We start from the raw sequence: 1,153,433 nt of genomic DNA, 5'->3' as shown, positions 1-1,153,433 counted from the left end.
GAAGCATTACTCGATGAATATTGTTACCAAACACAAGAAGAGCTTGCAGAATCTTTGGGTGTCACTCAAGCAGCCTTTTTAAAACGTTGGATATATTCAATAGCAAGGAAATTGGGTTCCACATGATCTCAAGCTGAGAGACGTCGAAAGGCGGTTTTGCATGTCCTAAATGCTACTGGAACGCGACAGAAGGAAGTCATTTTGCATGAGATTGTTACTGGTGATGACAAATGGATCCATTACGACAACCCCAAGCGCAAAAAATCATACGTGAAATCCGGCCAATCAGCCAATTCAACGGCAAAGACTAATATCCGTGGCGCGAAGGTAGTACTCTCTATTTGGTGGGATCGGAAGGGTGAACTGTATTAGGAGCTGCTAAATACGGGTGAAAACATCAATGGAGAACACAATTAATCCGTTTGAAGAGAGCAATAGCCGAAAAACGCCCGGAATATGCGACCAGACATCATGACAACGCTCCGCCCCACGTTGTCGTTAAGAACTATTTGGAAAACAGTGGATGGGAAGTTTTACCTCACCCTTCTTATAGCCCTGACCTTGCCCCTTTTGACTACTATTTATTCCGGTTGAATGCAGAACGCCCTCACTGGAATACGGTTCACATCAGAGCAAGATATCAAAAATTGGCTTGATTCATTCTTGGCTGCCAAAGCCGGCGAAGTTTTTTTGAGATGGGATCCACAAATTGCTAGAAAAATGGGAAAAGGTCATAGCTTCAGATGGGCTATACAATTGTACATGTTTTTCTTAAAGAAACGTTCAAATTTTCAGAAAAAAAACCGCACGAATTAAGTAGATGGTCGCTTGTTGTTTAGAAATAACTGGACAGCATTTATGTGCCAAAAAAAACTTTTTAGAACAGTCAAAACATCGAATTGGTGGGTCATCCATTGAGAATTCAACGTTTTCCTACACCTGAAGAAGCGGTTGATGCTTTCGAACCATGTGTTTGGAGGTTAGGTTAGGTTAGGCTAACCTAATTCAACCTAACCTCAATCGGAATGGAAAAAATGCTTCGGAAATTGATATTTTGAAAAACAATGAAGCCAATTATGTCTATCTCAAAACTTAAGTAGCAACTCTAGTATAAAATCGTCCATTTTAATTTATCAGAAGTGAAAAAATCTCAAGGAAAATATTAAAAATACATAATTCCGTTTGTTTTCATACTAGAATCGAAATATTTTAATCAAGACTTTGTATAAAGTTACACAACTGTACACTCCATTTAGGGGTTCGTGTTTATTTTCACAAAACAAATATTTCACAGAGAGATTTTCTCTTTGATGGTAGTTTCAAAGGAAAATCTTCACACCAAGATTCTGTTTATTCTTACGTTGACTGACGAATCTAATAATATCTAATGATACAGAAAATATTAGGTTAGGTTAGACTAAGTTAGATTAGATTGTTGTATTTGTATGAATTTGTACATTTTTCAAAATATAAATTAACAAAAATACAACCAATCAAGGTTTTTTGGTTTTAAAATCTGTACATGCATAAATATTTCATCCCTAATTTCTCTGGCTGAATTTACCATTCCAAAAGGTAATCTACCTACTGTCCAGTCGAATTTACTACTGCCTATTTGGGGAGGGAAACTATATGATGAGTCCAATTGATGATTTCTCTGTTTTAAAAGATATAGACACGTTGTAAGCCATCAATTAGCCAGCTATATCATTGTTTTCTGGAAGAAAAAAAAGTCGAGGCGAAGGATAAGTGTTTAGGAACGAAAAAAAACCGTTTTCGTTTCAACTGAACAATTTGTCAACTAAGACAGTTCTATTTTCTAAAACACAACCTCGATGTAACACACAGGGAGGCTGCGGAATATGAATGGATAAAGAAATATAATAAATTGCGTTTACTTGTAAATCTGAGGGTTCATATAACCGATTTTGACAGACTATATTTTTATTTTTGGTTGGTACAGAATGTCCCAGAACTAAATACTAAAATATCGAGGACGTTTTCGGATATATAGGCATATAATCCTCAAAATAACTGTCGAAATTACTTTCACTTTCAGTCTCGACGATCATCTAGTGGATTTTCTTCAGCATTTCTGGAGTCGTCACTTCATTTGGTCGACTACTGGGATGCTGGTCCTTGCAGGTCGTTCGACCTCGTTTAAACTCTGCTACACGATATTTTACTGTTTCTAATTAACGCAGAACAAGAGGGTGTCTTACGCTAAAGATCGAAGGGTTTAAATTGTGTTTGAATTTTTTGAAACAATAAAAAAATTGCCGCTTGTTTTTCATTCTTATTCTCTCTTTTCTAAAGCGTCAATAAATCAAGCAAAAATATTCCAACCGTCGAGTTATAAAATTGTGTGTTAGACCGTGTCGAATTTTTTGTCGAAGTAGAAAGGGTCGAAGGTCCATCGAGGGTCTTGACGTGGGCGAAGCAATTAGGTATTATTAAGGAGAAACCCGTCATCTTGTACATATCCGCTCCTTTGCCCGAATTTGTTTGTACTTTATTTGTTTCATGCTGCCAACTCTAACACCATTTGTGTTAGAGTTAAGTGTTGTTTTGCAAACGATCTAACCAAATAAAAGCCGAATAAATCCCAAAAAATAGCGGAAAAAGTTTGTAGTGCGGGTTATTTAGAGATCTAAAGTGATTGGTCGCTAAAAAAGCAATTCACACACGCCGTAGATCATTTTCTGAAATTTTATGTAATTTAATGCTTTTCCCCACGTCTCATTTAAAGAGATAGACTAAAACTTGTAAAATCAAATATACGCAGAATTTTTTGAAGAATACGATAATCATAGTTTAAATGTATCTTAATTAGGCAAAATTTGTGAATTATCCATTTTATAATTTTTGGTATTCATTTACGCCCCCTGGCGGTGGATCTACAACTCTGTAAATAATTTCCAGGTTTTTCTCGAGGTCACTTTTGTCATAACTTTTTTTTTTCCCGAAGCTGTACTATAAACGGGTCCCAAGAAATGGCCGAGAGTAATTCTTATTGGGACACCCGGTACATCGCTACTATCTACAGTCGAAACCAAAGAAAATATATTCTTGGCGACACTTTGGTTTCAATGTGGGGCTACGAAAACTTTTAATTCTCTCTGTAGATGTGTTTGTGTCTTCGATAGAATTTGTTGATCGGTTCGTATTTTTCATCATCATTCATTTCTATTCATTAATTTAGACAAAACTTCGGATATAACAAATAATTTCACACAATTAAAAATTTAAGGTTATGCAAAATCATCGAAAACAAACTGTCAAATGTCAACATTGAATTGGCTAGAGTCACTCCAGAGTGATTGCAGAACGTCCCGAAAGCGTTTTGCAGTACGGACGTCTTGACGTGGGCGAAGCAATTAGGTATTATTAAGGAGAAACCCGTCATCTTGTACATATCCGCTTCTTTGCCCGAATTTGTTTGTACTTTATTTGTTTCATGCTGCCAACTCTAACACCATTTGTGTTATTTGGGTTATTTAGAGATCTAAAGGGATTGGTTGCTAAAAAAGCAATTCACACACGCCGTAGATCATTTTCTGAAATTCTGGAGACTAATTTTATGTAATTTAATGTTGTAAATGGTAATCAGAACAAAATTGGGATCTCTATATGTACTGTGTCTTTGCTGTAGCCTACCAAATTTTACCTTCTGCAGTTCCAAACACAACCAACCATTCAAACGATTGCTCTATTTGTATTAGAGAAACTAAAGCATATATTCCGATCAAATATGCTTTAAAAAAACATCCTGTGGATAAAATATGAGCATTGCATGGGGAAAAATGGAAAGAGATTGATGTTGGACAAAGTTCCGAATGATCAGCTGCGGCAATTGTCCGTGAAATATGACTGGGCTAGTAGTTGGACAAAAAAGATTTTGTATTGAAGACCTCGTCAATTTGCACACCATAGTAAGGTTCAAATGGTCCAACGATGTTGAGAGAAACTGGATATTTGTCTGTCAAAAACAGGAAGTTAATCTTCCCGCCATTTAGATTTGATAGTATTGGATTAACAAGGTTTTGTTTTGGAAAATAATTGAGATAATGAAGGTTCTTGCTTGCTCTATATATATATATAGGTAAATAAATTAGAGATTTGGAGTCAGAATTTCTTGGTGTACGTCTTAAGGAAATTTACCAAATGACATTTATAACTTTTGAATAAAGAAAACCCGCTTTCCATAGTTTAAAGTAAGAGAAATTCGTTTTTCTCAAGTTTCTCAAAATAACCATTAAATTCCGACATCGCCTCTTCATTGTCGGAAAATCTCTGACCACCGAGTCAATTTTTCAACAGAAAATAATCAGGGGGGGCTGAATCTGGCGAATAAGTTGCACGAGGTAGAAATTTTTCCATTGCAATAGCAGATGTGTGATCTGGTGCTTTGTATAGATTGAACAAAACTTTCTCAGCGAAAAGCGGACGTATTTCGTCGCTCAAACGTTGCAATAAGTTTGCATAATACTCGCCGTTGATGTTTTTTCCTTTTTATACCACGCGGATTCCAAAAAAACGACGCCATGATCTTGCCTGCAGATGGAACGGTCTTTGCCTTCTTTGGAGCTGGTTCTCCTCCCTTTTCAGTCCATTGTTTTTTTGTTTACACTGTAAAGTGATGGGTCTATGATTATGAAACGGTGCAAAAATCTGGAAACATCACCAAAAACTCGGTGAAAACATCTTCTCGACGCTGTTTTTGTTCCATCGTGAACAAACGCGGCATCCATCTTGCACGCAGCTGTCTCATATCCAAATTTTCAGTTAATATACGATGTACTGCACTTTTTGGAATACCAACTATGTCTGCTAGCTCGAGCACTTTCAATTAAAGATCATCCAGTACCACTTTGTGGATTTTCTTGAGTCTTTAACTCATTTGGTCGACCACTGCGATGCTGGTCTTCGCAGTTCTTACGCCCTCGTTCAAAATCTTTTACTGCTGATAACTAAGAAGCATTTTCACCAAGAGAAGTATCCGTACCACATAACGATGACTTAAACAACCAACAGTGGTTTTTCCCAGCAACTACCGCCATCTCTCGGACCATCTACGTATTTGGTGATTTAAAAATTATGGCGGCGAGGCAAATTTGTCCGAAAAGGTTCGAATTTCAACCTAATTTTTGGAAAAAAAAATCTTCGTTCGTATCTTTTTATTGTAGTGTGCGCAACCAAAAATCTGTTTTGACAAATTGAGTTATATCTATTTCTAAATTCGTCGTTTTATTACTTTACGATTAGAGCATACAATTTACGACTTATGTTAAGTTTATCCTATAAAAATCGTGATTAAACGTGTTTTGGTTACAAATTAGTAAATTTTAATGGGAAGATAAACGTTAAAACTCGTTTTAAACGGCGCGCTTTCAGTTCGCCACTTTTCGGAGATATTACACTAGATTAAACCTGATTGTAATAAACCAAAGCTATTATCTTTTAATTTATACACATCCAATCACGACACGATTCTATTAACCACCAAATAATCAATATAATCCATTTTTTATTTGTATATTAATCAAGTTACCTTTTGTGTTTTGTCTTTTATCAAAAGTTGACAAAAACTGCGTGCAGTGTATCTCAAAACTTACTTCCGTTAAGCCAAGAAGTCACACGGAAAATGTACTCATTGAATATATCTAAAATTTGTCACAAATATATGTGGTCGTACATAAAATATTGTATGATACTCGTACGTGGAGTACTTTTGTCCACGAGTGCGCAAAAGTACATCACGCACGAGTGTCGCAAACAACTGTTGACATTCTCTTTATTTTTCCATTTAAATTTTACGCATTCCTACTTGAAATATTGCGAAAAATATTTAAGAATTCTGTCCGGAAAAACATTTCCCAGCCCTGTGCTGAATACGGAACACTTCATAGCAAATTGTCATCTGTCAAATATCAATTCTGAACGGTACACCAGCGTTCGTTTACTCAGACGTCAAACAAAAACGTTTTTGAACAATTAAAACATCGAATTGATGACTCATCCGCCGTACAGTCCAATGGTTTCTTCTTAAATCCTAAGATGAAAAATAAATTTCGAGGTCGACACCTGAAAAAGCGATTGATCCGTTCAAATCAATGTTTTGAAAATTAGCAACTGTCATATGTCAAAAATATTACTCTATAGTAGATGACAATTGACGTTTCTTACCAAATCGAATTTATTATTAACCATAAAAATCGGTGTTGAAATTATGATTTATTTGTTAACTCGAGATTTATTAGACGTCATCGCCAACATCGACAGTATTCGTTGAAAGAGTTGAAGATTGATTCTATTTGATAAACTTCTAAATACTTTTTGATCTTCGATATTTTATCACAGTTGCCTCGTGCATTCGAGCGTGAAAATCCAATCGATTGATTGATTACTCTCGATTGTACAATCGACAAACTAATTAATCATTCAACTATAAACACTAACTATACGTTTTATTCGAAAGAAAGTTATTTTTCGGTGAAATATGGACGAGAAACAAGCAAAACTGAAAATGCCCCAAGATACCCAAAATACAAATACTGCATCAACTGCATTTTTGACAAACAACAAAAATTTTTTATATAATTAATTTGTAATAAAATCCAAAAGGGACCGTCAGGACATTGGAATAGAAAGACTTTTTGAGCAAATGGGAGGCAGAAAATGGATTGTTGAATAAAGGAGAAGCATAATTCTCGGTTGGATTCTTTTTAATATTCCTGAGTACTATTCAAGCGTAAAATGTTTTATGAGAGAATTATTAATTGAACTTTTCCGGGTGAAAGCAACGATGGAAAAATTAACGGGGAGGAATTATAAAAACTGGTTATACCAGTATAAGTTTTACGGGCTGTATTTTCAATTATTATGCAAATAGTTTTTATGAAACAACGTCTTTTCCTTATTGGCGTCTCCAAATCAGTCCACGAACTGCCAATAACTAGTTATCGGAAAATGTTGTCAATTTTCTAAAATCATAAAACGTTTACGATAATACAACACGTTTCTTAAACTACTATAGAGAATTTAAATTTAGTTTAGGTTAGGTTAAATAAGGTTTAGGTTAGGTAAAGTTTAGGTTAGGTTAGGTTAGGTTAAGTTAGGTTAGGATTAAGTTAGGTTGGGTTAAATAAGGTTTAGGTTAGATTAGGTTAGGTTAAATAAGATTTAGGTTAGGTTAGGTTAGGTTAAATAAGGTTTAGGTTAGGTTAGGTTTTAGGTTAGGTTAGGATTAAGTTAGGTTAGGTTAGGTTAGGTTAAATAAAGTTTAGGTTAGGTTAGGTTAGGTAAAGTTTAGGTTAGGTTAGGTTAGGTTAGGATTAAGTTAGGTTAGGTTAGGTTAGGTTAAATAAAGTTTAGGTTAGGTTAGGTTAGGTTAGGATTAAGTTAGGTTAGGTTAGGTTAGGTTAAATAAAGTTTAGGTTAGGTTAGGTTAGGTAAAGTTTAGGTTAGGTTAGGTTAGGTTAGGATTAAGTTAGGTTAGGTTAGGTTAGGTTAAATAAAGTTTAGGTTAGGTTAGGTTAGGTAAAGTTTAGGTTAGGTTAGGTTAGGTTAGGATTAAGTTAGGTTAGGTTAGGTTAGGATTAAGTTAGGTTAGGTTAAGTTAGGTTAGGTTAGGTTAGGATTAAGTTAGGTTAGGTTAGGTTAGGTTAAATAAAGTTTAGGTTAGGTTAGGTTAGGTTAGGATTAAGTTAGGTTAGGTTAGGTTAGGTTAAATAAAGTTTAGGTTAGGTTAGGTTAGGTAAAGTTTAGGTTAGGTTAGGTTAGGTTAGGATTAAGTTAGGTTAGGTTAGGTTAGGTTAAATAAAGTTTAGGTTAGGTTAGGTTAGGTAAAGTTTAGGTTAGGTTAGGTTAGGTTAGGTTAGGATTAAGTTAGGTTAGGTTAGGTTAGGATTAAGTTAGGTTAGGTTAAGTTAGATTGGGAATCCATCTGATGAAAGCAATGTATTCGGTACAAACTGTTTCTGCCACTGGTATGAATAATAATTCCTAGTTTTTGACACAAGACATATCTTTTTGTTTTGTTTTATTTTTTAAAATTGGAACTATTATTAATAGAACGAGGAAAGACGATTTTGAGGAGTCAAAAAATGTTAAAATCCGTTCAGTCAAACCGGAGTAATTTATGTTTAAAAGGAAATTCCTGAAATTTACACATTTCTTAAGATATCTCGTAATACGAAAAAGATATCGACATGCGGTTTTCGCTATTCTGTTGCTAATTTGGTCTACTTTTATATTCCTCAATTAAAACTGCATATTTCCATTCAATATTTTTCAAGGATAGTTAGATTTAAAAAAATAAATAAATAGCGCCCTCTAGCGTGTACGTTACTCATTAGGTTGTTTAGAAATTATAACTCTTATATTGGTAGAAAGGAGCTCTCTTCAAAAAAACTAAGTTTGCATAGATAGGTTAAGTAGAACTGGACTTACAGGCGTTTTTACATAATAAAGTTCCCGCTTCCCCCCACGTCTTATTTGAAGAGATAGACTAAAACTTGTGAAATCAAATATACGCTGAATTTCTTGAAAAATACGATAATCATAGTTTAAATGCATCTTAATTAGGCAAAATTTGTTAATTATTCATTTTATAATTTTTGGTATTAAATTACGCCCTCTGGCGGTGGATCTACAACTCTGTAAATAATTTCCAGGTTTTTCTCGAGGTCACTTTTGTTAGAAATTTTTTTTTCCCGAAGCTGTACTATAAACTGGTCCCGAGTTATGGCCGAGAGTAATTCTTATTGGGACACCCGGTACATCGCTACTATCTACAGTCGAAACCAAAGAAAATATATTCTTGGCGACACTTTGATTTCAATGTGGGGCTACGAAAACTTTTAATTCTCTCTGTAGATGTGTTTGTGTCTTCGATAGAATTTGTTGATTGGTTCGTATTTTCCATCATCATTCATTCCTATTCATTAATTTAGACAAAACTTCGGATTAAACAAATAATTTCACACAATTAAAAATTTAAGGTTATGCAAAATCATCGAAAATAAACTGTCAACTGTCAACATTGAGGTGGCTAGCGTCACTCCAGAGTAACTGCAGAACGTCCCGAAAGCGTTTTGCAGTACGGAACTGTCACTTTCACTACATGGAACACTCAAAACGCAGCTTTCGGTATATAAATGAATACAGAACGAACAATTTTCGCATATATTAATTTAAAAATAGTATTTGGTTATAGTTATTTGAGTTATTAAGATTTTATATTGTGATAGAGTTAATTAAAGCTTCTGGATTCGCTGCATTAGGATTTATTTTGTCCCCCTTTCTTACTACGATCCTGGAAAACCCAATATTTGTAGTGGATCTATCAATCTCACTCCAGCTGGTAGAAATCTGCATCTTCCACTCCATACGCTACCAGGTGTAGTGGTCTGAAGTTACGAGGCGTATTATCTGCTGATTCTAGCATCTTCAGGTCTTCATTGAAGCGGCAGTGCCTTAATAGGACTCCTTCCAGTATTCGTAGGCAAATCTTCTTCGGTTATGGCTTCTCAGGAGAGTGTCTCAGCCCCTGTAGGTTATCCCAGTCATTGGTTTTACCTAATAATCGATATTGTGTATTTTTTATTAGATTCAACGTAATCAAGAAAATATTATCATTAATAAGGCTCAAAGATACCGTTATACAATTATTTCTGATGATCTGTATAATTTTCTATTGAATAATTTCTGTTTGCCGAACTGTATGGAACGTAAAGTGAAATAGATAAGCCGATAACAGAGAGCGTCTCATAAAACATTTATCACATTCCCTTTTTTTGATTTATTTCCAGCGCACATTTATGATATTTTCCTTGCGTGAGTCAGAATCTTCCTTATCATTGCCTTTTTTTTTTCTAACAGTTCGTGGATCCATAAATCAAATTTATATGTAATTTTTCTCATTAATGAGTAGAAGAGAGTCGAACCATTAGATTGAATATGTTTTTTGGACCACGTTTTTAACAGATGAGCGAGAAGAATAAATTTAGTATCATTTCTATCAAAGCGACAAACGTTTTTGTTTAGTTTTAATATTTTGGGGTGTCCTTTCTCGATATAATCCGTGAACATTGCGAATAATTAAAGAAGAATTGAAATATTATCTTCAATAACAAAGTTTCTAATCTTAACTTGAAGATATCAACCATCCCCTGTTTCTTAAACTAAAGTTTCATTCACTGGTGATTCTCATCAGATGAAGGTACTAGACGCAGACTTATAACTTGAAAAGTTTTTCCCTTCCACTGTTACTTGTTTCTTTCCTTCCGTTTTCCATTTAACAACGAAGTTTCATGGTTTATCAACCACTCCCTGTTGCTTAAAATAAAGTTTCATTCACTGGTGATTCTCATCAGATGAAGGTACTAGACGCAGACTTATAACTTGAAAAGTTTTTCCCTTCCACTGTTACTTGTTTCTTTCCTTCCGTTTTCCATTTAACAACGAAGTTTCATGGTTTATCAACCACTCCCTGTTGCTTAAAATAAAGTTTCATTCACTGGTGATTCTCATCAGATGAAGGTACTAGACGCAGACTTATAACTTGAAAAGTTTTTCCCTTCCACTGTTACTTGTTTCTTTCCTTCCGTTTTCCATTTAACAACGAAGTTTCATGGTTTATCAACCACTCCCTGTTGCTTAAAATAAAGTTTCATTCACTGGTGATTCTCATCAGATGAAGGTACTAGACGCAGACTTATAACTTGAAAAGTTTTTCCCTTCCACTGTTACTTGTTTCTTTCCTTCCGTTTTCCATTTAACAACGAAGTTTCATGGTTTATCAACCACTCCCTGTTGCTTAAAATAAAGTTTCATTCACTGGTGATTCTCATCAGATGAAGGTACTAGACGCAGACTTATAACTTGAAAAGTTTTTCCCTTCCACTGTTACTAGTTTCTTTCCTTCCGTTTTCCATTTAACAACGAAGTTTCATGGTTTATCAACCACTCCCTGTTGCTTAAAATAAAGTTTCATTCACTGGTGATTCTCATCAGATGAAGGTACTAGACGCAGACTTATAACTTGAAAAGTTTTTCCCTTCCACTGTTACTAGTTTCTTTCCTTCCGTTTTCCATTTAACAACGAAGTTTCATGGTTTATCAACCACTCCCTGTTGCTTAAAATAAAGTTTCATTCACTGGTGATTCTCATCAGATGAAGGTACTAGACGCAGACTTATAACTTGAAAAGTTTTTCCCTTCCACTGTTACTTGTTTCTTTCCTTCCGTTTTCCATTTAACAACGAAGTTTCATGGTTTATCAACCACTCCCTGTTTCTTAAAATAAAGTTTCATTCACTGGTGATTCTCATCAGATGAAGGTACTAGACGCAGACTTATAACTTTAAAAGTTTTTCCCTTCCACTGTTACTTGTTTCTTTCCTTCCGTTTTCCATTTAACAACGAAGTTTCATGGTTTATCAACCACTCCCTGTTTCTTAAAATAAAGTTTCATTCACTGGTGATTCTCATCAGATGAAGGTACTAGACGCAGACTTATAACTTTAAAAGTTTTTCCCTTCCACTGTTACTTGTTTCTTTCCTTCCGTTTTCCATTTAACAACGAAGTTTCATGGTTTATCAACCACTCCCTGTTTCTTAAAATAAAGTTTCATTCACTGGTGATTCTCATCAGATGAAGGTACTAGACGCAGACTTATAACTTGAAAAGTTTTTCCCTTCCACTGTTACTTGTTTCTTTCCTTCCGTTTTCAATTTAACAACGAAGTTTCATGGTTTATCAACCACTCCCTGTTGCTTAAAATAAAGTTTCATTCACTGGTGATTCTCATCAGATGAAGGTACTAGACGCAGACTTATAACTTGAAAAGTTTTTCCCTTCCACTGTTACTTGTTTCTTTCCTTCCGTTTTCCATTTAACAACGAAGTTTCATGGTTTATCAACCACTCCCTGTTGCTTAAAATAAAGTTTCATTCACTGGTGATTCTCATCAGATGAAGGTACTACACTTAAAGCTTGAAAGCTTTTTCCCTTCCACTGTTACTTGTTTCTTTCCTTCCGTTTTCCATTTAACAACGAAGTTTCATGGTTTATCAACCACTCCCTGTTTCTTAAAATAAAGTTTCATTCACTGGTGATTCTCATCAGATGAAGGTACTAGACGCAGACTTATAACTTGAAAAGTTTTTCCCTTCCACTGTTACTTGTTTCTTTCCTTCCGTTTTCCATTTAACAACGAAGTTTCATGGTTTATCAACCACTCCCTGTTGCTTAAAATAAAGTTTCATTCACTGGTGATTCTCATCAGATGAAGGTACTAGACGCAGACTTATAACTTGAAAAGTTTTTCCCTTCCACTGTTACTTGTTTCTTTCCTTCCGTTTTCCATTTAACAACGAAGTTTCATGGTTTATCAACCACTCCCTGTTACTTAAAATAAAGTTTCATTCACTGGTGATTCTCATCAGATGAAGGTACTAGACGCAGACTTATAACTTGAAAAGTTTTTCCCTTCCACTGTTACTTGTTTCTTTCCTTCCGTTTTCCATTTAACAACGAAGTTTCATGGTTTATCAACCACTCCCTGTTTCTTAAAATAAAGTTTCATTCACTGGTGATTCTCATCAGATGAAGGTACTAGACGCAGACTTATAACTTGAAAAGTTTTTCCCTTCCACTGTTACTTGTTTCTTTCCTTCCGTTTTCCATTTAACAACGAAGTTTCATGGTTTATCAACCACTCCCTGTTTCTTAAAATAAAGTTTCATTCACTGGTGATTCTCATCAGATGAAGGTACTAGACGCAGACTTATAACTTGAAAAGTATTTCCCTTCCACTGTTACTTGTTTCTTTCCTTCCGTTTTCCATTTAACAACGAAGTTTCATGGTTTATCAACCACTCCCTGTTACTTAAAATAAAGTTTCATTCACTGGTGATTCTCATCAGATGAAGGTACTAGACGCAGACTTATAACTTGAAAAGTTTTTCCCTTCCACTGTTACTTGTTTCTTTCCTTCCGTTTTCCATTTAACAACGAAGTTTCATGGTTTATCAACCACTCCCTGTTTCTTAAAATAAAGTTTCATTCACTGGTGATTCTCATCAGATGAAGGTACTAGACGCAGACTTATAACTTGAAAAGTTTTTCCCTTCCACTGTTACTTGTTTCTTTCCTTCCGTTTTCCATTTAACAACGAAGTTTCATGGTTTATCAACCACTCCCTGTTTCTTAAAATAAAGTTTCATTCACTGGTGATTCTCATCAGATGAAGGTACTAGACGCAGACTTATAACTTGAAAAGTTTTTCCCTTCCACTGTTACTTGTTTCTTTCCTTCCGTTTTTCAGTTCCGAATCCTTTCTCTTAAGTCTCCCCATCATTTTTTCGTACCATCTTTTCCATGGTCTTCATTTTTTTCTTGATCTTTCTTGTCCTATGTACATCATTTTTTTTGTTGCTCTAAATCTGGCATTCTAACCTCTATTCTTTTACATCTTTTTATTTCGCTTGGTTCTGCTCATCTATTTCGTTATTTGCTCTTCTCAACCATAATTCTTCTTCTTTTTTACCTCAACTATCGGTCCCCGTTTTGTTAAGTATCCACGCTCACTGTTGGTTTTATTATTGTTTTGTACAGATGTCGCTTTACCTTTCTGGGAGATTTTTTTGAAACGATTTCAGTGCTACCAATTTTTCACTCAAGATTTGAAAAGGTTAGAGCGAGTGTATAGATTAGATATGAAGCTACGTTCTTTGTCCGGAAATTTTTCGGGCGACCCATGTATATTTATAATAACAATCAAGTTTTATTCGAGAAGTAATTGAGATGGAATGTTTATCTCGATCTCTAAATAATTAACGGCGATAAAATGAATAACTAGAAGATAATCCGATGCAATTTGGCCATTACGTATTCCTCCAATCAGAATACGGCAAGTTTTACAAAGAGAAGCGCAATTTCCGGCTTTGAACAATGCTACAAAGCACGATCGGTCGCTTGTTTATTTTGCAATTAATACGTCTACTTGTTAACAATAATCAATTGTTTGTGACAACTGGGTTTACTACAACCTACAGATCCGTTTGCATTTAGAATCGATGTTTACCATCACATACATTGAAATCCCCCGCTTTATACTCTTAAGGAAAATGATGACCTTCATTAATATATTAACGCTTCTACAGCTTAAAAATTGATGAATTTCTTTATCTATTTCGTTAATATTGTGTATCCAATCTCAGTAGTCCGGAACAGTTTCTCCTGGCAAGTGCCTCATCAGCAGCGGTAACCATTTTACTCTGGAATTCGATGTACCAGCTCGCGAAGGACCTTTTCTTATCAAATACCAGTTGCAAGTGTTCAAAACTTGCTCAGAATTTCTATAGTTTCGTTAAATCTCAAAATATACACTATACACAATTTAAAATTTACATTTTTTCAAATTCAAAACCCCATTTTAATATTTATGTTTTGACTAAGCGTTCGTCGACGGATTTAAATTGTTTACTAACTGACTTAAATTGAAAGAATCATTTGAAATAATAAAGTTGAAATAGAAAAGAATTCGGTATGTGGGAATTCCGCCAGGTGGCATTAAAAGTTTAATCGACTATTTACATGATTTTGACAATGACGTCCATAAAGGCGGCTTCACATAGTGCAATAAAACGTGCAAGAAATTACGTGCAGTTTTCTGTAAACAGTAAAAGTAAACAAATTCCTAACCTCAAATTTTATCTCAATCAAATTGACCAGAATGAAGTATTTCAATAATGAATAATCGAATTGCTTCAAACATTTCAACCGTGATAGTCGTGAAATGTTTACTGCATGTTCTTTCAACAAAAAACCATGGTTATTTTGGAAACTACGAGAGTTATTTGACAAGTTTCTGACCTGACAAAAGAACAAGACATTAGATATTCAATAACGTCTTCGTATGCTGAAAATATCCTTCTAGAAATTGTAAAAAGTCGCTGGGGTCTAGATCCGGTGATTAATGTGATTAATATGTTATCTATGACGTGTGTTGTCCCTAAGAAGTCCCTCACCAATCGAATAACCTATTACCAAAGCGAATTATATCCCGATAGGTGTTCTTTAGCATCACATATTTTCTATGAAGGTTATTCTATGAATTGTGATTAAGTTTTGACAACTGACAGAAACAAAAAACATTTTTTTTATTATTTCCCCGTGCTAATTGAAAAAACATTCTTCAAGTGCCCCTTCAAATAATGAATTTTCAATAACAATAAGTTAACGAGCGCATTTTTTCACTGGAAAATATATTTTTTTGGCTTGGTTGCAAGAACAATTGTTCTCGGTTTCCAGTTATAATTTTCCTGGCTCTCTAATTACTGTAATGAGTTTCTCACAACTAGTGAACAAATGTTAGCGGCGACATTCCCTCTGGCTGTCGAGCTTCACGTTTATTTTCGCGTCTTTTATTTCTTTTCGGTCGTACAGAGTCGGGCTAGAAGGAATTAGTAAGACACCTAGTGGGAAACGATCAAAATTATTGATGGAGCATAAAAACTTTGATAAAGTTGAGTACAAAATTCAATTATTGATACTTTCAAGTTTCCCGATATAGCGAGGATCTTTAAATAATTGATGAACTAAAGACAAACTTTTCCAATTTAGTATTCGCCCTCATGAACTTCTGCTGCTTTCGCAATGGTTTAATCTTCGAACATTTATCAATAATACCGAAATTATTTCGTTATAACCAATAACTGTAGATAGATTAAAACCAGGAATCAACTGGAATTAACAACAAATAGAAATCACTTGCAGGCTACGTAATGAATTGAAACCAATTGAACTGAACACGGACACCAAAGATCCAAGAAGATGGATACACTACGGAAACCAGCGGCAAACATAACCAGATTATTCTACAACAAGTAAAAGAAAAAGAAGCAGACCTGCACGAACATGGAGAAAGAAATGTGATAGATAAAATTACCATGGAAAGAGGCTACAGAAACAGCGAAAAACAGGAGGAAACAAAATTAGACGACGACAGGTTCCCTTTCCTCTACTGGGGGATAATGATGAATATTTGATTTTACTACTCGGAGGTCTACGAGGTACCTGGTGCTTAGAATGGACGCCTTTTTCGTCGTGTACTGGATTTCCCTAGACATTAGCTATGAAATTGCCCAAATACATATATCCTAAGGGTTTTCGAGATCGCTGAGCATGATTATTACGACTGAGAAGTACCTGGTGCTTAGAATGGACGCCTTCTTCGTCGTGTACTGGACTCCCCTAGACATTTGTTATGAAATTGGCCAAATACATATATCATAGTGGTTTTCGAGATCCTGAGCATGATTATTACGACTGAGAGGTACCTGGTGCTCAGAATGGACGCCTTCTTCGTCGTGTACTGGATTCCCCTACACATTAGCTATGAAATTGCCAAATACATATATCCAAGGGGTTTTCGAGATCACTGAGCATGAATATTACGACTGAAAGGTACCTGGTGCTCAGAATGGACGCCTTCTTCGTCGTGTACTGGATTCCCCTAGACATTTGTTATGAAATTGGCCAAATACATATATCCTAGTGGTTTTCGAGATCACTGAGCATGAATATTACGACTGAAAGGTACCTGGTGCTCAGAATGGACGCCTTCTTCGTCGTGTACTGGATTCCCCTAGACATTTGTTATGAAATTGGCCAAATACATATATCCTAGTGGTTTTCGAGATCACTGAGCATGAATATTACGACTGAAAGGTACCTGGTGCTCAGAATGGACGCCTTCTTCGTCGTGTACTGGATTCCCCTAGACATTTGTTATGAAATTGGCCAAATACATATATCCTAGTGGTTTTCGAGATCACTGAGCATGAATATTACGACTGAAAGGTACCTGGTGCTCAGAATGGACGCCTTTTTCGTCGTGTACTGGATTCCCCTAGACATTAGCTATGAAATTGGCCAAATACATATATCCTATGGGTTTTCGAGATCCTGAGCATGATTATTACGACTGAAAGGTACCTGGTGCTCAGAATGGACGCCTTCTTCGTCGTGTACTGGATTCCCCTAGACATTTGTTATGAAATTGGCCAAATACATATATCCTAGTGGTTTTCGAGATCACTGAGCATGAATATTACGACTGAAAGGTACCTGGTGCTCAGAATGGACGCCTTCTTCGTCGTGCACTAGATTCCCCTAGATGTTTGTTATGAAATTGGCTAAATACATATATCCTAGGGGCTTTCGAGATCACTGAGCATGAATATTACGACTGGGTGATACCTGGTACTCAGAATGGACGCCATCTTCGTCGTGTACTGGATTCCTCTAGACATTAGCTCTGAAATTGCCCAAATACATATATCCTATGGGTTTTCGAGATCACTGAGTATGAATATTACCACTGAGAGATACCTGGTGCTCAGAATAGACGCCTTCTTCGTCGTGCACTGGATTCCCTTAGACATTTGCTATGAAATTGGCCAAATACATATATCCTAGGGGTTTTCGATATCACTGAGTTTGAATATCACGACTGAGAAGTATCTGGTACGAGGAGTCCTGGTTTATAAGTCTTCTCCTAGGGAAATTCATTATGGAATTGGTAAAATATACACAAGGAGTTTCTAAATTCATGCTACAAAATTCATGAGGTGATTGCTCGTTGAAATGAAGATGGGTTCCTATAACAAATTTTCCTCAGTCCAAGGTTAGGTTAGGTTAGATTAGTTTAGGTTAGGTTAGGTTAGTTTATGTTAGGTAAGGTTAGGTTAGGTTAGGTTAGAATAGGTTAGGTTATGTTAGATCAGGCGAATGCTCGAAAATGACAGAATTTCAATTTTCTAGCTGAAATTTTAGAAAAAAAATTTTAGTCATCAAGTTTTAAGGTTGATACCTCGGAATATCTCTGATTGGGGATGGGATCCATATGATGTACGATGTATATGATATTTTATAAAAGCAAAATCGTTTTTGGCGCAGCACTCGGATATGCAGGAATCGTGGTTGAAACTGCAGTGTTGTTTGAAAAAATTGTACAGGCATTAATTGTACAGATATTGAAAATTGTTCTGCCAAAGAAGCTGCAGACGAATAATATGAATTGGGATGCATCGAAAATGGAGAAACAGGAAAAAAAATTAACATAGAATTGTTTTTCAATCATTTTTCGTAACGGGACTCCAGTAGACGACGTCCACTATGGACACCAGGCCTTTTCTCTAATAAATTCGTGTTCCGCGATCTCGAAAACTCTTTTTTAGACTTTCTTAGACTTAGACTGATGCAGCTCTAGTACTGAACGTAGAGAATAAAGAATTAATGAATGAAATCATAAGGAAGAGTTCCCAAATCTTTCTTATTTCTGTGGTTCTTATTAAAATCCCTTCTCAGTAGTTCATGACGATATTACGCTCCTGGCAAACACGATTTGCTTTCACCAGATCCAACCGAACGGTCTTAATCCCCATCCAAACAGTGCGTGAAATTTTTGACGGAGACGTGAAAGATTTTTCCTATTTTTTTTTAAAAAAGGAAATTCAAGTGTTGATGCGTGATTTTTGTAACAGAATCGCGAGATTATATGATGATTTCGATTAGTACAATTGGTTAGATCGAGTTGACTAATTTATCAAATTCAAAATCAACTAAGAACGAACAGATTATGTCAAATATTTGGGTAGTAAATTCAAAATTTCAGCATGAGCCTCCTCAACTTCAGACGATCGTTCATTTTCATTTTCTTCGTTTTTGTTTGTTTTGTATTTCATTATCCAAACGACAATTCGCTTTTCATCGTTCTCGTATTAAAAATTTAAAAACGATTGCAGTTGGTAAACATATTTTTGAGTAATAAATCAACAACGGGATTCATAATTAATATTTAGACGTTGTAATTTGAAATATAATTTGATTTAATGTAGATTTTCCACGCAAAAGAACCAATAAAAACACGTTCTTTGTAACTAGTATAAAACGAGTTGTGGAAGGTCAGTACTTTAAGATGGAAAATAAGTTTGTGGACAGTATTAATATTTCTAAATACCTTTAATGAAATAAAATGATTGTATACAAACTAATATTTGAAAAATGAACATTTACTTTGTCATCTTAGCACGCTATATTGATATGTCAGGAAGTTTTTTACCTCCACATCTTGAAAATTCGAGAATAGTAAATTCTAGGACTCGGTTTTAACAAAGCGGAGTCAAACCTCAATTATTGAATTATAACCTAACCTAATCTTCTTATTTTCAAAATATTATCATTTAAATTGGACTTTTAGTCTGTCAATCAAGCGGGGCTATCAGTCAAACGTCACTTATTGAATTATAACCTAACCTAATCTTCTTATTTTCAAAATATTATCATTTAAATTGGACTTTTAGTCTGTCAATCAAGCGGGGCTATCAGTCAAACGTCACTTATTGAATTATAACCTAACCTAATCTTCTTATTTTCAAAATATTATCATTTAAGTTGGACTTTTATTCTGTCAATCAAGCGGGGCTATCAGTCAAACGTCACTTATTGAATTATAACCTAACCTAATCTTCTTATTTTCAAAATATTATCATTTAAATTGGACTTTTAGTCTGTCAATCAAGCGGGGCTATCAGTCAAACGTCACTTATTGAATTATAACCTAACCTAATCTTCTTATTTTCAAAATATTATCATTTAAGTTGGACTTTTATTCTGTCAATCAAGCGGGGCTATCAGTCAAACGTCACTTATTGAATTATAACCTAACCTAATCTTCTTATTTTCAAAATATTATCATTTAAATTGGACTTTTAGTCTGTCAATCAAGCGGGGCTATCAGTCAAACGTCACTTATTGAATTATAACCTAACCTAATCTTCTTATTTTCAAAATATTATCATTTAAGTTGGACTTTTATTCTGTCAATCAAGCGGGGCTATCAGTCAAACGTCACTTATTGAATTATAACCTAACCTAATCTTCTTATTTTCAAAATATTATCATTTAAATTGGACTTTTAGTCTGTCAATCAAGCGGGGCTATCAGTCAAACGTCACTTATTGAATTATAACCTAACCTAATCTTCTTATTTTCAAAATATTATCATTTAAGTTGGACTTTTATTCTGTCAATCAAGCGGGGCTATCAGTCAAACGTCACTTATTGAATTATAACCTAACCTAATCTTCTTATTTTCAAAATATTATCATTTAAATTGGACTTTTAGTCTGTCAATCAAGCGGGGCTATCAGTCAAACGTCACTTATTGAATTATAACCTAACCTAATCTTCTTATTTTCAAAATATTATCATTTAAGTTGGACTTTTATTCTGTCAATCAAGCGGGGCTATCAGTCAAACGTCACTTATTGAATTATAACCTAACCTAATCTTCTTATTTTCAAAATATTATCATTTAAATTGGACTTTTAGTCTGTCAATCAAGCGGGGCTATCAGTCAAACGTCACTTATTGAATTATAACCTAACCTAATCTTCTTATTTTCAAAATATTATCATTTAAGTTGGACTTTTATTCTGTCAATCAAGCGGGGCTATCAGTCAAACGTCACTTATTGAATTATAACCTAACCTAATCTTCTTATTTTCAAAATATTATCATTTAAATTGGATTTTTATTCTGTCAATCAAGCGGGGCTGTCAGTCAAACGTCACTTATTGAATTATAACCTAACCTAATCTTCTTACTTTCAAATGTTATCATTTAAATTGGACTTTTAGTGTGTCAATCAAGCGGGGCTGTCAGTCAAACGTCACTTATTGAATTATAACCTAACCTAATCTTCTTATTTTCAAATATTATCATTCGAATTGGTCATTTATTCTGTCAATCAAGCGGGGCTGTCAGTCAAACGTCACTTATTGAATTATAACCTAACCTAATCTTCTTAATTTCAAAATATTATCATTTAAATTGGACTTTTATTCTGTCAATCAAGCGGGGCTATCAGTCAAACGTCACTTATTGAATTATAACCTAACCTAATCTTCTTAATTTCAAAATATTATCATTTAAATTGGACTTTTATTCTGTCAATCAAGCGGGGCTATCAGTCAAACGTCACTTATTGAATTATAACCTAACCTAATCTTCTTAATTTCAAAATATTATCATTTAAATTGGACTTTTATTCTGTCAATCAAGCGGGGCTATCAGTCAAACGTCACTTATTGAATTATAACCTAACCTAATCTTCTTATTTTCAAATATTATCATTCGAATTGGTCATTTATTTTGTCAATCAAGCGGGGCTGTCAGTCAAACGTCACTTATTGAATTATAACCTAACCTAATCTTCTTATTTTCAAATATTATCATTCGAATTGGTCATTTATTTTGTCAATCAAGCGGGGCTGTCAGTCAAACGTCACTTATTGAATTATAACCTAACCTAATCTTCTTAATTTCAAAATATTATCATTTAAATTGGATTTTTATTCTGTCAATCAAGCGGGGCTATCAGTCAAACGTCACTTATTGAATTATAACCTAACCTAATCTTCTTATTTTCAAATATTATCATTCGAATTGGTCATTTATTTTGTCAATCAAGCGGGGCTGTCAGTCAAACGTCACTTATTGAATTATAACCTAACCTAATCTTCTTAATTTCAAAATATTATCATTTAAATTGGACTTTTATTCTGTCAATCAAGCGGGGCTATCAGTCAAACGTCACTTATTGAATTATAACCTAACCTAATCTTCTTAATTTCAAAATATTATCATTTAAATTGGACTTTTATTCTGTCAATCAAGCGGGGCTATCAGTCAAACGTCACTTATTGAATTATAACCTAACCTAATCTTCTTATTTTCAAATATTATCATTCGAATTGGTCATTTATTCTGTCAATCAAGCGGGGCTATCAGTCAAACGTCACTTATTGAATTATAACCTAACCTAATCTTCTTAATTTCAAAATATTATCATTTAAATTGGTTATTCATTGTATTTTATTGTCTGTTTCAAACCTAAGCATAATTATTTCGAATGTTTCCATATACCAACAATATAGTTGACTAATTTTACATTAATTTTATATTAGACTCTAAAAATATATGTTTCGAAATGTAAGTTACTTACCTGTTGACCGTGAGTATATTCGATTCCAGCCACAAGACAAGTCGCTGCCGAACTCAATCTCTCTAATCCATGTGTCGTAAAATCGTCCTCATCTAATACTAGAGTATCATCTTCATCTTCCTCTTCCCCTTCATCGTTTTCTTCTTCGATACTATTCGTAAGATCCTCATCGTTGAATGTCGGGTTAGATAAAGCCGGAGCTGGAATCGATAGAGGCGATTAGAAATATACATCATTTGCAGATCAAAATTATATAGAATTTGAATTATTCAAAGGGGAATTACGTGAAAATAAAGCTGATACGAGTTATAGTATTATCAACAAATAATTACAATTTACGATAATTTTTTTCAGAATGTCTCTTTATGGCGAACGATTTTCCTTTGCACGTACAACGATCTAAAATTTTTTGCGTCAAGTCCCGAAACAATCTGTGTAATTAACAACGTCTTGATTCCAATTTCTTATCGTCGGATGTGTACTAACTCCTGGTGTAAGCGAACTAGATTGTTTTTGTTTATTCCTGAATTTCGTACGCGAAATGCTTCTTTGGTTGTCGCCAACTAAAGGTAAAGGACAAACTATAATAATAGATTCCGAGAAACTAGTCATTATGAATAGCAAACTTTAGAGTGAAATATATTACCATAACCTAACTTAGTTTACGAGGCGAAGAACAACCATCAAGTTTAATAATAATAACGGAAAACTAACTAATCCATACATTTACAGAAAAGCTCTATTATATATTTAGAAACTAATAAAACTTCAGTTTTTCTCCGACCCTGTATTATATTTTCCAAAACTAACTCTCTGTTACTTTTTTCTGTTCCCCAACGTGAAAATTTCAATTAGAAAATATAAAAAACATTGCTGGGAAAAGAACAGACTAATAAAACTTAATTTTGAGAAAAAAATGCACAGATGTACAGATTTGTAACACGTATTATATAAAAAACGAAAAAGTTTTGTTGCATTTCGAATCAAATTTCAATATGAACCCAATTCGATAAAAATTTCCCACAAACATCCCACGTAGGATGGCGTGGCGTCGAGTGGCGTGTGCACATACAATTAAATTAAATGGAAAAACATATACACGATTATTCGATACGTGGCGTGGCGTGGCGTGAAGCTAGTGGGTTTCGACCTTGACCGTGTTATCGCTGCATCACTTATTTATGCTTTGCTACAAGGATTTATTTTTCTTTTCATTCAAAATACAGTAGACACAACCCCAAACAAATTCTGGTAATTGAACTAGTACATCTGCTGTAATTACTAGAGTAGTAACTGAATAATTATTTTATTATGACAGTTGCGTTGGATTTCGTACAGCCATTTTGTATGCGCGTGCCTCATTTACAAAATGTCGATTTAATTAATTTCTATTCGCGAGGAAAATCTTAAACTTCTTTTGTACGTTAGAAGTTTCCATACGTTTTGGTTAAAGAACGCTTGGCTCGATTCCAAAATCGACAAAATGTACTCTGAAAACTTTATCTCAGCAACCGATTAGATTTATATAGAAATCCACACGGCGGCACGCTAAATTGCATTTGCGTGATTTCTTTTGAAAGTTTTCAACAATTAGCGTTTGTAGTTTATATATCCGGTGACATTTTTACTGGTTTGCAATGCAAGGACAAATTAATGTTGAAGAACGACCCGCCAAACACTTTTGAGGTGGCGGGTCCTGACTGAGACTTCTAAGTTTTCATTTTTGTTTCTTTTGGTGATTCTCAGAATGTTTGGGTGCCGTGTATTCCTTTAGAATGTTGTTTATATATTTCGATTAATAACTTTAGTCGACGTCTACTTTATTTGCTAAGTTCTCTAAAAATGTACGAATTTTTTGTGCCCACAACATTAATTCTACGACTATCGAAAGGGTCCACACCAAACGTACGGTTTTTATGGGTTTTGTATACGAATTTTTCCATCAAATATCGATTATTATCCAATTAATAATGTCGATTTACAAATCCATTTGTTTTGCCAAATTGAAATCGTTTAATACTTGGTGTAATTATGCACTATAAAGTTGTAATCTTCTTCAAAATCTCTTACTACATATAGTGCAAGTTTTGATATCGAATTTATCGGTTTTTATTGCCTTTTTCTTATTATAAACCACTAGGAATATTCCTAGAATTTCAAGATACTGTTGACTTGGAAATATCAGGTATTCTATCAAGATATGTATCATTAAATGAATCGGCGGCTTTTTCTAATTATTTCTTTGTATACCCAAAGCCAACAATTATATTTTTAATAATGTTTTAGTTTTAAATATGTAAATGTGAATGTGTAAATATGAAATTGTGTTATTCGAATTCAAAAATTTCTAATAAATGTGATCAGTGAACACCAGTATACGAAATATACAAAAATTTATCATAAAAGTCATAATTAACTTACAAATTTGGTATTTCGTCCATTTTACCCGACCCCGAATGTTTTCTTGTGCAATCATATTGAATATTTGACAGATCAAATGAGAACTTTTTGTGTAAAGAATAAATTTACGAACATTCGAATTTTTTTAGTGCCCAAGAACCGAATCGTATTTAATTGTACTAGCTTTTACCCGCGGCTTCGCTCGCATCGAATCCATTAAATAAGTATCAGAAATCATTATAATAGAAAAGAACGAACTCTGTAGCTATATTAGAACCCGATATATAGATCTTTAAATGTAAAAAAATTGACAAAAACCTACAAAAATCCATAACTCCACATTGAATGTCCGCGCCTAGCTCATCTCCAACTCGACCGATTTAAGTGTTCAAAAACTCAAAAGAAAGAAGGTGTTCCAGCGAGTGTTTTTAAACCAAAACGAACTCTGTAGCTATATTAGAACCTGAGATATAGATCTTTGAAGGTAGAAAAATTGCCAAAAACCTACAAAAATCCATAACTCCACATTGAATGTCCGCGCCTAGCTCATCTCCAACTCAACCGATTTAAGTGTTCAAAAACTCAAAAGAAAGAAAGTGTTTTAGCGAGTGTTTTTAAACAAAAACGAACTCTGTAGCTATATTAGAACCTGAGATATAGATCTTTGAATGTAGGAAAATTGCCAAAAACCTACAAAAATCCATAACTCCACATTGAATGTCCGCGCCTAGCTCATCTCCAACTCAACCGATTTAAGTGTTCAAAAACTCAAAAGAAAGAAAGTGTTTTAGCGAGTGTTTTTAAACAAAAACGAACTCTGTAGCTATATTAGAACCTGAGATATAGATCTTTGAAGGTAGAAAAATTGCCAAAAACCTACAAAAATCCATAACTCCACATTGAATGTCCGCGCCTAGCTCATCTCCAACTCAACCGATTTAAGTGTTCAAAAACTCAAAAGAAAGAAAGTGTTTTAGCGAGTGTTTTTAAACAAAAACGAACTCTGTAGCTATATTAGAACCTGAGATATAGATCTTTGAATGTAGGAAAATTGCCAAAAACCTACAAAAATCCATAACTCCACATTGAATGTCCGCGCCTAGCTCATCTCCAACTCAACCGATTTAAGTGTTCAAAAACTCAAAAGAAAGAAGGTATTCCAGCGAGTGTTTTTAAACCAAAACGAACTATGTAGCTATATTAGAACCTGAGATATAGATCTTTGAAGGTAGAAAAATTGCCAAAAACCTACAAAAATCCATAACTCCACATTGAATGTCCGCGCCTAGCTCCTCTCCATCTCGACCGATTTAAGTATTCAAAAACTCAAAAAAAGAAAGTGTTTTAGCGAGTGTTTTTAAACCAAAACGAACTCTGTAGCTATATTAGAACCTGAGATATAGATCTTTGAAGGTAGAAAAATTGCCAAAAACCTACAAAAATCCATAACTCCACATTGAATGTCCGCGCCTAGCTCATCTCCAACTCAACCGATTTAAGTGTTCAAAAACTCAAAAAAAGAAAGTGTTTTAGCGAGTGTTTTTAAACCAAAACGAACTATGTAGCTATATTAGAACCTGAGATATAGATCTTTGAAGGTAGAAAAATTGCCAAAAACCTACAAAAATTCATAACTCCACATTGAATGTCCGCGCCTAGCTCCTCTCCATCTCGACCGATTTAAGTATTCAAAAACTCAAAAAAAGAAAGTGTTTTAGCGAGTGTTTTTAAACCAAAACGAACTCTGTAGCTATATTAGAACCTGAGATATAGATCTTTGAATGTAGAAAAATTGCCAAAAACCTACAAAAATCCATAACTCCACATTGAATGTCCGCGCCTAGCTCATCTCCAACTCAACCGATTTAAGTGTTCAAAAACTCAAAAGAAAGAAGGTGTTCCAGCGAGTGTTTTTAAACCAAAACGAACTATGTAGCTATATTAGAACCTGAGATGTAGATCTTTGAATGTAGAAAAATTGCCAAAAACCTACAAAAATCCATAACTCCACATTGAATGTCCGCGCCTAGCTCCTCTCCATCTCGACCGATTTAAGTATTCAAAAACTCAAAAAAAGAAAGTGTTTTAGCGAGTGTTTTTAAACCAAAACGAACTCTGTAGCTATATTAGAACCTGAGATATAGATCTTTGAAGGTAGAAAAATTGCCAAAAACCTACAAAAATCCATAACTCCACATTGAATGTCCGCGCCTAGCTCATCTCCAACTCAACCGATTTAAGTGTTCAAAAACTCAAAAGAAAGAAGGTGTTCCAGAGAGTGTTTTTAAACCAAAACGAACTCTGTAGCTATATTAGAACCTGAGATATAGATCTTTGAATGTAGGAAAATTGCCAAAAACCTACAAAAATCCATAACTCCACATTGAATGTCCGCGTCTACCTCCTCTCCAATTCAACCGATTTAAGTGTTCAAAAACTCAAAAAAAGAAAGTGTTTTAGCGAGTGTTTTTAAACCAAAACGAACTCTGTAGCTATATTAGAACCTGAGATATAGATCTTTGAAGGTAGAAAAATTGCCAAAAACCTACAAAAATCCATAACTCCACATTGAATGTCCGCGCCTAGCTCATCTCCAACTCAACCGATTTAAGTGTTCAAAAACTCAAAAGAAAGAAGGTGTTCCAGCGAGTGTTTTTAAACCAAAACGAACTATGTAGCTATATTAGAACCTGAGATATAGATCTTTGAAGGTAGAAAAATTGCCAAAAACCTACAAAAATCCATAACTCCACATTGAATGTCCGCGCCTAGCTCATCTCCAACTCAACCGATTTAAGTGTTCAAAAACTCAAAAGAAAGAAGGTGTTCCAGCGAGTGTTTTTAAACCAAAACGAACTATGTAGCTATATTAGAACCTGAGATATAGATCTTTGAAGGTAGAAAAATTGCCAAAAACCTACAAAAATCCATAACTCCACATTGAATGTCCGCGCCTAGCTCCTCTCCATCTCGACCGATTTAAGTATTCAAAAACTCAAAAAAAGAAAGTGTTTTAGCGAGTGTTTTTAAACCAAAACGAACTATGTAGCTATATTAGAACCTGAGATATAGATCTTTGAAGGTAGAAAAATTGCCAAAAACCTACAAAAATCCATAACTCCACATTGAATGTCCGCGCCTAGCTCATCTCCAACTCAACCGATTTAAGTGTTCAAAAACTCAAAAGAAAGAAGGTGTTCCAGCGAGTGTTTTTAAACCAAAACGAACTATGTAGCTATATTAGAACCTGAGATATAGATCTTTGAAGGTAGAAAAATTGCCAAAAACCTACAAAAATCCATAACTCCACATTGAATGTCCGCGCCTAGCTCATCTCCAACTCAACCGATTTAAGTGTTCAAAAACTCAAAAGAAAGAAAGTGTTTTAGCGAGTGTTTTTAAATAAAAACGAACTCTGTAGCTATATTATAACCTGAGATATAGATCTTTGAATGTAGAAAAATTGCCAAAAACCTACAAAAATCCATAGCTCCACATTGAATGTCCGCGCCTAGCTCATCTCCTACTCAACCGATTTAAGTGTTCAAAAACTCAAAAGAAAGAAAGTGTTTTAGCGAGTGTTTTTAAACTAAAACAAAGTCTCTATCTTGAATAGAACCTGAGATACTGAGGATGGAACGTGTGTATTGGAAAAATTCCCATAAGTAATGTACAGGGGGAAATCGCATTTGAGTGTAACTTGAGAATGGTGGAAATTAGATGAAATCCGATGGTTGATGGCTGATCTGTGCATCAATACCTTTCATTAAAAAAAAAATAAGCAAATCGGTTGAGTAGAACGCCTGAACGGACTCGGAAAGGAAATCATCAATTTTTTTAATATATAAGATTTATTATGAAGAAAATTAATAAAACACCCTGTATAATTTGTATTGGCGTTTACTACAATGTCAGTGTGATGGTTTAAGATCAAAATAGAATTATATGACAATGACAAACAATCTCATTGTCAAAATTTTTGGTTTATGAGATGATTAGCCCAGTACAAGAAATTATGCAGCAGTTGTTTTGATTTTTTAAGCGAGAAGATTCCCAAAGGACAGTCCATAGGGTGAATAAAATCGATTGGTCATCCTAAAAACGTTTAATAATCATCACTTTTTACAGACCAGTCCTAGAATTTAATATAGATGGTGAATTAAAATGAATTTTTTGAAATTGAAGTTTGCAAACAAGACAGAAAACTCATCGAAATACCAAATCCGTAAAGTTCAAGGTATGAACAAAAACTTTTTAAGAAAAGATGATGAAAATACCGTGCGTGGCTCCTTATCCCGTTCTTCCAAAGACTCTTAAAGCAACCCTCCAGTATATATGGTAACTACTTTCTCAATTTTAGACCCTTGTTTCTTGTCTCCTGAAACAATGCAATCAAGACATTCATCAACTTCAGGTGTGTTAATGGTTGGCCCAAATTTCAGGGTCGGCAAAAAAATAGGCAGCGGCAATTTCGGGGAACTCAGATTGGGAAAGAATTTGTATAATAACGAACACGTCGCCATCAAATTGGAACCTCTCAAATCCAAAGCGCCGCAATTACATTTAGAATACAGGTTTTATCAGATGTTGGGAGAACATGAGGGTACGTATTACTCATCATCCGATCCATTTTTATTATAGTAGAGCTCGACTTTAGAAGGATTAAAACCACGCAAATCGAAAACAGGATAGAGACTGTTTACTTGATGAAGAATCGCGCAATAATCGTTCTAAGTGACCAGCGACTGAAACCAAAAGATATTGCAGCACTTACTGGCATTTCCGAAACAAGTAAATTACTGCGAGGTGCAGTGCAGTGCAGCGTTTGCTAAAATGTTGTAAGCGGGCCTTGGAGCTTTACCGCAAGGACCAAAAAAGTGTTAAAACAAAATCAACCGGCTTCATGACATCCCATATAGGTGCCCCCAGATTTGAACGACGGGGTTTAGCTCGGAAACACGCCACTGGCAAACCAAAAATGGCCCAAACCTGGCTGAACTTTGGATAACCAGACCTCGCCAATTCTATAGTCAGCCAGGTAATACTGTCTGGTCATCCCAGAGTCCCATTAAGTCTGGACCAATAATGAGTTCCAAGTTAGCGCCAGAATTGTACATACCAGAGCAGTGCACAAGCAGCGTTTACTAAAATGTTGTAAGCGAGCCTTGGAGCTGTACCGCAAGAACCAAAAAAGTGTTATTCGTTGTAACACGTGATGAAACTATGGTTTTTACTATGATCCGATGTCTAAAAGAGAGTAGCATCGGAAAGGAGGCAAAAAAGCAGAGGTATCTGACTTATTGAAGAAGTTGCGTCAAAAAATTATCGAAAATCAAATCAGCTGGCTTCATGACATCCCATATAGGTGCCCCCAGATTTGAACGACGGGGTTTAGCTTGGAAACCCGGCCTTGGCAAACCAAAAATGGCCCAAGCCTGGCTGAGCTCTGGGTAACCAGACCTCGGTTATTCTATAGACAGCCAGGTAATAATTTTTGTATGCATAAAAGACAATAAAAAACAGTATCATAATTATTCAACTAATATTTTTATGTAAAGGGTTTTCCAATAAGAGGTGTTATTTTGAACAGCCCGCTATTTCGGTAAATGTCACTTTTGAAGCTGTCATTTTTTGACATTTGACAAGTAGAAACTACGCCATTAATGAAAATGCGTTCAGCAAAGCATTGAAATTATTAAAATTCACTATAAAAATTGTGAAAATTTCGCGGAGACGGTTCGTAAAACTAAAACATTTTTGGGTCGACGTGAAGCGCCTTCTCGGACCGCAATACACAAATTGGTGGAAAAATTTGAGCTGTTGGGACAAGTTAGTGATGTGAAGAATAAAATCCGTGCGCGTCGCTCAAGAACAACTGAGAATATTGCTGCTGTAGCCCAAAGTGTTGAAGAAAACCCAGGTTTGTCCGTTCCTCGTCGTTCTTTGGAATTAGCCATTCCACAAACTAAAGACTTGGGTCTTGAGGCCTATAAAGTTCAGTTAACACAAGAACTCGAGCCGGCCGATCATCAACAACGTCGTGTCTTTGCTGATTGGGTCCTTGAAATCATCTTAACTGATGAGGCCCATTTCCACCTTGGTTGTTACGTCAATAAACAAAATTATCGAATCTGGGGCTGGGAAAACCCAAGAGTTATTGTTGAAAATCCTCTCCATCCTCAACGCGTGACTGTTTGGTGCGTTTTATGGTCTGGCGGTATCATTGGACATTACTTTTTCGAAAATGAGGCTGGAGCAACAGTTACGGTGAATGGATTGCGCTATCGAGAGACGATTAATGATTTTTTATGGTCGGAATTGGATGGTATTGATTTGGACAACGTTCACTTTCAACAAGACGACGCTACGTGCCACACAAGCAACGAAACCATCGATCTTTTATGGGAAAAAGTGGTGGGAAGACGTAATCAAAATTGGCCACCGAGTTCTTGTGATTTAACACCTTGCGACTTTTTCCTTTCGCGCAACGTGAAAGATAAGGTCTACGCCAGCAGTCCAGCATCGATTCAAGACCTCGAAGATGGAAATCGTGAGGCTATCGAGGACATAGGGCAGCCGCTTTGCAATTTGGTTACGGAAAATTTCATGAAAAGGATATGGTCCTGTAAGCGCACTCGTGGCGGCCATATTTGTCATAAAACTATAATTATATCAACAATATATTAAAAATCTATTTTTATAAGTAACTAGCCTGGCCCGGGGTTGCAGACTAGTCTTGGGTTTATCTAGGCAACCAAGTCTGGGCCATCCCAAAGTCCCACCAAGTCTGGACCAATAATGACTTCCAAGTTAGCGCCAGAGTTGTACATACTGGGACCCATCGTAAAATCCTGGATGTGCACTAGAAATTGAACATCCACCATATAACTCTGGCTTCGAAAAGTGAGTGGAAATGATTATGTTGAACAATGACTTTTTGTATGTTAAGTTAAGAACTCCTGGACCGCGCTACGTAATTGGACAGCAAACTTTTGATGAAAAAACGTGTCTTTCGTTTTATAAGAGTGTTTTGAAAGATAAGTTACAGTTAAATACCGTACATAGCATTTCAAATCGTTTAGGACGCCGTGGGTAGATATTCAAATAAAATTAGTTTCCCCAATAAATCGTTCTAAAGATCTGGCCAGAATATTGGACTAGAAATTCGTTGGCTGACACACAGATTTGTATAAAAAGGAATTTTATTTCTGAGAATCAATCGCTGAGAATTCACCGACGAAAACATGAAAAATAAAATGATTTCGGATAACAGTGTTCCTGGTGGGGCCGCGCGAGCTCAAAACAGTGTTTGAGGATGTTCAATCGTGACGTAGCTCTAACCAGTGTACAGTCGATGGTCGGACGAGTGGTTTGTACGTAATGAACCGATTACAAACCATGGAAATACGCTTATGGTATCAGTTTTATGGGATGGCACAATCTATTATATTTAAAAGAAAAAAAACCCATCAACACCGACTATTACGAAGCGTTAAAGAAGATTTTGAAGAATGGAATCGGAGTAAAACCATTTGACAATGAAAAAAACTGATATTTGATCAAGAAAAAGGGCTTGGCAATAACTTTTTTCTTTTCTCATGTTTTAAAAGATGCTCGCTGAAGAGAAATTGACAATTTATTGTGTTTATCGGTTTCTTCGGTAGTTTTGTTAATCTCATTGTTATCTTCGATTATTAAATTGTTTTTTTATATCCACAGGTGTCGCTAAAGTATTCCATTTAGGTACTTGCGGTGGTAGGTACAACGCGTTGGTAATGGAATTGCTTGGACCGAGTTTGGAAGATTTGTTCTCGATATGCAGTAGACGATTTAAACTCAAAACAGTTCTGATGATAGCAGACCAATTGATAACTAGACTAGAATACGTTCACAGTAAAAGATTGATATTCCGCGATATAAAACCCGAGAATTTTCTAATCGGTAGAACAAGAAATAAAAAAGATAAAATTATACATATCATAGATTTCGGTTTGGCTAAGGAATACATAGATCCTGATACGGGGAAACACATACCTTATAAGTAAGTTGTTTCCGGCTCGTTATATCTTTCGATATGTTGTTAAATTAGTTTTATGAAAGAAATTGATGACAAACCAAACCAAAATATAGTTCTAGCTTTATTAATGTTGTTCCATAAGGTTTGGTTTTGATACAGTTGTGCAAAACCTGCAAAAAACTTGGTCTGACCTAGAGATGGCGGTAGTTTCTTGTAAAATACCACCGTATTAGAAAGTAGACAATCTATACAACATATGTTTCGAGTTTGAAGACGCCACGTTGTCTAATATTTGTTTGGTAGCCTTCCATACTGAATGTTTTCAGTGAATTTGTAAACATGACCAACCAACCAACCAGCCGAACTAGATTTTACTCTGGATGAAGACTGCAGTGGTCGACCAAACGAGGTGACGATTCCTGAAAATCCTCAAAGCGGTACTGGATGATCTTTAACTGAAAATTTGGACAGGAGGATGCTGCGCGCAAGATGGGTGCCGAGTTTGATCATAACGGAACGAAAATATTGTCATGAAGATGTTTGGTAATGTTTCACAGAAATAGAATCGAATTTTTGGACTGTTGCATCACCATGAATGAAATTTGGATCGAAATAATAGACTGAAAAAGTAGAACCAGCTTCAACGAAGGCAAAGACAAGGGAATGAAGCGAAAATGGCCGTATTTGGCGAAGAAAAAAGGTCATTCAGAGTGATGATTATTTCGAGAATATCTCTGTTGGAAATTTTGAGTATTTAAACTCGAAAAAATTGTTGTTGCATCAAAACGAAGATGATAAATCGGTTTGCAGAACTGTATGATACAGAAATTATTGTAAAAACTTCCAGAGATGGCGTTTCTTCAGCTCAACTACCAAATTTTAAGTTTCCTCTACATTTTCTTCCCTAGTTTTAATAAGTAGTTATACAAATTGATGATTTATAAGCAACAAATTCGAGATATCAATCAGTAGTTGTAACTTTCTTAAAATTCGTTAATTCCATAAATTGCTTTTGTTAATTTCATTCTTAAGCAGGTTGTAACCTGTTTTGTTCATCCAAAATCTTCGCAAAACGGTCATTCAGACTAATAGTTCTTTCGAAAATATCTCTGTTGGAAAGTTTGAGTATTTAAACTCGAAAAAAATGTTGTTGCATCAAAACGAAGATGATAAATCGGTTTGCAGAACTGGATGATACAGAAATTATTGTAAAAACTACCACAGATGGCGTTTCTCCAGCTCAACTACCAAATTTTAAGTTTCCTCTACATTTTCTTCCCTAGTTTTAATAAGTATTTATACAAATTGATGATTTATACGCAACAAATTCGAGATATCAATCAGTAGCTGGAACTTTCTTAAAATTCGTTAGTTCCATTATCTGCTTTTCTTAATTTCATTCTTAAGCAGGTTGTAACCTGTTTTGTTCATCCAAAATCTTCGCAAAACGGTCATTCAGACTAATAGTTCTTTCGAAAATATCTCAGTTGGAAATTTTGAGTATTTAAACTCGAAAAAAGTGTTGTTGCATCAAAACGAAGATGATAAATCGGTTTGCAGAACTGTATGATACAGAAATTATTGTAAAAACTACTACAGATGGCGTTTCGTCAGCTCAACTACCAAATTTTAAGTTTCTTCTACATTTTTTTCCCTATTTTCTATAAGTATTTATACAAATTGATGATATATACTTAACAAATTCGAGATATCAATCAGTAGTTGTAACTTTCTTGAAATTCGTTAGTTCCATTATCTGCTTTTGTTAATTTCTTTCTTAAGCAGGTTGTAACCTGTTTTGTTCATCCAAAATCTTCGCAAAACGGTCATTCAGACTAATAGTTCTTTCGAAAATATCTCTGTTGGAAAGTTTGAGTATTTAAGCTCGAAAAAATGTTGTTGCATCAAAACGACGTTGATAAATCGGTTTGCAGAACTGGATGATACAGAAATTATTGTAAAAACTTCCAGAGATGGCGTTTTTCCAGCTCAACTACCAAATTTTAAGTTTCCTCTACATTTTCTTCCCTAGTTTTAATAAGTAGTTATACAAATTGATGATTTATACGCAACAAATTCGAGATATCAATCAGTAGTTGTAACTTTCTTAAAATTCGTTAGTTCCATTATCTGCTTTTCTTAATTTCATTCTTAAGCAGGTTGTAACCTGTTTTGTTCATCCAAAATCTTCGCAAAAAGGTCATTCAGACTAATAGTTCTTTCGAAAATATCTCTGTTGGAAAGTTTGAGTATTTAAGCTCGAAAAAATGTTGTTGCATCAAAACGACGTTGATAAATCGGTTTGCAGAAATGGATGATACAGAAATTATTGTAAAAACTTCCAGAGATGGCGTTTCTTCAGCTCAACTACCAAATTTTAAGTTTCCTCTACATTTTCTTCCCTAGTTTTAATAAGTAGTTATACAAATTGATGATTTATACTTAACAAATTCGAGATATCAATCAGTAGTTGTAACTTTCTTAAAATTCGTTAATTCCATAAATTGCTTTTGTTAATTTCTTTCTTAAGCAGGTTGTAACCTGTTTTGTTCATCCAAAATCTTCGCAAAAAGGTCATTCAGACTAATAGTTCTTTCGAAAATATCTCTGTTGGAAAGTTTGAGTATTTAAACTCGAAAAAAATGTTGTAAATTCGACATTTCCTTAAATGGCGAATCTGTTTAGAGTTTAGAGTTTAGTGATAAGTATTTTTCACAAATCTCGCTTCCAAATTAATGTATAAAATAACAATTTGATTCCTACTAATCACCATACATGTAATTTTATTATAGGTCTAATAAAAAAGTACCAAATGAGGCAGCGTTAGTAAAATTTACTGATAACATTAATTCTACAAAAAAAAACCGAAGAAGACACCTTCAAGGTCGATTTGCCCTTAAAGAACTTGAGCAACTGCGACTTGAAACTGCTTTACTTTGCTTTAATCAGATAGAAAAAGAATCAAAAAGCCAAAATTCGAGTTACATTAAAAATAATTACAAAATCATCATTGAAACAATAACCAAACTGAAGAAAAGTAAAGTACCTTTCTTTGAGTCAATTCAACATCGGATCCAATGGTTTATAAAGCAAAATTTAGTTTTTCTTTGTACAAATGTATATCGATTCGTTCCTCGACTCGATTTGTCTTGTTATCCAGTCAAATACATCAAACTCTCGTTCGGAATAAGCAGCGGTCTCTGTCTTGCTGTTTAATTTCTATTTCAGTAAGTCCGTTAACGAATAATTCAAATTCCGTGTTGCAGAGAACATAAATCTTTGACTGGTACAGCCCGCTACATGAGTATAAACACCCATCTGGGTCGAGAACAGTCCCGGAGGGATGATTTAGAGGCATTGGGACATATGTTTATGTATTTTTTGAGGGGTTCGCTACCCTGGCAAGGCCTCAAAGCAGACACTTTAAAGGTAATTGTCCTGTATAATACGGTATGGTTTTGTTGTTTGGGATGTTGTTTTTTTTTATAAATAAATTATCCTGTTTAGCCCTGCTTCACAAAAGATGTACCTTACAAAAAAAAAACTATTTTTTTACATGAAAAAGAAGAATAAAACGTCGCATTTCCAAAGCAATTCTTTGGGATGTGATTTGCCTTAATCCAGTGACATTTTCCTAAGTCCTATTAAGGAAATATGGTTTTTCATCACAATGCCCCATGAAGATTTCCCAAAATTCCAAACGTATGTTCGGAACCATCTTCTGAGAGCTCCTGAACAAGTTAAACTTTGTTTAGGTTAGGTTAGGTTATGTTAGGTTAGGTTATGTTAGGTTAGGTTATGTTAGGTTAGGTTTGTGGTTTTATGTACTAAAATCTACTGACTAACATGACACCTCCTGAATTTTGTCGTACAAATTGACAAACGCCCTGTATATAACGATGGGAATGAAAAAATAATTTTCTTCGTTAGGCAAACAATTTTTTAGATCACGTCTATATTTTCGAAATATTTTTGTAACGAATAAATGATTATTTTGATTGAGTATTTACTTTATAGAAAGCGAAATATTTTAGGAACGATATCAAAAAATAGGGGAAACTAAAAGGGCTACTACGATTGAGAGTCTTTGTGAAGGACAGCCCGAAGAATGGGCTACGTACATGAGATACGTACGAAAGTTGGATTTTACAGAAACTCCGGATTATGATTACCTTAGGAAACTCTTCAGTGATCTTTATATTAGGAAAGGATACGCGGAAGATGGAATATTTGATTGGACAGGTATAGAATATAGTGAAAGAATCCACTTTTTCTAAAATTAACATATACTTATAGTAAAATTATGAACATTTATACGTTTGGGTTTTCTGATACGATTTTTTTAACTAAAATATTTCCAAACTCTGTTATTTCAAGTGGAACCCTCTGTATATTAGTAAATTTTTGAAATCTACGTAAAATTTTAGTATACTTTTGTCTAAAAACTTTTTTCGAAAAATGCATACTTTTTGAGTTATTAATTTTTTTGAAAAAAAATTTAACCCTTACATACCCTTATAAATTATTTTTTTACGAAGATACCCTTAAAAATATGAAAATTTTTTTCTGTTCTGTTGCTTTTAGAAAAGTTAGACGTATTTGAATCTATGTTGAAAAATTTTTCATTTTATACAGGGTGTGTACAGAAAATGTTCAAAGTTTAACTTTATAAATATCAAATTTATTTATTATTTTTAAATAGAACCACCCGGTTTTTTCTATTTTTATGCATTCAGGGGTGGAAAATATTCTGATAATGTCGAGCTATTTTAACGAGTTTCGAAAGTATCATTTATACTAAAAGTATAAATGAAAAATTAAAACAATACAATAATAATTAATACATGCATCTCTGAAAATTTACAAAAAACATTCAATATCTGGATAACAGTATAGAAAAGTATACATGAACTTATTTTTTATCCTTGAATGCATTAAAATAGAAAAAACCGGGTGGTTCTATTTAAAAAAATAAAGAAATTTGTTATTTATGAAGTTAAACTTTGAACACTTTTTATATACACCCTGTATAAAATGAAAAATTTTTCAACATTGATTTGAATATATCTAACCTTTCTAAAAGCATCAGTACAGAAACCATTTTCATAACTTTAAGGGTATTCTTGTAAAAAAATAATTTATAAGGGTCTGCAATTTTTACAAAAAAATTAACAACTCAAAGAATATGCATTTTTCAAAAAAAGTTTTCAGTCAAAAGTATACTAAAATTTTACGTCGTATCCAAAAACTTGAACCTAAAAATTTTCATGATTTTACTATAAGTATTTTCCCATATATACAGAGGGACGTCGAGGGACACCCTGTATAATAATTATATTGAAAACATACCGGCTTTAACTAAATTTCAAATGATAAAATATTCAATTTGGGACAACATTTAGAATGTTTTAGGGCATAAACAAATAAAAATATTTGTTTATAAAAGATATTTTGTATTTCCAAAATTTATATCTTTGCATTAAAATCTAAATTTTTATTTTTATTAGAAGTTCAATCGCATCGTTCCAAAACGGTGTTGCCGAATCCGTTCAATAGTTTCGGAACTAAATTAATGGACACAATTAACGCTGATAAGGTACTACTAGTGCTACTCAGGTATATTAATTCTAATTCCGTTTACTTTCAGATCGAGTATCGTGGTTAAGTTCGGATGAAAGAAGAGAAAGTCAAAAAGGCAAAACTTGACGGATTTTCGAACATGTAGATTCGATTTATATAAGATATCGACTGTATATTTTATCGTAAAATATCTAGTAAACTATCGTTTACATATTATTTTTTTATTCTTTTCAATTTTTGATATTAATAAAGTCTGACATAAGTCAATGTAATGGAAATTATGTGGATAGCTCCATCTGTTATTGGGTTAAACTACTGTTCTAGTTGCTTCCGGAGAGAAAAGTTAACTTCAATTAGACGCAGAACGTTCTACAATGTTCTAGAATATTCAAAATACTTCCCTGCTGATTTTCTGGTGCAAATAAAGTTCACAGAGTCATCCATTTATATCAGAACATCCCCCTTTATGCAATAGTCACCATAGAGGGAGTTAAATCGACCTGCAGAGCTGCACGGTACCAAATATTATATACAAGTATTGAAAAATCTGCTAGAGGTGGTTTTTCTTCATCTAGGTTCTCTATTTTTCACATATTTCACTATGTAAGATGGTGGATGTCTCTTCCTATTATGGAGTAACCGTGAACTATTCTTCTAGATGCTTTTAGATGCACAGAACGTTCTACAATGTTCTAGAATTTTCAAAAAGTATCCATATTACTTCCCTGCTGACTTTCTGGTGGAAATAAAGTTCACAGGGTCATCCATTTATATCAGAACATCCCCCTTTATGCAATAGTCACCATAGAGGGAGTTAAATCGATCTGCAGAGCTGCACGGTACCAAATATTATATACAAGTATTGAAAAATCTGCTAGAGGTGGTTTTTCTTCATCTAGGTTCTCTATTTTTAGCATATTTCACTATGTAAGATGGTGGATGTCTCTTTTTATTATGGAGTAACCGTGAACTATTCTTCTAGATGCTTTTAGATGCACAGAACGTTCTACAATGTTCTAGAATTTTCAAAAAGTATCCATATTACTTCCCTGCTGATTTTCTGGTGCAAATAAAGTTCACAGGGTCATCCATTTATATCAGAACATCCCCCTTTATGCAATAGTCACCATAGAGGGAGTTAAATCGACCTGCAGAGCTGCACGGTACCAAATCTTATATACAAGTATTGAAAAATCTGCTAGAGGTGGTTTTTCTTCACCTACGTTCTCTATTTTTAGCATATTTCACTATGTAAGATGGTGGATGTCTCTTTTTATTATGGAGTAACCGTGAACTATTCTTCTAGATGCTTTTAGACGCACAGAACGTTCTACAATGTTCTAGAATTTTCAAAAAGTATCCATATTATTTCCCTGCTGATTTTCTGGTGGAAAAAAAGTTCACAGAGTCATCAATTTATATCAGAACATCCCCCTTTATGCAATAGTCACCATAGAGGAAGTTAAATTGACCTGCAGATCTGCACGGTACCAAATATTATATACAAGTATTGAAAAATCTGCTAGAGGTGGTTTTTCTTCATCTAGGTTCTCTATTTTTAGCATATTTCACTATGTAAGATGGTGGATGTCTCTTCCTATTATGGAGTAACCGTGAACTATTCTTCTAGATGCTTTTAGACGCACAGAACGTTCTACAATGTTCTAGAATTTTCAAAAAGTATCCATATTATTTCCCTGCTGATTTTCTGGTGGAAAAAAAGTTCACAGAGTCATCAATTTATATCAGAACATCCCCCTTTATGCAATAGTCACCATAGAGGAAGTTAAATTGACCTGCAGATCTGCACGGTACCAAATATTATATACAAGTATTGAAAAATCTGCTAGAGGTGGTTTTTCTTCATCTAGGTTCTCTATTTTTAGCATATTTCACTATGTAAGATGGTGGATGTCTCTTCCTATTATGGAGTAACCGTGAACTATTCTTCTAGATGCTTTTAGACGCACAGAACGTTCTACAATGTTCTAGAATTTTCAAAAAGTATCCATATTATTTCCCTGCTGATTTTCTGGTGGAAAAAAAGTTCACAGAGTCATCAATTTATATCAGAACATCCCCCTTTATGCAATAGTCACCATAGAGGAAGTTAAATTGACCTGCAGATCTGCACGGTACCAAATATTATATACAAGTATTGAAAAATCTGCTAGAGGTGGTTTTTCTTCATCTAGGTTCTCTATTTTTAGCATATTTCACTATGTAAGATGGTGGATGTCTCTTCCTATTATGGAGTAACCGTGAACTATTCTTCTAGATGCTTTTAGATGCACAGAACGTTCTACAATGTTCTAGAATTTTCAAAAAGTATCCATATTACTTCCCTGCTGACTTTCTGGTGGAAATAAAGTTCACAGGGTCATCCATTTATATCAGAACATCCCCCTTTATGCAATAGTCACCATAGAGGGAGTTAAATCGATCTGCAGAGCTGCACGGTACCAAATATTATATACAAGTATTGAAAAATCTGCTAGAGGTGGTTTTTCTTCATCTAGGTTCTCTATTTTTAGCATATTTCACTATGTAAGATGGTGGATGTCTCTTTTTATTATGGAGTAACCGTGAACTATTCTTCTAGATGCTTTTAGATGCACAGAACGTTCTACAATGTTCTAGAATATTCAAAATACTTCCCTGCTGATTTTCTGGCGGAAAAAAAGTTCACAGAGTCATCAATTTATATCAGAACATCCCCCTTTATGCAATAGTCACCATAGAGGAAGTTAAATTGACCTGCAGATCTGCACGGTACCAAATATTATATACAAGTATTGAAAAATCTGCTAGAGGTGGTTTTTCTTCACCTAGGTTCTCTATTTTTAGCATATTTCACTATGTAAGATGGTGGATGTCTCTTTTTATTATGGAGTAACCGTGAACTATTCTTCTAGATGCTTTTAGATGCACAGAACGTTCTACAATGTTCTAGAATATTCAAAATACTTCCCTGCTGATTTTCTGGCGGAAAAAAAGTTCACAGAGTCATCAATTTATATCAGAACATCCCCCTTTATGCAATAGTCACCATAGAGGAAGTTAAATTGACCTGCAGATCTGCACGGTACCAAATATTATATACAAGTATTGAAAAATCTGCTAGAGGTGGTTTTTCTTCACCTAGGTTCTCTATTTTTAGCATATTTCACTATGTAAGATGGTGGATGTCTCTTTTTATTATGGAGTAACCGTGAACTATTCTTCTAGATGCTTTTAGATGCACAGAACGTTCTACAATGTTCTAGAATTTTCAAAAAGTATCCATATTACTTCCCTGCTGATTTTCTGGTGCAAATAAAGTTCACAGAGTCATCAATTTATATCAGAACATCCCCCTTTATGCAATAGTCACCATTGATAGAGGGAGTTAAATCGACCTGCAGAGCTGCACGGTACCAAATATTATATACAAGTATTGAAAAATCTGCTAGAGGTGGTTTTTCTTCACCTAGGTTCTCTATTTTTAGCATATTTCACTATGTAAGATGGTGGATGTCTCTTTTTATTATGGAGTAACCGTGAACTATTCTTCTAGATGCTTTTAGATGCACAGAACGTTCTACAATGTTCTAGAATTTTCAAAAAGTATCCATATTACTTCCCTGCTGATTTTCTGGTGCAAATAAAGTTCACAGAGTCATCAATTTATATCAGAACATCCCCCTTTATGCAATAGTCACCATTGATAGAGGGAGTTAAATCGACCTGCAGAGCTGCACGGTACTAAATATTATATACAAGTATTGAAAAATCTGCTATTGGTGGTTTTTCTTCACCTAGGCTCTCTATTTTTCGCATATTTCATTATGTAAGATGATGGACGGTGAATTATTCTTCTAGATGCACATGCAATGTTCTGGAATCCTTCAAAAATATTATTTCTTCCCTGCTATTTGTTAGCGATGAAGCTTCAACTGGAACTCAGATCTTCTTCTGTCAATAATTAATTCTCTTGTAGCTCTGATCCCTCTCCAATTTTTGATATTATGCTGTCCATGGAACTCCCAAAATTCTTCGGTAGATCCACATCTTAAATGCATCCACGGACCGTATGTAGCATTTTGTGAATCTTCTGAGGTTGAGGTCAAAATTACAGTAAGCCTCTTGCTTTTTCTATTACCAAGAATTTTGTCTTTTTTTGCTGATATTGATTCCAATAAGTCTGAGTATTCCAACCAAACCCAAAAGCCTTCGAGGTCATTCATATTGGCTGCTATCAGGACTGTGCTATCGCCATATATTGTTAATCCAAGTTCCATTTACTTTGATGCTGAATTGTTGACCCTCAAGGACTTATTTTTCTTTTGAATAAAGGTTAAACGTGAGCGGGGAGAAGACAAATCCCTACCACTAACACTTTGACAGTTTGGTCCCAATAATTAACGAGTTTATGGTATCGCACTTTGTCAAAAGCTTTTTCATATTCTATTAAACACATAACTACATCTCTTTTCCAGTAGTAGCAGTTCTGAACCTGTATTTGGGTTGCAACTAGTACCGAAACTTCCATATTTATTGTTAGGTTTCTGAATATTCTTTATCTTAGGTCTCTTTTGTTTCCAAAAGGTTTCAAAAGGGTTAAGAAGTTGTAAATTTAGTTTAAAAGCCTTTGAAACCTCTTGATACCTTCGTTGTCTAATAGTTTGTGCAGATCAACAGGCACTAGATCTGGTCTAACTGTTTCCTTATCCTCTTAAGCTGTTTATAGCTTTAGTTGTAATCGATAGCCCGGATAAATCATATTCCAGGTTAGAGAAAGTCTATTTTCTTTATATTTTCTTGTGCAGGTTCTACTCAACGTGCTGTTCTTGTAAACTTTCCATATCTTCGTACTGTTCCTTCAGCAATTTATTTTTTGTCTCTCCAATTTCAACGGCTGCCTTGGTTCTCGTATTTTCTTATTTATTCAAGCATGGTTAGTATTTCGTTTGCTTGTATCTTCCTTCTTAAGTCTGTCATACTTTATCCTCGGTTCTGTTTTTTGTTTATCTTTATAATTGGATGGAATTTAAATTTTCTAAAATCTTATCTCTAATTACCACCCGGTAGTAGATGCGACCTGCTGGATTTGCATATAGGAAATCTATGATATTACGAACGAATTCATATTCGTTCGAACCTCTCCTGTTTTTTTTTCTTCGATAGAATACGATATACAGTAGATGAAATTCCGATATTCGTAACTCGAGTTTGAAACTTCGAAGCCGTATTGTGAATTTTAAATCCATATAGAAAGTTTTAGAAATAAAAGCTGATTTCCTCTTTGAACGGAAATTTGTTATCAGGTAATTTTAATAGCGCGTGAACGTCGATCCGTATTCAAAGATAATGTTTGCCAATTTCAGATTTTTATTTCGAAAATGTAAGCTCTCAAGCGAATGCTATAAAACTGGATTTTGTTTAGGAAATTTCTAGTTAGCCTAGACCAGTTCCAGCAACGAACAATAAATTATTAGAAGTGTAAGTGTAAAGTTTGACGTCAAAAAAGTGAACCAGTGTTACGCAGCAATAAATTAAAAGTAAAAATATGTCCTGCGATATTGTGAAAATCGAATAATTGAAGTATCCAGCCTTAATCAAGTACCTGTTGTATTTAAAAGGGTTAAGAGGCAAGCAGATTTACTTAGTACCCTTGGTAATCAATGTCCTTCGTATGGGATTGTGAAAAAATTTGGCTACAAGCTTCAAAAGAGGTAAATTTTCCATTGAAGATGATGACCGATCTGGAAAGCCAGTTTCTATGTCAGTCCCCGAAAATATCGATGCAATTCATGACATGATTTTATCAGACCGTCCAATTGGACTAAAATGGATATCTGAAGGACTGAATATTTCATACGAACGCTTTCATCATATAGTTCACGTCAATATGGACATGAGAAAAATTGCTGCAAAATGGATCCCCAAATGTTTGAATAATGACCATCTGTACTCGATTTGACAACGATGTAGACTTCTTAAACCGAATTGTTACTATGGATGAGACTTTGGTACATTTCTACGATCCAGAACCAAAGCAACAATCGATGGAATGGCGACACTCTGGTTCCCCAACACCTGAGAAGTTTCGTGTCCAAAAATCTGCTGGAAAGGTTCTTGCTTCAGTTTTTTGGATTACCATGGAGTAATCATGATTGATTTTTTGAATAAGGGTACAATAATAACTGGAGATAACTATTCGACATCACAACGGGAAAAATTAAAAATAAAAGATGCGGAAAAGTATCCAACAGGGCAGGACAACGCCCCTGCATACAAACCTCATGCTGCAAAGCAAAAAATTCGTGATTTAGAGTTTGTATTCACCAGATTTGGTTCCGTCAGACTATCATGTCTTTCCTCAACTGAAAAAAAGTTTAAAACATCGTAAATTTTCTTTCTTTCTCTTTTGTTTGGTTCTATAGTAGGCTAAGTGTTTTATGATAAAACGTTTAGTACCATAAACAATAAGTTCCATGCTAAAACCATCAATGTGCAAAAATTTTGCCATTGAAAGATTTCAACCAATTTCTCCGAGCTTAAGAATTAAACTCGTTGATGAAATTAAAACAGCGAAATTAACTGCAACACTCAGCTAATTAGGAGTAAACTTATGAAGGTATAAACTCCGGTAAACGGATTTCTTTTACTACATAGATCATTATACATCTTTTGGAAGTCTTTAAACTTTGAAACTTTGCATTGGAAATAGGCAGCTGATCATTGTTTGATATAACTTCTCTTGGACGTCATTTTTTGGTACAATTCACTTTCTTAAAATCTTCATCTATGTCATCGGTTTCAAATGATATTTTTGTTGCTTCATCCTCCACTTAGCGAAGTTTGCGCCATGGAATTTGATTCATATCGAATGCTCCGAATGTCTTAAAGTCAAAAAAGTTTTCTTATTTTTCGTCATTCTTCAGATGTTTGAAACAAAAATTTCCATCAAAATTATTGTCTTCTAAAATAATCTCCGAGTTGTTGGCAATTTCCAAGACCGTTTGTGAAATTGAATGGGAAAGTCCTACTTGAATTTATTCACAAATATCGATGGAAAAATCTGTGGTACCTGGACCTGGTGGAAACCCACTAATAAGGGCATTATAAAACTTATGGTGCGCTCAAGTCTAAACGGCCAGTTTTATCAATTTCTGGATCGGCTATATTTAACTTTTATTTCGGAAACCTCAATCTAGTATTGGTATGGTTGTTAGTAATTTCGTTGCTTGAATATTTCGATTAAATCACGAACGTACACGAGGAAAATTATATTCATAGCGTGCACACGCATTTGTTGAAACTTTATTAAATTCCATCTCGTGGTTTAAATTCATTTTTGGTCACTATACAGCATTATTGCGGTTGCAATAATGGGGAAACTAAAAGTAGTTAGCTCAGTTTAATTGAGCTTCAAATATTTGCTATAGCTGCATTAAAGTTGATGATAACCATCCGTTGATTATGATACTTTGTAGTTATGAGCTTTATTATGTTCAAGGTATTTTTTTGGAGTAGAATGACCAGTCAAATTTCAAATATAAGAAGAATACATCCGGCATTTGATGTTTTTTGTGTTTCTCTATTCCAAATATGGTTGTCTGAACTCTATGGATCAGAAAATCTAACTTAGTTGAGCAGCAGGCGACAGCAATTGATCTATCATCTTTAATAGCATCACACAGAACTGTTTTCTCCAAATATTTGGTTCAAGTTGCTCAAATTTTCTTGTAGATCCTTCTGGAATACCGTGGATGCGTGGAGGCAAGTTTATGTCAGATAATCTTGTCAAATTGAGCAGCAGTCGACAGCAATTGATCTATCATCTTTGATAGCATCACACAGAACCTTTTTCTCCAAATATTTGGTTCAAGTTGCTCAAATTTTCTTGTAGATCCTTCTGGAATACTGTGGATGCGTGAAGGCAAGTTTATGTCAGATAATCTAGCTTAATTGAGCAGCAGTCGACAACAATTGATCTATCATCTTTAATAGCATCACACAGAACCTTTTTCTCCAAATATTTGGTTCAAGTTGCTCAAATTTTCTTGTAGATCCTTCTGGAATACCGTGGATGCGTGGAGGCTAGTTTATGTCAGATAATCTTGTTAAATTGAGCAGCAGTCGACAGCAATTGATCTATCATCTTTGATAGCATCACACAGAACCGTTTTCTCCAAATATTTGGTTCAAGTTGCTCAAATTTTCTTGTAGATCCTTCTGGAATACCGTGGATGCGTGGAGGCAAGTTTATGTCAGATAATCTTGTTAAATTGAGCAGCAGTCGACAGCAATTGATCTATCATCTTTGATAGCATCACACAGAACCGTTTTCTCCAAATATTTGGTTCAAGTTGCTCAAATTTTCTTGTAGATCCTTCTGGAATACTGTGGATGCGTGAAGGCAAGTTTATGTCAGATAATCTTGTTAAATTGAGCAGCAGTCGACAGCAATTGATCTATCATCTTTGATAGCATCACACAGAACCGTTTTCTCCAAATATTTGGTTCAAGTTGCTCAAATTTTCTTGTAGATCCTTCTGGAATACCGTGGATGCGTGGAGGCAAGTTTATGTCAGATAATCTTGTTAAATTGAGCAGCAGTCGACAGCAATTGATCTATCATCTTTGATAGCATCACACAGAACCGTTTTCTCCAAATATTTGGTTCAAGTTGCTCAAATTTTCTTGTAGATCCTTCTGGAATACTGTGGATGCGTGAAGGCAAGTTTATGTCAGATAATCTTGTTAAATTGAGCAGCAGTCGACAGCAATTGATCTATCATCTTTGATAGCATCACACAGAACTGTTTTCTCCAAATATTTGGTTCAAGTTGCTCAAATTTTCTTGTAGATCCTTCTGGAATACCGTGGATGCGTGGAGGCAAGTTTATGTCAGATAATCTTGTCAAATTGAGCAGCAGTCGACAGCAATTGATCTATCATCTTTGATAGCATCACACAGAACCTTTTTCTCCAAATATTTGGTTCAAGTTGCTCAAATTTTCTTGTAGATCCTTCTGGAATACTGTGGATGCGTGAAGGCAAGTTTATGTCAGATAATCTAGCTTAATTGAGCAGCAGTCGACAACAATTGATCTATCATCTTTAATAGCATCACACAGAACCGTTTTCTCCAAATATTTGGTTCAAGTTGCTCAAATTTTCTTGTAGATCCTTCTGGAATACCGTGGATGCGTGGAGGCAAGTTTATGTCAGATAATCTTGTCAAATTGAGCAGCAGTCGACAGCAATTGATCTATCATCTTTGATAGCATCACACAGAACCTTTATCTCCAAATATTTGGTTCAAGTTGCTCAAATTTTCTTGTAGATCCTTCTGGAATACTGTGGATGCGTGAAGGCAAGTTTATGTCAGATAATCTAGCTTAATTGAGCAGCAGTCGACAACAATTGATCTATCATCTTTAATAGCATCACACAGAACCGTTTTCTCCAAATATTTGGTTCAAGTTGCTCAAATTTTCTTGTAGATCCTTCTGGAATACTGTGGATGCGTGAAGGCAAGTTTATGTCAGATAATCTTGTTAAATTGAGCAGCAGTCGACAGCAATTGATCTATCATCTTTGATAGCATCACACAGAACCTTTTTCTCCAAATATTTGGTTCAAGTTGCTCAAATTTTCTTGTAGATCCTTCTGGAATACTGTGGATGCGTGAAGGCAAGTTTATGTCAGATAATCTAGCTTAATTGAGCAGCAGTCGACAACAATTGATCTATCATCTTTAATAGCATCACACAGAACCGTTTTCTCCAAATATTTGGTTCAAGTTGCTCAAATTTTCTTGTAGATCCTTCTGGAATACTGTGGATGCGTGAAGGCAAGTTTATGTCAGATAATCTTGTTAAATTGAGCAGCAGTCGACAGCAATTGATCTATCATCTTTGATAGCATCACACAGAACCGTTTTCTCCAAATATTTGGTTCAAGTTGCTCAAATTTTCTTGTAGATCCTTCTGGAATACTGTGGATGCGTGAAGGCAAGTTTATGTCAGATAATCTTGTTAAATTGAGCAGCAGTCGACAGCAATTGATCTATCATCTTTGATAGCATCACACAGAACCGTTTTCTCCAAATATTTGGTTCAAGTTGCTCAAATTTTCTTGTAGTTCTTTCGGGATACCGTGGATGCGTGGAGGCAAGTTTATGTCAGATAATCTTGTTAAATTGAGCAGCAGTCGACAGCAATTGATCTATCATCTTTGATAGCATCACACAGAACCGTTTTCTCCAAATATTTGGTTCAAGTTGCTCAAATTTTCTTGTAGATCCTTCTGGAATACTGTGGATGCGTGAAGGCAAGTTTATGTCAGATAATCTTGTTAAATTGAGCAGCAGTCGACAGCAATTGATCTATCATCTTTGATAGCATCACACAGAACCGTTTTCTCCAAATATTTGGTTCAAGTTGCTCAAATTTTCTTGTAGATCCTTCTGGAATACTGTGGATGCGTGAAGGCAAGTTTATGTCAGATAATCTTGTTAAATTGAGCAGCAGTCGACAGCAATTGATCTATCATCTTTGATAGCATCACACAGAACCGTTTTCTCCAAATATTTGGTTCAAGTTGCTCAAATTTTCTTGTAGATCCTTCTGGAATACTGTGGATGCGTGAAGGCAAGTTTATGTCAGATAATCTTGTTAAATTGAGCAGCAGTCGACAGCAATTGATCTATCATCTTTGATAGCATCACACAGAACCGTTTTCTCCAAATATTTGGTTCAAGTTGCTCAAATTTTCTTGTAGATCCTTCTGGAATACCGTGGATGCGTGGAGGCAAGTTTATGTCAGATAATCTTGTTAAATTGAGCAGCAGTCGACAGCAATTGATCTATCATCTTTGATAGCATCACACAGAACCGTTTTCTCCAAATATTTGGTTCAAGTTGCTCAAATTTTCTTGTAGATCCTTCTGGAATACCGTGGATGCGTGAAGGCAAGTTTATGTCAGATAATCTTGTTTAATTGAGCAGCAGTCGACAGCAATTGATCTATCATCTTTGATAGCATCACACAGAACCGTTTTCTCCAAATATTTGGTTCAAGTTGCTCAAATTTTCTTGTAGATCCTTCTGGAATACTGTGGATGCGTGAAGGCAAGTTTATGTCAGATAATCTTGTTAAATTGAGCAGCAGTCGACAGCAATTGATCTATCATCTTTGATAGCATCACACAGAACCGTTTTCTCCAAATATTTGGTTCAAGTTGCTCAAATTTTCTTGTAGATCCTTCTGGAATACCGTGGATGCGTGGAGGCTAGTTTATGTCAGATAATCTTGTTAAATTGAGCAGCAGTCGACAGCAATTGATCTATCATCTTTGATAGCATCACACAGAACCGTTTTCTCCAAATATTTGGTTCAAGTTGCTCAAATTTTCTTGTAGATCCTTCTGGAATACCGTGGATGCGTGAAGGCAAGTTTATGTCAGATAATCTTGTTTAATTGAGCAGCAGTCGACAGCAATTGATCTATCATCTTTGATAGCATCACACAGAACCGTTTTCTCCAAATATTTGGTTCCAGTTGCTCAAATTTTCTTGTAAATCCTTCTGGAATACTGTGGATGCGTGGAGGCAAGTTTATGTTAGATAATCTAGCTTAATTGAGCAGCAGGCGACAACAATTGATCTATCATCTTTAATAGCATCACACAGAACCTTTTTCTCCAAATATTTGGTTCCAGTTGCTCAAATTTTCTTGTAAATCCTTCTGGAATACTGTGGATGCGTGGAGGCAAGTTTATGTCAGATAATCTTGTTAAATTGAGCAGTAGGCGACAACAATTGATCTATCATCTTTGATAGCATCACACAGAACCTTTTTCTCCAAATATTTGGTTCAAGTTGCTCAAATTTTCTTGTAGATCCTTCTGGAATACCGTGGATGCGTGGAGGCAAGTTTATGTCAGATAATCTTGTTAAATTGAGCAGCAGTCGACAGCAATTGATCTATCATCTTTGATAGCATCACACTGAACCGTTATCTCCAAATATTTGGTTCAAGTTGCTCAAATTTTCTTGTAGATCCTTCTGGAATACCGTGGATGCGTGGAGGCAAGTTTATGTCAGATAATCTTGTTTAATTGAGCAGCAGTCGACAGCAATTGATCTATCATCTTTGATAGCATCACACAGAACCGTTTTCTCCAAATATTTGGTTCAAGTTGCTCAAATTTTCTTGTAGATCCTTCTGGAATACCGTGGATGCGTGGAGGCAAGTTTATGTCAGATAATCTTGTTTAATTGAGCAGCAGTCGACAGCAATTGATCTATCATCTTTGATAGCATCACACAGAACCGTTTTCTCCAAATATTTGGTTCAAGTTGCTCAAATTTTCTTGTAGATCCTTCTGGAATACTGTGGATGCGTGAAGGCAAGTTTATGTCAGATAATCTAGCTTAATTGAGCAGCAGTCGACAACAATTGATCTATCATCTTTAATAGCATCACACAGAACCGTTTTCTCCAAATATTTGGTTCAAGTTGCTCAAATTTTCTTGTAGATCCTTCTGGAATACTGTGGATGCGTGAAGGCAAGTTTATGTCAGATAATCTTGTTAAATTGAGCAGCAGTCGACAGCAATTGATCTATCATCTTTGATAGCATCACACAGAACCGTTTTCTCCAAATATTTGGTTCAAGTTGCTCAAATTTTCTTGTAAATCCTTCTGGAATACTGTGGATGCGTGGAGGCAAGTTTATGTTAGATAATCTAGCTTAATTGAGCAGCAGGCGACAACAATTGATCTATCATCTTTAATAGCATCACACAGAACCTTTTTCTCCAAATATTTGGTTCAAGTTGCTCAAATTTTCTTGTAGATCCTTCTGGAATACTGTGGATGCGTGAAGGCAAGTTTATGTCAGATAATCTTGTTAAATTGAGCAGCAGTCGACAGCAATTGATCTATCATCTTTGATAGCATCACACAGAACCGTTTTCTCCAAATATTTGGTTCAAGTTGCTCAAATTTTCTTGTAGATCCTTCTGGAATACCGTGGATGCGTGAAGGCAAGTTTATGTCAGATAATCTTGTTTAATTGAGCAGCAGTCGACAGCAATTGATCTATCATCTTTGATAGCATCACACAGAACCGTTTTCTCCAAATATTTGGTTCAAGTTGCTCAAATTTTCTTGTAGATCCTTCTGGAATACTGTTGCTGCAATTCTTTATTGTAACCAATTAATATCTGTCGATCGATAGAAAGACTGCATTGTGCAAAATGCACCTGGAGAAAGTACAACCACCATACTGACCCGATATTGCACCCTCATATCTCCGTTTTCTTATTGACTGAAGTTTTGAATTTTTTGATGATTTAATTCTAATTCTCGATTGTTATATATTTAGATTCCGAATTATCGTTTCATACTTCTTGAATCACACCATAGATCTTATTCAGTAGTCATAAAACTGTCAAAGTGTCGTATACAAATTAACCATATTTGTTTTATTCCCTTATTAATTACCCACGTACAGTACAGTCGTGAATATACAAATTCGTAAATGAAGAGTGATAACTCCTATGAGAGTTATGGGATAATACGAATGAAATGGTCACGTCTAGTGTTGCCTTATTCGACTCTTTCGAACGATCTGTTGCATACTGAACAGGTGCTGCTTTTGATTGATGTTAGCTGCCACATAAAATATCAAAGGCGTGCTTAATAAACTTACAAGTCAGTATCAAATTTGTTTTAACATTTATATCTGATATATTGACAAATGATGTATGAGAATTTGACATTTGACATTTGTCGTTTGACATCTTCATCAACTTGTACAATTAGTAACGAATCTAATAGACGAAATAGGGAATTTTTGGAAACGGTTTACATTAACAAAAACGAAAAAGGCGTCAGTATCAATTTTGTTTTAACAATTATATGCGATATATTGACAAATGATGTTGAATTTGAAGAAGATGTATTTGATAAAGAATATAAAAAATAACCTTCAATTATTTGTAGCTTTGTAAAAACAAAGATACATGAAAACGCCTTCTTGTAATCGATATTTTCTCTGTACATGATAAAAGAGAATTTGACATTTGACATTTGTCATTTGACATCTTCATCAACTTGTACAATTTGTAACGAATCTAATAAACGAAATAGGGAATTTTTGGAAACGGTTTACATTCACAAAAACGAAAAAGGCGGGCTTAATAAACTTATAAGTCAGTATCAATTCTGTTTTAACAATTATATGCGATATATTGACAAATAATGTTGAATTTGAAGAAGATGTATTTGATAAAGAATATAAAAAATACCCTTCAATTATTTGTAACTTTGTAACAACTAAGATACATGATAACGCCTTCTTGTAATCGATATTTCCTCTGTACAGGATAAAAGAGAATTTGACATTTGACATTTGTCATTTGACATCTTCATCAACTTGTACAATTTGTAACGAATCTAATAAACGAAATAGGGAATTTTTGGAAACGGTTTACATTCACAAAAACGAAAAAGGCGGGCTTAATAAACTTATAAGTCAGTATCAATTCTGTTTTAACAATTATATGCGATATATTGACAAATGATGTTGAATTTGAAGAAGATGTATTTGATAAAGAATATAAAAAATAACCTTCAATTATTTGTAACTTTGTAACAACTAAGATACATGATAACGCCTTCTTGTAATCGATATTTCCTCTGTACAGGATAAAAGAGAATTTGACATTTGACATTTGTCATTTGACATCTTCATCAACTTGTACAATTTGTAACGAATCTAATAAACGAAATAGGGAATTTTTGGAAACGGTTTACATTCACAAAAACGAAAAAGGCGGGCTTAATAAACTTATAAGTCAGTATCAATTCTGTTTAAACAATTATATGCGATATATTGACAAATAATGTTGAATTTGAAGATGTATTTGATAAAGAATATAAATCAATTATTTGTAGCTTTGTAACAACTAAGATACATGAAAACGCCTTCTTGTAATCGATATTTTCTTTGCACAGAATAAAAGAGAATTTGACATTTGACATTTGACATTCTTATTTTGATGTTCATGATTTAGGTGATGTATTGATCAATATAAATACGCAAATTGTCAGTGTCAATATAATATTTCGATAAAGATTGAGGTTAAGTCGATTTCAAAACAGAAGAGACCCAAAATCAAGAACATTTAATATATCAAAAGGTCTAAGAAATGAGAAATTAAAGAGAATTAATCTATTTTTGCGATATGATTTATATTATAATGGGAATTAATGATAAACGAACGGAAATAGTTATTACAAAGATTAAAATGGATTCAAGGAAAAACAATTCTGAGTAAATATCGAAAATAGTATTCAATTGTTATTTTCCGCTTCTTTTAAATTGCTTTTTCCACTTTTTCATTGAGATTTATTACGAATCTCAAAATCTGTCGAATAAATCTACCTCCAAGTTATTTTCTGCAATCCTATACAGACTTTTATCATAGGCGTGCTTTATTCGCTTGGGAATATTTTGCATTTTGGTGAGTGGTAACTCAAGGTCTGAATCAATAAAGAGGAAGCCCGAGAGATGCTAATTTCTGAGTTGAAAAGATGATTTAAGGGTCGCTCGTTTGTTTCTAGGGCCTTTCTGCTTATTGCAAGCGTTTATCTCCTGATGGATCATAGTTCCCTGGGAAATTAAAATCGAAGTCTGTCGTTTTAAGATAATGGAAAAATATTTCATACATATTCTTATTCAGTGACTCAAATTTAACTCACAAATATAAAAAAGAAAATTTGGACGCTTTTTATACAGTTAGAAAATTTATTACTCTTACTATGGTATCAATATACATACTAGCAGAGTTTAGTAACAAGACAATAACAAATACTGATGGAACTAAGACGAGGGATGGAGCTGGAGTCCCAATTAGTATTTAGAAAGGATCCCAGTACGATAGAATCACTATTTGTAGCCCAAATACTGGTTCAGAACTGCTACTACCAGAGAAACCAGTGAAAAGATGTAGTTATGCGTTTTATTGATTACGAAAAAGCTTTTGTCATAGTGCAACAATATAAACTCGTTCGAATACTGAGGCGACTTAACATACGAAACTTGGTAAGACTGGTCGTCAGATGTAATCAAGTGCCGCATATTAAAGCAAGGATCTCAATCATGACATTCCGAATTTGACCTCGCAATATGCTACGTTTGGTCAGTAATATTGTACGGTATGGAAAGCTGGATACGATGGGTCCAGTATAGGCCCAGACTTGGACCAAGTTTGTACAACTCTGGCCCTAGGAAGCCATTATTGTGACTCTGAAGATGATAACAATGTCCCTCGCTTGGTTCGCAAGCCTGGACCAGGTCTGGTTGCCTAGATAAACCCAAGACTGGTCTGCAACCGTAGATCAGGCTGGCAGGGTTCAACCAGACTTGGCTGATTATAGAATGTTACCCAGTCTTGGAGCATGGTAGGTTTTCCCAGTGTTGGCACAAGCTAAGCCCCGTCGTTCAAGTCTGGGGGCTCCTACATGGGTAGAAAGAAAGATAGAAGGAAGAATGGGATTGGGCAGTAAGAGGATGTCGTGGCTCCACAAAATCCAAAATTGAACCACGGTGAAAATTAATTCATACCATCAGAAACATGATAAAATTGTCAGAAGTGATGGTAAACATCCAGTAATGGATAATAGAAGAAGAATGGAATAGATTTGTTAGTAAATTTCATCAAGGATATTAAAATTAATATTCTGGTAGAACTATTAGAAAGTACAAAACGTGTTATTGACGCCTATCGAAGCATCTTGTGGAAGTTTTGATTGTTGTATTCCTAAAAAGCGACACTACAAATCCAAATAAAAACAAATTTTGTGAGAGGGATTCACACGAACTCGAGCGAGTTATGGAAGAATTATAAGTTAGGTTATGTTGAGATGGGTTAAATAAAGTGGACGATGCTGGACAGAAACTTTCTGTTTCAACTAGAAGTGTTGTTTGGTTTATTGACTGCGATCTGGATTTCAGTTACATCGTAAAGTTTTGATTGGAATTTCAGCTACACGTTGTACCAAACTTTTTGTACTTTTCAATCAAGTAGTGATTTATATCGTCTAATTACTGTTTTATACGAGTTGTATTTAGCTTCTGAGTAAAACAAGGTGTGATTTTGAACTGGATTGAACTCATTATATTTTTTTAAATCGACCTATATCCATTTATGGTAATATGATATTTTCATGTAGTGCGTTCTAATTCGAAATAAACAAAATATATTGATCGACCTAGTTATTTATTACACATGATTCATGACACGTTCGTTGTGCGATCAAACGCATTAATTTCAATCGAAGATCAATGAGTGGAATACATAAATATTGATAACGGTATAATATGCTTTGTTTTTTTATTATTTGAACGGTGATCAATAGTTTGCGTTGTTCATTAAAATTTTACCCTTTCATGATGTAGCTTAATCAGCGAAAGTTTTGTTCCCAAAGCTTCCAAAAATAACATAATAGTTTAATTTAGAAATAAGAAAAAGTTTGCGTCAAAAGGATTTTATGTGAGATACTTTTGAAGTATCATTTTTTAAATGACAGCTGTCAAATTTCGTAATTCTAAAACAAACATAACATTTACAAATGACAAATGACATTTTTGACATTTGGAAGATATCTGATGTATTCTCTTAGTTTGGCTTCAAATCCGACGATAATGTCTCTCAGAGTTTCTGAAATGTTCAAATTTGTTTTGAAATATTAACACTTTTATATAAATCTTGAATATTTTCTGCTGAAAATTGGAACTAATTCTTGCTTGGTTAGGTTTTGCTAGTTTTGCGGCACATTCTGTCAAACATGTTTAGAAATGTCAAAGTTTAACAAATGTCACAAATAGATTAAGATGGATTATAGAATTGTACGAATAATATTGAAAATAGTAGAAGTTGTAAGTAATTACATTTAAAATTTTTTTTTTCTATAAATCGTATTATTCGTATTAATTATTATTATTAATTAAATTCGTATTAATATGGGGAAGTATTAAAAAGAGAATGTATTTACTAAATATTCTAGCGAAGTGGTCAACAACTTGGAGATATTCATATATACCGAGTGACTAAAAAAATCAATTTTTTCAATACTTCAATATTCACCTCAATCCTTTTTTGGATGTTACGAAAAACCGGTTGAATTTTGAAGTAGAACCGTGCACATTAAATACCGTTTTCTACCAAACCGATTTTGGAATTAATTTTTGCAATCCTTTAAATAAGAAATACCAAATTTGGTCCACTGTATGAGACTGTTAACGGCAACTAATAGTAAGTAAAAGACGATCGAATCATTCCGGGGGGCTAATTAAAAACCTAACCTCAAAATTTTCAAAAACTTTTGATAATTATCTAGCTTAGGTTACACCTGATTTTGACATTTTGACATTTTGACATTTTGACATTTTGACATTTTGACATTTTGACATTTTGACATTTTGACATTTTGACATTTTGACATTTTGACATTTTGACATTTTGACATTTTGACATTTTGACATTTTGACATTTTGACATTTTGACATTTTGACATTTTGACATTTTGACATTTTGACATTTTGACATTTTGACATTTTGACATTTTGACATTTTGACATTTGACATTTGACATTTGACATATTCTCATCAGTGCTATATCTCGAAACTTAATTAGCAATAACGCAAACGTAAAATAAATTAACATATTTCATACAGTTTTCTGTAAGAGAGAATTTTCCTTCTACTTATTGAAAAACGTCGCATATTTTAGTTTATTTCGAATGAAAATTATTCAATAATTCAATTCTTTTCACTCATCTATCTCAGTTGTATAATATTTGTTTTTAATTGAAGATATTATGTTTGATTGGACTGGTTTTGTTAGAACATACAACGATATTTTTTGACAGATGGACATACGAAATGCTAGTACTGGTTTTCGGTGGTTATTTCGTCATATGTTTGAATATCCTTTTCACTGTTTACATGGAAGAAGAGTTCAGCGAGTTATCGGATAAAGTATTCATGGCCCTTGGAGCTTGTTTATCTCTAATTGCAGGTAATGTATGACGTATCTTTATTGTATTTACACTTCATTTTCAAACAAATTTCTTCCGTAGTATATTCAATATTCTCCTCGTTGATCATCCACTCTATTCGCCTGATTTAGTCACGTATGATTTCTAGTTATTATTTAACTTAAAAAACAACGTTTAATACGAAGAATGAGACAGATGAAGGACGTCATCAATTGTTGAGATTAATCTAGAAAATAACTTCTAAAATGTGTAAACTTTCTGTAAATTGAATCAATTTACAGAAACTATCTTTTTTTATTTTAAAAATATATAGAATCACCCCCGTATAAGTGTAACCAATAACCAGATGAATGATTAACATTAAATTTAGATTCAGTATTTTTATTACAACGAAATATACGAGGGTGGTTCAAATATGAACCGGAATTATTAAGTTACAGAGCTGTAATTTGTTCGAATGCCTTTTTCGTAAAAATATCTCGACTTGTCACGTGATTAATCTACTTTGGCATTATTTTCGAATCGCAGTCCGTCAAATGCCTTTTTCAATTGACCAAATAATAATCGTCGCACGGTGACAAATCTGGACTATAAGGAGACTGTTTTCCAGCCCAATTAGTTAAAATTTTTCATCTTAAGACAAGCTGTACGCCGTCTGGCGTTGTCTTACAGCAATTGTGTCTTTCTTCTTCGTTTCCATTGACGATAGTTTGCTGTCTGGAATATAATGTTGTACTCAAGTCTCGTGGTGAATATTTGGCGCAATAAATTTTGTCCTGCTTCTTCGTAACGCTGCAGGAGACGCGCGCAAACTTTCCATCTTGTGAATTTCGGCTAAAAATTCAAAAGTCTTGGCACCTAACTGGCTAAAACTGGTTAATATTTGATCCACTTTTAATTTTTACCAATAACCTTGAATCATTTCAGGAATCTTCACATTAATGAGATATGTCAAAAGAGATAATACTGAAAAAATATGGTTTTATACATCGAAGTTAACTAGATCCATGGAGTTACCTATTTGTATAATATCTTTGATGTTGTTTATTGTATTTGTTGCTGATATTCTTTCAGCAAAAATGATTAATGAAGATTAGATTGAAACCACTTATACTTTAGTGATATTTGTACCAATAAATTATTGACAAAACTTGGATTTCTGCATCTATTTCTAGAAATATGTGCAGCAACAATTTTTTTTAGGCTTTTGTGTTCATATTAACTCGATCTTGCTTATTTTATATCACTCATTTTCACTAACATATTGTTACGAACTTAAACCGCGAAGCTGGTCCTGTTCCTGTTATACTGGAAGTCTAAAATTTGGCGAATCGAGTTTGTTTACGAGTGAGAGGTTAGTTTATAATGTATAGAACGGTAGACAGTAGTGATAAGTTAATTATTATATAATTACATCACAATATTTTGAATTAAAATCTATATATTCGTGTCCTTCGTTATTTATTCCTGTTTGTTTTTATTCCTTATCAATATAGTGTCTGTATCGTTAAAATTGACAAAACCATTAAATTCACGTCAAATGCAGGGAAATTATATGCGGTTATCGAGCCGAAGCATCCCTCTAATGAATTACGAAGTCCCATCAACTCATAATTATTCACAAAATGGACGTACAAAGTTCATAGAGAGATAAAACGGTAGAAAAATTGAATGTCAATAAAAGTATACTGGATTTTTCGATGTTGATGTTGATTATATCTGAACATTGGCTTTCATAGAGAAAGATTGATACATAATAATGTAGTCAAAGATTGGACCGAACTAAGGGGTAGTTTCTAAAGATATCATTTATTTGTTAATGGTATTTCTAAACTCTAAAACATGCAATTGAAAAGGGGGAAATACCTAAAATCTAAAACATAATCAGACTACGTAGAATATGGAAAGAAAGGGCCCTCGTATTTCTGACAAAATAGCGACGTTGTCTATTTTTGCGTGAAGCGAAATATTTTCGTTACATCGTCTATTCTATAATTCAATAGTTTATCTAATTGAGTACGTAATTTACTCGTTAATATGAATCGAATCTTGCCTCGAAGCTTTATACAGAAAATCAATTTATTATACCAGTAAATATGATAAATTGCCCGACTTACGTTACAGTGGACCTGTCAGTTACGTTAAACAGTCATTTAGTCGCCTGTCGGTTTTCGCAAACATATTTTATCCATGCATTGCCATTTACGTATAGGACATAATATTAATGACTTTATTTCAAATATTCGTAGCTTTTGTTTTAACGAAAAACGGAGCCGGTTGGATAAAATTATCAATGTCTAGATTTGATACCATAAAACGATGGGTATAAAGTAGATTTGTGGTTTTTAAATATATTTATTGTAATGAAACACCGAGGTACATATTAAAACAGAAGAAGAACCTTATACCGTTGACAATAATGGTTCTTAACCTACAAATTAATGTTGAATCTTACATCGTCAATTTTGTAACCTTATAATTGTATAGAAAAGAAGAAAAAGAAGAAATTACGATAGTGTACTCTCGGTGTATAACAAACAAACAGACATCGTAAAAGAACGTAATCGAAAAAAGTGACAGTCGTTTGAAAAATAGAATAAAAGGCGGGAAAAAAGGTTGGAATTAGTTAATAATAAAGTAAATGAAAATTCGAGTGTATTAGTAGTGATCGGAAAACCAAATAGGGAGTTACGGAAAATGGATAAAAGGAAAAAAAATCTGTAAGGGTATATAGTGACTTAAGGATTCCAAACGGTTAATTAAAATAAAAAAATTATAATATTGTACATAGAATTAATTGTAGAGGTGAAGAAATAGACGTTAATTTTCAAAATAACATGATACTTAACCTATAAATTAATGTTGAATCTTACATCGTCAATTTTGTAACCTTATAACTGTATAGAAAAGAAGAAAAAGAAGAAATTACGATAGTGTACTCTCGGTGTATCACAAACAAACAGACATCGTACAAGAACGTAATCGAAAAAAGTGACAGTCGTTTGAAAAATAGAATAAAAGGCGGGAAAAAAGGTTGGAATTAGTTAATAATAAAGTAAATGAAAATTCGAGTGTATTAGTAGTGATCGGAAAACCAAATAGGGAGTTACGGAAAATGGATAAAAGGAAAAAAAATCTGTAAGGGTATATAGTGACTTAAGGATTCCAAACGGTTAATTAAAATAAAAAAATTATAATATTGTACATAGAATTAATTGTAGAGGTGAAGAAATAGACGTTAATTTTCAAAATAACATGATACTTAACCTATAAATTAATGTTGAATCTTACATCGTCAATTTTGTAACCTTATAATTGTATAGAAAAGAAGAAAAAGAAGAAATTACGATAGTGTACTCTCGGTGTATAACAAACAAACAGACATCGTAAAAGAACGTAATCGAAAAAAGTGACAGTCGTTTGAAAAATAGAATAAAAGGCGGGAAAAAAGGTTGGAATTAGTTAATAATAAAGTAAATGAAAATTCGAGTGTATTAGTAGTGATCGGAAAACCAAATAGGGAGTTACGGAAAATGGATAAAAGGAAAAAAAATCTGTAAGGGTATATAGTGACTTAAGGATTCCAAACGGTTGATTAAAATAAAAAAATTATAATATTGTACATAGAATTAATTGTAGAGGTGAAGAAATAGACGTTAATTTTCAAAATAACATGATACTTAACCTATAAATTAATGTTGAATCTTACATCGTCAATTTTGTAACCTCATAATTGTATAGAAAAGAAGAAAAAGAAGAAATTACGATAGTGTACTCTCGGTGTATAACAAACAAACAGACATCGTAAAAGAACGTAATCGAAAAAAGTGACAGTCGTTTGAAAAATAGAATAAAAGGCGGAAAAAAAGGTTGGAATTAGTTAATAATAAAGTAAATGAAAATTCGAGTGTATTAGTAGTGATCGGAAAACCAAATAGGGAGTTACGGAAAATGAATAAAAGGAAAAAAAATCTGTAAGGATATATAGTGACTTAAGGATTCCAAACGGTTAATTAAAATAAAAAAATTATAATATTGTACATAGAATTAATTGTAGAGGTGAAGAAATAGACGTTAATTTTTAAAATAACATGATACTTAACCTATAAATTAATGTTGAATCTTACATCGTCAATTTTATAACCTTATAATTGTATAGAAAAGAAGAAAAAGAAGAAATTACGATAGTGTACTCTCGGTGTATCACAAACAAACAGACATCGTACAAGAACGTAATCGAAAAAAGTGACAGTCGTTTGAAAAATAGAATAAAAGGCGGGGAAAAAGGTTGGAATTAGTTAATAATAAAGTAAATGAAAATTCGAGTGTATTAGTAGTGATCGGAAAACCAAATAGGGAGTTACGGAAAATGGATAAAAGGAAAAAAAATCTGTAAGGGTATATAGTGACTTAAGGATTCCAAACGGTTAATTAAAATAAAAAAATTATAATATTGTACATAGAATTAATTGTAGAGGTGAAGAAATAGACGTTAATTTTTAAAATAACATGATACTTAACCTATAAATTAATGTTGAATCTTACATCGTCAATTTTATAACCTTATAATTGTATAGAAAAGAAGAAAAAGAAGAAATTACGATAGTGTACTCTCGGTGTATAACAAACAAACAGACATCGTAAAAGAACGTAATCGAAAAAAGTGACAGTCGTTTGAAAAATAGAATAAAAGGCGGGAAAAAAGGTTGGAATTAGTTAATAATAAAGTAAATGAAAATTCGAGTGTATTAGTAGTGATCGGAAAACCAAATAGGGAGTTACGGAAAATGGATAAAAGGAAAAAAAATCTGTAAGGGTATATAGTGACTTAAGGATTCCAAACGGTTAATTAAAATAAAAAAATTATAATATTGTACATAGAATTAATTGTAGAGGTGAAGAAATAGACGTTAATTTTTAAAATAACATGATACTTAACCTATAAATTAATGTTGAATCTTACATCGTCAATTTTGTAACCTTATAACTGTATAGAAAAGAAGAAAAAGAAGAAATTACGATAGTGTACTCTCGGTGTATCACAAACAAACAGACATCGTACAAGAACGTAATGGAAAAAAGTGACAGTCGTTTGAAAAATAGAATAAAAGGCGGGAAAAAAGGTTGGAATTAGTTAATAATAAAGTGAATGAAAATTCCAGTGTATTAGTAGTGATCGGAAAACCAAATAGGGAGTTACGGAAAATGAATAAAAGGAAAAAAAATCTGTAAGGATATATAGTGACTTAAGTATTCTAAACGGTTAATTAAAATAAAAAAATTATAATATTGTACATAGAATTAATTGTAGAGGTGAAGAAATAGACGTTAATTTTCAAAATAACATGATACTTAACCTATAAATCAATGTTGAATCTTACATCGTCAATTTTGTAACCTTATAATTGTATAGAAAAGAAGAAAAAGAAGAAATTACGATAGTGTACTCTCGGTGTATCACAAACAAACAGACATCGTACAAGAACGTAATCGAAAAAAGTGACAGTCGTTTGAAAAATAGAATAAAAGGCGGGAAAAAAGGTTGGAATTAGTTAATAATAAAGTAAATGAAAATTCGAGTGTATTAGTAGTGATCGGAAAACCAAATAGGGAGTTACGGAAAATGAATAAAAGGAAAAAAAATCTGTAAGGATATATAGTGACTTAAGTATTCTAAACGGTTAATTAAAATAAAAAAATTATAATATTGTACATAGAATTAATTGTAGAGGTGAAGAAATAGACGTTAATTTTCAAAATAACATGATACTTAACCTATAAATCAATGTTGAATCTTACATCGTCAATTTTGTAACCTTATAATTGTATAGAAAAGAAGAAAAAGAAGAAATTACGATAGTGTACTCTCGGTGTATCACAAACAAACAGACATCGTACAAGAACGTAATCGAAAAAAGTGACAGTCGTTTGAAAAATAGAATAAAAGGCGGGAAAAAAGGTTGGAATTAGTTAATAATAAAGTAAATGAAAATTCGAGTGTATTAGTAGTGATCGGAAAACCAAATAGGGAGTTACGGAAAATGAATAAAAGGAAAAAAAATCTGTAAGGATATATAGTGACTTAAGTATTCTAAACGGTTAATTAAAATAAAAAAATTATAATATTGTACATAGAATTAATTGTAGAGGTGAAGAAATAGACGTTAATTTTCAAAATAACATGATACTTAACCTATAAATTAATGTTGAATCTTACATCGTCAATTTTGTAACCTTATAACTGTATAGAAAAGAAGAAAAAGAAGAAATTACGATAGTGTACTCTCGGTGTATCACAAACAAACAGACATCGTACAAGAACGTAATCGAAAAAAGTGACAGTCGTTTGAAAAATAGAATAAAAGGCGGGAAAAAAGGTTGGAATTAGTTAATAATAAAGTAAATGAAAATTCGAGTGTATTAGTAGTGATCGGAAAACCAAATAGGGAGTTACGGAAAATGAATAAAAGGAAAAAAAATCTGTAAGGATATATAGTGACTTAAGTATTCTAAACGGTTAATTAAAATAAAAAAATTATAATATTGTACATAGAATTAATTGTAGAGGTGAAGAAATAGACGTTAATTTTCAAAATAACATGATACTTAACCTATAAATTAATGTTGAATCTTACATCGTCAATTTTGTAACCTCATAATTGTATAGAAAAGAAGAAAAAGAAGAAATTGCGATAGTGTTTTCTCGGTGTATCACAAACAAACAGACATCGTACAAGAACGTAATCGAAAAAAGTGACAGTCGTTTGAAAAATAGAATAAAAGGCGGGAAAAAAGGTTGGAATTAGTTAATAATAAAGTAAATGAAAATTCGAGTGTATTAGTAGTGATCGGAAAACCAAATAGGGAGTTACGGAAAATGAATAAAAGGAAAAAAAATCTGTAAGGATATATAGTGACTTAAGTATTCTAAACGGTTAATTAAAATAAAAAAATTATAATATTGTACATAGAATTAATTGTAGAGGTGAAGAAATAGACGTTAATTTTTAAAATAACATGATACTTAACCTATAAATTAATGTTGAATCTTACATCGTCAATTTTGTAACCTTATAATTGTATAGAAAAGAAGAAAAAGAAGAAATTGCGATAGTGTACTCTCGGTGTATCACAAACAAACAGACATCGTACAAGAACGTAATCGAAAAAAGTGACAGTCGTTTGAAAAATAGAATAAAAGGCGGGAAAAAAGGTTGGATAAGACTCGAAGTTGAGTTACCAAAGTCAAACAGATTCCTGAACATATTGGACCGAACTGGCAACGGATATAATATAAACAACCGTTATTTTAGATCGTTAATTCTGCTTTTCAATATCTGTCATTAGTGACAGATCCCGAACAACGATAATTTATAATATTCTTCTCGATATTTGATCTAAATCACTAGCTTCGAATCGACGAAACTGCTTAGAATAATTAATCAAAATTTTATTTTATATTTCAATCAAGTTTACGCATTATTATAAACCTACGAAGAGAAAGAGTGTTTTTCATATGATACAAATGTTGTAACCTTTTTGATAGACGTCGTCAAACATGTCATAGGTTATATATGGTGGTTGAATTATCATTAAATAAACAAAAAATGAAAAAAAATATTCATTGGCACATACACATAAAACTCGTGTTTACAAAAATGGTTAGGTTAGGTTAGGTTAGAATTAAGTTAGGTTAGGTTAAATAAGGTTTAGGTTAGGTTAGGTTAGGTGGAAGCGCTTGTAATTATGCCGGTCCAAATAAAAAGGAAACCATCGAGACTTCTACGAGAAGAATTGAACTTTCGAATTGTACAATTCACCGCAAGATACTACCGGTCAAAATAGCTTCGAAAACTCGATTTACGAACCTCAGCTACCATCCAGTTCACTAAAAAACTTTGAGAGACCTGAGAGCTCTCTATAACACAGACTCTTTATTCAATTTTTATACGAGGTGTGGCTATTAAGTAACGAAACTAGTGCTGCTACAGAAACAGAACTCTTTAGACGTGATATTTACTAAGTTTGTATGTAAATCGGTTTAGCCGTGGCCTTAGTTTGTATAGAGGGTCTTCGACGTTGTATTGTCGTAAATACGATTGAAAATATAGAAAAAAGTCGGTAATTATTTTTCATGAAACTGAATTAAGTAACAAATATACATCGAAGAGAATCCGTACATGGTAACATAACTCGAAAGCCACTCAAACTTTAAAGTTGAAGCGTTCTAAATATGCTCCATCTTACTGCGAAGCTTGAAGGGATTTTCCCTAGTTGTATAAGGTAAATTAATATAGATACGATTTGATATTCTCACCTCATAAATTTCTCCCTCTAATTTACATACAATCTTCCCTAGTTCAACACATTCGGATGATATACACGTTCAAATTGAGACATGCTATGACGATTTGTATATAAGAATCATGACTGGTATATACAGAGTGATTCTGTTTTCTAATATACAATCTTGTTTAATTCAAACATACTTAGATTTAAAACATTGTTTTTCCTTTTGAATAATGAGCTAATTTGTAAATTAGGTTCTAGATTTTGCTCTGGTCCATCGAGTTTTCGCCATTCATGAAATCCCTAACCTAACCTAACCTAACCTAACCTAACCTAACCTAACCTAACCTAACCTAACCTAACCTAACCTAACCTAACCTAACCTAACCTAACCTAACCTAACCTAACCTAACCTAACCTAACCAAAACTTTGTAAGTCACGTCTTGAAGTTTTCGCAATATAACTTTTCACTTTTCTTATAAATAAAATATTATATTTTCTTAAATAATTATTGATGAGTTATCTCAAATTTTTATGCAATTTTCGCCCACATATTTTTAATATTTACGTTGTGGTATCATCACCGCCTCCACATTATTTTCCAAAGAAACATTTTTTAATGAAAATTCACATGTTATTATAAATTTTCCAATCGATTTTTTAACAAACAGATACTCGATCAAATTTACGGTTTAAGAGATATTTAGATTTTTAGATCGTTGTAGATACCAAGGGAAAAATTCGCCATAAAGAAACATTCTGAAGAAAATTATCATAAATTCTGATTATTTATTGAAAATACTTACAGGAGGTATTGAAACACGATCAAATTTATCTGATTGAACCGCATACTAGCGGGTTTTCCAATAAGAGGTGTTATTTTGATATTCAAAGAAAAATGCCATTATTAAGAGGAAGGTATGCCGTTAATAATGGAACACAACATCAGCCAAATGACCGCCACGACTGCGCTTACAGGACCATGAAATTTTCCGTAACCAAATTGCAAAGCGGCTGCCCTATGTCCTCGATAGCCTCACGATTTCCATCTTTGAGGTCTTGAATCGATGCTGGACTGCTAGCGTGGACCTTATCTTTCACGTTGCGCGAAAGGAAAAAGTCGCAAGGTGTTAAATCACAAGATCTCGGTGGCCAATTGTGATCACCTATTCCCACCACTTTTTCCCATAAAAGATCGATGGTTTCGTTGCTTGTGTGGCACGTAGCGTCGTCTTGTTGAAAGTGAACGTTGTCCAAATCAATACCATCCAATTCCGACCATAAAAAATCATTAATCGTCTCTCGATAGCGCAATCCATTCACCGTAACTGTTGCTCCAGCTTTCATTTTCGAAAAAGTAAGGTCCGAAGACACCGCCAGACCATAAACCACACCAAACAGTCACGCGTTGAGGATGGAGAGGATTTTCAACAATAATTCTTGGGTTTTCCGAACCCCAGATTCGACAATTTTGTTTATTGACGTAACAACCAAGGTGGAAATGATTTCAAGGACGCAATCAGCAAAGACACGACGTTGTTGATGATCGGCCGGCTCGAGTTCTTGTGTTAACTGAACTTTATAGGCCTCAAGACCCAAGCTTTTATGCAAAATACGGTGTAATGACGTTTGTGGAATGGCTAATTGCAAAGAACGACGAGGAACGGACAAACCTGGGTTTTCTTCAACACTTTGGGCTATATCAGCAATATTCTCAGTTGTTCTTGAGCGACGCGCACGGATTTTATTCTTCACATCACTAACTTGTCCCAACAGCTCCAATTTCTCCACAAATTTGTGCATTGCGGTCCGAGAAGGTGCTTCACGTCGACCCAAAAATTTTTTAGTTTTACGAACCGTCTCCGCCAAACTTTCACCATTTTTATAGTGAATTTTAATAATTTCAATGCGTTGCTGAACGCATTTTCATTAATGACGTAGTTTCTACTTGTCAAATGTCAAAAAATGACAGCTTCAAAAGTGACATTTACCGATATAGCGGGCTGTTCAAAATAACACCTCTCATTGGAAAACCCACAATTGAACTGAAGGCAGAATCTTGGAAAGCTCCTCCAAGTTTAAAGAAATACAATTATCTTGGTTTTTGTACCTGTATCTGTTTTTGCTTGATACATGGTAGTTACAGTTTGTTTTTTGTGCATGCCACGTGTTAAGGAATGAAGAATTCCTGCGATTTCGTTGTTCGTGCATGATGATTCTCATATGATTGGACCTTTATCTGGTAATCAAAGTTCAAAGAAAAACAAATTACTCTGGAAGTGTTTAAAAGCTGCCCACTTCGAATATTTATTACAGTTTTTTTTGTATTCGATAAATTGTAAGCTAACCAACTAAATGTTTCTAAATTTCGAATTTTTTCTTTTGTAAGTAACACGATGTTTGACAGTTTGCAGTTCAATGATAAATATTTGATTATGTTTTAATATAAGTAAGTATTTTCAAAAAATATTGAATTTATGATAATTTTTTTCAGAATGTTTCTTTATGGTGAATTTTTTCTTGGTAAACCATAAATTTAATCGAGTTGAACAAAAAGTACTTTTTGTTAAAAACACGATTGAAAAATTGATTTTTGCTATCTTTATACTATACAGGTTGTCCCTGTAGAAGTTACGGATTATTTATTTCGTTCTATCAAAATAAAATATAATAAACATTAAGTAAAAACATTTAATTAATTTATAAATGCTATTTATTCATAGTTATTTTTTTTATTCCCACCTGTAGGGATATTTGACATTCACCAAAGCATCTAATTGCATTTGGATTTAATGAGTTCAAAAACCACCTGCTTCTGTTCAAACTATTCCTGTAGGAACCATACGTGATTCGTCCTTAAATCGTCTTTCAAGGATAAACCTCAACAAAGACGGATTCCGATCGGAATTGTATAAATTTCGAAGAACAAATTTTCGTTTCTATCGAAAGGGAGTCAAACGTCACTTATTGAATTATAACCTAACCTAATCTTCTTATTTTCAAAATATTATCATTTAAATTGGATTTTTATTCTGTCAATCAAGCGGGGCTGTCAGTCAAACGTCACTTATTGAATTATAACCTAACCTAATCTTCTTATTTTCAAATATTATCATTTAAATTGGACTTTTAGTCTGTCAATCAAGCGGGGCTATCAGTCAAACGTCACATATTGAATTATAACCTAACCTAATCTTCTTATTTTCAAATATTATCATTTAAATTGGACTTTTATTTTGTCAATCAAGCGGGGCTGTCAATCAAACGTCACTTATTGAATTATAACCTAACCTAATCTTCTTATTTTCAAATATTATCATTTAAATTGGACTTTTAGTCTGTCAATCAAGCGGGGCTATCAGTCAAACGTCACATATTGAATTATAACCTAACCTAATCTTCTTATTTTCAAATATTATCATTCGAATTGGTCATTTATTTTGTCAATCAAGCGGGGTTATCAGTCAAACGTCACTTATTGAATTATAAACTAACCTAATCTTCTTATTTTCAAATATTATCATTTAAATTGGACTTTTATTTTGTCAATCAAGCGGGGCTGTCAATCAAACGTCACTTATTGAATTATAACCTAACCTAATCTTCTTATTTTCAAATATTATCATTTAAATTGGACTTTTAGTCTGTCAATCAAGCGGGGCTATCAGTCAAACGTCACATATTGAATTATAACCTAACCTAATCTTCTTATTTTCAAATATTATCATTCGAATTGGTCATTTATTTTGTCAATCAAGCGGGGTTATCAGTCAAACGTCACTTATTGAATTATAACCTAACCTAATCTTCTTATTTTCAAATATTATCATTTAAATTGGACTTTTATTTTGTCAATCAAGCGGGGCTGTCAATCAAACGTCACTTATTGAATTATAACCTAACCTAATCTTCTTATTTTCAAATATTATCATTTAAATTGGACTTTTAGTCTGTCAATCAAGCGGGGCTATCAGTCAAACGTCACATATTGAATTATAACCTAACCTAATCTTCTTATTTTCAAATATTATCATTCGAATTGGTCATTTATTTTGTCAATCAAGCGGGGTTATCAGTCAAACGTCACTTATTGAATTATAACCTAACCTAATCTTCTTATTTTCAAATATTATCATTTAAATTGGACTTTTAGTCTGTTAATCAAGCGGGGCTGTCAGTCAAACGTCACTTATTGAATTATAACCTAACCTAATCTTCTTATTTTCAAATATTATCATTTAAATTGGACTTTTAGTCTGTCAATCAAGCGGGGCTATCAGTCAAACCTCACTTATTGAATTATAACGTAACCTAATCTTCTTATTTTCAAATATTATCATTTAAATTGGACTTTTAGTCTGTCAATCAAGCGGGGCTGTCAGTCAAACGTCACTTATGGAATTATAACCTAACCTAATCTTCTTATTTTCAAATATTATCATTCGAATTGGTCATTTATTTTGTCAATCAAGCGGGGTTATCAGTCAAACGTCACTTATTGAATTATAACCTAACCTAATCTTCTTATTTTCAAATATTATCATTTAAATTGGACTTTTAGTCTGTCAATCAAGCGGGGCTATCAGTCAAACCTCACTTATTGAATTATAACCTAACCTAATCTTCTTATTTTCAAATATTATCATTTAAATTGGACTTTTAGTCTGTCAATCAAGCGGGGCTGTCAGTCAAACGTCACTTATGGAATTATAACCTAACCTAATCTTCTTATTTTCAAATATTATCATTCAAATTGGACTTTTATTTTGTCAATCAAGCGGGGTTATCAGTCAAACGTCACTTATTGAATTATAACCTAACCTAATCTTCTTATTTTCAAATATTTAAATTGGACTTTTAGTCTGTCAATCAAGCGGGGCTATCAGTCAAACGTCACTTATTGAATTATAACCTAACCTAATCTTCTTATTTTCAAATATTATCATTTAAATTGGACTTTTAGTCTGTCAATCAAGCGGGGCTATCAGTCAAACGTCACTTATTGAATTATAACCTAACCTAATCTTCTTATTTTCAAATATTATCATTTAAATTGGACTTTTAGTCTGTCAATCAAGCGGGGCTATCAGTCAAACGTCACTTATTGAATTATAACCTAACCTAATCTTCTTATTTTCAAATATTATCATTTAAATTGGACTTTTAGTCTGTCAATCAAGCGGGGCTATCAGTCAAACGTCACTTATTGAATTATAACCTAACCTAATCTTCTTATTTTCAAATATTATCATTTAAATTGGACTTTTAGTCTGTCAATCAAGCGGGGCTATCAGTCAAACGTCACTTATTGAATTATAACCTAACCTAATCTTCTTATTTTCAAATATTATCATTTAAATTGGACTTTTAGTCTGTCAATCAAGCGGGGCTATCAGTCAAACGTCACTTATTGAATTATAACCTAACCTAATCTTCTTATTTTCAAATATTATCATTTAAATTGGACTTTTAGTCTGTCAATCAAGCGGGGCTATCAGTCAAACGTCACATATTGAATTATAACCTAACCTAATCTTCTTATTTTCAAATATTATCATTTAAATTGGACTTTTAGTCTGTCAATCAAGCGGGGCTATCAGTCAAACGTCACTTATTGAATTATAACCTAACCTAATCTTCTTATTTTCAAATATTATCATTTAAATTGGACTTTTAGTCTGTCAATCAAGCGGGGCTATCAGTCAAACGTCACATATTGAATTATAACCTAACATAATCTTCTTATTTTCAAATAGTATCATTCAAATTGGACTTTTATTTTGTCAATCAAGCGGGGCTATCAGCTTCTACGAGATATCAAATTTAAATGAATAGGAAAACTGAAAATAGCAGACATACATACATGAAGGGTGAAAATAAATCAAACGGAATGAAAAATTTCAATCGAAATAAAGATTGATACCTTACACACACGATTAAAACGATAACACGATTTGTAAACATTCCAACTGACTTTAAATGTGCAAATTTGTAATCGTCCCTCGTATTTTTCCCTATAAAACATAAGGGAAACCCGGATAATTATCGCCGTAACAAATTTTAGTTTGAAATGTCACAATGACCATTCTATAGACTGAATTTTATAGGGCACTACATTTTACAGGCTAAGGAGATAATAAAATTAACCGAAAAAGGCCAAACTGCAAATTACTTTCTGTCGCCCGGAGATAATATCGTGGTATGAGTATTTCCTACGAATCGTAAGTCTATTTTGAGTTTAATGGTATATAACCTTTAAGGAGAGTTGAGATAACGAAGCAATAACGTTTATCTTCCTCAATTTAAAAGATTTTTTGGTATAAAGGGAAACTAGTTGAGTCTGAGTTGGTTTGAATCGACCGTATGGAATTTTTTTTGTGAAATAAAACACCTGGACGAATTATTATGGTTGGTTATCAAATTTTCGTCGATAGTTATCTTATTTCTTCACGATTTGTTTTGATTTCGGGTCTTAGTTTTGAAAAACTGGTAAAAAATGACGTTTCGACCTATTTAGGTCTTTATCATCAAAATATAACTTGAGATTTATTGAATGTTGATTATCCCTTTAGCCAAATTAATCAATCCGTGTTTTAAGCATTAATATTTAAGTTATAAAAGAGGCACTAATCTAACGAATTTGCCGATTCGAAGAGACCCGTTTCTTTCTTACAAACATCCATAAATAACGCCTTAATGAAATTCTAGCTAAGCAGTCGGCTATAAAAAGAAATGTAAACAATTTATTTTACGAACCATTTAATTGATAGTTTTTAGAAATTCTTTCATTTCCAAACGTCCAAACGGAACAAAGACCATTATACAGTGTTTACCAAGTAAAATCATGTGTGGAACTGGAAAAACTACCCACAACAAGTTAATTTTTATTTAGAGTTGGCTCAATTCGAAGTAGTACCACTTTTTGAATAACAAAGACCATTATAAAGTGTTTACTAAGTAAAATCATGTGTGGAACTGGAGAAAGTACACACAGCAAGTCAATTTTGATTGAGAGTTGGCTCAATTCGAAGTAGTACCACTTTTTGAATAACAAAGATCATTATAAAGTGTTTACTAAGTAAAATCATGTGTGGAACTGGAGAAAGTACACACAGCAAGTCAATTTTGATTGAGAGTTGGCTCAATTCGGAGTAGTACCACTTTTTGAATAACAAAGATCATTATAAAGTGTTTACTAAGTAAAATCATGTGTGGAACTGGAGAAAGTACACACAGCAAGTCAATTTTGATTGAGAGTTGGCTCAATTCGAAGTAGTACCACTTTTTGAATAACAAAGATCATTATAAAGTGTTTACTAAGTAAAATCATGTGTGGAACTGGAGAAAGTACACACAGCAAGTCAATTTTGATTGAGAGTTGGCTCAATTCGAAGTAGTACCACTTTTTGAATAACAAAGATCATTATAAAGTGTTTACTAAGTAAAATCATGTGTGGAGCTGGAAAAACTACCCACAACAAGTTAATTTTTATTTAGAGTTGGCTCAATTCGAAGTAGTACCACTTTTTGAATAACAAAGACCATTATAAAGTGTTTACTAAGTAAAATCATGTGTGGAACTGGAGAAAGTACACACAGCAAGTCAATTTTCATTGAGAGTTGGCTCAATTCGGAGTAATACCACTTTTTGAATAACAAAGATCATTATAAAGTGTTTACTAAGTAAAATCATGTGTGGAACTGGAGAAAGTACACACAGCAAGTCAATTTTGATTGAGAGTTGGCTCAATTCGAAGTAGTACCACTTTTTGAATAACAAAGATCATTATAAAGTGTTTACTAAGTAAAATCATGTGTGGAGCTGGAAAAACTACCCACAACAAGTTAATTTTTATTTAGAGTTGGCTCAATTTGAAGTAGTACCACTTTTTGAATAACAAAGACCATTATAAAGTGTTTACTAAGTAAAATCATGTGTGGAACTGGAGAAAGTACACACAGCAAGTCAATTTTGATTGAGAGTTGGCTCAATTCGAAGTAGTACCACTTTTTGAATAACAAAGATCATTATAAAGTGTTTACTAAGTAAAATCATGTGTGGAGCTGGAAAAACTACCCACAACAAGTTAATTTTTATTTAGAGTTGGCTCAATTTGAAGTAGTACCACTTTTTGAATAACAAAGACCATTATAAAGTGTTTACTAAGTAAAATCATGTGTGGAACTGGAGAAAGTACACACAGCAAGTCAATTTTGATTGAGAGTTGGCTCAATTCGAAGTAGTACCACTTTTTGAATAACAAAGATCATTATAAAGTGTTTACTAAGTAAAATCATGTGTGGAGCTGGAAAAACTACCCACAACAAGTTAATTTTTATTTAGAGTTGGCTCAATTTGAAGTAGTACCACTTTTTGAATAACAAAGACCATTATAAAGTGTTTACTAAGTAAAATCATGTGTGGAACTGGAGAAAGTACACACAGCAAGTCAATTTTGATTGAGAGTTGGCTCAATTCGGAGTAGTACCACTTTTTGAATAACAAAGATCATTATAAAGTGTTTACTAAGTAAAATCATGTGTGGAACTGGAGAAAGTACACACAGCAAGTCAATTTTGATTGAGAGTTGGCTCAATTCGAAGTAGTACCACTTTTTGAATAACAAAGATCATTATAAAGTGTTTACTAAGTAAAATCATGTGTGGAGCTGGAAAAACTACCCACAACAAGTTAATTTTTATTTAGAGTTGGCTCAATTCGAAGTAGTACCACTTTTTGAATAACAAAGACCATTATAAAGTGTTTACTAAGTAAAATCATGTGTGGAACTGGAGAAAGTACACACAGCAAGTCAATTTTCATTGAGAGTTGGCTCAATTCGGAGTAATACCACTTTTTGAATAACAAAGATCATTATAAAGTGTTTACTAAGTAAAATCATGTGTGGAACTGGAGAAAGTACACACAGCAAGTCAATTTTGATTGAGAGTTGGCTCAATTCGAAGTAGTACCACCTTTTGAATAACAAAGATCATTATAAAGTGTTTACTAAGTAAAATCATGTGTGGAACTGGAGAAAGTACACACAGCAAGTCAATTTTCATTGAGAGTTGGCTCAATTCGGAGTAATACCACTTTTTGAATAACAAAGATCATTATAAAGTGTTTACTAAGTAAAATCATGTGTGGAACTGGAGAAAGTACACACAGCAAGTCAATTTTGATTGAGAGTTGGCTCAATTCGAAGTAGTACCACTTTTTGAATAACAAAGATCATTATAAAGTGTTTACTAAGTAAAATCATGTGTGGAGCTGGAAAAACTACCCACAACAAGTTAATTTTTATTTAGAGTTGGCTCAATTCGAAGTAGTACCACTTTTTGAATAACAAAGACCATTATAAAGTGTTTACTAAGTAAAATCATGTGTGGAACTGGAGAAAGTACACACAGCAAGTCAATTTTCATTGAGAGTTGGCTCAATTCGGAGTAATACCACTTTTTGAATAACAAAGATCATTATAAAGTGTTTACCAAGTAAAATCATGTGTGGAACTGGAAAAACTACCCACAACAAGTTAATTTTTATTTAGAGTTGGCTCAATTCGAAGTAGTACCACTTTTTGAATAACAAAGACCATTATAAAGTGTTTACTAAGTAAAATCATGTGTGGAACTGGAGAAAGTACACACAGCAAGTCAATTTTGATTGAGAGTTGGCTCAATTCGAAGTAGTACCACTTTTTGAATAACAAAGATCATTATAAAGTGTTTACTAAGTAAAATCATGTGTGGAACTGGAGAAAGTACACACAGCAAGTCAATTTTGATTGAGAGTTGGCTCAATTCGAAGTAGTACCACTTTTTGAATAACAAAGATCATTATAAAGTGTTTACTAAGTAAAATCATGTGTGGAGCTGGAAAAACTACCCACAACAAGTTAATTTTTATTTAGAGTTGGCTCAATTCGAAGTAGTACCACTTTTTGAATAACAAAGACCATTATAAAGTGTTTACTAAGTAAAATCATGTGTGGAACTGGAGAAAGTACACACAGCAAGTCAATTTTCATTGAGAGTTGGCTCAATTCGGAGTAATACCACTTTTTGAATAACAAAGATCATTATAAAGTGTTTACTAAGTAAAATCATGTGTGGAACTGGAGAAAGTACACACAGCAAGTCAATTTTGATTGAGAGTTGGCTCAATTCGAAGTAGTACCACTTTTTGAATAACAAAGATCATTATAAAGTGTTTACTAAGTAAAATCATGTGTGGAGCTGGAAAAACTACCCACAACAAGTTAATTTTTATTTAGAGTTGGCTCAATTTGAAGTAGTACCACTTTTTGAATAACAAAGACCATTATAAAGTGTTTACTAAGTAAAATCATGTGTGGAACTGGAGAAAGTACACACAGCAAGTCAATTTTGATTGAGAGTTGGCTCAATTCGAAGTAGTACCACTTTTTGAATAACAAAGATCATTATAAAGTGTTTACTAAGTAAAATCATGTGTGGAGCTGGAAAAACTACCCACAACAAGTTAATTTTTATTTAGAGTTGGCTCAATTTGAAGTAGTACCACTTTTTGAATAACAAAGACCATTATAAAGTGTTTACTAAGTAAAATCATGTGTGGAACTGGAGAAAGTACACACAGCAAGTCAATTTTGATTGAGAGTTGGCTCAATTCGGAGTAGTACCACTTTTTGAATAACAAAGATCATTATAAAGTGTTTACTAAGTAAAATCATGTGTGGAACTGGAGAAAGTACACACAGCAAGTCAATTTTGATTGAGAGTTGGCTCAATTCGAAGTAGTACCACTTTTTGAATAACAAAGACCATTATAAAGTGTTTACTAAGTAAAATCATGTGTGGAGCTGGAAAAACTACCCACAACAAGTTAATTTTTATTTAGAGTTGGCTCAATTTGAAGTAGTACCACTTTTTGAATAACAAAGACCATTATAAAGTGTTTACTAAGTAAAATCATGTGTGGAACTGGAGAAAGTACACACAGCAAGTCAATTTTGATTGAGAGTTGGCTCAATTCGAAGTAGTACCACTTTTTGAATAACAAAGATCATTATAAAGTGTTTACTAAGTAAAATCATGTGTGGAGCTGGAAAAACTACCCACAACAAGTTAATTTTTATTTAGAGTTGGCTCAATTTGAAGTAGTACCACTTTTTGAATAACAAAGACCATTATAAAGTGTTTACTAAGTAAAATCATGTGTGGAACTGGAGAAAGTACACACAGCAAGTCAATTTTGATTGAGAGTTGGCTCAATTCGGAGTAATACCACTTTTTGAATAACAAAGATCATTATAAAGTGTTTACTAAGTAAAATCATGTGTGGAACTGGAGAAAGTACACACAGCAAGTCAATTTTGATTGAGAGTTGGCTCAATTCGAAGTAGTACCACTTTTTGAATAACAAAGATCATTATAAAGTGTTTACTAAGTAAAATCATGTGTGGAGCTGGAAAAACTACCCACAACAAGTTAATTTTTATTTAGAGTTGGCTCAATTTGAAGTAGTACCACTTTTTGAATAACAAAGACCATTATAAAGTGTTTACTAAGTAAAATCATGTGTGGAACTGGAGAAAGTACACACAGCAAGTCAATTTTGATTGAGAGTTGGCTCAATTCGAAGTAGTACCACTTTTTGAATAACAAAGATCATTATAAAGTGTTTACTAAGTAAAATCATGTGTGGAGCTGGAAAAACTACCCACAACAAGTTAATTTTTATTTAGAGTTGGCTCAATTTGAAGTAGTACCACTTTTTGAATAACAAAGACCATTATAAAGTGTTTACTAAGTAAAATCATGTGTGGAACTGGAGAAAGTACACACAGCAAGTCAATTTTGATTGAGAGTTGGCTCAATTCGAAGTAGTACCACTTTTTGAATAACAAAGATCATTATAAAGTGTTTACTAAGTAAAATCATGTGTGGAGCTGGAAAAACTACCCACAACAAGTTAATTTTTATTTAGAGTTGGCTCAATTTGAAGTAGTACCACTTTTTGAATAACAAAGACCATTATAAAGTGTTTACTAAGTAAAATCATGTGTGGAACTGGAGAAAGTACACACAGCAAGTCAATTTTGATTGAGAGTTGGCTCAATTCGGAGTAATACCACTTTTTGAATAACAAAGATCATTATAAAGTGTTTACTAAGTAAAATCATGTGTGGAACTGGAGAAAGTACACACAGCAAGTCAATTTTGATTGAGAGTTGGCTCAATTCGAAGTAGTACCACTTTTTGAATAACAAAGATCATTATAAAGTGTTTACTAAGTAAAATCATGTGTGGAGCTGGAAAAACTACCCACAACAAGTTAATTTTTATTTAGAGTTGGCTCAATTTGAAGTAGTACCACTTTTTGAATAACAAAGACCATTATAAAGTGTTTACTAAGTAAAATCATGTGTGGAACTGGAGAAAGTACACACAGCAAGTCAATTTTGATTGAGAGTTGGCTCAATTCGAAGTAGTACCACTTTTTGAATAACAAAGATCATTATAAAGTGTTTACTAAGTAAAATCATGTGTGGAGCTGGAAAAACTACCCACAACAAGTTAATTTTTATTTAGAGTTGGCTCAATTTGAAGTAGTACCACTTTTTGAATAACAAAGACCATTATAAAGTGTTTACTAAGTAAAATCATGTGTGGAACTGGAGAAAGTACACACAGCAAGTCAATTTTGATTGAGAGTTGGCTCAATTCGAAGTAGTACCACTTTTTGAATAACAAAGATCATTATAAAGTGTTTACTAAGTAAAATCATGTGTGGAGCTGGAAAAACTACCCACAACAAGTTAATTTTTATTTAGAGTTGGCTCAATTTGAAGTAGTACCACTTTTTGAATAACAAAGACCATTATAAAGTGTTTACTAAGTAAAATCATGTGTGGAACTGGAGAAAGTACACACAGCAAGTCAATTTTGATTGAGAGTTGGCTCAATTCGGAGTAATACCACTTTTTGAATAACAAAGATCATTATAAAGTGTTTACTAAGTAAAATCATGTGTGGAACTGGAGAAAGTACACACAGCAAGTCAATTTTGATTGAGAGTTGGCTCAATTCGAAGTAGTACCACTTTTTGAATAACAAAGATCATTATAAAGTGTTTACTAAGTAAAATCATGTGTGGAGCTGGAAAAACTACCCACAACAAGTTAATTTTTATTTAGAGTTGGCTCAATTTGAAGTAGTACCACTTTTTGAATAACAAAGACCATTATAAAGTGTTTACTAAGTAAAATCATGTGTGGAACTGGAGAAAGTACACACAGCAAGTCAATTTTGATTGAGAGTTGGCTCAATTCGAAGTAGTACCACTTTTTGAATAACAAAGATCATTATAAAGTGTTTACTAAGTAAAATCATGTGTGGAGCTGGAAAAACTACCCACAACAAGTTAATTTTTATTTAGAGTTGGCTCAATTTGAAGTAGTACCACTTTTTGAATAACAAAGACCATTATAAAGTGTTTACTAAGTAAAATCATGTGTGGAACTGGAGAAAGTACACACAGCAAGTCAATTTTGATTGAGAGTTGGCTCAATTCGGAGTAATACCACTTTTTGAATAACAAAGATCATTATAAAGTGTTTACTAAGTAAAATCATGTGTGGAACTGGAGAAAGTACACACAGCAAGTCAATTTTGATTGAGAGTTGGCTCAATTCGAAGTAGTACCACTTTTTGAATAACAAAGATCATTATAAAGTGTTTACTAAGTAAAATCATGTGTGGAGCTGGAAAAACTACCCACAACAAGTTAATTTTTATTTAGAGTTGGCTCAATTTGAAGTAGTACCACTTTTTGAATAACAAAGACCATTATAAAGTGTTTACTAAGTAAAATCATGTGTGGAACTGGAGAAAGTACACACAGCAAGTCAATTTTGATTGAGAGTTGGCTCAATTCGAAGTAGTACCACTTTTTGAATAACAAAGATCATTATAAAGTGTTTACTAAGTAAAATCATGTGTGGAGCTGGAAAAACTACCCACAACAAGTTAATTTTTATTTAGAGTTGGCTCAATTTGAAGTAGTACCACTTTTTGAATAACAAAGACCATTATAAAGTGTTTACTAAGTAAAATCATGTGTGGAACTGGAGAAAGTACACACAGCAAGTCAATTTTGATTGAGAGTTGGCTCAATTCGAAGTAGTACCACTTTTTGAATAACAAAGATCATTATAAAGTGTTTACTAAGTAAAATCATGTGTGGAGCTGGAAACAACTACCCACAACAAGTTAATTTTTATTTAGAGTTGGCTCAATTTGAAGTAGTACCACTTTTTGAATAACAAAGACCATTATAAAGTGTTTACTAAGTAAAATCATGTGTGGAACTGGAGAAAGTACACACAGCAAGTCAATTTTGATTGAGAGTTGGCTCAATTCGAAGTAGTACCACCTTTTGAATAACAAAGATCATTATAAAGTGTTTACTAAGTAAAATCATGTGTGGAGCTGGAAAAACTACCCACAGCAAATCAATTTTGATTGAGAGTTGGCTCAATTCGAAGTAGTACCACCTTTTGAATAACAAAGATCATTATAAAGTGTTTACTAAGTAAAATCATATGTGGAACTGGAGAAAGTACACACAGCAAGTCAATTTTAATTCAGAGTCTTGAATAGCAAAGAAGAAAGTACCCAAAAAAGCTCAATGTTAATTCAGAGTTAATTCAATTGGAAGCAGTACCCTCACTCGAGTAGCTTGGCAAAACATCTTTCTTTCTCAATTTTGTACGACTCTTTTTTGAAAAAACTGCTTAAATTACTCTAAACTGAAACAACCAATTTGAACGATTGAATTCGGAAAATCATTCACCCCCAATTTTCACATAACGGTTTACGTTGTTTTTGCGATGAAAAAATATCTGTAGGAATCAAATCGAGCGTCCTAATTGGCAATTCAATTCAATTTAATACAAAAAATTAACAAAATTTGAAATATTCGAAACAATATACCCCATCATTATTTAGTTTTAAACGCAATTGTATGGAAGTAATTTGAGGTTAAAACTATCCCTTGACGTTTTCTCGTTTTTCGGGTAGTTTTATAATTTTATTAACACTCAACTTCTGCGGTTTATTAGATTAAAACAAAATTTTCGATGTCTACTTCATAGCTACTCATTTTTTCATCAATAAAGCTTTTGAAGCATCCAAAAGAAATGATAGTTTTCCCTCATTACCAGATCCTCAACAAAATCCATATTCAAATAGTTTGAACCGAGTTTCGATAAATTTTCTTTGGGACTCGCAAAAACTCGTCGTCGATGTTTAATTTTCAGCTTGCGAGGGTTAGGTTAGGTTAGGTTAGGTTAGGTTAGGTTAGGTTAGGTTAGGTTAGGTTAGGTTAGGGTACAAACAAGTGGTAGTCGCAGGGTGGTAAGCCATCTACGACGTTTGTTTCGATCATATTTGCACCGCCACCCCCACACATCTAAAATTTTTATTGAAAAAACTTGTTAGTTGAATAGTTAAACGTATTATATTATATTGTAAGTATTTATTGAGAATGTCGTAACATTTAGAAGACGATCGAAATACCAGGCGGTTCGCTTTACCTGCCTCTAATTTCTTGAATAATTCATTAGAAGATAGAAGAGGCTTTCAGTTTTAGAGAAGACAACCGTGTGTCGCCTTTAGCTATAATCTCGACAGCCGGCATCGCTTTATTACAAAACCGACTTATTTGAAGTTTGTAATATACAACCATCTCAATTTGCTCTAATTTCTGTTGAAAGGATTGCCGTTTTGGAAATACGGTAGGATATCGTGTTACGGACGCCTTTAACTCAAAGGATTCTCTGTGAAAAACGTTATTTGTTTGATTATAAATTATATTTAGAGATTCTTATATTGTTGGATGTTTCAAATTGTGTATTACTACAAATCAATCTCAAAAATCCCACAAGATTGATGTGAATTTAGAATTTAGTTGATCCAATTTCAAATTGACGAGAAGCCACTTTCAATCTCTTTTGTCAAATCATCAACAAGCAGTTGGGCTTCAAACAAATCAAAGCACGTTTGGTTCAGTTGGGCTTCAAACAAATCAAAGCACCTTTCATTCAGTTGGGATTCAAACAAATCAAAGCACGTTTGGTTCAGTTGGGATTCAAACAAATCAAAGCACGTTTGGTTCAGTTGGGATTCAAACAAATCAAAGCACGTTTGGTTCAGTTGGGATTCAAACAAATCAAAGCACGTTTGGTTCAGTTAGGATTCAAACAAATCGAAGCACGTTTGGTTCAGTTGGGATTCAAACAAATCAAAGCACGTTTGGTTCAGTTGGGATTCAAACAAATCAATGCACGTTTGGTTCAGTTGGGATTCAAACAAATCAAAGCACGTTTGGTTCAGTTGGGATTCAAACAAATCAAAGCACGTTTGGTTCAGTTAGGATTCAAACAAATCGAAGCACGTTTGGTTCAGTTGGGATTCAAACAAATCAAAGCACGTTTGGTTCAGTTGGGATTCAAACAAATCAAAGCACGTTTGGTTCAGTTGGGATTCAAACAAATCAAAGCACGTTTGGTTCAGTTGGGATTCAAACAAATCAAAGCACGTTTGGTTCAGTTGGGATTCAAACAAATCAAAGCACGTTTGGTTCAGTTGGGATTCAAACAAATCAAAGCACGTTTGGTTCAGTTGGGATTCAAACAAATCAAAGCACGTTTGGTTCAGTTAGGATTCAAACAAATCGAAGCACGTTTGCTTCAGTTGGGATTCAAACAAATCAAAGCACCTTTCATTCAGTTGGGATTCAAACAAATCAAAGCACGTTTGGTTCAGTTGGGATTCAAACAAATCAAAGCACGTTTGGTTCAGTTGGGATTCAAACAAATCAAAGCACGTTTGGTTCAGTTGGGATTCAAACAAATCAAAGCACGTTTGGTTCAGTTAGGATTCAAACAAATCGAAGCACGTTTGCTTCAGTTGGGATTCAAACAAATCAAAGCACCTTTCATTCAGTTGGGATTCAAACAAATCAAAGCACGTTTGGTTCAGTTGGGCTTCAAACAAATCAAAGCACCTTTCATTCAGTTGGGATTCAAACAAATCAAAGCACGTTTGGTTCAGTTGGGATTCAAACAAATCAAAGCACGTTTGGTTCAGTTGGGATTCAAACAAATCAAAGCACGTTTGGTTCAGTTGGGATTCAAACAAATCAAAGCACGTTTGGTTCAGTTGGGATTCAAACAAATCAAAGCACGTTTGGTTCAGTTGGGATTCAAACAAATCAAAGCACCTTTCATTCAGTTGGGATTCAAACAAATCAAAGCACGTTTGGTTCAGTTGGGATTCAAACAAATCAAAGCACGTTTGGTTCAGTTAGGATTCAAACAAATCGAAGCACGTTTGGTTCAGTTGGGATTCAAACAAATCAAAGCACGTTTGGTTCAGTTGGGATTCAAACAAATCAATGCACGTTTGGTTCAGTTGGGATTCAAACAAATCAAAGCACGTTTGGTTCAGTTGGGATTCAAACAAATCAAAGCACGTTTGGTTCAGTTAGGATTCAAACAAATCGAAGCACGTTTGGTTCAGTTGGGATTCAAACAAATCAAAGCACGTTTGGTTCAGTTGGGATTCAAACAAATCAAAGCACGTTTGGTTCAGTTGGGATTCAAACAAATCAAAGCACGTTTGGTTCAGTTGGGATTCAAACAAATCAAAGCACGTTTGGTTCAGTTGGGATTCAAACAAATCAAAGCACGTTTGGTTCAGTTGGGATTCAAACAAATCAAAGCACGTTTGGTTCAGTTGGGATTCAAACAAATCAAAGCACGTTTGGTTCAGTTAGGATTCAAACAAATCGAAGCACGTTTGCTTCAGTTGGGATTCAAACAAATCAAAGCACCTTTCATTCAGTTGGGATTCAAACAAATCAAAGCACGTTTGGTTCAGTTGGGATTCAAACAAATCAAAGCACGTTTGGTTCAGTTGGGATTCAAACAAATCAAAGCACGTTTGGTTCAGTTGGGATTCAAACAAATCAAAGCACGTTTGGTTCAGTTAGGATTCAAACAAATCGAAGCACGTTTGCTTCAGTTGGGATTCAAACAAATCAAAGCACCTTTCATTCAGTTGGGATTCAAACAAATCAAAGCACGTTTGGTTCAGTTGGGCTTCAAACAAATCAAAGCACCTTTCATTCAGTTGGGATTCAAACAAATCAAAGCACGTTTGGTTCAGTTGGGATTCAAACAAATCAAAGCACGTTTGGTTCAGTTGGGATTCAAACAAATCAAAGCACGTTTGGTTCAGTTGGGATTCAAACAAATCAAAGCACGTTTGGTTCAGTTAGGATTCAAACAAATCGAAGCACGTTTGCTTCAGTTGGGATTCAAACAAATCAAAGCACCTTTGATTCAGTTGGGCTTCAAATAAATCTAAGCACGTTTGGTTCAGTTGGGTTTCAAACAAATCAAAGCACGTTTGGTTCAGTTGGGATTCAAACAAATCAAAGCACGTTTGGTTCAGTTGGGCTTCAAACAAATCAAAGCACGTTTGGTTCAGTTGAGATTCAAACAAATCTAAGCACGTTGGGTTCAGTTGGGCTTCAAACAAATCAAAGCACGTTTGGTTCAGTTGGGCTTCAAACAAATCAAAGCACGTTTGGTTCAGTTGAGATTCAAACAAATCAAAGCACGTTTGGTTCAGTTGAGATTCAAACAAATCAAAGCACCTTTGATTCAGTTGGGCTTCAAATAAATCTAAGCACGTTTGGTTCAGTTGGGATTCAAATAAATCAAAGCACGTTTGATTCAGATGGGCTTCAAACAAATCTAAGCACGTTTGGTTCAGTTGGGCTTCAAACAAATCTAAGCACGTTTGGTTCAGTTGGGCTTCAAACAAATCAAAGCACGTTTGGTTCAGTTGAGATTCAAACAAATCTAAGCACGTTGGGTTCAGTTGGGCTTCAAACAAATCAAAGCACGTTTGGTTCAGTTGGGCTTAAAACAAATCAAAGCACGTTTGGTTCAGTTGGGCTTCAAACAAATCAAAGCAGGTTTGGTTCAGTTGAGATTCAAACAAATCTAAGCACGTTGGGTTCAGTTGGGCTTCAAACAAATCAAAGCACGTTTGGTTCAGTTGGGCTTCAAACAAATCAAAGCACGTTTGGTTCAGTTGAGATTCAAACAAATCAAAGCACGTTTGGTTCAGTTGAGATTCAAACAAATCAAAGCACGTTTGGTTCAGTTGAGCTTCAAATAAATCTAAGCACGTTTGGTTCAGTTGGGCTTCAAATAAATCAAAGCACGTTTGATTCAGATGGGCTTCAAACAAATCTAAGCACGTTTGGTTCAGTTGGGCTTCAAACAAATCTAAGCACGTTTGGTTCAGTTGGGCTTCAAACAAATCAAAGCACGTTTGGTTCAGTTGAGCTTCAAATAAATCAAAGCACGTTTGATTCAGATGGGCTTCAAACAAATCTAAGCACGTTTGGTTCAGTTGGGCTTCAAACAAATCTAAGCACGTTTGGTTCAGTTGGGCTTCAAACAAATCAAAGCACGTTTGGTTCAGATTTGCTTCAAACAAATCTAAGCACGTTGGGTTCAGTTGGGCTTCAAACAAATCAAAGCACGTTTGGTTCAGTTGGGCTTCAAACAAATCAAAGCACGTTTGGTTCAGTTGAGATTCAAACAAATCAAAGCACGTTTGGTTCAGTTGAGATTCAAACAAATCAAAGCACGTTTGGTTCAGTTGAGCTTCAAATAAATCTAAGCACGTTTGGTTCAGTTGGGCTTCAAATAAATCAAAGCACGTTTGATTCAGATGGGCTTCAAACAAATCTAAGCACGTTTGGTTCAGTTGGGCTTCAAACAAATCTAAGCACGTTTGGTTCAGTTGGGCTTCAAACAAATCAAAGCACGTTTGGTTCAGTTGAGCTTCAAATAAATCAAAGCACGTTTGATTCAGATGGGCTTCAAACAAATCTAAGCACGTTTGGTTCAGTTGGGCTTCAAACAAATCTAAGCACGTTTGGTTCAGTTGGGCTTCAAACAAATCAAAGCACGTTTGGTTCAGATTTGCTTCAAACAAACAAAGCACGTTGGGTTCAGTTGGGCTTTAAGCAAATCTATGCACGTTTGGTTCAGTTGGGATTCAAACAAATCAAAGCACGTTTGGTTCAGTTGGGCTTCAAACAAATCAAAGCACGTTTGGTTCAGATTTTCTTCAAACAAACAAAGCACGTTTGGTTCAGTTGGGTTTCAAACAAATCAAAGCACCTTTGATTCAGTTGGGCTTCAAATAAATCTAAGCACGTTTGGTTCAGTTGGGTTTCAAACAAATCTAAGCACGTTTGATTCAGATGGGCTTCAAACAAATCTAAGCACGTTTGGTTCAGTTGGGCTTCAAACAAATCTAAGCACGTTTGGTTCAGTTGGGCTTCAAACAAATCAAAGCACGTTTGGTTCAGTTAGGCTTCAAATAAATCAAAGCACGTTTGATTCAGATGGGCTTCAAACAAATCTAAGCACGTTTGGTTCAGTTGGGCTTCAAACAAATCTAAGCACGTTTGGTTCAGTTGGGCTTCAAACAAATCAAAGCACGTTTGGTTCAGATTTGCTTCAAACAAACAAAGCACGTTGGGTTCAGTTGGGCTTTAAGCAAATCTATGCACGTTTGGTTCAGTTGGGATTCAAACAAATCAAAGCACGTTTGGTTCAGTTGGGCTTCAAACAAATCAAAGCACGTTTGGTTCAGATTTTCTTCAAACAAACAAAGCACGTTTGGTTCAGTTGGGCTTCAAACAAATCAAAGCACGTTTGGTTCAGATTTTCTTCAAACAAACAAAGCACGTTTGGTTCAGTTGGGCTTCAAACAAATCAAAGCACGTTTGTTTCAGTTGGGATTCAAACAAATCAAAGCACGTTTGGTACAGTTGGGTTTCAAACAAATCAAAGCACGTTTGGTTCAGATTTTCTTCAAACAAACAAAGCACGTTGGGTTCAGTTGGGCTTTAAACAAATCTATGCACGTTTGGTTCAGTTGGGATTCAAACAAATCTATGCACGTTGGGTTCAGTCTAAAACTTTGAGCTCGTTTCGAATAAGATTTGGAAGCTTTTTATCATGAAATTGTATTCTATGTATCGAGTGATCTTTTGGATCAACTTGAGATTTAGTTCAGACTCATTTGAAGACAAACACTTTGAAACCAACCATCAAACGCTCAATTAGTTAGCTACTTGTCTTTATTCTATGAGAAAAGAATGAGAAAATTACCCCCACAACTTGGAAAAGAATAGAAAAAGGAATATTTTAATTATATATATAGAAAATTAAATTTGTGTCAATGTAGTTGTTTAGTTTGAAATGATTTTCGTTTCTACGAAAGCTCGTTTATATATAATTGTCCCTCGTATACCGTATTTTGAAAAATATTCTCAGTAATTTAATGTACATATACAAATACATTCATACTACCACTCGTTTCTGAGTTATAGGCGTTTAAAGTTACGAAATCAAAACTTATATTTTCTAAATTACACATTCGAACTTTATGAATTTTTGACGGATGTTCATGTAGTCCGAAAACACCCTGTATGTCCCATTTTACGGAACAAAATTAACTGGGGGATCGAATTGTAATGGAAAACTTGTTACAATGAGACAAGTTAAACGCTTAGCATCGAATCAACTTATTTCATAAAGAAGTTTCTAAGTTATGATTCGCACATTTACAAAGGAATTTCCTCGGTAGTATCAGTCAGTGAAATTACGAGTAATTTACCGTGAAATTTAGTATATTCCTTTGGAAATAATGTCGCGCTCTTCCTTTATTAAGGTCGCCTAAATTATCCTGAGAATTTTACCTGAATTTTATTAAAAAGCATCCATCAACTTTATCCGACAAATGAAAGCAGTTAAAGGATGAACGTTTCGATTGGTTTAATAACTCGAAATGAACATTTGAAATCTTATGAACGCGGATCGAATGTAAATTGGATGTTCTTGGAATAAGTTAGCTCAACATTGTTGAAATATACGCCGTCGTTATTTTGTGTATAAAATGAATCAATTCCCCGAGACTTTCTGGAAACTCGTTGAGGAATTAGAGAAAATTACGGCTTACCGATTTACTTGAAATTTGGCACACGGTTAGAAAAAAGATCAATAATCGTTAGTGACATAACGCCGAAATCGATAGAGACTCAAATTCTGAGTAAAAAATTTTTTTATTCACGATTGAAGAATTTTGAGTGAAAAAAATCGTGTTTTCGAAGTATTTTTCGCGAATAACTCGAAAACTACGCATTTTATTAAAAAAAGTTTAATTAACAAAATTATAGCTTATAAAAAAACAAAGAAAATCATTGTTTATAAAATGTTTTACGCCCAATACGAAGTAATATACGATTAGTGAAAAAAGACTTATTTTGGGGAGAATAATGAAATCGATGAGTTCAACTTCAAATAACGGAAAGGGGGTTAATTTTACGCGCATAATGCTTATAAAGTTTTTTGTAGTACTCAAAAAGACCTTTAAAATGAGTACTTACAAAAGAAAATTAAACCAAAATTGAAGAAGTTATAGTCAAAAATAAATATTTTCTGAAATGAACAGTTACAGCTGTATCATTTCGAACAGAATTAAAATTAAACGTGGACCTTTTATAATTAGTTTCATTTTAGTGTTATTCAAACGATCCTGAAGTTACAACGGTTTAGAATACGTATTTTCCGGAAAATGTACCGTGAAAGTTTTCATTTCTGTAGACGTTTAAAGTATCCACTTTAGTGAAAAAATGACCTGTCTCGAGCCCTTCAACCTTCAACTTATAATGTCCATATGAAGCTCTGAGGTGTAATAAGTCCTAGTCTGGATTGTTTCTTGCAAATTCGTGTTTTGTAAGTGACGAACGAGGTGATTCTGCGATTGTAATTCAACAAATAGTAATTCAATCAACAGAAATAGCTTGAAGTATCTCGAATATTTTGAAATGAAACCTAAAACTAGCCTAATCTTGACTTAAATTAACCTAATATAACTTAACCTAACCTAACCTAACATAACCTAAACTTACCTAAACTAAAAAATTGTTTTTTCTCTCATTTTAGATTTAAAATCGAACCCGTCACCTTTATCAATTTGGTTAGGTTATATTGCATGATTAGAAGTTCACGATAATTTTGATTTCTAGACATTTTTGGCTTTTGCGTACTAAGAACATTAAAAAAAGTTTTGTTTTTACGGGTTTGATAAGCCCAGAGTACTTTATAATGTTAAAAAAATCAAATTGACGTAGCTACACCCCCAGCAGCTTCTGGAATTTTCTATTACGCATTTAGATAACCTAACCTAACATAACCTAAACTTACCTAACCTAAAAAATTGTTTTTTCTCTCATTTTAGATTTAAAATCGAACCCGTCACCTTTATCAATTTGGTTAGGTTATATTGCATGATTAGAAGTTCACGATAATTTTGATTTCTAGACATTTTTGGCTTTTGCGTACTAAGAACATTAAAAAAGTTTTGTTTTTACGGGTTTGATAAGCTCAGAGTACTTTATAATGTTACAAAAATTCAAATTGACGTAGCTACACCCCCAGCAGCTTCTGCAATTTTCTATTCCACATTTAGATAACCTAACCTAACATAACCTAAACTTACCTAACCTAAAAAATTGTTTTTTTTTCATTTTAGATTTAAAATCGAGCCCATCACCTTTATCAATTTGGTTAGGTTATATTGCATGATAAGAAGTTAACGATAATTTTAATTTTTAGACATTTTTGGCTTTTGCGTACTAAGAACATTAAAAAAAGTTTTGTTTTTACGGGTTTGATAAGCCCAGAGTACTTTATAATGTTACAAAAATTCAAATTGACGTAGCTACACCCCCAGCAGCTTCTGCAATTTTCTATTCCACATTTAACTAACCTAACCTAACATAAACTAAACTTACCTAACCTAAAAAATTGTTTTTTTTTCATTTTAGATTTAAAATCGAACCCATCACCTTTATCAATTTGGTTAGGTTATATTGCATGATTAGAAGTTCACGATAATTTTGATTTCTAGACATTTTTGGCTTTTGCGTACTAAGAACATTAAAAAAAGTTTTGTTTTTACGGGTTTGATAAGCCCAGAGTACTTTATAATGTTAAAAAAATCAAATTGACGTAGCTACACCCCCAGCAGCTTCTGAAATTTTCTATTCCGCATTTAGATAACCTAACCTAACATAACCTAAACTTACCTAACCTAAAAAATTGTTTTTTCTCTCATTTTAGATTTAAAATCGAACCCGTCACCTTTATCAATTTGGTTAGGTTATATTGCATGATTAGAAGTTCACGATAATTTGAATTTTTAGACATTTTTGGCTTTTGCGTACTAAGAACATTAAAAAAAGTTTTGTTTTTACGGGTTTGATAAGCCCAGAGTACTTTATAATGTTAAAAAAATCAAATTGACGTAGCTACACCCCCAGCAGCTTCTGAAATTTTCTATTCCGCATTTAGATAACCTAACCTAACATAACCTAAACTTACCTAACCTAAAAAATTGTTTTTTCTCTCATTTTAGATTTAAAATCGAACCCGTCACCTTTATCAATTGGGTTAGGTTATATTGCATGATTAGAAGTTCACGATAATTTTGATTTCTAGACATTTTTGGCTTTTGCGTACTAAGAACATTAAAAAAAGTTTTGTTTTTACGGGTTTGATAAGCCCAGAGTACTTTATAATGTTAAAAAAATCAAATTGACGTAGCTACACCCCCAGCAGCTTCTGAAATTTTCTATTCCGCATTTAGATAACCTAACCTAACATAACCTAAACTTACCTAACCTAAAAAATTGTTTTTTCTCTCATTTTAGATTTAAAATCGAACCCGTCACCTTTATCAATTGGGTTAGGTTATATTGCATGATTAGAAGTTCACGATAATTTTGATTTCTAGACATTTTTGGCTTTTGCGTACTAAGAACATTAAAAAAAGTTTTGTTTTTACGGGTTTGATAAGCCCAGAGTACTTTATAATGTTAAAAAAATCAAATTGACGTAGCTACACCCCCAGCAGCTTCTGAAATTTTCTATTCCGCATTTAGATAACCTAACCTAACATAACCTAAACTTACCTAACCTAAAAAATTATTTTTTTTTCATTTTAGATTTAAAATCCAACCCGTCACCTTTATCAATTTGGTTAGGTTATATTGCATGATTAGAAGTTCACGATAATTTTGATTTCTAGACATTTTTGGCTTTTGCGTACTAAGAACATTGAAAAAAGTTTTGTTTTAACGGGTTTGATAAGCCCAGAGTACTTTATAATGTTAAAAAAATCAAATTGACGTAGCTACACCCCCAGCAGCTTCTGGAATTTTCTATTACGCATTTAGATAACCTAACCTAACATAACCTAAACTTACCTAACCTAAAAAATTATTTTTTTTTCATTTTAGATTTAAAATCCAACCCGTCACCTTTATCAATTTGGTTAGGTTATATTGCATGATTAGAAGTTCACGATAATTTTGATTTCTAGACATTTTTGGCTTTTGCGTACTAAGAACATTAAAAAAAGTTTTATTTTTACGGGTTTGATAAGCCCAGAGTACTTTATAATGTTAAAAAAATCAAATTGACGTAGCTACACCCCCAGCAGTTTCTGGAATTTTCTATTACGCATTTAGATAACCTAACCTAACATAACCTAAACTTACCTAACCTAAAAAATTGTTTTTTCTCTCATTTTAGATTTCAAATCGAACCCGTCACCTTTATCAATTGGGTTAGGTTATATTGCATGATTAGAAGTTCACGATAATTTTGATTTCTAGACATTTTTGGCTTTTGCGTACTAAGAACATTAAAAAAAGTTTTGTTTTTACGGGTTTGATAAGCCCAGAGTACTTTATAATGTTAAAAAAATCAAATTGACGTAGCTACACCCCCAGCAGCTTCTGGAATTTTCTATTACGCATTTAGATAACCTAACCTAACATAACCTAAACTTACCTAACCTAAAAAATTGTTTTTTCTCTCATTTTAGATTTAAAATCGAACCCGTCACCTTTATCAATTGGGTTAGGTTATATTGCATGATTAGAAGTTCACGATAATTTTGATTTCTAGACATTTTTGGCTTTTGCGTACTAAGAACATTAAAAAAAGTTTTATTTTTACGGGTTTGATAAGCCCAGAGTACTTTATAATGTTAAAAAAATCAAATTGACGTAGCTACACCCCCAGCAGCTTCTGAAATTTTCTATTCCGCATTTAGATAACCTAACCTAACCTTACCTAAACTTACCTAACCTAAAAAATTGTTTTTTCTCTCATTTTAGATTTAAAATCGAACCCGTCACCTTTATCAATTGGGTTAGGTTATATTGCATGATTAGAAGTTCACGATAATTTTGATTTCTAGACATTTTTGGCTTTTGCGTACTAAGAACATTAAAAAAAGTTTTGTTTTTACGGGTTTGATAAGCCCAGAGTACTTTATAATGTTACAAAAATTCAAATTGACGTAGCTACACCCCCAGCAGCTTCTGCAATTTTCTATTCCACATTTAACTAACCTAACCTAACATAAACTAAACTTACCTAACCTAAAAAATTGTTTTTTCTCTCATTTTAGATTTAAAATCGAACCCGTCACCTTTATCAATTGGGTTAGGTTATATTGCATGATTAGAAGTTCACGATAATTTTGATTTCTAGACATTTTTGGCTTTTGCGTACTAAGAACATTAAAAAAAGTTTTGTTTTTACGGGTTTGATAAGCCCAGAGTACTTTATAATGTTACAAAAATTCAAATTGACGTAGCTACACCCCCAGCAGCTTCTGCAATTTTCTATTCCACATTTAACTAACCTAACCTAACATAAACTAAACTTACCTAACCTAAAAAATTGTTTTTTTTTCATTTTAGATTTAAAATCGAACCCATCACCTTTATCAATTTGGTTAGGTTATATTGCATGATTAGAAGTTAACGATAATTTTAATTTTTAGACATTTTTGGCTTTTGCGTACTAAGAACATTAAAAAAAGTTTTGTTTTTACGGGTTTGATAAGCCCAGAGTACTTTATAATGTTAAAAAAATCAAATTGACGTAGCTACACCCCCAGCAGCTTCTGGAATTTTCTATTACGCATTTAGATAACCTAACCTAACATAACCTAAACTTACCTAACCTAAAAAATTATTTTTTTTTCATTTTAGATTTAAAATCCAACCCGTCACCTTTATCAATTTGGTTAGGTTATATTGCATGATTAGAAGTTCACGATAATTTTGATTTCTAGACATTTTTGGCTTTTGCGTACTAAGAACATTGAAAAAAGTTTTGTTTTAACGGGTTTGATAAGCCCAGAGTACTTTATAATGTTAAAAAAATCAAATTGACGTAGCTACACCCCCAGCAGCTTCTGGAATTTTCTATTACGCATTTAGATAACCTAACCTAACATAACCTAAACTTACCTAACCTAAAAAATTGTTTTTTCTCTCATTTTAGATTTAAAATCGAACCCGTCACCTTTATCAATTTGGTTAGGTTATATTGCATGATTAGAAGTTAACGATAATTTTAATTTTTAGACATTTTTGGCTTTTGCGTACTAAGAACATTAAAAAAAGTTTTGTTTTTACGGGTTTGATAAGCCCAGAGTACTTTATAATGTTACAAAAATTCAAATTGACGTAGCTACACCCCCAGCAGCTTCTGCAATTTTCTATTCCACATTTAACTAACCTAACCTAACATAAACTAAACTTACCTAACCTAAAAAATTGTTTTTTCTCTCATTTTAGATTTAAAATCGAACCCGTCACCTTTATCAATTCGATTAGGTTATATTGCATGATTAAAAGTTCACGATAATTTTGATTTCTAGACATTTTTGGCTTTTGCGTACTAAGAACATTAAAAAAAGTTTTGTTTTTACGGGTTTGATAAGCCCAGAGTACTTTATAATGTTAAAAAAATCAAATTGACGTAGCTACACCCCCAGCAGCTTCTGGAATTTTCTATTACGCATTTAGATAACCTAACCTAACATAACCTAAACTTACCTAACCTAAAAAATTATTTTTTTTTCATTTTAGATTTAAAATCCAACCCGTCACCTTTATCAATTTGGTTAGGTTATATTGCATGATTAGAAGTTCACGATAATTTTGATTTCTAGACATTTTTGGCTTTTGCGTACTAAGAACATTGAAAAAAGTTTTGTTTTAACGGGTTTGATAAGCCCAGAGTACTTTATAATGTTAAAAAAATCAAATTGACGTAGCTACACCCCCAGCAGCTTCTGGAATTTTCTATTACGCATTTAGATAACCTAACCTAACATAACCTAAACTTACCTAACCTAAAAAATTGTTTTTTCTCTCATTTTAGATTTAAAATCGAACCCGTCACCTTTATCAATTTGGTTAGGTTATATTGCATGATTAGAAGTTAACGATAATTTTAATTTTTAGACATTTTTGGCTTTTGCGTACTAAGAACATTAAAAAAAGTTTTGTTTTTACGGGTTTGATAAGCCCAGAGTACTTTATAATGTTACAAAAATTCAAATTGACGTAGCTACACCCCCAGCAGCTTCTGCAATTTTCTATTCCACATTTAACTAACCTAACCTAACATAAACTAAACTTACCTAACCTAAAAAATTATTTTTTTTTCATTTTAGATTTAAAATCGAACCCATCACCTTTATCAATTTGGTTAGGTTATATTGCATGATTAGAAGTTCACGATAATTTGAATTTTTAGACATTTTTGGCTTTTGCGTACTAAGAACATTAAAAAAAGTTTTGTTTTTACGGGTTTGATAAGCCCAGAGTACTTTATAATGTTAAAAAAATTCAAATTGACGTAGCTACACCCCCAGCAGCTTCTGCAATTTTCTATTCCACATTTAACTAACCTAACCTAACATAAACTAAACTTACCTAACCTAAAAAATTGTTTTTTCTCTCATTTTAGATTTAAAATCGAACCCGTCACCTTTATCAATTTGGTTAGGTTATATTGCATGATTAGAAGTTAACGATAATTTTAATTTTTAGACATTTTTGGCTTTTGCGTACTAAGAACATTAAAAAAAGTTTTGTTTTTACGGGTTTGATAAGCCCAGAGTACTTTATAATGTTAAAAAAATCAAATTGACGTAGCTACACCCCCAGCAGCATCTGCAATTTTCTATTCCACATCTAGCTAACATAACCTAACCTAAACCTTATTAAACCTAACCTAACCTAAACTTTACCTAACCTAACCTAACCTAACCTAACCTAACCTAACCTAACTTAACCTAAACTAAACAACAGTATGTCTGAATGTAGCCGATAGTTTGGGGGGGCTTAATGCATTCGAAATTTGATATTTTAATGTGACAAAGAATTTTGTTAACCAATGTAATTATCTTATAGATTGTCCTTCATAAATGTGCGTCCATTATACCGATAAGTCCCGTAATGTGCTTCCGATAGTTCGAAACTTGAATTTCATAGTTCGATTAAAGTGAATACCACAAGACCGCGTAAAATTACGGTGAAATCTCGTAGAAATGATGAAAATTACTAATGCAGCGATCCAATCTTAGATTATATTGTTAGCCTATCGTTTCCAAACATTAATTATTATTCCAAATCGAAATGATGGTCGCAAATGGAAATTAAGTGGAAATGGTTTCCCGCAATCGTGGTAAATCACGATGAAGGTCAATATCCGGGAAAGCGGATACGTTGTTATGGGTATTTTGATGGTTGATGGATTCATTTGTACACTAATCTGATAATATTAGTGATTATAATATTTTTCAACAATCATACAATCTGTTCGTTGATTTTATTTGCTAATATTTCAATTTCTAAGCGATCTTACTTGGAAAACATCATTCTAAAAAACCATACAATTATTAAAAACATTATAACAAATTTATTGCGTTATCGTAGTGGGATTGTGGCTAAATTAAACACAATAGTGTACTAACTCTAATATATTCCGAGCATCGTCTGGAAATCAATAAGTTTAGAATTGTAGTGGGACAAATCTTGTAATATCTTTTATTAGATTCATAAACTTCTATATTCAAACTGTCTCTTGATTGAAATATTGAGCGTATTGATTCTGGCAACTATAGAAATTGTTTTATAGGTTATAGGCTAGATAATAGTTAACAGCATTCACAAGAACTTGACCTTATCTAATCCAAACTTGACGACATCGTTCAAATGGTTTAAAATAATATATGAGTTGAGTTAATCATACGCAAGATGAAGCAAACAAAAATTGAGGTTAGGAAATACCTTTCAACTTTAAACTCACAGTTACAGTTGAACCAATCAACTAACTTTTTGCTCTTTACCAGTGGGCGATGGTGAAGACAATACCTGATATAAGTTAATACTACGGAATTATAGTCCGGTCAAATTAAACCGAAAAACAAGATTGAGGCTACAGAAATTCCCATCAAGCAGAATATCAGTAAAATTATTTAAAATAAATAGAAATGTGTATGGAATAAATTTTATTCAAGGTCAAAGGTGAAAAAATTAGGTTTTACGAGATTTTCAGCGAAACGGTGAGTTTTATCATGAAAATACCTTAGACAAAAATTGTAGATCATAAAATTATCTACAAGAAATGTATTTATAGATTTTTTTCTACGAGCTACCGTTTCTGAGATATAACGATTCAAAAAGTTATAAAAATGTTTTAGATTTATTGTCATATTTAATGACTATAATAATTACACGGGAAATACCAAAGCTGCAGAACAACATCATCGGACATCTTCGTCAATGATGTTGTCATGAACTCATGACAGTTCCAACCAAGTCTCGGTTCACTTCAATGTTGTGAAATGCTGAAAATATATTGGTGAAACCATTGAATACAACTTTTTGAATCATTATATCTCAGAAACGGTGGCTCGTAGGAAAAAAAGTACTAATACGTTTTTTATAGATAATTTTATGATCTACAATTTTTGTCTGAAGTATTTTTATGATAAAACTCACCGTTTCGCTGAAAATTTCGAAAAACTCATTTGACCTTGAATAAAATTTTTTCCATAAACGGAGATGATGAGGAACAATCAAATTCTGCGTTCAATTGTATTTTAAGCAATTTTCTGATTTTCAGGTCGATGGGAATTTATGTAGCTTCGAAATAACAATCTGGAAGGAAAGAAATTAAAACAATTATTGAAGGTAACTTCATGTTTATTTCTTCGAGTCTGTCCCTTTATCAGATGTTAAATTTCATCAATTACAACCTCAAATCCGTTCATCTAAACTCAGAAACGCGCGTTTCTCTTTTTTTTCTCTCTCTGCGGTATTAATTCCCTCACGCAACTCATCGAAAAGGTCGATATGAAATATTTTCTTAGCGGCTCTCATCTGTAACAATCAACGCGTTTCAGTCGAAAGATAAATTTCGGGGAGAAAAAACCCAAATTGAGACGAAACGAAAAATAAAAGGACTCGACCGGTTGGTTACCTACGATACCATATTTTATTGGTTTTGACGGAATCCCCTTGCGGTTCGTTTTCCTTCCCGTTCAGGAATTGTCGAACAATCAGGAACAACTCGAAATGGATGAATTGATTTATATAACCGACACGAAACGTACTAAACGAAAATCTATAGTGTTTATACGTGGAAAGTTCAACTAAATATGTTGGTAAGTGTAGAAATAATCAAACAGATCATTTATTGAGCACTCTACGTAGCAAATGACATTAGTACCAGGTGCGACAACCTGGTACAGAATATCCTAGATGAACTGGTGAGTTTTGGCTGCAACGTCCAGTTGGTTTGGGTGCTCAGTCACTCAGGAAATAAGATCAAAGACCAGGCTCTTTGTTTTACCTGACTGAGGTTACAAAAAACCTCAATGAGCCGAGATCTCTTTGATAAATTAATAAGTAAACTGTATACAACGATCTAAAAGCTTCTGATCTGGAAAACATGAAAAGTTTTGTAAACAAATTTGGTTGTGTTCATAAAGATAGTTTCCATTTGAGATTCAATTCTTTCCCGACATTCTTTATTAATATTTCTTACTTTAAAACAGCCACTAGTCGCTAGGAACCAAATCTGGAGTTTTTGATGGACGGGGAAGGAATTTACAGAAGGGAATGAGAACTCGCTTTCCAAAAAGAGTTTTTCCGAAAAGAAAACCGAAGTATATATATTTTTCGGTGCTCGCCAAGCTAAATTGAAGTATATTCGAAGTTTTGATGGGACTTATACAACTTGAGTATGTATTTTCAATTAGAATATCATCATGTGAAAAAGCACGTCAATTAGGAATGTTGGAAGTTTCGCTAATTGGATGAGACGTCGTGTTTGCGGTTTAGAAGCTACGCTACGTCTAACTGAGATGAGAATTTGGATACAAAATAGTTCATTCAGCAAGTATTATAATTAATATTCTTTATTTCGACGTTAAATTAATTAATCCGATGTATCTAAACGCGAGTAATTGATTTGTCAACGCCTCACTTCAATATAAATCTAATCTGGGTTTTTTTTTGTCTAATATATTTTAGAGAAAAGTCCTAATTCACCCCCACGCCCTCATGACTACTTTTTGAATCACCAGCGTATATTCCGGCATCCAAGATGTACCATCCTATAAAATTAGTACTGAGAACAACATTAACACAAAAAAAAAGGACAAAGCAACCAGTATAATCATTAATAAAGTACGAGGGCGTTTCAAAATATACCAAAAAATTTTATTATCAAGTTACAAACTCGAAAGTTTATTGTTCTAGTGTCTGTCGCAATCTAAACACTCGTGTCATCTATTCGCATGAAAATCTCTCGAATTGTCACGTGATTATTCGATTAAACGGACCAAATACGTAATAATCGCGTGATGACAAATGTAGAAATGATTTCCGATACAATTCGTTCAACGTTTCCGGTTAATATTTGATCCACCCTCGTATTTTGACGGTTACAAGCTTACGCAGCAGTTGTTGAAGAAGAAGTCCGCAAGATTCGGTGAGTTTTGATATAATTACGAGCTTTTTATTAGCATTAATCAATCGCGATGTTAAGGATCTGGGTAACATCATTTACGTCAAGCCTTCCAACCCTGTGTGGATTATGACTATCGCTTTTTGGCGCTTTTTTTTTGATGCGGATTCCTCCTCGTTTTCTAATTTTTATTTTCTTTATAGTTTATCGTTTGTTTTGGCTGTTTTTCTTATTATTTTCCATTCTTTTCGGTTCCGGCATTTTGCTCTCCAGTTTTCTGTATTCAATACTCTTATTTCTTTCTCTATTTCGTTTCTCCAAGTCTTCCTCGACCTGCCTTTTCATCTTGACCACAATGGGGTCAATTTCGTCATCATTTTGATCATTTCAGTTGGTTTATATGCCCGGCTCAGTTGGGTCTTTGTTTTATTATGTATCTCACTATATTTTCCTTCCCCGGCTCTATTTCTTCGTTTTCCTTTCCCCTTCCTATGTTTTGTTTGGACCTTTATACATTTCATTATCTTTCCCTCGGTTCTTTTGAGTTCTTCTTCTTTCCTTTTGTCGTTTACTGTTGTTTCCATCGCGTACGTCATTACTGGTCTTATTAGAGGTTCGTTTGGTTATATTTTCGTTTTTTAACAGCGTTTGTTTATTCCTTAGACTCGATAACCCTTTTGTATCTTATCCTTTATCCTTTCTCTGGTTGTTTCAAAATTGTATTTGATTTTGATTCGATCTCTGACCAATTTTTCTCCTATTTCCATGTATTTTGTTATTTCTGCATTTATTTCCAGTCCGCAATCGATTGCTGCTTCTTCTAATTCGTTTATCGATGTTATTAATTCCTTCTGTTATAATTTTCTTATTTTGTTTTTCGGATATCTTTGTCTTTCTAATTTCTCTCTTTTTAATTGAGTCGAAAGCTCTTTTGAAGTCGATAGAAACTATTGCTAACAAATCCTTGCAACTATTTTTTTCGTTTTACCTTCTGATGAACGTGGAAACAAAAACTCAAACCGTAAAACCTGAAAAACCACCGAATCGTAAACAGAGATCTGAAACGTTCATTATTGCAAACTCATATCAAGCACGCTAGGCCATTAGATGCAGCTAGAGCCAAATCAATTCTACGAGGGACGCGATTCGTCTTTGAAAAGGCATTACGAACCGAATAAGAATGGTAAAAATGATAATTGCAATTAAAAATAATGATAATAGCAGAAAAATTGAGAGGATTTTGTTGTTCTGATGAAAAATAGTTGATTCGGCGATACAGGGTCATTCATTTATCATTAATATTTACTTTAAAAAAGTTTTATTGGTATAGAAACACTCGTAGCATTCGTTACTTACTCACTTACGAAAAATTACGGTTCATATGGTCCAATAAGATAGACTGCATACCAGACAATCACGTTTGGGCTAAGAAGTGGTTTCTCGTGAAGCTGATTTGGGTTTGTTTATGCCCGATACCGGCAATTTTGTTTGTCGACGAAATAATTCAGATGAAAATGGGCTTCGTCGCTCATTAACAACATAAAATTTTCATTTCAGAACGTCGTGGGCTTCCCTTACACGTTCTCCGGAGTGCTAGCAGTTCTTTGGGGACCCGGAGGTTTTTTCTTCAATATTGATCCATGAGAAGGGACACTTGCATTAAACCGACGTCTGAACAGCAGTTACGGATTCGTCAAAACTGTTAGACGCTTACAAGCGTAGGTCTAACGTCCACGGCTCCATCTCCATGACTGAAATGTAAATACCATGAACGAAGGAAACGTTAGATACTAGTCACGTGATCCTTCCACCACGAGCTCCTTCAAAAAACATCCGGGTACCCGTGAATGACCCTGTAGATAATTGTATGACTTTAAGTTTGAATTAAGTTAGATAAAACGTGATTTTGATATTCATGCCGCAGACGAATATTTGCAAATTTTATCTGGGTGGAAAAATTCTTAATTTTGCAATTTCGTAAAGGATTTTTTCGAAATTTTTTGGCTTCAGTTCCATATGAAAGCTCAACTTTACGATAAGTAGGCATTATTTCATCCATTCCGGTACAAATTTTTTTAAATTCTTATTTCTTGAACCTAAGGAAAATTCGAAACGTCGATTTTATCTATTTTTCAAAAATTATATAAAAAAAACTAATTTCGAAACAGAAGAGACCCTGAAATTTGAAAATATTTTTAAATAGGGAAAGTTTCCAGATATAATGTTGAAATTTGGCGTTAAAGACAAACATTATAGTGAAAAAAAAAATGTTATAGTACATTTCTAGTTTTCGCAGTTTGTTTTTTGTGCGCGTAGTTTTAGCAAAGCTTCACAGTACACAATATAATTGAGAGCATCAAAAACTGGAGCCAATGAACTCAATGTTTTCGAGAATGCCCGTTTTTAAGCCTCTGCATAATGAAGGAGATAAAAATCAAGCGTCAAATTATCGCCCAATTGCATTCCTTTCCACGTTATCTAATATCATAGAAAGATTGGTCAAAAACAAGCTTTTATCATTTTTATTTAAATATAAAACACTTACTACCAATCAATTTGGATTTTTTAAGTGATAAATACACAAATTATACTTTATTCTCCCTCCTAAATAATGTCTACTGTAGCTTAAACAGCCATCACTCCACTGCAACAACTTTCCGTGATTTTTCTTTGAATTTTTTTGCCTAATTCGTAAACACGCTCCTCCAATCCTCCAAAACCAGAAAGGTTGTTGCACGGCTATCCACCTACAATTTTTGTTAAGAGCTCAATAATTTACAACGCAAAAAAATGCACAATCACTTGCCAATTGAAATCAAATCGACATAATCTTTCCCTTTTTAGTTTTTACAAGCTTTTGTCAACAAATTCACTCGATATCACAAAACTTCAATCCCGTGAGGCAAATATCGAAAAATATGAACCGCCACTGCTTCAGAACGTTCGTCAAAGTCATATTTTTGGTAAATACAACACACTTTTCGAAAATTACTTTACGCAATTCTTGAAAATTCAATTACTTCGCGATAGACGTTTCCAATAAATATTTATTATACTTATTTCCGTGACGAGTTTTCTATGATTATTGGAACGAGACTGGCGGTTTCAAAATTTACAAGTATAATGGAATGTAAACGTTCCAGATGCAAGGAAAGTTAATGCAATCAGAAACTTTGGAAGGCGAACGGATGCGAGTGTATAATAACTGATCAAATAATGAGATGAATTAATATTTACATCGTGAAGATCTATTCAGAAACTTTCGCGCTAGCTGGAGGATTCACATATCGACACAGACATACAGTACCTGCTTACAAGCTCGGAGATAAAGTCTGTCAAGTTCCAACCGGCAAACAAAAATATTTTCCAGTTTTTAGTCAGATAGTCGTTGTCCCAAAAGGTTTCTTCGTATTTCAAGGTCATACGAAGAATGCGTTGATTCCTGAACGTGTTGGTGAAGGTTTTCTATGAAACATCCGCGTCCAGAGAGCACCTAAGTCCATGGGAGCGGCTGAACCAGGTGTTCACCCGAAGGATAAGGAGATATCCCGTAACATCTGCCTGTTTTTACTATTTTTAGCGATTGATTTTTCATTATTGGACTATAAAAGTTCATCTTTATATTATTTCCAAACAAATATCTCAACGAAAATAATCAATTTGTCTCCGTAAATTTCTCGAGATGAGAAAATTTAAGCAGAAATTGTTTCATTTTCGAGAACGTCGCTGGTAGACTAAAAGCGATTATTTTCCTATATCTTCTGATATTTTATTTGTCGAATGGAATCAGGGAAGTTCGTTGAGGATATACTAAGTTATTATGGCATGTCATCGGAACATTAAATCTCCATCGATTGGAACTTCAGAGTTTATTGCGATAGTTTTCGGTAAAGTGAAAAGCTGAAAATAATTACGTCGACTTCCGAGATTCTCCTGACGAATTGGAACAGTCTTTTGAATAATATGCGTCCCTTATTTATCTGTTGTTTATGTAATTTTAGTTTATTATAGTTCTGGAATGAAAGGACGAGGGGATGGGGCTCTTGTTGGAGAAGTCGTCGAAAAAGTGAATATCTGGTATCAAAATAAACAAAAGTGGTGGACATCTGAAGCAAAAATATCGATTTGGCGTTAATCTACAATCGAAAATCATCAAATGCTACGTGTGATTGCTTTAAAAGAAGAAGAAAAAGGTCGTGTGCTGATTAAAGGTAAGAAAACTTCAATCAGTGTAAACTTTAACACATTTACTTATAGTTACTTATAGATACAAGGTAGCTAACTGTACGTGTTTGTTAATCGATTCGAATTACACGTTTTTGTTGATTTGCCAAATGTGACAGCAAAAATATTGATTTGTCCTTAATCTACAATCAAGAACCATCAAATGCTACGTGTGGTCAATGCGTCTCCATAATAAGAAAGGTTGGACATTGAAGAAAGATGGAGTCGATGAATTAAAGGCTTTCGAAATGTTGATGTATCGCAGTTTGCTCAAAATATTCTGCTAGACAGCTAGGAAGAGATAATAAAACGTGTTAAAAATGAATATAAAGACAAGGTCGAAGGCTGGATAGGGATCCGAAATAGGAAAATGTCTTGGCTGCGAAACATCCATTAATTGATTGCTTTAAAAGAAGAAGAAAAAGGTCGTGTGCTGATTAAAGGTAAGAAGCCTTCAATCAGTGTAAACTTTAACACATTTACTTATAGTTACTTATAGATACAAGATAACTAACTGTACGTGTTTGTTAATCGATTCGAATTACACGTTTTTGTTGATTTGCCAAATGTGACAGCAAAAATATTGATTTGTCCTTAATCTACAATCAAAAACCATCAAATGCTACGTGTGGTCAATGCTTCTCCATAATAAGAAAGATTGAACATTAAAGAAAGATGGAATCGATAAATTGAAGGTTTTCGAAATGTTGATGTATCGCAGTTTGCTTAAAATATCCTGCTAGACAGCTAGACTAACGAATGAAGAGATACTAAAACGTGTTAACAAACGTCTAACACGAAGATCAAGACAAGATCGAAGGCTGGATAGGGATCCGAAATAGGAAAATGTCTTGGCTGCGAAACATCCATTAATGGATTGTTTTAGAGAAGAAGAAGAAAAAGGTCGAGTGCTGATTAAAGGTTAGAAGCCTTCAATCAGTGTAAACTTTAACACATTTACTTATAGTTACTTATAAATACAAGGTAGCTAACTGTACGTGTTTGTTAATCGATTCGAATTACACGTTTTTGTTGATTTGCCAAATGTGACAGCAAAAATATTGATTTGTCCTTAATCTACAATCAAAAACCATCAAATGCTACGTGTGGTCAATGCGTCTCCATAATAAGAAAGGTTGGACATTGAAGAAAGATGGAATCGATAAATTGAAGGTTTTCGAAATGTTGATGTATCGCAGTTTGCTCAAAATATCCTGCTAGACAGCTAGGAAGAGATAATAAAACGTGTTAAAAATGAATATAAAGACAAGGTCGAAGGCTGGATAGGGAACCGAAATAGGAAAATGTCTTGGCTGCGAAACATCCATTAATTGATTGCTTTAAAAGAAGAAGTGAAAGGTCGTGTGCTGATTAAAGGCGAGAAGCCTCCAATCAGTAGGAACTTAATACAACTTATGATACAAGGTATCTAACGGTACGTGTTTGTTAATCGATTCGAATTACACGTTTTTGTTTGTTTGCGAAATGAGAGAAATGTGTTTTTACATTGGTTTTTGTTTTCCAATGTATTATAACTTCAATATCTCAAAGATTGTACTACAACATAATGAAAATTATAAACAACCAACTACATACTGTTTAGAAATGTTCTTTCTAAGTTGGATATTGGAGGGTAACCAAGCAGGAGGTAAATTGATTCTATTTTCGTTATATATTTTCTTTCCTCCAAACTATAATTCAATATTATTGAAGTATAGTTCAATTTATTTATGTTTTGTACAAGTCCACGAGATTTGATGGACAGTACGATCAAAAATAATCGACGCATGGGGTTTTATTTTAACCAATAATGTCGCAGCATCTATCTCAACTTATTTTATCAAGTATTTAAACAAGTTTGAACCCAATTCGTCTCGTCAGTTCGCTACTATAGCTAATTAAGAGTCGATGAACCTAAATTTAGAACAAAGATCCATGTTTCAAGGAATTAACTTCGTCATCATCGTCCTAGTGGAACTAAGGGCACCTGTTGGTGTTTCAGCAGCTAGGCTCCGTCGAATTTTGTTGACTAGTTCTCTTTAACCATTTTTTTTTATAGTTCTCAGTCATTTTCGTAGCGGTCTCTCTCTTTTTTTGCCTGTTGTATTATAATTTAATGTCTGACTGTGTTTTTTGTTGGTTTCACTGGTGTTTGACGCATTTATCTATTTTTTTTCTTCAGTGAACATTACCCAAACTATTTGGCCAAAAAAATTTGCCATAAGTATCTCATGGATCTTACTTTTAATTTCCAAGTTTCGGGACTCCAAACTCGCTTGCAAAATTTAAAAAAAGTTGACAATACAAAGATAAACAGACTATTTACAAATGATGAGAGTGATTCAAAAGTACATTAAGTATTTTTTTAATGTTCCTCGACCTTGGAAAGAGATGAAAAATTACCAAAAGAGGACAAAATTGATGGCTCAAATAGACCACAACCTCCACACTCACTAGATTCAACACCATGCGACTCCAGGTTGTTTTTAAAGATAAAAAATGTTTAAAAATCGAAACTTTTCCCAAAATTTTTCTGTTCACAATATAGTACATTGCTATACGAGTGTTGGTACTTGAATTTGTTAATAAGTGTTTGAGTATAAGTATAAAATTGTGACAAACACAAAAATTCTTAGTAGAATTGATTATATTTCATAAATAAACATTCCTCGTTCATGAAGTTTTCTACAATGAACTTTAAAGAGGATCTATCCACTACAACTCGTTCCAGATCATCTAGGACTATAGTTTGAGGAACTTTGCTCTTAAAGTGATGAAAATAAAAAAATTTTGAGCGTCGTAACTTATTAAACATTCCCAAATTTCGATATATAATAAAATAAAATACGATTTAGTCGACGTTCCTTTCAATTTTTACTGGACTAGAAGGTAAGTTAACAAGCGTCTTTTCACTCGTGAAGCGCTCATAGTAGTGGCACTCGCATTGTCAAGTGACATTCTTTTCAAAAGTTTTAAGAGCGCCCTTACATTCTTGAACTAATGCCGTCTTATCAAGGGTCTTAAATTCACGTCTCCCGGCTGTCCCAACAAAAGCAACTGGAAACTGTCACTACGAAATGCGAGGAATGGGAGACTGATAATAAGGTTTTTCCTATATAGGGTGTATCATATAAATTTTACGTTGAATTATACGAAAGTTTTGAGATATGGCAACGCTGATATGGATCCGCTGTTGGGATAATGGTCAAACTACAATCCACGATAATAATCGCCAAGTTTTTTGCCCAATTTCCTAACCTAACCGTTATTTTTTTCATTAGGGCCTGTATTCATGTTTACTTCAAAGATAACATGCTCAAGGGAGCTCCGGTCGGTGCCAAAGGTATGGCAAAACCATCTGGTTTGATGACCGAGGAAATCGCTCTCCATCTTCTTGGAAAACGAGGCCAATCAGTTACCGTGAATGGTGTTGGTTATCGCGAGATGATAACGGACTTCTTGTGGCCAAAAACTAACCTAACCTAACCAAACAATGGCTCTTTTGCGCGAGAAATTCAATGGATCATGCGATTTGACACCGTTGGACACAAATTGCATTTTGGTTGGAAAGCTTTTATCCAAACACCATTACACCCAAAGAGAACTGGTTCATGTCAATTGTCAATTAAACAACAACTAATCCACGATTTAACCCTATTGGATTATTTTCTTTGAGGTTATGTAAAGTAACTTATCCCCTTCGATAAACCAGAGACAATTTAATACTTGAAAATCAACATTCGGAGACATAATATGGAACGGAAACTTCGTTAAAACTAATTTCAATGGAGAAATTTTTCATCTTGTATTTCCGGCGCAAGGAAATTTTGATAAAAAAAAAGTACAACTTGTAATAACAACACAAGACAAAGCGATTTGTCGGTCGAATACTCCGAGTTTAAAAATTATATTCATTTCGGAGAATAGACAACAACTTTGTTTACTTCGTTAACTTCGAAATGAGTTTTTAAACATAATCTCCGACACTTCAGGGCTCAAGACTATCCGTTTAGAGAATTAGAGAGAGAGAAAATAAGAGAGAGAAACTAATCTTTGCCGTTCACAGTTGACCAGCTTAGCGAAAACTAATCAAGCTTGAATTAGTCGCCGATTCTGGATATTGTACAAACTTGCCGATCCAATTTTCTTGTAAACATTCAAAGGAGTTTGAATAGTAGTCATTAATATCAACAAACAAAGGATAATATAGAAAAAACTGTGTTTATATATTTTAAAAAACGATATCCATCGATTGTCTGAAGCATAAACAGGGCGATGATCCAGCACCCATGTTCAATGTAACTCCAAAACATCTTGAGTTATAGATCATTACAAAATGGCGGATGGCGTTAATATGGGGGGGATATCTGTACCGAAAGCTGTAATTTTCTTAATAATATGAAAAGAAGAAGATTATCTACAACGAATGTTAAACCAAATGGTAAAACAGACCAAGGAGATGGACAGAATCATGTACATCTACATCCCAAGATACCAAAAAATTCCCAGAAGTCACATCACCTCTTCATTGCTGGAAAATATTTAACCGCCGAGCTATTTTTTTCAAGAAAATAATCCGAGATGGCTAAATCTGGTGAATAGGATGCTTGAGGTACCAATTCAAATTGATTTCATCAATTTTGACCACTCCAATGACGGATGTTTGATCTGGTGCATTATCCTTGATGAAACACGGCCGTTTTTGCTTGATTTCTTCGCTGAAACGTTGCAATAAGTTCGCCGTTGATAGTTTTTCTTTTTTCAAGTTTATTTAATTAAAATTATTCCACGCGAATCCCGAAAAACCGACGCCATGTCCTTGTCTGCAGATGGAACGGACTTTGCCTTCTTTGGAGCCGATTCTCCCTCTTCAATCCATTGTTTTGATTGATCTTTGGTTTCGGGCGTAAAGTGATGGACCCAGTTTCATCCATGGTTATGAAACGGCGCAAAAATCTGCAGGAAACATCACCAAAAACTCGATGGAAACATCTTCACGACGTTGCTTTTGTTCCTTTGTGAGCAACCATCTTACGCCCAGCTTTCTCGTGACTAAATATGCACTTTTTGGAATGTCTACTAAGTCTGCACTTTCAGGCGACGATCATCCAGTACCACTTTGTGGATTTTTTTCAGCATTTCTGGAGTTATCACCTCATTTGGTTTTTGGCCTTTGGAATAAAACTATTGTACCACGTAACGATGACCAATTTTTTCCATAATCACAAATTCATTGGAAAAGTTCACCACCGATGGCTGTCAAACAAATATTGGACATACGAGGTATTTTTCAAGCAGCTACCGCCATCTCCAGGTCGGGTGAGGTACTTCGGGGACCGTCCTCGTATTTCGCTATACTTATAAATCGAGTTATGGGGAATATTAATTAATGGAGTAGTGTAAAGACGACTTATCATTTTCCACCATAGGCACGTCGAATCCGAGACACGTGTAGTATTCTAATATCTTTCACAACCGCAAAGCACGATTTAAAGCTGTCATTGTTCTCGAACAATAGAGAATATTTAATGGGCGGCGGCTTGGATTACTTATCAAACTAATGAAATCGAGAAGCTCCCAATAAAAGCTTCTTTGGTACATTTCAAAACCGTGAACTCAACAAACTTCTACTATGTGTTAGTGTTTAACTATAACTACTTTGCAATGTTAATCAACAAATATTAATTTTTTAATTATTAATATTATTTAAGTGATAAAATGGATGATAGATCTGTTGACCAGAACTATAATTTTGAAGGAAAATCTCAACAATACGCAATGTCAAACTAAACTAAACAAAAAAATATATAAACTGTTGTCTAATCAAGCAGTATCGCCAACTCAAAAGCCCCACTGTCACATAATATTGATCAGCAGACTTAGCAGCGCTGTATTCACAGTTCTAGGTTACTTTCCAACGAAAAAAAATATCTAGGAATCATTCTGGACGAAACACTTACTTGAAACAATCACCTGGATAAGAACAAAAACCACTGCGACTCTTCGAAAGCCTGTTGGCAAGACTTGGGGACTAGAAACTAATTTGGTAAACTGGATATACCAAATCCTTGATCACATGTGCAGCGATTGTTTGGTGGTCGAAAACTAGAAGATTCTGAACAAGATCTAGGAGTCATTCTGGACGAAACACTTACTTGAAACAATCACCTGGATAAGAACAAAAACCACTGCGACTCTTCGAAAGCCTGTTGGCAAGACTTGGGGACTAGAAACTAATTTGGTAAACTGGATATACCAAATCCTTGATCCCATGTGCAGCGATTGTTTGGTGGTCGAAAACTAGAAGATTCTGAACAAGATCTAGGAGTCATTCTGGACGAAACACTTACTTGAAACAATCACCTGGATAAGAACAAAAACCACTGCGACTTTTCGAAAGCCTGTTGGCAAGACTTGGGGACTAGAAACTAATTTGGTAAACTGGATATACCAAATCCTTGATCCCATGTGCAGCGATTGTTTGGTGGTCGAAAACTAGAAGATTCTGAACAAGATCTAGGAGTCATTCTGGACGAAACACTTACTTGAAACAATCACCTGGATAAGAACAAAAACCACTGCGACTTTTCGAAAGCCTGTTGGCAAGACTTGGGGACTAGAACCTAATTTGGTAAACTGGATATACCAAATCCTTGATCCCATGTGCAGCGATTGTTTGGTGGTCGAAAACTAGAAGATTCTGAACAAGATCTAGGAGTCATTCTGGACGAAACACTTACTTGAAACAATCACCTGGATAAGAACAAAAACCACTGCGACTTTTCGAAAGCCTGTTGGCAAGACTTGGGGACTAGAACCTAATTTGGTAAACTGGATATACCAAATCCTTGATCACATGTGCAGCGCTTATTTGGTGGTCGAAAACTAGAAGATTCTGAACAAGATCTAGGAGTCATTCTGGACGAAACACTCACTTGAAACAATCACCTGGATAAGAACAAAAACCACTGCGACTCTTCGAAAGCCTGTTGGCAAGACTTGGGGACTAGAACCTAATTTGGTAAACTGGATATACCAAATCCTTGATCACATGTGCAGCGATTGTTTGGTGGTCGAAAACTAGAAGATTCTGAACAAGATCTAGGAGTCATTCTGGACGAAACACTTACTTGAAACAATCACCTGGATAAGAACAAAAACCACTGCGACTTTTCGAAAGCCTGTTGGCAAGACTTGGGGACTAGAACCTGATTTGGTAAACTGGATATACCAAATCCTTGATCCCATGTGCAGCGATTGTTTGGTGGTCGAAAACTAGAAGATTCTGAACAAGATCTAGGAGTCATTCTGGACGAAACACTTACTTGAAACAATCACCTGGATAAGAACAAAAACCACTGCGACTCTTCGAAAGCCTGTTGGCAAGACTTGGGGACTAGAACCTAATTTGGTAAACTGGATATACCAAATCCTTGATCACATGTGCAGCGATTGTTTGGTGGTCGAAAACTAGAAGATTCTGAACAAGATCTAGGAGTCATTCTGGACGAAACACTTACTTGAAACAATCACCTGGATAAGAACAAAAACCACTGCGACTCTTCGAAAGCCTGTTGGCAAGACTTGGGGACTAGAAACTAATTTGGTAAACTGGATATACCAAATCCTTGATCACATGTGCAGCGATTGTTTGGTGGTCGAAAACTAGAAGATTCTGAACAAGATCTAGGAGTCATTCTGGACGAAACACTTACTTGAAACAATCACCTGGATAAGAACAAAAACCACTGCGACTTTTCGAAAGCCTGTTGGCAAGACTTGGGGACTAGAACCTAATTTGGTAAACTGGATATACCAAATCCTTGATCACATGTGCAGCGCTTATTTGGTGGTCGAAAACTAGAAGATTCTGAACAAGATCTAGGAGTCATTCTGGACGAAACACTCACTTGAAACAATCACCTGGATAAGAACAAAAACCACTGCGACTCTTCGAAAGCCTGTTGGCAAGACTTGGGGACTAGAAACTAATTTGGTAAACTGGATATACCAAATCCTTGATCACATGTGCAGCGATTGTTTGGTGGTCGAAAACTAGAAGATTCTGAACAAGATCTAGGAGTCATTCTGGACGAAACACTCACTTGAAACAATCACTTGGATAAGAACAAAAACCACTGCGACTCTTCGAAAGCCTGTTGGCAAGACTTGGGGACTAGAACCTAATTTGGTAAACTGGATATACCAAATCCTTGATCACATGTGCAGCGCTTATTTGGTGGTCGAAAACTAGAAGATTCTGAACAAGATCTAGGAGTCATTCTGGACGAAACACTCACTTGAAACAATCACCTGGATAAGAACAAAAACCACTGCGACTCTTCGAAAGCCTGTTGGCAAGACTTGGGGACTAGAAACTAATTTGGTAAACTGGATATACCAAATCCTTGATCACATGTGCAGCGATTGTTTGGTGGTCGAAAACTAGAAGATTCTGAACAAGATCTAGGAGTCATTCTGGACGAAACACTTACTTGAAACAATCACCTGGATAAGAACAAAAACCACTGCGACTCTTCGAAAGCCTGTTGGCAAGACTTGGGGACTAGAAACTAATTTGGTAAACTGGATATACCAAATCCTTGATCACATGTGCAGCGATTGTTTGGTGGTCGAAAACTAGAAGATTCTGAACAAGATCTAGGAGTCATTCTGGACGAAACACTTACTTGAAACAATCACCTGGATAAGAACAAAAACCACTGCGACTCTTCGAAAGCCTGTTGGCAAGACTTGGGGACTAGAAACTAATTTGGTAAACTGGATATACCAAATCCTTGATCACATGTGCAGCGATTGTTTGGTGGTCGAAAACTAGAAGATTCTGAACAAGATCTAGGAGTCATTCTGGACGAAACACTTACTTGAAACAATCACCTGGATAAGAACAAAAACCACTGCGACTTTTCGAAAGCCTGTTGGCAAGACTTGGGGACTAGAAACTAATTTGGTAAACTGGATATACCAAATCCTTGATCCCATGTGCAGCGATTGTTTGGTGGTCGAAAACTAGAAGATTCTGAACAAGATCTAGGAGTCATTCTGGACGAAACACTTACTTGAAACAATCACCTGGATAAGAACAAAAACCACTGCGACTCTTCGAAAGCCTGTTGGCAAGACTTGGGGACTAGAAACTAATTTGGTAAACTGGATATACCAAATCCTTGATCACATGTGCAGCGATTGTTTGGTGGTCGAAAACTAGAAGATTCTGAACAAGATCTAGGAGTCATTCTGGACGAAACACTTACTTGAAACAATCACCTGGATAAGAACAAAAACCACTGCGACTTTTCGAAAGCCTGTTGGCAAGACTTGGGGACTAGAACCTAATTTGGTAAACTGGATATACCAAATCCTTGATCACATGTGCAGCGATTGTTTGGTGGTCGAAAACTAGAAGATTCTGAACAAGATCTAGGAGTCATTCTGGACGAAACACTCACTTGAAACAATCACTTGGATAAGAACAAAAACCACTGCGACTCTTCGAAAGCCTGTTGGCAAGACTTGGGGACTAGAACCTAATTTGGTAAACTGGATATACCAAATCCTTGATCCCATGTGCAGCGCTTATTTGGTGGTCGAAAACTAGAAGATTTTGAACAAGTTTTAAAGAGTAATCTGCTACTACAGCCTTTAGACGCTACTGAACCTGTTCTACAATCATTGGTCAACAAAAATCTTCCACAAGCGGTTCGAAACAAGCGCAAGAAGCTTGACTGGACGTTTCTGGACCAAAAAGAAAGCCCTTCATAATTCTAGGAATATCACTTATCATTTTTCAGATAGAGTTGCTAACAATAAACAATTGTGCTCGAGAGTATTTGGATATAAAACTTCTCTAAAAAGCACATATATAAACTAGTGTGAACAAACTCTGGAAGCACTAGCAAACAAAAACAAAGTACCCCAATGGGGCTACCAGGACATGAGGAAGCAGACAGCCTTGCCAAAAAAAGAGGCAACGACTTCATATCTTGAATCAAAACGCTACTGTGACCTCATGAAATGTCCCATAACTAACAAACGAAACAATCCAAAAGATTAGAGCTATTAGAGCTACTCGTGATGACCAGAAACGACAAGGAACTGGTGATCGGTCTTTTGACAGGTCACTGATTCTTCAAATACCATCTTAAGACGATGGGGATGGCAGAGGATGGCTACTGCAGATATTACGAGTGAAGAACCTCTTTCTTTGGAAGGAATCTATGTATTTTGGAAGCAAACAATGAAATATCTTTGACCAGAAACGACATGGAACTGGTGATCGGTCTTTTGACAGGTCACTGGTTCTTCAAATACCATCATAAGACGACGGGGATGGCAGAAGATGGCTACTGCAGATATTACGAGTGAAGAACCTCTTTCTTTGGAGGGAATCTATGTATTTTGGAAGCAAACAATGAAATATCTTTGACCAGAAACGACATGGAACTGGTGATCGGTCTTTTGACAGGTCACTGGTTCTTCAAATACCATCATAAGACGACGGGGATGGCAGAAGATGGCTACTGCAGATTTTACAAGTGAAGAACCTCCTTCAAGGAAGGAAATAACGAAATATCTCCTGCAGTGTAGCCAAAATACTTCCCAAAACAATCTATAAATCCATCTGGTACAATAGAAACTTCGCTAAAATAAGCTAAAAACACACAGATCAACTGATGATGCTTTCTAAGTAAGTAACTAAGTAAACTTATGAAGGATTATTAAGTTTTACCTTCCCCCATATAGAAATCTAAAATCCGGAGCTGTTTTCCGTAAATTTTGCCAAATCACAAAGATAAACATGTCTTTCGGATATTTTTCTTTAACACGAGAATCAAAAATACCCCGAATATCTGACAGAAACAATAAAACCTTCTTGCTTATACCCCACATACCCTTTCGACCTTCTAACGAAAAATCAGATAAAAACAAGATTTCGCTTCTGTGTAAATTCGCCAGAACTTGGCGTTGATATGAATAAATACTTGTTTCCCCTTTTCCGACGATGTTTTTAGTTTTTTTTTATTTTCTATTTTTAGAAATCGAGTTTTTGTTATACTGTATAGGATTTTACGTAGTCGAACTTATTGTTTGAACTAATATATCAATACGAGGGCGAATCGATAAGTAACTTTTCGAATTTCCCGCTTCTTAAGGTGACGACCTAGTTGCAAGTGGAAAACATTGACAATTTTCCAAGTTTCCCCCCATCAAAGACGGTTCTTCTCACCCCTACACCTGCTTGGATTGGAAATTGATTGTTGATGAGTAATTTATAATAAAATTTTGATTATAACCACTAATCTCACTGGTATATATTGATATAATTGCGTTTTCGTAGTGGGATTGTGGTAAAATAAGTATTCGAAAGCTCGGAAGTATATTAGAATTAGTACACTTTAGTTCTAATATTGCAACGACGCCGCTAACTTGGATTTATAAAGTCCAGAGTTCACGTGGGGAACTATTTATAAAGTGTTCACTTTCCTCTGTCGTTAGGGGGATTTGATTGGCTAATCGCAATCGTTTCTGTTTAAATTATGTTCAACGCGAACGAAATGATTTCCATAGTACAGTTATTTAATGTTTTTCATGTTTATTATTAGACTTTTCAACGTGGATGCCATATTTGCATCATAACCTCAAATTTGAATACATTTAACTTTAACCAACTATTGTGACATTTTCAGAAAGTTACGTTAGAGTATAAAGCGTTGTGGTAATCAGAATTTTCAGACTTGAAACTTTACGAGAATATAATTTGGTTTGTTCTACGGAGAATATGAAAAAAAAATTTGTTTCTACAATAGTAACAAGAGATTTGAGAATAAAATATTAAGTTTACGTAAAAAATATTCTTTCTTCTTCTTTTTATACGATGCTACAGTCCGCTGTAGGCTTTCGCCCTTTTTCAAATTACTTTTTGTAACCTTTTCCGTGGTCTTGACCTATTGCCTTCAAAATTGGATTCAAATAATATTGGATTGGTGTTTTATTTCCACAACCCGCTAAGAAAAAGTGATATATCACCAACATGTATCTCATAAATGTTTTTCCATCGAATAACTTTATGTAAACTTGGGATTGGATTGTTATTTGATTAAAGCAAAAAATTTCAGTATATGTATCGTCATTTTAATAGTTTCAGTCAATTTCCAGCCCTCGAAAGTAGGGTTGGAAGTTAACTAACAATATTTTGGAATATCCTTCCACCCTACTTTTGGCAATTGTAAAAAATATTGTAATACTAAGTATGGATGTGTGTATGGACTTTCTGTAAACAGAAGATGACGAAGAAAACGATGAAGACGCAAAAATTTCATAATTGTTAACAGTTCATAATTCTGTTTACCTACATAATAAAATTCCCCATGAAAATATTTATTAAACTGCATCAGTAATCCATATCGATTCAACAAAATCTGAAATTTCAATATCTTGTAACAGACAAAATTTAATCAAAACTTTTCAATTTAATTGAATCGAAACTTTCCAGTTTAATGCATTCAATATCCAGATAGATATCCAAACTGGAAACTTCTTCAATAATTCATAATATAGAATTACCCAACGATTAAAAAAGAACATTGTAACGTGAGTATAAATAATGTTAAATTTTAGCAACGTTGCCAGACATTAACAGAAGTTTTCATTCCAAGGAAATGTCAAATGAATGAGGTTATGTTGATATTTATCTTGTAGGTTGTAGTTTTCGTGCTTCCACAGGGCATCTACATGCAAACTCTGGGCTTAAAAGTCATGTCTGCTTGTCGAGTAGGTCTTGCAAGGTGGAATTATGTTGAGCAGCTCTCAAGATCATCTGTCGTGGTAGTATAGCAAGTATCTGGTCATTTTTGGATCGCATATAAGTCCGATTGCTCTTTTTTTTTATTAATTCGAGCATTCTTGGGAGCTGAGCTCCAAATATACGAGTAATACTCCAAAGATAATCGAATCTGAACCTTGTAGAGAGCTGTTGCTGTTATGACATGTTCAGACAGGACCAAATCACTGTTCCTCTTCCTGTCTACGGATTTGAATCGTGTTTATTGGGGCGACAAAGTTATACATCGAGTTTGCAGTTTTGTAGCTACAAGATGCATCCCTGAGGAGCACCAACCTTGATATCGAATATTTCACCAAAACACGAGCTGCAAAACCACGTGTTTATGTTGAAACAGCAGCCTGGACCTAAATCAGAATGTTATTAGATCTGTTCCTGTCTACGGAGTTTATTGGAGCGGCTGATCAGGACGAAACAAAGTTATAGATCGAGTTTGCAATTTTGTAGCTACAAGATGCATCCCTGAGGAGCACCAACCTTGATATCGAATATTTCACCAAAACACGAGCTGCAAAACCACGTGTTTATGTTGAAACAGCAGCCTGGACCTAAATCAGAATGTTATTAGATCTGTTCCTGTCTACGGAGTTTATTGGAGCGGCTGATCAGGACGAAACAAAGTTATAGATCGAGTTTGCAGTTTTGTAGCTACAAGATGCATCCCTGAGGAGCACCAACCTTGATATCGAATATTTCACCAAAGCACGAGCTGCAAAACCACGTGTTTTTGTTGAAACAGCAGCCTGGACCTAAATCAGAATGTTATTAGATCTGTTCCTGTCTACGGAGTTTATTGGAGCGGCTCATCAGAACGAAACAAAGTTATAGATCGAGTTTGCAGTTTTGTAGCTACAAGATGCATCCCTGAGGAGCACCAACCTTGATATCGAATATTTCACCAAAGCACGAGCTGCAAAACCACGTGTTTTTGTTGAAACAGCAGCCTGGACCTAAATCAGAATGTTATTAGATCTGTTCCTGTCTACGGAGTTTATTGGAGCGGCTCATCAGAACGAAACAAAGTTATAGATCGAGTTTGCAGTTTTGTAGCTACAAGATGCATCCCTGAGGAGCACCAACCTTGATATCGAATATTTCACCAAAGCACGAGCTGCAAAACCACGTGTTTTTGTTGAAACAGCAGCCTGGACCTAAATCAGAATGTTATTAGATCTGTTCCTGTCTACGGAGTTTATTGGAGCGGCTGATCAGGACGAAACAAAGTTATAGATCGAGTTTGCAGTTTTGTAGCTACAAGATGCATCCCTGAGGAGCACCAACCTTGATATCGAATATTTCACCAAAGCACGAGCTGCAAAACCACGTGTTTTGTTGAAACAGCAGCCTGGACCTAAATCAGAATGTTATTAGATCTGTTCCTGTCTACGGAGTTTATTGGAGCGGCTGATCAGAACGAAACAAAGTTATAGATCGAGTTTGCAGTTTTGTAGCTACAAGATGCATCCCTGAGGAGCACCAACCTTGATATCGAATATTTCTGAGGTTTGTCCATCGATATGGACCTGAATGGATCGTTCTGAGAGAAAGCTACCAAGCCAATTTATTTAGATGGTTGGTATGACAAACCCTGTCAAAAGCTCTGTACATATCCAGAGCGATTGGTCTGCAAGGAGATCCCTGGTTGATCTACGTTCACGAAAGCCGGATTGATGGTTGCTGATGATGGCTCCGAAACTTTGGCAATGGCTGGGACCAGAGCCATCGCTTATGGTTTGAACCCAGGCAAGTTACAACTCAACAGGTAATTAATTATATATTAAAAAATATATAAAAGAATAACAGGCCGAAAGGGTTGTTACAATATTGATGTTTAAACCTATTTCTGAGATAAATGAAATACAATTAAACCCGCCCATTCGTGTAATTGTCTCTTACACAAATCGTCAACAACTAATAAAGCTTATCTCCTGTCGAGAAATGTGGGACCCGTAGGGCTCTTTATAACATACCCTTCCAGCTATGTTCTTTCAGAAAAGCCGATTACATGGGCCCGTAAACAGTCTAAAATATATTAGTGAAACTGATGACGAGAAGATTCGATTTAGAGCTGAGATTTGTAGTATTTCTTTGATAAGATACTTGGTGTTTATTTTCAGTTCTTTGTTGAGAAATGATTGACGAAACTCTTGCTGAACAATCGTCGGATTATAAATTACAAATCGGAACGCGTCTTGCCTGTCAATTTTTGTGTCTAAGTGACAGCATGACATATCTAAGAGTGCTTATCGCCTGCCAACTTAACTAAATTAAAAATTAATATAAACATGGTTACCAACTTTGATTCTATATAAAAACAATATGATCTGATAGGTCGAGTCAGCTGTCAGTTTGATCAATTGTCAACAATTATTCATATCTACCAAAAAATATTCAAATTTCATTATAAAAAACTACGATTTAAGATGGAGATTAAATATAAAATAATAATACGATTGAAAGAAAGTAAAATTTAGGTTATTAGTGACTAGCATTACAAGAATCCACAGATACCAAGTCTGGCTATTAAATAATTGTCTATGAACGTGTCAAAACACGTCTCCGTCACTATTATATTATTTGAAACGAACTTGTTTTTGTCTCGTGCCGAAAACCATGCGTTAAATTGAAAAAAACTCCGACTGAATGCTACAAATTGTTGAAAGAAGCCTATGGGGACAATTCTCTATCTCGCGCGCGTGTTTTAGAGCGGTGTAAGCGCTTTAGTGAGAGCAAATCAAAATTCGAGGCAATTTTGATCGTTTTTTTCGACATTAACTGTATCGTGATGACTGATTAGGTTCCAGAGGGTTAGATTGTCAACCAGATTTACTGTTTGTCAGTTTTGGCAACACTGCGAAAACGAGTTCGTGAAAAACGGCCAGATTCGGCACCGTGCGACTTTTTTTGTTACCGAAGATGAAATTTGCTTTGAAACGGACTCGATTTGAGTCGATGGAAGCGATAAAACAGAGCCACTAAAGTCCATCAACGAAGAAGACTTCCAGCACTGCTTCGTTCAATGGAAAAAAAGATTTGTGGCAAGGGGAGGGAAATATATTGAAGGGGAGCATTCGAACGAAGAGTAATTTTTGTAATAAAACCTTATTTCGTCAAAACGCGCGCGTGTTTTAGAGCGGTGTATTGACTAGATTTACTGTTTGTCAGTTTTGGCAACACTGCGAAAACGAGTTCGTGAAAAACGGCCAGATTCGGCACCGTGCGACTTTTTTTGTTACCGAAGATGAAATTTGCTTTGAAACGGACTCGATTTGAGTCGATGGAAGCGATAAAACAGAGCCACTAAAGTCCATCAACGAAGAAGACTTCCAGCACTGCTTCGTTCAATGGAAAAAAAGATTTGTGGCAAGGGGAGGGAAATATATTGAAGGGGAGCATTCGAACGAAGAGTAATTTTTGTAATAAAACCTTATTTCGTCAAAACGCGCTCGTGTTTTAGAGCGGTGTATTGACTAGATTTACTGTTTGTCAGTTTTGGCAACACTGCGAAAACGAGCTCGTGAAAAACGGTCAGATTCGGCACCGTGCGACTTTTTTTGTTACCGAAGATGAAATTTGCTTTGAAACGGACCCGATTTGAGTCGATGGAAGCGATAAAACAGAGCAACTAAAGTCCATCAACGAAGAAGACTTCCAGCACTGCTTCGTTCAAAGTCTCGTTATTTAATAGCCAGACCTCGTATCAAATATAATCTACAACGATAATTGTTATTAGGTATTAAGTGACTTGGAGGAGTTCCACTGGACGTTGCAGAAGCTTTGGATAATGTCGTTTAACGCATGTCTAGCTTTGCTAAGGAAATTTAGTTATTTGAGGCCTCTAAGTAGTTTTTTATCGTTCATGAACTCGCTTCGAGATCCGCTTTGTATCGCGTCTACCGAATACAAGGCTAGTGGCCACTTCTGTTATATATTATGGAATAGAGAATTATTTGTAAGCAACTTCAAGGTGTATTTACTTTGGAAGTTAAATAATTTCAACACGTAAACTTGTTAGTCTCCAAAATTCGCTTTTGATTGACATTTTAATAAAGGACATTATGAATGCTTGAGAGCTTCTCTTTAATAATACTTTGAGCAAACTGGGACTGACATTACCTCACAAAGTGAAACAAAACTTTCATGGCGTTACCGGTACTTTATATAAAAGCGGTGAATCATGAGGATAATGAGGCAGGACCGATAAAACGCTAAATTGGTATCTGTGAAATTTAATTTTTTAGAAAAACAATGATAAAGTTCATTGGATCTGATGTATAATTATAAAACATAATAGAATAATCTATTAGGAAGTAAATAGTAGTTTTTGTTTATGAACGGTATAGGTACTTAGATAATATTGACAGTAATGACAGTTCTGACGTTTGACAATTGAATAATATTGACAAGTCAAAAATATCGCTCGAATTGAATCAAAATGGATGACAGCGATGATATGTGTTTTTATAAACATCAGTTATGCCATTTTGTGCCATTTTATGAATTTCTATCCGGAGTTATGTTTGTTTTTCGTACCATATTGGATATGCAAACCACAAAACTAAACAAATCTGGCTGCCATGGACTACCAATATCTATGGTGACATTACAAACAGTAAAAAACCACGGACGGTTAAATTAACCACTTTTATCGAAAGTTTCTTGGACGATAACATAAATAACAAGTTAGATTGAGGAATTAAATAACCAAAATAAATGTACAATATTATAGTATTATATAATTTACGAACGCAACTGACTGGTCCGAAACATTTTTTGGTGTATAAAAATTCAGAAAAACGCCGGATGGAACTGAGTCCAGCACAAATGAACAATGGGGGAGAGCTCTAATAATAGAATGGTCAATTGAGAAACTTTTGACCTCATTGAAGTCATCCCAGAAACCGGTTTCGTTGGAACTGAAACCAGTTTTAGCTCTAAAGGACACATTTTAACAGGAACCTCTCGTTTTAACATTACTTCTTTTAAGTTTAAGTTCTAAAAGATACATTTCAACGGGATTATCTTATTCTAGCACTCGATATTTAAAGTTTCAGCTTCAAGAATAATTTTAAGCGATTTACCTCATTCGTGTTCTTCATATTTTGTAAGTTATAGCTCTAAAAGATACATTTTAACCAAATTAACTCATCCTAGCTCTTCATTTTTATACGTTTCAGCTCTAAGAGATATTTTTCAACTAGATTACCTCATTTTTAGCTCAAAAATACACTTTAACCCAAGTACCCCACTCGAGCTCTTCATAATTAATAAGTTTTAGCTCCAAAAGATACCTTCCAATGAAATTATCTCACCCTAGCTCTTCATATTCATCAGTTTTAGCTCTAAGAGACACTTTAACCCAAGTACCCCATTCGAGCTCTTCATATTCATACGTTTTCGCCCTAAAAGATATATTTTAACCGGATTACCTCATTCGACCTCTTCATATTTATCAGTTTTAGTTCTAAGAGACACTTTAACCCAAGTACCCCATTCGAGCTCTTCATATTCATACGTTTTAACTCTAAAAGATATATTTTAAATGGATTACCTCATTCGAGCTCTTCATATTTATCAGTTTTAGCTCTAAGAGACACTTTAACCCAAGTACCCCATTCGAGCTCTTCATATTCATACGTTTTCGCCCTAAAAGATATATTTTAACCGGATTACCTCATTCGAGCTCTTCATATTTATCAGTTTTAGCTCTAAGAGACACTTTAACCCAAGTACCCCATTCGAGCTCTTCATATTCATACGTTTTCGCCCTAAAAGATATATTTTAACCGGATTACCTCATTCGAGCTCTTCATATTTATCAGTTTTAGTTCTAAGAGACACTTTAACCCAAGTACCCCATTCGAGCTCTTCATATTCATACGTTTTAACTCTAAAAGATATATTTTAAATGTATTACCTCATTCGAGCTCTTCATATTTATCAGTTTTAGCTCTAAGAGACACTTTAACCCAAGTACCCCATTCGAGCTCTTCATATTCATACGTTTTCGCTCTAAAAGATATATTTTAAATGGATTATCTCATTCGAGCTCCTCATATTTATCAGTTTTAGTTCTAAGAGACACTTTAACCCAAGTACCCCATTCGAGCTCTTCATATTCATACGTTTTCGCCCTAAAAGATATATTTTAACCGGATTACCTCATTCGACCTCTTCATATTTATCAGTTTTAGTTCTAAGAGACACTTTAACCCAAGTACCCCATTCGAGCTCTTCATATTCATACGTTTTAACTCTAAAAGATATATTTTAAATGGATTACCTCATTCGAGCTCTTCATATTTATCAGTTTTAGCTCTAAGAGACACTTTAACCCAAGTACCCCATTCGAGCTCTTCATATTCATACGTTTTCGCCCTAAAAGATATATTTTAACCGGATTACCTCATTCGAGCTCTTCATATTTATCAGTTTTAGCTCTAAGAGACACTTTAACCCAAGTACCCCATTCGAGCTCTTCATATTCATACGTTTTCGCTCTAAAAGATATATTTTAAATGGATTATCTCATTCGAGCTCCTCATATTTATCAGTTTTAGTTCTAAGAGACACTTTAACCCAAGTACCCCATTCGAGCTCTTCATATTCATACGTTTTAACTCTAAAAGATATATTTTAAATGGATTACCTCATTCGAGCTCTTCATATTTATCAGTTTTAGCTCTAAGAGTCACTTTAACCCAAGTACCCCATTCGAGCTCTTCATATTCATACGTTTTAACTCTAAAAGATATATTTTAAATGGATTACCTCATTCGAGCTCTTCATATTTATCAGTTTTAGCTCTAAGAGACACTTTAATCCAAGTACCCCATTCGAGCTCTTCATATTCATACGTTTTCGCTCTAAAAGATATATTTTAAATGGATTATCTCATTCGAGCTCCTCATATTTATCAGTTTTAGTTCTAAGAGTCACTTTAACCCAAGTACCCCATTCGAGCTCTTCATATTCATACGTTTTAACTCTAAAAGATATATTTTAAATGGATTACCTCATTCGAGCTCTTCATATTTATCAGTTTTAGCTCTAAGAGACACTTTAATCCAAGTACCCCATTCGAGCTCTTCATATTCATACGTTTTCGCTCTAAAAGATACATGTTAACCAAATTACTTAATTTTAGCTCTTCATTTCTATACGATTTAGCTCTAAGAGATACGTTTTTAACCGGATTACCTCATTCGAGCTCTTCATATTTATCAGTTTTGGCTCTAAGAGACACTTTAACCCAAGTACCCCATTCGAGCTCTTCATATTCATACGTTTTAACTCTAAAAGATATATTTTAAATGGATTACCTCATTCGAGCTCTTCATTTTTATCAGTTTTAGCTCTAAGAGACACTTTAATCCAAGTACCAAATTCGAGCTCTTCATATTCATACGTTTTCGCTCTAAAAGATACATGTTAACCAAATTACTTAATTTTAGCTCTTCATTTCTATACGATTTAGCTCTAAGAGATACGTTTTTAACCGGATTACCTCATTCGAGCTCTTCATATTTATCAGTTTTGGCTCTAAGAGACACTTTAACCCAAGTACCCCATTCGAGCTCTTCATATTCATACGTTTTAACTCTAAAAGATATATTTTAAATGGATTACCTCATTCGAGCTCTTCATTTTTATCAGTTTTAGCTCTAAGAGACACTTTAATCCAAGTACCAAATTCGAGCTCTTCATATTCATACGTTTTCGCTCTAAAAGATACATGTTAACCAAATTACTTAATTTTAGCTCTTCATTTCTATACGATTTAGCTCTAAGAGATACGTTTTTAACCGGATTACCTCATTCGAGCTCTTCATTTTTATCAGTTTTAGCTCTAAGAGACACTTTAATCCAAGTACCCCATTCGAGCTCTTCATATTCATACGTTTTCGCTCTAAAAGATACATGTTAACCAAATTACTTAATTTTAGCTCTTCATTTCTATACGATTTAGCTCTAAGAGATACGTTTTTAACCGGATTACCTCATTCGAGCTCTTCATATTTATCAGTTTTGGCTCTAAGAGACACTTTAACCCAAGTACCCCATTCGAGCTCTCTATATTCATAAGTTTTAGCTCCAAAAGATATATTTCAACAGGATTATTTCAATTATTATCAAGTTTTAGCTTTAAAAAACATTATAACCGAATTATTTTTTTTCGAGCTTTTCATATTCATAGCATAATGTTTTTTTGTAATTCATTTGATTAGTAAATGGGCGTTTTAAACATTCATACATTTGTCGTTATTGTATATTTAACCTACGGCTATTTTTCAAAACTACAACAGTCCAACCAAAAAAATGGCACCTTTCTAGCTTTCGGGCGTTTTAAGCAGAAAAAATAATTTGCATGCGGCGGTAATTAACGTAATTAATTTTAAAAAAATTCAACGGTTAGTAAATTAGACTGTTCCCGTTACATTTTTCAACGCGGGCGTCGACGTTGGTGCCGCAATACAACAATTTGAAGTAATTTGCATTTTTATTATAACGGAAAGAAAAACCCACTTTGATTGCTTACATTTTAGTCAACTATTTGTCTCGTGAGGTGAATATATTTATCGTTTACCTCATTGAGTCTTGTGATGGCAATATCTACCATGAAGAAACATTAAAAACGAGCTTTCTGCTGAGGAATTGGATCAGGTTGAACTCCCAATCAGACAAATCGTCAGAGCTTCTGTTTTTTAAAAAATTCCGAACTTTAAACTACCCTAATAACTACCCCGATAGTGGTCTGAGTCATTGATTCTTGTGATGGCAATATCTACCATGAAGAAACATTAAAAACGAGCTTTCTGCTGAGGAATTGGGTCAGGTTGAACTCCCAATCAGACAAACCGACAGAGCTTCTGTTTTTTAAAAACTCCGAACTTTAAACTACCCTAATAACTACCCCGATAGTGGTCTTGAGTCATTGAGTCTTGTGATGGCAATATCTACCATGAAGAAACATTAAAAACAAGATTTCTGCTGAGGAATTGGGTCAGGTTGAACTCCCAATCAGACAAATCGTCAGAGCTTCTGTTTTTAAAAACTCCGAACTTTAAACTACCCTAATAACTACCCCGATAGTGGTCTTGAGTCATTGAGTCTTGTGATGGCAATATCTACCATGAAGAAACATTAAAAACAAGATTTCTGCTGAGGAATTGGGTCAGGTTGAACTCCCAATCAGACAAATCGTCAGAGCTTCTGTTTTTTAAAAAATTCCGAACTTTAAACTACCCTAATAACTACCCCGATAGTGGTCTGAGTCATTGAGTCTTGTGATGGCAATATCTACCATGAAGAAACATTAAAAACGAGCTTTCTGCTGAGGAATTGGGTCAGATTGAACTCCCAATCAGACAAACCGACAGAGCTTCTGTTTTTTAAAAACTCCGAACTTTAAACTACCCTAATAACTACCCCGATAGTGGTCTTGAGTCATTGAGTCTTGTGATGGCAATATCTACCATGAAGAAACATTAAAAACGAGCTTTCTGCTGAGGAATTGGATCAGGTTGAACTCCCAATCAGACAAATCGTCAGAGCTTCTGTTTTTTAAAAAATTCCGAACTTTAAACTACCCTAATAACTACCCCGATAGTGGTCTTGAGTCATTGAGTCTTGTGATGGCAATATCTACCATGAAGAAACATTAAAAACAAGATTTCTGCTGAGGAATTGGGTCAGGTTGAACTCCCAATCAGACAAACCGACAGAGCTTCTGTTTTTAAAAACTCCGAACTTTAAACTACCCTAATAACTACCCCGATAGTGGTCTGAGTCATTGAGTCTTGTGATGGTAATATCTACCATGAAGAAACATTAAAAACAAGATTTCTGCTGAGGAATTGGGTCAGGTTGAACTCCCAATCAGACAAACCGTCAGAGCTTCTGTTTTTAAAAACTCCGAACTTTAAACTACCCTAATAACTACCCCGATAGTGGTCTTGAGTCATTGAGTCTTGTGATGGCAATATCTACCATGAAGAAACATTAAAAACGAGCTTTCTGCTGAGGAATTGGATCAGGTTGAACTCCCAATCAGACAAATCGTCAGAGCTTCTGTTTTTTAAAAAATTCCGAACTTTAAACTACCCTAATAACTACCCCGATAGTGGTCTGAGTCATTGAGTCTTGTGATGGCAATATCTACCATGAAGAAACATTAAAAACGAGCTTTCTGCTGAGGAATTGGGTCAGGTTGAACTCCCAATCAGACAAACCGACAGAGCTTCTGTTTTTTAAAAACTCCGAACTTTAAACTACCCTAATAACTACCCCGATAGTGGTCTTGAGTCATTGAGTCTTGTGATGGCAATATCTACCATGAAGAAACATTAAAAACAAGATTTCTGCTGAGGAATTGGGTCAGGTTGAACTCCCAATCAGACAAATCGTCAGAGCTTCTGTTTTTAAAAACTCCGAACTTTAAACTACCCTAATAACTACCCCGATAGTGGTCTTGAGTCATTGAGTCTTGTGATGGCAATATCTACCATGAAGAAACATTAAAAACAAGATTTCTGCTGAGGAATTGGGTCAGGTTGAACTCCCAATCAGACAAATCGTCAGAGCTTCTGTTTTTAAAAACTCCGAACTTTAAACTACCCTAATAACTACCCCGATAGTGGTCTTGAGTCATTGAGTCTTGTGATGGCAATATCTACCATGAAGAAACATTAAAAACAAGATTTCTGCTGAGGAATTGGGTCAGGTTGAACTCCCAATCAGACAAATCGTCAGAGCTTCTGTTTTTAAAAACTCCGAACTTTAAACTACCCTAATAACTACCCCTATAGTGGTCTTGAGTCATTGAGTCTTGTGATGGCAATATCTACCATGAAGAAACATTAAAAACGAGCTTTCTGCTGAGGAATTGGGTCAGGTTGAACTCCCAATCAGACAAACCGTCAGAGCTTCTGTTTTTAAAAACTCCGAACTTTAAACTACCCTAATAACTACCCCGATAGTGGTCTTGAGTCATTGAGTCTTGTGATGGCAATATCTACCATGAAGAAACATTAAAAACGAGCTTTCTGCTGAGGAATTGGGTCAGGTTGAACTCCCAATCAGACAAACCGTCAGAGCTTCTGTTTTTAAAAACTCCGAACTTTAAACTACCCTAATAACTACCCCGATAGTGGTCTTGAGTCATTGAGTCTTGTGATGGCAATATCTACCATGAAGAAACATTAAAAACAAGCTTTCTGCTGAGGAATTGGGTCAGATTGAACTCCCAATCAGACAAACCGACAGAGCTTCTGTTTTTTAAAAACTCCAAACTTCAAACTACCCTAATAACTACCCCGATAACTTCAATTATTATTATATTTATATAAGTATGAAAATCACAGTTCATTATAAACGTATAATTCTCATATTTTGGAATTTCGAAACAAAATCGTAGATATATTTTGGCTAGTTAACTAAATTTGAAGACTTAATTATATTCTTTAATATCTATTTTATTCCTAAAAAACAATATTTGAAAAAAAAGCAGCATTTACATATTTTCTATTTCAAAAATAACAATTTAGATTTCCCTGGAAAACGCTGAGTAATGTCATGGCGTCTTGAATGACGTCACGGCATACAAAACAAAATTGTTTACATCTGTGTCAAGTGTCAACTGTCAACTGTTTCTAAAAATGGATCCTGTAATGTACTGTCTTAACCTAGCATGAATTTTGATAGCAAAATTCAATTTGCAAGCGTTATTCGTTCGTAGATTCGTGATTAAATTATAGACCAAAATGAATAAGTTTGACAATGACACAAGACACGATTCACGCGTGATCTGTCAAAAACAGTGTTGCCAAAAAGATACCAGCATAAAAATCACTCGTTATATGGACAGTTTTTATAAGCTGTTCCTACTACGAAAGACAAAATGGCAACGATTTCTCTATCCTTCGAGGTTCCATAGCAATCTCAAGCATGCGCAGTATAGGGACTTTTTTCCCGTACCAACTGTATTATTTCGATCAAGAACATAAACAAACTAAAACCGTAGAATAATACAACAAATGTTCTATGAAAACGTCAACAATAATGATGTTTTGCGTGACGTAACACATTCTGATTGGTGTTCGCAGTCACGCGCCTATTTTTATCGATTTATTTTCTAGAAATATTGATAAACATCAATTTTTGAGAAGAATGGAAACTATAAACAATGTATTTCTTTAAATTATCTATAATATATTTCTCTACCCTTAAGAATATAAAGTATGTTGAGATTTCGGCAATGAAACGGTCATCCATTTAACAAATAACCATAGTCAACATAGTTTGACATTGATAAATGATTCTATGCAGCTCCGAAATTCGGTTGGCTACACTTGTTCACTTTCATAATACGAATAAGGTTAGGTTATGATGTATGAGGGAAAAGAGAAAGGGAACTAGTTTATACGTCACTTTTTGTCGACTTTATTTTATTATGGATACATGTCATCGTTGTGAATACTTCGTGTAAGAATAAAATAGAATATACAGGACGTAACTAAATTCTAACTCGATGGAACATAATTAATTTTCGTGAAATTATGTTGTAATGGAATTCAAATACCCAGGAATCGATATTTCAGGATTTGGAGACGTAGAGATCGAAGTAAGACAACAAACAACTAAAGCCTTAAGAATAGCAGCATTTTTGATCGAAACCATCGAAATAGAGGCCAAATCGATGATGAACTACATCGCGGGAACGCTGCCAGAAACGGCGAAAACCGAAAGAATGATGGAAACAGCATAGATGATAGCCAGGAAAAACCCTACTGGATAGGGAAGTGAAGATATCAGAAGATTGAGCAAAATAGAAGACGACAACCAATGGGTTCTATCGAGAAAGGAAAAATTAGGACAAAAGTCGTATGGACAACAACAGATTGGTCAAAATACGACCCAGAAAAAGGTGGGGCGACAACCTTGAAGCAGCGACTACCTAATACACGGAGGAAAAGAAGAAGAACGGATGCTTTCGCAGTACTGATAGAGTTTGAATCAATTCATAGTAAACTAACCACTCAAATAGATTTAGATTCAAGCAGTAGATTATTCAATTTCAATTTGAGACGTCCTGGCACGGTTTCAATAAAAAAATAAAACCTTTATATCCTTAATCAACTATAGTTGATACAGTGACTATCTGTCAGTTACAATGTGGACGTTCGTTCGCATCTGACAGTTGCAACGAATCTGTTTAGCCTTTAATACCACGCCGTTCCACGTATTTTAGTTTCGAGGGGTTTATCAGTCGACTCCATTCGACATCGGACCGTTGTTGGATGATCTATCCAGCTCGACATACGTGTTCGTATATTCTCCAACAACTGACCCCTTGTTACGAATTATATTGAAGCTTCCAATACACTAGCCTACACTATTTTGGTAACATAGTTCGCGAACAATTATTTTTATAATCTTATTTTGTTTTACATTAAACTTGCACCGATGAAAAACTTTGTTAAACGTACGAATCGAGGGGATGATTGATTTAAATATCAAAATACTGAAGAAAAAGCTTCCCACAATTGAGTCATAATCAAAGGAGGGTATTTTTTGGTCCGGCAAGACCTTGGAACCTCGGATATTATTTGTACAACTGTGAACAAGCTTTGCAGTATCTTCTTTAAGAAATTGAGCTGACAATGATTGGAAGTATGACGATTTTTTGAGCTCTAAGTTGGTTTGGAAGCACCGTCCTCTAAATCACTGCTTCAGTTCGTAGGAAAGATGAATATCACTCGGTACTAGGTCGGGATTGTACGGTGAGTGAGTGAGTACTGAAGAAAAAGCTTCCCACAATTGAGTCATAATCAAAGGAGGGTATTTTTTGGTTCCACAAGACCTTGGAACCTCGGATATTATTTGTACAACTGTGAACAAGCTTTGCAGTATCTTCTTTAAGAAATTGAGCTGACAATGATTGGAAATATGACGGTTTTTTGAGCTCTAAGTTGGTTGGGAAGCACCGTCCTCTAAATCACTGCTTCAGTTCGTAGGAAAGATGAATATCACTCGGTACTAGGTCGGGATTGTACGGTGAGTGAGTGAGTACTGAAGAAAAAGCTTCCCACAATTGAGTCATAATCAAAGGAGGGTATTTTTTGGTTCCACAAGACCTTGGAACCTCGGATATTATTTGTACAACTGTGAACAAGCTTTGCAGTATCTTCTTTAAGAAATTGAGCTGACAATGATTGGAAATATGACGGTTTTTTGAGCTCTAAGTTGGTTTGGAAGCACCGTCCTCTAAATCACTGCTTCAGTTCGTAGGAAAGATGAATATCACTCGGTACTAGGTCGGGATTGTACGGTGAGTGAGTGAGTACTGAAGAAAAAGCTTCCCACTATTAACTCATAATCAAATGAGGGTATTTTTAGGTCCGGCAAGACCTTGGAACCTCGGATATTATTTGTACAACTGTGAACAAGCTTTGCAGTATCTTCTTTAAGAAATTGAGCTGACAATGATTGGAAATATGACGGTTTTTTGAGCTCTAAGTTGGTTGGGAAGCACCGTCCTCTAAATCACTGCTTTAGTTCGTAGGAAAGATGAATATCACTCGGTACTAGGTCGGGATTGTATGGTGAGTGAGTGAGTAGTGAAGAAAAAGCTTCCCACAATTGAGTCATAATCAAAGGAGGGTATTTTTTGGTCCGGCAAGACCTTGGAACCTCGGATATTATTTGTACAACTGTGAACAAGCTTTGCAGTATCTTCTTTAAGAAATTGAGCTGACAATGATTGGAAGTATGACGATTTTTTGAGCTCTAAGTTGGTTTGGAAGCACCGTCCTCTAAATCACTGCTTCAGTTCATAGGAAAGATGAATATCACTCGGTACTACGTCGGGATTATATGGTGAGTGTTCGGAGTGTCCTATTGAAGTTGCTGAAGGAGCCGTTGGGTTACAAGGTCGCTTCGGGAACGGTAGGCGTCGCAAACTTTCACGATACAAATCTGCATCAATTGTTATTACAGATTGCGACAGCCAGGAATGTTTAGAGGACATTTTGAAAATGCAAGGCTACAATTTTTCTGGCATCTAAATGGTTTTATCTATATCTCAAAGGCTTCCTCATTAAACTAACCAAAGCTCTACCCTCTATACCTATTCAATACTTACACATTAATTGATGTAAAGTCACTTTATTCATCTAAATCCGCAATAATAATCGTAGTATAATCTCACTGAAGGTTTATTATGACTACGAAATTTATTATTTAATTAGATAGGGCGCTAACGGCTGCGAAGGCGAACCCTGGAATTAATATCGATGCAAATCGGAAAGAACTACGCTTTTCTTTAATAACTTACTCGAACACAAAGGCCACTATTATTATCTAGATCGATCAATTAAATTTCTCAAATCGTATTCTCATAGTTCGTCTGAATTTGAATGATTTAGACCAGTGGTGGATAAACTTCCTTTATAGCGGATCAGAAAGTTTTTGTCATAACAAAAATTATAACAAAATTTATTTTATTTTAAAACAAATTGCCTTTTTCGCGGTAAAATGGAATTTTTATTATTATTAGCAAGTGATTGTGCATTTTTTTGCATTGTAAAATATCGAGCCGTTAACTAATCCTGAACGTGAAGAAGATAGATAGAAATTGGAGAAGCGTGCTTAAGAATTAGGCAAATTCAAAGATGAATAAGAAAGGAAGAGTCAGTGTAGTTTGAAGATTCGTTCGAATTGGATCGCACCACGTACTACAGAAGGTCATGGAGGGTATTGAAGACGCGATTTCATGAGGACATAATAGAATGTTAAGGAGGTGGATAAGTTCAGTTCTTTGGAAGCTCCAATTTCAAAGAATTGTCCTAAACAAGCCCTAAGAATTTTACAGACACAAAATAGGGTATAGTACTGAGCCTTGGGGCACTCCATATTCTATCGGCTTGCAGGATCGTCGTATCAACCCTTACGAGCTGGCTTCTGTGTCGCGAAATTCACAAACAACGAAAGAAACTGGAAAGAAACTTTCTAAACATTAATGAGTTCAAAAAAAAATGCATTGAATTAATCATTTGAATATGTTCATCTGGGAAAAAGTCTGGAACTTCAGTATTAACTTCCTAAGAGGTAATAATTCATGGGAAGCTCTGGAAAGAGTAACATTTTAAGGATGGGGATGTAACGGGAGATTTTGAACTGAAATTCATCAACTTTTTCGACAACTTTTGTTCTTTCAAATTTTATATATTAATTTCGTCGAGAATTACTGCTCTAGAAATCAATAAAGGTTTAAATTTCTCGAATTTTTAATTTCCTTCAATCGGTTTTACGAATAATTAGTAAATGAGGTATATACAGTGCTTCTCGAAAAAAGTCGTTATATAAATGGGACTTACTTGCCTATCCAATCTTATTAATTTCGGATTTACAATGTTTTTGATGATTAATATTAATAAGCACTAGAATTTGAGTTTCGTTTTTAATTAATATCGATTCAAAAGTCCACTTAAGGTTGATTTTAAAAAAGTTTTCAAGTTTTTCAATTGACGGTATGCGATAATATTAAAATACTGAAGAAAAAGCTTCCCACAATTGAGTCATAATCAAAGGAGGGTATTTTTAGGTCCGGCAAGACCTTGGAACCTCGGATATTATTTGTACAACTGTGAACAAGCTTTGCAGTATCTTCTTTAAGAAATTGAGCTGACAATGATTGGAAATATGACGATTTTTTGAGCTCTAAGTTGGTTTGGAAGCGCCGTCCTCTAATCACTGCTTCATTTCGTAGGAAAGATGAATATCACTCGGTACTAGGTCGGGATTGTATGGTGAGTGAGTGAGTAGTGAAGAAAAAGCTTCCCACAATTGAGTCATAATCAAAGGAGGGTATTTTTAGGTCCGGCAAGACCTTGGAACCTGGGATATTATTTGTACAACTGTGAACAAGCTTTGCAGTATCTTCTTTAAGAAATTGAGCTGACAATGATTGGAAATATGACGGTTTTTTGAGCTCTAAGTTGGTTGGGAAGCACCGTCCTCTAAATCACTGCTTTAGTTCGTAGGAAAGATGAATATCACTCGGTACTAGGTCGGGATTGTATGGTGAGTGAGTGAGTAGTGAAGAAAAAGCTTCCCACAATTGAGTCATAATCAAAGGAGGGTATTTTTTGGTCCGGCAAGACCTTGGAACCTCGGATATTATTTGTACAACTGTGAACAAGCTTTGCAGTATCTTCTTTAAGAAATTGAGCTGACAATGATTGGAAGTATGACGATTTTTTGAGCTCTAAGTTGGTTTGGAAGCGCCGTCCTCTAAATCACTGCTTCAGTTCGTAGGAAAGATGAAAAGATGAATATCACTCGGTACTAGGTCGGGATTGTACGGTGAGTGAGTGAGTACTGAAGAAAAAGCTTCCCACAATTGAGTCATAATCAAAGGAGGGTATTTTTAGGTCCGGCAAGACCTTGGAACCTCGGATATTATTTGTACAACTGTGAACAAGCTTTGCAGTATCTTCTTTAAGAAATTGAGCTGACAATGATTGGAAATATGACGATTTTTTGAGCTCTAAGTTGGTTTGGAAGCGCCGTCCTCTAAATCACTGCTTCAGTTCGTAGGAAAGATGAATATCACTCGGTACTAGGTCGGGATTGTACGGGGTCAAGGTTAATTTTAAAAAAAGTTTACAAGTTTTTCAATTGACGGTATGCGATAATATCCAAGCCCTAGGGGAAAAAGTTCTAGAGTAAAATTGTAGGTACTAGAAAGATCTACAACACTTACAACACATAACCTCAAAATTTTTATTTAAAAAATCAAATAATCAAGGTTTTTCAGTGAACACTAATTTTCTTCATTTTGACTAAATATCAAAAACTCGCCCTAATTTTTAATCTATAATTCTCACGTCAAAATAACAGTTTTTGAAAAAAAGTTGGTAATTTTTCAATATGTTGTTGAAATATCTATTTTCTGATGGTAAATATACAATATACGTGGCTGTATATTGTATATAGTTTTCTGGGAAAATTCTTCTTCAAAATTTGTTGTTTCTCAAAACCACTTCGACTTTTTATGTTAATAAAGGAATTTTCTGGTGGTGAATATACATTAATTTCTTTCCATTTCGCTTTTGTATACATCAACTGATAATTGTGAACGAATAATGGAAACACACATTGTATATATCGATGTTAATTGGATGTTGTTTATTTAACCGCAATAACATGCATCAACGGACTAGAATTATTGAACTAGAATATAGTATCTTGTCCTACAGGCGTTTCGTTGAACGTTATCATCAATGTGAAGACAATCACGCTGACCCTATTCCATCATTTAAATCCAGCGATGCTAAAATGAGTAATGAACTCCATGCACTTGATTGGAATCATTACGATTTATCTTAAGTCTTTAATTACATACCCAGCTCAACATAGATGTCAGAAAATAAGTTGATATCATCCCCCCAAAAATGGGTTATTACTAGATGATTACAAAAAACTGTCAAATATGTCAAATCTGTCAATGCCATTGTGAAGTTTGACATTGACAGATACTTGAAACATTGAGGTTAATGTTTTTCTACATCTGGAGAGGAGGTTGGTGCGTTTGAATCATATATTTTGGAGGTACTTCAATCGGAATGGAAAAAATGCTTCGGCAATTGGTTCAAACGCATGTAAGAGTGTATTGATGTTAATGGAGAATATTTTGTAAAACGACAAGTCGTTTTATCCAATTATAAATATTCGTTTTTATTGGCCTCGTATAAATAAGGTCGAAAATGAATCTAAAATGAGTTGTGTCGCAGCTTAAAGGCACTAAAAACCATTAACTATTCGAAAACTACCGAAAAATTAGTAATTTGTTTATTTTTAATGTAATTATACAATTTGAGGGCTGCGTGATTTATTTTTGACCAAAAAATCTTTTTGATTTGATTGTTTTAAAAAAATTTAGATAGTTTATTGGATTTGTTGATATTGTCTATCAAAATTCAACTTTTATTTTATCTACTGCAGCAAATTTCATCTTGAAATCGTTAAAATTCATGAAATTGATAGCAATTTAGAATACGTGTATATAAATTCAAATCTTACGGCCGCCATTTTGAATTTAAGAACTTTGAAAACCCCACAACTTTTTCAAAAACATTTTCCCTTTATTCTGATATAAAATCAGTTAAATTTTATTATTTTTTCTATAATTACTGGATTGGTAAAGTTTTATTCGGTTCTCAAGCATAATATCCCGTAAAATGTTTATGAGAACATCAAAAATAAAGGAGATATCAGGGAAAAAACTCGCCCCCTAAGCTGAGCTTGAAGGATCTCAAAAGAATTGATTATAAAACACAATTCCCCCGGTCTGTAAATAAAAGACAAACAGACCTTGACAAAACTGGGTCGGGACGTAATACCTTTCCATAAAAACCCACAATAAATATAATGTAACGCTGCTAAATAGGCTATTAGGTAGACGATTCCAACCATATTCAACGCGAAAGTGTTTCATATATCATAAGAAATTGTCCAACTTTTATAAATTTCAGTTCACACATAAATGCGTCCACCTATTTCTGGACGGTCCGAAGGGAATGTATTTCCATTCATTCTGAATGGGAAAACTTGAAATTGTTTACCGGAAAACTTTTTAGTCTGGTTGAAATAAAATCAAACAGGATTTGTCAAAATCAGCTGATTCAATAATGGCCACTGTGGGGTAAACATATACTTATGCTGCATTTTATAGGTTATTATTTCCAGTTTTATTGTGAGACTACGAAAAAGTACGAAATGGTTGAATCTTATGGAAAATTATTCTAACTAAAGTTTTCTCCCCCTAATTAAAAGGGGTTAATTCCACCTTGTACCTTTTAGCTGTCACTGTTCAATAAATTTGAACGCAACAACAAAACTCCACTAATTTAACCACAAAATAAATACAAACGTTCTAGTTTACTGCATACTGCAAGAATACTCAGTTTCAGATGTATTAGATCCACCATAAAGCAATTAAACCATAAAACAACCGGAAAAAAGCAAACGGGTGTATACGAAATAAATCTTTTACCCCACGACCGCCATTTTGACGTAGATCAGCGTTTTCTTAGTTTGTCTAATTTGTGACGATTGCTAAATACACGTAAACATTTCTAAAATTAATATTTTAACGTTCTATGGTACATAAGCGACAGTAAACGTTTCGTCCAAAACCTATTGCCACTGCTAATCACTCGCCGCGGCCATTTTATAAGTTAATTGTTAATTAAACTCACATTTCTGCACAGATTTTGAAGTTGTGCTTTCAATTATTATCCTTTTCTGGACTTTACCATTAAATGGAATAGTTTATGTTGTATTCATGGTAATTTATCATAAAAATATTCTTGTTGGGCAAAAGGTGTGTACATATGACATAGATGTCCTCCGAAACTGTACAAAAGACAGTAAACGTTCCCTCCAAAACATTATTTTACAAATAAATTGTTAGTTAACCTCACTTTTCTGAACAGTTTATGTTTTATTTGTGGTACTTTGTACCATTAATATCCTTTTAAAGAAGGATCTGTTTGCTTGTGTCGTAAATGTTCTCCAAAACTGGACAAGAAACAGTAAACGTTCCCTCCAAAACCTTATTTTCACCGCACACGATCCCTCGCGGCCATTTTACAAATAAATTGTTAGTTAACCTCACTTTTCTGAACAGTTTATGTTTTATTTGTGGTACTTTGTACCATTAATATCCTTTTAAAGAAGGATCTGTTTGCTTGTGTCGTAAATGTTCTCCAAAACTGGACAAGAAACAGTAAACGTTCCCTCCAAAACCTTATTTTCACCGCACACGATCCCTCGCGGCCATTTTACAAATAAATTGTTAGTTAACCTCACTTTTCTGAACAGTTTATGTTTTATTTGTGGTACTTTGTACCATTAATATCCTTTTAAAGAAGGATCTGTTTGCTGGTGTCGTAAATGTTCTCCAAAACTGGACAAGAAACAGTAAACGTTCCCTCCAAAACCTTATTTTCACCGCACACGATCCCTCGCGGCCATTTTACAAATAAATTGTTAGTTAACCTCACTTTTCTGAACAGTTTATGTTTTATTTGTGGTACTTTGTACCATTAATATCCTTTTAAAGAAGGATCTGTTTGCTTGTGTCGTAAATGTTCTCCAAAACTGGACAAGGAACAGTAAACGTTCCCTCCAAAACCTTATTTTCACCGCACACGATCCCTCGCGGCCATTTTACAAATAAATTGTTAGTTAACCTCACTTTTCTGAACAGTTTATGTTTTATTTGTGGTACTTTGTACCATTAATATCCTTTTAAAGAAGGATCTGTTTGCTTGTGTCGTAAATGTTCTCCAAAACTGGACAAGGAACAGTAAACGTTCCCTCCAAAACCTTATTTTCACCGCACACGATCCCTCGCGCCCGTTTTACAAATAAATTGTTAGTTAACCTCACTTTTCTGAACAGTTTATGTTTTATTTGTGGTACTTTGTACCATTAATATCCTTTTAAAGAAGGATCTGTTTGCTGGTGTCGTAAATGTTCTCCAAAACTGGACAAGAAACAGTAAACGTTCCCTCCAAAACCTTATTTTAACCGCACACGATCCCTCGCGGCCATTTTACAAATAAATTGTTAGTTAACCTCACTTTTCTGAACAGTTGTTTTTAACAATATTTTTTCTCAGTGTAACAAGAAATGTGGAACAAACTCAAGGTCAAAAATATCCGCCACCAATCAAAGTTACCGCCGTTTCTGCTCAATTTACACTTCAGTGCTACAGTCTCTTGTAATAAACCATCAAGTTTGAATTATCTTATCGTCTTCCGGAGCTATCTAGTTCGCTCATTGTCCTATAAACACCTATTTTTAGATATACGCCTTTCTAGGAAAATAACTTTCCGAACAGTCAACAATTTTTCATCGAAACGATGGAAAGACCTCGAACACATTTGCCTTTCATCTTGTTTCCGGAGAATTCGCCGCATCTTCTCGGAAATTATTACGTAGCTTCCCGACTCCAAAGACGTTTCCACTTGACTTCACTACACGGATATAACCTGAGGGGTGCAAAAAATCGGCGGCGCTTGTTACCATTATAAATTTCGAGAAAAAACTTGACTTGTCGCTATTTTTAGTTTTCCCCAAGACACTACAATTAACTTAAAACTATTGTATATAGGACAAACATCGCAGTGAATCGAAAATAGACTAAGAAATCATCGAGACGATACAAAACGAAAAACTGCGTTTACACGCCATGTTATAATAAAAGTATGTTCACTCCAATGAAAATACAAGAAATTTTTTAACCAAAAAACAATAATCTGTAGAGAACTATGAAATGCATTAAAATAATTGTACTGCACTGAATAGATCTAACAAAATCGAAACCGGTCAAGAAATAATTCGCCTTGTAGCTATTTTTATTTCTTAAATATTAAATTGGAACTATGATATATAGGACAAACATCGCAGTGAATCGAAAATAGACTAAAAAATCATCGATACGATACAAAACGAAAAACTGCGTTTACACGCCATGTTTTAGTAAAAGTACGTTCACTCCAATGAAAATACAAGAAATTTTTTAACCAAAAAACAATAATCTGTAGAGAACTATGAAATACATTAAAATAATTGTACTGCACTGAATAGATCTAACAAAATCGAAACCGGTCAAGAAATAATTCGCCTTGTAGCTATTTTTATTTCTTAAATATTAAATTGGAACTATGATATATAGGACAAACATCGCAGTGAATCGAAAATAGACTAAAAAATCATCGATACGATACAAAACGAAAAACTGCGTTTACACGCCATGTTATAATAAAAGTACGTACACTCCATTGAAAATACAAGAATTTTTTAACCAAAAAACAATAATCTGTAGAGAACTATGAAATGCATTAAAATAATTGTACTGCACTGAATAGATCTAACAAAATCGAAACCGGTCAAGAAATAATTCGCCTTGTCGCTATTTTTATTTCTTAAATATTAAATTGGAACTATGATATATAGGACAAACATCGCAGTGAATCGAAAATAGACTAAAAAATCATCGATACGATACAAAACGAAAAACTGCGTTTACACGCCATGTTATAGTAAAAGTACGTTCACTCCAATGAAAATACAAGAAATTTTTTAACCAAAAAACAATAATCTGTAGAGAACTATGAAATACATTAAAATAATTGTACTGCACTGAATAGATCTAACAAAATCGAAACCGGTCAAGAAATAATTCGCCTTGTAGCTATTTTTATTTCTTAAATATTAAATTGGAACTATGATATATAGGACAAACATCGCAGTGAATCGAAAATAGACTAAAAAATCATCGATACGATACAAAACGAAAAACTGCGTTAACAAATCAGATTTTTTCTCTTTAAAGGAAAGACAGATAATATTTTTGAATTAGTACAACTAGAAGAAACAGTTTTATATTTGAATATATGTTATACGGTTATAATTGAAAAAATTTCTATGAGTTTTATCTTTTCGAAAGAACCGCTACGCTCTCTATAGTAAAACGACGAAAATACTAATATTGAAAATGCGTACAGTCATATTTTTTTATTTTGCTGAATTGCCATTTGGATAGCTTTATAAAAATGCTGAGCAACGCCGAGAATCAAATGATGTAAATAAAAATTCCAGCAAGAGCTTTTGATTCAAAAATGCAAAGAGGAGGGATACGTGTCGACCGTAAATTTAAAATAGAAACTCCTCGTCGTTCGGAGCGTATAAGAGAGATGGATTTTGTAATAAAGTAGGTATCTGTTTCATGTAAACTAATATGGCGCATGTATTTGGGTCAGCAAAAGTTTTAAAAAACTGTTGGGATACGCCACACACAAAATACGGATTCGTTCGAATAGATAAATTTTCTTTAACTCTTTAATTAACTGTAAAAAGATATCTAGAAGTGGATTTTACGTTTTGAAAAACCTATAATTCAAATTCTATCAAAAATAAGACGTCTGTGGATGCGGTAAACAAGCTAGAACTAGAAACACAAAGAAGCAAACAAAAAAAACAAATTTTCTAATTTTTCAACGTATATAAAGTTATTACTAGATATACGTATATGCTTAAAAGCGTTTTGGTTGTGGGATTGTGGCAAAATTAAACACCAAAGTGTACTAACTCTAATATATTTCCGAGCTATCTAATACTCATGTATTTGTCGTCTTATTTAATTAATTTTAAATCAGAAATGACCTCAAATCAATGAGATCCGACGTATGTTTCGTTGTCTGCAGACTACAGATCTGTTGACATTCATCACAGGATGAATACGAATACGAATAAGAACGTAAGTCCGAGTTAACAACTGGCCAACGAAACATTTTATGGCTTTTATTGGATAAAATTGTGACAACGTGTTAGGATATTTATAACTGTCCCGAAAATGTTGAAGCAGAGTCGTAAAATGAAGAAATGATAAACCTGAAGTGAGAATTTAGGTCAGAAATAATCTTTCTTATTCTACCAACTGGTTCCAAAAGCTCACAAAGTAAACTATCAAGAATCCACTTTGTGATTATTTAATTCAAATTTCTTGAAGTCAGAAGGTGTAAATCACGTGCTGCTGAGGCAGCTACTTGACTGGTAAACAGTTCAAGGTACCTAAGAGATCGCAGAGTCAAAGTCTCGGCAAGACAAATCCACTGTTTTCGGGCTCCAGTTTATTTTTCTGGGTGGAAACTTCACCGTCAACGATGAACTTCAAGACCTGATCTGATCTTGCTGGTGGTAACATGAAATAGAGGATCTGGTGTCGTAACAAATCCTTGTTTCTTCATGGGGATTTCATACGTCACAAATTTGCTAACAAAGTAACAGATATTGCAGAAGATTGACAAAATAGAAGATTGTATCCAAAATGTTGAGGATTAATGGAGTTGAAACGACTATAGAATATGCTTCCTTCAACAATGCTTCGATTTCCAAGGCTACTATACACTAATGTGGATTCGCAGAGATGCAATATCCACCATATAGCCCTGATCTGGCCCCGTCCAGCTATTTTTTATTCGCAAAGCTATGTTAGGTCAAGAATCAAATAAACCGAATGTTCAAATGTGAAATTGGTATTTTCAAAAAATTGTTTTACCTGCAAAACAGTTCTGTAGAAAGACGGTTCCAAAAAATATGAACAAATACTTGCTGCTTTTCATTTTGTCTGTTTTACAACTCACTTTGGCCCGATGGAGATTATTGTGTATGTGATAATGAGCCGGCCGAATCGTCGGCGATTGGAATAGAAAAAACTCCAAACTCTCGACGTGTTCAAAGATGGAAGATATGCGGAAAACTGACGGAAAATCAAACAGGTGCTTCGAGTGAGTCGGCGACAAAAGAGACTTGCGCGGAATGCCCACAAAATATATTGTAATGTGTGAAGGGGATCTTGGTATTTTGTCTGTTCCCATCTGGAGAATAGTTTTCATAGGATACTTGTTTTTACGTGGATTTACTGGCATGCGAAGGAAGTTCGACGTGTCGCCTCAGGGGCGGGCGATACATAAAATTATATAAAGAGTTATCATAAAATAATGCACAATAATCGGAAAACGTACAAGAAAATGATAAAATAAGAAGAAATAATCGGATGCGAAACAAGGATGATCCATTAATGTTCAAAAACGTTTTTCCCTGATTTTTCTGGTAAATAAATGCTGCTAATTGGCCGTCCTAGGGTGCTCTGTGGCCTTCAACTATCTAGGAATAATGTTGGGACAAATAAACAAACATATAATAGAGGAAAGGATACAAAAAGAAGAGCAGAAGAAACAAAAACCTATTAAAAAACAAAAACATAACCAAACAAAGCCCTACTAAGACCAGTTATGACGTACGCGATGGAAACAACAGTAAACGACAAAAGGAAAGAAGAAGAACTCAAACTTTATGTTTAGAAGTTATTTTCGAGGTTATAAAGTAAAACAAAGGTCGGGTTTCGAATTTTTTCTTTTGACTGCCAGATAAATCGTTTAGAATTTACGAAACCGAGTATATTCAATATAAATTGATGATTTTATTTAAAAATTGCGAACTTACTGGTTGTTTAGAAGTTATTTTCGAGGTTATAAAGTAAAACAAAGGTCGGGTTTCGAATTTTTTCTTTTGACTGCCAGATAAATCGTTTAGAATTTACGAAACCGAGTATATTCAATATAAATTGATGATTTTATTTAAAAATTGCGAACTTACTGGTTGTTTAGAAGTTATTTTCGAGGTTATAAAGTAAAACAAAGGTCGGGTTTCGAATTTTTTCTTTTGACTGCCAGATAAATCGTTTAGAATTTACGAAACCGAGTATATTCAAGATAAATTGATGATTTTATTTAAAAATTGCGAACTTACTGGATGTTTAGAAGTTATTTTCGAGGTTATAAAGTAAAACAAAGGTCGGGTTTCGAATTTTTTGTTTTGACTGCCAGATAAATCGTTTAAAATTTACGAAACCGAGTATATTCAAGATAAATTGATGATTTTATTTAAAAATTGCGAACTTACTGGATGTTTAGAAGTTATTTTCGAGGTTATAAAGTAAAACAAAGGTCGGGTTTCGAATTTTTTGTTTTGACTGCCAGATAAATCGTTTAAAATTTACGAAACCGAGTATATTCAATATAAATTGATGATTTTATTTAAAAATTGCGAACTTACTGGTTGTTTAGAAGTTATTTTCGAGGTTATAAAGTAAAACAAAGGTCGGGTTTCGAATTTTTTGTTTTGACTGCCAGATAAATCGTTTAAAATTTACGAAACCGAGTATATTCAAGATAAATTGATGATTTTATTTAAAAATTGCGAACTTACTGGTTGTTTAGAAGTTATTTTCGAGGTTATAAAGTAAAACAAAGGTCGGGTTTCGAATTTTTTCTTTTGACTGCCAGATAAATCGTTTAAAATTTACGAAACCGAGTATATTCAAGATAAATTGATGATTTTATTTAAAAATTGCGAACTTACTGGTTGTTTAGAAGTTATTTTCGAGGTTATAAAGTAAAACAAAGGTCGGGTTTCGATTTTTTTCTTTTGACTGCCAGGTAAATCGTTTAAAATTTACGAAACCGAGTATATTCAAGATAAATTGATGATTTTATTTAAAAATTGCGAACTTACTGGTTGTTTAGAAGTTATTTTCGAGGTTATAAAGTAAAACAAAGGTCGGGTTTCGAGTTTTTTCTTTTGACTGCCAGATAAATCGTTTAAAATTTACGAAACCGAGTATATTCAAGATAAATTGATGATTTTATTTAAAAATTGCGAACTTACTGGTTGTTTAGAAGTTATTTTCGAGGTTATAAAGTAAAACAAAGGTCGGGTTTCGAGTTTTTTCTTTTGACTGCCAGATAAATCGTTTAGAATTTACGAAACCGAGTATATTCAATATAAATTGATGATTTTATTTAAAAATTGCGAACTTACTGGATGTTTAGAAGTTATTTTCGAGGTTATAAAGTAAAACAAAGGTCGGGATTCGAATTTTTTGTTTTGACTGCCAGATAAATCGTTTAAAATTTACGAAACCGAGTATATTCAATATAAATTGATGATTTTATTTAAAAATTGCGAACTTACTGGTTGTTTAGAAGTTATTTTCGAGGTTATAAAGTAAAACAAAGGTCGGGTTTCGAATTTTTTGTTTTGACTGCCAGATAAATCGTTTAAAATTTACGAAACCGAGTATATTCAAGATAAATTGATGATTTTATTTAAAAATTGCGAACTTACTGGTTGTTTAGAAGTTATTTTCGAGGTTATAAAGTAAAACAAAGGTCGGGTTTCGAATTTTTTCTTTTGACTGCCAGATAAATCGTTTAAAATTTACGAAACCGAGTATATTCAAGATAAATTGATGATTTTATTTAAAAATTGCGAACTTACTGGTTGTTTAGAAGTTATTTTCGAGGTTATAAAGTAAAACAAAGGTCGGGTTTCGATTTTTTTCTTTTGACTGCCAGGTAAATCGTTTAAAATTTACGAAACCGAGTATATTCAAGATAAATTGATGATTTTATTTAAAAATTGCGAACTTACTGGTTGTTTAGAAGTTATTTTCGAGGTTATAAAGTAAAACAAAGGTCGGGTTTCGAGTTTTTTCTTTTGACTGCCAGATAAATCGTTTAAAATTTACGAAACCGAGTATATTCAAGATAAATTGATGATTTTATTTAAAAATTGCGAACTTACTGGTTGTTTAGAAGTTATTTTCGAGGTTATAAAGTAAAACAAAGGTCGGGTTTCGAGTTTTTTCTTTTGACTGCCAGATAAATCGTTTAAAATTTACGAAACCGAGTATATTCAATATAAATTGATGATTTTATTTAAAAATTGCGAACTTACTGGTTGTTTAGAAGTTATTTTCGAGGTTATAAAGTAAAACAAAGGTCGGGTTTCGAGTTTTTTCTTTTGACTGCCAGATAAATCGTTTAGAATTTACGAAACCGAGTATATTCAATATAAATTGATGATTTTATTTAAAAATTGCGAACTTATTGGTTGTTTAGAAGTTATTTTCGAGGTTATAAAATAAAACAAAGGTCGGGTTTCGAATTTTTTGTTTTGACTGCCAGATAAATCGTTTAAAATTTACGAAACCGAGTATATTCAATATAAATTGATGATTTTATTTAAAAATTGCGAACTTACTGGTTGTTTAGAAGTTATTTTCGAGGTTATAAAGTAAAACAAAGGTCGGGTTTCGAATTTTTTGTTTTGACTGCCAGATAAATCGTTTAGAATTTACGAAACCGAGTATATTCAATATAAATTGATGATTTTATTTAAAAATTGCGAACTTACTGGTTGTTTAGAAGTTATTTTCGAGGTTATAAAGTAAAACAAAGGTCGGGTTTCGAGTTTTTTCTTTTGACTGCCAGATAAATCGTTTAAAATTTACGAAACCGAGTATATTCAAGATAAATTGATGATTTTATTTAAAAATTGCGAACTTACTGGTTGTTTAGAAGTTATTTTCGAGGTTATAAAGTAAAACAAAGGTCGGGTTTCGAGTTTTTTCTTTTGACTGCCAGATAAATCGTTTAAAATTTACGAAACCGAGTATATTCAAGATAAATTGATGATTTTATTTAAAAATTGCGAACTTACTGGTTGTTTAGAAGTTATTTTCGAGGTTATAAAGTAAAACAAAGGTCGGGTTTCGATTTTTTTCTTTTGACTGCCAGGTAAATCGTTTAAAATTTACGAAACCGAGTATATTCAAGATAAATTGATGATTTTATTTAAAAATTGCGAACTTACTGGTTGTTTAGAAGTTATTTTCGAGGTTATAAAGTAAAACAAAGGTCGGGTTTCGAGTTTTTTCTTTTGACTGCCAGATAAATCGTTTAAAATTTACGAAACCGAGTATATTCAAGATAAATTGATGATTTTATTTAAAAATTGCGAACTTACTGGTTGTTTAGAAGTTATTTTCGAGGTTATAAAGTAAAACAAAGGTCGGGTTTCGAGTTTTTTCTTTTGACTGCCAGATAAATCGTTTAGAATTTACGAAACCGAGTATATTCAATATAAATTGATGATTTTATTTAAAAATTGCGAACTTACTGGATGTTTAGAAGTTATTTTCGAGGTTATAAAGTAAAACAAAGGTCGGGATTCGAATTTTTTGTTTTGACTGCCAGATAAATCGTTTAAAATTTACGAAACCGAGTATATTCAATATAAATTGATGATTTTATTTAAAAATTGCGAACTTACTGGTTGTTTAGAAGTTATTTTCGAGGTTATAAAGTAAAACAAAGGTCGGGTTTCGAATTTTTTGTTTTGACTGCCAGATAAATCGTTTAAAATTTACGAAACCGAGTATATTCAAGATAAATTGATGATTTTATTTAAAAATTGCGAACTTACTGGTTGTTTAGAAGTTATTTTCGAGGTTATAAAGTAAAACAAAGGTCGGGTTTCGAATTTTTTCTTTTGACTGCCAGATAAATCGTTTAAAATTTACGAAACCGAGTATATTCAAGATAAATTGATGATTTTATTTAAAAATTGCGAACTTACTGGTTGTTTAGAAGTTATTTTCGAGGTTATAAAGTAAAACAAAGGTCGGGTTTCGATTTTTTTCTTTTGACTGCCAGGTAAATCGTTTAAAATTTACGAAACCGAGTATATTCAAGATAAATTGATGATTTTATTTAAAAATTGCGAACTTACTGGTTGTTTAGAAGTTATTTTCGAGGTTATAAAGTAAAACAAAGGTCGGGTTTCGAGTTTTTTCTTTTGACTGCCAGATAAATCGTTTAAAATTTACGAAACCGAGTATATTCAAGATAAATTGATGATTTTATTTAAAAATTGCGAACTTACTGGTTGTTTAGAAGTTATTTTCGAGGTTATAAAGTAAAACAAAGGTCGGGTTTCGAGTTTTTTCTTTTGACTGCCAGATAAATCGTTTAAAATTTACGAAACCGAGTATATTCAATATAAATTGATGATTTTATTTAAAAATTGCGAACTTACTGGTTGTTTAGAAGTTATTTTCGAGGTTATAAAGTAAAACAAAGGTCGGGTTTCGAGTTTTTTCTTTTGACTGCCAGATAAATCGTTTAGAATTTACGAAACCGAGTATATTCAATATAAATTGATGATTTTATTTAAAAATTGCGAACTTATTGGTTGTTTAGAAGTTATTTTCGAGGTTATAAAGTAAAACAAAGGTCGGGTTTCGAATTTTTTGTTTTGACTGCCAGATAAATCGTTTAGAATTTACGAAACCGAGTATATTCAATATAAATTGATGATTTTATTTAAAAATTGCGAACTTACTGGTTGTTTAGAAGTTATTTTCGAGGTTATAAAGTAAAACAAAGGTCGGGTTTCGAATTTTTTGTTTTGACTGCCAGATAAATCGTTTAGAATTTACGAAACCGAGTATATTCAATATAAATTGATGATTTTATTTAAAAATTGCGAACTTACTGGTTGTTTAGAAGTTATTTTCGAGGTTATAAAGTAAAACAAAGGTCGGGTTTCGAGTTTTTTCTTTTGACTGCCAGATAAATCGTTTAAAATTTACGAAACCGAGTATATTCAAGATAAATTGATGATTTTATTTAAAAATTGCGAACTTACTGGTTGTTTAGAAGTTATTTTCGAGGTTATAAAGTAAAACAAAGGTCGGGTTTCGAGTTTTTTCTTTTGACTGCCAGATAAATCGTTTAAAATTTACGAAACCGAGTATATTCAAGATAAATTGATGATTTTATTTAAAAATTGCGAACTTACTGGTTGTTTAGAAGTTATTTTCGAGGTTATAAAGTAAAAAAAAAGTCGGTTTTCTAGTTTTTTCTTTTGACTGTCAGATAAACCGTTTAGAATTTACGAAACCGAGTATATTCAAGATAAATTGATGATTTTATTTAAAAATTGCGAACTTACTGGATGTTTAGAAGTTATTTTCGAGGTTATAAAGTAAAACAAAGGTCGGGTTTCGAATTTTTTGTTTTGACTGCCAGATAAATCGTTTAAAATTTACGAAACCGAGTATATTCAAGATAAATTGATGATTTTATTTAAAAATTGCGAACTTACTGGTTGTTTAGAAGTTATTTTCGAGGTTATAAAGTAAAACAAAGGTCGGGTTTCGAGTTTTTTCTTTTGACTGCCAGATAAATCGTTTAAAATTTACGAAACCGAGTATATTCAAGATAAATTGATGATTTTATTTAAAAATTGCGAACTTACTGGTTGTTTAGAAGTTATTTTCGAGGTTATAAAGTAAAACAAAGGTCGGGTTTCGAATTTTTTGTTTTGACTGCCAGATAAATCGTTTAAAATTTACGAAACCGAGTATATTCAAGATAAATTGATGATTTTATTTAAAAATTGCGAACTTACTGGTTGTTTAGAAGTTATTTTCGAGGTTATAAAGTAAAACAAAGGTCGGGTTTCGAATTTTTTCTTTTGACTGCCAGATAAATCGTTTAAAATTTACGAAACCGAGTATATTCAAGATAAATTGATGATTTTATTTAAAAATTGCGAACTTACTGGTTGTTTAGAAGTTATTTTCGAGGTTATAAAGTAAAACAAAGGTCGGGTTTCGAGTTTTTTCTTTTGACTGCCAGATAAATCGTTTAAAATTTACGAAACCGAGTATATTCAAGATAAATTGATGATTTTATCTAAAAATTGCGAACTTACTGGTTGTTTAGAAGTTATTTTCGAGGTTATAAAGTAAAAAAAAAGTCGGTTTTCTAGTTTTTTCTTTTGACTGTCAGATAAACCGTTTAGAATTTACGAAACCGCGTATTCAAGATAAATTGATGATTTTATTTAAAAATTGCGAACTTACTGGATGTTTAGAAGTTATTTTCGAGGTTATAAAGTAAAACAAAAGTCGGGTTTCGAGTTTTTTCTTTTGACTGCCAGATAAATCGTTTAAAATTTACGAATTTATTCAAGATACATTGAATGGGAGATGAAAAAAACAGGCAGTTATTTTTCGGAAACAGAGACGGTGTTTTCTTTTTTAATTTTTAAATATAAAACGACAAAATTAAAAATATTTCATACCTCACATTATTTTCATTTCGCATTCTAATTCAGAAAAATAATCTTCCTGGTTTACATGACGTACAAGTGAGACGTTGATTTGTTTATACGGGGGTTGATTGACACATTTAGAAGACTAATACGAGGGAGTTAAAAAAGGTTAAATAAAAAATCTTTATTTACTTTATATAGCGTATAATAGCATATAGTCAATAGATTTAATCTAGCGATAACAAATGGGGTTATATAAAAATAATAAAATATATATAAGGGTTTTTGGGGGGATTTCTTATAATTAAACATATAAAAAGAGTATAACATTTTTAAATTCTCGAAATTAGAACAAATACGTCTGAAACAAAAAAAATATATTTTTAATTCGTAGATATAGAGAAAAATCGACAAAATAAAAAAAAAATAAAACTCACCAATATTTAATAAGCGTGTAAATTCACTCCCTGTCGAATTCGTATAATAATATTTTCCTTGGTCTAGTTAGAGCCACTTTACTCAACTTCTCGCTCTTGTATTTCGATTGAATAGCTTGTTGTTTCTTCATCGGAGACGATCCCAATGTTTGATTTTGTTTCTGTACGACCGGAGAAAGTTCCTTTAGTGAATAACCGCTAACAGCTTTCAATTTTTTCGGCCAAACCGTCCGTTTCCATAATGTGTAACGCGCTAAAGCTATACACGCAGCTGCTACTTTAGATGGAAGAATCTCGAGGTAATCGTCACCTTCCAAAAGAACCAACTCTCCTATATACTGTAAAATCCACTTCATCAGTACCTAGGCTACGAGGATGGCTACTTAAATTTCAAGATCAATACACTGTTGCGTCAATTCGATGTTTCGACAGTTTCAAAAACGTATGTTGTCGTGGTGAACATTGATTCGTATTCTGCGATTAGTTTCTCGAACATTTCTGAATTCTTAATTCTGATTTCACCGTTAAAAATGTCAAACGTCATTATGTCATTGTCAATTTTGACGTATTCGCATCAGTGTTGCCATATCTCAAAACTTAAGTAGCAGTTCTCGTATCAGTTTCGAAAATAATAACTTCTGGTAATAGATAAACACTTTTCAGAGTGAAAAGTTGTAGTTGAAAACCTACCATTGCGAGATGCACGGTTTTTTCATCCATTTTCTGTTCCGTAGCTAAATGTTGTATGAAACCATTTACAGTCGGTATTTGCATCCGAAATTTCAATACTTTTAGGATAATTTTCTCCATTTTGAGAACTTGTTTTGGTGTAAATGTATCGCCTGTCAAATAGGACCATTCGCTAGCTCCAAGAGGATAATACTCCTCCATTTTCGATGCCAACATCATTGCCGCCGCTCCCACCAATTGAAGCTTGTTTCTAGTCTACAAGAAGTTGTTTTTGTTAATGCAAAACATGTCAACAATACCCTCTACACCTCCCAGAATATAATCCAAAGAACATACGTAAGGATAAGTCACTTCACAGGCTTGCACTTGTCCAAAAAAAAAGAGCCTCTAAGTCAAGTTTCCATCTCCTGTATTGAGTCTTTACATCCCCAGCTCCAAATGCACCAAAAATACTCCTACAGCTTTTTGGTCTTAAAAATCCTCAAAGTTTTTGTGAAGCTGTCTTAGCTAACTCCCCCACGTGACTAAGACATCCTCAACATTCAACAAACAAATTTACGATAATGATGATATTTAAGTCTCGACAGGACCAAATCCTGGGTCGCGTCGCAAGTTTTCTTTGTAAAAACAGCGATCCGGGTCTTTACTGCACTAAACCCAATCAGATTGATTCCAATCCACACCTCGTTTATTTTGCTACCGATATAAAAAGCCTTAAATTCGAATAATTTCGTAAAATCCCATTTTTAAATCACTTGAAACGTCACGAAGATGAATTGGACATTATTCAGCAGTCTCTAGGTATATATACTGACTAGTTGCGACTTTAGACAGTTGTATGTGGAAATCAAACACCTCTAGTTTCTCAATCAACATCTTTTGGAGATGACGCGTACGAAAATGGAAAGTTTCGAGAGGGTGACATGTATTTTTGGTCTTAAAAGTCCTCCAAGTTTTTGTGAAGCTGTCTTAGCTAACTCCCCCACGTGACTAAGACATCCTCAACATCCAACAAACAAATTTACGATAATGATGATATTTAAGTCTGGACAGGACCAAATCCTGGGTCGCGTCGCAAGTTTTCTTTGTAAAAACAGCGATCCGGGTCTTTACTGCACTAAACCCAATCAGATTGATTCCAATCCACACCTCGTTTATTTTGCTACCGATATAAAAAGCCTTAAATTCGAATAATTTCGTAAAATCCCATTTTTAAATCACTTGAAACGTCACGAAGATGAATTGGACATTATTCAGCAGTCTCTAGGTATATATACTGACTAGTTGTGACTTCAGACAGTTGTTTGTGGAAATCAAACACCTCTAGTTTCTCAATCAACATCTTTTGGAGATGACGCGTACGAAAATGGAAAGTTTCGAGAAGGTGACATGTATTTTTGGTCTTAAAAGTCCTCAAAGTTTTTGTGAAGCTGTCTTAGCTAACTCCCCCACGTGACTAAGACATCCTCAACATCCAACAAACAAATTTACGATAATGATGATATTTAAGTCTGGACAGGACCAAATCCTGGGTCGCGTCGCAAGTTTTTTTTGTAAAAACAGCGATCCGGGTCTTTACTGCACTAAACCCAATCAGATTGATTCCAATCCACACCTCGTTTATTTTGCTACCGATATAAAAAGCCTTAAATTCGAATAATTTCGTAAAATCCCATTTTTAAATCACTTGAAACGTCACGAAGATGAATTGGACATTATTCAGCAGTCTCTAGGTATATATACTGACTAGTTGTGACTTTAGACAGTTGTTTGTGGAAATCAAACACCTCTAGTTTCTCAATCAACATCTTTTTGAGATGACGCGTACGAAAATGGAAAGTTTCGAGAGGGTGACATGTATTTTTGGTCTTAAAAGTCCTCCAAGTTTTTGTGAAGCTGTCTTAGCTAACTCCCCCACGTGACTAAGACATCCTCAACATCCAACAAACAAATTTACGATAATGATGATATTTAAGTCTGGACAGGACCAAATCCTGGGTCGCGTCGCAAGTTTTTTTTGTAAAAACAGCGATCCGGGTCTTTACTGCACTAAACCCAATCAGATTGATTCCTATCCACACTTCGTTTATTTGGTTACCGATATAAAAAGCCTTAAATTCGAATAATTTCGTAAAATCCCATTTTTAAATCACTTGAAACGTCACGAAGATGAATTGGACATTATTCAGCAGTCTCTAGGTATATATACTGACTAGTTGTGACTTTAGACAGTTGTATGTGGAAATCAAACACCTCTAGTTTCTCAATCAACATCTTTTGGAGATGACGCGTACGAAAATGGAAAGTTTCGAGAGGGTGACATGTATAAGCGGAAAACGCAGCAGGTTTGAGCGACTGCTACCAATAAACACGGTGAATGAATTGATATTATGTAAGAAATACTCACAACACATAATTGGCTCAAGAATCTATCGAGATATATCACACCCAAGTGGAAAGTTTCGTTACTAAATTTGTATTCGTCTCCGACGCTCGCTAACCAATCTACCAAAATACTTCGCGATTCCCAGTTGATGTCCTTTTGTTTCGACATATAAATCGGGTGTGGGGGCGGTAATCGCGATTCCAAATCTCGTAAATAACCCCATATTTCCTGAAAGTAAAGTAGATGCAAGCGAAAACAACACAATTAATTATAAAATAACAAAAACAATTACTCATAACGTGATGATATAATATGTAATTAGTTTTTCTGGTATTTTATATCGAATAATTATACGTTCTCGATTCATTATTCACGCTAACGTAACTATAGTTGAAGATAATTGTTTGAAAACGAAGGAAAAGAGATTATTACAATAGAAATGAAGTCGTACGAACGAAAGCAAGAGTTATACTTTCTTATTTTGCTCAAAAATTACTTTGAACCGTCTGTAAAACTTGTCGATCGAGTTTTTAAAGGCTCAACAATTGAGGAAAGTGAAAATTTACCACTGGAACAACACATTCCATTCGAAAGCATCGTAGTAGTGACATTTTTTATTCATTAGACCAATGAAAAGGAGTTTCAGGTTCTCAAAACAGCCGCCTGCAGCGCAGCTTGTCTTTCGGAACGAACTCGTACCTGAAGAGGAGTTTCAGTTGCTCTCGAAACACTCTTTATTTCGTACAGCTGAAACTATAGTCAATCGAAAAATGATTTTTCGTAATATTAAATGTATGGATATTAATGTTTTTCATCGGATTTTTTTTGTATTTCAACGTTGCCATTCCACAACTGTGGGTGTAACAAATTTTTATATAATAATTTTTCAAAAAAAAATTACTCCATCTTTAACCCTGTATATTTCTCAAAAATATAAAACTGAAGGCATACAATATATGTAGTCACATAGATTCATGTTTTCTTAATCGATTGGTGTCAAAATTAAATCGATATCTCGAATGGTTTCGGAGATATCGAATTTTTTATACAAGCGTGTCAAATTTTTTTCGAAATTTCTGGATTTTTTTACAAAAATGTTGAAAATAAAAAACTATAGTAAAGGTATGCGAAAAATCATGGAATATTATGTATTTTTTCCCAAAAAATTCAAAAATCATGTTTGTTTCCGGATCAAAGGTATAGATTTGGAGAAAATCAAATTTTCATGAATTTTTCCAAATTTTCCGTCTATAATAGAGTTTTTCGAGCAACTGATGTCTTTTTCGAACTGCTCATTTCAAAAAAAACTCTTCTTACAATAATTTAGCAAAATCTGAAACAAATTCTTCTTCTATATCCATGGCACAAGCCCCCCTTTGGAAAACTGGAATTTTCTTTCATAACTTCCAACTTTATGTTACTTAACTGACTTTGTGTGCTCATGGAAAAGCTGTTGTAATTTTTTTATGATAGTATCAACGTGTTTCTTCTGATTTTCCTGTTTTACAAAGTTGTTTTTCCACAACTGTGAGTACAATAAATTTTTATATTGTAATTTTTCAAAAAAAAATTACTCCATTTTTAACCCTGTATATTTCTCAAAAATATGATACTAAAGACATCCCATATATGTAATCACATAGATTCATGTTTTCTTAATCGATTGGTGTCAAAATTAAATCGATATCTCGAATGGTTTCGAAAATATCGAATTTTTTATACAAGAGTGTCAAATTTTTTTCGAAATTTTTGAATTTTTTTACAAAAACGTTGAAAATAAAAAATCTATAGTAAAGGTATGCGAAAAATCATGGAATATTATGTATTTTTTCCCAAAAAATTCAAAAATCATGTTTGTTTCCGGATCAAATGTATAGATTTGGAGGAAATCGAATTTTCATGAATTTTTCCAAATTTTCCGTCTATAATAGTGTTTTTTCGAGCAACTGATGTCTTTTTCGAACTGCTCATTTCAAAAAAAACTCTTCTTACAATAATTTAGCAAAATCTGAAACAAATTCTTCTTCTATATCCATGGCACAAGCCCCCCTTTGGAAAACTGGAATTTTCTTTCATAACTTCCAACTTTATGTTACTTAACTGACTTTGTGTGCTCATGGAAAAGCTGTTGTAATTTTTTTATGATAGTATCAACGTGTTTCTTCTGATTTTCCTGTTTTACAAAGTTGTTTTTCCACAACTGTGAGTACAATAAATTTTTATATTGTAATTTTTCAAAAAAAAATTACTCCATCTTTAACCCTGTATATTTCTCAAAAATATAAAACTGAAGGCATACAATATATGTAGTCACATAGATTCATGTTTTCTTAATCGATTGGTGTCAAAATTAAATCGATATCTCGAATGGTTTCGGAGATATCGAATTTTTTATACAAGCGTGTCAAATTTTTTTCGAAATTTCTGGATTTTTTTACAAAAATGTTGAAAATAAAAAACTATAGTAAAGGTATGCGAAAAATCATGGAATATTATGTATTTTTTCCCAAAAAATTCAAAAATCATGTTTGTTTCCGGATCAAAGGTATAGATTTGGAGAAAATCAAATTTTCATGAATTTTTCCAAATTTTCCGTCTATAATAGAGTTTTTCCGAGCAACTGATGTCTTTTTCGGACTGCTCGTTCCAAAAAAACTCTTCTTGCAATAATTTAGCAAAATCTGAAACAAATTCTTCTTCTATATCCATGGCACAAGCCCCCCTTTGGAAAACTGGAATTTTCTTTCATAACTTCCAACTTTATGTTACTTAACTGACTTTGTGTGCTCATGGAAAAGCTGTTGTAATTTTTTTATGATAGTATCAACGTGTTTCTTCTGATTTTCCTGTTTTACAAAGTTGTTTTTCCACAACTGTGAGTACAATAAATTTTTATATTATAATTTTTCAGAAAAAAAATTACTCCATCTTTAACCCTGTATATTTCTCAAAAATATAAAACTAAAGGCATACAATATATGTAGTCACATAGATTCATGTTTTCTTAATCGATTGGTGTCAAAATTAAATCGATATCTCGAATGGTTTCGGAGATATCGAATTTTTTATACAAGAGTGTCAAATTTTTTTCGAAATTTCTGGATTTTTTTACAAAAACGTTGAAAATAAAAAATCTATAGTAAAGGTATGCGAAAAATCATGGAATATTATGTATTTTTTCCCAAAAAATTCAAAAATCATGTTTGTTTCCGGATCAAAGGTATACATTTGGAGAAAATCAAATTTTCATGAATTTTTCCAAATTTTCCGTCTATAATAGAGTTTTTCCGAGCAACTGATGTCTTTTTCGGACTGCTCGTTCCAAAAAAACTCTTCTTGCAATAATTTAGCAAAATCTGAAACAAATTCTTCTTCTATATCCATGGCACAAGCCCCCCTTTGGAAAACTGGAATTTTCTTTCATAACTTCCAACTTTATGTTACTTAACTGACTTTGTGTGCTCATGGAAAAGCTGTTGTAATTTTTTTATGATAGTATCAACGTGTTTCTTCTGATTTTCCTGTTTTACAAAGTTGTTTTTCCACAACTGTGAGTACAATAAATTTTTATATTATAATTTTTCAGAAAAAAAATTACTCCATCTTTAACCCTGTATATTTCTCAAAAATATAAAACTAAAGGCATACAATATATGTAGTCACATAGATTCATGTTTTCTTAATCGATTGGTGTCAAAATTAAATCGATATCTCGAATGGTTTCGGAGATATCGAATTTTTTATACAAGAGTGTCAAATTTTTTTCGAAATTTCTGGATTTTTTTACAAAAACGTTGAAAATAAAAAATCTATAGTAAAGGTATGCGAAAAATCATGGAATATTATGTATTTTTTCCCAAAAAATTCAAAAATCATGTTTGTTTCCGGATCAAAGGTATACATTTGGAGAAAATCAAATTTTCATGAATTTTTCCAAATTTTCCGTCTATAATAGAGTTTTTCCGAGCAACTGATGTCTTTTTCGGACTGCTCGTTCCAAAAAAACTCTTCTTGCAATAATTTAGCAAAATCTGAAACAAATTCTTCTTCTATATCCATGGCACAAGCCCCCCTTTGGAAAACTGGAATTTTCTTTCATAACTTCCAACTTTATGTTACTTAACTGACTTTGTGTGCTCATGGAAAAGCTGTTGTAATTTTTTTATGATAGTATCAACGTGTTTCTTCTGATTTTCCTGTTTTACAAAGTTGTTTTTCCACAACTGTGAGTACAATAAATTTTTATATTATAATTTTTCAGAAAAAAAATTACTCCATCTTTAACCCTGTATATTTCTCAAAAATATAAAACTAAAGGCATACAATATATGTAGTCACATAGATTCATGTTTTCTTAATCGATTGGTGTCAAAATTAAATCGATATCTCGAATGGTTTCGGAGATATCGAAGTTTTTATACAAGAGTGTCAAATTTTTTTCGAAATTTCTGGATTTTTTTACAAAAACGTTGAAAATAAAAAATCTATAGTAAAGGTATGCGAAAAATCATGGAATATTATGTATTTTTTCCCAAAAAATTCAAAAATCATGTTTGTTTCCGGATCAAAGGTATACATTTGGAGAAAATCAAATTTTCATGAATTTTTCCAAATTTTCCGTCTATAATAGAGTTTTTCCGAGCAACTGATGTCTTTTTCGGACTGCTCGTTCCAAAAAAACTCTTCTTGCAATAATTTAGCAAAATCTGAAACAAATTCTTCTTCTATATCCATGGCACAAGCCCCCCTTTGGAAAACTGGAATTTTCTTTCATAACTTCCAACTTTATGTTACTTAACTGACTTTGTGTGCTCATGGAAAAGCTGTTGTAATTTTTTTATGATAGTATCAACGTGTTTCTTCTGATTTTCCTGTTTTACAAAGTTGTTTTTCCACAACTGTGAGTACAATAAATTTTTATATTATAATTTTTCAGAAAAAAAATTACTCCATCTTTAACCCTGTATATTTCTCAAAAATATAAAACTAAAGGCATACAATATATGTAGTCACATAGATTCATGTTTTCTTAATCGATTGGTGTCAAAATTAAATCGATATCTCGAATGGTTTCGGAGATATCGAATTTTTTATACAAGAGTGTCAAATTTTTTTCGAAATTTCTGGATTTTTTTACAAAAACGTTGAAAATAAAAAATCTATAGTAAAGGTATGCGAAAAATCATGGAATATTATGTATTTTTTCCCAAAAAATTCAAAAATCATGTTTGTTTCCGGATCAAAGGTATACATTTGGAGAAAATCAAATTTTCATGAATTTTTCCAAATTTTCCGTCTATAATAGTGTTTTTCCGAGCTACTCATGTCTTTTTCTTTGAAGTCTTAAATTATTCATTAATATTTTTAACTTGATAAATGACTTTGATTGTAGGTTAAAAAATATAGCTCGAAACGTCAATTTTTACCTATATTTTGAAAATAATTTCCATCAGACCTAAAATGAAAACGTTTTATTAGAAAAAAACATAAAAAATACTATTAAATATGAAGTTTCTTTTATTTATTGTTTAATAACGACAATAAATTTGTCATAAAATTATATTTCTATTAATATACAAAAAGTACAGAATATTTTTTTACAAATTAGCGACTTATTTTATATTACCTGAACCTACGTACAACTAGAGAAAACATTTTCAAAAATTTAAAGGCTACAACCTCCATATTTATAACAGAAACAAAGAAAATATGTCCAGCATCAGCAGTGTAACCAGCTCCGATATGTGTGTAGGTATTACTTGGATACTTTAGAGAGAAAAAAAATTACATTCCTGATAACTAGTAGAGAATAGCGTCTAGACAACTTTCTATGAACCACAATCTCTTTAATGAATCGACATCGACACAATACTCGAATCTATAGAAGATTGACAATTGGAATGACTCAGAAAGACAAAAAATCTTGTACTGAAACTAGTTCTAACAGGATACTGTTAAACTGTTAACACATTTGTTAAATGGAAGTTACTACAGAATCTCCAAACTGTCAAATCTGTCAAACTGTCAAACTCTCAAACTGTCAATCCAGCAGATCGACTGATCGTCGATCTTGGTTATCAACGGTGATGCCAACCGGTTGATATTTTTCCCCCAAGCGTATTTCAGAATCCCCTAAATTCGCACTAAGATACCTTAAGTTTTTTTGACGATGTTAGTTAAGTTTAGTTATAAATATACAAAGAAAGCATTCACCGATAAAAAATTGTTTACTTCTGAAATTTAAACATAATATCACCAAACTGACGAAACGAAAGATAGAGGGCGACAATCTACTTTTCATTAGGATTCCAAAACTTCCAAATTTTAAATTTTCTGGAGGCCCTAATAAATTCCGATCAACAAAATTATTTATTTTCACCCACTTCCCGAAAAAATCCCCTTATTTGAATTGTTCTCCCCAAATGTAGGGAAAAAACCGCCAAGCTGGCATCACTGGTTATCAATCTGAACATACGTCATCATCCAGAGGTTGAAAATCTTGCATAAAAGCATCCATTCTATGTTTCTGGAAGCTCTAATAAATTCCGATCAACAAAATTATTTATTTTCACCCACTTCCCGAAAAAAATCCCCCTATTTAAATTATTCTCCCTGAATTTAGGGAAAAACCGCCAAGCTGGCATCACTGGTTATCAATCTGAACATACGTCATCATCCAGAGGTAGAAAATCTTGCATAAAAGCATCCATTCTATGTTTCTGGAAGCTCTAATAAATTCCGATCAACAAAACTATTTATTATCACCCACTTCCCGAAAAAATCCCCTTATTTAAATTGTTCTCCCCAAATTTAGGGAAAAAACCGCCAAGCTGGCATCACTGGTTATTAATCTGAACATACGTCATCATCCAGAGGTAGAAAATCTTGCATAAAAGCATCCATTCTATGTTTCTGGAAGCTCTAATAAATTCCGATCAACAAAATTATTTATTTTCACCCACTTCCCGAAAAAAATCCCCCTATTTAAATTATTCTCCCTGAATTTAGGGAAAAACCGCCAAGCTGGCATCACTGGTTATCAATCTGAACATACGTCATCATCCAGAGGTAGAAAATCTTGCATAAAAGCATCCATTCTATGTTTCTGGAAGCTCTAATAAATTCCGATCAACAAAATTATTTATTTTCACCCACTTCCCGAAAAAAATCCCCCTATTTAAATTATTCTCCCTGAATTTAGGGAAAAACCGCCAAGCTGGCATCACTGGTTATCAATCTGAACATACGTCATCATCCAGAGGTTGAAAATCTTGCATAAAAGCATCCATTCTATGTTTCTGGAAGCTCTAATAAATTCCGATCAACAAAACTATTTATTATCACCCACTTCCCGAAAAAATCCCCTTATTTAAATTGTTCTCCCCAAATTTAGGGAAAAAACCGCCAAGCTGGCATCACTGGTTATCAATCGGAGCATACGTCATCATCCAGAGGTAGAAAATCTTTCATTAACGCATCAATTTCATGTTTCTGGAAGCTCTAATAAATTCCGATGTATAAAATTATTTATTTTCACCCACTGCCCGGAAAAATCCCCTTATTTAAATTATTCTCCCCAAATTTAGGGAAAAAACCGCCAAGCTGGCATCACTGGTTATCAATCGGAGCATACGTCATCATCCAGAGGTAGAAAATCTTGCATTAACGCGGTAAACGCATCCAGAGGACAAAATTCTTCACATCCGGGTATTTGCATTAAACGTAATCCCCTACCATCCCACCCTTGATAAAAAACTTTGAAACCGTAAACACCTTCGATTTCGTGCAATTCTAAAATGACGTGAGACCCATACGAAGGTATATGCTTCTCGAATATACCCAAAGCTATCAACAGACGCGCCACGGTACTCTCGTGACCAGAATACAAGTGAATTTTCGTTTTTAGTTTCGTGTCATCGTCGATATTATCGTTAGCATCGTTTATCAATTTCTTTAAAAAATAACCAATAGCCAGTCTCTTCAAAATGGGTGTACCCATAGCTATGTAATAATCTTCGGTAGCCACATTCGTCATGGGTTCCGGATACACCTTATTCGTCCATTCCGGTAATTCCAGACCGAATTCCCGTTCAGTCGCCAGACCAAATTGAAGATTATATATTTGCCGAATCGTCGTAATATTCAAACCGCTATGCTGCGATATATAATCAAACAATTTTTCGTATTTCTTAAACTTATTTCGATCCAACAATTGTTGAACATGTTTCGCATATTCCTCGATATATTCAGGGCATTTGACACCGTTAAGAACCTGAAATGGAATCATTATCGTAACCGCGTACTCTGTATTATAATAAACCTACTGGATCTCGTTCGATTGGTAGGAAATTGTAGGGGATAGGTTGCCAAGACATTCCCAAAACTGCATCCTCCTTTCTTGGCGGAAACAATCCTGCTAAAACTAACAAAAGCGACATCTTTGTTCTGTTGACGTTAGTGCTAATCGCTTCGACTAACTCGGGATAGTAGTATTTTCCCAAAAAATCGTCGTATCTATTACGAAGATCGGCACCCATGAAATATTCTTTCACCTTGCCAGCCTATAAACAAAAATATTAATTTCAAAACGACCAAAAACACCGATGTACACAGCCACAACGGAGCTGCTTCTATTTCAACTAGCGTTGGTACAAATTGGACAGTTTTCGACTGCTCAAACCATAAAACATCCTCTGCAAAACAAGCAGAGGATGTTTTTTTGTGCTTAGGCTTCTAAACCGGTTTAAACAGAGCTCGTTCGCATCAGACCAAGAGATTTTTGCCCATGGCCTCTATGTTTAGACCACTCTAGGTTACACTTTGTAAAATTACCATTAATTCGTAAATTTGTGACATGAGTAGCAAAAAAAACTGAACCCTGAGGTAGACAACTACCAACTGGTACTTTACCCTTGGCTCCTACCAGTCGTTTTCTAAATTCAAGGTACGAAGATGGTCCCAGAAGTACCTGGTTTGATCTAGATCAAGTTTGAAGACACCGCCGTTGTTTAGTATTTGTTTGGCAGCCCCACCAACAATGAACATTTTCATTTGAATTTGTAAACATGGGAAAAATTGGTCTTAACCCGACCAATACGAACTAAATTCTAGGTGAGACAGGTTCTTCATTATCAACAGTAGCAGAGTTTAAATGAGGCCGTACGACCTGCGGAAACCAGCATCGCAGTGGTCGAGCAAATGAGGTGACGACTCCAGAAATGTTGAAGAAAATCCACTAGGTGATCCTCGAACTAGTAGACCTAGTAGACGTTCCAAAAAGTGCATATTAATTAAAAATTTGGATACGAGAAAGCTGTGTGCAAGATGGTGGAACAAAAACAACGTCGTGAAGATGTTTCCATCGAGTTTTTGGAGATGTTCCAAGATTTTTGCGCCGTTTCATAACCATGGATGAAACTGGGTCAATCAATTCACACCAGAAACGAAATGACAATCAAAAACAATAGATTTGAAAAGGGAAAACCGGCTCCAAAGAAGGCAAAGACCGTTCCATCTGCAGACGTCGGTTTTTTGGGACGAACCTATTGAACATCGCCGGGAAAAGTGTCTGGAGCTAAAAGGAGATTGAGTTACCAGCCACCAACATTTTTGTTTTTTCTTTATTGGACCAGGTACTTCCGGAACTATCTTCGTAAGATACAAACAATTCCAAAGGAAGACCTCGGATGCCAGGCTATTACATTGCTTAGAACAAACAGAAGTAGTCATTGGTTAAGCAATTGTCTAACCAAATTGCGCAAAAAAGGACATTTTTTTTAAATTTACTCAATTAATTGGGACTTTATGTACAATAATCGAAATTTCCGACAAAAAAAACAAATTATAGGGAAAAGAAGAATAATCTATCGGATCTAGTTACAATATTGTACGAATTCATCTCTTCTTTTGAACCGTACTGTATTCGTAAATGTTTTTCAAGTAGACTTAATCTACATTAAATAAAAATTAATCGAATTCGTTTCGCTACAAAATTAATCTCATGCTAACGGAACTAACTTATTTATTTGGACGAGGAAGGTCGCACATCCTTAAACGGCTTTAATGACAACCGTATATCTTCGAACGTAACGATTTCGTTAAATTATTTCCACGTCCTGTTTGGCTATGTCTAAAATTCCGTTCAACATTGGATCGACACTTTTCTACCTCATCGTATATCAAGTATTTCGTGTAATTTCCCAATTATTTTCCATATTAATCTAGATTTAATAATAGCTTGTGGCATCCGTATTACGTATTACGGATAATGACTGTAGTTACTTACAATTCGTATGGGAAACAATCACCACTTATATATTGTCGTTTACGTAGTGGGATTGTGGCTAAATTAAACATCAAAGTGTACTAACTCTAATATATTCCGAGATATTCCAATTTATTAATTAAGAATCGCGGTGTGATAAATTTTGGTTTTTAAAAAACATGGGATTCATTAACTTCAAAATTCAATATTCTGTCGTTTGTTTAATTTGGTTTTTGTTGCATTTTTGAAACCCCATTCTCCCCATAATTAAAAATGAAAGGATGCGTCACATTCAAGACCAACTTTCGACTAGTTATTTTCGGAAAAAATTCAATTTAGTTGATCGATCGATGAACCAAGAGATGGCGCTAAAAACGAGAACTCGAATTCGCTATCTAAAGGATGTGGTTGTTATACGAAAGAAACTAGTTGAAATAGACGCGTTTCGGTTGATTACTGCTACAATTTTTTTTATTACAACTCTTACGTTTCAAAACGCCATTCAAAAATTACTCACGTTCGTAAGTTGTCCAAGTCCATAAGGGAAATAAGTCATATTTAAGTAAGGATCGTTTGGATATGACTCATCTATGCCATTTATAGTTCTGTTTCCATGTCGAAACATCTAAAATATATATTAAACAATTTTTTTTTATCAATACGAGTTTGATTAAAGTTTTGACGAGATTTATTCGTCAGTCATAAGTTTATTTTGAATGCTTTGGCGAATCTGAAGTTGTGTAGGGTATTAATGGTTATTTTTTTGCTTCCTGCAATCATTTCTGAGCTAAATTCTTCGCTATGTTCTTCGCTAGATTCCTCGCTAGATTCTTCGCTAGATTCCTCGCTAGATTCTTCGCTAGATTATTCGCTAGATTCCTCGCTAGATTCTTCGGTAGATTCTTCGGTAGATTCTTCGCTAAATTCCTCGCTAGATTCTTAGCTAGATTCTTCGCTAGATTCCTCTCTATGTTCTTCGCTAGAATCTTCGCTGAAATCCTCGCTAGATTCTTCGCTAGATTATTCAGTAGATTTTTCGCTAGATTCTTCGCTAGATTATTTGCTAGATTCTTCGCTGGATTCTTCGTTAGATTCCTCACTAGATTCTTTTCTAGATTCTTCGCTAGATTCTTCGCTAGATTCATCGTTAGATTCTTCGCTAGATTCATCGTTAGATTCTTCGCTAGATTATTCGCTAGATTATTCAGTAGATTATTCGCTAGATTATTCGGTAGATTATTCGCTAGATTATTCGCTAGATTATTCGCTAGATTCCTCACTAGATTCTTTTCTAGATTCCTCGCTAGATTCTTCGCTAGATTCCTCGCTAGATTCTTCGCTAGATTATTCGCTAGATTCCTCGCTAGATTCTTCGGTAGATTCTTCGGTAGATTCTTCGCTAGATTCCTCGCTAGATTCTTAGCTAGATTCTTCGCTAGATTCCTCGCTATGTTTTTCGCTAGAATCTTCGCTGGAATCCTCACTAGATTCTTCGCTAGATTATTCAGTAGATTTTTCGCTAGATCCTTCGCTAGATTATTTGCTAGATTATTCGCTAGATTATTCAGTAGATTATTCGCTAGATTATTCGGTAGATTCCTCGCTAGATTCTTCGCTAGATTATTCGCTAGATTCCTCGCTAGATTATTCGCTAGATTCCTCGCTAGATTCTTCGGTAGATTCTTCGGTAGATTCCTCGCTAGATTCTTCGCTAGATTCCTCGCTAGATTCTTCGCTAGATTATTCGCTAGATTCCTCGCTAGATTCTTCGGTAGATTCTTCGGTAGATTCTTCGCTAGATTCCTCGCTAGATTCTTAGCTAGATTCTTCGCTAGATTCCTCGCTATGTTTTTCGCTAGAATCTTCGCTGGAATCCTCACTAGATTCTTCGCTAGATTATTCAGTAGATTTTTCGCTAGATTCTTCGCTAGATTATTTGCTAGATTATTCGCTAGATTATTCAGTAGATTATTCGCTAGATTATTCGGTAGATTCTTCGGTAGATTCTTCGGTAGATTCTTCGCTAGATTCCTTGCTAGATTCTTAGCTAGATTCTTCGATAGATTCTTCGCTAGATTCTTCGGTAGATTCTTCGCTAGATTCCTCGCTAGATTATTCAGTAGATTATTCGCTAGATTATTCGGTAGATTCCTCGCTAGATTCTTCGCTAGATTATTCGCTAGATTCCTCGCTAGATTATTCGCTAGATTCCTCGCTAGATTCTTCGCTAGATTATTCGGTAGATTCCTCGCTAGATTCTTCGCTAGATTCCTCGCTAGATTCTTCGCTAGATTATTCGCTAGATTCCTCGCTAGATTCTTCGGTAGATTCTTCGGTAGATTCTTCGCTAGATTCCTCGCTAGATTCTTCGCTAGATTCCTCGCTAGATTCTTCGCTAGATTATTCGCTAGATTCCTCGCTAGATTCTTCGGTAGATTCTTCGGTAGATTCTTCGCTAGATTCCTCGCTAGATTCTTCGCTAGATTCCTCGCTAGATTCTTCGCTAGATTATTCGCTAGATTCCTCGCTAGATTCTTCGGTAGATTCTTCGGTAGATTCTTCGCTAGATTCCTCGCTAGATTCTTCGGTAGATTCTTCGGTAGATTCTTCGCTAGATTCCTCGCTAGATTCTTCGCTAGATTCCTCGCTAGATTCTTCGCTAGATTATTCGCTAGATTCCTCGCTAGATTCTTCGGTAGATTCTTCGGTAGATTCTTCGCTAGATTCCTCGCTAGATTCTTCGCTAGATTCCTCGCTAGATTCTTCGCTAGATTATTCGCTAGATTCCTCGCTAGATTCTTCGGTAGATTCTTCGGTAGATTCTTCGCTAGATTCCTCGCTAGATTCTTAGCTAGATTCTTCGCTAGATTCCTCGCTATGTTTTTCGCTAGAATCTTCGCTGGAATCCTCACTAGATTCTTCGCTAGATTATTCAGTAGATTTTTCGCTAGATTCTTCGCTAGATTATTTGCTAGATTATTCGCTAGATTATTCAGTAGATTATTCGCTAGATTATTCGGTAGATTCTTCGGTAGATTCTTCGGTAGATTCTTCGCTAGATTCCTTGCTAGATTCTTAGCTAGATTCTTCGATAGATTCTTCGCTAGATTCTTCGGTAGATTCTTCGCTAGATTCCTCGCTAGATTATTCAGTAGATTTTTCGCTAGATTATTTGCTAGATTCTTCGCTTGATTCTTCGCTAGATTCCTCACTAGATTCTTTTCTAGATTCTTCGCTAGATTCTTCGGTAAATTCTTCGGTAGATTCTTCGCTAGATTCCTCGCTAGATTCCTCGCTAGATTATTCGCTAGATTCCTCGCTAGATTCTTCGCTAGATTCTTCGCTAGATTCTTCGGTAAATTCTTCGGTAGATTCTTCGTTAGATTCCTCACTAGATTCTTTTCTAGATTCCTCGCTAGATTCTTCGCTAGATTCCTCGCTAGATTCTTCGCTAGATTCCTCGCTAGATTCTTCACTAGATTCTTTTCTAGATTCTTCGCTAGATTCTTCGGTAGATTCTTCGGTAGATTCTTCGCTCTTCTTCATCTTTTCTTAAATAATTCAGTATTCGTGGTGTTTATTAGTTTGCCACAAAAATGAAGAGCCTGATCACTGATCAATTTTTCAAACTTAAATTGTATCAGAAATGAGTCTTCAATCTAGGCAGAGCTGGACTGGAAAATAAAAATTCAAATCGAGAATTGTTCCGGGACAAGTTTTTTCAGTTGTTCATTTCTAAAAATCTCGTTTGAATATTAACTAAATCAATTAATCAATCAACATTTTTTTTTATTTCCAGTTCAGATGCAGTCATTCGAAATTAATATATTAATGTAACCAAAAAAAAAAAAAAATTCTCGTAGTTCTTTGACATTCGAACGACCTTCAGAATTAATAACTTGACTCCCAAATCCATCTCATTTCGCCGCCAGTATCCAATTTTTGAATTCGTTTGTACGTGACATGAATTATCGATGAAAATATTCCATTAACACCCTGTACATCAACGTCAACGAATCATTCGTTAATCAAAACCGGTTTAAAAAATAAGAAAAATATAAAATTAAAGCCGATACGTACCTAGATGAATAGAATAAAATTGTACTTACCACGTTAATTAACTTCAGCGTCCCTTGATCTTCGTTATTAGGAAAACTTTTTTTGTAATCTTCTTCTGTGTAATTATTAAATCGAGCACTTCCCTCCGCAAATACGCAAAACAAAAATACAGTACAACCTAACAAAATCGAAATCCCCATCTCGTTCCCCACTCGATCAATATAATCAAATGACAAACTGTTACATGAAGCAGTTCCTTTTATATATCAACTGCTAACGACTCACAACATCTATTTGATGATGTTTGAGGTATGTCATTAATATCCAAATGTAACGGTAAGAAATAAAAGTTTTTATAGACTTAAATTAGACACTAATTTCAATTTAAGCGCGTTTAAGGTTTTTATTAACGTTTATTTATAAAGACATAATTAAATTTCCCGCTTCTATAAGATTGTATGTACATGTACACTACCGGTCAAACGTTTTTGCCCGCCCTATAGTATGCGTTATTGAATCACGGACGTAACTTCATTATTTCGATGCACAATTTGGGTCCGTTCGTTTTTCAGGTTATAAAAACGATGGGAAACGGAAGTAAAACACTGATTTTTCACTTCCCTGTTTCTGCGTCAAACTTTGACTCATAAAACTCTCTTCCATTCTTCGTACGTCCAATTTTTATGTTCTGTGACCCACTACAGCCTCTCAATTTTATTTAGACGTCTCACTGCCAACCTTTAAAAAAAACAGCTTCTCCCAATATCTTTTTAACTGTTGAAGAACTGAAATACTAGATTCATTGATATGAGCTAGTATCTCTGGACTCGTGAGTCGTCGATCACTTTCACTGATCAATAGAATACGTTTATCTTCGGCGCTACCTTGAACATTTTCTAGGTTGGTATGATCGGACGAATCGTGTGGTCGTAGGGCGCATGTCATTCGACGAATGTTTTGCTTCCGACTTTGACATTGCAACGTGGAAAATCGATTTGCAGTCGTTTAATCGATTTTTGTATCTTTCTTTATGAATTGTTTGGTTAAGTTAGGTTAGGTTAAACATACAGAGTGTTTTGGATCGGAATGTTTGGAGTATCTTCGTATTGAAGGTTTACTTAATACTATTCTATTCCATACGACCAAATTGGTACGAATATAGTTTTTTGGACGAGCAATTTATTTTCGAGTTTTAGTTGAGACCTTCTGTTAAGTAGCCAGTTCACATTTTTTAATTTCAAATCTGTTTTCTATTGTTTATAATATCTTTTCCACGTAAATGCAGCCCTAATAGTCCAAGAGCCCCAACCAAAAAAGTAGGTTCTGAAAAAAACGTACGGGAACAGGAATTTTTTTTAATATGTTCAGGGGTGTGATGTAAATCCAAGTGGGCGTCATTGGGGGGGCGTCACTTCAGCCGCCATCTTGTAAAACACGTTTTATTAAATATCTCACGAACCGCGCATCGTACAACAAAAATTGTAGAGATTATTATTGTAGATAATAATATATACAATAGCATAATACAAGCATAACTTTGATTAATAATAATAACAATAACAATTCTTCTTCTTAGCAAAAACCATATTGAAAAAAGTTTGGAGCGCTATAATTAAAAATCTATGCGTTATACAAAAAAAAGTTTCAAATAAAAAAGATAGAAAATTTTATTATCTACAATAATGATTTCCATAATTTTCTTCGTACGATGCGCGGTTCGCGATATATTTGATAAAACGTGTTTTACAAGATGGCGGCTGTAGTGAAGCCCATCCCCCATAACGCCCACTTGGGTTTACATTCAGGGGACATCCCTGAATATATTTTAAAAAAAATAACTATTCCCGTACGTTTTTTACAAAAATAAAACCGGTTTTATCGGAAATGGAATATTATTGATAAACATTTGGGGCCAAACAGATTTGCTATGAAGTAACGTCTGTCCTTGGAACGTTTGCAGATACAGAAATGGGCCTAAAACTCTACCCTGACGTACTCCCGATTCGATCGTATGGTAATTTGAGTAGATATCCTCAATTTTGACTTGAAAATAGCGGTCGGTGATAAAAAATTGTTGTTCCGTTGAATGTAGTTTCAGTTTATAAAGAAAGTAATCATGTCGAACGCCATTTGTGGGTCGAAAAATACTCCAGCACGTAACTTTTCACCTTCGAGGATTGTTTCAATTATGTTAACTATCCTGTGGCATACTTTTGAGGCCAACACTTGTTGTACGACTGCACACACGTTTGAACGCGAATATTGGCGCAAATATTGATCGCATCGTGTAATACCGGCTTTAGTAGTATCAACTCTTCTCTTAAGCCGATACCACAAGATCGTGTAGTACCGGCTTTAATGAAATGTAACGTAAACAATCTTCAAAAGTATAATATTTGTTAAAACCGACGAAAAACCCCGTGATTCTCGAAAACAGGTCTGCGGTCAGTCTAGACGCCATACAAAAACATCGTTAATCAAAATTAAAATAGAATGGAAGGTGTGGCTATCAAACAACAATTTATTATAATCTTCAATATACCGCCATTATTCAAAACAATATTGAAAGTTGTTTTCTGTCATTTGTTTCTTGTTCTTTGCAATGTGGTGTTTTTAGTCATCGAGGAAATACTTAAAACACTTAATAAACACGAACGAGTCGTAAACATTCGATGTACTCAAAAAAAAAATCGTTTCCCGTAAAACAAAAAGACGAATTCGACGCGACTGAAGGTGACGGCTAAACTGATTTGATTATAGTAGCTAGAGGTATGTGTTTCACGCGCTTCGCATCAGTAAATAAATCCAATTTTCCTTCTAGTATAGAAATATATCTTTAAACGCGTAGTATCACCCAAAAAATATGAAAAATAAAACTTCAAACTAAACATAACCTCACACGACGTCACTAATCAGTGTTGTCGACAATACAAAGCGTGCAATGAAAATATGTGAAAAACCCTCAAAAAATATTTAATTTAGAATGTTTCAAACGCAGAATTAATATTAGAGATAAAGAAAGCGGGATTTAAATGAAATTGTACTATTTAATCAGTGTTACCAATTCGAAATTTTACTTTGATAGATGTAGTTTCGAAAGTACCAACTTAATTATAGGGTCCTATTAATATGTCACTTAAGTTAAGTTAAAAATCCCAAAATATACAGTAATGCCGTTTAGGGATTAGGTTTGAAGGATTAGATTGAAAAAAGAAAATAATATTTCAAAGGATATCAAGTTAAAATTGTAAATTTTAAAAGTTGGTAGATCTACTGAAACGTAAGTACGGTTGGTAACACTGATTGTTACTAGGGCTGTCCACATGTGTTATTGCATAATATACGTGAGATGTGGAAAAAAGTGGTTTAAACTCGTTTTGAGCAAAATTTACAAAAATGAGTGGAATAGGTCAGTGTCGTAGGAAAATTAGGGTAAACAACTCAATAAAAAGTAACTTTATAACACTTGCAAGCTGTTTCATTGGTTTTTTTCTCTTACCGGAGAGTAAATAAACTAAAGCATGTTATTTTTGTCAAAAATTAGTTTGTTTTATTCCATTAAGATAATAAAATCTAATTGAAATTATAGTTAATTGCTTAACACCAACAATTATTAACATAAAAGTTATTCTAGAAATGTTTATTTGTTTTTAATTATGTTTTATTGAGTAAAGTGATAGTTTTTAATAGTTTTGGTCTGAGAATGATATCAACTCCAATTTTTTTTTAACGTTTTTTGATATGGGAAACAAATACTCACCTTCCTGTATTCGAAATTGTGTAATAAACTTGAAGGAAAACCATCAGGTTCTACATGTACCTCAACATTTTCTTTTTCAACTTGCAGAAACGGCTCCTCAATTATTCTTAACCCATTGATACTTTCCTTAAAAAATATCGATACAGGGATAAAAAAATATTACAATTGTACAATAAATATGAACCCTTACTTCTTTTTTCCCCGAAGAAATAGTATCGAACGATTCCGGACATTTCTGCGACACATTTTCTCGATAATTATCTAGAAAACTTTTCTTTCGTAAAATTTGGTTTACTAACTTATCATTTTTATTCAAATTCGTTTTTTCTTTGTTCTTTTGGAAATAATTATCGCCAAATATTTGTTTTTTCACTTGAATATCTCGATGAAGCGCTTCAACGTGATCAATATCTTCATGAATTTGAAAATTCATTTTTTTCTGAACTGTAGATTTTAATAACACGAAAAAATTATATATGTGTATATATAATACGTTTCCAATAAAATAATACTACTATACACTATAATACAATTGAAACTTAAACATTTATAGAGTAAAAAGTCTTGAAGACAGACAATGTCGATTTTAAAAGATGTCGGTTATCAAGTTTTTTGATAGTTAAAAAAAAAATAAAAGTAATCAATAAAAACTCTAACATTAATAAAAATAGCCAAACGTGTTGCTGTATTTTCACTTAAACTTTTTAACTAGCATGTATAATGATCAATAATAATTATTTTTAATTATTTAAATATTAAAATAAATAATTTTTATTTGAAATAATAAATTTTAGTGAATTTAGTTTTTTCACTAATATATTTTAATAGACAAGGTAAAAGCATAAACCGGAAACCATTATCTCTTTGACGTCATTAGTATAAAATAAAATTGTAAATATTAGCTAATGTGAGACATTTAAACTCAATTGTACTTATGTTTAATAGATAACAAAGACAAATTCCAAAGAAAAATAACAATTCAATTGAAGCTTTACAAGTTCAAGAAAAATATTATGCAGAAGATGGTAACATTTCACGGAACATATAAAACATTTAACCAGCTCTCACTTATAGACGAATAATAATTTAAGCAATAAAGATAAAATGTTGTTGAACGTTCACTTTCTTCACCTATTATTGATTAGAGTGATATTTTATCATCATATTTATTAATATAATTAATTAAAAATCCGAGTTATTTCCGGTTAATAATACATCCTGTGGTAATTTCTTGATCAATATGACATATAATTGACAGATTTATATGGTTGGTACAAATGACTGATGAGGTGACGCCATTTTTATTATTTTTCATCGTGTGGAAATGTAGTGTCAAGCTAATGAAAGACGGTAAAATAGTGAAAAATATGTTTTGATTATTGTGAAAAAGACTCGAGGTAGTTGAATGTAAAGACTAATATATTTTGTGCTACCGACTTCTCAAAAAGGTAAATTTTAAGATTAAGATCGTGTCCCTATTGCATCTACCGCACCATTAATGCTAACGTAATTGATTTCCCAGTCACCCTTTTTAGTATATTTGATATCTCGATTTAATAGCATGTCTGTACACTACAAATTCAAATCGGCTCTTGAGTATGATACGGTTACGTTCGATGGCCTACATATTTCAGTGAAAGATCTGAAGAATGCTATAATACAGCAAAAACGAATAGGAAAAAGTACAGATTTTGATTTACAAGTTACGAACGCACAAACTAAAGAAGGTATGCAGAGTGAATTATCGTTTCGAAAATTCTTTAAACATTTATATTTATTTAGTGTACGAAGATGAGAATGCATTGATACCTAAAAATGCATCGCTTCTCATAGCCAGAATCCCAATTATTCCTCAAAAGAATAAAACTTGGGGTGGGTATGGGGATGATAATACAACACCAACAAAATCAGATGAAGGAGGGCCAATTGCCAAGGAAGTTGATTTGTCCAATATAGATGCTCCTGAGGATGACAAAATTAGGGCTATGATGTCTCAATCTACACAGGATTATGATCCTAGCAAGTAAGCAATTCTGCTCGATTAAAGATCAAAGCTGTTTATTAAACATCTTGACAATCTTTTCTTTATTCATTTATTTAACGGTTTATTCCCATCCCAATTATTAGTAAAAATGTAGTTACATAAATGCTGGTTTACAATAACCATGAGAACATCCATCTTTCTGTTTTTATAATTCATAAAATGTGCTATGTGGTGAGTGCATGATGTAATTTGTATCATTAAAATAAATATAAAATGAATTTGATCATGATTCTCAATGTGAGTATGTTAATTTATACTTTATAGAGGTCCACAAAGATAAATCAAACTATTTACCTGTAAAAAACCAACTTTACAATTGCATTTATTAAACCATCCCCATAGTTAAGTAATTCATTGTATAAAAAATGTCATAATAGTGAAAAATATCAATGTATATATATACTATCTCTCGAATGAATTGTTTTTACAAATTATCAGATCAAATTTACTACTATTAAAACTGAAATAATGATATGCACATATTCCTTGAGGATACTGATTTTAGGCTATAAACAGATCATTTTATGTAATTATTAGTAATAATTACTGAAGATTCTACAGTATTGGAAAAAATTTTATGGGGCACAGGAATATCACTAACCAGTTTAATTACAATCTAATAGAGTAAATTTAAATAGAATGCTAGAATAAATTATATTAAAAACTCTGCATCCTTGTTTTATTTGATAATGTATATTTGAGGATAAGGCTTTAGCTCATGTTTGCTTTCGCTGATTCATTTTGAAGCACCATAAGCTGAGATATTGTAAATATAAATGACACAGAAATAGTAATGTAAAATAGCCAGTCATGTATACAAAAATGCCTGGGCATTTATGTATTTCTGAAAAAATATTGAATTATTGTCAAACAAGGTCTAATAAATGATAATTATTGACGAATTTGGTTTAATAATATACTGAAACAGACACTAAGTGATTATCCATAAGATGAGATAATGAAGTAGAAAATTTAAACAAGATGAAACCAATATTTTCACCAAATTAGACTTCCGACATAACATGTATGCAAAATTGATATAAGTAAGGTTAAACATTGAAAGACACATAGTCTCTAACTGCATAAAAACAATTTTGCAATAGAAATTGCTTTGAAAGTTATAAAATGGACTTTGGTTGATATTTTTCATCAGTATGGAAATCTAGGAACTTGTTATACAGTCTAACATCAGGTTGTTATATTGTGTTTGATGTAGTCTAGAAAATGGTACAATGAGTCTATCCTCACCCCCTGGTGGTGTGGGAATGAGTTGCCTTATCTTGAACATCCCTATGAATACACAGATTTCAAATATTCACTCTCACATTCAATTATATACTGATGATACTCAGGTCCTGCACTATTTTGATCCTGTAGATCTAGAAGAAATGGTAATCGTAAGATGCTAGTTAAAAAAAATCTTATTTTTGTAGACTTGCTATTATTTTAATATGGATCCATTTAGCAAGATTTTTCAAAATTCCTGTTTCCACAAAATTTGTTCCAATACTTTATATTACACAAAAATTTTTATTTTTTCTGCTTATATGTTCCTTCCAAAAAATTGATAACTTTTATACATTATGAAGCTTTTTAATAATAATAATTTATTTCCAGTTATATGAAAATTAGAGGCGCCAATCAAGTCGGTGCTGTTCCTGCTAATTATAAATGCTTCAAGTGTCACCAAGGGGGGCATTGGATTAAAGACTGTACTTTTGGAATGGGATCAGTAAGTATTTAAAATAAAATATCTAAATAATGTTATCAAGGTGTAAATACTGAATAAATTTTGGTTTGTGTCTGTAGTTTTTATTTTCATTTTGAAATTTTCTCCAACTCAGTCCTGTCATCCTAAATACTTTCCCGTCTCCTGTGTTACTGGTGGTGGGTTAGCTCAACTAATTAATGCTAAAATTAATTTACGTGTAATTATCAAAAATAGCTAATTATTTCTATGTTCAACGTATTCTATGTAACAAATGGGGGCTTTTGTGGGGAAATTAGTTTTTGGAACACCGTGATTAGCTAATGTCTTATAACATTTGTAGTAATTTGTGTAAATAGTGAGTGGTGGACTTTGAGTACCTCAATTTTACATGTGGTGCTACTTTTTAACAATTAAAATACATTTCATCGGTTGTGGTACTTCGTTTTCATATAATTACTTTGGAATAGCACAAAAATAGTGAAAGTGATTTGTTATATTTGAAAATCCTCAACATTTAGAAGTTTTATTAATAATTCCTTACAATTTGTTTTTCTTTTTCATTTTTTTTAATAGAATAATTTTGTTAGTAGTTTGAATATTACTTTTGGGTAACACAGTGATCATTTAATGTCTTATAACATCATAATTTTGTAGTAATTTGTGTAAATAGTGAGTGGTGGACTAGAAGCATCTCAATTTTTCCTGTGGTGCTATTTTTTAACAATAAAAATTCATTTCATCGGTTGTGGTACAATTCGTTTTCATATGATTGCATCGTATTAATACAAAAATAGTGAAAGTGATTTGTTATATTTAAAAATCAGCAGCATTTAGAAGTTTTATTAATAATTCCTCACAATTTGTTTATCTACTACATTTTGTCAAAAGAAGAAAAGTGTTGTTAAAATTAAACTCTCATAGTGCAAAAATATTAAAACTATATTACATTAAAATATAATAATTGAATGAATATTTGGAAGATTTTATTTTATTACCAGTACATAAATTATCTTCGTTCTTTCAGCTGCAAACGCTGGGTTCCCCAGTACGGCAGCAAGAAATGGGGACACAATAAATTCTTCGGATCGCAGTGTATATAATACCCCATACATCTTGGTCCTTATGAATTACATTTTTTGAACTGTATTAAGTGATCTTTGCAGTCAAGTCCCAGCAGTAGTGTACATGTAACATATTGTTGTGCTCTAATTTGACAGAACATCACATAAAGTTCTAATTAAGTATCATTTTTACCTAAAAATCAATTGACTTAGCAATACAATAATCGTTAATGTTAAAATTTTTTTCTAGGATCCAGGGGAGATCAAGAAAAGCACCGGTATACCCCGTAGTTTTATGGTAGCAGTCGATGGTCCACAAGTACCCGGCGCGATGATGACCCCAAACGGACAGTTCGCCGTTCCTATGGTAGACCACCAAGCTTACAATCAGAAACCAGTTCCTATGCCAGTTCAACCACCAAAAATGGAGATACCAGAAGAATTGGTATGCAGTATTTGTTCCGATTTATTGACTGATGCCGTTATGATACCGTGTTGTGGAAATTCGTTTTGCGACGAATGCATAAGGGGAGTTTTATTGGAAAGCGAAGATCACGAATGTCCCGATTGCCATGAAAAGGAAATATCTCCGGATACGCTTATTCCAAATAGGTATGAAGTTTTCGAATTAAGTATACCATAACAAATTTTTATTATTCTTTTCTTATTTTAGGTTTCTAAGAACGTCGGTTGCAAATTTTAAAAGTACTACTGGGTATGTCAAAATACCTACTTACAGAGAACCCAAATCAACGCCCGTTGTTCAAACCATACCTTCTAATAACGAAGTAAGTTTTGGGACTATATATTCGAAAACTTGGAATTAAAAAGGAAAAATTTTGTTTTCAGACTACCCCTCCACGTTATACAGATCCAGAAAAACAAACTGTGATTTCGGAAGCCGATTCAACGGAACCATACAAACTTAATCAAAACCCAGAATCAAGGGTAAGTTTGTTTATAACCACTCATAACAATTTCTAATTATTTTACTTGAAGATTGATCAACAGTCTAACGAAAAGGAACGTACAGAGGGTCCACCAGGTGTTTCACCTAGAGGATCTCCTAGAGATAGAAAATATAGAGAAGAATCGCCGAGAAGCCCAAGAGATCGTGAGTTTATTTAATCATTTAATACTATATTCAACACCCATAAAAGCATTTAGTTTATCACAATCTGGTCAACAGGGACCAATGAGCAATTTAATCCATGACACTTAAAACTGAGGTTGTACTCATCCACGTTCATTAGATTTTGTAGAATTAATTGCACTTTTTTCTTGAACCAATAATATGACATGATGGAGTCTTTCTTCGTGACTCTTGGCTAATTTTTTGATGGTCTAGTCAACAATGTCCATTTTGAGGTTCCTATGGGGTTCGTTCAGTGCTTTGTTTTGCAATCTTTGGATGATTGCTAAGTTGCTTGCTTTGGTGGATCCTCACAGTTGGACACGATAAGTCCATAAAAACTTAAGTATCTGCTTATAAAATTATTATGTTGAAACAGAATGCAGTTTCTTCCAATTAGCCAGTACCTTGTTCTATATTTCATTCCAAATTCTTCACTTTTCTTTCTAACATGTACTTTCCGTCTTTACACCTAAGTATTTTGCTGTGCTCAAGTGCGGAATCAGGTTTTATTTACTCTGACTGGAACATGTTCTATCTTTTTGTTTTTGAACTTGATGTAAACCCATTTCATCATCTTATGAAAACTAGTTTGTAGCTTGTTGGTTGCTTATTCATCTTTCTTTCTTTCTGCTAAATGGCAGTAAGTATAGAAGTCCTAGATCACTTCCTTGTAGTATTCCAGACTTAATTTCGGAAAAAGCTTCTTCTAAACTATGTTTCCGGTATGTATGACCGGAGGTTGTTCGAATATTGTTTTGAAAAGAATTGCTTGAGCTTATGTATTAAGCATTCATATTTGTGCTACATCAAGAAAGATAGTAGAACAAACGATTGGTGATTAGGGGTGATTTCTCTTTCTTCGATAAGAGGTTTTACTTTTTTTAAGTACGACTACTGTTTTAGGAGCAGTTCGTTCGAGGCGCAGAAGTAGGAGCAGAAGCATTTCCCCTAGAAGAAGTCCTCGGCGTATGCCATCACGTTCTCGTACCGCTTCGAGGTAATCATATATATTTTACTAACATATTTCGTAGGTTTAAGAAGGATTCATAAACGGTCTTTTTGTTAAATAAGAATTTCAGTAGACGGTTCATTGTTTTCAAATTTTTTTTTTTAACAGGTCGCCTGGTAAAAGATCAGGAACTCCTACTGTAGATGAACCGGTCATACCTGGTGCTAATAGTTATCCACCAACAACATTCGGGAACACCAATTTAGGACAAGTCGCACCAATGCAGGTAAATTTCATCGTTACGTTGTAATTGTGATATAAAGTGTAAATTCAAAATTTATGTAAATCTTAGTGCAAATATATATTTCTAAAACTAAAAACTGAAATTTAATGAGGTTTTTACGTTGATGTACAATCAACAATAAAATTGGTGATAGAAAACGTCCCAGAAAGCAGAATTTAAGAAATTTGTGAATAAATCTTTCCAAAAGTTAAATGAATTTTATTTCTCACTTTATTGGGTTTGCACTGTATGAGCCAAGGAGCCAAAAAGAAGAACTCCTTCAGATATATATGAATTGGAACAAAATCTTCGCCAAAGTGTACTAACTCTAATATACTTCCGAGCTTTCTAATACTTATGTATTCATCGTCTGGGAATTTATTAGTTAGGAGCTTTGGAAATTGTGTTCAATGTGTTAAAATGACACTAAAAACTGCAATGAAATGAGCTTTTTGCTTTCTGCCTTAGAATAATTAACCCTAGAGATTATCCCAAAAATCAGACTTAAAAAAGTTGTAGATAAATTGTTTGATCTCATTATCCATTTCTAATGCAGAGAAAAATTATTTTTGAATCATTTTTCTTCAAATGAGCTCTAAAATTAGTGTCAAAAGAACATTACGATTAGTTTTCCTCTGTCCAAAGCTAGTCATTTTCCATACAGATATACATAATGATTCTTATCTTAACGTTTGTGGTGTGGAACTATATTAAAAATCATTCCTAAATCATATTTTCAGGGTCCACCAACAATTCCTGGTAGCTTTCCTCCAATCGGTACGTTTCCAACTCAAGGACCACCACCAAATTATCGATTTCCTCCACCAGGCGCCGGCCCTGCATATATGGGACCGAGGTAAGTTTCTATACCTTTTTTAAAAATCGGTGAAACCAATTCTGCATTTTGTATAATTAATCAGAAGATCGAAATTTATGATTTTTATTTTTTTAGTCCTTATGTAGCTCGGACTATGTTTGATGGTACTAGACCCCCAATAGGGGCTCCTCCAAATTATCCAAGCTATGCCCCTGGATCTAGAAGTCATCGAGATTACAATAGAAGAATGTTGGATAGGGCACCAGCTGGGTAAGATTTCTCTTTAAATTTATACGCAGTTTAAAATGAGGCATGTATACTAATTATTTTTTTTTTGTAGTGTCATAGATGATCCATTGGCGGCTTTTAATAGATTGTTAAGAGAGAAAGATGAACAAAAACGAAGAGCCAAACAGAGGGGTTTTAGGAGAAGCTATAGCCGAAGTCGTAGTCGTAGTAGAAGTTTTAGTAGGTCTCCTATAAGACGTAGAAGTCGATCACCTAGAGCTGGAAGAAGATCGAGGAGCAGATCAAGATCATTCTCTTTGAGTCGGTATGTAAAATATAAATTGTAACAATCGATTAAATAAATTCAATAATTAGGTATAAAGGTTCCTTTTAATTCTTATGGTTGCAGTTTTGACATCTATGCTTATGATTATTCATCTGCTACTCCAAAAATAATTCTGTATGTTTCACTAAATTGTATCTATTGCGATTGTAGGTCTCGATCGAGGTCATTTTCGGGTTCGCCACACAGACAGTTATCACCTGCTAGGCGATCACCTTCTGGACCTCCTCGAAGGGGCTCTAGGTTTAGATCGCCTTTAAGATCACCTCCAAGGTTAGTTTTTTTTTGCATGTGTAGATGTTTGTAATTGTTTTAAGTACTTACATTATAGTGGACTTCCTTCGGAACTATTAAAATAATTTCCGGCAACTTTTATTTCCTTACCATATTTTTTTATTATCGTCTTTTATGCACCTTTCTATATTTTGTATGCTGCTATGCTAGATTTAACGAAAAAATAATCTTTCTTTCTATTCTTCTCTCTACTAGATGTGAATTAGAAATCGTAATACAACCTTAAGGATTATTGTACTCCAGGATCAACATCTACATCTTAGTGTTAACTGATTCCGGTAAATACACTGCCTTCTGGAAAGTTAGGTATTTGTTCCTACAGGTTTTTTTTATAAGGAATGTTTCGTGTATGCTTGCTAGGTACTCTAGGTGAACTGGAATGCTGCCAAACCTAATCTCTTCAGGTGCTTTCTGATCAGGCAACACTCCTTAAAAAAACTAAAAAGGATTTTTGGGACCAGTGAAACTTCTTGGAGTTTCCTCTTCTCCATAACCTCAAATTCTACCAAACTTAATCTCATCGGAAGCCTCCTGATCAGGCAATTCTCTTTAAAAGGCTAGAGAGGGTGTTTAGCTTGGATTTACTGCAATTCGAATACTTTTTGGGACCAGTGAAACTTCTTGGAGTTTCCTCTTCTCCATAATCTCAGATTCTACCAAATTTAATCTCATCGGGAGCCTCTTTCTCAGGCAATTCTCTTTAAAAAACTAGAGAGGGTGTTTAGCTTGAATTTACTGCGATTCGAATACTTTTTGGGACCAGTGAAACTTCTTGGAGTTTCCTCTTCTCCATAACCTCAAATTCTACCAAATTTAATCTCATCGGAAGCCTCTTCATCAGGCACTTCTCTTTAAAAAGCTAGAGAGGGTGTTTAGCTTGGATTTTGTAATTTTGTAAACCCCAAATTGAAATGTATTGCAATGAAACCAGATTTACTTCTTTAACCTGTAGTTTGGCCTTTTCCTATACAGTTATCTAACTATTGAATATTCTGGAGTAATCTAAAACGTTCTGGAATTGTTTCTATGACATTGGAAACCTTAATTTTAGTATTTCGACCCCTATTGAATCATTAATGTTTTGTTCTAGATCTAGAAACAGAGATTACGACGACGATCGAGACTATGATAGAAATAGAGATTCTCGTCGTATCAGGGATAGGCGTTCGTCGCGAGAACGAGATAGATTTTTCGATAATTATGACGATAAGAGAGCCGGTAGAGGGCAGCAGACGCAATGGGGTCAACGTAACGTAGTGCAGGATAATTATTTCCCAACGCCTGGGCCGCAATCCATGCAGACGGGATACCAGACTAACAGGTACTTTTATTATTTGCTGTTTGTATTAACCTTGATAATTTTTAATGAGAAATATGAAGATTTACAAGCATCGGTTCGTCATTTTAAAGATGACAGATTAGATTTTAGACGTGCGGTGTTAAGATTCGATTTTACGGCATTTCAATATGAAAATTAACATACTAGGTGTTTCCAAAGTTGTTTTGAGGATTTCTGTGGATGATTCGTTATTTAATTTTGAGATGTAAAGGTTTTACAAACATGTGTGCTAAGTCAAATTAGTCTGTTCTTCACCAACGCCCCCATCCCCATCTTCTCACATTCATTGTAAGTCTTTGTGAACTGATAAGGGCTTGCCTCCTCATTCTTTGAAAGTTGCCGAACCATCTCAACCTCTGGCGTTTAGTATTTTATCCATTTCCCCTTTATATCGGATTCTCCAGTCTGCTTCTTTCATTCTAATTCCTCCATATATTCTTCTGATAATTTTTCACCTAAAAATCATTACCACAAGTTACAGTTGGTCTGGTTAGAGTCCTGTAGGTTTTTAATGTCATTTTTCTTGTGGTTAGTTTGTTTTACAGGGTTTCAGGTTTGCAAAATACTCTATTACCACTTGGTATTCTTTCTTGTATGGTTCTGCTTGGTTTTCCTCGAGATGTTTAAGTTTTTTGACATCTTTGAAAGTTTTATCATCTAAGATGAAATCTTCTACTCTTTTATAATATTCTGATGCCATATTCTGGAAAATGTATATGTGATTCATGCATTAGGATGCTCTTTTATACATTTTGTAGTGATTGTATTTTGGATCGGAGAAGGATCTCCACACCTGTGGCCTCCACGGTCACCAAGATCATCACTGTGATCTTATTTACAAAAATCCAGGCTTTTTTTGAATTCATTTCGCAATACTTGTATTTTAGTTTAAGGTACACATTTTGATCCATGTAGATCATTAGCGATAAGACTTATCACACATGTTTATAAGAGTTTTTCGCACTTCGCTCACAGAATTCTTGCAGATTACTTTAGAAACTGTAATCGTAAGATTTGTTGAACATTTTCTAAGATAATGATACGAGAAGTATGCAATAAGAATGATAAAACTTGTGATAAGTAATTGTTATATGGTAGTTGTGGGACAGTCAAATTTTTAGAAAAGAAATATCCAGATTATTGGAAATTCCACACTAGAAATATTACGGGTTCTAATTTTAATCAACAAATGAAATATACCATTCGATTAAAAAACTTTTCATCTGGGAATGACCATAAAACGATGTCATTCATGGTCATAATTTCGTGGAACAAACGGCATTGTGTGAGAGTTGTGACATAAAAAAATTAGCAGAAATATGTGACTTAAAACAGTGATAAAATATCATTAGGGTATAAACACCTATTAATGGTCCGATACCCATGTAACATAGTTTTTCTATTATTGTGATAAGTTGGATTTTTAGTATCAGTTAATTAGGATTTTATCAATTTTTTTTCATATTTGTACAACTTCTTTTTTAGTAGTAAAAATTAATCTGGAAGGTTTCGATAGTCGAGTAGGAATCAGATACAGAGTCCCTAAATGATCAGCTCCAAAATGATATGAGAATTTTGAAGAAAACTGCAGGAATCGAAAAAAAGACCAAGATACTGGGTTTTATATTTATCCAGAGTCTTTCTGCGATATAGAAAATTCCTCCCATAAATTTTTTTGAAGAAACCAGAAAAAAAAGCACCATTGCATTTCCTTTTCAGCATCAATTGCTTCAAAAAGTTACTTTGTAACTTTAATACTGCTAGATCCAAAAAGTATTTAAATTTGAAAAAATTGATACTAGCTCTCTCACAAATCAGTGCCCAAAAGGTACTAGAGTAGATTCTGTGAGGAGAATTAAATTTCACTTCACTTCACTAGGTATAGTAGTTCATTTGAACCCTAGATCTGGAAGGTCGTGGACGTTCCTTTGCAATTTTGATATTGTTACATCCAAAAAGTATCGGAAATTTGAGAAAAACAAGGAAGATATGCTTTTTTACATATTATATCCCAACGTAAACTGATTAGTGTAGATTCAGTAGCGAGGAAAATAAAATTTCACTTTATCTAATTAAGAAAACCTTGCAATTGGAGGCATACACAATGAATTAGAAGAAGATCTAATCTTCTTGAATGCAGCACAGACAAAGTAGTTCATTTGAACCCTAGATCCGGAGGGTTTGTTTGGAAAACAAGGATTTCTTTCGTTTCCCTAATGGTACTGGTTTAGAATATGAGTAATAATAATGTATTAGTTTTTCTTTTTTATAGTTTCAGTCACTAGTGTCTCTAATTTATACGAGGGTCTTTGGAAATGATTATAATAAATATGAACCCTCACACATAGCTGTTCCTTCCATGCAAATTTGCCATATTTTAGGAAACATTTTTTTGGATCGAACCTTTTACATTCCTCTAGATTGTTTACTTTTAATATATCATAAGATAGTAAATCAGTAACAGTTAGAAAAGGGGAAAAACCTGAAAATAAAATTATTAAAAAATGCTTATTAACTGAAAAAACAAACATCCTTATAAATGAGTGGGATTAATGTTCCTTTGGTTGAAAGTTTGTTTTGAATATACTATTGAAAGCAATGAAGACTGTCCATAATGTTTTTTTATACGATGATTAATGTTTTATATATGTAGTAATGATTTTTTTTTCAATCTTTGGGGTCTTTTTGTTATTGCGTTTTACAATCTCACGAGTACCTGTTGTCAAAACTTGAAATTCATTTATATTTTTCTTACATTTGCCCAAAATAATTGTCAGAGAGATCAATCTTGTAAGACAACTTTATTTGCGTTTGTTTATGTTGCTATTTTTCATTAAAATCTCAATTATATTATCTGTAATACTTAATAATTCCATTTTTTCCGTTTTTCATATTTTTATTGGAACAATATTGTATTCAATCAACGCGCAGTCCTCTAATTGTTCCGATCAACCCTTTCCTGTAACTTCTCCTAATTAAATTTTAGGTATTGTAAGCAACTTTGGGCTTCTGTAATTTCATATCGATTCTTATTTTTTATGTAATCCTAAAAGGGCTATACACAATATAAATTACTTCTGTGTCATCTGAAAAGGGCTATAAATAATATAAATTACTTCTATGTACTTTAAAAAGGGCTATAAACAATAAAAATGACTTCTGTGTACTCTGAAAAGGGTTATAAACAATACAAATGACTTGTGTACTTCTATGTACTTTGAAAAGGGCTATAAACAATAAAAATTACTTCTATGCACTTTGAAAAGGGCTATGAACAATATAAATGACTTCTGTGTACTCTGCAAAGGGTTATAAACAATAGAAATGACTTGTGTAATCTGAAAATGGATATAAATAATATGAATTACTTCTGAGTAGTGTTCTTAAGTAAAAAATGTTGTTTTTCTACTAAATCGTTTCATCAAATCTATGTTGAGGTTGCATGTGCACATTTTAAGATTGAAAATTTTCTATTTGAGGTTTATCATGAGGAGTTCAATATGAAAACTTCTCTTACAAATATGACACAAGCTTTTTTATGTATCGATAAAATATATGCCAACGTTTTAACTTCATTATTTTGAATATTATTGCCCAATGCCCAAAATTATATCAAAAGTTTGGTAGAATTGATGATTTATTATTATTGTTTGTTATTAAAAATGATGGTTCCATTGTATAAAGGAGTAGATACAGACTTTATCTAGCTAAACCTTAAGAAGCATTATTATAATAGATATTTTGAAATATATAGATTTCAAATTTCCTAGATTAGCTGTTTGTCATCATGCACTTCCTGAGTATGCTAGATTATGTTTAATTGTACCACATCAAAGTAAATTTTATCAAAACGACCTTAACAGAAGTAACAAATACTTTATACGTAGTTCCATAAACTTTTGAAAGGGCATTAACATCAGTCATAGTTGCGGAAATCCTAATTTTCACCTATAAATTAATATCTTTTGTTTTTTACAAAGGGAATCATTCTTTTCCATACTTTTCTTTTGATTGGGTTATGTATATTTGCCACATGGATGAAAACTTTCATTCGTCCCTACTGTACTATGTAACATTATTTTTTATTAATTTCAAAAGATAATGTTACTTTATTTTGTTGATACTGTGATAAATATCTGTGATACAACATACCACATATGTATTCAATTTCATGTTTTTATTATTAAGTTTTATTTAAGCAATCGTTTATTGTGATATTTTTATGGGAAACAATAATAAAAACTTCACCTTTAGTACATATTATTTTTTATCCCTATCAGTGAAAATTTTTTAGTTCACTGAGTATATTTTTTTCTTTATCCCGTGAAGTAATTTATATGTTTTAAACGTTGTAATGTAATAAATATAATAATTTCGGTGGTGAACTACTGTTAGGAATTTTTTGAGTAAGATTCGTTAAAAAAATGTCGATATAAATAATTTGAATATTTGAAATTGAAAATTAAAAAAATGAACGACTTTACATCTAATATGAAAATACTTTGGAAGTTGCAATCTTTTTAATCTATTATTTTTGCTTTTAATTATATTATCATTTCCAAATAGAAATTTCAGTTCACCCTATAAAGCTCAGATTTTATGCTAATACAGTATTTCACATTTAATGATATTATTTAAAAGAATCACACATCTAATTATTAGGTTTGAATTAATTTTTTTAATACGTGGATATTGAAAAGCAAGTAAAGTAGTAGATATTGAATTATTTGTTTTTTCATACTAAAAAATTAGTTATATTGAAACAAATAATAATCGGTTTCGATTTAGAAAGATTCTCAAAAAATACCAATAGCTTTTCTAGATTATAGTATATATCCAAAGATAATTTTCAATAACAGTTTTTTAAGATACAAAATCAATTTTGATAGATCCGTTGCAATATATCCAAAGTTATATAATGTGAAAAATGTCTTAGATAAAGTTTCATTTTTGCAAATCATTTATTAAATCAAAATGTAATATAGCTCACTGTAACAGTGTGATTTCTTTTCACGCTATTTTTATCAGATTTATTTGACTCGAATCACTTTATTTTCACAATACACGCACCACAATTTAGGTCTACAGAATCTTGTTGTCTTTCTTAAAAATCTTCAATTGGACTTTTTCCTCTTGTGAGCTTAACAGGGATTGAGTATTTTGCTGATATTATTTTACCTCAGCTTCTTTCGTGAAATGTTTCATATTGTTTTTCACAACATGTTTTCATCAAATTTATTTCACGGGATAACTAATTTGAAATCATATTTCCACTATGTACACACCACAATTTAAAGCAACAACAATGATTATTCGATCACAATAGTTCACAGAATTTCCTTTTTTAAAAATTTCAGTTGGAGGTTTTTCTCTTGTGAGCTCGTTTTACTTCCCACAGCAATCCAGTATTTTCCAAATATTATTTCACTTAAGGTTAATTTCTTAGGGAAGTGTTTCGTGTTGTTTTTCACAAAGTGTTCCATTGATTTCACTGGAATAACACTATTCACGCACTACAATTCTAATCTCCAACAGTGGTTATTCAATTAACATCTAAATGCCTCCTATTTTCTTAATAGTTTGCAGAATTTAGTGAAATATCTTTTTTAAAAGCTTCAATTGGACGTTTTTCCAATTATAAACCCATTTTACTTCCAACAGGATTCCAGTATGTTACAAATATTATTTCACTTTAGCCTCATTTTTTAGAAAAATGTTTAGTATTGTTTTTCAGAGTTCTTATGCTTTCAATAAAGTAATATAATCACTTTTATAATTTTCTTAAGTTCTTGATACATTATTTTGACTCAATTAATTGCGTGATCATACAATCACAACAATAATTGAGTGAATAAAATGTTTTAAAACTTGTGAGCTCGTTTTACTTCCCACAGCAATCCAGTATTTTCCAAATATTATTTCACTTAAGGTTAATTTCTTAGGGAAGTGTTTCGTGTTGTTTTTCACAAAGTGTTCCATTGATTTCACTGGAATAACACTATTCACACACTACAATTCTAATCTCCAACAGTGGTTATTCAATTAACATCTAAATGCCTCCTATTTTCTTAATAGTTTGCAGAATTTAGTGAAATATCTTTTTTAAAAGCTTCAATTGGACGTTTTTCCAATTATAAACCCATTTTACTTCCAACAGGATTCCAGTATGTTACAAATATTATTTCACTTTAGCCTCATTTTTTAGAAAAATGTTTCGTATTGTTTTTCAGAGTTCTAATGCTTTCAATAAAGTAATATAATCACTTTTATAATTTCCTTAAGTTCTTGATACATTATTTTGACTCAATTAATTGCGTGATCATACAATCACAACAATAATTGAGTGCATAAAATGTTTTAAAACTTTCAATACATCGACCCCAATTTCCCAAACGCCATTTTTGATATTTACATCAAAAATATATCGTAGGTTAAAACTTTTTCATTAATAAGTTCGCAGCAAATATAAATTTTCGCGTTTTAAAAATAACCAATATTTTTATAACTCACATAGATCGATAATATTTAGTTTCTTCGGGATTGTATGGAATGTTCTCTCTTTGGTAAACTACAAATGTTTTCCGCCTTTATAGGCATGCGCCAACACCGTCAGCTGTTCAGTACGAATTCCCCCATTTTTGTTTGTGTTATTTTTTGGTAATTTCAATATTATCGTAACATTTGGTTGAGTTGTGATTATAAAATAATGTATTAGAAAACAATAAATTTCACATTTTTAATATTCACATTATAACAACGTCGATAATCGAGTATAAAGAAGCATTTAAAACTACACACTCCATGCCGTATTCCCATTATCACGTGATCATACATTCGCGTCTCGTAATTTCATTTTTTATGGGGTTCATAGAAAGTTTATTTAAAATAAAAAACCGAAATACTATATTGTTTAAAATTCACAGTTTCTTAATTATTTTATAGAGATGCAACGAAAGTTTTTATATTATACATAATGTCGAAAACATAGTTTGTTAATGTTTTTAAGTTGGCCAACGTGTTATTGACAGATGACGTTTAAATATAAAACTCGACGTTGTTTTAAACACATTGTTGGATTAATTATTATAGAAAATATGTTTTCCAAACGAGATTTTAAAAGAAAAAAACGTGAAGAACAAGAAGCCGCCGCTCACGTATTTCAAGATTTCATAGAAACGTTCCAAAACCCCCAATCTTCAGTTGCAAATAAGACGTTCGTAAGGTCGGGTCTGCTATACCCGGATAATCAAGAACAAGTTAACGAAAACGTTTCTAAAATATACAATCCGAAACCTTTGATTTGTACGAAACAAAACGAACCGAACAGTGCCGTAGAATGCGCGAAAATCTTAAAGGATAATATACCGGATAAAACGAAAAAACGTCTAAAACCAAAATCTAATTTGGATTTGTTGAAAGAAGAATTGAAATTGAGACACGATGAGAAGACGCGAGAAGAAAAGGGAAAGTTGAAGGAAGAAATCAATTTTCCACCAACGTCAACTTCCGACGCGGATAAACAAGGCACGACAAATTTATTTGTGGCTAATTTACATCCGTCGGTAACGGAAAATCACTTGATGCTCGAATTCGGCGCGTACGGTCCATTGGCGAGCGTTAAAATTCTTTGGCCGAGAGGCGAAGAGGCCGGTCGGAATACAAACTGCGGATTTGTGGCTTTTATGAGTAGAAAAGATGCCGAAAGGGCTTTGAACGATAATCAACATCGCGAAGATATGAGAGTCTGTTGGGGTAGATCGGTAGAACTTCCCTCTTTTCCGGTTTATATTCCGAATTCTTTATTGAAATTGTACCTACCTCCGCCCGCATCGGGGCTACCTTTCAACGCCCAACCCCCATCGCCGAACGGTTACCGAAACATACACGACTGTTACGTAAAAGTAACGATTCCGTTTAATAAGAAAATCCTGATGTTGATTCACAGAATGATCGAGTTTGTGGTGACGGAAGGACCGATGTTCGAAGCTTTCATCATGAATCGAGAAATCAATAATCCCGATTACAAATTTCTATTCGATTATCAATCGCCCAATCACGTCTACTACAGATGGAAACTATTTTCAATATTGAACGGCGACTCGCAGAAAAATTGGTCGATGAAGAAATTCAGGATGTTCGAAGGCGGTTCGATTTGGTGTCCGCCGATAGCGCCGTCTTACACCGACGGTATGCCCGAGGAATTGTTTATTTCGAAAAGCAAACCGAGAAACAAATTGTCCGACGCCCAATGCGACAAACTGACGAATCTCGTTAGGAATTTGACGACGCAGCGACGTAAAATTGCTGAAGCGATGATGTTTTGCTTGAATCACGCCGAAGCTATCGACGATTCGATCGATATAATCGCCGATTCACTTTTGAATCCCGACACCGGGGTTATCAAGAAAGTCGCCAGATTATATCTCCTATCGGATATTCTATCTAATTGTAAAACTAAACGGATCGATTTACAATACCAACAAGAAACGTTACTCGACATTTTTAGAATGCTCCGAACTAACGCCGATTCTTTGAACGTTTGCGATAGGGATAGTTTGATATTGAGGATACTGCGCGTGATAAGACATTGGGATATTTATAAGATGTTTCCGGTGGCGTTGTTGGAAACGTTGAATAACATGTTTTCGACGGATGGCGTTAACGACGAAGACGATACTTGTAGTATAGACGGACCGCTAGACGGGGCTAATTTACTCAAAAGATCGGAGTGTTTGGGAACGGACGATGTGAAAAAAATCGATTCTAATATCGATATCGCGAAATATTTCGTACCATCGAAATGGGATGCCGTAGATCCGGACGAAGTCGAATCTCAAGCGATGTCGACGGAGAAAATGTATCTGATGGAAATCGATAAATTGGCCGACGTGGGGGGCGCGAAAAAAAGAAAAAAGAAAAAACATAAATCTAAGAATCACTGAATTTTTGTTGTTTTATTATTTTATGTGTTTCTCGATGTATAATTTGCGAATAAACAAAAATTTCGATGCTAATCGAAGGGATCTATCGTTTCCTTTTATCTTGCGGCGATATTTTGCGTCCTTTTTAATATACAGGATGTGCGATAGTTATAGCTGCCGAAGATCTTCGACTTCTATTTCATTTTCTCCAAAATGTAACTCCGGAGCTCGAGTTTTTTATTTTTTTTATGATAGTATCGACGTTTTTCTTTCGATTTTTCAGTATTGCAACGTTGCCGTTCCGCAACTGTAGATTTATAGATTTATTTGAAGTTATTTTTCTAAAATTTTTCGCTACAATTTTCACCCTGTATATTTCTCACGAATATGAAAACTGAAGGCATCCAATATATATAGTCGCATAGATTCATGTTTTCTTAATCGATTGATGTCAAAATGAAATCGATATCTCGAATGGTTTCGAAAATATCGAATTTTGTATACGATCACGTCAAATTTTTTTCGAAATTCTGACAAAAATGTCGAAAATGCGGATTTATAGTGAAGGTCACATAGACGCACGTTTTTTCGATTGATTCGTGTCAAAATGAAATCGATATCTCGAATGGTTTAGAGAATATCGAATTTTGTATACGATCACGTCAAATTTTTTTCGAAATTCTGACAAAAATGTCGAAAATGCGGATTTATAGTGAGGGTCACATGGACGCACGTTTTTTCGATTGATTCGTGTCAAAATGAAATCGATATCTCGAATGGTTTAGAAAATATCGAATTTTGTATACGATCACGTCAAGTTTTTTTCGAAATTCTGACAAAAATGTCGAAAATGCGGATTTATAGTCTAGGTCACATAGACGCACGTTTTTTCGATTGATTCGTGTCAAAATGAAATCGATATCTCGAATGGTTTAGAGAATATCGAATTTTGTATACGATCACGTCAAATTTTTTTCGAAATTCTGACAAAAATGTCGAAAATGCGGATTTATAGTGAGGGTCACATGGACGCACGTTTTTTCGATTGATTCGTGTCAAAATGAAATCGATATCTCGAATGGTTTCGAAAATATCGAATTTTGTATACGATCACGTCAAATTTTTTTCGAAATTCTGACAAAAATGTCGAAAATGCGGATTTATAGTGAAGGTCACATGGACGCACGTTTTTTCGATTGATTCGTGTCAAAATGAAATCGATATCTCGAATGGTTTAGAAAATATCGAATTTTGTATACGATCACGTCAAGTTTTTTTCGAAATTCTGACAAAAATGTCGAAAATGCGGATTTATAGTCTAGGTCACATAGACGCACGTTTTTTCGATTGATTCGTGTCAAAATGAAATCGATATCTCGAATGGTTTAGAGAATATCGAATTTTGTATACGATCACGTCAAATTTTTTTCGAAATTCTGACAAAAATGTCGAAAATGCGGATTTATAGTGAGGGTCACATGGACGCACGTTTTTTCGATTGATTCGTGTCAAAATGAAATCGATATCTCGAATGGTTTCGAAAATATCGAATTTTGTATACGATCACGTCAAATTTTTTTCGAAATTCTGACAAAAATGTCGAAAATGCGGATTTATAGTGAAGGTCACATGGACGCACGTTTTTTCGATTGATTCGTGTCAAAATGAAATCGATATCTCGAATGGTTTAGAAAATATCGAATTTTGTATACGATCACGTCAAATTTTTTTCGAAATTCTGACAAAAATGTCGAAAATGTGGATTTATAGTGAAGGTCACATGGGCGCACGTTTTTTCGATTGATTCATGTCAAAATGAAATCGATATCTCGAATGGTTTCGAAAATATCGAATTTTGTATACGATCACGTCAAATTTTTTTCGAAATTCTGACAAAAATGTCGAAAATGCGGATTTATAGTGAAGGTCACATGGACGCACGTTTTTTCGATTGATTCGTGTCAAAATGAAATCGATATCTCGAATGGTTTAGAAAATATCGAATTTTGTATACGATCACGTCAAATTTTTTTCGAAATTCTGACAAAAATGTCGAAAATGCGGATTTATAGTGAGGGTCACATGGACGCACGTTTTTTCGATTGATTCGTGTCAAAATGAAATCGATATCTCGAATGGTTTCGAAAATATCGAATTTTGTATACGATCACGTCAAATTTTTTTCGAAATTCTGACAAAAATGTCGAAAATGCGGATTTATAGTCTAGGTCACATAGACGCACGTTTTTTCGATTGATTCGTGTCAAAATGAAATCGATATCTCGAATGGTTTAGAGAATATCGAATTTTGTATACGATCACGTCAAATTTTTTTCGAAATTCTGACAAAAATGTCGAAAATGCGGATTTATAGTGAGGGTCACATGGACGCACGTTTTTTCGATTGATTCGTGTCAAAATGAAATCGATATCTCGAATGGTTTCGAAAATATCGAATTTTGTATACGATCACGTCAAATTTTTTTCGAAATTCTGACAAAAATGTCGAAAATGCGGATTTATAGTGAAGGTCACATGGACGCACGTTTTTTCGATTGATTCGTGTCAAAATGAAATCGATATCTCGAATGGTTTCGAAAATATCGAATTTTGTATACGATCACGTCAAATTTTTTTCGAAATTCTGACAAAAATGTCGAAAATGCGGATTTATAGTGAAGGTCACATGGACGCACGTTTTTTCGATTGATTCGTGTCAAAATGAAATCGATATCTCGAATGGTTTAGAAAATATCGAATTTTGTATACGATCACGTCAAATTTTTTTCGAAATTCTGACAAAAATGTCGAAAATGTGGATTTATAGTGAAGGTCACATGGGCGCACGTTTTTTCGATTGATTCATGTCAAAATGAAATCGATATCTCGAATGGTTTCGAAAATATCGAATTTTGTATACAATGACGTCAAATTTTTTTCGAAATTCAAAAGTTAAAAAAATCGATTTTTTTGCAAATAACTCGTTTCCTATGGGTTTTACGCTATTTATGTTTATCATCAATATTGTAGAGCATTAAATTCTCTACAACTTTTGTTTGAAATATTTTTTCATACGGTGAATCGTTTCTGAGATAGAGGGCGGTTAGAATCCCGTTTGAAATTAACTAGTAGCCACTATTAGGGGCGGGCAAAATAATCGATTAATCGATATATATATATATTGTTAAAAATAGTCGGTAATCGATTAATCGGAAAATATAAAAATATCGATAAGATTTTTCGTACAAACGTTAAAATAATCGAATAATATAATAATCAATTTAACGATTAAAAAATTTATTTTCTGAATAATTATTTCGACATAATTCATATCAGAATCTTACTTCCAAAAATCTTCTGTAGGTTCGTTATTTGGTTTGTTTTTTGTAGGAATCAAACCGTAATCGTTCTTTTGAAGCTTTAATTCCGATTTTAGATCAATCGATTATCCGATTTATCGATTATTTTCGATTAAACGAAAATAATCGATTATATTTTTTGATAATTGCCCAGCCCTAGTCCAAATCAAAATAATCTCTTATAAATTATTGTTAAATGTATAATTATAAATAATTTTCATTTTTTATTAACTCATACAAATAGGAAACGAGTTATTTGCAAAAAAATCGATTTTTTTCAACTTATGACCCCCGATTTTTGAAGTTGTTCGCATCGAATTATATGTGAGTTTCGAGAGGAGTTTTAGGATGTTAAATGAACGAGTTTATAGCTGGGCATCTCGATTTTTCGAAATTCTTGGCCTAAATCTACCTAAAATTATTGAACTAATTCTTTTTAATCATTATCACTAGTAATAACCCAAAAAAATTTCGAAATTTTGTTGCTTGGAAACAGACAACAGGTAATCGATTATCTAGGGATTTTTGTTGCTTCCGTTGGTAATTTATAAAAATATTTATCTCCAACATTCGTAAAGGTTGTTGAAATAAAATGTACTAAAGGTCAAGTTTGATAAAAATGAGGTAATTTTAGAAAAATATGATTATAACAAACTGGTTGTTACAAAGTATTTATTTACATAAAAAAAATAACACCGCCGCTATTAAATTATAAACTACAACAAACAGTTTTTCAAAATGAAAAAATTTAACCTCACTTTTAGCACATTCCAAAGTCGTATATTTTATAATATAAAATCAAAGTTCGAGAACTTCAATCGTTCTGGAGTTCTAAGAAACGAGATCCTGGCAATTTCTAGCTACGAATTTTTATTTCCTTTACCTCACTTCTTCACGTTTGTTTTCGTTCTCCGTCCACTCTTCATCTGATTTTTTCAAATTCCTTCATCTTCTTATTGGTTTAAACTTTTGTCGTAACATTCCTCAATCTTCTAAATGCCATCTTGGACGTTTCCAGAGTCGATCATGGACATAGATCTTGTGATAGGCGTCCTTCTGGAAAATTCCAAGTACAGATGTTCTTTGAAAAACTAATCTAGAACCTTTCAACGTCATTTGGTAAACTGTAGAACTTGCAAAAGTGCTAGAACTCTTTTGGGTAGCGGGATAAGTTCAATCATTATAACTTTGAGATTGTCTGCTTTACCTGGAATCTTTGGGGCTCTATCAGGAACTCATTTTATGTATTATTGGTAAATTAACGCATTAATAGTTGTTTCTGTTGCATAAACTCGACCAAAAAGAACCTTATCATAACCTGTTTTGTCTGCTTAACCTCGAGTCTAACTGTCGAAGTTTGAGACTCCGTTTAGACATTCGTTGAGACAAGATTCTCTTAGAGCCATTCTTTTAACACCCAGATAATCAAGTATCCAAAAAATTTGATGTTTTCGTAAAAGATTTTGTATAAAGTTTCGAATATTCCAATACGAAGAGCGTTTCCTTGAGGTATTTACCAAATTATCTGTCATGATTGATGATCGACCTGATTATCAACTCATTATCGACAAAAATTGGTTGCGGTGGTAAATAAAATTAGCAAATTTGAACATCGATTTGTATAAAAATTTGATTTGTGCATGCTTAGACCAAAAAAGTCTGCATAGTTCTGAAATCATAGTCGGCCGTGGCGACAAGTTTTAAACTTGCAATTTTGAACAAGTGCGTTCAAGTCGTCGACGTCCGTTCGCCATTTTTAAAGTGTAGAAAAGTTCATTATCGACTTTCCTGAAGGGTGTGAATCGTACCCGCGTTTATGGGACGTACACGGCAATTCTTATAAAAACAAAGACAGTCGTTTAGCAAAAATTGCTAATTAATTCGTATCAAAAGCTTTGGAATCGCGTAAACTTTGGTGTTAACAAAATTTTGGAGTACTTTGGGCAAATAAGGGAGCCTCTGCTGCGCGTCTTCCTAGAAGATTTACCGAAGCACCCGACATAGTGCGCACTGTGAAAAACTTTGGTTTTTTGCTTATAACAAGAACTAGGACGACAACTGGCGCCATTAAATCCACCTCTAAGTCCGGCCAGGTACTTCTGGAACCATCTTCGTACACGGGCCAAAAATTCGAATCATTATCTTGCGCGTCGCGGTCATTATGACACGCCGGGCCTAAAATTCAACTTTTGGCCCATGTAGTGTGATTTTTAACAGAAAGTAAAGGTCCCAGCACGGAAGTACGTACTTTCGATCGAGGTACGAAGAAAAATCTTATACACTACACGAGCAAAAAGCTGAAATTTCTGTTCTGCGCGTCGTGATTTTTCGCCTCGGGCGTTATGACGCGCCGGGCCTAAAATTCAACTTTTGGCCCATGTAGTGTGATTTTCAACAGAAAGTAAAGGTCCCAGCACGGAAGTACGTACTTTCGATCGAGGTACGAAGAAAAATCTTATACACTACACGAGCAAAAAGCTGAAATTTCTGTTCTGCGCGTCGTGGTTTTTCGCCTCGGGCGTTATGACGCGCCGGGCCTAAAATTCAACTTTTGGCCCTTCTAGTGTGATTTTTAACAGAAAGTAAAGGTCCCAGCACGGAAGTACGTACTTTCGATCGAGGTACGAAGAAAAATCTTATACACTACACGAGCAAAAAGCTGAAATTTCTGTTCTGCGCGTCGTGGTTTTTCGCCTCGGGCGTTATGACGCGCCGGGCCTAAAATTCAACTTTTGGCCCTTGTAGTGTGATTTTTAACAGAAAGTAAAGGTCCCAGCACGGAAGTACGTACTTTCGATCGAGGTACGAAGAAAAATCTTATACACTACACGAGCAAAAAGCTGAAATTTCTGTTCTGCGCGTCGTGGTTTTTCGCCTCGGGCGTTATGACGCGCCGGGCCTAAAATTCAACTTTTGGCCCTTGTAGTGTGATTTTTAACAGAAAGTAAAGGTCCCAGCACGGAAGTACGTACTTTCGATCGAGGTACGAAGAAAAATCTTATACACTACACGAGCAAAAAGCTGAAATTTCTGTTCTGCGCGTCGTGGTTTTTCGCCTCGGGCGTTATGACGCGCCGGGCCTAAAATTCAACTTTTGGCCCATGTAGTGTGATTTTTAACAGAAAGTAAAGGTCCCAGCACGGAAGTACGTACTTTCGATCGAGGTACGAAGAAAAATCTTATACACTACACGAGCAAAAAGCTGAAATTTCTGTTCTGCGCGTCGTGGTTTTTCGCCTCGGGCGTTATGACGCGCCGGGCCTAAAATTCAACTTTTGGCCCTTGTAGTGTGATTTTTAACAGAAAGTAAAGGTCCCAGCACGGAAGTACGTACTTTCGATCGAGGTACGAAGAAAAATCTTATACACTACACGAGCAAAAAGCTGAAATTTCTGTTCTGCGCGTCGTGGTTTTTCGCCTCGGGCGTTATGACGCGCCGGGCCGAAGATTCAACTTTTGGCCCCCATTTTCTCTAGCTCAGTAGCTTCATAAATTGTTAATGAAACGAATATAAATACTATTTTTAACAACCAGTTTAATTTATTATATTTTTTATAAATCCGTAGGTAATTTTAAAAGACATGCCGTTTTTTGTTCGTTGTCCATATTAGATGTGATTAAAAACATTGTAAATCATTTTGTAATACTTTGATTCAAATAAACCGATATTTTTTTGGAAATTCGCATTATTTATTTAAAAAAAAAAATCGGCGAACGTCTTCATCCAGTACATCTCTCGCAACGACGACGCCCCGAAGCAGGAAAGAAGAATATCCGTCGTTTAGGACCGGTTTGATTTTATTTAGTTAGTTTTGATCTTTCATTTAAGTAATTCGTACTTGATGTAGACATTTTTATTACATTTTCTTACAGGAAATATTGAAACGAACCGAGAAAAAAATATATTTAAGTACTAGTCGCTCTATGTAAAATACGACGCCAAGGTAATTATGTGTGATACGTTAAGATGGATGGATGGATAATCGAGGCGATTATCGAAAGAAGAAAGAAGAAGAACGTCCGACGCTTCAGTAACTAATTCTCTTAAACGCCTGGAAATACAGCAAATAGAACCTGTGGATATTCCAGCTCTGCGTTGAGCGAATCAGCGTCAAAAATTATTTTTTTGCTATTCAAAATTAAAATTTTACAACGTGTCGTTCCAAATTTTTCTAAATTGCGATCACAACTGTTGATACGTCAAAAGTAAACGGCGTTGAATAATTTTATGTTGATCTTGGTTCTTCGATGAATATTTTTGCATTAAGAGTAATTCAATTCCACAAGAAGCCGATTGTGGCTTCATTTTTGAACGAAGTGGTACGTGTGGCTGATTACCCTAAGTTGAAAGGGCTAAAATAATAAAGTTTGACTTATCGGTTCAAAATATTGGCAACGAAAACTTGAAATTCAACTTCTTATTAGTCTTAAATTAGGAATACACTCGAAAAGGCTGTTTGGAAAAGTCGTTTTTTAGTTTGGAAAACGTGTTTTATGAAAAACATTTCATTTCAGTAAGTTTTTCTCAAATTTTCAGCATCCACACTTTTCTAAATACTCGAAAAAACTGCTTGAATAACAGATTTTTGGTTTGGGAAATGTGTTTTACGAAAAACCTTTCATTCCAGTAAGTTTCTCTCCAATTTTCATCATCCACACTTTTCTATATACTCGAAAAAGTTGCTTAGATAACAGATTTTTCGTTCAGGAAACGTGTTTTATAAAAAATGTTTCATTTCAGTAAGTTTTTCTCAAATTTTCATCATCCACACTTTTCTATATACTCGAAAAAACTGCTTGAATAACAGATTTTTGGTTTGGGAAATGTGTTTTACGAAAAATGTTTCATTTCAGTAAGTTTTTCTCAAATTTTCATCATCCACACTTTTCTATATACTCGAAAAAGTTGCTTGGATAACAAATTTTTGGTTCGGGAAATGTGTTTTATGAAAAATGTTTCATTTCAGTAAGTTTTTCTCAAATTTTCATCATCCACACTTTTCTAAATACTCGAAAAAGTTGCTTAGATAACAAATTTTTGGTTCGGGAAATGTGTTTTATGAAAAATGTTTCATTTCAGTAAGTTTTTCTAAAATTTTCATCATCCACACTTTTCTATATACTCGAAAAAGTTGCTTTGATAACAGATTTTTCGTTAGGGAAACGTGTTTTATGAAAAATGTTTCATTTCAATAAGTTTTTCTCCAATTTTCATCATCCACACTTTTCTAAATACTCGAAAAAGTTGCTTAGATAACAAATTTTTGGTTTGGGAAACGTGTTTTATGAAAAACGTTTCATTTCAATAAGTTTTTCTCCAATTTTCATCATCCACACTTTTCTATATACTCGAAAAAGTTGCTTGGATAACAGATTTTTGGTTTTGGAAACGTGTTTTATGAAAAACGTTTCATTTCAATAAGTTTTTCTCCAATTTTCATCATCCACACTTTTCTAAATACTCAAAAAAGTTGCTTAGATAACAAATTTTTGGTTTAGGAAACGTGTTTTATGAAAAATGTTTCATTTCAATAAGTTTTTCTCAAATTTTCATCATCCACACTTTTCTAAATACTCGAAAAAGTTGCTTAGATAACAAATTTTTGGTTTGGGAAACGTGTTTTATGAAAAACGTTTCATTTCAATAAGTTTTTCTCCAATTTTCATCATTCACACTTTTCTATATACTCGAAAAAGTTGCTTGGATAACAGATTTTTGGTTTGGGAAACGTGTTTTATGAAAAACGTTTCATTTCAATAAGTTTTTCTCAAATTTTCATCATCCACACTTTTCTAAATACTCGAAAAAGTTGCTTAGATAACAAATTTTTGGTTTGGGAAACGTGTTTTATGAAAAACGTTTCATTTCAATAAGTTTTTCTCCAATTTTCATCATTCACACTTTTCTATATACTCGAAAAAGTTGCTTGGATAACAGATTTTTGGTTTGGGAAACGTGTTTTATGAAAAACGTTTCATTTCAATAAGTTTTTCTCCAATTTTCATCATCCACACTTTTCTAAATACTCAAAAAAGTTGCTTAGATAACAAATTTTTGGTTTAGGAAACGTGTTTTATGAAAAATGTTCCATTTCAGTAAGTTTTTCTCAAATTTTCATCATCCACACTTTTCTAAATACTCGAAAAAACTGCTTGAATAACAGATTTTTGGTTTGGGAAATGTGTTTTACGAAAAACCTTTCATTCCAGTAAGTTTCTCTCCAATTTTCATCATCCACACTTTTCTATATACTCGAAAAAGTTGCTTAGATAACAGATTTTTCGTTCAGGAAACGTGTTTTATAAAAAATGTTTCATTTCAGTAAGTTTTTCTCAAATTTTCATCATCCACACTTTTCTATATACTCGAAAAAACTGCTTGAATAACAGATTTTTGGTTTGGGAAACGTGTTTTATGAAAAACGTTTCATTTCAATAAGTTTTTCTCCAATTTTCATCATTCACACTTTTCTATATACTCGAAAAAGTTGCTTGGATAACAGATTTTTGGTTTGGGAAACGTGTTTTATGAAAAACGTTTCATTTCAATAAGTTTTTCTCCAATTTTCATCATTCACACTTTTCTATATACTCGAAAAAGTTGCTTAGATAACAAATTTTTGGTTTGGGAAACGTGTTTTATGAAAAACGTTTCATTTCAATAAGTTTTTCTCCAATTTTCATCATTCACACTTTTCTATATACTCGAAAAAGTTGCTTGGATAACAGATTTTTGGTTTGGGAAACGTGTTTTATGAAAAACGTTTCATTTCAATAAGTTTTTCTCCAATTTTCATCATCCACACTTTTCTAAATACTCAAAAAAGTTGCTTAGATAACAAATTTTTGGTTTAGGAAACGTGTTTTATGAAAAATGTTCCATTTCAGTAAGTTTTTCTCAAATTTTTATCATCCACACTTTTCTAAATACTCGAAAAAACTGCTTGAATAACAGATTTTTCGTTCAGGAAACGTGTTTTATAAAAAATGTTTCATTTCAGTAAGTTTTTCTCAAATTTTCATCATCCACACTTTTCTATATACCCGAAAAAACTGCTTGAATAACAGATTTTTGGTTTGGGAAATGTGTTTTACGAAAAATGTTTCATTTCAGTAAGTTTTTCTCAAATTTTCATCATCCACACTTTTCTATATACTCGAAAAAGTTGCTTGGATAACAAATTTTTGGTTCGGGAAATGTGTTTTATGAAAAATGTTTGATTTCAGTAAGTTTTTCTCAAATTTTCATCATCCACACTTTTCTAAATACTCGAAAAAGTTGCTTAGATAACAAATTTTTGGTTCGGGAAATGTGTTTTATGAAAAATGTTTCATTTCAGTAAGTTTTTCTAAAATTTTCATCATCCACACTTTTCTATATACTCGAAAAAGTTGCTTTGATAACAGATTTTTCGTTAGGGAAACGTGTTTTATGAAAAATGTTTCATTTCAATAAGTTTTTCTCCAATTTTCATCATCCACACTTTTCTAAATACTCGAAAAAGTTGCTTAGATAACAAATTTTTGGTTTGGGAAACGTGTTTTATGAAAAACCTTTCATTCCAGTAAGTTTCTCTCCAATTTTCATCATCCACACTTTTCTATATACTCGAAAAAGTTGCTTAGATAACAGATTTTTCGTTCAGGAAACGTGTTTTATAAAAAATGTTTCATTTCAGTAAGTTTTTCTCAAATTTTCATCATCCACACTTTTCTATATACCCGAAAAAACTGCTTGAATAACAGATTTTTGGTTTGGGAAATGTGTTTTACGAAAAATGTTTCATTTCAGTAAGTTTTTCTCAAATTTTCATCATCCACACTTTTCTATATACTCGAAAAAGTTGCTTGGATAACAAATTTTTGGTTCGGGAAATGTGTTTTATGAAAAATGTTTCATTTCAGTAAGTTTTTCTCAAATTTTCATCATCCACACTTTTCTAAATACTCGAAAAAGTTGCTTAGATAACAAATTTTTGGTTCGGGAAATGTGTTTTATGAAAAATGTTTCATTTCAGTAAGTTTTTCTAAAATTTTCATCATCCACACTTTTCTATATACTCGAAAAAGTTGCTTTGATAACAGATTTTTCGTTAGGGAAACGTGTTTTATGAAAAATGTTTCATTTCAATAAGTTTTTCTCCAATTTTCATCATCCACACTTTTCTAAATACTCGAAAAAGTTGCTTAGATAACAAATTTTTGGTTCGGGAAATGTGTTTTATGAAAAATGTTTCATTTCAGTAAGTTTTTCTAAAATTTTCATCATCCACACTTTTCTATATACTCGAAAAAGTTGCTTTGATAACAGATTTTTCGTTAGGGAAACGTGTTTTATGAAAAATGTTTCATTTCAGTAAGTTTTTCTCAAATTTTCATCATCCACACTTTTTTATATACTCGAAAAAACTGCTTGAATAACAGATTTTTGGTCTGGGAAACGTGTTTTATGAAAAATGTTTCATTTCAATAAGTTTTTCTCAAATTTTCATCATCCACACTTTTCTATATACTCGAAAAAGTTGCTTGGATAACAGATTTTTGGTTTGGGAAACGTGTTTTATGAAAAACGTTTCATTTCAATAAGTTTTTCTCCAATTTTCATCATCCACACTTTTCTAAATACTCAAAAAAGTTGCTTAGATAACAAATTTTTGGTTTAGGAAACGTGTTTTATGAAAAATGTTTCATTTCAGTAAGTTTTTCTCAAATTTTCATCATCCACACTTTTCTATATACTCGAAAAAACTGCTTGAATAACAGATTTTTGGTTTGGGAAATGTGTTTTACGAAAAACCTTTCATTCCAGTAAGTTTCTCTCCAATTTTCATCATCCACACTTTTCTATATACTCGAAAAAGTTGCTTGGATAACAGATTTTCCGTTTGGGAAACGTGTTTTATGAAAAATGTTTCATTTCAGTAAGTTTTTCTCAAATTTTCATCATCCACACTTTTCTATATACTCGAAAAAGTTGCTTGGATAACAGATTTTCCGTTTGGGAAACGTGTTTTATGAAAAATGTTTCATTTCAGTAAGTTTTTCTCAAATTTTCATCATCCACACTTTTCTATATACTCGAAAAAGTTGTTTGCATAGCACGTTCGAAACGTGCTTCATGGAAAACATTTCGTTATAGTATCTTTCCCCCAATTTTCTTCATTTGAACTTTACTATATAATTGAAAAAGTTGCTCAGACTAAACGTTTTCCATTTTGGAAAACTGCTTTATGAAAAACATTTCATTACAGAAACTCTATCTCAAATACAGTTTAAAAAGGTGCTTTATAAATTACAACGTGTCTCAAAAGAAAGCTCACATTTAAAGTAACAATTTCGAGAAAACTAAGGAGTTTATTGAAAAAATATTAATTACATGTTAAAATACATTGCTAGGAAATTTATTTTTCTAATATAGCATCGTCCAAATTCATTTAATCTAGCACTAAAATAACCCCTGACAACTCTGCAGGGATTTTCCTTGTTAGCTGCCATTTCGATACAGATATTTTCTTTTATTCGTGCCAGGGAAGTTGGTTAACTTTAGATTTGACATAGCCACACAGGAAAAGTCCGTAGCTGTTAAATCTGGACTGCGTTCAGTCCAACTTTTGTCACCTCATCAATTTGCCAAAAAACATTTCATAAACTCGTGGTATAAATCTATTGGACGTGTGTGAAGCTGCTCCATCCTGCTGGAACCTTGATCTTTGGTTATAACCATTAAAATTTCCCAGTTCAAGCGCGAAAAAATCGTCTAACATCCCCACAAACAATAAGCGTTGACATCTCAGCCCGTACGGTCACTTTAAGCAAATTTACGGATTTCTGTTGTTCGAGTTTCGGTTTGGTTGGACCCCAGTGACGGCAATTTTGGTTATTGACGTCGAAAAATAAGATGGAGAGCGTTCAATCATCTGGTGTACGATGTCAAGCCTCGGAGGAGTGTCCTAAGGCTTCAATGCTTGACCAACTCAATTTTACTGCCTTAAATATTGGTGTGAAATGATTTATGCACGTTTAAAGCAACGCTCGCGTCAAGCTCGTCGCGAACAGATAAAGTAACACTCTACGTTTTCGATCGTTCTAGAAGACATTGTATTTTGGTTTATCGAGTGTTGTTCCGATCTCATTAAACTTCTCGACTCATTTTCCAATCAATCGAGCGTCTGGAGCATCATTTTAATGAGAAACCTCACGAATATTGCGGATTCTACGCGCTACAGTCACCGAATTACCGAGAAACAATCCAAAGTGACTAAATTCCCAAGAGCCAAGCACCGATTGTTATAACTCTTACTCCCCTCCGAATAGCTGTGTTCACGCAATGAGGAATACAAAGGTGGACTTTATTTTGAAACACCTTGTATATTCAATTTTAGTAACTTCCTCCAATTTTCATCTACACTTTTAAATACTTGTTGGATAATACGTGTTCCATTTTGGAAACCTACCGTATGGAAAGTATTTAGTTTTAGTATTTTTTTTCTTCATTTGAACATTTCCATATAATTGAAGAAGCTGCTTAGATTATAGATTTTTCATGTGTGCAACCTGCTTTGTGGAAAACGTTTCATTTCAGTAAGTTTTTCTCAAATTTGCATCATCCACACTTTTCTATATACTCGAGAAAGTTGCTTGGATAACAGATTTTTGGTTTGGGAAACGTGTTTTATGAAAAATATTTCATTTCAGTAAGTTTTTCTCAAATTTGCATCATCCACAATTTTCTATATACTCGAAAAAGTTGCTTGGATAACAGATTTTTCGTTCGGGAAACGTGTTTTATGAAAAATGTTTCAATTCAGTAAGTTTTTCTCAAATTTTCATCATCCACACTTTTCTATATACTCGAAAAAACTGCTTGAATAACAGATTTTTGGTTTGGGAAACGTGTTTTATGAAAAATATTTCATTTCAGTAAGTTTTTCTCAAATTTGCATCATCCACAATTTTCTATATACTCGAAAAAGTTGCTTGGATAACAGATTTTTCGTTCGGGAAACGTGTTTTATGAAAAATATTTCATTTCAGTAAGTTTTTCTCAAATTTGCATCATCCACACTTTTCTATATACTCGAAAAAACTGCTTGAATAACAGATTTTTGGTTTGGGAAACGTGTTTTATGAAAAATGTTTCATTTCAGTAAGTTTTTCTCAAATTTTCATCATCCACACTTTTCTATATACTCGAAAAAGTTGCTTGGATAACAGATTTTTGGTTTGGGAAACGTGTTTTATGAAAAATATTTCATTTCAGTAAGTTTTTCTCAAATTTGCATCATCCACACTTTTCTATATACTCGAAAAAACTGCTTGAATAACAGATTTTTGGTTTGGGAAACGTGTTTTATGAAAAATGTTTCATTTCAGTAAGTTTTTCTCAAATTTTCATCATCCACACTTTTCTATATACTCGAAAAAGTTGCTTGGATAACAGATTTTTCGTTCGGGAAACGTGTTTTATGAAAAATGTTTCAATTCAGTAAGTTTTTCTCAAATTTTCATCATCCACACTTTTCTATATACTCGAAAAAACTGCTTGAATAACAGATTTTTGGTTTGGGAAATGTGTTTTACGAAAAACGTTTCATTCCAGTAAGTTTCTCTCCAATTTTCATCATCCACACTTTTCTATATACTCGAAAAAGTTGCTTGGATAACAGATTTTTGGTTTGGGAAACGTGTTTTATGAAAAACGTTTCATTTCAATAAGTTTTTCTCCAATTTTCATCATCCACACTTTTTCTAAATACTCGAAAAAGTTGTTTGGATAATAAATTTTTGGTTTGGGAAACGTGTTTTATGAAAAACGTTTCATTTCAGTGAGTTTTTCTCAAATTTTCATCATCCACACTTTTCTATATACTCGAAAAAGTTGCTTGGATAACAGATTTTTGGTTTGGGAAACGTGTTTTATGAAAAATATTTCATTTCAGTAAGTTTTTCTCAAATTTGCATCATCCACAATTTTCTATATACTCGAAAAAGTTGCTTAGATAACAAATTTTTGGTTTGGGAAACGTGTTTTATGAAAAACGTTTCATTTCAATAAGTTTTTCTCCAATTTTCATCATCCACACTTTTCTATATACTCGAAAAAGTTGCTTGGATAACAGATTTTTGGTTTGGGAAACGTGTTTTATGAAAAACGTTTCATTTCAATAAGTTTTTCTCCAATTTTCATCATCCACACTTTTTCTAAATACTCGAAAAAGTTGTTTGGATAATAAATTTTTGGTTTGGGAAACGTGTTTTATGAAAAACGTTTCATTTCAGTGAGTTTTTCTCAAATTTTCATCATCCACACTTTTCTATATACTCGAAAAAGTTGCTTGGATAACAGATTTTTGGTTTGGGAAACGTGTTTTATGAAAAATATTTCATTTCAGTAAGTTTTTCTCAAATTTGCATCATCCACAATTTTCTATATACTCGAAAAAGTTGCTTAGATAACAAATTTTTGGTTTGGGAAACGTGTTTTATGAAAAACGTTTCATTTCAATAAGTTTTTCTCCAATTTTCATCATCCACACTTTTCTATATACTCGAAAAAGTTGCTTGGATAACAGATTTTTGGTTTGGGAAACGTGTTTTATGAAAAACGTTTCATTTCAATAAGTTTTTCTCCAATTTTCATCATCCACACTTTTTCTAAATACTCGAAAAAGTTGTTTGGATAATAAATTTTTGGTTTGGGAAACGTGTTTTATGAAAAACGTTTCATTTCAGTGAGTTTTTCTCAAATTTTCATCATCCACACTTTTCTATATACTCGAAAAAGTTGCTTGGATAACAGATTTTTGGTTTGGGAAACGTGTTTTATGAAAAATATTTCATTTCAGTAAGTTTTTCTCAAATTTGCATCATCCACAATTTTCTATATACTCGAAAAAGTTGCTTAGATAACAAATTTTTGGTTTGGGAAACGTGTTTTATGAAAAACGTTTCATTTCAATAAGTTTTTCTCCAATTTTCATCATCCACACTTTTCTATATACTCGAAAAAGTTGCTTGGATAACAGATTTTTGGTTTGGGAAACGTGTTTTATGAAAAACGTTTCATTTCAATAAGTTTTTCTCCAATTTTCATCATCCACACTTTTCTAAATACTCAAAAAAGTTGTTTGGATAATAAATTTTTGGTGTGGGACACGTGTTTTATGAAAAACGTTTCATTTCAATAAGTTTTTCTCCAATTTTCATCATCCACACTTTTCTATATACTCGAAAAAGTTGCTTGGATAACAGATTTTTGGTTTGGGAAACGTGTTTTATGAAAAATATTTCATTTCAGTAAGTTTTTCTCAAATTTTCATCATCCACACTTTTCTATATACTCGAAAAAGTTGTTTGGATAATAAATTTTTGGTGTGGGACACGTGTTTTATGAAAAACGTTTCATTTCAATAAGTTTTTCTCCAATTTTCATCATCCACACTTTTCTATATACTCGAAAAAGTTGCTTGGATAACAGATTTTTGGTTTGGGAAACGTGTTTTATGAAAAACGTTTCATTTCAATAAGTTTTTCTCCAATTTTCATCATCCACACTTTTCTAAATACTCGAAAAAGTTGCTTAGATAACAAATTTTTGGTTTGGGAAACGTGTATTATGAAAAACGTTTCATTTCAATAAGTTTTTCTCCAATTTTCATCATCCACACTTTTCTATATACTCGAAAAAGTTGCTTGGATAACAGATTTTTGGTTTGGGAAACGTGTTTTATGAAAAACGTTTCATTTCAATAAGTTTTTCTCCAATTTTCATCATCCACACTTTTCTAAATACTCGAAAAAGTTGCTTAGATAACAAATTTTTGGTTTGGGAAACGTGTATTATGAAAAACGTTTCATTTCAATAAGTTTTTCTCCAATTTTCATCATCCACACTTTTCTATATACTCGAAAAAGTTGCTTGGATAACAGATTTTTGGTTTGGGAAACGTGTTTTATGAAAAACGTTTCATTTCAATAAGTTTTTCTCCAATTTTCATCATCCACACTTTTCTAAATACTCGAAAAAGTTGCTTAGATAACAAATTTTTGGTTTGGGAAACGTGTTTTATGAAAAATATTTCATTTCAGTAAGTTTTTCTCAAATTTGCATCATCCACAATTTTCTATATACTCGAAAAAGTTGCTTGGATAACAGATTTTTGGTTTGGGAAACGTGTTTTATGAAAAACGTTTCATTTCAATAAGTTTTTCTCCAATTTTCATCATCCACACTTTTCTAAATACTCAAAAAAGTTGCTTAGATAACAAATTTTTGGTTTAGGAAACGTGTTTTATGAAAAATGTTTCATTTCAGTAAGTTTTTCTCAAATTTTCATCATCCACACTTTTCTATATACTCGAAAAAGTTGCTTGGATAACAGATTTTTGGTTTGGGAAACGTGTTTTATGAAAAATATTTCATTTCAGTAAGTTTTTCTCAAATTTGCATCATCCACAATTTTCTATATACTCGAAAAAGTTGCTTAGATAACAAATTTTTGGTTTGGGAAACGTGTTTTATGAAAAACGTTTCATTTCAATAAGTTTTTCTCCAATTTTCATCATCCACACTTTTCTAAATACTCAAAAAAGTTGCTTAGATAACAAATTTTTGGTTTGGGAAACGTGTTTTATGAAAAACGTTTCATTTCAATAAGTTTTTCTCCAATTTTCATCATCCACACTTTTCTATATACTCGAAAAAGTTGCTTGGATAACAGATTTTTGGTTTGGGAAACGTGTTTTATGAAAAACGTTTCATTTCAATAAGTTTTTCTCCAATTTTCATCATCCACACTTTTCTAAATACTCAAAAAAGTTGCTTAGATAACAAATTTTTGGTTTAGGAAACGTGTTTTATGAAAAATGTTTCATTTCAGTAAGTTTTTCTCCAATTTTCATCATCCACACTTTTCTAAATACTCAAAAAAGTTGCTTAGATAACAAATTTTTGGTTTGGGAAACGTGTTTTATGAAAAATATTTCATTTCAGTAAGTTTTTCTCAAATTTGCATCATCCACAATTTTCTATATACTCGAAAAAGTTGCTTGGATAACAGATTTTTGGTTTGGGAAACGTGTTTTATGAAAAACGTTTCATTTCAATAAGTTTTTCTCCAATTTTCATCATCCACACTTTTCTAAATACTCAAAAAAGTTGCTTAGATAACAAATTTTTGGTTTGGGAAACGTGTTTTATGAAAAACGTTTCATTTCAATAAGTTTTTCTCCAATTTTCATCATCCACACTTTTCTAAATACTCAAAAAAGTTGCTTAGATAACAAATTTTTGGTTTAGGAAACGTGTTTTATGAAAAACGTTTCATTTCAATAAGTTTTTCTCCAATTTTCATCATCCACACTTTTCTAAATACTCAAAAAAGTTGCTTAGATAACAAATTTTTGGTTTGGGAAACGTGTTTTATGAAAAATATTTCATTTCAGTAAGTTTTTCTCAAATTTGCATCATCCACAATTTTCTATATACTCGAAAAAGTTGCTTGGATAACAAATTTTTGGTTTAGGAAACGTGTTTTATGAAAAACGTTTCATTTCAATAAGTTTTTCTCCAATTTTCATCATCCACACTTTTCTAAATACTCAAAAAAGTTGCTTAGATAACAAATTTTTGGTTTAGGAAACGTGTTTTATGAAAAACGTTTCATTTCAATAAGTTTTTCTCCAATTTTCATCATCCACACTTTTCTAAATACTCAAAAAAGTTGCTTAGATAACAAATTTTTGGTTTGGGAAACGTGTTTTATGAAAAACGTTTCATTTCAATAAGTTTTTCTCCAATTTTCATCATCCACACTTTTCTAAATACTCAAAAAAGTTGCTTAGATAACAAATTTTTGGTTTGGGAAACGTGTTTTATGAAAAACGTTTCATTTCAATAAGTTTTTCTCCAATTTTCATCATCCACACTTTTCTATATACTCGAAAAAGTTGCTTGGATAACAGATTTTTGGTTTGGGAAACGTGTTTTATGAAAAATATTTCATTTCAGTAAGTTTTTCTCAAATTTGCATCATCCACAATTTTCTATATACTCGAAAAAGTTGCTTAGATAACAAATTTTTGGTTTGGGAAACGTGTTTTATGAAAAACGTTTCATTTCAATAAGTTTTTCTCCAATTTTCATCATCCACACTTTTCTATATACTCGAAAAAGTTGCTTGGATAATAGATTTTTGGTTTGGGAAACGTGTTTTATGAAAAACGTTTCATTTCAATAAGTTTTTCTCCAATTTTCATCATCCACACTTTTCTAAATACTCAAAAAAGTTGCTTAGATAACAAATTTTTGGTTTAGGAAACGTGTTTTATGAAAAATGTTTCATTTCAGTAAGTTTTTCTCAAATTTTCATCATCCACACTTTTCTATATACTCGAAAAAGTTACTTGGATAACAGATTTTTGGTTTGGGAAACGTGTTTTATGAAAAATATTTCATTTCAGTAAGTTTTTCTCAAATTTGCATCATCCACAATTTTCTATATACTCGAAAAAGTTGCTTGGATAACAGATTTTTGGTTTGGGAAACGTGTTTTATGAAAAACGTTTCATTTCAATAAGTTTTTCTCCAATTTTCATCATCCACACTTTTCTAAATACTCAAAAAAGTTGCTTAGATAACAAATTTTTGGTTTAGGAAACGTGTTTTATGAAAAATGTTTCATTTCAGTAAGTTTTTCTCAAATTTTCATCATCCACACTTTTCTATATACTCGAAAAAGTTGTTTGGATAATAAATTTTTGGTGTGGGACACGTGTTTTATGAAAAACGTTTCATTTCAGTGAGTTTTTCTCAAATTTTTATCATCCACACTTTTCTATATACTCGAAAAAGTTGTTTGGATAATAAATTTTTGGTGTGGGAAACGTGTTTTATGAAAAACGTTTCATTTCAGTAAGTTTTTCTCAAATTTTCATCATCCACACTTTTCTATATACTCGAAAAAGTTATTTGGATAATAAATTTTTGGTGTGGACAACCCACTGTGTCCACAATTCTTTTATACAAAAATGTTTCAATTCAACTATACAGACACATGTTATTTCCATAAATTTTCGAATCTGTAAATTTTATACAAAATACAAAGCGGATTTAATCGAATATGAAATTTATTGGTTCCATTTTTCGAATAACAAAAACACAAAATTTATAAACAAAAATGATAAAAAATTTCCATATCTAGATGATCCTCCAGAAATGCCAGACCAAACCTTTTATTAAAAAAGTCAACGAAATAAAAAAATCTGTTAAATTACTCCCTCAATTTTCATACTTTTTACAAACAAGTTTTCAAAGTTACAATTTTTCTTTTTAAATTCAAATTCAACTAGAACTTTTGATAAAGATAATTCATCAGTTTCAATTTTCAAATCGAGCACCTTGAGGACCATAATTACGGAAAAAAGAAATTAATATGAAATAAATCTGGCCTAGTATTCTATTTTGATTCACAAAAAAAGTATTATTACTATTAATAAGAAAGATTTGTCATTCAATTCAAAGAAAATCGTCTTGAGGATGATTCACAACGAACCCTTCGACTTCTGGTAATATACAAACAGAAAAGTGTCCATATGAATACGTTTTTCAAAAAAAAAAATAGCAAAGAAACGAAATATTACAACTTCCTTGATTTGGTGCTTCAGGTTTACTCCACATAAATATATTTATGTCCCTAAATCGTCTTTTTTGATTTACTAAAATCAGTTTTTCTTTTATTTTTCAAAGACAGATAAAAATTTGAAGTTTCAACCTGTTGCGGTCTCGATTCGACACAAAATTTCATCTATCTTTAAAAAATAAAAGAAAAACTGATTTTAAATTAAAAAAAAACATACCGAAATATAAATTAACAATTTTCTCGGTTTGTTGTATATTTTCTAAAAGATTTTTACTACTTAAATGAAAGATCGACGTGTTATAAATTTTACATCACGATTTTTATATATTTTTTTCGTTTCTGTTTAGGTTTGGTCCGCCATTTATGAACAAAGAGCCCCCGTTCCATCAGTCGCTTCCTCAGACAATTCACAGCATTCAACCTCAGAGGCAATACCAAGATATCGCCCCGCCTGGCGTAGATGACGACATAGGACCGCCGGGTGTCGAAGAAGCCGTTTACAAATCCGAAAAGAAAGAAGCTGTTAAAAAAGAAGATAAACCAGAACGTCGAAAAGAATCTTACGACAAAAAACGTAGCAGACACGATAAGAGAAGCAGAACTCCAGAAAAAATCCGAAGTCCAAGGAGAAAATCGAAATCTAGAGAACGAGACAAAGACAGCCCCGATAAACATCGAAAAAGACGGAGAGATTCATCGGACAAAGATGATGACGACAAATCGAAAAGGAGTAAAGATAAAAAGAAACATAAAGAGAAAAAAGATTCCGAAAAGAAGAAAAAACGAGACAAGAAAGACAAACACAAAAAAGATAATAAAGAAAAAAAATCTAAAGATGAATTTAAACAAGTTATACCGAAAAATAGGAGAGACGAAGAAGACGACGATGAAGATAAAAACATCGAGAAGAAAAATCCGGAAAAAGATACAACAATTGCGTCGCCGAGAGAAGGAAACGAAAACGAAGAAATTGAAAATGTGAATCGAAAGGAAGAATCTCAATTGAATGAATTAGTCGCTTCGAAAGAACACACGCCAGAACGACAAGATTCCAAAATGAGTCTATACGAAGACGTCGTTACCGAAATAGATACTAACGTTATCGAAAATTATGGCAGATTAGAAACAAATTCTCCATTCGAAGGTAGAGACGAAGGTAATAGACCGGCGCCGGAAGGAGACGAGATCGCAGATTTAACAGAAGACGGAGAAATTAAAGAAATTGAAGATGAAGAAAAAGACGTCTTAGAATTACATTCTAACGATATGGATCTAAAAGCGGAACTGGAAAAAACCGATATCTTAGCTCCCGTTCCGGAAATATCGAAATGGGAAGTGGAAGACGAAAGCGGCGCCATCAGTCCCAAAGATACGAACAAATCCGATACGAAAACCGACAAAAACGGAAAAGTAGTTACCAGCGAAGTTTTGAAACGAGCCGAAAACGCGATATTCGCCAAAGCGATAAACGCCATCAGAAATCCCGACGTCAAAAAAACCGGATCGGAACGAATAAAAAAAGATACCGAAGAAATAGCGGCGGCGACGGTGAAAAGCGACATCAAACCAGTTAGGATTTCGGTAAAAGATCGTCTCGGCGTTAAAGTCGACGATTCAGATAAAATAATAAATTTGAGTAGGAGATCGACGACGGTATCTCCTTTTTCTCGAAGAGGAGACGGCGGTAGAAACATCACCGTCGGAGAAAGAAGAATAGAAGCGAACGATCACAACAAAAGGAACAGGCGATCGCGATCGAGGAGACGCGGCAGCAGAGAAAGAACAAGAAGTAAAACCGAAACAAATCAATACAATCGAAATATTAGTAGAACGGATCGCGACAGAAAAGACAGACATAAAAAAGAAGATAGAGTCAAAAGCGAAGATGATAACAAAAAAATGAAGAAAAAACGTTCGAGAACGAGAAGCGTCAGCGAGGATAAAAAAGAGAAGCACAAGAAAAAAGAAAAGCGGGTGAAAAAAGACAAATCCAAGAAAAAAGAAGACGAAGATAATAAATCGGAGGAGAAGGATGTTAATAAACAACTGATGACGGCTAAACGTAAAGCTACGATCGACGAAGCCAGTTTCGAACCCGATTACGACGAATCGCATTCGGATATAGAAGACGAAAGTAAAAGTGGTAAAAAGAAATCGAAGAAAGATTCGGAAGAGAGTTCTAGTAGTGAAACGGAATCGTCTTCCAGTTCGGAAGAGGAGCGTAAAAAGAAGAAGCGCAAAAAACACAAGAAGAAGAAGAAGCGCGACAGCAGTAGCAGCAGTAGTAGTTCGTCGGAGGAATCCGATTCGAGCGATAGCGAGAAAGAACGCAAAAGGAAAAAACATAAGAAAAATAAGAAGAAAAAGAAAAAATCTAAACACAAATAGAAAGTGCTCGGCGTCAAATACCATTTTTTATAAGTTGTTAGGTGAAAACAGTGGATATTTTCTTTGTACATATAAATTTAGGTAAATGTGTATTGTGATTATTAATTGCAACAACAATAAAAAAATACTTTCATCGATTTTAGTATTTTATTTCATCGAAAAAAATGTAAAACATTCCGTATCAATAGTATAATTAATTCTACCAACATTCCTCGTTAATTTTTTGTGACATTTGAACTACTAATAACTTTTATCTTATTTTGCTTTGAAAATTCCATTTTTTTTACTAATATTTCACTTTACAAGCAGTTGACACACATTTTTAGACAATTTTCTACCGTCCAACCTTCAAATAGGTCCTTTTATTCGTCCTTAAAATTAAAAACTCATTACCACAATACCAAAATACTTTAGTTTGGTGGATATTCATTTAACCACAGGTACAAAATTCAATTTTTTAGTTGTTTATATCCAGACACTGGTTAGTATCACCACACAAACACCCATAATTACTTTATCTGGTCCTTCGAGCCTACATTATTTCGCTCGAAGGACCAGACAACGTAATTATTATTGTTAGTGTATTGGTAGTAAACAGCGTTTCCATCAGAAATATATTTTTGGAATTGGATCCGATTCAAAAACGAATAACTGTGAACTCCTTGTCTTTTTGTCCACTTTAAGTTACTTCAGACCCACAATCTCACATCTTCTTACACAAATAGGAAAAATTGTTGGTAAAAAAGGTTTCAAATCATATTTTAAGCTCACAACTTCCCATTTTCCACAAGCTAAACTTGTGTGAACGAGATTGTACACACTAAAACTTCCATTGGTAGTTCAAATGTCCCTTAAAAATTTGTACACTGAATAAAAATTATTGACATTCTTAGTGGAGTTTTGTGACATTTGAACTACTATCGACTTGGCCTTATCTGTATGAATTCCTTTTCGTTCTTCCACTTTAAGTCACTTCAGACCCACGATCTCACATTTTCCAACACCAATAGGAAAAATTGTTGGTAAAAAAAGTTTGAAATCATATTTTAAGCTCACAACTTCCCATTTTCCACAAGCTAAACTTGTGTGAACGAGATTGTACACACTAAAACTTCCATTGGTAGTTCAAATGTCCCTTAAAAATTTGTACACTGAATAAAAATTATTGACATTCTTAGTGGAGTTTTGTGACATTTGAACTACTATCGACTTGGCCTTATCTGTATGAATTCCTTTTCGTTGTTCCACTTTAAGTAACTTCAGACCCACAATCTCACATTTTCCAACACCAATAGGAAAAATTGTTGGTAAAAAAGGTTTCAAATCATATTTTAACCTCACAACTTCCCATTTTCCACAAGCTAAACTTGTTTGAACGAGTTGTACACACTAAAACTTCAATTGGTAGTTCAAATGTTCCAACTAAAAGAAAATGTTTGACATTCCTCGTTAAGTTTTGTGACATTTGAACTACTATCGATATTTTTAATAACTTTTATCTTATTTTGCTTTGAAAATCCATTGTTTTTACTAATATTTCACATTATAAGAAGTTGACACCCATTTTTAGACAATTTTCTACCGTCCATCATTCAAATAGGTCCTTTATTTGTCTTTTAAATAAAAAATTCAGCTAAAAATTTAACAAAATACCAAAATACTCTAGTTTGATGGACATATATTTAGTCGCAGAGACAAAATCCAATTTTTTAGTTGGTTATATCCAAACACTGTTTAGTATCACCACACAAACACCCATAATTACATTATCTGGTCCTTCGAGCCTACATTATTTCGCTCGAAGGACCTGACAACGTAATTATGATTGTTAGTGTAATGGTAGTAAAACTACCACTTGGAAATCAATTGGTAGTTCAAATGTCCCCTCATAATCGATACACTAAATGAAAAAGATTAACAGAAATAATTTTTTTCTATATGGATCACTAAATGTGAATAATTTCTCAAATATCTACAGTACCACGGGCCTTAGTGTCCCATGACTTACTTTTCATTTCTCATCAGTCTATAACTAACGCAGGCTCACTCTTTTTATACTTATTTTCCCTTCTTCAATGATCCTTTTTGCAAATATAATTTGCTTGGAGGATGTGCTATGTACTATAATATATGTAGTTATCTCATTAGTATAGAAGGACTTGGACTTTGTTAAAAAACATATTTCGCTTTCATATGTAACTGCTGGTCATATTATTCTTCCGTATATTCTAATTTAGGCTGTTCTAAATAGCATTGAATGAAATTTTGACTAGAAAGAGCACTAAATGTGATTAATTTTTTATAATAGGCTCAAATGATCTGATCGAATTGCTACCAGCTGCTTTGAGTTAAAACTTTAAAAATCATTTTTTCTGAACTATGTTAAAATGTACAATCAAGCTCCTTATCCTCTTTCTACACTACTTTGTATTCAAAAAAATTATATTACATAATTATACTTGCAGTTACCCCCTTGGGGAGCATAATAACGTCTTCTATCACTAAAATAAAAAAATATAGAATATTTATAATATAATTTATTTTACAATACCTCGTGATATTTATATAAATCATAAAGAATTCAAATTTATAACAAATTGATTATTTTTTTGAAAAATATTGAACCAAAATGAGTCACAATATGATTTAATTGTTAATATACCTGTAAATACAGCATTTCATTCTAATAAACATTTTTAAAATTTTAAAACAGGACTTCCTATCGATACATAAAGAACACGAAGTCAAAATATTAAATAAATTTTAATCTTATTAAATAAATAATTAACTAATACGGTTGTTTTTGTATAATTGGTCCTTTTAAGCAAGTTACTATAAATATATTTCAATATCTGTAGGTATATCAAAAAAATAAATCCAGAAACTTGCTTATAACCACTTAGAATAAATTTTTTGTCTCCGTGTTCTAGGGTGTGGTAAATTTTTTTTTCAATGTCACCCTAATGATTGGCAGCGATTTTATAAATAATGTGTGGAGAAATGATATTAGGAACACTTTCAATCTTTTAAATAACCATCGATACTGGATCTTCGAGGTGATCCTTAAAAGCCTGCAACCACCTTGCACCTACAGCACCGTCTACCGTTCGGTGATCACAACTCAATGTCACTTGCATAAATTGAGAAGTTTTGAATCTGAAATATAACAATGATGATCTCACTTTAAACAACAAATATTCGAATATGTAGTAACTTACCCTTTGTCAGAAGATGGATCTGCTACCAATCTCGATGTACTAGTTCCTATAGCCAAAATACAGCTCTGTGGAGGGTTGATAACTGCACAGAATTGATCGATTCCCATCATACCTAAATTAGATACGCTAATTGTACCTCCTTGAAATTCTTGCGGTTGTAATTTTCCTTCCCTCGCTTTTACTGCTAATGTTTTCATCGTCTTACTTATTTCCACAACGCCTTTTCTTTCAGCCTCGAATATAATCGGTGTGATTAAACCTTTATCAGTCGATACGGCTACGCTAACATCCACGTTTCTGTACTGCCTAATTGTAGTTTCTTGCCAAGATGAATTAGCTTCCGGAACCTTAAAATAGTACAAATTAAGAATTGACAGTATTAAAAAAAAAACAAAAATGAAATTCCTGTTATAGTCTTTATCACTAAAGGCATAGTTTAGAGGAGCACTAATCAAAATGAACTTTCAAAAATAATTTCCAATTACCCACATTGACTCTACTTGTTACCATAAAAGTTTATTTATATTTATAATAAAGATATTCAGCTGCTAAAAGGATAGACCATAACAAAAAAGCGATGTAATATTTTCAATCAATTTGATCCTAATTATTTTAAATAATTTCTTATCAAACTATTTTCTTGATAAAATAAATGAACTTTTACCTTCAAACTAGCTTGTGCTACAGCTTTAATAATAAAATCGTTGACACTCAATTTAACTTTATCCTTTTCTAGTTTCTTGTTGTATCTAGCTCTAATTGCCAATAAATTGTCGATATTAATTTCTACAGATAGATAGTAATGGGGAATAGTTTGTTTGGATTGGAGTAGTCTCTTTGCGATAGTAGCCCTCATTCCAGTAACGGGGATATCAACAAAAGGTGAAGCAGAACCTTTTGGAGCAGCAGCAGGTAGACTAATTCCAGGTGCAGCTGGAGCTGGATGAGCTGCCTCTAATCCTGGTAGATCAGAAGTGGTTATAGAATCGAATAATCCAGTACCTTTGCCTGAACAATAAACACTATCTTAAGAGCAATATTTATTATGAAATTACTATTAAAATTTGAAAAAAAAAGGGTGTGGCACTAAAAATTTCCATCTAATACATGCATATTTAAATATACATGCAATACAATTACAAAACAATTTAAAACCATTTTTATTACAAAGAAGTTACCCGAAGTGATACCAAAATGATTTTGTGATAAAATATATCAAAATAATTCTCATAGTGCTCATTAAGTAGCTTAATGTTAATATGAATGAGCATTATTTAGAGCCTAACCTGCCAATCTGATATTCCTCTGTTCAGCCAACCTCTTTGCCATTGGACTTACATACACCCTACCTGTAGAAGGTACTTCAGGAACTGGAGTTGCAGATGAAGCTGGTACTGGAGCACTAGGAGTAGGTGTACTAGGAGCAGGTGCACTAGGTGCTGGAGCGGCTTTAGGTGGTGCAGGTGCAGCAGCACCTGTATCCTTAAAATCTTTGAAAGCAGCTATATCTGCTTCAGATTCAACAATAATGCAAACCAATTTTCCTAGAATATAAAAAATATATATTTACATTAATTAATACATAATTCACATTTTCTTGACCTAATTTCAAGAGAAAAATATTCAATTTATGTATATACCTATGGGAACATCTTTGGTTCCAGCTGGAATGAGAATTTTTGCCAGATAACCTTCTTCTGGTGTTTCGAATCCCATAGTTGCTTTGTCAGTTTCAATTTCTGCTAAGAGATCACCTTCATTCAACTTATCACCTTCTTTTTTTTCCCAACTAATTATGGTACCAAGTTCCATAGTTGGAGAAAGTGCCGGAAGTGTAACTTTTGTGTGGTTTGGAAGATCACTAGCATAATTTCTGACAAAATTGTGTTCTGTTTTAACCAATTTTTGTAATACCTGAGACGATTCAGGTCCAAATAAAGATCTATAATCAAAACCAACCAATATACAATAATACAAAAATTACTGCAAAGGGGAATAAAACAATGATTTCAAAAATTCAACCCAATCACTACAAAATATATTCTATAAAAAATAAAGATGGATCTTTATTGTAATTAATATTGATGGTTTATGAATGAAAAATTATGTTTTTGTAAGGAAACAAAATATATATTTAATCAAATTAGAATGTTTCCATGTGTGACAGGTTAGACACGTTAGGATAGGCTCTGTTACATAACTTAACAGAGGATGATAAAATAAGATATAAGGATAAATTTATGGTTATAAAAATGTTATGTTACCTGTGATAATGTCTTCGTTTGCAGTATTCAACCGAAACATTTCTAATACTTTTTGATCGGAGGGATTTTCTCACAACTTCTTTAGCTACATCACTTCGTAAAATAATCGTTCGAAACATTTTATATAACCTTTCTTTATATAAATTTTTATTTATTTTTTTTATTTTGTACTAGTGGTGATCTTCGAAGACTTCGGAAGAGACTCACCAATCCAACAGCCTTCTCTAGGTCATTTAAAAGTCGGTCTTTCACGAAATTAAATAGTGACAAGCAAAACTGACGTTTAAATCATACGTTTTACTGAGAACATAACTTAAGGTATTTGGTTGACGTTTCTAATAGTCACTTTCACGTTCACCCAAATTTCAATTTTAACCGTTACTAACCGTAAATTTTCTCAAAATAAATATAGTAAATATTAATTTTAAAACAAATTGAAGCTAAAAATGTAAATAAAACTATTGGAAAATGAAAATTCTTGGGCTATCAAAAGCGTTTACTGAATAACAGGCGCGTTCGTTTATCGAAAGTAACCGGTTAGAAAATTGTAAGCCTTTAATCACAATAAAATTTTTGTTATAATTAGTAGTAATTTAAATTTTTCATTCCATTCCTGCAGTAAGTTTTTTAGAATTTTTGAATAATAGAACAATATTGGTTAGGTTAAGCTTATTCGATATCAAATTCGATGGAATTTATATCTATAAGCATCGAGAAGAAGATAATCCTCTTCTTTTTTTTTCAGCTTTCTATCTTTTTAGATGTCCAAGGTGAAAATAAATAATATTAAAAATAACTTCGTGGTATGCGTTTAATTTTATGTTCAGAAGTCTATATTTCCAACAAGTGTAAAGATTTGTTGTTTATTCGCGTCTCTATTTACATTGAAATATTCATATATATTCATCTTTGTCAGTGACAGATAATTTTCAAGGACATTAGCAGAACTTGATACATATTAACAAAAGTAGTTTTTGAGTATATTGTATACAAACAAAATGTTTATAGTACAGTGGTGTTTTTTAAATAATTATTAAAATTTTACTTGAAAATCCACTATTATCGATTAGCGAATTAGACTAAAATGCATCTACAAAATATCGTTAACGGTAATATTGTTATTTAGCTTTTATGATACAGGATTGTTTGTTGACATCGTGTGGGGTTTTCCCACGTGGGTGGTCTATTTATTGTGTATTTTCCATTCAAGGCGCCAAGGAGTAATTTGATTTTGAAAAAAAAAGTGAATTGCAAGTATGTTTTATTTTAAACTTACACAAAACACAGTAACATAATTATTTTATTAATATATAACAATGAAAGTGTTTTTGTTGTTGATAATTTATCCGCATCTTGTTACTTGCGGAACAATTCAAAGAAAATATTTGGAAGAATCGCAATTTTACGATTCTTTTGAGACTGAATCGACACCGCAAAATTACAGCTTTTCGCCTCACATCCATCATAAAGAATCAAAAAAGACAAAGGAAACGTCACGATTAAAATTATATGATTTAAATCTTCCGTACTGCCAGAGATCTGCAAAATGCCAAATTTTAAATTTCACTACTTGCATGGGGGCCAAATTACCATATCATAGCACAACTTTAGACCTTACTGATTTGAAAAGTCAAGAGAAAGTACAAGAAAAACTGCAGTTATATAGATATTTAAAATTTATTCCTAAATGCTGGGCAGTTATTCAACCATTCCTATGTTCTTTATACATGCCTAAATGTGAAGATGATAAAGTGGATTTACCTTCTTATGAAATGTGTAAAATTACTTTAGAGCCTTGTAAAATTTTATATAACAGTTCGGTGTTTCCTGAATTTTTCAATTGTGAAGATGAACGCTTGTTTCCCATGAATTGCAAAAATGATATCCATGAAGTTAAGTTCAATACAACAGGTTATTGTATGGATCCATTAGTAAAGACTGACAAACAAGAATGGTGGTATCCTGACGTAGAAGGTTGCGGTTTGAAATGTAAAGATTCTCTTTATACAGAAAATGAACATTATCAAATACACAAACTTATAGCATACTGTACATTGTTTAGCATGTTATCGAATATTTTTACTATAGCAACTTTTGTAATTGACTGGAAAACGGCCAACAAATATCCAGCTCTAGCCATATTTTATGTCAATGTATGTTTTTGTATATCATATGGAGGGTGGTTAGTACAATTTTTAGGAAGTGAGACTAGGGAGGATATTGTTTGTAAAAAAGAAGGAACTTTAAGAAAATCCGAGCCTTGTGCCACTGAAAATTTATCGTGTGTTATCGTATTTGTTATGGTGTACTATTTCATGATTGCCGGATTGGTCTGGTTTGTCATATTCAGCTATTCTTGGCATATGAATTCTCTACAAGCACTAGGTAAGTACCCCCATATATTTCCTTCAATTAAATGCATCAGATTTATGATATGAGAATTATAAAATAATAACTTACTAATATTTAGTTCTATGTAATAAATTTGAGATGAACTAGTGTACAATGTTGAAGTTTAACACCAAATTAGCTTGAATTTGTTCTGATTAATGCTGTAATGTACAAAATATACTCCCCTGCAAAATTAACACATATTTTGCTTATATCTTGTTAATAGCACCACAAAAATTTTTGAACAAGTAAAGTAGACTCAATAATCATTTATCTTACTTATTGAAATGACAAAATTCAGTTACTTGTCCTTATAACCTGTTCTTCTAAGATTTCATCCCAATATCAATAATAGGTACTTGCATTTTTTTAAGATTATTAATTTTTTTGTTTATTTTATAAGTTCTTGAAATGGAATAATGTTAGAAAGAAAAATATTTAGTAGGTTCAATTGAAACATTTATGTTTTCTGTAAAAGATGAAAATAAATAACCAAAACCTTGGTTATTTCAATTTTTTACATAAATTTTGAGGTTATGCAAAAAAAGTGTCAATACAAAAGTTGTAGAACTTTCATTACCTACAACTTTGCTATTTCTTTTTTCCTTACTACTTTTACTTTTGCCAGAAGTCGAGATAAACCGTTTTTAGTCCATAAAAACTCACCCCCTTCCCCTTCTCGACCTCATATCGCTCGCAAAGTATTTTTATTATATTCTCCTTCTTTTCCAATAGGTTTCATCGTACTATCTTTTTAAAAGGCTTCTACCCTAGTCTATTAATTATCTGTAAACTTTCTGATACAAATAATGTTTGTTGGAAGTCATATCAGCTGATGAAATAAAATGTACGATATCTTTGGTCTCTTATCTATTCAATTATTATGTTTATAGAACAGATTTATTTGTTTATTAAATATAATAACATTTTTTACATCAACATATAAAAAGGTAGTGCATGATATGCAATTTTTTATACAGCTGTGTCCATTATTCTTTATTTTATTAACTTTTATCCATTTAGTTACCTAAAGAGCATGTCAAACTACTAAAATACAACAAAATCAATTAGATTCCCTTCAGGCTTAAAATTACATTAATACGTTAATAAGGCGTTTTCAATGTTCAGAATCCATTTATCTACATACCAAACGGAAATAGTCAACCTTGACGTGACGTCACGGCCGTCATATTGTTATAGTCACTTTTCAAACAAAGTTTGTGGGGTAGTGTGTGTCATTTAAAGTTATTTAAAAAGTGTTCACTTAATTTACTGTTTTATAAGATGATAGGTGTGTTTTGTACCAGAAGGTATTTTATTTTCAAAATTTATCAAACAAAATACGAAAAAACACGAATTACTCAACATTTATACGATCTTTAACGCAGTTAAAACTTTGAAAAGTGATCCCTGACCTGCGCTAACAATGGCGCTGTGTGACGTCACACTCTTGTAGGTTGTACCAATAATAAGATTGGTTGACTTCGTTTGGTTTATTGAAATGCACTACAGATCCTTTTGATCATAACAACTTATCGCTTTTCATAGAAAAATATCTTTTTCGTCAGTTATCGACCAATTAAGATAACCTAAAATAAACTTAACCTAACGAGAAAATGGATCCGTCCCTGGGTCTGCTTAACATCCTAATTCTAATGTAAATAAAAGGTGAACAAAAATTGTATTTGACATTTTTCTAACTATAAGTTTTTGCACAATTTTGTAAAAATAGATCTCCCAAAATAGAATCTTATAGTTTATAAATTCAGTTAAAAAAAAACCCAACGAATTCAATAATTGGTAAAACCGGAAGTACTCATTACCGAAAACGATCAGATATGGAAGTATAATTATATTGTTATAAATAAAGCCATACAAATCTAATTATTAATATGAAGAAACTTGTTTTGCTGTTTTCATTCGAGAACATAATGCCTTTTCAAAACAAAGCATGTGTAATTTTATAGTTATATGTGAATAAACCAACTTGCAAGTAATCAAATAGTGACTCACCATAATGTTGTAGGTATTAAATAAAAAAGTCTTCAAATGCACTGAATAACTATTTCCCATGATGGTAGAATTGAATGTACTTTAGTTCCATACTAATTCCTTTGTTTCACTACTAACATTTTTCCAGGTAGACCTAACTTATCCGACCTGCTAGTCTGAGCTAATTTGTAGGCTTGCTCAAAAAAATTGTCCAAATTTTGGGTATGTTTTTTATATCGAACGTAAATAAATTTTTCTTCAAATTCTAAACAGAATCAACATCAAAACTCAGTTGTAATATAAGAATAAAAAATATAAATAGAGATAAAAGTTAAAATGTTTGCCATACCTATCGTGAAACTTGTATTTACATTAAATTTTATTTCAATTTGAAAAAATTGCCAAAGAAGCTCACGAAATGTTTAAATTTGTTCATAATTACAAACTTGATTTTCCGTTGCCGTTGACATTTGTTGTTACAAAGTTAAAAACATTTAAATACATAAGACCATTCATCGGTGACTTTCAACATAAACAAATTTTATCTTTCCTCGTCGGCCGTTCGTAGCAATATGTCACATGGTTTTGACATATGACGTTAGAGCGTGATGTTGGGGTTATTTATCTTTCTGTTTGTTTTCTTTTCGTTATTTTCCATAATATCGTCAATAAATACCGAATAACCAACAAAAATATCACGAAAACCAAAATGCTGTACACACGTCAAAAAGAATAACAAAATTTTTAGGTTAACAGCAGCAACGTCAAGTTTATGAATATGCTATAGAATATAGAATAAAATCCAAATGGATATTTTGAGGTTATGTTATTTTAATCTTTTATGTTTTCGGTTTAATCTAAATGTATATAGAATAAATTCGATATCATTCAATAATGATTCGTTTACTCATTTCGAGTCTATTAGTTAAAGAAAATATTTATATCAATCTTGTGTATTTCTTACTCAAATTGTTTTATACCCACATTATGGCTTATTAGACTAGCATAAATTTTTTTAATACTCTTAAAAACATCCATTGCACTTTTTTTCTTGAGGTATCATTGAAGCAATTAACTCTTATTTGGTTTTAATCTGATTTGTTGATAATAATATTTTCGTCACTGGTGAATAAATAGAATTTGAAGAAAAAATATACAAAACGTACTTGTATATTTCTATGTAAAACGGGAATATTTTAGGAAAGATTCAAGATAGGGTAGACAGAAAAAGGGCTTATTTTCATTTAGTAGCTTGGAGTTTTCCTTTGATTTTAACAATTACAACAATGGCTATCGGTGAAATTGATGGTGACTATGTGACAGGTATTTGCTTTGTGGGATTTGTCACTAAAGCAGCCAGAGCGGGTTTACTTTTAACACCCCTAGCAGCTGCAATGATTGCCTCAGGATATATTATAGTTAAAGGTATTAAGCTTGCAATATTAAATTCAGTAGAAAGTTCCATATTTTTAAATTTCTAGGGCTCCTACTACTTATTAAAGTGAAAATTGAAAGTAGAGAAATAATATCTGAACATTCCAGTAGAAAAATTAGATCAAATATTGTTAGAATGGGAGTTTTTACTATTTTTATGATAGTATTTTGCGTAATTACCTTCGGTTACCATCATTACATTTTTGAAAATTCATCGCAATGGAATAAAAGTCTACAGGATTATATTTAGTAAGTTCAAATTGAAATATTAAGTGATTTTAATACGAATACCCAATGCTAGTAATAAGAATTTGTTTATTGTAATATTTATTTTTCTACAGCTGTAAATTGACAAGTTTGAGTTCAGATTCTACTCATTGCAAACAAGATTCACGTCCTAGTGTAGCGATGCTACAATTACAACTGTTGGCAGTCTTCGGATCCGGTATAGCGATGGCTTCTTGGGTATGGTGTGATGCTACTTTACATGCTTGGGGTAGATATATTAGAAAGTGAGTGCATATATAATCGAATTCATCTTAATTGTGTCTTTCTGTTAGTAAAAGTTTCATTTTAAGAACGTTTTCAACGTATATGGTATTTACATATAAATATATTAATTACAGAAAATTTCATTGTGAGATAGAAGAACCGATGAAACTACAAAAGCACAAAATAATCGCTCAAGCTTTTGCTAAAAGAAAAAAGTTCAACGATGGGGGACAGATATCGATTCTTTGTCAGCACCACACGGATCCAGTAGGACTCCAGTTTGAATTGAACAGCGCAGCTAGTAACGAATTAAGTACAACATGGGCAGCTAATTTACCAAGATTGGTTAATAGAAGAGGAGCCGTACCGAATGAAGTCGCTTATTCGGCATCAAGTAATAATCATTCGATGGATAGTGAAGTCAGTTTAAATTTCAGACATGTCAGTATCGAAAGTAGAAGAAACTCGGGAGATAGTCAAGTTTCCGTTCAGATTGCGGAACTGAAAGCTACAAGAAAGGTTAATAATATCAAAAAACCTTTATATGTGTATGAAAAAAAATTTTTTTTATGAATTAGGTGAATTCCAGAAGACACCGAAGCAAACACAGGTCGAATAGACAGTTCAGAAGTCATTCCAGGAATATAAGTCAAACATCAAGAAGACTTTCCAAATCCGGTACAAAACGAGAAAGTAGTACGAGTTTAGATTCCCATTTACAAATAATAAATGCCCTAACGAATACCGGGGAAGTTAAAGCGTTTAGACCCAATTTGAGTAGACGTACCGGCAATGCTGGACTTGACGGTCCTCATATCAATAATCTACTTTCAAACGGAAAACTTCGAATTCCTTGTAACATAACCAACGGCAAGTAAGTATTATGAAGAATATGATAGCAAACAGAATTTTTTATTCCGCATGTTATTTTTCTGGTAAGGAGACCAGATAGTTACTCAATATTCTCTAATACGTCATTTTGCACTTATGTGAAGTCCTGACCTGTACTTTTTTATTACATCCAACCAGGGGTGGATCCTGAATTTTTAGGGCTCTGACCTAATTTTCAATCTACCTAATTATAATTTACCTAGAGTGATTATAGGACAATAATATATTTTATTTATATTATTATGACTTCCTAAGAACTGTAAATTATTGCAAAATAAATTAAAAGGTAATGTCCTTTGTTATACCAGGTAGTTATCTTAACTTTCTTTAAAATGTCATGTTTTACTTATGTAAAGTTCTGACCTGTTCATTTTCATTTCATCCAACCCAGGGATGGATCTTGAATTTGTAGGCACCTGCGCTATATATCTAATTATTATTTTGTAGTAAAATTATTTTTCTTGTGACTTAGTTGGACTCGGAATTCTCTAAGTACTTCTGTTTTTTTGCCGAGTCTTGACCTGTTTATTCTCATTTCATCGAAACAGGGATGGATCTTGGAATTATGGGACCTTGGGCCAATACTTCTTAATTTATTTAATTATTATGTTGTAGAAAAACTATTTTTTTAAATCCTAACCTGTTCGTTTTCATTCTATTGAACCAGGGGTGGATCTTGGATTTGTGGGGCCCTGGGCCATTACTTCTTGATTTATCTAATTATTTTGTAGAAAAAATATTTATTAAATCCTGACCTGTTCGTTTTCATTCAGTCTTTTCCAATATGTCATTAAGTACTTCTGTTTTTTAGAGAAGTCCTGGCCTGTTCATTTTCATTTCATCGAAACAGGGATGGATCTGGGATTTATGGGACCTTGGGCCAATACTTCTCAATCTATTTAATTATTATGTTGTAGAAAAACTATTTTTTTAAATCCTGACCTGTTCGTTTTCATTCTATTGAACCAGTGGTGGATCATGGATTTGTGGGGCCCTGGGCCATTACTTCTTGATTTATCTAATTATTGTTTTGTAGAAAAAATATTTATTAAATCCTGACCTGTTCGTTTTCATATTATCGAACCAGGGGTGGACCTTAAATTTGTGGGGCAATGGCTTACTTTTTATTCTGCTCAATTATTATTTTGTAGAAAAACCAGTCCTGGCCTGTTAGTTTTCATTTTAACCAACCAGGGGTGGATCAGAATTCGTGGGACCTGGACAATATTTAGTTAGTCTGTCTGATTAAGTGATTACAGGACAATAAAATATTTTATTTATACTAATATAACATAATAAGGACTGTAAATCATTACAAAATAAATTTAGAGGTTATGTAATCATTCGTTAACCTTCCTTGGACATATATCACAAATAGTCACAATTAATTTCCATATTATTGTATAACTTTTTCTTATTATCAGTTTTGTGGTGTCATCTTCTCTTTAAACATGTTTTTTATTGTTATAGTTGATGAAATTAGTTTTTTGATAGTCTCCTATTATGAAACTGGCTTTTTATCTTGTGCATTGTTTTTATTATCTCAAAATAAAACCACAATTTTCAATTTTGTGCAACGTTGCCACTTTGTATCAGAAATCTTTGAACTATAGTATACATTTATATATCTAGTTTATGTATCAAATATTAAATTACAGTTTATGGAAAGAATTAATAAATAATTTAGTCTTGAATATTTTCTCTTGTTTTTAATAGAGGTTGTGGAATTTTTTTCATCTAAAATAAACATTTAAGTAAATTCCTCTTTGCATGTAACTGAAATTAGAAAAAATTGCTTATTAAACTTAAATTTTGTTTTATAGGAGTGGAAGTGAAGATGAAAATGTTTCGGTAACCATATCGGAAAGTACTTTTAACATGAAACTAAGTAACCACGCAAACAATTTAGATCTCAATGATGAACTAGCATTAAAATCCCTCAGACAAGGTATACATATCGAAGAAATCGATTCTTCCAGTGATGCAGATCGATCGGAAAAATATAATAAAGATTTCGAACAAGAAAAACGTAGTAAGAAGGGATCGGGAAGAGATTCTCATTCAAGTAAAAGGTAATTATCGCGTAATATTTAGAATTTGTACTATTAACCATTTTTATTTAGGTCGAGGAGGTCTAAAGTTACAAGGAAGAAGTATTCCGAAGATTCAGATAGTTGTCATATAAGAAGCGATAGTTCCTCTTGTTCGGAAATAAAACAACTTGTCCAGAGTTCTTTAAATTCCGGAAATTCTGTTTGCGTCGATAAAAATCGAGGATCGAGACAATCGAAGACGTCCATAGACGTTGCGGTTCAAGCAAATGCTCAAGATTTAGATAACGAACTTAAAAATATGAAGAAGACCGAAAATGAGAAACATAAAAGTAAACAAACTAAAACGAAAGAAAATAGATATAGGAAGGCGAGGAGAAGCTCGGAAATCGAAACTAATAAAAAGAGAAGAATCTCCAAGGAGAAATATAAAAATTGTGGCAGCTCCCAAGAAAGGGAATCTCTTAATAGAGATACCGATGAAGAAAATTTATTGGATCGGAAGTGTAAAATCGATATAAAAAAAATGCAACAATTAGTTTAATATCAATAGTTGTTGCTGTCCTTTAATAAGAATCTAGTTTTACTTTTTTATTATTAAAATTTTGGAGTTTACCTCCGATATTACTCTGATCTCAAATTTAAAGACTAAAATTTTTCTACTGAACACAAAACTTTATACAAACACACCAATAATCATAATTACATCCTTAATCCTTAGATACTTTAATAAATGATTGATTTAAATCCGGCTCGAAGGACCAAAGTTAGTGTATTCAGTAGTAATATCACCAATTCCAAATTAGGGACATTTTTTCCTTCCTTTACACACTACTTACTATCTTGAAATCAATATTCTTGATTACACTTTTTTTGATCCTTGAAGATTTCCATAAATAACTGGTTTAAATCCGGCTCGAAGAACCAAAGTTTTATAGCGTATTCAGTATGAATCTCACCAAGTCCAGATTGATATTTTTTTCTTCTGAACAAACTATTTACTACCATTGTATCGATACTCTTAATTACACTTTTTCATTCTTGGGAACTTATGTTGGTGGTTATTATAAATCCGGCTCGAAGGACCAGAGTTGAAGTGCTAACTTTCCTACTGAAGACACTATTTACCACCATTGCACCAATAATCTCAATTACACATTTTGGTCCTTGGAGACTTCTATAAGTGGCTAATTTAAATACGGCTCGAAGGACCAAACTCGATTGTTATCATTTTTATATACACCATATTTAATTATTTGTATGCATATTTGTGATTTTTACATTTTTGTAATATAAATATATTTTAAGATAATGTCCATTATTTTCAAAAAAAACCCATTTCCATCAACAACCTTCAGTTGCATATATATTCAAAGTATTCACCTATTCAGTGAAACTAATTAATTGTGAATCACATTTGACTATAGAAATGCCTCCTTTGACCACTGCAGCTAATATGCCTCTTTGACTGTCTATAAATTAGACTCCTTTGAGAACTAGCCTATGAACTGTAGGGATTTGTCCCCCTGTTTAGTAAATTAGCCTCATTTGACAACTATGCTATGAACTTTAGCTAATATACTTCTTTTTCCGTCTGTAAATTAGGCTCCTTTGAGAACTATGCTCTGAACTGTAAAAAAATGCCCCCCTGTCCTGTAAATTTGCCTCCTTTGAGAACTAATATGTACTAGTATCTAGACATAAACTCAATCTACAAATAAAACTTTTCTGGAAGAGTATCATTATTAGTTTGTTATAAACTTTCTCAATATGAAGAATCATTTTATTACTTACAATTTATGTACATATAAAATAATAAGGGACTATCAGTTTATTTATACAAACTTTTATTTGTCCCAGTTTTCTTCTTCTGAACTAAATTTTTCATTACAAGGAATGTGAACATTAACTTTGGAGCTCGTTAGTTCAAAATCATCCAGTTCTTGAAAGAAATAAGCTTTATCTTTGGCATCACAGATGAGCAAATGTTTTGCCAATAAATCTTTATTTGCAAAACGATGTAATGCATGGTAAGGACAAGTAACGAAATCTGGGTATTTTACTTTACATCGAAGTACATGTCTTTGTAGAGAATACTGTGTCATTATATGTGAAGGATCAAAAGGACACTTGACGAGTTTTTCGGTCCTAAAAGTGAAAATAAAACACATTCAACGAAATATTTTTGTGACACACATACATATTGAAAATCGAAGAATTATCAGTTAAATATTTTATAATTGAGTCAATGCACAAATTAATATTTATCATACACAACAAACAATGAATATCTTAAAAAAATATAACTATGAACACAATAAAAATGGGATAAATTTCTTCTTATTGAGGATTTGCAATATAGTTTGCTTTAATTACAAAGTGATTCAAATGTTTGGTTATACTTACATGATTTTTAAAATTACAAAATAATTTCGATAACCTAACTCTACAGCAGAGGGAATTCCTGTAGAATATCTGATAAATGAACCTTTATATACCTAAAATCAATTTATAACTCAAAATATAAAACTAATTTCAAATTTCATACAATCTCTGAGATGCCGAATAATGAAACCATAGATAAATGATTTAAATAGTGTAGAAGAGTTTACGCGGTGCTGCCAAGTTTTCAAAATAATATGGATTAAATATTGTAAATTTTATTTAAAACTAAAGTTTAAACTACTCCCAGAATGCCGGTAAAGTTTAAAACGAAGTTTGCTGGTAAACGCTATCTATAAAATGGAAAAAAATCTGTTTTACTGAGTATGACGTTTGAGGTCATTTTAATAGTCACTTTTTGCTATACATTTATTTTAAATAGTTGCTTTTGTTATTACAAATCTGATATTTATTTATGAGACAGAATAATATTTTTACTACACCAAGGAAACAATAGATGAATAAGATTTAAACAGTTAAAATGTGACAAAACTACGAAATAAACAAATTTGTAGCATGGCAACATAGCAAATTATTACCAACCTAAATGTTTATCAACATTCCTTACCCTGAAATATATTTTGATAAAGGTCGAAACGTCGAGTTTTTATCAGTTAAAAAATCAATATTCATTTAAAAGAGATATAAAATCAAGATAAATTATCAAGAGATATAGGAAGTAAGAAACTAATTATTTACTTCAATTTTCCAAAAATAATCTACCTAAAATAATCTAAGATTTGTCCCAAAGTTTTTTTTCGGGACAAAAACAAGGCACCTTTATTATCTTAAAACAAAATTTAAATTATGTATATTTTTTTAATTGAAAAAGTCGCAGTGACTGACGTAAAAACTATAAATTGTTTTGTCACATATCACGACGTTTACAACTTTAAGATAATATTTTTTATTAATCATTCGACCTTTTGGCAAAAATTTCGCCTAAAATATTTATTTATTCATGTTTGATTCACATTTATGATAGTATCCCCCTACCAAGGCATCTCAGTCGATTTTCGAGGAACCAATCATGAACAAGCCGATGGAAATCTTTACGAAAATTTTGACATTAGACAACCAGTAAACGCTTCGGTCAGTTCTTAGTTGTGAAGTGTCTCGGTTGGTTGTTTAAGGCGGGTTTCGGTACATTTTTATTCCATTACTAACTTTTTATTCAAATATACACTTTCTAAATTAAAACATATAATGTCAAAAGAGTTATTTACACATTTTCGATAATACAAACATAAGAATAGTGTTAAAATATTAGAAATTTAATAAAATATAAGTGAATAAGTGCAAGAAGAATAGCTAATGCCAAAATGATATTTGAAAAAATTTCGTGCTCGTTTGGATTGCTACTGATATTATGTATGATCAATAAGGTAAATTATAAATAAATTCCAATTTTATAAATTACACTAAAGTAGCCCTTATTATTTTTTATTTTATGGTAGTTAACGCCTTTCTAATTAATCGTTGAGGTAGGTTTTGCACCTTCCTATGAATTTATATCGTATTTAGATCTGATCGAATAATAAATTTTACAAAAACAATGATATATATAGTATTTGTTTATCAAATACCTTTGAAAACAAACACGTTTTGATATAATTTTGTTTTTGAAATAGAGTATATAATGATGGAAGATTTTATTATACAATATTAGGAATTGAACGATAATTCGAAATAATCTTGATATAAAATCACCTGCAATACACTCATGATACAACAAACAGTTAATGAGTCATAAACGTTGTTGTGTAGAAATCGTAATATAATTGATTTTTGCTATATATGAGTAAGAGAAATTGTTAAGAATTTAATAAAACATATACAAAGAAATATTTTTATTCGAATTGAACAATCCACGTTTTATAATATAAATCTTTTTCCATTAACCTGCTTTCGTAGGTATTACATTAGATATTTGATTAATAATTAAATTTGTCTAACCTAGATAAAAGACATTTGACATTTATGAAGTAGAAAGAATATTGTTTTGAAATTAGGTATTATAAAAATTATGTATGCATCTTCATTTTAAAAATGAAGCAAATTTTGTCGAAATTGTGAAAAAGCCTAAATTGAAGTAAATAAAAAATCACTTTTAAAAAAATTTTATAGTTAAAAAAGTTTCTGTTGTTTCCGCTACAGTTAATTTCGGGGTAATGTCTTAAGGAAAATAAATTTGGCAACCCTTCAATTTCTTTATTGTTGAAATATACACACCACTTCCAGACATCTATTTTTACTTATATATTCTGTGATTTCGAGGAAGTGAGTTCATGTACGTCATCAGAATATAAAACTCGGTAGAAGGAATTTGAAGCAAAACATTAGAAAGCTGATGTGCATTTACTTTATTCACAAGAATCTGTATTTTTTTTTCACATCCTCCACGTTTTCTTTACTTTACATCCATTGCTGTTTATTTTATTTTTAATATTCATAGTTTGCCTAAATTCTCGCTTGAAATTTTGTTTTGTTGCTTTTTGGGAAATTTTTAGTTTATTGTCTGTCAAATTTTCTACATACCTAGTTGAATGTTGCTTATTTTGTTTACTAGTTAACAATTTAATATGTTTACATAAGACTAGTCTGTTTTTACATAAAATCTAAATTTGAACATTGCCTGTGTCTGTTATTAATTTTACTACTAGTTTAAATTCGATTTGTGGGTCTCAATCCTTGAAATTTTCTAGCTATTAAGTAAGCAAACAAACCTATTTATATGAAATCACATAATATTATTACCTTTAATTACTTTTGAATTAAAATCAGATATAATTATGGAATTGTAACCATTATAATGTATTCAAAAACTTTGTACCTATATTTTACTGTATTCAAAGTGCAAATAATTCATCTCAAATATGTAAGGACTGAGGAAAAATTAATTTTGATGTTCACGATGTAGGTTAAGTTAGGTTAGGTAGGAACGTCTATTTTTATATTTCTTTTAAAACATTATTAAAAAAAACTAATTTTAAAACAGAAGAGACCTAATAACCGTTAATACAATCATCATTATTTATATTGCAATTTTTACAAAACAACACATCATGAAAATATTTCAATACCGAAAAGACATCAATCGGGGTCAATTCAACAATCTTATTGTAAACATAATGTGTTCTATTTTTTATAATTATTTTCTCTTATGCATCTCGAGGTTACAAACATTTACTTTCGATTTCAGAGCCAAATTGAATTAAAAAAAAAGTTCAACATTCTCATAATTTGAAAAAATAATTGTCAAAATTGTTGTAATACTCAACATAATAAAGTATTGTTTATGATCGGCCATTTTATATAATTGAAAAGTGAATCAAATATGGTTGAGTGCTGTTAAGGTAAAGGCCAAAAAACTAAGCAAAGAAGAAGGTTTTGTTACGTCAATTAGGAAATCTGAGAAAACTAATCTGCGTCAAACTAGCGATTTTCTTGTTTGTACGATTTTAATTCGCTTGTCTCGTGTCCCTCGTACATAACCTAACTTTGAATAGATATATAATTTGTGCTAGATTAAATCGAAGTTCAAAATATTCGATTCGTTATATAAAAATTATTTAGTGTAATTGCCCGCAGCTAGACACTTTCTCTTATTAATAATTTTTAATAGAAAATTGTTTTTTAAAGCTAATTTTAAAAGACCTAATTCTTCTCGTCATGTAAGTATATACAAAAACAAACTTATTATTTTCCATTATTCTCAAATTCAATGTCAAAAGATAATTTTTTAATGTTGACCATTCACTATAAAGAATTCTACTAATTACAAGGTTATGTTAACAATCTTACATTAACACCAAATACTTTGTGATTAAAACCGAATTGATTAAACATTAAAACATCTTAAAAATTTTTATAATTGAAAAAACTTGTTCTACAATGTGAAATATGTATATACCTACCTTAATAAAATCTATTAATGTGAATTATTTAATATTAGACCGCTTCAATAAAGATACTTGACCCTAGATTGGAATGTCATATCAGGCTATTGTCCATTGGCGTGTACGGAAAACTATTCTTCGATAGAGATATAAAGTTGAAAATATGAACACACATTTAGTTTAATTTATATTTGAGGCCAGTAAGAATCAATCACAGATCAACGTTAGGGTTCAAACAAATCAATTTTATTATTTTAATTATCGTATTTTCGATAACTTAACCTTAAAATGTTGATTTATAATCGCGCATATTCGAAAACAGAGCATGCGTGGTCTAAACTAAGAATTTTGGTTGCTTCATTTATTTCAATTTACTATAGTAAATGTTTGAAAAAATACTGAAGCCGCCACTGTCTCGGTATGAAATATAATTTAACAGTACCCACGGTTTCGTCGTCGTATATTAATCAATTAATAATTGTCTACATTGATTATGTGACTCTCAAATATATCGCAATCCCACACAAAAAAATTAAAATTACCTTTGTCTCTTATCATTAAACGAAAATTAATAATTTTTTATTGGAACTTGAACCGTTTTGTGAGTGATTAACTGAATATAATTGTAATTCATACGTACTTAATATCGTAATGATTCGTAGTATTGTATAAAGAAAACTGTGATTAAAACGTTTTTCATAATCCGTATAAGCCAAGTTCATTTACGTCTTAATTAAATTCTGACTATAACCTCAAATTAGTAGTAGACATTCATGTGTTTATTTTGTTTTACATATAAAAAAAGTGCAAAAAAAAGAAGACTTTGTTCAACCCACGGTTAGCAAGAAAGTGTTAATTAGTAACCTTGAATGTTTCAATAAATTGTTTTTGTGATTTTATCATATATTTTTTTGTTACTACTTATGATACATTGGACTTAATTCTACGCATTACGGACTCGAATCTACATAATATTAAAGAAAAAATTACTTTTCATCCTTAAATACCTGATAAAACAGACATTCGTTAATTTAACTCCATCTTATTTATGCCGCCGGTATAGTAGACATTTTCTACCCGAATAAGTCATTGAAATGAACTTCATTATTTTTAAAAGCATATTTAATAAATAAATAAATACGCTGATGTCTGTAACTTTTCTTCAAAACAAGGAATCAGCGACGCATCGATCATAGTTGTCAGATATGTAAACAAAATGATTTACACTTCGGGGTGAAAACACGGAAATGGCACCACTGTTTATATAATACCTACATTAATTTTACTGTAGAGAGGTATCGTAAAAGCTCATCAACGTCATTATTCAATAGCTGTTTAAATACCGACACGATTCATAGTTTTATAGAGTTTTAAATTACTTGACATAATAAATTCAAAATACAAGCGAACAGGAATACATGAAGTAAAAAATAAAAGTAAAGCTGACAGCATTGAACATTACAAACAGGGCCGCCAACCGCTACAAAAATAACTGTAAAGTCTGGATTCTTCAACTTTCCCATTATTTTCAATAATTTTAACATAGACATTTAAGTTTCATTTAACGAAAAAACTATTAACAATTTTTATTATTTACTTTACCATAAATAAAACTAATATTTACATTTTATTTAAAATATATACCAGATCCATCAAAAACTTTTAATTTCCTACTTATTCGAAATACGTTTCAAGTTAGACGGGGTACACTTGAGGAACCTTGGTATGTTCCGTGACATTCACGTGTTTTTAAAAAAGCTTTTCATTGGTCAGATGCGAAAGTTTGTTTGCGTGAAATTCATTTATGCTTACTTTGCATGCAAATCTCATATTTGTACACGTGCGTTGTATCACTGTATATAGGGTGACTCAAAATTGTTGCTACTATTACACATCAACGTATCGATAAATTATTAGTCAGAATTTCGTTCCAACAATAATGATAGTACTTATTATTTAAAAAAATAATTTTATCATACGATAAACATATATTTTATATATTATCAGTAATGTTTTTATTGATGAGCTTCATAATTTTCTCGTTAATTTGAATTCTACGTAACAATCACAACTTTGTAATGATAAATTGTTAAATTATTTCCTTGAACTATGGTCTATACAAAGCGATAATGTTGCACAAAAAATGTTACGTCATAGTTTATAATTATTAAAGAAAATTTATTCGCTTGGTTTCTAATAATAATTTAGTATATCAATTATTTATGATTAATTAAAATATATTAATTCAAATAGTTTTTATAACTTTAGAAACAGACAACATTAGAGCGAATACAGAAAATCCGACATGTCAAATGTCAAATTTTTTATCTTTATTTTTGTTTTTTAAAACATTTTTTCATAATATATTATTAGCTCTTTTTTGTTGGAGAAAGAGAAAGGTTATTCATGTAGGGGGAGGGTGGTAACTTTCCTTTCATACAAAAACTATTCCTCTACAAGGCTGAAGTTGTGGATAGTAGAGTGATGTTTACTGTAATAGAATGAAAGACAAACGAAAAAAAGAAGAAGAAACATGTCGGCGAAATCTTTCAAATGAGACGGACGGAAAATAGAACGAACGAATAGAGCTGTCATAAGGATTAAAACAATTATTATGCAAGCAAAATTTCAAATCAAAATATTAATGGGAAGTTAATGCAATATTGATTACAAAATTTCTACCATACAAACAGACAAAATGAATCATAAACACATCCAAAATAACAGGGTCATATTTATATTTAATTCACAAAACTTGTTTGTTCCAATGCTTTATTATTTGTTACGTTATATATAAATACATAGTTAGTATTCTTCACGCGATTTTTTTTTAATTATTAGCCAAGAAAACTTGAGCTGAGTTTTCGCATTAAGGACGATGTTAAACTTGCATTTATATTTAGTAGCGTAATTCGATCGATGCAGTTTATTATTGACATTGATTTGTTCCGAAATGAAAAAAAAAACACATTAAACTCGTAGTTTACAATGCACGCGCTGATTTCATTATACACAGGGTCGCATTAAGGATAATTTTGAATTATTTGAATTAAGATCGGTAAAATATCAAAAATATTCTACAAAATATTGCTAGAATTGAATGAATCAATAATAATATTAGACCAATTGGTTGAAAATACTTTGGTAATAAAACGGTAACTAAAGAAAAGCGATTTTTTAATAGAGTCTGTTATAAAAAATAAATATACGAGGGGCGATCCCTTTGCTTCGCCCCTGGTCTGGCCTTCCTTTTCCCTCAGACATGCGACCGTCCAAATTGACAGTATGAATCACTCTCAACAATTGTATTATTTGATTATTTATAAAAGTTAATTCAATCAATAAAGACCTTGTCTGATTATCGCATTCGTTCTAGGTACCTGCCGCCACAAGTAATGATTCCGGACGTCGAAAAGAAGTTGAAGGGCACTGTATTTGGTACGGACAATGTTACGAAGATCCCGACGACGGCATGATGAAAAATTGCTTCTATAACGGCACGGCAAAAGCTTTACAAGACGAATCAGCTATTGCTATATTGAAAAAACGATGTCCGGATTTGTCACCAGATGCAGTCTGTTGCGCGGTCGATCAGGTATCGTTAAAATACGAATTAGATACGATAACGTCCGGAAGCGGATATGATATGTATGTATATGTATTCATAAAGAATACAATAAAGTCTGGAGGTTCTTTTAATGAATAATAAAAGCTGTTGTTTACCAATTTGTACCGTTAAGGGTAATTTATATTCTTGAAATATGGATATAGACAAAAAAATATCGAATAAATTTACAGATTTAGTAGAAAATATTCAATGTAACTATTTATAATTGATTCGTTTTTATTAATACGTTCCTATTGTAATTTTTTTGGTACATATATAGAGGATATCGACCCAAAACCAAATTTAAAACATAACTAAGTCTAATATATTCACAAGTTTTTAATTCTAATACAATGTAACTTACACTACCGGTCAAAAGTTATTGCCCACCGTAGAATAACAACCTAATCTAACCATACAGTTTGCGTATTTAGTTGCACCCCTAGACTGCTTCTACTGAGGCGGATCAAGGGTGGCAGTATATCTTCTTATCCTATTTAGACTGTTTTTAAAACAAAATAACATGGAAAACAATTTTCCAATTTTACAAAGTCGTTTAGATACTAAATTCCGTCACTAGTTGTATTATGTACTCGGACTACTTCTTCGTTTACCTAACCAACACAACTCCTATATCAGGGCCATATCCAAAAACAAATCCTACGAATAGTCTAACGTATCTTTTCTATTCTTCAGCTCAAAAGTTTCGAAGCGAACATGGCACTACCTCAAACTCTACTCAGCAGGTGCCCGTCGTGTATGAACAATTTCCTGAAGACGGTTTGTCATATGACCTGTTCTCCACAGCAATCCAAATTTTTAGGCGTCAAACAAACCGAAAAAGATCCGAAAACAAACGAAACCTACATCACAGAAATAGATTATTACATGGAGAATTCGTTTATGGAAAGCACTTTCAATTCGTGTAAGCAAGTTAGCGTACCATCAACCGGAGGAAAGGTATTTGTATATCTGAACAAATTTCCCTCGAATCACTTGTAACTGCTTGTTCCAGGTTTTGGATCTGATGTGTGGAGATTGGGGTTCGGCTAAATGTTCTCCTCTAAGGTGGTTCACTTATTTGGGGGACAAAGATACACCCATGGTACCTTTCCAGATCAATTACATAAATTCGACTGGTAGAATCAACGGTTTCGATCCATTAAATCTTACCTCTGTTCCTTGTAATAAATCAGTGGATGTAAGTGCGTTTAGATCTATCTATTAAAATTGGAATAACTAAATTTATAATAATGATAATAATAGAAAGATTTTTTTTCGCTTATAGAATGTTATCGAAAAGAAATTTTCAATTGTTTTATCATTAACGAAACTAATGGTAAAATAACTAAATTTTTGTCATATTTTTATTATTTTCCCTGCTGAATTTTGAATCATATATCTATTATTGGAAATTATAAATAAAATGTGAAATTATTTTACATTTATTATTATTTTAATTTAATGCCATGACTAGCCACCCATCACGTACCGATTATATCTTTGCGGTCGTTTACTTTATATTTTCGTTCAATATTTTGGCAAAAGATCAACTATCGTGTCATAATAAAGATGAAGGAAATGAATTTCACAATAAATTTCTGTCAATACTGTTGATATTCAAAATAATATAAAAAAAATGTTAAACTCTTAGACTGTCTGACTTCCATCTTTGGTATTCGATTATTTTAATTTATGTATTATTCCAATAGATGCAGTTAAATCACTTGGACATTTACTGTTCTCGAAACACATTTGAAAATCAAAATTATTGTAATTAGAGACACCCAAATTATTGAAAAACAAATGAAAACACTCAAATACACCAACAAAGCCATAATAATGAAATTGATTTCAAATTTAGATTTGGATACCGTCCAATTTATCTGGAAGTGGCGTAGAAATCATGTCGAAAGTGCGGTTTTCTGGAAATGGAGAAATAAATAATTTCACGCGTTTCCTCTAATTAAAATTTAAATATTCCAGAACCGGTGTATGTACTAGAATCATTTAGATCCGCTGTGTTTAACGGTAGTTCAAATGAACCATTCAGAAACGAAAATGTCTACGAGTATTTTACTAGTATTAGTATACTGGGTGGGAACTAAAAAAGTTATTGTGTTGAGTCTACAGACATTCTATACAAAAAGCAGTCCAACAGTAGTTCAAATGAACCTAATTACCCATTCAGAAAAAATAAAACTGCAGAGAGAATATGATTAGTATTTAAATTTTTTATTTCACATCCAGTACATACTAATTATATTTTCTATATTTGTTTCTAAATGGGTTATTAGGTTCATTTGAACTACTAATGAACTGATTTTTGTATAGAATTACTGTAAATCCAACACTATTACTTTTTTTGATCCCACCCAGTATACGAATCCCAATTAAATTTTTTATACAGTTTTATTTGCTTCTGAATGGGTTTATTGCATTTCAAAATAATGAAAAATAAGTATTTCCGAGATATAGAGCGTTAAAGTGAACATACTTGAAATCAAAAGTAGAAAATGAAGACTGACTTTGAGGTTATATATCTTCGAAAATAATGGTGATCAAATTGTAAAATTTAGCTTGTTTATAGACAAATTCTGTCTAAATCGATAGTAATTCTATAAAAAATCTTATCACTAATGGTACCAGAAATATAAAACAAAGTATTGAGGCATGTCCGGAAAAACCATACTTACTTATAAAATGATATATATCTCAAAATAATGGCAATTTTTGGTCCATATTTGAAAAAAAAGTATTCAAAAAGTATGAATACATGAGGGGAAATAACAAAAATTTCTCAAAAATGAGTATTTCCGAGATATAGAGCGTCAAAGAAAATATACTTGTAACCAAAAGTCAAAAATGAAGACTAACTTTGAGGTTATTTATCTTCGAAAATATTGGCGACCAAATTGTGAAATTTTGCTTGTTTATAGACACATTCTTTCTTAATATGTGGAAATTCCGGAAAACATTTTATCACAAATGGTTCGGGAAATATAAACAAAAGTATAGAAGGTTGTCCAAAAACATCATATTTTAATTTATAAAATCATATATACCAAAATAATGGCAATTTTTGGTCCATATTTGAAAAAAAAGTATTCAAAAAATATGAATACATGAGGGGAAATAACAAAAATTTCTCAAAAATGAGTATTTCCGAGATATAGAGCGTCAAAGAAAATATACTTGTAACCAAAAGTCAAAAATGAAGACTAACTTTGAGGTTATTTATCTTCGAAAATATTGGCGACCAAATTGTGAAATTTTGCTTGTTTATAGACACATTCTTTCTTAATATGTGGAAATTCCGGAAAACATTTTATCACAAATGGTTCGGGAAATATAAACAAAAGTATAGAAGGTTGTCCAAAAACATCATATTTTAATTTATAAAATCATATATACCAAAATAATGGAAATTTGTTGTTTATGTTTTTAAAAAATCACTTCAAAAAGATTAATATATAAAGAAAAATAATTAAGAACTTGTTAGAACGAGGTGTTTTTGAGATATAGTGCGTTAAAATTAAGCTATCTCTATTGCAAGGTCAATGATGGGGGATAATTTCAAAGTTATGTATCTTTGAAAATATTCGCGATAAAATTGTAAAATTTTGCTCGTTCATAGACATATTCTTTCTAATTCGATGGAAATTCTGTAAAAAATCTCATCAGTAATGATTCGAGAAATATAAAACAGAGTATTGGGGCGTGCCTGGAAAAACCATACTTTCACTTATAAAATTATATATTTCAAAATGATAGAAATTTTTGGTTGATATTTGAAAAAAGTACTCAAAAAGTATCAATACATGAGGGAAAATAACAAAAATTTTCTACAAATAACTATTTCCGAGATACAGAGCGTTAAAATGAAATCAATTCAACAGTAGTTCAAATGAACCCGATAATCCATTCAGAAACAAACAAAACTGCATAGAGAATATAATAAGTATCAGTATATACAGGATGGGGATTAGAAAAGATACATTGTTGGGTTTATAGAAATTAGCTCAACAGTAGTTCCGATGAAATTATTCGGGAAAATTTTACCCCTGCCTTCAGTGTTCATTATAATTAACATGAAACAATTTACTTTCAAACTATCTATACAATTAAAATGTTTTGTTGTAATTTATCAGTTCGCAAATAATTTTGACATTGAAAAAAAATAATTAAAGTAAAAAAAATTGTAATGATAACAAAAAAAATGTGCAAATAAAGTGAGTAATCTATTTATGTATTAAAATTGCGTTTTTTTCGTGTTTGTAACTTTAAGACTAGATAAATTCAATGAAAATTCAACTAAATTGGTTACAAAAAGGTCTACGGTTGGTTTTAAGCACATATAATAAATTATTTTACTCTAGATCTCTATCAAACTGAATATGTGACACTCAAATGGTTTTTCCAGTGACTTACGATTGCAGGGGTATCATCTGAGTCGATTTTTTGCTCACGAGTTCATTTATTGAATAAATATTGTCCTTTCAGGGTATTTCTCCGGCTTGCAGCTGTGTCGATTGTGAAGAGAGTTGTCCTGCTCCACCTTATGTACCATCCCCAGTACAACCCTTCAAGATATTCGGTCTAGATGGTTACGCCGTTGTTATGACAGTTATTTTCGTTGTGGGATCCGCAATATTTTTGATAAGCGTTTTATTGTTTTCGGGGAGAAATAATATAGGTAAGTTCGGTGTTGGATTGATGGTACGCTACATATCATCACCACCATAACAATGTGTGTATAAATAAATTGGTTTGACTTGTAATTAACACTATTTTTGACTAATAAAGGAGGAGAGTCCCGAAATTTACTTGTATAGATGTGTAAAAGTCAAACTGGTTTATTTCGAACAATGTGCTTTTACGTTTCTTCGGTTTTGGTGAATACTATGCCAGCACAGTGTTTGCTTGAAATGTTTTTTCATTCGATTTATTTGAACAGGACGGAATACGTACACCTATGAACGGGAGCTTTTTGAAACGTCTGCAGAAATGAACGTAGCCGAAAGACAAGGTATTAAATATATGTGGCGTGTTTGTTGGTAATCATATCTGCTGTGTCCAGTAGATTAATTTGTTGTTATTATCTTTACTATTAACTCGTGTATTAACGACCACAGTATTTATTGATTTCGCTTTTAGATAAATACAATACAGAAAAGAAAAAATTAACTATTACTTCAAGAACTAATTGAAATTCAATATTTTTTCATCGAACTCTAATTAATTCCACAATATTGGTTTACTTTCCATGATTTTGCTTTTAATAACAATTTCTGGCGATTTGGAAACTTTTTTCTAAACCATTTTCATAGTAGGAAACTTCTTTCTTAACCCTCTTCAAAGTGGTAAACTTTTTTCGAATAAGGGACTATTTAGAAATGTTTTTTAAAACAACTTATTTCTCATAAATTATAATAAACTTTTCCACTGTATTCTCATTGTACAACACTTTTTCGATGTTTTATTAGAATCAAAAGCATTTGGTATCGAAACTGGAGGGAATAATTGTACATTAAGTCGAAATTTCAAAAGTAAACTTGGGAATATTTCAAAAAAATTGAAATAAAAATAAAAAACGATATTAAACAGATTGTTGCTGTGATAAGGGCTCAAATAATCTACTTCTTTTTGCTAAAAAATATCCAAATTTATCATATAAACATAATACCACAATTCTGAGCTGTTCCGTTGGATTTTTTTCCCTAATTCACTAAAATTTGTAGCTCCTCCAAATTTGAATACATACATACAAAATAATCATTGAAAAATGAAAATCTAGTGATAATGGAAGACTTTTATTATTAAAAGTATTTTCCAAATAATTTCTAAACTCACATTTATTATCAGCAGGATCATCTTACTGTAACCGTAGAATCATCTGATACAATTTTGATTTTGAATCAAAATTTTATCCATTTGGGATTTTCATTTGCATTTTCATTCATTTTCATATCTTGTATATACGAAAAAGCAATTAACTATCTCTGATTGTTTATTTTAAAAACTTTTCCACTGGATTCTTAATTTGCTTTTTGTGCTCTCAACTTTATCGTTATTTTATTAGCACCAAAATTATTTAGTATCAAAACTTGAGTTAAGAATTGTACATTAAGTCGAATAGAAAAGAAAAAGCCTCTAAAAATATATTTCTTTTTGCGAAAAAATATCCAAATTTATCATACAAAGATAATACCATAATTCTGAGCTGTTCCGTTGGATTTTTTTCCTTAATTCACTAAAATTTGTATCTCCTCCAAATTTGAATACATAAATAAAAAATGATCATTGAAAAATGAAAATTTAGTGATAATGAAAGACTTTTATTATTAAAAGTATTTTCCAAATAATTTCTAACCTCACATTTATTATGAGCGGGATCATTTGTAACTCCTCCAAATATTTGTCTATGAATAAAGAAAAAAATCATTGGGAAATGGAAATCTATGGATAAGGAACCCGACTCGATCAGAAACAAATGAAAATGCTCAGAGAATATAATAAGTATACCGGGTGGGATCTAAAAAAGTTATAGTGCTGGGTTTGTGGTAATTTTATACAGGGAAATTAAGTCTAGAAAGTTGGTAACACTTCACAATGCTGACAAATCAACATCAAAATAGTTGTCATTGTTTGTTTGCATTTATTGTCATTCATTTCGATAAATGGTTATGGTTTTTCTTATAATTTATAAAAAACAATAATTTTAATCACTAAAGTGTTATTTTTCCACTATTTATTCCATCTGTGAGCATTGAAATGCATAAAAAATAATGAGATTGGGAACCGTTCAATCGGTTTTAATAATACACTGAGAAAAATATTTTTCCAAAGTCTGAAAGTTTCGACACTTTCGTTTCCATATAATAGTTGGATTAATAAATTACATAAAAGGTTATATTGTGTAACAGTTTTCCCCTTCCCGTCTTCACGCTTACTGTATATGTACCAGGCAAGTCATTTTGAAGTGTTGACACGAGAAATTATTTTTTTTTTATTTTAAATTTCTTTATAAATGAAAAGAAAATCATCACTTACTGTTTCTGAGATATAAATTACATGGTGTAACAATTTTATGGGAAGAATATTTCAATTTTTAGCATACTAATATTTATTTTGGTAATAATTGGAATAATATGGTGTTTAGAAAAAAATAAACTTTATTAAAACAATAAATTTTGTAAGGAAACTTTGTAATCTTATATTTTGGCTGTAGAAAATCGAAAAATCATCCGTAAAAACGACAAAAATTCATTGAAATTGGATGATTTCTACATTTTCTACAGTCAAATACGAGGTGACGTCAATAGTATGAAGCGTAAACTTCATTGCATGGTACATATGTTTTTTTTTGCTTCTACAGTGTGCATTAGTATAACTCCACTAATATTTACTGCCCTATCATTAAATACAAAACACTGTTTGACATATTTATAACGTTTACCCATAAAACTCCCCATTAAAAATACTACATCACTCGATAAGTCGTGTGGCTGAGACACAGATGGCGTCGCCAGAAATTCGACTCAAATGAAGAAGCAATTGCTGGAACTGAAGCGTTTCAATGATTGTATTGCTGTTGAAGGAGATTAAATTGATGTTTTGGCAAAAGTTGGGTCAGTCACAGGACTTATCGAATGCTGTGTTTCATACATACACTTACAAATACCTGTCCATTCGTCCTGTATTCACTGATTTAATGACAGCACTAAGTTTATAAGTGTATGTATGATTTAATGATAGCATGTATTATTTTTCTTGTAAATAACTGGTGGAATATTTGGGTTATGGTTGGTTGCAGTGGGTTTGGTAAGAGGACAATTATCTGAAGATATGAGGGCGGAAGTAGCACGTAGGTTGGCGGTGCCTGAACATCATTCCTCCCAAGTTGCATTAGGAGACGCGGAGGATAGTCCATTACAATCATCGAAACGATCCAGTAGGTTTACGAATACTGTTCGTATAAAGGTGTAGACAACTTAATTGAAAACTTATTTTCATCGTACAATAAAATGTTTGCAACAATATCAAATTTATCTTCATTTGGAATCACTATTACACTATATGGTCCTTCGAGCCGGGTATGAACCGACGTTTTATGGAACGTCCGAAGGACCAGACAGTGTAATTGTGTTTTAACGTTATACACCAAAATATTTAGAGAGTTTTCACAATATTCAGTTGTCTACATATTCACATATAAATTTAGCACGTTATAAAGAAATTTTTTTTATGTATTTACTAATTAATCCGTTGGTGGTTGAAGTATAACTAAAGGTGTTGTTGTTCCCTTTGAAAACTACTTAAAAGGTTGGATTTAAATCTAACCTTTCATTTCCTAAACGATTCCTAGTTGTTAGTTTGCCCTATTTGGTTTGTTTTAAGTCACTATAAAATTATTTGAGACATATTTTGAGGTCAAAATGGATAATCAAGATTTTAATAATATTTTTGGTTAAATTTATCAACTTTAAAATTACTTTTTAATATTGTTTTTATTTCAGTTTCTTTTAGCTACCATCTTATCCTATCCTAACCTAACCTAACTTAATCCTAACCTAACCCAACTTAATCCTAACCTAACTTAATTCTAACCTAACCCAACTTAATCCTAACCTAACCTATATTGAAGTAATCTTCTGTGTGGTATAATTATTATCCTCATAGGTACTTTTTATTATCATTTAGGGATATAGGGATTTAATTTGAAAATTTTGAGGTTATCTCTACCTAAAAAACTTCTCAGCTTCTAAACTATCTTAAAATTTTGTTTTTACAGTCCAATTATTCGTTTGTTTATAATTTAAACATCTGAAAATTACGGTTTTGTTTCGAAAATGTTTTGGAAAACCCTCTATAGAAAGAAAATTACAAATTTCCAAGCCTTATATTGAATTAATTCAGAGTTAAAGCTCTAGAGTTTTTTTTAAAAGATTGAGACCAATTTCTAATTCTAACCTAACCTAGCTTAATCCTAACCTAACCTAACTTAATTCTAACCTAACCTAGCTTAATCCTAACCTAACCTAACTTAATCCTAACCTAACCTAACTTAATTCTAACCTAACCTATATTGAAGTAATCTTCTGTGTGGTATAATTATTATCCTCATAGGTACTTTTTATTATCATTTAGGGATATAGGGATTTAATTTGAAAATTTTGAGGTTATCTCTACCTAAAAAACTTCTCAGCTTCTAAACTATCTTAAAATTTTGTTTTTACAGTCCAATTATTCGTTTGTTTATAATTTAAACATCTGAAAATTACGGTTTTGTTTCGAAAATGTTTTGGAAAACCCTCTATAGAAAGAAAATTACAAATTTCCAAGCCTTATATTGAATTAATTCAGAGTTAAAGCTCTAGAGTTTTTTTTAAAAGATTGAGACCAATTTCTAATTCTAACCTAACCTAGCTTAATCCTAACCTAACCTAACTTAATTCTAACCTAACCTAGCTTAATCCTAACCTAACCTAACTTAATCCTAACCTAACCTAACTTAATTCTAACCTAACCTATATTGAAGTAATCTTCTGTGTGGTATAATTATTATCCTCATAGGTACTTTTTATTATCATTTAGGGATATAGGGATTTAATTTGAAAATTTTGAGGTTATCTCTACCTAAAAAACTTCTCAGCTTCTAAACTATCTTAAAATTTTGTTTTTACAGTCCAATTATTCGTTTGTTTATAATTTAAACATCTGAAAATTACGGTTTTGTTTCGAAAATGTTTTGGAAAACCCTCTATAGAAAGAAAATTACAAATTTACAAGCCTTATATTGAATTAATTCAGAGTTAAAGCTCTAGAGTTTTTTTTAAAAGATTGAGACCAATTTCTAATCCTAACCTAACCTAACTTAATTCTAACCTAACCTAGCTTAATCCTAACCTAACCTAACTTAATCCTAACCTAACCTAACTTAATTCTAACCTAACCTAACTTAATCCTAACCTAACCTAACTTAATTCTAACCTAACCTATATTGAAGTAATCTTCTGTGTGGTATAATTATTATCCTCATAGGTACTTTTTATTATCATTTAGGGATATAGGGATTTAATTTGAAAATTTTGAGGTTATCTCTACCTAAAAAACTTCTCAGCTTCTAAACTATCTTAAAATTTTGTTTTTACAGTCCAATTATTCGTTTGTTTATAATTTAAACATCTGAAAATTACGGTTTTGTTTCGAAAATGTTTTGGAAAACCCTCTATAGAAAGAAAATTACAAATTTCCAAGCCTTATATTGAATTAATTCAGAGTTAAAGCTCTAGAGTTTTTTTTAAAAGATTGAGACCAATTTCTAATCCTAACCTAACCTAACTTAATTCTAACCTAACCTAGCTTAATCCTAACCTAACCTAACTTAATCCTAACCTAACCTAACTTAATTCTAACCTAACCTAACTTAATCCTAACCTAACCTAACTTAATTCTAACCTAACCTATATTGAAGTAATCTTCTGTGTGGTATAATTATTATCCTCATAGGTACTTTTTATTATCATTTAGGGATATAGGGATTTAATTTGAAAATTTTGAGGTTATCTCTACCTAAAAAACTTCTCAGCTTCTAAACTATCTTAAAATTTTGTTTTTACAGTCCAATTATTCGTTTGTTTATAATTTAAACATCTGAAAATTACGGTTTTGTTTCGAAAATGTTTTGGAAAACCCTCTATAGAAAGAAAATTACAAATTTCCAAGCCTTATATTGAATTAATTCAGAGTTGAAGCTCTAGAGTTTTCTTTAAAAGATTGAGACCAATTTCTAATTCTAACCTAACCTAGCTTAATCCTAACCTAATTCTAACCTAACCTAACTTAATTATAACCTAACCTAACTTAATCCTAACCTAACCTAACAAATTACAAATTTCTAAGTCTTATATTGAATTAATTCAGAGTTGAAGCTAATTTTCTCGTGTTTTCGCTATTTTCTCTTTTTTAATTGTGTCGAATGCACTTCTGAAAACTATAAAAGTTGTTCGTTTATTGTACGAGGATGATCCCATAAGTATCTGGCCCAACAAAGAAGTTACCATTGATTGCCGGCTTCGTTTTTGGAAAATCTTTCACCACCGAGCATTTTTTCAAATCTAGAAGCAGAAAATAATCTGGAGGAGTTATATTTGGCGAATAGGGTACCAATTCAAAAATTTTGGCAATAGCAATAACTTGGTACATGGTACACTATGTGTAGTGCTGCCAACATTCGGTGGTGGTTCTGGTTTTGGAAAATTTCAATCAACGCAATTTTCACTATTATTTCCAGTAAAATTTTATTACGCTGTATTTTCTTTTCATTTTTTCCACTACATTAGTGAAAAGTCTAGTTTTTCACAATATCTAATTGTTTTCCGTATATGTTTAGGTATGACATCTGAACAAGCCCACGAAATGGAAACTCATTCCATAAACAAATCACCGGAAGATTATGAAAAAGTTTCATCGTTCATCGAAAAATTAGGCGCCAACACCGACACTTTCCTACAATTTATTTTTGAAAAATGGGGCACTTTTTGTGCTGAAAGACCGTGGTTGGTCCTTTTCCTTGGAGCTTGCTTGGTTATCGGACTAGGTCACGGAATAAAATATCTAAAAGTAAGTCTTACCAACTAAACAAGTAGATGATTTCTATGGTTTCTTTTTTTAGATCACCACAGATCCCGTACAAGTTTGGGCTTCCCCCACGTCTCGCAGCCGTATCGAAAGGGAATTCTTCGATAGCCATTTCGAACCGTTCTATCGAACGGAACAAGTCATAATCAGAGCTGTGAATTTAACGAACGTCTACCACAACACCTCCGACGGGATATTAGTGTTTGGTCCGGCTTTCAACGACTTTTTCCTAAAATCCGTTCTAGATTTGCAAGAACAAATACAGTCCCTTGGACTCGGAACATCTCACAGTTTTGATAAAATATGCTTCGCGCCTTTGAGGAAAGAAAACCAGAAAAGTACAGACGTTTCTGAATGTGTCGTACAAAGTATTTGGGGATATTACCAAAATAGTCTCGAAATTTTCGAAGAGGAAGGCACGGATCCGCTAGGATTCAAGACAAATTATTTAGATAGATTTGTTAAGTGCGTGGGGTGAGTCGGTTTCACCATTTTCTAATTCATTTTATACACAAACGCTAAATACACTTAACTATTCACTAATTTATTTGAATTCGTTTGATGAACAAGCGCCTACTACGAATTTCTCGATAATTCCGATTTTAGAATGTAAATAAACGGTGCTTCTAAACAAGGGCAACAAAATATACTTAGACAGGTTATAAAAAAAAAATTTAAAGGTTTACAACATTTTTGGAAATTTGTACACGGCGCGTCCACCAAATTTTGTATTCTATTTACATAATCGAACAGCGCAGGCTTTACGGTTTATGTGGTGGACGAGTTCGAAACATTATCATTCTTAATTTGTATTAAATTGCTTGATCACATTTAAGTCCTTCTACTAGTGACTGGTGTATTGTGTTTATTTATATTATAGTATGTTTTTCTCCTAATTTATTTATACTCTGACGTTAATTACAATAAAGTAGGTACTAAGCACTAAACTATTTACTATAATTCACTAAAACTTCATTATTCAAATTCACCGTTTACTATTCTGACCCATTCATTATGGCATTTAATTATTAACTGACTATTCGCTGGTGAACGAGCACCTATTTATACACAACGAATTTCTCGATAATTCGGATTCTAGAATGTAAACGAACTCAAAGTCATTCTCGAAAATTGATACTTTACGAACTGCAATAACTATTAACATAATAGATTATGACCTGCTTCACGAACCATGTCGTGGACGAGTTCGTAACATTATAATTTTGAATTTATTGTTTTTATCTGTATTACTTTGATGTTTTTCTCTTAATTTATTTATACACTAACGCTAAATAGACAAAATTGAACACCAAACACTAAATTATTCACTAAAACTCGACTATTTATTGGCTTAATTAATTTATTCAAATTCACGGTTTACTATTCTGATCCGTTTACTGCGGCATTTAATTATTAACTGACTACTCGCTGATGAACGAGCACCTATTTATACACAACGAATTTCTCGATAATTCGGATTCTAGAATGTAAACGAACTCAAAGTCATTCTCGAAAATTGATACTTTACGAACGACAATAACTATTAACATGATAGATTATGACCTGCTTCACGAACCATGTCGTGGACGAGTTCGTAACATTATAATTTTGAATTTATTGTTTTTATCTGTATTATTTTGATGTTTTTCTCTTAATTTATTCATACACTAACGCTAAATAGACAAAATTGAACACCAAACACTAAATTATTCACTAAAACTCGACTATTTATTGGCTTAATTAATTTATTCAAATTCACGATTTACTATTCTGATCCGTTTACTGCGGCATTTAATTATTAACTGACTACTCGCTGATGAACGAGCACCTATTTATACACAACGAATTTCTCGATAATTCGGATTCTAGAATGTAAACGAACTCAAAGTCATTCTCGAAAATTGATACTTTACGAACTGCAATAACTATTAACATAATAGATTATGACCTGCTTCACGAACCATGTCGTGGACGAGTTCGTAACATTATAATTTTGAATTTATTGTTTTTATCTGTATTATTTTGATGTTTTTCTCTTAATTTATTCATACACTAACGCTAAATAGACAAAATTGAACACCAAACACTAAATTATTCACTAAAACTCGACTATTTATTGGCTTAATTAATTTATTCAAATTCACGATTTACTATTCTGATCCGTTTACTGCGGCATTTAATTATTAACTGACTACTCGCTGATGAACGAGCACCTATTTATACACAACGAATTTCTCGATAATTCGGATTCTAGAATGTAAACGAACTCAAAGTCATTCTCGAAAATTGATACTTTACGAACTGCAATAACTATTAACATAATAGATTATGACCTGCTTCACGAACCATGTCGTGGACGAGTTCGTAACATTATAATTTTGAATTTATTGTTTTTATCTGTATTATTTTGATGTTTTTCTCTTAATTTATTCATACACTAACGCTAAATAGACAAAATTGAACACCAAACACTAAATTATTCACTAAAACTCGACTATTTATTGGCTTAATTAATTTATTCAAATTCACGATTTACTATTCTGATCCGTTTACTGCGGCATTTAATTATTAACTGACTATTCGCTGGTGAACGAGCACCTATTTATACACAACGAATTTCTCGATAATTCGGATTCTAGAATGTAAACGAACTCAAAGTCATTCTCGAAAATTGATACTTTACGAACTGCAATAACTATTAACATAATAGATTATGACCTGCTTCACGAACCATGTCGTGGACGAGTTCGTAACATTATAATTTTGAATTTATTGTTTTTATCTGTATTATTTTGATGTTTTTCTCTTAATTTATTTATACACTAACGCTAAATAGACAAAATTGAACACCAAACACTAAATTATTCACTAAAACTCGACTATTTATTGGCTTAATTAATTTATTGAAATTGACGATTTACTATTCAGATCCATTTACTGCGGCATTTAATTATTAACTGACTACTCGCTGATGAACGAGCACCTATTTATACACAACGAATTTCTCGATAATTCGGATTCTAGAATGTAAACGAACTCAAAGTCATTCTCGAAAATTGATACTTTACGAACGACAATAACTATTAACATGATAGATTATGACCTGCTTCACGAACCATGTCGTGGACGAGTTCGTAACATTATAATTTTGAATTTATTGTTTTTATCTGTATTATTTTGATGTTTTTCTCTTAATTTATTCATACACTAACGCTAAATAGACAAAATTGAACACCAAACACTAAATTATTCACTAAAACTCGACTATTTATTGGCTTAATTAATTTATTCAAATTCACGATTTACTATTCTGATCCGTTTACTGCGGCATTTAATTATTAACTGACTATTCGCTGGTGAACGAGCACCTATTTATACACAACGAATTTCTCGATAATTCGGATTCTAGAATGTAAACGAACTCAAAGTCATTCTCGAAAATTGATACTTTACGAACGACAATAACTATTAACATGATAGATTATGACCTGCTTCACGAACCATGTCGTGGACGAGTTCGTAACATTATAATTTTGAATTTATTGTTTTTATCTGTATTATTTTGATGTTTTTCTCTTAATTTATTCATACACTAACGCTAAATAGACAAAATTGAACACCAAACACTAAATTATTCACTAAAACTCGACTATTTATTGGCTTAATTAATTTATTCAAATTCACGATTTACTATTCTGATCCGTTTACTCTGGCATTTAATTATTAACTGACTACTCGCTGATGAACGAGCACCTATTTATACACAACGAATTTCTCGATAATTCGGATTCTAGAATGTAAACGAACTCAAAGTCATTCTCGAAAATTGATACTTTACGAACGACAATAACTATTAACATGATAGATTATGACCTGCTTCACGAACCATGTCGTGGACGAGTTCGTAACATTATAATTTTGAATTTATTGTTTTTATCTGTATTATTTTGATGTTTTTCTCTTAATTTATTCATACACTAACGCTAAATAGACAAAATTGAACACCAAACACTAAATTATTCACTAAAACTCGACTATTTATTGGCTTAATTAATTTATTCAAATTCACGATTTACTATTCTGATCCGTTTACTCTGGCATTTAATTATTAACTGACTACTCGCTGATGAACGAGCACCTATTTATACACAACGAATTTCTCGATAATTCGGATTCTAGAATGTAAACGAACTCAAAGTCATTCTCGAAAATTGATACTTTACGAACTGCAATAACTATTAACATAATAGATTATGACCTGCTTCACGAACCATGTCGTGGACGAGTTCGTAACATTATAATTTTGAATTTATTGTTTTTATCTGTATTATTTTGATGTTTTTCTCTTAATTTATTTATACACTAACGCTAAATAGACAAAATTGAACACCAAACACTAAATTATTCACTAAAACTCGACTATTTATTGGCTTAATTAATTTATTCAAATTCACGATTTACTATTCTGATCCATTTACTGCGGCATTTAATTATTAACTGACTACTCGCTGATGAACGAGCACCTATTTATACACAACGAATTTCTCGATAATTCGGATTCTAGAATGTAAACGAACTCAAAGTCATTCTCGAAAATTGATACTTTACGAACTGCAATAACTATTAACATGATAGATTATGACCTGCTTCAGGAACCATGTCGTGGACGACATACAGATATTTTCAGCGCTGTTGCCGCTCTTTGACATATATAATATAAACAGAAATGTCCTTAAATTGATTAATCAATTACGTATACGTGTCGTGAAAAGAAAAATCGATCTCAAGTTTGATTTCTACTGATAGAAGAAGATAGTATGTATAGTAGATTGAGTCACGTGGTTAGGACGTTACTTCTACATTATTTTTAAACTTTTGTTTGTACTATTTAGTCTAGTTTTGTTTCCTTCGCCTTTTTCAGCGCTCAATACTTTTTTTTTGTTGTTCAACCCTACCTAGAAACTTATTTTATTTTTTTTTTATAGAAACCCATACGATCCTCTTGATTGTCTAGCTCCGTACGGAGGACCGGTAGATCCTGCTATAGCGATGGGCGGTTTCCTTAAAAAAGGAGAAAATTTAGCCAAACATCCCGATTACAAGAACGCGACAACAGTTATATTAACATTCATAGTTAATAATTACCATAATAAAAGTTTATTGACCCCAGCAATGGAATGGGAAAAAGAATTCGTCGATTTCATGAAAAATTGGACAGGTACTCAAAAACCTTTCTATATGGATATAGCTTTTACATCGGAACGATCAATCGAAGACGAATTGGACAGGGAGAGCCGATCCGATGTAGTCACCATACTAATTTCTTACATGATCATGTTCGCTTACATCGCCATATCCCTTGGTCAAGTCAACAAATGTTCCAGACTATTAATCGATAGTAAAATTACACTCGGTATGTATGTAAAACAACAAAACTTGTGTCATCAATTTGTAGTTGAGTCATTTAATGATAATGTCACACTATACTACATAATAGATTAAAAAATACTCTGTAATACATTACAAAGTATGCTATCGTTAAGGATTGTTGAAATATGACTGATGATAATTCATTTATAATTAACCAAACTTACATAACACAAATAAAAATATAAAAATTCCAGTTAAATATTTAACCAACTCGATTTTTTTTAATAGAATGCCACGAAAATAAAATTATTTCTACCTTTTTGGATATAAGGCATCGTGGAGTTGTTGCGTCGACTTCATTTTCCTTAAAACCACTAAACACTAAATTCACTAACACTTAACTATTCACTAATTTATATTCTTACCCCTTAACTACGAGATTCAATTATTTACCGACTACTCATTGATAAACAAGCGCCTATTTATACACAACGAATTTCTCGATAATTCGGATTCTGGAATGTAAAATCCTTTTCGAATATTCGAACGGCCATAACATACTGTAAACATTTAAGCCCTTCCTGAGTTAATTTATTCTATCGCTTCCTGTTCATTTTGAAGATATTTGGTTTTATTAAGACATACCTGCACTCAAAAACCAAAATCTCAAAAATTATTTGCAGTAGTAGATTCATTCACCAGATTTATCTCCAATTGAAACAATACACTTAGTTTTTGACACAACTACAAGTCTTGTCACAAATAGTCTTTTTATATCGATAAATTATCGTTTAAAATTTATGTTTGTGGATTGAATATCCGCTTTTTTGCTCTTTTTTTTTATATATAATTAAAGTTATACATGAAATAATATCGAAATGCTTTTTTAGGTCTTGGTGGAGTATTGATAGTCCTTGCATCGGTTATATCATCAGTTGGTCTTTTCGCTTTCATCGGAACTCCTGCTACTCTCATCATTATCGAAGTTATCCCCTTTTTGGTACTGGCTGTGGGAGTCGACAATATTTTCATCTTGGTTCAAACGCATCAAAGAGATATGAAAAAACCAAACGAGTCCCACGCGCAACATATCGGTAGGACGTTAGGACAAGTGGGGCCATCTATGTTACTCACCAGCGTATCTGAAAGCTGTTGCTTCTTCTTAGGAAGTTTATCCGATATGCCTGCGGTTAGAGCTTTCGCTCTATACGCCGGAATGGCGCTACTGTTCGATTTCTTCCTACAGATCACTTGTTTTGTCAGTTTGATGGCTTTGGACATTGCAAGACAGTCTTCAAACAGGTGAATTTTATTATTTTTTAATCGAATCTTCTCTAACATATTTTTTTTGTTTTTATAGATTTGATGTATTCTGCTTTATACGTGGTTCTAAAAAGAACGAACCGAATGTTTCTAATAGTCAGGAAGGTTTACTTTACTCATTCTTCAAGTACGTTTATGTACCTGCTCTAATGACTAAGCCGGTTAGATGTGCAGTAATGATCGTATTCTTCGGATGGTTGTGTTCTTCGGCAGCTGTATCTCCACATATAGAAATCGGTCTCGATCAAGAACTATCGATGCCCGAAGACAGTTTCGTACTCAAATACTTCAAATCTCTCAAAGATTATTTGAGTATAGGTAAGACAATTGGTATACATACAATCCTTATGATCAATCCAACGGAGATCAGAATTCGTACTGTAAATGTTGGAGTCTATTTTCATCTTTAGTATATTCTTCTAAGTAGAAGTATCAATAAATTTCCCTATTGTGGTACTGAACAAACCCATTTATCTTCAGCCTCCGAAGACGATAACTTGGTTATCGAAACGTGCAGCGGATGGTGTAATTATGAGTGTTGGTGTTCAGTATCCAAGAACAGTACCTTGTGGAACTCCAAACTTGATAGCACAAGAATCAATGTGGTAAAAAAGACTAGAACTGCTCACTGCAGTAGACTCTGATATGGGAAAACAAGGGGTTGGTATATCGAACAAATATCTAGGTTTTCCCCCAAAGTCTATTGCAACGCAAATCAAATCTATTTGCATTGAAAAATAAGCGATATTAGTCGAGCATCCTGTATACTAGAAAATAAACAGAAGCAGAGTATTGTGAGAGATAATACATTTGAACTATTTTTGTAAATTTTCTGTGAAAAACTAATATTATTTTATCTTCTTGTGCGTTGTAAAACAAACAAGTAGTCAGAAGGAATTCCTGGTACATTTGAACTACTTTTGTAAATAAAAACTCAAACCAAATCTAATTGCATTAAAAAATATGCAATATTAGTCGAGCATCCTGTATACTAGAAAATAAACAGAAGCAGAGTATTGTGAGAGATAATACATTTGAACTATTTTTGTAAATTTTCTGTGAAAAACTAATATTATTTTATCTTCTTGTGCGTTGTAAAACAAACAAGTAGTCAGAAGGAATTCCTGGTACATTTGAACTACTTTAGGAAATAAAACTGCAGACCAAAAGTATTTGCGTGAAAAAATAAGTAATATTAGTTAAACTTTCTTGATAACAAGAAACAAAGAGTAGTGAAAATACATTTGAACTACTTTTTTTGATAAAATTCTGTGCATTTAATAACAAAATCAGCCAAATTAGGCAATAACTGATTTACGGTCTTATGAAAGTGAAGTAAATAACAAAAAACTGAAGAGTTACCAAGTTATAAGTTGTAAGAGATCTTTAAGGATAACGATAAAAAAACTTATCCTCGAGGTTAGGTTAAATCATTAAACTCATGAGCCCCCTGTACACCAAGAAACAGGAGCTAAGGGTACTGAGGATATATTTGAATTACCTTTGTAAATAAAACTGTAGATAAAAATGATTTGAAGAAGGTTAAAAAGTAGTGAAAAAGGATTCCTGATACATTTGAACTACTTTTGTAAATAAAACTGCAGTTTAAAACTGTTTGCTTTGAAGAAGAACAAACATTATTTGATCTATTTATACATTGAAAAACAAACCAGGTTAAAAAGTAGTGAAAAAGGATTCCCGATACATTTGAACTACTTTTGTAAATAAAACTGCAGTTTAAAACTGTTTGCTTTGAAGAAGAACAAACATTATTTGATCTATTTATACATTGAAAAACAAACCAGGTTAAAAAGTAGTGAAAAAGGATTCCCGATACATTTGAACTACTTTTGTAAATAAAACTGCAGTTTAAAACTGTTTGCTTTGAAGAAGAACAAACATTATTTGATCTATTTATACATTGAAAAACAAACCAGGTTAAAAAGTAGTGAAAAAGGATTCCCGATACATTTGAACTACTTTTGTAAATAAAACTGCAGTTTAAAACTGTTTGCTTTGAAGAAGAACAAACATTATTTGATCTATTTATACATTGAAAAACAAACCAGGTTAAAAAGTAGTGAAAAAGGATTCCCGATACATTTGAACTACTTTTGTAAATAAAACTGCAGTTTAAAACTGTTTGTTTTGAAGAAGAACAAACATTATTTGATCTTCTTATACATTGAAAAACAAACGAGGTTAAAAAGTAGTGAAAAAGGATTCCCGATACATTTGAACTACTTTTGTAAATAAAAACTCAAACATAATCTAATTGCATTAAAAACAAGCGATATTAGTCGAGCTTCCTGTGTATCAGAAAACAAACAGAACCAGAGTAGTGAGACGGGAGGACATGATACATTTGAACTACTTTTGCAAACAAAAATTGATGTTTGCTTCAAGATACTGGAAACTTGAATCCTTTATGAGACAAATTATGCAGAAACTGATTCATCGCCTTATAAGTGAAATAAACAACAAAAAACTGAAGAGGAATCAAGTTACAAGTGTCCTAGATCAATCAAGTTGCAAGAAGCAGTATCCTTGAAGTTATGCCAAACCAAAAGACATCAAAAGAAGCACGTTATGGTGTTATTCATGTAATCAGATATATTGCCACTTTTAATTTACCGTAAATCATTGAACCGATGAGTTGTTTGTAGTATAGTTTTAGTTTTTGATGACATTTGTGCTAATTTCATTGTTATTTTCAAAGGATTTATATGAAAAGCTGTAACTGTGAGTTGTTTCCTAACCAACAAATCTTAACATGACTTTACCTCAATATAAACTCGATTTTAAATTATTGAAACTACTTTAAGCTCTTTAACCAATGTCATTATTAGGGATAGAGATTTAAATTAACGCATTCTTAATATAAATTTATATTTAGGACCGCCAGTGTACTTCGTAGCGAAAGGTGGATTGAACTACAGCGATGTAAATGACCAAAATTTAATATGTACCGGTAGGTACTGTAGAAGCGATTCATTAGTTGCCCAGTTGTACGGAGCCAGTAAAGTTCCAGAGGTCACGTATATAGCGAGACCTGCCTCGAGTTGGGTAGACGATTTCTTCGATTGGGCGGAATCTCCTTCCTGTTGTAAATACGATTCAAATCATAGTTTTTGTCCGAACGACGATTCCGGTAAGTATTTTTTTTAATATTTGATCAGTGGTTATTATGTTATTTTTTAGATTGCGATTCGTGCAATATTCGATTCGATTCCAAACAACATAGACCGATACCTGACGATTTCAGTCGGTACGTTTCGTTTTTCCTTCGAGACAATCCTACCACCACCTGTCCTAAAGGTGGTCACGCAGCTTACGGACAAGGGGTAACTTATCAAACTAATAAAACCACGAATATGTCAACGGTTGGCGCTTCTTATTTCATGACGTATCACACTATTTTGAAGACGTCAGAAGATTATTACGAAAGTATGAGGGCAGCCAGGGAAGTAGCTGCGAATCTTACGAAGACAATTGGCGTTGAAGTTTTTCCTTATTCCGTTTTTTACGTATTCTACGAACAGTATTTAACCATGTGGCCAGATACTCTATTTAGTTTAGGTGAGTTTGAAATGACTCGAATTGGAATTTCTGGAATTGTTGTGGCGATATTCATATGAACACACTGTTTACACTATCACTACATCAACAGTCACGATTACACTGTCGGACGCGCGATTCGATAACCAGGTTATCGTCTTCAGAAACCGAAGGTAAAAATGTCGGACGCGCGATTCGATAACCAGGTTATCGTCTTCAGAAACCGAAGGTAAAAATGTCTGACGCGCGATTCGATAACCAGGTTATCGTCTTCAGAAACCGAAGGTAAAAATGTCTGACGCGCGATTCGATAACCAGGTTATCGTCTTCAGAAACCGAAGGTAAAAATGTCTGACGCGCGATTCGATAACCAGGTTATCGTCTTCAGAAACCGAAGGTAAAAATGTCTGACGCGCGATTCGATAACCAGGTTATCGTCTTCAGAAACCGAAGGTAAAAATGTCTGACGCGCGATTCGATAACCAGGTTATCACCCTCAGAGACTGAAAGTAAAACTGTCAGACGCGCGATTCGATAACCAGGTTATCGTCTTCAGAAACCGAAGGTAAAAATGTCTGACGCGCGATTCGATAACCAGGTTATCACCCTCAGAGACTGAAAGTAAAACTGTCAGACGCGCGATTCGATAACCAGGTTATCGTCTTCAGAAACCGAAGGTAAAAATGTCTGACGCGCGATTCGATAACCAGGTTATCACCCTCAGAGACTGAAAGTAAAACTGTCAGACGCGCGATTCGATAACCAAGTTATCGTCTTCAGAAACCGAAGGTAAAACTGTCAGACGCGCGTTTCGATAACCAGGTTATCGTCTTCAGAAACCGAAGGTAAAACTGTCAGACGCGCGATTCGATAACCAGGTTATCGTCTTCAGAAACCGAAGGTAAAAATGTCTGACGCGCGATTCGATAACCAGGTTATCACCCTCAGAAACCGAAGGTAAAACTGTCAGACGCGCGTTTCGATAACCAGGTTATCGTCTTCAGAAACCGAAGGTAAAAATGTCTGACGCGCGATTCGATAACCAAGTTATCGTCTTCAGAAACCGAAGGTAAAAATGTCTGACGCGCGATTCGATAACCAAGTTATCACCCTCAGAAACCGAAGGTAAAACTGTCAGACGCGCGATTCGATAACCAGGTTATCGTCTTCAGAAACCGAAGGTAAAAATGTCTGACGCGCGATTCGATAACCAGGTTATCACCCTCAGAAACCGAAGGTAAAACTGTCAGACGCGCGTTTCGATAACCAGGTTATCGTCTTCAGAAACCGAAGGTAAAACTGTCAGACGCGCGATTCGATAACCAGGTTATCGTCTTCAGAAACCGAAGGTAAAAATGTCTGACGCGCGATTCGATAACCAGGTTATCACCCTCAGAGACTGAAAGTAAAACTGTCAGACGCGCGATTCGATAACCAGGTTATCGTCTTCAGAAACCGAAGGTAAAAATGTCTGACGCGCGATTCGATAACCAGGTTATCACCCTCAGAGACTGAAAGTAAAACTGTCAGACGCGCGATTCGATAACCAAGTTATCGTCTTCAGAAACCGAAGGTAAAACTGTCAGACGCGCGTTTCGATAACCAGGTTATCGTCTTCAGAAACCGAAGGTAAAACTGTCAGACGCGCGTTTCGATAACCAAGTTATCGTCTTCAGAAACCGAAGGTAAAACTGTCAGACGCGCGTTTCGATAACCAGGTTATCGTCTTCAGAAACCGAAGGTAAAACTGTCAGACGCGCGTTTCGATAACCAAGTTATCGTCTTCAGAAACCGAAGGTAAAACTGTCAGACGCGCGATTCGATAACCAGGTTATCACCCTCAGAGACTGAAAGTAAAACTGTCAGACGCGCGATTCGATAACCAGGTTATCGTCTTCAGAAACCGAAGGTAAAAATGTCTGACGCGCGATTCGATAACCAGGTTATCACCCTCAGAAACCGAAGGTAAAACTGTCAGACGCGCGTTTCGATAACCAGGTTATCGTCTTCAGAAACCGAAGGTAAAAATGTCTGACGCGCGATTCGATAACCAAGTTATCGTCTTCAGAAACCGAAGGTAAAAATGTCTGACGCGCGATTCGATAACCAGGTTATCACCCTCAGAAACCGAAGGTAAAACTGTCAGACGCGCGTTTCGATAACCAGGTTATCGTCTTCAGAAACCGAAGGTAAAACTGTCAGACGCGCGATTCGATAACCAGGTTATCGTCTTCAGAAACCGAAGGTAAAAATGTCTGACGCGCGTTTCGATAACCAAGTTATCGTCTTCAGAAACCGAAGGTAAAACTGTCAGACGCGCGATTCGATAACCAGGTTTCACCCTCAGAGACTGAAAGTAAAACTGTTAGACGCGCGATTCGATAACCAGGTTATCACCCTCAGAGACTGAAAGTAAAACTGTTAGACGCGCGTTTCGATAACCAAGTTATCGTCTTCAGATACTGAAGGTAAAACTATCTCTGAATACGATAACATGGTGTTGTAAACAATGTATTCAGTATTATACAGAGTGTTTTAGTAAAAGTTTTCTCTCGATTGTGGTATGTTATTGATTTAATTTTTTGTTTTTAGGTGTAAGTGTAATGGCTATATTCGTCGTTACTTTTCTTCTTATGGGTTTGGACATATTTTCGAGTATAGTAGTAATAATAACGATAATTATGATTATTATAAACTTGGGAGGTCTGATGTATTGGTGGCATATAACTTTAAACGCAGTATCTCTAGTCAATTTGGTTATGGCCGTCGGTATATCGGTGGAATTCTGTTCACATTTAGTCCACAGTTTTTCGATGTCCGTAAAACCTACCAGAGTCGAAAGGGCTGCCGACGCTTTAACGAAAATGGGCAGTTCGATATTTTCTGGAATAACTTTGACCAAATTCGGAGGCATAATTGTACTTTTCTTCGCCAAATCTCAAATATTCCAAGTTTTCTACTTCAGAATGTACCTGGGTATCGTATTATTCGGAGCTGCTCATGGACTTATATTCCTTCCAGTTCTACTTAGCTTTATAGGTAAGTATGTTGTTGAAACATTGAGCTTTACGGCAGTATTTTGGCAAATTATGCTTTTTGCTATTTGTCCCTCAATATCATTTACGACAAATCGCGCCTAACTTCAATACGGTATGTCATTAAACGTGTTAATCGTTTACTATTAGTAACGTTTGAAGGGTGCGATCCGTAGTTATTAAAAATATTTCTTCGCCCTGTTGAAATATCAAATTTATAAGAACACAAAATGTGCTATTCAACACTTCTTCAAACGTATGAATTTTTGTACAGATTGTCCCGAATTTCACTAACGTTTGGGCACTATTTTGTCCTTGGAAAATATTTCACACCACCGGAAAACTTTTCCATCCTATTTCATTTAAAATTAGTGTTGGGGAAGTCGAAAAAGTATGTGCAGTAATTGAAGTTCTTTGCATTATGTTTCTTGTATATTAGTACAGGTAAATTAGGCGATTTTGAACTAAAATCTTAAATCAAATTGGGCGGTTTTGATTTTCTAGATTCTGTGAGATACTGAATAAGTCTAGTAATTCTTAACAAGATTACGGGCACGGATTTTCGAAATTTTGGGACTCGAAACAGTTCCTAACCTCAAAATTTTCACCTTAAAACGGATCTATACACTCAAAAATATTTTGAATCGCGAATAACTCCTGAAGCATAAAATGTACAGCACTAAATTCTCTACAGATTGGTCTGTCAGCATTCTGTAAAAAATTTTGTGCTCTACATTTCTTGTTCAGGCAGTTTTTTTCGAGTTAATCACGTTTCAAGTTCCAAATCAGAAACGCCCAATTTAATTTCGGTTTTAACCCTACTTTACCTGTACTATATTTATTTACATGGATTTATTATTAATGGGAAGCTACTGTTTACAACTGTATTCGTGTTATGTTGTTTTCGCTTATCAATTTATAAACGTTTTGCTGTCGTACAGGATCTCCGATGAATAAAGAAAAATTGGCCAAACAAAGGAGTTTAAATGGTGCACGTTTCCAGGAAACACATTTTGGCAGAGTAAGATTTATTGTCTGTTTATCGTTTAGTCCATACAAATCGCTTTTTTAAATGGTACAGAATGATGCCTAAGGGTTATTTCGAACGGTTTTGTTCCTTCCTACTGATTAGTTTTCATTTATAATAATTTTTTAGTGGTTTTGTTTAAAAATAATCGAGAAATTAATTTGTGTAGATCATTTAGTAAGGAACAAACGACTCATCTGCTTTCTGTAATACAAGTTTGCTTATTTGGTAGAATACGGCCATTATGTTTTTCATAATTTTCCTTTTAATCGCATTTTTCACATATTAGTTACACTGAAATTCGATTGCCAACAAAAATAACATGTACAAATATAGAACAGATCTGCAAAGTAGTGAGACAGTCGAACTGATACATTTGAACTACTTCGGCAAACAAAACTGCAGATCTAAACTATTCTCTTTGAAAAAGAAGTAATATCGTTTGAACTTCATGTACTTTGGAAACGAAACAAGGAAAAAGACTAGTGAGAAGGGAGAGATGATACATTTGAACTACTCTAGTAAACAAAACTACAGATCTAAACTATTCTCTTTAAAAAAGAAGTAATACCGGTTGAACTTCATGTACTTTGGAAACGAAACAAGGAAAAAGACTAGTGAGAAGGGAGAGATGATACATTTGAACTACTCTAGTAAACAAAACTACAGATCTAAACTATTCTCTTTAAAAAAGAAGTAATATCGTTTGAACTTCATGTACTTTGGAAACGAAACAAGGAAAAAGACTAGTGAGAAGGGAGAGATGATACATTTGAACTACTCTAGTAAACAAAACTACAGATCTAAACTATTCTCTTTAAAAAAGAAGTAATATCGTTTGAACTTCATGTACTTTGGAAACGAAACAAGGAAAAAGACTAGTGAGAAGGGAGAGATGATACATTTGAACTACTCTAGTAAACAAAACTGCAGATCTAAACTATTCGCTTTAAAAAAGAAGTGATACCGGTTGAACTTCATGTACTTTGGAAACGAAACAAGGAAAAAGACTAGTGAGAAGGGAGAGATGATACATTTGAACTACTCTAGTAAACAAAACTACAGATCTAAACTATTCTCTTTAAAAAAGAAGTAATATCGTTTGAACTTCATGTACTTTGGAAACGAAACAAGGAAAAAGACTAGTGAGAAGGGAGAGATGATACATTTGAACTACTCTAGTAAACAAAACTACAGATCTAAACTATTCTCTTTAAAAAAGAAGTAATACCGGTTGAACTTCATGTACTTTGGAAACGAAACAAGGAAAAAGACTAGTGAGAAGGGAGAGATGATACATTTGAACTACTCTAGTAAACAAAACTACAGATCTAAACTATTCTCTTTAAAAAAGAAGTAATATCGTTTGAACTTCATGTACTTTGGAAACGAAACAAGGAAAAAGACTAGTGAGAAGGGAGAGATGATACATTTGAACTACTCTAGTAAACAAAACTACAGATCTAAACTATTCTCTTTAAAAAAGAAGTAATATCGTTTGAACTTCATGTACTTTGGAAACGAAACAAGGAAAAAGACTAGTGAGAAGGGAGAGATGATACATTTGAACTACTCTAGTAAACAAAACTGCAGATCTAAACTATTCGCTTTAAAAAAGAAGTGATACCGGTTGAACTTCATGTACTTTGGAAACGAAACAAGGAAAAAGACTAGTGAGAAGGGAGAGATGATACATTTGAACTACTCTAGTAAACAAAACTACAGATCTAAACTATTCTCTTTAAAAAAGAAGTAATATCGTTTGAACTTCATGTACTTTGGAAACGAAACAAGGAAAAAGACTAGTGAGAAGGGAGAGATGATACATTTGAACTACTCTAGTAAACAAAACTACAGACCTAAACTATTCTCTTTAAAAAAGAAGTAATATCGTTTGAACTTCATGTACTTTGGAAACGAAACAAGGAAAAAGACTAGTGAGAAGGGAGAGATGATACATTTGAACTACTCTAGTAAACAAAACTGCAGATATAAACTATTCTCTTTAAAAAAGAAGTAATACCGGTTGAACTTCATGTACTTTGGAAACGAAACAAGGAAAAAGACTAGTGAGAAGGGAGAGATGATACATTTGAACTACTCTAGTAAACAAAACTGCAGATATAAACTATTCTCTTTAAAAAAGAAGTAATACTGGTTGAACTTCATGTACTTTGGAAACGAAACAAGGAAAAAGACTAGTGAGAAGGGAGAGATGATACATTTGAACTACTCTAGTAAACAAAACTGCAGATATAAACTATTCTCTTTAAAAAAGAAGTAATACCGGTTGAACTTCATGTACTTTGGAAACGAAACAAGGAAAAAGACTAGTGAGAAGGGAGAGATGATACATTTGAACTACTCTAGTAAACAAAACTACAGATCTAAACTATTCTCTTTAAAAAAGAAGTAATATCGTTTGAACTTCATGTACTTTGGAAACGAAACAAGGAAAAAGACTAGTGAGAAGGGAGAGATGATACATTTGAACTACTCTAGTAAACAAAACTGCAGATATAAACTATTCTCTTTAAAAAAGAAGTAATACTGGTTGAACTTCATGTACTTTGGAAACGAAACAAGGAAAAAGACTAGTGAGAAGGGAGAGATGATACATTTGAACTACTCTAGTAAACAAAACTACAGATCTAAACTATTCTCTTTAAAAAAGAAGTAATATCGTTTGAACTTCATGTACTTTGGAAACGAAACAAGGAAAAAGACTAGTGAGAAGGGAGAGATGATACATTTGAACTACTCTAGTAAACAAAACTACAGACCTAAACTATTCTCTTTAAAAAAGAAGTAATATCGTTTGAACTTCATGTACTTTGGAAACGAAACAAGGAAAAAGACTAGTGAGAAGGGAGAGATGATACATTTGAACTACTCTAGTAAACAAAACTGCAGATATAAACTATTCTCTTTAAAAAAGAAGTAATACCGGTTGAACTTCATGTACTTTGGAAACGAAACAAGGAAAAAGACTAGTGAGAAGGGAGAGATGATACATTTGAACTACTCTAGTAAACAAAACTGCAGATATAAACTATTCTCTTTAAAAAAGAAGTAATACTGGTTGAACTTCATGTACTTTGGAAACGAAACAAGGAAAAAGACTAGTGAGAAGGGAGAGATGATACATTTGAACTACTCTAGTAAACAAAACTGCAGATCTAAACTATTCGCTTTAAAAAAGAAGTAATACCGGTTGAACTTCATGTACTTTGGAAACGAAACAAGGAAAAAGACTAGTGAGAAGGGAGAGATGATACATTTGAACTACTCTAGTAAACAAAACTGCAGATATAAACTATTCTCTTTAAAAAAGAAGTAATACCGGTTGAACTTCATGTACTTTGGAAACGAAACAAGGAAAAAGACTAGTGAAAAGGGAGAGATGATACATTTGAACTACTCTAGTAAACAAAACTGTAGATATAAACTATTCTCTTTAAAAAAGAAGTAATACCGGTTGAACTTCATGTACTTTGGAAACGAAACAAGGAAAAAGACTAGTGAGAAGGGAGAGATGATACATTTGAACTACTCTAATAAACAAAACTGCAGATATAAACTATTCTCTTTAAAAAAGAAGTAATACCGGTTGAACTTCATGTACTTTGGAAACGAAACAAGGAAAAAGACTAGTGAGAAGGGAGAGATGATACATTTGAACTACTCTAGTAAACAAAACTGCAGATATAAACTATTCTCTTTAAAAAAGAAGTAATACCGGTTGAACTTCATGTACTTTGGAAACGAAACAAGGAAAAAGACTAGTGAGAAGGGAGAGATGATACATTTGAACTACTCTAGTAAACAAAACTGCAGATCTAAACTATTCGCTTTAAAAAAGAAGTAATACCGGTTGAACTTCATGTACTTTGGAAACGAAACAAGGAAAAAGACTAGTGAGAAGGGAGAGATGATACATTTGAACTACTTCGGCAAACAAAACTGCAGGAAACAAATACCAAACAAGTGGAAAGAGTAGTGAGACCCAATACATTTGAACTACTTCAGCAAACAAAAACTGCAGACTAAAACTATTTGCATGAACAAAGCTAAACTTTCTGAATACCAAGAAACAAAGAGTAGTTACGATACATTTGAACTACTTTTGCACATAAAAATCCAAAACCGAATCTATTTTCATTAAAAAAGAAGCGATATTAGTGGAGCTTCTTGTGTATTTGAAAACAGAACTAGAGTAGTAGTACATTTGAACTACTTTCGCAATAAAACTGCAGATCAAATCAGATCAATGAAAAACAAACAAGAGCAGAATAGTGAGAAGAGGTGATGATACATTTGAACTACTTTAACAAATAAACCACTCCATTTACTGTAATTAAAAGATGATTATTGCATAATAATGAATATCCTAAATGTAATAATCCAATTTTTAATCACTATAACCTATAAAAATGAATCATGAATAATAAATAAAATATATAATAATGTTTCAGGCGTGATGCAAACAAGAAGTAGAAGTATCAAACGCCAAACACATTCGGATGACACAGCAGAACCGACGATGGCGTCACCTTTGTTGCCATCCACATCACGACACTCTTATAATGCTATAACTCCCGCTCTTGTATAGTCTCTATCAATGAGAACGTAATACAGTATTTTTCTGCGTGTGATAAAATAAGTTAACAACAATGAAGTGAGGTGCGACTCTCCAAATGTGTGTATTTATAATACTTAACATATATATTTTTACTGTTAATGGTGATTCTAGTCACGGTTTTAGTTTTAAAAGAGCAAATCGGTTCAAGGGTAACGTTCTAAGTAATTTTTATATTATAGATCATATTTGGGTGTGATTAAAATAGTATAAGAGTCCACTTGATATTTTAATTTACTCTGTATCGAGCTATTGACATCCATTTACCGGTGTTGAGAAAAAGAAATCTCTGCCTACCTCAAATAGACTCAGAACTTCCAGAATTAAAGGCAGGTGACATGATTAAAAGCTCGAATTAACTCCCTCCAATTTATATTTAATTGAAATAAATGTAGTGTAATTATTTTAATCTGATGATATCTGATTCGGTATCAGTATTGGTAGTACAATTTGAAAAGTTGTTTACCCAAAACTAATTAAATTAATTTGTAAATTATTGTAATGAGAAAACTGTGATTGGAATCGCTATCGAATGTGAGATATTTTAACAAAATATATTTAATAGTGCTTGAGTGTACAAACTTAATTTATACACGGCTAAATCGAGATTATTTTTAAACAATTTGATAATAAATATTTAACGACTGATATTCAATTGCGGCTACAAACGGTGGAAATTAAAAATCATATGCTCAACTCTTATAAATCTATTACCAAATTTAAGATATTTTTCATTGAAATTATTTGGTTGATGTGATAGTGATTTAGGAAGCGACACTGCTATCTTCAAAGTGAAAGTAGTTGAAATTTCTGGATGATATTACACTGTCTGGTCCTTCGAGCCGGTGTAAGAAGATAAATAATCCCAATTATCATTATTTTCCCTTAATAGACCCTTTTTCAACTGGAATCTTGATCTTTTTCAATTGTTGGTATGATTTCTACGAATGACAACATTTTTGATTAATAAATATTGACCATGACTCGAAATAATCCCATTAAAACAACATGATTTTAACAGATAACAAATTAACTCTCAAATTCAAGGCCTATGAAATTTAGATTTCATCTTATCTCTCATTTTCACATGTGTATTCGTTAATTGATAAATTTAAACAAGATCTTGTAGTATCTTTCGAATAAATTGGATGCTTCCAAACTTATTTCAAAATTTCAATGACTTTATTTGCTATAAACTGTCAATATTTTATGCTTTTGAACGCAATTTTAATTAAAAGAGACCTTAAATCAAGAGAATGTTATTACAACCCAACAAAACCCTTAGAGTACGACAACAGTTGGTTGAGGGAAAGTCTGCATACCCAAATATTAGTTTACGGCTCTAATTTTCACTATTACATCATCTCTGGGAGTCTTTGAAACGTCCTATGTTGTTACGTCATCAGAATTAACGTCCTTTGTTCTTTATATTGATTCTAATTCAATTATTTGATTTAAAAATTCTCGTATTTTATAGAATAATTGGTACCAAGGTGTCTTACTTATGAATTTATATTTTGAACTTATTTTTTTGATAATAAAACGTTGAAAAGGGACGGATATGTATTAAATAACAAATTGTATATTAATAAAAATTAATTAAAGGCTATGTATGCTGTGGACACTTATGACGAGGGTTGCTGATAATTCAAGTTTTTACCATCACATAGAAATTCAAAGCCGCATAGTCCAATAAGATGAAAAACAATGGACACAACAATACTACTTCGGTATCGATTGTTTCTCATACTCTATGCTTGCATTTAACGGAAAGAAAAATTCATATGGCTCCAATCGTTATCCATTCTGAAAGGTGAAATACAATTTGTGCCGATATTGGTATTAAAAACGGTGGTGATGGTGATATTAGCAACAACCCTTATATAAACTATTTCAAATTTATATGATTTAATAAGAAAAATAACATCTACAAATGTTCGAACTCTGCTATCTTCAAATTCTGTTTAACTCCAAAACTGATCTATTTAAAAAGTGATAATTGTAAATCTCACTTTGTTTTTTTAATGCTTTATTCAAAAATGTATTCCAATACTCTGTGTCAAAATTTTTTATCCAAATATTTGTATTTTTCTAATAATAACTCAAAAACTTTTCCTATGAATTAAAAAAAGTGATAGTTTTGACTTAATTTTTAAGCCGAAAGTTGAGCTTCTACTTATTTAGTAAATTTCTTAAATACGTGGATGTGCCTCTGTACTTTTTATCCTTATTACATTTTTCACATTCCACAAATTCTAAAAATTCAGTTGTAAGATTTTTGTATTTATGTAGATATTTTTAATGTATTGATTTTGTAATTTTAACAGTGTCTGATATAAATGTATTTTGTATTAATCATCTAATTTTTTTCAACCTTACCCCTTACATATTCTTAAAAACAGGTGAAAGAAAATTATCACTAGTTTAACAAATGTCTGGAATACTATAGACTTGAGAAAAGTCTCACCAACGAAGCCCTTTTTCTTTAATTCTGAAGAACATAGTTACAACAACACGTATCAGGAACTGTGATGCCCCAAACATTTAAATTTCTGATGTTATTTTTCAGGCATAAAAGTGAACAAATCTCTTAATCTGAGCTTGACAAGATCGTTTAAAGTGTTAGACCCCATTTTATTCACATGTTTTAAGCAAGTATTCACATATTTTTGAAAATATCATCAACAAAGCCAATTTTCTTTCTTTCCAAAGAACATAGTTACAAAAACCTTACAGTCACACACCTTGTAGTGCCCCAAACACGCTTTAAAATTTTTGACATTATTTTTAGATGCGAAAAGCCTATAAATCTGAGGTTTTGCAAGACCCCTTTTAATGTCAACCCCATATCTGACTACACCTCTCCAGTTCAAAAAAATACACGAGAAATGTGGAGGTTAAAATTTTTGGCAAAGATATTCACATATTTTCCAAGTAAAATTTGAAAACTGATAATACTTGCACTTTCTAACACAACATTGAAAGAATCATCAAGTTCCAAACCCATTCTTGATGTACCCAAAAGTGTTAACAAGCTAAGGCACATATAAATCGACCTTGTGCCTCTCTTACCAAACAACTGCCCCAATAAAATAGTTCCACACATCGCGGGAGACCCGGAGCGTCGCTGGTACATGTAGGAGGAAGAAACTGTAGACCACGACATAGGGCAAGGTTCAATCAAGACTCACAGCTTGTCTTAAGGCAAAGGTTCCAGCCAAAGCACCCCATAAGCTTTTTGAAGGACATCAGCCTTTGGTAATGTTCAGATTAAATGTGTAGTTTTTGTATGAATTCGATGGTGCGTTAGCCGAGGTTAACATACAAACTCACGATATCGTCGCTCTTTTACACATTATTTTATTTGAACGTGTGTGAGAATTTAATAAACCAAATTTTCTCTTCGTACATTAACATTCTTCTACAACACCAAATATAATAAAACACAACACCAGACAGAAATGATTATCATCTATCTACTGAATCTCTACAAACACGATATAAACTAATTATTATTATGAATTGTTAAATTTTACTATACTTAATAGAAGTGAACTTCTTCAAACTTCAATTCAAAATGTTACGTTTCCGTGAGTTCTTTATTTCGTAGTGTGAGTTATGCAACACATTATACAATCCCAAACGGTCAATGGAAGTGAATTTGACACACAAAAGAATAATATTATAGCATCTGTTCACGAGCCAATCACATTCAATCTACGTTTTTTTGTGATATACATTTTAATCGAGATATTAAAATTTATAAAAAGTTTGATTAAAAAAATCACTGGGATCGTACGAAGCAATAGGAGTTTTCGGCATATAGTATTACATATATTCTTTTCGGAAACTCTGATCCTGAATCAGATAGATTAGCTGATTGCGGATCCTAAAACGAGATTAATTCGGCACTTAACTTAAATCAAACTATACCACTGATTTCTCTTTTATAATCCAGCACGAAACTCATGGGCAACTTGGATACGATATTTCTGTTTACTGCGAGTTTTAAAATTTTATTCACGGCTAAAACTTAAATTATGGTGCCAACAAAAATTCTAGTTTCTCAAGAAGCCAACCACACAAATTACATGTACGTATTGGTAGTTGCGTAAATGACTTAGCATTGTTACCACTACGTTACACCCATTGTGCTATGTCCAAGTCCAATTTCGTAAATGACGTCGTTGAAAATTCGAGGTCGGATCCGAGGTAAATAAAATAATTGATAATCTTATCAGTTCAGTTTTGTGTATGGTGTTGGACCATAAAAGTATGATTCAAAAATAGCTTTGATCATCTATAAGTCGTGAGTTCTGAATCGGTTTTTCGTTAAGTTAATACCAATCTTCATGTTTTTATTGAGTTATGAAAGTAATTGAGAGAAATTAACGTCAACAATATCGAATTCAAGAATTAATAAAAATAGTCAAGGCTACTATGTTCATGTCGAAAAGATTAAGTTACATTGGGCTGTTACTGTTTTTAGGTGTGATAAGTAAGGTAAGTTTTTTGAAATTTATCGTTTACAATAAGTTGTTACATGTACTGAAAATATTTTGTTAACCACTGCGTTTTCTCAATATCTGATATGTATGACTACTGCAAAGTCCAATATAGGAACATAAATAATATTACACATACATATTATCTGGATTTGGTTGATCTATTTTTTATATAAATAATAATTTTGTTAGTTATAATTTCAAACTATTTTTAATTCCAATGAAAGTCTATAAAATCATATTTTTCAAAAATAGTATGTTTGAAATCACATTTTTTATTACAGTCAATTACCATATCCCTTTTTATAGGGTGTAATAAAATTCAATATGATTGCTTGAAATCATATTATAGTATCATCATATCTCTTTATTACACAAAATAAGTTTTATTTTTCGAATTATCTTGTAGAATATTTCAAAATCTAGTAAATAATACATGTAGATTCAAAAATTTCCCATCATCAATTGAGTTTTTATTATTATTTAATTTTAATCATGAAAAAGCATTTGTTCATCTATTTTTTGACCATTTGAGTAGCTATATACATAGAAAAACGTTATTAAAAACAAATAAAAAGTTACGAAATAAAAAGAGAAAAGTTGATATAATATTTATATTAGGTTGAGTATCTCAGTATCTATATAATGGTATTATATTAACGGCTAATTATTGAGGAATATTTCGCCAGCATTGACAAGCTCTTTAAGATTTCTTAGTCGATATTTAGGTGTTTTAACAGCCCTGGTAATAATATTTTGAGCATTCTCATTAGGGTAATTAATGATTCAGCAGGCTAGTCCATTATCTATTCTACTACTACTACTTATTTTTTTCTTATGGGATTTGGTTTTGTCTAAAACTATATTGATTACTTGTCAGGTGCCTTACTTGAAAGATTAATGAAGATTAATATCTTTAATTAAGAGTTATTTTACTAAAAATATAGATAATTTAATGTTTTCCTATTAAAAATTTACGTTTTTAATATAAATACACCCGTTTTTTATATTGAAAAGTTTCATTTGACAATGATTGATGGGGTATTTTAATTTCGTGATGACATCTAATAAAATATTTAATGCACTGTTGCCAACCTTCCCGGATTTCCCAATTTCCTGAAATACAATGACAAGAGCTTGTCAAACAGGTTGTAATTAGGCCCAGCCTTTGAGAACATTTTAAAATTCTACCTTGCTCTTGTATAATATTTTCTATCTTTGCCCAAATGCGTTGAAACAACTAATGTGCTTAGAAGATGCTCGATCATAGAAAAACAAATAGAATTCTTTAAAAGAACAATTTTCTTGGTTCCAATCTGAGGATGGCCAAAAAACAAGAAGATGTAGACGTTTTTTAAAATGTAGTTTCCGATTACTAAATTACCAAAAATCTCCGCAAGTCATACATCCAATAATTATTTTATTATAAAACCAGTTTTTTCTCAACTTGCTGAATGCTGCAGGTAGCCAAAAAAACAATATCAGTGGAAAAAGTAGTGACCGATGAAGAATGCAGAAAATACTGCACTCCATTCAGTTTTTTTGGTTTGTTTGTTAATGTTTTCTGTTTATAAAATCTAATATATTGATTAGTGTCCCAGATTTCTGTTGCCCCAAGTTGGCAACCCTGGTTTAATGGTTTTAGTAGCCGCTTTATTTCCCCATAACTTCCCTCGTTTAAATCAACCTTGAATAAAACGTAACTATAATTAAATTATATAGTTTACAACTAGTTTTTAATTGTATTTTTTATTTGTATGTCCAAAGATTAGAGTACCAATCTAGGTAATGTAATGTGTTTTCATGATTCATAAAAAATCTCAGAAGTATTTAATATATTTTATTGAAATTATGATAATTTGTCTATTGATTGTTTTTAATAGCTTCTAGCTTTTGATGACGTTATTATGAAATGGTAGTAATAGAAAAAAAAATGAATTTTTATACAAATTATTGAAATATGTGTTTATTATAATGAAATTGTTCATTTTGCTCGTCAATATTTAATCTAGAAAAGAGAAATAACCTCGACATTACATTCTAACGTCATACGTCAAAATCACGTGACAAATGTATGTGATTCGTTTATGTTGAAAGTCACCAACGGCAGATCTATCGGCAAACAACGACGAAAAACGGTCTTATGCATATTAATGTTTTTAATTTTAATAATATAAAAAGGAAATTGCCAGGGAATCTATGAATTAATTCATTTTTAAAATAATCACCTCACAAATTTAAGCGCATTTTTGTTTGTTGTCGAAATTTAAACAAAAGTGTCATTTAACTCAATCTTATTATTATTATATGGAGAATTACGTCTTACCTCAGTAATTGGAGTAATCTTTAAACGGTATCTCTAATATTTAGATAAGTTATGTGGCTGTGTAAATGTAACATGTGTTCGAATAATTTTATTTTAAATATTTAAGATTACATTGTTAGAATATAGATTTATATAAACTATTGCTATTGATAAGAATAATGTTATACCAATTGCTTTACTTACAGAGTAAATACTGAAATTAATCATTCATTTCCATATTTCCACTTGAGTGATTTCCTTTCTTTGATTAAACCTACCGACTTCAATTATCGTTACTTTAAAACAGATGCAGACATAACTAAAATAACAGCAATTGGATAAAGCATTTACACTACCAGTCAAAAGTTTTTGCCCACCCTATAATTTTCGTTTTGATTTTCAAACATAGATTTATGCATATAAACCCGAAGAACTTCGAAGCAAATGGTTGCCTGTTTTTTTCGGAATAACTAGAGGTGTCGCCGTTACAGTAACGTAGAACGGTCAATTCTGACTGGTACAGCTGCACGTGTGTGTTAAAAGTGTTCAAACAAAAACGTTTTTGAACAGTCAAAACATCTAATTGAGTTCGACTTATAAATATTTGTTTTTATTTGTCGATCTCAAAACTTGAGTAGCAACCCTCGTATATTGTTTAGAAGGGGACTCACAGTTGTTAGTGGGGATAAAATAATTGTACACTATCTCACTGGATAATATTTTTTTCAAAGAACATTATCAGATAAGCTATTTCAGTCACACTATATTGCGAAAATATTCATTGTCTTATCTTTATTTGTAGGATGTTGAAAGGAAATGGTTTTATTGTAAATATTACTCATGAGTTAAATTACTAAAACTTTATTCCTTTCAAAAGAAAAAGTTTTTTTTTTATTGCAAAGGCGTAAAAACAAACAAAAATCACGTTTATTCTAGAAAATATTAAAGGTTTAGTCATTTTTATGATATGCACATTAGTGTGACCTAATTAGGGTTGTTAATAACTGTGAACTAGGGCATTTTTGTTCTTGTAATGCGCATGTGCTGGTCCAACGTGGACTGTTCATCATCTTGAATAATGAAACTCTTTGTTTGATTATGCACAATGATTCATTTTACTTTACACAACTACAATTATATTTCACTAAAAAAACAATAAGTTCTAGTTAGAATGCTTGCTTTTGTTGATTTACAATTGTGCCTTAACTCGAAAATACCGGCGAACAACTGAAAGAATTGTCCTTGCCGATGGCCGCCCAATATGGTTGGTTTCATAGCATACATCCTTCACTTGATACTTAACGCGCGTAAAGCGCTGATTGGCTGGTGACCCTCCGCGTTAAGAATTTGCCTACCTTTCTATGCTATAGAAAAGGAAACGAATTTTAACAAGGGGTGTTGAATTTTTAAAAATATTAAAGAAAGTTACTGATACAACACACAATTGTGTTTTGCCATCCTCCTACATTAGAAACGGACAAAAAAGTAATAAAAAGCTAAAGTTCTTTTAGATCATTTTTTTAAATTTGAATTTTCCGCCGAAAATTGAACGCGATGTTCGGAAATTGTGATCTAAATGTCATTCAGGAATTCTAGGATCAGCAATCGGCTGATAGATTGTAGTTTCCGAACGGTCCTATTATCACCATAGACAAATTTTAACATTTCATGAGCTTCTTTAGAACATTTTTTAAACTCGCAACTAAATTCATATTAATGCTACTTGTTTAAAGAGAGATCTCTATGCATAGAATCTTTATAAAACTGCTGTAGTAGTAGATTGACAAGCCGGAACGGGTTGCTGTAATAAATTTGTGTGCTGTGGAAATAAATCACGATTTTGACGTTAAAGTTAATTAAGCAATCTAATAAACTGTCAAAATACCCGCCGTGGGGTAAACAAATACTTTTGCCCTAAGTTTTTGTGTTGTTTATGAACTTATTTGCTCGATTTTAGACGTCATTACACCAGTTTCCTCCTGGAAACGTGGCTTTCTCGTCATTTTTCTGACAACAGCTCTTTTCATCTAATGAAAAGGGTTAATTCCACCTTGCAACCTTAAAAAGTATTTACTCATGTTTTATAAACAGTTGCAATATTCAAAAAAATAGTCTTTTCAACAACATGAAAGAAAAAATAATACAAAACATCTTTCACTATTGGGAAAACCAAGAAAACCTAACACGGGTACATACGAGAAAATCAATTGTTAACCCCACGGTCGCTAGTTTGACGTAGATCCGCTGTTTTTTTAGATGGCCTAATTCGAAAGCATGGGAATAAAAGAAGAATATGAATGATTGAAATACATCGTCCGTACGCCTTTGTGGCCAGGAGCAAACTGACAATCGGCTGTAAATTTGGACGTATAAGCGCGAACCCCTTTATCGCGGGACAAAATACCGACTCCGATAGGGGAACGGGCGTAAACCCCATGAAAACCGCCCACATTCACGTTCACGCCTGTTTACTGAGAGCTTCAAGGCACTAATGTGGAGCGGCCATTACAATATGAGACATACTAGTTGAAATAGATGCTATAAAAACTCGACCACCCATTTTTTTTATCTCCCCTCGTAGTTTATTTAATAAATAAACTTTATTTTGATCATCCCTATGTTAGATTTTTGTTTTTGTAAAGAAATATTTGTTGGTGATATAAATGGATGCGAATTTGTTTTTTATAAACCTACAAGAAAAAGAACAAAAAATGGTATTAGATGTGGAAGAAAACAGGTATATCTTTCAAGGTTTTTACTAACAGGTTATTGCCAATAAGATGTAATATTTAGGTCATTACCATCAAATACCAATTCAATAAAAACAGCCATATTTTTCTTACAAAGAATTTCAATTTATTTGTTTTATCCACTGTTATCAAAAACTTCCGGTTGTTTATCTGGATAATATGTTTTTATTCCCAACCAAACTGTATATACACAAAAGAATATTTTTTGTTAAAAACAGCACTTTAGAAACACTTAAACTTGGTTTATGAAGCCTAAATTCTCCTGACACACTCGTATCAGTTTTACATCATCTAGAGGACATTGATGACTTCTAAACATTGCATCTTTCTATTTTTTGAGATCAGTTTCAATAATAAAACACCACAAGAATAATGTTTTCATAATCAAAGAACAATGATGTTTTAAATTAAACAATACTACGAATACAGCCTGACTTAAAGTATACTGCGCTCATAACCTCAAAAAATTAAGGATTTGAACTAAGAAGTTAAAAGTTGGCGAACTACAAGTACCATTTCAGCGTCTTTCTACCATTAATTTAATTTGTTAGGTTAATCATATAATCCTGTGATATTAAAGTTATCATTTAGTATAGAACAATGAAAAACCATATCTACTTAATACCATCGAAGTGGAAAAAATTGTGTGTTTATTTTTCTAAGCCTCCCATTTTGACAATTTGTTGTTAAGTGAAAGGTCAGGGAATTATTGTTTTATTTGACCTGAAGATTATTAAGGACATGTCCAATAATTAACTGTACGTCTTGATTGAAACAATTTGTTTTCAGGTTTTGTTGTAATAAACATTTATTCAGGAAACAAACATTTTCACCAGGTAATTAAAAAGGACTATGCTATTTCTCTATAAAATTTTCCAGTTAATTAACAATTCATGCTTAACAACTTTATTCCATTATATAAAAATCAATTTAAATATGTTTTTAACACAAAGGTCGCCTTACATCTAGTTGCATTATAAAGCAAAAAATATATTTTCATTCACGTGAATTAGTGAATTAGGGTTTACATTACAACCTTAAATTTTGATGTACCCCCTATCAGAGCTATTTCCACAATTCTTCTTTAAATTTTAAAGTTCTAAATAATTTCATGACCTCTACAGGCTTCAAGATTAGATCTTCAGGTTTTTTGTACGAAGCATTGTTTTGTATTTGCTTGCTAGAATTCTGGAACTATGTGAAATGCAATTTCTTCTTCCCCACAGAATCAAGTGCTTTCTGAGGCGGCTATATCATCAAGATTAAAAATATTATGATTCTTGAATGTTTCATTAAGGTTTCTTCAACAATCACATTGAGTCTACGACATGAGGGCTCGGTAATGATAGTTTCTTTCCATCTTTTGATAACAAATATATGCCTCTAAGTTGTTCGAATAGAACCCTAGTAATGATGGTACTACCTCAAATACTCTAGTATCAATTCCCGTGGGGTTTTATATACCGTTTAATGGTATTTCTTTCCCAATTTTTGACGTGTATTTCTTTTTTGAGTGTTTTTACTAAACATCGTGATAAATTTCTTTTCTATTCTTATTTTCTTTACTGGGAAGGTTCGCTATTTGATTAAGAAGAACTAGTTTCTCTGATTTTTTATATTTTCGTTGTTTGTACCTTTCCTAGATATTGTGATATATATTATAGGTTATGTCATGTTTTCAAATATCTTTTTTTACGTGATTGCAAATTTTTGTAAAAAATTATTGTTATATCAGTTATACGAACTCAATTTACTGACCTTTTCTTGATCTCTTCTTACTCTTTGTTTATTCCTTGTATTAAGTTTAAAAAATTACGGTGAGAAACTTTTAGTAAAACTTTCAATATACCAAGCTACTATTTTAGTTGCAAAAAATTCTGAAAATTATCTGGATTTCCAAATTTCACCCAACCTTCAGTTTGTTTACAAACATTTTCAAATCACACTTTAATTACTGGAACATATATTGACATTAGACCAAAAATCCTTGTAATATATTCCAGTGGTAGCGTCATAAACTTTATAACCAAATATACACCATAATTTCAATACGGAGCTACTAGTCAACATAAGTACAATTCAAGGACGTCCACAAAAGGTAGTTGTTCCCTATTAAATGAGATGGCGAGAAAAAAAATGAAACAATTGATATTTTTTTCGTTTTAATACAAAATTTATCACGATTTTATGTGATTTAGTATTTTTTTTTTATTTTAGGTTATATCTACTACCTCTACAAGCCCGCCTGATGCAAAACCCCATTGTATATGGTATGGAGAATGCTATGAGGATCCTGATACCGATTACAAAAAGAATTGTCCTTATAACGGTCCTCCCAAATCGTTAGTTACTAATAATGCTACTGAAATACTAAAAAAGCGCTGTCCATTTTTATCACCAGAGGCTGTTTGCTGTGCGGACGATCAGGTACACTATAATTTTTTTCACTACCATTTCGTGTATTGTTTGCTAGTTTTTTTTGTGAAATTCCATTAAAAAATTTTCTCCCAAAGTGCCTTTAAACTGTGTCCAATAAAGCGACAGTGCCCTGACAGGAACCTTTTAGTTTCCGTAGGTCGTTCTTGTCTAGGTTGATACTTAAGCAGTTTTTCTCTAGTTATAGCTTTCCGGGAGAGTTTTTGCTTGTCTCAATCCCCTGTAAATTGTCCCAGTAACTTTTATCTATCTTCTTATCTTCTTGGGGGGATTGTCTGCTCCTACTTTAGTAAGTCTGTCAGCTATTTTATATTCCTTCGCTCCAGTAAACTCGCCCCTCTTTTAGTCTTCGAATAGAGTTAAAAATCTGTTTTCGTGGACAATTACTAACATGTTGTAACTTTCAATGTTTATTAATGTAACACAAAGCACTTCAGTGGTTTATAAATTTGAAATATTTTCTCTAAATTTTGTAAAAATATAAATTTAGTGTGGGCGAGTACTTTTAATTAGATAAGTATTAATATTAACAAATCCGTGGACCATAACATCATGGTTTTATGTTACAGGTGTAAGGTACCATAACTAAAACATTAAAAGTCACACATTTGGAATTTAAAAATCTATTACAGATATTTTATTTGACTAACATTCACGTATTCATGTATAATTTGCAATTTTTTGTGTTAAATAGGTTTAATACATTCATTTTATATTAGCAAACTTGCTTTATTTGCAAATATAAATAATGTTTTATGAATTTTAATACAAATATGTGTGATTTTGTATATTTTTTATTATATTATTTCCCGTATTTCTTATATTAACAAATGATGAGACTATTTATTAATTATCTATCATTTATTAGTAATTTATTTATCTGTATTTTGAAGTTACAAATTTTTGTTAATAACTAAATTACAATAATAGTTGAGAACTGTAGTTTCGAATGGTGTTACGGGTTGAGGACTCAACATGAAACTTGAAATGCATTTTTAAAAACTCTTAAGACTTTTTTATTTTGAGTCCTCAATCTGTCACACCATTCAAAATTATTTACTAGAAAGGAATATTGAGAATGAAATAATTACTGTTCGATTAATGAATTTCAGGTGGTAACTTTTGAGGCAAATTTATTTCGTCTTCAAGCTCTCATGGGAAGATGTCCGCCTTGTTTGAATAACATAATAACAACGTTTTGTTATACAACATGTGCAACGAATCAATCAAAATTTATGAAAGTTTCTGGAACCGATATTAACCCGGATACCAATCAAACCTATATAACTTCAGTGAACGTTTACATGAACGGTAGTTACATGCAGAATGTGTATGATTCTTGTAAACAAGTCAGTTATCCATCAACTGGAGGAAAGGTGAGTTATTCAAATTTGATTATTGTAAAATTCACCATAGCAGACAATAGGTTATTACCCTTGGGGGTTGTTGAAATATTGGACGGTGGCGTGTATGTGTGTATCGGTTATTACCCCTGGTAACAAATTTAGGTCGATTCCAATATACATTAATTCGGTTTTTTATCCCTTTGAACTGTGTTCGTGACTTTTCCCCTACTGATTTTATCAATTTTCCATGTTTTATCTAACTTTATATCTGAATGGTCGGTTCAATAATTTAGATTATTGAGTTCAACCCAAAACAATTGTTTTGATAAGTTAAATATTTATTACCAGTTTGAAAAGGGATTCCTTCACTTTAAAAGGGCAAATTCTTCAATAAGTATCACTAATAAATGATTGTTTGGCAATAACTCAATATTTTTGCCTAAATACATAAATGCCCGGGCATTTTTGTACCTTAGGCATTTGCCCGGGCACTGCCCAGCTCTTTTTGAAAACTGTAATTTGTAAATCAATATTGGCAACACTTCCAGCTTCTAGTCACTTGTTCTGATTTGGTGGTTGACTGAAGTGGAGATTTTTGTGTTGTATAGGGGCTTATTTGGGATTTTTTTACTTTAAAAGGGTAAATTCTTCAATAAGTATCATTAATAAATGCTTGTCTGACAATAATTCAATGTCCCGGCAACATATGCTCCAATTTTTAAATGACTAGGCACTACCTTAATCACATTTCAACCTTTATAACAAGGGTACATATCTAATTGATCCGAGAGTAATTGATAAGGTTTTTTATTTTTCCAATTTACAATTTAATTTGGTAAAATACTTATTCCCATTTTATTTTTCTTATAAATTTCCCATCGAACACCATTGCAATCAAAGCATTGATACAAAACAATCAAAGTTTTTAATCAATTTCTTAATATTTCCTTTAGGTAATGGATTTGATGTGTGGCGCATGGGGATCAGTCAGGTGTAGTGCACAAAAATGGTTCGATACTTTGGGAGATCCTGAAACTCCTCTAGTACCATTTCGGATAAATTTCACAAACACTTCCACCACCACAAATGATATAACTCCACTATCAACTTACGTTACGCCCTGTAGTAAATCACTTGATGTAAGTAAAATGACATTGAATGTACGATTTTTGTAAATTGGAATTTTCTAGGGGGTTTCACCTGCGTGTAGCTGTGTGGATTGCCAAGAAAGTTGTCCTGCGCCACCTCCAACACCCTCACCTACGCCCCCGTTTAAAATAGCAGGAATGGATGGCTACGTTTTTATAATGATAATTGTTTTTGTTGTCGGCACTGTTATCTTTCTAATTTCTGTTGTTGTTTGTTTTGACAAAATTAATCTAGGTAAGTGATTTTTTTTTTAATATTTTTGTGTCATACTTTTCCTAATTTTATAACTTTATAACCTCAAAAAAGTTTTTTCATGGATCATCTCACTTGGATTACCAATATTTTCATTACTGTTTTCTTATTGTTGTTTTATTGTAATTTCTGTATTGATTTCAGCATTAATAACTGATTCGGAAGTTTTGTCGACAGTTGTCCGTAAAACGACATCACCAAGTCATCATTCTTCTCAAATAGCTCTAGGAGATGGTGAAGAAAGTCCATTACAAACACCAAGTACGTACAAATTCATTTTTTTCCCCCATAAAACATACTTGACACTGTCCCATTTGAGTGGTTTTCAGTTTATGGGTACCATAACACAAGAAATTATTTTCTAGGTACTTCATCTTCGGATCAAAGTCAAGAAATGGAAATACAGTCTGTTCCGAAAGGATTACGTTTCATAGAAAAATTGGGCGTTAACACAGATGCATTCCTACAAAATAGTTTTGAAAAATGGGGTACTTTTTGTGCTCAGAGGCCGTTATTCATTTTATTTTTAGGGACCTGTTTGGTTATAACGCTTGCAGCTGGGATTAAACAGTTACAGGTGATCAAAAATTGTTTCTTTTTATGTAATTTATTCACAAAGAATTTTTTTAGAGCTTGAGGTTTTCCCCAACATGGCAACTACTCTTCAACTATTTTTTAGGTCTGTTGACCAATTTCTTTTTCTTCTTCTTTCGTCTTTAAGTTTTAGAAAATACTAGTACTCTTAAAACTAATTTTCAAGTCTTTTAACCAGTCATTTTTTATCCTCCTTGCCTCTTGAGGGTCTAAAAGTGGGTATTCTTCATTTCATAGATCTATTCGCCAATTATTTTCATCTATATTTTATCTTTGATGTTCTAAAAGAAAATAGTACACCTCAAACTACTTTATAGGTCTATTGACCGGTTTCTCTCAATCCTCCCTTCATCTTGAGGGTCTAAAAATAAATATTCTTTATTTTGTAAATCTATTGGCAAATTATTTTCTGTCCATCTTTTATGTTTGAGGTTATGAAAGAGATTAGTACGTTTTAAAGTACCTTTTAGGTCTCTTGGCTAGTTTCTTTTTATCGTCTCTGCATCTTGAGGGTCTAAAAGTGGGCATTCTTCATTTCATAGATCCATTCGCCAACTATTTTCATCTATATTTTATCTTTGATGTTCTAAAAGAAAATAGTACACCCCAAACTACTTTATAGGTCTATTGACCGGTTTCTCTCAATCCTCCCTTCATCTTGAGGGTCTAAAAATAAATATTCTTTATTTTGTAAATCTATTGGCAAATTATTTTCTGTCCATCTTTTATTTTTGAGGTTATGAAAGAGATTAGTACGTTTTAAAGTACCTTTTAGGTCTCTTGGCTAGTTTCTTTTTATCGTCTCTGCATCTTGAGGGTCTAAAAGTGGGCATTCTTCATTTCATAGATCCATTCGCCAACTATTTTCATCTATATTTTATCTTTGATGTTCTAAAAGAAAATAGTACACCCCAAACTACTTTATAGGTCTATTGACCGGTTTCTCTCAATCCTCCCTTCATCTTGAGGGTCTAAAAATAAATATTCTTTATTTTGTAAATCTATTGGCAAATTATTTTCTGTCCATCTTTTATTTTTGAGGTTATGAAAGAGATTAGTACGTTTTAAAGTACCTTTTAGGTCTCTTGGCTAGTTTCTTTTTATCGTCTCTGCATCTTGAGGGTCTAAAAGTGGGCATTCTTCATTTCATAGATCCATTCGCCAACTATTTTCATCTATATTTTATCTTTGATGTTCTAAAAGAAAATAGTACACCCCAAACTACTTTATAGGTCTATTGACCGGTTTCTCTCAATCCTCCCTTCATCTTGAGGGTCTAAAAATAAATATTCTTCATTTTGTAAATCTATTGGCAAATTATTTTCTGTCCATCTTTTATGTTTGAGGTTATGAAAGAGATTAGTACGTTTTAAAGTACCTTTTGGGTCTCTTGGCTAGTTTCTTTTTATCCTCTCTGCATCTTGAGGGTCTAAGAGTGAGTATAGGTTTCAAAAGAGCCTAGTACTCTTTAAACTATTTTTCTAAGGCTGTTAGTCAGTCCTTTTTTAGTCTGTGTTCATCGTGAGGTTCTAAAAGTGGATTTTATACCACATTTTCATGGTTAATCAATTGCTCGTACCAGAAATCTTTCTTTGCTTCAACTACATATCATGAATCCTGATTCCACAGCTCAAGTGGTTACCAATTGTTTAAGGGCTCATTAAATTAATCGAATAAAGAAAAAACTAATCTGGTTAAATTATCTAAATTATTTAAGCCCTTAAAATTTATTATTTCGTTATGTTTTAGATTATTACAGATCCGGTGGAATTATGGGCATCTCCTACTTCCCGTAGTCGAATCGAAAAAGAAATATTCGACAGCAACTTTCAACCATTTTACCGTACAGAACAAGTTATTATCAGAGCTGTAAATTTATCGAATATACATCATAATACTTCAGACGGAATTCTGACATTCGGGCCGGCTTTTAACGAAGAGTTTTTAATATCCGTTCTCGCTCTACAAATGCAAATTCAAGCTATAGGAGCCGGAACTTCACATAGCTTCGATAAAATATGTTTCGCTCCTTTGAGACAGGAGAATCAAAAAGTTACCAAAGTTTCCGAATGCGTAGTTCAAAGTATTTGGGGATATTACAAAAATAGTATTAAAGACTTTGATAAACGCACTATTGATCCTGCAGGATATGTATCTACATATTTGGATAAATTTGTCAAGTGTGCGACGTAAGTTGATTTTTATTCTGTAAATTATATTATACTGAGTTGAATTATTTTTAGAAATCCGTATGATCCTTCCGAATGCCTCGCTCCATACGGAGGACCCGTCGATCCCGCTGTAGCCATGGGTGGTTTTCTTGAACCAGGAGAAAATTTAGCCAAACATCCAGATTATAAGAAAGCTAATACTGTCATTTTAACCTTCATCGTTAATAATTACCACAACAAAAGTTTATTAACGCCCGCAATGAAATGGGAAGAGGAATTTGTAGCGTTTATGAAAAATTGGACGTCTGGGAACCATTCTCATATGGATATCGCTTTTACTTCTGAGAGATCTATAGAAGACGAACTTGATAAAGAGAGTAGATCTGATGTAGTCACCATACTAATTTCTTACATGATCATGTTTGCTTATATTGCCATATCTCTAGGACAAATAAATAAGTGTTCTAGACTTTTAATCGACAGCAAAATCACTCTAGGTAAAGTTTTTTTTTTTTTTTAAATGTAATTTAACAAGTAACTACTAATAATTTGTTAATCGCTAAATTTACACTGAGTTACACAGTCTGGTTCCTCAAGTCTTTTGTAGAATCGCTGATAAATAGTCTGTTCAGAATGAATATCACCTGAGGTTATAGAAAATCCAACTACGGTCAGTCAGGCTTTTCTAGCATCAGTTTTCCTGTTATTAACATTATATAACATTTAGAATTCAATACAGAAACATTTTAAAGGTTATTTGAAACTTTTGGAATGATATAATAGAGAAAAAAAATCTCTTAATTATATAGGTGGCTCTATACTTACTTCAGGTGACTCCTTATGCATTCCATTATCTCCAAATATATTTTATGTAGATTGGAAACATGTGAAAATTTACAATTTCTCTAGGAAAAAATATTTCATGAAACAGGTTACTTAATACCAACTAAAGATGGATCTTTATGCCTTCCATTATACCTAAATTTATTTTATAACGAAGTACATTACTCTAGATTGAAAAATTTGTCAAAATTGGAAACTTTTGACTTGATACTAACTTATCGTGAATATTTTTGCCTTTCATTATGCCCCAATATATATTATAATTATGTAACTCTGTAGTTATTATATTATTAATAAAGTGACACCGTGTATATTGAGAAAATTGTCAAAATTAAAAACTTTAGGTCCAAATCTATTTCATAATGTAGTTTGAAAGGAATATAATATTTGAAAATATATTTTGTGTATTTTAGGACTTGGTGGAGTATTGATAGTACTAGCGTCAGTGGTATCTTCGGTTGGTTTATTCGGTTTTGTAGGAGTACCAGCAACTCTCATCATAATTGAAGTAATACCATTCCTAGTGTTGGCCGTCGGGGTCGACAACATTTTTATTTTAGTACAAACACATCAAAGAGATACTAAACAACCAAACGAAACGCACGCCCAGCATATCGGTAGGATTTTAGGACAAGTAGGGCCGTCTATGTTGTTGACCAGTGTTTCTGAAAGCTGTTGCTTCTTCTTGGGTAGTTTATCCGATATGCCGGCTGTTAAAGCATTCGCACTGTACGCCGGAATGGCGCTACTGTTCGATTTCTTATTACAAATCACTTGTTTCGTCAGTTTGATGGCTTTGGACATTGCAAGACAATCGGCAAATAGGTGAGATTACGGTTTTTTCTCACAATTTCCAAATATTTCAACTAATTTTTTTACAGGTTCGATATATTCTGCTTCATTCGCGGTTCAAAGAAAAACGAACCCACAACGTCAGGCGATGGTTTACTTTATTCATTTTTCAAACACGTTTATGTACCTACACTTATGAACAAACCCGTAAGATGTATCGTAATGATTGTATTCTTCGGATGGTTGTGTTCCTCTATAGCTGTAACTCCCCACATAGAAATCGGCCTCGATCAAGAACTATCGATGCCCGAAGACAGTTTTGTACTCAAATATTTCAAGTCACTTAAAGATTATTTGAGCATAGGTAACTATTTTTCCAATTTTGGGAATGTTTTACTAGATAAAATTGTTTCATTATTAACTCAAGTTACAAATTAGTAACATTTAAACAAACTACAATACTCAGCAAAATTAATGTATAATATACTACAAATTTGTATCGGTTAATTACTTAGCCCTGGCAAGAAAAAGAAAATCGCAAAAGGTCGGTCCAAATGATGTCTAACAAAGGTCCTACTTCCAAAGAACGGTAGCAGTACTCTTTCAAAGTATCCAAACCTTCTGCTGTCTTTGGCTTGTTCGGATAATCTGCACTTGTCTTCTGTCATGATGGTATTGGGTGGAATAGTCACCTGTCAGAAGACCCACCACCACATTAGATATGATGATGAATCTTTTGGATTGTCTTAGTCCTCTCCAGTAAGACTACTTGATCCTTCAGCCATCCATTCAGTTATTTATTGATAGTAGATCTCTAGTCCAAAATATGGAATCGTTCCTTTTTTTGGCAAGGACGTCGAGCTTGCAGAAGTTCTTTATCGATCCATGATATCCGGTCAATGATTATGTTCATTTTGCTATGCATTTAATCCATTAGTTTGTCAATACTCTACAGCTTTATCCTTAGGTAACCTGCCAGATGTTTTGATGTTAATTCTTCTTTCTGGTTTAGTGTTTATGGCAGGGCTGCCTGCTTCCTCATTGCCTGGTATACCTTACTGTTATCTAGTGCTTATAGAGATTATTTACACTCCCATTTCCATTATTAAATAATAATTTTGTAAATTGAACGTTTTTTTTTTTTTTTTAGGACCACCGGTATATTTTGTGGTGAAAAGTGGATTAAATTACAGTAATGTCGATTCACAAAACTTGATATGTGCGGGGAGGTATTGTAGGAGCGATTCCTTGGTATCCCAGTTGTATAGCGCAAGTGAAAGTCCGGAAGTTACATACATAGCTCGACCACCTTCTAGTTGGTTGGATGATTATTTCGATTGGGCGGGTTTAGAAACTTGTTGTAAATATAGACCGAAAGATCATGGTTTTTGTCCTCACAACATAGCTGGTGAGTAATATTTAATTTAATTATCAAAAAAAAAAACTGACAGTTAGTTGAAATACCTTATTATTATTTCTAGATTGTGAGTCTTGCAATATAAAATTCGCTGGTAAAGAACATAGACCGATTCCTGAAGAATTCGACCGTTATATTTCATTTTTCTTAAGGGATAATCCAGATACCGATTGTCCCAAAGGAGGACACGCCGCTTATGGTCAAGGAGTAAATTATACCACTAACTCCAACAAGTTATCTACCGTCGAGGCCTCTTATTTCATGACATATCATACAATCCTGAAAACATCGGAGGATTATTATGAAAGTATGAGAGCAGCTAGAAAAATTGCTGCTAATCTTACAAAAACAGTCGGGGTCGAAGTTTTTCCTTATTCAGTTTTTTACGTATTCTACGAACAGTATTTAACCATGTGGCCAGACACATTGTTCAGTATCGGTAAGTATCTAGGCTGCAATTCAATCAATTTTTGAAAAAGAGTATCTCGGAATGTAGAAATAGAAGTAAATTCTAAAAAAATAGAGTGCAGCTGTCTGTAAAAAGGCAAAGATTGCTTTATATGTAACGATTCTCATTTTAACTGCAAAAGCTGCATTCTAACAGAGAGACTTGAAAGCAAAAACAGTAGACATGAAGTACCGAAGAATAGTCCTGGTAGTAACTAAAATATACAAAGAAAATATAAGGCTTAACGCTGAACTGGTACTACAAAGAATTGAAACTACAAAACTAAAATGGTAAGTCCATCTAGGACGGATGAAGAATGAGAGACAGCTCGTAAGAAGCCCACCAAACGCTCTATAGAAAATATTCTCATTGAAAAAGGATTAACGACAACCAAATTCCTTTTTGGCAGAGGTTCATAGTTAATTGTGGGGCACACAGGCCTCCAAATAGGCCCGTGGTGCTCTACTTGTCGTTACCAAAGGCCGATGTCTTTTGAGATGCTGATCAGGCGTTTTGGATTGAATCCTTTGATGTCATTGGGTAGGTAGTAAGGCTCACAGATGACGTGTTCTGCGCTTTCTTCCTCCTCCATGCACCAACGACACTCCGGATCGTCTCTGGAGATGGCAATGTCCGGTCACTAGTCGGATTGTTTAGTTGAAGCAGTTGTTTGGTGTGGTACGACACCATCTATATTGGCAGAGGTCAAAAAGAACTTACCAAAACAAAATTGAAAACGAGTAAGGGGGAACCAACGAGGTTGTTAACGTTAGTCTGAATGGGATACACTAGAACAAGTAAACAGATTCAGAAGACGAAGAAGAAGAGACAGGTTAAGAAAGTTTGAGACCACCAACGTCATGGGATTGATTTGTAGAAAGAATTATCGTAGGATTCAAAGAGGTAACCTTAGAATAAAACAAAATGGAGGAAAGAGTATATAAAATAATATAGATTGTTAAAAATGATGTTCCAAACCTTGTTATGTATACTGATACAAATAATATTTTTTTTAGGTGTAAGTTTGCTGGCCATTTTCGTAGTTACATTTATTCTTATGGGGTTGGATATATTTTCGAGCGTAGTAGTAATAATAACGATAACTATGATTATAGTTAACCTAGGCGGTCTGATGTATTGGTGGCATATAACTTTAAACGCAGTATCTCTAGTCAACTTGGTTATGGCCGTCGGTATATCGGTGGAATTTTGTTCCCATTTAGTCCACAGTTTTTCCATGTCTGTAAAATCGTCGAGAGTGGAGAGAGCATCCGATGCTTTAACAAGAATGGGTAGTTCGATATTTTCAGGAATAACTTTAACTAAATTTGGAGGTATTATCGTATTGTACTTTGCCAAATCTCAAATATTCCAAGTTTTCTACTTCAGAATGTATTTGGGAATAGTACTGTTCGGAGCCGCGCATGGACTCATTTTTCTACCAGTACTACTCAGTTTTATTGGTAAGCGAACATTATTTTTCTAGCTTTTTCCTTTTGTATTAGCTTCTTGAGTATTTTGCTAAAATTATAACCATCCCTTAAAATAAAAAAAAAAAGTTATAAAATGCATTAATTTGTTTCGAAATGAAAATAATTGTTCAAAGTACCATTTTCTGGTAGGGTAATCAGTTCTATTATTTTTTGCACAACCTTTCTCAAATGTATTGCAAATAAAAGTTGCTTTTATTTTTATTTTGTATTGCTATTTATTTGCTACATGAAATTATTTAAAAAATACTAAAATTATAAATATCTATCGACTTTGGTTTTGGTGTCATTACACACATTGTATCGATAAAAGTTTTTATTTGTTATATCATCCGAATTATCATAAATTTGATTTTTTTCGCACATTTCCATCTCACTTATGTAAATATATCGCACTTATTCTAAATTTATGTAAAAAATTTCAAGAACAAAATTGAATAGTACTCGATTAAGGTTATGGTAACGATACTTTTTTGTCACACAGGATCTCCCCCCAAAAAAGAGAAGTTAATGGACCGTTGGAGTATGAAAGGAGAACATTTCCAAGAAAGTTATTTCAGAAGAGTAAGATAATTTTTTAAAAAAATTAATTACCATACATATAACTTATTCCAAGTATCGATATTTAAATTGCAAACAAAAATAATCAAGAATTCTAAGCAATTACAAAATTTTAATAATTAATTGTTGTGTGTATGCAACCAAAACTTGATTAGCATATACAAATAAAAGATGAGAGTAACTATTTGCATAAAATTTGTTGCATTGCCTAATTGTACGGAATGCAAAGTTGTATAAGTTCCTGATAAATCGATTTTTAACTACACTGTGTATATTAAGGTACCGTGTACACCTGAAAGATCTATTACGTGTCCTTTTCTTGCTGAGATACTGGGGAATTCTAGCTAATCTATTAATCCCATTCGTCTTAGAAAATTCAGAATGTGGTATGGTTCTAGCTGTAAGCGATCTTCATCTTCAAGAGTTTCGTAATGTCTCACACTTCAAGACAAAGTGGATAGCAGTTTGCTATTTGTAGGTTCATACATTCAGTAGATCTCTGATTATAGCTTTCCATGAGAGTATTTACTTGTCTTAGCCCCTGTAGATTCTCCTAGTGACTGGTTTGCCCCTATCTACCTTCTTCTCCAATGCTCCAAGTTCTGTAGTTGATACCACAGAGGATTTGTCTGTCCTTACTTCATTTCTTTTCCTTCCACTTGTTCAAACAATCCCAAATTAGTTTGCATTTTATGATATTGGAGCTAAGAGCTCTGTAATGACTGTTTGAGTAGTATCGGACAGGATGAACAGGACAAATTTTCTTAATATTGTATTGCCCAGGCTTTCTGAGTATTTTGTTCTGAGCCATGACATTCCGATTCCAGTTCCGTCTGCTGTACCAACTACCATTTGATGGCATACATTGCTTCCTCAAAAATGTTTATTTTTAAAAAAATCTGACCAAACAAAACCCGTTTAAAAAAATAAATATTCAATATAAGATATAAGCATCACCTCAAGGTGTTTTTTCAAATAATTATTTACTTGTTCGATTGTTTATATTTAGTAACAAATTATATATCACAGGCTTAATGAAAACGAGACAACGTACACCATCGTTGGTGGAATCTATTGGACCAACATCTGTGTCACCTCTACTGCCAGGTACATCATATACTAACTACGAAACTGTAGATCAAGCATATAATAAATAGTTTTCATACTATTCAAGTATTTTTCCTGTGATATGATTGACCTTTGTTGACGTTAAGTCAGTTTTATTTTAAGTTATGTTCCTTACTGTAGTAACCCAAATGACAATATGGTCAATGTAATTGCTTTTCGACATTAAAACGCTAGTTTTGTATTTTTTCAACAACTGAAACAACAAGAATAAAATACTGATCCCACGTTACATGAAGTTGGTGTTTCTTGAACCGTTTGTGGTATTCATACTCATCTACAACTCCAATTTGGTCTTCAGATTACAAAACGATAATTTATGTGTGTTATTGTAATACATTGTCTGTTCCTGTTTGAGATTTTCAAAGGTTGCTGGTGAATACCAGGCTCGAAGGACCAGGACCAGACAGTGTAATTAATAATGGTGGTAAATCAGTATGTATTTCTTATTGCAGTTTTAATTGTTGAATCTATGATCAAATTATTTTAATCGGTTGTAAATAGATAGATACGTTTTATAGGGAAAGCATTAACCGTTAAAACTACCCCTAAACGTTCTGTATGTAACATATTTTGATAATTTTCATATTCTCCAACTCCGTAATCACTTAATTCACTTTTTTATTTTGATTTTGAGGTGTACCAGTATTGGACCAATTTTTTTGTACTCGTTCCATTGTATTTTATTTCAAAAGATAATATAAGTATCATCGTTATAATTTTAAATAAAATTTGTTGTCGTTTTTGAATAATTTATAGTATTTAAAATGTGGCGCATAAATTTTTACATTCGTTTAATCAAATTGATCATAGGGTCTTTGGGAGAGAGCTGGCTACAAAGAAAACGTTTAAATTATTGAACTACTTATAACTAAAACATTTCGCAACGAAAAATTATTTTTTTTTAATGCCTTAGGCCACCGTAGAGGCCGCAAAATAGGTTTTTGAGAATTTATTTTCAGAAATTGATTGTATTGTACATATCAGTGACTGCTCACAATAATTTTACAACAACTATAACTTTTTTAATCACAATGATTGATTGGTTGAAAATTGTTTGAGGTATGAGTCCAGCCAACCTAAAAAATCCAGTATTGAGATAAACTCTGAAACCCTTAACCTGCAATTGTGCATTTGAAAGGCCATAATTTTTGTGATCCCTTGAAACCATTTGAAATAAAATCGATTATTCGAAAATTCTAGTGTCCTAAGGCATAAATTCTCTTACTTTTTCCCTTTTAACTTATTCATTATTATGATAAATAGAATAATAGAAACTTTAGGATTAAGTAGATCAATTTTACAATTTTCTTTGTATTACACTTTGTATATTTTATAAAATGCTTTTAAAACATTGTCTTTATTAAAAAAAAACAACTTTGGATTCTTATCTTGCCTTCTAATATGTTTTAACATTAGAAAAACGATGGAAATAATTAGAATCTGTTTTTTTTTAACCACTGAATGTGATATTTGTATGCCTTCACGGATGTTTTTGAAAACTCCAATTTGTTAGAATGTTATTTGTTTAAAAAATCATTAATGGATTCTAGTTTTTTCTATTCGCATTTTCGAAGCTGATTTATCCATTGTAAATGTTCTACATTCCTCGAATGTTAAAAAAAATACAAGACACATTTTGTATTTTTGTAAATATTTTTGGAAGCATTGTACTTAGCCAACACCTCTAATACATGTATTTTTATTTATCTGTTTGTTTAATTTCTCTCCTTCTCTATTCTATCCACAGAAATGTCTCACAATTTTTAGAAAATTTACAATGTTCCATTATAAATAAACATTACTAGGAAGTTACATTAGGATTGTTGCTAATTTTCTGCACGATACTACTACTTACTACTGGTACCACTAGCTTGAAAGATTCTATGGAATAAGCTTTTGTGTTACAGTAATTACAAATGACTTGTTATATTTAAAATGACTACCTATAAATTACTTCAAATATTATTTATTTAGTATTAAATAATAAATATAAAATCACAATAATACTTCCAATAAAATCACAATACATTAACAGGTCAGTAACTTTAATTATAAAAATTATATTTTGAAAACAAACTTTTCAAGAAAGAAAATTACTTTCTCGGCCATTTAATAAGTCTATTTTGGAAAACGTGAAGCTGATCGATTTTATTGTCGATACATATCTCCGATGGTTCATGTTAGTACATCATAGTCTCTAATTTGCTCTAATCTCTTTGCTTAGTGTCTTTAATCACAGATTTCGTATTCAAATTCCATTATGTCGATAACGTTGTAATATACAGTTTTAATCATGATTATTGCAGGCAGTCCGAAAATTAAAAAGTACAACTTCATCCCCAGCTAGAGATTTGTAAATTTATTCTTCCCATTCAAAGCCGGTTATATATTCAAATAGTTCTTCGGGTGAGAAAACTTTTTGTACTCCTTTCTTCATAAAAAACTGAAAAATTGTAATTCAAATAAATTGAAAAAAAAACTGCAGTTTGATTGATATATTAAAACTAAACGGAATAAATGTATAAACATATTTTTAAAAATCTGTGAATACTGGAATTTTATGGTAAGTTTTTGTATCAGTTTGCCATTATACATACAAGAAGCAGACATACAGTGGCGTATTTGACTTATTAAGCTCAAAACTTAACAAAAAACATGTTTAGAGTTTTTTAACCCTGTATTTCTGTGGGTGGTCAGCTTAATAGATGTTTTTGCAGCATCGACTATTCTTTCTGTCCTGCATATATTTGTTCCAGTCACATACTTTACTTATCACTATTTTTTGGTCTTCCTGGCCTCCACTCGGTAATTTTTCTTATATCCTGTAGTTTTTTAATTGGTTTAGTGCGCTTGTACCCTTGGCATTAGGGTTAATGTGTATAAATATATACTAAAATGCCTATTATTTTGTTTGGATTGGATCTAAATCATTGTATAGAGTTTTCCAGTGGGAAACATAACAGTTTATGTTCATAAGTTATATAACATTTTCCACTGGGTCTTCTTATTTAGAAAGTATACTTTCTATTACTTTCCACTACAGCATAGTCCTATTTTAGAATTTTCTAGCATGGATTATTGAAATATTGAAATTCATATACCTTCATTGTTATGTTCCGTAAACTGAATGTTAAAATTATTTGCAGCTTTATACATGGAATTTTAACGAAAAGAAAAATTCATATTGTTAATTTTTTTTATAATACTTACTTTAGTAATTGTGCTACAGTCTTTATGAAGGAAATACATTGCATAATCATGCCTCCGTCCTACAGCTTTAATTAAATCGATGAAATAGCATTGACCTTTATGCCATAAAATTTTATTTTCTGATAAATCGGCATGTATTACCTGGGCTTCATTAAACATCAATTTCATTCCTCTAATTACCTAAAATATATCAAGTAAGGTAGAAAGACAGATTAAAATTATTACCAATTCACAATAAATGTTTAAAATGCTAGACGATGCATGCAAAGCTGATACTATTGCATTAAAATGTTATAAAAAAATTTCTGGCAAAATCTACTTTGGTTGAATATATAAAGGAATAAACTATTGCATTAAAAAGTTACAAAGCTGGAAAAATCTACCTCGAATTATGACAAAATCGACTTTGATTGGATGTATAAAAAATATATAATACCAAAATGAATATATTACCTGTTCATAAGCGATAACATAATCATCTAGTGTCATTGTAGCATTTTTCAATGTGGGTGCAGGTATGCCTTTTTCTCCAATAAATGACATAACCATTATGTGATACTTCAAAATAACAACTTTGGGACAAGGAACTTTAGCTTTGTATAATTTTCTTAGATTAATATATTCCAGTTTGGCTAATTTATTTTCAGAGCTCACTATCCTAGGATCGAATTTTATATGCTTTGACGGTCTATGTAAGCAATATCGACGAAGGATATATAAATAGTATTTGTATGGGTTTTTATAGAATTGCCAATCGTCTTTGTCGTAAGGTTCAGAACAAGGTTGAAAAACTTTTATGACACATTCCTTCCATAAGTTTGATTCAAACGAAAAGTTGGGATCTGCTTGTAATATGACAGTCTGTTTTCCTGAAATTATCAAAATTCGTTATGTTTACTATAAATCGTGATACTCAAACAATTTTGAACAGAACCGAACTGGAGATATAGGAGGAGAAAAAAAGGAAAAGGATTGGAAATATGAGAAAATTTCGATACATAAAGATTGCCAAAAGAGATGGTGGAAAATAATTTAGCAGAAAAAAGCAGCATGGTAGAATTAAAACTTAAAAAACAAAGTCAAGAAAGAATTAAAAGAGGAAAGAGGAAAAATAAAGAGATGAAGTAGTTATGAAGGGGAAATAAAGAGATAAAAGTAGAACTAACATATGGTTCCGAAATATGGACAACGACTGAAAGAGACAGGAAAAAAATATAAACCATGGAAATGTAATTCCTTTGAAAATTGAAATCAAAACTAGATTAGATCACATCAATACAAAACCTGCACAACCAATATATAGAAGAAAATCAACCATGATAGTTTAAACATATGATCTGTCTGGTAGTGGTCACTCATCTACAATTAGAAAACAAGAGGTGTTTATAAATCATAATATTTTCTACTTCTTAAACTTTTTCATGCTTTTCGTGATGAATCTACTTGATTTTAGGTCTATTTTGATATAAAATCAGTTCAAAAAACAAGTAAAAATTGACTTTTGACCTATTTCAGTCTAAATCAATTTTTACCAGTCAATTTAAACAGATTTTCTCTAAAAAAACTAAAATCATAATATTTGGACTGACTGACAATGAAATATTACAAAAAATTAATCCAAATTGTTACAATAAAATTCACAACTATTAAGTGATGGTAGAATTGAAGAAATACTTTTTGCACAAAATTTGAAAACCTGCAATCTGCAACCTTAGTAACTGAACCTACTATTTACCAACAGAATATTCAAAAATAAGAACTTTAAAGCATGTCAGATGAAGTAATAAAGACTGTTGATGTAGTGGTAGCGATTAGCTTTTACATATTGAACAAGTAGTCAATATAAGAAAAATGATGACCTTACCTATATTAATAACTTCATTAATTCTTAATATTAGTTGGCTCTCAATCATATTAGCTAGTAGTACACGTGAATTAGGATTGGTGAAAATATGATCAAACCTTTTACCATAGCAATCATAAAGTTTAGCTTCTTTTTTTAAACTGTAACATAAAATATGCTACTATAAATATTTGCAGGATATAAGAACTGGTTAAGTAAGTAAATTATATGCGAACGTTGAGGTTTTATCATATTAAGTTCGATATAATTTTTCTTACCTCACTATAACATCATTGCATTGTGGTTTTGATGCTAATATATCGTCTAAACTATCATACGTATTCCAGTTATTTATATTGTTGATTTCTAATAAATCCTCTTCAATGCAATTGTTTATATTATCTAGAAGTAGTAAAAAAACGTTTTTCATACTGATTAAAATTGGACATTCATTTATTAAATTTATATTGAGATTGTATTTAAACATTAAACAATAATAAGATTTCGAAAGTTAAAAGTATATTGAAATAATCGCCTAATAAAATAATTATATATTAAATATTTATCAGCCGATAAATACGCGTTTTATAAAAATATTCAATCCAAATACTGATGCAGTGAATTATCTTCTTATCTTATGATATGAGAAAAAATAGGTACTTTACTTTATCGCAGATTGCCAAAATACAATACAATACAATTTTTTAATATTTAAGGATATGTAAAAAATGTTTAAATACAATATCTTCCTACCTTCCACTAGCCGTGAAGATACATCATCTTCAAATTCCATTTGACTATCATTTGCACTTACTAAACAATCCTCAGTACAATTTGCCGCATTAACAGAATTTTCGTTTTTACTTTCCAGGTTTTTTTCTTTCTTTTTTTGAATTTCCTTTGCAGCTTCTTCCGACATAATTTCTTTTAATTTCGGTGGTTGTGGGGTTTCAATTTTTGCCCACGGACACGACATCTTGTATGTAATACGCGTGTATGTAATATTGTGTTGAAATTTATCTCAACTGCTTATATATATATACTTTTATGTTATGGTTTAATATTGTGCAATATTTAGTGATAGATATATTTCGATTCATCGATTATAATCAAAATTATCGATTTTCACTGGGTGCGTTTTTTAAAGCATACTTAATAGTGTTAGTTAATAACATCTATCCGTCTATTTGTTTGTTGTAATATTTTTATAAATTGTTAATATTTTTATTTTAAGAACATGTAAAATTGTAGAATCCTAATTTAGTGGACAAAATACTAAACATAACTATCGATATATAGTTATGAAATGCTAGTATCGATACTAATAATGTATCGATATTTGGAAGAAATACATAAACACTATCAGTTGGTTTACGTCATGTTTTATATTAAGAGATTCTGAAGTCTATAATAATAATTGTTCTTATTTATTTATTGTATATTCACAAAATTCCATTCGGCAGTTAGAAAAAAGCGCATGAAATTGTTTTGCACAGAAATTTCGCAAAACATTCACTTGATGTACTAGGAAAAAGTAAGTTGAAAAAGGTGACTCACTGCCTATCGTACGAATTAAGCAATTTATCAAGCGTGTAAGTAATCGAGATTTAGTAGCTATATGAGTCACTTTCTTCATATTTAAAATACTATTAAGGAATTTCGAAATATCTTGGATTACAACATCACATAATCATTAAAAATTGATTCAAAACTACAAACATGAGAAAAACAGAAACCATAAGGTAAATAAGGTGAATCAAATTAGTTAACACTATACATCTTGAATTTACTCATTAAATATTATATGATCATTCATTTATCCCGGATTTTTCACGTTCAGGGTATTTATTAGTGGAAAACCCTTCTAACACATCAGCAACAAACCCAATTCTTTTATTGCATTTGCTTGAATAGGGTGAATCTAATGTGAACTGTTTTGTTATTGCTTACAACTTTAATCTATGAAGGATTTTTCAGTAATAACCCCTACTGCTTATGTTCGAAAGATGACTATCAAGATATTATGGCCCTTCCTAGTCATAACATCTCTAGCATCATAAATATTTCCCCTCAAGTAGCCGTTGTTGAGGGGGCTCAGCACTACATAGTACCAAGGACTGACAAATAATAATTTTCACCCCAAGGACTCCGAGCAAACAGGTACCACGAAATCCACTACCCTCAAAGCTTCAGTTTCTACCGAAGCCCTGACTAATACTTTTGACAAGGCATGTCTCAAATGTCGCAGCAGTGCGGAGAAAACTAAGAAGGGAGCCGAAATTGCTCAGTTCATAAAGTTGTCTCCACCTCCAAAACACCCAGGACTTCCAACCCCAAGATCCAGGCAAAACCTGTTAAGAAGCCAAGAACCCATGGCTTTGCGCCTATTGTACAATGAATTAGCTCCAAACTGTAACCTGCAGTAGTCCCCGGAGGGACAATCAAATTTGGGTGTAGCCCAGAGATGCCGTGACTGGGGCCATCATATGCCCTCTATCCGGCAGCAGACCCAAGCCACTGCAGTTTCTCTCTTTGGTTAGGCGCCTGATCGACTCAAAGGACATCAGCCTTTGGTAATATTAAGTGGAAAAAATTTTGCATAAAAATTTGATGAAAGATTGTGGGATTATAAGAAAAAGTTATAAAACAAATTATGGAAAACAAAACTTTTTAATGTAGAAAAATATTTTCTCATTCAAAGAAATATAATAATATGTAAGTATTTCTCTTTTGCTGACTGTTTTTTATACAGGCAATTTTTATTAACGGCAATCTAGAGATTTCAAGAATTTGAGGTACCAGAAGGTGGTTTTAATATATAAAGCGAGGGTCTAAGAGCCTAAGTAAGTCAACAATTTGATGACATAGTGAATACATCGGGAACAGTGACAAATGTATATAAAAGTTAATTAAATGTTGTATTCAATATAAAGTTGAACTTGTAGCGGTTAATGAATAGTGGGTATATAAATTTATCACACCCATTTTGTTATCAAATACAGTTTATATAAATAAGAACATCACAATATTGATAAAAATATTTATTAAACCCATTTGAAATACGTTTATTTTATTTACAATTAATAAATAAAGGATAAAAACATCACAAAAATATTTCAACAAGTCAGTCACTTGAAAAGATAAACAGCAAATTGTAAAATTATTACTTTGAAAGAAATAATTGAAAAAAAAACTTCATTCTGCACCTTTAATTCCTTTTATAACAAAAATTACTAGTTAAAAAAAGATTTATAAATTTTGATCCTGTTCCTGTATATATATTAGTACCGATTCAAGTTTTCATTCCAAAAAATTATGCTTTGGGCGATTCAACTAAAATTGTATCTTCCTGTATCACTTTGTTAACGTTCAAATCAAGTTCTTGCGTAACGGAATGGACTGGAGGGATAACTCCAAGTTGTGATTGTTCCCAGGCAGTGTCAAAATTGTATTTGAATTCAATTCCAGGTTTATCCAATAGGTGAGGTTTCACTTTAAACGATTCTTTCATTTTAGACAGAGCAATTTGTTCGCTGAAATCACAACCACTTATAGATTTGAATAGGTCTTCGGGTGATAGTACCTCTGGTACACCTTTTTTCGTGAAAAACTGAAAAAAGTAATAAAAAAACCAATTATACAAGAATTTTTAGATTTTTGGTTTATTTTTTCCTAATAAACAAGACTTACAAAATGAGATAATTATATATTCAATAAGGAACAGGAACTACGGTAGATGTATGCAATTTGAAATTGATGTAAGTTTAGTTTTATACATTTTGTATCTGAGGAGCTGGTAATAAGTATTCTATAAACATCTATTAAGATCCCAAAACAAATAGATTTGTTGTGGAAAACCAACTATGCCCAATGCAAGTCTCCATTTTAGAACTATATCCCAAAAATGTTGATGATGTATGTATGAGAACGATCCCAATTGGGATCAAAGTGAGTATGACTAGGAATACATTGAATGTTATTCATCCTAAGATCTTCATTTCTTGTTAGACATCTGGTGTTCAATTAATACTTTTTACATTGACTTTTATGCCTCCCAGTGTCTCCAAAACAAATGAAATTGCTATGGAAATCCAACTACGGCCAATGTAAATTCCCATTTTGGAATTACATCATTTTAACTTAGGAATTATAGCAAAAATGTTATAAATAGATCAAACCATGGAATTTAAACATAATACTTGCATTAGTAACATTTCTACAGTCTCTATGGAGTAAACTGAAAGCACTTTCATCACACTGTTCCACAGCTTGGCTAACATCGATAAAATAACACTGATCTTCATGCCATAGGATGTTATATTCTGATAAATCACCATGTACTAAATTTGCTTCGTCAAACAACTTTTTCATTCCTTGAACCACCTAAAATATTTAATAATATACAGGAGGGTTGATCAGGATTGAAATAAGAGATACATTACCTGATCATAGGCAATAATGTAATCAGCAGGTTGCATTAAGGTGTCTTTCAATTTTGGTGCAGCTCGACCGTTTTCCCCAATAAAAGACATAACCAATACATGTTTCTTCAGCTTAACTACTCTAGGACATGGAATTCCCGCTTTTTCTAATCTCATCAAATTTGCCATTTCTTTTTCAGCCCAAATGTGGACTGTCTTTTTAGCAGTTTGTTTACCTATCCTATCTTTAAACCTGTGATCATTACTTATATACTGATCACGTTGTTTGTATTCGCAAAGAGTGGTTTTGAAAACTTTGATCACACAATCTTTTGAATCAAACGGAAAGAGAGGATCGAAGTTGGCGTGTAGAATAACTGCTTCTTTACCTGGAATTGTTTGAACAATGAAATTTGAAGAGTGTCTTAAAAAAATCACACTTTTAGTTTACGTAAAAGTCAAATTAACATTAATTTGATTGCGTTTTTGTATAAAAATTATTACCTATACTAATGACCCCATTAATTTCACTCAAAAGTTGATTGTTAATCATTTTAAGAAGTATGAGACGAGTAGGTTGATCAAAACCAAATGTAGCAGTGGCTTGATCCTCTTTTTTGTCGTGGAATTTGCGTCGTCTAGCTTGTTCATGTTTAGAGTGCATTTTTAAACTGAAATTAAAAAATAATATACTTCATTCAAATACAACAATAATAAGTTCACAAGGACTTGGAATAGAATAAGTTTGGACCCAATAAAAACAGTTTTTATTGTTTAAGCGCTGTTACCTATTGAAAACTTTGTTTGATAACTTCAAATCAAAGTTTTCTCCGTCTCCTGTTTGGAATTCTGGTGGAAATGATAATAGTTTGCAAGCATTTTTCCTTCCACTCATCACGCCGTCGTGTTTGGTTACCATTTTCCCATCTGATTTTATTTTATAACCGCATTGTGGTATTGAATCAAATTCTCTTTTTACAGCATCAAATCTATCCCAATCTTTTCTATCTCTTATATCTACGATTTCTTCTTTCTCAGAATCACTTGAACAATCTAAGAATACATTAGAAAAGTATAAGGGTGATATATTTGACAAAAATCAGAAATTCACTTTTATAGCCGATAGAAATAGAAACAGATACACTTTGTAGAAACTTAAATTATAAATCATTATTACTTACAAAACAGTCATAGAGTAAAGTATTAAATATGATAATCATTCAATTTAATAAATATTCTTACCCACAAGAGGACACCTGCGATAATTTTCGAACGATATTGAAACTTTAGAAGCACCATTGAACTTTTCTTCCGTTCTTTTCAAATGTTCATCGTATTCCTTATCCCATTGCATTTGCAGTGTCCTTGCAATCATCTCATCGTTCTCAGTACCATTTGAAGTAAGACTCAAATCATTAAGAGGTAAATCTTCAGATTCTTTGGTGATTATAAAATTTCCCTTACCCTCAATTTGGGATTTAAACTTTTTTTCTTCTTTAGCTTGAAGTTCTCGTGCAACTTCTTCTGACATAATTTCTTCTAAATTTATTGGTTCTGGTTTCTCAATTTTTGCCCAGGGACAAGACATATTGTTTTATTTTTTTAAGTAACTTAGGTTTAACTGTAGACAAAGCCTTAATGCAAGCTGCTTTAATTATAATTAGTACGAGTTTTAGTAATGTTGTGCAATAATACGAAAGGTCGTTTTGACAGGTATACTGAGAAATTTTTTACTTCTTCGTTTTTTGTAATTCATCGCTTTTCCAGCTATTATTCGTTAAGTATTAAAAGCATATAAAATATAGAGACAACCATAGCTTGTGATTAAATTTAAATACTTTAAAGAGGAAATTATTTTATGATTACAAAAGATGCGTGAAACATAAAAATCCAAATATTCCGTAATAACAAAAATGACAACATGGCAAATCCCCTCCTATTTTTTGGCATTTATTTAGTTGACTTAAATTTTGACTTATGTCAGGTATGTGGAATGTAAAATAGAATGTGCGACGTGTAATTTCAGCTTTTATGAATAAAATGCAGGTTTGAATCGGAAAATGAAAACTGAAATCATTAAAAAAATAACTTATTTAATCGACCTTTTGTTTAGCTGATAAGTTATTTACAAAAACTGAAACAAATAATTTTTAAGTGATTGTTTATCTCAAGATTATCCGACTTATTATTTCTTTTTTTTTAAATAACAAAATCTGTGATAATTATTGAAGAATACGTGTGATGTGTAGAACTGAATAAATTGATAAAAATGTTATACGGAAAATTAAGAATCCACACTTGCAGAGTAATCCTTTTAACCTCCTTAGCATGGTTCTTGATTGATGTTGTGGTACTCTCTTTTTATTCAGATTGCATAGGTGGTAGCTGCAAGAAAGTAGATAACATACAAGCGGAACCATTAGTGGAAGATGAAATTTTTAATGATAGAGTACAAGAAGATACATTAAATGAACCTAACAATGGGTAAGTACTGATGTATTGGATATATAAGTATTTATTCCAATTAAAATGCAAACCTAACCCAATTACAATGAATTACTAATTTGAACTTAGTGTAAAATAGAACTATTTTAAATAAATGTAAATGTTAAAGTATGCTGAATATTGCCAAGTTGGCAGTAAAATATTGTTTCTTCTTCTCATTTTTCGTTTTGCCTCCATTAGGGCGTATTTATTATCCATTTAACCATTTTCTTCATCTTTTCCTATCCTGTGCTAGTATCATTTTCATTTCCTATATCTGCTAATTGTTTGTTCCATGTTTTTCTTGGTCTGTCTCTTCTCTTTCTTTTGTTGTTTTTCTTTGATTGTTTCTTGTTGTAAGTTGTTTCTTATGATTTCATTTCTTATTCTATCCATCTTAGTTTTTCCTTCTATTTCTTTGTATGTACTTCATCTCAGTTTTATTTGTTCTTCTTTTGTTATTAGTCCATTTGCAGCTATTCTATCTCTTTTATCCAAATTTTCGTTAGGGCTTCCATCTTTCTTTGATTTTGTACCATAATAAAGATGTCGTATGAAAATAGTAAGCCTTCTAAGTTTATTGGGATCATGTTGAGGAAATCCTATTTACTTTTGAAGGTGTCTCGTCAATTTCTTCACATTTTTTAGTATTTTATTTGTTGATAGTTTTTTCCCTCTTTCCCCTCTTTCTCTTTTATATATGCTTCTTTTGATAGTTATTATTTTATCTGATATTTCTAATTTAATTTTCTAACATCAAATATAAAAAGCCTGCTTGTAAAATATGTTTGCAATGAGTATATTGCTTTAATATAATTTTTAAAATTAGTAAATAAATCAGATTTTCACTGTATCCCATTTATAATCTGTAATGTATTCATTGGAGCATGACTTTCATATTGTGTTTGTTACTACTTCATAATAACATTTGGAGATTAATAAAATGTACAATAAATTTTATGAGGGAAACAAAAACATTATTTCCAATTATTTTTATAAAGCAATTTTTATATTGTTCAATTGTATCCTTATCGATTTTGAGAATCTATAAAATTATAAGTTCTCAATAAAATTGTTATTTGAACCAGTTTATGGTAATTTTTTTTCTTCAGTATAAATGGTGTTTCTAAAACTTATGCACCTAAGACTTTGAGGCGATGGAGACCTGCTCCTGTAGTACCCCCTGTGTCAGGAAAAGTTGGGGAAATGGGAAAGCCAGTTCACATTCCCCCTGAACAAGAAGCACTAATGAAAGAAAAATTTAAATTGAATCAGTTTAATTTGTTAGCTAGTGATATGATATCCTTAAATCGATCCTTGGTAGATGTTAGATTGGAAGGGTGAGTAGCTTAATTATTAAATTTAAGTGCATTAATGACTTTTAATTTACTAATTTCCAAATATCCTGGATACATCCCTGAAAATACTAACAACGCCTGGAAATATCTGATAACCTTGGAATATTTGTTTATTGTGGGTTTTAATCTAAATATTCACTTTAATAAGAAACTTGATTATTAATTAATCATTTATTATTATTTGAAATTGTCTTATCTGAACCTTGACATTATGTGGAATTATTATTTTAGGTAAAACAAATATAAAAACATTTAGACAAATCAAATCATTTTTAAAAATAACAAGGAAGGTACTGCAACATATATAACATTGCAAACCAGTCTAACTGCTTTAATCGACTGATTTAAAATTGAAATTAAACCACTTTTATTAAAATGAGCCATCGTCTTTTAAATATTGGTTCGTTAGGGAAAGCAGCTTGTGCATGATTTCATTCAACTAAAATTAAAGGTCATTTTCAATAGAATACCTGCATAGTTAAATATTGGCCTACATAAAGTCGTCATAATATCACAGATACTGTTTCTTTTAATTACAAATAGGATTAAAAACTTTGCCATTATGCTGGAGTTGATAACAAGATAATAAATTATATTGGATATCATATAAGGCGACCCGAAGAATCTTTGTCCCCCTTTCTTATTGTGATACTGGGGGACCCAGTGCTTACAACTGATATAAAAATTTCACTCCTCTTAAAGAGTTTAAAATAGGGGATTATTCTAGCTGCTAGTGATTTATTTATATTTTTATAGTTATTGAAGAGACATAATTTATATTATGTACGAAATATGTTTATTACTGATATATAATTAGGAACCGCTATATTTAGTAACTAAGAAATAAGTAGTAGAATTAGGGCAAAGTTCCTAATAACTTTTTTTAAAGTATTTCTATTGCTGAAATCTGTTATTATTGAAAATAAAATAATATTGAGTAATTGTTGTCGAAATATGACCTACTAAATTGATATTTGAACTACAATAAATATGAATTAAGCAAAACGTGCTTCTTTTATCAATATTTATTGTTTTTTTTTTATATTATTATATTAGTAGTATACAAATCATTTACAAAATGATTTATATAGTCCTTAAAGAAATTAATTTTGTTATCTTTGATGATGAGTCGAAAAGTCATAGAAGAGTATAGAAAATGGGGTCTTGAAGTAAATGTAAAAAAATAATTTGAACACTAACAATATTTACCACTTTACCATAAACAATTAATAGAAATTTTAGGTTTTTTTTTTTAATTAAATGTAAATATGAGTGATATCTTGTTGTAGATGTAAAACTAAAAAGTATCCTACACTACTTCCTACGACATCTATAGTGATAGTTTTTCACAACGAAGCATGGTCTACACTCCTAAGAACTGTTTGGAGTGCAATTAACAGATCTCCTAGACCTCTTCTAAAGGAAATCATTTTAGTTGATGATGCTAGCGAAGGAGGTTAGTTAAAACATAACTTTAATACAATGAACAGTTTTTCATAAAAATATCTTTGATACAATTACTTTTTAGTTAATATAGTCAATCATGGTTCGTTAATTTTTTTCAGCGCACTTAGGTAGAAAGCTAGAAGAATATGTGGCGAAGCTTCCTGTACCTGTACATGTATTTCGTACAGAAAAAAGATCTGGTTTGATAAGGGCGCGTCTTTTGGGTGCCAAACACGTCAAAGGACAGGTGATTACATTTTTGGACGCCCATTGCGAATGTACGGAAGGGTGGTTGGAACCTCTTTTAGCTAGAATAGTAGAAGATCGGAAAACTGTTGTTTGTCCGATTATTGATGTTATTTCAGACGAAACTTTCGAATATATAACAGCTTCGGATATGACATGGGGTGGATTCAATTGGAAATTGAATTTTAGGTGGTGAGTAGAATCAGAAATTTATTATATCAGCAAATTCTTTCCTTGCGTCCATAGTAATCTTGGCACTCTATTCTTTCTCATACAAAATCGACTGCTTTGCCTCATTATTTTCTATAGTTGTTTCTTTGAGGTTTTTTTAATCCTTTATTGAGTCGTTTCTGACCTTGACGTTGTATTTGCTCATTTTTTTTTCTCTTCTCCACGTTTCTGAACCATATACTAGTGCTTTTAGTGAGATCCCTAAAGTTGTTCAAGTCCCTAAATGTTCCTTTTCTTTGAAAATTGGTCCCTGAGTTCTTTTTTTTAAATTTTGCATCAAATATTGTAGGATATTTATATATTTACTACATTCGTTTATGACTGCCAGATGAAATTGAACATAAGTTGTATTGGGAAGTGAAAATTATCACATTTAGCTACTTTTTTCCTAAAAAAACCCTCAATGAGTTAGTAAACTTCTCACTAACACTTCCGTTGACCTCAATTCAGAAGAAAATGTGTGGATATTAGACATTTCCAATCTGAAGCAGAAATAAAATTCATCTTCATTAAAATCTGGTACTTGCTACTGCCCTCTACTAATTGGTAAATGATATTTCAAATTATATACAAACTTGGTGAATATATTGACTATTAACAGCAGTGACTTTATTTCGATGGGGCATTTTTCCACTATTTTGTGACACATTCAGCCCTGATGATATCCCAGTATTCCGTATAGTTATTGCTTTTGCTCTGGTTATTCAAAATTTCATTTCTGTAGGTGTATATCGGTTGTATCCTCTTCTTAAACATATTATTTGATCATCTACAAACTTGAAAGCGTATAACCAGGTGTCATTGTCGATTTGGATCCTCATTTCGTAAAGTCTTAAGGAGATGCATGCCTTTGCTGACCGTAATGTAATTTCCTATAAAATTTTCAGGTATAGAGTACCACAAAGAGAGATGGATAGGAGAGGTGGTGACAGAACGTCTCCATTAAGAACACCTACAATGGCAGGGGGATTATTTTCTATCGATAAGGACTATTTTTATGAATTGGGGGCTTACGATGAAGGAATGGATATTTGGGGAGGTGAAAACTTGGAAATGAGCTTTAGGGTAAACAATTTTTCTAATAATTGATATAAATAAAAGTCCTCAAGTGTAAATCTTATAGATATATCACATTATTGAAATTAAAGCTTCTCATAATCAACTACTTTATATATTTATTCAAAAAATTTTATATAAAATCTAAATTAATAAAAACAGATTTATATTAAGTATATTTTTATATGTTTTTAGTCTTCTAAGCAGTTTATAAACATCATTAACTCACTAATGATTAAATTAGTAAGAATTTTGAAATTATCCAGTATCGGTTAGTTTTTCGATGACAATTCCTTGTAGTTTTCATTTTAAATTTCACCAAATTCAAATTATGATATTTTTTAATATTTTTTAATACACTTTTCAGATATATATTTCGAAATTTCATTAATCTTATCACCCTGTGTCTAACACAATTTCAGATAACCGTCAAAGGAATAATATTAATAATATTTCTTACTAAATTATAAAAATTCTTTAGGTATGGCAATGCGGAGGCATCTTGGAAATAATCCCTTGTTCTCACGTGGGACACGTGTTCAGAGACAAGTCCCCCTATACTTTCCCCGGTGGAGTATCAAAAATAGTTCTCCATAACGCCGCTAGAGTGGCCGATGTTTGGATGGACGAATGGCGAGATTTCTATTATATTATGAATCCAGGTTTGATTATACTGCTATTGAAATATATAATTAACTGCATTTATTATTAAGGGATGATAAGTTGACTAACTGAATCGTTTGTATTTTTAAAAATCATTAAAAAAAAATGGTTTAACTACATTTTTGTCATGCTGGAGGGTAGTGGACTAACGCTAACATAAATTTTTGTATTAATCATTTATTTTTATGTTAATTAAAATAAACATTTTTTGTTCTAATGTTGCTGGTATATCAATACACTTTGTAATTTTTGAACGATTTAATCAAAACTTTGGGGTGAAAACATTAATAATCCTTCATCGTCCACTGGGGTATAAATACCATGAGAAATAGTTTTATTTAATTAATAACTATCTTTTGACCACCTGGTATTAATCGGTTTATAAAAAAATGTCACAATTAAATCCATTACACTTATAATATAACAAACAACAGAAGAACTTGGCTTTGTTGGAATTCCTTGGTGCTTTTATATTGTTTATGGAATTTATTTTCTTGTGTGTTTTGTCGAACAGTGATTTAGATACTTCCAGAGGTCTCACTTTGTTACTAAAGAGAGCTTAAAGTAGAGTAGCTTTTTTTAAAGGTGTAGAATTACTAAAATAAGCTGTAAAAAATTGAAATAATTATTAACAAATGAAAAAAAATGGATAGTTCAGTGATCAAATTAATAGACACAGGGTGTTATTTCAATATATAGGTTTCGGGTAACAATATTAATGAAGTATTTATCTATATATTGTTGGTATTTATCATTTTAACAAAATTTTTAGAATTGCTTTGATTTGGTATATATTCGAGGATAAATTGTTGCTTGTAACGGCTTTTTGGGGGTAATTAGTATTTCGAAGAGGAAATTTACTAATAAATAATAGCCTGAAATGTAGAATTATTTTCCACAATCCATCCTATTAATATATAGAAAAATACTGAATATATTAGTGCTACCATTTTAAAAACTAACTATCAAATTATGCAAAGAACAATTCCCGTTACATCCATCCTCTACAATAACAATATTTCCATCCTCCCCAGTGATTTAATCTATTAAATGTAATCGCACTACTGTTTAATTAATAATTTTTTAAAATTAATAAATAAATTGATGTATAATTTGATGATAAACATTTTTCTAATCCAATATGTCCCATTGTTGGAACCTTACCTAACTTAACCTAACCAATATGTTCCATTGTTGGATCTTGTGTGTTATTTATTTAATTAACATCGCATGTTATGTTTTTTTTATCGTTTTGGGATTTGCTGATCAGGTGTGGATGTGCGGTGGTCAATTGGAAATAGCTACGTGTTCGCATGTTGGGCACGTCTTCAGGAAATCTACACCGTATTCCTTCCCTGGGGGTACTAGTCGAATTGTCAACCATAACAATGCCCGATTAGCCGAAGTGTGGCTCGATCAGTGGAAGGAATTCTACTATAATATTAACCCAGGTCTTGAATGAAAATTATTTTAACAGCATGCAAGCATTTGTTTATATGTGTTGGGTTATCGGTTGGCTTAATTGCATGTTATGTTTGGCTTTTTTGATATGGTGATGTCGTTAACACTGATTAATTTGTTGTTATTATACATTAATTTTAATTATGAATATAAATCAAGAGTGTATTTTGGTTTTGAAAGATTTTTCAGATTAACCTAAATCCAAAAAAGGTATTTATAATTTAAACGATGTTGGGATATTCTATGAGGACTGGAATATTTTTCTACTGATCTCATGACGTTTAAAATAACTAAATTGAACGTAAAAATGAGAAATTTTTACACACAGAAGTTATTAGTTATACTGTCACGATGATACGTTCAGTGAAAATTTGGAAATAATGGAATTTGTACTGACATGTACCAGTACTTCGCTGTAATTCGACTTTCCCATTTACTTTATAACTAAAAAAAAGTTTTATGAAGTTAGTACACAAAATAAAATATATACACAGGGGACAACTATATTAAAAGCATAGAAAATGTATCGAAATGATATTACCAGAGGTAGATCAATGTCTGGAGGAATTGGTAGTGGTTTTTCCTCTTTTCTACTCTAGAAAATGAAAAAAGCATCCGAGAAAATGGAAACTTATATTAGTATCTGGACTTGGAATGTTCAAGCAAGCGTAAAAAGAAATCCTCGTCAATAAAAATATTGTATTCAATTCTGATTAGTCACTTTTTATTGTGCCAAGTTATTTGATGCACTTATTGCATGTGTCGCACTTTGTTTATAATATTGAAATAATATTTACCATTAAATCAATTTGTCAGGTGCGAAGAATGTTCCGGTTGGTGATATAACAGCCAGAAAGGAATTGAGAGAAAAGTTGCAATGCAAAAGCTTCAGGTGGTACTTGGAAAATGTGTATCCCGAATCTCAGATGCCTTTGGACTATTACTATCTCGGAGATGTAAGTACCGAAAATATTTGTTTTTATATAAATAATTTAGTACTAAAGAGGTGGTTACATCTGCCGGACATTGGGCGGTTTAAAAATTAAAATACATAAAAGTTGGACTAAATTTAATCACATTGTTTTATCTATAGAATTTTATTACTTACTTGTTTGTTTATTTTTTAGATTCGTAACGTAGCAAATAGAAATTGTCTTGATACTATGGGAAGAAAATCAGGCGAAAACCTTGGAATGACCTTTTGTCATAATTTGGGTGGTAATCAAGTTTTCGCTTACACGAAACGACAACAAATAATGTCGGATGACAACTGTTTGGACGCCAGCTCAAGAACTGGTCCTGTTAAATTAGTTAGGTGCCATGGAATGGGTGGAAACCAAGCATGGTCCTATGATGAAATTGTTAGTATAGTATTTCATATATATATGTAACATAAAATTTGAATTAGTACTTATCCCAACGTTGAATCATTTCTAGAAGCCTTTTTTGAAACGTCTTTCATCTTATCAATAATAGAAATCGCAGTAGAATGTCTTTTATCTCCTATATTGTGTCGAAACTACTTTTAGTATATTTTTTATTAGTGTGGTACTAAATCTGGTGAATAAGAAGGATGTAAACTGACTTTTGGGCGACCAAAAACGTGAATAAAAAGTGACCTGTGGCCTATTATGTTATCATTTTGAAGAAGAAATCTGTGATACTAAATCTGGTGAATAAGAAGGATGTAGACTGACTTTTGGGCGACCAAAAACGTGAATAAAAAGTGACCTGTGGCCTATTATGTTATCATTTTGAAGAAGAAATCTGTGATACTAAATCTGGTGAATAAGAAGGATGTAGACTGACTTTTGGGCGACCAAAAACGTGAATAAAAAGTGACCTGTGGCCTATTATGTTATCATTTTGAAGAAGAAATCTGTGGTACTAAATCTGGTGAATAAGAAGGATGTAGACTGACTTTTGGGCGACCAAAAACGTGAATAAAAAGTGACCTGTGGCCTATTATGTTTTCATGTTGAAGAAGAAAGCTGTGGTACTAAATCTGGTGAATAAGAAGGATGTAGACTGACTTTTGGGCGACCAAAAACGTGAATAAAAAGTGACCTGTGGCCTATTATGTTTTCATGTTGAAGAAGAAAGCTGTGGTACTAAATCTGGTGAATAAGAAGGATGTAGACTGACTTTTGGGCGACCAAAAACGTGAATAAAAAGTGACCTGTGGCCTATTTTGTTTTCTTGTTGAATGAGAAAGTTGTGGTACTAAATCTGGTGAATAAGAAGGATGTAGACTGACTTTTGGGCGACCAAAAACGTGAATAAAAAGTGACCTGTGGCCTATTATGTTTTCTTGTTGAAGAAGAAAGCTGTGGTACTAAATCTGGTGAATAAGAAGGATGTAGACTGACTTTTGGGCGACCAAAAACGTGAATAAAAAGTGACCTGTGGCCTATTTTGTTTTCTTGTTGAAGAAGAAAGCTGTGGTACTAAATCTGGTAAATAAGAAGGATGTAGACTGGCTGTTGGCTCATTTTTTAGGTCTCTTTCTTTGCGTATAGTTTCATAAACACTTCAGTACCCTTTATATGATTCCTAAGCTTTTTTCGGCATGAAAAAAATGTGTTTCGAAATCCCTGTTTGTCTCATGAGCATATAAGACATATTAGTTGTAACGGATGCTCCACATTTGCTGTTATAACAATTCATTAACCATATTTTTTTATTATCTATTGTAGTTTTTCTTTTTTTTTTTCTAATATAAGGTTGAATTGAAAAAAAGTCGTGCTGAAAACACAAAAATTGTTCAAGAAATATAAATAAATTAAGTATTTCGGTTTATAATCTCCTATATTACTATTTTTATGAATAAATATTGTAGAGGTAATTAATATTTAATGTTTTGTTGCAGGATAAAACTATCAAGCATGTCAATACAGGAAGTTGCCTTACACAACCGGACACGAGTGACGTTAACCTACCTCTTCTAAAAGCTTGCGATTTCAGTCCCGGTCAACAATGGATAATGAACAGCGATTTCAAATGGCAAGCTAAAAATCACGTAGAAGAAAGTTAGGATATGCAAAGTCTATATCGATATCAACAAATAAAACTTGTGATATTCTTGTTAGTAATGTTCCCATTAGTCGTGGAACGAATAACCAGGAAAAATTGCAATAAGCAATTAACTTAATTAATTGTTGTTTTGGACACGTTAAATACCTTTTCGGGATCAATTCATATTTTTGTACAAAAGTTTTCTGATACATTCATTTCGATAAAACGAAAAACTTGGTATATCACTGTTTTTATCCCGAAAAATTATTTAGTTTGTGCCATTCGAATTGTATTTCATATTTATTACGTACATTTGTTATTTTAAAATGTTCCAGAGGAAATTGACCGAATTTAAAACAATATATATTTTTTTTACAATTAATTTTCTATTTATTAGTTTATTTATAAAATTTTATTCGTTCCTTTAGTTTTTTTATAGCGATTAGCATACCTTCCTGATAATAAGACTTTTTAGGTTGTTAGTGGGTGAAAATTTGAAATGACTGCCATTTGTAAATATAGAATTTTTAATATGAAAACATAAAATCATCTTAAACTGTAACACGGATTTGATATATCACATTTAGTTGACTGACTTGGATTGTGGTAACTGGATCTTGAATAAAAAGCATATCATTATATCGAGAAGTATATACAAATGATAAAAACTCGACTAACCTCAATCCAAGACATGCAAATTATCTTCTTCTCTCTGAACACTTTGTTACGTCTCTTTAAACATCAGAATATCCATTTTTAACATACATTCCTTTGTCGGATTATTTTATCCTTCCTTCCTTCCTCTTTCTTATCCTAACCAAGCTCCCCCAGAGGTTTTCCTTTCCTTCTCTTCTTATATCTTTTCTTTCCGTAACATCTTCCAACTATTTTGTTTCCTATTGGTCTCATTTCTTATACTGTCCTCCCTAGTTTATTTCTTTCATCCCGAATATTGTTTTATCAGTAATAATTAAATAATTTTTATTTTTTGTTACGAATAATTATTAAAAATATGATTTTTTCAAAATATACAAGGTGTAAAAGATCTTTGCATACACCTATTACACAATTCCCAAACCGATTCAAGTATTCTCTTATTTTGGTCACTATGTAATTTGGTATGGGCAATTAGTATTATTGGACGAATGTTTTGAGATATTTTCAAAAAAAAAACTTCTGCCAGAAACTATTTTAAAATTTTTTGTATCTACTAGTGACAACAACAAAAATATTTTAATTTCTCTAATACTTGTATGTGTTTCACTAGCTTCTGAGGATAATATTTTTTTGAAATTTTCTCAAATCGTTCTTCTGATAATAATAACCGACCAAGTTAAAATTTATTGAAATTACATGAACCGTTTTGAATTTATAATAAAAAACAATTTCAAATTTTTAATATGTATACTAAAAATACTTTGGAAATAAGTTTATTTAAATCGGTTAAGGTGAAACACATTGTATATAACATTTCTGAATTAGAATCACGTGGAAAACTTTTTTTTTTATTATTGGTTAGGTCAAAAATTTGGAATACAACTATCGGGTATCAATTTTTGTAAACCATATACGAGGTTTGTATAAAAATACTAATTTTATTCATGAGCACATTCCTTATTAATTATTCTGACTTTATATAATTTAAATTCATCTAGGACGTACTAACATGAAGTATTTTACACCAATAGTATTTCAAGTTGTGGGCAAAGTTAAACTTTTTAACAAGGATGAAATATGAAAAAAGTTTCCATACAACATTTAGTCTCTATTTTTCTTACTAGTTTGTACACGCTTTTGTATTTGTTGTTAACAATTTATAAGTTTAAAGAAAATGCAGAATATTTGAAAAATTATTATTTAATCGAATAACATTTACCAGAACCTAATTGTACTAAATGATAATTCATATGAGTCAATTCTAATTTATGTATGTCTCGTTTTTATAAAAAAGAAACTTCCAATTATTTTTTTATACAGATTTTTTTACATTTTGACTCATCCAAGAGTGGTCAAACCATTAGGCAACAGTTTCTGATTTCGAGGTTATGTTTTTGACCTCACTGCATGCTCTAATTGTTTTATTAACTTTCAGTTCACACTTTTTACTGTTTTTACAAACTTACAAGCCTATATTGTTAGTTTGTATTTTTAAAACGTTCTGAATCGTTGAATTCGTTTTAGAAAAATAGAAAGTGAGTGAAACCATTAGGTCAAGCAGTGTTTTTATTAACATAACCTAGAAATTTTTTACCATTGTGTAAGATTTATCATAGAGTAAAATGAATCTGTCATTATGACCGAAAGGTTGTGTCCTAGGCTAGTGCCGGAGTGCAAGAAAGTTCTACTGTTGATGACTGAAAGAATCAGCTCAACTCACTCGACAAACAAGGTTTGGCCAAACCCACCAATGTGCCCAGAACTCATTTCTGGTGTAGCAAAAAGTCTCTAATAATCTGCTTACAAGTCATCTGTTAGTGCCCAGCACTTCATGAACGCTTGGACAACCTCATGACTTCAAAAGGTACAAGTCAAAGCGCCTGATCGGATTTTGGTAATGTAAAAGGGCCTATCAGATAACGGTCATTGGTCACCTACTATGAACTATTAAATCAAAGACTAAATACTTAATTATTATGCGACTAGACTATAAATAGTGAAGGTTTTTTTAGGTTGAACGAATTTTACATAAAAGAAAACCAGTTTGGGAAAAATATGAACTGAATATTGACAATAATGATCCTGAGGAATATTATGGCTGTTGATAGGTTACAATCTACAACGTTAATAAGATTTTATTTAAAATAAAAGGAAAAGTCTCTTCGACAAAATTTTTGTTGTGACTTAATATAAAAATAATATGAAAGTGTGTGACATACTGTAAATTCTTTTTTTTTATTATTAAAAATAATGAAAGTTTTTGATAAATCGATGTGAAGGGTATAAAAAAAGTACTAAATCAATTTTCGTATCCCAAATTTGGTCTAATTTCAAAATTTACCTTATTTTTTAAAAAAATGTTCTATTACACAAACTGTAGATTATCTAAATATGTAAATAAAATATCTTAAGGTATTTTCTATTCTCAATATTGTATATATAACTAATTATTATACATATATGTACCTCGAAGGTAACTTTTAATATACAGGGTATAACACAATGGTGTTGAATCAACATGTACATCGAAAACTATAGGTTCATAATTTCTTTTGAATTTTTGATTAATCTACTGTTGATTTTAATATAATTTCCTAGAGAATATGATATTTCTATTCGAATTTTCAGTTATTTCAACTTTTCTGAAAAGCAAAAAAGTACTAATTTAACGATTTTTGAAAAAAAATTGAATTTCTTTGTGGTTATTCGAAGTATCGGTGGACTTTTCTGGGGAAAACTATTCCTATAGAAGTTCACATTTAAGAATAATTATAAGGGAAGCTTTTGTTGTGGTACAAAACCTATCCGGATAACACAGAGGAAAAGTTTCGCAGACATTTTCCATTAATGATAAATTTTCCAAATAAGATCAAATTTTTTTATGAAAACTTCAGTCTTTACGTCTGATCTATTAATCCCAATCAACAAAATCTGCACGCCACATTATTTGCTAAGTCTAGCGTCTTAAAGTGTCCATTGAGGACCTGATAGGACTCCTGTTAGTATTCGTAAGATGTTCTGATACATTCAATAGATCCCAGGAGAGTCTTTGCCTGCCTCAGCCTCTGTGGGTTGTCCCAGTAATTGATTTTACCTCCATGCATCTTCTTTCCCAATTATTTTCCTGTAGCTGATACCACAGAAGGAGTCAAGATATTTCATTCCGTTGTGTATCCCGGAATCCATTGCAGAGTAAATTTATTCTTGTATCTCGTTTAATTATAACCAAACATTGAACATTTTCCAAAGATTCAGATAGTTTCAGAGACAGAGTTTGTATACAGTTCTGCTATTATTTGAACTAATAGACAAATATTACTAATAGATTCCGATATACATATCGACTCATTTTGATATACCCTGTACACTTTCATAACTATTGCAAACAAGGAATAGTGAAATTCCAAATAAATTAATGATAACTTTGGATTAGGGTGTCAATATAGTAAATGGATCTTCAAACTAACTAAGATACATTTTTTAGAATCAAAAATTGAAAAATAAAAAATTGGGTTGGAAAATTTCTCTATTTTCCTTATTACATTTGCAATAAAAAGTTTACGGTACATTTATTTAAGCAATACTATAAGGTCTAAGGTACAGATACGTTATACAATTAACTACATACTTAAATATATGTTAATTAAGTACAGGGTGAATTATATATGTTGACTATATCGGTATAATATTATTATGTTTCATTATTTAATCAATATTCTTTTTGTACTTGAAAAATTATGTCACCCTGTATTTAACTGAAACAAATCACTTCAATTAATTTTAAATTTATTAGAAATGAAACAATGACAGTTAGTTGATCATTTTCCTATCATCAGAGCAGCAAAAAATATACAAATCCTGTTTTGTATTAACATCAATATTATATTTTTCTGCAACCCTGTATGATATTGGAGGTCAATGTTTTAATACAAAAGAAGATTTAAGAAATAGAGTCAGACATGTTTTGATTTTATTTCGATATTTTTCTGTTCCCGAAATGACTTTAATTAGCTGTCATATCTTATGATTTCACTAATTCAACTAGAAAGATTAGACAAAACTAGTATGTATATAAAAATTAGTATTCATTTGAATATTTTTATATATAAATATATATTTGGTACTGCTGGTGGTATTCATACTGAAAATACTAACGATTACTTTATCTGGTCCTTCGAGCCGGATAAAAAACAACCTATAGAAAGCTCCACGAGATAAAACAATGTAATTGTGAGTGTTGTAGTGGTAGTAAACAGTTTTAAATTCTTATTTAAAAAAAAAAACATTCAAATTTTCCATTATTTCTAATTTTAGTGTGAGCAATTTATTTTTTATTAATAAAATCTGTAAATATTTGTATATTAATAGAGGAATATATTAACAACGTATACGTTACAGGGTACTATTGAAAAAAAAATGTAAATTAAAAATGTCTAATCTATTTAGTTAAATTCCAACGTTTTTATTATTTTTATTTATTACATATAATAAAAATATTATCAAATAGTATCAATTGATAAACTAATTCAAGTTTTTTTTGTAGAATAATAAACTACAAAGTTAAAAATTATCCAAAGGGGAGAAAAAATTATAGAAGATGTGGAAGCCAAATTCATAGTTTCCTTCAAGATTGATCGGAGTCCCACCTTTCCTTATTTAAGTGCTATTTCTTGTTCTAGAGCTTTTTTTCTGGGAATAAATCAGCCAATACTCACTAGGGAATGAATCTGAAGAATATTGTGGTTGCGGAAGCCAAATTCATCGATATAGTTTCCTTCAAGATTGATCGGAGTCCCACCTTTCCTTATTTAAGTGCTATTTCTTGTTCTAGAGCTTTTTTTCTGGGAATAAATCAGCCAATACTCACTAGGGAATGAATCTGAAGAATATTGTGGTTGCGGAAGCCAAATTCATCGATATAGTTTCCTTCAAGATTGATCAGAGTCCCACTTTTTCTTATTTAAGTGATATTTCTTGTTCTAGAGCTTTTTTTCTGGGAATAAATCAGCCAATACTCACTAGAGAATGAATCTGAAGAATATTGTGGTTGCGGAAGCCAAATTCATCGATATAGTTTCCTTCAAGATTGATCAGAGTCCCACTTTTTCTTATTTAAGTGATATTTCTTGTTCTAGAGCTTTTTTTCTGGGAATAAATCAGCCAATACTCACTAGGGAATGAATCTGAAGAATATTGTGGTTGCGGAAGCCAAATTCATCGATATAGTTTCCTTCAAGATTGATCAGAGTCCCACTTTTTCTTATTTAAGTGATATTTCTTGTTCTAGAGCTTTTTTTCTGGGAATAAATCAGCCAATACTCACTAGAGAATGAATCTGAAGAATATTGTGGTTGCGGAAGCCAAATTCATCGATATAGTTTCCTTCAAGATTGATCAGAGTCCCACTTTTTCTTATTTAAGTGATATTTCTTGTTCTAGAGCTTTTTTTCTGGGAATAAATCAGCCAATACTCACTAGGGAATGAATCTGAAGAATATTGTGGTTGCGGAAGCCAAATTCATCGATATAGTTTCCTTCAAGATTGATCGGAGTCCCACCTTTCCTTATTTAAGTGCTATTTCTTGTTCTAGAGCTTTTTTTCTGGGAATAAATCAGCCAATACTCACTAGGGAATGAATCTGAAGAATATTGTGGTTGCGGAAGCCAAATTCATCGATATAGTTTCCTTCAAGATTGATCAGAGTCCCACTTTTTCTTATTTAAGTGATATTTCTTGTTCTAGAGCTTTTTTTCTGGGAATAAATCAGCCAATACTCACTAGAGAATGAATCTGAAGAATATTGTGGTTGCGGAAGCCAAATTCATCGATATAGTTTCCTTCAAGATTGATCAGAGTCCCACTTTTTCTTATTTAAGTGATATTTCTTGTTCTAGAGCTTTTTTTCTGGGAATAAATCAGCCAATACTCACTAGGGAATGAATCTGAAGAATATTGTGGTTGCGGAAGCCAAATTCATCGATATAGTTTCCTTCAAGATTGATCAGAGTCCCACTTTTTCTTATTTAAGTGATATTTCTTGTTCTAGAGCTTTTTTTCTGGGAATAAATCAGCCAATACTCACTAGAGAATGAATCTGAAGAATATTGTGGTTGCGGAAGCCAAATTCATCGATATAGTTTCCTTCAAGATTGATCAGAGTCCCACTTTTTCTTATTTAAGTGATATTTCTTGTTCTAGAGCTTTTTTTCTGGGAATAAATCAGCCAATACTCACTAGGGAATGAATCTGAAGAATATTGTGGTTGCGGAAGCCAAATTCATCGATATAGTTTCCTTCAAGATTGATCGGAGTCCCACCTTTCCTTATTTAAGTGCTATTTCTTGTTCTAGAGCTTTTTTTCTGGGAATAAATCAGCCAATACTCACTAGGGAATGAATCTGAAGAATATTGTGGTTGCGGAAGCCAAATTCATCGATATAGTTTCCTTCAAGATTGATCAGAGTCCCACTTTTTCTTATTTAAGTGATATTTCTTGTTCTAGAGCTTTTTTTCTGGGAATAAATCAGCCAATACTCACTAGAGAATGAATCTGAAGAATATTGTGGTTGCGGAAGCCAAATTCATCGATATAGTTTCCTTCAAGATTGATCGGAGTCCCACCTTTCCTTATTTAAGTGATATTTCTTGTTCTAGAGCTTTTTTTCTGGGAATAAATCAGCCAATACTCACTAGGGAATGAATCTGAAGAATATTGTGGTTGCGGAAGCCAAATTCATCGATATAGTTTCCTTCAAGATTGATCAGAGTCCCACCTTTCCTTATTTAAGTGATATTTCTTGTTCTAGAGCTTTTTTTCTGGGAATAAATCAGCCAATACTCACTAGAGAATGAATCTGAAGAATATTGTGGTTGCGGAAGCCAAATTCATCGATATAGTTTCCTTCAAGATTGATCAGAGTCCCACTTTTCCTTATTTAAGTGATATTTCTTGTTCTAGAGCTTTTTTTCTGGGAATAAATCAGCCAATACTCACTAGGGAATGAATCTGAAGAGTATTGTGGTTGCGGAAGCCAAATTCATCGATATAGTTTCCTTCAAGATTGATCAGAGTCCCACCTTTCCTTATTTAAGTGATATTTCTTGTTCTAGAGCTTTTTTTCTGGGAATAAATCAGCCAATACTCACTAGGGAATGAATCTGAAGAATATTGTGGTTGCGGAAGCCAAATTCATCGATATAGTTTCCTTCGAAATTGATCAGAGTCCCACCTTTCCTTATTTAAGTGCTATTTCTTGTTCTAGAGCTTTTTTTCTGAAGTGAAGAGAAATAAGAGGGAAAAGAAGCAAAAGAATATTGAAATAATTAACATATCACCAATTAAAATAACTTAGTAAGACTGAAAAAGCAAGAGAAGCTAAGAAATTATAAACAGGAATTTGTCAATCCTACCGAAACAAGGTTCTAGTTAAAATTTGTTACTAAAATCCCCCCAAAAATTTAATTACATCTGTATTATGTCTTATATTCAACTTAATCATAGATTTTGTGTCACTTTAGCACTTGGAAACGCTTTATTCATTAAAAAAAAGTAAAAAAAACATGTTGGAGGCTCATTGATTCTTTCCTGATTCATCCACAGACATTTATTTATCAAAAACATTATATCCTGCACAGGGGTTGATTTAGGATAATAAGAGACATGATCTATACAGGTTAATTCTGTGAGATCTTTTCATCGATAATGTTAATGAGGTTTATCCAATTTTTTCATTCAATAAGGTGTTCCGGAACATCATAAGAAAGTGATAATTATCCTAAATCAACCCCTGTAGAGGATATAATTTTTTTTTATAAATAAATGAGGATGATTCAGGGAAAAAGTCAATGAAATTTCTTTTAAGGTATTTTAATAACAAGGATATTTGTTTCGAACCTGGATTTTCCTTGTTCGACTGATTCCTGTAGCTGCTAGTTTTAGCTCCATGTACTGTAAGCTTTAGATTGATTATGCTCCCTAAATAGTCCTAATGAATTCTTAGATTTTTTCTCCTACAGGCTTCTTGTCCATTTTCTGTGTATGCTTGTAATAGATAGGAATTTTTGAACTAAGCTAAGTACCCCTGTGGAAGTGTCCTATAAGGAAACTAGTGAGAAAATTCATAGTTTTAGAAATATCAAAGTTAGTGGAATAATTCGGTCCAAAAAGGTACTGCCAGAGTACTTGTCTTTAGGTTTCCACCTTCAAAAACCCATAAACCACAAAAAGTCTACTTAAAATTTTAGTACCTCACAATTATGTTTGCTATTGTTATTTTTAAATTTCTAAATAATATCAAAATATAGATAATTATGAACCAGACAAGTATCTAATTATAATACAACAGGTAAAAGTAAAAGAGGTACAAAAATGGAAAAGAACTACTACTACTACTATCACTATGGCCCTCAAAGAATATTGTCCTCACCCCTTTCCTCCAGTCAGTCCAACGCTCGGCGTCTCTACCCAATCACGCATAGCTCTTGAAGATCCTCTTCGACATGATAGTGAATTAAGAATTCATACTACGAATCAAATAGTTGGGGGTACCAAATGAGTTATTGAATGACAATTCCACCTCATAATGCAAATATTGTTGAGAAGCACAATACTATTTGATAATATTTTCATTAACGATCTCAGTTCTACTTTAACCACTACACCTAAATAAATGGTAGACACTGTATTAGGCCAAGTTTATAATATTCCATTGTATATATTTATACCTATAGTTTGCCTTTCGGGAACATATCGTACAATTAAAAGAAAAAGCCTTGTTTTTCTATTTTAAATATAATTTGGTTTTTGTATATTTGAAAAATTGTAATTATATAAATTTTAAAGGCTAGGTGGTGGTGCAATCCGGCTTTCTTGAATTTAAGTTAATAAAAATATTTATAATGAAAAAGGCGTTTCATTGTTTTCATCCATATATCATTACTTCCCAATTGATATATCAATATTTTTATTACCGAACGTGCTTAGGTACCGGTGAACTAAAACAAGCAACAACCTAGTAGAAACTCAAATACTAGTTAACAGAGTTAGTTTGATTTCACTTTGACCCAATAATCTTTATCTGGACTCGACTAAACACTTCCAACAGTATTCTTTCTCCAGTCTGGAACCCGTAACTTTGGAAGTTTCTTAAGAGGAATAACTGGTACTGTTGGGTAAATGTTTTCATCGTGAACTCTATTTATCCATTGTCTTGTTGGTTTTAATATCCTGTCGGGATCCCTTTGAGCGACGTGGCTTGATTTGCTTCTAACTGGTAATAATACTTCTAGTCTTTTTTTGTGTTGTTTCATTTTTAAAATGTGATAATCATCTTGTGTCTGGAATTGTTTAATAAGTTTATTAGCTTCAGCAGCTTTTCTCTTCTTTTCTTGTTCCTCTAAATATTTTCTTTTCAATTGATTTTCTTGCTCTAAAGATATTTTAATTGCTTTCCATTCTTTAACAGCTTTTTTCACTTCTTCGTTTTTCTTTTTTCTTAAATTGTCCAATTCTCTTTTCCTTTCTTCTTTTAATTCATCCATTAGTAAACTATTTCTCATCTTTGCTTCTCTTTCTGATTGCCATTTCTTCAATTTTTCTTTTAAATCTTCCTGTGGTTGTTTTAAGACTATTTTATTGTTTGGAATGTTGTTTTGTGTAATAACTAAACGTGTTTTTTTATTTTTTGAATCTTGCCATCTTTTTAAAGCCTCCTGTTTATTTTTCTTAAGAAGAAGGTATCGTTTATACCATTCGTCGTGGCTTTTTACGTCTTCTATACTTTTATCAGGGAATATTTCGTTTATTTTCTGACAAACAACCGCAGTGTCTTTAAATTTATTTCGGAATTTTATAAATAACTGGTGGTCATCTTTACTCCAACCGTTTTCATGTCCTCCACTTTTTCTAATAAAATCCATAAATTCTCTTACTTCAACACATTTTAAGTCGTTGCTACGTCGATTATAATCGACCTTAACATTTAGAAGATCTTTAATGTTATTTGGTTCAGACCATTCCAACATCTTTCCCGTGTAATAATCAACGTCTTGGATAATATCTATGTATTCAATATTCAATGTTTTCAGCTTTAATTTGCAGTTTATTTTTCCGTTACGTATGGAATCTTGAATAGATATCATTTCATTTTTAAATTGTTCCAAATCGGAAGAATTCAATGTACCATTACTTTTTAAAAATTCTTTTTTATTATACAGTTTATCCGTGATTTGTTTCATTTCTAATTGTAATAAATCCTTTTCTTCTTCTCTTTGTTTTTCTTGAGTTAAATATATTTCTACTATATCTTCATTTGAAAATTTGCGTAAATTATTTATCGTGTTTAATATGGATTTCTCTAAACTTTGTTGAAAACACATCAACTTATTTATTTCGTTTAAAGACATGATTATTTCTTAAAAATTGGGAGTACAATGTTATTATTTTGTCAATTTCCATGGTAACTAACATAACTTTATACTAATATAGGTTAGGTGGAGGTAAAGCGATTCGATTTGAAATCAGGCGGGAACTGAGTTTTTTCGTTTATTGTTGGCAACACTACTTCTCCTTTGAAGGTGTTGTGCACAGAAAATAATGTAAATTTATTTTTTTTAATTCTTAGATTAAAATTAACTATATTGGAACAACAGCTGCAAATGTTTATCCCCTTCCTCGCTTGTGTATTTTTCCATTAAATTTCATATTAGAATTAGTTTGCCTTCATTAAACAAGACCAGTAAAAAAGAAGATTATCGTACATTGACAATATAAATACTTTTTTATTATATTTTGAAATGTTTTAATAAAAATTAACAAGCCCTTTCGATTTACTATAATAATATTTTTGTTTCCATTTGCATTCCTAATTTAAGGTAAAGTGTTATTGTATGTTTTAAAAACGAGTGGTTGTTAATTGCCAAATTAAAAACTGAATAGCAACAAGAATTATGAATTCGATATTGAACTTGAAAGAAACTTTATCACAAATCTAAATCAAGAGTTTGTGAAAAAGTTTATTAGATTTGGATCAATGTTTAGAAATATGAGATAAGTTACATTAAAATGAACGACATTGAAACAATTAGCTCGAAAACAAAAACTGCGAATGTTTCATATTATAATTAGTTTGCCTTCATTAACAAGACCAGTACAAAGAAGATTATTATATTGACGTAAATTGACAATTCAAATACATTTTTATTATATTTTGAAATGTTTTAATAAAAATTAACAAGCGCTTTTTTAAAAATATTTAGAAAATTACTCCATTCGGTTTATGAATAATTTCTTGTTTCCATTTGCATTACTAATTTAAGAGAAAGTGTTATTATATGTTTTAAAAACAAGTGGTTGTTTACTGCCAACTCATAAACTGAATAGCAACATGAATTATGAATTCGATATTGAACTTAAAAGAAACGTTATTACGAATCTAAATGAAGAGTTTGGAAAAAGTTTATTAGATTTGGATAAGTGTTTAGAAATACGTGATAAGTTACTTGAAGAAAGAGAAGAGGTCGAAAAACAGGTTTGTATAAATAATAATAATGTAGTGTTTGAAATGTCGATATTTTAATTTTAGCTAGATATTTCAAACGCAGATTCATTAATCGGAGTAAGCCTAAAAGACGGGGAAACTTTTATACAAAATGCTACTGATGTTATTAATAGGTCAAAAGAAGTAATATCTCAAATAGAACTAGATTTAAATGAAATTCAAGGGGTTAGAAGTGATGTGACAACTTTTTTTCATAAACTAAATACATTGCAATCTACTTTACAGTATATGAAAGTTATTCTACATATTGATTCAATCAGGTATTCTTTAAAATAATTGTTGCCAAAATACTTTTATCAACATTGTTTTAGTCAGGAGTTACAGAAAGAAGTACATAAAGATGATGAAAAATGTGTCACACTATTTGCGAATTTAACAGAAGTTAGTAGGAATTTGGAAAATTTTTGTGGCAACAATTTGAGGAATTATTTGAAAGATACGATATATTTTTGGCATAATATATTGAAAGAAAAATTTTCAAAGTAAGTTTTGTTTAATATATTTAATAATATACCTCTTGCATTTTTTTAAAAGTACCTTCTCCCATTTTACCCCTTTCAATTCATAATTATTCATAATTATTGATGGATTAGTAGAAAAAATTTTGAAATGACCTGATTTGTTCTGTAATTTTGTAATTTAAGCTTTATTTACAGAGATTTTGATGAGATACTGAAGCTAATTAAGTGGCCTTTTGTCAGTGCAAACTTTAGTTTTGTTGTACCTTTACAAAGTCACATTCATAAATTACAAACAGTATCAGAATATTTACTTCAAATTGAAATACCAAGTGAAAGTAGTGAACCTGTAGTGACAACTGCTCTGTTGTCGTATTTTCCACCGTTATGTTTACCAATACATTTGTTGATACAGCCCTTAAAGAAAAGGTTTATTTACCATTTCTACGGAGCTAGACAAACCAATAGAGTAGATAAACCTGAATGGTAAGCATAATGTTTTTAATTTTAAAAAATAAATAAGAAATATAACAATTGCTGTTTAGTTTTTATATTTTCCCATTTATTCTGGTATTGAGTGCAGATTTCCTTTTATTTATGTCAAATAGACATTTCCCTTCCTAATGAGATTTTATATGATTTTATTATGTATATAAAAGCGAGTTTGTAATTTAAAGATCTAATTAAAAACATCAATTATTAACATAAACTTGATATTTCAAGATTTCCAAGATAGGTGAAGATGGAATGGGACCTGTTTTCATCCCCTACAAGTTTTTATCTTATCTTATATACTTTAATTTAGTTAGTTTGATAAAATTACCAAATAAAAATGTTTTATTAGGTATTTAACACAGATCCTTACATGGATTCGAGACCACAAAGATTTTGTAGAAAAAAATATCCAACCAGTTGTGGATCGACTTGGTTTATTACACATTGATGTTAGGGTAAGTTAACAAATTCATGGTACATTATTTTACTCTATGAAATAGATTAAACAAATACTTTTAATCCCATGAAATGGTTTTAGATAGAATTCATCAGGGGTCTAGTACAAATAGCAGTCGAGAAATTATATTCTGATTTACCTAATTTGCAGTTTGATGATTTTACATTTTCTCATTCAGTAGATGAGGCTTTGGGTTTCGATAAAGAATTGCGTGAAACTTACGATTACCCTGCAAATCAACCTAGTATTCTAGTGGTTTTAACCCAAGCCCAAGTAATTGATAAATGGCTGGCAATGGAGAAAAAATGTAAAAAATAACTGAACATATCATCACTGGATTACTTTTTAAATAAATTTTTTAGACGCAACTGAAAAAATGGATGCAATGCTTCCTCCGAACGCTCCAGATGCTTTTGATCCTTTAACCTCAGACGTAGAAGATTTGAAAATAACCACATGCGCAGATGCATTTATCACATTATTACAGACCATCACGGAAAGATATGAGGTACTATCTCAACCAGGACACAGATTACAATTTTTGGATTTACAATTAGAATTATTAGATGATTTTAGAGTTAGATTATTACAATTGGTCAACGCAGAAAAAGGTGATATAATAGAATCAAAAATACCTTCAATAGTTAACAGTATTTATTACATTGAAAACGTTTTAATCGATTGGGGAGCTATGTTAGTAAGTATAAGTGTTTAAACTAAGGGAGAGTAGGTAATAGTTACGTGTAAATAGTCAAGAGATGTTTGTGGATACAATGAAATATTACATCAAGCACTTCTTCAACTTTTTCATTGTTATTATTTATTTTTTTAGCATTATTTGAGTCTGTATTATTACAAAAATCAATTTGAAACTGTTAACCAACCAACGAGCCCGATATTATCAGATTTCGATGATACTCCAATCTGTGATACTGAAACTGATACAGTTTTTGCAGAAACGTTGTCTTTATACATCCATATGAGGAAAGATAATTTGAATAACCTTTCCGAAAGTGTTATAACGGAAGTAAAATTTGCTAGCAGAGATTATAGAAGAGAAAGGTATGTTTTATACTGTTAATAGTTTCAATAAAAATATTGTTGATACTAAATTTTACGTATTTCGTTAAATTTCAGTTGGTCGAGAATGAAAGTAGAAAAGGAATTCCGTAGTCTCTCTTTAACGCAAACGGCTTGTCCAATGTTTGAAATTTTATCGAAACGATTACACCAGCTTCAAAAAAGTTTGCAGAGTAAATTATTTACGTTCGTTTGGCGTTCAATAGCAGAACAATTGGATACATATTTGTTCGAATATTTGGTATTGGATAATCGATTCAGCGCAGGTGGGGCGCTTCAATTCAAATTCGATGTTACTAGAAATTTGATTCCTTTGTTTTTACAATTCAGTGAAAGGCCGCAGAATTATTTTACACAGTGAGTTTTCGATTTTGTTTTAATATTACCAAATACACCTAAATTTTTCTAGCCAAATTGTACCGTAACTATTCTTTGTAAGATACCTCCCACTAATTACCATTGATACCCAAATCTTGAAACAATCAAATTCAAATATTTATTTAAAAAAACGTTTTTACTACGAGGTCCCTAGTTTTCATATTTCCATCATGAGTGGTTCACTAGATACAAGGCGCTGAATAAAACTTCTATTTTTGGCTTAAAAAGTGAGATCACTCTCTTTATTTTCAAAAATTTCAAGTTTTATTAAATATAGAATTTGCAAAAAAAGTTCAGTAAAATCAGAAACATTTCTTCTACGAGCTCCCCAATTTTCATACATCTATCATCAATGATTTACTAGATACAGGGCGTTGTATAAAACTTCTATTTTTGGTTCAAAAAGAGGCACGATTCCCTTTATTTACAAAAATATCTCATGTTTTATTAAATATAGAATTTGCAAAAAAAGTTCAGTAGAATCAGTAACTTTTTTTCTACGAGCTCCCCAATTTTCATACCTCCATCATCAATGATTTGCTAGATACAGGGCGTTGTATAAAACTTCTATTTTTGGTTCAAAAAGTGACACGATTCTCTTGATTTACAAAAATATCTCATGTTTTATTAAATATAGAATTTGCAAAAAAAGTTCAGTAGAATCAGTAACTTTTTTTCTAAGAGCTATCAAATATTCATATCTCCATCATCAATGATTTGCTAGATACAGGGCGTTGTATAAAACTTCTATTTTTGCTTCAAAAAGTGACACGATTCTCTTGATTTACAAAAATATCTCATGTTTTATTAAATATAGAATTTGCAAAATAAGTTCAGTAGAATCAGTAACTTTTTTTCTAAGAGCTATCAAATATTCATATCTCCATCATCAATGATTTGCTAGATACAGGGCGTTGTATAAAACTTCTATTTTTGCTTCAAAAAGTGACACGATTCTCTTGATTTACAAAAATATCTCATGTTTTATTAAATATAGAATTTGCAAAAAAAGTTCAGTAGAATCAGAAACTTTTTTTCTAAGAGCTATCAAATATTCATATCTCCATCATCAATGATTTGCTAGATACAGGGCGTTGTATAAAACTTCTATTTTTGGTTCAAAAAGTGACACGATTTTCTTGATTTACAAAAATATCTCATGTTTTATTAAATATAGAATTTGCAAAAAAAGTTCAGTAGAATCAGAAACTTTTTTTCTAAGAGCTATCAAATATTCATATCTCCATCATCAATGATTTGCTAGATACAGGGCGTTGTATAAAACTTCTATTTTTGCTTCAAAAAGTGACACGATTCTCTTGATTTACAAAAATATCTCATGTTTTATTAAATATAGAATTTGCAAAAAAAGTTCAGTAGAATCAGAAACTTTTTTTCTAAGAGCTATCAAATATTCATATCTCCATCATCAATGATTTGCTAGATACAGGGCGTTGTATAAAACTTCTATTTTTGGTTCAAAAAGTGACACGATTTTCTTGATTTACAAAAATATCTCATGTTTTATTAAATATAGAATTTGCAAAAAAAGTTCAGTAGAATCAGAAACTTTTTTTCTAAGAGCTATCAAATATTCATATCTCCATCATCAATGATTTGCTAGATACAGGGCGTTGTATAAAACTTCTATTTTTGCTTCAAAAAGTGACACGATTCTCTTGATTTACAAAAATATCTCATGTTTTATTAAATATAGAATTTGCAAAAAAAGTTCAGTAGAATCAGAAACTTTTTTTCTAAGAGCTATCAAATATTCATATCTCCATCATCAATGATTTGCTAGATACAGGGCGTTGTATAAAACTTCTATTTTTGGTTCAAAAAGTGACACGATTTTCTTGATTTACAAAAATATCTCATGTTTTATTAAATATAGAATTTGCAAAAAAAGTTCAGTAGAATCAGAAACTTTTTTTCTAAGAGCTATCAAATATTCATATCTCCATCATCAATGATTTGCTAGATACAGGGCGTTGTATAAAACTTCTATTTTTGCTTCAAAAAGTGACACGATTCTCTTGATTTACAAAAATATCTCATGTTTTATTAAATATAGAATTTGCAAAAAAAGTTCAGTAGAATCAGAAACTTTTTTTCTAAGAGCTATCAAATATTCATATCTCCATCATCAATGATTTGCTAGATACAGGGCGTTGTATAAAACTTCTATTTTTGCTTCAAAAAGTGACACGATTCTCTTGATTTACAAAAATATCTCATGTTTTATTAAATATAGAATTTGCAAAAAAAGTTCAGTAGAATCAGAAACTTTTTTTCTAAGAGCTATCAAATATTCATATCTCCATCATCAATGATTTGCTAGATACAGGGCGTTGTATAAAACTTCTATTTTTGGTTCAAAAAGTGACACGATTTTCTTGATTTACAAAAATATCTCATGTTTTATTAAATATAGAATTTGCAAAAAAAGTTCAGTAGAATCAGAAACTTTTTTTCTAAGAGCTATCAAATATTCATATCTCCATCATCAATGATTTGCTAGATACAGGGCGTTGTATAAAACTTCTATTTTTGCTTCAAAAAGTGACACGATTCTCTTGATTTACAAAAATATCTCATGTTTTATTAAATATAGAATTTGCAAAAAAAGTTCAGTAGAATCAGAAACTTTTTTTCTAAGAGCTATCAAATATTCATATCTCCATCATCAATGATTTGCTAGATACAGGGCGTTGTATAAAACTTCTATTTTTGGTTCAAAAAGTGACACGATTTTCTTGATTTACAAAAATATCTCATGTTTTATTAAATATAGAATTTGCAAAAAAAGTTCAGTAGAATCAGAAACTTTTTTTCTAAGAGCTATCAAATATTCATATCTCCATCATCAATGATTTGCTAGATACAGGGCGTTGTATAAAACTTCTATTTTTGCTTCAAAAAGTGACACGATTCTCTTGATTTACAAAAATATCTCATGTTTTATTAAATATAGAATTTGCAAAAAAAGTTCAGTAGAATCAGAAACTTTTTTTCTAAGAGCTATCAAATATTCATATCTCCATCATCAATGATTTGCTAGATACAGGGCGTTGTATAAAACTTCTATTTTTGGTTCAAAAAGTGACACGATTTTCTTGATTTACAAAAATATCTCATGTTTTATTAAATATAGAATTTGCAAAAAAAGTTCAGTAGAATCAGAAACTTTTTTTCTAAGAGCTATCAAATATTCATATCTCCATCATCAATGATTTGCTAGATACAGGGCGTTGTATAAAACTTCTATTTTTGGTTCAAAAAGTGACACGATTTTCTTGATTTACAAAAATATCTCATGTTTTATTAAATATAGAATTTGCAAAAAAAAGTTCAGTAGAATCAGTAACTTTTTTTCTACGAGCTCCCAAATATTCATATCTCCATCATCAATGGTTTGCTAGATACAGGGCGTTGTATAAACCTTCTATTTTTGCTTCAAAAAGTGACATGATTCTCTTGATTTTTCAATATCTTCATTTTTACTGTATAAAGAATTTTATATAAAAATTCATTTCAAAAAGATATAAATTTTTTGTCTCTATTACCTACTGATTTGATATGTTTTAGAGTTATGGAGTCATGTAATTTACTAAATTTAAAAAAAGGTAGTGCCTTGTTACTTCGAGAAACTTTACTCGCTTTAGAAGGAGCTACAGGAGTTGAAGATACCAGAAATAAAATGTTAAAAGACGTTGGGGTTAATTATTTCGAACCTAATATAGCTATTAAAGTTTTGAACCAGAGAGATGATATTACAAACAGGCTTGATATCGATTAATAATAATATATTTGAAAATCAATTAAAAACTTAATAATATATTGTAAACACCAACTTCTAGGGGTTAATACGACCCTTAAGTATAATGTTAAATGCATAATTCAAAGTTTTAAGATTGTTTTTACTAAGTTTGTTCAAAATCTCTTAAAACAATCATTGTTTTGAAATTGAAATTAAATTTTGATTATTTTGTAATGAGATAATTGTTTTTATATTCATCATTTGCATTTTTAACCCATAATTTGGTATTTTTAACAAATTAATATCGATCTAGCTACTACATAAAGTAATTTTGATTATTTTTGTAAATATTAAACTGCAAAAAAAATTTTATTGAAATTATGTTAATTGTTTCTCTCTGTATTGTTTTTTTTTGTTAAAATATGAGATAGTTGTTGAATTTTATTGCTTGTTACTTGTTTATCTCAAATTATTTGTTTCAACAATAATATATAGTCAGAAACTAATGATGTATTTCATTTTTTTTTCAAATTACATAAAAAATTAGTTATTTTGATAAGATTACTGAAAAGAAAAAATCCCACTGAAAATTTTTTTATAGTAAAAATAACAACTTAGATCTGATTTGCACTACTTGAATTAACAGAACTTGTTCTAATAGTTTTGGTACATTTGAACTACTTGAATTACAGAACTTAGAGTTATTTGGCATTTTGATGTTTTGTCTGCCCCATAGAAGCGGTTCTAATAGTCCTCTTGTAAACTAGATGTTCTTTTTTGGAGGTTTATAACTTTTATTATACAGTTAGTGTACTAGTAGATTATTTGTTATGGTAAACTAGCCATGGTATAACAACGAGTAAAAGGAAATGAATAAATTTGTTTTTTGGTACATTTGAACTACTTGGATTACAGAACTTGGAGGAACTGAGAGTTATTTGGCATTTTAATGTTTCGTCTGCCCCATAGGAGCAGTTCTAATAGTCCTCTTGTAAACTAGATGTTCTTTTTTGGAGGTTTATAACTTTTATTATACAGTTAGTGTACTAGTAGATTATTTGTTATGGTAAACTAGCCATGGTATAACAACGAGTAAAAGGAAATGAATAAATTTGTTTTTTGGTACATTTGAACTACTTGAATTACAGAACTTGGAGGAACTGAGAGTTATTTGGCATTTTAATGTTTCGTCTGCCCCATAGGAGCAGTTCTAATAGTCCTCTTGTAAACTAGATGTTCTTTTTTGGAGGTTTATAACTTTTATTATACAGTTAGTGTACTAGTAGATTATTTGTTATGGTAAACTAGCCATGGTATAACAACGAGTAAAAGGAAATGAATAAATTTGTTTCATGGTACATTTGAACTACTTGGATTACAGAACTTGGTGGAACTGAGAGTTATTTGACATTTTAATGTTTCGTCTGCCCCATAGGAGCAGTTCTAATAGTCCTCTTGTAAACTAGATGTTCTTTTTTGGAGGTTTATAACTTTTATTATACAGTTAGTGTACTAGTAGATTATTTGTTATGGTAAACTAGCCATGGTATAACAACGAGTAAAAGGAAATGAATAAATTTGTTTTTTGGTACATTTGAACTACTTGAATTACAGAACTTGGAGGAACTGAGAGTTATTTGGCATTTTAATGTTTCGTCTGCCCCATAGGAGCAGTTCTAATAGTCCTCTTGTAAACTAGATGTTCTTTTTTGGAGGTTTATAACTTTTATTATACAGTTAGTGTACTAGTAGATTATTTGTTATGGTAAACTAGCCATGGTATAACAACGAGTAAAAGGAAATGAATAAATTTGTTTCATGGTACATTTGAACTACTTGGATTACAGAACTTGGTGGAACTGAGAGTTATTTGACATTTTAATGTTTCGTCTGCCCCATAGGAGCAGTTCTAATAGTCCTCTTGTAAACTAGATGTTCTTTTTTGGAGGTTTATAACTTTTATTATACAGTTAGTGTACTAGTAGATTATTTGTTATGGTAAACTAGCCATGGTATAACAACGAGTAAAAGGAAATGAATAAATTTGTTTTTTGGTACATTTGAACTACTTGAATTACAGAACTTGGAGGAACTGAGAGTTATTTGGCATTTTAATGTTTCGTCTGCCCCATAGGAGCAGTTCTAATAGTCCTCTTGTAAACTAGATGTTCTTTTTTGGAGGTTTATAACTTTTATTATACAGTTAGTGTACTAGTAGATTATTTGTTATGGTAAACTAGCCATGGTATAACAACGAGTAAAAGGAAATGAATAAATTTGTTTCATGGTACATTTGAACTACTTGGATTACAGAACTTGGTGGAACTGAGAGTTATTTGACATTTTAATGTTTCGTCTGCCCCATAGGAGCAGTTCTAATAGTCCTCTTGTAAACTAGATGTTCTTTTTTGGAGGTTTATAACTTTTATTATACAGTTAGTGTACTAGTAGATTATTTGTTATGGTAAACTAGCCATGGTATAACAACGAGTAAAAGGAAATGAATAAATTTGTTTTTTGGTACATTTGAACTACTTGAATTACAGAACTTGGAGGAACCGAGAGTTATTTGACATTTTAATGTTTCGTCTGCCCCATAGGAGCAGTTCTAATAGTCCTCTTGTAAACTAGATGTTCTTTTTTGGAGGTTTATAACTTTTATTATACAGTTAGTGTACTAGTAGATTATTTGTTATGGTAAACTAGCCATGGTATAACAACGAGTAAAAGGAAATGAATAAATTTGTTTTTTGGTACATTTGAACTACTTGAATTACAGAACTTGGAGGAACTGAGAGTTATTTGGCATTTTAATGTTTCGTCTGCCCCATAGGAGCAGTTCTAATAGTCCTCTTGTAAACTAGATGTTCTTTTTTGGAGGTTTATAACTTTTATTATACAGTTAGTGTACTAGTAGATTATTTGTTATGGTAAACTAGCCATGGTATAACAACGAGTAAAAGGAAATGAATAAATTTGTTTCATGGTACATTTGAACTACTTGGATTACAGAACTTGGTGGAACTGAGAGTTATTTGACATTTTAATGTTTCGTCTGCCCCATAGGAGCAGTTCTAATAGTCCTCTTGTAAACTAGATGTTCTTTTTTGGAGGTTTATAACTTTTATTATACAGTTAGTGTACTAGTAGATTATTTGTTATGGTAAACTAGCCATGGTATAACAACGAGTAAAAGGAAATGAATAAATTTGTTTTTTGGTACATTTGAACTACTTGAATTACAGAACTTGGAGGAACTGAGAGTTATTTGGCATTTTAATGTTTCGTCTGCCCCATAGGAGCAGTTCTAATAGTCCTCTTGTAAACTAGATGTTCTTTTTTGGAGGTTTATAACTTTTATTATACAGTTAGTGTACTAGTAGATTATTTGTTATGGTAAACTAGCCATGGTATAACAACGAGTAAAAGGAAATGAATAAATTTGTTTCATGGTACATTTGAACTACTTGGATTACAGAACTTGGTGGAACTGAGAGTTATTTGACATTTTAATGTTTCGTCTGCCCCATAGGAGCAGTTCTAATAGTCCTCTTGTAAACTAGATGTTCTTTTTTGGAGGTTTATAACTTTTATTATACAGTTAGTGTACTAGTAGATTATTTGTTATGGTAAACTAGCCATGGTATAACAACGAGTAAAAGGAAATGAATAAATTTGTTTTTTGGTACATTTGAACTACTTGAATTACAGAACTTGGAGGAACTGAGAGTTATTTGGCATTTTAATGTTTCGTCTGCCCCATAGGAGCAGTTCTAATAGTCCTCTTGTAAACTAGATGTTCTTTTTTGGAGGTTTATAACTTTTATTATACAGTTAGTGTACTAGTAGATTATTTGTTATGGTAAACTAGCCATGGTATAACAACGAGTAAAAGGAAATGAATAAATTTGTTTCATGGTACATTTGAACTACTTGGATTACAGAACTTGGTGGAACTGAGAGTTATTTGACATTTTAATGTTTCGTCTGCCCCATAGGAGCAGTTCTAATAGTCCTCTTGTAAACTAGATGTTCTTTTTTGGAGGTTTATAACTTTTATTATACAGTTAGTGTACTAGTAGATTATTTGTTATGGTAAACTAGCCATGGTATAACAACGAGTAAAAGGAAATGAATAAATTTGTTTTTTGGTACATTTGAACTACTTGAATTACAGAACTTGGAGGAACCGAGAGTTATTTGACATTTTAATGTTTCGTCTGCCCCATAGGAGCAGTTCTAATAGTCCTCTTGTAAACTAGATGTTCTTTTTTGGAGGTTTATAACTTTTATTATACAGTTAGTGTACTAGTAGATTATTTGTTATGGTAAACTAGCCATGGTATAACAACGAGTAAAAGGAAATGAATAAATTTGTTTTTTGGTACATTTGAACTACTTGAATTACAGAACTTGGAGGAACTGAGAGTTATTTGGCATTTTAATGTTTCGTCTGCCCCATAGGAGCAGTTCTAATAGTCCTCTTGTAAACTAGATGTTCTTTTTTGGAGGTTTATAACTTTTATTATACAGTTAGTGTACTAGTAGATTATTTGTTATGGTAAACTAGCCATGGTATAACAACGAGTAAAAGGAAATGAATAAATTTGTTTTTTGGTACATTTGAACTACTTGAATTACAGAACTTGGAGGAACCGAGAGTTATTTGACATTTTAATGTTTCGTCTGCCCCATAGGAGCAGTTCTAATAGTCCTCTTGTAAACTAGATGTTCTTTTTTGGAGGTTTATAACTTTTATTATACAGTTAGTGTACTAGTAGATTATTTGTTATGGTAAACTAGCCATGGTATAACAACGAGTAAAAGGAAATGAATAAATTTGTTTTTTGGTACATTTGAACTACTTGAATTACAGAACTTGGAGGAACTGAGAGTTATTTGGCATTTTAATGTTTCGTCTGCCCCATAGGAGCAGTTCTAATAGTCCTCTTGTAAACTAGATGTTCTTTTTTGGAGGTTTATAACTTTTATTATACAGTTAGTGTACTAGTAGATTATTTGTTATGGTAAACTAGCCATGGTATAACAACGAGTAAAAGGAAATGAATAAATTTGTTTCATGGTACATTTGAACTACTTGGATTACAGAACTTGGTGGAACTGAGAGTTATTTGACATTTTAATGTTTCGTCTGCCCCATAGGAGCAGTTCTAATAGTCCTCTTGTAAACTAGATGTTCTTTTTTGGAGGTTTATAACTTTTATTATACAGTTAGTGTACTAGTAGATTATTTGTTATGGTAAACTAGCCATGGTATAACAACGAGTAAAAGGAAATGAATAAATTTGTTTTTTGGTACATTTGAACTACTTGAATTACAGAACTTGGAGGAACTGAGAGTTATTTGGCATTTTAATGTTTCGTCTGCCCCATAGGAGCAGTTCTAATAGTCCTCTTGTAAACTAGATGTTCTTTTTTGGAGGTTTATAACTTTTATTATACAGTTAGTGTACTAGTAGATTATTTGTTATGGTAAACTAGCCATGGTATAACAACGAGTAAAAGGAAATGAATAAATTTGTTTCATGGTACATTTGAACTACTTGGATTACAGAACTTGGTGGAACTGAGAGTTATTTGACATTTTAATGTTTCGTCTGCCCCATAGGAGCAGTTCTAATAGTCCTCTTGTAAACTAGATGTTCTTTTTTGGAGGTTTATAACTTTTATTATACAGTTAGTGTACTAGTAGATTATTTGTTAAGGTAAACTAGCCATGGTATAACAACGAGTAAAAGGAAATGAATAAATTTGTTTTTTGGTACATTTGAACTACTTGAATTACAGAACTTGGAGGAACCGAGAGTTATTTGACATTTTAATGTTTCGTCTGCCCCATAGGAGCAGTTCTAATAGTCCTCTTGTAAACTAGATGTTCTTTTTTGGAGGTTTATAACTTTTATTATACAGTTAGTGTACTAGTAGATTATTTGTTATGGTAAACTAGCCATGGTATAACAACGAGTAAAAGGAAATGAATAAATTTGTTTTTTGGTACATTTGAACTACTTGAATTACAGAACTTGGAGGAACTGAGAGTTATTTGGCATTTTAATGTTTCGTCTGCCCCATAGGAGCAGTTCTAATAGTCCTCTTGTAAACTAGATGTTCTTTTTTGGAGGTTTATAACTTTTATTATACAGTTAGTGTACTAGTAGATTATTTGTTATGGTAAACTAGCCATGGTATAACAACGAGTAAAAGGAAATGAATAAATTTGTTTCATGGTACATTTGAACTACTTGGATTACAGAACTTGGTGGAACTGAGAGTTATTTGGCATTTTAATGTTTCGTCTGCCCCATAGGAGCAGTTCTAATAGTCCTCTTGTAAACTAGATGTTCTTTTTTGGAGGTTTATAACTTTTATTATACAGTTAGTGTACTAGTAGATTATTTGTTATGGTAAACTAGCCATGGTATAACAACGAGTAAAAGGAAATGAATAAATTTGTTTCATGGTACATTTGAACTACTTGGATTACAGAACTTGGTGGAACTGAGAGTTATTTGACATTTTAATGTTTCGTCTGCCCCATAGGAGCAGTTCTAATAGTCCTCTTGTAAACTAGATGTTCTTTTTTGGAGGTTTATAACTTTTATTATACAGTTGGTGGTCTAGTAGTTGATCAGATGTGGTGGCAACAGAAAAAATCACCAAAAATGGAATTTGGTCAATCATATTATTTCCTCCAGGAAATAGTAGAGCAAAAGAATCTAAAAATGACATTTCGTAACTCAAACTCGAAATGGAAAATCGACTAATTAAATTCCTTTTTGGAAATGACTACTCGTGATTGGTAAGCACTTCTAATTTTTGGATTCCATTTATTAGATGATGCTCAATTTGTAATATTTGTTTATATTGAGGTAGAAAAAAAACTATAAACTCTTTTTTTTAATATTTATTAGCTAACTACATTTAATAACATTCTGAATACGTTTATACATATATTTATAATAACGAATATTCTATTCCGAGATTTTGATAGACTTTGAGTTGAAAGATGTTGTGAATATGTTTATTTTCCATAAATATTAACTACTATTAATGTTAAATCTACATCAGGTACCTTAGAGCATAGCGGTTGTCATCAGTTCAGCAATTGCCTCAAAATAAAAACATAAAACGATTAATCCAATTTATCCTTTACGGAATGCCAAGAAGGCAATACACTTTGATATCTAAAACAAAGATAAAACAGTTTATTTTATGGTTTATAACAAAACTACGACGAATTTTGAGAAATAACATTTTTGGTTATACCGAATAAACCCAAGATATGTGAAAGTTTAACAAAAGATCAAAATGAGCGAATATAAATTAGCGAATAGTGTAGTAGTGGAGTGTGTGATGAAATTAGAAAAAAAATATACTGAGTGTTAAAATTTATCTTATCCAATATGATAAATGAATCAGTATAAACCATCTAGTGCTTTTAAAAGTATTTTTTTTCTACAAATTGTAATAAAAACATGCATGAAACGCCTAAATCTAAATAACTTTGATTGTTTTCTATTTATTTTTCTAGATCTTTTGAGAATTATTTTGAAATATACAAGGAGTATATGTAGTGCAGTTTAGTTAGTTTATAATAAATAGTCGTAGTCGTAATTCAAATAAATTAGTTAAGTGTAGTGTAGATAAAAGTACCAAATGGAATTCTACTCACCCAAAAAGTTTTTTCTTTGAAGAATGCGCGAATATCTGCCCAATCAAGTAAACGCCGAGTATGACTTGTATGACGTTAGCCAAAACATCGAACTTCAATTTCCGAACCAAATTTTCGTTTGGTAAGTATTCAACAACTGGTACAGAACGTCGATCTGTGGATTGTACAGATCGACTTTGATCTATGGATTGTCGCGTTGCCCTCTGATTCGACCCAACTGGCACAAACTGTCTCGAAGAGCCCGAGTCGTTTTCGGTGTTCCTAGAATTGATTCGAGCGTTCGATACTTGTCTAGCGGAGTCTCTTCTAGACGAAGCGGCTCTATAAACATCATTCCTAGACGAATGAGTTGAAATTGGTCCGTTAAGAACACCATCTCTTGCTACATAATCGTTTCTATAAATATTCCTAGTTCTTCTTGTACGTCTGGAATCATCTCGATTCACTGAAGGATTTCTATTTTCGTTCAAAGTGCCATATCGGTATTGTCTGGAATGTCTTTCGCCATCTCGTACCCTGGATTCTCGAATTACCATCGGAACATATTTAGTACCACCAGAACGTTGCGTTTCTTTTCGATTTAAATCGCATTGACGATTTTCCACATTTCGCCGATATCTGACAACTCGAGCACGAGTTAACTGGGTGCTTTCGACACCTACTCGGTGACGACGGCGTTCTTCTAAACTTCCTTCACGATAACTGACCCTAGAGGCAAGATTCCTGCTTTGTCTAGCGTCGTTTCTGCGTTCTCTAATGTCGCGAGAAAAACGTTCACGTTCTTGCCGAATATTCCTGTCGAATCCATTCGTTCTTCTATCATTTTGTATAAGAGATCTCGATCTATCTAGTTGAGAACGGTTATGATCTCTAACCCTGTTGTCAGATCTCTCTACAAGATGTCTATCTTGGATATTTGATACGCGTTCTCTGTCTTGATTTCTGAATTGTCTGAAATTGAGAATGAAGTGAAGAAAACTACTAAAACACATCAAATACCTCTGGTATTTGCAATATTTTGATAACTTTGTGAGAGGTGATACGCTTCAATCAAAAATTCGATAAAATTAATAACAGGAACCGAAGCGAGGCAAGTGAATCGAAGTTCTGAAAAACCTTTTGAAGAGAGACAATTAAAATCTAGTTACGTTTGATAAAAAGTTATAAAAAACGGAAAATAAAATAATACTGTAGCGTAGGGAATTATATTTTTCCAAATTTTTCAAATTTTTAGTTCGGTTTTTTTCATTCCGTTATCGTTTTATGTTTTCTCCCATCTCTATTCTTTTAACTTAAACCATCAACGTCACGATCAGCTGTTTAATGGCGTCCGAAGGTCAAAGAATTATAATGGAAGTAAATAGGAAAATTAATTTTAAAATTCCTGAATCTTTTAGACCTTGATGATTGAGGAATAGGAGATAAAGTTAATTCTCACTTAATATAAAGAATGTTGAAGTTCGAACATAAACCGAAGTTTGATATTTTGGACAAATGAATAACATAGACGACGTACAACACCCAGACTTTAACCCTTCTTTTAAATTATATCAACCTCATAATATTGCATTATAAATTTATCACAATAAACTATATAAAAACAAATTTTTAATGTACCTGTCAGTGCCAGTTCTAAAGCTTCGCCTATCGTACAAATTTTCGTAAATCACGTCTTTTTCATTAGCACGTCGACTATTATCTCTGCGAAGAGGCAATTCTTCACGAAATTCTCTATCTGCAGATACGCGACTTCTTCGAAAGCTTCTACGAGATTGATGATCTCTATTTAGATTCTCCAAAAATCCAAAACAAGTTGAAATAAAAAATATCAGTAGGATAATAACGGACTTGCTGGTAGATTTTTTAAACGGTAACATTTCGGTGAAGTAAACTAAAAAACTCTTTCTTGTTCAATGTGGCTTGTGTAGTCAAGTTGGTCTACGATGATCGGGGCTGTTATTTTGTGATACTCTGCGACGTTCTGAATGGACCTCTTGGAAGAACTTGGTATTTATATCTTTTGAGCAGTTCAATTTCATGGTTGGTTAGCTGTTAACTTGTTAAAAAGCTATTTGTACCAAACTATGTGTGTGGTTTAAATCAATTTGAGTATGTGATTTACTTCTCGTAATATAGTGGAAAATACACTGTCATATTTTAAAAGGGTTGTTGTACTATACTGAATGTTTCACGCAGACAAAAATGTTATTCTTAAGTAAATAAAATACTTATAACGCTTACAAACGCGAAAATTTCATCAATAAGTGATGGAGATCTACGAGGATGCAAATCAAAGTAACTTATCCATAACAACTTGACAATACTGAACGTCAGGACCGAACTCACTAAAATTTCGGATCTAATACGTTTATCAGAAAACTGATTAAAGTACTGCACTGTTTACACTTACCTGTGGAATGTTATATAAATGAAAAACACACGACACAATATTTAGAAACAAAACACACAATTTTAAATTCGTCTGAACATCAAAATAACATTATAAAACACTAATCACGATATTAAGTATGTTTTTACAATATGGCGAAAGTCTTGTTGGTTTGGTCACGTGATGTGTCGTCTCCATCTTGTACTTTGTGGGATCGGTTACTAATACCATAGAACTAATATTATAGATAGAGAGAGCGAAGTATGGGAACTCGTTAAAGTGGACTCTCTATTTCTTTCTAATCTATTCTGATTTGATTACCATGACGTCGAAGTTTCAAGTGATGAAAACAGAAGAAGAAAGACAGAAACTGGTAAACTTACGCAATTACTACATTCAATATTAATTCTATGACTAATACACAACAAAAGTCTGCTATATGCGACTGATCTTAGACAACATTTGTGGTGTGACAGAAGGCTTTTCATCAAGAGCTCCAAAGGAAGAAATGAATGCTGGAATGGCCTGTTACGAGGGTTTTATACTAAGAATGCATCGATCAGTCAGCTGTCAAATTGGAACTGTTATTCAGGGGTACCAATCCACTACATAAAAATTACCTAAAATCGTTGGAGAATTTTTATAAAGGCGCGTTTATTCCTGAACAAAAACGATTTCTTGAAAAAAAAAAAAGGATTTGCTAAATTTAAAAATTGGAAAGTAACTAGTGTATAAGAAGAATCGAACCAAGAGGTACCTATAGCAAGGTTAGGAAAGTTAAAAAGATTATAGCATCATAATTATGAAAACTACTAAATAGGTCATTTGGAGATGACGTCACAACTAGCCGCTATATTGTCCTGGGAGTCAAACATTAAAATTATGGTTATATTGGTGTTTTATTCTCGTGTTTTTTTTGTTTAGAGATATTCATTTCAATCAAAAAACGCTCGAAACAAGCAATTCTCTATACACAAATGAAGTAAAGTCTTTGTCCACCACGACAATATGGCCGACGTCTCAAATGACGTTACTCGAAATGATCTATACAGCAATATAATCCTTTTTGAAATACTTCAAACACCAAGGTGAATGGAAGTCATTTAACGAGAATTTTTGTTTTATTTTTTAAGTAATTCATCAACTAAAAAATTCATTTCGAGCTAAAAATTATCTTTAGTTGAAAATGTTTTTTCTACACCTCATTCCACTAAAGGGTAGATTATAAATTACCCTCTATTCGCCCACGTTCCATCTTTTACCAATTGAAAGCAATTTGTTCAAGTTTAGAAAATTTATCTTCACACATGTGTATCGCCCTCGACACACAAGTGGTTCAAGAATTTAATAATGGATGTCCCTTATCTGTTTTCTGCATACCTCAACTGCTATATACTTCACATCTGCGTCCCTACACTGTTAAAATTTTCAAATATTTTGCAATTAAAAAATATATCTAGTTCAAATAGATTGAAGTGTGAAGTGTAATAATTTTATTGTATTCAGTGTTGTACAATTACATTGAAATTTTTAAATGTTCAACATATTTTTTGTTCATTTTGGAATAAATACAATGATAAAATCGTTTATGAGACTGACACGCCAATATAATCATTCGAAAAACTACTTTTCTCAGAGTACATTTGACGTAATTTTCGCTCTTATTTGAAAACTCATTTGCGCATGCTGGACGGTTGTCAACTGTCAATAACGATAATTGACAAACGCAAAATTTTTTATTTTATTCCAGATTCATAAACTCATAATAAAGATCCATAAATACCGGATTAAAAACAAAAAGCAGTATAGACGTCAAAGAGAATAACAAAATTTTTAGGTTAACGACATTAACGTCAAGTTTATGAATGGGATGTGGAAATTTCTACAAACGTCAAACGGCGGCAGTAAACGAGAAGTCAAGTTTACGAATCGGCCTTTAACATCGGTAGTCATTAGTAAAGCTTGCTACGAAATTATTATATTATATTAATATAAAAAATTCACCAAATTTTGAGTATTAATCCAATTATTATCCATTAACATTTACAAATAGTACGTTTGTACACATTTACAAATTGAGGTTAGTGGCATTTTGAAATAGCCATCACACTAATTTGGAAATACTGGTTTATAAGCAAAAAGGTTATATTTTAAATGAAAAGTTACTAATTAAGTAAGTACGTTTGCTTATTATGATCAAACTACATTATGTAAAATATCAGAGTCAACACATACTACAAGTAAACAGTAATTCTGTTGATATATTGACAGGACTGTATTAAGGGTTCATTATTTCGTAGGATAATTCTATGCAACTTCCTATTAATGTTTATAGCTTTTTAATTGAAATTAGAATTTAACATTTAACATAAGTCGTGATATAAATTCTAATGAAGAAGAAATTTAAATTTGAAACAAATTTCATGATTTTGTATCGTTTAAAAGCACTTGATTTGTTTTAAGTTGTAACTCCATTTTGGGTCCAAACTAACCCTCGGAACACGGACTGTACTAAGGGATAATTTCGTAGTATGACTGTGCATCTTATTTTTATTGCCGTTATATGTTTCAACACAAAGCAGCTTGCGCTTGTACATGTTTAATCTAGTCGCGCTTATCATTCATTTACACGATGACTGGAGCCCTCATAAGCTTCAGCCTCCAGTGGCGGAACTCTAGGGTTGGTTTAGGAATCATTAATTCGTCAAAAGGTTCAAGCAGAAGCTCTTGATCGGTCTTCTAAAGGACCTGGGCCTATCAGAAGGCCAATGAATTTTCTATGAAAACTCTGTTGCTTCAAGATGTAGCTGGTATGTCAAACTGTGTTGAATGCTTGGTTAAAATCTAAGATTAACCGTTCCTAAGTACATTGTCGAAGTTTATTATTTGACAGAATTGGCATTAAGTTTATTGATGGATATGGAGAGATATTTGGATTTTTCGTTTGTTTTCTTGTCCAATCAAAAATGGGGCGAAATAAATAAAACAAAAAATGATTTTGTATATAACATATATTTTACTAAATATGTTGTTGCACTTACATCTTAATAATTAGAACCTAAGTTAGTATTTACATATAAGTGTCAGCTAATGCCAAATTATATAAATAAAATAAAAATGCAAAATGACGAAGGCATATAATTTGGCAAAACTAAAATTCATATATACACAAAAAAATGCGGATAATAAAATATGCATAATATATAAACTACAATAATATATAAAAGATAATAAATGGCATCTTGACGAACAGATCGATACGTAAGGAGAAAAATTAAACTTAAAACAGAACCACAGCTTGTCGCATTTTTGTCACTATATTATTAACGGTGGTGTTTCACTTACGGACTATGTTCTCCAAAGCTACATTTTTTTTTCTTCGTTGAATAGGTGTTTACTATTATTATGAAATAACCAAGAGAAACCTAGGATATCAAAATACCACACATTCAGTTTTCAGCCTCTAATTAGACGATTTCAACTGTTTAGTAATGAATTTACTGCCGCCCGTCCATAACTCACTTTTTTCATAATTATAATTTGGTATTTCGTTTGCTTTCTTGTTTAGTGCTTCCATCTTGTAACCTTTTAAATGATTAATACTAATAAAAAATCTGTGTATCGAATATGAAAATGCTACATCTACTTAATGGCACCCAATTGACTATGATATGACTTTCCGAAGGCTGAAAATTGTATGTCGCAGTACATAGTGTCATCAACAAATGAATATAATAATAAATCTTAATCTAATTAAATTAAAGGGAAAAAAATAACTAATGTAACTACTAACGTTATAAAAAATATATATCTAATAGTAGTTACATAATATATGTGAGCTAATGATTCGTAATTGGTTTCAATATAAAGTTGTTCGATAAAAAGTGTATAATCAAACATCAAAAGTGCAAAAAGGCCTTTATGAACTTACTATAGGTTGTCAATGACTCTAAAACTTGATAATTTTTATTAATTAGAACTGAAATAATGAAAGAAGGAAATTAAAAAGAAATATATAAATCGACATTTGGTTCAGAACTTAAACCGTAACGGAAAAGCAAAATGTGGAAATGAAAAATCCGGAAAGGAATAACATTATAAAAGAAAATTTGAGCTTGAAACCTTTTGAAAATATACCAGAATAGAAATTGTAATTTGGGGGTTTGTAAAATTTCGTATGCCTTTGATTATATATATCCTGTTTTTATACTTCTTGATGTTGATTATAATATGAATAACAATATTATTAATAAAAAATTATATACTTAGAAGGGTATTTAATCAAGTTCTATCTAACAATAGACGATTTTGATGTATAATCATATAACAGGTGCAAAATATCTATTTCAACAACTCTTCTAAGTCTTACAACGAAATCTTTTTATTTTTTTAAATTTATATCACAAAAAAAATCGGTTATACAAACTTTGAAGTTGAAAATTGCATAAAAGTGTGATTAGGCATATCAACTTTTTATGAAACTCTCCTTATAAATAATAAGAGGACTTTTGATATCGAGATAAATATAAAGAATATAAAATAAAGGAAAAAATGTCACAATACCAAAGATAAAAAGATAAAGATGTCACGCTTTTGAAGTTATAAAGTTTTATATAGAACGTCTTCGAATCCAATCACTTCACCTCAAACTGTCTATCAATTTTTTTTATTTATAAACAAAGAAGTATGATAAATATGTCTTCCACCATTATTTAAATAAATATTAGAATTAATTAGTAGCGGAGAACCTTTTCAACCACTTCTACAAACAATACCATATTTACCATGACAAGTTATGGATTCATTTCCACCATGGAACTTAAGGGCTTACAATGTTAAAAAAAAAAGAAAAATGTCAAGCTCAATCAGATGTACAAGCTACACCAGATAGTAATCAATCTTGCTGATTCGATATCAAATCTAACTGATAGAGGTTACCACAAATCACATTTTGGAATTCCCTTATGGACATTTGTCAAATTTTGACTTCAGTGTGTTGATTGAAAGATGTTGTTAAACCAGAAATAAACACACAGAAGCTTAGCTTGAAAAGTATTAGATTCTTCTCCTGGAAAATCAACCCCCATTGACTTATACAATGATTGCAAAAGTACCAATGATCAGGAGGTCCAAAGTGGAATTGAGAAAGGAACTAAACATCACAAAACTTCAAATACATCATCCGTATCTCAAAATAAAGAGTCCTTAGTCACATATCGTTGCAGATAATTCTTTTCAATCAACATAAAAAATCTCTATACACTCTAAATATTGAAATAAATTTTGGATTGGTTTTGTGAGTATTATGGTGGTTTTCCTCCAAGAAAATCCATCCCCATTGACTTAAACAATGATTGCGAAAGTACCAATGATCAGGAGGTGCAAAAAGAAACCGTTCCAAACCAGAAAACTCCAAAGTGGAATTGAGAAAGGAACTAAACATTACAAAACGTCATATGGAAGTGTTTACTCCATTTTTGATGAGTCTTTCTACATTTAGAGCGTATAGAGCTTTTTAAGTTGATTGAAAAGAATTATCTGCAACGATATGTGACTATGGAAGAAACCTGGATTCACTAATACACAACTGGACCCAGTAAAAACACGTAAAACCGTATTCGACTGGTAAGTTTCTTCATTTTGGGATATGGATAACATATTGGATCATGGCATACACAAAGGGTTGGATTGAAGAGTGTTATGATGATTCTTTTCCTGGAAAAGCAACCACCATTGATTGGTATGTGGAGTTAAAACGCGTTTACAATATTTTAGATGAGTTTTCGTAGTTATAGGTAGTTCAAATAACTTAAAACCGTAACTGGATGGAAGGTGAGTATGAATAAGACAAAACAATGAATGGTGGCAATTAGAAAAAAATTCCTTTCACCAAACAGATCATTTTGTATTGAAAGTTGATGGTTTAATTCGATGAACTGATTCTTCACCCACTATATTCAACAAGTACTGAAACGGAAGCTTATTTTGACCAGGAATTTTTGATCTGTGTGTTACTAATAGACTAATAGAATTAGAGCTAGAGCAGATATGCGAAGACAAGACATCACAGCTGTTCGAACCTGTTTTTTCAAAGTACGGTTGACGATTTGTTATACAAGAACATATTTATTGATATATGAGGTGAAATTCGGAAACGCCCTATATAATACTTGCTTCAAAGCAATTAGGATGTACACATAAAAATGTTCTTACCATTGTGATAGCGTAAATGTATATATATTCTAAAAATAAGCTCTTCAATAAATATATCAAAATCAAAACGTTCGGCTAACAAATTGCCAACGTTTAATCTCACACTAAGAAAATTTTTTTGTTACAATTAGTGCTTGAAACATCGAGATTTGTTTGGAAGAATCTCAATTTTAAAAACACGTCTCGTAAAAATAATCATTTCCTAATATCTCGCACCAGAAAATCAGTTTCTAATAAAAAAAATAATAAAATAGATTTTTTTTTTCAAAATTTTAGGTAACTTTTTCAGTTTAAAAAATAATGCCAATTTGACAGTGGGTAATTCGCCAAGCTATTTAATATTACAGATATGACAATCGGTTAAAACTCAATCTTAGCAATAATTCGAATGAACATGGCACGCAATTGAAATTTATGTGAAGCAAGCAACGTTTATTTAATTATAATTTCCAAATGTAAATAGAAATTGATACAATTCCCTTATCGAATAATTAATATAGGATCCGAAGCCTTTAGGAAGTTAAAGCTTTCGTATCATAATGAAATTTTTATTTTTTGGTTTAGGGAAGTTGAATTATCTTTGATGCACCGATTGGGGTTAAGGTAAATTCAAAACACACGAAAGAAATCGATCCAAGATATGCATCCACCAAACCGGACACCACAATCTACAGGAAAGTCTCAGATCCGGAAAGTTTACATACTTTGTAGTAACGGTATAAGGAAATACAGATTATTCGGCAGTGACCTGGAATGTAGCATGGCTGGTTGTTGGGGTGCGAAATTATCACCCGTAAAACCATTTGGTACCTCATTAGTTCACTTATTGATTGTGGCATACAAGATTGGAGACAAACCAAAAGAATCAAATTGCTACTTCGATATTTTTTTTTCTTCTGAGGGGCAACTGTAGTTTTAACCAACTGTCATTATACAAGTTTACGTTATCCCTTTTGAAAATGTATAAAATATAAGCTTGTTTTCGATTTTGACATTGATTTAAGAATGATAAGGCGTTACATAAGTTGCCGGGAAGAGTCCCTTGCGGTGTCCAATTTCTCCATGCCACCAATGTTGGTCGGTACGGTCGGTTACGGTGATCACATCTCCTCGTTTGAATTCTAGTTCTCCTACTTCTTGAGGCGTAAAATCGTAAAGGGCTTGAACCAAATACTGGGAAATAAAAATTGACACAAATTAATACAGAAGAAAAAAAAATATAAAACATATCGGGCTGCAACTCAAATACTCAATAACAAGACACCCTCTCCTTTGTATTTTCGGTTTAAGATTGTTGCCTCAATGGCGTTATTCATCACCTTTTTCACAGCCAGGCTCGTTTAAAATGTAATTTATGACAAAACTTAAAATTTATTAATCTAAACGTTGGTTATCAAATGTCAAATATAAGGTTGCGTTCAAAAATTCATTTTACATATAGTTGGTTGTCAAATTTTTTTTATTGAATTCCGAGCATTTTCATATTTATAACCTTTTAAACCTTCTGGACTCAACAAATAATTCAAGACCAAAATCCAAATCGGTCCAGAGTCGTTCTCGATATATAGAAAATTAAATGATACGTTTAATCATTAAAAATTAAAAGTTTTCTCTAGAAAAATGTCAGATTACATTTCAATGATACTTGTATTTATTGTTATATAAATGTGCTCTCGACAATAATCTTGCTTGTAAGAAGTTGATGTAGCGAATAATTAATTGCTATAATTAGTTTTTTTTCTATTTACAGATTTTTCGTAGTCTGTTTCAAGGTTATGACTCATAAAATGTTTGTTTTGTTTTCTGGAACAATTCTAAGTAATCAATTTTTCATGAAGGTTGAAATAATCGATTTAAACTGAAATATTTATTGAAAAAAAAGTATACTGTGTTCACCAACAATGGGGCATTTGCAACATTTTACTTTCGCTTTTAATTAAATAATTTTTTATATAGAAAGTTTCGATATCCCTGATATTTGACAATTTTTGAGTTGAGTATGAGAAATGAGAAAAAAAAAACTTTTGAGAAAGACGAATTTATTGACTTACCTCCTCAGCTACCATATCACGTAATTTAACATCTTGTGAACGGGATACTGAAGACGTTCGGTGGTATTCAACTAATTCATTCAGTGAATTAAACTTCACCACCCATAAGAAAAATTTTCCGGTAGCATCACGCAGAACCTTGAAATGTTGCACACCATCTGAACATCTATAAAAGATATTTACACAACATACTGACTCAATCAGTTGAGTGATTAAACTTACTTCACAGATAATGAGAAATCCCCCGGACTTGATTCACTAATTCTTATTAGAAAAGCCCCTTCGTGTTTATTTAATAATAATTTTTCAGCATCCGCTCTTGTGATTCTCCCATAATACCACCTGAAATCATATATAATATTTGCAAAATGAATATGATTGGAAATATATTTAATTTAACTCACTGATGGGGTTTCATTTCAATATAATTACTAGGAATTAAACCTTCTCTACCATCTAATTCAGCCCTATACCAGTTCATGTCATCCTCCATATTTAAAATCTGAAATTTCACAATGAAGATAGAAGTAATATTGACATATTTCCAAATTCCAAGTCATTTCTGGTACGTTTATATAACTAAAGTTGAGTCCTCTGTAGTTAAGTATGATGTGATCTTAATATAATTTTCATTTTTTATAAGTACTAGAAATCTGTACCAAATGAAACATTTTTATTTATAAATATCGAAAACTGAGCAAATTTTCTAATATTTAGTTCACTTTCAAGCTTTTGCACTGTTTCTAGAAATGAAAATTTTTGTTTTCAAACCTTAGTTAGCTTTTCTGATTGTAGTGCTTTTTTGGTGCCTTCAAACTTTAGTAAATTTGATTAAAATATCTTTTACTAAAGCTACATGGTTTGCTGAGATTTATGGTTAAGAGAGAAACAATCATTCACTGTCTTCAATTCTTATTTTTTCTCAAAGTTTGTTTGGAAATTGAATTCTAATGCCAAATTGTTAAGAAGAAAATTTAAAGAATGCATTATTGCATTAAAATAAATTAGAATAGGCTGTTAATTTTAGAATTATTCTTCAAAATGAAAATAAAAGACCAATTTTGCAAAAAAAATGGAAATTCTTTAAAAACAAAACAAATGAGTACTTCTCCAGATACTTCCCATGAATTTGTTCTGACACTCCATTCAGTCATACAGAGATATTAATTAAGAATGAAAATAAAAATGACATAAATTGTAATATTCTATGTTTGACAGTAATGTGTTGAAAAGCACAAGACAGCATACCTTAAATATCTGACAAAAGATCATTTTAACAATCAGAAAAAGATGAATGAATATTTTTTAAAATTTTTAGCCATAATCAATATAACTTTTAGGCCTCTAAAAACTTCTCTGTTGTTTGTTTATACTTTTTACAAACTATTTCAAGTTCCAAATTCTTCTATGCAGTTTTTAATACTTTTGTATAAGATTTACATAATTTCAGTGGAAAATAACAATTGATATTGAGAAATAAATAAAGTTTGCATCATTGGATATTTGTTTAAAATAGCAAACTTGCCCTTTTTAACCTAATTGTTTCTCAATTTATTCGTCTTTTTTCTTTTTATACATTCGATATACTGATTGTATCCATTATGAAATTAGTTTTAACTGACCTTGTATATGTATGTCTTAAGATATACATACTGTGTTGTGATCTCTTCATATTTTGGATGCGTCAACACATTCAATTACATGTATAAGTTTCGTAGGGATTTCAATTTATAAGAATTATATTGATTTAATGTGGACTTTACCCTGTATTCCCATCTTAATTTTTTATATATAAGTTATTTAATGTGTTCAACTTTAGATTTAACCTTTAATGCCTGTGAAATACAGTAAACACCATTGGATTTTATAATTTAATATTTATTTATTACTCTCACATTAGGAAACAACATAATTAGTATTCAAATCTCGTTTGAATGATTATAAATAATTGAGAAGTTACTTATGTTGATAAAATTACCGAGATAACAGATTATCCCAATAATAAAAATGAATAATGTATACATGTAAAAAAAATATCAAGTGGATGTAAAACTTAAAATGTATATAAATTCGATGATAAGCTCAAACTGTGTAACTTACTTTTAACACTTGGGCTTTTCTAAAGCTAAGCTCATCATCAGCTGTAGCGTTGAATTCGTGTTTAGCTATCGCCTCCATGGTATAAGATTATTTGAAAATTTCAGTCTTATCGCAATTATTATCACAACAAAGGAGACACAAATTACAAAAAAAAGTCAACACAAGAGATTAATAAGTTCACTTGTTTTATTGCTTTGTACCCTAAAATACACACACTTCATATTATCCGAAAAATATTTTTTAGACTGTCTGTTTATGGTATTTTCTGAAAACTAGATTATTACTCACTCCCCTTCTACGAAATTCTACACTCCACTTTGCGATTGAAGAAGAAGCAATGGCGGACTAGCTGTCACGTCCAAAATTATTTTTTCCCAGTTCTTATCACGTCTTTCGTGGTTTTTCGGTTTTCTATTTCCCGACCAACGACATGCTTGATTACAGTATTAAGGATTTATCACTAATAAAAATATGTAAATTGCAATAACGTAATTTCTTATTATTTATCAAATATCAAAATATTTTTTTATTGGTAATGGTAAATTACACAGACTAAATATTCAGAGCAAGCACTTTTAAGTTTAATGTGTTTCATTGGCTTTCTCTTTTTATCGCACAAAGTTGCTATTTATCTTCTTTTAAATATTAAAATTAAAACTTGATTGACAGAGTGTAGTCTATTGCACTCTGTGGTTTCATCACAAATCCCATTTGTTTTTATATTTTAATTATATTATATAGAAGAAAACAAAGTTTTAATTTTTTGAACACTCAATATAGAGAGCTTTCCTTAATATCCACCGATACGTCTCGGTCTGCTTGGCCTTTACTTGAAATCAATTAAATTACTTTTCAATTATTACTAATTTTCTTTACGTTTAAGTTGATGCATTAGCAATCCTCATTTCTAATTATACCAGTAATTTATTAATTATTTTGAAGGATATTAATATTCTACATGGCAGAAAGTTCGATCAGTGATAAGAAGTGCGTTAGAGTGTTGTTCCGAAAGTATTCGAACGATAAAAGCTGATTACTTTGACACATTGCCTATCTATTTATTCTATGGACATAACCAAGGAGAAAATCGTAAATGCCTTAAATGGTCAAAGTCCACTTTGATATGATAAGTGGTGCAAGATATTTTATCTACCACGTTTTACATCTAGAGTAAATGGTGAGTGATTTATTTTTGTTAATAGCGATTTTGAATTGATTCATTATAGTAGAATTTGGGCAAATACCTGTTCACATTACATTTTTTCAGGTTATGTCTATTTAAAAAGATGGCAATGTTGTCAATGCATATTTTACTTTTTATTATGAATTTATGTTTTATTAAAAATGAAAATAACAGAAATTTTAAAACAAACTATGATTTAACAGATTGTTTTTCATTCAACTCCTATTACGTAACTTCAATTTTACTTTTTATAATAAAGTAAAAGTAAGTTTCTAATTTCTCATGTAATTAGCACATTGCCAAGTGTAAACAAAACAACTATGCTGCTGCATGATAAATATTTAAATAGTATAACAGATAATACTTTTTATAATAAACGTAGATAATTTCAATTATTTAAAATTTAGGTGTTATTTTTTATACATACAACACAAAAAAATTCACCATTTACTTTTCCACGGCATAATATAAATCAATTAACGACGTTTCGTCTACTATCGTAATTTCTTCAGGAGATAATTGAGTAAAATTATCGAAATATTGATTGTTTTGGTTAATATTTTTTATTTAAAAAGCTGTTTATGATTAGGTGAAAATTACTTAATATTTTGTAACGATCTATTTAAATATATTATGAAACAATTTATCTTCCGCGCCTAGTGATATACCGTAAGTTCACAACTAAAAATTCTAATTTCTATTAAAAAAAAAACAACAACGTTGCAATGATTATACTGGTCATGGCCACGCTTTGCGCAAACTATTAAACAAACATTTGATTTTCGTTTAGTATTCGATATCAATTGAATTAGATTGTTAAAAATAGTCTACAGTTAGATAAACATTCGCATGATAGGGTTCGTTTTACTTTGATTCTGACTGTGGAAAATTACGGGATTGATGAAAATATATGAGATGAATTACTAGAAATAGGTAAAGTATACTGAATATTCTTACAAATATACAGGATCGTCAAAATTTGATACCAACAAAATATAATAGAGAGTCGTTAAGAGTGAGATTTTGATAGTACAATTATACAGGGTTTTCCAGTTTTTTAAATGTAACACCCTGTATTTTTAAGTCCACGTATCAACAAACGTGAAATTTTTAAAGTTGTAACCATTAATTTAATGACTAATTTTTGTTTTTATTTTAATTTATAGTTTGGTTAAACTGTATTATTTCTCTTGTACACTTTTTCAATTATAGATGGCGTTAAGGTGTGTACCAAACTAGTCATATTGAAATTGATAATTATTGATATTTATTTCACATGTATTTCTACCTAAATATTCTCAGTTAATTAATTATGAACTGAAATAAGGCATAAAAGTTGCTAAGTTAAACGTAAACATTTTATTTAAGATAAAAAGTCGCTCATTTGATTTTTTAATACAGCCAATAAGCGTCGATTATTACTACACGTACACTTATTTAGAATATGCAGAGATCTCTAGTGTATGTATATGAATAAAGGGTAGTCTATATATCAGTTATTATAGTTGTTTATTACAGTGAAATATATTTAGTTTAAAAATAAGGCAAAATTTAAAAGAAACAGTAAATAAAATGTGGTTAAATTTCCCGCGCTTCCATTCTGTGACAGAAACAATATGGCCGTTTGCTAATTTCCGCTCGGTTACTTGATATGCATTGAATTGTTACTAATAACTCTTATTTTTGTTCGATAACCGCTATAACGACTGACACCCTTAGAAAGATTAATTTGAAGAAGGTACCGTTGGTTTAGACTTACTCTACCATCTCAAAAAATATATATCTTGTTTCGCGCGAGAGCCTCTTTAAACTCTCACAGATTTTTCGTTATAAATTGGGCACCTCATAGTTTAATTCAAACAACGTTGCCAGATTTTGAAACTAATATGAAGATTCAAGGAAATATAGAATGAGGTTAAATTGATTATTAATTTCAAATATTTTCACATTTAATTTTGAATCATTTATTTTATGAATACATTTTGTATTATTTAAGTTTGACATAAAGCTTTTAATTGGATTTTTATATGTTACACAAATAACCTCCATAAAACGTGGAATATGGCAAAAAACGATAATTCATTAGAGTTAATTAGAGGCATTAAATAAGAATAAAAATAGTAATGGTCATAATTTTATTAATAAAAATACAGGTTAAAATGCTTTGCAAGGTATACAGGGGTTAACAGTACATTATTTTTATATTAGAATAAGTTTTTCTTCAGATTGTGACAAGAAGTCACGGAAATCACTGTAGTTATTAACAATTGGAGTAACTTCTTGTATTTCTATTATTTGTTCTCATTTATACCATTTGTTAACTCTTTCTTTGCAAAATTGATAGTTTTTCAGTTTGTTACTGTTTGAAGTGCTTAAAATTACATATTCAAACAATTTATTTTCTGCATTTTCATTCAAATTTGTTTATAATGCTTCGAAATAATAAAATTATATCGAAGACATAGTGGAAGACATAATACTTTATGTCCATGTTCAGCTGGTAGGTAAATATCTTTTCTAAAGTTTGTTTTAAACAAAATCAAAATAAATATAACTACATGTTTTATTTCTTTTATATATTGCCCTTTACCATTAACTTATGTGGTTGTCATGCTTCATTTATCGTAACATTCTGAAAAATTATATCTCATCAAGAAAAAAACTAACAGAGACTCTTTCTTTAACCCTACTTTTTTTTATAAAATTTTAGACATTGGATCATGTTTTTCCCATTTTAAACACCTTTAAATGATAAATAGATGAATTTCAAATCCAATAACGTATCCAAAGTTATATAAAACATATACTTACATTTATACAACAAGAAATCCTTTGACTATATTAATGTCTAGTTATTTTATACGCTTTATAGCTATAAAAGCACTTTATATATAATGCGGTATTTGTAACACTTATTTTGATCCGAATTCAACTTTCATTATTGTTAATGCTACTTAGTCGTTACACTCAAATGAGAAACTCCGAAAAGAAATACCGAACAGGATATACTTCGTATTTGAACTTACCTCTAATATTTTCTTCTAGGGTAATAATTATTTCGTTCCAATATAAAATAGTGTATTAATGAGCTTTTTACTTGAACTATTTAGTTGTTTTAACATCTTATTGGCTATGATATTCTTGAAAGAATAGTTTTTGGACAATAATTTAAATGCAATTGATCAGAAATTGTAAACAACGCCATATTAGCTACGTTTTTAAACTCGTATAAAACTGTCAACTGCTGTCACTCATAGATCTTCAATCGGAACAAGCGATCTATAATGCACTGAGATATTTCAAAGAACTAATTAGAACCGTTCTAGATGATACAAATCGAACAGGTGATTTTATGAATATCCACCGTTGGTACCAACGAATATTCTACTTGTTTTTTTTATATTGTATCAGTTGCAACATGTCTAATTCTCTATAAAAATTGTACTATTTCACATTATTATAACGAAGAAGGTTATTTTAATCTAGTTATTTATCATCAACTATGTAAAATTAGTAAATAATGTGGCTGGAAATTTTTTAAGGACACGTGTTCTAGTTGTCGATATAATCTTAATTATAAAATTTCGATTTTGACTTTTTGGCATATTAGAGTTCAACAAGATATTAAAAGAGATTTTGCAAATCCTACACTGTTGATATTTTCTATGATAATTTATCGACGATGTTCTTAGTTAAGGCATTAAAATGTTATTTATATTAAAGTAATATTCATTGTTTACTTGAGTACTTACTGATATGGATAATATTGAGTGTATATACTTTTTGTAATTGATAATAAATTACCTTTATTTAGTTGTGTCTTATGTAAAAGAAGATAATTTTGCTCGTTAATTATACAAAATTTTATTTTTTGTCGAATTCATTGAAGAAAATGATTTTTTCCCGTAAGTAGTAAATAAAACCAAAATTCAATATTTTTATGTACAGTAATTTCATTATTTTTTGTGTTTATTTAAATATACCTGGGGAGAAGGGAGAACGTCTGTCTTAATACCACTGAACGAAAACAGCTGATTAAATTCAATATGGCCGCTAGAGGATAAACAGAGTGAACTTTTTAAATGAAAATACAAACCGTCAAACATGTAACATCTAATTTAAGATACAGCAGGAAATTGTTGTAAAAAATATAATTAGTACAATAAAAAATAATTTACTTCAAGTACTCATTGTTTTTATTTTAGTTCAGTTGTGTAATTGCTAATGTAGGTACGACAGTGGTGTTCGAAACAATGGGTACGAAGCCAACAATTTTTGTGTACTATTTATATAATTACGACATTTTAAATGATACAGATTGTCTCAAAGAATGTAATTTGTAAATTGAAATATAACGATGGTTTTTTGGTTATAATATTTGGAAATTTAAACAGTACAAGTTTCAATGTAGAATTTTTTTTTTATAATGAACGCCACTCGTAATTTATTTTCAATAATATTGTTTATGTATCTACTAATCAAGTTATAATATTTTTTAATTATTTTAATAGATGTATTACTGTTAATATTATGATATTTCAATATATATATATTTCTTTTTAGGAGATTCAGTGAAAATGCCTCCTGTGCCGCCTCAAAAGGTCGACTTCCCTAAATTTGTCGATTCTTTATGGTGTGTCTACGTTGTTTCGGTTCTTGCAGCCTTCAACGCAGAATTTGGTAATTTTTTTTCATTGTATTCTTAACTATTCTCAATAAAATTGAAAATCCTATCATAGTTTGTATTTGTATGTAATTTTTTGAGGTTAGGTTACGTAGTTTTAGTGCCATCTGCAAATCATACTCCTCGAAGGAATTATTTTTATTCTGAAGGTCATCTTAGGGCTTTTTTATTAAATTCTTTTTATTTATGTAAAAAATTCAAAACTTTTTCTTCGTGTCAACAATAAAATAAAAAATTTGCCTGCCTGTACTATACAGGGTGTCCCAAGACGAGTTAAAACTGTCTGTATATGGCAAAATACTTATAGTAACTTTGTTATTTTAAATGGAACACCCCGTATATTGACACATTTTTGAAATGTACGTAAAATTTTAGTATACTTTTGTTTAAAAACTTTTTTCGAAAAATACATAATTTTTGAGTTATTAATTTTTTTGTAAAAATTGCAGACCCTTATAAATTATTTTTTTACGAAGTTGCCCTTAAAGATATGAAAATGGTTTCAATTCGGTTGCTTTTAGCAAGGTCAGACGTATTTGAATCTATGTTGAAAAATTTTTCATTTTATACAGGGCGTGTATAAAAAGTGTTCAAAGTTTAACTTCATAAATATCAAATTTCTTCATTTTTTTAAATAGAACCACCCGGTTTTTTCCATTTTAATGCAAAACTTTCTGTATATGGCAAATTACTTATAGTAAAATCATGAAAATTTCCACGTTTAGGGTTTTGGATACGATCTTATTAAGTAAAATATTCGGTTCTACCGGAAGTCTACTGTAGCTTTGCTATTTTATATAGAACACCCTGTATATTAATACATTTTTGAAATCATCGCAAAATTTTAGTATACTTTTGTCTAAAAACTTTTTTTGAAAAATGCATACTTTTTGGGTTATTAATTTTTTTGTAAAAAATTTGACAATTGCAGACCCTTATAAATTATTTTTTTACCAAGTTACCCTTAAAGATATGAAAATAATTTCAATTCGGTTGCTTTTAACAAGGTTAGACGTATTTGAATCTATTTTGAAAAATTTTTGATTTTATACAGGGTGTGTATAAAATGTGTTCAAAGTTTAACGTCATAAATATCAAATTTCTTCATTTTTTTAAATAGAACCACCCCGTTTTTTCTATTTTAATGCATTCAGGGGTAAAAAATAAGGTAAATTCATGTACATTTTCCTATACTTAAACCTCACTATTATCCAGATATTAAATGTTTTCTGTAAATTTTTGGAGATGCAAGTTTTATTTATTTACAGAAACCATTTAATATCTGGATAACGGTAAGGTTTAGGTATAGGAAAGTATATATGAATTTGCTTTATTTTTTATCCCTGAATGCATTAAAATAAACAAAAACCGGGTGGTTCTATTTAAAAAAATAAAGAAAATTCATATTTATGAAGTTAAAATTTGAACACTTTTTATACACACCCTGTATAAAATGAAAAATTTTTCAACATAGATTCAAATACGTCTGACCTTGCTGAAAGTAACCGAATAGAAATTATTTTCATATTTTTAAGGGTATCCTCGTAAAAAAATAATTTATAAGGGCCTGCAATTTTCACAAAAAAATTAATAACTCAAAAATTATGTATTTTTCGAAAAATGTTTTTAGACAAAAGTATACTAAAATTTTACGTACATTTCAAAAATGTGTCAATATACAGGGTGTTCCATTTAAAATAAAGTTACTATAAATATTTTGTTATATACAGATAGTCGTGGGACACCCTGTATACTATATAAATAAGTCTTGGTTCTCAATATATGGAAATGTTTTCATTTTATTATCAAATTATTCATTCTAGTTACTTATCCGTTGGATTTGATCAAGACTCGACTCCAGATTCAAGGGGAACAATCCAAAAATGGGAAACTCGGTCAGGTAAATTTTTCAAACTTATATTTCCAAGTATTCTAATAGAAAAACATTCACCGTCATTAGAGATTTAAATGTAAGTCTGTTTAAATGATGAACGTTTTACAGGCACCTTATAGAGGCATGTTGAAAACCGCAATCGGTATCAGTAAGGAAGAGGGTCTCTCAAGACTATGGCAAGGAGTCCACGCAGCTTGTATAAGACACGTGGTTTATTCAGGTACAAGGATAATAACTTACAAACAACTGAAAGAAAACATCTTCCGACAAACTCCTGATCAGAAAATTTTTCCCATATGGCAAACAGCGTTATGTAAGTACATTTCGCCATATCTCGATTGATCCTAACAATAAAATGCTTCTAAATGTTTAAAAAAATATATTTTCAATAACTATTCATGTTGTTACTGACAAGAAAACTCATCTGGGGAAATACACAACCTTCGTGTTTTCATTTTTCAGGTATCGGAATAAGTTATGTACCTTTTTGCATCCACTATCCACTATGGCATCCTTATTATTTTAATTTTCTATTGATTTGTCTTATTTCCTACAGTATATCCGTACCAATTCCTACCTTTTCTCGTTTATTGACGATTCTTGCTCGATTACACCCTTAATGTCTTTGTTCTGTCCCACTTTCTCTTCCCTGTTACTCTTTCCTCCTTATCTACCCAGTTTTCTGTTACATTTGTTATAGTTATCATCATAAACGTCACATTGTGGGATCGTGGCAAATCAAACGCCGAAATATTTCAATATATATGCCGAACTTTCGAATAATATGTATACATCATCAGTTGGGACAATTTTTGTAGTAGGAAGGTTTGTTGGAGTTGTTAGCAGCCGGAGGGGCGGATAGGGGCTGTATATCGGTGAGCCAGAGGGTGAGAAATGTTATTGGGGTTGAATTTACATCATCGGGGACTGAAATTAGTCCTTTTCCTTGGTGTTTCCTTTGCAATTTGTTCTTTAACTATCTTATTTCTCTTGTGGCCAGTGTAACTGTGAAGACCTCGACAAAAGCTGATTTCAAATCAACGAATATCATCGTTAAATTTCTTAGTACATATATATTCTCATTGGTTTGTTTTTTCCTGTTGAAAAACTGTTTTTTTTTTCCAATATAAAACTGATTGATGGTGTTATTATTTTCTCATACCCCTCGTAGATAAAAACTACAAATAAGACTTATGATGAATAAAATTGAAAGGAAATGTACGATAATAGAAAGAGAACGCGAAAAGTGGACTAATAATTGTGTTTTTGAGCCTCAAGTTTCGATATGTATGTTTTGAATTTTTTTTCGCCCCTTGTATCTTTGGATATAAACGAATTGGGAGAAATTTTTAAAAGAGAGAGTATCAAGTTTGTTGTGTATAATGAAAAATGCTTCGAAAAAAATAATAAAATATCCCCCTACCGAATGTTTTTATTAATATAACCTCTTATGTCACAATAAACCATAACCTCAACTTTTCTGCTATCTTCTCAGTCAGATTTCTTATAATATCCCTTTAAATTCAGTCTCCATATTAATACGAGAAAATTGTCTTGCAGCGATACAAATAATAAATCGGGTTTGGTGTAGAAGGGCCCTTAGGACCCGTTCTGTTTGCGTGAACGTGTTTTAACTCAAAATAGCTGATCGTAGTAAGAATTTTAAAAGTTTAGCACCAAACCGACGATGTGTTTTGAAGGTGGAGTGAGCGCAGGCGCTTTCGCCCAGTACCTAGCCAGTCCCACGGATCTGCTAAAGGTCCAGCTTCAGATGGAAGGGAAACGGAAACTTTTAGGTTTACCACCCAGAGTAAACGGTATGTGGGACGCCTTCCTCAAGGTATGGTCGACGGGAGGAATCAAAGGATTGTGGAAAGGTAAATAACCCCAAGTTGTATCTATAGACTTGACGTTTGTTATTGTAGGGTCGGTTCCGAACGTACAAAGGGCGGCTTTGGTTAATTTAGGCGATTTAACTACCTACGATACAGCCAAAAGACAAATTATGAAACACACCGATCTACCTGATAATTACATATTGCACATTCTGTCGAGTACTTGCGCTGGATTTGTAGCTGCTTCGATGGGTACTCCGGCTGATGTTATTAAAACCAGGGTAATGAATCAACCTATGGATGATAAGGGAAGGTAACGCTATTTATTTTGATCATACTGTAGCATTCAAATTAAAATCCTATTAGACTAAAAATTTCATCCTTCCAGATCCTGAATAATGCCTCTTGGTGTTGTTTTAATGCAACCTGTACGCTTTCTAACTCTCCGTTTTCTAATTACACTTTATTAAAAGTCCTGAGTGTTGTTCGAAACTTTTTAAATTGAATAATTTTTATTTATTACCCCATTTTGATTTTTAAATAGTAGAAATTTAATTACAGAACCTATAGAACGTTCAAAAAATAAATAACACGAAGATAGGGGTGGTTTATATCTGCCAAACTGTTATTATTGAAGATTTCTTACTAAAAATGTGTACTTTATACTATATATACTTCCTGTTACTAGGATTGTTGCTCTAGCTAGCATAAAATGTGGTTGAACATCCATTAGGACCTAAATGAACCAGTGAAAATTCAAAAATTCATGTATTCCGATAATCAAAATAGCAAATAAACTTCCTACTTTCTGATTATTTCATAAAAATCATTTTTGATACTTCTGAAGCAATTGAAATTGTTTTTGAGTTTTCTAGAAGCATCGAAAACCCTTTCCGAAACATGAAAACATTTGGAAATGCTGTTAGATTCTTTCGGAGTTCACAAAAACATCCAAAAGAATGTAAAATCGAGCTTAGTCCTGCAAAATGTTAGTCCTTTTAGATGTTTTGTTACTTCCTGTGTATAATATGACATAATCACAATCTTTAAGTAAAAAAAAATCAATCTGATGGGATTTTATAAGCAGAAATGTCAGAATAAAAAATAGAAACCCAAAAATAACCATTTTAAAATAAAAAAAAGTGTTATTATGAGGCATTCTTCTTCTTATGGTGCCTTTTCAGGTTCCCCTGAGTTTTGTAATAACAATGGGGAGCTAACGAAACAATTGTTCGATGCTTCGTATGCCTATCCATTCCTGGATGTTCCCCAATTCGAAAATCGATTCCAATCCATGCATTTCTATCCTAATTTATGATTATTGTGTGGAATATATCATTTCTGTTTCCTCTGAAACAATTTAAATTATTTTTTATTCTTGTAGAAGTACCTAAAACCCTTTCCGAAACATGAAAACATTTGGAAATGCTGTTAGATTCTTTCGGAGTTCACAAAAACATCCAAAAGAATGTAGAATTGAGCTTAGTCCTGCAAAATGTTAGTCCTTTTAGATGTTTTGTTACTTCCTGTGTATAATATGAAATAATCACAATCTTCAAGTAAAAAAAATCAATCTGATGGGATTTTATAAGCAGAAATGTCAGAATAAAAAATAGAAACCCAAAAATAACCATTTTAAAATAAAAAAAAGTGTTATTATGAGGCATTCTTCTTCTTATGGTGCCTTTTCAGGTTCCCCTGAGTTTTGTAATAACAATGGGGAGCTAACGAAACAATTGTTCGATGCTTCGTATGCCTATCCATTCCTGGATGTTCCCCAATTCGAAAATCGATTCCAATCCATGCATTTCTATCCTAATTTATGATTATTGTGTGGAATATATCATTTCTGTTTCCTCTGAAACAATTTAAATTATTTTTTATTCTTGTAGAAGTACCTAAAACCCTTTCCGAAACATGAAAACATTTGGAAATGCTGTTAGATTCTTTCGGAGTTCACAAAAACATCCAAAAGAATGTAGAATTGAGCTTAGTCCTGCAAAATGTTAGTCCTTTTAGATGTTTTGTTACTTCCTGTGTATAATATGAAATAATCACAATCTTCAAGTAAAAAAAATCAATCTGATGGGATTTTATAAGCAGAAATGTCAGAATAAAAAATAGAAACCCAAAAATAACCATTTTAAAATAAAAAAAGTGTTATTATGAGGCATTCTTCTTCTTATGGTGCCTTTTCAGGTTCCCCTGAGTTTTGTAATAACAATGGGGAGCTAACGAAACAATTGTTCGATGCTTCGTATGCCTATCCATTCCTGGATGTTCCCCAATTCGAAAATCGATTCCAATCCATGCATTTCTATCCTAATTTATGATTATTGTGTGGAATATATCATTTCTGTTTCCTCTGAAACAATTTAAATTATTTTTTATTCTTGTAGAAGTACCTAAAACCCTTTCCGAAACATGAAAACATTTGGAAATGCTGTTAGATTCTTTCGGAGTTCACAAAAACATCCAAAAGAATGTAGAATTGAGCTTAGTCCTGCAAAATGTTAGTCCTTTTAGATGTTTTGTTACTTCCTGTGTATAATATGAAATAATCACAATCTTCAAGTAAAAAAAATCAATCTGATGGGATTTTATAAGCAGAAATGTCAGAATAAAAAATAGAAACCCAAAAATAACCATTTTAAAATAAAAAAAAGTGTTATTATGAGGCATTCTTCTTCTTATGGTGCCTTTTCAGGTTCCCCTGAGTTTTGTAATAACAATGGGGAGCTAACGAAACAATTGTTCGATGCTTCGTATGCCTATCCATTCCTGGATGTTCCCCAATTCGAAAATCGATTCCAATCCATGCATTTCTATCCTAATTTATGATTATTGTGTGGAATATATCATTTCTGTTTCCTCTGAAACAATTTAAATTATTTTTTATTCTTGTAGAAGTACCTAAAACCCTTTCCGAAACATGAAAACATTTGGAAATGCTGTTAGATTCTTTCGGAGTTCACAAAAACATCCAAAAGAATGTAGAATTGAGCTTAGTCCTGCAAAATGTTAGTCCTTTTAGATGTTTTGTTACTTCCTGTGTATAATATGAAATAATCACAATCTTCAAGTAAAAAAAATCAATCTGATGGGATTTTATAAGCAGAAATGTCAGAATAAAAAATAGAAACCCAAAAATAACCATTTTAAAATAAAAAAAGTGTTATTATGAGGCATTCTTCTTCTTATGGTGCCTTTTCAGGTTCCCCTGAGTTTTGTAATAACAATGGGGAGCTAACGAAACAATTGTTCGATGCTTCGTATGCCTATCCATTCCTGGATGTTCCCCAATTCGAAAATCGATTCCAATCCATGCATTTCTATCCTAATTTATGATTATTGTGTGGAATATATCATTTCTGTTTCCTCTGAAACAATTTAAATTATTTTTTATTCTTGTAGAAGTACCTAAAACCCTTTCCGAAACATGAAAACATTTGGAAATGCTGTTAGATTCTTTCGGAGTTCACAAAAACATCCAAAAGAATGTAGAATTGAGCTTAGTCCTGCAAAATGTTAGTCCTTTTAGATGTTTTGTTACTTCCTGTGTATAATATGAAATAATCACAATCTTCAAGTAAAAAAAATCAATCTGATGGGATTTTATAAGCAGAAATGTCAGAATAAAAAATAGAAACCCAAAAATAACCATTTTAAAATAAAAAAAAGTGTTATTATGAGGCATTCTTCTTCTTATGGTGCCTTTTCAGGTTCCCCTGAGTTTTGTAATAACAATGGGGAGCTAACGAAACAATTGTTCGATGCTTCGTATGCCTATCCATTCCTGGATGTTCCCCAATTCGAAAATCGATTCCAATCCATGCATTTCTATCCTAATTTATGATTATTGTGTGGAATATATCATTTCTGTTTCCTCTGAAACAATTTAAATTATTTTTTATTCTTGTAGAAGTACCTAAAACCCTTTCCGAAACATGAAAACATTTGGAAATGCTGTTAGATTCTTTCGGAGTTCACAAAAACATCCAAAAGAATGTAGAATTGAGCTTAGTCCTGCAAAATGTTAGTCCTTTTAGATGTTTTGTTACTTCCTGTGTATAATATGAAATAATCACAATCTTCAAGTAAAAAAAATCAATCTGATGGGATTTTATAAGCAGAAATGTCAGAATAAAAAATAGAAACCCAAAAATAACCATTTTAAAATAAAAAAAAGTGTTATTATGAGGCATTCTTCTTCTTATGGTGCCTTTTCAGGTTCCCCTGAGTTTTGTAATAACAATGGGGAGCTAACGAAACAATTGTTCGATGCTTCGTATGCCTATCCATTCCTGGATGTTCCCCAATTCGAAAATCGATTCCAATCCATGCATTTCTATCCTAATTTATGATTATTGTGTGGAATATATCATTTCTGTTTCCTCTGAAACAATTTAAATTATTTTTTATTCTTGTAGAAGTACCTAAAACCCTTTCCGAAACATGAAAACATTTGGAAATGCTGTTAGATTCTTTCGGAGTTCACAAAAACATCCAAAAGAATGTAGAATTGAGCTTAGTCCTGCAAAATGTTAGTCCTTTTAGATGTTTTGTTACTTCCTGTGTATAATATGAAATAATCACAATCTTCAAGTAAAAAAAATCAATCTAATGGGATTTTATAAGCAGAAATGTCAGAATAAAAAATAGAAACCCAAAAATAACCATTTTAAAATAAAAAAAAGTGTTATTATGAGGCATTCTTCTTCTTATGGTGCCTTTTCAGGTTCCCCTGAGTTTTGTAATAACAATGGGGAGCTAACGAAACAATTGTTTTCGATGCTTCGTATGCCTCCCCATTCCTGGATGTTCCCCAATTCGAAAATCGATTCCAATCCATGCATTTCTATCCTAATTTATGATTATTGTGTGGAATATATCATTTCTGTTTCCTCTGAAACAATTTAAATTATTTTTTATTCTTGTAGAAGTACCTAAAACCCTTTCCGAAACATGAAAATATTTGGAAATGCTGTTAGATTCTTTCGAAGTTCACAAAAACAACCAAAACAATATAGAATCGAGCTTAGTCCTGCAAAATGTTAGTCCTTTTAGATGTTTTGTTACTTCCTGTGTATAATATGAAATAATCACAATCTTTAAGTAAAAAAAAATCAATCTGATGGGATTTTATAAGCAGAAATGTCAGAATAAAAAATAGAAACCCAAAAATAACCATTTTAAAATAAAAAAAAGTGTTATTATGAGGCATTCTTCTTCTTATGGTGCCTTTTCAGGTTCCCCTGAGTTTTGTAATAACAATGGGGAGCTAACGAAACAATTGTTTTCGATGCTTAGTATGCCTCCCCATTCCTGGATGTTCCCCAATTCGAAAATCGATTCCAATCCATGCATTTCTATCCTAATTTATGATTATTGTGTGGAATATATCATTTCTGTTTCCTCTGAAACAATTTAAATTATTTTTTATTCTTGTAGAAGTACCTAAAACCCTTTCCGAAACATGAAAACATTTGGAAATGCTGTTAGATTCTTTCGGAGTTCACAAAAACAACCAAAACAATATAGAATCGAGCTTAGTCCTGCAAAATGTTAGTCCTTTTAGATGTTTTGTTACTTCCTGTGTATAATATGACATAATCACAATCTTTAAGTAAAAAAAAAATCAATCTGATGGGATTTTATAAACAGAAATGTCAGAATAAAAAGTAGAAACCCAAATAACCATTTTAAAATTAAAAATTCTTATCGTGTCCTGTCTAGTCCCCTTGACTTTGGTAACAATGCTATATATGGCTGTCCATTCCCGGATGTTCCTTAACCAGGAGATACAAGAAATCATGATCCACTTAAACACTATACACTACACTAACTTGAGATAATTCACTGATCACTATCACTTAACTAATTTATTTAAATTCTTCGATTACTTTTTATTTCACTACGATTATTTATTATAAACTGAACTTAAATCTCAATAAATTGATATATTAAGTAAATTGTAGGTTATATTTGTTATAAACGAATAATGTTTTAATTTTCAGAGGTGTTTTGTATACTTCCTCGATAGATTGTTTAACGAAAACGGTAAAACAAGAAGGGATGGGTGCGTTGTACAAAGGTTTCATCCCCATTTGGATGCGAATGGCACCGTGGTCCTTAACTTTTTGGTTAACATACGAAGAAGCGGTCAAACTAATGGGAGCAAAAAGTTGGTGAAACATGATGGAACCATCAAAAAGTCTGAGTTAAATTGCAGGTTTCGAGAGGTACACCAACAACTTTTTTAGATTATATTTCGAAATGATCCTGAAAATGTTATCGATATAGTGAATCCTTGTCGAATCTCCCATTTTTGAACTAATTGTTTTACAAAATTTTCTTGGTTGGTGTGCCGTGTATCAAATGGAATCTAGAATTCAAATTTTAGTAAAAATCGACTGAATTATTTTGATATTTCACCTGTAGATAATTTTACCCGTTAGCTTTTTAAGGCTCAAAAGTTTCTTGTAGGTATTTTTAACTTTATTGACAGTAAAATATAATTATTACAAGAGTTGATTGCAATATACCCAATAGAAGGCAGTTTTTTTTTTATTCGGAGTACCATACACCTTCACCAATAAATCCATTCACTATAATTAGCCCTTTAGGTTTACTTAACCCATTAATGCCCTAAACTTTTATCCGAAAATGTTTTTTAATCCAATAATGGTCACTTAGGAGTAATTTCTACCAATTTAGAAGTTCCATAAATTTCCACCGAGCTAAAAATCAGTAAACGTATCAATTCCTTTTTTTCCTACGAGTCACATTTCTGTTATTCCTTTCCAGGTTCGTTTCGACTTATTTTTTCTGCCCTTTTACTGTTCCACCACTACATTGTCTCCCCTTTAGGGTCCTAAATCTTCCGAAAGCATTTTTCTACATCACAGAAAGGCTCTAGGGTCAATAAGGATCAAGATCCTGGACTATTCTTTCTCAGAACTCTATTCTTGTTTATCTCATCAAGTCAGATTTGATTCAATGATATAGGAGATGAATTCATAGTCAATTCAATTCACATATCAACTTCGTGTTTTAAATTATGAATTAATTGTGCAGATAAAACAGATTTTTAAATACCCAGTGGTAGTTTTATATTATTATAAAATTAACAGTGTTGTAACATCAATTCTTGTCTCCATTTTGTAAATTGCTGACTATTTTTTTTATGAATTTGTATCTTTTTACTTCAATTTATTATTCGTTGGTTATTTATTAATTTAAAACCACAATTCTTACACCGATGCTTTCTACTGACTTATTTTAGTTAGTTTAGCTTCCGTAACTAATACTGAGTGTACCAGAAAGGCTAAAAAAATTTAATTCGGTTTGGATTTTAGAAACAGCTTCTACCCTATTTTTAAGAATAATTTGTAAATAATCAACTGCTACAGTAGGTGGTAAAAACATTTAAAAATACACGTGTATATTTTTGGAAAGTCATTTTTAACAATTTAATTTACTTTTGCATGCGAATCATAATTTAATTTCGTTTATTGAAACAAAATTTCAGTTTTTTTTTATTATTATCATTTTCTTTTTAATATTACAAAATTCAATCACAATTAAACCAAAGTTATTTTAAAATCAATGTTCATGTATATTTAGGTATCCCGCACTGATCTGAATTAGAATTGATGTTAATAGTGCCACAATTTATACAGAGAGTTATATTTTTGCAACTATATTTGTAAATAGATCAAACCCTATACAAGGATTTTTTGTATTATTACTGTTGCTTACCCACATTATCTATATTTTATTTTGTTTTAATTATTGGAAATACCCTGTATATACAAATAGAATTTTTAGAATATATACCGTTTACCAAGAACATTGTAGTCTTCAATTAGATTTTTATTGTTTAGTTTTATTTATATTTTTTTGTTGTATATCATGTTAGAATAAAAACTGAAAAAATCCTAAAGTATTTTATTTCCATCATAATTTCATGCAATCCAGAGTCTCACCTATTTAGAAATAGGTTGAAGTAATTTCGACTACAATGCCTTTAATAATTCGCTTTACAAAACTCAGATGCTTCGATCCAGAGGGAAATTACGTAGGGATACAACTACTAGATGGTTCCATTAGTCTTTCGCCCATACAACCAGTTATGATCATTGATTCGAACGTTACACACCTCCATCAGAGTTGTGCTACTGGATCAAGAAGATTCATTACTAAATGAAGTGGTGCCATGCCAAATTCTACTACTTTTTAATTTTGATAAAAATGCTTCCCTACTGCAGTTCGCAGTGGAGTGGATGGGGAACTTCTCGATAAGAACTGCTTTCAAGTTAATGAACTTGTAAGTTTATTGTATCAGTTTGTGCCTCATTAGTTTATATTGACAATCAGCTCTATCATTTTGTCAATTCTAACCCACAAAACATCACCATCCAGAATCCTATTTTTTTATTTTTGGCTTAAGTATGATTGAGCTTTGTTGAAACTAAAAACAATTTTTTTTAAATCTATAAATGCCCAAACGTTAAGTTTGGTTATTTCCCAAAGACTCTCGCGCATGATAAACTCCTTGGTTTGTATTTCAAGTCGGGTCCTGAAAGTATTCAAATCAATAAAGATGTTTCAAAATCTCTTCTTCATCCCGACTTCATTAAATCCTAGTAACGGCGCCAGTATATTTTTATTTTATAATTGTTGAAAAGAATACTAACATATAAATAAAAATTTAGAAACTAACTTCATTAAATCCTAGTAACCGCGCCAGTTTTTCTATAATTGATTGTTAAAAAGAATATCAACATATATTATTATAATTCCAGTTCGAAATTGCAACTAACACTAATTCTGCGAACTATTGTTGTTCCACAGGATCGTCCAATAGGATACAGAAACGTATTTTAATTCACAATTCCATTTATATAAGGTTTTTAAGTACAATTTGAAAAGATATATTCACTCTCAATATACCTTAATTTTCTACTCAAAAATGTGCACCCTGATGTTTGATCATTTAAATTAGTATAAATACTATAATTATTACTTACATGGAAAGATTAGAACGTAATTGTACGATTAAAACTGTATTGGATACTTCTGACTAAAATACATCGGATAAAAATAAACAAATACGTCTTCTCATATTACTTTTCTTATCACCTTTTTATAGAATGCAGAACAGTAAAAATAAAAATCATGTCCAAAAAACTAAAATGCCAAAATAACACATAAATTATTATATTTTCCAAGTAATGCGACGATCGGTGGTTTCGTTGTAATATTTTGACGCATAATAAATAAGACAAGTGACGTTGCTTGTCTACTATGTTATCTATGGCGGATGTCTATAAGAATTTGTCAATGTTCTAACAAACTACCACTATAAAAATAAAAATTAACATTAATTAACAATAATTATACATCCATAAGTTCAACTTTTGTTTTTATTTTTTCTGTGTATATGAAAAATATGTTAAATGAATATGGCACCCATAAGCTTTGATCACAACAGCGCCATTCTGAAAGGTTTTTAAACTGTTATATATTGAGCTAAACTTTTGTCCCATATGAGATACTTCTCCTTACCTCTACCCTTCATATAATTTATATAAATAGAATTAAATAATTTTATAGACCTTCAACTTATCATACATTTTATACTTCTTATTTTAATAAGAAAGACTTTATTCGCGCCAACAATGTTGCCATATTTTTTTCCGAAGCTATATTATTAAATAAAATACTTAATAAAGTTAATGTCGTTAAAGTTGTTTAACCGAACTTGTGATGTAATGTATCGTTTTATAGACTTGAACTGATAATGTAATTTATCATATCATTTTATAGTATGCAAATTGATGTCAAAAGTAGTCTTTATCGTCGTTGAAGAAATATTTGAGATTTTCTAATAATATGTGGCAACATCGCTCGGTGGTCATACTTCAAAGAATAGAGAAAAAGATGATAAATAAAAATTGCAAATTTTATAATAAGAAATAATAAATTATAACTATAATAAGGTTTTTTATTTCCAATTTTCAAATAGCTAGAATTCAATTACTTACAAATATTCCAGTCAAATATTTTGAAAGGAAGTATAGGTTAGTTACACTGTTGGGAGATTTAACTAATTAAATTAATTTGTTGATGTACATAATTATAACTATCTTTATAGCAATACTAATTATTCCTAGATTAATCTTTAAATTCCCCAAACATATCATTTGTGATTTAGTCAAAATAGGTTATTCTGCACATTTTCTAGAATCAATGGATAGTTTTAGAAAAGCCCATATGTATAAATGATAATAATATAATTTTGTGTTAAATATCATAAATCGGAAACTTATCGTGTGTATTTTTAATGACAGTGTGTTGATAATAAAAAATTAAATCATATTTATACATTCGACACTGTATTATAAAACGCCATTGTACATTAAACAAATTTTGGCATAAAGTTTATTAACTAAGGGATTAAAGAGTAATGTTTGTCAGAATTATTTCAATGTTTACTTAAAAATGAAAAGATATATGTAAAATGAAAGTATACGTTATTTCTGCGGTGCTCATTTAATAGAGAAGAGACGATTTATGTGAAAAGTAAGTAATTAGAATTTATTGGAATTTTTGGAAAAATAATCACAATAAACATTAGGTTTGTAGCAATAATTTCTTAAATTTTTGTTCAGTGCACTTATTGAAACTCTCATATAGTTAGAATGTGATTAATTTTCCTATTTTGATCCCATTATTAATGATATTATTTTAGTGGGTAAAAATACAAAAACAAAATCGTCTTTAATGGAAAAAATCAAACGGCAGTTGTACAGTCGACTATTTATTCTTCGATGGTTACCTAAATATAGTAGAGATGACATTTTAGCTGACCTAATAGCTGGTTTAACTGTTGGATTAACAATGATGCCTCAATCTATAGCTTACGCGGGTTTAGCAGGCCTTCCCGCGCAATATGGACTGTACACTGCGTTTATCGGGTCGTTCACTTATATTTTTGTAGGAACTATTAAAGAAGTAAGTGTATATAAGATAGATAGTCCATGGAAGAACACTATAAAAAATTTTACCTTACTATGAACTTAGCTTCACACACGGCCGATATATTTAATCAGCCATTTTACTCTTAAATTCGATGGTTGATATTAAACACTTGTCCTTCCGTACACTACACACTTAAATTCTTCATTGATATTTTGTGTTTTCAAAACAAAAACCATAATCACTAAGTCTCTTAAAAGAGTAGAGATAATTCAAAATCAACTCGAGCATTAGATGCTTCTAAGAAGGACCGTTATGTGCAGACATAGACAAAAAATATTGATATCATTCAGATAAAGCGGTGTTGCCATGACACGTTTCAGTTGACTGTAGTTAATTTAACGTTATATTAAAATCTCGACGGAGCCAATACCACAACTATATATTTATCAATTTATTATCAAAAATTCGTGTACATTAATATTAAGTAACAATCACCTTATTAATAACGATGCAATAAAAATAATTAGAGTAGTTAGCTCGATTCCCGATAGTATTAATCTGAAATAAATTATTAAAATTAGTAAGAAATTATGTAAATAATTTACGAAGTTAATCAAAATATTCCTTAAAGTACACAAAATAAATGAAAATTGAATTAAAAATCCATATTAATCTTAAAAAATAATCATATTTTGAGATGTTATGTGTATTCGGCAACGCTGCTAATTTTAAGAATTTATAACTATCAACTATAGTGCGTTAGTATTCCATCGTTGTCGATAAAATTAAACGGCCATTTTATATTTTTTTGAATTATTCGTTTATTAAATATTATTTGTGTTGAATTTTGTGAAAAATGTGAATAATTGTGATTCGTGAATGTGTAGTGTGTGTGTATGTGTGCGTGCCCAAAATTAATCCAGATTCATCTTTTTATTTGTAAGTATTTTTAGGTTAAATAATTTATCAACAGTATAGTAAACACCTGTAAAAATCACTAAGTGATTGTACCTATTCCTTTTATTAATTATTTTTACATCAATAATTTATTATTAAATAACTTATATTGATGGAGTTATTCAATTCTATCTTTTTTGATAATATTCGACATTACTGCTTAAATTTTGTTTCTATTGGGATTACACTCGGTTTATAACGTTGCCAGGCGTCCAAAAAACTATATCTTGATTTTTTACTTACTATAACAATTTCAAAACAATAACAATTATTTGATGTGCTGTAGTATTTTTTTGGAAAACACAAAATATATTTAATAATTTAATATTAATGTAGAATAGCGAACAGAAGGACATCTGAATTGTTTTTAAATGATTAGGGTATCTCTATTTTAGGTTTCCATTGGACCAACTAGTTTAATGTCTCTATTAACTTTTGGATATACTGTTGGGAAACCGATAGAATTTGTTATATTGTTAACATTTATAGCAGGATGCGTAGAACTCCTTATGGGAATGTTAAGATTAGGTAATGCAAATTTCATTCTTCGCCTAGCAACTGTTGCATCAGGGCGCCAAATTCAAATACGCGAATTGCTATACTTCCCTCTATTTTTTATTCGAGAGTTTTTCAAGGTTCTGGATAAAGATGAGCTCGTTGATGTATTTTCCTACCTCTTATACGACGTTCAGGTTACTTTGAAAGATTATTTTTAGGATTCATAGTGGATTTTATATCTCCTTGTCTAACATCCGGATTTACATCTGCGGCTACTATAATTATTGGTTCTGCTCAATTAAAAAATCTACTTGGCATTAATCTTCAAGGTCATAATGCTCCTGATATTATGAAAGAATTATTTCAGAAATATAATCAGTTAAGGGTGTATGATACTGTGATGGGATTTATATGTATCATTGTCCTTTTAGTTATTAAGGTAAGTGTATTCGATCACCGGATATGACGTCACTCTTAGAGAAACTTCCATTTTCCATATTAAATTATTGTTATGATACGAGGGGAAGAGGGAACTTTTGACACAATCTAGTTTTATATAATTTTATTCTTTTATCAATAATAACCTTATCGTGTGACGTGGTTTTTTTACAAACAATATTTACACTGTTTTTGCATTCTTAAATTAAAATTGCGTTCCTTTTATTAATATAATTAAACTGATAACATTATTTTTGTTACTCTTGTCGTAATAGGGATAAATGTTTGAATTATTTGAAATTAATGAAATGTAAAACGACTAGTACCCACGACAACTGTTATTTGTTTAAAAAAATTAGTTATTTATTATACGAGGGAAATGGTAATTACATAAAAAGTGACAAAAAAATATGATTTTTCAGTTACAATTTCATTAATGGTTCTAAATGACGTCATTTGATCACAATACGTATTTTCATATGTTTTTACCTCGAAATACAGGGTTTTCCAAAAGTATATATTTAAAGTATTGGTATCTATATTAAAATTGATGAAATCTAAAACAACTAGTACGACAACTGTTATTTGCTTAGTAAAAATAATTATTTATTATACGAGGGAAATGGTAATTACATAAAAAGTGACAAAAAATACGATATTTAAGTTACAATTTTATTAATGGTTCTAAATGACGTCATTTCGTTCCAATACGTAATTTCGTATGTTTTTACCTCGAATACAGGGTTTTTCAAAAGTATATGTTTAAAGTATTGGTATCTATATTAAAATTGATGAAATCTAAAACAACTAGTACGACAACTGTTATTTGCTTAGTAAAAATAATTATTTATTATACGAGGGAAATGGTAATTACATAAAAAGTGACAAAAAAATACGATATTTAAGTTACAATTTTATTAATGGTTCTAAATGACGTCATTTCGTTCCAATACGTAATTTCGTATGTTTTTACCTCGAATACAGGGTTTTTCAAAAGTATATGTTTAAAGTATTGGTATCTATATTAAAATTGATGAAATCTAAAACAACTAGTACGAGAATTGTTATTTGCTTAGTAAAAATAATTATTTATTATACGAGGGAAATGGTAATTACATAAAAAGTGACAAAAAAATACGATATTTAAGTTACAATTTTATTAATGGTTCTAAATGACGTCATTTCGTTCCAATACGTAATTTCGTATGTTTTTACCTCGAATACAGGGTTTTTCAAAAGTATATGTTTAAAGTATTGGTATCTATATTAAAATTGATGAAATCTAAAACAACTAGTACGAGAATTGTTATTTGCTTAGTAAAAATAATTATTTATTATACGAGGGAAATGGTAATTACATAAAAAGTGACAAAAAAATACGATATTTAAGTTACAATTTTATTAATGGTTCTAAATGACGTCATTTCGTTCCAATACGTAATTTCGTATGTTTTTACCTCGAATACAGGGTTTTTCAAAAGTATATGTTTAAAGTATTGGTATCTATATTAAAATTGATGAAATCTAAAACAACTAGTACGACAACTGTTATTTGCTTAGTAAAAATAATTATTTATTATACGAGGGAAATGGTAATTACATAAAAAGTGACAAAAAAATACGATATTTAAGTTACAATTTTATTAATGGTTCTAAATGACGTCATTTCGTTCCAATACGTAATTTCGTATGTTTTTACCTCGAATACAGGGTTTTCCAAAAGTATATGTTTAAAGTATTGGTATCTATATTAAAATTGATGAAATCTAAAACAACTAGTACGACAACTGTTATTTGCTTAGTAAAAATAATTATTTATTATACGAGGGAAATGGTAATTACATAAAAAGTGAGAAAAAAATACGATATTTAAGTTACAATTTTATTAATGGTTCTAAATGACGTCATTTCGTTCCAATACGTAATTTCGTATGTTTTTACCTCGAATACAGGGTTTTTCAAAAGTATATGTTTAAAGTATTGGTATCTATATTAAAATTGATGAAATCTAAAACAACTAGTACGAGAATTGTTATTTGCTTAGTAAAAATAATTATTTATTATACGAGGGAAATGGTAATTACATAAAAAGTGACAAAAAAATACGATATTTAAGTTACAATTTTATTAATGGTTCTAAATGGTTACAATACGTATTTTCACATTAGAATGCAGGGTTTTTCGATAATATGATACAATTATAGTTTACGAATACCTAGTACCATGTCACTAATCATAATTTGACAAAACTTATAGTGGCTATAACCTCAAAAAAACTTGTAATCTTTCAGGGATAAAGTATTTTAAATATTTCTTAATAATATATCGTATTTTTGTGACGTTTTATGGAAATATGATCGTAATATTTTAATAAAATAATACCTAGCTCTCAGATTACCAAGAACTGAACGGTTCGAGATAAATAGAATTGTTCTGACTAAACTAACGCTATCTAGGAGTGTAAATTTCAACTTCTAACTTGACATGAACACGTGAAAAAGTGAAAAACAAATGAAAAGTCATTTAACTGTACTTAATTCATACCATTATATAGATACGAGTGATTAATTAATTTTTTCCCTTCAAATATGACTAAATGTTGTAAAATATACGAGAACGGTTGTTTTTTTCTTGTTGGCACGTTATTTAAATGAAATTTTTGGTTTCGGGGCATTATTCTGTCCCCAAATTTTGTCTACTGTGACATATTGATAATTAAATTGGATTACGTTCGAGTTTTTGATCAGCATTAAGCAATCGAGATACCTACCTAGCAAAAAATTAACCAGTTGGGCAATTTCCCGCAGAATTCTTTTTAATAAGAAAAATTCGTAATCATTTGGATGCTCTAGTGTCCAATAGCAAACATAAAACATAAAAAACTGTTTTAAGAACCTCATTTACCAGCTGAGTGCTGCTTTGGTAGAGTCATCTACCGCTTTAAACTGAAAACAAAAATTTATTATAAATTCAAGCGGCGAATTTTTTTGTTGAATATGCCAATGTTTCAGAATATGAACAAATTCATCAAAACCGAGAACCCCACCGCTAAAAAAATAATATGGCTGTTGGGTATATCGAAAAACGCACTTGTGGTACTAGGAGCTACAATAGTGGCCGCGTCCTTTAGCGTTGACGGCCAAACGCCATTCAAAATAACGGGAAATGTACCTAAAGGGGTTCCGGAAGTGCAATTTCCTTTTATGAGCGCCAAAATTGGTAACGAAACTGTCGGATTCGTAGGAATGATGAAATCTATAGGAAGCGGGGTGTTTGTAGTACCTTTTGTAGGTATATTGAGTAATGTAGCGATAGCTAAATCATATAGTAAGTATATATTTTTCATTATTACGAAATAAGGAAATCGACGAGGTGTGTATGCTATTTTTTCTACGAATCCTGTTGATTGGCACTTCGGCATTCAGTTTCGCACACAAAAAGGGGCGCAACACCCTCCACGTGTACGGAAAATGATTTTCACAATATCCCAGAATCCCAGAATTAACAGTTAATTACGTCAAAGTCGTTTAATTAACACCTAGGGGCGTTTTTGTCCAAAATACTGTATTTTAGTTATCGAATGAATCGTTTTATTATTTTTTTCGGAAAATTGAATAAACAGGCCCGCGCCGTACTTAATGGCAAAGACGTGTGGCGTACCGAGGCTCCGAAAAGCCTCCTAACTCATTTTCCAATCGAGGATACGTTTCTGATTTGATTTTTATTCATATTTGAGCTTGAAATTTGACTAACCAACTAACCAACGAGCTGATAAGCGTTTTTGTCCACTCGACACACACATTTGTGCATGTTTTCGCGTTTACTATACAATGACGTCATGCGTCCGTTATTTTGAGTTTGCGCAACGTTGTCCAAAGTGCTAGGCGCGGACCTGTATATAAATGTCATGATTTCTTATGGGAAAACAATATGGCCGCCACCAATGGCAATTAAAAGTTCTCTCAGACATTAATAAACGTTGTATTTTTCGTTTTTACTCACCCTGTGTATAAGACATGAAATAAATGGCGTAAATGCGTTTTCAACGCGCGTTTCATGTTTACTATGCAGTGACGTCATGCGGTAGTTGGTTGAGATAACGTGAAAATGTGTTTTCAACGCATGTTTCATGTTTACTATACAATGACGTCATGCGTCCGTTATTTTGAGTTTGCGCAACGTTGTCCAAAGTGCTAGGCGCGGACCTGTATATAAATGTCATGATTTCTTATGGGAAAACAATATGGCCGCCACCAATGGCAATTAAAAGTTCTCTCGGACATTAATGAACGTTGTATTTTTCGTTTTTACTCACCCTGTGTATAAGACATGAAATAAATGGCGTAAATGCGTTTTCAACGCGCGTTTCATGTTTACTATGCAGTGACGTCATGCGGTAGTTGGTTGAGATAACGTGAAAATGTGTTTTCAACGCATGTTTCATGTTTACTATACAATGACGTCATGCGTCCGTTATTTTGAGTTTGCGCAACGTTGTCCAAAGTGCTAGGCGCGGACCTGTATATAAATGTCATGATTTCTTATGGGAAAACAATATGGCCGCCACCAATGGCAATTAAAAGTTCTCTCGGACATTAATGAACGTTGTATTTTTCGTTTTTACTCACCCTGTGTATAAGACATGAAATAAATGGCATAAATGCGTTTTCAACGCGCGTTTCATGTTTACTATGCAGTGACGTCATGCGGTAGTTGGTTGAGATAGCTACTAGGCATTTTGGAGACAAAAAACTATCTAAAACGGCCAAAACGCCGTCGTATTTGGAGGTTATGTTTATGACGTAACCTCGATGATCGAATGTATGGCCGGAAGAGAGACTAGTTAAATGTTTTAGGTAAGAATTCGATAGTGGACGCCTCGCAAGAAATGATGTCGTTAGGTCTGGCTAATATATTCGGTTCTTTCGTCAAAGCCATGCCGAGCTCCGGAGCTTTTACCAGATCCGCGGTGGCAAGTAGCTCCGATGTACGAACACCACTTCAAGGTCTTTATTCAGGTAAAATCAATGTCGAATATTTCAATTTTTATATTTGTCCAATTGCGGTTCAGATTTGAGATCTCGGGATACAGTTATGAGCTAATGAGACGTTGCCAAATTGGTATTTTTCGTAATTGAAAGCGTTACTTTACATTTCCTTGATATTTGTACAATTATAAGTCCGGCAACGTTGTCTATATGTGACCTTGTACTCGCTTTTTATCGTATGGGATCAATAAGTTGAATGAATCGAGTTTCCAGTCTTTCTAACCTAAAATTACATACAAAAAAAAACACTTGACAACATTGCTTAAATTTGACATGCGCTGTATGATATGTAAAAACCACAGTTAAACAATTAGATTTGTTTAGTTCTGTGTACTTCTAACCTAAAAGTAATAGAATTCTATGTTGTATGGGGAACAGTTTTTTTTTTGAAAATCGAGTAGTACGAACTCGAAATTACTTTCTAAATTCATAAATATCTTGCTATGAAGACATATTAAGTCTGGCAACGATGTTGACACGTATTAGACGTTTCCAGATACGTTCTGTCGTTTTTTAAGTAATCCTAACCTAAAATTAGGTACAAATGAACATTATTTTGATAATATAGTATCGTAAATAGTTTTTTTTCCGAAAACCACTTTTTTAAATTTAGAAAAACTTTTCGTTGTAAAGATAAACATAATTTCTTTTTGATTTTCGTACCTGTCATATTTTCCCTAATCTACACGCGATTTATAAAGTCTGGCAACCATGTTATCCCATAGTTTGAATAATTTGACGTTTCCAGATACGTTCTGTCGTTTTTTAAGTAATCCTAACCTAAAATTAGGTACAAATGAACATTATTTTGATAATATAGTATCGTAAATAGTTTTTTTTCCGAAAACCACTTTTTTAAATTTAGAAAAAACTTTTCGTTGTAAAGATAAACATAATTTCTTTTCGATTTTCGTATCTGTCACATTTTCTCTAATCTACACGCGATTTATAAAGTCTGGCAACCATGTTAACCCATAGTTTGAATAATTTGACGTTTCCAGATACGTTCTGTCGTTTTTTAAGTAATCATAACCTAAAATTAGGTACAAATGAACATTATTTTGATAATATAGTATCGTAAATAGTTTTTTTTCCGAAAACCACTTTTTTAAATTTAGAAAAAACTTTTCGTTGTAAAGATAAACATAATTTCTTTTTGATTTTCGTATCTGTCACATTTTCCCTAATCTACACGCGATTTATAAAGTCTGGCAACCATGTTATCCCATAGTTTGAATAATTTGACGTTTCCAGATACGTTCTGTCGTTTTTTAAGTAATCCTAACCTAAAATTAGGTACAAATGAACATTATTTTGATAATATAGTATCGTAAATAGTTTTTTTTCCGAAAACCACTTTTTTAAATTTAGAAAAAACTTTTCGTTGTAAAGATAAACATAATTTCTTTTCGATTTTCGTATCTGTCACATTTTCTCTAATCTACACGCGATTTATAAAGTCTGGCAACCATGTTAACCCATAGTTTGAATAATTTGACGTTTCCAGATACGTTCTGTCGTTTTTTAAGTAATCATAACCTAAAATTAGGTACAAATGAACATTATTTTGATAATATAGTATCGTAAATAGTTTTTTTTCCGAAAACCACTTTTTTAAATTTAGAAAAAACTTTTCGTTGTAAAGATAAACATAATTTCTTTTTGATTTTCGTATCTGTCACATTTTCCCTAATCTACACGCGATTTATAAAGTCTGGCAACCATGTTATCCCATAGTTTGAATAATTTGACGTTTCCAGATACGTTCTGTCGTTTTTTAAGTAATCCTAACCTAAAATTAGGTACAAATGAACATTATTTTGATAATATAGTATCGTAAATAGTTTTTTTTCCGAAAACCACTTTTTTAAATTTAGAAAAAACTTTTCGTTGTAAAGATAAACATAATTTCTTTTTGATTTTCGTACCTGTCATATTTTCCCTAATCTACACGCGATTTATAAAGTCTGGCAACCATGTTATCCCATAGTTTGAATAATTTGACGTTTCCAGATACATTCTGTCGTTTTTTAAGTAATCCTAACCTAAAATTAGGTACAAATGAACATTATTTTGATAATATAGTATCGTAAATAGTTTTTTTTCCGAAAACCACTTTTTTAAATTTAGAAAAAACTTTTCGTTGTAAAGATAAACATAATTTCTTTTTGATTTTCGTACCTGTCATATTTTCCCTAATCTACACGCGATTTATAAAGTCTGGCAACCATGTTATCCCATAGTTTGAATAATTTGACGTTTCCAGATACGTTCTGTCGTTTTTTAAGTAATCCTAACCTAAAATTAGGTACAAATGAACATTATTTTGATAATATAGTATCGTAAATAGTTTTTTTTCCGAAAGTCACTTTTTTAAATTTAGAAAAAACTTTTCGTTGTAAAGATAAACATAATTTCTTTTTGATTTTCGTACCTGTCATATTTTCCTTAATCTACACGCGATTTATAAAGTCTGGCAACCATGTTATCCCATAGTTTGAATAATTTGACGTTTCCAGATACATTCTGTCGTTTTTTAAGTAATCATAACCTAAAATTAGGTACAAATGAACATTATTTTGATAATATAGTATCGTAAATAGTTTTTTTTCCGAAAACCACTTTTTTAAATTTAGAAAAAACTTTTCGTTGTAAAGATAAACATAATTTCTTTTTGATTTTCGTATCTGTCACATTTTCCCTAATCTACACGCGATTTATAAAGTCTGGCAACCATGTTATCCCATAGTTTGAATAATTTGACGTTTCCAGATACGTTCTGTCGTTTTTTAAGTAATCCTAACCTAAAATTAGGTACAAATGAACATTATTTTGATAATATAGTATCGTAAATAGTTTTTTTTCCGAAAACCACTTTTTTAAATTTAGAAAAAACTTTTCGTTGTAAAGATAAACATAATTTCTTTTTGATTTTCGTATCTGTCACATTTTCTCTAATCTACACGCGATTTATAAAGTCTGGCAACCATGTTATCCCATAGTATGAATAATTAGACGTTTCCAGATACATTCTGTCATAATCCTAACCTAAAATTAGATACTCTATGTTATAAAATTATTTTTCTTTTTTGAAAAATCACTTTTTTAAAATAAATCTTTTCTCGTTTTGAGATATCGATAAAAATCTGATTTATTACTTGCGTTTACTTGAATCTGAATACTATTTATCAAGTCTGGCAACGTTTCAAAGCGGCCTCGTACGTATTGTTTACACGCGGACTTCTTTTATATTACGAACTATTCAACAGAAGCTATCCAGCTCAATGTAGTTTCCTAACCTCACAAATTCAGTTTAACTATGAAATAATTTAATGTAATGAAAAATTTTGTTGAAAAATCATGCGATTCGTTTATTTTCAGGTACCGTTATCGTACTTGCATTAAGTTTCTTGGCCCCATATTTCTTTTTCATCCCAAAGGCCGCATTAGCGGCCGTTTTAATAGTTGCCGTTAGTTCTTTGTTCGACTATCAAATATTTCCGGTTTTATGGAAAAGCTGCAGTAAGTATGAATTATTTCTGGCCTACGTGACGGACTTCTTCGTGGTGTGTCAGATTGTGAATTATTCTTTCAGAAGTGGACTTCTTCATCACGTTGGGGACGTTAATTTCAGGAGCATTGTTCGGGGTTGAAATTGCTATTATCGTAGGCGCCATTTTCAACGTTACGACACTTCTTAAAGTGTGGGCTAGGCCCAAACTAACAGTCGAGGTTAAAAAAGTAGGTAGCAACTTTGAAAAAATCATTTTAATACTTCGCAGACATTTCGGATGCGTCTGAAATAAAAACAAAACACGAAAATCCAGATCGAAAGGTTATTTCGAAAGTTTGGCAACGTTGTTTTGATATGACATCCTATGTCAGCCATATTGGTGACGTTTTACATTCCCTCAATTTTTTTACTATTTTGAACGTTTGGCAACGTTGTTCACAGTCGCATCGTATTTGTTTTATGACGTGTGAAACCCATAATTTGACTTATTTGATATTTTTCATGATTCTAACCTTAAAGTCGACACAAATGTCACATCGTTGATTTTTTCTATAAAATTCGAATTGTATCAAAACTCAAAGTGACTTTCTCATCATTTTTATGAATTTAAAAACCTTTTTTCGTTATCAAAACATCAATTATATCGTTTCGGGACTTAGAATCAGCCATATTGGGATTTTATTTTAAGTTTCCTCAATCTTTTGACCATTTTGAACGTTTGGCAACACTCTTCACAGTCACGACGTATTTATTTTATGACGTGTGAAACCCATAGTTTGAATTATATGATATTTTGATGATTCTAACCTAAAAGTGGACATAAATGTCATATTTTTGTGTTTTCTGTACATAACTTCAGAAGTATTTCATCGAAATATATAACGTACTCTAAAATTTTTTTATTTTCTGAATATAACCTCAAAAATCATACATCAAAATATGAAATGGACGACGTGTGTTTAAAATTTTCTTGTTTTCTGTACATAACCTCGAAAATCATCCAACAAAATATGAAATGAACGGCGTGTGTCTAAAATTTCTGTGTTTTGTGTACATAACCTCAAAAGTCTTTAATCGAAATATGATTTGGACAACGTCTGTCTAAAATTTCTGTGTTTTGTGTACATAACCTCAAAAGTCTTTAATCGAAATATGATTTGGACAACGTCTGTTTAAAATTCTGTGTTTTCTATACATAACCTCAAAAATCATCCATCAAAATATGAAATAGACGACGTGTGTTTAAAATTTTCTTGTTTTCTGTACATAACCTCGAAAATCATCCAACAAAATATGAAATGAACGACGAGTGTCTAAAATTTCTGTGTTTTGTGTACATAACCTCAAAAGTCTTTAATCGAAATATGATTTGGACAACGTCTGTCTAAAATTCTGTGTTTTCTATACATAACCTCAAAAATCATCCATCAAAATATGAAATAGACGACGTGTGTTTAAAATTTTCTTGTTTTCTGTACATAACCTCGAAAATCATCCAACAAAATATGAAATGAACGACGAGTGTCTAAAATTTCTGTGTTTTGTGTACATAACCTCAAAAGTCTTTAATCGAAATATGATTTGGACAACGTCTGTCTAAAATTTCTGTGTTTTGTGTACATAACCTCAAAAGTCTTTAATCGAAATATGATTTGGACAACGTCTGTCTAAAATTCTGTGTTTTCTATACATAACCTCAAAAATCATCCATCAAAATATGAAATAGACGACGTGTGTTTAAAATTTTCTTGTTTTCTGTACATAACCTCGAAAATCATCCAACAAAATATGAAATGAACGGCGTGTGTCTAAAATTTCTGTGTTTTGTGTACATAATCTCAAAAGTCTTTAATCGAAATATGATTTGGACAACGTCTGTTTAAAATTCTGTGTTTTCTATACATAACCTCAAAAATCATCCATCAAAATATGAAATAGACGACGTGTGTTTAAAATTTTCTTGTTTTCTGTACATAACCTCGAAAATCATCCAACAAAATATGAAATGAACGACGAGTGTCTAAAATTTCTGTGTTTTGTGTACATAACCTCAAAAGTCTTTAATCGAAATATGATTTGGACAACGTCTGTCTAAAATTCTGTGTTTTCTATACATAACCTCAAAAATCATCCATCAAAATATGAAATAGACGACGTGTGTTTAAAATTTTCTTGTTTTCTGTACATAACCTCGAAAATCATCCAACAAAATATGAAATGAACGACGAGTGTCTAAAATTTCTGTGTTTTGTGTACATAACCTCAAAAGTCTTTAATCGAAATATGATTTGGACAACGTCTGTCTAAAATTTCTGTGTTTTGTGTACATAACCTCAAAAGTCTTTAATCGAAATATGATTTGGACAACGTCTGTCTAAAATTCTGTGTTTTCTATACATAACCTCAAAAATCATCCATCAAAATATGAAATAGACGACGTGTGTTTAAAATTTTCTTGTTTTCTGTACATAACCTCGAAAATCATCCAACAAAATATGAAATGAACGGCGTGTGTCTAAAATTTCTGTGTTTTGTGTACATAACCTCAAAAGTCTTTAATCGAAATATGATTTGGACAACGTCTGTCTAAAATTCTGTGTTTTCTATACATAACCTCAAAAATCATCCATCAAAATATGAAATAGACGACGTGTGTTTAAAATTTTCTTGTTTTCTGTACATAACCTCGAAAATCATCCAACAAAATATTAAATGAATGACGAGTGTCTAAAATTTCTGTGTTTTGTGTACATAACCTCAAAAGTCTTTAATCGAAATATGATTTGGACAACGTCTGTCTAAAATTCTGTGTTTTCTATACATAACCTCAAAAATCATCCATCAAAATATGAAATGAACGACGTGTGTTTAAAATTTTCTTGTTTTCTGTACATAACCTCGAAAATCATCCAACAAAATATGAAATGAACGGCGTGTGTCTAAAATTTCTGTGTTTTGTGTACATAACCTCAAAAGTCTTTAATCGAAATATGATTTGGACAACGTCTGTCTAAAATTTCTGTGTTTTGTGCACATAACCTCAAAAGTCTTTAATCGAAATATGATTTGGACAACGTCTGTCTAAAATTTCTGTGTTTTGTGTACATAACCTCAAAAGTCTTTAATCGAAATATGATTTAGACAACGTCTGTCTAAAATTTCTGTGTTTTCTATACATAACCTCAAAAATCATCCATCAAAATATGAAATGAACGGCGCGTGTCTAAAATTTCTGTGATTTGTGTACATAACCTCAAAAGTCTTTAATCGAAATATGATTTGGACAACGTTTGTCTAAAATTCTGTGTTTTCTATACATAACCTCAAAAATCATCCATCAAAATATGAAATAGACGACGTGTGTTTAAAATTTTCTTGTTTTCTGTACATAACCTCGAAAATCATCCATCAAAATATGAAATGGACGGCGTGTGTCTAAAATTTCTGTGTTTTGTGTACATAACCTCAAAAGTCTTTAATCGAAATATGATTTAGACAACGTCTGTCTAAAATTTCTGTGTTTTCTATACATAACCTCAAAAATCATCCATCAAAATATGAAATGAACGGCGTGTGTCTAAAATTTCTGTGTTTTGTGTACATAACCTCAAAAGTCTTTAATCGAAATATGATTTGGACAACGTCTGTCTAAAATTCTGTGTTTTCTATACATAACCTCAAAAATCATCCATCAAAATATGAAATAGACGACGTGTGTTTAAAATTTTCTTGTTTTCTGTACATAACCTCGAAAATCATCCTACAAAATATGAAATGAACGGCGTGTGTCTAAAATTTCTGTGTTTTGTGTACATAACCTCAAAAGTCTTTAATCAAAATATGATTTGAACAACGTCTGTCTAAAATTCTGTGTTTTCTATACGTAACCTCAAAAATCTTCCATCAAAATATGAAATAGACGACGTGTGTTTAAAATTTTCTTGTTTTCTGTACATAACCTCGAAAATCATCCAACAAAATATGAAATGAACGGCGTGTGTCTAAAATTTCTGTGTTTTGTGTACATAACCTCAAAAGTCTTTAATCAAAATATGATTTGAACAACGTCTGTCTAAAATTCTGTGTTTTCTATACATAACCTCAAAAATCATCCATCAAAATATGAAATAGACGACGTGTGTTTAAAATTTTCTTGTTTTCTGTACATAACCTCGAAAATCATCCAACAAAATATGAAATGAACGGCGTGTGTCTAAAATTTCTGTGTTTTGTGTACATAACCTCAAAAGTCTTTAATCAAAATATGATTTGAACAACGTCTGTCTAAAATTTCTGTGTTTTGTGTACATAACCTCAAAAGTCTTTAATCGAAATATGATTTAGACAACGTCTGTCTAAAATTTCTGTGTTTTGTGTACATAACCTCAAAAGACTTTAATCGAAATATGATTTGGACAACGTCTGTCTAAAATTTCTGTGTTTTGTGTACATAACCTCAAAAGTCTTTAATCGAAATATGATTTAGACAACGTCTGTCTAAAATTTCTGTGTTTTCTATACATAACCTCAAAAATCATCCATCAAAATATGAAATGAACGGCGTGTGTCTAAAATTTCTGTGTTTTGTGTACATAACCTCAAAAGTCTTTAATCGAAATATGATTTGGACAACGTCTGTCTAAAATTCTGTGTTTTCTATACATAACCTCAAAAATCATCCATCAAAATATGAAATAGACGACGTGTGTTTAAAATTTTCTTGTTTTCTGTACATAACCTCGAAAATCATCCAACAAAATATGAAATGAACGGCGTGTGTCTAAAATTTCTGTGTTTTGTGTACATAACCTCAAAAGTCTTTAATCAAAATATGATTTGAACAACGTCTGTCTAAAATTCTGTGTTTTCTATACATAACCTCAAAAATCATCCATCAAAATATGAAATAGACGACGTGTGTTTAAAATTTTCTTGTTTTCTGTACATAACCTCGAAAATCATCCAACAAAATATGAAATGAACGGCGTGTGTCTAAAATTTCTGTGTTTTGTGTACATAACCTCAAAAGTCTTTAATCAAAATATGATTTGAACAACGTCTGTCTAAAATTCTGTGTTTTCTATACATAACCTCAAAAATCATCCATCAAAATATGAAATAGACGACGTGTGTTTAAAATTTTCTTGTTTTCTGTACATAACCTCGAAAATCATCCAACAAAATATGAAATGATCGGCGTGTGTCTAAAATTTCTGTGTTTTGTGTACATAACCTCAAAAGTCTTTAATCAAAATATGATTTGAACAACGTCTGTCTAAAATTCTGTGTTTTCTATACATAACCTCAAAAATCATCCATCAAAATATGAAATAGACGACGTGTGTTTAAAATTTTCTTGTTTTCTGTACATAACCTCGAAAATCATCCATCAAAATATGAAATGGACGAGGAGTGCCTAAAATTTCTGTGTTTTGTGTACATAACCTCAAAAGTCTTTAATCGAAATATGATTTGGACAACGTCTGTCTAAAATTCTGTGTTTTCTATACATAACCTCAAAAATCATCCATCAAAATATGAAATAGACGACGTGTGTTTAAAATTTTCTTGTTTTCTGTACATAACCTCGAAAATCATCCAACAAAATATGAAATGAACGGCGTGTGTCTAAAATTTCTGTGTTTTGTGTACATAACCTCAAAAGTCTTTAATCAAAATATGATTTGAACAACGTCTGTCTAAAATTCTGTGTTTTCTATACATAACCTCAAAAATCATCCATCAAAATATGAAATAGACGACGTGTGTTTAAAATTTTCTTGTTTTCTGTACATAACCTCGAAAATCATCCATCAAAATATGAAATGGACGACGAGTGTCTAAAATTTCTGTGTTTTGTGTACATAACCTCAAAAGTCTTTAATCGAAATATGATTTGGACAACGTCTGTCTAAAATTCTGTGTTTTCTATACATAACCTCAAAAATCATCCATCAAAATATGAAATGAACGGCGTGTGTCTAAAATTTCTGTGTTTTGTGTACATAACCTCAAAAGTCTTTAATCAAAATATGATTTGAACAACGTCTGTCTAAAATTCTGTGTTTTCTATACATAACCTCAAAAATCATCCATCAAAATATGAAATAGACGACGTGTGTTTAAAATTTTCTTGTTTTCTGTACATAACCTCGAAAATCATCCATCAAAATATGAAATGGACGACGAGTGTCTAAAATTTCTGTGTTTTGTGTACATAACCTCAAAAGTCTTTAATCGAAATATGATTTGGACAACGTCTGTCTAAAATTCTGTGTTTTCTATACATAACCTCAAAAATCATCCATCAAAATATGAAATAGACGACGTGTGTTTAAAATTTTCTTGTTTTCTGTACATAACCTCGAAAATCATCCAACAAAATATGAAATGAACGGCGTGTGTCTAAAATTTCTGTGTTTTGTGTATATAACCTCAAAAGTCTTTAATCAAAATATGATTTGAACAACGTCTGTCTAAAATTCTGTGTTTTCTATACATAACCTCAAAAATCATCCATCAAAATATGAAATAGACGACGTGTGTTTAAAATTTTCTTGTTTTCTGTACATAACCTCGAAAATCATCCAACAAAATATGAAATGAACGGCGTGTGTCTAAAATTTCTGTGTTTTGTGTACATAACCTCAAAAGTCTTTAATCGAAATATGATTTGGACAACGTCTGTCTAAAATTCTGTGTTTTCTATACATAACCTCAAAAATCATCCATCAAAATATGAAATAGACGACGTGTGTTTAAAATTTTCTTGTTTTCTGTACATAACCTCGAAAATCATCCAACAAAATATGAAATGAACGGCGTGTGTCTAAAATTTCTGTGTTTTGTGTACATAACCTCAAAAGTCTTTAATCGAAATATGATTTGGACAACGTCTGTCTAAAATTCTGTGTTTTCTATACATAACCTCAAAAATCATCCATCAAAATATGAAATAGACGACGTGTGTTTAAAATTTTCTTGTTTTCTGTACATAACCTCGAAAATCATCCAACAAAATATGAAATGAACGACGAGTGTCTAAAATTTCTGTGTTTTGTGTACATAACCTCAAAAGTCTTTAATCAAAATATGATTTGGACAACGTCTGTCTAAAATTTCTGTGTTTTGTGTACATAACCTCAAAAGTCTTTAATCGAAATATGATTTGGACAACGTCTGTCTAAAATTTCTGTGTTTTGTGTACATAACCTCAAAAGTCTTTAATCGAAATATGATTTAGACAACGTCTGTCTAAAATTTCTGTGTTTTGTGTACATAACCTCAAAAGTCTTTAATCGAAATATGATTTGGACAACGTCTGTCTAAAATTTCTGTGTTTTGTGTACATAACCTCAAAAGTCTTTAATCGAAATATGATTTGGACAACGTCTGTCTAAAATTTCTGTGTTTTGTGTACATAACCTCAAAAGTCTTTAATCGAAATATGATTTAGACAACGTCTGTCTAAAATTTCTGTGTTTTGTGTACATAACCTCAAAAGTCTTTAATCGAAATATGATTTGGACAACGTCTGTCTAAAATTTCTGTGTTTTGTGTACATAACCTCAAAAGTCTTTAATCGAAATATGATTTGGACAACGTCTGTCTAAAATTTCTGTGTTTTGTGTACATAACCTCAAAAGTCTTTAATCGAAATATGATTTAGACAACGTCTGTCTAAAATTTCTGTGTTTTGTGTACATAACCTCAAAAGTCTTTAATCGAAATATGATTTGGACCACGTCTGTCTAAAATTCTGTGTTTTCTATACATAACCTCAAAAATCATCCATCAAAATATGAAATAGACGACGTGTGTTTAAAATTTTCTTGTTTTCTGTACATAACCTCGAAAATCATCCAACAAAATATGAAATGAACGACGAGTGTCTAAAATTTCTGTGTTTTGTGTACATAACCTCAAAAGTCTTTAATCGAAATATGATTTGGACAACGTCTGTCTAAAATTTCTGTGTTTTGTGTACATAACCTCAAAAGTCTTTAATCGAAATATGATTTGGACAACGTCTGTCTAAAATTCTGTGTTTTCTATACATAACCTCAAAAATCATCCATCAAAATATGAAATAGACGACGTGTGTTTAAAATTTTCTTGTTTTCTGTACATAACCTCGAAAATCATCCAACAAAATATGAAATGAACGGCGTGTGTCTAAAATTTCTGTGTTTTGTGTACATAACCTCAAAAGTCTTTAATCGAAATATGATTTGGACAACGTCTGTCTAAAATTTCTGTGTTTTGTGTACATAACCTCAAAAGTCTTTAATCGAAATATGATTTGGACAACGTCTGTCTAAAATTTCTGTGTTTTGTGTACATAACCTCAAAAGTCTTTAATCGAAATATGATTTGGACAACGTCTGTCTAAAATTTCTGTGTTTTGTGTACATAACCTCAAAAGTCTTTAATCGAAATATGATTTAGACAACGTCTGTCTAAAATTTCTGTGTTTTGTGTACATAACCTCAAAAGTCTTTAATCGAAATATGATTTGGACAACGTCTGTCTAAAATTCTGTGTTTTCTATACATAATCTCAAAAATCATCCATCAAAATATGAAATAGACGACGTGTGTTTAAAATTTTCTTGTTTTCTGTACATAACCTCGAAAATCATCCAACAAAATATGAAATGAACGGCGTGTGTCTAAAATTTCTGTGTTTTGTGTACATAACCTCAAAAGTCTTTAATCGAAATATGATTTGGACAACGTCTGTCTAAAATTCTGTGTTTTCTATACATAACCTCAAAAATCATCCATCAAAATATGAAATAGACGACGTGTGTTTAAAATTTTCTTGTTTTCTGTACATAACCTCAAAAATCATCCATCAAAATATGAAATAGACGACGTGTGTTTAAAATTTTCTTGTTTTCTGTACATAACCTCAAAAATCATCCATCAAAATATGAAATGAACGGCGTGTGTCTAAAATTTCTGTGTTTTGTGTACATAACCTCAAAAGTCTTTAATCAAAATATGATTTGAACAACGTCTGTCTAAAATTCTGTGTTTTCTATACATAACCTCAAAAATCATCCATCAAAATATGAAATAGACGACGTGTGTTTAAAATTTTCTTGTTTTCTGTACATAACCTCGAAAATCATCCATCAAAATATGAAATGGACGACGAGTGTCTAAAATTTCTGTGTTTTGTGTACATAACCTCAAAAGTCTTTAATCGAAATATGATTTGGACAACGTCTGTCTAAAATTCTGTGTTTTCTATACATAACCTCAAAAATCATCCATCAAAATATGAAATAGACGACGTGTGTTTAAAATTTTCTTGTTTTCTGTACATAACCTCGAAAATCATCCAACAAAATATGAAATGAACGGCGTGTGTCTAAAATTTCTGTGTTTTGTGTACATAACCTCAAAAGTCTTTAATCAAAATATGATTTGAACAACGTCTGTCTAAAATTCTGTGTTTTCTATACATAACCTCAAAAATCATCCATCAAAATATGAAATAGACGACGTGTGTTTAAAATTTTCTTGTTTTCTGTACATAACCTCGAAAATCATCCAACAAAATATGAAATGAACGGCGTGTGTCTAAAATTTCTGTGTTTTGTGTACATAACCTCAAAAGTCTTTAATCGAAATATGATTTGGACAACGTCTGTCTAAAATTCTGTGTTTTCTATACATAACCTCAAAAATCATCCATCAAAATATGAAATAGACGACGTGTGTTTAAAATTTTCTTGTTTTCTGTACATAACCTCGAAAATCATCCAACAAAATATGAAATGAACGGCGTGTGTCTAAAATTTCTGTGTTTTGTGTACATAACCTCAAAAGTCTTTAATCGAAATATGATTTGGACAACGTCTGTCTAAAATTCTGTGTTTTCTATACATAACCTCAAAAATCATCCATCAAAATATGAAATAGACGACGTGTGTTTAAAATTTTCTTGTTTTCTGTACATAACCTCGAAAATCATCCAACAAAATATGAAATGAACGACGAGTGTCTAAAATTTCTGTGTTTTGTGTACATAACCTCAAAAGTCTTTAATCAAAATATGATTTGGACAACGTCTGTCTAAAATTTCTGTGTTTTGTGTACATAACCTCAAAAGTCTTTAATCGAAATATGATTTGGACAACGTCTGTCTAAAATTTCTGTGTTTTGTGTACATAACCTCAAAAGTCTTTAATCGAAATATGATTTAGACAACGTCTGTCTAAAATTTCTGTGTTTTGTGTACATAACCTCAAAAGTCTTTAATCGAAATATGATTTGGACAACGTCTGTCTAAAATTTCTGTGTTTTGTGTACATAACCTCAAAAGTCTTTAATCGAAATATGATTTGGACAACGTCTGTCTAAAATTTCTGTGTTTTGTGTACATAACCTCAAAAGTCTTTAATCGAAATATGATTTAGACAACGTCTGTCTAAAATTTCTGTGTTTTGTGTACATAACCTCAAAAGTCTTTAATCGAAATATGATTTGGACAACGTCTGTCTAAAATTTCTGTGTTTTGTGTACATAACCTCAAAAGTCTTTAATCGAAATATGATTTGGACAACGTCTGTCTAAAATTTCTGTGTTTTGTGTACATAACCTCAAAAGTCTTTAATCGAAATATGATTTAGACAACGTCTGTCTAAAATTTCTGTGTTTTGTGTACATAACCTCAAAAGTCTTTAATCGAAATATGATTTGGACAACGTCTGTCTAAAATTCTGTGTTTTCTATACATAACCTCAAAAATCATCCATCAAAATATGAAATAGACGACGTGTGTTTAAAATTTTCTTGTTTTCTGTACATAACCTCGAAAATCATCCAACAAAATATGAAATGAACGACGAGTGTCTAAAATTTCTGTGTTTTGTGTACATAACCTCAAAAGTCTTTAATCGAAATATGATTTGGACAACGTCTGTCTAAAATTTCTGTGTTTTGTGTACATAACCTCAAAAGTCTTTAATCGAAATATGATTTGGACAACGTCTGTCTAAAATTCTGTGTTTTCTATACATAACCTCAAAAATCATCCATCAAAATATGAAATAGACGACGTGTGTTTAAAATTTTCTTGTTTTCTGTACATAACCTCGAAAATCATCCAACAAAATATGAAATGAACGGCGTGTGTCTAAAATTTCTGTGTTTTGTGTACATAACCTCAAAAGTCTTTAATCGAAATATGATTTGGACAACGTCTGTCTAAAATTTCTGTGTTTTGTGTACATAACCTCAAAAGTCTTTAATCGAAATATGATTTGGACAACGTCTGTCTAAAATTTCTGTGTTTTGTGTACATAACCTCAAAAGTCTTTAATCGAAATATGATTTGGACAACGTCTGTCTAAAATTTCTGTGTTTTGTGTACATAACCTCAAAAGTCTTTAATCGAAATATGATTTAGACAACGTCTGTCTAAAATTTCTGTGTTTTGTGTACATAACCTCAAAAGTCTTTAATCGAAATATGATTTGGACAACGTCTGTCTAAAATTCTGTGTTTTCTATACATAATCTCAAAAATCATCCATCAAAATATGAAATAGACGACGTGTGTTTAAAATTTTCTTGTTTTCTGTACATAACCTCGAAAATCATCCAACAAAATATGAAATGAACGGCGTGTGTCTAAAATTTCTGTGTTTTGTGTACATAACCTCAAAAGTCTTTAATCGAAATATGATTTGGACAACGTCTGTCTAAAATTTCTGTGTTTTCTATACATAACCTCAAAAATCATCCATCAAAATATGAAATAGACGACGTGTGTTTAAAATTTTCTTGTTTTCTGTACATAACCTCAAAAATCATCCATCAAAATATGAAATAGACGACGTGTGTTTAAAATTTTCTTGTTTTCTGTACATAACCTCAAAAATCATCCATCAAAATATGAAATAGACGACGTGTGTTTAAAATTTTCTTGTTTTCTGTACATAACCTCGAAAATCATCCAACAAAATATGAAATGAACGGCGTGTGTCTAAAATTTCTGTGTTTTGTGTACATAACCTCAAAAGTCTTTAATCGAAATATGATTTGGACAACGTTTGTCTAAAATTCTGTGTTTTCTATACATAACCTCAAAAATCATCCATCAAAATATGAAATAGACGACGTGTGTTTAAAATTTTCTTGTTTTCTGTACATAACCTCGAAAATCATCCATCAAAATATGAAATGGACGACGAGTGTCTAAAATTTCTGTGTTTTGTGTACATAACCTCAAAAGTCTTTAATCGAAATATGATTTGGACAACGTCTGTCTAAAATTTCTGTGTTTTGTGTACATAACCTCAAAAGTCTTTAATCGAAATATGATTTGGACAACGTCTGTCTAAAATTTCTGTGTTTTGCGTACATAACCTCAAAAGTCTTTAATCGAAATATGATTTGGACAACGTCTGTTTAAAATTCTGTGTTTTCTATACATAACCTCAAAAATCATCCATCAAAATATGAAATAGACGACGTGTGTTTAAAATTTTCTTGTTTTCTGTACATAACCTCGAAAATCATCCAACAAAATATGAAATGAACGACGAGTGTCTAAAATTTCTGTGTTTTGTGTACATAACCTCAAAAGTCTTTAATCGAAATATGATTTGGACAACGTCTGTCTAAAATTTCTGTGTTTTGTGTACATAACCTCAAAAGTCTTTAATCGAAATATGATTTAGACAACGTCTGTCTAAAATTTCTGTGTTTTGTGTACATAACCTCAAAAGTCTTTAATCGAAATATGATTTGGACAACGTCTGTCTAAAATTCTGTGTTTTCTATACATAATCTCAAAAATCATCCATCAAAATATGAAATAGACGACGTGTGTTTAAAATTTTCTTGTTTTCTGTACATAACCTCGAAAATCATCCAACAAAATATGAAATGAACGGCGTGTGTCTAAAATTTCTGTGTTTTGTGTACATAACCTCAAAAGTCTTTAATCGAAATATGATTTGGACAACGTCTGTCTAAAATTCTGTGTTTTCTATACATAACCTCAAAAATCATCCATCAAAATATGAAATAGACGACGTGTGTTTAAAATTTTCTTGTTTTCTGTACATAACCTCAAAAATCATCCATCAAAATATGAAATAGACGACGTGTGTTTAAAATTTTCTTGTTTTCTGTACATAACCTCAAAAATCATCCATCAAAATATGAAATGAACGGCGTGTGTCTAAAATTTCTGTGTTTTGTGTACATAACCTCAAAAGTCTTTAATCGAAATATGATTTGGACAACGTCTGTCTAAAATTTCTGTGTTTTGTGTACATAACCTCAAAAGTCTTTAATCGAAATATGATTTGGACAACGTCTGTCTAAAATTTCTGTGTTTTGTGTACATAACCTCAAAAGTCTTTAATCGAAATATGATTTAGACAACGTCTGTCTAAAATTTCTGTGTTTTGTGTACATAACCTCAAAAGTCTTTAATCGAAATATGATTTGGACAACGTCTGTCTAAAATTTCTGTGTTTTGTGTACATAACCTCAAAAGTCTTTAATCGAAATATGATTTGGACAACGTCTGTCTAAAATTTCTGTGTTTTGTGTACATAACCTCAAAAGTCTTTAATCGAAATATGATTTAGACAACGTCTGTCTAAAATTTCTGTGTTTTGTGTACATAACCTCAAAAGTCTTTAATCGAAATATGATTTGGACAACGTCTGTCTAAAATTCTGTGTTTTCTATACATAACCTCAAAAATCATCCATCAAAATATGAAATAGACGACGTGTGTTTAAAATTTTCTTGTTTTCTGTACATAACCTCGAAAATCATCCAACAAAATATGAAATGAACGACGAGTGTCTAAAATTTCTGTGTTTTGTGTACATAACCTCAAAAGTCTTTAATCGAAATATGATTTGGACAACGTCTGTCTAAAATTTCTGTGTTTTGTGTACATAACCTCAAAAGTCTTTAATCGAAATATGATTTGGACAACGTCTGTCTAAAATTCTGTGTTTTCTATACATAACCTCAAAAATCATCCATCAAAATATGAAATAGACGACGTGTGTTTAAAATTTTCTTGTTTTCTGTACATAACCTCGAAAATCATCCAACAAAATATGAAATGAACGGCGTGTGTCTAAAATTTCTGTGTTTTGTGTACATAACCTCAAAAGTCTTTAATCGAAATATGATTTGGACAACGTCTGTCTAAAATTTCTGTGTTTTGTGTACATAACCTCAAAAGTCTTTAATCGAAATATGATTTGGACAACGTCTGTCTAAAATTTCTGTGTTTTGTGTACATAACCTCAAAAGTCTTTAATCGAAATATGATTTGGACAACGTCTGTCTAAAATTTCTGTGTTTTGTGTACATAACCTCAAAAGTCTTTAATCGAAATATGATTTAGACAACGTCTGTCTAAAATTTCTGTGTTTTGTGTACATAACCTCAAAAGTCTTTAATCGAAATATGATTTGGACAACGTCTGTCTAAAATTCTGTGTTTTCTATACATAATCTCAAAAATCATCCATCAAAATATGAAATAGACGACGTGTGTTTAAAATTTTCTTGTTTTCTGTACATAACCTCGAAAATCATCCAACAAAATATGAAATGAACGGCGTGTGTCTAAAATTTCTGTGTTTTGTGTACATAACCTCAAAAGTCTTTAATCGAAATATGATTTGGACAACGTCTGTCTAAAATTTCTGTGTTTTCTATACATAACCTCAAAAATCATCCATCAAAATATGAAATAGACGACGTGTGTTTAAAATTTTCTTGTTTTCTGTACATAACCTCAAAAATCATCCATCAAAATATGAAATAGACGACGTGTGTTTAAAATTTTCTTGTTTTCTGTACATAACCTCAAAAATCATCCATCAAAATATGAAATAGACGACGTGTGTTTAAAATTTTCTTGTTTTCTGTACATAACCTCGAAAATCATCCAACAAAATATGAAATGAACGGCGTGTGTCTAAAATTTCTGTGTTTTGTGTACATAACCTCAAAAGTCTTTAATCGAAATATGATTTGGACAACGTTTGTCTAAAATTCTGTGTTTTCTATACATAACCTCAAAAATCATCCATCAAAATATGAAATAGACGACGTGTGTTTAAAATTTTCTTGTTTTCTGTACATAACCTCGAAAATCATCCATCAAAATATGAAATGGACGACGAGTGTCTAAAATTTCTGTGTTTTGTGTACATAACCTCAAAAGTCTTTAATCGAAATATGATTTGGACAACGTCTGTCTAAAATTTCTGTGTTTTGTGTACATAACCTCAAAAGTCTTTAATCGAAATATGATTTGGACAACGTCTGTCTAAAATTTCTGTGTTTTGCGTACATAACCTCAAAAGTCTTTAATCGAAATATGATTTGGACAACGTCTGTTTAAAATTCTGTGTTTTCTATACATAACCTCAAAAATCATCCATCAAAATATGAAATAGACGACGTGTGTTTAAAATTTTCTTGTTTTCTGTACATAACCTCGAAAATCATCCAACAAAATATGAAATGAACGACGAGTGTCTAAAATTTCTGTGTTTTGTGTACATAACCTCAAAAGTCTTTAATCGAAATATGATTTGGACAACGTCTGTCTAAAATTTCTGTGTTTTGTGTACATAACCTCAAAAGTCTTTAATCGAAATATGATTTAGACAACGTCTGTCTAAAATTTCTGTGTTTTGTGTACATAACCTCAAAAGTCTTTAATCGAAATATGATTTGGACAACGTCTGTCTAAAATTCTGTGTTTTCTATACATAATCTCAAAAATCATCCATCAAAATATGAAATAGACGACGTGTGTTTAAAATTTTCTTGTTTTCTGTACATAACCTCGAAAATCATCCAACAAAATATGAAATGAACGGCGTGTGTCTAAAATTTCTGTGTTTTGTGTACATAACCTCAAAAGTCTTTAATCGAAATATGATTTGGACAACGTCTGTCTAAAATTCTGTGTTTTCTATACATAACCTCAAAAATCATCCATCAAAATATGAAATAGACGACGTGTGTTTAAAATTTTCTTGTTTTCTGTACATAACCTCAAAAATCATCCATCAAAATATGAAATAGACGACGTGTGTTTAAAATTTTCTTGTTTTCTGTACATAACCTCAAAAATCATCCATCAAAATATGAAATGAACGGCGTGTGTCTAAAATTTCTGTGTTTTGTGTACATAACCTCAAAAGTCTTTAATCGAAATATGATTTGGACAACGTCTGTCTAAAATTCTGTGTTTTCTATACATAACCTCAAAAATCATCCATCAAAATATGAAATAGACGACGTGTGTTTAAAATTTTCTTGTTTTCTGTACATAACCTCGAAAATCATCCAACAAAATATGAAATGAACGACGAGTGTCTAAAATTTCTGTGTTTTGTGTACATAACCTCAAAAGTCTTTAATCAAAATATGATTTGGACAACGTCTGTCTAAAATTTCTGTGTTTTGTGTACATAACCTCAAAAGTCTTTAATCGAAATATGATTTGGACAACGTCTGTCTAAAATTTCTGTGTTTTGTGTACATAACCTCAAAAGTCTTTAATCGAAATATGATTTAGACAACGTCTGTCTAAAATTTCTGTGTTTTGTGTACATAACCTCAAAAGTCTTTAATCGAAATATGATTTGGACAACGTCTGTCTAAAATTTCTGTGTTTTGTGTACATAACCTCAAAAGTCTTTAATCGAAATATGATTTGGACAACGTCTGTCTAAAATTTCTGTGTTTTGTGTACATAACCTCAAAAGTCTTTAATCGAAATATGATTTAGACAACGTCTGTCTAAAATTTCTGTGTTTTGTGTACATAACCTCAAAAGTCTTTAATCGAAATATGATTTGGACAACGTCTGTCTAAAATTTCTGTGTTTTGTGTACATAACCTCAAAAGTCTTTAATCGAAATATGATTTGGACAACGTCTGTCTAAAATTTCTGTGTTTTGTGTACATAACCTCAAAAGTCTTTAATCGAAATATGATTTAGACAACGTCTGTCTAAAATTTCTGTGTTTTGTGTACATAACCTCAAAAGTCTTTAATCGAAATATGATTTGGACCACGTCTGTCTAAAATTCTGTGTTTTCTATACATAACCTCAAAAATCATCCATCAAAATATGAAATAGACGACGTGTGTTTAAAATTTTCTTGTTTTCTGTACATAACCTCGAAAATCATCCAACAAAATATGAAATGAACGACGAGTGTCTAAAATTTCTGTGTTTTGTGTACATAACCTCAAAAGTCTTTAATCGAAATATGATTTGGACAACGTCTGTCTAAAATTTCTGTGTTTTGTGTACATAACCTCAAAAGTCTTTAATCGAAATATGATTTGGACAACGTCTGTCTAAAATTCTGTGTTTTCTATACATAACCTCAAAAATCATCCATCAAAATATGAAATAGACGACGTGTGTTTAAAATTTTCTTGTTTTCTGTACATAACCTCGAAAATCATCCAACAAAATATGAAATGAACGGCGTGTGTCTAAAATTTCTGTGTTTTGTGTACATAACCTCAAAAGTCTTTAATCGAAATATGATTTGGACAACGTCTGTCTAAAATTTCTGTGTTTTGTGTACATAACCTCAAAAGTCTTTAATCGAAATATGATTTGGACAACGTCTGTCTAAAATTTCTGTGTTTTGTGTACATAACCTCAAAAGTCTTTAATCGAAATATGATTTGGACAACGTCTGTCTAAAATTTCTGTGTTTTGTGTACATAACCTCAAAAGTCTTTAATCGAAATATGATTTAGACAACGTCTGTCTAAAATTTCTGTGTTTTGTGTACATAACCTCAAAAGTCTTTAATCGAAATATGATTTGGACAACGTCTGTCTAAAATTCTGTGTTTTCTATACATAATCTCAAAAATCATCCATCAAAATATGAAATAGACGACGTGTGTTTAAAATTTTCTTGTTTTCTGTACATAACCTCGAAAATCATCCAACAAAATATGAAATGAACGGCGTGTGTCTAAAATTTCTGTGTTTTGTGTACATAACCTCAAAAGTCTTTAATCGAAATATGATTTGGACAACGTCTGTCTAAAATTCTGTGTTTTCTATACATAACCTCAAAAATCATCCATCAAAATATGAAATAGACGACGTGTGTTTAAAATTTTCTTGTTTTCTGTACATAACCTCAAAAATCATCCATCAAAATATGAAATAGACGACGTGTGTTTAAAATTTTCTTGTTTTCTGTACATAACCTCAAAAATCATCCATCAAAATATGAAATGAACGGCGTGTGTCTAAAATTTCTGTGTTTTGTGTACATAACCTCAAAAGTCTTTAATCAAAATATGATTTGAACAACGTCTGTCTAAAATTCTGTGTTTTCTATACATAACCTCAAAAATCATCCATCAAAATATGAAATAGACGACGTGTGTTTAAAATTTTCTTGTTTTCTGTACATAACCTCGAAAATCATCCATCAAAATATGAAATGGACGACGAGTGTCTAAAATTTCTGTGTTTTGTGTACATAACCTCAAAAGTCTTTAATCGAAATATGATTTGGACAACGTCTGTCTAAAATTCTGTGTTTTCTATACATAACCTCAAAAATCATCCATCAAAATATGAAATAGACGACGTGTGTTTAAAATTTTCTTGTTTTCTGTACATAACCTCGAAAATCATCCAACAAAATATGAAATGAACGGCGTGTGTCTAAAATTTCTGTGTTTTGTGTACATAACCTCAAAAGTCTTTAATCAAAATATGATTTGAACAACGTCTGTCTAAAATTCTGTGTTTTCTATACATAACCTCAAAAATCATCCATCAAAATATGAAATAGACGACGTGTGTTTAAAATTTTCTTGTTTTCTGTACATAACCTCGAAAATCATCCAACAAAATATGAAATGAACGGCGTGTGTCTAAAATTTCTGTGTTTTGTGTACATAACCTCAAAAGTCTTTAATCGAAATATGATTTGGACAACGTCTGTCTAAAATTCTGTGTTTTCTATACATAACCTCAAAAATCATCCATCAAAATATGAAATAGACGACGTGTGTTTAAAATTTTCTTGTTTTCTGTACATAACCTCGAAAATCATCCAACAAAATATGAAATGAACGGCGTGTGTCTAAAATTTCTGTGTTTTGTGTACATAACCTCAAAAGTCTTTAATCGAAATATGATTTGGACAACGTCTGTCTAAAATTCTGTGTTTTCTATACATAACCTCAAAAATCATCCATCAAAATATGAAATAGACGACGTGTGTTTAAAATTTTCTTGTTTTCTGTACATAACCTCGAAAATCATCCAACAAAATATGAAATGAACGACGAGTGTCTAAAATTTCTGTGTTTTGTGTACATAACCTCAAAAGTCTTTAATCAAAATATGATTTGGACAACGTCTGTCTAAAATTTCTGTGTTTTGTGTACATAACCTCAAAAGTCTTTAATCGAAATATGATTTGGACAACGTCTGTCTAAAATTTCTGTGTTTTGTGTACATAACCTCAAAAGTCTTTAATCGAAATATGATTTAGACAACGTCTGTCTAAAATTTCTGTGTTTTGTGTACATAACCTCAAAAGTCTTTAATCGAAATATGATTTGGACAACGTCTGTCTAAAATTTCTGTGTTTTGTGTACATAACCTCAAAAGTCTTTAATCGAAATATGATTTGGACAACGTCTGTCTAAAATTTCTGTGTTTTGTGTACATAACCTCAAAAGTCTTTAATCGAAATATGATTTAGACAACGTCTGTCTAAAATTTCTGTGTTTTGTGTACATAACCTCAAAAGTCTTTAATCGAAATATGATTTGGACAACGTCTGTCTAAAATTTCTGTGTTTTGTGTACATAACCTCAAAAGTCTTTAATCGAAATATGATTTGGACAACGTCTGTCTAAAATTTCTGTGTTTTGTGTACATAACCTCAAAAGTCTTTAATCGAAATATGATTTAGACAACGTCTGTCTAAAATTTCTGTGTTTTGTGTACATAACCTCAAAAGTCTTTAATCGAAATATGATTTGGACAACGTCTGTCTAAAATTCTGTGTTTTCTATACATAACCTCAAAAATCATCCATCAAAATATGAAATAGACGACGTGTGTTTAAAATTTTCTTGTTTTCTGTACATAACCTCGAAAATCATCCAACAAAATATGAAATGAACGACGAGTGTCTAAAATTTCTGTGTTTTGTGTACATAACCTCAAAAGTCTTTAATCGAAATATGATTTGGACAACGTCTGTCTAAAATTTCTGTGTTTTGTGTACATAACCTCAAAAGTCTTTAATCGAAATATGATTTGGACAACGTCTGTCTAAAATTCTGTGTTTTCTATACATAACCTCAAAAATCATCCATCAAAATATGAAATAGACGACGTGTGTTTAAAATTTTCTTGTTTTCTGTACATAACCTCGAAAATCATCCAACAAAATATGAAATGAACGGCGTGTGTCTAAAATTTCTGTGTTTTGTGTACATAACCTCAAAAGTCTTTAATCGAAATATGATTTGGACAACGTCTGTCTAAAATTTCTGTGTTTTGTGTACATAACCTCAAAAGTCTTTAATCGAAATATGATTTGGACAACGTCTGTCTAAAATTTCTGTGTTTTGTGTACATAACCTCAAAAGTCTTTAATCGAAATATGATTTGGACAACGTCTGTCTAAAATTTCTGTGTTTTGTGTACATAACCTCAAAAGTCTTTAATCGAAATATGATTTAGACAACGTCTGTCTAAAATTTCTGTGTTTTGTGTACATAACCTCAAAAGTCTTTAATCGAAATATGATTTGGACAACGTCTGTCTAAAATTCTGTGTTTTCTATACATAATCTCAAAAATCATCCATCAAAATATGAAATAGACGACGTGTGTTTAAAATTTTCTTGTTTTCTGTACATAACCTCGAAAATCATCCAACAAAATATGAAATGAACGGCGTGTGTCTAAAATTTCTGTGTTTTGTGTACATAACCTCAAAAGTCTTTAATCGAAATATGATTTGGACAACGTCTGTCTAAAATTTCTGTGTTTTCTATACATAACCTCAAAAATCATCCATCAAAATATGAAATAGACGACGTGTGTTTAAAATTTTCTTGTTTTCTGTACATAACCTCAAAAATCATCCATCAAAATATGAAATAGACGACGTGTGTTTAAAATTTTCTTGTTTTCTGTACATAACCTCAAAAATCATCCATCAAAATATGAAATAGACGACGTGTGTTTAAAATTTTCTTGTTTTCTGTACATAACCTCGAAAATCATCCAACAAAATATGAAATGAACGGCGTGTGTCTAAAATTTCTGTGTTTTGTGTACATAACCTCAAAAGTCTTTAATCGAAATATGATTTGGACAACGTTTGTCTAAAATTCTGTGTTTTCTATACATAACCTCAAAAATCATCCATCAAAATATGAAATAGACGACGTGTGTTTAAAATTTTCTTGTTTTCTGTACATAACCTCGAAAATCATCCATCAAAATATGAAATGGACGACGAGTGTCTAAAATTTCTGTGTTTTGTGTACATAACCTCAAAAGTCTTTAATCGAAATATGATTTGGACAACGTCTGTCTAAAATTTCTGTGTTTTGTGTACATAACCTCAAAAGTCTTTAATCGAAATATGATTTGGACAACGTCTGTCTAAAATTTCTGTGTTTTGCGTACATAACCTCAAAAGTCTTTAATCGAAATATGATTTGGACAACGTCTGTTTAAAATTCTGTGTTTTCTATACATAACCTCAAAAATCATCCATCAAAATATGAAATAGACGACGTGTGTTTAAAATTTTCTTGTTTTCTGTACATAACCTCGAAAATCATCCAACAAAATATGAAATGAACGACGAGTGTCTAAAATTTCTGTGTTTTGTGTACATAACCTCAAAAGTCTTTAATCGAAATATGATTTGGACAACGTCTGTCTAAAATTTCTGTGTTTTGTGTACATAACCTCGAAAATGTACAGGAATGTATCATGGATGACGCATCCAAAACATCCGAGACGTATTCTCTTCGGATAAAAATTTAGTTTTGAAACTTTTTGTTGCGATTTTAGAAGGATGATTGTAGTCAGATGTACCTACTAATAAAACCGGAATTGGGTTTAACTTATCCTGGTGCCGATTACGTTTCCGAATGTATCAAAAAAACCAGCAAAGAATATCCGACATTACCTATGGTTCTCGATTGTCAAAACATTCTTAAACTCGATTATGCAGCTGCTAAAGTAAGTGTCGCATCAACAAATTTCAAATTTACCTTCTTTTGTGACAATATAGGAAAAAAAACGCATTCAAACTACTTGTAGATCGAATCAGATCATCAATTTCGAAATAACTTATATATCAACTAGCCCTCGTATAATAATTTCAACAATTAAATATTTTGATATAAAACATGATGTTATAGACCTTGGAGAATATTTTGGAATGTTACAACGAAACCGAAACTTCTCTCTTAATAACAAATATGAAGGAAGAAGTTTTCAAAATATTCGAAACAGTGGCCGATCCGGCATTAACCCCATTGTGTAGTAAAACAAACCATGTTCCCGAAGCTATAGTACTCAATATCGACGTTCAGCAAGACAAAGAAGAAAATCCTTTGTTAGAGGGTACGCGAGAGAGAAAACATTCGAAATCATCATCAGTTGGCACTATCAAATCACTTCATACAGAAAGGAGATTGTCGAGAGGATCATTTAAAGGTGATAGAAGAACGTCAAATGTTTCTCATAGAAGTGATACGAGAAGATCGTCTATTATGAGTAAAAATAACGAAAGAAAATTATCAATATACGATTTGGAATAGAATAAATTATATTTATTCAAATATGATATTATAAATTAAATAAAAATTATTTTTTAAAATAAAATTTTTCAAAGTTTATTATATATTTCGTACTAAAATTAGCAAAATAGCGACGTGGCTTAATTCGATAAGTTCAAAAATTATAAATAATAATCGATTATTATCTTTCACTCGTAACTTGACGTAATCTAATATTTAAGAAACCACTCGAGATACGTTCTCATGATTACGTTTCGTTACTAGTAAAATAATCGATTATTTTCGATGATTTGTAGCTGGTGGCAACCGAGACAACTGTCAGCCACAAAAAGAAGAAAATGGACGTCACTTGTCGTTTGTCAATAGATGGAGGGAAGTATAGCTTGTTGTGATTGTTATATGTTTTTGTTAACATAAAATTAAGTTGTTTTTGATAGAAAAAGAGTGCAGAGATTCTTTAAACTTACAATTCAGAAATGGGATCAGTATGAGATCGCCGTTTGAACTTAAAAGTGTCGATGGATGTGCCCTAACCAAATATAAATAGATAGACACATCAAATACCAGACAACGAGAGCTAGATAAAGTGATACAAAAACACGCTTCAAGAGCTGGTTATACTATAATTCAATACAGTTCTTATTGTTTTTATTATTTTTTTGCAGTGCAGTTGATACTTTTGAAGAATAGTAGACCCATTGTAGATTTTTCAAGTGCATGTCTACGTTATTATGTATTTCCTATTGGAAACCATGATAAAAAATGTTTACCATTTGTTTTGTGATTACTAGAAGTTTTTCACTAAAATAGTGGGATACAACACAAAAAAATTAGGTAGAGGCAAAAGAGTTATAAAAGATTTTTAGTTTGAAAATCTCTTTTTTGTTAATGAAAAAATTACTTGGAAGTCGTTCAAAAAAGTTGTCTGAACAGTTTTTGTTAAATAACAAAGGTGAAAATTATAAGCCTTGTTGTGAGTGACTTATTAAAATTTTTGAACAGATAGAAGTGATTTTTCCCCAAAAATTCATTTCCTGTACTTACATTTAAATTTACAAACTTAAGAATTATAAATAATGAACAGGGCGAGCATTTTCAGCAAGATTTAAATATTTTTGAAGAATGTCTAGGATAAAAAAACGTTATGAGATTACTGTTGGTTACAAAGTTTTTATTAGTAGAGGTCTTTGGGGAAAGGAAAGGTTTTTATAGTGGGATATATCAGAATAAAGAAATAATATATTTTCTGTTCACGTCTATTTGATAAAATACAATTTTTATTTGACAATCATATTGCTAATATAGAGCTAGCACAATTTTTGAGCAAACTGTGTATAAATACAAATATTGCAAAAGACTAGAATACACTTTGTAACAATTTATCCAATTTTCCTATAATTACAATACAAAAATTATATAAAGTAGGTAAGAAATAAGTATACCATACATAGGACAGAAATAGTATATGAAATATATAAAAACCTACGAGGATCTACTTCCTGTTTACTTTGGTTTCAGCAAGATAAAATTATGTGGAAAATACTTTTTCCAATAGAAATAGTTTTGGTACTTGGGACTTTCCAGTTCACTAGTTTTTCTTTTGTACATTCTGATGAAAATACAGTCTCTAAAGACAAATGGTGGTTTAGTTTTGGACAAGACAGCCTATAAAAACAAATCTAAAGACAAATAGCGATGTGTTTTTAAAAAAGACAGCCTCTAAAGGCAAATAGTGGTTTATTTATGAAAAAGACAGCGTCTAAACACAAATGGCGATGTGTTTTTGAAAAATATAGTCTAGAGATAAATGGCGGTTTGTTTTTTTGTAAAAAAAAAACAACAAATGCCGTTTGTAGTATCTGAATTTGTTTAATTCGATAAAATTTATGGTTTCGGAGAGATCTTTGTAGATGCCAAGGGAACCGTTTGCCATAAAGAGACATTCCGAAGAAAATTATCATAAATTGAAAACACTTACACTGTTACCTTGCTGTCGTATGTTTGGGATAAAAAAACTATAATTACCAGTCACTTATTCAAAGTATTTCACAAATTTTATATATAATATGTAAATAAGTGATCGAGAATTAAAGAATACATTTTAATTATAACGCAAATCCTAAATCTAGACTATCTCAGATTTTGGACGGAAGAGTTGAGAGCTCATTTTATTTCTACAGAATATTAATCGAATCGTATTTTTAAATATCAAAACACTCTTTATCTAACCTATATTTTTATTATTTTGATATGTTTATCTCTTACGGCGATTCCAAAGTTAGTTATTTTGCAAATACTTAGAGTTATAATTGATACTTTCAAAACACAAAACTTTCGTTTATAATAAGAGTTTCTTTCGGAAAATTCTTTCGGTTCAAAATACAAAACAATTTATTTCCTTATCTAAATGGACAATTTTCATACTCACCCCCGTACACTTCCTATTGACGACGTAGATTCTTCTTTTGAATGTTAAAATGAGTTACATTATTTACATACGACAATTCAGTTGAAACGAAAGAATTTTACTGAATCACAAACTTACAAAGCCGATAATCAACATTAATATATATATATATATATACAAATTTTAAAAATTCACACGTGTTTGACAAAGGCACAAACAACACACTGTGTTACAAGATTTCTTCAAGTTTTAAACCAGTAAAACGTTGTAAATAAATACGTTGTATTGAGATTTAAATGACGTAGTAGATTTCATTTAAAAAACCACGATGTATATTTATGTGCTGGTTAAAAATTCCTTCCCCCTCGTATATTATTCACACCAAGTTCACTTTTAGAATGGAAATTTTTTGTTTTTGACGTTGGTACCAAAAAGTCGTGAAATTGTGCTCGGCTGTCGCTAACTACCAACTGACATTTCTTCGTAGTTATTTCCGCGGCGTAAAATAGTTAGCAGAAAAGGCGTAACTTTTAATGCTATTATACCACATAAATGTCGAATACATACACTATATTGCCGCCTTAGTAAAAACTAAATCCATTTTTGGTTTCAAATGTCTTATGAATACCATTCGGAAGAAAATCATCTGAGAAAAACAGTTACTTCAAATCTAGACTGACAGCGTATGAAAATGCTGTTAAGTCCTACGTGAACGCCATTTTGTAGTTGCTGTCACTTAGTGCTCTCAATAATTAGTGGTTTTGGTGTTTATTTCGAGTTGTTTAAATAATTCGTGATAATTATTAAAAAAGTAAGTATTTTTAATATCTAGGTTGCAATATATCTTCTAAAACAGTAGGAAATCAGTTGACTTCCTTAATTTGCAGGTTTTTATTTAAAATTTGGATCAACTACTTTTTTTCCTAAGTAACAATTAAAATTTTTTTCTGTAAAAACCCTTGAAGTGAGTGCAAATTTACATTCATATTTATTAAAAATATCGGTTAGGTCTTTTGACAACGAAATACTGCAGTTATATTTCCATTTTATCAACTGTGTGAACAAAGCACACTTGTTGATGTTGCGATGTTGCCACGAGTATCAAAATTATTTTTCGTCAAGAGTTGTGATACACAAACTTCATGTTGATGACAGATATTACACAAATTATAAAATGAAAAGTAACTTTTCACTATCATAGAATCTCTTATGTAAATAAAACTATTAATGGTAGCGAGAAATAGTGACAGTTAACCACAAAAATTCGACTTTTTGGTACTAATTTCGACTAAAAAAAGTCGTATCATCTGAAAGAAGCTTGAGGAAATCACCGATTGTAAGATTCTGTGACGTAATAGATGATCAGAAAACTTCATGACAAGTGACATCTAGTTTGACAGGTTTTGACATATTCAGCCATATTTGTGAACAGTTAATTTTCTATTTTCAATTCTTATGGATCTAATTTGTTTTTAATAACTGCTTCTCTTGAATTATCATAACTCTAACTAACGTATAATAATTTAACATATAATTATAATAAAAATAACTTGAACAAGTTCTAATACGACTGACAGTAACTTAAAATCGGCAACGTTGCGTTACCTTTCAGCTGATTTATATTTCGTGACCAACGTTTTGAAATTCGGTTCGTTTCCCGAACATTCGATTCAGACGAAATGAGAGTTACTCATGTGTCAGTAACCTATCAGATTCGTACAACGTTGCCACATGTCTTATGATATTTTTAATTTAAAAATAATAGAAAATTATTGCTACAACTTTTGTTTTAAATATTCTCGGCCATAGAAAATCTTACAACCGGTCATTTTTACAATAAAAATTCTAAAATTTGCTACTTTCAAGTTTTTTCGTTGAATTGAATTTGCTTTTTGAGATTTTAATAAGTATTTGTGGAAATTTTCATTATTTCGATCAAGTACAACAATAGTCTATATAAGTAGTAGTTTTTTGAGCCAAAATTTGAGCTTAAAATGTTTGAGCAAAGACAAATAATAATTAATAACTCGCATCAATATTATACAGAGTGTATCAGTATATATTGACAGTATATAATAATTTTTAGTAGTTTGCTTATTATAAATACATTTGAGCTTTAATTTTTTTCGATACAAAATTAAAAATTTTTGGTAGTATCATTGAAAATTTTGATTTTATGCTCTGCCTAAAAATATTCATAGAAAAAAATTTTATAAAATAATGATATTATAGCGAATCTAAAAGGGAATCTAATAATTCTAATTGACATTCATCCCAACCGTTTGTAGCTAACAATAGTCCAGTCAATTCGTCTTCAGCTAACATTTGATTGACGGGTTCAGTCACGACAGATTGATTTGGCATCGAACTGGGTACAAAATCTCTTGTTGTGTTGTCTTCTTTCGTTGCTTCTTCTTCGGATTCCGAAGCTAGGAAACCGGCGTCTTTTTGTGATTTCTTATCGAACTTATTCTCTTTTTTCTTAATTTCATCGAAATTCTCGATATCGGTATCGCCACATATTGATATGTTGGAGAGAATATTGTGTTTTCTTTCACCTGTATTTTGATTTGAACGATACCTGCAGAAATTTATCAATAAAACATTGGAACATATTTTTAATGATGTATATCCTAACCGAAATCTTGAGAATATAAATAACAATTACCTTTTAGTTTTTCTTGAAGGTTTCTGTGCTTTTTGATCGGGATGTCGATTTCTCGGTGCCCTCACCGTTAGACTTGATCTTCTTTTCGATCTCCTAGACTCTTCTAATCTTTCTAAATCCAATTTCCAAAAGCCTCCTTTACCTGGTTGATCTTTAGATCGAGGATGTTTCACGAAACATTTATTTAAAGATAAATTGTGTCGTATTGAATTCTAAAAAAAAATTTATAATGAGAACAACAAAATTTTTAGTGATCTGGCAACATCGTTGGTTATTTTCTCCCTCTCGATGTCATTTATTCTATCGACGAAGATAATTCTTCTGTATTGAGTAAGATGGCAGCACCTATTTATTCTAGTAATGTCTTTAGACGATTAGAGCGGGGCGCTTTTTCAATGTTTTACATTTTTATCGGATGCTTACGCTGATTTTTGTATAAAACAAAAGTTATGTTGAAAATTGTCGTGCAAAGGAAAAGAAAACTTTTATATTTTTACATTAAAATGGACGGTAATCTTATTCTGAAAGTGACACGTACTTTAAATACCAACGGTCATAATTTAACAACGAATTATCCTGACAAGGTTGCCAAGCTTATTTATTAAGAACAAAATTTTGTGATTTTTAACCGTATCTTGAGTGAAAGAGTTTGAAATTTTGAAAATTGAAGCTAATCATTATTTTAAATATTTTTTTTACAATAAAAAATTTTATCTAGTATAAAAAAATCGTGTTTTGATAAACCATACAGGGTGTTCCGTATAAATAATGACGTCAATTCTTATATTTTCGGTCTAGAAAATTGAAAAATCGTCCGATTTCGATGAATTTTTTTTGAAATATTCGTTTTTACGGCGGTTTTACGAAATAAATTATGGGAATAAAAAAAAATGAAAAGTTATATTGGTTTCAGGGCTTTAAATGTTCATGAAAATGCACTCATTCACGTATAATTGTTGATAACTTTTTTCCAAATAATCAAATGAAGTTTTTATATATTTTTTCATAATCTCCAATAAAAAACGAACAAATTGTAAAATAAATTATACAAAAATGTTGATTTTTCATGTTTTTACAATTAAAAATAATAATTACTCGTTTGTACCTTTTTTATTAAGTAATTATTAAAATTTTATGAACAAAAACATTCTTAAAGTCAATTATTGTAACCGAGTGTACAATATTAAAAGCTAATTTTGAAAAATTGAAAATTTTCATCATTAAAAAAATGGTTTTTCACTAACGTTGACTGTTAAAAAGAATTGGGAGTGGGGTGAGAGGCGGGGAACGAAGTAGACCAAATGTGAACATTTTTTCTGAATTTTTAGCAACCCCTCCCCCTCCCCGGTTGATTTTTTCGATTTTCTAGAGCGTTTTTGACGTCATTTAAAGCTTTAAGTGATATAAAAAATGAATAAACCGCCATTTTTGAATTTTTTTTTCCAAAATGTTCGTTTTTTTGGTGTAGATTAACAAAAAGAATATATGAACTGCTTTGTAAAAAAGTTATGAACGGTTATATACGAAGAAGTACTTTTATGATCATATTTAAAGTCATGAGATGTTTCTCGTATTTTTTTTTTCTCATAGATCCGCCGTAAAAACGAAGAATTTAAAAAAAAATCATCGAAATCGGACGATTTTTCGATTTTATAGAGTAAAAAAAGTTCTAATTTCGTAACTTTGAACTCAGAAACGAGGTGTCGTATGAGAAAATTTTTTTTATATCGCGTCATCAACTCGCCCCCGAATTTTTCGCATCAATTCCTAAAATAACTCGTACAACCCAACAAATCGGCAACGCCGCGCTCCCACCCAGTCGATTCGTATTTCGTGACCGTGGCTATTTAGATATAGTGACGTAATCTTACCTGCCAACTGGGATGCGCTTTCCTATAATACAAAAAATTCTCTCTAATCCAATGGTAAATGGCCGATAAAGTCATTTTGTTCCCGTTTTTTCCCATCGCCATACATATCAAAGTAGCGTACGAAAACGGCGGCTTCTTCTCTCCGTTCTTCTTATAATAATTAATATTAATCGTTAGATCTTCTTGCGTATTATTCGATTTCCTTTTCGGTTTGGGAGTGGGAGATACGGGGGGCGTCGGAATATTCGGCATCGACATTATATTAGTGATGTTATGTAACCAGTTTAAACTGGTCAAATCCGTTTCGGTTTGTTCGTCGTTTTCGCTTTGAGGACTCAACATCGGAATATTTACGATATTTTGCGCGGCGTTATCGTCATTTCGATTTTCTCTCGGCTCATCCACTTGTTGTACTATTTCGAAAATTTCCGCGTTCGTTTTAACCGAATCCTCGTATATCGCATACGGGATTATTTCTTCGTAAACTCCATCTTTGAGATCGATGAACGTCGATTTGATTTCGCTATTATCTAATAAATTATTATTAACTATAAATTCGTTTCGGAATTGGATTTCGACTATTTGGTTTTCGGGTAAATTCATAACGTTCGTCGACTCGATTTCCACGCAGTTTTCCACCTCAGTCGGTATATAACCGATGTCGGGGACCGTATTAACGATCGTGTTCAAATTATCATTATCCTCGTTGTTCGAATCGTACGATAAAGCCTTGTTTATATTCCGGAGATTCTCCGTCGCGATTACAGTTTCTCGATCGGGTTCGATCGCTTGAAAACTGAACTGAATATCATCACAATTTTCTATACTTTCCATGTTTTTACAAACTTCCAAAGTCATTTTGAGCAGATCTGAGCAATACGTGATCGATTAAAAAGGACGGATTCGTATCACATGATTCTCGTAGCCTCAAGCCGTTTCGTTAATCTGAAAATTACAAAAAATTACAGCTTTAATACACGTTATTCGGTTCCTGCAGTCACTAGAAGTCAAAAAATTTTCGCCCGCCGCGTAATCTACTGCGAAATGCTAAACCCGCAAGCACCGGCTCATAGTTTAGTCCTATGAGGCGCGAAACGTGTTGTGGTTAGGTTTAAAACGACTAAAACCTACTGCGAAATGCTAAACCCGCAAGCACCGGCTCATAGTTTAGTCCTATGAGGCGCGAAACGTGTTGTGGTTAGGTTTAAAACGACTAAAACCTACTGCGAAATGTTAAACCCGCAAGCACCGGCTCATAGTTTAGTCCTATGAGGCGCGAAACGTGTTGTGGTTAGGTTTAAAACGACTAAAACCTACTGCGAAATGCTAAACCCGCAAGCACCGGCTCATAGTTTAGTCCTATGAGGCGCGAAACGTGTTGTGGTTAGGTTTAAAACGACTAAAACCTACTGCGAAATGTTAAACCCGCAAGCACCGGCTCATAGTTTAGTCCTATGAGGCGCGAAACGTGTTGTGGTTAGGTTTAAAACGACTAAAACCTACTGCGAAATGTTAAACCCGCAAGCACCGGCTCATAGTTTAGTCCTATGAGGCGCGAAACGTGTTGTGGTTAGGTTTAAAACGACTAAAACCTACTGCGAAATGCTAAACCCGCAAGCACCGGCTCATAGTTTAGTCCTATGAGGCGCGAAACGTGTTGTGGTTAGGTTTAAAACGACTAAAACCTACTGCGAAATGTTAAACCCGCAAGCACCGGCTCATAGTTTAGTCCTATGAGGCGCGAAACGTGTTGTGGTTAGGTTGAAAACGACTAAAACCTACTGCGAAATGCTAAACCCGCAAGCACCGGCTCATAGTTTAGTCCTATGAGGCGCGAAACGTGTTGTGGTTAGGTTTAAAACGACTAAAACCTACTGCGAAATGTTAAACCCGCAAGCACCGGCTCATAGTTTAGTCCTATGAGGCGCGAAACGTGTTGTGGTTAGGTTGAAAACGACTAAAACCTACTGCGAAATGCTAAACCCGCAAGCACCGGCTCATAGTTTAGTCCTATGAGGCGCGAAACGTGTTGTGGTTAGGTTGAAAACGACTAAAACCTACTGCGAAATGTTAAACCCGCAAGCACCGGCTCATAGTTTAGTCCTATGAGGCGCGAAACGTGTTGTGGTTAGGTTGAAAACGACTAAAACCTACTGCGAAATGCTAAACCCGCAAGCACCGGCTCATAGTTTAGTCCTATGAGGCGCGAAACGTGTTGTGGTTAGGTTGAAAACGACTAAAACCTACTGCGAAATGTTAAACCCGCAAGCACCGGCTCATAGTTTAGTCCTATGAGGCGCGAAACGTGTTGTGGTTAGGTTGAAAACGACTAAAACCTACTGCGAAATGTTAAACCCGCAAGCACCGGCTCATAGTTTAGTCCTATGAGGCGCGAAACGTGTTGTGGTTAGGTTGAAAACGACTAAAACCTACTGCGAAATGTTAAACCCGCAAGCACCGGCTCATAGTTTAGTCCTATGAGGCGCGAAACGTGTTGTGGTTAGGTTGAAAACGACTAAAACCTACTGCGAAATGCTAAACCCGCAAGCACCGGCTCATAGTTTAGTCCTATGAGGCGCGAAACGTGTTGTGGTTAGGTTGAAAACGACTAAAACCTACTGCGAAATGTTAAACCCGCAAGCACCGGCTCATAGTTTAGTCCTATGAGGCGCGAAACGTGTTGTGGTTAGGTTGAAAACGACTAAAACCTACTGCGAAATGCTAAACCCGCAAGCACCGGCTCATAGTTTAGTCCTATGAGGCGCGAAACGTGTTGTGGTTAGGTTGAAAACGACTAAAACCTACTGCGAAATGTTAAACCCGCAAGCACCGGCTCATAGTTTAGTCCTATGAGGCGCGAAACGTGTTGTGGTTAGGTTGAAAACGACTAAAACCTACTGCGAAATGCTAAACCCGCAAGCACCGGCTCATAGTTTAGTCCTATGAGGCGCGAAACGTGTTGTGGTTAGGTTGAAAACGACTAAAACCTACTGCGAAATGTTAAACCCGCAAGCACCGGCTCATAGTTTAGTCCTATGAGGCGCGAAACGTGTTGTGGTTAGGTTGAAAACGACTAAAACCTACTGCGAAATGCTAAACCCGCAAGCACCGGCTCATAGTTTAGTCCTATGAGGCGCGAAACGTGTTGTGGTTAGGTTGAAAACGACTAAAACCTACTGCGAAATGTTAAACCCGCAAGCACCGGCTCATAGTTTAGTCCTATGAGGCGCGAAACGTGTTGTGGTTAGGTTGAAAACGACTAAAACCTACTGCGAAATGTTAAACCCGCAAGCACCGGCTCATAGTTTAGTCCTATGAGGCGCGAAACGTGTTGTGGTTAGGTTGAAAACGACTAAAACCTACTGCGAAATGTTAAACCCGCAAGCACCGGCTCATAGTTTAGTCCTATGAGGCGCGAAACGTGTTGTGGTTAGGTTGAAAACGACTAAAACCTACTGCGAAATGCTAAACCCGCAAGCACCGGCTCATAGTTTAGTCCTATGAGGCGCGAAACGTGTTGTGGTTAGGTTGAAAACGACTAAAACCTACTGCGAAATGCTAAACCCGCAAGCACCGGCTCATAGTTTAGTCCTATGAGGCGCGAAACGTGTTGTGGTTAGGTTGAAAACGACTAAAACCTACTGCGAAATGTTAAACCCGCAAGCACCGGCTCATAGTTTAGTCCTATGAGGCGCGAAACGTGTTGTGGTTAGGTTGAAAACGACTAAAACCTACTGCGAAATGTTAAACCCGCAAGCACCGGCTCATAGTTTAGTCCTATGAGGCGCGAAACGTGTTGTGGTTAGGTTGAAAACGACTAAAACCTACTGCGAAATGCTAAACCCGCAAGCACCGGCTCATAGTTTAGTCCTATGAGGCGCGAAACGTGTTGTGGTTAGGTTGAAAACGACTAAAACCTACTGCGAAATGCTAAACCCGCAAGCACCGGCTCATAGTTTAGTCCTATGAGGCGCGAAACGTGTTGTGGTTAGGTTGAAAACGACTAAAACCTACTGCGAAATGTTAAACCCGCAAGCACCGGCTCATAGTTTAGTCCTATGAGGCGCGAAACGTGTTGTGGTTAGGTTGAAAACGACTAAAACCTACTGCGAAATGTTAAACCCGCAAGCACCGGCTCATAGTTTAGTCCTATGAGGCGCGAAACGTGTTGTGGTTAGGTTGAAAACGACTAAAACGAAGAAAAAACAGAAATTTTGAAGATGGAAAACGTCGCGGGCTACCACAACGTTTCATATCGATCTGTAAACGTCTCACGGGCTCAGATTAACTAATCTGACTTTTCCGGAAGGTTGGCAATGCAGAAACCTTTTTAAAAACGTCAAAAACAAATTAAAAAAAGGTCACAGTGGGTTGAAGTACGTGAAAATTGGACGCACGAAGAGGTCAAAGGATCTCAGATTGTTTTGGAGGAAGGACGATTGGAGATCTGGTGAAAATTGGAGGTTATTTTTCATATCCGCCCCCCATCTCTTGTTAAGGGATGAAAATGTTTGCGCGGTTACCTCTCGATACTTAAATAGCCCCCGGTGTCTTTGCAACCCACGTTTTGTCTTGTAAACCAGAAGGTACTACGATTATTTGTCGAAATTGGACAAAGAATACAAAAAATAGTCTATAACATCGACAAAATCAAAAATTTAAATACCGCAGACTGTGTTTTTTATCTTATTAAGATATAAATAACAAAATCGATCGTATTGCTTCGATTTGTTGTACAAACTATAGAGTTTGGCAAACACTTTCGACCGGCAGTGTATAACGTTAATCAAACCCGAGTTATATGCTACAATTTTTCAAAATTTTCAAAATTATACTCGAATTACTACGTAAATTTATCGAAATGGTTATTAATAAATAGTTCTCTTGGCCAGAGGATTTAATAAAAAAAAAAAAAAAACACGCTCACACCCTGTACATAACGCCAAAAAATAAGCACCTGCATGCATCATACCTTTCTTGGCGATGTTACTAGGCAACAAATCAACATCCATTGTTTAAAACAATGCAATCTAATCCATAACCACAAAAATTGTAAATTCCCTGGGGATTTAAGGGAAAAACCGCACTGCTAACTTCCCGGCACAAAGGACCTCAGATTTCGATCTGCAAAAGTGGTAGTTGGCTTTGCTGAGCGAGAAAATCGGGTCGATTTCGACCATCGTGACGTCATAAAATGACCAGAGCTGTCTGCGATCAATAGTTTTCCAAGGGTCGTATCATCCCTCAATAGCGTAGTTGGTTTCGTTTTTACCAAGGGGATTAACTAGCTGTTGGTGGTATATTAATTATTCGTAACCTTTTCATGAGTTTAATGTGAAAGGGAGGCAGAAATTTCGGGTCTACGTGAAGCTCGTACTTAATTTTAGAAGATCCCGATTGAAATTCGGACTTTTCCGCTCAAATTTTTGTCCCATTTTCATCAATCGATCACCGCACGACTGTCCCAGTAACGAATATTTCGAAAACCCCCCTAAAATAGCGAAAACTTTTAAATCATATTGGTTCGTGAAATAATACTGTAGACTGCGCCATTTACAACCTTACAATCGCGAATTTCTCAGACTATTATCCTTATTCCTTTACTAAATTTCAAGTATTGGGAAAGAGAATATACCAAAATGTGAAAGTAGGTTACTGTTTTTCGATTACCATGCCCAGAAGTTCGTCCCACGATAATTCAATCGGATTGAGGTCGGGTGACTGCGACGGCCAAATTTCAATACATTCTTTCTTTGCAATTATTTCATACACTCTTTGTACAGCTTGGGACCAGAACGTCCCACCAAATCCGTTCAAGTTTCACCAGGTCTCCTCCACAACAATCTCAAACCATCACTGAGCCTCCGATTTGCTTTACAGCGACTCATCACTCTATAAAACTCTCTCCCAATCTTCATGCTCTCCATTTTTAGGTTCTTTAGCGTACTACTTTTATTTTGACATGTTGCTTCACTGTCACCCTTCCAGATCGGATAAAACTCTAAATTCATTGATCTGAGCTGCTATCTCTAGGCCTGCGAGTCGTAGATTTCGTTTATCTTCACAAAAACATATCTTGGTACAAAAATTATAAATCACTGCGTCTTCCAGTGCTAACCTAGGACTAAACTACAATCATAAACACCGAAGAAATTATTCACCGGTTCGACGTTCGCTTGACAATATAAAAGAGAGAGTTGTTGAAGTGTATTATTTCGAAATTTAATGAATGGAACCCCTTCAATTTATTATTTACACTGATACATCGGCGCCAGCGATATTCGAAACGATCTTCGAAGTTTTTGGTAGGAACTTAGCTCCTCAATCGATTCGAAGTCGCAAGTCGATAGAAAATCGTTCAGGGAGTTAAAAACTACGTCCTATTCAACGCGCAGTTGTCGGGTTCTTTTCTGATAAAGCACCCAATGGTTCACCATATCTGGAACGATTTCCAATTTCCAATTTCTAACTCTATCCAGTACTACGCGATATAATACTTGGACTGTCTGTCCAAGTGGACAGAACTCTTTATATATCATCACCCAGAGACTGTTGAACAAGCAGATGGGTATCGAGTGAGCTTTCTGGGGTCTTTGGATCACTTGGTAAAAGCCACCAGCAATGGTTTCCGATGTCTGGACGACCCAATTTCCAACTCTAACCAGTACTACGCGATATAATACTTGGACTGTCTGTCCAGGTGGAAAGAATTCTTTATATATCACCCAGAGGCTGTTGAACAAGCAGATGGGTATCGAGTGAGCTTTCTGGGGTCTTTGGATCATTTGGTAAAGCCACCAGCAATGGTTTATGATGTCTGGACGACCCAATTTCCAACTCTAACCAGTACTACGCGATATAATACTTGGACTGTCTGTCCAGGTGGAAAGAATTCTTTATATATCACCCAGAGGCTGTTGAACAAGCAGATGGGTATCGAGTGAGCTTTCTAGGGTCTTTGGATCATTTGGTAAAGCCACCAGCAATGGTTTATGATGTCTGGACGACCCAATTTCCAACTCTATCCAGTACTACGCGATATAGTACTTGGACTGTCTGCCCAGGTGGAAAGAACTCTTCATATATCACCCAGAGGCTGTTGAAGATGCAGATGGGTATCGAGTGAGCTTTCTGGGGTCTTTGGATCACTTGGTAAAAGCCACCAGCAATGGTTTCCGATGTCTGGACGACCCAATTTCCAACTCTAACCAGTACTACGCGATATAATACTTGGACTGTCTGCCCAGGTGGAAAGAACTCTTCATATATCACCCAGAGGCTGTTGAACAAGCAGATGGGTATCGAGTGAGTTTTCTGTGATCTTTGGATCATTTGGTAAAAGCCACCAGCATTGGTTCACGATGTCTGGATGACCCAATTTCCAACTCTATCCAGTATTACGCGATATAATACTTGGACTGTCTTTCCAGATGGAAAGAACTTTTTATATATCACCCAGAGGCTGTTGAACAAGCAGATGGGTATCGAGTGAGCTTTCTGGGGTCTTTGGATCATTTGGTAATAGCCACCAGCAATGGTTTCCGATGTCTGGACGACCCAATTTCCAACTCGAACCAGTACTACGCGATATAGTACTTGGACTGTCTTTCCATGTGGAAAGAACTCTTGATATATCATCCAGAGGCTGTTGAACAAGCAGATGGGTATCGAGTGAGCTTTCTGGGGTCTTTGGATCATTTGGTAATAGCCACCAGCAATGGTTTCCGATGTCTGGACGACCCAATTTCCAACTCGAACCAGTACTACGCGATATAGTACTTGGACTGTCTGCCCAGGTGGAAAGAACTCTTCATATATCACCCAGAGGCTGTTGAAGATGCAGATGGGTATCGAGTGAGCTTTCTGGGGTCATTGGATCACTTGGTAAAAGCCATTATTGACTCTGGAGTTTCTATTTTGGAAACGTTACACATTTATAGTTGATTAAATCATTTGAGGCTTTAGCACCTTGAAATAGTGGTAGATTTAACGTATCACGAACTACATCTGGGGCTGTTCGCCATTTTGCACCTTCACCATATACTTCTTGGACGAACTTTAGTGGGGACGTTGTTAAAATGGTTGATTAGTCGACTAATTTGCTGATAATTAACAATTAAATCGGTCTTATCCGTAATTATTATAAACAACGAGTTGTGATCTATAGTCGATTATCGATTTTAGTATACAAATAACTATCAGCGAATGAATATTGCCTAAAACGAGGAAAAAATGGGTAAATCCACCCTTTAGCAGTTCCGATACGCGGTTTATTACGAACCCCTGTTTTAATGACGCACAATTGGACATACACACGTTATCACAATTGTCAATCGCCCCTCGATGTATGTCGTCAAACAGGAAATTAGGCTAGAAATAGGGTGGATTTATTTATATTACTCTCAAAATTTTGTTTGCCGGACAAGTGCATATTCTATACTAACATTTGGGGATTTTTTTTTTTATATAAAAAAAGATGGTTCAATATTGTATACTGAGTGTTTCTTATTAACAGTTGCCACTCGGTTGACAATCGATAACTTTTAAAGGGACAATCCGTACAATCTTAAGATGTATGTTCACATTCCAAGGGAATATTTCGCCATAAAGAGACATTCCGAAGAAAATTATCATAAATTGTCATTATTTATTAAAAAAAAACTTATCAGAATACAATCAATCATTCCAACTATAAGGAAAAACGTTATGAAGATGATTTTTTACATCATTTGGAGAAATACATACATGGACCAGAAATCATTTTTTCTTGAATTGTACCGTGAGGATTTTCATTTGGCCAGTGGTTTATCTTGGTACCAACGAGCGTAGAGTCTTGCTGGATAATCCTCTACTTCAATGGCACACACTTTCTGAATTACAAAGGGGTGAAGAAATTGCTTCTGGAGAATACTTTGAAGCTAAAAACTACGTCCTACTCAACCGCGCAGTTTTAGGGCTCTTGATAAAACACCCATTGGTTCACCATGTCTTGGACGACCCTATTTCCAACTCTATCCAGTTTTACACGATATAATACTTGGACTGTCTTTCCAGGTGGAAAGAACTCTTTATATATCACCCAGAGGCTGTTGAACAAGCAGATGGGTGTCGAGTGACTTTCTGGGGTCTTTGGATCATTTGCTAAAGCCACCAGCAATGGTTTACGATGTCTGGACGACCCAATTTCCAACTCTATCCAGTTTTACACGATATAAAACTTGGACTGTCTTTCCAGGTAGAAAGAACTCTTTATATATCACCCAGAGGCTGTTGAACAAGCAGATGGGTATCGAGTGAGCTTTCTGTGATCTTTGGATCATTTGGTAAAAGCCACCAGCATTGGTTCACGATGTCTGGACGACCCAATTTCCAACTCTATCCAGTATTACGCGATTTAATACTTGGACTGTCTTCCAAGTGGAAAGAACACTTCATATACCACTCAGAGGCTGTTAAACAAGCAGATGGGTATCGAGTGAGCTTTCTGGGGTCTTTGGATCATTTGGTAAAGCCACCAGCATTGGTTCACGATGTCTGGACGACCCAATTTCCAACTCTATCCAGTTTTACACGATATAAAACTTGGACTGTCTTTCCAGGTAGAAAGAACTCTTTATATATCACCCAGAGGCTGTTGAACAAGCAGATGGGTATCGAGTGAGCTTTCTGTGATCTTTGGATCATTTGGTAAAAGCCACCAGCATTGGTTCACGATGTCTGGACGACCCAATTTCCAACTCTATCCAGTTTTACACGATATAAAACTTGGACTGTCTTTCCAGGTAGAAAGAACTCTTTATATATCACCCAGAGGCTGTTGAACAAGCAGATGGGTATCGAGTGAGCTTTCTGTGATCTTTGGATCATTTGGTAAAAGCCACCAGCATTGGTTCACGATGTCTGGACGACCCAATTTCCAACTCTAACCAGTACTACGCGATATAATACTTGGACTGTCTTCCAAGTGGAAAGAACACTTCATATACCACTCAGAGGCTGTTAAACAAGCAGATGGGTATCGAGTGAGCTTTCTGGGGTCTTTGGATCATTTGGTAAAAGCCACTATTCACTCTGAAGTTTCTATTTCGAAAATGTTACAAACGTTTTATCAACTCGATGTTTATCTAGAAACCAACGAACCTAGACCAATCCTGCTGGATAATCCTCAACTTCCATACACTTTCTGGATGCGAAAGGGATGAAAAAACTTCTGAAGAATCCCTTGAATAGTTGCAATGACATTTTGCGTACGTTAGTTGTGGGATCAGTTTTGATTACTTGTTTAGGAAACTATAAATTTAGAAATATCGATCAATCTTTTAGTCTAGAAAACAAAGTCTCTTTTCTTTTTATGGCAGTTCCACGGACTTTCCTTCTTTTTTCTCCAGTTTTCATGTAGTAGTTTGTTGCGGGCTAATTCTGAATCTACATTAACTATCGAGATCCTACCAATCGTTACAAATTTAATATTTGCTCCAACCGAATCATCCTCTAGCAGTATCCTCCATGATGTCTTCAACGTTGACGTGGTGGTGCTTCAATCGGATTGGGACTAATTTGGTGGTCCTCCTACAAAACCCGATTGTCATCCTTTCGTCTTTCTAATCCTAGATTAACTGACGTGGTCCTTAAGTCCTTGGTATTGGAAAACTGTCGGCTTTACTACAATCGAATTCAATTAGTTTTTTTTTTACTTTTTTCCATTAAAAAGACGGAGCTTGTATCAATTACTTATCCAAATGTGGCTTTAATAAACGGTTCGACATGTTTTATTATTCCCAATAGAATTCCTGGAAGTGTAAATTAATTTCCCACGTGATAGGCGACCATTAAAAAAGGAATTGCTGGAAACCATCGGCGTACGCTTTTTTTTTTTCGCCTACACCGTAAACCAGTCGTTGAATTTCAAAATAATACAGTTTTATCACATTTCCCTTTGGCGTTTATGATGGTAGTTTAGTCCTAGTTAGCCCTGTAAGTTTTAGAAGGTTGAAATTTGTGCGTCAATCCCAAGTTTTCATAGTTTGGGCCTAATTCGTGCATCGGGAGCTTCCAAAAACAAATGGTCGCTTGTTTTTTTTTGGAAAATATAATCTGGCGGTTTGGTTTTGAGACAGACAAAATATTTTTTTGTCAAAAATCGATTTTATTCATCAATGTAATCTCCTTCAAAAGCAAAACAATCATTCCAACGCTTCTCTAACTTCTCTATGCCGTATTTGTCTTCTGTATCAAAATATGCTTCGATTTCAGCATTATTTTGAGATAAGTAGTCACTGGTGGGTCAGATCTGGACTATACGGTGGACGAGGAAACAATTCGAAGTGTAATTCGTTCAATTTAACCATCGTTGGTATCGATTTGTGCAATGGTGCAATGTCTTGGTGAAACAGTTGACGTATGAGGTAGTTTTTGAACGATATTCCATGGGAATCCCAAAATACCGAAGTCATAACCTTCCCAGCTGACTGGACGCTCCACCGGCCACAGTCCACTCAAATGATGATCGTTTTGGTTCCGGAGCGAAGTGATGGATCCATTTTTCATCCATTGTCACAAATCGTGGAAAAAAATCTGATTTATTAGGTGTAAACATGATCAAACGCTGCTCCGAATCATCTACACGTCAATTGGACGACCAAAACGTTCGCCATCATTTGAAATAACAAAAGTAGCTTCACTTAAATCGCTGTCACTTTTTCGTGACAGATCGAAATGTCACGAAATTTGACACATTGTCGTTTGAAAGTTGATACTTCATAAACGTCATATGAAGCAGCGCCATCTGTGTGTGAGTCACGCGATTTATTAACTGATTTAAAACTTCAACAAATAGTTCTTGATAATTTTCAACTGGGGTGTAAAATTTTTTAAATCGCGAAAATAGAATTGAAATATATAAAAATCATAAAAACTAATACGATATGATGAAAATGTGGAACGCGAAATGATTTATTATGTTGGTATGTGAATAACAGTTAGATAGAAAATGATCTAATTCAATGATATCTAAAACATTGTCATGTGATACGTTTAATGTTGTGAATACCCTCATAAAATGCTCTACTTGTATCCCACGATCAATTTCAAGCAATCAATTGTCCCTACGAGATGTGTATCATTATTGGGTAATTTGGAGAAAAAAAAAAGTCCGAAGCCCCATTTTCTCCCCTTTTCCAACTACCGCCAGTCGACAGTTTCGCACCTGTTCCTATTCCCACCTGACTAAGCCAGACTTGAGTTACTTTCTCTATGACTATATTATAGAATGAAATAACTGTTTCTGTGGTTAACGGTGATATATCGGCGAATAACTCGAAAACTAATTGACGGATTTTCACACGATTTAAACCAATCGAAAGATTGAATCAAAAGGAAGATTTTGATATATGATATGTTGAGATTAGGTGGAATATTTCGAGATACAACACGGATACAAAATCAAAGATATATCGACGAATAATTCGGAAACTAATTGACGGATTTTCACACGATTTAAACCAATCGAAAGATTGAATTAAAAGGAAGATTTTGATATATGATATGTTGAGATTAGGTGGAATATTTCGAGATTCAACACGGATACAAAATCAAAGATATATCGACGAATAATTCGGAAACTAATTGACGGATTTTCACACGATTTAAACCAATCGAAAGATTGAATCAAAAGGAAGATTTTGATATCTGATATGTTGAGATTAGGTGGAATATTTCGAGATTCAACAGGATACAAAATCAAAGATATATCGACGAATAATTCGGAAACTAATTGACGGATTTTCACACGATTTAAACCAATCGAAAAATTGATTCAAAAGGAAGATTTTGATATTCATATGTTGAGGTTAGGTGGAATATTTCGAGATTCAACACGGATACAAAATCAAAGATATATCGACGAATAATTCGGAAACTAATTGACGGATTTTCACACGATTTAAACCAATCGAAAGATTGAATCAAAAGGAAGATTTTGATATATCATATGTTGAGGTTAGGTGGAATATTTCGAGATTCAACACGGATACAAAATCAAAGATATATCGACGAATAATTCGGAAACTAATTGACGGATTTTCACACGATTTAAACCAATCGAAAAATTGATTCAAAAGGAAGATTTTGATATTCATATGTTGAGGTTAGGTGGAATATTTCGAGATTCAACACGGATACAAAATCAAAGATATATCGGCGAATAATTCGGAAACTAATTGACGGATTTTCACACGATTTAAACCAATCGAAAGATTGAATCAAAAGGAAGATTTTGATATATCATATGTTGAGGTTAGGTGGAATATTTCGGGATTCAACACGGATACAAAATCAAAGATATATCGACGAATAATTCGGAAACTAATTGACGGATTTTCACACGATTTAAACCAATCGAAAGATTGAATCAAAAGGAAGATTTTGATATATGATATGTTGAGGTTAGGTGGAATATTTCGGGATTCAACACGGATACAAAATCAAAGATATATCGACGAATAATTCGGAAACTAATTGACGGATTTTCACACGATTTAAACCAATCGAAAGATTGAATTAAAAGGAAGATTTTGATATATGATATGTTGAGATTAGGTGGAATATTTCGAGATTCAACACGGATACAAAATCAAAGATATATCGACGAATAATTCGGAAACTAATTGACGGATTTTCACACGATTTAAACCAATCGAAAGATTGAATCAAAAGGAAGATTTTGATATCTGATATGTTGAGGTTAGGTGGAATATTTCGAGATTCAACACGAATACAAAATCAAAGATATATCGGCGAATAATTCGGAAACTAATTGACGGATTTTCACACGATTTAAACCAATCGAAAGATTGAATCAAAAGGAAGATTTTGCTTTTTGATACGCCAACGTTTAGTGAAATATATCGAAATTGTTGTAGCCAAAACTGGAAACAAACTAGAACACACATAGATGGAGCTTCTGCCTTTATTACCAACATTTAAATATCCGTTTAATGCAACTAGTGATCGGTCTTCTAATTTGACACCATATTCATTGAGTCCATAACAATAAATTGAACGATACATCATGACAATGATGATGTGGAAAAATTATTACACGTTTGGTGACACGATTTCAAAAATACAGAGCAAAAATAAGAAACGTTAGAAACGTATAACTAACAATGGTAAAAAAGCATCGCTAAAAAGTGCATATAAATACGAGGTGGTCTCAAATTTTTCATTTTAAAAATAGTAATAACAAGGAGATGTTCAAATTGAAATAAATAATTACAAAATGACCTTCATATCGAAAATTACACGACAGTTTACTGTATAATGTTTAGATTTCACTTAATAAAATTATTTTCTGATACGATTCTCCATTTATTAATATCCCTAAATACGATACCTAATTTGAGGTTACGTAAACTATAAAAATTCACGATTTTCACAATTAAATGTTCAATTTCGTATTTGTAGGCGAAAATACGGACGAAAATATATTTCTATATAAAAAAAAATCATTCTTACCGACTATTTATCGTTTCTTCCACATCTTCTCACTTAATACGAAAAAATAATCAAAACATACGTCAAGATAATGAACTGTATTACACAAATAACGAAAAATTATCACTAAATTATACGCGGCGATACCCTGAAGCGCGCCTGAAGTATACTGAAACACCTGAAAGGGATCAAAGCACGCCAGACCACCACCGTCATGTTCAACAAACTGCGACAACCGGTGTCAGTAACGAATTTAATCATTTTAAACGAAGAAAATTGATGAACACTTTCAAAATTCAAAAAATAGGTTGCCGGCTATTGTAAAAACATCGATTATTTCGAATCGAAACAGCAAATTATTGTCCTTAAAACGTAAATAGAAATAAAAGTCAATAAATAAGAAAACTACCCATTTTTCAAAACCAAAAAATCATTATTTTACCTTTTAACTCGGCAATCAGCTTTGCGAACAACAAATAATCAGATGGGGACAGATCAGGGCTATATATCGGGTGTTTAATATCTGTGAAGCCATATTGGAACAAATCGTTCCGATAGCGTGGAAAAGGTACCAGAAATTCTTAAAAACGGGCTCTGTTGCCGACGCGCTGCGTTCTGAACCACCGGTACGCGTAACAACTAACGAAAATGTGGAAAATGTGAATGAATATAACAAACGACTGGTTTGGTCTGTTCAAAAACAGTTTTTTCAAAGATGGGCGTCTTGAATTGTTCCTCAAAAATTCTATTCGCGATAAAAAGCGATTTGTTATAATTCAGTGGAAACTTTTATGGATACATTGTTGAGTGTATCGAATTTTCCAAGTACTTATTCTGTTTTTCCATTGTAATTCTTTGAAAGCTAACGCTGAGTCATCTATACGCGCCGATAGTGAACTTACACACATGCAAGGCTATTTCAAACACTTTAAATATTTTATAGAAAGAATCGATGAAATTATAGTCTATTTTTTTTTGAGTTGAATTGCACTTAATGCCTCCTCGGTTAACTAAAATTTGGAAAGCTGCCGTTATTGTCGAATTGGGAGATGGCCGGTCTATCAGAAGACTGGAAATATTCGTAATTTGTGCTTTTTTTACTAATTATTTCCCCCAATACCAAGAACCGATAAAAAAATCGAAATTATCTTCTGTAAAATCGTTCCTAATTAAAAAAAAACATCTTTTATGTCACAGATATTCCTAATTTAAAAGAATTCTCACTATTGATTGAGCAATCTCGCGAAATGTCAAAAAAATGTCAAAATCAGCTGACGTTTATTTAAAAATGGCCGGAGTGTGGTAAACAAATGCGTTTGCTGTAAGTTTCTATGTGGTTTTTGAAGTTATACTAAATATAATGAAAACGGATTAAATTCACCTACAACTTCAAGTTTGCCCTTGCTGGAACGCAAAAACGACAATTTATTTCGAATTTTTATAAATTGCTTGAAAGCTTACTTACATACTGACGAAAAATACTGTTTTCGAGGTATTAATTTCACTGAAACTGATCGAAAAAGTATCTATGTAGTCCACGAAACACAATAAAACAAAAAAAACAATACAAAAGTACAGAACTACCGGAAAAATCGAAAAAATCTAACGCGGTATACGAATAAGTCGATTGTTTACCCCACGGCTGTCATTTTGACGCTGTTTTCTTAGATTACCTAGTTGTTTATTCTCACGTTAAGTTTTCGATCCAAATCTACCCGATACTGTTCGGAGCAATTCGTTATTTCTATAGTTCTGTGTATGCTTGTGCTGGGATAGTATTTTCCCCTAATAACAACAAAAAACATTGTAAAACAAAAATTACCTGCTATACGAGCGTTTTTAATAAGAAATAAAATCGCTTATACTGAAAATCTTCCCAATTTTAGCGAATTTTTACTATCAATTTCACATAAAACAGTTTCATGTCAAATTTTCGATCTAAATCTACCCAAAACAGTTCGGAGCAATTCGTTATTTCTATAGTTCTGTGTATGCTTGTGTTGGGATAGTATTTTCCCCTAATAACAACAAAAAACATTGTAAAACAAAAATTACCTGCTATACGAGCGTTTTTAATAAGAAATAAAATCGCTTATGCTGAAAATCTTCCCAATTTTAGCGAATTTTCACTATCAATTTAACATAAAACTGTGTCATGTCAAATTTTCGATCTAAATCTACCCAAAACTGTTCGGAGCAATTCGTTATTTCTATAGTTCTGTGTATGCTTGTGCTGGGATAGTATTTTCCCCTAATAACAACAAAAAACATTGTAAAACAAAAATTACCTGCTATACGAGCGTTTTTAATAAGAAATAAAATCGCTTATGCTGGAAATCTTCCCAATTTTAGCGAATTTTTACTATCAATTTCACATAAAACTTTGTCATGTCAAATTTTCGATCCAAATCTACCCGATACTGTTCGAAGTATCTAGTTATATAGTTCTGTGATTCGAGCACTCCATTGTAATCTATTTACAACAAGCTAACTATTATGAAACTGTCAAATTCCTTTTTCAATATAAAAATCATAATAATGACTTAAATATGAGAAAGATATTTTTCTGTGTAGAAATAATGGCAGACCCGCTGGTAACTCCGCAAATATTTCAAATTTATAAGAAATAAAAGTTGCTGTGGTGAAAAATTAAAGCCTCCAAATCACGTTTACTACGACGGTTTAAAAGCGATGTTGCCAATATGTATATTTTGTTATTTATATTTGCTTCGAAGATGAATGGAACGAATCATTTAATTCAGTCACGTGTTACGACTCTAGCACGTGTACGAGAGTTTTCACAAACACTCGTACCAATTTGAATTTCCTCAACTCGCTCCCCCTCAAACAACACCCGGCGTGGTACTACCTGAAGAGATTCACGGTTCAACGCTTCACCGAGTTCTTATTATGAGGGTAGTTATACGTAGACGCAGACCCCGTGGTAAATAATCACCAGGTGACTGTCTACACACAGGTGGTCATTTCATAATATACAGAGTGACCGATAAAAAAAAGCGATTAATGGACAACGCTTGCTCTGTTAAGTTTAGCGGCTGCTGGAAGTCGACACCGTATAAGGTCATTGAGCTTTGAGCCTCAGTGAATTGATAAATTGATTGATAAATTTTGTACATAATAGAATCACACTGTATATTTACAAATTATGACCGTATAAAATTAGATAAAATTCACCTGGTATAAACACCCGGCTCATTTTCCACCTGGTCTACCAGAGAGAAGTGAATATACTCGACATTATTTTATTTTTTATGGTTTTCTTCGACAAGGATACGAAGGACATGTGGGCCTTGTACTGTTAGTGAATAAATGTTACCGATTACAGAGGCCTTTGTCCGATTAAAATATCTATGATTTAATGTACCGGTTGTCGTGTAGAATTCCGTAGTTTTTTGTTATCCAATAACTAATTCACATTTTTTATTTTAATTTAGTATCGATGAAAAGTTATAATTACGAAATAATCGATATTTTCAGTTAATTATTAAAAAGATTATAAGACTGAAAATCTGGCAACAGCGCGATTATATTTGTAATGTCTAACCTCTTATGACATCAAAATATGTCGGTTATTTCAAATTTTATCCGAACTGTCAATTTTATTCAAAGTTCAATCGTAATATAATTTTGTTTAAAATCAAATTTCATATTTCCTCATATAAATTAATCATAAAGCTGTATTATATGTAAAACTAACCACGTAACAGCGAAATATTGAGGTATTTTAATCTCGTGGCAGTGAATTTCCAACTGATGTTTTGAAAGTTAATCTACAATTTAAGAAAAAACGAGGTAATGATTTTTTTCATTCAAATTGTTATTTTATTCTAAATAATACTGTGATAATGATGATTTCAGTTAAATGATAATTCCCATTAAATTAGGGTTAAGTGAATTCATCTTTAATGGAGTGTATATAACCTTAAATTTCTACATTTTCAACATATTTTCTTACTTCTTTTTATTATAAATAATTAAATTAGTAAAAAATATATGCAAAAGTTATTTGTTTTTTCATTTAAAGCTTCTAAAATGATAAAATATTTTTTTTTCCATGAAACAATTTATTAGATTATTTTCGTAAATAGAACAACCGTTAATTTCAAAAGTATTGAGGGCAGTGGAAGATTTTATGTCTTTTTGTGTAAATGTTTATTGAAATAATTTGTTTTGGTGTCAAAAGTAACGTCTATATTAATTGTATTTTATAAATTGAGATTGAACTGGATCGAATTTGAACCTCAATATGTAGATATAGTTTTGGAAATAGATATCGAAATGTCTTTTAAAACTTTCAAAAACTAGTTTTATTTTGAAAAATACACTTCCCACAAACGAACTTGGACTAGATTTTATTACAAAAATCGTTATAACAAAGATCTTATTATAAAAAGTAAACATGTGTTGAGTACATTTTGTGGATTATGCATGTTGGTCGGCTATCATCTTCTGGTTACATTTCTAGTTGCTAAAGTAAACTAACCATTGAAAAAGTAAAGATAACTAACTATTATAAGATTTCAAGCTTATAACTAATACTTTTCATTTTAATTTTGAGTAATTTCAATATGAATTCTATATTTCCATACCGGAAAACTGTTTTTAATAACTTTATCACATTCACAAAGTATTACAATTTAATGAAATAATTAATCCAAGGATTGAATTAACTGAATTCATGGATTGTATTAACTGTTTACGAAGGTTTTCAAATTGAATACATTTTTAGTTGAAAAAAAAGATGGGGATGTATTTGTATTTCATTTTGGTATAGATTTGTTTTAATGAGGTTGGTAATAAAGAAAATAATCGATTCAATTGTATATATTTATTAATAATAGAATATTTAACAAACATTATAAATTATACACTAGTTTCACAACATATTTTTAAAAAAAATTGTTACAATAATTGAATTTTGAAAAATAAATTGAGCATGAGAAAAAATATGGAAAAACAGTTTTTGTAATAATGAATATTACATATTGGGATTCTAATTGATATTCTAATGAATACCAGATGATTAACAATTTTTTTCAGCTTATATAATTTGTTTTTGTGGACAATTTATAGCTTTGAAGAAACATCCTGTCTTCTATATATCAAATCTAATAAAACCCAATATTCCATGGGATTTATATGTTCGACAAAGAAATTATTTCAACATAAAATATAACGTTTCAAAAATAGTGGAATTAATATGAAAATTAATGAAATTTGGGGACATTTTAAGAAGAGGATGATTTACAATAATCACTCTGTATGGAAGTATTGATAACAACACAATCCTTGTTCCCACGTCCTTGAAACACTATATATCCCTTCTAAGTGTCTCCTGTTTACCTTAGATGAACGACACACGCTCCAGAGCCAGTACTAGTGATGGAATCATCTTAAACCAATAATTCCTAGGTTATTTTATTATAAACTCAAATTTTTTTGCAATTTTAGTAACAGTCCAAACTATTTACATCTTCGGAATCATATTCTTTCAAAATATCATCCAACAACGATTTAAAATCGTCCATTTTTTCCACCCAAGTTGTTTTATTATCAAGCCTACTATCCAGATCTGTGTAAACCAAATTTAAAAACAATTCCGGTTGTAGAACTTCTCGTTGTTTAGTTTCGATATTTTCAAAAACAGGTTTATCCGTACTATTAAAAACAGTTTCTAATAAATTCAAATCTCTGGTATCTAAAATATCTTCCAATATAGAATCAGAAATCTGTTGATTTCTAAGTGAGTTTTCACTGTTATTGGTATTGAAAGAATCGCGTGGTTCATCAGGAGTTTTGGTAATTAAATCCGTAGGTGACTTGGAAGGTGTATAGAGCCTTAGAGTTTCTACGGTAACTTCATGTTTTCTGAGCAATTTAACGAAGTCTTTGACATTTTCATTAGCGGATTTAGCCACTTCGATATCACATTCATCCTGCAGCGCTTCATAAAACACAAATAAACATCCGGCTTTCGATAATTCCCATAAAGCTCTAACTAGACTTTTTTTTATTTCCACGCTATCCAAAGTTACTATTTTTCTTAAATCTTTAGAAAAAGTCACGTTTGGAAAAGAACCGTCTATCAATCCTTGTTCACTTAAACTATCATCGATGATTTTTTTCCAAAAAGGCATGGCTTTTACTCTAACTTCCCAATGGAGATCTGCAACCACTGCGTGACTCATGGCATCTAGGACGTCGTTTTTAACGTTTACTGGGATTTCCTGGTGTTGGTATATACAGTAAACAAGGGCAGCTGCTTCACAACGAACAATACCTTCCGTTTCATGCTTCAATACTCTCAAAACGGTTGACTGTAAGAAAAATTACAAATTTTGAGGTTATTCGCATTATTTACATCAATTATTGAGAATATACAATCTGATTGTGATTTTGAGCAAATTTCAAGTGAAATAAGGAAAAAAGTTTATCCTATACAATAATTCGATTAATTTTGGAGAAGACTGCAAAATATAAACCATTAACTGTTGTCCACATAAGGGATTGAAACCTTAAAATAACAGTTGCCATGCTCAAATGGTTTGGTGGGTCTGTTGAAGCAGTTTTAGTAACAAAAATAACAAATTTTAAGATTTTTCACAAAGGTAGGAGACTTTTTACACCGAAATGGCTTAGAATCGTAAAATTTGACTGAGATTTGGGTAAAATTTTGAGAAAAATAAGAAAAAAACTACTTTTCTTTTGAAATAATCAAATATTGATCCTTTTAATGAATTAAAATCAAATTATAGGTATTTTGAATTACTTTTAGTGAAAACTACAACAATGGTGATTTTAATGCCACAGAATTAGCCTGTAAAGGTCTAGAGTAGATGATTTATGACACATAAAAAGCAATTATGATTTAAATACTAATTCTAAGTCCAATAGTATCAACTTACTACCAATTTAATAAACAAAAAAGAAGGAATGGATCTAAAATTACCAAAAAAATGTCAAATAATATTTAATTTTAATGAATTCATAAAATTATTCTACCCGGAAACTAATTATTTGGAAAATTCTAAAAATTACTTACATAAATATCAAATGATTGTGTCAAAGCCTCCCAAAATTCAGGAATTTCAACGGTTTTCTGTATACACCTCAAAGCAGTAGCTCTAACGAATGAATTACCATCATCGGTTCCCATTTTTATCATCAAACAAGGTAAATCGTTTTCCAGTAATAATTTTTTGTAAGCACTACTTTCTAAAAATACAAAAAAAAGTAAGTTAGTACATGAAAAATGACAAATCCAAAAAAAACCACCCCACCTGTGTTATTTGCTGTTACAAATAGTGACTGTAGAACTTCGATAGCACTATCACGGACCTCCCATGCTCCGTCATGTAATTTAATTCGAAGTAAAGCAGGAAGTCTGCCTATAATAGAACCTTGCTTATCATCGATATAAAGAGACATCTGAAAAGTCATATATTTCGAAATTCCTGTTTCGGCAAGTTTTAAAGCAGCAACCACTATCTGAAAAATCAAAATAATCAAATTCAAACCTTCCTTATGTTTTTTTTTTTTTTTGATGAACTATTGAAAAAGAAGCAAAAACAGATCCCGAACGATACCCTGAAGTTATTTATCTTAAAAAAGATCTCTAAATATACCAATAGTTATAATAACTGAGTTATCTTACCTTGGTTGGCCATATTAATCCATCCAGCAAGTTGTACACTATATTTAAAACGCATAGTGATTCAATGGAGTCCCTGAATGTCAGTTTAAACTCCTCGATAATGATTCCAATCACTTTAAGATGCAATTCCAAGTATTCCGGTACGTTAACAAACTGCAACTGCAATTCTGGTTTTTCTTTAAGAGTGGTGTTCAAATCGTGCATCAAATAAATCATCATTTGAAATATAAGTACAGCGTTTTCTTTGGAATAAAACTGTTTGGAATGCATAAAATATTTCAAAGATAATATTCCATTACTAATAGAATAATTGTCCAGTAAATAGTTCTGCCATTTATATTTGATCCTTACTGTTTTCGGGTATAATCTATCAACAAGTTTCGATATGAATAAGTATCTGAAACTATCTTCGCAATCGCTTGTATAAACATTGAATCCAATTGTTTTAACGAATATTGTGTACATAGGCATCAGTTGTATAGCTAATAATTGATCTTCGAACGAAATTGATATCCTGATAGGATGCGGTAGGCTCTTTTTGATTTCGCTCCATGTATGTAAAGTGGAAAACAATAACTGTGACATACCGGATACGGATACATTATTAGCAGCCTCGTATAAAATATCTAGAATCTCCGAAGAGGTATCCTTCTCGATTTTTATATTTTGTTCACATAATTTCAATTTTAAATTGAACAAACCGAGGAAAATAACTATTCGATACAAGGCACTTCTCAACTCCAGATTATCTGTAGTACTAATAAGTTGTTTTGATTTTTTTTCCAGTTCGGTATTATCTATACAGATTGAAATAATCCTGTTCGAATTTACTGAAGAATCTGATTTAAATAGTATCACTAAAATTTCAGTTACGAATCGTAGAATTGATGATAAATGTTTGTTTTGAATTTCAGAAACGGTATTCGATATCTCTTCCAATGGGGTAAGAATGTATCTAAATATGTTTATACAAAAAGGCTGATTAATTACGAAGGATCTCTGTAATAATTTGTTGATAAATATATATCCTTCTTTATAAGCATAAATCGTACCATCGTTCAATATTATATCGACAACCAACTTCCAATGATTAGTTGATAACACCCATTGTACTCCAGATGGATGGTCTAAAAAATCTGCAAGCAATTTTATTAAAGCTGTTATTACATTTGATTTACATACGTTTCCAGTTATTTTTATTAAACGTTCAAAAATTCCTTTTTCATTCAAGTTATTAAACGATTGTTCTTTTTTACAAACACATCTTGTAACATTTAGAACAAACGTTAGAAGTGTTGAGTTTTGAGAATCTTTATTCCTCTCAAATTCTATAAAACTATCTCCAATCCACTGTTCTAAAATTCCTTCGGTAACTAGTTTTTGATTAAGGGTTGATTTGCTATCTGTAAATAAATTAAAACAAGTATTTTGATTATTATTTCAAGCTACGATGAGAAAAACAGGACTAAGAGTCCGTCTTTATGCATAGGTACAGGTCTAAGGTCCCAGGCTCTGGAGGGCCCTTAAAGACCAAATATCATTTAAACAAATTTTATTTAATCAATGTATCAATAAAAAATTGTTTCGATACAAAAATTTCTTTTTTACATGAAACTTAATCAAGCACAAATTAATTTTTTTCTTTCAAAAGATTATGCAATCTTGTATACTCAGAACCATTTTTTTTAGAAAAGGGCCCCCAGGTCTTGAAAGACAACCCTGTATGACTAAAGTGTAGTAAAATTATAAATAATTATCTAAATATGATGTAATTTAAGTTCTACAAAAGCACATTTCTAATTATAAAGAAGTAGAATGAAGAATTATATAAAATTACAATATAATAAATAAATAAGTAAACAAACCTTTTCGATTAATTAAGTGTGTGAATAGTAAATTGAGATAATCATTATTCTGGAGTTTAAAATTTGGTTCTAGCAATTTTTTCAACACTTGTTCAAGTTTGAGATTAACGGAATCACTTTCAGCAACTTCTGTTCCTAAAACAAAACCTAATCAAAGATTTGAATTTATTTCTGTTCTTCCTCTATTTATTTTATGAACAATAAAACATAACCTACCATATATCTAGTTTTTGTTGTTAATACTGCTTTGGAAATGAGATTTTTGCATTCTGTATTTAAAAAAATTAACAAAAATTTGATAAGCAGAAAATTAGGAGTATACATAGAAAATAACAACGAGAATAATAAAGCAGTTTTAGAAAGAGAATACATATAAACAATATATTTACGATTAACACATTAGCTAATGAATAAACTCACTGAAATATGAACTACAAATGTGGAGAATTTTCTTGAAATGTGCATGTCAAATTTGTACTTACCCTTAGTACTAATTTGTTCTGTATTGCACTGCATGGTAAGACTTCTCAACTTTTCATTTCTAAACTAATTTAAGTCTCGTTATGAAATTTTTTCAAACTAAAAGTTGTAGACTGGTTTTTAAATCTAAACTATCATGAGAAATCTGTTTTTTTGATAAATAGCAATCGTCTTTCGATTGACGTGATCTATAATAACTTGCCATACAAACCAATACATTTACCTGAAGATTAAAGGAATTATTTTGAAAAAAAAAATGATGGTATAAGGAATATTATTCAATAAAATATTTATGGAAATGGTTGCTACAATTTCTTAAGTGCTTCTGATAAATAATACTCACAAATTTATAGTATATTAATAATAAAACCAAAGGGATTACAGCTAATCGGATATAACCTTAAAAACAACCAAACTTCAGTTATATCATAGGTTATGTTACCTGACCTTACCTTGTGTTTATTATTGACATCTTGTTCGACGTTGTAAACTTTGTCTATTGTATTGTTGGACTTTGAGCCATTTAGGACGTATAGTTAATTACGTGATATCGTTAAATGATGAGGATATTATAATTATACAAAGTGATGTAGAATACAACGTATGTAATATATCAAAGACGTTCATTTTGATTTGTTAAATGTATTAAACAACATTTTGATCTGCAAGTCCATTGCATTCTGCATTTTAATTTCACAGGATTGCTAAAGTTGTTATGCTAAAAGGCATAACTTTCACTGAATTCAACACCTTCCTAAATACGTCGACTTTCCAAACAATCGGACAACATAGCAACTTGCTGACAGTAATATGCAACCATAACAGTTATTTGTCAGTGTTGCCAGAAGTAGAAGATTTTCTCTAATACGGAGGATTTTGAACTAATTTTTTTCCAATACTACGAATTTTCATATGATACCATCTAACCTAACCTAATTTAATAAATTTTCTAATAATTTCACCAACAAAATCCATTTTTATTAAAATTCATATAGTTCAAAAACTAATCAAAATACAGCCAAGGAAGATGTAAGTAAAAAATAATTTAAGACTAAATCAATTATATATTTATATTCAATCATAATATAAAACAGTTGATGGAAATTCATTAACGCAAAGGTTTGTTTTCTACGTCAGCGTATAAAAAAGAAAATATTCCACAAGCTGAAAAAGATAATAAAAATTTATTATATAGGGTGATAAAAAAATTTTTGTTCTATTTATGATCTTGGTACATTCTAATTAGAACAATTGATATTCCCATGGTATAAAAATAAAAATTATCAAATTGTCGTACCTGCTGAAAATATTCCAATAAATAAAAATGGAGGTAAACATCCTAATTGCATCAAATAAGGAAAAAAGAGATTTCCTACTACCGTTCCTGTACGTTGTGCCGTCAAATGTATTGATAGAGCAATTGTTCTAGAATTTAATAAGTAATAACATCTATAGATTTTTTTTCGTTATACAGTATGCACATAAAGTCTAATACGAGCTTAAATTCATGTTTGTTGTATACAGTAACAATGTCAATAAATTTCAAAAGAAAGAAGATTTTTGGTGTTACGTCACTAAGGATAACCAGTAACACAGACACAGCGCTGATAGATGCACTTGCATACAGGCCTTGGAAGCAAAAAAGAAGAAACAAAAATATAGATTTAACCTCACGTTATGTCGATATCTTAGTCATTGAAAATTAAAAGTTTACGTTAAGTAGTTTGAATTTATTTTAATCTTTGGATTAATTGCAACATATTTGAATTCTTGATTATACGAGGTAAGTATAAAAAAATATTTTTTTTAATTACTGTGTATAAATCATATTTGAAATATATGTATTTGTGAAAGTTTACCTTAAAGAAGTGGGAAATAATTCTAGAGTGATTGTAACCAGCAAATTTTCAGGAACACTGCCGATTGCTGTCCCTACAGCAGTTAGTGCAGTGACTACTTGAGAACTTCTAGCAAAATATACGCAAAACAACGACGATGAGCATATAAAAATTAAAATAACTGAAAATAAATAATAATTTAAAAAATGGGGGTACATGCTGCTAGATTTAGCTAATCAAAATATACTAATAACATTATACCGGGTGTTTCAAGTAAACCTTTTCTTACTAGAATCCCCAATTAAAGAATTTCTGGTTATTGAGGAAGTTTCGCTGTGTCCAATCCAAGAATGATTGGATTGAACACGATGTTATTTAATAAACCAAGTCAAATGTTTATTATATTACATAAGGCTTTTATTATTCGATTGATAGCATCTGCCTTAAATATTATATTTTCTATCGAATTAGTTGATTGATAATTTAAAGTTTATAATAATTATTTTCTCGAACAATACTTACTGTTCAATTTTTTTAATCCTACAACTCTCACTAACGTCCCGGCACAAAGAAAAACTACAACTCTAGCTGATGCTACTATAAAAGTATTGAGATAAACTGAAAAATTATTCAGATCCTACAACATAAAAGATCAAATAAAGTTAAATATCAAAAGAGTTGCGGGAAAAGTGAACATAAGAGTACCAAGTAATAACAATGACTTAAAATAGTGAATTCAAGAAGAAAAATCCAAATGATTCAATTATTACAAATGTAGGATAAGCAAGAAGATAAAATAAAGCAAATAGGAATAACTGGAGAGAAAATAACAACAAATAACCCAAAAAAAAACAGTTGAACAAGAATTTGTTCGAGAATCAATCACGGCTAACAAAATCAAATCGAATTATCAATCAACATGATTAGTTAATTTTAAATTTAGTTTCATTAAAGCAATCCATTCAACCCATATTATTAATCTGGAAAATGAAGTGAATAACGTAATTCTTCTTTAACTTGGCCCCTAGTCATCCCCTATATGACTGCACAGCCATGGAATATTGTAATTTGCAAATGTGTTTAAGCATATTATGGAATGTTTTTGAACTGTTGCAAGGTTATTCTTCTTTCCCTTGGCACTTGGGCTTCACCTGTTCGACTAAACAGCCATGGAATATTCTGGAAGTGTTTCAACAAAGCAGAAAAGCAGAACGTACCAATAAAATAGGAAGTTGACTTGTTCTCCACATATTTTCCTCAAAGGAAATTGATATATGAATTTAAGAGTAGATTACTGTAGAAACAGTTTAAAATTGTCAAGAGAAAATGAAATTGGAAGCGTTTCATTTAACACCGTTTGCTGAAACTATTTTAATAGTGAAATATTTACCACCGAACAACTTTGCGTAGATGTAACATTTGTTTCTTTTAATTCTTCCAACATAACGCACATACTACTGCTGGTTCCATTATGACTATTCTGGTAATCACTTATAGCCTGGAAAATACTAGGAAGCCAGAATTTGTAAGTATTTAAACTGAAAAGAAAACGTGTTAAATAACAGATTTATTCTATAAAACCTTGAAAATTTTTTTTATTCTATTATATATTTACGTAACACCCTGTATATGAAAACGTATCCTTCGTTAGCGATAATTAGAATTGATAACATATTTCCTCGAGTTTATCTGTTGAAACAACTAATAAAGATTTAAAAACAGTTGAATTTCTTTGTTTTAGTAAGGAAGAACTTGGAATAAGAAAATGCGGCTTATAAAACAACATGGCAACATGATAAACAAAGCGAATTATAGAACGGTAGTACGTCATAAGGAGTGGGGATGTCCGCTAACTTGAATGTCAATGGAAGTGACTCTATCTGTTAACTGTCATTTGTTTATGGTCATATCCGCCATCTTGGATGTTATATGTCATGTGTGCTGTGAGTTGTTTGTGTTGTTTTTCATTTTTGAAAGTAGTGGAATTAGTGTAGTTCACCATGTTTTTAGAAAATAGAAATCGAGATCAATACGTAAACGTGCAAAAGTAAGTATAACATCCATTGTATTCTAAGTACTTGAACAAACTAGTGAATTGAGGTTAATGAATGAATGTAGTGTATCATTATATTTTATTACTTGTTACACAAAAAAATTCTCAGTTTTCACAATCAATATGATCTATTTTTTATAATAAATACATATATATATATATATATATATATATATATATATATATATATATATATATATATATATATATATATAAAATAATAAGTAAGAACTGAAATAAAAAAATGTAAATAACGATATCAAGACGTTCAACACGAGATATGTTAGCAACGTAAACAGGATAAAAATATATAGTAGATGACACGTTTTCTCAGTGTACACCTTGAAATTCATATTAGTAAACACACGTGTTCAAATTTTTTTTACGTTAGTAGCAACTCCATTACTATGAGGAACATTTTAGCACGAATTTAAAATGTTTTTTCTGCTAAATGTTGTACACACCACAAATTAACGATTAAAATAACAATTTTTACCTAATAACAAGTGAAAATGCATTAAAAGAAGCTAGCATCATATTTGAAATATGGGGCCTTTTTAGTATCGTTTTCATTTCAGACCATCCGTTACTTAACGCTGTTGCCAATTCTATCCGACTTGTCGACATATTCATGTTCGCTTCTTTAACCAAAGTTTTAACCTATGAAAATTTGATATGTATTAATTATACAGGGTGTAATAATTAAACAATGAAAAATTACAAATAGATTTCTTCTTTCCTGATAACGTTAATTCAGTCGAATCCTCTGACATTTCTCCTTTTTCCCCGTTAACAAAGTCCAATAAAATGAAGCCAGGGAAAGTACCTAAGTTTTTCCACTTACCGGAAAATCTTCCTTGGTTTTTCTACTATTTACAGCGTATACATTTTGCATAACGGCTAGTGCTTCTCTATTTTTACCCATAGTCATCAGAAATTTCGGACTTTCTGGTAGAAACATATATAATAATCCGGAAATTATTGGAAAGGAAGCGCATACTAACATAAATACGTTCCAGGACTTTAAAACTGAAATCAATGTAATTAGTTTCGTTGAATGCGCATGAGCGTAAAGCACAAACATAAATTGACGCTTGTGAGCATGCTCCACTCGAGAATATGCGCATAAGACTCGATGGTTTGTTTTTGATCAGTGAAGGTTTATAAGAGTTGAAAGATTTCAACCGTTTTTTTTTTGTTAATATGTTGCTAGTAGATTTTTTATTCATAGTTTCATGATCAAAACTAATAATTATTAAATTTCACTCTGTATTATCAATAAAATTCTACAATTTATCAAATGACTCTTCTAAACTTGCGTGAACCACCCTGTATTTAACAATGTACGCTTCAACAGTGCACAATCACAAAAATAAATCAAACTTGTTACCGAAATATCCGAAAACGGAAATATTTATCTGTCTAGGTAAAATTCCCCATGCCATTATAGGCAAACATAAATTGATGACGCTAAAAAATGTTCCTCGTATCATGTGAACGGTTCCCCTGTATTTAGAAGAATGAAATTCTGTAATGTGAGATGTCGTAGCGGAATAAGGCCCATTCAAACTAAAAATTAAATCGGTTGCCAAGCCATGTCTACTTTCGTCACTTAAGAATAGAGATGGACGATTCTGTTATTATGAAACTATCACAAGTAAATAATTAATTGATTATAAATCTACTCACATTAAACCGGACATAAATTTGGATACAATTAATACTTCCTTACTAGCAGATAGGGCTGCTACTAGTGAAAATAATCCGGTAAATAAATAACCGTAGACTATGATCTTTTTCCTACCCAAAGCATCACATAAATATCCCCAAAACAATCCACTTGTAATCATGCCTAAAATATATTTTTTCGTATTTATATGTATATGTAAACAACAACAAAAGTTGGGCATAGAGGGATTACATCACCATAGAAAAAATGACATATTGTAGTGAAATTGTACTATTCGACCCAATAGAACGAACATCGGTTTATTTTCCATCTCTCTTTACTAGCCAATGAAATAAAAATGTGAATTTCCTTGGACGTCATTTCGATCCAATCAGAGTAGATTAGAGAGAAATAGAGAATGATATATAGATGCTCTTTTTCTCTCTGCCAGCCGGTCATCTATACATCGCTCTCTCTATTTTTATTATTTTATCTATGGTATTAATACACTATAGGTTACATTTGAACAACGTTGCTAGATATAAAAACACAGTTTGTTTGAATTTAAAACATTATTATAACCTTTCTTTTAAAATTTAATTCATTTTTATCATTAAACTAAAAGAAAATTGTTACAAACCTATAAATATGGCACCATTCAAAATGCCTTTATCTTCTAATGAAAGATTTAAATCGCATTCGGCCATAGGAACTATATAGTTAACTCCTACGGTTTCTGTCATTATAACTGTACATGGAAAAAGAATAACTAATAATAGAATATAATTGTATTTTCCAAATCCGGTAGCAGTAATAGCTTCCTCGAATGTTCTGGGTACATCTAAAAGATTCAATTATTAATGAATCACACTGTATATTTGTGAACAAGATATAAATAAACGCGTAACTTATGAGGATTGTCAAACTTCTAATACTCTGTGAGGTTATAAAAAACAAACGAGTACAGACATCAATTGAACAGCTGTTTCGACAATCCAAACAAAGTTTCTCAATATAAATTCGACCAAAATCATTTTATTTTCATACAATCGAATTGGTTTATTGGTATATTGATTCAGATGTTCATTTTAATTTCGATTTCTCATGTTTATTAACGTCCATATTTAAAATCCCCGCGTAACATATATCTAATCGATTATACAGAGTTCATTGACTCCTTAAGTTGTTATAAATGAGAAAATCTGAACTACAACATTAAAAAAAACTTTAAAAACACTATTCAACTTTATATTATCGCTTCTTTGTTGTCAAAATAATAATTCGTATATAAAGGTTATTTATCTATGGTTTTTATCAATACAATATGGCGTCAATTAACGACGTTATTATGATCAAAGTGCTGGTTTGTATTTCAGTATGCATAACCGTGTAACAAATCTTATTCCCAGTATGTTTATAAAGTGTTTACGTAATTTAAAATTTCATTTGAAGTAATTCAAATAGTAAATACAGGGATTGTTAAATTTTATTAAGTGACGACCTGTTTTAAATATATAAAGTGAGCAAAATAACTTTGTGTCGTTCTTCTAATTTACCCAATCTCAAAATGAGGCTTAGAAGCGACGTTAATATAGATATAACTATATTTTTTACCTTGATTTGAATTGTATAGTCTGTCATCTTCCCCCTCAATGAGTTTTATAGTTCTCAGTGAAATTTTATTTTTACTTTCATCCATTGTCACTAAATACTTACAAATTAAAAGTAAATTACTACTTAAACATGGTTCATTACAGATAATTACACCACTTTCGAATGTCAATGATTGTAGGAAAAGATAAAAACGATTACATATTTAGTCGATATTTTGAATTTTAATTATTTATTGCAGATTATTGATTGAAGTGATTTTATAATAATTACTGATAAAATTATTATTATTGTAAGGAGTTAATCGTTACAAAATTGTCACATTAATATTGTACATATATGCATACAGTAGGTTATAAAAGAATACAATTTTTTTTAATTGGCAGTATATTCCCAACTTTTTGTAATTGTTTTGTTTGTCATAACTCGATTAACATTATATATTATTTTTTCTTGATATAAAATCCCCCTTTTTTACAAAGTAAGTCAATTGTCGAAGAAGTTTTCTATCAAGATCTTTCTAATACCATATATATGGACTTCCATTTTGGTCAACAACGACAAGCGGCAAAACAATGCACTGTCTAAACGATCTATCACGATTATGCACGATTCTATGTTGACTGTTTTTAATGAATTCGAAAGAATCGAAAATGGTTTTCGATTCTTTTACATGGAATTAAAAAGAACTGTAGAAGAATTAGAAATGATCATCATTATCAGTAATATTTTTATTTTCTTATTATTTTTGAAAAACTTTTTAATTGAAAATCGATATTAATATTAATAAATGCTTTGCCACTTCTCTTTTCCTGTAAATAACTGTATGAGGCCTAACTTTTTGAAATTGGTACATTTATCTATGGTAGAGAAACATTAGTACCTGTGACCACAGAACATACCAAACTTAAGTTATGTTCTGTGCCTTTGACAATCTATGAAGCTTTTGGGAAAATGTCAACCAGTCATTATTAATCGAATAAAAATATACAATGTAAACAGATTTTTGAGAAATTGCTCAAATAGACTAAAATTATAACGAATTTCCCATACTATTTACATAGTATATGATGTAAGTTTTTACCACTACATACGAACACTATTTGCTCTTAGGTAATTTTGTTGCTATTATTATTAATTTGAAATCAGAGACATAAAAGGAGTTTCTAGCATGTTTTTAGGGTCGGTTTCTAAAATTGCCTCATTTGTAAGACCTTCCAGTTATTGACCAACATTATATATGTTAGAAATATTTCCTATATGTTCAAATCTGTTAATTTGGAGGATGGAAGATTCATAAATTCTGTTATTTTTCAAAGGGAATGTTCGTGTCCAACTTGTACTTGTTTCTTTTTATACTTTTGGTTTTTATTCAATTTAGGATGAATGTGATCAAACTCTACAAATTTTGATAGAGATACATTTAATTGGCGATAGTTTTTGCAAATAACGAGTTTCAAATAGAAATAGCTTATGCTGAAAATATATTTGTTAAATACATGTAAATAAAAAGCATGTATTTCAAGAAGTCTTTATTGAGTTTAAAAAAACATTAAAAAAAAGTAATATCCCTTATTATAATCAATAAAACAAGAAAGGTGTAAACAACATAATACGAAACTTAATATAGCAAAATTGTTGAAAAAAAAACACCATTTTTTAGAAAACTTAAGATGATTCTTCCCTATTGATGAAGTTAATTGATATAAAATTTTTTATATCAGTAAAAGTTGGTCGTGCATCAGGGTCCATATTTAGAATGTGATTATTAATATAATGCAATAATTTATCCGGACAACATGGAGTGAATGGTAGACTAGAAACAAAAACTTCTTAAGCATTCAGTAAAAACATTTTTAGTCGTATCATATGTTTTTCATAAAAAGTAAAAGAAAATGAGGAAAGTTTACATAATGAATATGTTAGTAATAAAATCCACTTACTGGTATGTATACATAAACACATCCAAAATACGATAGAGATAATACTTCTTAAATTTCATACAATGGTCTTTTAAATACATCATTTCCCATATTAATACTCCGACCGCCCAAACATCCGATTTTATAGAAAACACATTAAAATGTACCGATTCTGGTGCATTACTGTACATGTCAAGATGTCTTCCCTAAAAATTTAATATCTCTTAATCCTACATTGTATTTGATATAAGTAGACAAAGAAATTCAATTTTGTTTTACTGAATACACGCGTCTGACGCGCGTTTCGATAACTAAATTATCATCTTCAGAGATTGAAGATAAACACTCTGAAGATGATAACTTGGTTATTGAAATGCGCTTCACAGTATGACTGTTAGTGTTGGTATAGTGGTGGTAAACAGTTGAAATTCTTATTTAAAAAAAATCATTAAAATTTTCCATTACTTCTAATTTTCATGTGAACAATGTTTGCATTAACAAATTAACAGTGTTATTGGTGTAGTGGTAGTGTAAACAGAGTGTTCAATCGTGAGTGTTGGTGTAAACAGTGTATTCAGTATGAATATCGTCAACGTTTCCAGAAATTCCAACTAAATCTATTTGTTTTGTGACTAGATGGCCCTTATATATACTATATTCCCCCTGCAGGGGAAGTTTGAGGTTTGTGTTTTTTTTTTCTTTGAATGTGAGCCCAAACTGAACGACTTTCCTGACGTATTGGAACAATTATAATACAAAATCAAAAATGGAGGGCATTCAAACGAGCTGGATCTTGCAGCCATCACCCACCGGATTTAATAGGACTTATTTTGGGGTGTCCAAATAATTTTATGGTATAAATTGGATTTTGAAATATTTTTTAAAGACTTATAACTATATAATATAATCATTTTTTATTGTATTATTATAACTTACCACCTCCCTATAAGAACCATTGGGTTCGTTTATTTTACAAGATATGCCTAAATCTCCAATCTTACATTCAAGTTGGGCATTAACGAAAATGTTCCTTGTAGCTAAATCCCTGTGAATGTACAGTTTTTCAGAAAGATATTCCATCCCTTTTAAAATATCTATCATCATATTATAAAGTTGTGATTGGGTGACTGAGTTATTCTAAAAAATAAAAAAAAAAAATTCAATTCAATTAATCCCTAAAAAGTTTTGTATCTTACTGCTAAAAAATTCTTCAAATCTCCGTTATCAAAATGTTCCATAACAATAGTTATTGGCCGTTCCACAAATGCCAAAATTCCAACGATATTATTGTGATGTAATGTCGCCATGACAATCGCTTCTTTTTTTAAAAGATCTTTGTTTATTGGCGATTTCGGCGTCTTAATGACCACATCCAAAACTATTTCATTTTTCTGGTGAAGTTTTCCCTTAAATATATATCCAAATCCACCACTAGCTAAAATTAACAAATGTAGTTTTACATCCAAGACATACGCCGTGAAGCCGGTCCTGTCCGGTTATAATGGAATTCTAAAATTTTGCGAATTCGCGGCGAGTTCGATATGCTTATTATAAATAGTGTATTAGTGAATAATTAATTATTGTATAAATTAGTTAAGTGTAGTGTAAATGTTTAAATAAATTGAATAAGTAGAAGGCAGTGCTTATACATTCACCCCACTGATAGAAAAAGTATAAATAAATAAGAAAAACTTTCCAGTTGTAAAAAATATTTTCCACCATAATTTGATTTTGTATGCAATTATATCTCAATAACTATGAAAAAAATAAACAAGTGATTGATTCAAAGTATAAATTGTCATCGAGTATCTAATGATTCTTACCTATATGTGAAAGATATTTTACATTTTCTTTGCTGGTAACAATATTTAAAAATTCGTTTGGTAGTAGGAAATCTAAAATAAAAAAATTATTCAAACATGCAACAAATGAAAAGTGTCAGTTTCCTTGAATAAAAATTCCTTTATGGGGTTAGATCCATGCAGAATGAACTAACGAATGAAAACATTTAGTATTTCGAGGTTATGTTTTCTAATTTACTTTGTGTCATGTATTTCTTGCATTTTTTCATTCTTTTGAGTATATATCTGAACTTTGTAATTTTTTCCAAACTTTCTGAGCAAAGGTAAGACCTAGATCTTGTAATAGGTTGTATAAACATAGTAAAACAATTTGGGGTGGCTAAAAATAAATCATATCACCCTCTTCTTTCAAACACAAATGTATATAAGAATTTTCATCATAATTCTCTTAAAATTCCTTAATAACAAGATGTAAACAAAAGAATGACAACTCTACAGTTTATAACAAAACTTTTTAATTGGACTTTTTTATGGGAAAAGAATTTGCTTCCCGCGCATCAGTCAGGATTCCGTAGGGGCCATAACACAGCAACCGCAATGTTAAATAACCAAATAAGAGCAAATTACTCAAAGACTTTTAGTGTACTGGATCATGATCTTTGTGCAAAGATGCAATATTTATAATTAGCTAGCGAAATAGTATTTGATGCGCCACAGGGTTCAATCATTGACTCACTTTCAGTTCTCATCTATATTTTTGATATATGTGACAGTGTTAGACATAAAGAATTCGTTAGCTATGCCTCAGCATAAATATGCGCTTGTCCAAAGGAGTTTCATGTATGTAGCTACTATAAATATCTCTCAGAGGACATTAAATTGATGGTATAAACTCTTTTTGAGCACAAAACAATTTTGTTTAGTCATTTGAGACTAAAAAACTCTTTTGAATTATCAAGCAGCAGGAAAATAAGCAGATATTTGAAACAAAAATGATTAAAAACCTTATCAACTAAAGATAATAATTGTAGAGTATTTTGTTTTTCAGATATCAATTATAAAAATGGGATTTTGCAGACAAATATAAATAAATACAGGTGACAATTTGGTATGCGCTAAAAATTATTTTATTGCTGTATAAATATCAAATTTTTCACCCCTTTTTTTATTTTGACCCGACTGTATAATCTCATTAATCAAATGAATATTGAATAAAATTATCTTACCTTTAAATTGTTCTTCAAGGTAAGAGATTTTAGCTGAACAATCCTCATCAAATATATTTAGAACGTCTAATATCAATCCCGATATGTTCCTAAATGAATCATTAAATTAAATGATAAGAACAAACTTACTTTTATCTTATGGGAATTTTTGATCAACAGAGAACAGATATGGAAAAATTTACTGCTTACCTTTCCTCAAATTTCGCATCAAGAATTTTTTGAAGAATTGAAATGATCATGTTTTCTCCAGAATCACACTTAATAATGGAAATCAATTTTTCCAAAATATCCCAACAATCTTCTTTACTTGCGTCATTATTGTTACTTAGCAACATTGCAGTGTTATTTGAAGGTGAAGTGTTAATTTTTTTAGACGTATCAGCTGCTGATTGTTCAAGCGCACACATATCATCTTGAGTATCTAATGATACTTGTGATTTTGATGAAGAATCCTCCAAAGACATATTTGATTCAATTTGGTTAGTCGGTATTGAGCTTTTAGTTTTTTTCTGAAAAACCAAGAAAATCAGTAATAATTTACAAATTTCATTGTGGCAGTCTCATATTTTCAGTTCAGTTAATACGAAACATTCTTGTCTAAAAATAAATGGAAACCGAGAATTCCCACCCAATTTTCAAAACAAACTAACTTGTAATTAGGGCATATATAATGCGGGGTCCAAATGTAAGGTATTTTTATTCTTAAATTGACAATTTACAGAATGAAAATATTAGTTTCCTCCAGCACCCACTATGAATTATAAGCACCCCGAAAATTTTAAATAAGAAAGGGAGTCGTGTGGCACCTCGTTGGAAATGAATTTAATTTATCTATGCAAATTATTCAGAATACAAAAGTAAAAAAGGGACAGATGTAGATGAAGCTTCAGTAAATGTTGAGATAATACAAATTCCAACCTACTACAGGTAGTGGATCAAAACCCAACATATTTGCTTTACAGTTTTTTCGAAGAAAGTGTAGAAGACAAAAATTACTGATTAGTATTTTATATTTTGTTAATGCGTCTCTATTGTGTTTCGTAATATTGTGAGCTTTCTTAGTTTGGTCTGTTTTTCCATCCATTTCAACGTTATGATTCCCAAACAGTGAATTTTACATCTATCTATGTGTATACAGAATATATAGTTTACTTGTTGAAATTCATAGTTGAAAAATTTGCTGAAAACGTAGGTTATGAATTTGTATATCTGTTAATATATACTTATCAGTAATTTAAATACAAAACCGAATATATATTATGTCTTCCAATTATGCTTACTCATGTTGTATATCTATGTGTAATATTAACTACAAATTATCAAAATAAAATATCTCACCAAAAATCTTCGATTTCTTCTACGACCCATTCTTCTTACTGTAAACCGAATGAAATAACCAAAAACAAAGAATAAGTACTACTTAAATATATGAAAGCGTAGTTCCCATAAAATTTAACAGTTAGCATTTCAATTCTTCTTTTTCATTGGTAGGAAAAAAAATGATATGATTGGTTAGTATTTTATATAGCAGTAATAAGAAAAAACAATCATAATTGGATAAAATAAAAATATTAAACTTCAATTATTATTTTTTGAAGCTATATTTTCGTAGGTTTCCACAAAAGTTGGGAAAAATTCAGGCCTTCTCCGATATACATCCATATAAGTAATATATCTTGAAAAGTTCATTTGTTACTAAAAAAGAAGAACAGCTGTGTAAAGGTCAAAATGTAATGTTGGTTGCCTAACGTGTTATGATCTGCTTAGGTTATCTGCTCTAATTTTATAATGGGAAAATAATTATATTTCTATTTAAAAATGGAAATTCAAAATGATGACACCGGATTAAGAACTGAAGAGGCAATTAATAAACTATATGAAGAAATTTCCAATGTACTTTCTCAATATAAAATCTCACAAAAATGCAGGTGAATTGATATCCTTGAAATATTCGAGAACTTTTGCAATATACAAGTATATTTTGTAGAAAATCTAAATCCTGGTTAAAAGACGCTTTGCATTACAAAAGTCAACGTACAACTGTAAATGTAGTGTCTATAATATTTGGACTGTGGACAGCTGCATCCCTTGTTATTGGATATCTATTAGAAGGAGATAATTTGGGAGGATATGAAGCTATACCTGTATTAATATTATTATTAATAAACGTTTTTTTGGAAATATATGACAATAAATTGAGACACCAAGAAATACCACATAAAATTCAAGCAGTATTAGATAACTTAATAAAGGAAAAGAAACAAATCAAATGGACGCAGGCAAATTATCCTGATTTATACACTCCTTTTTCACCTTGTATCACTTTACAATGGACTTATCGAGATGGAGAAATCGTCAACTTACCCTGGGCGTTATTAGTTAAAGGAGATATAGTACTTATTAGACCAGGTATTTATTAGTAAAAATCGAGGTAAATTAATACTACATTGAGGTGAAATGAATTTTAAGGTCAAATAAGTCCAGGTTACTGTGAAGCTCTAGAAAAACAATCTGAGTTTCCTCTGCTACATGCTAAAGAAGTATATGCGCCAACCCTACAAAATGCAAATGAAGTTTTCAGCACTCCCAAATATAGAAAACCTCTCGAACCTAAAAAGTATCGCCTTCTGGAAACTCCCTATTTAAACAACTTGAAAATATTCCTTGAACAAGCTTTGGATAGGCCGGTATCTCAACTAAACCAACAAAGGCATTTAGTTACTATAAAGATTGTAGAACAAATGATTTTACCTTTTACTTTTGTTTTAGTGATTGTTATCAATTTATTTAGATATTTCTATTTCCACAAGTACTTTGGACGATATTTAGTATCAAATACCTTATTCATTGTACCGTGTAATGTTATTTTACCATTACTTCCCATGATATTTCCATTGTTTTGGAATTTGGCAAATTATATTGGAAGTGCGAGGTAAGATTTCTAAACAGTAATTTTTTGTTGCATTTCATTAGATTAACCAAGAAACTTTCCTTTAAAATCCAACATTCATTTATACAACCAATATACAATGTGTTCACTTATATTTAAAAACCACAATAACTTCCAGTGAAGATGCCTTGATATTGATAAATATTAGATTCTTAAATTTTATTGATAATTTGAGCATGATTCCGTTGTTATATTAATATATAAAAAGTTTATACACATCTGTGTATTGTGACTTTTGTAGAATCAAAACCATTTTTGACGCCTGTACCCAATGTGATTCGAAGATTAGGCATTTAGAAGAAGATGCAGATAGTTCACCTATAGATGACGAAAGTCTTAATATTAGTCGAAAAGAAATACTATTAAATTTTTTGAAAATACTCAGAGGGAAACCGGAAATTCTTACAAGATCCACTAATATTCTTCACGTTCTCGGTTCTGTCACTGTAAGTTTAACATAAAAAAACCTTTATCTGAATTATGTATGTAGTAATGTACAGTATGTCCAAAAGTTTGATTACTTCCTCATGTATACTTCTTTCTGATTAACAAAACAGATACAACCCTTTAAAAGGGTGATTTAACCTTTCTTCTTTTGATGTATCATCTCCCATATGAATATAGGGTGGTTTTAGAAACCTTGTGAAGGTTTTTTTTTAATTCTTATTAATTAGGTACCATTCGATAGCTCTACGACCTTTATTGATCTCGAAATCTCTTTCCAAAACTACTCAATATACATTTTGGACGGGGTATGTATGTATGTATGTGATTCAGGGTATCATATACAGTGCGATCAAAAGAATAGATTGTGTCCTATTTCTATTGTTGTGGCACTATGCCCCTGGGGTAGTACTCTTAATTCGAGAAAATGTGGATAAAGGTTTTGGTTTGTCTCTTGTGACTCCTTCTATAGTTTTAGTGAGGTTTTCTCCTTACACAATTTCCAGTAATAATTGGGATATTTAGAATCACTTCTATTGCAGGCTTTGGGCTTATTCTCATGGCCCCCGTTGTACATATACAAGCCAGTCTTTGTGGCTTCGAGAAATTGATTTCTGTGGTATCCAGATAGTGTTTATAAAGAATTATTCTCTTTTTTAAATATAGGTATTTAATAAATATTTCTCTATTTTAGGCGTTAGGATGTATTGACAAAAAGGGAGTTCTTTCATGGCCAAATCCCACTGCCGAAAAAATATTTTTTTTACATAATCAAAATCACGATTCACGCGCTTCCAGGTACGTACTTTATTCGTTAAAATGAATTAAAAATTTTTGTATATCAATCAAAAAAGCTAATATGTTATTGGTAATATTTTTGGATATAAGTGGAATTTAGTCGAGTAAAATTAGAGCTGTTTTCCTGTAAACAGATTGGTCCTTGTTTTTCACCTTTTTATAGATCCTGATGTGTTCCTACCTTTCTAGCATCTTATCTTCACTCTATTAGAGGTTCCCAGTTTTTTTAGTTTTTATTTTCTTTAGTCTGATTCTATTTGTTGTCATCAAATAATTTTTTTTCTATCTGTATATGTATCTGTACCATTAACTCCTTTATACTTTATAAAATCTTCCTAAATTCCTTTTTTTAGTACATCATCAATTTCCTGTTTTATAGTTGGTCTTATTTTATCAATTTATTTTTTCTCGAATCATTGTTCTGATAATTTTAATACTCAGGTATTTTTCAGTAGTAACTTCTATATTTTTTTGTATGTTTATTTCAGCTTAGATAACGTGAACGATTTATCCAGTGATATAGATTCTGTTTTCCCAAATTTTCAACCAGAAAGTCCCAGTGCAGTGACCGAAGTGCTAGATCTAACTCACCATCACAACGATCCTTTCAAATTACATTTCGATGATAAAGAATGGAATAAATTTATGTCTAATCTGAAACCGCTGGGATTAGCAATATTACTGAATACTTGCAATATCAATACCAAGGTAACTAATCAAAATTATTATTATAAATTAATGTACAAATCCACTAATTCTAATTTTCTATCCACCAATCATTGTTAGTTGAAGATTTTTCAAAAATTCTGTTCCAGAAACAAGAATTTGTTACTGAATACACATTTCGAAACTTCCGAAACCCAGAGTGAAGTGAAATTAATATTTAGTTAGAAAATCCACAGATTCTGATACAATTCCAATTTTTTTTAGGAAAATTATAATTCATTCTGTTCACACATTACATGTGAGGCCATGTACAACGAAAATCTAGTACCGGTGACTAATAGAAGATGTCTTTGCGAATTAGCCAAGGAAATTGGATTCATAGATGAAGCACAAAAGATTTTCAATCTAGAAGAACAACTTTCGATATTTAGACATTTGGTATGTGAATAAAACCAATTAAAATAAAAAAATTATTAACCTGTTGTATTAAAAAACTTATTTCTTCTTTTCTATTGGCCTTTTGCCTAAGGACATACAGCCAAAAAAACTTATATAAATATCTGTTTATTTTTCATTTTATTATTGAAAGAAGAAGTAGTTAAGCCAGTTTATATCATTATTGTTTCTTTTCTATAATATCTTTATTTTTTTTGTGAAATTCTGGTTAATTGGTCCTTTTAATACTTCAAATAATTTATATTTAGTAACAATAGTTTCAAGTATGTCCTGTTGTAATCCTTGGCAGTAATAGTAATCTTATAAGTCAATAAATGACTGAGCTAGGTAAAAACCTCTCGAAGTTGATATATTTCATAAAATCGATGAGTTAGAGAATGTAATTAAGATTTGGAGTACCACAATAGCTTTGAAAAGGTCACAAGGAACTTATTGTACAAAATTTTAACCAAAAAACTTGTTAAATCATCACTAACTCATCTGGAATTACTAAATCTTTAATGAAACTAAACTTTATGTTTATCTTATCTTACAAGCTGGCGCTTAAGCCACAATTTCCCTCCAACTTTCCCCATCCTCTTACATTCACTGTTTTTAAGTCTTCGTTAACTTGATACTAACGTTCCTTATGCTCGAGCCTCCTCAACAATTCACCTCCAAATTGGTCAGCTCTTTGCCAACGTTCCCCATCCTCCCAGTCTTGATGTGATACGGGATCTGTATGTTTATAAATATATAAAATATTTGAAATCTTCTTGCCTTTTGTTAGATATCGGACTAAAAATTAAATTGTTTCAGCAAACCGAAATGATGAGGAGAGATAACAAATACGCGAGATCTCTGCAGTTATCAACGAAGTTAAAATTCCCATTTCCTCATATGTTTGCAGTAATCGTTCAAGAATTATCAACGGGTAACATGCAGTTGCTTTCCGAAGGAACTGCTGATATCGTTTTAGATTCTTGCGTCGACTATTGGGACGGTCATGATCTGGTACCATTATCAAATACTGATAGAAAAAGAATACAAGATTTTTATCAAAGGAGCAGTCTTACTGCGTATTGTACTGCGTTTGCTTATAGGTATGGCGTTTTTTATTCGTATACAATAATTACGAAGATGATTCCCATTCCAATTTCATTTTATTTACATATTACCATTGGAAATTGAATTGAAATAACAATATTTTCCATAGAAAAAAACAGATTGTAGCTTAACATTTCTTGAGGAATTAATTGTGTATATCAAATTTATTAATCGATAATTTATTTTCAGACCTTTGATCAAAACTATCCACTCGAAATTGAGTGAAGTTTATTTAGAACTACCCAGCGACTCGAGACATTTATATTTAAGTCAAAGAAGTCCGACTCCAGTGCATTGGGATGTAAAAAGTGTTTTAGAACCGAAGATAAAATCAACACAGTATTATAGTGCAGGTAAATTTATTTAAGGCTGATTTACGAGGTCAAAATATTGTATAAAATGAATACTAAGTGATATTTGACATTAGGGCACGTGCATTGTGCTTACCAGTAACTAAAACTGATTATTTTCATTTGTGTGTAACCACCAACCCTCCCGAAACTTTTTATTGGTTGTTATGCTGGAAGTTACTAGATTTCTTTCTATAGTTCCAATAAATATAACTCTAAATCGATAAAGTTGCCTTGTTTTATGTCAAATCATGGCTACCACTGACTAAAATTAACTTTTTTTAACTCTGTGTTGCCACTAATCTTCTGGGAACCTTTCGTTGGTTGTTGAAGCAAAAGTAACTAGATTTCTTTCTATAGTTCCAATAAATATGACTCTAAATCGATAAAGTTGCCTTGTTTTATGTCAAATCATGGCTACGACTAACTAAAATTAACTTTTTTTAACTCTGTGTTGCCACTAATCTTCTGGGAACTTTTCGTTGGTTGTTGAAGCAAAATTAACTAGATTTCTTTCTATAGTTCCAATAAATATAACTCTAAATCGATAAAGTTGCCTTGTTTTATGTCAAATCATGGCTACCACTAACTAAAATTAACTTTTTTTAACTCTGTGTTGCCACTAATCTTCTGGGAACTTTTCGTTGGTTGTTGAAGCAAAAGTAACTAGATTTCTTTCTATAGTTCCAATAAGATATAACTCTAAATCGATAAAGTTGCCTTGTTTTATGTCAAATCATGGCTACCACTGACTAAAATTAACTTTTTTTAACTCTGTGTTGCCACTAATCTTCTGGGAACCTTTCGTTGGTTGTTGAAGCAAAATTAACTAGATTTCTTTCTATAGTTCCAATAAGATATAACTCTAAATCGATAAAGTTGCCTTGTTTTATGTCAAATCATGGCTACCACTGACTAAAATTAACTTTTTTTAACTCTGTGTTGCCACTAATCTTCTGGGAACCTTTCGTTGGTTGTTGAAGCAAAATTAACTAGATTTCTTTCTATAGTTCTAATAAGATATAACTCTAAATCGATAAAGTTGCCTTGTTTTATGTCAAATCATGGCTACCACTGACTAAAATTAACTTTTTTTAACTCTGTGTTGCCACTAATCTTCTGGGAACCTTTCGTTGGTTGTTGAAGCAAAATTAACTAGATTTCTTTCTATAGTTCCAATAAGATATAACTCTAAATCGATAAAGTTGCCTTGTTTTATGTCAAATCATGGCTACCACTGACTAAAATTAACTTTTTTTAACTCTGTGTTGCCACTAATCTTCTGGGAACCTTTCGTTGGTTGTTGAAGCAAAATTAACTAGATTTCTTTCTATAGTTCTAATAAGATATAACTCTAAATCGATAAAGTTGCCTTGTTTTATGTCAAATCATGGCTACCACTGACTAAAATTAACTTTTTTTAACTCTGTGTTGCCACTAATCTTCTGGGAACCTTTCGTTGGTTGTTGAAGCAAAAGTAACTAGATTTCTTTCTATAGTTCCAATAAATATGACTCTAAATCGATAAAGTTGCCTTGTTTTATGTCAAATCATGGCTACGACTAACTAAAATTAACTTTTTTTAACTCTGTGTTGCCACTAATCTTCTGGGAACCTTTCGTTGGTTGTTGAAGCAAAAGTAACTAGATTTCTTTCTATAGTTCCAATAAATATGACTCTAAATCGATAAAGTTGCCTTGTTTTATGTCAAATCATGGCTACGACTAACTAAAATTAACTTTTTTTAACTCTGTGTTGCCACTAATCTTCTGGGAACCTTTCGTTGGTTGTTGAAGCAAAATTAACTAGATTTCTTTTTATAGTTCCAATAAAAAAATGATTCCAAACCGTTAAAGTTGCTTCATGATAACCTTATAATAAAATAAAATTATATTTTCGTTAAGATATATTTTCCATTACAGATTCCCTGTTATATAATGAGTGTCATGCTGATACAGTCACCGATGCAGAAAGTTGTTTCCAAATACAGTGTAATCAAATTTTTATAGGCATGGTTACCATGCAATATCAAGTTTTAATTGATATGGTATGTACTGATTATAATTCCATGAATTTTGTGTTTTTCTTCCATTATATACGGAACTATGGAGGTCAATATGGTGAATCCAAATTGCTTTTATTATGATTTTGTATAACAGTAGCTTATTTTTTATTAATATACTTATTTTATTGCAGGTACATTTGATCGAACAGCTCGAACGAGCTTGCATAAGATTCGTTCATTTCAGCAAAGAAAATGAACTGCGTTCGAGGGTTTTTAGTGAAAAAATGGGACTAGAGAGTGGTTGGAATTGCCACATATCTTTATTAAGCGAAAGAAATAGGTGATTTCAAAGATTCACTTATTTACTTCTTTGTTATTAATTTGTTTCAGTTTTTTCTGTTTTCCGTACACAAAATATATCTTATAACACCTACAAATTAGGTATAAAATGCATTCTTCTAGCTCCAAACATGAATTTTAAATGTTGAATATTGAATATTAATTAATTACTAAATTGCAAATTCAACTTCTGTCAATTTATTCTGTCTCATATCGTCTATTGCTTTCATAGCCAATCTGATACCATAGAATATACTTGGAAGGTCTTTAGAACTATTCCAGAGTATTCAATGGCTTCGTAGTCATACAGACGAAGACTAAATTTCAGGGGAAAGAAGAATAATCTCATTATAGTGTTATAATTAAATGTATCCTCCTGTTGGATAGAACTAATACATTTGTCAATAACTGATAAAACTGAAATCATTAACATAATCTTCGCATGCACTTTCTTACCCAATTCTAAAAGAAATTTTGATTATACATCTCTCTTGTAAGCCTTTCGTACATTCTTGCAAAAATTAGAAGAAATAGAAACGGAAATTTATGGTGATATTCATAGTGAACCAAGTCTGGTCCTTCGAGCCTTGTCTTCAGGGACTAACTGAAGATGGTACACCTTGTAATTTGATTTTATTTGTTACTATTTCTTCTAATACCCCAAAAATGTTTTACTGTATGTTTTTATATGTTTATTGTGTGCAATTTTATCTGGGTTCCAACAGAGGAGAAAACGGCGGACAAGCAGAGGCTAGTTTTAGTCCTCCACAGCAAAGGCATAGATGTATGATACAAAGTGTCAAAAGGAATCAGAATTCACCTCGTATCGATGACAAACCGTTCTTGATTAATAGGTATTCTCTTCATCCCAACTTAGATTGCACACTTTTGAAAAATAGCATGTAGAATTTAAATTCAGTTTGAAAATATTGATGAAACCGAATCCAACCACCAATTTAACTTATTTGTTGTGGAAAAAAATCGCTGCGATTATTTGATACAAACTAATTGCAATTTATAATTTGCTAATTTTTAATTTATTGATATATGCATGTTATTACTAGTAGTATTACAATCTTTTTTTCAATTCCTTACATTGAACATTAAATTTTTTGTATCTCCAATTACTTTTGTGTGATTATTGCATGCATGAGCTCCCGCTGATTCAATTATTCACCCATGGAACTTCCAAACTTTCCAAAGACAGTTTTTATTTCCAAGAAAAGCAGTTTCAACTGACATATGACAGTATATTTTTGAAAAAGACAGTTTCCAAAGACATGACGGTATATAGACAGTTTCTAAAGGTATATGACGATTTTTTTTTTATTAAAAGGTTTCCAAAGACATATAACAGTTTTGTTTTCAAGAAAAACACTCTCAAATGACATATGACACTATATTTCTGGACAAGACAGTTTCTATAGACAAATGTTTTTCCAGAACAAACAATTTTCAAAGACATGGCGGTATACAGACAATTTCTATACACATATGACGGTATTTAGACAGTTTCCAACATATAAAAGTTGTATTTTCAAGAAAAACAGTTTCAAATGACATATGACAGTATATTTTTGAAAAGACAGTTTCTATAGACGGTACTTAGACAACTTCTAAGGACACATGACTGTTTGTTTTTGCAAAAAAAAGTTTCCCAAGATATATGACGGTATATTGACAGTCTCCAAAGATACATGACGGTTTTCCATCACATAAGACGGTACATTTTTGTAAAAAACAGTTTTTGAAAACATATGACAGTATATTTTTGAAAAAGACAGTTTCTGTAGACAAATGACGGTATCTAAACAATTTTCTAGGATATATGACGGTATATAGACAGTTTTCAAAGATACAAGATTGTTATACAAGACATATGACGGTAAATTTTTGTGAAAGACAGTTTATAAAGATACGTGACAGTTTTATTTTCAAGAAAAACAGTTTCAAATGACATATTTTTGAAAAAGACGGTTTATATTGACATATGACGGTATCTAGATCATTTCTAAAGACCTATAACGTTTTCTTTTTTTCAAAAAAAAATAGTTTCCAAAGACATGACGGTATATAGACACTTTTCCATCACATAAGACGGTACCTTTTTGTAAAAAACAGTTTTTGAAAACAAATGACAACATATTTTTGAAAAAGACAGTTTCTGTAGACATATAACGTATAAAAACATTGTCCGAAGACATATTCTACCATTAAAAAGGATCTTTGTGGAATCTGATACACTTATTTCCCTATTTGTTATAGTTAATCCTAGTTTAGTACCTGATAGTGATTTTCCAGAACATAATTTAGTTATTTCATTATAATAACTTCTAATAATTTACAATGTAACGTTACCTTACAATCAAGATCAATACATTAATCGGTAGATGATATGATACACCTTGTAAATATGCGAATATTGTAGATAAATCATTTTTTACTATATTTCTTTTATTATTAAAGTTGATTCGAATATTTTATGTGTAGTAGTAACCTAGAATCGTCGAGGACGATGAGTTTCTCCGCACCGAGCGCCATAAATCTGGAACATTCCACCGTCAAATTTGAAAAAGAAGTGGAAAAGTTCAACATAGAAAGAAAACGTTCAGAACAACAAGAAGAAACTGAAGAAACCAGCCAGGAAAGTTTGCTTTTACAAGCCGATAACACCGCTCACGAGTGGCAATCTTTGAGTAATCTTACGGAAAGTACGGAACATAGTGCCCCCATTAATTTTGATATGAGTAATAGAGTGAGTAATGACATATTAATCGAGCGATTATTATTTCTGAGAATTGATATTATTTTGGTTTTAGGCGAAATTACCTAGAGGAATCGACAAAATAAGGCCGCACATTGAATTAATTGATAACGTACCTTTATTGGTATCTTTGTTCACTGATTGTACGCCAGACGTCACAAGGGAAATGTTACAAATTATGCAAGATTACAATGAGGTTGTCTGCATTATGGGATCGGCGGAAAATTGTGATAATGCCGGTGTGTTTATGCAAGCTGACGCAAGGTAAATATATGGGAAGATCATACCATACCATCATGGTCCTAAACTCAAGTTTGAGGACAGAAAATAATCCAAAAGAGCTAAGTTTGGCGATTAGGGTGAATAAGGTATCAATTTAGCTTTAGTTTTGGACATATTTGGGGTGGATGATGAAAGTGGCATTTCTTCTTAGCCAACGGCGAGTAATTTTGTTTGATATCTTTGCTCAAACATTCTCATAATACTCTCTATTGATATTTTCTCATTTTTCTTGTTAATTGATGAAAATTATTCCACACCATAACCTTGCCTGTTAGTAAAACGATCTTGGTCTCCTTTGGAGCCCAATTTCTCTTAACAATCAACTTTTTCATTGTTCTTTAGTCTCAAGTGTAAAATAATGGACTCGTGGCTATAAAACGGTGGGAAAAGTCTGCTTGGTCAACCAGTGTGATGACCATCTTGGTAATTCTGTTACTGAATTTTCAAAAGTTGTTTTGTATCAAGTATCGATGACCAATTTTTTCCATTTTCACAATTTACCACTATGGAATGCAACCAAACAAGTACTAAACGAGGTGGCCTCTTCAAACTTGACATTTGCTTTATTATATCTCTAGGTCAGGCTCAGTACTTATGTGACCACCCATACACATTAAAATATTTACTTGTACTGAAATCCATTTTTCTAATGACTTTATATTTGAAAAAGACAGTTTATGAAGGCTTTGTTTTAGTATTTCAGTGATGCCACTGTACCCTCAGGTGTGCCAAAAAATAAAAGCTTACAAAACTCCGGAAAATTGCATCGGCCCAATCGACTTATCTGGTCAATTAAATTCAATACCATGTTCTTTGGCAATCCAGCGAGATGCTCCTCTTCCAGTTTATAGACTAGTAATGGAATCTAGAAATTTCGTTACTTCGATTTGGAACTCTGGTATACAAATCTATAATTAATTAAAATTCAATTATATTTTTTTTTTTCGAAATTTTAGGTCAATTTTGGTTGTGCTGTTGCATAGCTTTGAGTTTACTACAAGTATTATCAACAGTATTGATGCTACCAGGTCTTCTAACCACCGGACAAGTTCTGTGGTTTTCGTGTTTAGTAGTACCTCTGTTGAGCGTGTCCTTAATGGCCAGACCCATTGATCCTGACGTGATGAAGAAGCCTCAAGGGAAAAACCAAAATCTCACCAACTGGAATGTAAGTTTTATCCTCAAAATTGAAAATATTTTTTGGTACCATTACGTTAAAATTTTTAGGTGGCTGTATTCATCTTATGGTGTTATGGTAGCAAATATTTGGTTAGTTTTATTGTGGTATTAACATCTTATATTGGTATTTTGACGAATCACTGCGAACAGATTTGCGCGGTACTTTCGAATTGTACATGTGCCTTTTTTTATAATCCTGTTATATTGACAGAATCCGCATCTATGGGTGGATGGGATGAAAACGAATGGACCCTACTGGTAGCTAGACTCATAATTAGTTTTATTATTTTGTTACATTTCGGTGAGTAAATTTTTTTAATCGCAAAACAATTTCTCATATTGCCAACAATTTAATTTTTATATAATTCCATTTTTGATTATAGTTGCTATTTCCATTGGATTTATCCATCGTGATCATTTGGTTTTTCAAAAATCGCCGCATTCAAATATTTATTGGTTGATTGCCATCTTCATTTTGTGAGTGGTTTTTCAAAATTATTATTTAAAGTGCTTTTAAGTTAAGTTTGCAGCTACCGAACATATTTGAAATAACCAAAAAGAAATTTTAATTACTGCGTTATACAATCGGTTATTTAAAAAGAAAATTTCGAAATTTCGGCTCTTATTTTCTATTTCCACAATAACTGGAAAAAAATTACAACTCGGCAACAATTTAAAACATCTGTTATTTATGTTTTTGCAAACATACCTTAAACGCTATCAACTTTAAATGGTATTCAGCTTTCTAATAATTTTTTGGATAAGTATCATTATTTACTTTTTTTTTATTGAAAATTTTGTCACAAAAAAGTCGATTTTTTCATACTGTCACTTTTTAGGATAACATCACAATCCATCTACACAATTTTGACCTTCGTTAATATCACAGAAACCCAGGATGTCAACACGGAGTTTTCAATCCCTTTATGGGTCATTATATTTGCTGGCGTCTCACCATTGGTTGTATTTGTCGTTAACGAGCTCGTTAAAAGGCAAGAAATTATGTAAGTATTTAAAAAATTTTAATGTAACTAGCTACTGCCTCAAAATTTACATCCAAAGAGACATAGCATGTGACAAATCGATAGATAGAGCAACCATTAAAGCACTGAGCTTCTGAATCACTCGTTCAATGTAGTATCGAAGTAGAGCTATAGAAAGAAAAAGGAAATGAGACCAATTAACTTGCCAGGAAAGGAGCTTCAACGCTTGTTATTGTCTCAGAGTTTTACTATAGTGTAGGAAAATGCTGCTGAGTTTCAAAAGAAGACAGCAATCTGGAAGTAACTCCAAAAATTCCTAAATAACCTTGATATTGATAGGGCCAAAAAGTAGTGTCCAGTTCAAGAAAATGGTGTTTGATGATCGAGTGACATTTGAACTACTCTTTGAATTGCATTGAAACTTATGTTATAGATAAATATATTTTTTTAAATATGTGACATTTGAACTACTTTTTGAATTTTTTGATGTTTATTACGATATATAAATTTTTTATTTTTGTTTTTAGGGTGAAAGAACGGTTTTTGAAAAGAGCACGGTTAGATTTTGGAACAAAATTGGGAATGAACTCCCCATTTTAGATTAATATATACAGATATGATTAACAATTAATATTTGGGAAAAGCAAATTGAAAAAAAAAAAAAGTTTTTCAATTAATTTTGTAAATATTTTTAAATTAAGTGTCTTGTGTTTATTAACAATTGTTGTAAGTCATAATAAAAACAAATTTTATTGTGTTCACTACCCGAGTGGCTTGAAAACGAACCGATTTTGAAATCGGTACTTGTAGTCACACATGTATGCCATATTGTAAGACTGGATTGTTTAAAACAAATAAATGTATATATGTCTTGTTGGTTTTTTATTTTTATAAGTATCACACTTTTCTTATAACTGAAATTAAAAACTATTTCACTAAAAATTACATACAAAGTGAGTACAACTTCAAATAAAATAAATTATTAGAAAATCTATTTTAGAAAGTGATGCTACGATTAAGACAATACAATTTCAACGTTTTTAAAACAACAAAATATAATTTTACTTTGTCATGATGCAATTTTCAATAAATTTCAATTTATATATTAACTATATAATTATATAAAATGTCCATTTCAACCACAATCAAAAATTTAATTAGATTTAATCTTCAATACCTAGTTCGATGTTTATGCAACAAATTGTACCAGCAACAACTATGGCATTTTAGGTATTTATATGTGTAATATTCGGACTTATATTCATCACAAACAATTTCTGCTACCAAAAAAGCGGTAAAAACAAAAATAGAGGGATTTAACTAAATTTAGACAAAACTAAAACTCAAAACACCGATAGCAGAAAAGTTTGACGACAAGCACTCAAAACAAAATGGCGAGAAATTTGAAAAAAAAGACTAAATACTAAAATTTCTTTTTTCAATGTGTTCATAGCGTCACTATCTAAACCGTAAAATCAAAATTTTATGAAATATAATAGAAGAAAATAAAATAAATGTTGTGATGTCACAAATTAACGTAATACCACAATAAAAATGATCCTGTTTAAAATAATACCCAATAAAGAAAAACAGTACAAATTAAAAACTCATTTCAGGTACATACATTTATCTATACATCATCAATGAACAAAGTTCGTGAAAATGTAACAATTTAACTCCATGAAAATCAGAAAATCCCGATTCGTACAATTATAAAACATGTTAATAACATTCAGTGATGTACAGAGAGTTATACGAAACAAGTAACCTGTTAAAACACAGATCACCCATTTCATTAACAAATTTTTAAAAGTAACTAGAACTTATTGAAAATTCATCACCCTAGGAAAATCAGTACCAATGAAAAATAAAAATAATTCATTAAAATATGCAGACCGAGTAACATTTGAACTACTTTTTCAGTTGGTTACTCAATGACTTCTACAAATGTCATTTCTAAACAGATAATCGATAAGTAGTTTTGAATTTTCAATTTATTCTAATCCAATCAAATTATTGAAATAAATATTACATGTATAAGTTTTAAATACGTTAAACAACATATTTTTAAAAGTAAACTCTCAGATTCACTAAAATGTATTGAAAATTCATCGCCTAGAAAAAATCAATAGCAATGGAATATATTAATTATTTTATAGAATATGCGGATCGAGTGACATTTGAACTACTTTTCAAATCAATCGACGATTTTGTATATGAATTGCGATCAAAGTTACCAATGTTATAAAATATGACATTTGAACTACTTTTTTAGTTTTTTTTTACAATACCTTATACAACTGTCTAATTGACTAGAATGAATTGAAAATTCATTACCCTGGGATAATCAATAATGACAATATATATAAAACAATTTAATCGAGTGACATTTGAACTACTGTTTAAATTAATTAAGACACTATCAACGGATAAATAAAGTGAATTAATAGCTCTAAATGTTATGTCAAGACACAGAAATGGGTAATTTTGAATTTTCAATCCATTCTAATAGATACAATTGAAATCATCATTATTTTTATCAGTTTTCAATACATTTTTAGATTTATAACCTAGAAAAAATTTGATTTGTTTTAGTTTTAGACATTCTTATAACTTTAAATGGGTGCTATTTAAAACATACAAAAACACTGTGGCAGTCAGGGGTATATCCTAAATGATAATGGACATGGATATTTAACAATTTTATGCAAATACAATTTCTAATTTGTTCACATTTGTACTAACACGAAGACTACAATTGCTCAATTACATCTCGTTATATAATATGTACTACAATTTGTATGATTACAATATAGATGATTGGTTTTTCGCTAGTTATTTTTATATAAACGAAATTTAAAAAAAAAAAAGAAATAGAATAAATTCCTTTATTTCTAAATTATACTTTGCTAGATATTCTTCAAAATATGACTCACATAAAAATAACGGTACACAATCATTTTAATTGACTCAGTCTGGACAAATTCAAGTGAAAAATTTTTCGATTACATCATAAGTAAGCTCGAAATACACTTCGCTGGTATATAGGATGTTCAAGGATTGGATTAGGCATTCTCCAATAGCCTTGAAGGCGCTAAAAGTTATTGAGTGCACGTCCAAGCTTACGTGAGTGTCTCTAACTATAAAACACTAGCTAACAGAAACACGGTAGCCCTAATATCACTTCGATGCAATAAAAAAGTAGACAATGGCTACATATTGTGGACCAGAGCTCTACTGTGATTTTATGAGATATCGCATCAACAAGGAACTGAATGTAAAGCTAAAGAATCAGATATAGAGAAAATATTCTATCAGCTAAGTCTGATATGTCCAGGAACGACAATAAATTGGTGGTTGGTCTACTGACTCCATCGAATACCTTGATAGGCATGGCAGAGAACAACTACTGCAGATTATGCCTTCATCTACTCTGAGAATGTTTTGCCCAATTCAGTAAAAGACTTGGTACAACAAAGGAATAGTTCTTTAAAGCCAAAACTACTCTTCAAACAATGTTATGTACCCCATAACATTCTTTTTCTACTATATTTTGCCGTAACACAATGAAAATATGTTTTTATCAGCCAAAATAATGAAATGATTTTTACGTTTATGTGTGTTGTATCTTTTACTCGAATTTGTACTTTATAAAAATTTGCAGATTTAATTACTTTGATATTAATTGTTATTAATAACATCTTACAAAAATAAATATATTATTTACTTCGCAATTACTTTCAATAGTAACCAATTTGAATAAGGAAATAGTTTCAGTAAGATATTGACCTTTAAATAAAATTAACTCTATTAACAATTATGTAACTGATTAGGGAAAAAATAAAAATAACTCGAATGGTACTTGGACTTTCTTATAAGAAAAATTAATTTTAAAATAGTAAAAAAGTGTCTTATAAAGACCTCATTAGAGAAAAAATTATGAGGAAAATAACAAAAAACAATTTATTACATTTTTCATTTTTATGGTACAAAAAGTTTAACCAAAAAGTCATATTAATAAAACAAATATTTATTGAACAAAAAACGTTTTGTTTATTTTTTGAATAAAAAACAAAACATTCCAATTTCAATTTTAAATAATATTTCCTAAGATCCAAGCTACATTTTAAAAACCAGAAAATTGTAATTAGAGAAGTCCAATACCATGGAAAAAAGATTTTATCTTAAGGAAACTATTCCTATTTATTGTATACCTTTCATAAAAACAAAACTATTAAAACTTGATAACCTAAAATTTCGAAATAAAAACCATCTAAATCAAATTACATTTAGAACAATTAAAAAGTTATCAGTCGGCTTGGCGAAATTAAAATTGATCTCTCTTTCATTTTAAAAATGCAAAAATTAAAATTGCTGAACTAAGAAATAGTACACGAATCTCAGGGGTTATCTGATATATCGAGTATTTCAGAAACATAAGGGGATATATCAGTATTAATGTCTTTGTGTTTCACTAAAAATTCGTGCTCTAATAATTGACTATAATTAGGCCTATCCGTATATTTTTTTTGTAAACATTTAGTTGTGAAATCTTCGAATTCTGTAGAAAATTGCCCAGAAGGTAACCTAGGAGGATCATCAGCAACTACTTGTTTAAGTTGTTCAAAAGGTGTACCCCATTTCGGGTAAGGGAAGTCTCCTGTAGCTAGTTCTATTAGAGATATGCCCAAACTCCATACATCCGACCTGATATCGTATTGTGAAGGATTACCTTGTGGATCGATTCTTTCAGGCTGAAATCGATACATTAAATTTACAAATTTTATCAGATGAGGCTCTTTAATGCTCATGTAAAATGGTTTCTGGTTTAATCATCTCTTTAGGAGTCATGATCATTGAGGATCATCCACGATTCTACATCAATATTTTAATTAAACATACTTTCAGTTTTTTAAATGTAATTCTTTTTTTATATTTGAAGAAAGAAAAAAACTAGAAAAAAGCACAACTTTTGATTCAACATTCGACAGCTGCCTTTTTAAAGATCGTACTATAAGATTATTGGTTTAATTGAAAATTGAACTTACCGCCATATATGGTTTACAACCGGCATCAATAGTTTTTGCCACGGAATCCACTAAATATCCACTGATACCAAAATCACACATTTTAATCTCACCTTTTCTGTTTATTAAGATATTGGAAGGCTTAACATCTCTATGGATTACTCTTAATTGAGAATATAGATAATGTAAGGCACTAACTACTGCAAGAGCAACATTTCCTGTAATTCAAATAATTATATTGACAATAATGTAGATTCAAATTAAATATAATCCAAGTCAGATTATTATTTCTACATGCATTTGTTATAGTTCTAAACCGAACACTCTGTTTACTACAAATAGTGTGTCCAGTACGAATATCAATATAGAAATTCCAATTCAGTTTGTAAATGGAAAGTTAAAAGCAAAAAAAAGGCAAATAACTATGTTATTAAAGAAAACCTTGGACGGATCAAGTATTACAAGATGAAAGTAAAAAGCCACAAGATTTGATAAAAGACTGGAAGGAAAACAACTATTCCGAGTAGCGACAGATAGAGACCAATTCAACCAATTTATCATGGAGACATGCACGGAACCAAGTGCAAGTTATACAAGCTGTCACTTAGTCCCTCATTTGATTGATCATTGTAAATTTTGTGGAGAAGAGAAAGAAACTTCTGATTATCTAGTCACAGAAGATTTCATCATTACGAGCCAACACAAAATACTCTGTATGGAAAATGTGTAGGAGCAAGCTCAAATACAAGAGCTCTAAATGACCTGGAAATATAGCGCGAGCTGTGAATAGTCTTGGATGAGGGGGCACAATACACCTCAAAGATGAATAAACAATAGATATTATTGTAGAAAAATATGAATTGGTATAATGAGGTGTAGTAAAACATCAATTGCACTATATTATTAGTGACAAAGAATCCAATATGTACAGAAATATCCATGATATATCCGCCATTTTACCTAAAGAGTGGAAATCAAAGCAAAATTGTGAAGAAAAGAATTAAAAAAAGCACATGAGAATTAAGATATTTCGATGCTACATTTTCTTTAGGACTTTGACAAATATAACTAGTATTTTTTTAATGGAAGATTTTATATGATCAACCTCCACCGAAACAATAAAATCCTGTAAGAGCAGCATCCTTGTTAATGAGTTTCAATAATCTATACATCAAATTATGGATTGCGTATAAATTACCTAAAACATCTTCTGGTATTTTTCTCCCATTCTTATAAACTTTTGCATAAAACTTATCCAAGCTCGTATCCATTACTTCCATGCATATCCAGACATCTCCTTCCCTGAAAAGGGCACCATAAAACTGTACAGTATAAGGGCAATCACTACTTCTCATTGATATGTCGAGATCCATAAGCAATCTCTTTTGTTCTTGAGTGTTAACAGTTGCTGTGATTCTCTTTACAGCCATAATAGTCCCACTTGGAATGTGTTTCATTTTTTCAACAACACCATAAGCACCCCTACCAAGGTCTCCAATTTTTTCTAGGTCATCTGCCTCTACATCAAACGTTCTATCACCTATAGTAATCGTTGTTCTGGTATCTAAATTTGCTGGTGGAACTCTAAACATAATAGAAGTGTTCAAATCAATTTCTTTTTACTTATTTGACCTTTTTATACGTTTTTCTTGACGACTCGTCTTGATTTTAGGTCACTTTTGATTGAAAATTAGTTTTAAAAGACAAGTAAAATTGACGTTTCGACTTATTTCAGTCTTCATCAATTCTACTTGTTATTGTAAACAAATTTTCTATCAAAAGAGATGTAAAATCAAGAAATATGTTTTAATACAAATTTGAAACTGACAAATAAACAATTGTTAAAACATCCATATTTCAGATAAAAACAAAAAACTATAGCTTTAATTGATTGTATGTAAAAGACTTGCAAGTTTTACTTGCAATTTTTATTTTTGAATGTCTTTTCCTTGACCTTCAAAATAAATTTAAAAACTTTAAAATTTCAAAACGCCATATACGGGCACGTTAAATGTATCGAAACAAGTATTATGTATAAAAATTTATTCTTTTTAAAGTTCACGATTTCATTATAATTATTTAACGAAAAACTTACACTTTAGGAACATCATCCGAAACTTGAAGTCTAAGACCAGGTTTCTTCTTTCTTGCAGACATAATTACCGTCGGTACTGGAAATATTACAAATATTTTAATCCCACGTGAGTGAATTCCAGTTCAATAATTCAAATAAATTTAAAAGATTCTTTTTTATTTTTAATTAGCACAATTAAGATGTTATTAACTTACGATTGAGCTGTTAATCAGCAGTAAATGTTATTTTTTTCTCACTTCGAAATGATTTAATTGTATTTAATCAATAAATTTCTGATAACAAACGCAACCATATACGAAAAGATTTTTAATAAAAAAAAAGAAAACTTTTTTTGACACTACACTGTCGCTTGACAAAAACTCATTTCAAATCAGTGTCTCACCTTCAATAGCTGAATTTCCCTAAACATAAACGATTTTTAAGACTGATTAGTATGAACTTCAACCACTGTTAACGATTTAATTTTGATAGTTAATCCGAGCTTTTGATTGGTTGAAAATTTTAAAAAATTGAAAATATACGCCGTTTGTAAACACGTGGAATAAATGTCCACTTACTTTATCAATTGTCATTAATATTGGTGGCAGTGTTGCCGATAAACAAGAACTTTCACCATAACAAATGAAATTAAGTTGTATTTGGCACGTATTCGTATCGTATTCAAGAAATTATTATGAATATACTATAATTATATGACTGGTATTATAAGCTCTCAAAAGTAAGGAAAGGCACACTACAGAGTAAAATTTATTACATGTTCCTAGTTATAGTGTCAGAGGTAAAAAGTGAGTAAAACATAAGTTATTTTCCTACTAGATTTGGCAATGGTGCAGTGGAACATAGTATCTCTGTCATTCGACAAGGACATTCTCATTTCACATCATAATTTTTCTGTCTTTGTGGTTAAAAGTTTTATTTCACACGATTGGCCTTTACTATAAAAGCCTGTTTTCAGAAAGTTGCAAAATGTCTGGAACCGAAGCAGTAAATTCAAGTGAAACTGAGAATCTCTGTGTCGTTTGCTTTAAAACCGTTGAAATTTACTCCATAGGCCCTTGCGATCATGCCGTCTGTTTTGAGTGTTCCACCAGGATGAGGGTTCTTTGTAAGCAGAATGAGTGTCCAATTTGTAGGCAATTGATGCAAAAGGTAACTTAAATAAATTCACACCATAAATCTTTATTTACTGTATAAGTTCTAGTTATCAAAATATGGTAGCTATTTTTAGAGAGCAGAGTACTTAATGTTTTACACTTATGTAATATTTATAGAAAACACCTGCCTTACGCTCACATTTTCAGAGTTTTATGTTTTTGTATATTCTATTTGGTCTGGTTATTATACCATTTCAACAATTTTTGAGGAGTAGATAAAGATATTAATTATAATTGTGTTAAAGGCATTAGAATGAACATATTTACATATTTATCAGTTTAATATAATAAATTTAATTATTTGATGGGGAGTTTGAACATTATACATTTTCTATAATAATTTTGAAATATTATTTAATTAAAACAGAGTTAGATGATTGTTTTTAATACAGTTGTAAATTTTTGAAAATCAATGGAATCTAAACACTAATTTTTGTTAGAAAAAATTGCTGGGTCAGCAGTTATATTTTATTAGTGATGGAATGAAGATTTGACTACAAAACAAATTGTCTTCAATAGATATTCCATAATTATATTAAGTGCATTTTTCTGTACAATCATGTTTATGTGGGTTCACTGTGATAAACAACTTTTTTTGCATGAATCATCAATTTACTCCAGATTTATCAATATTTTTTTTACTTCTGACTATGCCAATTTTTATTATATCAACATTTTAAATTGCAGCTGAATTTTTTTTGCAAAATATTTCTGTGATTCCCAGTGAGTTTATCTTTCATGGGTATTAAAAACTGACGCATAGGCACATTTTAACACATTGACTGCCAACTAGGTATTTTTTTTTGTATAATTCAACAAAAAAATAAAATGCTACATTTTCTATACTTTCTAGTAACAACATTGTGTTTAAATTAGTATTTTTAATAATTCCATGTGATTAAATAAAATTGTGAAAATTGCCTTGCAGTCAACATTTTAAATATGTTTTTAGAATATATAATTGTTATGTAATAAGAGTATTATTGTTTCATAATTGGCTCGAATACATTACCAATCATTTACTTAATTTGTTGAATTGAGAAAAAAATATTCAAGTTGTATAATCCCATGATACGGATCTCTAAGAAAGAGGAGAGTCAAACTTTTGGAGTGTACAATTTACTCCAAAATATGCTTGAAATCGGGGGTTTAAATAATAAAATGCCAAATTAGCTTTGAATATAAAAAAAACACAGTAACAAATAAAAATTGAAAAAATTCTAGAGTAGAGTGGAAGCAATGCTGTTTTTACAAAGAAGGCCGGTACTGCGGCTCAGGATTTGATCTGTTCTGGACATAAAATATCATGATCACCGCAATTTTGCTTGTTGGGTGTTGAGGTTAGGAGCAATATGTCACGTTGCTGAATTAGCTATGGCATCTTTACGAAAACTTGGAGCCCTCTTTAATACCAAAAAGCTGTATACTCTGCGACAGCTTCTAATCCTCTACAAGTCCCAGAATCGTCCATCTTTGGAATATTGCTAGCACATTTGGAGCTCGGTTCCCAAGCATATACAGCTCAATACAGAAGAGAGGAATTTGACTTATAGGCGATCCAGAGTTGACCAGAAACTTGGACAACTTAGATCATAGAAGAAAGGACACACAATTTTCTACTATTATAGAATAGTTTTATTTTAATATTGCAGGTATTATTTACAAAAACAATCGAAGCATTCTCAGTGTTGTTACCAAAGTTTGAGCGATCGAACCTACAAGATCGTAGAGCTGGCATCATCTTTTGTACTTCGGATATTCAAAAGGCTTATTATAAACTGCTAGAGCACCGTTGTTCGATATGTGAAGACAATGAAAGGAAATGGCCTTTCAAAACGTTTCAACAGCTCAAAGACCACATGCGGAGGGAGCACGAATTATTTTACTGTGACATATGTACTGAAAATCTCAAGATATTCAGTTTTGAAAAACGTTGTTATAACAGACAAGAGTTAGGGTTACATAGGAGGAAAGGTGATCCTGATAATACATCACACAGGTACCTGAAAAAAAAAATGTTTTATCAAAGGACTTGTTTAACTTTATTATCTAATCGTTCAGGGGACATCCGTTATGCGAGTTTTGTGATGAAAGATTTATGGACAACGAAGAATTATTTAGACACCTCAGACGAAATCATCTTTTCTGTCATTTCTGTGATGCAGATGGCAAACATCAGTTTTATAATAATTTGGATGATTTAGTGAAGCATTTTCGCGATGAACATTATTTGTGTGAGGAAGGAGAATGCAAGGGGATGCCGTTGACTTCAGTTTTTCGAACTGACATTGATTGTAAAGGTGAGAAAACACATATGCATAAGTTAATAAAGGATTATGTTTAAAAAATCATAATTTCAGCACACAAAGCTACTTTACATAGTAGATTTATGAGCAAGTCGGGTGCTAAGCAAGCCAGAACTTTGGAATTAGAATTTACATTGGCACCTAGAGCAAGACAAGGTAATGATACTAGAAACCGTAGATACAACGAACGGAGAGATAGGTAAGACATAAAATCAAAATTTATATTCAATAATTAATCTTTTAGTTGTCAGATTGTTGGAGATATTTTCTTCCTTGGTACTTTTTATATCTCCCTTTCCCTAAGTAGTGTTATTTTTTTATTTGATATATTGCTTATTTGATCTTTGTCTTTATATAATTTTATCACGATTTGTTTTTAGGGTAGAAGAAGAAACATCTAGTAGTTCTTACCACATGGAACCAGGTGGACCTGGTGGAGGTGTGGAGGAAAGCAGAGGACGTATTTTTTTCAATCCTCTTACTCCTCAAGATTTTCCCGCATTGGGGGGCGCATCTAGTAATATAACTGTACACACTAGACCTGCATCTGTAAATTTCACATCTAAGTTGAATTCTAATTTCAGTAGTGACGATTTTCCATCACTAGGGGGTAAGTGTATCAACTCATTGAACTGAGATTGGTCTCTAATTATTTAATTTTGAGGAAAATACTTTTATAGGTAGTAGCGGTTCCAGTAATACAAAACCTTCATCAGCTGTTACGATTACCACTAATTCTTCTGCGAGAAGCAGTAAAGCACCAGAAGTGACTATTACTAGAGTGTCTGGTGGTCAAAAACGATTAGAAAAAACGTTGGAGAATTTCCCGGCTCTAGGAGGACCTAGTTCAAGTGGTAGTGGTACGGCTAGAGTAAGTGTTAGGTGAGTATTTTATGATAAAAGTATTTAGTTTTTATTTTGCTATGTAGTATTGCAAAAAAAAATTACTAGACATGATTTTTACTCCATTTTATCATAATGTAATGGTAATTTGTCTATGTATCTGGTTTGCTTCAATTTATATTGTAATTATATCAAATTATGAATGAAAATTTGTTATTTAGAGAAAAATCTACAGTTTCAGTAAGACAATTCGCCTTCTTGTGAAGTATTTTCCAATACTAGATTTGTTTTATATAAATAAGATAATAAATTATGTTTTTTTTTTATTTCTAGTAATTCTGAAGATTCAAATACGTTGTCAATTCAAGTAAATCATAGGCCTAATAGCAACATAACAACTCACATAACCGCTAGCGTCTCATCGAGTAGTCAATCAAGACCTTCAGAGGCATTTCCGGCTTTGGTAGCCATCACCGCTGTTCAACCTAAATGGGTACCGGCAAAAAAGAAGAAAGAACCGAGGGCTGATAAAGTAGCACCGGCGCCCCAATTGCCCCCTACTTCTTTAGAACAATTTCCTACTCTAGCTAAGAAAAAGAGCTCGGTATCCGTGCCCGTATCTAACAATTGGGTTAACCTCAACGATATAAATAGTTCAAATTATAAGAATAATTCTAATTATAGTAATAACGCGAAGACTAACGGTAGTAACGATAGTTCGAGACATGGTAGTGATAGTAGCAATAAGAAAAATGACATCGGTAAACCGACCAATTCGAAACAAAAAAACAACGTCGAAACTAAATTAAACGATCTTAAATTGAACGATAACGGCGATTCGAAAAATAAAAGCAAAAAGAAGAAAGGTAAGTTAACTGAAACTGATAACTCTGCGACAAACCATGAACCTAATAACAACAACCAACCAAACGAATCCATTACTATGAACGGTCAAGTTAAGAAACGATCAGAACTGAAAATTGGTAAATTGAATAGTCCAACGGAACCTGTGATCACCGATGATTTTCCTCGTTTAGGCGAAACGAAACCACCTCCTGGTTTCTCCTTAAAACCTCCCCCGGGCTTAAATCCGGCTTCGTTCCCCGTTCTGGGTGCTAGCGATTTCACTTTCACCTCAAGCAGTGGTCAAAGTTACTCAATAATGCCTGTGAACAATTATCACCAGCCTACAAATTTCCAATCCAGGAATCAAGATTTGATCAAGCGGTTTATGGTTTTATTGGACAACGATGCCATCAAGGAATTCAAAACGTATTCGGATTTGTTTCGAAACGGTGCTTATCCAACTAACAAGTACTACGAGCATTGCAGAGAAATTCTCGGTGATAAGTTCGATGAAGTATTTCTCGAATTGTTAGTTCTTTTACCGGATTTAGAGAAACAACAGGAACTGTATAGGGTGTATGACGGTAAAAATAAGAAAAATTTAGTGGTGTGCGAAAACTGCAAACAAATTATCTTTAAGAAGGAATTGAGCGAACATTATAACAACCATATATTAGAAAATCAGTTCCCTACGTTGGGGAAGTCGCAGCAGGGCAACAGCGCTTGGCGGAAATAAAATTTCTTGATGGGAAATTTGAGTAATAAAAATAATTTGAACCGAAAAGTAGATTGAATGGTATTTACTCTGTTTTGTTTTTATTATTTTGTACATACATTCCGGAAAAGTGGAAGGAAATTTCAAACAATAATGAAAGATTTAGGAAATTGTTGTTTTTAGATGAAGAATAATGAAAAATGTTTGATTTGATTTCAACTAGTTGCCATTTAAGTATCGATAAAAGTGGAATAATATCAAAATTATTATTTTTTTGAATTATTCTAAACCATTTGCTTCATCCTTCTGTTTTTACGGAATGTTTGGTTTGTTTGAAATGTTCTGCAGCAATAAAACAGTTTGTGTATTTTGGAATTTTGTTTCGGTTACATTTGGTGGAAAGAAATATTAAAAATGTTCAATCCAGCCACAAAAATTACAAAAAAAACTTGTTTTTTTAAGATTCTTATCCTTCTGAAGCTGAATTCTGAAAATTTGAAAAATTTCATACCCAAAAATTTGTATCTCAACATCATAATCCTTCTTAATATCTTTTTTTTTTAATCTGAAACTAGAAAACCCTGAATTTGTTAGTTATTTGGTCTAAAATCAACTTTTCTTTTAACTGAAAATGAAAAACATTTCCCAGATTTTCATTTGTACAGTTTTTGTATTGAAAGCATCAATTTTCATATCGGCCAGATATTTGAGAAACTCTTGACAGTTTTCTGCTTTACAACCCTTAAACATCAACCTTTTCTCAAATGGTTTCCACTTAAAAGTGTCCAGAAGCTTCGATCCAACTCAAAATACCATTTAAATTCAGTATTTTTCTAAATTTAACTGTAAGTGATACCGTTTGGTTTATATTTTCAATTTAGCTTCAAAAATTCATAAAAAACTTGCATCTCAACATCATAATCCTTCTTAATTTCTTTTTTTTTATTCTGGAACTAGAAAACCCTGAATTTGTTAGTTATTTGGTCTAAAATCAACTTTTCTTTTAACTGAAAATGAAAAACATTTCCCAGATTTTCATTTGTACAGTTTTTGTATTGAAAGCATCAATTTTCATATCGGCCAGATATTTGAGAAACTCTTGACAGTTTTCTGCTTTACAACCCTTAAACATCAACCTTTTCTCAAATGGTTTCCACTTAAAAGTGTCCAGAAGCTTCGATCCAACTCAAAATACCATTTAAATTCAGTATTTTTCTAAATTTAACTGTAAGTGATACCGTTTGGTTTATATTTTCAATTTAGCTTCAAAAATTCATAAAAAACTTGCATCTCAACATCATAATCCTTCTTAATTTCTTTTTTTTTATTCTGGAACTAGAAAACCCTGAATTTGTTAGTTATTTGGTCTAAAATCAACTTTTCTTTTAACTGGAAATGGAAAACATTTCCCAGATTTTCATTTGTACAGTTTTTGTATTGAAAGCATCAATTTTCATATCGGCCAGATATTTGAGAAACTCTTGACAGTTTTCTGCTTTACAACCCTTAAACATCAACCTTTTCTCAAATGGCTTCCACTTAAAAGTGTCCAGAAGCTTCGATCCAACTCAAAATACCATTTAAATTCAGTATTTTTCTAAATTTAACTGTAAGTGATACCGTTTGGTTTATATTTTCAATTTAGCTTCAAAAATTCATAAAAAACTTTCATCTCAACATCATAATCCTTCTTAATTTCTTTTTTTTTATTCTGGAACTAGAAAACCCTGAATTTGTTAGTTATTTGGTCTAAAATCAACTTTTCTTTTAACTGGAAATGAAAAACATTTCCCACATTTTCATTTGTCCAGTTTTTGTTTTGAAAACATCTGCTTTATAATCCTTAAAGATGAATCCTTTTTGTCCAATTAAAGGCTCTAAAAGTTTGAGTTTTAGTTCATAATACCCTTTTCATTTTGTATTTTTCAGACATTAACTAGTGATTGATAAAATCTGAAACATACCATACTTATTGGTTTTCATTTTCTATTTTCAATCTAGCTACAAAAAATTACACCAAACTTCTGCTAAAACTTGATATATTGCTGTATGAAAATTCGTTTTTTTGGATCTTCATGAAGTAACAAAAATTTCTATCGTGACAATGACTACTTGGCAAAAATTGCACAAAACCCTTCTGCCTAAACTTAACATTCTACTTTATGGAAATTCAATTTTTGCATCTTCATGGAGTAACAGCAATTTTCCCTGACAATTATTACTAAGCAGTTAACGTTATTTCAGACTCTAAGTCGACACAGAATTTTTTCAACTGACTTTCATGTATTATTTAATCGGAAGGTTTAATGTTCCTTTCCTGACATTTTCTACTTTTGAATTATTATAATGTGAATATTATGAGTTTTCTTTTCACATTTTATTGTTTATTATTTAATAGGACAAGCTCTTATTAACCCCATAGATAATTTTTTTTCAAAATCATCAAGTAAACTAAAACGTTGCACGTTTGCAATACATGTTAAGTTTGTTTTATTTTAATTTATTAATATGTATATGTATGTATATACATTAATACTTATTAACAGAGTTTTTCTTTATTTTTATATTTGCTGTTTTCTATTTTTTACGAAATTATTTGTATTAAAAAAAATTTAAAGGCGCTTTCGCTCCTAATATAATTTTGAAAAAAATAACTTACGTTTATTCGCCTTAACCCCACACGCCGTGTGTTTGTCACAGTATTAAAAATACTTTCAAAAACTGAAATATCTTCAGACTGAAAAACTAAATAATAAATCTTGATATAATAAACTTCTTATAGCATCTTCTATTATTAATTATTTGTATTCGTTCGCACTATTTACAGTTTATACTGTTTGTTCTCCCTGTTGAAACGCTCTTTCTCTATGTATTTCTTCCTTTTGTGTTGATTTTCCACGTATTTTCACTATTAATACAAACATTTCTAATCCCCTATTACGTTTACAACCAACTTTAACAAATTCTTCTAAAATGAAAGTGGATATTGTCGAAACATATTTAACTGGACCAAAATTAGCTCAAACAGCTGATCAGTGAGATACTCATTAATGTTACGTTTTTCTATATGATATTTTGTGTTAATCTTACCAAGTTGAGTCCTATTCGGAAAAAATACGTCGATTTAAACAGTTTCAATGATTTCTAACACAATTGTAATGATTTTCGTCTACTATTTGTTGGTAAAAAGGTATATAAAACTATTTATGTACAATTTCGATAAACACATGCTAACTTTTGGTAATATGTTTGTTGATATAGCTTTTAAGTATTTGTTAAAACTGTAAATATGATTGTAACTTTTATATCCATTGTATTTTTAAATAAAATAATTCCACTGTTAATTTTATTATTATATTGTTATTATACTCTGACGACCATAGAATCGAATTTACGAAACTACCTGGTTGGCACATGATACCACAGAACTTAACCCCGAGAAGAAATTCAAACTTAGTTGTTATTCAGTGGAAACAACATGGCGGATTTTCGATGTCAGTGCCCTCGATGGTACGAGGCAGAATTATAGCGTTGATTATCTAATATATGTAATATTCCTTCATGGACAGTTGGTATGGGAAAAAACGTTACGGTACCGACAATATTCATTTTCTCTCGTTCGGGACACTTTATCTATACTGCGCATGTTTCAAAATATGAGCAGAACTAACTGAAGCGCTCGGATGAGAGAGAGAGAACGATACACTAGTTGTTTCACTTATAGGAACTGTCCATATAGAAGTATTATATATATGGAATATCTCTTATATGTAATTGTAATAGAAAACACGTAACTATATATACGTATGTAACCAAATTGACACAAAAGAACGCACCCGTCATAACGAACATAAAAGAACGCAATTAATGAATAACATTTATTTACGAAATAATATTTTCCACTAAGGCAAAGAAAATTTGTAGACATAATTACAATATCTTACAATTATAATGGAATGTATATATGGATTCCTACATAAAATATTTGAAGCTATTATACCTATTTTACTCTTTATGTACCGCCTATGTATTGAAACTAAAAGCGTTCTCTAATGCGCATAATCTATAGGTTTGACGTTTATTCAGGACACTACTCTTATTTCTGTCTTGCAGTTCGGTATTAGTTATAAAAGTAGAACATACCCAACCGTTGATGTTTTAATTAACATATACATGCACTAGTATTATTTGGGCAATTGTAGTTTCCGTTAGTTCCGGACGATTCCGTACTAACCATAACAAACAAACTTCTTGTTTTTCTCAGATTTTCGGGTTGCTCTTGTTCTTTGACTCTTCAGTTTTATGAGAATTGTTGTGTGGTGAGGTGTACGGTAACTTGTTATTCTCTTAAAACAAACAATATCCACCTGAATGTAATAAAAACTTGCAATATCTGTTTTTTACGTTAATAATTGTTATTCAAGTCATTAAACTGTGTTAAAGTGCTATTTATGTCACAGGATTTTTTAAAAAGTGTTATGTTTCTTTTATATCAAAGGGTAAGTATTTTGATTATTCATCTTTTATATTTCTTGTGAAGCGAAATGAAACTACATTATTAATCTAGATCTTTTAAAGATTAATTTTAAAGTGACCCCATACGTTGAATATTTGTGTGGGAGACATATTAAGAAATTTTGGATTCTATTTTAAAGCATCTATATGTAGGTGGATTTTATTGTATTTACGGAAACATTTTCTCAATCAAGTGGTTAATTATTTCATTTTATAAATGATTAAAATCGATAGTTTAACGGGATTTTATTCTGGTCTAATTATAGCTAGATATAATCTAGTCAAGTCATTTGGTTTATAGGACCTACTTTAACTGCATTATCTGTTGTACAATATTTAAGTGTTTTTTTAATGTTTTGAAACCCTTACACCTGTGGCTTATAGAAATTATCGTTATAGCTTTGGAAGGGAAAATATATAGGGGGTTTCTTGTAGGTAATTTGCACAGCAAATGGTTGTGTTGTTCATTGTTATTTTACATACCATAAAACGCTTACTATGTTTTATTAGGTCATTCCTTGTTCAATTGTAGCAATAATTTCTCCCCTCTGTATATCGTTAGTCGACGATAGGATATTATCAATTCATTTAAATTGGAAGTAATCATATTTCACTATTGAAATATATGATTTTTATTGGAATCATCAAATTTCAATCAATATAAAAACTTATTATGTAGTAGTTATCAGAATTCAATTAAAAAAATTTTTTTTATAGTTATTAATAATGTTATTTCATTATAACCTTGAATTAAACACGAATTGAATTGTATATAGACGACACAGTAAAACATTTGACACCAAAACGAAGTATTTTCCCATAAAAAAAACATCAATATGTCTACTGCGAAAACTTGAACCTTTGTAAACATTAAGCAATAAATTAGGTGTGATAATAATCGAAAATTTTTACTAAACAGCCTTGGTTCGACCTAGGGTTTCGTAACGTTGTAACATTGTCCCTATAAAACACAGGAAATCACCGATTCAAATCAAATTGTTGTCATTCCGAGTTACAAAAGAATGATCTGCCTTTGTTGAAATTCTAATGAATGAGATTTTCATTAACGAAATTAGATGGTTTTGACCTTTTTTATGACGTTTCGCAACTATGTATTTAAACAAAGTTTCGTTCCGATTTACACTGTTGAAAAAATTGTCAGGAAAAACTTTTAGTACATGAGGTTTTTCTGTGGCCGGCAGCACCCAAATTCTTAGGAAAAAAAATGATGAATGGGAATGGAAACAATGAATTTTCAATGACAGGCAACCGGGTGATTTATAAGAATCTGAAAAATCATTAATTAACTGTTATCAGATACAAAAATCGACTCAAGTCGCCCCTACTTACCATAAAAAGGATGGTTACCGATCAAAACGTATTGTTAGGCTGTGAGAGCAAGAACATTACAATAGTTTATATAATTTTGGACCTAAATCATTAGCTTTAATATTTTTTTGCTCACGAGTGTACACAATCTCCCCACGACACTTTCGAACGAAATCTAAGATCTAATTTCTTGCGTAAGCTTTTCTATAAAATTCACATTAGATAAATTACCTGAATCGATTTATTTATTAAATTTTATTATTTTCAATAACAAATTTACAGTTTTTGTTTCTATCTTGAAATAAATCCGTTTATCATTGTTGAAACTATAACCAAATTGGTGAAAAGGCAATATAAACATGGCAACATCGCAACCGTCGGGTGTTCAAAATGGCGCGATTAAAAAAAAGGAGGGAATCGAACAGTCGATCAAGATTAATTGTATATAATATTGAAAATACGCTGAATAATTTCATTTTTACTTTGATTATACAGTGAGACGATGAAAGTTCACTAACGCCGTCAAAACAGTCATAAAAAATGTATCATTCTTTCAAGCAGTAGGTACATTCGACCGTTGAACTACCTTAGGTGGTTATTGACACTCCCGTCACGTGCCTTTTGTGGGAACGGTCCTAGTAATTTGAGAGAATAGTAAACAGGGTAGTCGAATACGTTGAAATAACATGCAATCAAAAACTGATAACCATTAATATGATTAATTAATTATAATCACTGGCGACAGCTATAACTATACAGTGAATAATCAAAATGCTTGAAAACAACGACGCAATTTCGAACGTTTATAAGATGGCGCTTAATGACGTTTTGTTGTACGTCAAAAAACTGTTTATTAACCTCAGATGTTCTAAGGGAAGTCTGAAAATAGATTGTCATTGTATGGATTTCAACGAAACGATAATTTACTACTGTTTCGTTGAGACATCGCGTATATTGTAAAATATCTAGCGTTCGGAATCAACCTACTTTCCTGTAACAAACTACAGTTTGAAGTGCACTCAAAAACTAACTGTACTTCATTAATCATTCAACCAGCACCAGACAAATGTTTGTTCGATCTCAATATATTTGTTACTTTCTCGAGGGTTATTATTAATTTATGAGAAACTAACATTATAAATGAATATTTCTTAGAATTACGATATCGAAATTGTACAAAAGAGCAAGATGAGTCATCAGTTTCATGGACGATAATAAAAACCAACACGTAGACGTGGTGCGGTGCAGGTTCGCAATATTTCCTGTTCGGAATTTATGTTAATGATATTATACAGGTTGTCTACATAGTTTTTTACGTAGACGATTGAAATAATTGTTAATAACTCGAAAAATAATATGTTTTATTGCTTTTAAATAAGCAACAGATGGAATCCAAGGATAGAAGCCTTTAAAAATGACGAAAATAAAAGAAGAATAAAACCCATTGGAAAAGAAGAAGAATGTAATAAAAATAAAAATAATTTACGGGCGTTCTGAGGTCGGAAAGGGAAGGGGGATTGAGTTTTTAAGGGTAAAAAACGGTTTATCTCGAATTCGGGCAAAACTATGAGTCCTATGGAAAAAAGTTAAATTGCAAAGTTGTAGATAATAAAAAGATCTACAACTTTTGTATTCACAAATTTTTCACATAACCTCAAAATTTAAGCGAAAAATTCAAAAAACCAAGATTTTCGTTTGTAATTTTTATCTTTTACAAAAAACATTTTTTTTTTTCTATGATAGTATCGACGTTCCTTATTCAATTTTTCTGTGTTACAACGTTGCCATGCCACAACTGTAGATATTATAAATTATTATAGCGATATTTGTCGTAAAAAAATAATCCAACTTTCACCCTGTATATTTCTTACAAATATGGAACTTGAGGAATCTAATATGAACAGTCACTTATACACACGTTTTCTCAATTGATTCATGTCAAAAATAAATCGATATCTCGAATGGCTCTCGAAATATTGAATTTTTTATACGAGCATGTCAAATTTTTTCTGAAATTTTTTGACAATTATATTAAAAATACATATTGATACAAACCATGGAATATTATGTAATTTTTTCCAAAAAATCCAAAAATCATGTTTGTTTCCGGATCAAATGTATAGTTTTCCAAGAAATCGAATTTTCTTCACTTTCTGCGTTTAATAATTTTTCCCTCGAGAAACTGATAACTTTTTCGAACCCCTCGTATAAAAAAATATTAAAAATACGCATTTATCGTGAAGGTATGCGAAAAATCAAAGAATTTCGAAAAATTTTGACAGATGACGTGAAAAAATGGCGGAAACTAACTACTTGACGTATTATAACCTAACAATTTTTGAATGATCTTTAGATTTATTATATATTTTCATGTATTTATATTCAAACGTTCCAAGATGCATTCTTTGAATTTTTTTTTCAATGTTTCATCACATATGTACGTCTGCAGCTGTTCTATATCTACATTAACACTAATTATAATCAATTATGAGCCATAACTATATTGAGTGACAACGACCGTTAAAAATTTGTGTCTTTTCCTTTATTCCACTCGATGTTATTCAATTGCTAGGTCTCATTATACGAGGTGGTGACGATTTGCATGATTCACCCATTGGTACAAAATTTTCACGCGAAATTTACGTAATATCTACCCTATACGCCTGATTTGGACACACGTGATTTCTGGTTAACCTTTGACTCGAATACGAAGTCTATTTTGTCAATTTTTTGAGAGATTAGTTGTGAAAACTTCGGTTATAAAAGTTCATGTCAAAATATATAGCGTGCCCCTCGTATAACTCATTACGAGAAATTCGTAAATCGACTAAAACGGAATATGGTGTTATTATCTTGATGTAGATTACAGTGTACATTAAATTATCATTTAGAAATAATACTTATACAGTTAATGATGAATTTCAAGAACTGTATTTTAAATCGTGTCTGCGGTTTGACTATTATCAATATGGCGAAATGAGTTCATGACCTTTCGAAAAGGAAGTGCGTTGTGAGGGGGTTGAGTATAAATGTCATGTCGCTTCTGGAACATTCTGTAAACTAAAATTTTCAAGTTTCTGGAAGTTTCACCATTTTGAGAACCGTTTTAATATACAGGGACGACAATTTTGTTCATAATAATTTCAAATTAAACTTTTATACATATTTATAGTGTTTTTACTAATATTTTTATGTTTGTGAACCGTTTTTGTTGATAATATAGAATCGAGAGTTGATGAATGTTAGGTAGACAGCGCTACAAGTATTAAATCCATATGATTTTAACGTCACGAGGTTAGTTCTAGAAATCTGATCTAGAGATGGCGCTCTAATTTATTTACGAAACTGTAGTGACTCCACCATAGTGGTACAACGATCTTACCACTGCACAACTGTCATTAAAATGTCACTTTGAATGACAGCTTTGTTTACCATAAAGTTTAATTAAAACAAATTAATAGTAACTTCGTTTTTCTGTGGTACAACGATCTTACCACTGCACAACTGTCATTAAAATGTCACTTTGAATGACAGCTTTGTTCATCATAAAGTTTAATCAAAACAAATTAATAGTAACTTCGTTTTTCTGTGGTACAACGATCTTACCACTGCACAACTGTCATTAAAATGTCACTTTGAATGACAGCTTTGTTTACCATAAAGTTTAATCAAAACAAATTAATAGTAACTTCGTTTTTCTGTGGTACAACGATCTTACCACTGCACAACTGTCATTAAAATGTCACTTTGAATGACAGCTTTGTTCATCATAAAGTTTAATCAAAACAAATTAATAGTAACTTCGTTTTTCTGTGGTACAACGATCTTACCACTGCACAACTGTCATTAAAATGTCACTTTGAATGACAGCTTTGTTCATCATAAAGTTTAATCAAAACAAATTAATAGTAACTTCGTTTTTCTGTGGTACAACGATCTTACCACTGCACAACTGTCATTAAAATGTCACTTTGAATGACAGCTTTGTTTACCATAAAGTTTAATCAAAACAAATTAATAGTAACTTCGTTTTTCTGTGGTACAACGATCTTACCACTGCACAACTGTCATTAAAATGTCACTTTGAATGACAGCTTTGTTCACCATAAAGTTTAATCAAAACAAATTAATAGTAACTTCGTTTTTCTGTGGTACAACGATCTTACCACTGCAAAACTGTCATTAAAATGTCACTTTGAATGACAGCTTTGTTTACCATAAAGTTTAATCAAAACAAATTAATAGTAACTTCGTTTTTCTGTGGTACAACGATCTTACCACTGCACAACTGTCATTAAAATGTCACTTTGAATGACAGCTTTGTTCATCATAAAGTTTAATCAAAACAAATTAATAGTAACTTCGTTTTTCTGTGGTACAACGATCTTACCACTGCACAACTGTCATTAAAATGTCACTTTGAATGACAGCTTTGTTCATCATAAAGTTTAATCAAAACAAATTAATAGTAACTTCGTTTTTCTGTGGTACAACGATCTTACCACTGCACAACTGTCATTAAAATGTCACTTTGAATGACAGCTTTGTTTACCATAAAGTTTAATCAAAACAAATTAATAGTAACTTCGTTTTTCTGTGGTACAACGATCTTACCACTGCACAACTGTCATTAAAATGTCACTTTGAATGACAGCTTTGTTCATCATAAAGTTTAATCAAAACAAATTAATAGTAACTTCGTTTTTCTGTGGTACAACGATCTTACCACTGCACAACTGTCATTAAAATGTCACTTTGAATGACAGCTTTGTTTACCATAAAGTTTAATCAAAACAAATTAATAGTAACTTCGTTTTTCTGTGGTACAACGATCTTACCACTGCACAACTGTCATTAAAATGTCACTTTGAATGACAGCCGTTAAAATTTATTGTTTACGCGGAGTCGTGTTAAAAATATTTTTGTTGCAGGTGCTGCCAAAAGATTAGTATTGAATCTCTAACTTTTCCCTCCGCCATTTTGATTTAAAAAACAAAATGACGCGATCCCGATAGATGCCAATTGATAACCGACATTTAATTTTGCATTCTCGCAGTAATGGCGCGTCAAAAACTCAAATATACCATGACAGATACGAGCAGAACCTCAACGAATATCGTTAGTTTATTTTTGACGTTGTCCGTGTTATTTTTGGCGATCGGTGTATCGAATGGTGGCGGAGGATTTTCGAATAGCTTGGACAAAATCAAAAACAACATGAAAGTAGTTTTGGACGATCTCAAAAGAGTTCTACCGACTTATACTGATTACGTCGATACTCAGAAATATTCTTCCGGTCGGGTTACGTTTCAGACGAAAGGAATGGCGGGATTGTACAACGTCACCAGGCAGTTCATCAATTTGATTTTACCTGCAGACGTTTTGATGCAAGGTAAGAGACAATTTCACGAAAAAAAAAACTCATTTAGCTTCGAGCGAAAGTCTTTTCACGCAACAAGTTTTTTTTTTAATTAATTTTGTTATTCAACATTATTTATTGTTATATTGGCCGCAAAACTAATAAACCGTAAAGTGTTACTATAGTTTCGGCTTATTTCTATTTAATAAACCGAACAAATTTATGATAAACAATTGCAGCGACAGAATGTATTTAAAGAAATTGCAAAATTCTATATTCAAAATTAGAAGTTCAAATTGATCCCCAATGGGGGAGATTACGATTTTTGTAGCGCGGATTTAGGCTTAATTAGGCCAAAATAAATCGAAAATGAAGAATGAAAGTTTTCGATATCTCGCTTCGTTTTCGAGATATCGATACTTAAAGTTGGGAAAATTTATTATTTGTATTTATCAACTTAACCTAACCTAAACTCGTTGTGGTGCACTTTGAGTGTAAAAATTTCAAAAATCGTGAATTTTTTGACATTTTTTAAGTCGAAAATGAAGAATGAAACTTTTCGATATCTCGCTTCGTTTTCGAGATATCGATACTTAAAGTTGGGAAAATTTATTATTTGTATATATCAACTTAATCTAACCTAACCTTGTTGTGGTACACTTTGAGTGTAAAAATTTCAAAAATCGTGAATTTTTTGACATTTTTTAAGTCGAAAATGAAGAATGAAACTTTTCGATATCTTGCTTCGTTTTCGAGATATCGATACTTAAAGTTGGGAAAATTTATTATTTGTATTTATCAACTTAACCTAACCTAAACTCGTTGTGGTGCACTTTGAGTGTAAAAATTTCAAAAATCGTGAATTTTTTGACATTTTTTAAGTCGAAAATGAAGAATGAAACTTTTCGATATCTCGCTTCGTTTTCGAGATATCGATACTTAAAGTTGGGAAAATTTATTATTTGTATATATCAACTTAATCTAACCTAACCTTGTTGTGGTACACTTTGAGTGTAAAAATTTCAAAAATCGTGAATTTTTTGACATTTTTTAAGTCGAAAATGAAGAATGAAACTTTTCGATATCTTGCTTCGTTTTCGAGATATCGATACTTAAAGTTGGGAAAATTTATTATTTGTATTTATCAACTTAACCTAACCTAAACTCGTTGTGGTGCACTTTGAGTGTAAAAATTTCAAAAATCGTGAATTTTTTGACATTTTTTAAGTCGAAAATGAAGAATGAAATTTTTCGATATCTCGCTTCGTTTTCGAGATATTTTAAATTCAATACGAATCTTGTAATTCAATAAAAAAAAAGATTTTTTATTCAATTTTTATGTTATTTATTATTATTATGATTATCCTGATACTCCAAAATTATATTGAAAAAAATTGATTTTTATAACAAAATGAGCCAAAGTTAATGCAATATGCACGTTGTATTGCGCCACCCTGTATATTATTTATTATTGAAACCGATAAAGTGTGTTTACTCACATATATGAATGAATGCGTTTAAATAGAAAGCAATTCTTGAAATAAAAACAATGTTTATGTATTTATATTAGAAAATGTAAACTATTCGATTTATCAGTAATTTTTTTTTGAGTAATATCAATTCTTTTCTATATCGAATTCTTATATGTATATCAAGGAAGTTGATAAAAATAAGGATATTATTTTGTTATCGCGGGATATATTGAAAAAAACATTCGCAAATTCGCAAAGTGTTTTTTTATACGTATATCAAGTCTCAAAATAATTTGCTTTTCAGTTGTTCCGTTGATTGTTTTTTTTTTCAATTCAATTCATTGACAGTTGTTGATGCTTAACTTGTTCTATTGTACGACAGGTGGCGCTAATGCTATTTCATTATTTCACACACCATTTATTATTTTTTTATTTAAACTTAAACTGTTATTACAATCAACTGATATTAATTATTTTTTTTATTACGAATATTGCAACAAGGCTAACCAATATAGTAGATTCTCATTGGGATATTGGGAACTGATGAATAATACGTACGCCATCTGGTGCTAATTTACGTCATTAAATATATGTTTTGATTGTTGTTGTTTCGGCGTTTATTTGTGAGTAATAAATATGATGATGCTTTTAAACGTTTCGGTATTTTCGCGAAATTTCGGAAGTCGGAATTTAACATCTCTCGACGCGAATTGTTGAATGAATGCAACTACATTCTTTAGAATCTTTTGGCTGTCTTAGTTGTTGCATTTAGAGGTGGTTATGTTAGGTTAGGTTAGGTTAGAAAAATAATAAAATTTCGTATTCACATGACCAGTAGAGCTTTATAAGCAGAGCGGTTTACCACATTGTTTAAAATGTTATTAATATACTTAATCATATGTCTGCTGTTTACCACGCGACAGAAAGTGTAATTGTGAGTGTTGGAGTAAACGGTTCCAGAAATTCCAACTTAGAGGTAAAATAAGTGTCTCATTTTCAGATTTGTTGGTATGGAAACAATACAATACTTATTACTACCCTTATTTGAACGAAGGGGTTACCATAGGGGATATACTTAAGTATTATTGGCCATTACTTCTGGTTCTACTGATATTGGTATTAATTACTCTACTGGTACCAATTGTTGGTTTATTCTTCTGTTGTTGTCGGTGTTGCGGAAATTGCGGCGCCAGGACACAACCCTGTGATAAAAGAAGAGATCTGTGCAAAAAAGTTCTACAAGGAGCTCTATTGATAGCTTTGGGGACGGCCCTCCTGTAAGTTTGAATCATAATAAACGTAATTTCGTCTTGGAAGTATTTAATCGATGTTCGCGATGATGGTTTCCATTATTTTATATAGTATAAACTTTTGTTTTCCAGGTTTTGTGTGGTTTGTGCTTTCGCGAGTAATCAACAAATTCAAGATGGTACCAACGAGCTTCCAACTAGTCTTAGAAATGCGTATAACGACTCAATTTCCTATCTGGACAGTGCTAAAGGTCAAGCCAAGGTTCTACTGACTGATAATTATGATGAATTTGCCAAAATTTTTAAAGATACCGTTGAAAGTAAGTGATTTTCATGTAGCATTTGTCTAGAATTTCAATGAATTGCAAGTATATGTGCTAGTTTTAAGTAGTTCAAGTTTCTTGACTGGAGAAGACTCATGATCCACCAGACCTCCTGGTCTATGTCATCAGCGCATGGACTGAACCTTTAGGGGAATCCCGAGTCATCGCATTGGATATATCGAAGGCTTTTGACGCGATTTTGGCTTGCCAATCTTCTAAATGAATTAAGATCGTACGGTTCGTCGACCTCACTTATCGACTGGCTCAGTAGATTTCCGACTGATCTATCCAGAAAGGTTTGAGATCAACAAGGCTGTTCCACAGGGATGCATCTTCGCAAAATTGCAAATCCAATCTATAGCTACCACAGTGGTATCGTTATTCGAATCAAAAGCCCCAATAAATCTAAGGCAGGAACAGATCACCATCATCTAGAGAGTCCAATCGAGTTTAAGGCAGTCTGCTGGTTTTACAAGCTGTCTAGACATAAAATATCAACATCACCGCAATTTTGATCGTTGTTTGTTGCGGTTAGGAGCAAATTTGTCTTGGTATAGTCACGTTGCTGAGTTAGTTAAGCCAACTTCACAAAAACTTGGTTCGTAGGCACAATCTGACTTGTAGGGGATCCAGAGTTGACCAGAAACTTGGACAGCTTAGAGATAATGACGGAAGATGCTCTTTAGAAGCGGGTAAAGTGGATTTGAATCCTCTCTCTTCTCAGTGACCTTATCAGGGGCTTCCTGGGGACTTGTAAGGAAACCAATGAAGTAGTAGAGTTGGTTTTTGTTTCATTATAAACCTTTTTTTTTTTCAAACTAACAGTTTGAAGGTTAAGAAAGGACTCATTGGAGTGTTATAGTCCACCAGAATCTCTTTCGTTTTGTCCTCTTTGATTTCCTCTTATCCACGTGTGACCAGGAACCCAAAAAGGCAAAGAATATAAAAATTAAAATGAATATCGACCATTTTTTCAAGTAAATTTTCAATCCAAGTATCAATTTTTTTGGTGTATGCGAGGTTTGTTCAAAAATAACTTTATATTGTCAAATATGTTCTATAAAATGTTTTGGAATCGGTATTTTTAGGCACTGTTATGTATCGAGGTATTCGAAAAATGAATATTTTGATGTTGTTTTAGAATCTGGCATACACGTGATGCAACAATTGAATATATGGAGCAATGCTACCGCTATGATGGATCTGTACAATTTCGTTGAAGCTATACCTAAAATAACTGAGCAATTGGGTGAATTAAAACGGTATACGAATAATCTCAGAACTATGGCGTCGCAATTGAATGACGGTAAGTTGAAATTGGAAGGTTTTGTGGGGAAAGAAAAAGTTATTTTTCGAAAAATGTGAAAAACTCAACACCTCGTATCTTTTTCACGAATTTTTATGAATTGGGGAGCTCATGACATATATTTAATTTTTTTGTAAAAATAAATTAGTAATTATTAGCATTTTTTCAGTTTGAAATAAAAATTATTGATGATAAAGTAAGTAACCAAATGACAAAAAGTGTTTCCATGTGATAAATTGATGCTAATCGAAGTAAATTTTAAACATTTGGTTCATTATTGTTATGGATTTGTATTTAAGTGTATAGATCAAAATTTCAAACATTTGGTTTATTATTATTGGGATTTGTATATATGTTTGTTGATCTATACGTAAATTGTAAACATTTGGTTCATTATGTTATATTATAGAAACTCTCCGAAATTTTTTCTTACACTTATAGTACATTGAATCTTGTATTTCATCATTTTTTGACATGGATTCTTGATATATTTTGATTTTTTTTCTATATCTTAGTGCCTTATTTTTCAAAATGTTGAATTATATATTTATTTATATTTTTTAGCAATGAGGAAAGTAAAGCGTGATTTACTCAACGCGTTAAACAGTTGCAACTTGGAATCGTGCGTTAAAATTCAAAAAGAAATTTCGAATCTTCAAACCAATATCGATTTCAACAGGGTAAGTTGTTTTAATCCTTGTCATTTTTGAAATTTTCTAAACTTTCATACCTTTTCGTTTCACCACCCCGTACTTCAAAAGAGTTCATTAAAACTGTGCTTTAAAAAAAACAGAATTTTGATATCGAAACTAGATTAACGTTTTCTTTGTGGGATTGTGGCAAAATCAAACACCAAAGTGTACTAACTCTAATATATTTCCGAGTATTCATCGTCTGGGGATTGTGGAGTTTCAAATTTCGTTGTTTCATTTTAAAAAACATTAAATCAATCGATTTCAATAGGGTAACTTGCTGTAATCCTTGTCATTTTTGAAATTTTCTAAACTTTCATACCTTTTCGTTTCACCACCCCGTACTTCAAAAGAGTTCATTAAAACTGTGCTTTAAAAAAAACAGAATTTTGATATCGAAACTAGATTAACGTTTTCTTTGTGGGATTGTGGCAAAATCAAACACCAAAGTGTACTAACTCTAATATATTTCCGAGTATTCATCGTCTGGGGATTGTGGAGTTTCAAATTTCGTTGTTTCATTTTAAAAACATTAAATTAATCGATTTCAATAGGGTAAGTTGTTTTAATCCTTGTCATTTTTGAAATTTTCTAAACTTTCATACCTTTTCGTTTCACCACCCCGTACTTCAAAAGAGTTCATTAAAACTGTGCTTTAAAAAAAACAGAATTTTGATATCGAAACTAGATTAACGTTTTCTTTGTGGGATTGTGGCAAAATCAAACACCAAAGTGTACTAACTCTAATATATTTTCGAGTATTCATCGTCTGGGAATTGTGGAGTTTAAAATTTCGTTGTTTCATTTTAAAAAACATTAAATTAATCGATTTCAATAGGGTAACTTGCTGTAATCCTTGTCATTTTTGAAATTTTCTAAACTTTCATACCTTTTCGTTTCACCACCCCGTACTTCAAAAGAGTTCATTAAAACTGTGCTTTAAAAAAAACAGAATTTTGATATCGAAACTAGATTAACGTTTTCTTTGTGGGATTGTGGCAAAATCAAACACCAAAGTGTACTAACTCTAATATATTTTCGAGTATTCATCGTCTGGGAATTGTGGAGTTTCAAATTTCGTTGTTTCATTTTAAAAACATTAAATTAATCGATTTCAATAGGGTAAGTTGTTTTAATCCTTGTCATTTTTGAAATTTTCTAAACTTTCATACCTTTTCGTTTCACCACCCCGTACTTCAAAAGAGTTCATTAAAACTGTGCTTTAAAAAAAACAGAATTTTGATATCGAAACTAGATTAACGTTTTCTTTGTGGGATTGTGGCAAAATCAAACACCAAAGTGTACTAACTCTAATATATTTTCGAGTATTCATCGTCTGGGAATTGTGGAGTTTAAAATTTCGTTGTTTCATTTTAAAAAACATTAAATTAATCGATTTCAATAGGGTAACTTGCTGTAATCCTTGTCATTTTTGAAATTTTCTAAACTTTCATACCTTTTCGTTTCACCACCCCGTACTTCAAAAGAGTTCATTAAAACTGTGCTTTAAAAAAAACAGAATTTTGATATCGAAACTAGATTAACGTTTTCTTTGTGGGATTGTGGCAAAATCAAACACCAAAGTGTACTAACTCTAATATATTTCCGAGTATTCATCGTCTGGGAATTGTGGAGTTTCAAATTTCGTTGTTTCATTTTAAAAAACATTAAATCAATCGATTTCAACAGGGTAAGTTGTTTTAATCCTTGTCATTTTTGAAATTTTCTAAACTTTCATACCTTTTCGTTTCACCACCCCGTACTTCAAAAGAGTTCATTAAAACTGTGCTTTAAAAAAAACAGAATTTTGATATCGAAACTAGATTAACGTTTTCTTTGTGGGATTGTGGCAAAATCAAACACCAAAGTGTACTAACTCTAATATATTTCCGAGTATTCATCGTCTGGGGATTGTGGAGTTTCAAATTTCGTTGTTTCATTTTAAAAACATTAAATTAATCGATTTCAATAGGGTAAGTTGTTTTAATCCTTGTCATTTTTGAAATTTTCTAAACTTTCATACCTTTTCGTTTCACCACCCCGTACTTCAAAAGAGTTCATTAAAACTGTGCTTTAAAAAAAACAGAATTTTGATATCGAAACTAGATTAACGTTTTCTTTGTGGGATTGTGGCAAAATCAAACACCAAAGTGTACTAACTCTAATATATTTTCGAGTATTCATCGTCTGGGAATTGTGGAGTTTAAAATTTCGTTGTTTCATTTTAAAAAACATTAAATTAATCGATTTCAATAGGGTAACTTGCTGTAATCCTTGTCATTTTTGAAATTTTCTAAACTTTCATACCTTTTCGTTTCACCACCCCGTACTTCAAAAGAGTTCATTAAAACTGTGCTTTAAAAAAAACAGAATTTTGATATCGAAACTAGATTAACGTTTTCTTTGTGGGATTGTGGCAAAATCAAACACCAAAGTGTACTAACTCTAATATATTTCCGAGTATTCATCGTCTGGGAATTGTGGAGTTTCAAATTTCGTTGTTTCATTTTAAAAAACATTAAATCAATCGATTTCAACAGGGTAAGTTGTTTTAATCCTTGTCATTTTTGAAATTTTCTAAACTTTCATACCTTTTCGTTTCACCACCCCGTACTTCAAAAGAGTTCATTAAAACTGTGCTTTAAAAAAAACAGAATTTTGATATCGAAACTAGATTAACGTTTTCTTTGTGGGATTGTGGCAAAATCAAACACCAAAGTGTACTAACTCTAATATATTTCCGAGTATTCATCGTCTGGGGATTGTGGAGTTTCAAATTTCGTTGTTTCATTTTAAAAACATTAAATTAATCGATTTCAATAGGGTAAGTTGTTTTAATCCTTGTCATTTTTGAAATTTTCTAAACTTTCATACCTTTTCGTTTCACCACCCCGTACTTCAAAAGAGTTCATTAAAACTGTGCTTTAAAAAAAACAGAATTTTGATATCGAAACTAGATTAACGTTTTCTTTGTGGGATTGTGGCAAAATCAAACACCAAAGTGTACTAACTCTAATATATTTCCGAGTATTCATCGTCTGGGAATTGTGGAGTTTCAAATTTCGTTGTTTCATTTTAAAAAACATTAAATCAATCGATTTCAACAGGGTAAGTTGTTTTAATCCTTGTCATTTTTGAAATTTTCTAAACTTTCATACCTTTTCGTTTCACCACCCCGTACTTCAAAAGAGTTCATTAAAACTGTGCTTTAAAAAAAACAGAATTTTGATATCGAAACTAGATTAACGTTTTCTTTGTGGGATTGTGGCAAAATCAAACACCAAAGTGTACTAACTCTAATATATTTCCGAGTATTCATCGTCTGGGGATTGTGGAGTTTCAAATTTCGTTGTTTCATTTTAAAAACATTAAATTAATCGATTTCAATAGGGTAAGTTGTTTTAATCCTTGTCATTTTTGAAATTTTCTAAACTTTCATACCTTTTCGTTTCACCACCCCGTACTTCAAAAGAGTTCATTAAAACTGTGCTTTAAAAAAAACAGAATTTTGATATCGAAACTAGATTAACGTTTTCTTTGTGGGATTGTGGCAAAATCAAACACCAAAGTGTACTAACTCTAATATATTTTCGAGTATTCATCGTCTGGGAATTGTGGAGTTTAAAATTTCGTTGTTTCATTTTAAAAAACATTAAATTAATCGATTTCAATAGGGTAACTTGCTGTAATCCTTGTCATTTTTGAAATTTTCTAAACTTTCATACCTTTTCGTTTCACCACCCCGTACTTCAAAAGAGTTCATTAAAACTGTGCTTTAAAAAAAACAGAATTTTGATATCGAAACTAGATTAACGTTTTCTTTGTGGGATTGTGGCAAAATCAAACACCAAAGTGTACTAACTCTAATATATTTCCGAGTATTCATCGTCTGGGAATTGTGGAGTTTCAAATTTCGTTGTTTCATTTTAAAAAACATTAAATCAATCGATTTCAACAGGGTAAGTTGTTTTAATCCTTGTCATTTTTGAAATTTTCTAAACTTTCATACCTTTTCGTTTCACCACCCCGTACTTCAAAAGAGTTCATTAAAACTGTGCTTTAAAAAAAACAGAATTTTGATATCGAAACTAGATTAACGTTTTCTTTGTGGGATTGTGGCAAAATCAAACACCAAAGTGTACTAACTCTAATATATTTCCGAGTATTCATCGTCTGGGGATTGTGGAGTTTCAAATTTCGTTGTTTCATTTTAAAAACATTAAATTAATCGATTTCAATAGGGTAAGTTGTTTTAATCCTTGTCATTTTTGAAATTTTCTAAACTTTCATACCTTTTCGTTTCACCACCCCGTACTTCAAAAGAGTTCATTAAAACTGTGCTTTAAAAAAAACAGAATTTTGATATCGAAACTAGATTAACGTTTTCTTTGTGGGATTGTGGCAAAATCAAACACCAAAGTGTACTAACTCTAATATATTTTCGAGTATTCATCGTCTGGGAATTGTGGAGTTTAAAATTTCGTTGTTTCATTTTAAAAAACATTAAATTAATCGATTTCAATAGGGTAACTTGCTGTAATCCTTGTCATTTTTGAAATTTTCTAAACTTTCATACCTTTTCGTTTCACCACCCCGTACTTCAAAAGAGTTCATTAAAACTGTGCTTTAAAAAAAACAGAATTTTGATATCGAAACTAGATTAACGTTTTCTTTGTGGGATTGTGGCAAAATCAAACACCAAAGTGTACTAACTCTAATATATTTTCGAGTATTCATCGTCTGGGAATTGTGGAGTTTAAAATTTCGTTGTTTCATTTTAAAAAACATTAAATTAATCGATTTCAATAGGGTAAGTTATATTTATTCTTGGAAACCCCATAACAAACATTTCGAAGACCTCATTCAACCCTAACACTTCTAGTGGTAAACTGAATCGTGGTAGCTCCCATAAAAAAATTTTTTTTCTTCAAAAAAAATCACAAGTTTTAAATGAATTTATGTTTTACATGCAGCATCTTGACAGATATTTCCCAAGGGTGAGTAAAAAATCTAAAAATTTTCTTTTGTTTCACATTTCATTAAAATTTGAAAGAAAATTTATTTTTAGCTTCCCGATGTAACACCGGCCATTGATTTATTGGGAAAATTGAATTTAAATCTTCTCAAAACAGCTGCCGAAGAAGGAAAAAACAAATTAGATAATATAGAAAGGCATATCACTAGTAGTTTAAACGATACATTGAAACAAGCTTTAAAAAAAGTTGAGGATGCAGGTGAGTAATAATTTAATCATCAGGTGTCGACCCAAATTAGACCGGAACTTTTTAAATAGTTTGATTAACATTTAACCCTTTAATGACCATAATCTTTTCATCATTATGTCGATAAATCCCTCGGATTATGACTTGTTTGTCTACCAAATCCATTTACCGGGGTTGATTACTCCCCTTTTTCTTTTTGTTGTAGTTTTTTTGTTGACTCTGGCTTCCTTCATTCTTTTCTGTATTTTACTTTCCGGTCTATTATCTCTAGGATTCCGGTATCTTCTCCAATTTGGTCTCTCCAGGTAGTTCTTGGTTTACCTCTACCTCTTGGTCATACTGTTTTATCCCCCTCACCATTTCTTGAGGTTGTGTCCTGCTTTTTAGTTGCTACTACTCAAAAATGGTTCTGGATAGACCCATCGTTATCGATATTTCGTTATGGCCGAACAACTTTGGGTCATTTGAGGGGAAATTTTTTTGAAGCAAGCACAGTTCAACAAACTCGCTATATTCAGGATTTGAATTGGGAGAAGGATAATAAATAGTTGGAAAAAAATATTTTTATTAATTAAAAAAATTATTACATAATAATTACTAACCAATTTTTTTACAATATATGTGACCAAGTCCAAAGAAACCTTCCGGAATGTTTTTTATTTATTTTTATTGTTTTTTTTTCTATATCATTTTTTTTTTTTCAGATTTGCAACTGCAACCCCAAATCTCCATCAAAGCAACTAGGTACTTTATACCCATTACCACAAGACCCTATCATCTTAGTACTTCCGAAGTTTACAATTCTTGAATTGATTTGGTGGAAAATTTTGTTGCGTTCAGCCTCATCGATCGACACCATCTTTTTCTACAGTTGTGTCCTTGACATGATGTTCAAAGTTCCTATAGTAGTTGGACCTTCCATTTGGAGGATGTCCTATCTACTCCTCTTGCGTCTAATGCTCGTATAGACTCTATGTTTAAGAAGGCACATTGGATTCTCTTAGACCTGGAGTGTTTCCTCCATTGGAGTACTATGTGGAGAGAAGGAAGATTCAGAACCACTTCTAACGCAGCTGTTGGGCAAGATTTCATGGCCCCAGCTGCACATAAACAATTCTTCGTGGTATTCCGACTAGTTCTAGTACCCCAAACCATTGTCCTGTACGTGATGATTGGTCTCACAACCCCAATTCCTCCCTGCTAAGTTTATGCGCTCCATGTGGCTTTAGTGAGTAACTTGATGGGCTTGAGGCTGAGTTTTTTCTTCCTAATGAAGGATATTAGGTCCTATCTACTCCTCTAATACTCTTTTGACAACCCCGTGTGGTCTCTATTGGATTTTCTTAGACCTGGAGCATTTCCATTTGATCTTTTAATTATTTGTTGTTAATGTGACATCTCATGAGGCCACAGTAGGACTTTAGTCCAAAATATGGCAAGGCTGTTTGCTGCGGTAACTTCTTTTAGTTACATACTGGTCTTAAAGAAATGGAGGTAGACATTCGAAAGGCCCAATTTTCTATGAATCCATGTCCACAAGACTTTTAGTACTTTTAACTTTCTCATAAGTATAGATTTGGTGGGAAATGCGCGACTCCCCATTGTGGACATCCCCTGTTAGTAGTAATTGAATTTGTGTCTGTTCTAGTAGATAGTAGGAGATTGTCCTATTTACTCCTTTCGCGTCTAGTACTCTTTTGACACCTTGGAGTGTTTGAATTTGATTCTTTAATCACCGCAGTATGGAGTCGTTGCCCTTTTTTTGGCAAGACTGTCTGCTGAGGTACCGGTCCTACAGAAATGGTTATAGACATTCGAAGGACCTTCAGTACTTCTGAATTTCTCATTTAACAATCCTCGAATAGATTTGGCGAAAGAATTCGATTCCTAAACTGAAATTTGTTATTATTTTTAGGTAAAACTATACAGACACATTTGAACAACATCCTGCAAACAATCTCGGATATACAGAAGCAAATGAGAAGTTTTGACGGTAATTTGGAAGAAGGGTATAAATATTTACATACTTATTCACCTTATCGATACTACGGAGGTTTGGCGATCAGCTGCGTCTTACTTATAATCACCATCTGCATAGCACTAGGTCTGATTTGCGGTATATGCGGTAAACGACCTGACGGATACAGCGATAACTGTTGCAACAAAGGCGCGGGTAGTCAGTTTCTGATGTGGTAAGACTTCTTAGCGTTTACGTGCACCGGTGTGTCAGTATTCAATTTTTAGCGCCGTGATGTTGATGTTCATATCTACCCTGATCATTGGAGTCGTAACTATAGGAGCTTTGATCTCGGGCGCGGTTACCGACAGAGGAATCTGTTATCCATTGAAGCATCCTCGAAAATCGTCCGTATTAGATGTCGTCGATTCGTATTTAACGAGGAACGTTAAATATGGTGACGCCGAATTGGGCGTTAGTATAAGCGAAGTACTAAATCTGTGCTACAAAAATGAGAGCATGTATAAGGTGTTTAATTTGGAAAAAAGATTCAATATAGATGATGTAGTTAAGAAATTTAACGTCGAATCCATATTGGACGGTATTAAAAATCAATTGGATAGAATCGTCGATCCGCATTTTACCATTTTGAATAATACTAATTTGAATATACTGAAAAATTTGTCCAGCTTCGATCCCGGTATTAATTTCGATCGTTTCCAAGATGAGGTAAGTTTTTTTTTTTTTTTAGTACTACAGGCCTTGAAAGACCATGATTTATTTTTCTTTTCTTATCGGTCTTCTAATTTCACCATTCATCTCCCCAGGTTGCGTTTCTATACTTTTGCACTCCGATTCGGTTCTACCTCTCCGATATCCTTCAAAACTGCATCCAACCATTCTTTTGGCCTTGTTCTTCTTTCCTCAATGTTTCTTTTTCAAATCTAAATCCAGACACTCTTTTAATATGCCTCTCACTCTTTGGGGTCTCTTAAGTTATTAACTTCCTCGATGATCACATGGTTTTACATTTCTTGATTCAATACAGGAGTTTTGCCTCCAAAATAGGTTGGTCACCTCCTAATGGTGGTCATTTTCATGGGAATTTTTGCTCCCCTTCCCACTGGTCCTTCGAGGTGACTATGGGCAGATTTGGTGACCTCTGCTGCCTATATGGCTTTCTTACATAATCTGCATTTGTTGTTTTATGTCATGTCTAACGTCTAAGGTGATATTTGGCCAGTTAGAAGACCGACCACAAGCTTAATGTCATTTGTGGACATCTTGAAAAGTTATATCAGACTTTTTGGCTGATATGGTTATGAATCTTTTGGATTTTTTTGTATGTATGAATGTAGATATTGATGTATCTACATTATCTGCTAAATCTATCGTCTTAAAGTGTCCATTGAGGCCCTGTTAGGACTCCTGTTAGTATTCGTAAGATGTTCTGATACATTCAATAGATCCCAGGAGAGTCTTTGCCTGCCTCAGCCTCTGTAGGTTGTCCCAATAATTGGTTTTGCTCTTATCTACCTTCTTTTCAATGCCCCAATTCCTCCCTGCTAAGATAATGCACACCATGTGGCTTTAGTGATGACTTGCCAGAGGTCTTTCATTTCTGCCGTTCTAGTAGTTGTGCCATCCATCTGGAGGTTGTCCTATCTAGTCTTCTGGCATCTATTATAATTTTTTGTATCCTTTCGAAGGCGTTTAAACGAATGAATTTATTTGGTTTTAGCTGAAAGAGAACTTCACGAATATGAGTCTAAAGAAACTCTCAGAAGTGCTGCAGAAACTTGTTAAACAAATGGACGGTCAGAACATGCAAACTTTACAAACCGAATTGAATTTGATTATACTTCACATAAACACTTACGATGAAAAAATTCTTGAACCAATGAGGACCGAAGCCAGGGAAGTGATGGTGAGTATTATCGGTAATTAGATGTTTTGTTTGGGGAAAAAATTTTTCTTTTTAGGATTTGGCCATGCACTTGGATTCGAGTTTAAAAATGAATTCTACGAGTTTTAAAGAAGCTATAGATAAATTGATACATGAAATCGAAGACGCTCAGAAGAAGTTGAGAGTGGATGGATCAAAAATGTTGATGGATGTGAGTAACTTTTGGAACCAAAATCTTCTTATTTAAAGTACTTTTCTAAGTAAATCTTAGTTTCAAAAGGAGTTGAGGTTGAAAATTTTTTAGGGGTTAATAGATTCTTCTATAATTATAAAATGGCGAACAACATTTATCTAATTGTCTCCTGCTGGTCTCAAATAGACAATAAACGTTTTGGTTTCGGTGCTAGCTAGAGAAATCACTAACCTCCATCGTAAAATGCTTTCTCCAGTATCCATACTGGGGTTCAAGAAGGTTAAATCTACACGATTTGCCAAAGCATTGTAATAGAGCGATATCCTAGACCTGATTGAACAAGAATTTTCTTTTTCTTCCCTCAAAATCCACACTGGATAGTTTCTACTAGATTTAATTTCAGAAGGGGCGGTTTCTAGAGCATCTGAAGAGGTTGAGCTCATACTAAGGTTTCAAAGGAACTTTTTTAAGTGATCTAGTCTGGAAAGTACCACCATGTTCTTCTAGATTTTCTGAAAGTATATTACTACTACACAGAAAGGTTCTAGACTAATGAAAAGTGTTCATACTCCTTTTCTGAAGGTTCTCCATCATTCGTACGAAGAATTTTCCACGTCTACAGCTCGCTTTGCGGTTCTAATGGATTCAAATATCCGTACTGCATTTAAAGAGGTTATATATATAAACATTGTTATGGAGAGGTACTATAGAACTAAATTAACCAAAGTTTCTTCTTCATTCGTACAAAATCAACAGTGAACAACTTCTACTAGATCTAGTCTCAGAAGGAACAGTGTCCTGCGCATCTGAAAAGGTATAGCTCATTTTTTTGATTGGATCAAGAGATATACCAAGGTTACGTGATCTAGCACAGAAGGTACCAACATGTTTTGGTTATATAAATGAAGTTGAACCACCAATCGTGATATTTGTTGGTCCATTTCAAATAGAACAAATTATATATTTTTAAAAAATTGAATAATACTGACTGAGTTTCCTGTTAAAGGGCATAAGGGTTCCTTATTCTCATGGCTAACCGTCCCGTTGTTCAGGTTGTGATGTATAAAATGGTATCGGCTGGCTTAGACCGTTCCCATAACCTCTTTTTGTATAGAATATTTCCAATATAAATTTTTGTTTAAGGCTGCTACGTCTTTTGGTAGTATAGTAAAAGATCAAGTCCAGAGTTACATCGACAGAGTGATCATCGTAACCAAAACAAAACTTGGCGAATGTGGACCTTTAAACGTAGCCATAAATTCCACTCTAGTTTCTACTTGTGATAAAATTTTACAGCCTTGGGTATGTATTTAAATTTCACTTAATTATCGAAACTCATCATCCGTCTAAATGAATTTTCCGCAGAATGGATTTTGGGTATCATTGCTTGCCAGTTTATTGCTTTTTATACCAACAATCGTCGTATCTGTCAAATTGGCGTCTTTGTACCAGAAGTATAAACAGTACGGACAATACGTGGAAACGTGAGTATTTCCTTTTTTTTTTTAAATATACTCTATGTACATGTAGTTTTGTTTAATTTTAACTCAACTGATGAATGCTTGAAACAGTAAGACACCAAAATTCATTTCATCTAAAATTTATATTCCGCTGTATATTTAATGCACATATTTTTAAAATCCTCGGTAAATAATGGTTACGATTGTAGGGGATTTTTGATATTTTGCCAACACTTCAAAAATCGTGTCATTTTTTTCACAAGTTACATTTATTATTATCCTAGAAGAAACTTGTTTCTTTACTAATTTTTCTTGATGAAAATTTGGTTAGGGTCTAGTTAGCATACCAGTAACTCTGTTTGGCTTATATTTGCTTAATGAAAGGACCCTTTGATACCAGTTGGTAGAATAAGAAGGTTCTTCGATTGTTTCAGACCATCTGGCATATATTAGATGATTTAGGGCGTAAAGGTCGTGAATTTAACTTGCTAGCACTTCGATATATTGATCTAGTAAGTTTATCAGCCAAACAGCAACGACTTTACAAAGTTAGCTACCTATTTGTTGGGTATGCAGCTTACTAATTCTAGTTCTAAAAAGCTTAAATGTAAATACAGTAGCTTTTGTCTATGGATTGCCTTATGGAGAGGTATTTGGTGGTTTCCTTTGGCAGAAACGACTAGACCAAGATGGATAGGGTCTAGTTAGCATACCAGTAACTCTGTTTGGCTTATATTTGTTTAATGAAAGGACCCTTTGAGACCAGTTGGTAGAATAAGAAGGTTCTTCGATTGTTTCAGACCATCTGGCATATATTAGATGATTTAGGGCGTAAAGGTCGTGAATTTAACTTGCTAGCACTTCGATATATTGATCTAGTAAGTTTATCAGCCAAACAGCAACGACTTTACAAAGTTAGCTACCCATTTGTTGGCTATGCAGCTTACGTCTTCTAGTTCTAAAAAGCTTAAATGTAAATACGGTAGCTTTTGTCTATGGATTGCCTTATGGAGAGGTATTTGGTGGTTTCCTTTGCCAGAAACGACTAGACCAAGATGGATAGGGTCTAGTTAGCATACCAGTAACTCTGTTTGGCTTATATTTGCTTAATGAAAGGACCCTTTGATACCAGTTGGTAGAATAAGAAGGTTCTTCGATTGTTTCAGACCATCTGGCATATATTAGATGATTTAGGGCGTAAAGGTCGTGAATCTAACTTGCTAGCACTTTGATATATTGATCTAGTAAGTTTATCAGCCAAACGGCAACGACTTTACAAAGTTAGCTACCCATTTGTTGGCTATGCAGCTTACGTCTTGTAGTTCTAAAAAGCTTAAATGTAAATACGGTAGCTTTTGTCTATGGATTGCCTTATGGAGAGGTATTTGGTGGTTTCCTTTGCCAGAAACGACTAGACCAAGATGGATAGGGTCTAGTTAGCATACCAGTAACTCTGTTTGGCTTATATTTGCTTAATGAAAGGGCCCTTTGAGACCAGTTGGTAGAATAAGAAGGTTCTTCGATTGTTTCAGACCATCTGGCATAGATGGCGTTAAATACCTTCCGATTAATTGTAAAAATGAAGAAAATTAGATATTTCAGTCGCATATTTAGTCTGACACAGATCTAGAATGAAATGATTTATTTTATGCATATAAAATATGATAGCAGTAGGCGGTAATCACTAATAGAATCATCTGTGGCGGCTGTTTTAAAGATACGTGTATCTGTTGAATGACAGAAAGGTTTGTTTTTGTATTTCTTTAATTGAGTCGAACCGAAAACTTCAGAACTACTACGGTGTGATGGAATCTCCGCCAAAGGCATCTTTGTCTTTGTCCTTCCACGTCTGGATGAATCCGGTACTTCTTAGTGCGATTGAACCAGTGCTGGTAGGTCTGCTATGTAAATATTAGCAATATAATGGCAAAATATCGAGTCTGGTTTATTCACAATTTCATTTGGAGCATTAATAACATGTCTGTGTGATAACAAACCTAAATAAAACCATAAACGTTTAAACATAACCTTACTTTTTCATGGGAGATTGTACAGTAAACCGCTTTTAAGGGTACAAATGAAAATTTAATTTTCTTCTTTAGTTGGGATCAAACCAGGAAACTTCTTCAGACTTCATCTTCCACTCCAAGCCACTATCTTTAAAAATAAAAAATAATTAAGCTCAAAAAAATGTTTTAAAACTAAAAAGACATATTTTAATAAAAATTTATTGTTAAATTTATGGAAGTTTTATTTGGAAAACCTCAATTCAACAGATTTTCCTTTCATTTGGGGAAAATTTTATTTTATATAATAGATAAAAACAGTCTTTGTCAGTTTTTTTTATAAAAATTCTTCATAATGCTTCAATTTGTTGGTTTTTATATAATCTTTTAACTGTTAATAGGGATTTCTAGAACCGTTAGTGATTTTATTACACAGGACACATTGTTTACTAGGACTATAGGTTTTTTATCACGGCTCGAAGGACCAGACAGTGCTAGTGTTTCAATTTATGCGTTACTCCATTTTTTTATTGTGTTATCTTCAACTTGACACTTCAAATCGAATAAAAACTAATTACATTACATTATTTTCAATATATTTTAATTCCTAGCTACTTGAGTAATCTAAAAAAAATAATTTCTACCAAATAAATCGACAATTTACATTAATTTTATATTGGAAATTTAATAACCGATGTGTATAATGGAATTTTCAATAACTTTCAATGGAAAAGCAATGTTATGTTATAAACTATTTTTATTTAAAAAAATGTAGTATCCTAACATGCGTTGGAAATTATATTCACTACCATTAAATCATTTCGAAGGTCCTCTTAAGGATACAATTTGAAATAATTTTTATTTTCTACCTAATTAATTATATATTCGTTTTGAGTTATTTGTTCGGTTCTGTGGGGTCGTACTAATTTCTTGGATGCATACTTATACACCCACATCCCCTTAAACAAATTTTCTTCGGTTAGAAAGTCAACGTTGAACCGTAAAATTTGTTCTTATAATTGAGATTTGTATTTATATCGTTTTGCAGCGAATATTTGTATGATGCCTACGCTGATCGCGGGGACAGTGTTCCCTTGAACAGGTAAGTTTAAATAATTGTGCACCGTAGCTGCGAAAAATATGGGGTCTAACATATTGCATGAAATTCAATTAACACCCCCTGTATTTAGTGTGTGACTTACTTGCAATTTCCTCGTTCCTAAAAAAAAACTTGAATTAGTACCAATAGACACTTTTATTTAGCACTAGAAACATTTTTTCGTATAATACGAGGTGGGATAAAAAATTTACGATTATATCTCAACCCCTCAACACTTGTGACAATTTTGTACCATGAATTTGGAATAATATATTAACTTTGAAGTTGAAATATATCTAACTAGCATTTCTTAAGGGTGGTTGCTAGTGGTGAGAGTATTTTAGCAGTGGAGTGGATTACGAAGAGCAGTTGGAACTTCCTTCGATAACAAAAAGTGTGCTCATGGGGGCTCTATGACTTGTCAGACAGAATATCTAGGTCTCATTTAGTTCCAGGCAGTATCTGAGCAGTATTTAGTGAACGTCTAATGTCTGTTTACTAGTGGTGTGAGTCTGTTCATAGTGGAAATGTGGCAGTTGAGTACGAAGAGCAGTTGGAACTTCCTTCGATATCAAAAAGTGTGCTCATGGGGGCTCTATGACTTGTCAGACTGAATATCTAAGTCTCATTTAGTTCCAGGCAGTACCTGAGCAGTATTTAGTGAACGTCTAATGTCTGTTTACTAGTGGTGTGAGTCTGTTCATAGTGGAAATGTGGCAGTTGAGTACGAAGAGCAGTTGGAACTTCCTTCGATATCAAAAAGTGTGCTCATGGGGGCTCTATGACTTGTCAGACTGAATATCTAGGTCTCATTTAGTTCCAGGCAGTATCTGAGCAGTATTTAGTGAACGTCTAATGTCTGTTGTGAAATATGGACCTCTAGCTATACAATAACTTTGAATTTTTTTCCAAAAAAACTTATGATGTATTAAAACCTGTCTATGGTGATAATTTAGCAACATTGAAGAATGTTCACTAGTGGTGTGAGTCTGTTCATAGTGGAAATGTGGCAGTTGAGTACGAAGAGCAGTTGGAACTTCCTTCGATAACAAAAAGTGTGCTCATGGGGGCTCTATGACTTGTCAGACTGAATATCTAGGTCTCATTTAGTTCCAGGCAGTATCTGAGCAGTATTTAGTGAACGTCTAATGTCTGTTTACTAGTGGTGTGAGTCTGTTCATAGTGGAAATGTAGCAGTTGAGTACGAAGAGCAGTTGGAACTTCCTTCAATAACAAAAAGTGTGCTCATGGGGGCTCTATGACTTGTCAGACTGAATATCTAGGTCTCATTTAGTTCCAGGCAGTATCTGAGCAGTATTTAGTGAACGTCTAATGTCTGTTGTGAAATATGGACCTCTAGCTATACAATAACTTTGAATTTTTTTCCAAAAAAACTTATGATGTATTAAAACCTGTCTATGGTGATAATTTAGCAACATTGAAGAATGTTCACTAGTGGTGTGAGTCTGTTCATAGTGGAAATGTGGCAGTTGAGTACGAAGAGCAGTTGGAACTTCCTTCGATAACAAAAAGTGTGCTCATGGGGGCTCTATGACTTGTCAGACTGAATATCTAGGTCTCATTTAGTTCCAGGCAGTATCTGAGCAGTATTTAGTGAACGTCTAATGTCTGTTTACTAGTGGTGTGAGTCTGTTCATAGTGGAAATGTAGCAGTTGAGTACGAAGAGCAGTTGGAACTTCCTTCAATAACAAAAAGTGTGCTCATGGGGGCTCTATGACTTGTCAGACTGAATATCTAGGTCTCATTTAGTTCCAGGCAGTATCTGAGCAGTATTTAGTGAACGTCTAATGTCTGTTGTGAAATATGGACCTCTAGCTATACAATAACTTTGAATTTTTTTCCAAAAAAACTTATGATGTATTAAAACCTGTCTATGGTGATAATTTAGCAACATTGAAGAATGTTCACTAGTGGTGTGAGTCTGTTCATAGTGGAAATGTGGCAGTTGAGTACGAAGAGCAGTTGGAACTTCCTTCGATAACAAAAAGTGTGCTCATGGGGGCTCTATGACTTGTCAGACTGAATATCTAGGTCTCATTTAGTTCCAGGCAGTATCTGAGCAGTATTTAGTGAACGTCTAATGTCTGTTTACTAGTGGTGTGAGTCTGTTCATAGTGGAAATGTAGCAGTTGAGTACGAAGAGCAGTTGGAACTTCCTTCAATAACAAAAAGTGTGCTCATGGGGGCTCTATGACTTGTCAGACTGAATATCTAGGTCTCATTTAGTTCCAGGCAGTATCTGAGCAGTATTTAGTGAACGTCTAATGTCTGTTGTGAAATATGGACCTCTAGCTATACAATAACTTTGAATTTTTTTCCAAAAAAACTTATGATGTATTAAAACCTGTCTATGGTGATAATTTAGCAACATTGAAGAATGTTCACTAGTGGTGTGAGTCTGTTCATAGTGGAAATGTGGCAGTTGAGTACGAAGAGCAGTTGGAACTTCCTTCGATAACAAAAAGTGTGCTCATGGGGGCTCTATGACTTGTCAGACTGAATATCTAGGTCTCATTTAGTTCCAGGCAGTATCTGAGCAGTATTTAGTGAACGTCTAATGTCTGTTTACTAGTGGTGTGAGTCTGTTCATAGTGGAAATGTAGCAGTTGAGTACGAAGAGCAGTTGGAACTTCCTTCAATAACAAAAAGTGTGCTCATGGGGGCTCTATGACTTGTCAGACTGAATATCTAGGTCTCATTTAGTTCCAGGCAGTATCTGAGCAGTATTTAGTGAACGTCTAATGTCTGTTGTGAAATATGGACCTCTAGCTATACAATAACTTTGAATTTTTTTCCAAAAAAACTTATGATGTATTAAAACCTGTCTATGGTGATAATTTAGCAACATTGAAGAATGTTCACTAGTGGTGTGAGTCTGTTCATAGTGGAAATGTGGCAGTTGAGTACGAAGAGCAGTTGGAACTTCCTTCGATAACAAAAAGTGTGCTCATGGGGGCTCTATGACTTGTCAGACTGAATATCTAGGTCTCATTTAGTTCCAGGCAGTATCTGAGCAGTATTTAGTGAACGTCTAATGTCTGTTTACTAGTGGTGTGAGTCTGTTCATAGTGGAAATGTAGCAGTTGAGTACGAAGAGCAGTTGGAACTTCCTTCAATAACAAAAAGTGTGCTCATGGGGGCTCTATGACTTGTCAGACTGAATATCTAGGTCTCATTTAGTTCCAGGCAGTATCTGAGCAGTATTTAGTGAACGTCTAATGTCTGTTGTGAAATATGGACCTCTAGCTATACAATAACTTTGAATTTTTTTCCAAAAAAACTTATGATGTATTAAAACCTGTCTATGGTGATAATTTAGCAACATTGAAGAATGTTCACTAGTGGTGTGAGTCTGTTCATAGTGGAAATGTGGCAGTTGAGTACGAAGAGCAGTTGGAACTTCCTTCGATAACAAAAAGTGTGCTCATGGGGGCTCTATGACTTGTCAGACTGAATATCTAGGTCTCATTTAGTTCCAGGCAGTATCTGAGCAGTATTTAGTGAACGTCTAATGTCTGTTTACTAGTGGTGTGAGTCTGTTCATAGTGGAAATGTAGCAGTTGAGTACGAAGAGCAGTTGGAACTTCCTTCAATAACAAAAAGTGTGCTCATGGGGGCTCTATGACTTGTCAGACTGAATATCTAGGTCTCATTTAGTTCCAGGCAGTATCTGAGCAGTATTTAGTGAACGTCTAATGTCTGTTGTGAAATATGGACCTCTAGCTATACAATAACTTTGAATTTTTTTCCAAAAAAACTTATGATGTATTAAAACCTGTCTATGGTGATAATTTAGCAACATTGAAGAATGTTCACTAGTGGTGTGAGTCTGTTCATAGTGGAAATGTGGCAGTTGAGTACGAAGAGCAGTTGGAACTTCCTTCGATAACAAAAAGTGTGCTCATGGGGGCTCTATGACTTGTCAGACTGAATATCTAGGTCTCATTTAGTTCCAGGCAGTATCTGAGCAGTATTTAGTGAACGTCTAATGTCTGTTGTGAAATATGGACCTCTAGCTATACAATAACTTTGAATTTTTTTCCAAAAAAACTTATGATGTATTAAAACCTGTCTATGGTGATAATTTAGCAACATTGAAGAATGTTCACTAGTGGTGTGAGTCTGTTCATAGTGGAAATGTGGCAGTTGAGTACGAAGAGCAGTTGGAACTTCCTTCGATAACAAAAAGTGTGCTCATGGGGGCTCTATGACTTGTCAGACTGAATATCTAGGTCTCATTTAGTTCCAGGCAGTATCTGAGCAGTATTTAGTGAACGTCTAATGTCTGTTTACTAGTGGTGTGAGTCTGTTCATAGTGGAAATGTAGCAGTTGAGTACGAAGAGCAGTTGGAACTTCCTTCAATAACAAAAAGTGTGCTCATGGGGGCTCTATGACTTGTCAGACTGAATATCTAGGTCTCATTTAGTTCCAGGCAGTATCTGAGCAGTATTTAGTGAACGTCTAATGTCTGTTGTGAAATATGGACCTCTAGCTATACAATAACTTTGAATTTTTTTCCAAAAAAACTTATGATGTATTAAAACCTGTCTATGGTGATAATTTAGCAACATTGAAGAATGTTCACTAGTGGTGTGAGTCTGTTCATAGTGGAAATGTGGCAGTTGAGTACGAAGAGCAGTTGGAACTTCCTTCGATAACAAAAAGTGTGCTCATGGGGGCTCTATGACTTGTCAGACTGAATATCTAGGTCTCATTTAGTTCCAGGCAGTATCTGAGCAGTATTTAGTGAACGTCTAATGTCTGTTTACTAGTGGTGTGAGTCTGTTCATAGTGGAAATGTGGCAGTTGAGAACGAAGAGCAGTTGGAACTTCCTTCGATATCAAAAACTGTGCTCATGGGGGCTCAATGCTTCTCTATGACTTTTCAGACTGTCTCATTTCATTTCCATACAATATCCTAGCAGTAGAAAGCATTTGGTACTAGCATCAGCTTCCTATGTAGTACCATTTGATGGTATTTTAAGTTTGGGATATGGATATCCCTTTCCCAATTCAATTTCCTAGTTAGCAACATAGTAAAAGCCTTTTTCTCATCGTTATAAAGGAAGATTAACTAATCATATGTAGTTGCGTTCTAATCCTCTCTTTAAATATAATATAATCATAATAGGGATGGTTTTCTACAAAATTATTTGTATTTTGATTCAAATTACCCGCGAGAACAAAGCCACTCGAGCAATGTGGCTTACCAGATTCTTTTCTTAGTTTATTAGTACCAGAATTAATTTAAATGGGTATATAACTTTGAAAACTTTCGCATTGTATTCTAGTGAGCAAATTAAAATATACACGGTGTCGATACTAAAATCCTTTAATATTTTTTCGCCTCCTATACAAAATAAAAAATATACAAAGTCATGTAACTTTTATTTTCAAGGTTATTAAATAAATCTCTTAGTAGAGGTGGGCGCAACTTGTTAGGTTATGTTTGGTTAGGTGAGGGGGTGTGAACAATCCAGAGGGACTAAGTCAGTCGATCGTGTTGGTTATTTTAATGCTTCCCTTCTACCAATCCATTACTTAGTCACTGTTTAATTGGTAAAAAATATTGTGGTGAATCCCCATCTTGTTGGAAATGAATAAATCTTGTTGCAAAATTTAATTTTTCAAATTAGTTGTTTTAATTTATTATAAATAACTAGATAAACGTATAAACCACGTCAAGAGTCAAGATTTTAGGGGTTGTATCCACTAAATTATTTAAAATACAGTATACAAACTGCCCCCCTTTAAAAAAAAGTGTGATCTGACTTTGTATATTCTTTAATTTTTCATATTGGCTGGAATATAGAAAGTGGCACGTTTTTTAATTAACTGTGGGGTTAGTTAATTGATAAATTCAATCAATCATTCATCATAACATTGTTTCGATTGTTATTTATTTTTTATTTTGGGTTTAAATCATGATAATTTATGTCATTAATATGCAAGAGTGAAATATTTGTGTGAAAATTTAGTTTTTTAAAATTCTAGTAGAGGTGGAAAACGGGGCAAGAAGAAGAAGAAGGGAAAGAAAATCGAAGATAGACACCAGATGGGCGAAGTGGTTACTAGAGAATTCCCAGCGGGGTCTCAACCTCCGGATTCTAGATACGCTGATATGGCACCGAAGTAAGAAATTTTTATTTCAGTCTAATCAGTTCGTACAAATTTGAAAATCATTTTTTTTAATTTAGACATTGGGAAGAATTTCCAAACGGAGGACCTCCGCAATATCAAAGAGCCCCCACAGAATATGAAAGACCACCTCCGTATTACTATCCCGGATCTGGGTAAGAAAATATTATTGGTAGCTACTAAAACTCCCCAATTATTCACAGAATAACGTTTATCATCTATTTAAACCAATTAAATTAATTTTCTTAAGGAAATTATACGAGGTTTGTACTAAAGTATCATCTTTCGAATACTTATGAGAGCCGAATAAGAACCGGTGACCTATGAGAAGCCCCAAAGATCCGGCAGTGGTACTAAACAGTATGAATATCACCAACGGTACTATAAATGGAGTATCTTAATTTTTTTCCATCAAATATGGAGTTCTAGATACTAGCGGTCTGCATATTTCTAATTCTGAATGGTTTCATTGATCCAAATCCATTTTTAGTTACTGTTTGGTGTATTTAAAAAAAAAAATCGACTGTTTTGCTGTTACAAATTTGAAAAATAAAAATTGTTGAAAGCAGTATACTAAAAAAAAATATTTTTCAGTGACCAGTAGGTGTACAAAAGATTGTCCTAGTTGATGGGTGAGACTGAAGGTATCGTAGACTGATTTGGAATCAAACCATCACAACAACAAGAAGTTTTCATTAGTTTATTTTAATTTTTAAACATATTTTCTGTATTATGTAAAACATCATGGTAGTTAAGGATGATGTAAAATGGGTTTTTCGTGTAAAAAGTTGTGTATATATAAGTATGTAGTTATATACTGTATTGGCACTACTGGTTATAAAGTCATAAGCTCAATTTTAATGTATAGAGTATAAAAAGCATTTACCAGAACAAATCAAATTTAAATATAAATGGAAAATTAGTTATTGTGATATTTTTATATTTCGGATGTTTACGAATAGATTTATTCTATAATTTTTATTTTTACGCCATAAAAATACTCGAATTAATTAATTATTGTTTTCAAAACGTTATGGGGTTATCTATTGATTAGTTTACTCAAAATTTGATCTCCGATTTAGTATTGGCTAGTCGATTGAACAAATTTTTTATTCGTGCAATGATATTGGACTTTTTCACAGCGGTTTTCTAGAAAATGAGTGAAATGATTTAGATTTAATAATAATAAACTTAAATAGATGTCTAGTTGGAAAAATTGACGGCTCACTCTAATTAAAACTTATATCGATGAAAAGTTTCGATCCAAAATGAAAATTTTTGGGTATTTTTCCTCCTGATCACTTTCGATTTGATAAATATAAGAGATTTTCCCAAATGCCCATTCGTTTGGATAGAAATTATTAGAAAATATTTGGATATTTACTGTTTTCCAATAATTGTTTTCTTATTAGTCAAAAAAAAAAATATTGAAATTAGTTCGATTAATTTCTAATTGAGTTAGTTGAAGTAACGGAAGTGTGATTGTTTTCTTTTATTATTTTTGTAAATACATTCGAAAAAAAAAATAATTTTATCTACGAGGGATGATCAATAAATGAATTAATAGAACACGATGAAAAGCACATCCTTGTATATTGAGCCAGGTCTCAAGGGATGTGTTTTATAAGTACTACTTAAACATTAGGAATAGGCATTAAATTTGAGCTAAATAGAGGTGTCTCCAGATTTTCCATCAAGAAAATTACCATTCCTTAGCTCTAATATAGTCCCAAAGGACAACAACATTCGATAGATGGTCTGACATCCTATAACACCATACGAATATCAGAATACGGTCACCAAAACATCATTAACAAAAGATAAAACCTTAAATTTCTTATTTGTTGGTGATTCGTGTGATTTTACTCCACAATTCCACCATAAATTCTCATAATTTGACTGTGAATATCAAATAGGGACACGAACCATGGTTTCTACTTCTACAAAAGTCGATTTTCCTAATTTTCTTGACGTTTCAATTGCCCAGTACCATCTGGTTAGTTTATTTACCTACCCTTACACCAGTTGTATGACCAAAATCCGTCCCCAGTTAGAAGAAAAAAAACTTCACCATAAAATGTAGTTCTCCGAACGCTGAGGTTTGTAAAATTTGTTTCTGATCATCCCTCGTACTATATGGTGTTTTAAAGCAAACTTTTTTGCTCAAATTTGAATGATTATGATCCCATTGATTGAATTTTGAAGGATCATAAGGATCGTTATAATAGTAATAAAATTTTTTGAAACGATTGATACCTACCATATAGTAGAAAATTATCTAATTAATTGATTAATATTTTATATTGGGCACAAAGTAAGGTATCACTCGATGTATTCTAATTAAAAATATCTTATTCCAATTTATAGGCGTAAAGTTTATGTGTTCAACTTATAATTTGTGCTCAATTTTCGTATTATGAATTGAAGCCAAATTTCTGCCATATATTCTACCGTATTTTAAAGTATTTATTACTTCTAGTGTTAAACCATAATTAATTCCAATGTTTATAATAAAAATTCAAATTCTAAAAAGCATTTTTTTTTCAAATTTCCTTACACATGGTACAGAAAGTGTCCCACCAAGTTCAAAATGAGGAAAATGTTCAAATACTGAAATAAATAATATCGAAACATATTCCTGGTTGCTAAAGCAACAAATATTAAAGGTAACCATATAAAACTTGTTTTATAGTCGGTTCACGCAGATGCCTAACGGTGGAATTGATTTTTTTATCTAACATTTAGACCTCTAAATGGATCTATCAACTTAAAAAGATGTCAAGTTAGAAAAATTGACGACTCATACTCTTTTAAAAGAAAAATGTTCAAATATTAATAAATTTTATAGTCGGTTCACGCAGATGTTAGACTTATAAAGATGGCCGAACTGTCAATGACGTCATTCTCAATTGTCAATAGATTTTAAACGTTATACTAGATAGTTATTGGATATAAACAATATTTTTGTTCTCCTTTTTATCAATAAATCATTTATTAATGAAACAATAATCACCACATCATTGTTAAAAACCGAATTTTTTAATTTCGCTTTATAAACAAAACAAGTGTTTTCACTATATTTATCTCAATAAAATACCAACCCAAACATTTCCAAATTAATATTCAGTCCTTAAAATCTTGTTTTTTTTTGTCATAAAATACCTTAAAAATAAATAAAGTTGCATTGGTCATGCGCGGTAACACACCTCACCATCTGTTTAAACCACGAAGTGAAGGTCAACTTAGCGCGCGTCGATAATATAAATTATAGTACAGTCTAATTGCGATTCAAATTCAACCTTTCCAATCTATATGAAAAGTTTTTAACTACAACATAAGTAATGTAGTTTTCTAATTCAGATAGGTTATTTAATTATTCTTATTCTTCAAGTAATTTAAACTTACTAAATAAAATAATTGTATATTAATTTGGGTAAGAGTGTGATAAACCACCCCACGACGACCATCATGAAATTCTATACATAGATTATCGATTTATCATATTCATTTTATGCGGAAACATTTACTACTTCCTGAGATACCGGAAGTGGCCATTATCTCAGGAAGGCCTATGGACATCGAACTCTGTTCGATAGATCTATCTGTGTGTGAAAAAAGTATGCAAATGCATTATTTTTATCAAAAAACCTAACCTCACCTTACAAAAATTATTAAATTTTCATTTTATCTATCGGTTTTTCGTGAAAATAATGCATTGGCATACTTTTTCCACAGAAATTCTTCTGCGCATGCGTCAATCATGTCTTTTCACACACACATAGATCTTTATGAGATCTATGGAAAAAAGTTATCAATGGTTCGATATCTGTTAGCCTTCCTGAGATAATGGCCACTTCCGGTAATTTGGATTCCGTGTAGAGAAGACTAGTTTTAGGAAAAGAAGAAGAAGTACTAGAACTAATAATAAATGTTGTAGAATGAGAGCACAATGGAACAGGATACTATAATTTAAATTGCTATTTTAGTAATTTTATTGTAAATGTCGTATAAATGAATTTTCTTCAATTTAATTCGTATTTATTTTTAATTTGACTTTTATTATCTTCTAAAAATTTAATAATTTGTACTAATTCAATTCTCACCTCAACGAGTGACCATTTTGACTGGACTATTACAGTTCGAAAAGATGAGTCATAGACGGAAAAAGTAGTACGACTATGAACAACGTTGCCAGACTTCGGAATTAATACGGAGATTGAGAAAATGAGGTTATGTTGATTTTATTATTATATATAATCTATTCCAATAAATACAGTTTTTTGCACATATTTACCTTCAGAGCATTTTGGTTTTACAACGATAGTCCAATCTATTTTTTTTAAAATATGTCTCGAAACAATTTAGTCGTTTATAAATGATTTTAATTCTCTAGTTGTCTAAAAATATACGAACGCTACAAATTTTATATAATTAAGTTTGAACCATGATATTAATGATTCAGCGTATGGAAAAGTGAGTTTAATATAATTAAAACCCCAATTAAAAGGTTTTATCTTACTTTTTGCAGTGAGCAAATGTCTGTTAGACCGTATTATATGACATAGACATGTGTTTGTAATCAAAAATATGGAAAATAATATAGTAATTAATCAGTTTTAAAACGTATATGATAAAGTGAGTAAAAATTTTCGAGTTGAGATGTCTAAAATCAAATTACTACCTCATTTTTTTTTTCATCACTACACAATATCGCCAACCAAATCTTTCACCACGTCTCGATCCACTGCATACGTTGCAAATACATAAAAATAAGTTAAACTCACAAAATGGTGCGCTAGGAACGAAATACGTATTAAATGACCTTCGTTTACTTGACTTAATGGACAAATTTTGATATTTTGATTGCATAATTTCTATAATTCTATTATATGTTATACTATGCACATTTTTGCTTTAACAACTTTTAAATAACTATTAATTGAAGTGCTATTTTAAAATATCTAATTTATTAAATTGTTTACTTACGTGAAACCCTGTATAAACACTTATTTAGATATATATTTTTTCACACCCCCCGTAGGCTTTTATGTTTGTAAAATTGCACTGTACGTTACATCAAGTTATTACTAAAATACTTATCCTTGAAGATTCTTTAAAATAAATTCTACAAAACAATTTACATTTACCGCCATTTTCGTAGTACGTGCGCGCCATTTTCGATTCCTCATAGGGTCTAATTTAACGAGTCACTATTATGTTCAAGTCAAATAAACATTCCTCAAATAAGCATTGTCGTTTTACTAATTTATCAATCCGAGACATGCTTAATTAAAAATAAAAATTACTAATATGTATTTTACGAATTTTTCACGTAAACACATAACCTCTAATGTAAACATCGTTGTTTTTGTATTTTTAGATTAGAATTGCTCGAAACTGGATATTATAACGATACTAAAAAATTTATTTACACTATTTACTGTATTCAAATCAATATTGACTGTTTTGAGATCAATACTCTAATATTGTGATCTATTCAATTTTGAGATTGCGTCCATGCGCATGTGCGACAAAAACTATGAAGATTTCAATCAAATTATTTCGAAATATTATGGAATAAAAAAACATTGTGGTGTAACCGTATTTCCGATTTAATACGTCATGACACTTAAAGTAAATTTAGATAAGATAAACGCAATAAAACGATCGTATTATCACGATCAAATATAATCTTGTTTATTGTAGAAGTCATGAAAGTAGTCATATTGTGAAAATCCATTTTCCAGGTGTATTTTGAAAATATTTACGACCAGGTATAGAATAGTAGAAATGGCGACCGTCGAGGAAGATAATTTTGATGGTTTAGTGCCTAATTATACTGATTATATCGATAATCACAATTATTTGTCGGGGAGTGTCACTTTTAGTCCCGTGGGAATGGCGGGAATTTATCAATTAACTACCGACTTTATAAACAGTATATTTCCAGAAAATATAATCGAAGAAGGTAAGATATACTTTGGGTTAAAGTTATTTCTTAATTACACGTATTTAGATTCGGTAGATTTCAAATAATAATGAAATTTCAGAGTATTTTGCGGTTATTGCAACTATCTAATCGGAATGTTTGATTTATCAGATGTTTACATTTATCAAGTCACCAGATTCTTGTAACATGTGATAAATTAGAGACAATAGAAATTGTTTAAACAAATATTTTCATTATCAATTGTTGTAAATCCCTATTATTAATAAAATAAATATTTAGACAACATTAATTTTTGAATCCCCTCGTTATATTCAAAATTAAGCGCCAACGCCGCAGTGGCGGAAGTTCAAACTTGACATATTTACATTTTAGGTTATAGTAGAAGTCGTGTTTTAATTATTAAATGTTTTCAGTTGAATATAATTTTTGTGTAATATTTCGAAATTTTCGAGAGTATTATACCATATGCTCTAATATGGAAACAAATAAATATTCTTTAGAGGTCAGTGTTAATCAAAATTTTACTTTTATTCGTTTAGTAACATGTTTTTTAATTTAAAAAGCGTTTGTCAAGTTTTTGGTTTGTCTACTACAGATTTTCGTTTAAAAAGTTGTGAAACGATTTCGTTTTAGTCAAGAATCACTTTGTAAGATACAGCGATCAAAATTTGAATAATTTTTTTCTAAATAATAAGTATTTGTTAAAAAAATCTTTACAAAGTTCTTACGAATATGACTTTTATGGAAATAGGGACTGAAACAATATTTAAAACAACAAATTCTACGTATAATTGATACTATAGAAGTTACCAATACTTTAATCTCAATTTTCTCGATTAATAAGTTTCCTATTATCCTTTATTGATTTTTAGGAACTTTTGTTTGGAAAAAGGATATCCAAAACACATATTATCTTGAACTTAAAGATGGGTTAACTTACAAAGATGTTATAGAAGATTATTGGTGTTTTATATATATACTGGCGTTTATATTAGCTATAGCTATATTTCTACCTATAGTCGGTCTAATTGTATGTTGTTGTCGCTGTTGTGGAAACTGCGGTGGCAAAGCCAGACCGAGTAACAAAAGAAAAGAACTTGGAGCGAAGATTATCCTTGCAGTTTTATTAACTATATGTTTAGGATTCTTCGTGTAAGATTTTTTTTAATACTTATTAATAATTCAATCATTATAAAACGTATCTAATTGTTTTTACATTCTTCAATTTTACATTTTAATTAGTTATAGTAACTAATTATAATACTTATAAAAACTTCCCTGTCCCTGGTATAATCATTGGGACAATCTACAGGGGATGAGACAGGCAAAGACTCTCTTGGGAAACTGTAACGACAAGAGGATCAACTGAACCTAACAGAGCAACCTACGAATACTAATAGGGGCACTATCGCCTCAAAAGACACATACAAGAATTAGCAGAGATTGCAGCATGAATATTGTGTTGCACTGAGGACGAAACTTCTATCCACATTCACTCAAAGTATGAGACCCTAAGGAATTCATCATGGAAGGATATGAAATAGACGAAGACCTCTGGCAATTAAAGCCATCCCACATTCTGGACTTTCTAAAAAGGAGTGGGACTCACAGATCAGCTGTAAAAATTGGGTTTCCCATTATCACTACAAGAAAGGGGCACACAATAGATTCTTTGGATCTCAGTGTATATGACATCTCTATCTACATACATACAAGTTCCTGGTTACTTCGAAGACTGTTTACAAGTGCTATTAGTGATTTTAAATTGTAAATGAGGCAGTTAATAACGAGGAACACCTAGGACATCTTTTGGCATCAATATGGATGAAAAGATACAAAAAAAATGGATGAGATCTGAAAAAGGATCCAATTTTCTTTTTCATCACAATAAAGCTTTTTGTTGGTGTTTGAATTTATCTACATCATTCCATATAATGAGTATTATCATCTATATATTTAGTTAATGGTGAAAATAATTATTTAAAGCAATTTTGGAAACAATCGATTGGTTTTTAGATAAGATAAAGATGCGTCATATATCCTGGAAAGTAAAAATATAATAAATCCCATAATACCCCGTATTAAATATCTAAGTATCATGATTATATTTCTCCAATTTTTGGTATTTATATTCCATCGAATTATTGCAAACCAATTTTTATATGTATCAATTGTATCAAAATATTTTACACAATCAAACTCTGTCAGAATTAAAACAGTTAAAACAACTGAGGAAGGCTTTCCGAAGCCAATATAATGATCCATTGTAAATATAATCAACATATGAATGAAAATTGGCCCCCTAAAGTAAGATTGCACTGCAGGATGTTAGATGGTCTCACGGTGGAAGGTAAAAGCATCCTGGACGTTCTTTCCTTTCTGGGGGCCACTTTGGCTATCTTGGTTCTGTTAACTAAATAGCTGGATGATCACCAGGCAGATATCTACCAAACCTTCCTGCAGTACGTCCTCTGGTCTATGGATTTTACGGTTACTGTTGCTTTGGAATGGAAACAACTCATAAAACCTTTCCCCGAAGACAATATAACGATCCATTGTAAATATAATTAAAATATGAATGAAAATTGATCCCCTAAGGTACTGCTGTACCGCTGGATGGTCGTTTGGAGGTGGTATGGTGGAAGCTGTTATGGGTTGAGTAGATTTGGTTCCGATAAAAATTTTTCTTGTCCAAATTTTATTTTTTTTTCATTATTTGTTTGATATATTTGATCCTTGAGACACATCTGAATAAATATTTGTAGATATTATTTTATTTCTTATAGATTCGGAATGGTGGGTTCTTTTGCGAGTAATCAACAATTACGAAAAGGTACCAATGAATTTCCTGAAAACGGAAGAAAAGTTTATGCGGATTCACAATCTTTCCTCTATAGCATAAAAGATCAAGCAGAACATCTTCTTAAAAATAATTACGAAGAATTTGGTGATGCATTCAAAGATTTCATACAAGGTGAATACCTCAGATTTTAATATGTGTTTCTAACTGTTGACTAGACCCCAGTAGCCAGTAGCAGTGAACTTTGAGGTTATCTAGCTCCTCGACAATACCCATTTTATTGAAGCTCAACAGGATCAAGCCGTTTGAGTTAGTGAAGTGCTTTAAATGATAGTGAAAAGCAGATTATTGTGCAAAACAATGTAGTATCGATAAAATTATTAGACACCGTTTACTTAAAATGACTACGGATAAATTACACTTACCTCATATAATAACCTCAATTGACAAATTAGGTTTGAAATCAGGTTTTTATTGGCCAGATTATAGGTCCCATGTTGAAAGGTCCTTTTCCCTATTAATGAGTGGCATTGAGGAATCTCCAAGTTGAGTTAGGTTGGAAAAATATTTCTTTTTGATTTTCTTTCTAAAAAAAATTATATTGAAGCTTAAATATCTTTTATTCGTATAGATTCTGGAAAAAATATCATAGAACAGTTATCGGTATGGGCAAACGCAAGTTCTATATTGAGGATACTCAATTTCGCCGAAACTTTACCAGAATTAAAAAATAATTTGGAAAATTTGAGTAACTTTACATCGAATTTGATAACGAGAGAGACTGACTTGGAAGAAGGTGAGTTAAATTTGTGTAAAAAATTATTCGAACGCCGGCCCTGTGTGAAATATTTTCACATTTCTAGGTTATGTTTATGGTCACATTTTTTTAAAAAGTTTTTAGTAGAAATATTTTTAAAAAAAGTTTATTTATCATTATAAAATATGAAATTGAGATTCTAACTATTTTTATTTGTTAATATTTAAAAAATATATAAATTATCATTTTTTGAGTCATTTTCTATTTTTTTTTGTGAATTTTGTTGTGAAAGCAATTTTACTTATAGGATAATAATAAATAAAACAAGAAATTAGACAGTTTAGACGTTACAAAACAAAAATATGTCATATTAATTCAATATGATAGTCAGGCACCATAGCAAAGAATTTTAGTTTCTTTAATAGAGGTCCTTGTTAATTAAGGAATAAAAGGAAATGGGGAGGTCAATACAAAGGAAGCTGTACAGTTTCCATTGCTACCAATACCTTTTAGTGGCATGCTTCGATAAGAGTTTCGGAAGTTAAAAAAACCCTCTGAAGGTATCTTCTTGATCTGGATCACCCCAAAAAAGTTTCATACACCATATCCACCAGAATTGAAATGGGAAGGTGATTTACTTCGTTGGAAAAAAGACTGTACAGTTTTAATTGCTACCAATACCTTTTAGTGGCATGGGAAAATGCTTCGATAAGAGTTTCGGAAGTTAAAAAAACCCTCTGAAGGTATCTTCTTGATCTAGATCACCCCAAAAAAGTTTCATACACCATATCCACCAGAATTGAAATGGGAAGGTGATTTACTTCGTTGGAAAAAAGACTGTACAGTTTTAATTGCTACCAATACCTTTTAGTGGCATGGGAAAATGCTTCGATAAGAGTTTCGAAAGTAAAAAAACCCTCTGAAGGTATCTTCTTGATCTGCATCACCCCAAAAAAGTTTCATACACCAGATCCACCAGAATTGAAATGGGAAGGTGATTTACTTCGTTGGAAAAAAGACTGTACAGTTTTAATTGCTACCAATACCTTTTAGTGGCATGGGAAAATGCTTCGATAAGAGTTTCGGAAGTTAAAAAAACCCTCTGAAGGTATCTTCTTGATCTGGATCACCCCAAAAAAGTTTCATACACCAGATCCACCAGAATTGAAATGGGAAGGTGATTTACTTCGTTGGAAAAAAGACTGTACAGTTTTAATTGCTACCAATACCTTTTAGTGGCATGGGAAAATGCTTCGATAAGAGTTTCGGAAGTTAAAAAAACCCTCTGAAGGTATCTTCCTGAGCTGGGTCACCCCAAAAAAGTTTCATACACCATATCCACCAGAATTGAAATGGGAAGGTGATTTACTTCGTTGGAAAAAAGACTGTACAGTTTTAATTGCTACCAATACCTTTTAGTGGCATGGGAAAATGCTTCGATAAGAGTTTCGGAAGTTAAAAAAACCCTCTGAAGGTATCTTCTTGAGCTGGGTCACCCCAAAAAAGTTTGATACACCAGATCCACCAGAATTGAAATGGGAAGGTGATTTACTTCGTTGGAAAAAAGACTGTACAGTTTTAATTGCTACCAATACCTTTCAGTGGCATGGGAAAATGCTTCGATAAGAGTTTCGGAAGTTAAAAAAACCCTCTTATCAGATTCACAAAAAATATAGGGGCGACTCCCAGAATTTTTGAACCGGTGTGAAAAGAAAACAAAACAGGATCTAGAAAATCAAACACAGTCTGAAATTGACTTCTTTAATTTGTTGGGGTTGGGGGTCTACATAGACTATCATTGAAAACTTTGAATATAATGTATTTCAAAAGTTTATAGAAACATATTGAGGTTTTCTAGTAGGTATATCGGTTTTTCCTAGTAGGTGTATCGGTTCTTGTAACACAAGCAGGAAGTGGAAGTTGTGTTCGGTACCTGGGGTCAATACGAATTCGAAAACTTGTTATTTTTTTTTTTTAATTATTTTATTCTTATTTATATTATTTTATTTTTATTAGGAATGGAGGGGATTAAAAAAAATTTAATAGAAACTTTAAACAAATGTTCCGAAGAATTTAAACAGGAATGTATGGAAGTAGAAGAAGCTATCAGTAGTTTGGCGATCAATGTCGATTTTAACAAAGTTAGTATTTTGTTTATCACATAAATACAAATAATATACAGTATGAAACAAAAAAAAAATAATATTCCTCACTTTTTCTTTAGTAGTTTCGCTTATTTCAAATATTATTTTAAATCTATTCATAGATGAAACTTTATACATCAAAAATCGTGCTAAAGGCATTAGAGTATACAGGGGTGAGCCCGAAGTTAGTATGGGATTGTGTGAAACGATGGGTGACCGCGGGGGGTTGAGTATTGAGGCTCAATGTCGATATTTGTTGTAGTTACCGGACGTTTCACAAGCACTACAATTAATCGGAGAGTTAGATATAGAGAATATCATAAACGTCGCTGAGAACGGGAAGGAAGTATTGGAAAATGCGGAAAAAAATATCAATGACACAATATCTGATGTTCTACGGCAGATATCCGATAAAATTGACGAAGCAGGTGAGAATGAGGACAAAATTAGAATATTTTCATTGAGAAAAAATATATTTAGGTAAAAAATCAGTTATCGGGGTAATCTATAGGGGTTGAGGTGCACTTGGAAGTCTGTAACCGAAGAAGATTTATGGGAATAATTGGGAGTTTTGTTGGGGCATTAGAAACTTGGAAATCCCGGTTTTGGTAAAAGATTTTGCATCGTCGAGGACAAAATTTTCACCTACATTCTCTCAAAGTTCCTACGGTACTTCGGAGCGCTACGTCTGAAGGCTTATAACATAGAAAATGAAGTTATTTGCCAGTTACAATCATTCTAAATCTTAAAAATAGGATGAGAGGAAAGAGAAAATGATAAATTTCATTTTTCCGCGCCTCTGTACCAGGTTTTCGAATCTCCTGGTAGAAATATTCACCTACGAGACTTTCGCACGAGATTAATCGATGTATCGTCTCGTTTTGTCAGAGTGTAGTCTCGATAACGAGACGAGATCGAGCGAAACTCTCTTATACTACATCTTGAATAATTAAAAAGTCTCGCAACTAGGAAAAGAGCAAGGAATGATAACAAAATCCCATTTTTCTCACTTCGGGATGTTCTCGTTCCTCTATTTCCAGGTTTTCGAATGTCCAAGTAGAAATATTCACCCGAGAAACTTTCATACGAAACTCGGGACTAGATTAACGGATGTAGCGTCTCGTTTTGTCAGAGTATAGTCTCGATAACGAGACGAGATCGAGCGAAACTCTCTTATACTACATCTTGAATAATTAAAAAGTCTCGCAACTAGGAAAAGAGCAAGGAATGATAACAAAATCCCATTTTTCTCACTTCGGGATGTTCTCGTTCCTCTATTTCCAGGTTTTCGAATGTCCAAGTAGAAATATTCACCCGAGAAACTTTCATACGAAGCTCTGGACGAGATTAACGGATGTAGCGTCTCGTTTTGTCAGAGTATAGTCTCGTTTTTTCAGAGTACCGTCTCGTTTTGTCAGAGTATAGTCTCGATAACGAGACGAGATCGAGCGAAACTTTCTTATACCACATTTTAAATAACTAAAAAGTCTCGCAACTAGGAAAAGAGCAAGGAATTATAACAAAATCCCATCTTTTTCACTTCGGGATGTTCTCGTTCGTCTATTTCCAGGTTTTGTGAATGTCCAAGTAGAAATATTCACCCGAGAAACTTTCATACGAAGCTCTGGACGAGATTAACGGATGTAGCGTCTCGTTTTGTCAGAGTATAGTCTCGTTTTTTCAGAGTACCGTCTCGTTTTGTCAGAGTATAGTCTCGATAACGAGACGAGATCGAGCGAAACTTTCTTATACCACATTTTAAATAACTAAAAAGTCTCGCAACTAGGAAAAGAGCAAGGAATTATAACAAAATCCCATCTTTTTCACTTCGGGATGTTCTCGTTCGTCTATTTCCAGGTTTTGTGAATGTCCAAGTAGAAATATTCACCCGAGAAACTTTCATACGAAACTCGAGACGAGATTAACGGATAAATCGTCTCGTTTTTTCAGAGTACCGTCTCGTTTTGTCAGAGTATAGTCTCGATAACGAGACGAGATCGAGCGAAACTCCCTTATACCACATTTTGAATAATTAAAAAGTCTCGCAACTAGGAAAAGAGCAAGGAATGATAACAAAATCCCATTTTTCTCACTTCGGGATGTTCTCGTTCATATTTTGAATAACAAAAATGTCTCGCAACTAGGAAAAAAGGAAGGAAAAAATAGAAAATTTCATTTTCCCTATCCAGGATCTTGTCGTTGTTTCATTGTCACGTGTCCAAGTCTTCTTGTAGACTCTTTTACGTGCGTCGACTCTCTTATGAAGAAACTAACAAATATCGAGTCTCGCAGTCTCGTTTTCGAGATTATACTCCGTCGAGACGAGTATTTTTCGAATTCAAGCGTGCGCTATCGCGAATAAAACGCCATTAAAATGAATTACAGGTACCGAAATAAACAACAACTTGAATACTTTGGACGATATCGCAGAAAATTTAACCTCGCAATTTCACCAAGTAAACGAAACAATCGAAAACGGTTACGGTTATCTGTACGAGTACTACCCGTACTTTTATTACTCCGGAGTCACGTTGTGTTGCGTTTTACTTTCGGCGACAGTTTTCTCGTTGCTCGGTCTGGTGTTCGGGGTATTCGGAAGGAGACCCGAACGATCCGCCGGCGATTGCTGCACGAAACGAAGCGGAAGTTTATGTTTGATGAGGTACGACTAGATTTCCGATTCCTCCTTCTTTTTTGTATATCGAATCAATTCCTTTTCAGCGCAGCCGTCGCAATATTCGCGTTCTCGTTTATTTGCGGTCCGATCACCGTCGCGATGATGGTGTCGGGCGTCGCCGCCGACAGGGTAGTTTGCTACCCCCTCCGCGACCCTGAACATTCGACGATCCTGCACCTACTAGACGATTATCCGGGGAAAATTCGCGGGGACGATCTGAATTATACGGTCGGCGAGGGGCTGTTGAAATGTTACGATAACCGAAGCATCTACAGCGTGTTGAATTTGGAAAGTAAATTCGATCTATCGCAGCTGGATTCGAAGTTCGACGTAACGAATTCGTTGGAAAATATCCGAGAGCAAATCGGGAATCGGTGGTCGACGTTTTTTCCCGATGATTTCGAAATTTTGAACGAAACTTCCCAAGGGGTATTGGAGGAACTCACGAAAATCGATCCCGATGTCGACGTCGATAGTTTTCGAACCGAGGTAATTTATTGTTGCAATTTTCGAAATGCCACCCTGTTGTCGACCTGTCGAGGACCGATATCGGTACGATAATTTCGTAAATTTGCGTAATTATCCTCGTCAGGTCATCAGGAGAGTATTTCGACAAGTTTTCCACCCTCGCCTCACGCCTACGCATTTTCCAGCTGAGTAAGAGCGTGGTTAACATGGATTTGGAAAGTGTCGTGACGTCTTTGGAGCTCTTGGCCGACGGAATGTCTTCGCGAGACCCCCAAGTGGCAGACGGTCTCGAAAAAATCATCGAAGATATCAAAACTTACGAGGAAACAATTTTAGAACCGACGATGGCCGAAGCGCGACAAGCACTCGTGAGTTTCGATCGAAAAATGCAGTGAAAGTTGTGAAAAAAAATCATATTTTCAGGAACTGGCCATTATCGTAGACGGTCAGATCAAAATGAATTCATCCAGTATGTCTGCGGCTATAACTCAATTCATCGAGGACGTCGAATTCGCCCAAAATCAATTGAAAAACTCCGACATAAGTATAGAGGTGAGTTGAATCAATCGTATAAAAACCCATGAGTTGAATCAAATCAATTGTATAAAAACCCATGAGTTAAATCAATTGTATCAAAACCCATGAGTTAAATCAATTGTATCAAAACCAATGAGTTAAATCAAATCAATTGTATAAAAACCCATGAGTTAAATCAATTGTATCAAAACCCATGAGTTAAATCAATTGTATCAAAACCCATGAGTTAAATCAATTGTATCAAAACCCATGAGTTGAATCAATTGTATCAAAACCCATGAGTTAAATCAAATAAATTGTATAAAAACCCATTAGTTAAATCAAATCAATTGTATAAAAACCCATGAGTTAAATCAATTGTATCAAAACCCATGAGTTAAATCAATTGTATCAAAACCCATGAGTTAAATCAATTGTATCAAAACCCATGAGTTAAATCAATTGTATCAAAACCCATGAGTTGAATCAATTGTATCAAAACCCATGAGTTAAATCAAATCAATTGTATAAAAACCCATGAGTTAAATCAAATCAATTGTATAAAAACCCATGAGTTAAATCAATTGTATCAAAACCCATGAGTTAAATCAATTGTATCAAAACCCATGAGTTGAATCAATTGTACCAAAACCCATGAGTTAAATCAAATCAATTGTATCAAAACCCATGAGTTAAATCAAATCAATTGTATAAAAACCCATGAGTTAAATCAATTGGATCAAAACCCATGAGTTAAATCAATTGTATCAAAACCCATGAGTTGAATCAATTGTATCAAAACCCATGAGTTAAATCAAATCAATTGTATCAAAACCCATAAGTTAAATCAAATCAATTGTATAAAAACCCATGAGTTAAATCAATTGGATCAAAACCCATGAGTTAAATCAATTGTATCAAAACCCATGAGTTGAATCAATTGTATCAAAACCCATGAGTTAAATCAAATCAATTGTATCAAAACCCATAAGTTAAATCAAATCAATTGTATAAAAACCCATGAGTTAAATCAATCGTATAAAAACCCATGAGTTGAATCATATCAATTGTATAAAAACCCATGAGTTAAATCAATTGTATCAAAACCCATGAGTTAAATCAATTGTATCAAAACCCATGAGTTAAATCAAATCAATTGTATAAAAACCCATGAGTTAAATCAATTGTATCAAAACCCATGAGTTAAATCAATTGTATCAAAACCCATGAGTTAAATCAATTGTATCAAAACCCATGAGTTGAATCAATTGTATCAAAACCCATGAGTTAAATCAATTGTATCAAAACCCATGAGTTAAATCAATTGTATCAAAACCCATGAGTTAAATCAATTGTATCAAAACCCATGAGTTAAATCAATTGTATCAAAACCCATGAGTTGAATCAATTGTATCAAAACCCATGAGTTAAATCAAATCAATTGTATAAAAACCCATGAGTTAAATCAAATCAATTGTATAAAAACCCATGAGTTAAATCAATTGTATCAAAACCCATGAGTTAAATCAATTGTATCAAAACCCATGAGTTAAATCAATTGTATCAAAACCCATGAGTTAAATCAATTGTATCAAAACCCATGAGTTAAATCAATTGTATCAAAACCCATGAGTTAAATCAATTGTATCAAAACCCATGAGTTGAATCAATTGTATCAAAACCCATGAGTTAAATCAAATCAATTGTATAAAAACCCATGAGTTAAATCAAATCAATTGTATAAAAACCCATGAGTTAAATCAATTGTATCAAAACCCATGAGTTAAATCAATTGTATCAAAACCCATGAGTTGAATCAATTGTACCAAAACCCATGAGTTAAATCAAATCAATTGTATCAAAACCCATGAGTTAAATCAAATCAATTGTATAAAAACCCATGAGTTAAATCAATTGGATCAAAACCCATGAGTTAAATCAATTGTATCAAAACCCATGAGTTGAATCAATTGTATCAAAACCCATGAGTTAAATCAAATCAATTGTATCAAAACCCATAAGTTAAATCAAATCAATTGTATAAAAACCCATGAGTTAAATCAATCGTATAAAAACCCATGAGTTGAATCAAATCAATTGTATAAAAACCCATGAGTTAAATCAATTGTATCAAAACCCATGAGTTAAATCAATTGTATCAAAACCCATGAGTTAAATCAAATCAATTGTATAAAAACCCATGAGTTAAATCAATTGTATCAAAACCCATGAGTTAAATCAATTGTATCAAAACCCATGAGTTAAATCAATTGTATCAAAACCCATGAGTTAAATCAATTGTATCAAAACCCATGAGTTGAATCAATTGTATCAAAACCCATGAGTTAAATCAAATAAATTGTATAAAAACCCATTAGTTAAATCAAATCAATTGTATAAAAACCCATGAGTTAAATCAATTGTATCAAAACCCATGAGTTAAATCAATTGTATCAAAACCCATGAGTTAAATCAATTGTATCAAAAACCATGAGTTAAATCAATTGTATCAAAACCCATGAGTTGAATCAATTGTATCAAAACCCATGAGTTAAATCAAATAAATTGTATAAAAACCCATTAGTTAAATCAAATCAATTGTATCAAAACCCATGAGTTAAATCAATTGTATCAAAACCCATGAGTTAAATCAATTGTATCAAAACCCATGAGTTAAATCAAATCAATTGTATAAAAACCCATGAGTTAAATCAAATCAATTGTATAAAAACCCATGAGTTAAATCAATTGTATCAAAACCCATGAGTTAAATCAATTGTATCAAAACCCATGAGTTGAATCAATTGTATCAAAACCCATGAGTTAAATCAATTGTATCAAAACCCATGAGTTAAATCAAATCAATTGTATAAAAACCCATGAGTTAAATCAATTGTATCAAAACCCATGAGTTAAATCAATTGTATCAAAACCCATGAGTTAAATCAATTGTATCAAAACCCATGAGTTAAATCAATTGTATCAAAACCCATGAGTTAAATCAATTGTATCAAAACCCATGAGTTAAATCAAATCAATTGTATAAAAACCCATGAGTTAAATCAATTGTATCAAAACCCATGAGTTGAATCAATTGTATCAAAACCCATGAGTTAAATCAAATAAATTGTATAAAAACCCATGAGTTAAATCAATTGGATCAAAACCCATGAGTTAAATCAATTGTATCAAAACCCATGAGTTGAATCAATTGTATCAAAACCCATGAGTTAAATCAATTGTATCAAAACCCATGAGTTAAATCAAATCAATTGTATAAAAACCCATGAGTTAAATCAATTGTATCAAAACCCATGAGTTGAATCAATTGTATCAAAACCCATGAGTTAAATCAAATCAATTGTATAAAAACCCATGAGTTAAATCAAATCAATTGTATAAAAACCCATGAGTTAAATCAATTGTATCAAAACCCATGAGTTAAATCAATTGTATCAAAACCCATGAGTTGAATCAATTGTACCAAAACCCATGAGTTAAATCAAATCAATTGTATCAAAACCCATGAGTTAAATCAAATCAATTGTATAAAAACCCATGAGTTAAATCAATTGGATCAAAACCCATGAGTTAAATCAATTGTATCAAAACCCATGAGTTGAATCAATTGTATCAAAACCCATGAGTTAAATCAAATCAATTGTATCAAAACCCATAAGTTAAATCAAATCAATTGTATAAAAACCCATGAGTTAAATCAATTGTATCAAAACCCATGAGTTGAATCAATTGTATCAAAACCCATGAGTTAAATCAAATCAATTGTATAAAAACCCATGAGTTAAATCAAATCAATTGTATAAAAACCCATGAGTTAAATCAATTGTATCAAAACCCATGAGTTAAATCAATTGTATCAAAACCCATGAGTTGAATCAATTGTACCAAAACCCATGAGTTAAATCAAATCAATTGTATCAAAACCCATGAGTTAAATCAAATCAATTGTATAAAAACCCATGAGTTAAATCAATTGGATCAAAACCCATGAGTTAAATCAATTGTATCAAAACCCATGAGTTGAATCAATTGTATCAAAACCCATGAGTTAAATCAAATCAATTGTATCAAAACCCATAAGTTAAATCAAATCAATTGTATAAAAACCCATGAGTTAAATCAATTGTATCAAAACCCATGAGTTAAATCAATTGTATCAAAACCCATGAGTTAAATCAAATCAATTGTATCAAAACCCATAAGTTAAATCAAATCAATTGTATAAAAACCCATGAGTTAAATCAATTGTATCAAAACCCATGAGTTGAATCAATTGTATCAAAACCCATGAGTTAAATCAAATCAATTGTATCAAAACCCATAAGTTAAATCAAATCAATTGTATAAAAACCCATGAGTTAAATCAATTGTATCAAAACCCATGAGTTAAATCAATTGTATCAAAACCCATGAGTTAAATCAATTGTATCAAAACCCATGAGTTAAATCAAATCAATTGTATCAAAACCCATAAGTTAAATCAAATCAATTGTATAAAAACCCATGAGTTAAATCAATTGTATCAAAACCCATGAGTTGAATCAATTGTATCAAAACCCATGAGTTAAATCAAATCAATTGTATCAAAACCCATAAGTTAAATCAAATCAATTGTATAAAAACCCATGAGTTAAATCAATTGTATCAAAACCCATGAGTTAAATCAATTGGATCAAAACCCATGAGTTAAATCAATTGTATCAAAACCCATGAGTTGAATCAATTGTATCAAAACCCATGAGTTAAATCAAATCAATTGTATCAAAACCCATAAGTTAAATCAAATCAATTGTATAAAAACCCATGAGTTAAATCAATTGTATCAAAACCCATGAGTTGAATCAATTGTACCAAAACCCATGAGTTAAATCAAATCAATTGTATCAAAACCCATGAGTTAAATCAAATCAATTGTATAAAAACCCATGAGTTAAATCAATTGGATCAAAACCCATGAGTTAAATCAATTGTATCAAAACCCATGAGTTGAATCAATTGTATCAAAACCCATGAGTTAAATCAAATCAATTGTATCAAAACCCATAAGTTAAATCAAATCAATTGTATAAAAACCCATGAGTTAAATCAATTGTATCAAAACCCATGAGTTAAATCAATTGTATCAAAACCCATGAGTTAAATCAATTGTATCAAAACCCACGAGTTAAATCAAATCAATTGTATCAAAACCCATGAGTTAAATCAAATCAATTGTATAAAAACCCATGAGTTAAATCAAATTAATTGTATAAAAACCCATGAAATATGTGAATTAATAAAATTCTTCCAGGGAATAAATAAATATATTGATAAAGTGGAAGAAATAATTCGGGGTTATTTGAGAAGGGTGATTACTGTACTTACTGAAGAGCTAGGTCAGTGTGGTCCTCTAAACGTTGCGATCCATGCACTGTTGATTGCGGTTTGTGATAAAATAACGTTACCATGGGTAAGTTCGCTTTGAATTCAACATTAGTAATCGAAAAATGTATTTTTTCCGATTTAGAATAGCTTCTGGATGTCGATGTTGATATGTTTGATAGCTTCCGTACCTATGATCATTTTCTCGATATGGTTATCATCATTATATAAAAGGTACAAACCCCGCGAACAAAATAACGAAAGGTAAGTATTTTTTTATTTTTAAATATCATAACCCAACTGGCAACCATGTCCCCGTAGTTAAAAGGTTCAATTAATAATCAAAATAATCATCAAAAAATGATTTTTCTATAGAAAAAACAAAAAATTATTCTAACAGTACTTGTACTATAATAGAATAAAACATATAATGTACAACGGGTTAAAAAAGTATTAATATATCGACTGTATGCTAAACGAGATCAAACAATGAAAATTTGTAAGACCCTGTATATATTTTAGATAATTGGTGTACCATAAAGTGACATATACTCATTGCCGGTTGGAATTAACAACCATTTCAATGTAGATTAAAAGTTCCTCTTAAACTTGTTGGAACCAGTGGTTGAATTTGTTTTTATTTTTTTTTATAGATCCCGTTTACGAAACAGTATTGGTAAAAGATATAATGATTATTATCCTGAGCAAGGTAATGATGATACGATACCCATGTAAGTATCTTATTCGTTGTCGTAAAGTCCTAAAAATGATTTTAATAATTTTTTCACCTACGTTGTGAATAAATGTTAAATATGTATAAAAGTAAAACCAAGGCTAGTCACAATAATTAATAAAAAACCCTACAAAATAATTTTTAATATTCAAAACAAACTAAATTCCAAAAAAAAATTCTAGAACTCATCAGATTACCTAAAAAATGAAGTATAGATATGTAACATATAGGAACTAGGCTATATATACTATTCTTCTATAACTGTGCCTTCGTCTATACAATTATACAGTTACTGAATACCCTAGAGTGTTTTAAAATTTACTGGAGAATTCTAGGTCATCGGTTTAGTTATAAAAATGTTTAAAAAAAGAGTATAAATTTTTTTAAATAAGTAAAATATGGAAGTGTCTTGAATGAATTCGATACACTGTATATTAAACACTTCACAATTCATCAAAAAATATGTTATAACAACTTTTTACTTTAATAAATAAAAATTAAATTGCAACTGTGCGTAGTAAGTAAGTAAAAATAGTGAAGTACTTCAGGATTGTCAATTAAAATAATCATGGAACAATAAATAATAATACAAATCATGATTCCACAGAATTATTTACGATTCCGTGAAATGAGTCTGTTTGAGAAAGTGAAACAAGGAGTTTTACTTAGTTTGACAGTTGACTAACCAACATTGAGTTTCTAGAACTTAGAAACTCGAATTGCTTCAGGACTGTCAACTAAAATGACCATGGAACACTAAATAATAATAACAATAAATCATTATAAAATGTCCTTGGGACACTAATAAATAATAATTCCACAGAATTATTAACGATTCCATGAAATAGGAAGTGAAACGAAGTATTTTTACCCAGTTTGAAAGTTGGCTGCTTATTTGTGCACAGAGATCTATTTTTTTTGAGTTTCTAAATTATTTTTTAGAGGTATGAGTAACTATTATGGAGAGGTTTTTAAAAAAAACAAAAACGTGGATTACTACCAAGGAGCTAGTGCTCCTAAGGCTCTCGATGATAGTAACTATAGATATAATGACATGTCTCAAAGGTAAGTTTAACGAAAAAACCATTTTAATATAATAAAATGGCATAAAACCAGAAATATATTGAAATTTAAAATTATTAATGTTTTTGTGTATTCTCTGTACAATAAATAAAAACCGTATTGTGAAGGGACACAATAAATTAGCTCATTTACATTATCTGATAATGCTTTCAAACTAATTACAAGACAAAACGTCCTTGATCACGTGCATACTAATAGTTTCAGATGGATTGGGTTTAAAAATTTTCATTATTTTCATTTGTCTTGAAAAAATAAAAAAATACTATTTTTAAATAAGAAAAGACCTAAAGTCAAGACTTATAATGATAATTTAAATAATAGTTTTCCATAATCTTCCTTATAATTTCATCTTCCCCTCGTATATATATTGTTTCATATTAACGTTTTATATTACAGATTGAATCAATATCCACAACAATCAACGCGTTTCTAAAGTGATTGTTGCTTTTTTGTTATGTTACTATTCGTATAACTAAAATTCATATTAAAAAAAAGAATCATACCTTAAATATATCACTTTCATCACACATGTTCGACGCGGTTTTCCGAAACCTAACATCATTTAGGTTGTTGCCGAAAAACTTTTACACTTTCATTTAACTTTCACGTTAACACCAAATAAAAATTTGAAATCAAATGACTTAATGTTAAATGGTGAACGTTTGAAAAACGATTTCTTGTGATACTTTATCGAAATATGTTTGTTGCGATATTTACTCGATTGAGAACAGGCCGAAAATGGCGGTACTTCGGTCATAAGCAGATCACGTGGACCGCAAAAAAACTTCAATATCGTTCGATTTAGAGTTGGCTTATACAGAAATGTAAAGGAGAATTTACGCGATTACACATACATACATTTCATATAAAAATAGTTGAAAACTTTTATTTTCATTTGAAAACTGAAGTTTGAACATTAACAATCGCCTTAAATAATTTTTATATACAGAGGGCAAGCAATAAATGAGATATAAAAACATAAACAAAAGCGAAAAATTGCCTAACGGCAGGTGAAGATTCCTAATTGGTATTCGCGAAAATAACGAAGCGAGCGTCATCTGTTAATTTTCTTTAAAACATCAATAGAGGTGAACAGCAAAGCCAGAATACGAACTAATTTTGTTGTTTTAAAACGATAAAAAGTGTTACTTGAAATTTTAGTCTAAATAGTAAAATAATATACTTGTTTAAAGTACTTTTTTTAGATAAAAAAAAAACACATCCACAAGGTAATTAATAAAAACGTTGTAGTATTACAAATGTTAAAATTTCATTTTAGTTTCCAATAATACCCTTGTGCACTTTTTTGGTTGTTTCGTATAAATATTTAAGACTCTTCCTCCCGTTCTTACATAAAAAATGCATTTCCCATCTCTAACTACTCAGATTAATTGTTATGACATGAGGCTGGGAAATTAGTCTTGTAGACACAACTTTTAATGGTTTTTCAATTTGTTTTAAGCTACATAATACTAAATATTCCTACCGTGCAACGTTCTTTTAGTGATCTGCTTCTGACTCCAATATGATGTTGAAAATGGTTACTTCAATTTTCGTCATTCAAACACAACTTTTTGTTCTAAACTTTGTTCTAAACAACACAAACACGTTTAGAAGATAACGGAAATTACAAATATGAAAAAAATACTACCAAAATCACTATAAAAACACTTAAAAAACTAAACAGCATCAAACAACTTTACACATAGTCGTTCACAGAAACCAAATTCAGCGCCATCTAGCGACACGTCATTTTCGCCAATAACCTCAATATTATTTTTGATTGTTTATGTTCTTGTTTTTATTTTTGTTTGAATAAACATATTTTTACTCGCATTTCCTCCGTATCCATCAATTAGCTGATTATTTTCGTTTCGTGTTGTATCTCGTTGAAAGTATTCGTTTGCTTTGTTTAGATATTAGAAGAATCTTAAGAATATCAACAGTTGATAGTGTGGCTGCGAAACAACGTCTCCATTTTTAAAAAACAGTGAGTATTTTTTTGATTGCTTATAACAAATCTACGAGGCGTGATTTAAAATTTAAATGAATACCCTCCAAATTACCATCATTGGTTAGCTTTGTACTTCTCCCCGTATAATGAATCCACTACTGGAAGAATCTTTATAAGGTTTTTCTTTCCAAGTGACTATTATATGCTTTGCGTTTTTTTATGTCAAAAATACTTCGATTTAAGCATTTTTTTTATTTTCGAGAAATCGCATAGTACTAAATCCAACGAATAAGTTGGATAGAGACAAATAAAAAGTTTTAATACCCAAAAACTCGTTAACTAAAAACCATTTGTGATATGGCACGTTATCATTACGGAGAATGATGCTATTAGACCTTAATTTTTAAATATTTCTTTGCAAACATTCCAGTATCCCTTTGTAGTTTAGTTATTTTCCTTGAAATAAGATTCTTTTCATTTTAGACCTCAATGGAGGGTGACGAAGGTTAGGTTAGGTTAAAAACTTTTAGCAATCAAATTGAAATCCGTATTTCACTTGTAAATAGTAACAGATTGTAACATTTTGTGAGGTTAAGTTAAATTATGTAACAAAAATCTCTTCAGGTGGGTCAGTTACAAGTTTTTTCGTAGTTGGCAGTCAACGCATTAAACTTTGAATAAAATCCAATGATAATGAGTGTTCGGAGATCCTTATTTCACGACAGGCACTTCAAATACTATCTCGATAAAGCGGCTGTAGCTCAAACTTGTCATTGCTTGACTTATGACGTGAGGGTGTGCTACTATAAAAATTCTTTTGGTCAAATTTTTCAATGACACCTCGTAGCTATCGATAAAATATTTATTATTTTTAATAATTATGAAAATTTGCGCTTTGAAGGTTTAAAAGTTACTTTGTAAAATAAATACTTCAACAATTTCTTATCACGACGTAATGCATAATTGATAAGAACATTTTGAGTATGTAAAAAATAAATACAGGGAGGAGATATTTAATGATTGTACCTTCTAAAAGCATACTTATCAAAATTTCAATCAGTAATATCGGTTATTGACTGTACTATATATCCTTTCAATTAAAAAAGTGAAAAATTTAACTGGACTATTTTCTTTCCAGTATTAGTTGGAACGCGTATAATGGAGAGATTCCAAACTTTACATACTGTTGTCATTAGTAGGTTAAAGTGTGATACTATTTATTTATTGTTGAAAAAATGTTCAAATTTTATTAGTATAAGGTGATTGAATAGTTGCAACATATATATTTTTTGTATAAGTATATATTATTCATTAAAAATTATAAATCTTCTTCTCTTTTATTTTTCGCACTACAACTCCTGTCCTCGTCCTAGTTGCCTATGGGGCTAAAAGAGAGTCGAGTCAAATACCCTGGTAATGAACTGTCAAAATCAGCTGATATCCATAAAAAATGGCCGCCGAGGGGTAAACGAATGCCTTTACTGTAAATTTCTGTGTGGTTTGAGTTTACTAACAGACTGACGGAAAAAACTCTGTTCCTGCTGTGGTAATCTCATTGACACAGATCTAAATAGTATCTATGAATTCCTCTTAACACGAAGAAAAAACAAAAAATACTAAACAAGCGAATTACTGAAAATAATCTAGAAAGGTTCGATTGTTTACCCCACGGTCGTCATTTTGACGTATATCAGCTGTTTTCTTAGATTGTATAAAAAATATAGACAGGACCGCATTCAGGTATAAGGGAAATGTCTAATACGTTAATATTTATTTATTATTAAAAAATGTTCAAAGTTTACTAGTATAAGATGATTTATTAATTTATTTATTAGTTGCAACATAAGTATTTTTTGTATTCATTATTCATTAATGAATTAAAAACCTTCTTCTCTTTTTTTTGTCGACCTTACATACCTGTCCTCACCCTAGTTGCCTATGAAGCTAAAAGAGGGGCGTGACAAATAACTTGATTTAAATATAGACAGGACCGTATTCAGATAGAAATGAATTAATAGCGGCAAGCTTCAATATTTAATTGAAAATTATTTTACGTTTTTGACAGTTTTGCCAATAATGCTGTAATTTGGGTAAAATAGGAATACTTGAAATAAAGTGAATAAAACACTGTTTTTAGACGAAAATTTTTTAATATCACAGTCTAACTACAAAAAGTTTAATAGTGAGGTAAGTAACCTATACATTGAAAGATATGTTAATAAATAAATCTCACAGAAAATAAAAATACATTATTATAAATAGATTAAAATTATAATCAACTAAAAATACTATTTGAAACTATTAAATTGATTTACTATTATCGTTATTTCAAGGAACTTACATAGGATTAGGTGAACAGAACAATTCTTGGCCATTTGACAACATTGCATTGATTAATGCATTACAAATTGTATACAAGGCTTTTTTGATAATTTTTGATTCTATTGTATTTTTTGATCACCTCGTATATAATTAAGATTTGACCAAATTTATGACTGTTTTTATCATTTTGTGTGAAAAGTATTTCAATAAAAGTTTCAACTGTCAACTATCATTTGTCTCCTGTCAGAATTTGAATCAATTATGTCGTTTACTTTGACAGCCAGTGAAAGCAAACTAATCGTGTTGTAATGTTGTTTCTAAAAGGACCAATAACTGTACTGTTTACCTCTATAGTATGCAACACCTAATACTGTAATAATACAATAGACAAGGAAAGCGTGACGTCATAAAACAAGATGGTAACACTGGTCTGTTCCATGGTAAAATCAGACATAAACTGTTTCTGATTGTTTAAGGGAATTTTACACGGTATGATAAGTTGAAGCAATTTATCGTAACGATCAGATTGTTACAATTTATCTTGTTTCCAAGTTATTTAGTGACGTTTAGACTGTTGCTGTAACAATGACAAAAAATGCAAGCAGATGAACTCGAAAATTTTTAATTATATTTATTGAGAAGTTTTACGTAAAGTAGTTCTGGGGTCGATAACGGTTAAGTGACATTTGACAGGGTTATACATTGTTACGATTTATCGTAGCGTGGGAAGCCCCCTTAAAGTTTATTTACCAGTGAAAGTTTCTTAAAGTTAAAAAAATGATACAAGTGACTGTGTTTCACCGTGTTTATGAAAATTAGTAGTTAATAATACGTGGACGTATAAAAGTAAGTATAACATCTATTGTAATGAAAGTTATTTAGAGTATATAGAAAAGTTGGGTTAGGAAGTGAAAATATAAATTTCTAATAATTTTTTTTCCAAAAATATCGATAAATAGATAGTGAGTTGTAAATATGAGGCTATTTAATTTGTACTACGTTTCGTTGTGAATATTTTTACTAAAAAAAATCAATTATTGTTAGGTCAAAATTAGCAAAAGTAAAAAAATCAGTAATCTCTACAAAAAAAATGAATTATCACTTTCCCAGTCCATAGTGAAGTTAAAATATATAATTATTTATGAAAAATTATGAATTGAATAATACAAAACTATTACGTACCTTTATGAAGAGTTAAAAACAATCTAGAACTACCGATAATTCAACAAAATGTTTTTAAATTTTTAGTTTTTATCGATTAATAGCTTTTATATAACATATCAAAGCAAATTTATACAATTTCCACAAATTTACACACTTTAATTAAAAATGTACAAACATTTCGAACTACTATTAGATCGATTAAAGAACAAGCGAGATATACATATATACAAATAAGGCAGTTAACAAATAGGAAGACTTATGATTAAACAAGGAAATACTGAAATACTACGTTTGGACGGATCAGAATGTTTCATATGCCTACTCAGTATCAAAGTTTTTTGTGACTTGGTAACTGTTGAATAATGATCCACTGAACACACTACCACTACACCAGCACTCAAAATTACACTGTCTAAGGCGCGTTTCGATAACCAAGTTATCGTCTTCAGAGACTGAAGGTAAACCGTTTACCTTCAGTCTCTGAAGACGATAACTTGGTTATCCAAACGGTGGGTGGTAGTGTAAATAGTGTGTTCAGTACATTACCAAATATTCCAACTTAGTTAAATGATCCAAATAATTTTAATATGCCATCATAAGGAGAAATAATCTTCCCAAAGGATATATTTGAGTTAAATATAGAAATGTATTCACAAATGGACCCGATAAAAGAGTTTCACCAGTGGAAGCTTAAAATATAACAAAATTGTCTAAAATTAATGGTATCGGTACAAAGTCTGAATTAACGTACCCTTAGAAGAAGAAAGGAATTGAGAAATATCATAACTTTGATTAAATTCAGTACTCAAAACAGAAAACCAGAAAAAACAGACATAAAAGTAAAAGATTATATTTGTAATAACAAAAATGCAACCGGGGAAAGAAAATTTGAAGTTAAGAATAAGTTAAAATAGAAAATATAAGCTGATTTGGCTATATTTAGTAAAATAAATTATTAGGAGGTGCAGGTGGACCATACAAGAAGAAGAATGAGGTATAGCAACCAAAGGAAAGGTGAAATTGAAATGTATAGAAGATTCAATATAGTAAAAGAATTCCAACAATTAAATTCCTACAAATACAGCAAATAACTGAAGAAATAATAACAAGATACTGGCGGATCATACAAGAAGAAGAATATGAAGCATTTCCAGCAAGCGAAAGGTGAAATGACAAGTGATAGAAGTAAATAATCAGTACAGAAATGTAAATATATAAATGGAGAGTTGAAGAAGAACAGGAGCAATCTAAATTCTTCTAAATACAGCAAATGTTTGAAGGTTTGAAGGAACAATAAGAAAATATTGACAGAACATATAAGAAGAAGAAATTTGATAATTATTTTATTGAATCATAAAATATAAACTTTTCTTTGAGAAAATCTGTATAAATCGTTACATAGAAAAAATTTGGAAAAAAAATGAGCAAAAATAGGATCAGAAGAACAAGATCATATTAGCAAGAATTAAAAAAAATGAGTCAACCATTATTTTGAATAGATTTTAGAAAAAACTGGGAAAAAATATGTTTTTCTAGAATTCTTCTCTATAAAAATACGATAAAACTAATTTTTTTTGAACTACATCAAGAAAATAAGTAAATTGAATACATTTTTCAAAACAATAGTCAAAACTAAGTGATTGACTGTTGTCCTTTTGGTCACCAAAGTAGCGGTATACATCACCATATTTAAAAGACAAACAAAAACATAATATGCAAAAAAATAACATTGAATTATCATTATTTATAAATTTGTAACAATCAAACCTTCAATACCTCCTCTTTTTTAACGTAAGATCTTTCTTTAAGCAATTGATCTATTTGGTCTTCACTATAAAACACTACGAAGTCCTTGGGCGCCAGCCCTTCGAATACAGCACAAACTGACGGTTTCAAATTGAAGAAGAACAACGGTTGGTTTCTAGCTGCGAAATCTTGAGTTAAAATTTCTACTACGGTAGCTGCCGTGTAATCGGCCCCGTATATATGGGAGCAATCTATGATAACAGGAATCCCCTGACGTAGACTGTGTTTAGTGACTAAATTTCTCACATAGTCTACGGAAGGGAAGATCAAACAACGGTCTGGAGTTAACATCAGATATTCGTTGTTATCTCTCGACTGAAACAAAAAATTAATAAGGAATAAATGTTATAATTTGTTTTTTTTAACGACCCGTTATTTATTTTTAATGTACACCTCCTAATACTAATTTCCTGTCCCAAATTAAATTTTTCACCAGGTAAGTGTTTTCTCAAAATACTAGTGGAAGTTGTGAACCAGCAGCCCAGCAACGAAAATGGTTCACAATATTAATAATTTTCGAAATTATTTAATAAACATATTACAAAGTGTATTCATTTATTTTCACATATTTTTTAAAACTAATTTTCTATTAAAATGAACCTAAAATCAATAGGATTTATCAAGAGAAAGTGTAAACTATAAATTTTTTGCCACAGAAAAAGTTTGCACAATGTCAACTGTCAAATGCCAACTTATTATCATAGATCTTCAATCAGAACAGGACATAGACTTGGATAATTTAATAAAATGAGTTAAATAAGGTGTTTAGCTTATTAAAAAAAGTGTATTTATTTATTTCTACCTGTTATTTGAAATTTTATATTAAAAAAAAAACAATTAAAATCAGGACGTTTTATAAAGAAAAACTGTTTATTATTCACCCTACAAATGGTTTACGTTAAACAAATTTCAAGTCGTCTACACAATGTCAAATGTCAATTAAAGATCATAGATCTTCCATATATAGACTTAAATAATTAATTAGAACAAGTTAAATGAAGCGTTGAACTTATGACAAGGTGTATTTATTTGTTTTTACCTGTTTATAGAAATTTTATATAAAAAAACTTAAATCAATACGATTTATTAAGAATAAGTACTTATTAACGAACTTTATGTCGTCTATACAGTGTCAACTGTCAACTAATGATCATAGATCTTCAATGTGAAATGCACATGAGCTTAAATAATTCAATATAACGATTTAGATGAAGTGTATTTATTTTTACCTAGTTTTTGAAATTATCTATCAAAAAGAAGCAATTATTGAACCTACAAATCCTTTGCGTCAAACAAATTTCACGTTTTGTATACAGTGTCAACTGTCAAATGCCAAATAATGAGAATCGGAACAAAACATATACTTGAATAATTCAATAGAATAAGGTGTTTAACGTGTGTATTATTTGACATATAACTCAACTATAATCAAACATATACATCTTATAAAAGTGTACAAAAATGTCAACTGTCATTTGATGGTCATAGAATTGAATAAAATATAACGAACACACTGAACCGATCTGATCGAAATTATAAAAAACGAACAGATCATCGATGTATTTAACCGGCAATTCTGACATTTCATCATAAAACGATGACGTCAATCAATTTTGATAATGCAGTTATCTACTTACCCTCAACTTTTCAACAGTAATTTTTGGTCTTGCCGCGTGATATAAAATGAAGAGTATATTTATTCCAATTCCGACTAAAATTCCAATTTCCAAAGCAAGAGCAAGACAGGCAATAAAAGTTGCGAATCCTAGTATTAAATCACTTTCTAAAAAAAAAAATAATGCAGTCAAATTAAGGTTAATGATTATTATTTGGCGACCAGAAAATAAGAAATTATTACGAGGGCGAGTAAATAATACCGTAATTGTTTGAATTTCCCGCTCGAATGGCAGAGCAATGCTATTCCTGTCAACAAGCATTAGACGTTTGACGTTTGACAGAATCGATACAAGTTGCGTCATTTAGTTTGTGTTTGATTGTCATTTAAGAATTTAAGAAGAATATGTGCTAATTGGTCATTATTTTCACGAAAAAACAAACATAAACCGATATTAAAACGAAAATAAAAAAAAATATTCACTATTATAACGAAAAACGTTTAAATTTGACATGTTTTCATTACACCTCGTATGTTTATTGATTACGTAATGTATCCGATTCTACTAAGCAATTTCATGCCTAATTATCCAAGTATTTTCACCCATGAGCGGTTTTTATTTCACGCGATGATCATATGCGATAAGGAACTAATTTAGTGAATAAAAAAAATCTGTTTACTAATTTCGAAATAAAAACAATATTAAACCGAATCGGCGTATTTCAATAAAATCATGGTACTTCCCAGAACCGACTAAACGAAACAAGACGCAGAAAAATGTGGAATTAAAGCACAACATGAAGTGAGTGCAATTGTTCTGCACCCATAAGTTGGCATCAATGTATGACCGTTTTAAATGTAACGTTAATACGTGGCAACAACGTTAAATATCCGTAACGTTTTTTTTTTCCACATTTAGTTATTTCTAATCGAGTTTATTAAACTACTACATGTTGAATAGACGTCAATTAAACTTCTTCTTTTATTAGTATTCGAACCATTGGTCCGTGTCGATTAAACTCAAGGTCGAATCAGGTGAAAGCGAATAGAAAAAAAAAAGTAAAATGTTAATTATTTCGCGGTTTCATCTCGAAGTCTAGAGTTATTACGATCTGCGTGGTTTATAGATTAGATTTTTACAACGGGGAGGTCGTACCGCGTGAAAAGGGAAATGAAATATGATTAAAAAAAAATGAGAGAAAACTGTCAGTTTCCTTATATGATTCATGTTCAGCATTAGCTTGCAAGGACGTAGCTTGATATACGGTGTGGCCGCCATATTTAACCCAAACTACTACACACAAAAAAAAGAAGAAGTAAAACATGACGGCCATTCTAATGTGGCAACACTGTCTCTATCAAGCCACTGTAAGTATATCTGGTAGAGAACGAATAAAAGAATATTTTCAATGATCGGGAATGAGCTTAAGCCGGCCCTGGTATAGTTAAAAAATACCACCAAACCTCTCTATCAACTCATTATTATCATTTATAATTGAATGTTTGATTAACTTACTTTTAGATCGCCACATAGGTTTGACAACTTTGACTTCTACCATGAAAATGACAGCCGCAATAATGATACCTGCTAAGGTAGCTTTCGGTATGTAGTAGAAATATGGAGTGAAGAAGAAAAGTGCCAGAATAACTAGAATGCCGGTGTAGAGTCCTCCTAATGGTGTTCGTACGCCACTGTTATTATTTACCGCGCTTCGAGATAGAGATCCAGTAGACGGGAAAGCTTGTACGAACGAATTGGCAATGTTGCAAATACCGATCGCTATGAATTCTTGTGTGGCATCAATCATTTTCCCATTACCTGAAATTTTCATAATTCATTTTTTAGAACTATTTTTATTAATAGTAAATAAAAAAAATTATTTGAATTTTTTTTTATAGATTAAAAAAAATTAGATTTGTCTGATTTATCCGCGCCCGCAGTACGACACGTCAATATCTATCCTTCAACGCTGCCAGCATTTTATTCAAATATTTTCAATTCAAGACCTGTATTAAAATAAGATACAAAAAAACAATTAATATAATGTTTGGTTCAAATTCACTAGTTTATTATACGCAAAACCATAACCTAAATCTCTGTTATAATCATAGAAATTTAGCTATTGCCGAATTATAGAAAACATCCCGTTTTATAAGAACTGTAATTTTCACAAAATTATTATTAGATTCGGAAAGTGATTTATTTTTAGTATATTAATCAAAGTATTTGAATAAAATAACTTTTTATCAGATTAAAAAAAAGAGATGCGTCTGATTTATACGCACCCCGAAATTATATCAACGTTAATTTCGTTTGTTTTTAGTTATCAATAAAATATTCCTACCCTTGGATTCTCGACAAACATTTTTTAAATATATCTTTAATTCAAAACGATTATTACAATGTAATGAAAGAAATATTTAATGTAATGTTTGGTTGTAATTAACTATTCTATAATACGCAGACCATAACCTAACTATGTGTTATTCTAGACATAGAAATAATTTATATAGAACACTGTTGCCAGATTGTAAAAAACATACCGTATTATGAGAAATCTAATGACCAAGAAATCAAATTTATATCTCAAAATTACATTTTGTGAAATTGAATCCATATGATAATTTTATTTTCATGCATCCTTTTAGTATATGCTCAAAGTTCCAATCAATTTATTCTTTTAATAAAACGTTCTAATCTAAAATATATCATATATTGTTCGTTGTACAAGACAAGTGGCAACACTGCTACGCCATTGTGTTTCTATAAACTAAAAAGCTTCCTTAAGTTGTGCTTTTAATTTAGTGTTTTCGATTGTGTTGTGTTCGTTTTATTAGTGATATTTGTGACAAATGCCAACAATTACACGTTACTTCTAAAAAAATGCTAATATTGTGAGGCACAAGTAAGTTTAATCGTAAATGATCATTCTTTCTAGTAGATTGTTCAGTACGTTAAAGATTCAGTTTTAACAGTATGTGCATCCTATCTGGAATTGAATCGTTTTGAAGTCGCCAATTTTCAATATATCCTCGGAGATTCCTTTAGAATAAAAATTTCAACGTAGATTAGAATGTACATCATTCATTGGTGATTGCATTGATGTATATCCAAGATGGCTACTCAAGTATATTTCGGGTATATTAAATATAAATTAATAATATAGAATTTTTTGAGAATAACCAAAAATAAATATTCATACACGTTTGTTTTTAGGCTGAAAATTCACATTTTCATTCGCTAAAAAACCATTATATAATAAACACGTACATTTCACTCATTTAGTTTATTCCCAAATGTTTTTTTCAACAAGTATTTTACATAATTTGACCAAAATTTAACTAAATCCTTTTTTCTACATATATCTTATGAATAGTATGAGCAGTATATTAAATACGTAAAATGCTAAAGGTTTTAGAACGAACTCTTCCTTTGACCCCTGCAGTACATTGTACAGGACGCATGCGTAATAGTTAAAAAATGTATCTGTCTGATACCTGCTTTTGTTTTCTCTCTTTATCCGTGACTAGATCCGTTTTGTAGACTAAAGCAGTGTTGCCGTATTTATTTTACGATCTATACGAATATAATATGAAAATAAAATATTAATTTTGCAACTGATCATAATAGAGTATCAAAACAAAACACGAGAGGTTGGAAAATAGGAATTTATTTGATATAAAATTTTGCTTTAAAAAACTCCAAAATAGATTAAAAATCAGTAATAATTCATATTGAAGCAAATTTTTATTTCTGGCAACAACGCACAGAGGAACTCCGAATTCTGTTCTCATCCAGTGTTGTCAGATTATAAAAAAATAGTATAATTTAACGAATACAAAAAAAAAACGCTTCACGATTTCTCTCCTAACTACGTACCTGTCTAGTTAATAAGTAAAGGAATTCGCCAGATGTTAATAGTTGAATTGAAGTAACTTTTATACTCGTATAATACTTTTTTCAATTGATTAGTGAATGTCTTGGTTATATAATACATAACTAGTTTGATATAAACAGTATAATGTATATTATTATAAGGTTCAACTAACTGTGAAATTCTATTGGAGAACGCTTTTGAATTGACAGCAATTTGCTTTATCACTGACGAAAATAACAATTTTTTTCGAAGCATATGTTAGATATCTTTTTCACCATTTTAATACTGTTAAATATCTATTTATACGGGGCGCTAGATATTTAAATCTGGAAATTTGACTTATAGGGTTCGCTGCTCACGAAACTGTTTTATAAATAAATTATTTGTTCATAAAAATTATTCTCGAAATGACTGCTCCTTTTTATTTCCTGTTTACATATTTTTCCCTAAATAAATAAAATGAAATAACAAAGAGTTGGCAGCACTGGAACAAGGTCAAATCCATTTAAGAGAAGTGGGGGAAACCAATTATTATTTATGGCGACGCTACTAAATAATTTTATTAAATGATGGCAACACTGTAATTATAAAATGAAAATGATTGCTACTTACCGAAAGCCTTACAGACGGATATGTTTTCCAAAATAAGTATCAATGGAACCACGATTATAGCGCTACCCATAGTCGAGATCATTTCGGGTAATGTGTGACTAGTTACTGTTCCATTATCATCTTTGTAGTAACTAAAGGGAGGTAATTTGAATGCTGGTAGTCCTTGAGGAACGGGTCCTATCACTTTAAATGGCGGATCTCCGTTTAGGCAGAATATATACCCGATGAAACCGCACACTATGACTAGAATGGCGTTTCTAGCTGTACTTATTAACCATAGAGATTTATTTACAAAGTTTTCGAAAGCGCTCGGTGCTTCGTCTTCCCGCGAACTTCCAATTTTTATTGTACCGATTATCTATGAAAAAAATTCATCGATCAATGCGTGGAATTAACAAAAACATTTTTAGGTTAGGTTATGTATAAACGTTTTAAATTTCCGAAATGATCGTATTTAAACCGCCATCTTGAATTTTTAAATCAACTACTTAGTGCAAAAGAAAACTATTCCCTTGAATTCCAATCATAATTCCGAAGTCTGGCAACGTTGTTCAAATTTATCATCGTCTATGGTCGAAACGGAAACGGTTGCGGCATTTCTTTGCGCAGCCATTAAAGGACGCCATTGAAACCGGTTACCATAGGCGTGCGGATTTATTTTTCGAACTTTTTTATTTCAATTTTGTTAAGTGAAAACGTATTTTGAGATAAAAATGATTAAAACGTACAGATTTTAATATTAAGATAAAAAATCTGATAATACGAGGTATGTTTAAAAACTACGTTATACTATTTTTTAAATAATAAAAGAAAAAGCTAAACTACAATTTGCTTAAAATGACTGTCATTAGTTTCACAAAGATTGAATTAAAAACTGGTTACCATAGGCGCGCGGATTTATTTTTCGAATTTTTTTATTTCAATTTTGTTATATATGACCAAAAACGAAAAAGTGAAAACGTATTTTGAGATAAAAATGATTAAAACGTACAGATTTTAATATTAAGATAAAAAATCTGATAATACGAGGTATGTTTAAAAACTACGTTGTACTATTTTTTAAATAATAAAAGAAAAAGCTAAACTACAATTTGCTTAAAATGACTGTCATTAGTTTCACAATGATTGAATTAAAAACTGGTTACCATAGGCGTGCGGATTTATTTTTCCAATTTTTTTATTTCAATTTTGTTATATATGACCAAAAACGAAAAAGTGAAAACGTATTTTGAGATAAAAATGATTAAAACGTACAGATTTTAATATTAACATCAAAAATCTGAAATTTAATACGAGGTATGTTTAAAAACTACGTTATACTATATTTTAAATAATAAAAGAAAAAGCTAAACTACAATTTGCTTAAAATGACTGTCATTAGTTTCACAATGATTGAATTAAAAACTGGTTACCATAGGCGTGCGGATTTATTTTTCCAATTTTTTTATTTCAATTTTGTTATATATGACCAAAAACGAAAAAGTGAAAACGTATTTTGAGATAAAAATGATTAAAACGTACAGATTTTAATATTAACATCAAAAATCTGAAATTTAATACGAGGTATGTTTAAAAACTACGTTATACTATATTTTAAATAATAAAAGAAAAAGCTAAACTACAATTTGCTTAAAATGACTGTCATTAGTTTCACAAAGATTGAATTAAAAACTGGTTACCATAGGCGTGCGGATTTATTTTTCCAATTTTTTTATTTCAATTTTGTTATATATGACCAAAAACGAAAAAGTGAAAACGTATTTTGAGATAAAAATGATTAAAACGTACAGATTTTAATATTAACATCAAAAATCTGAAATTTAATACGAGGTATGTTTAAAAACTACGTTATACTATATTTTAAATAATAAAAGAAAAAGCTAAACTACAATTTGCTTAAAATGACTGTCATTAGTTTCACAAAGATTGAATTAAAAACTGGTTACCATAGGCGTGCGGATTTATTTTTCCAATTTTTTTATTTCAATTTTGTTATATATGACCAAAAACGAAAAAGTGAAAACGTATTTTGAGATAAAAATGATTAAAACGTACAGATTTTAATATTAAGATAAAAAATCTGATAATACGAGGTATGTTTAAAAACTACGTTATACTATATTTTAAATAATAAAAGAAAAAGCTAAACTACAATTTGCTTAAAATGACTGTCATTAGTTTCACAATGATTGAATTAAAAACTGGTTACCATAGGCGCGCGGATTTATTTTTCCAATTTTTTTATTTCAATTTTGTTATATATGACCAAAAACGAAAAAGTGAAAACGTATTTTGAGATAAAAATGATTAAAACGTACAGATTTTAATATTAAGATAAAAAATCTGATAATACGAGGTATGTTTAAAAACTACGTTATACTATTTTTTAAATAATAAAAGAAAAAGCTAAACTACAATTTGCTTAAAATGACTGTCATTAGTTTCACAAAGATTGAATTAAAAACTGGTTACCATAGGCGCGCGGATTTATTTTTCGAATTTTTTTATTTCAATTTTGTTATATATGACCAAAAACGAAAAAGTGAAAACGTATTTTGAGATAAAAATGATTAAAACGTACAGATTTTAATATTAAGATAAAAAATCTGATAATACGAGGTATGTTTAAAAACTACGTTATACTATATTTTATATAATAAAAGAAAAAGCTAAACTACAATTTGCTTAAAATGACTGTCATTAGTTTCACAAAGATTGAATTAAAAACTGGTTACCATAGGCGTGCGGATTTATTTTTCCAATTTTTTTATTTCAATTTTGTTATATATGACCAAAAACGAAAAAGTGAAAACGTATTTTGAGATAAAAATGATTAAAACGTACAGATTTTAATATTAAGATAAAAAATCTGATAATACGAGGTATGTTTAAAAACTACGTTATACTATATTTTATATAATAAAAGAAAAAGCTAAACTACAATTTGCTTAAAATGACTGTCATTAGTTTCACAATGATTGAATTAAAAACTGGTTACCATAGGCGTGCGGATTTATTTTTCCAATTTTTTTATTTCAATTTTGTTATATATGACCAAAAACGAAAAAGTGAAAACGTATTTTGAGATAAAAATGATTAAAACGTACAGATTTTAATATTAAGATAAAAAATCTGATAATACGAGGTATGTTTAAAAACTACGTTATACTATATTTTATATAATAAAAGAAAAAGCTAAACTACAATTTGCTTAAAATGACTGTCATTAGTTTCACAATGATTGAATTAAAAACTGGTTACCATAGGCGTGCGGATTTATTTTTACAATTTTTTTATTTCAATTTTGTTATATATGACCAAAAACGAAAAAGTGAAAACGTATTTTGAGATAAAAATGATTAAAACGTACAGATTTTAATATTAAGATAAAAAATCTGATAATACGAGGTATGTTTAAAAACTACGTTATACTATATTTTAAATAATAAAAGAAAAAGCTAAACTACAATTTGCTTAAAATGACTGTCATTAGTTTCACAATGATTGAATTAAAAACTGGTTACCATAGGCGTGCGGATTTATTTTTCGAATTTTTTTATTTCAATTTTGTTATATATGACCAAAAACGAAAAAGTGAAAACGTATTTTGAGATAAAAATGATTAAAACGTACAGATTTTAATATTAAGATAAAAAATCTGATAATACGAGGTATGTTTAAAAACTACGTTATACTATATTTTAAATAATAAAAGAAAAAGCTAAACTACAATTTGCTTAAAATGACTGTCATTAGTTTCACAATGATTGAATTAAAAACTGGTTACCATAGGCGTGCGGATTTATTTTTCGAATTTTTTTATTTCAATTTTGTTATATATGACCAAAAACGAAAAAGTGAAAACGTATTTTGAGATAAAAATGATTAAAACGTACAGATTTTAATATTAAGATAAAAAATCTGATAATACGAGGTATGTTTAAAAACTACGTTATACTATTTTTTAAATAATAAAAGAAAAAGCTAAACTACAATTTGCTTAAAATGACTGTCATTAGTTTCACAAAGATTGAATTAAAAACTGGTTACCATAGGCGCGCGGATTTATTTTTCGAATTTTTTTATTTCAATTTTGTTATATATGACCAAAAACGAAAAAGTGAAAACGTATTTTGAGATAAAAATGATTAAAACGTACAGATTTTAATATTAAGATAAAAAATCTGATAATACGAGGTATGTTTAAAAACTACGTTATACTATATTTTATATAATAAAAGAAAAAGCTAAACTACAATTTGCTTAAAATGACTGTCATTAGTTTCACAATGATTGAATTAAAAACTGGTTACCATAGGCGTGCGGATTTATTTTTCCAATTTTTTTATTTCAATTTTGTTATATATGACCAAAAACGAAAAAGTGAAAACGTATTTTGAGATAAAAATGATTAAAACGTACAGATTTTAATATTAAGATAAAAAATCTGATAATACGAGGTATGTTTAAAAACTACGTTATACTATATTTTAAATAATAAAAGAAAAAGCTAAACTACAATTTGCTTAAAATGACTGTCATTAGTTTCACAATGATTGAATTAAAAACTGGTTACCATAGGCGTGCGGATTTATTTTTCGAATTTTTTTATTTCAATTTTGTTATATATGACCAAAAACGAAAAAGTGAAAACGTATTTTGAGATAAAAATGATTAAAACGTACAGATTTTAATATTAAGATAAAAAATCTGATAATACGAGGTATGTTTAAAAACTACGTTATACTATATTTTAAATAATAAAAGAAAAAGCTAAACTACAATTTGCTTAAAATGACTGTCATTAGTTTCACAATGATTGAATTAAAAACTGGTTACCATAGGCGTGCGGATTTATTTTTCCAATTTTTTTATTTCAATTTTGTTATATATGACCAAAAACGAAAAAGTGAAAACGTATTTTGAGATAAAAATGATTAAAACGTACAGATTTTAATATTAAGATAAAAAATCTGATAATACGAGGTATGTTTAAAAACTACGTTATACTATATTTTAAATAATAAAAGAAAAAGCTAAACTACAATTTGCTTAAAATGACTGTCATTAGTTTCACAATGATTGAATTAAAAACTGGTTACCATAGGCGTGCGGATTTATTTTTCGAATTTTTTTATTTCAATTTTGTTATATATGACCAAAAACGAAAAAGTGAAAACGTATTTTGAGATAAAAATGATTAAAACGTACAGATTTTAATATTAAGATAAAAAATCTGATAATACGAGGTATGTTTAAAAACTACGTTATACTATATTTTAAATAATAAAAGAAAAAGCTAAACTACAATTTGCTTAAAATGACTGTCATTAGTTTCACAATGATTGAATTAAAAACTGGTTACCATAGGCGTGCGGATTTATTTTTCGAATTTTTTTATTTCAATTTTGTTATATATGACCAAAAACGAAAAAGTGAAAACGTATTTTGAGATAAAAATGATTAAAACGTACAGATTTTAATATTAAGATAAAAAATCTGATAATACGAGGTATGTTTAAAAACTACGTTGTACTATTTTTTAAATAATAAAAGAAAAAGCTAAACTAAAATTTGCTTAAAAATGACTGTCATTAGTGTGTGAAATAATTCACTCCACTTCCAAACCTTTACCAGTCAAATTATAATGAGACGATTCATGTAACAGTCAATTTATTAAATTGGTGATTTTCTAAATTAGATTCAGTTTTCGTTTCGAATCGGAAATCGTAATAATACTCAAGCCGGTCCTGCATTTTTTCCCGGAATGGCGCGTGACTCTCAAGCTAGTCATAAAATTGTCCGTGAAGTATACCGCTTATTGTTATTTATACCGTGGTGTAAGAAAAAAATATTTTTTCGAAATAATTCCATTATAATAAATTTTGTTACTTGCCGAATTGAGGTTATGTTTACACTTAACGCTCGCGGCAAATACGTCGAAAGAAAATCGAATAAATATCGAAACTCACCCTTAATATAAGGAGAACTGCTATACAAACTATCCCCAGCATGGTGTCCCAACCCTGGGTATTGTGAATGTCGTTAAAAATACTTATCCACGTTTCTACGAACGTACTACCGCTCGCGTTGATGCCAAGAACGTCTTTCACTTGAGAGGTAACGATAATTAGAGCGACGGCCGAAATAAAACCAGAGGAAACTGGTCCTGATACGAAATCTATGAGAAAACCTGCAACAAATATGATCCAATATAAGATATTATGAATCATGTTCGTCGTATGCGTTCCGCGGAACGGCAACGTCGCAATACAACGCGCGACACTAAGTGTTACCAACTTGAAGTTTTTTTTTTGAATTTATGGGGTGCAATCTTGTACATGCGATCAGAGATTTTATGGGAAATGATTTAGTTATGGGAAAATGACTTACCTAAACCTAATAGTCCCATCAATAGTAGTACCAAACCTGTCAAAAAAGTGAGTAATATGGCATATTCCGGTCCTAAGCCTTGAATAGCTTGGTACGTCATTAACGCCGATATGGCCGAAGGTCCTACGGGAACATCTTTACAGCTGCCTAATAATATATATACAATTGGTCCCAAAAATGAGCTGTAAAGACCATAGACAGTTGACAATCCTGAAAAATAAGTTGTCGTACATTATATAGAATATAAAAAAATAATGATTTCGCAAAAACAAACTGTTATTTATGTATAAACTGTGTTTTTTTGTTCAAAAAATTATTTTTTTTACAAAACCAAACCGGTATTTGTTCTTAGAAACTGTTTTTTTGAAAAATAAACTGTTATTTTGTTTTTAGAACCAGTGTTTTTTCAAAAATAAATCTGCTTTTTTCGAAACAAACCTAGATTTGCCTTTAGGAACTGAATTTACAAAAAAAATAATTATTTCCAGTTCTGAACTTTTTTTCCCCAAACATAATCCGTTATCTATATTTAAAACCTGTTTTTTTTTAAACAGTTATTTGCATTTGAAGCTGTTTTATACAAAAACAAACGGTCGTTGGTAACGCACAAAATAAACCGTTATTTTCTCTTTAAAACCTGTTTTTTTCCAAAAAAAATCCGTCATTAGCCTTTAAAAACTGTTTTCATCCCAAAACAAACGGTTGATGGTCTTTGGTAACTTATTTTTTACAAAATAAACCGTTATTTTCTGTTTATAACCTGTTTTTTGTTTAAAAAGACCGCAATTAGCCTTTAAAAACTGTTTTCATCCCAAAACAAACGGTTGTTCGTCTTTGTTAACTGACTCTTTACAATATAAACCGTTATTTTCTCTTTAAAACCTGTTTTTTTTTCCAAAAAAACCGTCATTTGCCTATTAGAAACAGTTCCATCCAAAAACAAACGGTCGTTCTTCTTTATAAACGGACTTATTATTAAATAAACCGTTATTTTCTCTTTAAAACCTGTTTTTTTTCCAAAAAAAAATCCGTCATTAGCCTTTAAAAACTGTTTTCATCCCAAAACAAACGGTTGATGGTCTTTGGTAACTTATTTTTTACAAAATAAACCGTTATTTTCTGTTTATAACCTGTTTTTTGTTAAAAAAAACCGCAATTAGCCTTTAAAAACTGTTTTCATCCCAAAACAAACGGTTGTTCGTCTTTGTTAACTGACTCTTTACAATATAAACCGTTATTTTCTCTTTAAAACCTGTTTTTTTTCCAAAAAAACCGTCATTTGCCTATTAGAAACAGTTCCATCCAAAAACAAACGGTCGTTCTTCTTTATAAACGGACTTATTATTAAATAAACCGTTATTTTCTCTTTAAAACCTGTTTTTTTCCAAAAAAAATCCGTCATTAGCCTTTAAAAACTGTTTTCATCCCAAAACAAACGGTTGATGGTCTTTGGTAACTTATTTTTTACAAAATAAACCGTTATTTTCTGTTTATAACCTGTTTTTTGTTAAAAAAAACCGCAATTAACCTTTAAAAACTGTTTTCATCCCAAAACAAACGGTTGGTCGTCCTTGCTAATTGACTCTACAATATAAACCGTTATTTTTTCTTTAGAACCTGTTTTTTTTCCAAAAAAACCGTCATTTGCCTTTTAGAAACAGTTCCATCCAAAAACAAACGGTCGTTCTTCTTTATAAACGGACTTATTATTAAATAAACCGTTATTTTGGCTTTAGATATTGTTTTTTTTTTTCAAATGAATCGTTGCATGTCTTTAGAACCTGTTTTTTTCCAAAAATAAACAGTTATTTGTCTTTAGAAGCTGTTTTCTACAAAAACAAACGGTCGGTCGTCTTTTGTAACTGACTTTTTACAAAATAAATCGTTATTTTCTCTTCAGAACCTGTTTCTTTTAAAAATAAACCGCCATTAGCCTATTAGAAACAGTTCCATCCAAAAACAAACGGTCGTTCTTCTTTATAAACGGACTTATTATTAAATAAACCGTTATTTTCTCTTTAAAACCTGTTTTTTTTTCCAAAAAAACCGTCATTTGCCTATTAGAAACAGTTCCATCCAAAAACAAACGGTCGTTCTTCTTTATAAACGGACTTATTATTAAATAAACCGTTATTTTCTCTTTAAAACCTGTTTTTTTCCAAAAAAAATCCGTCATTAGCCTTTAAAAACTGTTTTCATCCCAAAACAAACGGTTGATGGTCTTTGGTAACTTATTTTTTACAAAATAAACCGTTATTTTCTGTTTATAACCTGTTTTTTGTTTAAAAAGACCGCAATTAGCCTTTAAAAACTGTTTTCATCCCAAAACAAACGGTTGTTCGTCTTTGTTAACTGACTCTTTACAATATAAACCGTTATTTTCTCTTTAAAACCTGTTTTTTTTTCCAAAAAAACCGTCATTTGCCTATTAGAAACAGTTCCATCCAAAAACAAACGGTCGTTCTTCTTTATAAACGGACTTATTATTAAATAAACCGTTATTTTCTCTTTAAAACCTGTTTTTTTCCAAAAAAAATCCGTCATTAGCCTTTAAAAACTGTTTTCATCCCAAAACAAACGGTTGATGGTCTTTGGTAACTTATTTTTTACAAAATAAACCGTTATTTTCTGTTTATAACCTGTTTTTTGTTTAAAAAGACCGCAATTAGCCTTTAAAAACTGTTTTCATCCCAAAACAAACGGTTGTTCGTCTTTGTTAACTGACTCTTTACAATATAAACCGTTATTTTCTCTTTAAAACCTGTTTTTTTTTCCAAAAAAACCGTCATTTGCCTATTAGAAACAGTTCCATCCAAAAACAAACGGTCGTTCTTCTTTATAAACGGACTTATTATTAAATAAACCGTTATTTTCTCTTTAAAACCTGTTTTTTTCCAAAAAAAATCCGTCATTAGCCTTTAAAAACTGTTTTCATCCCAAAACAAACGGTTGATGGTCTTTGGTAACTTATTTTTTACAAAATAAACCGTTATTTTCTGTTTATAACCTGTTTTTTGTTTAAAAAGACCGCAATTAGCCTTTAAAAACTGTTTTCATCCCAAAACAAACGGTTGTTCGTCTTTGTTAACTGACTCTTTACAATATAAACCGTTATTTTCTCTTTAAAACCTGTTTTTTTTTCCAAAAAAACCGTCATTTGCCTATTAGAAACAGTTCCATCCAAAAACAAACGGTCGTTCTTCTTTATAAACGGACTTATTATTAAATAAACCGTTATTTTCTCTTTAAAACCTGTTTTTTTCCAAAAAATATCCGTCATTAGCCTTTAAAAACTGTTTTCATCCCAAAACAAACGGTTGATGGTCTTTGGTAACTTATTTTTTACAAAATAAACCGTTATTTTCTGTTTATAACCTGTTTTTTGTTTAAAAAGACCGCAATTAGCCTTTAAAAACTGTTTTCATCCCAAAACAAACGGTTGTTCGTCTTTGTTAACTGACTCTTTACAATATAAACCGTTATTTTCTCTTTAAAACCTGTTTTTTTTCCAAAAAAACCGTCATTTGCCTATTAGAAACAGTTCCATCCAAAAACAAACGGTCGTTCTTCTTTATAAACGGACTTATTATTAAATAAACCGTTATTTTCTCTTTTTAAAACCTGTTTTTTTCCAAAAAAAATCCGTCATTAGCCTTTAAAAACTGTTTTCATCCCAAAACAAACGGTTGATGGTCTTTGGTAACTTATTTTTTACAAAATAAACCGTTATTTTCTGTTTATAACCTGTTTTTTGTTTAAAAAGACCGCAATTAGCCTTTAAAAACTGTTTTCATCCCAAAACAAACGGTTGGTCGTCCTTGCTAATTGACTCTACAATATAAACCGTTATTTTTTCTTTAGAACCTGTTTTTTTTCCAAAAAAACCGTCATTTGCCTTTTAGAAACAGTTCCATCCAAAAACAAACGTCGTTCTTCTTTATAAACGGACTTATTATTAAATAAACCGTTATTTTGGCTTTAGATATTGTCTTTTTTTTTCAAATGAATCGTTGCATGTCTTTAGAACCTGTTTTTTTCCAAAAATAAACAGTTATTTGTCTTTAGAAGCTGTTTTCTACAAAAACAAACGGTCGGTCGTCTTTTGTAACTGACTTTTTACAAAATAAATCGTTATTTTCTCTTCAGAACCTGTTTCTTTTAAAAATAAACCGCCATTAGCCTTTAAAAACTGTTTTCATCCCAAAACAAACGGTTGGTGTCTTTGTTAACTGACTTTTTACAATATAAATCGTTATTTTTTCTTTAGAACCTGTTTTTTTTTCAAAAAAACCGTCATTTGCCTTTAGAAACAGTTCCATCCAAAAACGAACGGTCGTTCTTCTTCATAAACGGACTTTTTATAAAATAAACCGTTATTTTGGCTTTAGATATTGTTTTTTTTTTCAAATGAATCGTTGCATATCTTTAGAACCTGTTTTTTTTTCAAAAATAAACAGTTATTAGCCTTTAGAAGCTGTTTTCTACAAAAACAAACGGTCGGTCGTCTTTTGTAACTGACTTTTTACAAAATAAATAGTTATTTTCTCTTCAGAAGCTGTTTCTTTCAAAAACAAACCGTTATTTTCTCTTTAGAACTTGTATATTTTAAAAACAAACCGTTATTTTCTCTTTAGAACCTGTTTCCTTTAAAAATAAACCGTTATTTTCTCTTTAGAACTTGTATATTAAAAAAAAACCGTTATTTTCTCTTTAGAACCTGTTTCTTTTAAAAATAAACCGTTATTTTCTCTTCAGAACCTGTTTCTTTTAAAAACAAACCGTTATTTTCTCTTTAGAACCCGTTTCCTTTAAAAACAAACCGTTACTTTCTCTTTAGAGCCTGTTTCCTTTAAAAACAAACCGTTACTTTCTCTTTAGAGCCTGTTTCTTTTAAAAACAAACCGTTACTTTCTCTTTAGAGCCTGTTTCTTTTAAAAACAAACCGTTATTTTCTCTTCAGAACCTGTTTCTTTGAAAAACAAACCGTTATTTTCTCTTTAGAATCTGTTTCCTTTAAAAATAAACCGTTATTTTCTCTTTAGAACCCGTTTCCTTTAAAAACAAACCGTTACTTTCTCTTTAGAGCCTGTTTCCTTTAAAAACAAACCGTTACTTTCTCTTTAGAGCCTGTTTCTTTTAAAAACAAACCGTTATTTTCTCTTCAGAACCTGTTTCTTTGAAAAACAAACCGTTATTTTCTCTTTAGAATCTGTTTCCTTTAAAAATAAACCGTTATTTTCTCTTTAGAACCCGTTTCCTTTAAAAACAAACCGTTACTTTCTCTTTAGAGCCTGTTTCCTTTAAAAACAAACCGTTACTTTCTCTTTAGAGCCTGTTTCTTTTAAAAACAAACCGTTATTTTCTCTTCAGAACCTGTTTCTTTGAAAAACAAATCGTTATTTTCTCTTTAGAATCTGTTTCCTTTAAAAATAAACCGTTATTTTCTCTTTAGAACCTGCTTCTTTTAAAAACAAACGGTTATTTTATCTTTAGAACCTGTTTCCTTTAAAAACAAACCGTTACTTTCTCTTTAGAGCCTGTTTCTTTTAAAAACAAACCGTTATTTTCTCTTCAGAACCTGTTTCTTTGAAAAACAAATCGTTATTTTCTCTTTAGAATCTGTTTCCTTTAAAAATAAACCGTTATTTTCTCTTTAGAACCTGCTTCTTTTAAAAACAAACGGTTATTTTATCTTCAGAACCTGTTTCTTTGAAAAACAAACCGTTATTTTCTCTTTAGAATCTGTTTCCTTTAAAAATAAACCGTTATTTTCTCTTTAGAACCCGTTTCCTTTAAAAACAAACCGTTACTTTCTCTTTAGAGCCTGTTTCCTTTAAAAACAAACCGTTACTTTCTCTTTAGAGCCTGTTTCTTTTAAAAACAAACCGTTATTTTCTCTTCAGAACCTGTTTCTTTGAAAAACAAATCGTTATTTTCTCTTTAGAATCTGTTTCCTTTAAAAATAAACCGTTATTTTCTCTTTAGAACCTGCTTCTTTTAAAAACAAACGGTTATTTTATCTTTAGAACCTGTTTCCTTTAAAAACAAACCGTTACTTTCTCTTTAGAGCCTGTTTCTTTTAAAAACAAACCGTTATTTTCTCTTCAGAACCTGTTTCTTTGAAAAACAAATCGTTATTTTCTCTTTAGAATCTGTTTCCTTTAAAAATAAACCGTTATTTTCTCTTTAGAACCTGCTTCTTTTAAAAACAAACGGTTATTTTATCTTTAGAACCTGTTTCCTTTAAAAATTAAACGTTATTTTCATTTTAGAATCTGTTTCTTTCAAAATCAAACCGTTATTTTCTCTTTAGAACCTGTTTTTTAAAAAACAAACCGTTATTTTCTCTTTAGAACCTGTTTTTTAAAAAACAAACCGTTATTTTCGCGTTAGAACCGGTTTCTTTCAATAGAAAACCGAAATACAATGAAATGGTTCAAAAGTTGCTTCTTATGGGACGGGGACTTGGACACGTATATATATTTTTTTCAAATTACCTGCTATATTTGAATACGCTAATGCTTGGGGTATCACAGTCAAACCAACGGTAATTCCAGCTACCAAATCACCCACAGCACATTCAGCGTTATAATTTGGCAACCACGTAAGAAACGGTAGCCTCTTGTAAAGTTTTTTCTTCGAACATGTTTTTTTCAACTGTTTCCGAGTCCATGGTATAGCAGATTTAACTGATTTCGTCACCGTCGATGTTTTCTTCGTATTATCTAAAACTAAATCCGAAAAAAATTCAATTACACACGAATGAATTGGAATGGAAACGTCGCCAACTAATTTATGAACGTTATTATTGTGGGAATGTGGCAATCAAACGCCAAAATTGACTATCATCCGCATACAACTCCAAATTTATTACCAATTTTCACTTTCCCGGACTAAAAACTAATACAATTACTGGGATTACCTCAAAAAGTGTTTATAATGAAAACTGACGATGACTATCGATAAAAATACCGCGAAACTCGCACCAAGGTTTTCACATTTATTTTTTACAAAAGACAATAAAAAAAAATATCGATTCCGCAACTTTTTATAGATCAATTATGTTTTGTTTTAATTTTAATTGATTCCTAAACTCACCAATAAAGTCATTACTTCCTAAATATGCTGAATCATTTCTGTCTCCATTAAAATTGAGGGAATCAAGTGAAGCATTAAGAGCCGGATTATCATAGTAGGTATATGTACCATTCGTTCCGCCGCCGCCGCCGCCGCCGCCTGCCCCTTGTACGTCATTATCCGATTTTTCGTGAACACTCCTGAAAATAATACACGTCAACTTTGGTATCATTTTAATCCGGATAATTTAACCCTAATCCAACAAAGCAAAACACAGAAATTATAATAAGAATCGTTTTTCAAACCTGGGAACAGAAAATAATCCGAGGGGGCTAAATCTGGCGAATAGGGTGCATGAAGTAGCAAATCAAATCAATTTTGGACATTGCGTGTGAAACAACATTTTATTCTCAACCAATTTTTGCTTGATTTCTGCGCTTAAACGTTGTAGTTTTTCCATTTTTAACCAATGGTATGGTCGACCACTCTGCGCTGCTGGTCTTCGCAGATCGTACGGTCTCGTCGAAACTTTGCTACCCAATATTTTACCGTTGATAACGAAGGAGCTACTCAAGCTTTTATAGCTTTCAAATAAAAGTATTTTATCGCATAAAGATGTTTACAAAGACAGTTTTTCCATTTTCAAGGTAGTCAATGGAAATTATCCCACGTTTCAACCATGGTATGGTCGACCACTCTGCGCTGCTGGTCTTCGCAGATCGTACGGTCTCGTCGAAACTTTGCTACCCAATATTTTACCGTTGATAACGAAGGAGCTACTCCAGCTTTTACAGCTCTTTCAAATAAAAGTATTTTATCACATAAAGATGTTTACAAAGACAGTTTTTCCATTTTCAAGGTAGTCAATGGAAATTATCCCACGTTTCAACCATGGTATGGTCGATCACTCTGCGCTGCTGGTCTTCGCAGATCGTACGGTCTCGTCGAAACTTTGCTACCCAATATTTTACCGTTGATAACGAAGGAGCTACTCAAGCTTTTATAGCTTTCAAATAAAAGTATTTTATCGCATAAAGATGTTTACAAAGACAGTTTTTCCATTTTCAAGGTAGTCAATGGAAATTATCCCACGTTTCAACCATGGTATGGTCGACCACTCTGCGCTGCTGGTCTTCGCAGATCGTACGGTCTCGTCGAAACTTTGCTACCCAATATTTTACCGTTGATAACGAAGGAGCTACTCCAGCTTTTACAGCTCTTTCAAATAAAAGTATTTTATCACATAAAGATGTTTACAAAGACAGTTTTTCCATTTTCAAGGTAGTCAATGGAAATTATCCCACGTTTCAACCATGGTATGGTCGATCACTCTGCGCTGCTGGTCTTCGCAGATCGTACGGTCTCGTCGAAACTTTGCTACCCAATATTTTACCGTTGATAACGAAGGAGCTACTCAAGCTTTTATAGCTTTCAAATAAAAGTATTTTATCGCATAAAGATGTTTACAAAGACAGTTTTTCCATTTTCAAGGTAGTCAATGGAAATTATCCCACGTTTCAACCATGGTATGGTCGATCACTCTGCGCTGCTGGTCTTCGCAGATCGTACGGTCTCGTCGAAACTTTGCTACCCAATATTTTACCGTTGATAACGAAGGAGCTACTCCAGCTTTTACAGCTCTTTCAAATAAAAGTATTTTATCACATAAAGATGTTTACAAAGACAGTTTTTACATTTTCAAGGTAGTCAATGGAAATTATCCCACGTTTCAACCATGGTATGGTCGATCACTCTGCGCTGCTGGTCTTCGCAGATCGTACGGTCTCGTCGAAACTTTGCTACCCAATATTTTACCGTTGATAACGAAGGAGCTACTCAAGCTTTTATAGCTTTCAAATAAAAGTATTTTATCGCATAAAGATGTTTACAAATTAACCGAAATTACTATTTATAGCTGTCAAACAAATCTTAATCAAAATGGCGTCTTCAAACACGGTTTAAATTAGATAATAAATGATGTAATTTGCAAATTTACCAAATTTATTTAAGCCGGACAAAAAAATTGGAAAATTACACCTGATACGTTGTGAATTATGAACAACACCCTGTATAATACGATAAAAAGTATGGATATTAAAGTTGGACTAATTTACATGGATTTTGTTTTTTATTTTATCCAAAAAAAAAACTTGCTAACAAAAATATTATTAAAAATATCCGTGATGATTCGATTGTTGACATTTTTTTTAACAATAATATCGAATTAAATATTTAACTGAACTAAATTTACGTAAACTTGACATTAAACGAGGACGAGGTAAAGAAATATAAAAATATTAACTTCAAAGTAAAGTCAAGGTACTTTTGTGTGAGTGTCAAGGGAAACAGTTATTTGTTGCACCTCAAAGTTTTTATAGATAAATACGAGGGTGGATAAACTCACCAATATGTCACATGACCATATTACAATGTCAGTTTCAACTCGGCAACGTCACAATTGACAGGTGACAGTTGTGCCATATCTCAAAACTTAAGTATCTACCCTCGTAAAGAAAATAATTTTGTTGAATAAAAAATAATAGTAGTAATTGAAAATTGATTGTTTAGTTTTCATAATTTACACCGAAAAAACAAAAATATCACATATTTTGGAGGTACCTCAATCGGAATGGAAAAAATGATTCTAACGCGTGCAAAAGTGTAGTAATAAAAAATATTGTTGGTTCCCTAGGCCGGTCCTGTCCGGCTACTATGGAATTTTAATAATTCGGCGAATTCGCGCGGCGCCTTTCATCTGTTTTTATAACTGGCGGACGCGCCTTCGATGTTTCCTTTTATTATAGCAGGCGGTTTATTTAAATGATTCCTAGGAGTTTATTTATTCATTTCTTTTGGTTATTTTTGTTCTAGAACTTATTAGAAATCTATTTTTGGTATATAAATAAGTTTATGTTAGGTTGAGGATTTAGAAATCACATATTTTGGAGGTACCTCAATCCGAATGGAAAAAATGATTCAAACGCGTGCAAAAGGCCGGTCCTGTCCGGCTACTATGGAATTTTAATAATTCGGCGAATTCGCGCGGCGCCTTTCATCTGATTCTAAAACAGGCGGACGCGCCTTTGATGTTCCCTTTTATTATAGCAGGCGGTTTATTTAAATGATTCCTAGGAGTTTATTTATTCACTTCTTTTGGTTATTTTTGTTCTAGAACTTATTAGAAATCTATTTTTGGTATATAAATAAGTTTAATCCATTTAGAATGGACCCAATGTCAAATCATATTTCGATAAAGACCGAAACGTAAATTTATCACCTTTTGAAACTAATTTTCTCTAAAGAGAAGATTTAATAAGGAAAATATTTTTTTAAATACATGCATCAATCATTTTGTAATTAGCTGTTAGTCTGACGGTCGTAAATTATCCGACGTACAAAATTAATCATCAAACTCATAATTATTTATATATTTAATATAAAAATTTGAACTTATTAACTTTCTGTTTTCCATTATTTGCATATTCTTTGTAAACACGTGTTTATTAAATACTTAGTTGTGGGTCATAACGAACTACTGTCAAAAGTCTTTAGTAGATTACACTAGAAAGCACGTTGAGAATAATTAATAAACTAAATATTCAACGAGTTGAGTAACATGTTTAGAAAGATCGACACAGTCGCCGATCGAATGATACTACCAGGGAAGGTCTAAATATTCTTGCAACTCAGATTTGGAAAGAAGACGCGTAATAAACTTGATAGAGTGGCAAGGTTTTGGAAGGAATAACCCTTAAAGGGCTGGACAGTGGGCGAAAATGACAAAAAGCTGGGCAAAATTAGAAGAAAAAAACAAATAATCTTATTGGAAATTGATAGATAAAATGGCGGATCCAATATGGCGACCATAATAATGAAATTGTCAATAGTTTTCATCGAAAATTGTTTCCATGTGGTTCTCGGGATCGCTGATGACGAATTAGGCAATGGTTTTCATAAAAAACAAAATGGAGGATCCAATATGGCGACCATAACCATGAAATAGTTCACGGTTTTCATCGAAAATTGTTTACATGGAGTTCTCGGGGTCGCTGATTACGAATTAGTTAATGGTTTTTCGAAAAACAAAATGGCGGATCCAATATGGCGACTATAACCTTCAAATATCCTTCGTTTTAATCTAAAATTGTTTCCATGTGGTTCTCGGGATCGCTGATGACGAATTAGGCAATGGTTTTCATAAAAAACAAAATGGAGGATCCAATATGGCGACCATAACCATGAAATAGTTCACGGTTTTCATCGAAAATTGTTTACATGGAGTTCTCGGGGTCGCTGATTACGAATTAGTTAATGGTTTTTCGAAAAACAAAATGGCGGATCCAATATGGCGACTATAACCTTCAAATATCCTTCGTTTTAATCTAAAATTGTTTCCATGTGGTTCTCGGGATCGCTGATGACGAATTAGGCAATGGTTTTCATAAAAAACAAAATGGAGGATCCAATATGGCGACCATAACCATGAAATAGTTCACGGTTTTCATCGAAAATTGTTTACATGGAGTTCTCGGGGTCGCTGATTACGAATTAGTTAATGGTTTTTCGAAAAACAAAATGGCGGATCCAATATGGCGACTATAACCTTCAAATATCCTTCGTTTTAATCTAAAATTGTTTCCATGTGGTTCTCGGGATCGCTGATGACGAATTAGGCAATGGTTTTCATAAAAAACAAAATGGAGGATCCAATATGGCGACCATAACCATGAAATAGTCCATCGTTTTCAACGAAAATTGTTTACATAGAGTTTTCGGAATCGCTGATGATGAATTAGACAATGGTGTTTCAAAAAATTAAATGGCGGATGAAATATGGCGACAATAACTATGAAATAGTCGTTAGTTTTAATCGAAAATTTTTTACATGGGGTTCTCGGGGTGGCAGATTACGAATTAGTTATTGGTTTTTGAAAAAATTTAATGGCGGATCCAATATGGCGACCATAAGCATGAAATAGTGCATCGTTTTCAACGAAAATTGTTTACATGGGGTTCTCGGGGTCGCAGATTACGAATTAGGCAATGGTTTTTCAAAAAATTAAATGGCGGATCCAAAATGGCGACCATAACCATGAAATAGTCCATCGTTTTCAACGAAAATTGTTTACATAGAGTTTTAGGGATCGCTGATGAGGAATTAGACAATGGTGTTTCAAAAAATTAAATGGCGGATCCAATATGGCGACCAAAACCATGAAATAGTCCATCGTTTTCAACGAAAATTGTTTACATAGAGTTTTAGGGATCGCTGATGAGGAATTAGACAATGGTGTTTCAAAAAATTAAATGGCGGATCCAAAATGGCGACCATAACCATGAAATAGTCCATCGTTTTCAACGAAAATTGTTTACATAGAGTTTTAGGGATCGCTGATGAGGAATTAGACAATGGTGTTTCAAAAAATTAAATGGCGGATCCAAAATGGCGACCATAACCATGAAATAGTCCATCGTTTTCAACGAAAATTGTTTACATAGAGTTTTAGGGATCGCTGATAAGGAATTAGACAATGGTGTTTCAAAAAATTAAATGGCGGATCCAAAATGGCGACCATAACCATGAAATAGTCCATCGTTTTCAACGAAAATTGTTTACATAGAGTTTTAGGGATCGCTGATGAGGAATTAGACAATGGTGTTTCAAAAAATTAAATGGCGGATCCAATATGGCGACCAAAACCATGAAATAGTTCTTCGTTTTCATCGAAAATTGTTTACATGGGGTTCTCGGGGTCACAGATTACGAATTAGGCAATGGTTTTTCAGAAAACAAAATAGGGGATCAATTATGGCGACCAAAAAATGACGAAATTGATTGTTAGTAATGAAAATTACCGTCCGAAAATGCCAAAAAGCTGTTAAAAATTAGAAAAATCGGATAATCTTATCGAAAATTGGTAGTCCTGCGTTTCCGGGGTCGTTTAGTTGTATTACTAGTGACATTAAGATTTAGTGCGATTCAAAATCATTCCAAATGGTCAAGCTACCAATACCGAGGTACACAATGGAGAGCTGATGAGAATCTATGAGGTTTTATTGGAGGAATAGCGATATTTAGTTAACCCAAAGCGTGTTCTCTTACAAAAAACAGCATTTCGACCCTCTGAAGCAAGTGTAGGTCTTATTCATTATCGTTGGCTGTTTGGTTAGTAACTGGGTTCATTACGTTATAAAAAAAACCCAGAAAACCTTAAACTTGACGATTTATTAGTTAGTTACGTCCGCTACCCATAATTTGTTCAAACACATTTTCTAATCGCTTCCACGTGAATCACTTGAAACTTTTGCCCTTTTCATCTGTTTAATTTCTTTAATTGCAGGAAATCTCCGCGATACGATTCAAGGAAATGGCGAATTCGTTATATAAAAATCCCATTCGAATTTCAGCAATTAAAAATTGAATTAATCATCATGTAAATTAAAACGTGTTGTTTCATTTGTTATGCAAAAAAATCACGTGGGGATCCACTTTGAAACCTTCATGGTTGGATATGATAAAATAAACTTTTCCAATAAACAAACAAATGTTCGTTTATTACTTATTGGGTCTTTTTTTGAAAAAACGCAGTTTTTAAAACCGAAAATCTGGGAAATCAGTCCGATTACAAATGAAATTATTTCCTCGTTCTAAAATTGATTCCTTGCAAGGACAAATTCCGATTTAATGGCCAACAATTAAAATTCCTTAATGGAGTAACATATTTCAACGTTGCCGGACTTTCATATTATATGGAGGTTAAGGAAATATAAGAATTTAGGTCCATACTCTTGTAATTTCTCTCCACTTGTTTCGGTTTCGGTCTTTTGCTTTTTCTCTCCAGTTTTGGATGTTTTTTCTCTCTAAGGTCTTCTTTCACTACTAAAAGTTAAAAATTTGGCATATTTCCCAAGAAGTGATGATAACCCAATGATTTATACCACTGTCTTATCATTTTTCATATCATATCTTTCTAAGACCTTCCATATTTATTTTTCAGCAATTTTCAGTATTTCCGCAACTATACTACTGCCAATTCTTACTGTCTTATAATTTTTCAAATCTTCTGGCACCTCTTCCATTATGGCGACCAAAAACGACGAAATTGAGTGTTGTGACGTAGAAAGTAAGTAAACACTGAAACGTAGTCGCCGCGTGTCACCTTTCAAACGCCATTCTGTTGTTGTGAGTTGATGTAATTGGTTATTCGGTGCGATTTGTGTCTATGCAATCGTTTCAAAGACTATTCCAATTGAAATTATGGCCGAAAAGTTATTTTCCTGCATTTCCACTCTTACATTTTCTCTTCTAAGACCTTCCACATTTATTTTTCAGCAAATTTCAGTATTTCCGCAACTATACTGCTGCCAATTCTTACTGTCTTACCGTTTTTCAGATCTTCTAGCACTTTTTCCATTTTGGCGACCAAAAAACGACGAAATTGAGTGTTGTGACGTAGAAAGTAAGTAAACACTGAAACGTAGTCGCCGCGTGTCACCTTTCAAACGCCATTCTGTTGTTGTGAGTGGATGTAATTGGTTGTTCGGTGTGATTTGTGTCTATGTAAGTGTTTCAAAGACTATTCTAATTGAAATTATGGCCGAAAAGTTATTTTCCTGCATTTCCACTCTTACATTTTCTCTTCTAAGACCTTCCACATTTATTTTTCAGCAAATTTCAGTATTTCCGCAACTATACTGCTGCCAATTCTTACTGTCTTACCGTTTTTCAGATCTTCTAGCACTTTTTCCATTTTGGCGACCAAAAAACGACGAAATTGAGTGTTGTGACGTAGAAAGTAAGTAAACACTGAAACGTAGTCGCCGCGTGTCACCTTTCAAACGCCATTCTGTTGTTGTGAGTGGATGTAATTGGTTGTTCGGTGTGATTTGTGTCTATGTAAGTGTTTCAAAGACTATTCTAATTGAAATTATGGCCGAAAAGTTATTTTCCTGCATTTCCACTCTTACATTTTCTCTTCTAAGACTTTCCACATTTATTTTTCAGCAAATTTCAGTATTTCCGCAACTATACTGCTGCCAATTCTTACTGTCTTACCGTTTTTCAGATCTTCTAGCACTTTTTCCATTTTGGCGACCAAAAAACGACGAAATTGAGTGTTGTGACGTAGAAAGTAAGTAAACACTGAAACGTAGTCGCCGCGTGTCGCCTTTCAAACGCCATTCTGTTGTTGTAAGTGGATGTAATTGGTTGTTCGGTGTGATTTGTGTCTATGTAAGTGTTTCAAAGACTATTCTAATTGAAATTATGGCCGGAAAGTTATTTTCCTGCATTTCCACTCTTACATTTTCTCTTCTAAGACCTTCCACATTTATTTTTCAGCAAATTTCAGTATTTCCGCAACTATACTGCTGCCAATTCTTACTGTCTTACCGTTTTTCAGATCTTCTAGCACTTTTTCCATTTTGGCGACCAAAAAACGACGAAATTGAGTGTTGTGACGTAGAAAGTAAGTAAACACTGAAACGTAGTCGCCGCGTGTCACCTTTCAAACGCCATTCTGTTGTTGTAAGTGGATGTAATTGGTTGTTCGGTGTGATTTGTGTCTATGTAAGTGTTTCAAAGACTATTCTAATTGAAATTATGGCCGGAAAGTTATTTTCCTGCATTTCCACTCTTACATTTTCTCTTCTAAGACCTTCCACATTTATTTTTCAGCAAATTTCAGTATTTCCGCAACTATACTGCTGCCAATTCTTACTGTCTTACCGTTTTTCAGATCTTCTAGCACTTTTTCCATTTTGGCGACCAAAAAACGACGAAATTGAGTGTTGTGACGTAGAAAGTAAGTAAACACTGAAACGTAGTCGCCGCGTGTCACCTTTCAAACGCCATTCTGTTGTTGTGAGTTGATGTAATTGGTTATTCGGTGCGATTTGTGTCTATGCAATCGTTTCAAAGACTATTCCAATTGAAATTATGGCCGAAAAGTTATTTTCCTGCATTTCCACTCTTACATTTTCTCTTCTAAGACCTTCCACATTTATTTTTCAGCAAATTTCAGTATTTCCGCAACTATACTGCTGCCAATTCTTACTGTCTTACCGTTTTTCAGATCTTCTAGCACTTTTTCCATTTTGGCGACCAAAAAACGACGAAATTGAGTGTTGTGACGTAGAAAGTAAGTAAACACTGAAACGTAGTCGCCGCGTGTCACCTTTCAAACGCCATTCTGTTGTTGTGAGTGGATGTAATTGGTTGTTCGGTGTGATTTGTGTCTATGTAAGTGTTTCAAAGACTATTCTAATTGAAATTATGGCCGAAAAGTTATTTTCCTGCATTTCCACTCTTACATTTTCTCTTCTAAGACTTTCCACATTTATTTTTCAGCAAATTTCAGTATTTCCGCAACTATACTGCTGCCAATTCTTACTGTCTTACCGTTTTTCAGATCTTCTAGCACTTTTTCCATTTTGGCGACCAAAAAACGACGAAATTGAGTGTTGTGACGTAGAAAGTAAGTAAACACTGAAACGTAGTCGCCGCGTGTCACCTTTCAAACGCCATTCTGTTGTTGTGAGTGGATGTAATTGGTTGTTCGGTGTGATTTGTGTCTATGTAAGTGTTTCAAAGACTATTCTAATTGAAATTATGGCCGAAAAGTTATTTTCCTGCATTTCCACTCTTACATTTTCTCTTCTAAGACTTTCCACATTTATTTTTCAGCAAATTTCAGTATTTCCGCAACTATACTGCTGCCAATTCTTACTGTCTTACCGTTTTTCAGATCTTCTGGCACCTCTTCCATTATGGCGACCAAAAACGACGAAATTGAGTGTTGTGACGTAGAAAGTAAGTAAACACTGAAACGTAGTCGCCGCGTGTCACCTTTCAAACGCCATTCTGTTGTTGTGAGTTGATGTAATTGGTTATTCGGTGCGATTTGTGTCTATGCAATCGTTTCAAAGACTATTCCAATTGAAATTATGGCCGAAAAGTTATTTTCCTGCATTTCCACTCTTACATTTTCTCTTCTAAGACCTTCCACATTTATTTTTCAGCAAATTTCAGTATTTCCGCAACTATACTGCTGCCAATTCTTACTGTCTTACCGTTTTTCAGATCTTCTAGCACTTTTTCCATTTTGGCGACCAAAAAACGACGAAATTGAGTGTTGTGACGTAGAAAGTAAGTAAACACTGAAACGTAGTCGCCGCGTGTCACCTTTCAAACGCCATTCTGTTGTTGTGAGTGGATGTAATTGGTTGTTCGGTGTGATTTGTGTCTATGTAAGTGTTTCAAAGACTATTCTAATTGAAATTATGGCCGAAAAGTTATTTTCCTGCATTTCCACTCTTACATTTTCTCTTCTAAGACTTTCCACATTTATTTTTCAGCAAATTTCAGTATTTCCGCAACTATACTGCTGCCAATTCTTACTGTCTTACCGTTTTTCAGATCTTCTAGCACTTTTTCCATTTTGGCGACCAAAAAACGACGAAATTGAGTGTTGTGACGTAGAAAGTAAGTAAACACTGAAACGTAGTCGCCGCGTGTCACCTTTCAAACGCCATTCTGTTGTTGTGAGTGGATGTAATTGGTTGTTCGGTGTGATTTGTGTCTATGTAAGTGTTTCAAAGACTATTCTAATTGAAATTATGGCCGAAATAGGATTTATCGAAACAAAATCAGACAATCTACCTAAGGTATACGTATTCATTGATTCTAACCTCACTTGAGTCTGTTTACTTACTTTCTACGTCACACACACACTCAGTAATGTGACAACAAATGCGTAATTGTTTAATTTAATGGTCAACTATATTTTTTTTTTCAATATTGACATGTCTACAATATTAAATATTTGCCGTTTCATTTATAAAAAAATTTATCACTATTATTATAATGATATGCACACGTATCATCATACGTGTTAATTTACATTATCAACAAAAGCATTTAACTTTAGTTTTAGTGTAGAATCATCTTAATATAACTTTAATAAATGATAATTTGAAACAGATACACATGATGATGTGTCACCAATAAATTGACGGTAATTGATTATTGATTACCCCGTATATACAATTAACCAACAAAACCCCCAGTTCAGTATTCGATTGTTCAATTAAACAGTTGCAAATAAATTAGTTAATTCAGAATTTGGAACCTCCTTTGGGGCTCTTCATCATCTTTAGGACACTCTGTATATTAGAAGTTCCTGCAAGAAATAGTGGATAACACGGACTGAGTATTTCTGAGCTGTATTTAAAATACGTGTCTAAGATTTTTCGAAAATATTTACAATTCAATAACACTCTATGCTATACAAGTCCGGATCTGCACTTTGTTTACATTGCCGAGCAAACCCGCCTTCTAATGTTATTTGACAGTTTCCCATGGCAACGTAAACAAAGGACAGTGCCGGATCGGCACCAATTTAGTAATAACACTCTATACTAAATAAGTCCGGATCTGCACTTTGTTTACATTGCCGAGCAAACCCGCCTTCTAATGTTATTTGACAGTTTCCCATGGCAACGTAAACAAAGAACAGTGCCGGATCGGCACCAATTTAGTAATAACACTGTATACTATATAAGTCCGGATCTGCACTTTGTTTACATTGCCGAGCAAACCCGCCTTCTAATGTTATTTGACAGTTTCCCATGGCAACGTAAACAAAGGACAGTGCCGGATCGGCACCAATTTAGTAATAACACTCTATACTATATAAGTCCGGATCTGCACTTTGTTTACATTGCCGAGCAAACCCGCCTTCTAATGTTATTTGACAGTTTCCCTCGGCGACGTGAACAAAGGACAGTGCCGGATCGGCACCAATTTAGTAATAACACTCTATACTATATAAGTCCGGATCTGCACTTTGTTTACATTGCCGAGCAAACCCGCCTTCTAATGTTATTTGACAGTTTCCCATGGCAACGTAAACAAAGGACAGTGCCGGTTCGGCACCAATTTAGTTATAACACTCTATACTATATAAGTCCGGATCTGCACTTTGTTTACATTGCCGAGCAAACCCGCCTTCTAATGTTATTTGACAGTTTCCCATGGCAACGTAAACAAAGAACAGTGCCGGATCGGCACCAATTTAGTAATAACACTGTATACTATATAAGTCCGGATCTGCACTTTGTTTACATTGCCGAGCAAACCCGCCTTCTAATGTTATTTGACAGTTTCCCATGGCAACGTAAACAAAGGACAGTGCCGGATCGGCACCAATTTAGTAATAACACTCTATACTATATAAGTCCGGATCTGCACTTTGTTTACATTGCCGAGCAAACCCGCCTTCTAATGTTATTTGACAGTTTCCCTCGGCGACGTGAACAAAGGACAGTGCCGGATCGGCACCAATTTAGTAATAACACTCTATACTATATAAGTCCGGATCTGCACTTTGTTTACATTGCCGAGCAAACCCGCCTTCTAATGTTATTTGACAGTTTCCCATGGCAACGTAAACAAAGGACAGTGCCGGTTCGGCACCAATTTAGTTATAACACTCTATACTATATAAGTCCGGATCTGCACTTTGTTTACATTGCCGAGCAAACCCGCCTTCTAATGTTATTTGACAGTTTCCCATGGCAACGTAAACAAAGGACAGTGCCGGATCGGCACCAATTTAGTAATAACACTCTATACTATATAAGTCCGGATCTGCACTTTGTTTACATTGCCGAGCAATCCCGCCTTCTAATGTTATTTGACAGTTTCCCATGGCAACGTAAACAAAGGACAGTGCCGGATCGGCACCAATTTGGTACGGAGTTAAATATTTATGAAATTGGAATTGAATGAAAATATATTAAAAAAAAGGCAGGTTGAATTGATTGCGTCGCATTTTTATATAGTCTTATCCCAATAAAGACGTCCTTCCTTATCCTACCTTGTCAGATTTGCCATCGTTGTTTACTAATTGTAATGATGAACGTTAATTATTTAAATGGTTCGAAAAGGTCACTTTCAAAAACAATTTTTTTCTCGCATCATTTCACCAATGATGTACTTGGTGTTAATCTTTCTATAATGGAGAATCAACCTTGCGATGAGGTTGCGATTTCTTATTTGTTTACATGAAACGGCAGTTTTCTTATTAGTTGATATTATTAGATAGATATTTACGAGACGCGCTGTATAATTTTACGGCGTTTTTCATTTTGGAAAAATTTGGAAACAACTCATTATCAACCACGCCGCGTATGTCAAAGATTTGACAGATGACGGATGACAAGGAACAAATAACAAGTGACATTTGACAAATGATTGATTATCAAGGACAAGTGACAGATGACAAATGATTGATTATCAAGGACAAGTGACAAATGACAAATGATATTTTCCAGAACGTCTAGACATTGTTTTAGTATACAGAACGATTCTTTTTGAAAACTATTTTCAAAATCTTTCGAAATATACATTTTTAACATTATAAATTCTGCCTCTGGACTAACTGGAATTAGAATTACGCTATAGTAAACGCTGGTAGGCAGAAATAGCGAGGGCCGAAGGTGAACGACGAACGAAACCGTGTCTTCTCTGAAGATGATTCCAAAAAGCTCGAAATTGTACATAATGGTTAAAAAAAACTTTCCGAATCGAATTTTTTCGTGTATTTTCCAAGAAAACTTACTACAGTTACTCCAACAGAAAGTAGAGATTTTAAAGAATAAAAAACCCACCGAATTGCGAAAAAAATTGTTACGGACTCGTCCACGACATGGACCGTGAAACCGGTCCTGTTCGGTTATGATGAACAGTCTAAATTTTGCGGCGGTTCTCGGAAAAAATGTTTTTTATATATACACCGGTGAATTTTTTATAGAATCGATTTCTAAGTAGGCCCTTTTCGTTTGTTTGATCACTTTTTAGAATGTGGAAATTCTTTTTGTATAAATACTCTTTTGTGTATCAACGAGGAAGTCAGTAAATAATCTGATGTCCTATTGAATATTTCAATAAATTAGATAAGTGTTTACTAATAAGTCGTAGTGTGTAGTTTAGTGAATAGTGACTACAGTTTGGGATACTTAACGTTATTTTACGAATGAAGTAAGTAAGAAACGTGCGTATGAATCCCCTCATCGTGAAAAGCAGTTTGAATAAATCAGAAAACAACAAACCACCTCCCCTTCCATTTTCCGACCTCAGAACACTCGGAAATAATTTTTTTATTCAATTTTTGTCATATTCTCAACTTTTTCTTCATTATTTAACATTTTAAAAGGTTTCAATTTTCCTTTACAGCTTGTTCTGACTGTTCTCGTCCACTGACATAAACCGTTAAGCCGGTCCCGTTTTATTACGTTAATAGAATAGAAATAAAAGGTCCTTATAAAGCGGCATTAGTTTATATTTGTTTTTATACGCTATTTACATTATGTTACATTCCAGAATTCGAATTATCTAGAAATCTGTTGTGTATAAATAAGTGGAAGTTAGCGCCCAAAGTTAATAGTTTTCATTCTCGAGTTCTAATCGAGGTTAGTTGTTCGTTTTGGTACAAACACTCAAAAAATTGAGCCGATTTTATGACGAAGCGATAATTATCCACATAGTCATCGCTGGGGAGCAGCACGTGTCCTCTCTCGTATTCAATAAATTGCTCGAGTCAATTGTAGGTATACAAAAGACGATATATCATAATATTTATTTTAAAATAACCTTGACCTTGCAATTAACTAAAAATATCGAACGAAATTCTTCAAAACTACATTCTTTATAAGTCGTATTATTGCCAAAAAATATGTGAATAGTCTACGAGAGAATAATAATGAATACCATGTATAAAGTCAACGTACGTTTACAATGAAACTTATTTTTTGTTTTTTCCGTATTCATATTTTAATAATTATTATCGATATATCTTGAGTGAATAAATTTTTAAAAAGGAACGCCAATAAAACATACGTAGTCCGAGACAAAGGCACAAATCACTGATAAAAAACAGTGAACTATTAATTATAAGCCCCCAATACTAAAAAATGGGGACATAGATGGTTTGGTTTTCGCTCTCTGTGCCGCTTCTGCAGAGGACACCCAAAATCGAACGTAATCTCAATTTGCACCGACATCTGAGTTGTCGTACAAGTCATAACGGCGGAAACGGTGTACCCTAGGCCTCTGCTGGAGTGGTTGGTGCAGAAAAAGTGCAGACTACGTCATTTTAGTGCCCAAGTCACACGGTAAACATCAAACATTTAGGCAACCAAGCCCGCAATACTAAATAATGGAACCGCCTGGTACACAGATGGTTTGGTTTTCGCTCTCTGTACCGCTTCTGCAGAGGACACCCAAAATCGAACGCAATCTCAATTTGCACCGACAACTGAGTTGTCGTACAAGTCATAACGGCGGAAACAGTGTACTCTAGGCCTCTGCTGGAGTGGTTGGTGTAGAAAAAGTGCAGACTACGTCATTTTAGTGCCCAAGTCACACGGTAAACATCAAACATTTAGGCAACCAAGCCCGCAATACTAAATAATGGAACCGCCTGGTACACAGATGGTTTGGTTTTCGCTCTCTGTGCCGCTTCTGCAGAAGACACCCAAAATCGAACGCAATCTCAATTTGCACCGACAACTGAGTTGTCGTACAAGTCATAACGGCGGAAACAGTGTACTCTAGGCCTCTGCTAGAGTGGTTGGTGTAGAAAAGTGCAGACTACGTCATTTTAGTGCCCAAGTCTCACGGTAAACATCAAACATTTAGGCAACCAAGCCCGCAATACTAAATAATGGATCCGCCTGGTACACAGATGGTTTGGTTTTCGCTCTCTGTGCCGCTTCTGCAGAGGACACCCAAAATCGAACGCAATCTCAATTTGCACCGACAACTGAGTTGTCGTACAAGTCATAACGGCGGAAACAGTGTACTCTAGGCCTCTGCTAGAGTGGTTGGTGTAGAAAAGTGCAGACTACGTCATTTTAGTGCCCAAGTCTCACGGTAAACATCAAACATTTAGGCAACCAAGCCCGCAATACTAAATAATGGATCCGCCTGGTACACAGATGGTTTGGTTTTCGCTCTCTGTGCCGCTTCTGCAGAGGACACCCCAAATCGAACGTAATCTCAATTTGCACAGCCATAACGGCCGCAACGGTGTGTCCTAGGCTTGTGGTGGGGTGGTTGGTGCAGACCACGTCATTTATGCTTTTTTTTATGCTGGAACTGCACTCTTTCGAAAACAAAAATTTCCACTGCAGATTTCGTTGCGGGATTCCCCTTTCGAAAACAAAAATCACCGAACAACGCTGTAATTGTTCTAAAATCTAGCCCGGCCCTGGCCACCGAACAAAAAGCAATCGACATATACGCCTGTTACTTTTTTTTTATAGACCAGTCAACCGCGACATGTAAAATTGTTTTTTAATCAAGCCACGGTCATTCAAGATATTTTCATAAGTTTTTGTTTTGGTTAATTTGCAGGTTTTTCCAAACAAAACTTTAAACGCTTTAGGGTAATTCGATTCGGAGAAAAAAATCCGATTTAAATCAACAGATCGAAACGTACGAGGGTCTTAAAATAGAAAAAACCGGGTGGTCCTATTTAAAAAAATAAAGAAAATTGATATTTATGAAGTTTAACTTTGAGCACTTTTTATATACACCCTGTATAAAATGAAAAATTTTTCAACACAGATTCAAATACGTCTAACCTTGCTAAAAGCAACCGAGCATAAACCATTTTCATAACTTTAAGGGTATCCACGTAAAAAAATAATTTATAAGGGTCTGCAATTTTTACAAAAAAATTAATAACTCAAAAAGTATGCATTTTTCGAAAAAAGTTTTAAGACAAAAGTATACTAAAATTTAACGTAGATTTCAAAAATGTATTAATATACAGGGTGTTCTATATAAAATAACAAAGTTACAGTCGACTTCCGGTAGAACCGGAAGTCGGTCATCTTTGAGAATATTTTGGTTGAAAAGATCGTATCTAAAAACCCAAAAGTAGAAATTTTCATGATTTTACTACGAAGTATTTTGCCATATACAGATAGTTTTAACTCGTCTTGGGCCACCCTGTATAACCAGTATGACACGATGTTTTTCATACATGGATTTCGAAATGTTTTTACACGGAAGCATTTTTTAAACTTTCCTCTTTGAACAAGATATATTTAGTATATATATAGTAACATAAAACCAGACTTCGTTTTTTTCTAAATACATTATATAATTTAACTCTTATTATAATTCAAAATTGTGAAAATATAAGTGTACACCCAATATATTAATTATATCTATACAGATGTTATTTAATTTTAATTTTCTACTAAAATAAGTGATACGCCTATGGATTACGAATGCTTCATCATTTTATTACTCTCTCATACATAAAAATATTTTGGTTAAAAAGTAAACCGGATTATTTTTATTGAAAAAAATCGGTAATAAAAAGATTTAAACATAAAATTTAGTAATCAGGCATAAATAACAATTAATTAAATAAATAGTGTAATCGTTCGTATCCATATTCAAAAAAATTATTATCGAATGCATAAAAAAATATTAACTCTAAAAAATAATGTCTAAAACTTGATTAAATAAAAATATACATTAACAAAACTAATAAATCATAAAGTTTACCTCGAAAATCTGAGTCCGTTCTTGTTCGCAGACATTCTTCTTTTTTTTTTTTGAAACAAAAAACCGTCAGAAAACAAAATCGAGATTCCGACCGTCCGCGCTGTCGCAAGTGGTTGCTAAAACTGTAAAACGAAACGTTTAAATATGTAAATAAACAAACGAAGAAAATCCGCGCGATACAATTATACCACTACCGGTAAATAATCGTCACTGAAGCTTCCGCGAAACCCGACCGGCATTTTGTAGACTGACAGTCACGTGAATTCTTTTATCGGTCAAAATCACCAAAAGGATCCGATTCATCGAAACAATCGACCAGATAGAAATCGAACGTTGAATCAATCGTTGCGATCGCTTAGAACGCACTGGTCGGATAGAATTGATAGAAAACAGAACAATAACGATTTGAATCGAATACTTGTTGATTTGATTTTGAAGATTTATATCGTACTTTGGAGAGAATGGGTACTTTGAATGAAAATATGTTGGTATGTAATAAATAAAGTCAATTGAAGATGGAAAATTATAAAAACTTTTGTTATGATTCGTTAGATTAGAAAAATGTGAATGGAAAAATTTTAATTGCATTTAACAATATAATGGTGTATTGTTTTTGTTTATACTTATGAATATGATATAAATAAAATGATGCATTTTCTAAATCTTTATGTTAAAAACTTGATGATAGTGAATTTATTTGTTCAATATAATTATTTCAGTTTGAATCACATTAACTATAGTTTATAGGAAAATAACATTTTTATCACTCCACGAGGTAGTCACAAATCGATAAGGAATTTTTTAAATATACAGTACTGCGCAAAAATTATTTCGCACCTTATTTTATACACAAACACACACAACGAAAAGAATTTAAAAACACGTCATGCAAGAAAAATCTGAAAAAATTAATAATCTTGATGTTGAATCTGTGAAAAAAAAATACATGATTAAAATAAATAATTTTGAGGTTAAACCGTGTTGTTTCGATACCACTAGAAGCTGTTCTTTTTTCACTGGTATTAATATTATTATTGTTAAAGTGCGTTATTTTCTATTGGTCTTCTTTTTTATAAATTTGAGGTTAAACCGTGTTGTTTCGATACCACTAGAGCTGTTCTTTTTTCACTGGTATTGATATTATTATTGTTAAAGTGCGTTATTTTCGATTGGTCTTCTTTTTTATAACTTTGAGGTTAAATCGTGTTGTTTCGATACCACTGGAAGCTGTTCTTTTTTCACTGGTATCAATATTATTATTGTTAAACTACGTTATTTTCGATTGTTCTTCTTTTTTATAAATTTGAGGTTAAACCGTGTTGTTTCGATACCACTAGAGCTGTTCTTTTTTCACTGGTATTGATATTATTATTGTTAAAGTGCGTTATTTTCGATTGGTCTTCTTTTTTATAACTTTGAGGTTAAATCGTGTTGTTTCGATACCACTGGAAGCTGTTCTTTTTTCACTGGTATCAATATTATTATTGTTAAACTACGTTATTTTCGATTGTTCTTCTTTTTTATAAATTTGAGGTTAAAACGTGTTGTTTCGATACCACTGGAAGCTGTTCTTTTTTCACTGGTATCAATATTATTATTGTTAAAGTGCGTTATTTTCTATTGGTCTTCTTTTTTTATAATTTTGAGGTTAAATCGTGTTGTTTCGATACCACTAGAGCTGTTCTTTTTTCACTGGTATTGATATTATTATTGTTAAAGTGCGTTATTTTCGATTGGTCTTCTTTTTTATAAATTTGAGGTTAAACCGTGTTGTTTCGATACCACTGGAAGCTGTTCTTTTTTCACTGGTATCAATATTATTATAGTTAAAGTGCGTTATTTTCTATTGGTCTTCTTTTTTTATAATTTTGAGGTTAAATCGTGTTGTTTCGATACCACTAGAGCTGTTCTTTTTTCACTGGTATTGATATTATTATTGTTAAAGTGCGTTATTTTCGATTGGTCTTCTTTTTTATAACTTTGAGGTTAAATCGTGTTGTTTCGATACGACTGGAAGCTGTTCTTTTTTCACTGGTATCAATATTATTATAGTTAAAGTGCGTTATTTTCTATTGGTCTTCTTTTTTTATAATTTTGAGGTTAAACCGTGTTGTTTCGATACCACTGGAGCTGTTCTTTTTTCACTGGTATTAATATTATTATTGTTAAAGTACGTTATTTTCGATTGTTCTTCTTTTTTATAACTTTGAGGTTAAACCGTGTTGTTTCGATACCACTGGAGCTGTTCTTTTTTCACTGGTATCAATATTATTATTGTTAAAGTGCGTTATTTTCGATTGGTCTTCTTTTTTATAACTTTGAGGTTAAAACGTGTTGTTTCGATACCACTGGAAGCTGTTCTTTTTTCACTGGTATTAATATTATTATTGTTAAAGTGCGTTATTTTCTATTGGTCTTCTTTTTTATAAATTTGAGGTTAAAACGTGTTGTTTCGATACCACTAGAGCTGTTCTTTTTTCACTGGTATCAATATTATTATTGTTAAAGTGCGTTATTTTCGATTGGTCTTCTTTTTTATAACTTTGAGGTTAAAACGTGTTGTTTCGATACCACTGGAAGCTGTTCTTTTTTCACTGGTATTAATATTATTATTGTTAAAGTGCGTTATTTTCTATTGGTCTTCTTTTTTATAAATTTGAGGTTAAAACGTGTTGTTTCGATACCACTAGAGCTGTTCTTTTTTCACTGGTATCAATATTATTATTGTTAAAGTGCGTTATTTTCGATTGGTCTTCTTTTTTATAACTTTGAGGTTAAAACGTGTTGTTTCGATACCACTAGAAACTGTTCTTTTTTCACTGGTATTAATATTATTATTGTTAAAGTGCGTTATTTTCGATTGGTCTTCTTTTTTATAAATTTGAGGTTAAACCGTGTTGTTTCGATACCACTGGAAGCTGTTCTTTTTTCACTGGTATCAATATTATTATAGTTAAAGTGCGTTATTTTCTATTGGTCTTCTTTTTTTATAATTTTGAGGTTAAATCGTGTTGTTTCGATACCACTAGAGCTGTTCTTTTTTCACTGGTATTGATATTATTATTGTTAAAGTGCGTTATTTTCGATTGGTCTTCTTTTTTATAACTTTGAGGTTAAATCGTGTTGTTTCGATACGACTGGAAGCTGTTCTTTTTTCACTGGTATCAATATTATTATAGTTAAAGTGCGTTATTTTCTATTGGTCTTCTTTTTTTATAATTTTGAGGTTAAACCGTGTTGTTTCGATACCACTGGAGCTGTTCTTTTTTCACTGGTATTAATATTATTATTGTTAAAGTACGTTATTTTCGATTGTTCTTCTTTTTTATAACTTTGAGGTTAAACCGTGTTGTTTCGATACCACTAGAGCTGTTCTTTTTTCACTGGTATTGATATTATTATTGTTAAAGTGCGTTATTTTCTATTGGTCTTCTTTTTTATAAATTTGAGGTTAAACCGTGTTGTTTCGATACCACTGGAAGCTGTTCTTTTTTCACTGGTATTGATATTATTATTGTTAAACTGCGTTATTTTCGATTGGTCTTCTTTTTTATAAATTTGAGGTTAAATCGTGTTGTTTCGATACCACTGGAAGCTGTTCTTTTTTCACTGGTATCAATATTATTATAGTTAAAGTGCGTTATTTTCTATTGGTCTTCTTTTTTTATAATTTTGAGGTTAAACCGTGTTGTTTCGATACCACTGGAGCTGTTCTTTTTTCACTGGTATTAATATTATTATTGTTAAAGTGCGTTATTTTCGATTGTTCTTCTTTTTTATAAATTTGAGGTTAAATCGTGTTGTTTCGATACCACTGGAAGCTGTTCTTTTTTCACTGGTATCAATATTATTATAGTTAAAGTGCGTTATTTTCTATTGGTCTTCTTTTTTTATAATTTTGAGGTTAAACCGTGTTGTTTCGATACCACTGGAGCTGTTCTTTTTTCACTGGTATTAATATTATTATTATTAAAGTGCGTTATTTTAGATTGGTCTTCTTTTTTTATAAATTTGAGGTTAATCGGTATTTTTCCTTCGCCGTCGTTAGAATTTTTATGTTGGATACATTTTTATTCAAAGTACGACCCTGATACAGTAAAAAATTTCCTTTGCAAAATTGTGGTTAGGTTTTTTTGTGGTAGAATTCGCACTCTTAAGTGTACGTCCACCATCTATCGAGTGTGTACATGTGGTTGTATTATTCCCAGTCATCAGTTATTCAGTTTATGACGCAATAATCCAGAATTTTACAAGTTAAATGATGTCTGACATTTAGCGGACAATTTTTTACATAATATTCATATCCTTAATACTGTTCTGTCCTTCATTGTGTTGAATTAAATGTCGCGTAATATGTAAACAACTTCACGTGTATTGTTATTTACTATAAAACAATCTAAACTATTGTTATTGCATATAGTTACTTTTTCTAAAACCTAATTTTAAAAAATTATCAAAAACCTTCGTATTTCAAACACAACCAGCAAGCTTGGATCTAATTAAATTATTTAAAATAATGTTTTTGAATGAATCTGGCTCATTTCCGGTACTAATATACAGTCTATTGAATCTTTACTATGATACAATAACTAATTCAACGAGTTGTATCATTAAATGTATATTTTTTATTGTCTATCAATACCAAACTATCTTCTAATATGAAAATATGTGCTAATGAATATTTTTTAACTCAAAAAAAAAACCATTACTAAAATCAAGGTCAAGTTTAATTAATACTATGTGAACTCTAGAAGATGGCTACCTTCTGAACGCTCTGTTTCCGGTTTCTTATTTTTTCTATATAATGTGTTATAAACCACACACTATTATTATAGTTATTTATTATTATAATCAAATTTGAAAAGGGTAGAAACGGGCTAATAATGCTCAAAATTTCGTAAATAAACTGAATGTAAGTTAAATCTAGCCTCCACTTGTCACTTGTCATTTGTCACTAAATTGTATCAAATTAATAAAAATGACAGCTATCAGATAAGATCAAAGTGATTATTATAGAAAAAAACCTATTTAATTGTCGCCATCTCTTTTCCAAACAACGTATATCTGTACTTAAAAGTTAAATTTATATATTTTACTTATGAAATATATATACATATATAGATTGTGTTTATTGTTTTTGTTTAATAACGTCAGTGTAAATATCAATTTCATCGATTTAAATTATGTTAAAAATTCAACAAAATATGTTGAAAACCTACGTAACTTTGTGGTTAAAAAATGATATTGATAAATATGGTAATAAAATAAAAGTAAATTTCAAAGAAAACGATATTAAAATTCATTCCATAAATTTTTTTGATACATGAATATGCGGTCGAATTGAAATAAGTATACGGAAAATTTTATATTATTACGTCATAAAATTTCTTTACGGTCCTGGACGACCATCGTCATCCGTGTCAGATGACTACGTAGAGAAAAAAGCTAAAAGTTGCCTAAAACGATTATTTACATATATATAAACAAAAAGACGTTCCGCGCCATTCTATTATTCCTTTATCTTGTTATAAATGTGAATTTAAATCTAATTATATCTGTCTCAATACGAACAGAACCCAGACAAAGCTTCATACGAATTTCTTTCAATACGGAAATTTAAAATTACCGCGCTGTTTCAAAGTCGATTTAAACTGACGCGGTTGGTAGACGTTATCAGCGCAAGCGTCGGCTACGTTAAACGGGAAACTAGTCAAATACATGTGGCAACGTGAAAAATATGTTCGTTATAATTTGAATATTTGTCTGCCATGAATAATAACCCGTAAATTCCGATAATATTATGATTAATTTAATATAAACAATAAAAAGGACCATTTTGATATGGAATACTTGATGTCTTAATACATAAAGAAACTAGGTCAAGGTCAAAAGGGGTTATGTCAACTGCAATTTGTAGGTCCGGTATTTTACAACGAAACAATTAGTAGTCTTGAATTTTTTCGCACTTTTTGGTTAATAGATTAATAATATAGCAGGGTAGATATATTTTTTTTACGAAAAATCATATTTTCAGAATCTCTTTGTTATTTGGACGCGATTGAACAACTGATAATGACATTTGACGTTCTATTTGAGGTTAGTTTCGTTGCGTAGAAACTTCACATCGGAAAATTTTGAAATTAATCCACAAGATTGATTTCAGTGCGTGTACACGTCTGTCCGGATTTGTATCTTGACCTTGTGAAGGTCACGTAATATTGAGCTAAACTATATCGCATCGATTGTTAGCGTGTACACGCTACAGTTCAAAATATGGTCAAACAAACTTAATTTAATCACAATGATGTTTTTTATTTGCTCAAAATTTACCACTTGCTAATTACTAACGTGGCGTGTACACGCAGATGCTAATTATTTATATTAATATTTTTTTTTTAATACAGAATGTCTAAAAAATAAATATATAATAATTTTTTTTCATTTATTTCATTGTTTTTTGCTGTTGTTTCAACATTTACATAGAGTTTTAAAAGCTTATACTGTAGATTGGTTCTTAAAGACCACAAATTAGTTTTAAATAAATAAACTGACAATTACGTTTTTATTTTTGGTTAAGAAACATTTTGACTTTACAAATTTCACTGTATTATTTTCAATCCATTCAATTCAGTTCATAACCAAGCTATAAAGTAGTCGAAATAAAACATTTACTAAACTCAAACCTCAAACAATGTAAAAAATCAACATTCTCGAAAAATTGTTATTTTAAATTATTACATCAGCTCAAACACTATTACGCGTTAAAAGTTCCAATTAAGGTGGTTTTTCTCAGAAATATAACTACTATGAAAATATTTTATATTTTTCATCAGCATTTGTTTTAATCAAATTGTTTAAATTAAATAATAAAAGATCAAAGTTGAATTTTGTTAGGTTAGGATATCAACATTTAAAGTAGGCAACTTTCACGAGATCGTATAAGTTCCAGACTCTGACACGCAGATGGCGCCATAAAACGTAATATAATAAAAACTCGAGTTTTTGTGATAGCGCTTGTTCTACTACTTCTTTCCTAGAGAAAGTGTGTGTTCTTGATCCATATTTAACAAATTCAGAGAGATTTTTGAATTAATTTGTTTACGGTTATACAATTTCATATTCAAACTTGTTTATTGAATCACATGTGCGAATTTAAACTCAATATTCATTTAAATATTATAAAAGTAGTTAGTCCTTGATCTATTTTTGTTGTTAGATTGAATCAATTCATAGAAATTAAACTTTAGTTGTACCGTATTACGAATTAAGTGTCGAAATTTATCATTTTCGTTTCTTACAAAATCTTTTATTAGAATTCGTATTTTTTTCACAAGTTATCAATAATAAAATGAATAGAACATTAACCTTTCAAGTTTTTACATATTATTTCAAAATTTGAAGTCTCATACTTAAACTTTAAACCTAACAACTCATTGAAATTCATTATAATAAATTGTGCGCACTCTATTGATGAATTCCATAAGCAATATAACGCGATTAACAACGTAAAAAAGTAAACTGTAAATAGTTACCGACACTTAGATTTAAGTAGCTAGATGTCACTACAGTATTTAAGTACAAAACACTTTTCATTTTTGTTTTGTCTATTTTTGAAACTTAAATAGGAGTTGCAAGTAAATTATCGGTATTACAACGAATATAAAATTCCGATATTGCATAAAAAGTATCTACAATATACAGGGAAAGTTTTTATAGTGACAATAACATTATAACCTTTCTTTTAGTTTAGCACGGCCTCTCGGCGTGATCAACTATTTTGAAAATAATATTAACTGTATAAATAAATTTATGATACAAAATGTTTCATTTCCCTTAAAACGCTTCCTCAAATTGTTAAAAATTAAAATTTGTTTTCTACATTAAAAAAAAACTGTTTTTTAGTTTCTATAGGAATTTAACATTAAACAGCTTGTAAATAGTTTCATAACTCACTCTATTATTACTAATGAACATTGTTGAAGGTTTAATTTGATAACAGATAAGAAAACTTTGATATCATTTACCCCACATATTTAAGACTGCTACGTTTCCAATAATGTTTAATTTCATTCACTTGCATATCGAAGTTTTTAACTGATTACAAAGTGTTCATATAATCAACTTAAGGTCAGTATATTTTATTAACTCAAAGGTAAGCTTTCGAAAATGATATAAATGAATGTTTAAGGACTGAAAGTACATTATGTATATCGTTTTTTGGGGATTTCTTATTCAATGGGGATTAAATTTCTACTTCAACCCTCGGGGGTTACAAAATGTATTAATTGTCGTCGTAGCTACGTATAAAGGTATATAAATTATAACTCAACCACCTTTTACGTTTCTTTGAATACTTTCGAACCTATAATTGGGTGTAAATCGAATTCCTCAAAACAAATTGATGGGAATAAACAACTTAATACATATTTTTATAACTTCAATAGTTTTTTTATATGATAACCTGTATATTAGTAAATGGATTTCAAAAATATTTATTTCTCATACTCACTGAATTAGAATGTACAAGAAGCTGCATCGTTTTTAAAGAAAACAAACCAAAAGAAGTTTGAGGTTAGGATATTCATATATTTGATTATACGAAGTTTTACAACAAACAAACAAAAGTTGAATGGAATAAAAGACGTCTCTTAAGCAGCATCGCACATTATTATGTTTTTAAATTTCAGAAAAATGTTAATTTCCATCATATTGATCTTTGTTTTTATTTTAACCGCTTTGTTCTATTACAATGCGGTTAAACCGATGAATTATTGGAAGAAACGAGGAGTAGTTCAAAGTGATCCCGTATGGCTCTTAGGAGATCAATGGAAACAAGTGTTCGGATTAGAAAGTATCGTGGATATGTTCACGAGACTTTATAATTTATCTCCGAATGCCAGGTAATGGAAAATAACAAAATAATCTATTGTAAATATGACTTTTTTATCATTATTTGATTTTTGAAATATTCTGTTTATTCTTTACAAATCTAATCAAAGAAAGGATAATGCACTTTGTAGTTTTTTTATTGAAGACGTTGATTTCCTAATCAGAATAAATACAATCGAATCAAATTCTTTCAAACAAAGTATTACAAAGTTTTTTCTAAATATGAATGATAAAATGAAATTTTATTATTCTACCAGAATTTATTTCAACGAATACTTTAATTCAAATTTAACTTTTCTGTCATGATTTTCATAGTGTAAATAAGGTGTATTATCGCGTACGACTAACAAGAGGAACTCCCACAACGCCGCCATATTTACATATCAGCCAATCAGTAAAACGCGCGCGAACATACAACGGAAATAAAATCAATTTGATTCCTTTTAGTTTTAACAATTAATTGGGGTTCATTATGACATTTATTTTCGTTAGGATTTTGTTTTTTTAGACAAAAAATTGTTGGAAACAAAAATTAATTTATTTATGACATTTTTTTTCTCATCGAATGTATCTGTTTTCTAAACCTACCGTTCTAGTTCGAACTAAATACAATATGGCGGATTTTTATTGCACTTAATTGTAATTTTAAGTTTGGATATATTTTTAGATATTGTGGAATATATCAATTCACCACACCAGCTCTTATGATAAGAGATACAAAGTTATTAAAATTAATTACTGTTAAAGATTTTGATCATTTTATGAATCACAAACCCTTAATTCCGGATGGTGCAGATCCCTTGTGGAACAAAAATATTTTCGCGCTAAAAGGTAAAGGGATATTTGTTTGTAATGTTTTTTAACAATACAACACCTTGCAGGTTACTTCAAATTCAATACACCGTCCACTTTCCCTTTACAATAATGTGAGGTTATATATGTTATACGGGGTATTTGAAAAATTAAAGTGAACGCCCTATATAATTGAACAGATGTACATACTTGTAACTATAGTTTGTAATATCAATATGTATCAAATCAGTCGATTTTTCTAATATTCGTTAAATCTAATATAGTTTAATTTAGCCAATATTTTAATTCAATATACAAGGTGTTTGATATAAGAAACATTACGGATTCTATGAAATAAAATGATCATCACCCTGTATATACGTCTTAATTTTTTTAGATCAAAGATGGAAAAGCATACGACCTATTTTAACACCGAGTTTTACCAGTAGCAAAATGAAAAGCATGTTTATTTTCATGTCGGACTGCGCACAAAATTTCGTTAATTATTTTTTGAAAGAAAGAGGAAATGGCGACGTAATCGATGTTTGTATGAAAGATATTTCGAGTCGTTTTTCTAACGATGTAATAGCATCAACTACGTTCGGATTGCAGGTGGATTCATTCAAAGATCCAGACAACGAATTTTATTATCGGTGCAAAGATATCACGAACTTTGCTACCCCTTGGAGGATAATTAAAATGTTAGGGTTTGCAACTGTTCCAAGGTTATTCAAGGTCGGTTTAGTAGATCGCTTCTACTTTATTACATATTTACGGAATAAATCCGTTTGTGGTTTCGGTTGCTTAGTCACAACCATTTTTACTTATGATCGAGTTTGTTTTTGAAAATTCCTTTTTTTAATTTTCGTAATATGATAAAAGTCCTAACAATACTATTTTTGTTAAATTTTCTCCACGATTTCTGAAAATTTTACGTATTAAATTTTAGTTTTTCGACGTAAAGTTTTTCGATAGCGAATCGAGACAATTCTTCATCAACATTGTTAAAAACAGTATAAAAATGAGGAAGGAACACGATGTGGATCGTCAGGATATGCTCCATTTATTACTCGAAGCAAAAAAAGAAGTCGAACAGAAAAAAAAACAGGGTAAAAACTCCGGAATGTTATCAGCGTCGTGTAGTTTTAAAATTAACTTTTACAGGGTTAGATATAGAAGAAATTACCGATGAAGACATCACCGCTCATGCGATGATAAATTTTTTCGCTGGATTCGAATCTATTTCAACTTTAATGACGTTCATGTCTTACGAATTAGCCATTCATCCGGATATTCAGAATAGATTACGGGAAGAAATAGATGAAGGATTTCAACAGTGTAATGGAAAGTTGACTTATGAAGTGCTCATGAAGATGCCTTATTTGGAAATGGTTATTTCAGGTATGTCGTTAAATTATAGAAACGTTTAATGTTCCATATATACATCAAATTCTTATCTAGGTTTTCAGTGATTGGAAATTAGTTTTTAATTTTCAAACTAAAATGGGGATTACTTTGCAACAAAACCGTATTAGAGAATTTAATAAATAAATTGTTTTCATCCTAACTAACATAAAGATTATATTAGTTAAACACGTTAATCTTAAAAACTACCAAATTAAAAAATTATAAAATTACAATTTGTCTTGAGAACATCATTTCACTCGTAAAAATCAGACTTTAAATTAAATGAATAAGAGTAAATCTTACCAAACTGCAACAACTTTCAACACATGATGAAAATTTCACTTCACTACACTTTATCACTGTTTTTAAGTATTTAATTCTGAGAACTATTATCGTTTTGCAATTGGCGATTTAGTAGGAAAAAGTTAACTAGGTACAACCACCATGGAAGACATACCGACGCGGCAATACGTCAACAACTGTGTTTTAGCGGGACTTTTAGATAAAAACGCGGGAAAGAAGCTCCGATATTTGGGATAGAGTGGGGCATTTGCTCTCCAACATTACCATTTGATTTTAAAAAATATCTTGAGAGAATTAACAATTTTTAAATAACTATGATGACAAAATAATTGTATTTTCGGGAAACCTCGTCATAAAATATTATTTGGTACTTGTTTATCATAGAGTTAATATTAGAGATAAAGGTATGGAAACTCGTTCGAGTGTAACTGCTGATAGAGAGAGAGAGAGAGATAAATAAAATCGATATACACATCTCTCTTTATTCGATTCTGATTGGATCACTATAAATACAATTTCGTGTTAGTTTAAAGCGTCAAATGAGGTCACGTGGTATAATTTTGACTTGAACGTCATCTTAAATTAATTCAGCGTTAAGCTACAAAACGCTGAAAATAAAACTCTTGCCATAATACCCGATTTAAAAAATTAAACGATGTATGACGTCGAATTTTCGAATGGTGGAGAAAGAAGAAAAGCAAGTTTTGATTATAATGGCGAGTAGAAAAAGATACCTCTCTCTCCCCCATCACTCTTTCTCTTCCAACAGGTCCCTAGTAACGTGGTTTGAAACGTCGGCCGTATTGTCGAGACGGACAGGCATTTTATTTTGTTTGTATTGAAAAAATTGATTGTTTAAAGCACTTTTTTCATTGTCAGCCATATGCGTCTTATTTTCGACTCAATATTTTTAGAACAACGTAATTTTCATTTTGTTAACAATTTGAATAATTTAAGATGCTAATTTGATGACCAGTTAGGCGGAAACTAATTGTACCGTAGTAACTTTGTTAACGAAGACGATCTGACAACATCGCAAATAAAATTCGGCGCGTTACCTGTCGGAAAATATAACACAGACCATTGACAAACATGATAATTTCAATGTTCTTTATTGTTTCTTCTGTCTATGGTAGATAGAGAAATCACAGTTAAAAATGACATGTTGCTTTTGTCCGATCTCAAACAAGATAAAAGAAAAAGAAGAATATTGATAAATAAATATTTATTAACCAAATTTTTTTATTTTCGATTATTTACATAAACATACATTAATTTTTATATAGAGTGAGGTTTCAACTGAAAAAATAATTTTATTTTGAAGGTAATTATATATACTGTTGAAAAATTAATGAAACATGTGAATTTTTTTATATTAAAATATACTAAATAAATGTTTTACTGTAGATTCAATTCGCTAGGGCCAATTTTAGATGAAAAAAAGAAAGTTTAACTTAAAAAATTTCAGTACTTAGCAGTTCAATACCGATATATAATTTCTTGACAAAAAAACAGATTTTTTAAAACATATTTTAGATGATTTGGTTTCTTGTTTTATTTGGTGATATAAATCCAGTTCACTCTCTGAATTTAACGATTCAGTCCATTTTTGATTAAATTACTGTGTTTACTTTTTGGAAAATAAGCATTCACACTATTGTTATAAATCCTTATTCACAGAAACTCTTCGAAAATGGCCGAACTTTCCAGAAGCCCACAGAGTTTGTACAAAAAAATACGTAATAGAACCAGAATATCCTGACGAAAATCCTTTGGTAATAGAAGAAGGAACAGCCATATTATTACCCGTATTTCCAATCCAACGTGACCCTAAATATTTCCCAGATCCGGATCGTTTCGATCCAGAAAGATTCAGCGAAGAAAATAAAAACGCTAGAGACTTTTACTGCTATATGCCGTTCGGATTAGGTCCGAGAAATTGCATAGGGGCGAGATTTGCGAATCTAGAAGCCAAAGTTTATTTCGCATACGTTCTGCACAGCTTCGAGATAGTTCCAACTGCAAAAACTGTGATACCTGTTAAACTATCCAACCAGAATTTCAATGTTCACGCCGAAGATGGAATAAATGTAGGTTTGAAACCTTTATATACATAATTAAATTTTTTTATTCAAACTTAATATAATTATCTCATTTTTTGTTACTATATCTACCTTTATTATCAGTTTATTCGTAATATCTTCCATTTTATTTTATACATTTGAATTATTTCGCCAATAAAAAAGTATTTCACAAGTTTTTTTATCGTTATCACCCTTCCAGATAAGTGTACAGTTTCCTTTTAGGAAAGGCTTTTTCATTCGATTCTTGTGATAAGGAGATTTGTTTTTTTTATGCTGATAACCCAGTTTAGATTCACTTTTACAGAATGTAAGTTTGCGGTTTTAATTAATTAAAAAACAAAATATAAAAATCCACATAAAAATTTGAAAATAGCGCCACGTTGCAGGATTATGTCCAGTAGTCTCAAATGAAGCAGAGACCGTCTTCTTTATTGTGGACATATAGTGAAAGAAACGACTAATTGCCATACACCGATGTATGTTAAGTTGCCTCTAGTCAATTCCGTAATTTTAGTCATAGAACATACCCTGAGAAAGAATGCAAATTTAGTTGTTATTCAGTGAAAACATGGCGCGGATTTGCGATGCCAATGCCCTCGATGGTAGGTGGCAGAACTAATCTATTTTCGAGGTTCATTTACAACAAAAAATATTCTATGTTATTCATTTCCATTCAGTTACGATTTCCTGAATTAAATCAAGAAAAATTAGTAGACATTATTACAATATCTCTTTTAAAATGACAATTGACAAATATATATTTTAAGAGAAAAGTGTAATATGTAAATACATAGTAACCAGAGATAAATGTCAATACAATGACATATCACCTACCTTTGTACAGAAATCTGAAGGAAATGTTGCGGAAATTGATGTCTAATGACATATTGACAGTAACGACACATTTGTATTAAACTAACGTCACGATTGACAGGTGACAGAAGTAGATATGTAAAAAAGAAGAAGTGTTAATAATAAAGTTTATTTATGTTTTAATTTTTTGGTAACGTGTGCATTAAGTAACTCAAAAAATACTTTATCAAGAATATTCTTTCAGAATTGTAGACTAAATAAATCACAATATTTGAAGAGATAAAAGGAAAATAAATAAAGAACATTAAAACGTACGTTTATTTTATATAAAATAACATCTAGGAAAACTTATTTAATAAACAAATAATGGAAATGATTATATTTTTTCTAAACGGTTCATGGCAAACCAAAAACCACCCTCTGCTGTAATATTCAACTTCGATTTCGATATCTTCAACGGAATTTGAGTTTTTGCTGTTGGTACTAGTTCAAAATTCAACAGAATATGGAAAAAAGCCACTTTAACTTCCATTAAAGCAAATCTTGATCCAATACAGTTTCTCGGTCCCACCCCGAAGGGTATGTACGTATAACAATCAATATTTTTTTTATTTTTATCGTTAAATCTTTCCGGATCAAAACGATCCGGATCGGGATAGTATTTAGGATCGCGATGTATTGCAAAATTTGGAATCATTATCGGTGTACCAGCATCTATACGAAGAGTCGTTTCTTCTGGAGTTTTAGCGTCAATCGTAAAAGGTTGGGTACAAACTCTATCTGTCATAACAGCAATCGGCCATTTTCTTAAACTTTCTTCAAATAAAATAACACAAATTAAATATTTTATTACAGGTTTCTATAACCATGTTATCATCCTCAGAGAAGGTGTGTTTTACCTTCAGTCTCTGAAGATGATAACTTTGTTAGCGAAACGTGCTTCACATAGCGTAATTGTTGGTGTAAACTATCGTTTATATAACTTCCAATTATATATAGAAGTTTTTGATATCGTTAACAAGTCGAAATACATATTCTACCCTACTATTACTTGCCCTTATCGTACTCCACTGATTGAAGTCAAGAAACTTCATTTAAAATAACTCAGAAAGGTGTACAGTACCTATACTTCCCTTCAAGTTTGATAAAGATACGTTTAAAATACAAACAGTCATTAAACTTTCAATAAAAAATCCCATAATTTGATTAGGAAACATATTTTAGCCCAATCTCATTTGTATCGATAATCGTCTTGATTTAAGGCCCCTTCTGATTGAAAATTAGTTTTTAATTTTTCGAAAATTAGTTTCAATCATAAGAAACCCAAAATCAAAAACGATTCTCAAGAAAAAAATACGAAAAGTTCTGACAAGTAATAATATCAAGAAATTCAACTTTCAACAGTCAAAATATTACAATCAAAAACCACCATGTATTATCCAACGTTTATATTCAATTACAAAGCAATAATAAACTATGTTAGAGTGAATAAAAAATATATTATTACGTTTACCTGATACGACCATATCCATATACTGCATTTTTAAAAGAGCTTCGTACGTTATTTTCCCGTTACATTTCTCGAAAGTACTACGGATTTCTTCCCTAAGTCTATCTTGAACATCTTTATTTATTGCTAATTCATAGCACATGAAACACATTAAAGTAGAAACGGCGTCGAAACCAGCGAAAAAGAAAACCATCGCATGTCCCGCTATATCTAAGTTAGTTATTTCTGTAACGCTACTGGTTCCTGAAAAAATTACATTTTTCTTAAACGCCCCATCTTGGGAATAGTGTACCAGCGCGAGGTGTATATATCCATTTCTACTCTAATTAAAATTATTCGTAACATCAAACATGTTCTATTCAGAAGACAAATAAACTACTAGTGTAAACACCATGATCATTAGTATCGATTATTCTGTCATTGAAATGTGTACGTTCCATAGGTTAACAACTTTCGTATTGTTACTGTAGACATAATAAGCGATCTCTCGACTTCATAAATGAAATATACTGTATGTTATTATAAATATCACCAAAGTTTCTAGGAATTTCAAATTTTCACGTTGAAATGGAACTTTTAGCGGTCATATATTCGATTATGAGATGGAACGTACCTAATTTATAGCTAGTAAATACAACGTGATCCATTATGATTTTATAAAAAAGAAGAATATAGAACTGCATAATAAAATTGAAACATTTTTCAATTCACTGATAAAAATAATAGAAAAGTTGTCTTATTATTATTCTAAGCTCAAAAGACATTGTTTTTTTAAACATTTATATTGTATAGAAAGACATGAAATCATAAATCACTCATGTACAATGGAAAAAAAGCTAAATTAACTGGAAGTAGGAAGAATTTCTAGAATTGGTTGGTGATAAAGTTTACCTTCAGTCTCTAAAGACGATAACTTGGTTATCGAAACGTGCGTTAGATAATGTAATATTGTGTTGGTGCAGTGTTAGTGTAAACAGTGTGTTCAGCATGTAAGTATTGCATAAATACATATATAAGAAAAGAAAATCTATAATTTATTAAATTCAATTGAATATTTTCATATTTAATCTAGTTTTAGTAGGAATTACCGCGATTTCTAAATATTTTCGTTCAACTTTTGGAAAAATAATGTTTATTTACCTAATTCAGCTTCTTCGACCACAGCAAAACCGACATCAAGTGCCTTTTCTTCCTTTTGCAAATTACCTTTCCTAGCTTCCATTAGTACATGCACTACATCTGGTCGTACAATTCCTTTTTCTTCCCGCATTTTTATTGTTTCGTCGATAATATTAGTAAAGAAAGTTGTAATTGATCTGCTCAAAAATCGAAGTTTTATAAACTGAAAATATTGAACGTGTATTTATATATTTTTCGTAATCAATTATTACATATACATACATACATACATTGTATAATGTATAAATGAAAATATATTGCTCACTAGATTCTTTAAATTGGATAAGTTATTAGCACAAGCTGAAAGTTGAAAATTTTTGTTGTTTTAAAGACTTTACAAAATTAGTTTTACTGTAGCGGCAATAAAAAGTCAAAACAAAAGAAAACATTAGAATGTAAACCTGCTAAATACATTTTTGATATCAAATGATTTATTAATACCATTGGAAAGGAAAAGAAACGCCCTATCGTGGGTTACTTCGAATCAAGACTGACGATCGAATCCATAATATTCAAACTTTCGCGCTTAAATCCATCGTTACCGCCATTTTGAACTTAGTCTTTGTTGCTGTCACTTAGTGCTCACAATAATTAACGGTTTTTGTGTTTATTTTGGGTTCATTAAATGATTAGTGATAATTATTTAACATAAGTAAGTACCTTTAATATCTGCGTTGTTTTATTTTTGTGAAATTTACCAATATTCAAGTAAAAATGTATTTTAAATCATAATCGTAAAAGTTTGTTATTCTGGGAGTGAGCAAACAACAAAACAACTTTCAACATTTTTGTGGTCGGTTTTTTGCAATTTCTATACGTGGATTAAGTCTATGTTTTGTTTTCCTAAGAGATTTGATGATTGTTTTCTTTTATTTCACACAATATACGTTAAAAAATCTATTAATTTACAAAATAGCTTGTAAAACATTAGAAAATAAGTTGTATTCGTTAATTGGACGAACTACTTTGTTTTTTTTTCGTTCTAAATAACAATTGAAAAGTTTTTTCTGTTCTGTAAAGGAATATATTGATGAATAAATATTCTAGTTAGTAATAGAAATATCTTACTGCACACAGCTTAGGTAAAGTTATATATAAAAAAAATTTCATGGATTTCCAATACGTAAAATTGGTAACATCCTTTCCCATCATGAAAAATTCATTTTCGGGATCTTTTAAAGAATCCGTCCTAACCCCAAAAGCCGTTGTGGCAATTACATCGTTAGTAAATCTGGAAAAAGTATCTTTCATTTCGACTTCCAAACTATCCTGATTTTTATCCAGGAAGAATTTGGTAAAAGATTGACCACATTCAGACATTAAAATAAACATCGCTTTCATTTTGCTGCTGGTAAAAGTTGGACTGACAACAGATCTCATGTCGCGCCATCTTTTACCTACAAAAAAGTTAATAGATATTATAAATTATATACACTATCGGTCAAAAGTTTTTGCCCGTTTATAGTTTACATGATATACAACAAATAAAACCAATTAGATACGTTTTGCTATTTATATTTATTTATATTTTTATCATATTGACACATAACCTTATTTCTTCCAAAACATATGTTTTATATCCATAGAAAACGGAGTTTATTGACCCCATTATACGCCTAATTCTATTTAAATCGTAACCCATCCTTCGTGCAAAGCCGTGCAATGAAGAAAATTAACCGTCGGAAGATTTTGATATCATTTTTACGATATATAATTGAGGTATTTCAATTTGGGTCAGGTCAGGGTTTAACATTATTCATTAATTGATATTGTGATGTATACTTACTCACCTTTCAACGAGAATAAATTTTTTCCAAATAAAGGATCAGCTTCCTCCGGAATGGCTCCTCTGTGATCGGTAAAATGATCGAAATTTTTGACACAAACTTGTTTTATTAATTCGGGATCTTTGATCAGTAGCGTGGGTACAGAAAATTGATACATACCGGAATACCTTGAAAATTACGAATATCAATGATCGTGATTTTATAAAATTAATTAATTAATCTACCTGCTGCCAGGAACAGCATCGTACACGTATTGTGTTAAATCAACAAAACTGTGCTTCTTGAAGACTGTACCCCAACTGTCTCCAAAGAACCACCACGGTTTAGTTTGAGGTACATTCAGTCTTTTCCAATAACTCATAGGTCTGATGAAAAAGTGGTAAAAGAGACCGAATAAAACAGAAGCGATTAGCAGTAGTTGCAACATTTTGTTGGTTTTAAATCACCTGTAAATATATACCGTGTCGATAAAGAGAAAAATATTTATTTCGTGAGAAAACTCGTCCCTCCAAGCATCCACCCCCGGATAGATCCACGAATGGGTGCGAAGTGTGTCCTCTTTTAGGTTATGTTGTAGGTTAACATTTTTTTCGTCAAAACAGTTACGTTTTGCTTGTATTTGGTTCCAAAAGTTTTAATACATAATCAAATTCCCGGCGATTGTTGTATAATTTAGTTTTTTTCTTATTTTCGATACATAGGATCGATACATATCGATATATCGATACTTTTCCAGCAAGCCCAACCATCTGTACTGAATTGTTTGTTTGCATACAGTTGACGTATAATCCTGTGTGATTTTCTTAAATAAATTTGTGTTTTCTGAAGTACTTCTATGTAATTTTATTTAGACAAAGAACAAATAAACATTTTGCGTGCAATAATTGCTCTAAAATCCAAAAAAATACAATATAAGACATGACGCGCTCTCTGCCGAATACATATATGGTGACGTAATATCCGATTTGACCTTGTAAATGAGTTTTCCAGTCATATTTGGACTGACTGTCTATAATCGTTAAACACAGAGATCGCTGTAGTGTGGATTCGGTGACAGGTGACAGATATCAACAACGTACACTAGTGTGATTCTAAACACCGTTTTTTTTTGTTTTATTTTCGTCGAATAAACTATGTTTTTCCATAATCTGTATTTACGCGAAATGTTAACCGTCGGATGTTAATTTCGATTATGTATGAGACTAGAATGATGCTACAAGTTGAAATATACACATCGACAACGTTTCATTTTCCCTCCCAACTCTAATAGCTTCGAGGACATTTGAATTATTTAAAAATAGTCTGCAAAAGATATCGTGTCATCAGTAGTTAAATATTTATTAATTAGAAAAACTGAAATTGTATTGAAATAATGAAAGAATATATTTTTTAATGATTTAAGACGAAATGGTATAATTTACTTAAAATACCGTTTTATAATTACTCCAACTAAATAAAAAATAACTTATAGATTAAAAAAAAATGAAGAAAGCAAAAATTTCGCTTCTATAGTTGAATAAAACTAAGAAATACATAAATATATAGATACCTTTCATCAAATATTTCGTTTGTTATTTATAAACAAACTAGTAAACAGAAACTCTTGGAATGTAATGATGTTGTTTTGATATTTGCAGTCCTAAACCAATCAACAAATATTGCTCTTTATTCAAGGTTAACGTTGACGACAACTTTTATAAATAGACTATCATAAACGGAATTAACAATATAAGAAGATTGTTTTATTTTGGCAAACGCCACAATGAAAATTACCATTTACCAGTACCAATTTATCAGTAAATCAACTATCTAGTCTAACAAATTAATATTATAAAAAAACTTTTTAAAAAACCACAATTTATAAAGATTTAAATGCGCATTTAAAAATAGGGGCAGGATAAGGGCCGTTGCCGACGTATGACGTGATATACAGTGCTGCCACAATTTAAAAGCTGAATGTAAAAATTGAACTAGAAAATTTAATAAAATTATAGAAAGATGTATAAACATAAGTTTAAATAAATTTTTTTTCCAAAAATGTTATAGACTGTGTCAATTATTATTTTAAGGATGAAAAATTTATATAAAGTTTACCGATAAAATTAACAATGCAGTACAAAAATCTCACGTTCTAAATATAAATCAACTTGGCTCTGTTTTCTAATTATTGTTACAATCTAGTACAATTTCTAGTTTATTTTATTAAAGGAAAATATAAAATAACTTTATATTTGCGAACGCAGGGAAAATGTATTAGAAAAAAAGAAAAATGTACTAGCGTATAAAATACACTAAAATTGTACAATTGTACTAGCTCTGGCAACACTGGTGATATAACGTTCGACGCAGGCTTAGATCGTTATATAAAGTGGTACATGGTATATGTGGGATGTGTCGATGGGAGGGGCTTATTATATTATTTAGTTAAAGTTAAAGATAAAATATACACCCCGTAGTTTATTGCACTTTTCGGAACTTTAATAAACAGCTGATAATATAGGGTATAATACCCTATTTAAGAAATTAACTTGAAATTACACCCCAACGGATTATCAAAATCATTGATGCTGATTTAAAAATGGCCGCCGTGACGTAACCATCTGTGTGCAGATTTATTCGTTTCGTGAAGTTATTTTTTTGTTTTTAGACTTTTATTTTCAGTTTTATTTGTGAAAGTATTTTTCAAAGAGTTTCTATTTAAAGGAAACAGAAATATATCATTTCATTAATAAACTAGCTTATTACTAATGAAACTAAATTAAGTTTTATAGTATATTATATAAGACAGATAATATTGCACAGTTTTGTACATAGTTAGAAAACGTGTTTTGTTTACCTACACTAAATAGAGGTTACTTGTCAAGGTGAAAACGAAAATTAGTTTCCTACATTATCGGCACATAAAATTAATCGAATTCAAGCTCTACGTTGGATTGCACCTGTTTGTGATAGAGATGGGAACCGGTTTGTTTAGTATTTATCGGTATTTTGATATAAAATGTGTTTTTTTAATACCATAGTTTTATTTAATAGTAGAAATAAAAGAAAATATTTAATATTAATATTAGAATAATGTAAAAATCGCACAAATAGTCACACCTCGTATTTTCTGACAACTTAATAAAAGATTTGATCGAAAAACGTGATAAGGGATGTAAAAAAAAATTGTATTAAGTGGAATTAAGATAACTACCGACTATTGTGTTTGGGTTTTAAATATTTACTCGAGATTGATAAATATAATTTAGATGATATACTTAACGTCATATAATTTGTTTACTTTTTCGATTTGTTCATGAGAATTTTCTTTGGTCTTGAATCATTTGGTGGTAGCCGTTTTTCTTTTAGCTATTTTTCGTCAAACGTAGCTCAAAAACATTCGCAAATGATTATATCGAATTTTTACCACATTATGTGAGGTTATGTGTAACTTATTTTCATTCGCACCTCGTACACGGTATATCATTTTGTTGAACTCGGTAGATTTTCGAAATAAACGCATATCCTGTATTTATTTCACCAATTAGGAATATTTTCAGACATAATACACTATTATTTACATTACGTAATCAAATGACAAAGGTTTTTCGAAAACCCATAATTTTAAACAAATGGTACTTACTATTATTAATTATATATTTAATTTTGTATTAATACCGGCTAATATAAAGTTGATTGTTGTGTTGATAAAGCATTGTTTGAGAAAATAGTGCGATCATGAAACTTGATATTTTGAAAGTGGTATTAGAAGTGCTGTTACAAAAATTCGATATCGAAAATGACGATTTTTTCCAACCAAACACGTTCAAGTTATCAAAAAACTTATTCAATGGTATCATAATCCCCGATCTTTTCGAAAACGTGGTGGAAACTATCAAGAAACGGGCCACAAAAGAATCCAAAAAAGAAGATTGCGTTAAAAAAATATTGTACAAAGCATTACTGGTAATATTTTTGAATACTACACAACAAGAGAGATTTTTATATTTGAAAAAATTATTACAACATTTTTATGATGAATTAGTACAAACACTATTAAAACTCGAAAAGAACGAATCGATACCGACAATTGAAGAGTTCATCGAACTCGTTACGAATCTTCTGCCATACGTCAAACTTCAAGTTGTCAAATATATATCCGAACAAGAAAAAAAAGAAGAAGATAAACTAAAAGCGAGTTTGATGGAATTGTACGAAACGGTACTGCATCCTAATATTAGTCGGGAAGATTGTTACGAAATAATTCAAAATAAATTAGGAGATTTTGATACCGTGGAATTTACAGATTTCGAAATAAAACCGGTCGATGAAAAAAAAGGTTTCCTCGGCGAATATTTCATATTAAAAATCCACGTAATTAACCAACAACAGAGTGAACAACACCAGTTTTTCTACAAGCACACACCAACTAAAACCGACGAAATCCGCACGAACATGGCACAACTTTCGTTCAGAAAAGAAGAAAAATTTTATATGACGTTTGTACCGCAGTTGAAGAAAATGGGGTTCGGAAAAATCGTCGATTTCTTACCGCAATGTTATTTGTCACGTAAAGACAGATTTATGGTATTCGAAGACGCTTCCGCGAATAATTATTCGAATTTAGATATAAAAATACCGTTTACGTACCAACAACTTTCTCTACTTTATAAACAACTAGCTAAATTCCATTCTTGCGGTTTACTTTTCGAAGAAAAACTGTCTAAAATACTAGGAACTAAGTTCAGAATGGGTAATTATTACAAAGAAATGTTGACAGAAAGTTTCGCGATCAAAAATAATCGACATATAGAGAATTTTTTCGATACTTGTATCAAAACAAACGGATACGTTATCGACAAATTTAAATATATACTTGAACGAACTAACGTAGACGAATTTAAACTTAAATGCTCTAATTCGCTTCTAAATTATTTTAACGTTGTTCAAACTTCGAATAACCGTCGAAATTTTTTAACTCACGGCGACCTCTGGTGTAACAATTTCTTTTTCCACAACGACCAATCGTCTTGCTTGATATTGGACTTCCAAATTATCAGATATAATTTACCAAGTTATGATGTAAATTTCTTATTAGCTACAAATACTGATCTAAGTACTAGACGAAAATACGGGGATAAACTTTTAAAAGAGTATTATTCGAATTTAAAATCGTGTTTGTCCGAATTTGAGGTTAATTTACGAAATATAATGACGTACGATCAATTTCTAGCAGACGTAGATGATGTAAAAGCAACTTCTCTCAGTGTAGCTCTTATGTATTTACTCACGATATTGTTACCTAAAGAGAAGATGGCTCGTATTTTCGAAGATCCAGAACTATCTCAAAATTTTTTTACCGGAGATAGAAGCAAAATTATGGACGAACTGTGGGATGACTTAAAACACAAATCTAGATTTGAAGGTGTCATTCACGAATTGTGTTCAGTATTTAATAAATAGTTCTATGATAATTAACCTATATAATATGGTGATTTTGTTATGGAAGGTGAATGTACAGCAATTAAATTTATTATGTAATGTATTGGATTGAAATAAAACAATATTTAGATCTAATATTTATTCATACCTACTTTTAATAGTGCCAAACCTGTATCGTTATATATTCTATGAAATAGTAGTAACACGTAACTAACACTGAAAAACACTCTTATTTATCTATGTTTTAATTTTATTAATATTGGTAGTATTGACAATTGACATTTATTGTTTAAATATGACACTTGACACTAATAGGTATAAAAGTGACAGTTCATTATTTTAAATTACTAGTTTCATAGTATTTTGCGTATTTTTATAAATATCTGATGACAATGAATTCTTTATATCGTTCAAAAAATATCAACACTTGCTCATTGTTATTAAAAAGATATTTAAGTGTTACTCAATCTCGATTCGCATCTTTTAAAGTACAGGATGACAAAGATTTTTTGGAAAAAGTAGAAAAAAGTAAAGATCCAATTATTGTGGATTTTTTCGCAAAGCAAGTATATATTTCAAAGCATAATTGAAAATATTGAATTTTATTCGTTTTAGTTGGTGTGGACCGTGTAAAGCACTAGAGCCAAGATTGCAAAACGTGATTGCGCAAAAGAAAGGTTTAATATCTCTCGCTAAAGTCGACATAGACGATTTAGGAGAATTAGCTGCCAAATATCAGGTATAATAATTAATATAACATTGATTTATATCAAAAATTCAAACTACTAAAGTTTATATATGATATTATGATCAATTCTTAATTTTTGTTTCCTCGAATGATGAAGGTCATAGTACTGATTATAAGGTAGCTGATAGTGATTATATTTTGTAATTTCACGGGTTCAAAAGGTCAAAACGAAGAGGAGGAATTGAAACAACAAATATCTTTTCTAAATTTCAATTTAATTCATAATTTGACGGTTAAATAAAATATTTTTTGTTATTTTTTTACTTACCACAAATTTTTGTTTGATTAAAATTAATTTTACTTGTTAGGTAAGCACTATTCCAGCTTTGGTTATCTTTCAAGATGGAAAAGTTAAAGAAAGATTGGTTGGATTGCAAGATGAAGATAAATTAAACACATGGATAGATAATGTCCTCAAAAAATGAACATGGTACCCAGAGAATTTTTGTACGAGTGAGATTTATTGGAAATACAGTCATAAAATTAATATATTTTCAGCAAATAGTTTTATCGTTAAATTATGTTATTAGTCCTTTATTAAATAAATGATGTAAAACATTTGAAATTTCTTTTTTTCACATCAACCAATTAGTAATTCAGTTTTAAAGACTTGGACAATTATGAGTGTGAAAAGAATCCCGAGGAATAAACTACAAAATACAGAAGAAGCTAAGATATAATAAACTTTTACCAAAAGGCTAAAAAATCAAGAAAGAGCACAAAGAACCTTATATACAGGACAACGAGGGAATATTCTTAACAGATCATCAAGGAAAAGGTAAAATATGGATTTAATCCTTTGAAACGGTATTAAATGGACAAAGAGGAAGATTTAGGAAAGGAAATAGAAGATGTGGAATATAAAGTTGTGAGAAACAGATTCAACAAGTACCAAGAAAGATAGTATAATAATACCAAAAAGATTTAAAGAGGGGAAACGGAACAACTGACTAGTTATTTACCTAAAGACAATTGTGGATAAAAGCTATGAGTGAAATCTTGGCCTTCATGTTATGTTTTTGGATTTTAAGCAGGCTTATGACACAGTAGATACAAATAAAATGTATATTGCCTTTAATCCCGAAAAAAAATTGTGATACTAGTCAAGATAAACCTCATAGTAGAATTATGAGTCATGGAATTGTATTAGGGTTGAAAAAGAATTAAAAATATCGACACTGTGGCTTTTAATCAGGTGTTGGACAAAGATGGAAATGGAAAGAGCATTTAGCAACTAGAAGAATCTGCTAAAAAAATTGGAGTAAAAATAAACTAAGAAAAAAGGACTATGAAGAAGAACTGAAGGATCTGAATAACAATAAAAGCTCGAAGAGTAAGATGGTTGGGGCATATTAAAAGGTTGCCGGGAAATAGATTTACAAAAAGGGATAATTCAAAGAGGGGGATACCAAAAAAATACTTTTTTGAAGGGTATTAGAGAGTTAGAACTGAATTAAATTGTAACATGAGAAGAATTTTAAAATCAGTGTGAGATCATGAGAAAAAAAATAAGAAATGGGACCTTTAAGTAATTATATTCATAATTATATCTTTGGAAGGTTTCTGTGGTCAGGTTTATGAACAAGGAAATTAAGTTCTCGGGTTGAACCACATTGGAATTTTGTAAATTCTCAATGTTTCGGATTTTGGTTGTTTCCAACGGTTCAATCTGCCTACTCCTTGGAATTTCACCTGAAACACTATGACTGCTAGTCTTGAACTAACTTGAATATAAAACATTTGAAATAAAATTTATATATTTTTCAAAGTATCACAGATTATTTATGAAAATTTAAGGTTTGTCACCGTTCTTTCTTCGAATGTTTATGCTTCTTTTTACTTTTTTTGCTTTTCTTATGTTTCGTTCGTTTTTCGTCAGTGTCTTTCTCAACCCATTCATCGTCACTTTCTATAACAGTAATTGTATTTATATTTTTGTTTACAACTTTTTCTGTAGGTAGTTGCGGACCGTACAACTGCACTCTCGGTTCTGTATCAACTGGATTCATCCTCTCTTTTTGAGGTATAAATAAAATTTGTTTCTCTTGATTAGTCTTGATTTGATCTTGTTTTTCTTGATCGTTTGATTGGAATTTTAGATTAGAAAGAATTCCTTCTTTTAATGGCTTAATTTTTGGTACCAGATCCGAAAGGATAGTTTCCTTATATTCTTCAAATTTTTTATCCGGTTTTTCATCTTCATCTTCTGATTCGCTACTGCTTAAAAACACTGCTTTAAACAAATCCACTTTTTCTTCGATTCCTATTTTTTCTGTAATATCTTTGGGGACTACATCACTTTCCTCGACATCATTTATACTTTTGTCCAAATTATTATCTTTCTCTTCAACTGGTGATAGTCGTTCTGTTTTTACAATATCTTCATTGACTTCAATATCTCGAGAAGTAGAAGCAACTTCATCTACATCAACAGAACAACCTGGTTTGAAATTCAATTCATCATCTACATATTTTTGGTTCTCGAAAATCAAATTTTTAGTACGTTTTTTCTTCTTCTCCGAAAACCTACAATTAAAAAAAATATATATACAAATATTCATATTTGTGAAGGGGAAACTATTCTTGATAATGCTTTTTCATTGCAAATAATGATAAGTTTTGATCCGAAAGACATAAATAAGTTTGAATTATAATGTACCAAACAGTTTAATAATTAATTTATCATCAACTTTAATATTGTTGTACTTACTCCATCAGAGGTTCCTTGACGTTAAACCTCTTGCATAAAACAGCACATGGAGCCCAATCGGTAGTAATCCTAGTAAGAGGTCCAAACATGTTCATCTTTGCGGCATTTCTCATATCGGCGGTTCCATGTTCAGTTTCTCTTATATTTTCTGATTTTTCAGTTGTCGAAGCTGATACAAATCTATCAGTCATAAGACAAGAAGCATCAAAGGGTTTTATTGTTTGTTCAGTTGGTTTTTTTTTAATTATTGGTTGCGAGGGAGTAGGAGTTACAGTTTCTTCTCCCAAATACCCAGCTCTTATTGCTGGATTTATAACTGTCCTATCAATATTTTCTTCTATTTTTATCTCTACAGGTTCAAATCTCGATTTTTTTACTTTGTGTTTACCGGTGAAACTTTGCGGTATGGTCGGTGGAGGGTATAACTTTTTAGAAATCAAAGGGACTTTTGATTGTTTGAATATACCGAAATGTAAATTTCCTTCTTCTTTATGAGCCGATTTATTTAGTTTTTCTTTACCTAATTCAAAATCGTAATTACTCATATCTTCTTTCATATAAATATCATCATCTTCTTCTTCGAAAGCTCCAACACCAAAAGCTTGTCCTGCTATTGAAAATTTTTTATTTTTGTTATCCGTTACAACGAGATTTGATGTTGTGAACAAATTTACATGACTTCTATCTAAACCTTTATAATCTAATCCAAACGTATTCGATTTAGGTTTAGCTAGGCTTTCAATGTAGATATCAGGTATTTTGTACTTATTCTCAATTTTTTTTGAAATATTGAATTCAGCTGGAATTTCACAACCATAAACTTTCTCATTTGTACTAACTTCATCTTTATTTTGAAGCTTTTCTTTAATACTGAGTTTTCTTAAGAGCAAATATCCAATTGTTTCATTACCACTTGTCAATAAGGTCTCAAGAACTGGGGTACCAGGTATAGGACCATCACTAAATACCTGAAAGTGAGGTTTGAGGCGTTGAAAATTAGTTATAAGGAAACAAAAGTGATTCAAACAATAAGAAAACCCCATAATACTTTGAAACGTTTGTATCATACTGATTTTCCCAAACTTGTATCCCCAAGAAGACATTTATAGATAAGACAACAGAGAATTAAAATTTACATCAGAGAATAGGATACTAAAAGAAAATATGGAAAAATAGCATAAGAATATTTGTTTAAAATTGAAGGTCTCATTTTTTTGAAGTTTTCTATATAGAAAACAATCTTATAAAGACGAAATTTCTTCATTAGCTCTTATTATTAAAATAAATGATAAAAAACTTACTTGTTTTCTTCTCTTTTTAGAAGTAGAATAATCTTTAGTAGCTCTTACAGTTTGTGGTGCAATCCCGTGTTTTTCAAAATCTTCTGTATCCATAAAATCTTCCGGTTTTTGAATAACGTTTTTTGCTTTATCCTGTCTGCTACTTTTAAAATCACTTGGAGTCCACCCTTCGAGGGACCCAACCGTATTGTAAAATCCTGCAGAGAATCCTCCAGTGAACGCTCCATGGAATCTGCGTCTACCTTGAGCATCTGTTGCTATTTGATCCTCAATACTGATCGGTTTCTTTTTTGGAAACGCATCTGCAAATTATATAATTGTTTATTCGGATCCATTTTGCACCTTCTTTAACTTCAAAATGAAAATGTCAAATATCTGATCGAAATTATTAGATACAAACTAATTTTGTAGTTTAATACAGACTCCTAATCCCAACATACCTTCATCGTAAGGATCTAGTGGTTTACCATAATAGCAAAAGTTTTCTTCTTCTTCATCAGACATTTTTAAAAGCCAATTGTATACAAAGGAATATGTGAAGAATGTTCCTAATTTTTATATATTTGAATTCAAAAATATTTTAATATCCACAACTAAGATGCACCTCAGCATACATATGCAATTAAAATTGCACTATAAACGATAGATATGCTTTAATAAGCGATCTCCCTCTAGTGTTGGTGTAACTAAGTTAATATACATTGTGTATTGGGTAACTTGAAGCTGTGTAAAATTGTGATTGTTAATTAAATTATTTCCCCGTTTCCCATTTTGATTATGAATAATTATTACTGTTGTGTTCTTCATTGCTTTATCTGGACAAAAAAAACCTGACAAAACTTACTGACTTTTCAATTATCTGCGTTTCTACAGAATATACATGTGAAACCATGTTCTGTCCTGACAGTGACGTCTGTCAAAATGACATTAATGACGTTATACATTATTAGAAGGTTATGAAGATTAACAGATAATTTTAATAGAAAAGAAACACCAGGGACGTAGTCGGCTTTACATAAGTTCACATTTTATAAGATTTTTCTTCAATATCTGTAATTTTCCAAGCAAAATGCTCCCGAGTTGTTTTAGGAATATTTGTAAAAATAGTGTTTTGCCCAAAGTAAGTTAATATTGATTCAATTTGCCTGACGTTTTCAGATTAACGGAAGGGTGCTCACAAGGTTAAATTGAAGTCATTTTGCCCTGCTAATAATTGGATTGTAATAAATCAGAAATGGCTAAACGATTGGCAAATTTAGTAAATGTAAACATCTCATTTTATTTCGTATTGTTTTTTTCATTAATTTTAAATAAATAATCTTTTTGTAATTCTACGTTCTTATATTTTAGAAAACGTTCGGAGGAGCATTTTCGAAAAATAACTTCGCTACAGAGGCAACATTTGAGACAAAAGTAAGTACATTTGTTTTACTTTACATAGTTGAACATACAATAATTTTTGATTACATAATCTATCAATAATATACTTGTAGATATTAAATTGTATTAGTAATGAAAGATTTAGTTTATTTGTATGTATCCAATGTCAGATTAGGTTTTAATAACTATAGATTTATATTTGTAGCCTTACCGTTTACATAAATTAGACACATCTCCTTCAACCACTGTAACAATCAATAGAGAAGATGCAATCAAATTTTATACACAAATGAACACAATTAGAAGAATAGAAACTGCAGCAGGGAACCTTTATAAAGACAAAATCATCAGGGGATTTTGTCATTTATATTCGGGACAGGTAATTTTTTTTAATTTCAAACAATAAAAAATTAAAGAGTATTGGTTTTAGGAAGCCGTAGCTGTGGGAATAAAAGCAGCTCTACGTCCACATGATGGTGTAATTACAGCATACAGAGCACATGGTTGGTCCTATATTATGGGTGTTTCACCATTAGGGGTCTTAGCTGAACTTTGTGGACGACAAAAAGGTTGTGCTAAAGGCAAGGGAGGATCTATGCACATGTACTCTGATAATTTCTACGGTGGAAATGGAATTGTAGGAGCTCAGGTATCATTTCAACATTCTTTAAACAAACAAATAAGTAGCAGTTTATATTTTTTTGTAGGTACCATTGGGAGTAGGTATTGCATTAGCTGCTAGATACAAAGGTACTGATGGTGTATGTGTTGCCCTTTACGGTGACGGTGCTGCTAACCAAGGGCAAGTATTTGAAGTCTACAACATGGCAAAATTATGGAATCTTCCTTGTATTTTTGTATGTGAAAACAATGGTTATGGTATGGGAACCAGTTCAGAAAGGGCAGCTGCTAGTACTAATTACTATTCTAGGTAGGCAGATGTTTTAGTTAAATTCTTGTACATTCCATTAAAAAAGGAGGATCAATAAAAAAAATCTTCTGAACTATGATACAGTACACTTTCAGAAAAACCAAGGAATATCTCACTAGCTGCCTTATAGGGCACTATCAACTCAAGAAGGATTAGGTCTAGGAGAAACTGATAAGTGTAGTTTTTGGACAAGACAAGTGAAGAATATGTAGCCCCTTTGAAATCAGCACAGATTTTGGAATTCTCTCGAACTCTGAATCTGAGAAGGGAGCTGTTACACCAAACTGCACCTCATCAGCTGCCTTATAGGGCATTATCAACTCAAATACTCTCTGATTGAGATGGGTTAGATGTAGCAGAAACTAACAAGTGTAGACTCTGTATGAAGTTCTAGTTTCAGAATGACTTTTAATATACGCAAAAAATGTTTTGGATACGAAGATTAGCACAGGTTTTGGGATTCATTAGAGCTCTGGAGCTGTTAAACTAAGCTACACGTCATTAGCTACCTTGCAAGGCACTATCAGCTCAAGAAGCACCTAATTGAGATGAATTAGGACTAACAGAGTGTGAAGTCCTAATTGTGCAATGCCTTGTTATTTTGCGATTTTATAATGTGTGATTAAAATCATTTTTTTTACATAAAATTAATCTTTTCAGAGGAGATTACATCCCTGGTATATGGGTAGATGGTATGGATGTTTTAGCAGTGAGGGAATGCTTCAGGTTTTCAGTGGATTATGCCGGTAGTGGTAAAGGACCACTTGTTATTGAAGCCGCAACTTACAGGTACGTTTCTGTATATAATTTAGTAAATGATCTCTTGTATGGGATGTTTGTTTTACAGATATTCCGGTCATTCCATGTCAGATCCAGGTACTAGTTACAGAACAAGAGACGAAATCCAAGAAGTACGACAAACTAGAGATCCGATAACTTCTTTTAAAGAAAAAATTATTTCGGCTAATTTAGTAACAGCCGACGAAATAAAAGTAAGTGAATTAAATTATTTATATGTACTAGAAAGATATGTTACGATTTTTGTTTTAGAAAATCGACGGGGAAATTAGATCGCAAGTTGATGAAGCTACAAAACAAGCAAAAATTGACGCGGAAATTGGTTTAGACGAACTACCGGCTGATGTATATTCACAAAGTTTAGAACCCAAAATTAGGAACGTCGATCCATTCAAACCCCTTGTACATAAACGATTAGGCGCAGCCGTTAATATATAAACGAAATAATAAGAAAAAAATCACAAGATTGACATATTTCCTTATTTTTATTGAAAAATTGTTGATATATTTGCGAAGAAGTTAAAAGGGTTATTTATTCATTAACGTACCAGTAAGATTTTAAGTAGTGAATAATTATCGCATCAAATTTAGTTTAGGATTAAAACCAAATAAGTATAGGAATTATGTACTAAAAAAATTGAACAAACTTCATATTTATTATGAATATATATTTTAGTGTTTTTGTACTATAACCCAGCGTTTCTTAAAAATTCTTCTAAGGAGTTTTATATTAATAAAATGAGTTGTAAAGGCTATTCTACTTACCAACTACGAATAATAAACCAATTTGTGCAGTTATAACTTGTTTATATACAACAAAAACACATTTTAATGATACAAAATAAAACCCAACACCATCCGGTTTAGTCATTGATCAGTATATTTCCTCTGGCGACCAACACGATTTTATATCTTCAAATATTTTATCAAACGGTCATTTTTTCATAGATGTTTTGTGATATCGGTGGGTATTTACATAAACTAGACAATTGGAGGGTTAAAACCACTCTGCAAGTGATTTTTCTGTAATCACATACGATTTACTTATTGTATTGTATATATATATATATATATATATATGTAAAACAGCACAGCGGTCAGCCTTATTAACTTCTAAAATACTTTATTTTTTTATTGTCCAATTTTTTATACCCAACGTAACTAATTTCTATATTAAAAATTCCAAATATTTATCTTGATTTTATTATTAAAATAAAAAGTTGATTGTTTAAAATAATGTAATTTTTGGTAACAAACTTCTTATATTTACAATAAATAACCCTAAAATTAAAACAAATTCGACTATTATTATAAAAAAAAAAAAGAAAAATTAAAACAATTGTACATAAAATCACGAAATAAAATACTTTATTTAAAATTCCCTTGTTTCTATTCAATTGTTGCCGGTAGAAGACTCAAAATATCTTTGTCTTTTCTTCCCTTCTTTTGGAAGATGCTGTATGGTATATTGGATACTCTGTTCTATAATCAGCGCAGGATTATCTAAAAATGAAAATAATCGAATCCGTTATTTTACAGTTGTTGTGGCTGTTTTTATACGTACAATTTTCTGTGAAGCCCTTTTTATAAGAGATTTCCAAGAATCAGAATTTTCCAGAAAGTGAGGTAGTGTATATAAACGAGTTACTAACACCCAATCAGAAAATCATTCAATGTCATATTTTAAATAAATTAATGTATCATGTTGTGTATTTGGTGTTCATTTATAAATAAATAAAGTCTGTATACATTAACAGACAAATATATTTAGTTTAACTCAATTTAACTATCAATTATGTCATTTTTGATAAGTTTTACCATATAACCCAGTGTAGGGAGTTTCACCTCACCAAATAATACAGTTTATCAAATTTAAGTAGAGAAGTCAAACTTAACGAAAAGAAAAAGCGTTAAAGTCGAAGTTAAACGTCCCAAATGACAAATAATGGTTCTAATAAACTTACAAGGTATCTATAAATAATTTCAATAGTTAATTTACCTTCTAATAATCCTTCGAACCATCGTAATAATTCAGTTAGACAATCTTTATCGTGACTGTTACTCGGCTTGAACATCCTACAAATTTTCCCCATCAGTATAACTGTGGTTGCTTTGAAATTCACATTTTCATCTGGAATCTTATATACCAGTGGTTTGAAATATTCGTTGATCTTCTTGTACACCCATTTCGTATCTTTATTTTTGCAGTATAAACGGATTGCGTATTCTGTAGGTGTAGACGGATTGGCTACAAACAAAAAATGAATTATATGATTAATATATTTTTTGTAAATGAAATTTTTAGCTTCTCACTTAAAAACAGTTGATAAAATTCTTCGAATAGTTCATCGCAGTTCCACCTTTCCTTGGGGTAACCGTAATATTGACTAAATAAACTTTTTAGGGCCAGAAGGTTGTAGCCAGGTCTACGGCAAGTTTTTAGATGAACTAATTGTATTAATAACTTTGCCATTGGATAATCTGAAAAAAATATTTTGAAAACTAATAAATTTTTTAACAGAAACTTCTTTAATTCCTACTAATACTTGTTGGTAATAAAATGGTAGTAATATAAAGAATCTGAACGGTTTTAGAAGGATACAGAATCGAATACAGGAATTTGAATGTCCTGTTGAACGATTTTAAACTCCAACCATGTGATTTGATGAACGTAATGTGTTCTAGAATTATGTAGCATCACCAAAAGCAATTAAAAAGTTTTTTAAATGATCTTAGAGTCACTTTAATCATTAAAAGTGCCTTTAAATCGTTCTAAACAGATTCAAAATGTACTTGGAAACTGTTTCAAGGAATCTGAACGGTTTTAGAAGGATACAGAATTGAATACAGGAATTTGAATGTCCTGTTGAACGATTTTAAACTCCAACCATGTGATTTGATGAACGTAATGTGTTCTAGAATTATGTAGCATCACCAAAAGCAATTAAAAAGTTTTTTAAATGATCTTAGAGTCACTTTAATCATTAAAAGTGCCTTTAAATCGTTCTAAACAGATTCAAAATGTACTTGGAAACTGTTTCAAGGAATCTGAACGGTTTTAGAAGGATATAGAATTGAATACAGGAATTTGAATGTCCTGTTGAACGATTTTAAACTCCAACCATGTGATTTGATGAACGTAATGTGTTCTAGAATTATGTAGCATCACCAAAAGCAATTAAAAAGTTTTTTAAATGATCTTAGAGTCACTTTAATCATTAAAAGTGCCTTTAAATCGTTCTAAACAGATTCAAAATGTACTTGGAAACTGTTTCAAGGAATCTGAACGGTTTTAGAAGGATACAGAATTGAATACAGGAATTTGAATGTCCTGTTGAACGATTTTAAACTCCAACCATGTGATTTGATGAACGTAATGTGTTCTAGAATTATGTAGCATCACCAAAAGCAATTAAAAAGTTTTTTAAATGATCTTAGAGTCACTTTAATCATTAAAAGTGCCTTTAAATCGTTCTAAACAGATTCAAAATGTACTTGGAAACTGTTTCAAGGAATCTGAACGGTTTTAGAAGGATACAGAATTGAATACAGGAATTTGAATGTCCTGTTGAACGATTTTAAACTCCAACCATGTGATTTGATGAACGTAATGTGTTCTAGAATTATGTAGCATCACCAAAAGCAATTAAAAAGTTTTTTAAATGATCTTAGAGTCACTTTAATCATTAAAAGTGCCTTTAAATCGTTCTAAACAGATTCAAAATGTACTTGGAAACTGTTTCAAGGAATCTGAACGGTTTTAGAAGGATACAGAATTGAATACAGGAATTTGAATGTCCTGTTGAACGATTTTAAACTCCAACCATGTGATTTGATGAACGTAATGTGTTCTAGAATTATGTAGCATCACCAAAAGCAATTAAAAAGTTTTTTAAATGATCTTAGAGTCACTTTAATCATTAAAAGTGCCTTTAAATCGTTCTAAACAGATTCAAAATGTACTTGGAAACTGTTTCAAGGAATCTGAACGGTTTTAGAAGGATACAGAATTGAATACAGGAATTTGAATGTCCTGTTGAACGATTTTGAACACTAACCATGTGATTTGATGAACGTAAAGTGATCTAGAATTATGTAACATCACCAAAAGCAATTAAAAAGTTTTTTAAATGATCTTAGAGTCACTTTAATCATTTAAAGTGCCTTTAAATCGTTCTAAACAGATTCAAAATGTACTTGGAAACTGTTTCAAGGAATCTGAACGGTTTTAGAAGGATACAGAATTGAATACAGGAATTTGAATGTCCTGTTGAACGATTTTGAACTCCAACCATGTGATTTGATGAACGTAAAGTGATCTAGAATTATGTAACATCACCAAAAGCAATTAAAAAGTTTTTTAAATGATCTTAGAGTCACTTTAATCATTTAAAGTGCCTTTAAATCGTTCTAAACAGATTCAAAATGTACTTGGAAACTGTTTCAAGGAATCTGAACGGTTTTAGAAGGATACAGAATTGAATACAGGAATTTGAATGTCCTGTTGAACGATTTTGAACTCCAACCATGTGATTTGATGAACGTAAAGTGATCTAGAATTATGTAGCATCACCAAAAGTAATTGGAAAGTTTTTTAAATGACCTTAAGGTCCCTTCAAATCATTTGAAGCGTCTTAACAACGTTCTAAACAGAACCAGAGTGTTTCGAAGTATTTGAAGGGTTTTAGAAGAATACAGAATTGAATATTTGGCAACATGAGAGATAAATCTACACGAAGAAGTGGAATTTTGCAAAATAAATCAAATTAATGGAGCTGCAATTTAAATTAAGTGTCAAAAGCAAGCATTCGGTGTGTTCCATTTAGACAAATAACTGAATAACAAAAAACTTATTATTACCTGACAAAAACAAGACTTAAAAATCCATTGAATTTTCATTAGAGGAAATCACACTGTATTTAAAGAAAAAGGGAATAAATATAGAAGATAGGTGATGATTATGAAAGTAAAAAATACAAAAAATTGTTAGAAATTGTAAATTTTTTTAGATATAGATCTTTAAAGGAGCTAAAACAGATTACGGTGTATCCTAATAGCACATAGACGCCAAAAATCCTTGAGAAACTTTAGTTTTTGCTGAAATTTTTATATAAATAGTAAACAAAGTACCGATATGTCTCTTGACTTACTTTTGACATCAGCTGCGAAAGGTAATAAGTCAATCCATGAAGTCAAAACAGTAAAAAAAATTGGAACAGCCAAATCTCCAGCATAGAAAAAAGCTTCGCAACAGAATGTTCGCATTCTGTGTATATCAGCATGTAGTCGACACAAACTTACAAATAATCTCGTTAAAGGGATGGCTTTTCGGATACCGCATCCTGAAAATTCGAAAAAAAATAGAAACCGGTAATTAAATTTTAAAAAAATATATATATAAAAACTTACCCATTCTAAGGATATGTTCTTGTATTCTGGAAAAAAACGTTTCAACGATGTTTTCGAATCCTTTTTCTTTTTCTAATCTAACGAGTAGAGAAAGAAATATTCTCTGAGTTCTGGTCATAAGGGGGGCCGGATAATATTTACTGTCAGGCAAGTCGTGAATGTCTCTAGAAATTTGGTAAATAACGATGCTGAAAAATAGAAAAAAAAGTTTGTCATTTTAATATTCCCATAACCAAAAACCTTAAAAAACTTTCAAAATAGTATTGTTTTTTTTGTGAACCGCCCTGTATACTGAAAAGTGAAAATTTGATAATTGATTTATAATACTTACTCGATGATTTCATTTGAAGTCTGTCTTTTGAATTCCAATACAATTTCATGGGGTATGTCATCTTCATTTGGGATAGATAACAGTTTTTTTAGTAATACACCTATTTTTTCTGAAATAAGTAATAAAAATTGTAGGTTTTCATACGATCTAAATGTGTGTGAAGACTCGAAGGACCAGAGACAGTTTGATTGTGAATGGTAGTAATAGATCCAGAAATTCTAATATATTGCTTCTAAATAAAATAATACTCTATAAGAATAAAGATCTAGCATTTATTTCCATTTTGGTAATAGTTCGCCGTATAATTTAGCCTTCCGAAATACAAAATGAGAAGTTAATCAAAATTTTGATGGGCATTGTTATGATGAATGAAGCATTTGGTGAAAAAAAATAAGAATTTACTTTGAATGATAACGTGGTCCCTAACTTTTCGACTTTAGTTACTGACAAATCCTGTCTTGAAGTATTTAAAAGCATTAAGACTTTTATTATGTTTTTGGTATGAGTAGTACCTTTTGGTCAACACTATATAACTAATAATATGCATATTTATCATAAGTCTGAATCACTAAAACTAAAAAACTAGACAAGTCGATATTGCTTGTTGATAAAAGCTAAAATAATATACACCGTTCCAACCTATCAAAAAATCGTCATTGGTATAGTGACGATTCTGCGCAATAAAGATTACGTGTTCCAACCGGGCATTTACAGTTATACGAACGATTCTGTTTTGTGTTCCAACCAACTTAGGTATCGTTTTTGAACCGGTTCCGGGACGGTTTTTTCGATACTCAGTTGATAGCAAATACTGGTACCAGAACCGTATATAACCGGAGATTGCGCAGAAAATATTTCTAATCGCTTTCAATAACCGTTCCAGATTAGCAGGTTGGAACAAACCCAAAGACAATTTATTTGTTTCGGCTTTTAAATTAACAAGTTAATTACTCATATTGGGAGTCTTGAAAGTACAATTTACGATTTAAAACACAAAGTAACACCTCGAAATCTATCTCGCAAATAAGCAAAATTGTACAATATTTGTTTGTTTATGTTGCAATTAGGTTATGTTTTTAAAACGGCCCATAAAAAGTTTTAAAACTTTGTTGTTTTGTTTTTCCTAGAAAACTATACCTAGTGTTGTAAAAAAGTGGATACACAGTTAGAATCAGATGTATTTGGAATCATTAACTGTTTTTATAGCAACAAAATCATTGTGGATTTGTGTAATTTATGCTAAAGATACAAAAACGTTGACTAAGAAGAAAATTCAAAGTTTTTGTTCGAAAACTATACCTAGTGTTGTAAAAAAGTGGATATACAGTTAGAATCAAATGTATTTGGAATCATTAACTGTTTTTATAGCAAAAAAATCATTGTGGACTTGTGCAATTGTTGCTAAAGATACAAAAAGTGGACTATGACAAAAATACAAAGTTTTTGTTCGAATACTATACCTAGTGTTGTTAAAAAGTGGATATACAGTTAGAATCAGATGTATTTGGAATCATTAACTGTTTTAATAGCAACAAAATCATTGTGGACTTGTGTAATTTATGCTAAAGATACAAAAACGTTGACTATGAAGAAAATTCAAAGTTTTTGTTCGAAAACTATACCTAGTGTTGTAAAAAAGTGGATATACAGTTAGAACCAAATGTATTTGGAATCATTAACTATTTTAATAGCAACAAAATCATTGTGGACTTGTGTAATTTTTGCTAAAGATACAAAAACGTTGACTATGAAGAAAATTCAAAGTTTTTGTTCGAAAACTATACCTAGTGTTGTAAAAAAGTGAATACACAGTTAGAATCAGATGTATTTGGAATCATTAACTGTTTTTATAGCAAAAAAATCATTGTGGACTTGTGCAATTGTTGCTAAAGATACAAAAAGTGGACTATGACAAAAATACAAAGTTTTTGTTCCAAAACTATACCTAGTGTTGTAAAAAAGTGGATATACAGTTAGAATCAAATGCATTTGGAATCATTAACTGTTTTTATAGCAACAAAATCATTGTGGACTTGTGTAATTTATGCTAAAGATACAAAAACGTTGACTATGAAGAAAATTCAAAGTTTTTGTTCGAAAACTATACCTAGTGTTGTAAAAAAGTGGATATACAGTTAGAACCAAATGTATTTGGAATCATTAACTATTTTAATAGCAACAAAATCATTGTGGACTTGTGTAATTTTTGCTAAAGATACAAAAACGTTGACTATGAAGAAAATTCAAAGTTTTTGTTCGAAAACTATACCTAGTGTTGTAAAAAAGTGAATACACAGTTAGAATCAGATGTATTTGGAATCATTAACTGTTTTTATAGCAAAAAAATCATTGTGGACTTGTGCAATTGTTGCTAAAGATACAAAAAGTGGACTATGACAAAAATACAAAGTTTTTGTTCCAAAACTATACCTAGTGTTGTAAAAAAGTGGATGTACAGTTAGAATCAAATGCATTTGGAATCATTAACTGTTTTTATAGCAACAAAATCATTGTGGACTTGTGTAATTGCTACTAATTATGAACTAATTCACCATGGGAAAGTTTACATACAAATTAATGCAGGATTATTTGTGAAATAAAAAAAAAATACTTACCAGGTAATACTGCATCGTTTTTCAAAATTCCTTTTCGTTTTTTCTTGGTAGGCGTCAGACCATAAATATGCTTCATATCAACAGTCGCATTATGCATCACTTCAGCCATATCCAGTATTCTTATTCTCCATTGTTTATCGTCTACACCACTGGGAACGTCTCTTATCACAATATTTTTAACTTCTTCTTTCGCTTTCCCCTTGTCCATGTCATTCATTATCTTCGAGAGAATATCACAATCGTCCTTCACAGCCTGTCGTTTATTCGTAAGTGTTCTAACTGATTTTTTAAAATTTGACTGACTAGAAAACTGTCCATCCAATAAATCTATCGGTTTATTGCAAGCAGGTCGAATCAATATATTCTGCACGACGTTAATTCTTTTAGCTCCGGTAGTTGATTGCAACTGAACCGAACTACTTTCGATTAGAGATGCACTTTCTTTAAATCTATTCGTATCACAGTCATTAGGATTTCTACGTAAAGAAACAGGCGTTTTCAACATTTTTTGTTTTTCTTTCATCTGTTTCATTATTTTTGATTGGAGCTTTGTCCTCTTTGTAGGTCTGCATCTCACGTTTTCTTTACTACCAACAGAACTAGGGTCAAGTGGAGTTGCCATTTCTGTTCCACAATTTACTTCTGATGTTTCTAAATTTGAGCTCCGATTTTCATTGGTTTTTTCCTCTACCTTTGGATATTTTCGTGGTCTTCCTCTACCTCTTTTAACTATATCATTCATGGGTGGGATGCGTGGTTCAATTATCGTAGTTGTTTCTTGCAATACATGATTTATATCATCAGGTTTTGTTGTCGGTGCCTTATCAGAATCGATTGTTTTCCTTTTTCTTTTCCTTGTCATTTCCGAACCAGAAAATTCCTCCAAATTCGATACCTTCATATTCCCCAAACCCTTCCGTTTACACGAATGCTTCGTTAAACAAATGTGGCAACATGATTTATTACTAATTTTGCTTTCCGTTCCTTCCAATTCTTTATTAAATTCTGCTGCCCGTCTTCTAGTTATCATTCCGTTTTTTTCTAGACTAGGATTCATTTTTTTTAGTGTACATGCCTTTTTTATACTGTTTCCATTTTTAATACTATCGAATGCTTGAAAAGTCCTTGGGGGACATGCCGTATGATCTAACGATCCAATAGAATTTTTTTCATCTCCTACTAATGGAACTTCTGCTTCGGTTTCTACAAAAGTATCACTAGAAATTCCTTCGTCTGATTCAATTTTGGAATTATCACTCCCATTTACATCTTCAATTTTCTCCAGCGGAATAATTTTAGGAAAAATATCAGTTTGGTAAGGAAAAGTTGAACCACTTCGTTCTGGAGATTGAGGACAATCAGATATTGGACAACTGGGCACAGGAGATGCTGGACAACTAGGTACAGGAGATGCTGGACAACTAGGTACAGGAGATGCTGGACAACTAGGTACAGGAGATGCTGGACAACTAGGTAAAGGAGATGCTGGACTATTAGGTACTGGAGATGCTGGACAACTAGGTACAGGAGATGCTGGACTATTAGGTACTGGAGATGCTGGACAACTAGGTACAGGAGATGCTGGACAACTAGGTACAGGAGATGCTGGACAACTAGGTACTGGAGATGCAGGACTATTAGGTACTGGAGATGCTGGAGAACTAAATGTAGTAGATTCTTGACAACTGGTTGTGACAGAAGCTGGACTACTGGGGGTGGTAGATGCTAGAGAAGCTGATAGTGTGCAATGTATAGTGGAAAATGTTGATATACAAGATGTTATATCGCTAGGTATAGGAATTGATAGAGAATTGGACACAGGTGATGACAGGTGAGGTTGTGCGAAAGTAGATGGAGAATTAGAGGTACATATAGGTATAGGTGCAGGTAAATCTTGACACGGATGTAAAGGTAACGATTCGGAAGATTTTATTTCGATAATTCCCGGTAATTCTTCTTCAATTACTGATGTACCATCTGTTGGAATGGGGAATATTGGAAATTTATCTTCTAATTTATCCAAATTAACTGAAGGATCTCCTTCAATTGACGGGTTATTAGTGCCCGATTGCCTATCAAAATAATTCGATAAATTTCTAACGGCATTTTTTCTAATCGGAGATCCACTCAATTCGCTGAAGCTCTTATTTGATTGGAAAGCGTTTATGAAGGAATCTAATTCATTTGAAAGTTTATTTTCATCTTTAAGAAGAGAGTTTATGCATCGGGACATCGGAGAGGTCTTCAAAAGAGGACTGGTATCTTCGATATCACTACGACACTTATCAGATTCATCCTCTTGTTTATTTTTCATTGTTCTACATTTAATTGTATCAGTTTTCGATGGATAAGGGCTCAAAGGGCTGAGACAAGCCGGTGGTGATTTATAAAACTTCAGTATTTCCGAAGGAGACAACATCTGATGTTCTACTTCGGTGTTTGAACTTCTATTCTTGTCAACTTCTTCATTATTTAACACCAAATCATTTTGTTTAGTAGTCATCTTGTTATCTTCGACAATAATTTTCAAATCTGTGTCAATAGATGATAGTTTATTGGATGAATGAAGATCTGAATCAACAATTTTTGTTTCTTCTTCATTATTATCTATTTCAATTGAAGTATTACTGAAATTTTCACTTCTTGATATAATATTGTCTCTATTAACATCTTCGGGTTTTTTATCTTCACTAGTAGGCATATTCGTAGTTGTTGTATCACTTTTAATTGGAATTTTAGAATTGATTGTTATCACACCAACTTCTTCAGTATAAAATTTAATCTTATCACTAATTGGTTCACTATTTTTGGTACTATCTCCTATACTAGCTGAAGGATTTTCTATTTCTTTTAGTAACACAGTTTCCTTTGGATTTGAATCTGTTAAAATTGCATCTTCTGGTATATTTATATCTGGACTACGGGATTCATCTATGCTTGTATTTTGGAATAAATGTTGTAGATCCAGTTCGGTTTCCGATTGATATTCCGCTCCTATTGAACTTTTTCTTCCATTCTTCTGGATTCTCTCACTGACTAGTTCCGCTAATTTATCAAGAACATTATGGGGCGTTAGTTCTGATTGTAATTGATTGTGCAACCATAGTAGAGGACTCTGCGGTCTAGTTTCACTTTTAAATTCCATTCTACTTGGAGTCGGAGATATATTTTCCTTTTTAATATTAAAAAATTCCAATAATTTCTCATTCGGTCCGTTATTTAATAAAGTTCTTCTACATTTCTTGGATTTACAAGAGGAACATTCAGTATTTGATAATCTCTTGAGGAATTGCGAGGTGAAATTAGTTGATTGAATCTCCCCGCATTCTGAATTGAAGTTGTCGCAATAGAAAGGAATAGTCGATTCATTGGAAATTGTGAAATTGATTTTGGATCGTTTTAAAATCTGTAACGCCCTTAGGACATTATCCTGGCAATTAAGAGCACGTCTCCTTTTTAATATATCCTGTTTTTTCTTCATAATTCTTCGTTTTTTCTGTAAATACATAAATCTGCGGTATTTACGGTTTAGAAATTTGTTTTTAACCAAAGATCTACATCTATTTTCAATATTATTCGGTTCTGTTCCTTGCTGTAAAGTATTTTTACTTCTTGATATATCAGATGTGAAAGGAGAGCCAGTTTGTTCATCGTATGAATCAAAAGCTTCCATCAATGGAGAAACTGATCTTATTGGTGACAATAATTTGGGTATGTACATCATTTCTAGTAAAATATCATCAACTGATTCAGTTTTTTCTAACGATTCTTCTTTTGAACACCGTTCCGGGTTATTTGTATTTGATTCCAATATTATTGTATCAGTCTGTATAGCAATATTCTCCGTTTTTATGGGATCTATATTAACTTGAGCTTCTGTTAAAATTTTCATTCTCATTCGCTTACTTTTGGTACAAGCAAGATCCCTTGAAAGATTGGTGATTGTTACATTCTGTTTTAAATTGTTTATTTCTATATCTTTGTCGTAACATAACTGAGTGTAATGTTTTAATTTTTCATTCATCTGAAAAAAAATATATAATAATATAATATATAATGATTGGAATAAGTATTATGGGCAAACTAAAAGGTTTATGAATATTTTAATATTGATAACATATAAATTAATATTCAAATAACATGATTATAAGTAAAGAGATATACCTAAGACCATAAATCAATGTATAAGTCTTAGTTTTACTATGTCGTAGTTTAGATTGTGTACAGTAAACAGACGTAATCAAAATATAAAAATAAAACAGGAATACAAGTGAATGACTGCATTAAAGACCTTTAAAATCATTATTTTTCAAATAAATTGTGAATTATACATTAAATCACCAACTTTTCTACCAATATATCGAGTAGATCAACAAAAACTATAACAAAAAGAACAAAGGGATTTGTAGGTGCACAAACTGCTAGCTAATCCAAGGGATTGAACTATATAATATTATGTACTATAAAAAGATATAATGAAAATATATACAATGATAAAAATATTAGTTATTTATATGGAATGAATGATTAATTACATGTACCTGAAAATATAAGCTTATTTGCCCATTTACTCACCTCTAAATTTTGCATATGCATTTCTTGAAGAACTTTATTAATTTCCTCTTTAAACCCATCAGTGATTCTCTTTTTTTCTTCTTTAGTAGCAGCTAGTTGATCTTGCAATGCCGTAATTTCCTTCTGCAACTTATTATTCTCTGTTTGAAGTTGAGTTTCATTATTTTTATGTTTGACTAGTTTTTCTTCAAGTTCTTCAACTTTCTTGTTATCAACCGTAGTTTGATTCTTTTGTTTGGAAGGTTCTGCAAATGTATTCAACTCCTTTAGATATTGTATTTCCATTTCTAGATCTTTAATATTTTTTTGTGTTACAATAGCTTGCTGATTATATTTTTGTTCTAAGGAAGTTTTTTGTTCGTACAACGATTTATAATCAGCATCCATTGTATTGTATTTAGTCTTTAGTGATTCTAATGAAAAAGTGCACCTATCATTTTCAAGTTGAGTCCGTTCTAGTTTTTGCTTGAGTTCCTTACACGTTTGCAAAGCTTTCTTAAGCTTGTGACTATTTTCTGAATACATTTGTAGTATTGTACTATAACAAAAAAAATTATTAGAATATATATATTTATTGAACATTCTAGTGTTAAATCATTTTTTCGTTAAAATTCTAAGCAAATAATTAGTTTTGTTTAATATAGAAAATCTAAAGAATATAATTCAACTGCTTCCGCTATTTACTTTTTCAGTTTTTTTGTACTTACTCTGTTTTTATCAACTTCTGTTTCACCACACTAAAATCTACGATTGTCGGATTCATTATGAATTGATTATTAAATAGTTATAACACACTGTACTGTAAACTGATAGTAATTAATTATTTATAAACATTCTTTAAAAGTTTACTTATTTTTAATGTACAAAATGTTTGTATCTATCGTAATATTTTACATTTTCTAACAAACTTTTAAACCTAACCTCACTATAATACACGCTAAAACGTTTTTATTTGATTCCACAGAATAAGCATCTTAGATGTAAAACTTTTTAGTTTATTCGGGTGTAGTTCGATGTTATTTTACTTAGAACACATATTGTCTTCTTCTTTTTATGGCTAGAAAGGCGTCAGCTACAATAACTATTTGACCAATACATTAAATTTATGACAATTGACAATTTTTTTAAAAGAAAATAACCTTTAACAGAAAATGATTATTTAAAGAATTTTATAACAATGTTAACAAATTTAGTAAAATTTGTGTCTAGAACGGCACTTATTAAAGTACCTATTAGTAACTTTTCTAGTGCTCCTTTAATTTTAAGTGAAGAGAGGTTGCAAAGATTTCGTACCACCGAAACGGACTGTTCGAATCATACGAATGAGCATATCGCACAATTTTATAAAATATCTGAAGAAGATCGAAAGAAAATTTTTCTTCATGGAGGGATACCTAAAACTTTCGATATACAAACAAAAACATTCAATGAGCTTTGCCTTATGATACGACAACCGTCAGTTGATGTAATAAATTGCCTGAAACAAATCAATTACTCCAAACCACCAGTTAAATTCGTTTTATATGGTAGAAAAGGAAGTGGAAAAACTTTATGTTTAGCACACATCTTACATTATGCACATAAAAATGAATTTCTTATCGTTCATATACCATGGTTGGGGAATTGGATGCGAAGATGTAAAGAATATAGTAATAGTGAAACCAAAGAAGGATTCGTTGATTTGAATTTAGATGCAGCTGCTTGGTTATTACATTTTAAAACGCAAAATGCCCATATACTGACAAACCCAAATGTAAAAACAACCGTCGAATATATATGGAGCAAAAGAGAAATCACACCAAAAGGATCAAATCTCACAGAACTCATTGATCACGGGATAAATAGGGTCAGTAAAATTCTTATTATATTTAAATATTTTTTAATATTGCTATTATAGGTTAAATATGCTTCAAATACTATCGTGGCTCTTTGTAATGAGATAAAAATACTGTCCACTAATGGAATATTTAAAACATTAGCTGCAATTGATGGATTTAACGCGTTTTTCTATCCTAATACAAGGGTTTATACCGAAAAAAAAGAAGTTGTTCATCCTCATAAAATTACAATCACAGAGGGTTTTTTGAATTTAACGAAAAGCGATTGGAAAAATGGAGCTGTGGTTGTTATAGTTGATGAAATCGCCATTGCAGATAAAGATCAATTATCCTACATGCCAAGGTATTTAACCTCGAATATCTTAAATTAAAATATTTTTTTTTTTCATAAATTCTCAAATTTTAACACTGTTTATGTTAAAAATAGTGAGTTGTGAGTAGAAAAACTTTGATGATGTTCATTTTTGATTAATTATAATATCCCAATCTCACAAATATTGTCAAATGTTTAATTGAACTAGTAATATCATGCCAAAACCATTAAATATTTGAAGTAATGCGAAATAATAAAATTTCTATTCTAGATATTTATTGGGAAAAGATGGTTTTGAACATATGGATCCTTTTGTTCCAATTTTTGTACCGGATTATTCGAAAAAAGAATTGACGAGTTGTATGGATTATTATAGGGAAAGGAAATGGGTGAATGATTATCCTGGTTTAGATGAAGAAGTGGAATTTATTAGCGGTTCAAATCCTTATAGACTTATGAAAGTTTGTGCTCCTTTATAAATTTTTAAATCTAAGAAATAAAATTCTCATTTACACATAATTGAGTTTTATTTTTAGCAACTACTAAACGAGTATTATTAATTGGAAGAGGTGAGTTAAAAAATACTTTGCTCTAGTTGAAACTATGAAAAATAATAAAACTTATCAAATTATATCGAACTCATTCAAATACAACTGCAGCAGATTTTGATGAAGTACATTTCCAACATTCTTATACGGCTGTTTACCTACTTGTCTACCCCCAAATTTCAGGCATATTTATTCAAGCAAATACTGCTCCAGACAATAATATGCTGCTTTGGTATCCTATAATCCTGTTCATTCTTTTTATGTTCAAATCCTTCTAACAAAATCGCATTTTTACCTATAAATTCTACTTTTTCTTTGTCTTCCTGGCTTCTTTGGACCAACATTCACGTTTTTACCCATAAATACCTACTTATTTCTATCTTTCTTTTTATTTATACCAAAAATCGAGTTTTTACTCATAAATTCTACTTTCTCTTTGTCTTCCCGGCTTCTTTGGACCAAAAATCACGTTTTTACCCATGAATTCTAGCTTTTCTTTGTATTCCCGGCTTCTTTGGACCAAAAAATACTTTTTTGTACATGAATATTAACTTTTCTTTGTCTTCCTTGCTTATGTGGACTTCAATTATGTTTTTACCCATAATACCCTTCTTGTCTCTAATGACGATCTAAAAGTCTTAGTCCAGCTTAGAAATTGTCTTGAGCTTTGTGAAAAAAATTACATCTAAGAATCCTTGAGGTATCTATGGTGGCAACACCAAACTTTCCAATGACTACCACTGTCGATATCGATTTTTCAAAAAAGTTGTACTGAAAATTTAGATATCTCGAATAATAATGAAGAAATTAGTTTTAACAAACACTGTTGAATGTAGTTATAGTTTTAACCACCAATTTTTAGCAAAATGGGTCTGCTATTTGGGGAAAGTGACTTTTTGAAGATTTCCTAATACCATTCTAATTTCTATGAAGATTTTTAAAAAATTTTCAGTTGCAAACAACTGAAACGAGCTCCTTTTAAAGCCCCCAAATACAAATTTTCAATATTACCAGTGATTTCAATAAAAAAATAATTTGAATGAAACTATTTTTCACTAATATATATATTTGTAGCTATACAAAAATTAAAAAGTGAATTATTGGAATAAAGAATTGATAAATGCTGGTAAATATACATCAGATTGAATTAAACTATAACTAGTCTTGTAATACAAAGTGGATTATTAAAAACTTGTCAAATATTAAAAGCTCAATATTCAACAAAGTAATTTATTATTAACAATCTGGAAATGGAAGTTTTAGCTTAAATAGTATATCTGAATTGTAGTAATCCTTATTTGGAAATGAATTAGGTGAAATTAAACTGTACGTAAAATAATATGCACACCGGAATCTGTAAATACTGGATCAGATAATTCCCCGACTTTGAGTGCAAAAGCAGCTTCTTCAAACGGTTTTTGCATAGCTCCCTTTCCAAAAGGACCTAAATCACCTCCTCTTTTCGCCGAAGAACAATCTGAGTATTTCGATGCTAATTCTGCAAAAGATGCTTTTCCTTGAGCAATTTGTTCTCGATAAGCTGAAAAAAATTTTTTTATGAAGAAAAAAAAAGGGCAATTTAATCTTTTTATATACATTTCACTAAATCCAGTGCTTCTTCTTTAGATCGTGTGATATTTTCTTCTCTCCAAGATGAAGGCCTTCTAGAATCTTTATGTTTTACGAGTAAATGTGAGCATTGTACTTGTTCAGGACCGCTTGAAGATACGGGCTCAGCTGGCTTATCAGGAACATCCCACTGGGATTCTTTTGTATACACATTTAAATAATAATGCTGACCTGTTGAAAATTCATAGTAAATTTGTAATATAATGATAAATTACAAGATAAATGATTTAGAAATATTTTGTGCATCTATTGAATCGCTTGTAAATATTTTATTATAATTAATGTACAATCAATTTAATGTTAACAATTTATTTAAATTTTATTGCTTTAGAAATGCAGAGAATAAATATTTTTTAATAATATTGTATACTTACCGGTTGACCTACTCAATCGTTTTTCCCAGCCGGCTGGTAAAGGTTCGTCCGCCATCGTTATTTATTTTACCCTATTTCAATGCTGCCACCACTGATTCCCTAATTAATCTAGCTTCCTTTTAGTTATTCGCAGTGGTGCATCATACTATTCCGTATTTAGATTATTTATCAAATCCTAATGAAATTCCAGTTCAATTATAATTTATTTACATTATTATTCCTATTCTTTTTCATTTTAATTATTGTATAAAAGATAACGGTTTATATAAAGTTTAATATGCGTCGCTTTTGTTGGCTACACTGATCTCAAATATTTATCTACTAACTTCAGAGGCTATTGAGATTCGGTTATATTCGTAAACATCAATAAAATCTCGGTTATTACCGTTTGTATTTTCAAATTTTATTGGCGTTTGGAAGAATTAAGAGAATAATAGTCTTCTTTACCACCAATCAAAATTCGCAATTCAAATTCTCCCACGTGTTTTTAGAAAATCTGATAAGTCTGAACATAGTCACAATTATTTAATAATCAGCTGAGGAGCTGACAATTCTGTCAGTGGAGTTCGATTGGTTTTAAGAGTGACACGTAGTACAAGCTTGACGAGAAATAATTAAAATACGGTTGTTATTTTCGTTTTTGATCGCCTATTAATTAGTAATATAGATCCAAAGAACGGTAAGGTTGAATTTTATTGGATTTCGAAAGATATGATTCGATGATTATATTTTAATTTACAAGAAAAAGTTGTTGTGAGTGTATTATTAACAGGTGAGTAGTAATTAGCGTTTTAAGGGTTATAGGGTAATTTAATGTTAATATATAGCATATTGAACCGTCAATATTTTATATTATATATAGTTTTTTTTGTGAAAGTGGGTCATAAAACTCACACCAACCGTAAAAAAATAATTAATACAATGCGATTTATTAGATAATAATTGAATTGAAAAGATTGTACATTTGTTAGAATTAATTCAGTTACCCAATTTAAAACGAGTGAAATATGGGTTTTTTTTTATGAAAGTAATTGATCTTAATGTTTTGGTTTGACTTAACAGGTATCGAGCAGGTAGATAATTGGTTTTGTGAGTCATCGAATTGTGGCAACTACATCGATGATTCTTACGCTAGACTAGGTCAATTAAAAATTATATGTTGGGTTCGCGAATTACAAATATGTTTTAGAAATAATTTAGAACAATCTATTGTATTGACCAAGTACAATTGGGTTCATTTTAAATTTCAATAATGGCGGCTTTACAGTGGCGTAGGTTATAATAACAAATTTAACGGTTTTAATGTCAATAAAATATGATTTATGTAATTAATTTGATGAAATTTGAGGTTTAAAACTTGAATAATTGTGTAAAAATATTTAAATTATTACGTTTTTCGCTTTTTTTTAGATGATTTCATGTTAATTAGTAATTGACCTTGTTTGGAAGTATCCAAACCCCTTTTTATCTATTTTTTTCTTCGTATTCGCTAGGGTTTGACCTAATCCCAAACGATATGGGTGTGAATATTACGTATTCATGTTAATGTAATAAATTTCATATGAATTTTTAAAAGAATCACTTAAAATATGTATTTGTATCCATATTTTTGAGAATTAAAGTCGTAAATTTGAAAAAAATCAGTTTTAAGTTACATTTCACGCTTATAAATGCTAAAAAATACAAAAAATTTTCCGTGTAGGATAATTAGACGTACCGGGGGATATAAAATAGAGGCCGAGGTACATTTAACGGTCAAAAACGGCAGGTTCATTGTTTGTTCCGGTTGAAATATATTCACAAAGAGCTTATCAGTTCAATGTTTCGTGATTTTGAATGGGAAACACGAACGATGTATTGTTTTTTAAAATAATAAGTTACAAAAGATGACGTAAATTAGGATTTATCCAGTTTATATGCGACGTACCGCACTTTTCGAACTCCCCAGTATGTTTTCTAGCCCGTGCACTTTCAATCGACGATCATCCAGTGGATTTTCTCCAACATTTCTGGAATAATCACCTCATTTGGTCGACCACTGCGCTGTTGGTCTTCGCAGATCGTACGGTCTCGTCGAAACTTCGCTACTCGACAATCTGCGGATGCTAAAACAACTGTTTGGCGTGATTCGACGAGACTGGAGCTTAGCTCGGCTTAATTTTTGTCGTTTTTTGCGCCCACAAAACGTGTGTGCAAATGGCGCGGAAAATTCGAAGACCTGACGGAAAAATGAAGTTTTATCTTTCCAAAAGTGTATCATTCAACGCGAACGAACAGATTTTTCATCGTAAAAATTCGTCGGGAACCTTATTTATATAAACAAAACCTCGTACATCGTCTGCCGGTTTTTTATTTCCATCCAAATGGTATCTTTCTGAAAAAGTGGTGCCGTATTTCAAAAAAATTGGATGGTAAATAGAATTTGATATCCTCTCGAGCAAAATTAATGCCTTATCGATCGGTTCTTGTCGGATAAGTCGCCTGGATGACGATTCTGACCGACGTATAGAGTTGGGAAAACGATTTCGATACTCAAAATTAATTTTATATTGTACGAAATACGAAGATAACGAGTAATGACGTCGAATATAATTTTCAAAAATATCTAACTTGCAAAAAAGTGCATAAGTTGGTATGTCAAACTTCAATCGATCCAATCGAGAATTGACGTCAATCGAAAATCGAAATTAATCGATATCAAACGAGTTTCGAATCAATCGGAAATCGATATCTCTCTCTCTCTCTCTCTTCTGGGCGTTTCAGTTAGTTCTGCGCATCTTTTGCGCGCATCAAGCATGCGCAGGGTACCGAACGAGATAGAAAATGAATATATACGAGGTCTGGTTATAAAATAACGAGACTGGTTACGAAAAATGTTGACAACTCGAACGGGCGGCATCCCAAAATAAAAGCACCGGTTCGATATCTCTGTACATTTCTCGAAATGGGTTATTCCGCGTAAAACGTTATAAAATAGCGTCTGAATTCGAACCGCCCCAGCTCTATCGACCGGTCCGCGATCCAGGAAACTCCTCAGTTCCGTTTCGGTTCTCAATCCTGCAAGGACCTTCAAATGTTTGGACCCCTTTTATTAGGGCGACACGAATTACTGACCTTTCGTACGTATCGGTGAAACGGCATCATTAAAACTGTTTTTTTTTTCATTTTTTCCACGAAATATCGCGAATTTATAAAATCGGTGTTATTGTTTTGGTTAAATTGAATGCGAGGCTTGAAAATTGGGTCAAACGAATGCCACATCGCCGAATATGTTTGTCTAAGCATTATTTCGTCGTTGTTTGTTTATAAGGACCGGATCGAGATCTATTCAGACCTAATTCATCTATTTGATTAATTGTTTGATTTGTATTTCGATATTTTTTATTATTATATGGTTAAATATGGCGTAATACGCGAAAAAGTTTCGATTTTGGCGTTCTTAGATCGAAAACAAAACGCGTTTTCTTTATAATATCGAATTGTTTGGTACATTCGAGCTGTGCCGGTCCTGTGTATTAATTACATCGTATAGAGTGATTTATATATATATATCAGTTAAATTATAATTTAATTGTTTTATTAATATAAAAAAAAATACTTTCACTTTTTCTATCGCGATTAAAGTGAAATTTGTTTTTTTTTTCCAATAAACTATTTTTTTCTGGTCGTCATCATCAGCGATGGAGTTCCACCAGCTCGAGGCACGCGTCTACCTCACCTCCTAGATTTTATATAAACAATATTTTTTTTATTCGCGGTGGTACTATGAAAATTTTACTTGTATATAAACATTTTAAGATAAAGTGATTAAAAAAAAAAATGGTATTGCAAAAATTGGTATCTACGAGATATTGGTATTCGAGAAGATCGAGCAAGCGGTAAGTCCACATAAAATGTATTATGAATAATCAATTTATCGATTTATTAAAAAAAAATGTGAAAGACGCCGCGCGGATTCGCCGAATTTTAAAATTCCATTGTATTTGGACAGAGCCGGCCTTAGGACCCGTTTCGCGGGCTTATTCGTAAGGTTTTTACCGTTTAGTTCTACATGTGTCGTTGTCCCAACCTTCGGAATATGAGTTTCGTTCCAAATTTAGTCAAAAACGTTCAATTAGTTCCTCGATTTGAAATTCCGCGTACAAAATTGGCGATTAACGAACAAAAAACTGTTTGTTGATAAACTGCGTTTAAACAAATCATTTATACACCTGAATAAACTTCTAGAAACTTCTAGAACAGAAATAAATAATGTAATAAGGAAATATCAAAGGCGATTCCGCCATTTATATAAAAAAAATGTGAAAGACGCCGCGCGGATTCGCCGAATTTTAAAATTTTATTTTATTTGGACAGAGCCGGCCTTAGGACCCGTTTCGCGGGCTTATTCGTAAGGTTTTTACCGTTTAGTTTTACATGTGTTGTTGTCCCAACCTTCGGAATATGAGTTTCGTTTCAAATTTTGTCAAAAACGTTCAATTAGTTCCTCGATTTGAAATTCCGCGTACAAAATTGGCGATTAACGAACAAAAAACTGTTTGTTGACAAACTGCGTTTAAACAAATCATTTATACACCCGAATAAATTTCTAGAAGCTTCTAGAAAAGGAATAAATAATGTAATAAGGAAATATCAAAGGCGATTCCGCCATTTATATAAAAAAAAATGTGAAAGACGCCGCGCGGATTCGCCGAATTTTAAAATTTCATTTTATTTGGACAGAGCCGGCCTTAGGACCCGTTTCGCGGGCTTATTCGTAAGGTTTTTACCGTTTAGTTTTACATGTGTTGTTGTCCCAACCTTCGGAATATGACTTTCGTTCCAAATTTCGTCAAAAACGTTCAATTAGCTCTTCGATTTGAAATTCCGCGTACAAAATTGGCGATTAACGAACAAAAAACTGTTTGTTGACAAACTGCGTTTAAACAAATCATTTATACACCCGAATAAATTTCTAGAAGCTTCTAGAAAAGGAATAAATAATGTAATAAGGAAATATCAAAGGCGATTCCGCCATTTATATAAAAAAAAATGTGAAAGACGCCGCGCGGATTCGCCGAATTTTAAAATTTCATTTTATTTGGACAGAGCCGGCCTTAGGACCCGTTTCGCGGGCTTATTCGTAAGGTTTTTACCGTTTAGTTTTACATGTGTTGTTGTCCCAACCTTCGGAATATGACTTTCGTTCCAAATTTCGTCAAAAACGTTCAATTAGCTCTTCGATTTGAAATTCCGCGTACAAAATTGGCGATTAACGAACAAAAAACTGTTTGTTGACAAACTGCGTATTACCAAATCATTTATACACCTAAATAAACTTCTAGAACAGAAATAAATAATGTTATAAGGAAATATCAAAGGCGATTCCGCCATTTATATAAAAAAAAATGTGAAAGACGCCGCGCGGATTCGCCGAATTTTAAAATTTCATTTTATTTGGACAGAGCCGGCCTTAGGACCCGTTTCGCGGGCTTATTCGTAAGGTTTTTACCGTTTAGTTTTACATGTGTTGTTGTCCCAACCTTCGGAATATGACTTTCGTTCCAAATTTCGTCAAAAACGTTCAATTAGTTCCTCGATTTGAAATTCCGCGTACAAAATTGGCGATTAACGAACAAAAAACTGTTTGTTGACAAACTGCGTTTAAACAAATCATTTATACACCTAAATAAACTTCTAGAAACTTCTAGAACAGAAATAAATAATGTTATAAGGAAATATCAAAGGCGATTCCGCCATTTATATAAAAAAAAATGTGAAAGACGCCGCGCGGATTCGCCGAATTTTAAAATTTCATTTTATTTGGACAGAGCCGGCCTTAGGACCCGTTTCGCGGGCTTATTCGTAAGGTTTTTACCGTTTAGTTTTACATGTGTCGTTGTCCCAACCTTCGGAATATGAGTTTCGTTCCAAATTTCGTCAAAAACGTTCAATTAGTTCCTCGATTTGAAATTCCGCGTACAAAATTGGCGATTAACGAACAAAAAACTGTTTGTTGATAAACTGCGTTTAAACAAATCATTTATACACCTGAATAAACTTCTAGAAACTTCTAGAACAGAAATAAATAATGTAATAAGGAAATATCAAAGGCGATTCCGCCATTTATATAAAAAAAATGTGAAAGACGCCGCGCGGATTCGCCGAATTTTAAAATTTCATTTTATTTGGACAGAGCCGGCCTTAGGACCCGTTTCGCGGGCTTATTCGTAAGGTTTTTACCGTTTAGTTCTACATGTGTCGTTGTCCTAACCTTCGAAATATAAGTTTCGTTTCAAATTTTCTCTAAAACGTTCAATTAGTTCCTCGATTTGAAATTCCGCGTACAAAATTGGCGGTTAACGAACAAAAAACTGTTTGTTGACAAACTGCGTTTAAACAAATCATTTATACACCTGAATAAACTTCTAGAAACTTCTAGAACAGAAATAAATAATGTAATAAGGAAATATCAAAGGCGATTCCGCCATTTATATAAAAAAAATGTGAAAGACGCCGCGCGGATTCGCCGAATTTTAAAATTTCATTTTATTTGGACAGAGCCGGCCTTAGGACCCGTTTCGCGGGCTTATTCGTAAGGTTTTTACCGTTTAGTTTTACATGTGTCGTTGTCCCAACCTTCGGAATATGAGTTTCGTTTCAAATTTTGTCAAAAACGTTCAATTAGTTCCTCGATTTGAAATTCCGCGTACAAAATTGGCGATTAACGAACAAAAAACTGTTTGTTGACAAACTGCGTATAAACAAATCATTTATACACCTAAATAAACTTCTAGAAACTTCTAGAACAGAAATAAATAATGTAATAAGGAAATATCAAAGGCGATTCCGCCATTTATATAAAAAAAATGTGAAAGACGCCGCGCGGATTCGCCGAATTTTAAAATTCCATTGTATTTGGACAGAGCCGGCCTTAGGACCCGTTTCGCGGGCTTATTCGTAAGGTTTTTACCGTTTAGTTTTACATGTGTTGTTGTCCCAACCTTCGGAATATGACTTTCGTTCCAAATTTCGTCAAAAACGTTCAATTAGCTCCTCGATTTGAAATTCCGCGTACAAAATTGGCGATTAACGAACAAAAAACTGTTTGTTGACAAACTGCGTATAAACAAATCATTTATACACCTAAATAAACTTCTAGAAACTTCTAGAACAGAAATAAATAATGTTATAAGGAAATATCAAAGGCGATTCCGCCATTTATATAAAAAAAAATGTGAAAGACGCCGCGCGGATTCGCCGAATTTTAAAATTCCATTGTATTTGGACAGAGCCGGCCTTAGGACCCGTTTCGCGGGCTTATTCGTAAGGTTTTTACCGTTTAGTTCTACATGTGTCGTTGTCCCAACCTTCGGAATATGAGTTTCGTTCCAAATTTCGTCAAAAACGTTCAATTAGCTCCTCGATTTGAAATTCCGCGTACAAAATTGGCGATTAACGAACAAAAAACTGTTTGTTGACAAACTGCGTTTAAACAAATCATTTATACACCTGATTAAACTTCTAGAAACTTCTAGAACAGAAATAAATAATGTTATAAGGAAATATCAAAGGCGATTCCGCCATTTATATAAAAAAAAATGTGAAAGACGCCGCGCGGATTCGCCGAATTTTAAAATTCCATTGTATTTGGACAGAGCCGGCCTTAGGACCCGTTTCGCGGGCTTGCTCAAGAACATTTAGACGCATTAATACATCAAAATATGTAAAAAATAAAAAATTAAAGAAACGTTTTCTACTCTGGGTGAGAGTATTAACATTAAAATATAGTACGTGTACATACATTATATCAAATGTAAAATAAACTTTTAACTATTTTACATCAAATCTCACTGAAATTCCAGTCGAAACGATTTTTATCACTAATCATTCAAAAGGTCTTTTTAAGCTCTTTAAAAAGTAGTCTATGACTTTTTTTTGAAAAATTTACCCTTTTCCAGTTATTCGAGGTTAAATATTCAATTACGTAAAACAAAAATTATTCAAGTATCAATAACTTGCTTTAGGTATAACATTAAGATATTAAAATATAGTTTAATTTCTTTGTTTTTTTTATAAGCTTCATTTTTGTTCATTACAATTTTTTCGATAAAATGCATCATTACAGAGTTATACGTAATAAACTATTGAAAAATGCCGTTGTGTGTCTTTAAAGCTTTCGAGGTAGATTCGGGATCATCCGGAAGCGTTCGGTATTGTTCGGAAACAATTAGCGGCTGGTTACAGGGCCGAATGATTGATTTGATTTGATCGTCAGAAATAAATTTTATAACAAAATCCAAAAGTCAAGAAACCAAAAAGACATTCGTGACTTTTTTAAATCTACGCGTTCTAAAGTACGTGTACATACGTTATATAAAATGTAAAATAAACGGAGTAGATTCGGGATCATCCGGAATCGTTCGGTATTGTTCGGAAACAATTAGCGGCTGGTTACAGGGCCGAATGATTGATTTGATTTGATCGTTAGAAATAAATTTTATAACAAAATCCAAAAGTCAAGAAACCAAAAAGACATTCGTGACTTTTTTAAATCTACGCGTTCTAAAGTACGTGTACATACGTTATATAAAATGTAAAATAAACGGAGTAGATTCGGGATCATCCGGAATCGTTCGGTATTGTTCGGAAACAATTAGCAGCTGGTTACAGGGCCGAATGATTGATTTGATTTGATCGTCAGAAATAAATTTTATAACAAAATCCAAAAGTCAAGAAACCAAAAAGACATTCGTGACTTTTTTAAATCTACGCGTTCTAAAGTACGTGTACATACGTTATATAAAATGTAAAATAAACGGAGTAGATTCGGGATCATCCGGAATCGTTCGGTATTGTTCGGAAACAATTAGCGGCTGGTTACAGGGCCGAATGATTGATTTGATTTGATCGTTAGAAATAAATTTTATAACAAAATTCAAAAGTCAAGAAAACAAAAAGACATTCGTGACTTTTTTAAATCTACGCGTTCTAATGTACGTGTACATACATTATATAAAATGTAAAATAAACTTTGTTGTACGTATTTGTATTTTTATTATTAAACCTAACCTAAAAAAAATTACGTTCGAAAAAATTGTTTTTAAACAGTAATGAAGCGCGCGGTATATCGGTAAACAATAATAAACTCATAAAATTATAGTTAGATAAAACGTTGGTCTGTTTTATTAATTATACGAGTCGATATTTGTGTAACGGGAAACATTTTGCAGACACGCTCTGTCGATAATAATTTTATATAACGAAAATTTACCGTCGAAGATTTATCAACAGTGTTTCACGTGTGTTTCATTAAGTGGAAGAAAGATAGTTATATGTATCTAGTGAAAAAAAAAACTATGGGCGATGTTAATTTTGCGTGAACCGGATTCAAGGTTACCGAAACAGAACCGTACTCAGAATTTATAAACAATACGAACCAAATTAGTTAAATTGAGTTGGGGAAGTTGGTTGGGTTCTTAAGTCCTGAAAATTTGGAATTAAGTTCGTATTACCCTCCGTATCAAAATCTGCATGGTGGTTTTAATGAGTGAAAACCACCCCTTATCTAAAAATACTAATATTTCAGTTTTTTCTACTTTTTTTTTCAATTCAAATGTTTTACGTTTATTTACTATTATTTTATAATAGAAAATTTATATATTTTGAAGTATCAACCCTTTAAAAACTACCCTTGTGATGAAAATAATATAGGAAATAATCTTTTAACGATTTAAAACATTGTAATTTCGTTGTAACTATGAAAAATTCATGTCATTTTAATAAAATTTAATTGGTTATTATTATTCAACCCTTTAAAACTACCCCTTTACAGAGAATTAAATAAAAATAAATCTAATGACTACCAACTATTAGATTTTACATTCTTTTTGGTATTTCTTGTCTCTATTTAAAGGAATTTTTAATTGTCTATACCCTGTCAACCCTTAAGAACCACCCCTTTGATAAAAAATAAAAAAAATTTAATGACTCAATGTTTCGATTTTGAATTCTTTCGGTATTTTCCAAACACGAAGTGGTTTTTCATTTTATACACCCTGACACCCCTTAAGAACCACCCCTTTGACAATATTATAAGTATATCAACTCTTGGTACTCTCAAATGTACCTAAAGGCAACTTGGCATCGACAAAAAAAATCCGTGTGACAAAATTTGAAACTTTTCCATATTTTATAATTCACGAATTTTTATTTTTTATGTAACTCCGTTAATTTTGAAGCTATCACGTTCTAAAAAAAACCATTTTAAAGGTAATTTTCAAGGCTATAAGCTTATGTGTGTTAGAAGGGCTTGAAACCCTCCACATTTTATCAATAAAGGGTCAAAGGGTTGGGGATAACCAATTCTAGCACAATAGTGACGCATTAATTTGGTTATAACTCCGTCAATTTTTCTGTTACAAAAAAAATAAAAAAAGTGAAATAATCGTCATAAAAAATGCTTTAATTTGATTGTTTATTTGTTTTTTTATCTCTTATAGTTATGGAGCAAAAATGAGCAAAAATTTTTTTCAAAAATAAAAATTTTTTAATGCTGTTTTTTTTCGAAATTATGCATTTCTAATCAGCCAAATTTTCAAATATCGTGAATAACATCCAAATAAAGTATTTGGTACAAGGAATAAGTTCAATTTTGATTTTCAATGAAACGGCATTAGTTTTAGTGCAATTTTTTTTTAACTTTTAACTATTTTACATCATATCTCACTGAAATTCCAGTCGAAACGACTTTTGTCAGTAATCATTCGAAAGGTCTTTTTAAGCTCTTTAAAAAGTACTCTATGACTTTTTTTTGAAAAATTTACCCTTTTCCAGTTATTCGAGGTTAAATATTCAATTACGTAAAACAAAATTTATTCAAGTATCAATAACTTGCTTTAGGTATAACATTAAGATATTAAAATATAGTTTAATTTCTTTGTTTTTTTATAAGCTTCATTTTTGTTCATTACAATTTTTTCGATAAAATTCACCATTACAGAGTTATACGTAATAAACTATTGAAAATGCGTTTTTTTAACGAAAAATCGCACTTTTCAATTGCGAATAACTCAAAAACTACTGATGTGGCGAAAAAACTTTATACGACATTTTTTACTTTAAATTTGCCGATCTTTCGATTTCTGAGGTTATTTTGGGTGAATAAGGAATAAATAGTCAGATTTTGAATCCTTTAAATAAATCCCTGTAATAAGCGCTGGTGTTAAGTCCAAGAGCCCCAACCAAAAAAGTAGGTTCTGGAAAAAAAACGGTATTTTTTTTGAATATATTCAGAGGTGTCCCCCAGAATGTACATTCAAGTACGCGTCACGAAAGGGGGGACTTCACTTCAGCCGCCATCTTGAAAAACACGTTTTATCAAATATCTCGCGAACCGCGCATCGTACGAAAAAAATTGTACAAATCATTATTGTAGATAATAATATTTGTCATCTTTTTTATTTGAAACTTTTTTTTGTACAACGCATAGGTTTTTAATTATAGCGCTCCAAAGTTTTTTCAATATGGTTTTTCCTAAATATTTAGTTGATAAATTGAAAATATAAATAATACTGTACAATATAATATAAAATAGTATAAAACAAGCATAATATTCATTAATAATAACAACAACAATTCTTACAAAGTAGCGTAATTAAATATTTAGCAAAAACCATATTTAAAAAAGTTTGTAGCGCCATAATTATGCGTTATACAAAAAAAAGTTTCAAATAAAAAAGATGGCAAATATTATTATCTATAATAATGATCTGTACAATTTTTTTCGTACGATGCGCGGTTCGCGAGATATTTGATAAAACGTTTTTTTCAAAATGGCGGCTGTATTGAAGCCAAGAGCCGCAACCAAAAAAGTAGATTCTGAAAAAAAAAAACGTTCGGGAACAGGTATTTTTTTTGAATATATTCAGAGGTGTCCCCCAGAATGTACATCCAAGTACGCGTCACGAAAGGGGGGACTTCACTTCAGCCGCCATCTTGAAAAACACGTTTTATCAAATATCTCGCGAACCGCGCATCGTACGAAAAAAATTGTACAAATCATTATTGTAGATAATAATATTTGTCATCTTTTTTATTTGAAACTTTTTTTTGTACAACGCATAGGTTTTTAATTATAGCGCTCCAAAGTTTTTTCAATATGGTTTTTCCTAAATATTTAGTTGATAAATTGAAAATATAAATAATACTGTACAATATAATATAAAATAGTATAAAACAAGCATAATATTCATTAATAATAACAATAACAATTCTTACAAAGTAGCCTAATTAAATATTTAGCAAAAACCATATTTAAAAAAGTTTGTAGCGCCATAATTATGCGTTATACAAAAAAAAGTTTCAAATAAAAAAGATGGCAAATATTATTATCTATAATAATGATCTGTACAATTTTTTTCGTACGATGCGCGGTTCGCGAGATATTCAATAAAACGTTTTTTTCAAAATGGCGGCTGTATTGAAGCCAAGAGCCGCAACCAAAAAAGTAGATTCTGAAAAAAAAAACGTTCGGGAACAGGTATTTTTTTTGAATATATTCAGAGGTGTCCCCCAGAATGTACATCCAAGTACGCGTCACGAAAGGGGGGACTTCACTTCAGCCGCCATCTTGAAAAACACGTTTTATCAAATATCTCGCGAACCGCGCATCGTACGAAAAAAATTGTACAAATCATTATTGTAGATAATAATATTTGTCATCTTTTTTATTTGAAACTTTTTTTTGTACAACGCATAGGTTTTTAATTATAGCGCTCCAAAGTTTTTTCAATATGGTTTTTCCTAAATATTTAGTTGATAAATTGAAAATATAAATAATACTGTACAATATAATATAAAATAGTATAAAACAAGCATAATATTCATTAATAATAACAATAACAATTCTTACAAAGTAGCCTAATTAAATATTTAGCAAAAACCATATTTAAAAAAGTTTGTAGCGCCATAATTATGCGTTATACAAAAAAAAGTTTCAAATAAAAAAGATGGCAAATATTATTATCTATAATAATGATCTGTACAATTTTTTTCGTACGATGCGCGGTTCGCGAGATATTCAATAAAACGTTTTTTTCAAAATGGCGGCTGTATTGAAGCCAAGAGCCGCAACCAAAAAAGTAGATTCTGAAAAAAAAAACGTTCGGGAACAGGTATTTTTTTTGAATATATTCAGAGGTGTCCCCCAGAATGTACATCCAAGTACGCGTCACGAAAGGGGGGACTTCACTTCAGCCGCCATCTTGAAAAACACGTTTTATCAAATATCTCGCGAACCGCGCATCGTACGAAAAAAATTGTACAAATCATTATTGTAGATAATAATATTTGTCATCTTTTTTATTTGAAACTTTTTTTTGTACAACGCATAGGTTTTTAATTATAGCGCTCCAAAGTTTTTTCAATATGGTTTTTCCTAAATATTTAGTTGATAAATTGAAAATATAAATAATACTGTACAATATAATATAAAATAGTATAAAACAAGCATAATATTCATTAATAATAACAATAACAATTCTTACAAAGTAGCCTAATTAAATATTTAGCAAAAACCATATTTAAAAAAGTTTGTAGCGCCATAATTATGCGTTATACAAAAAAAAGTTTCAAATAAAAAAGATGGCAAATATTATTATCTATAATAATGATCTGTACAATTTTTTTCGTACGATGCGCGGTTCGCGAGATATTCAATAAAACGTGTTTTTCAAAATGGCGGCTGTATTGAAGCCTCCCCCTTCACGACGCCCACTTGGATGCACATTCGGGGAATATTAAATTCATATTAAATAAAAATACCTTTTCCAGTACGTTTTTTTTTCCAAAAAAAAAAACTCGTTTTTTTGTAATTCGATTCGTTCCAATTGAATCGCACCCAACGCGACTAAATTTTCGACCGATCCTCGTATACACTCGTGTCTCGATTGACCAATCAAAGCAATTGAGGTGTCGTTGAAAATTTGGGTGATTGTGGACGTTAAAATCTAAATTCCAAATTTATTTATATCGAATTAACTTTCAGGGTGGTTTCGTTGAGTTGCCTGGTATCTATAGATGCCGATGGCGGCTATTATCCGGCCACGCCGCCCGCAGCCATGAGGCTACAGGAGGAGAATTTATCGTCGCCGTCCGGGGGCCCCGCCAACCAAATAATCGCCATCGAAACCAACAACAATCGCGCCACCGGCTCCGAACTGGAGCTATTAGCAAAACTGGAAGAGGCCAACAGACTCTTCGAGTCGGACGCCAAATCGCTCAATTCGTTGAGCGGGGCTTCGGCGACGTCCGGACATTCTCGAAAGAGTTCCGATACGTCTCAGATATCTCTAACGTCAGGTAAACGCCATCAGATATAAGACGCGAAACGTCGATGTGTGAATAATTTATTCTTAGGGACGAGTTCGACTCAGGAACGGGCAGAAGACGGAGGCGAAGAGGACCTGTGGGTCACTTGGGGTCATGTAGTTAACGATTGGGAGAATAATTGGAGGAAACAGAACGCGCAAATAAGGGAGTTGGTCCGTAGGGGTATACCCCTACATTTTAGGCCGATAACATGGCAGTTGTTGTGCAGAGCCACCGATTCGCCCGAAAAAAAATTGTACGCCGAATATATAAAGGTAATTAGTACGTTTAGTAGTTTCGGTTAGGCCGTTTGTTCGTTTATATTTGAGGTTAGGATTGTATTTATTGATTGATTATTGCGAAATCGTATTTGTAAGAAATTTGGGGAAGTTGCTTTGATTTTTGGAAAAGTTATTCGGTTTTTTGGAAGTTGATGTTGAGGGGTAACCAAAAATTTTATGGGAAGTTCTTGTACCTTCGAGATGTTACTTGAAATTTGGGGAAACTGTCGATGTTTTGTTCGAATTTTGAGAAATTACGCGAAATTCCATTCAAAACTCGAAAATTGTGTTAATTTCCAGATCAATTGTATAACTTTGGAGGAAATCGAATTTTCTAAACATTTTCCGCCTATAATAATGATTTTTTCGATCGACTAACAACTTTTTCGAACTCCTTATATCAAAAAACCCATGAAACCGTGAAATATTCTGTAAGTTTTTTCAAAATATTCAAAAATTATGTCAGTTTCTATATCAAATGTTTAACTTTGAAAGAAATCGAATTTTCTCAAATTTTCCGCCTATAATAATGATTTTTTCGATCGACTAACAACTTTTTCGAACTCCTTATATCAAAAAACCAAAACCCATGAAACCGTGAAATATTCTGTAAGTTTTTCCAAAATATCCAAAAATTATGTCAGTTTCTATATCAAATGTTTAACTTTGAAAGAAATCGAATTTTCTCAAATTTTCCGCCTATAATAATGATTTTTTCGATCGACTAACATCTTTTACGAACTCCTCGTATCAAAAAACCCATGAAACCGTGAAATATTCTGTAAGTTTTTCCAAAATATCCAAAAATTATGTCAGTTTCTATATCAAATGTTTAACTTTGAAAGAAATCGAATTTTCTCAAATTTTCCGCCTATAATAATGATTTTTTCGATCGACTAACATCTTTTACGAACTCTTCGTATAAAAAAACCCATGAAACCGTGAAATATTCTGTAAGTTTTTTCAAAATATTCAAAAATTATGTCAGTTTCTATATCAAATGTTTAACTTTGAAAGAAATCGAATTTTCTCAAATTTTCCGCCTATAATAATGATTTTTTCGATCGACTAACATCTTTTACGAACTCTTCGTATAAAAAAACCCATGAAACCGTGAAATATTCTGTAAGTTTTTTCAAAATATTCAAAAATTATGTCAGTTTCTATATCAAATGTTTAACTTTGAAAGAAATCGAATTTTCTCAAATTTTCCGCCTATAATAATGATTTTTTCGATCGACTAACATCTTTTACGAACTCTTCGTATAAAAAAACCCATGAAACCGTGAAATATTCTGTAAGTTTTTCCAAAATATCCAAAAATTATGTCAGTTTCTATATCAAATGTTTAACTTTGAAAGAAATCGAATTTTCATGATTTTTCCGCCTATAATAATGATTTTTTCGATCGACTAACATCTTTTTCAAACTCCTTGTATCAAAAAACCCATGAAACCGTGAAATATTCTGTAAGTTTTTCCAAAATATCCAAAAATTATGTCAGTTTCTATATCAAATGTTTAACTTTGAAAGAAATCGAATTTTCTCAAATTTTCCGCCTATAATAATGATTTTTTCGATCGACTAACATCTTTTACGAACTCTTCGTATAAAAAAACCCATGAAACCATGAAATATTCTGTAAGTTTTTTCAAAATATCCAAAAATTATGTCAGTTTCTATATCAAATGTTTAACTTTGAAAGAAATCGAATTTTCATGATTTTTCCGCCTATAATAATGATTTTTTCGATCGACTAACATCTTTTTCAAACTCCTTGTATCAAAAAACCCATGAAACCGTGAAATATTATGTAAGTTTTTCAAAATATCCAAAAATTATGTTAGATTCCAGATCAAGTGTATAACTTTGAAGTAAATCGAATTTTCATGATTTTTCCGCCTTTAATAATGATTTTTTCGATCGACTAACATCTTTTTCAAACTCCTTGTATCAAAAAACCCATGAAGCCGTGAAATATTATGTAAGTTTTTCAAAATATCCAAAAATTATGTTAGATTCCAGATCAAGTGTATAACTTTGAAGTAAATCGAATTTTCATGATTTTTCCGCCTATAATAATGATTTTTTCGATCGACTAACATCTTTTTCAAACTCCTTGTATCAAAAAACCCATGAAACCGTGAAATATTCTGTAAGTTTTTCCAAAATATCCAAAAATTATGTCAGTTTCTATATCAAATGTTTAACTTTGAAAGAAATCGAATTTTCTCAAATTTTCCGCCTATAATAATGATTTTTTCGATCGACTAACATCTTTTTCAAACTCCTTGTATCAAAAAACCCATGAAACCGTGAAATATTATGTAAGTTTTTCAAAATATCCAAAAATTATGTTAGATTCCAGATCAAGTGTATAACTTTGAAGTAAATCGAATTTTCATGATTTTTCCGCCTTTAATAATGATTTTTTCGATCGACTAACATCTTTTTCAAACTCCTTGTATCAAAAAACCCATGAAGCCGTGAAATATTATGTAAGTTTTTCAAAATATCCAAAAATTATGTTAGATTCCAGATCAAGTGTATAACTTTGAAGTAAATCGAATTTTCATGATTTTTCCGCCTATAATAATGATTTTTTCGATCGACTAACATCTTTTTCAAACTCCTTGTATCAAAAAACCCATGAAACCGTGAAATATTCTGTAAGTTTTTCCAAAATATCCAAAAATTATGTCAGTTTCTATATCAAATGTTTAACTTTGAAAGAAATCGAATTTTCATGATTTTTCCGCCTATAATAATGATTTTTTCGATCGACTAACATCTTTTTCAAACTCCTTGTATCAAAAAACCCATGAAACCGTGAAATATTATGTAAGTTTTTCAAAATATCCAAAAATTATGTTAGATTCCAGATCAAGTGTATAACTTTGAAGTAAATCGAATTTTCATGATTTTTCCGCCTTTAATAATGATTTTTTCGATCGACTAACATCTTTTTCAAACTCCTTGTATCAAAAAACCCATGAAGCCGTGAAATATTATGTAAGTTTTTCAAAATATCCAAAAATTATGTTAGATTCCAGATCAAGTGTATAACTTTGAAGTAAATCGAATTTTCATGATTTTTCCGCCTATAATAATGATTTTTTCGATCGACTAACATCTTTTTCAAACTCCTTGTATCAAAAAACCCATGAAACCGTGAAATATTCTGTAAGTTTTTCCAAAATATCCAAAAATTATGTCAGTTTCTATATCAAATGTTTAACTTTGAAAGAAATCGAATTTTCTCAAATTTTCCGCCTATAATAATGATTTTTTCGATCGACTAACATCTTTTTCAAACTCCTTGTATCAAAAAACCCATGAAACCGTGAAATATTCTGTAAGTTTTTCCAAAATATCCAAAAATTATGTCAGTTTCTATATCAAATGTTTAACTTTGAAAGAAATCGAATTTTCTCAAATTTTCCGCCTATAATAATGATTTTTTCGATCGACTAACATCTTTTTCAAACTCCTTGTATCAAAAAACCCATGAAACCGTGAAATATTCTGTAAGTTTTTCCAAAATATCCAAAAATTATGTCAGTTTCTATATCAAATGTTTAACTTTGAAAGAAATCGAATTTTCTCAAATTTTCCGCCTATAATAATGATTTTTTCGATCGACTAACATCTTTTTCAAACTCCTTGTATCAAAAAACCCATGAAACCGTGAAATATTCTGTAAGTTTTTCCAAAATATCCAAAAATTATGTCAGTTTCTATATCAAATGTTTAACTTTGAAAGAAATCGAATTTTCTCAAATTTTCCGCCTATAATAATGATTTTTTCGATCGACTAACATCTTTTTCAAACTCCTTGTATCAAAAAACCCATGAAACCGTGAAATATTCTGTAAGTTTTTCCAAAATATCCAAAAATTATGTCAGTTTCTATATCAAATGTTTAACTTTGAAAGAAATCGAATTTTCTCAAATTTTCCGCCTATAATAATGATTTTTTCGATCGACTAACATCTTTTTCAAACTCCTTGTATCAAAAAACCCATGAAACCGTGAAATATTCTGTAAGTTTTTCCAAAATATCCAAAAATTATGTCAGTTTCTATATCAAATGTTTAACTTTGAAAGAAATCGAATTTTCTCAAATTTTCCGCCTATAATAATGATTTTTTCGATCGACTAACATCTTTTTCAAACTCCTTGTATCAAAAAACCCATGAAACCGTGAAATATTCTGTAAGTTTTTCCAAAATATCCAAAAATTATGTCAGTTTCTATATCAAATGTTTAACTTTGAAAGAAATCGAATTTTCTCAAATTTTCCGCCTATAATAATGATTTTTTCGATCGACTAACATCTTTTTCAAACTCCTTGTATCAAAAAACCCATGAAACCGTGAAATATTCTGTAAGTTTTTCCAAAATATCCAAAAATTATGTCAGTTTCTATATCAAATGTTTAACTTTGAAAGAAATCGAATTTTCTCAAATTTTCCGCCTATAATAATGATTTTTTCGATCGACTAACATCTTTTTCAAACTCCTTGTATCAAAAAACCCATGAAACCGTGAAATATTCTGTAAGTTTTTCCAAAATATCCAAAAATTATGTCAGTTTCTATATCAAATGTTTAACTTTGAAAGAAATCGAATTTTCTCAAATTTTCCGCCTATAATAATGATTTTTTCGATCGACTAACATCTTTTTCAAACTCCTTGTATCAAAAAACCCATGAAACCGTGAAATATTCTGTAAGTTTTTCCAAAATATCCAAAAATTATGTCAGTTTCTATATCAAATGTTTAACTTTGAAAGAAATCGAATTTTCTCAAATTTTCCGCCTATAATAATGATTTTTTCGATCGACTAACATCTTTTTCAAACTCCTTGTATCAAAAAACCCATGAAACCGTGAAATATTCTGTAAGTTTTTCCAAAATATCCAAAAATTATGTCAGTTTCTATATCAAATGTTTAACTTTGAAAGAAATCGAATTTTCTCAAATTTTCCGCCTATAATAATGATTTTTTCGATCGACTAACATCTTTTTCAAACTCCTTGTATCAAAAAACCCATGAAACCGTGAAATATTCTGTAAGTTTTTCCAAAATATCCAAAAATTATGTCAGTTTCTATATCAAATGTTTAACTTTGAAAGAAATCGAATTTTCTCAAATTTTCCGCCTATAATAATGATTTTTTCGATCGACTAACATCTTTTTCAAACTCCTTGTATCAAAAAACCCATGAAACCGTGAAATATTCTGTAAGTTTTTCCAAAATATCCAAAAATTATGTCAGTTTCTATATCAAATGTTTAACTTTGAAAGAAATCGAATTTTCTCAAATTTTCCGCCTATAATAATGATTTTTTCGATCGACTAACATCTTTTTCAAACTCCTTGTATCAAAAAACCCATGAAACCGTGAAATATTCTGTAAGTTTTTCCAAAATATCCAAAAATTATGTCAGTTTCTATATCAAATGTTTAACTTTGAAAGAAATCGAATTTTCTCAAATTTTCCGCCTATAATAATGATTTTTTCGATCGACTAACATCTTTTTCAAACTCCTTGTATCAAAAAACCCATGAAACCGTGAAATATTCTGTAAGTTTTTCCAAAATATCCAAAAATTATGTCAGTTTCTATATCAAATGTTTAACTTTGAAAGAAATCGAATTTTCTCAAATTTTCCGCCTATAATAATGATTTTTTCGATCGACTAACATCTTTTTCGAACTCCTTGTATCAAAAAACCCATGAAACCGTGAAATATTCTGTAAGTTTTTCCAAAATATCCAAAAATTATGTCAGTTTCTATATCAAATGTTTAACTTTGAAAGAAATCGAATTTTCTCAAATTTTCCGCCTATAATAATGATTTTTTCGATCGACTAACATCTTTTTCAAACTCCTTATATCAAAAAACCCATGAAACCGTGAAATATTCTGTAAGTTTTTCCAAAATATCCAAAAATTATGTCAGTTTCTATATCAAATGTTTAACTTTGAAAGAAATCGAATTTTCTCAAATTTTCCGCCTATAATAATGATTTTTTCGATCGACTAACATCTTTTTCAAACTCCTTATATCAAAAAACCCATGAAACCGTGAAATATTCTGTAAGTTTTTCCAAAATATCCAAAAATTATGTCAGTTTCTATATCAAATGTTTAACTTTGAAAGAAATCGAATTTTCTCAAATTTTCCGCCTATAATAATGATTTTTTCGATCGACTAACATCTTTTTCGAACTCTTCGTATCAAAAAACCCATGAAACCGTGAAATATTCTGTAAGTTTTTCCAAAATATCCAAAAATTATGTCAGTTTCTATATCAAATGTTTAACTTTGAAAGAAATCGAATTTTCTCAAATTTTCCGCCTATAATAATGATTTTTTCGATCGACTAACATCTTTTTCAAACTCCTTGTATCAAAAAACCCATGAAACCGTGAAATATTCTGTAAGTTTTTCCAAAATATCCAAAAATTATGTCAGTTTCTATATCAAATGTTTAACTTTGAAAGAAATCGAATTTTCTCAAATTTTCCGCCTATAATAATGATTTTTTCGATCGACTAACATCTTTTTCAAACTCCTTGTATCAAAAAACCCATGAAACCGTGAAATATTCTGTAAGTTTTTCCAAAATATCCAAAAATTATGTCAGTTTCTATATCAAATGTTTAACTTTGAAAGAAATCGAATTTTCTCAAATTTTCCGCCTATAATAATGATTTTTTCGATCGACTAACATCTTTTTCAAACTCCTTGTATCAAAAAACCCATGAAACCGTGAAATATTCTGTAAGTTTTTCCAAAATATCCAAAAATTATGTCAGTTTCTATATCAAATGTTTAACTTTGAAAGAAATCGAATTTTCTCAAATTTTCCGCCTATAATAATGATTTTTTCGATCGACTAACATCTTTTTCAAACTCCTTGTATCAAAAAACCCATGAAACCGTGAAATATTCTGTAAGTTTTTCCAAAATATCCAAAAATTATGTCAGTTTCTATATCAAATGTTTAACTTTGAAAGAAATCGAATTTTCTCAAATTTTCCGCCTATAATAATGATTTTTTCGATCGACTAACATCTTTTTCAAACTCCTTGTACCAAAAAACCCATGAAACCGTGAAATATTCTGTAAGTTTTTCCAAAATATCCAAAAATTATGTCAGTTTCTATATCAAATGTTTAACTTTGAAAGAAATCGAATTTTCTCAAATTTTCCGCCTATAATAATGATTTTTTCGATCGACTAACATCTTTTTCAAACTCCTTGTATCAAAAAACCCATGAAACCGTGAAATATTCTGTAAGTTTTTCCAAAATATCCAAAAATTATGTCAGTTTCTATATCAAATGTTTAACTTTGAAAGAAATCGAATTTTCTCAAATTTTCCGCCTATAATAATGATTTTTTCGATCGACTAACATCTTTTTCAAACTCCTTGTATCAAAAAACCCATGAAACCGTGAAATATTCTGTAAGTTTTTCCAAAATATCCAAAAATTATGTCAGTTTCTATATCAAATGTTTAACTTTGAAAGAAATCGAATTTTCTCAAATTTTCCGCCTATAATAATGATTTTTTCGATCGACTAACATCTTTTTCAAACTCCTTGTATCAAAAAACCCATGAAACCGTGAAATATTCTGTAAGTTTTTCCAAAATATCCAAAAATTATGTCAGTTTCTATATCAAATGTTTAACTTTGAAAGAAATCGAATTTTCTCAAATTTTCCGCCTATAATAATGATTTTTTCGATCGACTAACATCTTTTTCAAACTCCTTGTATCAAAAAACCCATGAAACCGTGAAATATTCTGTAAGTTTTTCCAAAATATCCAAAAATTATGTCAGTTTCTATATCAAATGTTTAACTTTGAAAGAAATCGAATTTTCTCAAATTTTCCGCCTATAATAATGATTTTTTCGATCGACTAACATCTTTTTCAAACTCCTTGTATCAAAAAACCCATGAAACCGTGAAATATTCTGTAAGTTTTTCCAAAATATCCAAAAATTATGTCAGTTTCTATATCAAATGTTTAACTTTGAAAGAAATCGAATTTTCTCAAATTTTCCGCCTATAATAATGATTTTTTCGATCGACTAACATCTTTTTCAAACTCCTTGTATCAAAAAACCCATGAAACCGTGAAATATTCTGTAAGTTTTTCCAAAATATCCAAAAATTATGTCAGTTTCTATATCAAATGTTTAACTTTGAAAGAAATCGAATTTTCTCAAATTTTCCGCCTATAATAATGATTTTTTCGATCGACTAACATCTTTTTCAAACTCCTTGTATCGAAAAACCCATGAAACCGTGAAATATTCTGTAAGTTTTTCCAAAATATCCAAAAATTATGTCAGTTTCTATATCAAATGTTTAACTTTGAAAGAAATCGAATTTTCTCAAATTTTCCGCCTATAATAATGATTTTTTCGATCGACTAACATCTTTTTCAAACTCCTTGTATCAAAAAACCCATGAAACCGTGAAATATTCTGTAAGTTTTTCCAAAATATCCAAAAATTATGTCAGTTTCTATATCAAATGTTTAACTTTGAAAGAAATCGAATTTTCTCAAATTTTCCGCCTATAATAATGATTTTTTCGATCGACTAACATCTTTTTCAAACTCCTTATATCAAAAAACCCATGAAACCGTGAAATATTCTGTAAGTTTTTCCAAAATATCCAAAAATTATGTCAGTTTCTATATCAAATGTTTAACTTTGAAAGAAATCGAATTTTCTCAAATTTTCCGCCTATAATAATGATTTTTTCGATCGACTAACATCTTTTTCAAACTCCTTGTATCAAAAAACCCATGAAACCGTGAAATATTCTGTAAGTTTTTCCAAAATATCCAAAAATTATGTCAGTTTCTATATCAAATGTTTAACTTTGAAAGAAATCGAATTTTCTCAAATTTTCCGCCTATAATAATGATTTTTTCGATCGACTAACATCTTTTTCAAACTCCTTATATCAAAAAACCCATGAAACCGTGAAATATTCTGTAAGTTTTTCCAAAATATCCAAAAATTATGTCAGTTTCTATATCAAATGTTTAACTTTGAAAGAAATCGAATTTTCTCAAATTTTCCGCCTATAATAATGATTTTTTCGATCGACTAACATCTTTTTCAAACTCCTTGTATCAAAAAACCCATGAAACCGTGAAATATTATGTAAGTTTTTCAAAATATCCAAAAATTATGTTAGATTCCAGATCAAGTGTATAACTTTGAAGTAAATCGAATTTTCATGATTTTTCCGCCTTTAATAATGATTTTTTCGATCGACTAACATCTTTTTCAAACTCCTTGTATCAAAAAACCCATGAAGCCGTGAAATATTATGTAAGTTTTTCAAAATATCCAAAAATTATGTTAGATTCCAGATCAAGTGTATAACTTTGAAGTAAATCGAATTTTCATGATTTTTCCGCCTATAATAATGATTTTTTCGATCGACTAACATCTTTTTCGAACTCTTCGTATCAAAAAACCCATGAAACCGTGAAATATTCTGTAAGTTTTTCCAAAATATCCAAAAATTATGTCAGTTTCTATATCAAATGTTTAACTTTGAAAGAAATCGAATTTTCTCAAATTTTCCGCCTATAATAATGATTTTTTCGATCGACTAACATCTTTTTCAAACTCCTTGTATCAAAAAACCCATGAAACCGTGAAATATTATGTAAGTTTTTCAAAATATCCAAAAATTATGTTAGATTCCAGATCAAGTGTATAACTTTGAAGTAAATCGAATTTTCATGATTTTTCCGCCTTTAATAATGATTTTTTCGATCGACTAACATCTTTTTCAAACTCCTTGTATCAAAAAACCCATGAAGCCGTGAAATATTATGTAAGTTTTTCAAAATATCCAAAAATTATGTTAGATTCCAGATCAAGTGTATAACTTTGAAGTAAATCGAATTTTCATGATTTTTCCGCCTATAATAATGATTTTTTCGATCGACTAACATCTTTTTCAAACTCCTTGTATCAAAAAACCCATGAAACCGTGAAATATTCTGTAAGTTTTTCCAAAATATCCAAAAATTATGTCAGTTTCTATATCAAATGTTTAACTTTGAAAGAAATCGAATTTTCTCAAATTTTCCGCCTATAATAATGATTTTTTCGATCGACTAACATCTTTTTCAAACTCCTTGTATCAAAAAACCCATGAAACCGTGAAATATTCTGTAAGTTTTTCCAAAATATCCAAAAATTATGTCAGTTTCTATATCAAATGTTTAACTTTGAAAGAAATCGAATTTTCTCAAATTTTCCGCCTATAATAATGATTTTTTCGATCGACTAACATCTTTTTCAAACTCCTTGTATCAAAAAACCCATGAAACCGTGAAATATTCTGTAAGTTTTTCCAAAATATCCAAAAATTATGTCAGTTTCTATATCAAATGTTTAACTTTGAAAGAAATCGAATTTTCTCAAATTTTCCGCCTATAATAATGATTTTTTCGATCGACTAACATCTTTTTCAAACTCCTTGTATCAAAAAACCCATGAAACCGTGAAATATTCTGTAAGTTTTTCCAAAATATCCAAAAATTATGTCAGTTTCTATATCAAATGTTTAACTTTGAAAGAAATCGAATTTTCTCAAATTTTCCGCCTATAATAATGATTTTTTCGATCGACTAACATCTTTTTCGAACTCCTTGTATCAAAAAACCCATGAAACCGTGAAATATTCTGTAAGTTTTTCCAAAATATCCAAAAATTATGTCAGTTTCTATATCAAATGTTTAACTTTGAAAAAAATCGAATTTTCTCAAATTTTCCGCCTATAATAATGATTTTTTCGATCGACTAACATCTTTTTCGAACTCCTTGTATCAAAAAACCCATGAAACCGTGAAATATTCTGTAAGTTTTTCCAAAATATCCAAAAATTATGTCAGTTTCTATATCAAATGTTTAACTTTGAAAAAAATCGAATTTTCTCAAATTTTCCGCCTATAATAATGATTTTTTCGATCGACTAACATCTTTTTCGAACTCCTTGTATCAAAAAACCCATGAAACCGTGAAATATTCTGTAAGTTTTTTCAAAATATTCAAAAATTATGTCAGTTTCTATATCAAATGTTTAACTTTGAAAGAAATCGAATTTTCTCAAATTTTCCGCCTATAATAATGATTTTTTCGATCGACTAACATCTTTTCCAAACTCCTTGTATCAAAAAACCCATGAAACCGTGAAATATTCTGTAAGTTTTTTCAAAATATTCAAAAATTATGTCAGTTTCTATATCAAATGTTTAACTTTGAAAGAAATCGAATTTTCTCAAATTTTCCGCCTATAATAATGATTTTTTCGATCGACTAACAACTTTTTCGAACTCCTTATATCAAAAAATCCATGAAACCGTGAAATATTCTGTAAGTTTTTCCAAAATATCCAAAAATTATGTCAGTTTCTATATCAAATGTTTAACTTTGAAAGAAATCGAATTTTCTCAAATTTTCCGCCTATAATAATGATTTTTTCGATCGACTAACATCTTTTTCAAACTCCTTGTATCAAAAAATCCATGAAACCGTGAAATATTCTGTAAGTTTTTCCAAAATATCCAAAAATTATGTCAGTTTCTGTATCAAATGTTTAACTTTGAAAGAAATCGAATTTTCTCAAATTTTCCGCCTATAATAATGATTTTTTCGATCGACTAACATCTTTTTCGAACTCCTTGTATCAAAAAACCCATGAAACCGTGAAATATTCTGTAAGTTTTTTCAAAATATTCAAAAATTATGTCAGTTTCCATATCAAATGTTTAACTTTGAAAGAAATCGAATTTTCATGATTTTTCCGCCTATAATAACGATTTTTCCGAGCTTATTACATATTTTTCGAACTCCTCGTACAATAAAATCCTTTTTACATAAATTTATCAGAGTCTGACTCATTTTTTTAATTTTCGGAGCAAAGTAATCCGAATTTTTTTTCAAAACTCCTAACTTAAAGTTATATACCTCGCTCTCTGTATTAAGAAGGAAGGATTTTCGTAATTTTTCAAGGATGATATCGATATTCCTGTCCCGTTTTTTTTGTACTACAATGTTGCCAATCCAAAACTGTACATACCACATATTTATATAGTTTTTTTATTTTGAAAAAAAAATTTACTTCAACTTTCACCCTGTATATTTCTCACAAATATGAAACTAAAGATATTTAATATATAGTCACTTAGACAGACGTTTTCTCAATCGATTCACGTAGAAATGAAATCGATATCTCGAATGGTTTCGGAGATATCGATTTTTTTATACAAGCTTGTCAAATTTTTTTCGAAACATCCGAATTTTTTAACGAAAATATTAAAAATACCAATTTATAGTAAAGATATGCGAAAAATCATGGAATATTATATATTTTTTTTTCCAAAAAAATCCAAAAATCCCATTAATTCCCAGATCAAATGTACAGTTTTGAAGGAAATCGTATCCTCTGTACAGGAATATCCCGAATCACATTTCTCAGTGTAAAACGAAAATATAATTGGAGGAAACGTACAAAAATCGATTTTGTATCAAAATGAATCTTAATGCGACTCAAATATTTGACATAACAACTAAAATGGCCGACAATACACATTTCATACAATGACGAATGTTTCTCAGTGTAGATCGAATAAAATAAAACAGCAAGAAATCGAAAATACGATTTTTAGATCATTACAAACGACGCATTTGTAACAGAAACCGATTTTTTTCCCCAAATTCCAGACAAAATCCCCCTGCGAAAAAGTCATAAGACGCGATATAGCCAGAACCTATCCGGAACACGAATTTTTCAAAGAAAAAGACGGACTAGGCCAAGAATCTCTCTTCAACGTTATAAAAGCTTATTCTCTACACGATCGAGAAGTAGGATATTGTCAAGGTTCAGGTTTCATAGTGGGATTGCTTCTGATGCAGGTGAGTGACTCAATATTCGTTTTTAGACATGATACCGAGACCGGTTCGCCCACTTCGATGACAACGACAACATTAATTTCGATATAAATGAATTTTTTTCGATGCACAACCGAAAATAACAAAAAAAAAAAAAAAAACGTTTCGCCGTGTACCGCGTCCAGTGGTAATGACAACAAACATTTCATATTTCTGCAGATGCCGGAAGAGGAAGCGTTCGCCGTTTTGGTGCGGATAATGGAGGATTACCGGATGCGAGACATGTTCAAGCCCAGCATGGCCGAATTGGGGCTGTGCATGTACCAATTGGAGAACCTCGTCGCCGAATACCTGCCGGATTTGAATCGACATTTCCAATCGCAAAATTTCCACACTTCCATGTACGCTTCCAGTTGGTTCCTCACCCTTTTCACAACGGCCCTATCGTTGCCATTGGCGTGCAGGATCATGGACGTTTTTCTTTCCGAAGGAATGGAGATCATATTTAAGGTGGCTCTGGCCATGTTGACGTTGGGAAAGGACCAACTCATGTCTCTAGATATGGAAGGAATGTTGAAGGTATGTCGTTGGAAATAAATAGAAAAATAAACGGTTTTCCGTAGCTTTTTCGCGATGATTTTTCGATTTTAGGTCTCTTCGAATCGATTTTCATAGAAACCAGACCGGAAATTGGGAAATTTTCCCAAAAAATTAAAATTGAATTGTGGTTAACAACAAATACTCCAATAGACAACTCAAACCATAGATAAAAATATGAGGATGTGGATTTAAATTTTTATTTGATTGAAAAGGGAGTGATAGCGAGGGTTGTGGTTGCCACCACCTCATTTCGAAACCCTTAAAGGCATTATGTGATTAATTTATCTAACGAAAAGTTTCTACCGTAGATTTGGAGTTGTTTCAATTCCAACCGGTTGTTGTGGGACTTGGAAGGAAAGGAAAACCTACTAGTTGGACGTGTGGCAAAAAAATTTCTAAATAAAAAGCTAATTTGGTGTACCTGAGTGCTCAATTGGCTTTGCTGCAGCTCTGAGGATGCTCATTGTTTATTATTGATCCATTATGCAACTCCTTTCAGAGAGTTTAGGATGTGGAAATGTGTGAAGATGTCAAAAATCTTCATCTTCTTAATCACATACTCTCAGGTGTCATATTCTGGAGTTTCTTGGTATCTCCACTTCGAGATAATGTCTTCTTTACTTACCCCGCAATCTCTACTGGACCTATCATCTTCAGGTGTACATTAAGGCGGTAATTGGGGTCTGTTTTTTTATTCTGCAGCTCTGAGGATGCTCATTGTTGTATTATTGATCCATTACCCAACTCCTTTCAGAGAGTTTAGGCTGTGGAAATGTGTGAAGATGTCAAAAATCTTTATGTTTCGTATCTTATGCTCTCCGGTGTAAACTTCTGTAGTTACTTGGTGGTAATTGGAGTCTGTTTTTTTATTCTGCAGCTCTGAGGATGCTCATTGTTTATTATTGATCCATTATGCAACTCCTTTCAGAGAGTTTAGGCTGTGGAAATGTGTGTAGCTGTCAAAAATCTTCATCTTCTTAATCACATACTCTCAGGTGTCATTTTCTAAAGTTTCTTTGACCTTTACGTAACCCGCAGTCTCTACTGGACCTTCTCCAGGTGTACATTGAGACGACAATACCTGAACAGGGTTAATATTTTATATTCCGCATACTAATTAATATTAGTGTTTATATAAATTTTTTTCACTGATTAATTTCCGTTTTTATTGATAGTTTACCATCAATATTTGCCGTACTATTACCCCGTGGTTGTTTTAATTTAAAAATAGTTATGATTTCACTGTACTGTATCATTTAATTGAGTGTTTGATAACTTGATATAAAATGATAAGATCCTATCTTAATTAACCTTTTAAAAAATAATTCCAATTGCGTATAATTCAGATATCAATTTTTGCAAAATGCAAAACATATTAAATGTAAGTAAAAGTAATTGTACATAATAAAAAATGAATTTTAGAGACGAAAGGGTTGTTTAAATATCTATTATGATGAATTGGATTGTGTATTTGATTTGATTGAATCGATTCTCTTTAAAAAAGTATTAAAAGTGTGGCATTTTCATTGTAGTAATAATTTAATACCTCTTTTGACGAGCTCCTGGTCTAATAAACAAAAAAAGTCATTTGAGAACGTTTTTTCAACCTTTCTGTTGGATTTTTATGGAATTAAGTAAACATCCAATAATCACTGCAAGCATTTAAAGTTCAGATCAAGATATTATTTGTAGTAACCTCTATATGTGAGATAAGAAACTTATTGATCAATGGAATAAGTCTGTACGTTTTTTTAATATCTCATTGGCTTCTAATATTTCCTAATTTCATATAAAATTACCTTTCTAAACGTTATTTTACATAAACTTTGGATTTTATTACTAAAAACTAATTTGTTGACTTTACTGTTGAGTTTTCGACTCTGTTTACAACATTGTCAAAGTTATGTCACTCACGGAACATTTTAAAACGATGACAGTGACATTTTGTTTACGAATATGATGAAATAGTCACCAAATTATATTTCTACACTTTATTTTAAATAAACTTTCGATTTCATTACTAAAAACTATTTTTTTGTATCATATTTTGTCTGTACTGTTGAATTTTCAACTCTGTTTACAACATTGTCAGAGATATGTCACACACGGAACATTTTAAAACGATGACAGTGACATTTTGTTTACGAATATGATGAAATAGTCACTAAATTATATTTCTACACTTTATTTTAAATAAACTTTCGATTTCATTACTAAAAACTATTTTTTTGTATCATATTTTGACTTTACTGTTGAATTTTCAACTCTGTTTACAACATTGTCAAAGTTATGTCACTAACGGAACATTTTAAAACGATGACAGTGACATTTTGTTTACAAATATAATGAAATAGTCACCAAATCATATTTCTACACGTTATTTTACATAAACTTTGGATTTTATTACTAAAAACTATTTTTTTCTATCAAATTTTGACAATTTAGTATTGAGTTTTCAACTATGTTTACAACATTGTGAGATTGTCCGATGAGGTCTATCACTCACCAACCATTTTAGAACACTAACCGATAGTGGTGACATTTTGTTTCTACATTTAAAAATGTTTGTATTTAACTGGGAAATTTGTTTTAATTTGCAGTATTTCCAAAAAGAACTTCCCGTTCAAGCTGAGACAGAACCAGAGGCTTTAATGCAAACCGCTTACGAAATGAAATATAACGCGAAGAAAATGAAGAAATTGGAGAAGGAATATATAGTTATTAAGACTAAAGAACAAGAAGAAATGGCCGAATTGAAAGTAATCAGACGAAGTTCATTTTATATAAAAACAAAATTTTTTTCTTTCAATTCAGATTTACCGGAACCTTCCAGATCTTAATTTCCTAATCTTCTTTTCCTTTTTTTCTTCCTCCTAATGTTTTTCCCATCTCTTTGTCTTCCCCCTATTGTTTTTCTTGTCTCTTTTTCTTCCATCTATTTCCTCTTATATCATTTTCTTCTTTCTCTGTGTCACCTCTTCTCATAATAGCCTCATTTGCTCTATTTTCCAGATAATCTCCATCTTTTCGTAATTTTCTTCTTCAATAACTTGTTTAGTTTCATTCTGGACCACACCTCGTCTTTTTATTGTTCCTATTACCTTTCTTATCTCTTTTCATTCTTTCTATTTGCCTAAATCAATTCTTAACAACCTCATTCGCTCATTTTTTTTTCTCTCTACCTAATATCCTCATTTACTTCGATACTGTAATAATCCTTCTCCTTTTCACTCTTTTATCCTATTCACTACCACTTTTTCTTCTTCATATTCATTCATCTCTTCCACAAACCTCCCCATTCGCTTTGTTCTTGGAAAACTTCCTCTTTTAACAATCTCCCCGTTCGCTTTTCCATGAAAATCTTTCCATTTTCCTCATTTTCTATCTGATCTTTACTCCTAATACCCCAATTCGTTTTATTCTTGATCAATTTTCATCTTTTTCTTCTCTCTAATATCTTATAAATTTTCTTAATAGTCTCCTACGGTCTCTAGTTTGTTTATGGATTCAAGTATTGAAGTTTTCTTCTTTTTTTGCTCTCCTACAGTCTCTAGTTTGTTTATGGATTCAAGTACTAAAGTTTTCTTCTTTTTTTGCTCTCCTACAGTCACTAGTTTGTTTATGAATTTAAATATTGAAGTATTCTTCTTTTTATTCTTCTTTTTCTGCTCTCCTACAGTCTCTAGTTTGTTTATGTATTCAAGTACTAAAGTTTTCTTCTTTTTTTGCTCTCCTACAGTCACTAGTCTGTTTATGGATTTAAATATTGAAGTATTCTTCTTCTTTTTCTGCTCTCCTACAGTCTCTAGTTTGTTTATGGATTCAAGTACTAAAGTTTTCTTCTTTTTTTGCTCTCCTACAGTCACTAGTCTGTTTATGGATTTAAATATTGAAGTATTCTTCTTTTTATTCTTCTTTTTCTGCTCTCCTACAGTCTCTAGTTTGTTTATGTATTCAAGTACTAAAGTTTTCTTCTTTTTTTGCTCTCCTACAGTCACTAGTCTGTTTATGGATTTAAATATGGAAGTATTCTTCTTTTTATTCTTCTTTTTCTGCTCTCCTACAGTCTCTAGTTTGTTTATGTATTCAAGTACTAAAGTTTTCTTCTTTTTTTGCTCTCCTACAGTCACTAGTCTGTTTATGGATTTAAATATTGAAGTATTCTTCTTTTTATTCTTCTTTTTCTGCTCTCCTACAGTCTCTAGTTTGTTTATGTATTCAAGTACTAAAGTTCTCTTCTTTTTTTGCTCTCCTACAGTCACTAGTCTGTTTATGGATTTAAATATGGAAGTATTCTTCTTTTTATTCTTCTTTTTCTGCTCTCCTACAGTCTCTAGTTTGTTTATGTATTCAAGTACTAAAGTTTTCTTCTTTTTTTGCTCTCCTACAGTCACTAGTCTGTTTATGGATTTAAATATTGAAGTATTCTTCTTTTTATTCTTCTTTTTCTGCTCTCCTACAGTCTCTAGTTTGTTTGTGGATTCAGGTACTAAAGTTTTCTTCTTTTTTTGCTCTCCTACAGTCACTAGTCTGTTTATGAATGTAAGTATCGAAGTCTTCTTCTTTTTATCATTCTTTCCTTGCCACTCCTCTACTAGGTTACTAGGCCATCGTTATTTTTTGTTTATCCCGTAAACACGATACACAAATTTCCGTCAGTTCCGTAAAAAAAAAAAAATATTTACACGATAAACAGCAATAAATCCAAAAATCCTCTCGAATAAACTCGGTTATCTCATTTACAGAGATTGCGACAGGAAAACAAACAGTTGAGACACCGTTGCGAAATGTTGGAAGAAGAAAGTAAAGCGTTAGCCGACAGATTGGTGAAAGGACAAGTGAGCCGAGCCGAAGAAGAAGAAACCACTTTCGTCGTCCAAAGGGAGCTCGAAGCGTTGAGACACACCCATCTGGAAACTACCCACCAGCTCGCATTAGCCAACGAAAGGATTCGAGCTTTGTCGTTGATGATGGAAGAAACTGTAAATAAACCGTCAATCGATCGACCGTTCAAACCATCGTTGATCGTTCGCGTTTTGTTTTTTTTTTCCAGCACACTTCGCGCCAGTCTTCCATGGAAGAGATAACGCTGAAGCAAGAACAGCTTTTGCAAAGGGAAGAGATGATAGAATGTCTCCAGGAAGAGTTGGTGAAGGTCAGGCTGAGGAAAGCGGAAGACGACGCCATTATACGGGATCTCCGTTCGAGAATACACGAATTAGAAGAAGATAAGAAAACGCTGAGGGAAACGACGCCGGATAATAGCGTGGCGCATCTGCAAGAAGAATTGATCGCCGTGAAATTGAGGGAGGCCGAAGCCAATCTTTCTCTGAAAGATTTGAGACATCGAGTGTCGGAATTGAGCGATCAATGGCAGAAACATCTGCAGGTAAATGAGAACCGTTCGGATTTTGATTCGGTTTATTGTATTCGGGTTTCGCAGGACCATAAACAAGATCCGCCGCCGCCGCCCGATCCGCTTAGTACCCCCAAGAAACTTCTATTCGGTAAATTGGGACACAACGAAACGCAAAAGCTCGAAGAAGAATTGATGACAACTAGAATCAGGGAGATGGAAACGTTGACGGAAGTGAAAGAACTTCGTCTGAAGGTACGGCAACGTCTCGAAACAAAATTTCCACTCGAAATGTTTGATTTTTGAATTTGTAGGTTATGGAATTAGAAACGCAGGTCCAAGTTAGCACCAATCAACTACGAAGACAAGACGAGGAAATTAAAAAGCAAATGGAACTGCTGGAATGCGCGGAAATGAAAAAGAAAGAGGCGGCAGCTCGGTTATTGGAAGAGCAACGCCGATACTCCGATCTCGAAAGTAAAATGAAAGACGAATTGATGAGAGCTAAAATAAGCGACGCGGAAAAAACTCAAACGGTCGCTACGCTGATGCAACAAATCGGACAATTGGAACTTAAAGTAAGTATAGTTCCGAACGATGACCGTCAGCCACCGCCCGGTAGCTCCATCTACCAATCGGTAGAAAAACTCGGTACCGGATATTAAATCTCATTAGATGCTGACTCGAATTAGAACCGGGATTGAAAAATATGTACCAAGTACGGATACGGGACAAATTGGGACCGTTACGGATGTGAACCTTCCGGAAACTACCGAAAATATTGTCTGATCAATATACGACCAATTAAAAAGGCGCTAATACTTCGGTAATAGACAGATAGATCTTACAAATTACAAATCGAAAGAAAATACAAAAAAATTATAATTTAGGAAAAAAAGGGACACCCTGTAATCGCGTAACTGACATTTTTTAGTATTGGCATTTGTTAACTTCAAGTTTTCCGATTGTTTTTCGGTTTGTTTGAACGAATCGGCACCGCTAGAGTTAAGGGTTTCCGAAAGGATGCTGCAAATATAGTTCAACCATCACGCGATATATAAAAAGGTGCTCAAACTCATTGAAATGAATATGGAGACATTGCGAATCAGGAATCAATTTGAAAATTTACTTTGGAACATGAGTAAACAACGATTAAAGAAAGAATGGAAAAAATATGGTTAATAAAAAGATTCTTATACAAAACTAGTAAGGGATGACTGCTACAAGATACCCCCATTATTATACCCATATAACCGACGTTCGTTAATGTAAATGGAGATTAAATAGTATTTTTAGTAATGGCATTAGCCATATCCAAAAAATTTCGATTTCGTTGATTCTTTTCAAACTAATTGGGAGCTTTAGAGATGTGGGTGGGCGATAATCAAGTGTCCAAAAGCCATATCATGTTACTAAATGTCATAATCATGTACTCAAATGACATATCATGTTACTAAATGTCATAATCATGTACTCAAATGACATATCATGTTACTAAATGTCATAATCATGTACTCAAATGACATATCATGTACCCAAAAGCCATATCATGTTACTAAATGTCATAATCATGTACTCAAATGACATATCATGTTACTAAATGTCATAATCATGTACTCAAATGACATATCATGTTACTAAATGTCATAATCATGTACTCAAATGACATATCATGTTACTAAATGTCATAATCATGTACTCAAATGACATATCATGTACCCAAAAGCCATATCATGTTACTAAATGTCATAATCATGTACTCAAATGACATATCATGTTACTAAATGTCATAATCATGTACTCAAATGACATATCATGTTACTAAATGTCATAATCATGTACTCAAATGACATATCATGTTACTAAATGTCATAATCATGTACTCAAATGACATATCATGTTACTAAATGTCATAATCATGTACTCAAATGACATATCATGTTACTAAATGTCATAATCATGTACTCAAATGACATATCATGTTACTAAATGTCATAATCATGTACTCAAATGACATATCATGTTACTAAATGTCATAATCATGTACTCAAATGACATATCATGTACCCAAAAGCCATATCATGTTACTAAATGTCATAATCATGTACTCAAATGACATATCATGTTACTAAATGTCATAATCATGTACTCAAATGACATATCATGTTACTAAATGTCATAATCTTGTACTCAAACGACATATCATGTACTAAAATGTCATAATTATGTACCCAACTTCAAGTAAATGAAAAATAGATAATAAATAGTCTCTCTGGTATTAGATATTTTTGCTTTTTTGATAATTTGGTTCTACTTATCAATTTCTAATTGTTTTTGGAATCGTAGAGTCAAGAAATAGCCACTGAAGGTGAACTGAGGATCCATTCTGTTGACGCAAGCGATAAAGTCAGAGAGCTGCAAGACAAAGTGGCAGATCTACAAGCCGAGGTAAATATTGTGCAATTTGCTTGCGCGTCGTCATTATACAGCCAAAAAAATAAATAAAAATTCATATTCACCTGTGTTATAAGCGCACGCTTCGCTTATTTTTTTTGTAAATAATAAAATTATTGGCAGAAACGTTTTCGCTGAAAAAAAAAAAACAAAAACAAAAAATAATCAGAGTTGCTGGGGTTGTACAGAGTGTCTTGTACATATTTTTCATTCGGTACCGATGAATTCGCGTTCGGTTTTCTGCCAATATCGACGATTTTGAAAAAAATAATCAAGTTTTCGCGCAAAATATGCTAATGAGAGTTTACTTAGTTTCCCACGCCTATCACAAGCCCGGACACAGAGCCTTGGAGGTGGCTCGAGTAAGTCAACAACAGTTTCGCTTTTATTTATTTATTTTTTTTTTCAGTGTACACAATCAAATTTATTATCGATGAAATCGGCTGTTTTTTTATACATCGAACGTGTATTTAATAAGATCGGAACCGTACGTTTTCCAGAAAATTGTATCGGTGAATTATAAATAAAAATTGTGGTCGAGTGTTTGTAATACCCTGTATAATGTCTTGATGTTTGATTGCGTACACTTCATGTTGTGTATATGAATCATTCTGCCGGTTTCATTTCTATTTTTTTTTTGTATGACTAGTTTGAAAATATGTAAATTTGGGAAAAAACTACCACCAACGTTGTTTATAATTATTTATATCAAGTTTTCTGAAAACTTTGTACTCACTGTACTTTGTAACGCATTAAATTAAAATCAAAATTTATCATAAAACTAGTAGGTTTGGAAATTCTACTCGGAGTAGTACTTTCTGGTCCTTCGAGCCGGATGAGAACCATTTTTACTTAAATTTTCCATATTTTCTGTTTAATCGTTTCTGTAGTTGAATTTCTTTCTCCGTAGGTACATTTCATACAATAAAATGAGAAATTTTCAACCAAAAGGTAAAATAATCTCAGAGATTTAAACCTGTAAATGAAAATTAACGCCATTTCGGTCGTTTTCTAAATTATTTTGAAAAATTTAAACCCACTCTACATTATAATCCATTAAATTGAAACCAAAACTTGAAATAAAACCAGTAAGTTTGGGAATTACTACTCGGAGTAATACTTTCTGGTCCTTCGAGCCGGATGAGAACCATTTTTACTTAAATTTTCCATATTTTCTGTTTAATCGTTTCTGTAGTTGAATTTCCTCCTTCATAGATACATTTCATACAATAAAAAGAGAAATTTTCAACCAAAATGTGAAATAATCTCAGAGATTTAAACCTGTAAATGAAAATTAACGCCATTTCGGTCGTTTTCTAAATTATTTTGAAAAATTTAAACCCACTCTACATTATAATCCATTAAATTGAAACCAAAACTTGAAATAAAACCGGTAAGTTTGGAAATTACTACTCGAAGTACTACTTTCTGGTCCTTCGAGCCGGATGAAAAGCGGTTAACCCTAGAAAACTTCAGAGAATCAAACTAAAACGTTTTTTCTCGAATTAACATGTAACGAAAAATGATTTTGAGTATATTTTTGATATAATTTATGCATGAAACTCACAATTTTTTTTTTCAATTAAATCCATACAAGCATGAAAACTGACACAAGCACGATACATCAAATTAGTTATTTAGGGAAAAAAATCAAATGGGATAAAATTTACAAAATCATCAAGAGCAAAAGGACTTGTATGTATAATACAGGGCAAGCCAGTAGTTTAGTTTCCCAACGTCCGATGTAATAGTTGCATGGTGATTTATTTTTCGGTTCTATTTAGAAAAAATCGAGTTTTATATTTTTAAATCGCCGCCATTCTTGTATTCTTTTAGGTCTTAAGGCTGGAAAGGAGTAAAGGAGGTTACGTCGGCGGTCGCTTGTCGGGAGACAGATCTTCATCGATAGACAGCACCGATGACGATTCCAGACTAGTCCTAGACGATTCAACGTTGCGTTTAAATATTGTAGATTCCCCCACATCGAGTAACGAATTGAATTTCAGCGAATTGTCCAAATCAACGATGAGGAACAACTTGGAATCGAGCGCGAAACCTCGCGCAAACTTAGATGTATATAATAGCGAAAATGACGTGCCACAAGTCTGACTAAATTTTTTTCTCCTACAATGATACTAAACCCCCCTTCCCCCCCCCCCCCAAAAAAATGACGTACGTAGAGATTCTTATGATTGTTATAAACAGGCGAAAAAATATTCGAAATTGTAGTCTGAACGAACCATCGAATCATTTTTGATAATTATTTAAAAAAATTTTTCGGATACCGATGCGATCTAGTAACAATTTGCCCAAAATTGAACGGGGTAGGTGTTGATCCTGCGCTGGTATACCGAAAAAAAAAATAACGGAACTGGTATACGGGAGTATTTTAAAAAAAACTCCGGATAAATATAAAATATAAAAGTAGAAACCCATTTGAATGTAACGTTGAAATAATTTTTCTCTTTTTTTGGGATATTTTCTGTATTATTTTGAAAAATTTAAACTCACTCTACCTTGTAACACATAAATTAAAATCAAAATGTATCATAAAGCCGGTAAGTTTGGAAATTACTACTCGAAGTACTACTTTCTGGTCCTTCGAGCCGGATGAAAACCATTTTTACTTAAATTTTCCATATTTTCTGTTTAATCGTTTCTGTAGTTAAATTTCCTTCTCCGTAGTTACATTTCATACAATAAAGTGAGAAATTTTCAACCAAAAAGTGAAATAATCTCAGAGATTTAAACCTGTAATTGAAAATTAACGCCATTTTGGTCGTTTTCTGAACTATTTTGAAAAATTTAAACTCACCCTACCTTCTAACGCATAAATTGGAATCAAATATGATCATAAAACTAGTAAGTTTGGAAATTACTACTCGAAGTACTACTTTCTGGTCCTTCGAGCCGGATGAGAACCATTTTTGCTTAAATTTTCCATATTTTCTGTTTAATCGTTTCTGTAGTTGAATTTCCTCCTTCATAGATACATTTCATACAATAAAACGAGAAATTTTCAACCAAAATGTGAAATAATCTCAGAGATTTAAACCTGTAAATGAAAATTAACGCCATTTTGGTCGTTTTCTAAATTATTTTGAAAAATTTAAACCCACTCTACATTATAATCCATTAAATTGAAACCAAAACTTGAAATAAAACCAGTAACTTTGGAAATTACTACTCGAAGTACTACTTTCTGGTCCTTCGAGCCGGATGAGAACCATTTTTGCTTAAATTTTCCATATTTTCTGTTTAATCGTTTCTGTAATTGAATTTCCTCCTTCATAGATACATTTCATACAATAAAACGAGAAATTTTCAACCAAAATGTGAAATAATCTCAGAGATTTAAATCTGTAATTGAAAATTAACGCCATTTTGGTCGTTTTCTGAACTATTTTGAAAAATTTAAACTCACCCTACCTTCTAACGCATAAATTGGAATCAAATATGATCATAAAACCGGTAAGTTTGGAAATTACTACTCGAAGTACTACTTTCTGGTCCTTCGAGCCGGATGAAAACCATTTTTACTTAAATTTTCCATATTTTCTGTTTAATCGTTTCTGTAGTTGAATTTCCTCCTTCATAGAATACATTTCATACAATAAAATGAGAAATTTTCAACCAAAAAGTAAAATAATCTCAGAGATTTAAACCTGTAATTGAAAATTAACGCCATTTTGGTCGTTTTCTGAACTATTTTGAAAAATTTAAACTCACCCTACCTTCTAACGCATAAATTGGAATCAAATATGATCATAAAACTAGTAAGTTTGGAAATTACTACTCGAAGTACTACTTTCTGGTCCTTCGAGCCGGATGAGAACCATTTTTACTTAAATTTTCCATATTTTCTGTTTAATCGTTTCTGTAGTTGAATTTCCTCCTTCATAGATACATTTCATACAATAAAACGAGAAATTTTCAACCAAAATGTGAAATAATCTCAGAGATTTAAACCTGTAAATGAAAATTAACGCCATTTCGGTCATTTTCTGAACTATTTTGAAAAATTTAAACCCACTCTACATTATAATCCAATAAATTGAAACCAAAACTTGAAATAAAACCGGTAAGTTTGGAAATTACTACTCGAAGTACTACTTTCTGGTCCTTCGAGCCGGATGAAAACCATTTTTACTTAAATTTTCCATATTTTCTGTTTAATCGTTTCTTTAGTTGAATTTCCTTCCCCATAGTTACATTTCATATAATAAAATGAGAAATTTTCAACCAAAAAGTAAAATAATTCCTGAGAGAAAGAAAATCATTGGAAACTACTCCAAAAACCACTTGAAATGTTCAAAATTGTGAGAAGTTTAGCGATCACAATATCTCAAATAACTTCAAATGTATTTACAACAAAAGAAACAGAGTTTAAAATAATTGTTTGTTGCAATTGTCATTGACTCTTTAGCTTCTTCTTCTTCTTTCTCGTCTACTATCCTACCATTCAGCCTTTTGAGAAGTAGATGTCCAACTTTCGTGTCAACTCTTGGAAAATCGACCAAAAGGTCTCCTCGAAATTGATCCATCCTTTAGCCCATCAATCTTCCATAATCGGCGTGATCTCTCCACTAAATCTTCAATAGTTTTCATCTCTACTACTTCATACACTTAAACCGAACACTAAACACTTTCAAACGCATCCAGCAATTTATTATCGGATACATTTTTTAATAATGTGCTCTTTAAACCAGACAATAACGGATCTCCTAGTTTGTCCAATATTTCTATTTCTACTAGATTTGTTTTTATCGCATTTTAAAGACTCCCGTCGACGTCGGTTATCCCACAGTATAGATTTTACACTATAAGAAAAATTATACAACGTTGCCAGATTTGGGAAATATCAAGAATATAATAACCGGACGATTTTTCATTTTTGGATGTGCCCCCACGTTAGTAAAAAATTATTATTGGGTGTTAGTATGTACACTTAGAGATTTGACAATGTTATATATCTGTTAGTTGTGCATTTAGAATTTGATATTAAAAAATGGGGTCGAATTTTTGAAAATTTTCAACGGCTCTATCATATTCAAAAGGGTGATTAGATAGTAATTAATGAATAGTGTGATTTTATGTAAATTACGGTTTAACAAAATACTTTGTATACAAGGTGTTTCGATAGAAATTATTTTAACCGATTAATTAAAATATTTACTTGAATTTATTAAAAAAAAATTGTTATTACTAGTAAAGTTTAATTAGAACCTCAATAAGTCTACAGAAATATCTTGTATGTATTAAAAAAAAATATTATTTTGCTATTTATTTATTCAACTGTCCATAGGCAGTTGAAGCACTTGTTCCTGGAATTTATTTTTATTATAATTTTTTTTTTTAATCAAAAACCAGTAGCTTCATAATAATTTTAAAAAAGCTCTTCTTCTTCTAATTCTAGAGACTAGTGACTACATTTTTCATATTAAGCTGGTAGGTTAATTAACAAAGACCAAATGTATTCTTGTTTCGGGTTTCGATTACTAGTTCATACCAGTCCATACCAGATTTGTGGAAGAGATGTATGAAGTTGACAATTTTAACGCACAAAAATTGTTTAAACATTCAATTGACTCGTTTGTAGATTTCCCGGATTACACTCAGCCATACGACTGATAATTTAATTCATAAGTTGAAAAATTGTGGAAAATGCTTCATCGGTACAAAATAAAATCAACTCAAAACTATCAATTGATGAGGAATTTAAATGAAACGAGGTCGAGGATGAGTAAATTTTCGATAAAAACCATCTACATTTACAACTTACGGATTAAAATGTGATAATAATTTGATAGAAATCTACTAAACGTTACTACCCCTGTATCTAAACCTATCAGCACTAGTATAGAAGACGGGAAATGATATTTTAGTTGTATACGTTATAATAATTGAAACATCACTCAAAAAGTCACGTGATTAACTAAGAAAAAATCGATTTTGTTCTCATCGTAGAAGGATTTGTCTTTTGCCTAAAAATAGGCTTCAGTTTCATCAATTGCTTCTTCATTTGATCTAAATTTCTTTGCCGGCGAGCATATTTTTGAGATCAGTAGTCGCTGGGGACTAGATCTGGACTGTACGGTGGATGAGGAAGCAATTCGAAGTATAATTCATTCAATTTAACCATCGACTTTTGAATCTTGGTCAAACTGTAGATTTTTTTCCTTCGACATATGAGACCGTTTTTTGCTTACCAACATGTCCAACATGTCTATGTGGTATTCGCCACTGATTATCTCTCCCTTTTGGAGATAGTTGATGAACGATATTCCATGGGAATCCCAAAATACTGAAGTCATAACCTCCCCAGCTGGCTGGACGCTTTAGCGGCCACAGTCCACTCAGATTATGATCGTTTTGGTTCCGGAGCGAAGGAATGGATCCATTTTTCATCAATCGTCACGTATCCGGCGAGAAAGATCTGATTTATTAGGTGTAAACCTAACCAAACGCTGCTCTGAATCATCTACACGTCAATTGGACGACCAAAACGTTCGCCATCATTTGAAATAACAAAAGTGGCTTCACTTAAATGGCCGTCACTTTTTTCTGACAGATCGAAATGTCATGAAATTTGACACATGGTCGTTTGAAAGTTGGTACTTCATAAACGTCATATGGATTTGACAATGGCGGCGCCATCTGTGTGCAAGTCACACGATTTATTGAGTGATGTAATAAAAATGGATAATGCATTTGGAGGTGATTTATTTTTATCGGAAAAACTATCGAAAGATACCTAAAACCAAGAAGTTTAATCGACAAAATCATTGAAATTTAGTACTAGAATAGCATTTCCCTGATAATATCAATGTCAAGTGCCAACTATACACTTTCTTGATATCGATTTTTTTATACGAAACTTTCTAATTTGTGCAATAAATATAACAGTGTAGCCGTTTTGTGATTAGCAGAATTCACAATTTTTTAAACGATATTAGTTTTGAATTTTTTTTTTTTTTTTGGAAAAAAGTGATATCTAGTTATTTTCTCTATTTTTTATACATTCCTTTGATTGAATACAATTTACAGGGTGACGTACTAAGCTCGTTTCTTTTTCAACCTCCGATCGCCCCACACATTCATTCGGACGTCAGTCGGCGTTGTGCTACAGCCACGTAAACATGTCGGCCATTATAGATGCGCGATTCGTTTTCTACCAGGCGATAATACTGCAGAAATCCATCGGAGGTTGAAAAAAAAACGGCCTTCGTCCGAACATAAAGTATTCTTGATGAAAAATAGTTTTTATTCGAAAAAATTGTCTCGAGATTGATTCCTTTCTTACCTTGATTACCTTAAATTAAATTTGCATCGGTTCCTTGTGAAAATAATGAAACTGCAAGTAAGAATTAGTCTCTTGATAATGTGTTTATTGCAATTCTATTCTGTGATTCACCCTGTATGTTTAAATCGTTGGCGTGGTCGCTGATTTTTTTGTTTACTTGTATATTTACACGATTACTTAAGCAATAAAGTATTATAATTATGTATTACATATTAATTAAATATTTCTTTATTATCTGTATGATTTGCTGCGCAAGCTGTAACGTTATTTATTTTCTTAACATTTTATATTTATTTTTACAATATATTTGTTTAACAAAAATCGTTTTTGTTTTATTTCGTTCGGTATTTTCCGTACGGGAGCTTCGATAACCCGCAAAAAGTATATTTCTTTCGGAAAACCTGTTAGTACATTCGAAAGGTCCCTCGTATATATTTTTTTTTCATTACAACTAAAATTTCCGAATGAATAGAAACCATTTTGGTAAAGTACATGAGGTGATCCGATAAGATATCCAGTCACGTGGATGTAATGCGCAGAAGCCAATCGCGACTGAAGGAAAACTTGCGTGAGCTCACGCGTGTCGTGTTGCGTCAATGTATTCAACCAATTTGCGCTTTGTCTTATGACAGTACCAGGGATTATAGGTGGGTAGAGGTGTGGAAAACGATAATTGCAAGATATGAACGATTCGGACCAGATTTCCTTCAAGGTTAAGGTGGAAGAAAAGTGTGTAGCCTGGAGGGGATTATAAAAATGTATTTATTGAGCCCCAACTGATGTTAAAATCTGTATTTTAACTTTAGTCACCCGATTAACCATGGATAAAAGAAAATGTTTCAATAATTGGACATTGAGGGTCTCAAACATGTCTGTACCTGTACCTAACCTAACTTTAGTCACCCAATTAACCTTTGATAACAGGAAATGTTTAAATATTTGGACATTGATGGTCTCAATCATGTATGTACTTGTACCTAACCTAACTTTAGTCGCCCAATTAACCTTTGATAACAGGAAATGTTTAAATAATTGTACATTGAGGGTCTTAAATCATGTCTGTACCTGTTTTTGGTGAATATTTAAGCATAAGGAAAAGGATAAGAGCCACAAAATGGAAAGTTTGAAAGATTAGACTTGATTATTTGCAAGGGAAAGACAGTTGGGTAGGATTGCAAAGTTTTGAAGCTACCAAAGGGATTTTAGAAGTTATCTACCGACTAGTTCTTTGCTTTTGGTCTTTATTTAACTGATTTAGTAATGACATTACTCTGTATTAGACTTTAGTCACCCAATTAACCTTTTATGAAAGGAAATGTTTAAATAATTAGACATTGAGGGTCTTAAATCATGTCTGTACCTGTTTTGGTGAATATTTAAGCATAAGGAAAAGGATAAGAGCCACAAAATGGAAAGTTTAAAAGATTCGACTTGATTATTTGCAAGGGAAACACAGTTGGGTAGGATTGCAAAGTTTTGAAGCTACCAAAGGGATTTTAGAAGTTATCTACCGACTAGTTCTTTGCTTTTGGTCTTTATTTAACTGATTTAGTAATGACATTACTCTGTATTAGACTTTAGTCACCCAATTAACCTTTTATGAAAGGAAATGTTTAAATAATTGGACATTGAGGGTCTTAAATCATGTCTGTACCTGTTTTGGTGAATATGTAAGCATAAGGAAAAGGATAAGAGCCACAAAATGGAAAGTTTAAAAGATTCGACTTGATTATTTGCAAGGGAAACACAGTTGGGTAGGATTGCAAAGTTTTGAAGCTACCAAAGGGATTTTAGAAGTTATCTACCGACTAGTTCTTTGCTGTTGGTCTTTATTTAACTGATTTCATAATGACATTAGTCTGTATTAGACTTTAGTCACCCAATTAACCTTTTATGAAAGGAAATGTTCAAATAATTAGACATTGAGGGTCTTAAATCATGTCTGTACCTGTTTTTGGTGAATATTTAAGCATAAGGAAAAGGATAAGAGCCACAAAATGGAAAGTTTGAAAGATTAGACTTGATTATTTGCAAGGGAAAGACAGTTGGATAGGATTGCAAAGTTTTGAAGCTACTAAAGGGATTTTAGAAGTTATCTACCGACTAGTTCTTTGCTTTTGGTCTTTATTTAACTGATTTCATAATGACATTAGTCTGTATTAGACTTTAGTCACCCAATTAACCTTTTATGAAAGGAAATGTTTAAATAATTGGACATTGAGGGTCTTAAATCATGTCTGTACCTGTTTTGGTGAATATTTAAGCATAAGGAAAAGGATAAGAGCCACAAAATGGAAAGTTTGAAAGATTAGACTTGATTATTTGCAAGGGAAAGACAGTTGGATAGGATTGCAAAGTTTTGAAGCTACTAAAGGGATTTTAGAAGTTATCTACCGACTAGTTCTTTGCTTTTGGTCTTTATTTAACTGATTTCGTAATGACATTACTCTGTATTAGACTTTAGTCACCCAATTAACCTTTGATAACAGGAAATGTTTAAATAATTGTACATTGAGGGTCTTAAATCATGTCTGTACCTGTTTTTGGTGAATATTTAAGCATAAGGAAAAGGATAAGAGCCACAAAATGGAAAGTTTGAAAGATTCGACTTGATTATTTGCAAGGGAAAGACAGTTGGATAGGATTGCAAAGTTTTGAAGCTACTAAAGGGATTTTAGAAGTTATCTACCGACTAGTTCTTTGCTTTTGGTCTTTATTTAACTGATTTCGTAATGACATTACTCTGTATTAGACTTTAGTCACCCAATTAACCTTTGATGAAAGGAAATGTTTAAATAATTGGACATTGAGGGTCTTAAATCATGTCTGTACCTGTTTTGGTGAATATTTAAGCATAAGGAAAAGGATAAGAGCCACAAAATGGAAAGTTTGAAAGATTCGACTTGATTATTTGCAAGGGAAAGACAGTTGGATAGGATTGCAAAGTTTTGAAGCTACTAAAGGGATTTTAGAAGTTATCTACCGACTAGTTCTTTGCTTTTGGTCTTTATTTAACTGATTTCGTAATGACATTACTCTGTATTAGACTTTAGTCACCCAATTAACCTTTGATGAAAGGAAATGTTTAAATAATTGGACATTGAGGGTCTTAAATCATGTCTGTACCTGTTTTGGTGAATATTTAAGCATAAGGAAAAGGATAAGAGCCACAAAATGGAAAGTTTGAAAGATTCGACTTGATTATTTGCAAGGGAAAGACAGTTGGATAGGATTGCAAAGTTTTGAAGCTACTAAAGGGATTTTAGAAGTTATCTACCGACTAGTTCTTTGCTTTTGGTCTTTATTTAACTGATTTCGTAATGACATTACTCTGTATTAGACTTTAGTCACCCAATTAACCTTTGATGAAAGGAAATGTTTAAATAATTGGACATTGAGGGTCTTAAATCATGTCTGTACCTGTTTTGGTGAATATTTAAGCATAAGGAAAAGGATAAGAGCCACAAAATGGAAAGTTTGAAAGATTAGACTTGATTATTTGCAAGGGAAAGACAGTTGGATAGGATTGCAAAGTTTTGAAGCTACTAAAGGGATTTTAGAAGTTATCTACCGACTAGTTCTTTGCTTTTGGTCTTTATCACCCAATTTACCATTGATATAACCGAAAATTTTTTAAATTATTAACGTTTTATCCAAATTAATTGGACCGGAATACATAGAAATGTATAATAAAAAAGAAACATTGTAATGAATTATTTTTATTTCTATGTTTGTTTTATTGAGAAAAATTTCTACATACTCATAAAAAAATAATATTTCTGCACTGAAGATATATGTAAAATATGATTTTTTTTTTCATATTTTTAATAACTTTAATAGAATTAATTAACAAATTCGGTGGCAAATTACATGAAAATGCGAAAATTGATATATCGGTGCTTGAGCAATTTTTAAAAATGAAATTAATAAATTAATTCAATTACATAATGTACAAATTAAACATTAATAAAATAGTATATAAATACAACCACTACCGATAACAATTTTAATGTAAATAATACAATATTTGTCCCCCAAAGACAATATGGCGGCCGGTTGTGACCTCATCCAATCCAATCCGATGAGTTTACGTCAAAAAGTGACTGAATAACTTCGTCGACGAGACCATTAAAGCCGATGACACACGTCAAAACAACAGTAACGTCAAGTTAGGTTGGATGTAGAATTTGCTACGAACGTCAAATGTCACCAGCGGCAAACGGCAAGTCAAGTTCATGAATCAGCCTTAATCGATGTGATTTTTAGGTTAGAAATCAGTAGCGTTCCATTAGGGAGCTGCGGGAGTGAATTTTCCGCGACATAGTTACGAAAAATGGGAATTAAGGAACTAGATAATGTTGTTGTCCACTCAATCATCAATTTCGACGGTAATTCCATTAGAAAAATCGTCAACTATTTATTTATTTACCTATTTACATCTAATATCAGGTTATACTACCTGCAATAATTAATTTTATGCCGTACACATTGAAAAAATAAATAATACTCCATATTATTGAAACCTTAAGTCTCTAATTATTACTGTACAAAAATATATACAACAAGCACCTAATGTAAGTCGATGAATTTACATAAAAAACATTGAGAAAAACAATTGATTGATTAGAGGTTGGCATAGACGTACCGGGAATTCTTAAAAACGGGCTCTGTTACCGACGCGCCGCGTTCCAAAACCACCGGTAGCCGGAACGAGCTCGGTCACGAATAAGAAAGCGGCTAAATGCGTGGAGGAGTGATAAGGAATGAACCAAGTGGAGAAAGATGAATGAAGAAGAATAATTGAGCGTTAGTTGGGGCGTTTAGACAGAATCGAGAGAACGTAGACGCATGTAAGAAGATATATTGGTGGAAACAAGTGGAGAAGGTGCATAAAGAAGAAGAGGACATCCACGTAGATGCATTTACAGGGATAGCTAACCGGCGGAGAGACTTCAAACCTTCTATACTGCTATAAGTAATTTTTTTGGTAGTTATAATAAGAATTGTCGGAGATTAACTTCCGTAACGGTTTCTTCCAAGCATTTGGAGGCTTCTTCTTCTTCTTATGTAACCGGCGCTACGGTCCTTTGAGAACAATGTCAATAATCGTTTCTGTGTTGAACGCGGTGCCTCCGACGTCGAACCCCTAGTTGGATAAGGACCGCCCTAACGACGAAGACCGTCCCCCAGGATGATTCTGCGCTGGTATCGATCAGAAGGTATCCTCTCCACGCGTACCAGCCACCTCAGACGCGCCATACATCTACCTCAGCTCATCATTCCCTCGGATCCCTCATCCTCGGGCGCCTCGGAGGCTTCCGCCAGCTGCGGTTATCCTCGAAACCGACGAAAATAATACTTTTTAGAAAAATTGAACCATAAAACTCACAATGTCGATTTGTATATTCATCGACAACATCTAGCAACTTAATACTGACGAATCCGTATCTTTTAACTCGGTTTTAAGAAATTTATCAATTTATTGAAAACTTTACCGGACGGTAAAGTCAATTTCGGTAGATCACACTTTTTATTCAGTCTTTCGAATCTCGCGTTTACCGCCCCGATTAGGGCGTTCTTAAATCGGTACGCCGTTCTGTCGACGACCGATGACGCCTTGATGCAATCGTCGCCTCCGAATTCGCAGATTCTGTAATGGTGTAGAATGGCGGTTTCTGGCGGTACGTTCAGGGTGCCGTGTCCCGGTATAAACTCCCAGACGAAGTGGTTGCCGGCTTCGACGGTAAATTCGGGTCGGCAAATGTATTTGGAGCGCTGCTTGTGCGGATGGAGTTTAGTCTTTCGACGAGTTTTCTTTAATGTTACCAAATTGGCGGCGACTGGGTCGTCGAAATCGTATACGGAATCGTCGTCGTCCCATTGGAGATAAAAAAACGCGTTTTGGAATGAAAAGGAGCCCGTAGAACGAGTGTTGAGACGGTTTTTCAAATGACTGTAAATAATAAAAGATCATTTGATAGATATTCATATAGATATGTGAATTAGAACGAACTTTTGTCAGCTACCACCAAAGTGTGACTATAATTTCGGTCCCGGACGATGTGGATTCGAAAACTCGAAATATATTAGATTTAGTACACTTTGGTACTCAATTTTGCCACAATCCCACAATGAAAACGCTTTCCGAGCTTTAGAAGACTTATATTTGACTGTAATTTCACTCCCGAACGATGTGTATTCGAAAACTCGGAATATATTAGATTTAGTACACTTTGGTACTCAATTTTGCCACAATCTTACTACGAAAATGCCCTCCGAGCTTCTTAAGACTTTTAATTGACTATAATTTTGGTTCCGGACGATGTGTATTCGAAAATTCGGAAATATATTAGATTTAATACACTTTGGTATCCAATTTTGCCACAATCCCACTACGAAAATGCTCTCCGAGCTTTAGAAGGCTTATATTTGACTATAATTTCACTCCCGAACGATGTGTATTCGAAAACTCGGAATATATTAGATTTAGTACACTTTGGTACTCAATTTTGCCACAATCTTACTACGAAAATGCCCTCCGAGCTTCTTAAGACTTTTACTTGACTATAATTTTGGTTCCGGACGATGTGGATTCGAAAACTCGAAATATATTAGGTCTAGTACACTTTGGTACTCAATTTTGCCACAATCCCACAATGAAAACGCTTTCCGAGCTTTAGAAGACTTATATTTGACTATAATTTCACTCCCGGACGATGTGTATTCGAAAATTCGGAAATATATTAGATTTAGTACACTTTGGTACTCAATTTTGCCACAATCTTACTACGAAAATGCCCTCCGAGCTTCTTAAGACTTTTAATTGACTATAATTTTGGTTCCGGACGATGTGTATTCGAAAATTCGGAAATATATTAGATTTAATACACTTTGGTATCCAATTTTGCCACAATCCCACTACGAAAATGCTCTCCGAGCTTTAGAAGGCTTATATTTGACTATAATTTCACTCCCGAACGATGTGTATTCGAAAACTCGGAATATATTAGATTTAGTACACTTTGGTACTCAATTTTGCCACAATCTTACTACGAAAATGCCCTCCGAGCTTCTTAAGACTTTTACTTGACTATAATTTTGGTTCCGGACGATGTGGATTCGAAAACTCGAAATATATTAGGTCTAGTACACTTTGGTACTCAATTTTGCCACAATCCCACAATGAAAACGCTTTCCGAGCTTTAGAAGGCTTATATTTCACTATAATTTCACTCCCGGACGATGTGTATTCGAAAATTCGGAAATATATTAGATTTAATACACTTTGGTATCCAATTTTGCCACAATCCCACTACGAAAATGCTCTCCGAGCTTTAGAAGGCTTATATTTGACTGTAATTTCACTCCCGAACGATGTGTATTCGAAAACTCGGAATATATTAGATTTAGTACACTTTGGTACTCAATTTTGCCACAATCTTACTACGAAAATGCCCTCCGAGCTTCTTAAGACTTTTACTTGACTATAATTTTGGTTCCGGACGATGTGGATTCGAAAACTCGAAATATATTAGGTCTAGTACACTTTGGTACTCAATTTTGCCACAATCCCACAATGAAAACGCTTTCCGAGCTTTAGAAGGCTTATATTTGACTATAATTTCACTCCCGGACGATGTGTATTCGAAAATTCGGAAATATATTAGATTTAATACACTTTGGTATCCAATTTTGCCACAATCCCACTACGAAAATGCCCTCCGAGCTTTCGAATACTTATACTTGACTATAATTTCGGTTCCAAACGATTAGTATTCGAAAACTCGGAAATATATTAGATTTAATACACTTTGGTATCCAATTTTGCCACAATCCCACTACGAAAACGTTCTTTATATATATATTCGACTTACTCAATCATTTGTCCTAATGTGTCATTGTATTTCGGTAGGATGTATTCGTCTAAATCGATTAGAAGGATGTGCGAAAATTTATACATTGATCTGTAAAGGCAATCGTTTAAGGATGCGAATAGTCCTTCGGTTCTTATGTCTTTTTGCGAAACCATATCCAAATTCCAAGGTAGTATTGTCACCAGTCCTTTTTCAGCGTAATCCTTTAGAATGCAATTTACTTGATTTCCGATTGTGTGATTATAAAATGTGAAATGTTCTACTCCGAGTAGTCGGTTGAATTCTATGAATTCTAAAATTTGGAGATCCTATAAAAAATTATCAATTTTCAAAATTAGTGAAAAAGTTTTTTACTAAATTAACGACAATATAATAATTTTCATTTTATAAAAGTTTAATTATTGAGGCATTTAAAACTACAAATACAATGTGAGTCATTTAGATTAGTGCGTGTCATTTAGATTAGGGAGAAATGTTTTAAAAACATATTAAAATGCTTTTTCTTGGTAATGTTATTATGTAAAGTCATGTTTGAGTCATTTAGATTAATGTGAGTCATTTAGATTAGTGCGAGTCATTTAGATTTGGGAGAAATGTTTTAAAAACATATTAAGTTGCTTTTTCTTGGTAATGTTATTATGTAAAGTCATGTTTGAGTCATTTAGATTAATGTGAGTCATTTAGATTAGTGCGAGTCATTTAGATTAGGGAGAAGTGTTTTAAAAACATATTAAGTTGCTTTTTCTTGGTAATGTTATTATGTAAAGTCATGTTTGAGTCATTTAGATTAATGTGAGTCATTTAGATTAGTGCGAGTCATTTAGATTAGGGAGAAGTGTTTTAAAAACATATTAAGTTGCTTTTTCTTGGTAATGTTATTATGTAAAATCATGTTTGAGTCATTTAGATTAATGTGAGTCATTTAGATTAGTGTGAGTCATTTAGATTAGGGAGAAATGTTTTAAAAACATATTAAAATGCTTTTTCTTGCTAATGTTATTATGTGAAAGTTTCATATTTCAACATCAAATACAGTTTGAGTCATTTAGATTAGAGTGAGTCATTTAGATTTGGGAGAAATGTTTTAAAAACATATTAAGTTGCTTTTTCTTGGTAATGTTATTATGTAAAGTCATGTTTGAGTCATTTAGATTAATGTGAGTCATTTAGATTAGTGCGAGTCATTTAGATTAGGGAGAAATATTTGAAAAACATATTAAGTTGCTTTTTCTTGGTAATATTATTATGTGAAAGTTTCATTTTTCAACATCAAATACAGTTTGAGTCATTTAGATTAGAGTGAGTCATTTAGATTAGTGCGAGTCATTTAGATTAGGGAGAAATGTTTTAAAAACATATTAAGTTGCTTTTTCTTCGTAATGTTATTATGTGAAAGTTTCATTTTTCAACATCAAATACAGTTTGAGTCATTTAGATTAGAGTGAGTCATTTAGATTTGGGAGAAATGTTTTAAAAACATATTAAGTTGCTTTTTCTTGGTAATGTTATTATGTAAAGTCATGTTTGAGTCATTTAGATTAATGTGAGTCATTTAGATTAGGGAGAAATATTTGAAAAACAAGTTGCTTTTTCTTGGTAATATTATTATGTGAAAGTTTCATTTTTCAACATCAAATACAGTTTGAGTTATTTAGATTAGAGTGAGTCATTTAGATTAGTGCGAGTCATTTAGATTAGTGCGAGTCATTTAGATTAGGGAGAAATGTTTTAAAAACATATTAAGTTGCTTTTTCTTGGTAATGTTATTATGTAAAGTCATGTTTGAGTCATTTAGATTAATGTGAGTCATTTAGATTAGTGCGAGTCATTTAGATTTGGGAGAAATGTTTTAAAAACATATTAAGTTGCTTTTTCTTGGTAATGTTATTATGTAAAGTCATGTTTGAGTCATTTAGATTAATGTGAGTCATTTAGATTAGTGCGAGTCATTTAGATTAGGGAGAAATATTTGAAAAACATATTAAGTTGCTTTTTCTTGCTAATGTTATTATGTGAAAGTTTCATATTTCAACATCAAATACAGTTTGAGTCATTTAGATTAGAGTGAGTCATTTAGATTTGGGAGAAATGTTTTAAAAACATATTAAGTTGCTTTTTCTTGGTAATGTTATTATGTAAAGTCATGTTTGAGTCATTTAGATTAATGTGAGTCATTTAGATTAGGGAGAAATATTTGAAAAACATATTAAGTTGCTTTTTCTTGGTAATATTATTATGTGAAAGTTTCATTTTTCAACATCAAATACAGTTTGAGTTATTTAGATTAGAGTGAGTCATTTAGATTAGTGCGAGTCATTTAGATTTGGGAGAAATGTTTTAAAAACATATTAAGTTGCTTTTTCTTGGTAATGTTATTATGTAAAGTCATGTTTGAGTCATTTAGATTAATGTGAGTCATTTAGATTAGTGCGAGTCATTTAGATTTGGGAGAAATGTTTTAAAAACATATTAAGTTGCTTTTTCTTGGTAATGTTATTATGTAAAGTCATGTTTGAGTCATTTAGATTAATGTGAGTCATTTAGATTAGTGCGAGTCATTTAGATTAGGGAGAAATATTTGAAAAACATATGAAGTTGCTTTTTCTTGCTAATGTTATTATGTGAAAGTTTCATATTTCAACATCAAATACAGTTTGAGTCATTTAGATTAGAGTGAGTCATTTAGATTTGGGAGAAATGTTTTAAAAACATATTAAGTTGCTTTTTCTTGGTAATGTTATTATGTAAAGTCATGTTTGAGTCATTTAGATTAGTGTGAGTCATTTAGATTAGGGAGAAATATTTTAAAAACATATTAAAATGCTTTTTCTTGCTAATGTTATTATGTGAAAGTTTCATATTTCAACATCAAATACAGTTTGAGTCATTTAGATTAGAGTGAGTCATTTAGATTTGGGAGAAATGTTTTAAAAACATATTAAGTTGCTTTTTCTTGGTAATGTTATTATGTAAAGTCATGTTTGAGTCATTTAGATTAATGTGAGTCATTTAGATTAGTGCGAGTCATTTAGATTAGGGAGAAATATTTGAAAAACATATTAAGTTGCTTTTTCTTGGTAATATTATTATGTGAAAGTTTCATTTTTCAACATCAAATACAGTTTGAGTCATTTAGATTAGAGTGAGTCATTTAGATTAGTGCGAGTCATTTAGATTAGGGAGAAATGTTTTAAAAACATTTTAAGTTGCTTTTTCTTGGTAATGTTATTATGTGAAAGTTTCATTTTTCAACATCAAATACAGTTTGAGTCATTTAGATTAGTGCGAGCCATTTAGATTAGGGAGAAATCTTTTTCAAAATATCAAATATAATGAAATGTATACTTTTGGAAAGTTTTAACCTCAATTTTCAGAGCACATTAAGATGTTTTTCTCTGGTAATGTGAAAGTTTCATTATTGAGACCATCTAAAACTTCAAATACAGTGTGAGTCATTTAGATTAGAGAGGAATATCTTTGAAAATATTAAATAATAAAAAGTGCCATTTTGGAAAAAACAATTATTTTACACATAAGAGAGATGAAAAACTCACTCTGTTATATTCGAAATGTAGAGGTTTAACACAAACTCCGAACTTGTACTGAGACGGTCCAGTTGCGCCGTTACCGCCCCCGTTTATCCACGAAGGCATCGACGACGTTTCGTTATGATTATTGATAACCGCCAATAGATTGATAGGAGGATCTCTAGGTCTAGCTACTACACTAACCGCCGCAGGAACAGTCTTATTTGCGGGAAGCGGACACATCACGAAACAGGCACTGTATTTCAAGTTCCAATTTTCGCGAATCACCTGCGAGAGAATTATTATTCGCAAATATTGTTCGAATTTAATGAATTTTTGTCAATTCCTACAAATCCTAACCCTGACCGGTATCGAGGACTCTTCCGCAAAGCATGGGACGGTTTACCTTTCATCAAATCTGTCAGACTGTCTTCCGACGTTACAAATTATTGGTGGTGTGGCAGCACTGACGCGAATACGTCAAATCTGTCATTGTCATATCCGAGTTTGGTTTTTTTTTTTCACCTACAGTTACGAATCGACGCAAAAATGCCCGGAAATTGTCGCTTTGAGCACGCTTTTGATCCAAAGTGGGCAAACGCGGCATCCAGCGCGAGTTTTCTCCAGTTATGATGATAAAAATTTATCGAATAACCCTCGTAAATGAAACATTAGTCATTGCACGAATCGTTCGTGGTATTTCGCCGGAATGATTAATAGTTTCGCGTTGTATGAATGATATTACGTCAAATCTGAAAGGAAAATCCTGCTAGGAACGATACGTACTATCTCATTTACTCATCTTCCTCGTCTCGCTAGAATCAAGGTCAACAAGTCGAGAACGAATCAATGTTAATCGCTTTCAATTATGTACGAACTTAAATGTCAGTCCGATGGAAATTAACTTCATTTATGCGAGAATGTTTCGACCCACGGGATCTTGATTAACGAAATTGGGAAAGTTGAATTACCATCAAGTCTCCACCAGGTAGATTACGAACGTTTTAGTAGTGGGATTGTGGCAAAATTGGTGTTTAATTATCAACTAACTAATTCCCGATTCCCCATATATATTCGAAAGCTCGGAATATATTAGATTTAGTACACTTCGGCGTTTGATTTTGCCACAATCCCACTACGAAAACGCCTTTCGAGCTTTCGAAGACTTATACTTGACTATAATTTCGGTCCTGGACGATGTGGATTCGAAAACTCGAAATATATTAGATTTAGTACACTTTGGTACTCAATTTTGCCACAATCCCACAAAGAAAACGCCTTTCGAGCTTTCGAAGACTTATACTTGACTATAATTTCGGTCCTGGACGATGTGGATTCGAAAACTCGGACATATATTAGATTTAGTACACTTTGGTATTCGATTTTGCCACATTCCCACTACGAAAACGCCCTTCGAGCTTTCGATGACTCATACTTGACTATAATTTCGGTTCTGGACGATGTGTATTCGAAAACTCGGAATATATTAGATTTAGTACACTTTGGTACTCAATTTTGCCACAATCCCACTACGAAAACGCCTTTCGAGCTTTCGAAGACTTATACTTGACTATAATTTCGGTCCTGGACGATGTAGATTCGAAAACTCGGACATATATTAGATTTAGTACACTTTGGTATTCGATTTTGCCACATTCCCACTACGAAAACGCCCTTCGAGCTTTCGATGACTCATACTTGACTATAATTTCGGTTCTGGACGATGTGTATTCGAAAACTCGGAATATATTAGATTTAGTACACTTTGGTACTCAATTTTGCCACAATCCTACTACGAAAATGCCCTCCGAGCTTCTTAAGACTTTTACTTGACTATAATTTTGGTTCCGGACGATGTGGATTCGAAAACTCGAAATATATTAGGTCTAGTACACTTTGGTACTCAATTTTGCCACAATCCCACAATGAAAACGCTTTCCGAGCTTTAGAAGACTTATATTTGACTATAATTTCACTCCCGGACGATGTGTATTCGAAAACTCGAAATATATTAGATTTAGTACACTTTGGTATTCAATTTTGCCACAATCCCACTACGAAAACGCTCTCAAGGGAAACGTCGATTGGAGGTCCCGCTGAAAGATGATCGTTTAAAATGGATTCACCCAAACAACCGGAACGTGGAAAATCAATTTTGAAATGGCACAAAATCACCTGTTAGAAATGGAGGTTTCCTTAAAAAAAATAGTCACGATTTTTCACTGGGAGTTTCTTTGTTAAAATTCCACCTAGATCGGAAAATTTTTCTTACCTTTATTTTAGCCGGAACGGTGAGAGAAACGTGGGCCGTCGAGTTGGAATCCGCCTTATACCATAATCGACACCAGACCCTTTCGGCCCCCCGAGTTTTCGTGGCCCCTATTACCCGAACTATCCTTTGACCTTTTCTTTCGTCGTAATACGCGGAAAATACGAAGAATTTGTATCTGAAACGGGAACGTCGAAATTAGGTCGACATTATCCTGTCTAAAAAATTCCACTCGGCGCTTTAAACCGAAAACGTCAAGTAATTTCATCTAGGCGACTGAATTGAATTTTTTTCTGTTAAATAATTGAAGCGGAAACTTCCATTTCATAATAGATTCAAGTATGAAATAGTTATTTACGTAATTAGTCATGTTGTCAAAAAAAACTGTTATTTTGGAACGGGTAAAGTTGCATTTACAAGTTCCCACCTCTACATAACTTTAATATCGTTTATTTAGAAAAAAATCGTTTGTTTTGACTCCGTGAAGTATAAAATTTAGAAAAAGCTACGAATTCATGGAATTGATTGATGTAATCAGGTCATTTACGTCAATATTATTCGAAAAACATCAAATTTTGATAAGGCTCGTTAATGTTGAAATAGAGCGAAGAAAATGGGTCAACTAGAAAATTTCGGAACGTCACCTTTAAAAAATACAATTGCTGTTCACTCTCAAAGTATCAAAGTTTTCCGATTGGTTCATTTAGGCACGATGTAGACCGCGAAGCCAGTCCTGTTCGTGTTTGGCGGACGTGTTCGTTATTTCCTAGAATTTTATAGACAATTTCTGAGAAGGAAAACTAGAAATTTCCAAGAAAACTAAGACGCTAGAACGCGATGAGTCTCTAGCAGCCGGAGGGAGCTAATAACTTGGAATAGAGTGACTAAATGGATTGAAACACATCAAATTCAGCAGCTTTGACTATACGAGTTCAAGTGCCACGAAAACGACTACCACTGAAGATGACTGGAGTTTTTAAATAAATTAGTGCGCTAAGTGTTAGTGAATAAGTGTTAGTAAATAGTTCATACGAATAACAAAATGTTGGAGCCTTGTTGATAATTAAAATTAGTGTTTAAACATTGTCCGTAGTCCCATAAATACTCAGCTTCACCATTAGATGTCTCAATTTGCTATCGTTTGCGTTCCGTGTAAAATAACTCTTCGATTTGACCATCCGAAGTAAGTTTCAACATTTCCGCAAGTCTGTTTTTGACTATACGAGTCCAGGTGCCACGAAAACGACTACCACTGAAGATGACAGGAGTATTTAAATAAATTAGTGCGCTAAGTGTTAGTGAATAGTTCATACGAATAACAAAATGTTGGAGCCTTGTTGATAATTAAAATTAGTGTTTAAACATTGTCCGTAGTCCCATAAATACTCAGATTCACCATTAGATGTCTCAATTTGCTATCGTTTGCGTTCCGTGTAAAGTAAAACTTCGATTTGACCATCCGAAGTAAGTTTCAACATTTCCGCAAGTCTGTTTTTGACTATACGAGTCCAGGTGCCACGAAAACGACTACCACTGAAGATGACTGGAGTTTTTAAATAAATTAGTGCGCTAAGTGTTAGTGAATAAGTGTTAGTAAACAGTTCATACGAATAACAAAATGTTGGAGCCTTATTGATAATTAAAATTAGTGTTTAAACATTGTCCGTAGTCCCATAAATACTCAGATCCACCATTAGATGTCTCAATTTGCTATCGTTTGCGTTCCGTGTAAAGTAAAACTTCGATTTGACCATCCGAAGTAAGTTTCAACATTTCCGCAAGTCTGTTTTTGACTATACGAGTCCAGGTGCCACGAAAACGACTACCACTGAAGATGACTGGAGTTTTTAAATAAATTAGTGCGCTAAGTGTTAGTGAATAAGTGTTAGTAAACAGTTCATACGAATAACAAAATGTTGGAGCCTTATTGATAATTAAAATTAGTGTTTAAACATTGTCCGTAGTCCCATAAATACTCAGATTCACCATTAGATGTCTCAATTTGCTATCGTTTGCGTTCCGTGTAAAGTAAAACTTCGATTTGACCATACGAAGTAAGTTTCAACATTTCCGCAAGTCTGTTTTTGACTATACGAGTTCAAGTGCCACGAAAACGACTACCACTGAAGATGACGGGAGTTTTTAAATAAATTAGTGCGCTAAGTGTTAGTGAATAAGTGTTAGTGAATGTTTCAATTTACTATCGTTACTAAGTTCAACATTTCCGCAAGTCGGTCTTTGACTATCCGAGTCCAGGTGCCACGAAAACGACTACCACTGAAGATGGCGTCAGATGAATCCACGGTTTACAGCTGATTAAAGGCGCTCTAGATAGTAAAGATATTTCAAAAGTACAACAGAAACAACTGGGGCACCATTTCCGTTTCCAGCAATTCAAAAGAACTTTCAACTTATCGGGATAACGAAACGGAGTATTTAAATAAATTAGTGCGCTAAGTGTTAGTGAATAAGTGTTAGTAAATAGTTCATACGAATAACAAAATGTTGGAGCCTTGTTGATAATTAAAATTAGTGTTTAAACATTGTCCGTAGTCCCATAAATACTCAGATTCACCATTAGATGTCTCAATTTGCTATCGTTTGCGTTCCGTGTAAAGTAAAACTTCGATTTGACCATACGAAGTAAGTTTCAACATTTCCGCAAGTCTGTTTTTGACTATACGAGTCCAGGTGCCACGAAAACGACTACCACTGAAGATGACTGGAGTTTTTAAATAAATTAGTGCGCTAAGTGTTAGTGAATAAGTGTTAGTAAACAGTTCATACGAATAACAAAATGTTGGAGCCTTGTTGATAATTAAAATTAGTGTTAAAACATTGTCCGTAGTCCCATAAATACTCAGATTCACCATCAGATGTCTCAATTTGCATTCCGTGTAAAATAACTCTTCGATTTGACCATCCAAAGTAAATTTCAACATTACGCGCAAGTCGGTTTTTGACTATACGAGTCCAGGTGCCACGAAAACGACTACCACTGAAGATGACAGGAGTATTTAAGTAAATTAGTGCGCTAAGTGTTAGTGAATAAGTGTTAGTTCATACGAATAACAAAATGTTGGAGCCTTGTTGATAATCAAAATTAGCGATTTATATTTTTGGTACCAAAAATGTTTTCTTTTTGGATGGGCTTTTCTCTCTGACGGTTATATCGAGTAATTGCGGGAAAGCGTCGGCGGTAAACGTCGGGAAAAGATGAAGTGAGGGCCGTTACTCTGCCAGAAGTTGCGTTTTCATTACCGATTATTCAAGTTTCCGCGGAAAATCTGAATGTGGACTGTTGTCGGATGAAATGAAATATGTCGATGGTTGGGAAAGTTCTGATGAGAACCATAACCGTAGAATAGGGATACCTAATTTATATAAGTGAAGTTTCACACGTTGCCGTGCGCCGCATACGTGTACGTGTGAAATGGGCCTAAAATAGTTTAGTTGGAGTAGTGCCCGGCGTTTGGAGATGCCTGTGGATGTTGATCTTGAACTCGCGCTTCTCCAGAGAACTGAGTCGCGATGGATCGAAGTTGTGGGCGTCTACAGGCAAACTCGGTGCTTTTGGTCAACTCTGGATCGCCTATAAGTCGAAGTGCTCTCTCTTATATTGAGTCGAGCATCTTCGGGGTGTGCTGCAGAGCCGAGCTCCACATGTGCAAGCAATATTCCGAAGATGGACGAATCTGGCAAGGTTTTGTGAAGGTCCGTTGCCTAATCCTATCGAAAGACTATGCCAGGACATATTGCTCCTAACCTCAACACCCAACAACCAAAATTGCGGTGATGGTGATATTTTATGTCCAGACAGGACCAAATCCTGAACTGCAAGATTTGTAAAAACAGCAGCCTGAGTTTTTGCTTCATTAAACTCAATTAGATTGCTTCCAAGCCATTCCAGGTTGCTTCCAAGATCTGTATTGGTGGTGGTAGATCATTGATGTACAGGAAAAAGAAAGTGGGTGACAAGATGCATCCCCGGGTAACACCAGCGTCGACCTCAGACCTTTTTGAGGTGTGTCCATCTATAGCGGAACTGGAAGGATCGGTCTTTGAGGAAGCTACCAAGCCAGTCGATAAGTGAAGTAATAAAACACCCTGTATATATTTTTTAGGATGAAATCCACCTTTTTTTTTAGTATTTCTGATCCTTAAAATGTAATAAATCGCGAAAACGAAATGCGAGATTTACTTGGGACGTTCTGTATATATTTATCTGTTGAAATGAAATCTCAAAGTGTTGTTCCAAGTGCAATTAGAATGAAGAAAAAAATGAAAAAATTGATCCTTTCGGTTAAAATTAACTCATTTTGGCATTTTTACCCCCAAAAATTTGTTGAATCGTTAAGAGGGAATGTAAAATTTATTTGGGACGCTCTGTATACAATTTCTGTTGAAATTACATTTACAAATCGTGATAGAAAGAAGAAAAAAATGAAAAAATTGATCCTTTCGGTTAAAATTAACTCATTTTGGCATTTTTACCCCCAAAAATTTGTTGAATCGTTAAGAGGGAATGTAAAATTTATTTGGGACGCTCTGTATACAATTTCTGTTGAAATTACATTTACAAATCGTGATAGAAAGAAGAAAAAAATGAAAAAATTGATCCTTTCGGTTAAAATTAACTCATTTTGGCATTTTTACCCCCAAAAATTTGATGAATCGTTAAGAGGGAATGTAAAATTTATTTGGGACGCACTGTATACACTTTCTGTTGAAATTACAATGAAGAAAAAAATAAAAAAAAATTGATCCTTGCGGTTGAAATTAACTCATTTTGGCATTTTTACCCCCAAAAATTTGATGAATCGTTAAGAGAGAATGTAAAATTTATTTGGGACGCACTGTATACACTTTCTGTTGAAATTACATTTACAAATCGTGTTAGAATGAAGAAAAAAATGGAAAAATTGATCCTTTCGGTTGAAATTAACTGATTTTGGCATTTTTACCCCCAAAAATTTGATGAATCGTTAAGAGGGAATGTAAAATTTATTTGGGACGCACTGTATACACTTTCTGTTGAAATTACATTCACAAATCGTGTTAGAGTGAAGAAAAAAATGAAAAATTGTTATAAAAATTGATCCCCTCTATTGCAAATGACTCATTTTTGCATTTTTCGTCACCAAAATTTTCTAATTCGTAAAGAGGGAGTGCAAGATTCACTTGGGACGCACTGTATATACTTTCTGTTAAATTTACAATTACAAAGCGTGGTTTTGTGTGTTATAATGATGGAAGGAGTTGAAAAAATTATTATAAAAATGAATTTTCTACTTATTTTTGGCCATTTTTGTCCCCGAATTCGATAAATCGTGATTGTATTGTAAATTCGGTTAATTTTTCTAATGAAACAACTTCACCTTCGAAAATAATCAACATCGCAGTTATGTCATTCGTTATTTCAGAAATTGTTTTAGGGAATGTTACATCGTTTGATATGAATTTAATTAAATTTCAGCTAGTGGAGCAGACATTATTCAACCCCCGTCACATCTGGAACATTCTAATAACTTCCGCGTACCACTAATGCCAGGGACGTACGGGGGGTCGGAAAAAGTGTCAAAAATATTTTTTTACACGCAGTATAAAAGCGAAAATCATTGAATTCGTCGGTCACGTTCACAATTATGTATAGAGTGTCTCATTTCCATATATTTTTTTTGTAATTTCTGGAGAAAGTATATACAGGGCGTACCAAGGAGATTTTGCATTCCCTCATCGCGATTTTTCAAATTTTCGGAACGAAACTAGCCGAAATGAGTGGATTTTAATCTAGGGGATCGATTTTTATAATAATTTTTCATCTATTTCATTTTTGTAACATCCCAATTCACGCTCTGTGTTCGTGATTTCAATAGAAAGTTTATACTGGGAGTCCCAAGTAAATATTGCATTTCTTCATCTCTATTTATCAAAGTTTGGAGATGAAAACCACGGTTTGTGATTGTAATTTCTGTAGAAAGTATATACAGGGTGTCCAAAGCATACCCTCATCTCACGAATTATCGAATTTTAGGGGCAAAAATTGCCAAAATAAGGTGGATTTTATCTTGGAAAATCAATTTTTATCACAATTTTCAACTTTTTCCAATTTTTCTGGTACTCAGGACCATGCTTTGTGTTCGTAATATTAATAAAAAGTATATACAGAGCGTCCCAAGTAAATTTGACATCCGCTTATCACGATTTATCAAATTTTAAGGACAAAAAAGGTGAAAATACGTGAATTTTATCTTGGAAAATCAATTTTTATCATAATTTTCAGCTTTTTACATTATTATAGCGATCAGAACCACGGTTTGTGCTCGTAATTTTAATAAGTAGTATATACAGAGCGTCCCAAATAAATTTTACATTCCCTCTTAACGATTCATCAAATTTTTGGGGGTAAAAATGCCAAAATCAGTTAATTTCAACCGAAAGGATCAATTTTTTCATTTTCTTCTTCATTCTAGCACGATTTCTAAATGTAATTTCAACAGAAAGTGTATACAGTGCGTCCCAAATAAATTTTACATTCCCTCTTAACGATTCATCAAATTTTTGGAGGTAAAAATGCCAAAATGAGTTAATTTTAACCGAAAGGATCAATTTTTTCATTTTTTTCTTCACTCTAACACGATTTGTGAATGTAATTTCAACAGAAAGTGTATACAGTGCGTCCCAAATAAATTTTACATTCCCTCTTAACGATTCATCAAATTTTTGGGGGTAAAAATGCCAAAATGAGTTAATTTCAACCGAAAGGATCAATTTTTCCATTTTTTTCTTCATTCTAACACGATTTGTGAATGTAATTTCAACAGAAAGTGTATACAGTGCGTCCCAAATAAATTTTACATTCCCTCTTAACGATTCATCAAATTTTTGGGGGTAAAAATGCCAAAATGAGTTAATTTCAACCGAAAGGATCAATTTTTCCATTTTTTTCTTCATTCTAACACGATTTGTGAATGTAATTTCAACAGAAAGTGTATACAGTGCGTCCCAAACAAATTTTACATTCCCTCTTAACGATTCATCAAATTTTTGGGGGTAAAAATGCCGAAATGAGTTAATTTCAACCGAAAGGATCAATTTTTTCATTTTTTTCTTTATTCTAACACGATTTGTAAATGTAATTTCAACAGAAATTGTATACAGAGCGTCCCAAATAAATTTTACATTCCCTCTTAACGATTCATCAAATTTTTGGGGGTAAAAATGCCGAAATGAGTTAATTTCAACCGAAAGGATCAATTTTTTCATTTTCTTCTTCATTCTAGCACGATTTGTAAATGTAATATCAGCAGAAAGTGTATAAGGTGCGTCCCAAATAAATTTTACATTCCCTCTTAACGATTCATCAAATTTTTGGGGGTAAAAATGCCAAAATAAGTTAATTTCAACCGAAAGGATCAATTTTTTCATTTTTTTCTTCATTCTAACACGATTTGTGAATGTAATTTCAACAGAAAGTGTATACAGTGCGTCCCAAACAAATTTTACATTCCCTCTTAACGATTCATCAAATTTTTGGGGGTAAAAATGCCGAAATGAGTTAATTTCAACCGAAAGGATCAATTTTTTCATTTTCTTCTTCATTCTAGCACGATTTGTAAATGTAATATCAGCAGAAAGTGTATAAGGTGCGTCCCAAATAAATTTTACATTCCCTCTTAACGATTCATCAAATTTTTGGGGGTAAAAATGCCAAAATAAGTTAATTTCAACCGAAAGGATCAATTTTTTCATTTTTTTCTTCATTCTAACACGATTTGTGAATGTAATTTCAACAGAAAGTGTATACAGTGCGTCCCAAACAAATTTTACATTCCCTCTTAACGATTCATCAAATTTTTGGGGGTAAAAATGCCGAAATGAGTTAATTTCAACCGAAAGGATCAATTTTTTCATTTTCTTCTTCATTCTAGCACGATTTGTAAATGTAATATCAGCAGAAAGTGTATAAGGTGCGTCCCAAATAAATTTTACATTCCCTCTTAACGATTCATCAAATTTTTGGGAGTAAAAATGCCAAAATAAGTTAATTTCAACCGAAAGGATCAATTTTTTCATTTTTTTCTTCATTCTAACACGATTTGTGAATGTAATTTCAACAGAAAGTGTATACAGTGCGTCCCAAACAAATTTTACATTCCCTCTTAACGATTCATCAAATTTTTGGGGGTAAAAATGCCGAAATGAGTTAATTTCAACCGAAAGGATCAATTTTTTCATTTTTTTCTTTATTCTAACACGATTTGTAAATGTAATTTCAACAGAAATTGTATACAGAGCGTCCCAAATAAATTTTACATTCTCTCTTAACGATTCATCAAATTTTTGGGGGTAAAAATGCCGAAATGAGTTAATTTCAACCGAAAGGATCAATTTTTTCATTTTCTTCTTCATTCTAGCACGATTTGTAAATGTAATATCAGCAGAAAGTGTATAAGGTGCGTCCCAAATAAATTTTACATTCCCTCTTAACGATTCATCAAATTTTTGGGGGTAAAAATGCCAAAATAAGTTAATTTCAACCGAAAGGATCAATTTTTTCATTTTTTTCTTCATTCTAACACGATTTGTGAATGTAATTTCAACAGAAAGTGTATACAGTGCGTCCCAAACAAATTTTACATTCCCTCTTAACGATTCATCAAATTTTTGGGGGTAAAAATGCCGAAATGAGTTAATTTCAACCGAAAGGATCAATTTTTTCATTTTCTTCTTCATTCTAGCACGATTTGTAAATGTAATATCAGCAGAAAGTGTATAAGGTGCGTCCCAAATAAATTTTACATTCCCTCTTAACGATTCATCAAATTTTTGGGAGTAAAAATGCCAAAATAAGTTAATTTCAACCGAAAGGATCAATTTTTTCATTTTTTTCTTCATTCTAACACGATTTGTGAATGTAATTTCAACAGAAAGTGTATACAGTGCGTCCCAAACAAATTTTACATTCCCTCTTAACGATTCATCAAATTTTTGGGGGTAAAAATGCCGAAATGAGTTAATTTCAACCGAAAGGATCAATTTTTTCATTTTTTTCTTTATTCTAACACGATTTGTAAATGTAATTTCAACAGAAATTGTATACAGAGCGTCCCAAATAAATTTTACATTCTCTCTTAACGATTCATCAAATTTTTGGGGGTAAAAATGCCGAAATGAGTTAATTTCAACCGAAAGGATCAATTTTTTCATTTTCTTCTTCATTCTAGCACGATTTGTAAATGTAATATCAGCAGAAAGTGTATAAGGTGCGTCCCAAATAAATTTTACATTCCCTCTTAACGATTCATCAAATTTTTGGGGGTAAAAATGCCAAAATAAGTTAATTTCAACCGAAAGGATCAATTTTTTCATTTTTTTCTTCATTCTAACACGATTTGTGAATGTAATTTCAACAGAAAGTGTATACAGTGCGTCCCAAACAAATTTTACATTCCCTCTTAACGATTCATCAAATTTTTGGGGGTAAAAATGCCGAAATGAGTTAATTTCAACCGAAAGGATCAATTTTTTCATTTTCTTCTTCATTCTAGCACGATTTGTAAATGTAATATCAGCAGAAAGTGTATAAGGTGCGTCCCAAATAAATTTTACATTCCCTCTTAACGATTCATCAAATTTTTGGGAGTAAAAATGCCAAAATAAGTTAATTTCAACCGAAAGGATCAATTTTTTCATTTTTTTCTTCATTCTAACACGATTTGTGAATGTAATTTCAACAGAAAGTGTATACAGTGCGTCCCAAACAAATTTTACATTCCCTCTTAACGATTCATCAAATTTTTGGGGGTAAAAATGCCGAAATGAGTTAATTTCAACCGAAAGGATCAATTTTTTCATTTTTTTCTTTATTCTAACACGATTTGTAAATGTAATTTCAACAGAAACTTGTATACAGAGCGTCCCAAATAAATTTTACATTCTCTCTTAACGATTCATCAAATTTTTGGGGGTAAAAATGCCGAAATGAGTTAATTTCAACCGAAAGGATCAATTTTTTCATTTTCTTCTTCATTCTAGCACGATTTGTAAATGTAATATCAGCAGAAAGTGTATAAGGTGCGTCCCAAATAAATTTTACATTCCCTCTTAACGATTCATCAAATTTTTGGGGGTAAAAATGCCAAAATAAGTTAATTTCAACCGAAAGGATCAATTTTTTCATTTTTTTTCTTCATTCTAACACGATTTGTGAATGTAATTTCAACAGAAAGTGTATACCAGTGCGTCCCCAAACAATTTTACATTCCCTCTTAACGATTCATCAAATTTTTGGGGTAAAAATGCCGAAATGAGTTAATTTCAACCGAAAGGATCAATTTTTTCATTTTTTTCTTTATTCTAACACGATTTGTAAATGTAATTTCAAAAGAAATTGTATACAGAGCGTCCCAAATAAATTTTACATTCCCTCTTAACGATTTTTGGGGGTAAAAAAGCCAAAATGAGTCAATTTCAACCATTATTCTAGCACTCAGAAGCACGCCATATTTCGCCAATTTCGATAGAAAGTATACAGGGTATACCTAGGAAGTCTCACATCCGATCAACACGAACATGCCTATATCTTTAATCATTTTCCAGATATATCAAGAAATACGTAAACTTTTGAAATGAAAAAGCCCAAAATTCGTTGAAAACGTCGTATAATATATAAAAATCCATTTAGTTAGAAGAATTTCTGAAATTTCCATTTGGTAACCTTCATAATTCACATAATTTAATAAATTTTGAAAATAAACCGATTGTTTTCCATTATAACGATTTACCGTAGAAAAAATAGTGTACGCAACTCGCATTTAATGACTATCACAATCTCGTACTTGGATGTAGAACTTGGGTCGACTACATAGCGAAAAATAATGACAAGAGGACGTCTCAATCGGCCCTAAGTGCTTCGAAACCGAGAGGATCAACCGAGAATTGGATTGGAAGAAGATTCAGCTACCAGAAAAGGTATCAGAAGCCGAACCACGACCAGAATTGGAAACCCCAAGAAGAATCAAGTTTCGTTAACCAAATTACCGTCTTCAGACACTGAAAAAGTGGAATAATCGTGGAAAACCACCAACGGGAAACACCCGGAAGTCATCCAAGACTATATACCGACGTTTAAGGATTGGGTCGACTACATAGCGAAAAATAATGACAACAGGACGTCTCAATCGGCCCTAAGTGCTTCGAAACCAAGAGGATCAAGCGAGAGTTGGATTGGAAGAAGATTCGGAGGCTTCTGCTGCATTTTAGGCAAGACCACGACCAGAAATGAGAGCACCAAAAAGAATATGAAGAAAGGAATCATGAATTTAAGAGACAGGATCTCGAGTAGGGCTCTAGAAAGTGTTTAAGATACCGCCACAGACTTTTCTCATCTGGAGAACGCCTCAACGCGTTTTTTAGAAGATTATCCTGGAAGGGAAAGGGTTAAATACGAATATATATATATATTTTATAATCCATATTAGGAATATTTTGTTTTGACTCACCTTGTATTGCTAATATTTTGCCAGGCACCTTCGTTCAGCGTCGTATTTTCCGGAAACGGAGGTAACAGAGTTTCGGAAATAACCTATAAATATTAATTAGTTCAAAATATTCCAGCTGGAAAGCGGTTTAACGAATAAATTAAAAAAAAAATGAAAATAAAAGAAATACGTGGTTTCAATATGGTCAAATATATATTTTTCTTTATGGCGCATAACTAAATAGTGAATTAATAAAATTGTAAAATAAACTTGGATAAAAATGGATGATATTAGAAATTAGTTTCGGAAAATTCGCAAGTCGACTGATTTACAAGATATGTGGCAACATGGCACCGACCCGTGATCTATTTTTGGGTTATTTTTACTAGGCGAATGATATTTTGATGTATTTGGTGGGAAACAAAAATTGTTGAAAAAAGTGGCCATAGAAATTATTTTCAAAATTTTATGTCAAAATATGAAGTTGAAAAAGCGAAATTTCCAAAATTTTCACAATTTAACGACACTTTTTATACAATAAAATAATTAAACAACAAAATCTGCGCATTTTTCATTCCACAAGTTTTCGTTTATCTTTTGAAATAAAAACTGGGGGAGAGTGGGAAAATTTTTATGAAAAAAAAAAGCCTTTAAATCCGGTTCTGCTTAGTCGATTTTTATAAATTTCCATATATTTAGTATAGCTGAATAATAAATTTTCCAAAAAACGTCAAGTTTACCAAAATCGGTTAAGCAGAACCGGACTTAGAAGTTTTTTTATATAACAAAGTTCTCACTCTCCCCTACCTCTTATACGAAGAGATAGACGAAAACTTGTGGGATAAAAAATACGCAGAATTTAGTAAAGAATTCGATTATCGTATACAAAGTGTCACTTGATTGGATTAATTGTCGAAAAATTAGTTTTTCAATTAAATATTTTTAAATACGTCTTCTAGTAGGGGCCCTTTTTAATTTGTCCACCCGGTAGATTTAATAGCGATAAATTTCGATTTTTAGGTTCTTCTTTAACTAACGTGGGTTCCAAAAATTATCAAAAAATGACCCTAGGAATTATTTTCAAAATTTTGTATCAATCACTAGAAAATATATTTGAAAATATGAAGTTGAAAAAGCGAAATTTCCAAAATTTTCACAATTTAACGACACTTTTTATACAATAAAATAATTAAACAACAAAATCTGCGCATTTTTCATTCCACAAGTTTTCGTTCATCTTTTGAAATAAAAACTGGGGGAGAGTGGGAAAATTTTTATGAAAAAAAAGCCTGTAAGTCCGGTTCTGCTTAGTCGATTTTTATAAATTTCCATATATTTAGTATTGCTGAATAATAAATTTTCCAAAAAACGTCAAGTTTACCAAAATCGGTTAAGCAGAACCGGAATTACAAGTTTTTTTATATAACAAAGTTCTCACTCTCCCCTACCTCTTATACGAAGAGATAGACGAAAACTTGTAGGATAAAAAATACGCAGAATTTAGTAAAGGATTCGATTATCGTATACAAAGTGTCACTTGATTGGTTAAATTGTCGAAAAATTAGTTTTTCAATTAAATATTTTTAAATACGTCTTCTAGTAGGGGCCCTTTTTAATTTGTCCACCCGGTAGATTTAATAGCGATAAATTTCGATTTTTAGGTTCTTCTTTAACTAACGTGGGTTCCAAAAATTATCAAAAAATGACCCTAGGAATTATTTTCAAAATTTTGTATCAATCACTAGAAAATATATTTGAAAATATGAAGTTGAAAAAGCGAAATTTCCAAAATTTTCACAATTTAACGACACTTTTTATACAATAAAATAATTAAACAACAAAATCTGCGCATTTTTCATTCCACAAGTTTTCGTTTATCTTTTGAAATAAAAACTGGGGGAGAGTGGGAAAATTTTTATGAAAAAAAAAGCCTTTAAATCCGGTTCTGCTTAGTCGATTTTTATAAATTTCCATATATTTAGTATAGCTGAATAATAAATTTTCCAAAAAACGTCAAGTTTACAAAAATCGGTTAAGCAGAACCGGAATTACAAGTTTTTTTATATAACATAGTTCTCACTCTCCCCTACCTCTTATACGAAGAGATAGACGAAAACTTGTGGGATAAAAAATACGCAGAATTTAGTAAAGAATTCGATTATCGTATACAAAGTGTCACTTGATTGGATTAATTGTCGAAAAATTAGTTTTTCAATTAAATATTTTTAAATACGTCTTCTAGTAGGGGCCCTTTTTAATTTGTCCACCCGGTAGATTTAATAGCGATAAATTTCGATTTTTAGGTTCTTCTTTAACTAACGTGGGTTCCAAAAATTATCAAAAAATGACCCTAGGAATTATTTTCAAAATTTTGTATCAATCACTAGAAAATATATTTGAAAATATGAAGTTGAAAAAGCGAAATTTCCAAAATTTTCACAATTTAACGACACTTTTTATACAATAAAATAATTAAACAACAAAATCTGCGCATTTTTCATTCCACAAGTTTTCGTTTATCTTTTGAAATAAAAACTGGGGGAGAGTGGGAAAATTTTTATGAAAAAAAAGCCTGTAAGTCCGGTTCTGCTTAGTCGATTTTTATAAATTTCCATATATTTAGTATTGCTGAATAATAAATTTTCCAAAAAACGTCAAGTTTACCAAAATCGGTTAAGCAGAACCGGAATTACAAGTTTTTTTATATAACATAGTTCTCACTCTCCCCTACCTCTTATACGAAGAGATAGACGAAAACTTGTGGGATAAAAAATACGCAGAATTTAGTAAAGAATTCGATTATCGTATACAAAGTGTCACTTGATTGGTTAAATTGTTGAAAAATTAGTTTTTCTATTAAATATTTCGAAATACGCCTTCTAGTAGTGGCAGTTTTTATTTGTCCACCCAGTAGATTTAATAGCGATAAATTTCGATTTTCAGATTCTTCTTTAACTAACGTGGGCTCCAAAAATTATCAAAAAATGACCCTAGAAATTATTTTCAAAATTTTATGTCAATCACTAGAAAATATATTTGAAAATATGAAGTTGAAAAAGCGAAATTTCCAAAATTTTCACAATTTAACGACACTTTTTATACAATAAAATAATTAAACAACAAAATCTGCGCATTTTTCATTCCACAAGTTTTCGTTTATCTTTTGAAATAAAAACTGGGGGAGAGTGGGAAAATTTTTATGAAAAAAAAAGCCTGTAAGTCCGGTTCTGCTTAGTCGATTTTTATAAATTTCTATATATTTAGTATTGCTGAATAATAAATTTTCCAAAAAACGTCAAGTTTACAAAAATCGGTTAAGCAGAACCGGAATTACAAGTTTTTTTATATAACATAGTTCTCACTCTCCCCTACCTCTTATACGAAGAGATAGACGAAAACTTGTGGGATAAAAAATACGCAGAATTTAGTAAAGAATTCGATTATCGTATACAAAGTGTCACTTGATTGGATTAATTGTCGAAAAATTAGTTTTTCAATTAAATATTTTTAAATACGTCTTCTAGTAGGGGCCCTTTTTAATTTGTCCACCCGGTAGATTTAATAGCGATAAATTTCGATTTTTAGGTTCTTCTTTAACTAACGTGGGTTCCAAAAATTATCAAAAAATGACCCTAGGAATTATTTTCAAAATTTTGTATCAATCACTAGAAAATATATTTGAAAATATGAAGTTGAAAAAGCGAAATTTCCAAAATTTTCACAATTTAACGACACTTTTTATACAATAAAATAATTAAACAACAAAATCTGCGCATTTTTCATTCCACAAGTTTTCGTTTATCTTTTGAAATAAAAACTGGGGGAGAGTGGGAAAATTTTTATGAAAAAAAAGCCTGTAAGTCCGGTTCTGCTTAGTCGATTTTTATAAATTTCCATATATTTAGTATTGCTGAATAATAAATTTTCCAAAAAACGTCAAGTTTACCAAAATCGGTTAAGCAGAACCGGAATTACAAGTTTTTTTATATAACAAAGTTCTCACTCTCCCCTACCTCTTATACGAAGAGATAGACGAAAACTTGTAGGATAAAAAATACTCAGAATTTAGTAAAGGATTCGATTATCGTATACAAAGTGTCACTTGATTGGTTAAATTGTCGAAAAATTAGTTTTTCAATTAAATATTTTTAAATACGTCTTCTAGTAGGGGCCCTTTTTAATTTGTCCACCCGGTAGATTTAATAGCGATAAATTTCGATTTTTAGGTTCTTCTTTAACTAACGTGGGTTCCAAAAATTATCAAAAAATGACCCTAGGAATTATTTTCAAAATTTTGTATCAATCACTAGAAAATATATTTGAAAATATGAAGTTGAAAAAGCGAAATTTCCAAAATTTTCACAATTTAACGACACTTTTTATACAATAAAATAATTAAACAACAAAATCTGCGCATTTTTCATTCCACAAGTTTTCGTTCATCTTTTGAAATAAAAACTGGGGGAGAGTGGGAAAATTTTTATGAAAAAAAAGCCTGTAAGTCCGGTTCTGCTTAGTCGATTTTTATAAATTTCCATATATTTAGTATTGCTGAATAATAAATTTTCCAAAAAACGTCAAGTTTACCAAAATCGGTTAAGCAGAACCGGAATTACAAGTTTTTTTATATAACAAAGTTCTCACTCTCCCCTACCTCTTATACGAAGAGATAGACGAAAACTTGTAGGATAAAAAATACGCAGAATTTAGTAAAGGATTCGATTATCGTATACAAAGTGTCACTTGATTGGTTAAATTGTCGAAAAATTAGTTTTTCAATTAAATATTTTTAAATACGTCTTCTAGTAGGGGCCCTTTTTAATTTGTCCACCCGGTAGATTTAATAGCGATAAATTTCGATTTTTAGGTTCTTCTTTAACTAACGTGGGTTCCAAAAATTATCAAAAAATGACCCTAGGAATTATTTTCAAAATTTTGTATCAATCACTAGAAAATATATTTGAAAATATGAAGTTGAAAAAGCGAAATTTCCAAAATTTTCACAATTTAACGACACTTTTTATACAATAAAATAATTAAACAACAAAATCTGCGCATTTTTCATTCCACAAGTTTTCGTTTATCTTTTGAAATAAAAACTGGGGGAGAGTGGGAAAATTTTTATGAAAAAAAAAGCCTTTAAATCCGGTTCTGCTTAGTCGATTTTTATAAATTTCCATATATTTAGTATAGCTGAATAATAAATTTTCCAAAAAACGTCAAGTTTACCAAAATCGGTTAAGCAGAACCGGACTTAGAAGTTTTTTTATATAACAAAGTTTTCACTCTCCCCTACCTCTTATACGAAGAGATAGACGAAAACTTGTGGGATAAAAAATACGCAGAATTTAGTAAAGAATTCGATTATCGTATACAAAGTGTCACTTGATTGGTTAAATTGTTGAAAAATTAGTTTTTCTATTAAATATTTCGAAATACGCCTTCTAGTAGTGGCAGTTTTTATTTGTCCACCCAGTAGATTTAATAGCGATAAATTTCGATTTTCAGATTCTTCTTTAACTAACGTGGGCTCCAAAAATTATCAAAAAATGACCCTAGAAATTATTTTCAAAATTTTATGTCAATCACTAGAAAATATATTTGAAAATATGAAGTTGAAAAAGCGAAATTTCCAAAATTTTCACAATTTAACGACACTTTTTATACAATAAAATAATTAAACAACAAAATCTGCGCATTTTTCATTCCACAAGTTTTCGTTTATCTTTTGAAATAAAAACTGGGGGAGAGTGGGAAAATTTTTATGAAAAAAAAAGCCTGTAAGTCCGGTTCTGCTTAGTCGATTTTTATAAATTTCTATATATTTAGTATTGCTGAATAATAAATTTTCCAAAAAACGTCAAGTTTACCAAAATCGGTTAAGCAGAACCGGACTTAGAAGTTTTTTTATATAACAAAGTTTTCACTCTCCCCTACCTCTTATACGAAGAGATAGACGAAAACTTGTGGGATAAAAAATACGCAGAATTTAGTAAAGAATTCGATTATGGTATACAAAGTGTCACTTGATTGGATAACTTGTTGAAAAATTAGAAAAATATTTTCAAATACGCCTTCTAGTAGTGACCGTTTTTATTTGTCCACCCGGTAGATTTTACAGCGATAAATTTCGATTTTCAGGCAAACTAAATCTCGACGATAGACACGACCAAATTTACATCAAGTTTTAAAACATTTTACAGCATTTTTTTTTCATTTTATTCCGCCCCACATATATCCCAAAAAAATACTACAAACAACTCGAATAAAATAAAATAAAATTAAATAAATAAAAGATATAAATTTATTAAACACAAATTTACCTTCGACGACGAAGGAGCCGAATGTTCAATTACGGGGAGTGCAACTGGAGCGCGACCCCCGATGAGAAGCGCACCGAGGGTGTCTTCGTTCATCATCGCAGCCCCAACTCTTATTGATATGTAGTCCTCGCTCTAGAACAAACAACAAACCGATCGTGTTGACAACGCTCGTCATGCAGCATTGTTTGCTTGCTTCGACCGATAATTTTTCAAAATTTCCAAAATAATACCGATTCGCGACGTAGCCGAACAGCCCCCGCAATTATTCGGTCTTCGCAGATCGTCCGGTCTCGTCGAAACTTCGCCACCCGACATTTTACGGGCTAATATCTATTATTCTACGCAATTAATCACGAAAAACATATAAAAAGGTGAATAAACGTCTTTATTTATATTTACATTTGTGAAAGTTGAGAAAATTTCAAATCGAAAGCTCGGAGTTTAGTAGTTCCAAAGTAATTGCGTGAAATGGAATGACCCGCAACCTTTCTCGGGACCTTGCTTCCAACCGAGATACAATATGAATGGGATATAACCGAAATGGAAAATATCTTTGAAAATATCGATCACCATTTCCAATTTTTCTTCGCATTCGGGCGATAAGGCCATTATGGATTCGAAAAATTCGACAGACCAAAGAACCGACTGACGTTGAGACTTTTATTGATTTGAGGTTTGTTCGTTCATTTTTTATGACATTCAGTGTACGTCAAATGTTGGAGTAGAATGAACCATAGATCAAGTGAAACTGTCAACTGTCAACGTCGAAGTCGTCTACTCCAGAACGTCCCGAAAGCGTTTTGCGGCACGGAACTGTCACTTTCGCTACACGGAACACTCGAAACGCAACTTTCGGTATGCGAATGGATACAGAACGAACAAGTTTGAGATGGCGTCGTCCAAAATAACTATTTGTTACACTTCGGATGAACTTTGAGTACAGTTTAGACAGATTTTTATTAACCAATGGACGATTTCGACGTAAATATTTATAGTAATGATAGAATTTTATGATTTTATCCAAAAATAACGATGTATATTAGTAAATTAACGCCCGTAGTGGACTTTAAATAAATGTAGGTTAAATTTGCATGTGAATAATCGATCTCTGGGGTTATTCATAGCTATTATTGAATTGGACCATTAAAATAATGTGTTCCAGGAATCCTGTATCCGTATTTCGTCAAGGCTATACAAGATCGATAATTTTTAATTGAGGTTATGTCCAACGGTCTTTTTTCAAATCTCGCACTTCTCTGTCTCATTTTAAGATCTCTTTTTAGAGTATTCTATGTCTCTATTTCCTTCTAACCTTGCTCTATAAAATCTTCTCTATTTCTCTTTGTTTTTTCTTTCGTTAATGTGTCCTAACCACTGCATTGGTGGTTTTTATAAGATTTATCATGTTTCTGGGTCATTTTTCAGTCATTAAAAGCAGCCAAGGGAATTATAGGGATGTAGTCGTTTCGATTTTGGTCCTTTAAGAGGTTTCGCTAATTTTTCGACCCAAAATAATAGTGCATATCGGTATTTTTCCATAATAACACATAAATTAAGCATGTAGTGTATATGCTTTGAGATTTTTAAGGTAAACGCTTAAAATATTCACCTTTCCGTTGCGTACAACTTTGCGGGACATACTGTACATAGAAATTGATCTCGTTCTTACCACACGGCGCAAAATTTATCGAAAAAACTCGTTTAATATTGAATTTTACGAGGGGAATACGTTTTAAGCTCTAAACTCTAATTAAACAAGGTTTCCATTACAAAACAACTTTGCGGGACATACTGTACATAAAAATTGATCTCGTTCTTACCATACGGCGCAAAATTTATCGAAAAAACTCGTTTAATATTGAATTTTACGAGGGGAATACGTTTTAAGCTCTAAACTCTAATTAAACAAGGTTTCCATTACAAACAACTTTGCGGGACATACTGTACATAGAAATTGATCTCGTTCTTACCACACGGCGCAAAATTTATCGAAAAAACTCGTTCAATATTGAATTTTACGAGGGGAATACGTTTTAAGCTCTAAACTCTAATTAAACAAGGTTTCCATTACAAAACAACTTTGCGGGACATACTGTACATAGAAATTGATCTCGTTCTTACCATACGGCGCAAAATTTATCGAAAAAACTCGTTTAATATTGAATTTTACGAGGGGAATACGTTTTAAGCTCTAAACTCTAATTAAACAAGGTTTCCATTACAAAACAACTTTGCGGGACATACTGTACATAAAAATTGATCTCGTTCTTACCATACGGCGCAAAATTTATCGAAAAAACTCGTTTAATATTGAATTTTACGAGGGGAATACGTTTTAAGCTCTAAACTCTAATTAAACAAGGTTTCCATTACAAACAACTTTGCGGGACATACTGTACATAGAAATTGATCTCGTTCTTACCACACGGCGCAAAATTTATCGAAAAAACTCGTTCAATATTGAATTTTACGAGGGGAATACGTTTTAAGCTCTAAACTCTAATTAAACAAGGTTTCCATTACAAAACAACTTTGCGGGACATACTGTACATAGAAATTGATCTCGTTCTTACCATACGGCGCAAAATTTATCGAAAAAACTCGTTTAATATTGAATTTTACGAGGGGAATACGTTTTAAGCTCTAAACTCTAATTAAACAAGGTTTCCATTACAAAACAACTTTGCGGGACATACTGTACATAGAAATTGATCTCGTTCTTACCAGACGGCGCAAAATTTATCGAAAAAACTCGTTCAATATTGAATTTTACGAGGGGAATACGTTTTAAGCTCTAAACTCTAATTAAACAAGGTTTCCATTACAAACAACTTTGTGGGACATACTGTACATAGAAATTGATCTCGTTCTTACCAGACGGCGCAAAATTTATCGAAAAAACTCGTTTAATATTGAATTTTACGAGGGGAATACGTTTTAAGCTCTAAACTCTAATTAAACAAGGTTTCCATTACAAACAACTTTGTGGGACATACTGTACATAGAAATTGATCTCGTTCTTACCACACGGCGCAAAATTTATCGAAAAAACTCGTTCAATATTGAATTTTACGAGGGGAATACGTTTTAAGCTCTAAACTCTAATTAAACAAGATTTCCATTACAAAACAACTTTGCGGGACATACTGTACATAGTAATTAATCTCGTTCTTACCACACGGCGCAAAATTTATCGAAAAAACTCGTTTAATATTGCATTTTACGAGAGGAATACGTTTTAAGCTCTAAACTCTAATTAAACAAGGTTTCCATTACAAAACAACTTTGCGGGACATACTGTACATAGAAATTGATCTCGTTCTTACCATACGGCGCAAAATTTATCGAAAAACTCGTTTAATATTGAATTTTACGAGGGGAATACGTTTTAAGCTCTAAACTCTAATTAAACAAGGTTTCCATTACAAAACAACTTTGCGGGACATACTGTACATAGAAATTGATCTCGTTCTTACCATACGGCGCAAAATTTATCGAAAAAACTCGTTTAATATTGAATTTTACGAGGGGAATACGTTTTAAGCTCTAAACTCTAATTAAACAAGGTTTCCATTACAAAACAACTTTGCGGGACATACTGTACATAGAAATTGATCTCGTTCTTACCACACGGCGCAAAATTTATCGAAAAAACTCGTTTAATATTGAATTTTACGAGGGGAATACGTTTTAAGCTCTAAACTCTAATTAAACAAGGTTTCCATTACAAAACAACTTTGCGGGACATACTGTACATAAAAATTGATCTCGTTCTTACCACACGGCGCAAAATTTATCGAAAAAACTCGTTTAATATTGAATTTTACGAGGGGAATACGTTTTAAGCTCTAAACTCTAATTAAACAAGATTTCCATTACAAAACAACTTTGCGGGACATACTGTACATAGTAATTAATCTCGTTCTTACCACACGGCGCAAAATTTATCGAAAAAACTCGTTTAATATTGCATTTTACGAGAGGAATACGTTTTAAGCTCTAAACTCTAATTAAACAAGGTTTCCATTACAAAACAACTTTGCGGGACATACTGTACATAGAAATTGATCTCGTTCTTACCACACGGCGCAAAATTTATCGAAAAAACTCGTTTAATATTGAATTTTACGAGGGGAATACGTTTTAAGCTCTAAACTCTAATTAAACAAGGTTTCCATTACAAAACAACTTTGCGGGACATACTGTACATAGAAATTGATCTCGTTCTTACCATACGGCGCAAAATTTATCGAAAAAACTCGTTTAATATTGAATTTTACGAGGGGAATACGTTTTAAGCTCTAAACTCTAATTAAACAAGGTTTCCATTACAAAACAACTTTGCGGGACATACTGTACATAAAAATTGATCTCGTTCTTACCATACGGCGCAAAATTTATCGAAAAAACTCGTTTAATATTGAATTTTACGAGGGGAATACGTTTTAAGCTCTAAACTCTAATTAAACAAGGTTTCCATTACAAACAACTTTGCGGGACATACTGTACATAGAAATTGATCTCGTTCTTACCACACGGCGCAAAATTTATCGAAAAAACTCGTTCAATATTGAATTTTACGAGGGGAATACGTTTTAAGCTCTAAACTCTAATTAAACAAGGTTTCCATTACAAAACAACTTTGCGGGACATACTGTACATAGAAATTGATCTCGTTCTTACCATACGGCGCAAAATTTATCGAAAAAACTCGTTTAATATTGAATTTTACGAGGGGAATACGTTTTAAGCTCTAAACTCTAATTAAACAAGGTTTCCATTACAAAACAACTTTGCGGGACATACTGTACATAGAAATTGATCTCGTTCTTACCAGACGGCGCAAAATTTATCGAAAAAACTCGTTCAATATTGAATTTTACGAGGGGAATACGTTTTAAGCTCTAAACTCTAATTAAACAAGGTTTCCATTACAAACAACTTTGTGGGACATACTGTACATAGAAATTGATCTCGTTCTTACCAGACGGCGCAAAATTTATCGAAAAAACTCGTTTAATATTGAATTTTACGAGGGGAATACGTTTTAAGCTCTAAACTCTAATTAAACAAGGTTTCCATTACAAAACAACTTTGCGGGACATACTGTACATAGAAATTGATCTCGTTCTTACCACACGGCGCAAAATTTATCGAAAAAACTCGTTCAATATTGAATTTTACGAGGGGAATACGTTTTAAGCTCTAAACTCTAATTAAACAAGGTTTCCATTACAAACAACTTTGTGGGACATACTGTACATAGAAATTGATCTCGTTCTTACCAGACGGCGCAAAATTTATCGAAAAAACTCGTTTAATATTGAATTTTACGAGGGGAATACGTTTTAAGCTCTAAACTCTAATTAAACAAGGTTTCCATTACAAACAACTTTGTGGGACATACTGTACATAGAAATTGATCTCGTTCTTACCACACGGCGCAAAATTTATCGAAAAAACTCGTTCAATATTGAATTTTACGAGGGGAATACGTTTTAAGCTCTAAACTCTAATTAAACAAGGTTTCCATTACAAAACAACTTTGCGGGACATACTGTACATAGAAATTGATCTCGTTCTTACCATGCAGCGCAAAATTTATCGAAAAAACTCGTTTAATATTGAATTTTACGAGGGGAATACGTTTTAAGCTCTAAACTCTAATTAAACAAGGTTTCCATTACAAAACAACTTTGCGGGACATACTGTACATAGAAATTGATCTCGTTCTTACCACACGGCGCAAAATTTATCGAAAAACTCGTTTAATATTGAATTTTACGAGGGGAATAAGTTTTAAGCTCTAAACTCTAATTAAACAAGGTTTCCATTACAAAACAACTTTGCGGGACATACTGTACATAGAAATTGATCTCGTTCTTACCATGCAGCGCAAAATTTATCGAAAAAACTCGTTTAATATTGAATTTTACGAGGGGAATACGTTTTAAGCTCTAAACTCTAATTAAACAAGGTTTCCATTACAAAACAACTTTGCGGGACATACTGTACATAGAAATTGATCTCGTTCTTACCACACGGCGCAAAATTTATCGAAAAAACTCGTTCAATATTGAATTTTACGAGGGGAATACGTTTTAAGCTCTAAACTCTAATTAAACAAGGTTTCCATTACAAAACAACTTTGCGGGACATACTGTACATAGAAATTGATCTCGTTCTTACCACACGGCGCAAAATTTATCGAAAAAACTCGTTTAACATTGAATTTTACGAGGGGAATACGTTTTAAGCTCTAAACTCTAATTAAACAAGGTTTCCATTACAAAACAACTTTGCGGGACATACTGTACATAGAAATTGATCTCGTTCTTACCACACGGCGCAAAATTTATCGAAAAAACTCGTTTAATATTGAATTTTACGAGGGGAATACGTTTTAAGCTCTAAACTCTAATTAAACAAGGTTTCCATTACAAAACAACTTTGCGGGACATACTGTACATAGAAATTGATCTCGTTCTTACCACACGGCGCAAAATTTATCGACAAAACTCGTTTAATATTGAATTTTACGAGGGGAATAAGTTTTAAGCTCTAAACTCTAATTAAACAAGGTTTCCATTACAAAACAACTTTGCGGGACATACTGTACATAGAAATTGATCTCGTTCTTACCATACGGCGCAAAATTTATCGAAAAAAATCGTTTAATATTGAATTTTACGAGGGGAATACGTTTTAAGCTCTAAACTCTAATTAAACAAGGTTTCCATTACAAAACAACTTTGCGGGACATACTGTACATAGAAATTGATCTCGTTCTTACCACACGGCGCAAAATTTATCGAAAAAACTCGTTTAATATTGAATTTTACGAGGGGAATACGTTTTAAGCTCTAAACTCTAATTAAACAAGGTTTCCATTACAAAACAACTTTGCGGGACATACTGTACATAGAAATTGATCTCGTTCTTACCACACGGCGCAAAATTTATCGAAAAAACTCGTTCAATATTGAATTTTACGAGGGGAATACGTTTTAAGCTCTAAACTCTAATTAAACAAGGTTTCCATTACAAAACAACTTTGCGGGACATACTGTACATAGAAATTGATCTCGTTCTTACCACACGGCGCAAAATTTATCGAAAAAACTCGTTTAACATTGAATTTTACGAGGGGAATACGTTTTAAGCTCTAAACTCTAATTAAACAAGGTTTCCATTACAAAACAACTTTGCGGGACATACTGTACATAGAAATTGATCTCGTTCTTACCACACGGCGCAAAATTTATCGAAAAAACTCGTTTAATATTGAATTTTACGAGGGGAATACGTTTTAAGCTCTAAACTCTAATTAAACAAGGTTTCCATTACAAAACAACTTTGCGGGACATACTGTACATAGAAATTGATCTCGTTCTTACCACACGGCGCAAAATTTATCGACAAAACTCGTTTAATATTGAATTTTACGAGGGGAATAAGTTTTAAGCTCTAAACTCTAATTAAACAAGGTTTCCATTACAAAACAACTTTGCGGGACATACTGTACATAGAAATTGATCTCGTTCTTACCATACGGCGCAAAATTTATCGAAAAAAATCGTTTAATATTGAATTTTACGAGGGGAATACGTTTTAAGCTCTAAACTCTAATTAAACAAGGTTTCCATTACAAAACAACTTTGCGGGACATACTGTACATAGAAATTGATCTCGTTCTTACCACACGGCGCAAAATTTATCGAAAAAACTCGTTTAATATTGAATTTTACGAGGGGAATAAGTTTTAAGCTCTAAACTCTAATTAAACAAGGTTTCCATTACAAAACAACTTTGCGGGACATACTGTACATAGAAATTGATCTCGTTCTTACCACACGGCGCAAAATTTATCGACAAAACTCGTTTAATATTGAATTTTACGAGGGGAATAAGTTTTAAGCTCTAAACTCTAATTAAACAAGGTTTCCATTACAAAACAACTTTGCGGGACATACTGTACATAGAAATTGATCTCGTTCTTACCACACGGCGCAAAATTTATCGAAAAAACTCGTTTAATATTGAATTTTACGAGGGGAATACGTTTTAAGCTCTAAACTCTAATTAAACAAGGTTTCCATTACAAAACAACTTTGCGGGACATACTGTACATAGAAATTGATCTCATTCTTACCACACGGCGCAAAATTTATCGAAAAAACTCGTTTAATATTGAATTTTACGAGGGGAATAAGTTTTAAGCTCTAAACTCTAATTAAACAAGGTTTCCATTACAAAACAACTTTGCGGGACATACTGTACATAGAAATTGATCTCGTTCTTACCATACAGCGCAAAATTTATCGACAGAACTCGTTTAATATTAAATTTTACGAGGGGAATACGTTTTAAGCTATAAATTCTAATTAAACAAGGTTTCCATTACAAAATAACTTTGCGGGACATACTGTACATAGAAATTGATCTCGTTCTTACCATACAGCGCAAAATTTATCGACAGAACTCGTTTAATATTGAATTTTACGAGGGGAATACGTTTTAAGCTATAAATTCTAATTAAACAAGGTTTCCATTACAAACAACTTTGTGGGACATACTGTACATAGAAATTGATCTCGTTCTTACCATACAGCGCAAAATTTATCGACAGAACTCGTTTAATATTAAATTTTACGAGGGGAATACGTTTTAAGCTATAAATTCTAATTAAACAAGGTTTCCATTACAAAACAACTTTGCGGGACATACTGTACATAGAAATTGATCTCGTTCTTACCATACAGCGCAAAATTTATCGACAGAACTCGTTTAATATTGAATTTTACGAGGGGAATACGTTTTAAGCTATAAATTCTAATTAAACAAGGTTTCCATTACAAACAACTTTGTGGGACATACTGTACATAGAAATTGATCTCGTTCTTACCATACAGCGCAAAATTTATCGACAGAACTCGTTTAATATTAAATTTTACGAGGGGAATACGTTTTAAGCTATAAATTCTAATTAAACAAGGTTTCCATTACAAAATAACTTTGCGGGACATACTGTACATAGAAATTGATCTCGTTCTTACCATACAGCGCAAAATTTATCGACAGAACTCGTTTAATATTGAATTTTACGAGGGGAATACGTTTTAAGCTATAAATTCTAATTAAACAAGGTTTCCATTACAAACAACTTTGTGGGACATACTGTACATAGAAATTGATCTCGTTCTTACCATACAGCGCAAAATTTATCGACAGAACTCGTTTAATATTAAATTTTACGAGGGGAATACGTTTTAAGCTATAAATTCTAATTAAACAAGGTTTCCATTACAAAACAACTTTGCGGGACATACTGTACATAGAAATTGATCTCGTTCTTACCACACGGCGCAAAATTTATCGAAAAAACTCGTTTAATATTGAATTTTACGAGGGGAATAAGTTTTAAGCTCTAAACTCTAATTAAACAAGGTTTCCATTACAAAACAACTTTGCGGGACATACTGTACATAGAAATTGATCTCGTTCTTACCACACGGCGCAAAATTTATCGACAAAACTCGTTTAATATTGAATTTTACGAGGGGAATAAGTTTTAAGCTCTAAACTCTAATTAAACAAGGTTTCCATTACAAAACAACTTTGCGGGACATACTGTACATAGAAATTGATCTCGTTCTTACCACACGGCGCAAAATTTATCGAAAAAACTCGTTTAATATTGAATTTTACGAGGGGAATACGTTTTAAGCTCTAAACTCTAATTAAACAAGGTTTCCATTACAAAACAACTTTGCGGGACATACTGTACATAGAAATTGATCTCATTCTTACCACACGGCGCAAAATTTATCGAAAAAACTCGTTTAATATTGAATTTTACGAGGGGAATAAGTTTTAAGCTCTAAACTCTAATTAAACAAGGTTTCCATTACAAAACAACTTTGCGGGACATACTGTACATAGAAATTGATCTCGTTCTTACCATACAGCGCAAAATTTATCGACAGAACTCGTTTAATATTAAATTTTACGAGGGGAATACGTTTTAAGCTATAAATTCTAATTAAACAAGGTTTCCATTACAAAATAACTTTGCGGGACATACTGTACATAGAAATTGATCTCGTTCTTACCATACAGCGCAAAATTTATCGACAGAACTCGTTTAATATTGAATTTTACGAGGGGAATACGTTTTAAGCTATAAATTCTAATTAAACAAGGTTTCCATTACAAACAACTTTGTGGGACATACTGTACATAGAAATTGATCTCGTTCTTACCATACAGCGCAAAATTTATCGACAGAACTCGTTTAATATTAAATTTTACGAGGGGAATACGTTTTAAGCTATAAATTCTAATTAAACAAGGTTTCCATTACAAAACAACTTTGCGGGACATACTGTACATAGAAATTGATCTCGTTCTTACCATACAGCGCAAAATTTATCGACAGAACTCGTTTAATATTGAATTTTACGAGGGGAATACGTTTTAAGCTATAAATTCTAATTAAACAAGGTTTCCATTACAAACAACTTTGTGGGACATACTGTACATAGAAATTGATCTCGTTCTTACCATACAGCGCAAAATTTATCGACAGAACTCGTTTAATATTAAATTTTACGAGGGGAATACGTTTTAAGCTATAAATTCTAATTAAACAAGGTTTCCATTACAAAATAACTTTGCGGGACATACTGTACATAGAAATTGATCTCGTTCTTACCATACAGCGCAAAATTTATCGACAGAACTCGTTTAATATTGAATTTTACGAGGGGAATACGTTTTAAGCTATAAATTCTAATTAAACAAGGTTTCCATTACAAACAACTTTGTGGGACATACTGTACATAGAAATTGATCTCGTTCTTACCATACAGCGCAAAATTTATCGACAGAACTCGTTTAATATTAAATTTTACGAGGGGAATACGTTTTAAGCTATAAATTCTAATTAAACAAGGTTTCCATTACAAAACAACTTTGCGGGACATACTGTACATAGAAATTGATCTCGTTCTTACCACACGGCGCAAAATTTATCGACAAAACTCGTTTAATATTAAATTATACGAGTGAAATACGTTAATTCATCTTCAGAAATAGTTTAATATTTCGTAATACGAGGGGAATACGTTTTAAACTCTAAATAAAAAAGTGTATCGTTGTATGCAACGTGGTGTGGGACATACTGTACATAGAAATTGATCTCAATCTCATCACACGGCACAAACTTTGTCAACAGAACTCTTTAATATTGAATTATACGAGGGAAATACGTTTTAAGCTCTAATTTTAATTGAAAAAGTTTTTTGTTGTATACAACGTGTTGTGGGACATACTGTACATACAAATTGATGTTATTCACAACACCCGGTGCTAAATTTATCAACAGAACTAATTTAATATTGAATTATACGAGGGAAATACGTTAATTTATCATCAGAAATCGTTTAATATTTCGTAATACGAGGGGAATACGTTTTAAACTCTAATTTTAACTAAGAAAGTTTTCCGTTGGTGGGGACATACTCTACATATAAATTTCAAACTCTTATCAATCAGATATTCCAAATATTTTCGAAATATTTAAATTCATATTTTTAATCTAATCTACGAATAACAGCGTTGCCAATTCTCTAATATTGAAAATGAGAATTTTCGAACTTACCTCTTCGTAATCGGCCGATTTTTCTTGTTTATGTTGATAAGTTAGTGAACCGTGTCTGACGACCACCCCCGTTGCGCGCCCCCTTTCGTCTATAAAAAAAATTTCCGTAAACACGATTATTCCGAAAACGCCGAAAAACATGACGACTATGAAAAAACTCAAACTCGCCCGCTGTCTGTTCCTGAAATTTGCGTATTTCTTCTTTCCCCCGCTGCTCGCGCTCATTCTCAATAATCTGCAATAGAAAACAACTTCATTCATCATAGTCAAAGCGGGGGAAGCGATCTGTCAACACTCGCGGGACGTCATCTCGAAAAATGTGCGTTTTTTGAAGTCCCACCTTCCCAAAAAACTTCTAATGAATTTAGTGAAGTGAAAGTGGCGAATTTTAGTGAAGTGAAATCGCGAGATTCATTCCAAAGTTCACTTTTTCGAAGCCGGTTCTATAATATATTGTTTAGGGGGCGACTAAACTGAAGAAACATCACTTTAGTAAACGTCCAAAGTCGAAATTATCACAGTCAGTTAGTCTCGAAAACGAAAAACGGTGAAAACATTGTTTCCCCATTTTGAAATGAATATTTACACGCGACTCGCTGTTACATGGAAATTACGAACTCGTCCACCACATGGACCGTAAAACCGGTCCTGTTCGGTTAAAACGGAGTTTTTTTTCCATTTTTCTTCATTCACGTATTTTGATTCATGTTTTTTTACTATTTAGTATTCGATCTAACGGTATATAAATTTAATTTCTACCTTAATCGCTGCTCGCAATAATTGAACGTCAATTTTTCGTCACCTACATTCACACCTTCGAATTGTAAATGATACTGAATGCGATAAAATCAATGTGATATCAGTATACAATAAAAAAAATGATAAGAAACTACTACTCTGGATGTAACGGTACTCAATTAATATTTTTTCGTATTAGTTTAAAAGGTTAATTCCGTTAAATTAATTCCTACGGTTTAACTGATAAACAATAAAGAATTTACAATGTTTCGAGTCGGTTTAAATAACCGACAGTGTTGTCGGATTTCGTTCCAATTCGTAACAAGCGTTTTTTATAAATTTTATCGTCGATGAATGAATGTACATCACACCCGAGACATTTTGGTTGATAATATGTAGTTTGAAAGCCAAAAATAAATAAATATATTAGTCGAAATAGAAAGCTGTAACTTACAAATAAATCCTAAATTTTCTTCGTCGTTTTCGATATGATATTTCCAGTAAAACTGACACGTATGTCGAAAACGTCAAACTAGAATCAAATTAATAGACATTTATCACTTATTCTTCTTTTTTTTTATATTCCATCGAACTGAACAATCAAACGAATTGTCAAAATCACCTGATGTCTATGTAATAATGGCCGACGCGGAAGCTATTCCGATATTTAACGCTTATTCTTCTTTTTTAACGAAATGTCAAAATCAGGCGTGCGCTTTGTGAAGATGTTTATTGGGTTTAGGACGGAATTATTGCTTCTTAAGAGTTGCTATGCCGCCACACTGTTTGCAAAACGAATTCCTCGTCCTCCTACCTGGAATTTAATTTAGTGTTGCAAACGATTTCGCCGGTGTAGTTTTATTTGTTTGGAATCGGATTTGCATATATGCGAACGTCGAGTCGGTTGCCGTTTAATTAAAGTTGAGTGCATCGCATCAGATGAAGCAACAAAACAATCGAAAACACGCCGAACACGTGGGGGCGTAATCGTAGAGATTCGTGGTTTTTTGTGTTTTTCGTTCGAGCTCGTAGAACTGAGTAGATCGAAATGACGAAACTTTATGGTTAACAATTTATTCAATTGAACCTTCGAATTTGATTGTCTTTCAGTTTTAAGCGTCGAATTGATACCGTGTGTTACAAAAATTTGAGGTTTTTCGTAATTTTCTGCGATTTTTTTGCTTTTTCATTGTTTCTTTCCCAGTCCCAGTCCTCTTGTTGATTCTGCGATGGTTCGTGATGGTTCTCGATGGAAAGATGTCTCCTTCGTGATGCAAGACGTATAAGTCACTAATCTCGCAAAATATTCCACGAAAAGTCTTATAAATATCGCCGATTAATAGAAAATCGCGTGGCACTTCGTCTGGTTGATTCTGCCATGTTTTTGACTCCATTTCGTGATGTTTCTCGATGGAAAGATGTCTTCTTCGTGATTCAAGACGTATAAGTCGCTAATCTCGCAAAATATTCCACCAAAAGTCTTATAAATATCGCCGATTAATAGAAAATCGCGTGGCATTTCGTCTGGTTGATTCTGCGATGTTTTTGACTCCATTTTGTGATGTTTCTCGATGGAAAGATGTCTCCTTCGTGATGCAAGACGTATAAGTCACTAATCTCGCAAAATATTCCACCAAAAGTCTTATAAATATCGCCGATTAATAGAAAATCGCGTGGCACTTCGTCTGGTTGATTCTGCCATGTTTTTGACTCCATTTCGTGATGTTTCTCGATGGAAAGATGTCTTCTTCGTGATTCAAGACGTATAAGTCGCTAATCTCGCAAAATATTCCACCAAAAGTCTTATAAATATCGCCGATTAATAGAAAATCGCGTGGCACTTCGTCTGGTTGATTCTGCGATGTTTTTGACTCCATTTCGTGATGTTTCTCGATGGAAAGATGTCTTCTTCGTGATTCAAGACGTATAAGTCGCTAATCTCGCAAAATATTCCACCAAAAGTCTTATAAATATCGCCGATTAATAGAAAATCGCGTGGCACTTCGTCTGGTTGATTCTGCCATGTTTTTGACTCCATTTCGTGATGTTTCTCGATGGAAAGATGTCTTCTTCGTGATTCAAGACGTATAAGTCGCTAATCTCGCAAAATATTCCACCAAAAGTCTTATAAATATCGCCGATTAATAGAAAATCGCGTGGAATTTCGTCTGGTTGATTCTGCGATGTTTTTGACTCCATTTTGTGATGTTTCTCGATGGAAAGATGTCTTCTTCGTGATGCAAGACGTATAAGTCGCTAATCTCGCAAAATATTCCACCAAAAGTCTTATAAATATCGCCGATTAATAGAAAATCGCGTGGCATTTCGTCTGGTTGATTCTGCGATGTTTTTGACTCCATTTTGTGATGTTTCTCGATGGAAAGATGTCTTCTTCGTGATTCAAGACGTATAAGTCGCTAATCTCGCAAAATATTCCACGAAAAGTCTTATAAATATCGCCGATTAATAGAAAATCGCGTGGCACTTCGTCTGGTTGATTCTGCCATGTTTTTGACTCCATTTCGTGATGTTTCTCGATGGAAAGATGTCTTCTTCGTGATTCAAGACGTATAAGTCGCTAATCTCGCAAAATATTCCACCAAAAGTCTTATAAATATCGCCGATTAATAGAAAATCGCGTGGCATTTCGTCTGGTTGATTCTGCGATGTTTTTGACTCCATTTTGTGATGTTTCTCGATGGAAAGATGTCTCCTTCGTGATGCAAGACGTATAAGTCACTAATCTCGCAAAATATTCCACGAAAAGTCTTATAAATATCGCCGATTAATAGAAAATCGCGTGGCATTTCGTCTGGTTGATTCTGCGATGTTTTTGACTCCATTTTGTGATGTTTCTCGATGGAAAGATGTCTCCTTCGTGATGCAAGACGTATAAGTCACTAATCTCGCAAAATATTCCACGAAAAGTCTTATAAATATCGCCGATTAATAGAAAATCGCGTGGCACTTCGTCTGGTTGATTCTGCCATGTTTTTGACTCCATTTCGTGATGTTTCTCGATGGAAAGATGTCTTCTTCGTGATTCAAGACGTATAAGTCGCTAATCTCGCAAAATATTCCACCAAAAGTCTTATAAATATCGCCGATTAATAGAAAATCGCGTGGCATTTCGTCTGGTTGATTCTGCGATGTTTTTGACTCCATTTTGTGATGTTTCTCGATGGAAAGATGTCTTCTTCGTGATGCAAGACGTATAAGTCGCTAATCTCGCAAAATATTCCACCAAAAGTCTTATAAATATCGCCGATTAATAGAAAATCGCGTGGCATTTCGTCTGGTTGATTCTGCGATGTTTTTGACTCCATTTTGTGATGTTTCTCGATGGAAAGATGTCTTCTTCGTGATTCAAGACGTAAAAGTCGCTAATCTCGCAAAATATTCCACCAAAAGTCTTATAAATATCGCCGATTAATAGAAAATCGCGCGGCACTTCGTCTGGTTGATTCTTCGACGTTCTAGGCTCCACTTCGTGATGGTTCTCGATGGAAAGATGTCTTCTTCGTGATTCAAGACGTATAAGTCGCTAATCTCGCAAAATATTCCACCAAAAGTCTTATAAATATCGCCGATTAATAGAAAATCGCGCGGCACTTCGTCTGGTTGATTCTTCGACGTTCTAGGCTCCACTTCGTGATGGTTCTCGATGGAAAGATGTCTCCTTCGTGATTCAAGACGTATAAGTCACTAATCTCGCAAAATATTCCACCAAAAGTCTTATAAATATCGCCGATTAATAGAAAATCGCGCGGCACTTCGTCTGGTTGATTCTTCGACGTTCTAGGCTCCACTTCGTGATGGTTCTCGATGGAAAGATGTCTCCTTCGTGATTCAAGACGTATAAGTCACTAATCTCGCAAAATATTCCACCAAAAGTCTTATAAATATCGCCGATTAATAGAAAATCGCGCGGCACTTCGTCTGGTTGATTCTTCGACGTTCTAGGCTCCACTTCGTGATGGTTCTCGATGGAAAGATGTCTCCTTCGTGATTCAAGACGTATAAGTCACTAATCTCGCAAAATATTCCACCAAAAGTCTCATAAACATCGTCGATTAATAGAAAATCGCGTTGCACTTCGTCTGGTTGATTCTGCGATGTTTTTGACTCCACTTCGTGATGGTTCTCGATGGAAAGATGTCTTCTTCGTGATTCAAGACGTATAAGTCACTAATCTCGCACAATATTCCACCAAAAGTCTTATAAACATCGCCGATTAATAGAAAATCGCGCGGCACTTCGTCTGGTTGATTCTTCGACGTTCTAGGCTCCACTTCGTGATGGTTCTCGATGGAAAGATGTCTCCTTCGTGATTCAAGACGTATAAGTCACTAATCTCGCAAAATATTCCACCAAAAGTCTCATAAACATCGTCGATTAATAGAAAATCGCGTTGCACTTCGTCTGGTTGATTCTGCGATGTTTTTGACTCCATTTCGTGATGGTTCTCGATGGAAAGATGTCTCCTTCGTGATTCAAGACGTATAAGTCACTAATCTCGCAAAATATTCCACCAAAAGTCTCATAAACATCGTCGATTAATAGAAAATCGCGTTGCACTTCGTCTGGTTGATTCTGCGATGTTTTTGACTCCACTTCGTGATGGTTCTCGATGGAAAGATGTCTTCTTCGTGATTCAAGACGTATAAGTCGCTAATTTCGCAAAATATTCCACCAAAAGTCTTATAAATATCGCCGATTAATAGAAAATCGCGTGGCATTTCGTCTGGTTGATTCTGCGATGTTTTTGACTCCATTTTGTGATGTTTCTCGATGGAAAGATGTCTCCTTCGTGATGCAAGACGTATAAGTCACTAATCTCGCAAAATATTCCACCAAAAGTCTTATAAATATCGCCGATTAATAGAAAATCGCGTGGCACTTCGTCTGGTTGATTCTGCCATGTTTTTGACTCCATTTCGTGATGTTTCTCGATGGAAAGATGTCTCCTTCGTGATGCAAGACGTATAAGTCACTAATCTCGCAAAATATTCCACCAAAAGTCTTATAAATATCGCCGATTAATAGAAAATCGCGTGGCATTTCGTCTGGTTGATTCTGCCATGTTTTTGACTCCATTTCGTGATGGTTCTCGATGGAAAGATGTCTTCTTCGTGATTCAAGACGTATAAGTCACTAATCTCGCACAATATTCCACCAAAAGTCTTATAAACATCGCCGATTAATAGAAAATCGTGCGGCACTTCGTCTGGTTGATTCTTCGACGTTCTAGGCTCCACTTCGTGATGGTTCTCGATGGATATCCATTTTTTATCAAAATCAACTGATTATCGGCGCGATTTGCACAAATTGCAGCGTCTCGCCATACAGGGTGATCGACTTTTGCTTTACCTATTAAGAAACTACCGTCATTCGGTAAATTTTTTTTCGAATCGCGATTCTTTCGAAACAACAAAAATATTTGCTAATAACTCGATTTCACAAATTGCTAGAGATGGGAAAATATACGAAAATTAGCGAACTTACTTGTTTTTTAATTTAAAGCTAGCCGTAATTAAAATTCTTGAGCTTTTTAGTTGGAATGCGATTTATTGCGTGAAGTGAGTGCAGTCCTCGGCAGTTTTTCCATCCTGTATGACATTTATTGGACCTGCAACGAAAATTACCGAAATATTTATTTGTTAAAACAATTATAGCGATTAAACTAATTGAATCTCCGTTTTTTTTTCGTAATTCCGTCTCAATAATTTGTATAATGGAATATATCGATGATCTTTCGATCTATTTCCTAAATATCGCGATGTCTGTCCTATTGGGTTGTTCTGATGATAACCAAAAACATCGAAACCGGTCCGGGGTCATGAGATATCGAGTAATTAACAAGAAAAATAATTTAACGGCTCGTTTTTAGGTTTCTTTTGAATAAAAATCGGATTCTAAGCGAATTTCGACCTATTTCGGTCTTTATCAATGCCAAATTATATTCTGATAATTCCGAAACTGTTTAAAAACTAATTTTAATTTAAAATAGACCTAAAATCTGATTTAACGGTTCGTTTTGCTACCCTTGTCACGTACATTCTCCGACGTCACGTACGCTTTGAATATAGAGTCGGGCAAAATTATGCTTGCGCATATTTATACTAATTGTGTGCATTTGGGACCTTTTTAAATGGAATACATAACAAGCAAACAACGAAATCACGATAAAGGGAAGTTCGAATCTATTGGGACGTAAACACGCCCGCCATTTATAGAATTTTCCGGCTCGGGGTGGCGATCTATTAAATTCAACGATATTAACAAAGCTTTTGACCGTGTACGCCACCCCAATCGCCCGTAAGATTAAAAAGAATCGGAGATGACGCCGATAGAACTCGAAGCAGTAGTAAACGACGAAAAGTTACGCGAATATTATCCCGTAAACGATTCGTACGTTTGATTTCGTGAATATTGAACGAACCGTCGTATTTCCTAATTTTAGTTACCGGTAAAACGAAGTTTATCCTCGAGAATATCCCCCCGAGGACGCACTACGAAAAGGGCGGTTTCTAGTAAGAGTTTTATCGCTTTTATTTCGAGGGTTGTATTTTCTGATTACTTTAAAATCGCTGGAGTAACATTTTATTCGGACGGGAATACAGAAACGGACGTCGACTCAATTTTTATATACGGGGAGGTCTCAAAATTCGATTTTTGAACGGTTTTCTTTTATGGGGTGGATAAAATCCTAAAATGTGATTTGGGTATTCGATTTTTCTACTAAATTAATCCGCGAAATCTTGTTTTCGCTTGTCTCGTATTCTTAACGTGTTCGTGAATTCTTATTCGATTCTACCGCCTTGTTTGTCCAATGTATTAGTTTTTTTAGCAACCCTCGTATCTTCGAGTAGCTACGTTCACGCATAAAGCGATGGGTGATTAAGACACCATGTATTTAAACATGTGTTACCTGAAAAATTGAATGGCCACCAAGATTTCCAGATCTTAATCCTTTATAATTCCGGTTCCACCGGAAATCGACTGTAACTTTGTTATTTTATATGGAACACCCTGTATATTAATACATTTTCGAAATTTGCGTTAAATTTAAGTATACTTTTGTCTAAAAACTTTTTTCGAAAAATGAATATTTTTTGAGTTATTAATTTTTTTGGAAAAAATTTGACATATGCAGACCCTTATAAATTATTTTTTTACGTAAATACCCTTAAAGATATGAAAATATTTTCTGTTCGGTTGCTTTAAGCAAAGTCGGACGTATTTGAAACTGTGTTAAAAAATTATTCATTCCATACAGGGTGTGTATAAAAAGTGTTCGAAATTCAACTTTATAAATATCAATTTTCTTTATTTTTTTTAAATAGAACCACCCGGTTTTTTCTATTTTAATGCAAAACTTTCTGTATATGGCGAATTACTTATAGTAAAATCATGAAAATTTCCACGTTTAGGTTTTTTGGATACGATCTTATTAAGTAAAATATTCGGTTCTACCGGAAGTCGACTGTAACTTTGTTATTTTATATGGAACACCCTGTATATTAATACATTTTTGAAATCTACGTAAAATTTTAGTATACTTTTGTCAAAAAACTTTTTTCGAAAAATGCATACTTTTTGAGTTATTAATTTTTTTGTAAAAAAATTTAACCCTTACAGACCCTTATAAATTATTTTTTTACGAAGTTACCCTTAAAGATATGAAAATAATTTCAATTCGGTTGTTTTTAACAAGGTTAGACGTATTTGAATCTATGTTGAAAATTTTTTCATTCCATACAGGGTGTGTATAAAAAGTGTTCAAAGTTTAACTTCATAAATATCAAATTTCTTCAGGTTTTTTAAATAGAACCACCCGGTTTTTTCTATTTAAATGCATTAAGGGGTAAATATATGGATAACTATAAGGTTTAGGTATAGTAATTTGCCTTATTTTTTACCACTGAATGCATTAAAATAGAAAAAACCGGTTGGTTTAATTAAAAAATTTGATATTAAACTTTGAACACTTTTTATACACACCCTGTATAAAATGAATAACTTTTCAACATAGATTCAAATACATCTGACCTTCCTTAAAGCAACCGAATAGAAAACATTTTCATATCTTTAAGGGTATCCTCGTAAAAAAATAATTTATAAGGGTCTGCAATTTTCACAAAAAAATTTATAACTCAAAAAGTATGCATTTTTCGAAAAAAGCCTTTAGACAAAAGTATACTAAAATTTTACGTAGATTTAGAAAATATATTAATATTCAGGGTGTATCGTTCAAAATAACAAAGTTACAGTTGACTTCCGGTAGAACCGGAGATTTAACTCGTCGTGGGACACCCTGTATACATAAGTAAATAATAGGTGACATTCGGATAACCGAAATCTGGAAACGGATTATTTTATCTGTCTTCTATCTCGAGTTTTGGTGAGTTTAGGCGGCAGGAGTGTTAATCATCCACACTCTCGATTTATTTAGTTGATCGCTGATACTAACGCATCATCCACACTCTCGATTAATTTAGTTGATCGCTGATACAAACGAATCATCCACACTCTCGTACTAGCGTTTACTCGTAGAATGTTCTAACCATTTTTTGAAAACTTTCTATTATATTTTATATTGAATTTATTACTTTTTCGGAAATATTTTTCTCGATTCTCAATAATTTTTCATAGTTTTCACATAATTTTCAACTGTTTAAAGTAACTTCCTAGCATTTCCACAGTTTTTAGTATTTTTTCTACATATTTCATATGAGTTTTAATGATTTTTCATTGTTTTTAACACTTTTCTACAATTTTTCTCAATTTACAACAATTTTCCAGTTTCAACTTGATGATTTTCCAGAATTTTCCACAATTTCTACTTTTTCAAAGAATTTTTCTGCATATGTTATGAACATCTTGACGATTTTCCACTGTTTCGGATAAATTGTTCTACAATTTTTCACAGTTTTCTACAATTTCCATCTATATAAACTAATTTTCTTCACGTTTCCAGTGTTTCTTTGAAGATTCGCTACATATTTAATGAGTTTTAATGATTTTTCATTGTTTTCAACACCTTTCTACAATTTTTCTCAATTTTCAATAATTTTCCAGTTTCAATTGTACACAATTTCCAACTGTTATTGGTCTAGATGATTTTTCTACTCTTTCTAGTGTTTTTTTTAACACTTTCTACATATTTTATCACATTTTCTACAATTTTACTTATTTGGACACTATTTTTTTAGTTTTTACAATTTTCAATTGCCCCATAAACAGTTTCCAATTATTTCTTAATAGTTTTCCCCGTTTCTTACAGTTTACAACCATCATATCAATTTTTTGACTATTTTTTTTATATTAAAAATGTTTTTTATACAATTTACAACTGTTTCTAGTGGTTTCTGATGATTTTCTAATGTTTAAACTTTATTTTTATGATTTATTTACTGTTCCGGATAATTTTCTACATTTTCCAGCAATTTCCCTCGGTTTCCTACAGTTTCCAACCATTTACAACAATTTCCAACTATACTCAATAATGTCTGACCGTTTTCTATACAATTTGTGCCCCTAGTAATTTCCTACAGTTTTCCAGAGTTTCTTAACTTTCCAATTGTTTTTTCCACCATTTTTTTATATATTTTATATAACTTTTAACGATTTTTCATTATTCCGGACATCTTTTCACAATTTTTCAACAATTTTCTAATGTTTCCGTAGTTTCCGGCGATTTTCCAGCATTTTCCCTCGGTTTCCCACAGTTTCCAACGATTTACAACAATTTCCAACTATACTCAATAATGTCTGACCGTTTTCTATACAATTTGTGCCCCTAGTAATTTCCTACAGTTTTCCAGAGTTTCTTAACTTTCCAATTGTTTTTTCCACCATTTTTTTATATATTTTATATAACTTTTAACGATTTTTCATTATTCCGGACATCTTTTCACAATTTTTCAACAATTTTCTAATGTTTCCGTAGTTTCCGGCGATTTTCCAGCATTTTCCCTCGGTTTCCCACAGTTTCCAACGATTTACAACAATTTCCAACTATACTCAATAATGTCTGACCGTTTTCTATACAATTTGTGCCCCTAGTAATTTCCTACAGTTTTCCAGAGTTTCTTAACTTTCCAATTGTTTTTTCCACCATTTTTTTATATATTTTATATAACTTTTAACGATTTTTCATTATTCCGGACATCTTTTCACAATTTTTCAACAATTTTCTAATGTTTCCGTAGTTTCCGGCGATTTTCCAGCATTTTCCCTCGGTTTCCCACAGTTTCCAACGATTTACAACAATTTCCAACTATACTCAATAATGTCTGACCGTTTTCTATACAATTTGTGCCCCTAGTAATTTCCTACAGTTTTCCAGAGTTTCTTAACTTTCCAATTGTTTTTTCCACCATTTTTTTATATATTTTATATAACTTTTAACGATTTTTCATTATTCCGGACATCTTTTCACAATTTTTCAACAATTTTCTAATGTTTCCGTAGTTTCCGGCGATTTTCCAGCATTTTCCCTCGGTTTCCCACAGTTTCCAACGATTTACAACAATTTCCAACTATACTCAATAATGTCTGACCGTTTTCTATACAATTTGTGCCCCTAGTAATTTCCTACAGTTTTCCAGAGTTTCTTAACTTTCCAATTGTTTTTTCCACCATTTTTTTATATATTTTATATAACTTTTAACGATTTTTCATTATTCCGGACATCTTTTCACAATTTTTCAACAATTTTCTAATGTTTCCGTAGTTTCCGGCGATTTTCCAGCATTTTCCCTCGGTTATCCCACAGTTTCCAACCATTTACAACAATTTCCAACTATACTCAATAATGTCTGACCGTTTTCTATACAATTTGTGCCCCTAGTAATTTCCTACAGTTTTCCAGAGTTTCTTAACTTTCCAATTGTTTTTTCCACCATTTTTTTATATATTTTATATAACTTTTAACGATTTTTCATTATTCCGGACATCTTTTCACAATTTTTCAACAATTTTCTAATGTTTCCGTAGTTTCCGGCGATTTTCCAGCATTTTCCCTCGGTTTCCCACAGTTTCCAACGATTTACAACAATTTCCAACTATACTCAATAATATCTGACCGTTTTCTACACAATTTGTGCCCCTAGTAATTTCCGACAGTTTTCCAGAGTTTCTTAACTTTCCAATTGTTTTTTCCACCATTTTTTTATATATTTTATATAACTTATAACGATTTTTCATTATTCTGGACATCATTTCACAATTTTTCAACAATTTTCCAATGTTTTCGCAGTTTCCGGCGATTTTCTAGCATTTTTCCACGGTTTCCTACAGTTTCCAACCATTTACAACAATTTCCAACTATACTCAATAATGTCTGACCGTTTTCTATACAATTTGTGCCCCAAGTAATTTCCAACAGTTTTCCAGAGTTTTTCAACTTTCCAATTATTTTTTCACCATTTTTTTTTATATATTCTATGTAACTTATAACGATTTTTCATTATACCGGACATCATTTCACAATTTTTCATAGTTTTCAATTATTTTCTAATGTTTCCGTAGTTTCCGGCGATTTTCCAGCATTTTCCCTCGGTTTCCTACAGTTTCCAACCATTTACAACAATTTCCAACTATACTCAATAATATCTGACCGTTTTCTATACAATTTGTGCCCCAAATAATTTCCGACAGTTTTCCACAGTTTCTCAACTTTCCAATTGTTTTTTCCACCATTTTTTTTATATATTCTATATAACTTATAACGATTTTTCAGTATTCTGGACATCATTTCACAATTTTTCAACAATTTTCCAATGTTTTCGCAGTTTCCGGCGATTTTCTAGCATTTTTCCACGGTTTCCTACAGTTTCCAACAATTTACAACAATTTCCAACTATACTCAATAATGTCTGACCGTTTTCTATACAATTTGTGCCCCAAGTAATTTCCAACAGTTTTCCAGAGTTTTTCAACTTTCCAATTGTTTTTTCCACCATTTTTTTTTTATATATTCTATATAACTAATAACGATTTTTCATTATTCCCGACATTTTTTCACAATTTTTCATAGTTATCAACAATTTTCCACTATTTCAGTAGTTTCCCACGTTTTTCCAGGATTTTCTACAATTTCCAATTATTTATTTTGCACACCTCCTTTACAATTTCCAACTGTTACAAATTGGTTACATTCTAGTTAATATATTTCTTGTATGTTGTGAAATGATGTGGTAATAAGCACATACAACTTTTCAGCAATGTTTAAAAGCTTTTGAATATTATATACGTATAAAAAATTCCAGCTTTCAGGGACATTTTATGTGGCAACATCTAAACCACACGAAAACGCATACATTACAATAAAAAGAATTTAATAACCATATCTCTTTATATAAATACATTGATTTAGAAAACATAACCTCTATAGTAACCCAAATGTAGATAAATAACAATAAGGTAAGTAAAAAATAAGTCTAAAAAGAAACAAGTACCTAATTTGGTTTTAGAATTTTAAAACGAAACAAATGTTCAATACAATAAATTAGGAATAAATCTTTTCAAAGTAAATAATAGAATAAATAATTGACCACATAATAGAGTATCCAAATCAAAAATTCCAGTTTCAATCTACTTGGGTTTGTAGTAATAAAAAAAGTGATAGAACGAATTTTCATTGAAAACAAAACGAAACTGACTCACCTCTATTGAAAAATATCAAAAAACCACCTTTCACGACACATTTTAACAAATATTCTCGTTATTTAAACGGATTCTATCCGAGGAAAACCCCACCGTACTCCATCTACAACAGCTGATGAAATGCAAATGCCAAAAAACACCGAATCCACCGCATGTATGATCGGGTATAATCGGAAAATGAAATAAGACACTATTATTTATCTTTTCAAGCTGTTAATTGATATAAAATTAAGTATTATCCAGATATTAATTATAAATTGTGACAATAGTATCATTTCCAATGGATATTTAATGTTAATATACAATTTTGTAGATAGTTTTAGATATATAAAATGATATAGAGACTGCGCTTTTATAGAGCATGCGCTCGCGAACTGGTTACAAAACTACCTTAGTCCGCAAATCGATGGAAGAGAATTTCCCCTATTCCGACCGTAATTAGATACAATGTATCCATTCAGAGGGTTATTTAATACCGGGTTTTTCATTATAAACTTACATTTCCAACATTATTACGAATATAAAAAAATAAAAATCAATATATTTCACAATGAAAAGAAACAATATTATTTTTTGACATTTCAAGTTCAGAGAAGATATGGCAACATCTGATTGTACTCTCATACGTGTTTGATTCACTTTACAGGGTGTTACAATTATGTTTTCGAAGAATTTAAAAAAAAAATTACCTCAATCGATTGGTGCAATAGAAAATGAACCGTAAACATTGACACGGCGTCTATCAAAATTGACGAAACGGTAAAGCGTCAACTTGAAAACACGACACGTACTAAAATGATATTTTTTTAATTCGATTTTAACTATTCTAAATAATGGATAACTTTGGGGAAATCAATAACGAAAATGAAAGTGAAAATTTAAATGAATGTCACGGGTACTACACCAGATCTAAAAGGAGGAAGCTCGAGAAAGACGACGAGACGTACACTATGTTTCCAGATTACAATAGAAAAAGAAAAAACCCTATTACATTCTTACCGCTGGAAGTAATTCAAGCTGTTTTTAATCATTTATCATATCACGAATTAAGTACGTTTTTTTTTTTGGTAAATAAGTCTACTTTACCATCAACGTAAATATTGTAGGTAAAACCGTCAGGTTAGTCAACCATAGGTTCAAAATAATTGCCGAGGATATTTTAAACCGATCTTTCAAACAATTAGAGAAGAAAATAAATGTTTTAATTTTAACCACAGAAAAATCCCTACAATGTACAGATGACGAAATGGAAATTAAATGTGTAGTGAAATTACTTAACATGTTAGAAATTTTGAAATTACAGGTGCGTAAAAAATTTTTTTTTGGGTGTGTGTTTCGAATAAAATATGATTCAGAAAGAAATACATAATCCTAACCATAAATTATTAATGGCAACATCGGACACGCTATGCATTACACGATACAATATGGCGTCTTAAATGAGATACGTTCCGTTTCATATGAAAATGAAAATTTAAAAAATTAATTTTTAAAAAGCTATAGTTTCACCGCAATTTAAAATTTCGTATATAAATTCCTTACATCATACATTATTTGCCATAAAAAATATTAAATTTAGCCCAGACAACTTTACGAATGAATTAGTACAACGTTGCCAATAGTTGCTATTTTTAAGATACTTCATTTCTACATTAATAAAAAACTATTTTTTTTTATTATAAATGGTAAATATAATTATTATTTATATTAAATATCAGTTGAAATATGTACAAAGACAACATCTACGAAATAATCTCTATTTTTTTTTATAACAAACCATTTACTAAATTCTAAAACTCATACGGGTGAAAATAGTTTTGGCAACGTCGCTGAGTAGTAATAAGAGAAACGACAACTTGATTATTTTCACACAGCTGATCTCGTCAGTCCGCTAGTATACAGGATGTGAATATGTGGGGTTATTGTGTTATCCACCGTATTAATTTAATTGGAATATTTATTTATTCTGGAAACTAGTAAAAATTTGAAAGTAATTGAAGGATAATTGTTTTTTCAAGTGTATAAATACTAAACATTCAAATTTAGTTTAAAAGTGATTGACTGTATTATACAAAATTTCAAAAACAGTTTTTATATTTACACATATCAAGATTATGACTTTCTACAATAATACACAGGTAAACGTATAGATTAGCTTAAATTTCAGAGAAAATTAGGGAGGATTTAATTTTTTTTGAACTTTCGTTTTGTATTTCCAAAAATATCAATAAATTGTTGAAAACGTTAGTCCAAAATATATATGAATAGTTTTTCATGAACATCTTTTTCACAGTCTCATAAAAAAATTGTTTATATCAAATTGTACTTTAGAAAAATGTGTACCGTTACTTTTTTTTTGAAATACTAACGGTTTTTGAAAAAAAATTGATTTAAGAAATTGAAATATACATGGTGCAGGTTTGTGTAGTAAAATAATTTATTTGAGGGTTTATTTTTCTATTTCAGTGTACAGTAGTTGTTGCTACCGTATGGAGATATATTTACAACGATTATTATAAACCTTCCAGGTCATGTTTTTATGCTGGACAATTACTCGATGGTCTTAATGATTTTATTTATAAATTTTTTTACTCCCCTTATATACTTTACGCTCCAGCCATTATTAAAGATCATGTAAGTATATATATTTGTAAGATCGAGTTAATCTTACAGTCCCAATAAGACAGGTAACGCAAGTTTTGCTCTACTCCACCCCACTGCCACGCAAGAAGCACGACATTGCCCCATGTTTTCATCGAGTAGCGGTAGAGCAGCGCGAAGGTTACGCGGCCAAAGGCGAATTCCCGCGTTTTTAATACATATATTAATAACAACGACGTATTATATAATTTCGAGTTTATTTTTCACTCATTGTAATCACTTGTGAATCAGTTTCAATTGTTTAATTTCTACATCATGTATTTTCCATGTACCCGGTGTGTTTTACGAAGACTAACAACCATAGACAAATAAGAAAATCCCTACATATTCTATGATAAACGATTCGTGGTTGACATTTTTTTAATATGATGGTTTGTTTACCAAATTGAACGAAAATTCTTGTAGGAAAATATCGAAATTCGGTTATTTACAGGCCTTTCCACAAGAAATGACAAATATAATAGTGATGATAAAGAATTTCTGCTTGCACTTCGACAGAGTAATTGAAGAGCCGTTACCTGATTGTACAGTTTGCAGCGGTTGTAAAATGATAGATATTTTAGATTGTGCACAATTTTCTTCGAAATCTGTGGTGTCGGAAAAGGCTGATGTTAATGGATTTTCTGCAGAAGTGAGTATTAGCACAATGATTTAAATACTATAATGTTTTTTTTTTTAATTTAGTGAATGAATAATAACAAAAAAATATTGAAATACGGGGTTTTTTCTATTATAAGGAACGAATTATTGGTATCATGTCACTGGTTTTGTTTTTTATGTTTGTTAATCATTTCAATCAATTTCTAGAAGATCAAAGAATCAATTAATTTCGATGATTTTTTTTAAATTGTCATTTCTACTATCTTAATCTCAAAACAGTGGTTTTTACCTTATTAATTTGGTTTTTAATAGTAGAAAAAATTGATATACAGGAATAACGAATTATTTGTACCATGTCATAGGTTTTGTTTTTGTTTTGGTTTATTTAAAATGGAAGTTTTCTGTTTTTTATTCAAAATTAAATTCTATTTACTCAAAAAACTTTATTGTAGAGTTAAATACAAGAAAAAAATCATTTTTTTATTTTTTTATGTGAGAAATTTGTAAAAATTGATATACGGGGTCACTAAAGTTACTAAATAGAGAAAACTCATATTTAAAATATAGAGATGGGAACTTCTAAATGCATCTTGCCAGTTCCAAAATAACAGGTTAGGTTAGGTTGGGTTAAGTTAGGTTAGGTTCGAAATAATCATGATCTAACTACTTGTATAAGTGTTACATACGATGATTAAATAAAAAAAATTGATTTTGAGATAATTTAATAAGATTTAACTCGCAAAAAAAACATTTTTATATGATTTTTCTTCAAAATAATCGTTTTTTAGGTACGAACTTCATTTGATTTATATTTCCTATAGAAAAAAAGTCAAAATCAATTCCTACTATCACTTCTTAAATATTCCCTCAGATCAAATCTGTCCTCTGACCCAGAAGATCCCGAAGAATCTTCTATAACTTCGTATTTCTTCATTCTTTCCTTCAATTTTCTATTCCTCAAACATTTCTTCAATTTAACCACGACCACCATAACAATTAAACCGACACCTGTTAATACTAACCCCATTATAAGGGCGTAAAGTAAATTATCGACAACGGAATATTCAGTAGGATCAGAATTTTGTACAACCGGTATAAACGTAGGTCCGTAGCTCAAATTTTGTGTAGTCGTATCAAATACAAGTTCTTTCAACCCCTTCTCTAAACTCCTATTCAAATCGAGGGCTAATTCGTGGAAAACCGTTCGTCCTAACCTACAAAAACGTTTTGAGGATCAGTTTCGATGTTTTGATTAGGAATCTTTCTTCAAATGAGTTTCCCAAAGTACCACAATCACGAAAACATTAAAAGACATCAAAATTGAGAAGTTTGAGTCACTAAATCTCCTCTATGGAGGTGCATAGAGACATCTATCATTAGACAGCTGAAGCACGCAAAGATGGAGTCCCTTTAACCGGAAACGGTCATCTAAGACGCCATCTAGATATTAAAGGTCGATTTATAGGTTATACTTCGCGATTAAATATCATGTTCTAGTGAAATATTATCGATTTTTTTAATACTAACCAATCGGCTAATTCGTCTTTACCGATTTGCCGTAATCTGTGCTCTAAAGCTTCGTGCGTTTCCCCTTTGCCTTCGTTAGGCGCGGAGTTCCAGTGATGGAGCAGTTCGATACAAGTCAGATCTTTGGATATTTTCCTTTCCGCATGATCTAGAGCGTTAGGTTTTTCGTAGCTCTCGAAATGTACCGCGCTTATCAGTTCTCTGCATTCTTCTTGAGTTAAATGATCGGCGAGGTACTGCAATTCCGCCGAATTGAGATCTATAGTGGCTATTACGCATTTTATTACGGTTATTATCAATGATATATTATTTAATGTCATTTTGACGTTCGTTTCGAACCAACAAAGTGTCTATGTCTATGAATTAAGTAACGATTGTCATAAAACACTGAAAATTATTATGAATTTCGAAATCGTGAGTCATTCGACAGTAAAAAGTACAAAATTAACGTGTTTATATTTCAATTTGAATACTATGTAAAGTTAAATGTGGAAAACATTGGTCAAATTCGACTTTGATTCAAGTGAAAACTCTATGTTTTTCTTTTGTCTATGAACAGAGTGACACTTGTCATAGAACACAAGAGTTGAAGTATCTAGTGCTCGGTGAAACGCACCGGTTAGTTACGGTTACACGAAACCTCTATGTTTTTCTTTTGTCTATGAACAGAGTGACACTTGTCATAGAACACAAGAGTTGAAGTTATCCGGTGCTCGGTGAAACGCACCGGTTAGTTACAGTTACACGAAACCTCTATGTTTTTGTTTTGTTTATGGAGAGAATGATGTGGTTGCGAAATTTTTGATGATGTGGCATTTAAATAAATTGTTTTATCAATTATTAACAAATCTAGGGCAATTTCGAATGCTTTATTAATTATTATTATATTATTATTTTCAGTATAACTATTTTTTCCGTAATTCTTGGTTTGTCGCTCTGCCAATGTTGACAAACAGGAATATGGAACAGTCCGAAAAGCAAAGATTTATGCACATGCGCCTCAGAAGGATTGTACTCGCTCATACCGATATGTTTTTACAACAAAGTCACTATGAAAGAGAAGAATTACTCAGACCGTATTCTGACATCAGTCCGCCCAAGAAACCAAGTAACAACGTTTATACAGGGTACGGTGATACCGGGAAAATATTCTTTTACTACGGATGTATGAACGACGGTAGGTAATAAGGTAACATTCCTCATAGCCAACGCCATTTTTAAATTATATATAATAAGCTGTCACCGCCATTTTGAATGACGCAGTACCGGAAATGCGCGAGAACCATTTGTGATAGTAGGAAGTGTGCGTGAATGGACGTTTCGTCCATTTTTTTTTTGGAAAATAGCGATTAGTGTTAATAATTTTCAGGTGCTTATAATCAGAAATTTCACGACGACCAAATCGAAGAGGACAGTGATGAGGAGCCTCCTAACGATCAGTTACGCGCGAGAAATTCCGAAGAGAACATTCTCTACAGAATCCCGCACCTCGGGTTCAATGTACAAATCAAAGTTCAATGTCCTTTGAAATATGCCCCACTTCGGTTTTTGGAAAAATGTAAGGATGCACTCTCGCAAAATATGGAAGACGATAAGGAAGTGAAAACGCATTTGAAATTGATTTTTGAATGCCAGGGAGCGAGTTATACCAGATTACCAACTAGATTCGAATATACGCATTGATTTATTTATTATTTTCATTTTATTTATATTATTTTGTATTGAATCTTTTAAATTTTATCTATTTTGTCACAAATACATTTTAATTTTTTAACAAGCGCTCATTTTTAGTTGAGTGTTTCAGTAGTGCTGTGATTATAGTGCAAAAAGTAATAAAAAAAACTTGAAATCTTCCGAGATTTTCATTTCGTATATACTGACGCCATCTATACATTAATATCATTACTTAATCCCGCATTTCTCGAATAACATCAATAACCATTGACAAAGTAAAATCTTAGAGGTTCGCTATTTGTACGCGGATTCATTCGGAAACGATTCCAAATCGGTAACCGGTCCTATTAAGGATGTTGTTTTACAGCGACCGTAATTCATGATTATCGGAATTGATGTGAACCGCGAACTCATAACTTATTGAAAATTTAGAACTGATCCATTCCCGAACGACAATTCGTAGGCAGACCCGCGAACAAAGATTATAAATTCAGTTTGCTTTTAGTTAATTTAAATAAACCTCTATGTTTTTTCTTTTTCTATGAACAAAATTACATAGAACACAAAATTTCTTGAGTTGCTATTGTTCTAGACGAGATGGTAACTTGTTTTAAAAGTACGTTTTCTAGAGTAATTCATAACAGAGTATACGTTTGCATGTATATTTGTGTACAAGTATACTCGCAAGTTTTGATGAAAGTCCACATTGACTCAATATTAATTTATCATTTCAAGCAATCGCTACCAAAAGTCCTTACGTGGAAATATACCAATAAACGGAACTTCTATACTTTTATTTTATCTATGAACAGAGTTGTCATTTGTCAACTGTCAAAACCACTTTCGAAAATTATTCAGTATTCTGTTATTTGCGTTGCATGTATTATGTAGTTTAGGAACAATTATTACTAGTGAAAGCCCATTTGATCTTATTGTTTTTTACAATTATACATTTTAATGATTTGTATGTATAGAAAATGTTCCAATGCATTTTGTGGTGACATTTAATAACATTTATCCTGATATTGTATAAAAGTGAAAGGTATGTTTTAATAATACACAAAGTGTTTTTATGATATACATTTATTAAAATAAATAACATCTCATATATTTAGAGTAAAGATTTAAATAAATAACAGTCGTATATAGACAGGTTTTTTTGTTTTTCAAAACATAGTTATTATTACAACATAAATTACACCTGAACAAGTAATTGAATATTTTTTTCTAACAAAATTTGATACAAATATTTTGTACTTTTACATATCGACATACATCATTGAAAAACGATTAACAATTGTTGACTTAATTGACAAAAAACGCTTCAAATGGATGGATATAGATTTTATATGAATTGCTCACTTTGTTCAACGAAAGTGATAGTTGGTGCTGATCGGGGATTCCGATGAGTACAAGTATAGTTCAATCTGGTCGTATGGTATCTGTACATTTCTGGACAGAGCATATCGAAACTACCATCTATGGTTTCCTGTGAACAAAAATTTCAACAACACACAATCCTCCAATATATTAGACTTATTGATCAAAGTACCAAAAGAAGATAATGCTGGAAAATTGGACAACAAACTAATCTGATTCTAGTTTGATTACATGTGTGTATTAAGCTGAAAAAAAGATTGATACCTGGCTGTCGATAGAATTGAATGCTCGTCTTGCTCTCTGATGTAGTTGAACTACTGGGCAAGAAGATTGCGACAAACAAGACTTACAGTTTTCGTAAAGATGTAAGTCGCTTTCCAAATTGACCCCGGTTCGTTTTAATAGATCCGGTGTTTTACTGCTCAACCCTAGATGGAAAATAGAAACAAAAAAGAAAAACACTTATAATAACCAAATAAATATAATTTGGACGTACTTTCTGAACTTAAACTGCTGTATAATGAAGATCCAACTATATCTTCTCTGATTCTCGCTAATCTTAAAGCTGGATCAGCTCCTATGAGCCAATACGTTTGCATTTTACCTTTACCCTAAACAAATAATATATATTTAGAAAGATCAATTATTTATTTTAATTTTTTGGTATTAAATCTGTACTAAATTCAATTATTTCCATTAGATTTGAGTATATGACCGAAATTGTTCACCTTGATTGGGATAACTCCTCTTTCTTCACAACAATATCCTCCTAAGCGTTGTAGTAACATAAAAGTAGCATCTGATATGTGTATTTTGAAAGCTTCACCAGAACTTTCCATTCTTGAAGCAGTATTGACCGTGTCACCAAAAAGACAATATCTAGGCATTTTTAGACCCACGACACCGGCTACAACGTGACCTGTAGGATTTAAAAATGAAATGTGGATTATACAGGACAAATATCGTGATGAGAATTGTCATCAAATGCAAGATTTCTAATAAAATCATCAGGTAATACATTTTTATCAAGTAATTTAGTGTCTTAAATCAACATAATTACAACTGCTTTTCATTTAAGTTGGAAAATTTAAAAAGAAAACAAAAGAATTACAACATTTTTTTGGGAAATTTTAGTCGTAGTTGTTGCTAAGACCAAGATTAATATTTTTCAAAGTAGTATAATGAAGTTTAGGGACACATTTTGTTTTCTAAATAGTTATTTTGATAGATTTCCAATTATAACATTTGAAAAATATTGTATTCCGATCAATATATTGGCTAATAACCTTTTTATATCAAGGATATATATAAAAAGAGTAATTTTTCATTATAACAAACTACATTTATCAAATTTGGAATCAAAAATGAGTTAATAATTACTTACCAGAATGTATGCCGATCCTCAGCTGAAGAAGCTCGTCTTGTCTGTGTTTAATTTCAAACTTTTTAATCTTACTGAGTAAATGTAAAGCCATAGAAGCAATTTCCCCGGCATGTCTGTCCCCGTTTCTTATTGGAAGACCACTTACCACCATATAAGCATCTCCAATCGTTTCTACCTATATTAAGACGATTACAATGTCTTAATAATCATTTTAAATTGTCAAATATTATATTTAATAGTCCCGACAAACTATACCAAAAAAATAAAAGGGAAGATTCAGTAAAATTCAAGAGTAATGTTAAAAAACGTAGCTTTAACGTTAAATTTGTTTCGTTAATTTCTTAACCTCCACTTGAACTGTTATTATCACGTGACATTGACGTTTAATATGATTGGATAATTTCTCAACCGCTACTTGAACTCTGTTATTTACTTGGTCGCAGTATCATCGAATTCGATTTTCGCAGGGAATTAATGAGGGGAAGTACTTTGTGAACGCGCCTTAAATGTCTACAAGCTGGAGTCTCTTGGATGGCGCCAAAAGTAACTTTGACGTTTAAAGTCTATATACGAGGACAATTCAAAAAGTAATTTTATATTGATTCATATAATATAGTTGAATTAATGTTTTTACCTTGTATACATCGTAATGTGATATAATTGAATCGAATAATGTATAAAGATCGTTGAGTAAATCGATAACTTGTAACGGGGTACTAACTGCTGACAACTCTGTAAAACCTACAACATCGCTGAAATATATGGTGACGGAATCGAAAGATTCTGCTTCAACTTTTTCACCTTTTTTCAAGGAATCTGCTACAGACCTGTAATAAATAAAAATGTCTTCGACTTTTTCTTTATTTAGTTTTATTTTATTTTTGACCTACTAACTCTAATTTAACGTACACTTTTATAAAAAAAACAAACTAAGCCCACTTACTTTGGTAGCATTCTGTGAAGCAGTGCGTCAGTCTTCTTTTTCTCTTCAGACAATTGATTGGTTCGTTCTTGCACCAATCCTTCTAAATTATAAGCATATTTTTCCATAATCGCCAGCATATTGTCGAAAATATTCGATTTTAAACCGGCCTATACAAATTTCAACAAACAAATCGATATAAAATTTATAATCCTCAATTTGAAACAAATTCTATTTTAGATTACCAGCAAACCTCACAAGCTTATAATGTTGCATAACTTGTTACGAATCTATTGTTCGATATAAACATTGAATATAGTTCGATGGCGTATATACATGAGAATTGTTTATCTTTCAAGAGTTTACGAAAATGAGTAATCGGAAAACAAAAATTAGTTTAAAATATTAAAAATTTGAGTAATAGTCATATAAAATAAAGTAGAATTTTACATTGTTGCCTAACAACTGGATAAGACATTTCAATATAGTTTGTGAGACATTAAATGCAACGTTCTGTGTCATATGTCATTGTTAACAATCGATCATTGGAATATAAAAAATATATTCGTGATCAACATTGTGTTACGTGTCATAATTTAATCATAAATTCAATTTGATTTCGGTGAAGAGAAACCTCTACGTTTTCCTTTTGTCTATTAAGTGACTGAGACACAGAATACAATCTTCCGCGAGTTCAATGGAACGCAGTTAGAATCTAGCTTCACTTTAACCTCTACGCTTTTTTTTTGTCTATGAACACAATGACATTTGCTACAGAACACAAGAGTTATTTTAAAATTTGATAAGGTCACGTATAAGAATTTAATAATTGATTATTAAAATATAAATACAGGGCTGGAGTTATTTTAAAATTTGATAAGGTCACTTATAGGAATTTAATAACTGATTATTAAAATATAAATACAGGGTTGGAGTTATTTTGTAATTTGACAACTTCATGTAAAAGAATTTAATAATTGATTACGAGGGGTAGATGAAAACTAAAATAAATGGGAGTAAATACAGTGTTGGACTTTTAATACAATTTAATGGCTGAATTGAGGTTTTTAACACCAATTAGAGTATCGATTTACCTGCATCTCTTTAAGCCTAACTCTCACATATCTGATATCCGGTCGTTGATCAGGTTCCTCATGCCAACATGCTCTCATACATTTTATTATGTATTCGGCTGCCCCCAAATTGTCCAGAGGCGGCCTAAATGGAACTTCCAATTTTTCTCTCTTCACCGATTCGATTATTTCTTAAATAAAACACGAGAAAAAACATTTCCGGCACCGTAGAGCGCGACTCTGCGCTTCCAGGAATTTACTTACCACGATAATCGGTGTTGTTTTTGCCCCAAGGTCCTTGTCTACCGATTATTTCATACAACAAAATGGAGAAAGAATACACGTCACCTTTTTGCGTCCCCCTAGCCGGCGGCGAGTTTTGTCTGAGCAATTCAGGCGCCCGGTAAATAAATCTCCTCAATTGCTTTTCTTCGAAATTCGGATCGTCCTGGTTGGCTTAAATTCAAATTGCATTTCACAAACGAATCCATGTTACATACAGTTATTTTCAAACTAAGATATTCCCACCTCTATAAATTCGATAACATATTTGTACTTTTGCTAAAAATTTGTGCGGACGTCACTGTACGAATACGTCATCGAAAAACAGCTGATTCGAGTTCACCGAATAGGGAACTGTTACTAGAAATGCGCATGCGAACCGCCCAGAAGCGTTCCGCAATACTACACTCACCTGTCAATTCGTGTAAACCAAAATCGGATATTTGCAGAACCCATCGACTGTCTATCAAACAGTTACTGGACTTTAAATTCCCGTGCGATATTATTTCGCTATCGTGTAGATAAATCATTCCCTGCAAATACGTATCTGTCATCTAGCTTCACGTTGAACAGTTTTTTGTTTACAAAGAAGATATGAATGTATGGATGGCGAATAAATGCATTAGTTAGAACGCACGCAGTTACGATCCGGACTATGTTTTGTCCCAAGGTCGTTCAAGGAGTAGCATTATTTATGTAATTTGCGTACTGCGTGAATGGAAATCACGTCGCATAAACAAATCAAATAGAGAAGCGTCCGTGCGATGGTTGGGAAATTTATTAGTTGATAAGAAATAAAGCGAGAATTCAGTTACAGGGAAATCGAGTCCATTATATAAATCCACTCGATAGAATTGAATCGTTGTAATGAGTACTTCGAAGCGAGAACTAGATCGGGATGAGTGCCTTTAAGGAGAAGGCCGAATACTAAATGAAAAAGAAGAACTATTAGAGGATCGTGCATATTTTGCTGTTTTGTTCTATGGATTAGATGTGGATGGGTACCGTTTAGGTAAAGGCCACTTTGTGAAAAAAGAAGAGGAGCTTCCATTTCGTTTTGAGGGCTTTTGCTAATTTGTTTTTACCGAAATTCAAATCAACAATTAGAGCCGAATGAATATCTGAAGGACAAAAACTGAAAATGAAAAACCGTCGTTGTGAAGTGAATGTAAAAAAACTTGAAGTTTGGTGGACGCGCCGGTTAAAAATCGTCATTCTTTGTATAGTTCTTATAAGCTGTTTACATTATGTTCTGATTGTTTCTATTAAGACGAATTCTAAGAAACTTATTTACATTATAGAATCCGAATTATCCAGAATCCGTTGTATATAAATAGACGCTTGTTTATCAGCGAAAAAATGACATTACTTTCGTCGAGTTTCTAACGGGATGTGTTTGTTAATCGGTTCGAATTACACGTTTTTGTATTAATAGTGAGCTGAGGTTTATCGAACGCGACGAGTTTTTTTCTGGAACAGCTGTTTAGTTTTTTCTGTTACTGTTTTTTATACAGAAACATGTCGAATGATAACAAGTTTCTGTCTATATATACTGCTGATTCGGATATATATACAAAATATCAAATACCATTAACGTAACTCAATCGAATGTTTGTAATCACGAGGTTTGTTATTTATAAACGTCGCGTTTCTAACGGGACGTGTTTGTTAATCGACTCGAATTACACGTTTTTGTATTAATAGTGAGCTGAGGTTTATCGAACGCGACGAGTTTTTTTCTGGAACAGCTGTTTAGTTTTTTCTGTTACTGTTTTTTATACAGAAACATGTCGAATGATAACAAGTTTCTGTCTATATATACTGCTGATTCGGATATATATACAAAATATCAAATACCATTAACGTAACTCAATCGAATGTTTGTAATCACGATGTTTGTTATTTATAAACGTCGCGTTTCTAACGGGACGTGTTTGTTAATCGACTCGAATTACACGTTTTTGTATTAACAGTGAGCTGAGGTTTATCGAACGCGACGAGTTTTTTTCTGGAACAGCTGTTTAGTTTTTTCTGTTACTGTTTTTTATACAGAAACATGTCGAATGATGACAAATTACTTGCTATATATACTGCTGATTCGGATATATATACAAAATATCAAATACCATTAACGTAACTTAATCGAATGTTTATAATCACGATGTTTGTTATTTATAAACGTCGCGTTTCTAACGGGACGTGTTTGTTAATCGACTCGAATTACACGTTTTTGTATTAACAGTGAGCTGAGGTTTATCGAACGCGACGAGTTTTTTTCTGGAACAGCTGTTTAGTTTTTTCTGTTACTGTTTTTTATACAGAAACATGTCGGATGATGACAAATTACTTGCTATATATACTGCTGATTCGGATATATATACAAAATATCAAATACCATTAACGTAACTTAATCGAATGTTTATAATCACGATGTTTGTTATTTATAAACGTCGCGTTTCTAACGGGACGTGTTTGTTAATCGACTCGAATTACACGTTTTTGTATTAACAGTGAGCTGAGGTTTATCGAACGCGACGAGTTTTTTTCTGGAACAGCTGTTTAGTTTTTTCTGTTACTGTTTTTTATACAGAAACATGTCGGATGATGACAAATTACTTGCTATATATACTGCTGATTCGGATATATATACAAAATATCAAATACCATTAACGTAACTTAATCGAATGTTTATAATCACGATGTTTGTTATTTATAAACGTCGCGTTTCTAACGGGACGTGTTTGTTAATCGACTCGAATTACACGTTTTTGTATTAACAGTGAGCTGAGGTTTATCGAACGCGACGAGTTTTTTTCTGGAACAGCTGTTTAGTTTTTTCTGTTACTGTTTTTTATACAGAAACATGTCGGATGATGACAAATTACTTGCTATATATACTGCTGATTCGGATATATATAAAAAATATCAAATACCATTAACGTAACTTAATCGAATGTTTATAATCACGATGTTTGTTATTTATAAACGTCGCGTTTCTAACGGGACGTGTTTGTTAATCGACTCGAATTACACGTTTTTGTATTAACAGTGAGCTGAGGTTTATCGAACGCGACGAGTTTTTTTCTGGAACAGCTGTTTAGTTTTTTCTGTTACTGTTTTTTATACAGAAACATGTCGAATGATGACAAATTACTTGCTATATATACTGCTGATTCGGATATATATACAAAATATCAAATACCATTAACGTAACTTAATCGAATGTTTATAATCACGATGTTTGTTATTTATAAACGTCGCGTTTCTAACGGGACGTGTTTGTTAATCGACTCGAATTACACGTTTTTGTATTAACAGTGAGCTGAGGTTTATCGAACGCGACGAGTTTTTTTCTGGAACAGCTGTTTAGTTTTTTCTGTTACTGTTTTTTATACAGAAACATGTCGAATGATGACAAATTACTTGCTATATATACTGCTGATTCGGATATATATACAAAATATCAAATACCATTAACGTAACTTAATCGAATGTTTATAATCACGATGTTTGTTATTTATAAACGTCGCGTTTCTAACGGGACGTGTTTGTTAATCGACTCGAATTACACGTTTTTGTATTAACAGTGAGCTGAGGTTTATCGAACGCGACGAGTTTTTTTCTGGAACAGCTGTTTAGTTTTTTCTGTTACTGTTTTTTATACAGAAACATGTCGAATGATAACAAGTTTCTGTCTATATATACTGCTGATTCGGATATATATACAAAATATCAAATACCATTAACGTAACTCAATCGAATGTTTGTAATCACGAGGTTTGTTATTTATAAACGTCGCGTTTCTAACGGGACGTGTTTGTTAATCGACTCGAATTACACGTTTTTGTATTAATAGTGAGCTGAGGTTTATCGAACGCGACGAGTTTTTTTCTGGAACAGCTGTTTAGTTTTTTCTGTTACTGTTTTTTATACAGAAACATGTCGAATGATAACAAGTTTCTGTCTATATATACTGCTGATTCGGATATATATACAAAATATCAAATACCATTAACGTAACTCAATCGAATGTTTGTAATCACGATGTTTGTTATTTATAAACGTCGCGTTTCTAACGGGACGTGTTTGTTAATCGACTCGAATTACACGTTTTTGTATTAACAGTGAGCTGAGGTTTATCGAACGCGACGAGTTTTTTTCTGGAACAGCTGTTTAGTTTTTTCTGTTACTGTTTTTTATACAGAAACATGTCGAATGATGACAAATTACTTGCTATATATACTGCTGATTCGGATATATATACAAAATATCAAATACCATTAACGTAACTTAATCGAATGTTTATAATCACGATGTTTGTTATTTATAAACGTCGCGTTTCTAACGGGACGTGTTTGTTAATCGACTCGAATTACACGTTTTTGTATTAACAGTGAGCTGAGGTTTATCGAACGCGACGAGTTTTTTTCTGGAACAGCTGTTTAGTTTTTTCTGTTACTGTTTTTTATACAGAAACATGTCGAATGATGACAAATTACTTGCTATATATACTGCTGATTCGGATATATATACAAAATATCAAATACCATTAACGTAACTTAATCGAATGTTTATAATCACGATGTTTGTTATTTATAAACGTCGCGTTTCTAACGGGACGTGTTTGTTAATCGACTCGAATTACACGTTTTTGTATTAACAGTGAGCTGAGGTTTATCGAACGCGACGAGTTTTTTTCTGGAACAGCTGTTTAGTTTTTTCTGTTACTGTTTTTTATACAGAAACATGTCGGATGATGACAAATTACTTGCTATATATACTGCTGATTCGGATATATATACAAAATATCAAATACCATTAACGTAACTTAATCGAATGTTTATAATCACGATGTTTGTTATTTATAAACGTCGCGTTTCTAACGGGACGTGTTTGTTAATCGACTCGAATTACACGTTTTTGTATTAACAGTGAGCTGAGGTTTATCGAACGCGACGAGTTTTTTTCTGGAACAGCTGTTTAGTTTTTTCTGTTACTGTTTTTTATACAGAAACATGTCGGATGATGACAAATTACTTGCTATATATACTGCTGATTCGGATATATATACAAAATATCAAATACCATTAACGTAACTTAATCGAATGTTTATAATCACGATGTTTGTTATTTATAAACGTCGCGTTTCTAACGGGACGTGTTTGTTAATCGACTCGAATTACACGTTTTTGTATTAACAGTGAGCTGAGGTTTATCGAACGCGACGAGTTTTTTTCTGGAACAGCTGTTTAGTTTTTTCTGTTACTGTTTTTTATACAGAAACATGTCGAATGATGACAAATTACTTGCTATATATACTGCTGATTCGGATATATATACAAAATATCAAATACCATTAACGTAACTTAATCGAATGTTTATAATCACGATGTTTGTTATTTATAAACGTCGCGTTTCTAACGGGACGTGTTTGTTAATCGACTCGAATTACACGTTTTTGTATTAACAGTGAGCTGAGGTTTATCGAACGCGACGAGTTTTTTTCTGGAACAGCTGTTTAGTTTTTTCTGTTACTGTTTTTTATACAGAAACATGTCGGATGATGACAAATTACTTGCTATATATACTGCTGATTCGGATATATATACAAAATATCAAATACCATTAACGTAACTTAATCGAATGTTTATAATCACGATGTTTGTTATTTATAAACGTCGCGTTTCTAACGGGACGTGTTTGTTAATCGACTCGAATTACACGTTTTTGTATTAACAGTGAGCTGAGGTTTATCGAACGCGACGAGTTTTTTTCTGGAACAGCTGTTTAGTTTTTTCTGTTACTGTTTTTTATACAGAAACATGTCGAATGATGACAAATTACTTGCTATATATACTGCTGATTCGGATATATATACAAAATATCAAATACCATTAACGTAACTCAATCGAATGTTTGTAATCACGAGGTTTGTTATTTATAAACGTCGCGTTTCTAGCGGGACGTGTTTGTTAATCGACTCGAATTACACGTTTTTGTATTAATAGTGACTAAAAATTAACCCTCTTAGTTCTTATGAGCTGTTTACATTATGTTCTGATCGTTTTTATTAAGTCGAATTCTAAGAAACTTATTTAAATTCTAGAATCCGAATTATCCAGAATCCTTTATATATAAATAGACGCTTGTTTATCAGCGAAAAAATCAGTAAATAATCTGATGTCGTGATAAACATATACGTTTTTTTCACAATTTTACTAGTTTTTTTTATATTTATCATTGTTTCAAGCTCATTTTTCAGAATTATTCGCAACTAATTAGTTTGATGCGCCGTAGAATCGTGTATTTTTAATTTTTTCAAACTATATTCAATTGAAATCACTCTCGTGCAATGGCTTCGCTGCTTATGTACCTAAATTTCGTCGAAACTTGTACCGAGCCGTAACGGCGTAGTTGGTAAGGTTATCGAAGTGCCTAATTTTCAACGCGGATATCGGAGCCACTTGCTATAAAGGTGAATTTATGAACGTGGGAGTTTATGAATCCTTTAGTCCAAAGGAGAGTTGCAAAAAGGGTTTTAGAAAGTACACGGTGTGTTTAAGTAAATTAATATGTTCAGAATTATATAAGTGTTTAGTTTAGTGAATAGTTAAGTGTTACTGTGTAAATTAGTGGATAGTGCATTTAGTGTAAGTGAAGTGAATATTCATTGTATTTACCTTTAAAATATCAGACACTAAAGATGATATAAACATATTGTCCAAATTTAAATCTTTGTTCTTTAGAACGTCCTCCAGGCTTCCTCTAGCCGAATACGCCGTTAAAATCGCTACGTTGCCGTGATCTACGCAAGCGCCGATAAAGGGAATCAAATTTTCGTGTCTAGCTTCTCTTATCTACAAGATAAAAAGGAGCTCTTGAAATACCTGTAAGTAGTTTATATAATTATTTCATTTTTACCTGTTTCAATTCTTTTCTAATAGATCTAGTTAGATCGACGGATCGTTTGTGCAAATATTTAATTGCTACAATGTTGCCTTTATAAATACCGATAGTGGTATGAGCCCTTTTTGAAGATTGTTCAACGTCTCCCATATCTGTATTCGATGGAGTTTGAAATATGCTGTGACGGCAGACGCGTATCTACAATAATTATGAAAATTAAGTTTCGGTTTATTGGGAAAAATTTGAAGGTTATGACCGCATAGAATATTGGCAAAATATCAGCACCATTGACATTACTTTCGTCGCGTTTCTAACGGGACGTGTTTGTTAATCGATTCGAATTACACGTTTTTGTATTAATCGTGAGCTGAGGTTTATAGAACGCAACGAGTTTTTTTCTGGAACAGCTGTTTAGTTTTTTCTGTTAATGTTTTTTATACAGAAACATGTCGAATGATAACAAATTACTTGCTATATATACTGTTGATTCGGATATATATATACAAAATATCAAATACCATTAACGTAACTCAATCGAATGTTTGTAATCACGAGGTTTATTATTTATAAACGTCGCGTTTCTAACGGGACGTGTTTGTTAATCGACTCGAATTACACGTTTTTGTATTAACAGTGAGCTGAGGTTTATAGAATGCGACGAGTTTTTTTCTGGAACAGCTGTTTAGTTTTTTCTGTTAATGTTTTTTATACAGAAACATGTCGGATGATGACAAATTACTTGCTATATATACTGCTGATTCGGATATATATACAAAATATCAAATACCATTAACGTAACTTAATCGAATGTTTATAATCACGAGGTTTGTTATTTATAAACGTCGCGTTTCTAACGGGACGTGTTTGTTAATCGACTCGAATTACACGTTTTTGTATTAACAGTGAGCTGAGGTTTATAGAATGCGACGAGTTTTTTTCTGGAACAGTTTAGTTTTTTCTGTTATTGTTTTTTATACAGAAATATGTCGAATGATTACAAATTTCTGTCTATATATACTGCTGATTCGGATATATATATATACAAAATATCAAATACCATTAACGTAACTCAATCGAATGTTTGTAATCACGAGGTTTGTTATTTATAAACGTCGCGTTTCTAGCGGGACGTGTTTGTTAATCGACTCGAATTACACGTTTTTGTATTAATATTGAGCTGAGATTTATAGAACGCGACGAGTTGTTTTCTGGAACAGCTGCTTAGTTTTTTCTGTTACTGTTTTTATACAGAAACATGTCGAATGATGACAAATTTCTGTCTATATATACTGCCGATTCGGATATATATATATATATATATATATATATATATATATATATATAAAATATCAAATACCATTAACGTAACTTAATCGAATGTTTATAATCACGAGGTTTGTTATTTATAAACGTCGCGTTTCTAACGGGACGTGTTTGTTAATCGATTCGAATTACACGTTTTTGTATTAATCGTGAGCTGAGGTTTATAGAACGCGACGAGTTTTTTTCTGGAACAGCTGTTTAGTTTTTTCTGTTACTGTTTTTTATACAGAAACATGTCGAATGATGACAAATTACTTGCTATATATACTGCTGATTCGAATATATATACAAAATATCAAATACCATTAACGTAACTCAATCGAATGTTTGTAATCACGAGGTTTATTATTTATAAACGTCGCGTTTCTAACGGGACGTGTTTGTTAATCGACTCGAATTACACGTTTTTGTATTAATAGTGAGCTGAAGTTTATCGAACGCGACGAGTTTTTTTTGAACAGCTGTTTAGTTTTTTCTGTTACTGTTTTTTATACAAAAACATGTCGAATGATAACAAATTTCTGTCTATATATACTGTTGATTCGGATATATATACAAAATATCAAATACCATTAACGTAACTCAATCGAATGTTTGTAATCACGAGGTTTGTTATTTATAAACGTCGCGTTTCTAACGGGACGTGTTTGTTAATCGATTCGAATTACACGTTTTTGTATTAACAACCAACAACCACCCACACTGTGTTCTTAGTTCCGTGTAAGCGGGAAAAAGACATTCTGATGTTTCCACAAGATATAGGACATCTTGGTTTAAATGGATAATTATCAAGTTTTTTCTGCGCATGTTTTTTATAGAAACAATTTCTTGTTTGCTTATGGTTACAGAAGGTGACTTTATAACATGATGTGAGAATTTACCAGCCGTGATTATGTCAATAATTTATTGGCGTGTAGTAAATAGTTAAGTGAATAGTGTATAAAAACAAATAATAAGTAATTATGATATTTTCATAAATAACCATATATTATATAGATTTGCTTACCATTTTCATGTTTTGACTTTCAATTTCGGTCGTATCAGTTGGTATTATCGTCACATCTTTCATATCTATTTTCCATAGTAAACAAGCTAATTTTTGTTCGTAACGATAGTGTCTAAAAACAAAATAAATCTGTCAGCCATACATTCATCTCAACTGTAACCACCTCTGTAAGTGATTCACCCTGTTTTTACTCATAATTTATTATTTTTATCGTTACGAACTCGTCCACTGTACGAAACGTGAAATCGGTCCTGTCCGGTTATGACGGTAGAGCTTAAACTGTTACTGTCTTACGTCTAAATTGAGGTTAAATCATATCCAACATTTTGAAATCCATCTTGATGGAAACAATTTTAATGAATCGGTCTTTTAAACGATTCATTTATCTTTTATAATGGGAATTTCTTTTCGAACAACATATCGTCTCCCCTCGTATTATACTTAAAATAAAAATATTGAAATTGCGTTCGATAGAAATCGAAAAGAAAACAGCAAAAATCGTACTCCACATAAACAAAATTTATTGTATTTATAAAACAGTTTTCTCAGTGTAGTGATACCCCCACCTGAAAATTTAGCGCGCCAGCGGATTGTCGTTTCGATTTGATTGGTGGCTCTCTAATTCAGACTTCGTACAGTCGATTCAACAAATCTGTTTGAAGTTAGCAAACCAATTACATTTCACTACGTGTACTTCGCTTTCTATGAAATTTTAATTATACTTTAGTTTGACGGAGAAAATGACGATCAAAATTTGGGCTACCAGTGAAGACGGTAAGTAGATTTATTTAGATAAAGGTTAGAATTGAAAAAATGTTATCGTAGTAACTTTTTCGTGAACGTTTTTTATAGTACGATAAAATTAGGATTCAAACCGTCCCTTTAAGAAGCAAATCTTTTCATATAAATTGATTTCAGCCAATATCTCGAAGAATTATAATCAGGAGATGCTGAATTTTATACGAGGGGTTGAAAAATAATTACCACAAACATATTTTTTGTGAATATCTCGAAATTATATCAAATTTTTAGCGATAATTAAGAAAATTAACATTTCTAGATTTTTTTATGACTTTTTTTACATAAAAATTGATATACGAGGGTTGTCTTAGACATACCCAAAATCTAAACAGCATATGTTTCAAAACAATGGACTGAAAAGGGAGAATCGTCTACAAATACCGTTCAATCTGTAGGAAAAGTCATGGCGTCGATTTTTTTTGAACGCACGCGGCATAATTTTCATTATAAATAAAGAAAAACTATCAACTTATTGCGATGTTTGAGTCCGAGTACTTTTCGTACCATCCTCGTATGCTAATATGCACGAAATCGTCGTTTTATCGAAAACAAGTACCGATACATCAAATTTTTGAAACACAAAAAGTTGTTCGAGCGGTTTTAAGCAAATTTTTTATAACAATAATAAAAAAATTGTCAGTGCCGTACGCAAAAGTGAAAATAAAATTTAATCGAAATTAAAATCAGTTTAAAAAGTATTCATAGATTGTTAAAAAAACGTTTTGCATCTCAAAAATAGTTGAAAAAATTTTGGATTCACCGTTAATCTATTATACAGGGTGATTGATTAGTGTGGTGAAAGTTCAATGCCTATTTTGTCTTTTAAAATACCAATTTCGAAAATTTGAGATTCCATACCCGTCATATTTCAAAATTATTCAAAGCAGCTTCACTTTCACATGTATAGTGTTGTATTCTACGGGGTATTTAAAAAGTTATAACCATAAAAATAGTAACAAATTGAATACCCTGTATAAAGTAAGAGAAATTCGGAAATGAAGTTTTATAGTGTCCAAAGCATTCAAGTAATAGTAAAAATTCTAGAAATTTCTATAATATTCATTGAATCTGATACGGGGTGAATCAAAATACTAATAAATTGTTTTTTTAAAGGAATCACCCTGTATGTATGAAGAAATCAAATATTCAACAAAATGTACGTTTTATTTAAAAAAAAAATGTAACTTTAATACGACATACATTATAGTATACGAGGGAAACACCTATCGTTCAACTCGTATTTTTTTTTTAAATTAATCACCCTGTATGTTAAATAATTTCAATAATTGATAATTATATTTTTGGAAAACCTCAACTAGCATTTTAATTGGGTTAGAAATCACTTTTATAAAGCAATCGCGTCCTCGTGTAGTACAATTTAATATACAAGGGTTAGTTGAAAAGTTTTCGATTTAAACAATCCAAGATTAATTTTGGGTCTCCTTTTTTTATTCATACAAATAAAAATTGTGTTAAAACGAAGAAATTAGCTACTCAAAGCTGTTTTATTACGAGGGTTAGTCCAATCATTCTCATTTTTATCTTTATTGTTATTAGAAGAAAGGTTATGTCAAATGTCAATCAGTTTCGATGCATTTCGATTATTAAAATCGATTATTTTTGACACTAGGGAATAAAGATCATTCTAATCGTTTGGATTCGATAGTTTTGTACGCCCGGTATATTTTTGTTTCCAAATCGATACCAAAATACTGTTGACTTAAAGTATATCAAAACCAATAAATATTATAATTAGTAATGGAGTCAAAGGTTACGAATAAAGATAATTTATTCCGGTATCTCATATCTTATACATATCAGTTGTATAGAGGTGGCGGTAAAATAGTTCCGAAATAACTGTTATTTGTACCGGTATATCTCGAATAACATTTCTCCGGAAGATTAGTCGTAACGATCGAGTTCCCGCGCAAATTTCAAATCAGAGAAGGTCAAAAGGGCCACGCCCTTTCATATCTATTCATCAACCTGGTCTTAGAGTGGAAAAATCGAAATCCGGGCGTCCAAAATCTTCTAAAACGGTCGGAAACATGAACAATGTTCGCGACGAGCCTAACTTCTAAAACGGTCGTAGACATAGACGGTGTTCGCGACGAGCCTGACTTCTGAAAAGGTCGAAAACGAAGACAGTGTTCGCGACGAGCCTGATTTCTAAAACGATCGTAAACATAGACAGTGTTCGCGACGAGCCTGACTTCTAAAACGATCGGAAACGAAGACACGGTTCATGACTAGCCTGATTTCTAAAACGATCGTAAACATAGACAGTGTTCGCGACGAACCTGACTTCTAAAACGATCGGAAACGAAGACACGGTTCATGACGAGCCTGATTTCTAAGACTGTCATAGACATAGACGGTGTTCGCGACGAGCCTGACTTCTGAAAAGGTCGAAAACGAAGACAGTGTTCGCGACGAGCCTGATTTCTAAAACGATCGTAAACATAGACAGTGTTCGCGACGAACCTGACTTCTAAAACGATCGGAAACGAAGACACGGTTCATGACGAGCCTGATTTCTAAGACTGTCATAGACATAGACGGTGTTCGCGACGAGCCTGACTTCTGAAAAGGTCGAAAACGAAGACAGTGTTCGCGACGAGCCTGATTTCTAAAACGATCGTAAACATAGACAGTGTTCGCGACGAGCCTGACTTCTAAAACGATCGGAAACGAAGACACGGTTCATAACGAGCCTGATTTCTAAGACTGTCATAGACATAGACGGTGTTCGCGACGAGCCTGACTTCTGAAAAGGTCAAAAACGAAGACAGTGTTCGCGACGAGCCTGATTTCTAAAACGATCGTAAACATAGACAGTTTTCGCGATGAGCCTGACTTCTGAAAAGGTCAAAAACGAAGACAGTGTTCGCGACGAGCCTGATTTCTAAAACGATCGTAAACTAGACGGTGTTCGCGACGAGTCTGACTTCTAAAACGATCGGAAACGAAGACACGGTTCATGACTAGCCTGATTTCTAAAACGATCGTAAACATAGACGGTGTTCGCGACGAACCTGACTTCTGAAAAGGTCGAAAACGAAGACAGTGTTCGCGACGAGCCTGATTTCTAAAACGATCGTAAACATAGACAGTGTTCGCGACGAACCTGACTTCTAAAACGATCGGAAACGAAGACACGGTTCATGACGAGCCTGATTTCTAAGACTGTCATAGACATAGACGGTGTTCGCGACGAGCCTGACTTCTGAAAAGGTCGAAAACGAAGACAGTGTTCGCGACGAGCCTGATTTCTAAAACGATCGTAAACATAGACAGTGTTCGCGATGAGCCTGACTTCTGAAAAGGTCAAAAACGAAGACAGTGTTCGCGACGAGCCTGATTTCTAAAACGATCGTAAACTAGACGGTGTTCGCGACGAGTCTGACTTCTAAAACGATCGGAAACGAAGACACGGTTCATGACTAGCCTGATTTCTAAAACGATCGTAAACATAGACAGTGTTCGCGACGAGCCTGATTTCTAAAACGATCGTAAACATAGACAGTGTTCGCGATGAGCCTGACTTCTGAAAAGGTCGAAAACGAAGACAGAGTTCGCGACGAGCCTGACTTGTCTATCCGGAAGCGCGCTGCTGCTTTAAACGTGCTTGGATCATAATTATTTCGCACTGTACGCAAAGTTTTGGGGATCCATCAGTACAAAATTCAGTTGGTGCAAGAATTGAAGCCCGAACTAGAAAATTTTAATAGTTATAACCAAAAAAAAAACACGTTTCCATTAGGACGCAGCAATTTAACACACGTCCGATAGATTCCTACCTCGATTTCGTGAATTTTTCCGTGGCAAATCGATCTCCAGGAGATGCGACCTCCACGCAGTCCCGATTTAACGCATGCGGACTTTTTCCGGTGGGGTTACGACGAATCTAAACTTTACTAAAAGGAAATTGCGTCTAAGACGAAAAGTCTTCGGTTAATTTTTGAATTTGACCTTTTTTTTTGATACAATTGTTGTTTTGTTATACCGATTGAACGTTTCGTTTCCAGATTCTATAGAGTACATGGCGCTGACTGCGGATTATCTGGAAGGTGCTTTGGGTGTATTGAGAAAGAGTTTTTATCGACAGGAAGCGGCCAGCGTGGCCGTGGGTATAGCGAAAGACGACGAAGCCATGGACGAAATTGACGATTTCGTAAAAACCGTAGCCAAAGAAGGAGTTTCTCTGATTGCTCTAGATAAAAAAACGAACGCGGTTTGCGGTGTGGCTTTCAATAAACTCCAAGCGAAAAAAACCGGCGACGAAGCCTCGGATTTCCACAGACTGTCCGAGATTTGCCGGCGGCCGCCCGCGAAAGATTTGATCAAATTTATGGATAAGGCCGACAAGCAAACGGACCTTTTCGCATTATGCGAAGCGGATTGTCTTTTGGAAATAATGTTTTTGTCCACGTTGGAGAATTACGGTAACAGGGGAATCGCGACGAAGTTGTGCGAGGTTTCTGTGCGATTGGCGAGAACGTTGAGATACGATAGAGAAAACGTGAAACAGGACATCGACGGGAAGGAATTAGAGTTGGAACCGATACCCGAAGCTGTTTGCGCCCTTTTTACCGTTCCCAAATCCCGTAGGATCGGAAGGAGGTTGAATTGGACGATTGCCGTTACTTTGGGCTACGAAATTTTTTTTACTAACGGCGAACCTTTTTCGAAATTCCTCCCAAGCGACAATCGATTCACCACGGTTGAATATTTCATTATTTGAACCAACTTTTATTATATTTTAACTGTTTTGAGGATTTTAATTGACAATTAATTACGATCGAAGGGTTTTAAACGACAAATTTTTACATTTCGAATATTTTAATAAACGATTTTTTGAATATTATTGATGAATATCATTTTTTTCCTTTCCTTGATCACTGAGAAGTTGGCGAGCCTGATTAAGATGAAAAAAAGAAGCGGAATGTCTGTCTGACAGTTATTTCTGGGTAAATTTTGTTTTTCTAGTGCCACGACGAAGTAGAACTGTCAGAACTGTCAAATAGACGTTTACACGTTCCAATCTACCGTTAAAAATAAAGTTTTTCGCGTTTTTCTTTTTGTTTTTGCTCAATATCTTCCAAAATTGCTATTTTTACGAGGGATAATCTTTATGTTTTGCAGATTCCATCACAAATTTCGTTTTCCTAGTGCCACGACGGAGCAGAACTGTCAGAACTGTCAAATAGACGTTTACACGTTCCAATCTACCGTTAAAAATAAAGTTTTTCGCGTTTTTCTTTTTGTTTTTGCTCAATATCTTCCAAAATTGCTATTTTTACGAGGGATAATCTTTATGTTTTGCAGATTCCATCACAAATTTCGTTTTCCTAGTGCCACGACGGAGCAGAACTGTCAGAACTGTCAAATAGACGTTTACACGTTCCAATCTACCGTTAAAAATAAAGTTTTTCGCGTTTTTCTTTTTGTTTTTGCTCAATATCTTCCAAAATTGCTATTTTTACGAGGGATAATCTTTATGTTTTGAAGATTCCATCACAAATTTCGTTTTCCTAGTGCCACGACGAAGTAGAACTGTCAGAACTGTCAAATAGACGTTTACACGTTCCAATCTACCGTTAAAAATAAAGTTTTTCGCGTTTTTCTTTTTGTTTTTGCTCAATATCTTCCAAAATTGCTATTTTTACGAGGTATAATCTTTATGTTTTGCAGATTCCATCACAAATTTCGTTTTCCTAGTGCCACGACGAAGTAGAACTGTCAGAATTGTCAAATAGACGTTTACACGTTCCAATCTACCGTTAAAAATAAAGTTTTTTGAGTTTTTCTTTTTGTTTTTGCTCAATATCTTCCAAAATTGCTATTTTTACGAGGGATAATCTTTATGTTTTGCATATTCCATCACAAATTTCGTTTTCCTAGTGCCACGACGGAGCAGAACTGTCAGAACTGTCAAATAGACGTTTACACGTTCCAATCTACCGTTAAAAATAAAGTTTTTCGCGTTTTTATTTTTGTTTTTGCTCAATATCTTCCAAAATTGCTATTTTTACGAGGGATAATCTTTATGTTTTGCATATTCCATCACAAATTTCGTTTTTCTAGTGCCACGACGAAGTAGAACTGTCAGAACTGTCAAATAGACGTTTACACGTTCCAATCTACCGTTAAAAATAAAGTTTTTTGAGTTTTTCTTTTTGTTTTTGCTCAATATCTTCCAAAATTGCTATTTTTACGAGGGATAATCTTTATGTTTTGCATATTCCATCACAAATTTCGTTTTTCTAGTGCCACGACGAAGTAGAACTGTCAGAACTGTCAAATAGACGTTTACACGTTCCAATCTACCGTTAAAAATAAAGTTTTTCGCGTTTTTCTTTTTGTTTTTGCTCAATATCTTCCAAAATTGCTATTTTTACGAGGGATAATCTTTATGTTTTGCAGATTCCATCACAAATTTCGTTTTCCTAGTGCCACGACGAAGTAGAACTGTCAGAACTGTTAAATAGACGTTTACACGTTCCAATCTACCGTTAAAAATAAAGTTTTTCGCGTTTTTCTTTTTGTTTTTGCTCAATATCTTCCAAAATTGCTATTTTTACGAGGGATAATCTTTATGTTTTGCATATTCCATCACAAATTTCGTTTTTCTAGTGCCACGACGAAGTAGAACTGTCAGAATTGTCAAATAGACGTTTACACGTTCCAATCTACCGTTAAAAATAAAGTTTTTTGAGTTTTTCTTTTTGTTTTTGCTCAATATCTTCCAAAATTGCTATTTTTACGAGGTATAATCTTTATGTTTTGCATATTCCATCACAAATTTCGTTTTCCTAGTGCCACGACGAAGTAGAACTGTCAGAACTGTCAAATAGACGTTTACACGTTCCAATCTACCGTTAAAAATAAAGTTTTTTGAGTTTTTCTTTTTGTTTTTGCTCAATATCTTCCAAAATTGCTATTTTTACGAGGTATAATCTTTATGTTTTGCATATTCCATCACAAATTTCGTTTTCCTAGTGCCACGACGAAGTAGAACTGTCAAATAGACGTTTACACGTTCCAATCTACCGTTAAAAATAAAGTTTTTTGAGTTTTTCTTTTTGTTTTTGCTCAATATCTTCCAAAATTGCTATTTTTACGAGGTATAATCTTTATGTTTTGCATATTCCATCACAAATTTCGTTTTCCTAGTGCCACGACGAAGTAGAACTGTCAGAACTGTCAAATAGACGTTTACACGTTCCAATCTACCGTTAAAAATAAAGTTTTTTGAGTTTTTCTTTTTGTTTTTGCTCAATATCTTCCAAAATTGCTATTTTTACGAGGGATAATCTTTATGTTTTGCATATTCCATCACAAATTTCGTTTTCCTAGTGCCACGACGGAGCAGAACTGTCAGAACTGTCAAATAGACGTTTACACGTTCCAATCTACCGTTAAAAATAAAGTTTTTCGCGTTTTTATTTTTGTTTTTGCTCAATATCTTCCAAAATTGCTATTTTTACGAGGGATAATCTTTATGTTTTGCATATTCCATCACAAATTTCGTTTTTCTAGTGCCACGACGAAGTAGAACTGTCAGAACTGTCAAATAGACGTTTACACGTTCCAATCTACCGTTAAAAATAAAGTTTTTTGAGTTTTTCTTTTTGTTTTTGCTCAATATCTTCCAAAATTGCTATTTTTACGAGGGATAATCTTTATGTTTTGCATATTCCATCACAAATTTCGTTTTTCTAGTGCCACGACGAAGTAGAACTGTCAGAACTGTCAAATAGACGTTTACACGTTCCAATCTACCGTTAAAAATAAAGTTTTTCGCGTTTTTCTTTTTGTTTTTGCTCAATATCTTCCAAAATTGCTATTTTTACGAGGGATAATCTTTATGTTTTGCAGATTCCATCACAAATTTCGTTTTCCTAGTGCCACGACGAAGTAGAACTGTCAGAACTGTTAAATAGACGTTTACACGTTCCAATCTACCGTTAAAAATAAAGTTTTTCGCGTTTTTCTTTTTGTTTTTGCTCAATATCTTCCAAAATTGCTATTTTTACGAGGGATAATCTTTATGTTTTGCATATTCCATCACAAATTTCGTTTTTCTAGTGCCACGACGAAGTAGAACTGTCAGAATTGTCAAATAGACGTTTACACGTTCCAATCTACCGTTAAAAATAAAGTTTTTTGAGTTTTTCTTTTTGTTTTTGCTCAATATCTTCCAAAATTGCTATTTTTACGAGGTATAATCTTTATGTTTTGCATATTCCATCACAAATTTCGTTTTCCTAGTGCCACGACGAAGTAGAACTGTCAGAACTGTCAAATAGACGTTTACACGTTCCAATCTACCGTTAAAAATAAAGTTTTTTGAGTTTTTCTTTTTGTTTTTGCTCAATATCTTCCAAAATTGCTATTTTTACGAGGTATAATCTTTATGTTTTGCATATTCCATCACAAATTTCGTTTTCCTAGTGCCACGACGAAGTAGAACTGTCAAATAGACGTTTACACGTTCCAATCTACCGTTAAAAATAAAGTTTTTTGAGTTTTTCTTTTTGTTTTTGCTCAATATCTTCCAAAATTGCTATTTTTACGAGGTATAATCTTTATGTTTTGCATATTCCATCACAAATTTCGTTTTCCTAGTGCCACGACGAAGTAGAACTGTCAGAACTGTCAAATAGACGTTTACACGTTCCAATCTACCGTTAAAAATAAAGTTTTTTGAGTTTTTCTTTTTGTTTTTGCTCAATATCTTCCAAAATTGCTATTTTTACGAGGGATAATCTTTATGTTTTGCATATTCCATCACAAATTTCGTTTTCCTAGTGCCACGACGGAGCAGAACTGTCAAATAGACGTTTACACGTTCCAATCTACCGTTAAAAATAGTTTTTCTGATTATATCGAAGGGGTTGTTTTCTTTTTGAAGGAATTTATCTAATTTTGAATTGGTACCGACTACTACAAAATCGATCTCTTCGTGTTGAAGGATAAATCTTTTAATGAACAACTTGGTATATCTAAGAAAAATTTGAGAGCGAATGTAATTAAAATACCGTCGACATCCACCAACCGATTTAATTAAACTTGTTAATTACAAATATTTCAGTCACAGTTTGACAATGTAATTAACTGTGATAACTTGGAAAACGTTAAACGTTTTTAATTCTATGTTTTGTGATTATAATTTCGAAAATTTACTCTGAAAACGTGAGATTTCATGTCACCCTTAAAAACTCTTCCCCTTCCAGTTTATGACTTCCGATCGCTCGTAAATTATTTTTTTTTCACTTCCAAAATGGGTTTCATTCATAACCACGTACCTTATTCTCAATGTTGAACATTTTTGACGGGTTTTTCTACTAAAAATTGAAAAAAACTTCCGGAAATATCAACCCCCTCCCCCAATTTCGCGAAATTTTTGTCAAATCTTGTTCCAGATTGAAGAATATTTAACAAATTTCGTTTATATCCCAGCCCTGTTCGTATAATTTTTCAAAATATCTCCGAAAATATTTATTTTAGAGAAAATTATTTCAAACAAAAAATGAAGCTCACAAAAAGCTTTATAAAAAAGGTTGAACACATTTTTTACGTAAACCTATTTTTTTGGCTGTTATGATCGAAAATACATCAAGAGTTTTTTTCACGCAAAGCCCTGTTCATACAATTTTTCAAAATATCTCCGAAAATATTTATTTTAGAGAAAATTGTTTCAAACAAAAAATGAAGCTCACAAAAAGCTTTTTAAAAAAGGCTGAACACATTTTTTACGTAAACCTATTTTTTTGGCTGTTATGATCGAAAATACATCAGGAGTTTTTTTCACGCAAAGCCCTGTTCATACAATTTTTCTAAATATCTCCGAAAATATTTATTTTAGAGAAAATTATTTCAAACAAAAAATGAAGCTCACAAAAAGCTTTATAAAAAAGGTTGAACACATTTTTTACGTAAACCTATTTTTTTGGCTGTTATGATCGAAAATACATCAGGAGTTTTTTTCACGCAAAGCCCTGTTCATACAATTTTTCAAAATATCTCCGAAAATATTTATTTTAGAGAAAATTATTTCAAACAAAAAATGAAGCTCACAAAAAGCTTTATAAAAAAGGTTGAACACATTTTTTACGTAAACCTATTTTTTTGGCTGTTATGATCGAAAATACATCAAGAGTTTTTTTCACGCAAAGCCCTGTTCATACAATTTTTCTAAATATCTCCGAAAATATTTATTTTAGAGAAAATTATTTCAAACAAAAAATGAAGCTCACAAAAAGCTTTTTAAAAAAGGCTGAACACATTTTTTACGTAAACCTATTTTTTTGGCTGTTATGATCGAAAATACATCAGGAGTTTTTTTCACGCAAAGCCCTGTTCATACAATTTTTCAAAATATCTCCGAAAATATTTATTTTAGAGAAAATTGTTTCAAACAAAAAATGAAGCTCACAAAAAGCTTTTTAAAAAAGGCTGAACACATTTTTTACGTAAACCTATTTTTTTGGCTGTTATGATCGAAAATACATCAAGAGTTTTTTTCACGCAAAGCCCTGTTCATACAATTTTTCTAAATATCTCCGAAAATATTTATTTTAGAGAAAATTATTTCAAACAAAAAATGAAGCTCACAAAAAGCTTTATAAAAAAGGTTGAACACATTTTTTACGTAAACCTATTTTTTTGGCTGTTATGATCGAAAATACATCAGGAGTTTTTTTCACGCAAAGCCCTGTTCATACAATTTTTCAAAATATCTCCGAAAATATTTATTTTAGAGAAAATTGTTTCAAACAAAAAATGAAGCTCACAAAAAGCTTTTTAAAAAAGGCTGAACACATTTTTTACGTAAACCTATTTTTTTGGCTGTTATGATCGAAAATACATCAAGAGTTTTTTTCACGCAAAGCCCTGTTCATACATTTTTTCAAAATATCTCCGAAAATATTTATTTTAGAGAAAATTATTTCAAACAAAAAATGAAGCTCACAAAAAGCTTTATAAAAAAGGTTGAACACATTTTTTACGTAAACCTATTTTTTTGGCTGTTATGATCGAAAATACATCAGGAGTTTTTTTCACGCAAAGCCCTGTTCATACAATTTTTCTAAATATCTCCGAAAATATTTATTTTAGAGAAAATTATTTCAAACAAAAAATGAAGCTCACAAAAAGCTTTATAAAAAAGGTTGAACACATTTTTTACGTAAACCTATTTTTTTGGCTGTTATGATCGAAAATACATCAAGAGTTTTTTTCACGCAAAGCCCTGTTCATACAATTTTTCTAAATATCTCCGAAAATATTTATTTTAGAGAAAATTATTTCAAACAAAAAATGAAGCTCACAAAAAGCTTTTTAAAAAAGGCTGAACACATTTTTTACGTAAACCTATTTTTTTGGCTGTTATGATCGAAAATACATCAGGAGTTTTTTTCACGCAAAGCCCTGTTCATACAATTTTTCAAAATATCTCCGAAAATATTTATTTTAGAGAAAATTGTTTCAAACAAAAAATGAAGCTCACAAAAAGCTTTTTAAAAAAGGCTGAACACATTTTTTACGTAAACCTATTTTTTTGGCTGTTATGATCGAAAATACATCAAGAGTTTTTTTCACGCAAAGCCCTGTTCATACAATTTTTCTAAATATCTCCGAAAATATTTATTTTAGAGAAAATTATTTCAAACAAAAAATGAAGCTCACAAAAAGCTTTTTAAAAAAGGCTGAACACATTTTTTACGTAAACCTATTTTTTTGGCTGTTATGATCGAAAATACATCAGGAGTTTTTTTCACGCAAAGCCCTGTTCATACAATTTTTCAAAATATCTCCGAAAATATTTATTTTAGAGAAAATTGTTTCAAACAAAAAATGAAGCTCACAAAAAGCTTTTTAAAAAAGGCTGAACACATTTTTTACGTAAACCTATTTTTTTGGCTGTTATGATCGAAAATACATCAAGAGTTTTTTTCACGCAAAGCCCTGTTCATACATTTTTTCAAAATATCTCCGAAAATATTTATTTTAGAGAAAATTATTTCAAACAAAAAATGAAGCTCACAAAAAGCTTTATAAAAAAGGTTAAACACATTTTTTACGTAAACCTATTTTTTTGGCTGTTATGATCGAAAATACATCAGGAGTTTTTTTCACGCAAAGCCCTGTTCATACAATTTTTCTAAATATCTCCGAAAATATTTATTTTAGAGAAAATTATTTCAAACAAAAAATGAAGCTCACAAAAAGCTTTATAAAAAAGGTTGAACACATTTTTTACGTAAACCTATTTTTTTGGCTGTTATGATCGAAAATACATCAGGAGTTTTTTTCACGCAAAGCCCTGTTCATACAATTTTTCAAAATATCTCCGAAAATATTTATTTTAGAGAAAATTATTTCAAACAAAAAATGAAGCTCACAAAAAGCTTTATAAAAAAGGTTGAACACATTTTTTACGTAAACCTATTTTTTTGGCTGTTATGATCGAAAATACATCAGGAGTTTTTTTCACGCAAAGCCCTGTTCATACAATTTTTCTAAATATCTCCGAAAATATTTATTTTAGAGAAAATTATTTCAAACAAAAAATGAAGCTCACAAAAAGCTTTATAAAAAAGGTTGAACACATTTTTTACGTAAACCTATTTTTTTGGCTGTTATGATCGAAAATACACCAGGAGTTTTTTTCACGCTAAGCGTCAGCCATTTTAGGTTGTCGTAGCAACCAATAGAATAGGTTTACGTAAAAAATGATTAAAATCTTTTTTCTACAACTTTTTACGAACTTCATTTTTTGTTTGAAACATTTTTCTCTAAAATCAATATTTACGGAGATATTCAGTAAAGTTCGTCTCGTTAGCCTTCGTTTCGAAACCTCGAGATTTAATCGTTTCAAGTCGTTTTGGTACGATTCAAACGGAATTTTTTTGACTATTAAATGTACGAAAAGATTATTGGAAAAAAAAACAATCAACTCACCTCACTGCAAACAATATTCCCACTATTACTATAGTCGATACAAGTACCATAGTAGCCACCAATCTCCAATCGATTTTATAAATACATTTCTCCCCTTTAAAACCACATTTCGGCTCCGCGCGTGGTAATTTCCCACCAACCCATTGTATGGGACGATCCAAATCGAAATATTTAAATTCCTGCAATTCCAATACAACAGGAAATTTCATAATTCACAATAAAAATACCACCCCCCAAGTATCCCGAACACGTCCCAACCACCCGGCTCTTTAGACTTATTACCGGACTAATAACGAAAAAATCTGATTTAAAAAATGACTTACGGGTAAAGCGAACATCGTATTACTTCCGTTAGGTTTGTATTGAAAATATCCGACCGGTTGCATGCTCATGCGGATCGTTCCGTTCATCTCTTTGTCATCGAGCAGAGCTACAACAGTGAAATTACCTTCCGCGTCCCCATTTCCGTCTATAAATACCTGTAAACCATTAAAATTGATATCCAACGAATTTCCTGCGAACTGGAGCAAAAAACACGTCTAACTAGGAGGTTAGATCAATTTTTCGGGGGGTTTTTTGATTATCTAGGGGATAAAATGGAATTTGAGATTGTACCAGAGCACCAGCGAACGGTTCGGAGTTGTCCCACTGAAAGAAAATGGTGGAAACATTCCTTTATTCGTTACCGATAGCGTCTACTTGTCGCCCTGCTCTGATGAGACAATCGCCACGAAAACCGACTGATCAAAAATTTCTGGAACTGGAACCTGATGGGGAAATTGAATAATACGAGACGAACGGGAGTTGTTTGAAAAGTTTCCTACTTAACAAAGAGACAAAACATGTTTTTCCACCACAAAAATCGTTATTTTCCTCATTTAGAGTCCTTTAGAAGGTCCCACAGGAAGAAATCACAGTTCGCATGACCGCGCTGGCCGTATATTCTCCGAAATGAACATCAAGGTGAAGTACCATCCTGCAGGAAGTGCCGTATGTTGGATCGCTGTCCATTTGTCCACGTAAATCGTCGAGCAGTTCCAGATAACACACACAAGCACCCCGCGCAAGTTTTAATCGATCCTCAGTGGAGACTCCGAGGATTCTGGTCGTTTAGAGCGCGTCGCGTCGTCAACAGAGCCCGTTTTTCAAATTTCCACCCTGTTGAACGATTTGTTGTGGGTCGGAAACTTTTCAAACGATTCTCATATTTCCTAATAGGGAAAAACTTACATCGTATCCTTGTATAGAGTGGTAGGATCTGTTGATGATCCTATCTAAAATGGCGGTGCCGTTTCGTGGATCTTCGTTATTTTCGAAAACTTCCGTAAGAGCTCGCGCGTAAATCATGACGGCGTCGTATAAATACGCCGCTTGAATGGGTACCTGAAATGAAATTTTTTCTCATTTTCGTCTGGGGAACGGAGAATCCGCAAAACACCGCCGCCAGACTGGTTAAATACAATTTGTACCCCTAGTTATAAATTTGATAAATTTTTTGATTAAATCCGCATGAATCTATATGAAACGAGTAGTTTTTATTATAAAAATAAGAACCAATAATAACCGGAATAGTATTGCCGCGGGCGGAGCTTATACAGGGTGTCCCACGACGAGTTGATAAAACTATTTGTATATTGCAAAATACTTATAGGAAAATCATGAAAATTTTTTTACGTTTAGGTTTTCGGGTACGAACTTTTTAACTAAAATATTTTCAAAGATGGCCGACTTCCGGTTCTACCGGAAGTCGACTATAACTTTGTTATTTTATATGGAACACCCTGTATATTAATACATTTTTGAAATCTACGTAAAATTTTAGTATACTTTTGTCTAAAAACTTTTTTCGAAAAATGCATACTTTTTGAGTTATTAATTTTTTTGTAAAAATTGCAGACCCTTATAAATTATTTTTTTACGTGGATACCCTTAAAGTTATGAAAATGGTTTATGCTCGGTTGCTTTTAGCAAGGTTAGACGTATTTGAATCTATATTGAAAAATTTTTCATTCTATACAGGGTGTGTATAAAAAGTGTACAAAGTTTAACTTCATAAATATCAATTTTCTTCGTTTTTTTTAATAAAACCACCCGGTTTTTTCTATTTTAATGCATTCAGGGGTGAAAAATAAGGCAAATTCATGTATACTTTCCCATACCTAAACCTCACCGTTATCCAGATATTAAAAGTTTTCTCGAAATTTTTAGACATGCAGGTTAATATCTGGATAACTCTAAGGTTTAGATATAGGAAAGTATACATGAATTTGCATAATTTTTTACCCCTGAATGCATTAAAATATAGAAAACCGGGTGGTGTCATTTAAAAAAATGAAAAAAATTGATATTTATGAAATAAAACTTCAAACACTTTTTATACACACCCTGTATAAGAAGAAAAATTTTTCAACATAGATTCAAATACGTCTGACCTTGCTTAAAGCAATCGAACAGAAAATATTTTCATATTTTTAAGGGTAACTTCGTAAAAAAATATTTTATAAGGGTCTGCAATTTTTACAAAAAAATTAATAACTCAAAAAGTATGCATTTTTCGAAAAAAGTTTTCAAACAAAAGTACACTAAAATTTTACGTAGATTTCAAAAATGTATTAATATACAGGGTGTTCCATATAAAATAACAAAGTTATAGTCGACTTCCGGTAGAACCGGAAGTCGGCCATCTTTGAAAATATTTTAGTTAAAAAGATCGTATCCGAAAACCTAAACGTAGAAATTTTCATGATCTTACTATAATTATTTTACAATATACAGATAGTTTTATAAACTCGTCGTGGGACACCCTGTATAGCAAGTAACTTTCTTTTGGGGAAGTTCCAAAAAAAAGAATAGAAAAGCAGCAACAGAGATTAAAGGAGAAATTATAAAAAAAGCAGAGAATAAAAAATGGAAGGAATGCAGGATGAAGTATCTGAAGAAAAAAAGAAGAAGAAAATTTGATAAAACTTATCCATAATGCAGAGTACGATATAATCGAAAATAAAGACCGGGAATTGGGAGAAAAGCAAAAAGTCATAGACGAAAAAAAAACTGCGTTGTCATATGTCAAAAGGAAGCAACAATAACAAAATTTGGAGAGAGACAGAGAGAGAGAAAAAAGAGAAGAAACGAGCGTTGTAGTAGGAGAGAACATAGACAAACAGGTATTCCTGTCAGCTGTTTACCCCGAAGTCTATTCGTTCAATTGCGATGTCTACAATGTCTGTTGACAAACCAGTATAGCCGTTGCCTTCGTTTGTATAGCAGAATCGAAATTACACGTGAAACTATAACTCATAATTTATCGAAACCATTTTTAATGTAAAACATTCAAGTTTTTTTTCCTAAAGCAAAAACACAGCATGCTAAAAACTTGCGTAACACTTACAGATATGCTATCGAATATTTTATGATGATATGGAACACAAAATGGAGGCTTGGCCGATGTCGATTTGATTTGCTCGCAAATGTATCTGTGGATAATAAGAAAAACAAGGAAAAATAAATTGTTGATTGGTTTTAAGTCATATATAGATTGTAAATGGAATATTGGAAGCTTGCCCGGGTGTTTGAACCGCGCTCTTGCGAGTGCAGGGCATATTTTGCCACAATCCCACTACGAAAACACTTCGTGTTGGCGCCAGACAGCGTTCGATGACGAATGTTTAACTATGTTTGTTATACCACTCTAATGAGACGTTATAACGTCGAAACTAGTCAGCGGTTACAACTCTAAAGCTCTTCAGAAGAGATGTAATTCAATATTCGTCGAGGCATTAGCCAGGGAAATAGCTGTTTTCTTCTTTTTTGAAGGTGATTTTTGACAGTTATGGATTTATTAGTAAAATTAGATAATTATGTCATTTTAATGAAGAAAGATATAAAAAAAACTCCAATCCCCTGTATATTAGATACTAGCGGAGATCGAAAAGTAAAAATTTGATAGGTTATAGAAAAATAACCCACCTAAATTACAAAAAAAAAATTTATAATAATTAAACAACGAAATCTGACAACAGTGTCAGTTATTTGAACTGATTTATAGTGAATTCCTTGTTGTTTCGCTTGTCATTAAATAGAATGAAATCTGACAACAGTGTAGATTCTTATAGATGAGATTCTTATAGTTAATAAGTGTTATGTTCGAGGATCGATCTTTTTTTAACAATTATTTATTTGTAATTTATAAAAAAATATTTCCCAATCTAATATACTTAAACAACGCATTTACTCACTTATAATTTGGATTTCTGGGGTGAGAAGGTGTTAGTTTCAATACCGATCGAAATCCCATCACATCGCTGATGTTTCCCCAATTTTCTTGATTCAGAAACGGATCCAAATAATCTGTGGATCATAATTAGTACTAGTAAATCAAGTACTGAAGCAAAAAAATGATTTAATGCAACAGAAATTGTGTGAGTAGCTTTCGAATAAACAATATGATGACATCATAACATATTTCAATCATTTCTTATATAAAAAAGAAGAAGAAAAGAAGAAACAATTGAGAGACGAATACTGTGGGGTTAATGACCTATCTGATAATTTAATTACCGTGTAGATTTTTGAGCAAGGTTTCAAATTTATTTGCTCTATCAGAATTTTAATTTTAACGAAATATTCACTCTATATACGTGTGAAATATTAATTTTCAAATTGACTTTCGTTTGAAACCTTAAAAATTATAAAGAACGTTTACATGCACGTCCAAATTCAATGAAGTCATAAAAGAATCCCATTAAGAAAACACAATGTCGAAGCTGTTAAAAAAAAGTGTCGTTATTTCGACGTAAATGTTTATAATGACATATTTTATAGTTTAGGAATCAAAAGCGAAAAACCGAAAGTATAAAAAGTGTTAAAACAACACATATTCATGATATTTGAAGAAAAAAAATTGTTTGCCAGAAATTGGGTGGCAAAAGGCAAAAAATATTAAATGTAAAATACTAAAATGCATTTTTTGGTTATTCTCTGAATACCGAATCACTTAGAAACAGCTATTTATTCTTAACAACGAAAGTTTATTTACTACAAAAATGATCTCTCTAGAACTTGTTTTTTATTAGTTTAAACTGACCTTTATTGGTTTTCCAGTTGCCTACTAGCTTCTTTATTCGAACAAATTTCACAGTAAAAGTCGAAAATAATATGCAACACATGCAGTTCACATGTGTTGAACTTGTGTTTTCTTAATTGTCTATAATTTTCGGTTATATAAAACACCAGGTACATGAAAAACACTATTGATATCGAATTCTAACACGGGAAACCGATTCACAAGTGATTATAATAAGTGAAAAAGAAACACGAGATTGATAATAAAAATATTAAGTATAATATCAAGTAATGAAGCGCGGGAAATTGTCTATGGTCGGGTAACATTCGTAGTTCCGAACAAACTGATCCCGCGAGATCGATGGCTCGATAAAAACTCGTGCCAGTGTCGTGCCTTAAGCGACGCAGTGGGTTGAAGTACTTATACTTGCAATAGGACCTATCTCATTTGAACTATTGCAATTTAAAAATGTGTTAATTTGGTTGCTACGACCCTGTCGCAGGGTAACAGGGTCGCAGAACAAGAGTGATCACAAACGAAAGCGAATATCATAATTATTATCTGTGTGATTAGATTATAATGGTTGTAATTAGTTTTCAATCACTATTAGTCAATTATATGAAGTTGATATAGCAATAAATTAGTTTGAATATGAGAAATCATCGTTTATATGAAATTCCTCAAAATTTCCCAAAGTACTCAAATTTATGTCTCTTTTCCATATTATCATCAGAACATTAACGAGATATTAGATAAATGGAGCTCTTTTATAATTTGATGCTTGTCTTTAGAATTATTTTGAACAAAGTCATCAAAGTTTATTTTTTCGTACTACAGGAATTTCGAAAATAAGATCCCATTGCCTCGTCTGAGGTACGCCACTGTCACAGATTTTTATCGAGTTGCTATCGATCTGTCAGCGCGGGATCAGTTTATAACGGAGTGCAAAACGGTGAAGATTATGCAGCCATAGATAGTTTCCCGCGCTTTTTAAGTGATACAATACTTGATATTTTCACTATCAATCTGGTGTTTCTTTTTCATTTGTTATAATCACTTGTGAACCCGTTTTAAAATTCAATATAAATAGAGTGTTTTTCATGTTCCCGGTGTTTTATGAAGCCGAAAACCCTATACAACTAAGAAATCCCTACGTTCATAAAAAGTGTTGTAAACCGCATATTAAAGATTATTATCAACTTTTACCACATAACTTCCAATCAAGACACTAGTGAGCAACTGGAAAACCAAGAAAATGTTACTTAAAACAACTTCTACAATGGCGTTACCAGAAAACTTTAATTGGAAAACAAAATGGAGGTCTTTATGCTTGTCTTTTGGATGATTTTCAACAAAGTTATTGAAGTTTGTTTTTCTCGTATTGCGACAATTCCGAAAATAAGAAGATAATCTCACATCCTGGTTTTCTTTCGGGACTAATTGGAAGCAAAAAAGGTAACATCAGTATTCAGAGTATATTTTAAAAAATGCAATTTCTTATTTCTATACATTGTTTTTTTAAATTTTGTTGCCTTCTAAATGCATGTCACAGGTGCTATAAGCGTAAATTCAATTCGAATAATGGTTTGTATATATATGAAATATTAAAACTCACTTCTTCGCATTAACTCCATCCGTCTGTTCGGATCATATATTTCGTCGTCTACGGAGATGACGACGTAATCACCAGATTCCAATAATTTTCGTTTTTGTAGACATTTTACAAAATCTATTAACGCGATATGTTCGCCCACAAATACATAAACTGCAATAAGGCAAGCATTTATTGATATTAGTAATAAATAAAACAAGAAATTAATCATGCCACGTGTTAGTTACTAGATCATCTTTTATTTTATTTTTTATATGTTTTATCTACAAAATTCTGGTGGAGTTTTATTGAAATTTGGGTGCTAGGGGGTAGTCACGTATTCGATAAACGATATACGTGTTTAGCACGTGATTTTCAAATTAAGGAATCAGGATTTTATTTTTCCTGAGTAACGGAAACATCCAAACTGTCCCAAAGGAATAACCTCAAATTAGTGATTCGGGTAAAAACGTTCTTTTTATAATTAAATCGTAGCTCTGTGAACCTCTACGAGGGTTGCTTCTTAAGTTTTGAAGTATGGCAATACTAATGTGAATACGTCAATTATGACATTTTCCTCATAAAGTTTGACGTTTTAAACGGTGAACGTAATCAGAACGAAAATCAGAGATTTTCACGAAAACGCAAGAGATTTGGCAACAGTGTGTAGTACTTACCTCTGGTTATTTTATAAGTTTCTGCAACGATTTTGTCCATTTGTTCAATGTACTCTGGAATATAATCAGAGTAACGTTTCGTGTCAGTAATTGTAAGTCCATGGAATAGCGATTGCTCCTGTAAATAGAACAAAATTCCGTGTAGTTCTATGATACTTTGTTGCGACAAGAAATTCGGGATCAATCCGAGACTAATCTATAATTTGAAATAGTTACACTGGACTGGACAACCATTTTGTTAATAGATAAACTAAAAGCGATGAGTACATTAACGATCATAGATATAAAAAGAACTGCGCCAAAGTAAATAACTTACTTTTATGGCTTCCTGGACTTCACTTCCAGACGCTGGATGTGCTCCGGAAACTACTACGAAAGTGTGCCAATCAAAAGCACGTAACAGAGCGACGACGCTTTTCGATACTTTACTAGATGGCGGTAAAGTCCTTGCGAATGTAAAGAAAAGTCTTTTATTTGATACTTTTGTTTCACTGCATCTCTGGAGTTGGAAAAATTTCATTAAAAAACGAGTTCATTATATTGGAGATATGATATCCAAAAAAAAAACGTTAGACTAAACTAGTAAGACCACAAATTGCCTATTTTATAGATGGTTTACGGAGGTGATTTGAATTCGAGTTAGTTTTCTATTTTTAGTTAAAACTTCATTAAAATTTCATTGTTGCCATTACAATGCATTATCTTTAAATTTATTCCCGTGTCCTTACAAAAATTTGAAACGTTTTACAAGATGGCTACTGATTACTGATAAGTATTTTATTGAGGTTATTTTAAATATTGATAAAAAATTGTGTTTTCACAATATTATTATCATTATAAATACAAGAATTAAGTATGAAACTGTTGGACTGTTTAATTACGCCGTATATTTGAGCTTTTTTACCACATTTTATTCAACAATCTTTACTTTTATAAACAAATTTTATTACCAACAAATTTTCCCTCTAATATAATGTAATTGTCATTCAGTTTTCCGTCCGTCTTATTTGGTTGAACTTGACCAGTATTACATGTGTCATATGTCAGAAATTAATAGTTTTTAATAAGTATGAAAATATCCAATATTTTTTATAACTGTGTTTATTACGGGGTAATCCCAATATCTAATTACTGAATTATTCGTGTAAACCCGCGGAAGAGAACAATTTAATTATATGTTATCGATAGAATTAAAATTGCTTGTTTTATATGAGAGATATCAAATGAATAATTCAAATTCATACCGCTAGATGGTATTAATCGTACCTAACGGCGGTAATTGCTTCTTTAATACCATATCTTTCTGTTTTCCAATACGAAATTTGAAAATCAAATCTTGTTAAACTGATATATATATATACTTTTATTATTCCATTTGATTACTATGTAGTCTACCTAATAAATGACATCGTAAAGTAACTCGATTTCGAAAAATAAAATACTCTTGAGGTCGTAAACTTCGTATAAATATGAAAACAATTTGCAGTTAATTAAGATATCGTCTCCTTTTGATTCACAAAATCCTATTTGTAGTTATTTGAGTGCTTTAAGAAGACGAATATTTTCTCGAGTAAAAATTTTTCCGGTTCAGTAGAGAGAACACGAAGCAATATTATTAAAATTAATGAAAAAAATCAATTTTTGATGTCATATTGAACTAAAACGTATGCTGGAGTTTGATTTAAGACACATCAAAAGACATCAATAAATAAGAAGTGACGATCGAGTCCAATCGGCTTGTTAATCGACAAAATCTGACAAAAGTAGATGCCAGTTCATTCGAATTAAAAGGCAACACTGTTATTTGGGCAGACATTCTTTGAAATTAAGTTATGGGATCAATATTTTATCATAAATTACGTAAAAAGTTTTTAGATTAGGTTCGATTTAACGAACATCCCCTTATCTTATTGTAATATACAGAGTTTTGTGTAATTTATGGAAAAAATTAAGGGTTGGGTACTTAAACCAAGGGTTATGTGAAATTTTAGTACTATTTCAACCTGTTTAGCCGTTTTTTGCAATATTTGTGTTTATCGAGCTTATGAATTGTGATTACGTAGACCCATGGTCAATTAATACATTAAATATACTTTTAATTACTTAAATTTACATTTTTTGGAGACCCTTTTATAATTTTTTTCCCTGTATACAAAATTATGTCTATAGAAAGTTTATGGAAATTGAATAATCGAGTGTCTGGGTGATTGAAGAGATAATGTTAACTTTAGAACTAATAACAGCGATAAGTTCATTGAAATAAAGACTAAAAGTAATGAAAAAACTCAGTTGGGCGAAAATAAAAATTTAATTTGTTGTAAGTACATTCATAAAAAGTTTCTTTTCGGCAGCCGTATATTTCTAACGGTTTTCTTTTAAATGGAAATGCTTAAAAAAGTGTGGGTGGCATCATTCCAACCGTTTTATTCAAATTTTTATTAAATTTATAACTTTCGTGGTCGATTATATATCTTTCGAAACATTTTCTTATAATTAATTCATATTTTTTCACTAAAAATCTTGATATTCCCAGATTTTTCGTTAAATAAATGCCTTTGAACGACTATACCCTGTATAAACCTCAAAAGGTACGCTATAGTAGTAGTAATGCCACATTTAAAATCTTAGTTATGATTTACCCTGTATACGTTGCAATCGTACCATTATTAACAAATTATATGATAATTCAACTTTGACATTTACAGCTTTAGTTATGGATATACCCTGTATAATCAACTAATCGTAAAAGTATTAACGAATTCTCATTCTAAAGCCATTCAAAAAACTCAAATCCTTAGTTATGACTACACACTGTATAAACTATTATATCATCATTAAGTATCGTTTAATTGGCGCCATTCGAAAGTTATGACCACACCCTGTAGTATCAACGAAAGTATATTGATCAACATCGTATTATTTGTCTGTCTCTAATTAAAACGTTACTAGTTAATGACTTTTTACCATAGAACGTTTTTGCTATACCCTGTATAATCAACCAACGTCACCATCATCATTAATTAATTTATATATTGTAACGACTATACCTTGTATAATCAAGGAACCGTTAGCAAACTTCAAAGAGATATTTTTTCAAGTTTTCCTATCCTCCCACCTACTTATTAATTAATTAACGTCATGTTAGGGAGATCTACTGTGATTAAATATCGGATTTTGATTGTACGATGGATATTTTCCTCTTCCATCGTATCTATATTCAAATCACCCAATCCGAAATTAACATAAATCTGGTATCTATCGAAACATTGCTTTAATCGTAACACGATATTCGGAAAAACTAAATGCCTTTCATTAATTATTGTCATACATACATCAATTTGAATAGAAATTCAATACCTGAAATATTCCAGACAATCTGATTTATTATAATGTGTTATCCGTAAATGACGAACGCTTGTCAAGACTCCTTTATAATTAATAACGAAAATCGTTTACGAAATTTACATAATGTTACATTGATCCAATGCTTTCCAATTTTCGGCTTTAATATTACACATTCAATCTTCATACCGACTCCATTTTGTAGTTAATTGAGAAAGCGAAAATTTGTTCTCGAAAAGGTTCTTAAAATATACGTCAGGAAACGATTTTCTGAGTAAATAATTTCAATCGAATAATCATGTGATAGATCGCTATTTGGTTATTGAGAAAAAAAAATGTTTTTATAAAATCGATTCAAGGTTACTGGGGCATCTAGCTTTTATTTCGAACTAAATCATTCGCACCATTACGAATTTTTGTTTTTGTGAAGAAATAAAAATTTAGAAATCGTCAATACACTGATTCTGAACTTAAAAAATGTAAAACAATGGATACGTAGACAGTAACTCCTCCTCCTAGTACGCAATGGACTCGACCGAACTGTTTGTACCATAGAATTAATATTAAAGACAGAGAGAGAAAACTTCCTAAATTCATGCAGAGAAAAATAACGTTAGTTTACTATGCTCTATCTCTCTCTACTATATTCTGATTCGTCATTACGTCGAAGTTTCGAGTGGTGCTATTGTTACTTATTCCAATTATTCTATTTTTATTTCTATGGTTTGTTATACGAAGACGTGTCAAAAAATATAATCAACCCATAAAATGAAATTAATATATGAAAAAATCTCTCTTTTAAATTTAATCAATGTTTTCTGATTAAATAAGTTGATCTAGAAATTTACAAAAGCCGTTATTTCCATTAGGTCTTAACACCCGAATCGACAAAAACATCACGAATATAAACAAAAACAAGTAAATGAAAAACGGCACATTTAATGCCGTTAATGTATATAATCCTCACTAAATAGTCGAACTCGATATTTAATTAACTTACTGGTTGGAGACAAACAAAGTTCCGATGGCCACAAGCTGATATATATTGAAAAAGTATTAGATTTTGATTTAATTGAATTAAACAAATTTTCTACTTTGACATTATGTATAAAATAACAAGAAACTGCATTCGATATTCTACTTTAATTAAAATTAAAACTATTAATCACGCCAGTAATTGTATTTTAATAAATTCATTAATTTTCATTAAGCGGAAACTTGAAATTATCACCTGTCTGACATCCAACTTCCTTCCTCTTCTTTACTTATACATATAGCGTCTAAATTTGTAACATAGATAAACAAAAAACATAGATACTCACATCAGGACAGATAGTTTATTTAAAAAAATAATTTGCAACTGTTTAATTAAAATTAAAGCACAAAAAATATATTTTCACATAATCAAATAGTGGAAATATTTATGCAAACGGGGAAGTAACAGTAGCCATTTCGTTTTCTTAATGGTCTGATCTTGAACCAGTTGTCTCAAGGTCAATTATTTTAATGTTAAAAGTTTTATAATATGGGTATGCTTGTTAGATTGAACGGACGTTGGGCAAAAATTACGAAAAATAAATAATTTTATGTTGATAGTGCATTGTTGATGTATAATATTACGCATGAAACGATTGTGATCATCCATTGTGATTTGTGCTGTTTATATATTATTTTTACCTTTTCGAAAGTCTTTGTTTACCGATTACAGTGATAATTTTTTGAAAATCTTTAGAATATTGAGTATTACTATACGAATCCATTAATTTAAGCATTTATTCCCATATTTTAAAAATTTCACACGTTTTACAAGATGGCTGCCGGATATCAACAATGCTTGTTTCAAGTTCTATTTTCACTTGTTATTCATTGACGCATGTCAAATTAATAGTTAAAGGTTGAATCTCTAGATGGCGCCAATTAGACCAAATATCGTAAACTATCTAAATATAGGTGATCTGTGTTTGATTCATTTCGAGTATTTGTTATATACGAGGAATCTCGATTTGATTATACGTGCATTTGATCATTTTTCTTATACATACATAAGAAATCATCGGTAAATTCCAAGCCGCCGCCACCAAAGCTTCCGAAGAACACGTGTCGTCAGGTCCTATAAATGCCACCGTTCCGTTATCTCTCATCTCAGTCATGACTCTAATAGCTTGTGCAGCTAAAGATGATTTGCGAAGATATAAACCGAGTTCTGGTGGATTAGTACCAATATCAGCTGCTATGTAACTCAAACGACGACCAGGTAGGAGGTCTGGAAAAGGAATATTCTAACGACAGAAGTTTAGATGCTCAAATTTGAAAAAAATATCTTTTTTTTGTAGGTGCTCTCCTATTATAATAAATAAAATTAATATGAAATATAAAGAAGCAATAAACTCTGAATATTTCCAGATTACAGATTTTAATCGATTATTATCTAAAAAAAAATCGATATTTTGAAATATCGATCGTTTTAGTTAAACCAAATTCACTTGTCGTTACAAAGAAGCACATTTCATTTTTGGGCATGCGCATAATGCTTTTATAAGTATAGTTAAATAGAAAAACTTTGAACTAAATCATAGAATAATCAGTATTTGATTACTGAAATACATTTCAATGAACAATTTTCTTTATTACTTTTTAAGATACTTTTTATGTTCATTATTTTCAAATTTAACATTTCTCAAGTTAATTTATTTATGGTAATGCTAAAGTTGAGATTTGTGTCTTGGTATTTACCTAAATGAAAGTCTCGAACAAACATTAAAGATTAATAACGTTAGAATGAAATTTCCAACCAAACTTGAGATACGAAATTCAAATTCGATGAACTTTGATACTTTTTTATGTTGTCTGGTAGATGATTTGCTTTTCTTAAGGCGTATTTTCACGAGACTCAATTAAACGATTGTATTAATCACTAAGTCGGAAACAAATTGAAAAATTTTCTATTACTACTAAACTTGCATTGTCTACCATGTAAACTTTTTCAATTTCAACCTAGATCTTACGAATTTAATCGATTGATATAGATCGACTCGTGAAAATATGCCTTTATCGGCCATGATTCATGCAGGCGCGGAACACAACTACTAACCGTTTTAAAAATGTCGGCATTCAATTTGTAGAAGTGTAAAATGACAGCGTTTGTATAATAGTGCAGTAAAATTTCGTTTTATTTTTAAATTAGTTTACTCAATTTTATTAATTAGTCATATAGTGATGCTTTATAATTGATAATTACATCAGGTTGTTTGATATGTGTGACACGAAACACTATTTTAACCTACCTTTGTCTTCGTTAACTGCTTCTACCGCTAACGGCAACGCTCCAAGAACAACCTGAGCCTGTCTGTATACCCCTAGGAAACCTATCGTCACCGATTCACTAAAATTGTGAGCTCCAGTTCCCTTAAGATATTCGTATAACACGGAATAGTTCGGTGAACTTTTATTTTCTTTCAATTTTCCTGTGGGACCGGAGCACGTAATTTCGTTTCGGAAACTCGTGTTATCGGAAGCAAGCGAAATTTTTAAAGTCATTATTATCAGCCCGATTGAAAGTCGCATCATCATCTATCACAAATAAAATTTATTCCCGTCGATTTTTTTTAGTATATTGAACATTTAATTTAGTTCGAATGGACTATAAACAAGATGATTAATAAATTTAATATTAATGTGTATATAATAAAATAAATATTTCGATATTAATTATGTTTTCTTTCCGCCTTGAGGAACACTAGACACTTTTAAAATAATTTACCACGCCCCCTATACGCCATCATAAAATGTAGGACATTGAACCATAATTTAGTTCGTATTTGTATTAAATTAATATCATATATCCTGATAATTAAGAAAAATTAGTGCTCTACACTAATCGGCAAAAGTATGTAGTATAAAGAACTAGTAGGTTTCTGTGAATTTACAGTGTTGTCAGATATTCCGTTTATTAGATAATATAATGAAACTTGTCATATTTTATGTATTTGCGAATTTTTGACATATGACATATTTGACAATTTAGAAAGCTTCTATATCATTTTAATATAATATACGAGGATGGTCCCAGAAGTACCTTTCCCAAGAAAAGTTTATTTATGTGAAAGGCCTCGTAAATGTAGATATTATTACTAAATTATAATATTTATGTACAGGAATCGTTACTTTTCAGTATTTGTCAAGGATTTTCAGAAGAAAAAGTATAGAAAAAAATCTATATAAAAGAATTAATTATGTTTTCTTTCCGCCTTGAAGAACACTAGACACTTTTAAAATAATTTACCACGCCCCCTATACGCCATCATGAAATGTAGGACATTGAACCATAATTTAGTTCGTATTTGTATTAAATTCATATACATTTTATAAAATAACTAAAATATCTAAATAAATACTCCGGATTATATTTTGACGTGATTTTTCTCTATTTATATCCAGCAGAGTTGAATTTTATGACCTATTTTAATTGTCATATTTACAAAACAGAACAAGCATAAATAAGACTTATGAAACGCCTCGTTTGCAAGAACTGATCAATATCTAAATTTTAACTATTCATTCCAAATAATTTTCATCTTATGGAATAGAATACAAAAAAGCATTTTGCTGCGTCGTAGTATATATGAATATACAATCGCCCAGCTCAAAAGACGTAAACAATAATTGTTAAAAAAAACAACGATTTTACTTGTACTAAATTAATGTCATATATCCTGATAATTAAGAAAAATTAGTGCTCTACACTAATCGGCGAAAGTATGTAGTATATAAAACTAGTACTCGATTAAAGGTTTCTGTGAATTTACAGTGTTGTCAGATATTATTAGATAATATAATGAAACTTATCATATTTTATGTATTTGCGAATTTTTGACATATGACATATTTGACAATTTGTAAAGCTTCTATATCATTTTAATATAATATACGAGGATGGTCCCAGAAGTACCTGTCCCAAGAATAGTTTATTTATGTGAAAGGCCTCGTAAATGTAGATATAATTACTTTATTATAATATTTATGTACAGGAATCGTTACTTTTCAGTATTTGTCAAGGATTTTCAGAAGAAAAAGTATAGAAAAAAATCTATATAAAAGAATTAATTATGTTTTCTTTCCGCCTTGAAGAACACTAGACACTTTTAAAATAATTTACCACGCCCCCTATACGCCATCATGAAATGTAGGACATTGAACCATAATTTAGTTCGTATTTGTAATAAATTCATATACATTTTATAAAATATCTATATAAATACTTATCATATTTTATGTATTTGAGAATTTTTTTATATATGATATATTTGACAATTTGTAAAGCTTCTATATCATTTTAATATAATATACGAGGATGGTCCCAGAAGTACCTGTCCCAAGAATAGTTTATTTATGTGAAAGGCCTCGTAAATATAGATATAATTAATATATTATAATATTTATGTACAGGAATCGTTACTTTTCAGTATTTGTCAAGGATTTTCAGAAGAAAAAGTATAGAAAAAAATCTATATAAAAGAATTAATTATGTTTTCTTTCCGCCTCGAGTAACACTAGACACTTTTAAAATAATTTACCACGCCCCCTATACGCCATCATGAAATGTAGGACATTGAACCATAATTTAGTTCGTATTTGTAATAAATTCATATACATTTTATAAAATATCTATATAAATACTTATCATATTTTATGTATTTGAGAATTTTTTTATATATGATATATTTGACAATTTGTAAAGCTTCTATATCATTTTAATATAATATACGAGGATGGTCCCAGAAGTACCTGTCCCAAGAATAGTTTATTTATGTGAAAGGCCTCGTAAATGTAGATATAATTAATATATTATAATATTTATGTACAGGAATCGTTACTTTTCAGTATTTGTCAAGGATTTTCAGAAGAAAAAGTATAGAAAAAAATCTATATAAAAGAATACATTTTTCTTATTTCAAGAATATTTGAAAGATCTGACAACAATGTAAATACAAGATCGACCACATCACAAAATCATCTTTTATTTATATTTTGAATAGAAAAAAAAACATAGATATGGAAAAATTCTAATAAGACAAAATAAATGTTGAAAAACCGTCTTCAAACAGCAAAAACCGACTTTATCTCGGCAATATTTCACCCCACGTACCTCATTTCAATTGTAAACAACCCTGAATATCAATATCATTAAACAAACATATTTTTTTAATACAAACTTCGCGGATCGCTTGTAAAAAGGTAAACAAAGACATAGATAAAAGCAAACCAAATAAATCTAGACGGACCGGACGTGACGTTCAAAAACATCATCGAAACTAAGGTGTGGTATGACGTAAGACTATGGGTTTCTCGCGTTGATTAAGTATACCAAAAATTTATCATACAGCATTGATTTTGAGCGGAACGTTTTAACGCTAATATTCACATTATGTAAAATATACCGGATTATCAATAAGATTATTCGACGTAATAACATGGTTGTTTAATTATTGAATCGTCCTTGTATAAATAGCGTGAACCAGAGACAATTCTTGCGTTAATCTATAATTCGTCGCTTATCCACAGCAATAACAGTCTTTATATATTGTTATGAATGAGACGAAAAACGATTGGATGAAATTTCATTATCACCGAAGACGACGCCATCGTCTGCGAGAAATTCTATTATTTACCACACTAAATCACTTCTTATTTTTGTCGTTGATTCACTCCCAACAAATTCGGTGATTTGAGATTTGAATTTGTTATATATAAATACAAAATACAAATAATTAAAAAACTGTAAATAACTTGTAGTAACAGTAATTTATCCTTATAGATAGATAACCTCAATTACACTGTATAATTAGTGTTGCCTATCTATTAGTGAAATTATTTATTCGATTGTTTTTTTATGTTGGCAAAACTAGGAATGTGTAAGATGACTAATACTCGCTCTGATGCTTTAAATAATCTGCTAAAAATCTAAAAAAGAGTTATACGTAAATAATTATTTTGAAATTTATAATTAAGCTTCAAAAATATATCGTGTACACTATTCTACCTACTGTTTTTATTTATATAAATTTTTTTCTTTCAATAAATATTAAAATATTTATTAAACAAAACTGTTTGAAACCCGCGAAGTTTTTACGCGCGAAATAACGTATTGACCACCCTTATAACCGATAGCAAAACATCAGCAACGGAACTGAAATCCGGAATATTATTTACCGTTAGATTTTCTTGAGCGAAAATTCGCGCAAACTCCAAATTTTCTTGTCGGGAATCAACAGGTTCCATTTAACTCTTGGAGTTACAGGGATCGGCTCAAAACTACTCATTTTTACGTTGATTATTACGTCGATGACTGTCTGACTATTGTAAATAACATATTTTCATTTATTACACAATAAAAAATAATAAATATTGTACAATTACAACCGCATTTCTAAAAATATTTATGAGGTTGCATACTTTCTATATTTATATATATTAAGAATAGCCCCATCTATATGTAAATAATAGAAATGAATCAGACCATAGAACTAAACTTTATCTATTATGACGGGAAATGACGTCATGAATATATTACAAAATGAGTATTCCTATACGAATAAATTCTGTATACAAATGTCAATAATAGCAAACAACAAATATCCCCATATTTAGAATAGTTTTGTCACAAGCTATTTAAAATGAATATAATTACATCTGAAAGCGAATTGTTTACAGATTAGTTAGATGAAATGTTCCTAAATGAGAAATTATATCTGGAACGTCTACTAGTTATAGTAACTTTATCTATTATAACGGAAATGACGTCATGAATATATTACAAAATGAGTATTCCTATACGAATAAATTCTGTATACAAATGTCAATAATAGCAAACAACAAATATCCCCATATTTCGAATAGTTTTGTCACAAGCTCTTTAAAATGATTACAATTACATCTGAAAGCGAATTGTTTACAGATTAGTTAGATGAAATGTTCCTAAATGAGAAATTATATCTGGAACGTCTACTAGTTATAGTAACTTTATCTATTATAACGGAAATGACGTCATGAATATATTACAAAATGAGTATTCCTATACGAATAAATTCTGTATACAAATGTCAATAATAGCAAACAACAAATATCCCCATATTTAGAATAGTTTTGTCACAAGCTCTTTAAAATGATTACAATTACATCTGAAAGCGAATTGTTTACAGATTAGTTAGATGAAATGTTCCTAAATGAGAAATTATATCTGGAACGTCTACTAGTTATAGTAACTTTATCTATTATAACGGAAATGACGTCATGAATATATTACAAAATGAGTATTCCTATACGAATAAATTCTGTATACAAATGTCAATAATAGCAAACAACAAATATCCCCATATTTAGAATAGTTTTGTCACAAGCTATTTAAAATGAATATAATTACATCTGAAAGCGAATTGTTTACAGATTAGTTAGATGAAATGTTCCTAAATGAGAAATTATATCTGGAACGTCTACTAGTTATAGTAACTTTATCTATTATAACGGAAATGACGTCATGAATATATTACAAAATGAGTATTCCTATACGAATAAATTCTGCATACAAATGTCAATAATAGCAAACAACAAATATCCCCATATTTCGAATAGTTTTGTCACAAGTTCTTCAAAATGAATATAATTACGTCTGAAAGCGAATTACTAACGGATTGGTTAGAAGAAATGTTCCTAAATGAGAAGTTATACCTGGAACCTCAACTAGATAGAGCGACAACAATTTTAGTGAAAGACGTGTGTAATTTATTGAGGCACGACAACCATGTTTTTGCTTTTTCTGTGGATACTTTAGAAGAATATATCAGAAGAAAGGCTATTTTAGAAGAAGAAATAGATGATCCGGCCCTGACTGTAGTAGTTACAATATTCATTTGTGGTAAAGTTGTTGGAATTCAAGACGTGAAAATAAAAATACTTCAAAATATTCTAAGAAGAATGACAGGCAGAAATTACCACACAAATATAATAAAACAAAAAGAAATGGAAATTCTCAAAACCTTCGATTACAGTTTACCGATAAATAACGACGTTGACGATTTGAAAACTTTTATTTCCAAGTTTGAAACGCAAAGCTGTATCAGAGTATCGATTATCTCGTTATGTTGCGAAATCCTCGAAGCTCTTTATATAACAAGAAGTCACTGGTTTTATTCGCTTAAAAACATGTATATTGTGAGCAACGAAGCGCTACAGGTATTTAAAAAGCTCATGCAAAGCAGACTCTATTTGCCAATAGGGATATTAATTTCCGCTTTTAGAATTACTTCCTACAAAAATACATTAAACGTCGATAAAATTCTGGAAGACTTAGCTAACGGCTCCCAAATTCATACCGACCATTTTAATGCTTTAATTTCAAAAATTGTAGAAATAATTAATGAATAATTGTATTTATAAGATAATTGTTTCAATTAACTGATTTAATTTAATGTTAAGTAGCTGTGTTACTACCCGAATAAAGTCTTTAAAAAAAAGTTTTGAAGAAATTTCAACACCTGTCATAAGTCATTTTGCCCTGTCAATGTAACGTGGTTGCCATTGACAACAATCTTATTTTCCAAATTTCTTTGAACAGGTTGTGCTAATAAACGTTAATTAATGTGCATTTTGCTTTAAATATTAATTATTCTTGTTCAAAAGAACAATTTTTGGACTATTTCTGTATCCTGTTGATAATGGATACTAATAATAACTTTCAAGTAACAGAAGAGAGGTTATGTTGAAAAATCATTTCAGTTGAGCCTTGTCCAGCTTTATTAGTAAAGAGTGAGTAATATTTTGTAAATATAATGAATTTTTTTAATTTCATACTTCTTAGACCTCTTTTATATAGTTTTATTAATTTATTATCTTGATTTTAATCTCTTTTAATTAAAAATTTCGTCTAAAAGCTTTTTAAATTGACGTCAATATTATATGCTTTTGAATGAAATTTTAATAGAAAGTGACCTAAAATAAAGATCACTAAATGTATAGCATTCTTTTTATATGACGTATTTAGTAACAAAAGTTTTTTTCAAATCTATTATATATTATAAAGTTGATTTTACTAGGGACTACATTGAGATAGTAAAATGATAAGGGTAATACAAATAAAACACATTTATAGTTGACTGCCTTTTTAATTAAAAATGCATACAACATTTGAAATATAATTTGAGTACTTCTTTTTAATTTTAAATGTACACACGCATCTCTAGATGTAAATTTAAACATAAAACAACAAAAAAATAACAGTCTTCTGTATAAAAGTAAAAATATAGTAAAATAATTGATTAAGCATTATTATTAATACTAAATTGGGAGATTCTTCATATAATTGCAACATTTTGTTTGCGTTATAGAAAATTGTATTACAATTGGATTCGATTTAAACAAAATTTAATTCAAAATTATTATGAGTATATCACAATTAAAATTATTGAAAATACAAAAAGCTGAGTATAGATACAGGAAAATAATTCCCTACTTGTTATTTTTTTTATATCCTATTTATTTTAAGCGAATTATACTAACGGAAATATGATTTATGCTGTATACAAAATTTTGCTCCGGAAACCAATAATTGTAGAAATATACTACATTGTCTAGCTGCTTGGAAGACTGTTGAGTTGGGAGAACTACAATCCTAATGATTCCTTGACACAGTACTAAATTTTTTAATTAAGCAAAAAACTAATACGAACTATATTTTTTTAATAAATTACTACTATTACTACAACAAAGTTTCGCCTAAATATAAAATGAGCAAAATATCAACTAGTCAGGTATATAAAGTAAATATGTTTTTCCAATGACCAAATATGCATATATAACACAATAATTATGAAAAATTGGTGTCAATAAGCAAATATTAGTTCATAGCAGGCAGTTTATCATCATCTAGCGCAATCATTTAAAAGACCTTTATCATACTATACGTTATAATCCATTTTAATACGTCTTCAAAATAGTTTTAGTAGATTCTCAAGGATAAAAATAAAATTAGATTTGGATGTCACATTTCTAAATAAATTTAGATTGTCCGGCTTGTTGTCATTCATCGATTAGCTGAGTAACACACCTCAGAAAGGTTTGAGTTCAATCTTATCACTTACTGTCTTTCTTCTGTACACCTTCAATACCGGTCTAAAATGGGGTGGATAGCAACAGAGTTGACTGGAAACTACCGATGCTACCCGAGCTCTCCAACATGATCACACCTAGAGGAGTATTTGCAAGACCTATTCGACAGGCAGACGTCCCACTACAATCTACAGAAGTTTAAGATCACTATCCACAGGCTAAGTTGGAAGTTTTGTAACCGTTGGTGATATTCATATGAACATACTGTTTACACTACCACTACATCAACACTCACAATCACAACGACTGAAGGTTCACCTTCTGTCTCTGAAGACGATAACTTGTTTATCGAAATGGGTGTCGGACAGTGTAATTCAGTGTAATTGTGAGTGTTGTTGAAGTTGTAGTGTAAATGGTGTGTTCAGTAATATCCACATGGCAGGCACCACTGCTTTTTACACAAAAATATATATATAAGAGAGATAATTATTATTGCTCCACTCCATCCCACTGCCACGCATGAAGCACGGCGCTGTCACGAGTTCTCTTCGAGGTTACGCGGCTAAAGACGAATCCCGCGTTTATAAAGACGGTTTCCCGCTCATTTTACTACGTATTACGATATTCGGTTTTCTTATATTTTTACTATAAATCTCGCGTTTAATTTTCAATAGTTTCGTAATCACTTGTGATCCAGTTTAAATTCCATCAATTATTGATGTTGCCAATAGCAAAAAGTCTCTTTTTACAAACGAACAAAGACCAAAAATACAAATTTTCGTAATATTTTGGGTTTTAAATAGTGTAGGAATATATTCACAAGATTCTACTGTCAGTATAACGAGTTTTCAGTATGAAAATGAAGAATATAAATGAATGAATGGTGAAAAAATACAATTCAATAATATATAAGGTAAATACTGTTTCTTTTTAGTTGGATAACGAAAATTTTTATGAAAAAATGTAACGAATATGCAGTTAATCACAATATGAATATTGATTATTTGAACAAAATGTTTATAAGAAATAGTACAAAATTATTTTGGCACTTTTCACCTGGTTGTGTTTGAGGAAACAAGATTTACCCAATATATAATTAAATTTATAAAGAAATGTAAAAAATAAACCCTGTATATTATATGTTGTTAAAAATTGATACTATATTCAATTGTTATTAAATATTTGTCGTTTCTATCTTAACAATTTGTAAATTCTTTGGTTTTTATGCAGATGAGATTATAAAAAAAAATAGTCCATATCGTAGACCAGACAAATAAAAATACTATAAAGCTCCAAAAGTTATAGAAGTTCATATTATTTCGATACTTTTATAAATAAAAGCTTTGTTCATAAAAGATAGTTTATAAATTAGCAGCAAATCAATTACAGCCATACTCAATTTATTATAAGAACTTTTTTATAGGTTTTGTTTTTGTTCTTTGTCTGAATTATTTTTTCGACATCCATAAAATAGTTTTAAAAATAAAGGGCCAAAGTTTAGTTTGTTTGTTGTTGAAAAAGTTGTTAATCTATAAAAATAACCGTAAAAATATTTCTTCATCGTATTAAAATATTAATTTTCGCGCGTAATTTCACTAAATGTCATACTATGTAATCAATTATGGCGTCTGTTGATCACTAAACGAATATTCATAACCCATCTGCCTGTCTATAACTTGCATCTTATTTTAACATACGTGTATTAAATATTTCACCCTGTTTTATACATTACAAGTATTGTACGAAATCCCGCTACCTGATTGGAGTAATCATTTTGCTTTATCAATAAAAATCGTTTAACTAAAATCGATTCGTGAGAACGTGCCTTTAGATATGTGTGACTGTTACGTGACAGCAGATATCCGTCAGTTGAAAGTGTTGTGAATCTTTTCTAAATTTAAATTACAATTAAATTTTTATTCAGTGATGGAATTAAGTGCAATGCAATTAATAGTGAGCGATAATTCGTTAATTTTGAGTTCTTTAATATGTTTTAAATTCAACTTATCACATACATAAAATTTTTAAATGGATTCTGTACTGTGGGTGAGTAGTGTAAAACTTTCTTATAAATTTAAATTATTTCCAACGTTGTTTTCTTTCCGTGTACAAATATTCTCAAGATTTCTTTTATAAATTTATGTAGATCGTCAGCAATAGAGTGGAAAAAGTGAAAAATTTGAAAAGAATGTGTTTTGTGTGTGTGAGAAAGTATAACGATAGTGGTTTCGTAAAAATCACCAAATTGGTATTACCCATTTCCTCTCGGCTTTTTTTGTTCCATTTATTTTATGGTTTTGTGGTTTTTTCGAAGAAAAATTGTTTTCAATTTCCTACTGGTAAATCAATATGGCTGACCTTTCGGCCATATTTAGTTTAGATAGATTGAATGCAAAGTGCTGCGTAGGGCATCTTTTACTTTTTACCAATAAAACCTAGTAAATTACATATATTCCAAGCTATTCCAACCTATTGATCATATTGTGCAATAAAATTATATGGTAAAATTAGTCTCGAAACAAAAATCAACCAACAAGTGAAAGTGAGGTTATGATTATTTTGAAATTTTATTTTCGTTGATGGAATTAAAATGAGTAGAAAAGACAAGTATTTTTTAAGGTGAATATACATTTTTTCTTAATTATGCAAATCGTGTGAAATCGTTTATTTTATCGTGATCATAGAAAAAATTAGATTCCGGGGAAACGTGTTATAGTTTCGGGATTTTTTTAATAATTATTCATTCATATTTGAAAATTTTGATTCCTTATGAATAAGAACTAACATTTTCCTATTTTTAAAAAAAAATTTTTGTGTCCCAATATCGTTAGCTGATGATACAAAACTTGTAATTTTTCTGATTAATTATTTTATATAGGATAGCTGTAAATGGCTATGCTTGAAGTATATGATCTTACAATTGGTTAAAAAATGTTCTACCTCACATAAGAACGTTTTAAAATGGAATTTACATTGAATATTATGAATATTTCGTAAATATTTTTCCTTTTATCATTGTTTTTCGTTATATAACTATAAATGAAAGTTTGTATATATTATTTGTAAAATGTATTACTAAAATTGAAAAAAGTAAATTTCTATTTACCTAACATAATTGATTTGTTCATGAGATTCCAAAAATATTAGTTCTACAGCAAATAAATCTTTTTCAAAGCATTATATCTATCAATATACCTTTATGAGTATTATTTCGCTCAAATATATAATAAAATCGTAACAAACTTTTTCAATAACCAACTATACTCTGCCCTCTTGTACATATAACACTACACAACATATTTATTTGGCAGTAGCATCAATTTGTGTTAGGTAACGGATACAGATAGTTTAGTATAGCAAAATAGTGAAAATACGCAGCTAATACCACTAACAGATGCCATATTGCGTGAGCAAAAGGTATAACCCCATCGCTTTTGAAGAATACTATACCTACCATATATATCAGTCCCCCGATGAATAATTCTGTCAACCCCAAAAACGTATGCTGGAAAAACAGCAAAAGAAAAAGATTCTTCTAGGATTAAGTCTTATAATTTCCATAATTATTAACAACTAACCCTAATCTTCAAATTCAAAAAATGTTATAAACAAACCTTCCTTATTTAATTTGAATTTATTTCTTTTTGGAAACATCTTTAATGTTAGTTACATTCAGATATAGCAATAGGACTATTTGTATAGCAAAGAAAATGAAACTTACCTCACATATGATGGGAAAAAACGGTCCCACGCCCATAATAAGATAAAAGATAGTCTCGAGCATTTTGTACTTTTCGTGGAAGATTTGTTGATAGGTGATACCGATTACGGCTAAAAACCACACTCCCCATCTCATGTGGGAAGCCCATCCTTCGTGTGGAAGTTTTTCAAGTGTAAGCCATGGAAAATACGAACCGGCAATGAACACATATATCATCGCTCTATCACAACGGTGGAGGACATCTTTTAATTGTCTAAAAATCATGTTTTCAAAACCTACAAGATATCCAACACCGTTTTTATTTACCTGTGTTTATTATAGTAAAATACACAATGGAAAGAAGTTGAAACCGAAAATAAAAATATCAGAGTAGCTCCGTAAATTAGAGCAGAGAGCATTTGGTTACCATCTTCAGATCTATTTATTAATTCAAGAGTAGCAAAAATACTAGGGATTATCCATATACCGTGGGTTATAATGTTTGCCACATGTTCTACAGACGTAGGGCAGTATGCCTCTTTGGCGAGTGCCTTTTTGTTCATCCATTGTATACTGAAAAAGAAATTAGAGAGTTTTATATAGCATAGGATTCAAATTCAACACTGAATAAGAATAAATATGAAAGTTATATTAATTTTAAAGCAAATATAACAAAAAAATCAACGAAAGGAAAACTAATCTTGTTTTTTTATATATATCGTTATCAAAAATATGTGGAACTAATTTTGTTTCAATTTTTCAAAATCTAGAAAACGTATTTGATCACTAGAATATACAAAATTTGTATTTAAGTGAAATTGGGGCTACTTATCAACAAAAACAAATATAAAAAGGGGGAAAATTGAAAAAATTACATATATGAAAATTGGAGGAATAAGAAATGAAGCATTTGAGAAGAATAATGGGGAAAACAAGGTGGGACAATGTAGAAAAGAAATTACAATAGAAGAGTTGATAATAATAAAAAATTAAAAGTTAAATCGGTTTGAAATATACTCGGAATGTAATAGACTTACAAGGAAAGTGGTAAAAGCTGTCAGTGTTATCAGGAGAAGTAAATAGTAGAAGAAAAGCCCTAAACTAGCAGGAGACAGAGCCAGTGTTGGATTAAGAAGTAGTGGGGCCCACTAAAGAAATCAAAATCGGTTCGAAGTAAAAATAAATTAAAATCTTATTTCACCATTTAATTTTAAATGCCATACATTTCATTTATTATTGTACTCATGAACAAAAATCAATAGATTTATTACATTTAGTCCTAATTAGAAGGAATAATCCTGAAATAACCAACAGAAATTATAAAAAATTTTTTTTGTATTTCGGTTTTACATAATCATAAACAATTGAAACTAACTGGATAAATTTTCATGCATTTCTATTTATATTTTGTCTAGAAATTATTTAACATCAATTAGTAACTCCAACACGAACTATCAAAATAAACATTTGTATAAATATAGACCCAAGTGAAGGATAATTTATTAGAAATAAATAATAGTCTATTCTAGTTTTATTTTAAACCCCTACTTACCATTTTAATTTCTGCAAATAGGTATTTCTATTAATATACAAAAGGTACTGTTTCAGAATTGTACTGCTTATCATACCTAAAAATTCGAACGATCGTTATTTACAGATTTTTCTTGATATTGTATGAAACGCCATATTTTTCTCGTATCAATAGTGAATCGGGAAATATACTAATTCGATTTATACGAAAAATTATCTTTTACATAAATAATTCTTTAATAAAGAAGATTTACAATTGTACTAACCAAGAATGTGGATGAACAAAAACACTTTAAGCACTCGCCGTCTAGCAAGCGAATGACAATAGCTGGATGTTCATTCTCACAGTGTTGCCACGTCAATTTTCATCAACGGAGAGTTCGTGAAAAAATATCACGATCAAATTTTAAAAAACGATATTTTATAATTTAATATAAACATTTGATTTCAATGCACATTTGTTTTTATATTGAATCGATATAAATCTGTTGATATTTAATTGATATTATGAAGAATTCCGGCCGCGGGAATGTAATAAAAAAAAGGCGGCAAACAGATGATGAAAAACAATAGACTGCATAACATTGAAGCTAAATAATGAGATGTTTTTATGAAATATTTTTCTCACCTGTCCGGTTTAAGGTATTAACAGTATTAACCGCACAACAACAAGTAAGTATGATGTGTAATAGCCCGAATGGATTTGCAAAAAATTATTTTATTAAAGTCAATAAAAAGATAGTTTGAAATCAGGATATAAGTTTTATTAAAAAATTACTCTCTATAATTGATAACGATACGAACGTAGTTTGAGGTTTCCCTTTTGCGTAACTAAAAGGATTATTAGCTATAAAAGGTATAATGAGATTACTTTTTAACCTATTTGAATAATGTATAAACACTAAAACTTTACTAATTAAATTCGATCGATACTGCAACTTATGAAACACCACCCGTATAATTTGATTTACTTCACAACTTCCTTGATGAAAGTTAATTACCAACTGCTTGTACTTTTGTACAGAACTAAAATTAAACATATTTTATAAACGGGACTTTGCTCTTTACAAATTTATTTTCAACTAATCACCTTTAAAACCTTGATTTTAACTAAATGTAATATGCACGATGAACAACAGATGTATAAATAAAATATATTTTTATAACTTCATTGTCGGTATTTAATAGTATATTTGCAAAAAAAAATTGTTATACAGGATAATATTTACATCCTAACTGCGTTGAAAGTTAGGTTAGGTTAACTTAGTGGCCTCTTTCTGTAGATGAAAAGAATTTTCAAAAAAGACAAACGTCTAGTATATCCGAAAAAGAAGAAGAAATAGGAAGGTTGTAATAAAAAATTAACATACAATGAAATGAAATTTCATTACTTTCACGTTTTACTATTTATAAATAAAATAGTAATATCATTATCTTCGTATATATGCAATATTTAACCTTTAATATGAATTTCTGTGACAAGTGTCATTCGTCGACCTTGTTTTTAGACACCAATCAAAATACCCACGGATTATAAGCTTTTTTCTCCTGAATCGCGGTTTGAAAAGTTACAAAATTATTTTACAATAAATATCAGACTTGTTCGTTTTATTGGAAATTGTCGTTATGAAGATACGACCTACACTGATGCGGGTTTACAGTTAACTAACCTCTTTCAAAATTCGGTCAAACCCCGTTAAAATTATTCAAATTTATCGCTTCGCGAAAGTGTATAAGTAATGTACGAACTGAAAATTTACAGTTTCTTTTAATGCAAAATCATGAGTGGTGCATTGCGATTTGCAACGTCGTTTTTGATATGCTTTTTAGTACACCTTTCGATAGAGTGTACCAACAATGGATATCCCTTTGAAAATTATCTAGGAAAGATGACTCCATATCGGATAGTATCCAACAAAAGTTTCGACAGGATTGATTATCCAGGTAATATGATATTCCAATATCGTAAAGTGATTTGTTTATTTTGGAATAGATTATGTGTACACTATATTATTTATAATAATATATCGATGCAAATATGATAAAAATGTTGTGGAAACTTCTCATTTCACGTACTAAAGGCACTTATTTGCTTATATGTGTCTTTTATAGGTTGTACCCCGAAGAAAGTTTGGATGGTAATTAGACATGGAACGAGAAATCCAAAATACTCACTTATAGAACAAATGAACAATCGTTTACCAGAAATTAAAAAAATTGTTCTCGACAGCTCTGCTTTACCTAATGGTAAGTTTATATAATCATTAGGTGTAAAATAGACTCATTTACAGTATTTTCTTCCATATTTAACCCTATAGGTTATTAACGACTACTATATTACTCAAATTTAAATGAATTTAAGATACTAGCTTGCAATATTTCACTATATTTTCATAGGTAGTGAATAACAGATCTTCTTTTATATCTTTTGGTTTTGTATATTCGAGTGTTATTTTGCTTTCTTCGCACAATATATTCATACCCCATTTTTTAGAATTTATTAAACATAGAGATATGGATTTGTTACGTAAATGGAAAATCAGTTTAGATCCCGATGAAAAAAATAAATTGACTCACGAAGGTGAAGAAGAAATGCTAATTTTAGCAGAAAGAATGCAAAGTAGATTTCCTAATTTGTTTGACGAAGTCTACAGCAATACATCTTATAAGGTACAGTTAAAATTGATATAACTTTTTATTATATTCTGAATGAAATATTATTGGAATTAATTAATTCGTGCAGTTTTCAATATCAAAGATAAAGAATAAAATTTCCCATACTATTTTCTGTTTCGTTAACCTGTGATTCGGTTCTCTGCCTAGTGTTCGATGTGTCTTCAAGTAAATCAACACTTTCTTCGATTTCTAAGTCTTCTCAGCCACACATGAAATATATTTCTAGCTTCTACATTGTAGTCCCACTTACAAAAGTTTGTCTAAACTGTTTTATAGGCCAGAACCTGTGGTATCAGCTATAGAACAATAGAAAAAGCTTTGAGAAATGGGGCAAATAGAGAGTCAAATACTTTCTTGGGAAACTTTGTAACTACGAAATAAATTTGTTGTCGAACTACCATTTCATTCGAAAAAGTTTCAGTGTCTCGAAATAAATTTGTAGTGAAACTATTTCTTATATTCTCTGTTCTACAGTTGCCAGTTTGGAGTTAAGGAGCCCAACTGGTGAATCTACTACTACGTTATCATCATCTTTACCCATTTGGAATTTTTTTTATTCTATACAGCAGTTAATATTAATTTAGTGAATCATGTTTTATTTTGAATTAGTTTGAAAGTGTTTTTTGAGAAATAAAAGTTTTGTTATGTTCTGGAATAGCCTATTAGGATACAATAGTGGTTAACTTGATTTTTTTTTCTTTCAGTTCAAATATACTTATTCGCAGAGGACTCAGAAGAGCGCTTACTATTTCGCAGCCGGTTTATTTGGAAAAGCTACAGCGAAAGATGTTTGGTTTCCGGAACCTTTAAAAAAAGATCCAATATTGAGGGTAAGTTCAAATTATTATTATGTAAATGGTTTATAAACAAAAAAATAAAAATTTCAATATTTTATTAAAAAAAATTGACACAAATATGCTTAAAATAGTAAAAAATAATCTTTGCTAGTAGATAATGGCGTTAATAGTTTATTAAAATATTGTGAAATGTTTGTTTTCAATTATTATAACATACAGGAGGTGTCACGTAAGTTGTATGAAATTTTAATGATTTTAAAGTTGGAATTTCTGCAATTATTCAATCATCATCAGCGGTTAAAGATTTATCTTTGGCTTTAAATCAAATTATTATATAAATATAAATAATTGAATGAAAAACGCAAAATTACACAATAATTTTCGATGCTTTATTAATTTGTATCTCCGCATACCATTTCTTTTTGGATTTTTCTGTCTTTCGTGTTCCCACAATAATTATATCAGTCATTTTTGGTTCCGGCATTCTTTTTAAGTGCCCCACCCATCCTAGTCTTCTGGATCTTATAATTTTTTCAATTTCTTGTTAATCGTACAGGTTCTTTATTACCTGGTTGGTTTTTTAGTTTTATAAATTATGTGATAAATGGAAATATGATATTAAAAATAATCCTGGGGCTTTAAGAGAAATTACACTATTCGAAAATGGTGCCGAAATTGATAAATTGGTGAAAGACGTTAATCAGAGATTGCAATTAGATGACAATCCTCTAAATGCAGGTAAATCCGTACACATATATTTACTAATTTGTGAAAATTTATTTTTATTTTTATTTTTTTGTTTCAGAGGATATAGTTCTTATTTATAAAATGTGCGCTTATGAAACCGCGTGGAACAAGAAGAGTAAATCACCGTGGTGTGCTTTCTTCAGTCTTGATAATTTGAAGGTAACATTTTAGATAAATTCAGTTCCGTTGCTGTAAAATTCATTTCGAAAATTTTATTTTTCAATATACACGTTTTGATGTCAAATTTTTTACTGTAACTGTATTTTTTCTCACAAATCATGCAGCAAATTAAAAAAAAAAAAGAATTTGTAGGTACTGGAATATGGTCAAGATTTAAAAAGTTATTGGCAAGACGGTTACGGTCATGAATTAAATTACAAGCAGGCATGTCCAGCGATTAAAGATATGATAAATTTTTTGCAGACGTAAGTTCACATTGAGATGAGAAGAATGTCTTATTGAAATGTTGTTTTTCAGTAAAAACCGTTTTCCTAGAGTGAATATATATTTGACCCATTCCGGAACCATATTGAAATTATTAGCTCACCTCGGTTTATATAAAGACGAAGAAACTTTGACTGCCAAAAATTATGATACCTCCAATAATAGAAAATGGAAAACGAGTCTTATAGACTCGTTTGGATCCAATTTAGCTTTTGTTACATTTGAGTAAGTATTTTTTATTTCGTTAAACCTCTTCATGTTTTAAATGATACATTTTTTTCTTAGTTGTTTTGTCTATTCATCTCATTTTTGGTTGTTTTAATAATCTGAGTTCATTCTTTGTTTTTTTTCTATTATTAATTATTGTTTTTGATACTTTCTTAAAGTCTTCGTTCTTTATTTTGTGTTTTCTCGATTGTTCTTAAGTTGTTTCATTTCCATTACTTCCTTTTAATCTCATATTCGTTCTTGGATAGATAATTTTATTGTTCGTGATCGATATACCTTCTTATTTCATTTTTGGTTGCCCATTTCTATCATCGCTTCTTCTATATCTTCATCGATTTAGTTATTCTGTTTTTGATACTAGTTTCCTCTTACAACTTAATTTTTTCTTGTCTTTTTTTACGGTTTCAGATCTTTTATCATGTTCTCCAAATCTTCTTAGTTTATTTGCTATTATTATCTATTTCCTGAGTTCATTCTTGTTTTTTTTTCGTCTATTATTAATTTTTGTTACTTTTTTGACGGTTTCATGCTTCGTTATGTGTCTGTTTGTTCTTTTAAAGTGTTGTGGCCATTTCGTTTACTTAAATTGTACTCGTTTTTGTAAATGAGCAGTTTTGAAAAGTATTTTTTTTTTGTTTAAGATGTGGACCGGAAACAAAACTTCTTACTATGCACCAAGAAAATATTGTGAGATTACCTGCATGTCCAGATTCAGATTTGTGTGAATTAAACACTGTGAGAGATTATTATTTCCCCAGTATTAATAGCTGTGATTTTAGTAGTATGTGCCGAAGGACTCATTCTTCGAAATGATGATGACCAATTATTCAATTGATTATTTTAAATAGCTTCATCATATATTTATGTACTAATTATTGAATTCTAATATATTTATACATTTTCCGTTCAGTCTTTTATTTATTACTTGGTACCTTTTCAACTTTGAAGAGTAGTTCAAATGTCACATAAATTATTTACCTACAAAAGAATAATTTTAATTATTTGATACTTTTCCCACTATGAAAAGTAGTTCAAATGTCACATAAATTGTTTACCTACAAAAAACAATAAAAACAAAAAAAAGTCGTTTTTATTCAAAACAGAAATCCAAACAAAATAAACAAACTAATATGAAAATATTAAAACAAAACAAATAAAATATTTAGCTATAAGAGAATAATAAAAAACATTCGTACTTATTCAAAATAATATTGATCCAAAACAAACTAATACGAAACTATTAAAACAAAACAAAAAATAAAATATTTAGCTACAAGTGAATAATAAAAATAAAAAAACAATCGTATTTATTCAAAATAATACTGATTCAAACAAACTAATACAAAACAAAAAAAATAAAACCAGAATTTGTGTATCAATTCGGTTTTTCTTCAACTCTCTTCAAAACGCAGATTCCATCTAAAGTAGGAGCAACCACTTCAAACTCATCAGTAGCCAATTCCGCCCTCTCAGCTGTTGCCAATAACACCGGGGTTACATGAGTATGGATTCCAGCAATCGTTTTAGGAGTACCAGCTTTACCGACTGTATCTACAGCTTGTCCTACCCGAACAGTCACTGGTAAAGTGCGCAAGTCTTCATCTAGAGTTAATAACCACCTAGGTTGGATTGCCGCAGATAGTAAATAAAGCAAATAGTGACATGGTCCGAGTATGAGGCTTTGCGGTTCCAATAAACTCACCATCACTGTTACAAGAGCTGAAAGAATCAAGTTATACCTTCATCAAATCTTATTTACTGAAATATATACTCACCTACGAGTCCTACAGGATCCATTAACATTCTATCGGTGTGCATAGGATCGAAAGTCATTGTCCCTTTACCCATATGTATCAAACCTTGCGCAATTCGCACCATAAATAATTCAGAAGGATTCTTATTATGGAAAACGGCAAGTTGTCTCAAAGTGGCAGCTAATCGGGCGTTATTTGAACCAGCACCGACAATACCTAAACCAAAAATGGCATTCACCGCCACATCTGGATCCGAGTCGTGGGAATATTTTGTCAAAACGTCACAAATATTCAATTTGGGATTTGATACTGAAGACAGAGCCATCGCCAAAGGTACAGCCTTTCGAACAGAAGGCTCCCCGTAACGAGCAACTTGTCCAAATATTCTGTGGATCATTTCAATACCTATACATAAAATTTTTTTTTTTCGGTAACTTATTATAACTATAGTTTTTGTTGAAAGTCTTACCGATATCTTCACCTATAGCAACAACACCAACAGCCAAAGTAGCCATTGCCTGTCCCATAGAATAGTCCAATTTCAATTTTTTTGTTTCCTTTGGTTTATCGGGACTATTGGTCTTTTCTTTTTTGTCTTTCTTTTCGGTTTTTTCCTTTCTCTTTTTTTCAGGTATTTCCACCTTTTCACCTGCAATAAAAATTGTCCCGGTCGAAAATGTTTACTCAATATCGAACCCCTAAGAAAAAGATACCTAAAATCAAGACAATTTAGCAACAAAACCATTTAAAAAGATATAAGAAATGAACTGTAGATATCAAATTGTAATTAGAAGACTGTCTGTATGCAAAAAAAATTAATTTTGGATGATTGGTATACTTATAACCATAATCAATCCATTCAAAACTGTGTATACAAGGAAATGAAGGGGCGGACCTTGTCGCTAAAGAAACTGTAAATAGTGACACTGCAACTTTATAACTAAAGCAGATATAAAATCACCTCTAAAACATAAAGTACTAAATGAAAGACTACGCGAGGCCATGGTCAATGCTACAAAAGAATCTTAGAGAAAGTTTACCAAAATAAAACAGTGAATTTACTGAAAAATATGTACTTACCAACGATCCGCAACAATTCTTGTATAGTTAATACGTCGCCTGTACCCGCATAAGCACACATCAATAACGTAGTTTGTGTGCAAGTTTTAAAAGGTTCCTCCATTACGCTAAGAGCTTCATTGGTTACTTCAATATCTTCTCTCGCTCCTAAATAACACAACGATAAACCTAAACCGACTAATTTCATAAACGCCGATTTGAGAAGTTCGTTATTATTCATTTCGATTATTTTTCCTATTATCGCCGATGGTATCCCATTATCCGATCTACCTATAGAGATAAATCCTAGAGCTAAACAAGTTATTCCAAGAACTTCCATGGATTCGGCGGTATTTACTAGCGGCAACAACAAATCTATTACATCTTCTCGATGAGAACCTAAAATTAACAAAAAAATATTTTCCAAACATAGTTTTCCTTTTAAATAGGAACGGTATATTAAAAAAAAAAACAACAGATGTTCAAACAAATTTAATTTGAGGTTATGTGTATTTCTTCTTTTTTATTTATACGTACTTGACAGCTATGTTTGAAATAGATAAATAAAAAGTATAGAGGAAGTAACCTGCATAGGCTAGTGCTAATCCCGTAAGAGCACCAATTTGAAGTATTTCATTTTCTGAATTCACGTAATCTCCAAGCAATGCTAATGCAGGATCACATTCGTTTCGAACTCTACAATTGACGATACCGAGAGCTAATAACGCTCCAGATTTAATATAATCATCAGTCGAATACAAATATCTATCGATTGGTGTTAGTCCACCATCCACGTCCCATAAATGAAGAAGGCCTAAAGAAGCCGTTGCGCTCATCATTCCATGTTCTTTATTACGATAGATCCATTTATTTCCTTAAAAAAATCAACTATTTATAATAATTTCCGCCACAGAACTAAACGTTAACGACAACTGACGTACGACATTTCACTCCTCCTAAATGTTTAGCTCTATGGTAGACATCTTGGCAACCATGCTTTGTATTAGGTTATTAGGTTTGTTCGCAAAGTGTGATTCCGAATTAGTTCGGTCATACCAAATCGGTTCTAATATCGATCCCGGTTCGTAATATGTTCCGAACTAATTCGGAATCTGCTATTATTTACCTGATGGAACCGTAAGAAGTTTGTCGTTACCAAAACCTGCGTTGACGAAACCGTTAACAAAAGAAGAAGCCAAATTTTGTTTGGCGCTGTCCAAATCTTCACCCAATATCGTAATCCGTGGGGGAATCGGTTCTAACCAAGTTTTATACACGTCTTGAGGTGATTTCGGGTCAAGTATATCCAACTGAGGAATATGAAAAAATTCATTTGTGAAAATATTTTTTTTATATAAGAATTACGTTACATACCTCTCGGACTAACGTTAAAAAATAATTGCTCAAATAGCTGTTACTTAAAATGCCGATAAGTTCATCATAATACTCGTGATCGGGATCAATTTCAACTGGGTAATTATGTCGTGCACATATAAATGCTAGTTGAAAAAGAGTAACCCTAAAAATTGATTAATTTACGTGAAATAATTGTATCTTCGAGATGTAGAAATAGAAACCGACTAACGTACTAAGTTGTAAATAGAAGTTCCCATCTCTACACTTCACAATTAACGACCTTGAAAATATCGTCTCTTTTGGTGTAAAAATTATTTAAGTGGAAATCAAAAACATTGACTCAAATAAGATTCTAATAGTCCAGTTAAATTTTATTGTTTTTTGGTTGACGATACGATTATTAAATAATCATTTTTAGTAGGTAAAATAAGTAAGAAATGATAGTGTAATAGAATAATAATTTTTAATCTAATTGATTTGTAATCATAATAAAAACAGGCTAGTTTCACGTTTTCTTTTCGATATCATAAAATCGATTTATTGAGGTTCCAGATGTCGGAAATTAATACTTTCAACGATTTTTCAAAGCAAACATATCGGATTTCATAGAAAAATATCTTTTTTTATAATTATCGACCAATTAAAACAACTTAACCGCCCCCTAATTACTAAAGTCGAGATTGATCAATTGATAATGCACCTGTCTGAGTTTCTTTGGCGAAAAATAGAATAGAAAATGGATACGTTCCTCGGTTTGCTTAACAACTTTAGTGCCAAAACTTTAACAACAGATTTTTTTTTAATGTATAACTTTTTCCTTTTTAGCCGAGCCCCCTCTCCGAAAAATAAGCCTCCCCAAAATAAAACGTTTGGATTCTACGCTCCCAAAACCTTTTTTTCAAAGTTAAAATTGTCATACCTCGTAGATAAAGTTTTAACAGATTTCAAAATTTTAAAATATAATTGTGTAAATTTGATAACCTCACACAATTCCACTGCACTATAATTTGGATTCTTATAGAAGCGCGCCAAGTTTATCTAAATCGTACGCGGATGTTTTTATGATGTGTAGTAGAAGACAATGGAAGGGTAAAGTTGTATTATACTCGGTCAACAATAATAAAAACAAATTTATCTCTACCGGTTCCTTATCTTATCTGGGGGTGTGAATTTTTTTTTTCTGTTATGAATATCTTAAAAATTCACTTTACAAATAATTATTATTATGTACATTTGGAAAGAAATCGTCGAACAGTTCGATTTAGTCCGGTCGTTGACTATATAAAAACGAAAAAAAAAATGCGACAAAACAAAACTTTTAGTCCGGTCGTTGATTGTAGCAAAAACGAAAAAAAATATGACGAAACAAAAATTTTCTCCAATTTATGAATATTTTGAAAAAAATCGTGGAACGGTTGGATTTAGTCCGGTCGTTGGCTATATAAAAACGAAAATAAAATGCGACAAAACAAAACCGGTACTTACTTGTCTTCGCAATAATTGAATATTCTCCTAACAGACAGTCTGGCGTCGATTTGTATGAAAATAATCATAGCTTTGGCGAATTCTTCGAAATTCATGTACTCCTCGCATACCAGTTCCATTATTTTCGTCCTTTCGATCTCGTCGACGTATTTGGCGCACGAATACAAATACATACAGATCCTTTGGTAATTATTTTCCGCCACATAATCCGGTAACATTTCCAAACGATCGATTTCCATAAGAAGATCGCACCCTTGTATTTCGGCGTTGTGCGAACAATTGAACGACATTATATCGCGAACAAGAGGTATTAACGATTCGCAACTTTTCTCGCAGTTAAACGACCATTGTTGAACTATTTCTTTCTCTAACTGTCTAATATACTCATGACCCCAATCTCCAATATTCTCCATCGTACCTATAAGTCAAGAATTTCTCTATCTACACCTGTATTGAACCAAAAAGTCGTAATTTGAGCCAATCGTACTCGATTATATCGCCAAAAATAAGACTTAACCTCAAATTATGACGTCACACTAACTAAATACAAAATAATGACAGTTTTATAGAGGACGACATTACATATTATCGTTATTTTACGTTAATTTTCTATTTTTTACGAATCTCTATTAATTTTTTTCTCAAACCGCCCCTGTACTAAACAAAACTAATCTCCAAATAAATATCTCATTTAAATACTCGATTATATAATATTAAGAATAATTATTTAATGTTACGTTACGAAATTTTCTTCTCGAACCGCCCCTGTATTAAATAAAACATATCTCGATACATATAGTCGATGTCAATTCAAAACGTCACTTACGTCATCGTATCAAATCATTTTTTTTTTATTGTAAATGCATTTTGTGTTTAAGCCGGTCCTGTAGTGTTTCGTTTAGTGCATCTACTTCATAGAGTTAATGATAAAAATAGAGAGAATGAGGTATGGAAATTAAGAGATAGAGAAATGACATATTTCTCTGTACTAGATTCTGATTGGATCTTTAATAATGACTCTACACGTAAACCAATCAAAAGCGGGTAAAAAGAATGATAAACCGATGTTCTTTCTCTCTTTAAATAATACTAATATTGACATTCTTCTCTATCTATCTTTATTATTAACTCTATGATCTACAAATATAAACAATCTATTAAATAGAATAATGTATAGTGTAAATTATTATTTTATATTAATTTTTTGTTTTTATTTACGAAATTTTTTTAATCGCTGCTATATAAAAACGAACACTCTTACCTTGAATACAATATTTGAGGCAATCTCTGTTAGCTTTTGCTTCCTCTCCGCCGGCAGTACCCATGGCAAGTAGAGATATTATGTCTGCAATATTTTTGGCCATTTGTTCATTTTGGATTTTTTTGTGGGCATCTTTCAACGAATCGTAATGAGGAGCCAAATATTTAAGAGGTTTTGGAACGGAGGTCATGGAAGTTGTCGAAGTGCGGATTATATATTTCATCATGTCTATCGCCGGTTGAATTAACTGTATATCGTTACCCTAAATAATAATTGAATTTTATGTTATATTGTGTAAAAAGTATAGTTAATTTAACTTACTGTAATTTTGTCGACAAGTAATTTTAATTCAGCCTGAAGTTCTTTATCTTCCTCAGACTGAAAATATGTTTAGTTAACTAAATTTGGTGATATTTAAAACAAAAAAAAAGAGAGTATGTTAATTTTAAAGCAATAATAAATACCTATTAGAATAATATTAGCGTTTGTGTTTACAAAAAATAATAGATTAGAAAATACCTCATCATCCTTTACAGCTATTCTTGGGAGTGCCACTGCAGTTGATGCCATTTTATAATATTATTATTTAATTCAACAATAAATTCACTAGATAACTAATTTCGTAATTATTGAAACCGAAAATAATAACATAAACGAATATTCAATATTTTAAACTCATATAATATCAGTGTCTTATAATCCAAAAAAAACCGGGAACTTGATAATACCCTATAAAGTTTTTGATAGATTCTAACAGTTTTAAATTTGAGGGAATGATTTGACTAAACTGATTAATACCAACCTAAGAAAATATATCAATGTCCCATTATGACCAACTTTTGTTATCTATATTTTATTAAACGCTAATATATTATATACTAATTAGTTATTATTCGATTAAAATAATTTTAACCAAAATAAAAAATAGAATTTATTTCAGATTATACCTAGTTACCCATAATTTTTTTTATTTCATCTTAATTGTCCGGATGGATACCTTCTATGTTAAGAACTAAAAACGAAGATTAACATAACCAATAATATTAACCTATTTTTTTTGTTTAAAAATGTTTATTAAGTTTTTATTTCGTTATGGGAAAAATAACATATATTTTAACAGATATTTTTCCAATCGAAATATAATGAAATTAAAAGATCGCGGTATGCTCGAAGATATTTTTCCTGACAATGCAGCGTAAGTACATTACATATTTAAACGGTTCAATCTAGAGAATAGGATATCTTTTAGGAACGTTGTTACGGATTTACTAAATTCGCGTTATCAAACAGTATATGCAGGATTTGATCCTACGGCAAACAGTTTACATGTAGGGAATTTATTAGTTTTAGTGAATCTATTACACTGGCAAAGAGGAGGTCACGAAACAATTGCATTGGTAATTAAATGAAAAAAACTCCCATTTCGTATGATAATAATATATTGTCACAGATAAACTTTTAGATAGGAGGTGCAACTGGTAAGATAGGTGATCCCAGTGGTAGAAATACAGAACGAGAACAGTTATCAAAATCGTTTATAGAAGATAATATTAACGGAATTTTTAAAAATATTAGCACTGTATTCACAAATCATGAAAAATATTTATGGAAAAATAAAGATCTCTTGAAACCTGTTAGGTATACCACCAATTTTTAAATTTATTTAAATATAAGAGATGTTTTTCTAAAGGTTACTTAATAATAATAGTTGGTATCAAGTAATGGATCCAATAGATCTCATTGGTGGAGCTGGGAGATTTTTAAGAATGGGTACATTGTTATCAAGAACAAGTGTACAAACAAGACTGCAGTCTCCCTCTGGAATGAGTTTTACAGAGTTCAGTTACCAGTTGTTTCAAGCATACGATTGGTTACATTTGTTTAAAACATATGGTTGTACATTTCAGGTAATATAATCGTTTAATATACTTATTTACAGCATACTTTCCTAGAGAATTTTTGTCCCACATCCCAAGGTGTTAGCACTATTCCTTCGAAGTACATAAACCTTTTACAGGATATTCTCAAATGATCTGCTAACTTGCATATCCGAAGAAAGATAATCATCACCATATTTTATTGCTCATATTAAATAATAGTAGTTCAAATGTACCAAATGGATAATTGCCATATCAGAGGAAATCAACTCTGGCAAAATTCAGTAATTATTTTCAGATATTAAATAATGGTAGTTCAAATGTACCAATCTGAAATTTGCTATATTCATGTCTCCTGAAAAGTATTTTTGTATATAGTATAACCCAACATAGGAAGGGTGATAGTTTTGTCTATTTCAGATAGGAGGTAACGATCAAATGGGAAATATAATGTCAGGGCATGAATTGATAAGTAAAATTTGTAAAAAAGCGGTATATGGTAAGTTACATAAATTACAACTAGAAAAAATCACTTAAGGGATCAATTTATCTTACAGGTTTGACGCTTCCTTTGATGACTACTGAAATTGGTGATAAATTTGGAAAATCTGCAGGTAACGCCGTTTGGCTTTCAGACGACAAAACATCTCCGTTTACTTTTTATCAATTCTGGATGAGACAACCGGATTCAGAAGTAGAAAAGCTTCTGAAATTATTCACTTTTGATCCTTTAGGGAGTATAACGGATTTAATGAGGCAACATAGAGAAAAACCAGATAAAAGGTTACCACAAAGAAGACTTGCTGAACAAGTAATTAACTGGTAGAATTATTAGCGATTGTATATTGAGGATTTCAAAGTTTGTCACAACTTTTTGGCTTTTAAAATATGTTTTTCTACTTATTTTCATAATATAATTCACTAAATTATTTAGGTTTGAAAAATAGTTGTTGAGAATAAAAAATTTCTATAAATTTATCGAATGAACTAAATTAGGAAATGTTTATAAAGGTCACTATATTGGTACACGGTGAACAAGGTTTAGAAAAGGCCAAAAAAGCAAGTGAAGCTTTATATGAAGGAAGTATTGCAGCATTGGGTGAATTAAATGCTGAAGAAGTTGGTCATTTGTTCAATGGAGCTACGGTTGTGGAAATTTTACCGGAAGCTGGTCTAAGTGTATTAGATTTGTCTTTAAAAGCCGGATGTTTTTTAACAAAACGTATGTAGTGAACCATAGTGAATTAAAGTACTTGCTTTAAACGTTTATTGTTTTGTAGAAGACGCTCTAAGGATAATAACAGCGGGAGGCTTTTACATCAACCAAGAAAGAATAAATAATCCTAGTGAAGTTATTAATTTGGATATTCATAGGCTCAAAAATAATTCAACTTTAGTTAGAGTAGGAAAAAAGAATTATTATGTAGTTAAATGGCTTGTTTAAATAAATATTTTTTCTAAAATTTGTATCTATCTTTTAGTAAGTGTTTAAGCAAAATATATACATAAAATGAGAAAATAGACGATTAAGTTACTATCAAATTCAAATAAAATAAGTTTTAAAATTTATCCCTAATCTGATTCGTTGCGCACCTCGTTCTGCCTTCTAAAATAAGCTACTTTTCTGGGCGATTTTTATTCTACACTCCCAATGTGTTAGCACTAGCCTTTTGGGGTATATAAACCTTTAGCAAGACATTCTCAGATGGTTTGCCAGCTCATATATCTGAGGAAAGATACTCATCGGCAAAATTTACTATTAATTTTCTGATATTACATTATAGTAGTTCAAATGTATCTTATGGATATTTACTATATCTGAGAAGATATACTGGGCAAAATTTACTCATAATTTTCTGATGTTAAATAATAGTAGTTCAAATGTATCTCAGAAAATAAATTCTTTAGCAAAATTTACTTATACTTTTCATATATTAAATAATAGTAGTTCAAATGTATCAAATTGATATTTGCTATATCTAACAAATTTACTGATAAGTTTCAATGGAATTACCAGTATTATTAAAAAAACACGCTCCATGCTATTTATTATATAATATTAAATAACACTTAAAACATTGTTATTAAAAGAAAAGGAATATCGTGTGCTGAACCTTGAATTTGATCACCACTATAACATAAGTACGCGAACAATTCAGTATCGGGTGATGATAATAATAAATTTTTATTTCTGTTCCGTTAAAATCTAAAAGGTCTGAAGGAAAAAAGTTTTATTATTCCAAAACACAAACATAATTTTTATTTTTGGATGTTAACCGTTTATTTAGACGTTAATTTCTTCTTCTTCCATTCCTATTTATGTCATGTACAAATCTATTGACCAGTTAGCATAAATTTGAACAAATCAGATCATAGCTTTTGAAATAGATCTATGAACACAGGTTATTACCAACATAAAAAATAATAAAAAAAATCTCCTAGGTTTGAAATCCGCGTAAATTGAAAGGGAAATTGTTCAAAACAACAAAAAAAATTGTCTTTCAAACATTTCATTGATTAAAAAAAAAACAATTTTATATAAGAAGAGACCTAAAATCAAGTCGATATAGAAACATATAAACCAGATTTTATGATTTTGATGGTTTTCTAAGATTTCATTGGTTAGGTTAGGTTAGTTCAAATAATGGATTGACGTTAAGAATGAAAATACTATTTATACTGTATAGTTTTTTCGGTATGGATGATGACACATCGCCTGTCAAAGTTTCAAAAATTCTTGAATGTTTGGAGAAAAAATGTAAATCACAACAAAATGTCGATTATAGAAGTAGCAAATTTAAAAAAGCAGCACGAATTGCACAGTTAGCAGAAACCGAGTAAGTTTTCCACATAGTAGTTTTTTTTATTTAATTATATTGGCAATTTTGACGCTCTGTTAAGTAACGAATATAGTTTGTCTCAGTAAAATGAACATATTACAAAATAACAATTAAAATATACAATTCAAAATTTGCCGCGAAGAATATGCCTGCAAGATAGGCAACTCTAAAATCACATGTCACAAACGTAAATTTCGTTCGTTTTCGAAGTACAGAATACTAATAAACGAATAAATACGAATAATGATGAATTTTCTAAGTATTAATTTTTGTTTCCCTGAAATTTACGGCAAATTAATCATAGATTTAAATATAAACGTTTTTTTATATTACATGGGCTTAATAAATGGTTACGCATTTTATCACGTTACCGCGGACATCCTGTATACTCAGTATTGCCACATATATAATCATTATTTATGGCGAAGTATGAAAGTAACATAAAATGATTTAATCGGACAAGGAAAATCAGAACATCTGTTGTTACATCTACATTCATCTATACCTTCTTTGGTTTCGTGCAAATCGGTTAAAAATTGCAATAATTGTTTGACTAGTTACCTTCTAAGGTGAATCACGCAAAAAATATTCGTCATGTGTGTGCTACTTTTAGACCAAATAAACGTGAGTCATTTTTAAAAGGGAAAATGTCGGACCCGCATTTCGAATATCGTAATAATTTGTTTTATATCCTCAAATGATTTAGCAATTATCAAATGTTATATGACCTTTATTATTAATAAAATATTGATATTCAATACTTAAGTACATTCCCTTTATTAAATGATATATAACAATTAAAAACCCGCGTTTTATTTGTTTATCTATTTTTCCTAACCTCAATTTTTGCATTGTTGCCGCGTATACTTTTAATAGGTACTTCAATTGTTTTGTGTGTAGTATTCAGACTTTCTTGTACATATTCAGAAATAAAATTAAAAACCCCTTTTACCCTCAAGCTGATACATATATGCGTTCGTGATACGTTTTTAATACTAAAAAAGAGCAAAAAATTCTGTTAAAAAATCATGGTTTAATTATTCACGGTATTCAATGTCTCTGTAAATGTGACTCATAAAGTTTTTGTTACTGATAGGAGAACGTATACGAAAACAATAATATGAATAATATGAATAAGGCAGGTGTTACTTTTCATACATAATGAATCAAGAAAAGAATTGTTTTATTTGATATTGTAATTATTTAATTATTTCAAAATTTTGTTTAAAACTGTATTGATAAAACAACGATCTATAACGTACAAGCGATTACTTATTCATACTGCTTTCTAAATATAAAGCAGTAATATTTTTTTATTATCTTCGTAACTACGGTGATGATCTCATCCACTTCACATACATTGACGGTTGTTGTCGGTTATTTATTTAAACAACAACGCCCGGTATCGATATAGGTGGGATTGAAAAGTTGTTTCTTAAGGGTTAAAAAGGGATACTTTGCATTTGCAAAATATCAACAGGTGGTTTTTGTAGCGAACATTAGTATCGTCTCGAAGTAAAATCGATTTAAACGGAATTTGGCGCCGCTTAACAGTAATGGGAGTGTTGGTTTTTACACATTGTTGTCACGTTTAGTTTTTAAAGGTGATTAACCAGGAATTTTGATTTCTGAAAAATAATCTTCGTCTGTAACAGAATTTAAATAAGATTTTTTAATTATTGTACTCATCTGTCGTTTTTATAGTATTGATAGTGGAATACGAGATTTAAAGTTGATATTATTTATATTCTGACAAATTCATTATATTGGATAATTTTACAAATATGCGCATTCATAGTTTGTTTGGTTTGTTTATAAAAAATAATTTGTTAAAACACCAATTCCTGAATAAGTTGTTGATAATATAAAATAAAGGAATGCAATTATGAAGGTTTGACCATAATTAATTTCTAATTTATTTTTAATGCGAGTAAGTTAATTACTCCAAAAACTTTTTGATACATTATCGAGCAAGATGTTTGTAATTAGGTATTTAACATTAATTTTTTTATGTAGAAATAATGTTTTCTGAATTCATTGACCTTGTAGAATTTAAAACAAAAGGCGTGGCTGCAGTATATACATGTCTGAAAATGCTCGAACGAATCTGGCAACGCCGGAAAAATGTATCAGTGCTGACTCGACTTCGAACGCTACAGCCAACCTCGATCCGACTTAAAGTAAACTGTCATTCGTAGATGGTGAGAGAGATTGGTGTATAAGTACCTAGATACTAAAGAAACAAAACCGGTCCCTCAACTAAAAAGAAAAACCATTCTGTGGCGTAAACTGAAATATTTGTCATTCGAGCGCGGGTCCGACACATTTTCTTACCAGTAGGTAGACGATAGATGTGATTTTCTTTGTGATTGACACTTGTTTTTTTTTGTGCGAGTGCGGTTTTTTATTGTTTCCCGAGTCATGGCTGACGCGGAAACGAAAGATCGTTTCGATCCAGAACTTAAATTTCTTTGCGTGGATAGGAACAATTACAACGACCCAGCCACTCAGGCAGAATGGACTCAGAAAAGATTAGTTTGGGTTCCTCATGAATCGCAGGGCTTTGTTGCTGCTAGTATCAAAGGAGAACGAGGAGATGAAGTCGAAGTGGAGATCCAGGAGACCGGCAAGAGGACTACCGTCCCCAAGGACGATATCCAAAAGATGAATCCGCCTAAATTCGACAAGGTCGAGGACATGGCCGAGCTCACCTGTCTGAACGAAGCTTGCGTCCTACACAATCTTAAAGACAGATATTATTCTGGGCTCATCTACGTGAGTTATTTTCTTTTTTATATTCAATTGCAGTTTAAAGCCGTATATGCACCACATAAATCTAATGACTACACTTTATTTTTAACGAATATTCAGTTAATATACGTTAGAAATTTTAATAAGAAATAAACGTGGGATCTATTTGAAGTAAAAACTTTAATTTGTGTAAACATAGTATTGCTATTGTCATAATCGAAGCAACAATCACAAAATATGAATTTTCGCTGTATGTAAATAAAAATATTCTCAAATTTTGTGATATTGGTAAAATTGGGATGAAATTATGATACAAAGTGCCGTGAAAACTAAATAATTTTATCGAATGGTAGGTATTAGTCGTCTTAATTGTGAATCATGGATGCTTGTTTCTAAAATTTGGAAAGACACGTTTGTAAATGATTTATTGATTACAAAATTAAATGTTTTTTTTTTCTATAATTAAGGTATGAATTTTAAATTTTATTGAATATAAAGTAAAGGCTACTCAACAAACTCATACCTATTTTAAAACATTTCTTACTTGATAAAAGATAACAAAAATATTAATTGTTTTGTTATATTCATATAAATGTGTGTGAGGTACTTTAGATAATGTAAAATTTTCCATTTGGATTTTTTTTGATGTTAGAACATTCAGAATGGATGTATTTAAAAAAATTGAGGTCTCAGTTAACATTTTTTTGTCAAATTTTTCATTCATTCACTTCTATTTCCATTTCCTATTTGTCCTTATTTTTGTTCTGTTTTCTCATTCTCTATTGCTTATTACTTTAAACTATTCTTTGTGTCCTATTACTATTTCTTTATACAATCAAAATCAATTTTGTTGTTGGCCCCCATAATTTATTCACTTGAAAATATTTAATATAAAGTTAATATAAAAATTGAAGTACTCAGTTAATGAACAACATTGCCAGATTTTAAAAATAGTCTGGAAATTGAGGAAATATAAACAATGATGTCAATATCATTAATTTTACTTGAATAAAAAACTATTTGTCAGGTTTTATCTGTCTGTAAACCTTTTTTCCACACTTTTTTCAAGTTATGAAACACATAACATGTTTATGAGAACTGGATTTTATTAGAAATTTGTCTTATATGAATTTACCTGTAGTACTGCCATTAAAGGTAATAAAGATTCCTCAAAATATTGAATTAATGTTGCAACAAGCTGTTTATGGTCTATATCCAATTATTCAAATCGTATTTATGTTAATTGGGATTGTTATAAGAACATTCTACATTAATAAACGGTTTGTTTTCTTCGAGGGCTAATTAAACAAGAAATATATCTGGTAACATAGCTTTTCTAAAGAAATTTCTGCTATTTTCATTACTTCTGAGACAAAACATCCAATTTTTGAGTAATAATCTCAATTGAATATGGTAAGTTTTTATTTTCGTTGTCGTAATCATAACGAAATTGTTTTAAAATTTGCTGTTATAAATTTGCAATTTGGGGGTAAATTTGGGGCTAGTAGGAGCAAAATAAATGATGATAGGGTTCTATTTCTTGTTAACACCACCATATGTTGGTACGAAGACTTTTTGTTTGACTTTTTCCGGATTCAGTTAGCTGCTGATAATTTCTTCGAATTCCGGGCACCCACCTTGATAAAAATCAATAATTTCACCTCTATTGAATTCATTTACATTGGGACTTCATTTTATGACACGTTGTGATTGAATACGTTCAGTATTTTGATACTTTAATGGAAAGATTTATCCAGAAGATTTTTTTTGAGAATCTTGTACATCAAATATTGAAAAAAATGTTTATTAGGTTGCAAGGTTTGTATATTACTGAATATACATAATAAAATTTAATCTATTCATGATTAATTCTTGAATATTTGAATAATTCGTTAGAATATTGTTCAAAATTGAACAAAATGAACAGGTGGTGGTACCAACAACAGTGTACTGTTGATACGAATACTTATATCAATTTTTATGTTGTACGAGGTGTATTTGTACTCATTTAATCGGTTTTTTTGCTTGGATAAGTACCCACATGGTTAAGTAGGTCATTTAAACATCCTTTGTATTTTACAAACAGTTTATTGTTTATAAAAATAAAATTAATTTGAGTTGTGTATGGTATACAAAATATTTAAGCAATTTTTCAACTTGTAACCAGCAATATTAAACTATATTTTCAGTCTATCATTTGTTCTAAATCATTGAACAATTTTACAATGCTGATTTTGATATAAAAAAAATTCTATCAGTCATTTTAACATATTGCATTTGGTGTCATAAAATAAACGTTCAGATTAAGTATATCAAGTATTTTAGAAGTTTTTATTCATTTTCGAGATAAAAAATTCCTCAATATATAAAATCTACAGATAAAATATTATTGATATGATACATCATATCAATATTTCTCATAGGGAATGATTAAAGTCAAACACTCTAATAAATATCACACCATCAGTTTTTTTTATAGATATAGAAATCGAAAATATATAATTGTGATTGTGAGCAGTTATTCCACCACTTCCACTTATCTAAAGGGCTTCTTCTACAATCCTGACATATCTTCTTAGTCTTTTCTCCTGCCTTTACTTCTGGTTGAGGTGTTTCGGAACCTTTATTTTTAGTTTTGCCTGCCTCTACTTCTGTTTGAGGTGTTTATAAACATTCCTTCTCAGTTTTACCCCATTCTACGTCTAGTTAAGGTGTTTGGAGACAATTCTTCTTAGCTTTGTCTCCATCTACTTCTGATTAAGGTTTTGCAGCCATCTCTTTTAGTCTTTTCCTGCCTCCACTTCTGGTTGAAGTGTTTCGGGAAATTTCTTTTTAGTTTTGCATCTTTTTACTTCTGGTTAAGGTGTTTGTGGATATTTCTTCCTAATTTTTGCTTGCCTCTTCTTCTAGGTGAAGTATTTCAGTAGATAACTTAAATGTGCCTCGTGCTCATCTAATTCGTTGTCGGGGACTCTACTACTCTATAGTTGATGTTAGTTTTACCTATTACGCCATAATCTACAGTTATAGATAGCCCCAAATATCCCTAATGGAATCCATGAATGTGAAAATTTCACTTATTCATTAAGGGGTTAGTTAATTTTGGTTACCATACATTTATTATATTTAACATTTGTGGTTAATGGTTAGTAATCATTCAGGATATCCTGACCGTAAATCGTAAGACATTTATGTTATTTTCTACCTTATCAACGAAAATGGAACCTCTAGATCTTTTTTAAAGTTTATCTTATAGTCTGTTTTTGACATTATTCGAAAATAAAATATCAAACTTTATCAAAAACAAGGTAGAGTCTATAAAATTTGGAATGTATCGTGTAATGTAACAGACAATATCCTGCAGTAAAGGTATTTGATAATACGTAGAAAAAAATTAATGTTTAGTTAGGTTAGGATAATTTAATTTTATATCAACGTTTTTAATAAATTAATTTACTGTATTTTTTGATCACACCTCGTATATAGTATAAAATTAGGTAAATAACCAACTTTGAATATTGTAGTTTTTTTTTGTTTAATATACGAATATGCGATTGGTGCAAATGTTTTTGTTAGGATCTTTTAGGTTGTTTTTTTTCTTCATTAACTTTTTGCTTAAATTATTTTGTTGAATGCCTTACTTACTTTACAAATGGAAAAATGTTCAATTTTAGAATATTCTTAGGTTCGTGTTCGGTTATATATATTTTTGAACACTTGGAAGAGAGATCTCAGATTGTTTTGACTTTTGACGTTTCGTTTGACATTTCAATGCTTATCTATTAGCAATTTCATTCGAGAGTTGTTTCTATTTATGTTTTGTTACTTGTTTTTGTATATTTATAAAATAAATAGTCATATTCATAATGCATAAGAACAGACTTAGTATGATATTTAATTAACAGTCAGCTTCGTTTATTGATACAAATCGGTTTCTGTTCGGTCTGTTTCGTGAACAACATTATCGAACGCAACTATTGAATTGTTGTTCGGGTGGTTGCATACTCTTACGTCGTCAACCATATTGCTTACGCTTCTGTTTTTAATTTTATTTTAGCGAATTATTTGTTCTAATTACTTTTGTATCTACTTGTATGAAATAAATATAGTGTTTCTGCTATTTTTGTTGGATCTTATAGGTTTTATTTTGATTTTACTGGTACCGTAATTCAGATATTTTTCTACGAAATCCTCGATGATACTATTACGTGATAACGTATTTTCTAAGAATATAAAGTATGTATAGTAACAGGAAGTTTAAAAAAACCACTGCGATAATGATCATTTTCGCGCAAACCTTAAAATTTTTATACAATAAGCATCCTAAATAAAACGAAATTATTGAAATATATTATCTTCATGATAACCAAATAAATGTTTTTCTATCTTACTGGTAACTCTAATCAACTAGGATTAGTCATAATAAATTAACAGATAAAACATTTATTGTTAAAAAAATATATAGAAGATGACTGAAAATTATATGGATAGTATACAAAATTGGAAGCGCGCCTGTGCGTAGCTGAAGACGTCGGCGTTGCCAAATCTAAAATTCTATTCATCTAATAAATATCAAAAGTTTTATACGGCAATTTGTGTGTAATAGAAAATACCATATATTGAATATATTAATAAACATGAAAGATAAGTATATTAGTGAAAAAATATTATCAATTTATCACAATAATGTTACTAAAAATTTAATAATAAATTTGGCAACATCGGTACGTTTGTTTCAGACAGATGCTTCTCTACGTTTGTATAAGTCTGAAGTTTGGTATATGTTTGAGAGTTTAATGACCTCGTATATTTCATTAAATCTAATTCATATTTACTAGTCTTTAATATAATTTATGTACGAACAGCGAAATTGAAGGTTATTTAATAATATTGCTTATAAAAAAAATGGATTAGTTGTTGTTGAGGACGATTCCATATTTGACATTTGCGATGCTGCCAGATTCATCATTTTGGTTACGTTATTTTCACTCGGTACTAAATCTATCAAACAGAAACAAAATGATGCATCTTATTCAAAGTTACTTATCGACAAGTCCTCGTATATCTATTATTAAAATAATTGATTTCTCATATTTTCGCATTTCAATCTCGTTTTTACGTTTATTTTCAACTACATATTCTTGTCACATAATGAGTGTAAACATTGTCCCCACATATTTATTTTGTTTATCTCGAATTCCACATAAAATGATTGGAATATTACCTAACAGCAGGATGTGTTCAAGGAATCAAGTCGTCTGTTCGTGATTTTATTTGTATATGATACAATTTTGAGAATTAAATGTTTAATATAATCGATGAATCACTTCTAAATAAAGATCCATAATTGATTTGTATGGTTAATAATAAATATCGATCAATTACACCATCTAGTGGCAACTGCGAGAGATAAAAATTAGTTTTCTGCAAGTAATATTCGACATTATATCGTATTTGAAGTCGTTGCACCTTATTACACACCTTTTGCTTTTCAAAATCGATTCCCTCGCCCTCACTTAATATAATTAATAACGAATGGTTAGTTCAATAACTTTTCAAAAAAGATAATTCCTGAACTACGCCACTGGGCGACAAAATTTCATTGTGTTTTAATTATAACTTATAAAACTTTTTATTTCCAACCCAAAATACTAAGTAAATAATTTTTTTTTTATATTGAATTACTCGGTACAAAACAATTTAATAATAAAATCCGAATTGTGAAATTCCAAGTTACGACTGTCTTATGGAATGCGGGTTCGTATTCGTAAAGAAAGAAAAGAGATGGAAATAATTTATAAGAACAACTACGGCGCGGAGGACACAGACTGAGTTTGTGTTCTGTGCTTTCTTCTCAGGGTCATTGCCACACCCCGCCCCCGCTCAAAGATCAACCAACGATCGCAGTCAAAATCAAAGCTCACTCACATGCTCGACGGCAGCATTGTTGTACCGAGGAGATTTAGACATTTTTAAAATCAATCTGTAACGATATCGTTACAAATAATTTATGATATCCATCTTTACAAATAGTTTAAATGTAAATGCTTTGGTTATAAAATGTTCGTTTGAAATATGGCAACACTGTTAACTGTTCATCGCAGCTATCGAAAGTGTTATTTAACCCTTTTATTTAGATTTTTTCTCGAATTTCCCTGTGAGTCATATCAACGTCTTCGTCATGAATTTTAACATTCTGGTTTAGTCATTATATTATACAAGGTATCAACATAGTAAAATAATTTTAAATGAATTTAATCGTTGTTAGTAAAATTAAATACCGGGTTCACACGAAACAAATTATGTATTACGTTACTTTTCGATATCCTCTCGTATATAAAGTTGTTTTTATTGAATAATTGAGTCAATTATTTATCGGTTAACACATTAGGTTATTGCAATTAACGTTAAATATGAACACATGCATTTAAAATGAGCTGACAAAGCGACTGGCCTACTTTTGGTCTTATATAGTAGCAATTCTTGCTGCAATTACGCAAAGTTTTAAAACATGTTACACGTGTTAACATAATATGTTTTATATATAATTGAAAATTATTGTAAAGTGAAGTCAAGCAAAAAACATTCCACAAAAGAAATATGTAAAACAAAACGAAATATTTTTCCCAATTAAATAAGCATTAACTTGATTTATATTAGTTAATAATCGTTTTTAAATTCGACTATTACATTTTTTTATACATATCGGACAGGATTCGTAAATGATTCCTTTTTAAGTTCACCTCTGTATTTGACACATCCATATAATTTTTTAAATAAATTTTAGAATCTGTTGAATGATATCAATTTAACAAATTTATTATTTTCTATTATTATAAACGAAAAAAAAAATCGATTTCATAACCCTAAATTACGTCGTAAAACTGATTGAATTAACGAACGTCAAGTGATCATTCTTCTTTTTTAGTTTGATATGAGTTTAAAGCTCCGTAGACATACATCCACGTTACTTCTTTTTTTAGTTGTATCCTATGAGTATTCAATAAATTCACGCGTTCCAAAATACTCTCTAATGACCGTTCGTTTTATTACTATGACGTCATTATCACGTGCTGTTTATACAGTAAGGTACAAAAGTAAAAGATGTATTCGTTTTTCACATATTTATATATCACAATATTGGATAAAAGACTAATAGAATTAGAAATGAATACATATGCGGAAAATTTTATCGAAAATTATTTCCTTTTGAAGTTAAATCATCTGCTAATTGAGCAAATACGTTGGCGAATGTTTATCTATTAATCTTTTTATAAGGAATTTCCTGGCGTCTAATTTCTCGATGTTAATCACAGGTCAGTATTCAGATATTTTTTGATTTAAATAAGAAATTTAATAAATGTAAAAATAACGAATACAGCTGCCATATAAATTTATTTTTGAGGTTAAAACTAGAAAAATTATGATTGTCAAGTAAACTGACACTTGTAAAACGGTTTAAAAAAGATTATAATTTTATAGATTTAATATTTATCAGTAGTATGAATCATTTACGTGAAATATATATAATAAATCATAATTTATCTCGATGATGATACATTAAAAAAACGATATATAGTATACGAGGGTTGTTTGATGTTTGATTAACTATTTTATCAAATCTAAACCAAATATTCGAAGTTGATAAGACGATATTAGACTATTCAACTTTTTTTAAATGCTGATAACATTTTTATATCATTAATTTATTGAAATAGTGACAATTTAATACTAGTTTAAGCTCAGTTTTTCAATAAATGTTTGTCTAAATCGAATTCCTCATTTATTTTCTTTGTTATACGGTCCTGGATATTCCTATTCGGTAAATTTCACATTTCGGTTTCCTTTCTTGTAAGTATGACGGCATTTTATGTAAAAAGGAATAGTTTACATGGAAACGATTAATTTTAAATAAGTTTATAAGAAATTGTTTACCTACTACACACGTGATCGTAAAAAAAAAACTTTGTGCAATGCCGCGCTCGAGAAAAACTTAATTGAATTATGTAATGTCGTCGTTTAAGCGGGCCGGACTGGCCATTCAGTTTCGCGAATGGATGCCGGGGAAAAAGATTTCCTATTAAATTTTTAACACGTTGACTGCCGGGGCAGTTTTCACAATTTTATTTAATCGTTTTAAATTCTAATTTGAATATAAAGTTATCGACGGTTTTTTAAAAGAGGTTTTGACCTAGTTTCAAGGTGTTTTATATCATATTTGTGTTTCATCATGAATAAAATTCGTAAATTCTTGAGACGAAAAGAAAACCAGTTTTGAGTGAATTTACTTTATTCCAAAGTCGTTCAGAATTGAAATTAACATTTTGAAATTGTTTTTTATTATAATTTCGGTTTCTAAACTATAAAAAGACCTTAAAAAATCGAAACTAAATCAGAATATCGAATAATGACGTTCAGATTTCAAACTCGACGACTAATTTCGAAAACTTTCACATTCTAATCTTATAATTATCTCGTATTGTATAATGGATCCTTATTTGGATACTTTCGCTCATGGTTGGCCATACTCCGGTCACAGATTACGTCATTCATTCAAACATAACCTTAAAAGGTATCGACGTTTAATATTTCTCGTCAATGGACGAACTCAACTCGATTAGAAATTTTTCTTCGATTCCTTATCGGGACAAATATGTTCCAGAAGTACCTGGTCTGGCCTAGAGATGGCGGTAGTTGTTTAAAAAAAATACCACGGGATGTTTGAGGACGCCACGTTGTTTAGTATTTCTTTGGCAGTCATCAATAGTAAACGTGGTCATCGTTACGTGTTAAAATAGCAAAGTTTCGACGAGACCGTACGATTTGCGAAGTCCAACAGCGCAGTGGTCGACCAAATGAGGATGTTTGAAGACGCCACGTTGTTTAGTATTTGTTTGGCAGTCATTAATAGTAAACGTGGTCATCGTTACGTGATAAAATAGCAAAGTTTCGACGAGACCGTACGTTTTGCGAAGTCCAACAACGCAGTGGTCGACCAAATGAGGATGTTTGAAGACGCCACGTTGTTTAGTATTTGTTTGGCAGTCATCAATAGTAAACGTGGTCATCGTTACGTGATAAAATAGCAAAGTTTCGACGAGACCGTACGTTTTGCGAAGTCCAACAACGCAGTGGTCGACCAAATGAGGATGTTTGAAGACGCCAAGTTGTTTAGTATTTGTTTGGCAGTCATCAATAGTAAACGTGGTAAAATAGCAAAGTTTCGACGAGACCGTACGTTTTGCGAAGTCCAACAGCGCAGTGGTCGACCAAATGAGGATGTTTGAAGACGCCACGTTGTTTAGTATTTGTTTGGCAGTCATCAATAGTAAACGTGGTCATCGTTACGTGATAAAATAGCAAAGTTTCGACGAGACCGTACGTTTTGCGAAGTCCAACAACGCAGTGGTCGACCAAATGAGGATGTTTGAAGACGCCACGTTGTTTAGTATTTGTTTGGCAGTCATCAATAGTAAACGTGGTCATCGTTACGTGATAAAATAGCAAAGTTTCGACGAGACCGTACGATTTGCGAAGTCCAACAGCGCAGTGGTCGACCAAATGAGGATGTTTGAAGACGCCAAGTTGTTTAGTATTTGTTTGGCAGTCATCAATAGTAAACGTGGTAAAATAGCAAAGTTTCGACGAGACCGTACGATTTGCGAAGTCCAACAGCGCAGTGGTCGACCAAATGAGGATGTTTGAAGACGCCACGTTGTTTAGTATTTGTTTGGCAGTCATCAATAGTAAACGTGGTCATCGTTACGTGATAAAATAGCAAAGTTTCGACGAGACCGTACGTTTTGCGAAGTCCAACAACGCAGTGGTCGACCAAATGAGGATGTTTGAAGACGCCACGTTGTTTAGTATTTGTTTGGCAGTCATCAATAGTAAACGTGGTCATCGTTACGTGATAAAATAGCAAAGTTTCGACGAGACCGTACGTTTTGCGAAGTCCAACAACGCAGTGGTCGACCAAATGAGGATGTTTGAAGACGCCAAGTTGTTTAGTATTTGTTTGGCAGTCATCAATAGTAAACGTGGTAAAATAGCAAAGTTTCGACGAGACCGTACGATTTGCGAAGTCCAACAGCGCAGTGGTCGACCAAATGAGGATGTTTGAAGACGCCACGTTGTTTAGTATTTGTTTGGCAGTCATCAATAGTAAACGTGGTCATCGTTACGTGATAAAATAGCAAAGTTTCGACGAGACCGTACGTTTTGCGAAGTCCAACAACGCAGTGGTCGACCAAATGAGGATGTTTGAAGACGCCACGTTGTTTAGTATTTGTTTGGCAGTCATCAATAGTAAACGTGGTCATCGTTACGTGATAAAATAGCAAAGTTTCGACGAGACCGTACGATTTGCGAAGTCCAACAGCGCAGTGGTCGACCAAATGAGGATGTTTGAAGACGCCAAGTTGTTTAGTATTTGTTTGGCAGTCATCAATAGTAAACGTGGTAAAATAGCAAAGTTTCGACGAGACCGTACGTTTTGCGAAGTCCAACAGCGCAGTGGTCGACCAAATGAGGATGTTTGAAGACGCCACGTTGTTTAGTATTTGTTTGCAGTCATTAATAGTAAACTTGTTAAAATAGCAAAGTTTCGACGAGACCGTACGATTTGCGAAGTCCAACAGCGCAGTGGTCGACCAAATGAGGATGTTTGAAGACGCCACGTTGTTTAGTATTTGTTTGCAGTCATTAATAGTAAACTTGTTAAAATAGCAAAGTTTCGACGAGACCGTACGATTTGCGAAGTCCAACAGCGCAGTGGTCGACCAAATGAGGATGTTTGAAGACGCCACGTTGTTTAGTATTTGTTTGGCAGTCATCAATAGTAAACGTGGTCATCGTTACGTGATAAAATAGCAAAGTTTCGACGAGACCGTACGTTTTGCGAAGTCCAACAACGCAGTGGTCGACCAAATGAGGATGTTTGAAGACGCCACGTTGTTTAGTATTTGTTTGGCAGTCATCAATAGTAAACGTGGTCATCGTTACGTGATAAAATAGCAAAGTTTCGACGAGACCGTACGATTTGCGAAGTCCAACAGCGCAGTGGTCGACCAAATGAGGATGTTTGAAGACGCCAAGTTGTTTAGTATTTGTTTGGCAGTCATCAATAGTAAACGTGGTAAAATAGCAAAGTTTCGACGAGACCGTACGTTTTGCGAAGTCCAACAGCGCAGTGGTCGACCAAATGAGGATGTTTGAAGACGCCACGTTGTTTAGTATTTGTTTGGCAGTCATCAATAGTAAACGTGGTCATCGTTACGTGATAAAATAGCAAAGTTTCGACGAGACCGTACGATATGCGAAGTCCCAACAGCGCATTGGTCGATTATTTATGGTGATTATTCCAGAAATGTTGAAGAAAATCCACTGGACGATCGTCAACTGTAAGTGTGTGAGCTACCAGACATAGTAGGCGTTCCATCGCTTCGCATCCGAAGCAAAACAACGGACTGAAAAGGGAGAACCGGCTCCGTATGCAGACAAAGCCATGGCGTCGGTTTTTTGGGATTGCCATGGAGTAATCATGGTTGATTTTTTGGTTAAAGGTACAAAAATAACTGGAGATCACTTTTCGACATTACAACGGGAAAAATTAAAGAGAAAAGACACGGAAAACTATCGAAAAGTGTTTTGTTTTTGCACGACAACCCCCCTGCACACAAATCTCATGTTGCAATGCAAAAAATTACTAAAAAACCCTCTTTATTCACCAGATTTAACCCCGTCGGACTAACATCTCTTTCCTCGACTGAAAAAAGTATTTCGACATTGAAATCCTGTTTGGTTTTATAGCAGACTAAGAATTTTTCTAAATATATCTTCGTATTAACAATTTATGTTGATTTTCTTCAGAATGTTCCTTTACGGCGAACGGTTTTTTTTAAAAAAAAAATCTATCTTTAGATTGTACAGGTTGTCCCTGTAAAATTTACGTATTTATCAACCGTACAAAATTGCAAATAACGAATATATATACTGAATCGGGTCTAATGGAGACGGAACGGAGTTATTTCAAATTCGAGGCACTGTTTTAATAATAGAACGACTACCACTAATTTTAGAAGCGAGGAAAATAGTTTGCGCGATTTAAATCGAATAAAAAGACGACGCGGAACGAGACGCGAATCGTTTTTTCAAGGATAAATCACAAAAAAAATGATAATTCACGACAATAAATAAAGGACACTGTTCTGATTAGACTCGGAGTTCGATAAACCGCATTCTTAAACATCGATCTTGATTAATGTACAAAACAACGTCAATAAACGTTTTTATGAATAACTGAACCGAAAAAAAACTTTTTTTTGACTACGTGCAGTAGTTGTATTTCGGTTTTATCAACGACTTTTTTAAATTTTTACCGCTTGACTTCCAAACCGGATGTTTGTTTTAAGACGTCGTTGTTGGATAGATTTTTATTTCAGACATCCCCTCGTATAATCCAAATTTTGACACTTATTCGTTGTACCACCACCAAGGAAATTACGAAGTATGAATAATAAGAGTGTCTGGATGGGGTGGGAGACGATTTTACATAAAAAAATGGCGGAAAGAATAGAAAAAATATTTTTTTGGAAAATTTTTTTGAAAAATTTTTTTTTTTTGGTACTTTATCGTAATACCACCACGGAAATTACGAAGTATGAATAATAAGAGTGTCTGGATGGGGTGGAAGACTATTTTACTTAAAAAAAATGGCGGAAAGAATAGAAAAAATATTTTTTTGGAAAATTTTTTTGAAAATTTTTTTTTTTTTGGTACTTTATCGTAATACCACCACGGAAATTACGAAGTATGAATAATAAGAGTGTCTGGATGGGGTGGGAGACGATTTTACATAAAAAAATGGCGGAAAGAATAGAAAAAATATTTTTTTGGAAAATTTTTTTGAAAAATTTTTTTTTTTTGGTACTTTATCGTAATACCACCACGGAAATTACGAAGTATGAATAATAAGAGTGTCTGGATGGGGTGGGAGACGATTTTACATAAAAAAATGGCGGAAAGAATAGAAAAAATAATAATTTTTTGGAAATTTTTTTGAAAATTTTTTTTTCGGTACTTTTTTGTTATACCACCATGGAAATTACTAAGTATGAATAATAAGAGTGTCTGGATGGGGTGGGAGACGATTTTACATAAAAAAATGGCGGAAAGAATAGAAAAAATATTTTTTTGGAAAATTTTTTTGAAAAATTTTTTTTTTTGGTACTTTATCGTAATACCACCACGGAAATTACGAAGTATGAATAATAAGAGTGTCTGGATGGGGTGGAAGACTATTTTACATAAAAAAATGGCGGAAAGAATAAAAAAAAATTTATTTTTTTGGAAATTTTTTTTGAAAATTTTTTTTTTGGTACTTTTTCGTTATACCACCATGGAAATTACGAAGTATGAATAATAAGAGTGTCTGGATGGGGTGGGAGACGATTTTACATAAAAAAATGGCGGAAAGAATAGAAAAAATATTTTTTTGGAAAATTTTTTTGAAAAATTTTTTTTTTTGGTACTTTATCGTAATACCACCACGGAAATTACGAAGTATGAATAATAAGAGTGTCTGGATGGGGTGGAAGACTATTTTACTTAAAAAAAATGGCGGAAAGAATAAAAAAAATTTTATTTTTTTGGATATTTTTTTGAAAATTTATTTTTGGTACTTTTTCGTTATACCACCATGGAAATTACTAAGTATGAATAATAAGAGTGTCTGGATGGGGTGGGAGACGATTTTACATAAAAAAATGGCGGAAAGAATAGAAAAAATATTTTTTTGGAAAATTTTTTTGAAAAATTTTTTTTTTTTGGTACTTTATCGTAATACCACCACGGAAATTACGAAGTATGAATAATAAGAGTGTCTGGATGGGGTGGGAGACGATTTTACATAAAAAAATGGCGGAAAGAATAGAAAAAATAATAATTTTTTGGAAATTTTTTTGAAAATTTTTTTTTCGGTACTTTTTTGTTATACCACCATGGAAATTACTAAGTATGAATAATAAGAGTGTCTGGATGGGGTGGGAGACGATTTTACATAAAAAAATGGCGGAAAGAATAGAAAAAATATTTTTTTGGAAAATTTTTTTGAAAAATTTTTTTTTTTTGGTACTTTATCGTAATACCACCACGGAAATTACGAAGTATGAATAATAAGAGTGTCTGGATGGGGTGGGAGACGATTTTACATAAAAAAATGGCGGAAAGAATAGAAAAAATAATAATTTTTTGGAAATTTTTTTGAAAATTTTTTTTTCGGTACTTTTTTGTTATACCACCATGGAAATTACTAAGTATGAATAATAAGAGTGTCTGGATGGGGTGGGAGACGATTTTACATAAAAAAATGGCGGAAAGAATAGAAAAAATATTTTTTTGGAAAATTTTTTTGAAAAATTTTTTTTTTTGGTACTTTATCGTAATACCACCACGGAAATTACGAAGTATGAATAATAAGAGTGTCTGGATGGGGTGGAAGACTATTTTACATAAAAAAATGGCGGAAAGAATAAAAAAAATTTATTTTTTTGGAAATTTTTTTTGAAAATTTTTTTTTTGGTACTTTTTCGTTATACCACCATGGAAATTACGAAGTATGATTAATAAGAGTGTCTGGATGGGGTGGGAGACGATTTTACATAAAAAAATGGCGGAAAGAATAGAAAAAATATTTTTTTGGAAAATTTTTTTGAAAAATTTTTTTTTTTGGTACTTTATCGTAATACCACCACGGAAATTACGAAGTATGAATAATAAGAGTGTCTGGATGGGGTGGAAGACTATTTTACTTAAAAAAAATGGCGGAAAGAATAAAAAAAATTTTATTTTTTTGGATATTTTTTTGAAAATTTATTTTTGGTACTTTTTCGTTATACCACCATGGAAATTACTAAGTATGAATAATAAGAGTGTCTGGATGGGGTGGGAGACTATTTTACATAAAAAAATGGTGGAAAGAATAAAAAAATTTTATTTTTTTGGAAATTTTTTTTGAAAATTTTTTTTTTGGTACTTTTTCGTTATACCACCATGGAAATTACTAAGTATGAATAATAAGAGTGTCTGGATGGGGTGGGAGACGATTTTACATAAAAAAATGGCGGAAAGAATAGAAAAAATTTTATTTTTTTTGAAAATTTTTTTTTTTGTACTTTTTCGTTATACCACCATGGAAATTACTAAGTATGAATAATAAGAGTGTCTGGATGGGGTGGGAGACTATTTTACATAAAAAAATGGTGGAAAGAATAAAAAAATTTTATTTTTTTGGAAATTTTTTTTGAAATTTTTTTTTTGGTACTTTTTCGTTATACCACCATGGAAATTACTAAGTATGAATAATAAGAGTGTCTGGATGGGGTGGGAGACGATTTTACATAAAAAAATGGTGGAAAGAATAAAAAAATTTTATTTTTTTGGAAATTTTTTTTGAAAATTTTTTTTTTGGTACTTTTTCGTTATACCACCATGGAAATTACTAAGTATGAATAATAAGAGTGTCTGGATGGGGTGGGAGACTATTTTACATAAAAAAATGGTGGAAAGAATAAAAAAATTTTATTTTTTTGGAATTTTTTTTTGAAAATTTTTTTTTTGGTACTTTTTCGTTATACCACCATGGAAATTACTAAGTATGAATAATAAGAGTGTCTGGATGGGGTGGGAGACTATTTTACATAAAAAAATGGTGGAAAGAATAAAAAAATTTTATTTTTTTGGAAATTTTTTTTGAAAATTTTTTTTTTGGTACTTTTTCGTTATACCACCATGGAAATTACTAAGTATGAATAATAAGAGTGTCTGGATGGGGTGGGAGACTATTTTACATAAAAAAATGGTGGAAAGAATAAAAAAATTTTATTTTTTTGGAAATTTTTTTTGAAAATTTTTTTTTTGGTACTTTTTCGTTATACCACCATGGAATTTACTAAGTATGAATAATAAGAGTGTCTGGATGGGGTGGGAGACGATTTTACATAAAAAAATGGCGGAAAGAATAGAAAAAATTTTATTTTTTTGGAAATTTTTTTTGAAAATTTTTTTTTTGGTACTTTTTCGTTATACCACCATGGAAATTACTAAGTATGAATAATAAGAGTGTCTGGATGGGGTGGGAGACTATTTTACATAAAAAAATGGTGGAAAGAATAAAAAAATTTTATTTTTTTGGAAATTTTTTTTGAAAATTTTTTTTTTGGTACTTTTTCGTTATACCACCACGGAAATTACGAAGTATGAATAATAAGAGTGTCTGCATGGGGTGGAAGACGATTTTACATAAAAAAATTGCGGAAAGAATAAAAAAAATTTTATTTTTTTGGAAATTTTTTTTGAAAATTTTTTTTTTTTTTGGTACTTTTTCGTTATACCACCATGGAAATTACTAAGTATGAATTATAAAAGTGTCTGGATGGGGTGGAAGACTATTTTACTTAAAAAAATGGCGGAAAGAATAAAAAAAATAATTTTTTGGAAATTTTTTTTTCGGTACTTTTTTGTTATACCACCATGGAAATTACTAAGTATGAATAATAAGAGTGTCTGCATGGGGTGGAAGACGATTTTACATAAAAAAATGGCGGAAAGAATAGAAAAAATATTTTTTTGGAAAATTTTTTTGAAAATTTTTTTTTTTTGGTACTTTATCGTAATACCACCACGGAAATTACGAAGTATGAATAATAAGAGTGTCTGGATGGGGTGGAAGACGATTTTACATAAAAAAATGGCGGAGGGAGTGAGAGTATTTTTTGGAAATTTTTTTATAAATTTTTTTTTTCGGTACTTAATGTATACTTGTAGAAATATCTTGTTTGTTTTAAGACAACGCTGCTGAATAGTTTTTATTTATTTCAGACGACCCCTCGTATAATCCAAATTTTTCGTAGAATTGCATTCGATTAACTGATTTTCGCATTAATTGTAATAGTGTTGTTAATCGTGTCACCGTTAAACATATGGCGTCTAAAAATCGGGGTTGATGCATGTCGTAAAACGAAAAGAAAAAAAAATTGCTTAAGTAACAACTGACTCACCTTAGATTGTCGATTATTCCGATCGGGATTGCGGTTAAACCATATATAGACGCATTACGTAGGTCACCAGGCCAGGGCTGGTATAAACGAGGCGAAAATTTATTGATACACAACGAGTTTTTTCGTTTATTTACTTCATTAGAAATTACTTATTATGGAATGTACGAAAATAAAAAAAACAATAAATGCACAGCTGTTAACGTGTTTCGAATTAAACGATGCATATACAGGGTGTTCGGGAAAATTATGCGACAAATTCGGTAGTGAGTGAATGACAGAATAGATGATGATTAACTATGTCTAAATAACTCTACATTACTATCTAAAGGTCAGGGCCGGCTCATGCCCAATGGTTAACAATCCGTAATTTTCGCAGGGACAATCTGTACAGTCTAAAAATGGCAAAAATCGATTTTTTAACGAAAAGTTACTATTCGTTTAACTCGATAAAATTTATGGTTTAGAAGATATGTGGATTTTTAGATCGTTGTAGATACCAAAGAAACCGTTTGCCATAAAGAAACATTGTCAAGGAAAAATCATAAAAGTCTGTCATTTTGGAAAGATGTTTGCACAGCTATGCACTCAGGAACGCGGAACATCTTTTCGACCTGCTCCACGTTCAGAATTAGTAAAAGGCTCGATACTTTGCAATGCAAAAAAATGCACAATCATCTGCCGATAGAAATCATAATAATTTGAAGGTATATTTACTGGAAAGCGTCTCCTACTCTATTAGGGTCTTTTATTATATAAAATATGTTCGTGTAAATGTACTTTACATTTAAAAATTTCGATTATTACGAATTTGTCAAGGAAAAACCATAAAAGTCTGTCATTTTGGAAAGATGTTTGCACAGCTATCCACTCAGGAACGCGGAACACCTTATCGACCTGCTCCACGTTCAGAATCAGTAAAAGGCTCGATACTTTGCAATGCAAAAAAATGCACAATCATTTGCTGATAGAAAAATCATAATAATTTGAAGGTATATTTACTGGAAAGCGTCTTCTACTCTATTAAGGTCTTTTATTATATAAAATATGTTTGTGTAAATGTACTTTACATTTAAAAATTTCGATTATTACGAATTTGTCAAGGAAAAACCATAAAAGTCTCTCATTTTAGAAAGATGTTGACATGTCTATCCATTCAGGAACGCGGAGCACCTTTTCGACCTGCTCCACGTTCAAAATCAGTAAAAGGCTCGATACTTTGCAATGCAAAAAAATGCACAATCATCTGCCGATAGAAATCATAATAATTTGAAGGTATATTTACTGGAAAGCGTCTCCTACTCTATTAGGGTCTTTTATTATATAAAATATGTTCGTGTAAATGTACTTTACATTTAAAAATTTCGATTATTACGAATTTGTCAAGGAAAAACCATAAAAGTCTGTCATTTTAGAAAGATGTTGACATGTCTATCCACTCAGGAACGCGGAGCACCTTTTCGACCTGCTCCACGTTCAGAATCAGTAAAAGGCTCGATACTTTGCAATGCAAAAAAATGCACAATCATCTGCCGATAGAAATCATAATAATTTGAAGGTATATTTACTGGAAAGCGTCTCCTACTCTATTAGGGTCTTTTATTATATAAAATATGTTCGTGTAAATGTACTTTACATTTAAAAATTTCGATTATTACGAATTTGTCAAGGAAAAACCATAAAAGTCTCTCATTTTAGAAAGATGTTGACATGTCTATCCACTCAGGAACGCGGAGCACCTTTTCGACCTGCTCCACGTTCAGAATCAGTAAAAGGCTCGATACTTTGCAATGCAAAAAAATGCACAATCATCTGCCGATAGAAATCATAATAATTTGAAGGTATATTTACTGGAAAGCGTCTCCTACTCTATTAGGGTCTTTTATTATATAAAATATGTTCGTGTAAATGTACTTTACATTTAAAAATTTCGATTATTACGAATTTGTCAAGGAAAAACCATAAAAGTCTCTCATTTTAGAAAGATGTTGACATGTCTATCCATTCAGGAACGCGGAGCACCTTTTCGACCTGCTCCACGTTCAAAATCAGTAAAAGGCTCGATACTTTGCAATGCAAAAAAATGCACAATCATCTGCCGATAGAAATCATAATAATTTGAAGGTATATTTACTGGAAAGCGTCTCCTACTCTATTAGGGTCTTTTATTATATAAAATATGTTCGTGTAAATGTACTTTACATTTAAAAATTTCGATTATTACGAAATTGTCAAGGAAAAACCATAAAAGTCTGTCATTTTGGAAAGATGTTTGCACAGCTATCCACTCAGGAACGCGGAACACCTTATCGACCTGCTCCACGTTCAGAATCAGTAAAAGGCTCGATACTTTGCAATGCAAAAAAATGCACAATCATCTGCCGATAGAAATCATAATAATTTGAAGGTATATTTACTGGAAAGCGTCTCCTACTCTATTAGGGTCTTTTATTATATAAAATATGTTCGTGTAAATGTACTTTACATTTAAAAATTTCGATTATTACGAATTTGTCAAGGAAAAACCATAAAAGTCTGTCATTTTAGAAAGATGTTGACATGTCTATCCACTCAGGAACGCGGAGCACCTTTTCGACCTGCTCCACGTTCAGAATCAGTAAAAGGCTCGATACTTTGCAATGCAAAAAAATGCACAATCATCTGCCGATAGAAATCATAATAATTTGAAGGTATATTTACTGGAAAGCGTCTCCTACTCTATTAGGGTCTTTTATTATATAAAATATGTTCGTGTAAATGTACTTTACATTTAAAAATTTCGATTATTACGAAATTGTCAAGGAAAAACCATAAAAGTCTGTCATTTTGGAAAGATGTTTGCACAGCTATCCACTCAGGAACGCGGAACACCTTATCGACCTGCTCCACGTTCAGAATCAGTAAAAGGCTCGATACTTTGCAATGCAAAAAAATGCACAATCATTTGCTGATAGAAAAATCATAATAATTTGAAGGTATATTTACTGGAAAGCGTCTTCTACTCTATTAAGGTCTTTTATTATATAAAATATGTTTGTGTAAATGTACTTTACATTTAAAAATTTCGATTATTACGAATTTGTCAAGGAAAAACCATAAAAGTCTGTCATTTTAGAAAGATGTTGACATGTCTATCCACTCAGGAACGCGGAGCACCTTTTCGACCTGCTCCACGTTCAGAATCAGTAAAAGGCTCGATACTTTGCAATGCAAAAAAATGCACAATCATCTGCCGATAGAAATCATAATAATTTGAAGGTATATTTACTGGAAAGCGTCTCCTACTCTATTAGGGTCTTTTATTATATAAAATATGTTCGTGTAAATGTACTTTACATTTAAAAATTTCGATTATTACGAATTTGTCAAGGAAAAACCATAAAAGTCTGTCATTTTAGAAAGATGTTGACATGTCTATCCACTCAGGAACGCGGAGCACCTTTTCGACCTGCTCCACGTTCAGAATCAGTAAAAGGCTCGATACTTTGCAATGCAAAAAAATGCACAATCATCTGCCGATAGAAATCATAATAATTTGAAGGTATATTTACTGGAAAGCGTCTCCTACTCTATTAGGGTCTTTTATTATATAAAATATGTTCGTGTAAATGTACTTTACATTTAAAAATTTCGATTATTACGAATTTGTCAAGGAAAAACCATAAAAGTCTGTCATTTTAGAAAGATGTTGACATGTCTATCCACTCAGGAACGCGGAGCACCTTTTCGACCTGCTCCACGTTCAGAATCAGTAAAAGGCTCGATACTTTGCAATGCAAAAAAATGCACAATCATCTGCCGATAGAAATCATAATAATTTGAAGGTATATTTACTGGAAAGCGTCTCCTACTCTATTAGGGTCTTTTATTATATAAAATATGTTCGTGTAAATGTACTTTACATTTAAAAATTTCGATTATTACGAATTTGTCAAGGAAAAACCATAAAAGTCTGTCATTTTAGAAAGATGTTGACATGTCTATCCACTCAGGAACGCGGAGCACCTTTTCGACCTGCTCCACGTTCAGAATCAGTAAAAGGCTCGATACTTTGCAATGCAAAAAAATGCACAATCATCTGCCGATAGAAATCATAATAATTTGAAGGTATATTTACTGGAAAGCGTCTCCTACTCTATTAGGGTCTTTTATTATATAAAATATGTTCGTGTAAATGTACTTTACATTTAAAAATTTCGATTATTACGAATTTGTCAAGGAAAAACCATAAAAGTCTGTCATTTTAGAAAGATGTTGACATGTCTATCCACTCAGGAACGCGGAGCACCTTTTCGACCTGCTCCACGTTCAGAATCAGTAAAAGGCTCGATACTTTGCAATGCAAAAAAATGCACAATCATCTGCCGATAGAAATCATAATAATTTGAAGGTATATTTACTGGAAAGCGTCTCCTACTCTATTAGGGTCTTTTATTATATAAAATATGTTCGTGTAAATGTACTTTACATTTAAAAATTTCGATTATTACGAATTTGTCAAGGAAAAACCATAAAAGTCTGTCATTTTAGAAAGATGTTGACATGTCTATCCACTCAGGAACGCGGAGCACCTTTTCGACCTGCTCCACGTTCAGAATCAGTAAAAGGCTCGATACTTTGCAATGCAAAAAAATGCACAATCATCTGCCGATAGAAATCATAATAATTTGAAGGTATATTTACTGGAAAGCGTCTCCTACTCTATTAGGGTCTTTTATTATATAAAATATGTTCGTGTAAATGTACTTTACATTTAAAAATTTCGATTATTACGAATTTGTCAAGGAAAAACCATAAAAGTCTGTCATTTTAGAAAGATGTTGACATGTCTATCCACTCAGGAACGCGGAGCACCTTTTCGACCTGCTCCACGTTCAGAATCAGTAAAAGGCTCGATACTTTGCAATGCAAAAAAATGCACAATCATTTGCCGATAAAAATCATGATAATTTGAAGGTATATTTACTGGAAAGAGCTGCATGATTTATTAGGGGGAAAATAGGACACTTTGGGGCGAATCTAATTTATTTACCTGACGTGTTGTACACGATTGTTAAGTGTATTTACAAAAATGTTTTTCGCCCCAATCATCGGTTAATATTTTCAGTTAAGTACGATTTGTACAGAACCGTCATTAAATTATCACGCGATCCAGTACCGGATTAACTAGAAAATTTCAAAACATTTACGTAAATTAAAAATAAAAATATTTTTTTTATGATGCTTATTTTTTTTTTTGTTTAACGTTTCCTAACAAGATGCGATCTAACGACGTGGGCAGCCGTGACCATCATAAAAACGTTTAAACGTATAATTAGAATGCTAGATCGACGTAATACTTTAGATAATGTTTTTTAAAAAATATTAGTACAGTCATTGCTGAAACACACCAAACCGAAATGACACTCGACATCAGAAATGCAATCGCGCAATTCACGGTCGCACAACCCACGCCGGTTGTTCGCAGCGCCATCTGTCGATCTGTTTAGAAAGCGAACAAAATAATTGAAATTTTCCCCTAAATACCGTATCCAGATTGAGTTTAGCACCCCCGGGAATGTTCAGAGTACTAAAATTAATAAAAATTCAATGAAATTTTTTTATGGAAAACAATCGTAGAGAAAAACTTTTTTTTCTTCCCTCGTATTAAAAATCGAGGAGTGCAAACGGATTTTATTCAATGTTTCGGTTAAAAAGCGTATAAATTCATCGTCAAAATTGAAAATCCGTTTTTAATTCTTCGTTTTTAATACAAGGAATGATAAATGTTTTCCCCACGTATAATTTTTGTCGAATTTTCAATTTTTTTCGTGCTTTTTAAGGGGAAATCCGACTAGACTTGAAAATCTCAACTGTAATTCAAAACTTTCTCGGATATTTTGAAAATCTAACCCGAAAATCGTAATTTGACGTAGTTTTTTTCCACCCGTTTTTTTATTCAATTTTTTTTTTTTTTTTCGTATTTCAGACCTACTCTGGACTTTTCTGTGTCGTGGTGAATCCGTATAAAAAATTACCGATTTACACAGAAAAAATCATGGAAAGGTATAAGGGAATCAAAAGGCACGAAGTACCACCGCACGTGTTCGCCATTACAGACACCGCCTACCGATCAATGTTACAAGGTAATTTATTCTAATCGATCACGATATATCCCGATTCGAATGATAATCGATACTAAATAAATCGATATTAGCACGGGCGCACCCAGGATTTAGTCCGGAAACATTCCGACCGAGGAGCGTGGCGAATAATCGAGAAACAACGCAAAATAGCTCGACAACTCGACTAGAGATGACGTTACTGCGCAAAAGATGGCGCTAGGCGCTACTATATACATATATTCGAATGTAATAATTTAATTTTCTTCACTTCTCGTATTTTTTCTGTATTTTGGGGGGCGGTTAATGAATTAATGTTTGATTATACACCCCATTCGCCACATTTAACCCCTTGGGATTATTTTCTGTTCGCGAAATATCTCAAATGTCGAATTTTTTTCCAAAATTATTGGTGCGGGTACTTCTCGGACAATCCTCGTATACTAAACGATGATTTCGCACATCGGATACTCAAATTTTGTTCGGTGGTTTTTTTCCTCAAAAAAAAATTCAAAATTACGAACGTTCGATGTGAAATCTCGTCGAATCGGCGTACTAAATAAAATACGAGGGTTGACTCGAAAGTTTCTGATTAATAAAAGTTTCCGCTGAGGAATTTGTATTCGAAAATCGTATGAATGAAGATTTTTCGTATCGGGTGGGAAAATGTATCGTATAACCCTCGTAATAGTACTTTTTCGGGAGTGCCAATTATTTTATGTTTGCAGAAAGGGAGGATCAATCGATTTTGTGTACGGGGGAATCCGGTGCGGGGAAAACTGAAAATACGAAAAAAGTCATACAATATTTGGCGTACGTAGCGGCGTCGAAATCCCCCAAAGGAGCTGGAGCGGTAAGTCAAACATCCCCAAAAACAATTTTTTTTTTTTTATTTTTCAAATCCAACTTTTTCTACACCATTTTTTTGTCACCAATTTCCGAAAAGGTGATGGCAACCATGTATATTTATTTTTCGGTGACTTGATTATTTTCTAATTTTAATTTTCTTTGCATGGTCTTCTTTTTTTTTGGGGGAAAAAACCAGCAGAAAGATCTTATCGTAAGTAGTACTTCTTTTTTTTTTGTACATATACGAAATATCTATTCGATTTTTATAAAACCCTCTGTATATATGTGTACTTTCGGTGAAAACAATTTAAATTCCACGAAATGTAAAAAAAATTGCAATAAATAAGTGTAGTGTAGTGTAGTGCCCGCAATGACACCGAATTATTTACTAATCTATTTATACCCAAAGGATTTCTCGATAATTCGGATTCTAGAATGTAAACGAACGTAGATATCGAGTCTATAAAAACGGCAACAACGTAATATCGAGATATTAGTTAGTTAGTGAGGTTATGTCAAAAAAAATATAAAGTTCAATCCGGAACAGAGTTGCCAAAACTAAAAAATCAGTAGCAAAACTCTGAAGACAAAATCTATTTTTAACTGACATCTGTTTTTGGCGTTTGACGTGCAAAACTTTTTCCAAATAATAACTTTCATTAATGGTAAAAGTGATTTCGATTTTTTCAGACATACTGTATATATAAATGAAAAAAAAAATTTGTTTGCCAACCATCTTGAAAACAATCATTTATGTATTTTCGCGGACGCACTGTATAAATCATAGAAAAATCTTTATCCAACTATCTCAAACATTATTTTTCCTTATTTTACATGCGTCAATGCCAGAGTCCCACAAGAGAATTCTCGGTATGTAAGTTTGACGTTTGCGCATTTACTCGTCACGTGCATATTCCCATAGCATGTTTACCAATTTTTATTTCAGTTATTAACACAGCTGACACATCTTTTATGACGCGTTTTTTCCATAATTTTAATACTCCTTCATTGCGCAAGTCTCAATTGTCATAATTATGATAGTAGACACGTTCTTTTTGGGGGCGCTGATGGGGTACTAATAATATAAAATCCCTGTATGGGAAAGTCTGGACACGCCCATTTGTAAAAGACAGAAATCTGTCCGTATCCTTTTCTATTATCTTCTTTCGAGAAATTAATGGCGTCTATACTTCCTGTCACGTGATCTCGCGAATGTAAACAAAACCGACCATACTTACATTTGCTTGCGTTCTATCTGACTTAAACTCGTTTCGTTTTGTAATTTAATTATTTATGTCTATAAATGTCATTTCCTTCATAAAACTATAATTTCATTATATATTATTTCTCAATAATCAGTAACATTGTTCGATCATTTGAACAGACAATTGTTTCGCGGGCTTCTCTTCTTGTAGCAGCCATTAATTTCTTAGCTCGAAGCTAACCAATCGCGTGAACGACCGCTCGTGTCCAAACTTTCCAATACAGGGACCTTATAATGATGGTATTTGAGTCTATTTTCGAATTAAACCCGACGACAATTGTTATATTTTAATAAAACGACCAACCACGCATGTAAGAAATAACAAAATAGTCTTTATTCACAGTTTACATAAGTGCCAACAAAATATTTTGCTTCCATGTTCTGTTAAATTATTTGTTCGGAAATTTATCACGTGATTTATGTTTTATTGCATGTTTTTACGTCGTTTATAAACTTATCTATATATTTAAATTCGATAAACAGCTGCAAGAGTTTATTAATTTTTTTTTCGTCTTTTCCGTACACTCATAAATTACGACGAAAAATATAATTTTTATAGTATTAAATGTGATGTGTGACATCCATGTTGCTTAGAACGCCATTTAGTTTGTAATTGGCTACGGGAGTGTTGACGTCACACACCGCCATTGTTGACGCAGGTCAGGGATCACTTTCCAATCAAAGTTTTTACTCCGTTAACGATCTTGTGATTTTTTCGTATTTTCTTTGATGAATTTTCCAAAAAAAAAAAAAATACCTTTTGACACAAAATACATTACCATCTGATACAACAGTGAACTAATTAAACACTTTTTAAATTACTTTAAAGAATCGTTGCATCACGTCACGGCCGTCATATTGCAATAGTTTGTGAGATAGTGTGTACTTCAAAGTTAATTTAATTAGTTTACTTGTATAAGATGGTAATGTGTTTTGTGCCGAAGTGATTTTTTTTTCAAAATTTATCAAAGAAAATATGAAAAAATAAACATATATACGATCGTCAACGCAGTTAAAAGTGGAAAAATGACCGTGACCTACGCTAACATGGCGGTGTGTGACATCAACATTCCTTATATAAAACACGTGTAAAGTTGAAACATGTTTTAACGATTTTTCTAATCTCGACAAGTTTGTAAACGAAATTTGACCTATAAACAGTTCAATTCATCAAAGTTATTTTAATGGGACACTCTGTATATGTAAACTAAACTTTTTTTTTTGTTTTTTTTTTACCGCTACAACTAATCAGTTGCGTGTGTTTTTCTTTTTATACTGTAAAAAATATATTTTTAAAACATTGATTCATACTTAGGGTGGATTAGAACAACAATTACTGCAAGCCAATCCAATTTTAGAAGCTTTTGGTAATGCCAAAACAATCAAGAACGACAACTCATCGAGATTCGTAAGTTTCTGTTTATAACTTGAAAATTAAATTTTAGTAAACTATATTGAAGTCTCCTAATTAGTAAATGGAAATATATGTATTATGAATATTTTGAGGTTAGTTATTTTCGTATCACTTTATAAAAATTAATCGTTTATTTACCTTCATTTTGTTGAATAAAATATGATCTATACGTTATATTAATACAGCGTATACACTAAGAAAAGTTTTCTATGAGTAACCCTGCAATGAAAGTGTAAATGTGTTAATTTAGGGTCAACGAACTAAGAAATAGTTCATTGAAGCATTATTTGCGTTTAATAATTAGTTATTTAGTATATTTGGAATAATGAAATTTAAATTTTTTTAGTTGTGATTTTGTTTTTTCGATGTATCAATTTATATAATGTTTTTTTTGTCATATAGGGTAAATTTATTAGAATTAACTTCGATGCCTCCGGTTACATAGCCGGAGCCAACATAGAAACGTACTTATTAGAAAAATCACGTGCCATTCGACAAGCAAAATTCGAAAGAACCTTCCACATTTTCTACCAACTTCTAGCAGGTGCTTCCGATGCTCAAAGAAGTAAGTTTACACCGAATTTTTCTTTTTCTATACAAACAACTATAAAAATTTTTTTGTTTATTAATTAAACAATCATAAAGGCATTTCATACATCACAATATGGTCTACAATGAGTAATTTAATTCTAAATTAAATTTGAAATTAAGGTTCCTTGGGTTATGTAGTTTGTAGTTATGTAGTAAGTTTAACGTAAGCACTAAAAAAACTTACTCTAAGGGCTTTATCCTATTAAATATTAATTATAATTTAGTATTATCAAGGAAATGAATAGATTCAATATTGACATGATGATGGAGCCTTTTTATTCTTGACCTTTGACTAATTTTTTGGTCATATAGTTAAAGATGTCTATATCTAGGTTCTTGTGGAGGTAACTATTACGAATGTACTAAAGAGCATCTATTATGTTAATCAGTCCTTCGTGTTGGAATTTTTGGATGATTCTGGAGTCCATCTTCAAGATTTTTTACTAATTTCTTGATCATTCTGTTATCGGTGGCCATATACAGGTTCCTGTGGAGGTAACTATTACGAATGTACTAAAGGACATCTACATGTGGATTAGTCCTTCGTGTTGGAATTTTTGGATGATTCAGGAGTCCTTCTTCAAGACTTTTTACTAATTTCTTCATCATTTTGTGATCGGTGTCTATATCCAGGTTCCTGTGGAGGTAACTATTACGAATGTACTAAAGGACATCTACATGTGGATTAGTCCTTCGTGTTGGAATTTTTGGATGATTCAGGAGTCATTTTTCAAGACTTTTTTACTAATTTCTTGATCATCTGGTTATCGGTGTCTATATTTAGGTTCCTGTGGAGGTAACTATTACGAATGTACTAAAGGACATCTACATGTGGATTAGTCCTTCGTGTTGGAATTTTTGGATGATTCTGGAGTCATTTTTCAAGACTTTTTTACTAATTTCTTGATCATCTGGTTATCGGTGTCTATATTTAGGTTCCTATGGAGGTAACTATTACGAATGTACTAAAGGACATCTACATGTGGATTAGTCCTTCGTGTTGGAATTTTTGGATGATTCTGGAGTCATTTTTCAAGACTTTTTTACTAATTTCTTGATCATCTGGTTATCGGTGTCCAGATACAGGTTCCTGTGGAGGTAACTATTACGAATGTACTAAAGGACATCTACATGTGGATTAGTCCTTCGTGTTGGAATTTTTGGATGATTCTGGAGTCATTTTTCAAGACTTTTTTACTAATTTCTTGATCATCTGGTTATCGGTGTCTATATTTAGGTTCCTGTGAAGGTAACTATTACGAATGTACAAAAGGACATCTACATGTGGATTAGTCCTTCGTTTTGGAATTTTTGGATGATTCTGGAGTCATTTTTCAAGACTTTTTTACTAATTTCTTGATCATCTGGTTATCGGTGTCTATATTTAGGTTCCTGTGGAGGTAACTATTACGAATGTACTAAAGGACATCTACTATGTGGATTAGTTCTCTATTTTGGAATCTTTGGATGATTCCGAAGTCCTTCTTCATGCCTTTTTTTACTAATTTCTTGATCATCTGGTTATCGGTGTCCATATACAGGTTCTTGTGGAGGTAACTATTACGAATGTACAAAAGGACATCTACATGTGGATTAGTCCTTCGTGTTGGAATTTTTGGATGATTCTGGAGTCATTTTTCAAGACTTTTTTACTAATTTCTTGATCATCTGGTTATCGGTGTCTATATTTAGGTTCCTGTGGAGGTAACTATTACGAATGTACTAAAGGACATCTACATGTGGATTAGTCCTTCGTGTTGGAATTTTTGGATGATTCTGGAGTCATTTTTCAAGACTTTTTTACTAATTTCTTGATCATCTGGTTATCGGTGTCTATATTTAGGTTCCTATGGAGGTAACTATTACGAATGTACTAAAGGACATCTACATGTGGATTAGTCCTTCGTGTTGGAATTTTTGGATGATTCAGGAGTCATTTTTCAAGACTTTTTTACTAATTTCTTGATCATCTGGTTATCGGTGTCCAGATACAGGTTCCTGTGGAGGTAACTATTACGAATGTACTAAAGGACATCTACTATGTGGATTAGTTCTCTATTTTGGAATCTTTGGATGATTCAGGAGTCCTTCTTCATGCCTTTTTTTACTAATTTCTTGATCATCTGGTTATCGGTGTCCATATACAGGTTCTTGTGAAGGTAACTATTACGAATGTACTAAAGGACATCTACATGTGGATTAGTCCTTCGTGTTGGAATTTTTGGATGATTCAGGAGTCATTTTTCAAGACTTTTTTACTAATTTCTTGATCATCTGGTTATCGGTGTCCAGATACAGGTTCCTGTGGAGGTAACTATTACGAATGTACTAAAGGACATCTACTATGTGGATTAGTTCTCTATTTTGGAATCTTTGGATGATTCAGGAGTCCTTCTTCATGCCTTTTTTTACTAATTTCTTGATCATCTGGTTATCGGTGTCCATATACAGGTTCTTGTGGAGGTAACTATTACGAATGTACAAAAGGACATCTACATGTGGATTAGTCCTTCGTGTTGGAATTTTTGGATGATTCTGGAGTCATTTTACAAGACTTTTTTACTGATTTCTTGATTATATGGTTATCGGTGTCTATATTTAGGTTCCTGTGGAGGTAACTATTACGAATGTACTAAAGGACATCTACATGTGGATTAGTCCTTCGTGTTGGAATTTTTGGATGATTCAGGAGTCATTTTTCAAGACTTTTTTACTAATTTCTTGATCATCTGGTTATCGGTGTCCAGATACAGGTTCCTGTGGAGGTAACTATTACGAATGTACTAAAGGACATCTACTATGTGGATTAGTTCTCTATTTTGGAATCTTTGGATGATTCAGGAGTCCTTCTTCATGCCTTTTTTTACTAATTTCTTGATCATCTGGTTATCGGTGTCCATATACAGGTTCTTGTGGAGGTAACTATTACGAATGTACAAAAGGACATCTACATGTGGATTAGTCCTTCGTGTTGGAATTTTTGGATGATTCTGGAGTCATTTTACAAGACTTTTTTACTGATTTCTTGATTATATGGTTATCGGTGTCTATATTTAGGTTCCTGTGGAGGTAACTATTACGAATGTACTAAAGGACATCTACATGTGGATTAGTCCTTCGTGTTGGAATTTTTGGATGATTCAGGAGTCATTTTTCAAGACTTTTTTACTAATTTCTTGATCATCTGGTTATCGGTGTCCAGATACAGGTTCCTGTGGAGGTAACTATTACGAATGTACTAAAGGACATCTACTATGTGGATTAGTTCTCTATTTTGGAATCTTTGGATGATTCAGGAGTCCTTCTTCATGCCTTTTTTTACTAATTTCTTGATCATCTGGTTATCGGTGTCCATATACAGGTTCTTGTGAAGGTAACTATTACGAATGTACTAAAGGACATCTACATGTGGATTAGTCCTTCGTGTTGGAATTTTTGGATGATTCAGGAGTCATTTTTCAAGACTTTTTTACTAATTTCTTGATCATCTGGTTATCGGTGTCCAGATACAGGTTCCTGTGGAGGTAACTATTACGAATGTACTAAAGGACATCTACTATGTGGATTAGTTCTCTATTTTGGAATCTTTGGATGATTCAGGAGTCCTTCTTCATGCCTTTTTTTACTAATTTCTTGATCATCTGGTTATCGGTGTCCATATACAGGTTCTTGTGGAGGTAACTATTATGAATGTACCAAAGGGCATCTATTATGTTAATCAGTCTTTCGTGTTGGAATCTTTGGATGATTCCGGAGTCCTTCTTTATGACTTTTAGCTAATTTTTTGATTATATGGTTAACGGTGGCCATTTCCAGGTTTCAATAGAGGAAAGAACCGAGAGGCATCTACTATGCGGATCGGTTGTTTGTTTCGGATTCTTCGGATGGTTGCTTGGCGGCACATTTTTCTATATTTCAGTCTTCCACTTTATTATTTTGCTGAGTTTGAATATGAAATCAGGTTAATTGGAATACGATCTATATTTTTGTTTTGCAACTGATTTAATTCGACCAAATTTGACGTTCCATCTCTTCGTACAGTCACAGATACGATGGACAGCAGTTAATAGCTAGTCGGTCGTGTTTTTTCCAAGTGCTAGAAAGACAGTACCTTCATACAACCCTCCCTCGTGGTGCTCCAGCCTTAATTTCTCCAGAACAAGCTTCTCCTTGCCCCGAATAAACTCGAAGCAATGCTAAACCTCGTGATATTAAAGAATTTTTTTTTTTTTTTTTCATTTTTAGAGGAATTCATATTGGAAGATCCCAGATCGTACAGCTTCCTCAGAGAAGACAATCACATCGTTTCCGGCGTAGACGACGCCCAAGAATTTCTCGGCACGGTAAAAAGTATGAACATAATGGGGATGACCAGCGAGGATTTCAGCGCCATTTTCAGGGTAGTATCGGCGGTTATGTTGTTCGGCAAAATGGAATTCAAACAGGACCGCAGTTCGGATCAAGCCACGCTACCGGACAACACGGTAGCCCAGAAGATAGCCCACCTGTTGGGCCTATCGGTCACCGATATGACCAGAGCCTTCCTGAAGCCGAGGATCAAAGTCGGGCGCGATTTCGTCACCAAAAGTCAAACCAAAGAACAAGTCGAATTCGCCGTCGAAGCCGTTTCGAAGGCCTGCTACGAACGGATGTTCAAATGGCTGGTGACGAGGATAAACAGATCGTTGGGCAGGACGAAGAGGCAAGGCGCCAGTTTCATCGGTATACTCGATATAGCGGGCTTCGAAATATTCGATTTGAACTCGTTCGAACAGCTCTGTATAAATTACACCAACGAAAAATTGCAACAATTGTTCAATCACACCATGTTCATATTGGAACAAGAGGAATACCAACGCGAAGGCATCGAATGGAAATTTATCGATTTCGGCCTGGATCTGCAACCGACTATCGATCTAATCGACAAACCGATGGGCATAATGGCGCTATTGGACGAGGAGTGCCTCTTCCCCAAAGCCACCGATAAAACGTTCGTCGACAAATTGGTATCTGCCCACGCGGTGCATCCCAAATTCAAAAAAAGCGATTTCAGAGGCGTGGCGGACTTTTCCATCATCCATTACGCGGGCAAAGTCGATTATTGCGCCAATCAATGGCTGATGAAGAACATGGATCCCCAAAACGAGAACGTCGTTTCGCTTTTGCAAACCTCCCAAGATCCCTTCGTCGTGCACATATGGAAGGACGCCGAAAGCTTGGGAAGGGCGAAAGGCATGTTCCGCACCGTATCCTATTTGTACAAAGACCAATTGGCGAATCTGATGGTGACGTTACGTAACACGAATCCGAATTTCGTCAGGTGCATAATCCCGAATCACGACAAAAGGGCCGGCAAAATCGACGCCCCCCTAGTTTTGGACCAGCTAAGGTGCAACGGCGTCCTCGAAGGTATCCGCATATGCAGGCAGGGCTTCCCCAACAGGATACCTTTCCAGGAATTCAGACAGAGATACGAACTGTTAACGCCGAACGTTATCAACAAGGGTTTCATGGACGGCAAAAAGGCCTGCGAAGCGATGATCAAATCGCTCGAATTGGATAAAAATTTGTACAGAGTGGGACAATCGAAGATATTTTTCCGGGCGGGCGTGCTGGCGCACCTGGAAGAAGAGAGGGACTACAAAATCACCGATCTGATTGTGAATTTTCAAGCTTTCTGTCGAGGATTTTTATCGAGGAGGAATTATCAGAAGAGGGTGCAACAATTGAACGCCATACGCATAATACAGAGAAACTGTTCGGCCTATCTGAAATTGAGAAATTGGCAATGGTGGAGACTGTACACCAAAGTTAAACCGCTGCTGGAAGTTACCAAACAAGAAGAAAAATTGATGCAGAAAGAGGACGAACTTAAACAAGTCAGAGATAAATTGGATCATCACGTCAAAACGGCCCAAGAATTCGAACAGAAGTACCAGCAGGCGCAGGAAGAAAAAATAATACTGCAAGAACAATTGCAAGCCGAGGTGGAATTGTGCGCCGAAGCCGAGGAAATGAGGGCGAGATTGACGGCTAGAAAACAGGAATTGGAAGAGATATTGCACGATCTCGAAGCCAGAATAGAAGAAGAAGAAGAAAGAACGTCGGTGTTGAACAACGACAAAAAAAAATTGCAACTCACCATACAAGATTTGGAGGAACAATTGGAAGAAGAAGAGGCGGCCAGGCAAAAATTGCAATTGGAAAAAGTCCAATGCGACAATAAAATAAAAAAATTGGAAGAAGATTTGGCTTTAAGCGAAGATACCAATCAAAAATTGGTGAAAGAAAAGAAGATATTGGAGGAGCGCAGTAACGATCTTAGTCAAGCTTTGGCAGAAGAAGAAGAAAAAGCCAAACATTTGGCCAAACTCAAAGCCAAACACGAATCGACCATATCGGAATTGGAGGAACGTTTATTGAAAGATCATCAACAGAGACAAGAGACCGATAGATCTAAAAGGAAAATCGAAACCGAAGTGAACGATTTGAAAGAGCAGCTGAACGAAAAACGGCTCCAAATCGAAGAGCTCCAGTTGCAGTTGGGTAAGAGGGAAGAGGAGCTGGCTCAGGCGATGGTGAAGGTGGACGAGGAAAGCGCGCAGAAGGCGCAATCGCAAAAAGCGTTTAGGGAATTGGAGAGTCAGTTGACGGAGCTGCAAGAGGATCTGGAGGCGGAGAAGGCGGCCAGAAGTAAAGCGGAAAAAATGAAGAGGGATTTGAACGAGGAATTGGAGGCTCTCAAAAACGAATTGTTGGATTCGTTGGATACGACGGCGGCGCAACAAGAATTGAGATCGAAACGCGAACAGGAATTGGCGACTTTGAAGAAGACTTTGGAAGAAGAGGCGCAACTGCACGAAGTCACCCAAGCGGACGTTCGACACAAGCATTCCCAGGAATTGGCGGCGTTGAACGAGCAATTGGAGAACCTCAAAAAATTGAAGGCGAATCTGGAGAAATCGAAACAGAGTCTCGAGGCCGAAAACGCCGATTTAACGAGCGAATTGAGGAACGTGGGTGCCAGTAGACAAGAAGGTGTGCGATTAGCATTAATTTTTGATTTAAAAATATTTAATCGGTCGATTGTTTCAGGTGAAAGGCGTCGCAAACAAGCGGAAAGTCAGTTGGCGGAACTTTCGGCCAAATTGGTGGAAGTGGAAAGGACGAAAACGGATCTTCAAGAAAAAACTATCAAGTTGCAACAGGAACTTGAAAATGTGGCGCAACAACTCGAAGGGGCCGAATTGAAGTATTACATTTATTTTTGTTATTTGTTTCGGGATAATCGAATAATCGTTTTTCGTTACGTGTAATTGTTGTTTGAATTTTTGTTTTTACTAAAAATAATATGGTTGGTTGGAGAGAAGAAGATTTGGGGATTTGGATGTTTATGTATATATGTACTCGTTTTGGTATAATTATTATTATTATTATTATTATTATTATATAATTATTAAGAATCTATATAAAAGAATTAACGAATCGAAACAAGATATTATAGAAAAAATTTGATTTTTCATGTTTTTGCGGCTCAAAATAATTGTAATGTTTTTAAAATTGACAATATCGTTTATATTTATTTATCGTGTGATCGAATGAAGTTTAAACATTTTTTTTTTTTTCTCAACCTACACCAAAAAATGAACAAATTGAAACAAAATTCATACAAAAAAGTTAATTTTTGTTGTTTTTGCAGCTCAAAATAATAAAAATGTTCTCAAAATTGACTTTTTCTCACTTATTATCGTTTATATTTTGTTATAAAGTCGTGAAATGAAGTTTAAATAATTTTCTGCTCAATCTATACAAGAAAACAAACAAATTGAAACAAAATTCATACAAAAATGTTAATTTTTGTTGTTTTTGCACCTGAAAATAATGATATTTGTTCTCAAAATTGTCCTTTCTCACTTATTACCGTTTATATTTTGTTATAAAGTTGTGGAATGAAGTTTTAAACATTTTTTGCTTAATCTATACAAGAAAACAAACAAATTGAAACAAAATTCATACAAAAATGTTAATTTTTGTTGTTTTTGCAGCTCAAAATAATGATATTTGTTCTCAAAATTGTCCTTTCTCACTTATTACCGTTTATATTTTGTTATAAAGTTGTGGAATGAAGTTTAAATCATTTTTTGTTCAATCTATACAAGAAAACAAACAAATTGAAACAAAATTCATACAAAAATGTTAATTTTTGTTGTTTTTGCACCTGAAAATAATGATATTTGTTCTCAAAATTGTCCTTTCTCACTTATTACCGTTTATATTTTGTTATAAAGTTGTGGAATGAAGTTTAAATCATTTTTTGTTCAATCTATACAAGAAAACAAACAAATTGAAACAAAATTCATACAAAAATGTTAATTTTTGTTGTTTTTGCACCTAAAAATAATGATATTTGTTCTCAAAATTGTCCTTTCTCACTTATTACCGTTTATATTTTGTTATCAAGTTGTGGAATGAAGTTTAAATAATTTTCTGCTCAATCTATACAAGAAAACAAACAAATTGAAACAAAATTCACACAAAAAAGTTCATTTTTGTTGTTTTTGCAGCTTTGAAAATAATTGTAATGTTTTTAAAATTGACAAATTCTTATATATTATCGTTTATATTTTTTATTGTGTAATCGAATGAAGTTTTAAACATTTTTTTCTCAATCTATACAAAAAACAAACAAATTGAAACAAAATTCATACAAAAATGTTAATTTTTGTTGTTTTTAAAGATCAAAATAATAAAATTGTTCTTAAAATTGACAATTATCGTTCCTAGTTTTTCATTAATTGAACAAATGGAGTTTTAATGCTTTTTTCTCAATCTATAGAAAAAAACAAACAAACTGAAACAAAATTCACACAAAAAATTTGATTTTTGATGTTTTTGCAGCTCAAAATAATAGAATTGTTCTTAAAATTGACAATTATCGTTCATAGTTTTTCATTAATTGAACAAATGGAGTTTTAATGCTTTTTTCTCAATCTATAGAAAAAAACAAACAAATTGAAACAAAATTCATACAAAAAAGTTAATTTTTGTTGTTTTTGCAGCTCAAAATAATAAAAATGTTCTCAAAATTGACTTTTTCTCACTTATTATCGTTTATATTTTGTTATAAAGTCTTGGAATGAAGTTTAAATAATTTTCTGCTCAATCTATACAAGAAAACAAACAAATTGAAACAAAATTCACACAAAAAGTTCATTTTTGTTGTTTTTGCAGTTCAAAATAATAAAAATGTTCTCAAAATTGACTTTTTCTCACTTATTATCGTTTATATTTTGTTATAAAGTCGTGGAATGAAGTTTAAATAATTTTCTGCTCAATCTATACAAGAAAACAAACAAATTGAAACAAAATTCACACAAAAAGTTAATTTTTGTTGTTTTTGCAGCTCAAAATAATAAAAATGTTCTCAAAATTGACTTTTTCTCACTTATTATCGTTTATATTTTGTTATAAAGTCGTGGAATGAAGTTTAAATAATTTTCTGCTCAATCTATACAAGAAAACAAACAAATTGAAACAAAATTCATACAAAAAAGTTAATTTTTGTTGTTTTTGCAGCTCAAAATAATAAAAATGTTCTCAAAATTGACTTTTTCTCACTTATTATCGTTTATATTTTGTTATAAAGTCGTGGAATGAAGTTTAAATAATTTTCTGCTCAATCTATACAAGAAAACAAACAAATTGAAACAAAATTCATACAAAAAAGTTAATTTTTGTTGTTTTTGCAGCTCAAAATAATAAAAATGTTCTCAAAATTGACTTTTTCTCACTTATTATCGTTTATATTTTGTTATAAAGTCTTGGAATGAAGTTTAAATAATTTTCTGCTCAATCTATACAAGAAAACAAACAAATTGAAACAAAATTCACACAAAAAGTTCATTTTTGTTGTTTTTGCAGTTCAAAATAATAAAAATGTTCTCAAAATTGACTTTTTCTCACTTATTATCGTTTATATTTTGTTATAAAGTCGTGGAATGAAGTTTAAATAATTTTCTGCTCAATCTATACAAGAAAACAAACAAATTGAAACAAAATTCACACAAAAAAAGTTAATTTTTGTTGTTTTTGCAGCTCAAAATAATAAAAATGTTCTCAAAATTGACTTTTTCTCACTTATTATCGTTTATATTTTGTTATAAAGTCTTGGAATGAAGTTTAAATAATTTTCTGCTCAATCTATACAAGAAAACAAACAAATTGAAACAAAATTCACACAAAAAGTTCATTTTTTGTTGTTTTTGCAGTTCAAAATAATAAAAATGTTCTCAAAATTGACTTTTTCTCACTTATTATCGTTTATATTTTGTTATAAAGTCGTGGAATGAAGTTTAAATAATTTTCTGCTCAATCTATACAAGAAAACAAACAAATTGAAACAAAATTCACACAAAAAAGTTCATTTTTGTTGTTTTTGCAGCTCAAAATAATAAAAATGTCTCAAAATTGACTTTTTCTCACTTATTATCGTTTATATTTTGTTATAAAGTCTTGGAATGAAGTTTTAAATAATTTTCTGCTCAATCTATACAAGAAAACATACAAATTGAAACAAAATTCACACAAAAAGTTCATTTTTGTTGTTTTTGCAGTTCAAAATAATAAAAATGTTCTCAAAATTGACTTTTTCTCACTTATTATCGTTTATATTTTGTTATAAAGTCGTGGAATGAAGTTTAAATAATTTTCTGCTCAATCTATACAAGAAAACAAACAAATTGAAACAAAATTCATACAAAAAAGTTAATTTTTGTTGTTTTTGCAGCTCAAAATAATAAAAATGTTCTCAAAATTGACTTTTTCTCACTTATTATCGTTTATATTTTGTTATAAAGTCTTGGAATGAAGTTTAAATAATTTTCTGCTCAATCTATACAAGAAAACAAACAAATTGAAACAAAATTCACACAAAAAGTTCATTTTTGTTGTTTTTGCAGCTCAAAATAATAAAAATGTTCTCAAAATTGACTTTTTCTCACTTATTATCGTTTATATTTTGTTATAAAGTCGTGGAATGAAGTTTAAATAATTTTCTGCTCAATCTATACAAGAAAACAAACAAATTGAAACAAAATTCACACAAAAAGTTCATTTTTGTTGTTTTTGCAGCTCAAAATAATAAAAATGTTCTCAAAATTGACTTTTTCTCACTTATTATCGTTTATATTTTGTTATAAAGTCGTGAAATGAAGTTTAAATAATTTTCTGCTCAATCTATACAAGAAAACAAACAAATTGAAACAAAATTCACACAAAAAGTTAATTTTTGTTGTTTTTGCAGCTCAAAATAATAAAAATGTTCTCAAAATTGACTTTTTCTCACTTATTACCGTTTATATTTTGTTATCAAGTTATCGAATGAAGTTTAAATAATTTTCTGCTCAATCTATACAAGAAAACAAACAAATTGAAACAAAATTCACACAAAAAGTTCATTTTTGTTGTTTTTGCAGCTCAAAATAATAAAAATGTTCTCAAAATTGACTTTTTCTCACTTATTATCGTTTATATTTTGTTATAAAGTCGTGAAATGAAGTTTAAATAATTTTCTGCTCAATCTATACAAGAAAACAAACAAATTGAAACAAAATTCACACAAAAAGTTAATTTTTGTTGTTTTTGCAGCTCAAAATAATAAAAATGTTCTCAAAATTGACTTTTTCTCACTTATTATCGTTTATATTTTGTTATAAAGTCTTGGAATGAAGTTTAAATAATTTTCTGCTCAATCTATACAAGAAAACAAACAAATTGAAACAAAATTCACACAAAAAGTTCATTTTTGTTGTTTTTGCAGTTCAAAATAATAAAAATGTTCTCAAAATTGACTTTTTCTCACTTATTATCGTTTATATTTTGTTATAAAGTCGTGGAATGAAGTTTAAATAATTTTCTGCTCAATCTATACAAGAAAACAAACAAATTGAAACAAAATTCATACAAAAAAGTTAATTTTTGTTGTTTTTGCAGCTCAAAATAATAAAAATGTTCTCAAAATTGACTTTTTCTCACTTATTATCGTTTATATTTTGTTATAAAGTCTTGGAATGAAGTTTAAATAATTTTCTGCTCAATCTATACAAGAAAACAAACAAATTGAAACAAAATTCACACAAAAAGTTCATTTTTGTTGTTTTTGCAGTTCAAAATAATAAAAATGTTCTCAAAATTGACTTTTTCTCACTTATTATCGTTTATATTTTGTTATAAAGTCGTGGAATGAAGTTTAAATAATTTTCTGCTCAATCTATACAAGAAAACAAACAAATTGAAACAAAATTCACACAAAAAAGTTAATTTTTGTTGTTTTTGCAGCTCAAAATAATAAAAATGTTCTCAAAATTGACTTTTTCTCACTTATTATCGTTTATATTTTGTTATAAAGTCTTGGAATGAAGTTTAAATAATTTTCTGCTCAATCTATACAAGAAAACAAACAAATTGAAACAAAATTCACACAAAAAGTTCATTTTTGTTGTTTTTGCAGTTCAAAATAATAAAAATGTTCTCAAAATTGACTTTTTCTCACTTATTATCGTTTATATTTTGTTATAAAGTCGTGGAATGAAGTTTAAATAATTTTCTGCTCAATCTATACAAGAAAACAAACAAATTGAAACAAAATTCACACAAAAAAGTTCATTTTTGTTGTTTTTGCAGCTCAAAATAATAAAAATGTTCTCAAAATTGACTTTTTCTCACTTATTATCGTTTATATTTTGTTATAAAGTCGTGGAATGAAGTTTAAATAATTTTCTGCTCAATCTATACAAGAAAACAAACAAATTGAAACAAAATTCATACAAAAAAGTTAATTTTTGTTGTTTTTGCAGCTCAAAATAATAAAAATGTTCTCAAAATTGACTTTTTCTCACTTATTATCGTTTATATTTTGTTATAAAGTCGTGGAATGAAGTTTAAATAATTTTCTGCTCAATCTATACAAGAAAACAAACAAATTGAAACAAAATTCACACAAAAAGTTAATTTTTGTTGTTTTTGCAGCTCAAAATAATAAAAATGTTCTCAAAATTGACTTTTTCTCACTTATTATCGTTTATATTTTGTTATAAAGTCGTGGAATGAAGTTTAAATAATTTTCTGCTCAATCTATACAAGAAAACAAACAAATTGAAACAAAATTCACACAAAAAGTTCATTTTTGTTGTTTTTGCAGCTCAAAATAATAAAAATGTTCTCAAAATTGACTTTTTCTCACTTATTATCGTTTATATTTTGTTATAAAGTCGTGAAATGAAGTTTAAATAATTTTCTGCTCAATCTATACAAGAAAACAAACAAATTGAAACAAAATTCACACAAAAAGTTAATTTTTGTTGTTTTTGCAGCTCAAAATAATAAAAATGTTCTCAAAATTGACTTTTTCTCACTTATTACCGTTTATATTTTGTTATCAAGTTATCGAATGAAGTTTAAATTATTTTTTGGTCAATCTATACAAAAATTCAAACAATTTGCAATAAAATTATGTAGAAATGTTGGTATTTTCATTTTTTTACAGCATATATTGTTTCCAAAATTGACTTATACAAAAGTATCGACGATTATTCGAATTTCTATATCCCAAAAAACGGGGGGGACTGTGTGATAGTCAGTTTCAAATTACCCTCATCTATACAATTTTGTATTTGCAGAGCTTCAGCTGCATTTAAGAGCCAAGCAACAATCGAATCCCAATTCGCCGAAGCACAAGCCGCATTAGAAGAAGAAACCAAACAAAAATTGGCTCTAAGCTCTAAACTAAGACAATTAGAATCCGATAAAGAAGCCATACAAGAACAACTGGAAGAAGAAGAGGAAGCCAAGAAGAATATCGAAAAACAAGTATGACAATTTCAAAATTACAAAATTACAAGCATCGCTAAAACTTTTTTTTTTTTTTTCATTTTTTACAGGTTAATATACTGAGCGCTCAACTGGCCGATGCCAAAAAGAAAGCCGAAGACGAAGCCGAACAGGCTGCCATACTGGAAGAAAGCAAAAAGAAATTGGCAAAGGATTTGGAAGCCCTACAAAGGCAAGTAGAAGAATTAACGGTGGCCAATGATAAATTAGAAAGAAGTAAAAAGAAAATAGCTGCCGAATTGGAAGACGCCAATATCGATTTAGAGACCCAACGCCAAAAAGTTTCCGAATTAGAGAAGAAGCAAAAGAACTTCGACAAAGTATTGGCCGAAGAGAAAGCGGTTAGCGAACAACTAGCCGCCGAGAAAGATGTAGTGGAAAAGGAAGCTAGAGATAAAGAAACGCTGGTATTGTCGCTGAAACGCGAACTGGACGATTCCAACGTTAAAATTGAAGAATTGGAAAGAGTTCGAAGACAACTGCAAGGGGAACTCGACGAATTGGTTAACAATCAAGGAACGGCCGACAAAAACGTTCACGAATTGGAAAAAGCGAAGAGATCGCTAGAAAGTCAATTGGCTGAGCTGAAAGCGCAAAACGAAGAGCTCGAAGACGAACTGCAGTTAACCGAAGATGCCAAACTTAGATTGGAAGTCAACATGCAAGCTCTCAGGGCTCAATTCGAACGGGACGTCCAAGCTAAAGAAGAACAGGCCGAAGAAAAACGAAGGGGCATCGTCAAACAACTCAGAGATCTGGAGGCCGAATTGGACGAGGAAAGGAAACAAAGAGCGGCCGCCGTAAGCGCCAGAAAAAAATTGGAAGGTAAATAATAATCCTTAACTTATTATTTATCCGATAATATTCCCACTGTTTCTTTTAGGAGATATCAAGGAATTGGAAAGTCAAATCGAACTACACTGCAAAGTAAAGGAAGACGCGCTGAAACAGCTGAAGAAATCCCAGCAACAATGCAAAGAAGCTATAAGAGACGCGGAAGAATGCAGAGCTGCTAGGGACGAATACGCCGCTTCGAGTAAGGAAGCCGAAAGGAAAGTCAAGACTTTGGAAGCGGAAGTATTGCAATTGACGGACGATGTGGCTAATTCCGAAAAAGCCAGAAGGGCGGCTGAGGCCGAAAGAGATGAATTATTGGAAGAAATAAACAGTAGTAATAATAAAAGTCAGTATTATCTTTCTGTTTAAAGTTTTCTCGCTATCTTCCCATCTCCAGTTGATTAATCAACCGTTAATGGTGTTTCGTAAATCATTTCGTTAGTATTTTCTTCTTTGGATGATGGCCACATCTTGAATTGTTGAAATTACGTCACACTAATGACTAGAACGTTCCCTTATTCGTCTCCAATATATATGAACTACTCCCAAAGGGGAAGGTGTCACTTCCCGAAGGGCCGTTAGCATTTTACCTTCAAGGTATCTAAGCTCTGTCGCCCTTTGTCATATTTATCGCCTTAAAGTGGCATTTGAAGGGACGTGGACCTTTCCGAAACCTCCTCAGACTTTTTAATTGATACGGTTATGAATATTAGACTTGAAGTGTTTCTCCAATAAGACTCCATCTGATCTAGCTTGTCCAGGCTACGGTAGGGGGCCCCGGTACAAAATAAATGTCATTACTCGGTCCAAAAGTACCCAATCGAGCTCATCGATCTATCTTCATACCAATTCTTCATCAACCACAGTCATAACATCACACTAATGACTAGAACGTTCCCTTATTCGTCTCCAATATATATGAACTACTCCCAAAGGGGAAGGTGTCACTTCCCGAAGGGCCGTTAGCATTTTACCTTCAAGGTATCTAAGCTCTGTCGCCCTTTGTCATATTTATCGCCTTAAAGTGGCATTTGAAGGGACGTGGACCTTTCCGAAACCTCCTCAGACTTTTTAATTGATACGGTTATGAATATTAGACTTGAAGTGTTTCTCCAATAAGACTCCATCTGATCTAGCTTGTCCAGGCTACGGTAGGGAGCCCCGGTACAAAATAAGTGTCATTACTCGGTCCAAAAGTACCCAATCGAGCTCATCGATCTATCTTCATACCAATTCTTCATCAACCACAGTCATAACATCACACTAATGACTAGAACGTTCCCTTATTCGTCTCCAATATATATGAACTACTCCCAAAGGGGAAGGTGTCACTTCCCGAAGGGCCGTTAGCATTTTACCTTCAAGGTATCTAAGCTCTGTCGCCCTTTGTCATATTTATCGCCTTAAAGTGGCATTTGAAGGGACGTGGACCTTTCCGAAACCTCCTCAGACTTTTTAATTGATACGGTTATGAATATTAGACTTGAAGTGTTTCTCCAATAAGACTCCATCTGATCTAGCTTGTCCAGGCTACGGTAGGGAGCCCCGGTACAAAATAAGTGTCATGACTCGGTCCAAAAGTACCCAATCGAGCTCATCGATCTATCTTCATACCAATTCTTCATCAACCACAGTCATAACATCACACTAATGACTAGAACGTTCCCTTATTCGTCTCCAATATATATGAACTACTCCCAAAGGGGAAGGTGTCACTTCCCGAAGGGCCGTTAGCATTTTACCTTCAAGGTATCTAAGCTCTGTCGCCCTTTGTCATATTTATCGCCTTAAAGTGGCATTTGAAGGGACGTGGACCTTTCCGAAACCTCCTCAGACTTTTTAATTGATACGGTTATGAATATTAGACTTGAAGTGTTTCTCCAATAAGACTCCATCTGATCTAGCTTGTCCAGGCTACGGTAGGGGGCCCCGGTACAAAATAAGTGTCATGACTCGGTCCAAAAGTACCCAATCGAGCTCATCGATCTATCTTCATACCAATTCTTCATCAACCACAGTCATAACATCACACTAATGACTAGAACGTTCCCTTATTCGTCTCCAATATATATGAACTACTCCCAAAGGGGAAGGTGTCACTTCCCGAAGGGCCGTTAGCATTTTACCTTCAAGGTATCTAAGCTCTGTCGCCCTTTGTCATATTTATCGCCTTAAAGTGGCATTTGAAGGGACGTGGACCTTTCCGAAACCTCCTCAGACTTTTTAATTGATACGGTTATGAATATTAGACTTGAAGTGTTTCTCCAATAAGACTCCATCTGATCTAGCTTGTCCAGGCTACGGTAGGGGGCCCCGGTACAAAATAAGTGTCATGACTCGGTCCAAAAGTACCCAATCGAGCTCATCGATCTATCTTCATACCAATTCTTCATCATCGCAGCTTTTCAGATGGAAAAATTGTTTGATATATCTCACTGGTTGATGTTGATTAATATTTGGGATTTAGTAAAACATAATTTGTTAAAATTCAGAATCGGTAAGTAAGTAAGGCAATCCCTAATGTATTTATGCTCCAGTGGAGGTATGTCGTTCCTAAAACTCCTTGTGATTGTATATTAAAAAAAATTTTATATTACTTACCATTTATTTTATCTTCAGGTAGCCTACTCGTCGACGAGAAACGCAGATTAGATGCGAGAATAGCAACGTTAGAAGAAGAAATCGAAGAGGAACAAAGCACCAACGAAATCCTCCAAGATAGAGCAAGAAAAGCCCAATTGACTATCGAACAGTTAACCACTGAATTGTCCAGCGAAAGATCAGCAGCGCAAAAGCAAGAATCGCAGAGGTTGTTACTTGAGAAACAAAATAAAGAATTAAAAGCTAAACTGGCCGAATTGGAAACGGCTCAGAGGACAAAAACAAAAGCTACAATTTCGGCGTTGGAAAGTAAAATTTCTAACCTCGAAGAACAATTAGAGGTAAGCATTACGGATCGTTTAAATCATTTAAGTATAACGAATCTTTCTGATACCGATTAAGGTCGAAGCGAAAGAACGTCTCGCCCAACAAAAGACCAATAGGAAATTGGATAAGAAAATTAAAGAATTGGTAATGCAGTTGGACGACGAACGGAGACACGCCGATCAATATAAGGAGCAAGTAGAAAAAGCCAACGCTCGCGTTAAGGCGCTCAAACGACAATTAGACGAAGCCGAAGAAGAAGTAACAAGAGAAAAGGCACAGAAACGGAAAGCGCAACGGGAATGCGAAGATATGTTGGAATCCCACGAATCCATGAACAGAGAAATCAATAATCTTAAGAGTAAACTGAGGTAAACCATTATTTTGTTTATTACTATCGGATCCAATCTCAAAATAAACATTTTTTCATCTGGAAGATAACGAAAAAGGATTCTTCATTGCTAGTCCAAAATCTTTTCCATGATATCTTCCACTGTTCGATTTCTGCTAGGCCTGATGTTATCAGATACTTTAGAACGGACAGTGAACTGTGTCAGCGAGGAATTGTAGTTTAGATCCAATCAATTTCCAGATCTAATGGTACCAAAGAAACTTTCTCCCAAAACTCCATTATAAGATCATTTTGCTATGCCACGAAAAAGGTATTAGCCAATAAAAGGCGTTCCTACTCCTTTTATGGAAAATGTGTTACCTTTGATTTCTTCGTGACCAGGTAAACTGGTGTTTCATGTTCTTTCCCACCGAATCTGCACTGGTCACTTTCTGCGGGGCTCCATATCATCAGGTGCTTCAAAAGGGGCAGTGTCATGTGTTAATTAGGAGTTGGTGTAGCTAGTTTTCATATCCAGTGGTACCAAAGGTACTTTTTTGATTGATCTAGTCTGGAAGTTCTCCCGAAACAATTCTAGGACTAGTTTAGTACATCACAGATAAACAATTTTCCATGTTCCAGGTTACATCTCCATTCCTAGTCCAAGACATTGTAATAGTGAGGTACTGTAGTACTAGGCGAAACAAAATTTCTTCTTTGTCTCTACAAAATTGACACCGGACAATTTCTACTAGACCTAATCTTAGAAAGGACAATATCCTGTGCCAACGAAGAGATATATGAAACTCTTTCTTGTAGTAGTACCTTACTACACCTCATAAAGGCTTTAGGTTGATAAAAAGCGTTCGTACTCATTTTTTTTTTGGAAATTATATTCATCCCCTTTGTGGTAGTTTCATAAAATTTCCTCTGGTACTCCCTTTGGGTAGATGACATGGGAGATTAGTGCTATTCACTATTAATTAATGTATATCTTTTGATTTAACGAAAACAAATTATATAAATTATTTTCTAGCCTCAAATGACCCGCGAGGAAATAAAATTTGGTATGTGACAAAGTAATCGAAATTGTTTGCTGGCGAAAATAATTGTGTCAAAAAAGAATTGCTTGTTTTTAACTTTTAATTGGCTGCAAAATGTACATATTAATCATCCTTCATTAATTAAAAAAAATAAAAAAAAAAACAAATCATTCAGCTGTTAATAAAAAATATTATACCGTTAAATTAGTTTCATTTTTGTGCTTATATTTTTATTTATGCAGATTGTCCATTTTATTGAAACCGAATAATCGTGTAAACTGAAAATTGAGGTTAGTTTTCATGATTTCAATTTCATGGACACACTATATATATATAGTATTGGAAAAAATTAATAGAACTTAAAATCTACTAATGTGCTTTTTAATAAAACTTGACCGTTCCACTAAATTTCTAATTTTACCGAAAAGTAGATAGAATGTATTAGATAAGCCCCTTCTTGTTGTTAGTGGTTTGAACAAAAAACCCCAGGACGGTATTTTTATCAAATTATGATTAAAAAACATCATTACAGTTAACCGATGAATTTACAGTTTCAGTAAATTTGTATTTTACAGCCTCCCATATCACCAGATTTGTCTCCGTATGATAAATTTCTTTATTTTTGATGGAACTACAAATCTTAATGAATTAAATGAAAAAATAAACCAACTTTTTGATTTAGAATTGATTGAGATTGAGAATTACAGCTAAATAACTGTGTATAATAGTTTTGGGTATTGAAATTTATATTGGTAGATTCATATTGACTCGATTGGGGGATTTTACTTTTTCCAATACTCTAGTTTGGTAAAACGCAAATTGAATTTTATTATTTAGTATTTCTCAGATAACCACTTTACCTGCTTTTACAACAAACGAACAATTGCAAACAAGTTTACCGGAAACGGTTAAGAAAATGTGGGGGGTAGCTTTTGAAATCAAGTGAGTTCCGAGTGTCCCCCTTTAAATTATTCCTTCGTTGCAAATTAATTACCTTGTTTCCAATATACTAACATCGTTTTCAATTAATGAATGAATGAGGGATCAGATTCACATGATTTGTTATTAGTTTTTGGTAAACTTACCCCCTATAGCTGATCGATCAATATTTTAACAGAAAATTGTTTGTTGCATGTTGTTTTATGGTGAATGTATGGTATTTTGAGAAAAATTGAACGTTTTCATGTGTTTACAGGCGAGGAACTATGGGAATATCATCATCGAGACTGAGCTCAACTAAAAGAGGTTCTATACAAACCAGCGGAAACTGTTCTGGAGATGATTCCACAACGCAAGATGAGGCGATGGACGGTGATGACACCCCAAATTAAACGTATCGTTTTTTTTTTTTTTAATAATTATTACCGAATTATTATTTTTTTTAAATTGGTAATTAACTGGCATTTACCTTGCCAATAAAATAATCGCTTTTATGTAAATACTTTATTTTTTTCTAGTACTTATAGGCGTATTTATCTTTTGTTTAGATTAAGGTTTATTTAATTTCGTGAAATTGATTTTTATATGTGGTACGATGAAAATTGAGTTATAGAATTTTGGTTTAATAAATTAATTTTTGAATTTATATTATGAAAAAGTGAAATAATATCGACTTTAATCTAAACATGCTTAATTTCATATATAAAAATGGCCAGGAGCGTTTAATATTTATGACTTAGCATTTATCGGGTGAGCACCGGTTCGTAAAACGGATCAGTGATCTTATTTTTGACCATTTATTATTTTTTTTTAAATTCAAGCTTATTATTTATACAATTTTCAACTTTATATTCTGTATTTGTTGCTAATTCTTTTTATGCAAGTTATATATTTTTTTTGTTTACCATTTTTGCATTATTTACTATCTACCGATATACATACATAGTCATTAATGCTTATTATATATGATAATAATATTAATAATAATAAAATAGTAATAGAAAATTAACCTTTTGATACACATTATATTTTGTAGAATATATATTTTGTAAAAACATCTATTTTAGTCGAACATGATTTTTATATGCATGTTTTTGTATAAACAATTGCATTTTGTAAATACCTTAAGCGTAATTATGGGGGTTCAGGGTTCAATATTATTTGATGACTTGAATAAAATTATCTATCTAGATCATCAGTTAACCGTTTTTTTTTTATCTTCTCCCTTCACCAAATTCACCCCTACAACATACTTCATACTGTATGTACCATTTTATACCATCAAGATCATTTTTTCTTTTCATGGAAGGCACATAAAACCCTCTGACAGTTCAGGGGCAGTTTTAGGAAGGTTTTGAACCCATGGAGACTTTTATTCAGTTTACTTCAAACTATGATCGTGTTAAGTTTCAAAAAAGCTGGCCGAAACCCCTCTTAAGGCTCCCTTGGACTTGTCGAACACTTCAGGGGTAGCAGCGTATGTATGTCTCAAAACACCCCGCTCAATCCTTATCGAAATTTGGTTTTGGACAATTTAACAGAAACTTGGCACAAATAAATGTCTCAATAGACAGGAAATTCCGAAACTACCCATGAAGAGTCCAAGGGTACCATAAGAGAAGGGATTTCGGTCAATTTTTTTGAAATTCCTCTCCTTCCAGAGTACCCTCGGACCGTTTTGAACCCATGGAGACTTTTAATCGACTTGTTTGGAACTACCATTGTGCAAAGGTTCAGAAAATTGGCCAGAACCAATTCCCCTATTACTAGGGTACCTTCGAACACTTCAAGGGTAGTAAAGCTAATAGCATTAGCTTCAAAATGACATGAAATAATGTCAACAAGAGTTCAACTCCAGCGGTCAAGACCAGAGTCAGCTTATTAGTATTGGTTAGGTTAGGCTTGGCAACGTTGACAAACAATTTTTATACTGAACGAACTATACATAATTTTCATATTTTTGTACCTAGATACTTTGTTAAAAATTATATTCGACGTTAAAATAAAAATAAATACTTTAAAGCAAACAGTATTTTAATAATATAAAAATATATAGAGAATCAATTTTCATTTAAAATAATTAAAAATAAATAAATTTGATCAATATTCTGAATAACCCGGTAGAGGAAATTGTTCACTGTATTTAGTAACTTCATCTTTAAGTTTCGCTATTTTATTTTGAATATCTGGATTGTCGTGTAAGACTTTTTTAAAATCGGCGAGTTTAGGTCCCGATATGTTGCTAATTTCTTTCGCTAATTTTAATCCACGATCTAGAAAATCGACTACCACATCGATATCTTTTTCTTTCAAATTTCGAGTCGTCAAAGCCGGAGTACCTAAAAAATAAAACATTTACCGCTTAGACAAAATTGATTATACTAGTCCTTCAATAACTATTACGACAATTTTACTGATTCCAACTCACCTAATCTAATTCCTGATGGATTCAAAGCACTTTTATCACCAGGAACCGTATTTTTATTACAAGCAATGTTGATTTCTTCCAAAATTAATTCAGCTTTAGCTCCTGTCAATCCCACGGACCTAAGATCAACCAACAACAAATGTAAATCCGTACCACCGGTTACTATTTTGTATCCTTTGGATTGCAAACCGTCGCTTAATCGTTTGGCGTTTGTTACAATTTGTTTGGCGTAAGTAACGAATTCCGGTGTACTGGCTTGTTTCATTGATGTGGCAATAGCGGCAATGGCATGATTGTGGGGACCACCTAAAATAAGTACTCGACTCAAATATAAAATAACCTTTAAAACAAAACTTACCTTGTAATCCAGGAAATACTGCTTGGTTAATTTTACTTTCAAAATCGTACATGATTTTTTCACCTTTAGCGTTCACAGATTTCACTCCCTTTCTGAAAAATATCACACCAGCTCTGGGTCCACGAAGACTTTTATGAGTGGTTGTAGAAACTATATCACTGTATTCAAATGGACTAGGAGTTACACCTAGAAAAAAAGTTTAATCAACAAATTTTATAGTCCGGCTGTGGGAGGTCAGGGACCATTGAGCACTTAGTCCTTCTGATAGCCTATCGCACCCCCTTTTAAAACTGCCAATGTCCTCATCAGACACCTTGGTTTGAACCTTCTAACGTCACTAACTAGACTGTAAGATGTGTCCAGGTGACTGGTGGGTAGTTACCCAAAGGATCTATCATGTCCTCTTTTCTTGCTGGTTCCCTGGGGATGCTCAGTGTTTGCAGCTTTTCTATTAATCTCTTAGCTATGGTCTAGCTGCTAGAGATATTCATCTTCAATATCGTATGCTCCTAGGAGTATTGCTCTGAAATTTTACATGTTCGTTCTCTATATAATCTGCGCAATGCACTTTCTTCTAAACATAGTGTCTTTGAGTATCCGTTGAGACGTCAGTGCTCCAACTGTTTAAATGGTTCCATTGTTTGGTAAAAGAGGCTCTTCTATGTGTGCCTTAGCTTATCTCATACCGAGTGTTTCCATATATCTCACAAGAGTTTGTTTTGCAAGCAGACTACTCGGGAATGCAATAGCAACACTCTCGGCTTCACTCGGAATGAGTTCTGGACCCATTGATGGATTTATTGATCTCAAACTCGTCGTTGCTCGAGTAACCGGATACTCAAGCTGGACCATCCACTTTTTGTAATAAAGGAACGATATAATAAATCAAATGAATAATTACCTGCCGCTACTAAGCCAGATATATGTGCCATATCTGAAAATAAATAAGCTCCTACTTCATCACATATTTCTCTGAATTTCTTATAATCAAGGGCCCTCGAATGGCAGCTAACACCAGCTACTATTACTTTAGGTCTAAATAGTCTTGCACATTCTAGAAGTTTATTATAGTCGATCAAGCCAGTCTCTGGGTCTACCTAAAACAGAAAAAGAGAAACATTTTTACCAATTTCTTCGAACACATCAATTAAAAAGTTACATTTGTTATTTAAAGTGTTAGATTGTTAATAATAAATTATTAAAAACAAAAATGCTAGAAGAAAATATCGTTTCTATAAATTTTATTTTAGCCAATGGAAAATAGTTGGCGCAATTTTTTAAATAAAATATTTACGTATAATGAATACAGATTAAACTGTAATTGTGTAAATGTATAGTTATTGACGTCATATTATAAATTACGTCATCTATTTACGACTTGTTAAAAGTGTCATAACTACTTGTTATCACAAAAACTTCCAACTTAGTAACATTTCCAAAATAACCACACACAATTCTTATCACTAACGAAAAACAATATTTTTGATATGTATGAAGAAATTGTTTTCATGGATGCATTATTTCAAATTCATATACAATATAGATTGAGTAATTATTTTATGTTTTTCAACTTTTGTTAATCGAGACCTGAACACTGACTTGAGACAGTGAACTATTTCAAAAGATAATTATGTCCTTATGAAAACCTCCACCTCCAAAGGAGAAAGGATGAAGCTAATGAAAAAACTTTGAAAGAAAAATGATAAGTAGAATAAATAGGTCAAAAAAGTTATATGACAGACAGTATAGAATCTATATGAACACTGAAATTAGAGAAATCTTAATTGAAGAGCCTATCACCAGATTTATAAAAGCATACTATGGATAGAACACACAAAATAATAGTAAAGTTAAAAAAAAACAGCCAAGTAACTAGTGATTTGAACAAAATGGGAGTCCGAAAAGAGAAAGAAAAATGGTGAGATGTGTATTGACTCACCACAAGAAGTGAGTCAAAGAATTCTTGATCGAGCAGTTTCTACTCCTTTTAGAACGCATATCCAATTATATATAAATATATATGTTGTCATAATTTTTCTCTGAAATTAAATGAATTTATGAACATAAATTGCTGTTCACTTACCAATCATAATTATTTCAAGCAAGTACAATTATTTCTCAAGAATTAGCATTTACTCACCTTATAAGGCATCGATTCGAAAAAAATTGAAGTTGCAGATATTTTTTTATTACCAGTAAAAAAACCGTGAGTCAAGTGACCACCATCTGGTAAATCTAATCCCATAATTCTTCCATGAGGTTCCACGACACCTATAAAATAAAACTTCTTCTAAAATATTCAAAGACTCGATTAAAACATTTATTATCGTTAAATATTAAATAATATGGAATAAAAACAAATAATAAACCTGTATATACTGCAAAATTGGCAGGTGATCCTGAATATGGTTGAACATTAACCCCCCATTTTTCAGGATCTAGTTTATAAGCTTCTAAAGATCGTTTCTGAGCCAGGATTTCAATTTCATCGATATATTCATTACCCCCATAGTATCTGAAATTTAAATAAGCAAAATATCGTTTCTAACACAATATGCCCGAGAGCTGATAAAAGTAAAGAAGCATTTTACTTACCTTTGTCCTGGTAGTCCCTCTGAATACTTATTATGAAGACAGGAACTAAGACATTGTAACACAGGCATGGTAGTGAAGTTTTCAGAAGCAATCATTTCTAAACCGGTTACCTGACGCTTTTTTTCTTTTTTTATTAAATCCCATAATTCAGGATCGGAATCCCATAGATTCGCATTTAAAATTTTACTAATATCACTCATCTTATTCGTACTACTAAAAGTTCTGCTTAACTGATATTTTAATACTTTTTGAACCTGTGGTTGAAAAAATGTTTTTAAGAAGCACTTCATTATGAATTTATCAATGTGGAATCAATGGAATGTAAATAAAAAATAATCAAAGTAATTATAGATTAAAATGTGAATAAAGCTATTCGAACAGTAATTGATTATTACTTAAGGTTAAGTTGGAAGAAGATACTAAATACTAACCTCAAATTAAAACTTGTTGTCACAGAAAATATATTCAGATTATTGAAATTTTATTTACTCTATCAATACGATTTATATATCAAGAAATTTAAAATGTATTTAGTAATATAATTGTGTACGAGTTTGATAACCTTAACCTCTTTGTAGAAATACGAAAGCCGTGGTAGGTCAAATGTACCGATAATGATGAAAGAGGTCAAAAATTACTAAATAAATTATAGAAAATGGAAAAAATACTGTTTTAATCGATAATTAGAGAAATGTAATCATTTTTATATCTAGTAAACAAAATTCTTCTTACCTCAAAAGGTGCAACAAGTTGCTGAAACGTGTATTAGATTATACGCGCGGGAAAATTCCATAGATTTAAAAGGAGATATTTTATATTTGAATCCTTAAAAACATATCATTATAATGCCCTCTTATAAGCTCTAGGGTGTTAACGGAAGTACTTAGGTAAGTAACTTATGAGCAATCTAATAGGAAACTTCATCCTCTACAATTTTTGTTTGAAATTTTTTTTCGTATCTTTTTGAGATATATTCAAAAAAAGATTTTCAAGTTTTTTCTTCGTTTCCGACCCCCCAAATGAAAATATGAAAATTTATATCCCCGAGATTACTTTTTACTTCTCGTAATTTCTTATAAAAAACTTTTATCGGCATCTTTGTTAAGAGAACTACATTTATATTTGTGCGCATGTGTATCGTTGTACAGAGAGCGCATGATCTCTTGTAAGTGTGGAAGAGCTCATGCGCACGACGTGTGCTTTAACAAGCACCAATTCTATGTAAGATGTTTGTTTTATTGTTCTTATTAACATGCAATAAAGCATTTATTATTACGAGTGATTTGTTTGATTAACCACGTACCACGAAACAATCTTTTATCTGTCAAATAATTTTTGACGTGAGGATTACTTCCGGATGCCTTAAGATTGTATGTAAAATTATTCCATTTGTCTCTTTTGGTACCTAAATTACGTTATATCCAATTTTTAATTCTTATAAAGGTATTAAATTATGAATTAGACTTCAAAATAGTTTTGTTTTAATCATTGATATTTTTAAAGCTGTTACCAGTGTACATTATGTCAACTATAAAACTGGCATCTATCATCTGTTAAGTGATTTTTGACATGAAGATCCTCCCATAAATTATGTCCCACGTCAACTGTCTTTGTTAGAATCCGGTCATTATGTACACTTATGACAATTATAGTAGTATCTGTCATTTGTCAATTGATTTTTGACGTGATTATTCCTTAATGATCAAATTATTATAAATAAAATTAATCGCTTTCCAATTACATATTTTGACCACCCAATCTTTGAATTATTTTTATAATGGAGTCTAAAATTTGGTGGACGTGCCCGATACAAATTTTCAAAAACGGCAATCTTTGAATTGTTTCACTGTAGAGTCAGTAAATAATTTGAGGTTATGTATGTATAGACAAGCAAATTAAACGGTGAAATTGAATGAATTATGTGTTTAGTAGTAAATTAGTGCATAGTTAAGTATATAAATTCACCCCAACGTTGAAAAACAGTATAAATAAATGCAATTAGGTGAAGCAGGATCCTCGAGTTGTTTTTCCACAAAGAATTTTCGCATGAAAATGGAAAATCATTCACGATTGGGTTTAGGAAGACGAGTAAGATAAAACATTGAATTAAAAGCTCGATTCAACATACATTCTTTTATTTTATATTTTTTAATCTGCTTACATATGTTTAACAAGAAAACTCAAAATATAATTTTCATTATTTTTTATTGCGGTACTTTAAAATCTAAGCAAATATTTTCATTGAAATTACGAAATATACAGAGTGGCAATAAATACAAATTATTAAATACAAAATTTTGTACAAGCAAACAAAACCATATCCGGAAACGATGAATTTTTAAAAAAATATAAATCGGGATGAAGAAACAAGAATCTATTTAATATTAATGATTTAATCACCGTGTTAGTAATGACAAAAAGTATAAAAAAGAAACTGGAAAGTCCACAGATTAATCGCTGGCTTCATCGCAATAACATTTTTCATACAAACCAACAATATCAAGATTAAATAATTGTACTTTAAATTTAGTTGTTAGCCAAAATTAGCCCTTAGCCTACGATAAAACGCCCTTTTTGGGTACTACCGATACACAACGCAAAATGTTTCGATCAGCAAAAGTCAGCGTTCAATCGACACATAAAAAATAAAAAGGAAAAAAAGTTGCAATAATAAAAACGAGAAAATACTTCGGGATAATTACAGTATATACAGGGTGTACAGTTTTCGGATAAGATAAGAACTTGTAACTAAAAGAAATATCAATATAGTCGCTCGATTAGATGTTATTAAAAAAAGAAAATAAAAATACAAATGCAACCCGTGTGATGAAACTGAACATTCTGTATATTCCTTAAACGATGGATGATGGTCAACCGAAAAAGTGATAAAATTATTTAAGAATACGATTCAAAAAAAAAAATAAGACTAGGTTATTCAAAATTTGCCGAAACTCGCAAATTTCGAACGTTTACAGGGTACTGACAATATTATATCACAATTAAAAAAAAATAATGCAAAAAACATTAAAATAGATGTATAAACATGTTTTTTTATCGGTTCTTAAAAAAAAAGAAAATATAATTGTAAATTTTTATTGAAATTCTTAATTGGAGGACTCAGAATACAACACACCGTAGACTCAAAATGAGAAATATAATTTCATTTGATGGGGAGCAGAACTGAAAAAAGATGATGTGCCTGTTTACTGGTACATCATAAAAACTGCAGAATCCCCTATTTGAAGTTTTCGATCATAAAAGCCCTCGAAGACTCAAAACGGGGACACTGGAAGTAGTTTGAAATACGATGGTTGACAAGTACCCTTTCAAATGAAAACAAATGAATTTTTCAGTTAAATTTAGGGGTTTCGAACCTTGGATAACTCGAAAATGACCAGTGAGACATGTGGAGCCCTCCGATTATCCTTTTTTTGCCACTTTGATTCCCCTTTTCCAAATTGGCAGTTTAGTGAGGTAAATAAAACAATAATTTATTGAAATTTCTGCTAGACGCTATGAATATTCACTAGAAGTATAAAGGGTGTCGAAATTATTTGATTTCCCAATAAAAAAAATTAAAAATAATATAAAAACATGATATTTTAAAATAACGCCATAATAATATTGAAATCAAATAAATCTCAACTAAGTAGTAAAAAAACTTCCTTGCATCCGAAAGTTTGACATATAATGTTCACCGTTTAAAATATATATTTATATATATATATATAAAAAAAATGAAACGATTTTTCTTCACATATTATCAGCACACTGTAAAAATTCGATTACAACTAAAATCATGGTGCCGTTTTAAATATTACATTATTAAAAGAAAGAAAAAAAAATTAACATTTCGTCAGTGATCCTGAATAACCAGACTACAAAATATCAACATGTGGATACACCCTAAAAACAACAGAGACAGACTTCATTTGTCATTAAATAAATATTTACAAGTGTTATACATTAGCTGATAGATTGCTGTTTGAGTTATCTGAGAAAATCTGAATTATAAGCATTTTAGTCGAGATACCCACCGCAAAGTATCAGAAATACCAACCACATAATAGTATCGTATAGTTAATAAGAACAATTTTTCTTTATAGCCTTGTACAAGATGAAAGAGTCAAACCTTATTTTTATATAAAGAGGAAAAAGTACAATTACAATGACTTGTGCCATTTTTATTGAGCATTCGAACAATATTTCATCAAATGATTTATAGCAAGTTGTAAATAAACAACAATTATACTAAAACATTGTCATTTGTTGGTTGGATGTGTATATGTCAATCGAAAGCCATGGTAAACTCACAATTTCTAGATTTCGATTACATTGGGTTACAAGCTGGGTGTACAAAATTCAATTCGATCGATGATTTTATAGCAACATGACAAAAAGGAGGACATGTTGTCCCTATTTCCTTACATACCCCCTATACATAGTGGATACTTCGAAAACCTTCCAGGGAATCAAACAATTAATTAAATGACACCGATGATGAGTTTTTTTTATCAACTTTTCCTTTTCAACTTATCTAAATTTCAAGAGCAATTAGCTTGATGTAGGGTAAAAATGTAATTCGAGTTCCGTAAACTATTTAGTAGTTGTTAGATTCAATTCCGTTAAGAGTTTTCAAAGTTTACTCTGAAATTTTCCTTTTTACTTCTATTCACAAGTATCCAGGTTATTTTTTTGATATTTTATATCTGCCAACCTAGGATGACAAATATGTCTAATACAACCCAACGTTATCAAAAATTGCATGGAATGGAAACAATTTTTCCGAAAAGATGTAATTGATGATTTCCAGTTGAAGATTCGGAATAGTTCTGCCAAATTTTCTCAGAAATGAGCTGCAGTTTGTTACACACTGAAAATTTTCCCTAAAAGGTGTTACTGTTCATTTCCAGAGGTTTTACTATTGAAAACTCAACATCATTTTGCCAAATTTTCTCAGAAATGAGCTGCAGCTTGTTACACACCGGAAATTTTCCCTAAAAGGTGTTACTGTTCATTTCCAGAGGTTTTACTATTGAAAACTCAACATCATTCTGCTAAATTTTCTCAGAAATGAGCTGCAGTTTGTTACACACTGAAAATTTTCCCTAAAAGGTGTTACTGTTCATTTCCAGAGGTTTTACTATTGAAAACTCAACATCATTCTGCTAAATTTTCTCAGAAATGAGCTGCAGTTTGTTACACACTGAAAATTTTCCCTAAAAGGTGTTACTGTTCATTTCCAGAGGTTTTACTATTGAAAACTCAACATCATTTTGCCAAATTTTCTCAGAAATGAGCTGCAGCTTGTTACACACCGGAAATTTTCCCTAAAAGTTGTGACTGATGATTTCCAGAGGTTTTACTATTGAAAACTCAACATCATTCTGCCAAATTTTCTCAGAAATGAGCTGCAGCTTGTTACACACTGGAAATTTTCCCTGAAACATGTAACTGATGATTTCCAGAGGTTATACAATTGAAAATGAGACTTGGAACGATCTCGAAGTAACAGTTGCAAATAGTTGGTCTTTCATTAGAAGAAGCTCTTTGGGAGCTAGGTGTCGACCTAAACGACTGGAGAATATGGTGGCTCTTTGAGGACTGTAGTTCCAGTGTAGTACAGATCCTCCGAAAGATATTTTGATCCATTAAAGCCAAAAATCGACAGATCTATACAAGAACAGAAATAATTGAATTATAAATGACGATGTAACCAAGCTGGTTTCGAAAGTAGTAATTCCTGTACTGACTATACTGCAGGATAAAAAGAATTTGGAAATTTAATTTTAGCTCAAGAGTATCGCTTTTGATGCTACAGTATTCTAAAAACATGGAAAGGAGCTGATGTTATCAGAAGCTGAAATAAGTGTTGCGAATGCTATTGATATAACGATTTACTTGATTCTAACAACCATTTAACAAATTTCCAACGTGTGGATTTAAATCAGTGAATAAATCAACAAGAAATATTTCTTTATATAAAAATAAGGCACCCTCTATATAATATTTTTTTATCTAACCGTAAAACAAGGACTAAAAAGAAAAATTGCGTCTTCTCAAACAATACGCCGAACTTTCAAGTAGACGTCTAGACTATTTAGCGAGCTCATACCGTATTTAATATAGTGACAATGCGCACACGCACCTCGTTATAGGTAAATTGTTAGGTGAGCAGGGGTAAATGTCGGCCATAACGCAATATTAGTTGGTGATTGGTTATAGGGTGGTGATGATAGATTTGTCACTAAACGTTTCTTCTGTCAGTCTCAGTTGTATATTTTAATGGCCTTCTCCAGGTAGTTGAATCGAGACCTCTTGGGGGTTTTATTCACATGGTCTAGACCTAACCAAGGTCGTGGACTACCTGCTTAAAAAAGATACAATTTTATTACATTTACTACATTTACTAAAATATTGTTTACGAGTTTAAATTTAGTTCGTGCCCCATTTAACATATCCTTTGAGAAGCTTTGAAATAAGCGACCCTTCAAATCATCCGTAGTGTAGAGATTGTGTCTTAGATGACCGTGTCCGAAACCACCATTCACCAGTTCTCGTAGAACTTGTACGGCAGCTCTGATGTCTATGGGGGATCACTGTGTTCCTATGGTGTCGAACCAAAGACAAAACTAACTATTTTGCGAAACAAAATTTGGCGCCAGGCAAAGTACTTCAAATGAACTAAACAAAACTGCTGAAGTACTTCGAAGGGGTGTAATTACCCCTACAAAGAGTTACGGTTGTAGTTTTCTACATGCCCATTTCATTCGATTGTATTTTTGTGTTACTAGTAAGTGATCTATATGTCTTCTTCTTCTGTACAAGTCTTTTGTATAGTTAAAATCCTTATTCGATGAGGTAATGACAAACCTCACTTGGTACGTATTAGTACCAACATCTTTAATGAATAAATTTTTCGATTGCAATAATTGGGAACTTACATTGATTAGGAGCAGGTTTGAAATCGGCTAAGTTCACTATATACTCGTCTTCTTGAATAGTTTGTGGCCTACCCAGAGCAACAATTGCAAATTTGAATTTTTCCCATTCTTTTTCAGGCACAGCCAATCGTTTCTGTATTCTCTCTAAGACAAAAATCGAAAATAATAATGTAACAATCAATTTTTTTTTTGTTGAAAAATAATCCAATTTACCTTTAACTTTACTGAAAGGTTCGTTATTCTTGAGTTTTATAAGAAATGGAATACCAAATGTAGAAAAAATTTCCTTGTGAAAATGAGCGCAAGAGACTAGCATTTCATCTTCGGCTAGATGTAACTCGTCTTGAGGTACTTCTTCGATCCTATAAACTTTCGTAGCAGTTATTCCTAGCTGCTCTAACGGCGTATCCTCTTTTGGCCCCATCGATACTCTACTACTACTCACTTCCGTTAACCTAAAAAATATTTTAAAACAATTACTAATGCTACTTTATCCATTTGACGGTTTTCACTTACCTAAGTTTTCCTGTACTACCTTCGCCGAATTCTATTTGTTTTTTAGCTTCTTCCAATAAATCGGCTACAGTCCCACCTTTATTTGGATATAATATCAATTCTTTTTCGTCCTTCATTTTGGGACCCACATATACACATTTAAATTGCTTCTTATTCTCTAGTTCATTTACCCGAATACTAAGTTGTTGATAAAATATTTTTTTCGGTACTTTTGGCTTCGAATACACTAGTAAGTCTTTGAGAGTGCCCTCGAAGGTACACCTCAATGGGTGACCGGGACTATCTTTATAACTGCAAAAAATGTTTATAACCATTTATTAAAAAGAAAACAAGTTTTGTAGCCAAAATAAGTACTATTGGGTCTAAAAACAGACAGTTGTCACTAAGAGCCACATCTAAATAATATCGTAGGTGCAGAAACAATTATTTGAAGTCTTAGTGAATTTCTAGTACCTCACAAACTGTATCATACACTTCCAAGGTCACAAATGGGTAAAAAATGAATCAGTCTACTTCATTCGAAGAGTTTAAGCTGTGGCTACAGTGCCCCGATAAAACTCCTGATAATATACGTAGATTGTTCTTACTTGGGTTGATACATTCAGCAGATCTTTTCCGATTATAGTTTCCCAGAAGAGTCTTTACCTGTCTCAGCCACTGTAAGTTGTCCCAATAATTGGTTTTACTCCTATCTACCTTCTTTTACAATACTTTTTACATTATTCTGTAGCTGATACCACAGAAGGGTTCAGGTCCCACGAAAGACTTTACAGCTATTCAATTTCCTTTCACTCCGGTGTGTCTTTTTGTACGGTAACTTTATTTTCTTGCCTAGTTTGTTTAATTTTTCTAGGCAACCCCAAATAAGTTTGGATTTTATAATGTTAAAGAATTTTTCAATTGCACACACCTTTGGATAGACAAATAGTTAACAACATACCATGTTTACCCAAAAATATAGAAGCCAGCGGATCAGTTAACTTCCATTTTGATTTCGGTGTCATACCGATCAATATTGATAGAAAAATTTGGAGGTTATACTATTAATAAAGTTCTGAAAAACTGTTGGAAGGAATGGGCTCGAAATTTTCGAATTACCGTTTGAAATATGTCACACATTTAGAATTTGAACCTTACTGACTTACCTTTGACATTTAAAGAATTGTAACAGATACGGATCTGTACCGACCCTTTGCGCTACCGCCCTAGCAAACTGATCGTACGTCATTCTCTGGGACAATTCCATTGTAAATCCTTGATCGTTCGGTATACACTTGTCTACAAATGTAACTTCAACTCGACAAAACAAATCTTTAAAATAATCGACGCAAGTCGGGAGATCCGAAAGTTCTTCCCTTTCTTCTTTTTCAAACACTATTATATCACCATCCATCAATTCTTCTAATACCTTAAATAAATTATTTCGATCAGTACAAGATGTTCCCACCTAGTTCAGAGGTTCCCAAATTATTTTTACTCTTAGACCAATTTAAAAATGTTATTGGTATCGGTACAGTTGATATATTTCTACAATATTATCAAAATTTGTTAAAAAAAGGGATGAAACATCTAACCACGCACATTTGCCCCCTATAGGGCATTCAGATTATTACGTTTGTTTTTCAAACATTTTGAATATTCCTTTGTTCACGTATTGTGGTACAGTAGTCACTTCTGAGTTATGTTTTTGAAGAAATTAATAAGTTGTCGACTTCACACTATCCTCTATCTACCCACACTTTAAATAAAAGTAAATTTTAATAAATGTGTGGTGATTTTATTCTAGAAAGAATATAATTTCAGTTTTTTCATATGTTAGACTACAAGTTCCTTTTTATTCAAATCTTTTCTACCTACTCGTGCTTTCTTTAGTAATAATCATCTGTATTCTCGACCTCTTTCTTATTTTAATGTTTTTCTGCAGATCTAGAGCTGCCAGGTTGGAGTTTCAACCACACTCAAAGGACTCAATAGGTACACCGCAAACAAACAAATTCGACTCAACTCCAACAACTGGGAATTTGATTGAGGGCTGCAACAGTACATAAATCCGAGTTTTTTTTTTTCAATTTATAACTGTTTTTATTCGTTGTGCTCTTTTGGATACGTAGTTAAAGCGAATTCATCATTTTCTCAATTCGTTAAAAAGCTGGTGGCGTCCAGTTAAATAATAATTGTTCACCCTATCTGAATACCAGTTGTTTAACTGAAGCCGAATACCAATTAAGAAAAAAAAAGAGTCTCCCGTCGGGGAATTGAGGTTATGGTGCCCCAAACAGGAATATTCAGTTGTTGGTATGATTAAATATTTACCTTTTCCAGTGGATCATTAAAATTGGTAATTTTTTCTATCATATTTGGACGAATTTCCTCATAAAGAAGTAATTCTGTGTCTGGTGGGAAACCCGCTCTTTCATTCAACAACGGTATGATATCCACTAATTTACTAGTGACGGGTAAATAACTGTGACCGCAGTAATGGATTTTCTTTTGTTTGGGATCGTACATTTTGAAAAATAGCAAAACGTCAGTTTCTTTATCGAAAGTGGGAAGCGTGGACTGTCCCGAATCGGGCGGTAGTAATTCCAAAAATATATTCCAAGGGTTCATGTTTTCTGCTGCATCTGTAACTGCCTTATGGAGATCGGTTTCGAGATCCAAAACGCTCGGTCGAATCGTTTGATTTGATCTAAAATAATCGGATTAATAAAATTCAACAGAATCAAATATTCCATCCACCTTTGACTGAACGGCCACGGTCTTATCTGCTCTGGAGGATATTTGAAAGCGTCGGCCAACATTTCCATCATTTCAGCAACGGTAGCCATTTTTTTAATTTTGAATACTCTAAAAAGGGCCCTTTCGGGATCATACAAATCATTACCCTGATGACCGTCGAACGAATCCTCCAACAGAACATTTATAGTCATGTAAAGATGCGCTTCGTTGCGTTCTTTACGACGAACTTGTTCCATTCGTTTTTCCTCGGCCAAACGATCCGCCAACTCAGTCGGAATATCAACGTCAGTAACCTAAAACATATCACGATAATATGTTGTTAAAATTAATATTGATAACCTTACGTCTTGGAGGACTTTATGCATTTCCGAATCTCTAATGTACACCAACATGTATGCGTTGGTACAATGTTTAACTGTCATGTTCATATCTTCGTCGTGACCGCCGTAATTGTGCTCCAAAGCTTCCTGCTTCGTACACCTCGAAACGACATCATCATCAAATTTACACCATTTACCATCACCTGTAAAATCACAATAAGGTGAATAAGAAAACACTGTAGATTGTATATGGCAAAAAAGAAACCGGTAACGCCCAAAGGAGTACCAGTAGCAGTACCAACTGTAACAAATGCAACTAAAAATCGATATAATCGTGGAAATGAAACACCCGAAGGAAAAAATAGAGGTAAAAACAAAGTGGGATAATATAAGAGTCGATAATAGGAAACAGATAAATTATCGTATTGAAGGCTGAAAATATTATATATACGAAGGGGGAAACCCAGAAAGAAATGTTAACTAATCAAGTAAAGGACCTGGGGACAAAAAAGAAAAAAAACTGATTGAGATACATGACAAATAACAGAGGAAAAAACTAATAAAAGAGAAACTGGACCTTGAGAGACTTAAAAAAATGAAAGGAGTAAAAACGAAGGTGAAAAACCCAGAAAGATTGATTGAAGACAAACATTGAAGGGGTTAAAATGACAAAAAGCAGTGGAAGAAACAAATAAAAGGGGAACTGGAATTTATCTGACACCAAGATAAGGTAAATAAGCCATAAGACAAAAAAAAACGAAGGGGGAAGCTCAAAAAGAAATATTGACTAACGAAATAAAGGACATGGGGACAAAAGGACAAAAAAATTGGGAATGAAACGAAGGGGGAGACCCAGAAAGAAATATCGATGAACCTAAGAAAGGAGGGAAAAAATTTAGAGGTATTGAGGCAATTGGCAAAAACCGGTGAAAGAAACAGACACCTAAAAAGGATAAAAGGAGAAAAAGCGAAGCGGGACACCTAAAAAAAAATTCATGGACTGGATAAAGAACCCGGGAACAAAAACATTGAAGAGATTGAGGAGGATTATGAAAACCAGTGAAAGAAAAGAGTAAAAAAGAAGCTGGACCTTCTCAAACAACGAAAAGGAAAAAAGCGAAGGAGGAAACTCAGTAAGAAGGAGGCAAAACTTTAGAGGAATTCGAGATAGATGGCAGGAAATAATCATTTTTTTTTTTGATGGACAAATCAAAAATTCATCACTCACCTTTGGGATTGATAAAAACAACATAATGTCCCCCGTGGTTATCGCCGCTATGTACAAGTACGGCATGTAATGTATAATTTGCCGGATTATTAGGATCTGGATCTTGGAGGTAAGTATCCAACGATATCTTTTCGTAAAATTCGAACCTATCATTGAATTTGACCGAACTATCGGTCACCGGATCGTATTGGAACCTCATCAAATGCAAATGTAATACAGGGGGAAATTCTTTGAAGATGACACCCTTTTCGGCATCTTGCAAACCGTGTTCGCCGGCATCATACTTATTATCACCATCTAATGTTTCTTTGGCAATATAGTCTTTGAATGATTCGTCAACTGAAATTCAGATTCAATTAATATTAAAAGAACGTCGATATTGCTTTGTACTCACTATTCTTTTTTCCTTTTATATTCAACTGTATATCGTAGAAAGTTTCCGATCTAGTACTTGAGTAATCAACATTTTTACATCTTATATACGAAATCATTTTCCCTTCGAATAATTTTGGAACGGTCCCTTCGACACATGTACCTTTCATTTTGCTCTCTAACTTATCTAATAGCACCTACAAATATCATATTTTATATCAACCCTTATGGTCATACCAAAAGTTACATACCCTTAAAAATTCCTGAACATCATGCTGCATAAATGAATCTAGCGTCTCCCAACCGAAACTTTTCGTTAGCTTTTTGGTACCGACTGGCTTATCGCAAAATTGTAATTCGTGAAAAACACGTTGCAAAGCCAAAGCCACAGATTTGGTAGAATCGTCGGATTCGGTTGGCATTTTATAAACCGCCTTTCTCAATTGATTAGTAAAATACAAAGTTTGGAGTAAAGAATTCATATAACATGTTGCACCCTGATTTTTCAAACCGACATACCCTAGAAAAATTTCAATATAATAATATTTATCTCGTTTAATCGATCTATACCTACCTGTGTGTTTTTTACTATCCCACGATACCCCATGGGGTGCATCCGCTACTACTTGCACCTCCAAGGTAATCGCATCATCCTTGATGAAACCTTTGTCCGGATCCAAGACATCATTCCATGCCATAAAATGGGAAAAACCCCAATCGTTTTCCTAAATATCAAAATAATTAATAAACTTTAGATTAAGAACATCATTGATATAAATAAAGATAACGAAAATCAAATATTTTGAAGATAAATCATATTATTTACATTACATTTTATGTCAATGACCTTAATTGGAAATTTAGAGAGAGAAAAGTGAAATAATACAATCGAATTAATATATAAATGTCTATAAAGTGTGATCACAAAATTATTTTATTAAATACAAAATATAAAACTTCAAATAATAATCTTTAAAATAGTACCGTTAATTTGCAACTAATCTATAATTACAAGCATTTCTAGAAAACACATTGTCACGATGAAGAAGAAAGCCCTTAGTTCATTTTATTTACTTTGCACATCTTTTCGCAACTCGTTTCCAGCACCTCCCTGTAAATTTGTTTCCCTTAGAACGAGCCCTATGTTCTCAGAAATGAATAATTGAAAAAAAAAACAATACACTTGATGTTCAAAGGAAATTTTAGGACAAAATGATACTAGTAATAGTCTGATAAGCCGGAACAGACCAAACAATAGGAGTACCAGATATAAAAATTCGTTCAATGTATTTTTTAAACACACCTCGTAAATCTATATGCAGCATAAAGTTTTCAATCTCTTGAATTATAAAGACAGGGATTTAACTTTGAATACAGTGTACTCACCTTCGAATAAAATAAATGTTGAATCTTCCTGGTGAAATTCTCAATATCAGGTCTAACCGAAAGCATCCTCAATTCTGCAACGGCGTAACAAGACCAAGAGCTCGATTCGCTTTCACCATTGCATTGTAAAAAGAATCCCAAAGATCTTTGTGATGGCCTGTCTGATCTAGCATCTTGAGCATGGCTGTTACGTGGCATCACCATTATCTTCCATGGTAAATTTCTCACGAAGCATGGTGGGGACAACACTGAATCCTTTTTTGAAAAATAATGTTAATAATAATATCAGAATACATTAAACTAAAAGGAAGTACTACAAATTTATTGTCATGTTTCATGGCCAGCAAACAGTCCAGTTTCGGAGATCCAATTTTTTTCAATTTTATAATTGAAATTTATTATAATTTTATAATTTGTTTTCATGTCTTACCTTCAATTTACTAAAATTCTGAACAGTAAATCTGAAAGTTGCTTCTGAACGAGCCTCATCTTCTTCCATTTCGGTATCTTGTGCTATTGCATTCGGATCAGGTTGTGGACCAACAATGATCTCTCCATTTTGAGTCTGATCCATTTCTGCACCACCAGAATCTGTGATGTATTCCATTGTAGTCACTATATACAATATTTTACTATAAGATCCCTGTCATAATTTTTCTGTTGAATTGAGTTTGTAATCAATGACTGTTGGTTAATTATTAAACCATCAATTATACTAAATATTTTGTGCATAATAAGAATATGAAAGTGCCCATCAGATGAAAAAGCCAGATATTTATGTGAGTTTCTTCATGAGATAGGTAATTCACACAAAATCACTTAGTATTATTATTTATAGCAGTACAGTGGCTGTATTATGATGTAAAACAGGGGTCTATTATAAAATTTTAAACTATAATACATTTCTTAAAGAAACCCTCATCTATAAGTGAATTCCAGCAATGTTTTATCTATTTCTAATTTTGTTTGTTAGACCTTTTTTCAAAATTTTATTCACTATAACAGTTGAGGTACCTTCCCCGTAGACACTTGGACTAAAGAAGAAGAAAAAAATGATGATTTCATAAAGTAAGTCTAAAGTTTTGGTTTTTTGTTTCTCTCATTTTTTTTTCTTCTAACAATAAAACTTATCAAATGCCATATTTTCTTTTTCCTAAATCACTTAAACCGTTGTTGGTTAACCAGCATACATTCACTTTTAAAATTTCAAGGTAAAAATAAATTGGATAACAGACTTACGAAATTTGTAAAAAACCCTACTATTAGCTTATAAAACTGTATATGTTGTGATTGCAAATAAAAAATTATAAAAAAAAAAGATATTTCATACAATTATGTAGTACAAATAAAAGTGGAAGTTATACAATACTGGTTTTTATCCACCCTATAATCCATTAAATTTCAAAATACTACAGATCAACAAATTTCTTTCTCATATTGTCACGCGAAGGTCGAAAGGGTGTCTTATACACAAAAAAGAATAGTGTCCCTTATTTATTTACCTTATAGAACTACATTTTTATATTTTGTCATTAAGTGTGAAAAGTTAAAACTTGCAAGTAGTGGTTGATTTGTTTTCTTCAATGTTTATGATTGTAGTTTAGTCCCAGTTCGCAAGAACATGTTGTGATTTATAATTTTTGGACCAACACATATTTTTGTGAAGTTCGTAATCAAATTGTTCGAATTGATCAGTGATTGACGAATCCCTGGCCCACAGCTCAGTCAAAGTTTGAGGTTTTTGGGTCTAAGAGAAGTGTTTGCGTATAAGTCAAAAGATGTAATCCTGACTATGAAACATGGCGAAGGCTCGATGGTGGTTTGGGGATGTTTTGAAGAAAGAGCGACTGAATACTTAATAAAAACTGAAAAGATTTTGAAAGAAAAAGGCTATAAAACGCCTGGTCGGCAGAAAATTTATCTTCCATCTTGACAAGCATTCTTTGAAGCTGTGCAAAGATTATTTAGAAGAACTGAAAAAAAAAAGAAAGTACTGATAGTAAAGATTTGGCCGTCACAATCACCCGACCTCAACCCGATTGAGTTGTTGTGGGACATATTGGACAGGAAAGTCATCACATCTTTGGAATATACTGAACAACGAATGGAATAGACGACGATTATCTGATGAAATTAAATACCGATAATGTCAAAATTGTGCACAAAAAATAATAATATTAATTAATAAAATTAAATATGTAACAATTGCAGCTTTATTATTACTATATTTTGATCTATATAATTATGTTTTTTAAAATATAAATATCAAAATCGATCATATTTTTGTTGTGTATCAGCATGTTATAATGGGTAGTGTCATACAGTCATATGATATTTAACAGTTTTTAAATATGATTTCTAATTTAAGAGTGAAAGTCTTCTGAGTATTATAATCACTTTTTGTAAGTCACAAACTTCATAGTTAAACTGTATTCTTTAATTTAACGAAGTTCTCTATATAAATGATTTTTCTGGTTGTGAGCACAAAGGCAACGAGGTATATACTTTTGATGTAGGCTCATTAAAATTTCCAAATAATAATTGTAGTCTTTTCATGAAAAATTGCCAAAATATGTAGCTACTCACGTTAGAAATGCTTTGTTTAAAATGATACATTTTTTATTGTTATTTATGGCAAGAATCGAAAATAAAAAAGTATTTCACAATGTTAATTTGAAATTATTTTTTTATAGGTAGAAATATCGCATTAGTTAAAGAGAAATAAACGGCAATAGATTAGCTAATTTTTTTTATATAGATGAAAGTTCCTTTGTGGTATTGTGATTTCATTCTCCAGCAGGCAGGTTGCTTACCTCAGAAAATTGAAACAATACCTTAAACACGTATCCTTAAGAATCGTATAAAACTCACTTCGACATTTAGCGACATAGCCTTATAACTTGAATTTTGAAATTAATAGAATGTATATTTATAAAAAAAGCAGACCATGACTTCACCAAATGAAACGAAATTTTGGTAGAAAAATTACTGTCATGTGTCAGATGGGAAATAGAACTGTCATGGCTGCCGGGACTTTTAAAATATTATATTTAAAAATATAAAACTTACCTTCTTGAGTTTCCATATCTTCAACTTCATTAGCATTAGTATTTTGAGGATTGTCTTCGTTTCGACGATAATGGCCTGTCACGTGGTTCATTATTGGGGGTGGTGATACAACGGGCACAGTTTTGTCTCTTCCAACAGTGCCGAATACACTTTTACTCTTTTTTATGTGCAGAAAACCTTCTTTGTCTGTCACGACACCACGATGAAGAGAGTTACTGTTGTTTTGAGGGTTATTTTTAGTGCCCGACACAGTAGTCAATTTGACAAAGTGCTTACTCGCGATGCGCCCAATGTCTGCTATTTTTTAAACCCTCTAAACGAGGGAAACGCACAAGGAACATATATACGACGATATTTTTCAACTTGTTAGAATTTGTTGTTTATTTTACGTTCATTCGCTTTATTAAATGATAATTTACCGCAATGCCGACACTACACTTTTCACATAAGAAAATAAACAAAATGGAGGCATTTTCTATGACCTGCGCGCAAATTTTTAGACAGAAATTTCTTTGAACTGTCACTTACACAGATCCATCTAGCAGATATAAGCTCAACTATTTAAGTTCGTAATCGTAGATATCTTCATTTCAAACGTATTTGAATTGATTTAAATGAATCACAACTTTTGACAAATCATAACGTCAAAACTAATTTTGATTCCTTTTGATGTTTTTTTTTTATTTTTTCCGATATAAATACGCACAATTAAATCGTCAATAAGTTTAATAATTTTTTTATTGAAATTCATTTTACCAAAATAAAACTTTTCTAATTTCCTATTCTTGAACTCTTTCAATGAACTATTTAATTTGAAAAAGTTACAAGAGGCTAAATGTACTATATATGGGCGCTAAGCATAATTACATTATAAATTTTCATATCAATTCCGTACCTTTTAACTAGAACCTTATCTACCCTCTTCGTAACATAAACATCCCCTTTAAAAAAACCGATAAGAATATTTTTCAGTCTTCCAGCCCTCGCCTTATCAGTGAGAATTTATCTATATTAAACAAAGTTTTTAGATTTGTACGTATTTGAAATAATATTTTCATAAGACTGCAGGTAAAGATAGACAAAGACAAAAAATTCCATTCTATGGAATAAAATTGTTTGTGAGAAAAGGATGGACGGATTTCTTATGACTGTCTAACTACGTTGCAAACAGAGTGTTGATATAACCGCCATTGCCATAGGCGTAGTTTGAAACAAATAATACGTGAAAATAGAAATTTATTAATTTTAGATATAGGTAGATAAATTATCAAAATATTTCATGAAATTTGGAAAAAATATTATAAAAATAAAACTGCGTATTGTTTCTAAGTGAGAATTTCTGGAACTGTTTGACATATTCATAGTCAACACACCGTTTACACTACCACTACACCAACAATAACATTGTTTGATGTGCGTTTCGAAAACCAAAGACTTCAAAGACTCGAGGTAGTCCCCCCTTCCAGTTTCATCAAACCTTACTTTCAGACTCTGAAGACGATAACTTTGTTATCGAAACGTGCGTCAGACAGTCAGACATTAACGAGGTAGAGGTATATAAATAAGACAAAATTAATATTTTTTTAATTAATAATAATAAAAAACAACAAAAGAGATCGTAAAACTTTTAATAAACCTATTAGAGTAGGAAAACAAGTAGAAAAAATAATTTATTTCAAACTTTATGGTTATTAAGGTTTTCTACTTTTAACATTAAGTTGAAAAAAGTTTTTTTAGTGTCTTTAGTAACGTCATTTGAAAATATTATGGAGATAAGTAGTAGAGGCTTGAATAATGAATACTTGAAAAGACATATGTTAGTTTTGAGGTTAGAAATTTTTAGGAAGAAAAATGACAGAACGATGATATGTTAAAAAAGAAGAAGTATTGATGAAAAACTCGCATTAAGACGTTGAATATATAATGCAATTAAAACTAGTATTTTATTTGAAATAAAAATCCACTGGAAGATTGCAAACCGAAAATAAAAATACAAGATAATAATCAGAACAAGTTATTTAATTAATATAAGAATAATTGATAAAATATAACCACTTTAAAACGCCTGTGTACTCCACTGGTTTCAATGACAACTGTATAACTTAACCTAAAAATACTTACCGATGGGGAAGAATGATTTCTTTTTAAATTATCCACTTTTTTGCTCACTACACAACGTAATTGTTTATATTTTTTAAAAAATTGTTTACACCATACAAATATTCAATAAAAGGGTAATTTAAAAACATTTTAGATACCAAAAGTACCCGTTTGACCTTCAAGGCGACGCGGTGTAATTTTGTTCCATTGCTTGAAATGTAACTTATTACGATTATTTCTTTTAATTAAAACTGTCATTGTAGATCCATATCTATCAAATTAAAAGTTTTTTTAAGACATTTCTGAAAACTTTTACCGATAGATAAAGCTGGCAAACCCGCAATAACCCGAACTAATCGCGAACATTTGGTGGGAGTAATGATCTGTCATACGGAAATGTAAACAACTTGATCTTGTAATTGCAACCATAGGTGAACCACATCCTTGGTTGTAACGACATCGAATGTAGATTTTTCAAAAACAAGTTGGATATGCACTTTGATCAAAAATAATGTTATCAGGAAACTTAAAAACGTTACCAGGGGACTTCAGAACGTATTATTTGTTCTCACAAGATTTTCCGAGACTGAAATTTAAGTTTGAGCAAAAATGATGTTACCAGGGGACTTCAAAACGTATTACTAGTTCTCATAAGATTTTCCGAGACTATAGTTGAAGTTTGATCAAAGATAATGTTACCAGGGGATTTTAGAACGTTGTATTACTAGTTCTAACAAGATTTTGTGATACTATAATTGAAGTTTGAGTAAAAATAGTGTTACCAGGGGACTTTGGAACGTTGTGTTACTGTTTCTCACGACAATCTGCTCCAGGAATATAATTGAATTTTAAACAGTTTCAATCATAACAATTTTACTGAGAAAATACCAGGTGAGTAAAATATTAGATTGATATTTTGAAAATAACCTTAAAAGAACGATTATTTTCGGGATACTTGTGATTTTAATAAGATTAATTTTGTTAGAATGTGTTAGAACAGATTTTTAGTTGGCATACGAGAAATTCCCGGTTACATCTCATCAAGGGTACATTTTATTAAGAATTGAGACGATTTCTTTTGTAAAGTTTCCAGTTTATATATTGATAGAAAGACCAGGTACCTTATTTGATAATTTTAATGAAATTTTTTAAAAAAAAACTCACAATAAATCCAAAAATTGACGTCATCTGGAAGTTCTACGCTAGCAGGATAATAAAACCACCGTAAATATATTTTAATTTGTTAAATGCAAATGTATTGTAACAATAGCTTTTCAATGGAACACCCACTATCGTACAGTAAATTAAAAAAAAAATAAATAAGACCAAAAAATTGCCAATTCCGATTAGCTTATATATTAATTCAAATCAACCAAAAATGGTTAACAATTGTTTGTTTTTTTTTCTGTTGGATATTTATAATTTTGAAAGTGGTATTTAGTCCAAGTGGTCGTGCTCTATTGTCGATTTCTTCTTTGTGATTCCTGAAGTAGAAGCTCGTGGAGTATCATCATCATCGCTATCTTCATCTAATCCGCTAAGAAAATTTTCAAAAAAGTTTCCAAAGAAACTGTTGCCATGTTGTTGAGGAGGAGGTTTCAAACCGAAGAAAATTTGACCGATTTTGTCCAAATATTGTACATAACAAGGATCCCTTTTTAAGGATGGTTCGTATTGTTCACACAATACTGCGAACGTTTGCAATTTTTTACTGGAAAAAATACATCAATTTTGATATTGCAACCAAGTTCGATACTATAAAATATAGAGCTAAATCAACAATTTAATGAAGATTACTCGATAAGCAGTCCTAGCCTTCCGGAAGAAATTTGCAGACCAACAACCGACTAATAATTTCAATTCTGTACCAATGGAAATATTTTCTGTTGTAAAAACAAAATTAGAATGAAGAATTTTTCACTTTGGATGAAGATCTGAGTTTAACCAAAGAAAAAACTGAATTTCTCAGCTCTAAATTAAAATAAAATAAATTCATGATGGTTGAAATAAGCATCTATATGTACAGAAAAGCAATATTCTATTTTTTCCACAAAAAAAGATGTTTTTATGACATTTTCGGTATCATAAGAAAATTTATTATCGATTTATTCATATTGGTAATTGGGACATACATTGATACTGAAAAAACTAATTTTTAAAACATAGAAAAAAGAAAATTTGACATAAAAACTCCCTAAGAACTCCAGAAGATTTTCCTCAACGATGGACATTGTTTTAAGTATCTTCATCTAAAGTTTCTACACCGGAATCAAATATTAAACTAAAATAAGGCATTTTTGATAGATTTGACATTAGAAAATTATCGTTTGACTTCAACTTTGTAAATCACAATATCCTTTAATGAGAAAACGGCATGGATACCACTCATGGAAGCTCTGAGGGTATTTATATTGTAGCTGTTATGTTGGAAATTTTGGATATTTAATGGAACTGAAAGTTAATTTTTTTTAAATGCCACCGATGCCACTGGAACATCAGTACAGGATTACTTCAACAAGAGAGATGAGGTGAAACCGGTATTATATTAATTTTGTGAGTAAACCTATTAAAAATACTAAATATGATAATTACATAGCATAGTGTTTAATTAATTTGAAAGTTTACGATATGGGGTTTTATATTACATAATATAAAACAAATTATGGATGATGCAATAAAAACAAGGCCCAAATTCAGTTCCAACTGTACAATCTTTACTCATTACAAATTTTAACTGTCAAAATCTAAATTTGAGATTGAAATTTAGAGCGTATACTAAAGAATGAAAGGCTTCTGGAATATTTCGAAACTGGTTCATGGACATTGATAAGAAAATGACTGAAGAAAGAATTACTCATCAATAATTGCACACCACACAGAAGAATAAAAGAAAGGATCTCATATATATGTATTAGAAGCAGATACGAATGACTGATAAAGCTTGGCTGCTACTACTATATAAAACTATGATTTTTCTTCGTCATTAATCGAATAAGAAGTTGAAGATATTTCTCTACAACCTCCTGTTCCTCCAGTAGCGCCTAGGATATGTTTCAAGGACTTTATTACATGTGACGATGAAGTAATGACCTCTGGAATATTACCAAACGAAGAGATCCTTGATATAGTATCTTCGAACAAAGAAAAAAATGAAGATGACACAGAAAATCTAAATAATGGTCGATTAGTTTCCATTAGAGAGGCGAAAATAGCACTAAATACGTTACGTAATTTTATAGTAACTCAGAAGAGAAAGAATTTGCTGCATTTGTACTCAAGACAATGCTATAGATAAATAACAACTTTATTTAAATAAAACAAAATAAAAAAAAATTACTGACATTTTTCATTAAATTTTTATAATAAATGTGTAATTTGAATTTATGTGTGTATGTATTTGATTTTTTTCCTTTCTACTCGTCCCCTCCCTAACTCCAAATCCTTTAAAACTCCATATATCAATTTTTTTCCACTCCCTTGGATTTCGAGTAATAGAAATTCTACTGTATAAACAATAATGAAGAATTATACTAAATTATTTATAATTTTGAAATAAATTAACTGAAATAAAAATATAATTTTTACAAAAGACTTACCTTTCGATAGCCTGTAACAAGAACCAAATAAAATTGAGCAACGGTAATAAATATGGCGGGCCGGATCTCAATATCCTGGGATGTTGTTCTGTATAGCTAGTGAATGTCTGATTCGCGGTACTTTTATTCTTCAAACACAAATATTGCAAAACTGTCTGCGCTATAAACAAATCAGCTTCTCCTTTGAACCCCTGACTGCGCTGAAATTCAATAAGAAGTTTTGCACATCCTTTACCGTCTTGAGAATATATAAAATGATGACGTGCCTGTGCATAACATTTTTCTTCCCAATACACAATCGCGATGTTCTGAAAAATGAATATAAATTGATTCAGTTCGTGTGTTTTGAATTGTATTATTACCCTATGTAACAAAGGGTGTCCGTGGGTTGACCCTTTAGATGACCATCGTATTGCATGAGCTAAGAATGTATCTCGTTCCGGAGTGGAAGAACTTATTAGACGGAATATTCTTGTTAGTTTTGGAGACCAAGATTCGTAATCTGTATCTTCCGATTTTTCCAATACGTCTATTAATATTATACCTAGGTCAGAACCACTCAATTGCTAAAATATGCGTAAAACAGACTATATAAATAAAATTTAATATCGATAGTACCTGATCGCGTTCTAGAAATAAAACAGACCCATTATATAGCATATCTTTTAGTTCTTTATATCTTTTCTGTGCTAAATATCTGAAATTACAAGGTTATGTTTAGAAACTTCCAGAATATCGATATTAATTTCGGAAAAATCATAAAGTTATTACCTGAAATATAATGTTCTATACATTTGATGGGCTTCGTAAAAATTTCCATCTTTAACCGATTTTTCTAATTTTTCTAAAACTCTAGAAACTCCACGAACTCCTTGTGTAGCCATATTTATTTACGCAAATGTGTCGTCTTAAGTCACTTGTCTGTCAAAATTATGATATTTTGGGTATATTTCCCTTTTAGTATTGGTATTACTGGTTATCTCTTTAAGTAAAAATATTTATGAAAACAAAAACCAAAAAATAAAGATCATTACCCGTATTTTATGAAAATGTTTCTAATCAATAGGGACTATTTTGCAAACTGGTTTAGTGTTTTTAAGTAATGACGCAACATAATTAGGTTGTTTAGTTCAACATAATAATATAAAAAATTTCCGTATAACAAGTATTACACCTCGTAAAATTTTCTAAGAAATAAATGTATCAAAAACAAATAAAAATGATTAATTATAAATTGAAAAAAGTTCAATTCACTAATTTAAATAATTGAGAAGCTATGTCTAATACTACGAAAGCGGACATTTAAAGTAAATTATCAAACAAGATTTAACATCACTATCTCTCTCTCTCTCTACAAATACAGGGTGTTCCAGAACAATTTCTTTATTCTAAGTCATTGAAGGAGCTAATGCAGAATTACATTTTATTTTAAAAAATATCAAGTACGATATGTTAAATTTATGATCGCGTAGCTTTAAATAAGATGATAGTTGGTATCTGTTATTTTCAAAATAATTGTATGTTGACTATAGCTTAACGAATGTTGTAAATAATTGATTTTAGATAACCCCTAGAAAAAATCTAGAGACCACTTTATCGTACTGGCCGATTTACGGCTGAACATTTTACTACTTTCTCTATCGAGTTTGCCTATCTCCAAATTCGCTGAATAAACGATATGCTAAATCGAAATAATCAAGTTGTTTCGACTCACCCTGTATACACAAGTTGTTATAAATGTAATAAATTCCGACCTTAGGACATCTAACAGTGGCGTTTTTTAATTTATAAATGCCATATATATCATTTCGGTTCCAGTGCCGTATTAAGGAAAGAATACTAAATATTTTAAATGTAATTAATTTAAAAACAACTATGTTGCAAGGTATTGAGTCATAATAATTAAAACCGAATAAATTTATCCCCATTTTTACGTAAATTCCTAGTAAACGATAAATTTGAGGTACTTAAAAACATTTTAAAAAGTAAATTTACGTTTGTTAGAAAGATGGCGCTCGCGTTTAAAAATTAAAACCGGGTCCGCCATTATTACGTTAGGCTGCTTTTATGGCCGTGCCAGAAAGATTTTATAAAATATTTTGTAGTGACCTCACAAATATAAAGTGTTTTTAAGGTGTGTGTAGAAGATTGTGTATTGTTTTTAATATAAGAAAATCTGTGTTCTCTCCAGTGCATTGTATTACGTACCGTGTTGTGTTATTTTTTTCCAACATCGATTCATCATCGTAAATGGCTACAACTCACATATTTTTCGTACACATGCAATAAGTATTTTTAAAATTTTCTTTGAAACGGGGCTTAAATTATAAATAATTGCCATTAAAAATATTTGTTTGGTTTTAGAAACCTTTAAATATGTCGTGTTCATATAACTGGGTTTTTAAATTATTGTGTAGTTTATATTTTTCTGTTTGCTTAAATTGTCTTTTTAGTTGTATTTTAACAAAACAGTAGAAAAATGTCTTTTATTAAATAACATTACTAAGAAATAACTTATGGAATTTAACTAATAATATTGTACAAACTGTCAGCTTTTATTTAATCAACTGTTAAATATCTATTCAGATATTATCCTGTTTTACATATTATAAATTCTTATTTGGATATTAAGAATTGTACGCTGCTGAATTATTTAATTCATTAGAAATATTTAACGATGAATTACATATTTAGGTTGTAAATATTTTAGTTTTACAACAGATTTTCTAATTTATTTATACAAAATATTCAGTTGATTTAAACGCATTGGGGTTTGAAAATTTCTTGTTTTAAATTAGAATTTTATGTATATTAACAAGAAATACTGTGTTATGTATCAATTAAATGAATTTTAGATATGCAACCTGATTGAATAATGGGATTCTAGAGTGAAATTTACTTTTACTAATTATATAAACAAGATGTCAGGTGGACCACCTCATCATCCACATAATAGGCAGATTCCAACGTCCAACCTTGCCAATACTGCTTGGAACCATTTGCAGGTATATTTTTGTGTAAATTTACAAAATTATTTACATACTTTGTATGTAAATGTTTTGCAGTGTACATTAAACTGTTGAAAAAATAATTCTAGTTACAATAGGTTGCATTGTCTGTTTTATCATTCATATCGGAGTGCAATAATCTCTCATCTAATCAATTTAATCAGTGAAAAACTTATTTTTTTGTAAATTTTTCATCGAGGCTTCGTTTGATGTCAACTGTAATGTAATAGTAGTAGATATTTGTATAATTTTTCATCTTACAGGTACCAAATTATTTTCCAAGACAGCCTCAAGTGGCACACATGTCAAATGAGCATTCCTTACTTCATCAACCGACATGGCATACCCCGACGACAGAAGCCTTGAAAATACATCCGCATAGTCACGTCCTAAGTGAAATGTTCAAAAATGAAACTTTATTTCCAAGAGACAGAGACTGTGTAGATTTAAGTTTGGCAAGAAACGGTAATCAAAACGGCGAACTCCCACCAGTTCCGATAAGTTTGAGTGTTAGAGATACAAATAAAATAAACAGTTTACCCCCTAGTGCTTTAGAGATACAGGCAGTAGAACTTACGAAAAGTACCAGTCCAATTGCAAAAGTCGTCACTCCAGCAATACAATCCGCTAGTCCTAATAGAAAGTCTTTAAGTCCTGGTTTGAAATCTTCTAGTCCCGGACTTAGGACCGTTCCACCATATCCAAAAACTTCTAGCCCCATATTAATATCAACAGCCTCGAATATTTTCCCACCTAGTTCCAGTATACTTTCAACTACTAGAAATATTAATCAAAATCTGGTATCAAGTTCGTCTTTAAAATCTGCAAGTCCTGTTCCAAAATCCGTTAGCCCAGGACTCAAACCTTCTAGTCCAGGTATGAAACCTGCGAGTCCCGGTATAAAGTATGCCCCTAACATACAGACTTTATTTCCATCTACTACCGCAACATTAGACGTAGTAAAGACAGTTCAAAAGAGATCTAATATTAGAGTAGATTCCATATTGGAACGACTCAATCCTACCTTAGATAAAATAGTATCGGTTCAAGAAAATAAACCCGAAGAAAAACTTAATAAACCCCAAGAAGTAGAGCAAGATAAACCGGTGAGCGTTATTGTTCAACCAACGGGCAATTTCGATGATAATAGCAACTCTAGCAGTATTAATAATATACCGGCGATGTCGAATGTTAAAGATGATGATACTGTTTCTACTAATAGCAATGACGATAGTTTAGATAGTACAAAATCCCGTAGGAAACGCAAACCCAGTAAAACTATTAGAGTATCCAAAGATGAAGAGAAAACCGAAGAACCAATAGACACAGGTAAGTTCCTCTTTTTGGTTAATTAATTGAATTATTTTATGTATATAATTTTTTTTGAGGTTAATTCATTTGATTTCGGTAATTAGCAGTTTTTATTGTCATGTAAACATTCCAACTTGAACGCGTTGTTGCCAGATTTTTACTAATTTCCCTTTTAATAATTAATTAGGAGTAGATTATCAATTATTTTGAATTTTACGATTACTTATTGATACATGAAAGTATATTATTATGTCAAATTATTCCTATACATTTTACAAATAAAAAAAATCACTAAATTGAATATACGAGGGACGATAAGAAAATAATATGAACGAATTTTCATAACAATATCTTGTTATACAATCAGAAAAACAGTTTTGTCATCAAATATAATTCTTCAATTTGATGATAAGTGTCAAAGTAGCTGATTAAATGCTGAAAACTGTCTGGTTGTAATGTTTCAACTTTGCGTTTAAGAATTTCGAGTGATTTAAAAGTGAAAATAATTCAGTTAAGCATCAAATAATAATCGTGTCTGTCCTTAGGTCTAGAAAATAAAAATTGATGTGAAAAAAAATCAGATTCAAGACCTTATTCGAAGAAACAGACATGAAAGAAGAACAACAAGCCACCTTTTCACTCAAAAGACTTATAGAAAAGAAAATCTAGAAAAGTGAAGAATTTTTTCTAACATATGTTGATCTTAAGGTGGCTTTTGACTCTATAGGAGGTGTTAGGTACCATTCACCACGACTTAAAGGATCTATAGTGCCCCCTTTTCTTATTGAGAATCACCAGTGGTTACAGCTACACATATGGGATGACTCTAAGTACCTCGAAGTGTTACTTTGTGCTTTAGATTTTGTGTTTGTGTTTCAACCATCCAATATGAGTGATTATGTTGTGAATTTAGAAGCGAAAAGTCCACAAGTTTCTCGTGAATCTAAAAGCTACAAATATTGTTGGTTATTTGGTGTTAAAATCTTCCGGAGGTTCGAAATGTATCTTTTTGTAGCGCAGACGGTTCGAAGCCAAGGAATGAGCTGGATTGGGTATTTTTTTTGGACCATACCTCAGTAACTGTGGAAGTTAAAATGATTGGGAGCATTACCGGACCTTTATTCTACACCTTATTGACAATATTCGACAAAATCAGATGATTTGTGACTGCCAGTGTATATTTTACATAGTAATCAGGAGGCTGAGCTGCCACAAAGTATAGCGATCAATGTTTCAGTACAATAAATGCCGAAACGAAAAAAAAAATAATTATCAGAATCGATTTTTCGCAAAGATACCAATACCAGAATTTTATTTTTGTTTTTTATATTTTTACAACTGTCATTTAACACAAATAAACAAATTCTTATCAGTGTCATGAATATTAATCGTTTGTAAAAATTAATTTATGACAAATTAAAATTGATAATCTGTTTTAGATGCCCCGATTAAAGAAGCCTCAGCAGAAGAGAAAGATCCAATTAGTATGATGGGAGAGATGTTGGAAGACGGTAAAAATCTGGATAAAGAAGAATTACCTAGTGACCTTGATGAGTTGATTCCGGCGAAGGCTAGACGTAAAACTTCATCGGAATCAGAAACTATAGATGACATAGCAGCTATGGTGCAAGAAGGTCTGAAAGAAAAAGAACAAAAACAGCAAAAGTGCTCGGAAAATATCGTGGAAGAACCGAAACCTGATACTGAAACCAAACCGATATCTGTAAGCGTTATCAAAACAAAGGAAAATCTTACTGAAGTTTTATCGGATAATACCAGCAGTATTCCTGTTTCATCTACCCCCCCTGTCGCTACACCGGCCGCCAAAAAAGCCAACACACATTTTGTGGAAGTAGAAAATAAATTGGAGGAAATGTTTGCAGGTACGATTAATATTTTCAACATATTTATATACAGTTTAATGAACAAATTTCGTTTAATAGGAATTGAAGATTCGAGCGATCCGGTTAAATCGACGAATATCGATTTGGAAGATTCGAAAATCGAAGACCCTTTATTGAAACTCGACGACCCCTTGCCGTCTAATAACGAACCCAAAGAAGAACCTAAAGACCAGTCGGGGGAAGCTGAAGAACCCGATGTCGAGGAACAGATCGGTTTTACGGAAGAAAAAAAATCGCAACCAAAGAAACCGAAACGTATACAAGGTTCGGAATCGACGCCGAAGAAAAAGAAGGCGAGTAATAAGTCGAAGGGCCAAGCGAAAATCGGTAATAGCAATAAGAAAACGGCCAAACAGAAAACGGGGGGGAAAATAGACCAGGTGGTAGCTAAAGATGTTTACGCTTACGATTCCGGTAGTAATACCAGTTCGACGAAATCCAGAGGTCCTTTTATACAAATAAAGGGTCCCAGGGATTCGCCTTTATCTGTTAACGTGATCAACTCTGCCGCCAACGAGGAAGACGGCGAAAGAAAATTACCGAAATCCAAAAAGTTCCATGACGATACGGAATATAGACACAAGGTACTTTTTCCCATAAACTTTTATCATTTTCTTGACGAATCCACCCTGTATAGTATCCTTTTGGAATTTATCTGGAATTTTTGTTGGGAATTCGAAAAAAAAATGCATCAATTTTCGATAATTAGTTCGAAATAAGGTTCGAGATGCTCAATCTGTGTCTTATTATTTCTGATACCCTTCCTACCGGTACATAGACTACCGTGAGATTCAGAATTAATTACATAGCCGTCATGGGACATGTTTTCATTGCTCGAAAGATTATCCCTCATAGGTTACTTCTGCTACTCACTCTGTCTTAGTCGTACAAACCTTCAGCTGGTCTTGATCTTTTATTTTACAAACGTTTAGCTCGTCTTGATGCATCAAGCCTTCGCCTGGACTTGGTTTTGATAGCCTTCAACTGGTCTTGGTGTTACAAGCCTTTTGCTAGCTTGGTCTTGGTGCTACAAACCTTCAGCTGATCTTGATCTTTTGTGTTACAAACTTTTAGCTCATCTTGATGCATCAAGCCTTCGCCTGGACTTGGTTTTGATAGCCTTCAACTGGTCTTGGTGTTACAAGCCTTTTGCTAGCTTGGTCTTGGTGCTACAAACCTTCAGCTGATCTTGATCTTTTGTGTTACAAACTTTTAGCTCATCTTGATGCATCAAGCCTTCGCCTGGTCTTGGTTTTGATAACCTTCAACTGGTCTTGGTGTTACAAGCCTTTTGCTAGCTTGGTCTTGGTGCTACAAACCTTCAGCTGATCTTGATCTTTTGTGTTACAAGTTTTAGCTCATCTTGATGCATCAAGCCTTCGCCTGGTCTTGGTTTTGATAACCTTCAACTGGTCTTGGTGTTACAAGCCTTTTGCTAGCTTGGTCTTGGTGCTACAAACCTTCAGCTGATCTTGATCTTTTGTGTTACAAGTTTTAGCTCATCTTGATGCATCAAGCCTTCGCCTGGTCTTGGTTTTGATAACCTTCAACTGGTCTTGGTGTTACAAGCCTTTTGCTAGCTTGGTCTTGGTGCTTCAAACCTTCAGCTGATCTTGATCTTTTGTGTTACAAACTTTTAGCTCATCTTGATGCATCAAGCCTTCGCCTGGACTTGGTTTTGATAGCCTTCAACTGGTCTTGGTGTTACAAGCCTTTTGCTAGCTTGGTCTTGGAGCTACAAACCTTCAGCTGATCTTGATCTTTTGTGTTACAAGTTTTAGCTCATCTTGATGCATCAAGCCTTCGCCTGGACTTGGTTTTGATAGCCTTCAACTGGTCTTGGTGTTACAAGCCTTTTGCTAGCTTGGTCTTGGTGCTACAAACCTTCAGCTGATCTTGATCTTTTGTGTTACAAACTTTTAGCTCATCTTGATGCATCAAGCCTTCGCCTGGTCTTGGTTTTGATAACCTTCAACTGGTCTTGGTGTTACAAGCCTTTTGCTAGCTTGGTCTTGGAGCTACAAACCTTCAGCTGATCTTGATCTTTTGTGTTACAAACTTTTAGCTCATCTTGATGCATCAAGCCTTCGCCTGGTCTTGGTTTTGATAACCTTCAACTGGTCTTGGTGTTACAAGCCTTTTGCTAGCTTGGTCTTGGTGCTTCAAACCTTCAGCTGATCTTGATCTTTTGTGTTACAAACTTTTAGCTCATCTTGATGCATCAAGCCTTCGCCTGGACTTGGTTTTGATAGCCTTCAACTGGTCTTGGTGCTACAAGCCTCTTGCTGGCTTGGTCTTGGTTTTGTATGACTTCTCCTGGCTTGGTCTTGGTGCTACAAACCTTCAGCTGATCTTGATCTTTTGTGTTACAAACTTTTAGCTCATCTTGATGCATCAAGCCTTCGCCTGGTCTTGGTTTTGATAACCTTCAACTGGTCTTGGTGTTACAAGCCTTTTGCTAGCTTGGTCTTGGTGCTTCAAACCTTCAGCTGATCTTGATCTTTTGTGTTACAAACTTTTAGCTCATCTTGATGCATCAAGCCTTCGCCTGGACTTGGTTTTGATAGCCTTCAACTGGTCTTGGTGCTACAAGCCTCTTGCTGGCTTGGTCTTGGTTTTGTATGACTTCTCCTGGCTTGGTCTTGGTGCTACAAACCTTCAGCTGATCTTGATCTTTTGTGTTACAAACTTTTAGCTCATCTTGATGCATCAAGCCTTCGCCTGGTCTTGGTTTTGATAACCTTCAACTGGTCTTGGTGTTACAAGCCTTTTGCTAGCTTGGTCTTGGTGCTACAAACCTTCAGCTGATCTTGATCTTTTGTGTTACAAACTTTTAGCTCATCTTGATGCATCAAGCCTTCGCCTGGTCTTGGTTTTGATAACCTTCAACTGGTCTTGGTGCTACAAGCCTTTTGCTAGCTTGGTCTTGGTGCTACAAACCTTCAGCTGATCTTGATCTTTTGTGTTACAAACTTTTAGCTCATCTTGATGCATCAAGCCTTCGCCTGGTCTTGGTTTTGATAGCCTTCAACTGGTCTTGGTGTTACAAGCCTTTTGCTAGCTTGGTCTTGGTGCTACAAACCTTCAGCTGATCTTGATCTTTTGTGTTACAAACTTTTAGCTCATCTTGATGCATCAAGCCTTCGCCTGGTCTTGGTTTTGATAACCTTCAACTGGTCTTGGTGCTACAAGCCTTTTGCTAGCTTGGTCTTGGTGCTACAAACCTTCAGCTGATCTTGATCTTTTGTGTTACAAACTTTTAGCTCATCTTGATGCATCAAGCCTTCGCCTGGACTTGGTTTTGATAGCCTTCAACTGGTCTTGGTGTTACAAGCCTTTTGCTAGCTTGGTCTTGGAGCTACAAACCTTCAGCTGATCTTGATCTTTTGTGTTACAAACTTTTAGCTCATCTTGATGCATCAAGCCTTCGCCTGGTCTTGGTTTTGATAGCCTTCAACTGGTCTTGGTGTTACAAGCCTTTTGCTAGCTTGGTCTTGGTGCTACAAACCTTCAGCTGATCTTGATCTTTTGTGTTACAAACTTTTAGCTCATCTTGATGCATCAAGCCTTCGCCTGGTCTTGGTTTTGATAACCTTCAACTGGTCTTGGTGCTACAAGCCTTTTGCTAGCTTGGTCTTGGTGCTACAAACCTTCAGCTGATCTTGATCTTTTGTGTTACAAACTTTTAGCTCATCTTGATGCATCAAGCCTTCGCCTGGTCTTGGTTTTGATAACCTTCAACTGGTCTTGGTGCTACAAGCCTTTTGCTAGCTTGGTCTTGGTGCTACAAACCTTCAGCTGATCTTGATCTTTTGTGTTACAAACTTTTAGCTCATCTTGATGCATCAAGCCTTCGCCTGGTCTTGGTTTTGATAACCTTCAACTGGTCTTGGTGCTACAAGCCTTTTGCTAGCTTGGTCTTGGTGCTTCAAACCTTCAGCTGATCTTGATCTTTTGTGTTACAAACTTTTAGCTCATCTTGATGCATCAAGCCTTCGCCTGGACTTGGTTTTGATAGCCTTCAACTGGTCTTGGTGTTACAAGCCTTTTGCTAGCTTGGTCTTGGTGCTACAAACCTTCAGCTGATCTTGATCTTTTGTGTTACAAACTTTTAGCTCATCTTGATGCATCAAGCCTTCGCCTGGTCTTGGTTTTGATAACCTTCAACTGGTCTTGGTGCTACAAGCCTTTTGCTAGCTTGGTCTTGGTGCTACAAACCTTCAGCTGATCTTGATCTTTTGTGTTACAAACTTTTAGCTCATCTTGATGCATCAAGCCTTCGCCTGGTCTTGGTTTTGATAACCTTCAACTGGTCTTGGTGCTACAAGCCTTTTGCTAGCTTGGTCTTGGTGCTACAAACCTTCAGCTGATCTTGATCTTTTGTGTTACAAACTTTTAGCTCATCTTGATGCATCAAGCCTTCGCATGGACTTGGTTTTGATAGCCTTCAACTGGTCTTGGTGTTACAAGCCTTTTGCTAGCTTGGTCTTGGAGCTACAAACCTTCAGCTGATCTTGATCTTTTGTGTTACAAACTTTTAGCTCATCTTGATGCATCAAGCCTTCGCTGGTCTTGGTTTTGATAACCTTCAACTGGTCTTGGTGCTACAAGCCTTTTGCTAGCTTGGTCTTGGTGCTACAAACCTTCAGCTGATCTTGATCTTTTGTGTTACAAACTTTTAGCTCATCTTGATGCATCAAGCCTTCGCATGGACTTGGTTTTGATAGCCTTCAACTGGTCTTGGTGCTACAAGCCTTTTGCTAGCTTGGTCTTGGTGCTTCAAACCTTCAGCTGATCTTGATCTTTTGTGTTACAAACTTTTAGCTCATCTTGATGCATCAAGCCTTCGCCTGGACTTGGTTTTGATAGCCTTCAACTGGTCTTGGTGTTACAAGCCTTTTGCTAGCTTGGTCTTGGTGCTACAAACCTTCAGCTGATCTTGATCTTTTGTGTTACAAACTTTTAGCTCATCTTGATGCATCAAGCCTTCGCCTGGTCTTGGTTTTGATAACCTTCAACTGGTCTTGGTGCTACAAGCCTTTTGCTAGCTTGGTCTTGGTGCTACAAACCTTCAGCTGATCTTGATCTTTTGTGTTACAAACTTTTAGCTCATCTTGATGCATCAAGCCTTCGCCTGGTCTTGGTTTTGATAACCTTCAACTGGTCTTGGTGCTACAAGCCTTTTGCTAGCTTGGTCTTGGTGCTACAAACCTTCAGCTGATCTTGATCTTTTGTGTTACAAACTTTTAGCTCATCTTGATGCATCAAGCCTTCGCATGGACTTGGTTTTGATAGCCTTCAACTGGTCTTGGTGTTACAAGCCTTTTGCTAGCTTGGTCTTGGAGCTACAAACCTTCAGCTGATCTTGATCTTTTGTGTTACAAACTTTTAGCTCATCTTGATGCATCAAGCCTTCGCCTGGACTTGGTTTTGATAGCCTTCAACTGGTCTTGGTGTTACAAGCCTTTTGCTAGCTTGGTCTTGGTGCTACAAACCTTCAGCTGATCTTGATCTTTTGTGTTACAAACTTTTAGCTCATCTTGATGCATCAAGCCTTCGCCTGGACTTGGTTTTGATAGCCTTCAACTGGTCTTGGTGCTACAAGCCTCTTGCTGGCTTGGTCTTGGTTTTGTATGACTTCTCCTGGCTTGGTCTTGGTGCTACAAACCTTCAGCTGGTCATGGTTTTCTGTATTGCAAGCGTTCAGCTGGTTTGCTAACTTGGTTTGGTTTTGTGAGACTTCAGATAGATGGAATTTGGTGCTGACAGCCTTTTACTGACTCAATCTTGGTATTATGAAACTTCAGCTGGTCTTATTTTTGGTGCTTTCAAGCTTTCTGTTGGGTCTTAGTGTTGTAAGCCTTCAGCTGGTCTTGTCCTTGATGCTGTAAACCTCCAGCTTGGCTCGGTGCTTCGTCTTGTTATTATGAAATTTCAACTGGTCTTGGTGCTACCAACCTTCAGCTGGCTTGGTCTTGTTACTTCTGGTGATCTTATTCTACTTCTAATAATTTATGTTGAAGCAAAATTATTTTACCAAAATTGATAATAAATTAATGGACTTGTCTATTTTTGAAGTGGACATTTCATTAATTCTAGTATCACTATTTTGTTGATGATAATATTGTTAGGTTCGTTCCAAGGGGCTACATTCCAGCACGCTCAGCAACAAGTATGATGCGCAGACGCGAGACGCCACGTGGATATGCGCGTTTTGTAAAAGAGGACCGCACGCCAGCCAATTGACAGGACCAACTTTTGACAGGAATATCGAACCGCCCGGTGATCTTTTCGGTCCTTACTTTATTACCACGCAGTGTCCAGAATTTGAAAGGCGATTGGACGATCCGTACGATAGACAATTCAAAAGTAAAAAAGTGAGTAATTTTTCTTATCATTGGGTATAAACAAAATTCAGGTCTATCCAATTTTTTACTTTGTTTTTACTAAGAAGTCGTTTCAGTTCAAAACATTTTAGATATTCTTCAGTATAACCCTATCTGTGGATCCAAATGTTCAACTCTATCCTGTATCAGTAGTTTTTAGTCTCATTGTATATATTCGATACTAAATTTGTAATATTTTTACGTAATAAAAGCTCTGAATGAAGCATCTTTCAATTTTTCTTGAAAACTCAGTTCTTGTTTTCTGAAAAAGTCCTTTCACTTTAATTATTTTCTAACCAATTTCCTGTATGTTCCAACAGCAGTTAATCCTGGTTTTTAACTCTCTACCGTACCAATAATTACTGATATGCATATCGAATCATCCCATTATGTTATACCCTGTATGAAACATCCCTAATTTGCAATTTTTTTAGATAACCAAACCGTTTGTCAAAGCAGCTTCTAGTTTTTCCTGTATATATGCCACAACTGTTTATTTTTCTTAAAATTTGTCTTCTGGAGCATATTTCATGACAGTTGTTGCACCTTTTACCTGCTCTAACAACAGTTGATCCTGATTTTTGACTCTCTACCGTACCAATTATTTCTGATATACATATCGAATCATCCCATTATGTTATACCCTGTATGAAACATCCCTAATTTGCAATTTTTTTAGATAACCAAACCGTTTGTCAAAGCAGCTTCTAGTTTTTCCTGTATATATGCCACAACTGTTTATTTTTCTTAAAATTTGTCTTCTGGAGCATATTTCATGACAGTTGTTGCACCTTTTACCTGCTCTAACAACAGTTGATCCTGATTTTTGACTCTCTACCGTACCAATAATTTCTGATATACATATCGAATCATCCCATAACCGTTTGAAAGCAGATTCTATTTTTCTCTGTACATTATTCTGAAAATTTATTTTCTGATGAAGTCGTTTCAGTTCCAACAATTTTTTAAGTATTTTCCATGACAACTGCTAGCAGCTCTAACTGATTTTTGACTTGTACATTGTGTTGTACCCTATATGTTATAAAGTAATTTTTTTTTTAGGTAACGAAAGCCCTTGATGAAGCAGCACTGGTAACCAAAGGTAAAAAATCCAAACGGAAACATTCCGATAGTGACTGTATGTCGGAAAGCGAATTATCCGATATATATTTGGGTATAACGGAAACTTCAAATAAGACATACGAAATTTGGGCTCACGAAGACTGTATCGTGTGGTCTAACGGTACTTATCTAATTGGACCTAAAATCGTAGGACTCGAAGCCGCAGTTTGGACTAGTTGTAACGTTACGTGTAAATCGTGTCATTTGAAAGGAGCCAATATATTGTGTTTTAGACGGGGGTGTTTGAACGCTATGCATATTTGTTGTGCCAGAAGCGAAGGCTGGCAATTTTCGGAAAGTAATTTCAAGGTGTATTGTCAGGAACATCGGGTTCCATGACAAAATCATCAATAAGTGTTGGAATTTCATAAAGAAAAGAAAATTTAGCAACTGTTCCTCTTATTTTTTTTTTAACTTAATGAATTATCAAAATTTTTTGGAAAAATTTAATTATTTCATTGAAAGTTTGCTACAATTTTTTCCTTTATGGATTTTTTTACCTTGTGGAAGCTGAATTATCTTAAACTCAGATTTGAGGTTAATTGTGATGGTATTTTGTAATTTAGACCAAGTCGGTTTTTTTCTTAAGTCTTTTTATTTTGAAAATAGTGTGTTATAATAGATTTTTTTAACCGTTGCCACGTTGTATTATTTTATGCTACCATTTTGTATCATTAAATGATAGTAAAGTTACTAATCATTTCGAGCAGTTTTATGGATTTTTAAAACGGTGTTTAAACTCAAAGAATAATGTGGAAACCGAAAAAATTGAAAAATTACAATCAGATAAGGATAGAAATAATCAGTTTTTCATAAAATACAACAAGAACTCAAAATAAATTCCATTTTTGAGAAAATATAACGAATATATTCACTTTTATAGACAAATTTCTCTTTAAATAGTTTTTTCGATCACTTTTCCACAATTCTTCGAATGGAAAACTATCAACGTGTGAATTTAGATTAATTATAACAAAATTTGTACCATTACATTATTTTAATCATAAATATTGTTTAAATTTGATTATTTTTATATTAGATATTTTCTTTTCCATAGAAAATTGTAAAATTTTGTTATCTCAAAATGTATGTTGCAAAACAATTAAAATGATCACACTGTTCTTCGAGTTGACTCAGCAATGGAATTTTATATATCATTCTTTACAATAAATTTTATTGTCAATACAAAAAAAATACTTCTTGTCTATTGGGTAGTTTGAAAATATATCATAGAAATAGAATAACACTCAATAGACAACTTAATATTTCATTAACTATTTTTTATTCTGGTTTTTAATCAGTCCTGTATAGGGCGTTTCATATAAAAATCCTCTTCAACTCATATTTTAGTTTTTAAGTTGGTAGGACTTCTAGAAGAGGCCCTCCATTGAGATAGCCATTGTTTTACCACAATTCGCTAGCTTCTAATTGGTGTTTAAGCGCCTCCATCTATTAAAAAAATCTACTACGACTAGGCATTCTAGTTTTCTATGTTATTTGATCCTGCAGGAGCTATTTCCATTAAGACAGTACCATTTTCACCCGGAGTCTTATTCTTCTGCTTAGACAGGTCCTGGAGGAGCTTCCTCTATTAAAAAAAGACTATTCATTGCTCTAGCATTCTAGTTTTTTTCATTGTTAGATCCTGCAGTAGCTATTTCCATTGAGAAAGTCTTATTTTCACCTGGAGTCATAATCTTCTGCATAGATAGGTCCTGGAGGAGCTTCCTTTATCGAAAAAGCATCTTCTTACCTCTAGCATTCTAGTCCATTGATTCTGCAGAAGCTATTTCCATTAAGACGGTACCATTTTCCCCCGGAGTCTTATTCTTTTGCTTAGATAGGTCCTGGAGGAGCTTCCTCTATTAAAAAAAGACTATTCATTGCTGTAGCATTCTAGTTTTTTTCATTATTAGATCCTGCAGTAGCTATTTCCATCGAGAAGGTCTTATTTTTACCTGGAGTCATAATCTCCTGCATAGATAGGTCCTGGAGGAGCTTCCTTTATCGAAAAAGCATCTTCTTACCTCTAGCATTCTAGTCCATTGATTCTGCAGGAGCTATTTCCATTGAGAAAGTCTTATTTTCACTTGGAGTCTTATTCTTCTGCGTAGACAGGTCCTGGAGGAGCTTTCTCTATTAAAAAAAGACTATTCATTGCTGTAGCATTCTAGTTTTTTTCATTATTAGATCCTGCAGTAACTATTTCCATCGAGAAGGTCTTATTTTTACCTGGAGTCATAATTTCCTGCATAGATAGGTCCTGGAGGAGCTTCCTTTATCGAAAAAGCATCTTCTTACCTCTAGCATTCTAGTCCATTGATTCTGCAGGAGCTATTTCCATTGAGAAAGTCTCATTTTCACTTGGAGTCTTATTCTTCTGCGTAGACAGGTCCTGGAGGAGCTTTCTCTATTAAAAAAAGACTATTCATTGCTGTAGCATTCTAATTTTTTTCATTATTAGATCCTGCAGTAACTATTTCCATCGAAAAGGTCTTATTTTTACCTGGAGTCATAATCTCCTGCATAGATAGGTCCTGGAGGAGCTTCCTTTATCGAAAAAGCATCTTCTTACCTCTAGCATTCTAGTCCATTGATTCTGCAGGAGCTATTTCCATTAAGACGGTACCATTTTCACCCGGAGTCTTATTCTTTTGCTTAGATAGGTCCTGGAGGAGCTTCCTCTATTAAAAAAAGACTATTCATTGCTGTAGCATTCTAGTTTTTTTCATTATTAGATCCTGCAGTAACTATTTCCATCAAGAAGGTCTTATTTTTACCTGGAGTCATAATCTCCTGCATAGATAGGTCCTGGAGGAGCTTCCTTTATCGAAAAAGCATCTTCTTACCTCTAGCATTCTAGTCCATTGATTCTGCAGAAGCTATTTCCATTAAGACGGTCCCATTTTCACCCGGAGTCTTATTCTTCTGCTTAGATAGATCCTGGAGAAGCTTCCTACCTCTAGCATTCTAGTTCATTGATTCTACAATAGCTATTTCCATTGAGAAAGTCTCATTTTCACTTGGAGTCTTATTCTTCTGCGTAGACAGGTCCTGGAGGAGCTTCCTCTTTGCTCTAGCATTCTAATATTTTGTGTTTTCACTAAGAAAGTATATTTTTCACCTTCTGTGGTAATCGGTCCTTAATGAGTTTTCTTCATCTAGAAAGCTTTTTATTTATCTCACATTTTTGATATTTTTCTTTTACGTTAATCGATCCTGTTTCTATTAACAAAATATCCTTTTTTCCGTGGCTCCTGTAGGAGCTTTCTTTATAGAAAGCCTGTTCCTCGCCAAATTAAGAAGATCCTTCAGGAGCTTCCTTGGTTGTAATTCAATATCTATTTTAATTTATTTAAATAAATATTTTATTATTGAAATTGATATTTTTAGATGATGACGATGATAAATAATATCATTGAGTAATTCTATTTCTGTAATTCAATTGTATATTTTGTCAATTTTTTTTTAAAATTCTTCATTTTACTGATGACAGATGCTTTAAAAATGTAATTAATTTTTTAGTCTTAAACCGGTCGCTAAATATACAATTTTTTTTACAAAAATCGTGTAGAATATGAGTTTTAATATTTTTTTGTCAATTTACCATTTGCAGTTTTGTCCTATTTGTAATACACTGCCTGCCAATAATAAGGTATGTCTTCGTACATGTTAACTACCTCCATCGGTTATTTCTACACCAATTACCGATACTTTTTCCTTAATTTAGCTTTCAATTGTCTAGGTGAATTAACACCTTTCAAAAATATTAGATGTGCAGCTAGGTTAACAAAACCGTCTGCAAATTTGCCATCTTCTCATGGTATCTTACCTATTAAGGTCTCATCTTCATTATTTTTTAAACTCAGAAGAGCCTCATGGTCAACACCAACTGTTCTATTTTGTTATAATATAGACCCAGTAGTTCTAATGTACCGATAATTTCATTTTTCACCTTATTCCACTGGTGTTGAAGTCTGCTACGTTTGCAGATCTAGTAGGAGCACTCTACATTGAAAAAGCTCCTTCTTCACCTCATTTCAATCACGTTTTGGGGCTCTGTGTTATTTTATGAGAAGCTTTCTTCATTCATTTTATAGCCAGTGATTCTATTCAACTCAACGGCTCTATTTTGTTTTAATATGGACATAGTAGTTCAAATGTACCAAACATTTCATTAGGATACTAGTAAATTGTAGTTCTAATGTCCTAATAATATAATTTCCTTGGACATCCTATTGGTTTTTCCCCTTTCAAAATTATATAAACAAAATTGCGACTGCGTTTTAAACCTAAAAATTTATCATATCATTAGGCATCTGTTGGATGTATTAAAATTTTATTTGTGTTGCTTCGTTAACTAATTTGTATGTAGAAATGCAGCACTTTTAATTTTTATTTCAATTGAAAAAATAAAAAAAAATTTATATTTTAGTAAAAACGGAGCTCGTTAACGAAGGGTAATAGATTGTTTTAAATGTTACATGTCCACCAATTCTTCAACCCCTTCTAAATAACTTACTGAGTGATACATAACTGAATTATTCTTTTCGGTACTATAAATTTACTAGGTACGAACTACTTATCACTAGAATTATTTATTCAAAGTAATTTTATAGTTTTAGTAGTCTTGAAGTTTAAAAGCACAAATAACATAAAAAAAATGTGATAGTAGAGTCAAAATTATGTAATACGAAAAGGCTAGAAGTAGAAAGTGTTCGGAAAAAGAAAAATCAGAACTGATGGGGAAATTTCAAACAATTTCAATTAGAAAAAAGTATAGACTGCAACAATAATTGGAAAAGTGGTGAACTTTTTATAAAACGGGTTCCGTTTTTGCTCGTTATTGTTGATAAAAAAATAGTAGTGGCAAAAATTGGGTGTGGGGTATTTAACTGTATTACTTGTATAAAGAAACTTTTAACATAAAAAAATTTATTTGTACTTGCAACTACCTATATATATATAGTTTAGATATTAGTGATGTTTATAATACTTTTTTAATTAGTAACAATATGTAAAAAAAATTACGCTTATTTTTTGTATCATATTTTCCAAGAACAAAAAAATACTCTTAATAATTGTATATCTATCTTGTAAGTTTGTCTTATATAGGTAGTTACCTGTCTCCAAAAAAGAAATGTGTACATTATGTAAATACCTAAATTTATGATTTGGGCAGATCAATTAAATTAATAAACTGGATAAAAAGTGTTTCTTTTAAATCAATACCTATATATTAAGTTTAATTAATTAATTGATATATTAGAGCAAAGACTGGAAGCTAGGACAACGAACGGTGGTTGGAGATGAGTGGAATTGGAAAAAAAGGATACGAATAAGCAGAAATGCTACTTTCTAGATTAATTCAACTTGTAGTAACTTTCTGTTTCGAGAAAACCTCAATTTGCTGTAATTTCAGTTTTCTGCATACTTTCTTCATTTAAAGAACTATTTCTTCTCCTTATTATCCTTCCATTTTAGTTATTTGATCCTGTATAATGAAGAACCCTCTTTTTTTACCTAATTCAACTGGTGTTAAAATCCACTACATTTGTAGATCTAGTAGAAGCTCCCTACATTGAAAAAGCTACTTCTTCACCTCATTTCAATTTAGTTTTAGGGCTCTGTAATATTTGACGAGAAGCTTTCTCCATTGCTTTTATAGCCAGTGATTCTCTTCAACCCCAACTGTTCTATTTTGTTGTAATATGGACATAGTAGTTCAAATGTACAGAACATTTCATTAGGGGACCTATAGATACTTTCTTTTGAAAAAGGCTCATTTTGCTGAAATTTTAGTTTTCTACATACTTCATTGAGAAAACTATTTTTCCATCTTATTGTGCTGCCGTTTTAGTTAGTTAGTCCTGTAGGAGCTTTCTTTAATGAAAGATCCTCTTCTTTACCTCATTTCACTGGTGTTTAAGTCTATAAAATTTCTAGATATAGGAGCTCCTTAGTAGTTCTAATGTCCGGGCAATTTCACTAGGAGACTTGTTAGTTAGTGTACATAGTAGTTCTAATGTACCGAAAATTTCTTTAGGAGACTAGTTAGTTAATTCTATAGGAGCTTTATGGATTGTAGAGGTTGAGATGGATTTGGAAAGAATGGGGGTGAATAATTGAATAAAAAAGCTATGAATAACCGAAAATGAAGTGGTATATAAAGTGAAAATGTAATAAGAAAAGGACTGACTCTCCTATGAAAAAAAAATTCTCATTTTGATATTAAAACTTATTAAATGTATTTTAACATAATCAATTTTCAATACTTTCATTTTGTACACTGTCCTGTTCAACAATTTCACTAGTCTGCATTGCCTCAGATGGCTTATCCTCTTCTTCAGAATTATCTTCGCTGCTTTCAGATGCCGATGACTCCTTTTTTTGTGATTTAATTGGTTTTTTCTTTCTCTTTTGTTTTTTCTTTAGTCTTTTTAGTCGTTTTTTTGCAGTTCGTTCTTCAGCAAGTTTCCTATTTTCTTCGATTTTTTTGTGATATTCTTCATCTAATTTTTCCTAAAATCATAATGCATAAATTGAGGTACTGTGTATTAAGTATCTTACCATATGAGCTTTTTCTTGCATATATTTTTGTCTAGCGTACTCTTTTCTTCTGAGGTGTCTATATACGTGAAATTCACCAGAGCCGGCCCCCGCGCTGGACCCCATTACATTTCTTACAAAATCAGGCACGTTTGGAACACCTCGTTCTTTCGGTCTTTCTGGAATAATTACTGGTTTATCCTAAAAATTCAAAAGTTATTTAACAATTATTTTCATATTGTATCGTATTTTACAGGATTTTTCATCAATTTTTCAAGTTTTAATCTTTGTAAATCTGTACAATTTCTAATTATAATTGGCTTAGGTTCATCTTTATCATCTGTGTCCGTATCTCCACCCATGATGGAAATGTATTCTGTTAATTCGAAGATAATTTTCATAATAAAACTATTTTCCAGGTTATAAGTCATGGTCTTCTTTTTTATTTTTTGTACTAATCCCTTTTTATATCGACGTTTAGCAACTAAATATTTCAATTTATAAATCTTAAATCCAAATTATTAAATATAATATTGGATAAATAAACTAGTAAAACATATTTAATTTAATAAATTTCAATAGTGAACCACCCCGTGTGCTCTGTAGTTAAGAACGTATTTACAAAGACATTTACTTCTTGCTGCATTTTGTATCGTTATTTTGCAAGATAAATATACCAATTTAATTGTTATTATTGATATAATTAATATGATTTAAAGTAATATATCGTATGTTTAATATTTATTTTATTTCTGTTATTTTTAAAAATAGTAGGGGAATTTTTCCGTATATTGGCACTACTGAACGATTAGTCATTTAAAAAATGTTAAAATTTCATATTTCATGCGCATTGTATTCGTGTGGACTGTGGCAGTTGGTGGTGTTGGTGTAATAGAAAATATTAATAAATTACGTAGACTCTCTATTTGTGAAATTGTGCAAATTTTTAATTTCCTTGGAGGAAGTGTAAGTACAATTTTGTCTAATATTGATATAAAATCTATCCGAATAACACAATCTTCCCAGCATACTATTAACAGAATTTTAGCAAAATGGCCGATATCGATTTTATCTTTGAACCAGAAAATTGCTCCAAATCTATTATGAAACTTGAGAAAATCTCGTGAATACTAAGAATAAAAGAAAATTTGCTGTCTGTTATCAGATTATTTATCATAGAATTTGAACAGTTTTTAAATCTCGAGTAAAAATTTAATTTATTACGTTTTGACAGTTAACTACCTGCCAACCTTCATATTATATATAATATTATCCTTATTTGTTGTTCTTTAACCTTTGAATTAGTAACGAAGTTTGTAATAAAAAAATCCCTCAATAATTCAAAGAGATTTATTCACTTATCCAATATTATAATCTTTTAAGTATGCTTTATCTCTTGATGTCCAAGAACATTGATTTTTTTTTCTATTTATTTAAAATACTCGGATATTGATCCCTGATTAATTCACAGATGTTAATCATATGTATTAATTAAAGAAAAGTCAATTTTGGTGTCTTGTTTACAATGATATCGAGGTTTTATATAGTTATAAGACAATATTTCTTGAAATTTTAACTATCACAAATTGTCACCTTTCACCACATCTCCGAATGAATTTTTGAAGTAAATTTACGAAATTTAAATTTTTAATTATTCGAAAATATGTGATAAATGCAGTTTCGAATCGGTGTAATTTAAGGTACAATAAAATTATTGCACCATTTCAGTTAATTTACTCAATATCTGTTTTGATTTCATATCTATTATGCAATTTTTACTTTTTGTCTATCGATTATATTCACGATAAAATGCATTAATAATTATTATATACATTCTTATTCACATAATTTTTGTTATGACGGAAAAATGTAAACATCATAACATCAAATTAATGTCAAAAAAATAGAATTTGTGTTGTTTATTTACAATCACCATTGAATTGAAACTATATTTTATATATTATATAAAGTACTACTTTATATATTAATTGTTGTACCCCTGTAAGTTTTTGCGTTTGGCATATTGTAATCATAGTAATCATTCAGCACCTATCCATATTTTTGTTACAAATTTTCAATGTTTAACGTTGAAAATGAGTTTCTGCAATTCTGAGCATGCGCAGATGAAGTTCATCTCATTGTTTCACGCAAGATTTCGCACTTACAACATTATCAGATCGGTATCATTTTTATTGAGTGCTAGCTGCGATTCTAGCGAGAAATCTAGTTACTTTCGGTTTAGAAACCAACCTGTCACCACTTTGTTTTGTTTATTAAGCTTTGTGTCATTTTTAAGGTCACAAAATATTAAATAAAATTTGAGGTTAGTTTTGTTATTGACAGCCATGGTGTATTGGCGGCCATGATGTAATGCCTTAAAGGACTGTAATTATTTCATGCCTGTTTTAAATACATATTTCTAGTATAGGAAACTTAACAAGATGAAAAAATTTGATCATAATCCGTTCGACTTGTAATTTTAAAGAAACATTACCAGTTAGAATTTATACAAAAGTTATTTTATAAGGATTCTTCGTCTTAAGTATATTTAAATATTTTTCATACTGCAATCCTTTTAGTGTTTCTTGAAATATATACCGAAAGGTATTTAATTTCAATATTTTTCACTAACTTTCAGGTATTAAGTATATAATCGTTATTATCTACATGGTCTTCGATGTTTGCACTCTATTATTTATTCAAATAATAAAATTCAAGGTTATGAATAAATTGTTAAAAGAATTTGTCATGTACATATTAATAAATAAATATGAGATAATTTTCTTCAAGTTAAAGTCGAAAAATAATTGTCCATAATGGAATAAACAAAATTTATACGAGTTAATTTCAAAAATAGTGAAAAATAGTGACATTTATGGTGATTACTATTAACAAATGCCAATAACAATTAACAGATTTGACATATTTACAACAGTGTTGCCATATCTCAAGTAAATATTAATTTTGAAGCCTTACAGCAAAAAATATGATTTGTACATAAAGTGATATATTTGGACATGGTTTTGGACCAAAAAATTTACAATTTTGTTATGAAATGAAAGTTTCAACTCTTAAAATTACATCAACTCATCGTTTGTGACCATTAATTAGATTTTAAAATCACGTTTCGTACGTCAATAAAACGTGCCGACGAAAATCCGAAAATACCGACGCAACTATTTAAAATCACACGCTTAGAAGAGGGAGACACGACTCTCGGATGCATTTCCAAAAATTAAAATGAATTTTGGCAGCGATTCAACGCATCCAAAAATAATAGGAGTTAATGCAGTCTGGAAGTCTGTTAGAAGGGTGGAACGTATTTGATTTTATCGGATATAAATTACGAGTGTTGAAACGACTATAAATAAACAAGAACTATATCTGAAATTGTTAAAAACCATACACGATTCTGTATCTTGTGCTGGTGAGGTGCAATAACGCCAAAATTGGTTTACAAAGCACAGATTTTTTCTTTAAAAGCCAACCGCTGACACATTTTCTACCGAAACCCTCAACATCCTCCAGCTATAGTCAAATTAATCGACCTTATTATTGCGTTATGACCCTAAACGTAATCAAAGTCGGGAAAAACGCTTATGTATCAAATTTCGTAGCAATCGGAATTCATTTAACAACTTCCGGTCTCCATTTCCAAGTCGCCATTTTGTGAAGAAAAAAACCAATTGCAAATACGTAATCGGTGATCGGAAAAAAACCCAGACATCAAATTTCGTAGCAATCGGAATTCATTTAACAACTTCCGGTCTCCATCTTGAGTCCGCCATTTTGTTTGTAAAAAAACTAACGTCAAATTCGTAATTAATGATTGAGAAAAGATCCAGATATCAAATTTCGTGGCAATCAGAATTCATTTCACAACTTCCGGTCTCCATCTTGAGTCCGCCATTTTGTTTGTAAAAAAACTAACGTCAAATTCGTAATCAACGATTGGGAAAAGATCCAGATATCAAATTTCGTGGCAATAAGAATTCATTTAACAACTTCCGGTCTCCATCTTGAGTCCGCCATTTTGTTTGTAAAAAAACTAACGTCAAATTCGTAATCAACGATTGGGAAAAGATCTAGATATCAAATTTCGTGGCAATCGGAATTCATTTCACAACTTCCGGTCTCCATCTTGAGGCCGCCATTTTGTTTGTAAAAAAACTAACGTCAAATTCGTAATCAACGATTGGGAAAAGATCCAGATATCAAATTTCGTGGCAATAAGAATTCATTTAACAACTTCCGGTCTCCATCTTGAGTCCGCCATTTTGTTTGTAAAAAAACTAACGTCAAATTCGTAATCAACGATTGGGAAAAGATCTAGATATCAAATTTCGTGGCAATCGGAATTCATTTCACAACTTCCGGTCTCCATCTTGAGGCCGCCATTTTGTTTGTAAAAAAACTAACGTCAAATTCGTAATCAACGATTGGGAAAAGATCCAGATATCAAATTTCGTGGCAATCGGAATTCATTTCACAACTTCCGGTCTCCATCTTGAGTCCGCCATTTTGTTTGTAAAAAAACTAACGTCAAATTCGTAATCAACGATTGGGAAAAGATCCAGATATCAAATTTCGTGGCAATCGGAATTCATTTCACAACTTCCGGTCTCCATCTTGAGTCCGCCATTTTGTTTGTAAAAAAACTAACGTCAAATTCGTAATCAACGATTGGGAAAAGATCCAGATATCAAATTTCGTGGCAATAAGAATTCATTTAACAACTTCCGGTCTCCATCTTGAGTCCGCCATTTTGTTTGTAAAAAAACTAACGTCAAATTCGTAATCAACGATTGGGAAAAGATCTAGATATCAAATTTCGTGGCAATAAGAATTCATTTAACAACTTCCGGTCTCCATCTTGAGTCCGCCATTTTGTTTGTAAAAAAACTAACGTCAAATTCGTAATCAACGATTGGGAAAAGATCCAGATATCAAATTTCGTGGCAATCGGGATTTATTTCACAACTTCCGGTCTCCATCTTGAGGTCGCCATTTTGTTTGTAAAAAAACTAACGTCAAATTCGTAATCAACGATTGGGAAAAGATCCAGATATCAAATTTCGTGGCAATCGGAATTCATTTCACAACTTCCGGTCTCCATCTTGAGGTCGCCATTTTGTTTGTAAAAAAACTAACGTCAAATTCGTAATCAACGATTGGGAAAAGATCCAGATATCAAATTTCGTGGCAATCGGAATTCATTTCACAACTTCCGGTCTCCATCTTGAGTCCGCCATTTTGTTTGTAAAAAAACTAATGTTAAATTCGTAATCAACAGTTGGGAAAAGATCCAGATATCAAATTTCGTGGCAATCGGGATTTATTTCACAACTTCCGGTCTCCATCTTGAGGTCGCCATTTTGTTTGTAAAAAAACTAACGTCAAATTCGTAATCAACGATTGGGAAAAGATCCAGATATCAAATTTCGTGGCAATCGGAATTCATTTCACAACTTCCGGTCTCCATCTTGAGTCCGCCATTTTGTTTGTAAAAAAACTAACGTTAAATTCGTAATCAACAGTTGGGAAAAGATCCAGATATCAAATTTCGTGGCAATCGGGATTTATTTCACAACTTCCGGTCTCCATCTTGAGGTCGCCATTTTGTTTGTAAAAAAACTAACGTCAAATTCGTAATTAATGATTGGGAAAAGATCCAGATATCAAATTTCGTGGCAATCGGAATTCATTTAACAACTTCCGGTCACCATCTTGAGTCCGCCATTTTGTTTATAAAAAAACTAACCTCAAATTCGTAATCAACGATTGGGAAAAGATCTAGATATCAAATTTCGTGGCAATCGGGAATCATTTCACAACTTCCGGTCTCCATCTTAAGTCCGCCATTTTGTTTATAAAAAAATTAACCTCAAATTCGTAATCTTCTGACCAGCTTTTCGGCCTTTTGGCCCACTGTGCGTCATGCAGAATGACGTAAACTACTCAGTCAAGTAAAAATGACTCACATCAAATTTCGCGTTATTATAAAATTTTTGTTTTAAAAAAAATTTAACACGCGACACAAATAAAAACAAAAGGTTAGGTTAGGTTAGATATCTGACGTGTCGGATGTCCTGCGACTCCACCAAAACATTAAATTCGTTAAAGAAATCGCGTTCTAAGCGAGTAATAGAAAAAATATCGTACGCAATTCGTACGTAAACGTAATTTTTCGACTCATTTTTATAGTTTCCACTATCGACACGTCCGTTTCGACAATTTACCTATCATCATCATCGTGGAATTAACCGTTAAAATATTTAAAAAATTCGAAAAATTTATTCTACGACTCACCCGCGTGGAATTTATGTTGCAGGTGATGCTGTAGAGAATATACGAGTCGGCTTCGGAACATTATCATGAAAATGGTCTTGTCTCAACGCCAGCGAGAAGAGCTGTAAGTAAATAATAAATTAATCTAAATACGAGGGGCTGGCGGATTGTTTTTAAAAACTTTCGCGCGATAAATTTCGATTTCGCCTTGTATATATATAAATAACGGTTATCGGTTTATTCGTTTTTACGAAAAAATGATTATTTCGAGGTACGTTTAAGTGGGGTTCTGAGGACCCAAAAACTTTTTGAAAATTTTGCTTTTTACGTTTATAAATAAGAAGAAACTCATCTAGTAGACGAACTCCTCGGAGGACTCGAACCTTTTCGCGGAAAACAATAGAAAATGGTTACTGGGACAATCTCCACCGGGTTGAGACATTCCCGGGAAACCGTAGCCTCGGAAGATCCGCTGGACGTATCAGAATAAACTGCAAGGCACGTTTTACCCAGATGGAGTGTTGATGTCAACGGGAAAATAGATTTTCACGATTTTTCCTTCCCATAATTGCGTAATACGAAGATGTATTAAATATCTAGTTAGCCTAGACCAGTTCCAGCATCGAACAATAAATTATTAGAAGTGTAAGTGTAAAATAGTGAACCGGAGTTTATTGTTGGAGGTTTTCGGAATATTCTGATACAAAATAATGATTTTATTACAATTCGTTGTAAACACGTTATCGTGAGGTTATCGAAAACGTGACATTCGAACGATTATTTTCTTTTTATGGCGCATGAGGAAATAACACTTTGGATACGCCCGTTCGCTTTTTATTTAACGTCGCATCGCTAAACTGACACGGTTGATTTACATTTTACCAATAACTGTAAATATTTTGAAAACGCCAGCTAATTAAACATTCAATTGAAATATTTCGAAGGGAATTCAGGCCCTTTAGTTTAGACACTAACAGGAGCCTTTGGTCCTTCGGAAAGTCTTCGTTAGATCCTCCCAACCGCCCTCAGAATCAACTAAAAAACGACCCACTGTTTTGGAAACTCAACATTCTTCGTTTTCTTAAGTTGTATCATTAATATCGTCTAATATCACCTGGTTAACTTTACAAATTCGAGCTTTTAGAAACCCTGCAACCTCCACCTCGGTCTTGGAACCTTTCTACGTTGATGGCTTCAGTTGAACTGCATGTTTCTTTTTTTAAATCAACCAAAAAACGACCCACTGTTTTGGAAACTCAACATTCTTCGTTTTCTTAAGTTGTATCATTAATATCGTCTAATATCACCTGGTTAACTTTACAAATTCGAGCTTTTAGAAACCCTGCAACCTCCACCTCGGTCTTGGAACCTTTCTACGTTGATGGCTTCAGTTGAACTGCATGTTTCTTTTATTAAATCAACTAAAAAACGACCCACTGTTTTGGAAACTCAACATTCTTCGTTTTCTTAAGTTGTATCATTAATATCGTCTAATATCACCTGGTTAACTTTACAAATTCGAGCTTTTAGAAACCCTGCAACCTCCACCTCGGTTTTGGAACCTTTCTACGTTGATGGCTTCAGTTGAACTGCATGTTTCTTTTTTTAAATCAACTAAAAAACGACCCACTGTTTTGGAAACTCAACATTCCTCGTTTTCTTAAGTTGTATCATTAATATCGTCTAATATCACCTGGTTAACTTTACAAATTCGAGCTTTTAGAAACCCTGCAACCTCCACCTCGGTTTTGGAACCTTTCTACGTTGATGGCTTCAGTTGAACTGCATGTTTCTTTTATTAAATCAACCAAAAAACGACCCACTGTTTTGGAAACTCAACATTCTTCGTTTTCTTAAGTTGTATCATTAATATCGTCTAATATCACCTGGTTAACTTTACAAATTCGAGCTTTTAGAAACCCTGCAACCTCCACCTCGGTCTTGGAACCTTTCTACGTTGATGGCTTCAGTTGAACTGCATGTTTCTTTTATTAAATCAACTAAAAAACGACCCACTGTTTTGGAAACTCAACATTCTTCGTTTTCTTAAGTTGTATCATTAATATCGTCTAATATCACCTGGTTAACTTTACAAATTCGAGCTTTTAGAAACCCTGCAACCTCCACCTCGGTCTTGGAACCTTTCTACGATGATGGCTTCCGTTGAACTGCATGTTTCTTTTATTAAATCAACCAAAAAACGACCCACTGTTTTGGAAACTCAACATTCCTCGTTTTCTTAAGTTGTATCATTAATATCGTCTAATATCACCTGGTTAACTTTACAAATTCGAGCTTTTAGAAACCCTGCAACCTCCACCTCGGTCTTGGAACCTTTCTACGATGATGGCTTCCGTTGAACTGCATGTTTCTTTTATTAAATGAACCAAAAAACGACCCACTGTTTTGGAAACTCAACATTCTTCGTTTTCTTAAGTTGTATCATTAATATCGTCTAATATCACCTGGTTAACTTTACAAATTCGAGCTTTTAGAAACCCTGCAACCTCCACCTCGGTTTTGGAACCTTTCTACGTTGATGGCTTCAGTTGAACTGCATGTTTCTTTTATTAAATCAACCAAAAAACGACCCACTGTTTTGGAAACTCAACATTCTTCGTTTTCTTAAGTTGTATCATTAATATCGTCTAATATCACCTGGTTAACTTTACAAATTCGAGCTTTTAGAAACCCTGCAACCTCCACCTCGGTCTTGGAACCTTTCTACGTTGATGGCTTCAGTTGAACTGCATGTTTCTTTTATTAAATCAACCAAAAAACGACCCACTGTTTTGGAAACTCAACATTCCTCGTTTTCTTAAGTTGTATCATTAATATCGTCTAATATCACCTGGTTAACTTTACAAATTCGAGCTTTTAGAAACCCTGCAACCTCCACCTCGGTCTTGGAACCTTTCTACGTTGATGGCTTCAGTTGAACTGCATGTTTCTTTTATTAAATCAACCAAAAAACGACCCACTGTTTTGGAAACTCAACATTCTTCGTTTTCTTAAGTTGTATCATTAATATCGTCTAATATCACCTGGTTAACTTTACAAATTCGAGCTTTTAGAAACCCTGCAACCTCCACCTCGGTCTTGGAACCTTTCTACGTTGATGGCTTCAGTTGAACTGCATGTTTCTTTTATTAAATGAACCAAAAAACGACCCACTGTTTTGGAAACTCAACATTCTTCGTTTTCTTAAGTTGTATCATTAATATCGTCTAATATCACCTGGTTAACTTTACAAATTCGAGCTTTTAGAAACCCTGCAACCTCCACCTCGGTTTTGGAACCTTTCTACGTTGATGGCTTCAGTTGAACTGCATGTTTCTTTTATTAAATCAACCAAAAAACGACCCACTGTTTTGGAAACTCAACATTCTTCGTTTTCTTAAGTTGTATCATTAATATCGTCTAATATCACCTGGTTAACTTTACAAATTCGAGCTTTTAGAAACCCTGCAACCTCCACCTCGGTCTTGGAACCTTTCTACGTTGATGGCTTCAGTTGAACTGCATGTTTCTTTTATTAAATCAACCAAAAAACGACCCACTGTTTTGGAAACTCAACATTCCTCGTTTTCTTAAGTTGTATCATTAATATCGTCTAATATCACCTGGTTAACTTTACAAATTCGAGCTTTTAGAAACCCTGCAACCTCCACCTCGGTCTTGGAACCTTTCTACGATGATGGCTTCCGTTGAACTGCATGTTTCTTTTATTAAATCAACCAAAAAACGACCCACTGTTTTGGAAACTCAACATTCTTCGTTTTCTTAAGTTGTATCATTAATATCGTCTAATATCACCTGGTTAACTTTACAAATTCGAGCTTTTAGAAACCCTGCAACCTCCACCTCGGTCTTGGAACCTTTCTACGATGATGGCTTCCGTTGAACTGCATGTTTCTTTTATTAAATCAACCAAAAAACGACCCACTGTTTTGGAAACTCAACATTCCTCGTTTTCTTAAGTTGTATCATTAATATCGTCTAATATCACCTGGTTAACTTTACAAATTCGAGCTTTTAGAAACCCTGCAACCTCCACCTCGGTCTTGGAACCTTTCTACGTTGATGGCTTCAGTTGAACTGCATGTTTCTTTTATTAAATCAACCAAAAAACGACCCACTGTTTTGGAAACTCAACATTCCTCGTTTTCTTAAGTTGTATCATTAATATCGTCTAATATCACCTGGTTAACTTTACAAATTCGAGCTTTTAGAAACCCTGCAACCTCCACCTCGGTCTTGGAACCTTTCTACGATGATGGCTTCCGTTGAACTGCATGTTTCTTTTATTAAATCAACCAAAAAACGACCCACTGTTTTGGAAACTCAACATTCTTCGTTTTCTTAAGTTGTATCATTAATATCGTCTAATATCACCTGGTTAACTTTACAAATTCGAGCTTTTAGAAACCCTGCAACCTCCACCTCGGTCTTGGAACCTTTCTACGATGATGGCTTCCGTTGAACTGCATGTTTCTTTTATTAAATCAACCAAAAAACGACCCACTGTTTTGGAAACTCAACATTCCTCGTTTTCTTAAGTTGTATCATTAATATCGTCTAATATCACCTGGTTAACTTTACAAATTCGAGCTTTTAGAAACCCTGCAACCTCCACCTCGGTCTTGGAACCTTTCTACGATGATGGCTTCCGTTGAACTGCATGTTTCTTTTATTAAATCAACCAAAAAACGACCCACTGTTTTGGAAACTCAACATTCCTCGTTTTCTTAAGTTGTATCATTAATATCGTCTAATATCACCTGGTTAACTTTACAAATTCGAGCTTTTAGAAACCCTGCAACCTCCACCTCGGTCTTGGAACCTTTCTACGATGATGGCTTCCGTTGAACTGCATGTTTCTTTTATTAAATCAACCAAAAAACGACCCACTGTTTTGGAAACTCAACATTCCTCGTTTTCTTAAGTTGTATCATTAATATCGTCTAATATCACCTGGTTAACTTTACAAATTCGAGCTTTTAGAAACCCTGCAACCTCCACCTCGGTCTTGGAACCTTTCTACGTTGATGGCTTCAGTTGAACTGCATGTTTCTTTTATTAAATCAACCAAAAAACGACCCACTGTTTTGGAAACTCAACATTCCTCGTTTTCTTAAGTTGTATCATTAATATCGTCTAATATCACCTGGTTAACTTTACAAATTCGAGCTTTTAGAAACCCTGCAACCTCCACCTCGGTCTTGGAACCTTTCTACGATGATGGCTTCCGTTGAACTGCATGTTTCTTTTATTAAATCAACCAAAAAACGACCCACTGTTTTGGAAACTCAACATTCCTCGTTTTCTTAAGTTGTATCATTAATATCGTCTAATATCACCTGGTTAACTTTACAAATTCGAGCTTTTAGAAACCCTGCAACCTCCACCTCGGTCTTGGAACCTTTCTACGATGATGGCTTCCGTTGAACTGCATGTTTCTTTTATTAAATCAACCAAAAAACGACCCACTGTTTTGGAAACTCAACATTCCTCGTTTTCTTAAGTTGTATCATTAATATCGTCTAATATCACCTGGTTAACTTTACAAATTCGAGCTTTTAGAAACCCTGCAACCTCCACCTCGGTCTTGGAACCTTTCTACGATGATGGCTTCCGTTGAACTGCATGTTTCTTTTATTAAATCAACCAAAAAACGACCCACTGTTTTGGAAACTCAACATTCCTCGTTTTCTTAAGTTGTATCATTAATATCGTCTAATATCACCTGGTTAACTTTACAAATTCGAGCTTTTAGAAACCCTGCAACCTCCACCTCGGTCTTGGAACCTTTCTACGATGATGGCTTCCGTTGAACTGCATGTTTCTTTTATTAAATCAACCAAAAAACGACCCACTGTTTTGGAAACTCAACATTCTTCGTTTTCTTAAGTTGTATCATTAATATCGTTCTCTAGTCTTCGATATCGTCTAATATCACCTGGTGAACTTTACAAATTCGAGCTTTTAGAAACCCTGCAACCTCCACCTCGGTCTTGGAACCTTTCTACGTTGATGGCTTCAGTTGAACTGCATGTTTCTTTTTTTAAATCAACTAAAAAACGACCCATCTCAAAGACCCTCGATTATTCCCAAATTACCCCATCCGAAAAGAAAATACCCCCTATTACCAAACACAGGATATTTGGAATCCATATAATCACTAGTCGCGTGAAGTTTTATTGAGTCTTTTAGGTAGGGCTGCTCGCAACGAAACTGAATCCCTCAACATGCAATTTAATTATTAAATTTTACCGAAGTATACTTTGTTTAGTTGAATGAACTTTTCCGTTTTTCCAATACTGTTTTATTTTAAATTAATGTTAATACACTCATTTCTTTAATTTATTCAAACACTTACACTACACTTAACTAATTTATTCAATGCGTATGGAATAAATTCAATTTTACCGTTATTACGTGTAAAAAAAAATGAAACGTGTCGATTTTTATCCTTAAATTGACAATTTAAATAGAATATAATCCACCCCCAACATCCCCTCTGGATTATAAGCGCCCCCTCGACAATTTTGTCGTGTGGCGCCTCGTTGGAAAGGGATTTTAGTTTGTAATCTAGAGGAATCGAATCGGGGGATCTAGCCGGCCATTCGATATTGTTTCGAGGGAACTTTCCATCGAAAATTGACCCAAATTCAACGTGGAAATATGGAGAAACGTCGATTTCCTGACGTGCGAATCTGCGTATCTTGTTTTCAAACACATTTAGCCTTGACAATGGCAAATGGGCGTCATCCGTCGTCGTGCCAACGGAATGACGTCGACGTCGCCGTCGGTTTCAGTCTCCTCGTCGCCCTTTATCGATTTCTGTGGTTTATTCATTACGTCCTTCGCTTCGGCATGAATGAATAAATCTATTTTAGTCTATTTGACGAATTTAAACGTCGTCGTACGGACACCGACGACAGCGAACGTTCTGCCGGTCGAATTTACGGGAAAAAATCAAAAAAAACTGCATGTGTGATCGAAAAAAATTATACAACGCACTTCCCGAAAAACCTACGCCTTGATTTCGCCTACAGATTTGATCGGTCGTCACTTCATTTGAGTTGTTGGACTTCGTAGACCGTACGGTCTCGTCGAAACTTTGCTACCCGATATTTTACCGTTTAAACCGAATGAGAAATCTCGCCCGTATCGGATCGAATGGATTAACGCCTTTCAAAACAAAATTAAACAACGTGGCGTCTCCAAATTTGGTACATTGTAATACGACGGGTATTTTTCAAGCAACTACCACCATCTGTAGGTCAAACTAGGTACTTCTGGGACCTTTTTTTCATGTAATAAAACGAATCTTTGTTTTTTTTGTGCCATCGTGTGAAACGCATTATCCTAACTGTTAAAAAAAAATGTATGCGAGTTGAATACGATCTCTGTATGCATATTAATTTCGATTGTATCTAATGCCGCATGTTGAATGATAAATTTACCGGAAACCAATTTGTACTCGATGAAAAACGTGTAAATGAATAGAGATACGTTTTAAAATTGATTTCGCGCCTCGCTTTTTATTCAAATAAAACCAAACGAAAACAATTATTCGGTATTAATACGGAAAAATATGAAAAATTATCGATTTTCGGCTTTATTTTTATAGTTATTTTCTTTAATTTCCCTTATACGGACTAAGAGCAATCGCCCCAATGTGTTTTCATCCCTGCGAACCTTTGAATCTCGATCGTTTTTTCGTCGCTTACATTTTATATTCAACTTGTATATTCAGAGCGTAAAAATTATCTATGGAATCGCGTTTACACCATAAAACAAAAAAATACGAAACAATAACGAGGTACATACGAGAAAATCGATTCTTTACTCAACGACCACCATTTTGTCAAGACTGGTTACGAAAAAATGGTTTTATTATAAAAATTTTTTTACATTCGAATGCTCCCCTTCAATATACTCCCCCTCCCTTCGCCACACACCTTTCCATACGTTTTTTCCATTGATCGAGGCAATCCTGGAAGTTCTTCGATGTTTGAGGCTGTTTTGCCTCGATTTTTGCCTTCAACGATGTTGAATCATCGATGCATTGTCTCTTGGTAAAACAGTGGGTTTTTCTTCGATGTTTGAGGCTGTTTTGCCTCGATTTTTGCCTTCAACGATGTTGAATTATAAATGCATTGTCTCTTGGTAAAACAGTGGGTTTTTCTTCGATGTTTGAGGCTGTTTTGCCTCGATTTTTGCCTTCAACGATGTTGAATTATAAATGCATTGTCTCTTGGTAAAACAGTGGGTTTTTCTTCGATGTTTGAGGCTGTTTTGCCTCGATTTTTGCCTTCAACGATGTTGAATTATAAATGCATTGTCTCTTGGTAAAACAGTGGGTTTTTCTTCGATGTTTGAGGCTGTTTTGCCTCGATTTTTGCCTTCAACGATGTTGAATTATAAATGCATTGTCTCTTGGTAAAACAGTGGGTTTTTCTTCGATGTTTGAGGCTGTTTTGCCTCGATTTTTGCCTCCATTGATGTTGAATCATCGATCCATTGTCTCTTGGTGAAACAGTAGGTTTTTCTTCAATGTTTGAGGCTGTTTTGCCTCGATTTTTGCCTCCATTGATGTTGAATCATCGATCCATTGTCTCTTGGTAAAACAGTAGGTTTTTCTTCAATGTTTGAGGTTGTTTTGCCTCGATTTTTGCCTCCATTGATGTTGAATCATCGATGCATTGTCTCTTGGTGAAACAGTAGGTTTTTCTTCAATGTTTGAGGCTGTTTTGCCTCGATTTGTGCCTCCATTGATGTTGAATCATCGATGCATTGTCTCTTGGTGAAACAGTAGGTTTTTCTTCAATGTTTGAGGTTGTTTTGCCTCGATTTTTGCCTCCATTGATGTTGAATCATCGATGCATTGTCTCTTGGTAAAACAGTAGGTTTTTCTTCAATGTTTGAGGCTGTTTTGCCTCGATTTTTGCCTCCATTGATGTTGAATCATCGATGCATTGTCTCTTGGTAAAACAGTAGGTTTTTCTTCAATGTTTGAGGCTGTTTTGCCTCGATTTTTGCCTCCATTGATGTTGAATCATCGATGCATTGTCTCTTGGTGAAACAGTAGGTTTTTCTTCAATGTTTGAGGTTGTTTTGCCTCGATTTTTGCCTCCATTGATGTTGAATCATCGATCCATTGTCTCTTGGTAAAACAGTAGGTTTTTCTTCAATGTTTGAGGCTGTTTTGCCTCGATTTTTGCCTCCATTGATGTTGAATCATCGATGCATTGTCTCTTGGTGAAACAGTAGGTTTTTCTTCAATGTTTGAGGTTGTTTTGCCTCGATTTTTGCCTCCATTGATGTTGAATCATCGATCCATTGTCTCTTGGTGAAACAGTAGGTTTTTCTTCAATGTTTGAGGTTGTTTTGCCTCGATTTTTGCCTCCATTGATGTTGAATCATCGATGCATTGTCTCTTGGTGAAACAGTAGGTTTTTCTTCGATGTTTGAGGCTGTTTTGCCTCGATTTTTGCCTTCAACGATGTTGAATCATCGATCCATTGTCTCTTGGTAAAACAGTAGGTTTTTCTTCAATGTTTGAGGTTGTTTTGCCTCGATTTTTGCCTCCATTGATGTTGAATCATCGATGCATTGTCTCTTGGTGAAACAGTAGGTTTTTCTTCAATGTTTGAGGCTGTTTTGTATCATGTCATGCGTAATTCCTCGTGTAGTCAGCGTTTAGAATCATCCGGATGCTCATTCGACGATCTGCACGCACAATTTGATTGATTTTGGTCAGTTTGTTTCCGGAGTTGAAACAGTCACAGGGCGACCTGGGCGCTGGTCATCTTCAGTGGCCTCCATACAGCCCCGATCTGACACCATCTGATCACCACTTATTTCGAAATTTGCAAAATTCTTTGAATGGTCAAACTCTCACTAAAGACGATAACCTTCAATCGCACCTGGTTCAGTTTTTAGCCGATGAGGACCAGAAATTTTATGAGCGCGCGGAATCACTAAGCCGACAAAATGTCACGGAAAACAAATAATCGATTAAAAAACCGAAATTACTTTGTCGCCAATCCAATATTGAAGCAGATTCTTTAATAGTTTTCAGAGCACGCCCGGTATTATTTAAATGTCGGCGTAAATTAGAGATTGCGTTCTCATTATTATTTTTCATTAACCCAAACACGAATTTCTAAATATTACACAACAATAGAATAATATTCCACTTGAAAAATTCCTTTCTCCGAGTAGCGAATAGCGGCGGCTTCTTTTTTTATGTAACAATCAGATCAATATTTCTTTCGTTCTCATTTCAAAACAACAACAACAATAATACTTTATCGAACAGTTTACGATGGCCCGGTATATTAAAATCCTCCATTCAACTGTAAAAAAATTCTAACAATTTTGTTTTTGTCGAAGTAATAAAGCCATCGCTGATTACCTCAGCAGTAATGGGTATACGGATGCCTTGGAAGCCTTCAAGAAAGAGGCCGATATGCCGGGAGAAGTCGAAAGAAAATTCGGCGGTCTTCTAGAAAAAAAATGGACGTCGGTCATCAGGTTACAGAAAAAAGTAATGGAATTGGAATCGAAATTGAACGAAGCCGAAAAGGAGTACATCGAAGGCGCCCCCACACGAAATAAACGAACCCCATCGGAATGGATACCTCGACCTCCGGAAAAATTCTGTCTCACAGGTTTGTTGTAACCTAACCTCACAGATACAGAAGTCCACGTACTTATTCGTATTTTTATGTTATTAGGTCACCGAGCGCCTGTGACTCGAGTAATTTGTCACCCTGTATTCAGTTTGATGGTATCTGCGAGCGAAGACGCCACGATCAAAGTATGGGACTTCGAAACAGGCGAATTTGAACGTACCCTCAAAGGCCACACGGATTGCGTTCAGGATATAGCTTTCGATACATCCGGTAAAATATTTTACATTTTATATAAATATATATGTGACATACTGTATTATTTACATTGTTTTGCTCTAATTTCCTCCATCCTGGTTTTTGTTTGGCAAAAAGGCTCATCGATATAATTATAGGGCAGGACAATAAAAATCTGATAAATTACATATATGTAAACCTGTAAATCTCAAAAACAAAACAGAAATGACAATCTATTAACTTATTTTGATGTATAAGATTAAAAACTGGGTTTATACAAGAGACGAAGTGCCTCGAAACAGTATTGGGAATTGTAAGTAGTACTACAAGTAGAACCCTTGAACGGAAACATAGAAAGGAAACTATTAGACGGTATCAACACAAAATATGGAAGACAACCAAGGGAAAAACCAAACAAGAACCTGGGATGATAAATTAGAAAAAATCCTGAAAGAACCTGGACCAAATTGACTAAAAAACAAAATGAATAAAAATAGGATGAATGGGTATAATTGAAACTTACACCTCTAGTTACATATATCCAAATATTGAAACAGAAATGACAATCTATTAACTTATTTTGATGTATAAGATTAAAAACTGGGTTTATACAAGAGACGAACTGCCTCGAAACAGTATTGGGAATTGTAAGTAGTACTACAAGTAGAACCCTTGAACGGAAACATAGAAAGGAAACTATTAGACGGTATCAACACAAAATATGGAAGACAACCAAGGGAAAAACCAAACAAGAACCTGGGATGATAAATTAGAAAAAATCCTGAAAGAACCTGGACCAAATTGACTACAAAACAAAATAAATAAAAATAGGATGAATGGGTATAATTGAAACCTACACCTCAGGTTACATATATCCAAATATTGAAACAGAAATGACAATCTGTTAACCTATTTTGATGTATAAGATTGAAAACTGGGTTTGTACAAGAGACGAAGTGCCTCGAAACAGTATTGGGAATCCCATGTCTTTATATCCACTTCCTTCCAAGTTAAATTGTGTATTTCGTCCGAGATGAATTATCTAATTGAATGTATGTTGTTTTAGGAAAATTGTTGGTGTCTTGTAGCGCCGATATGAGTATAAAATTATGGGATTTTCAACAAACATACGAATGTGTACGTACTATGTTGGGACACGATCACAATGTTTCCAGCGTATCCTTCATGCCGGCTGGTGATTTCGTTATTTCGTCTAGTAGGGATAAGACCATCAAGATGTGGGAAGTATCCACCGGATATTGTGTCAAAACGTATTCCGGTCATCGGGATTGGGTAAGGGCTAATAACCGTGAAAAACAATATTAGTACACGATGAAAAAATATGTAATTCAACTTTGTGTTTAGGTGAGAATGGTACGAGCATCGCCGGATGGAACGTTATTAGCAAGTTGCTCCAACGATCAGAGTGTCAGAATTTGGGTAGCCTCGTCTAAAGAATGTAGGGCGGAATTAAGGGCGCACGATCACGTAGTTGAATGTATATGTTGGGCGCCGGATTCTGCAGCTGGACCGATTAATGAAGCTGCCGGAGCTGATAATAAAAAGGGGGCACATAATGGACCTTTCCTCGCTTCGGCTTCTAGAGATAAAACAATTAGGTAAGACGTTTAGGATTAATTTAACAAATGTTTTCAACTGTTTATTTACAGGATATGGGATGTCGGTGCTGGTATTGCTCTATTTGTGTTAACGGGACACGACAATTGGGTAAGAGGAGTAGTATTTCATCCCGGAGGCAAATTTTTGGTATCTGCTAGCGATGACAAAACGCTTAGGGTTTGGGATTTGAGGAATAAACGTTGTATGAAGACTCTGGAGGCACATAAACATTTTTGCACATCTTTGGGTAAGAACTATAACTAATATCAAATTATTTCACTTTACAATTCGTTCATGTGTTTGTTTTATAGTTTTTTTACTCCATTACATGTTTTTAGTATCGGTTTCTGTGATAGCTATTTATATTTGGAATCTTGGTACATTTGACCTACTCCAGTAAAATCGTTATTTGCCTAAAACTTTTAGTGATACAACTTTAGGTAAAAATGTGACTAAATTTAAACTTGAAAATCATTATCTTACCCCCAAAGAGTATTCTGCAGCCACTATGTTAATTAGAAAAACTTGTTACAAGTACAGTTTTGGTACAGAGATCCCATGTGGTACAATATTTTTATTCTACACTATTAAAAAAGTCCAAATTTATAATAGGTCATAGTAATTGTGAGCTAACAGCACTGATCTCAATCCAATAGAGCCTTTTTTGTGTGTAATTGTATTTTTTTGGAGCTTTATCATATTTATTGACTAAAATGAGATTTGAAATATACCCCGATATACCTAGTAATTGACTTTAGAGGGGCTATTAAAACTTCCATTATTTTTAGTGGTCGGGATTCAAAAAACATCAATTTCATATTTATAAAATTCATTGCAATATTATATAAAAATCATATAATTAACTGTACATATTGTCGAAGAGAGCAATTTCTTAAATATGTGAAATATCCATTTAGTACATTTGAACTACTATTATTTAATATTGAAAAGTCATTAATAAATTTTTCTGAGGAATTTCCTCAGATATCCAATTGATACATTTGAACTACTCTTATAGTACTATGTTATTGTTGCAGATTTCCACAAGACGCACCCCTACGTCATCTCGGGCAGTGTAGATCAATCTGTAAAAGTGTGGGAATGTCGTTAAGTTCCACACGAGTGTCGTAATATCTAGATTTCTTTTTTCCAAGCGGGTCGAAATAAGAATGTTCTCGAAAAAATAATGACACTAGTTCCGTTAAGATCAACCAGTGCGTGCAAGTAGAACGTTTCAGCCCTGGTACAGATTCCCTTTACCCCTTTTTATTTTTTCTTTTAAATAAAAAAAGTTTATTTAACAATATTATTTAAGAAATAACTTATATATATATATATATTTTTTTTTTGTTAATTTTAATCCACAGCTCTAGAAGTTTCACGTATAATTTTTACTATGTTGAATGTTTTTTTTTTAATGCATACGATATTTGTATAATTCTTATGTTTCTATGTGATATTCTAGTGGGATTTTTAGAGCGTAACTTTAGCATATATTTAAATATAGATGCTTTTTAGAATAACTTGCAAAAATCGTGAGTAGCTAATTATTTAGATAGCGGGAGTGTGGTTTTACCAGCACTGGTTACAGATCCCGGACAACTTATTTCAACAATTATATATATATATAAAAAATTACAATTCTTCTGCTAAACAGCATTATTGCAACCACTGTTCAAATTTAAACCGGTATTTTTTTGTGAAATCAACCTTAACTTCAATTACTTCGCCAAAAGAACTACCAATATTCTTATAAAACAGAAATTGGATATTTTTGTAACTTTATTTCAAAATGTAAGAACAGTAGGTCATCGATAACTTGTGGATAAACTGACCCAACAGCTGCCGTACTTGAACTATTTCATCTGAAATTGTTTATTTACCATACAAACTCCACAATACAAAATCAAAAGAGAAAGATCACAATTAAACTAATAGAAGTTAAGTAATCGGTTTGTTTAAATAATTTCACATAGTTTCGCATCCATGGAAATCATTCGAAACCTATAGAACGATTTTTTTTTGTGTAAAAGTGTCATTTTCTAATTTTGACTCCATTTTATAAAAATTCTTATATAGATTACAACTATGTTTAAAATATGTCAATTTTTCTAGTAAAAGAAAATAAGTATCAGTATTTTTAACAAACACAGGGGAACGAACAAAATCTTCGGAATCGTTTTATTTTCAAGAGCCATATTATAGAATAAATACTCCATAATAAGTCACAGTGGTAGGATTAAATAAATGATTCAATACCATGTGTAGAATTGTTCTGTATTGATTAGATACCTTGAGGTTCATTTGAACTACTAGTATGTGATTTTCATCTTACATATAGAAGAAATGAAACCTTTTTATTTACCATTTTGATTAATATCCGGGGATACATTTGAACTACTGTATCTAATTTATAAAAAAACTATACGGATTTTGACAATTTAACTTATATCTTTGAACTGTACTGATAATATCAATTGAATAGATACCTTGAGGTTCATTTGAACTACTAGTATATTATATTGAAAGTTAACAATATATAGATTACACATTTATGTAGTAGAATGCAAGATCTAGTTTTTATCCTATTATGTGACATAATAAAATTTCTTTTTTTGTCAAAATCTGTTATATTTAGTTATTTTTTTTTAAATCTTACTCTTGAAAATTTGTTCTGTTAATGGATTTGAGTAACTTCTAATTTTTTATATGGTAATCTCGCTCCGCAAAAGAACCAACTCAAGTTTTGTCGATCTTTTGAGCGTTTAGTACTAGTTTTATATGAAAAAAAATAAACAATCGTGACAACAAGTTTAATAAACTATAAGTGCTAATTAATTTCGCGTATATTCCATGTAGTTAAGATTTCCTCAAAAGGTAGACGAAGTTTTCTCAGCTTGCTTGAACCTGCATGTTGCACAACTATTTATGTAACCACTCGTGTACTTTCACATGCATATAATATTGTACTCTTTAATAGAAGTTGTGAATAAATACTTGTCTGTATATATTTAAGAATAAAATTTCTCCCAATGAGTATCGTTTTTCATTATTTGTCCCATACTGTAACTATAGAGCAAATTTTGATCAAGACCGAAATTAGGTCGAAAAGACAAGATTTGTGTCCATTAAAAACATATTTCTATTAAAAAAAGACTACAATCAAAGTGTCAAAACATAAAAAGGATATGGGAAGTAAAAATTGATGAAGCACTTTCATCCCTAGACGAATTCTTTGGCTCATAATGAATTTGTACTTTTTGTTTCTATGGATAAATAAATACATAGGCAACAAATTACAAAATGGAATCGAAGAGTTTCAAATTATTCTTCAATCGCAGTTCGGAAGTCGGGAAGAGTGCGTGGTACTTTTGCAAAAACGCGATCCTTGAGAAGGACCAACAGGAATCAATCATAGGGCCCGTTTTTAAGAATTTCTGGTACGTCTTCCACTATGTTGAACGATTTGGTAGAGGCGAATTAATTGTTGAAATTCGATAAACAGTTTCGTAATCTGCGTTTATATTCAGATCCGAAATAACAAAAAAACTTGTTCTTGAATCGTAAACGCGTATCGGTTTTTCATTCTTCTACTCTACGAACACGTGATATCAAATCTCACATTGAACGTATCGATAATATTTAGTAATTCATTATCACTTGCAGACTAAAGTTGCTTCAGAGGCAAAAAGGTAATTGTTTTGCTCTTACCTGTCCAACAAAATAACTAAATACTTGTTTCTTTTAGATCTACAGTAATATTTATATAATCTACAATACAGTATCTAGGAAAAACATAATTATTTCATATTCACTTAATAATTTAAGTATAACAATGTTTAAGCTAACTTAACCTTAAAACATTTATTTCGATTCTATTTACATTTTAATCATAAACTGCCAAACAATTGATTTGACAACATTGGATTCTTCTTTTTTTATTAGATTTATCTATGTTTACGAATAATACATCGGTCACAGTGATAAAGTCACTAGATATATAATCAGAATACATCACTAGTTTACTTTGACATATTGACATTGGAAAATATCCCTATTTGAGGTTATTTTATATAAAACGGTGGTCGATGGTGTAATTAATTTTTTTTTAAATTGAATATATTCCCATCATGTCCGTTGAAGAAAAATTGAAGCAAGGACCAAGGGAAGGAGTTACATACCCTTTAAATGTTATCTATTGTGGTAACTGTACAATGCCAATAGAGGTACGTGTAAGGCTCTAAATTTAATTATAACTTTTTAAATTCTTTTTATTTTTTGTAGTATTGCGAGTATTATCCAGAATACGAAAAATGTAAACAATGGTTAGAAGTAAACTTGCCTTCGGAATTTGAAAAAGTAAAAATTGGGGACGACAATCCAGTCGAGGAAGAAAAGAAACGACAAAAACGTGGGGGCAAAGGTATGATTAAAACTAAGAAAAAGGAAGATGGTCCAAAACAAGTTTGTGTATCTAGGGCTCCGAGAGGCAAAAAGAAGTCAGTTACTGTAGTTACGGGTTTAAGTAGTTTTGGTAATAAATCTGTTTCTATTCAAAAAGGGTGAATGTATTTCAGTATTTTTCATTTTAGATATTGATTTGAAGGTTGCTGCGAAATTCTTTGGTACAAGATTCGCATGTGGTTCTTCTGTAACTGGTGATGATGAGATTGTTATTCAAGGTGATGTCAAAGATGATTTATTCGATGTTATTCCAGAAAAATGGCCAGAAGTAGGTTAAATTAACATTCAATTCAACAAACGGTGAAATATTTCTCTATTTTAGATTGATGAAGACTTTATAGAAGATTTAGGTGACCAAAAAAGATAATTTTCGAAAAATTTATGTGAAATTGCTATACTTTTCTCATTTTCTCTCTCCCTTCAATGAAAATTTCAAGTTTTTATTGATATTTCTGAAATTACCATTAAAATACAAATGATTTAGATATTCACTTGTAACAAAAGGAAAATAAATAAGAATAAATATCTTTTTATTAATAATAAAATATATTTAATGTTATTTATTCCAATTCTTCTTCATTATCTTCCTCTACTTTTTCCTTGACGACATAAGGAAAGTGCTTTGCTACAATTTCTAATATATCTTGGACTTGTTCTTCTGTTAATCTTTCTTCACTTTCTTCTACCATCTGAAAATAAATTATAAAAATAACAAAAGGTGTATTATTTCCACTATCTAACTGACACCGAGGAACAACCACATATTTTTATTTAATAAAGAAGCTAAAAAACACTTTACTATCTTACACAATTCATTTACCAATTGTATGTCTATAGCTGTACTCGGAGGTGAATTAATAATCATTAGTAGCTCAGTTTTACTAAGATTAAAAGCAGCTAAATCCTTCATACAATTCTTAATACTATCCGGAGATTGATCATTTATATGTGTAGTTTCCAAGTATCTTAGAGTCTGTAAATCAAAACAAATAATTTCGAATTATTATAATAGTTGTCGGAAACGCACTTCGTAAGTAATTGTTGCTAGTTGTCCTTTATGTTTCTTTTTGCCGTCTTTAATTTTTTGTAGATGTTTGAATACTTCATAATTACTTAAAGATGCACAGTTACTGTTTACTCTGAAATAAATATAAATTATTAAAATGATCTATTGTATAAACTTTGAATATTACATCTCCATAATATAACTATATTAAAAATTAAAAACATTAATAGTATGAAAATAAAGGTTATATTCTTCTAGTGAATTTAACGGACCTTATAACGGGTATTTGAACTACCATCTCAATTTAAAATTTGTACCTCATATTGTCTAGAAAATTAGACGGGAACAACCGAAGAACTATAGAAAAGTGTATTTTTCCCATATTTTCTCAAGATTAAGTTGTTTGATTCGATTAGTTGAAAAATTTACTGCTATTCCATAGATAAACATTGTTTCTGGTCCACGTGAATAAATTCCCTCTATCGTTTTAATTTCTCTATGGTTCAGATACTGATAGTCACAAGCATTCGATTCTTTATATCAAACGCACATCATCTACTTTATTAAAAATTAATATATCCCAGGAAGAAAAAAAAAATATTGTTCATCAGTATTCCTTGATATAAGTCAAGCCTTTGATAATGTGTAGCATGAAGGTCTCCTTTTTAAAAAAAAAACATTACTTTCCATCTTACTTCCCAAGTAGTCAGTTCAGAACCAAGAAATCTGGAGACACTTTCCTGATCAACTGTGGGGTATCAGAGGGTAGCGCTGTATCGTCATTATTTTATTTACTATATATACGGGATCTTCCTATCACAGGATATAACAAGAACATTTGCGGATGATCATGAAGATTCACAAATTGCGACAGCTCATCTCCAATGCTTCTCAAATCTGCACAAATATGTTTCAGAAATAACTAATGTCAACCAATCACTTTAAATTATCTGATAGTTCAGTGCGTTATATTGGAATACAACCGGACCCAAAGCTAAATATTCGAAAACTCGGATTATGTATTGAAAAGAGTAGCTTTGGTGTTTGATTTGCCACACTCCCACGAAGATAACTTTCTCGTTTCGCCCTGTCTACGATAGAAAAGCAACATCATCATTTATAGTCGTAGGATTTCGGAAAAAAATCCATTTCCAATCAAATACAAAGATTTTGGCATAGTGTACATCACAGAAGAAATCCAAAAGCTTTATAACAAATATACCGGACTCGAGTGACATGAAAATCCTCTAATAGAACCTTCACTAAGGATACAAAGAGAAAGACGACTTCCTAGTGATATTAAATGGAATATAGAGGTTCTTTCACTGGAAGGGCCCTTTACCACTATTCCAGCCAATTAGTTTGTAGAATTCTTTCTACAAGCATAGTAGCAAAGATAATGGAATACAGGGACATGAGAATCATCTAATAGAACCTTTACTAGAAGTACAAAGAGAAGGACGACTTCCTAGTGATCTTAAATGGAACATAGAACTTCTTTGATTGGAAAAACGTTAAAGGAGATTAAAGAATGTAAGGTAGACCAAAGAATAAGGTAGGTAGTAAATTTTTATTCAGTAAAATAAACAAATCACCTTAATAATAATATATTTTCTTTATATACAAATTTAATAAAGCACTGTACATCTAATCTGCTGCCAAAGCATAGAAATTGTTGCAAAAAAATTGTTTCTATACACTTTCTTCGTTACCATCCTCATTTTCTTCATCCATAAAAGAAGTTTCCCTCGAAACTCGAGTTTTCATTACTTCTTTCTGCGGTACAGTTATGGAATGATCGTTCGAAGTGGTGGGTTCAGATTCAATCACAGTTCTAGGCGTTTGAGGTCTACACATATATAAAAAATTAACCTACAGTAATACTAACCTAATTACGACGACTTACCTGGGTATTATCGTAATCTTAGGCGCCATATCAATAATCGAATTAGGCTTCTTTATCAATTCTAGTGGAATTTCTTCTGATCTCGGTCTAGGCATCCTCGGCGATCCTTCCCTTGATCTTATCCTATTTACCGAATTATCTCTCTGCTTAACATCCTTTTTTAAAATTTCTTTCGAACTACTCCTACCGGGACTTTCGCTATCTCTATGTCTTCTAATCGATTCGTCAGTTCTGTGTATCACACCTGGCGAACTTTCCCTGCGAGGAGCAGCGAATCCTAAAATTAAATTTGCCAATTAATTTGATGACGTTGCTTCGAAAAAAAATCTTTACCTGGTCCCCTACTCATATTGAATAACACTCGATTTTCTAATCTAGTTGGTCTAACTGATGAACGGGTGTAGGTACCACCTTGTCCTGCAAAAGCCGGACTCGGAGGCCCCGATTGACCTGGAATTTCGAGTAGTCGAGCTATGTGCTGCATTTTTTTCTGTCGCGCTTTTATTCTACCCTAATAAAAGTAAAATTTGTTATATAGTGTGTTTAAAAAGTAACGTAGTAGCTTCACAAAAAAAACTATCAACGTGCAAATTATATTCAGTCTCTGAATTAGTGGTAGTGTAAACAATGTGTTCGGTTTGTGTTTTTTGTTCTCTTTTTCTTTTTCGACATATTTTTATCAATTTCTTCTGAAGTTTTTTGCCACCAGATACTTCATTTGGTCTATTTACTTCTTTCTTGATGTTCCTTTTGTTAAAACATCTTTATTTTTCTTATATATCCATACAAATTCAACTTTTTTTTGCTTATTGGGTCATTTTTGGTTCATACCATTTCTAATCTTATCTCTCACTATTTTTCTGAGCCGTTTCATATCTAATATCACTGTTTTCTTGTTTTTTCACCTTCTTTACATGTTAATTAAGGGTTTCGGATTCCTTTTAGACCCATTTTTACTACATTTTCTAATATTTATCAATTTCTTCTAAAAATTTTTCTCTTTGTTGCCACCGGACACTTCATTTGGTCTATTTACTTCTTTCTTGATGTCCCTTTTGTTAAACCATCTTTATTTTTATTATATATCCATACAAATTCAACTTTTTTTTTGCTTATTGTGTCATTTCTGGTTCATACCATTCCTAATCTCATCTCTCACTATTTTTCTGAGCCGTTTCATATCTAATATCACTGTTTTCTTGTTTTTTCACTTTCTTTACATGTTAATTAAGGGTTTCGGGTTCCTTTTAGACCCATTTTTACTACATTTTCTAATATTTATCAATTTCTTCTAATTTTTTTTCACTTTGTTGCCACCAGATACTTCATTTGGTCTATTTACTTCTTTCTTGATGTCCCTTTTGTTAAACCATCTTTATTTTTCTTATATATCCATACAAATTCAACTTTTTTTTGCTTATTGGGTCATTTCTGGTTCATACCATTCCTAATCTCATCTCTCACTATTTTTCTGAGCCGTTTCATATCTAATATCACTGTTTTCTTGTTTTTTCACTTTCTTTACATGTTAATTAAGGGTTTCGGGTTCCTTTTAGACCCATTTTTACTACATTTTCTAATATTTATCAATTTCTTCTAATTTTTTTTCACTTTGTTGCCTCCAGATACTTCATTTGGTCTATTTACTTCTTTCTTGATGTCCCTTTTGTTAAACCATCTTTATTTTTCTTATATATCCATACAAATTCAACTTTTTTTTGCTTATTGGGTCATTTCTGGTTCATACCATTCCTAATCTCATCTCTCACTATTTTTCTGAGCCGTTTCATATCTAATATCAACGTTTTTTTGTTTTTTCACTTTCTTTACATGTTAATTAAGGGTTTCGGGTTCCTTTTAGACCCATTTTTACTACATTTTCTAATATTTATCAATTTCTTCTAATTTTTTTTCACTTTGTTGCCACCAGATACTTCATTTGGTCTATTTACTTCTTTCTTGATGTCCCTTTTGTTAAACCATCTTTATTTTTATTATATATCCATACAAATTCAACTTTTTTTTGCTTATTGGGTCATTTCTGGTTCATACCATTCCTAATCTCATCTCTCACTATTTTTCTGAGCCGTTTCATATCTAATATCAACGTTTTTTTGTTTTTTCATTTTCTTTACATGTTAATTAAGGGTTTCGGGTTCCTTTTAGACCCATTTTTACTACATTTTCTAATATTTATCAATTTCTTCTAATTTTTTTTCACTTTGTTGCCACCAGATACTTCATTTGGTCTATTTACTTCTTTCTTGATGTCCCTTTTGTTAAACCATCTTTATTTTTATTATATATCCATACAAATTCAACTTTTTTTTTGCTTATTGTGTCATTTTTGGTTCATACCATTTCTAATCTCATCTCTCACTATTTTTCTGAGCCGTTTCATATCTAATATCACCGTTTTTTTGTTTTTTCATTTTCTTTACATGTTAATTAAGGGTTTCGGGTTCCTTTTAGACCCATTTTTACTACATTTTCTAATATTTATCAATTTCTTCTAATTTTTTTTCACTTTGTTGCCTCCAGATACTTCATTTGGTCTATTTACTTCTTTCTTGATGTCCCTTTTGTTAAACCATCTTTATTTTTCTTATATATCCATACAAATTCAACTTTTTTTTGCTTATTGGGTCATTTCTGGTTCATACCATTCCTAATCTCATCTCTCACTATTTTTCTGAGCCGTTTCATATCTAATATCAACGTTTTTTTGTTTTTTCATTTTCTTTACATGTTAATTAAGGGTTTCGGGTTCCTTTTAGACCCATTTTTACTACATTTTCTAATATTTATCAATTTCTTCTAATTTTTTTTCACTTTGTTGCCACCAGATACTTCATTTGGTCTATTTACTTCTTTCTTGATGTCCCTTTTGTTAAACCATCTTTATTTTTATTATATATCCATACAAATTCAACTTTTTTTTTGCTTATTGTGTCATTTTTGGTTCATACCATTTCTAATCTCATCTCTCACTATTTTTCTGAGCCGTTTCATATCTAATATCACCGTTTTTTTGTTTTTTCACTTTCTTTACATGTTAATTAAGGGTTTCGGGTTCCTTTTAGACCCATTTTTCCTACATTTTCTAATATTTATCAATTTCTTCTAATTTTTTTTCACTTTGTTGCCACCAGATACTTCATTTGGTCTATTTACTTCTTTCTTGATGTCCCTTTTGTTAAACCATCTTTATTTTTCTTATATATCCATACAAATTCAACTTTTTTTTGCTTATTGGGTCATTTCTGGTTCATACCATTCCTAATCTCATCTCTCACTATTTTTCTGAGCCGTTTCATATCTAATATCAACGTTTTTTTGTTTTTTCACTTTCTTTACATGTTAATTAAGGGTTTCGGGTTCCTTTTAGACCCATTTTTACTACATTTTCTAATATTTATCAATTTCTTCTAATTTTTTTTCACTTTGTTGCCACCAGATACTTCATTTGGTCTATTTACTTCTTTCTTGATGTCCCTTTTGTTAAACCATCTTTATTTTTCTTATATATCCATACAAATTCAACTTTTTTTTTGCTTATTGTGTCATTTTTGGTTCATACCATTTCTAATCTCATCTCTCACTATTTTTCTGAGCCGTTTCATATCTAATATCACCGTTTTTTTGTTTTTTCACTTTCTTTACATGTTAATTAAGGGTTTCGGGTTCCTTTTAGACCCATTTTTACTACATTTTCTAATATTTATCAATTTCTTCTAATTTTTTTTCACTTTGTTGCCTCCAGATACTTCATTTGGTCTATTTACTTCTTTCTTGATGTCCCTTTTGTTAAACCATCTTTATTTTTCTTATATATCCATACAAATTCAACTTTTTTTGCTTATTGGGTCATTTCTGGTTCATACCATTTCTAATCTTATCTCTCACTATTTTTCTGAGCCGTTTCATATCTAATATCACCGTTTTTTTGTTTTTTCACTTTCTTTACATGTTAATTAAGGGTTTCAGGTTCCTTTTAGACCCATTTTTACTACATTTTCTAATATTTATCAATTTCTTCTATTTTTTTTTTCACTTTGTTGCCTCCAGATCCATTATTTGGTCCATTTAATTCATTCTTGATGTTCCTTATCATTTTTCAAAGTAATTTCTACCCTCCATTATTGTTTTTAGGTTATATTCATACAAATTCAACTTTTTCTTATATTTTATTGTTATTTTTATTATATTTTGTAATATTCTTGAATTTCTTTTGAAATTTTTCCTTCTGTTGCCTCCAGTTTCTTTATTTGATCTATTTACTTCCCTTATCAAACAAATCCAACTTTTTCTTCATTTCTAATTACCATTTGTTTCTTTTCTCTAATTTTTCTTATCTTATCCCGCTATCCTTAGTTGTATCTTTTCCTTTACTTTTATTTTCCAAAATATTTTTTTATATAAATTTGTGGCATCTAATAGAAATAATTGTCATTATTTCAAACTAATTAAACACATTTTGAAAGAACAAAAATTTTTTATGAAGCTTTCGAAAATAATTATTTTTTTCAGAAAGCAATTTAAAAATAAAATTAGACTTCAAATTATTAACTCACCTTTGTTAGACGTTGTTTAGCAGCCATACAACGGATATTATCATCGAAAAGGAATTTAGCATTCAAAAGAGGTATTCTGTTTGTACTGGCACCAGATATCGGTCTATGGATAGTAATATGCAAACATCTGGAGTCATCTTTATCCCCCGTTACTTCTATATCCTGAAGGAATCCTACTAATTTAGCTACACCCCATCCTACAACGAAAAATATTGTCCATAAATTCATTAAATTAACAATAATTATTATTTAAAATCCATTTTCTTCTCTAACAGATACAAATATCACTACACTAACACCAATTACACTGTAGCGTGCACGTTTCGATAAATATTTCATCATCTTCAGAATCCTAGGGTACCAACGGTACCAGAAGTTCCACTTATCTATGTCCTAAAGGTCACTAAGCCACTTTCTATGGTTAAAGTTAGCACCATGACCAAACGATCGAGTAAACTTACCTAATCTTTTGGTGTCAGGTTCTACTAGTATCAATTGGAGGATATCTATGACCAAAAAACGTCGCATTTTCGTACCATCTTTGTAAACTATAGTACAGGCGATCAAGTCAGAATTATCTAGAAAAAAATGCCATTTCATGAGGAGTTTGCTTCAAAGTTGGGGCCACAAGACTTATCCAATCACTAGTATTTGAATAAGGGAACTTTTTTAAATACAAATCAGGCAAAGCACAATCGATGGGCTACCATACCGTAAACAAAAATGTTTCGTAGTGCATTACTTACCTTGCAAGTATAAAATCATTCAAAATTTTATTGAGTGTATCGATATATCGAATTTAAAACTAAACCGAATATATAAAACAACAACCGGGGTGGATTTACAAGCACAAGCAACACAACACCAAACACCGGAAAGGACAATTTCATTGAACAACAAATGAACTAGTGATTGTTTAAATCATGTGACTGCGACAGACAACGAGTTATACTCAGGTCCAAAGCTTGATCGATCTGGACGCAGCTCTGAGGGTTCGTCAAAGGTAATTGAGTTTCTATTTCTCCGTTTAAGGTTAGCACCAAATTCCTTACTAGGAAATATACCCGGATTGCCCTTCTAGCACGTTCAACCTGTATAAATAAAATCAAAATCAAATTTGACATTGAATAATATTAACATCTGAATAATAAATAAAGTAAAAAAATGAAAATAATAGTACCTACACTTCTGAGTTGGTTAATTACCAAAAATTTATCAACTTACCTCACCGCAAGGTAACCGTTTGGTAAAATCTATCCCCGTCATGGGGGTACCGGTAGGTGGTAGTAAAATTGCACTATCCATACACAACCATTCAACGTTCAGAGAACCTTTTGACATATCACAGTATCTAAAACAAAATTACATACAAAGGTGTCACTAAAAACAAACGAAACGGAGCATACACTCACTCGTGTTCGAACATATCGAGAAATATTTCCTCGCTTTTATAAAAATTCCTTAAAAGCGCCATACTTTGCACCCTAGCTGTTTCTATCATGTTCTTATGAGGTTCGGATAGCACAGTTTTACCATCGCATATCGTTAACTGTACGAACAGTTTTAACGCCAGCTCAAGGGTTACAAGACGCACCCTACAAGATGATTGACAGGACAAAATTATTATGTGCAACATTTTTTCGACCAAATAATTGTTGTAAGTATAACGAACGTCCTTCGAAGTAGTCGAAGATTTGGAAACAAACGATTTCTTTGGTCTCAACACTTGTTCTGTGATATCGGGTGTTATTCCTAAAAATAAAATGATTTTATTAACTATAATAATGATGTAGATACCGAAATCGATAAAATATATTACGGTTTACACCAAAGAGGTTTGTGGTTTGACTGCAATCTCCCAAGATCTATTACGGTCCTCCAAATATAGATTACATCCTCCAATTTTGTAAAATAGATCAGTTTAGAGACTGAATCCTTTCATGTTGCAATATTTCTGAAGTTTGTTGCCTCCAGATCCTTTATTTGGGCTATTTACTTCTTTTTTGGGTCCATTACTATTTTTTAATACAATTTTCATCCTCCATTATTGTTTCTTGTTACACTATCCTATCCTCATTTTTGAGATAAATCCATTCAAACTTATATTTCTCTTGATTTTACGGAGTCCTATTTGTTCCTTTTCTAATATTTTCATTTCTGACTTGTATCATTTCTTTGACATTAATTTCTACTCATGTTCATATTTCTGATACCTTTGTACCCATTTTTTTCAATATACTCAAATATTTTTCAATTTCTTCTAATTTTTTTTCAGTTATTGTCTCCAGATCCATTATTTGGTCTATTTAATTTCCACACTCCGTTATTGTTTTTTGTTGAACTATTTTTATTTTTAAGATATATCCATACAAATTCAACTTTTTCTTGTTTTTGTTCCTTAAAACTTTTTAGGGTCGCTTTTGTATCAATTTTTATAATATTTTACCATTTTTATCAAATTATTCTGAAGTCTGTTGCCTCCAGATCCATTATTTGGTCCATTTACTTCTTTCTTGGTGTTCCTTATCATTTTTCCACGCAATTTCCACCTTCCATTATTGTTTTTTGTTAAAACATCTTCATTTTCAAAATATATCCATATAAATTCAATTTCTTCTTCTTTTTTTCCTTATAACATGTTGACTAACAGCTATGGATGCTTTTCAACCCATTTTTATCAATTTCTTCTGAGGTCTGTTGCCTCCAGGTCCATTTAATTCTTTCTTGATGTTCCTTATCATTTTTCCATGCAATTCCCACCCTCCATTATTGTTTTTAGTTAAACTATCTTCACAAATTCCACTTTTACACCTAGTACCAATTATTTCTGATATTTTTGACCTGGTGAATATCTCCACCATAACCTGGAGATGTACTTTACACATTAACGCTGTTTGTTGGGTCATTTTATTACCGTTATAACCTAGTGCTCTGGTACCTAAGCTATTGTGACTCTATTTTCACCTGGAACGTTGTACCATCCCTAATTAGACTTACCGGTAAGACAATCTCTTGTTCCTACACCTTCTTATGACCATATACCAGGTTACTTGTACCTATATTGGTATATAAAGAACAAATTATAGATATAATCTTACCTTCGTTACTTGACATGGCATATAATAAACAAAGAGCAAAAAGGGCAGCGTAATCGTTTTCCGTACTATCAAGAGCTTCATATACTGTTTCCAAAAATGGGAAATTCGATACTCCGGCAACATCTGAAGGAGGTACCATTCTTTGTTTCTCCTCGTCAGTGATATTTATACTAGTTTGTTCATCTAATATATTCTCTTTCGAACCGGTGCTTTCTCTATCGCTATTATTAACACTACCCATTGCTTCGTCTTCTAAATTTTGTTTTTCTTTCAATTTTTCATAATGTTCCAATAGTTTATCGACTCCGTTATCGAATATTTGTCTATCCGTTTTTAATATTATCCAAGCAAGGGTTTGAACTAAAGGCGAATGAGATAATATTAGGAACACCTGTGATAATAGAAATAGAGCTACTACACAAGACACTTTTCCGTTTGATAAATCGTGAAGCTGAAACATTCCATATTAAATATAATTTTTTAATTATAAGTTGAATATTAATCACCTTAGGACTGCTATTTTGGGAACTTTTAGGAGTTGAAGAAATTTTATTAAGTCCTTGTATTCCAACTTCGCCGGAGGACGTTCTCCTTCTATTCGAAGATAGGGAATATATGTACAAAGGGATGAGCAATTTGTGTAATAAATGGTCAGTCAAAACGTGATTCAAATCGGTTATGTTCAAGCATAATATATCGTTTAAATAATGCAAGTGGTCCAAATGTTCTGCTACTAAATCAGATAAACGATTCTGTGATTGATGACTGAAAATCAAAATTCGCATAGTTTTATATTTGTAGACATAGTCATCAGGCATAATTCACAGTTAGTAGGCAGTTATGAACCTACGAATTGTGATAGGCCCTATTAATAAGCATAATTCACAGTTAGGAGGCAATTATGCACCTAGGAGTTCTGATAGTCCCCATTAATAAACACAATTCATAGTTAATAGGTAGTTACAGACATAGGCGTTCTAATAGGCTCCATTAATAGGCATAAATCATAGTTAGTGTGCATATATGCACCTAGGCGTTCCGACAGACACCATCAACAAGTTTCAAAGTTTTTTCTAATACCCAATATTTTAATTTACTTACTCAGCGTCATTTCTAACACAAGAATCCAGTTCTTGTATATGTTTTCCAATAAACCATACTATATTAGAAAAATATGGAGCGGCAGTTCTATCTCTGATGAATGCCAACATGCTGGCATCTTCAACTTTGTAAACATTTAACGTTAATGTCCTTACAGCTATCCTTACCATAGATTCGGGGTGATTAAAAAATTTTATAGCTTCTGTATATAATGGGAAATCGTTTGTGTGCTGAAAGGGAATAGTTTTTAAAACATTTTAACATGTATCAATAAACAAAATGTCTTTTTTCGGAGACGGTATGAGAGATGTAAGTATAATAGACTGAAACACTAAAGATAAAATAATTTAGAACCAATGTTTTCATAGAATAAACCTGTTTCGATAATAAATTTCCCAATTTACTTGGTAAAAATCTATTTTTCTCCACCAGTTTGTATTAATTAATATCAATTTCATGCCACCTCTACTTACTTTGTAGATTAAATATCTTAATGCTATAATTGCATATCTTATTAACAGAAAAAATCATTTACAACTTACCTCATTGTAAAAAAAATGTATGGTGTGTGCATTTAATTTCAAACTAAGCGTTTTCAAAAAAGATATGTAGTATGCCATCACTTCTTCATCAGAAAAATCAAACTTGTGTACAATTATGGAATTTACGTGATTGTTAGATAACAAATAATCTAAAAGGAATTAAATTCTAATTATATTATAAAATACATAATAACAAGTCAACTATTAGGTGTAACTGTAACTTACATAGTGACGTTTCATTTCTTATGTTTTCAAATAAAATATTAAGAGTTTGCAAAAGTTGTACACAAACATAACTTGAGCCTCCGCTCCTTTGGCGCATGATTCTCAAAAAAAATGATAACATGTTTTTTTCCAAAAAGAAACTAAAATTAAAAATTCGTAGACTTAAAATTAGGAAATCAGTTTTATTAATATGAATTTTTTGAGATATCAAAACACAAAGATTGATACTTACTCAAATACAGAAGAATCATTCTGATCCCCCCAGATCAGGATTTCTGCAATAGATCTAAGAGACTCTACTAGTAACCCCCTATTATGTTCTGAAACAGTTTGATTTCTCGATAATACATTATACAAATATTTTAAATGTTCTAAAGAATGTAAATTTTTGGGTCTCCCCCATCCTCCACCAAACCAGCTCCTGCTTCTGAACATTTTTTAGAATATTGTCTTTGGGAGAGGTAAACAATCATAATCTTGTATTGAATTTTACCCTTTGGTGATGGGTCCACCAACTTGTCACTAGCCAATCATAATTTCTTAATCGTTAGTTTAAGGTGGTACAATGAGCCCAAAAATTATATCAACATCAACTTTATTAAAAAAATCGTGTAGTAATTAAATGTCACTGTCAAATTTATCTTCGTCTTTCTCTGAATAATAAAAGTGAATAATTTACCTCAAATTTCATAAATTGTTAAACGATCAAAATAAACAAAATTTACATTTAGATTGAAATATTCGCAATCTTTTAAGTATTAAAAATATTAATGAAATACATAATTCGGTTTTTAAGTAATATAGCGATTGCAAGTAACTGTAAAAAAAAAAGGCCACAAAATTACAGGTAGTTATTATAAATTGTTATTAACAAAATAGTAGGAAGAAGAAATAATACTCTTAAATTGTGCTCTATTATTATTAAAATTTATAATAATGAATATTTTGGAATTGTATAGCGGAATTGGTGGAATGCATCTAGCGTTTAAACGTAAGATTATTTATTTATTTCAATCATAAATGTGCAAATATATCATTTTAGAGAGTGGTATCGCAGGGAAAGTAAATGCTTCAATAGAAATAAACAATATAGCTAATCAAATATATAGATTAAATTTCCCTAAAACTAATTTAATTAATACCAATATTGAAGGATTAACTTCGGATTATATTAAGAAGTTGAATGTAGATACGATATTGATGTCACCACCGTGTCAACCCTTTACAAGAAATGGCTTACAAAACGATATAAAAGATGCCAGGACCGCATCGTTTTTTCGAATATTAAAACTTTTACCAGATTTAGATATTAAATACTTACTTATTGAGAATGTTAAAGGATTCGAAAATTCAGAAATGAGAAATATCTTAATTGACGTATTGATAGAAAACGATTACAAATATCAAGAATTTATAATCAGCCCTCATCAAATAGGTGTTCCGAATTCAAGACATAGATATTACTGTTTAGCTAAGAAAACTGATTTTTCATTTGAAACAACTTGTTTGGTAAGACGAGTATATTTATTTATTTAGATGATAAATCATTTGGATGACGCATTTTTGTGGGAAAACTACAGCAAGAGAAAAGAAACAAAACGCGACTTATATTTGATATAAAATTATGTATGATTTATTTTTTTTTAATTTCAATATATATATGCCTATTACCTTATCTATTGGTACTACTGCTGTATATTTCTCTATTATTTCAGATTTTCAAGTCTACTTCGTTCAATGTAATTCCTTCGTATATTCTAATAATTTTTCTCCTAAATATTCTTAATATTTCTTAGTTTTTTTGTATCATCACCCAACATTCACTGCCCTAAGTTACTATTGTTATCAGCAGCTTCAGGTTTGCAAATTAAGCCCTATTACCACTTTTTATTGTATGGCGGTGTATGGTTTGGCCTTATTATTTATATTTTACACCTTTTAAAGTTTTACCATCTATTATTAAATCTTCCTTTCTCCTACAATCTTCTGATGCCGACATCTTCATGAGTAAATCTTTGGAGATGATAATTTGATAAAAAGATTTAACTGTTTTACATAATATTATTTTACTTTTGATTAGATTCTGTATTTATTTTAGATGGAAACTTTTCCCAACATCCATGAACACATAGATTGCTATAAGATAGAAAATATTATAGAACAGAATGTAGACTTTAAGAAGTATTATCTATCTGATCAAATTTTAACTAAATACTGGAGTGTTCTAGATATTTGCTACAAAAATTCAACCAGATCTTGTTGTTTTACAAAATCTTATGGTAGATTTGTACATGGTACAGGAAGTGTTTTTACAGAAAAATCAGAAGAGGTAATTTTAAAATTGGTTAAAGAATTGAATTCATCCAATTTAGAGGAACACGAAAAATTGGGTTTACTTAAATCATTAGGGTTGAGATTTTTTACACCTAGGGAAATATGCAGACTCATGTGTTTTCCAGAAAATTTTATTTTTCCGGATTATGTGAGAGACAGGAAAAAATATATGGTTTTAGGAAATAGTATAAATGTTAAAGTTGTAGCTGAATTAATAAAAATTTTAAACTGCTAACAGAAAGTTTAATATCGAAATTATGAAAATAATCAATAAAAAAACGGCATTCTGAATAAAAATTTATCTATTTCAAAAGTATTTAAATTATAAAAAAAATAATTACAAGTATATAAAACTTGAGTTGTAGTTTATTTATTATTAAATTTCCATTCTTGTCTACACATTGGACATTGTTGATTAACAGGCTGTGATTGTAACCATTTAACAATACAGTGCATGTGAAAACAATGTGAACATTGTCCCCATACTAAGGGGCAATCGTCTCCAGGAAGCTTACAATCCGGACAACAACCATCGAAGGGCATTCGACAAATTCCGCAATTATCATCATTAGCAACCCACTTCCAAGTAGCCACTCCTTTCCAATTCTTAATATTAACCTTCATTACCTTTCTTTAATTTCGATTTAAAAATATAAATTCCATTATCAAATCATTTATAAAAATAGGTTATGTTTTCAAATTTAGTAGTTCATCTGACCTACCAATTTTATTGGCCTCTTTTTATTACAACCAATGGTTGTAGAAAAACATTAAGATAAATGACAGTTCAGACAGATATCAATGTTAGTTAATCACATGAAGTCAATTTATGTTTTCAAAATAAAATTAGTTTTCATTTATACAAATGTGTTTGAATTATATATGAAAAATACTGCTATAATTCTTGAATTAAAAACATTGAAAACTATATTTTCGATTTTCTTTAGAATTTATCTTTTCATCAAACTTAATGATTAAAACATGACTTGCAATTATTGTAAAAGGTAAAACTGGTTAGTTCAGTAATAAGCATTTCTATTCTGAAAAAATGGCTTCGGATCCTCCCAAAAAGAGTGGAAAATTGGTGAGTAAATTCAGGATATTCTAGATATATTACTCGTTTAACGTGCATAATATTTTTTAAGGCTCCATTATCTCCACCTCCTATTATAGATATTTCCGACGATGAGCTCGTTACGATTTCCGTGAGGGATCTTAACAGGCAATTAAAACTAAGGGGTCTTTCTAGGGAAGAAATAGTTCGTATGAAGCAAAGGAGGAGGACGTTAAAAAACAGAGGATACGCTGCGTCTTGTAGGATTAAGAGAATAGAACAAAAAGACGAGTTAGAAACAGAGAAAACGCAGGAATGGAAAGATATGGAAATCATGCAAGAAGAAACAATTGCTTTTAGAGGCGAATGCAATGAAATCAAAGATAGATACGAAGCCCTTAAGAGATTTGCGATTGCAAATAAAATTAGTATTCCACCTGAACTTGAACACATATAGTTTTATATGTTTTTTCCTTAATTATTCATTATAAATTAAATCTATACAAAAATTATTCAATATACGATTATATTAACACAAATTTTGTATTTTATTGATTTTTACCAGATGGAAAATTTCAAAATATATAGCGTTCTGGGTGGATTGATCTTTGAGAAAGCTACTAAGCCAATTGTTGATACCAAATAGTTTATTATTTATGATATATGGAAAGGATATTTAAAAAATGAAACAAATATTGAATTTTAATAATATATTAAAATTTTTTAACAAGAATTTTGTTTACAAATATGTACTTGCTCTTTGATTATATTACAGTCCTGTTCAGGAAGGATATTTACCAAATTTTTTAATAACTCTTTTGCTTCTTCACAAGTTAACTCCTTTATGTAATAAAAAATAAAAACCATTTCTCTTCTTAGTATTTTTTCATCTTTATAACTTTTTTTAGTAATAATAATAGTATTAGAAGATATATTATTCAAAATTCTTCGCATATTCTTCTTTACAGCAGTTAAAAACGTAACGCAGTTCTTTCTAGCTAACTCGAGTAGAATTTCTATTGTAATATCATTAATTTGTGTCTTGCAAAGTGATTCCGTTAAAGATGAAAGCCAATTCTGATACTGCGATGATTTTACCAAATATGAGTTTTCAACTAATTCTGCTAACATTTTGAATAAAACGATTTTATGTTTTTCCTTAATGGTACCATTGTTATAAAAAACTATCAAGTTTTCCAAAATTTGAACAGCACTAACATTAGATTTTTTCCAAACAATGCATTTCTCAACCAAACTAATCTTAATAAAATTAATTAGATCGTCTATACTAGTTAAATTGACATAATTTTTTGTTAACAAACATTTATTTATGTAATCCGCTATACGTTTCAATTCATTCTTCGCAGTATTTCTTATAAACGTTGCATTTAGTATAAAATAAATGTGGCATATTATAATATTTTCCCTAACGCAATTAGAATCTAAATTCGTATTCAAAGACAAAGCGTTCACTTTTACTTTCTTATTATTGTTTAAATTCTCATTTTGAGCATAAGGAAAGTTGATTAACAAGTTATTAAAAAATTTATTTGCTTCTGAAGACATAAAAATAGATTTCAAGTAATCGTGACCGCAATCTTCTAAATATTTCCACAGGAGATATATAGTTTTAACGACACTACTTAAAATAGCAGACGCTTCATTACTAAGACAAGTACTTTCATTTGCTGGTTTTTGTACCTTATTTTGAGGCACAACTTCCATCCAAATTTCATATAAAACCGGAATGAGACTTACAACGTGACTGTCCAAAGTATTTTTATCCATAGCAGTACTTTTATCACTATTACTGTTACGATTACTTAAAATTTTATAAAACGAGTTTTTATAAATTGGAATGTAGTAGTTATTTGAAGCAAAGCAAGTAACATTATCTACTTCCTCGTTAATATCTTTGTTTTTATTCAAAATTAATTCAAGTATCGCTTGTAATCTACTCAAGACTTTAATTCTCCACGAAACACTAGTCATTTTACTGCCTAAATTAACAGTAACCGTACGACTCAAATTATTTTCAACCCTTAATCTAGAAATGAGAGTGAAAAAATCTGGTAATAATTTATCAGATGTTTTAGATATTAAACCGCAATCGTTTATCAAAAAGCAATCTAGGAATTTGAGCGAATCTTCTTGTATGTTATGATTAATATTAGTCATTGCACAACGCATGTTAGTTGAAAAGTAATTGAAGAAAGGTTCTAATTTTTCTCGTGGAGTCGTTTCCAAGATAGTGCTAATAACCTTAGCCGCGTTACTCCTCACTTTTCTTTCCCTGTCTTGCATAAGATTACTTACGTTTAAAATTATTTCTCCTAAATTACCAATTTCTTCCGAATATTGTTTAAGCATCTCCACCAGTTCTTCGCACGCAGAACTCCTGACGTTTTCATTATAATGATTTAATCTGTTACATAAATCCTTTACATCAAGTTTTCTTCTACTCAAAGGAATCTGGCTATTTTTCTCTTTTAATTGTTCTGCAAGTACGATTGGTTTTATTTTAAATGTAGCTTTAGTTTCATTTAAGCCTTTCGGTAAAAAATTTGTTTTGCTTTGTTTTAGTTTCACTTTAGCTTTGTCGGCTTTTAGGTTTTTCTTATGACGATGATTTTTACCCATGCTTTATTTAATTTTCTATTCGCGTGTAAATAATTATAGGTTATGTTATTAAATCTGTACCATTGAGTTAATATTAAAGATAGAAAGAGCGAGATACTTGAACTTGTTCAACAGTTGATAAAGAGAGAAAGAGCATTAGTATACCACTCTACTTTATTCTAATTGGATCTTTAATATTAACTGTGTACATAAACCACCAATCAAAAGCGAGTAAAGAGAGGTAGAAGGTGGTATATCGACACTCTGTTTCTCTTTCAATAATACCGCCCTCTCTATGTAACTTTATGACCTATACTTTTGTGTAAGTAATTATAGGTTATGTTATTTTTTGTATACATCTAACTTAGACCGTCTTCTATTAAAGTTTATTTTTAGTGCGCACGAACAATTAATTTTTGTTAAAACCTAAGTGTATATATAATATCGAAAGTATCTTTTGTAAACCAGAAGATTCAATGTTAGTAAACGTAGTGTATATTGTATACATAACCTAAACTGTTTACTATATAAAGTTGACCGTACAACAGAATCACGGGATGACTTTAGGTGGAACGCCTACAGAAGTACCTGTAGAACAGGTACACGCTAAAAGTATCATAGTTATCCATCCGGGGTCGTTAAATTTAAGAATAGGCAGAGCTTCGGATTTAAATCCGTTAACAACTTTACATGCTATCGCAAGGAGGAGATTACCGAATGGAATTGAATATACAGACAGTTTTTTACCAGAACGAGTTGATTCGACGCAAATACAAGAATTGGAGGAAGCTAGACTAGCAGTATCACATACCTTACAGTCTTGTCTACAATCTGATGGACGAAGAAGGTATGCTACTCCACCGCAACAAATAGCAGCTTTTAATCGTCGTTCCGAACCGGAATTAGTGAGTAACACAGGTGGTGATTGGGTAAAACCGGAAGGTGACCTAGTTATTGGTAATGATATATTGCGATTAGATCCAAAGCAAGAATTCAACATACATTTTCCTTATAAAAGGGGAGAACTAAATGTTCATTCAGGACCAGGTTAGATACGTCGTGGAAGTGTTTGTTAGACAATTTTAGATGAACTATTTTTCAGGGGGTTCAATCACATCTATTATGGCCGATTTAGAAACAATATGGACTTATATACTTGAAGTGAATTTTCAAATTAGTCGAAAGGAGTTAAAACATCACAAAGCTGTTTTAGTGATACCAGACGTTTATAATAGGGTGTATTTAAGGGAATTGATGTATCTTTTGTTATGTAAAATTGGTTTCGGTAGTTGTTTTCTACTACAGGATCACGTGGCAGCTACATTCGGATCCGGGTTAAGTTATGCGTGTGTAATTGATGTTGGGGATCAAAAAACGTCAGTTTCTTGTGTTGAAGATGGGATTTGTCACCAAAATACCAGGTATTTTAAAATTCGAATTACCTAACTTGTATTGTTCAAAAATTCAACATTCAATATACTCGAGCTTACATATTCAAAACTTGTCTATTTTTAGGGTTAGATTGGATTACGGGGGTGGTGATATAACTCAAGTATTTTTTTGGCTTCTTCAAAAATGCGCTTTTCCTTATAAAGACTGTACGGATAAAAATAAATTAGACACAATGTTGTTAAGAAAACTCAAGGAAGATTTTTGTCACGTTAATTTAGATGTATGTGGTTCTCAGGAGAAATCTTTTATCTTAAAACAACCCGATATGCCAGTTTATCATTTCACTATTCAAGTTGGTGATGAATGTATTGTTGCTCCATTGAGTCTCTTTAGTCCTGAATTATTTGCCATCACTGGACCAAAATTCATACATACCCAGAAGATATCAACCGGAGACCCTGAAGATCCACATGATGAAATATATTTGAGGGATATTAGGAAAAAGGGTGAGATCTAAGTTTTCACCAATTATAATTCCTATTTATTGTTATAAATTTTGTTCTACAGGTATGAAGGAAAGTTTGGATACAGCAAATTCCGATATGTTAAATGATACTTTTCTTGATAACCAACAAAATGCTCCTAACGAAGACGATATTGTGGTGGATGCTATGGATCCGATTATGCCAGCATCTATTAAAGAATTTGTAACAAATCCAGGGCAAATATTGAGTCTGGATCAAGCGGTTCTTCAAAGTATTGATAGATGTCCAAACGAAGAAATAAAAAGGAAAATGTACGGGTGCATTTTAGTGGTTGGTGGAGGGATGAAATTTTCAGGTATAGGCACGTGGCTCCAGAATAGAATTTCACTTCAGATTCCTTATTTGTATCGAGCTGAACAACTCGATATTGTAACCAATCCTCGAGATATGGATCCAGCAATGGTTGCATGGAAAGGAGCTTGTATTATGTCCTGTTTGGAAACTGCTCACGAACTTTGGATCCAGGCTGAGGAATGGGAAAAATTTGGTGTAAGAATCTTAAGAGAGAGGGCCCCGTTTACATGGTAGACTATCGATATTCTATTTCCAAATATAGATTGAGAAATGTAGTAGAGAATTTAAACTAATAAGTCGATAATCATTTTTTATTTGTATAATTAACATACATAGTGCAAATCAAATTCCAATTATTTCATATTTTTGATACACTGAGAGTAAATGTTGGAAACAAAACCATTTTTATGAATATTCAACAAAATTATTTTGAAAAATACGTGGAACAATATAAAAGCTGTTTGAATTAATTAGCCGCAAATTTTTTTAAATCTTATAAAATAAAGCACTATTTTGAGGTTGTTTTTTTTTTATTATTTAAATATATACACAACATTAAGATCAGGAAATTTTCATATATACAAAATTGGTTATTTTTCTTTTAATATTAAAAATAATTACACTATTTTTACAACCGAACGGTGACAGGCTGCAGATTTTTATATATTACAACAAATGCCAAGGTCCTAAGTCTGCAGTTTTGCTTCTTCATTTCGGTGTTCACTTCATTATTTTTCTATTATTACCTCGATCTAAATATTTTCTCTTTTAGAATCTTTCCAAAGCACCCATCCCAATGCAATGAAGATTTTTCATGGATGTATATGAACGTCAATGCCAAGGAATTATCCATCAACTTTAAATTGTATTTTAATTTGATTATGTTCCACGATGCTTTTCCAAGAGTCGGTAACTTGGTAGATAGATCATAGACTTTAAATAGTTAACGGAAAGTTTGACTGAGGAGAAAATAAACACACGAATGAAGTGACTACTTCTGTATCAGAAGAAATAAAAAAAAAACTGCAACAAAAAACGAAATAATTTATTCACAAGGCCTTTCGGAGAGCCGGTGATTCAGTAGATACATCCTAGGCTCTAGATTGGTCATGGAAAGTACTATTGAAGAAAAATTGAAATCAACAATGAAGTAAATACTGTCAGCTTCCAAAGAAATGGCAAAAATTTTAACAAAAAATGAAATTACTGATTTATAAGGCCTACCAGATACCTGGGGCCTCAGTAGATAGATCCTAGGCTACGGATTGGTCATTCAAAATACGATTAAAGAGATATTAGACTCAACAATGAAGTAAATACTTTCAGCTTCCCAAAAAATGGCACAAATTTTAATAAAAAATGAAATTACTGATTTATAAGGCCTACCAGAGACCTGGGGCCTCAGTAGATAGATCCTAGGCTCGGGATTAGTAATGGAAAGTATGATTAAAGAGAAAATAAGTACAAGAATGCTGAAGAAAGTAAAATACCAGGTGAAATTGGCATTTGCTGTTTTATATATGTATTATGTGAATCTATAGATTTCCAAATAAACTGTTTCTCGGGTAATAATTGTTAATAGTTAACAATAAATTTTTCTTAAGCAACATTCCAAGATATTTATAATTGTTTTTATAGACTAAAATATGTTTCAGTTTTTTACTTTATCGAAACGTGGGTTTGTTGTAAATTGGGAACAAATATATCAGTCTGTATGTCTTGCAACCTGAGATAAATGCTCGACATTTTTGTTAACCAATACAGTCAGATAGATCTAATCCTGGTTCATAATTTTTTTACTAAAAACGACATTATGATCACATCTTAGGTAAATCTGTGAAAATAAAAATAATTACCCAGGTGAGTAACCAGGATAAAAAAATTATTTTAAACAGTAGTTCAAATGTCCCATGTGATTTGGTTAGGTTAGGTTAGTCCCATGTGATTTGGTGTTTTGTAATTATGAATATCATTTAAAAATGAACTTGTAGGGTATCATCCAGTTAACAAACTGTCGAAGAATCTTTAAAATAAAAATAAAACAGCAAACTGAGTCCACGTTTTATCACTTGAATATCTTATTGCCTTTTTCATGGAAATATTTTTCATCTGCATGGAACTTAATGTAAATTCTGTTTTTATACAAACTAATGATAACTAACATATTTTGTAGTAAAGTACCACATCTGATTTTGGATAAAAAACTACATTCTACCAATTTCTTTCCAATTGGGATGTCTCTTTTATTGATACTTTAATTTTACAATAATAAAAAAATCAAATCCATCAATATGATATAAGAAACAACAAGATGGATAAATATTGTTGGAAGATGGATTTCGAAACCTCCATGTCAAGGATTTGGGTCTTACAAGTTGTTGGAAGATGGATTTTGAAGCCTCAGTGTCATAGAGAAGCTCAAAAACTAGGATTTGGGGCTTACAAGTTGTTGTAAGATGGATTTTGAAGTCTCAGTGTCATAGAGACGCTCAAAAACTAGGATTTGGGTCTTACATGTTGTTGTAAGATGGATTTTGAAACCTCTATGTCATAGAGACGCTCAAAAACTGGGATTTGGGGCTTACACGTGGTTGAAAGATGGATTTTGAAGCCTCAGTGTCATAAAGAAGCTCAAAAACTAGGATTTGGGGCCTACACGTTGTTGTAAGATGGATTTCGAAACCTCTATGTCATAGAGAAGCTCAAAAACTGGATTTTGGAACTTATACGTTATTGGAAGATAGAATTCGAAACCTCTATGACATAGAGAAGCTCAAAAACTGGGATTTGGGGCTTACACGTTGTTGTAAGATGGATTTCGAAACCTCTATGACATAGAGAAGCTCAAAAACTGGGATAAGAAACAACAAGATGGATAAATATTGTTGGAAGATGGATTTTGAAACCTCCATGTCAAGGATTTGGGTCTTACAAGTTGTTGTAAGATGGATTTTGAAGTCTCAGTGTCATAGAGAAGCTCAAAAACTAGGATTTGGGGCCTACACGTTGTTGTAAGATGGATTTCGAAACCTCTATGACATAGAGAAGCTCAAAAACTGGGATTTGGGGCCTACACGTTGTTGTAAGATGGATTTCGAAACCTCTATGTCATAGAGACGCTCAAAAACTAGGATTTGGGGCCTACACGTTGTTGTAAGATGGATTTCGAAACCTCTATGACATAGAGAAGCTCAAAAACTGGGATTTGGGGCTTACACGTTGTTGTAAGATGGATTTCGAAACCTCTATGACATAGAGAAGCTCAAAAACTGGATTTTGGAACTTATACGTTATTGGAAGATAGAATTCGAAACCTCCTTGTCATAGAGAAGCTCAAAAACTAGGATTTGGGGCTTACACGTTATTGTAAGATGGATTTTGAAATCTCCATGTCATAGAGAAGGTCAAAAACTGGGAGCTCGGTGTTGATGAGTCACGTCAGCCTGTTAAATATGTCTTGCACCTACTCCTCTAGGTGGGATCATGTCGAACAGCTCGGGAGAGCATCTTCTGCGGTAGTATAGATGAAACAAAATCAGGTCAGTGACCTTTTTTCTATGATTTAAGGTTCTAGTCAACTCTGGATCGCCTATAAGTCGAAATACTTCCTTCTGTATCGAATCTAGCATCCTCAGAGGATAGAAGGTGTTGTGGAGTATCCGACAAGCATTTAAGGTGATATTTTATACCAGACAAGACCTAATCCTGAACTACAGGATTTGTGAAAACAACCAGCTTGGGTTTTTGCTGCATTAAACTCAATCAGATTGTGGTGGTGATCTGTTTCTGCCTATTGCCTTAAACATGGACGTTGGTATATTCGGTTAAGCTTCGGAATTGATTTATTTTGATATTAAAGTGATATATAAACACTTGACACATTCTGTAAAGCCTTGATAGCCAAAATGGCATTAAATATCATAATTGTTCAAATAAATCTAGTCCGAAAAATATAACACGCAGTTTTTAGTAATAATTTCCAAAATACATACACGCTAAGTGCTATAACATAAACTTTGTTCTCAGACACCCCTAGAAGTGTATCGGTAGCTAGGGAAGTGGAGATACAAAGTTGGTTATGGCATTAACGTGTTACTGAGAAATTTCCTCAACTCCTTCGAAAAGGTCAATTGAACTACTCCATGGTGCGGATAGGAATAAAACGAGAACGAATCAATAATAAAAAAAAAAAATAAAGATAAGAAGATTCCATGTATTATTATGTATTACGTAATTATTTAATTTATTTAATTACAAACGTATTTAATAATGCAACCTTAAAAAAATGTTTTTTTATACATAATCACATTACAACAGATTTTTTTTAATGATTTAATAATTAAAACAAGTGTTTTCCTTACAATATAATTAACGATAATTTTTTATTTCTCTCCAACATTTTAATTAATCAAATTAAAGGACTTTCGGTACAAAATGGAGGAAGTACACTGCACGAATAACCGAAAAATCAACAATTATTTTTTTTTTTTGAAGAGTGTATATTAAATAACGGGTAATTAACACACTCATTCATCAATATATCTACAGTTTTGATTAGTGATAAATAAAAATATGTTATAAATGCAAAATATACCGAGGAATGAACAATGTAAAATAATATTTCTCAAATATCCTTCAAATAAAATGATTTTTCACATATATATTGCTATAATTGAACTTTTCGATACACAAAATTTGGTTTACGATAAATGAAATTAAACCAACAAATCAAATCCTAGTTTTTATCCATGTTAACATCAAAATCTTTCCAAAAACATCAATTTTCCTTTCATATAATTCGTTTAGACAAGTAGATCAGCAGTTGGAATACGAAGAAGACAAATCGATGAAAGGAAACAAACCTTTGGGGCCCCAGGATGACTATCAAGATCGAAAGAGTTCCTATTGACAAAAATGTCACAAAAACGATACAAAAAGACCAAAACTGATACTATATTGGAAGAAATAGTAGGCCTAAGACAACGAAGGGGAACTAGGACCTGGATAAATTGAAGAAATGCAGTAACCACAGAGACTTTACCAAAATTGATACCCTAAAATAGGTGGAAAGGGATATTCTAAGGGTTGAAACAGATAACATATATTCACATTGTTGCTGGAATCTTAACGGTTAGTACCCGAATAGTGCAGGAAATTGAATCCGGTGAAAATAGAAGAATCTGTAACGAAAAATCAAATTGTTTTAAATACAGTCATGAAAAACTAAGTAAACATGTCATTAAATGAAGCATTTATACTAAAATCATCGAAGGGGCAAGACTTGAGTTCCAGAAGTCCTTCGGAAGCATGAAAATTAAGGAAAGGAAGATATAGGGGAAGGAATTAAGAGTTTATTGATTAGATACATGGCTAGAAGAACAAGTTGAAGCTCAATGGGGAACAGGATCAGATAAGAAACGGTAGAGGGAAAACTTGGAATCAAATTAGTAGAAATATTGGAAAGAAGAGGTTTATAATGATGTATATATAAGGAATGTTAGAGCTACTATGGACTCTAACATTGTACAATTGAGTCAGAGTAAAAATATTAACATTTTACCAACAATTAGTGGAAACTAAATTTTCCTTTTAGATTAATTAGCTATGAAAAGCTATCAGAAGTGAATTTAATTATTAGATACTGTTTATATCTAGTATAATGTTTTTTTTATTCTTTGATTAATTAGATTTGGAGAATATTTGAGAAGTTTTGATTCTTCTTTAAACAGATACCTAATTTTAATTGTTTCGATACAAAATTTGGTAAACACTATCTACCTATCTACCACGGCATTACAAAAATTTTTTTTTGCACGATCGAAACAAATTTTTATTTTAATTTTATTTTTTTATTTCTATTTTACAACAAAATACACAAAGTCAGTCTAGATATGTACAAATAGTTCGACCACTTAATTTTCATGAAAAACGAGATGTTCAAAATTCGAAACTCTGTAGTTTTCTGAATACCTCGTTGTAATTTAATAAAATAGTCTTGTTTTTATTATTTTATGAACCGCCGTATTTTCGTTTTGCTACATGAACATAATAATAAATTTTTTGGGAGGTGTCGACAAGGGACGATCATTTTTGAAACCAAAAAAGGAAAGTCGTAGATCTACAACTTTTGTATTCACTCTTCTATAACATAACCTCAAAATTTTTATGAAATATTCAAATAATGTAGTTTTTTGGTTTTTTATAATTTTTTTTGATAAAATTTGGTAAAAACTTACCATTTTATGTCATATACATATTAATAATCTTTATTTTGACTTAATTTCGAAAAAGCACTCTAATTTTCAATCGAAAATACTCCTGATTCTACCGTCAAAATATTATCTTTTTTGAAAAAGTTTTTTGTTCGTTGAAATCTCAACTTTCTGATGGTGTAAAAGAATATTACAATTTTCAAGGTAAATTTTCTGTGAAAAGGCAAAAAAATCATGGTATAAACGTTTCAGACTATTCTAGATCATTTGGAATATTTTGTAACATTATAAAGCGTTTCAGAGACCTAATTTACCAATTTGGAACACTACAGATACTTCTAGACCGCTTTATAAACTGTATTCTTCGATTTATATCGTTCTAGAACATTTAAAATTCAATCTAGATCGTTTTAGAACGTATAAAATCCTTCTACGTCTCTCGAAATTGTTCCTTAGTATTCTAGATCGTTTTATAAACGTTTCAGACGATTCTGGATCGTTTTGGAATATTTTGTATCATTATAAAGCGTTTTAGATACATAATTTATCAATCTGAGATATTATAGATTGTTCTAGAACATTATAGATACTTCTAGATCGTTTTATGAACTGTATACGTCGATTTATATCGTTCTAGAACATTTAAAATTCAATCTAGATCGTTTTAGAACGTATAAAATCCTTCTACGTCTCTCGAAATTGTTCCTTAGTATTCTAGATCGTTTTATAAACGTTTCAGACGATTCTGGATCGTTTTGGAATATTTTGTATCATTATAAAGCGTTATAGATACATAATTTATCAATCTGAGATATTATAGATTGTTCTAGAACATTATAGATACTTCTAGATCGTTTTATGAACTGTATACGTCGATTTATATCGTTCTAGAACATTTAAAATTCAATCTAGATCGTTTAAGAACGTATAAAATCCTTCTACGTCTCTCGAAATTGTTCCTTAGTATTCTAGATCGTTTTATAAACGTTTCAGACGATTCTGGATCGTTTTGGAATATTTTGTATCATTATAAAGCGTTTTAGATACATAATTTATCAATCTGAGATATTATAGATTGTTCTAGAACATTATAGATACTTCTAGATCGTTTTATGAACTGTATACGTCGATTTATATCGTTCTAGAACATTTAAAATTCAATCTAGATCGTTTAAGAACGTATAAAATCCTTCTACGTCTCTCGAAATTGTTCCTTAGTATTCTAGATCGTTTTATAAACGTTTCAGACGATTCTGGATCGTTTTGGAATATTTTGTATCATTATAAAGCGTTTTAGATACATAATTTATCAATCTGAGATATTATAGATTGTTCTAGAACATTATAGATACTTCTAGATCGTTTTATGAACTGTATACGTCGATTTATATCGTTCTAGAACATTTAAAATTCAATCTAGATCGTTTTAGAACGTATAAAATCCTTCTACGTCTCTCGAAATTGTTCCTTAGTATTCTAGATCGTTTTATAAACGTTTCAGACGATTCTGGATCGTTTTGGAATATTTTGTATCATTATAAAGCGTTTTAGATACATAATTTATCAATCTGAGATATTATAGATTGTTCTAGAACATTATAGATACTTCTAGATCGTTTTATGAACTGTATACGTCGATTTATATCGTTCTAGAACATTTAAAATTCAATCTAGATCGTTTTAGAACGTATAAAATCCTTCTACGTCTCTCGAAATTGTTCCTTAGTATTCTAGATCGTTTTATAAACGTTTCAGACGATTCTGGATCGTTTTGGAATATTTTGTATCATTATAAAGCGTTATAGATACATAATTTATCAATCTGAGATATTATAGATTGTTCTAGAACATTATAGATACTTCTAGATCGTTTTATGAACTGTATACGTCGATTTATATCGTTCTAGAACATTTAAAATTCAATCTAGATCGTTTAAGAACGTATAAAATCCTTCTACGTCTCTCGAAATTGTTCCTTAGTATTCTAGATCGTTTTATAAACGTTTCAGACGATTCTGGATCGTTTTGGAATATTTTGTATCATTATAAAGCGTTATAGATACATAATTTATCAATCTGAGATATTATAGATTGTTCTAGAACATTATAGATACTTCTAGATCGTTTTATGAACTGTATACGTCGATTTATATCGTTCTAGAACATTTAAAATTCAATCTAGATCGTTTAAGAACGTATAAAATCCTTCTACGTCTCTCGAAATTGTTCCTTAGTATTCTAGATCGTTTTATAAACGTTTCAGACGATTCTGGATCGTTTTGGAATATTTTGTATCATTATAAAGCGTTATAGATACATAATTTATCAATCTGAGATATTATAGATTGTTCTAGAACATTATAGATACTTCTAGATCGTTTTATGAACTGTATACGTCGATTTATATCGTTCTAGAACATTTAAAATTCAATCTAGATCGTTTAAGAACGTATAAAATCCTTCTACGTCTCTCGAAATTGTTCCTTAGTATTCTAGATCGTTTTATAAACGTTTCAGACGATTCTGGATCGTTTTGGAATATTTTGTATCATTATAAAGCGTTTTAGATACATAATTTATCAATCTGAGATATTATAGATTGTTCTAGAACATTATAGATACTTCTAGATCGTTTTATGAACTAAAGTCGATTTATGTCGTTCTATTATTCTAAACAAATAAATTATAGTGTATTTGGGACACGAAAATGTAAGTTTTAACCAAATTTCATGCAAATGAAATGTTTTTTTATAAAAGATAGAAATAAAGCTCTTGGTTTGATTCAATTTTTCACATAAATTTTGAGGTTATGTGAAAAAATAGTGAATACAATAGTTTTAGATATTTTTATTACCTACAACTCTGGTATTTAATTTTTTATTTTAGAATGGGTATCATCTATTATTTTTTTTTAACTTTTTATCATTTTCAAAAGCTTCTATCCTGGTCTCTAGTATACTAAAAAGTTTATTTTTCTAAATATATGCCAATAGATTTTTTCTGTGGCTGTAATTGGTAGATTTTATTGTATTAGCCTAGAAAGTTTCCAATAAAGTGGGAGAATATACAAAAAAAATGAACAAAAAGAAAAAAACGTTTCTTCAAACAACATTTATGAAATAACGAAATTCGAAAAACTAAAATATGAGATTATTTTCAATACTAATCTAAATATATATTTTGATAATATGTAGCAAAATGGAAAAGGCATTTAAAAAAAAAAAAACCCACCCAACATATATATACAGCGACTTCTGTACCTTTAATTTTTTTTATACATCGTTGCCCCATTCAGAAATCACCCTAATTATTAAAAACGTTTACATACACTTAATTTCTTAACACCAATTGCACACCCTTGCTTGTTTCCTTTCTATATGAGCGAAATTAATCAAAACAAAAAAAAAAAAACTAACGGAAAGTAACTGAATCAAATTTTTGACTATTTCATATGTAGAAAGAAGAATTTCCAAATAAAAAATCAAAAGTTGGTATAACACTTATCAAATTCAAAGAAAATCGGGCGACGACACCATCCATCAACTTAATATACTTTATAGGGTGGCCCAAAAGTATTTATTGACGGTTTCAGACTTTCCGGAAACAACAACAAGCGTATCAGGAACTAGGTATCCTGAAGATGTTATAATAAAGGCTGATGCAACAGTTGAACCTTCAGCCTTTTTTCTTTAAGAGTACCTTGACTGCAAATTCAATGTCGGTTGCACCTAAACTAGGTGTCATGACCATTAGTTCTTTTAGGGTACTCAACCCATCAGTACATGAATAAGGAATCACTGGAAGAGGCATCGAGTGGCCTTAATTGCCAAAAAATTGCTTGTATTTGAGTTTTTTTATTCCATTTTGAATCATGTGGTCAACTCACAGAAAGTTGACAGACGAACATGGGATGAAGGGTAGCGTATCAGGAACTTCACCTTCGGGTATACCACCCTCTTCTTGAGGGCTATCCTGACTGCACAAATTACATTTTTGTGACATACTGGACATCTGGAATATCTGACGGTTGAAGAATTGAATGTTTTCAAAGACATTTGCTCTACTTTGAGTTTTGTGGGTATTGGGGGTAAGTTGTAGCATTGCATCAACGTTGATGGTGGACATTTTGAGTACTTTATGGATTTTAGATGTAATTAAACTTATAATAAAATTATTTTCATACAAATTATCTTTTTCAAGTCATATTACATGTTAAAGGTTATCATATTATAGTAAATTTACTTTTTTACAAAAGTTAGGTTAGGTTTTATTATTTATTTTGTACTTTTGGTCTATTTGGATTGTTATCTGTATAGTTTTATCATTCAACAAATTGTTTTTGATTCAGTTACTTTTTCGCATATTCTTGAAGCAATATTAATAAATTTTAATAATCGTATCAGTAACGAGATATCGATTACAGAATTTTACATTAGTTTTCGTTATTCTTGGTGTTGATTGAGGAAGTCAACTTCAAGAATGTAGAAAAAAAAAACAGCTCAGAAAGATTTGGAAAACTTAACAAAATCACATTTAATATAAACACTGTTCTTATCACGTGTTCCCTCTCAGTCGGCGAAAAATTTTTGGGATACAGATTTTCGATCGGGTTTCGTTTAAATATAACCGAAATACGAATTATGGTTTTTTTCAATTCGAAGGTATTCGAAATAGGGGTGTATTGTAAATCTGTATACCAAAATATTCTCGAACGTTGCTATGTCAATTTTACCGACAGAAATAATGAGCTATCTAAAAAAATTTATGTATATATATAAAAACGTCACTAATGAAAAAACTTGATTAAGGTCCATCTCACTTTTTGAGTCTAGGAGCTGCTGGAGGGTCTTTGGAAGCGCTACCCCTCCTAGGAAGTTGTCCCTGTTGCACCACCTGGCCGCTTGGGGGCACCATTGCCACTCCGGAGGCGCTTCCAGAACAAACAAAAAATAACACATAGGTTTCATTGTATATAAATGTTTAAAAGACATACAATCGATACAATTAACATTTTTTTCAAAAATTTTACTCGATAATCATCAATTTATCTTTCGTTATCTATAGTTCTATGATTTTAAGTTTCGTTAGTATGTATCGGATCATAAAATTGGTCCTAGTCGTTATTTTCTACCAATTTTATGAAGTATATTTAATTTTTCATGATAAATCTGTCAATAATTTCGTGATTTTTAAAAATAATTACATACTAAAACTCTATTATCTGTCTGACATCTTATTCTATATCGTTTAGGGGACATTTTATAGTAAAATCATCGATTTTAGAAATTCTATATTGATCTAATCAATTTTAGAACATTTTATAATGTTCTTATTAATTTTACGACGTTCTGTAGTCTCCTTTTTAATTTGAGACACATTATATAATTTTTTTTAAAAAGTTTAGAACATTTTTTTAGATTTTTTGTCAATTTTTATGAATCTAAAAATATTCAATAGTGTTCTTATGAATTTTTAAAACATCCTATACTGTTTTTATTAATTTGAGGATAATCTGTAGCATCCTTATCAATTCGAGGACATTCTATAGCACTTTTTATCTATATAAGAACATTCTTATGAATCTAAGAACATTCTATGGCTTACTTATCAATTGAAGAACATTTTGATGTATCTAAGAACATTTTATGAATCACTAATGAATTGAAGAACATTTTTAAGAATCTAAGAACATTCTATAGTGTTCTTATCAATTTGGGGACGTTATATAGTGTTCTTACCAATTCGAGAACATTCTATAGCACTTTTCATCAGTCTCAGAACATTCTACAGCTTTTGTGGAGACGTTGTATAATGTTCTTATCAATTTAGGGACGTTGAAAATCGTTCTTATCAATTTTAGAACATTATATAGTGTTCTTGTTAATTTGAGAACATTCTACAACACTTTTTATCAATCTAAGAACATTCTATAGCTTTTTTGGGGACGTTGTATAATGTTCTTATTAATTATAGAACATTCTATTGTGTTCTTATCAATTTAGGGACTTTGTATAGTGGTCTTATCAATCGTTAGACATTCTTATCAATTTTAGAACGTCATATAGTGTTCTTATCAATTCGAGAACATTTTATAGCGCTTTTTATCAATCTAAGAACATTTTATAGCGCTTTTTATCAATCTAAGAACATTTTATAGCGCTTTTTATCAATCTAAGAACATTTTATAGCGCTTTTTATCAATCTAAGGACATTCTATAGCTTTTGTGGGGACGTTCTATAATGTTCTAATCAATTATACTACATTTTATTGTGTTCTTATTAATCGTGAGACATTCTTATCAATATTAGAACATTATAAAGTGTTCTTATCAATTCTAGAACATTCTATAGCGCTTTATATCAATCTAAGAACATTCTATAACTTTTGTGGGGACGTTGTATAATGTTCCTATCAATTTAGGGATGTTGTATAATGTTCTTACCAATTATAGAACATTTTATTGTGTTCTTATCAATTTAGGGCCTTTGTATAGTGCTGTTATCAATCATGAGACATTCTTATCAATGTTAGAACATTCTATAGCGCTTTTGATCAATTTAAGAACATTCTATAGCGCTTTTTATCAATCTAAAGATATTCTATAGCGCTTTTTATCAATTTAAGAACATTCTATAGCTTTTGTGGGGACGTTCTATAATGTTCTAATCAATTATAGTACATTTTATTGTGTTCTTATCAATCGTGAGACATTCTTATCAATGTTAGAACATTATATAGTGTTCTTATCAATTCGAGAACATTCTATAGCACTTTTGATCAATCTAAGAACATTCTATAGCTTTTGTGGGGACGTTCTATAATGTTCTAATCAATTATAGTACATTTTATTGTGTTCTTATCAATCGTGAGACATTCTTATCAATGTTAGGAACATTATAAAGTGTTCTTATCAATTCTAGGACATTCTATAGCGCTTTTTATCAATCTAAGAAAATTCTATAACTTTTGTGGGGACGTTGTATAATGTTCCTATCAATTTAGGGATGTTGTATAATGTTCTTACCAATTATAGAACATTTTATTATGTTATTATCAATTTAGGGCCTTTGTATAGTGCTGTTATCAATCATTCTATAGCGCTTTTGATCAATTTAAGAACATTCTATAGCGCTTTTTATCAATCTAAGAACATTTTATAGAGCTTTTTATCAATCTAAGGACATTCTATAGCTTTTGTGGGGAAGTTCTATAATGTTCTAATCAATTATAGTACATTTTATTGTGTTCTTATTAATCGTGAGACATTCTTATCAATATTAGGAACATTATAAAGTGTTCTTATCAATTCTAGAACATTCTATAGCGCTTTTTATCAATCTAAGAACATTCTACAGCTCTTGTGGGGACGTTGTATAATGTTCCTATCAATTTAGGGATGTTGTATAATGTTCTTACCAATTATAGAACATTTTATTATGTTATTATCAATTTAGGGCCTTTGTATAGTGCTGTTATCAATCATGAGACATTCTTATCAATGTTAGAACATTCTATAGCGCTTTTGATCAATCTAAGAACATTCTATAGCGCTTTTGATCAATCTAAGAACATTCTATAGCTTTTGTGGGAACGTTCTATAATGTTCTAATCAATTATAGTACATTTTATTGTGTTCTTATCAATCGTGAGACATTCTTATCAATATTAGGAACATTATAAAGTGTTCTTATCAATTCTAGAACATTCTATAGCGCTTTTTATCAATCTAAGAAAATTCTATAACTTTTGTGGGGACGTTGTATAATGTTCCTATCAATTTAGGGATGTTGTATAATGTTCTTACCAATTATAGAACATTTTATTATGTTATTATCAATTTAGGGCCTTTGTATAGTGCTGTTATCAATCATGAGACATTCTTATCAATGTTAGAACATTCTATAGCGCTTTTGATCAATTTAAGAACATTCTATAGCTTTTGTGGGGACGTTCTATAATGTTCTAATCAATTATAGTACATTTTATTGTGTTCTTATCAATCGTGAGACATTCTTATCAATGTTAGAACATTATATAGTGTTCTTATCAATTCGAGAACATTCTATAGCACTTTTGATCAATCTAAGAACATTCTATAGCTTTTGTGGGGACGTTCTATAATGTTCTAATCAATTATAGTACATTTTATTGTGTTCTTATCAATCGTGAGACATTCTTATCAATGTTAGAACGTCGTATAGTGTTTTTATCAATTCGAGAACATTCTATAGCGCTTTTTGTCAATCTAAGAACATTCTATAGCTTTTGTGGGAACGTTCTATAATGTTCTTATCAATTATAGAACATTTTATTGTGTTCTTATCAATCTTGAGACATTCTTATCAATGTTAGAACATTCTATAGCGCTTTTTATCAATCTAAGAACATTTTATAGCGCTTTTTATCAATCTAAGAACATTCCATAATCTTCTTATCAACTCGAAGACGTTCTAGAACATTCTTATAAACTTTTAAAATGGGAATAAACTAAAAAATGTGTGATAAATGATGATTTATTGAAATGTAGAAACTAGGAATGGACAAACCCCGAATACAAACCAGATTTGTAACTCACTTGGCTTGTTTAGAAGTGCTTAGGTCCGAAGTAGAAGTATTCGGAACTCCCTGTCCCGCTCTAAGTCGCAAAGACACGCGTCTCTCGTGATTATCGTACATCCTGGGCGAATCTAATAAAAAAAAAAAATTATATATATATATATATATATATATATATAAATGTATTTTGGGAAATAAGTGTGTTGTTTATATACGCTGACGCTTACCACGTATAACTTCGTCGAGCGTATTTTGCGCAGGCGCGTTTCCACCCGCGGAAACCATTTCCATACGTGCGGAATCGTGCGGCCGCCGCGTTCTCGATTGCGGAGCCGCCGGCGACGAATCGGCCGGAACGACAGCGGCGTGACTTCCGTATCTAGCGCTAGATCTACCGCCTCCGCCGTTTTCTTCGCAGTGATTCCCTCGAGAACCGCCTTAAAAAACGAAAAAACGTTACAATAACTTATATATAGATTTCATCATCATCTTACCGCCGAATTTGAGCATGTTCCAGTCGAACACGTAATCGTACGTGAAACCTTGTCTATGAAATAAAGTCCTAAACAGTTGTCTTAAATAACTATAATCGGGCCTTTCTTCGAACCTCAATTGTCGACAATAATTCAGATAAGTCGGAAATTCTTTGGGATAACCCTGGAAAAACGGGAAAAACGTTTATTCGGAAATGATCGCGTTCCGTATATTCGAATATTTTACCTTACAAAGTTCTTCTATAGGAGTAGACATTTTTTTTTCGGATATACGTTCATACTTTTGCCGTTTATTGGCGGCTTTCAATCCTTGCCAAGGCAGCGAACCCCTGTTGAAATACATTAAAACGTAACCTAACGATTCCAAATCGTCCCTCCTGGATTGTTCGATACCTAAATGCGTATTTATACTAGCATACCTTGCGGTACCTGGAACGGAAAGACGACGACGGCGTGTTAATAAACCGACAAAATATATTTCGGACTAAGACGTACTACATTTAGCCAACAGAAAAAAATATACCGCCACGAAATGTACGAGGAAACGTCGACCGAGAACCCTAGTACGCCCGAGTACATCTCAAACGGCGCCTACACTCTGAAGATGTTTGTGAAAACTTCGGGAAAGACGTGCCTTGGTAGTTTTCGCTTTTCCAATGGAAACTGTCACGATAAATTGACGTTTTGGGCGTCTGCAACTATATACTCCTCCGAGTGGGATAATGTTGGACACCTCGGGACTGCATCCGCCTCGGAAGTATCGGTAAAACTGAGTCTTCCGTGCTCTAAGCTATCTGGGGGGAATGCTTGGCAGCCGAGCTCCAAATGAGCGAACGAAACTCCAAAGAAGGACCAATCTGGACCTTGTAGAGGAGTAGAAGCTATTTAGGAGTATATTCTTCATGCTATGGAGGAGAGTCCGACGACCCGGAGTGCTCTAGGTACTCGAAACAGTCGACCACGTCATTTTTGAGTACCCAGAGCGGTTAGAACACAATGGAATCAAAAAGATTCAAACCAAAACGTCTGATTGGCTTCTCTAATGACTAATGTTAAGCAGGGAACTACGTCAGTAACAAAAAGGCCTTGGATAACCGCTTGGAGATGGTGTCGGACCACCTAGAGTGCCGCAGGTGCACGAAACAGTCGACGACGTCATTTTTGAGTACCCAGAGCGGTTAGAACTCAATGGAATCAAAAAGATTCAGACCAAAACGTCTGATTGGCTTCTCTAATGACTAATGTCGAGTAGGGAACTACGTCAGTAACAAAAAGGCCTTGGATAACCGCTTGGAGATGGAGTCGGACCACCTAAAGTGCCGCAGGTGCTCGAAACAGTCGACCACGTCATTTTTGAGTACCCAGAGCGGTTAGAACTCAATGGAATCAAAAAGATTCAGACCAAAACGTCTGATTGGCTTCTCTAATGACTAATGTCGAGTAGGGAACTACGTCAGTAACAAAAAGGCCTTGGATAACCGCTTGGAGATGGTGTCGGACCACCTAGAGTGCCGCAGGTGCACGAAACAGTCGACGACGTCATTTTTGAGTACCCAGAGCGGTTAGAACACAATGGAATCAAAAAGATTCAGACCAAAACGTCTGATTGGCTTCTCTAATGACTAATGTCAAGCAGGGAACTACGTCAGTAACAAAAAGGCCTTGGATAACCGCTTGGAGATGGTGTCGGACCACCTAGAGTGCCGCAGGTGCACGAAACAGTCGACCACGTCATTTTTGAGTACCCAGAGCGGTTAGAACACAATGGAATCAAAAAGATTCAGACCAAAACGTCTGATTGGCTTCTCTAATGACTAATGTTAAGCAGGGAACTACGTCAGTAACAAAAAGGCCTTGGATAACCGCTTGGAGATGGTGTCGGACCACCTAGAGTGCCGCAGGTGCACGAAACAGTCGACGACGTCATTTTTGAGTACCCAGAGCGGTTAGAACTCAATGGAATCAAAAAGATTCAGACCAAAACGTCTGATTGGCTTCTCTAATGACTAATGTCAAGCAGGGAACTACGTCAGTAACAAAAAGGCCTTGGATAACCGCTTGGAGATGGTGTCGGACCACCTAGAGTGCCGCAGGTGCACGAAACAGTCGACGACGTCATTTTTGAGTACCCAGAGCGATTAGAACTCAATGGAATCAAAAAGATTCAGACCAAAACGTCTGATTGGCTTCTCTAATGACTAATGTCGAGTAGGGAACTACGTCAGTAACAAAAAGGCCTTGGATAACCGCTTGGAGATGGTGTCGGACCACCTAGAGTGCCGCAGGTGCACGAAACAGTCGACGACGTCATTTTTGAGTACCCAGAGCGGTTAGAACTCAATGGAATCAAAAAGATTCAGACCAAAACGTCTGATTGGCTTCTCTAATGACTAATGTCAAGCAGGGAACTACGTCAGTAACAAAAAGGCCTTGGATAACCGCTTGGAGATGGTGTCGGACCACCTAGAGTGCCGCAGGTGCACGAAACAGTCGACGACGTCATTTTTGAGTACCCAGAGCGATTAGAACTCAATGGAATCAAAAAGATTCAGACCAAAACGTCTGGTTGGCTTCTCTAATGACTAATGTCAAGCAGGGAACTACGTCAGTAACAAAAAGGCCTTGGATAACCGCTTGGAGATGGTGTCGGACCACCTAGAGTGCCGCAGGTGCACGAAACAGTCGACGACGTCATTTTTGAGTACCCAGAGCGGTTAGAACTCAATGGAATCAAAAAGATTCAGACCAAAACGTCTGGTTGGCTTCTCTAATGACTAATGTCAAGCAGGGAACTACGTCAGTAACAAAAAGGCCTTGGATAACCGCTTGGAGATGGTGTCGGACGACTCGGAGTGCTCTAGGTGCTCGAAACAGTCGACCACGTCATTTTTGAGTACCCAGAGCGGTTAGAACACAATGGAATCAAAAAGATTCAGACCAAAACGTCTGATTGGCTTCTCTAATGACTAATGTCAAGCAGGGAACTACGTCAGTAACAAAAAGGCCTTGGATAACCGCTTGGAGATGGTGTCGGACGACTCGGAGTGCTCTAGGTGCTCGAAACAGTCGACCACGTCATTTTTGAGTACCCAGAGCGGTTAGGACACAATAGAATCAAAAAGATTCAGACCAAAACGTCTGGTTGGCTTCTCTAATGACTAATGTCAAGTAGGGAACTACGTCAGTAACAAAAAGGCCTTGGATAACCGCTTGGAGATGGTGTCGGACCACCTAGAGTGCCGCAGGTGCACGAAACAGTCGACCACGTCATTTTTGAGTACCCAGAGCGGTTAGAACACAATGGAATCAAAAAGATTCAGACCAAAACGTCTGATTGGCTTCTCTAATGACTAATGTCAAGCAGGGAACTACGTCAGTAACAAAAAGGCCTTGGATAACCGCTTGGAGATGGTGTCGGACGACTCGGTGTGCTCTAGGTGCTCGAAACAGTCGACCACGTCATTTTTGAGTACCCAGAGCGGTTAGAACACAATGGAATCAAAAAGATTCAGACCAAAACGTCTGATTGGCTTCTCTAATGACTAATGTCAAGCAGGGAACTACGTCAGTAACAAAAAGGCCTTGGATAACCGCTTGGAGATGGTGTCGGACGACTCGGAGTGCTCTAGGTGCTCGAAACAGTCGACCACGTCATTTTTGAGTACCCAGAGCGGTTAGAACACAATGGAATCAAAAAGATTCAGACCAAAACGTCTGATTGGCTTCTCTAATGACTAATGTCAAGCAGGGAACTACGTCAGTAACAAAAAGGCCTTGGATAACCGCTTGGAGATGGTGTCGGACGACTCGGAGTGCTCTAGGTGCTCGAAACAGTCGACCACGTCATTTTTGAGTACCCAGAGCGGTTAGGACACAATAGAATCAAAAAGATTCAGACCAAAACGTCTGGTTGGCTTCTCTAATGACTAATGTCAAGTAGGGAACTACGTCAGTAACAAAAAGGCCTTGGATAACCGCTTGGAGATGGAGAGGTTCCTCCGGCCGCCCGCGTTCCTACCATGAACTACGGTCCTTAATCGGAATGTAAAGTTTCATAATCCTCGTTATTAGTCATTTATATGTTAGCCCAATTTAAATACAACATCGTTTAGTCCTTAATACGACCCTGTCGAATATAATGAATCGCTTGACCTTTACTTTGAATTTTTTTCATCAAAGGCTTTTACTTTATGTCGATATTCACTTTAATTGGTAGCGCGGTTGTGTAACTATGTGTCTATAAATAATTTTTATTTAATAAACAATTTTTATTTTAAACGTGTCGAAACGGCGTTAAATAATTTTGCAAATTGTCTCAAATTATCGTCCGGCGGTGGAATTGTTAATTCAAATTTGTTCGGGGCGAAAATAAAACTTTAAAATTTACTTCGAATAGAATATTTAAATAAATAAATTTATTATTATAATTGTGTGTGTGTTTGTAGGTAAAATTGAATTAAATATGATTCGAGTTGTCTTGAAAATAGAAATGACCTTGAGCCGTGAATATAAACGCGATAAGTGTGTCTGGGTTAGGTTAGGTGTCGAAAACCAGTAGCTACCAGAAAGAGTGTTGATACGTTTCCCGAATTGAGGAAAAGTTTATATTTAAATTTGATTCAATGAAAAATGCTTCGAGAAACGAAAAAAAAAAAAAAAAAATCGTTAAAAAGTTGATTAACGATGCGTGCTAAGTATACACTGCCTTACAAAAAATTTATTTCCGATATTAATATCCAGATAGAAATTGTTGGAATATTTGAAATGTGTTTTACGTTTTATTTTGGCTCGAAATACGTTTGGAAGTTATTATCGTTCTTTGAGTATTTCGGGATCAAAATATTGCATATTATCAATCGTTCGATATCAAGGTGGCGCAAAAAATTGCCCCTAATTCGATTCAAGGTCAGAATATTGCGTATTATGAATTTTTTTATATTAAGGTCGCTTGACATGGTCCAAATAAAGTCCTTCAAGGTCAAAATGTGTCATATTATAGTTTTTCTGATATTAAGGCTGCTTAAAATGGTGCAAAAACTACATAGAATCTCTTCCAAGGTCAGAATATTGCATATTATCGTTTTTCTGACATTAAGGCTGCTTAAAATAATGCAAAATAGCATAGAATGGCTTCCAAGGTCAGAATATTGCATATTACGAATTGTTTTATATTAAGGTCGCTTGACATGGTCCAAATAAAGTCCTTCAAGGTCAAAATGTATCATATTATAGTTTTTCTGATATTAAGGCTGCTTTCAAGGTCAGAATATTGCATATTATCAATCGTTCGATATCAAGGTGGCGCAAAAAATTGCCCCTAATTCGAGTCAAGGTCAGAATATTGCGTACTATGAATTTTTTTTGTATTAAGGTCGATTGACATGGTCCAAATAAAGTCCTTCAAGGTCAAAATGTGTCATGTTGTCAGTTGTTTGACATTAAGGCTGCTTAAAATGGTGCAAAAACTACATAGAATCTCTTCCAAGGTCAGAATATTGCATATTATGAATTGTTTTATATTAAGGTCGCTTGACATGGTCCAAATAAAGTCCTTCAAGGTCGAAATGTGTCATATTATAGTTTTTCTGATATTAAGGCTGCTTAAAATGGTGCAAAAACTACATAGAATCTCTTCCAAGGTCAGAATATTGCATATTATGAATTGTTTTATATTAAGGTCGCTTGACATGGTCCAAATAAAGTCCTTCAAGGTCGAAATGTGTCATATTATAGTTTTTCTGATATTAAAGCTGCTTTCAAGGTCAGAATATTGTATATTATGAATTGTTTTATATTAAGGTCGCTTGACATGGTCCAAATAAAGTCCTTCAAGGTCGAAATGTGTCATATTATAGTTTTTCTGATATTAAGGCTGCTTAAAATGGTGCAAAAACTACATAGAATCTCTTCCAAGGTCAGAATATTGCATATTATGAATTGTTTTATATTAAGGTCGCTTGACATGGTCCAAATAAAGTCCTTCAAGGTCGAAATGTGTCATATTATAGTTTTTCTGATATTAAGGCTGCTTAAAATGGTGCAAAAACTACATAGAATCTCTTCCAAGGTCAGAATATTGCATATTATGAATTGTTTTATATTAAGGTCGCTTGACATGGTCCAAATAAAGTCCTTCAAGGTCGAAATGTGTCATATTATAGTTTTTCTGATATTAAGGCTGCTTAAAATGGTGCAAAAACTACATAGAATCTCTTCCAAGGTCAGAATATTGCATATTATGAATTGTTTTATATTAAGGTCGCTTGACATAGTCCAAATAAAGTCCTTCAAGGTCGAAATGTGTCATATTATAGTTTTTCTGATATTAAGGCTGCTTAAAATGGTGCAAAAACTACATAGAATCTCTTCCAAGGTCAGAATATTGCATATTATGAATTGTTTTATATTAAGGTCGCTTGACATGGTCCAAATAAAGTCCTTCAAGGTCGAAATGTGTCATATTATAGTTTTTCTGATATTAAAGCTGCTTTCAAGGTCAGAATATTGTATATTATGAATTGTTTTATATTAAGGTCGCTTGACATGGTCCAAATAAAGTCCTTCAAGGTCGAAATGTGTCATATTATAGTTTTTCTGATATTAAGGCTGCTTAAAATGGTGCAAAAACTACATAGAATCTCTTCCAAGGTCAGAATATTGCATATTATGAATTGTTTTATATTAAGGTCGCTTGACATGGTCCAAATAAAGTCCTTCAAGGTCGAAATGTGTCATATTATAGTTTTTCTGATATTAAGGCTGCTTAAAATGGTGCAAAAACTACATAGAATCTCTTCCAAGGTCAGAATATTGCATATTATGAATTGTTTTATATTAAGGTCGCTTGACATGGTCCAAATAAAGTCCTTCAAGGTCGAAATGTGTCATATTATAGTTTTTCTGATATTAAGGCTGCTTAAAATGGTGCAAAAACTACATAGAATCTCTTCCAAGGTCAGAATATTGCATATTATGAATTGTTTTATATTAAGGTCGCTTGACATGGTCCAAATAAAGTCCTTCAAGGTCGAAATGTGTCATATTATAGTTTTTCTGATATTAAGGCTGCTTAAAATGGTGCAAAAACTACATAGAATCTCTTCCAAGGTCAGAATATTGCATATTATGAATTGTTTTATATTAAGGTCGCTTGACATGGTCCAAATAAAGTCCTTCAAGGTCGAAATGTGTCATATTATAGTTTGTCTGATATTAAGGCTGCTTAAAATGGTGCAAAAACTACATAGAATCTCTTCCAAGGTCAGAATATTGCATATTATGAATTGTTTTATATTAAGGTCGCTTGACATGGTCCAAATAAAGTCCTTCAAGGTCGAAATGTGTCATATTATAGTTTTTCTGATATTAAGGCTGCTTTCAAGGTCAGAATATTGTATATTATGAATTGTTTTATATTAAGGTCGCTTGACATGGTCCAAATAAAGTCCTTCAAGGTCAAAATGTATCATATTATAGTTTTTCTGATATTAAGGCTGCTTTCAAGGTCAGAATATTGCATATTATGGATTGTTTTATATTAAGGTCGTTTGACATGGTCCAAATAAGGTCCTTCAAGGTCAAAATATGTCATATTATCGTTTTTCTGACATTAAGGCTGCTTAAAATAATGCAAAATATCATAGAATGGCTTCAAAGGTCAGAATATTGCATATTACGAATTGTTTTATATTAAGGTCGATTGACATGGTCCAAATAAAGTCCTTCAAGGTCAAAATGTGTCATGTTGTCAGTTGTTTGACATTAAGGCTGCTTAAAATGATGCGAAAATAGCATAGAATCTCTTCCAAGGTCAGAATATTGCACATCATGAACTGTTTCTTATTAATGCTGCTTAAAATTGGGCAAAAATTGCGCATAATTCAATACAAGGTCAGAATATTGCATATTATCATTTTTTTTATATCAAGGTCGCGTGAAAAGGTTCAAATGAATTCTTTTCAAGGTTAAAATGTGTCATATTGTCAATTGTTTGATTTAAGACCGCTTGAAGTGGTGCAAAAACTGCGTACAATTGATTCTTAAATCGAAAAAACGACTTATTGTTAATTATTTAATATTAAAACCACTTGACGAGATTCAAAAATTTTCCAAGGCTGCTTGACGTGGTGCAAAAATTGTATATAATTGCTGCCAAGGTCTGATTATCACATATTATCAATTTTTTGATATCAAGCTCACTTGACAAGGTGCAAAAAAATTTTTAAAGGTCAAATTGTTCCACATCATCAATTGTTTAATATCAAGGCTGCTTTCTATGGTGCAAAGATCACATACAAGGCCAGATTATTGCGCGACATGAATTATTTGATACTGAAACTGCTTGAAATGGCGCAAAAAATTTTTTAAAGGTCAAAATGTTCCACATCATCAATTGTTTAATATCAAGGCTGCTTCATATGGTGCAAAGATCACATACAAGGCCAGATTATTGCGCGACATGAATTATTTGATACTGAAACTGCTTGAAATGGCGCAAAAAAATTTTTAAAGGTCAAAATGTTCCATATCTTCAATTGTTTAATATCAAGGCTGCTTCATATGGTGCAAAGATCACATACAAGGCCAGATTATCGCATGACATGAATTATTTGATACTGAAACTGCTTGAAATGGTGCAAAAAATTGCGCACAAGGTCACTATATGATATATTATCAATTTTATGATACCAAGAAATTGTTTTCAAGTATTTTTAAGGTTAACATTTTTTCTTACAACTACATATTGCTTGTCGGGTACAATACAAGGCTTTCGCTATGGTACCAAGGCTGCCAGCAACCAAAACTACCCCTTTCAACCTACGTATGACCTTTAAACCTCATTTATTTATAGAATTACAGGTTATGTACAATAAAAATTGCACATAACCTATAAAATTGCAATTGTGAGATTTAGCTAAGGTCTTGGAGGGACCCAATGGGACTAAATACCAGATTTGAAGTAACGCAGAGTTTATTTCACACACACAAGCTTTATACGTATCTTAAAACCACCAAAAATCCCACTTTATACGAGGTAAATGATAATAAACTTACCGGTTAAATTTTTATTCTCCTTATAGGGTATGTGTTGGTGGGTCCTTCCGTCTCTGTACTTTTTCGCCAAACCGAAATCGATTATGTAAACGAGGTTGCCCTTTTTGCCCAATCCCATTAGAAAATTATCGGGTTTAATGTCTCTGTGTATGAAGTTTCGAGAATGGATAAAATCGGTGCGCGAGATCAATTGGTCCGCCAATAAAAGTACGGTTTTCAAGGAAAAACGCCTCGAACAAAAATTGAATAGATCTTCCAAAGACGGACCTAGCAATTCCATCACCATTACGTTGTAATCACCCTCGGAACCGCACCATTTTATCACGGGAATACCAACTGAAACAAAACAAGAAAAAAAAAAAAAGGATTAAGGACAATTCCGCGTCTGTCTTAAAGGCTGCTGGACGGATTTTGGTATACAACAAAAAAATCAAATTCGAGATTCTATCTGATCTATTAACAATTAGAAAGTGGCCGGATCATGAAATTTATGACGATGAGTGGAAATCGGATGAAATAATCGACGTAAAAGACCTTGGAGATGAAAAATTACAGCTCCGGGATATTCCACGATGTGAATCGGGTTTTTTAATAAAGCTTGACACTTGATTTTACTTTACGAAATTCCTAGTTGCGGATTTAACAAATGTGTAGGTAACTGATGGCGTGCGGATGTGTATCCGTCGCGTTATAGTTTACGCGACCGTTAGATGGCGTGTGGTACACTCGAAATGTGATGGATAACGACACTTGTTTGTAGTAGCGCTAAATAGGGGTAACTAACCCTTAAAAAAAGGTTATCTACCTGACTCAGAACTATCAGTTTCAACACTAAAAAGGTCTAGAAGTTTCTAAAACAGTCTAGAACGTCCGAAGGCATCCCACAACGTTCAAGGATACTGTTTTATACCTCGTCCACGAAGAAGGTCTTCATTTTTATGTAGTAATCGTACTTTTAACAACTAAAAAGGTTTAAAAGACCTCTAGAAGTTTCTAAAACAGTCTAGAACGTCCGAGGACATCCCACAACGTTCAAGGATACTGTTTTATACCTCGTCCACGAAGAAGGTCTTCATTTTTATGTAGTAATCGTACTTTTAACAACTAAAAAGGTTTAAAAGACCTCTAGAAGTTTCTAAAACAGTCTAGAACGTCCGAAGGCATCTCACAACGTTCAGGGATACTGTTTTATACCTCGTCCACGAAGAAGGTCTTCATTTTTATCTAGTAATCGTACTTTTTGGAACTAAAAAGGTTTAAAAGACCTCTAGAAGTTTCTAAAACAGTCTAGAACGTCCGAAGGCATCCCACAACGTTCAGGGATACTGTTTTATACCTCGTCCACGAAGAAGGTCTTCATTTTTATGTAGTAATCGTACTTTTAACAACTAAAAAGGTTTAAAAGACCTCTAGAAGTTTCTAAAACAGTCTAGAACGTCCGAGGACATCCCACAACGTTCAAGGATACTGTTTTATACCTCGTCCACGAAGAAGGTCTTCATTTTTATGTAGTAATCGTACTTTTAACAACTAAAAAGGTTTAAAAGACCTCTAGAAGTTTCTAAAACAGTCTAGAACGTCCGAGGACATCCCACAACGTTCAAGGATACTGTTTTATACCTCGTCCACGAAGAAGGTCTTCATTTTTATGTAGTAATCGTACTTTTTGGAACTAAAAAGGTTTAAAAGACCTCTAGAAGTTTCTAAAACAGTCTAGAACGTCCGAAGGCATCCCACAACGTTCAGGGATACTGTTTTATACCTCGTCCACGAAGAAGGTCTTCATTTTTATCTAGTAATCGTACTTTTTGGAACTAAAAAGGTTTAAAAGACCTCTAGAAGTTTCTAAAACAGTCTAGAACGTCCGAAGGCATCCCACAACGTTCAAGGATACTGTTTTATACCTCGTCCACGAAGAAGGTCTTCATTTTTATGTAGTAATCGTACTTTTAACAACTAAAAAGGTTTAAAAGACCTCTAGAAGTTTCTAAAACAGTCTAGAACGTCCGAAGGCATCCCACAACGTTCAAGGATACTGTTTCATACCTCGTCCACGAAGAAAGTCTTCATTTTTATGTAGTAATCGTACTTTTTGGAACTAAAAAGGTTTAAAAGACCTCTAGAAGTTTCTAAAACAGTCTAGAACGTCCGAGGACATCCCACAACGTTCAAGGATACTGTTTTATACCTCGTCCACGAAGAAGGTCTTCATTTTTATGTAGTAATCGTACTTTTTGGAACTAAGAAGTTTTAAAAGACCTCTAGAAGTTTCTAAAACAGTCTAGAACGTTCGAGGGCATCCCACAAAGTTCCAGGATACTTTTTTATACCTCGTCCACGAAGAAGGTCTTCATTTTTATCTAGTAATCGTACTTTTTGGAACTAAAAAGGTTTAAAAGACCTCTAGAAGTTTCTAAAACAGTCTAGAACGTCCGAAGGCATCCCACAACGTTCAGGGATACTGTTTTATACCTCGTCCACGAAGAAGGTCTTCATTTTTATGTAGTAATCGTACTTTTAACAACTAAAAAGGTTTAAAAGACCTCTAGAAGTTTCTAAAACAGTCTAGAACGTCCGAGGACATCCCACAACGTTCAGGGATACTGTTTTATACCTCGTCCACGAAGAAGGTCTTCATTTTTATCTAGTAATCGTACTTTTTGGAACTAAAAAGGTTTAAAAGACCTCTAGAAGTTTCTAAAACAGTCTAGAACGTCCGAAGGCATCCCACAACGTTCAGGGATACTGTTTTATACCTCGTCCACGAAGAAGGTCTTCATTTTTATGTAGTAATCGTACTTTTAACAACTAAAAAGGTTTAAAAGACCTCTAGAAGTTTCTAAAACAGTCTAGAACGTCCGAGGACATCCCACAACGTTCAAGGATACTGTTTTATACCTCGTCCACGAAGAAGGTCTTCATTTTTATGTAGTAATCGTACTTTTTGGAACTAAGAAGTTTTAAAAGACCTCTAGAAGTTTCTAAAACAGTCTAGAACGTTCGAGGGCATCCCACAAAGTTCCAGGATACTTTTTTATACCTCGTCCACGAAGAAGGTCTTCATTTTTATCTAGTAATCGTACTTTTTGGAACTAAAAAGGTTTAAAAGACCTCTAGAAGTTTCTAAAACAGTCTAGAACGTCCGAAGGCATCCCACAACGTTCAGGGATACTGTTTTATACCTCGTCCACGAAGAAGGTCTTCATTTTTATGTAGTAATCGTACTTTTAACAACTAAAAAGGTTTAAAAGACCTCTAGAAGTTTCTAAAACAGTCTAGAACGTCCGAAGGCATCCCACAACGTTCAAGGATACTGTTTCATACCTCGTCCACGAAGAAAGTCTTCATTTTTATGTAGTAATCGTACTTTTAACAACTAAAAAGGTTTAAAAGACCTCTAGAAGTTTCTAAAACAGTCTAGAACGTCCGAGGACATCCCACAACGTTCAAGGATACTGTTTTATACCTCGTCCACGAAGAAGGTCTTCATTTTTATGTAGTAATCGTACTTTTTGGAACTAAGAAGTTTTAAAAGACCTCTAGAAGTTTCTAAAACAGTCTAGAACGTCCGAAGGCATCCCACAACGTTCAAGGATACTGTTTTATACCTCGTCCACGAAGAAGGTCTTCATTTTTATGTAGTAATCGTACTTTTAACAACTAAAAAGGTTTAAAAGACCTCTAGAAGTTTCTAAAACAGTCTAGAACGTCCGAAGGCATCCCACAACGTTCAGGGATACTGTTTTATACCTCGTCCACGAAGAAGGTCTTCATTTTTATGTAGTAATCGTACTTTTAACAACTAAAAAGGTTTAAAAGACCTCTAGAAGTTTCTAAAACAGTCTAGAACGTCCGAGGACATCCCACAACGTTCAGGGATACTGTTTTATACCTCGTCCACGAAGAAGGTCTTCATTTTTATCTAGTAATCGTACTTTTTGGAACTAAAAAGGTTTAAAAGACCTCTAGAAGTTTCTAAAACAGTCTAGAACGTCCGAAGGCATCCCACAACGTTCAAGGATACTGTTTCATACCTCGTCCACGAAGAAGGTCTTCATTTTTATGTAGTAATCGTACTTTTAACAACTAAAAAGGTTTAAAAGACCTCTAGAAGTTTCTAAAACAGTCTAGAACGTCCGAGGACATCCCACAACGTTCAAGGATACTGTTTTATACCTCGTCCACGAAGAAGGTCTTCATTTTTATGTAGTAATCGTACTTTTTGGAACTAAGAAGTTTTAAAAGACCTCTAGAAGTTTCTAAAACAGTCTAGAACGTTCGAGGGCATCCCACAAAGTTCCAGGATACTTTTTTATACCTCGTCCACGAAGAAGGTCTTCATTTTTATCTAGTAATCGTACTTTTTGGAACTAAAAAGGTTTAAAAGACCTCTAGAAGTTTCTAAAACAGTCTAGAACGTCCGAAGGCATCCCACAACGTTCAGGGATACTGTTTTATACCTCGTCCACGAAGAAGGTCTTCATTTTTATGTAGTAATCGTACTTTTAACAACTAAAAAGGTTTAAAAGACCTCTAGAAGTTTCTAAAACAGTCTAGAACGTCCGAGGACATCCCACAACGTTCAAGGATACTGTTTTATACCTCGTCCACGAAGAAGGTCTTCATTTTTATGTAGTAATCGTACTTTTAACAACTAAAAAGGTTTAAAAGACCTCTAGAAGTTTCTAAAACAGTCTAGAACGTCCGAGGACATCCCACAACGTTCAAGGATACTGTTTTATACCTCGTCCACGAAGAAGGTCTTCATTTTTATGTAGTAATCGTACTTTTAACAACTAAAAAGGTTTAAAAGACCTCTAGAAGTTTCTAAAACAGTCTAGAACGTCCGAGGACATCCCACAACGTTCAAGGATACTGTTTTATACCTCGTCCACGAAGAAGGTCTTCATTTTTATGTAGTAATCGTACTTTTTGGAACTAAGAAGTTTTAAAAGACCTCTAGAAGTTTCTAAAACAGTCTAGAACGTCCGAAGGCATCCCACAACGTTCAAGGATACTGTTTTATACCTCGTCCACGAAGAAGGTCTTCATTTTTATGTAGTAATCGTACTTTTAACAACTAAAAAGGTTTAAAAGACCTCTAGAAGTTTCTAAAACAGTCTAGAACGTCCGAAGGCATCCCACAACGTTCAGGGATACTGTTTTATACCTCGTCCACGAAGAAGGTCTTCATTTTTATGTAGTAATCGTACTTTTTGGAACTAAGAAGTTTTAAAAGACCTCTAGAAGTTTCTAAAACAGTCTAGAACGTCCGAAGGCATCCCACAACGTTCAAGGATACTGTTTTATACCTCGTCCACGAAGAAGGTCTTCATTTTTATGTAGTAATCGTACTTTTAACAACTAAAAAGGTTTAAAAGACCTCTAGAAGTTTCTAAAACAGTCTAGAACGTCCGAGGACATCCCACAACGTTCAGGGATACTGTTTTATACCTCGTCCACGAAGAAGGTCTTCATTTTTATCTAGTAATCGTACTTTTTGGAACTAAAAAGGTTTAAAAGACCTCTAGAAGTTTCTAAAACAGTCTAGAACGTCCGAAGGCATCCCACAACGTTCAAGGATACTGTTTCATACCTCGTCCACGAAGAAGGTCTTCATTTTTATGTAGTAATCGTACTTTTAACAACTAAAAAGGTTTAAAAGACCTCTAGAAGTTTCTAAAACAGTCTAGAACGTCCGAGGACATCCCACAACGTTCAAGGATACTGTTTTATACCTCGTCCACGAAGAAGGTCTTCATTTTTATGTAGTAATCGTACTTTTTGGAACTAAGAAGTTTTAAAAGACCTCTAGAAGTTTCTAAAACAGTCTAGAACGTTCGAGGGCATCCCACAAAGTTCCAGGATACTTTTTTATACCTCGTCCACGAAGAAGGTCTTCATTTTTATCTAGTAATCGTACTTTTTGGAACTAAAAAGGTTTAAAAGACCTCTAGAAGTTTCTAAAACAGTCTAGAACGTCCGAAGGCATCCCACAACGTTCAGGGATACTGTTTTATACCTCGTCCACGAAGAAGGTCTTCATTTTTATGTAGTAATCGTACTTTTAACAACTAAAAAGGTTTAAAAGACCTCTAGAAGTTTCTAAAACAGTCTAGAACGTCCGAGGACATCCCACAACGTTCAAGGATACTGTTTTATACCTCGTCCACGAAGAAGGTCTTCATTTTTATGTAGTAATCGTACTTTTAACAACTAAAAAGGTTTAAAAGACCTCTAGAAGTTTCTAAAACAGTCTAGAACGTCCGAGGACATCCCACAACGTTCAAGGATACTGTTTTATACCTCGTCCACGAAGAAGGTCTTCATTTTTATGTAGTAATCGTACTTTTAACAACTAAAAAGGTTTAAAAGACCTCTAGAAGTTTCTAAAACAGTCTAGAACGTCCGAGGACATCCCACAACGTTCAAGGATACTGTTTTATACCTCGTCCACGAAGAAGGTCTTCATTTTTATGTAGTAATCGTACTTTTTGGAACTAAGAAGTTTTAAAAGACCTCTAGAAGTTTCTAAAACAGTCTAGAACGTCCGAAGGCATCCCACAACGTTCAAGGATACTGTTTTATACCTCGTCCACGAAGAAGGTCTTCATTTTTATGTAGTAATCGTACTTTTAACAACTAAAAAGGTTTAAAAGACCTCTAGAAGTTTCTAAAACAGTCTAGAACGTCCGAAGGCATCCCACAACGTTCAGGGATACTGTTTTATACCTCGTCCACGAAGAAGGTCTTCATTTTTATGTAGTAATCGTACTTTTTGGAACTAAAAAGGTTTAAAAGACCTCTAGAAGTTTCTAAAACAGTCTAGAACGTCCGAGGACATCCCACAACGTTCAGGGATACTGTTTTATACCTCGTCCACGAAGAAGGTCTTCATTTTTATGTAGTAATCGTACTTTTAACAACTAAAAAGGTTTAAAAGACCTCTAGAAGTTTCTAAAACAGTCTAGAACGTCCGAGGACATCCCACAACGTTCAAGGATACTGTTTTATACCTCGTCCACGAAGAAGGTCTTCATTTTTATGTAGTAATCGTACTTTTAACAACTAAAAAGGTTTAAAAGACCTCTAGAAGTTTCTAAAACAGTCTAGAACGTCCGAAGGCATCCCACAACGTTCAGGGATACTGTTTTATACCTCGTCCACGAAGAAGGTCTTCATTTTTATGTAGTAATCGTACTTTTTGGAACTAAAAAGGTTTAAAAGACCTCTAGAAGTTTCTAAAACAGTCTAGAACGTCCGAGGACATCCCACAACGTTCAGGGATACTGTTTTATACCTCGTCCACGAAGAAGGTCTTCATTTTTATGTAGTAATCGTACTTTTAACAACTAAAAAGGTTTAAAAGACCTCTAGAAGTTTCTAAAACAGTCTAGAACGTCCGAGGACATCCCACAACGTTCAAGGATACTGTTTTATACCTCGTCCACGAAGAAGGTCTTCATTTTTATGTAGTAATCGTACTTTTTGGAACTAAGAAGTTTTAAAAGACCTCTAGAAGTTTCTAAAACAGTCTAGAACGTTCGAGGGCATCCCACAAAGTTCCAGGATACTTTTTTATACCTCGTCCACGAAGAAGGTCTTCATTTTTATCTAGTAATCGTACTTTTTGGAACTAAAAAGGTTTAAAAGACCTCTAGAAGTTTCTAAAACAGTCTAGAACGTCCGAAGGCATCCCACAACGTTCAGGGATACTGTTTTATACCTCGTCCACGAAGAAGGTCTTCATTTTTATGTAGTAATCGTACTTTTAACAACTAAAAAGGTTTAAAAGACCTCTAGAAGTTTCTAAAACAGTCTAGAACGTCCGAGGACATCCCACAACGTTCAAGGATACTGTTTTATACCTCGTCCACGAAGAAGGTCTTCATTTTTATGTAGTAATCGTACTTTTTGGAACTAAAAAGGTTTAAAAGACCTCTAGAAGTTTCTAAAACAGTCTAGAACGTCCGAAGGCATCCCACAACGTTCAGGGATACTGTTTTATACCTCGTCCACGAAGAAGGTCTTCATTTTTATCTAGTAATCGTACTTTTTGGAACTAAAAAGGTTTAAAAGACCTCTAGAAGTTTCTAAAACAGTCTAGAACGTCCGAGGACATCCCACAACGTTCAAGGATACTGTTTTATACCTCGTCCACGAAGAAGGTCTTCATTTTTATGTAGTAATCGTACTTTTAACAACTAAAAAGGTTTAAAAGACCTCTAGAAGTTTCTAAAACAGTCTAGAACGTCCGAGGACATCCCACAACGTTCAAGGATACTGTTTTATACCTCGTCCACGAAGAAGGTCTTCATTTTTATGTAGTAATCGTACTTTTAACAACTAAAAAGGTTTAAAAGACCTCTAGAAGTTTCTAAAACAGTCTAGAACGTCCGAGGACATCCCACAACGTTCAAGGATACTGTTTTATACCTCGTCCACGAAGAAGGTCTTCATTTTTATGTAGTAATCGTACTTTTAATAACTAAAAAGGTTGAAAGGACCTCTAGAAGTTTCTAAAACAGTCTAGAACGTCCGAGGACATCCCACAACGTTCAAGGATACTGTTTTATACCTCGTCCACGAGGAAAGTCTTCATTTTTATGTAGTAATCGTACTTTTAACAACTAAAAAGGTTTAAAAGACCTCTAGAAGTTTCTAAAACAGTCTAGAACGTCCGAGGACATCCCACAACGTTCAAGGATACTGTTTTATACCTCGTCCACGAAGAAGGTCTTCATTTTTATGTAGTAATCGTACTTTTAACAACTAAAAAGGTTTAAAAGACCTCTAGAAGTTTCTAAAACAGTCTAGAACGTCCGAGAGCATCCCACAACGTTCCAGGATACTGTTTCATACCTCGTCCACGAAGAAGGTCTTCATTTTTATGTAGTAATCGTACTTTTAACAACTAAAAAGGTTTAAAAGACCTCTAGAAGTTTCTAAAACAGTCTAGAACGTCCGAGAGCATCCCACAACGTTCAAGGATACTGTTTTATACCTCGTCCACGAAGAAGGTCTTCATTTTTATGTAGTAATCGTACTTTTAACAACTAAAAAGGTTTAAAAGACCTCTAGAAGTTTCTAAAACAGTCTAGAACGTCCGAGAGCATCCCACAACGTTCCAGGATACTGTTTCATACCTCGTCCACGAAGAAGGTCTTCATTTTTATGTAGTAATCGTACTTTTAACAACTAAAAAGGTTTAAAAGACCTCTAGAAGTTTCTAAAACAGTCTAGAACGTCCGAGGACATCCCACAACGTTCAAGGATACTGTTTTATACCTCGTCCACGAAGAAGGTCTTCATTTTTATGTAGTAATCGTACTTTTAATAACTAAAAAGGTTGAAAGGACCTCTAGAAGTTTCTAAAACAGTCTAGAACGTCTGAGGGCATCCCACAAAGTTCCAGGATACTGTTTCATACCTCGTCCACGAGGAAGGTTTTCATTTTTATGTAGTAATCGTACTTTTTGCAACTAAAAAGGTTTAAAAGACCTCTAGAAGTTTCTAAAACAGTCTAGAACGTTCGAGGGCATCCCACAAAGTTCCAGGATACTTTTTTATACCTCGTCCACGAAGAAGGTCTTCATTTTTATCTAGTAATCGTACTTTTTGGTACTAAAAAGGTTTAAAAGACCTCTAGAAGTTTCTAAAACAGTCTAGAACGTCCGAAGGCATCCCACAACGTTCAGGGATACTGTTTTATACCTCGTCCACGAAGAAGGTCTTCATTTTTATGTAGTAATCGTACTTTTAACAACTAAAAAGGTTTAAAAGACCTCTAGAAGTTTCTAAAACAGTCTAGAACGTTCGAGGGCATCCCACAAAGTTCCAGGATACTTTTTTATACCTCGTCCACGAAGAAGGTCTTCATTTTTATGTAGTAATCGTACTTTTAACAACTAAAAAGGTTTAAAAGACCTCTAGAAGTTTCTAAAACAGTCTAGAACGTCCGAGGACATCCCACAAAGTTCCAGGATACCGTTTTATACCTCGTCCACGAAGAAGGTTTTCATTTTTATCTAGTAATCGTACTTTTTGGAACTAAAAAGGTTGAAAAGACCTCTAGAGAAGTTTCTAAAACAATTTAGAACGTTCGAGGGCATCCCACAAAGTTCCAGGATACTGTTTCATACCTTGTCCACGAAGAAGGTTTTCATTTTTATCTAGTAATCGTACTTTTTGGAACTAAAGAGGTTGAAAAGACTTCTAGAAGTTTCTAAAACAGTCTAGAACGTCCGAGAGCATCCCACAACGTTCCAGGATACTGTTTCATACCTCGTCCACGAAGAAGGTTTTCATTTTTATCTAGTAATCGTACTTTTTGGAACTAAAGAGGTTGAAAAGACTTCTAGAAGTTTCTAAAACAGTCTAGAACGTTCGAGGGCATCCCACAAAGTTCCAAAATACTGTTTTATACCTCGTCCACGAAGAAGGTTTTCATTTTTATCTAGTAATCGTACTTTTTGGAACTAAAGAGGTTGAAAAGACTTCTAGAAGTTTCTAAAACAGTCTAGAACGTCCGAGAGCATCCCACAACGTTCCAGGATACTGTTTCATACCTCGTCCACGAAGAAGGTTTTCATTTTTATCTAGTAATCGTACTTTTTGGAACTAAAGAGGTTGAAAAGACTTCTAGAAGTTTCTAAAACAGTCTAGAACGTCCGAGAGCATCCCACAACGTTCCAGGATACTGTTTCATACCTCGTCCACGAAGAAGGTTTTCATTTTTATCTAGTAATCGTACTTTTTGGAACTAAAGAGGTTGAAAAGACCTCTAGAAGTTTCTAAAACAGTCTAGAACGTCCGAGGACATCCCACAACGTTCAAGGATACTGTTTTATACCTCGTCCACGAAGAAGGTCTTCATTTTTATGTAGTAATCGTACTTTTAACAACTAAAAAGGTTTAAAAGACCTCTAGAAGTTTCTAAAACAGTCTAGAACGTCCGAGGACATCCCACAACGTTCAAGGATACTGTTTTATACCTCGTCCACGAAGAAGGTCTTCATTTTTATGTAGTAATCGTACTTTTAACAACTAAAAAGGTTTAAAAGACCTCTAGAAGTTTCTAAAACAGTCTAGAACGTCCGAGGACATCCCACAACGTTCAAGGATACTGTTTTATACCTCGTCCACGAAGAAGGTCTTCATTTTTATGTAGTAATCGTACTTTTAACAACTAAAAAGGTTTAAAAGACCTCTAGAAGTTTCTAAAACAGTCTAGAACGTCCGAGAGCATCCCACAACGTTCCAGGATACTGTTTCATACCTCGTCCACGAAGAAGGTCTTCATTTTTATGTAGTAATCGTACTTTTAACAACTAAAAAGGTTTAAAAGACCTCTAGAAGTTTCTAAAACAGTCTAGAACGTCCGAGAGCATCCCACAACGTTCAAGGATACTGTTTTATACCTCGTCCACGAAGAAGGTCTTCATTTTTATGTAGTAATCGTACTTTTAACAACTAAAAAGGTTTAAAAGACCTCTAGAAGTTTCTAAAACAGTCTAGAACGTCCGAGAGCATCCCACAACGTTCCAGGATACTGTTTCATACCTCGTCCACGAAGAAGGTCTTCATTTTTATGTAGTAATCGTACTTTTAACAACTAAAAAGGTTTAAAAGACCTCTAGAAGTTTCTAAAACAGTCTAGAACGTCCGAGGACATCCCACAACGTTCAAGGATACTGTTTTATACCTCGTCCACGAAGAAGGTCTTCATTTTTATGTAGTAATCGTACTTTTAATAACTAAAAAGGTTGAAAGGACCTCTAGAAGTTTCTAAAACAGTCTAGAACGTCTGAGGGCATCCCACAAAGTTCCAGGATACTGTTTCATACCTCGTCCACGAGGAAGGTTTTCATTTTTATGTAGTAATCGTACTTTTTGCAACTAAAAAGGTTTAAAAGACCTCTAGAAGTTTCTAAAACAGTCTAGAACGTTCGAGGGCATCCCACAAAGTTCCAGGATACTTTTTTATACCTCGTCCACGAAGAAGGTCTTCATTTTTATCTAGTAATCGTACTTTTTGGTACTAAAAAGGTTTAAAAGACCTCTAGAAGTTTCTAAAACAGTCTAGAACGTCCGAAGGCATCCCACAACGTTCAGGGATACTGTTTTATACCTCGTCCACGAAGAAGGTCTTCATTTTTATGTAGTAATCGTACTTTTAACAACTAAAAAGGTTTAAAAGACCTCTAGAAGTTTCTAAAACAGTCTAGAACGTTCGAGGGCATCCCACAAAGTTCCAGGATACTTTTTTATACCTCGTCCACGAAGAAGGTCTTCATTTTTATGTAGTAATCGTACTTTTAACAACTAAAAAGGTTTAAAAGACCTCTAGAAGTTTCTAAAACAGTCTAGAACGTCCGAGGACATCCCACAAAGTTCCAGGATACCGTTTTATACCTCGTCCACGAAGAAGGTTTTCATTTTTATCTAGTAATCGTACTTTTTGGAACTAAAAAGGTTGAAAAGACCTCTAGAGAAGTTTCTAAAACAATTTAGAACGTTCGAGGGCATCCCACAAAGTTCCAGGATACTGTTTCATACCTTGTCCACGAAGAAGGTTTTCATTTTTATCTAGTAATCGTACTTTTTGGAACTAAAGAGGTTGAAAAGACTTCTAGAAGTTTCTAAAACAGTCTAGAACGTCCGAGAGCATCCCACAACGTTCCAGGATACTGTTTCATACCTCGTCCACGAAGAAGGTTTTCATTTTTATCTAGTAATCGTACTTTTTGGAACTAAAGAGGTTGAAAAGACTTCTAGAAGTTTCTAAAACAGTCTAGAACGTTCGAGGGCATCCCACAAAGTTCCAAAATACTGTTTTATACCTCGTCCACGAAGAAGGTTTTCATTTTTATCTAGTAATCGTACTTTTTGGAACTAAAGAGGTTGAAAAGACTTCTAGAAGTTTCTAAAACAGTCTAGAACGTCCGAGAGCATCCCACAACGTTCCAGGATACTGTTTCATACCTCGTCCACGAAGAAGGTTTTCATTTTTATCTAGTAATCGTACTTTTTGGAACTAAAGAGGTTGAAAAGACTTCTAGAAGTTTCTAAAACAGTCTAGAACGTCCGAGAGCATCCCACAACGTTCCAGGATACTGTTTCATACCTCGTCCACGAAGAAGGTTTTCATTTTTATCTAGTAATCGTACTTTTTGGAACTAAAGAGGTTGAAAAGACTTCTAGAAGTTTCTAAAACAGTCTAGAACGTCCGAGAGCATCCCACAACGTTCCAGGATACTGTTTCATACCTCGTCCACGAAGAAGGTTTTCATTTTTATCTAGTAATCGTACTTTTTGGAACTAAAGAGGTTGAAAAGACCTCTAGAAGTTTCTAAAACAGTCTAGAACGTCCGAGGACATCCCACAACGTTCAAGGATACTGTTTTATACCTCGTCCACGAAGAAGGTCTTCATTTTTATGTAGTAATCGTACTTTTAACAACTAAAAAGGTTTAAAAGACCTCTAGAAGTTTCTAAAACAGTCTAGAACGTCCGACGACATCCCACAACGTTCAAGGATACTGTTTTATACCTCGTCCACGAAGAAGGTCTTCATTTTTATGTAGTAATCGTACTTTTAACAACTAAAAAGGTTTAAAAGACCTCTAGAAGTTTCTAAAACAGTCTAGAACGTCCGAGGACATCCCACAACGTTCAAGGATACTGTTTTATACCTCGTCCACGAAGAAGGTCTTCATTTTTATGTAGTAATCGTACTTTTAATAACTAAAAAGGTTGAAAGGACCTCTAGAAGTTTCTAAAACAGTCTAGAACGTCTGAGGGCATCCCACAAAGTTCCAGGATACTGTTTCATACCTCGTCCACGAGGAAGGTTTTCATTTTTATGTAGTAATCGTACTTTTTGCAACTAAAAAGGTTTAAAAGACCTCTAGAAGTTTCTAAAACAGTCTAGAACGTTCGAGGGCATCCCACAAAGTTCCAGGATACTTTTTTATACCTCGTCCACGAAGAAGGTCTTCATTTTTATCTAGTAATCGTACTTTTTGGTACTAAAAAGGTTTAAAAGACCTCTAGAAGTTTCTAAAACAGTCTAGAACGTCCGAAGGCATCCCACAACGTTCAGGGATACTGTTTTATACCTCGTCCACGAAGAAGGTCTTCATTTTTATGTAGTAATCGTACTTTTAACAACTAAAAAGGTTTAAAAGACCTCTAGAAGTTTCTAAAACAGTCTAGAACGTTCGAGGGCATCCCACAAAGTTCCAGGATACTTTTTTATACCTCGTCCACGAAGAAGGTCTTCATTTTTATGTAGTAATCGTACTTTTAACAACTAAAAAGGTTTAAAAGACCTCTAGAAGTTTCTAAAACAGTCTAGAACGTCCGAGGACATCCCACAAAGTTCCAGGATACCGTTTTATACATCGTCCACGAAGAAGGTTTTCATTTTTATCTAGTAATCGTACTTTTTGGAACTAAAAAGGTTGAAAAGACCTCTAGAGAAGTTTCTAAAACAATTTAGAACGTTCGAGGGCATCCCACAAAGTTCCAGGATACTGTTTCATACCTTGTCCACGAAGAAGGTTTTCATTTTTATCTAGTAATCGTACTTTTTGGAACTAAAGAGGTTGAAAAGACTTCTAGAAGTTTCTAAAACAGTCTAGAACGTCCGAGAGCATCCCACAACGTTCCAGGATACTGTTTCATACCTCGTCCACGAAGAAGGTTTTCATTTTTATCTAGTAATCGTACTTTTTGGAACTAAAGAGGTTGAAAAGACTTCTAGAAGTTTCTAAAACAGTCTAGAACGTTCGAGGGCATCCCACAAAGTTCCAAAATACTGTTTTATACCTCGTCCACGAAGAAGGTTTTCATTTTTATCTAGTAATCGTACTTTTTGGAACTAAAGAGGTTGAAAAGACTTCTAGAAGTTTCTAAAACAGTCTAGAACGTCCGAGAGCATCCCACAACGTTCCAGGATACTGTTTCATACCTCGTCCACGAAGAAGGTTTTCATTTTTATCTAGTAATCGTACTTTTTGGAACTAAAGAGGTTGAAAAGACTTCTAGAAGTTTCTAAAACAGTCTAGAACGTCCGAGAGCATCCCACAACGTTCCAGGATACTGTTTCATACCTCGTCCACGAAGAAGGTTTTCATTTTTATCTAGTAATCGTACTTTTTGGAACTAAAGAGGTTGAAAAGACTTCTAGAAGTTTCTAAAACAGTCTAGAACGTCCGAGAGCATCCCACAACGTTCCAGGATACTGTTTCATACCTCATCCACGAAGAAGGTTTTCATTTTTATCTAGTAATCGTACTTTTTGGAACTAAAGAGGTTGAAAAGACCTCTAGAAGTTTCTAAAACAGTCTAGAACGTCCGAGGACATCCCACAACGTTCAAGGATACTGTTTTATACCTCGTCCACGAAGAAGGTCTTCATTTTTATCTAGTAATCGTACTTTTTGGAACTAAAGAGGTTGAAAAGACTTCTAGAAGTTTCTAAAACAGTCTAGAACGTCCGAGAGCATCCCACAACGTTCCAGGATACTGTTTCATACCTCGTCCACGAAGAAGGTTTTCATTTTTATCTAGTAATCGTACTTTTTGGAACTAAAGAGGTTGAAAAGACTTCTAGAAGTTTCTAAAACAGTCTAGAACGTCCGAGAGCATCCCACAACGTTCCAGGATACTGTTTCATACCTCGTCCACGAAGAAGGTTTTCATTTTTATCTAGTAATCGTACTTTTTGGAACTAAAGAGGTTGAAAAGACTTCTAGAAGTTTCTAAAACAGTCTAGAACGTCCGAGAGCATCCCACAACGTTCCAGGATACTGTTTCATACCTCATCCACGAAGAAGGTTTTCATTTTTATCTAGTAATCGTACTTTTTGGAACTAAAGAGGTTGAAAAGACCTCTAGAAGTTTCTAAAACAGTCTAGAACGTCCGAGGACATCCCACAACGTTCAAGGATACTGTTTTATACCTCGTCCACGAAGAAGGTCTTCATTTTTATCTAGTAATCGTACTTTTTGGAACTAAAGAGGTTGAAAAGACTTCTAGAAGTTTCTAAAACAGTCTAGAACGTCCGAGAGCATCCCACAACGTTCCAGGATACTGTTTCATACCTCGTCCACGAAGAAGGTTTTCATTTTTATCTAGTAATCGTACTTTTTGGAACTAAAGAGGTTGAAAAGACTTCTAGAAGTTTCTAAAACAGTCTAGAACGTCCGAGAGCATCCCACAACGTTCCAGGATACTGTTTCATACCTCGTCCACGAAGAAGGTTTTCATTTTTATCTAGTAATCGTACTTTTTGGAACTAAAGAGGTTGAAAAGACCTCTAGAAGTTTCTAAAACAGTCTAGAACGTCCGAGGACATCCCACAACGTTCAAGGATACTGTTTTATACCTCGTCCACGAAGAAGGTCTTCATTTTTATCTAGTAATCGTACTTTTTGGAACTAAAGAGGTTGAAAAGACTTCTAGAAGTTTCTAAAACAGTCTAGAACGTCCGAGAGCATCCCACAACGTTCCAGGATACTGTTTCATACCTCGTCCACGAAGAAGGTTTTCATTTTTATCTAGTAATCGTACTTTTTGGAACTAAAGAGGTTGAAAAGACTTCTAGAAGTTTCTAAAACAGTCTAGAACGTCCGAGAGCATCCCACAACGTTCCAGGATACTGTTTCATACCTCGTCCACGAAGAAGGTTTTCATTTTTATCTAGTAATCGTACTTTTTGGAACTAAAGAGGTTGAAAAGACTTCTAGAAGTTTCTAAAACAGTCTAGAACGTCCGAGAGCATCCCACAACGTTCCAGGATACTGTTTCATACCTCGTCCACGAAGAAGGTTTTCATTTTTATCTAGTAATCGTACTTTTTGGAACTAAAGAGGTTGAAAAGACTTCTAGAAGTTTCTAAAACAGTCTAGAACGTTCGAGGGCATCCCACAAAGTTCCAAAATACTGTTTTATACCTCGTCCATGAACAACGGATAAGGCAATGAAAGAATAAGAAATAGAAAAACGAATTTTCAATTTTTTTTCAACGATTTCTATTGAATATAAGTTGATAAATGATAGATTATATAAAATGATAAAGAACGACCCTGTATAATGCAGTCAAAAGCACAAAATTACGTACAAGCGACACATGACAAATAATAAACTATTAATGTTATGGTTATGTTGAGCGTATTGACTGAAGAGCTTATGTAAGGTCAAAGTACTGTATTGTCTGTCGTGAGAGAATTTCACTGTTTGTACTTTTGGATTTTCGATGTTTTGTACGTTGAATTGGGTTAGAACGCAAACAATTATTTCGAAAATTTAATGACGTTTTTAACAAATAAATAATAGACAAACAATTAATTGTCGAAATATGTTTATGAATATATATATATATATATATATATATATATATATATATATATATATATATATATATATATATATATATATTATTGAAAATAGTTCGTTTCTTCTATACTCAAAAATAACCTCACAATATGTAGTAAACGCTGTTTCTCGTCCACGAAGAAGGTTCCAGATTTTAACCAAACGTCCTACTTTTAAAGATGTGAAGTCTTAAAGTGCCGCCCTCAAAAAGTTTCTAGAACACTTTCGTTTTTACTTTTTGGTTGTACTTTTTGCAAATAGAAAGGTTAAAAATACTTCTAGAAGTTTCTAAAACAGTCTAGAACGTCCGAGGGCATCCCACAAAGTTCCAGGATACTGTTTCATACCTCGTCCACGAAGAAGGTTTTCATTTTTATCTAGTAATCGTACTTTTTGGAACTAAAGAGGTTGAAAAGACTTCTAGAAGTTTCTAAAACAGTCTAGAACGTCCGAGGGCATCCCACAACGTTCCAGGATACTTTTTTATACCTCGTCCACGAAGAAGGTCTTCATTTTTATCTAGTAATCGTACTTTTTGGAACTAAAAAGGTTGAAAGGACCTCTAGAAGTTTCTAAAACAGTCTAGAACGTCTGAGGGCATCCCACAAAGTTCCAGGATACTGTTTCATACCTCGTCCACGAAGAAGGTTTTCATTTTTATCTAGTAATCGTACTTTTTGGAACTAAAAAGGTTGAAAGGACCTCTAGAAGTTTCTAAAACAGTCTAGAACGTCCGAGGGCATCCCACAACGTTCCAAAATACTGTTTTATACCTCGTCCACGAAGAAGATCCTCATTTTTATGTAGTAATCGTACTTTTTGCAACTAAAAAGGTTGAAAAGACTTCTAGAAGTTTCTAAAACAGTCTAGAACGTTCGAGAATACTGTTTTATGAAAAAGATTCCTGTTTTTTAACTGTATGGCTTGCTTTAGGAGATACAGAAGTTCAAAGGTTCCTCATTTAGAAACAACATTCCAAAAAAATCTTTCGATACACTTTCGTTTGTTATTTACCATTTTAGATTGTTCGTTAAGCCTTTTTTTAAATAGAAAATAACACAAAAAACAAAATCTGTAATGGTTTTGTACATATTTGTTCAAGAATATTCCAGAAAAAACTCGCAGTTTCCTAAAAAACGTGACAACTAGACACAACGCCATCTATAAACATCAATGAACACTCGATTATCATCATTCTAATTGTTTATATGGACACTGATGTAAAATTTATTATTTTTATAGGATAAACCGTACTTTGGATGACGTATCGACTAAGCTTCAACTAATATCCTTCGCATAATGACAATTTCATTTTAATTAAGCCAAAGGAAGTAACGGACAATTAAGCACGTTGATTTATAACTGTAATATTGAAGAGGTTAGAATTTCAAACAGAACTTTTTGATGTTATATGAAAATATATTGAATCGGCCACCCTGTATATACGAAATTTATTTAAATAATAACAACCGCAATGTAAACAAACGCCTAAAATTAACCTGTTGCTGTCATCCAACATGTAATGGAAGAAAACTTTTACAGAGTGGTACAAACGTCGGGTTTTTGAATCAAGTTTTTTACGACGCCATAAATTTTAAATAGGGAAAGTTACAAATAAGGCTCAAACATAATCATCCATTCTTTCAAAGTTTTATTTCTTATAAATTATTTTTTAATTGCGCCCCTTGGTAATTAATTTTTTATGGGAATCATTAGAATTTCACTCCGACAACTTTCGTTCTGTGTGACAGTAGTTCAAATATACCCTAAACGATACCAGAGCATCCCAGGATATAATGGGTAATATCCCGCATCCCTCAGTTAATACGATTGATACAATTAGGTCTCCAATGACTCTAGGTTTGGTTCAATGGGACGTTGGATTTTAATTTGAATAAACGGAATGTATCTTTTATGATCGTAAAGAATTTCAAGCAAATCCGTCACTTCCTCTGCTATTATCCCAATGTTATCGTAATTAACAAAGAGAAATAAAATGTTCAAAGAACCTTCGATGCTAGTTTGCTTGTTTACACGAATTAGTGTTGGTACCGAGATCTAATTGTTACGTAATCTCTCAGTATTATTGTTTGTTATCAATTGTTGATGAAAGTTCAATATACATATCTTACTTTTATAAACAAATTATTAATCTCGGTCATTAATAACAAAGATATTTACATTTTTAAATTTGTTGTGTATATAAGGCAATAAACAAGATTAGTAATTGTGATATGAATGTTCACTTACCTCCTCCCTGCATCATTTTGTAAAACTTGGATTCTATGTGCAGCTGAGGATGCCTCGTTTTTATACATTCTAATTTGATTGCTACTTCTTCTCCCGTTGATATATTAGTTCCTGTAACAAATAATTATCTTCAAAATACACACAAACGACAATCAAAATAAAATAAATTTATTATTTTCATTTAAATTAATGCCGAGTGCCTCAAGGCAGTAAAATATGTCTTTTTTCAATCCAAAGGACCATATCTAGCGACCAAATCACATTTAAATCATGTTACGATTCTTATCTTTTATATCTCAATGTTTTTAAAACTAAACGTTTATCATATTAAAAAATATTACAGCATTTTGTACTAAGAAAACACCACCGATGACACCTCGTTGAATTTGTGACATTCTTAGGGCTTGTTGTAGACAATTATTTGAAATTAAATCTAAAATAATTAAATTCTGCCTGTTTAATGTGCCCACTGGGGTACGTGTAATGTGACTCAATCTTCAAAGTACTCAGAGCAGATGAAACAGTTGGATTCACTACCGGGACTTGTTCAGAAGATTCAATATAATGATTCGTCCTTCCTTATTCACATTTGAATCTGTTTGTCTTATCAGTAAGCACAATTCTCCTATTTTAGAAAAGTCATCCACTTAGGAACGTGGAACATGATATTTATTTACCTACTCCGCATTTAAAATTAGTTGAAGACTGAATACTGTACAATGCGAAAAAAACTTGTAGTCTAATACTAATAGTTAATACTGAGCGTTCTACTCACTGGTTTAATGTTAATATTGGTTTTTAGTACAAATTATTACTTATTTTAAGATTGCCCCATAATTCATATATATTTTAAAAGGTAATTATTGTTTGAATAATGTCTGGTATTTCCCTACAATTACAAACCGACCTACTGATCTATTTCTCTTCATAAAAAATTGAAGCAAACATATTTTCAGTTTTGTAATAATAAATTCATTTAGAGGACACTATTTGACGATATAGTGCAAAAAAAGACAATTTTGACCTGTTGAAACGTGAATCAATCTTTATAATGAAGATCACTGTCTCACCCTGTATGATGTAACCCTTCGATTGTACCAATTACCAAGGAATAATCTCATCCAAAAAGTAATATTAAAGAAAAAGCTAGAGTAAAATTTCTATAAGAAATTTATCCTATGAAAGTATATCTAAGATAATCCAAATTATGATTAATTTCAAATGATGTATTCCAAATATTTAAATTTTGATAAAACCAGTAATTAGATACGTCTATCTAAGGGGAAAAAATTCGAATTTGTCGTGTAACATTGATATAATTAAACCTTGAAAGATGAGAATTACTTTTACAAGGAGATTGAGATACCCCGAAAAATTTTTCAACCATAAATATCATACTTATGCAATGATGGAGTAATATTTAGTTTTCACTTTATCATTGGTATATAAATTACTATAACAAACGTGTAAATCTGATATACAATATTCGATGTTTAGATAAAACACTAAATGTAAATGAATTCAACAACAAATTTATGATGTGTTAAATTTTTAATTAAAAATAGTGGAATTTAGCAACTGTTTCATACATACAGTTGAAACATCATTTAATACAGATTATAATCACAAAAAATTGCCCATTACTTTATTAAAACCTGTCAAATTGTAGATTTTACACAAATATTTTTAGTGCTTTGAGTAAATATCATTATAATGCTATTTATTTGAATTTATAAACTTCAATTATTTTTAATAATAAAACTTTGTATCAATATTCAAACTACTAGAATAAAATGCATTTAACCATTGTAATAGATGGAGGTTGAAATGTATGCTGAATTAAAAAATATATATATTAATATTAGGATATAGTTCATAAGACAAGCAATTTTTATGGTATAATTAAAAATTCGTAAAGATGAAGGAATAATTGTTTTTTCTATAGATTTACTAATAAGAATAACACTTGAAAGGTCAACAAAACCAGCTGAGACTAAAACAATAAGGTAACTCAAGTTTTTTTCTTTATTGGTCAACAACAATGCATTAAATGTAATAATAATGTATCGGAAATTTCATTGAAGGAACTAGAATATAAAATATCCAACCGAAATGATTTTAATATTATTAAGCGAGTACACCTGTGTACACCCATTGTTTACAATATAAAGTATAATATAAAACGTCAATACTTACCTAAATAAATATCTCCGAACGATCCGGATCCTATTTTTCGACCAAGCCTATATTTGTTCCCCACTCTCAGCTCCATTTCTTATTAAAAAAATTGAATTTTATTCAACAAAAGACATGTATTGTAGTGGTCTTTAGGCGGCCATGTTACATTAGTCAACTATCATAGGATATTTGACATAATCTAGTTGGCTTATTTGCACTTTTCACAAACACTACCTTTCAATGTGAATTCAGTTTCAAGGTAAAATCTCTAAATCTCAATATATATCACAGATATGCCATTATTTAACATTAAATACGTCGAACCTTATGATTTTCGCTTTCATAGTACTCAAGATGACACACTCAAGACAACTGAGAAATAGATATGTCTAGTTTATGAAACAAACGTAGTAAGTAACAACAAACGATAATAACTCTATCTCTTTTCAATGTTTTGTTGGCAATTGCAGAACGTAGCATGCTTCGTCTTTGATCATTACAAATATTTACCTCTGTTGGCAATATTTTGTACTTCCATTTTAATCATCCAATGAGAAGCAAGATTTTACGGTAGCTCGTAAAACCAGAAATTTTGAAAAAATACCAGCAAGATTTTATCTAATAATTTAAAATTGACTTCCTCTAATATGTTTATTTCATTACATATTCAGGTATTCCAATATTCACTACAATATTCATAATAATAAATAAAAATTATTGAAAATAATGAAATATTCCATATTTATACGTTCATAAACAATTGAATATTTATTTACATTTTTATTCCAAGCAATGACAGACTTTATCATTACTCAATCGTACACTATAATTTGAATTAAATTTTGGAATTCAATGTATATACCAAAACGTAATTATATCAGACATCAACATAATACATATTGTTATTATGTATTGAATATGCCACTCACCTTACTAAACACCTTATGTAATGTTGCCTATATTTAGGTAGATATAGGAGTATACAGAATATATTTGATCACTTTTATTTAATTATAAAAGATATTAACATATATTTTATTCGATTGTGTCATAAATTGACGTTTTTCGGCCGTAGTATTTAATCGAAAAGAAATGAGTAAATGTGATTGGTCCATCTACAATAGTATTTTTTTCGCCGCGTAGTTAGTACTGTATAATGTGTTGCATAACTCACACAAAGAACCTTTACTATATCTTTGTCTATGATTATCGATTTTATCGATTAAATGACAGTGCCTAACATGTGTAAACAAAGTCATAGACAAACAAACTTTATATTATGAAGAAACTTTCATAATTATATTCATTAATGATATAATTTGAAAAAAATTTGTATAATTGATGGATTCAGATTTTGTAAAATTAGTGCGTTTTCTAGTTGGTGTGATAATATTTGTAACTGATTTAGTAGGTACGTGATTTTGTATTTAACTTTAAGATATCACGTAAGTATATTATTTTCGATTTTTTGCTTATATGTCACTAAAAAGTAATGTATGACACTCAGACGAAGTAGTGAACTTTTCAGTTACCCTCGGTATATCAGCGTCTGCTTCCTTTTCGTCCTTGTTTCATATGAACTACCAATTAAGAATAAATTAAATGAAGGTTGCAACTATTTCATATAACAATATGTGAATTTGAAATTATTTCAGTATATAATTTTCGTTATACCAGAAATTGATTGTTTTAATAGAACACTCTGTGTTTTTATTACATTCTTAAAATCCACAAGAAATTTCAATAGAATGTGATCTAGTTTGTTTCAGCTTTCAATTTTTTAAAAATTTTGACTAATGCAACACAAAAACATTATCAGAAGTTTCCTATATTTGTAGATATTCTTTTAACAAATAATACAGGGTGCTTAGAATGGTTCTAATTAATATGAATGCTGAAAGACGCCTCAATCTCAAAGTATATATGACCACTTTGTTTGATCAGTCTTTAAGTTTACAGGCACGACGACAGATTTCAGACAACCTTCAGGATCTTCGGTCTAGAAATGAATATCTACCACAATTGAATGTTTTATTTTTTTTACAATGTTTTAGAAAGTTTCATCTCTTTATGTCTTGGTTCCGATGTAACCCCAGTAGCTATTCTTACGTGAAGGTGCAGTTTTGGAGACAATGGGGTTCTATACCTGTCAAGAGGAGGTACCTGGAAGGAGAGGGTAGCAACCTTAAGATCTGGAGCCGTCAAGCCCTGAGTAGTCTCCTTTTTTTTCTCTCCGCACCACTGATTTGTGGTGTTTGAGCCGGGAATTGTCAAAAGCACCGGTTAGAGCTTCGACATCGGTACGAATCGATGCTTTATTTGCTCAGAACCCTCTGGGGTCAAAGAAGAATTTGTTACAGTTCCTATTCTTGGGCCGTTGGGTCCCTGAGGGGGTTCAGAGTGGAAAGTTATGAAACTACGCGACGGTGTTTGTGAGTAAATAGTTGCAAGGTGTACATCAATATTTTCGACGTTTTTGTACTTAATTTGAGTTTTTTAAGCTGGAAAATCATGATGTGAACGAAGGGAATTGTGAAAAAATACATTTCAGTGTAACTTTATCTAAATTACGGTTAATTTTTTCTCCGCTTGAATTGTGGGGTGAGTTAATCAGTTAATAGGTAATTCAGGATTTGATTGGGTATATTTACCCTTAAACCATTTTAACTTCTACTTATTTATTTTTTTTTTAGGTGGGTTCATCTTCTTCGGTTAAGAATTTGTTTCGTTTTCAATGAATTTGAGGTGAAAGGGGAATGAAATAAACAACAACTCACAATAAAAAAATTTATTCACTTCAGTGATGTTCTGTCATATGAAACATACAAATACAAAATACTAACAAAATTTTTTTTAAGGCCGTAAGTTCATTTTTTTTTGTTAATAGCAAAAATCAAACGTTACGCTCACAGTCACTCTTTAAAAACCTCCACCACATTTTTTTTCCATTTTAGAAAAAGCTGCTATTTCTCTAACCACAGTTATCCGATTAAAATTTCGAATAAACTCTAACAAAATTCTCAAATTCTTTTTAAATCAACTCACAGTTATCGCTCAATAATTCAGAATCATTTCCATCAATTGAGTGGGTTAATAACTGGTGTGTAAACAGAAGAAGAGGAACATAAAGAACAAGTTTCAGAAGATGGAAAATTAGAAGGAAGAATACCAGGGAAAGAAGTATGTGAAGATACATAACAGAGGAAAAGAGAAGTACAAGAAGAAAGATTATATCAGTAGATGAAAAGTTGGATGGATGAATTAATACTGGGGAAGGATTTAATGGTATAAAAGAACATACTCAGGAAAAGAGGCAACAGAAGATTGTAGTCACACAGATACTTTCAGGGGATGGAAAATTAGAGGGGGAATACCAGGGAGAGACTTTTCATAGTATAAAAAGATAACAGAGGAAAAGGGGAGAGACGGTTTTAAAATGAGAATATTTGTAAAAAAATATGTTTATTGAGTAAATACGGAGGATTACTGCGAGTCGTGCAAAATTTATAACAATTTAACTGTGGGTAAAGATTTATGTAAAATATTATAAACTTATAGAAAATATCCCACATTTTAAATTTAAATGACGGTTTTCGTATGGGAAATCTGGTAAAAATTGAACCGAAAACTCTTTTGTTCAAAACTCTATTATTCAAAAAAATTAACCACCACTAGAAATAAACAAATATTTGAATTTTTCTTTTCATTTTAACAATTTTTTTCTCGTAACTGATCCATTTATTTGTATCGGATCATGAATCCAATAATTTCACAATCCTAGTCAAAATGATTATCGATGCAAGGTTTTTAGATAACGAAAGTCTTGTTCGTATCCAATTCAATCCCCTTACTAAAAAATATCATAAAATACCCTTAGATGCTAATTATTTTGGGTGAAATTTGGAGGAAAGCAAAAAAACTGCACCAGAAAAGAAAATTTTGAATAGAAAAAGTTATATTTATAAAAACTAATGTTTCCGAAACCAAAATTTTGTCGAAACATTTTTCTCATTTAGAGATTTTTTTATTTTTCTGTTTACTCATCAGTGGTAAGTTAATTTGTTTTCAAAATACAATATAAAGATAAAAAAAATTAATTATAATCTATTACTTTGGAACCTGACCAGTATTTCTAATCTTCAATTTTGAAAATTTTGTAAAAACAATGGTCCCACGACAAAGTATTTTTGTCTTACATCACTAAACTAAGTACACAACACTAATTTTTGAAAATATTTCGAATATACATATATAGAGAATAAAAACTATAATTAAAATATTTTGTACTACGAACTAGTAATACATAAACGATTAAAAAAAAATGATAAAACATATATATATAAATATAGAAAGGAAATACTGATCATGTTGATATGGCATATCGTTGACCTTTTAAACTTCCCTTTTTTCATTATTTTTTTTTTAGTTAGGGATCATCTTCTGCCAATGCCAAGGGAGCTCGCAGTAATATGTCGCTCACTTGAATTTCTTTAATCTGGAAACAAAATTTATATACATATAATCATTAAAATAATTTAATTATTTAAATCTAGCCTTCTACTTTATATACATGAATATACCAGTGTTAAATATGAGATATTCCAATCAGATTACCACTAAATTTTAGAGATAGCAATCAACCCAGGAGGAATAGAAGATATTATACCATCATTCAGTCCATCAATTTGGAATGGAAAAGTCATTGAGACTAAAGCGATAAAGCCACGAAACCCCTCATGATGTTAAGAAGGGTAGAATCCTCCAATGGGTTCAAGGATACCTTGGAGTGGATCGAAATGAAATAGCAGATTAGTCAAAGTAGGGATTAACCCTTCATAGGACCTGAACCCTTTTGTGGAATCGGTTATAGTAAAAAACGAGGTAGATAGGGGGCACGAAATCAATTATTGGATAGGTGAAGATACTTTTGGGAACCTGTTACTAATATTAACGGGAATTTTGTCAATGAAATGTCATTTTAATGGTCACCCATAACTTAATAACGTTACAATAGGTTCGTTCTTGGTAAAACTAGTTCATCTAGTTCATTGTACTGCTTGCACTGGGTCCAGAGTCAGTTCAGCCAGTGCAGTGCCAGATAGTGTAACCTGGAAACGGTGGACGAATGTAAAATGTCATGACCTGGCCTGAGCTGGTCCTCCAGTTCAGTACAGTTCCGGTGCAGCTACTCAGAACAAACCAAATATTTATTTTTATCAAATAAAAATAGTGAATGAAGTGAGGAAACTTTTTGAAATGAGTTTTTATGCAATTATTCCGGATGGAGTTGATGCCTGTTTGGAAACGAAGCGACAACATTTGATACAGTATCATTTTAATATTAATACACCGACAACCACAATCACCAAGCACAATGTTCGACATATCTCATAGTTTTTAGTCCGCTACTTAATAAAGTTAGTATTATATACAGAGTACTTTTTGTTTTAGTAACTAAGGGATATTAATTAGCATGTATTTTTTTTTTTGAAGATATGAATATCTAACCTCTAAATTCGACGATGTTCCATCCTCCAGATTTTCTATTACTACAAAGCAACAAAAAAAAAAACATGTAAAGCTCGGGAACAACGCACGCTCAACACAAATTTAACATTTATTCTACTTAAATTATTTATAGAGTTAATGGAGGGTTCGAATTAAAAGTAAGGGGTGGGATAAGTGAAATCAGGATACAGGGACGCTACAAAAATTAACAGAATGGAAAAATATTACAAACGATGAAGATTAGAATACTAAAGGGAGAATATGGAAAATGAGGACTGCAGACGAAGGTAGAAAAGACACAGTATAGGAGAAAAACAGTAACGAAATCACTAAATGGAATAGGAAAACAAAGAAAATTGAGAATCTACGATGCAACGATTAGTGGAGACTGAAAGAACCGAAGAAAACGGAACTTGAAGATCAAGTTAGGTTAGATCGGGTCAGATAAGATACAATAAAAGAAGAAACTAACCTCAAAGAAACATAATGAGAAAAAATAATGAAAAGGAACAGAAAGAGAAGAAGACTAAGGTTAATATTGATACGAAATTCGAACGATAAGAACTGTAGCCGAAGGAAAGAGTGGAATTAGGAATTGGACAATGTTGTAGGACGTTTTGAACACGAATTTATTTATATATAAATCAAATATCGATCACAAATACTTGTTTTTTCATTACAACGCCTAAAATTTTGATAACGAACGTATGGATACTCTTATTTCGTTCCAGAGGACTAAATAACGTTAGTTTTAAGTATTCATTGGGGTGGTTACGGCGGGTGGGCGGTTTTTTATCAAATTAGCCCTTTGGTTGAGTACAGGCAGAAGCGTTTGCGGGGAGGGCGGTTCGTCATAGGGGTGTCGATGTGACAGAAAGGAAAAAAAACCCCAAAAATTTGTCAAAATTGAAATCAATCTGCATAAAAACTATCTGAGATCAATAATCAATCGAACTCGGCTATTTTGAAAATGGTATCGATAAAGAAATCGATTTTGATGAGGCTTTTCCCAAATTTGCTGAAGCCAAAGTTGGTAAAAGGAAGTTTTAAGGTTAAAAAAATCAAAGTGACAGATGTCAGGTTGGTAACACTGCTACTAGAGTTTTGATTTAACCAGAGTTGGTAATTTAAATTGTTTGTTTTTTTTTTACTGGAAAATATACTCAAATTGATTTCCGAGGGGGTGGCAAGATAATATCCCGCCCCGGGCGCCACAAGACCTCGGTACGCCTCTGGATACAAGTCGAGTTTATTATATAATTTATGATCAATATTTGTGCGTATTAATCGACAAGTTTGATACGAGAAACATTTGAAATCAATATCTTATATAAAAAAAAAAAATTACTTCAACTTTAACCCTGTATATTTCTGACAAATACGCAACTGAAATAATCTAATACAAACTGTCATTTAGACAGACGTTTTCTCAATCGATTTATGTCAAAAATACACCGATATGTCAACTAGTTTAGGAAATATCAAATTTTTTATACAAGCATGTCGACTTTTGGATTTTTTGACAAAAATTATGGCAGGTAACAGAAACGTATAAACCGGAAACAAAAAAAGCAACACTCACTAGCCTCTTGACCTGTCGCGACCGTGGTAGTAGTATTCGTCGTTGTAACACCTTCTTGATTGTTACTATTACTCACAATTGTAGTAACAGTTTTCGTAACGCTCACACTGTTAAGTTTCCTCGCTAAATCCTCACCTGAACCGAGGTGATCCTTAACGCTATCTATTGTTATATCTCCGACGCTACTAGATACCGTAACGTTATGTAACGTTTCGTCGCCGTTAGTCCTCGCATCTTCAGACTGAAAATACCAAACAATTTTTAATTATTCCAAAATAAAATCGATATTTACTTTATCTGCTACGCTGCCTTCTTTACTTTCGGCGTTTCCGTTAACTAATGGTGATTCGGTGGCGGTTTCCAAAATCTCTTCGGTTTCTTCCCCTTCGGGCGTATCTTCGTCTCTTGCTCCGGCGGGCAATGGCAGATAGCATCTGGCCATAGTTACGCTACTAGTTGCCAACGACAGCCTTTGAAGTTCCGATGAGGAATGAAGATAAAGAGCCTGAGCATCTTTCGTAAATACCAGGGAAGATATTCCACTGAAATTGAGATTGGTTAGAAAATTAAACGCGGATATCCAGTTTCTACTTACTTTATATCTTCTCTTTTGATAGCTGCGGCGTTTAGTTGCCTTTTCAGATCCGGAATGCTCAGGACTAAACAGTCGCCCATGTTGGTTAAACAGAGTAAATCGACTTCGGAATGTTGCACGTTGTCTACGTTACAACTGAAATTTGCGAATGCCATCCTCCTTACTCGAGCCCCTAAAAAATATTTACAAATTTGAGTCAATGAATTAACAATTAGAAGAGAAAAATCCACATAGATCAGATTATGGGTTACATTGCACTGAAACCTTATGAGGTGTAGGTAGTTTGGTTCTACTCTGATCCAAAAACTTATTGGATCTAGCATAATCATAATTATGAAGGAACGTTTTGGAGTGATCCAGCTTGGAAAGGCAAGTCCAGAGGGATTTCCGTTTGGGGTTTCCTCTTTTTTTCTTCCCAATACCCACAAAATCTATCCTGTAAGGAATTTATGAGGTGTAGGTAGTTTGGTTTTACTCAGATCCAAAAACTTATTGGATCTAGCTTAATCAGAGATCTGGAGGAACTTTTGGAATGATCCAGATTGGGAAAGCAACACCAAAGCGTTTTCTATTCAAGTTTTCTTCTTTTTCCTTCCCAATCCCCACAAAATGTATCTTGTAAGGAAAGTATGAGGTGTAGGTAGTTTGGGTTTACTCAGATCCAAATATTTATTGGATCCAGCATAATCAGAATTGTGAAGAAACGTTTTGGAGTGATCTAGCTTGGGAAGGCAAGTCCAGAGGGATTTCCGTTTAGGATTTCCTCTTTTTTCTTCCCAATACCCACAAAATGTATCTTGTAAGGAATTTATGAGGTGTAGGTAGTTTGGTTCTACTCTGATCCAAAAACTTATTGGATCTAGCTTAATCAGAGATCTGGAGGAACTTTTGGAATGATCCAGATTGGGAAAGCAACACCAAAGCGTTTTCTATTCAAGTTTTCTTCTTTTTCCTTCCCAATCCCCACAAAATGTATCTTGTAAGGAAAGTATGAGGTGTAGGTAGTTTGGGTTTACTCAGATCCAAATATTTATTGGATCCAGCATAATCAGAATTGTGAAGAAACGTTTTGGAGTGATCCAGCTTGGGAAGGCAAGTCCAGAGGGATTTCCGTTTAGGATTTCCTCTTTTTTCTTCCCAATACCCACAAAATGTATCTTGTAAGGAATTTATGAGGTGTAGGTAGTTTGGTTTTACTCAGATCCAAAAACTTATTGGATCTAGCATAATCAGAGATCTGGAGGAACTTTTGGAATGATCCAGATTGGGAAAACAACTTCCCAAGTCTCACAAAATCTATCACTTAAGGAAATTATGAGGTGTGGGTAGCTTGGGTTTACTCAGATCTCCAAATACTTATTGGATCCAGCATAATCAGAGTTTCTAAGGAACTTTTGGAGTGATCCTGTTTGGAAAGACAACTCCGGAGTGTTTTTTTCTTTTACTTTGATGATAACTCACCTTCGTGCGCTGTCAATTTATATTTACCAAACGGTTTCAAACTCGGCAGGGTGAATATTTTGAATTGTTCTTCTGACGCAATTACAACTCGGTGTGCTTGGGTAGTATCGGGAAGAGGTGCGACGCCTTTTTCTACTTCTAACGGTTCTGGAAGAGGTTTACTCGATCCGTCCAATACGGCTATTCCTATCACCGGAGCCCTGAATTCATGAATTCCAAAAAAATATAAAAAACGATACGGAATATCACATATCGTGATAACACTGGGGTGCTTACCTATGTTTCAACTGAATTTCTTTGGCTAACTGACAAGTGACATCGTCGGTATCCCTTTTAGAAGAAGAAGGTACCGTTATGGTAAAGGCGTAAACAGTACCGTTATTTGTTGCTGCCCATAAAGTAGGATTGGTATTTTGTACTAAAACAAATTTGAATAATATATAAAGGGGATCCACAAAACACCGTACGGTCAAGCTAAGTTGGAAGCAAAAAGATTCCTTTGGTTGGGGATGGTAGTTAAATGAAAATGATCCTTTAATAAGGGAAGAAGGAGTGAAAAGGAAAATAGGAATAGGCAAATTTTATTCTTACCGCTAACTAGAAACGTCCTAGCAAAGTACAAACACCTAACGTATGATCCCATAGAATCATCGGCTGGTCTGGCTTCGATCTGTCTCTCTACAGGTTTAGCTTCCAACATTTCTTCAGTTGCCGGTGTCGATCTTTTACCTTGTGGAGATGTAGCTGTCTTTTTGTCGTCTTTAGTAGCGTTACGACGCTGGGAACGACCTTTCCTCAAACGTCTGAACGATTCTCTCAAAGATTTTTTGAAAGACTTTCGTCGAGATATGGGAGTATCGCCCGTTCCTGTGAGATCTAAAACAAAAACGTTCAATCCGAACAATATATCGATATAAGATGAAAAAATAGGATCTTACCGTTGGGATTTAATGTACATTTAACCATAATGGGTTTGTTTTTGACGTAATCGAGTAATGCGAGTCCGTGGGCTGTTCCTACGGACACCAATCCCCAATCGGCTTGTAAAACTGAACATGTGATAGCTGCTGGTGGATGAACTTGAAGAATTGTAGTAGCTTGAAAACCTCTAGGCTGAGATAGACTACCTATAAACACAATTTGGTATCATGTTAATATCGAACGCTCGGATACAAACACTTGCCTTGTCTAGGCGATAATTGCCCGTGTCCTTTCCATACGAAACCATCTCTATCGCTAACAATATTCATTAGAGAGAATTTTAAAGGTTCATCCAATACTTCAGTATCGAATTTGGCGATGACAGTTTGACCAGCAGTACCACTAACGACTAAAGTACCCGATAAAGGACAAAGTGTTATCCTTTTCACCGCCAATCTGGGATCATCCGAATAGGGATCGAAGATACCAGTTTTCCTGAAAGGCGGCCATTCGTCTTCTAAATCTTCGGGATCAGGATGCACTTCTAAAAAAAAAAAAACAAACAAAGTACTGTTAGGTTTCTTTTATCCATCGAGGGTAAAACGATTCTGGTATCAGACAATAGATATTGTAGAATATTAAAATTCGGCGAAGTGTTGAAATACCCGGAATTCGTTTGTTTGTTTTTATGACAAGCGGTTTATTTACATTTTAGGAAAGTTTATTTATTCGTTTTGTTTGCCTACTTTCTTACAGTCGCAATAATATGAAACAAAAATTGAGTAATCCCGAGACGATACGTTAATGGAGGGTAAAATAAGGGATACTTAACTAGATGATTACCTCTGTCTGGGTTATATTGACCGTTGGAGTGATCAGTGGACGTTATAGCCATTATAAATAGTGTAAAGAAGAAGAAGAGCATCTGCTCTGGCGTCGCTTCACCTTGACGTCGTCAAATATTGGGGAACGATTCGAAATAAATAAGAATAGAAACTTTATTCCGGGTTGGAAATGCTCGAAAGTTTCCAAGGTAACGCAACGGACCCCGAGTCCCGTACTAACCTTTACTCAAGTTATATTGTATATTATCAATGTTTTTATCGACAATGACGGAAAATCTGACACGATTTCATTCGAACAACCATAGATAAATGTGAAAAAAGTCACCTTCCAAATCTTCTCCGGAGAAAAATTGCGCGGTACTGAATTTATAAACGAAAGTAAGCGTAACACCTCCCACGTCCCAAAATTTGACGGTACCGTCTTCGTGGCCGGTTAACAACAATTCCCGTTTCGGTTTGGCTCCTTTGGCGCAAAGTAAACCGCCGCCGTCGATCGGCCACGGACGGTTCGAATACAAATGGCTGGTTTGTACTTTACCGGCGTCTTTAATATGTTCCCACAACTCCTCCGGTACGCCTAAAAAAAAAAAAAAATGGAGTAAGAAATCCGGATACAATTCGAAGTTTATAGTTTACCCGAGACGTATTGACTGCAAGTAATGGCGGAAGCGTGTAACGACGACAAATACGGCAAATCCATCATCTTCCAATTCTCGTCTTTTAAATCGATAGCCACTAATTCTTCTTCTGCTAATACCAACAACGTTTCCGGTTCTTCTTCTACACTGCCATTATTAGCTGCCGAATCATCTCGATTTTTCGATTCGATTAAAAGAAAATCGATAATCTACAACAAAAAAATAATAAGGGAGGGTTTGTTACGATTAAATTATATTTTAAACGAACATGCAAAGTAAAAAAGAAAACAATTTACTACGCTATCAAGAGTCCTTCGACTCTTCCATAGGTTAAAGGATCAGTGTTACGGTTCTAGGATTATGTAACGGAAGGATTCTAATTAGAACTTCCTTTTTTTATTAATCGGATTGTTAAATAAGCGAATAACCAAACAAAATCGTTTCGAACATCACCTCTTCTTCTCTTATTCTCTTTCGAAACGCCTGTTTCTAGTATAGAATGTAATAACCAGAGATCTGTGAGTAAAGAAGTTCCTTCGAAAGTTTATTCCATCAAATTAAAGAGGTGATATTTGGAGAGGTGACACTATGGACTAATAACATGCAAAAAGAAAGTAACGCTGATTCTAACCTACGTGTACCTTATTTCCAACTTGTTCGGCGTCACTTTCACTATCGTTTTCAGATTTTTCTATCCCAATCTGCCCGTAATAGAAACATAAATACATGTGAGCATCATTACAGACAATTTATAACCAATAAATAATAGTATCAGTCTATTTGGGTTAATTTAAGAAAAAAAAAGACCCTCTTCTTTTTTCTAACACTTTTTTGCTCATACTGTATCTAAAATTTTCACAATAATTATAATCTAGACCAACTATTTCCGGTTTTCCCTTACTTCTATTCTTGTTAGTCTAGTTAGACCTAACCTAACCTAATCTAGCCTAACCTAACCTAATATTAACCAAAGTTGTCTTCTTTTTTATAAGTTCATTACCATTCCTTCTCCCCCATTCAATGTCTTACATTTGCACCAATGAATTGCAAAAGATCTGATTCCTAACCTCTACAGTCTTATCTTAGAACGCACTGTTTGGTTTTGGGGACCAATGGTTTCAATCCTCCTCAACTTTTTCTGTTTTTGCTCGTTTTGATACTTCCTAAATCTTCCTCGAAACTTGTTTCCACCTTTTTATGGTTTCATTCATTATTTTATGATCTATTCTTCTCCCTAGTACGATAACCATAAGTTAGAAGTCCAATTTATGGTTTCTCTTATGGTTGTCTTCCTTCCTACTTCAGTTTCTATCCTCAGCTCTCTGTAGGACTTTTCTTTCCATTATCTCTTTTTCCCTTTCATTTAATGTCCAACATTGGCTTCCACGATTTGCAGAAGAACTGTTTTATATACTGTACAGTCTTAGTTCAACAGTTTTTGTCTTTGAGGACTCATGTTATCCACACTCTCCATTGATTTTCTCCAATTTCGTCTGTAGTTACTCGCTAATTCGTCGCTTTAGCACTTCTTCCAAGCTTGCTTCTACTTTTTAATTGGTTTACTCATCATTTTATGATCTGTTCTTTTCCCTAGTTCGATAACCGTAATCTAGAAGACCAATTTCTGGTTTCTCTTCCTTCTATGTTGGTTATAGTCCAGTTTCTGTCTTCACCTCTCCAAATATTCACCAAAGTACTCCATTATCTCCCGTTTCCTTTTATTTAATGTCCAATATTTGCTTCCATGGATCACAGAAGACCAGATTTCCACTCCAAACCCTCTTAGGTACCTATGGTATCAATCTTCTCCATTAAGGTCCTCCAACTTTTTCTGTATTTATTCGTCTTGATACTCTCTCCACTTTCACATGGGTTTACTCATCATTTTATGTTCTATTCTTCTCCCTAGTTCGATAACCGTAATCTAGAAGACCAATTTCTGGTTTCTCTTCCTTCTATGTTGGTTATAGTCCAGTTTCTGTCTTCACCTCTCCAAATATTCACCAAAGTACTCCATTATCTCCCGTTTCCTTTTATTTAATGTCCAATATTTGCTTCCATGGATCACAGAAGACCAGATTTCCACCACAAACCGTCTTAGGTACCTATGGTATCAATCTTCTCCATTAAGGTCCTCCAACTTTTTCTGTATTTATTCGTCTTGATACTCTCTCCACTTTCACATGGGTTTACTCATCATTTTATGTTCTATTCTTCTCCCTAGTTCGATAACCGTAATCTAGAAAGACCAATTTCTGGTTTCTCTTCCTTCTATGTTGGTTATAGTCCAGTTTCTGTCTTCACCTCTCCAAATATTCACCAAAGTACTCCATTATCTCCCGTTTCCTTTTATTTAATGTCCAATATTTGCTTCCATGGATCACAGAAGACCAGATTTCCACTCCAAACCCTCTTAGGTACCTATGGTATCAATCTTGTCCATTAAGGTCCTCCAACTTTTTCTGTATTTATTCGTCTTGATACTCTCTCCACTTTCACATGGGTTTACTCATCATTTTATGATCTATTCTTCTCCCTAGTTCGATAACCGTAATCTAGATAACCAATTTCTGGTTTCTCGTTTAGTTGTCTTCCTTCTAACCTCATTCTTCTTTTTAACTTCCGTCTTCAGCTCTCTAAAGTACTCTTCTTCTCATTATCTCTTCTCTTCTATTTAATGTCCAACATTTATTTCTTTCCAACACCTGTTTTCGATCACGTACAGTCTTAGTTTACGGTTTTTGGTCTTGCGGACTCATGGTATCAATCCCATCGGTTTGTTTCCTCCAACTCTTTATGTATTAGTCATTTTAGTAGTTTCTGAATCTTGTTTGTTTTCACTTTCTTATGAATTTACTTTTCTTCTTCTCTTTTATGACCAATTTATATAAAAGATTTACAGAAGTTATTCTTCTTCTCAAATAAGATCATTTCGTCTTCTTTTTTATGATTTAGTGTTCAATATTTACATCTACGGTACAGTAGTAGGCCGGATGACTATCATGTGTAGTCCTTGTTAGTATTATTTATAGATTTGTAGCTAAAATGCTTTATTCTGACTCTATTTTTTTTTCTCGTAGTCTCTATAAAAAGTTTTTTACCATATCGGGGTTGGTATTTTCATTTTATGACATAACCACCATAATGTATACGGTTAATTTCCAATTTCCCATACAACTACACTATTTTTAATTTTATTTGTTTTCTCCGGGGTGTGTTTTCATTTATTTGGTATTTTTTTATGTCTAGTTTTGTTTTCCTATTGATACATCATGTGGAAAATGTCTGACTTCAACCAGGTCAAGTTAGTATTCGACTAATTGCTAAAATGTTAAAATACCATAACAAAAATGCGACAAATATACAAAAAAAAATTAGTAATTGATCAAATCAGATACGATGCAACTTACAAAATTACAAATGACCTTTAAACCTCATGTTTCCTTTAGTTAGTACTACTCACTTTGCTGGTGAAATCGAACGCAACGTGTTTTTCTCCATGGGCAACCGAAACTGTATATTTATCGCTGTAGGATCTCGGTAATCCACCGGAAAACACCAAAAGTTGTTCGTCTTCCAATTTCCTGCTCAATAGTTTCGGAATTGATTTGCAAGCGTAGGGTCCGTAAGTTGCAGTTGGTTCCCCGATGGGCTTTTCGCACTGATCTACGTTCCATTCCATGTAGCTACCTAAAATTGTAAATCGATAAGGTATTCGAGCTCTGGTAACGATTATATAAACGAGTTGATGTAAAATTACCCATAAAAAAATATCTAACTAGTACTCACCGTCATTATGGGAACTCATAAAATTCCTTCCGTCATCTTTCCAACATAAACATTCTAATTGTTGATTGGCAATGAAAGTTTTAACCGCCGTATTATCGATTCTGTTCCAAAGGACAATAAGGCCTCTATTGTAACCTACTAGAATATTATTCGGTTGATCTGGTTGTTCGAAGATTGATTCTACGGCTCCTGGGTTCAACTTGTAATCCTGCGGAACACTAAAAATAAATAAATTAATTAGTTGAATGTTAAATCGATTGTTATTAATGTAGAGATACACTGAAAACAAAATTAGTATTGGGATTGGTCGGATTTTGTTTTTTTGTGAAACAGAATTATTCAAAATATGAAGAAAATATTTTTCTCGGTGTAGAATTATTTTTTTTTCCTATGAAATACCTCAAATTATTACAATTTTAACACAATACAAGCAGGAGTTACTTCAAGGTAGTCTTCTTCTTGCGCTGATGGGCACACAATAGACCTACCAGGTGTTAATAATGCCAAATGTCACCGTAGTGAGTTATAATAATCAAAATTCACTGGGAAAATTGACACTAAAGTGAATAATGGAAATAAAAATAAGCTCAAGTGATTTATATGTAAAGAAAATATGAACAGAGCAGACCTAAAGGGTTTAGGGATACATAGATACTCTAGTCAGTCATATATTCAAATTTTGGTACATCAGATTATCCAAGCTACCACTAGAAGACAAGTTTCTACCCTACAAGACCATTATCGAAGCTTTTAGAGCATTTCCGAAACACACAAACTCAATGCGAAGACAAATAATTAAATTTTATAAAAAAATCTGACTGATCTGATGTTCCGAACTACCTCTAGAAGACAAGTTTCTATCTTACAAGACCATCATCAGACCTTAGTCGTAATTTAGTACAAATTAGTCCTTATTATCATCGAACTGTCATTGTGGGACAAATTGAGCAGGACAATGGACTCGATGTAATGGTTTCTGCTTTCCTAAGGTCTCTAAATATATAAAAACTAAAAAGGAATTGACTAGTGGTTGTAGAAATTGTAATTTTTTTTATTTTAGAGCATTTCCGAAACACACAAACTCAATGCGAAGACAAATAATTAAATTTTATATAAAAATCTGACTGATCTGATGTTCCGAACTACCTCTAGAAGACAAGTTTCTATCTTACAAGACCATCATTAGACCTTAGTCGTAATTTAGTACAAATTTGTCTTTATTATCATCGAACTGTCATTGTGGGACAAATTGAGCAGGACAATGGACTCGATGTAATGGTTTCTGCTTTCCTAAGGTCTGTAAATATATAAAAACTAAAAAGGAATTGACTAGTGGTTGTAGAAATTGTAATTTTTTTTATTTTAGAGCATTTCCGAAACACACAAACTCAATGCGAAGACAAATAATTAAATTTTATAAAAAAATCTGACTGATCTGATGTTCCGAACTACCTCTAGAAGACAAGTTTCTATCTTACAAGACCATCATCAGACCTTAGTCGTAATTTAGTACAAATTAGTCCTTATTATCATCGAACTGTCATTGTGGGACAAATTGAGCAGGACAATGGACTCGATGTAATGGTTTCTGCTTTCCTAAGGTCTCTAAATATATAAAAACTAAAAAGGAATTGACTAGTGGTTGTAGAAATTGTAATTTTTTTTATTTTAGAGCATTTCCGAAACACACAAACTCAATGCGAAGACAAATAATTAAATTTTATAAAAAAATCTGACTGATCTGATGTTCCGAACTACCTCTAGAAGACAAGTTTCTATCTTACAAGACCATCATCAGACCTTAGTCGTAATTTAGTACAAATTAGTCCTTATTATCATCGAACTGTCATTGTGGGACAAATTGAGCAGGACAATGGACTCGATGTAATGGTTTCTGCTTTCCTAAGGTCTCTAAATATATAAAAACTAAAAAGGAATTGACTAGTGGTTGTAGAAATTGTAATTTTTTTTATTTTAGAGCATTTCCGAAACACACAAACTCAATGCGAAGACAAATAATTAAATTTTATAAAAAAATCTGACTGATCTGATGTTCCGAACTACCTCTAGAAGACAAGTTTCTATCTTACAAGACCATCATCAGACCTTAGTCGTAATTTAGTACAAATTAGTCCTTATTATCATCGAACTGTCATTGTGGGACAAATTGAGCAGGACAATGGACTCGATGTAATGGTTTCTGCTTTCCTAAGGTCTCTAAATATATAAAAACTAAAAAGGAATTGACTAGTGGTTGTAGAAATTGTAATTTTTTTTATTTTAGAGCATTTCCGAAACACACAAACTCAATGCGAAGACAAATAATTAAATTTTATAAAAAAATCTGACTGATCTGATGTTCCGAACTACCTCTAGAAGACAAGTTTCTATCTTACAAGACCATCATCAGACCTTAGTCGTAATTTAGTACAAATTAGTCCTTATTATCATCGAACTGTCATTGTGGGACAAATTGAGCAGGACAATGGACTCGATGTAATGGTTTCTGCTTTCCTAAGGTCTGTAAATATATAAAAACTAAAAAGGAATTGACTAGTGGTTGTAGAAATTGTAATTTTTTTTATTTTAGAGCATTTCCGAAACACACAAACTCAATGCGAAGACAAATAATTAAATTTTATAAAAAAATCTGACTGATCTGATGTTCCGAACTACCTCTAGAAGACAAGTTTCTATCTTACAAGACCATCATCAGACCTTAGTCGTAATTTAGTACAAATTAGTCCTTATTATCATCGAACTGTCATTGTGGGACAAATTGAGCAGGACAATGGACTCGATGTAATGGTTTCTGCTTTCCTAAGGTCTCTAAATATATAAAAACTAAAAAGGAATTGACTAGTGGTTGTAGAAATTGTAATTTTTTTTATTTTAGAGCATTTCCGAAACACACAAACTCAATGCGAAGACAAATAATTAAATTTTATAAAAAAATCTGACTGATCTGATGTTCCGAACTACCTCTAGAAGACAAGTTTCTATCTTACAAGACCATCATCAGACCTTAGTCGTAATTTAGTACAAATTAGTCCTTATTATCATCGAACTGTCATTGTGGGACAAATTGAGCAGGACAATGGACTCGATGTAATGGTTTCTGCTTTCCTAAGGTCTCTAAATATATAAAAACTAAAAAGGAATTGACTAGTGGTTGTAGAAATTGTAATTTTTTTTATTTTAGAGCATTTCCGAAACACACAAACTCAATGCGAAGACAAATAATTAAATTTTATAAAAAAATCTGACTGATCTGATGTTCCGAACTACCTCTAGAAGACAAGTTTCTATCTTACAAGACCATCATCAGACCTTAGTCGTAATTTAGTACAAATTAGTCCTTATTATCATCGAACTGTCATTGTGGGACAAATTGAGCAGGACAATGGACTCGATGTAATGGTTTCTGCTTTCCTAAGGTCTGTAAATATATAAAAACTAAAAAGGAATTGACTAGTGGTTGTAGAAATTGTAATTTTTTTTATTTTAGAGCATTTCCGAAACACACAAACTCAATGCGAAGACAAATAATTAAATTTTATAAAAAAATCTGACTGATCTGATGTTCCGAACTACCTCTAGAAGACAAGTTTCTATCTTACAAGACCATCATCAGACCTTAGTCGTAATTTAGTACAAATTAGTCCTTATTATCATCGAACTGTCATTGTGGGACAAATTGAGCAGGACAATGGACTCGATGTAATGGTTTCTGCTTTCCTAAGGTCTGTAAATATATAAAAACTAAAAAGGAATTGACTAGTGGTTGTAGAAATTGTAATTTTTTTTATTTTAGAGCATTTCCGAAACACACAAACTCAATGCGAAGACAAATAATTAAATTTTATAAAAAAATCTGACTGATCTGATGTTCCGAACTACCTCTAGAAGACAAGTTTCTATCTTACAAGACCATCATCAGACCTTAGTCGTAATTTAGTACAAATTAGTCCTTATTATCATCGAACTGTCATTGTGGGACAAATTGAGCAGGACAATGGACTCGATGTAATGGTTTCTGCTTTCCTAAGGTCTCTAAATATATAAAAACTAAAAAGGAATTGACTAGTGGTTGTAGAAATTGTAATTTTTTTTATTTTAGAGCATTTCCGAAACACACAAACTCAATGCGAAGACAAATAATTAAATTTTATAAAAAAATCTGACTGATCTGATGTTCCGAACTACCTCTAGAAGACAAGTTTCTATCTTACAAGACCATCATCAGACCTTAGTCGTAATTTAGTACAAATTAGTCCTTATTATCATCGAACTGTCATTGTGGGACAAATTGAGCAGGACAATGGACTCGATGTAATGGTTTCTGCTTTCCTAAGGTCTCTAAATATATAAAAACTAAAAAGGAATTGACTAGTGGTTGTAGAAATTGTAATTTTTTTTATTTTAGAGCATTTCCGAAACACACAAACTCAATGCGAAGACAAATAATTAAATTTTATAAAAAAATCTGACTGATCTGATGTTCCGAACTACCTCTAGAAGACAAGTTTCTATCTTACAAGACCATCATCAGACCTTAGTCGTAATTTAGTACAAATTAGTCCTTATTATCATCGAACTGTCATTGTGGGACAAATTGAGCAGGACAATGGACTCGATGTAATGGTTTCTGCTTTCCTAAGGTCTGTAAATATATAAAAACTAAAAAGGAATTGACTAGTGGTTGTAGAAATTGTAATTTTTTTTATTTTAGAGCATTTCCGAAACACACAAACTCAATGCGAAGACAAATAATTAAATTTTATAAAAAAATCTGACTGATCTGATGTTCCGAACTACCTCTAGAAGACAAGTTTCTATCTTACAAGACCATCATCAGACCTTAGTCGTAATTTAGTACAAATTAGTCCTTATTATCATCGAACTGTCATTGTGGGACAAATTGAGCAGGACAATGGACTCGATGTAATGGTTTCTGCTTTCCTAAGGTCTCTAAATATATAAAAACTAAAAAGGAATTGACTAGTGGTTGTAGAAATTGTAATTTTTTTTATTTTAGAGCATTTCCGAAACACACAAACTCAATGCGAAGACAAATAATTAAATTTTATAAAAAAATCTGACTGATCTGATGTTCCGAACTACCTCTAGAAGACAAGTTTCTATCTTACAAGACCATCATTAGACCTTAGTCGTAATTTAGTACAAATTTGTCTTTATTATCATCGAACTGTCATTGTGGGACAAATTGAGCAGGACAATGGACTCGATGTAATGGTTTCTGCTTTCCTAAGGTCTCTAAATATATAAAAATTGAAAAGAAATTAATTTACAGCGTTTCCAAAACATTTCAACAGCAAAATCTGGAACCATTCCTGTAATTTTACATCAAAATTTATTACTCATTTGATCAAAACTTACTTTTGCATTACAACATCCTGATAAATGATATCGGGGGTCATGGTGAATGTATTTAATTCTAATAAATATATATTGCCCCCTTCTGTGCCCAAAAGTAAGTGTTTCCCAGCAGATTCCAAACACATGGTCGATATGGTTTTCAACTTTCCCTCCAAAGCTTGCGATTTCACTTCTACGAGGGAACTTTTGTTGACTTCCCACAGGTGTAAGGAATTGTCATCGCAAAGGGAAACAACTCTACCTGCATATTGAAAAATAAAATTCTTTAACACGTCGACTGCCAATTACGAATAGAGATTTTAGAAATAACGTGAAAAAACGATTAATCATTACCGAAATCTAACACCAGCGGTTTCTATTATATAAAAAAAACATTTAGAATTTTTTTTTTAAATCAAAAAGTTTCAATAACATACAGGGTGTACAAAACTGCTTGACACTGCAAACCAAGATACCAATTCTATTGATTCGGTGCTGCTGGTTGCAAGTTTTGGTTCAACAACCAAGAAAATGTCACCCATAAACGAATTTGGAGTTAAGGATCAAAATGGAGTCTATCGAGTGAGATTTAACTGATTTATTGTTGATTTACGATTCTTGGTGATGATCTTGGAGGGTCGGTAACCATCCAAACGAAGTGAATGAATGGAGAAAGAGCAACAAAGATCTGTAGAAGGAAAGGAGAAGGAAAAATAGCTTAGACGCGTTAGAATAAGATGAAAGATGAGGTTATAGTTATAAGGGATCAAAATGGAGTCTATCGAGTGAGATTTAACTGATTTCTTGTTGATTTACGATTCTTGGTGATGATCTTGGAGGGTGGGTAACCATCCAAACGGAGTGAATGAATGGAGAAAGAGCAACAAAGATCTGTAGAAGGAAAGGAGAAGGAAAAATAGCTTAGACGCGTTAGAATAAGATGAAAGATGAGGTTATAGTTATAAGGGATCAAAATGGAGTCTATCGAGTGAGATTTAACTGATTTATTGTTGATTTACGATTCTTGGTGATGATCTTGGAGGGTGGGTAACCATCCAAACGGAGTGAATGAATGGAGAAAGAGCAACAAAGATCTGTAGAAGGAAAGGAGAAGGAAAAATAGCTTAGACGCGTTAGAATAAGATGAAAGATGAGGTTATAGTTATAAGGGATCAAAATGGAGTCTATCGAGTGAGATTTAACTGATTTATTGTTGATTTACGATTCTTGGTGATGATCTTGGAGGGTCGGTAACCATCCAAACGGAGTGAATGAATGGAGAAAGAGCAACAAAGATCTGTAGAAGGAAAGGAGAAGGAAAAATAGCTTAAACGCGTTAGAATAAGATGAAAGATGAGGTTATAGTTATAAGGGATCAAAATGGAGTCTATCGAGTGAGATTTAACTGATTTCTTGTTGATTTACGATTCTTGGTGATGTTCTTGGAGGGTCGGTAACCATCCAAACGGAGTGAATGAATGGAGAAAGAGCAACAAAGATCTGTAGAAGGAAAGGAGAAGGAAAAATAGCTTAGACGCGTTAGAATAAGATGAAAGATGAGGTTATAGTTATAAGGGATCAAAATGGAGTCTATCGAGTGAGATTTAACTGATTTATTGTTGATTTACGATTCTTGGTGATGATCTTGGAGGGTCGGTAACCATCCAAACGGAGTGAATGAATGGAGAAAGAGCAACAAAGATCTGTAGAAGGAAAGGAGAAGGAAAAATAGCTTAAACGCGTTAGAATAAGATGAAAGATGAGGTTATAGTTATAAGGGATCAAAATGGAGTCTATCGAGTGAGATTTAACTGATTTCTTGTTGATTTACGATTCTTGGTGATGTTCTTGGAGGGTCGGTAACCATCCAAACGGAGTGAATGAATGGAGAAAGAGCAACAAAGATCTGTAGAAGGAAAGGAGAAGGAAAAATAGCTTAAACGCGTTAGAATAAGATGAAAGATGAGGTTATAGTTATAAGGGATCAAAATGGAGTCTATCGAGTGAGATTTAGCAGTTTGCTTTTATTTTTGGAGAGTTGGTAGCCATGGAGAACAGTTTTTGTAAATGGGATCAACGAAGCAACGACATAGTGTCAATGCAAGACCCATAATAAGCACGTTGCCTTGTTTTATGTCAAGCAGCGTCAAGAAGTAATAAGATTGAGTTGAAACAATCAAAATATACAGGATGGTACTGAATTATCTGTAATAAAACGCTCTGGTGTTAAATATCTCTGTAAATTGAATACTAAAAAACAAAAAAAAATCACCCTGGTTCGGAAGGAAGACTAATTTCGTAACCGCAATGGGATTTTGATGTTGCCCGTAAAATTCTACGCCCGGTTGGCCGAATACTTTGATGGCTCCCGTAGACGTTCCTATACATATTAATCGAAGAGAAGAATCCCATGCTATCGATGTAGGTTTGTGGGGAAAACCGTGCTGAAGAGTCTGTAAACAATAATTAATCATCTTCATAATATTCTTAACGTATTTAGTCGAAAAACGAAGTATAAATCACTTTAAACGGACGATCGTTCGACTGGAGTCTATTAACTTAAGGTGGTGCTACACGACGCGTCCAATATTCGCGTTATGGCCGGACGCATCGTGTAGTAACGGCTTTAGCGTGAGATACAATTTGACTTGGGTGAAAGTAACAAAAATAATTAAATTAATTAAAAATTAAAAACATAATTCTTCGAAGGGGATTTTTAAGGAGAAAATTTGGGCAGAAAAAGGGCGAAATTCGTATCGGAAAATCAAAAAATTTCTTTTTTTTTAATTTTCGAATAATACGGTCCTGTTTTAAATGCTATTAGTATTAATTATCTTACGATACGACTGTGGAATGTTGATTTCTATTAGTAAAATTTACACAAAGACCGGAAATCGATAAATTTTCGAAATTTTTAAAAAGCGTTTATCGTCTTATGATTTTCGTTAAACAAAGAAGAAGAAAAATGCCATCCCATATTCTGAATTTTCCAAAAAATAAATTGGCTGTAAGCGCAGTGAATCCCCAGTATCGCAGCTATACTATACAGTGTGTCCACCTAAATTGGCGGCATATAATATAATATAACTTTTTTATTATTAATTTTACGGAAAAAAGTTATTCTTTATAAAAAGTTCAGCATGGTCCGAAACCTAAAATTCAATCATCAGATGTTGAATTTTTTCAGTCGTATACGAGGTTTGTCGAAAAAGACACATTTTTCGACAAAACTCGTATACGACTGAAAAAATTCAACATCTGATGATTGAATTTTAGGTTTCGGACCATGCTGAACTTTTTATAAAGAATAACTTTTTTCCGTAAAATTAATAATAAAAAAGTTATGTCCCATATATCGCCAATTTACGTGGACACACTGTATATAATAAAAAACTGTCGTTTGTATCATTTTTTTTTTGTTCTATTTAAGAATTTTCTCCACAATTAATACAATTATTTCGAAAAATGACTGGACGAAAAATTTGAATTTGAAAAATGCCGCCAAAAGCAGAAAGGAAACTGTCGTTTCAAGTAGATGGCGCTGAAACGATATATCGAGTTGGCTATGTATATAACGGGTATTTTTGAAGCAACTATCGCCATCTCTAGGTCAGACTGGGTACTTTTTGGATCGTTTTCGTACTACGTCACCGATCAGCAACTTTTTACGTTATAATTTTTTTGTTTTGCGAATTTATAATTACGTGTCGAAATTTCGATTGGATTCGTCATGAATTCCGTTCGGGAACAGATCGATATGCGAAGCGTGTACGCGTCGGATTATTAAATGGCTGTTTAACTCGAAACATCTGTTCTTTGCGGTCGGATGACGAAGCATTAGAAATGCCTCTGCTTTTTTTTTTTTTTGGAAGTCGAATTTGTAAATGTCGACGGGAAGTAATATTCTATATGACACGAATGGAAAAGTTCTCAGAAAATTCTAAGAAATTTGTGTACGTTTGACCTAACGAATCTTTTCATAAATCCCGACAATAAATCGACGAACTTTTCGCTCGTAAAATTTTTGTGGGTTCAAACAACAGGTCGCTTATCTCGAAATGACTTTGAGAATATATTTTCGATTATTTATATGAAAAACGCAACTAAAATTTCACGGGAATTCACGCCGTATTAAATTTTACCCCTTATTACGTATTTTTACGAACTCGTCCACGACGTTGACCACGAAATCGGTCCTGTTCGGTTATAACGGAAGTCTAAAATTTGGCGAATTCGTTTAATAACTATTTTTATCACTGCAGTGTCTTTTACATTGTTTTTTATACGATTTTTAAGGTTTTTTTATCCTACCTTTGTTTGTTTACTTCCTCCCTGCAGAGGAGCAGCTCCTATAGCAAAAACAACCCTAACAAATGTTATTTATACGAAAAACGCAACTAAAATTTCACGGAAATCCACGCCGTATTAAATTTTACCCCTTATTACGTATTTTTACGAACTCGTCCACGACGTTGACCATGAAACCGGTCCTGTTCGGTTATAACGGAAGTCTAAAATTTGACGAATTCGTTTAATAACTATTTTTATCACTGCAGTGTCTTTTACATTGTTTTTTATACGATTTTTAAGGTTTTTTTTATCCTATCTTTGTTTGTTTAGTTTCTCCCTACAGAGGAGCAGCTCCTATATAAAAGCCAACCCTAACAAATCTCATTTATATGAAAAACGCAACTAAAATTTCACGGAAATCCACGCCGTATTAAATTTTACCCCTTATTACGTATTTTTACGAACTCGTCCACGACGTTGACCACGAAATCGGTCCTGTTCGGTTATAACGGAAGTCTAAAATTTGGCGAATTCGTTTAATAACTATTTTTATCACTGCAGTGTCTTTTACATTGTTTTTTATACGATTTTTAAGGTTTTTTTATCCTATCTTTGTTTGTTTACTTCCTCCCTGCAGAGGAGCAGCTCCTATAGCAAAAACAACCCTAACAAATGTTATTTATACGAAAAACGCAACTAAAATTTCACGGGAATTCACGCCGTATTAAATTTTACCCCTTATTACGTATTTTTACGAACTCGTCCACGACGTTGACCATGAAACCGGTCCTGTTCGGTTATAACGGAAGTCTAAAATTTGGCGAATTCGTTTAATAACTATTTTTATCACTGCAGTGTCTTTTACATTGTTTATTATACGATTTTTAAGGTTTTTTTTATCCTATCTTTGTTTGTTTAGTTTCTCCCTACAGAGGAGCAGCTCCTATATAAAAGCCAACCCTAACAAATCTCATTTATATGAAAAACGCAACTAAAATTTCACGGAAATCCACGCCGTATTAAATTTTACCCCTTATTACGTATTTTTACGAACTCGTCCACGACGTTGACCATGAAACCGGTCCTGTTCGGTTATAACGGAAGTCTAAAATTTGGCGAATTCGTTTAATAACTATTTTTATCACTGCAGTGTCTTTTACATTGTTTTTTATACGATTTTTAAGGTTTTTTTTATCCTATCTTTGTTTGTTTAGTTTCTCCCTACAGAGGAGCAGCTCCTATATAAAAGCCAACCCTAACAAATCTCATTTATATGAAAAACGCAACTAAAATTTCACGGAAATCCACGCCGTATTAAATTTTACCCCTTATTACGTATTTTTACGAACTCGTCCACGACGTTGACCATGAAACCGGTCCTGTTCGGTTATAACGGAAGTCTAAAATTTGGCGAATTCGTTTAATAACTATTTTTATCACTGCAGTGTCTTTTACATTGTTTTTTATACGATTTTTAAGGTTTTTTTTATCCTATCTTTGTTTGTTTAGTTTCTCCCTACAGAGGAGCAGCTCCTATATAAAAGCCAACCCTAACAAATCTCATTTATATGAAAAACGCAACTAAAATTTCACGGAAATCCACGCCGTATTAAATTTTACCCCTTATTACGTATTTTTACGAACTCGTCCACGACGTTGACCATGAAACCGGTCCTGTTCGGTTATAACGGAAGTCTAAAATTTGGCGAATTCGTTTAATAACTATTTTTATCACTGCAGTGTCTTTTACATTGTTTTTTATACGATTTTTAAGGTTTTTTTATCCTACCTTTGTTTGTTTACTTCCTCCCTGCAGAGGAGCAGCTCCTATAGCAAAAACAACCCTAACAAATGTTATTTATACGAAAAACGCAACTAAAATTTCACGGAAATCCACGCCGTATTAAATTTTACCCCTTATTACGTATTTTTACGAACTCGTCCACGACGTTGACCACGAAATCGGTCCTGTTCGGTTATAACGGAAGTCTAAAATTTGGCGAATTCGTTTAATAACTATTTTTATCATTGCAGTGTCTTTTACATTGTTTTTTATACGATTTTTAAGGTTTTTTTATCCTACCTTTGTTTGTTTACTTCCTCCCTGCAGAGGAGCAGCTCCTATAGCAAAAACAACCCTAACAAATGTTATTTATACGAAAAACGCAACTAAAATTTCACGGGAATTCACGCCGTATTAAATTTTACCCCTTATTACGTATTTTTACGAACTCGTTCACGACGTTGACCATGAAACCGGTCCTGTTCGGTTATAACGGAAGTCTAAAATTTGGCGAATTCGTTTAATAACTATTTTTATCACTGCAGTGTCTTTTACATTGTTTTTTATACGATTTTTAAGGTTTTTTTTATCCTATCTTTGTTTGTTTAGTTTCTCCCTACAGAGGAGCAGCTCCTATATAAAAGCCAACCCTAACAAATCTCATTTATATGAAAAACGCAACTAAAATTTCACGGAAATCCACGCCGTATTAAATTTTACCCCTTATTACGTATTTTTACGAACTCGTCCACGACGTTGACCACGAAATCGGTCCTGTTCGGTTATAACGGAAGTCTAAAATTTGGCGAATTCGTTTAATAACTATTTTTATCACTGCAGTGTCTTTTACATTGTTTTTTATACGATTTTTAAGGTTTTTTTATCCTATCTTTGTTTGTTTACTTCCTCCCTGCAGAGGAGCAGCTCCTATAGCAAAAACAACCCCAACAAATGTTATTTATACGAAAAACGCAACTAAAATTTCACGGAAATCCACGCTGCATTAAATTTTACCCCTTATTACGTATTTTTACGAACTCGTCCACGACGTTGACCATGAAACCGGTCCTGTTCGGTTATAACGGAAGTCTAAAATTTGGCGAATTCGTTTAATAACTATTTTTATCACTGCAGTGTCTTTTAGATTGTTTTTTATACGATTTTTAAGGTTTTTTTATCCTATCTTTGTTTGTTTAGTTTCTCCCTACAGAGGAGCAGCTCCTATATAAAAGCCAACCCTAACAAATCTCATTTATATGAAAAACGCAACTAAAATTTCACGGAAATCCACGCCGTATTAAATTTTACCCCTTATTACGTATTTTTACGAACTCGTTCACGACGTTGACCATGAAACCGGTCCTGTTCGGTTATAACGGAAGTCTAAAATTTGGCGAATTCGTTTAATAACTATTTTTATCACTGCAGTGTCTTTTACATTGTTTTTTATACGATTTTTAAGGTTTTTTTATCCTACCTTTGTTTGTTTACTTCCTCCCTGCAGAGGAGCAGCTCCTATAGCAAAAACAACCCTAACAAATGTTATTTATACGAAAAACGCAACTAAAATTTCACGGAAATCCACGCCGTATTAAATTTTACCCCTTATTACGTATTTTTACGAACTCGTCCACGACGTTGACCATGAAACCGGTCCTGTTCGGTTATAACGGAAGTCTAAAATTTGGCGAATTCGTTTAATAACTATTTTTATCACTGCAGTGTCTTTTACATTGTTTTTTATACGATTTTTAAGGTTTTTTTTATCCTATCTTTGTTTGTTTACTTCCTCCCTGCAGAGGAGCAGCTCCTATAGCAAAAACAATCCTAACAAATCTCATTTATATGAAAAACGCAACTAAAATTTCACGGAAATCCACGCCGTATTAAATTTTACCCCTTATTACGTATTTTTACGAACTCGTCCACGACGTTGACCATGAAACCGGTCCTGTTCGGTTATAACGGAAGTCTAAAATTTGGCGAATTCGTTTAATAACTATTTTTATCACTGCAGTGTCTTTTAGATTGTTTTTTATACGATTTTTAAGGTTTTTTTATCCTATCTTTGTTTGTTTAGTTTCTCCCTACAGAGGAGCAGCTCCTATATAAAAGCCAACCCTAACAAATCTCATTTATATGAAAAACGCAACTAAAATTTCACGGAAATCCACGCCGTATTAAATTTTACCCCTTACTACGTATTTTTACGAACTCGTCGACGACGTTGATCACGAAATCGGTCCTGTTCGAGCTTGTTTAGCAGCGATCGAAAGTTTTTGCAGCCGCGGGGAATTGCGAGCGTTAACGTACCTGAAGTGTCACGTGATTTAAGATGTTATCGATTCCCAAAAAAGAATAGGAAAGTAATAATCGATTTAGATAATTGGAAACCAATAAACAGTTTTGACAGTCAGAAAAATTATCTGGAAAGAAGACCAAATAATTTTGTATACGAGAAAAATATGTGTCGCGAAATAATCGAGACGTCCCGTATTTATGACTCATTGTATATTATACAGATTAACTGGTACATGTCACGCTTATCAATTTATCCTATCCCATGATGAATCAATATTAGCACAATAATTAATCACAAAACATCATCATAAATCATTGATAAGATCATGAAAAATTTCGAAATACAATATGGAAGCTTGTCTGACAGTCGAGGATGGTGGAGATGATATAACAAAATTAACAAAATATACAAAAAATATATTAGACAAAGCGTAAAATTAAACTAAATCGCGCGTGCCGAAACTCTAGGAGCAGCGTAGCTTGCTTCAATATCTCGAGCGAAAATAAAATTTCGTTTCGATTCAAAACGTCTCGTCTGGGTTCACGTAGGTGTATTGGTTTTCGCTAAAACGTGTACCAGATATATCGTAGAGGAATAAAAGTTATTAAAAAAGAAAAAAAGACTTTGAATTCCCAAAAAAAAGGTAACTTGGAGTTCCTTTGGTCAGGGGTGAAACGATTATTTAGTTTTCATTGTTTTTATTTGACTGTTATTGTTTTCTTCTGTTTGTCATTGCTTTTTTAGTTTTTATTGTTTTTGTTTGATTATTATCGTTTTTTAGTTTTCATTGTTTTTGTTTGATTATTGTTTTTTTTTTAGTTTTTATTGTTTTTTTTTGTTTGTTATTACTTTTTTAGTTTTTGTTTGTTATTGCTTTGTTAGTTTTTATTGTTTTTTTTGTTTGTTATTACTTTTTTAGTTTTTGTTTGTTATTGCTTCTTTAGTTTTTATTGCTTTTTTAGTTTTTATTGTTTGTTTTTGTTTGATAATTATTGTTTTTTAGTTTTCATTGTTTTGTTTGATTGTTATTGTTTCTTTAGTTTCTATTGTTTTTGTTTGATTATTATTGTTTTTTTAGTTTTCATTGTTTTTGTTTGACTGTGATTGTTTCTTTAGTTTTTGTTGCTTTTTTAGTTTTTATTGTTTTTGTTTGATTATTGTTTTTTTTTAGTTTTTATTGTTTTTTTTGTTTGTTATTACTTTTTTAGTTTTTGTTTGTTATTGCTTTGTTAATTTTTATTGTTTTTGTTTGCTTATTATTGTTTTTTTTTAGTTTTTATTGTTTTTTTTGTTTGTTATTACTTTTTTAGTTTTTGTTTGTTATTGCTTCTTTAGTTTTTATTGCTTTTTTAGTTTTTATTGTTTTTGTTTGCTTATTATTGTTTTTGTTTGATAATTATTGTTTTTTAGTTTTCATTGTTTTTGTTTGATTATTGTTTTTTTTTAGTTTTTATTGTTTTTTTTGTTTGTTATTACTTTTTTAGTTTTTGTTTGTTATTACTTTTTTAGTTTTTGTTTGTTATTTTTCTTTAGTTTTTATTGTTTTTGTTTGCTTATTATTGTTTTTGTATGATAACTATTGTTTTTTAGTTTTCATTGTTTTTGTTTGATTATTGTTTTTTTTTTAGTTTTTATTGTTTTTTTTGTTAGTTATTACTTTTTTAGTTTTTGTTTGTTATTGCTTTGTTAGTTTTTATTGTTTTTTTTGTTTGTTATTACTTTTTTAGTTTTTGTTTGTTATTGTTTCTTTAGTTTTTATTGCTTTTTTAGTTTTTATTGTTTTTGTTTGATTATTATCGTTTTTTAGTTTTCATTGTTTTTGTTTGATTATTGTTTTTTTTTTAGTTTTTATTGTTTTTTTTTGTTTGTTATTACTTTTTTAGTTTTTGTTTGTTATTGCTTTGTTAGTTTTTATTGTTTTTTTTGTTTGTTATTACTTTTTTAGTTTTTGTTTGTTATTGCTTCTTTAGTTTTTATTGCTTTTTTAGTTTTTATTGTTTGTTTTTGTTTGATAATTATTGTTTTTTAGTTTTCATTGTTTTGTTTGATTGTTATTGTTTCTTTAGTTTCTATTGTTTTTGTTTGATTATTATTGTTTTTTTAGTTTTCATTGTTTTTGTTTGACTGTGATTGTTTCTTTAGTTTTTGTTGCTTTTTTAGTTTTTATTGTTTTTGTTTGATTATTGTTTTTTTTTAGTTTTTATTGTTTTTTTTTGTTTGTTATTACTTTTTTAGTTTTTGTTTGTTATTGCTTTGTTAATTTTTATTGTTTTTGTTTGCTTATTATTGTTTTTTTTAGTTTTTATTGTTTTTTTTGTTTGTTATTACTTTTTTAGTTTTTGTTTGTTATTGCTTCTTTAGTTTTTATTGCTTTTTTAGTTTTTATTGTTTTTGTTTGCTTATTATTGTTTTTGTTTGATAATTATTGTTTTTTAGTTTTCATTGTTTTTGTTTGATTATTGTTTTTTTTTTAGTTTTTATTGTTTTTTTTGTTTGTTATTACTTTTTTAGTTTTTGTTTGTTATTACTTTTTTAGTTTTTGTTTGTTATTTTTCTTTAGTTTTTATTGTTTTTGTTTGCTTATTATTGTTTTTGTTTGATAACTATTGTTTTTTAGGTTTCATTGTTTTTGTTTGATTATTGTTTTTTTTTTAGTTTTTATTGTTTTTTTTGTTAGTTATTACTTTTTTAGTTTTTGTTTGTTATTGCTTTGTTAGTTTTTATTGTTTTTTTTGTTTGTTATTACTTTTTTAGTTTTTGTTTCTTTAGTTTTTATTGCTTTTTTAGTTTTTATTGTTTTTGTTTGATTATTATCGTTTTTTAGTTTTCATTGTTTTTGTTTGATTATTGTTTTTTTTTAGTTTTTATTGTTTTTTTTGTTAGTTATTACTTTTTTAGTTTTTGTTTGTTATTGCTTTGTTAGTTTTTATTGTTTTTTTTGTTTGTTATTACTTTTTTAGTTTTTGTTTGTTATTGCTTCTTTAGTTTTTATTGCTTTTTTAGTTTTTATTGTTTTTGTTTGCTTATTATTGTTTTTGTTTGATAATTATTGTTTTTTAGTTTTCATTGTTTTTGTTTGATTATTGTTTTTTTTTTAGTTTTTATTGTTTTTTTTGTTTGTTATTACTTTTTTAGTTTTTGTTTGTTATTACTTTTTTAGTTTTTGTTTGTTATTTTTCTTTAGTTTTTATTGTTTTTGTTTGCTTATTATTGTTTTTGTTTGATTATTATCGTTTTTTAGTTTTCATTGTTTTTGTTTGATTATTGTTTTTTTTTAGTTTTTATTGTTTTTTTTGTTAGTTATTACTTTTTTAGTTTTTGTTTGTTATTGCTTTGTTAGTTTTTATTGTTTTTTTTGTTAGTTATTACTTTTTTAGTTTTTGTTTGTTATTGCTTTGTTAGTTTTTATTGTTTTTTTTGTTTGTTATTACTTTTTTAGTTTTTGTTTGTTATTGCTTCTTTAGTTTTTATTGCTTTTTTAGTTTTTATTGTTTTTGTTTGCTTATTATTGTTTTTGTTTGATAATTATTGTTTTTTAGTTTTCATTGTTTTTGTTTGATTATTGTTTTTTTTTAGTTTTTATTGTTTTTTTTGTTTGTTATTACTTTTTTAGTTTTTGTTTGTTATTACTTTTTTAGTTTTTGTTTGTTATTTTTCTTTAGTTTTTATTGTTTTTGTTTGCTTATTATTGTTTTTGTTTGATAACTATTGTTTTTTAGGTTTCATTGTTTTTGTTTGATTATTGTTTTTTTTTTAGTTTTTATTGTTTTTTTTGTTAGTTATTACTTTTTTAGTTTTTGTTTGTTATTGCTTTGTTAGTTTTTATTGTTTTTTTTGTTTGTTATTACTTTTTTAGTTTTTGTTTCTTTAGTTTTTATTGCTTTTTTAGTTTTTATTGTTTTTGTTTGATTATTATCGTTTTTTAGTTTTCATTGTTTTTGTTTGATTATTGTTTTTTTTTAGTTTTTATTGTTTTTTTTGTTAGTTATTACTTTTTTAGTTTTTGTTTGTTATTGCTTTGTTAGTTTTTATTGTTTTTTTTGTTTGTTATTACTTTTTTAGTTTTTGTTTGTTATTGCTTCTTTAGTTTTTATTGCTTTTTTAGTTTTTATTGTTTTTGTTTGCTTATTATTGTTTTTGTTTGATAATTATTGTTTTTTAGTTTTCATTGTTTTTGTTTGATTATTGTTTTTTTTTTAGTTTTTATTGTTTTTTTTGTTTGTTATTACTTTTTTAGTTTTTGTTTGTTATTACTTTTTTAGTTTTTGTTTGTTATTTTTCTTTAGTTTTTATTGTTTTTGTTTGCTTATTATTGTTTTTGTTTGATTATTATCGTTTTTTAGTTTTCATTGTTTTTGTTTGATTATTGTTTTTTTTTAGTTTTTATTGTTTTTTTTGTTAGTTATTACTTTTTTAGTTTTTGTTTGTTATTGCTTTGTTAGTTTTTATTGTTTTTTTTGTTTGTTATTACTTTTTTAGTTTTTGTTTGTTATTGTTTCTTTAGTTTTTATTGCTTTTTTAGTTTTTATTGTTTTTGTTTGATTATTATCGTTTTTTAGTTTTCATTGTTTTTGTTTGATTATTGTTTTTTTTTAGTTTTTATTGTTTTTTTTTTGTTTGTTATTACTTTTTTAGTTTTTGTTTGTTATTGCTTTGTTAGTTTTTATTGTTTTTTTTGTTTGTTATTACTTTTTTAGTTTTTGTTTGTTATTGTTTCTTTAGTTTTTATTGCTTTTTTAGTTTTTATTGTTTTTGTTTGATAATTATTGTTTTTTTTTAGTTTTTATTGTTTTTTTTTTGTTTGTTATTGTTTTTTAGTTTTCATTGTTTTTGTTTGATTGTTATTGTTTTTTTAGTTTTTGTTGTTTTTTTCTGTTTGTTATTGTTTATTTGTTTGTCATTGCTTCTATACGACTTTCCTAACTGCATAATTTTGAGGGACGATTTAAATTGAATAACAATAAACTACAATGGAGCGTATAAAATATTTATCAGTATGAAAGTTGTTTTTAACTTAGGAGGGCGAAGCCCTAGTACACAAAAACGTCGAACTATTCGATATACACGGTTTTTATTGGTTTAATGACGAATTCTGTCATCACACATTAATGTGAATTCATATTATCGAAAAAAATTTATCGCCGGGAATTTTTCATCTGAGCCTCGTATATTTTAGAAACTGGGCGTATGTTTATTACATTTACGTTTGTCCTTCACGGTAAACTTCATTTATTATCTGTTTATTACCTTAACACTTCAGATTTCGAGTTTGAAATGCGGACTTAGTAGCTATTAGAATTGCGATAATTTTATATATCTAGTTTCTAAATCCCATTTTTTTTTTTTTTTCTTTTTATAAATATAGGAACACAATTCCTTCCCCCCAGTTGGTTAATTATCGAAATTTAAAGCGAAAACTACAACAAATATACAGAATAGTGACGTATAGTGGAAAAAGATCGATCAATTTTGTGTTTGTTTTATCCTACCCCAAATAAAAGAATTTCACTTAGATCTTGACGGAAGCCTTACATTAGAATTAGCGTTGAATTTCGGTATTAAATATTTACATAGACAAACTTTCTTTATTATTATTAAATTACGCAACTCATTTATTTCAAGAATATATCTGGGTCCTTTTTTTATCTAATCTTTCAAGACGTGTTCAAGTGTTTCTTAAAAAGGACAAAGCCGCGGATTGATGCGAGGGACATTCCACCACACCCTGTCATTTCGACAGGTTCTCAACCTCGTTCGCGTTACACTTTAGCGCTTAGATTCTATTTTCTCCCCAGAGTTGTATGGGGGATTTTAGGATTCTTTTTGTTTTTTGTCTTCTTGGTCTTAACGTCTTGATGTCTGTCTGTGTGTGTGTGTGTGTGTTTTATCTGTCTCTGGTGAACCCTTTCCAACCGTTTTCGGCAAGAAAAGACCTAATCCGAAAGGTCCTTCGCCTTCTTCACAACTGTACCCGATATATAACTCCTTGTCAGGGGGAGATCCTCTTGTGGCTTCACTAGGAAAACCTAGAAACTAGGTTTTGTTTTTTTTTTTTTATTTTTGTTGTTTCTTTTTCGTCTTTTTTTAGTTTTTATTGTTTTTTTTTTTGTTTGCTATTATTTTCATCGTTTTTTTAGTGTTTACTGTTTTTTCAGTTTTTGTTTTATTGTTTGTTATTGTTTTTTTTTGTTTTTATTGTTTGTTTGTTATTGATTTTTAGTTTTTATTGTTTTTGTTTGTTCGTTATTGTTTTTTTCAGCTTGCCATTGCTTTTTTAGTTTTTATTGTTTTTTTTTAGTTTTTTTTTTAGTTTTTATTGTTTTTGTTTGTTTGTTATTGTGTTTTTAGTCTTATTGTTTTTTAGTTTTTATTGTCTTTTTTTGTTTGTTATTGTTATGTTTGTTTTTTATTGTTTTGCTTGTTTTAGTTTTTATTCTTTTTTTTGTTTGTTATTGTTCGTTATTGCTTTTTTATTTTTTATTGTTTTTTAGTCTTATTGTTTTTTTCTGCTTGCCACTTTTTTTTCAGTTTTAGTTTTTTTTTAGTTTTTATTGTTTTTGTTTGTTATTGTGTTTTTAGTTTTATTGTTTTTTAGTTTTTATTGTTTTTTTCTGTTTGTTATTGTTTTGTTTGTTTTTTATTGTTTTAGTTTTTATTCTTTTTTTTGTTTGTTATTGTTTTAGTTTTTATTGTTTTTTGGTTTTTTTGTTTTTATTATTTTTTTTTTGTTTTTTAGTTTTTATTGTTTTTGTTTGTTTTTTATTATGTTTTTAGTCTTATTGTTTTTTAGTTTTTATTGTTTTTGTTTGTTTGTTATTGTGTTTTTAGTCTTATTGTTTTTTAGTTTTTATTGTCTTTTTTTGTTTGTTATTGTTATGTTTGTTTTTTATTGTTTTGCTTGTTTTAGTTTTTATTCTTTTTTTTGTTTGTTATTGTTCGTTATTGCTTTTTTATTTTTTATTGTTTTTTAGTCTTATTGTTTTTTTCTGCTTGCCACTTTTTTTTCAGTTTTAGTTTTTTTTTAGTTTTTATTGTTTTTGTTTGTTATTGTGTTTTTAGTTTTATTGTTTTTTAGTTTTTATTGTTTTTTTCTGTTTGTTATTGTTTTGTTTGTTTTTTATTGTTTTAGTTTTTATTCTTTTTTTTGTTTGTTATTGTTTTAGTTTTTATTGTTTTTTGGTTTTTTTGTTTTTATTATTTTTTTTTTGTTTTTTAGTTTTTATTGTTTTTGTTTGTTTTTTATGTTTTTAGTCTTATTGTTTTTTAGTTTTTATTGTTTTCTTCTGTTTGCCATTGCTTTTTTAGTTTTTATTGTTTTTTTCTGTTTGTTATTGTTTTGTTTGTTTTCTATTGTTTTAGTTTTTATTCTTTTTTTTGTTTGTTATCGTTTTAGTTTTTATTGTTTTTTGTTTTTTTTTTATTTTTTTTTTGTTTTTCAGTTTTTATTGTTTTTGTTTGTTTGTTATTGTGTTTTTAGTAATATTGTTTCTTTTAGTTTTTATTGTTTTTTTCTGTTTGTCATTGTTTTTTTTAGTTTTTATTGTTTTTTAGTTTTTTTAATTTTTTTTTAGTTTTTATTGTTTTTGTTTGTTCGTTATTGTTTTTTTCAGCTTGCCATTGCTTTTTTAGTTTTTATTGTTTTTTTTAGTTTTTTTTTAGTTTTTGTTGTTTTTTAGTTTTTATTGTTTTTTGGTTTTTTTTTTATTTTTTTTTGTTTTTCAGTTTTTATTGTTTTTGTTTGTTTGTTATTGTGTTTTTAGTCTTATTGTTTTTTAGTTTTTATTGTTTTTTAGTTTTTTTAATTTTTTTTTTAGTTTTTAGTTTTTATTGTTTTTGTTTGTTCGTTATTGTTTTTTTCAGCTTGCCATTGCTTTTTTAGTTTTTATTGTTTTTTTTAGTTTTTTTTTAGTTTTTGTTGTTTTTTAGTTTTTATTGTTTTTTGGTTTTTTTTTTATTTTTTTTTGTTTTTCAGTTTTTATTGTTTTTGTTTGTTTGTTATTGTGTTTTTAGTCTTATTGTTTTTTAGTTTTTATTGTTTTTTTCTGTTTGTCATTGTTTTTTTTAGTTTTTATTGTTTTTTAGTTTTTTTAATTTTTAGTTTTTGTTTTTGTTTGTTCGTTATTGTTTTTTTCAGCTTGCCATTGCTTTTTTAGTTTTTATTGTTTTTTTTAGTTTTTTTTAGTTTTTGTTGTTTTTTAGTTTTTATTGTTTTTTTTAGTTTTTGTTGTTTTTTAGTTTTTATTGTTTTTTTCTGTTTGTTATTGTTTTGTTTGTTTTTTATTGTTTTAGTTTATATTCTTTTTTTTTGTTTGTTATTGTTTTAGTTTTTATTGTTTTTTGGTTTTTCTTATTTTTTTTTTTTTGTTTTTTTAGTTTTTATTGTTTTTGTTTGTTTGTTATTGTGTTTTTAGTAATATTGTTTCTTTTAGTTTTTATTGTTTTTTTGTTTGTTATTGTTTTATTGTTTTTTAGTTTTTATTGTTTGTTATTGTTTTTTCGCTTATACTTTTTGAAAACGATCGATAAATTTTTTCCCTTGCAAATGTAAATAAGATATGATATCGAACACAGGAAACGTAGTATCGATAACATCATATCAATAAGTCAAAATATCCTGATAATTTAAGCCGAAAGAAATTTTCGAAAATATAAATCAAAACCCCACAATTAATATTCTAATCCACTTCGATAAATCACTTAAAAATTATAAAAATATAAAACTAGAGGCATCAAATTTTTCGTTTACTATCCCTAGAGGACCAATCAAGTGACTTTAGCCTGGAATTTTGATGCTTGGTCCAGAAAAATTGGAAGAAACTAGAATTATAAATCGACTTAAACAGATTTAAAATCAACTTTACAGTTAAATGATATACAAATGACAACTCTGATCCTTTGCACCCCCTTATAACCAGGTAACGCATCGAATTTCTAGCAATTCTAATTTTTTCCGAATAAACAAACTCACGATATTAACTTTTCTAATACTCCCTAATGCATCCACTAAATCTTTTATGTATTTGTGTTTGACTGAACTCTTCTTAACGCACGTATTTAATCACCGTGCGATTCTCTACACAACACATTTTGATACCGTGATGTAATTCTAGCTTTTCAGCTTAGAGGCGCTACTAAACCTGCTTCACCTTCACCTAATCTCGAAGGGGTGACAGTTTTGCCAAGAAATTTTATTTACAACGACTTGTATTAGTTTTTGAATGGTGAAAGTTGCGAAGTATTATTAAACATTCTCAGCGGTGTTCGCAGCAACAAATATTTCTCTATTCAAATCGAGTTTTAGTTTTCACAATTAATACATGTTGCGGATTATAGTCTATTGTGTTTATTAATAAAATTCCCACGAAAAGCAAACTCGCGATGCTAATAACACAACATTTTATTTCACGTTTGTTAGTAACAGTTAATACTTTCGAAATATTTGTGTCAATTTTATAGAAAATATTAAATTGTACAATATTTATTCATCACACGGTATATAAATGATAACTATTGATGCAATTTTCTCATAATTCATATTTGTTTAATAAAATCAACGAAAGTTGAGTCCAAATATAAAGTTCGATGAATATTTTGAGGTTAGATATGAAGGTGATTGAACTAACTCTAATTTCCGAGCCATTTCTTCAACAAAAAATAATCCTAGGGAGCTAAATCTGGCGGATAGTATGCGTGAGGTAGCCAATCAAGCTTTGATTCATTAATTTTGGCCATTGGAATAACGGATCTTGCGCAAAATGCTTTCGATCGACGAAAATCGGGCTGCTGGACTTCGCAGATCGTACGGTCTCGTCGAAACTTCGCTACCCAATATTTTACAGTATCACCCAGACTAATTTCCATCTATATTCCCGCTTCCTTCATTATTTTATCGTTTTTTTGTAGTTCTAGAGCTTCCTGGTTGGAGCTCAACCACACAAATACTCAACCGGTACATCACCATCTTATTAAACTCAAATCCAACAATTGGGAATTCAGTTAAGGGCAGCAACCACCCCGGATATCCGTATATAAGTCCCAGAAACAATATAAGTTCCTTTTTATTCAAATCTGTTCTACCTACTCATTCCTTCTTTAGTAATTTCCATCTATGTTCCCGTTTCCGAGTTGATTTTGCTTAGTAGTAAGTTTTTTCTGAAGTAAAATTACGATTTGATCTTTATAGTTATTGTAATATTGTTCAGCATCAATATTCAATAATATAAATACGATCAGTCATCTAATTTTCCGCTTATAATCACTGAACGTATTTTAATTCTACATTTTTATAAAAATACGACGTCGAGAGAGAACGTAATCAAAAGCTATGACTCACGCCAGCATTCAGTATAACGGTAAAATGATCAAACTCCCGCTAACTGTGAAAATTGAGGCTGTTGGTGTCATTGAATAAACAAAAAATTATTACAATGTAGTTTAAATAGAATATTTACTAGAAGAATATTTTATTTTCGTTTAAAAACTTTCAAAATGCGATATTATTATTTTGTAAATAATTTTGGAATCAAACTGATAACTCCCTTCAAGCAAAAAATATAGTTAGAGGCCCAATAAGGTTCATGTAGACTAAAAAAGTCTGTAGATTTCACAAAATAGCAAGTTTCGTAATGATTTCGATCATTGCGGACATAAAATTATTAATAAATAGGTTAGTTATATGATATTTGAAACTATATCGATATAGTATATACTACAAACAACAAATAGTTTTAAATATGTCACAAGATTCATAAATTAATTACTTCTTCATAATCTGTAATGAGGAATTTCATTATTCTAATAGAAGATTGTCCTGGGTATGAAACTGATAACTCCCTTCAAGAAAATAATATAGTTAGAGGCCCAATAAGAGCCTCTAAGGTTCATGTACAAACAACACATGATCTCCTTCAGAAAAGGTTCCAAAATTTCATCATGAGATGAATTTTTTCGTCGAAAATTTAAGATAATCCAAGTAAACTCTTCTTTGCGTACATCAAAACTGGTTATTAATAATTTTCAAATAATTACAGTGTTAATTAATGGAAGAGTACACATTTTCCGTTATATTTTAGACATTTTTTTCATATGTTAGACTATGTTCCCGTTTCTTCCTTATTTTAAAGTTTTCCTGCAGTTCTAGTGCTGCCCGGTGGAAATTCAACCGGTACATCACCATCTTAGTAAAGTCAACTCCAACAATTGGAAATTCGGTTGAGGGCTGCAACCATCCCGGATTTACGTATATAAGTCCCAGTCTAATATTTTACATCTATGTTCCCGTTTCCTTCCTTATTTTATTGTTTTCCCGCAGTCCTACAGCTTCCTGGTTGGAGTTCAACAACACAAAGGACTCAACCGGTACATCACAGTGTTTCCAGTTTTTCCACCTCTTTTTATACACTTTCAACGTCGTCAGTTGAGAAATTTGTGGCGCCCAATTTAATATTAATTGATCACCCCCTTAAAGTAAAAGTATATACTTCAACTGAAGAAGAGTTTCAAGTTGGGGAAGTTTGAAGTATTTTTGTTCGATAATTTAACATTTAACGTTAATTATTTCTCTTAAATCTGTACAACTTCACATTAGTAGATTTTAAAATAAAATGGAAAACCTCGAACTAAGGAAAACACTAATAAATGACGAAATTAATTTAAAAAATAGCCTTTCTAATAGATTAATGTAAGTTTTTCTAGTTATTAGTGTATATAATTTCTTACTTAAATAGTAATTAACTGAATTCTATAAGGATGATATTATCTTTTAAATTTACACGAGAAAATGACTCATACTATATATATTAAACAGTTTTATTGTCAACATATCAAAAAAATTAATAACCTAAATTTTAACTAGTGAAGGTGACAAAATTCTAGTACAAATTTGTTATTCATCTGATATTTTGTAACTTTTTTATCTCACAGAATAATAGAAACCTAATATTTGCTTTAAGCGAAAATATAATGTATCTCACACACCTGTTATCCGGGAATGGTTATATTGATAAGAGAATCAGATAAAGTCGATCAGGTAAAACATTAATCTTATAACCCATCAGCAATAAAAATAATTTAATACGAAAATTTTAGTAAAATACTCACCCTTCTATAACAAAACAGCTCTTTCTGCAACTTTTGTCTTTCGGCGGTCTGATGAGGCCCTTTGGCCTTAATAAATTTAAACATTTTTGTAACCGTTAAATCCTTGAAGAGAGAGAAAATGTGATGAACATGTGATTCTGTTATAAAAGTTGAGACGTGAATTCAAACTATCTTCGTAACTGAATATATTTATAAAACAATGTCAAAACACAAAACTAAAAACAAAACCTCTCTTGCATATGTCAATGAAGCACCAAGACAACGCCTGTCGAGCAAGTCTAATTACATTCTAGCCGAAATGTTTTTTAAACTCAAAAACAAAGCTTAATTATCGACATTTACAATTACCTGATATTTGTATAAGCAATTAAAATGATAAACAATTGATTAAACTATTGCACACCACACAGGAGCGTACCCAAACGCTCAAACTGCATTACACGTAGATTGGTCACTGACCGGCGGAATATGAAAAGTAGGCGGAGTTCGACAGTTAGATGTTTTGATTTTTATTTACCGATCGAGTTAAATATTTACGTCAGTTCTATGAGGTTTCCTGCAGAGAGCAGCACATTACGCAACGCCAGGAAATAAAAACTTAGTTAATCCAGGTACAATTTAATAGATGGCACCACACATATTATTTAGAAATTTTTAGAAAGATTAATTTTGAATAAAATATTAATTATTTACTGCTTTTAATCTATTTCGCACTTAATACTTGTGATTATTCATTTCTTATACAGTTTGTCTATATAGATACGAGGTGAGTTAAAAAAATAAGGTTATTAAAATTTTGTTCTATATTTAAATATGTATTGAAGATTGACTATTAGGTAACGATTTATTTCGATGTATGAAAATTTTGATAAAAAATTTTATACCTCTTAACGTGAATTTCGTAAAAAAACTAAACGTAATTTCGTTCTGTTAACATCATTTTTTATTTAAACGTTTTTTACTCACTGTATAAGAAAAATAAAAAAAAAGTTATGACGTGTATATAAATAAATTTATTATCAAATTATACAATTAGGTTGATATAATTAATTCTAACATAATATACAATCATGTGGATATACACAAACATAAAAAGTTTAAAAAAATGTTTGACTAGTACATTTTGGTATGCAGTAGCGACACCATTCTAAATTTTACGAAAAAAAAGTGTAATGTATCATTACCACAAACTATACAAGGTGAAGTTGGAAATTTATATATCGACGTAAATATTTGGAATTCCATAATTTTATGCAGGCAACCAATTATACTGATGCGGTATTGCTGGTTGCATATTGTAATAATACTGTTAATATAATTGTAGTAGACGCTAGCGACACCTACACGGAACTATCCCGTAATTCTCGGTAAAACTATACAGGAGGATTAGGAAATATTTGGAAATTTAAATTTCTCCTGGATTTAGTCTGATATAGGTAACCAATTATACAAATATGATACGATACAGGGGGAAGTCGTAAATTTTCCGTAATTATTTAGAAAGTTACTGAAATTATTCGTTACAATGCAGTCGTTGTTTCGTCTGGAGTTTTAATTCCAAATTGATAAAAGTCGTCTCTCTGTAAAACTATACAGGGTGAGATAGAAAATATATATATATATATATGGACGAAAATATTTGGAAATTTAAATTTCTCGTTGATTTAGTCTGATATAGGCAACCAATTATACTAATATGATATTGTTGGTTGCATATAGAGACTCGTTATAATATTGTTAATAATATAACGGTTGGAGACGATACAGGGGGAAGTCGTAAATTTTCCGTAATTATTTAGAAAGTTACTGAAATTATTCGTTACAATTCAGTCGTTGTTTCGTCTTGAGGTTTAATTCCAAATTGATAAAAGTCGTCTCTCTGTAAAACTATACAGGGTGAGATAGAAAATATATATATATATGGACGAAAATATTTGGAAATTTAAATTTCTCGTTGATTTAGTCTGATATAGGCAACCAATTATACTAATATGATATTGTTGGTTGCATATAGAGACTCGTTATAATATTGTTAATAATATAACGGTTGGAGACGATACAGGGGGAAGTCGTAAATTTTCCGTAATTATTTAGAAAGTTATTGAAATTATTCGTTACAATTCAGTCGTTGTTTCGTCTGGAGTTTTAATTCCAAATTGATAAAAGTCGTCTCTCTGTAAAACTATACAGGGTGAGATAAAAAAATATATATATATATGGACGAAAATATTTGGAAATTTAAATTTCTCGTTGATTTAGTCTGATATAGGCAACCAATTATACTAATATGATATTGTTGGTTGCAAATAGAGACTCGTTATAATATTGTTAATAATATAACGGTTGGAGACGATACAGGGGGAAGTCGTAAATTTTCCGTAATTATTTAGAAAGTTACTGAAATTATTCGTTACAATTCAGTCGTTGTTTCGTCTGGAGTTTTAATTCCAAATTGATAAAAGTCGTCTCTCTGTAAAACTATACAGGGTGAGATAGAAAATATATATATATATATGGACGAAAATATTTGGAAATTTAAATTTCTCGTTGATTTAGTCTGATATAGGCAACCAATTATACAAATATCATATTGTTGGTTGCATATAGAGACTCGTTATAATATTGTTAATAATATAACGGTTGGAGACGATACAGGGGGAAGTCGTAAATTTTCCGTAATTATTTAGAAAGTTACTGAAATTATTCGTTACAATTCAGTCGTTGTTTCGTCTGGAGTTTTAATTCCAAATTGATAAAAGTCGTCTCTCTGTAAAACTATACAGGGTGAGATAGAAAATATATATATATATATGGACGAAAATATTTGGAAATTTAAATTTCTCGTTGATTTAGTCTGATATAGGCAACCAATTATACTAATATGATATTGTTGGTTGCATATAGAGACTCGTTATAATATTGTTAATAATATAACGGTTGTAGACGATACAGGGGGAAGTCGTAAATTTTCCGTAATTATTTAGGAAGTTATTGAAATTATTCGTTACAATTCAGTCGTTATTTCGTCTTGTGGTCTAAACCCGAGTTGATAGAAGTCGTCTTCCAAAAATAAAGAATTATTCAAATATTCTTTACTGTTTTTCCAAGAAGTGGGGTTAAATTCGGAGTTCGGCACATTATTTACCAAAGAATATTCGAATTTCCATTGAGGATTCAAAGGTAAATGACATTTAGAGTCATAATTACTCGTAAAATTATTAATAGCGATATCTTGCAAACTTAAACTAGATCCGAACGCTTGGTTCGGCTTGAAGGTACTCATAGTGGTACTGCCACGCGAACTATCCGCATCTCTAGCCATATCGGTGGTTATGACGGGTCCCTGCAAAAAATCGACCAGCTGCGCTACTTGTAAATGAGACGTTTCGCTCATTCTCTTGTACCTCTTCAAGGCCTTTTCAGCCCAATCGAAGAGGTGCTCCCAATCGTCGGGCGCGGTCAATTTATCGACGGGTCTGTTCAGTAACAGGAGGATCTTCGCTAAATCTCGTACTACGGGTCTGTACACCGATACAGCGGACGCGTCTCCTTCTACGTGCAATTCTCTTATCTGCCTCCTGGTGTCGTTCAACATATCCAAGTAATTCTCCGCGTACGGCCTCAAAGTTTCCAATTGTTTGACGAAATCCTTCCGTTCCGGCGTATCGTCAGCTTCCGAGCTGGTTTCGCTCGAAGAAGGAAAATTTTTTCTTCTGTATTTTACGTACAGTACGACGCACGCTAGGAGTACGACGCAAAGGATTGTACCGGTCAGTACGCCGGTTAAGACGGCGATGGCGTTGTTGGACAATCCCAGGAAATTCCCGTTGTGGCGACACACTTTTCCCACGTAGTCTACGGTGGTGCTCCACTTTTGCACGTGTCCGAACGGGCATTCCGAGACGCACGCTCGCGTCGGGTGGACGATTAAATTGGCGCATTTGACGCATCCTTTCGAACCGCACCGCAAACAGTCTCGATCCGCACAATCTGCAACAAAAAAAAATTATTCGTTTCACCTAACTAGCCGCCAGCGACTTTTTTCTTGTTACCTAACCTCAAATTTTCAGGTTTCAGAATACACTCAGAACGAGACCAGTGGAAAACTTTTTAAACAACCCTCGTATATTTCGAGCTGGTTTCATGGCAACTAATTCGTAATCGATATTTCGTTTATACGCAAGATTTAACGAACTTATTGAAACTTGGCAACGTGGTTTCGCTATATTCCACATACGAACAATTCTATTAAACGACGGTCACAAACGGTCTTCAAATTCTTCGTTTTTTAAGTTGTTTTTATATGGGTCAGATTTAAGTAAAGTTTTGACGGATGACGTCACAATCATGGTGGAAATAAAACGATTTCCGTAATAAACCAACATTTTTATTTATTATTAGTATGTGGACTATACGAATCAATTTCAAATTACGGATTCGTACTGTATATACTGAAATTATGTCCTCGAAGGTGCAGGGGTGTACTAAGAATACACTCAGAACGAGACTAGTTTGAAAAATAAAAACGATTAAAGAAAAAAAATCCTAAGTGGAAAACTTTTTAAGCAACCCTCGTATATTTCGAGCTGTTTCATGGCATTTCGAGTTATTCGCATTGTTTCTCGTAACCTTATCAATTATTTTATCTTTTTTTTTTTATTTTTAAAACACCGTTATCAATATATCCACATCGTAATTATTTCTCGGTAAATAATATGTAACACATACATTTAATTTAGACATTACTAACTAATTCGTAATCGATATTTCGTTTATACGCTAGATTTAACGAATTTATTGAAACTTGGCAACGTGGTTTCGCTATATTCCACATACGAACAATTCTATTAAACGACGGTCACAAACGGTCCTCAAATTCTTCGTTTTTTAAGTTGTTTTTATACGAGTCAGATTTAGGTAAAGTTTTGACGGATGACGTCACAATCATGGCGGAAATAAAACGATTTCCGTAATAAACCAACATTTTTATTTATTATTAGTATGTGGACTATACGAATCAATTTCAAATTACGGATTCGTACTGTATATACTGAAATTATGTCCTCGAAGGTGCAGGGGTGTACTAAGAATACACTCAGAACGAGACTAGTTTGAAAAATAAAAACGATTAAAGAAAAAAAATCCTAAGTGGAAAACTTTTTAAGCATCCCTCGTATATTTCGAGCTGTTTCATGGCATCTCAAATTATTCACATTGTTTCTCGTAACCTTATCAATTATTTTATCGTTTTTTTATTTTTAAAACACCGTTATCAATATATCCACATCGTAATTATTTCTCGGTAAATAATATTTAACACATACATTTAATTTAGACATTACTAACTAATTCGTAATCGATATTTCGTTTATACGCTAGATTTAACGAATTTATTGAAACTTGGCAACGTGGTTTCGCTATATTCCACATACGGACAATTCTATTAAACGACGGTCACAAACGGTCTTCAAATTCTTCGTTTTTTAAGTTGTTTTTATACGAGTCAGATTTAGGTAAAGTTTTGACGGATGACGTCACAATCATGGCGGAAATAAAACGATTTCCGTAATAAACCAACATTTTTATTTATTATTAGTATGTGGACTATACGAATCAATTTCAAATTACGGATTCGTACTGTATATACTGAAATTATGTCCTCGAAGGTGCAGGGGTGTACTAAGAATACACTCAGAACGAGACTAGTTTGAAAAATAAAAACGATTAAAGAAAAAAAATCCTAAGTGGAAAACTTTTTAAGCATCCCTCGTATATTTCGAGCTGTTTCATGGCATCTCAAATTATTCACATTGTTTCTCGTAACCTTATCAATTATTTTATCGTTTTTTTATTTTTAAAACACCGTTATCAATATATCCACATCGTAATTATTTCTCGGTAAATAATATTTAACACATACATTTAATTTAGACATTACTAACTAATTCGTAATCGATATTTCGTTTATACGCTAGATTTAACGAATTTATTGAAACTTGGCAACGTGGTTTCGCTATATTCCACATACGGACAATTCTATTAAACGACGGTCACAAACGGTCTTCAAATTCTTCGTTTTTTAAGTTGTTTTTATACGAGTCAGATTTAGGTAAAGTTTTGACGGATGACGTCACAATCATGGCGGAAATAAAACGATTTCCGTAATAAACCAACATTTTTATTTATTATTAGTATGTGGACTATACGAATCAATTTCAAATTACGGATTCGTACTGTATATACTGAAATTATGTCCTCGAAGGTGCAGGGGTGTACTAAGAATACACTCAGAACGAGACTAGTTTGAAAAATAAAAACGATTAAAGAAAAAAAATCCTAAGTGGAAAACTTTTTAAGCAACCCTCGTATATTTCGAGCTGTTTCATGGCATTTCGAGTTATTCGCATTGTTTCTCGTAACCTTATCAATTATTTTATCTTTTTTTTTTTATTTTTAAAACACCGTTATCAATATATCCACATCGTAATTATTTCTCGGTAAATAATATTTAACACATACATTTAATTTAGACATTACTAACTAATTCGTAATAGATATTTCGTTTATACGCTAGATTTAACGAATTTATTGAAACTTGGCAACATGGTTTCGCTATATTCCACATACGAACAATTCTATTAAACGACGGTCACAAACGGTCCTCAAATTCTTCGTTTTTTAAGTTGTTTTTATATGGGTCAGATTTAGGTAAAGTTTTGACGGATGACGTCACAATTATGGCGGAAATAAAACGATTTCCGTAATAAACCAACATTTTTATTTATTATTAGTATGTGGACTATACGAATCAATTTCAAATTACGGATTCGTACTGTATATACTGAAATTATGTCCTCGAAGGTGCAGGGGTGTACTAAGAATACACTCAGAACGAGACTAGTTTGAAAAATAAAAACGATTAAAGAAAAAAAATCCTAAGTGGAAAACTTTTTAAGCAACCCTCGTATATTTCGAGCTGTTTCATGGCATTTCGAGTTATTCGCATTGTTTCTCGTAACCTTATCAATTATTTTATCTTTTTTTTTTTATTTTTAAAACACCGTTATCAATATATCCACATCGTAATTATTTCTCGGTAAATAATATTTAACACATACATTTAATTTAGACATTACTAACTAATTCGTAATAGATATTTCGTTTATACGCTAGATTTAACGAATTTATTGAAGCTTGGCAACGTGGTTTCGCTATATTCCACATACGAACAATTCTATTAAACGACGGTCACAAACGGTCTTCAAATTCTTCGTTTTTTAAGTTGTTTTTATACGAGTCAGATTTAGGTAAAGTTTTGACGGATGACGTCACAATCATGGCGGAAATTTCCATAATAAACCAGCATTTTTATTTATTATTAGTATATGGACTATACGAATCAATTTCAAATTACAGATTCATTCTGTATATACCTCGAAGACGCAGGAAGTACCTTCACCGATGATTAACCACACCGGTTTCCTGTCATCACTTTTCTAACCAAATTTGCCGTCTTGAATCATCTGTTATATAAAAATTCGGGACTTTCCACTTTTGTATTGAATTAATGTTTATCAAATTCGGTTTTTTATTTTTCGGTTTGATTATCTATTGAGGTGATTGAACTATTGTGTTGATAATTTTTTCTACTATCAATCAAAAGAGTCAACGAGGGTTAAAGTAGGAAGCTTTCGAACGTTTAACAACATGGCGGATATAAACGATTTTCATCGTGTCATTTCTCGTAAACGTGATTGAGCAAGAATATAATCACTTACCTCATTATATTAAATTTGTGTCTTTGAAACTAGATGTTACTTAGAAAACGTATACTTTGAATTAAACAAGTTATGAACTTTTGTTTCTAAAGAAAATGCTATTTTGATATGTTCATCATCATCAGGGTAGCAGAATATATGAGCAGGTTTTTACTTTTTCTAGTAACTATTTTGATATTAATTTATGTAATTTACAGTGTTTTTAGTAAAATCAAGTAAATTTCTCTATTACTTCTACAATTTTTCCGATTGAATACTTGAGAAAATTAATATAATTGAATTAGGAAAAATTATGTCAAATACTGAACGACAACAACCAATTTCATAAGTTGCTCCTGATAAGAAATAATTCAAATTACACGTCATACAACTCAGCTGTTTTCCTGATATTGTTAGTCACCTTCCAATAATTATAATTGAAAAGGGATTAGATCGATAATTATCAATTTTAATGTAATGAACTTTATAGTGCGTCGTAAGTCCGTCCCTGTCGAATCACATGTATTAAAACGGAACTGGCATGCGTAATATCATTCTTTTAAATCTCAGTAAACGTTTCTTGGCCAAAAATAATTAAGTGTTGTTCGACAGATGTTAATTTTTAAAATCTGGTGTTGGATCCAGATTGTTGTATTTATGACACACGCTGTACGTAACGAGAAACATAGATTAAATTACCGGAAGCACATGGTCTTTTGTTAGATTTTTTCTATCGGTTTAAGTGGGTTGAATTTTATTAATATAATAATCAGTTAAAAAAAACTAATTGAAAACCGTTATTCCTTCTTAAATAATAACTTAAAGCAAGTTAGAATAATATGTTAGGTTAAGGTGCTCAACAGCGATTTCTACTAAACAACCACGGTCGCGAAATAGAAAACAGCTGGTAGGGATATCAATTTCAAGTTACATTCAGTCATATGGATCAACAACGTATATCGTCAAATTCTGTTAGACTAAGAAAATATATAAAAGGTTAAGTATTGCGAAAATAGATAAAATTAATATTTCATTCACCCATGACACGAAACTGGATATGAAAAATACGTTTACTAAATCTAATTTGGCAACATTGTATAGTTATAAATTATGACCATAGTAACGATGTTTCTACGCATGTATCTTATTGGTGTTAGTAATGACACCACCGCCATATTTAAATGTCTAGATTCCAAACAAAACAAATCGAACTTGAAACAATAATTAAAAATCATTTTCATAGGTTTGAAATAAGATATTACCCTGTAAAATAATTATCTAATCGATTTAATTAATTGCAGAAAATGAGTCATTCTATACATGGATTTAGTAATAATTGCTATATACGTCAACTTGATGACCTTGACTGTCATTTATGATCTGTGTTAGCCCCGCCCATTATGCGTTAACCTATTAATTTTATCTTTTTCAAGTTTTTTCACGATTTAAACATTTTTCTATACCATATTATGATTAAATAATACCGGGATAAGTAAAAGTTTATCATTTATGATGGAAGCAATGGTTCAGTCTAACATTTTCTAATGTATAGAAGCCGGCTGGTGACCTCAGCCCCCGTACACATTCAATAAAATCCCACACAACCAAATTTCGTCGAGGCTCTTTTGATGCATTTCAAATTTATTATCGTACAGATACAAAGTTCCAAGATAATAAATGTGTATAATAAAAATAAAGTACCTCGCTTCCCAGTGTTTAAAATTATACCGCCCACGTTTTTTAACCAAAAATAGTCAAAAGGAAACTCGGAAATTTAGTGGGTTTCATTTTAGAGGGAATTCTTTTATCTTTATCGTCTATTATATCTCTAGTTGTTGCGTATACGTAAATAAAACTCGATTCATAAATAGTAGTCGTTCGTGGATGGACAATTTCATGGTATAACAAACTAAATAAGAAATTAATCAGCTATCTACGTGAAAGATGTACAAAAAAAATTATTTTTTTATAAAACTTTTAGGTTAGATTACAGTAAATAGTTTTGTTAGTTTTAAAGACGACGTTGCCAGATTTTCGTCAATAAAAGTCTGCATAACGTTTACGATTTAATCGGAAGCGAAAGTATTGCAAATTATGTAAAGTTTCTCATGTATATAAATATTTATTAGTATTAATTATTATGCTGTAAATGCCCGGAAATACCTGAGAATGGTAATTAATTACTTCTGGAAACAAAACAAGTTACATAAATCCCATTTTGACGATAATATATACAGTAACATATAATTACGCAAGACCGAGAATATATATATATGTGTAATTTTAAATCAAGGTCATGAAAAGATTTATTACGATTGATTTGTTCGAAATGGGGCACGAACCAGCGCTAAAACTCACGAAAAAGTTGAAAACGTCGATGCCAAATCTATTCTGTCATCCACAGTATAAGGAAAATGGCGAAATATCTATTAGGACTTACAGATCTGGCTCCCGGTGACTTTCTTGTTACCTAACCTCAAAATTTTCGTCGTTGGAAGAGAGTTTTCGGCGATGAATCTGAAGGCGTCGGTTTTTTGTTTGGTCAGGTACTTTTCAGACCACCCTCGTACAAAATCGAGTGCTCAAATTCAATCAAATGAATAATTAAATTTTATTATCGGTAAATTTGATACGCCGCTGGCGAAATTCGAATCGAAACCGACTAGTGTCACTTAACGACATTCTCCTACTATTGGATTGCGATTATTTTTTGTGAAAGTTAAATTCCTCGTTATTCTCTTCTTGATTGAAACGTTATTATGCTCTACAAATAGTGAAAACCGAACGATTTTCATTTCAAATATGCAGAAACGAATTAATAATTGTCCAACAAAAGTTCAACGACCTTTTTTTACAAATTATAAACGTAAACTCGAATAATTTGACCTGCAACTTGGTTTTTTTCTTTAAATCAACAAAAGCAAGTATCACTTATACGAGAACGGTTATTTTTTAACGTCAGCCTTCAGCGTTATATCATTGTTGAGGTTAGAAACTTTCGAACCACCCACGTATATCGACTAGAACCGCCTCGAGTTCCGTACAGTAATTTAAAAGCAAACAATAGCTTGACAGTTTCATTACTTGATTTACATTCAATCTTAGAATAGTGTTTTATACCTTTATTTTTGTTTGGTAATAATACAATTGTTGTTCTCAATATAAACTGTATTAAACTATTATTTATTACCAATAAAACGTACTTTGGTATTGTTTTGACCATTACATTTCCAAGTAGAGTCGTAAAAAAGTCTTCGTCTTTGCTAATTTATTGAAATTAAATGTTTTAGTGAGAAAACCGATCAAATTATACATTGAAAACTTCTCATTATTCAGTTTTACAATTTTTATACACTAGAATTAAAAAACTTTCGATAAATCCGTAGTTTCCGCCATGTTTTCTTATGTCATCTGTCAAATTGTATGTAAATCTGACAGATAAATGAGTTTTATTACTCATTATTGTTGGTTATTTATAAAGCAAACTTTAATACACATTGTTTATAAATAAGTGATGGAAACGTTGGATATTTATGTTCTACTAACAAAAAATTATTTCTTATAATGTAATCTGCGAAACGAAAGCCGATGCACGTGAACCGAAGAGGGAATAGACATCGTAGAATCCTACCAGCGTTGCCAAATCACAAAATTATCATAAAATAGATTTTTAATATTAACATAATTTTGACATCATTCTGTAGTTTTTATGGAATTTTTTAATTTAGTCAAACATTTTCACAAATTTTATTATAGTACTGACAAATGCCTATTCAGAAAAACGAGTAACGGAACCAGCACTAGAAAAGGATAAAATAATTTATCATTTAAATAAATATATTTTCAAAATATGTTAGGTAAAAATATAGATAAATACATAATTTACCCACTGAATAATATTTTCTTTTATAAAAAACATTCCTTTCTCAAATGAAAAATTCTAACTTACGAAAATCTGAAAATTTTGGCAACAACGCGCCATAATGTCATCAAAGTACACGTGGTAACGCTGACCCCCTGTAAACGTTATAAAGCACCTGTTTGCTGGCTACAGTCAAGTCTCACTATTCACAATGCATAATTTTAATAAATTTGAACAAAATTTTTATTTATCAGAAGTATAACAATGCATTATTTCAATTATTCTTCTTCTTTTTCATTTCGATCGAACGTAAACTAAATGTGTACATTAATCGTTACAGAAGAGAAAATAATTTTCGATTATTTCTGAATTATCTTTCATTTCGCATATTGAAGAGTATTTTTTAATAAAACAAGGGTAATTAACTTGAAACAACTTAAAATAAACACAAAATCGTTCACAATTTTACATAAACGCCATATTGAATCACGTGATTATTATATAAATTGTGAACAAACATTTTGTAATGTGTTATTGTGATGTAATTCAGGTTTTTTAAAATTTAAAATCCTGGTTTTTTGTACCTTTTCTTTACAACTAATGCTGCTCCAGTAGAAAGAAATAAGCAAAACATCTATTAGCATTATCGCTACAAATTTGTGTAGAAACCATTATTAGCAACTACCCGAATATAGGATCGTGTATAGTCGCGACAAATCGTTTTGACATTAACATATTCTTTTGTTAGGGGTTAGAAAAATATTGAATTGTCAAATATTTGACAATAAATGAAAAAAATGTCATTTTTACATTATATTATTATATTTTACATAATTATAACAATCACGGAAGGAAAAAATAAGTCATGCGAAGATAATAAAAGTATACACGGCCTCGGCACCGTATTATTTACATCAGCTGACATATATAAACAGTGTTGGTCGCAAGAAGAAATCGCGATACTTTCAACTAGATTAATTTTGGAGGATTTACTACCGGACATATCGATTTTGAATATCGATTGTAACGATTTCGTGGAAGATATAGTCAGCTATTTTAGATTACTCATAGAAGTTGTTAAAAAAGCTACACGGGGAAGAAAAAAACGCATTACACTACTAGCTCTGACAGATTTACTTGGCGCTTATTTACAATACGCGGTGTTGCCAGTAGCTCGTTATTCGTATTACGCGGGTGTTATAGGTAAGACGTTTTTTCAAATTAAGATCGGCTCAATATAAATTTAGTTATCGGTAGATCCAACGTAAAATGGTGGGTATTCGATTGCAATAAAAGTTAAATACTTATGGTTGAACCATATATTTAATATTCCCAATAAGAGAGACAGCAACTGTAGTATTTTTCTATCTCACTTATAATCAGATTGGATCCGTTGCAACCATTTTTGGAGCGTGAGTTCGAATCACGCACGGTTAATTTTTTTATTTATTATTTTATTATCATATTATTTTTTTTATTTGTCATTATAAATTAGTTATATGTATGTATATTAATATTATTTTAAATAATAAAAAATTCTGATTTTATTTTCATAATGATACATTGTTATATTTGATATTTGGCATCTGTGCGCATGCTCGGTTTCCGGATATGCGCATAGCATTGGGGATTCGGTAAATCGATTCTACGTACGTTTTCTCTTGTAGATTACACTAGAATCGCCAAATTGATCCAATTATTCGAGGAAATCAAATGGTTTTTGCGTACCAACGGACAAGGTTGGCCGAAACCAATGAAGATAACATCTTCGATTGTCATAGAACCGATAAATTTCGATTTGGAAAAACCGAACGTTAAAAGTTGTTGCGACCAATTGATTTTTTTCGAATCGGAACGCCGTTCCGAGGATGATAACGTCACAGGGGTCGTAGTACGATCGCACATAGATTTTCCGTTACCTTTTTTCGATTCAACCGTACGACCAAATTCGATAGCGGTACCTTTCAAAAGGTATCCCCTGAGGAACATCGAATCGAGGAAAGTTTCGTACATATTGATGAAATTTTTTATAGGTAAGTTGGTGTTTTATGCGAGTTTAGTTATCCGTCTCCACATCTTCTTCCTATGGCGTGTACTTCCGCCATTTATTTTATTGCTTATACAGTATGTCTTCCAATTTAACTTTTTGATATTTCGTTTGCATCTTGTATCTTCTTTTGTCGTATTTATTATTATTCCTTTCACGTTTTTCGTTTAGGTTTTCGGAAACGATCTTTTTAACTAAAATATTTTTAAAGATGGCCGACTTCCGGTTCTACCGGAAATCGACTGTAACTTTGTTATTTTGTATGGAACACCCTGTATATTAATACATTTTTGAAATCTACGTAAAATTTTAGTATACTTTTGTCTAAACACTTTTTTCGAAAAATGTATATTTTTTGAGTTATTAATTTTTTTGTAAAAAATTTGACCATTACAGACCCTTATAAAATATTTTTTTACGAAGTTACCCTTAAAAATATGAAAATGGTTTCTGTTCGGTTGCTTTAAGCAAAGTCGGACGTATTTAAATCTATGTTGAAAATTTTTTCATTCCATACAGGGTGTGTATAAAAAGTGTTCAAAGTTTAACTTCATAAATATCAAATTTCTTCATTTTTTTTAAATAGAACCACCCGGTTTTTTCTATTTCAATGCAAAACTTTCTGTATATGGCACACTACTTATAGTGAAATCATGAAAATTTCCACGTTTAGGTTTTTGGATACGATCTTATTAAATAAAATATTCGGTTCTACCGGAAGTCGACTGTAGTTTTGTTATTTTGTATGGAACACCCTGTATATTAATACATTTTTGAAATCTACGTAAAATTTTAGTATACTTTTGTCTAAAAACTTTTTTCGAAAAATGTATATTTTTTGAGTTATTAATTTTTTTGTAAAAAATTTGACCATTGCAGACCCTTATAAAATATTTTTTTACGAAGTTACCCTTAAAAATATGAAAATGGTTTCTGTTCGGTTGTTTTAAGCAAGGTGAGACGTATTTGAATCTATGTTGAAAATTTTTTCATTCCATACAGGGTGTGTATAAAAAGTGTTCAAAGTTTAACTTCATAAATATCAAATTTCTTCATTTTTTTTAAATAGAACCACCCGGTTTTTTCTATTTCAATGCAAAACTTTCTGTATATGGCACACTACTTATAGTGAAATCATGAAAATTTCCACGTTTAGGTTTTTGGATACGATCTTATTAAATAAAATATTCGGTTCTACCGGAAGTCGACTGTAGTTTTGTTATTTTGTATGGAACACCCTGTATATTAATACATTTTTGAAATCTACGTATAATTTTAGTAAACTTTTGTCTAAAAACTTTTTTCGAAAAATGTATATTTTTTGAGTTATTAATTTTTTTGTAAAAAATTTGACAATTGACAGACCCTTATAAAATATTTTTTTACGAAGTTACCCTTAAGAATATGAAAATATTTTATGTTCGGTTGCTTTTAGCAAAGTCGGACGTATTTAAATCTATGTTGAAAATTTTTTCATTTTATACAGGGTGCGTATAAAAAGTGTTCAAAGTTCAACTTTATAAATATCAATTTTCTTTATTTTTTTTTAATAGAACCACCCGGTTTTTTCTATTTTAATGCATTCAGGAGTAAAAAATAAGGCACATTCATGTATACCTATATCTAAACCTGTTTTATGTAATGTCTTAGTGCTTGTATCAACGGGTCAAAATAAAATTTAGACCACACCTGCAAAATATACAGAAAACATTTAATATCTGGATTACGGTAAGGTTTAGGTATGGGTAAGTATACATGAATTTGCCTTATTTTTTACCCCTGAATGCATTAAAATAGAAAAAACCGGGTGGTTCTATTTAAAAAAATAAAGAAATTTGATATTTATGAAATTAAACTTTATATACTTTTTATACACACCCTGTATAAAAAGAAAAATTTTTCAACATAGATTCAAATACGTCCGACCCTGCTTAAAGCAATCAAACAGAAAATATTTTGATATTTTTAAGGGTAACTTCGTAAAAAAATATTTTATAAGGGTCTGCAATGGTCAAATTTTTTTACAAAAAAATTAATAACTCGAAAAGTATTAATTTTTCGAAAAAAGTTTTTAAACAAAAGTATACTAAAATTTAACGTAGATTTCAAAAATGTATTAATATACAGGGCGTTCCATACAAAATAACAAAGTTACAGTCGATTTCCGGTAGAACCGAATATTTTACTTAATAAGATCGTATCCAAAAACCTAAACGTGGAAATTTTCATGATTTTACTATAAGTAATTTACCATATACGGAAAGTTTTGCATTAAAATAGAAAAAACCGGGTGGTTCTATTTAAAAAAATTAAGAAAATTGATATTTATCAAGTTAAACTTTGAACACTTTTTATACACACCCTGTATAGAATGAAAAAATTTTCAACATAGATTCAAATACTTCCGACCCTGCTTAAAGCAATCGAACAGAAAATATTTTCATATTTTTAAGGGTAACTTCGTAAAAAAATAATTTATAAGGGTGTGCAACGGTCAAATTTTTTACAAAAAAATTAATAACTCAAAAAGTATTAATTTTTCGAAAAAAGTTTTTAAACAAAAGTATACTAAAATTTAACGTAGATTTCAAAAATGTATTAATATACAGGGCGTTCCATACAAAATAACAAAGTTACAGTCGATTTCCGGTAGAACCGAATATTTTACTTAATAAGATCGTATCCAAAAACCTAAACGTGGAAATTTTCATGATTTTACTATAAGTAATTTACCATATACGGAAAGTTTTGCATTAAAATAGAAAAAACCGGGTGGTTCTATTTAAAAAAATAAAGAAATTTGATATTTATGAAATTAAACTTTATATACTTTTTATACACACCCTGTATAGAATGAAAAAATTTTCAACATAGATTCAAATACGTCCGACCTTGCTTAAAGCAATCAAACAGAAAATATTTTCATATTTTTAAGGGTAACTTCGTAAAAAAATAATTTATAAGGGTGTGCAACGGTCAAATTTTTTACAAAAAAATTAATAACTCAAAAAGTATTAATTTTTCGAAAAAAGTTTTTAAACAAAAGTATACTAAAATTTAACGTAGATTTCAAAAATGTATTAATATACAGGGTGTTCCATACAAAATAACAAAGTTACAGTCGATTTCCGGTAGAACCGAATATTTTACTTAATAAGATCGTATCCAAAAACCTAAACGTGGAAATTTTCATGATTTTACTATAAGTAATTTACCATATACGGAAAGTTTTGCATTAAAATAGAAAAAACCGGGTGGTTCTATTTAAAAAAATTAAGAAAATTGATATTTATCAAGTTAAACTTTGAACACTTTTTATACACACCCTGTATGGAATGAAAAAATTTTCAACATAGATTCAAATACGTCCGACCTTGCTTAAAGCAATCAAACAGAAAATATTTTGATATTTTTAAGGGTAACTTCGTAAAAAAATAATTTATAAGGGTCTGCATATGTCAAATTTTTTCCAAAAAATTAATAACTCAAAAAGTATTAATTTTTCGAAAAAAGTTTTTAAACAAAAGTATACTAAAATTTAACGTAGATTTCAAAAATGTATTAATATACAGGGCGTTCCATACAAAATAACAAAGTTACAGTCGATTTCCGGTAGAACCGAATATTTTACTTATTAAGATCGTATCCAAAAACCTAAACGTGGAAATTTTCATGATTTTACTATAAGTAATTTACCATATACGGAAAGTTTTGCATTAAAATTGAAAAAACCGGGTGGTTCTATTTAAAAAAATAAAGAAATTTGATATTTATGATATTAAACTTTATATACTTTTTATACACACCCTGTATAAAAAGAAAAATTTTTCAACATAGATTTAAATACGTCCGACCTTGCTTAAAGCAATCAAACAGAAAATATTTTCATATTTTTAAGGGTAACTTCGTAAAAAAATATTTTATAAGGGTCTGCAATGGTGAAATTTTTTTACAAAAAAATTAATAATTCAAAAAGTATTAATTTTTCGAAAAAAGTTTTTAAACAAAAGTATACTAAAATTTAACGTAGATTTCAAAAATGTATTAATATACAGGGCGTTCCATATAAAATAACAAAGTTACAGTCGATTTCCGGTAGAACCGAATATTTTACTTAATAAGATCGTATCTAAAAACCTAAACGTGGAAATTTTCATGATTTTACTATAAGTAATTTACCATATACGGAAAGTTTTGCATTAAAATAGAAAAAACCGGGTGGTTCTATTTAAAAAAATGAAGAAAATTGATATTTATCAAGTTAAACTTTGAACACTTTTTATACACACCCTGTATAGAATGAAACAATTTTCAACATAGATTCAAATACGTCCGACCTTGCTTAAAGCAATCAAACAGAAAATATTTTCATATTTTTAAGGGTAACTTCGTAAAAAAATATTTTATAAGGGTCTGCAATGGTCAAATTTTTTTACAAAAAAATTAATAACTCGAAAAGTATTAATTTTTCGAAAAAAGTTTTTAAACAAAAGTATACTAAAATTTAACGTAGATTTCAAAAATGTATTAATATACAGGGTGTTCCATACAAAATAACAAAGTTACAGTCGATTTCCGGTAGAACCGAATATTTTACTTAATAAGATCGTATCCAAAAACCTAAACGTGGAAATTTTCATGATTTTGCTATAAGTAATTTACCATATACGGAAAGTTTTGCATTAAAATAGAAAAAACCGGGTGGTTCTATTTAAAAAAATGAAGAAAATTGATATTTATCAAGTTAAACTTTGAACACTTTTTATACACACCCTGTATAGAATGAAAAAATTTTCAACATAGATTCAAATACGTCCGACCTTGCTTAAAGCAATCGAACAGAAAATATTTTCATATTTTTAAGGGTAACTTCGTAAAAAAATATTTTATAAGGGTCTGCAATGGTCAAATTTTTTTACAAAAAAATTAATAACTCGAAAAGTATTAATTTTTCGAAAAAAGTTTTTAAACAAAAGTATACTAAAATTTAACGTAGATTTCAAAAATGTATTAATATACAGGGCGTTCCATATAAAATAACAAAGTTACAGTCGATTTCCGGTAGAACCGGTTTAAACTCGTCGTGGGACAGCCTGTATATAAAAAAAAACCTTCTTCACTTTCGATCCAGGTGCTGTACAATGTTTAAAAGAGAAAAAAACGGAAACAGAAACCCAACAGAGATTCCTCAACAACTTTTTCGGTTGGATTAAAAAAGACGTGTTACCAAAATTGGAAGACGACAAATTTTATTCGGCATTCGGCGGTATTTTGCGAGTGGACGAAACGTTAAAAACCCTAGGAGCGATCGCGTTCACCAACACGACGTGCCTACCCGAAGGCGAACAGGAAATGGCCGTCCCCGGGGCGGGCGGAAGCAACAAAAAAGATTCGCCGTCGCTTCTATTACTAATAATGTTGGTAATAATAATAATTTGGTTCGTCGTCGGCACGGCGTTTATATGCTACAGAATGAGGAAGCATCGGAAGAAAACCCACGATCCAGACCGCAAACCGGAACCGGACGTCTATTCCTCCAGTACCACGGCCCGCAGCAAATGGTCGATATTTTCGAAAAACAGATCCGATCGAGAATCGACGTTCGGCAAATGCAAATGTTCCGCGAAATCCACGCCGTACAGCAGCTCCTACACCAGCGACTACGATATCGAGGAAAAAAATAAGAAAAAGAAACAGAAAAAAGACAAATCGGTGACGATTTGTTACCCGCCCCCGTTCGCGCTTCCCTATAGGGATAAAAACCAACCGGCGATCATCGAAACGAAAACCACGATGAAGAAATTACCTTCGATCGAAGAAATATCCGAAATAACGGTCGAAAGTAAACGTAAGAGAACCGAAAAGTCCGAGTATTTTCATCACGAACGCGAACAATTTTCAAAGTAAGTATAAAAATCGACCGTTTACCGTAACCCCCCACCCCCAACCCTCCGATCGGTATTCGGTTTATTGGAAACCGTTTACGGCGGTTCTAGATGTCGCTTGACGTGGTACAAGACTACAACGTGCAACAAATTGCACCAAACCGATAATTTTGAACCTTGCATAAAACAAGCGCTCGAATTTCATCTGCGAATGCTTTTAATCGAGAAATATTGCATCTTGCATTGCATTGCATCGCGTCAAGCAGTTTTTGGCTGCGTTGCATCGCGTCAAGCAGTTTTTGGCTGCGTTGCATCGCGTCAAGCAGTTTTTGGCTGCGTTGCATCGCATCAAGCAGTTTTTGGCTGCGTTGCATCGCTTCAAGCAGTTTTTGGCTGCGTTGCATCGCATCAAGCAGTTTTTGGCTGCGTTGCATCGCATCAAGCAGTTTTTGGCTGCGTTGCATCGCTTCAAGCAGTTTTTGGCTGCGTTGCATCGCATCAAGCAGTTTTTGGCTGCGTTGCACGTTGTATTGCCTCTTCTCAAACGTTTTTTTAAGTAAATTCCGTTTGCTAATGTTTTTAATCGAGACATATTGCATCTTGCAGTGCATTGCATCGTGTCAAACAGTTTTTGGCTGCGTTGCATCGCGTCAAGGAGTTTTTAGCTGCGTTGCACGTTGTATTGCCTCTTCTCAAACGTTTTTTTAAGTAAATTCCGTTTGCTAATGTTTTTAATCGAGACATATTGCATCTTGCAGTGCATTGCATCGTGTCAAACAGTTTTTGGCTGCGTTGCATCGCTTCAAGCAGTTTTTGGCTGCGTTGCATCGCATCAAGCAGTTTTTAGCTGCGTTGCACGTTGTATTGCCTCTTCTCAAACGTTTTTTTAAGTAAATTCCGTTTGCTAATGTTTTTAATCGAGACATATTGCATCTTGCAGTGCATTGCATCGTGTCAAACAGTTTTTGGCTGCGTTGCATCGCGTCAAGGAGTTTTTAGCTGCGTTGCACGTTGTATTGCTTCTTCTCAAACGTTTTTTTAAGTAAATTCCGTTTGCTAATGTTTTTAATCGAGACATATTGCATCTTGCAGTGCATTGCATCGTGTCAAACAGTTTTTGGCTGCGTTGCATCGCGTCAAGGAGTTTTTAGCTGCGTTGCACGTTGTATTGCCTCTTCTCAAACGTTTTTTTAAGTAAATTCCGTTTGCTAATGTTTTTAATCGAGACATATTGCATCTTGCAGTGCATTGCATCGTGTCAAACAGTTTTTGGCTGCGTTGCATCGCGTCAAGGAGTTTTTAGCTGCGTTGCACGTTGTATTGCATCATTTCAAGCAGTTTTTAGCTGTAAACTTCGTCTGCGAATGCTTTTAATCGAGACATATTGCATCTTGCATTGCATTGCATCGCTTCACGCAGTTTTTAGCTGCGTTGCATCGCGTCAAGCAGTTTTTGGCTGCGTTGCATCGCGTCAAGCAGTTTTTAACTGCGCTGCATCGCGTCAAGGAGTTTTTAGCTGCGTTGCACGTTGTATTGCCTCATTTCAAGCGTTTTTAGCTGCGTTGCACGTTGTATTGCCTCATTTCAAGCGTTTTTAGCTGCGTTGCACGTTGTATTGCCTCATTTCAAGCGTTTTTAGCTGCGTTGCACGTTGTATTGCCTCATTTCAAGCGTTTTTAGCTGCGTTGCACGTTGTATTGCCTCTTCTCAAACGTTTTTTTAAGTAAATTCCGTTTGCTAATGTTTTTAATCGAGACATATTGCATCTTGCAGTGCATTGCATCGTGTCAAACAGTTTTTGGCTGCGTTGCATCGCGTCAAGGAGTTTTTAGCTGCGTTGCACGTTGTATTGCCTCTTCTCAAACGTTTTTTTAAGTAAATTCCGTTTGCTAATGTTTTTAATCGAGACATATTGCATCTTGCAGTGCATTGCATCGTGTCAAACAGTTTTTGGCTGCGTTGCATCGCGTCAAGGAGTTTTTAGCTGCGTTGCACGTTGTATTGCATCATTTCAAGCAGTTTTTAGCTGCAAACTTCGTCTGCGAATGCTTTTAATCGAGACATATTGCATCTTGCATTGCATTGCATCGCTTCACGCAGTTTTTAGCTGCGTTGCATCGCGTCAAGCAGTTTTTGGCTGCGTTGCATCGCGTCAAGCAGTTTTTAACTGCGCTGCATCGCGTCAAGGAGTTTTTAGCTGCGTTGCACGTTGTATTGCCTCATTTCAAGCGTTTTTAGCTGCGTTGCACGTTGTATCGCCTCATTTCAAGCGTTTTTTAGGTAAATTCCATTTGATAATGCTTTTAATCGAGACAAATTGCATCTTGCATTGCATTGCATCGCTTCGAGCAGTTTTTAGCTGCGTTGCACGTTGTATTGCCTCATTTCAAGCGTTTTTAGCTGCGTTGCACGTTGTATTGCCTCATTTCAAGCGTTTTTAGCTGCGTTGCACGTTGCATTACATCATTTCAAGCGTTTTTAGCTGCGTTGCACGTTGTATTGCCTCATTTCAAGCGTTTTTAGCTGCGTTGCACGTTGTATTGCCTCATTTCAAGCGTTTTTAGCTGCGTTGCACGTTGCATTACATCATTTCAAGCGTTTTTAGCTGCGTTGCACGTTGTATCGCCTCATTTCAAGCGTTTTTTAGGTAAATTCCATTTGATAATGCTTTTAATCGAGACAAATTGCATCTTGCATTGCATTGCATCGCTTCGAGCAGTTTTTAGCTGCGTTGCACGTTGTAGTACATCATTTCAAGCGGTTTTTAGCTGCGTTGCACGTTGTATCGCCTCATTTCAAGCGTTTTTTAAGTAAAATCCGTTTGCTAATGCTTTTTATCGAGACATATTGCATCTTGCATTGCATTGCATCGTGTTAAACAGTTTTTAGCTGCGTTGCATCGCGTCAAGGAGTTTTTGGCTGCGTTGCATCGCGTCAAGGAATTTTTGGCTGCGTTGCACGTTGTGTTGCATCATGTCAAGCAACGAGATATTTCTACCAGCAATTTTTTCCTAGATTTCACTCCGATGATCCCGATTTTTGTCCTTCAATTTAGATAATTTCGTATCTATTGTAGAAAACATCAGAAAAAAGGTGGAACGTCGAGACAAGGACACGTGGTTTCTTGCGAAAATTTGAACAGCAGCGAATCCGGTTCGATTTCCCATTCGAAATTTTGCAAGAAAAAACATCCGAGCGGCGAAATCGACGCCGTAGATGAATGCTGGTGCGATATTCTCGGAGCTAACAACGAAGATGAATATATCGAAACGTCGCCAAATTCGGGGAAACCGCAGAAAACGTCGAGCTTGGAGGTTTCCTTCAAAGATACGGACCGAGACGTGGAGAAACGACGTCGTATCCGGCGTGGAAGATCGAATTCAGAAGGTTAGAATACGGATTAATTAAAAATAATGTTTTTTATTAGGATTTTCCGGTTAATTACACCCGATCGGCTCGATCGGGGGTGTCTGGGAATTTAAAGTGTAGACTAGAGACATCTCGCGTCTTCTGGGAGGCAGTTTCGTCCTCCTCCGTACACCAGCGGACACGCCAGGCGTTTTTATCCTCAAGGAACGCGATAGCGACACTTTTGACTACACCGAGGACGGGTTCTGAGCGCCCAATATGATCCCCATTCCTCGAGGTCGATGAGGAAACTTCCTATCTACCCATTCCGCTCCAATAAAACTAATTTAACAATACGTTACCTTTAACAGGCGAAGAAGATCCGTCACCGGGACATTCTCGTCGAGAGGAAACAACCGCCGATGAATTGTCGGGGACGACGGACAAAGAAATTTCGTCGCATCCGTACGCCTGTCATTCCAGTTTAACTGGAGATTATGCGAATCGAAATAGAGACGGAAAACCGCACATATTCGGATACGATTTTCAAACTACCAGTTCTTCGGATTTTACCGAAGAAGAAACCGATTTGAAAACGTCTACTTCTAAATGATATTTTTATGTAAATATAAAAATATCGAATCGACGATTTTTAGTTTGATTTTATCGGTTAGGTTCGAATGTTTCCGTTATCGACTGTCGCGTAACGGGGAATCCGGGCTTTAGATTCTTTAGAAACAGCTACCACATCCGATGGAAGGCGACAGGGAAGCTAATCATCGTCAGGGGATTGTCGAAATATAACGATTACACTCCGAACCAGAGGTTCTTAAACTTGTTTTCCCTTTGGTTTCGATGGACGCCGCATTCCAACCGTTTTCCTGTAGAAATTCACTCGAACCTTTAGAAATCTTGCGATGAAATTGATGTAGATCCTTGTGGAGCCTTCCTAAGACCACTTGGATACCTGGACTACTCTAGAATCACTGATTTGGCGACGAAATTGATGTAGATCCCTGTCGAGCCTTCTGTGGACCACTGGGGTTCCACTTGGACACCTGGACTTCTCTAGAATCACTGATTTGGCGACGAAATTGATGTAGATCCCTGTGGAGCCTTCTGTGGACCTCTGGGGTTCCACTTGGACACCTGGACTTCTCTAGAATCACTGATTTAGCGACGAAATTAATGCAGATCCCTGTCGAGCCTTCCTTAGACCACTTGGACACCTGGACTACTCTAGAATCACTGATATAACGATGAAATTGATGTAGATTCTTGTCTAGCCTTCCTTAGACCACCGGGGTTCCACTTGGACTACTCTAGAATCACTTATCTAACGACGAAGTCGATATAGACCTTATGGGGTTCACCTGAACTATATTTGGATTGATTTCTCTAAACCATTCAACGAGAATCAATTGAAGGACAAGTCTGGTGTTAACAGTCGAGTCACTGAGATTTCACTTTGGGATTAACTCCCCTAAACCGTGAATAATCACCGGGACCACGTTAGAATCCGTGATCTAACGATGGAAAATTGGTATGGACTCCTCTATAGCCTTCCGTTGACCTCCTGTGGGTTCACCCGGACTATTTCCTGCGACTAGGATTGCAAATCTGGTGAAAACAACCGATTTTCCACGGCCGACGTTTCAATCCGTCGATGGACCCGCGCACACGATGCGTTTAATCGTACAACGTCGGAGGCATCGTGTGATACCGGCTTTAAGATCATCAAAATCATCGTAATTATCGGAATTGCCAGTTAAATATTCAGTTTAATAAGCGAGATAATGAAAATAATGAATAAGAAGCTGTTTCCTTTCATAAATAATCACGTGAAACGTCGGAATTGTTGCATATGCACTTACAGCAATATATTTATTTACTTTCTAATATTCCACACGTACGTAATTGCACTATACGTGTATTATAATTACTAATTTACCACACCTTTCGATGTACGGGGTATTTCTAAGTAATTTAATACGGAATGAATCGTGTTAGTGATTTTTTTAGGGTTTTTTTTTATATAAAATTGTCTAGTTGCCATACCGAAATAACCACTATATAAACGTCATCGCCCAGTATAAATGTCAATTGCATAATATGAAACGTAACAACTAGTTTTACATAGGTGTCCATAAATTCCGTTTGTATCAAGATAAACGTGAACCGAAAAATGTTTCTAATACGTAATACACTGCTAAAAGTATTTAATTTCAACATAATTTAGTTTTCTCGATATACCGACTATTTTGAAAATCTGACAACATTGTTTAGAGGTGATCTAATACTCGTTCTATGACGTGGTATTAGAAACCTAAATATTCAAAGAACTATATATGAAAATAAAAGTCATATATGTAATACTAAGTATGTACTACAAAGTTTACTACTTTAGAAGATTAAAATCAACACAAAAGAAAATCAAACTACTGTTTCTTCTAATACAAATTAACTTTATTAAAAGTATTATATTATAGAGTTCACTAAACATGTGTTAAAATCCCTCTATGTTTTCTATTTATCTATGGTGAACTACAGGAGAATTGTTGATTTTAAAAAAGAAGAAGAGAGACTTAACCAAGAAATTAAAAAAAACGCTTTACGAATAGAAATATAACTAAATTATAGTGTATTTATTTCTTGTGAATGAAAATATTGAGTGATTTTATTTTTTGTGAACGATTATTAGTGAAATCTCGACATATACTTTGATGAACAAACGTATAATAAGGTACTAAGGACTAATTACATATAAATTAGCTGTTTGTTTAATTGAATACAATCGTTTATCTTGTCAAAATAATCAATTATTGTTCTAAAGAATTTCGTAAACGAATGAATTCCTACTTTTTACGTTCTTCCATAGCGCGTAACAATGATGAAACTTTCTATTTCTAACAGTGTAATTCACATTAAAACCGTTCTGTTTATATTGTAACAAAGACGTTGTATAAGACGAGAAATTCAACTAGTTCTATAAAATGGGTTTATATTTACTTTACAATAATCATTTGACTGCTGACATATGTTACGAGGAGAATGTGTCAAGTATTTATTCAAATATTGTTAAGTACGTATGCCTCGAATGGTTAATGTGTGCTACATAAAAGTGGTAATAAAAACATTTTTAATAACAAATGTACCGTTAAAGAAGATTATTCCCAATGTATGTAAATAATTAAAAAATTTTACTCGTGTACTGTCTACTCTGTCCTGTAAATAATTTTTTGTAAGGTCTAACAATACCTTCAGAATTGAAAATAATTCCTCTAAAAGGCTAATAGAGTAAGATAGCGGGTTGGGATGAAGCGCTTGCGCAAGCACGTATATATAAGAAACCAGCATTTACATAAAGCGCTGTTGCCAAATTTCAAAAAACATCCCGTTTTATGAGACCTACCAAAGAAATTATTAAATCCCAAAATGATATCTCCTATCTTAGTTTTGTTTTCGATTGTGTTATGATAATTTCATCAATTAGATCCAGAAAAAGTTCATATTATAATGCACAGGTAAGTTTAATTACAAAGATCGTCTTTCGAGTTGCGGTAGCCATTTTTTTGGTGAAAATATTTCACGTTCAGCTCCTTATGTTATTATTATGGAGATTCCTCGTATGTACGCGTGCGCAGTAGTTCCAAAAGTCGAATAAATAGATCAAATAAAATCAAAAATTTCATATTGTGACATATTTAAACCCAATCGTACCTAAAATATATACGTATTTCAAGTCACTAAGACTTTTTACCCAAATACTTTGTATTTGTGAATTTATTTGTTTTAAATTATATATTATAGAATAACTTTAAGAGATCTTTCAACACACTGTATATAATATAGTATAAAGTTGAGAAAGATGTACATTTAAATAACGTTGAGTGGACTCTTAGTCACAACCTATAACACAAAACGTAAATGACAATTGACAGCTGCAAAATTTTCGAATATATACAGTTATTCATTGAGTGGACATATCTTTTAAAATAATAAGTATTTCATTATGAACTTTGACATTCAATTTTTTTTCTAATATCAATTTAATTTGTCTATAATTATTTGTTGTTTTTTAAGGTTAAGTACAAATTACAGCTATTAAAATAAGTGTTGCTATTACGTCATTTCTCTGAAATAGGACATTCTGTATACATACAATATTATTATATGTAACTTTTCGATCTATATGAATCCAAAGTACAACCTCCGTATTTAAGTGCCTGCCTGCCAAGTTACCTGCTTCCAAGGTTATTCGAGTCTCATCTTTTTGCCCTACTGGCTTTTATTTACATATCCTTTCTAGGAAAACGAGTCCGTGTGGAATTATTTTTTTTTTTTTGTATATTTTCTACGAACTCGGAACATCTATTATCTCATCTCGTACCGTTCAAGTGGCGAAGCAGGTATTCACGTACCAAGCGTTACGATAATTATGTATGCTTCCTAACAACCAGCAATTTCGAGTGCTTTCTTTTTTATTTTTTATAATGTTATATTCAGTAAAAGCACGACAACTACGTTTCACTGTGATTGATAAAAACGCCATCTATTAAAAGTAAATTGTGATGTAAGCAATTGACCCTGACATCTCAGACAAGATGGCTACTATTACCTACGTCGTGTACGAAAATATTTTCTCTGTTTGATAATTTTATTTCAATATATTTTTTGCTAGCTAATATATATTAGTATTAGTTTTATTTTAATTTAATTCATCTCCATAACAAAATGGAGAATTTTACCAATCTGTGTATTTTTTCTTTTGATAAAATTCCCGTTAAATGGATTCTTAGACATAAAACAAGAGAGGTTATGGTATCGTGTAATTTTAGCACAACTATGAAGTTAACAACAGTTTTTATTTTTATTGTCTGAACATGAGAAAAAAACTCAAATATTCCAACACCCGTGCCACCGAAACGTGTCATTGTAGAGGTCACTTTCAAAATTCCCTTCCTCATTCGTATTCAATTTCATCGACGGTATTCTTTTACGTAACTCCGTGGGCTTCTGAAAATTAATGTATTCTTCACGATAAAACTAACAACTCTACACATTTCACCTTTTAACGACAAGAAATTGGATCGCGTTCCTCAAATACACGGTTGTCCAAATAAAACTAAAGGGACGGTTACTTTACATCCATTTTGTTTTAAAAAATATTATATTCTAATAATACAGCCACTAGAAGAGTTATTAATTTCATATTGAAACTTTTTGATTGCAATTATTTATTTAGTTCAAAATCGGCTAAACAAAAACATTATTACAAATCCCACGTAGGTGGTCATCAGTTTTTTGCAACTCGGAAATTAAATTTTATCGAGATTAGTGGCCACCTGCATAATGCCACGTCACCATATTCAGTTTGAACGCGAGCGATTACACCTACCATATAGTCGCGCCGTTGCCACATCTTCCGGTTTATTATCAAATATAGCTAGACGTGAAATAACTGAATAAAACTGTTTGTTATATAATAACGTGAAAAGATTAAAATAATTTCATTTTAAAAAGGTGATTTGCAGTTATTTTCATAGTGAACGAGATAACAAGGCCTAAATACACTCAATACTCGATAGACAGGTAAATTAAATTTAGAGAGTTGGTAACACTTGACAATGCTGACAAATCAACATTGTCGAAATAGTTATCATTGTTTGTTTACATTTATTTCGTTAAAATTAATTTATAAATAACAATAATTTTAATTACTGAACAGTTATTTTATCAACTTATATAAAAAACATGACAGCGCTGTAATCTTTCATCTTCTCAGAGTAGAAGGTTTAGTATCAATTATATTAACTAAATTACCACACTGGTATTAAAGATCTAGAATATTCCAATTATCTCGTGAGTAATGTTAAACATGACAACAACGCATTTAAACATCATTCGTCATTCATAGAGGCAATTATAACCAAAATAGTGTAGATTTAATAATGAGTTAATGGATTTTAAAATATAGAGTATGATGTTTATTATATTTTTAAATAAATGATGATCTATCACCGACATATTTTAAATGGGTGATTTCTAAAATGACATGTCAAAATTTTCCAATATGGCGTCAGATAGGTCCTTAATAGGTCGTGATTTGAGCCGTAGGACATATTGTCGTGGTGGATTTGATTTCATTTGTGAGAATTGATTGTTTCGAGCGTTTTTTTTTTATTAAAATTAATATTTTTTTTTCAAAAACACGAAAACAAAACATTAATATAACCATAATTTTAATGACAATATGGCGGCTGATTGTGACGTCATATTAAAATGACCCATAGAAAGTAGTGTAATTGTGAGATTTATAACAAAATAAAATCTAATTAACTCATAAAATTTCAAATAAATCCAAAAATACGTGGTCTACAAAGCCTAATTAAATATCTTAACCTAAAATAAACTGTCTTGTTTTATAGTGAAATAATTTACAGAATTGCCAAGTTTTTTTATTAAAATTTATATACCACAATTAAAAACGGCAATTAATTTACTTTGACGTTGTTTCTTTCTGTATATTAACCTCCTTAATATATTTCTTGCGACGTTTACTATTATAAATATTAGAAAAAAAGTGAGTCATAAATAAGTTTCACTCACATTGATTGTACCTAACCTAACCTGACCTACTAAATATGTGGGTGCGTAATCATCTACTACCTAACTCGCTCTATTAAGCTTAATAGAAATATCGTGATAACACGATAAAAGATTTTAGAATAACTATTTAAATGATTAATATTAATGTTGTAAATACAGGATATACCCGTTTGTTTGTAACTCGAGTTTAGTATACTTTCAGAAACATTTCGGCCCAGAATCACTAGAAATATGATCAAAAATTGAAATTACTTGTTGAAAAACACTTAAATTGTACTTGTAGTTCATGCAGAAACAATTAATAGTGAATTAAAATTAACTTTTAACTGTTTAGTTTAACTTCTCAATTTTGTGAGGTTATGGGCACAGATTACGCCATGTCAGTCTGTATAAAATATAAAATGATTTTTCCTCGTGAAATTTCCAAAAAAAATAAGTTTCCAATATACTACGAAGTTAATTAATTAATAAATTATTAGTGAAGGTTATTTTGCCTCCATATTTCAATAACGAGATAATTTATAATAATAAAAATTAGGAAGTTTACCTGTTGTACTATTAGAACATCCAACTGGGGTGTCAATAATTAATAAAACCATCGTTATAAAATAATGGTAAAACCACATGTCGACACCACACAAAAATCTTTATACCATCAGTGTTAATAAATTGATTCACTGCCACCCGGATATTTCAATATCTCACTAAACGCGATACTAATAAAAAACACATCAAAAGTTCACACCGAATTAAATATTTAAATGTCATAGTTATAAAAAATGAATTTTATACCGGTGTTTATAAACAAAAATTACGTTAACCTTTCGCTGAACCGTCTTAAACCAACACAGTTAACACTCAACGTCTTCGAAGTGAGGGAATCGACGACTCGCCAGACAACGAAAAGCCGCTTCAAATTTTAAACCGAGAAGCGAGTGTATAGAATGAATTCTTCATTCCGGTTCCCTCTAACTCAGTCGAACGCATGTTACAATGCATTTGAGCTCCTATCTACCGACAAATATTCATTATACAAGAATTAGTAGAGCCGCTATAACATACGATTAAAACGACGTATAATGGAAACAGATCTATAGCGCATGAGCAAATGTTTTCTTTTATAGTAAAGTTTTAGTCACGTGACGATAACAAAGAACCTGTTGCTCCAAATTATTTGATATACGTTTCTATATAAGTGTTGCATTAATCCGACAGATGGCGGTGTAAGTAATTCGGTCAAATATTTAGAAGTTTATAGAAAAAGATCGTTCATGGACCATTATCATTATCATATTACATGTTTGACTTTTATTAAAATGGAAATAAGTTATCATTAATTATTTTTTTTTCAAATGTTAATTAGTAATTCGTTAGTAAAATAGTAGATATTACAAAATAAATTAGTCAAGTGGTTTAATATGTAAAATACGGTTATGGTACAACTACAGTGGGTGAGGAAAGTGTAGAGCGTTTTGAAATCTACTAAAACGTAAAAAAGTGTTAAAAATCATTTAAATATGGGATATTTTTAATTAAAAGTGAGTTTTTGGAAAACTGGGAAAGTAACTTGACATTTCTCTTGCCTTTGTCGTTCGCGGATGACATTTGACGTCTCTTGATCCTATTTATAAACTTGACGTTGCTACCGTTAACCTAAAAAAATTGTTATTGTTTTTGACGTGTGTTCTGTTTTTTGTTCTCGAAATATTTTTGTTTGTAATCCGGTATTCATCGATTATAACAGTTTTTTTTTTATTGGGACAAACACAAACGGAAGTGATTGGTTGTTTTTTATTGCTACGAATGGACGATGGAAAAAAATAAAAGTTGTTTATGTTTAAAAGCCACCAACTGCAAACTTATGCATTTCAATGTTTTGAAAGTCAAGTTCATGAATCGGCTTTAACGTTAAGTAAGTCAATTTTTTTTTATATATAAACTTTTTGGATTGTTAATTTTGTATTATAAATTAATAAATCAATTGTATATCGTACATAATATAAAATGTATCTTCGAAATGAATTAGTTTTAAATTTTAAATGTAGACAACCTAACCTAACTTTTATTTATGAATCAATATTTTAATTTTTTTTAAATGATCTTAATTTATGAAAATATTATATTTTGCCTGATAGTTAAATTTCTCCCAAAACTATATCGAATTAGAAAAGTACATTTTTAATTATTTTCGAGATAAAATTAGCAACAAATTGCTTTCTATATGTAGTATGCTGGAATACAGGTGTGGCCTGGCCCGTATACAATTTTTATTATCAGGTTAATTAGATATTTTAATACTTTTTTAAGTGGAATCAAATTATCTGTAACCATTATTTTTTGTAGTCATTATTTTCTAGTAACTTTTTAGTGGTATCTAGTGGTTTTCTAAAATTCTTCTTCTAGTTTAAAAACGGGGTATACACATAATTAAAAAAGTTAAATTTCTTTTTTAATTACTGATGTTTGGAATATTAGTTATAACGATTATTTCTACAGAGTTGACAGAACTTTTGATTTGGTTTATATGAATACCAGAAAATCTAAGGAAATGGCCGATCTACGTCAAAATGATGGACGTGGGGTAAACAATTGACTTTTTCTTGTGTATCTATTTAGTCAGTCGTAAGTTTTGAAGATATTTAGAACCGTTAGTTTTTGCTTTTGTAAATTAACTTCCATTGTTGCGTTCAATATTTTTAAAAGCTGCAAAATGATAAATCAATGGTAGCAGAAAAGAAAATTACCCCAAAGAAAGATAATTCTGCAAAGAGATTTACTCTGAATCTTGCTTATTTTCCACGCCGGCCATTTTTGAATTGGTGTCAGTCTTACAAACCACTGAAATTAACGGGAAAATCATTTGTTTACCCCACGGCAGCCATTTTTAAATGAGAATTAGTTTCAGAATCGCAACGCAATTATCGGGAAAAGCATTTGTTTACCCCACGTCGGCCATTTTTAAATGAGAATTAGTTTCAGAATCGTAAAGAAATTCCCGGTAAAATCATTTGTTTACCCCTCCGGCGGCCATTTTTAAGTGGGAATAGACTGATTTTGACAATTTATCACATCTTAACGAATTATTCGTCTTGAATTAGGTTAATGGGAGAACAAAAAGAAACGCTGTACTACAAATCCATTTAGTGCAAAAACGAAATTTGTACATTTTTTTTACTCTACGTCGGTTATTTTTAAATTGGTGTCAGTTTCAAGAACGACACTGATATTAACGGGAAAACTATTTGTTTACCCCACGTCGGCCATTTTTAAATGGGAATCAGTTTCAGAATTACACTAAGATTAACAGGAAAATCATTTGTTTATCTCACGACGGCCATTTTTATATGAGAATCAGTTTCAGAATTACACTAAGATTAATAGGAAAATAATTTGTTTACCCCACGTCGGCCATTTTTAAATGGGAATTAGTTTCAGAATCACACTGATATTAACAGGAAAATCATTTGTTTATCCCACGGCGGCCATTTTTAAGTGGGAATAGACTGATTTTGACAATTTATCACACTTTAACGATTTATTCGTCTTGAATTAGGATAATGAGAGAAAAAAAAAGAAACGCTGAACTACAAATCCATTTAGTGCAAAAACGAAATTTGTACATTTTTTTTACTCTACGTCGGTTATTTTTAAATTGGTGTCAGTTTCACGAACGACACTGATATTAACGGGAAAATTATTTGTTTACCCCACGTCGGCCATTTTTAAATGAGAATCAGTTTCAGAATCATACAGAAATTCGCGGCGAAGGCAGTGTTTACCCCACATCGATCATTTTTAAATGGGAATCAGTTTCAGAATCACACTAAGATTAACAGGAAAATCATTTGTTTATCCCACGACGGCCATTTTTAAATGAGAATCAGTTTCAGAATCACAGTTGTTTACCCCCACACCGGTCATTTTTAAATGGGAATTGGTGTCAGAATCACACTGAAATTCCCGGTAAAAGCATTTGTTTACCCTACGGCGGCCATTTTTAAGTGGGAATAGACTGATTTTGACAATTTATCACATCTTAACGAATTATTCGTCTTGAATTATGTTAATGGGAGAAAAAAAAGAAACGCTGAACTACAAATCCATTTAGTGCAAAAACGAAATTTGTACATTTTTTTTACTCTACGTCGGTTATTTTTAAATTGGTGTCAGTTTCACGAACGACACTGATATTAACGGGAAAACTATTTGTTTACCCCACGTCGGCCATTTTTAAATGAGAATCAGTTTCACAATTACATAGGAATTCGCGGCGAAGGCAGTTGTTTACCCCACATCGATCATTTTTAAATGGGAATCAGTTTCAGAATCACACTAAGATTAACAGGAAAATCATTTGTTTATCCCACGACGGCCATTTTTAAATGAGAATCAGTTTCAGAATCACAGTTGTTTACCCCCACACCGGTCATTTTTAAATGGGAATTGGTGTCAGAATCACACTGAAATTCCCGGTAAAAGCATTTGTTTACCCTACGGCGGCCATTTTTAAGTGGGAATAGACTGATTTTGACAATTTATCACATCTTAACGAATTATTCGTCTTGAATTATGTTAATGGGAGAAAAAAAAGAAACGCTGAACTACAAATCCATTTAGTGCAAAAACGAAATTTGTACATTTTTTTTACTCTACGTCGGTTATTTTTAAATTGGTGTCAGTTTCACGAACGACACTGATATTAACGGGAAAACTATTTGTTTACCCCACGTCGGCCATTTTTAAATGAGAATCAGTTTCACAATTACATAGGAATTCGCGCCGAAGGCAGTTGTTTACCCCACATCGATCATTTTTAAATGGGAATCAGTTTCAGAATCACACTAAGATTAATAGGAAAATAATTTGTTTACCCCACGTCGGCCATTTTTATATGAGAATCAGTTTCAGAATTACACTAAGATTAACAGGAAAATCATTTGTTTATCCCACGACGGCCATTTTTATATGAGAATCAGTTTCAGAATTACACTAAGATTAACAGGAAAATCATTTGTTTATCCCACGACGGCCATTTTTAAATGGGAATCAGTTTCAGAATTACACTAAGATTAATAGGAAAATCATTTGTTTACCCCACGACGGCCAGTTTTAAATGGGAATTAGTTTCAGAATTACACTAAGATTAACAGGAAAATAATTTGTTTACCCCACACCGGTCATTTTTAAATGGGAATTAGTTTCAGAATCACACTGATATTAACAGGAAAATCATTTGTTTACCCCACGTCGGCCATTTTTAAATGAGAATCAGTTTCAGAATTACATAGGAATTCGCGGCGAAGGCACTTGTTTACCCCACATCGGCCATTTTTGTATGAGAATCAGTTTCAGAATTACACTAAGATTAACAGGAAAATCATTTGTTTATCCCACGACGGCCATTTTTATATGAGAATCAGTTTCAGAATTACACTAAGATTAACAGGAAAATCATTTGTTTATCCCACGACGGCCATTTTTATATGAGAATCAGTTTCAGAATTACACTAAGATTAACAGGAAAATTATTTGTTTATCCCACGACGGCCATTTTTATATGAGAATCAGTTTCAGAATTACACTAAGATTAATAGGAAAATAATTTGTTTACCCCACGTCGGCCATTTTTAAATGAGAATCAGTTTCAGAATTACACAGAAATTCGCGGCGAAGGCAGTTGTTTACCCCCACACCGGTCATTTTTAAATGGGAATTAGTGTCAGAATCACACTGAAATTCCTGGTAAAAGCATTTGTTTACCCCACGACGGCCATTTTTAAATGGGAATAGACTGATTTTGACAATTTAACAAAACTTAACGACTTATTCGTCTTGAATTAGGATAACGGGAGAAAAAAAAAATACGAAACGCCGAACATTAAAATCGATTTATTACGAAAACGAAATTTTTCCATTGAAAATTACAAAGTTTTCTTGATCGGTTTGGGCGCAACGCCAACTTTGATAGGCCTACACAAATCCAACAGAGTCGGACTAACTTCCGCCATATTCTTCTTCTTTCCTATATCAGCTTCCGGTATAGCTAGAGCCACGTTGATTTCGACGTCACAAGCTTCCGACCAAACTTGATGAGATATCAAAACCGATGTCAAAAGTCTAACGTTACAACCGACGCCGTCGCCGTTTCCCGATTTATCGCACGACAAAGGTTTCATGTGAGCCGGCCTCGGCAAAACGATCTGCGTCCTCTGATCGGGATACTTAATTTTAAGACGCACCCTACCGGGATCGATCAAATTCACCAACTCGGCCTCGAACGGCACCGACATTATCAAACCGGCCGTAAATTTAAGCGACGTATCAGATCGATTGCTCGGCTCCAATATCACAGCCGAACTCATCTTGATATCGATATTCGGCGTCGGTATTTTCTCCATTTTAGCTTCGGTTAATATCGGAATCAGTATCCTAGCTACGGCTCCCGGTTTGGGTTCCTCCAATTGCGCCAATTCCGTCAGAACGAGTCCGGTAAAATGGTCCGGTCGCAAACCGGACGCGGCCAAATCTTTCTGCATATCCTCGACGATCGTCAAAAAATGATGGCAAGGCGCCAGGGCCGAGGCGTTGCTGCCTTTCACCACGTAAACCAAATTCAGAGCCAGAGCTCGCAATCTAACCTGTTTTACCGAGCACTGTTCGACGGCGGTGAGTCCGACGAAGAAAAATTGCAACTTCAAACATAATTGCAACAAATTTTCTATGCCGGTCCTCAAATTGTGCGACTGCTGCGTAGCCAACGTGCTCGGATTGGCCCAAAAACCCTTTTCCAATATTTTGTGTATTTCCAATTGGGCCGATATGTACAGAGAGGTGAATTGCGCCGCGCCCGCCACGCCGCCGTCCATCTCGCTCAGCCTGTTCAAATGATCTTTGGCGGTTTGTAATAACGAACCGTGCACCTTATCCGATATATCCAAATTGTTGATGACGTTATTCAAGAAATTCAAGCTTTCCGGAACGGTCGGATCGGGCCCGACGACGTTATCGAAGTTGGAGTCCGGCGGGTTCAGAACCGGAACGTACTGAGTCATGGTGTCCCGCAAATAGAGGTAGTGCTTTAGAGTGTGCGGCTCCAATAGTTGCACTATGGTGCGGGACCGTTTGGCGGCGTTCAAAATCAGTATAAGGAGGCATATGTATTGGGGGTTTTCGACGTCCGGCTCGGCGGTATCGAAAAACGGGTGTATATTCAAAAATTGCGGCACCAACGGCAAAACCAATTCGGGATGTTTGACGCCGATCATCTGCAAACATCGATAAGTCGATCTTTTATCTTGCGGATACCGCTTCAGGTTGTCCAACAATTTTTCGGCGCACATTTTCAAACCGGCCGACGTCGACATTCTGCACGACGCCAACATCCCGTGCAAACCTTCTCGGACTTCTTGGGAAAAATCTTCGAGGGCTCCTAGTATCGTCTCTAATTGATCGTCTCTTAAAATTATGTGTTCGGATATTAACCTCAAACTGTCGATGGCTTTGAGTCTGACGTCTTCGATTTCGTCGTTGAACATGTCGACCAGAAAATCCAGCGCCATGTTGGCGAAATTCGGGTTGGTTATCGATAATTGGCATAGGGATTCCACCGCGGCCGATCTAACCTCCAAATATTCGTCTTCTAATCCGTGCACGAACGCCCCGCAAGCGCCGCTGCTCATCAGGCTGATGCTATCGGCGTCTATCAATTCTTTGGGGGCGTCGTCCGCCCATTTTTTGCCGCTGGCCCATTCGCCGCTAGTCACGTTCTCCCAAGCGAGTTCGTGCGCCGTCCTTTTCCTCCTCATATTCGACATTAATTTTTTATCCAACGTTTGACACAAAAATTTCGGGCTCACCAATTTCATCGTACCTGTAGAAACAAGTTAAAAAAAAAACGATAAAAAACTAAACTCCAAAACCGAACAACGAAAAAACTATAAACTTCATACGTCAGTGACGTCATTTCCTTATTGAGTTTAATTCAACCTTTCACATAGTAAGAACCTTGACAATTGACAGCGCGATCAGTGCTACTTCTAGTTCTGTGGTAGAAATTTTGAGATTCTAATTGAATGTGTTACATGTATGCGAGAACGATAAAAAACTAAACTGAAGATATAGTAGAGCTAATTTTTTACATAATTTTAAAAATCCAAAACCAAACAACGAAAAAACTGTATTTTATACTATAAACTTCAAACGTCAGTGACGTCATTTCCTTATTGAGTTTTATTCAACCTTTCACATTGTAACAACCTTGACAATTGACAGCGCGATCAGAGCTACTTCTAGTTCTGTGGTAGAAATTTTGACATTCTAATTGAATGTGTTACATGTATGTGAGAACGATAAAAAACTAAACTGAAGATATAGTAGAGCTAATTTTTTACATCATTTTAAAAATCCAAAACCAAACAACGAAAAAACTGCATTTTATACTATAAACTTCATACGTCAGTGACGTCATTTCCTTATCGAGTTTTATTCAACCTTTCACATAGTAAGAACCTTGACAATTGACAGCGCGATCAGAGCTACTTCTAGTTCTGTGGTAGAAATTTTGACATTCTAATTGAATGTGTTACATGTATGTGAGAACGATAAAAAACTAAACTGAAGATATAGTAGAGCTAATTTTTTACATAATTTTAAAAATCCAAAACCAACCAACGAAAAAACTGCATTTTATACTATAAACTTCATACGTCTGTGACGTCATTTCCTTATCGAGTTTTATTCAACCTTTCACATTGTAACAACCTTGACAATTGACAGCGCGATCAGTGCTACTTCTAGTTCTGTGGTAGAAATTTTGACATTCTAATTGAATAGACCTAACCTAAATTGCAATTTTTCGTCCTTTAAACCTATTGGTATGGAGTTGTTTAAGAAAATTTAAATTCGAATCACGAATTTTTATGAAATTTTAGATAGATTTTGGAAAAATTAGACATTGGACCAGTTCGAGAAAAATGTTACTTTCAATTCCCGATTTTGTCACGATGGGGGACACAACTCTACCTTTAGGACACTAAAAGTCTCTCCGCAGTTCTGATTATAAGGTGAGTAAAGACTTTTAATAAAAAAGTTTGTTTTTGTTCCCTAAGAAGTTGGAAAAAATTTGACAAAACTTTCATATAGCACCCTAAAAATATATTACAATAGTTTTAGCAATTCAATTTAAACTGTAATACCAACAGATAATCAATAAAAAATATTTATTTATTGTTAAACTACGTTTTTTAAAAACTGTTTACTTCCTAGACCCCTTTTTGTATGTTTTAATGATGGTTTGTGTTCATTTTAAGTTTATTTCATATAAAAATTGTTATTTTAAATTCATTTTATATGAAATAGATCTAAAACATAAAAAATATGTATAAATAATCCTCACACTTACCTAATAATTTTGCAGCTAGCATTCTAACATTCATAGATAGATCGGTAACACCATTACAAATTTTACCAAACGCATCATCGATTAACCTTATTTCGTGTTCACTACCAGGAACTAAAATTTCATTTTCCGGATAGGTGTTTCCCAAAAGCCAAATTAATTTCAAAACGACGAATCTAACGATTTCGTAATCATCTTTTAACGCCTCGCTTACATCCACGTAAATATTGGGATTGATTTTGAAATTTCTTTCGTGTAAGGTTAACATAGTGGAAAAAGCTTGACATCTAACTCGTGCGTCGTCGTGATTGAAGTACGATCTAACTAAATGTATTAATTTATCAGTATTTTCGTTTGTACTTAAGGGAAAATGCACTCCGAGTATTTCTAAACATTTCGATTTTACAATGTGACTGGTATCTTTCAAGTACACTTTAGCAACTTCTACTAGTTTGTTATGGAATGTTATAGCCGCATCGGTTACCAATCCCCCTAATTTTAATATAGTATTCATACCTTGAGCTATAACTTTATGAGAACTATCATTTTTGATCAATGAAATTGTTTCGTCTATTATTGTTACTATTTCGGAATTATTTTCGAAACCTATGTCGTAAAGTAAGGATAAAATTTTCACCCTTACCGATGATTCTTTTTCATTTTTAAAGTGATCGCCGAGTTTTTTAACAACCTCGGCGATATCGGTCGCTTCGAGATCTGTATCGGATATTTGAAGTAGTAGATTTAAAGCTTCATTACTAGTTTTGCATTCTTCTAATAAATTAACTAAAGTTACAAAGTTCTTGCCTGTTGTGGATAATGGTTTCTTGACCAGACGAAGCTTTTTCGTTGGTATAGCTGAAGGTGTTTCTTGTATAGTTTGGCTATATTCTGCCAGAGCTCGTTTTTTTAAAACTGCAGCCATATTTTTCAAGTTATCGTATTTTAACTTATATGTAAAACTTCATAATGCTACGTTAACATCCAAGAGTCTAAATAATTTCCTAAAAATAATAATCATACGTTCGGGCTGCGGACATATTTGTTGATAAGTGAAACGTCAATTCTTCTTCTTTGTATACTTTCGCCTGTCTTCATAAAGCTTATATTTCAGCCAGGTTTCCAAGTTTTTTAATTATCATTTTTATACACCTTTCAAGTATCTCATCTATTCTCTTTTTGTATAATTTAGTATGAATCGTCTATAAATAAGTTCATAAACGCCGCACTAAAGATGCCATTCTTCTTTTGCACTTATTTCGGTATTGTCTTTTACGCAATGAAAAACTCAGTCAGCGTACAGTTATAAGTTTATTTCTCTTTTAACATGTTATATTTGTATGAATTTCTCATTAAAGATAAACGAATTTTTTGAACTTGTAATTAATCTACATATAAAAATGTATAATTTGAATGTGACTACATTAACATGTTGGCTGTAATGATGTTATATCACGGCCATCTAATTCCAAAATAAAGTAGAATTTTGACAGAACGGTAAATTGTAAATATCAAATCATTACTTTGTCTATTTCTTTACAGTCATTTTTGTAAACAGTGTTTTGTACGTTGCTAGATTATTAAGATGTTACGAAGACCGCCGACAAGTATTGAATTAAAGTTAGATGATATCACAGAATACGAGGAAATGAAACAAAGTAAAGAAAAACAGCAACAATCATTTAACGACCTACCTACATGGAAGCCAGGTCCAAAAAGTAATAAAGAAATATATTCTCGTGTGGGTTATGTACCATCGGATCAAGTTAGGAATACGTGCTTCGACGAATTACAATCCTCATCCAAATAATTGAATTTTTGTAGTTAATTGAGTATTGTTCCAAATATATTTTGATACGTGTTTTTCTGTTTTAAACTGGAGGTATTTAATCATACAGATTTATATGTTATTAAATATTTGTTGTATAATTTCTAAATTTTCTTGTGTAATATATCATATATTTACATCACTTGATTAAAATATTGATGTATGTACATTTCCAACAAAGTTATCGTCTTTAGACACTGAAGTTTAACTAAAACCTAATAACTTCACTTACCTATTTTATATTAAATTTTCTCAAAAACAAACTCAAAATGAATAACAAGGAAAATCGGCTCTGGTATCTTTCAATCCTGTTTATACAAAATAATTGAAAGGAATATTCAACAGAGTGGGTTTTTTTATTGGTTTATAAATCTAGTAATACATTACAACAATTGTTGGGTAATCCGAAGGATAAAGTATCAAATTTATGTTATTAGTACTGAATTTTCATTTTTTAATAAACATATACAGTGTAATTGTGTTGGTGAAGTGGTAGTGTAAACTGTGTGTTCAGTATCTTCGGGTTTTTGTTGATATCTTCGTCTAAATCTGTTTATTAACATTTAAAAGATTTAGTTGAGAATCTAAAGTTTGAAAACACGTTTTTCGCTTTACGTACTTTTACTATATAGCCCAAGTGTAGTTGCCAGTGATCCTTAGTTGAAAAATCTATCAATGAGAATATTTTTTGGTTCCATAAAATGTCAAAAAATTTGGTATTCGTTCAATTTTCCGAATGTTAAAGGGCGTAGGTAATTAATGACTTCATTTAGGGAAAGGGGATAAATAAAAAGATGTAAAATTATCGTAATAGTTATAATAATGTATACTCACAATACACAGTATTTTTTTTTATATGTACAAAATTTACAGTATTATATAGACATCACAATGTTCCCTATATTATCATTTTTTAAATCAAGCTAACTTATACTTACAGCTAAAAATACACTGTACAGAACTGATGATAAATCAAAAAAGCTCAAACTAAAATCTATAATATTCACATATATGTTACAATGTAATTTAAAAAAATGATTGAATTTGTTATGCTACATATTTATATATATATTATGTCTATATGTTTGTTTTTCTTTTTCTTCAATATTTATAATAGCCATATTTCGAACTACAGAATGGGTAACGTGTAATTTTAATATTTACAACTTTAAAGCCACCTCTTTGAATCCGGGCTGTTGCTCATAAAAGATTCCCCAGTACTCCCACCTTACACCATATGAAAGAATCGAATTTTTTCTGAATCAGAAACACTTTAACTTCATTTATAAAAAAAACTCGACCGCTAAATTATTTATGGAACTCGATTCTTTAAAATGGTGGGTAAACTGAAACAAATATATTAACAAAAAATCAAAATAAAATTCGATACGTAAACGTGGGAGGGAATGAGGGTAATGGAGAAGTAGAAAGAATTCAAATAAAGTGCTCGAAGTAATACAAAGTTACATTTTAATCCAAGACAGTTTTTCAATATTAATTTGTAATTGCTCTTCAGTAATCAACAAAAAAGTGATAATATTCATGAATTTAAAAAAAAGTATAATGTAAAAATATGTATTTAAGTAACAAATATGTCATTTAAGCAATTTAGAGAGGTCTTACGATGATTTTGATTGCTACATGTGGGATTTCAACAGACTAACCCCTTAAAGTTCAATAGCTGTACTTTTAGCACTGTTTTTGTGATTATTTGTTGAATTTGATCCATAATATTCTTTTGATTAAGGCCCCCGAACAGTTTTCTACCTCCTACAAGTTGAATAGCTTTGCTTTGAGCTCAGATTTTGTGATTATTTTTTGAATTCGGTTTCTCCTTCAAAATCAAACATTTTTATTACCAAAACTTAACCCACGAAATTATCTCGGAGTGATTCCCAAAGTGGTCCCGGTGCACCCTTAGGAGTCCACGGGAAGCTTTTCCCACAGTTAGATCTAATTTTTTTATCGAGCTGATTGTATTATGTAAATGTTATCAACTAAAACTAGTAAAAAGTATTTTGAAAGCGGTTAACGAGGAAAAAAAGTTGGAAATAAAAATTCTACTCGATATATTTCATAAAATGTTTGAATAGAATATTCATAATTCATCAAAAACATTTTATAGAGTTTTGATTTAGCATTTTGATACAATAACCTGTTCGGAAACTTAGTAGTAATTAAAATGATATTCCAAAAAAAATTATTCGAACTTACTACCACTATCCCAAGTCTTGAATAGATCATACCCGGCTCGAAGGACCAATCTTTTTAACGGTATGTTAGTGTAGTGGTACCGACTAATTATTGATCATCGGAAATAATTTTATAGTTAGTGGGTGATATTCTGTGATGGATTAAAAGTTACCAGATTACCGTTGTGTAAATAAATAAACAAGGTGCGAGGAACAGCCCAAGTTCAAAGTAACAGAACGAAAATAAAATAGAAAAAAATCCTTGTACATCTTATGGGACATCTTTACAAATATTGCAAGGATGTTTCATAAATAGAACAAATTTACAAGATATTTACGAAAATAAAGATCTTCCAAATAAAGACATATTCTTCTTCTTTTTTTATATATATATTTATATATAAACTAAGTTCAATATGAGATCTCTTAAATAGGTAGTAAGTTATTTTTTAGCATGTTTTTTTTTTCAATTTTTTTAACATATTTTTAATAATAGTAATAACATTTTGTCAGAAATCACAGTGAAATATTTTTTTTTTTAAGTATATTTAAAAAATCTTTACGGGCATAGCGTCTCCACGTTTAACGAGTTTTGTATGTAGAATTTATTTATTTATTTTTTTTTTTGAGAAAGAAAAAGTGTCGAATTTATATTATCGATTAAGTTTAAGGTAAAAGTCACAATTTTCGTTTTGATAAATAGTGATAACAACAAGTGATCACACCGTAGTTATAACTATGAGAAGGTGAGCGATATCAGCCACCCTTTCCAACAGACTAGGAGCGATGCGCCTCAAATTCTCATTGACAAAATCACAGGACGGGAAAATGTGAACGACATACGCAGGCTGAAAATAAAAAAAATATCAATTAACTTGGGAGTAAACGTTAAAAACAATCAAAGGAAAAAGTCTTCGCAAGAACTAGGAATTCAAGAAGGATCCGTGGGTCCATATCAAGACCTAACCTCAAAATAGATTGAGTTATAACTACCAAAGACCCGGGTTGCAGTTTTCACAAATCCTGTAGCTCAAGATTTGGTTGAGGTTAAAAACATAGTCACGTGATTGAATTAGCACTTTCGGACACCAAAAAAATTTTAATACTCTACAAAATTGGTCCGTATTTGGAGTACTTGGAGCTCGGCTTCCAAGCATACCCTGAGGATGCTCGAGTTGACCAGAAACTTTGTTTTACCGAGACTACTATGGCAGACGCTCTTCTGAGCCGTCACATAATCCCATCTAGAGCAGTTTTTGCCCACCGGGTTCACCTGCAGGTGTCCACAAAACGTCAATTTATTGGGACTAATTACTACAGAAGTTCAATTTGACATAATAATGTCATCAAAAATCAAATATGAGCTGAAACAGCTGGAGAATTAGATGCGTGTCAATGGGAAGGGTTAAAAGGTTCGCTGATTATGGTAATAACTCGGTTTTTGATGATAAAACTCGTCTTCATAAGAAATGGAGTCACCTATCCAACACAGAAATAGATCCCGAAGATATTTTGATGAAATGGGTTCGAAGAGATCGAGTCGAAAGAATATCAGATGGTATGGTATTCAAATTGGAACTGCGGGTCTCAAGAAGAAGTTACAACATTCGGAATGACTCAAGACGGAAAAAAGAAGTTATTATTAGGAATATTGACGATAATGGAATACTTACTGGTTGCGTGGTACCGGGTGCGGCGACATTAACTATTCCGGCCGCCTGTTTCTGTTGTAGATAGGTTATAAAACCGCTGGTTAGGTTAGTAGACTGTTTAAGTACATCCATATGATCGTGACCGCACGGTAAAGCTAATAGCATACAGTGCTCGTTTTCCATCTACAAAGAAAAAACCATAAATACATAAATTAGATACATTGGAATAGAATAGAAAATTTAGTGTATACGAAAAACCGACAATTATACGAGTACAAAAGAAAAAATGGGTAGTAGATTAGAAAAAACCGTTTCTTCTTCTTTTTCCTTCGGGTATCGTTGAGGGTTTTTGTACTTATCTTTCGCTATATTCCATTTTCCGTCCCCAATTGTTTAATTTCGTTCATACAGTTATCTCTTCGGTTCAAATTGGTATTTATAGTCTAGTTCTTTTATTTCCTATTAATTTTCTACCGTCTTCGGTCTTTATCTTGTCCTACATAGCTTTCCCTACAATTTTTCATCGGTTTTTCTTTTTCTTTTCGTGGAATTTTGTCTTCTACTTCTTTCCAATTGTCTTTCAAAAGTATTTGTTTATGGAAAACCAACAATCAGATGAATTCATGTTGAAAAATGGGTAGTAGATTAGAAAAAACCGTTTCTTCTTCTTTTTCCTTCGGGTATCGTTGAGGGTTTTTGTACTTATCTTTCGCTATATTCCATTTTCCGTCCCCAATTCTTTAATTCCGTTCATACAGTTATCTCTTCGGTTCAAATTGGTATTAATAGTCTAGTTCTTTCATTTCCTATTAATTTTCTACCGTCTTCGGTCTTTATCTTGTCCTACATAGCTTTCCCTACCATTTTTCATCGGTTTTTCATTTTCTTTTCGTGGAATTTTGTCTTCTACTTCTTTCCAATTGTCTTTCAAAAGTATCTGTTTATGGAAAACCAACAATCAGATGAATTCATGTTGAAAAATGGGTAGTAGATTAGAAAAAACCGTTTCTTCTTCTTTTTCCTTCGGGTATCGTTGAGGGTTTTTGTACTTATCTTTCGCTATATTCCATTTTCCGTCCCCAATTCTTTAATTCCGTTCATACAGTTATCTCTTCGGTTCAAATTGGTATTTATAGTCTAGTTCTTTTATTCCCTATTAATTTTCTACCGTCTTCCGTCTTTATCTTGTCCTACATAGCTTTCCCTACAATTTTTCATCGGTTTTTCATTTTCTTTTCGTGGAATTTTGTCTTCTACTTCTTTCCAACCGTCTATCAAAAGTTTGTATACGAAAAAATTTACAATAGAAGGTAAATCAAGTCCTAAAAATGGTAGATCATGAAAAACATTTTTTCTTCGGGTCCTTCTTGTACTCATTTCTTCCATTACGGTCTGCTATCCTTATTTTCCACTGATTCTTTAAAATTTTCTATTCGTTCGTTTGTCGGTCTTCTATATTTGAGTTCAGCTAATTATTTTTGTCTATTTTTCTTCTTTCTGCTTCTTTATCTATCTTTTCGTTCGGTTCCGCCGTTCCAAATCCATCCCTGCATAGGAATCTATCCTATATCGGGGCCAAATTTATTACATCCTTTCCCCAACACGTATAATGTCCCCCCAAACCGTTTTATTATCTCTTTATATCGGTTTTTCCTCCTTTTTTTTTTGGATATTTCATATCCGTTGCGTCGATTACCTTTTAATACAAAAAATTATGTATTAGAAAACTAAGGGACGGTTCATAATCTTACCTGCATCTTCCTCGCCACTCCCTCGACTTGGGGTGGCTCCAACCTCATCCTTTGGAATATTCTGAGAGGGGGCGTCGATCCGTCGGTATTTTTGGGTAAACTACATTTGGCAACGTCGTCATTACCGGAAACGAAATACATCTGCACGGCCGCTTGATCGTTTTTAAGGGCTAAAAGACCTTGCCACATACACGGATATTGCTAAAAAACGAATTGATAGATATTTGTATTAAATAAACTGGAATATTTACCTTTAACAGCATTAGTAAACTTTCGGCTTGCGGTGGTACTTGACTAGCGTGCGGCGGCGTCGCCGCTTGTAATCCCCTTTGACTGGCGGGCGCGTCCGCTCCTATATGTCGAGCGACGGCTCCCATAAGATTCCCCGCCGCTCCCAATCCGGCGCCGATTAATCCGTGCGCAGAAAGCGGCTCGATGTGTGTAGTCATTCCTCGATCCCCTAGACTTCCCATATGAGCCGTTAGGGCGGAATGTCCGCTCAACGGTCTATCCGGCGTGCCTATCGGAGCCATATGAGCGAGACCGCGATCGCTACCCAGAGCGGCCAAGGAACCGTGACTGGTTAGAGGTCTGTGCGCCGGCGGCGGTTCCGCTTGATCGTAGTAACGGTTAGAGTGGTGGTAGGGGTTGTTGCGCGCCGAAGAATGAACGTTGTAAACTTGACCGACTTGCGGTGAATCTGATATAAATAAAATCGTCGATAAATAAAATAAAAACTCGATTTTTTTTATAAAATACGATCTTACCCGTAGTTCTATCGTGGGGGGAATGTAAACTATGCGGTACTGCGGTACTTCTACCGGTTAGAACGAGTCCCACCGATCCGGGTCTTCTCAATTCCAACGGCGGCGAAGTTACGGGTGCCTCTTCGCCTTCTTGACCGTCTCCCACTTTTTCCATTCCACCGGATCTACGGAAAGCGAATTTTTTTTTTTATAACTGATCAACGACAAGAGTTTTGTTTGATATTTACCTCAATTGTTGTTGTTGTTGCTGTATTTGGTGTTGTCTGAAGTACTGTTGATACTGCATCACGTGACTCGGGTGCATGTAATGCGCTGGGTTGATATCCGGAGGACGTAACGGACCTGGTGGTGGATAATGTGCGATTGCTTCACCCTAAAACACCCCAAAAAAAAATTAATATACGAAATTTTAATTATTTAATGATTTAGTTATTGAAATCAGTTTGTAATATGCCAATCGTTAAATAGTTTTTCTTATTTCGTTTATTGATTATTTTGCGGTGGAGTAGACACTCCTGTTTCATAGACACTTCCAATATTTGAAAGAAATTAGTTTGTTAACGATTTTCCATTTTGAAAAATTTGATTTCGAAACGTCTTCTTCGCGTTCTAAAATCAAAATTATGAAATATCTTCTTTTTGAAATGTTTACTTAATACTTTTCGGCCATTTTGTGGTGATCATTTTATGTGGATGAAACAATAATTAGTAGAAAATGTTATTTGAAAAACAACAATTTCTAATAATAAAACAAGGTTATGTTTTTGACGTCACTACGTATTCTAATTAATATTTTAAGGTTATGTGACTCCGATGGGCATACTTTCATTAATTTGTAGTAATTCGGCGTGGAATTGTAAAGTATTTTGCTTTTATTACGTTTTTTTGTTGTGCATATGTATTTCAAAACCAGTTTATTTCGTTTTCATAAATATAAAGTTATTTTTAATTTTTTTTTTTTTTTTCGATAAAAAATCAGTTGTAACAATTTCTATTTGTTATTTTTAACTAATTCTTTATCGAATCAAGATTATTTATCACGAAAAATTGGTCTAACAAGTTAAAAGTTGAAAAAATATAATTATTGTCACTCAAGGCCATTTCACAATAATCAATATTCTGACATCTGTCAAACTTTTAGGGGAATTCGAGGTTAATAGGGAAAATTATTATATCTTGTGCACCAACACTGACGTCAATTTAATATCGTGACATGTGTCAAACTTAACCTTAAAAAGTAATTGTCCCGTATATATTTTTTTGTATTATTTAAACATTTTCAGAACGTTTATACATTAAATATTGTTTAAGAATACAAATTTTTTCATAAACGTTCTGAAAAAGTTTAAACAAAACAAAAAATATATACGGGACAATCACTTTTTGAGGTTAAGTTTGACACATGTCACAATATTGAAGTTACGTCAGTGTTGGAGCACAAGATAAACACTTTTAACGTCGAATTCCTCTAAAAACGTTTAATTTTGAGGTTAAGTTTGACAGAATATTGGTTATTTTAAAATTGCCATATTGCGTGCGGGGTATATAATTATCTTTTTTCATATTTTTAATCGTTAGACCTTTTTATACGTTGTTCGTGATAAACAGTCTTGATTCGAGGTCTCTTTGGTGTATATTTGTATACATATATATACGGGACAATCACTTTTTGAGGTTAAGTTTGACACATGTCACAATATTGATGTTACGTCAGTGTTGGAGCACAAGATAATCACTTTTAACGTCGAATTCCTCTAAAAACGTTTATTTTTGAGGTTAAGTTTGACAGAATATTGGTTATTTTAAAATTGCCATATTGCGTGCGGTGTATATAATTATCTTTTTTCATATTTTTAATCGTTAGACCTTTTTATACGTTGTTCGTGATAAACAGTCTCGATTCGAGGTCTCTTTGGTGTATATTTGTATACATATATATACGGGACAATCACTTTTTGAGGTTAAGTTTGACACATGTCACAATATTGATGTTACGTCAGTGTTGGAGCACAAGATAATCACTTTTAACGTCGAATTCCTCTAAAAACGTTTAATTTTGAGGTTAAGTTTGACAGAATATTGGTTATTTTAAAATTGCCATATTGCGTGCGGTGTATATAATTATCTTTTTTCATATTTTTAATCGTTAGACCTTTTTATACGTTGTTCGTGATAAACAGTCTTGATTCGAGGTCTCTTTGGTGTATATTTGTATACATATATATACGGGACAATCACTTTTTGAGGTTAAGTTTGACACATGTCACAATATTGATGTTACGTCAGTGTTGGAGCACAAGATAATCACTTTTAACGTCGAATTCCTCTAAAAACGTTTAATTTTGAGGTTAAGTTTGACAGAATATTGGTTATTTTAAAATTGCCATATTGCGTGCGGGGTATATAATTATCTTTTTTCATATTTTTAATCGTTAGACCTTTTTATACGTTGTTCGTGATAAACAGTCTCGATTCGAGGTCTCTTTGGTGTATATTTGTATACATATATATACGGGATAATAAGTTTTTGAGGTTACGTTTGACAGATGTCAGAATAGTGTCAGGTTAAGTTAGGTTAGGGTGCAGCGGTGGTGGAATATGGACATCGAATTAAATTTTTTCAGAACAATAGCGAAATTTTACTGTGTAAAATCGACGAAATATGAAAAAATATTTGACGCGGCACGTTCCAAGTTGACGTAAGCGACGTCAATATATAAAAAATCACCTTGGGAGACGGAGAATTTTGATGAGCTGGCGGCGGGCTTCTACTTCTAGTTAAAAGACTCCTCTCTCCATGCTGCGTGTTAGTAAATAAAAAAAAAAAAAAAAGCAGTTAGTAGACGTACGAAAATATATAATCGAAACGATCTCGACTTACCAAAGTGGGTTCGTATCCGGGAAGCGGTAAACCGGTCTGAGCGATCATTCGTTGCGGACCTTGCGGCGACAATTTGGGTCGCTGTCCTAATAAAACGTTGCCGATCGAAACCTCCACCTTCGGCGGATCCATCATTCCTTTAGCCGGTGCCGGTACTTGCATCGTCCTTCCGGGATTGTTCAAAGGCGGTTGGGATTTTCCCAACGGCGGACTCGGTATAGCGCCGCTCAGTATCTGTTGTTGATGCAACGCTTTATTAACGATGGGTCCTTTGCCGGTCATCATCACTTGTTGCTTCATAACGGGTTGATGTTTTATGTGGGCCATCTGCGTGTTGACGATTTGAGCTTGGCTAACGATCGGAGCGGTTAGATGGGCTTTGGAAACCTGCGATTGTTTACCGGATTGCAAGATGTGTTGGATTTGTTGTTGTTTTTGTATTAATACCGGAGATAGAACCGTCGGTTTGGCCAATTGTTTGGGAAGAGGAGGTGGTTTCGTGGACGCGGTTATCGGGTTATTCGGTCTTGGCGATAGGTGCGCCGTTGACGGCACTCCCATATTTATATTCGTATTTATAGTTAGATGTTGATTGATCGGAATAACCGGTTTGGACACGACAATCGGCGTAATTGTTTTCGTTATAACGATCGGGGTTACGGATTTCGTCGTCGTCGTCGTCGGCGGCGGCGGCGGTGCCGATATAACCGGTTTAGTTACTACTAATTCCTGAGGCGTCGCTTTCGAAGTAATCGCGACGCTCGAACAAGGCACTTCTGCTGGAGTTTTCGTTTGAACTACCGTCGGGTTTATTACGGTTTGAGCGGCTTGTAAAACGTGAGCTTTCAAACTTTGCGGTTTTTGTTGTTGGACTATTGCGACGACTTGTTGTTGTTGTTGTTGTTGTTGTTGTTGTTGTTGTTGTTGAGGTTGGGTTATTACGCTTAATTGTGTTTTTATAATTTCCGGTTCCGGTGTTCTTGTCGGGATCGTTTCTTTTTTAAGTACCGGTTGAACGGACGACGACGACGAAGGCGGTGGATTCGTACCGGGTAACGGTATATATTTGCCTTCTTCGCTTTCGCGCATCGGAATTAATTCTCCGGTGACGGGATCTATGAGACTGGTCGGTTCGTTTGGATTCGAAGTTACAACGTCTCCTTTGACGCGTCGCAACACCGTAGATTTGGTACATTCGATTATTTGTTGTTTTAGAGGTTCTAATGTTTGTTCGGTTATTTTATCTTCGTTCATTGACGATTTTTCGATCGGTTCTTTAGATTTTTCCGGTATTTTGGGCGATGACGTCGGTTTAATAATATCGTCTTTGGTGGGGGTTTCTTCTGAAGATGAAGTTTCCGTTGCTTCGGAACCTCTTCTACCTTTTCTTCCCCTCGGGGATTTTCTGGGCGTTTCTGGTAGGAAAATATTATTCGGTTTGGGTATCGTTTGTCGTCCCGATCTTCTTTGATTCGACGCAGATCGAGTTTGAACGGTATTTTTGACGACGTCTTCGATTGTTTCGTCGACGGTATTTTTGGAAGTATCCCTTTCTTGTAATCTTCTCGATTTTCTGGTATTCGCCGTCGATGGCGATACGAAATCTTTATTATCGATCGGTTTTATAACCGTTGGAGACGTTGTTTCTTTCATTTGTTCTTTACCGATCTCTTTGGCGCCGTCTTTCGTTACTTCTTTTACCGTAGCAGTAGTTTGCGAATTATTCGAATTCGAAATGGCGGCCGGCGATTTTATGGTTATTATCAATCTGGGGCGTTGTTCTTTGTTCGTTTCGTCCGGTTCGTCGCGGAATTCGTATACGTCGGTCGGAATCGATTCGGATTCGGTTTTAGACGGTTTACGTTCGTTACGAATTTTTCCGGCTCGACCTCTTTTCGACGTAACGGAAGTAGTTTGCGTTAATTCTTTCAATTTACCTCGACGAGTTTGTATACCGCCTCTTTCGACGGCGGTAACGACGGTTTTACCGCCTCTTCCGCGCCCTCTAGCTCCGCGTCTGCTACTAGAACGCAGTATGGGCGCTTCTTTGGGTTCTTCGAGAATTTCCGTTTCCGTTTCGGCGGATTCTTCGGTCGAATCGGATACGTTTTGTTTTAATTCGTCGATAGAATCTAATTCTTCCAATTTCTCGTCGCGTTCTTTATTTATCGACGTATCTTTATTTTCTTCGGGTTTATTATCGTCGAATACGTCGCTTTTATCGTTTTCGCTGCTATGATCCGATAATTCGTCCGCCGAACACAAAGTTTTTATAACCGAATCGATATTCACTTCTTTCGCCGACCAATAATCGCTGTCTTCTTTCGTATCGAGCGGATCGTCTTTAGCGCTACCCGGTCGTTCTTTACTAATATCCGATACTATACTTTCCGTTTCCGTTTTTTCTTCGTCTAATTTATCGATTTCTTTAATATCATTTATATTTTCTTTCGTATTATCTACGTGTTGTTCTTCTTCTTCTTCTTCTTCTACTACTTTTTCCGTAGACGACGTATCGATATTTGCGGTTGTTTCTTCTTCTACTACTTCTTCTTCTTTTTTAATATCACATTTTTCCAACGACATATTTAGTTCTTCCGTTACGGCTTCTATGGCTAATTTTATCGGTATTTGTATTTCTTCTTTTATTTGTTGTGATTCGGTATCGATATTTTCCACATCGGATTTATTTATCGGTTCGATTGGGGCGGATACTATTACGGGACTCGGGGTAGATATAACGATAGGCGTAGTTACGCGCGGCGTACTTTCTTCTATTAATTTCGGGATCGGTTCGACTGTTTTCGGTGTCGGTGTTTGTATTATATTTGTAGTTGTTATTTCCGTTTGTATATCCGCAAGTTTTTGTGCGGTATCAGTAATTTTAGATTTTATCGCGAGTTTCGGACAATCCGTTTCGGTCGGTAGGTGAATATCCGTCGATTTCGGACTAATCGGATCGGGATTTGGACTGTGTATCGTTTGTGGATTATCTTCGATCGGTTTGGGGATGTTGTAATTTTGTGGCGTAGACGAAGTTCCTATAAACGCGTGCGGATTGATTTGTCTGGCGGCGGGTACCAATAGTCCTTGCCGTGTCGGTAGGCGTCTAATACTAGTAGTTAACGTCATTCTAGTCGGGTAATTGGAAAATTGTGGCGACGGGATGTTCGAAGTTGGAAATATCATTCTAGTTCTGGTATCTGTGGTCGGTACGAGTTTCGGCGGCGGTTCCAAAGTATGAGCCACTTTCGGTTGTTGTAATATAACAGTTGTCGGTTGTATCGCTTTCGGTTGTGTAATCGAATTGATTGGTATACGGTTGTGTATTAATCTGGAAGATTCCGTAATCGGGGATTGTTTTATTTGGATGGGCGAACGCGCCGGTAAATTGTGTAGTTGCGGCGGCATGGGGGACGGTTTTTGTAATACCGGTACTTGATGGAATTTCGTTGTTATTTCGTTAGTATTCGGAACGTTCGGATGGTCGGTTTTTGATAGAGGTGTTAACGTAGGGAAAGGCGTATCGGATATTTTCAATACGCCCGGATTACATTGAGATTTAGTTATAATTGGCGGCGAGATGTTTTGTTGAACGGAAACGGTAGTTTTTTCGATTTTAATAACCGATTGTTCCAATTTGTTATCCGACGACCATTGCGATTGGGATATCACCGAACACTGTTGTTGATCCGACGGATTTTTTTCCATATTCTTAATAACGTCCGTAGTTGTATGAGATCTAATCGGCGTTAGCGATGGTGGACTGCCGATGTTAGTGGTTAAAGCGGCGACGGGCGAAGTTGTTGTTGTTGTTGTTCGATCGTCGACGTGATTGGAATAATATTGCGTTTTCGTCGGGAATACTACGGATATTTCGGCGGTTTTCGTTTCGAATCTCGGTATTTGTTCTTCTTGTTCTTCGGTATCCGTATCGATTTGAAGATCGTTTTCGCTTTGCGGCGTATCCGGTTTGACGTCTAAATCGGTAGCGCTTAAACTTTGTACGGCTTGTCGCATTTCTTCGTCGTCTTGTACGTTCGTATCTTCGACTAGAGAATGCGTCGGTTCTTCCAAATTGGTATTTTCGTTCGTATAAAATTCTTCTTGTTTACCGACAGCGAAGCTTTCTCCTAATAAAGCCGCGACGGCGTCTTCGGTTTCTTCTTGCGATATTACAACTCTCGGTTTTTCTTCGGTTAACGCCGCTAATTTTTCTTCGTCTTCTTTATTAATCGCTTCTTCTTTTTTTATTTCGAATTCCGATATCGATTTTACGGCGGATTCGTCTATTTCGGATCCGAAACCGGTTAATAATTTTTCGCGTTTATTTTCTTGAGAAGAATTCGACGTTACTATTAAAGGATTTTGATCTTCGAGTATATTCGGTAGGCTCGGATCTTGTTGGGACGAATGAACGACGTCGTCTTTTCGCGTCGGCGATTCCGTCGATTTTTTCGCGTCGGTCGATTTTTTGTTTTTATCGTGATGATGATGATGATGATGGTGGTGGTGGTGGTGGTGGTGGTGGTGTTGTTTACTTTTTTCGTCTTTACTCTTTTTTCTTTTTTTCTTCTTTTCTTTGTTGTCCTTTCTCTCTTCTTTTTTACTTTCGGTTAATTCTTCGTTGAAAGGGAAATCGGCCTTTTCGACGATATTTTCGAATGTATCGCCAGCGATTTTGTTTGTTTCTAAATTTTCGTCTTGCAGCATATTCGCTTCTAATTGTTTACCCATATCGATGTAATCCATGCTGTTTTCGTTGGTAGCTTCTTGTAAACGGCGTTCTTTTTCCCGTCGCTTTTTCTCTTTTTTTCTCTTATGTTCTTCTCTTTCTCGTTCGCGATCGGTTTTTTCTTTCATTTTATTTTCGTCCGTTTCGCCATTATATTGTTCTTGTTCCGAGAAAATTTTCGCGGTCGCTTCTCTTTTCGTTTCCTTTTCCGAATCTTCGGATAGCGAACCGAATATATTTTCCATTTTGCCGTCGCGTTTCGATTCTTTATTATTTTCGCTTTTGCTCTTTTTCGATTTTTTCGATTTCTCTCTACCGTCCCTATTTTTATCTCGTCTCTTTTCTTTTTTGCCGTGATCCTTTTTCTTTTCGTGTTTATGTTTATCGGCGGTTTCGTTCGATTCCGATGGATTTTCGAGTTTCGTCGTCGTCGTCATCGTCGTCGTCGTCGTCGTCGTCGTCGATGATAATTCTTCTTCGTCGCCGATTATCATCGAATGTTTTTGTTTTTTCTGTTTCTTTTTGTGTTTCTTTTCTCGTCTTTCGGATCTTTCTTTTCTAGTTTCGTGGTTTTCTTCGTCGGTCGTTATATCGATAAACGAATGTTTGTTGTTGAATTTCGTTTCCGGTTGACTTACGTCGCTGAATAGCGAATAATTGTTCAATTCCGACGACGTTTCTTGATGTTTGCTATTTCTTCTTTCTTTCTTAATCGATTTAATCGATTCTTCTTTCATTTTAAATATCGATTTATCTTCCGTTATACTATTATTGTAAGGTTGTATTATAGATATTAGATCGGCGGTATTTGGATCGTGATAAATGTGTTTCTTTTTGTTACGTTCGTCTTCCGAAGTATCGCTGGCTATTCGAGATTTCGACGTCGTTTTTAATATTAAATTTTTATTTTTCGATTCGTCGTCGTCTGTCGTATCGATTATTTCTTGTTTGACGTGTTGTTTGAAAATCGTCGACGAATCGGAATCGGAATAAATTTCTTTCTTTTTATCTAATTTTCGATTGGTATTTGTGTTGTCGTCGTCTTCGTCGTCGTCGTCGTCGTCGTCGTCTTCGTCGTCGTCGTCGTCGTCGTCGTCGTCGTCGTTATCGGAACTGTCTATCAACATCATTTTGGGGCATCTTTTTATTTTAATTTCGTTGTGATCCGAATCGGAATCTTCGTCCCACGACGTCGATCGTTTCTTTTCTTCTCGTTTGGCTCTGCTCTGTTTCAATTGAGTGAATTTGGCTTTTAATTTTTCTTGTCGTTTCTCTTCTTCTAATTTAGCCATATTTTTACAACTTCTCGCTTTTACTTTATCGTACATCGATATATAAGCCGGTTCGTCGTCGACTATATCGAATATGGAATGTTTTTTCGGTTCGTCCGAATCGCTATCGGAACTGTTCGTCAATTTTCTTATTCTGTCGCGTTTTTTCTTTTCCGTTTCATTTTCCGCTCGGATTTTACAATGTTTCTCGATCGATTTTTCCGCGACGTGTTTTTCTTTTTTCATTTTGTCGTTGTCTTCGAACGCCATACGTTTTTCCTTCGATTCTTTTTTATGTTTTTCGTTATCGTCCACCGATTTCAATTCCAATTTATTCAAAAATTCCTTATCGGTTAATAGCGGCGTCGGTTCGTTCGATTCTTTTTCTCGACTTTTACTTTTCGATTTCTGTTTTTCCGATTTGTGTTTTTTGTGTCGTTCTTCGCGCTCCTTTCTCTTTTCCTCCGATTCTTTCGTACTGTTATGTTTGTTGGTGGTTACGTTATTTTTGTATTTACTATTTTTCGTTTTGTCGTCACCCCCCGATCGAGTGCTATCTTTGGAATCTCTACGTTCCGTCAATTTTTTATTATCGTGATGGGTTAATTTGATTTTTTTGTTATCGTTATCGTTATTATCGACGATTTCGTTCGTACTGAATCTCCTTTTCGAACCGATATTGGCGGGCAAACTGTTATTTCTCTCTTTTCTTTTCGAAGGATCTTTATCGTGGCTTTTCGCCTTATCCAAATCTATCGACATATGTCTAGTTTCCGACGACATTTCTCGATGATGTTTGTTGTGATCCGAATGTGTCGTTGTTATATTTTTATGTTGTTTTTCGTGTATGTTATTATCTCGATTTTCTTTTATGCTTTCTTTCCTCCTTTCGCTATCTCTATCGAATTGTTTTTTATCTTGCGTACCAATTTGATTCGTGTCTTTGTTACCGAATTTATCTTCTTTGACGTTGTGTTTCGCATCTGCCGATATTTCTCTGTGATGCCTGTGATCGTCTTTTCTTTTATCTTGATTGTCCTCTTTATATTTGTTCCTTTCTTTATCTAAACGTTCTTGTTCGTCCCTTTTCTCCTTATCCTCTCTTCTTTCCGTTTCGATTTCTTTACGTTCTTTTTCTATTCTATTTTGTCGATCGATTCGTTCTTGTTCTTTTTCCCTTTGCAACCTCTCCGAATTCTCCTTTTCTATCGATCGCATTTTTTCCTTTTCCTGCCTCTCTTTTTCCAACCTCTCCTTTTCCAATCTCTGTTTTTCCAATTCGCTTTCGCGTTCCAATCTTTCTTTTTCCATTTTCTCTTTTTCCAATCGTATCTTTTCTTGTTTTTCTTGTTCGTATTTTTCACGTTCGACGCGTTCCCTTTCCGATTTTTCCTTTTCCAATTTTTCGTTTTCTATTTTGATTTTTTCGATTCGTTCGCGTTTTCTTTCCTCGCTTTTCGCTCGTTCTTTTTGAACGTGTTCCAAATCACCATCACAATCCGATCTGCGCGAACTCGTATCGCTATTTCTTCTCGTTTTGACGTCCGCGCGCGGGGAATTGCAACTCGAATCCCGCCGCCCCGTTATTTTATCACTTTTTCCTTCCCTATTTATTTTACCGTCGCCGGTTGTCGTGTTCTTTTCGCTAATTTTCGCGGTAGATAAAGTCGATACTACACTAGTTTTATTTACAGTTATTTTGCTAGCGGTTCTCGATTCGCTCGGCGTATTCGGACACGATTTCAGTCTGTTTTCACCGTGGGAAACGCCTCGCGAAATTGTCGTTGCTAAACATGACGTACTCGTACTAGCTACGGTGGTTGTAGCGGTAGTTACGACTACTACCGTCGTCGTCGTCGTCGTCGTCGTCATCGTCGTCGTAACTACCGGTAATTGAGTCGTCGTAGTCGTCGTCGTAGAATTCGTCGATACTACCGGCGACATTATATTCGGCGGATGTGTCGGAAACGGATACTGCAAACCTTTAACCGCTTGAATTCCGGTACCTACAAAAAAAATTTAGAATTTAGATTCAATATATAAATAGGGAGTTGTATGGAAGAAGAACGATTTTTTTTATACCTGATGATCTCGGAGATAGAAGCGTCGGCGTTTTGGGTAGTTGCGTCGGTGTAGCGGTGAGTTTTAACGCGGACGGAGCCGATAAGGGTATCGCGGGTAAGGAAGTTTGCGTCGTCAACGTACTCCTGGGAAAAAAGGAAAAATCCTTCGGTTCGTATTTTTCTCCGACGTTTTCTAATCTTTTTAAATCCTCGTCGAAAACGGATCGTTTCGCCATTACCGATTTAACTATTTCGGACGGTTGGACTTCCTTCAAATCCAAATCGAGTATTTTATGTCTCTGACGAAATTTTTCCAAATTGGCGTCTAATAACGCTAGAGCGTCGCCGCCCGCCGCGCTTAGCGCTCTCGATCCCGACCATTTTTCGTATTTTTCGTCGAGAGATTTTATTCGTTCGTCCAACGAGAGACTAAGCGGGGTCGTGTCGCTGTCGCTGGAATTCGAACTCAAACTCGGCGGTCGTGGAGGCGGAGACGCCGGCGGGGGAACGTGAACGGGACTAGGAGGACGCGGATTCGATATTCTCGGACTCGTCACCGCCGTTGGTGGACTAGAAGAAAGGATGTTGTCTTTTTGACCTTTGATACCTGCTACAGAGACGCTACCTGAAATATAAAAAAAAAAAAAACGAATTTCAATTAAATCCCACCGATACATTTGTACCATTAGCAACACCGTATATTTCGTATTGATATATCCGGTGTGAATTTTATATTGTCGAACATAACCTCAATCTCGTTTTATTTCAAATATTTACAATCGATAATATAGACTTATAGCTCCATGGCTGATGCTGCGGTTTTGGCGTCTTCTTTTCTTGGTCCGGCGCTAAGAGATACTCGACTAATTTCCTTCCAAAAAGTTCGGGTTATGGTCGAAGAGGTTCATACCTTTCCAGGTGTAAGATGGTTCGCACTTTGACAGATTTCGTCCTCTACGCGGCACAATCATTTTCTTAACCTTGCGGCTTCACGTGTCCCTTAAAATGACACAATAACCCAACAAAACTCCTGTCGGTCTTTCTAAATTCAATCGATGCGGTTGGTAACAAAATTTCTCGTTGCTTGATCCAAGATATCCAAGCGACTGGTGCCAAAAAGTCTCCAACAATCGAGGTGGTTATCCTAGGAATTCGTCTAGAGCACTTTAAGTAGTACTATGGGTGGTAAAACGACATGCCAGAACAAAGTTCGGTATGAAAAGAGAACCGGAGCCTACGCCCTTGGGGAAATAAAACATTTCTGGTTTCTTGCTCCCTTTCTATCACAAACTTTCTTTGGTACGTCTTTCTACCACCAGAACTGGTGTAGATGAACCCCTAGGGCTTATGGAGAACAAAGTTTTGGTCCCCTTTGACTGCCCAAGAAGTGTTCTTGTTCCCAGGGGGTAACCGATTACGACCAGAAACATTAAAACATTCGATACTGTCCTCCAGAAACCCTGAAGGTTCATCTGGACAGCACTACGTGAGATCAATAGTGGTAGATAGATATACCACAGTAGATTTCGAATAAAAAGGGAGCCGAGACCTTTTTGACTGAACCAAAAGTGTCTGTTTACTACCAAGGGGTCGCCAATTAGAACCGGAAATGTAGGAAAATATTTAGTTGAGGTTACGGGAATGTTCTAGATCCGTGCAGGAACGTCTCCATAAGGTTCCTGATGGGACACCGTCACTTTGGGATCAGTCGGTGAGGGGATACGGTAGATTTTCAAGGTCGCAATAAACAATCGAGTATTATCATACCTCTGTTCATAATTTGCGCAGCGAATCTGGGTAACGGTAACGTGAGAGGTCCTTCTCTATCCCTGGGTACTCTTCTCGGTTCACTGGGTTGAAAATTTTCCGGTTTTTCGTCGCATAAAGGCGTACCGGGTCTAGAACCTCCCACGCTTTCCGATCCCGAATGATCGTAATGGTGAATTTTTGAACCGCTATCGCTACCAGCGGTTTTTCTTCTTTTACAAACAGAATGTGGAACGTATACGACGTCGTGACGTACGTGTTTGCTCGAATCTATCGATGGTCTTCGAGAATGGTGTTTCAACGTTACGTCAGATAGCCTCCGAACTTCCATAACCTAAAAAATAAGATATTTATTTAATAATACGAAATATTTCATCGGAATAATACATTATTGCCCAAATGTGTATTAATCGATGAGGCCGAGGCGGAGCCGAGGCTGAGCCGAGGTTTTATATTTAACAATTCGTTTATTTTGTAATGTAGAGGCGTGAAAGGGGTCGAAAAAAATTATTACATACCTTCCGATGATCCCTATTGGCTTCGATAATAACATCGTTGGTTATTACCGTATCCAATAGATCCAACTTGATCCTTTTCTTTGGACTAATCAGTTCATCGCCCGAACTGGGACATTCTTCCAATTGTTCGAGCAGATGGACGCGTTCTTTTTGTAAATTTCTCATATCGGGTGGGGCGAATGCCACTACGTTATCGATAACTGAAATAGAAGTAAATAAATAGTATAAAAAACAAACAAAAATTAATATGTAATTTGTAAAATGTTGTTAATTTAATCGAAAATGTTGTTGCGGAACAATAAAAATGCAAAATCGCGCATTTTCTGTTCAATTTTCAACCCGCGACCATTTGACTGCAAGGTAACGACCTAACCACGCGACCGTTAACGCATTTTTCTTAAAAATCGTTAACGGCCAGAATTCATACGTGGAAACAAGTGATTTTATCGATAATCAAAATACAAATCGATCCAGTACCATTGATATACTCAATTTTTTTTATAAATCTCAGTTTTTTTGACGTATTTACGCGGAAATAAAACAAAAATGGAAAAATTGACCTTATTATTTATAGGTTAGGTTAGATGTAATGTAAGTATATCTCCACTGTTACGTACTCGTCCACTGACGTAGATCGTGAAACTGGTCCTGTTCTTATTTCGATAGAATTAAAAAAATATTACGCCATCTGATGGTGAAATTATCAAGTTACCTTGTAGAGCGTCCCCGCCGTCGTGTACGAATCCATATTCGTGATCGTATAAATCTTCATGTGAAGCCGTCGAACTTTGGCTGTATTCGTCGTAGCTGCGGAAATGTCTATCGGCGTATTCCAACGTTTGATCGTAATAATCGGCGAATCTGGCTCGCGATCGAGAACTCGAACCTCTTGGCGTTACGGATCCGGGTGTACCGGGTGATTGTAAAGCTGCCGTTACCGGACCGGTTGGAGCGTTCGATCGGCTGCTGTACGACGATGTTCGAGGACGTGTGGGGGTATCGTATCGACTAGAAAAAAAAAAAAAAAAAATATTTATATTTTATATACCGCTGTTGGAATGTTTCCGTTAATAATAAGGTTACGAACTCGTCCACTATTTGGACCGTGAAGTCGGTCCTGTTCGGTTATAATGTCTAAATTTTGGCGAATACGCCGGTTAGTACAAATCGTTTGATTTACATGATCGCACTGATACTTTGAAAATTCATTCTCAACTGAAATTTTACGTTTCAATTTTTTCAAAAAGCTTCGATGGAATCTATAATTTGGTGGACGCGCCTGATACAAATTTCCAAAAACTGAACCCAAAACTTGGTGTATAATTTAGTGAATAATAAATATTTTAGCGAATATTAAACAGTTTCGTAAATAGTAAATAATTTAGTGAATAGTTTAGTGAATAGAAAATAATTTAGTGAATAGTTAATAATTTTGTGAATAGTGAATAATTTAGTGAATAGTGAATAGTTTCGTGAATATTAAATAATTTAGTGAATAGTGAATAGTAAATAAGTTAGTGGATAGTGAATAGTAAATAATTTAGTGTATAGTGAATAGTTTCGTGAATATTAAATAATTTAGTGAATAGTGAATAGAAAATAATTTAGTGAATAGTGAATAGTAAATAACTTAGTGAATAGTGAATAATTTAGTGAATAGTTTCGTGAGTAGTAAATAATGTAGCGAATATTAAATAGTTTAGTGAATAGTAAATAAATTAGTGAATAGTGAATAGTAAATAATTTAGTGAATAGTGAATAGTAAATAATTTAGCGAATAGTGAATGTTTTAGTGAATAGTTAATAATTTAGTGAATATTAAATAGTTTCGTGAATATTAAATAATTTAGTGAATAGTGAATAATTTAGCGAATAATTTAGTGAATAGTGAATAATTTAGTGAATATTAAATAGTTTCGTGATTAGTTGATGATTTTGTGAATAGTGAATAGTTAATAATTTAGTGAATATTAAATAGTTTAGTAAATAGTGGATAATTTAGTGAATAGTAAATAATTTAGTGAATAGTAAATAGTTTCGTGAATATTAAATAATTTAGTGAATAGTGAATAGAAAATAATTTAGTGAATAGTGAATAGTAAATAACTTAGGGAATAGTGAAAAATTTAGTGAATAGTGAATAGTTTCGTGAATATTAAATAATTTAGTGAATAGTGAATAGTAAATAAGTTAGTGGATAGTGAATAGTAAATAATTTAGTGTATAGTGAATAGTTTCGTGAATATTAAATAATTTAGTGAATAGTGAATAGAAAATAATTTAGTGAATAGTGAATAGTAAATAACTTAGTGAATAGTGAATAATTTAGTGAATAGTTTCGTGAGTAGTAAATAATGTAGCGAATATTAAATAGTTTAGTGAATAGTAAATAAATTAGTGAATAGTGAATAGTAAATAATTTAGTGAATAGTGAATAGTAAATAATTTAGCGAATAGTGAATGTTTTAGTGAATAGTTAATAATTTAGTGAATATTAAATAGTTTCGTGAATATTAAATAATTTAGTGAATAGTGAATAATTTAGCGAATAATTTAGTGAATAGTGAATAATTTAGTGAATATTAAATAGTTTCGTGATTAGTTGATGATTTTGTGAATAGTGAATATTTTAGTGAATAGTTGATAATTTAGTGAATATTAAATAGTTTAGTAAATAGTGGATAATTTAGTGAATAGTAAATAATTTAGTGAATAGTAAATAGTTTCGTGAATATTAAATAATTTAGTGAATAGTGAATAGTTTCGTGAGTAGTAAATAATGTAGCGAATATTAAATAGTTTAGTGAATAGTAAATAAATTAGTGAATAGTGAATAGTAAATAATTTAGTGAATATTAAATAGTTTCGTGAATATTAAATAATTTAGTGAATAGTGAATAATTTAGCGAATAATTTAGTGAATAGTGAATAATTTAGTGAATATTAAATAGTTTCGTGATTAGTTGATGATTTTGTGAATAGTGAATATTTTAGTGAATAGTTAATAATTTAGTGAATATTAAATAGTTTAGTAAATAGTGGATAATTTAGTGAATAGTAAATAATTTAGTGAATAGTAAATAGTTTCGTGAATATTAAATAATTTAGTGAATAGTGAATAATTTAGCGAATAATTTAGTGAATATTAAATAGTTTCGTGATTAGTTGATGATTTTGTGAATAGTGAATAGTAAATAATTTAGTGAATAGTGAAGAATTTAGTCAATAGTGAATAGTTTAGTAAATAGAAAAAAATTTAGCGAATAGTGAATAGTAAATAATTTAGTTAATAGTTTCGTGAATATTAAATAATTTAGTGAATAGTTTCGTGAATATTAAATAATTTAGTGAATAGTTTCGTGAGTAGTAAATAATTTAGCGAATAGTGAATAGTAAATAATTTAGTTAATAGTTTCGTGAATATTAAATAATTTAGTGAATAGTTTCGTGAATATTAAATAATTTAGTGAATAGTTTAGTAAATAATTTAGCGAATAGTGAATAATTTAGTGAATAGTTTAGTAAATAATCTAGTGAATAGTGAATAGTAAATAATTTAGTGAATAGTTTCGTGAATATTAAATAATTTAGCGAATAGTGAATAGTAAATAATTTAGTGAATAGTTTCGTGAATATTAAATAATTTAGTGAATAGTTTCGTGAATATTAAATAATTTAGTGAATAGTTTCGTGAGTAGTAAATAATTTAGCGAATAGTGAATAGTAAATAATTTAGTTAATAGTTTCGTGAATATTAAATAATTTAGTGAATAGTTTCGTGAATAGTAAATAATTTAATGAATAGTGATTATTAAATAATTTAGTGAATAGTAAATAATTTAGTGAATAGTTTAGTAAATAATTTAGCGAATAGTGAATATTTTAGTGAATAGTTTAGTAAATAATCTAGTGAATAGTGAATAGTAAATAATTTAGTGAATAGTTTCGTGATTATTAAATAATTTAGTGAATAGTGAATAGTAAATAATTTAGTGAATAGTTTCGTGAATATTAAATAATTTAGCGAATAGTGAATAGTAAATAATTTAGTGAATAGTTTCGTGAATATTAAATAATTTAGCGAATAGTGAATAGTAAATAATTTAGTGAATAGTTTCGTGAATAGTAAATAATTTAATGAATAGTGATTATTAAATAATTTAGTGAATAGTAAATAATTTAGTGAATAGTTTAGTAAATAATTTAGCGAATAGTGAATATTTTAGTGAATAGTTTAGTAAATAATCTAGTGAATAGTGAATAGTAAATAATTTAGTGAATAGTTTCGTGATTATTAAATAATTTAGTGAATAGTGAATAGTAAATAATTTAGTGAATAGTTTCGTGAATATTAAATAATTTAGTGAATAGTGAATAGTAAATAATTTAGTGAATAGTTTCGTGAATATTAAATAATTTAGCGAATAGTGAATAGTAAATAATTTAGTGAATAGTTTCGTGAATATTAAATAATTTAGCGAATAGTGAATAGTAAATAATTTAGTTAATAGTTTCGTGAATATTAAATAATTTAGTGAATAGTTTCGTGAATAGTAAATAATTTAATGAATAGTGATTATTAAATAATTTAGTGAATAGTTTAGTAAATAATTTAGCGAATAGTGAATATTTTAGTGAATAGTTTAGTAAATAATCTAGTGAATAGTGAATAGTAAATAATTTAGTGAATAGTTTCGTGATTATTAAATAATTTAGTGAATAGTGAATAGTAAATAATTTAGTGAATAGTTTCGTGAATATTAAATAATTTAGCGAATAGTGAATAGTAAATAATTTAGTGAATAGTTTCGTGAATATTAAATAATTTAGCGAATAGTGAATAGTAAATAATTTAGTTAATAGTTTCGTGAATATTAAATAATTTAGTGAATAGTTTCGTGAATAGTAAATAATTTAATGAATAGTGATTATTAAATAATTTAGTGAATAGTAAATAATTTAGTGAATAGTTTCATGAATAGTAAATAATTTAATGAATAGTGATTATTAAATAATTTAGTGAATAGTAAATAATTTAGTGAATAGTTTCGTGAATAGTAAATAATTTAGTGAATAGTTTAGTAAATAATTTAGCGAATAGTGAATATTTTAGTGAATAGTTTAGTAAATAATTTAGCGAATAGTGAATATTTTAGTGAATAGTTTAGTAAATAATTTAGTGAATAGTTTCGTGAATAGTAAATAATTTAGTGAATAGTTTCGTTCGTGAATAGTAAATAGTGTAAGTGTATAAATGAATTAAGTAAAAAAAAAAAAAAAAATAAAAAAAAAAAATAAAAGAATCAAATCAAATAAAATAATTTACCTAGGAAATCTGGAAGAAGCGGTATCGAATACCCTCGGCGGGGGCGGTTCCCTTCTATCTTCGAAAATACTCCTATCGAGTATGGCGCCCTGTTTTTCGAGCCTTTCGAAAAACGATTCTTGACATTCCCTGCTGGCGAAATCGACTTGAATTTTCGTATTTTTCAACGTGAAACCGCGCATTTTGGTAACGGCCGTTTGCGCACTCATCACTTGATCGTAAAACACTAACGCCTGCCCCTTATCTCTATCAATATGTATTTTATTGATAACGCCGAACGGTTCGAATTGAATTTTCAGGTACTTTTCGTTAACGTTCTCGTTAACGCCGTCGATCCAAACGCAATTGTAGGGCATCGATTTACCGAAACCCAATTTAATTCGATTATTACCTAAATGTTCGCCGTCCATTTTACGTATCGCTTTCACAACACTCACTATATCCGAGTACTGACAAAACGCGTAAGAACTCACAGCCCCTTGCTTTTTAATATCGATTTCGATTATTTCGCCGAATTGATCGAAATGTTTCCTCAGATCCGAAGCCGTCACGTCCTTCTCCAAATTACCGATAAACAATGTCCTCGTCGCTTTCGGATTGTACTCGTCGATTTCGGCCTCGTACGGCCTCAAATCGTTATCTTCGACGTCGTAACCTTGATAAGGCGCCACTTCGATCTTGCAACCGAAAAACAATTTGTCGTAACTCACTTCCAAAGCTTTTTCCGCGTCTTCCGGTTTTTTAAAACACACTATGGCCTGCCTTTCGGCATCCTTACCGACCACTTTCACCCACGTCACTTTGCCGTGCTTTTTGTATTCGTGGAATAGACCGTCCTTCAACGACGTATCCGACGAACGCGCCGGCAAATTTTTAACGCATATCGCGAGCGGTCTCCTATCGTCGCTGTGCACCACCGGTTGATGATGATTCGAATTCGAAGCGCCGCTACCGCTACCGCTACCGCTGCCGCTGCCGCTGCCGCTCGACGTCGTCGTTAACCTCTTCGATTTCGGCGAACTCGTCGAACTCGTCGCTCGCGACATCGACGAACTCGACGAACTGCTGCTGCTTCTCGATCTCGATCTATAATTGAAACAAAGAAAAAAAAAAAACCGTCACAATCATCCTCTCGACTCCCAAGAGATCCGAACGAAAAGGGGACGGAAAAACATCCATCGATACCTACTAATAAATCAGGTAAGAGCAGGAGCCACAACAAATCCTCATCTCCTTCCAGAGGCTCTGAACAAACCACTACCTCTGAAAAAATGGTTTCGATCGCCGCTCCAACTCTGTAAGGTACTTCTTTTGACCAAGTAACATCGGTGGGGGTGGCGGGAAAAACGAGGGAAGAAGGTAAGGCACCAAAAGTTTGGTTCGGAGGTTTCCAATTCGGCTAACCGACTGGGTTGTTAACCGGACACGACAGACAGACAACTTACCTAGACGGCGATCTGCTGCTGGTACTTCCCGAAGGCGACGGAGATCTAGATCCGGATCGAGACGTCGTCGTCGTCGTCGTCGTCGTCGTCGTCGTTTTCTTTTTTAAACTTTGGTCTGAATTCCGCCTCTCGTTAGTTTCGGATGGTGTGCTGCTATACCCTGTATCCGTCTGATTATTATTACCCGTGCTGTTGTATCTAAATAAAAAGGAGAGAAAAAAAAAAAAAAAAAATGACGCCCCGTACGACGCAACGGTTAAAAGATTCCGTACCTGGTTACCTCGTAACCCCAAGAATTATTAACGGCGGTGGTTCTCGAAGAATGCCTGGATGATTCCAAGGTGGTAGTCGTGGCGGCGGGTGCGGACGCGAAAGGTGGTCCGTTTCTGTAGCCGCTCCCCGTCCGTTCCCTGCTCCTTCCGCTGGTGCTTCCCGCTCCCGAAGCGGCGGTCGACGTCGACGACGTGGAAGAGGATCTTCCGGCTGTACCGGTGGTACCGGCTTCGCCGTGGTATAAACCGGAGGCGGGGGTAGCGGTCGCGACGGACGCGTTGGTATTACCTCGACCGCCGTTTCCTCGACCGTTACCCCCGAAATCCGTACCGACTTCGCCGCTCCCGCTACCTCCGATGCTAGAAATATTGGCGCCGCCGACGCCACCGGCCAGCCGCGACGATGACGATCTTTCGTAAAAACAACGGTCCGAAAACGGAGATATGCCGTGATCTTCGGAGGACCTGAAAAGAGTTTTTTGAACAAAAATGAGACGTCGCCATTTCCTAATAATATTTACTCAACTTTTCGTCGGTTTTTAAATCTTAAATTGGGATATTTTCGAATTGAAACTTACCCGTGACCGTTGGGGAACCTTGTCGAACCGGGGGAGGTAGAATACGGGGAGGGAGCGTTGGTCTGCGGCGAGGCAGAGGACGGAATGGCGGCAGGTTCATAATATTCGGTGTTGAGGGTCCTGTCGTCTATCTTAAGTTCCGAGTTGTGGGCTTTGGACGCACTTTTGATGTCCATGAACGCCACCGTGCACGCCATCGTGACCTCGCCCCCCGTCTTCTCCTCAGTGCACCTGGGCAACAATTTGACACTTTGCACGCGGCCATACCTGCAACGAATTGTATATATCGAATACTTTGTTATAGGACAGACGTCTAGGTATTTGGAAAATAGATTAAATAGTCATTAAAACGATAAAAATCGAATTTTCGTTACTTTTCGAACTCCTCGTATCAAAAAAACTCCTTTTGTAACATATATTTGACGAAATGTGTAAAGTACCCATCGAAATCTCAAATTTTCTTTCATAACTTTATGTCATACAACTCGTTTCGTACGATTACGAAAGGGCTTTCGTATTTTTTCTATTGTATCATCAACGATTTTTTTCTATTACAACGATGCCATACAAAAACTGTAGGCACTATAAATTTATATAATGTTTTTTTACAAAAAAAAATTACTTCAACTTTAACCCTGTATATTTCTAACAAATATGAAACTATGAGAATCGATTAGATACTGTCATTTAGATACGAGTTTTCTTAATCGATTCATGTCAAAATTAAATCGATACCTCAGATGGCATCGGAAATATCGATTTTTTTATACGAGCACGTCAAATTTTTGGATTTTATTTATGCTTCAAATAACTTCCACTTTAACCCTGTATATTTCTCACAAATACGAAACCGAAGGTTTCGAATATAAACAATCTTTTAGATACACGTTTCCTCAATCGATTCAAGTGTCAAAAATAAATCGATATCTCGAATGGAAATATGGAATTTTTTATACAATCGTGTCAAACCCTGTATATTTCTAACAAATATGAAACTATGAGAATCGATTAGATACTGTCATTTAGATACGAGTTTTCTTAATCGATTCATGTCAAAATTAAATCGATACCTCAGATGGCATCGGAAATATCGATTTTTTTATACGAGCACGTCAAATTTTTGGATTTTATTTATGCTTCAAATAACTTCCACTTTAACCCTGTATATTTCTCACAAATACGAAACCGAAGGTTTCGAATATAAACAATCTTTTAGATACACGTTTCCTCAATCGATTCAAGTGTCAAAAATAAATCGATATCTCGAATGGAAATATGGAATTTTTTATACAATCGTGTCATTTTTGAAAATACACTTCATCGATTTAATATATAAATATAATCAAAATTTATTCGAAAATTTTAAATTAGAATTAAAATCGATTCATGTGGCAAATACAAATTAAATTGAAAGATTCATTAAATTCGTTAGAAGAAGACGGAAGAACGACTTAAATAAATTCTATATGGAATGAGCTACAATTTGCGCCGGTAAAAACCGGTTACAGATTAAAGGTGGACGATAACAGTGATATTATAACGACTATACTTATACAACGGAACGTGAAAAATAGTAATAGTAACCTCGAAAGTTATTTTTTTTCTTTTTGTCGTGATATTAAATTTTACTACTATTATTTTTTAACCTCAATTATATACTGTTGCGTATACCGTATATTTAAAGGTGGCGACAATAACAATTAAGAATTTATAGATTCACGTCATTCATTATGAACATTTGAATATATATTAACTAATTTATATATAAGAAAAATATAAAAATTAGAAATTTAGGGGTAGCGTTATATAAAAAGTATTATCCCATCTCTAACAAAATTAATGTAACATAAATTTGAAACCTTGGTAAGTTGACGCGGTGTAGAGTGGGAAGATCATGCGCAGCTTTCACGTATAAAAGAAGTGCAGCTATACAAATCGCGGCCATTTTAGCTACGTCGACGGATAACACACCTAGTTGCTGATCATTATTTGGTTTATTTCAGCAATAAGTGAAGTGAATATTTTTGTGTTATCGATAATAATTGGATATATGATGAAAAAAAAGTTGGAAATATTACCATTTGACATTATATGATTAATTTTGTTGGAAAAATTGCGTTTTAACGTAAAGGGCGTGGCAGGCACGTATTTGCCACGTAGCTAAATTTGGATATTATAATTAATATTGAGGGTTATGTTTCGTATTGTGGTCATGGGAATATATTTACGTACATATGTGAGTGTTTTCGTACCTATTATTGGATTAATATGAAAATATAAGGATTACCAAAATAATTCGGAGTAAGTTGGTTAAATGAAAAAAAAAAAAAATTCCAATACTAACCAATTTTGTGTCGATTAAAGAAGAATAAAAAAAAAAAATGCTAACCCCGCGTGATTTTTCATTTCGCTGAATTGATTTTACCCATTGCGGTGCAGTGACAATCCCGTATCGTGTTTCTCCCCTCTGGTATAATCGCCTTCCCCCTTTTTGCGGCGTTGTCGGTTCTAATTCTACGTTGCTGTAGTACAGTCGACCAGTGCAACTGTACGAAACGTAACCGGGTAGAGGGGGTGGCGGATAGAAATAACAACTATGATTCGGGTTGTTACTTGGAAATCCCGTAGATTTGGAAAAGCGCTTTTGATTCTCAAACGAAAGCGATATTTGAAAATATTACATTTGATACTTAAATTTGGAAAGTTTTAACGTCAATATAGATCATAATAAAGTTTTGATTGTACGAAATATGGACCAAAATCGAGTCTATTGGTTACGAAGAATACGGGGGGATCTCATAAAATTTATTGAAAACTTTTATTCTTCTTCTTTTTGCTACCTTAGCATTTTATGATAATATATCGATTTGTATTAATATATACGAGGGATATCAACGGCGTGAATTTAAAATATGAGATTATTACGAAAAAATATTTAAGTAATTGAATGAAGAAAAATTTTTTTCATTTGAAAAACGTCTAATTTTTATATAATCAAAAAAAGTCGTTTGGAAAACTTTTTATATTTAGAAGATTAAAATCTCAAAAGGCAATTAAGCCCCTTTCCTTCCCTGCTGCATCGCGGAGCCGAATGGGATACCGAGAAAAAATTCCCGGGTCGATGGAAAGGAAACAGATCCGCCTCTACCTTTATACACATTGCAAAATACGTATACAAGTCGAAGAAATGGTTGACTAACTATAGATATTACGGGACAGTCTGACTGAAAAGTTGTATACGAAGGATTCGCTTCTATTTATTTTATAGTCTGATTTTAGCTAGCATAGGAGCTTTTATGATACCGAGGATAATGGTCTGTGTACTTTAGAAAGAAAGTTCGGGAATAAAACTTTCGAAATTTTATAATGCACCATTGAAAAATATACATACTTCATTATGGAATTTAATTTCGGTACATACTGTATAGTAAGACGTTATTTCGATGTGTGTGTGTGTGTGTGTATACAGGGTGGTAATAGACGACGTGAAAATGCATAAAAAATTCCACACTAATATTTGAAAGCCAGGGGCGGCTCGTGCCGAATTGTTAACGATCTGAAAATTTTACAGGGACAACTTGTACAATATAAAGATAGCTAAAAGGAATTTTTCGATCGTATTCTTTGTTCAGATTATTAGATCGTTTTAAATGCCAAGGAAATTATCGTAAATTGTTATTTGTTTATTATATCGTATTTGGAACACCCTGTATATTTTTTGCTAAACATTTTCATTAGCGCGTGGGATTAGATGAAGGATATCTTGTTTGCTTTCTGTAAAGAACCTTGATGCGTATTTCTGTGAATACCACTGACTCACGAGGAAGAAACGTTTTTAAAAAATCATAAATTTCAACACAAAAGTGAAACCGCGATAAGTTGGTTGTGATTTATAATTCCCACATAAATTACGAATTTAAACAAAATTTGGGGGCATTATATTGATAAATTATTTTTATGAATGAGAGAGTAATAAATTGATGAAGCATCAGTGGATAAAATAACATTTTTATAAATATAATGAATGTTAAGCTGGTTACACACGTATGAATACGAATTGTCAACCATATATAGAGTCTCTTATTTTACCCTCTATTAAAATATCGTCTCGGATTACCTAATTTCTGTGTTTTATTAATAAAAAGAATCATAAATCTACATATTCAACTTTTAATTGCTATTCGTCAAGATTTATTGTAAACTGACCGTCCTCAACGTCTTACTTAAGCGATTCCAAGTGCAACGACAATAAATATAATTAATTATATAGCCGCACCGTGTGTAACCCGCTTTAATGTTAAAAAAATTGTATAGTTTCTGAACGAAGCATCATTTTCATATCTGTAACAGTTAAAACATTCTTTTCCTAATTGATATACGACGTTTTTAGAATTAGTTTTATCGTACCACTCGGTATCAGTGGTAAATATTATTTCTATAATTAAAACGTATTACCGTTATTTACAAAGAGCATGTGAATATAAAGTGTAATATGCAAATTAGAATATTTATGAGAAACTATAAAATAAATACTTAAAATATTATGTAATGGTGTTATGTCGCCATTTTGTATTTTAATATTCGCATTTTCGTTGCTACTCAAGTTTCAAGATATGGCAACACTGACGTGATTATGTCAAATCCGACATTGACGCGAAGCCTTACCGATTTCGACTATTCCCTTGGTGGATTTTTTTTTTTCTTCTATTGGCTACTACATAATAACATTGCACCATACTTTGAATTAAATGCTGTATTCGATTTATATCTGACCTCCTATGAAACGTGTTATTAGGTTGTGGGCGTTTGGGTGCGTAAAAAACAAGATATTTTGTTTCAAAATATGTTTTATATCACGGTCAACTATCATTTTATAGTTTTTAGATATATTTTTTCGTAATTTGAGATGAATTAAATATATGCAAATATTTGATCAAAACTGTTTTCCAAATTATTTTTACATATAAAAAAAAAGAAGTATAGATATTGAAATTACCATTCTCAACTTGATCATTTTTCTTATTTCATCTCGAGTACAATGTTAATTATGTGTACATCCGCTTCGCATTCATTTTATTAAATACATAAAAACCAGTCTATGACCACCGACTTAAATATATCATACAATAAATCCATCTTTTGAAATATGATTTGAACAATCTCTTTAACAAAACTACCTTCCATATAGAAACCTTACTTTACCGGTTATTTATTATCAAACCTACTTTCTCTTTAAAACTGGACTGGTTAACTCTATTACTAAATCTTGTATCTGGGTATACCCGCAGACTCTCGTACAATCGACCAGCCAAGTAGTCACTATCACCGATACACGCCACGTTGCCACGCACACCATAGTTTATCATAAACTTACAACAAATGTTTTTGTATAGTCAAGAAAAAATATTTATTTATCAACAATATATATGAATCGAATATTTATTTATATAATCTACTCTTTAGGATATAAGGATCCAAAAATTTATATTTCAAATATTTAATAGTGTATAACATTTCTTCTTTGATTCGTTCCGTGTCAAATTTTTCTTCTTCTAAACTTTTCTCATCACACCGTTCCATGTTATTTTTATTGTCTTTTGGTTTACCATACTTTTTTTACTTTCGTTGAATTACCCATTATCCAAAAACGTCCTCAATAACGCAACTGCATTTTTTCCAATGAATTTTCTAATTTTTATCACTTCTTTCACTAATTAATTTATAATTGCAAGTGTATTTTGTTTTAATGGTAAATCTGTTTTTAATTACAACTTTCCTTATAATGACAGATGACTGTCGATCCGACAACAGCGCATATGAGAAACCAAACAAATTGAATAAGTTTACATCCGACTGAGCGGCTTTGCCCCATGTGTCTGAATGACGTCACGACACGGCACTCTTGTTGATTTACAATGAGAAATAAATGAACCTGCTTGTGTTTTGTTTGTTGGATTGAATTCGAAGATGTGCGCAGTTGGAGGCAAGGAAAAAACAAATGAGGATCGAACAGAGTTTCTCCTTGTCGCCAAACGGTATATAATAAAACGCAAGAGAAAATTTCCATTTATTTTGGGACGAAGCCAAAAAAAAACGAGTTGGATTTTGTTTCGTTCACTGGTTTCAATCAATTTTTTTTTTTCATCGGAGAACGTCGAGTGTATTTTGCCTTGGAACTAGAAATATAACTTATAAGGTAGAATACCGAATGAACTTTTACGATTTATCGATGGTTTTCTGCTTGTTTCAATATTTTGATTAAGAATTATATAAAAATAATAAAAATCGTGGGATTTTAAGAAAAATAAGCATTCGTGTTTATTTTATCGTGTTAATTTAATCGGTTGGCATGTTTCTCATACTTCACATGGAACGTGGTACTTTTAATGATAAATGACAGCAGATTGACAACGTAAACTAACGGTTAACCACAATTTTTACATTCGCGGGAAATTTAAGCGCCATGCTTCTATTAAAGTCAGCTGTTTACGATGCGAAACGTTTACCTGGTGATATTGACAATAAAGTTTGTTTCAAATTCTGTATTTTGATTAATATTGCAGCTAACGAATCGTTGCAAATATTAAGAAAGAGTTTTGATGAGCGATTTTTGCTTGCTTAGTGACACCAAGCATTGTGTGAAGGCGGGGAAGTCGATAACAACAAAAAACTTGTGGAAATTGTGCTTTAAATTACATTGAAACTAATTTTTCGACTTAACTTGAAACATATTTTTCTCCCTGCAACTTTTTATTTACTTCGAAAACCATAAACTTCATTGCAACTGATTTATTGGCTTTAATCGAAACAGATTTGGTTCCCCGTGACTTTTTATATACTTGGAAGGTCAAAAATTACATTGCAACTGATTTTTTGGCTTTAATCGAAACAGATTTGATTCCCCGTGACTTTTTATATACTTGGAAGCTCAAAAATTACATTGCAACTGATTTATTGGCTTTAATCGAAACAGATTTGGTTCCCAGTGACTTTTTATATACTTGGAAGCTCAAAAATCACATTGCAACTGATTTATTGGCCTAACTCGAAACAGATTTGGTTCCCCGTGACTTTTTATATACTTGGAAGCTCAAAAATGACATTGCAACTGATTTTTTGGCCTAACTCGAAACAGATTTGATTCCCCGTGACTTTTTATATACTTGGAAGCTCAAAAATCACATTGCAACTGATTTATTGGCTTTAATCGAAACAGATTTGGTTCCCAGTGACTTTTTATATACTTGGAAGCTCAAAAATTACATTGCAACTGATTTTTTGGCCTAACTCGAAACAGATTTGATTCCCCGTGACTTTTTATATACTTGGAAGCTCAAAAATCACATTGCAACTGATTTATTGGCTTTAATCGAAACAGATTTGGTTCCCAGTGACTTTTTATATACTTGGAAGCTCAAAAATCACATTGCAACTGATTTATTGGCTTTAATCGAAACAGATTTGGTTCCCAGTGACTTTTTATATACTTGGAAGGTCAAAAATTACATTGCAACTGATTTTTTGGCCTTAATCGAAACAGATTTGGTTCCCCGTGACTTTTTATATACTTGGAAGCTCAAAAATGACATTGCAACTGATTTTTTGGCCTAACTCGAAACAGATTTGATTCCCCGTGACTTTTTATATACTTGGAAGCTCAAAAATCACATTGCAACTGATTTATTGGCTTTAATCGAAACAGATTTGGTTCCCAGTGACTTTTTATATACTTGGAAGCTCAAAAATTACATTGCAACTGATTTTTTGGCCTAACTCGAAACAGATTTGATTCCCCGTGACTTTTTATATACTTGGAAGCTCAAAAATCACATTGCAACTGATTTATTGGCTTTAATCGAAACAGATTTGGTTCCCAGTGACTTTTTATATACTTGGAAGCTCAAAAATGACATTGCAACTGATTTTTTGGCCTAACTCGAAACAGATTTGATTCCCTGTGACTTTTTATATACTTGGAAGCTCAAAAATCACATTGCAACTGATTTATTGGCTTTAATCGAAACAGATTTGGTTCCCAGTGACTTTTTATATACTTGGAAGCTCAAAAATTACATTGCAACTGATTTTTTGGCCTTAATCGAAACAGATTTGGTTCCCCGTGACTTTTTATATACTTGGAAGCTCAAAAATGACATTGCAACTGATTTTTTGGCCTTAATCGAAACAGATTTGGTTCCCCGTGACTTTTTATATACTTGGAAGCTCAAAAATGACATTGCAACTGATTTTTTGGCCTAACTCGAAACAGATTTGGTTCCCCGTGACTTTTTATATACTTGGAAGCTCAAAAATGACATTGCAACTGATTTATTGGCCTAACTCGAAACAGATTTGGTTCCCCGTGACTTTTTATATACTTGGAAGCTCAAAAATGACATTGCAACTGATTTTTTGGCCTAACTCGAAACAGATTTGATTCCCCGTGACTTTTTATATACTTGGAAGCTCAAAAATCACATTGCAACTGATTTATTGGCTTTAATCGAAACAGATTTGGTTCCCAGTGACTTTTTATATACTTGGAAGCTCAAAAATTACATTGCAACTGATTTTTTGGCCTAACTCGAAACAGATTTGATTCCCCGTGACTTTTTATATACTTGGAAGCTCAAAAATCACATTGCAACTGATTTATTGGCTTTAATCGAAACAGATTTGGTTCCCAGTGACTTTTTATATACTTGGAAGCTCAAAAATCACATTGCAACTGATTTATTGGCTTTAATCGAAACAGATTTGGTTCCCAGTGACTTTTTATATACTTGGAAGGTCAAAAATTACATTGCAACTGATTTTTTGGCCTTAATCGAAACAGATTTGGTTCCCCGTGACTTTTTATATACTTGGAAGCTCAAAAATGACATTGCAACTGATTTTTTGGCCTAACTCGAAACAGATTTGATTCCCCGTGACTTTTTATATACTTGGAAGCTCAAAAATCACATTGCAACTGATTTATTGGCTTTAATCGAAACAGATTTGGTTCCCAGTGACTTTTTATATACTTGGAAGCTCAAAAATTACATTGCAACTGATTTTTTGGCCTAACTCGAAACAGATTTGATTCCCCGTGACTTTTTATATACTTGGAAGCTCAAAAATCACATTGCAACTGATTTATTGGCTTTAATCGAAACAGATTTGGTTCCCAGTGACTTTTTATATACTTGGAAGCTCAAAAATGACATTGCAACTGATTTTTTGGCCTAACTCGAAACAGATTTGATTCCCTGTGACTTTTTATATACTTGGAAGCTCAAAAATCACATTGCAACTGATTTATTGGCTTTAATCGAAACAGATTTGGTTCCCAGTGACTTTTTATATACTTGGAAGCTCAAAAATTACATTGCAACTGATTTTTTGGCCTTAATCGAAACAGATTTGGTTCCCCGTGACTTTTTATATACTTGGAAGCTCAAAAATGACATTGCAACTGATTTTTTGGCCTTAATCGAAACAGATTTGGTTCCCCGTGACTTTTTATATACTTGGAAGCTCAAAAATGACATTGCAACTGATTTTTTGGCCTAACTCGAAACAGATTTGGTTCCCCGTGACTTTTTATATACTTGGAAGCTCAAAAATGACATTGCAACTGATTTTTTGGCCTAACTCGAAACAGATTTGGTTCCCCGTGACTTTTTATATACTTGGAAGCTCAAAAATTACATTGCAACTGATTTATTGGCTTTAATCGAAACAGATTTGGTTCCCAGTGACTTTTTATATACTTGGAAGCTCAAAAATTACATTGCAACTGACTTTTTGGCCTAACTCGAAACAGATTTGATTCCCCGTGACTTTTTATATACTTGGAAGCTCAAAAATCACATTGCAACTGATTTATTGGCTTTAATCGAAACAGATTTGGTTCCCAGTGACTTTTTATATACTTGGAAGCTCAAAAATGACATTGCAACTGATTTTTTGGCCTAACTCGAAACAGATTTGATTCCCCGTGACTTTTTATATACTTGGAAGCTCAAAAATTACATTGCAACTGATTTTTTGGCCTAACTCGAAACAGATTTGATTCCCCGTGACTTTTTATATACTTGGAAGCTCAAAAATCACATTGCAACTGATTTATTGGCTTTAATCGAAACAGATTTGGTTCCCAGTGACTTTTTATATACTTGGAAGCTCAAAAATGACATTGCAACTGATTTTTTGGACTTAATCGAAACAGATTTGGTTCCCCGTGACTTTTTATATACTTGGAAGCTCAAAAATGACATTGCAACTGATTTTTTGGCCTAACTCGAAACAGATTTGATTCCCTGTGACTTTTTATATACTTGGAAGCTCAAAAATTACATTGCAACTGATTTATTGGCTTTAATCGAAACAGATTTGGTTCCCAGTGACTTTTTATATACTTGGAAGCTCAAAAATGACATTGCAACTGATTTTTTGGACTTAATCGAAACAGATTTGGCGCCATGAAATTTAATCACATGGTAAAACAAGAACATACTTTTATTACAATAGAGTTTCAATAAAAAAACATACAATTGAATATTAAAATGATTAGATTTTCGTTTACAATACATTTAATTAATTTTTTTTTCCAAAAATTTCACGAGGCGGATGCTAAAAATAATAAATTTAATGCTTACGTCATATCCAAACTCCTGAATAACCGTTCAAGGTTATCTTCTTGAAAAATGTTATTTATTTATAATATTTACATGTTGTAATAGGAATTTATTCAAAAATAGTATTCCACATATACATATTAATGAGCTACGGAACCCAAAAAAACAAAAACAGTAAATTATATCCCCATTTATTAATTATTTTTGTTAAATATTGGGGAGTAATACGCTTTTAAAGTTGAAAAACATCTAAAATAACTAATGAATCTATACTAGATCTTTTAAAACGCTAAAAGAATCGATACTTCGATAATGGTTTTCGATTATTTTACATAAGTTTATCGATTAATATTAATTTCACTTCTGTATTTAATAATCATAGAAAAATGTTGATCATAGATAAAGACTTTGTTGAAATATTGAATCGCAATTACAATTAGAATCTGTACAAATTTTCTATACACTTAACACGTGTCTGATTTGTTTCTAAAGTTTTTAAATACAATACACTTTACAAGTTTAATTACTTAAACTTAGTATAAGTATGTAGGTACTTATAATAATTTTAGTTTGGCGTTTGGTTAGATAGATACGAGCTATGGCTACGTGAATAGTCGTCCAATGTGAAGTTTTGATTGCGCGTTGCCAAGTCGTTTTTTGTTTCATAGATTATCAATAAGATATAGACCAGAACCTTTTATTTTAGAATATTCTCGATAAAATTTTTATCGAATCCTATCTAATATTAAATTTTCGTTTTATATAAAACAAAATTCATTGAAACTGTGATATTTATGACGATAGATGATCGTGTTTATGAATTTATTAAATCATCCCTCCCTATATTTAGTTTATTCATTTTAGTGACGTTTATTAATATTAATTAACGTTTTTAATATCGTTTTCAACGATTGAGTGCATTTTTTAACTATCTAAATTCAATAATAATGATGCTACCACATCTGAATTGTGAATACTACATTATAATTACACAGTATACAATTTAAAAAAAAAAATTATTTCACAGATATATACACACAAACAATTTTGATTATCATTATAATAATAAACAATGGCTAACAAAAAAAAAAAAGACTGTGAATCTCCTCTTATCATTTCCATCGGCGGCAGTCGAACGAAACGGTTTCCGAGTTCCTCTATTAACTCGGCAACACCGCTTAGCACTTGTTTTTGCGAGGCACACTACGATGGCTGCTGACTCATCCGTACTACCCGTCGTGAAAACATCGTTCTCTATATCTCATTCTATCTCTCTTCACACTACGTGTTATTTTTGTAATATCCAAGAAGGCATGGCACAGCAAGGCGGGATCTGGCCCGTTCGTAGTTCGTATCTCGGTGTTGTTTTTTGCTTGTTTGGTTTGCTCTCGAAAACGATTAGTATTGTGTAATTTTCGAATTAAAATTTGTTATAATTTAATGATTTCGAAATCGTAAAATTTTTATTCAATTAAAACAATGTTAATATTGTTTGAAATTGTTACACGAAATCGGGTTTCGTAAATTCTCCGCTTTACACAAAAATATAAAGCATAATTTATTAGTTTGGCAAACAGCCCGAAATTTAGATAAACAAACTGTGGTTACGTATGACCTACAATAATGCAAATATTTCTAGATTCAAACCAAGGAAAAATATTTCATATCGGTATATAATTTTCTATTAAATATTTTAGTGATATTTTAGTATGGTAAGTTTCAAGTATATGAACAGAATTAGACAAAGGGTATCAAAAAGGAATAAAGCCCAAATAACAAACACGAAATTAAACAATAGATAAACGAGAAGACAAGTAATACCAAAATAAAGAAAAATTCAATTTAAAATCTACTCAAATCAAAATCGAAGAAGGACAATTACGATAAATGAAAATGATGAATAGGACATAGGAATTTACAAAAAAAAAGAAGAAAGACCGAGGAGGAGCTGGACAGAAGAAATTAAGATGGCAGGGAAAAATCGAAGAATAAGATGGCAGGATATAAAACAAAAGACAGTATAGAAAAGAATGGAAACTGTTGTAGAAGAGAGAGACTTCAAGATTAAGTAAGTTTCAATTATTTACAAGTTTTTATGAATTTTAGTTTATAGGTTTTGTAATTCCAATGTTATGGTGATATTTACGCTGTTGCCAGATCTTTCGTTTTATTGGGAGTATACTGATGTTAGATATTTTGTGTTTATTACTATAATTTTTAGTTTAAATTTTCAAGTGTGTTAAAATAAATATTAACGATCGTAAAAATATCATTTGGATTTTAATTAAAACATTTATATCATGTTGGAAAAGTGTGATGGCAAATTATTTCGAATATCAAAAAATCGATTTTTTTCTATATATTTATTCAAAAGGTCTTGATAATATTTAGGTTATCAGCATGTAAATATACAGATAAAAAATTTGTTTGTTTATTTTTACTCACACGTTACGAAAAAATGTTATTTATTTTAAATATGTAAAATTAAGTAACAAAAAATTGAAGAGAATGGGATATATTTAATAGCGGTCGAGATATACGAGGTTCATTAAACAAATTCAATCATCGCATTAGCTTCAACTTTATTTTCAAACAAGCCGGCAACAGCGCGTACCAACTACTACAACAAAGACATGAAAATACAAATTTAAGCGACACGTTTTTATGGAATTCAACAACTTTAGCTTCCGATATATTTATCAAATGGGAATTATGAATTTTGAATATATGAATTACCATAGACAAATCGAAAACGTAGAGAGAGAAGTAATAAGTGTACACTGTGAGTAACGTTACGCCATTCCTTAGGGTTAATATTGTGTTAGTTTTAAAAGTCTGTGATACAATTTATAACGTCATACATTGTTGTCTAATTTATTTAATATTGTACTAATGACACATGTTTTTATAAAATAAAAGGTTTTTTTTTTAATTTCTTTTTATAATGCAACAACTTTATGTTTTGAAATATTGATCAAATTAGAAATACTAATTTTATTTTAATCTCGTTAAAGAAGAGGAGTTTTGACATGTTTAGCAAAATAGACAAATCGAAAACGTAGAGAGATTCGAGTTTTTGACGAAGCCACCTCGGATTTTTTAAACCGTGATCTTTTCATTACTTGACCCACACTGAGAAAAATGTTTCCTCAATCGAAAATTCTTTTGTTAATTAATTAAATTCAAACATACGACTATTGAATCACCCACATGACCACTTCTAATTAATAGTCCTAGAACGGCGTCGAGTCGGCCAGGAAGTACTACACAGAAGAAGAAAGTAAAAACGTCATTAACGGATGTCTTATCACACACTTAATCAAAATTAAAATTGTTTGTAATCAAAAATCTATAAATCCCATTCAAACGTATCGCATGGTAACTTCAATTTACTTCTAGAAGACAGCCAGCGTTGCCATTTCATTTGTATAATTAATTACGTACGAAATTCCAATTGGAAATCATATATTTTCATCTAAAATATTATCAATACTATTGACGTTCTTCGGAATATGTTTTTAGATAGAATAGTAGTTATTTCAGTATTGTTTAAGAAAGTAGTCATATATTAGACGCACCTCGTATATATATATATATATATATATATATATATAAAAATTTATTTCTCTATAGGATTGCTCTGGTTTGGTCGAGTAAAATAAATATTTGATGATACGTGGGCGATATGCAGCAACCTTGAATAAAACATATAGATATTATATATCTAATGTTATAATGTGGTCTCTATGCTCATATTGATCGAAGTTCAAGGTCATCCTAATTATATAATACCAAAAATAATAATGGGATTAAGTATTTATTTGAAATAATTGTGGAAAACATTCAATATTTTCTATATACTCAGTTGGAAGAATGTTTATTAATAATAAGTCACAACGTTGCCAGACGTGTATGACGTAATGTCATTGTCAAACATCAGTTTCTGACAAATAAATCACAGCCAACTCACAATGATTGAATTTATTTAAAAATATTTTGTTTGCAAATAAAAATCAAAATATTTAAAGAACTAATGATTTTAGGTATAGGAAAAAAGGATGTTGGTAGTACTTTTCGATAAAATACAGGGTGATTCATTTTAAAAAACCGAGAATAATGTATCATTATTTTGATTCTTTCTGTATCGGATTCAATGAATATTAAATACTATTAGAATACTTTGGGCATGTTCAATCTTCAATTTCTTATATACAGGGTATTCGAGTTGTTACGATTTTTATATAAAATAGGTTATAACTTTTTAAATACCCCGTAGAATGCCACACAACCCTATATTATTATAATAGGGAAGTCAAGTTGATTACTAATATGCAATAAAATATAGGGTGTTTTATTATAAAAAATGTAACTTTGATATGGCACGGTTTTCTTGAACACGCTGTAAGGTTGTAAATAATTTTGAAACGTAAAGACTAATGATGGCTATAATCCCTCAAATTTTCAAAACGATATCTCAAAAGATAAAAGAGATGTTGAACTTTATAACACCGATAAATCACCCTGTACGGTAGACGTGGTTCTAGTCATCGAACTCGTTACAACTTTCTGTTTGTATTGTAAATTGAAAGATCTATTGAAAGCAACGTTGAAGGGTAGCTCGGTACTTGGCACTATGTGTCACCATAAAAAAGTGGCAGATATGCGTTCGACTAGCGTACTTGGCAACACTGTAGCGTGAAATTATAAAGGGGTACAATCATTTGTTTTAAATAGAACATTCATGAAGTACGACGCGAATATGTACCGGGTGGGTAACTAAAAACGATTGTCAGTCGGAAATATTTCAGAAATACAGGGAGTATTTGAAAATTCACTCGAGTGACACAATATGCGTATTTTTTATTCCACCACAAGTTTTGTTGTATATCTTTAAATGATAAATGGGGGAGAGTGGGAAAGTTGTTATTAAAAAATGCATGTAAGTCAGATTTTTATAAACTTGATGTTGTTTGAAAGGGCTTTTTGTCCAGTAATGCGATATATATAAATTTTTAACAATTTAATTTGCAAGGCGAATGCTAGAGGGCGTTGTTTTAATATTTTAGATATTGTGATTTTTCGTTACCAATTTAAATAGATGCATAAAAGTTTAAGTAGGTCTTTCGAAAATGAATTAAGTTTAAAATATGGATGGCAGAAGATGGCGCCCCAAATTCGGAAATTACGGAGCCACATTCAATATTTAGCAATTCCTGGACCTTTTAAAATCGCAAAAAAATATTTTTTTCAATTAATTTCCGCTTTTTGTCAATGATTTCCCACCCCCCTACAATTTTTTAGGGAAAACTACCCCTTTTAGTACTTTTGAGATTAAATTACATACAGAGCATTTCAAATTACGCAACTTCCGATGGTTGCGGTGGTTTATCATCCACCATATTCACCAGATCTCACCCTCAGAGTGTTTTCTAACCTCAAATTGTTACACGCAGAAGAGGGGGGTGTTGTTTCTTTGATAATACGAGATATCGATCACTGAAGGTTCACGAAATTGATTGACGCTTAAATCCTACGCTTATTTCCCCTACTACATACTTTTTATATAGAAAAAACAATGGAATTCGATGATAATTATAAGGGGTTATATTTATAGGGGAATGGACGATCTATTCCTTGACCTCGACTTATCGTATTGAATATTATCTGTTGCTGAGACAGTCGTTAAGAAAATTGATGAATAATAGTGTTTTATTTATACGAGGTGTATCCACAATATAATGCCAAATCCGAAGGAACAGGACCGCACTCAGCACTTGTGAAATAATTCGCGGTTTCATACATCAGATTAATAGATTTTGAGGTTAGGAAATAATTGAAACCTTTTTTGTACAGAATGTTATGCTCCATATTTTTTGTCCCGGCAATTTGTTTCGAAATCCTCATAGTTTTTGAGTTATCTGCAATTCAAAAGGTTTTTGTGTACATGAACCCATTTTACGGTGAATTTTGAATTAGGAATTTTGAGGTTAGGAAAAAATACCTCGAATACTTTTTTGTAGAGAATTTTCTACTCTACATTATTTGTTATTGCAGTTTTCTTCGAATTCTTCATAGTTTTAGAATTATTCGCGATTCAAAATATTTTTGAGCGTTCAAACTCATTTTATAATGGAAATTTTGAGGTTAGGAAAAAATACCTCGGACCCTTTTTTGTAGAGAATTTTGTATTCTACATTTTTTGTTGAGGCACTTTTCTTCGAATTCCTAGTAGTTTTCGAATTATTCGCGATTCAAAATATTTTTGAGCGTTCAAACTCATTTTATAATGGAAATTTTGAGGTTATGAAAAAATACCTCGTATACTTTTTTGTAGAGAATTTTGTACTCTACATTATTTGTAATTGCGGTTTTTTTCGAATTTCCCATAGTTTTCGAGTTTTTCACGAATCAAAATATTTTTGAGTGTATAAACCTATTTTAAGGTGAAAATTTTGAGGTTATGAAAAAATACCTCGTATACTTTTTTGTAGAGAATTTTGTACTCTATATTTTTTGTAGAGGCACTTTTTTTCGAATTCTTCATAGTTTTCGAATTATTCGCGATTCAAAATATTTTTGAGCGTTCAAACTCATTTTATAATGGAAATTTTGAGGTTATGAAAAAATACCTCGTATACTTTTTTGTAGAGAATTTTGTACTCTACATTATTTGTAATTGCGGTTTTTTTCGAATTTCCCATAGTTTTCGAGTTTTTCGCGAATCAAAATATTTTTGAGTGTATAAACCTATTTTAAGGTGAAAATTTTGAGGTTATGAAAAAATACCTCGTATACTTTTTTGTAGAGAATTTTGTACTCTACATTATTTGTAATTGCGGTTATTTTCGAATTTCCCATAGTTTTCGAGTTTTTCGCGAATCAAAATATTTTTGAGTGTATAAACCTATTTTAAGGTGAAAATTTTGAGGTTATGAAAAAATACCTCGTATACTTTTTTGTAGAGAATTTTGTACTCTATATTTTTTGTAGAGGCTCTTTTTTTCGAATTCTTCATAGTTTTCGAATTATTCGCGATTCAAAATATTTTTGAGCGTTCAAACTCATTTTATAATGGAAATTTTGAGGTTATGATAAAATACCTCGTATACTTTTTTGTAGAGAATTTTGTACTCTACATTATTTGTAATTGCGGTTTTTTTCGAATTTCCCATAGTTTTCGAGTTTTTCGCGAATCAAAATATTTTTGAGTGTATAAACCTATTTTAAGGTGAAAATTTTGAGGTTATGAAAAAATACCTCGTATACTTTTTTGTAGAGAATTTTGTACTCTACATTATTTGTAATTGCGGTTTTTTTCGAATTTCCCATAGTTTTCGAGTTTTTCGCGAATCAAAATATTTTTGAGTGTATAAACCTATTTTAAGGTGAAAATTTTTAGGTTATGAAAAAATACCTGAAATACTTTTTTGTAGAGAATTTCGTACTCTATATTTTTTGTTAAGGCACTTTTTTTCGAATTCTTCATAGTTTTCGAATTATTCGCGATTCAAAATATTTTTGAGCGTTCAAACTCATTTTATAATGGAAATTTTGAGGTTATGAAAAAATACCTCGTATACTTTTTTGTAGAGAATTTTGTACTCTACATTATTTGTAATTGCGGTTTTTTTCGAATTTCCCATAGTTTTCGAGTTTTTCGCGAATCAAAATATTTTTGAGCGTTCAAACTCATTTTATAATGGAAATTTTGAGGTTAGGAAAAAATACCTCGGACCCTTTTTTGTAGAGAATTTTGTATTCTACATTTTTTGTTGAGGCACTTTTCTTCGAATTCCTAGTAGTTTTCGAATTATTCGCAATTCAAAATATTTTTGAGTATCTAGATCCGTTTTAAGGTGAAAATTTTTAGGTTATGAAAAAATACCTGAAATACTTTTTTGTAGAGAATTTCGTACTCTATTTTTTGTTAAGGCACTTTTTTTCGAATTCTTCATAGTTTTCGAATTATTCGCGATTCAAAATATTTTTGAGCGTTCAAACTCATTTTATAATGGAAATTTTGAGGTTATGAAAAAATACCTCGTATACTTTTTTGTAGAGAATTTTGTACTCTACATTATTTGTAATTGCGGTTTTTTTCGAATTTCCCATAGTTTTCGAGTTTTTCGCGAATCAAAATATTTTTGAGTGTATAAACCTATTTTAAGGTGAAAATTTTTAGGTTATGAAAAAATACCTGAAATACTTTTTTGTAGAGAATTTCGTACTCTATATTTTTTGTTAAGGCACTTTTTTTCGAATTCTTCATAGTTTTCGAATTATTCGCGATTCAAAATATTTTTGAGCGTTCAAACTCATTTTATAATGGAAATTTTGAGGTTATGAAAAAATACCTCGTATACTTTTTTGTAGAGAATTTTGTACTCTACATTATTTGTAATTGCGGTTTTTTTCGAATTTCCCATAGTTTTCGAGTTTTTCGCGAATCAAAATATTTTTGAGCGTTCAAACTCATTTTATAATGGAAATTTTGAGGTTAGGAAAAAATACCTCGGACCCTTTTTTGTAGAGAATTTTGTATTCTACATTTTTTGTAGAGGCACTTTTTTTCGAATTCTTCATAGTTTTCGAATTATTCGCGATTGAAAATATTTTTGAGCGTTCAAACTCATTTTATAATGAAAATTTTGAGGTTATGATAAAATACCTCGTATACTTTTTTGTAGAGAATTTTGTACTCTACATTATTTGTTATTGCAGTTTTTTTCGAATTTCCCATAGTTTTCGAGTTTTTCGCGATTCAAAATATTTTTGAGTGTATAAACCTATTTTAAGGTGAAAATTTTGAGGTTAGGAGAAAATACCTACAATACTTTTTTGTAGAGAATTTTGTACTCTACATTATTTATTATTGCAGTTTTTTTCGAATTTCCCATAGTTTTAGAGTTTTTCGCGATTCAAAATATTTTTGAGTGTATAAACCTATTTTAAGGTGAAAATTTTGAGGTTAAGAAAAAATACCTAGAATACTTTTTTGTAGAGAATTTTGTACTCTATATTTTTTGTAGAAGCACTTTTTTTCGAATTCTTCATAGTTTTCGAATTATTCCGATTCAAAATATTTTTGAGCGTTCAAACTCATTTTATAATGAAAATTTTGAGGTTATGATAAAATAACTCGTATACTTTTTTGTAGAGAATTTTGTACTCTACATTATTTGTTATTGCAGTTTTTTTCGAATTTCCCAGTTTTCGAGTTTTTCGCGATTCAAAATATTTTTGAGTGTATAAACCTATTTTAAGGTGAAAATTTTGAGGTTAGGAGAAAATACCAAGAATACTTTTTTGTAGAGAAATTTGTACTCTACATTATTTATTATTGCAGTTTTTTTCGAATTTCCCATAGTTTTCGAGTTTTTCGCGATTCAAAATATTTTTGAGTGTATAAACCTATTTTAAGGTGAAAATTTTGAGGTTAAGAAAAAATACCTAGAATACTTTTTTGTAGAGAATTTTGTACTCTACATTATTTGTGATTGCGGTTTTTTTCGAATTTCCCATAGTTTTCGAGTTTTTCGCGAATCAAAATATTTTTGAGTGTATAAACCTATTTTAAGGTGAAAATTTTTAGGTTATGAAAAAATACCTGAAATACTTTTTTGTAGAGAATTTCGTACTCTATATTTTTTGTTAAGGCACTTTTTTTCGAATTCTTCATAGTTTTCGAATTATTCGCGATTCAAAATATTTTTGAGCGTTCAAACTCATTTTATAATGAAAATTTTGAGGTTATGATAAAATAACTCGTATACTTTTTTGTAGAGAATTTTGTACTCTACATTATTTGTTATTGCAGTTTTTTTCGAATTTCCCAGTTTTCGAGTTTTTCGCGATTCAAAATATTTTTGAGTGTATAAACCTATTTTAAGGTGAAAATTTTGAGGTTAGGAGAAAATACCAAGAATACTTTTTTGTAGAGAAATTTGTACTCTACATTATTTATTATTGCAGTTTTTTTCGAATTTCCCATAGTTTTCGAGTTTTTCGCGATTCAAAATATTTTTGAGTGTATAAACCTATTTTAAGGTGAAAATTTTGAGGTTAAGAAAAAATACCTAGAATACTTTTTTGTAGAGAATTTTGTACTCTACATTATTTGTGATTGCGGTTTTTTTCGAATTTCCCATAGTTTTCGAGTTTTTCGCGAATCAAAATATTTTTGAGTGTATAAACCTATTTTAAGGTGAAAATTTTTAGGTTATGAAAAAATACCTGAAATACTTTTTTGTAGAGAATTTCGTACTCTATATTTTTTGTTAAGGCACTTTTTTTCGAATTCTTCATAGTTTTCGAATTATTCGCGATTCAAAATATTTTTGAGCGTTCAAACTCATTTTATAATGGAAATTTTGAGGTTAGGAAAAAATACCTCGGACCCTTTTTTGTAGAGAATTTTGTATTCTACATTTTTTGTTGAGGCACTTTTCTTCGAATTCCTAGTAGTTTTCGAATTATTCGCGATTCAAAATATTTTTGAGCGTTCAAACTCATTTTATAATGGAAATTTTGAGGTTATGAAAAAATACCTCGTATACTTTTTTGTAGAGAATTTTGTACTCTACATTATTTGTAATTGCGGTTTTTTTCGAATTTCCCATAGTTTTCGAGTTTTTCGCGAATCAAAATATTTTTGAGTGTATAAACCTATTTTAAGGTGAAAATTTTTAGGTTATGAAAAAATACCTGAAATACTTTTTTGTAGAGAATTTCGTACTCTATATTTTTTGTTAAGGCACTTTTTTTCGAATTCTTCATAGTTTTCGAATTATTCGCGATTCAAAATATTTTTGAGCGTTCAAACTCATTTTATAATGAAAATTTTGAGGTTATGATAAAATACCTCGTATACTTTTTTGTAGAGAATTTTGTACTCTACATTATTTGTAGAGGCACTTTTTTTCGTATTCTTCATAGTTTTCGAATTATTCGCGATTCAAAATATTTTTGAGTGTATAAACCTATTTTAAGGTGAAAATTTTGAGGTGAGGAAAAAATACCTAGAATACTTTTTTGTAGAGAATTTTGTACTCTATATTTTTTGTAGAGGCACTTTTTTTCGTATTCTTCATAGTTTTCGAATTATTCGCGATTCAAAATATTTTTGAGTGTATAAACCTATTTTAAGGTGAAAATTTTGAGGTTAGGAAAAAATACCTAGAATACTTTTTTGTAGAGAATTTTGTACTCTATATTTTTTGTAGAGGCACTTTTTTTCGAATTCCTCATAGTTTTCGAATTATTCGCGAATCAAAATATTTATCTTAAAATCGTCCAATTTGCCCGTACTAAATTATTATAGTTTAGTTCAAATTTTATTATCTTTTATCAATTTTTGTAAATAAGATTTTCAAAAAGCTCTCAACTATATTTTTCCGTTCGAAAAAACTCATCGAACAATCGAAACAATAAGAAAAAAAATGTGAAAAAATCGATAAATAATATACTGTACGAGGTGTGATTAAAAATTTACGCCGAATCGCCAAATTTTTGAATCTATGATCGTAACACGTTCGGGAGTCCCTCATTCGCACTTATCAACGTTAGAAACGTCAAAAATCCTTCTAGCGACCCACCGGAAGACCCATCCATCTTTACTCACACCTCCTACAACATGCAAGTACAATTTCCAAAAAGGAAAAAAAGGAAAAAACATCAAACCCGGACCGTACCGGCATTTACCTAAAGGGGACATACATCAAACAACACCGTCACATAAATCTTACATATGCCGTTTTATCCTGGGACCGTGCCACCGCTGAAAACCAAAAAAATCATTTCTGGATATCCAATCGGCAATTTCGTCAGTATCCCGGCCTCCCGGTCGCAGAGAGACTGGAGTTTCCTCGAAAATAACCGGGTCGCGATCGTTAACATGGCAACCTGGCTATAACGCAATTTCGGCAACGTCGCCTTATCGATTCAACCACCCGCATTTTACGGTCCGTGGTAGGGGAAATTCATCATCCGTCAGCAGGGTGGAAACGAGAATCGGACGGAAACAGTGTTGCCGACATTTATATTTTAGGGGTACCGAAGAAAGAAAAAAATATCAATTTCGTCATAAAACGATTATACAAATGAGGAAAAGACGTTTTATTTGGAAAGCGACGAGCCCACCGATGGGCATCGCCTTACCACCAACCTTTAGCAGGGCCTTACCATAATTATTCTTCTGGAATGAATTTTTCCTCAAAATCGAATATATTTTTGTCGAATTTTGCTTGTTTAATAAATATCGGCGACCGCAAATCATTTTACAACCTTCACCTTGAACGTTTTCGATATTTTATCGGGTGACCGATCGAAGTTCGATACATGATTCAATTCGATTCAATAATATTATTGATAAAACAATATTCCGATAAAATTTAATTGCGTTTGTCGTAAAAATAACCGACTCGAACAAAAAATTTACTCGATCAACCGTAAATAGCCGAACGCCGCCGCGTCGCCATCCGCCATCTTATGTACGAGTACACGAAATGTCGGTTCCGAAATAACGCGTCGATCCACCGCACTCCGTATCACAAATCACTATCGAAACACCGCGAATTCGAGAAGAAATCGAGTAGATTTTTTGTGCGAGTGTAGGTCGGATCGAAAAATAGTTTTAATACTCACTAGTGGGTAATAAACGCTGCTTGTAGACATAAAAAAGTCTTACCTGTAAAAGAAAGAATGAAATTAGAATATTTTCTGCGAAAAATTCGGATTTTTATAGAATAAATTAAGTTTGAACTTGTAGACTCGATAAAAAAATATGACATAACCTCGAAATTTTGAAAAATAAACCGGAAAACTTGTAATTGATCGAAGATTTGCTCGCTATCGATGAGGTTTTGTTATAAGGAGTTTTATATAAGTGTGGAAACTACCCCTTCAGGTACCCACGTATCAAACGCGTTTCTTTTTGCAGTTAGACCAAAGTTTATTCCAAAAATTTTATCGAAATTGCTTGCCTTGTCATAAAAAGGCATATTATCGGGGCAAAACCTTAAAAATGCTACGTAACTTCATTTCTTTGCGAAATATGGGGTATTTTATGCGAAATGGGGGTTGTTAAATAATGAAGGGGGTGAATTTTTGTATTTTTGACTTTAAATTCGTAATCAGCGACCCCAAAATTCTTGGAAACGATACGTAACTTCATTTTTTTACGAAGTATGGGCTATGTTATGAAAATGGGGGTTGTTTAATAGTGAAGGGGGTGAATTTTTGTATTTTTGACTTTGAATTTGTAATCAGCGACCCCGAAATTCTTGGAAACGATACGTAACTTCATTTTTTTACAAAGTATGGGCTATGTTATGAAAATGGGGGTTGTTTAATAGTGAAGGGGGTGAATTTTTGTATTTTTGACTTTGAATTCGTAATCAGCGACCCCGAAGTTCTTGGAAACGATACGTAACTTCATTTTTTTACAAAGTATGGGCTATGTTATGAAAATGGGGGTTGTTTAATAGTGAAGGGGGTGAATTTTTGTATTTTTGACTTTGAATTCGTAATCAGCGACCCCGAAGTTCTTGGAAACGATACGTAACTTCATTTTTTTACGAAGTATGGGCTATGTTATGAAAATGGGGGTTGTTTAATAGTGAAGGGGGTGAATTTTTGTATTTTTGACTTTGAATTTGTAATCAGCGACCCCGAAATTCTTGGAAACGATACGTAACTTCATTTTTTTACAAAGTATGGGCTATGTTATGAAAATGGGGGTTGTTTAATAGTGAAGGGGGTGAATTTTTGTATTTTTGACTTTGAATTTGTAATCATCGACCACGAAATTCTTGGAAACGATACGTAACTTCATTTTTTTACGAAGTATGGGCTATGTTATGAAAATGGGGGTTGTTTAATAGTGAAGGGGGTGAATTTTTGTATTTTTGACTTCGAATTCGTAATCAGCGATCCCGAAATTCCTGGAAATGGTAAATTTGACATAAAATTCATAATCAGCGATTCCATAACGAAAAGACAGACTTCTACGACTCACGCATAAAAAATATGCTACACAAAATGCAAAAATGGAGGAGACTTCAAGCTTCCCAAATTTGTATCATTCAATGTCTTATTTAATGAACAAGCCCCGTATTTGTTAAATAAATGATTGAATGCAATATAAAAAAAAATCATTTTTCAATTTTTTTGCGATTAAATCGAATTTCTCGTACGATTCAGTAGAGTCCAGTCCTGGTTAAATCATTTGGAATTTGCCAGTTGCAGCTTTACGAAAAAAAAAAAAAAAAAAAAAATGCCACCATTGTATTATATTTGATTAAATCTCGTGCGTTTTGGAGACGACAAATTCGTCACAGTCTGGTGTTATTGTTAAATTTTTTAACATATAACAATGCGAACAGGTTGTGACCGTTATAAATCGATATACGAGTGAGTTTCAAAAAGTAAAATAAACGAAAATATATTTAACAATAAATTTATAATAATTTTTGTTTATTACTTATTCTCGAAACTCTCTAAAACACATTTTTTTTTATTAAAAACATATTTTAATAAAAAAAATCGGAAATTACGACTACGAGTGACGTCACTACATAGTAAACACCCGGATACAGTCCGATTAGATCCACTTTGTACAGGCCATTAGAGAACCAGTAAATTCCAATTTTTTTTTTGGTTTAGCTCTTTAAATTACTCTTTTAAATGCCATGTATCTGTTGACAAATCAGTGTAGCCTGCGTCTGTATTAGAAAAACTGCGAAAAAAAAATGTCGCCGCTACCAAATCGTTGAATAGTACCAGAAATTTTTAAGAACGGGCTCTGTTGTCGACGCGACGATCTGTTACAACTATCAACAATCAATTTTAGATTCTGGCGCACATTTTGTGGTTTTTCGTCAAGGATATGGACTTGGACTACAAGAAGTTTCGACAAAACCCTGCCAATTGGACTTGGGGTTAACGAAAATGGTTTAAATTTCGTCGATCCGTGAATATATCACGTTTTTTGAAGAGATCTAATGAAACATCGATACTTAGAACTATTAAAATGATTTGGAAAGTTGCCAAGATTATTTTAGAAACTTTACGAAATTATTTTCACTAAGGCCGGCTCTGCGCCGCGAAATTTTCGAAAAAAATTATTGCCGCAGAGAAAGCTAAATGAAGGGTAGCAATAAACGCCGTTCGCCATGCGATCGGGTGAAAAATAGGAGCCGAAAACAATGTAATAAAACCACCCCATAGCGACCCTTGGTCCGCATCCAAAAAAATTTTTCATAGAATGACTTTTATTTCATTATATATTCAAGTTGTGTATCTCGGAGATTGGATAACGTGGAAACCGCTCTCGGATATTGTTTAGAAGGTACTGAAACATTTTTTTGTATAAAAAAAAAGTTATATACGAGGTCTGACGATAAAGTAATTAGATCGATGCTACAAAAATTATTTGGCGGCAGTTAAAAGTTGTCCCGGGCTATTATTGACTGGAATTTGCTTGTTTAGATGCAAAATCCGACGTTTTCCACTTTTTGCAAGAGGAATATGTCATTAGATCCGTCGAAACTCCTTCCCCGAGCTAATTAGCATCGTTTTCACTTTCTATTCGATCCTACCAATAATATTCTGGACTAAATAAGGAAAATCGGTTCCAGAGAAGGCGTTTCAGTTTTTTTGAAGCGAATTTCCATGCGAAAATTACCGTATTTGGTGTGGTTCGATCAAGACGATGCGCCAGATCAAACGTCCCTTATTGAAATTGCCAAAATTAATGGACAAAAGCCCGGATTGCTACCTCATCCATCCTATTCGCCAGATTTAGCTCTCCGCGACTTTACACGTAGTCGGGAAAGTTCTACAACATCTAATTTCGACATCCGAACAGATGACGACGTCAAATTATTATTAACAAATCTAGTTTTTCTTTTTTCGAACAAAGAAAAATATTTCGTAAAGTTAATTTTGAAATGTGAGTTATTTATGATGGGAACCGGGTATAAACGTATCGAATTCGAAGTGAAAATGACGCAAATAAATTTTCATTGAATGGAACGTCTGAGAAATCCGATTAATCTCACGATATGGCAACACAGCTTTAAATTTGAACGTTTTAATCTAGTTTTTGAAACGAAATAAAGTTTTGTACGATGGAAACAACTCGAATATAAAGAAAATGAAAGGAAACGTTTAAAACTGTGGAAAATATATTGTAGATACTTCGGTTTTTTTACATAACCTTAAAATTTATGTGCAGAATTCAAATTTCAACGTAATATTGAATCTGACGTTATTTGAGTGATGAAAATGGAAAAAAATTCCGATAAATGACTAAAATTTGTACGTGACGTTGAAAAAAATTTGAAATTTTTGGTTTTTTTATGATAAAATTTAGCATTAAATCCCCAATTCGATATCAGATCGTCACCGAATCATTTTTATCAACCAAATCGACAAATTTCATAATTAGAATTGTTCAAATTGCTAAAAAATACGATTGTTTATTGTTAACTTTCTACCCGTATACGGGGTTTGGTTGAAAAGCTTCCGAAATAAAAAACTTTATCAAACAAACGCATTGTGGACGCGTTTAGACCAAAATTGGATGCAAAATAACATTTTCCAACCCTTATTGAGGAAATTTAAACAAAATGAGTCATTTTTTGCATCGATTAATAACACCTAGATCCTTCACTGTATCCCTAAAACGAAAAAACAGTCAAAACAAGGGGTAGCGAAGGGTAAACACGCTCCATCCACCATATTCACCAGATCTAGACCCCCGGTGACTTTTGGTTGGAAAATTTCAGAAATATAAATAGAAAAAACCATCAAACAAACGCATTTGTGAGATTTTAACGCATTTCAGACGCGTTTACATCAAAATAACAATCGAATTAACATTTTTCAACCCTTTTTGAGGAAATTTAAACAAAATGAGTCTGTTTTTGCATCGATTAATAACCTTAGATAACACCTAGATCCTTCACTGTATCCCTAAAACGAAAAAACAGTCAAAATAAGGGGTAGCGAAGGGTAAACACGCTCCATCCACCATATTCAGCAGATCTAGACCCCCGGTGACTTTTGGTTGGAAAATTTCAGAAATATAAATAGAAAAAACCATCAAACAAACGCATTTGTGAGATTTTAACGCATTTCAGACGCGTTTACATCAAAATAACAATCGAATTAACATTTTTCAACCCTTTTTGAGGAAATTTAAACAAAATGAGTCTGTTTTTGCATCGATTAATAACCTTAGATAACACCTAGATCCTTCACTGTATCCCTAAAACGAAAAAACAGTCAAAACAAGGGGTAGCGAAGGGTAAACACGCTCCATCCACCATATTCACCAGATCTAGACCCCCGGTGACTTTTGGTTGGAAAATTTCAGAAATATAAATAGAAAAAACCATCAAACAAACGCATTTGTGAGATTTTAACGCATTTCAGACGCGTTTACATCAAAATAACAATCGAATTAACATTTTTCAACCCTTTTTGAGGAAATTTAAACAAAATGAGTCTGTTTTTGCATCGATTAATAACCTTAGATAACACCTAGATCCTTCACTGTATCCCTAAAACGAAAAAACAGTCAAAACAAGGGGTAGCGAAGGGCAAACACGCTCCATCCACCATATTCACCAGATCTAGACCCCCGGCGACTTTTGGTTGGAAAATTTCAGAAATATAAATAGAAAACACTATGAAACAAACGCATTTGTGAGATTTTAACGCATTTCAGACGCGTTTACATCAAAATAACAATCGAATTAACATTTTTCAACCCTTTTTGAGGAAATTGAAACAAAATGAGTCTGTTTTTGCATCGATTAATAACCTTAGATAACACCTAGATCCTTCACTGTATCCCTAAAACGAAAAAACAGTCAAAACAAGGGGTAGCGAAGGGCAAACACGCTCCATCCACCATATTCGCCAGATCTAGACCCCCGGCGACTTTTGGTTGGAAAATTTCAGAAATATAAATAGAAAACACTATGAAACAAACGCATTTGTGAGATTTTAACGCATTTCAGACGCGTTTACATCAAAATAACAATCGAATTAACATTTTTCAACCCTTTTTGAGGAAATTTAAACAAAATGAGTCTGTTTTTGCATCGATTAATAACCTTAGATAACACCTAGATCCTTCACTGTATCCCTAAAACGAAAAAACAGTCAAAACAAGGGGTAGCGAAGGGCAAACACGCTCCATCCACCATATTCGCCAGATCTAGACCCCCGGCGACTTTTGGTTGGAAAATTTCAGAAATATAAATAGAAAACACTATGAAACAAACGCATTTGTGAGATTTTAACGCATTTCAGACGCGTTTACATCAAAATAACAATCGAATTAACATTTTTCAACCCTTTTTGAGGAAATTGAAACAAAATGAGTCTGTTTTTGCATCGATTAATAACCTTAGATAACACCTAGATCCTTCATTGTATCCCTAAAACGAAAAAACAGTCAAAATAAGGGGTAGCGAAGGGCAAACACGCTCCAACCACCATATTCACCAGATCTAGACCCCCGGCGACTTTTGGTTGGAAAATTTCAGAAATATAAATAGAAAACACTATGAAACAAACGCATTTGTGAGATTTTAACGCATTTCAGACGCGTTTACATCAAAATAACAATCGAATTAACATTTTTCAACCCTTTTTGAGGAAATTTAAACAAAATGAGTCTGTTTTTGCATCGATTAATAACCTTAGATAACACCTAGATCCTTCACTGTATCCCTAAAACGAAAAAACAGTCAAAACAAGGGGTAGCGAAGGGCAAACACGCTCCATCCACCATATTCGCCAGATCTAGACCCCCGGTGACTTTTGGTTGGAAAATTTCAGAAATATAAATAGAAAAAACCATCAAACAAACGCATTTGTAAGATTTTAACGCATTTCAGACGCGTTTAGATCAAAATAACAATCGAATTAACATTTTCCAACCCTTTTTGAGGAAATTTAAACAAAATGAGTCATTTTTTGCATCGATTAATAACACCTAGATCCTTCACTGTATCCCTAAAACAAAAAAACAGTCAAAACAAGGGGTAGCGAAGGGTAAACACGCTCCATCCACCATATTCACCAGATCTAGACCCCCGGTGACTTTTGGTTGGAAAATTTCAGAAATATAAATAGAAAAAACCATCAAACAAACGCATTTGTGAGATTTTAAGGCATTTCAGACGCGTTTAGATCAAAATAACAATCGAATTCACATTTTCCAACCCTTTTTGAGGAAATTTAAACAAAATGAGTCTGTTTTTGCATCGATTAATAACCTTAGATAACACCTAGATCCTTCACTGTATCCCTAAAACGAAAAAACAGTCAAAACAAGGGGTAGCGAAGGGCAAACACGCTCCATCCACCATATTCACCAGATCTAGACCCCCGGCGACTTTTGGTTGGAAAATTTCAGAAATATAAATAGAAAAAACCATCAAACAAACGCATTTGTGAGATTTTAACGCATTTCAGACGCGTTTAGATCAAAATAACAATCGAATTAACATTTTCCAACCCTTTTTGAGGAAATTTAAACAAAATGAGTCATTTTTTGCATCGATTAATAACCTTAGATAACACCTAGATCCTTCACTGTATCCCTAAAACGAAAAAACAGTCAAAACAAGGGGTAGCGAAGGGCAAACACGCTCCATCCACCATATTCACCAGATCTAGACCCCCGGCGACTTTTGGTTGGAAAATTTCAGAAATATAAATAGAAAAAACCATCAAACAAACGCATTTGTGAGATTTTAACGCATTTCAGACGCGTTTAGATCAAAATAACAATCGAATTAACATTTTTCAACCCTTTTTGAGGAAATTTAAACAAAATGAGTCATTTTTTGCATCGATTAATAACCTTAGATAACACCTAGATCCTTCACTGTATCCCTAAAACGAAAAAACAGTCAAAACAAGGGGTAGCGAAGGGCAAACACGCTCCATCCACCATATTCACCAGATCTAGACCCCCGGCGACTTTTGGTTGGAAAATTTCAGAAATATAAATAGAAAAAACCATCAAACAAACGCATTTGTGAGATTTTAACGCATTTCAGACGCGTTTAGATCAAAATAACAATCGAATTAACATTTTTCAACCCTTTTTGAGGAAATTTAAACAAAATGAGTCATTTTTTGCATCGATTAATAACACCTAGATCCTTCACTGTATCCCTAAAACAAAAAAACAGTCAAAACAAGGGGTAGCGAAGGGTAAACACGCTCCATCCACCATATTCACCAGATCTAGACCCCCGGTGACTTTTGGTTGGAAAATTTCAGAAATATAAATAGAAAAAACCATCAAACAAACGCATTTGTGAGATTTTAAGGCATTTCAGACGCGTTTAGATCAAAATAACAATCGAATTCACATTTTCCAACCCTTTTTGAGGAAATTTAAACAAAATGAGTCTGTTTTTGCATCGATTAATAACCTTAGATAACACCTAGATCCTTCACTGTATCTCTAAAACGAAAAAACAGTCAAAATAATGGGTAGCGAAGGGCAAACACGCTCCAACCACCATATTCACCAGATCTAGACCCCCGGTGATTTTTTTCCTGTTACGTAACCGCGTAATTTCACTTCAGGAGATAATTATTTTGAAAAATCAAAATTATCACGAAAAAAAAAATATGTTGTTTATTTATTAGATCGATATTTATGTGACGACCCTCGTAAAAGTCTGTGTTGGTGATGAAAAAACATAATTTATCGCGTGCAGCCAACCGAGAATTCTCCTCATATGAAATATGAAAATAGAGTAAGGTTAACTTCTATATTTACACTGTTGCCGCTATTAAAATCTCGTCGGACCGAATTAGTCGAATTATATATAAAGTGAACAAAATGGCCGCGGGTGCTAACGAGAATTAAACTCGTTTATAAATTCTTTGTTTAATCGCCTAGATTCTAGAAATTTTTTAGATCAAGTTTCGTTTGAAATCAAGCCTCCCTTATATAAAAAAGAAAAAATTTGTATTAAAACGTAGTTTCTAATTGACAGATAAATTGATTAGATATGTTTCTAGGTAAAATATATTTCAATATATTGTTTAATTGAAAAATTAGTCATTTTTCAACTAATATTGAACTTCAAAAGATAAAAATCAATCAGATTATCATTACGTACCTAAATACCACCCTACACACCTGATTTGGTATCCAGTGACTATTATATCAAAAAAATAACGTGACCAATGATAATTACCAACCATTTTAGAATCACTATTCGAAACATTTTGGTTCGTTTATCATCAATTGTATCAAACGTTACAATTTTTTTCAGTGTATGTTAAATAATTTTTTTTTCATTTCAATTTTTTTTATATAAGACTAAAAATAGTCGTAGAGTAAAAATTGACAGTTTAAATCGACGTTTTCATTGACGGATAAGTCGTCATTGAACTGTCAAGGCTAAATCGTATGACTAATAAAAAAACATTTGACACATAGTCTTCTGAAAGTTGGCACTACGTAAACGTCATATGAAGCAGCGCCATCTGTGTGCGAATTATACAACTTATTAAGTGATGTTTTGAATAAAGGCACATATAAAATGATTTATTTCATAGAAACTCGTAACAAAATTAAATTTTTTAGTTAAAAAACTATCATAGTTTGACCAAAACGTATCGTAAGATATTTTGTTTTATTGAACCCTGTATATTCAGGGGTAACTATAGAAATGAAACTTTCAAAATACCTACTCGTCGTATTTTTTTTTTTTTCTCGACGATCGATATTCTCCCCTCTCCCCCTCGTTCAACCCTATTCATCTCGACGAATTTCCAGCCGCACACAGAAAACGGATCCGAACAATATACAAAAGCAGAGTAGGCCGACAACGCACATTGTACAGAAACGTTGCAACTCATTTGTATGCGTCCGGCAACGTCGCACAGTTACATAAGCAGCTGTGGCGGGTAGAATGACGTCAACGAGAGAAATAATAAAATGTACGGATGGGATCTAACCTGCTAGCCAGCCAAGCAGTCGCTACTTAATTTCGTTACAAGTTTCTTGAATTCAATTCGTATTTTAGAAATTTTGATAAGTATTTGTTGAAAATTTCATGTTATATAAGTTTCTTAATGCTATTAGGAAAATTTTTAATATCAAAAAAAAAAAAAGTTGAGTCTCATAAATTATTAATTAGTTGTTTGTATTGCTTAAAATACAAGGGAGAAGCAATAATTTATTGTACAATAGTCAATATTTTGTATTTGGAACAATCAAAAATTGATAAATATATGGAAAAATTTATCTACGGTTATTTTGACGTCACACCTGTTTGTTTCAGGTCATATTTGTTATTGAAATAAATACGAGAGTGAGTGAAAAAGTTCGTTAACCTAACCCAATTAAGGAAATTTTTTTAATTCACCTCGTACGACATGAAGTAGCAGCTAGTAACTCATGTCAATCTATTAGAAGCCTCACATTCTAAATACCCTTAAATATTTTTTTTCCTTCACCACAAACTGCCTTTTATTAGTATTGTATCCAATACATTATTGTTAAATATACAGAGTGTCCCACGAAAAGTTAAAAATATCAGTATATCGCAATATACGTATAGTGAAATCATGAAAATTTCTACGTTTGGGTTTTCGGATACGATCTTTTCAACTAAAATATTTTCAAAAATGGCCGACTTCCGGTTTTACCCAAAGTCGACTGTAACTTTGTTATTTCAAATTGAACACCCTGTATATTAATACATTTTTGAAATCTACGTAAAATTTTAGTATACTTTTGTCTAAAAACTTTTTTCGAAAAATTAATACTTTTTGAGATATTAATTTATTTTGTAAAAAAATTTCACAGACCCTTATAAATTATTTTTTTACGTGGATACCCTTAAAGATATGTAAATGGTTTTTGTTCGGTTACTTTTAGCAAAGTTAGACATATTTGCTTCCATATCAATTTAATAACGAATAAATAAAATTTAATCCACACCTGCATTTATAAAAATTTACAGAAAACATTTAATATCTGGATAACGGTAAGGTTTAGGTATAGGAAAGTATACATGAATTTGCCTTATTTTTTACCCCTGAATGCATTAAAATAGAAAAAACCGGGTGGTTCTATTTAAAAAAATTAAGAAATTTGATATTTATGAAATTAAACTTTGAATACTTTTTATACACACCCTGTATAAAAAGAAAAATTTTTCAACATAGATTCAAATGTATCTAACCTTTCTAAAAGCAACAGAACAGAAACCATTTTAATATCTTCAAGGGTATCCAATTTATAAGGGTCTGCAATTTTTACAAAAAAAATAATAACTCAAAAATTATGTATTTTCCGAAAAAATATACTAAAATTTTACGTAGATTTCAAAAATGTATCGATATACAGGGTGTTCCATATAAAATAACAAAGTTACAATCGACTTCCGGTAGAACCGGAAGACGGCCATCTTTGAAAATATTTTAGTTAAAAAGATCGTATCCGAAAACCCAAACGTAAAAATTTTCATGATTTTACTATAAGTATTTTGTCATATACAAATAGTTTGAAATCATCGTGGGACACCCTGTATAAATAACCACGTTCTGTATTATTATGATGGATTTATCATTAAAAGAACAAAATCCTTATACATGATTTAATCGAGTAAACTAGACAACGCCGCATTCGACAGAAATAATGGCTGGCAATAAGTAAACTAAAGAATAAACAGCGTTGCCGGTTCGGAGACCTTGTTGCCTCCAGGCAGGTAATCGAGAATGAATAAATGAATAATTCAAGTTTTAGTTCTTCGGAATGAGTGAGAGGGAGTAAGAGACAACGAGGAGAAAGAGGTTATAAACTTTAATGTTTGTTCTATGTTTATGCTATCGAAAAATCGTGTACCGGTATTTTCAACGAGGCAACGCGGATTTCACAAAGAAAGTAGATTCGTGGGTAAAACAGATCTCACAACATATTTACTGTAATCAGAAGGTTGACCCCGAATGAATATTTGTAAAAGTTTCCTATATAACGATATGTATTCACCACCCCATTTTTTCGTTCCATAAGATTTTTGCAAATAATTTTAGACTGACCTTTACAAAACCAGACAACACAGTCTCGAAATTTAATCGATGATTTAAAGTGATTGGTCAATAAGTTACTTAATCATGTCAATGAATGCTACAGACAAGGTAACGCCAATTTTAACGAAACGTTTTTAATTTCTTTTAATATAAAAATTTATTGCCGATTCCAAAATTGATTTTACTAAATTCTAGTCGTCGATATATTCTCGTTTTAACTTTGATGTTGTAGCATATTTTGAACGGATAATTTTGGGTCAGTTCACATTTAAATTCCATGTTTTTGAATGCCTTTTATTTTATGCGAGATTGATGTGGTTCAAGTTGTAATAAATCGATGTTTTAGTTCTTTCTTTTACCCTCAATTTAATTAGAAACATGTTAGGGTGGATCGCACCCTCATTTAAGGGTTTAAAAATACAAAAATCAATAAATGAAAATAATATATACTATTTTGTAGATACTCTCTTTCTATTAGCGATTTTTTATTTCAAAATAATTCATCCACCGAAAGAAAAAAAAGTTTCTTCTCTGGCTATACAGGGTGTCCCACAAGTTAAAACTATCTGTATATGGAAGAATATTTATAGTAAAATCATGAAAATTTCTATGTTTAGGTTTTCGGATACGATCTATTCAACTAACATATTTTCAAAGATGGCCGCCTTCCGGTTCTATCGGAAGTCGACTGTAACTTTGTTATTTTATAAGGAACACCCTGTATATTAATACATATTTGAATCCTACGTAAAATTTTAGTATACTTTTGTCTAAAAACTTTTTTCGAAATATGTATATTTTTTGAGTTATTAATTTTTTTGTAAAAATTGCAGACCCTTGTAAATTATTTTTTTACGTGGATACCCTTAAAGATATGAAAATGGTTTCTGTTCGGTTACTTTTAGCAAAGACAGACGAATTTGCATCCGGGTCAATTTAATTACGAATAAATAAAATTTAGTCCACGCCTGTATTTATAAAAATTTACAGAAAACATTTAATATCTTGATAACGGTAAGGTTTAGGTATAGGAAAGTATACATGAATTTGCCTTATTTTTTACCCCTGAATGCACTAAAGTATAAAAAACCGGGTGGTTCTATTTAAAAAAATAGAGAAATTTGATATTTATGAAATTAAACTTTGAACACTTTTCATACACACCCCGTATAAAAAGAAAAATTTTTCAATATAGATTCAAATACGTCTAACGTTACTAAAAGCAACCGAATAGAAAACATTTTCTTATCTTTATGGGTATTCTCGTAAAAAAATAATTTATAAGGGTCTGCAATTTTTACAAAAAAATTAATAACTCAAAAAATATACATTTTGCGAAAAAAGTTTTTCGACAAAAGTATACTAAAATTTTACGTAGAATTCAAAAATGTATTAATATACAGGATGTTCCATATAAAATAACAAAGTTACAGTCGACTTCCGGTAGAACCGGAAGTCTGCCATCTTTGAAAATATTTTAGTTAAAAAAATCGTATCCGGAAACCTAATCGTAGACATTTTCCTGATTTTATTGTGAGTATTGTGGCATATACAAATAGTTTTAACTCGTAATGGGACAACCTGTATACCTCTACAGATATTGCAATGGTTTTTCCGATGATTGTATCTTTAAGTGTGGATCAGGATTAAAATTAATTATTTATACAATCGTAGGACCTTTATATATATATAGGGATGGGATTTCTTTGATAAATATTATTTAAGGTTCTGTTATGATTTTTTTATATTGTTTAGTCCTATATAATTACGTGTATTACACATTATCCGATGCACTTTACGTGATTTACATAATAAGTATCTTGTTTAAACACAATTTAAATCTTATTTTGAAGGTTATCAATCAGATAATATTTTATCTTTTATGTATTCGAAATGTTTTTCATTTTTCGTATAAAAAAAATCAATTTCTAGAAAAAAAAAACATGAATTGACGTTCCTACCACACTGCACGCCTGATTTGGTAACCAGTCACTTTTATATAAAACAAAGATAAACCCTTAGTACATCAGTATTCAAAAAAACTTGTCCAAATATCACAGTTTTTATTTGCTTTGTTTAAAAACATATTTACCAATACAAAAAGTAAATATATATCTTTTTATTTTCCTAGAATTATAATTATTCAAGAGTCGATAAACTTTTCTAAATCAATTACTGTTATAAGTTCGAAAAAATGCGTCATATAAGCAATAACCTTATTCAGAAAACAACGAGGTGTTAGTCAAATGTAGTAGCGGCAACGTCGCGTTCGTTCGAGGTGAAACGAGTAAACTAACGTTATATACAAACCCGACCGTTGGTTGAACGAAGTATCGTTTCTTTGATAAATAAATTTTATTATCCGCTTTTAATTTATGTCCCGGCGGTTTTATTTAATTTGATTCCCAATGAAATATTTAAGAAACGGTACCCTCTTGTAATATGTTTATATAGGTATATTAGTATAATTTTTATAATGATATGACCTCTTCGTGACCTTGACTCATTACGTTAGAAAGATTGGTAATAAGGGAAACTTTAAATAGAAAAAAAAATATTCGAGTTTAATCGAAAAGTTTTATTAATTTTCTCAATTTAATAACTATAGAAAATCAACAAATACCTATATGGGAAATTAAAACTAAATTTACTTCATTTGAAATTTGGCACCATCGATATGAATATGTCAAATCTGTCATTGGAATCATAAAGTTCGATCATTTTTAATGGTGAACGTATTCAGAACTCGCAAATAGTCAATACAAAGACTGTTAATTAAGTTTTAAGGTATGTCTAATCTGACATTGACATATGACTTTCGACGTATTCCGAAATCAATCTCGGTCCCATTTCGCTACATGATATAGTTCGTCCGAAATCAAACAATTAAAAAAGTTGTAATTTCTTTTTTAATTGCGAATTAGTTATTAAACCGACCTTTGGATTTGGACGATTATTTCTATTGGGTTGAGAGACATTTTATTTTGATTCATATGAATATTGTTTCTGGCGTATTAGTCACGTGATGGTTAGACCTCCATCGTTTATTTACGAATTGACAACAGCTAAAAGCTTGTTGTTTAATTTTCATAATCACAGCTAATTATAAGGATAGTTTTGAGTACTTTCATATGATTTAACGATACGGCAACAATGTCTATTTTTTGTATCATATAAATGAAGTTTATTCAAGATGAAACTAGATATATTTAACTGATTTAAATATTGAATAAAATGCAAATAACTACTTGCGCTATTAAAAAATACAGTATGCGTTTTTACCGACCGATATAAGTGCCAGGAGGTTGTTGACCTGGTTCTTTTGCAACTGAAATTTCTATTTAAAAATTAATTGTGTGTGTGTGTGTGTGTCTGTGCAATTTCGTAATCTTTTAGGTTATTATATATAATAGTTCAAGTTATTGTAGGTTGAGGAACGTTTGAAAAAAATTTTATCAACGTTTCAACTAAATCATATTTTCAACAAAACTTCGTACCGGGTGGACAACATAATTATTTGAAAATATAATTAAAAAAACTTTGTAGTTTTAGTCTATTTATATGAGAAATTGGGGAGAGTGGGAAAGTTGTTATCTAAAAAAAATGAAATGTACGAAAAATTCGGACAAACAAGGCGAGGTCTGATTGTCAACAGAACTTTGTACCGGGTGGACAACATAATTATTTGAAAATATAATTAAAAAAAAACTTTGTATACGATAAATAAAAAATTCTGCGCAGTTTTTCTTTCATATGTTTTAGTCTATCTATTTATATGAGAAATGGGGGAGAGTGGGAAAGTTGTTACCTAAAAAATGAAATGCACGAAAAATTCGGACAAACAAGGCGAGGTCTGATTGATAGAATTGTTCAGCATATAGATGCAAATATATGAAAAACTCGGTAAAATTTTAATAATCGGGAATGTTTTTACGTATTTAACATTATAGTTGCGTAGTTACAGGTGATTCATTTCATATATTCGACTTTCGACCGGATGCAAGGTGTTTTGAGGGCATTCAGACTTTCTAGTTAGTACATACACATGACATATCATTTGTTGTATCGATATTTGCTGCTGGTCGTCGAATTTTTCACTTCAATTTCGTATTGTCAGCGAAAATAATAGACTGCTCAATCTCATTGTATCTACGCACACGATTTCAACGGTCTACTCGGCATAATAAAATGGCGCACCTATCGAAAAACATACACAACATCGTTATTATAATTGATGAACTTTATATCAGAGTTGTCGCTGACATTTGCGGGCCCCACGTGGTACATGCAAATAGAGGGCGTGATATTTCATGTTAATTTATTTAATGAAACACAAAACGTTACAATGGTGATCGTTTTGAGTGAGTGGCGAATGTTAAACGGAACGAGTTCGACGTGATAGGGCAACGTTTATTAAATAGCGTCTCAACATGCACACGTAAAATTTTAGTTGATAAAGGAAAGGAGCGCAAATTAAAACGGGGCCTTAGCACATACCTACGAGATGTCGTGAATCGTTTTTTTTTTCTAAACGAATATATTCCCTTGGAATTCATCACTTGAAATAACCAAAAACACAGGACCGGTTTTGGGAAAATCAATTTAAGAATTCGTATTATATATTACACCCTGTATAATAATTTTTTTAAACAAATTAACCGATATTCGACGAATATAAATAAATGAAAACGACATACGCGACAACGTTGTCGAACGTACTCAGAATTTGTTGTTATACGAGTGCTATTCGAAAAGTTCATTTACAAATATTCGTATTGGTCAAAATTGGAATGTTTTTTATGATTTTCGACGTATTCCGAATTCAATCTTGTTCCCACTTCGCTACAGGATATAATTCGTGAAGATAATCCCAGGATCGGTTTTAAAAAAATCAATTTAAGAATTCTTATTATATGTTACACCCTGTATAATAATTTTTTTACACGCATTAACCGATTTTCGACGAATATAAATAAATGAAAAAGACATACGCGACAACGTTGTCGAACGTACTCAGAATTTGTTGTTATACGAGTGCTGTTCGAAAAGTTCATTTACAAATATTCGTATTGGTCAAAATTGGAATGTTTTTTATGATTTTCGACGTATTCCGAATTCAATCTTGTTCCCACTTCGCTACAGGACATAATTCGTGAAGATAATCCCAGGATCGGTTTTAAAAAAATCAATTTAAGAATTCGTATTATATATTACACCCTGTATAATAATTTTTTTAAACAAATTAACCGATATTCGACGAATATAAATAAATGAAAACGACATACGCGACAACGTTGTCGAACGTACTCAGAATTTGTTGTTATACGAGTGCTATTCGAAAAGTTCATTTACAAATATTCGTATTGGTCAAAATTGGAATGTTTTTTATGATTTTCGACGTATTCCGAATTCAATCTTGTTCCCACTTCGCTACAGGATATAATTCGTGAAGATAATCCCAGGATCGGTTTTAAAAAAATCAATTTAAGAATTCTTATTATATGTTACACCCTGTATAATAATTTTTTTACACGCATTAACCGATTTTCGACGAATATAAATAAATGAAAAAGACATACGCGACAACGTTGTCGAACGTACTCAGAATTTGTTGTTATACGAGTGCTGTTCGAAATGTTCATTTACAAATATTCGTATTGGTCAAAATTAGAATGTTTTTTATGATTTTCGACGTATTCCGAATTCAATCTTGTTCCCACTTCGTTACAGGACATAATTCGTGAAGATAATCCCAGGATCGGTTTTAAAAAAATCAATTTAAGAATTCGTATTATATATTACACCCTGTATAATAATTTTTTTAAACAAATCAACAGATTTTCGACGAATATAAATAAATGAAAACGACATACGCGACAACGTTGTCGAACGTACTCAGAATTTGTTGTTATACGAGTGCTATTCGAAAAGTTCATTTACAAATATTCGTATTGGTCAAAATTAGAATGTTTTTTATAATTTTCGACGTATTCCGAATTCAATCTTGTTCTTACTTCGCTACAGGATATAATTCGTGAAGATAATCCCAGGATCGGTTTTGAAAAAATCAATGTAAGAATTCTTATTATATATTACACCCTGTATAATAATTTTTTTAAACGCATTAACCGATTTTCGACGAATATAAATAAATGAAAACGACATACGCGACAACGTTGTCGAACGTACTCAGAATTTGTTGTTATACGAGTGCTATTCGAAAAGTTCATTTACAAATATTCGTATTGGTCAAAATTGGAATTTAATCGCGAATGTTTTTTATGATTTTCGATGTATTTCGAATTCAATATTATTCCCACTTCGCTACAGGATATAATTCGTGAAGATAGTCCCAGGATCGGTTTTGAAAAAATCAATTTAAGAATTCGTATTACATATTACACCCTGTATAATAATTTTTTTAAACAAATTAACCGAATTTCCACCTATATAATTAAATGAAAACGACATACGCGACAATGTTGCCACATATTCAATTTTTAATGAACGATTATATATTTTATTAAACATACGAGGACGGTTCCAGAAGTTGTCCAAGTTTGGCGCCAAAATTCGACATTATTTTTACCAAATATTATCAAATATCTTCACGATCGTTATCTAGTTCACGTTTCTTATTGGTTGGGCTAATCCCTTTCAAATTAAGGTATAACTACAAGGATTTAAACATGTGAATTAATTGGAAAGTATTGGTTAGTGCATTGAATGCGTGGGCCACTTTACAATGTCTATATATCCAAGGTCATAATTAACATTGCTATTAAAGCATTTTACGTAAATGATAGTTTTGTAATAATGTCAAGATAATGTTTATTTTCTTCATTAATAAAGTGAATTTTCACCGATCAAGATCCATTTCATTAAAATAATTTTGAAACGCAATCATAAATTGTTTCTATTTAAATTTCGAGATATGGCAACACTGACGTGAATATTTCGAATCTGACATTGACATTTCTAATGGTGAACGTACCCAGAAAGAGTTGTCGTACGATTTTCTACGACTGTCTAACTCAAAATTTATGTAGCGACCCTCGTATACGTAATAACACAATTATAGACAGTTAAATCAGCGGTAGTCAAATTGTTTTACGAGTAAATTCGAAATAAATCAATTTTTCCAAATATTACATTTTTTATCATTCGATTTAATAAAATCGATTTAAAAATATCGTTCGAATTATATAGAGGCAATGAAAATAAAAACGACCGTCAGTTTCACCTTGTCTTAACTCATCTCAACGAGGCATTCAAACTGGAAAGGAAGAGAAACATTAAATAAATAATATGCCGGTTGCCAGATACTTTTCTCGATCTAAAATTAAATCGGAGACTCGTCTATGTGTGGAACTCAAATACATCGTCTTCGAAACGCTGAAAATCCAACCTTGAACCAATACATTTCAAATATAATATACACTGCCCGTCAAAAATTTATGCCAACACCATTTAAATTTAAAAATTATGTATTTTAACAAATTTCTAGTTCAAATCGGTGTTTTACAAACCGAAAATCAAACTTAATCCCACCTAGAGTAGTGTCTACAAGACCTACTCGACACGTGGACGTTGTTTTTGAGCTCAGAGTTCGCCTCCAGACGCTCAGGACGTAAATTTATTGAAACTCGTCTTTTTGGAGGTAGTGCAAACAACGGGAAGCATGTCTTTCCCGAACATTTTAACCTACAGATGTTCAAGATCAATATCTTCAGGCTCCTGAATTATTTTTCGATGTTTATGATTGTAGTTTAGTCCTAGTTAATCAAAAACGTGCTTTATACATGCTTTTTGGACCCAGTCATCTTTTATTGAATAGTTTTCGTTCTTGCAAATTGTTAAAATGACAATTTCAGCGATGCTACCACGACATACCGAGCTGTCCAGCTTAATCCCACTAAAAGCAGTGTCTACAAGACCTACTCGACACGTGGACGTGGTTCTTGAGCTCAGAGTTCGCCTCCAGACGCTCAGGACGTAAATTTATTGAAACTCGTCTTTTTGGAGGTAGTGCAAACAACGGGAAGCATGTCTTTCCCGAACATTTTAACCTACAGATGTTCAAGATCAATATCTTCAGGCTCCTGAATTATTTTTCGATGTTTATGATTGTAGTTTAGTCCTAGTTAAGCAAAAACGTGCTTTATACATGCTTTTTGGACCCAGTCATCTTTTATTGAATAGTTTTCGTTCTTGCAAATTGTTAAAATGACAATTTCAGCGATGCTACCACGACATACCGAGCTGTCCAGCTTAATCCCACTAAAAGCAGTGTCTACAAGACCTACTCGACACGTGGACGTGGTTCTTGAGCTCAGAGTTCGCCTCCAGACGCTCAGGACGTAAATTTATTGAAACTCGTCTTTTTGGAGGTAGTGCAAACAACGGGAAGCATGTCTTTCCCGAACATTTTAACCTACAGATGTTCAAGATCAATATCTTCAGGCTCCTGAATTATTTTTCGATGTTTATGATTGTAGTTTAGTCCTAGTTAAGCAAAAACGTGCTTTATACATGCTTTTTGGACCCAGTCATCTTTTCTTGAATAGTTTTCGTTCTTGCAAATTGTTAAAATGACAATTTCAGCGATGCTACCACGACATACCGAACTGTCCAGCTTAATCCCACTTAGAGCAGTGTCTACAAGACCTACTCGACCGTGGACTTGGTTCTTGAGCTCAAAGTGCGCCTCCAGACGCTCAGGACGTAAATTTATTGAAACTCGTCTTTTTGGAGGTAGTGCAAACAACGGGAAGCATGTCTTTCCCGAACATTCCAACCTACAGAAGTCGAAAATCAATATCTACAGGCTTCTCCATACTCTAGACGCCAACCAGGAGCTCTGGCGATTAAAAACGTTGAGTCGTCGTAGCACCAAGAATTCTGAACTCAAAACGAAGGGTGTTTCATCATTGTTCTCGGGAACAAATCTTTGTAGGTAATAAAATATAAATTTCCTCACGATGTACAGATTTTTTCACTCTCAAATCAGGTACCTGCCTTTTGTGTGTATTTTTTTTTTATAGACCAGCTCTTTTAAAATCTGGAGGTACCTAAATTGCACAGGTAAAAATTCTTAGTATTATCTATCTGAAGGGACCTTTTGTCAAAACCCGAGATTATTGCTTACGTTATAAACAGAATCGAGACCGTACTGAACAAGGAATTGCAAATCAACCTTCTCTATTAGCTATTTTATATACAGGACGATTCTATAATAAACTTTCGAATACGTTCAAGGTCAACAACAATCTAGTAAAAAAAATTATGAGGAAAATATAAGAATTCAGAAAAAATAATTTATATCGTTCAAGAAGAAGAAATAAGCACCTGACATGTGGTCTAAGTTATCTCAACATCATAATTCAAACAGTATCCTTAGAAAAACCTTAACAAGTTCATGGCAATTCAATACACGTGTTAAAACTATTTTTTAAATAGTCCTGGTACATTATACGAGGGTGAAATCATATAAAATGAAACTCAATTTTAATCCACCTTATATATTTTGTTGCATAAATTTGGAAACACCCTGTAAATACTGAGTATTTTCAGTAGACTGGCGAAATGATAAATATTTATATGACTGCACATGTGGGATATATCCATATTTTTTTTTTAATTTTAGAAATACAAAATAGCAATGATGTCGACGAAAACAAGCTTGCCAAAATAAAGAAATAAATTTATTTTGCGCCATTCCATTGGAGAAATTCCAAAAGAAAGTACGTTAAAAAATATTTTTCGCCTACCGCGGTAAATAAATTTTTCTTATTCCACATATATTTGATTTTACTAAATAACCGATCCTAATTATTGAAATTTTTCGTTATTAGACGTGGCAACGCTGTAATCGTGTAACGCTTTATTCTAAAAACACATCGTCATAATCAATTATACCAACTACCAAAACATATGCTTTGTTGCCAATTTTCTCTCGATTCCCGCAGTATTGGATGAAATATTCCTTTAGAATTTACATTTACAATTTATTCAAACGTAAATTATTTTGTTTATGATTCATAATAACATTAATTTTCATATTTTATAACACGTGTATTTACTTGTTAATAAAATAAAAAACAGAACAATATACTTATTTTATAGTTTCACATAAAAAATCGATTGCCACAAACTTACCTTTGAAACTCACAAAAAAAATACGACACTTATAGAAAAAAAAAAAGAAAATAACTATTTTCCTACATTTGAATCAATAATTTAGCTGATTAATTTCATGTTTTGCTTGTTACATTTCGTACGGCGACTAAAAAGTGTTTAATTGAGAAAAATGATCATTTTTCGTAAATTTTAGATTGATTTAGGAAATATTTCGCCGAAATAAGGCAGATAATAAAAAATATATGGAATTTTATCTGTCGAGTTGCTATATAAGATAACAATTTATATTAATTCGATAATTTGTACAAAACACAACGAAATTAGAGTGGAAAATTCGTGGAATTAGATTAATATTTATTTCTAACTACTTTAAACTATTAAAATTGAAAAAATAATAGATATACAACAAAAATTATGTGTAAAAATAAAGTTAGAAGAAACCAAATCAAGTAAGTCACAGTAACGAAACAAAGAACGATTTAGGAAACGAAATACAACAACTGTTATTATATATAAACGTCGTATATAGTAAATTTTGATTTGTTTAACTTAAAAATATGATAAGGGATTTGGTTATATAAATAGGATGATGAAGTTGTTCAAGCTAAACATAGATGATGACTTAGAAGATACTCTATCAGTTATTTGCTGCTGTAAAAGATAAGTTTTTGATAAGCAACAATTCAGTCTCTCGAAATGAACTGTAAATTCCATGTGTCTGGATAGCCTCATCGTAGCGATTAAAAAAATTAATTAAACCACATTGAACCTAATATAAAACATTTAACTGCGTAGAATATTTAAATTTGTTAGTTAAGTACACCTACGAAAAGGCATTTATCGGAATTAGAAACAGCTTATTTATTTATAGAAAAAACACTTACTAGTATATTTAAAATAAAATAAAAATAATTTCGATAGCAGTAACGGAATTATATTAAAATTTGTAGGTTATACAAAATGGAACACGTATATAACAAGGCTGCTGTTGCTTGTAGCATAAAATTGTAGCTGCGACTTGACGTTTACGTTTGGTTGCACAATCCGATATTGTTAGGCAAATGGTCGAATTTTAAGACTATAATATCGATAATATTCCTGTAAAAAATATGTATATAAGTATATATTTACCGTTTAAAATGTTCTCGAATTCTTTCTTCTCGTATATTCTCGGGTAAATTTCCTACCCACAAGTGTCTAGTCTCTCTGACCATTTTGCCCTAAACACCACATTGAGGAATTTTTGTTTTTCGTCGCACAGACACTATTTCACAAAAAAACACAGCCGTTTCAACTTCATTTTGACGCCGCACTGTTGTCGAACTAACTTCGGTTTTCCACACAATACCACTTCACATATCGACACCCACTTCCTGTAAAACACTCCAAATTAACGCTTTTTTCACTATTTTTTTACACTTTTAGCACTGTGCCGAGCTATGTATTCACTTCATTTTCGCTGGCTCTACACAACGTACTGGGATCGCGCTTCTGGTTCGAAATGTGCTGCAACGCCTTGTGCTCGAAATCGAGATTCATCAACGACTTACGCTCTACAACACGCTCAAGACAAAGATCACCTCGAACGTAGGTCGCGTTGAAATCGGACGATTTCGTGTACCACGCTATACCTTTCCTTTATATTTCGTCTCTCTCTACTGGACTTTTCGGGCGCTTGCGATACGCTACTAGCATTCCTACAAAATTCGTTCTATTTTTATAATTATTACGATATATTGTTTGTTTTCGTCCGTGATGCCACGCTGGAAAATAATATCGATTTGTATTATAATCATCCAATCCACTCTCTGTTCCTATACTGAATTAGCCAGATACCGTGAAAGAATTATGTAGGTACATAATTTACTATTGGAGCTATTTTTTTATCGAACCTCAACCGAACCGATGATTTTATCGTACTTATAAAATAACCTTTTAAGCAAATTACATCCAATATTTAAAAAAAGTCGTTTCTACTATAACCGAAAAAATATATATTTGAAATACCTACATTTCAAGCATAATGTTTTTTATACCACGTTTTTTTTTTCTAATTCAAACATTATAATAATTACTTTATGCGTTTACATTTTTTTTACTTTATCGAATATAATCCTGTTTAAGATTTATCTATATATTGTACTTTTTCGATAATAACGTTTCGAAATATTTAAATTTGGTTGTTTTGTTAAATGAACTTTGGTTTTTTAAGGCAAATAGACAACAAAAAAAATAAAAAAAAATGTGAAATTCTCAAAATAACACGTCGACTTTGAAGCTTGTGTACGTCGACGGCGAAATCTTTTTGGAACGCATAGTAGGCTGTTTTAATTGAGGCTCGGTCGAGTCTACTTTCTAGATATGGGTGGGTAAGGAAGAATGTCGGAGTCGTTCAACAACTGTACAACGGTATAAGTGCGGCGTTGTCGTGTTTTTTATTTTTCTGGAAATCGAAAAAACTTTTATATTTTGTATAAAAATGTATATAATTACTTATATGAACGAGAAAATGTATATTACACGTGCTTTTATCATAGTAGAATTTCTAATTCATTAAAGAAAACGTAAAAAACCTCAAATAATGTAGAAATTTTGAACTATTAATCCTTCGAATTATTATTTGGTGATTAGTTACAGGGTGTCAAAAATTTTTTTCACACAATAATAATATATCAGTAATATTTCTTTATTACTGATTTTTGGTTGAAAATCATTATTATGAGTTTTTGTATATATTTATGAAGATAATTTGATATTTGTTCTAGATTCGGACATCTCTTCATCGAATTTGTGTGAAGCTATGACAGATTTTTGTTATTATATTTGTTTGTGTTATAAAAAAACAATTTTGTTCATTTACAACTTGTTATAGTTTTGTATTTCGGGAAAAAAATCAATTAACACACCTTCTTTTGACGGATCTAGAAATACTTTACCAGGACCGAACTCATAGTTATATTTTTTCGTTTACTCGTATACAAATTGATACTATTCGACTTGAAAATATATCATATCGAGGCATATGTAACAAAAATAAACCATTCTCGTATTGGAATAAAAAAAAGTAAGTCATCTCTTTGTATTCAAAAACGATTACGAAAACATTTTATATTCGCACGATGAAATTCAGTTTCGGTCTAGTCCACTTCAAAACAATGGTTATTCTTTTTAATTTTCGCATATAATGTCTATTAAAATAGACAACTAGCACTTTGATTAGGCAAATCATTATATTTCAATTAGTATTTTAATTAAACATGTTTTGGCTGAATACGGACCTGTCACGAACCAAATAATGGTACTTTTCCAATCAATTGTTTTTCTAGTAAATTGAATACTGACTTAAAAGTGAATGATTTCACTACATAATATCAACTCAATTTTTGATTTGTCATGTATTTAAAAGATAATTAAAATTATATAATACATCGACGTGTCCAATCTATCCTAGAATCGTCCATTGTTAAGAATATGTATTATTTATAAATTACTTGTTTTGTATAAATGGATTATCGATTAATTTGATATTTTAATCGTCTTTATAACAATAACAGTACTGATTTTCAAGTTAATTTTTTTGGAATTTCTATTACTTAAACACTACTGACATCTAC

At 32.2% G+C, this 1,153,433-nt stretch overlaps 68 protein-coding genes and 10 long non-coding RNA genes across 157 annotated transcripts in view; 36 read left to right on the top strand and 42 right to left on the bottom strand.

The window, feature by feature from the left end:
• LOC130450092 (cysteine-rich motor neuron 1 protein) overlaps positions 1 to 140,821 on the bottom strand; it is a 153,112-nt gene extending 12,291 nt beyond the window's left edge. For all 3 annotated transcript variants that reach the window (XM_056788288.1, XM_056788289.1, XM_056788290.1), the window contains exons 1-2: positions 140,653 to 140,821; positions 22,080 to 22,279 (exon numbers count right to left, since the gene is read on the bottom strand). In XM_056788288.1, coding sequence (XP_056644266.1) covers positions 22,080 to 22,279; positions 140,653 to 140,716 — 264 coding nt within the window. In that variant the 5' untranslated portion in view covers positions 140,717 to 140,821. The remainder of the gene's footprint in view (positions 1 to 22,079; positions 22,280 to 140,652) is intronic.
• LOC130450123 (casein kinase I-like) lies at positions 28,866 to 38,202 on the top strand. The gene is made up of 5 exons (XM_056788326.1): positions 28,866 to 29,082; positions 32,199 to 32,520; positions 35,763 to 35,925; positions 36,531 to 36,738; positions 38,144 to 38,202. Exons 1-5 carry the CDS (start codon positions 28,866 to 28,868, stop codon positions 38,200 to 38,202), a joined length of 969 nt encoding a protein of 322 aa, XP_056644304.1.
• Positions 140,822 to 148,244: 7,423 nt separating the features above from the next.
• Positions 148,245 to 170,414, bottom strand: LOC130450028 (cyclin-A2-like). The gene is made up of 6 exons (XM_056788184.1): positions 169,848 to 170,414; positions 169,658 to 169,783; positions 151,596 to 151,802; positions 149,189 to 149,443; positions 148,499 to 148,836; positions 148,245 to 148,422 (listed from the first exon to the last, which is right to left on the bottom strand). The coding sequence occupies exons 1-5, from the start codon at positions 170,088 to 170,090 to the stop codon at positions 148,522 to 148,524; spliced, it is 1,146 nt and encodes a 381-aa protein (XP_056644162.1). The 5' UTR covers positions 170,091 to 170,414; the 3' UTR covers positions 148,245 to 148,422; positions 148,499 to 148,521.
• Positions 157,069 to 166,491, bottom strand: LOC130450027 (venom acid phosphatase Acph-1-like). Its single transcript, XM_056788183.1, has 4 exons — positions 165,948 to 166,491; positions 162,356 to 162,463; positions 159,899 to 160,135; positions 157,069 to 159,846 (listed from the first exon to the last, which is right to left on the bottom strand). The coding sequence occupies exons 1-4, from the start codon at positions 166,095 to 166,097 to the stop codon at positions 159,193 to 159,195; spliced, it is 1,149 nt and encodes a 382-aa protein (XP_056644161.1). The 5' UTR covers positions 166,098 to 166,491; the 3' UTR covers positions 157,069 to 159,192.
• A 507-nt stretch (positions 170,415 to 170,921) lies between the features above and the next one.
• LOC130450113 (E3 ubiquitin-protein ligase RBBP6) lies at positions 170,922 to 212,299 on the top strand. Of its 6 annotated transcripts, none has more exons than XM_056788313.1 (16): positions 170,954 to 171,105; positions 171,218 to 171,384; positions 171,440 to 171,680; positions 173,319 to 173,433; positions 174,724 to 175,085; positions 175,147 to 175,261; positions 175,323 to 175,421; positions 175,473 to 175,587; positions 176,512 to 176,605; positions 176,726 to 176,843; positions 177,581 to 177,696; positions 177,793 to 177,927; positions 177,998 to 178,210; positions 178,382 to 178,501; positions 179,613 to 179,843; positions 210,128 to 212,299. In XM_056788313.1, exons 2-16 carry the CDS (start codon positions 171,219 to 171,221, stop codon positions 212,166 to 212,168), a joined length of 4,281 nt encoding a protein of 1,426 aa, XP_056644291.1. In that variant the 5' UTR covers positions 170,954 to 171,105; position 171,218; the 3' UTR covers positions 212,169 to 212,299. The 6 variants fall into 6 exon arrangements, with proteins under 6 accessions (XP_056644293.1, XP_056644291.1, XP_056644290.1 ...); XM_056788312.1 differs by having other exon boundaries at positions 171,180 to 171,384; XM_056788314.1 differs by having other exon boundaries at positions 170,955 to 171,105; positions 171,193 to 171,384.
• LOC130450114 (U2 snRNP-associated SURP motif-containing protein-like) lies at positions 180,008 to 195,889 on the top strand. Its single transcript, XM_056788318.1, has one exon. It carries the CDS (start codon positions 186,890 to 186,892, stop codon positions 188,801 to 188,803), a length of 1,914 nt encoding a protein of 637 aa, XP_056644296.1. The 5' UTR covers positions 180,008 to 186,889; the 3' UTR covers positions 188,804 to 195,889.
• A 2,391-nt stretch (positions 212,300 to 214,690) lies between the features above and the next one.
• LOC130450471 (dihydrolipoyllysine-residue acetyltransferase component of pyruvate dehydrogenase complex, mitochondrial) lies at positions 214,691 to 217,965 on the bottom strand. Of its 3 annotated transcripts, none has more exons than XM_056788858.1 (6): positions 217,651 to 217,965; positions 217,027 to 217,328; positions 216,673 to 216,930; positions 216,051 to 216,394; positions 215,387 to 215,733; positions 214,691 to 215,324 (listed from the first exon to the last, which is right to left on the bottom strand). In XM_056788858.1, exons 1-6 carry the CDS (start codon positions 217,767 to 217,769, stop codon positions 215,195 to 215,197), a joined length of 1,500 nt encoding a protein of 499 aa, XP_056644836.1. In that variant the 5' UTR covers positions 217,770 to 217,965; the 3' UTR covers positions 214,691 to 215,194. The 3 variants fall into 3 exon arrangements, with proteins under 3 accessions (XP_056644836.1, XP_056644837.1, XP_056644838.1); XM_056788859.1 differs by having other exon boundaries at positions 216,051 to 216,346; positions 217,651 to 217,951; XM_056788860.1 differs by having other exon boundaries at positions 216,736 to 216,930; positions 217,651 to 217,942.
• Positions 217,966 to 218,603: 638 nt separating this feature from the next.
• LOC130450031 (protein smoothened) lies at positions 218,604 to 228,705 on the top strand. Its single transcript, XM_056788194.1, has 8 exons — positions 218,604 to 220,035; positions 223,234 to 223,458; positions 223,515 to 223,716; positions 223,809 to 223,979; positions 224,094 to 224,478; positions 224,538 to 224,833; positions 226,674 to 226,922; positions 226,974 to 228,705. Exons 1-8 carry the CDS (start codon positions 218,967 to 218,969, stop codon positions 227,443 to 227,445), a joined length of 3,069 nt encoding a protein of 1,022 aa, XP_056644172.1. The 5' UTR covers positions 218,604 to 218,966; the 3' UTR covers positions 227,446 to 228,705.
• LOC130450032 (uncharacterized) lies at positions 218,895 to 222,853 on the bottom strand. The gene is made up of 3 exons (XR_008910533.1): positions 222,383 to 222,853; positions 222,055 to 222,298; positions 218,895 to 219,189 (listed from the first exon to the last, which is right to left on the bottom strand). It is a non-coding gene; the product is annotated as an uncharacterized LOC130450032 (long non-coding RNA).
• Positions 228,706 to 230,350: 1,645 nt separating the features above from the next.
• On the top strand, positions 230,351 to 269,799 carry LOC130450029 (NPC intracellular cholesterol transporter 1-like). 8 transcript variants are annotated; one of them, XM_056788187.1, is made up of 17 exons: positions 230,351 to 230,728; positions 236,619 to 236,837; positions 237,546 to 237,809; positions 237,865 to 238,050; positions 241,353 to 241,545; positions 241,807 to 241,878; positions 244,666 to 244,803; positions 248,245 to 248,474; positions 248,527 to 248,966; positions 253,478 to 253,905; positions 254,753 to 255,164; positions 255,223 to 255,503; positions 258,082 to 258,336; positions 258,387 to 258,764; positions 261,336 to 261,782; positions 262,720 to 262,799; positions 267,281 to 269,799. In XM_056788187.1, exons 1-17 carry the CDS (start codon positions 230,666 to 230,668, stop codon positions 267,284 to 267,286), a joined length of 4,092 nt encoding a protein of 1,363 aa, XP_056644165.1. In that variant the 5' UTR covers positions 230,351 to 230,665; the 3' UTR covers positions 267,287 to 269,799. The 8 variants fall into 8 exon arrangements, with proteins under 8 accessions (XP_056644165.1, XP_056644171.1, XP_056644167.1 ...); XM_056788189.1 differs by lacking the exon at positions 241,807 to 241,878 and having other exon boundaries at positions 230,409 to 230,728; XM_056788192.1 differs by lacking the exon at positions 244,666 to 244,803 and having other exon boundaries at positions 230,409 to 230,728.
• A 1,796-nt stretch (positions 269,800 to 271,595) lies between these two features.
• Positions 271,596 to 293,337, top strand: LOC130450115 (NPC intracellular cholesterol transporter 1-like). 2 transcript variants are annotated; one of them, XM_056788320.1, is made up of 16 exons: positions 271,596 to 271,947; positions 279,222 to 279,431; positions 280,553 to 280,816; positions 281,740 to 281,925; positions 281,977 to 282,169; positions 282,332 to 282,448; positions 282,553 to 282,764; positions 284,531 to 284,970; positions 285,025 to 285,449; positions 286,209 to 286,620; positions 286,677 to 286,951; positions 287,738 to 287,995; positions 288,069 to 288,443; positions 289,469 to 289,915; positions 290,427 to 290,506; positions 291,533 to 293,337. In XM_056788320.1, the coding sequence occupies exons 1-16, from the start codon at positions 271,885 to 271,887 to the stop codon at positions 291,536 to 291,538; spliced, it is 3,963 nt and encodes a 1,320-aa protein (XP_056644298.1). In that variant the 5' UTR covers positions 271,596 to 271,884; the 3' UTR covers positions 291,539 to 293,337. The 2 variants fall into 2 exon arrangements, with proteins under 2 accessions (XP_056644298.1, XP_056644297.1); XM_056788319.1 differs by lacking the exon at positions 290,427 to 290,506.
• LOC130450117 (uncharacterized) lies at positions 272,553 to 274,572 on the bottom strand. Its single transcript, XR_008910540.1, has 2 exons — positions 274,459 to 274,572; positions 272,553 to 273,636 (listed from the first exon to the last, which is right to left on the bottom strand). It is a non-coding gene; the product is annotated as an uncharacterized LOC130450117 (long non-coding RNA).
• A 244-nt stretch (positions 293,338 to 293,581) lies between the features above and the next one.
• On the bottom strand, positions 293,582 to 297,782 carry LOC130450225 (serine/threonine-protein kinase RIO3-like). The gene is made up of 6 exons (XM_056788498.1): positions 297,438 to 297,782; positions 296,963 to 297,086; positions 296,706 to 296,845; positions 295,295 to 295,710; positions 294,842 to 295,021; positions 293,582 to 294,074 (listed from the first exon to the last, which is right to left on the bottom strand). The coding sequence occupies exons 1-6, from the start codon at positions 297,658 to 297,660 to the stop codon at positions 293,991 to 293,993; spliced, it is 1,167 nt and encodes a 388-aa protein (XP_056644476.1). The 5' UTR covers positions 297,661 to 297,782; the 3' UTR covers positions 293,582 to 293,990.
• Positions 297,783 to 299,710: 1,928 nt separating this feature from the next.
• Positions 299,711 to 302,842, bottom strand: LOC130450490 (serine/threonine-protein kinase RIO3-like). The gene is made up of 6 exons (XM_056788895.1): positions 302,348 to 302,842; positions 301,894 to 302,158; positions 301,610 to 301,776; positions 301,127 to 301,494; positions 300,888 to 301,067; positions 299,711 to 300,294 (listed from the first exon to the last, which is right to left on the bottom strand). The coding sequence occupies exons 1-6, from the start codon at positions 302,691 to 302,693 to the stop codon at positions 299,998 to 300,000; spliced, it is 1,623 nt and encodes a 540-aa protein (XP_056644873.1). The 5' UTR covers positions 302,694 to 302,842; the 3' UTR covers positions 299,711 to 299,997.
• On the top strand, positions 302,776 to 318,457 carry LOC130450489 (polypeptide N-acetylgalactosaminyltransferase 5). 3 transcript variants are annotated; one of them, XM_056788893.1, is made up of 10 exons: positions 302,776 to 302,881; positions 303,475 to 303,589; positions 304,702 to 304,929; positions 306,237 to 306,403; positions 306,513 to 306,831; positions 307,758 to 307,935; positions 308,408 to 308,588; positions 310,867 to 311,006; positions 311,178 to 311,411; positions 312,920 to 318,457. In XM_056788893.1, the coding sequence occupies exons 3-10, from the start codon at positions 304,796 to 304,798 to the stop codon at positions 313,082 to 313,084; spliced, it is 1,518 nt and encodes a 505-aa protein (XP_056644871.1). In that variant the 5' UTR covers positions 302,776 to 302,881; positions 303,475 to 303,589; positions 304,702 to 304,795; the 3' UTR covers positions 313,085 to 318,457. The 3 variants fall into 3 exon arrangements, with proteins under 3 accessions (XP_056644871.1, XP_056644870.1, XP_056644869.1); XM_056788892.1 differs by lacking the exon at positions 302,776 to 302,881 and having other exon boundaries at positions 303,078 to 303,589; XM_056788891.1 differs by lacking the exons at positions 302,776 to 302,881; positions 308,408 to 308,588 and adding an exon at positions 309,860 to 310,040 and having other exon boundaries at positions 303,094 to 303,589.
• A 4,041-nt stretch (positions 318,458 to 322,498) lies between these two features.
• LOC130450491 (coiled-coil domain-containing protein 112-like) lies at positions 322,499 to 324,210 on the bottom strand. The gene has a single exon (XM_056788896.1). It carries the CDS (start codon positions 324,125 to 324,127, stop codon positions 322,811 to 322,813), a length of 1,317 nt encoding a protein of 438 aa, XP_056644874.1. The 5' UTR covers positions 324,128 to 324,210; the 3' UTR covers positions 322,499 to 322,810.
• Positions 324,211 to 324,479: 269 nt separating this feature from the next.
• On the top strand, positions 324,480 to 332,423 carry LOC130450546 (RINT1-like protein). Its single transcript, XM_056789012.1, has 10 exons — positions 324,480 to 325,251; positions 325,306 to 325,541; positions 325,593 to 325,763; positions 325,938 to 326,225; positions 326,584 to 326,689; positions 326,773 to 326,998; positions 327,054 to 327,388; positions 327,524 to 327,753; positions 327,829 to 328,128; positions 331,741 to 332,423. The coding sequence occupies exons 1-10, from the start codon at positions 325,108 to 325,110 to the stop codon at positions 331,949 to 331,951; spliced, it is 2,247 nt and encodes a 748-aa protein (XP_056644990.1). The 5' UTR covers positions 324,480 to 325,107; the 3' UTR covers positions 331,952 to 332,423.
• A 6,401-nt stretch (positions 332,424 to 338,824) lies between these two features.
• On the bottom strand, positions 338,825 to 342,548 carry LOC130450545 (uncharacterized). The gene is made up of 3 exons (XM_056789011.1): positions 341,223 to 342,548; positions 339,606 to 340,556; positions 338,825 to 339,117 (listed from the first exon to the last, which is right to left on the bottom strand). The coding sequence occupies exons 1-3, from the start codon at positions 341,480 to 341,482 to the stop codon at positions 339,066 to 339,068; spliced, it is 1,263 nt and encodes a 420-aa protein (XP_056644989.1). The 5' UTR covers positions 341,483 to 342,548; the 3' UTR covers positions 338,825 to 339,065.
• A 2,439-nt stretch (positions 342,549 to 344,987) lies between these two features.
• Positions 344,988 to 352,941, bottom strand: LOC130450544 (growth factor receptor-bound protein 2). The gene is made up of 5 exons (XM_056789010.1): positions 352,359 to 352,941; positions 350,663 to 350,760; positions 350,481 to 350,600; positions 350,259 to 350,424; positions 344,988 to 349,380 (listed from the first exon to the last, which is right to left on the bottom strand). The coding sequence occupies exons 1-5, from the start codon at positions 352,434 to 352,436 to the stop codon at positions 349,207 to 349,209; spliced, it is 636 nt and encodes a 211-aa protein (XP_056644988.1). The 5' UTR covers positions 352,437 to 352,941; the 3' UTR covers positions 344,988 to 349,206.
• A 490-nt stretch (positions 352,942 to 353,431) lies between these two features.
• Positions 353,432 to 371,231, top strand: LOC130450353 (mitochondrial uncoupling protein 4). 5 transcript variants are annotated; one of them, XM_056788709.1, is made up of 7 exons: positions 353,432 to 353,535; positions 358,105 to 358,221; positions 360,049 to 360,125; positions 360,228 to 360,432; positions 361,820 to 361,996; positions 362,045 to 362,267; positions 367,972 to 371,231. In XM_056788709.1, the coding sequence occupies exons 2-7, from the start codon at positions 358,119 to 358,121 to the stop codon at positions 368,144 to 368,146; spliced, it is 960 nt and encodes a 319-aa protein (XP_056644687.1). In that variant the 5' UTR covers positions 353,432 to 353,535; positions 358,105 to 358,118; the 3' UTR covers positions 368,147 to 371,231. The 5 variants fall into 5 exon arrangements, with proteins under 5 accessions (XP_056644687.1, XP_056644688.1, XP_056644686.1 ...); XM_056788710.1 differs by lacking the exon at positions 353,432 to 353,535 and adding an exon at positions 354,327 to 354,474; XM_056788708.1 differs by lacking the exon at positions 353,432 to 353,535 and adding an exon at positions 356,933 to 357,012.
• LOC130450356 (uncharacterized) lies at positions 355,665 to 356,807 on the bottom strand. Its single transcript, XR_008910572.1, has 2 exons — positions 356,568 to 356,807; positions 355,665 to 356,173 (listed from the first exon to the last, which is right to left on the bottom strand). It is a non-coding gene; the product is annotated as an uncharacterized LOC130450356 (long non-coding RNA).
• A 711-nt stretch (positions 371,232 to 371,942) lies between the features above and the next one.
• LOC130450357 (uncharacterized) lies at positions 371,943 to 373,251 on the bottom strand. The gene is made up of 2 exons (XR_008910573.1): positions 373,027 to 373,251; positions 371,943 to 372,962 (listed from the first exon to the last, which is right to left on the bottom strand). It is a non-coding gene; the product is annotated as an uncharacterized LOC130450357 (long non-coding RNA).
• LOC130450350 (sodium-independent sulfate anion transporter-like) lies at positions 372,437 to 409,031 on the top strand. Of its 4 annotated transcripts, none has more exons than XM_056788699.1 (10): positions 372,437 to 372,541; positions 372,711 to 372,973; positions 374,293 to 374,425; positions 374,614 to 374,834; positions 377,845 to 378,160; positions 379,690 to 379,851; positions 383,263 to 383,403; positions 383,477 to 383,622; positions 405,514 to 405,684; positions 405,867 to 406,379. In XM_056788699.1, coding segments are annotated over exons 1-10 (1,956 nt in total). In that variant the 5' UTR covers positions 372,437 to 372,540; the 3' UTR covers positions 406,269 to 406,379. The 4 variants fall into 4 exon arrangements, with proteins under 4 accessions (XP_056644677.1, XP_056644680.1, XP_056644679.1 ...); XM_056788702.1 differs by lacking the exon at positions 405,867 to 406,379 and adding an exon at positions 406,544 to 409,031 and having other exon boundaries at positions 372,480 to 372,541; XM_056788701.1 differs by lacking the exons at positions 372,437 to 372,541; positions 372,711 to 372,973 and adding an exon at positions 373,726 to 373,879 and having other exon boundaries at positions 374,313 to 374,425; positions 405,867 to 406,373.
• A 1,849-nt stretch (positions 409,032 to 410,880) lies between these two features.
• Positions 410,881 to 414,208, bottom strand: LOC130450352 (uncharacterized). The gene is made up of 3 exons (XM_056788704.1): positions 413,194 to 414,208; positions 411,323 to 411,534; positions 410,881 to 411,235 (listed from the first exon to the last, which is right to left on the bottom strand). Exons 1-3 carry the CDS (start codon positions 414,049 to 414,051, stop codon positions 410,881 to 410,883), a joined length of 1,425 nt encoding a protein of 474 aa, XP_056644682.1. The 5' UTR covers positions 414,052 to 414,208.
• Positions 414,209 to 432,520: 18,312 nt separating this feature from the next.
• LOC130450349 (uncharacterized) lies at positions 432,521 to 438,623 on the bottom strand. Of its 3 annotated transcripts, XM_056788695.1 has the most exons (8): positions 438,159 to 438,623; positions 438,050 to 438,105; positions 437,709 to 437,929; positions 437,227 to 437,361; positions 435,362 to 436,764; positions 434,988 to 435,195; positions 434,750 to 434,922; positions 432,521 to 434,024 (listed from the first exon to the last, which is right to left on the bottom strand). In XM_056788695.1, exons 3-8 carry the CDS (start codon positions 437,740 to 437,742, stop codon positions 433,155 to 433,157), a joined length of 2,823 nt encoding a protein of 940 aa, XP_056644673.1. In that variant the 5' UTR covers positions 437,743 to 437,929; positions 438,050 to 438,105; positions 438,159 to 438,623; the 3' UTR covers positions 432,521 to 433,154. The 3 variants fall into 3 exon arrangements, with proteins under 3 accessions (XP_056644673.1, XP_056644676.1, XP_056644675.1); XM_056788698.1 differs by having other exon boundaries at positions 437,227 to 437,355; positions 438,050 to 438,168; XM_056788697.1 differs by lacking the exon at positions 438,159 to 438,623 and having other exon boundaries at positions 437,709 to 437,805; positions 438,050 to 438,082.
• A 127-nt stretch (positions 438,624 to 438,750) lies between these two features.
• LOC130450351 (synaptic vesicle glycoprotein 2B-like) lies at positions 438,751 to 445,168 on the bottom strand. The gene is made up of 11 exons (XM_056788703.1): positions 444,881 to 445,168; positions 443,907 to 444,107; positions 443,287 to 443,449; positions 442,988 to 443,166; positions 442,442 to 442,626; positions 442,094 to 442,257; positions 440,935 to 441,082; positions 440,067 to 440,181; positions 439,566 to 439,725; positions 439,004 to 439,131; positions 438,751 to 438,870 (listed from the first exon to the last, which is right to left on the bottom strand). The coding sequence occupies exons 1-11, from the start codon at positions 444,963 to 444,965 to the stop codon at positions 438,815 to 438,817; spliced, it is 1,584 nt and encodes a 527-aa protein (XP_056644681.1). The 5' UTR covers positions 444,966 to 445,168; the 3' UTR covers positions 438,751 to 438,814.
• LOC130450355 (uncharacterized) lies at positions 439,148 to 442,401 on the top strand. 3 transcript variants are annotated; one of them, XR_008910570.1, is made up of 4 exons: positions 439,148 to 439,489; positions 440,662 to 441,069; positions 441,286 to 441,591; positions 442,176 to 442,401. It is a non-coding gene; the product is annotated as an uncharacterized LOC130450355 (long non-coding RNA). The 3 variants fall into 3 exon arrangements; XR_008910571.1 differs by lacking the exon at positions 440,662 to 441,069 and having other exon boundaries at positions 442,176 to 442,399; XR_008910569.1 differs by lacking the exon at positions 439,148 to 439,489 and having other exon boundaries at positions 439,723 to 441,069; positions 442,176 to 442,400.
• A 646-nt stretch (positions 445,169 to 445,814) lies between the features above and the next one.
• LOC130450345 (transmembrane protein 94) lies at positions 445,815 to 465,002 on the top strand. Of its 6 annotated transcripts, none has more exons than XM_056788688.1 (21): positions 445,892 to 445,949; positions 451,440 to 451,755; positions 451,815 to 452,236; positions 452,297 to 452,759; positions 453,019 to 453,223; positions 453,916 to 454,019; positions 454,508 to 454,727; positions 454,950 to 455,123; positions 455,940 to 456,223; positions 456,417 to 456,580; positions 458,500 to 458,624; positions 458,774 to 458,922; positions 459,647 to 459,775; positions 461,415 to 461,676; positions 461,741 to 461,949; positions 462,663 to 462,865; positions 462,924 to 463,135; positions 463,195 to 463,447; positions 463,530 to 463,623; positions 463,986 to 464,150; positions 464,657 to 465,001. In XM_056788688.1, exons 2-21 carry the CDS (start codon positions 451,646 to 451,648, stop codon positions 464,727 to 464,729), a joined length of 4,020 nt encoding a protein of 1,339 aa, XP_056644666.1. In that variant the 5' UTR covers positions 445,892 to 445,949; positions 451,440 to 451,645; the 3' UTR covers positions 464,730 to 465,001. The 6 variants fall into 6 exon arrangements, with proteins under 6 accessions (XP_056644667.1, XP_056644670.1, XP_056644669.1 ...); XM_056788687.1 differs by having other exon boundaries at positions 445,893 to 445,949; positions 461,412 to 461,676; positions 464,657 to 465,002; XM_056788689.1 differs by lacking the exon at positions 459,647 to 459,775 and having other exon boundaries at positions 445,815 to 445,949; positions 461,412 to 461,676; positions 464,657 to 465,002.
• On the bottom strand, positions 446,397 to 451,313 carry LOC130450347 (ephrin type-A receptor 4a-like). Its single transcript, XM_056788693.1, has 8 exons — positions 451,166 to 451,313; positions 450,017 to 450,336; positions 449,828 to 449,916; positions 448,623 to 448,694; positions 447,996 to 448,234; positions 447,736 to 447,936; positions 446,821 to 447,005; positions 446,397 to 446,693 (listed from the first exon to the last, which is right to left on the bottom strand). Exons 1-8 carry the CDS (start codon positions 451,193 to 451,195, stop codon positions 446,546 to 446,548), a joined length of 1,284 nt encoding a protein of 427 aa, XP_056644671.1. The 5' UTR covers positions 451,196 to 451,313; the 3' UTR covers positions 446,397 to 446,545.
• Positions 464,995 to 471,640, bottom strand: LOC130450348 (dual specificity mitogen-activated protein kinase kinase 3). The gene is made up of 5 exons (XM_056788694.1): positions 471,446 to 471,640; positions 471,252 to 471,327; positions 470,355 to 470,740; positions 469,178 to 469,374; positions 464,995 to 468,883 (listed from the first exon to the last, which is right to left on the bottom strand). Exons 2-5 carry the CDS (start codon positions 471,311 to 471,313, stop codon positions 468,530 to 468,532), a joined length of 999 nt encoding a protein of 332 aa, XP_056644672.1. The 5' UTR covers positions 471,314 to 471,327; positions 471,446 to 471,640; the 3' UTR covers positions 464,995 to 468,529.
• A 440-nt stretch (positions 471,641 to 472,080) lies between these two features.
• On the top strand, positions 472,081 to 479,776 carry LOC130450385 (E3 ubiquitin-protein ligase ZNF598). The gene is made up of 7 exons (XM_056788759.1): positions 472,081 to 472,400; positions 474,058 to 474,404; positions 474,467 to 474,705; positions 474,766 to 474,910; positions 475,092 to 475,321; positions 475,392 to 475,593; positions 475,888 to 479,776. The coding sequence occupies exons 1-7, from the start codon at positions 472,218 to 472,220 to the stop codon at positions 477,134 to 477,136; spliced, it is 2,595 nt and encodes an 864-aa protein (XP_056644737.1). The 5' UTR covers positions 472,081 to 472,217; the 3' UTR covers positions 477,137 to 479,776.
• Positions 474,018 to 479,912, bottom strand: LOC130450386 (uncharacterized). Its single transcript, XR_008910577.1, has 2 exons — positions 479,775 to 479,912; positions 474,018 to 474,408 (listed from the first exon to the last, which is right to left on the bottom strand). It is a non-coding gene; the product is annotated as an uncharacterized LOC130450386 (long non-coding RNA).
• A 1,307-nt stretch (positions 479,913 to 481,219) lies between these two features.
• LOC130450383 (prominin-like protein) lies at positions 481,220 to 516,228 on the top strand. 10 transcript variants are annotated; one of them, XM_056788750.1, is made up of 18 exons: positions 481,241 to 481,614; positions 487,891 to 488,351; positions 490,791 to 491,067; positions 491,173 to 491,360; positions 492,505 to 492,669; positions 493,234 to 493,349; positions 498,335 to 498,358; positions 498,430 to 498,595; positions 500,499 to 500,775; positions 500,828 to 501,269; positions 502,282 to 502,467; positions 502,523 to 502,657; positions 503,783 to 503,941; positions 504,005 to 504,123; positions 507,154 to 507,207; positions 513,225 to 513,359; positions 513,425 to 513,520; positions 513,960 to 516,228. In XM_056788750.1, the coding sequence occupies exons 2-18, from the start codon at positions 488,018 to 488,020 to the stop codon at positions 513,967 to 513,969; spliced, it is 2,883 nt and encodes a 960-aa protein (XP_056644728.1). In that variant the 5' UTR covers positions 481,241 to 481,614; positions 487,891 to 488,017; the 3' UTR covers positions 513,970 to 516,228. The 10 variants fall into 10 exon arrangements, with proteins under 10 accessions (XP_056644736.1, XP_056644728.1, XP_056644727.1 ...); XM_056788749.1 differs by having other exon boundaries at positions 513,222 to 513,359; positions 513,960 to 516,227; XM_056788754.1 differs by lacking the exon at positions 507,154 to 507,207.
• Positions 516,229 to 517,908: 1,680 nt separating this feature from the next.
• LOC130450381 (prominin-1-A-like) lies at positions 517,909 to 539,159 on the top strand. 3 transcript variants are annotated; one of them, XR_008910574.1, is made up of 17 exons: positions 517,909 to 518,000; positions 519,113 to 519,333; positions 520,188 to 520,467; positions 522,102 to 522,289; positions 522,747 to 522,911; positions 524,889 to 525,013; positions 525,279 to 525,444; positions 527,402 to 527,678; positions 527,738 to 528,182; positions 528,347 to 528,529; positions 528,585 to 528,713; positions 533,989 to 534,147; positions 534,205 to 534,323; positions 534,713 to 534,790; positions 535,735 to 535,857; positions 537,792 to 537,865; positions 538,968 to 539,159. XR_008910574.1 is itself a non-coding variant. In XM_056788746.1 (16 exons), the coding sequence occupies exons 1-16, from the start codon at positions 517,993 to 517,995 to the stop codon at positions 536,306 to 536,308; spliced, it is 2,703 nt and encodes a 900-aa protein (XP_056644724.1). In that variant the 5' UTR covers positions 517,934 to 517,992; the 3' UTR covers positions 536,309 to 537,369. The 3 variants fall into 3 exon arrangements, 1 of the variants encoding a protein (XP_056644724.1); XM_056788746.1 differs by lacking the exons at positions 537,792 to 537,865; positions 538,968 to 539,159 and adding an exon at positions 536,272 to 537,369 and having other exon boundaries at positions 517,934 to 518,000; XR_008910575.1 differs by lacking the exon at positions 517,909 to 518,000 and having other exon boundaries at positions 518,762 to 519,333.
• LOC130450382 (uncharacterized) lies at positions 522,012 to 537,457 on the bottom strand. The gene is made up of 2 exons (XR_008910576.1): positions 537,362 to 537,457; positions 522,012 to 522,701 (listed from the first exon to the last, which is right to left on the bottom strand). It is a non-coding gene; the product is annotated as an uncharacterized LOC130450382 (long non-coding RNA).
• An 800-nt stretch (positions 539,160 to 539,959) lies between the features above and the next one.
• LOC130450130 (sodium-independent sulfate anion transporter-like) lies at positions 539,960 to 580,826 on the bottom strand. The gene is made up of 9 exons (XM_056788333.1): positions 580,281 to 580,826; positions 562,718 to 562,896; positions 562,117 to 562,350; positions 555,620 to 555,829; positions 555,199 to 555,419; positions 549,227 to 549,584; positions 546,253 to 546,555; positions 544,759 to 544,904; positions 539,960 to 543,436 (listed from the first exon to the last, which is right to left on the bottom strand). The coding sequence occupies exons 1-9, from the start codon at positions 580,313 to 580,315 to the stop codon at positions 543,077 to 543,079; spliced, it is 2,046 nt and encodes a 681-aa protein (XP_056644311.1). The 5' UTR covers positions 580,316 to 580,826; the 3' UTR covers positions 539,960 to 543,076.
• On the top strand, positions 539,989 to 593,930 carry LOC130450131 (cytochrome P450 9e2-like). Of its 2 annotated transcripts, none has more exons than XM_056788334.1 (7): positions 539,989 to 540,997; positions 588,968 to 589,180; positions 589,837 to 590,000; positions 590,359 to 590,696; positions 590,911 to 591,070; positions 591,126 to 591,362; positions 593,352 to 593,927. In XM_056788334.1, the coding sequence occupies exons 2-7, from the start codon at positions 588,972 to 588,974 to the stop codon at positions 593,786 to 593,788; spliced, it is 1,545 nt and encodes a 514-aa protein (XP_056644312.1). In that variant the 5' UTR covers positions 539,989 to 540,997; positions 588,968 to 588,971; the 3' UTR covers positions 593,789 to 593,927. The 2 variants fall into 2 exon arrangements, with proteins under 2 accessions (XP_056644312.1, XP_056644313.1); XM_056788335.1 differs by lacking the exon at positions 539,989 to 540,997 and adding an exon at positions 588,278 to 588,407 and having other exon boundaries at positions 593,352 to 593,930.
• Positions 593,931 to 594,868: 938 nt separating this feature from the next.
• Positions 594,869 to 600,863, bottom strand: LOC130450375 (cytochrome P450 9e2-like). Of its 2 annotated transcripts, none has more exons than XM_056788740.1 (7): positions 600,594 to 600,863; positions 599,269 to 599,490; positions 599,048 to 599,211; positions 598,326 to 598,654; positions 597,219 to 597,420; positions 596,082 to 596,321; positions 594,869 to 595,384 (listed from the first exon to the last, which is right to left on the bottom strand). In XM_056788740.1, exons 2-7 carry the CDS (start codon positions 599,469 to 599,471, stop codon positions 594,945 to 594,947), a joined length of 1,578 nt encoding a protein of 525 aa, XP_056644718.1. In that variant the 5' UTR covers positions 599,472 to 599,490; positions 600,594 to 600,863; the 3' UTR covers positions 594,869 to 594,944. The 2 variants fall into 2 exon arrangements, with proteins under 2 accessions (XP_056644718.1, XP_056644717.1); XM_056788739.1 differs by having other exon boundaries at positions 599,269 to 600,346; positions 600,594 to 600,674.
• Positions 600,864 to 602,726: 1,863 nt separating this feature from the next.
• On the top strand, positions 602,727 to 604,634 carry LOC130450374 (uncharacterized). Its single transcript, XM_056788738.1, has one exon. The coding sequence runs from the start codon at positions 602,762 to 602,764 to the stop codon at positions 604,484 to 604,486; it is 1,725 nt and encodes a 574-aa protein (XP_056644716.1). The 5' UTR covers positions 602,727 to 602,761; the 3' UTR covers positions 604,487 to 604,634.
• A 120-nt stretch (positions 604,635 to 604,754) lies between these two features.
• Positions 604,755 to 605,660, top strand: LOC130450379 (thioredoxin C-1-like). The gene is made up of 3 exons (XM_056788745.1): positions 604,755 to 605,027; positions 605,081 to 605,204; positions 605,522 to 605,660. Exons 1-3 carry the CDS (start codon positions 604,852 to 604,854, stop codon positions 605,636 to 605,638), a joined length of 417 nt encoding a protein of 138 aa, XP_056644723.1. The 5' UTR covers positions 604,755 to 604,851; the 3' UTR covers positions 605,639 to 605,660.
• Positions 605,410 to 610,135, bottom strand: LOC130450373 (G patch domain-containing protein 1 homolog). The gene is made up of 4 exons (XM_056788736.1): positions 609,665 to 610,135; positions 609,225 to 609,526; positions 607,924 to 608,891; positions 605,410 to 607,739 (listed from the first exon to the last, which is right to left on the bottom strand). The coding sequence occupies exons 1-4, from the start codon at positions 609,726 to 609,728 to the stop codon at positions 607,016 to 607,018; spliced, it is 2,058 nt and encodes a 685-aa protein (XP_056644714.1). The 5' UTR covers positions 609,729 to 610,135; the 3' UTR covers positions 605,410 to 607,015.
• Positions 610,136 to 610,140: 5 nt separating this feature from the next.
• LOC130450376 (probable pyruvate dehydrogenase E1 component subunit alpha, mitochondrial) lies at positions 610,141 to 614,311 on the top strand. 2 transcript variants are annotated; one of them, XM_056788741.1, is made up of 8 exons: positions 610,141 to 610,344; positions 610,575 to 610,637; positions 610,810 to 610,983; positions 611,035 to 611,253; positions 611,312 to 611,535; positions 612,196 to 612,324; positions 612,383 to 612,527; positions 612,586 to 614,311. In XM_056788741.1, the coding sequence occupies exons 1-8, from the start codon at positions 610,294 to 610,296 to the stop codon at positions 612,769 to 612,771; spliced, it is 1,191 nt and encodes a 396-aa protein (XP_056644719.1). In that variant the 5' UTR covers positions 610,141 to 610,293; the 3' UTR covers positions 612,772 to 614,311. The 2 variants fall into 2 exon arrangements, with proteins under 2 accessions (XP_056644719.1, XP_056644720.1); XM_056788742.1 differs by having other exon boundaries at positions 610,151 to 610,488; positions 612,586 to 614,169.
• On the bottom strand, positions 613,558 to 626,284 carry LOC130450372 (uncharacterized). The gene is made up of 9 exons (XM_056788735.1): positions 625,971 to 626,284; positions 625,264 to 625,801; positions 620,689 to 624,712; positions 618,074 to 618,182; positions 617,743 to 617,930; positions 617,484 to 617,675; positions 614,647 to 614,814; positions 614,333 to 614,581; positions 613,558 to 613,836 (listed from the first exon to the last, which is right to left on the bottom strand). The coding sequence occupies exons 1-9, from the start codon at positions 626,024 to 626,026 to the stop codon at positions 613,727 to 613,729; spliced, it is 5,634 nt and encodes a 1,877-aa protein (XP_056644713.1). The 5' UTR covers positions 626,027 to 626,284; the 3' UTR covers positions 613,558 to 613,726.
• A 68-nt stretch (positions 626,285 to 626,352) lies between these two features.
• On the top strand, positions 626,353 to 627,938 carry LOC130450377 (28S ribosomal protein S29, mitochondrial). The gene is made up of 3 exons (XM_056788743.1): positions 626,353 to 627,109; positions 627,161 to 627,444; positions 627,686 to 627,938. The coding sequence occupies exons 1-3, from the start codon at positions 626,441 to 626,443 to the stop codon at positions 627,891 to 627,893; spliced, it is 1,161 nt and encodes a 386-aa protein (XP_056644721.1). The 5' UTR covers positions 626,353 to 626,440; the 3' UTR covers positions 627,894 to 627,938.
• A 1,070-nt stretch (positions 627,939 to 629,008) lies between these two features.
• On the bottom strand, positions 629,009 to 630,101 carry LOC130450378 (putative peptidyl-prolyl cis-trans isomerase dodo). The gene is made up of 3 exons (XM_056788744.1): positions 629,966 to 630,101; positions 629,559 to 629,762; positions 629,009 to 629,502 (listed from the first exon to the last, which is right to left on the bottom strand). The coding sequence occupies exons 1-3, from the start codon at positions 630,018 to 630,020 to the stop codon at positions 629,282 to 629,284; spliced, it is 480 nt and encodes a 159-aa protein (XP_056644722.1). The 5' UTR covers positions 630,021 to 630,101; the 3' UTR covers positions 629,009 to 629,281.
• A 410-nt stretch (positions 630,102 to 630,511) lies between these two features.
• Positions 630,512 to 673,577, top strand: LOC130450157 (ecotropic viral integration site 5 ortholog). Of its 5 annotated transcripts, XM_056788374.1 has the most exons (14): positions 632,864 to 633,084; positions 633,644 to 633,843; positions 643,992 to 644,305; positions 644,363 to 644,589; positions 657,381 to 657,572; positions 657,768 to 658,127; positions 660,749 to 660,907; positions 662,894 to 663,130; positions 663,202 to 663,537; positions 663,592 to 663,759; positions 663,819 to 664,082; positions 665,851 to 665,952; positions 666,271 to 666,320; positions 667,795 to 673,577. In XM_056788374.1, the coding sequence occupies exons 2-14, from the start codon at positions 633,785 to 633,787 to the stop codon at positions 667,799 to 667,801; spliced, it is 2,475 nt and encodes an 824-aa protein (XP_056644352.1). In that variant the 5' UTR covers positions 632,864 to 633,084; positions 633,644 to 633,784; the 3' UTR covers positions 667,802 to 673,577. The 5 variants fall into 5 exon arrangements, with proteins under 5 accessions (XP_056644350.1, XP_056644352.1, XP_056644349.1 ...); XM_056788371.1 differs by lacking the exon at positions 666,271 to 666,320; XM_056788373.1 differs by having other exon boundaries at positions 663,202 to 663,759; positions 667,795 to 667,935.
• A 3,387-nt stretch (positions 673,578 to 676,964) lies between these two features.
• Positions 676,965 to 730,022, bottom strand: LOC130450344 (beta-1,4-galactosyltransferase galt-1). 2 transcript variants are annotated; one of them, XM_056788685.1, is made up of 9 exons: positions 729,810 to 730,022; positions 722,643 to 722,766; positions 716,400 to 716,634; positions 704,738 to 704,869; positions 698,436 to 698,518; positions 686,935 to 687,109; positions 684,690 to 684,950; positions 681,136 to 681,443; positions 676,965 to 679,214 (listed from the first exon to the last, which is right to left on the bottom strand). In XM_056788685.1, the coding sequence occupies exons 3-9, from the start codon at positions 716,622 to 716,624 to the stop codon at positions 678,713 to 678,715; spliced, it is 1,686 nt and encodes a 561-aa protein (XP_056644663.1). In that variant the 5' UTR covers positions 716,625 to 716,634; positions 722,643 to 722,766; positions 729,810 to 730,022; the 3' UTR covers positions 676,965 to 678,712. The 2 variants fall into 2 exon arrangements, with proteins under 2 accessions (XP_056644663.1, XP_056644664.1); XM_056788686.1 differs by lacking the exons at positions 722,643 to 722,766; positions 729,810 to 730,022 and adding an exon at positions 717,159 to 717,289.
• Positions 730,023 to 730,642: 620 nt separating this feature from the next.
• LOC130450398 (uncharacterized) lies at positions 730,643 to 736,416 on the top strand. The gene is made up of 6 exons (XM_056788771.1): positions 730,643 to 730,859; positions 730,916 to 731,112; positions 732,276 to 732,443; positions 732,904 to 733,101; positions 735,498 to 735,774; positions 735,967 to 736,416. The coding sequence occupies exons 1-6, from the start codon at positions 730,643 to 730,645 to the stop codon at positions 736,278 to 736,280; spliced, it is 1,371 nt and encodes a 456-aa protein (XP_056644749.1). The 3' UTR covers positions 736,281 to 736,416.
• Positions 736,417 to 737,116: 700 nt separating this feature from the next.
• On the top strand, positions 737,117 to 739,614 carry LOC130450139 (uncharacterized). The gene is made up of 3 exons (XR_008910545.1): positions 737,117 to 737,313; positions 738,352 to 738,662; positions 739,503 to 739,614. It is a non-coding gene; the product is annotated as an uncharacterized LOC130450139 (long non-coding RNA).
• LOC130450138 (guanylate cyclase 32E) lies at positions 737,339 to 778,581 on the bottom strand. The gene is made up of 23 exons (XM_056788341.1): positions 778,274 to 778,581; positions 777,032 to 777,252; positions 771,964 to 772,146; positions 771,648 to 771,765; positions 770,995 to 771,144; positions 768,553 to 768,664; positions 767,706 to 767,790; positions 765,548 to 765,700; positions 764,641 to 764,796; positions 764,318 to 764,496; positions 750,548 to 750,659; positions 748,234 to 748,416; positions 747,993 to 748,169; positions 741,725 to 741,845; positions 741,295 to 741,486; positions 741,052 to 741,221; positions 739,979 to 740,127; positions 739,670 to 739,862; positions 739,036 to 739,210; positions 738,380 to 738,570; positions 738,148 to 738,262; positions 737,916 to 738,079; positions 737,339 to 737,760 (listed from the first exon to the last, which is right to left on the bottom strand). Exons 1-23 carry the CDS (start codon positions 778,557 to 778,559, stop codon positions 737,617 to 737,619), a joined length of 3,729 nt encoding a protein of 1,242 aa, XP_056644319.1. The 5' UTR covers positions 778,560 to 778,581; the 3' UTR covers positions 737,339 to 737,616.
• LOC130450137 (uncharacterized) lies at positions 751,132 to 756,215 on the top strand. The gene is made up of 2 exons (XM_056788340.1): positions 751,132 to 751,321; positions 755,377 to 756,215. The coding sequence occupies exons 1-2, from the start codon at positions 751,288 to 751,290 to the stop codon at positions 756,090 to 756,092; spliced, it is 750 nt and encodes a 249-aa protein (XP_056644318.1). The 5' UTR covers positions 751,132 to 751,287; the 3' UTR covers positions 756,093 to 756,215.
• Positions 778,582 to 783,638: 5,057 nt separating the features above from the next.
• Positions 783,639 to 785,550, top strand: LOC130450397 (uncharacterized). Its single transcript, XM_056788770.1, has 2 exons — positions 783,639 to 784,388; positions 785,527 to 785,550. Exons 1-2 carry the CDS (start codon positions 783,639 to 783,641, stop codon positions 785,548 to 785,550), a joined length of 774 nt encoding a protein of 257 aa, XP_056644748.1.
• Positions 784,545 to 797,120, top strand: LOC130450468 (multiple inositol polyphosphate phosphatase 1-like). 3 transcript variants are annotated; one of them, XM_056788853.1, is made up of 10 exons: positions 784,545 to 784,790; positions 793,150 to 793,263; positions 793,432 to 793,566; positions 793,814 to 793,989; positions 794,700 to 794,825; positions 795,377 to 795,530; positions 795,598 to 795,698; positions 795,852 to 795,964; positions 796,017 to 796,208; positions 796,853 to 797,120. In XM_056788853.1, the coding sequence occupies exons 2-10, from the start codon at positions 793,209 to 793,211 to the stop codon at positions 797,022 to 797,024; spliced, it is 1,224 nt and encodes a 407-aa protein (XP_056644831.1). In that variant the 5' UTR covers positions 784,545 to 784,790; positions 793,150 to 793,208; the 3' UTR covers positions 797,025 to 797,120. The 3 variants fall into 3 exon arrangements, with proteins under 3 accessions (XP_056644831.1, XP_056644830.1, XP_056644829.1); XM_056788852.1 differs by lacking the exon at positions 784,545 to 784,790 and adding an exon at positions 785,084 to 788,135; XM_056788851.1 differs by lacking the exon at positions 784,545 to 784,790 and having other exon boundaries at positions 792,657 to 793,263.
• On the bottom strand, positions 785,127 to 792,339 carry LOC130450470 (monocyte to macrophage differentiation factor 2). 2 transcript variants are annotated; one of them, XM_056788856.1, is made up of 5 exons: positions 791,948 to 792,339; positions 791,342 to 791,417; positions 790,117 to 790,362; positions 789,811 to 790,063; positions 785,127 to 789,594 (listed from the first exon to the last, which is right to left on the bottom strand). In XM_056788856.1, exons 2-5 carry the CDS (start codon positions 791,413 to 791,415, stop codon positions 789,406 to 789,408), a joined length of 762 nt encoding a protein of 253 aa, XP_056644834.1. In that variant the 5' UTR covers positions 791,416 to 791,417; positions 791,948 to 792,339; the 3' UTR covers positions 785,127 to 789,405. The 2 variants fall into 2 exon arrangements, with proteins under 2 accessions (XP_056644834.1, XP_056644835.1); XM_056788857.1 differs by lacking the exon at positions 791,948 to 792,339 and adding an exon at positions 791,586 to 791,918.
• A 163-nt stretch (positions 797,121 to 797,283) lies between the features above and the next one.
• On the bottom strand, positions 797,284 to 807,062 carry LOC130450467 (26S proteasome non-ATPase regulatory subunit 2-like). 2 transcript variants are annotated; one of them, XM_056788850.1, is made up of 11 exons: positions 807,018 to 807,062; positions 803,448 to 803,504; positions 803,127 to 803,388; positions 801,866 to 802,283; positions 800,399 to 800,543; positions 800,151 to 800,334; positions 799,611 to 799,898; positions 799,046 to 799,423; positions 798,435 to 798,614; positions 797,987 to 798,370; positions 797,284 to 797,930 (listed from the first exon to the last, which is right to left on the bottom strand). In XM_056788850.1, the coding sequence occupies exons 1-11, from the start codon at positions 807,042 to 807,044 to the stop codon at positions 797,587 to 797,589; spliced, it is 2,667 nt and encodes an 888-aa protein (XP_056644828.1). In that variant the 5' UTR covers positions 807,045 to 807,062; the 3' UTR covers positions 797,284 to 797,586. The 2 variants fall into 2 exon arrangements, with proteins under 2 accessions (XP_056644828.1, XP_056644827.1); XM_056788849.1 differs by lacking the exon at positions 807,018 to 807,062 and adding an exon at positions 803,646 to 803,901.
• Positions 804,141 to 806,470, top strand: LOC130450469 (tyrosine--tRNA ligase, mitochondrial). Its single transcript, XM_056788854.1, has 8 exons — positions 804,141 to 804,321; positions 804,376 to 804,523; positions 804,589 to 804,764; positions 804,817 to 805,033; positions 805,424 to 805,502; positions 805,561 to 805,814; positions 806,015 to 806,225; positions 806,284 to 806,470. The coding sequence occupies exons 1-8, from the start codon at positions 804,194 to 804,196 to the stop codon at positions 806,445 to 806,447; spliced, it is 1,377 nt and encodes a 458-aa protein (XP_056644832.1). The 5' UTR covers positions 804,141 to 804,193; the 3' UTR covers positions 806,448 to 806,470.
• Positions 807,063 to 810,020: 2,958 nt separating the features above from the next.
• On the top strand, positions 810,021 to 859,038 carry LOC130450465 (myosin heavy chain, non-muscle). Of its 5 annotated transcripts, none has more exons than XM_056788845.1 (15): positions 810,021 to 810,618; positions 833,617 to 833,773; positions 834,478 to 834,602; positions 834,798 to 834,809; positions 835,448 to 835,468; positions 837,178 to 837,270; positions 837,679 to 837,841; positions 842,113 to 844,905; positions 844,963 to 845,119; positions 851,544 to 851,733; positions 851,805 to 852,579; positions 852,638 to 852,937; positions 855,211 to 855,533; positions 855,595 to 855,887; positions 858,086 to 859,038. In XM_056788845.1, exons 1-15 carry the CDS (start codon positions 810,265 to 810,267, stop codon positions 858,219 to 858,221), a joined length of 5,892 nt encoding a protein of 1,963 aa, XP_056644823.1. In that variant the 5' UTR covers positions 810,021 to 810,264; the 3' UTR covers positions 858,222 to 859,038. The 5 variants fall into 5 exon arrangements, with proteins under 5 accessions (XP_056644823.1, XP_056644822.1, XP_056644825.1 ...); XM_056788844.1 differs by having other exon boundaries at positions 834,795 to 834,809; XM_056788847.1 differs by lacking the exon at positions 835,448 to 835,468 and having other exon boundaries at positions 858,086 to 859,037.
• An 807-nt stretch (positions 859,039 to 859,845) lies between these two features.
• LOC130450371 (serine hydroxymethyltransferase) lies at positions 859,846 to 864,338 on the bottom strand. Of its 3 annotated transcripts, none has more exons than XM_056788734.1 (8): positions 863,943 to 864,338; positions 863,211 to 863,464; positions 862,985 to 863,130; positions 862,756 to 862,886; positions 861,517 to 861,712; positions 860,616 to 860,801; positions 860,258 to 860,563; positions 859,846 to 860,168 (listed from the first exon to the last, which is right to left on the bottom strand). In XM_056788734.1, the coding sequence occupies exons 2-8, from the start codon at positions 863,408 to 863,410 to the stop codon at positions 859,930 to 859,932; spliced, it is 1,404 nt and encodes a 467-aa protein (XP_056644712.1). In that variant the 5' UTR covers positions 863,411 to 863,464; positions 863,943 to 864,338; the 3' UTR covers positions 859,846 to 859,929. The 3 variants fall into 3 exon arrangements, with proteins under 3 accessions (XP_056644712.1, XP_056644711.1, XP_056644710.1); XM_056788733.1 differs by having other exon boundaries at positions 863,642 to 863,957; XM_056788732.1 differs by having other exon boundaries at positions 863,211 to 863,983.
• Positions 864,339 to 865,328: 990 nt separating this feature from the next.
• On the bottom strand, positions 865,329 to 882,345 carry LOC130450370 (ubiquitin carboxyl-terminal hydrolase 7). Of its 5 annotated transcripts, none has more exons than XM_056788726.1 (15): positions 879,785 to 882,345; positions 877,146 to 877,330; positions 876,716 to 876,970; positions 875,904 to 876,054; positions 875,581 to 875,849; positions 875,352 to 875,526; positions 874,958 to 875,296; positions 873,754 to 873,932; positions 873,410 to 873,702; positions 872,984 to 873,359; positions 871,816 to 872,078; positions 870,671 to 870,961; positions 870,368 to 870,609; positions 870,155 to 870,298; positions 865,329 to 869,580 (listed from the first exon to the last, which is right to left on the bottom strand). In XM_056788726.1, the coding sequence occupies exons 1-15, from the start codon at positions 879,873 to 879,875 to the stop codon at positions 869,480 to 869,482; spliced, it is 3,354 nt and encodes a 1,117-aa protein (XP_056644704.1). In that variant the 5' UTR covers positions 879,876 to 882,345; the 3' UTR covers positions 865,329 to 869,479. The 5 variants fall into 5 exon arrangements, with proteins under 5 accessions (XP_056644704.1, XP_056644705.1, XP_056644707.1 ...); XM_056788727.1 differs by having other exon boundaries at positions 865,329 to 869,577; XM_056788729.1 differs by having other exon boundaries at positions 877,146 to 877,306.
• Positions 882,346 to 882,488: 143 nt separating this feature from the next.
• On the top strand, positions 882,489 to 901,486 carry LOC130450366 (uncharacterized protein CG5098). 3 transcript variants are annotated; one of them, XM_056788722.1, is made up of 7 exons: positions 882,489 to 882,775; positions 888,336 to 888,485; positions 888,752 to 889,817; positions 891,239 to 891,682; positions 891,743 to 892,287; positions 897,835 to 898,080; positions 899,152 to 901,486. In XM_056788722.1, exons 2-7 carry the CDS (start codon positions 888,402 to 888,404, stop codon positions 899,548 to 899,550), a joined length of 2,784 nt encoding a protein of 927 aa, XP_056644700.1. In that variant the 5' UTR covers positions 882,489 to 882,775; positions 888,336 to 888,401; the 3' UTR covers positions 899,551 to 901,486. The 3 variants fall into 3 exon arrangements, with proteins under 3 accessions (XP_056644700.1, XP_056644699.1, XP_056644701.1); XM_056788721.1 differs by lacking the exon at positions 882,489 to 882,775 and adding an exon at positions 887,517 to 887,614; XM_056788723.1 differs by lacking the exon at positions 882,489 to 882,775 and adding an exon at positions 887,523 to 887,614 and having other exon boundaries at positions 897,847 to 898,080.
• LOC130450368 (Golgi to ER traffic protein 4 homolog) lies at positions 883,114 to 886,669 on the bottom strand. The gene is made up of 5 exons (XM_056788724.1): positions 886,252 to 886,669; positions 886,099 to 886,177; positions 885,843 to 886,046; positions 885,481 to 885,788; positions 883,114 to 883,595 (listed from the first exon to the last, which is right to left on the bottom strand). Exons 1-5 carry the CDS (start codon positions 886,362 to 886,364, stop codon positions 883,322 to 883,324), a joined length of 978 nt encoding a protein of 325 aa, XP_056644702.1. The 5' UTR covers positions 886,365 to 886,669; the 3' UTR covers positions 883,114 to 883,321.
• A 2,643-nt stretch (positions 901,487 to 904,129) lies between the features above and the next one.
• Positions 904,130 to 906,181, bottom strand: LOC130450369 (PRKR-interacting protein 1 homolog). The gene is made up of 3 exons (XM_056788725.1): positions 906,015 to 906,181; positions 905,782 to 905,961; positions 904,130 to 905,733 (listed from the first exon to the last, which is right to left on the bottom strand). Exons 1-3 carry the CDS (start codon positions 906,159 to 906,161, stop codon positions 905,473 to 905,475), a joined length of 588 nt encoding a protein of 195 aa, XP_056644703.1. The 5' UTR covers positions 906,162 to 906,181; the 3' UTR covers positions 904,130 to 905,472.
• Positions 906,182 to 906,596: 415 nt separating this feature from the next.
• LOC130450257 (lissencephaly-1 homolog) lies at positions 906,597 to 927,603 on the top strand. The gene is made up of 8 exons (XM_056788556.1): positions 906,597 to 906,726; positions 912,092 to 912,172; positions 922,453 to 922,730; positions 922,797 to 922,964; positions 923,995 to 924,221; positions 924,294 to 924,547; positions 924,599 to 924,795; positions 925,586 to 927,603. Exons 2-8 carry the CDS (start codon positions 912,135 to 912,137, stop codon positions 925,657 to 925,659), a joined length of 1,236 nt encoding a protein of 411 aa, XP_056644534.1. The 5' UTR covers positions 906,597 to 906,726; positions 912,092 to 912,134; the 3' UTR covers positions 925,660 to 927,603.
• Positions 927,604 to 928,577: 974 nt separating this feature from the next.
• Positions 928,578 to 929,475, top strand: LOC130450106 (density-regulated protein homolog). The gene is made up of 4 exons (XM_056788302.1): positions 928,578 to 928,774; positions 928,833 to 929,082; positions 929,141 to 929,280; positions 929,335 to 929,475. The coding sequence occupies exons 1-4, from the start codon at positions 928,679 to 928,681 to the stop codon at positions 929,377 to 929,379; spliced, it is 531 nt and encodes a 176-aa protein (XP_056644280.1). The 5' UTR covers positions 928,578 to 928,678; the 3' UTR covers positions 929,380 to 929,475.
• Positions 929,476 to 929,565: 90 nt separating this feature from the next.
• On the bottom strand, positions 929,566 to 930,268 carry LOC130450108 (DNA-directed RNA polymerase III subunit RPC9-like). The gene is made up of 4 exons (XM_056788303.1): positions 930,206 to 930,268; positions 930,040 to 930,151; positions 929,833 to 929,985; positions 929,566 to 929,701 (listed from the first exon to the last, which is right to left on the bottom strand). The coding sequence occupies exons 1-4, from the start codon at positions 930,211 to 930,213 to the stop codon at positions 929,573 to 929,575; spliced, it is 402 nt and encodes a 133-aa protein (XP_056644281.1). The 5' UTR covers positions 930,214 to 930,268; the 3' UTR covers positions 929,566 to 929,572.
• A 1,306-nt stretch (positions 930,269 to 931,574) lies between these two features.
• On the bottom strand, positions 931,575 to 942,097 carry LOC130450450 (protein CLEC16A homolog). 3 transcript variants are annotated; one of them, XM_056788827.1, is made up of 14 exons: positions 941,697 to 942,097; positions 941,465 to 941,604; positions 941,240 to 941,388; positions 940,698 to 940,927; positions 940,103 to 940,361; positions 939,597 to 940,047; positions 937,911 to 938,250; positions 937,723 to 937,849; positions 937,439 to 937,589; positions 936,960 to 937,076; positions 936,499 to 936,695; positions 932,258 to 932,435; positions 931,925 to 932,201; positions 931,575 to 931,867 (listed from the first exon to the last, which is right to left on the bottom strand). In XM_056788827.1, the coding sequence occupies exons 1-14, from the start codon at positions 941,897 to 941,899 to the stop codon at positions 931,711 to 931,713; spliced, it is 2,976 nt and encodes a 991-aa protein (XP_056644805.1). In that variant the 5' UTR covers positions 941,900 to 942,097; the 3' UTR covers positions 931,575 to 931,710. The 3 variants fall into 3 exon arrangements, with proteins under 3 accessions (XP_056644805.1, XP_056644807.1, XP_056644806.1); XM_056788829.1 differs by having other exon boundaries at positions 937,451 to 937,589; XM_056788828.1 differs by having other exon boundaries at positions 937,442 to 937,589; positions 941,697 to 942,089.
• Positions 942,098 to 944,882, top strand: LOC130450452 (tRNA (cytosine(38)-C(5))-methyltransferase). The gene is made up of 3 exons (XM_056788830.1): positions 942,098 to 942,455; positions 942,507 to 942,973; positions 943,563 to 944,882. Exons 1-3 carry the CDS (start codon positions 942,401 to 942,403, stop codon positions 944,031 to 944,033), a joined length of 993 nt encoding a protein of 330 aa, XP_056644808.1. The 5' UTR covers positions 942,098 to 942,400; the 3' UTR covers positions 944,034 to 944,882.
• Positions 944,083 to 944,422, bottom strand: LOC130450454 (anaphase-promoting complex subunit 11). The gene has a single exon (XM_056788833.1). It carries the CDS (start codon positions 944,420 to 944,422, stop codon positions 944,165 to 944,167), a length of 258 nt encoding a protein of 85 aa, XP_056644811.1. The 3' UTR covers positions 944,083 to 944,164.
• On the top strand, positions 944,483 to 945,391 carry LOC130450453 (transcription factor MafK). Its single transcript, XM_056788831.1, has 2 exons — positions 944,483 to 944,882; positions 944,944 to 945,391. The coding sequence occupies exons 1-2, from the start codon at positions 944,847 to 944,849 to the stop codon at positions 945,307 to 945,309; spliced, it is 402 nt and encodes a 133-aa protein (XP_056644809.1). The 5' UTR covers positions 944,483 to 944,846; the 3' UTR covers positions 945,310 to 945,391.
• Positions 945,392 to 945,547: 156 nt separating this feature from the next.
• On the bottom strand, positions 945,548 to 947,698 carry LOC130450447 (testis-expressed protein 10 homolog). The gene has a single exon (XM_056788823.1). It carries the CDS (start codon positions 947,490 to 947,492, stop codon positions 945,576 to 945,578), a length of 1,917 nt encoding a protein of 638 aa, XP_056644801.1. The 5' UTR covers positions 947,493 to 947,698; the 3' UTR covers positions 945,548 to 945,575.
• Positions 947,551 to 953,814, top strand: LOC130450448 (actin-related protein 8). Of its 2 annotated transcripts, XM_056788825.1 has the most exons (5): positions 947,551 to 947,793; positions 947,868 to 948,518; positions 948,574 to 948,892; positions 948,987 to 949,369; positions 949,431 to 953,814. In XM_056788825.1, exons 2-5 carry the CDS (start codon positions 948,029 to 948,031, stop codon positions 949,934 to 949,936), a joined length of 1,698 nt encoding a protein of 565 aa, XP_056644803.1. In that variant the 5' UTR covers positions 947,551 to 947,793; positions 947,868 to 948,028; the 3' UTR covers positions 949,937 to 953,814. The 2 variants fall into 2 exon arrangements, with proteins under 2 accessions (XP_056644803.1, XP_056644802.1); XM_056788824.1 differs by having other exon boundaries at positions 947,755 to 948,518.
• Positions 953,815 to 953,909: 95 nt separating this feature from the next.
• On the bottom strand, positions 953,910 to 996,242 carry LOC130450449 (casein kinase I-like). Its single transcript, XM_056788826.1, has 8 exons — positions 995,849 to 996,242; positions 993,653 to 993,763; positions 974,020 to 974,355; positions 965,192 to 965,394; positions 964,966 to 965,128; positions 964,699 to 964,908; positions 964,491 to 964,602; positions 953,910 to 960,844 (listed from the first exon to the last, which is right to left on the bottom strand). Exons 1-8 carry the CDS (start codon positions 995,922 to 995,924, stop codon positions 960,730 to 960,732), a joined length of 1,326 nt encoding a protein of 441 aa, XP_056644804.1. The 5' UTR covers positions 995,925 to 996,242; the 3' UTR covers positions 953,910 to 960,729.
• Positions 996,243 to 997,072: 830 nt separating this feature from the next.
• LOC130450112 (uncharacterized) lies at positions 997,073 to 998,626 on the top strand. Its single transcript, XR_008910539.1, has 3 exons — positions 997,073 to 998,281; positions 998,332 to 998,451; positions 998,524 to 998,626. It is a non-coding gene; the product is annotated as an uncharacterized LOC130450112 (long non-coding RNA).
• LOC130450110 (lethal(2) giant larvae protein) lies at positions 998,604 to 1,037,492 on the bottom strand. 5 transcript variants are annotated; one of them, XM_056788306.1, is made up of 18 exons: positions 1,037,371 to 1,037,478; positions 1,037,023 to 1,037,124; positions 1,018,821 to 1,019,001; positions 1,016,570 to 1,016,810; positions 1,011,170 to 1,011,387; positions 1,010,844 to 1,011,070; positions 1,007,379 to 1,007,589; positions 1,007,068 to 1,007,319; positions 1,006,156 to 1,006,441; positions 1,005,915 to 1,006,099; positions 1,005,568 to 1,005,852; positions 1,005,253 to 1,005,394; positions 1,004,977 to 1,005,176; positions 1,003,516 to 1,003,687; positions 1,003,213 to 1,003,462; positions 1,002,921 to 1,003,161; positions 1,001,339 to 1,001,379; positions 998,604 to 1,000,325 (listed from the first exon to the last, which is right to left on the bottom strand). In XM_056788306.1, exons 2-18 carry the CDS (start codon positions 1,037,104 to 1,037,106, stop codon positions 1,000,257 to 1,000,259), a joined length of 3,285 nt encoding a protein of 1,094 aa, XP_056644284.1. In that variant the 5' UTR covers positions 1,037,107 to 1,037,124; positions 1,037,371 to 1,037,478; the 3' UTR covers positions 998,604 to 1,000,256. The 5 variants fall into 5 exon arrangements, with proteins under 5 accessions (XP_056644284.1, XP_056644286.1, XP_056644287.1 ...); XM_056788308.1 differs by having other exon boundaries at positions 1,005,915 to 1,006,103; positions 1,006,160 to 1,006,441; XM_056788309.1 differs by lacking the exon at positions 1,001,339 to 1,001,379 and having other exon boundaries at positions 1,005,915 to 1,006,103; positions 1,006,160 to 1,006,441; positions 1,037,371 to 1,037,492.
• Positions 1,037,493 to 1,038,013: 521 nt separating this feature from the next.
• Positions 1,038,014 to 1,067,620, bottom strand: LOC130450542 (uncharacterized). Its single transcript, XM_056789009.1, has 2 exons — positions 1,067,078 to 1,067,620; positions 1,038,014 to 1,041,012 (listed from the first exon to the last, which is right to left on the bottom strand). Exons 1-2 carry the CDS (start codon positions 1,067,154 to 1,067,156, stop codon positions 1,040,027 to 1,040,029), a joined length of 1,065 nt encoding a protein of 354 aa, XP_056644987.1. The 5' UTR covers positions 1,067,157 to 1,067,620; the 3' UTR covers positions 1,038,014 to 1,040,026.
• On the top strand, positions 1,062,464 to 1,077,948 carry LOC130450543 (uncharacterized). Of its 2 annotated transcripts, XR_008910584.1 has the most exons (4): positions 1,062,464 to 1,062,664; positions 1,068,308 to 1,068,442; positions 1,075,461 to 1,075,592; positions 1,077,470 to 1,077,948. It is a non-coding gene; the product is annotated as an uncharacterized LOC130450543 (long non-coding RNA). The 2 variants fall into 2 exon arrangements; XR_008910585.1 differs by lacking the exon at positions 1,068,308 to 1,068,442.
• On the bottom strand, positions 1,072,405 to 1,077,003 carry LOC130450541 (integrator complex subunit 4). The gene is made up of 2 exons (XM_056789008.1): positions 1,075,931 to 1,077,003; positions 1,072,405 to 1,074,400 (listed from the first exon to the last, which is right to left on the bottom strand). Exons 1-2 carry the CDS (start codon positions 1,076,850 to 1,076,852, stop codon positions 1,072,452 to 1,072,454), a joined length of 2,871 nt encoding a protein of 956 aa, XP_056644986.1. The 5' UTR covers positions 1,076,853 to 1,077,003; the 3' UTR covers positions 1,072,405 to 1,072,451.
• Positions 1,077,949 to 1,078,557: 609 nt separating the features above from the next.
• Positions 1,078,558 to 1,151,554, bottom strand: LOC130450540 (protein split ends). Of its 2 annotated transcripts, XM_056789006.1 has the most exons (17): positions 1,150,951 to 1,151,554; positions 1,104,974 to 1,105,240; positions 1,104,396 to 1,104,860; positions 1,104,124 to 1,104,321; positions 1,102,679 to 1,103,764; positions 1,098,065 to 1,098,360; positions 1,097,353 to 1,097,552; positions 1,096,835 to 1,097,168; positions 1,095,087 to 1,095,692; positions 1,086,999 to 1,095,010; positions 1,086,846 to 1,086,917; positions 1,084,345 to 1,084,490; positions 1,084,118 to 1,084,281; positions 1,083,602 to 1,084,050; positions 1,083,351 to 1,083,551; positions 1,081,621 to 1,081,782; positions 1,078,558 to 1,080,795 (listed from the first exon to the last, which is right to left on the bottom strand). In XM_056789006.1, the coding sequence occupies exons 1-17, from the start codon at positions 1,151,031 to 1,151,033 to the stop codon at positions 1,080,667 to 1,080,669; spliced, it is 12,870 nt and encodes a 4,289-aa protein (XP_056644984.1). In that variant the 5' UTR covers positions 1,151,034 to 1,151,554; the 3' UTR covers positions 1,078,558 to 1,080,666. The 2 variants fall into 2 exon arrangements, with proteins under 2 accessions (XP_056644984.1, XP_056644985.1); XM_056789007.1 differs by lacking the exon at positions 1,086,846 to 1,086,917.
• Positions 1,151,555 to 1,153,433: the final 1,879 nt, after the last annotated feature.

The sequence above is a fragment of the Diorhabda sublineata genome, chromosome 11, assembly GCF_026230105.1.
Source record: "Diorhabda sublineata isolate icDioSubl1.1 chromosome 11, icDioSubl1.1, whole genome shotgun sequence".
NCBI lineage: Eukaryota > Metazoa > Arthropoda > Insecta > Coleoptera > Chrysomelidae > Diorhabda > Diorhabda sublineata.
This window is presented reverse-complemented; position numbering and strand designations above follow the sequence as displayed.

Excerpts from the sequence above, each read along its gene's own strand:
- LOC130450123 (XM_056788326.1), top strand. The coding sequence starts at position 28,866 with ATGCAATCAAGACATTCATCAACTTCAGGTGTGTTAATGGTTGGCCCA. Across the intron at positions 32,521-35,762 it reads GGGAAACACATACCTTATAA|AGAACATAAATCTTTGACTG; the intron begins GTAAGTTGTTTC and ends TCCGTGTTGCAG. Across the intron at positions 36,739-38,143 it reads TGGAATATTTGATTGGACAG|ATCGAGTATCGTGGTTAAGT; the intron begins GTATAGAATATA and ends GTTTACTTTCAG.
- LOC130450027 (XM_056788183.1), bottom strand. The coding sequence starts at position 166,097 with ATGGGGATTTCGATTTTGTTAGGTTGTACTGTATTTTTGTTTTGCGTA. Across the intron at positions 160,136-162,355 it reads GACTTGGACAACTTACGAAC|GCTGGCAAGGTGAAAGAATA; the intron begins GTGAGTAATTTT and ends TTTTGTTTATAG. Across the intron at positions 159,847-159,898 it reads TACCAATCGAACGAGATCCA|GTTCTTAACGGTGTCAAATG; the intron begins GTAGGTTTATTA and ends ATTCCATTTCAG.
- LOC130450028 (XM_056788184.1), bottom strand. The coding sequence starts at position 170,090 with ATGAATTTTCAAATTCATGAAGATATTGATCACGTTGAAGCGCTTCAT. Across the intron at positions 169,784-169,847 it reads TTTCTTCGGGGAAAAAAGAA|GAAAGTATCAATGGGTTAAG; the intron begins GTAAGGGTTCAT and ends ATATTTTTTAAG. Across the intron at positions 151,803-169,657 it reads ACAATTTCGAATACAGGAAG|GAAATATGGGGTTATTTACG; the intron begins GTGAGTATTTGT and ends CTTTACTTTCAG.
- LOC130450113 (XM_056788313.1), top strand. The coding sequence starts at position 171,219 with ATGTCTGTACACTACAAATTCAAATCGGCTCTTGAGTATGATACGGTT. Across the intron at positions 173,434-174,723 it reads GTACTTTTGGAATGGGATCA|GATCCAGGGGAGATCAAGAA; the intron begins GTAAGTATTTAA and ends ATTTTTTTCTAG. Across the intron at positions 179,844-210,127 it reads ACGGGATACCAGACTAACAG|GTTTGGTCCGCCATTTATGA; the intron begins GTACTTTTATTA and ends GTTTCTGTTTAG.
- LOC130450114 (XM_056788318.1), top strand. The coding sequence starts at position 186,890 with ATGACGTTTAAATATAAAACTCGACGTTGTTTTAAACACATTGTTGGA.
- LOC130450471 (XM_056788858.1), bottom strand. The coding sequence starts at position 217,769 with ATGTTTCGAACGATTATTTTACGAAGTGATGTAGCTAAAGAAGTTGTG. Across the intron at positions 216,395-216,672 it reads GAGGAATATCAGATTGGCAG|GCAAAGGTACTGGATTATTC; the intron begins GTTAGGCTCTAA and ends TTTATTGTTCAG. Across the intron at positions 215,325-215,386 it reads GATCCATCTTCTGACAAAGG|ATTCAAAACTTCTCAATTTA; the intron begins GTAAGTTACTAC and ends GTTATATTTCAG.
- LOC130450031 (XM_056788194.1), top strand. The coding sequence starts at position 218,967 with ATGAAAGTGTTTTTGTTGTTGATAATTTATCCGCATCTTGTTACTTGC. Across the intron at positions 223,459-223,514 it reads AGGATATATTATAGTTAAAG|GGCTCCTACTACTTATTAAA; the intron begins GTATTAAGCTTG and ends TTAAATTTCTAG. Across the intron at positions 224,479-224,537 it reads AACTGAAAGCTACAAGAAAG|GTGAATTCCAGAAGACACCG; the intron begins GTTAATAATATC and ends TTTATGAATTAG.
- LOC130450029 (XM_056788185.1), top strand. The coding sequence starts at position 230,666 with ATGATATTTGAAAAAATTTCGTGCTCGTTTGGATTGCTACTGATATTA. Across the intron at positions 248,475-248,526 it reads ACGGAATAAAATATCTAAAA|ATCACCACAGATCCCGTACA; the intron begins GTAAGTCTTACC and ends TTCTTTTTTTAG. Across the intron at positions 258,765-261,335 it reads AGATACTCTATTTAGTTTAG|GTGTAAGTGTAATGGCTATA; the intron begins GTGAGTTTGAAA and ends TTTTGTTTTTAG.
- LOC130450115 (XM_056788319.1), top strand. The coding sequence starts at position 271,885 with ATGTTCATGTCGAAAAGATTAAGTTACATTGGGCTGTTACTGTTTTTA. Across the intron at positions 271,948-279,221 it reads TTTTAGGTGTGATAAGTAAG|GTTATATCTACTACCTCTAC; the intron begins GTAAGTTTTTTG and ends TTTTTATTTTAG. Across the intron at positions 286,621-286,676 it reads GCAAGACAATCGGCAAATAG|GTTCGATATATTCTGCTTCA; the intron begins GTGAGATTACGG and ends ATTTTTTTACAG.
- LOC130450225 (XM_056788498.1), bottom strand. The coding sequence starts at position 297,660 with ATGTCGTGTCCGTGGGCAAAAATTGAAACCCCACAACCACCGAAATTA. Across the intron at positions 295,022-295,294 it reads ATGTTATCGCTTATGAACAG|GTAATTAGAGGAATGAAATT; the intron begins GTAATATATTCA and ends GATATATTTTAG. Across the intron at positions 294,075-294,841 it reads ACTGTAGCACAATTACTAAA|TTTTTTATGAAGAAAGGAGT; the intron begins GTAAGTATTATA and ends ACAATTTTTCAG.
- LOC130450490 (XM_056788895.1), bottom strand. The coding sequence starts at position 302,693 with ATGTCTTGTCCCTGGGCAAAAATTGAGAAACCAGAACCAATAAATTTA. Across the intron at positions 302,159-302,347 it reads TCGCAGGTGTCCTCTTGTGG|ATTGTTCAAGTGATTCTGAG; the intron begins GTAAGAATATTT and ends ATGTATTCTTAG. Across the intron at positions 301,068-301,126 it reads ACATTATTGCCTATGATCAG|GTGGTTCAAGGAATGAAAAA; the intron begins GTAATGTATCTC and ends TAAATATTTTAG.
- LOC130450489 (XM_056788892.1), top strand. The coding sequence starts at position 303,375 with ATGTTATACGGAAAATTAAGAATCCACACTTGCAGAGTAATCCTTTTA. Across the intron at positions 303,590-304,701 it reads TTAAATGAACCTAACAATGG|TATAAATGGTGTTTCTAAAA; the intron begins GTAAGTACTGAT and ends TTTTTTCTTCAG. Across the intron at positions 306,404-306,512 it reads TGATGATGCTAGCGAAGGAG|CGCACTTAGGTAGAAAGCTA; the intron begins GTTAGTTAAAAC and ends AATTTTTTTCAG.
- LOC130450491 (XM_056788896.1), bottom strand. The coding sequence starts at position 324,127 with ATGTCTTTAAACGAAATAAATAAGTTGATGTGTTTTCAACAAAGTTTA.
- LOC130450546 (XM_056789012.1), top strand. The coding sequence starts at position 325,108 with ATGAATTATGAATTCGATATTGAACTTAAAAGAAACGTTATTACGAAT. Across the intron at positions 326,226-326,583 it reads AGAGTAGATAAACCTGAATG|GTATTTAACACAGATCCTTA; the intron begins GTAAGCATAATG and ends ATGTTTTATTAG. Across the intron at positions 327,754-327,828 it reads AGAGATTATAGAAGAGAAAG|TTGGTCGAGAATGAAAGTAG; the intron begins GTATGTTTTATA and ends GTTAAATTTCAG.
- LOC130450545 (XM_056789011.1), bottom strand. The coding sequence starts at position 341,482 with ATGTTACCGTTTAAAAAATCTACCAGCAAGTCCGTTATTATCCTACTG. Across the intron at positions 340,557-341,222 it reads TTTAGAACTGGCACTGACAG|ACAATTCAGAAATCAAGACA; the intron begins GTACATTAAAAA and ends TCTCAATTTCAG. Across the intron at positions 339,118-339,605 it reads TCAAAGAAAAAACTTTTTGG|ATATCAAAGTGTATTGCCTT; the intron begins GTGAGTAGAATT and ends TCTTTGTTTTAG.
- LOC130450544 (XM_056789010.1), bottom strand. The coding sequence starts at position 352,436 with ATGGAGGCGATAGCTAAACACGAATTCAACGCTACAGCTGATGATGAG. Across the intron at positions 350,601-350,662 it reads ATTGAAATGAAACCCCATCA|GTGGTATTATGGGAGAATCA; the intron begins GTGAGTTAAATT and ends ATATGATTTCAG. Across the intron at positions 350,425-350,480 it reads GATTTCTCATTATCTGTGAA|ATGTTCAGATGGTGTGCAAC; the intron begins GTAAGTTTAATC and ends TATCTTTTATAG.
- LOC130450353 (XM_056788706.1), top strand. Across the intron at positions 360,433-361,819 it reads CATATGGCAAACAGCGTTAT|GTGGAGTGAGCGCAGGCGCT; the intron begins GTAAGTACATTT and ends TGTGTTTTGAAG. Across the intron at positions 362,268-367,971 it reads CCTATGGATGATAAGGGAAG|AGGTGTTTTGTATACTTCCT; the intron begins GTAACGCTATTT and ends TTTAATTTTCAG.
- LOC130450350 (XM_056788699.1), top strand. Across the intron at positions 372,974-374,292 it reads TTGTAGGAACTATTAAAGAA|GTTTCCATTGGACCAACTAG; the intron begins GTAAGTGTATAT and ends TCTCTATTTTAG. Across the intron at positions 374,426-374,613 it reads TATGGGAATGTTAAGATTAG|GATTCATAGTGGATTTTATA; the intron begins GTAATGCAAATT and ends GATTATTTTTAG.
- LOC130450352 (XM_056788704.1), bottom strand. The coding sequence starts at position 414,051 with ATGACTTTGGAAGTTTGTAAAAACATGGAAAGTATAGAAAATTGTGAT. Across the intron at positions 411,535-413,193 it reads AAGCGCATCCCAGTTGGCAG|AATTCAATACGACACAATTT; the intron begins GTAAGATTACGT and ends ATTTTTTTTTAG. Across the intron at positions 411,236-411,322 it reads CCTTCAAGAAAAACTAAAAG|GTATCGTTCAAATCAAAATA; the intron begins GTAATTGTTATT and ends AAATTTCTGCAG.
- LOC130450349 (XM_056788695.1), bottom strand. The coding sequence starts at position 437,742 with ATGCAGTGCAATACAGAACAAATTAGTACTAAGG. Across the intron at positions 436,765-437,226 it reads ACACTTAATTAATCGAAAAG|ATAGCAAATCAACCCTTAAT; the intron begins GTTTGTTTACTT and ends ATTTATTTACAG. Across the intron at positions 434,923-434,987 it reads TGTAACAGCAAATAACACAG|AAAGTAGTGCTTACAAAAAA; the intron begins GTGGGGTGGTTT and ends TTGTATTTTTAG.
- LOC130450351 (XM_056788703.1), bottom strand. The coding sequence starts at position 444,965 with ATGGATGAAAGTAAAAATAAAATTTCACTGAGAACTATAAAACTCATT. Across the intron at positions 444,108-444,880 it reads ACTATACAATTCAAATCAAG|ATGTACCCAGAACATTCGAG; the intron begins GTAAAAAATATA and ends TGAATCTTTTAG. Across the intron at positions 442,627-442,987 it reads TTCCGTTTTCGGATATTTCG|TTTTAAAGTCCTGGAACGTA; the intron begins GTAACAAGTTTG and ends CATTGATTTCAG.
- LOC130450347 (XM_056788693.1), bottom strand. The coding sequence starts at position 451,195 with ATGGGTCGTAGAAGAAATCGAAGATTTTTG. Across the intron at positions 450,337-451,165 it reads GAAGAAATCGAAGATTTTTG|AAAAAAACTAAAAGCTCAAT; the intron begins GTGAGATATTTT and ends TTGGTTTTTCAG. Across the intron at positions 447,937-447,995 it reads ATTTGAAGAATTTTTTAGCA|AATAACTCAGTCACCCAATC; the intron begins GTAAGATACAAA and ends TTTATTTTTTAG.
- LOC130450345 (XM_056788687.1), top strand. The coding sequence starts at position 451,646 with ATGGAAATTCAAAATGATGACACCGGATTAAGAACTGAAGAGGCAATT. Across the intron at positions 454,728-454,949 it reads CTTGCAATATCAATACCAAG|GAAAATTATAATTCATTCTG; the intron begins GTAACTAATCAA and ends AATTTTTTTTAG. Across the intron at positions 463,624-463,985 it reads TTGATTGCCATCTTCATTTT|GATAACATCACAATCCATCT; the intron begins GTGAGTGGTTTT and ends GTCACTTTTTAG.
- LOC130450348 (XM_056788694.1), bottom strand. The coding sequence starts at position 471,313 with ATGTCTGCAAGAAAGAAGAAACCTGGTCTTAGACTTCAAGTTTCGGAT. Across the intron at positions 469,375-470,354 it reads AATACCAGAAGATGTTTTAG|GAAATGTTGCTCTTGCAGTA; the intron begins GTAATTTATACG and ends TTTGAATTACAG. Across the intron at positions 468,884-469,177 it reads GTTGTAAACCATATATGGCG|CCTGAAAGAATCGATCCACA; the intron begins GTAAGTTCAATT and ends TATCGATTTCAG.
- LOC130450385 (XM_056788759.1), top strand. The coding sequence starts at position 472,218 with ATGTCTGGAACCGAAGCAGTAAATTCAAGTGAAACTGAGAATCTCTGT. Across the intron at positions 474,706-474,765 it reads AACTGACATTGATTGTAAAG|CACACAAAGCTACTTTACAT; the intron begins GTGAGAAAACAC and ends TCATAATTTCAG. Across the intron at positions 475,322-475,391 it reads CGATTTTCCATCACTAGGGG|GTAGTAGCGGTTCCAGTAAT; the intron begins GTAAGTGTATCA and ends ATACTTTTATAG.
- LOC130450383 (XM_056788749.1), top strand. The coding sequence starts at position 488,018 with ATGGCGCGTCAAAAACTCAAATATACCATGACAGATACGAGCAGAACC. Across the intron at positions 502,658-503,782 it reads GATCAAAAATGTTGATGGAT|GCTGCTACGTCTTTTGGTAG; the intron begins GTGAGTAACTTT and ends TTTTTGTTTAAG. Across the intron at positions 513,360-513,424 it reads TACGCTGATATGGCACCGAA|ACATTGGGAAGAATTTCCAA; the intron begins GTAAGAAATTTT and ends TTTTTAATTTAG.
- LOC130450381 (XM_056788746.1), top strand. Across the intron at positions 534,148-534,204 it reads ATAAAATAACGTTACCATGG|AATAGCTTCTGGATGTCGAT; the intron begins GTAAGTTCGCTT and ends TTTCCGATTTAG. Across the intron at positions 534,791-535,734 it reads AATGATGATACGATACCCAT|AGGTATGAGTAACTATTATG; the intron begins GTAAGTATCTTA and ends ATTATTTTTTAG.
- LOC130450130 (XM_056788333.1), bottom strand. The coding sequence starts at position 580,315 with ATGTCTGCGAACAAGAACGGACTCAGATTTTCGAG. Across the intron at positions 562,897-580,280 it reads AACGGACTCAGATTTTCGAG|GAGTGTTCACGAAAAATCGG; the intron begins GTAAACTTTATG and ends TATTATTTTCAG. Across the intron at positions 562,351-562,717 it reads AGGAAGTAATGACTTTATTG|TTTTAGATAATACGAAGAAA; the intron begins GTGAGTTTAGGA and ends TTTCGGATTTAG.
- LOC130450131 (XM_056788335.1), top strand. The coding sequence starts at position 588,972 with ATGTTAATTTCCATCATATTGATCTTTGTTTTTATTTTAACCGCTTTG. Across the intron at positions 590,697-590,910 it reads CTGTTCCAAGGTTATTCAAG|TTTTTCGACGTAAAGTTTTT; the intron begins GTCGGTTTAGTA and ends ATTAAATTTTAG. Across the intron at positions 591,071-591,125 it reads CGAACAGAAAAAAAAACAGG|GGTTAGATATAGAAGAAATT; the intron begins GTAAAAACTCCG and ends TAACTTTTACAG.
- LOC130450375 (XM_056788740.1), bottom strand. The coding sequence starts at position 599,471 with ATGTTGCAACTACTGCTAATCGCTTCTGTTTTATTCGGTCTCTTTTAC. Across the intron at positions 598,655-599,047 it reads AAATTTATTCTCGTTGAAAG|GTAAAAGATGGCGCGACATG; the intron begins GTGAGTAAGTAT and ends ACTTTTTTGTAG. Across the intron at positions 597,421-598,325 it reads CTTTACCTAAGCTGTGTGCA|TTTATAAAACTTCGATTTTT; the intron begins GTAAGATATTTC and ends CAATATTTTCAG.
- LOC130450374 (XM_056788738.1), top strand. The coding sequence starts at position 602,762 with ATGAAACTTGATATTTTGAAAGTGGTATTAGAAGTGCTGTTACAAAAA.
- LOC130450379 (XM_056788745.1), top strand. The coding sequence starts at position 604,852 with ATGACAATGAATTCTTTATATCGTTCAAAAAATATCAACACTTGCTCA. Across the intron at positions 605,028-605,080 it reads ATTGTGGATTTTTTCGCAAA|TTGGTGTGGACCGTGTAAAG; the intron begins GCAAGTATATAT and ends TATTCGTTTTAG. Across the intron at positions 605,205-605,521 it reads AATTAGCTGCCAAATATCAG|GTAAGCACTATTCCAGCTTT; the intron begins GTATAATAATTA and ends TTTACTTGTTAG.
- LOC130450373 (XM_056788736.1), bottom strand. The coding sequence starts at position 609,728 with ATGTCTGATGAAGAAGAAGAAAACTTTTGCTATTATGGTAAACCACTA. Across the intron at positions 609,527-609,664 it reads ACTAGATCCTTACGATGAAG|ATGCGTTTCCAAAAAAGAAA; the intron begins GTATGTTGGGAT and ends TATAATTTGCAG. Across the intron at positions 608,892-609,224 it reads CTAAAAAGAGAAGAAAACAA|GTATTTAGTGATGGTCCTAT; the intron begins GTAAGTTTTTTA and ends CCTCACTTTCAG.
- LOC130450376 (XM_056788741.1), top strand. The coding sequence starts at position 610,294 with ATGCTCCCGAGTTGTTTTAGGAATATTTGTAAAAATAGTGTTTTGCCC. Across the intron at positions 610,638-610,809 it reads AGGCAACATTTGAGACAAAA|CCTTACCGTTTACATAAATT; the intron begins GTAAGTACATTT and ends TTATATTTGTAG. Across the intron at positions 610,984-611,034 it reads GTCATTTATATTCGGGACAG|GAAGCCGTAGCTGTGGGAAT; the intron begins GTAATTTTTTTT and ends TATTGGTTTTAG.
- LOC130450372 (XM_056788735.1), bottom strand. The coding sequence starts at position 626,026 with ATGAATCCGACAATCGTAGATTTTAGTGTGGTGAAACAGAAGTTGATA. Across the intron at positions 614,815-617,483 it reads TTTCGCAGCTGATGTCAAAA|ATTATCCAATGGCAAAGTTA; the intron begins GTAAGTCAAGAG and ends TATTTTTTTCAG. Across the intron at positions 614,582-614,646 it reads ATTTTATCAACTGTTTTTAA|CCAATCCGTCTACACCTACA; the intron begins GTGAGAAGCTAA and ends TTTTGTTTGTAG.
- LOC130450377 (XM_056788743.1), top strand. The coding sequence starts at position 626,441 with ATGTTAACAAATTTAGTAAAATTTGTGTCTAGAACGGCACTTATTAAA. Across the intron at positions 627,110-627,160 it reads TTGATCACGGGATAAATAGG|GTTAAATATGCTTCAAATAC; the intron begins GTCAGTAAAATT and ends TTGCTATTATAG. Across the intron at positions 627,445-627,685 it reads CAATTATCCTACATGCCAAG|ATATTTATTGGGAAAAGATG; the intron begins GTATTTAACCTC and ends TTTCTATTCTAG.
- LOC130450378 (XM_056788744.1), bottom strand. The coding sequence starts at position 630,020 with ATGGCGGACGAACCTTTACCAGCCGGCTGGGAAAAACGATTGAGTAGG. Across the intron at positions 629,763-629,965 it reads ACGATTGAGTAGGTCAACCG|GTCAGCATTATTATTTAAAT; the intron begins GTAAGTATACAA and ends AATTTTCAACAG. Across the intron at positions 629,503-629,558 it reads AGCACTGGATTTAGTGAAAT|CTTATCGAGAACAAATTGCT; the intron begins GTATATAAAAAG and ends AATTTTTTTCAG.
- LOC130450157 (XM_056788370.1), top strand. The coding sequence starts at position 633,785 with ATGGTATTGCAAAAATTGGTATCTACGAGATATTGGTATTCGAGAAGA. Across the intron at positions 644,306-644,362 it reads TCAGATATCTCTAACGTCAG|GGACGAGTTCGACTCAGGAA; the intron begins GTAAACGCCATC and ends ATTTATTCTTAG. Across the intron at positions 660,908-662,893 it reads AAGAAATGGCCGAATTGAAA|AGATTGCGACAGGAAAACAA; the intron begins GTAATCAGACGA and ends TCTCATTTACAG.
- LOC130450344 (XM_056788685.1), bottom strand. The coding sequence starts at position 716,624 with ATGAGCGCGAGCAGCGGGGGAAAGAAGAAATACGCAAATTTCAGGAAC. Across the intron at positions 704,870-716,399 it reads AATCGGCCGATTACGAAGAG|AGCGAGGACTACATATCAAT; the intron begins GTAAGTTCGAAA and ends TGTTTGTTCTAG. Across the intron at positions 684,951-686,934 it reads CCGTTCCGGCTAAAATAAAG|GTGATTCGCGAAAATTGGAA; the intron begins GTAAGAAAAATT and ends ATTCTCTCGCAG.
- LOC130450398 (XM_056788771.1), top strand. The coding sequence starts at position 730,643 with ATGGATAACTTTGGGGAAATCAATAACGAAAATGAAAGTGAAAATTTA. Across the intron at positions 731,113-732,275 it reads TAGAAATTTTGAAATTACAG|TGTACAGTAGTTGTTGCTAC; the intron begins GTGCGTAAAAAA and ends TTTCTATTTCAG. Across the intron at positions 732,444-732,903 it reads CAGCCATTATTAAAGATCAT|GCCTTTCCACAAGAAATGAC; the intron begins GTAAGTATATAT and ends GGTTATTTACAG.
- LOC130450137 (XM_056788340.1), top strand. The coding sequence starts at position 751,288 with ATGACGATCAAAATTTGGGCTACCAGTGAAGACG. Across the intron at positions 751,322-755,376 it reads TTGGGCTACCAGTGAAGACG|ATTCTATAGAGTACATGGCG; the intron begins GTAAGTAGATTT and ends TTTCGTTTCCAG.
- LOC130450138 (XM_056788341.1), bottom strand. The coding sequence starts at position 778,559 with ATGATGATGCGACTTTCAATCGGGCTGATAATAATGACTTTAAAAATT. Across the intron at positions 772,147-777,031 it reads ATTTACCGATGATTTCTTAT|AGATGCAGTGAAACAAAAGT; the intron begins GTATGTATAAGA and ends TTCCAACTCCAG. Across the intron at positions 739,211-739,669 it reads CACATTACGATGTATACAAG|GTAGAAACGATTGGAGATGC; the intron begins GTAAAAACATTA and ends GTCTTAATATAG.
- LOC130450397 (XM_056788770.1), top strand. The coding sequence starts at position 783,639 with ATGAATATAATTACGTCTGAAAGCGAATTACTAACGGATTGGTTAGAA. Across the intron at positions 784,389-785,526 it reads ATGCTTTAATTTCAAAAATT|CGAATTATACTAACGGAAAT; the intron begins GTAGAAATAATT and ends ATTTATTTTAAG.
- LOC130450470 (XM_056788856.1), bottom strand. The coding sequence starts at position 791,415 with ATGATAAGCAGTACAATTCTGAAACAGTACCTTTTGTATATTAATAGA. Across the intron at positions 790,064-790,116 it reads TTTTACTATAATAAACACAG|ACAATTAAAAGATGTCCTCC; the intron begins GTAAATAAAAAC and ends CATGATTTTTAG. Across the intron at positions 789,595-789,810 it reads TTTTTCCCATCATATGTGAG|CATACGTTTTTGGGGTTGAC; the intron begins GTAAGTTTCATT and ends CTGTTTTTCCAG.
- LOC130450468 (XM_056788851.1), top strand. The coding sequence starts at position 793,101 with ATGAGTGGTGCATTGCGATTTGCAACGTCGTTTTTGATATGCTTTTTA. Across the intron at positions 793,567-793,813 it reads CAGCTCTGCTTTACCTAATG|AATTTATTAAACATAGAGAT; the intron begins GTAAGTTTATAT and ends CCCATTTTTTAG. Across the intron at positions 795,531-795,597 it reads TGACAATCCTCTAAATGCAG|AGGATATAGTTCTTATTTAT; the intron begins GTAAATCCGTAC and ends TTTTTGTTTCAG.
- LOC130450467 (XM_056788849.1), bottom strand. The coding sequence starts at position 803,696 with ATGGCATCAACTGCAGTGGCACTCCCAAGAATAGCTGTAAAGGATGAT. Across the intron at positions 799,899-800,150 it reads ACTTCTTACGGTTCCATCAG|GAAATAAATGGATCTATCGT; the intron begins GTAAATAATAGC and ends GATTTTTTTAAG. Across the intron at positions 798,371-798,434 it reads TGCTATAGGTGAAGATATCG|GTATTGAAATGATCCACAGA; the intron begins GTAAGACTTTCA and ends TTTTATGTATAG.
- LOC130450469 (XM_056788854.1), top strand. The coding sequence starts at position 804,194 with ATGTTTATTAAGTTTTTATTTCGTTATGGGAAAAATAACATATATTTT. Across the intron at positions 805,503-805,560 it reads TTGTAAAAAAGCGGTATATG|GTTTGACGCTTCCTTTGATG; the intron begins GTAAGTTACATA and ends TTTATCTTACAG. Across the intron at positions 805,815-806,014 it reads AAAGAAGACTTGCTGAACAA|GTCACTATATTGGTACACGG; the intron begins GTAATTAACTGG and ends ATGTTTATAAAG.
- LOC130450465 (XM_056788844.1), top strand. The coding sequence starts at position 810,265 with ATGGCTGACGCGGAAACGAAAGATCGTTTCGATCCAGAACTTAAATTT. Across the intron at positions 851,734-851,804 it reads AGAAGAATATCGAAAAACAA|GTTAATATACTGAGCGCTCA; the intron begins GTATGACAATTT and ends CATTTTTTACAG. Across the intron at positions 855,534-855,594 it reads ACCTCGAAGAACAATTAGAG|GTCGAAGCGAAAGAACGTCT; the intron begins GTAAGCATTACG and ends ATACCGATTAAG.
- LOC130450371 (XM_056788732.1), bottom strand. The coding sequence starts at position 863,500 with ATGAAGTGCTTCTTAAAAACATTTTTTCAACCACAGGTTCAAAAAGTA. Across the intron at positions 862,887-862,984 it reads CAATTTTGCAGTATATACAG|GTGTCGTGGAACCTCATGGA; the intron begins GTTTATTATTTG and ends TTTATTTTATAG. Across the intron at positions 860,564-860,615 it reads AGTATTTCCTGGATTACAAG|GTGGTCCCCACAATCATGCC; the intron begins GTAAGTTTTGTT and ends TACTTATTTTAG.
- LOC130450370 (XM_056788726.1), bottom strand. The coding sequence starts at position 879,875 with ATGAACCACGTGACAGGCCATTATCGTCGAAACGAAGACAATCCTCAA. Across the intron at positions 870,610-870,670 it reads GGTAGTACAGGAAAACTTAG|GTTAACGGAAGTGAGTAGTA; the intron begins GTAAGTGAAAAC and ends AATATTTTTTAG. Across the intron at positions 869,581-870,154 it reads CAAACCTGCTCCTAATCAAT|CAGGTAGTCCACGACCTTGG; the intron begins GTAAGTTCCCAA and ends ATCTTTTTTAAG.
- LOC130450368 (XM_056788724.1), bottom strand. The coding sequence starts at position 886,364 with ATGGCTACACAAGGAGTTCGTGGAGTTTCTAGAGTTTTAGAAAAATTA. Across the intron at positions 886,047-886,098 it reads TATTTCTAGAACGCGATCAG|CAATTGAGTGGTTCTGACCT; the intron begins GTACTATCGATA and ends CGCATATTTTAG. Across the intron at positions 885,789-885,842 it reads GACACCCTTTGTTACATAGG|AACATCGCGATTGTGTATTG; the intron begins GTAATAATACAA and ends TTCATTTTTCAG.
- LOC130450366 (XM_056788722.1), top strand. The coding sequence starts at position 888,402 with ATGTCAGGTGGACCACCTCATCATCCACATAATAGGCAGATTCCAACG. Across the intron at positions 889,818-891,238 it reads CGAAGAACCAATAGACACAG|ATGCCCCGATTAAAGAAGCC; the intron begins GTAAGTTCCTCT and ends AATCTGTTTTAG. Across the intron at positions 892,288-897,834 it reads ATACGGAATATAGACACAAG|GTTCGTTCCAAGGGGCTACA; the intron begins GTACTTTTTCCC and ends TAATATTGTTAG.
- LOC130450369 (XM_056788725.1), bottom strand. The coding sequence starts at position 906,161 with ATGAAAATTATCTTCGAATTAACAGAATACATTTCCATCATGGGTGGA. Across the intron at positions 905,962-906,014 it reads AAAAATTGATGAAAAATCCT|GATAAACCAGTAATTATTCC; the intron begins GTAAAATACGAT and ends TTGAATTTTTAG. Across the intron at positions 905,734-905,781 it reads TGCAAGAAAAAGCTCATATG|GAAAAATTAGATGAAGAATA; the intron begins GTAAGATACTTA and ends TTATGATTTTAG.
- LOC130450257 (XM_056788556.1), top strand. The coding sequence starts at position 912,135 with ATGAAAATGGTCTTGTCTCAACGCCAGCGAGAAGAGCT. Across the intron at positions 922,965-923,994 it reads TATAGCTTTCGATACATCCG|GAAAATTGTTGGTGTCTTGT; the intron begins GTAAAATATTTT and ends ATGTTGTTTTAG. Across the intron at positions 924,222-924,293 it reads ATTCCGGTCATCGGGATTGG|GTGAGAATGGTACGAGCATC; the intron begins GTAAGGGCTAAT and ends CTTTGTGTTTAG.
- LOC130450106 (XM_056788302.1), top strand. The coding sequence starts at position 928,679 with ATGTCCGTTGAAGAAAAATTGAAGCAAGGACCAAGGGAAGGAGTTACA. Across the intron at positions 929,083-929,140 it reads TACGGGTTTAAGTAGTTTTG|ATATTGATTTGAAGGTTGCT; the intron begins GTAATAAATCTG and ends TTTTCATTTTAG. Across the intron at positions 929,281-929,334 it reads TTCCAGAAAAATGGCCAGAA|ATTGATGAAGACTTTATAGA; the intron begins GTAGGTTAAATT and ends TCTCTATTTTAG.
- LOC130450108 (XM_056788303.1), bottom strand. Across the intron at positions 929,986-930,039 it reads TAGCAACAATTACTTACGAA|ACTCTAAGATACTTGGAAAC; the intron begins GTGCGTTTCCGA and ends TTTGATTTACAG. Across the intron at positions 929,702-929,832 it reads CAGCTATAGACATACAATTG|ATGGTAGAAGAAAGTGAAGA; the intron begins GTAAATGAATTG and ends ATTTATTTTCAG.
- LOC130450450 (XM_056788827.1), bottom strand. The coding sequence starts at position 941,899 with ATGTTCAGAAGCAGGAGCTGGTTTGGTGGAGGATGGGGGAGACCCAAA. Across the intron at positions 937,590-937,722 it reads AACGGTTACCTTGCGGTGAG|GTTGAACGTGCTAGAAGGGC; the intron begins GTAAGTTGATAA and ends TTATTTATACAG. Across the intron at positions 937,077-937,438 it reads GGACCTGAGTATAACTCGTT|ATAATTCTGACTTGATCGCC; the intron begins GTCTGTCGCAGT and ends ATTTTTTTCTAG.
- LOC130450452 (XM_056788830.1), top strand. The coding sequence starts at position 942,401 with ATGAATATTTTGGAATTGTATAGCGGAATTGGTGGAATGCATCTAGCG. Across the intron at positions 942,456-942,506 it reads AATGCATCTAGCGTTTAAAC|AGAGTGGTATCGCAGGGAAA; the intron begins GTAAGATTATTT and ends ATATCATTTTAG. Across the intron at positions 942,974-943,562 it reads CATTTGAAACAACTTGTTTG|ATGGAAACTTTTCCCAACAT; the intron begins GTAAGACGAGTA and ends TATTTATTTTAG.
- LOC130450454 (XM_056788833.1), bottom strand. The coding sequence starts at position 944,422 with ATGAAGGTTAATATTAAGAATTGGAAAGGAGTGGCTACTTGGAAGTGG.
- LOC130450453 (XM_056788831.1), top strand. The coding sequence starts at position 944,847 with ATGGCTTCGGATCCTCCCAAAAAGAGTGGAAAATTG. Across the intron at positions 944,883-944,943 it reads CCAAAAAGAGTGGAAAATTG|GCTCCATTATCTCCACCTCC; the intron begins GTGAGTAAATTC and ends ATATTTTTTAAG.
- LOC130450447 (XM_056788823.1), bottom strand. The coding sequence starts at position 947,492 with ATGGGTAAAAATCATCGTCATAAGAAAAACCTAAAAGCCGACAAAGCT.
- LOC130450448 (XM_056788825.1), top strand. The coding sequence starts at position 948,029 with ATGACTTTAGGTGGAACGCCTACAGAAGTACCTGTAGAACAGGTACAC. Across the intron at positions 948,519-948,573 it reads AAATGTTCATTCAGGACCAG|GGGGTTCAATCACATCTATT; the intron begins GTTAGATACGTC and ends ACTATTTTTCAG. Across the intron at positions 948,893-948,986 it reads ATTTGTCACCAAAATACCAG|GGTTAGATTGGATTACGGGG; the intron begins GTATTTTAAAAT and ends GTCTATTTTTAG.
- LOC130450449 (XM_056788826.1), bottom strand. The coding sequence starts at position 995,924 with ATGGAGCTGAGAGTGGGGAACAAATATAGGCTTGGTCGAAAAATAGGA. Across the intron at positions 965,395-974,019 it reads GGAGAATAAAAATTTAACCG|GTACCGCAAGGTATGCTAGT; the intron begins GTAAGTTTATTA and ends TTTCCGTTCCAG. Across the intron at positions 964,909-964,965 it reads GAACATGCTCAAATTCGGCG|GCGGTTCTCGAGGGAATCAC; the intron begins GTAAGATGATGA and ends TCGTTTTTTAAG.
- LOC130450110 (XM_056788306.1), bottom strand. The coding sequence starts at position 1,037,106 with ATGTTTAAATTTATTAAGGCCAAAGGGCCTCATCAGACCGCCGAAAGA. Across the intron at positions 1,019,002-1,037,022 it reads AGCTGTTTTGTTATAGAAGG|ACTCTTCAGCACGGTTTTCC; the intron begins GTGAGTATTTTA and ends TATTGTTTACAG. Across the intron at positions 1,011,388-1,016,569 it reads CAGGATGTTGTAATGCAAAA|TGTTCCGCAGGATTACAAGT; the intron begins GTAAGTTTTGAT and ends ATTTATTTTTAG.
- LOC130450542 (XM_056789009.1), bottom strand. The coding sequence starts at position 1,067,156 with ATGTGGTTTTACCATTATTTTATAACGATGGTTTTATTAATTATTGAC. Across the intron at positions 1,041,013-1,067,077 it reads ATGTTCTAATAGTACAACAG|ATTGTGCGGATCGAGACTGT; the intron begins GTAAACTTCCTA and ends TTTTTGTTGCAG.
- LOC130450541 (XM_056789008.1), bottom strand. The coding sequence starts at position 1,076,852 with ATGGCTGCAGTTTTAAAAAAACGAGCTCTGGCAGAATATAGCCAAACT. Across the intron at positions 1,074,401-1,075,930 it reads GCTAGCTGCAAAATTATTAG|GTACGATGAAATTGGTGAGC; the intron begins GTAAGTGTGAGG and ends TTGTTTCTACAG.
- LOC130450540 (XM_056789006.1), bottom strand. The coding sequence starts at position 1,151,033 with ATGGTCAGAGAGACTAGACACTTGTGGGTAGGAAATTTACCCGAGAAT. Across the intron at positions 1,104,861-1,104,973 it reads AGGTTCCCCAACGGTCACGG|GTCCTCCGAAGATCACGGCA; the intron begins GTAAGTTTCAAT and ends AACTCTTTTCAG. Across the intron at positions 1,084,282-1,084,344 it reads CAACAACAACAACAATTGAG|ATCCGGTGGAATGGAAAAAG; the intron begins GTAAATATCAAA and ends CGCTTTCCGTAG.